Source organism: Chiloscyllium punctatum, chromosome 3, assembly GCF_047496795.1.
Source record: "Chiloscyllium punctatum isolate Juve2018m chromosome 3, sChiPun1.3, whole genome shotgun sequence".
NCBI lineage: Eukaryota > Metazoa > Chordata > Chondrichthyes > Orectolobiformes > Hemiscylliidae > Chiloscyllium > Chiloscyllium punctatum.
The window spans coordinates 157,976,192-158,991,167 of NC_092741.1; the positions used below are offsets into that span (position 1 = coordinate 157,976,192).

The 1,014,976-nt window shown below is 42.4% G+C and overlaps 1 protein-coding gene across 14 annotated transcripts; it reads right to left on the bottom strand.

Annotated features, from left to right (window-relative positions):
* Nucleotides 1-145,649: 145,649 nt before the first annotated feature.
* Nucleotides 145,650-661,972, bottom strand: dtnba (dystrobrevin, beta a). Of its 14 annotated transcripts, none has more exons than XM_072563143.1 (21): nt 661,747-661,972; nt 575,692-575,759; nt 522,976-523,056; nt 510,033-510,246; nt 506,377-506,462; nt 498,550-498,704; nt 484,542-484,647; nt 481,891-482,057; nt 448,663-448,787; nt 360,519-360,605; nt 323,902-323,991; nt 309,186-309,273; nt 296,687-296,772; nt 292,263-292,376; nt 281,427-281,523; nt 268,323-268,343; nt 232,233-232,392; nt 214,737-214,826; nt 170,216-170,275; nt 153,334-153,369; nt 145,650-151,114 (listed from the first exon to the last, which is right to left on the bottom strand). In XM_072563143.1, the coding sequence occupies exons 2-20, from the start codon at nt 575,756-575,758 to the stop codon at nt 153,365-153,367; spliced, it is 1,899 nt and encodes a 632-aa protein (XP_072419244.1). In that variant the 5' UTR covers nt 575,759; nt 661,747-661,972; the 3' UTR covers nt 145,650-151,114; nt 153,334-153,364. The 14 variants fall into 14 exon arrangements, with proteins under 14 accessions (XP_072419244.1, XP_072419252.1, XP_072419233.1 ...); XM_072563151.1 differs by lacking the exon at nt 661,747-661,972 and adding an exon at nt 661,138-661,203; XM_072563132.1 differs by lacking the exon at nt 661,747-661,972 and adding an exon at nt 635,730-635,797 and having other exon boundaries at nt 296,687-296,769.
* Between the last annotated feature and the right edge of the window lie 353,004 nt (nt 661,973-1,014,976).

Below are 1,014,976 nucleotides of genomic sequence, written 5' to 3' on the forward strand. Positions count from 1 at the left end.
CCATCATTGAACCCTAAAGAAAGCTTTGCCCAACGATAGAGTTTCATGGATGGCAATATTAAATTATACCAGCCAGCTAGGTAATGATTCTTGATGGAGAGCTACCTTAGACACCTTACTAATAGATGGATCGTCACCTACATTGCAGGCCTTATCATTGTGAAATATAGCACCATGCCTGACTGGAACCAGTGCCACACATTACTGAAATGGTCAGTCTCTGTGGCTTCAATAAATTGTACATGGTCCTCAAGTGGTTCCTCAGTTTGCTGAGCACAGGCCCCTGGTGACCTGTTCATTCAACTGGAATGTTTGCAAGGGTTAATTGTAATGAATGACTGTGCACAATGAAGGAAACAAACAAACCCCCACTGATCTGAACACACAGGGCAGAGGCCATTAAATATTCCCTAGGGCTCTTCACAATCTACTGTCGAGATGTTAACATTGGATTAGCACTTGTTCCTTGGTGTGAGAGGGTATACTATTTCAACAGACCTGCTAATGAGGTGATGAGGTGTAAAAGTGTTAGTGTTGAAAGTGAGTAAAGAGAAAGTAAGGAGTAGAACTTGTTACACTGTTTAAAGGCACAACAATCCTCCTGATACTCCACACAGGATTTTTAAAGAGACAGCCTAGCTTGTTTACACAAGGGGTCAGGTCTGATTCGGATTTAGAATCATAGAATCCCTACAGTATGGAAGCAGGCCTTTCAGTCCATTGAGTCTATACTGACCTTTTAAAGAACATCAATTCCAACTCCACCTCCTCCCATCCTATCCCCATAACCCTGCATTTTCCATGGCCAATCCACCTAACCAATCCACATCTTTGGACTTCATTAATTCAAATTAAATTTGGTCACCTTGGTAATGACACTTCCCTCTGCCCTATACAACAGTGTGAAATTACAGTCCCATGGAATCAATTCAGGTCAGTCATCACAGGATGAAAATAGGGACTTACAAAAGACCAGAGTGGGCACATCAAGAAGGTGACAGTATGGTGGAATTCTTGAATGACTAAGCAAAGGAGAAAGTGAGCATTGCAGATACTGGAGATCAGAGTCAAATAGTATTGTGCTGAAAAAGCACAGCTGGTCAGGCAGCATCCGAGGAGCAGGAGAATTGACGTTTCGGGCATATGCTCTTCAACAAGAATGAGAGAGTGGCCCAAGGGGGCTGAGAGATAAATGGGAGAGGGTTGGGGCTGGGGGGAAGGTAGCTGAGAGTGCAATAGGTTGACAGAAGTGGGGGTAATGGTGATAGGTCATGGAGGAGGGTGGAGTGGATAGGTGGGAAGGAAGATGGATAGGTAGGACAGGTCAAGAAGGAGGTGCTGAGTTGGAAGGTTGGATCTGGAATAAGGTTGGATGAAGGGAAATGAGGAAACTGGGGAAATCCACATTGATCCCGTGTGGTTGGACTAAGCAAAGGAGGTGAGTTAATATTGTAAGTTAAAACTAAATCAAGATACTGCAATAATGAATGCAAGGTTTCACTGTTTATCATCATTTTAACATGAGCATGATGTGTTTTGGTTGCCCTTTCCATTTAAAATATTTTCGTCCTTTCATATCGAGGTTTTGTTTTCCTACCTGTTTGAGGTATTCTACACCAGGAGAAAGTGAGGAGTGCAGATGCTGGGGATCAGAGTTGAGAATGTGGGGCTGGAAAGGCACAGCTGGTCAGGCAGCATCTGAGGAGCAGGAGGATAAACGTTTCGGGCATAAGAGCTTCAATGAAGAACTTATGCTAGAAATGCTGTCTCTCCTGCTCCTCAGATGCTGCCTGACACACTGTGCATTTCCACCACCGTACTTTTTGCATTCTATACCATACCTGCTTTCCTACGTCTGTTTCTTTTATGTAGTGTAATGCTAAAATTAACAATCCATTTAATGGCCCCAGCTAACACAGTCTGAATGGTTATGATATGATGATGACTTTTGGGACTCCTGTGGTAGTGGTAGTGTCCCTACCCCTAAACCGAGACACCCAGGTTCAAGGCACGCCTGCTTCAGAGGTATGTAATAACATCTCTGAACATGTCGATTAGGAAAATTGGTTACATTTTTAAAAAAACCACAAAGACTTCTGCACACTTCTCCCTGGTTTTGGATATCTACCACATTACTGTGGGTGGTTCTGAGGAAGGCTCACTCAAATGAAAATGCTAACTCTGATTTTCTCTCCACAGACGCTGCCAAACCTGCTGAGCTTTTCCAGCATTTCTATTTTTGTCTCTGATTTACAGCGTCCTCAGATCTTTCGGTTTTTATTAAGCAGTGTGTAGAGTGTTGGTTCTGCTCACTCCAGTTGTACCTGCCAGTTTCTGTGTGAGATTCACTCTCATCTCAACATTAGCGCTGCCAGGAAGTTATCCTATGGTCAAGAGTTGGTATTGGGTCATGGGTCATGACATGACATTTTTCTCTCAACTTCAGGTTGTTCATGTGGAAGCCTGAAGTAGCATCTGTGCTGACAATATTTGGTTAAAATCTCCAGTTTTGAAGTGAGTTTTCAGAAGCACATCTTCCATGAATGCTTTCTCAACATCCTGAAACTCTTTCACTAATAAGCCAGGGTCAAGCAGTTAGCATTTTCAAAACATATTGTTTGGAGGGAGGTGATGCAGGCATGTGTTAAAAAGGACTGGTGCAAGGACTCATCTGTGTGGGAACTCATTGTTGCTTACGTGAGGGTAGCTCACCTGATTTCCAATTGAAATGTCATTAATGGAGTTGATTAGTTGTAGGATGATGGTGGTTTTGGAGAGTTTCAGCAGAATGCCTGTGTACTACACTGTGTTACAGACACAGGGAGGGAGACAGCAATCTTCACGTGGTCATCCTGCTAAAGCAAGTTGTATAATTTGGGACAAATGAATGCTATCAAAAAGGCAACTAAATCTTGGCCATCAGGCTCCCAATCTAAGCAGTAAAGACCCACTGAAATATTTCGCAGGTGAGCTTGTGTATATTGGGTAATATTCCCTTGTCTACTGCATTGCTCACTGCTGCAGATGACCTGTGGATGCCCAGACTGCCCATTTTGCCCAGATTTCTCATACTGCCCAGACTGCCCATACTGCCCAGACTGCCCATACTGCCCAGACCGCCCAGACTGCCCATTTTGCCCAGATTTCTCATACTGCCCAGACTGCCCAGACTGCCCATACTGCCCAGACTGCCCATACTGCCCAGACCGCCCAGACTGCCCATACTGCCCAGACTGCCCATACTGCCCAGACCGCCCAGACTGCCCATACTGCCCAGACTGCCCAGACTGCCCATACTGCCCAGACCGCCCATACTGCCCATACTGCCCATACTGCCCAGACTGCCCAGACTGCCCATACTGTCCATACTGTCCATACTGCCCAGACTGCCCATACAGCCCAGACTACCCATACTGCCCAGACTGCCCATACAGCCCAGACTACCCTTACTGCCCATACAGCCCATACTGCCCATACTGCCCAGACTGCCCAGACTGCCCATACTGCCCAGACTGCCCATACTGCCCATACTGCCCATACTGCCCAGACTGCCCATACTGCCCATGCTGCCCATACTGCCCAGACTGCCCAGACTGCCCATACTGTCCATACTGTCCATACTGCCCAGACTGCCCATACAGCCCAGACTACCCATACTGCCCAGACTGCCCATACAGCCCAGACTACCCAGACTGCCCATACTGCCCAGACTGCCCAGACTGCCCAGACTGCCCAGACTGCCCAGACTGCCCATACTGTCCATACTGCCCATACTGCCCATACTGCCCATACTGCCCAGACTGCCCAGACTGCCCATACTGCCCATACTGCCCATACTGCCCATACTGCCCAGACTGCCCAGACTGCCCAGACTGCCCAGACTGCCCATACTGTCCATACTGCCCAGACTGCCCATACTGCCCATACTGCCCATACTGCCCAGACTGCCCAGACTGCCCAGACCGCCCATACTGCCCAGACTGCCCAGACCGCCCATACTGCCCAGACTGCCCAGACTGCCCAGACTGCCCAGACTGCCCAGACTGCCCATACTGCCCAGACCGCCCAGACTGCCCAGACTGCCCAGACTGCCCAGACTGCCCAGACTGCCCATACTGCCCATACTGCCCATACTGTCCATACTGCCCAGACTGCCCAGACTGCCCAGACTACCCTTACTGCCCATACTGCCCAGACTGCCCATACTGCCCATACTGCCCATACTGTCCATACTGTCCATACTGCCCAGACTGCCCAGACTACCCTTACTGCCCATACTGCCCAGACTACCCTTACTGCCCATACTGCCCATACTGCCCATACTGCCCATACTGTCCATACTGTCCATACTGCCCAGACTGCCCAGACTGCCCAGACTGCCCAGACTACCCTTACTGCCCATACTGCCCATACTGTCCATACTGCCCATACTGTCCATACTGCCCATACTGCCCATACTGTCCATACTGTCCATACTGCCCAGACTGCCCATACTGTCCATACTGCCCATACTGCCCAGACTACCCTTACTGCCCATACTGCCCAGACTGCCCATACTGCCCATACTGTCCATACTGTCCATACTGTCCATACTGCCCAGACTGCCCAGACTGCCCAGACTGCCCAGACTACCCAGACCGCCCATACTGCCCATACTGCCCATACTGCCCATACTGTCCATACTGCCCAGACTGTCCATACTGCCCAGACTGCCCATACTGCCCATACTGCCCATACTGCCCAGACTACCCTTACTGCCCATACTGCCCAGACCGCCCATACTGCCCATACTGCCCATACTGCCCAGACTACCCTTACTGCCCATATTGCCCAGACTACCCAGACCGCCCATACTGCCCAGACTGCCCATACTGTCCATACTGTCCATACTGCCCAGACTACCCTTACTGCCCATACTGCCCATACTGCCCTTACTGCCCAGACCGCCCATACTGCCCATACTGCCCATACTGCCCATACTGTCCATACTGCCCAGACTGTCCATACTGCCCATACTGCCCAGACTGCCCATACTGCCCATACTGCCCAGTCAGCCCAGACTGCCCAGACTGCCCAGACTGCCCATACTGCCCAGTCAGCCCAGACTGCCCAGACTGCCCAGACTGCCCATACTGCCCATACTGTCCATACTGCCCAGACTGTCCATACTGCCCATACTGCCCAGACCGCCCATACTGCCCATACTGCCCAGTCAGCCCATACCACCCATACTGCCCAGACTGCCCATACCACCCAGACTGCCCATACTGCCCAGTCAGCCCAGACTGCCCAGACTGCCCATACTCCCAGACTGCCCATACTGCCCAGACTGCCCAGACTGCCCAGACTGTCCAGACCACCCATACTGTCCAGACTGTCCAGATTGCCCAGACTACCCAGATTGCCCAGATTGCCCAGACTGCCCAGACTACCCAGACCGCCCAGACAGCCCAGACTGTCCAGATTGCCCATACTGTCCAGATTGCCCATACTGTCCAGATTGCCCAGATTGCCCAGACTGCTTGGTAGCTGATAAGGCAATTGAACAATCTAGTTGTGTTTCTTTAGGATTGTAAACATGATCCGAAGTCAATATCATGCCTTTTGTAATCACTTTCATGTGTGCTTCTGCAATCCCTCTGGAGGTGAACTGAGAAGTGTTTAGTGAAATGGGTCAGGCAGCAAGAAAATCTACAAGGAAACAACTAAAGTAAACTTCACCGCCTGTTCTTAAACTCACTTCATTTCTCAAACATAGGACACACAATAAACCATGTGCCTGTCCCTTTTGAAGATCAACTTTATTTTTGCAAAACTATCTTCCTTTCGTTTAGTCCATCACATCTAAAGTTGCTGAAAAAAGAGCTATTCAATCCAATTTCACCTTCAAGCTCTCAGCCCATAGTCCTGTAGGTTTTAGCATCTCAAGTGAATATTCAAATGTTTCTTAAAGACAATGAGGGTTTTGGTCTCAATCATCCTTTCCATTTTACAGACAGCCAACTTCCTCTGGATGGCAAATTACTCCTCAACTCCCTCTATTCCTACAACTGGCTTCTTTAAATATGTGATCCCTGGATATTGACCAGTCTGCATACTGAAATAAGTCATAGAGTCATAGAATTGTGCAGCACAGAAACAGACTAACCATGCTGAACCAGATATCCTAAATTAATCTAGTCTCATTTGCCAGCATTTGGCCCATATCCCTCGAAACCCTTCCTATTCATGTATCCATGCAAATGCCTTTTGAATGTTGTAATTGCATCTGCCTCCACCATTTCCTCTGGCAGCTCATTCCATACACACACCAGCCTCTGTGTGAAAAAGTTGCCCCTTAGGTACTCACTCTGTCTCGAGCCTTATAATTTTATGTGCTGTGAGTAAATATAATCTCCACTTTCTCTGTTCTAAAGGAAATAACACAACTTATCCACTCTTTCCTCATTGCTAAAATTCTCCGTTCATAGTAATATTTCTGTAAATCCAATCTGTGTCCTTTCTAGTTGATCACATCAGTTTTGTAATGTGATGAGCAGAACACCTATCTAACACTCTGGTGTTATAGACCAGATCAATATATATTAGGAAGATAAGCTAGACCTCAACTTTTTTCTTATTTTAAAGACAAGTGTAAGGCATTACATTCCAGATGCAATTCGATTGGTCAATCTACACATTATTCAAATACTGTAATTAAAATACAAAATAAAATGCTTAACAAAATAATACATATATACTATTACAAAAAAACTGTTCCAATATAATAACATCCCACAAACATACCCTTGGCAAAGGCAAATTCAGTAAAACAGATTGTTTCACATGCAATTCTAGCAGCAGGAAGAGAACCCCAGCTGTTAGCTGTAACAGAGAGGAGAAAGAGCTTTCACATTTAGCTTCAGGACTGCAGCAACTGCTACTGAAAGCTAAAACTAAATAAAGTCCCAACTCTGTGAGAGTTTGACTCTGCCATTCAGGTTGCTTCTATTGTTCTAACTTAAAAAAAAACAAGACCTCACAAACTGTTTACTTTATTGGCTATGGAGCAGACTGCTCCTTACCTCTGTCTCAATCTTTCTTCACAAAATAAAAGAACTAAATACACCCCTTAAACCCATGGTAGTACTGCACTAGGTGTGACTGGGTTAGTTCTAGATTGTTCTAGAGTAGGCTCCCTGCTATTATACTCTACAGCTCAACAAATTAGATTCCCTACAGTGTGGAAACAGGCCCTTCGGCCCAACCAGTCCACACCGACCCTCTGAAGAGTAATCCACCCACACCCATTTCCCTTTGACTAAAGCACCTAACACTACGGGCAATTTAGCATGGCCAATTCACCCTGACCTGCACATCTTTGGACTGTGGGAGGAAACCGGAGCACCCGGAGGAAACCCACATGGACACAGGGAGAATGTGCAAACTCCACACAGAGAGTTGCCGAAGACTGAAATTGAACCTGGGAGCCTGGTGCTGTGAGGCAGCAGTGCTAACCACTGAGCCACAATATCTCTTGACTACCTTATTGACCTGTCCTGCTACCTTTGAAGATCTGTGAACATATATTCAAAGATGTCTCTGTTGCTGTACACTTCTCAAAATCTTACCACTGATTGTGTATTCCTTGGCCTGTCTACCCTCTCCATAATCCTTTGGAATTGTCTGACTGAATTCTAGTTGTCACCTTTCTGCCCATCAGACCAATATTATCTCGATGCAATAGTTCTCCCACAGTATCAATACAATGAACTATTTTGGCATCATCTGCAAACATGTTTAACATTTTTTAGATTAGATTAGATTATTTACAGTATGGAAACAGGCCCTTCAGCCCAGAAGTCCACACCAACCCACCGAAGCGCAACTCACCCAGACCCATTCCCCTACATTTACCCCTTCACCTAACACTACGGGCAATTTAGCATGACCAATTCACCTAACCTGCACATTTTTTGGAGGAAACCGGAACACCCGGAGGAAATCCACGCAGACACGGAGAAAATGTGCAAACTCCACACAGAGAGTCACCTGAGGCTTTGCTTTACGCGTAAGTCTAGGTCACTGACAAATGTGTTATAATGGTAAGGTTGAGAAGCTTTGGGTAGTTTAATTGCTATTAATCCTTCTCACTGGCTTGGTCTGAGCTGCTGATACCATGTGCTGAAGGATGCCCATTTAAAGTCTGAAGAAGGGTTACACCCGAAATGTTGACTTCTCCACCTCCTGATGCTGCCAGGCTTGTTGTGTTCCTCCAGCCTCCTGCCTGTCCACATAAAGTCTTCAGCTGAAGTTGAACTCAATCTTGGTGAATGATAAGCAGGTCAGTTTCAAATTATTTAGGAGCTATTTACATTACAGAAAGGGACACAATTGTCTCTTGTGAGACACCAGCCTCAGTTTAAGAGCATGCTGACATTACCACCATTAAGACAATCTAAAAAAACGTTGGTAACAAACACAGAAACATAACGGGTTAATTCCTCTCAGGAACTGCCATTGATACCCTGACTCGTGGAGCTTATCATGGGATGTGAGTGTAAATAGCATCAAAATGCTTCAAAATAAAGAAATCATGTAGCATTTTTTTCCAAAATGAAGGAAAGCCTGGTCTTTTGTACTGTTTTACCCTTTTTCATTGACAGTTTTGTGCCTTTTTAAAAGGCTCAGGATGACTTGTGATTGTTATGCTTCTTTGTAGAGCTGTTCATGCCAATTTACTTTTAAAAAAATGCTGTCACACTGAGAACACTTGTTAAAGAACTATTTCAGTTGAACAATAAAAACATTTTTCATTTCAAAATTCTGCTTTTCATACAGTGAACTCATCATGTGTCTTTACATTTTCCACACTCATCAGTCGATTTGCATTGCTGCTTCCCCAATCTTTATCAGCAAGTGCCCTTTTTAAAGAAAGAATGTTCTCACAGCTGTTCCCAATATTTTAAAGAATTATTACCAATATTCATTTCCTTAACAAAGTGATTCAAGTTTCTTTTACCTTCTCAGCCCAGGAGTCCTCTTTAAATGAAAACAAATCACTCTTTTACTAAGGGACTGAACTCAAACTGGATACCTGATAGTGATTTGATTTATTTATGGTCACATGTACCTGTTACATGCATTTGTTACTGTGAATACTGTGACAGATATTTTTAATGTCTTAGTGATTGCTGTATCCTAGAATTCTGCTTCTGAATTTTCCCTTTGTGCTCTGACTTCCTGTAGTCTACTCAGATTTTGTCAATATTTTTCATGACTTCAACGGTTTTTAACTTTTCCTGGTGAACTCAGAAATGCTACTCCTTTAACTGTTGATCACTGCATTCACAGGAACTGACCAATCCATGTGTGTTGGAGCTGATGAATACTTAAAGATATATTCACTACTTTGTGACTGGAATCTTTACTTCCTTATTTTCCTTAGATGACTGATTTTTGTAGCTGATGATTTCTCAGGTTCTGCCTACTGCTGCTACACTATAACGGGCAGTTAAATTATATCTTTAGATGGTGACCATTGCCACCATATTATAATTGTGGAATTTCATAGAATCCTTACAGTGTGGAAACAGGCCATTTGGCCCAACAAGTCCACACCAAAGAGTATCCCACCCAGACCCATTCCCCTACCCTATTACTCATACATTTCCCCTGACTAATGCACCTAACCCACACATCTGGGTAATTTAGCATGGCCAATTCATCTAACCCGCACATCTTTGGACTGTGGGAGGATACCAGAGCACCTGGAGGTAACCCACGCAGACATGGGGTGAATGTGTAAATGCCCGAGGCTGGAATCAAACTTGGGACCCTGATGCTGTGAGGCAGCAGTGCTAACTACTGAGCTACTGTGCCACCCTAAACTCCTGTTCACAATGCTCTGAGCAGTGAAAGCTAGCATGCTGAAAGCCTTCTTCATTGCCTTGTCTGCCTGTGACTCCACTTCCTAGGAGCTATGAACCTGTACCCCAAAGTCCTTTTGTTCTCTACCCCTCCCCAGTGCCCTCCCATTGACTGGGTAAGTCCTGCCCTGGTTTGACCCAACAAAATACACCACCTTGCAATAATCGAAACTAAACTCCATCTGTCATTCCTCGGCCCACTGGCCCAGTTGACCAAGATCTCATTGTATTTCCCAATAAACCTTTTCACTGCCAACTATATGAGCAAGTTGAGAAGCTTCAGATAGTTTAATTACCAGAAGTGTTTTCTCTGTTAATAGCTTAATGATAATTTCACCACATGGAGAAGGCACAACACACCACATGATCTGCTGCTGAAGAATGGTCCATCTTGGTGGACAGTAAAATGTTTATGAGTTGTTACTTAATTTATGAAGGCTTAGTTAGGGAGCTTGAGAGGTACAAGTTAGCCGGGAAGGACCTAAAGAGAGAGCTAAGAAGAGCCAGGAGGGGACATGAGAAGTCATTGGCAGGTAGGATCAAGGAAAACCCTAAGTCTTTCTATAAGTATGTCAGGAATAAAAGAGTGACTAGAGTAAGATTAAGGCCAGTCAAGGACTGTAGTGGGAAGTTGTGCGTGGAGTCTGAGGAGATAGGGGAAGCGCTATCTCTATGCTATGTACATTAATCCCTAAAAGTTGCCAAACAGATTGATAGGGTTGTTAAGAAGGTTTATGGTATGTTAGCTTTTATTGGTAAAGGGATTGAGTTTTGGAGCCTGAGGTCATGTAGCAGCTGGACAAAACTATGGTGCGGCCGCACTTGGAGTGTTTCATACTGTTCTGGTCACCACATTATTGGAAGGATGTGGAAGATTTGAAAGGGGTTCAGAGGAGATTTATCAGGATGTTGCCAGGTATGGAAGGAAGGTCTTATGAGGAAAGGCTGAGGGACTTGAAGCTGTTTTCATTAGAGAGAAGAAGGTTGAGAGGTGACTGAATTGAGACATATAAGATAATCAGAGGGTTAGATAGAGTGGACAGTAGAAGCCTTTTTTGTTGGATAGTGATGGCAAAGATGAGGGGACAAAGCTTTAAATTGAGGGCTGATAGAAATTGGACAGATGTCAGAGGTAGTTTCTTTACTCAGAGAGTAGTAGGGGCCTGGAAAGCACTGCCTGCAACATTAGTAGACTTACGAACTTTAAGGGCATTTAAATGGTCATTGGATAGGCATATGGACAAGAATGGAATAGTGTAGGTTAGATGGGCTTCAGATTGGTTTCACAGGTTGGCACAACATCGAGGGCTGAAGGGCCTGTACTGCACTGTCATGTTCTATATTCTATGTACCACCAAGAGCAAAGACTCCAAATGCTGAATGTTGTGGAAACCCAGTGGCAACAACCTGATAGTCACAAAAGCAACAATCATTCATTACTTTTGGTTTTCTCCCTCTCATGAATTGTTGTATGTCACTCAAGAGTTTCCCATGGATCACATAAGCTTTCAATTTTCTGACCAATCAGCCATGCCTTGGTCCACTTAGACTTCATGAAACATACCACCTCCACTAACCTTACTTGTTGACCATCTAACAACATTCAGTCAACTTCGTCACCCAAGACCTTTCCTTGAATAATTTGTGGATCTTTAAGTAACAATTTATACTAAGCTTCTTCTAGTTATCCCTCCACGACTGAGGTTTGGTTGAATTGATTGCAATTACTCTTTCTCCCTGTATAAATGAACGCACAATGTCAGCAATGCTCCAGTACCATATCCATAGCCAGAAAGGATTGGAAAATGATGTCTGGTTTCAGTACATATGTTCAATATTTACACTATTTGATCTTTCTGTTTAAAACTATGCTAATTAATTTTCTTTCACAGCTGAATCCTTCAGCATTTCACTAGTCTGAAATCTACTCTGCAGCACGGTAACTCAAACATTCCACGCTGTTAGAGGACATATACATATCGCTTACTCCCACCAGCTTTCTGATAGCACACTTTTTTCTGTCATGCTACCAGAAAGCTAGAAAAATAGTCAAGCAAATTGGGCAACTTTTATTGAAGGAGGAAAGTCACATGAGAACTGATCAGCTGGAATTCGTAATAGGATGGTTAGGAAACAGTTCTATGGCCTTTTGTGGTGCAATGGTAATGTCCCTACCCCTGAACCAGGAAGCTTGGATTCAAGTCTCACCTGATTCAGTTGGGTGTAATAACATCTCTGAACAAGTTGATTAAAACTATCTGAACAGTTTTAGAGGGAGCAGTGTCCCTTAGTTTTGAGAGCTCGTGACCAGCATCGAAAAAAGAAGAGATATTGTAGTCCTTGGACAAGTCTGAGATTTAAGTTCTCAAAGGCAACAAAAGGTTATCACTTGAAATAAAACCCCTCAATTATCGACTTGGAAGACAACATTTTATTTATTTTTCACATTGTTTGTTATTTTTATGAGAAAGGAAAGTAATTTAGCTGATATTAAGATGATATAAGTCAATATCTCACAACCCAAGTGATCATTGGTTTAAAAATGTGTTGAAATTAATGGTACAATGTAATAACCAAGTGATCTGTTCTCCCCTGTGGAGTTTTCTACTTCCCCATTTATCCCTGTAAAGGATGGAGTGCACATAGTGCAGTATCGTGAGCACTGCTCTGTCCTGCTCCTTTAGAAAGTATTCGTTTACCACCAGTGCTAGCTTACTGATATTCTTTCATTGCATTTAGCAGCTTGAAAGAAAATACAAGTTTTCGTAAAGTTTGCAGCTTTGAAGAGTATCTGCAGAATATTAGCTCCTTTCGGGCATTATCAATGTCTTCACTCGTGTCTATTTCAAAGTAGCATTATCTTTAAGTCCCTTCAAATTCCCACACGTCAACAAACTTAACAATACTTCAACTTGATATGTAGCTGTTAAATTTACTCACAGTAATTTCAACAATATCTGAACAAAAACGCTTAGTTTTTCAGGTAAAAACCCTTCATTTTAATACAGGTTTGCCAAATCCTTTTATCTCATGGATGGTAACCTATAAATAACTTTGCTGTGTCTTATCCTTACATTAATTAAATGCTAGAAAGTACACTGTTACAATTAGACAAATATAATTTGAACAGTAGCAGAAATAGAATTCTGAACGGTTAGTGATAAGAATCTTATCAAATTTCAAATTCTTCCTTATCTCAAAACAAGATACTTATAAAGACTTGTATATTCCAAGCATAAGGTCAGGACATTGTTGAATTGGCCAATCTTGCACTCAGCTGTAGCTTTGATTACTTTGTAAATAAAACAAAACTCCAAAGTCAATATATTCCATACAATGCCTGTGGCTGTGTTAGGTTTTCAAACAGTTTTTTTACAATTTTTATCTCTGTAATAGACACTGACTGCCCTTCTAATGTTGAATTGCTGTTTTACCAATAATGATGCTCAACTCTTCAGGGACCTTCTGGAATTTTCCAGGAATTGATCAAACTGTTGTAATAACCTATGAATGAATTAGACTAGCAGGGATGGAAGAGGTAAAGTTGCTTGATTGAGCAATTGAATGTGAGATTTGAGGGACTCAAACCTCTATAAATATATTCACAATTAACAAACTTGCAATTAGTGCAGTCTGAGCTAGCCCTATGCTGAAATCTATCAAAGTCTGATCATGAGCTTGATCAGATGGGCCAATGGGCCGAGAAGACAGAGGGTGGTGACGGAGGATTGTTTTTCAGACTGGAGGCCTGTGACCAGTGGAGTGCTACAAGGATCGGTGCTGGGTCCTCTACTTTTTGTCATTTACATAAATGATTTGGATGCGAGCATAAGAGGTATAGTTAGCAAGTTTGCAGATGATACCAAAATTGGAGGTGTAGTGGACAGCGAAGAGGGTTACCTCAGATTACAACAGGATCTGGACCAGATGGGCCAATGGGCTGAGAAGTGGCAGATGGAGTTTAATTCAGATAAATGCGAGATGCTGCATTTTGGGAAAGCAAATCTTAGCAGGACTTATAGAGATTTACAAAATTATGAGGGGCATGGATAGGATAAATAGACAAAGTCTTTTCCCTGGGGTGGGGGAGTCCAGAACTAGAGGGCATAGGTTTAGGGTGAGAAGGGAAAGACATATAAGGGGCAACGCTTTCATGCAGAGGGTGGTACGTGTATGGAATGAGCTGCCAGAGGATGTGGTGGAGGCTGGTACAATTGCAACATTTAAGAGGCATTTGGATGGGTATATGAATAGGAAGGGTTTGGAGGGATATGGGCCGGGTGCTGGCAGGTGGGACTAGATATCTGGTCAGCATGGACAGGTTGGACCGAAGGGTCTGTTTCCATGATGTACATCTCTATGACTCTATAGAGATAATTCAGATGAATGCGAGGTGCTGCATTTTGGGAAAGCAAATTTTAGCAGGACTTATACACTTAATGGTAAGGTCCTAGGGAGTGTTGCTGAACAAAGAGACCTTGGAGTGCAGGTTCATAGCTCCTTGAAAGTGGAGTCACAGGTAGATAGGATAGTGAAGAAGGTGTTTGATATGCTTTCCTTTATTCGTCAGAGTATTGAGTACAGGAGTTGGGAGGTCATGTTGCAGCTGTACAGGACATTGGTTAGGCAACTGTTGGAATATTGCGTGCAATCCTGGTCTCCTTCCTGTCGGAAAGATGTTGTGAAACTTGAAAGGGTTCTGAAAAGATTTACAAAGATGTTGCCAGGGATGGAGGATTTGAGCTACAGGGAGAGGCTGAACAGGCTGGGGCTGTTTTCCCTGTAGCGTCGGAGGCTGAGGGGTGACCTTATAGAGGTTTACAAAATTATGAGGGGCATGAATAGGATAAATAGACAAAGTCTTTTCCCTGGGGTCGAGGAGTCCAGAACTAGAGGGCATAGGTTTAGGGTGAGAAGGGAAAGATATAAAAGAGACCTAAGGGGCAACTTTTTCACGCAGAGGGTGGTACGTGTATGGAATGAGCTGCCAAAGGATGTGGTGGAGGCTGGTACAATTGTGATATTTAAGAGGCATTTGGATGGGTATATGAATAGGAAGGGTTTGGAGGGATATGGGCCGGGTGCTGGCAGGTGGGACTAGATTGGGTTGGGATATCTGGTCAGCATGGACGGGTTGGACCGAAGGGTCTGTTTCTGTGCTGTACATCTCTATGACTCTATGACTCTATGAGGAGTTTAACGTACATTTCAACCAAACACTCAAATGGAAGGTTCAAGTCGTTATCCAATTTACCAGCATCCGGTTCACAAAATACATTAACTTCTTTACAGAAAGTAATATGTCAGACTATACCTTGTTTCTTTTTGGTAGTGACGTAACCTGCATTCACATAACTACTTCATTGTTACATTTATCAAATGGTTTGGACTCGGAGTATTCGAGGGAATCATCCTTTAATAATTTACACTGGGTTGCTGCCCTTTTCCACAGTCACTAATTGTAATTTCCTTACTGAAATAAAAGGATTTTAGCTTCCAACCTCCAGCTTCTATCATTTTATGCTGCCATGTGCTATTCTGGATTCAAAACCTTCACATACTTTTATCAATGTTAATTTAGAGTTATGCATCTTCTAGCTCTACTACAACTACCATTTGTGAATGTATATAGGGATGCACAGTTAATGGCCATACTGCAGTTTAGTTAAATAGAATCAAAATCACAGCAGATACTAACAACGTCATGCTCTTATGAAGATGTGGGTGTACCCTCCCTTTAAGAGAGTAAAAGCTAGCAGTGACAGCACCGAGTGTTCTCAATAAGACACAATGTAACATGTGCTCCAGCTACTGGGGTAGCTAGGGTAGCTGGATGCCTGGAAATGAGAAAACAGATTCACATTAGGCCAATCAGTATAAATTATACCCCAGAAAATACCGGACTCCAATCTAGTTTGAATTGAGTATATTAACAATCTTAAAAGCCAATGACACAATCCGATACTTTGGGGGTATAAGGCAGAGGAAAATTGAATAGTTGAGAGGAGAACTGCCAAGCTACCCGCATGGAAAGATAGTCTGAAAAATAGCCCTCTTAAAGGTACCTTTATCGATCAGTAACCTGTGAAGCAGAATCCCCAAGAAGAAGAAAAGAAGACAGGAATACAGAGAAAACGGAAAGCTGCCTGGTTTTGAGATAAGCGGTTTTGTTTTGTAAATCGATATCAGTGGGTGGGGGGGGGCGCTGTTTATCAGACTAGCATTGTAGTAGGGTAAGGTAAACAACGGGTTAGAAGAAGGAGTTGTGAATAGTTGTTAGTTAATCATTCTCCGTTATACTTTAAGAAATAAAGTTGTTAATTTTTACTTTAAATAGTTCTTGACCTCTTGAATTTTCACAAATTATTGCAATTTTAAATTTTTTTCTGTGTTGTGTGTTTCAAATTAGCATTTAAATTAAATCCTGCGCTGTAACAGTTTAGGGGCTCCGGTCTGTGATTTGAACTGATTTAGACAGATTTGAAGAAATTTGGTGGTACGAAAAATGCCAGCAGATTTAAACTCTTGCAGGTTTGTGTCCTAGATCTTTAAATAAGATACAGATGAGACAATTTGTTTAATTTTGTTTACTTGTGGTTTATTAAGTTAAAGAATGAAAGAAATAGCTCTTAAAATTGTGAAAGAAGGTCTGAGATTTGAAGATGTTTTTCAAATTTGCCAAGAAATGTTAGAAGGAATAAAAAGGCCATAATTTTAGAATTAACAAATAATTTAGATTTGGGTTTAACCAAGGACAAAAGTAAAGCTGAAATTGTCAGGGAATTACTCAAACACTTAGGTGTGTCAGAGAAACAGACGAGTCACAATCGAGGAAAATGGAGTTAGAAGATAAACAAAGGGAGAGAGAAAAGACAAAGAGACAGAGAGAGAGATGAGTGGGAGAAAGGGAAAGAGAGAGATGAGATAGAAGAAAAAATGAGAGAGAGAAGGTTCTTAGCTGAGCAAAGAGAGAGAAGAAAGGAAGAGACAAAAAGAGAGAATTTGAACTTGAGAAATTACGACTTAGTCAGCAAAGTCAAGTTAGCAGGATGGAGATTAATAGAGAAGGTAGTGATATATATAAATATTTCAAAACTCTGCCACATTTTGATGAGAAAGATGTTGAAGCCTTCCTTATTTCATTTGAAAAATTGGCTAGGCAGATGGAGTGGTCCAAGGATTTATGGGTAATGTTAGTTCAGACTAAACTGGTAGGCAGAGCTAGTGAGGTATTTGCTGTGCTGTCAGATGAGGGTGAAGAGATTATGTAGATGTTAAACCGACTGTTTTAAGTGCTTATGAATTTGTACCAGAAACATATAGACAGTAGTTCAGAAACATGAAGAAGGAACCAGGTCAGACTTATGTTGAGTTTGAAAGAATTAAATATCGTTATTTTAATTGATGGGTGTGTGCTTTGAAAATAGATAGGACCTTTTAGCCTCTAAGAGAGATTATTTTGCTAGAGGAGTTTATGAACTCACTTCCAGAGATGGTAAGAATTCTCATGGAGGAACAGAAAGTTGAGGAAGTGAGAAGGGCAGCAGAATTAGTAGATGAGGACATGCTGGTGCATAAGACAAGGTTCCAGCCAGAATTTCATCCAGTGAGGGATAGAAGTTGGGAGAAGGCGAGATCCTACACTATGAAACCAAGAGTAGAGAGCTCTGGTAAGAATTTAACACAGGATAAAAAGAAGCCCAAGAGGGTGAAAAAGGGGTGAAAGGCCTCAGGTGTTTCCACTGTGGTAGAGTGGGACATGTACAGTTCCAGTGCTGATCATTAAAGAAAGGCATTGTGGGAAGAGATGTGGTAAAAGAAGCTAAGTCAGTGGCATTAGTGAAGATAGTAAAGGAGACCCCAAGAAGAGTTAACGAATTGCAGGAGAGTGCACAGTCTAGGCAGGGGTTGGGTATGAAGTTAGTACCTGATCTCTACAAAGAATTCGCCTCTGTGGGTAAAGTTTACTCAGAATGAACAGTGGGAGAAGGACAAGAAATGATATCTTTGAGAGATACAGGATCTAACCAGTTCCTGATAGCAAGGGACGAGCGAATATGCACTCTTTCTAATCTGTTACCCGAGAGTGTGGTTATATGTAGGATGGACGGACAGAAATTTAGCATTCCCCTATGTAAAATCAGGTTGGAGTGCCAACTCAAGGCTGGGGAGGTTACAATGGGAGTGATTGAGAGTGTCAGTTCCAGGAATTCAGTTTGTTCTTGGGAATGATTTAGCAGGATCCAAGGTGGGAGTGATACCATCCTTGTTGTGGAGAATCCCAAGGAAGACTAAGAAACTGAGGAGTTTAAACAGAAATATCCTGGTATTTTCCCAAACTGTGTGGTAACCAGATCCCACTATCAGAAGTCACAGCATGAAGTGGAAAGTAAAGAGAAAGTTGAAGGAGTTGAGGTTCAGTTAGCGGACACCCTGTTTGACGTAATGGTGCAGGAAAAACCTGAACAGGCAGAGGGTCTGACAGAAGTGTTTACTCCTGAAAGGCTAAGGGACTTGCAACAGCAAGGCAAGATGATAGAAGATATATATGTGGATGCATACTCTGAAAAGGAGGCAGAGAATATTCCGGAGTGTTATTGTCTGAAAGATAAAATCCTTAGGCAGAAATAGAGAATACGGTAGGTTAGTGCAGAGGAGAAACGGGCCAAAGTGCGCCAGATTGTGTTGCCGGTAGCAGACAGACAGGTGTTATGGGTAGTACATGAACAACCTGTAGGTGGTCACCCAGGGGTATGAAAGACTCAGGCTAAGGTACAAAAGCATTTATATTGGCCTGGAATGCACAAGGATGTGGTTAACTTTTGCCGTATGTGTCACACATGCCAAATGGTAGAGTAAGCCACAGGCAGTAATAAAACCAGTCCCTTTGTTGCCTATTCCTGCATCTGAAGAACCTTTCACATGGGTTATAATTGATTGTGTAGGTCCCCTCCCGAGAACTAAAGTGGGGAACCAGTACTTGTTAACCATAATGGATGTGTCCATCAGATTGCCAGAGGCAATTCTGTTATGGAGTATCAAGGCAAAAAGGGTGGTAGAGGAGTTAGTAACTTTCCTTACACTGTATGGGTTACCCAGAGAGATTCAGTCAGACCAAGGGGCTACTTTTACTGTTAGGCTATTTAAGGAGGTTATGGATAGATTAGGTATACAGCACTTTAAATCCAGTGTATATCATCCTGAATCCCAGGGAGATTTAGAAAGGTGGCATCAGACTCTGAAGACCATGTTGAGAGCGTACTGTCAGGGTTACCCGAATGATTGGGATAAAGGTATCCCATTCGTATTGTTTGCCATTAGAGATGCCCCCAAACAAATCTACTTAGTTCACTCCCTTCGAGTTAATATTCGGGCAGGAAGTGAGAGGCCCTTTGAAATTAATTAAAGAAACATTGACAGGACTAAAGTCAGAGATTTCACACTGAGATTGTGTGTTGGAGGTGAGGGAGAGACTAAATAGAGTAGGTGAGTTAGCTAAACAGAACCTAAAGAATGAAGCAGGTGGCAGATAAAAGCTCTGAGACTCAGACGTTTTCCCAAGGGGATGACATGTTAGTACTGTTACCAGTGATAGGAACTCCCTTCAAAGCCAGGTTTAGTGGTCCCTATCAAACTGAGAAAACATTGAGTCAGGTGAAGTATCTCGTAAAGATGCCAGATAGAAAAATATGGTATTGAGTATGTCATGTGAACATGTTGAAACCGTATTACACCAGAGAGAAAGAACTGGAGAAACAGGTATTAGTTACTGTCCTGCAGAGTGAGGAATCACATCCAGATGTTGTGGATTTTGATGTGCCTCAAAATAGATCAAAAAATGAAGAACTCTTTGAGGAGTGGGATAGGTTAGTATGCTGAAAATTGACGTTTCAGGCAAAAACCCTTCATCATTCCTGATGAAGGGTTTTTGCCTGAAACATTGAATTTCCTGCTCCTCGGATGCTGCCTGATCTGCTGTGCTTTTCCAGCACCACTCTGATCTAGACTCTAACCTTCAGCATCTGCAGTCCTCACTTTCACCTAGGTTAGTAAGCTATCTGTCTCAGGAGCATAGAATGCAGGTGAAAGATTTGTTATTGCCCTATAAGGATATATATAAGAATCAGATGGGGAGGACTAATGCTATTGTACATGAAGTAAACGGAGGGAATACTGCTCCAATAAAACAATATCCCTATCGACTTAATCCTTTCAAAGCCAGACAGGTCCAGAAGGAGGTGAAGGCCATTCTCGACGAGAACATCATCAAACCAAGCCAGAGCGAGTAGAGTTCACTGATTGTCTTAGTTCCCAAACTGGACGGGACTCAATGATTCTGTATAGATTATCAGAAGGTCAACGCTGTTACAAAATTGGACTTATATCCATTTCTGAGATTGGAGCACTGTAGCGAGAAAGTTGGACAAGTCAGTTACATCACCAAGTTGGACTTACTGCATGGTTATTGGCAGGTACCTTTATCAGAGACTGCAAAAGAAATTTCTGCGTTTGTGACCCCAAATGGGTGATATCAGCTTAAAGTGGCACCCTTTAGAATAAAGAACGCACCTACCACATTCCAAAGACTCATGAACAGAGTTGTGGCTGGGATAACAAACTGTGCAGTCTGTTTGGACGATGTAGTGACCTTTAGTAAGTCCTGGAAAGATCACATGGTCCAGTTGGCAGGGCTCTTTGAACAACTACGAGAAGCAAAACTGGTGATAAACTTAAATAAAACAGAATTCGCAAAAGCAGAGGTGATGCTCTTGGGACATAACATCAGTCATGGAAGGTTGACCCCACTAACGCAAAGACGAAGGCCATCGAGGAACTTCCACGACTATCCTCGAAGAAAGAGGTGCTTCAAATCTTAGGATTCAGCGGATTCTATCGGAAGTTTGTTCCAAACTTCAGCCGTGTAGTGGCACCATTACCCGATTTGTTGAAGAAGAACAAAGTTTCAGTGGACAGAACCCTGCCAGGAGGCGTTCGACCCTTTGAAATTAATATTCACCACCAAACCAGTTTTATCTATACCAAACTTTTTAAAACCTTTTAAAGTCACCATCGATGCTAGTGACATAGGAGTTGGAGCTGTCCTCCTACAGGAAGATGAGGATGGGATTGAACTGCCTGTTAGTTACTTTTTGAAGAAGATCAACATCCACCAGAGGAAGTACTCCACAATCGAAGAGGAATGATTGAGTTTGGTCCTGGCCTTACAACATTTTAATCTGTATGTCACCAACAATGTGTCGGAGATGTTTGTGTCCACGGATCACAATCCGTTTACATTCTTAGAATGCTTTAAAGACAAGAATATGAGACAATTTTGTTGGAGTCTTTTAATTTAAAAACCATACATGTTGCAGATCGTAACAATTTAATCTCAAGTGCGTTACCGTGTATTTAACTGATAGAGTTTTAGATGAGATTTGTATTTATTTAATGTTATATATATAGGTATATGGGAAGAAGCTAAGGTGAACTTATATTAAAGTTTATCTGTATGTTAGGGTAAAGTGTTTTAAAAAAATGAAGCCATCTTTTCATTATGATGGTTCATTTTTTCTTAAGGGGGAGGTGTTATGAAGATATGGGTGTACTGTACCTTTAAGAGAGTTAAAAGCTAGCAGTGACAGCACCAAATGTTCTCAATAAGACACAGTGTAACATGTGCTCCAGCTACTGAAGTTGCTGGTTACCTGGAAATGACAAAACAGATTATACCCCGAAAAATACCAAACTCCAATCCTGTTTGAATTGAGTAGATTGACAATTGACAATTGACAACCAGTGACACAATCCGATGCTCTGGGGGTATAAGACTGGGGAAAACGTGAACAGTTGAGAGAAGAACTGTGAAGCTACCAGCATGTAAAGGCTGTCTGTAAAAAAGCTCTCTTGAGAGGTACCTCTATCAAAGCAGAATCCCCAAGAAGAAGTAGAGAAGACAGGAATACAGAGAAATGGAAAGCTTTGAGATAAGAAGTGTTGTTTTGTAAATCTTTATCGGGGTTTTATTGGACTAGTATTGTAGAAGGGGAAGGTAAAAGATAGGTTGGAGGAATGAGTTGTAAATAGTTGTTAGTTAATCATTCTCTCTTGTACTTTAAGAAATAAAGTTGTTAATTTTTACTTTATATTGTTCTTGGCCTCTTGAATTTTCAGATTACGGCACGGGATAAATCTTTTCTGTGTTGTGGGCTTTAAATTAGCAGAGGGTTTACCCCATGTCGTAACAATGCATTGTTACACCTAGACAAATCCAATGTTGTCTTTACCAGTCTCTCGTTTCTGAAATTTCATCCTATCCAAATCTTTACTGAGAATATTCTGTCCTTTTTCACATCCTGCAGCTTTCCCAGCCTTTTTTTTATTGTTCATTCACTGGACATGGGCATCACTGGGCTAGGCCAGCAGTTATTACCCATCCCTAATCGTCCAGAGGGCAGTTACGAGTCAACCAGATTGATGTGGCTCTGGAGTCACATGTAGGCCAGACTTAGTAAGGACAGATTTCATTCCGAAAGGATATTAGTAAAACAGATTTTCTTTTCTCCTGAAAATTGTCAATGTTTTCTTGGTTATCATTAGAAGATTATTTCTAGATTATTATTGAATTCAACTGTCACCATGTGCCAGGGCAGGATTTGAAACTAGGTTCCCAGAATATAATCTGGATCTCTGGATTAAAGGTCTAACAATAATATCACTAGGCCAACATCTATCCATTGTCTATCTTGCTGACATTTATTGACTTCTAATCCCTCAATGCCTGAAATCTGAAATCTGAAATTATTCTCACATATAAATTAAATACTTCATTATATAAAAGAACTGTCTCTCTCTGTAACGACATAAATTGCTCCACTTGGCCTCCCTCACTACTAAACCTTTCTTCTTCTGACCTCCTGTGCATCACCCCCTTCCTTCATTTGTGGTGTGCTTTTAGTTGTTTAGTGCCTACACTCTGGAATTCCACACCTAAACACTTGTTTTTCTCCAATCCCCTCTTCCCTGAAATCCTCAGTGTCAGCCATAGCTCATTTGGCAATGTCTTATCTCTGAGGCAGATGTTCTGGGTCTGAGTCAAGACCAATATTTCAGTGCAGTACTGCGAAAATGCTGCTCTCTCAGAGATGCTGCCTTTCAGATGCTGAGCTACTCTTTCTCAATGAATGTAAGCAGATCCATTGTTCAGCTTTGATGAAGGATAGCACTGTTATCCCCTGCTCCATGGCCAATAATTATTCTTTTGTAAGTGTCGACCAAATCACACAATGTGGTGTTTAGCATATTGTTATGTGTGGGATGCACCTGTGTGCAAATTGGGTGGTTCATTTTCTACATTGCAACGGATGCACCAATTCAAAATACACCTCCTTAGCTGTAAAATGGTCATTTAACAGGCATTATAAATCCAAGTTTTTTAAATTTGTGCCCATTGCAAAGTAACAAAATTTGGATCTGTGCTGAGTTATGAGAAGAGGTGCTGACTGCACTGAAACAGGTGCCTCCCAGAGAAGAAGGTGTGGGAGAAAGATCTGTAAGAGAGACCCAGTCGAATGGGGAGCTGCAATGTTCATTGAAACACTGATACAAGAAGTAAATTCCATCCATCTATCCTGTTTGATAGAAGAATGACACACCGGACAGAAAATCAAATGAAAGGGAGGACGAAGAGGAAGAAACTATTTCAAGAACTGTACGAGATTTAATCTGATGAGTGAACAAGGCTAATCAGTAATTCCTCGCTCTTGCTTTCTAACTCCTTTCAATTGAGTAATTAACGTCTTGAGTTGTCTGTTGCTTTGGCGTGATTAGAATCTCATTCTACATCAACTATTTCAAACTATTCCTCATCTCACCGACAACTTGAACTCTGGTTTGGCACAGTATCCTTCAAACTGCTAACAATCTCGTTACTGGCAGATCCAGAGCAAGTGGATCAAGGCAACCGCATTCTCCTTCGGAACCCGAGCAGTGATCAGAAAGAGAAAATCTTTCTGTTCTTTGTCTCGACTGGCAGTGTCCCGTGAGCTGAAATGTTCTGTTACGGCGCACTGACAAGACTTTTATATCATAAATCATGTTCTTGTGACATTTTGGTTGAATATATAGAGTAGCTGTGTTAACTTCATTTACACATAAACACAGTAACTGGAAAAGAAGGATAAAGAAATAATATAAATCAAACAATCGGGGGAAACCCTGGTGTGATGAGAAGCCAATCGACAGACTGTTGGAGACAAGAGGACCAATTATGACATATTTGCCTTTCCGCTTACATACAAGAGAGGTGGAACTTGAGAGAAATGCTTCATTGTCATGGTAACCATTGGAGTAGACAAAGCAGTACAAACTGTGATCTCTGATGGTTGAGGCTCAGAACTGCTGAATCAGTCTTGGCAAATATAGGAGGGACCTGTCAACTTCCATCCATATTATTTATGGCCCACAGAGCTAAGCCTATCTCAATACTATTTAGATGAATATGGGTAAGGCAACAAAAAATAATTATCCTGCTATAAATGATATGTTTTGGCAGCGTCAAACAAAAATGTTGGGACACTCTTCTGCAAATCAGGTTAACCCATAGTGTCCTGTGAATGAATTCAGACACCCTTTTGTTGTTGGGCTGTAGCTAAGTTTATTCACATATCCCAGCCCATTCCTATTTAATGTGGGAAAAGTCAGAGAATGGGAAGGATGCAGACCACAAACCCTCATCTGACAAGTTGTATTTCAGCGAAATAACACATTTTAAAATGTTACTTCCATCTGCGAAATGGGACAAGGAGGGAAGAAGAAAAGTTCTTAAAAAATAAGATATTAAGTCACTGTCTTGGTTTTGCTAAATTTTGTAGATCTGGAATCATGGCACAGCAATGAGATGTTAATACAGTACAAGTCAGCTTTGCAGTAAGTCTGCCAACTCAACTGGACCACAACCCAGCTGCAGCTGAAAGATGGTGACAGTCAGAAGTTCTTTGAGCTTGCGTGAGTCAGTCTGACAGGGTTGCAAAGGCAGCTTTGGATGTGCTATTTCAATTAGGGGTTAACCTTATGAAGCTTGCATTGTTGAAATAATCAAATGGATTACCAAGCAGTTGAAAAGCTGATAGCATTGAAATCATGGAATAAAGGTGGAGGAAATAAATAGGCATAGAATGAGTCCTTTAATCTTCAGAACGTAAGTAAAACAAATTCAAATATATGAAAGCATGAAATGGGACTATTTGGCTGCTTGACATTAAATAAGATCTTGGCTAAGATCACATAAGGTGGAGATGCTGGTGTTGGACTGGGGTGGACAAGGTCAGAAGTTACATAACAACAGGTTATAGTCCAATCAGCTTATTTCAAATAAACCTGTTAGACTGTAACCTGGTGTTGCCTGACCTCTGACCTCAATTACCACACAGGAACAGGAAGAGGCCACTCTGCCCATCCTGCCTACTCTGCCATCCAACATGATCAATATGATTAAAAACTTCAATGGCTTTTACCCACACTACCTCCAACACCCTGTACTCCTTTGTCAAATCTATCAACCTCTGTCTTAAACATACTCAAAGACTGAGTTCCTATAGCCTCCTGGGGTCGATAAATCCAACAGTTCACAGCCCACAGAATCCAAAAAACTTCTCACCTCAGACCTAAGTCTTACTTTTATATAGTGCTCTCTGGTTCAAGACTCTCCAACCAGAGGAGAGATCTTACCTGCATCTATACTGTTGGCCCTTTTAAATATTTTGTATGTTTCATAGAACATAAAACAGTATGGCACAGACATGATGGCCCTTCGGCTGTCCATGTGCTGACCATGATGCCATTCTAAACCAATCCCATCTGTCTGTATATGTTCTCTTTTCCTCTAAATGCCAGGCCAGGAACCAATGACGTTGAGTATAAGGGCAAGGTGAGCAGAAAATAGTGTCAGTAAGATGGAGGATGCAAGGCTGGTTTTCAGTTAGGATTCTATTGAAATTGCTGAGTCCAGAGGTAAGAAACAGATGACCTGAGACAAGAACATGTATTTTTGCATATATTACAGTGCCTATAATTTGCAGAATTATAGAATAGTTATAATACAGAAGGGAGCCACTTGACTTGTCAAATCTGTTCTGAGTCTACTCCCTGGCTTTCCTTATGGTCTTGTGCATTCTACCTTTTCAAACATCGATCTAATTTCCTTCAAATACCTTGATAGAACCTTCCGCCATCATATACTCAGGCAGTCTATTCAAGGTAATTTATTCCAGATTCCAGTCTAATCCAGATATTAATCCCAAACAATTTGCTGCTCGGAAATGTTTTCCCTCTAATGTTCCCATTGCTTCCTTTGCCAGTTACACCTGTGGTCTCTTCATCTCAATCATTCTACCAATAGGAACAGTTTTTCCCCAACCACTCTGTCCAGACCCCTCAATTTGGAATATCTCTATAAAATCTCCTCTTAACCTTAGAACATATAACACAGAACGTGGAACAGGCCCTTTGGTCCACCATATCTGGGCTGACCATAGCCACTCTAAACTAAGCCCATTTGCCTGCACATGGTCCATATCCCTTTATTCCCTGGCTACCCATGTGTCTGGCTAAATGCCCCTTAAACATTATGATCATATATTCTTTTAGATTAGATTAGATTACTTACAGTGTGGAAACAGGCCCTTCGGCCCAACAAGTCCACACCGCCCCACCGAAGCGCAACCCACCCATACCCCTACATCTACCCCTTACCTAACACTACGGGCAATTTAGCATGGCCAATTCACCTGACCTGCACATCTTTGGAGTGTGGGAGGAAACCGGAGCACCCGGAGGAAACCCACGCAGACACGGGGAGAACGTGCAAACTCCACACAGTCAGTCGCCTGAGGCGGGAAATGAACCCGGATCTCCGGCGCTGTGAGGCAGCAGTGCTAACCACTGTTCTTCTATCACCTCCTCTGGCAACATGTTCCAGGCACCTACCACCCTCTATGTAAAAATCTTTACTTGCACATCTCCTTTAAACTTTCCCAAGCTCACCTTTAGACTTATAACTCCTAGTATTTATAGGTCCAGGAAAAAAAACCTCTGACTATCCACCCAATCAATGCCTCTCATAATGTTATAGACTTCGATCAGGTGGCTCTTCAGCCTCCGATGCTCTGGCAAAAACTGTACAAATTTATCCAGTCTCTGCTTATAGCTAGTACACTCCAATCTAGGCAATATCCTGGTAAACCTCCCTCTCCAAAACCTACCTATCCTTTCTATTTTGTGGCAACCAGAACTGCACACAATACTCCAAATGTGGCCTAACTGAAGTTTTATACAGCTGCAACATGACATGCCAACTTTTATGCTCAATGCCTGAACTGCTGGAGGTAAGCATGCTGGACACCATCTTTACCACCTTGGCCATTTGTGTTGTCACTTTCAGAGAGTCATGGACTTAGACCCCAAGATCCCTCTGTATGTCAATATTCCTAGGGGTCCTGCAATTTACTCTTTTGCATTTTGGGAAGTCAAATACATTATCTTATACTTTTCTGGATTAAAATCCATCTGCCATTTGTCCGCCCAACTTTCCACCAATCTATATCCTGCTGCATCTTTTGATAGCCATACTCATTATCCCCAACTCCACCAAATTTCTTGTCATCTGCAAAGTTACTAATCAAATCACCTGCATTTTCATATGAGTCATTTATATATATTACAAACAACAGAGGTTCTATCACTGATCCTTGCAGAACACTATTGGTGTTCATTCAGAAAAACATCCCTCCACAACTACCCTCTGTCTGTTATGATCAAGCCAATTTTGTATCCAATTTGCCAATTTATCATGGATCCCATGTGACTTAATCTTCTGGACCAGCCTAAAGTCCATGTAGAAAAAATTTAACTGCCCTACCCTCAATCATCTTTGTCACTTCCTCAAAACACTCAATCAGGTTTGAAGAAGACTTCTTTGTGAAATGCACTTTCAGTTTCTCCAATAGATCAATGTTCCTGAAGTTCCTCATTGCCAGGATCATTAAATGGATGCAATATTTGAAAAAAAGGTGTAATCTTTTGAAAATGAGTTGGAGATTTATAATGGTCATCAATCAATACAAATCTATTCACGCAGCAGGGCCAGAAAACAACTTTGACAGGTTTGCAATCCAACAGAGCAATATAACCCAAGAGGCAATGACAATCTGTTAATTTCAGTGTTCTATTTCTGAAAGAGTGTTCAAGTTTTTTTTTAAATGATCCAAATGTAATCTGTATCTGGACAACACTTGGAAAAGAAAATAATTGACAAATTGACACATTTTTCTTCAGTGTTCTGACACTTGCCTTCCGAATGCTGCAATTTTACATGCAGCATCCAGACATTTAATCGATCCTTGCCCATGGCCAAACTGCCAACCTGACATCTTTCTTTCTGGGTCAATCATGCCCTATTCATTTTAAACACTAAATTGAACCAATTTATTAAAATGATGATTGCACATACTTGCAGGATGCTACACTGTCTCAGCTTGCAAAATTTTCATATTCCAAATCTTATTGCCAGTTAACTAAAGCTTAGTCTTTAATCAGCATCCTGTGCCAATAAAATGTTAAGGGCATTCAGACACTGTCCTTCTGAAATCTGACCCTGCTTTCCCAGCAACCTAACTCTATCATCACCCAGGGACATCCAGACAGAACAGGAACAAAGAAGGTGAGAATGATGGATTATTTTTGTTTAATTGGCTATGTGGGCCATTCGACTTTCAGGTCATTAGAAACCTGACAACTGAACTATATCCTGATGACCAGAGTAGTAGATTCCTCCCTAAAACCACATGGATCCTTCTTCCCTCAGTTAGAGAGCAGGCAACAAGAAGTATTCTAGCAGTGATTCCGAGACTCATATTTATCACTGTAACTTTCACACAATTCAATATTGTGTGCCTCTAAACTGTGCATCACAGTTAATTTGTATATGCCTGGAGGCTGATACATCACATGTGATGAGCACGTTGGACAACTCTGTATTAAAGCAATCTAACTTTAAATTAATTGAATCCAGAGTGATAGATGAATATCATATTAAGGATCCCAGTATGAATAACTGTCTTCAACTGTAGCTTTGTTTTGAGAAAACTGTTGACCTTGCTCGTGTTTCCCACTTGTAAACTAATGCAGACCAATTGTTAATCTCACTGGACATGTATCAACTATATTCTGAGGATAGTCCTCCTTTCTCAAACATATTTCCATTTAGAAAAACTGGCAATAAAGAACATTCTAGCCTTTTCTCTCTCTCTCTCTGTTGAAGTCTTCATAAATTTTTTAGTGCAGAATAAGAGACAAGCAATCTGTTCCTATTTTTGTGACATGACAGGGGTTAAATTGGTTAGCCCTGGCGATTAATCTCCGCCCATTGAGTGGAATGTAGGCACCATGCCAACTTTGTGTTGCCTGCTAATTATAATGAGTTCTGTATGCAGCCAGTGCTCCCCCCACACAGTTCATTGGTTGCACGCATAGCAGGGGGCCCCAACATCATTATGAACGGGCACTACTTAAAACTAGCCGTCTCTGCTTAAAGCTAACTGAAATTACTCAAAGAGTTATGCATTGAGGCTGGAGCAGGCACTGGGAGTCATTCTGTGACTGAATTAGTCATGGAATGAAGAGAAATTTGGCTGACCATGAGAACACAGGCCCTGAGGTTTTCAGACAGTGCACTCGGGGTTGAGGTTTTCAGACAGTGCACTCGGGGTTGAGGTTTTCAGACAGTGCACTAGGGGTTGAGGTTTTCAGACAGTGCACTCGGGGTTGAGGTTTTCAGACAGTGCACTAGGGGTTGAGGTTTTCAGACAGTGCACTAGGGGTTGAGGTTTTCAGACAGTGCACTCGGGGTTGAGGTTTTCAGACAGTGCACTAGGGGTTGAGGTTTTCAGACAGTGCACTAGGGGTTGAGGTTTTCAGACAGTGCACTCGGGGTTGAGGTTTTCAGACAGTGCACTCGGGGTTGAGGTTTTCAGACAGTGCACTCGGGGTTGAGGTTTTCAGACAGTGCACTCGGGGTTGAGGTTTTCAGACAGTGCACTCGGGGTTGAGGTTTTCAGACAGTGCACTCGGGGTTGAGGTTTTCAGACAGTGCACTCGGGGTTGAGGTTTTCAGACAGTGCACTAGGGGTTGAGGTTTTCAGACCGTGCTCTAGGGGTTGAGGTTTTCAGACAGTGCACTAGGGGTTGAGGTTTTCAGACAGTGCACTCGGGGTTGAGGTTTTCAGACAGTGCACTCGGGGTTGAGGTTTTCAGACAGTGCACTAGGGGTTGAGGTTTTCAGACAGTGCACTCGGGGTTGAGGTTTTCAGACAGTGCACTCGGGGTTGAGGTTTTCAGACAGTGAACTAGGGGTTGAGGTTTTCAGACAGTGCACTAGGGGTTGAGGTTTTCAGACAGTGCACTAGGGGTTGAGGTTTTCAGACAGTGCACTCGGGGTTGAGGTTTTCAGACAGTGCACTCGGGGTTGAGGTTTTCAGACAGTGCACTAGGGGTTGAGGTTTTCAGACAGTGCACTCGGGGTTGAGGTTTTCAGACAGTGCACTCGGGGTTGAGGTTTTCAGACAGTGCACTCGGGGTTGAGGTTTTCAGACAGTGAACTAGGGGTTGAGGTTTTCAGACAGTGCACTAGGGGTTGAGGTTTTCAGACAGTGCACTCGGGGTTGAGGTTTTCAGACAGTGCACTCGGGGTTGAGGTTTTCAGACAGTGCACTCGGGGTTGAGGTTTTCAGACAGTGCACTAGGGGTTGAGGTTTTCAGACAGTGCACTCGGGGTTGAGGTTTTCAGACAGTGCACTCGGGGTTGAGGTTTTCAGACAGTGCACTAGGGGTTGAGGTTTTCAGACAGTGCACTCGGGGTTGAGGTTTTCAGACAGTGCACTCGGGGTTGAGGTTTTCAGACAGTGCACTAGGGGTTGAGGTTTTCAGACAGTGCACTAGGGGTTGAGGTTTTCAGACAGTGCACTCGGGGTTGAGGTTTTCAGACAGTGCACTAGGGGTTGAGGTTTTCAGACAGTGCACTAGGGGTTGAGGTTTTCAGACAGTGCACTAGGGGTTGAGGTTTTCAGACCGTGCTCTAGGGGTTGAGGTTTTCAGACAGTGCACTAGGGGTTGAGGTTTTCAGACAGTGCACTAGGGGTTGAGGTTTTCAGACAGTGCACTCGGGGTTGAGGTTTTCAGACAGTGCACTAGGGGTTGAGGTTTTTAGACAGTGCACTAGGGGTTGAAGTTTTCAGACAGTGCACTCGGGGTTGAGGTTTTCAGACAGTGCACTAGGGGTTGAGGTTTTCAGACAGTGCACTCGGGGTTGAGGTTTTCAGACAGTGCACTCGGGGTTGAGGTTTTCAGACAGTGCACTAGGGGTTGAGGTTTTTAGACAGTGCACTAGGGGTTGAAGTTTTCAGACAGTGCACTCGGGGTTGAGGTTTTCAGACAGTGCACTAGGGGTTGAGGTTTTCAGACAGTGCACTCGGGGTTGAGGTTTTCAGACAGTGCACTCGGGGTTGAGGTTTTCAGACAGTGCACTCGGGGTTGAGGTTTTCAGACAGTGCACTAGGGGTTGAGGTTTTCAGACAGTGCACTCGGGGTTGAGGTTTTCAGACAGTGCACTCGGGGTTGAGGTTTTCAGACAGTGCACTCGGGGTTGAGGTTTTCAGACAGTGCACTAGGGGTTGAGGTTTTCAGACAGTGCACTCGGGGTTGAGGTTTTCAGACAGTGCACTAGGGGTTGAGGTTTTCAGACAGTGCACTCGGGGTTGAGGTTTTCAGACAGTGCACTAGGGGTTGAGGTTTTCAGACAGTGCACTAGGGGTTGAGGTTTTCAGACAGTGCACTAGGGGTTGAGGTTTTCAGACAGTGCACTAGGGTTTTGGTGAAAAGGAGGAAAGATATCCTTTCTCCTCCTGGGGGAGGGGTGCAAGGTACTTTTTATTAAATTAGTGTATGGGACTTGATCATTGCTGGCTAGGGCAGTTTTCATTGCTTGCCCCTTATTGTCTTTGGGGAGGTATTTATCTTCAGAACTATCACACTCCTGATACAGGTACTTCCACACTGCTGTTAACTTCCAGGAGCTGATGCAGAAACTGTGAAAACAACAATAACTGCCAGGTTACAATTGGGGTGTGTGTGTGTGTGTGTGTGTGTGTGTGTGTGTGTGTGTGTGTGTGTGTGTGTGTGTGTGTGTGTGTGTGTGTGTGTGTGTGTGTATATATATAAGTGGAATTTGCAGATTATCATATTTTGCAGATTATCATATTCCCATGTGCCCGCTATCTCAGAATTGGAAGTAACAGTGACTTAAGAAAATACAAATATAAGACATTTATTGCATGACTGTTGTCTAGTCTTTGTCACGTATTTAAATGATTCCATACAATTGTTGAGCCTTGAGGCAGCAGGGAGTGCAGACCTGAAATAGATGGAACCGAGGAGGCAGGAGAATAGCTTCCATCCTAAGGTCAGAAGTGGAGATGTTTGCTGATGATTGCACAATGTTCAGCATCATTCACAGCTCCCTCAGATTCAGCCTTTGATCTTCAGCTAAACATCCTCCAAGGCAGCCTTTGATTACACAAAAACACAGAATCACTGAGCAGGAACTGATAGCCAAGTTTCCTACCCATGAAGATGGCCTCATTCCTTGATCTTGGATTCATGTCGCACTACCTGTGACCTCACTGTACTGGTCTGTATCTGTAAAATCTTCCTCACTGTCCTGTTTTGACACCATCACCTTGATAACCTGTAATGATCTCTCTACCTTAGTTAGTTTGTACAGTTTTGGATTACTTGCTACTTTGGTGAGACCCTCGGTATGCGTCTCTTATATCTATCATGTTATTCCAGCCATTAGGTTTGTCTCCAGCATAATCTTATTTTTAGTTTTTGTAATTATCTCTCTGCCTTAATTGATTAGATCATAGGTCACCCCTTCACTTGCTGTTCAGCTGTTAATACTTGATTCAAGTTTATTTACAAGTTCGCTGATGACCCCACCATAGTCAGTCGAATCTCAGATGGCAACAAAACAGACTACAGGCGGGAGATGGAAGACCTGGAAAAATGGTGCAGTGAGAACAGCCGAGCTCTCAATGTCGGCAAAACCAAGGAACTCATTATTAACTTTTGGCAGGATGTTACTCATGCCCCCCCACACATTAACGGCACAGAGGTGGAACGAGTGGAGAGTGTCAAGTTCCTGGGAGTGGTCATCCACAACAAGCTTTCTTGGACTCTTCATGTGGACGCACTGGTTACAAAGGCCCAACAAGATCTCTTCTTCCTCAGGCAGCTGAGGAAATTTGGCATGACGGTGAATACCCTTGCCAACTTTTATAGGTGCGCCATCGAGAGCATTTTGTTTGGATGTATCACTGGCTGGTATGGCAAATGTACCATTCTAGATTGGAGATAGTTACAGAGAGTGGTGAACTCAGCCTGGACAATCATAAAAGCCAACCTCCACCTATAGAATCCATCTACCAGGCTCGCTGTTAAGAAAAAGCCGCCAGCATTCTCAAAGATCCATCCCACCCTGGCAATGTTTTTCTACAACCTCTACCATCGGGGAGAAGGTACAGAAGCTTGAATACACACACCAGCTGGTTTCGCAAAAGTTTCTACCCTACTGTTGTTAGAATACTGAATGGACTCACAATCTCTTAACATTCGCCTGTACCTGTGTTTTTGTTTTTGCCGCTGTTTATCTACTATTTACTATCTATGCTACTTAACTCTGTGATCTGCCTGTATTGCTCACAAGACAAAGCTTTTCACTGTGCCTCGGTACATGTGACAATAAATTAAATTCAATCCAACTCAATTATTCACATCATCTGAGACTTTTGATCACCTGCAGAGACTTATTATTCACCTTGATGACACTGAACTCACACCATTTGTATGATCTTTTGATTTCTCTGCCTATAAATTCTGTCCCTGTGTGCTTTCACCTGTTGAAGGAGCAGCGCTCCAAAAGCTTGTGATTCAAATAAACCTGTTGGACTATAATCCGGTGTCATGTGACTTCTGACTTTGTCCACCTCAGTCCGACACCGGCAGCTCCACATCATCATTTAGAAAGGGATGGATTAACCAAGGATTATCAGCATCATTTTGTGAAGAGAAGGTTATGTCTGACAATAATAAAAGCAAAATATTGCGTGCACTGAAAATCTGAAATGAAAATCCAAGATGCTGGAGAAGCTCAGCAGGTGTGGCGGTATTTGTGGAGAGGGAAAGCAGAGATAATGTTTGAGTCCTTCATCATGTTTCAGCAACTTGACTGCTTTTCTCTTGAGATAGCAGCAAGGGGGATTGAGACAAGTTGCAAGTTTGACTGAGTCAACGTAGATTTTAGCAACAAGCCAGAAAACTAACAGCTGATGGAATCCAAGGGAAAGTGGAAATTTGGATCTAAAGTTGGCTCGGGGACAGGAAGCAGAGATAATGATTGTTTTGAGATAGCGAAGCTGTTTATAATGGGTTTCACAGCATTCAGGATTGGGCACTTGCTGTTTGCAGTATGTATCAATGAATTTAACTGGCGTTTACAAAAATGATAAAAATTTGCACATGATACTGTCCAGCATGCAGCCAATTGTGGTAGGAAGTTGCTGTTGAATGCAAGCAGACATCAATTAAATTGGCCAGGAGAACAGGCAAGTGTTAACCAGGATTCAATTGCAAGAAGTGTGCATCAGGGACTTAGGGAGAACAAGTGAGGTAAGGATATAGGTAATAAATGGGAGGATTTGAGAAGTGAAGAGGAACAGAGATACATTAGAGCATGTGTTAGAATTCCCTGAGGGGAGGTGGACAGGTTGAGAAGACGGTAGGAAGTCAGAATAATATCTTGTGCCTGAAGTAATGAAGGAGAGTTATGCCAGAATGGCATGGAACACTAGTTAAGCCACAGTTAGGACATACAGCTTTGGTTACTGCATGACAGGAAGGATATAACATCACTTCAGAGGTTATAGAGCACTAGATGTTGCCAAAGCTCCTGGTTTAGCGACAAAGAAAGATTGGTTGGGATGATGTTCTCTTTGGAACTGAAGTGGCTGAGGGGAAACTTAAAAGAGTGTCTGTAAATTTATGAGAGACCCAGATACAGTCAATTGTAAAAACCTATTCTCCTTCACAGCAAAGTCAATAACCAGAGACTTTACATTGAATACAAACTGGAGAATGGTTGGAAGGGAATAGAAACATTATTTTCACCCAGAGGGCAGTCAAAGTCCTGAAGGGCGAGAGAGACAGAAACCCTCAGCATATTTATCAAGAATTTGGATATACATTTCAAGTGCTATATTCCAAAGGGACTACAACCCAAGAGCTGGAGAATGGAATGTGACTGACACAAATATGATATAGATTTCTAAGACGCTAACAAGAACTGTTAATCATTTCCTTCTGTCTTGAAATCTGTGCTTTTTATATTACTTTAGTTACCAGGTCGTTTTTGAGTAAAAACTCCATCAATCTTTCCTGATAATGAAGCTATCCATCCATAGATGACCAGGGCTTGTTCAAGATCCCAATTTGAGTACAGGAACATTAACAGTCCCACATCCTCTGGCATGAGTTTTTCTATCATCTCAGAGTATGATTTTTTAAAAAGTGAATAGGCCCTAACATTTATTATTCCCTTCTTGGTACTCTCTCCCTCTCCTTTGTTATGTCATTCAACCCAACATAGAACACAATAACTCAATTTTATGGACTCAGTCAGAACAGATGGCACTTTATACCCCACCCCTAATTATCAAACCCAGATAACTGCAACTTTTCCTCTTGGAATCGCCCTGTTCTAGGATGAGGATCCTGGACTTCTTCCTTGAAGGTTTTGCTTCTGTTATCATGTGCATTAAGTACATGGTACTGGTTGGCTTCCCTCACACACTCCTTTTTTCTTGCAACTTTGATTTCTCTTACAGAATCACAGAGTCATTGAGCATGGAAACAGGCCCTTCAGCCCAACTTGTCTATGTCAACCAGGATTCCTAAACAGAACTGGTTCCATTCTCTTGCATTTGGCCCATATCCTTCGAAACCTTTCCTATCCATGTACCTGTCCAAAATGTCTTTTAAGTGTTGTAATTGTATTCATCACTACCACTTCCTCTGGTAGTTTATTCCATGTATGCACCACTCGCTGTGTGAAAACGTTGCCCCTCAGGTCCCTAAGCCTATGTCCTCTAGGCTTGGACTCCTTTACCCTGGAGAAAAGACCTTGGCTATTCACCCTATCCACGCTCCTCAGGATTTATAATGTCCTCAGCCTCCTATGCTCTAGGGGAAAATGTTCCAGCCTATCCAACCTCTCCTTATAACTCAAACCTTCCAGCCCCAGTAACTTCCTTGTAAATCATGTTGCATCTTTTCCAGTTTATTGACATCCTTCCTTATAGGAGGGTGACCAGAATTGTACTCATTACTCTAAATATGACCATGTTAATGACTTGTACAGCTCTGATTGATGAAGGCAAGCATGCCAAATGCCTTATTCACCACTCTGTCTGTGACACCACTTTCAAGGAATTATGTATCTGCACCCCTATATTTCTCTGCTCAACAATATTCCCTGGGGCCCTACTGTTAACTGTATTACAGTAAATTAATTGAGAAAGTTCTCCCAGCTATATCTCACAGTTGGGCTCTAAGTCTGAAGTCGACAACCTCCAAGCAAAGCTATTTCCTTCAGTTCCACTGTCCATAAATCTCCACATATTACAGTCTCAATGCATGATGATCAAATTCTGTATGTTAATTCTAGAACTTAATAAAAAAAAATGTTTCCGGCTATATTTAGTAGACAAAGTTTTAACAATTAATGGATCTGTATATTCAGTAAACCATTTATGGTTAAAATGGAGCATGTATTGTAGGAGAAAGTGAGGACTGCAGATGTTGGAGATCAGAGCTGAAAAACGTGTTGCTGGAAAAGCGCAGCAGGTCATCTTCCTGAAGAAGGGCTTATGCCCGAAACGTCGATTCTCCTGCTCCTTGGATGCTGCCTGACATGCTGTGTTTTTCCAGCAACACATTTTCAGCTCTGATCTCCAGCATCTGCAGTCCTCACTTTCTCCTAGAAGATTTTAACCTACTGTGAATCCTCTTGCAAGGATGCCTCATGTATTGTAGATTAAATATTTAGCTTAATTTCCTTTCCAAGATCAGCTGGCTATGGTGCCAACTGCTGGATTAGATTGTAGTGAATTTCTTTCAAACCGCCTTGATTTTCCACTTTGTTAACTTTTCTTGAACCCTGTGTTTTAATCTCTCCATATCTCTGCACATCACTACTATCCTGAAAAAGTACCCAATACTCTATTGAATACCTCTTGCTAAATTTCTGACAAATACAAGAGATGTACAATTAACATCAATAAAACATTATAGCAGAAAAGAAAATAATGTCATCTATTAAATTAGAAGTTTCTACAAGTCAGTGTCTGAATGAAAGTGTTTTGGACCCATCCATTGCAATGGGGAAGATCAGTAGAAGGTTTTCTTGGAATATAGTTTGGATGAATAATCCAATAGAAGATGTGGTTATCATTCAGGAATCAATTCAGCAGCTGTGTCTTTCCATCATTTTCTGTCAATAACATGTGTCCAGCAGACAAAATCCACTAGAGTGAATAAATTCTCTTTATGCCACATCAAAACAGTGTCACGATCTACACAGAGAATATCATGAGAAGGAAATTGTTTTATAGAACAATAGTTACACCAAGAAGGCATAATCAAATAGACATTTTTTTGGTTCATTGGTAGAACAGGTTAGACATTTGTTTATAAAGGAAAACACAAAAGAATAAGTTTTGATCAAACAAATGGGTTTAATTCAATTTTCTGAAACAGTTGTGGCTTTGCAACTAAACCATTGGACCAAGTTTCAATCCGATATTTTGTTTGGAGAGAAAGAGTATCACATTTCAGTGGAGGCTGCACCGAGATATAAAATGGTGACATGTTGTCAGTCCCAGTCAACAATCAGCCAAAACCCGATTAACTAAGAACTGAATTGATAATCTTTTAAACATATTGTAAGAAGATAATCAGAGACAGTTCTAAAACATGCTATCTACCTTTTCCTATTCATACCCTCTCTAATAGAACCTGAATTTTAAACATTAGACATCAACATTTGATTCTTGCTTGACTTTAATGAGTTGGGCAAATTGCCATACATTCAGTTGTGTCGAGCCCATATTACTAGTGCACCACATGTAGTTTTGGTTTAAACAGCATCCACAATACCTCAACATTCCTCTGCTGTAGGCCTCATCAGGTGTCATTGTGGATAGGTGTTGGGACATGAGCTGGAGGTCTGCACTAAAAGAAAGTCAGGAGGTTAGTCAGCTGCTGTGACTTGAACACTGCTACTGTCAACATAAACATCCCATCGAATGCCCTTGCTTAACTTGTACACCTGAACGTGTGCTCAATAGCAGGAGGGATTCCTCCTCACAGTGGGTGCTATTTAAAGAGCGCATCAAACACTTTCATGATTTAAAAGCAAAATACTGAGCCTGCTGGAGATCGGGAAAGAAAACAAGAAGTGCTGGGGAAGTTTGTCTGGCAGTGCATGGGTAGACAGAAGCAGACTGACTGCTTCATATCCAATATGACTATTCTTCACAAGTGAAGCTGGTTGGAAAATAAAATGGTTTTATGCTGCTGAGAAGGCGGCGGAAGAACAAGTGGCACAGATGAAAATGTACTCAATGGGGGAAAGGAAAAGGGAATGCTAACGGTAACAGATTATAAATATAGATTCAAGTGAAGTGTTAATAGCAGAAATAAGTCTGTGCTGATCTCTGATTTATTTTTACTGGCCATTGCTGACTTAGAAGTATTTGAAGGGTTTCCACTACTATTGAAAACTGGGGAAATCTAAACAAATGGTCTGCATGTGGTGAGGACTTTGATTCTAACTTCAGGAATCTGCTCAAATTTTTAGTACAATTGTTTCCAGCCCCATTCATCTGCAGCATGAGAAAGAGGGAGAGAGAAAGAAAGAGAGAGACAGAGAGAGAGAGAGAAAGAGAGACAGTGTGAGAAAGCGAGAGAGAATGAGTAGAGGTAATACAGAGAATGACAAACTACTGAATGAGAGGACAGTGTTTGGAGAACTGTGAATGTACTCAATGGTTTGCAACAGTTATGTGACCTTTATCACTGCTGTATTGTGTTGGCTTGTGGCAGTCAATAAATACATCATTTAAAATATGATGTCAGAAGTGTAAAGTTGAGATCAAGTGAAATTTTCAGAGCAATAAGAGAGTGAGCGACTATGAAAAAGAAACGAAGATGAATTGAAACGCTGCAAATGTGAAGTGCTGGGTCAGTAAAAATGACCATGAATCTTCTACCATACCCCAGGTCCTATCATGACATGGGTTGCTTTCAGCAAAGCCAACAATTTTCAGCCATTCATTGTCTCCATTATTACCTTCCCAGCTTTTCTTCTGCCCTGGCTTACTATCTGCCATCCCTTTGTCTGCCTACCATTTCTCTCTCTCTCTCTCCTCGGCTCTGTCTTCAGGTATTTGCTCACTCCATTCCCCATTCCCCACCTCTTGTCATCAACACAACGCCTCTAGAAAAGAAAATTATATATCAGTTCTGAAGAAGGATCACGAGACTCAAAATGTTAAGTCCAATCTCTCTCCACAGATGCTGCCAGACTGGCTGAGTTTTTTCAGAAATGTCTGTTTTTGTTAAAAAATTTTCAATTGTATGCTGTTGTGAACATAAAGCGAGATTGGAGACAGAATTTAAGTTTGTTCTAATCATGTGGAAAAACGGTGAAGTCGTTACAGAACTAATTAGAAAGAGGTGAGCAAATACAAGTAGCAACCCTGCTCTCACCGCTGGGGAAAGAATGTGACAAGTTGTACTGTGCCTTAAACTTGACTGAGGAGCAGAGAATCCAGAAGGCTGTGAGTTTGACACTTTGAAAGTTTGTTTTATTCATGTTCTGACTGGACAGCATGGGCAGAACTTCCCAATTTCCATTGAAACTGGAATATGAAATTCACTGGACCTGACCTGTCATGGCATGGACTGATTATTTTCATACAATCATCCACTCTTCACCACATTTATTATTTAACTGCGTTCTTTCTTGGAGAATCATGGAACTGAAGAGATGGAAGTCCTGACCATCCCTGGGACCTTCCAGCAAAATTCAGAGTCAGGTTACACACACCAGTTCAGACATGACAAGCCAGGAGTAGCCACTCATTCACTGGTGGTTAAGCCTCTACATTCAGCATATGGCCCAGAAGCCACGGACCTGAAGATCTTAGTGGACAGAGAGAGAGACAGTGAATTCTTTTTCCAGTTGACCACAGAGGTGGCCATACCAGCAAACACAGCCAGTCTGGACACAGATTGTAGCCCAAGTCAGTGCTGTTTCCCAGATGAAAAGTAAGACCTAACAAGAAGGTCAATGATTTTCTACACTCCATAAGGGTAAATGCTGCCATCTCTCACTGCTGGCTCACACTGACAGGGCCAGCACTCTGTCTAACTCTGACATTGCTCACTCATCTCACTAAGTGTCATGGACCACATCCCTCACTGCCATATACATCATCACTGACTCAGTGGCTCTCACCCACCTCATCGTCCCATCCTACTGACAGCTCCTGTTCTCTGAGCTTCCTCCTCACTCACTGGGAACACCTCATTATCTCTGCATCACCACTAACTACTCTTCCATAATACTCAACCTTTCTCATTCTGTGCTTCACAGCATGACCATTAACACCAGCGCAAGCTCATGATTCATCTGCACAAGCTTTTATCCCTCTTACATAACAAATTCACTATCTTCTTTCTCAAAGATGGGAAAGTTGCCGAGAGTCTGCAGTGCTGGTCTCATTCTGGACATTACCTGCATGATTTAAGGTCGGGAAACAGTGATGCATGAGCAAGGCTTTCACCTGCAGCCTCGGCAGTTCCCAGGCTGTCACCTCAGCAGATAATCTTTCCACATTAGACAGTGATGAACACTTTGCTGACACACTATCGGGAGCTGTTTGAGGAAGAACTGCCTCATATCTCTGACCCTCAAGCCTGCGGGAATCAGGTGTAGACTCAGTACCTGGCAGAAGTGGAGCCCCAGCTCTTGGACATTAATGACTTTGTCATAGACTGGGGAACATCAGGGATTTTTGTCAGATTGAATGATGGAGGCTGTAGCAACATGGTCAGTGCCATTCTGCCTCCAGTTTGAGTGTATCTGGCTCTCCACTGACTCGGCCAGCATGTTCAGTACCTACCAGATGTGTGCATTCACTTACCTTGCTTTGCTTTAGCCACTAATGGCCAGCAGCAGTGATAATGTGAGAGGGGATGAGAGACATGGACCTCACTCCAGTGATCTCATCCTCTGGGGGACACATGGTGGTGCCAGGAGGCACACAAAGGGATGGGGAATGACATCCAGAAACCCCATGTGCTTCTTTGCAGGACATTCCGAAAGGTGCCCAGTCTGTCAACCCCACCACCACCAACACCTCACCCCCCAACCCCTCCCCCTGCCCCCACCTCCCCGCCACCCCTCCCCACGCCCCCACCTTTGATCACAAAACCTGCAGAAGTTCAAGCCAAGGAGGGAGTGTCTGTATCGAGGCACAGACTCTTGGTCATCTGCAAAGCTCTTGGTCTGGGAGAACTAAGTGATGATCACAAAAGTCTTCAAGCCAACAGCACCACCCTAGCTGTCAAAGTCAGGATTGCACTGGGAGGTAGGGTAGGGAGGAAGGAGAAAGTGAGGACTGCAGATGCTGGAGATCAGAGTCGAGAGCGTGGTGCTGGAAAAGCACAGCAGGTCAGGCAGCATCCGAGATGCAAGAGAATCAACATTTTGGGCCAGAGCCTGATGAAGAGTAGGAAGGAAGCTTACTGAGGGAACTCAAGTGACACAATTGAAATATCCTTTAAATAGCAGTTCACTTTGTAGATATATCATCACTCATACTCTTAAAACAATGCAACCCTTGAGGATGATGATGATGAGGATGAGGATGATGAGGACGATGATAACAATGATGCAAGGGGTCAAAAGGAAATTTCTCAGGATACACGAAAGACTTCAGTATTCAGTGCCGTATGATGTCTTGATGAAGGGCTGAAGCACTACCTAACAACAATGCCCTGCCTTATAATGTAGACCTAGCACACGGTAATGTAGACCTACTACACGGTAAGTCATGAAAGAGGGATAGCCTGAAAATAGCACACATGCGATCACATGCACACTGACATGTATTCAGCAACAAAAACGGTTAAGGACTGCTAAAATAATAATGTAAACATATCTTCTGCACTGGGCAGGACTGGTAGCCACATTATCAACAGGAAGACAAATAAAGTCTGACTGCAGCTCATCCATCCAGGAAGCCAGGATCAGTGAGGTTTCATCACAGCGTTGTATTCATCCTCAAAAGATTATTGTCATTCCCACATTGAGTCTACACCCAGGTCAGAACCCTTCCCCCATGATGAGATAATCTGTGCAATATCTCCATATACCTGTCTTGGCCAATATCACTTAATACCTTTGCTTAACAAACTGTGGGTCGGGAGTGTAGTGCTGGAAAAACACAGCAGGTCAGGCAGCATCTGAGGACCAGGAGAGTCAACGTTTCAGGCATAAGCCCTTCATTTCCTGACGCTTGGATGCTGCCTGACCTGCTCTGCTTTTCCAGCACCACACTCTCGACTCTGATCTCCAGCATCTGTAGCCCTCACTTTAAAATGAGCAACTGATCCAGTATCCACTGTCATTTGTGGAAGAGGTTTCTAAGTCTCTACCATCATTTTGTGTTGAAGTGATTCCTAAGATAATTTGGACATTGATGGAGTGTGAGCCTTTTCTGTTGATGCACTCTGCAGGTTGGTGATTGGACACTGCCAAAGAAATGTGGGTGTAGTTGGATGTGCTCTGCACCCAGGCAAAGCCAGTCAAGATGGAGAATCTCACTGCCTGGGCTATGATCGCCCTGTCATACAAGAGGGATTGGAAGAGCTGAGATCTCGAGAAAAGGGATATCAATACAGTCTCGAGTACACTTATGGCTTATGGATTGGGAGATACCACATAGGTTCCCAGTAACTCCATGAAATGAGCCTCTGGCATAAAAGTTCAGGACAACCCTGTCTTTGACAGTCAGGGCAACTGTGTCTTTGACAGCTGTTAGGACGGGATTGCCACTCACTCTCATTAAGCAAAGTTCTGCTCCACTTGGTGACATCGTTCAGGGAAGATGGACTGGGACATCCTTAATCTGCACCCACTCGGTCTTTAAAACCCTTAAAGACAATGACAACGAGGCTTGGAGACTTGGGGATTCATTGTAGGCCATAGGACCATTAAATATAGCAGCAGCATTAGGCTGTTTGGTCCATCGCCCCTGCTCTGCCATTTGATCATGGCTGATAAGCAGCACAGGGGAGGTGGCAGGCTAGTGGGTATTACCACTAGACTCTTAATCCAGAGACCCAGGCAAGGTTTTTGGGACCTGGGTTCAAATTCAGACTTGGCAGATGGTGGATTTTGAATTCAATAAAAACCTGGAATTAAGGGTCTAAACAGGCAGTACAGTGGCTCAGTGGTTAGCACTACTGCCTCACAGCACCAGGGGCCAGGTTTGATTCAACTCTCTATCTTGAGTAACTGTCTGTGTGGAATTTGCATATTCCCCCTGTGTCTGCATGGTCTTCTGCTGGGTGCTCTGGTTTCCTCCCACAGTCCAAACCTGTGCAAGTTAGATGGATTGCCAGGTAGAGTCTAGAGAGGTATAGGTTAGGTGGATTAGCCATGGGAAGTACAGGGTTAGAGTAGGGTGGGATGCTTTTCGAATGAGGATGTATGGGGACTTGAAGTGAAATGTTGAAGGGCTGGAGTAGTGTGAGAGTTGGTTCAAGAGGTGGCACAATGATGTGGTAATGTTGGTAATTGTCCATTGCTGACTTGCATGGATGAAGGGTCAAGGAAGATAGTGTCCATGGAATATGCAGGAACATTGCCCTGAAACGTTAGCCTGGGATTTGGGTTATCTGTCCAGGAACATTAGCACTGCCACCATCTCCTCTGTCTGCCAAAATAAAAGGAGTCAGCTGGTTTTATACAAAAAGTAACAATAACAAGAACTTTCAAAGGAATTTGGATAACTCCTTTGATCAGGAATATTTGTTGGTTATAGACAAAAGGACATCAGAAATCTGCAGTGGGGCAATGGTTAAATGGTCCCTTTTCAAGCTATAACACTCTACAGTAATTGGAAAATTCAAATATCTGTTAAAACAGCTGGTGGCACATAAGGAGGAATTGGCAGCAATGACCTTGGAATTCTCAGGATTCCGAGAGCACTGGCTTGGAAGAACTGGACCACTTGACAATATCCTCAAGACCAGGAAGATCTATAGGTCATATCTTGACCAAAACAATTGGGAATCTTCATCAGTGGTTCAATCCTAAATGACTAACTGATGTCATAATTGGTGAGAAGGGATTACTACACAATATTGAAGATGAGGAATCTCGCTTTTCATGGTAAGTAGAGTTGAGGGAAGAGTAAGACTAAGATTTGAGCCCACAGAGTAGTATCAGTGATGATTTGGTGAACTTAAAGTAACTATTGTTTCAGCAAATGCATCAGCCTATCTGTGAGCAGGTTAACCCCCAAGCAGAATTACACTGATACACAATGAGAAAACAAACATTAATTTCCAGGTAAATTTCTGATCACGGATCATTGCATTCAGGTCTGTTCAATTCAGTTTAGAATCATCAAACAGATATTTGGCCCTGATGATTGTCATTGTTGACCCTCCTCGCAGATCAGCAGTTCACTGTTATTGGTTAGACTTTTGTCCATTTGGCTATGCTCCTCACTTGCTGGGTCAGGGTCATTTCCCTGCCGATCCTGTATTAATTCAAACAGTCATCAGTTTGAAATAAAATTAACTCTTGAATTGATTTTTAAGAATATTCTGTCAAACAAATACTCACACACTTAAAGCTGGTTGGAGTTATACTTAGCACAAACTCTATGGTTGTTGGGCATCAGCCACCTTCGCTCCAGAACATCTCTGTAGGTGGTCCTCAGCACAGAATTTATCAACAACCAGTTCAGAGGTGTTGTTGCCCACCTCTGGAACAGGTAGAATTTGAACCTAGGCCTCCTGGGTCAGAAGTAGGAGCACAAGAGCAGCAGGAGTCCCTCAGGGTAATGTCCTCGGCCCAACTATCTTCAGCTGCTGCATTAATGACCTTCCCTCCATCATAAGGTCAGAAGTGGGGATGTTCGCTGATGACTGGATAATGTTCAGCACCATTTGTAACTCCTCAGAAATTAAAGCAGTCCATGTCCAAATGCAGAAAAATGTGGACAATAGTCAGGCTTATGTTGATAAGTGGCAAGTAGCATTTGCAGCACAGAAGTGCCAAGCAATGCCCATCTTCAATAAGAGAGAATCTAACCAACATCTCTTGATATTCAATGGCATTACCGTCACTGAATCCCCAATAACAAGACCATGGGACTTACCATTCACCAGAAACTGAACTGAACTATTCATTTATACACCGAGGCCACAAGAACAGGTCAGAGCTAAATATCTAAAGAAATAATTCACCTATTGACTCCCAAAAACTTGTCTGTCATCTACACAGCACAAGTCAGGGTCCATTTCCGTGGATGAGTTAAGTTCCAAAACAATCCTGACATCCTCAGGACAATACAGCTGGCATGACTGACACCACATCCACAAATGTCCATTCCCTCTGTCACCAATTCTCAGTAGCAGCACTGTGTACAAATCTACAAAATGCACTGCAGTAATTGACCAAGGCTCCTGAGACAGCACCTCCCAAACCCTCAGCCACTACTATCTAGAATGACAAGGGCAGCAGATAATTGAAAACATTTGCAAATTACTCTTTCAGTGACTCACCATCTGGATGTGGAAATAGATCACCGTTCCTTCAGTGTCGCTGGGTCAAAATCCCAGACCTCCCTCCCCATTGTGGGTCTACCTAGAGCATGTGGACTGCAGACTTTCAAGATGGCCGCTCATGACTATCTTCTCAAGGGCAACTAGGGACAGGGCAATAATGCTGCCCAGCCAGTGATGCCCACACTCCATCAATGAATAAAGTAAAATGTAGAGGGACAATCTCTACTGATTTATTTCATGCATGGAATTAAGAATTTTCTGAAAGGAACAATATAGCCTCATGTGGAAAATATTATTCAAAATGACAGATTGAAGGTGAGTCAAACATGAATCTATGAGATTCTGCTTCATTGGAAATGATTGTAAGAGTGCAGCTGTACAGCAATGTAACTTTTACAGACTCAGTTCATGCAAATTACTTTGTTCAAACTTTCCCCATTGTGTTCATGAAGGGTGTGAAGTGGGCAGGTTTACACTTCACCTCCAAAGCTGTCAGTTCCAATTACACTGGGTATTTGCTGGTTACTCAACAAATGTTGAGTGGGACTAAATAAGCACTTTAGGCAACCTACATCTCCAAAGTGGAGATAAACTTTGCATCTGCTTCGTTCTCAACAATTCAACCTTCAGACCTACTACAGTCAATGTCAGTTTGGCAAGGACTCCAATAATCCCCTCCCTTATCCCTCTAAATGTCCAGACAATCCCACAGAAATCGCTGTAGAGAGATGTGGCTTAGGGAGCTGTTGCCAGTGCATGGCAGATGTTTGCTGAGATTTAGAGGGTGGAGGTAGTTGAGCAGCATTACTGCTAGAAGCTGGCAGCATGGTTACATACATTCAATGGTTTGCTCTTCACTGATAAAGCAGGAACCCACCCATAACCTCATCTCTTTGCATCCAGTCCTGGGCCACTTGCAGCCTCAGCAATAACACTCAGTGAAATTGCAAACTATTTTGTGTTGCATTCTTGCTCTTCACCGGCATTTAATTTTACAAAGGGATTTTTAGTCAACAGAATTTGAAGTGCTGTGCTCCCACTCTAAGCTCACAGAGTAAAGGAAGGTTCTCTGATCTCTGTAACAGCTGCTTATACAGTTGGCAAGTGATCAGCTCTACAGCACTGTTGAAAATTAGAATTTCAATTAAAATGCTTGTAAGTGGAGTGGGTGCAGACTGTGCAAGCAGCTGTTATAGTAACCAGCTAAAAGGTAAGGCCACAAGAGGCTGGACATTGACAGTTTAAAATGTACCACCATGCAGACAAAATGATCGAACATTGGGCTGCAGGGCAAAATGTATAACATTTGCATTATTGTTCATTAGTTTTATGGTTAGTGCTCAACTGCATAGGAAGGAGAAATGAAGGAGGGCAAAAAGGAGAGTCATTCCAACAAGGATCTCACAAAAAATATATTCACAGCAGACTATCCCATCACCACTACACAGTACCGCAATAGGGATGATCCTCAAGATTCATTGTATAAACTCACCAAAGCTTCTCCTGAATCTGAGACCTCCACCACTTAATGGATAAAGGCAGCTGAGATATGGGAACACTGTCCCTGAAAGTCATATGTTGTGCTGATTTGAAAACATTTGATCAGAACGTTGCCTCTCTACAATCTTCTCAAAAGACAAAGTCAACAACACACACATCCCATGAACAAAAAGTATATGGTTTAAATTATCACTACCCATCTGATTTTTGAAATAATTTAGGAACTTAAAATCACTTGGTTTTCATTTAGTAACTTTTTTTCTCGTTCTCATTTCCTTCTTCCATTTGCCCGCTCAGAGCTAACCATTTATCCCCAGCAGAACATAGACTGTGATCTATTCTTCTCAATTGTCTCATGGAATGTGGGCATGAATGGCCAGGCAGGATTTATCATCCATCCCTAAGTTCCCTTGAACAAGGTTGCTGGGTCTTTTCAGAGGACAGCTGGGATTCAACCACATTACCAAGGGTTTAGGATAGCAGATTTTCATCTCGAGAAAGGACATTTGTGAAACAGATGAGTATTTATGAAAATCAATAATGTTGACATAATTTTATTTCAGATTTTTAGTGAATACAAATTTCACCATGTCTCCAGAAGATCAGTCTGAACTCTGTATTATGATTTGAATGACATTATTATTATGCCACTGCCCTCCCAAAGGCCCTATGTGTCTTTGTACTTTGCTTGTGTGAGTAATAAGAGAAGCAAATTTGCTTCTTTTCCTTATTAAATTTTATTTTGATTGTGTAGGAAGGAATTATTTTGGAAATATTCTCGACAAGTTGAGATCAATTATCTAACCAAAATTGTGTGTGTTGGGTGCACACACACTTCTGGACTGATCTCATGTTGATATGTGACCATGGTGCTATGGCCATTTGATCTTTGGGACTTGTTAGTAGACAATGGAAACTTCAAGGACCATCCTTTGTGATTTTGGTACCTTGATGTAGAAAATCATGTTTAATCTATTGGCCAATAAGAGGGAGCAAACAGACAGCTAGATCAGCCATGAAAAGATCTCCAGCAGGAAGTCTAACAGAGAAGGAGGGCCTTCCTTTGGAATAAGAAACAAATCACAGGTTCTCAAAATGACTACACAATGATAGGAAGGGATGACTCAGAATAACACTGCCTGCATCATCCAGTAACATGAAAGCAATTCACAACAAGAATGAATGACATTACCCAGTGGAGAATGCATCATAATATATCATCATAGTTCTAATTATGTCCGATAATTACAATTACATCCACCTCACACGGTGTGGAATTATTTTCATTGCTTACCATTCAAACCCATAATGAATCAACAGCCTTTATATGGAGTATTCCTTCATTTCACCACCAAATACTCACTGCGACCAAATCATTCTTTCATCTAAAGTCATTGCATTTTCAGGTACAAGTGATTTCAGCTGCTCCAACCAGGAGGATATTTGTGTTTGATGCACTTACTAGCTAGCAGCATGAGAGTCCCACCACAGGCACAGTTGGTAGTCCTTTCTCAGGAAGGCAATCACAGGATTGCTATACCAATGATCATATCTATATTGTGTTAGGTCAAACCTATCCCTGCAATTGGTTCAGGGAGAGGAACGTGCATCTGGTCTTCTCCAGGACCCAGTTCCTTGGAGTAGCATGTTGCTGGTTACTCTGTGGATTACCAAAGAGATTCCTTTCTCCAATCATTGTGTAAATTGCCCTGTAGTCAGGGCTCTCCAAAAACATAAACCCAAAAAACCTTGGCCATTTCGATGAATCAGATCTACTCTGGCTGAAACATCAATCGATTGTGATATGATTAAAGGGTGCACAAAGTAATAATTGAAAGAATTGTCCTTCAAGTCCTTGGGAGGGCTGAGGGATGAAAGAGGTTTCAGAAACAAGGGGCAAGATCATGGTTTGGTCAAAACGACACAAATTTAAAACCTGAAGGCAATCTAATATTGGTCAAAGAGGATAGGAGCAATGGAAGGATGGTATTTGATGCAGGATGGGAAATATGGAGGGCGTGTTTTGACTGAGCTGAAGTTTGCAGTGAGTGGTGATGGGAGAGATAGTAAACTCAGGAGGTGACCAAAGCAAGAAAATTGATTTTTTTTAAAGATGAGCTGTGGCAGATGTTACTCGAGGTAAAATATTGGTGGATTTCTTCATGGCAGAGATAGAGGATTGGAAACTCAGGATTAACCAGGCATTTCAAATTGCAAATATCCCAGCTCAACAGGTGTGGCATTAGGGTTAGAAACATAGCCTATCCCTACACCCATTTTCTATCAGTCTTCTGAGTCTGCCCCACCATTTAATATGACCATGGCTGATAATACAATCTCAGTCACCCATTCCCACCCTCTCTTCCTACCCCTTGATCCCTTTTGCTGCAAGGGCCATGTCCAGATCCCTCTTGAATCTATCTAATCAACTGGCTCCAATAGCTTCCTGTGGGAGAGAATTCCACAGGTTCACAACTCTCTGAGCGAAGACATTCTGCCTCAGCTCAGTCCAGAATGGCTTACTCCTTATTCTTAGACAGTGACCCCTAGTACTGGACTTTGCCAACATTGGGAACATTCTTCCTGCATTGAGCCAGTCCAGTTCCATCAGGATTTTATATGTTTCTGTGAGACCACCCTCATTTTTCTAAATTGCAATGGGGTCATGGGTTAGATCAGTGTCATTGTGGGTCCTGCTGAAAGCCGGGAGCTCTCTCTCAATGTTGGCAAATCTAAAGAATTAATCATTGACTTCAGAAAGAAAGGAGGAGAACATGGGAGCTGAGGCTGAGAGGGTGGAGAGTGTCAATTCCTAGGAGTGACAACAACCTGTCCTGGACATCTCACATAGATGCAACGGTCAAGAAGGCACAACAATGCCTCTTCTTCCTCAGGCGATTCAGGAAATTCAGCATGTCTATAAGGACCCCCACCAACTTCTACAGATGCACCAAAGAAAACATACTGTCTGGGTGCATAACGGTCTAGTACAGCAACTACTCTGCCCAGGACTGTAAGAAACTACAGAGGGTTGTGTGCACAGCCCAGACTATCCCAGAAGCTACCCTCCCATCCATGGACTCCATTTACACAGCTCACTGCCACAGAAAGGCTGCTAACATCATCAAAGACCCCTCCCACCTCCGTAATGATCTCCTACAACCTCCTCAATCAGGCATAACATACAGAAGCCTGAACACACGCACCAGCAGCTTCTTCCCGGCCGTATTTAGACTGATGAATGGACTATCTAACTTCAAATAATATCGATCTTGCTAACACTGATCATGGCTAGTGTACGCCCTGTGCAATGTAACCTGCATGCCTCTGTCTAACTCATTACAATCCATCCATCCCTGCTTACTGTGATCAGCCTGTACTGCTTGTAAACAAAGCTTTGGTACACATGACAATAAAACAATCAACAAGCCCAGTTGATATAATCGTTTCTCATACATCAGTCCTGCCATCCTGGGAATCAGTTTGATTATGATGGCTAGTCTGGGACTGTGTAAATAATAGCTCTAAATGATGAGAAACTGACCCTTCTTTTTTTATTTCAAAATATACTTTATTCATGTAAATAAATCTCTGGTACTTGTACAATTTTCCATATTGTTCATAGATATATACATTGCATGTCTTAACGTTACAAAGAACAAATTGAATTAATCGAATTCACAGTTATCCTATTAACAGTTACCTTTATTAACTATCCGGTCTCTTGGTATTTGGCTGTGGCTTCAGCAGAACCCACCTACTGAGTGGGTGCCCTGTTATATGAAAGCAAATGAAACTTCTTTAACCCCCAGTTTATGGGGTTCCCATTGTCCATTTGACTGTCCTATCTCTGGGGTAGCTTGTCTACATCCCCATGGTAAGCACGAACTGCTGGACCTTCGCTGGGCTGAGGTAGCTATCCAGCTCCTGACTGGGGTCATTTATCCGCTCTGGTGTCATTGAGCCAAGGCAAGGGTCCTCCCTGTCCAGTTCTGTGTCTGACAATGGGACTGTCAGAGGATCACAGCTCTCGGTTGCCTGTAGTTGTGGGGCAGTGGGTACCCCCTGGTTCTCACTGGGTGGAGGGTGGACTTCGGGGGGGTCCGTTGTTTCCTGGTTGGGAGGAAATGCCCTCCTCTTTACCGCCGGCGCTCTGTCTCTTCTTCTGGTGGTGATGGCCTTCTTTGCGTCCATCTTCCCCCTCCGAAGAGCTGGCCATCCCTCCCTCATGCAGCTGTCTTTTCCCCTTTTGCTGGGAGGCTTTGGGAGCCTGGCAGGATTTCCTCTTCCTGTTTTTAACAGGTATCCACTCCTCCGCCTGCTTGATTACCTCCTCCTCCATTTCTTCCATCTGCCCGGCTAGAGCTAGGATCAGCTGCTGTGTCTCTCCGCTGGCTGCCACCTCCTCCACTCCAGCCTGTTCTTCTTTCTGGGTGTCACCAGACTCCGTTTCCCTGCTGTCCAGGTGGACCTTACTGGTCTTTGGGGGTCCACGGCTCACATTGCCACCTCCTGCCATCTGTGCGTAAGTGGGGCCCCCACGTCTTGGGCAGGTCTTATACATGTGGCTCGCCTCTCCGCACAGGTTGCAGCTCTTTTCCTCCCGACAGTCCTTAGTCAAGTGACCCTCCTGTTTGCAGTTCCTGCAGATGGTCACTTTGCAATCCACCGCCACGTGTCCCGACTTCCCGCAGGTTCAGCACACTTTCGGCTGCCCTGCATATGTCAGGTAGCCTCTGCTCCCTCCAATTGCGAAGCTCGAGGGTGGGTGGAGGATGTTCCCACTATCATCGGCCCTCAGAGTTACCCTGACCTGCCGCTTACTGGTCCAGATCCCAAAGGGGTCGATCACATCAGTGGCTTCTCCCTCAACTTGGACGTACCTTCCCAGGAAGGTCAGGACATCAGCCGCTGGAACATAGGGGTTATACATATGGATTGTAACAACCCGATTCCTCTGTGCAGGAAGCACACACAATGGGGTCGCCGACAAGATGGAGAACAGCAGCTCCCCTTCCTTCTCCTTGAAGACCTTCAGGAGCTGTTCACGCTTCTGAAGGTCACATCAAAGTAGCCTGCCCCAGGGAAATCCTGCAGGCAGTACACGCCCACAGCATCCCAACAGTACCTTCTTAATAAACAGGGTGTGGTCGAGTGGCGTATGATCCTCAATCTTCTTCACAGTCACCCTGACTGTGTTCCGAACCCCCTGCCCAGGGCTGCGGGCAGCTGTCGAGGCCATAGCTCTGAGGTTGGCTGGTCCCTGAATTGGCGTTAGGCCGAAGCCAACATGAAGATCCACCAAGAGCAGGTCAGCACAACCAAGCGATCCTCCAACGTCCAATTATGATCCAGCGATGATCTCTTCACTAGCTCTGATGACTCGCAACCTGTTCTGATAAGAACAGATACTTGATCCTAACCTCGTCCTGGGACAACCACCTTGGTGATCATGGTATCTCCCCTGCCAGGTAAGTCCAACTCATCCATGCCAACCAGATATCCTAAACTGATCTAGCCCCACTTGCCAGCATTTGGCCCATATCCCTCCAAACCCTTCCTTTTCATATACACATCCAGATGCCTTTTAATGTTGCAATTGTACCAGCCTCCACCACTTCCTCTGGCAGCTCATTCCATACACACACCACCTTCTGCATGAAAAAGTTGCTCTACAGGTTCCTCTTAGGTCTTTCCCTTTAAACCTATGCAGGTTATGTAAATAATTTGTATGTAAATTTAGGAGGCATTGTCAGTAAATTTGCAGATGACACCAAAATTAAGGTACAGAGAACAATGAAGAAGATTAAGTCAGAGTACACCAGGACCTGGATCAGATGGACCAATGGACCAAAGAGTGGCAGATGGAGTTTAATTTAGTTAAATGTGAGGTGCTGCATTTTGGTAAGGCAAACCAAGGCAGGGCTTGTATAGTTAATGATAGGCCCTGAGGGGTGTGTTGCTGAACAAAGAGATTGAGAGGTGCAGGTGCATAGTTCCTTAAAGGCAGAGTCACAGTTAAGTAGGATGGTGAAGAAGGCATTTAGCACACTTATCATCATTGGTCAGTACATTGAGTGTTGGAATGTGACATCAAATTGCAACTGTACAAGACAATAGTTAGGCCATTATTGGAATACTGCATTCAATACTGATGTCCCTGCTATAGGAAAGATGTTGTTAAACTTGAAAGCATTCAGAAAAGATTTACAAGGATGCTGCTGGGATAGGAGGCTATAGGGAGAACCTGAGGCTACAGATCAAAAGTTAATGACATTACATGTGTTTCTTGAGATGCCAAACTGCTTCAGGATTGAAAATTAAGTCTGAAGCTGAACAAGTTAACACATTAAATTTATTTAATTGGGATAATAACAGATGGTGGAGATTGTAAGACTGGACATTAATGAGAGCACAAATACACTCAAAAAAGTCTTAAACATGCTGAACAACTATTTCAAGGAAGGACTAATAAGATCTTGGAAAGGGTCAAATTCAACAAAAGGATACAAAAGTTGGATGAGCTAGGAGATGTTTTCATTCATGACCTTTCCAGGTTGGTTAAAAGGATGTGAATATGGAGAACTAAAAAAGGTGCATAACCATATTGTAGTGGTATTACTGATGACTCCCAATACAAAAGAGACCTCAGCTTGGGAAAATCAATGCAGCTGACAAGACAAACAGATCCATAATCAGAAGGAAATGATACAGAAGTGAAGAAAAACCTTATTTTGGAAACCTCCAGCGAGCAGACAGTTCCTTCAGTGCAGGACTGGGAAAACAGTACCAGGTAAAAAAGTACAATTGGGAAGGAAAGAGCGAGCCACCATAAACCTCTGCCAGAGGGCCAGTAGTTGTCTGAACGTCACAACAGTTTGAATCATCATAAAACTAAATGAACCAACATAAAAACAGAGGCCAGAATGGGAGATTGGAATCGGTGGTGTACAGTTTGTGGAGAAGCTAAAGATAGTGGCTTTGGTCTTATCACTGCACAACTTGAAGAAAGTATAATTCATTGAAGATGAGAATTCATACAAATAGACTGAAATGGTGGTTGCACTGGAGGCCAGCAGGGGAAACGATGATGAGGTAGAGCTAGATGTTGCCAGCTGCATGGAGAGAGGATTGCAGAAATCAGGAAATAGCAATTAGGTAATGCAATGCTTGGCTTTAAATGCCTGTAGGAGGAAGAGAAAACTGAAACACCATTTATACTGGATTAAAGAAAGACAAGCTCTTCCAAGCCACTGATGAAATCCAGCAGGTTTGTTTTGGGACCATGAGGCCATGTGTCAGGAGATAGCAACACCATCATCAGTCATCAACACGACTAAAACAGCTTGAGAAAGTTGGGTTTTATACAGCTTTAAGGTTCTGGGAAAGTATTTGATTAGAAGGTTGAGTAATGAGCTATGCTGTGGGTGGGTGCCAAACATCATCCACTCAACAACTCCTCTCAAAATGTAATGCAAGGCACAGGGTAAATGCTGATGTAAATATGCATTTTTTTGATGATCATCTTACTGGTTGAAGAATGACAGGAATAATTCCATGACTACAACTCCAGTTAAAGGATTAACGCATTTTAATTGTCACACCTACTGATGCGATGGTGTCAATCTTTTGAAAGTAAAACAAAACGTGTTGACAGTACTTGCACAAATTCTGGGACTCACGACAGCTTCCGATTTGGTCATTGTGATTTGGTCATTGTGCTTACTTTGTTTGGTCTTTCAGAATAAAAGAAATTTCAGAGACTGGAACTGAATCGATTTACCCTTGCCTCAAAATACCAGACACATAAAGCATTCACAAACATAACTCATGAAAAATATTCCAAACACAGCCTGATAACTTTGACTTAGTAAATTAAGTATTAGTAATAAAGGAGTAGGACTACAGCCAAATGTACAAACACAGAGGATAGGGGGATATAGTTTGAACATGAAGCAGTCCCTTCTCTTTACTGATGCTGACTGGCCTGCTGAAAGTTTTCAGGATTTAACACTTTGTATTATATGGTTAATATTGAATTCTTCCATTCAGTCTTATTTATAAAAATCTAACCTATTGTACATCTCAGCCTCACATTTACACATTTCTCAGTCTGAATGTACATAATGATTCGATATTTTACTGCCTGTATACATTGCTGCTGCATCCCATGCAATTACAGTCGCAAGCTCTGTACGCACTTGCACTTTGCTCTGTTCGATTCAATCACTATTATCATGGTATTGCTTTACAGTTGCTTTAAAAATCCCCAGGCTCCAAACTGGTGGGCTACAAGGCTGAGAATTCTGGGTCAGTGTTTTGATGGCAGCCACTAGCCTGTCCATTGGAGCAAGTTAAATGTGGGTGTTTCAGAACAAACCCAGAAGTGATGGGGGAGTTCTGCATCGTCACAAAGTCACTAACGGCTGAGACCATGGGATCAACTTCTAGCTGGGGCTGGGAGGTTGCCTGGTTTCTGGCAGGTTCCCAGAATGCCAAGCCAGCTCATCAAACTTTTTTCCTGACTCTAATCTAGATAGAAAACCCCGTGAGGTGTAATTCACTGAGCCACTGGATGGAGTGTGTCAAGGCCTTGCTGGTATAAGGAACTTTGTGTTTCTTCCTCCATAGAACTGGACATTGAGCTCCATGTCTCTGAAATCAACCTCTGTCAGCTCATTGGGTCCCATTAGTGTGTGTATAAGGGAGGGAATTAGTTTTGGGAAAAGGGGAATATGCTCAAGGTAAGAATATGTTCTCACTGCTATCAACAAGTGAGCAGCGCAGCCCAATAAACTCACTCAGTCGGCTGGACATAGAGCTCTCAGAGACCTCCTGACCAACTACAGTATCCTTCCCTTCAATGGGATAAGCAGCCTGATTTCCACCACCCTAAAACACTCTTTGCCCTCTCAGCATGGATGGGAGGCAGGTTTTCTGAACAATGGAAACTTCAGACCCTTGTTTCAATTTCCTTGTGGGCTTGCTCCACTTTCCCTGAAACCTACTCCAGCCGCTACAATCCTTGGAGATCACCACACATTCCAATCTTGTCCTAAAATAAAAACAAAATACACATATCAATGCTAGAGATCGGAACTTAAAACAAAGTGATGCAGAAACTCAGCAAGTCAGGCAGCATCTTTGGAGAGAGAAAGCAGCGTCCAACCGACTCTTATTTGGAATTGGAGGGAGATGGAAATTAGGCTGTTGAAGTAAGTGAGGGTGCTGGGGATGGAATCAAAGGAACAAGTAGAATTGATGGTAAAGATGCTCAAGGAAAAGGCAAAGGGACTGCTAATGTAGTAGATTAAGAAGACATGTTAATGATAGGGTGTTGATTGCAGAAAATAAATAAGCTATAGTGAGAGCAAACCCATACCTAGGTCAGCAAGGTTAGCATGAGATCAAGATGGTGAGTTATTATGGGAGGTCAAGGTGATTATTGTGAACAGAGTGGAGGTGGGGTTTTGATGGACGATTATCTAATCACTAATTGTTCTCAATGATATTGAAGACCCACACTGTGAGCAGTAAATACAGTAGACTAGATTACAACTAATATGAGGCTGCTTCACCTGGAAGGTGCATTTGGCAGGACTTGGACAGAATAAAAAGGGAAAAATTGTTACACATTCTGTGATTGTATGGGAAGGTGCCATGGGGTCAGGGAAGAGGCATTAGACATGACAGAAGACTGGATTACAGTAAGGAATGACTGGTGCAGAATGCTGAGGAGAGAGGAGATGGAAAAATACCGAAAGAACTGTGGTTGCTGGAAATCAAAAACAAAAATCAAAAATTGCTGGAAAAGCTCAGAAAGTCTGCCAGCATCTGAGGAGAGAAAGCAGAGTTAACATTTCAGGTCTAGTGACCTCTCCTCAGAAAGGAAGGGGAAGATGTTTTTGGTGGTAGCATCCCTGTTGGAGATCGTGCAAATGGCAGATGATGATCCTTTGAATAAAGAGGCTGGTGGGGTGACAGGTGAACACAAAGCGAACCCTATCATTGTAAGGATGGGAGACTGAAGGGGACAGTACCCAAGTACAGAAAATGAGTTGGACACAGTTCTGTCCTCTTGTACATCCTGAGGTTTGCAGTCTGACCTTCAGCTGCTTCCAACTTGCTCTGCTATGGTTTCCCTACTTCCCCTTACCCATTTAAGCTGCTCTTTAAGGGTTACCTCTTTGGTCATCTAGCCAAACACCTCATGGTTCAGTATCAGACCTTGACCACACTTTGGGATACTTTACAGTGTGGAAGACACTGCATAAACTATCCCAGCAACATTCACTGCTGTCACTCTGTGTCAGTGATGGAGGTATTATCTACAAGTAACACTGCAGTAATTCATCCCAAGGCTCCTTTGACAGCACTTTCTGAAACCAAAGCCTCTGCTCTCAAGATGGACCAGGCCAGCAGATACATGGGAATGTATTCTGAAAGGAAACGAGTACACAATAATGTCTGGAAGTTTAACAAGCCTGGAGAGCTATCCTATCAACCTCTAAATGCAAACAATGGCCTCTGGAGGATTAGGTGAAGCCCACATGCAACTTGGATATCATCTAACTTCTGTGAACGTTTTACATAAAATTTGAGTAGTGATGAGAATGTAAAAGTACACAATCATTTCAAGGGGTCCTGTTGATTTTGAAGGATAAAATACATTTTCCAATACTTCACATAGAATACTGAACTAGTATGTCATTAACTTACTGTGGGCTTTCATCTAAAATCCCCCTGTATATCATTTTAAAACAGTACATTTTAAAACAGAACAAGGGAATTTTACATTATTATGTTAACAATATCTGGCACGTCACTAGTACATTATTGTGTAACAAGTTGGAAACATTTCAAACATACCAAAATTACTAAAATGATGTTCAAATTAGCCTGGAATTAACTTGTCACCTTCAAAATCACCAAATCTCAATATTCAATATTACTAATTGTTGTTAGTTCACAAAAGCTATACTTTCAAAATAGGAATCAAACAAAACCTTGTCTCCTCACTCTGATGATATGCATATACCGGAGATAGAATATTGTGGATTTCAGCCCCCCTATGAAAATGGAGTATTCCAAGTGAAAACTCTGCTGCAACACTAAGGGTGTGTATGATTATCAGAAATGCCATTTTTGGTTGATGCTTTCTGAAATAGTGCTGATATATTTTCTAATTTAATCAATGATTTATGACATGTGTTTCAAACCAATAAATGTCCTGTCCATTAAACAGTTTATAGCAATTATTTTTAAAAAATTATTCCCAGTTAGCATTCTGCAATTTTAATGTGAATTAAATGGATAATGATTGGACTTTGCTGTCACAACAGAACAAAATATTTGACCTTCATTCATAGCACCCAGTCCTTGGAGAGACAAAGTATCACCTTCAATTTGAGATTATCCTCCATCGTGTGGTGTGGCACTATTGCCGTGCTAATGGGGCAGACTTTAATCAGATCAAGCAACTCAAGACTGGGCATCCATGAAGAGCTGTGGGTCATCAAAAGCAGCAGAACTCCACTCCAGCACAATCTGTAACCTCGTATCCCCCACCCAACCATTACCATAAAGCCAGGGGATCAATGGAGAGTGCAGGAGGGCATGCCAGGAGCAGTACCAGACAGACCTGAAGATGAGGTGTCAACCTGGTGAAACTACCAAACAGGACTACAGAGGAACCTCAATTATCCCATATTTGATTATCTGAATATTGGATTTTCTGGCAAGATCGCAAGGTCTCAAGGCTTGGATAAACTATGTTATCTGGCATTCGATTATCCGGAATTCAATTAACTGAATGAAATACTCCCTGCCCAAGTCCTTTGGATAATTGAGGCTCCTCTGTACTTGCATACCAAACAGCAAAAGAAGCAAGTGATAGACAGAGCTCAGCGATCCCACATCCAATGGATCAGATCTAAGCTCTGCAGTCCTGTCAGATCCAGTTGTAAATGGTGATGGACAATTAAGCAACTTGAGGAGGCTCTACAAATATCCCCATGCTCAATGATGGAGGAGCCCAGCAAGTCAGCGCAAAAGGCTGAAGCATTCACTGGAATTATCAGCCGGAAGTGCCAAGTGGATGATCCATCTCCAGTGTACACAGCATTTCAGATACTTGTCTTCAGCTAAATCAACTCACTCCATGTGAGGTGGAGAAAGAGTTGGAGACACTGGATACTGCAAAGGCTATGGGCCCTGACAACATTTCTGGCAAAAGTACTGAAGACTTGTGCTTCAGAACTGGTTGCTCCCCTAGTCAGGATGTTCCAGTACAATTATAACACTGACAATGTGAAAAATTACCCAGGTATATTCATACAGAGAAGACAAAACAAAACCAGACAATTACCACCCCAGTTTGGTTTGATCATCAATAAAGCGATGGAAGATGCTATCAAGCAGCACCTGCTCAGCAATAACCTGCTCAGTGACACCTAAATTGATTCCACCAGGTCCGCTCAGCTCCTGACCTCAATACAGCCTTAGGTCAAACATAGACAAAAGAGCTGATTTCCAGAGGGGAGAGAAGAGGGACAGCCCTTGATATCAAGGCAGCATTCGACCGAGTGTGGCATCAAGGAGCCCTGGCAAAACTGGAATCAATGGGTATCAGGGGGCAAACTCTCCACTGGTTAGAGTCGTACCTGGAATATTCCCCACTTGCCTGGATCAGTGCAGCTGCAGCAACACTGAAGAAGCTTGATACCATCCAGGAGAAAGCAGCTCACTTCATTGGTACCACATTCACAAACACACACTCCCTCCACCACCGACGCTCAGTAGCAGCAGTGCATACCATCTACAATATGCACTGCAGAAATTCACCCAAGATCCTCAGACAGCACCTTCCAAACCCACAACTACTTCCATCTAAGACAATGGCAGCAGATACCATCCCCTGCAAGTTCCCCTCCAAGCTACTCACTGTCTTGGAAATCTATTGATATTCCTTCACTGTTGGGTTAAATACCTGGAGTTCCCTCCCTAAGGGCATTGTGGGTCAGCCTAAGCACATGGACTGCAGCGGTTCAAGAAGGCAGCTCACCCCCACCTTCTCAAGGGCAACTGGGGATGGGCAATAAATGCTGGCCAGCCAGCGACACCTATGAATGAATGAAAACTATAATTATGTCTCTGTAACTGGGAGGAAGTGAGGACTGCAATTGTACAATAAACTATGTTTGATTTGTTATTCTTATAATCATTCAGGGTTTGCATTTTGCTCCACATTTTTTCTTCCACATTTCTGTTCTATGCTGATAGTCCTGTCAGGTAATTCTGCAGGGGAATAATAGCCTTTCAGTATCTTATACCAGCAGCAATTATTAATAACCAATCCCTTGACTGGTACTGAATAATTTTTGATCAAACTAGACACATGACCATTTTTCCACATTTAAGTTTTAGCAATCTATGGAAATCGTAGCCAAGCCAGAAGTTAGCCTAACTCAATACCATTACTGCCGTTCCAGTTGGAGATGGAGGAGCCACTAGAAAGCACACAGGAGACTAATTGCTATGCCGACTGCACTCCGAGACCAGTGACACAACTGGCCTTAATATTGCAGTAGCACACCAGGTGGCATTTTTAATCATTACGCTAATGAAGCAGGTGTGTGCTTTATCTTCATCTCAATGTCCAAGTTCAAAACTATAGAATGGGAACTTTGAATTATTGCCAACCTGTATTTAAATGAAACAAGCCCTAAGCAATATAATTATGTTGAAGTTCATGATTGAAAGTGCCTTACTTATATCAAATTTTAATTTTAGTGCCATCTGATCTTTAATTTTAAGTAATTGTCAGAGACTTCTAACTTTCCAACTGGAATGGTTAAATATTAACTACCCAGATTATTGGTGGTGAATTGGCCATGAAACAGGTGCATAGTTGCCTGTAGTTGAGTGGTTTGCAGCACTTTCACTGTATTATGTATCTTTGTCAGAGGTACCTGCCTACTGAGCACCAAAAGCAACATGACATAAAACAGAGCTCTGTGTTCTGACAACAAGATAAATTACAACAAACCACATCCAATGACTCTGGTGATAAACAAGCAAATAATCAGACTATTATATATCAAACAACTCAGCCCCACTCAAGTGGCTAAAAACAATTACATACACATTAGCATCTAAGAGAGATGTGAAGAGTTGGACAGTAGAGCAAGCTAATCTCATATCACTCTGTTCGGTTTCACCATGCCACAGGTATCTACCTGACAACATGACAGATTCTCCAACCATCTCTCTCCACAACAATCACAGCTTCTGAGCTTCCTCCAAACACCAGTTATTGAAAGAGTCAGCAAAACCATCATCAAGGGACACCGATTTACCGATTACCACTTTGGGTTCTGTCAGTGTGGTACAAATCCAGACTTAAATGTCAGCTTTGTTTTAGACTTGGACCAAAATGAACACCAGAGGATACACAGTGCATGAGCTGCTGTCCACATCAAGGCATTACACAATTGGGCAGCCTGGATCAGAGGATAAAGGATTGCCCAATAACTGTGATCAGACCTGTTTCATCTTGTGCTCTAAGTCAATGCTGCTGTGTGTGTCTGAACATAAACTCCCTGAGGCTTCCTGATTTTATCTCCAAGTAAAGCTCTTCAAGTCCTCACATAAACTGACACTCCTTCATTGACACTGAACACAGCATGTTAGCAAATGTAACTGTCTAGTTAGTGTTGAATATCACTCGCTTCACATGTTCATTCAAGACTGGTTCCTTCTCTTACCAATGTCAGAGTCACGCTATCAGTTACATAATGCTTTACATAAATCTCATTATACAACCACTTGACGTCCAAAGATTATTGTGGATGTCTTACCACAGGGCATCTCTTTCAGTGGTATCTTAGGAAATTTTTCTTCATTAATGAGCTTTCTTCCATTACATCAAGTGTTGGACTATTCACGGAAGATGTATTTGGCTCCATTCAGAACTCTCCAGCTACTGATGTGGAGCTGCCCGTGTTGGACTGGGTTGGACAAAGTCAAACATCACACAGCACTAGTTGGGGTTTTTTGAAATCACCAGCTTTTGGAGCGCTGGTCCTTTATCAGGTGTTAGTGAATGAGAGAGGGAATTGTTCCTCTCTCACTAGCACCTGATAAAGGACCAGCGCCCTGAAAGCTAGTGATTTCAAATAAACCCGTTGCACTATAACCTGATGTTGTGTGATGTTTGACCATCTCCAGCTAGTAACAGAGGTCATGCTAGCCTACAGCAAGATTTGGGATTTCAAGTACCAGTTAGAATTTGTGTCACTTTAGGTGCAAGAAATGACCATTTTTAATTTGGAACAATTCAGTTACCTTCTATTATTGTCACCGTCAAAGACACCACTACTAATTCCTTCAGCAGTTTCCCTTCCCCACAGCATTGTGAGTTTTCACGCATCAGCTGAATAGCAGCAGTCCAAGAAGGCAGCTCACTACCACCTTTGTAAATGGCAATTGCAGATGGACATTAACTAATATACAAATTCCATGGGGATGACTATTAAATAGAGGTTTAACTGGACCTTCATCACAATGACCCCATGGCTATAAGCACAAGAGAAAGGGTTAGAGTGAGGGCACTGTTTGAAGTACAAGTCTACATTGCCTTGTTTAAGATGGGTAGCAGGGATAATCCAGGTAATTATAGACCGGTGAGTCTGACATCAGTGGTAGGGATGCTGCTGGAGAAGATACTGAGGGATAGGATCAATTTACATTTGGAAGAAAATGGGCTTATCCATGATAGGCAGCATGGTTTTGCACAGGGAAGGTCATGTCTTACCAACTTAGTGGAATTCTTTGAGGAAGTGACAAAGCTGATTAATGAGGGAAGGGCTCGTGGTGTCACATACATGGACTTCAGTAACGTGTTTGATAAGGTTCCCCATGGTAGGCTGATGGAGAAGGTGAAGTCACATGGGGTCCAGGGTGTATTGGCTAGATGGCAGTTTCTCAAAATGGAGAGCTGTGACCAGTGGTGTACCACACGGACCCATGTTGGGGCCACTACTGTGTGCGATATGAATAAATGATCTGGAGGAAGGGAGAGGTGGTCTGATTAGCAAGTTGGCGGATGACACTAAGATTGATGGAGTAGCAGATAGCGAAGGGGACCATCAGGGAATGTAGTAGAATATAGTTAGACTGGAGAGTTGGATGGAGAAATGGTGGATGGAGGTCAATCCAGGCAAATGTGAGGTGATGCATTTTGGAAGACCCAATTCAAGAGTGAAGTATACGGTAAATAGAAAAACCCTGGGGAAAATTGATGTACGGAGAGATCTGGGTGTTCAGGTCCATTGTTCCCTGAAGGTGATAACGCAGGTCAGTAAAGTGGTCAAGAAGATATACAGCATGCTTTACTTCATCGGACGGGGTATGGAGTACAAGAGTTTGGCAGGTCATGTTGCAGTTGTATAAGACTTTGTTTCGGCCACATTTGGAATACTGTGTACAGTTCTGGTCACCACATTACCGAAAGGATGTGGATGCTTTGGAGAGGATGCAGAGGAGGTTCACCAGGATATTGCCTGGTATAAGGGGTGCTAGCTGTGAAGAGAAAGTTGAATAGATTAGGATTATTTTCATTAGAAAGACAAGGTTGAGGGGGGACCTACCTGACTCAGGCTTACAAAATCATGAGAGGTGTAGACAGGGTGGATAGCAAGGACTCAATTAGTAGGGGCCATGAATTCAAGGTGAGAGGAGAAAGGTTTAGGGGAGATATGCGTGGAAAGTTGTTTACACAGAGGGTGGTGGGTGCCTGGAACGTGTTGCCAGCGAAGGTGATAGAGGCGGCACGATAGCATCATTTAAGATGTATTTAGACAGATACATGAATGGGCAGGGAGCAGAGGGATACAGATCCTTAGAAAATAGGGGGCAGGTTTAGTTAGAGGATCTGGATCGATGCAGGCTTGGAGGGCCAAAGGGCCTGTTCCTGTGCTGTAATGTTCTTTGTTCTTTGTTCTTATTCTGCGACTAGACATGGGTCAGCCTTCAAGTGGATCATGAGTATCAGAAAACGACTTTGTGAATGAGGGAAAAGAGGAAAGTCACAAAGGCTTTCCAGTAACTTACTGGATTGTCATGAGAAGCAAAACCTTGCTCTACTGTTTGACTATGTAACTAAACATTTCATTGCCTTCAGTAATACCACTGATACAGGAGAAAGCTGGTCAGCACCTCAAACGTGCTTTGTAATTCAATCATTACCTCCACCCACCCATCTTGGTTCTGAAAACCTTAACGCCCTTCACTTGCAAAAACCTACCAAGCTCAATTTTAACATCTTTATTGCTGAAGTTTCAATAGGACTTTGGGACAGAGTTGGAGATTTCTATTACTCCCTGATGAGGTCCCTCAACAGCTTTCACTGAATTTTAGACTCTCAGCCAGAGGTATTTCAAATCTGCTTATTACTTTAACTTGTTTAATCATCCTAAATGCCTCAATTTAGTCATCCATTTTTATCTTCTTTATACAAAGGAAACAAGCTTATTCTGTTAAACCTGTCCTCAATTTTAAAGTTCAGAAGAGAAAAAACATACATCTAGCTGCAGAACATCCAAACCAGTTTCCCATTGGTTTGAAGTAGAGGAATTACTGATTAATGCAGGAAATTTAACTGAGCTATTACTTTCTTGAATCTGTTTGCTGCTCAGAATTGGTTGGAGAAGTTATGTAGTGAGTTTACGAGCACTTTCTCCGAACTTCATCTTTAGCTACTTCAATACCATTCAGGGAGAATGTGTGGTTTTACCTTGATAGAACTATACATTTTGATAAATTCTGCAATGTCTATTTCACCTTCTTCAATGTCTCTGACCCTTCTATAATATCATCTTTAGGTTTGATCAATTTCATTCAGATTCTGAATTAAAGCAATTAATGTAAACAATTAAAAAATCTTTTATCAACAAGGACAGCGCTTATTCAATATTTCTTGTTTGTGCTCTGGGGTAATCCTGGAGGGAGTCAACAGCAAAGGGCTAATATCACAGGACTAGTAATCCAAAACCGAGCCTGAGGTACTGGGGACAGAGCACATGGTTGACTCTTAATTGCCCTCTGAAGTAGCAAACACGCCATTCAGCTATATTAAACTGCCAGGAAATCTAAACAAAGGAATGACACCTAAAGGCCAACAAGGCACCAGAAACAAGGAGGGCAAACACAGCCCTTTAATTCTGCAAAATCCTCCTCCCCTACATCCAGGGGCTAATGTGGAAATTCACTGTCACACAGACTAGCAAAGGAACAACCTGCCAATCATATATCACAGGTAATGTTCAAGACACCACTCTCAGTAGCCCTGGAAATGTCTGCTCCCACTGGCAGGACAAACCTATGGGGGATGATGGGATTGTAGCATTCAGTCACAGAGGACCGGTTAGCCCATCACATTTGCTTGGGTTAAAAACATCACCATATCTATTCTCACCCTATTTATCAGCACTTTATCCATTGCATTGTGTGTTTTGGCATTGTAAGAGTCATCTAAATATTTGTTCAATGTGATGAGGGTTTCGACCTCTCCCACTCTTTGTGGCAGCGAGTTCCAGATTTTTTCCACCCTCTGGGTAAACAAAGAAAATCCTCACAAAGGGAAGGAGTGACCCCTCTGGGAGTCTTTAGCTTTGACTCTGACCCCATGAAGTCTCATGACATTAGGTCAAACCTGGGCAAGAACACATCTATCTTTCCCCTCAGTTGATGAATCAAGACACTCCCATGTTTAACACCACTGGAGGAAGCACTTCGGGTGGCAAGAACAGAGAACAGACTCTGGGTAGGGGATTTCAATGTCCATCCCTATGACTGAGCTCGCAGTCTGAAAGGACAACTGCTAGACAGGGTCTCTGGCAGGTGATGAGGGAACGGACAAGAAGGAAAAGTTTATTTGATCTCAATCTGCCAGTTGCAGATATGTCTGTCAAGGAAAGTATTGGCAGGATGACCACTGCATAGTGCTCATGGAAAATTAGCCCTTTCTTCACATTCAGAATCTCCTCTAACGTACTGTACCATCCTACCATGCTAAATGGAACAGACTTTGAACTGATTAAGTAACTCAAGACTGAACATCCATGAGATGCTGTGGGCCATCAGCATCAGAGCTATATTCAATCTCAAACTATAACCTCATATCTCAGCATATCTGTTTCTCAGCATTAGCAGCAACTCGAAGGGCAGGAGCTTGCACCAGGGGCCTGCCAGGAGCAGTGAGTCACTGATTTGAGCTTTTATATTTGAAGTCAGAGAGCAGAGGTTTCTGGGAAAGGAGGGGCTTCTTATTTTCATTCTGGTCCTGCTATATAAGTCAGTGTTTTCTCAACCTGAGACCCTAACTTTGTAGGGCCTCCCACCCAACCACCTCCTCTAACCTTAAAGACCAGGGACACATCAGGTCTCTTTTTTACTTTGTGACTAGGGGACTACAGGGATGGCAGTGCTGGGAGAGCAATGTTCCTCCTGAAGGATGTTTGAGGTCAGGGATGCCATTAGTGTCCCATCCAAGTACATCTGCAGGAGGTGCACCCAACTCTCGCTCCTCCAAGACTGTGTTAGGGAACTGGAGCAGGAGCTGGATGAACTTTGGACCATTCGGGAGGCAGAGGCTGTGATAGATAGGAGTTACAGAGATGTAGTTACTCCTAGGCATGAAGAAAGCTGGGTGGCTGTTCGAAGGGAGAAAAAATAGTCAGTGGAGGGATCCCCTTGGTCGTTTCCCTGAAAAACATGTATACCGTTCTGGATACTGTTGAGGGGGACGACTTTCCATGGATATGCAGTAGGGCCCAGGTCTGTGGCACAGAGCCTGTCCCTGTTGCACAGAAGGGAAGGAGGGAAAGGAGGAGAACGTTAGTCATTGGGGACTCGATAGTTAGAGGCTCAGATAGAAGGTTTGTTGGGAACGAACGAGACTCACGGTTGGTGTGTTGCCTCCCAGGTGCCAGGGTCCATGATGTCTCGGATCGTATCTTTGGGGTCCTGAAGGAAGAGGGTGACCAGCCTCAAGTCGTTGACAATGTAGGTACCAACCATATAGGTAGAAAGAGGGATAGGGATGTAAGGCAGGATTTCAGGGAGCTAGGGTGGAAGCTGAGAGCTAAAACAAACAGAGTTGTTATCTCTGGTTTGTTACCTGTGCCACATGATCGCGAGGCAAGGAATAGGGAGAGATATCAGCTGAACATGTGGCTGCAAGGATGGTGCAGGAGGGAGGGTTTCAGGTATATGGATAATTGGGGCTCATTCTGGGGAAGGTGGGACCTGAACAAACAGGATGGTCTTCATTGAATCAGAGGGGTACTAATATCCTGGGTGGGACATTTGCTGGTACTATTCGGGTGGGTTTAAACTAGCTCAGCATGGGGATGGGAACCGGAGGTGTAGTTGCAGTGCACAGGAGGATGAGAGTAGAGAGGACAGGGACAGGATTTCAGGGTCACAGGAATGTGCTGGCAGACAGCAAACTGGTTTGAAGTGTGTCTACTTCAACGCCAGAAGTATCCGAAATAAGAAAGGTGAGCTTGCAGCCTGGATAGGTACCTGGACTTCGATGTTGTGGCCATTTCAGAGACATGGAAAGAGCAGGGTGAGGAATGGATGTTACAGGTTCCAGGGTTTAGATCTTTCATTAAAAACAGCCAAGGTGGTAAAAGAGGGGGAGGTGTGGCCTTGTTAGTCAAGGATAGTATAACGGAGGCTGAGAGAATTTTTGATGAGGACTCGTCTACTGAGGTAGTGTTGGCTGAGGTTAGAAAGAGGAAAGGAGAGGTCACACTGCTTGGAGTTTTTTGGCCTCCGCAGAGTTCCAGGAAGGTGGAAGAGAGGATTGGCAAAATTATTCTGGGTAGGAGTGAAAGGAACAGGGTGGTCATTATGGGGGACTTTAACTTCCCCAACATTGACTGGAAATGCTATGACTCTAGTACGTCGGATGGATCCGATTTTGTCCATTGTGGACAGGAGAGTTTCCTGACACAGTATGTTGAAGGGCCAAGAGGGGAGGCCACACTGGACCTGGTGCTTGGTAATGATCCAGGCCAGGTATTTGATTTAGTTGTAGGTGAGCACTTTGGAGAGAGTGACCGTAATTCAGTTACATTTAGTTTAGTGATGGAAAGGGATCGGTACATGCCACAGGTCAAGAGATATCGATGGGACAAGGGCAATTATAATGCGATTAGGCAAGAATTAGGATGCATAGAATGCAGGGGATGCAGACAATGGAAATATGGAGCTGGTTTAAGGAACAGATATTACATGTCCTTGATAGGTATGTCCCTGTCAGGCAGGGAGGAAGTGATAAGGTAAGGGAACCGTGACTTACGACAGAAATTGCATCTCTTGTTAAGAAGAAGAAGGAGGCTTATATGTTGATGAGGCAAGATGGTTCAGATGACGCGATGGAGAGTTACAGATCAGCTAGGAAGGATTTAAAGAGAGAGTTAAGAAGAGCAAGGAGAGGACACGAGCAGTCTTTAGCAAATAGAATAAAGGAGAACCCTAAACCTTTTTATAGGTATGTGAGGAATAAAAGGATGACTAGGGTAGGAATAGGGCCAGTCAAAGACAGAAATGGGAAGTTGAGTGTTGACCCTGTGGAGATCGGAGAGGTGCTAAATAAACATTTCTCATTGGTTTTCACTCAGGAAAAGGAGAATATTGTAGAGGAGAAGAATGAGGTACGAGATATTAGACTAGAAAGGGTCGAGGTTAGTTTTGAACAGGTGTTATCAATTTTAGAAGGAGTGAAAGTAGACAAGTCCCCTGGGCCGGATGGGATTTATCCGAGGTTTCTCTGGGAAGCTAGGGACGAGATAGCAGAACCTTTGGCTTTGATATTTGAATCATCATTGTCTACAGGTTTAGTACCTGAGGACTGGAGGATTGCAAATGTTGTGCCCTTGTTCAAGAAGGGCAGCAGAGATGACCCAGGTAATCATAGACCAGTGAGCCTTACTTCTGTTGTAAGAAAGGTTTTGGAAAGGATTATAAGAGATAAGATTTATAATCATCTAGCAAGCAACAATTTGATTTCAGATAGTTAACATGGTTTCATCAAGGGCAGGTCGTGTCTCACAAACCCCATTGAGTTTTTTGAGAAGGTGACCAAGCACATAGATGAGGGTAGGGCAGTTGACGTGGTATACATGGACTTCAGTAAAGCCTTTGATAAGGTTCCACATGGTAGGCTGATGGACAAAGTGCAGAGGCACGGGATTGAGGGTAATTTAGCAGTTTGGATTAGAAACTGGCTTTCTGAAAGAAGGCAGCGAGTGGTGGTTGATGGAAAATATTCAGTCTGGAGTCCAGTTACTAGTGGTGTACCACAAGGATCTGTTTTGGGACCACTGCTGTTTGTCAGTTTTATAAATGACTTAGACGCAGGGATAGGTGAATGGATTAGTAAATTTGCAGACGACACTAAAGTCGGTGGAGTAGTGGACAGTTTGGAAAAATGTTACAGGTTGCAGGGGGACTTGGACAAGCTGCAGAATTGGACTGAGAGGTGGCAAATGGAGTTCAATGCAGCTAAATGTGAGGTGATTCACTTTGGGAAGAATAACAGGAAGGCAGAGTACTGGGTCAATGGAAAGATTCTTGGTAGTGTGGATGTGCAGAGGGATCTTGGATTCCATGTACATGGATCCCTGAAAGTTGCCACCCAGGTTGATAGTGCTGTTAAGAAGGCAAACGGTGTGTTAGGTTTCATTGGGAGAGGGATTGAGTTCCGAAGCCACAATATCATGCGGCAACTATACAAAACACTGGAGCGGCCACATTTGGAATATTGTGTACAGTTCTGGTCGCCCCATTACAGGAAGGATGTGGAAGCATTGGAAAAGGTACAGAGGAGATTTACCACAATGTTGCCTGATCTGGAGGGAAGGTCTTATGAGGAAAGGCTGAGACACTTGGGTCTGTTCTCATTGGAAAGAAGGAGGCGAAGAGGGGATTTGATAGAGACATACAAGATGATCAGAGGATTAGATAGGGTAGACAGTGAAAGTCTTTTTCCTAGGATGGTGACGTCAGCCTTTACGAGGGGAAATAACTACAAATTGAGGGGTGATAGATTTAAGACAGATGTCAGAGGCAGGTTCTTTACGCAGAGTGTGGTAAGGGCGTGGAATGCCCAACCTGCTAATGTAATTAACTCAGCCACATTAGGGAGATTTAAGCAATCCTTAGATAAGCACATGGATGATTTTGGGATAGTGTAGGGGGATGAGCTGAGAATAGTTCACAGGTCGGTGCAACATCGAGGGCTGAAGGGCCTGTTCTGTGTTGTATTGTTCTATGTTCTCTATATTGTTCATTCCACCATTACCATTAGACCAGGAATGGTCAATACAATGTACAAGAGACCGTGTCAGAAGCAGCACCAGAAAGTGCTGCACCAGCAGTACCTGAAAGAGGTGTCAACATGGTAAAGCTACAACACAGAACTGTTTGCTAAACATTGGAAGGAACCTGCAATGGACTGGACAAAATGATTTCACTACAAAGGATTAGATCTAGGCTCCGCAGTCCTGCCACATCCAGTCATGAATGGTCAATAAAACAACAAACAGGAAGTGGAGGCCCCATGAATATACCTATCCCCAGACACAGGAGTTCAGAACATCAGTGCAAATGATAAGGCTGAAGAATGTGTATCCATCTTCACTCTGTAATGCCAAATGAATGTTTCATTTCAATCTGCTCTTGAGGTATTCAGCATCCCAGATGCCAGTCTTAAAGCAATTTAATTCAGATCATGTGATATCAAGAAATAGATGAAGACATTGAGTAAGTAAAACATGATGGGTCCTGACAACATTCCAGCAATAACACTGAACTAGTCACATCCTGAGCCAAGCTGTTCTGGTACAGATACAGACTGGTATCTATCCACTTTGCAATGATTGCCTACTTATGACCTGTGCACAAAAAGGAAGACAAATCCAAACTGGCCTATTATTGTCCAAGCAGTTCATTCTCAATCATCAAAGTGATGGATGGGGTTGTCAACAGTGCTACCTGCTCACTGACACTCAGTTTGGGTTTCACCAGCTTACTCAATTCCTGACCATATTACTGCCTTGGTTCCAACGTGGATAAAAGAGCTGAACATCAGAAGCAAGGTGAAAGTGACAGCCCTTAACATCAAGGCAACACTTAATAACCGAGTGTGGCATCATGGAGCCCTAGCAAAAATGGGAATTAAGGGTAAAGTCACCACTAGTTGGAGTCATTCCTGGCACAAAGGAAGACGGTTGTGATTGTTGGAGGTCAGCCATCTCAGCTCTTGGACATCTCTGCAGGAGTTCCTCAGGGTAGTGTCCTTGGCCCAACCATCTCCAGCTGCTTCATCAATGATCTTCCCTCCATCATAAGGTCAGAAGTGGGGTATTTGCCAATGATTACACAATATTCAGCACGATCCATGACACTCTAGACACTGAAACACTCCATGATTAAATGCAAAAAGAGCTGGAAAATACCCTGGCTTGGAGTGAAAAGTGGCTAATAACATGTCTGCCATATAAGTTTCAGGCAGTGACCATTACATACAAGATAGAATCTAACCATTCCCTCTTGATTTCAATGGCACTATCATCACTGACTACCCCACAATCAGCATTACCATTGACAGGAAACCAAGCTGGACCAGCGATTTACATACGTTGGCAACAAGGCAGGTCAGAGCTAATCAGTTCTGATTGGGGTAACTGCCTCCCCGATGCTTAGATGGATAAAAGTTTGCATAACCTAAAGGAAATGACAAGGCACAAGTGAGGAGTATGATGGAATTCTACCACATTGTCAGAACAAGTGCAGCTCTAGCAACACTCAAGAAGCTTGACACCATCCTGGTTAAAACAGTCCCTTTAAATGGCATCCCACCCACTATCTTCACCATTCACTCCCTCTATCATCCCTGAATAGTTACAATCGTGTTGCATCTACAACATGCACTGTAGTAATGTTTGGAGGTTCCTTCAACATTACCTACCAAACCCATGACCTCCTTACCTCCAAGAGAAGCATTGTTCTGACTTGCTGTTGCTGGGTCAATATCCTGGCACTTACTCCCTCACAGGACTGCAAGTCACTCTGCACCCCAAGGACTGCAGCTGGAAAAAGAGCAGCTCACTACCTTTCTATCCAAATTATTTAGAGATAGGCAATTAATCCTGGCTTATCCACCGATGCTCATATCCCATCCCCTGAATGAATTGCAAATAAATCTCCTCTAACCCTAAATAATCTTTATTTTCCACCCATCTTCCAACTTACCTATTGACTATTTTTCACATGAATTCCCTCAAACTGAGTTTAATTGATAGATTTTCATGTGCAACATTGCTAATAGACCATTGGTCATCCTCTGAAAACCAGGTAGTGGTGAAACCACAATGGAATGTCATGCTGTGTCAGTCACATGCTCTTCATTGACCATCATTTAAAAGTGCATCCCCCCTTTAAAGGCCAATGGTTTACAGCAGTCAGTTGCATTTCCTACCCCTTTGAATATTGAAACAAAAACAGAAATTACTGGAAAAGCTCAGCAGCTCTGGCAGCAGTTTGGAAAAGAAATCAGAGTTAAATTTTCAGATTGAGTGTTCCTTCCTCAGAGTTCTGAGTCAGGGTCACTTGACCCGAAATATTAACCATGTTTTCTCTCCACCAAAACTGCCAGACCAGTTGAGCTTTTCTGACAATTTCTGGTTTTGTTTCTGATTTCCAGCATCCGCAGTTCTTTCAGTTTTTCTTTGAAATATTGAGTTACCCATTGAATTTCCAGAAAAATTAATCAGGCAGGTTTGTCCAATTTTAAGACAGGCTGCTTTTAAATGAATTGTTGGAGAAATAATTTTTCAGCTTTCCCTGATAATTTGATTGGCTTTGCATTTGGGCAAGCATTACTTAACTATTGCTTTGTACGAGGTCTCATTGAGAGACTTTGTGATCTGTTTTGTGTTGAAATGAATCTCTATAGTTACACAGTGACTGCAGTAACTGACTGCACATTCCCAGCACAGAGCAGCTGTGATGTCATCAGGTTGTTCCAGCAGCCAATCACATTGAAGGAGTCTTCACAGACACACAAAGGAAACATAAAGCACTGAAATTTTAAATTTAATCTGCCACTCACTTAAGCTATTGCTTTGCAGACTCTTTGCATCCTCCTCAGAACCTTCTTTCCTAGTTTTATATGACTATTACATCAGGCTACAATACAGTCAGCATCTTTGTCCAAGTCATTACTATAAATTGTAGATAGCTGAAACTTCAGCACTACCTCCTGGCTGTTCTACCTGTTATAGATTGACAAGTTGATCCTCAACATGATTCCTCATTAAGGGCTTTTGCCCAAAACATCAATTTTCCTGCTCCTCGGATGCTGCCTGACCCGCTGTGCTTTTCCAGCACCACTCTGACCTAACCTCTGGTTTCCAGCGTCTGCAGCCCTCACTTTTGCCAAGTTGATCCTCAACCACCTATCCCAACTCTCCATTTCCTTTATGTTATGCAAACTTTTATCCATAAGAATATATCACCCCAACACCATGAGTTACTGTTCTGAAACCCTTTATGTGGCAATGCCTTTTAAAATCCAAATACAGAGGTACCTTCGTTATCCGACATTTGATTAACTGAACTTCGGATCATCTGAACAAGATCACAAGGTCCTAATGCGTGGCTTACTATGTTATCCAACATTGATTATCCAGCATTCAATTAACCAAACGAAATACTCTCCACCCATATCCTTCAGATAATTGAGTTTCCTCTCTATACTCCATCTACTGGTTCCCCTTTATCTGGCTGTGTTATATCCTCAAAAGAACTGTAGTAAGCTTATCAAACAAGATATTTTTGCATTACTTACTCTGAACATGTAGACTTAACATTTTGATTCTTTGAACTCTGATTTACCTCAGGAAATAATTCTGATGTATGAAACTTAAAATAAATGAACAGTATTCTGATAAGGAGTGCATTAATTGCTTACACATGGTTCCACTTCTTGTATACACTAACTGCATTGTTCAATATTTTTGCATGACTTATATTTCCCTGTAAATAAGTTTGTTCAAGTTTAACTTACACATCGTGTTGTGCTTGGGAGATATTTTGCGTCTTTACAGCTCCCAGGAGAAGAGAGATGTCATGTGTTCTCCAATAAGTACTTTATTTCTATTGGTTAGGTGAGTTTGGGTTATGCTAACTCAGAATGGCAGAACGAAAGGGGTCAGGTCTCAGCTCCCAAGAGATAGGATCTCCTGATAAAAGCAGTAATTCGCACATGATATAAATGGTGGAAAAGGACTGAATTGAAACCATGTCATATGTTTCCCATTTAATATGGTCTCACTTTCAGGCCCATTAATAAATGTAGGCTCTGATCTCTTCCTCACCTGTTTTCTCACTGTTATGATACTGAACGCTGTATTTATATCCTGCTGTTTACTTGCAGCAGCATTTGTGATAACTTATTGACAATAATGAAACATGAAAAAAAAATATAAAATTGAATTTTTAAAAATTGCAATCAAAAACCTAGTGGGTTCCTAACTTAGATTGTCATATACCAGGGTCGGCATGTTAATGACATATTACAACTTGTGTCATTTTGAGATTCTTGCAAACATGATTGAATATCATCAATTTTAAGTTAGTTGGGTACAAATGAAAACAAATAACCTTCATTACAGAGCAAAAACTGATTGAGCAGTGATGCAATATCTGGGATCATGAAATCATTCTTGTATAAACAGATATCACTACAACCTGATCTGTAATGCACTTGCAACCTGTTTTAGATACAATAAGGGGACTTTAGCTTCAGCGCGGTAATCATACCTGATGAGGTGATATTTATGTTAGTTCTCATGTCACTGAACGAGATGAGTCACAGAGCACTGAAACATTGCAGAGTCACTTAGTACAGCTCCTGCTATCTCCATCTATTAGAATCACAGGCACTGGTATGTCTGGACCGCTACTAAGCAACTGAGTTACAACTATTGGCCACTTCCCTCAGATTGTCATGCTGAAAGTCACCCCAATAAGATAGAGACTGAGACTCAGGCCACATGTGATGGTTTAAGGTGTCTCTTAAAGAGATGTAATGCAGGCTACCTCAGAGAGATCACACAGCAGGCAGTGCTTACTTCTCATCAGAATCAAGCTATACCTGACTGGAATGATTCAGCTAATACGGGTTCATTCCTGGAAAAAAGAAAAAGATCAGCCTGAAAGTTAAACCTACAGACCTCTGTCAGGTCACGTAAGAACTGATAAGGATAGACTGTTTCCACTTGCACAGGTGACCGGAACCTGGGACCATAAATTCAAGATCGTAACTAATCCATCCACAAGGGAACGAGGAGACTCCTTCAGCCAGACACTGGTTGGAAATGTGGACCTCTTGGCACACTGAATGGTGGAAGTAGCCAGCATAATGCATTGAAGGAGAAGCTGGAAAAGCATATGGAGGATTATGGAATGGAAGGATATGGTGTTGTAGTTCAATCAAGAACAAAGAAAAGGCTGGTGTCAAGTGCAAACAGACCCATTAGTCCAAACTGCCTGTGTGTGCTGTAAATATAGTTAATATAAATAGAGATAACATCACTTCCTATGGCTGTATATGAATCAGCATTTCAGTGTCGATCTCCTTGCTGTCAGATCTTAGTGCAAATGATAGCTGACTGTTTAAATAACACCTCTGCCCCACCAAAAAAAAATCCCCAGCTCCCAGGAACAGCAGGGATTGAATGATCTTTGCCCTGGCAGCTTCAGTAACTGCTGTGACTAAGTTGTTTGGTTTGCATCCTTTTGGAGGAGATGAAAACTTCAAGTCACCCCACAGAAGTTGGGATCTTATTAATGTAACACAAAGGATCATTTCGGTTTCACAGAATATAGAACAGGACAACATAGGAACAGGCCCTTCGGCCCACCATGTCTATGCTGACCATGATGTCATTCTAAGCTAATCCATCTGCCTGCACATGGTCCATATCCCTGTATTCAATATGCAGGTATACTGGGAAAATCAGGCTGGTAGTGGTTCAGAAGAAAAGGAATGTGTGGAATGTCTACGTGATGGCATTTTGGAACAGCTTGTGCTAGGGCCCACTAAGGAGCAGGCAATACTGGATTTAGTGTTGTGTGATGAGGCAGACTTGATAAGTGAGTATTAGGAGGCAGTGATCATAATATGATTGTCATCAATTTGACAGAGAGAAGATAGAATCAGAGGTAACAGTATTTCAGCTGAATAAAGGCAATTACAGAGGCATGAGGGAGGAGCTGGGTAGAATTGACTGGGAGAGGAGCCTGGCAGGAAATACAGTGGAATAGCAATGGCAGGAGTTTCTGGAAGTAATTCATGAGACACAGCAGAGATTCATCCCAAGGAAAAAGAAGCATGGTTCAGGGAGGATGAGGCAACCGTGGTTAACTAGGGAAGTCAGGGATAGCATAATAGCAAAAGAGAAAGCATATAATGTGGTGAAGTGCAGTGGGAAACCAGAGGATTGGGAAGCTTACAAAGACCAACAGAGAGCAACAAAAAAAGAAATAAGGAGGGAGAAGATAAAATATGAGGGTAAGCTAACCAGTCATATAAAGGAAGACAATAATTGTTTCTTTAGATATATAAAGGGCAAAAGAGAGGCAAAAGTGGACATTGGGCCACTGGAAAATGATAGTAGAGGGGAACAAGGAAAAGGCTGAGGAAATGAATAATTACTTTGCGTCAGTTTTCACAGTGGAGGACATGAGTAATTTCCCAAAAGTTCAAGAGAGTGAGGGGGCAGAGTATGGTAGCTTTCACCAAGGAGAAAGTGCTAGAAAACCTGAATGGCCTGAAGGTGGATAAATCACCCGGACCGGAAGGACTACATCCCAGAGTTCCAAGAGAGATAGCTGAAGAGATTGTGGATGAGTTAGTGATAATCTTTCTGGAATTGCTAGTATCAGGGAGGGTCCCAGAAAATCGCTAATGTTTAAAAAGGGAGTAAGATAGAAGATGGAAAATGACCGACCAATTAGCCTGACTTCAGTCATGAGGAAGATTCTGGAATCCATTGTGAAGGATGAGATTTCTGAATCCTTAGAAGTGTGTGGTAAAATAGGGCAGAGTCAGCATGGTTTCATTAAAGGGGGGGGGGGTCATGTCTTACAAATCTGCTAGAATTCTTTTTGGAAGTAACGAGCAGATTACACCAAGGAGAACCAATGGATGTTATAGAACATAGAACATTACAGCGCAGTACAGGGCCTTCAGCCCTTGATGTTGTGCTGATCTGTGGAACCAATCTGAAGCCTATTTATCCTACACTATTCCATTATCATCCATATGTCTATCCAATCACCATTTAAATGCCCTTAAAGTTGGCAAGTCTACTACTGTTGCAGGCAGTGATTTCCACACCCTTATTACTCTCTGAGTAAAGAACCTACCTCTGACATCTGTCTTATATCTATTACCCCTCAACTTGGAGCTATGACTCATCGTGCCAGACATCACCATCCGGGAAAAAGGCTCTCCCTGTTCACCCGATCTAACCCTCTGAACATTTTATATGTCTCTGTGAAGTCTTTCTATTGAAAACAGTCTCAAGTCCCTCAGTCCAAAAATGTGCAAGTCAGGTGTATTGACCATGCTAAATTGCCCGTAGTGTTAGGTATGATGCAGAAGATGCAGGATCAGTTCATTCCTAAAAGGAAGAAAGATCCCAGGAGGAGACATGGGCGGCCGTGGCTGACGAGGGAAGTAAAGAAACATATAAGGTTAAAAGAGAAAAAGTATAACTTAGCGAAAAAGTATAACTTAGCGAAGATAAGCGGGAAAACGGAGGACTGGGAAGCTTTTAAAGAACAACAGAGGATTAGTAAGAAGGAAATACGCAGAGAAAAAATGAGGTATAAAGGTAAACTGGCCAAGAATATAAAGGAGGATAGTAAAAGCTTTTTTAGGTATGTCCAAGGCAAAAAAATGGTTAGGACAAAAATTGGGCCCTTGAAGACAGAAGCAGGGGAATATATTACTGGGAACGAAGAAATGGCAGAGGAATTAAATGGGTACTTCAGATCTGTGTTCACTGGGGAAGACACAAGCAATCTCCCTGAGGTAACAGTGGCTGAAGGACCTGAACTTAAGGGAATTTCTATTTGCCAGGATTTGGTGTTGGAGAGACTGTTAGGTCTGAAGGTTGATAAGTCTCCGGGACCTGATGGCCTACATCCCAGGGTACTGAAGGAGGTGGCTCGGGAAATCGTGGATGCGCTGGTGATTATTTTCCAGAGTTCAATAGAATCGGGGTCGGTTCCTGAGGATTGGAGGGCGGCTAATGTTGTGCCACTTTTTAAGAAGGGTGGGCGGGAGAAAGCAGGAAATTATAGACCAGTTAGTCTGACCTCAGTGGTGGGAAAGATGCTGGAGTCTATTATAAAGGATGAAATTACGGCACATCTGGATAATAGTAACAGGATAGGACAGAGTCAGCATGGATTTATGAAGGGGAAATCATGCTTGACTAATCTTCTTGAATTTTTTGAGGATGTAACTCGGAAGATGGACGAGGGAGATCCAGTGGATGTAGTGTACCTGGACTTTCAGAAAGCTTTTGATAAAGTCCCACACAAGAGGTTAGTGAGTAAAATTAGGGCGCACGGGATTGGGGGCAAAGTACTAGATTGGATAGAGAATTGGTTGGCTAACAGGAAACAAAGGGTAGTGATTAACGGCTCCATTTCGGAATGGCAGGCAGTGACCAGTGGGGTACCGCAGGGATCCGTGCTGGGACCGCAGCTTTTTACAATATATGTAAATGATATAGAAGATGGTATCAGCAATAACATTAGCAAATTTGCTGATGACACAAAGCTAGGTGGTAGGGTGAAATGTGATGAGGATATTAGGGGATTACAGGGTGACCTGGACAAGTTAGGTGAGTGGGCAGATGCATGGCAGATGCAGTTTAATGTGGATAAATGTCTGGTTATCCACTTTGGTGGCAAGAACAGGAAGGCAGATTACTACCTCAATGGTATCAAATTAGGTAAAGGGGCTGTTCAGAGATATCTGGGTGTTCTTGTCCACCAGTCAATGAAGGCAAGCATGCAGGTACAGCAGGTCGTGAAGAAGGCTAATAGCATGCTGGCCTTCATAACAAGAGGAATTGAGTATAGAAGCAAAGAGGTGCTTCTGCAGCTGTACAGGGCCCTGGTGAGACCACACCTGGAGTACTGTGTACAGTTCTGGTCTCCAAATTTGAGGAAAGACATTCTGGCTATTGAGGAAGTGCAGCGTAGGTTCACGAGGTCAATTCCTGGAATGGCAGGATTGCCTTACACGGAAAGACTGAAGCGACTGGGCTTGTATACCCTTGAGTTTAGAAGACTGAGAGGGGATTTGATTGAAACGTATAGGATTATGAAAGGACTGGACACTCTGGCAGGAGGGAACATATTTCCGTTGATGGGGGAATGCCGAACCAGAGGACACAACTTAAAAATACGGGGTAGACCATTTAGGACAGAGATGAGGAGAAACTACTTCACCCAGAGAGTGGTGGCTGTGTGGAATGCTCTGCCCCAGAGGGCAGTGGAGGCCCAGTCTCTGGATTCATGTAAGAAAGAATTGGATAGAGCTCTTAAAGATAGTGGAGTCAAGGGGTATGGAGATAAGGCTGGAACAGGATACTGATTAGGAATGATCAGCCATGATCATATTGAATGGCGGTGCAGGCTCGAAGGGCAGAATGGCCTACTCCTGCATCTATTGTCTATTGTCTATTGTCTATTGTAAGGGGTAAATGTAGGGGTATGGGTGGGTTGCACTTCGGCGGGTTGGTGGACTTATTGGACGGAGAGCCTGTTTCCACACTGTAATGCAATCTAATCTAAATTGCCCATAGTGATAGGTGCATTAGTAGGGAGTAGGGGAATAGGTCGGGGGCGGGGGGTTACTCTTCAGAGGGTTGGTGCAGACTTGTTGGGCCAAAGGGCCTGTTTCTGCACTGTAGGGAATCTAATCTAATTTAATCTTTCCTCATTAGACCTTCCCTCCACTCAGGCAATATCCTGGTAAATCTCCTGTGGACCCTTTCCAAGGCTTCCACATCCTTCCTATAATACTCCAAGTGCAGCCAACCAAAGGTTTGTACAGCTGTAGCATGACCTCATGGTTCCAAAACTCAATCCCTCTACCAATAAAAGCTAACACAACATATGCCGTCTTAACAACCCTACCAACCTGGGTGGCAACTTTCAGGGATCAATGTACGTGGACACTGAGATCTCTCTGCTCAACTGCACGACCAAGAATCTTACCATTAGCCCCATACTCTGCATTCCTGGTATTCCTTCCAAAGTGTATCACTTCACATTTTTCTGCATTAAACTCCATTTGCCATCTTTCAGCCCAGATCTGCAGCTTATTTGGGCAGCATGGTGGCTCAGTGGTTAGCACTGCTGCCTCACAGCACCAGGGTCCCAGGTTCCATTCCAGCCTCACGTGACTGTCGGTGTGGAGTTTGCACGTTCTCCCCGTGTCTGCGTGGGTTTCCTCCGGGTGCTCCGGTATCCTCCCACAGTCCAAAGATGTGCAGGTCAGGCGAATTGGCCATATTAAATTGCCCTTAGTGTTAGGTGCATTAGTCAGAGGGGAAATGAGTCTGGGTGGGTTACTCTTCAGAGGGTCGGTGTGGACTTGTTGGGCCAAAGGGCCTGTTTCCACACCGCAGTGAATCTAATCTAATCTTATCTATGTCCCTCTGTAACCTGCAACATCCTTCGGCACTATCCAAAAATCTACCGACCTGAGTGTCATCCGCAAATTTACTAACCCATCCTTCTATGTCCTCATCCATGTCATTTATAAAAATGACAAACAGAAGTGGCCTCAAAACAGATCCTTGTGGTACATCACTAGTCACTGTAGTCCGGGATAAATATTTCCAATCAACCACCATCCTCCATCTTCTTTCAGCTAGCTAATTTCTGATTCAAACTGCTAAATCACACTCAATCCCATGCCTTCATATTTTGTGCAATAGCCTACCATGGGGAACCTTATCAAATGCCTTACTGAAATCCACATACACCACATCAACCACTTTACCCTCATCCACCTGTTTGGTCACCTTCTCAAAGAACTCAATAAGGTTTGTGAGGCGTGACCTACCCTTCACACAACCGTGCTGACTATCCCTAATCAATTTATTCCTTTCTAATGATGCTAAATCCTATCTCTTATAATGCTTTCCAACACTTTACTCAAAACCAAAGTGAGATTCACAGGTCTATAATTACCAGGGTTGGCTCTACTCCCCTTCTTGAACAAGGGGACAACATTTGCTCTCCTCCAGTCTTCTGAGGACACTATTCCTGCAGTCAATGATGACATAAAGATCAAAGCCAAAGGTTCTATAATCTCGTAGGTGAAAGTGAAGATGCTGGAGATCAGAGTCGAGAGTGTGGTGCTGGAAAAGCACAGCAAGCCTGGCAGCATCCGAGGAGTAGGAGAATCGACATTTTGGCAAAAGCCCTTCATCAGGAATCTGCAATCTGCAATCTCCTCCCTAGCTTCCCAGAGAATCCTAGGATAAATCCCATCCGGCCCAGGGGACTTATTATTTTCACACTTTCCAGAATTGCTAACACCTCCTCCTTATGAACCTCAATCCCATCTAGTTTCATAGCCTGTCTCTCAGTATTCAACTCAACAACATTGTCTTTTTTCAGTGTGAATATGAATGAAAAATATTCATTTAGTGCCTCTCCTAACTCCTTGGACTCCACGCACAACTTCACCCTACTGTCCTTGACTGGTCCTAATCTTACTCTAGTCATTCTCTTATTCCTAATATACCTATAGAAAGCTTTAGGGTTTTCTTTGATCCTATGTGCCAATTACTTCTCATGTCCCCTCCTGGCTCTTCTTAGCTCTCGCTTAGGTCCTTCCTGGCTAACATGTAACTCTCAAGCACCCTAACTGAGCCTTCACATCTCAACCTAACATAAGCCTTCTTCTTCGTCTTGACAAGAGATTCAACTTTTTTGGTAAACCGTGGCTCCCTCACTCAACCACTCCCTCCCTGCCTGACAGGTACATACTTATCAAGGACACACAGTAGCTGTTCCTTGAATAAGCTCCACATTTCAATTGTGCCCCATTTCCCTCCCCATCCTATGCATCCTAAATCTTGCCTAATTGCATCATTATTGCCTTTCTCCCAGCGATAACACTTGCCCTGCGTTATATACATATCGCTAAAGTAAAGTTAACTGAATTGTGGTCACTATCGCTAAAGTGATCACCCACTTATAAATGTTACACCTGGCCTGGTTCATTATCAATTACCAAATCTAATGTGGTCTCACCCCTTGTCGGCCTGTCTACATACTGTGTCAGGAAACCCTCCTGCATACACTGGACAAAAACTGACCCATCTAAAGTACTCAAACTACATCAATTCCAGTCAATATTTGGAAAGTTACGATCCCCCATAACAACTATGCTGTTACTTTCACTCCTTTCCAGAATCATCTCTGCAATCCTTCCCTCTACATCACTGGAACTTTTCGGAGGCCGATAGAAAACTCCCAACAGGGTGACCCCTCCTTTCTTGTTTCTAACCTCAGCCCATACTACCTCAGTAGATGAGTCCTCATCCTATGTCCTTTCTGCCACCGTAATACTGTCCTTGACTAACAACGCCACAACTCCCCCTCTTTTACCACCTTCCCTGTTCTTACTGAAATATCTCAACCTTGGAACCTGCAACAACCATTCCTGTCTCTGCTCTATCCGTGTCTCTGAAATGGCTACAACATCGAAGTCCCAGGTACTACCCATGCTGCAAGTTCACCCACATATTCTGGATGCTCCTGGCATTGAAGTAGACACACTTCAAGCCATCTTCCCGCATGCTGGTACACTCCTGTGACCTTGAAACCTTATTAATGACCTCACTGCTCTCAACCTCCTGTACACTGGAGCTACAGTTCAGGTTCCTATGCTTCAACTGAATTAGTTTGAACCCTCACAAAGAACATTAGCAAATTTCTCCCCAGAATATCGGTATCTCTGTGGTTCAGGTGGAGACCATCCTGTTTGTAGAGATCTCACCTACCCTAGATTGAGCTCCAATTATCCAGGTATCCAAAACCCTCCCTCCTGCACCATTCCTGTAGCCACTTGTTCAACTGCTCTCTCTCCCTATTCCTCGCATGGGTAACAAACCAAAGATAACACTCTGTTTGTTCTAGCTCTAAGCTTTCACCCTAGCTCCCTGAATTTCTGCCTTACTGCTTATCCCTTTTCCTACCTATGTTGTTGGTACTATGTAGACCATGACTTGGGGCTGCTCCCCTCCCCATCAAGGATCCCGAAAATGTGATCCAAGACAACACAAAACCTGGCAACTGGGAGACAGCACATAAACCGTGAGTCTCTCTCATTCCCACAGAACCTCCTATCTGTCCCCCTAACGATGGAGTCCCCAGTGACTAATGCTCTGCTCCTCTTCCCCCTTTCCTTCTGAGCAACTGGGACAGAGTCTGTGTCAGAGACCTGTACCCCATGACTAATAAGTCATTCCCCCCAACAGTATTCAATACAGTATACTTGTTATTGAGGGGAATGGCCACAGGGTATCCCTGCACTGCCTACCAGTTCCCTTTCTGTCCCTTGACAGTAACCCATCTACCTTTTTCCTGTACCTGAGGTGTGACTACCTCCCTGTAACTCCTCACAATAACCCCCTCCGCCTCCCGAATGATCCGAGGTTCATCCAGTTCCAGTTCCCTAATGCAGTTTCCAAGGAGCTGGAGTTGGGTGCACTTCCCACAGATGCAGTCAACGGGGACACTAGTGGTGACCCTTACCTCCCACATTCTGCAGGAGGAGCATTCAACTGCCCTAACTGCCATTCTGCTATTCTAATTCCCAAAAATACCATTAGAGAGAGAAAAAAATCTAGTAACTTCCCAATCCAGTGCACAGAATCTTTTTTTTAGTTAGAGGAGGAGGATGAGTATCTACCTGAACTTCAAGAAGGCCGTTGACATGGTGCCACACACGAGACTCTTGAGGAAAATAAGGGCCCATGCTGTTAGAGACATGGTGCTAGCATAGATAGAAGCCTGGCTGTCTGGCAGAAGGCAGAGAGTGGGGATAAAAAGGTCTTTTTCAGAATGGCAGCCAGTGACGAGTGGTGTTCCGCCAGGTTCAGTGTTGGGACCACAACTTTTCACTTTATACATTAAGGGTCTAGATGAAGGAACTGAGGACATTCTGGCAAAGTTTGCAGATGATACAAAAATAGGTAGAGGGGTAGGTAGCAATGAGGAGGCAGGGAGGCTGCAGAGGATTTGAGGTTCGGAGAGTGGGCAAAGAAGTGGCAGATGGAGTACAACATGGGAAAGTGTGAGGTTATGCACTTTGGTATGAAGAATAGAAGCATGGACTATTTTCTAAATAAGGAGAAAATTCAGAAGTCTGAAGTTGTCAAAGAGACTTGGGAGTTCTAGTCCAGGATTCTCTCAAGATAAACTTGCAGGTTGAGTCAGTAGTTAGGAAATCAAATGCAATGATGGCATTTATTTTGAGAGGACTTGAATCTAAAGGCAGGGATGTATTACTGAGGCTCTATAAAGCTCTGGTCAGGTCACATTTGGAGAATTGTGCACAGTTTTGGACCTCATATCTCAGGAAGGACGTACTGGCTCTGGAGTGCGTTCAGAGGAGATTCATGAGAATGGTCCTAGGAATGAAAACCTTAACATCCGAGGACTCTGGGTCTATACTCAGTGGAGTTTAGAGGAATGAGGGGGGATCTAGTTGAAACTTATAGAATACTGAATGGTCTGGACAGGTTGGATATTGGGAAAAGGTAGGAGAGACAAGGGCCTGAGGGCATAGTCCCAGAGAAAAGGGAAGACCTTTTAGAATGGAGATAAGGAGAAACATCTTCAGAGAGTGGTGAATCTATGGAATTCACTGTTACAGAAGGCTGTGGAGGCCAGGTCATTGAGTATATTTAAAATTGAGATAGATAGGTTCTTGATTGTCAAGGGGATCAAGGGTTATGGGGAGAAAGCAGAAGAATGGGGTTGAGAAACGTATCAGCCATGATTGAATGGCAGAGCAGACTCGATGGGCTGAATGGCCTAATCTTTGCTCCTATGCATTGTGGTCTTATCATCATATGGTCTTATTCCCTGCCTGTTCACATGTCTGTCCAAATGCCTGTTAAACGTTGCTATCGTAACGGCTTCTACCATCTCCCCTGGCAGTGCCTTCCAAACACCTATCACCCTCTGTTTAAAAAACATTGCCTCTCAACTTTCCCACCCCCTCACCTTAAACCTATGGCCCCCTAGAATTTGACATTTCCAACCTGGGAAAAAAACCTCAGACTATCCACCCTATCCATGTCCCTCATAATTTTATAAACTTCTGTCAGGTCGCACCTCCCACCACCTCCCCCCATGTCCCCCTCAACACTAGTTAAGAAAAATACTCATCATAATTAATTTAATCTTGATGGTAAAATGTAAAGTAAACTTCTCTTGTCACTTGAAGAGAATATTTTGTAGGAAAACTGAAGTATAATAAGTATGTTAACTCCTTATAAATCAAAAAAAGACCCAGATTTGATTATTGTTCTATGTAGCGGGGGGGAGGGGACAAGCTGGATGTTTAAAAAGGAAATTGAAGGGGTAGTTAGAACAAGAGAAGTCAAGAAAGACAACTGTATCAAGGAGGCAGAAAACTGGAAAAGGCATCATGCTGTAAAGTTGAGTGAAATAAGGGTTGAGGGGAAGGGTGAGAGCAGTAACAAATTAAAAATTCTATATATGAATGCACGAAGCATTAGACACAAGGTGGATGAGCTTGAGGCTCTTTTCGAAATTGGCAGATACGATATTGTGGGGATAACTGAGACGTGGCTTCATGGGGACAGGGCCTGGGAAATGAATATTCAAGGCTACACGTGTTATCGTAAGGATAGACTGACGGGCAGAGGGGGTGGGGTGGCCTTGTTGGTAAGGGAGGATATTCAGTCCCTTGCGCGGGCGGACCTAGAGTCAGGGGATGTAGAGTCAGTGTGGATAGAGCTTCGAAACACTAAGGGTAAAAAGACCCTCATGGGAGTCATCTACAGGCCCCCAAACAGTAGTCTGGATGTTGGAGGTAAGTTGAATCAGGAGCTGAAATTCGCTTGTCGCAAAGATGTTACTACAGTTGTTATGGGGGATTTTAACATGCAGGTAGACTGGGTGAATCAGGATGGTATCGGGCCTCAAGAAAGAGACTTTGTGGAGTGCCTCAGAGATGGATTTTTAGAGCAGCTGGTGCTGGAGCCGACCAGGGATAAGGCGATTCTGGATCTGGTATTGTGTAACGAACCAGAATTGGTCAGTGACCTCGAAGTGAAGGAGCCATTGGGAAGTAGTGACCATAATACAATAAGCTTCAATCTGCAATTTGAGAGGGAGTGGGTACAATCTGAAGTGACAATATTTCAGTTGAATAAAGGGAAATATGGAGCTATGAGGGAGCAACTGGCCAAAGTTCAATGGTTTAATACCTTAACAGGGAAGACCGTGGAGGAACAATGGCGGATATTTCTGTGTACAATGCAGAAGATGCAGGATCAGTTCATTCCTAAAAGGAAGAAAGATCCCAGGAGGAGACATGGGCGGCCGTGGCTGACAAGGGAAGTAAAGAAACATATAAGGTTAAAAGAGAAAAAGTATAACTTAGCGAAGATAAGCGGGAAAACGGAGGACTGGGAAGCTTTTAAAGAACAACAGAGGATTAGTAAGAAGGAAATACGCAGAGAAAAAATGAGGTACAAAGGTAAACTGGCCAAGAATATAAAGGAGGATAGTAAAAGCTTTTTTAGGTATGTCCAAGGCAAAAAAATGGTTAGGACAAAAATTGGGCCCTTGAAGACAGAAGCAGGGGAATATATTACTGGGAACGAAGAAATGGCAGAGGAATTAAATGGGTACTTCAGATCTGTGTTCACTGGGGAAGACACAAGCAATCTCCCTGAGGTAACAGTGGCTGAAGGACCTGAACTTAAGGGAATTTCTATTTGCCAGGATTTGGTGTTGGAGAGACTGTTAGGTCTGAAGGTTGATAAGTCTCCGGGACCTGATGGCCTACATCCCAGGGTACTGAAGGAGGTGGCTCGGGAAATCGTGGATGCGCTGGTGATTATTTTCCAGAGTTCAATAGAATCGGGGTCGGTTCCTGAGGATTGGAGGGCGGCTAATGTTGTGCCACTTTTTAAGAAGGGTGGGCGGGAGAAAGCAGGAAATTATAGACCAGTTAGTCTGACCTCAGTGGTGGGAAAGATGCTGGAGTCTATTATAAAGGATGAAATTACGGCACATCTGGATAATAGTAACAGGATAGGACAGAGTCAGCATGGATTTATGAAGGGGAAATCATGCTTGACTAATCTTCTTGAATTTTTTGAGGATGTAACTCGGAAGATGGACGAGGGAGATCCAGTGGATGTAGTGTACCTGGACTTTCAGAAAGCTTTTGATAAAGTCCCACACAAGAGGTTAGTGAGTAAAATTAGGGCGCACGGGATTGGGGGCAAAGTACTAGATTGGATAGAGAATTGGTTGGCTAACAGGAAACAAAGGGTAGTGATTAACGGCTCCATTTCGGAATGGCAGGCAGTGACCAGTGGGGTACCGCAGGGATCCGTGCTGGGACCGCAGCTTTTTACAATATATGTAAATGATATAGAAGATGGTATCAGCAATAACATTAGCAAATTTGCTGATGACACAAAGCTAGGTGGTAGGGTGAAATGTGATGAGGATATTAGGGGATTACAGGGTGACCTGGACAAGTTAGGTGAGTGGGCAGATGCATGGCAGATGCAGTTTAATGTGGATAAATGTCTGGTTATCCACTTTGGTGGCAAGAACAGGAAGGCAGATTACTACCTCAATGGTATCAAATTAGGTAAAGGGGCTGTTCAGAGATATCTGGGTGTTCTTGTCCACCAGTCAATGAAGGCAAGCATGCAGGTACAGCAGGTCGTGAAGAAGGCTAATAGCATGCTGGCCTTCATAACAAGAGGAATTGAGTATAGAAGCAAAGAGGTGCTTCTGCAGCTGTACAGGGCCCTGGTGAGACCACACCTGGAGTACTGTGTACAGTTCTGGTCTCCAAATTTGAGGAAAGACATTCTGGCTATTGAGGAAGTGCAGCGTAGGTTCACGAGGTCAATTCCTGGAATGGCAGGATTGCCTTACACGGAAAGACTGAAGCGACTGGGCTTGTATACCCTTGAGTTTAGAAGACTGAGAGGGGATTTGATTGAAACGTATAGGATTATGAAAGGACTGGACACTCTGGCAGGAGGGAACATATTTCCGTTGATGGGGGAATGCCGAACCAGAGGACACAACTTAAAAATACGGGGTAGACCATTTAGGACAGAGATGAGGAGAAACTACTTCACCCAGAGAGTGGTGGCTGTGTGGAATGCTCTGCCCCAGAGGGCAGTGGAGGCCCAGTCTCTGGATTCATGTAAGAAAGAATTGGATAGAGCTCTTAAAGATAGTGGAGTCAAGGGGTATGGAGATAAGGCTGGAACAGGATACTGATTAGGAATGATCAGCCATGATCATATTGAATGGCGGTGCAGGCTCGAAGGGCAGAATGGCCTACTCCTGCATCTATTGTCTATTGTCTATTGTCTATTGTAAGGGGTAAATGTAGGGGTATGGGTGGGTTGCACTTCGGCGGGTTGGTGGACTTATTGGACGGAGAGCCTGTTTCCACACTGTAATGCAATCTAATCTAAATTGCCCATAGTGATAGGTGCATTAGTAGGGAGTAGGGGAATAGGTCGGGGGCGGGGGGTTACTCTTCAGAGGGTTGGTGCAGACTTGTTGGGCCAAAGGGCCTGTTTCTGCACTGTAGGGAATCTAATCTAATTTAATCTTTCCTCATTAGACCTTCCCTCCACTCAGGCAATATCCTGGTAAATCTCCTGTGGACCCTTTCCAAGGCTTCCACATCCTTCCTATAATACTCCAAGTGCAGCCAACCAAAGGTTTGTACAGCTGTAGCATGACCTCATGGTTCCAAAACTCAATCCCTCTACCAATAAAAGCTAACACAACATATGCCGTCTTAACAACCCTACCAACCTGGGTGGCAACTTTCAGGGATCAATGTACGTGGACACTGAGATCTCTCTGCTCAACTGCACGACCAAGAATCTTACCATTAGCCCCATACTCTGCATTCCTGGTATTCCTTCCAAAGTGTATCACTTCACATTTTTCTGCATTAAACTCCATTTGCCATCTTTCAGCCCAGATCTGCAGCTTATTTGGGCAGCATGGTGGCTCAGTGGTTAGCACTGCTGCCTCACAGCACCAGGGTCCCAGGTTCCATTCCAGCCTCACGTGACTGTCGGTGTGGAGTTTGCACGTTCTCCCCGTGTCTGCGTGGGTTTCCTCCGGGTGCTCCGGTATCCTCCCACAGTCCAAAGATGTGCAGGTCAGGCGAATTGGCCATATTAAATTGCCCTTAGTGTTAGGTGCATTAGTCAGAGGGGAAATGAGTCTGGGTGGGTTACTCTTCAGAGGGTCGGTGTGGACTTGTTGGGCCAAAGGGCCTGTTTCCACACCGCAGTGAATCTAATCTAATCTTATCTATGTCCCTCTGTAACCTGCAACATCCTTCGGCACTATCCAAAAATCTACCGACCTGAGTGTCATCCGCAAATTTACTAACCCATCCTTCTATGTCCTCATCCATGTCATTTATAAAAATGACAAACAGAAGTGGCCTCAAAACAGATCCTTGTGGTACATCACTAGTCACTGTAGTCCGGGATAAATATTTCCAATCAACCACCATCCTCCATCTTCTTTCAGCTAGCTAATTTCTGATTCAAACTGCTAAATCACACTCAATCCCATGCCTTCATATTTTGTGCAATAGCCTACCATGGGGAACCTTATCAAATGCCTTACTGAAATCCACATACACCACATCAACCACTTTACCCTCATCCACCTGTTTGGTCACCTTCTCAAAGAACTCAATAAGGTTTGTGAGGCGTGACCTACCCTTCACACAACCGTGCTGACTATCCCTAATCAATTTATTCCTTTCTAATGATGCTAAATCCTATCTCTTATAATGCTTTCCAACACTTTACTCAAAACCAAAGTGAGATTCACAGGTCTATAATTACCAGGGTTGGCTCTACTCCCCTTCTTGAACAAGGGGACAACATTTGCTCTCCTCCAGTCTTCTGAGGACACTATTCCTGCAGTCAATGATGACATAAAGATCAAAGCCAAAGGTTCTATAATCTCGTAGGTGAAAGTGAAGATGCTGGAGATCAGAGTCGAGAGTGTGGTGCTGGAAAAGCACAGCAAGCCTGGCAGCATCCGAGGAGTAGGAGAATCGACATTTTGGCAAAAGCCCTTCATCAGGAATCTGCAATCTGCAATCTCCTCCCTAGCTTCCCAGAGAATCCTAGGATAAATCCCATCCGGCCCAGGGGACTTATTATTTTCACACTTTCCAGAATTGCTAACACCTCCTCCTTATGAACCTCAATCCCATCTAGTTTCATAGCCTGTCTCTCAGTATTCAACTCAACAACATTGTCTTTTTTCAGTGTGAATATGAATGAAAAATATTCATTTAGTGCCTCTCCTAACTCCTTGGACTCCACGCACAACTTCACCCTACTGTCCTTGACTGGTCCTAATCTTACTCTAGTCATTCTCTTATTCCTAATATACCTATAGAAAGCTTTAGGGTTTTCTTTGATCCTATGTGCCAATTACTTCTCATGTCCCCTCCTGGCTCTTCTTAGCTCTCGCTTAGGTCCTTCCTGGCTAACATGTAACTCTCAAGCACCCTAACTGAGCCTTCACATCTCAACCTAACATAAGCCTTCTTCTTCGTCTTGACAAGAGATTCAACTTTTTTGGTAAACCGTGGCTCCCTCACTCAACCACTCCCTCCCTGCCTGACAGGTACATACTTATCAAGGACACACAGTAGCTGTTCCTTGAATAAGCTCCACATTTCAATTGTGCCCCATTTCCCTCCCCATCCTATGCATCCTAAATCTTGCCTAATTGCATCATTATTGCCTTTCTCCCAGCGATAACACTTGCCCTGCGTTATATACATATCGCTAAAGTAAAGTTAACTGAATTGTGGTCACTATCGCTAAAGTGATCACCCACTTATAAATGTTACACCTGGCCTGGTTCATTATCAATTACCAAATCTAATGTGGTCTCACCCCTTGTCGGCCTGTCTACATACTGTGTCAGGAAACCCTCCTGCATACACTGGACAAAAACTGACCCATCTAAAGTACTCAAACTACATCAATTCCAGTCAATATTTGGAAAGTTACGATCCCCCATAACAACTATGCTGTTACTTTCACTCCTTTCCAGAATCATCTCTGCAATCCTTCCCTCTACATCACTGGAACTTTTCGGAGGCCGATAGAAAACTCCCAACAGGGTGACCCCTCCTTTCTTGTTTCTAACCTCAGCCCATACTACCTCAGTAGATGAGTCCTCATCCTATGTCCTTTCTGCCACCGTAATACTGTCCTTGACTAACAACGCCACAACTCCCCCTCTTTTACCACCTTCCCTGTTCTTACTGAAATATCTCAACCTTGGAACCTGCAACAACCATTCCTGTCTCTGCTCTATCCGTGTCTCTGAAATGGCTACAACATCGAAGTCCCAGGTACTACCCATGCTGCAAGTTCACCCACATATTCTGGATGCTCCTGGCATTGAAGTAGACACACTTCAAGCCATCTTCCCGCATGCTGGTACACTCCTGTGACCTTGAAACCTTATTAATGACCTCACTGCTCTCAACCTCCTGTACACTGGAGCTACAGTTCAGGTTCCTATGCTTCAACTGAATTAGTTTGAACCCTCACAAAGAACATTAGCAAATTTCTCCCCAGAATATCGGTATCTCTGTGGTTCAGGTGGAGACCATCCTGTTTGTAGAGATCTCACCTACCCTAGATTGAGCTCCAATTATCCAGGTATCCAAAACCCTCCCTCCTGCACCATTCCTGTAGCCACTTGTTCAACTGCTCTCTCTCCCTATTCCTCGCATGGGTAACAAACCAAAGATAACACTCTGTTTGTTCTAGCTCTAAGCTTTCACCCTAGCTCCCTGAATTTCTGCCTTACTGCTTATCCCTTTTCCTACCTATGTTGTTGGTACTATGTAGACCATGACTTGGGGCTGCTCCCCTCCCCATCAAGGATCCCGAAAATGTGATCCAAGACAACACAAAACCTGGCAACTGGGAGACAGCACATAAACCGTGAGTCTCTCTCATTCCCACAGAACCTCCTATCTGTCCCCCTAACGATGGAGTCCCCAGTGACTAATGCTCTGCTCCTCTTCCCCCTTTCCTTCTGAGCAACTGGGACAGAGTCTGTGTCAGAGACCTGTACCCCATGACTAATAAGTCATTCCCCCCAACAGTATTCAATACAGTATACTTGTTATTGAGGGGAATGGCCACAGGGTATCCCTGCACTGCCTACCAGTTCCCTTTCTGTCCCTTGACAGTAACCCATCTACCTTTTTCCTGTACCTGAGGTGTGACTACCTCCCTGTAACTCCTCACAATAACCCCCTCCGCCTCCCGAATGATCCGAGGTTCATCCAGTTCCAGTTCCCTAATGCAGTTTCCAAGGAGCTGGAGTTGGGTGCACTTCCCACAGATGCAGTCAACGGGGACACTAGTGGTGACCCTTACCTCCCACATTCTGCAGGAGGAGCATTCAACTGCCCTAACTGCCATTCTGCTATTCTAATTCCCAAAAATACCATTAGAGAGAGAAAAAAATCTAGTAACTTCCCAATCCAGTGCACAGAATCTTTTTTTTAGTTAGAGGAGGAGGATGAGTATCTACCTGAACTTCAAGAAGGCCGTTGACATGGTGCCACACACGAGACTCTTGAGGAAAATAAGGGCCCATGCTGTTAGAGACATGGTGCTAGCATAGATAGAAGCCTGGCTGTCTGGCAGAAGGCAGAGAGTGGGGATAAAAAGGTCTTTTTCAGAATGGCAGCCAGTGACGAGTGGTGTTCCGCCAGGTTCAGTGTTGGGACCACAACTTTTCACTTTATACATTAAGGGTCTAGATGAAGGAACTGAGGACATTCTGGCAAAGTTTGCAGATGATACAAAAATAGGTAGAGGGGTAGGTAGCAATGAGGAGGCAGGGAGGCTGCAGAGGATTTGAGGTTCGGAGAGTGGGCAAAGAAGTGGCAGATGGAGTACAACATGGGAAAGTGTGAGGTTATGCACTTTGGTATGAAGAATAGAAGCATGGACTATTTTCTAAATAAGGAGAAAATTCAGAAGTCTGAAGTTGTCAAAGAGACTTGGGAGTTCTAGTCCAGGATTCTCTCAAGATAAACTTGCAGGTTGAGTCAGTAGTTAGGAAATCAAATGCAATGATGGCATTTATTTTGAGAGGACTTGAATCTAAAGGCAGGGATGTATTACTGAGGCTCTATAAAGCTCTGGTCAGGTCACATTTGGAGAATTGTGCACAGTTTTGGACCTCATATCTCAGGAAGGACGTACTGGCTCTGGAGTGCGTTCAGAGGAGATTCATGAGAATGGTCCTAGGAATGAAAACCTTAACATCCGAGGACTCTGGGTCTATACTCAGTGGAGTTTAGAGGAATGAGGGGGGATCTAGTTGAAACTTATAGAATACTGAATGGTCTGGACAGGTTGGATATTGGGAAAAGGTAGGAGAGACAAGGGCCTGAGGGCATAGTCCCAGAGAAAAGGGAAGACCTTTTAGAATGGAGATAAGGAGAAACATCTTCAGAGAGTGGTGAATCTATGGAATTCACTGTTACAGAAGGCTGTGGAGGCCAGGTCATTGAGTATATTTAAAATTGAGATAGATAGGTTCTTGATTGTCAAGGGGATCAAGGGTTATGGGGAGAAAGCAGAAGAATGGGGTTGAGAAACGTATCAGCCATGATTGAATGGCAGAGCAGACTCGATGGGCTGAATGGCCTAATCTTTGCTCCTATGCATTGTGGTCTTATCATCATATGGTCTTATTCCCTGCCTGTTCACATGTCTGTCCAAATGCCTGTTAAACGTTGCTATCGTAACGGCTTCTACCATCTCCCCTGGCAGTGCCTTCCAAACACCTATCACCCTCTGTTTAAAAAACATTGCCTCTCAACTTTCCCACCCCCTCACCTTAAACCTATGGCCCCCTAGAATTTGACATTTCCAACCTGGGAAAAAAACCTCAGACTATCCACCCTATCCATGTCCCTCATAATTTTATAAACTTCTGTCAGGTCGCACCTCCCACCACCTCCCCCCATGTCCCCCTCAACACTAGTTAAGAAAAATACTCATCATAATTAATTTAATCTTGATGGTAAAATGTAAAGTAAACTTCTCTTGTCACTTGAAGAGAATATTTTGTAGGAAAACTGAAGTATAATAAGTATGTTAACTCCTTATAAATCAAAAAAAGACCCAGATTTGATTATTGTTCTATGTAGCGGGGGGGAGGGGACAAGCTGGATGTTTAAAAAGGAAATTGAAGGGGTAGTTAGAACAAGAGAAGTCAAGAAAGACAACTGTATCAAGGAGGCAGAAAACTGGAAAAGGCATCATGCTGTAAAGTTGAGTGAAATAAGGGTTGAGGGGAAGGGTGAGAGCAGTAACAAATTAAAAATTCTATATATGAATGCACGAAGCATTAGACACAAGGTGGATGAGCTTGAGGCTCTTTTCGAAATTGGCAGATACGATATTGTGGGGATAACTGAGACGTGGCTTCATGGGGACAGGGCCTGGGAAATGAATATTCAAGGCTACACGTGTTATCGTAAGGATAGACTGACGGGCAGAGGGGGTGGGGTGGCCTTGTTGGTAAGGGAGGATATTCAGTCCCTTGCGCGGGCGGACCTAGAGTCAGGGGATGTAGAGTCAGTGTGGATAGAGCTTCGAAACACTAAGGGTAAAAAGACCCTCATGGGAGTCATCTACAGGCCCCCAAACAGTAGTCTGGATGTTGGAGGTAAGTTGAATCAGGAGCTGAAATTCGCTTGTCGCAAAGATGTTACTACAGTTGTTATGGGGGATTTTAACATGCAGGTAGACTGGGTGAATCAGGATGGTATCGGGCCTCAAGAAAGAGACTTTGTGGAGTGCCTCAGAGATGGATTTTTAGAGCAGCTGGTGCTGGAGCCGACCAGGGATAAGGCGATTCTGGATCTGGTATTGTGTAACGAACCAGAATTGGTCAGTGACCTCGAAGTGAAGGAGCCATTGGGAAGTAGTGACCATAATACAATAAGCTTCAATCTGCAATTTGAGAGGGAGTGGGTACAATCTGAAGTGACAATATTTCAGTTGAATAAAGGGAAATATGGAGCTATGAGGGAGCAACTGGCCAAAGTTCAATGGTTTAATACCTTAACAGGGAAGACCGTGGAGGAACAATGGCGGATATTTCTGTGTACAATGCAGAAGATGCAGGATCAGTTCATTCCTAAAAGGAAGAAAGATCCCAGGAGGAGACATGGGCGGCCGTGGCTGACAAGGGAAGTAAAGAAACATATAAGGTTAAAAGAGAAAAAGTATAACTTAGCGAAGATAAGCGGGAAAACGGAGGACTGGGAAGCTTTTAAAGAACAACAGAGGATTAGTAAGAAGGAAATACGCAGAGAAAAAATGAGGTACAAAGGTAAACTGGCCAAGAATATAAAGGAGGATAGTAAAAGCTTTTTTAGGTATGTCCAAGGCAAAAAAATGGTTAGGACAAAAATTGGGCCCTTGAAGACAGAAGCAGGGGAATATATTACTGGGAACGAAGAAATGGCAGAGGAATTAAATGGGTACTTCAGATCTGTGTTCACTGGGGAAGACACAAGCAATCTCCCTGAGGTAACAGTGGCTGAAGGACCTGAACTTAAGGGAATTTCTATTTGCCAGGATTTGGTGTTGGAGAGACTGTTAGGTCTGAAGGTTGATAAGTCTCCGGGACCTGATGGCCTGCATCCCAGGGTACTGAAGGAGGTGGCTCGGGAAATCGTGGATGCGCTGGTGATTATTTTCCAGAGTTCAATAGAATCGGGGTCGGTTCCTGAGGATTGGAGGGCGGCTAATGTTGTGCCACTTTTTAAGAAGGGTGGGCGGGAGAAAGCAGGAAATTATAGACCAGTTAGTCTGACCTCAGTGGTGGGAAAGATGCTGGAGTCTATTATAAAGGATGAAATTACGGCACATCTGGATAATAGTAACAGGATAGGACAGAGTCAGCATGGATTTATGAAGGGGAAATCATGCTTGACTAATCTTCTTGAATTTTTTGAGGATGTAACTCGGAAGATGGACGAGGGAGATCCAGTGGATGTAGTGTACCTGGACTTTCAGAAAGCTTTTGATAAAGTCCCACACAAGAGGTTAGTGAGTAAAATTAGGGCGCACGGGATTGGGGGCAAAGTACTAGATTGGATAGAGAATTGGTTGGCTAATAGGAAACAAAGGGTAGTGATTAACGGCTCCATTTCGAAATGGCAGGCAGTGACCAGTGGGGTACCGCAGGGATCCGTGCTGGGACCGCAGCTTTTTACAATATATGTAAATGATATAGAAGATGGTATCAGCAATAACATTAGCAAATTTGCTGATGACACAAAGCTAGGTGGTAGGGTGAAATGTGATGAGGATGTTAGGGGATTACAGGGTGACCTGGACAAGTTAGGTGAGTGGGCAGATGCATGGCAGATGCAGTTTAATGTGGATAAATGTCTGGTTATCCACTTTGGTGGCAAGAACAGGAAGGCAGATTACTACCTCAATGGTATCAAATTAGGTAAAGGGGCTGTTCAGAGAGATCTGGGTGTTCTTGTCCACCAGTCAATGAAGGCAAGCATGCAGGTACAGCAGGTCGTGAAGAAGGCTAATAGCATGCTGGCCTTCATAACAAGAGGGATTGAGTATAGAAGCAAAGAGGTGCTTCTGCAGCTGTACAGGGCCCTGGTGAGACCACACCTGGAGTACTGTGTACAGTTCTGGTCTCCAAATTTGAGGAAAGATATTCTGGCTATTGAGGGAGTGCAGCGTAGGTTCACGAGGTCAATTCCTGGAATGGCAGGATTGCCTTACACGGAAAGACTGAAGCGACTGGGCTTGTATACCCTTGAGTTTAGAAGACTGAGAGGGGATTTGATTGAAACGTATAGGCTTATGAAAGGACTGGACACTCTGGCAGGAGGGAACATATTTCCGTTGATGGGGGAGTGCCGAACCAGAGGACACAACTTAAAAATACGGGGTAGACCATTTAGGACAGAGATGAGGAGAAACTACTTCACCCAGAGAGTGGTGGCTGTGTGGAATGCTCTGCCCCAGAGGGCAGTGGAGGCCCAGTCTCTGGATTCTTTTAAGAAAGAATTGGATAGAGCTCTTAAAGATAGTGGAGTCAAGGGGTATGGAGACAAGGCTGGAACAGGATACTGATTAGGAATGATCAGCCATGATCATATTGAATGACGGTGCAGGCTCGAAGGGCAGAATGGCCTACTCCTGCATCTATTGTCTATTGTCTATTCAACTCATTGACCTTCACTGAGGATTAACCAGTGACTTTAATATTCTTTCATGGGATGTGAGCAACACATCAAGGTCAGCTTTTGCTGCTGATCCTTATATTAGTGGTGGTGTGCTACCTTCTTAAACTGCTGCCCTCCATTTGGTGGAGATACACTCACAGCGCTGTTGAGAAAGGGGTTCCAGGATTTTGACTCATTTATCGAGAAGGAATGGAAATTTAGCCAAGGTGGTCTGTGGTCTGGAGGAGAACTTTCAGGTGGCAGTGCTCCTATGTGCCTGCTGCCTTGTCCTGGGTAATAGAGATCACAGGTTTAGAAGATGCTATCAGAGTTGGTGAGTTGCTGCACTGCATCCTGTGTATTTTACCATGGCGTTTTGTGGTAGATTGGGTGCTAGGCTGCTTTGGAAGGCTAGTCCATTCACAACATGAGAGATGTGTATTTTTTAATTTATTCATTTGTGGGATATTGCCAGTATTTATTGCCCAACCTGAATTGCCCTTGAGACAGCAGTGGTGAGCTGTTTTATTGAACTACTGCAGTCCATGTGGTGTAGTGTTATCCACAGCAAGGATAGGAAGCAAGTTGCAGGTTTTGACCCATCAGCAGTAAAGGAAAAATGCTGCAGCTCCATGTCAGGATGGTGTTTGGCTTGGAAGGCAACATATGGGGCCATATTAATTAATCATAACATTTCAATAATGCGTTGATGAGTTGTGACAAGTTTTTGACAAAATTGTCTGAAGTAGCACTTACCAAATTTTTCCTGGTGTTGTCCTCGTCATACCTCAAACCTTTGTGACGCCAGTGTGACCAGTTGAGAAAAATATGAGTTGTTGAGTGTGATTGGGGGAGCGGGGGAGGGGGGAGCACAGTCAGTATTTTATTATTAAGGTTTGTGTGTTAAATATCAAAGATACAATAATCTGTTTTATTTTCACAAAATAGTTGACATTTATTACCTTACTGATTGCACTCAATGACAGTGGCATGCTGGAAGTGAAAGTCTATATAAAGATGCATCCTTAATGACAGTTTCTAGTCATGATCAAAGTATTCAGCACCCATGGAAAATCAAACATTTCAGAGCCAACCCAGGGCTTTCCTGTCTCAGTCTCCATTCCTATGTTTTATCCAATGGGCCAGGAGCAGGCTTGCAGGCGGGACTAGTTCAGTTTGGGTTCATAGAACATAGAACATAGAACATAGAACAATACAGCACAGAACAGGCCCTTCGGCCCACGATGTTGTGCCGAACTTCTAACCTAGATTAAGCACCCATCCATGTACCTATCCAAATGCCGCTTAAAGGTCGCCAATGATTCTGACTCTACCACTCCCACGGGCAGCGCATTCCATGCCCCCACCACTCTCTGGGTAAAGAACCCACCCCTGACATCTCCCCTATACCTTCCACCCTTCACCTTAAATTTATGTCCCCTTGTAACACTCTGTTGTACCCGGGGAAAAAGTTTCTGACTGTCTACTCTATCTATTCCTCTGATCATCTTATAAACCTCTATCAAGTCACCCCTCATCCTTCGCCGTTCCAACGAGAAAAGGCCGTGAACTCTCAACCTATGCTCGTACGACCTACTCTCCATTCCAGGCAACATCCTGGTAAATCTTCTCTGCACCCTCTCCAAAGCTTCCACATCTTTCCTAAAGTGAGGCGACCAGAACTGCACACAGTACTCCAACTGTGGCCTAACCAAAGTCCTGTACAGCTGCAACATCACTTCACGACTCTTGAATTCAATCCCTCTGCTAATGAACAATAATATTCCATAGGCCTTCTTACAAACTCTATCCACCTGAGTGGCAACCTTCAAAGATCCCTCTGTTCCTCCACCTGACTAAGAACCCTACCATTAACCCTGTATTCTGCATTCTTATTTGTTCTTCCAAAATGGACAACCTCACACTTGGCAGGGTTGAACTCCATCTGCCACTCCTCAGCCCAGCTCTGCATCATATCTAAGTCCCTCTGCAGCCGACAACAGCCCTCCTCACTGTCCACAACTCCACCTATCTTCGTATCATCTGCAAATTTACTGACCCACCCTTCGACTCCCTCATCTAAGTCATTAATAAAAATTACAAACAGCAGAGGACCCAGAACTGTACCCTGCGGAACTCCACTTGTAACTGGGCTCCAGGCTGAATATATACCATCTACCACCACTCTCTGCCTTCGACCGGGTAGCCAGTTTTCTATCCAATTGGCCAAATTTCCCTCTATCCCATGCCTCCTGACTTTCCGCATAAGCCTACCATGGGGAACCTTATCAAATGCCTTACTAAAATCCATGTACACTACATCCACTGCTCTACCCTCATCCACATGCTTGGTCACCTCCTCGAAGAATTCAATAAGACTTGTAAGGCAAGACCTACCCTTCACAAATCCGTGCTGGCTGTCCCTAATCAAGCAGTGCCGTTCCAGATACTCGTAAATCCTATCCCTCAGTACCCTTTCCATTACATTGACTACCACAGAAGTAAGACTAACTGGCCTGTAATTCCCAGGGTTATCCCTATTCCCTTTTTTGAACAGGGGCAGAACATTCACTACTCTCCAGTCCCCTGGTACCACCCCCGTTGCCAGTGAAGACGAGAAGATCATTGCCAACGGTACTGCAATTTCCTCTCTTGCTTCCCACATAATCCTAGGATATATCCCGTCAGGCCCGGGGGATTTGTCTATCCTCAAGTTGTTCAAAATGTCCAACACATCTTCCTTCCTAACAGGTATCTCTTCTAGCTTATCAGTCCGTTTCACACTCTCCTCATCAACAATACGGTCCCTCTCGTTCGTAAATACTGAAGAGAAGTACTTGTTCAAGACCTCTCCTATCTCTTCCGACTCAATACACAGTCTCCCACTACTGTCCTTGATCAGACCTACCCTCGTTCTCGTCATTCTCAGGTTTCTCACATACACATAGAATGCCTTGGGGTTATCCTTGATCCTATCCGCCAAGGATTTTTCATGCCCTCTCTTAGCTCTCCTAATCCCTTTCTTCAGGTCCCTTCTGGCTATCCTGTATCCCTCCACTGCTCTGTCTGAACCTTGTTTCCTCAACCTTATGTAAGCCTCCTTCTTCCTCTTTACTAGACATTCAACCTCCCTCGTCAACCAAGGCTCCCTCACACGACCATTTCTTTCCTGACTAGCCTGGACTGGTTGGACTGAAGGATTTGTTTCCCTGCTGTCTGACTCTTTGGCTATGATGCTAAGACTCCCCACTTAAAATAAGTGCCATTATCCTTTCCCAACTTCTATTCTCAAGTATGGTCTGGATTTTCAAAAGGGAGAGAGCTTCAGGCAATAACTACATATTACTTGTGGAAAATGCCATGTCTCAGCTACATCTCCATACATAAGGGGAAGTCTTAACCATCATTTCTTTGCTTCTCATCACCCTACCCCCATAAAGACATGACCAACTCAGCTGCCCCAGGATTGAGACATGTTTCTTCTTTGATTGATATTTAGGCCAAGCAATGTGTTTTCTAACTGAGGTAATTCGTGGTTGTTTAGAAGATCAGGCTGTGTGACTAAAAAGCAATTTAGGGTAAGTAGGATGAAAATGCAGAACGATGTTTCTTTGAGGAACTTGTACATACAAATGTCATAGATATACCAGAGGAAAATGACAGACCACTCAAATGATGAGCTTCTGATGATGCTGTAAATGTAAGAATAAATGATAAAGAATGCATCAGAACTCTGAAAAATAATATTCTTTTCCCAAATGCTTTCCTTTTTTTCTTTATAGATCTTGAAGATGTATAATGCTGAAAACAAAAATTCTCTGTTGCCTATTGCTTTAATAAATGGCTTTAATAAATGAGTCAGCAAAATAGAAATATTCCTTTTACTGAAGCTTTGACTTGGTACAACGTGGGTTGCACAAACAGCAGAAACAATGTTTTAAGGCAGTGTAACTTTATTAAGAACAGATTAAATATATTGGAAAAATTAACAGTGGTAAGTACATAGCCATTTGTGGTTATTGTTGATCTTTATGTGGTTTCCGTGATGTGGAGGTGCTGGTGCTGGACTAAGGTTATATGGTTTTTCAGTAGGTTTATGTAAGTCTCTTTGTGAACAGTAAACACTTCCGGTGTCCCTTTTTGGGAATGGTTACTTATTCAAGCGTAGTATATGTGCTAATTGTACTCAAGAAAGAGGGTGGCATAGTAGCAATGTTATTAGACGAGTAATCCAGAGACTAAGGTTAACATAAGAACATAACTTGGAGCAGGAGTAGACCACCTGGCCCATCGAGCCTGCTCACCATTCAGTAAGATCATGGCCTCAGCTGCACTTACTCACCTGCTCACCATAATCCTTCAATCCTTTTCTGTTCAAGAATCTATCTTTGCCTTAAAACATTCAATGAGGAAGCCTCACCTGCTTCATGGGGTGGGGAATGCTACAGATTCACAAACTTCTGCGTGAAGAAGTTCCTCAGCTCAGTCCTAAATCTGCTCCCCCTCATTTTGAGGCTATGCCCCTAGTTCTAGTTTCACCTGCCAGTAGAAACAACCTCCCACTTTTATTTTGTCTGTTCCCTTCATAACTTTATACAATTCTATAAGTTTCTCTTCCTTCTAAGTTCTTCTAGTTCTCCGAGATCATGATTTGGGGGCTAAATTCACCTAATTAAAAGCTATGAAACTATCATCAATTGTCTCATTCACTATTATTGTTTGGGGAGAGAAATCTACCATCCTTACCTCGTCTAACCTACATGTGACTCCAGATCCACAGAAATGTGGTTGAGTCTTAAGCCTCTGAGCCTCTGTGCTTTTAGGGATGGGCAATAAATGTTGGCCTAGCCAGTGGTGCCCACATCCTGTGAGGGAATAAAATATAACTGTGACATCTGTCAGTTGTTTGATATGGGTAATGCATTGCTGACTGAATGGTGTGACAAATGTCATCTTGGCCCAGCTGAAAGTATTGGGGAATGTATGGATGATTTTAATAACGTTACCAAAATCCCAACAACTGACAATGCCCTACTCATCTCCACCCCATAGCAGAAAATGGCTCCAACTCAATCCACCAAATGGTACATTATAACATCTTGTTTAAAATGCAGTCTTCTCATTCACTGCCTGTTGAAGAATCTAATTAACATCTCTGCCATCTTTAGCCCAATGGTGTGGGTTCCTGTGGGTTAACTGTTTCCTGCACAAATGCTGCCTCATTCTCCAATCTTGCCATCAACAAATACCCATTATTCTCCTCAAAGGTACATGAATAGAGAGAAATCAGTATTGACTTTGTATAGGTTTGTATAACTTTCCTGCAAACTTCAAAAATACTCAACATATAACTCTTAAATATCGGTAGCAAGTGCAACCAAAAGAATCTCGAGTCAGTTCCTGCAGTAAAGCTGCTGGACTGGGGGGCAGATTCTGGATTGGTGTTTGAATTTTAACAATGCAACAGACTGATTGTTCACATTCCATCATCGGGGCCTTTTCAAACGCCAGAGAATTTTATTATCTGATATTTTTATTTTTAAAAAGGGTTTAAGATAAAATATCTAAGACCATCATCTGAAAAGTTTCATGATTCAGAGTTGATTCATCCCTCCTCACCTGCAACTTTGGTCATTATGGGAGAATATGGGACGTTTTAAAAATCCATTATGTGGTTGAGGAATTATTGGCAGTGCTAACATTTGTAACCCGTCCCTAATTATATTTCACTCCATTTACTATATTTGTATAGTTTCAGGTTATTGCTGGAAATAAAAACAGTGTACTGTGTGTATAGCTTTGATCATTTCCTTAATGTGAATCGAATGAGGTTTTAAGTGTAACTGCTACCCTACATCGTGATGGATCAGCGACTGAGACAAGCAGGAACTTTGAATTCAACAACCTCAAACCACGATCTTTGTCCTCCATTTTATTTCCCCTGTCTTCTTCCTGCCATCCCCTCCCAACCACCATCAAGTGTCTGCTTCCCTATATTTTCTCATGGGAATTAGATAGTGCTGGCTAAGCCAGTATTCAGTGTCTATCCCTAATTATCCGGGACAAGCTGGTGGTGAGCTGCCTTCTTGATGTGCTGCAGCTGTCGGGGTGTAAGAACATTCTCAGTGCAGTGACTTCCAGGGTTTTGACGCAGCAACGGTGAAGCAACAACAATATAATTCCAAATCAGAATAAGACTTGGAAAGGACTGTGCATGTAACTGCTGCTCTTATCTTTCTAGCTGATAGAGGCAGTGCATTTGAAAGGTGCTGTTGTTGGATCCTTTTTATGTTATTGCAGAGAGGGTACTCACTGCTGTGTTGGGATGAATGTTGTTGAAGGAATGAATGTTCAAGGTGGTGGATGGGGTGCCAATCAAATGGGCTGTTTTGTCCTGGATGGTGTTTTTGGACTTGCATCCAGAAGGCAAATATACAGCATTCCATGCCACTCCTGACTTGTCCATGTAGATGGTGAACAGGCTTTGGGAAATCAGAAGTTATTCACTGCAGAATTCCTAACCTTTGATCTCCTTCTATAGCCAACCTTGTCCATTTCAGTTTCTGTCAATGATAACCTTCAGGAGCAAAAACAGAAATAGCTGGAAAAGCTCAGCAGGTCTGGCAGCATCTGTGGAGAGAAATCACAGTTAATGTTTTGGATTGAGTAACTCTTCCTCAGAACTGATAACTTCCAGGATGCTGTTTTACTCTCAGTAGAGCTGACCAATATTCTCCCATTAATATTTACTCTGGAACCATCTCCGCTGCAATCACTCCCTTTGCTTCATATTCCGCAATCGCTAATCATCCTCATCGATTTTGAAGGAGATTTGTAGCTCAGGATGTAAGTTTGCTTGCTGAGCTGGCAGGTTTGTTTTCAGATGTTTCTTTCCCATGCCCGGGAACATCATCAGTGAGCTTCCAGCGAAGCACTGGTGTTTTGTCCCACTTGCTATTCATGTGTCCTGGTCTGTTGTGGTGGGTGATATCATTTCTGGTTATTTTTCTGAGAGGTTGGCAAATGTGGTCCAAATCGATATGTTGGTTGATAGAGGTCCGGTTTGAATACCAGGCCTCTAGGAATTCCCGTGTGTGTCTTTGTTTAGCCTGGCCGAGGATAGATGCATTGCCCCAATTGAACTGGTGTCCCTCTTCATCTGTGTGTATGGATACTAGGGATAGTTGGTCATGTCTTTTAGTGGCTAGTTGGTGCTCATGTATCCTGGTGGCTAGCTTCCTGCCTGTCTGTCCAATGTAATGTTTGTTGCCATCCTTGCAGGGTATGTGTATGACGTTCATTTTGCTGGTTGTTGGAATGGGGACTTTTAAATTGACCAGGAGCAGTTTCAGTGTGGTGGTAGATTTGTGGGCTACTACAATCTTCCTCACCCTCTAACTTACCCTTCTGGTCCAATTGCTCCTGCCACCTGTTTCAATTGCATTAAACACATCAATTTTCCACCTCTCTCTTCATTTGACAGAAGAATTATATTGGACCTGAAATGCTAACTCTCTCCCTGCCCCCACCCCCCTCTCTACTGACAGGCTTTCTGGACAATTGGATTGGAATTTGGACAGGGAAAGAGGTGGAGACAAAGCAGAGGGGGACATTACAGACTTCAATGGAAAGCTGGGGTAGACATGTCAGGTCTTGTGGTTTCCTGTTTGGTAACTATTCTGGGATTCCATGGAGTAGTTAGTTGTTAACAAGCATTTTAAAGGACTCATTTCTGATTCAGAGGACACCATGCAAAATCTGACTTCTCAGTGCAGAACTGAGGGGAGTGCTCACAGTTGGAGGGTCTGCCTTTTGGAAGTTAAATTGATCCCCTGTCTGCTGTCTCAGGAGTACATAAAAGAATATGGCACTATTTCATAACAACCAGGAGTATTCTCCCAAGTATCTTGGTCAGATCATAGCCTTTAGTCAATATCAATAAAAATCAGCTTTGGGTCATCAATATACTGCAATATGTGACCATTTGCTCTGAACAATCTAATTGCCACATTTCCCACATTCCAACAGGGAGTACACTTCAAAAACATTTCATTGCCTATAAACTGCTCTGGGATATTCACATTCGGCTCTGGAAAAGAAAGGCTTGCATTTCCATTAGCCATCTGTTAATCCACTTGGGTACATTTCCAGATAGCAGTAATTTTGATGACATTTAGAAGAGACAGTGCAACATGTCATTAAACAGTTGTTCAGGTGGAGGGAGAGATTACTTCTTTATGACTGATGTTTATGCTTCTTGAGCATTTGGGAAAGTAGTAATTAATTGTGGAGCAGATCCACTTAACTCTAACTATGCTGCACTCTCTAAATGCAGAAGAGACCTGCACATGTGCTTGCTATACGTCGTGTTTACTAACAGGACAAATATTCAGACAGGAAGTACATGATGAATGAGTGTTGCTGTTACCAACTTTCTGAAGAAGTAAACAAGTTAGAACACAACTAGCGAACTCCTGTAAAAAAAGGCTTGTAGCAAGGCAGAGGGTTTACACAGTTATAACCTCAAACAAGCAACATACTGATATCTAAGGAGGTCAAAGCCTTTGAAGATGACAATCATTCAAGTTAGTAGTTAATAAAAACTGTAGCCAGAAAACTATAATAGCTTGGATTTACAAAAAATATCAAAGGCTATTTCAAAAAGCTTCTAGATTAGGTCTTTTCACTGGGGTGGGGGAGTCCAGAACTAGAGGGCTTAGGTTCAAGGTGAGAGGAGAAAGATTTAAAAGGGACCTAAGAGGCAACGTTTTCACGCAGAGGGTGGTACGTGTGTGGAATGAGCTGCCAGAGAAAGTGGTGGAAGCTGCTACAGTTTACAACATTTAAAAGGCATCTGGATGGGTATATGAATAGGAAGGGTTTAGTGGGATATGGGCCAAGTGCTGGCAAATGGGACTAGATTAATCTTGGGTATCTGGTTAGCATGGACTAGTTGGACCAAAGTATCCGCTTCTGTGCTGTACATCTCTACGACTCTATTCCAGATATTCAGACCTGCTGTTAGAAAAACCGCACTAATTTGAAGCAACAATTATTTTCCCCAAGACTGAGTGCAACTGACTGCCACTGGGGAGGTCAGAGTGACAATGTTTGGTTTAATGATACATATAAATTTCAAAGATTTCCATTCAACATGCCAATGCACAGAGGACAGTGGATGTCCATGCACACGATCAAGAATGAACAGATTATTTCCTCATTCTCAACCAGGAATCTCTGAATACTATTTTCAACTTCAATGTTATGGGAATAGGCCTATGGTGTAAAAACATGACCCATGAAGTTACCACACAGTGCACAGACAGCAATTCAGAATTACAGACCAGCCACATGATGCATTTTATAAAGCAATCAGTCTTTCAGGACGAAGTTTGTAGGCACCCATTCTGATCTCTGAGAGCTGAACACACCCACTTCCATTCAAGCATGTTTCGCATACAACATCTTATTGACTTCCTTCTCAGGAGTTGCTCAGACAATGTTTCAGAGCTTGGTTTATTGATATTTTAAGTTGCCTGGCCCTATGTGTGTGTTAGCTTAAACAGGGGCGTACTTGTGCACAAGAGATTTCGGTCTCCACGCAGCTGTACAGCTTCCAGGGAATATTGCTTGGACTGTGCCTCATTGAAATGATTGTAGTGTTTGTTCTGGTAGGTCCTGCACTGCTGGGTGGCAGAATACACCACCGGGAGTGCAGCTGCCTGTGCTGATCATGCTTGGTGCAGCTGTCCTGCTACTCTTACAGGGAACCTTCACGCAGTCGCAAAAGGTTGTTGTTTATACCATCAACGACGGCAAGTCAGAAGTAGGTAGAGAAATGTAACTCTTTGGTGCTCGCCCTGAATGCCTTATTTCACCCCCTGACATTTCACAACAGGAATACAGTGAACTGTTTTGGCCCTCTCATTTGAAGGGAGTATTTACTGACATGGGAGGCAGTCCTGAAAAGGTTCACCAGGTTGAGTACAGGTTTGGAGAGATTTTTCTGTCATGGTCTTCCTTCCTCTTATTTGGTTTTCTTTTAAACCAACCACAAAACAATGCTTCCCAAACATTTTCCTCTGGGACCCCACTGGGACGATTGCAATACATTGGGAATCTAAGTCAGAGATGACTCTTTCCCGCACCACCCCTTTTGCCAGAGATTCTAATCACTGAGGTTCTATTCTTTAATTTTGTTCCTAAATAGGGGGAGGCTAAAGAATAAGGATGTACTGTTGAGACTGTATAAGGCCCTGTTCAGACTGCATTTGGAATAATTTAAGCAGATTTGGGCCCTGTATCTAAGGACAGTTGTGCTGGTGTTGGAGAGGTTTGGTGGAGGTTTATAAGAATGATCCCAGAGATTAAGGGTCTGTCCATATGAGGAGCAGTCGAGGATTCTTGGTCTGGACTTGATAGAGTTTAGAAGGATGGGGGGAATCTGACTGAAACTTACGGAGTACTGAAAGGCCTGGATAGAGTGGACATGGAGAAAATATTTCCACGAGGACCTGGGGCACAGTCTCAGAGTGAAGGGATGACCCTTTGGAACAGAGATGAGGAGGAATTCCTTAGGCCAGAGGGTGGGGAGTCTGTGGAGCTCTTTGTTGCAGAGGGCTGTGGAGGCCAGGTCATTAAGTTTTAAAGACAGAGATAGAGATAGGTTCTTGATTGTTTAGGAGATCAAGGGAAACAGGGGAAGGCAGGAGAATGGGTTGAGAAACATATCAGTCATGATTGAATGGTAGAACACTCCCAATGGGCCAAATGGCCTAATTCTGCTCCTGTATCTTATGTTCAATGGCATGTTTTTGGAGGAAGGATGAACAGAGACCATTTTAGAGCATAATTTGAAAGGAGATTCTGGAACAGAGAGACTTAGTGTCTTTGAAGATCAGGACAGGTTGAAACACCAGATTCTTGAGTGAGATCTTACCACCTTTAGTTCCTGGAGTGATGGTTGGACTACCTTTTGGTTTAGAGCCTAACTCCTCCCACACTCACCAGGTGGTTGCTTATCATCAGAGCAGGACCAATCACAACCTGGCTCCAGGCTCCCTCCCGATTTAGGGATCGATAACACATCCATTCTGTCAGAGAAAGGACAACAACAGGGGTAAGAACAGAATTAAATCTAATTAAATCTTGGACAGAGTATTACACTGACTGAAAAACAATCTATTTGAAATTGCACTTCTGAATGTTGGTTAAGTTGCTTGTATAAACAATTCTTACATTAAAAAGATATTAAAAGATATCACTTGAAAACATGTTTTCTCTATTTGTGAAATTGTTAACTGACATCGATTTGTATAGCTGAACTGGGTTAAGGCTGCTCAAAATTAATTTAATATAGAATTGGAGCATGAGGAAGGGATGTTCCAGCCTCTCTCTTCCCACTGCTCCCAGACACCGCTCCGAATCAGGAGCAGCAGAGTTCCTGTGCCCGGGCTCATCCACTCCTTTTTCTTTTCTTTCCTTCTATCTTTGTTTTGGTGGACAGTGTGATGAAGGCATCTTCCTCGGAGTCCAGAGCGTGGCAGCAGCTGGTGAGCCTGGAGTGAGACTCAAGGGGATGGTGCTGAGGAGGTACCAGCTGCGATGTCAGTGATGGCTTTGGGTCCAGCACCCAGCAGCCCAGAAATCCTTTGGATTTTGCAACATCTTCTTTCCTGGGATCGGTGAGGAGGAGATTGGTCCTTTGGGTGGATTTGCCACAGATTTTCTGTTGAGCGTGGACAGCCTGCTTTAGTGGCAGCTTCCGGCCTGGGATTCCAGCAATACTGTCTTTGCCCGAACCCAGAAGCCAGGAACTGAACTAAGGTGGACTTTGTCTGAATTCTTTTTACATTTTTTTCTTTTTCACCTCATCTGTTATTAATATAGGTGGTATGGCCACTTAAATACTTTTCATTGTATTACTTTTATTTAAAAAAAGACAATAAGTGACTATTCTACTCTATTCTATCCAGTAGGGTTCTTTTGGTGCTGGTATAGTGTCCCTATGTCTGGACCAGAGGCCTGGGATTGAATCCCAGCTGCTCCAGAGATGTGTAATAATATCCATGAACAGTGGATTCAAGAATGTCTATAGGCGATCCTCTACATTCTAACCAGGGAAAGTCAGCACATCCTTTTATTATAACCTGGGGCTGGCCCATCACCACCTCTCAAGTGCAATCAAGCGTTCGCACCAATGTTTACATTGTATCAAGCAGTAAAAAGAAAATCTGCACTCAGACATTGCCAGGGAAAACAGAATGTGTTACCCAACTTTTTTCTGTTATAAACCCATTTGATCTTATATTACAGTGACATTTTATTTAACTTGGCTTCATGGCTGCCTGAAGATTTAAGGTTTAACTAATGGAAGTCAAAATCAAAACCTGTTATTTTAATCGGAAAATCATTTGGGGCCTTTCACATTTGAACCTTTTGGTAAATGAGTGTAGAAATCTCATCTCAGAATTGAGCGATCTGGGCAAACATCTTCCTAAGGATCAATGCTCAGTTCCAACCAAGTTAAGGCTGTCCAACCTTGCAGGTTTTCACCATGCACACAGCTGGAAGACAGTCACAAACCAATGCTTCTCAGAGCTGGGGGGTATGGGGTGATGCTTCATCACATAAGTAGGTGTGTTCGTATATCCACAGCTGCTTCAGAACTCAACAGCTTATCCTTCCTTAGCCACATCCCATCTTACAACCCTGTGAAAATCGTCAGAAGGCTGGTCCTACACTACAACGTCTTCAGATTCCATCACTTCCTCTGTTGGCCTGCTCCAACTCTGTTGAGTATAGCACACTGGGACAATGCTGCACACGCTGTCCAGTGTGAACTGCATTGAGAACGAGAGACTCTTGACATACTGTAGCTTCCTGAGCCAATCTTCAACTGTGACTTCTTGATGTGGAGGCTGTGTGGAATCTGCTGGAGGGTGCTGCCTCAGCTGGTCCTTCTCTATCTCTCCCTGCCTTTGATGCACAGCAGCAACAGCAACACCAAGCCCTGCTCTGACTGGATCCATCAGTCACTATTACATTGGACTGGAGTGCAGAATATAAACAGAGCAGGCTCAGAGTACTGTGAGCAGTTAGCAATTTGCGTCACTCACAAAGGACAGTTTGGCATCATCCTCTGTCCACTGGGTCATGGAGGGTTCTACCAAGGAGACCTGTTGCTCAATGGAACTTTGACACGGGGCTTACCTCTGATTAATACAGCACAAGCCGTGTCACAAAGAGACGCTGGGAGATTGTGAATGCTGTAGGAGTATGGAGACCTTCCCCTCCAACCCCACTTCACTTGGGAAATTGTTACCCATCACTGTATTAGAGCACATTGTTGAAGACTTGCAGTTCAAGGTCTGGGAGAGTCAGTTCCAGGGCCCTGTCTTCTTGGTGGTCTGCAAATGCTGAAGGTGATTATTCAGCTTCAAGGTGACTGTGTTTAACCTGCAATGACCAATGACACACTGGGTTGTTTGTGACCAGGATTTGTACCTCACACAGCTGGACACTGCATGTATTTCACACACAGGATGTTACAGTTATAGGTCACTTCAACCTGTTACTGTGCAAGTGCCTGATTAGACTGCAACTGTCCTTTACAGAGCCTTACATCCATCAAATGGAGCCCATGTGCTCAGACAAATAAACAGTTCACTTAATCAGCCCACTCTAGGTGTGATCACAGCCAATCTCTATTTACAGAGCACTTTTTTGATCTAAGTGAACACAGAAGGTAGTGCAGGGCATGCTCCCACAGTCAATCTCAGGCCAAACCTCCTGGTTTTCCGTGACCAACCCAGTAGTGCTGATCCTCCACATGCCCCACATCACCAGAAATGACTGAGTTTGCAGTTCTCATCAGTACCCCTTGAGCCCAGGCCCTATAGTTTAGCTACTCCCACCAGCATGCTGCACACTTCTCCAGCTGTGACCACCAATAATCCCAACCCCCTACAGGATTCCATGTACTCCCACACACTATGAGCTCTTGCCCCCTTCCCCTCCATCCCACTCCACCCCACCTTATATGTGATGCTTTCCTCCTTCATAATTCTTGTCCCTTCTATAGCTCACGTTTCTGCCTCTAATCCCCAGCACAGAGTTTGTCAACTTCCTGAACAAAATAGCATCTTATCACATCCCATGACTGACCTTCCATCAAATGACCCCCAGATGTGAGTGTGGCCCCTCCTTGTGACTGATTTGGATGGACAGCCCTCACTGATCTGTTTTGCAGGCCCCCTCCTGACAGTACCCTGACTGTTTGCACTGGGCTGACCATGTCCAAGCCTCCGGGATTGGACTATGCTGTTGCCTGGCTGTATTCGGACGCTTGACTGATGGTAGTCCACTGTTTCTTATTCATTCATGGGATGTGGGCATCACTGACTATTTATTGCCCATCTCTAATTGCCTAGAGGGCATTTAAGAGTCAGTCACATGTAGGCCAGACCAGGTAAGGATGGCAGATTCCTTCTCTAAAGGTTGTTGGGTTTCTCCAACAATTGGCAATGGATTCCTGTTCATCATTAGACTCTTCATTCCAGATCTTTTATTGAATTCAAATTCCACCACCGGCCATGTCTGTATTTGAACCCAGGTCCCCAGAACATTACATAAGTCTCTGGATTATTAGTGTAGCAACAATACAACTTGAGCATTTCCTCCACCCCCACTTGGTGGAGAGCTGCTCGCCTGAGAATTTGAGACGTGACCATTTCATTGCTGCATGTGCAGTGTGCTTCCTATGTCAGCTGCTGGCATATACTTTAGGTGTGAGACTGACAGAGCACAGAGCCATACAATAACATTATTGGTCACTTTCCTGACTGATCACTGCTGACAACAAGCTTCCTGGACTTGTGTCTGCAAGAGAGAGGGACTGGGAACCTTTAAACTATGGCCTGAGGTGGCAAAGAGCTAAGAGGCAAGGCAAAGCAGAGATGTTGTGAACATCAAAACAGACACAAAGTACGTAATCACCATGGCGCAGTCTCATAGCACCCATAAGTTCGGGTATGCCTGTCCCAGTGTGCGAAAGGTCCTTGTGCAGAAGTCCAATGGTTGATATTGGTGTGCTCTCAAATGCAGCTTTTAAATGCAGAATCTTGTTGTCGGTTTATCGGAGATGTGCCGTAAAGATGCTGCGAGGCTGGTACATGCCAATGGATAGTGACTGCCCAAGGAGCATGCCTAGCGATGTCGGTGCCTGGTATCCAAGGCAAAGGAGCAAGTGCTGAGCTGAAATCACCAGGTAACAGCTCAGAATTTCACTCCTGAATTGTTGCGATGTAGTTGCTATCCAGCAGCTAGGTCAATGAGGATCTGCATCGTAATGAAGTGAGATTAAGTAGTAATGAGACATTAATTCATGCAAACAGGCCTCTTACTGTTCATTAGCAAGAATCCTGCCTTATTGTTCAGCACTTGTTTACACAATGTGACTTTTTGCTCTTAACATCTAAACATCTCTCTGTCCATCTCATGTAATTTTCTGAACTTTCTCACTCCTGTCCACATTGCTCAGAACCTGGGAAGATTGAAGCCGATGTTTCACTAGGCAGACTGCTCTGGAGGAACACTGCATTCACTAGACAGACTGGTAGCAAATTCTGTTGCATGGACAGCACTTGCCACCAGTTAGACAAAGCTCATGTTGGACTGTGCTATACTTCTTGGCACTGCATTCAGCTTTTCAGGTAGGCCTGTCCATACAATGTATATGTCACTGCATATACCCATCAGCCTTTTAGGTAGGCCTGTCCATACAATGTATATGTCACTGCATATACCCATCAGCCTTTTAGGTAGGCCTGTCCATACAATGTATATGTCACTGCACATACCCATCAGCCTTTTGGGTAGGCCTGTCCATACAATGTATGTGTCACGACACATACCCATCAGCCTTTTGGGTAGGCCTGTCCATACAATGTATGTGTCACTGCATATACCCATCAGCCTTTTGGGTAGGCCTGTCCATACAATGTATATGTCACTGCACATACCCATCAGCCTTTTAGGTAGGCCTGTCCATACAATGTATGTGTCACGACACATACCCATCAGCCTTTTGGGTAGGCCTGTCCATACAATGTATGTGTCACTGCATATACCCATCAGCCTTTTAGGTAGGCCTGTCCATACAATGTATGTGTCACGACACATACCCATCAGCCTTTTGGGTAGGCCTGTCCATACAATGTATGTGTCACTGCATATACCCATCAGCCTTTTGGGTAGGCCTGTCCATACAATGTATGTGTCACTGCACATACCCATCAGCCTTTTGGGTAGGCTTGTCCATACAATGTATGTGTCACTGCACATACCCATCAACCTTTCTCTAGAGTCAAGATGATCAAAATGCTCATTTGCAGCTGGAACCTAATATCATCTTACCCTTTGGTGAACTGAAACCTGTGTTACTCTTGACCTTCACATGATCTGTCGGCCATTTTTTCTCTGTCTTGACATCATGTCCTGATATTGGACCTTTGTTATACTCTAAACTTTGGTGAGTTTCAGTTTCTGAGCTGGTAGCTGCAAGTGTTAAATCCTGTGAGAGTATTTCTCTCATTAGGGCCTGGTTGCTCTTCCACTACCACCTGGCCCGGTGCCAACGTTCATGGGTCTGAAAGGTAAAAGGAACAGAGCCAGGCTATGGTAAGGGATTATCCTGCTAGTGGTGCAGACTTTCAGAATCTGCAACTTGCAAATCTGGCGTGTGGGAATTGGGGTGTGAGAAGGACTGCTGGCAGCATTCCCTCTAATTGCCTTTCTAGTTGAGCAGGTCTCTGAGAGCCATGTACAGCAGCGATTTCTGGAACCAGAAGTCGAGGTAGTGTTCAGTGTGCTGACACCGATCAGTGTGCATGGAACCCTGGAGTGGCTGTGCACATGGGCAGCTTAGAGGAGATGTTGGGCCATGGGTATGAATTTACCAGCGTTTTAGCCCCATTACTGATCATGGGCACTACAATGATGGCAAATGACAGTTCCTCAACACAGGATGGATGCAAGCGAATGCAGTGAAATTTCTTTAGGTCAAGTGGCTCTCATGTTGAATGTTTGGCAATGTGTATTTGCTTTTAGATGTTTATGTGTGAGGGAGGCTGTGGTGGAGCACATAATTTCCAAATACAATACCTAATTGATGGATGTTGTAGAAAGTGAGTGATGGGAATGGGGCGTGTTGAGCAGTTTGTGAAATTCAAATATTGAATTCAAGATGGATTCACTGATGCTGACAGCTCTTGGGAGATCACGGGACTTTCAGTGTCACTGCATTCAGGTCCTTCAGAGTTGGAATCCTGGCATCAATCACCAGAATCTGCAATCATTGTCTGGGAGGGGTTTCCTGGTCCTTGTGAATATGGTATTTCTCTCTCCCTTATCCTCTTCCACCAAGTCCTTTGCTGTAGTGTACCCTGAGAACCCATCTGCTTACTATTTGCCAAGTTATTGTCTTATACCTTAATCTTTCCACACCAGAATGATTTGTAAACGAGCTTCTATCACTTGCTCCAGCCACAAATCACCCACCACCGCCCCCCCCCATCCTCTTTCCTGTTGTTATTGAGCGGTGACAGCTAGCTCGGTCTAAACAGTGATCATCTCTGTTATAAGTCAAATCAGGACACACCACAGGGCAGGTCATCACTATCCAGAAGGAACAGGCCCCTGACTGGTCTGGTGCAAGGCAGAAACACAGCTATGGGTCCAATTAGATGAGGCCCTCATGTTAGAATACAAAAAATGGTCCAGTGAACTTTCTAAACCAAAGCATTTATCACAATAATCATATTCATTTATCTATCCATTTTACTCAACTTTTCTGCGTATCGCATTCTATTTGTTTATATCAAAATAAATTCAATCGACTTGAGAGTTAAGCTTATATTTAGCTCTATCAGGCACCAAACATTGACTTGTTACTCAACCAAATGCTTACACAATGACTGTATGTCTGTATTATAGTAGAGAAGCTCTATTGAAGGATGCTAACTGAGAGTCCATATCACAACAACACCCGTAGGATAATATTTCACAAACAAAGGATGAGAATTTTATCAGCTTTTCACAGCAAATGGTACTTAAAAGGGAATAAATTTGAAAATATAAATGAAAGGCAGGAGTAGGTCATTCTGTCTCTTAGTCTGCAACTCAATTAGCTCATGGGTGATCTGATTGTATCATCAAATCAACATTCCCACCTATTCCTTATAACTTCTCATCTCTTTGCTTAACAACAATCTATCCACCTCTGCCTTAAAAATACTCTGCTTCCACCATCTTTTTAGGAAGACAGTTCCAAAGATTCACAGACCCTTTTTTTTGCCTCGTTTCTATTTTAAATGGGTGAATCCTTATTTTTAAACAATAACCATGAGTTCTAGATTCACCCCATGAGAAGAAATATGCTCTCCACATTAACTCTGTCAAGCCTCCTCAGGATCGTTACTTCAGGCTTACTAATAATGCACACTCATCTAGAAGTGGATTTTGGGGCAGAGTTTTCAAAGAGCAAAGATAAAATCAGGATGACCGAACAAGGCTACAGAGGGATACAGACAGGTTGTCAGTGGGCAAACACTCCACAGGGAGAAAATAATGTGGCAAAATGGGGATGCATGCAATTTGGCAGGAAGAATAATAGAGCTCAGCATTATTTAAATGGGGAAATTTCAGAAAATTGAAGCACAAAGGGATTTGGGATCTTTGTGCATGAATCACAGAAAGCTAGCGTTTAAGTTCAGCAGGTAATTGGGAAGACAAATGGCCTTGCTGTTATTTCAAATGGAATGGCTTATAAAAATAAGTCTTGCTAAAAATATACACAGCACCAATCGGACCACATTTGGAATACTGTGAAGAGTTTTGGTCCCATTATCTACTGAAAAATATACTGGCATTGAAGGCAGTCCTGAGAATGCTAACTAAGTTCATATTGGGTAGGTAGGGATTTTCTCATGAGGACAGGTTGAGGAGGATAGGCTTGTACTCATTGGAGATTAAAAGACTGAGATAGATTTCTACTGGAACCTATAAGTTTCTCAGGGAGCTTGACAGTACAGATGTGGAGAGGTTGCTTCCCCTTGTGGGAGAGTCTAGGACCAGAGGGCATCATCTCAGAGTAAGGGGTCAAACTATTTAAGGCAAAGATGACGAGGATTCATGTTTTGTGGTAGTAAATTTGTGGAATAATTTACCATGGAAAGAGGTAGCACCTGAGTCAGTAAGTATAGTTAAGGCCGAGATAGATAGACTTTTCATCAATAAGGGAATGAAGCTGATTGGGATAAGGCAGGAAAAGAGATGTGAGGATTATCAGATCATCCGTGATCTCATTGAATGGCAGAGCAGACTTGATGGGCTGAATGGCCTACTCCTGCTCTTCCCTCTTACGGTCTTATTTGAGAAGTTTATGAAAGTATAAAATGTTGTGGACAGGTAAGATAGATTTAGATATACATATTACATTATTTAATATTCCTCATATGAACAATTCTATTGGAGTTGAGGAGGGTGCATGGTGAAGTATAGTGTGTGGATCTACTAGGATACCAGCCCTGGAATGAGGGAAAAGATTTCAAATGCAGATTTTGTTCAATCAACCACTAAAAACTCAACTGCCAGCTGTCCAAATAGTTTATAGGAGTATGGATAGATATCAGTTTGTACAGAATGACTTTAACAGACTGTTCACACTGAGCAAATCCTGCCAAATCATTGCGGTTAAATCATTTAAGAGGAGAATCTGTAATCCCAGTTAGTAAATAGCTGTTATACATTATGTGTTGATGCCTTCAATCTACTGTGAATTTAAAACATAACTCTGCGGGCTTTTCACAGCTCTGTCTCATGTAATTCTTTTCCGTCCAAGATTGGCAGATGTAAAATATTTATTAACTAACTGAACCAAAATAGCTTTTAAGATTAAAAATACATTAGTCATTGTCCCTCAATTATAAATATTGTCGTTTACACTTCTGAAATTTTACAATGAAACAACCTTTTACTCATCAATAATCCATCCTTAGAACGTGAATTGGACTGAGGCATTTGAGGACAGGATCCAGTTCTCATACTCCTTGGGCTGTGCATTAACTGGTGGCAATGCTGTTGTGGCCATTCTGATTCTCAGGGCTCAGCAATGATTGTTGCTGGAACTACAAGGTCTAGCACAAAGAAGATGTTCCTCAGAAGGGGAACAACAGTAAAATCTTGCGAATGACAAATACTGACCCCAGCTGCCTTGCATACTTCAAAATGGAGTTTCAGTACAACCAAGACATTCATTTCCAGGAACTGATTTCTCCTTCTAGGTTTGAAAGGTAAGACTAGGCTTTTAGGACAGGCAGGGATTCAGGTAGAGAGAGAGTTTTGGCCAGCCAAGTTTTGGAACACAGATACTCAGAAGGAAGGGAGTAACATTTTGGAGAGTGTACATAATGAATGAGGTGCTCCCCTTTTCTTTCCCCCCTGTCTTGGCCACAATAAAGAAGCCCACTCTACCAATTATATTACTGTGTAGGCAGCACAAGATGCTGAACAATAGGTTAGGTAATAAGCCTGATTAACCTTTGATTATTTATTGAGATATGGCAGATGAACTGCCCATTTCAGTGTGCGCCAATGTGTGTTTTACAGAGGCATCAGCTTGTGGCAGAGAGGGGTGAAGGTGGTGGGGTAACCAACCAATTCACTAAAAACACATCCTGAGAAGGCCTGTAAGGGATGTTGCCATAGATGAAAGTGTTGAAAATGGTCCACCGGATGTTTAGGTCAATTAAGTCCTTTAACCTTTTAGGCAGGTTAGAAGATTTGACAGAATATACAAAACAGCAATAATAACTGTTGCCGAATACATCCCCTTTGAGTGACATGAACTTCACCAGAGTTCTAAGATGAGCAGATGATGAGGAAGGATAATCAATGCGGCTTCATCCTTAAATAGCAACACCTTTCTAAATGGGCACTTGTATTTGCAATGGCGGGTCAGCTGTGTCGCCTGTATGTCCTGAGAAATGGCTGCCCTCCCACTACATTGTTGGTGAAAGGCAATGTTCAGCAGGCAGCGCCTGGCCCTCCCCTTTCATGGCACCAGTGCCAGCAATCCCAGGAGGTCCCGGCCACCTTGAGTGTTTCATCTCTGACAAAAAAGACAGGTAGGAAGGGCAGGGCACCATTAAGGCACGGTGCACAAATACTGAGGCGAATTACTGAGAACAGTGTGAGAAAACTCACTATAGCTCATGGAGTGAAGCTCTCCATGAAACTAGCCACAATTGAAACTTAGCTGATTTCTGGTAAAATCCAACACTGCATGTTGTCTTGTTTATTTACAGGAAATGGGGCTTGCTGGCCAGGCCTGCACTTCATGCAAGTTATTAACTTGCCTTGAAAATCATTGAGTCCATTCTGCCCATTGAGTCTGCATCAGTTCTCTGAATAGCATCCCAGTCTATCCACATTTACCATAGTTAACCCACACAGCCTATAGACTACAGGGCAATTTAGCATGACCAATCCACCCTAAGCTGCACATCTTTGGACTGTAGGAGGAAACCAGAGCAGACATGTGGGGAATGTGGAAACTCTCCACAGACAGGCTAGAATCGAACCTGGTACTGTGAGGCAGCAGTGTTAACCACTGAGCCACTGTGCCATCTCTGCTTGATCTGCTGATGTCCATGTGATGTAGGTACAGTCACAGTGCTGTTAGGGACAAAGTCCCAGATATTTAGACCAAGCAGCAATAAACAGGAGCTCGGTTACAAAAGTTAAAAATATTTAGTTGATAACTGGTTGGTCATTTACAACATTCTTTCCCATTGCTTGTATCATATTCAGCAACCTAAATCAAAAGAACCACTCAAATGATATAAATAGTTTATCTCACTGATTTTCAAGGCTATCTTTGACATCGAAGGACATGGGAATATCCCCAAGATGAATGTAAATATGCCTTAAGTCTCAAGCATATTCTAATGCTACTTTATCATTAATAGTGTCAGAATAAAGGGAAAATTAAAACATTCTAAAGCAGGGTTACATCAACATATCTGAATTTCTAGAGTAAAGCTAATCTGATTGGTGAGTTACAGGTTAGCATGTGGAATTATGCTATAACAGAGACTTGCTGCAAGGTAGAGCAGGATTGGGTACTCCTGGATATAAAATATTCAGGAAAAGTTCACAAGGAAGGAAAAGTAGAGAACTGCACAAAATAAACCATTTGAGTTAACAGCCACAGGGGTTCAGAGAAACACAATTCCTGAGAAGTCAATCTGATAGTGTTTTTCAGTAACTGTGCCAGCAGTTTAAAAATATCTTACTAGTCAGGCACTGCTGTAAAATTGCTCTGTCCAAAAATGTAATAAATATTGAAATGAGTGTGTAGTATTGGTTAGGGAGAGCATTGCAATGCTTGAGAAAGAGACTGTCTTAAGAGAGCACACCCTCATGAATGTCTATAAAAATCTATAATGTCCAGTCTAACAAGAAAGAAGGCTGTGCTGAGCCTGGATTTTGGGAATATTGATGAGGGAACAGTGGGGAAATGTGTATCTGGTTGTGATGGAAATGGTGGTTTACGATCTGTTAGATGCAGGTGGTAAGTGAGGACTGGGTGAGCCTATCGTTGTGAGAGGGAAGAGAAGGGAGGGAGGGCAGAAGTGTGAGGATGGGTTGGATATTGCTAAGGACTCCAAGCCTCCCCTCCCCTCCTTTGACAGCATTTTGCAGGGATTTAGCTTTATTAATTGTAGCACCTGCATAACAACCTTTTGTGATTTGGCACAAAGACCCACAGATCCCGCTGCATCTCAGAGTGCTGCAGTTTCTCATCATTTAAATATTATGTTTCCTTTTCATTATTCTTCCCAAATTACTCCAGTCTTTTGAACCTCCACCAGCCTCCAATTCTCATTAAGCACAGGGGCTTCAAGTTGTTTTTGAAAGCAGGCCATCCAACCTCAAAAATATCAGTTAATTCAACCAGAAATGTAATTAATTTATCCTCTTTGGCTGGATGACAGCTGCCTGATTGGACCCATGCAGTGGGTGGGCTACTGCTATGGCATATCACTTGTGGCATTTGCCATGACTCCCAGTCTTCCCAAGACAAACCTGTCAATTTCACAAACTACATCTATGATTACATGCTGGGTAACTGCTGAAAATATTTATGAGTCATTTAACATTGCACAGCATGCACTCGAGTTCAGAAAGCATATTAATTTGTATGGAAGTGATATTATACCTTATCAAAAAGGATTAAAACTCTATGATTTATTGAAATTTAAAAATCTTTTAAGGTCATTCTCATTGGAGGAGAGCTAAGGCCTCATTAAAAAAAAACCTGCTGGCAAAAGCCAAACAAACAAGTAATGAGGTGAGAATGTGAAGCCAAGTTTGATGCTTTTGAGGTCACATTTAAATGTTGCAAATGTAGGTTATCACACGGAAAACCTAGCGCAAAGAAATCCTAACTAAAACACACAACTTCCTTATCAATCACTGCTTTAAAACGGTGTAATACATCACGTGGATTAATAATCCTTTAATAACTTAACCAACATGATCATCCTTCACCTTCAGATAGGAGACAGCATTAGTATTGTCTGTGTAAGAGAGGTCTTTGGTTTTATTGGATTGTGTCAAAGTTTAGTGTTTTGCTTCTTTAATGTGCAACTCTATAGAACTAAACTGCATTTGTGACAATATATACATACAAAAAGACTTTTTATGAATAAAGTATATTTTTAAAATTAAAAAAATATTGCAGGAGGTGTGCAATAGCTGAAAAGATGCTAGGAAACTGGATTAATTTTAAACACTTTATTGGAAATTTTGGTGTTTCTGATAAATGAGAGCTAATGGACCTTTTTTTAAAATGGAACTCCACGTTATGATATGGAAATCTACAAAATGAATGTTGTGTGTGGTGTCATATGGTCTCATGTGGTACTTTAATTCCAGCCCGAGATGGGGATTATTCCATATTTGACTAGATTCTAAACATGAATTATAAATATTATAACAATATTAGTCTTAGTTTAATGTAAACAATATTGAAATTATGTATAATTTAAATTGTTCTATTGCATAGCTCATGCAAATATTACATGCTCGTTTTAATATTTATTACATTTTTGGACAGAGCAATTTTACAGTGTCTGACGAGTAAGATATTTTTAAACTGCTGGCATAGTTACTGAAAAACACTATCAGATTGACTCCTCGTGGATTGTGTTATATATGAATCCCTGTGGCTGTTAATTTAAATGGTTCATTTTGTGCTATTCTCTGCTTCCTGACATGAATGCAGCTTCTCCAAGACATAAAGACAATACATTTTTATTGGAATTCCAGAAAAGCTTACCAGATAGATTAAGCTGATCCAGAGAAATGTTTACCTCAAATTGGTCCTATCAGTTGCTGAGTTTGCTGCATTATCACTTTAATGTAGATGAGGCAGAATGAAGAGACATTCAATGAAGCAGCAATTCCAGATGTTAGGCACTTGCTGTTCCCCACACAGTCTCGAGTCAGATGTTTGAAAATTAGATCTGGAAGTGGCTTGCTGTGTGCCTAATTGTTGAATATAAATCAGCACCATGATTGCAATTTGTATCCAATGGAAAAACATATAAAATGAAACAACACAAAATTCATCTGAATAATTGGATAATTTGTACTTACGTGTTCTTCTTCCTCATGCTAAGACCATAAAAAATAGGAATGGGTATCGGCTATTCGGGCCCCATAAGTCTACTCTACCATTCAGGAAGATCACAGCTGATTTGACATTCCACACTTTCCAGGCCCCTTCCCATAACCGTTGATTTCCCGACTGATCAAGAATCTATCTGTCTCAACCTTAAATATACACAAGGACTCCACACAACTGTCCACGCCCAGCTCTCTGTGGCAAGGTGTTCCAAAGACTTTCAACGCTCTGAGAGAAGAAATTCCTCCCAAACTCAGTGTTAAATTGGCCCCCCTTTATTCTGAGACTGTGCCCTCTGGTCCTAGATTCTCCAATGAGGGGAAACATCCTCTCAGTCTTTACCTTGTCAAGCCTCTTAAGGATCCTACAAGTTTCAATGAGATCACCTCTCACCTTTCTAAGCTTCAGTGAGCACTGTCCCAGCCTGTTTAGTCTTTTCTCATAAGACAATCTCTCCATATCAGGGATCATCCCAGTGAGCCTCCTCTGTACTGCCTCCAATGAAATAATATCCTTCCTTAAATAAGGGGATCAAAACTGCTCACAGTGCTCCAGATGCGGTCTCCCCAGCCCCTTGTACAAGTGCAGTAAGACTTTTCTATTCTTATATTCCAATCCCCTTGAAATCAGGGCCAACATTCTGTTAGCCTTCCCAATTACTTGCTGCACCCGTGTGGTAGATTTCTGTGTTTTGTCCCCCCAAGTCCCTTGGTGTTGCAGCTTTCTATAGTTTCTCTTCATTTAAATAATACTCTATTCTTTTGTTCCCCTTCCAAAATGAACAAATCCACACTTTCCCACATTGTCCTCCATTTGCCAAATGTTTGCCCACTTACTTAACCTATCAATATCTGTCTAACAACTGTTTGTTTCCCTCTCACAACTTGCATTTCCAACTGTTTTTTTTTGTGTTGTCTTCAAGTTTGGGTACTGTCCATTTGCTTCCTTCCTCCCAGTCATTAATATATATTGTAAACAGTGTGGTCCCAGTACTGATTCCACTGGTCACAGGTCACCAACCTGAAAAATAACCTATCCTCACTCACAATCTCTTGCCATGAGCCAATTCACTACCTCCGATCCATAGGGTCCTATCTTATGACTTAACTTTTCATTAGGTACCTTGTCGAACACCTTTTGCAAGTCCAAATACAACACATCTACTGGTTCCCCTCTAACCATTCTGGTTGAGACTTCCTCGAAAAACTCCAATAGATTAGTCAGACACTATTTTCCTTTCCTGAAGCTATGCTGACTCTCCTTAATTAGATTATGATTTTCCACTGTCTTGCTATTACTTCATTATTAATTGACACCAATACATTTCTAACAGCAGATGTTAGACAAGTTGGCTAATAGTTACCCACTATTTGCCTCCCTCCCTTTTCGAAAGGGGTGTCATGTTGGCAGTTTTCCAATCCTCTGGCACTGCTCCAGAATCCAACAATTTTTGGAAAGTTACAACTAATGTGTCCACTATCCCTGTAGCTCCTTCTTTTAGGGTCTGAGGATGCAAGCCATCAGGGCCAAGGGATTTATCTGCCTTTAGCCCCATTAGTTTGCCAAATTGTCTTATTCTACACCATTGGTTAGGTGACCGAGACCTGCGCTAATCCCTTCAATACTGTAGCCAAATACTAGGCGTTGTATGAGAATGGTTTATACTTCCCTGAATGCTTTGCTTTTGATAAAGATGACGTCAGCATTGTCAGTGTACTGGAGTTCTGATATACCACAGTCCGGGGATTTGATCATCAGGATGAATGAGTCATAATTATGTACAATTATTTTTATAACTACATTTTTATTAATTTCTAACCTGATTTATGAAAACAAAGTTTCTCACAGTACATGTTATAAATTAGCCTCATTTATTAAAGTGGCTATAGTCACCGAGTTAACAATTTGACAAGTATGTTATGGACAGCTTCAGAAAATTAGCTCCCAGATGACAATTCAAAGAGGTCAGGAACATATCGTATTGTTAGATTCTACTGGATCAAGTAAAATGAATTTTGTAAACCTAGAATGCTTAAAACATTTTTATTATCATTCATTCTTATGTAATGGTTGACCTGATTCACACCAAAGTTGTGATATGTATTAATCAGAGATTTGAAACAATGTACAAATGGGAATGCTGACATAATGGACTGAATCTTACCTTATTGTGAGTTGTGTCAAGGTTTTTGGAGGGATTCTTACTTTGTGGCCTTGTTAGATTTCTCACCATATCTCATCAACCACATCTCATTTATGAGCTACACTGTTCCAATTTTATCCCCATTGTACCACACACTATTTCTGGAATACCTTAGTTGAATGGCTGGTATCCTGGGAGCCTGTGCCATTTGTAAGAGGTGGCTGTGTACCCGGATGAGCACTGGCATTGCAAAGCTGCCCTGCTCAGTGAAGAATGGAGTCTGAACATATCAGAAAAAGGGAAGATGGTGCTGCGAGTCTTGGAAAGTGACCTGGTGGTTCTGGTGAAAGGGTTGGTGTAAAACTGAGGATTCCTCTTCCTGGTGGATGGGCAGAGGAGACTGTGCCAGCAGCCTAGTGGCAGCTTGGTCAGAGGTCACTACCCAGGTCAATGCAGTCTCTACCATCCACAGGAATGGCAGGTGGTGCTGTTAGGTCTATGACCTTCTCCCTTTTGCCAGCATAGCCTCACCTTTCACCAAGATGGATGGCCCTTTAACTGATGACTGTTGAGCAGTAAAGCAAATAGCCTGGCTCTTTGAAAGTGCTATTTGGCATGACAAAGACACACAAGACACGGATGCAGGTCAGCGCTGAATGAGCGAGGTCAAGCCTGGGAGCTTGGTGCCTGTCCCTGTGCGAAGAGTCCTTACAATGTTAGCTGGTGATGGACCCTGCAGGACAGGTCTGTGCTTCCTGATTGCCCTGTTAGTGTATCAGAGAGGGGCCACAATGGCCAGGAGAGGTTGGTGAATGTCAGATTCAAATGTCAGTGATTGAGGGGTACCATGGCTGGTACAGTGGATAATGCCCTGAGATGCTGGGCAACATGGAGACTCCTCCTAGCAGTGGGGAGCTAAAATGACCAGGTACCCGCTCCAAGTGCCACCTCAAGAACTCTCGAGGTTGAGCTTGTTTGGTGCGTTTGATAAGATCGGGAGTGGAATATGAATGAGGCGAGTTGCAGCGTTATGAAAGCGGTTAAGAAGCAGCAATCCTTCCTCGTTAGCAACTGGGCAATGTTTAGTGGGAAAGTAAAAGATGGAACAAGATGCTCCCGACATTGAGCAGACCTTGCTGAACGTCTCAACCACTGGGTCACAGATCTCTTCATAGTCCATGATGCTCAGGCCCTCTAGAAGGTTGCACCGACTACACATGGGACATGAAGTAAAAAACCTCAAAAGGCAGTGTGCAGTCAGAGAAGTCAAGCTGTAACCCATAAACACTTCAAGTGAATGAAATGAGACAAGACTGTCATCAGTTTGCTAAAATACAATATTTATTGAGCAGCATAGGGTTTCAAACCATGCAGCTGCTTTTTCTACATAGAAAGGGGGTGGGGGGGGCAATTCTTCATAGAAACACTGACTGACTACTGGAAATTACAGACTACTTCAGTTTTCTAATCATGGCACACAAGCATAAGACAAAAAAATTGGACATTGACAAAATAAATTTTACACAGATTGAGCAGCCAGCACATAGCAAACATCACATGGCACTGACATCAGTCAGCAACATGCCATATGTTATTTTTGAATGGTACTGCACAGATATTTGATTCTTTTTGTTTAAGAAACAAAGCTGACTCTGTTCTCAGCCTCATTAATTTGGAGAATATTCTGAAAAGGAGAGATTATGTTGCCTGAGAATACAACGTTGCTACTCCTAGGTGACAGGTTGAAAGCTAAAATTATTGTTGGATGAGCTATGAAGTATGGCCACTCCTTACTATAGCACTGTCTGATTTAACATACATTGTTCATGTTAGGCTGTTAATTGTTACCATTGGTAATGATGCACTCAATGAATAAACCATATTCCATCTTGACATGCTCACCAATAATAACACACCTTTGGACATCCCAAGGACAGGACAGTAGATAAGGTGTATTTAGCTACCAAACAGCTATTAAAGTAAGCAATAAAACTAGTTTGACATTTTCACAGTTTAACAGCTACTCATTTTAGTAGCTCACACAGCATACGTAGCTCGCATTTTCTATTCCCCAGATAGATAACAATCTAACATTGCTGGCACTTTGCATCAATATGAGACAAAGAGTTGTGTGGTGTGACATACAGTAGACACAACATGGTAATCCATTCTTTATCAGTGGAGTGCTTTGGTTTCTTTATTCAATGCACAACATAGATTGCATTGGAAAAGTGAAAGTTTCTCCCGTGACACCAATGTAACATTAATAGGGATCAGTTACATTGTTAATTGACACCGAGGTTCCAATTGCAGTACGCACATTGATATTATGGCATCCAATTGTCTTTCATGGGTTTACAAGAATTATATGCTTTAGAATGATAAATGCATGTAACAAGGAAAATACACTTTATCTTTGCTTGAATGTTTGTGTATAAATAATTACTTAATGGCCTTACTTAAATTGTGCTAGTTACTTTTGTTATATTAGTATTTAAACTTAGCTGCAGATTATGTGAAGTCAAGAAAGTTTTGTTGTCAGAAAAGATGTTTTAAGAATCTATATCATAGAATACACAAATTAACTGCATGAATGAGCTTGGATAATTATCTGTGTGTTAAAATGAAAAGAATTACAATGGGAATATCATATTTTATGCTGATGTATAATGGGTCAAATATTTCATCATGTGAACTACAAGATTCAGAATACAAGCCATAAATACAATTGATTCAAAATACACAAGTGCAAGAGACCCAGAAACCACCAGCCACAAGTGCAAGAACCCATGACTTCACAAACCACAAATTTAAGCAGCCCAGAATTCATTTGTCAGAACTTCCAAGAGAACTGGCAATTCATTAATCACAAACAAAAGGAACTAAGAACCTATCAGTGCAACATTACACAAAATCAGGACATCAGTTTCTTAAGTGAAATAGATTCTATAAAGCTGATACAACATTCTGTTAATATTCAATTTTTTAAAAGATAGAAATGGGCATTTTCACAGTCATATATATCAGTTGTGTAGCTGATAACCAGCACCCACTGATCCTGTGAATAACTTGATTGAAAAATAAGTATTCCCTTCACCCCAAAAATGAGACTGGCTCTCCTGGTCAGTTTGAAAGCCATTGATATTTAGATGTGTGCACCACATAACCATCCAAAATACTTGATTCCAATTCAAAACTCCTAGACAACCCAGGATGCAGACATTTCCTAAAGGGTGCCAAACAGCAAATTGTTCAACCACAAAATCCAAAATGTCTTAAGAGACTCTCAAAGTAGCCCTGAGCATAAACTACAATTTCTAATTAAGGTTATCAACTAGTATAGCTGAAGAAGTAATTTCTTCCATTCTTAAATGGTGCTTTGGTTCAGCAAAAGGATTAATGACTGAATATTAGACTTGTCAGCTATTAACCACACATGTTAGGAGTTAGAATAATAGATTACTAAACCTAATGACTTTTATTATATCGAGTGGTTTATGGTCTTCGTTCTTCTTCCAGTCCATCAAGCTGACTGTCAGACAGTTTGACACTGAAACTGGAATTTTGTTTTGCTATACTGACCTGTTATGGTTGACTCTGATAGTGAATCTATCCATTATTAATAAAGATGATTGCCTGTGCCAAAGTGTATTTTCTTCATTTAAACAGTGCAGCATTAATTTCCATTTATTACAAGTACTTATTCACAAACACACTGATGCAAGTATCAAGGCTGTATTCTCAATATTAATTACATGAAAATAGCATTCAAATTATTATTAATAATTATATCGCTCATAATAATTAATTAAAACATATTAATTTAAATTATTGTTAAAATTAACAAAACCTTCCAGAACTTTAGCAGTCAGTAAACTAAGATTGTGATTCAAAATAAATAACATTACACAAAATTATTGTTGATAAGTTTATTAAAGGGTGACATTAAACAACACTTCTTATCAAATTTAATGGTTTGTTAGGGATGGCTCTCAAGCTAAAGAGCAAAGAGCATACAGATTAAACAGTATTTGATCATTTTCTGCTACAATGGTCTTAATATTCTTTTCTGTGGATGTGATAAAAATCTTTTACCTTGGCTGTTTTTCTGAACATGGCACATGAATGTTATAATGGTTCAGTTTTTACAGTGGAAGAAATTCAAAAACACTGCATGATAAATCAAATGTGAAGAATGCTACTCATTAAATATGGGAATGGATATGCCATTTTGAACCCCTATGTTCTGTCGCAAAAATGAATCTGAGCTTCTAGTTGTCTGCTACTTTAACACCCTGTTCCCTGGCCAACACCTCTGTCTCAGGCTTGCTGCAGTGATCCAGTGAAGCTCAGCGTGAGCTGGAGGAACCACATCTCATTTTCCACTTGGGGACCCTACAGAATTCCTTCAGAATTCAATATCAATTTCAATAATATTAGGGGCTTTGGATAGTGAGGCCAGAGAAAGTAAACAGAGAGGTGTTACACTTTCTGTGGGGACCACATTTACACCGCAATGCACCAACATTTTCATGCCTAAATCTGAGCAAGACCTCTTTGCTGTGCAGGACCTCCGACCAACGCTATACACCAGACACATTGATGACATTTTCTTCCTCTGGACTCATGGTGATGAATCACTGAAATGACAACATGATCATATCAACAAGTTCCATCCCACCATCAGACTTAACAAGGACTACTCTTCAGAATCAGTGTCATTCTTGGACACACGCATGTCCATCCAGGACAGAAACCTCAGGACTTCACTGTACATGGATTACCTCACAATGCTGCACTTCTCCAGCTGCCACCCTAAACATCTCCTATGGTCATGCGCTACGTATACACGGGATCGGCTCAGATGGGGAACGTGACAGACACCTAAAGATGCTGAAAGACATCCTCTTAAGAATGGGATACGATGCTCAGCTCATCATTTCCCAGTTCCGATGTGCTTCAGCGAAATCCGCAATGACTTTCTCAGAAAACAGACATGGGACATGACCGATAGAGTACCCTTCATCGTCCAGTACTTCTCCGAAGTGGAGAAACTACATCATGTTCTTCATAGCTTTCAACATGTCATCGATGATGATGAGCATCTCACCCAGATCATCCCTACGCCTCCATGTCTCACCTTCAAACAACCACCAAACTTTAAACAGACCATCGTTTACAGCAAACTACCCAGCCTTCAGGTCAACATCGACCAGATCACCACACAACCCTGTCATGACAGCCATCTGCAAGACATCCCAGATCATCGACATAGATATTACCATCACACGTGGGGACACCACCCACCACATCCACGACAGATACTCATGTGACTTGGCCAATGTTATTAATCTCATACACTGCAGACAAGGATGCCCTGAGACATGGTATTATGACAAGACCAGGCTGATGCTACGACATGGATGAATGGACACAGCGCAGCAATCACTAGATAGGAATGTTCCGTCCCAGTTGGGGAACACTTCAGTGGTCAGCGATATTCAGCCACTGATCATTGGGTAAGGGCCCTCTAAGATGGACTTCGAGATACACAACAACACAGAATCATTGAGCAGAAACCTATAGTCAAGTTCCGTACCCAGGACGATGGTCTCGACCGTGACCTTGTGTTCATGTCGCATGACATGTAACCCCACTGTACTGTTCTGTATCTGTAAAATCTTCCTTACTGTCCTGTTTTGACACCATGACCTTGATAACGTCTAATGATCTCTCTACCTTAATTAGTTTGTACAGTTTTGGATTACTTGTTACTTCGGTTAGACCCTCGGCGTGGGACTCTGATGCATATCATGTTAATCCAGCCTTTTGGTTTGTCTCCAGCACCATCTTATTTTTGAGAAATTAAGGCAGATAATAACAAATGATCAGTTCATAGGTCATCCCTTCACTTTTTATTCAGCTATCGACACTTTATTCATATCATTTGCATTAATTACTCTGTTGACACTCTTGATTACCTGCAAAGACTTGTTATTCAGTCTGTCAACATTCCACTCACACTATTGTACTTATCTGTTGATATTCTTAATTTCCTGAAACTACCTTGCCATTATATTTCCACCTATATATTCTGTGTCTGTGTGCTGCCTTCCACTTCACTTGATGAAGCAGCAGCGTTCCAAAACTTTGGGATTTTAAATAAACCTGTTGGACTATAACCTGGTGTCATGTGATTTCTGACTTTCGCCACCCCAGTCCAACATCGGCCCCTCCACATCACCCTCTGCAGTTGCAGATACCATGGGCTGTGGGTTTTGAACGGAAGTGATGTGTGGGGGTGGTGGTGATGCTGGAAGTGAGGGAGGACTAACCAGGGTGTTCTGGAGGGAGAGGTCCTTACAGAAGTCTGACCAGGGAGGGAAGACCCACTGGATGTGGTAAAAATGGCAGCTGATGATCCTCTGAATGTGGATGCTGTTGAGATGGTAGGTGAGGACATGCGAGGGAGGACAGTGGGTGAGGACACAAGGGCATGATATGGGATGGATCCAGGTGGGAGCCCTGTCAATCACAGTGATGGGGAATTCTCAGCTGGGGAGAAAGGTGGATGCTCAGGGGGACACTTTGGTCCACCTCTCCTCCACTCCTACCATCTCCCAAACACACCTTCCAGGTGAAGCAGCACTTTACCTGCAATTCACTCAATCTCGTCGACTGCATTCACTGTTCAGAGTGTGGTCTCTTCTACACTTGGGGGACATAGCGTGGACTGGGTGACCACTTCACAGAACACTTGCATTCTGTCCGCAAAAAAGACCCTAAGCTTCCAGTTGCTTGTCACTTCAACACCCCATCCTGTTCCTGAGCCAACATCTCCGTCTCAGGCTTGCTGCAGTGATCCAGTGAAGCTCAGCACAAACTGGAAGAACAACACCTCATTTACCTCACCGAGACCCTGTAGCCATCAGGAGTTCAACAACTTTAGGGCCTGAGCACCTTCACCCATGTCCTTACCCCAACTTCCACACATCAGGCCTGGTCATTTAAGACAGATGTCAGAGGCAGGTTCTTTACTCAGAGAGTGGTAAGGGTGTGGAATGCCCTACCTGCCAATGTAGTCACCTCAGCCACATTGGGGAGATTTAAACAATCCTTAGACAAGCACATGGATAATTTTGGGATAGTGTAGGGGGACGAGCTGAGAATAGTTCACAGGTTGGCACAACATCGAGGGCCAAAAAGCCTGTTCTGCGCTGGATTGTTCTATGTTCTATGTCATCACATGGGCTGCTGCCACACATTACCTATTGTCAGTCAGTCACTCCCCCAGACTGACCTTTATCCAGTGCTTTGTCTGCCCAACTGCTTTTTTCTCTTTCTGAGCTCCATCACTACCTATTGTTGACTCCCTTCCCCTCTGCCACCCCCATCCCATCTATAGCACAGATACCAACCTTTTCTGAGCTATTATCAGTTCTGAAGGAGGGTTACTGGACCTAGAATTTGAACTCTGCTTTCTCTCTACCAACACTGCCAGACCCTATGAGTTTTTCCAGCTGTTTCTGATTTTGTTTCTGATTTCTAATATCTGTAGGTTTTTTTGGTGTGCTAATGGAATCTGTACAAGCTGTTAACTTGATAGAAAAAAAAGGACTTTGGAAAAACAATTTTCTGCCATTAATCTTTATTTAGATCTGTATCAATGGGCTTTACATTTTATTTTTCCCACTTGCAAGGTAATAGCTTGACATTATAATACTCCTTCAGATTGAGAGAATAAAAGCAAATCTCTTCCTGATCTCTCCAGTTACAGTGGGTCTTGATGGAAGGTGGTGGTGTTACAGAATCACAGACGGAGACTATGTGCCTGTACCTGCTCTATTACCAAGTGCCATTCTCCTGCTCCCCACAACCGCCCCCCCCCCCAATACCCTCACATATTATTTTTATCCAAATAATCACCCGCGGCCTCAATTGAACTAACCTCAATCACACTTCCAGACCCTCACTACTCAAGTTTTCCCACTTCATCCTTGCTTGTTTTGCTGATGACTTTAAATCCACATGTTTGGCTCTTGTTTCTTTAGCGAGTGGAAACTATTTGTCACTACCATTTCTAACAAGCTCACTCACGATCGTCATCCCTGGAACCACTGGTTCTACACTCTCTCCAAAATGTTCACAACCTTCCTATAATGTAACATCCATACCATACACTGGACTCGAGCCAATGTCTAACAAGTGTCCTGTATAAGTTCAACATCATCTAACAAAGAACAGAGAACAGTACAGCACAGGTACGGCCTTTCGAACCCACCAAGACTCTGCCGATACATGATGCCTTTCTAAATAAAAACCTTTGCCTCCATGTAGTCCTTATCCCTCTGTTCCCTGTCCATTCACGAATCCATCAAGGTGCTTCTTAAACATTGCTACTGTATCTGCCTCTACCTCTTCCTCTGGCAGCAATTTTCAGGCACTTACCACCCACTGTGTAAAAGTGTGTGCCCCTCACATCTCCTTTAAAGTTACCCTTCTTTACATTAAGCCTATGTCCCCTAGTAACTGACATTTTGACCCTGTGGAGAGACTCTGACTATCCACTCTATCCATGCCTCATAGTTTCGTAAACTTCTATCAGGCTCCCCTTCATCCTTCGATGTTCAAATGAAAACAGATCAGGTTTGTCCAATTTCTCTTCATAGCTAATACCCTCCAAAACAGGTAACATCCTGGTAAACCTCTCCAAAGTCTCCATATCTTTCTGGTAGTGTGGCGACCAGAACTGTAAACAATATTCCAAATGTGGCTGAACTAAAGGTCTATACAGCTGCACCAATAACTTGCCAATTTTTATGCCCTGACTGATGAAGGCAAACATGCCATATGCCTTCATAACCACCTTATCCTCTGGTGTTGCCACTTTCAGGGAATTGTGGACCTGTGCGCCTAGATCCAACTGTATGCTGATGCTTCTAAGGGTTCTATCGTTTACTGTACACTTCCCGCCAAAATGCATCATTTTCCATTTGGGGTCAATGTTAAACTCCATCTGCCATTTCTCTGCCCAAGTCTCCAGCCTATCTATATCCTGCTGTATCCCCTGACAACCTTCCTCACCATCCACAGCTCTACAAACCTACTAATCAGGCCACCTACATTCTTGTCCAAATCATTTATATATATTTTACAAGCAACAGGATTCTCAGCAGTGATTCCTGCTGACTACCAATGCTTATGGATCTCCAGTCAGAAAAACACCCTTCCATTGCTACTCTCTGTCTTCCATGACAAAGTCAGTTCTGTATCCATCTTATCTGCTCACCTTCTCCATCAGCCTGCTATGACTGACCTTGTGAAAGGCATTCCTAAAGTCCGTATTGACAACACTCACTGCCTTGCCCACATTAATCACCTTTGTCCCTTCCTGAAAAAAAACTCCACAGTTTGTGAAGCATGACCTTCCCCATACAAAGCCGTGCTGCCTATTGCGAGTAAGTCTATTTTTCTCCAGATGTGAGTAAATCTTATCCCTAAGAGTCTTCTCCAATAACTTCCCCACCACTGATGTAAGGCTCGCCAACCTCTAATTTCCAGGATTATCCCTGTTTCTCTTCTTAAACAAAGGAACAATCTTGGCTATTCTCTAGTCATCTGAGAGCGCACCTGTGATTAAAACAATTTCATATAAGGCCTCAGGAATGTCCTTACCTGCCTCCCTCAGTACTCTGGAATAGATCCCATCAGATCCTGGGGACTTGTCTACCTTAATGCTTTTCAAACACTCAACAGCTTTTTTATATGAACATGCCCTAGAATATAAACGCACCCCTGTCTAGACTCACCATCCGCCATGTCCTTCTCCTTTGTGAATACCGATACAAAGTATTGATTAAGGACCTCACCCACGTCCTCCCGCTCCACGCATAAATTCCCTCCTTTGTCCTTGAGTGGATTTTCCCTTTCCCTAGCTACCCTCTTACTCCCTAAAAACGTATACAATGCTTTGGGTGTTTCCATGTGGAGGCTATATATATTAATATTGCAGACAGAGAACACATGCATATACTCTGCCTGTTTCAACTCAACAAATCAGGAGACAGCCATTCTCTGGTTCATTACTCAGGGGAATTGTCTTGACCAATCAGAGTCAATCTATCTGGTTTAAAATTTAAATATAGCTTGACAATTCACTGCCAGTCATCAACTAACTGGTACATTCTCCTGGGCAACATATCTACCCACCAGTGCCCACTTGCCAACAGCATGATGTTCACTCAGTATCAATGCGATTTTCCCTTTGCTTTGGTATGTTTTTGTAAATTGATCTGATGAGTGTAACATGAGCAGCTTTGGCAAAATGTGTCATTTTTTGGCGATCTTCAACTTCTGTACCACCAAATAACTTCTCCTGCATTTACATGATCTTAGTAATTAATAAACAAGAACAAACTAGTTTCACATGTTCTGTCTAAACAATATGTTAATAAGAGAAAACAAGAGATCATACAAGAAATTGGAGCAGAAGACTAAAACGCTTTATCCTTTAATTCAATCATGGCTGATCTTGAGTTTCAGTTTTACTTTCCCACCAGGCCCTCATTTCCCTAGATTCCTCAAGAGGCTAATCAGCTGACTACCCTGCCCTTTTAATATATTTGAGGGCGCTACAATTCCTCCAGATTAGGGCAAGTGTTGGTTCCCCTCCCCATCCCTCACAACCCAGCTAACAGGCTGCAAAGCCTGTTTCGGTGGCACAGTGGTTAGCACTGTTGCCTCACAGCACCAGGGACTCAGGTTCAATTCCCACCTTGGGCGACTGTCTTTGTGGAGTTTGCATATTCTGGTGTCTGCATAGGTTTCCTCCGGGTGCTCCGGTTTCCTCTCACAATCCAAAGATGTGCGGATTAGGTGAATTGACCATGCTAAATCGCCCATAGCATTAAGTGCAATAGTCAGAGGGAAATGGGTCTGAGTGGGTTACTCTTTGAAGGTTGGTGTGGACTTGTTGGGCTGAAGGGCCTGTTTCCTTACTGTCGGGAATCTAATCTTTAAAATATAGGTTAACTCATCAAAAATTAGCCACATCACTCACCTATTAGGAGAGCAGCTGATTGAGCAGGTGCTGAGTTAGGGTCTAAAGTAGCCATTAATTGACAACTTGATGGCCTTAGTTGGTGGTCTATCAGGAAGGTCACCTGCTCACTGTCTTGCTTAGAACACGAGAAGTAGTTGAGTTTCTGTCCAGGGTCAACTTACCCAAATAATTTTCCTTCTTGATGCCACTCTAGCCATCTCCAAGTGGGAGAAAAGTCTGCCCATTATATTCAATTCTGCATTAATTCCAAACCTGGGCATCAAATGTCAGGAAGGCTGTGAAGGATAGTTCTGGACATGAAAATCATTTACACGGATAAACAGCAAAGGTGGGAAATCTCTGTTAAGGAAGATTGAGAGAAGATTTCATAAAATTACAAAGGGTAAGAGGGTAGGGTAAGAGGGAGGAACTGTTCACGTCAATGGAAATGTCATTAACGAAAGGGCATGGATTTAATGTGAATTGAGGAAACATTTTCATAAGGTGGCATGGTGGTTCAGTGGGTAGCACCACTGCCTCACAGCGCCCAGGGACCTGGGTTCAATTCCAGCCTTTTGTGGAATTTGCACATTCTCCCAGTCTCTGTGTGGGCTTCCTCCCACTATCCAAAGATGAGCAGGTTAGGTGCATTAGACAGCAGTGAATGTAGAGTGATAGGGTAAGGGAATGGTCTGGGTGGCTTGCTGTTTGGAGGGTCGGTATGGACTTGTTGGGTGAAATGGCCTATTTCCACACTGTAGGGATTCTATGATATGATGTTATTATGAAGATGTGGGTGTACTGTACCTTTAAGTGAGTTAAAAACTAGCAGAACTATCTTACTCAACGTTCTGAATAAGGTAACGATGCAATATTTGGTGGAAAGCTGGGTTGCCTGGAGATGACAAAACAAATCCAAATTCGGCCAATCAGTTTAAATTATCCCAAAAAATACCAAACTCCAATCAAGTTTGAATTTTATATATTGACAATTTTTAAAACCAATGACACAATCCATTGCTTTAGGGATGTAAGACTGGGCAAAATTGAACAGTTAGGAGGTGAACTGTCAAGCCACCAGCATCTGCAGACTGCTCAGAGAATAGCTCTCTTAAAGGTACCTTTATCGATCAGAGACCTGAGAAACAGAAATCACTAAGAAGAAAAGACCAAAGAAGAGAAAATTTGACATCTGGCTGGTTTTGAAAACCCGAAGTTTTGGTAAATCTTAATTGGGGGGATTTTATCGGATTAGTTTTGGAGAATGGGAAGGGGTAGGTAAGAGATAGGTTAGAGGAAAAAGTTGTAAATAGTTGTTTGTTAATTATTCTCTGTTATACCTTAAGAAATAAAGCTGTTAATTTTTACTTTAAATAGTTCTTGGCCTCTCAAATTTTCACAGATTATTGCATGGGATAAATCTTTACTGTGTTGCTGGTTTAAATTAAGCAGGAGAGTTCACTCTGTGACGTAACAGTGTACAGTTACAGTTCGGATCTGAGCATGAAGTGGGGCCAACTTCAGTCATGGCTTTCAGGAATTGGAGAATTATCTGCAGAGGAATAATTTAAGAACATCAGGGAAGAGCTTTGGATCTGGGCAAGTTAAGTTCCTTTTGCAGAGTTTCAGTCTGACATGAATTGTCAGCTCTCCAGCTGTCACATAATTATTCCACGCTTCTTTCCGCATTTGATAAACAAAACGTCGGCAATAACAAAAGCCAGTGCACTTAAAAAGTAATTAATTGTGGGTCATGCTTCAGGACAAATCAATGTGATAAAGGATTACACAGAGTCAAGTATTCTCAGAGAAATTCACTGCTGCTACTAGATAAGATTATTCAAATACGCCAAATCTTAACCTTTTCTATTGAACTGTATAACATCGAATGTGGCATTATTCCTTTAGTTTACAATGATCTACTGCATTTAACAAACATTTAGCAGAAATAACTTCAATCTTTGTTCCAAAAATAATTGAAGAATCAGTGAATATTTCTGAAATAATTAACTTTGCCAGTCTCATAAATACTCTGACTCCTAGAGCAGGTCACAAATTGGAAGTACTGTCGTAAGTACTGTCTCTTCCTCAACGGTGTCCACCATTTACAATGACCTAATCAGGAGGCTGATACAATATTCTCCACTTGCTTGGTTGTGTGGAACTCTAATGCTCATGAAGTTCAACACAGTCCAGGGCAAAGTAATATGCCTGATTAGTACCCTGCCCACCACATTTACTCCCCTCTCACTAATACAGTGGCAACAGTGTCATATACAAGTACTGCAATAACTCACCAAGACTTGTTTGACAGTGTGTTCCAAACTGTAACCTTCACCATCTAGAAAAAACAAAGTGCTGGGGGAATAAGACCATAAGACACAGGAGTAGATGTAAGGCCATTCAGCCCATTGAGTCCACTCTGCCATTTAATCATGGCTGATGGACATTTCAACTTCACTTACCCACACTCTCCCTGTAGCCCCAAACTCCTTGTGAAATCAGAAATGTATCAATTTCTGCCTTGAAGACATTTAATGTCCCGGCCTCCACTGTGCTCTGTGGCAATGAATTCCACAGGCCCACCACTGTCTGGCTGAAGAAATGTCTCCTCATTTCCGTTCTAAATTGACCCCCTCTAATTCTAAGGCTGTGCCCAATGGTCCTGGTCTCCCCACCTAACGGAAACAATTTCCCAGCATCCACCCATTTTAAACCATGCATTATCTTGTACATTTCTATTATGATCTCCCTCAACCTTCTAAACTCCAATGAATACAATCCCAGGATCCTCAGCCATTCATCATATGTTAGGCCTACCATTCCAGGGATCATCCATGTGAATCTCCGCTGGACACGCTCCAGTGCCAGTATGTCCTTCCTGAGGTGTGGGGCCCAAACTAGACACTGTATTCTAAATGGGGCTGAACTAGAGCTTTATAAAGTCTCAGAAGCACATAGCTGCTTTTACATTCCTACCCTCTTGAGATAAATGACAACATTACATTCGCTTTCTTAACCACAGACTCAACCTGCAAGTTAACCTTTCGAGAATCCTGGACTAGCACGCTCAGATCCTTTTTTACTTTGGCTTTATACATTTTCTCACCGTTTGGAAAAAAAATACAGGCATGGACTATTTTTTAAAGTGCAAAACCTTGCACTTGCTCACATTGAATTTAATTAGCTATTTCCTGGACCACTCTCCTAAACGGTCTAAATCTTTCTGCAGCCTCCCACCTCCTCAGTACTACCTGCCTGTCTCCCTGATGTAGAGGAGACCACTTCGGGTACAGTCGATGACATTGGTGGAGGTACAGGTACATTTCTGTCAAATGTGGAAGAATCCTTCGGGGACTTGGACGGAGGTGAGGGGGAAGGTTTTGCACTCCCTGCGGTGGCAGGGGAAGATGCTGGCAGTGGGGTGTGAGCTGGTGGAGGGCCATGGATCTGACAGAGACGCGGAGGGAATGGTCTCTCCGAAATGCTGATAGGGGTGGGCAGGGAAATATATCTCTGGTGGTGGAGTCTTTTTGTAGGTGGTGAATATGGCGGAGAATGATACGATGTATACAGAGGTGGATGGGATGGAAATTGAGGACCGGATTTGGGGGAGGGGGTGGGGGTGTTCTGACCTTGTTTCTTTGTGAGGGGTGGGATTCAAGTGCAGAGGTGCGGGAGGTGGAGGACATGCGCTGGTGGCCATCATCAACCATGTGGGAGGGGAAATTGCAATCGTTGAAGAAGGAGGCCATCCGGAATTTTCAAAGGTGGAATTTGGTCATCCTGGGAAGAGATGCAGTGGAGATGGAGGAATTGAGAATAAGGCCTTAGGGTAGTGTAAAATGGAACTATATCCTTTTATTGCTGCCGGGTCAAAATTGTTGAACATACTCCTTAAAGCTCTGTTGATGTAAATAGACACAACATCAAGGATTAGTGCTGACAGAGGTAGCTCACTACCATCAGGAATGGGAAATAAATACTCTTCCTATTCACATTCTCTGAATGATCAAGAAAAACTCACAGCCTTATTAAATAGTAACAGACAACAAACGCTTGACATAATTCTTCAGTGCAATTTGGAAATTTTATCACTAAGGTTTACAAGAATGACAAAATGAAATCTTGAACCTCACATCATTGTATTACTTTTCATAATCTTTAATGTTATTTCAGGCTATCAACTGGAATCAAGACTTCAGAATAAAGTGAGGTTCTGTGTTTAAGATGATTTCTGTAATGTTCACATCTACTTTCCAATTAAAGTGAGCTTCTCAAAAAGTTTATTAACTTTGAATAAATTTAGCAGGTTTTACACACTTTAATAGTTATTAAACTGATATCCAATTTATGAGAAGTCAAAGTCCCACCATTTTCAAGCTTTTTCCATTTAATCCGAGAGCTTCCATCCCAAATTGGCCAAACCAGCATTAAAGGTAATAGAATTCTCAGTGCAAGTTAAGTTGGGGACAAATGGAGTTCTGTAAACATTTACCCAGGAGGCCACACCCACACAATGGAATAACAAGCTTGGCAACTTTAATCATTACGTCCATCTACAATCATTCATAGAAACAACCTTAATTTAAGCTTTTTTGGGTACTCAGTTTTTAATGTTTTGAAATATTCAAAAAAATCTTCAATTAGCACTCAGACTGTTACTACTGCACACAAACAAAACTAGCAAATGTTCAGTTTGTTTTTATAAAAATCATTTTCAGATATTTTAAATCAAGTTATTCATGGGTGGTTTATTGACACTCTCATTTAAGATAGTTATTTTTTGATGAACTCATTTTTGGCTCAACCTTAAAAAATCTGCTCTGGACTAAAATGAATATTTCTCAATGTAAGGGAAACAAAGACATTGTTTTGCTGATTGATCACACAGGTTCGTGAAAGATTTTATATTTGCCAATTTGTAAGCAACTGTTTGGAAACCTGCACTTGTCTCAACTTCAGAACACCAGTGCAAGTCAGCCTCCAATTGCATAAATGACCTAAAGTGAAACCTCAACCTTATTGTAGTTTGACATAAACAAATGCTCTGGTCTCATTGCAATGATTAAGTCATTGTTTCTCACCCCTACTGTTCCCTAAATAAAAATGAATGTGGCAGAGTAATAATTGCCCCTGTCTCAGTACAGCTGATCATATGTTATGTGTGGTTTGAAGTCAGGATGAAAATAATGAAGGAACAGGTGCTAGGAAACTAAAAATTGTGGTAGTTTAAGAACCCGTTTTAACTAATATACAAGACACGGAGACTGACAGTGACTGATTGAATTGATACTCAGCCAATTAAGCTTCAGCCTCATCAGTGATGACATCATCTAGCTTCTCAGATTGGATTACTGTACTCCCTGTAGTCCACTGCTTGGCAACCAATAGTTTCTTCAGCTTCTTGTAACCTTGAATAGACAGGACACTTAGCATTTTGAGTCTTTTAATCATTGCCTTAATAAAGGAGTGACATTTCTTTGAAATGGTTCTGCAAAGTAAACAAAAAATCTCAGCTAGTGCAAAACAGCAGAGCTTCAATTTTTCAAAAAAAACTACCTGGAGGATCTGAAAATTGCAGGGAATTATAAAAACAAAGCATATCAAATTTGTACAAGTCCACATTGAATAAACATAGGCTTTGGCTGGCAGTTAATAACTTGAGATCAACTGACTTACAAAATTCCCAAACTTCTGTTTGAATGTGGAAGGGTTTTGTATTGTGGATTTGTGCAAAGATGGTGCATATATGTATATGGAATACAAACAGATCAAGTAAAGAATTCAGGAGGGACCGCTTAAACCCAGAGAAGGTAGAACTTGCTGCCATTTAAACAGATAACAATGGAGGGTATTTAATGAACAGCATTATGCCTACATGAGAAGAAATAAAAGGTTTTTGAAAGAAGTAATTAGCATGGAACAACACTTTATGGACAAAAGAAATGACAATATAACCCAGTTGAGCTGAACAGTGTAAATTCAGTACAGTTCCATGAAATCTGGTTGTGTAAACCACTGCATTTGTAAATTCCTCTTGATTTTGAATAAGATTTCTCCAGTTAATTGGGCTCTACCAGACTGCTACTCATTTTAAACATTACAGAAAATCTGCTACAGTCATGTTGCAGGCTTGGCAGAAGCATCAATGTTGAAGGTTGATTACACAGAACCTCTTGAGCAAGTACGTGAGGAAAAATATTACATTTCTAACAGCAGGATACCCAGCCCACTAAATTAAAGTTGGTGTAAATATACCAGAATATGCTTCCACAGCTGTTTTACACAAATGTCTTCATTGATTATTTGCCTGAAAGGAATATTGTTAATTTATTACAACAAAGTTGAAGTCTGTTATTTTATTATAAACGTAGCTTGGCTTAGAACAATTTGCACCTTTTTGATTTGGTGGATAATCCGGGAAGAGTTTTCGAATGCCTCCTTTTCATAATGTGACCATTCCTTTTGTTTGTCCAGTTTTTGATTGATTGACATTTTACAAACACGGAGGCAATTCAACAAAAATCAATTATTCCCAACTGTTATGAAATGGAGACACTATTTGTTAAGTAGCAATTAATTTTCAACACCCAGAAAAGCAAACTCATAATTCAAATGCTGATCCTATCCCATCTCTGATCTGTTTGGAGATTGAGCGAAAGGTGATACACTATATTTAAACTTTTAAATAGGAAGTACTATTTAAGGCAATACATAAAACATAATTCCTCTAAAAAGTTACAGGTCATCTCTTCAGAATAAAGTAGGGACACTGTACAGATACGTTTTCCTTCAACTGCTAATGTCAAGTAGAGTGTCATAGGAGACTAATTCTCAGGGTTTGTGGAATGAATGTAAACCTTTGTTTCCCTGCTTCAGGTTAGGTTATGGATGCTACTCTTTCACACATTAAATGCTATGAAACACTGGCTTTCAAATATGTAATTCAGTTTTATTTGCGATTGAACCAAGAATAAGGATTCCGTATTTTTTGCAGTACTATATCAGCACTACAACATAATAAATAGGAACTTGAAGATTATCATCAATTCCAAAAATAAAATCAAATTTGTCCTTTGTTTTTCTTTAAAGACATTTGTCTGGTTCTTTAATGCTGTTTTTGTTTTACATTTGGATTAGAGCTTTGCCATCATGGGGGAAAACACCCAATGCACCTTGTAGCATGATACAGCATTACATTAAGACACCTTTCACAGATGGCAAGTGCAGTTTGCACAAAACTAGTAAAACAATAGTCAGGCACCATGAATTCAAACTCATAAGACATTAACATACTATACAAATTAACTTAGAGCAACATAATATACAATGTGGCTGATTCCCATGTGAAGAGTGACTTCACAGAACAATACTATTTTACAGATTTTCTAATTGATTTAAAATATATGAATCCCCTCTAAAATTATTCATTTTCTATTAACAATACTGAACTAACTACAGCACTGACTAACTCAGCTTGTGTTTGTCGAGCCCCTCTGCTTGCAGAGGAATGTTTTAGCGAAACTGTGGAAAGAAAGCATCTGAAAGAGATAGGAATCCTTGCAACAATAAGTCATGCAGGTTTGAGAATACAGTAACATTTATCATGCTGCCTTCAACCTGTCCTGATGACCTTCAGTCCTTGGAATGCACTTTGATTTTAATACTCCATACTTTGTACGTGCATTTTAAAGTCGGAGCCTGTTTTATACTACAGCACAAAGCATCAATGCCAGTGATAGTGGATTTATCTGATGATGTAGAAATTGCATGTTGGTGATCCAATCAAATTAGATGCTGTGGATTGAAAACTACTGCATTTATATACAGGTGCTATCCCAAGTTGGTTCAAAGAGATGTAATGTTTATTTATTCATTCTCAGGAAGTGGGTGTCCTTGGCTAGGCCTGCACTTAACGCCCATCCCTAAATGCCCATTGGGAGGTTAGGAGCCAACCATATTGCTGTGGGTCTGGAGTCAAGTGTATGTCCGACCAGGTAAGGATGACAATTTCCTTCCTTAAAGGACATTGGTGAGCTAGATGGGGTTTTCTTCCCCCCATACATCAACAATGACCATCATTAGACTTTTAGTTCTTAATTGGACAAGAAAATATGGTAGAACAATTGTCTGCCTAAAAGCTTGGTCACAGCATAGGGTTTTATGTAATCTTATAGGAAGAGAATTTCAGAGTACCGGCCTCAAGGATTAAAGGAAAAGGCCCTTAACATGGGACCTGATCAGGGGAGAGATTCACAAAATGGCAGAGTCAGGAGAGTGTTCTCAGGATGTGGGGCTAGAGGGCTACAGACAGAACAGTTAGAGGGAGTTGCCAGAATATGGAGGAATTTAGAGCAAAATTTAAATTGATTACATTTGATTCCATGTCAATAGATTAAAAAGAATAGGAATAATTGACAAAGATAGAAGTTGGAAAACAGAGTTTTAAAAGAGTTGAGGTTCACAATGGGCAGAAATTGGAAGACTGGCCAGGAGGAAGTTAGAGCATTAGAGTCTGGAGGGAACATGGGCATGAACAAAGATTAAAGGAGCAAATGGACTCAGGAAGGGAACAGGCAGATGATTTGTGCTGGAGAGTATATGAATTGGAATGTCAGTTCAGGGTTTACTTATAAACAGTGGCTAGGAATGGGATGGGATTGGATGGAATGGAATGGATAGTAAATAGCGAATGATGGTCTTTATGTTTGTGTTGAAACTGGTACTCATCCACATCTGGATATTGGAGAAAGATACAGAGGCAAATCAGGGTCAGGAATCACGATGGAGAGGGAGCGCAGGTAGAATCAGAAAAATCAAGAAATTCAATTGCTTGATTGGACACTTGATACAAAACTGCAGGATTAGTGCAAGCTAATACATAATATTGATTGCCACTAAGCGGCATGTTAATCAACATTGGTGTGAAAACTTGCTCTGAAAAATTCCTCCTTAGCCTATGAAAATTATTCGTACCTGAAGTATGGAACTTGAAAATTAAGTAAAGAAGTCAACATCTTATTAAACCTGAACAGGTGGGCACAGAATGAGGATTTGAAAGTCAAATCAATAATTTGCAAACAATATTTGAGATGAAAATGCATTTTACCCTGCAAGGTCATGAATCTGTAGAAAGTACTTCCAGATAAATATCAAATAATATTTCAATTAAAGCTTTAAAATAATTCAAGTAAATGTCTGGCTTAGAATGGGACTCAGTGTACAGGGCAAGCATAGCTAGAAATATCAGGCAACCATCTGAATTTTTTTTTGAAGGGCAGATGCTATGAAATGAGTGTTCAAAGTTAAAAATCACACAACACCAGGTTATAGTCTGACATGTTTATTTGGAACCACTAGCTTTCTAGTGTGGCTCCTTCAGGTAACTAGTGGGGCAGGATCCTGAGAGCTAGTATTTCCAAATAAACCTGTTAGACTATAACCTGGTGTTGTGTGATTTTTAACTTTGTCCACCCCTAGTCTAACACTGGTTTCTCCACATCATTATGGAATGGAACAGAGTACAAATAAAGTTTGTTTAAATATTTGGTAGTTTTACTAGATTTATCTTTGGCACAGGGAGAATACCTCACTTTCAATACAGCAACCGGTTAAGTTAAAAAGTAGAACCATAAAGTTAATAATTTCTGGATAACTATGTAAACCATGAGCAGATTGGCACAGGGCTAATATGACCAGAAAACTACACGTGTGGCTAAAAGCCTGGTGTGCAAGAAACTGGTTTCAATTCATGGGGCAGCAGCATTGGGGAAACAGGGAGCTGTACTTTTGGAATGGGCTTCACAGTGAGTCCAGTGTCCTGGTGACCAGTGGAAATGGGGGCGTACTAAAGACTGAAACTACATCCGGGTTTGGGGGGGTTGGGGTGTAGAATGAGGGAAGGGGAAGGTTCAGAAAGGTGGAATATAAGAAATTTTAAGGAGAAAGGTTGAGTCAACACTCCAGTTCAGGGACATAGGAAATGGTAAACAGTGTGACAGGAAGGGACGAAGCATACAAACATTTCAAGTACATGAACTAATGAGGTCACAGTAAAAAGAGTTGGGAAGGATTCAGAGTTGAGGTGATGGAGTCATAGAACATAGAACATAGAACAATACAGCACAGAACAGGCCCTTCGGCCCACGATGTTGTGCCGAACTTCTATCCTAGATTAAGCACCTATCCATGTACCTATCCAATTGCCGCTTAAAGGTCGCCAATGATTCTGACTCTACCACTCTCACAGGCAGCGCATTCCATGCCCCCACCACTCTCTGGGTAAAGAACCTACCCCTGACATCCCCCCTATACCTTCCACCCTTCACCTTAAATTTATGTCCCCTTGTAACACTCTGTTGTACCCGGGGAAAAAGTTTCTGACTGTCTACTCTATCTATTCCTCTGATCATCTTATAAACCTCTATCAAGTCACCCCTCATCCTTCACCGTTCCAATGAGAAAAGGCCTAGCACTCTCAACCTATCCTCGTACGACCTATTCTCCATTCCAGGAGAAAGTGAGGACTGCAGATGCTGGAGATCAGAGCTGAAAATGTGTTGCTGGAAAAGCACAGCAGGTCAGGCAGCATCCAAGGAACAGGAGAATCGACATTTCGGGCATAAGCCCTTCTTCAGGAATCCTGAAGAAGGGCTTATGCCCGAAACGTCGATTCTCCTGTTCCTTGGATGCTGCTATTCTCCATTCCAGGCAACATCCTGGTAAATCTTCTCTGCACCCTCTCCAAAGTTTCCACATCTTCCCTAAAGTGAGGAGACTAGAACTGCACACAGTACTCCAAATGTGGCCTAACTAAGATCCAGTACAGCTGCAACATTACCTCACGACTCTTGAATTCAATCCCTCTGATAATGAACGCTAATACAGCATAGGCCTTCTTACAAGCTCAATCCACCTTAGTGGCAAATTTCAAAGAGCTATGAACATAGACCCCAAGATCCCTCTGCTCCTCCACCTAACTAAGAACTCTATCATTAACCCTGTATTCCGCATTCTTATTTGTCCTTCCAAAATGGACAACCTCACACTTGACAGGGTCGATGTAGGTATAGGTAAGCTGCGAGGGACAGAGAGTTTAATGTTGCATATAGTAACTTCCATGCGGGGAATAATAGTTAAAAATCAAACTGAATTCGCATTATCAGAATGTATTCAGGATCTACTATGAGATAGATGAACCTGTGGCATGAATAGAGATGAATGTTTTTAATCTCATCACCATTTTGTGGTGGCCAAGGTTGGAAGCAAATGTTCCAGGGTAAACAACTTTTGAAAAGGCAGGCACAGAGTAAAAGAGGGAGGAGGAGCCCTAATTAATAAAAAATGAAATAATAATGAGGAAGAATCTTGGCTCAGAAAATCACTACACAGAATCAGTGTGAAGTTAGAAATTACAAGGGTCATAAGATGTTGATGGGGTAGTTCACATGCTCCAACTTTAAGTAAGTAGTTATTGGATGCTTGTAGAATCATAGAATTCCCTACAGAATGGAAGCAGGCCATTCAGCCCATTGAGTACACACCTACCCTCTGATGAGCATCCCACTTAGATTCCCCCCACCCTCACCTTATCCCCTGTTACCCATCTAGCCTGCACATCCTTGGACATTATGGGCAATTTGGCATTGCCAGTCCACCTCACCCAAAAATCTTTAGACTTATAGCAAAAGTTATGTAATAGTTGCAGGTGACTTCATTTCTCATATAAGCTGGACCAATCAAATTGACAAAGGTGGTCTGAAAGATGAGTTTGTGGAATGTTTTGGTGACAATTTCCTGCAACAATACATTATGGAACCAACCAGACGTAAAGCTATTTTAGGAGAAAGTGAGGACTGCAGATGCTGGGGATCAGAGTTGAGAGTGTGGTGCTGGAAAAGCACAGCTGGTCAGGCAACATCCGAGGAGCAGGTGAGTCGACATTTCGGGCAAAAGCCCTTCATCAGGAAAGCGCAGATGCCCAAAACATTGATTCTCCTGCTCATCGGATGCTGCCTGACCTGCTGTGCTTTGCCAGCACCACACTTCTCAACTTTAAGCTATTTTAGATCCAGTCTTGTGCATTGGAGCAAGTTAATTAGTCATATTCTGGAAAAGATCCAGTGGGAACCAGTAAACATAACACAGTTGAAAGTGATGTAGACTAAGGATGAAGAAGAACCTTTAAACATAAACAAAACCAATAACTTGTGTGAAGAAGAAATTGACCAAGTGGTTGATTGGGTACATGGACTAAAAAGATGGATGTTACTAAGCAATGAAAAATACTTAAAGGAACAGATCAAAATGTTGAATAAAAATACATTCCATTAAAAGGCAAAAACACAACACAAAACATCCTTCTGAGGTGAAGCAGTTTATAATGTTGCAAAGAATGGTAAAAGCCTCAGGACTGCAAAATATCAACAAATCATGAAAAGAGGAAAAGAATATGGCAGTAAAGCGGGAATATTAAAATAGACTATGTTTTCAAAGTATAGAAAAAGGGAGAGTAAACATTGGTCGCGAGAAGACAGAACAGAAATTATCTTGGTAAATAAAGAAATGGCAGAAATAAATGTTTTCTGTCTTCACAACAGAAAACAAAAATCACAGAAATACAGGTATTCAGAGATTAATAAGAATAAAGAAATTAATATCAACAGAGAAACATAAAGGACTAAAATTGACAAATCTCCAGATGCTGCTGATCTACATTGGGTTCTTAAAGAGAGAGCCAAAGTGATTGTTGACTTATTGGCTGTGATTTTCAAAATTCCCCTCGATTCCTGAATGTTTCCAGTAGATTGTAGTTCAGCAAATGTGACATTACTTTGAGGAAAGGAGGGAATGCAAAAACAGGGGGCACCTTGACATCAATCATCGGGAAAGTGCTGGCATCGATTATTGGGAATTCTTAACAATATACTCAGAAAGCATAATATAATTTTTTAAAAAAGGGTCAGTAGGGTTTTCAGAAATTGAAACAAAGAGTGGAATAAGTGTGGTATTTTCAAGTTGAATAGTGGATTGCTAGGGTCTCAGGTTATCTACACTTTGTTGCCTTGTCTATGATATTTGAGACAGAATTGTGTATTTAAGTTGGTTGATAGTAAGAGCTAGGTGAGAATAGATGTTGTGAGAAGGACACAATGGGTGGCAAATGGAAAAAGATAGGTTAAATGAGTGGGCAACAAATTGTCACTTGGAATATAATGTGGGAGGAAATGTGAATTCATGCAGTTGTGTCAGAAGAGTAGAAATGTAACTATTTTTTAAAAGGTGTATGAAATTTATAAATGTTAATGTCTAGAGAAATGGGTACACTTGTACAAGGAACCCAAAATTTCACATGGAAGTATAGTGAGCAAACTTCATGTTAACCTTTAATGTAAGAGCTTTGCAGGACAAGAATACATTGTATAGTATTTTGGGGAGACCACACCTGAAAGACTGTTTTGGTCTCCTTATTTAAGGAAGAATATACAGTACTTACAATGGAGACATTGCAGAAAAGCTTGGTCCCTGGAATGAATGGCTTGTCTTAAACTGAGGGGCTGAATAAATTCTACATAAATTCTCTGGATTTCTGAAGAATGAGAGTCTATCTCATTGCAACATTCAAGATTATTAAAGAACTTGATCGGTAGATACTGAAATATTGTTTCCCTTTTTGGGGAATATAGAACAGGGGTGTGTTGCTTCAGAATAAAGGGCCGATACGAGAAGACATTTCTTCACTAATAACAGTGGTGAATCTTTGAAATGTTCTTCCTCAGTTGATTGTGGATATTTAAGGCTGTGGTTGACAAGTTTTTGTTCTCTTGGGAATGCAAGGGATATGGGACATGAGCAGGAAAATGGAGCTAAAATCCGACATGGTCATACTGAATGACCAACCAAGCACTCTGTTCCAAATTCTTAGGTTTTTTTTCCGGATTATAACAGTTGTTCAGAGTATTTATAAAGAGGATCTAACACTGTTGAGTGGGAGTGGACTTGATGTTCCAAGTGGCATTTCCACATTTGTTTGTATTTTTCAAGAGAATCTCACTGTTTGCAATTTGTTTTCAGGTTTTCTTTCACCATGTCTGCTGCATAACAAAATCTTTGGATGTTTTACCATATTTTAGCAGCTATTTTGTCCCAGATGCAGTTTGAGTATTAACTTTGCCTAGTTATAGTCCAATTCACTCCATTTATTTTCGACATTTACAAAGAATTCCTCCTGAACAGAGAGTAATTTTAGCACTTTCCAAGCCTGACACTTGTGTACTCTGCATCCTCCATTCTCAGTCTGAGCACAGAAACAAATGAATTGCAGAATGTTCATGCTGAGGGCTGACCTTCAGCAAGTGATGGATTAAGCCATAAATGGGAAGATGCTTTCTCATATAAATGAATTTGAACTCAAAACTTAGAAATTATGAGATGGGAAGGGCAACATTACTGAGGAAATAAACATTGCCAATTGGCTTGAGTTAGAGTCTAAAGAGTTCCCTTAATATATGTCCTCATCATTTTCAAATTAAAATAAAAATACCCATCTTGCATACCAAGCATTAAAGGGCAAATTCAAAATATAAATTGTCAGAGAACAGATATGAAAAATATAGCAGCCAAAAATGCAATATTAATCCCACCATTTCAGTAGTTAATTTACTTAAGGTGCCAACAGTTTGTTGGCGAAGCTTTCCTCTTTATACATAACAGAAGAAAAATCACAAGTCTCACAACAAATTTGTAATGATGAAAACAGGAAGAATTTGCTCACGGTGAAAAATAAAGCATGCATGGATCTAGAAATAAGTATGAACGTGTTCCTGTGCCAAAGCCCTTCAATGAGCACAGCAAAAATGTTCAATTTTCAGAAAAAGGCTGTTTCAGTTTTTGTTGTCTTTTACATTCACATAATGATGTCTTCAACAGCTGAGGGAAGGATGGTTCAAATGGATGAACAGAGTCAAGTATGATTGGTTTCTTTGTATAGTCACTGTGCCTGCAATATATAACGGTAGGGAGAAGGAGCCAAGAAAAAGATTATCAGTAATTAACTTGATATATAGCAATATACAGGAGTAACCATGGATTAGTACAGTTATGAGAATTTGACACAACATTGTCAAATAAATTTAAAAACATTAAATGGTGTCAAATCTTCTGAGCTTATTCAGTGAGTAGCTGAGCCCTATACACCAGGAAAGACCCAAGTAAGATCCTCATTCTGTACTGAGTTAGCTACACTCTCAGCCAGGAGATTTATTGGTAAGGAGAACATTCACTTCAGTCCCCAAACTAGGAATTATTTCATTGCTATCGGTGATGCTTGCTCAGAGTGTGTGTACTTGTACGGTAAGCAAAGATAAAATGACTCCAAAGGAAATGGATTGGAAATTTGGAGGGCTGCATTTTTGTATGTGCTCTGTGTGCCTGAACAGTGAAATCCCACATTACACTTTGGGAATTGTTTGAAAGGAGCCAACAGCTAGCTGTCAATGAGGATACCAGGATCAGGCTGCTGTCACGTATGTTCTGATCATCATGGTTCTTCAGGTAAGTGAAGCCAGGAAGAATGTGAGTGAGCTAACATCACAGGCAATAGGAAGATCACCAAGAAGTGAGTGTGCCCAGGAGGATCAGGGACTACAGGTTGGGGAAATAACTGGGTGTGAGAAATTGGTAGGCCTGGAGGCTGTAGGCAGGGTTAAAACAAAAAGCAGGACAACAACTTGGCGGTGAACTGGGGTTGGAAAGAGAATAACAAAAAAGGCAGATGCTGGAGATCAGAAACAAACACAGAAATTGCTGGAGAAACTCAGTGGGTCTTGCAGCATCAGTGGAGGGGAAGCAGAATTAATGTTTCAGGTTGAGTGACTTTTACTGATGGAGAGTTATTGGACTTGAAGCATTAAATCTGCTTTCTCTTCACAGATGATGCCAGATCTGCTGAGTTTCTCCAGCAATGTCTGTTTTTACTGGAAGGAGAATTCCTGCCTTTTCCAGTTCCTCCTTCTGGAAAGTAATAGTGAAAAAATTTATATTCCAGAAAGCAAGGTCTGGTTTGTCTGAATGCAGCCAGTGTTGGCACAGGGTGCCTCAAGGAAAACCATTCTGGAAAGGGACCAACAATAGGGATTTTGACCCTTTTATTTGAATATGTGGTCATAGCTCCAGTTGCCTTCTGTTTTCCCTTTGGGAGGTGATGGTAGAGCACCTTCAGCCAGTACCGTACACATACTGCCTTTCCTTCGGACTGAAGGGTCAATGGAACAGTCAGGGCTCAATCAAATCATAGGACAGTAATTTCCAAAGTTTGGGTATGCATAATGGTCATTGGGTAGGATATCAGAATGTGTCTAATACTCAATGACTCTCAATTTAATAAAGAGTCAAAGGAAATCAGGGAATTGAATAAAGAATTGGAAATCCAACTTTATAGTTTTAAAAGCAAATTACTGCGGATACTGGAATCTGAAACCAAAAGTGAAAATGCTGGAAATCTCAACAGGTCTGGCAACATCTGTAAGGAGAGAAAAGAGCTGACGTTTCGAGTCTAACTGACCCTTTGTCAAAGCTCAGCTTTGACAAAGGGTCAGTTAGAGTCGAAACGTCAGCTCTGTCTTCTCCTTACAGATGTTGCCAGACCTGCTGAGATTTCCAGCATTTTCTCTTTTGGTTTATAGTTTTAAAGTTGATTTATAGTCACAAACCAGATGAAGTTAATCACTGATGACTAAGTTAATATTTTAACCACAGGTACATTCTCTTAGCCTCAAAACCAAGGCCCAGGTATTTTGTGGATTACCTGCTGGATCAGATGGGAACTGGCGGATCATAAAGAAAGCATTTTATCTGAGGTTGGAGAAACTTTTGTTTGTGTGTGTGGCCATCCCTCCTTGTTAATCCATGAGATATTTTCAATGAAACAAGTTCCTCTTATTGAAGATTCAGCCTTCAGAGTGTATCAAACTACTCCTTTGTGATTACAACAATTTCAAGCATGCAATTTATATAAACAACCAAATGACCATGTATTGTTTTACAAAGAGCTTGCGATTATTCAGTTTGCTCCTCCAAATATTGTGTTATATGGGCTGAGAGGAAGAGGTCCCATTTTCAGACAGCCTGACTTGGGGTACCATACCTGTACGATAACACAGCATACATGCTCTTATTAAAAATAGAGAGACAATTACTGACATTGATCAAAGTACTTACTTGAGTTATTTTACACCTTCCATATTCCACTTTAACCTGTAACAAGACAAAGCAGATTGACAAAACTCTGTACGGTTATGACCTATTCCTTTCAGACAAGTTTTCACATCGTGCTCTGGAAGCTGATTATCCCTGCACTAGATTCACATGGAAATGTGCTCTCCACTGTTGCAGGTCATTTAAGCTTCAAGTCAAATAAAGACACAAATTCAAACTCGTTGAAACAGCTTGTCATCACAGACACTTTCCCACTGATCCCAGGTTAAGTGGCACTATGAAGAGAGTTGCTCAGATCTCAAGCAGATGAACCCTTGCTCCTCTCGCCGTTCTTGAATAAATACCACTGAGCCTTGGGGAGTAAGTTGGTTTGAACCTGTTTAGCTTGACTCATTTATGTGGCAATGATTGATGATATTTGTAATATCTTTGTTTGAAGAGAGCAGGTTGCTCATGTCTTTCCTTCGGAGTACTGAAAGTAGATGTTCAGAATATTGAAAATATTGTGCTCATTCTTAAGTCTGTCGGCTGCTTGCACCTTTAATGGTTTTCAGCTCATCTGTGGCTCTCTCTTATATTACTGTATCACATTCTGAGAGCATAAATTGGAATTCTAATGAAGTGAGTTTATATAAGGAACAAACTAATGAATGATTAGGAAATCAGAGCACCATAAAACAATAACAGGGACTTCTACAATAAGACCATTAGCAATAGCAGCAGAATTAGGCCATTTGGCCCATTGTGGCTACTCCATCACTGATATGTTTCTCAATTTCATTCTCCTGCCTTCTCTCTATAACCTTTGATCCCCTTATCAATCAAGAACCTATCTATCTCTGTCTTAAGTACACTCAATAACCAGGCTTCCACAGCAATGAGTCCCACAGAGTCCCCACCCTCTGGTTAAAGAAATTCCTCCTCATCTCCGTTATAAAGGGTCATCCCCTTCACTCTGTGGCTGAGCCCTCGGGTCCTGGTCTCTCCGACTAGTGGAAATATCTTCTCCATACCCACTTTATCCAGGCCTCTCAGTATTCTTCAAGTTTCAATCTGATCCTCCCTCATCCTTCTCAACTCCATCGAGTACAAACCCAGAGTCCTCGATTGTTCCTGATGTGATCCACAATATCCAGACATTATTAGTCTGGACATGAGCATGAACAATCAACAATGTAACTCCCAGCATCAACAGCAACATTTAATTTTGTGTTGGACTTATTACCATTTCATTCGAGGAATTTACACCAAACAACATATTTGCATGAATTTGGATTTGTGATTTGGGCTGTGAATTCACATAAAATGGAGAATCTATGAATTGATAGGTCCAACTAATGTATAATTATTGATGTAGTTGATTTGTTTGAGGGAATAAAGTTTGTAGTTAATAAATTGATTTTGGCCACTCTCTCAGAATCCACAATCTGAGATGAAATTAGCAACTGTTTCAAAGTGCCTGAACCTACGGAAATGTTCTGAAGGGGACTAACCTGCAGGGGGCTGGTGAAGAGCGGACGGTGGTGGCGGGATCTCAATGAGACAGTCAATTCAATAGTTGCGATGGACTGGTTGGCTTTTTAAGCTGGAAGGTTGTATGATCCTATTTTATTTCACAAGTTTAAAAGTACTGTATTTTTAAAAACCAATGGGTCATGTAAAGGAATGCAGCAGAAGTACTTGTGAAGGCATCCCACAGGTAGGATTGTTACTAAAATGTAGGCATTCGGTGGAAGAAGAGTGTAACCGTGTGAATGGAAACGGTATATCTTTCATATGAGAAAGGATCAGAATTAATGGGCTAGCAGTAGGATACCACAGGGACCAGTGTGGCGTCCAATTTTGTTCTGGATATGCATAAACGGGGAGGTCTTGTGGTGCAGTGGGTAGTGTCCATGCCTTTGAGTCAGAAGCTATGGGGTCAGGTCCCAATCCAGGACTTGGTGCAGGAGGAAGTGTTGTTCATAGCACAGTTCAATAGGTTTTTCATCAACTTGTAAATCCCTCCAACATACAACCAATGGCAGGCAGAATGATTGAAAGAGAATCAGTCCCAGCTGGTGAAAGGGAAATGGGAGCATCTACCATCACCATCTCTAGCTCTGGAATACAACCGTATATGAAATCATGTTGCCACAGCAACGCTGACTCCTTGTAGAAGCTGAGAGCCAATCCAAAAGGGTTCAATCCTGGTTCTAGCTGGAGTAGTACTGGAATCCACCCTGCACCTCCTTGCTTTGGCCAATGCAGAGGCTGGATCACTGCAGGTCAGAGCTGCCTTCATTCAGAGAACTGAAGAGAGGAGGAATGCACAAATAATAAAGATCAACATGCTTGATGTTAACACAAAGTTTGGCAAACTGTGAGGTAGATAGGAAAGGATAGTAAGATGATGATGAATGGTCAATGGTAATTATAATTTAATACAAACTGAAACGTGACATATTTTCAGAGGAAAACAAAGAATGGGAGTAAATGCTCAAAAGATGGTGAGATCGGTGGAAAAACAGTGATGGGACAGTGCAATTACAGCTGAGAAATGTACCCGCACCTAAAAGGGAGCTTACAGGGACCACTGTGGGTTCAGTGGGTGTGCACACGGTGCAGGTAATGCTGGGACAATGCTGCTAAATGCTCATTACAAAGAGTCACGGTGCAGTGGCTAATGCTCCGAACTCTCTGTATCTGCCTGCTGAGAGAAAACAGGCCTTTTGTTGCCTTTAAAACTGGCAAAACATCTTGAGGGAGAACTGCGATGTGCAATTGTTACAAAGAAAGAAATGGTTGTGACTGGATGTTCCTGGACTCAGGCACTGGGTAGAAGAGGTGAAATGCCATGACATCTGAAAGCCCTCCATGTCCATTGGGAAGAGGTTGCTGAAGAGATACACATGAGATGTTTAGTTTGCAGGACATGCTGTAAGATTCAAAAACATTCAATGTCTTCAACAGAGCTGCCAAAGTAGGATTCTCGTCTCTCACTTCAACCAATCTCTCCTTGTACCTGCACCATTTGCAGTCCTAGTAACCGTGCCATTTCCCTTACCTGTTCCCCTTTATTTCTGTACATTCACGTTGTCACACTTCAACCTCCACCCCCTCCTACACACACACTCTGCACCTCTAACTATCATTTTGTCACACCTGAAATCTTGTATGAATTACCAGACGAACACTCTTGAACACAGTTACAATATTGATAGCTAGAGCAGCAGAATATTACACACGAGGTAGTAACACACAGACTTCTTCAAAATGTGTGACCTCTCCCACCTCAAAGGCAAAACGCATCAATCAAGTTGCCATCCAAATCTTGTACCATCCTCGTTTACCACTCACTGGACAAACCAGGAGCTGTCTGTACACCTTCTCCCAACTGGAGGTGGACATACTTCACTGAAGCAATTAATACCCTACTGCCAAATAGCAATTACAACTTCTTCAACAAACTTCTACCGAACTTTCATTTGTATCTTCAGGTCAGTTGTACAAACTGAGATCATGGGGAGAGGGTTAATGTTCATCAAACAAGTGGCAATGATGGATTGGACATTGCATACAACCTCTTAACATTGTATTCTCCCTTTCTTGCTTCTGCCTAACCCCAGACACTTAAGATGACAAACTGCAGTTGCTGTGAGCATTTCACTCATCTCTTCACTCACTATTCACAATAAAAGCCTCCCCTAGTACTTTTCCTTCCTTCTGGCTGATTGAAATGCAGCATCTCCCTATACCAGTGCAGGGAGAGGATGCTGACCTTTCTGAAGATGAAACATCATTCCATCTGACCACACAAAGCACAAGCTCAGAGAACAGAACTGCATTCACTTTAGAACTAGAGACTGTGAAACAGTGCTCCATCAGAAAGCTTCCAGGGTCCCATCAAAGTATGTCATCTTGTCAGAAAGGCAAAGGTTCCTGTCAATTAATACCAACATGAACTGACCAGGTACGTTCTGAGTGGAAGCCCCTTTCACCTGAAGTAGCCTTGATGGAACCAGGGCAGCCGTTAATTGATCATCTTCTGGCTGTTGAGAAGGGTCCAAGCAGGTGATGTACTGGTTACTCAGCAACAAGGTAGAGTTCTGTCAGTGTTTCTGGGAAGTTGAATCACATTGCCTAGCCCTTAGTCAGTAGATTCTCACAGAGAAAGAGTAGCGTTTAATCAGAAATCTTGGGAACAAAGAGAGAAAACTATTTTTAAAACAATGGAGAAAAGTCTTTGAGAAATTCAGGAGGACTCAAATTCTATTGAGAAGATTTGAATGCGACAGAAACAGATGAAGCAAGAGAAGCGTAAGGCGTTTGACAAGGTTCCCCATGGGAGACTGGTTAGCAAAGTGAGATCACACGGAATACAGGGAGAACGAGCCATTTGAATACAGAACTGGCTCAAAGATAGAGGACAGAGGGTGGTGGTGGAGGGTTGTTTTTCAGATTGGATGCCTGTGACTAGTGGAGTGCCACAAGGATTGATGCTGGGTCCTCTACTTTTCATCAGTCATATAAATGATTTGGATGTGAGCAAAAGAGGTACAGTTAGTAAGTTTGCTGATGACACCAAAATTGGAGGTGTAGTGGACAGCAAAGAAGGTTACCTCAAATTACAACAGGATCTTGACCAGATGGGCCAATGGGCTGAGAAGCGGCAGATGGAGTTTAATTTCGATAAATGAAAAATGCATTTTGGAAAAACAAATCTTAGCAGGACTTATACGCTTAATGGTAAGGTCCTAGGGAGTGTTATTGAACAAAGAGACCTTGGAGTGCAAGTTCATTGCTCCTTGACAGTGGAGTCGCAGGTGGATAGGATAGTGAAGAAAGTGTTTGGTATGCTTTCGTTTATTGGTCAGAGTATTGAGTATATTGGGAGGTCATGTTGCGGCTGTACAGGACATTGGTCAGGCCACTGTTGGAATATTGCGTGCAATTCTGGTCTCCTTCCTATTGGAAAGATGTTGCGAAACTTGAAAGGGTTCAGAAAAGATTTACAAGGATGTTGCCAGGGTTGGAGAATTTGAGCTATAGGGAGAGGTTGAATAGGCTGGGGCTGTTTTCCCTGGAGCGTCAGAGGCTGAGGGGTGACCATATAGAGATCTATAAAATCATGAGGGGCATGGATAGGATAAATAGACAAAGTCTTTTCCCTGGGGTTGGGGAGTCCAGAACTAGAGGGCATAGGTTTAGGGTGAGAGGGGAAAGATATAAAAGAGACCTAAGGGGCAACTTTTTCACTCAGAGAGTGGTACGTGTATGGAATGAGCTGTCAGAGGAAGTGGTGGTGGCTGGTACACTTGCAACATTTAAAAGGCATCTGGAGGGGTATATGAATAGGAAGGGTTTAGGCTGTGCCAGGTGCTGGCAGGTGGGACTAGATTGGTTGGTATATCTGGTCAGCATGGACGAGTTGGACCGAAGGGCCTGTTTCTGTGCTGCACATCTCTATTAACTAAGAGTTTGATATTTCCACAAGAAAGAGATTGCACTGCAGGCCAAATCATTGAAACTTTACAAAGTAACCCCATGGTAGCTGTTGTCTAATCTGCATTGGGACTAAACTGATTGCTTTGTTAATTACAGGTTATTTCCACTATTATCACTTTTCCTTGTTCTTTTCCTGTCTGCTGTCCCTGGCTGAGTTTTTCTGTAGTTAAAATCCTCAGCCATATCTTTGTTAGTCCGAGATTTGATTATCTCCAACATGTTCCTCATAGGCATCCACAAACCCCATGAAGCCATGTTGAAATGTACACCCAGTTCCAGTCACCCATTTCCATTGCGGTCACTGATCTGCAGTAGCTCCTGGTGAAGCAAACACCTTTCTTTTCAGATTCTCATCCTTGTCTTGAAATCTCTCCATGACCTTAGATCTTCACCAATTCTGTTGTATCCTTCAGCCCCACAAGCTGCCTAGACTCAGCCCTCCACCAATTCTGTTGTATCCTTCAGCCCCACAAGCTGCCTAGACTCAGCCCTCCACCAATTCTGTTGTATCCTTCAGCCCCACAAGCTGCCTAGACTCAGCCCTCCACCAATTCTGTTGTATCCTTCAGCCCCACAAGCTGCCTAGACTCAGCCCTCCACCAATTCTGTTGTATCCTTCAGCCCCACAAGCTGCCTAGACTCAGCCCTCCACCAATTCTGTTGTATCCTTCAGCCCCACAAGCTGCCTAGACTCAGCCCTCCACCAATTCTGTTGTATCCTTCAGCCCCACAAGCTGCCTAGACTCAGCCCTCCACCAATTCTGTTGTATCCTTCAGCCCCACAAGCTGCCTAGACTCAGCCCTCCACCAATTCTGTTGTATCCTTCAGCCCCACAAGCTGCCTAGACTCAGCCCTCCACCAATTCTGCCTCCTGAGCATTCTTGGCTTCCTGTTGAAGGGCTTTTGCCCGAAACATTGATTCTCCTGCTCCCTGGATGCTGCCTCACCTGCTGTGCTTTTCCAGCACCACACTCTTGGCCATTCTTGGCTTTAATCAGTTTTAGCAGCAGTCTGTAGAATCCCAGGAATGCTGCAACAACCACAAAAAACTCACTGTGATGGAGCCTCTGGTAGGAATATCTGTGACAGCTCAATGCTACTCAAGTAGAAATTGAGAAAGCTGCCACCTCGTTTTGGGGGATCAGGTGGTGACAGAGCTGTCACAACATCACTCTGTCCTTACACAGAGTCACATCAGTTTAATCTCCATCCCAGGATAGCAGACTTGGATCGATGGGTGGGTTATCTACTGTCAGGATGAACATTTGCCTATTCTCCACCCATGCACAAGGCATTGCCAGAAAACCAGCTGGGTTACACCACCCAGTCCGTATAGAGATACAGATGGACTTTTAGATAGTCCCAGACAGTTTGGGCTCACCCATCAGCCTATGAAATGTCAGCAGATGTTTCACAGCCTTCCACACTCTAAGCTTGGCCGGTTACAGTATACTCCATGGAAATACGGGGATAGTGAGAGTACAAGGGAAAGACTCAAGGAGTTACACATGCGTTAAAAATTCAAACACAAAGTGAGTCGTTTGAGTAAAAGTTCTGTGTATTAGAATTCAAATCTGTTGACAGGGGTCTGGAAAAATTCTGCCTTCGGTTATGATGTTCTGCTGAACTCCTGCCAAGTAGACCAGAAGGAAGCAAGCATTACTCATGAAAGTAGAAGTAAGGCACTGGGGCAGATCAATTTCACAAGACTCCTCCAGTCAGTATACATTTAGTATTGTAATAAGCTTCCTGAATCATTCCAGCAAGGAATATTTTGCCGGAGAGCAGAACAGATAAAGACCATTGCATCTTAAAAACAAAATTAGATCAACATTTGTAGCAGAACTATGGGAATAAAGCAAAGACGTAGAATTATTTCTGATATTTTTAACTGTATGATGTGGACATCACCAGCAATGATTTGGAGGCGCTGGTGTTGGAGGTGGAAGAGAAGGTGAGGGCGGGGCTGGAGGGTGGGTGTGGAGGTGGTGGTGGAGGAGGGGGTCGGGGTGGGGAGGGGATGGAGGTGGGGAGGGGTTGGAAGTGGGGAGGGGAGGAGGAGGGGGGAGGGAACTGGGTGATGGATGGGGGGAGGGGTGGGAGATGGGTGGGGGGGGGGAAGATGGGGGTGGAGAATGGGGGAATGGAGGTGGGGGTGGGGGTGTGGAGGTGATGAAGTTGGAGGTGGGGACGGGGTGGGGGTATATTTGTTCTGCCACTGAGCTGGCAATTTAAAGGTCCAAGCTAGTACTCTCAGCGCTCAGGGTCAAAATGACAATTTGTGAAATTTTAGTTCAATTAATTAAGACAACTGAAATATAATCTCCGTAATGCTGGTATTTGAATAAAATGTATCTGATGTAAATGTATCTGAATAAAATGTAAATGTATCTGATAAGGAAAGAAATCTGCTGTTGTTCCCTCATCCTTCTAACCTATAATCCCCAGCAAAATTTTGTCTGTCCTCTGGAATTATTGAACAGGTTACTCAGCTGTAACAGACTGCTACAGCAAAGTCTAAATACATGGAACACACAGCATTGACCCAGACGTAGGAAACAACAATGGTTAGGCCACACTCAGCCATTCATCCAAAATCATCGTCATTAACATCGGGCAGCCTGTGTAAATGGAAGTTACAAAGAACATTCTAAACTATGAGCTCTATCATCACCTGCAGGTTCTCCTGCAAGTCCCTCACTATCCTGACTTGGAACTATCTCATTATTCCTTCGCTTTGGGGTTAAAATCCTGCAGATTCCTTCCTAACAGCACTTTAGGCGTAGCTGCAGCCAAATAGTCTACAGCAGTTCAAGGCGATGTCTTGCTAGTAGAAAGTGAGGACTGCAGATGCTGGAGATCAGAGTCGAGAGTGTGGTGCTGGAAAAGCACAGCAGGTCATTCAGCATCTGAGGAGCAGGAGAATCGATGTTTTGGGCATAAGCCCTTCATCAGGAATGAGCTTGTGCTTGAAATGTTGATTCTCCCGCTCCTCGGATGCTGAGTGACCTGCTGTGCTTTTGCAGCACCACACTCTTGACACCTGATGTCTTGCTAACACCTTTACAAGGGCAACTAGGGATGAGCAAAAACTGATGGCCTAGTCAGGTTGGCTTCTGAGAGGAAGAAAGGAAGTGCCACCTGTTAGTAATGTAGGTAACGCTTTCCCTGACGTAATGCTTGTAACGAGGTCAGACAGGTAGATCTCATAGAATATGAGTTCCCTGATTGCAGCTATTAACCAGTCAGGGAGTGTTGGCTCACATAAACAGGATATAAACAAGAGTGTCCGAGGTGCTGCTCACTCTAGGAGCTGGCTCTGAACTAGCTGGGTCAGTGTCATGTACTATGCACGATTAAAGAGTGACTTGGTGACAGGATATCAGCCCTCGTGGAGTTATTTCTCTCACTAGGCTGAAGAGTGAGAGTTAACAATAATAGGTGGCCATTGGACACATTATATTTGTCTTCCTTTTGTCAATGCAGGAGACTAGGGCAACATTTCACTTTGTTGAGTAACGGCCAAAATTGCTGCTGTCTGCAATAGCTTAGCTAGGAACAGAGTGAAACAGGGACATGGGCTTAATCTTAATAGCATTAAAAATTAAAATAGATGGTATTTTTTGCACAGTTATGCTTGGTTTCAGTGTAATAATTATCCATTGCTACACAGGCCAATGGAATCAGGGGCAATTGAAGGCTGGGTTGCCATGGAAACCAGTACACTCAAGGCTGAGATTGAGATAAGAGGAGGCCCTGTATTAAGTTGAGAGTTAGAAACTGGGCTGAAAGAAGTAATCCTGGGTAACCAGATGAAACTTGTACCCTGCACATCCTGAAATAAATCTTTGCTTGCTGAACACAAGACTTGGAAGTGGATGTTTATGCTGCAACAATTTGGCAATGTGAGCAGACTCTCATAATATCAATCAGTGACACCAGAGTAAACATCAGCATCAAAGACCAAGCGGATACATTTATTTCAGTACCAATTGCATCAGGTCAGTGTTCAAACTCAGCTGACAATGGGCCAATTTAAGGATCCAAATCAGAGAATGGGTCTGTGGGTGCAGTAATTAGAGACAGTACAGAACCATGATTTGTGCTTCAGTTCCATGGGTAAACAGGAAGGTATAATTGTCATTATTCAAAGGGGAAATTGAAGTGAATTGATGATTAGCCATGAGGTAAAACAGGGAGACCTCCCCCCATTTTCTGGAGAGCAAACCCCTAGATTATAAAGGGAGGAGGATTGGTTGATTTCCATCAGACTAGAAACGGAATATCAGTTGTAGCAGAGAGAAACTTAGACTTGGGACCCATAGGGGCACTCATTGGACATTTGGCTCATAAAAGTATGATGATCCTAAATAAATTGATTAAGGCTGGGATCCATCAAGTAAACCAGACAACTTTTAGGAATTAATGTGATAAAAAGCTGTAGGCAAAGAGGAGGAAGGATTAGTGATTTTGTGTAAATGTTGCCTTGATATGTGTCAGTCAGGTAAATCCGACAGAGCCAGACTGACTCAGGAAAAAGAGAACATTTGGAACAGATAAATTAGGAGATAAATGGTATAAAGAGGTAAGTTCAGAATTAGAGTTAGGAACTGATTTTGATGCAATAGCACAGCACATCTAGTCTCTCCATGCAGAAGTCACTGTCATTGAGTATGATGCCAAAGAGACCCAGTTGAAGGACCTCACAAGGAAATTCAGACATTGAGAGTTAAAGAGAAACAGGCTGGGCAGGAGGTACTGGTGTCTGCTGAGTAAACAGGAGACAAGTTCCCCTTTCAACATGTGTGTCTGACCACAAAGGAAAAATATTCTGTGTCCCTCACTCCCACCAAACCACAATCAAGGTCAGGACAGCAGAAAAAAATCTGGATTTAAAGAAAATTATCAGGAGAAAGTAAGCAGTAAAAGTTGGAACATAAGTAGTAAAAGGGCAAAATAAATACAAACTTGTGTAGAGGTATACAAAGCTTGGTTTGTACGTTTTCATCTTGTGTGAATGATGTTTTCTGTTTGAATATGATTTTTTAAGGAGTCTGCAGGTCATTGAATTAAACGTTAACCCTCTGTGATCTGCTCTTGCATATTGTTTTTCTTGGTTGCTGAATATCATTTAATATATTTTTATTACGGTGGAGATATTTAACCAGTTTAAAGTTTGATTTTCCCTCTGGAGTTTGGGATATAGGGATACATTTAGATGTGGATGAGATTATGGAATTGTGTCAATTTAATGGAATATAGATGACACAAAGGTTGGGGGTGCTGTCGATAGTATCGAGGACTATTGCAGGCTATAGCATGGCATAGACAGGATGTAGAGCTGGGCTGAGAAATGGGAGATGGCATTCAACCTGGATAAATGCAAAGTGATGTATTTTGGAAGGTCAAACGCGAATGCTGAATATAGGATTAAAGACAGGATTCTTGGCAGTGTGGAGGAACAGAGGGATCTGGGTGTGCAAGTACATAGATCCCTCAAAGTTGCCACCCAAGTGGATAGGGTTGTAAAGAAGGCATATGGTGTTTTAGCTTTCATTAACAGGGGCATCGAGTTTAAGAGCCGCGAGGTTTTGCTGCAGCTCTACAAGTCCCTGGTGAGACCACACTTGGAATATTGGGTCCAGTTCTGGTTGCCCTACTATAGGAAAGATACAGAGTCTTTGGAGAGGGTGCAAAGAAGGTTTACCAGGATGCTGCCTGGACTGGAGGGCATGCCTTATTAAGAAAAGTTGAATAAGCTCGGACTTTTCTCTCTGGAGAGAAGGAGGAAGAGAGGAGACCTGATCGAGGTATACAAAATAATGAGAGGAATAGATAGAGTCAATAGCCAGAGACCTTTCCCCAGGGCAGGATTGACTGCTACGAGGAGTCATAGCTTTAAGATATTAGGAGGAAGGTATAAAGGAGACGTCAGAGGTAAGTTCTTTATGCAGAGAGTTGTGAATACATGGAATATGTTGCCAGCTGTGGTGGTGGAAGCAGAGTCATTGGGGACATTTAAGGGACTGCTGGATATGCACATGGAGAGCAGTGAGTTGAGGGGTGTGTAGGTTAAGTTACTATATTTTACATCAGGATTAAACCTTGGCACAACATCATGGGCCAAAGGGTCTGTTCTGTGCTGCACTTTTCTACATTCTATAAAGTTAAGTTGTGGATCGATGTGAAGTAATTAGTTTTGAGATTTTACTTTGTCCTTTCAACTCTCCAGGATAAAAGAGAGAGTTATCGTAAAGTACAAATTAATTAAAGAATTGTGAGGGATTTGTGTTCTATCTCTTTAAAGAGCTAATGCCATGTTTTGTTTGGAGTCAGAATGTTACAGGTCTTACTGTGAGAATTCACCATTTGTTCAGCTTGTAATTACAGCTGTCTGAAAGCTAAATGAAGAAAGTACGTTTTGGACAAATGTTATAATATAGTTGTTCTATAAAAAAGCTGTACTACCCTGTTTTGTTTTCAGTTTGAAAAAGTTTTATATAGAGGTTTGATTATGAATGAATGAATTATTGAAGTTAAATTGTCAAAACTGCAATTCATTTTATGGCCAGAGTGAACCTGCAAGTATTATTTTAATATATGGGTGAACCTTCAACTCCAGATAATCAGGTTTGTACCTATTAACTGTTAATTGGTGACAATTAATGCTGCAGTAAAAGTAAGGAAAGCTTGAAATTTAAAAAAAACTGCTTGAAGATACGTCATAGAATAGAATCCCTACAGTGTGGAAACAGGCCCAGCAAGTCCACACCAACCCTCCATAGAGTATCCCACCCAAACCCATTCCCCTACATTTACACCTGACTAATGCACCTAACCCACACATCCCTAAATACTATAGGCAACTTAGCACAACCAATTCACCTAACCTACACAACCTTTGGATTGTGGGAGTAAACCAGAGCACCCGGAGGAGAACGTGCAAACTCCACATAGACAGTTGCCCAAAACTGGAATTGAACCTGGGTCCCTGGCGCTGTGATGTAGCAGTGCTAACCACTGAGCCACCGTGCCACCCCAATGTCTAAGAAAGAATGTACCAAGGAGTTTGAAACAAAAACATTGAACAGTGGATATAGGTTTTATCTTTGTTTAAAAAGCAAGATAAATGGCTTTTGTATTTATCTTAAAAAGGGGAATGGTGAGCTATATTATGGCCAAGAATATTTACTTTGCCTTTTTTAATTTAATAGAGAATTAATTATTTTGGCTGTCAGCTTCAGGTGGCTGCACACCTTTAGCAATTTATTTATAGATTGTACATTATAACAGCTTTAAGTATCTGAATTGTGGGAGAACTTCAACTGCAACAAGATTTCCAGCAGCTTTAAGAATCTGTGAATCTTGTTGAAGACCTTCAACATTACAGCACAGAGATGGACTGAAAATGCCTTGCCCTTTTAGAATGGGATCAGCCTTAATCCAATCAATCTATTTCTTACATCCTAAAACAAAATACTTGAGAATAGGAGAACTGCTGTAAACAAATGAAATGTTGAGTATCAGACATTTCAAAGCAATAAGATTAGGCACAAGAAATAATGAATTATTTAAAGATCCATCCAGCTGGTATTCTACATCAATCAAAGAAAACAGTTTTGGAAACCTAGTCAGCATGGGCAGGTTGGGCTGCAGGGTCTCTTTCCGTGCTATATGACTCTATGATTCTATGAGTTGCATGAAATTTAAAAGGAAATCTAGGAAAACAACATTTTGATGCATATAAGAAAAAATAAATTCCCTTTGAAGAGAAATAAGTATTAAAGGGAACATGTCCGTCAACACAATGACTTAAATTTGAGATGTTCTTGTGGTACTCCAGATAATCAGTTTGTTCTCATTAATTGTTAGTTGGTGACAATTAATTCTTCAGTAAAAGTAAGAAGAGATTGAAATTTCAAAAGAATTGTTTAAAAATTTGCTCTAAAATCTGAGAAAGTATGCATCAAAAACTTTGAAACAAAAACAATTGAACAGTGGATGTAGGTTCTATAGGTACAAAATGTGTAGCATAATTGAGCAAATTATTTTAGAGGAAGAAATGCTACCTCAGATAAAGTACAACTGAAAAAAATGTTAATTCCTGGAATAAAATGTTTTATTATAACTGGAAAGATAAAATAATAATAGTCTATTGAACTGTACAATTTGTCCAGAGCTTGTGAAGATGATAGGATGGTAACTCAAAGGATTTGCAAAATTGTCTCCAAAGGGAAAGTAGTGGAATAAAAGGCAATCTGCTTGGAGAAAATAAAACATATTGCTGAAATGGATTCCCAGACCAAGGGGTTCTCATTAATTGTGCGAGTACAGAGATCAGAAATTGAGAAGCTCAGGTATCACTACCTAGGAAGCTGCCACATGTAATGTAGCGGATGTTAATGTGGTTCTGTTCGCCAAGCTGGGAATTTGTGTTGCAGACGTTTCGTCCCCTGTCTAGGTGACATCCTCAGTGCTTGGGAGCCTCCTGTGAAGCGCTTCTGTGATCTTTCCTCCGGCATTTATAGTGGCTTGTCTCTGCCACTTCCGGTTGTCAGTTCCAGCTGTCCGCTGCAGTGGCCGGTATATTGGGTCCAGGTCGATGTGCTTATTGATTGAATCTGTGGATGAGTGCCACACAAACGTCTGCAACACAAATTCCCAGCTCGGCGAACAGAACCACAACAACGAGCACCCGAGCTACAAATCTTCTCCCAAAGTTTGGATGTTTAATGTAAAATGTCCTTTTTGTAGGACATATTTAGACACATTTGTTGTTTTCATATTTAGCCACTCTGTGTTTTAGAATAGAGATTTGGTATTGATTGATAGCAAAAGGAGAAAGTGGTGAGATTTGTACAACTACTTGCTACATGGACAGACACCACTAGCAATGGTCTCAGCTCAAGCTATGTGACCCACATTTTGTTTCTATCGGGGGTTAGAACATAGAACATAGAACATAGAACAATACAGCACAGAACAGGCCCTTCGGCCCACGATGTTGTGCCGAACTTCTATCCTAGATTAAGCACCCATCCATGTACCTATCCAAATGCCGCTTAAAGGTCGCCAATGAATCTGACTCCACCACTCCCACGGGCAGCGCATTCCATGCCCCCACCACTCTCTGGGTGAAGAACCCACCCCTGACATCTCCCCTATACCTTCCACCCTTCACCTTAAATTTATGTCCCCTTGTAACACTCTGTTGTACCCGGGGAAAAAGTTTCTGACTGTCTACTCTATCTATTCCTCTGATCATCTTATAAACCTCTATCAAGTCACCCCTCATCCTTCGCCGTTCCAACGAGAAAAGGCCGAGAACTCTCAACCTATCCTCGTATGACCTACTCTCCATTCCAGGCAACATCCTGGTAAATCTTCTCTGCACCCTCTCCAAAGCTTCCACATCTTTCCTAAAGTGAGGCGACCAGAACTGCACACAGTACTCCAAATGTGGCCTAACCAAAGTCCTGTACAGCTGCAACATCACCTCACGACTCTTGAATTCAATCCCTCTGCTAATGAACGATAATACTCCATAGGCCTTCTTACAAACTCTATCCACCTGAGTGGCAACCTTCAAAGATCTATTTACAAAGACCCCAAGATCCCTCTGTTCCTCCACCTGACCAAGAACCCTACCATTAACCCTGTATTCCGCATTCTTATTTGTTCTTCCAAAATGGACAACTTCACACTTGGCAGGGTTGGTCAGAAGCAGAGCTTTTCAATATTGTTCCGTGCTTCAGGTAAACCACCAGAGGAATCACAGCAAGTGGGCAGCGTTAACAATAAACACAGCAGCAGCATGGGACTCCCTCACCATGATACATCAACAACAGTTCTGTACTAAAATGTACTGCAGATTGCAGTCCAAGGAGGAGGTAGTTGAGTGGAAACTAAACTGGAAGGGTTAGCACCCCCTGAGGTGTAGTGGTCCACTCTCTCAGGCTACATTCTGACTCTGGTTGTGGGTTTAACACTAACCAATTGTATCTGACAGTAGTTGATGCTAGCCAGATACTAAAACAGACTGCTTATGTTTGAGAAGGAGTGTACAATGTTACTACTAATCAAAGCTCCTTCAGTTACACAGATAAAATCTGCTTTACCCCAGAAATCTAGATACTAATTGGGCGAAAGGAACTTTTCAACATCTACTGCCAAAGCTCGAGGTGACTGACAAACTTCAACTGTGAGGTAGTACCTCTGTCAGAAAACCTGCCTGAAAACGGCAAGAACATTGACAAATCTCTCTGGTTTCCTAAACCTGTGGGAGAAAAATTGAGCCATTCAGGAAGACATTGAGATCACCAATTAGTGACAGGGCTTTTGGAACTACAGATGTAATGTACAACTCCATCCGTGGATACAAATCGTCATGTGAATTGGTAATCATTTAATCGATAATCATGTTGTATCTGCCTCCTAAAAGCTAATGGCTGGAGGTGGTGAAAGTAGTCTCACAGGCAGGCCTCCAAAGTGGCTGCACTTCAACAGGCTTCGCTGTAAGCATTAGAGGAACCCCCTACTTCACCGCATCATCAGCATACAGGTCAGCTCATAAAAGGTGCAAGGTAAAAACCTTGGGAATGTTCAGAAAGATTCCCAGTATCCAGGTGGATGGCTAACTGGTATGACTGAAGAAGGAATGAGGAAATTGATATTAATAGGGTTAAAAATTAATCTGCAAGATGGTCTAAGCTGTGGTTGTACTCAGTTACAGTTGTAACAATTATCCATCAATGTACTAATGAGATAAAGGGGAAACCAAAGAGCAGACCCAGGGATGAGAATGAGATAAGAGGGGGACCCACATTAAGTGGAGAATTATAAACTGAGCTGAAATCTTTTGGTTTTAAGAAGTAACGATTGGTAATCAGTGGAAGTATGTCCCAAATATATACTCAGATAAATCTTTGCTTGCTGAACCTGTGATGGAAATGACTGTTAATACAGCAGCTCTGCAGCACAAGCCAATAGACTGACAGCTCGATTTGTATTAGGTCCACAGTATTTGCTGCATCCTCTCTATGAAGAGTGAAGCAAATTGGCTGAAGACAGGCTTCTGTGATTGGTGAGACCTCAGGAGAGTGATCCATTCAGTACTTCTGGTTGAATATGGGCACAAACACTTCAGCCATTGTCTTTTGGTTTTGTGATGAGAGATTGGCTGGATGGCAGTTTTGTACACGTAATTTCTGAAGTCAGTTTTAACTAAGTAATCCATGCCTAATCCATCTCTCTGGTGCTCGTGGCTGTTATTAGTGCAGACTAATTTCATTTTTGAAAGTTAAAATTTCCACACAGCAAGTTAATTTAAAAATTTTAAAGCAAAAATCTGTGGAAAATCCCCAGGAACAGACCAATTCTTATGTTTAATACACTCACTCCTTTCTTTTCCATTCTGCAGATTCCCTGCTTCTTCCTCATCCTCACACCCTTCATCTGCTGAAAGAAAAGAGGGCAAGTAAGTGACAGTGCTCTGTGATCGACAGCAATTACTGAGACAGTGCAAATAACTCGGCTCCGTTACACTGAACGACTGGGCCAACTGATCGAAGCACAACAACAATCTTTACCTGTCTCTAGTATATTCTATACTGAGAGACTTCGAAGTTGTTTCCTAAATATCATTATAATTGCCAAGGGATTGAGTTTTCACCTCGTGATAAGCACCTTTGAATACAAAATTTCCTGTTCTGTATTCAGTATTACAAAGATGCAACAGTGATTTTAAAAGAACACATTTATAATTTTGTTACAGACTGTCTGAGAATACCTCCCACAACGTATCTTAATTCTAAAGGGTTCAGAGTATGTGACAGGACTTGCTCACCAATCGCATTAATTACGTTTCTATAGTAATAGTGAGCAAGCACAGTATGGAATGTGGAGATTTTATAGCTCTCTGCCGTCTCAAAGGCTGTCTCTCTCTCTCAACGTGACCGAGGTGACTGAGCAATATACGAAAAGGAAAGGGATGCTGTGAGCATTCACTTGTGCTCAGAGTGAGTGTGAGCTGTGTCAGTGAGCAGAGAGCCCAGAAATCCACCCCTGAGCAGGGGCAGAGTCCCTGAGCATGGGGCAGTGTCCCTGAGCTGGGGCAGTGTCCCTGAGCATGGGGCAGTGTCCCTGAGCATGGGGCAGTGTCCCTGAGCATGGGGCAGTGTCCCTGAGCATGGGGCAGTGTCCCTGAGCTGGGGCCGTGTCCCTGAGCATGGGGCCGTGTCCCTGAGCATGGGGCCGTGTCCCTGAGCATGGGGCAGTGTCCCTGAGCATGGGGCAGTGTCCCTGAGCATGGGGCAGTGTCCCTGAGCATGGGGCAGTGTCCCTGAGCATGGGGCAGTGTCCCTGAGCATGGGGCAGTGTCCCTGAGCATGGGGCAGTGTCCCTGAGCATGGGGCAGTGTCCCTGAGCATGGGGCAGTGTCCCTGAGCTGGGGCCGTGTCCCTGAGCATGGGGCCGTGTCCCTGAGCATGGGGCCGTGTCCCTGAGCATGGGGCCGTGTCCCTGAGCATGGGGCAGTGTCCCTGAGCATGGGGCAGTGTCCCTGAGCTGGGGCCGTGTCCCTGAGCATGGGGCAGTGTCCCTGAGCATGGGGCCGTGTCCCTGAGCATGGGGCCGTGTCCCTGAGCATGGGGCAGTGTCCCTGAGCATGGGGCAGTGTCCCTGAGCATGGGGCAGTGTCCCTGAGCATGGGGCAGTGTCCCTGAGCATGGGGCCGTGTTCCTGAGCATGGGGCAGTGTCCCTGAGCTGGGGTCGTGACCCTGAGCATGGGGCCACGTCCCTGAGCATGGGGCCGTGTCCCTGAGCATGGGGCAGTGTCCCTGAGCATGGGGCCACGTCCCTGAGCATGGGGCCGTGTCCCTGAGCATGGGGCAGTGTCCCTGAGCATGGGGCAGTGTCCCTGAGCATGGGGCAGTGTCCCTGAGCATGGGGCAGTGTCCCTGAGCATGGGGCAGTGTCCCTGAGCATGGGGCCGTGTCCCTGAGCATGGGGCAGTGTCCCTGAGCATGGGGCAGTGTCCCTGAGCATGGGGCCACGTCCCTGAGCATGGGGCAGTGTCCCTGAGCTGGGGTCGTGACCCTGAGCATGGGGCCGTGTCCCTGAGCATGGGGCCGTGTCCCTGAGCATGGGGCCGTGTCCCTGAGCATGGGGCAGTGTCCCTGAGCTGGGGTCGTGACCCTGAGCATGGGGCCGTGTCCCTGAGCTGGGGTCGTGACCCTGAGCATGGGGCCGTGTCCCTGAGCATGGGGCCGTGTCCCTGAGCATGGGGCCGTGTCCCTGAGCTGGGGCAGTGTCCCTGAGCATGGGGCAGTGTCCCTGAGCATGGGGCCGTGTCCCTGAGCATGGGGCCGTGTCCCTGAGCATGGGGCCGTGTCCCTGAGCATGGGGCAGTGTCCCTGAGCTGGGGTCGTGACCCTGAGCATGGGGCCGTGTCCCTGAGCTGGGGTCGTGACCCTGAGCATGGGGCCGTGTCCCTGAGCATGGGGCCGTGTCCCTGAGCATGGGGCCGTGTCCCTGAGCTGGGGCAGTGTCCCTGAGCTGGGGCAGTGTCCCTGAGCTGGGGCAGTGTCCCTGAGCGGGGGCCGTGACCCTGAGCATGGGGCCGTGTCCCTGAGCTGGGGCAGTGTCCCTGAGCTGGGGCAGTGTCCCTGAGCTGGGGCAGTGTCCCTGAGCGGGGGCCGTGACCCTGAGCATGGGGCCGTGTCCCTGAGCATGGGGCCGTGTCCCTGAGCATGGGGCAGTGTCCCTGAGCTGGGGCCGTGTCCCTGAGCTGGGGCCGTGTCCCTGAGCACACGGTATCTTTGCTGCAGCGTTACTGTGAGAGTTACTGGGGCAGCATGGAAGTGCAGAAGCATTCTGTAAATGGGTCGGAGTAATGTCTTTAAGGCTCTTTGAGGCTGGCACAGATCTGGTGTCAATGTCCATGGATGTGGGGTGCATGTGGCTGGTGCCAGGGAGCATGCCCTGAGACATTAGCACCTAGTGACGATGTGGAAGGTCGTTTCGAGGACGCAGTGAGCTGAAGTCACCAGGTAGTTGCTCTGATCTCCACATTGAGACCTCTCAATGCCCAGCCCATTTACTCAGATAACAAGTTAACTACTGAGGCTGTTGTGGCACTAATAAGGTGTTTCACAAGCTATTATAATTCTGTAATTGGAAAATCGCAGCTATCCAGTCAGAAACTCGCCTGGGAAATGCACAAAAGGTGCAGTGTGTAGCTCTCAACCAGTGAGAGAGGCTTTGCTGGATTTCAGGCACAAATCCTGGCATAGCCCATGCCATTCAGACCCCTCCAAGACCAGCCCTCTGTTTTTTAAGAGGAAGAGCAGGCTGGGGATAGTGGGGGAGAAATGAAATGATCAGCATTCAGATATTTGGCAAAAACACCCAGTACCAAAGTCAGGAACAATGAAATGATTACAAGAAACAGAAGTGGCTTTCTTATCTATATAATGAAAAGGGAAAATGATAGTTCATGATTATGTCACCTGATTCATAAACCCAGCAGCTTGACTTATGGTCCAGAAACATTATTTCAAATCCCACCGAGGCAACTGAGGGGCTTCAATTCAGTTAATTAGACAGAATGAAGAATTGAGAAGCAGAAACCGTGGCCAACAAATTACTGGATTGTGGTAAAAACTGATCACGTTCATTCATATCTTTCAGGGGAAGAAAATGTGCCTCCATGTCCAGAGACATGTGGTTGACTCTAAACTGCCCTCTCACTTGGTCCAGCAAGACACTCAAAGGGATCAAGAAGAATGGAAGAGAAGTGACCATCAGATATTGACCTGGCAGACATAACAATAACAGCCAGAACAGACAGCTCTCACGATCCATACTGAGAGAGTTCCAGAATCATAGTCAAGCAGGCACTGGAGGAGGCTCTGATATTGCCTGACTGGTCAATTCTCTTCCAGCAGCAAGTCAGACCCACCAAAGGTACTGATAACAGTATTATAGAGTCAGGCAGGAGCAGTTACATGAGTTATAGAGATGTACAGCATGGAAACAGGCCCTTCGGTCCAACTCGTCCATGTCAACCAATCTAGTCCCATCTGCCAGCACCCGGCCCATGTCCCTCCAAACCCTTCCTACTCATATACCCATCCAGATGTCTATTAAATGTTGCAATTGTCCCAGCCTCCACCACTTCCTCTGGAGGCTCATTCCATACACGTACCACCCTCTGCGTGAAAACGTTGCCCCTTAGGTCTCTTTTATATCTTTCCCCTCTCACCCTAAACCTATGCCCTTTAGTTCTGGACTTACCCCACCTCAGGGAAAAGACTTTGTCTATTTATCCTTTCCATGCCCCTCATGATTTTATAAATCTCTCTAATGTCACCCCTCAGCCTCCAACACCCCAGGGAAAACAGCCTCAGCCTATTCAGCCTCTCCCTATAGCTCAAATTCTCCAACCCTGGCAAACATCCTTGCAAATCTTTTCTGGACTCTTTCAAGTTTTACATCTTTCTAGAGGAAGGAGACCAGAATTGCACGCAATATTCCAACAGTGGCCTAACCAATGTCCAGTACAGCCACAACATGACCTCCCAATTTATGGCAAATAACATTTTCACCACACAAATGTCAGGGAATAACTAGCTCCGTCAAGATAATTAAAAACATCATGTGATGCTTTATGGCATTGCCAATGCTGATTCCCCCATAAGCATCCTTAGGATCATCACTGAACAGAAACTTAAGTCGACCAACTGCATAAATACGGTGATTTTAAAAAGTCTGAGGCTGGGAATACTGGTAATCAACATCCCACTCCCGAATGTGTGTCCACCATCTACAAGTCACAAGCGAGGGGTGTGATGGAATGTTCTCCACTCACCTTGGCTCGTGCAGTTCAGTCAACACATAAAAAAACTCAACAACATCCAGGGCAAGGAATTCCTTGATTAGCACCCTGTCCACCATTATAAGAATTCATCCCTTTCGCTACTGGCACACTGTAGCTGCTGAGTTTTACTGGGAAAGGACACACTACAGCAATTCACAAAGGCTTCTTTGACAGTGTTTTTCAAACCCATCACCACTAATATCCAGGAGGACAAAGGAAGCAGGCACATTCCACTACTATTTGTAAGGACCCTCCAATCACATAACATCTTGAATTGGAAATAAATCACCATTTCATCAGTGTCACTGCATAAAAATCCTGGAACTTGTTCCTAACAGCAAAAAGAGTGCGACACTGATTGTAGCAATTTGAGATGGCAGTTCATCATCACCTCCACAAGGGCAGTTCAGAGTGGACAATAAATGGTGGCATTGCCAAATAAGACAACAGCTTGTCTTCATACCTCCTGGAAGGCCTGATCACCTGAGATGAAGAATGTGATTGGGGTTAGTGGGAACATGGACGTGACGTTACAATTAGACCAGTGATGATCTTATTGAATTGCTGAGACAGACAAGGGGCTGAATGTTCTATTTCACTACTAATTTGCATGTCTGTAGATCCCTGGAGATTGGATGGGAGTGTGGTTTTGGAGGGGAGGCTACATTCAGCAAGTGGTGACTAGCCAATTAGGGCACAGTGCAAAAACTCTTTTGAGGCTTGCTGCTTGATACTCACTTCAGAAACCATCCCCACTTCCTCACCAACCTGAGGTCCAGCTGCCACCTCTACAATAGCCACCTGCATCTTTCAACAATCCCACTCTCTGCTTCTCCCTTAGAAAGGCAACTTTCTGCTGGCTCAGTGCTGGAGAGCTTCCTAGTTACACTCTGGGCAATGACTGGACAATTTGGAAATGGCTGTTTCCCACATAATGCAGACTTCTGACTCCCCATTTAGGGGGAAGTGATTGTCTAGTGGTATTGTCACTGGACAATTAATCCAGGGACCCAGGTAACGCTCTTGGGACCTGCATTTGAATCCTGCCATGGCAGATGGTGGAACTTGAATTCAATTAAAATAAAATTGGATTTAAGTGTCTAATGATGACATGAATTCATTGCCAATTGCCAGAAAAGCTCATCTGGTTCACCAATGCCCTTTAGGGAAGGAAACTGCCATCCTTACCTGGTCTGGCCTACATGTGACTCCTGACCCACAGCAATGTGGTTTACTCTTAACTACCATCCGGGCAATTAGGGATGGACAATAAATGCTTGGGCTAGCCAGCGACACCCTCATCCTGTGAATGATAAAAAAAATTTCACCCTGACAGTGGGTGCCTGAAGAAAACTCTGCCCTACTTCAAAAAAATGGATTAGTCTCACAACAGTTAGATTTAATAGGCCTTTTATTTTAATTGTACGCGAAGCAAATTTTCAACCATTATTTAGTGCAACAACAAATTAAAGTCAAAAACCAAAATGTAACCTGTACAAAACTGTTTCAGCTCTTGACAGCAATCATGTGAGAACTACCTTAAGAACACAGCAGTATGGAAAATATGCTGGAACTGATTTATATGGCGTGCACAATTTTAATCTCCTTCTTTGAATTCCTTGACTAAATCCCTCAGGTTCTACTCAAGCAAATAAATTTATTACTTGGGTGCTGGCCAGGTTGGAAAAGCCATGTAATATTAGATAAATGAATGGTAACCCAAGTCACCAAACCAAACTCTGCTTTTAATTAAAGCTGCCAGTTTCCCTTTTCGAATTCTGCTCAGCTGCAGTTCCAAAACAGGGAAAACATTAATCTACAATGAAGGATAAACTAGTGCACAATCACGTCATACAACATTTTATTATTGACTGCCAACAGTCACACTGTTGCATAATTTATTTTCTATTATATGTGTGTGCGAGAGATTTACAATTTATCAAGAATAGCAAATACTTAATAACACGCTTTAGGCATGCAACACATGTATTCTAATATAATTGTTGCCCTTAATTTCAACACAGTGATTACTACAAGATTTCACACATACAATTGCATAGTTTCACTTGTCACAAGGCCAATGGCACAGTGCAGAGTGTGTCTGATTACGGATTAGAAGATTATGGGTTTGATTCACTCTTTCCGTGGCTGTGGTCCTAACCCTTCATCAGATTTCTCGAAAAGAAAATATATATATATAAATATATTCTTTAAAAGGTGCTGATATCAATACTATTTTTGGAGTATTGCAAACATATGATGTGGATTTAGAATGCTTACCTTGGAATGTTCTCTATTCTCTCTGTGCATTTAAATAGAGGATTAAGATCATAAGATAAATGAACAGAATTAGGCCATTCGACCCATTGAATCTGCTCTGCCATTTGACCATGGCTGACATGTTTCTCAACCCCATTCTCCTGCCTTCTCCCTGGAACCCTCGATCATGCTACCAATCAGGATCCTATCGATCTCTGCCTGAGGTACACTTAATGACTTGGCCTCCACAGCCTTCTGCAGCAATATGTTCCACAGATTCACCACCCTTTGGCTGAAGAAATTCCTCCTCATCTCAATTTTAAAGGGTCATCATTTCACTTTCAGGCTGTGTCCTCAAGTCCTAGTCGAGTGGAAGACATCTACTCCACGTCCACTCTCAGTCCAGGCCTCTCAATATTCTGTACGTTTCAATCAGACCGCTCCTCATCCTTCTAAATGCTAGAGTACAGTCCCAGAGTCCTCAGCCACTCCTTATATAACAAGCCCTTCATTCCCGGGATCGGCATTGAAAACCTCCTCCAACTCCACCCATCCTTCCTTTGATATGGGGCCCAAAACTGCTCACAATATTCCAAATGCAGTCTGACTAAAAGTGCATTCCTGCTAACATCCTGGAAATTTTGTTTAAAGTATAACGACAGAGATATTTTCAAACAGCCCTCTATTAATGGCAGCTTTCAGCCAGGGACATTTCTGAGTTTCATTTTGTATTATTTTATTAATCCTGGAGGGAAAAAGGAAATAGTTACCAAGTTTCAACATAGAGCTGAGGAACTGGTTTTTTGTTAATTATAATGTGCAGTCCTGAAAATCACTTAATCTGCAGCAGTTCTATTCTGGTTTCTGATATACAGTCAAAACATCGACAGATAATTGCAATATATTTAAATGTGAGCATTTGCTCATTAAATAGGATATGCAATATCTACCACTATTATTTCATTAAACAAGGATGATCAATGATCTTGTTTCAAAGGCTATTAATTCATTTGGTCCTGAGAAAGCTTTCATGTCTGAGTTTAAATGGAGATCTATACCTCATGAAAGAATGCTTGATGGCCAAAACTCCCGTTGATTTTTAAACTGTGTGAGAATACACTTGTGAAAGGAATTGTAGTCACATTCAGTCTTGACTAAGGGTTCAACCCAAGATGTCAATTCATTAGTTCTCTTCACAGATGTTGTCTGATCTGCTGTGTATTTCCAGCATTTTCTGTTCACCCTAAACACTGTGAACAATCCAATTTCAGCTTTATTGTTTTTATGAACTGCAGTATAAATATCATGCTGCCTTGCAATTTCAATACATTACTTTGTCTGCAAAACAAATTAGACTATTATTTTTTGTTTACATATATTACCCTGATGGTGTGCATCTTGTAGATGGTACACACTGCTACTACGAAGCATTGGTGGTTGAGGGAGTGGATGTTTGTGGATGTGGTGTTAATCAAGCGAGGGCTACTTTGTCCTGGATGGTGTGGAGCTTCTGAAGTGTTGTTGGAACTGCTCCCTCACCCAGACTTGTGAGATTACAAATAGTGCAAGCTCAGGTTCACAGGAGGCTCTGCCTACTTGCAACCACATTTTTTTTTATCAGAAACGTTGAACAAAAACGCAAGAAGATAGTTTAAATGATAACAATTCTCTGTTGATCAAGAAGCATTTAGATGAGTCATCTGTCAAAGCTCATATGCCACCAGATTATTTCTTCTACATGGTCTTACTGTAATATAAAATATCTACATTGAAGAGAAAGGGGAGTATTGCTGAAGAGATCATGGAGTGCAGGTTCACAGGTCCTTGAAAGTGGAGTCACAGGGAGATAAGATAGTGAAGAAGGCATTTGGTATGCTTTCCTTTATTGGTCAGAGCATAGAGTACAAGAGTTGGGAGATCATTGGTGAGGGGGAGAAAGTGAGGACTGCAGATGCTGGAGATCAGAGCTGAAAAATGTGTTGCTGGAAAATTGGTGAGGCCACTTTTGGAACGCTGTGTGTAATCCTGGTCGCCCTGCTATAGGAATGATGTTCTGAAACCTGAAAGAGTTCAGAAAAGATTTACAAGGATGTTACCAGGTTTGGAGGAGAGAGACTGAATAGGCTAGGGCTATTTTCCTGGAGTGTCAGAGGCTGAGGGGTGACCTTTTAGAGATTTATAAAATCATGAGGGGCATGGATAGGATAAAGAGACAAAGTCCTTTCCCTGAGTGGGGATGGGGGTGGGGGTGGGGGTGGGGGGAGTCCAGAACTAGAGGGCATAGGTTTAGGGTGAGAAGGGACCCAAGGGACAACCTTTTCTTGCAGAGGATGGTGTATATATGGAATGAGCTGCCAGAGAAAGTGGTGGAGGCTGGTACAATTACAATATTTAAAAGTTATCTGGATGGGTTTATGAATAGGAAGGGCTTAGAAGAATATGGGTCAAGTGCTGGCAAATGGGACTAGATTGGGTTAGGATAACTGGTCGGCACGGACGAGTTGGACCAAAGGGTCTGTTTCCGTGCTGTACATCTCTATAACTCCAAATAAAACTCCACTTGCTTCCATGGGTTTAATAAGGACATATTCCTTCTCATTCACCTCTTGGAATAATAGCAAATACTTACATTGATGTGCCTTACTCTTTATATGTATTTTGTACATTATTTCATGATGCTTCACAATGGCATTATCAAACAGCATTGGATACTGAGGTACATTGGAGGTGTTAGGATAGGTGACCAAAACCGTGGTCAAAGAAGTAAACTTTAGGGAGTACATTAAAGGAGGGGAGGTAGTATAGGTTATGGCAGACACTTCCAATTATACAGTCTGAAAGCATGGCTACCAGTGCTTCGCAATTGGAGATAAGCACAAGAGATGGAGCTAGAAAATTCGAGAGCTTATGTATAAGGCTATGGAGAGATTTGAGTAAGAGAATGAGAATTTAAAACTGAAATAATTTCTAGACCAGGACACAATGTCAATTGGCCACTAAAGGGGTGTTGACTGAATCGGGCTTGGTCCACTGCGTTAGGATATGGTCAGCAGAGCTTTAGTTGGGCTCGAGTTAATGGAAAGTGCAGTACTGGAGGTGAGCCAGGAGCACACTCAAAAAGCCAACTCTCAAGGTGGCAGGGACATGAATGAGGGTTTCAGCAGCAGCTGAGCTAAAACACAGGTGAAAGGAGTATCAGAGCTATAAACACATGGGTGTGCTGGGGCTGATCTGATTCAAAAACTCATCTCTGGGTCAAACAGGCTACAAAGGTTGCAGAACATATGCTAAATTTCAGACAGTGGCAGGAAGACAGCAGCTGCACAGCAGAATTCCTTGTATTCTTCAACAGTGAGGCATCTCCTGAGCATGAACTGCATCAAACGTCAGCAGGCAGAAGCATCTCAAAGTGCAAATTACTTTAAATCCTCTGTGTGTTCTAGACCTGTGGAAGTTCATAAGGCTGCATTGACACTTAGGTCAGTACACCATCTACAATACAGATCACAACAACTTGTCAAGCTTCCTTTGTTAGCAATATTATTCTCCAGATAATTTTACCCTCCTAACTGGATTTCCCATTTTATAAGCCTTTGCAATCAAGGACTATTTTAAAAGATACTTGCTTAAGAAAAAAAATTTGTTATCAAGATATTTCTTGATGTATTAGCAGTAGCTCAGTAAAGATTGGTTGATGCATTTGAAAGCGAGTCCACCAAAAAGAAACATATTAAATCTCTAAGTTTTCCCACCTGTGATCAATCCAATTTAGAGAATTGGGTGTTACTTTTATAAAATATACAGAACATTTTCTCATCAGATTGGAATAAAAGGAGGCAGTTTCTCAAAAACATTAACAAAATAATCATTCAAACTCTTTTAAAAATGTACCAGTGTAATTTCTGCAGTTTCCTCATGGTCTGCAAATTAGTGCGAATAGGGCAAACTTCTGCCAGCGATGAGCTCATCCTGGGGACATGGCCAGGTTTTTGAGTGGGCCCTGGTTCTAGTGCAATATTTTTTGAAACTAGCACCGAAACAGAAAACTTGCAGAATCTCAAGTTGCTTTGATTAAAATTTGTACTTTAAGTCTGCTGATCTTCTGCGCTGGTTACACTAACAATGTAGGAACTGTATCGCACAAATTGAATGCAAGCAAGAAGGAACCCCCACTAAAGCATTTATCTCACTCCGTGTGCATGAGGAGCTAAACATTTTCTGTTTCCAAGCTATAGGTTCAGTGAATTTATTAGTTCATTTCCTATAATTAATAATGCTTTGCGAGAAACCATCATTGGCTTTTCATCCATCGATATCCACAAGTTAGTAGCCTTGACTCCCTTTCTACAGAATCTGGTTTACCTCGAACAGACTGGGGTTGATGCTGAGGTAGCCCACTGATTTGTTTTTGTATTTTTTTTTGTTGTTATTACTTTTCCTGATTTCTCGAGTCTTGACCTTTTAGTTTTGGATTTACTTTTCCTCTTCCTATATTTGCTCAGTATAGGCAATCCATAATTTATGAATGCTCATACTTACAAATGAAATACTATAGATGGGTGTATCAACATTAATTTTAATTTTAAAGATCTGAGATGTGAACATTTCCTCAGCTATGCTATTTTGTCTTGCACTGAGTTCTGACATGTGTACAAATCAGTTTGCGAGCAGACTCCAGAATGGAACATGTAGACAATTATTCAACTTCCAATTTTTATTTGCTTTTGCATTTCCTTCTTCATTACCTTCTCTGTGTCCTTTATTTTTATTACTTCAATTTTCTCACTCTGTTTAGTTTTGTTCTCTCTTGAAATTTATGTCCCCTATTCAATAGTCCCTGATTTAATTTGTTTTCACCATGATTTATCAACAGGGTTCTCTATTCCTTTTCATTCTGCTCTGAAAATCTTGGGTCTTTCTGCTCCCCCTCCAACCGATGATCGTAGTTCAGAAAGGGCATGGGAAAGTTGATAACACTGAAATGATGCAGTTCCTGGCATGACTGATATTGGATTTTATATCAGAAAGGGAAGTTTGTATATAGCGTAAAGAATTCCTGACCTTCCACTCTCTTTTAATCAGGTTGAATATTGAATTACAAGCAATAATGCGTGTTACAGTTTATTCATCGCATATGACAGAACACATGTTCTGCAGATTCTCAGTGATATCTCAGTGAATAACTGACTCCAACAGACTCGAATTGATTACTGCTTAATTCTCTCAATCCTGTCCCGATTGTGGAGTAGCTACTCCCTGCCCTGTTGGTGATCTAGTAATCCCACCTTGAAAAACACCCAGTAGCAAAGGGTGACTGGACCGTGCTGAGAGGCCCGAGAGTAGAACAGTTTCCAATATTTAAGGCTCAAGCTTTCATACTAGCGCCAACAATAATGTTCTTCCCTTCTGTGTGATTACATTTCAGCAAAGAGAAGATATTGGAAGAAGGTAATTGGTAAGAACAATAAATAAATAAACAACTCATTACCAAATCAACTCATTCATCTTAGGTTCAATGCATCATGTTGGGAAGATTGGTTGCAATGCAGATCCAATCTCTCTTTTGCTCCTTCATGGGATCTGGGCATTGCTGCTAAACTGGCCCATCCCTAACTGCCTTTAGTAAGGTATGGTGCGCCACCTTCTTGAACCACTGCATCTTTTGGCCAATGGTACACCAACAAATCCTATCAGGATGGGAGTTTGAGGATTGTAGCCCAGCCACAGTGGAGGAACAGTGATATAAATATATAATGGGCGCCACGGTGGCACAGTGATTCGCACTGCTGTCTTACAGCGCCAGAGACCCGGGTTCAATTCTCGCCTCAGGCGACTGACTGTGTGGAGTTTGCACATTCTCCCTGTGTCTGCATGGGTTTCCTCTACAGTCTAAAGATGTGCAGGTTAGGTGAATTGGCCACGCTAAATTGCCCGTAATGTTAGGTGAAGGGGTAAACGTAGGGGAATGGGTCTGGGTGGGTTACTCTTCGGAGGGTCAGTGTGGACTTGTTGGGCCGAAGGGCCTGTTTTCACACTGTAAGTAATTTAATCTAAATAATTCCGAGTCAGACTGCATGTAGTTTCGAGGTAAACTGATAGGTGGCAGAGTTTCCATCTACCTGCTTCTCTTGCCCTTCTCAGTGGCAGAAGGAATACACGAACATGACCTCACCATTGTCTTGTACTGCTGCAACAGGATGACCCAACTCCTATACTCAATGCTTTGATCGATGAAAGCAAACATATCAAAAGCCTTCTTTATCGTCCTGTCTTCCAGTGACTCTACATTCTAGGAGCCATGAACCTGGATCCTTTTGTTCTCTACCACTCCCCAGGGCCCTCCCATTGACTGGGTAAGTCCTGCCCTGGTTTGACCCATCAAAATACAACACCCTGCGTTTATCTAAACTAAATTCCATCTGCCATTCCTCGTCCCACTCCACTGGTGCAGTTGATCCAGATCTCACTGCATTCTCAGATAACCTTCTTCACTGTCCACTCCACCACCAATCATGGTGTCATCCGCAAACTTACAAACCATACCTCCTAAAATCTCATTCAAATCACGTATATAAATCATAGGAAGCTGTGGATCCAGCATCAATCCCTGTGGCATACCACTGCTAGTAGCCTGAAAAACAACTCTCTACCTCCACCACCCTCTGTCTTTTACTATCAAGTCAATTTTATATCCAACTGACTAGCTCTTCATGGATCCCATGAGATTTAACCTTACTTAACAACCTATGTGGTAGCTTGTCAAAGTCCTCGTTAAAGTCCATGTAGACAATGTCTACTGCACTGCCCTCATCTACGTTTCTTGATCACCTCTTCAAAAAACTCAAATTCATGAGACTCGACTTCCCATGCACCAAGCCATACTGACTATCCCAATTGAGTCCTTGCCTCTCCAAACGTCTATAGATCCTGTCTCTCAGAATCCTGTCAAAACAACACACCCCACTACAGATGTTAGGCTCACCAGTCTGAGTTCTGAGGCATTTCCCTACAGACTTTCTTAAATAATGGCCCAACATTACCCATCCTCCAATCTTCGGGCACCTCACCTGTGGCTGACGATGGTACAAATATCTCTGCTAGGAGCCCTGCAATTTTCTCCATAGCCTCCCACAAAGTCCCAGGGCACACTTCATCAAGTCTCGGGGATTTATCTACTTTAACACATTTTAAGACTTCCAGCACCTCTTTTGGAATGTGGACTCTCTTCAAGATGTCCCCAAGTTCCCTAGCATCCATGCCTTTCTCAACCGTAAATACTGATGAGAAATATTCATTTGGGATCTCTTGTGGCTCTGCACATAGATGACCTTGTTGACCCTTAAGAGGCCATATTCTGTCCCTAGTTACTCTTCCATCCTTCATGTACTTGCAGAATCTCTTTGGATTCTCCTTTACCTTATCTGCCAAAGTCACTGCTTGTCCTCTTTTAGCCCTCCTAATTTCTTTCTTAAATGTACTCTGAGACTTTTTATACTCAAGGAGTTCACTTGATCCCAATATATGTCCCAATACATGCCTATACTTGTCATTAGCCTCCTCTTTTTCTTGACCAGGGCCACAATAACTCTAGTCATCCAGGGTTCCCTACTCCTACCAGCCTTACCCTTCATTCTAACAGGAACATGCTGGCCATGAACCCTCATTAACACACATTTGAAAGCCTCCCACTTACCAGACATCCCCTTGCCTGCAAACAGCCTCCCACAATCAACTTTTGAAAGTTCCTGTCTAAGACCACCAACATTGGCCTTGCCCCAATTTAGGACTTTAACTCGCGGACCAGACTTATCCTTTTCCATTGATGTTCAAAAACTAATGGAATTGTTGCTTCTGGTTCTGAAGTGCTCCCCTACTAACACTTCTGTCACTTACCCTGCCTTATCTCTCAAGATGAGGTCAAGTTTTGCTCCTTCTCGAGAAGGGCCATCTACATTCTGCAGGAGAAATTCTTCCTGAACACACTTAACAAATTTCTCTCCATCTAAGCACTGAAGACCTTGGCAGTCCATACAGCGATTAAATAAATGAGAAACTAACAGCAATTTCCGGTTGCCTGCACAAAATTAAAAGCACAACTTCTGAAGAAGTTTTCTGACCCTGGAACATTAATGTTATATTTGTCTAATGCTCTTTCCATTTTTTTTTATTATTTCAACATGATTCTTAAAGAGGTTTATAAGATTTCAGCTTCCATTGAAGGAAGTATTTTCTGGCTTGCTGTCTGTGAGAATACTTCAACATGGTTAGTCACAACAACATGTTGGGGCTTACCATTGACCAGAAACTCAACTGGACTTGTCATGTAAACACAGTGGCTACAAGAGCAGGTCAGAGGTCACCACCTAACTCCCCACAGTCTATCCACCATTTCCAAGGCACAAGTCAGGAGTGTGATGGAATAATCCCGACTTGCCTGGATGGGTGCAGCTCCCAACAACGCTCAAGAAGATTGACACCATCCAGGACAAAGCAGACGACTGGTTTAGCAACACATCCACAAGCATTCATACATTCCACCACCGATGCTCAGTTGTAGCAGTGTGTATCATCTACAAGATGCTCTGCAGAAATTCACCAAAAATCCTCAGACAGCACCTTCCAAACCCGAGACCACTTCCACCTAGAAGGACAAGAGGCAGCAGATACATGGGAGCCCTACCCCCTGCAAGATTCTCTCCAAACCACTCACTACCCTGACTTGGAAGTATATCACCGTTCCCTCATTGTTGCTGGGTCAAAATCTTGGAATTCCCTCCCGAAAGGAATTGTGGAGAAATCTAAAGCAGGTGGACTGCAGCAAGTTCAAGAAGGCAGCTCACCACCACCTTCTCAAGGGGCAACTAGGAACGGGCAATAAATGCTGGTAAAAACAATGACTACAGACGCTGCAAACCAGAGTTTAGATCAGTGTGGTGCTGGAAAAGCACAGCAGCTCAGGCAACATCCAAGGAGCAGGAAAATCGATGTTTTGGGCAAAAGCCTTTCATCAGGAATACAGGCAGAGTGCCTGAAGGGTGGAGAGATAAATGAGAGGATTGTGGGGATGGGGAGAAAGTAGCAAAGAGTACAATGGGTGGATGGGGGTGGGATGAAGATGATAGGTCAGAGAGGAGGGTAGAGTGGATAGGTGAGAAAGATGATAGACAGGTAGGACAGGTCATGGGGATGGTACTGAGCTGGAAGGTTGGAGCTGGGGTGAGGTGGGGGAAGGGGAAATGAGGAAACTGGTGAAATCCACATTGATGCCCTGGGGTTGAAGTATTCCAAGGCGGAAGATGAGGCATTCTTCCTCCTGGCGTCTGGTGGTGAGGGAGCGGCGGTGAAGGAGGCACAGGACCTCCATGTCCTTGGCAGAGTGGGAGGGGGAGCTGAAATGTTGGGCCACAGGGTGGTGGGATTTATAGGTGCGGGTATCCCAGAGATGTTCCCTAAAGTGCTCTGCTAGGCGGCGTCCAGTCTCTCCAATGTAGAGAAGACCGCATCGAGAGCAACGGATACAATAAATGATATTGGTGGATGTGCAGGTAAAACTTTGATGGATGTGGAAAACTGCTTTGGGGCCTTGGATGGAGGGGAGGTGTGGGCACAGGCTTTGCAATTCCTGCGGTGGCAGGGGAAGGTGCCAGGATGGGAGGGTGGGTTGTTGTAGGGCTTGGACCTGGCCAGGTAGTCTTTGCGGAAGGCGGAAAGGGTTGGGGAGGGAAATATATCCCTGGTGGTGTGGTCCATTTGGAGGTGGCGGAAATGTCGGCGGATGATTTGGTTTATGCGAAGGTTGGTAGGGTGGAAGGTGAGCACCAGGGGCGTTCTGTCCTTGTTACGGTTGGAGGGGTGGGGTCTGAGGGCGGAGGTGCGGGATGTAGACGAGATGCGTTGGAGGGCATCTTTAACCACGTGGAAAGGGAAATTGCAGTCTCTAAAGAAGGAGGCCATCTGGTGTGTTCTGTGGTGGAACTGGTCCTCCGGAGAGCAGATACGCCAGAGGTGGAGGAATTGGGAATACGGGATGGCATTTTTACAGGAGGTAGGGTGGGAAGAGGTGTAATCCAGGTAGCTGTGGGAGTCAGTGGGTTTCTAAAAAATGTCAGTGTCAAGTCGGTCGTCATTAATGTAGATGGAGAGGTCCAGGAATGGGAGGGAGGTGTCAGAGATGGTCCAAGTAAATTTAAGGTCAGGGTGGAATGTGTTGGTGAAGTTGGTGAATTGCTCAGCCTCCTCGCGGGAGCACGAGGTGGCGCCAATGCAGTCATCAATGTAGCGGAGGAAGAGGTGGGGAATGGTGCCGGTGTAATTACGGAAGATGGACTGTTCTACGTAGCCAACAAAGAGACAGGCATAGCTGGGGCCCATGCGGGTGCCCATGGCTACCCCTTTGGTCTGGAGGAAATGGGAGGATTCGAAGGAGAAATTGTCAAGGGTGAGGCCAAATGAATGAGAGTGTCGGTGGAAGGGTACTGTTGGGGACGTCGGGAAAGGGGCCAAACAAATGAGAATAAATGCTGGGCCTAACCAGTGACACCAATGTCCCACAGTCCACAAAAAAAAACTTACTGAAGTTGATAACGTCACTGCCATTGGATGTTTGGAGATCTATTTGATTTGGCAGTAGGTTCAAATTAATGTTAGGACTGGGGAAATTTATGTGACAGAAATTGCTGGATTGTTGAGATCAAAAATGAATTTTGGCATTTCTTTGCTGTCAACAAAATTCGAACTTGAAATTTTAGTCACAACATCTCCAAACTTAACTTTGTCCTCAATGGTCCAAAGAGGGATTTCCGTGGACAGCTTGAAACTGGAATAACTGGGGGCTTCAGCTCATTTCTGGCCTTTCTGGAAGATTCCTGCTGAAGCCAAAGCTGTTTCAGGGGCAATCCAACTGCCATCTGCCTTCAGATCAGAAAGGGGCCTGGAGAGTGGGGGTGGGGGTGAAGAGGATGAGGGATAAATGCTCAGTTTATCATAGGAAGACCTTACAATTAAACTGACCACTAGAAACAGTAAGAGAAGTTTAGCTGCATTTGTGTTTCCGAGGCCAAGGGAACTTCACAAATAGAGAGGAGACCTGGGGAGGTCGCTCCTCTGGACAATGGATTCTATAACCTCCAGGATCTGAACGGTTGGAGTAAGATGAGCTCACCCAATGATTCGAATAAGCAGCAGAGAGGGGAAATCTCTCCAAGCAAGCCGCCATGAATGGATGTGGTTGAGAAAATTAGCAGCGTGAGCATGGTCCCTCCAACATGCACCAAGATGATGGTGCCATCAGGAGGGCAGCAAACAACACACTCTCAGCTACCAAATCCCAACCTTTCATTTTGACTTGTCCAGGCACTCCTGGGCTCAACACACCTTGTAGATCCATTCCTTCCTCTCTCTCCAGGCAACTGTTCCCAACTATCCAGCCAATACTCAGCTTCATCCTCACCCTCATCCAGTTCAGATCAATGCCCCTCACAAACCCGTCCCTTCCCCCCTCCTTCACGATAGCCATGATGACCACCCACACTGCTCCGCTGTCTCTACTTCCAGAAGGTCTTAACTCGGAGTGGTGAGGAACGTGCTCGCCCAAGGAAAAGTTTAAAACTGCTGTATGAGGTATTAGATATGAAAAGGTTAATGAGAGCTCACTTGAAGGTCCACCCATTCTGCTATACAACAGAAGCCTCCAGCAATTAGAGCAGAGTGCAGGGTAATACAGGCCAGCTGTAACTGGAGACAGTCATGTCTTCTCATCTTTGTGTTACCATCAGCATAATATAACTTGTACGTGGTTATCCTAATGTGACAAACCTCACCTTGTTACCCAAAATAAGTGCCTACTCTGTTGAGAATTATTCATGGTTCACCTACACCCTCACTACTTGGAAGCCCAAGATTATAAACAGAAGGAGGTTGGTAGCAGCATCCTACTCAAGGCCCCAGGCATTATCATCATGATTATAATCAAAGTGAATTGCACTGGTTCGTTTAAGGGGAACAAATAGAAGCACCATCCAGGACAAAGCAGCCCCTGCTTGATTGGCACCACATCCACGAATATCCACTCCCTTCCCCAATGACCCTCAGTAGCAGTAGTGTGTACCATCGACAAGATGCTCTGCAGAAATTCAAAGATTCTCAGACAGCGCCTGCCAAACCCACGACGACTTCCATCTAGAAGGACAAGGGGCAGCAGATTCATGGGAACCGTTCCCCTCCAAGCCACTCACCATCCTGACTTGGAAATATATTGGTGTTCCCTCAGTGTCGTTGGGTCAAAATCCTGGAATTCCCTACCTAATTGCATTGTGGGTCAACCCACAGCACATGGCCTACAGCAGTTGGGTAATAAAGACAAGCCAGGGAACTATAGACCGGTGAGCCTCAGTGGTGGGCAAGTTGTTGGAGAGAATCCTGAGGGACAGGATGTACATGTATTTGGAAAGGCAAGGACTGATTCGGGATAGTCAACATGGCTTTGTGCGTGGGAAATCATGTCTCACAAACTTGATTGAGTTTTTTGAGGAAGTAACAAAGAGGATTGATGAGGACAGAGCAGGAGATGTGATCTATATGGACTTCAGTAAGGCGTTCGACAAGGTTCCCCATGGAAGACTGATTAGCAAAGTTAGATCTCATGGAATACAGGGAGAACTAGCCACTTGGGTACAGAACTGGCTCAAAGATAGAAGACAGAGGGTGGTGGTGGAGGGTTGTTTTTCAGACTGGAGGCATGTGACCAGTGGAGTGCCACAAGGATCAGTGCTGGGCCCTCTACCTTTTGTCATTTACATAAATGATTTGGATGAGAGCATAAGAGGTACAGTTAGTAAGTTTGCAGATGACACCAAAATTGGAGGTGTAATGGACAACAAAGAGGGTTACCTCAGATTACAACAGGATCTGGACCACATGGGCCAATGGGCTGAGAAGTGGCAGATGGAGTTTAATTCAGCTAAATGCGAGGTGCTGCGTTTTGGGAAAGCAAACCAAGGCAGGACTTGTACACTTAATGGTAAGGTCCGAGGGAATGTTACTGAACAAAGAGACCTTGGAGTGCAGGTTCATAGCTCCTTGAAAGTGGAGTCACAGGTAGATAGGATAGTGAAGGCGGCATTTGGTATGCTTTCCTTTATTGGTCAGAGTATTGAAAACAGGAGTTGGGAGGTCATGTTGCGGCTGTACAGGACATTGGTTAGGCCACTGTTGGAATATTGCATGCAATTCTGGTCTTCTTCCTATCGGAAAGATGTTGTGAAACTTGAAAGGGTTCAGAAAAGATTTACAAGGATGTTGCCAGGGTTGGAGGATCTGAGCTACAGGGAGAGGCTGAACAGGCTGGGACTGTTTTCCCTGGAGCGTTGGAGACTGAGGGGTGACCTGATAGAGGTTTACAAAATTATGACGGGCATGGATAGGGTAAATAGACAAAGTCTTTTTGCTGGGGTCAGGGAGCCCAGAGGGCATAGGTTTAGGGTGAGAGGGGAAAGATATAAAAGAGACCTAAGGGGCAACTTTTTCACACAGAGGGTGGTATGTGTATGGAATGAGCTACCAGAGGCTGTGCTGGAAGCTGGTACAATTGCAACATTTAAGAGGCATTTGGATGGGTATATGATTAGGAAGGGTTTGGAGGGATAAGGGCCAGGTGCTGGCAGGTGGGACTAGATAGGATTGGGATATCTGGTCAGCATGGACGGGTTGGACCGAAGGGTCTGTTTCTGTGCTGTACATCTCTATGACTCTAAGGCAGTTCACTACCACCTTCTCAAGGGCAACTATGGACAGGCAATAACTGCTGGGCCTAGTCAGTGCCACCTATGCCCCAAAAATGAGGGAGGAGAGAATTGATAGCCTTGATGGTGGCTTTTGGTGTGGAAAGGTACGAGGAGGCTTGAGGACAGCATAACAACAGTGGGTGAACTGATTGGGCTGAATGGCCTGTTTCAGCACCATGTGGCTAATGGAAATAAACAATTAAACAAGGGATGGAGACTTGGGGTGGGTGGGGGAAGGAGGGGTGCCCGTCTGATTGGTCAGGAAGGGGATCTTATTCCTGGAGGCCTCAGATGTCAGTAATGATCTGCCAGAACGGAGTGAGTCCAATGAGGCACTGGGGCTGGGGAATGAGACAGAGTTGCTCCTCTGCCTGGGGATATGGACGTAGTGATCTCTCTCACCTCCTGACAGCTGGACCTTGATCTGTGCCCATTCTGCCCAGAGGAAAGTTGGAGAGAGAGCAACTTGAAGTGTGGCTGATGGCAGTGGCATGGCTCAGAACAAGAAGTGGGAGGTGAAGCTGCACAAATGGAGCTGTGCAGCTGAAGGTGGAACACACACCTGGGCGAGCAGTGATAACACTCAGAGGGAGGCAGTACATTCAATAGCAGTGCTGGAAACTGGGAAGGATGGTGTGGAACTTGAAAGGGTTCAGAAAATACTTACAAGGATGTTGCCACAGTTGGAGATTTGAGCTATAGGGAGAGGCTGAATAGGCTGGGGCTGTTTTCCCCAGAGCGTCGGAGGCTGAGGGGTGACCTTATATAGGTTTATATAATCATGAGGGGCATGGATAGGATAAATAGACAAGGTCCTTTCCCTAGGATGGGGGAGTCTAGAACTAGAGGGCATAGATTTAAGGTGAGAGGAGTAAAATTTAAAAGGGACCTAAGGGGCAACGTTTTCACACAGAGGGTAGTTCGTGTATGAAATGAGCTGCCAGAGGAATTGGTGGAGGCTGGTACAATTACAGTATTTAAAAGGCATCTGGATGGGTGTATGAATAGGAAGGGTTGAGAGGGATATGGGGCAAGTGCTGGCAAGTGGGACTCGATTAATTTAGGATATCTGGTCAGCATGGACGGTTGGACTGAAGGGTCTGTTTCCGTGCTGTACATCTCTATGTCTCTCAACAAATGGGCGCAAACTCAACAGTCCTCTGTGTGACTTTCCAGCCATGATTGCAGTTCATCCATCTCACTAACTAAAGCCTCCCTAACTTACCAGGAGTAACTCCTTCTGTTGTACAACCAACTCTGGTCAGTTGCTGATAGGTTTCACAGTTGGAAATCCCCGCTCAGGGTCAAAACACCTCATAGTTAGTTTAATGAGCTCAAAAACTGATTAACTTCCCCCCCACTAGCAAATGAGAGGTAATTCCTCACTGTCTTTCACTGCCACTCCAGGGAAAAGTGGCAGGAAGTGGCATCGCATTGTACAGAGGAACCTCGATTATCCAAAGGACACTGGTGGGGAGTTTTTTTAATGGAATTCCGGATAATTGAATGCTGGATAACACAGTTTAGCCAAGTATTGGGACCATGCGATCTTGCCAGATAACCCGATATTCGGATAATCGAATGCAGGATAATCGAGGTTCCTCTGTAAGCACAATCCAACGCCAATTGCCAAGACCTACCACACCTCTCCCCCCCCAAATCTGTCTCCACTGGTTGGAAACCCTAGCAGCCATGGTGCTAACAGTGTACAATCTGAAATACATTGTTAAGTACAAAGTGGAGCTGAAAATGTGTTGCTGGAAAAGCGCAGCAGGTCAGGCAGCATCCAAAGAGCAGGAGAATCGATGTTTCGGGCATCTGATCTCCAGCAGCTGCAGTCATCACTTTCTCCTCTAAGTACAAAGTGGAATCAAGGACGGAAATCTATAGAGATTATCAATAAATGGAGAACATCATTAAAGAGAAGGAGCAACAGAAAAGGAGAGAAGATATAGCTGTGAATGAATGAATGGAAAATAAGTCAACTGTAGCATATGCATCTTAAAGCTAATTAGCCGTGAAGACAGGTTGGTGGAACAATTTATGACGTGCTCAGTACTACACTCTGCCAAAGCTTTCAGATGTCAAAGGCAATGAGAGATGATTCATTGAACGGCTTAATAGCAAAGTTCAGGATGCACCTGTCAAAAATATACTGGTGATTACGGCCTATTTGTTTGCGCAGTTTGTTATCATACTCCCTGAATTTAAATAACTGTTATTTTGTTATTTACGATATCCCACAATTAAAGTGTCGGTTCAGCACAGCGGTAACACTCTTGCCTCGAAGTCAGAAGGTCACACGTTGAAGCTCCACTGCAGGGATTCGGCACATTATTTCGGTTATTAAGAAGGAACTTCTCAGTGGTTGTATCTTTCCTAATTAACAACACTGACTCGACTCAAAACTACCACACTGACTGTGAAGCACTTTAGACCATCCCAAGGTTGTATTAGGTGCCACATAAAGATGCTGTGATTGTGATATTAAACTGAGTACATGATAATCTATTTACGTAGAGTGAAAACATTCTGTAACATGAATTTAAAATAGTAAAAGGACTCTCTTTGTCAACCAACACAACAAGAAGCATTGTTATTTGCAGGACCATGCTGCAAAGAGATGAGCTCTCAGATCTGCCAACTAAGCACAGTGATAACAGTTAAAAAAACACGCTCTTTGGCTGCAAAGTCTTTTGGAATATCCTGAGGATGTAAAAGGATGCTATGTTGATATATGTTTACTTTTGCTTAACCTGTACAAATCCAATGTACTGATGACAATTGTATTAAAACCAAATCTACTGGCTAGCCCTTTTTTTTGAAAGAAATTATGAAGTACCCAACAGGAACAAAGGGACAGTGCTTATTTTACTGGACTATCATTTCCAGGGACTTGGATTAATGATCTAGAAATCCCACAATGGGTATCTGAGAAATTTTAATTCAGCTAGTTAAACAAATCTGGAAAACAAACCTAATTTCTTTGCTGATCATATAACTACAGAGTTGTTAAATAAAGAAAAACTATTTAGCTCACTACCGTTTCTTTTCTGGACCTTACTATGATCTTAAACCCACAGCAATCTGGTTGACTCTGCAATAACATCTGAAAAGCAGCACCTTCTCAAGGACAACCAGAGGTGATCTTTAATTTCACTTCTTCAATGGGATGCTGGTATCACTGGCAAAGTTAACATTTGTTGCCCATTCTGATCATCCTTAAATGGAGAGGCTAGGCTGTTTATTTCATGTTTCATGTGAAGAAAGAAGTTAAACTATCATGGTATTAAAACAGATGAAAGACTTAACAGATAATCAATTTTTCAATGTATAATTTCAGTTACATCACACTGTAAGTTTTTGCTATAATTTCTGTGTTAGGATTGAGCCCTCCACTATCACCTGATGAAGGAGCGTCGCTCCGAAAGCTAGTGCTTCCAATTAAACCTGTTGGACTATAACCTGGTGTTGTGTGATTTTTAACTCCATAAAGGATGTTAATGAAAGTTGATAACAGTTTTATGGTGACCATTACTGGGCTAGCTTTTAATTCCAATTCAATTTATTGATTGAATTTAAATTCTACAAGCAATTGTGGTGAGATTTGAACCCACATTCATTAGCCTATATTTACTCACAGGATGTGGGCATCTCTGGCCCGGCCAGCTTTTATTAACCATTGCTAATTGCCCAGAGGGCAGTTAAGAGTCAACCATATTACTGTGGGTCTGGAGTCACATATAGATGAGATCAGGTAAAGATGGCTGTTTTCTTCCCTTAAGGACATTAGTAGACATGTATGAGACATTAATGTCTTTACATTACGAGTCTAGAGACATTACCAACACAGAGAGGCCAAAGTTACATCCGCTCCTTAGAGAATGAGGCCGGGAAAATAATCCTGGTGAAGCAGGAAGTGACTGAGGCATTGAATAAAGACTTTACATCAGGCTTTATGATAGTGTAAATGTAAAACATCCCATACATATTCACTAATCTCAGGGCTAAAGCGGGTATTTAGAAACTAAACATAATAAATATCACAAGATAAAAAGAAAGGGAAATTAATGGGCGCAAAGGCTGGTAAGTCTCCTAGACCTTTTGGGATGCATTCTGGGATGTTAAAGGAAGCTGATACAGTGATAGTGGATGCACTGAGAGTAATCTTCCAATGATCCTTCGATAATGGAAAAGTAACAGAGGTTTGAAAAACCGCCAAGTTAACACCTCTATTTCAAAAAGAACAAAATACAGGCAACTAAAGGCTAGTTAGCTTAGCGTCTGTTTTTAGGAAAAATGTGAAAGTTTGTTATAAAGGAAGTAATCGCAGAGCATTCAGTGCCACGTAATATAAACAAGCATAGTCTGCCTGGCTTCATGAAGGGGTATTCATACTTGACAAACTTAGTACAGTTGTTTGAGGAGGTAACAAGCAGGATAGATAAAGGGTAACCAGTAGATGTCATTTATTAGGATTTCCAAATAGCATTTGATAAGGGACTGAACATAAAGGTACAGAATAAGAACCCACAGTATTGGGGGTAATAGAATGGATAGAGGATTTGCTAACTAACAGAAGACAAGTTGGATAAAAGAGCCATTTTTAGGATGGCAACCTGTAACTCGAAGAGTGCCACAGGGATTAGTGCTGGCCACAGTTATTTATGAAATATGTTAACAATTTGGATGTCAAAAGTAAATGTATTGTTGGCAAGTTTGTGGACGATATAAAAATAGATGGGAGGTCAAATGATGAGGATGACACAGAGTCAACAGAGGGATTTGGACAGTTGAGGTGAGTGGGCAGAAACTTTGCAGGTACAATATATTGTGGAAAAATGAGTGGTTATGTTCTTTGGCAGGAAGAATAGACAAGTCAAATATTATTTCAATGTGGAAAGACTGTAGAAAGCTACAGCCCAAGGGGATGAATCATAAAAAATACCCAAGTTCATTGGATAATAGCAAAGGACAACACACTGTTGGCCTTGCTAAAAACAATACAAAGCACTGAGTCAGGCCACAGCTGTACAGTGTACAGTTCTGGGACCCTTATCTGAGGAAAGTCATGGTGACTTTAGAGGATAATCCAGAGAAGGTTCACTACGTTGATTCAGGGTATGGAGGGATTTTCTTATGAGGAGAGGTTGAGGGGTTTGTACTCACTGGAGTTGAGAAGAATGTGAGGAAACCTTATTGAGTCATAACATTTTCAGGGACTTGTTAGGGTAGATACAGAGAGGCTATTTCCCCTTTTTGAGAAAGTTTATGACCAGCAGACATAATCTGAACGTAAGGGGTCACCCATTTAAGACAAGGTTGCAGAGCACAATGAATCTGTGGAATTCTTTTCCGCAGATGGTTGTAGAGTCTGGGTCATTTGACTTTTAATCAATAAGGGATTTAAGGGGTTTGGGCATGATCCCATTGAATAATGAGACAGACTCGATGGGCGAAATGGCCTACCCCTGCTCCTATGCCTTATGGTTTTATTTCATCCATAGACACCCACACTTCCTGGAGAAAGTAAAAAAAAGATCATTAAAAAACAAGGATGGGGGGATCTAAGATGGCAGCGATCTGAGAAGATCACACTGCAGAGCTTCGCATCGCAGCAGGAGCAGGACGGTCCTTTCACCCACCCAACCCAGGTCATCAGGATTTCTTGGGGGGTTGGAAAGATTGTGGAGCCCCAAGAAACATTTAAAAATGGCCTTACCTGTATTTTCAGCTGTCCAGAAATGCCTAAAAAGGGAGGAGGAGCATCTGAGGCCAGGCCTGCAGCTCAGCCTGCAGCAGCCTCAGAGCAGATTACTCTCCAGGACCTGGTGAACCAGCTCTCGAAATCTCGCGAGATGTTGGGGAAACAGATTGAAGAGAAGCTGGCTCCAGTCTCTCTCATGCTGCAGAAGCATGAGCAGCAGCTGGGAGACCTGGAGAAGAGGATGGATGAGGTGGAGCACAGGGTCACAGTGGTGGAAGCTGATGCCAGTTCATTCAAGGAAGAGATCCAAGCCCTGAAAACACAGGTTCGTAATTTGCGTGACCAAGTGGATGATCATGAAAACAGGGGCTGGAAAAAAAACATTCGGATCATCGGTCTGCCTGAGGGTAAGGAAGGTGAGCGGCCTGCAGAATTTGTTGAAGATTAGCTTCCGAAATTCCTTGACTTGGAGACTGGCATGAGAGGATTGAAGATAGAGAGGGCTCACCGGGTCGCTGCACGGAGGTCGGGTCGGAGTCAACGCCCTCGTCCTTTCCTGATGCGGTTCCATCATTACCGGGATATGGAGAGTGTCATGGAGGCTTCCAGACTCCAGGGGAAGGATCCAAAGGCCCTAATTTATGAGGGATCTAAGATCATGTTTTTTCAGGACTTTTCAGCGGCAGTGATCCAGAAACAAAAATCGTATGATGGTGTCAAGAGAAGACTGAAGGAGCTTGGGATTCAGTACTCCCTGAGATATCTGGCAGTGCTTCGGATCACCTTAGATGGATCCATGCATCTCTTTGACATGTTGAGAAGGCAAGAGATTTTGTGGACAAACCAACCTAATTTAAACAATTGTAGTATGTATAAATATTGTTGCTTGGGTATGCGTATATCATTCTGTTAAAAAAAATGGAGGAAATCCGCTTGGAGCTTTGTTTCTCCCCCTTTTTCCTCTATTGATAATAATTTGGTTCAAACTACGTCTGGCGGTGGTAAAGATGTACATTTTAAATTTCTAAGTTAGGACATACCAAAGGATGGGTGGGGTATTTATTCCCCCTTTTGTTTTATAAAAGAATTTTTTAAATTCATATTGACATTCTATGGGGTGTTTATTCTTTTTAGCTTGTGCTTGCGATGTGGCTCTAGCTGGGAAAAGTGAAGGTGGTTGAGATGGTTAGATGCCTATTTATGGGCAGTTCAGGACGGGTAGTTGCCCCCTTCGAGCAGGGGGTGAGTTCCCCTACTCAGTGCTATTGGCGCTTTATATGTTGGTTTGTTTTCTGGTTTTTGTTGTTTTTTATTTTTAACAATTTTGTATGTTTGTTAAATGTAGTGGTTTTAGTTTATGTAGTTTTTATATTTGGTGGACCATGCGACACTAAGGCTCAGCAATTTGTGGTTCGGGTTCCTCCTCTCTGGAATTTAAATGTAATTGCAGAAGATTATGGCTAATGATTTGATTAAATGGCGTACCTGGAATATCAAGGGAAGTCACTCACCAATTTAGAGGAAGAAGGTACTCTTGAGTCTTAGAAAGGAGAAGGTGGATATTGCTTTGTTACAGGAGACACATTTGGATGACAAGGAGCATCTGAAGTTACAGCAGAATGGCTTTGACCAAGTTTATTTTTCATCATTTAATATCAGAAGTAGGGGAGTGGCTATATTGGTTAGGAAAAATCTCTCATTTAAATTGTTGGAATGTGTTAAACACACATACAGGAGGTTTGTAATTCTTAAAGCCTTGATAAATGGGGAAGAATACGGCATTTAAATGTTTATTGTCCCCCAGCTCACACTCTTAAATTCTTGGTAGATACTTTTTCTAAAGTGATGAGTCTCAAGTCTCGGCACATCATTATAGGGGGAGATTTTAACTGCCTCATGGACCCTACAGTAGACAGGTTGCCTAAAGGTCCCTTGATACCCTTTGCACAAACTAAACAGTTATTAGGGAATTAGGGTTGGTGGACATCTGGAGGTTTCTCCACCCTACAGGTAGGGATTTCACGTTTTTTTCCAATCCGCACAGATGTCACACGAGGATTGATTTTTTTCTGACCCCTGCGGTAACCCTGGATCTGGTGGCATCCTGTACGATTGGTAATATTGCTATCTCTGATCATGCTCCAGTGTACCTCATGGTTAAAATTAAGGATGTTACAGTGGATTCAAGGTACTGGTGAATGGACCCCTTTATTCTCATGGACAGCAAGTTTGTGGAGTATTTCTCTCGGGAATTTCAGGCATTCCTAGACATCAACATAGGCTCGGTTGATAGCTCATCTGTTCTCTGGGAAACTGCCAAAGCTTATGCCAGAGGGTTAGTTATTTCATATTCCACAAGTAGGAAGCGGCAGAAGGGTGAGCAGCAACGTCTCCTTGAAGCACAGTTGAAGGCAGCCGAGAAGGCCTATTTTGACAGACCCTCGTTGGTCAAACTACAGAGGATTATGGCACTGCGGTCTGCACTAAATTCTGTGTTCACGCAGATGGCAAAGAAGGAGCTGGCTTTTGCAAAGCAAAGGTTATACGAGCATGGTGACAAGCCAGGCAAATACTTAGCATACTTTGCCAGAAAGAGAAGTGCCCCACAAACCATTACAGCGATTAGGGAAGGGTCTGGGAACCTAACATGTGATTCTAAAAAGATTAATGTGGCGTTCCAGAGATTCTACTCTAAGTTATATCAGTCTGAGAATTGTGAGGAGGGGCAGGCCAAAATGGAATCCTTTTTTAGAGATGTGAAGCTCCCGGGTGTGACTCCCGAACAATAGTCCTTTCTCAATGCCCCATTATCAGAGCAAGAAGTGCAGGAAGCTGTGAGGCAGCTTCAGAGTGAAAAGGCGCCCGGTCCTGACGGATTAAGTATACGGTCAGGCCCTATGCTGAATATGTTGAATGATTCATATAGTCATGATTGTCTCCCACCATCTCTGAGAGAGGCCAATATTTCACTTATCCTTAAAAAAGGGAAGGATCCGGAAGACTGTGCTTCATACAGGCCCATCTCGCTCTTAAATGTGGACTTTAAGATCCTGTCTAAGGCTCTTGCGTTAAGGCTGGAGACTGTGTTACCTTCTATTATTAAAGAGGATCAGACGGGTTTCATAAAGGGTCGCAGATCCTCCAATAACTTTAGGAGGCTGCTTAACGTAATCCAAGCATGCCAACAGCAGTCAATACAGGGATTAGTGATTTCTTTAGATGCAGACAAAGCATTTGACTGAGTTGAGTGGCCGTACCTTTTCTATACTCTAGACCGGTTTGGTCTGGGCGAAGTTTTCATAAGATGGGTAAAGGTTCTCTACAGTGTATCCCTCGAGGCGGTCAATACCAACAGGGTACGATCAAGCAATTTTAATATTTTTTCGGGGCAGCCGGCAGGGCTGTCCCCTTTCACCATTACTTTTTACGTTGGTGATTGAACCGTTGGCAGAGGCCATTCGTGGGAATTTTAATATATCAGCTCCAGAAGTGGGGTCAAAATTACATAAGATCTTGCTGTATGCAGATGATGTTCTAATTTTCTTGACAAATCCAGCAGTTTCAGTGCCTTGCCTGATACAACGCATTCACACGTTTGGCGCTTTTTCAGGGTATAAGATTAATTTTGCTAAATCAGAGGCTATGCCTATGGGTGGTCTTACAAAAGAGTTGGCTCTTGAGAGTGACTATAGATTCCCATTTAGGTGGTCACAGGGGGGTTTTGTGTATTTGGGTATATTCATTACTCCAGTTCTGGATTGGCTGTTCAAAGCCAATTTTACTCAATTATTTGAAAAAATTAAACAAGATCTCCAAAGATGGGAGGCACTTCCAGTCTCATGGTTTGGTCAGATAGCGCTTATTAAGATGAATATTCTCCCTCATTTGCTATACCCTATATGGATGCTCCCCTTGATTTTCAATAAACAAACACTCAGGAGACTGAACTGTTGGTTCAGCTCCTTTATCTGGCACCGTAAACAGCCCCTCATTAAATTAGCCAAAATGCAGTTGCCTCACAGATTGGGAGGAGTAGACCTTCCGGACATGAAAAATTACCAATTAAGCTCGCTTTTGACCTATGTGAGTGATTGGGTTTGTGGGGACCCTCTTTCAATATGGCGAGATATCGAAGTCTCCCAGGCAAGGTGCCCCCTTACCAGTTTGCTGTTTTTGGACAAGCTGAGGACAGTTAGGGAATATTGCCATAACCCAATAGTCATCAATACTGTTAAAGCATGGAGGACAATTCAGCAGAGGGAAGGTAATCTTGGCAAAACATCTTTGTTTACACCTTTAGTGGGTATACCGGGTTTTCAACCAGGTATGATAGATTCTGGATTTAAACATTGGGCAGCTAGGGGTATATCTTGCATGTGATTTATTTGAGGGAGATGTAATGATGTCCTTCGATCAGTTAGTACGGAAGTACGAGTTACCTAATAGAAACCTCTTTTGTTTTTTTTTCAAGTTAGGGATTTTATTCAAAAAAAGACCACACTTTTGACTGATCCCTACAAATCTGACGTAGAAAGAGGGGTACTAAGGGCTAAGAGTATACTCTCTGTCAGTACTCTATATCCCCAATTGGGGGGTGCCACCTCAGATAAGTCTGACCGACTCTGCAAGATGTGGGAAAGAGAGCTGGGTGTTGAAGTTTCTTCAGAGGCATGGGACGATATTTGGGAGAATGCAAGGAAGATATCAATTTGCAATAGGACCCATGCTTCACAGTTGAAGATTCTCCACAGGGTCCACTTAGCCCCAGACCGTTTGTCAGAGTTTAAACCAGGGGTAACTTCAGCATGTCCCAAGTGCAGGGTCTGCACGGGCACTCTTACCCATTGTCTTTGGTCTTGTGACAGGCTTCAAACATATTGGAGCGCTGTGGTGGGTGCAATGGAGAGGATTTTAGGTGTAGGGGTGGAGAAGGACCCTATTTCACTCCTTTTGGGCCTTGCCTTTGTAATTTCTGCAGACTCGCATAAGGAAAAACTTTTCAATATTCTTACGCTCTGTGCAAGGAAGAATATCTCGGTTGGATATCAGAAACCCCCCCCAGGCCTGTCGGGTTGGCAGAAGATTGTTATGGAGCGTATTCCCCTGGATTTTCTCACAAATATAGTACACCACAAAACTGAGAATTTTTACAAGACGTGGCAACCCTTTTTGAAATGCCTGGACACAGATTTATCTGCCACACTAACAAGGGCTTTTATATAATCGTAACAATTGTTTCATGAGTCCAATATCCAGGGAGGAGGAACTGTGAATGTATGAGTGTTTTGTTTGGCTGGGCTAAGTTATTACTATTTATTTGTTTGTTGTTAGGTATTTATTTAGTTAGTTAAATAGCTAGTTTAGCTTTTTTTAAAATTTTATATTCTCTATATATATGTTTATACATTCGTATAGGAGGGTGGGTTGGGGAATTTTTTTATTATTTGGGTTTAGTTTTGTACTATTTTTGTACTGTTTTGAATTGCATTGTTTTGTATTTGTTGTAATATTTAAAAATCTATTTTTTCTTAATAAAAATATATTATAAAAAAAAGGGATTTTTCAGTCAGAAAGCTGTCAGATATGCCGATACAGAACAGTGGGCATTTTTTGATAATTTTTAACTCTGTGTAGAAACAAGAAGTCAGACAGTTCTAAAGGCCAAATATCAGCTGGCTACAAAGCAACAAAAAGAATATGCTTCTCTCAAAAGGTTTCCATCTCACTGAAAACAGTATAAATATAAATATCAAACCAATAGGCAGGGAGGATATATATCCTGAAAGGCTTTGCAATTACATAGCAACCTGATGTCACCCTATTCGTACAGAATATATTTTTTGATTTGGAAGCTGGACAAAAATGGAATCAGCTGTTAACAACATTCAGAGCAGGTCTGCATAAACAGAACAGAAAGACAGCAGCCTAATCATTTATTACTAACAACATTCAAAATGAGTTTAAATGGGATCACTTTGAACATAGTCTTAAATGTGCCTAATTAGCATGATTGAAATATCACCCTCAGAACATGACAAACGTACAGAATAACTAATTAATTTTAGCAAATATGGAGGTAAAAAATATTGGAAACAGCACACTTATCAAATGAGCAACTGAATCACGATTCATGTTGGAGCACATCAGCAAGTTCCTGTTATAAAACGTCATTATAATTGAGTTTAGGTTGTTTAGGTTCTCCACTATTTCCAAACCAAAAGAATAAGGATTTGACGTTGATTTTGACAAGAGACTGCCTCTCTAAATATATATTTATAAACCTGTGTGATGCAATTTATTAAATTACAGTGTGACTCACTCAATTTGCCACTTTCATTATCTGAACAGACATTTTAAAAAGCATACAATGAAGAATGTTTTAAAAATAACTTGAAGACAGCTGCATGAACTTGCTATTTTTAGATTAGTATTACAAGGAAGAGATTTTTTGATATAAATAATCCAGTTACTGGTTTAGCACCAATGCCCAGTGTGAATTAGCAACATGTTTTTTGTAGACTTTGTTTCATTTGTTAATTGAGGCAAACAAAGCTCCAGACCAAACACTGACCATGTCACCACTGAACTTGGGTCAATGTTGGCCAAATGCCAGTTATCTTTTCAATTTAGTTAAGTCTTCACTGACATGAAAGAATTAGTGATCACATGGAGAACTTATTAAGCTGGGCTCACATGGGTTGTTATTTTACTGTAGTCAGTGTGAAGGTAATGTTGTGTGAAACTATAGCAGGTAGCTTTTGCATCTCATACCACTTACTAGAATTCTTCACCAGATTAGTGGTTTTAATATCTAGCTACATTGTCACATCAGTGGCAATAATCTGAAATTCTTAGTTGCTTCAACAGAGTCGGTTCTGATGTAACGCGATAGTTCAGTTCTCGTGTCATAAGAAAAGCGTGCAGTAGCCACACCATTTAAACTAACGGGGCCAGAATTACACTATAGCTATTACAGGTGAGGAAAGTTATCATTCTACAAATAACAGTCTAAATTCTTCAATTGCATTAAAGGGCAATTTGCATTGAAGAAACGCGCATTACAGCAGAAACAATTGTGCAATAATTGGGCTGAAGCTTTGATCTTTAAACATAACATAGAAGGTGCAAACGTCAGCTGCTGAAGGTCTGAGGTTGGAAAGGTACTTACAGTGCATCCAGACCCCACCAGCTTCTTGCCTCAGTATTAACTGAGATCGTCAAGCAGCCACCTGCGGATGTCATAAAGGGTCCAGTCTGCCATTGCTGGGATTGTCTCAGACCAAGCCATATTCCTGAAAGGTCAACCTGTGTCAGCAGCAGCCCATCACCTTGTTGGTGAGAGTTGTCCCTCAATCAGTGACCCATGACAACCACCAACTAAGTCATCTCTCCCCCCGACACACTCCCTCACACACACACCTTAATCCCATGTTCTGTTCGACACTGCAATACTTTCCACAATAGCCAGTGCCCCTTCTGCATCCACAAGCTGCCCAGCTTCAGATTTCCAGGTAGCTCAGATGATGAGGAACTCCCTCCTCAAGGATCTTGAATCTAGGTGAGGTCTTGCTTGGGGCTTTGCCACTGTTTGGTTGCATTATGGTTCGGTGGGCCTGCATTGGAGCTGCCAGGGTAGCTCTCTCACCAGCTGCCTCATGAAGCTCCTGCCCTCAGTGTGAGCTCTTGGTCACATGATCAAACTTGGGGAGGTGGCATTTCCAGATGCCTGCCTAGGTTGATGGATGTGGATGTCAACTTCCAACAGAATAAACTTTCAGGAACACTGCAGTTCCTGCAACCACACTCAAGCTGAATGTGTCATTGTGGCAGAATCAAGCTGACCACACACATAGCCCTTCCTGCCAGCCCATGCCTACCCCACTCTCTGAGCACCAGCTGCCCTGCTCCAGAACCACTGGAGCCTCACTCTTGCTAACCACTGTGCCCCTCTGTCTTTTTTTTTGGAGTGTTTTCATCTTCCCTTGCCATCTCCCCCCCTCCCCGCTCCCCTCGCCATTCCCTGTTCCCCCATGTTCCCCTCACCATCCCCCCACTCCCCTCCCCGTCCCCCTCCCCCCCTCAGTGTCCCCCCCCAGCTCCCCTCCCCATGTGCCACACAAATACTCCATCGAGTCACGTAGCATGGAAACAGGCCCAACCCAACCACACGTTTGAAAGAACAAGGTCAATTCACAAATTCCACGATTACCAGTTTATGGCTGAGACTTTCAGAATGGGAACTTAATCATGGTCTTGGCTATCTCAAGCACATTTCAACAGCCAGTGAATGGGCCCCATGCACCCTGGCAATTAATCTCACATTGTTCATAAGTAGCTTTTGACAACAGCAGCTATAGGGAGAATATTTCTCTCCCTGAAGCAACAATAAAGTTCAGAAAATCACGGTGCTCAGTGGTTAGCACCGCTGCCTCACACAGCCAGGGACCTGGGTTCAATTCCCATCTCAGGCAACTGTCCGTGTGGAGTTTGCACGTTCTCCCTGTGTCTGCGTGGGTTTCCTCCGAGTGCTCCGGTTTCCTCCCACAGTCCAAAGATGTGCAGATCAGGTGAATTGGCCACGATTAATTGCCCAGAGTGTTAGGTGCATTAGTCAGAGGGAAATGGGTCTGGGTGGGTTACTCTTTTGAGGGTCGGTGGGCCGAAGGGCCTGTTTCCACACTGTAGGGAATCTAATCTAATCTAAAAATATGGCAAGAGAAAAAGAAATTGCAATCTCAATTTTGAGAAAACATTCCTGATTTGGCCCTTAAACCTATAAAGTGACTTTTCACAGAAGCTACCTTTGGTGTCATGCACTTGCATCTAATGTTTAGATTAACCAAGAAACCAGATTGCATGAGGTTCCAATTAGAGACTGAGAAAATCAGAACAGATTCACTGAGGTTGCTGCTTGATTGCTAGCCATGATCTTCATCCAACTCTGTCTTTGTCACAATGTTCTAAATGCTGAATAGATGCCATCTTCCTTGACTCTCTGCCTGTGCTAATGGGTGATGCCAAGCCACCAGCCTCACCATCCCATCCTGTCAACTCTCAGAGAAAATCTCACACTACTCCAGCTCTCCAGGCCATTCGTCAGAGCTCAGGGACACAGACAACGTGCATGCTTCTGTGAGGTCACTTAGTACACAGACACAATGACACATGGACCCATTTCATTGTGCTCACCAGAAGGCTGCCAACCCCTACCCTGTTTTTCCAGAGGGGGAGAGCGATACAGGCTCTAACAGGCAAAGGGGAGGGCATATTGAGGTCTGGCATTGTGCTACATCAAGGTCACACACTTGCCAGGACATGGCAAACACACTGCATGTGATTCAAGCAAATGGTCAAATCGGTATGTCAAAAGGGAGGAGTCCTTACTCGGGTCAAGGACGTAAAGGCATTGGAGGCTTCTTATCCTGAATTGATACCTGGAATAACTGGGTTATCTGAGGAGGGAACATTGTACAGGCTGGGCCTTTGCTTTTACCAGAGTTTCAAAGTGTGAAGGTGATTTGGTTGAAGTTTAGGGGATCCTGAATGGTCTTGATGAGGCAGACATGTAAAACAATGTTTGCTGGGATGGGCGAGACCAGAATGAGGAAACACCTGCTTAAAATTAGAGGTTGCCTGTTTGGGCCAGAGAAGAGAGAACTTTTTTTTCCTCAAAGAGTTGTACAATTCTGGAACTTTCTGCTCAAAGTCATGAAGGCAGAGGTAGATCCATTGTTGTAAGGCAGGAGTGTCGAAGATTATCTGAGCAGATGGGAATGTAGAATTCCAAACAGACAGATCTGCCATGATCTTATTGAATGATGCAACAGAAGTTAAGGGCGAAGGGCCTACTTTTGCTCCTAATTCTGTTGTTCACATGAATATTCATGAGGCCACACTCAGTCAGTGGCCTGATCAAATTACACTGGTTTGGCCACAGTCTCAGATGTTTCAATCAACCAGAGTTTGAAGATCTATACCTTTACAGTCCATGGAATTGGGCACAGTCAACCTCCAGGTCAAGAGCAGCCAATCCCAGGATTATAGGCTTGTCAGGTGGGGGCGTTGTGGAGACAGTGGGTTAAGTTATTCTCAGTTATAAATGACCTGCCAGGTCAGTCTGAGGGTGGACCAGGTTCGGGCCTGGAGATGTGCTCAGTAATGATCAGGGGTGAGTGTGCCTAATCCAGGGGAAGGTGGGCAACTCAACTAGGATGTGCTGCAGTGGACAGAACGATGACAATGATTGAAGGACAGAACTGAAGAGGGGAGGAGGAATTCTGGAGGATGGGTTGGAGATGTTTCCCAGGACACTATAATTCTGATTTCTATATGGGCAGAGGCTATGATGAACAAAGGCATGGCAATTCAGAAAGCCATGGGTCTGGGACAACATTGAGGACTCAACTGTGACATAAAGAGGCCAAATAGAAGCTGGGAGGGGGATAATGGGGGATATAAGGACAGCATCACCTGAGAGAACGTGAAGTATGGGTAAATCATTCTGCATCTCTGGTAGAGCTGGCAAATCATTCACAAGGGTCAAAACTTTGCCATCTTTGATCCAATGGCAATTGTCCAATAACTCTATAAAATGGCTGCCACTATAGATGGAGTAGGTAGAGTTAATTGCAGTTTATATTTCAGGGATGCAATAAAACTGTTTGCATTTGAAGTCCTGTGAAACACAATGGCATTAATTATGCAGACATTGGTTCAGCACTGTCACACATCTGGCATCACATTGCATTTCTCAGCAGGTCATTCATTGCATGGAATGAACATGACAAATTACGGTCTCAAGCAATCACGGCTATGATGTTGTTTACACTACTTACCTCAACATGTCAAACAAATATAATCAGGCACTAACGTAAAACATCACCTGGTGTGACATTTCCAAACACAATCCACAGCTATCTCTGAAGATAATATTTTGGAGTTTCCACATTTGTACAATGTACTGTAAGTGTGCAAGTACAGGATCTGTGATGTACAAGATGAAAATAATCAAGATGGCAGTGCTGGCATGGTGGGTAGTGTTCCTGATCCAGAAAGCATCTGCTCCAGGCCAGCAGCATCCTTTTCACCCTCTCCTTGTCATCTGCTTTTGTTTTCTTTTTTTCCTTTTCTTCATCTTTGAGGGTGGAGCGGTGTTGGCAGTACAGCAGTTGCAGTGTTGGCGCTTGGATCAGGTCTCTTGGTGGTGGTGGCTGGGGTGGTGGCTCTGTCCAGAGTGGGGACTCCTGGGTGCAGTAGGCCTGGAGCCTGCACTCTTGGTAGTGGCAGTGCCTAGAGTAGGGACTCCTGGAAGCGGTAGGCCCAGAGACTGGACTCTCAGCGGTGATGGCTGTGGTGGTGGCTATACCCGAGCAGGGCCTCCTGGGTGCAGTAGGCAGCAGCAAAGCCAGGGCCTCCAGGAACATCAGTGTTGTTGTTGCTGTTCCTGGAGTGGCAACTCCTTGATAACCAGAATATCTTGCAGAGATCTTACAGAAACCCTGAAGCAGTGCTTAAGACCCCAACTTGAACAGAAGATAAGCTCTTGATTCAATGATTTCTTTTTATCCTTATTGTAACACAAAATGGCGCTGGACTGTGGCAACAAAACACTTTTCACTGTATCTTCAAGATATATGTGACAATAAAATTATTCATTCATCATTCAAGAGCGCTATTTCACTTTGTTTGAGTGGGGAAACCATGTTAGATTGTCAAGGGGCATCAAGTGTGTTCACTGTGATTGACATGAGGCATCAGGATAACTCTTGTTTCTTTTGTAACAGAGTTCTCTTCCTGACATTCTCAACAGCTGGTCTCAGGCTAAAGTCTGATGTTGATCTGATATTGTGCAGAGCAATGGCAGATGGAATTTAATTCCAATAAGTGCGAGGTGATGTATTTTGAGAGATGTAATAAAGGAAGGTTGCACACAACACATGGCAGGTTGGAAGGGAGGACTGAGGAACAAACAAGACCATAGATCCCTGAAGGCGTCAGCACAGGGAGACAGGGTGACAAAGGCGGCATTCTGTATACCTGCCTTCATTAGCTGGGGCACAGAATACAGCAGCACAGAAGCCCTGTTATAACTTTATAAACTGTGGTTAGGTCACAGCTGGAGAAGTGTACAGTTCCACTCCCCAGACTATTGGCAGGATGTGATTGCATTGGAGTGGGTGCTGAGGAGATTCACCAGGATGTGGCCTGGGATGGAAAGTCTCAGTGATGAGGAGAGACTGGGTTTACTTTCCCTGGAGCAGAGGAGGCAGAGGGGAATCTGACTGAGAGAGGCACAGATGGAGTAGATCGTAAAAACCTCTTCCGGAAGGCAGACATGTCTGAGGCCAGAGGGCATAAGGTTAAAGTGAGGACCAAGTGGTTTACAGGAGATTCGAGAGGAAAAAAAATCATGCAAGGGTAGAAATATGGAATGTGCTGCCTGAGAGGGTGGTGCCTGGAAGAGTACTGAAAATACCAGGACGCAGTAGGCTATGGCCTAAGTGCAGGTTGCTGGAATTAGTGTAGTTTGGTCAACGTAGACATGGTGGGCTGAAGGGCCTGTTTCTGTGCTCAATGATTCTCTGTCTATTATCCATTCTCACAGATGAGATGGTCATTGCAGTGGGTGGATTCCGTGTCGCCTTGCTTCAAACAGAGTACAATGATAATGTCGTTAACAAACCCCAAGCAAGAACAGCAACCTACAGAGGGAGAGGCAGCAGGTGAAGATCCCTCAAAAACACAGAAGGGAAGGATGTGAGCCTGCATTTACAAACCTTGCTGTCCTGTTCTTCACCTCTCAGAAAGACACTGCAGGCACAGAATGAGCATGTCCCGAGCCATCGTCACTGAGTGGAACAGGACCCGTACTCACAGCGACTGGCCTGCAGGGTACCAGCTGCTCAGAGTTTTATCCCATTAGCTCATTTCAAGGAGTAACCATCTGTGACCCACAACTGCATTAGGACATTACTAGGGCCATTTTCTCTTCAGCACAGCTGGGGATAACCTTTCCATGTTGTCAGAGAGTCAAGCAGCCTGGATGGTGGCATTTTTCACCAACACTGGTAACCCCCACAGGTTACTGCATCCATGTTGCTTTGAGAGTATCCAATCATTAACCAGCACAGCTATTCAAACCATTCAAATATTTTTAAAAATTCTCCTCCTGTGCCTTATGGTGATATGATGTCTTTTCCTTTTTATACACGTGTAGAAACTTTTACCATTTGATTTCATATTACTAGCTAGCTGTATTTCCAACTCTGTTTTCTGCCTCTTTATTATCTTTTTAGTCATTCTTTGCTGGTTCTTAAGGTCTATTTCTCTGACTTACCGATAATCTTTGTAGATTTGTATCTGGCTTTCCTGCCAGGATTGATTGGAGTTTGGAAGAATGAAACATAATATATTGAAAACATACAGGATTCTTGGGGGACTCGACAGGGTCACTATAGAGACGTTGCTTCCCCTTGTGTGAAAGTCTAGGACCAGAGGGCATCACCTCATGAAGGTAACATCCATTTTGCCCAGAGACGAAGTGGAATTTCTTTTCTCAGAAGGTAGTGACCTCTTTACAACTGTCGAGGTTGGGTTGCTAAGCATATTCAAGGCCGAGATAGACAGGTTCTTAATCAATAAGGGAATCGAGGAGAAAAGGCAGAAATGCGGAGTTGGGAATGATCAGATTAGCCATGATCTGACTGAATGAAGGAGAGAACATGATGGACTGAACGGACCTCCTCCTAGTTTTGTCCTTCACTTCCCTGTTTAATGCTAGATGATGCATCCTTCTCAAACATCTCTCACTGGGATAAATCTTTACTGAGAGTCATTCAATATCTCCTTCAAAGTGTGTCACTGCAACTTTACTTACCTATCTTTTAATCTAATTTCCAAATTTAACTTGGGTCAAGTCTGCTTTCACACTCTCACAGATATCTTTATTTAAGTATTAATATCTAACGATAGACCCACACTTCACTGTGTCAAAATGGAATGGAAATTGCATCACCTTCTGATTACTGTCACCTTTGAGTTTCTTTCTCATTAGGTTATTGTCTTACAGTCCTGTCTCACTACATACTATCAGGTCTGGTTTAGGTTACTCCCTGGTTAGCTTTTGAACAAGCTGCTCTAAGAATATGTCCTGAAAATACTCTTGTACCTCATTTTCCAGGCTACCTTTGCAAATCTAATTTTTGCAATCTATGCAGAGATTAAAATCATCCATGTTCATTTTGGTACATTTCTTACAAACCCTATTATGTTTTTCTGTAAGCTCTGTCCTCCACTATAACTACAGCTAAGGGCCTATAAACAACTCGCACAAGGAACCTCTTGGTGTTACTATCTTTTCTCATCTTGACCAAACTAATTCTACACCCTGTCCCTTCAAATTAAAATCCCCATTGGTGAACTAATGCCATCCTTAACCAACCTTTCCTAGAGTTCAGTCATTTTAATATGGCAAATACCGTTCCACATTCCGGTTCCAGCCTTAGGCGCATTTCAACCATGTCTCTGTAATGGCTATCAGTCGATATATACTTCCCTCCAACAAAAACCGAAAATGCTGGCAAAACTCAGCAGGTCTTGCAGCATCTGGTGGAACAAAGTTCCCGTTTCAATTCTGCTGACTCCATCAGGGCTGCCAGGAATGTCTACTTTTGTTTCAGTTCTGCAGCATCCACAGTTCATTGTTTTATTTTCATATTTATCTCCATTTGTGTTAACAGCTCATTCCTTTTGTATAAATGTTGCCTGGATTCAGATACAGGTCCTTGAAATTTACCTTTTTGTTTTCACCATTTTGACTCTCTCTGGTTTTATCTGCCGACCTACTGATACGCTTGTATTTTCTGTTCCTTCCAGTCATCCTTTGATAATCATTGCTTCCCTGCTTTATTGCTTTGTCATTTTACAAACTAACTCCACGAAGGCTGGCATCCTGTCACCAAGTGACCCTTTAGTTACACGTGGACAGTATATGACACTGACCCAGCTAGCACAGAGCCAGCTCCTCGGGTAAACCGCACTCCTGACGCTCCTGTTTATATCTGTCAGCCAGGGATCCCTGACTGGACCAGGTTAGGGAGCCCCAGTCAGGGAGCTCATATTCTGTGAGGTCCATGTGGCTGACCTTGTTCCAAATACTACATCCCTCCCCCTCTAACACTGGAGATGTAGGCCTGTTCTTCTTCCTGGAGCTTCTCCATGCAGTGTTTTCACACCAGGTCTTGCTCCTCTGACTCTGCCTCGGATCCTAGCGCCAGGTACTGGACTGTCACTCACCTCTAGCACTTGGAGCATCTTAGAAGAAATTCCTCATCATCTTCAGGTGGTAACGGTGTCAAGGCTGTGATATCTGCCATGTCCTTCACACCCTCAGAGGTTTCTTCGACAATTGGCGGAGGGGGAGAAGCCACGGGCTCTGACAGACTTTCTGGATGTTCTGAGGGGCCTGGGATGGTTTGTTCCTGCCCCGGTTTGTGGGTTTGCAGCTTTCCTGTGGTCCACGTGTTTGTTCAGGACCCCCTCACCTTCCTGAACTTGTACATCATGGGACCTGACCTCGTGTTGACCATGTCTCTTACCCATGCAGGGCCATTTCTATGGTTTCAACACCAAACTTCATCCCCTGAAGTAAACTGTCTCTCTTGCTTAGAGATGGCATCTGGCTGGCTTTGGCATTCTGCTGCCATTTCACCATCCCCCACCATTCCCCCACCCCAGCCATTTTCTATTTTAAAAATGTTGAGCCAATCAAGTTGAATCTTTCTCAACCAGTTCCACCCCATCAAGTTTGGGCCTAAGCCTTTTAGGAGAAAGTGAGGAACTGCAGATGCTGGGGGTCAGAGTCAAGAGTGTGGTGCTGGAAAAGCACAGCGGGTCGGGCAGCATCCGAGGAGCAGGAGAATCGATGTTTTCGGCAAAAGCCCTTCATCAGGAATGAGGCTGGGAGTCTCGGAGGTGGTGAGATAAATGGAAGGTAGCTGGGAATGTGATAGGTGGATGGAGGTGAGGGTAATGGTGATAGGTCAGAGAGGAGGGTGGAGCAGATAGGTGGGAAGGAAGATGGACAGGTAGGACAGCTCAAGAGGGCGGTGTCGAGTTAGAGGGTTGGATCTGGGATAAGGTGGGGGGAAGGAAAATGGGGAAACTGGTGAAATCCACATTGATGCCATGACGTTGGAGGGTCCTGAGGCAGAAGATGAGGCATTCTTCCTCCAGGTTTTGGGTGGTGAGGGAGTGGCGATGGAGGAGGCCCAGGACCTGCATATCTTGGCGGAATGGGAGGGGGAGGGGGAGTTGAAGTGTTTGGCAATGGGGTGGTGGGGTTGGCTGGTGTAGGTGTCCTGGAGATGATCTCTGAAGTGCTCTGTGGTAGGCGTCCAGGGCGGGGAGGGAAATATATCTCTGGTAGTGGGGTCTGTTTGTAGGTGGCGGAAATGGCGGCGGATAATGCGATGTATATGGAGGTCGGTGGGGTGGAAGGTGAGGACTGGGGAGGTTCTGTCCTTGTTGCAGTTGGAGGAGTGAGATCCATCTTATCCCAGAACCAAACTCATCTCCACATACCTCGATACTGTCCTATCCCCCTAGTCCAGGAACTCCCTACATACATTTGGGACCCCACCCATGCCCTCCACGTCCTCCAAGACTTCTGTTTCCCCAGCCCCCAATGCCTCATCTTCACCAAGGACAGCCAGTCCCTCTACACCTCCATCTCCCGCCGTCCCCACCAGTACCCTTCCACTGACACTCTCATTCGTTTGGCTGAACTAGTCCTCATCTTTAATAATTTATCCTTTGAATCCTCCCACTTCCTCCAGACGAAAGGGCTAGCCATGGGCACCTGTATGGGCCCCAGCTATGCCTGACTCTTTGTCGGGTATGTAGAACAGTCCATCTTCCGTAGTTACACCGGCACCACTCCCCACCTTTTCCTCTGCTAAATTAATGACTGTATTGGCGCCACCTCGTGCTCCCGCGAGGAGGTTGAACAGTTCATCAACTTCACCAACACATTCCACCCCGACCTTAAATTCACCTGGACCATCTCTGACACCTCCCTCCCCTTCCTGGACCTCTCCATCTCCATCAACAGTGACCGATTCAACACTGACGTCTTCTACAAATCCACCGACTCCCACAGCTACCTGGATTACACCTCCACCCATCCTGCTTCCTATAGAAATGCTATCCTGTATTCCCAATTCCTCCGCCTCCACCGTATCTGCTCCCAGGAGGACCAGTTCCACCACAGAACACACCAGATGGCCTCCTTTTTTAAAGACCACAATTTTCCCTCCAATGTGGTTAAAGCGCACCTCATCCACTTCCTGCAGCTCTGCTCCTGAACCCCGTGCCTCCAACTGCAACAAGCACAGAACCCCCCAGTCCTCACCTTCCACCCCACCAACCTCCGTAAACATCGCATTTCTCAGAGAATACCGTCTAGAGAGCTTTATTAGCTTCAGAAGACAGCACTTCTTTAGGAAGTGGGAAATTGTAACATGGTGTACTTCATGGTTTTGCCAAACAAATATAATCAGCGAGTATTTTAAATCCAAATTCTGCTGTCATGCAGAAGATCACACATGAAAGAAACTTGAGTTGGATAGCCTGTCAGCATGATATTTGTGCTAGAAGAGACAGTGTAAGTCTAAATTTGGAATACTGTTTTATTTTGTTACTATACTCTTGCAGATTCATTTCCAGCAGTTTAAATATATTCATGTGGTGCCTGCAGCCAAATAGAATTCAGTGACTGATGATTTAATTTGACTAAAATGAGACAACTGTCAGATTGCCATGTACCTTAAGAACAGGAGTCATAATGGGGTTTGGACAGTAACAATATGCCTTCACAATGTTCCTCCTGCCACAGCCACACACCCTGTCATCGGCTGGAGCGTTCTTTTCAGGTATGAGGAACATGACTCCTAGTAGGTTAGTGCGAGGTGTAGGTATCAATCTGGTATTGACAGGCTGAGAGATTAAAGAACTATGTGTAATCATAACAAATGGCTAACCATCTATTTGCCCTAATTCTATCAGACTAGAGAACTACATCAATACCCCTCAGCAATCTGGAGAAGAACTCCAAGTGGGGACACAGTATAATACTCATCAAAATACGTGCTTTGTGCTTTGAGGAATATAAGATAATGATTTTTTCAAGATATTAGTTCAAGTGGAAGATAAAGACCACTCTATGTTTTGTTAACTCTCAGGTTAGTTTGAGAAATAGCCTCAGTATCACAGTCACTTTCAGCCTCTGCTCCTACCTGAATGGAGCTCCTTGAGCAGCGAGGACATTGTGTTTGTAATGGAGTCAGCTGCCACCAGCAAATCATTTCGGAGGTTTCTGCCAGCTCCTGTACAAATGAAAAAAGATCTGCAGGTTCAGGCTGGTGTACAACCTTACATCACTCAGAGGATTCTCTGTTCACTATGACATTACCTTCAGCATTTGAGTTGGATTTCCCAAGATCGGATGGGAGAAAATTAAAGGAAATGGGGACTAACCATTGAATTTGCATTTTAAAGAGAACTGCTTTCTTCACTCTCAGGAACTCTGTCCTAGAAACTTCAGTTGGAGCAGTACTCAAATGAAGGAAAGGCAGCATGGTCTGGGACATGGAGCTGATCTCCCTGCCTCTTGCCTCAGCGTCAGTTACTGACAGAAGGGAAGTGCAAACCCATCCCAGGCGGACAATACAAAGCTGTCCTGGGCCATCATTAGGAAGACAGAGGTCAGCAGGGGACATTGCTAGCTCAGACCAAATCCTCCAGGGTCTATTTGTGGACACCATGGCTGGAGAAATAATTTCAAAACTGCCTTTAGCCAAAGAAACGTGTATGTCATCAAAGCAAATAAAGCAGGATCTCAAAGAAACCTATAAAATTCGAACAGGACTAGATGTTGTTAATGCAGGAAGGATGGTCACAATGACTGGGGAGTCCAGAAACAAAGATCACAGTTTAAGGATATAGGGTAGGTCATTCAGGACTGAGATGAGGATAAATTATCTTCGCCCAGAGAGTAGCCTGTGGCATTCTCTGTCACAGAAAATCGCTGAAGCCAAAACATTGAATGTTTCAAAGAAGAAGCTAGATATGATTCTTGGGGCTAAAGGGATCCAAGGATGTGGGATGAAAGCAGGAACAGAGTATCATGTTGAATGATCACCACTGGTTATATCGAATGGCAGAGCAGGCTCAAAGGGTCAAATGGCCTTTTGTTTCCATAAAATACAGACAACACCATTTGATAGCCATTCTCTCTGCTTCATCACCTTCAGACATCTTTCTGCCCCCTAATGCTGTGCCTTGCTCTTTAATAATACTGCAGTGAATGGAACACCAGAAGGCAAATCTAACTCAATGTGTCTGAAAATCAAACCACTCCAAAGGCAGCAGTTGCAAAATTCCAGACCTACAACTAGAATCTATATTCCTGTTTCTTTTACCAACGACACATACTTCCTTGCTGTGCTCTCTGATGTTGATTTGATCTCCTCACACAGCCCTGCTGCTCCTATCATTAATTTCACTGGCAAGTCAATCAATGAGTATAATTTTCTCATATTATACTCTTCCCACATTTTCTTACCCCGTTCCCAAGTCTATTTCTCTCTGTGAAATAATCTGGGAAATACTCTTCCCCAAGTCACTTTCCAATGCCTTCTCAGATTTCCAACACTTGAGCCTTTGGTCTTTAATTCAGCATAACATTTCAGGTGTTGCTGCTGAATCTCACCCTCACTGTTACCTTTATTGGTCTTGCCCTCAGTACAAGTATTACTCCCTAATGCTAATCTCTGCTCTATCATGTCCAAGGAAAACCTGAATTCCTTTGGCAGAAATCTTGCTTAACTTGCCAGACCACGTGAAGCATTTTTGTACAATGCTCTCCATTACCAAAGCAGTCCACTACTCAAACAATGTCTAGTCTACAATAAACTCTAAAATCTAAACATCTAATTCTGAAGCACAGTCACATTTGACTTGAAGCATTACTCTTTTTCTCTATCCGCAGATGCTGCAAGAGTAGTTAAGTTTCTCTAACCCTTTCAGCTTTCATTTGTACCACAGATAACACCTGTTTTCTCCTCTAAACCATGAACATTCTTCCGAAGCCATCATAATATTCCTTCTCCACCAATGCCTCCATTAATCAGTGCATCGAGCTCAGAGACTTTATGACAAAAAATGAAAGCAGTCATGCTTTCTAACTCCTCATCCTTCTCCTGATTCTCTTCTAACACCCAGTCACCTGCTCCAATACTCATCATGTTGATGAGAATGACGACTTGCTCTCTGGATCTCATTCCTACCAAACCACTGACCATTCCTATCTCCGTTCTGGTTCCTATGTTAGCTGATATCATTAATGGTTCAATCTTCTCAGGCAACAATTCCTCTTCTTCGTATATTCCATTCTCTCACATATCATCAAAGAACATGTACCTCCTTTCTTGCAAACTAACATCCCATTTTTAATCCTTCCACTTGCAAACACTTAACCCTGCTGTTGACATTTACATCTGCGTGAATCTTCCGCAAACCTCTTACTTCAATTCCTCCAAGTTTCTACTCCACAACTGGTTCTTATCAAATTTGTAAACGACACTCTGACTATAGCAAAGGCAAACCATCGCTCCTCACCTCCTCAAACTGTCCAAGGCCTTTTGACACAACGGAGTATAAAACTGTGTTTGAACACATCTCCAACTTTACCTTAAAGGACTACACTTACTCTGTACCATTCTTATCTTTGTAGTTAAACAGCCCTCAGCAATACCATCCTCAATCATGTCAGAAATTTCCACATGTACACTGGCAACATGCAGCTTTTTAATGTATATCATTCACAGGATGAAGGTGCTGCTGGTTCGGCCCAGCATTTATTGCCCATCCCTAATGGCCCAGAGGGTAGGTCTGGAGTCACACGTAGGCCAGACCAGGTAAAGATGGCAGTTTCCTTCCCTAAAGGACATTAGCGAACCAATTGGGTTTTTCTGACTATTCACAATGGATTCATAGTCATCATTGGACTCTTAATTGCAGATTTTTATTGAATTCAAATTCGATTAGTCTGCCGTGGCAGGATTTGAACCCCTGTCGCCAGAGGATTACCTGGGTCGCTGGATTAACAGTCTCGATATAATATCACTAGGCCATCATCTACCCCACACTATTGTTCCTGGTCTCTACCTGACCCGGATACTGTCACAAAAATTATCAGGCATCCAATACTGAACGAGCTGGAATTTCCTGAATTTAAATATTAGGAAGGACAAAATTATTATCTTTGGTTGCAGTCACCAAATCTCTTTCTTTGGCATGACTCCTGCTTTCTCCCTGCTAACTGTAGATTCAGAGAATCCCTACAATGTGAAAACAGGCCCTTCAGCCCAACAAGGCCACACTGACCCCCTGAAGAATAACCCACCCAGATGCACTCCTCTATGCTATTATTCTATATTTACCCCTGAATAATGCACCTAACCTATACATCCCTGAATACTATGGGCAATTTAGCATGGCCAATCCATCCTAACCTGCACATCTTCAGATTGTGGGAGGAAACCGGAGCACCTGGAGCAAACCCACGCAGACACGGGGAGAATGTGCAAACTCCACACAGACAGTCACCCGAGGCTGGAATCAAACCCAGGTCTCTGGCGCTGTGAAGCAGCAGTGCTAACCACTGAGCCACCATGCTGCCCTGGTCTGAGGCTTGCAAATTTGGCATTATATTTGACCTGGAAGATTAGCTTCTTTCCACACATTGCATCATCATGAAGCCTGCTTATTCCCAACTCTAACACTGCCTAATGCCAATGATCGGCTCTAACATTGCTGAGTGCCAATGACCAACTCTAACATTGCCAAATGCGATCCTTTCCTTAATTCGTCTAGTCATTGGGGACTCCACATTTAGGGGGACAGATTGAAGCTTCTGTTGGAATGAGATAGACTCGCGGTTGGTGTGTCACCTCCTGGGTGCCAGGATCCGTGATGTCTGGGATTGTGTTTTTGGGATCCTTGAGGGTGAGGAGGAGCAACTCCAAGTTGTGGTCCACATAGGCACCAATGACATAGATATGAAAAGAGATGGGGACGTAAGGCAGAAATTCAGGGAGCTAGGCTGGAAGCTTAAAGCTAGAACAAACAGAGTCGTTATCTCTGATTTGTTACCCGTGCCACATGCTAGAGAGGCGAGGAATAGGGAGAGAGGGGAATGGAACATGTGGCTACAGGAATGGTGCAGGAGGGAGAGTTTTGGATCCCTGGATAGTTGGGAGTCATTCTGGGGTAGGTGGGACCTCTACAGACAGGATGGTCTACACCTGAACCAGAGGGGTACCAATATCCTGGGGGGGGTGGGGAGGTTTGCCAATGCTCTTCCTGAGGATTTAAACTCACTGATCTGGGGGGGATGGGAACCTGAATTGTAGCTCTAGTGTACAGGAGGTTGAGAATAGTGAGGTCATGAATAAGGTTTCAAGGGCACAGGAGTGTACCTGCAGGCAGGAAGGTGCATTGAAGTGTGTCTGCTTCAATGCCAGGAGCATCCGGAAGAAGGTGGGTGATCTTGCAGCAAGGGTTGGTACCTGGGACTTCAATGTTGTGGCCATTTTGGAGACATGGGTAGAGCAAGGACAGGAATGGTTGTTGCAGGTTCTGGGATTCAGATGTTTCAGTCAAAACAGGGAAGGTGGTAAAAGAGGGGGGAGGTGTGGCATTGTTAGTCAAGGACAGTATTACGGTGGCAGAAAGGACATTTGATGAGGACTTATCTACTGAGGTAGTTTGGGCTGAGATTAGAAACAGGAAAGGAGAGGTCACCCTTTTGGGAGTTCTTTTATAGGCATCCGAATAGTTCCAGAGATATAGAGGAAAGAATTCCAAAGATGCTTAGTTGTTATGAGGGCTTTAACTTTTGCTATAGTTTGAGTACCTTAGATGGGTCAGTTTTTGTCCAATGTGTGCAGGAGTGCTTCCTGACACAGTATATAGACAGGCCAATAAGGGGCGAGGCCACATTGGATTTGGTACTGGGTAATGAGCCCAGCCAGGTGTTAGATTTGGAGGTAGGTGAGCACTTTGGTGATAGTGACCACATTTCGATTATACTTATTTTAGCGATGGAAAGGGATAGGCATATACCACAGGACAAGAGCTATAGCTGGGGAAAAAGCAATTATGATGCGATTAGGCAAGATTTAGGATGGGGAAAGAAACTGCAAGGAATGGGCACAATTTGAAATGGGGAGTTTATTCAAGGAACAGATACTGCGTGTCCTTGATAAGTATGGAGGAAGTAGTCAAACTAGGAAACTGTGGTTTACTAAAAACATTGAAGCTCTTGTCAAGAGGAAGAAGAAGGCTTATGTATAGGTGAAAAGTGATGGATCAGTAAGGACACTTGAGAGTTACAAGTTAGCCAAGAAAGACCTAAAGAGAGAGCGAAGAAGAGGCAGCAGGGACATGAGAAGTCTTTGGAAGGTAGGATCAAGGAAAACCCTAAAGCTTCCTATAGGTATAACAGGAATAAAAGAACGACTAAACTAAGATTTCAAGGACAGTAGTGGGAAGCTGTGCATGGAAACCAAAGATAGAGGCTCTAAATGAATATTTTTTGTCAGTGTTCGCATGGAAAAAGACAATGTTGTTGAAGAGAATATTGAGATACAGGCTAATTAGACTAGATTGGATTGTGTTCACAAGGAGGAGGTGTTAGCAATCCTGGAAAGTGTGAAAATAGATAAGTCCCCTAGGATTTATCCTAGGATCCTCTGGGAAGACAGGGAGGAGATTGCCGAGACTTTGGCTTTGATCTTTATGTTGTCATTGTCTACCGGAATAGTGCCAGATGACTGGAGGATAGCAAATGTCCTCTTGTTCAAGAAGGGGAGTAGAGACAACCCTGGTAATTATAGGCCAGTGAATTATAAGAGATAAGATTTAGCATCATCTAGAAAGGAGTGATTTGATTTGGGATAGTCAACACAGTTTTGTGAAGGGTAGGTCATGCCTCACAAACCTTATTGAGTTCTTTGAGAAGGTGACCAAACAGGTGGATGAGAGTAAAAGGGTTGATGTGGTGGATATGGATTTCAGTAAGGTGTTTGATAAGGTTCCCCAACGGTCGGCTATTGCAGAAAATACAGAGGCATGGGATTGAGGGTTATTTTAGCGGTTTGGATCAGAAATTAGCTAGCTGAAAGCAGACAGAGGATGGTGGTTGATGGGAAATATTCATCCTGGTTACTAGTGGTGTACTGCAAGGATCTGTTATGGGTGCACTGCTGCTTGTCATTTTTATAAATGACCTGGATGAGGGCAGGGAAGGATGGGTTAGTAAATTTGCGGATGACACTATGGTCGGTGGAGTTGTGGATAGTGACGAAGGATGTTGCAGGTTACAGAGAGACATAGATGAGCTGCAGAGCTGGACTGAGAGGTGGCAAATGGAGTTTAATGCAGAAAAGTGTGAGGTGATTCACTCTGGAAGGAGTAACAGGGATAAAGAGTACAGGGCTAATGGTAAAATTCTTGGTAGTGTAGATGAGCAGAGCAATCTCGGTGTCCATGTACATAGATCCTTGAACGTTGCAACCCAGATTAATAGGGTTGTTAAGAAGGTGCACAGTGTGTTAGCTTTCATTGTTAGAGGGTTTGCGTTTCAGGGCCATGAGGTCATGTTGCAGCTGTACAAAACTCTAGTGTGGCCAAACTTGGAGTATTGTGTACAGTTCTGGTCACTGCATTATAGGAAGGATGTGGAAGCCTTGGAAAAGGTTCAGAGGAGATTTACTAGGATGTTGCCTGGTATGGAGGGAGGGTCTTATGAGGAAAGGTTAAGGGACTTGAGGCTGTTTTCATTACAGAGAAGGAGGTTAAGAGGTGACTTAATAGACACATATAAGATGACCAGAGGGTTAGATTGGGTGGATAGTCCTCGGATGGTGATGGCTATCACGAGGGGACATAGCTTTAAATTGAGGGGTGATAGATATAGGACAAATGTCAGAGGTTGTTTCTTTACTTCGAGAGTAGTAGGGGAGTGGAACACACTGCCTTCAATAGTAGCAGACTCTCTAACTTTATGGGTATTTAAACTGTCATTAGATAAACATATGGATGAAGATGGAATAGTGTAGGTTCGATGGGCTTCAGATTGGTTTCACAGGTCAGCGCAACATCAAGGGCCGAAGGGCCTGCACTGAGCTGTAATGTTCTACGTTCTTATCTGTTGTTGAAACTTTGATCGATAACTGTGTTAAACCTAGACTTTGATATTCCAACACATTCCTAGATGGTCTCCCATAAATGCCCTCTCATAAATTTGAAGGAATTTAAGTGTGCGCCAAGTCCCACTCACCTGCCTCCCTTGTATTTACTGGCCTACATTGCCACCCACCCAAGCAATGTGAGAATTTTACATTTTTATTCTTGATTTAAAATCTCTTCATAGCCTCAAAGTTAAAAATCATACAACACCAGGTTATAGTCCAACAGGTTTATTTGGAAGCACTCATTTTCAGAGCACTGCTCCTTCATCAGGTAGTTGTGGAGAATAAGATCGTAAAACATAGAATTTATAGCAAAAGTTTACAGTGTGATGTAACTGAAATAATATATTGATAAAGACCTGGATTGTTTGTTAAGTCCCTCATCTTTTAGAATGATCAGGTTGATTTAAGTTCTTTTATATGCAAATCCCAGAACTTTTTTAAAGTTACATTCTCAAGTGAACATTAACAATAGGTGCCATGTTGGCCCAGATCATGTATTGAAGGTGTGAGGTGCCCGATGTGAGGCTGTCTGTGTCCCAATGTTCAGACTGATTCTAATCTATAAAAGGGATTTACAGAATCTTATATGAATTCAAGCAGTTTGAGTAAAATAAAATGTAATTCTGCAAGTACAAATTCATCCTACAAACGAATATGTGTGTGCGTGTACGTGAGGGTAGGGGCACAGTATGAGTGTCTGTAAGGGAGTGTGTATATGTGTATGTGTCTGAGTGTGAGTGTAAAGGGGTAAAATTCTGTGAGGGTTCATGTGTGGGCATATGAGAGAGAGTTTGTGCATGAGAGACTGTCTGCTTAAGTGTATGGGTCTGTGTGCGCGTGTGTGTGTGTGTGTATGTGTGTGTGTGAGAGACAGAGAGAGACAGAGAGAGACAGAGAGAGAGAAAGAGAGAGAGAGAGATTTGCATTAGTGTCACCTGAAGCGCAGGAGATAGACAATGTTGGCTGAGTCACATGAGCACCTGCCTCATACATGGTGGGAGGTATTCCCGTGTGTAATGGTGGTATCTGTGTCACGTGATACTCTGACACGTCTTGCAGCGTCTACTGTGACAGGGTATTTATGGAGTTGGCCTGAGAGCCGGGCAATTTGCTGCGAGCAATGATCTGTTTGAGGTTTGGCGGTTGTTTAAAGGTGAGCCATGGAGGTGTGGGGTAGGTCTTGGTGAGGTGCTCATCCTCATTGATAATGTGTTGCAGGTCACGAAGAATATGGCTATGCTTTATAAGCTCCTGGGAAGTACTGAACAACGAAGGGTACCCTGTCAGTTGCAGCACGTGTCTGTCTCCTGAGGAGGTCATTACGGTTCCTTGCTGTGGCACGTCGGAACTGGCAGTCGATTAGTTGAGCATCATACCCCATTCTTATGAGGGCATCCCTGAGTACTTCTAGATGGCTGTCATGTTCCTCCTCATCTGAACTGATCCAGTGCACGTGTAGGGCTTGTCCATAGGGGATGGCTGTTTTAATATGTTTTGGGTGAAAGCTGGAGAAAAGTGTAGCATTGTGAGGTTGTCTGTGAGTTTGCGGTAGAGTGTGGTGCTAAGGTGTCCATCCTTGATGGAGATGCATGTGTCCAAGAATGAGACAGATACTAGAGAGTAGTCCATGGTGAGTTTGATGGTGGATGTAATGCGTTGATATCACCGTGTAGTTGTTTCAGTGACTCCTCGCCGTGGGTCCAGAGGAAGAAAATGTCATCAATGTACCTGATGTATAATGTTAGTTGGAGATCCTGCATAGAGATGAAGTTTTGTTCAAATCTGTGCATGAAAATGTTGGCATATTGGGGTGCAAATTTGGTCCCCATGGCTGTTCCATGTGTCTGGATGAAGGACTGGTTATCGAAGGTGAAGACGTTGTGGTCAAGGATAAAGTGGATGAGTTGTAGGATGGTGTTTGGAGATTGGCAGTTGTTGGTGTTGAGTACTGAGGCGGTTGCCGCGGTGCCATCATAATGGGTGGGGGGTGCTGGTGTAGAGTGCTAAAACGTCCATTGTGATGAGGAATGTTCCCGGTTCGACTGGTCCAAGGGTGCTGAATTTCTGTAAGAAATCCATAGTGTCACGACAGATGTTGGGGATCCCCTGTACAATGGGTTTCAAGATGCTTTTGACATAGCCAGAGAAGTTCTCACACAGGCTCCCATTGCCTGATACGATAAGACTTCCTGGTGTGTTGGTTTTGTGTATAAGTAAAAGTTGTGTACGCGAGAAGTATGGGGGTGTGGACACTTAGGGAACCCTGAAAGACTGGATCCAAAGTCCTGATCAATGGTTTTAGTTCATAGGCATGTCCGTTGGTCGGATTGGCCAGTAGTTGCCTCTAGTGTTCGTGGTTGTTCAATTGTTACTACATTTCCTTGCAGCTGCCTATTTTATTCTGAATGACGATGGCTCCTCCATTATCTGCCGGTTTAATGCCAATTTTTTGATTTGCTTTGAGAGCATGGATGGCAAATCAAAACATTATCAAACCGGCAGATAATGAAGGAGCCATCGTCATTCAGAATAAAATAGACAGTTGAAAAAATAAGCAATACCGCAGTTAGACGGTAGTGTGGGGGTTTAAAATAAATCAACAGGAGTTTTGGGAATTCTGTTCACTCTGGGAGCTGACTCTGAGGGAGCTGGACGCAAGGAGTCTCCTTCTTGACTGCGTCAGAGGGAAATCAAAATAAAATAGAAAGCTGCAAGGAAGTGTACTAACAATTGAACAACCACGAACACTAGAGGCAACTACTGGCCAAACCGACCAATGGACATGCCTATGAACTAAAGACATTGATCAGGACTTTGGATCCAGTCTTTCAGAGTTCCCTACGTGCCCACATCTCACATAGTTCTTGTGTAGGCGACTCCTACTGCCTTCCAAAGATACACAAAACCAACACACCAGGACGTTCCCATCGTATCAGGCAATGGGAGCCTGTGTGAGAATCTCTCTGGCTATGTCAAAGGCATCTTGAAACCCATTGTACAGGGGATCCCCAGCATCTGCCATGACACTATGGATTTCTTACAGAAACTCAGCACCCACGGACCAGTCAAACTGGGAACATTGCTAGTCACAATGGATGTGTTAGCACTCTACACCAGCACCCCCCACAATGATGGTACCATGGCAACAGCCTCAGAACTCAACACCAACAACTCCCAATCTCCAAACACCATCCTACAACTCATCTGCTTTGTCCTCGACCACAATGTCTTCACCTTCGACAACCGGCTCTTCATCCAGACACATGGAACAGCCGTGGGGACCAAATTTGGACCCCAATATGCCAACATTTTCATGCACAGGTTTGAACAAGACTTCTTCTCTATGCAGGATCTCCAACCAACATTATACATCAGGTACATTGATGACATTTTCTTCCTCTGGATCCATGGCAAGGAGTCACTGATAAAACTACACAGTGATATTAACAAGTTTCATCCCACCATCAAATTCACCATGGACTACTCTCTAGTATCTGTCTCATTCTTGGACACGTGCGTCTCCATCAAGGATGGGCACCTCACTGTACCGCAAACCCAATTATTCCACATTGTTACACTTCTCCAGCTTCCACCTGAAACATATTAACACAACTATCCCCTATGGACAAGCTCTACGCGTACACAGGATCAGTTCAGATGAGAAGGAATGTGACATATACTTGGAAGTACTCAGGGATGCCCTCATACGAACAGGGTACGATGCTCAACTTATCGACTGCCAGTTCCGACGTGTCACAGCAAGGAACCGTAATGACCTCCTCAGGAGACAGACACATGCTGCAACCGACAGGGTACCCTTCGTTGTTCGGTACTTCCAAGGAGCTGAAAAACTAGGCCATGTTCTCCACAACCTGCAAGACATTATCAATGAGGATGAGCACCTTGCCAAGACCTTCCCCACACCTCCACTGCTTGCCTTTAAATGATCACCAAACCTCAAACAGATCATTGCTCGCAGGAAATTACCCGGCTTTCAGGAAAACACCATACAACCTTGTCGCAGTGTCGACATGGATACCACCATTACACATGGGCCACCTCCCACCATGTACTTGGCAGCTACTCATGTTATTCAGCCAACATTGTCTATCTCATAAGCTGCAGGCAAGGATGCCCGGAGGCATGGTACATTGGGGAGACTGAGCAGAGGCTACAGCAACGGATGAATGGGCACTGCACAACAATCTGCAGACAGGAGGGTTCCCTCCCAGTTGGAGAATACTTCAGTGGTCGAGGACATTCGACCTTGGACCTTCCGGTGACCATCCTCCAAGGCGGACTTTGGGACAGGCGATAATGCAAAGTGGCCGAGCAGAGGCTGATAGCCAAGTTTGGTATCCATGGGGATGGCCTCAACGGGGACCTTGGGTTCATGTCACACTACAGGTGACCCCACTACACACACACCTACAGACCCATACTCACACAAGCTCGCTCTCATACTCTCACATATATAACCCCCACACTCACACACATACCCTCTCACAGGCTTCTACCCCTTTACAATCACACTTATACACACTCTCTCATAGACATTCACGTCCCCCTGCACGCACACACCCACACACATACACACACATATATAAGTTTGCGGGGTGAATTTGTACCTGCAGAATTATATTTTGTTTTGCTCAAAAACTTCATGAATCCATGCAAGATTCTGTAAATCCCTTTTTTAGATTAGAATCAGTCTGAACATTGGGACACAGACAGCCTCACACAGGGCACCTCACACCTTCAATGCATTATCTGGGCCAACATGGCACCTATTGTTAATGTTCACTTGAGAATGTAACTTGAAAGAAGTACTGGGATTTATGCAAAACTGAAACCAACATGGTCATTCTAAAAGATGAGAGACTTAACAAACAATCCAGGTCTTTTTCAATATATCATTTAAGTTACATCACACTGTAAACTTTTGTTATAAATTCTGTGTCTTACGATCTTATACCCACAACCACGTGATAAAGGAGCAGCGCTCTGAAAGCTAGTGCTTCTAAATAAACTTGTTGGACTAGAACCTGGTGTTGTATGATTTTTAACTTTGTCCACCCCAGTCCAACTCTGGCATGTCCAAGTCATGACTCCATAGCCTCACCTCTCACTATCTCTGAATCCGGTACAAGTTTACAAACCCCTCCATTTTAGCCTGTGCCAGTTATGCTGTCCGAGACATCCTCATTTCGAATTGCCCCTTCATTGGCTTAACTTCCGCCTTTATGTTCCTCCATAATCTCACCTGTTTGAAAACACTTTCAGGCATCTGGCCAAAAGTTTCCTTCTATGTTTTAGTGTCAAATTTAACTTCAAAACACTCTTGAAGAAGGCATTTCACAGATTTCTACAAATTATCCTTTGAAGCTGCTATAGAAGAGCAAGTTGTTGTTGTTATAATAATGTATAAAACCGACGAGACACAAATAATTCTCTGAGCTTAAAATAATTACCAACGCTGGGAAAAATATCCTCTCTACACTAACACTTCTAAATCAAAATCAATTAACAACTAAAGTGCTCCTTTAAAATGTTCTTCTGAGGATTCAGTTATCGGCACTAGGTTGGAACAATCAAACCTCATTTCGGTTTCCACTCCATGTCCACAAGTGGCATCTGCAGTGGGACGCATCGACTCATAGTGGTCAAAGCCAAGGATGTTAGTCGGTTTTTGTTCCCTGTTGCTGAAGCTTAGGGAACAGTAATATTCTTAAGCTGCTCTTTCAAGCATAGACGAGGATTTGAGCTGCTTTGGACCATATTCTACAGTGCAAATTTTCTGCAATTAATCTCATATTTTAAACATTGGTCCTCATCAAAATCACAAATACCAATTGGCAAACCATGCCCATCATAATGGACAAAGCAGGTGCTGCATTAATATATCCACTTCTGCTTCATTTTTCTTGTGAAAAGTAGGGAGACAGAGCTTTCCAGTAATTATCACGTCTAAAATGTTGCAACTCAGCATTTTAAAAGGTCTGGATAATGTCTGTAATATGCTTTTCTCCAATTAAAATAAATAATCACAAAAAGAAAGTTACTTAATGTGTATGTGACATTTGACCTTTTAGGTCAGAACATAATCTTCAATGTTATTGAAAATATTAATGAGGAAATGAAAAAGTTTTCATGTATGGCAGACCAAGTTCTGAAAACAAAACAAATTTAACCTAGGGGAGAAAGTGAGGACTGCAGATGCTGGAGATCAGAGCTGAAAATGTGTTGCTGGAAAAGCGCAGCAGGTCAGGCAGCATCCAAGGAGCAAGAGAATCGACGTTTCGGGCATGAGCCCTTCTTCAGGAATTTAATCGAACCAATTACTATTCCCAGTGGTTGCTTCCAAACTTGCATCGTGCCAGAAGGACTCAGCGGCATGAAACCACATCTACGAACCAAAAACCGGCTCATTAATCAACAGTTCAGGATCTGCTAGATTCTGTCCGAATTGGCTTCATTAAGACATCAACAGAAGAGTTTAATGTTAGAGGAAAGCTAATAATTGCTGTCTTCAGCATAAAGGCAACACAGGAACAGGAGTAGGCTATTCAGCCCATTGAGTATGTCCTGTCATTCTATTTCATGGATAATGTTTTTTTGACTTTGGTTGCCCTGGCGCCTTCTCCTGCAGGAGGCTGGGCCCTGTGTATCTCCATCCCTGCTCCGTCTTGGGTAGTGGCACTGGAAAGCCAGTCTGGACCCCATCGAATGATTTCTCGTGCTGGAGGAGGGGGCGGGATCTGCCCAGTGTGACTGTCTCCAGCTGAGAGGCAACAGCTGTGAAAGTGATGGTGTTAGTGACAGTGGGAAGGAAACACATTGCCTGGAACCCAGGGACAATGTCAAATGATGGCAACTGGAGGAGCAGGGAGGGTGAAGTCGACTGAAAGGGAAAGATGAACTTTTAAAGCTGTATCAGTTTTAGTAATATCAATTTAAGATTAATTTATTCAGCATTGTACCATTTATACAATTTATTCAGTAATTTATTCTGTAATCCAAGATGGTGCTGGAACGTGGTGACATTATCCACTTCTCTCTGTACCCAGGTACAAGTGACAATTTTAAATAAATCAAAACCTATTATCTCTCAATGCCACCTTTTTGCACTATCTTCATATCCCATCAGCTCAATAGTGTCCTGAAACATCTCTGTTGAGAACCTGCTCAATGACTGAGCTTCCACAGCCCTCTAGGGTACTAGAACTAGAATCCCTACAGTGTGTACACGTGCCCTTTGGCCCAACAAGTCCACACCGACCCTCTGAAGAGTATTTCACCCAAACCCATTCCCCAATCGTCTACATTTACCATGACTAATCAACACATCCCTGAAAACTGGGCAATTTAGCATGACCAATTCACACTAACCTGCACACCTTTAGATTGTGGGAGGAACCCAGAGCACTTGGAGGAAACCCACGCAGACACAGAGAGAATGTGAAAACTCCACACAGACAGTCGCCCGAGGCTGGAATCGAACCCAGGTCCTTGATGCTGTGAGGGTAGAGAATTCTGAAGATTCACAGTTCTGTTCTCTTGTCATCTTCATTTTAAATGGCCTATCGCATACCCTGAGGTAACGTTACTTGGTTCTCGAGTCAATAGTGAGGGGATTATCTTATCTACATCCACCCTGTCGTTCCCGATGAGATTTCTCTAAGTTTCAATAAGATCATCGCTGCACTTTTTGAAACATCAGAAAATACAGACCCTGTTTCCTCAGTTGAATGTTTAATTGTGTATGCCACACAGGGATGTGAGCAGAAGGAAGTTGAACAGTACCAAAGGGTGAAATCCTCCAATGCTGGGGTCAGACAGATGAAGCCGTCTGTGGTCATTTGAAGCAAGTCAAAGAATACAAAGCCCAGCCATTGACCCTTTACAATGAAAGCACAGGTATTGGGGGCTTCTCCAAATTCAAGATCTCAAAGACTGGCATCAACAAAAAGTAAACTGTATCAGCAATAACAATGATGCAGGCATAACATCATGGTACAGCCTGGGTTTTCTGTCCAAAGTGACGTTTAAATAATGTGTCTATCTTTACAAGGCTGAAGTCAGATGTATGATAGAATACTGATCATACGTGCGTAAGTGCTATAAGCAGTCAAAATGTTCAAATTCATGCAGAGTTGAGCATTTTGCTAGATCAATGTCCCTGCCAATGACCCATCTCCTACTGGAATAGTAATCTACAGAATGCAAAAGAGCAACTTTCCCAGGTTTAACAGCATCCCCCTCACCTGCAACCTCTGCTACCAAGTATGTTAGGAGCAATGATATCAGGAGAATATTATTGCATTCACGTTTAGAACATAGAACATAGAACAGTACAGCACAGTACAGGCCCTTTGGCCCACGATGTTGTGCTGAAAATTTATCTTAATCTAAGATCAACCTAACCTACAATCCCCTCAATTTACTGCCATCCATGTGCTTGTCCAGCAGTCGCTTAATGTCCTTAATGTCTCTGACTCTACTCCCACCGCTGGCAGTGCATTGCTTACACCCACCACTCTCTGCTTAAAGAACCCACCTCTGACATCTCCCCTATACCTCCTTCCAATCACCTTAAAATTATGACCCCTCATGACAACCACTTCTGCCCTGGGGAAAAGTCTCTGGCTATCTACTCTATGTTTCTCATTACCTTGTACACCTCTATCAAGTCATCCCTCTTCCTTCTTTGCTCCAATGAGAAAAGCCCAAGCTCACTCAACCTCTCTCCATAAGACAAGCCCTCCAGTCCAGGCAGCATCCTGGTAAACCTCCTCTACACCCTCTCTAAAGCATCTACATCCTTCCTATAATGAGGTGACCAGAACTGGACACAAAATTCCAAGTGTGGTCTAACCAGGGTTTCATAAAGCTGCAGCAAAACCTCGCAGCTCTTAAACTCAATCTCCCTGTTAATGAAAGCCAAAACAACATATGCCTTTTTAACAACACTATCAACTTGGGTGGCAACTTTGAGGGACTATGCACTTGAACATCAAGATCGCTCTGTTCCTCTACACTGTCAAGAATCCGGTCTTTAACCCTGTATTTAGCATTCAAATTCAACCTTCCAAAATTAATTACTTTCCATTTATCCAGGTTGAACTCCTGCTTCCGCTTCTCAGCCCAGCTCTGCATCCTGTCAATGTCTTGTAGCCTGCAACAATCCTCGATACTATCTACAACACCACTAACCTTTGTGTCATCGGCAAACTTACTAACATGTCCTTCCACATCTTCATCCAAGTCACTTATAAAAACTACAAACAGCAGAGGCCCAAGAACAGATCCCTGCAGGACACCACTGGTCACTGACCTCCAGGCAGAATATTTTCCACCCACTACCACTTGCTGAGTTCTTTCAGGCAGCCAATTCTGTATCCAGACAGCCAAGTTTCCCTGTATTCCATACCTCCTCACTCTTTGAATGAACCTACTGTAGGGAACCTTATCAAATGCCTTACTGAAATCCATATACACCACATTCACTGCTCGACCTTCATCAACTTGTCTTGTCACATCCTCAAAGAACTCAATAAGGCTTGTGAGGCATGACCTGCCCCTCACAGAGCCATGCTATCTTTAATCAAACTATGTTTTTCCATGTTTATTGCCAAATCACACATCATCCTGACATTGAGACTGTTCCCTGGGCCAGTACCCTGGAATGCCCCAAGTGATATCACTGGGGATGCACTATCACACCAAGGACTGTCATAGAACAGAGAAAGAGACCACTCAGTAGGCAATCAGGAGTGGATGATTAAAAACAGGACAGCACACCTCTTAAAAATATCCTTTTCTTAAAAACTGCAAACTATCAAATAATTAATATAAATATCTGTCACTTCTGACAGGTGGTGTGGGAAGCATACTGAAATAAGGATGAGGAAATTATGATTTTGTGTGAAGTCAGCTATTAACACACTTTAAAATATTGACTGTAGTTTCAATGCAGTCATTTTTTCCTTTACTGAGAGAAAGCTATTCCTAGAAAGGTAATGGTCTTATCTCAATAATGGCTAGTAATGGCCAAGAGTGAAGAAGTAAACCATGTTGTGCGTTACAGGAGCTATCAAACACATTAATGCTCAAGTAATGATGGAAATACATTGGACAATCTATGATAGCATTATGTTTTTTGTTCCCTTTAGAATCCTGCTATCTGATGCCCATTTTTTTAACTGGAATTAAATTGTTTTTGTTATACGTCCTTGCACATTGGTCCTCTTTTTGCAAGATCACAGTTAAGGCCACAAATTCTTATACCTTCACATGTAACTGGTTTTGGGTGGCTTTCCACTACAGATATAAATAATATTAAAAATTACGGCCTTATAACCAGCAAAATCAAATACTGCTTGAAAATACCTTTCTGCATTTTTCATGGCAAAAATGTGGGTGTGGATTGGTGAATTCACGAGGCAACCAGCATTTGTCAAGATTACCACTTACCCTGTGCAAACGCTTCCTGCACATCCCCTCCAACTCCAGATAGTGAGTCTTGAGGTCCATGAGTCGGTGTGGAGCAAGCAGACGTGGATCTGACTGGCATTGGCATGGAACGACTGGTACTATGGCTGGGTGATGAATGAGGAGAGCCAGCTGCTTGAGCCTGTCCAATGAGAAAACAGAACAATCTCCATTTTAAACTCAGTTTGTACCATTTTATACACAAAAGATGCAAATAGTCATCACCCTTTTCCAAAACAATTCACCAAACTTCGCCCAGTAACACTACAAGGAAAACAGCAATTAGATGATTATTTTCATTCTCCAACCAATCCAAATTCATTAAAGTGAATTTAAAGAGCTTGTCAGATATTACTTGTTGATATTCTTGATGTGCAAAGATCTGCCTGAACGTATGGTGTAACATGCAGAATTATTGTCGATGGTTATTTAGCCTAACTTGCAGAATCACAGATACAACAAAACAAAATCCAGAAACGACCTCTCCTTCCAACATTTGAATGAGCGACCACATCATGAATGGAGCTTGAGATCTCCAAACTCTAAAAAGTCAGCCACCTGTTTTGTATTTTGTTACATTTTGATTATGACAAAAATAGATTCACTAATCATGTTTCATGCCAAATACGTCTAAATGAAACCATCCATGTTCCATTAAAATGTGAGGAAAACCCTGCCTTGTATAATTCTGGCAGCCACAGCCCTCTTTAGGCCTCACATGTTAGTGTTCTGGTGCAGGAGGTTTTGTTACTCTTTAGCATTTGAAGCACAAACATCAGAGCTAAGAAGTCCATTAATTCTGTTTGTGGAACCAGGCTAATAGCCTTTCTTAGGCATTAATAGAACCACAGAAAAAGCGATTGCAAGGCTGTCTCATGGCAACGGCCTGAAAGACCCACTTTGTCAATATATTCTCAGCCTCAGGCATATGGAAATAGGCCAGGTAGCAGATGGCTAGCGGGTACAATTAGTCTCATTTTGCTGTGGCAGACTGAAATGGAATAGCTAATAATTCTGCTCACCTTTCACCGTGAGTACTGATAGACTTAACAGTTACTTGTTGCTACTAAATGCTCTTGCTGATTGAATGGTTTATCGTGAAATGGCCACAATGTGCAGAGAGGCTTTAAAAGGAATAAACAGAGGTGACCTACTGTATTAAATATTGAGGTTTTTAATAAAACTCTTCGGGGTCGTGGTATCACTTTTGCACCATAAAAGAGAAATTTATACCTGTCTTTTTCTCTCAGGAAACATGAAAAGCTGTTGAAAACTACCTATAGTGAGAATAGTTATTGCTTATAGAAAGCCCAAGTCACTTGATGCTAAGTTTAAGTTAGTACTAAAAAATACACAATGTTAACTCACCATTAAAATGGGAGAACGTGTTTGAAAGTGTCAATAAATTGCTTTAACGGAAGGTAAATCATTGATAATAAAATACTGAGAGACCTACTGTGCTAAAATCTTTCAGAATCAACAGGGGACTACTTCTGAATAGTCTTGTTTAAGGACTTTGTAAAGCATTAGTATTCTTCATGGAACATGACTGCATCAAGGACAGAAGATGAAGTAGCCCTTGTCACACACCCTAAAGCCACAACAATTGCAACACAAACCAAAGAAAACATATATCTGCACACACTAAGCTACACATTCAAACACAAGTCAGCCAGTGAATGCTAAAGGCTACAATCTAAATAGGGTGGGGGTACAGGTGTACAGTACAAACTCTTTTTTACACTTAATCCATCTGAATCTTTAAACACTCTTAGGTACTCGGTAATTAGCTAACTTTCAGCATGTTGGTCTTTCAGGACAGTCGGCTGGAAATACAATTGATCATAATTCTTTAGAGGTTAAGATGGGAAAATATCAATCAGAATATATGCTCAAGTTAGTCATTTCGCTGAAAATGTCAAAACAGGGAATTAGCCCTGACACTTGTCTCCCTGTAACAAACAATATGTTAACTCTTACAAATGAAGAATTGTAAATGATGAATGAGCTGTTCACAAGAAGCATTAAAGATCAAGTGGCGCCAAAAATCTCAATTCTACCAACATGGCAGTAATTTGTATCCACAGACTCTAAAGATTCAGTCACAGGAGCTTACATTTGTTTGAAATTTTCAGCTACACTGCAAAGTGTTGGCATTATGTTGACAAAACAATGTAAGATAGACTGCATCATTCTGCATGCCATCGCTCAGATGAGATGTTAAACCAAGGCCCTGTCTTTCATGTTCTGGTGGATTAGATTGAAGTTAGTGATCCCGAGATTATAATCAGGAGAATGATGGATTCCTCTAGTGCCTTGGCTAAGATTTTCATTGAACTAACATCGTTGAAAGCAATTTTGAATTGGTTCATTTATCTCATTAGAGATTGTAAAAAATATTGTTGTTTATGTACACAACGACAATGATTCCACATCAAAATAATTTGTGACACAGGAAGGACTGACGGCAGAACAGAAATGGTAAAAACAATGACTGCAGATGCTGAAAATCAAATACTGGATTAGTGGTGCTGGAAGAGCACAGCAGTTCAGGCAGCATCCAAGGAGCAGCGAAATCAACGTTTCGGGTAAAAGCCCTTAGGAATTCCTGATGAAGGGCTTTTGCCCGAAACGTTGATTTCGCTGCTCGTTGGATGCTGCCTGAACTGCTGTGCTCTTCCAGCACCACTAATCCAGTAGGCAGAACAGAAATGCCAGATGCTGAGGTACTTATTTGAGCTGGTGTGCCCAGCAGTGACATCATTCTGAGGCAGTCACACATTGGGCTTGAAGTCAGAATGCCCAGAACATATTTACTGAGCTTTCTCTGGAGAACCCAGGACTGGGACTGCATTCTCATGGCAGTCACAGGAAGGTCAACAAGGAACTTCTGAAGGCATTGTTTAAGTGTTATGATCTTGAGAGTGAGTGCTGGGAGAGGCTTGTGCCAGGCACAATATAATAAATAAAGGACAGACTGCTTCAAAAGCAACAGAACATCAGGGATAGAGTGAAACTGCACAGAAAGAAAATCCCAGGCTACTACCAGATCCAAAAAATCAATCATTTGGAATGTCATATTCTACCTGCAGGAGATTCTGCAAGGTTCAGATCTGTCTTCGTGATCACACATTAATCACCAGAACACCACCAAATACATGCAGATGGCAGACAATATCAAGAAAGCTTAACAATGTCTCTACTTCCTCAGGAGGATAAGGAAATTCAGCATGTCCACAATGACTCTGACCAATTTTTATAGATGCACCATAGAAGGGATCCTATCTGGATGCATCAGTGTGTGGTATGGCAACTGCCCTGACCAAGACCTCAAGAAACTACAGGAGGCAAGAACACAGCCCAGTCAATTACGTAAACCAACCTTCCATCCATTGACTCCATCTATACTTCCTGCTGCCTCAGGAAAGCAGCTAACATCATCAAAGACCCCTCCCATCCCAGTAAAATGCTCTTTCTCCTTTTCTGTTGGGCAGAAGTTACAAAAGTTGAAATGTATGTACAAAAAGAATCTAGATCAACTTCTGCCCGCTGTGATCAGACTTTGAATGGACCTCTTTAATGTTAATTCTAATCTCTCTCTCTATACCTTCTCTGTGGCTCACTTTGGATACAAAACTGGCTTGAAGGTAGGAGACAGAGGGTGGTGGTGGAGGGTTGCCTTGCGGACTGGAGGCCTGTGACCAGTGGAGTGCCACAAGGATCGGTGCTGGGTCCACTACTTTTTGTCATTTATTTAAATGATTTGGATGTCAACATTGGAGGTATAGTTAGTAAGTTTGCAGATGACACCAAACTTGGTGATGTAATGGACAGTGAAGAAGGTCACCTCACAGCACAACGGGATCTTGATCAGATGGGCTAATGGGCTGAGGAATAGCAGGTGGAGTTTAATTTAGATAAATGTGTGGTGCTGCAGTTTGGAAAGGCAAATTAGAGGCGGACATATACACTGAATCATAATGTCCTGGGGAGTGTTGCTGAACAAAGACACCTTGGAGTGCAGGTTCATAGTTTCTTGACAGTGAAGTCACAGATAGATAGGATAGTGAAGGAGGTGTATGGCACACTTGCCTTCATTGGTCAATGCACTGAGCATAGGGGTTGGGAGGTCATGTTGTGACTGTATTGGACATTGGTTAGGCCACTTTTGGAATAGTGTGTTCAAATCTGGTCCCCCTGCCATAGGAAAGATGCTGTCAAACTTGAAAGGGTTCAGAGAAGATTTACAAGGATGTTGCCAGGGTTAGAGGGTTTGAGCTACAGCTAGAGTCTGAATAGATGGGGGCTGCTTTCCCTGGAGCGTCAGGCACTGACGAGTGACCTTACAGAGTTTTATAAAATCATGAGGGGGATGGATAGGGTCTTCTTTCGCAGGATAAGGGAATCCAAAACTAGACAGTATAGGTTTAAAGTGAGAGGAGAAACATTTAAAAGGACAAACTTTTCACAAAGATGGTGGCATGAGTATGGAATGAACTACTAGAGGAAGTGGTGGACTGTGGTACAATTACAACATTTAAAAAGCACCTGGATGGGTATATGAATAGGAAGGGTTTAGAGAGATATGGCAAGTGCTGGCAAATGGGACTAGATGAATTTAGGGTATCTGGTTGGCATGGTTGAGTTGGACCAAAGGGTCTGCTCCCATGCTATGGCTCTATGGCTGTGACACAGTACTCTGCACTCTGTTCTGCTACCCTGATGCAATTTGATGGGTACAATCTGCCTGTATAGCTCATAAAACAACACTTTTCACTCTGTCTCAGTACATGTGACAACAATTAAACAAACTCAAATGGTGAACAGGAAAGAAATAAACTACTACTAAAAAGGAGACCTTTCTTCAAATTACTGAACATTATAGAACATTGCATCTTGGGCAATTCACTGAAGGATTATTTGGACATGACTGAGAGTCACAATAATTGAGCATTTAGATTGAAAATGATTCACCACCTGCCTCCTGTGTGATATGACTCCTCAATCGATTTTCTAGCATTAGTTGATTGCTATGCAGAAGTTGAAAGTGATGAGCTTTAAAAGAGTGAGGAACAGACAGACCCAGAAATTCTATTCAAGGAGGTAATTTACAAACAGGGAATGGTTTGTTAACATGGGTGAGCCATTGTAGTTCTTTCCTTTACAATCTTGAACCATATCAAGGGATCCCATTGTAAATTTACCTAATGTTGCCCAAGATAATAAGATTAAAAAGAAATTGCAGCCTGTGCATTTTTGATGGAACATGTTGCTGTGGTTTCCTCTCCACATCACACTTTAACTGTCTGCACAGTAAACTCTAAGCTTTTCATGTTGTCATACATGAATAATGGAGCTTAACCTCCTCGAACATCAATAACTTCTCTTCAAAACAATAAGGCCTTTTTGCATTATTTCAAGATACGCTTTTTCCAATAGAGTTTAGTTATCATCAGAGTACTTTCTGCTTAGACAAGCAATGATGCCTCACAGAAATTAGATTTTGTTCTACCTGAGAGATCTTGGATTGATCATCCCATCCAGAATATCAAACCTAATTTTCACACTTGCATTATTAAGTTAATTGGATATAGGCCATAGTACTCAATCTAACTGTCAAGGCAAGTCAGATGGTGTAGACAAAAACAGTCAAACACTGCAAACTCATAAATTCAACATTCTGAAGCCCTTCACATCTGAAATCAAAGCCAATTCCTTTTTGTGGTTAAAGATCTGCTACCATTGCGTTCTGAAGGCAGCCCTAGAGCCCCCCAAACTTTACTATCTATTGGACAGTGCAATCTGCCATTGTGTCGACATTCCTGCAGCAGCTACCCAGATTACCAGTTTAACTAGCAGTTATTGGAGGATGGCTCCATGACATCAACACAAGTTATGATTCTATTTTTTCCCTTTTGCTTTTAGCACTAAGCTGTAGCAATGCATGCATTATTTATAAATCCAAGTACAGCAGGAGAAGCTTAACCAGGGGATTAAATATCTCAAGCAGTCATCCGTCACTTTGCCCAGCTGTTGAGTGCCTGCCTACTCAATGTTACCTTTCACCAACATTCCAAACTGAGTAAAATTTAGACAAGAATGAACCACATCAATGTGAAATTTAACAACATTGTTGTTACTGCCTTCTGTGAATTTTAAAAACAGAGGACAGGTGGCAAGGAGGGGATGGGATGGGCTGAAATTTCCTTGTGAATTCTCCCACATCCAACTTCATTTTGTTTTTGCAGAAGTTCATGGCTTCTCTGTCAAACTGCACTGGAAAACTGGGAGAGGTCTAGAAATTCAACTTATCAGCTCCAAACTTTAAAGAAAATGTCTTGAAACCGAAGTGGCATTTAGAAACAATCCACGGTAATTCACTATGCTTTGGGAGAAATGGCAGGACTGAAATTGTTCTCAGGTAGTGAGTGTTTTGAACATTTAAGTTGTGGATGTCAAATTATCTCTGAAGCTTTTAGTGCTAAACATGGAGCTTTTCATGCATAAGGTCATTGGGTTCAGGTAGCAAACAAACACTGGTTAAGAGCAAATGCTGAAATAGCAATGTTTTAACTAATTCAGCCACTGTGGTCACAGACCTTTATTCAGCACAACTTATAGTTGAACATTGTATTTTGGGATTTGACAGGGCTTTTGCTTTTAAAGTGAAAGTAATCTTCACCTTTCCAAGTTTGCTGTTTGGAACCCTAGGGAAGGTGATGGGAGAAAGCTTGTTTTTGGGGAGGATGGAGAAAGTGAGGAGATTTGCAGCAATCTGGAAACATTTAAGAGAATATGTGAACGTTGGGCCATATGTGCTAGAAGGGGGGGGGGGGGGGGGGGAAAGGGGGGAGTGATGGTGGTGGGGGAGAAATACATTAAAAAAATCAAAATTAATCAAGTCAAAGAATTGGAAAAATATCTGGAGGGCAACTGCAGGATTTGAAGTGTTAAAACAACAGCCAGAACTCAAGCTTACACAGGACCTTTAACATAGTGAAACTTCTCAATGCGTTCCACAGGGGGATAATTAAGCAACATGGAGCATATAAGGAAATATTAGGGCAAGTGACCAATAAAATAAAAGGTCAGTGGTCGTTTTTTAAGAAGCATTTTTGAGGAGAAAAAAAAAAGAGAGAGAGACAAGCAAAAGAGTGTGAGGAGCAAAACCGTGTACTTAGAGTTCAGCTGCCGAAAGAGGAAGGTCATGACCCTAAGTGAGCTAGAATTTGGGTGTCGAAGGCAGTGAAGACCACTGTGGAACTTCGACAAAATGCTCACAGCATTCCCTCAGCCTGTCCCCCAAAACCCATTCCCACTGAAGGGGTGCAACACCTTTAAAACCTGGAAATTGGGTCACAGTGGGAGAGAGTGAGGGAAGCAGTGATTTCAGAGCTAGGCAGCAAAATGCACGGCTTGAAGTGCTGAAGTATTAACACTGCGAGTGTGAGAGAGACCAGAATGAAAAGGGGACAGAGGCCTTGGGTGTTTGAGAGGCTGGAGGAAATGACTGAAATAGAGAAGGACAAGCCATTGAAGGTTATGAAAACAAATTTGAAAGTTGAGCCATTGCCAGATTGTATCTGATATATGGTGCACAACAGCCACCTCATTTTCTGCTTGGAGACTCTACAGCCTTCTGCACTCAATATCAAGTTCAACAATTTGAGGGCTTGAGACTCTTCTCCCATGTCCTTGTCCCCAACTCTCACACACCAAGCTTTGTTATCACACGGTCTGTTGTTACACACAACCCATTGTTCGTCACTAACAGTCCCCATTAATAGCTATTCATTCCCCAGGCTGATTGTTATCCATTCCTCCATCTGTCCTCTGTTCTTCTCTCTCTTTGGGCTCTGCCTCCACCTATCACTTACTCTTTACCCCCTCCCTCCACCCTATTTTCTGCATAAAAACCAACTTATTCCTCACTACCATTAGTTCTGAGGAAGGGTCACTAGACCCAAAACATTAACTCTGATTTCTCTTCACAGATGCTGCCAGACCTGCTGAGATTTTCCATCAATTTCTGTTTTTATGCCTAATACAGGTCAGCAAGGAAAGGGCTGACTGGGAAACAGGACTTGAGATGTGATTGGGTTTTTGGATGAGCTCAAGTTTATATAAAGTGGAAGGTGGGAAACTAGCCAGGAGTGGGTTGGAGTCATCAATAAGCCACTGTTCAGTTAATTGGTGGGAACTAGGCATTTAAAACATAATTACACAGCTTCTTCTTACAGAAACAGCTTTATATTTCCAAATAAAAAACAGAAATTCAAACATCAAAGGGATTACTGATGGCCTGTAAGGTAAATGAGTAAATTAGGAGGTGGTAGTTAAAACTGGATTTTGACCTGTAGACAACACTTTAGTTATCTCTACAGGGTGGCACTACTTTTGGTCTTTCACTCCTTCAGCAAATAGATCGCTTTAACAAGTTTAATTAGCAGTAAATTAAAACAATGTGACATATAGGGAAGATTCACTGAAGAATTCAACAAGAGAAAACTCTGAAATATTACTGAAGTTTTATTGACTTTATAAATTCTGCCATTAAAATAATTAACATTAAACAAAGAAAAACTAAAGTGTGAATAGCGCAGTAATTACATTATTTCAACCATGAATGTATTTGGATGTTAGCACAAGAATAATTTTGGAATTATTTCCTGTTTTTCTACTTGTTACTAATATCTGGTTGGACAGAAAAATGCAAGTTATCAGTGATTTAAAAATACTGCAAAATCTAGGCAATTAAAAGATCTGAAGGAATTTTTTTGTGTTTTTAAAATTTTTTTTGAAGAAGTGATAGTTAAAAACAATAATTTATTAAACAATAAATTTTTCACGTAGCCTTGAATTTAGATTTTTGTTTATGAATCAATAACCTAGCTATCTTTCATTTCTGTTTTAGCTTTTAAATAACTAAAACTTGAGATTATAATAATGGGGGGGAGGTGTTGTAAAAGCAATCCCTGTGCTTTTCCCCAATCAGTCAGCTGTGATTGAGCAAAGGGTTCAACTGTCAAGTCACAGAGTGATTGTGGCACAGGATAAAGCCATTGAAGTCCATGTCAGGCCACAGTAGAACCTTTAAGTTCCATTATCCACTTAGCACCATGTCTCTGCAAGTTCCTTCAAATACCTTTCCAATTTACTTTTGGAATTATTGACTACCTCCTGTTCGACCACCCTTGTAGGCAGTCAGTTCCAGATCATTACCAATTCCTTCCACATCAAATCATCTCTTGGTCAAACCTTAAATCTGTGTCTCATAGCCTTCAGACACTCTTCTGCTGCAACAGCTTATATCACCGAACTCTGTCACAATCTTTATATCTCCATCAAATCTTCCCCGAAATTCCAGTCTCTCTGACTCAACCCTGTACTTAGAATCCCACATCCCTGCGACTATTCTGGCAGATATAGAGTCATAGAGGTATACAGCATGGAAACAGACCTTTCGGTCCAACTTGTCCATGCCGACCAGTAATCCCAACCTAATCTAGTCCCATTTACCAGCATTTGGTCCATATCCCTCCAAACCCTCCCTATTCATATACCCATCCAAATGCCTCTTAAATGTTGCAATTGTACCAGCCTCCACCACTTCCTCTGGCAGCTCATTCCATACACGTACCACCCTCTGCATGAAAATGTTGCCCCTTAGGTCCCTTTTATATCTTTCCCCTTTCACCCTAAATCTATTTCTGGATTTCCCCACCCCACGAAAAAGACTTTGTTTATTTCTCCCATTCACGCCCCTCGTGATTTTATAAACCTCTATAAAGGTCACCCCTCAGCCTCCGATGCACCAGGAAACAGCCCCAGCCTATTCAGCCTCTCCCTGTAGCTCAAATCCTCCAACCCTGGCAACAACCTTGTAAATCTTTTCTGAACCCTTTCAAGTTTCACAACATCCTTCCGATAGGAAGGAGACCAGAGTTGGAGGCAATATTCCAAAAGTGGCCTAACCAATATCCTGTATAGCCGCAACATGACCTCCTAACTCATATACCCAATGTTTTGACCAATAAAGGAAAGCATATCAAACACCTTCTTCAATATCCTATCTAACTGTGACTCCACTTTCAAGGAGATATGAACCTGCACTCAAAGGTCTCTTTGTTCGGCAACACTCCCCAGGACTTTACCATTCAGCGTATAAGTTCTTTTCTGATTTGCTGTTCCAAAATGCAGAACCCCATGTTTATCTAAATTAAACTCCATCTGCCACTCCTCAGTCGATTGGCCCATCTGATCAAGATCCCATTGTACTCCAAGGTAACCTTTTTCGCTGTCCACTACACCTCCAATTTTGGTGTCATCTGCAAACTTACTAATTATACCTCTTCTGTTCACATCCAAATCATTTATATAAATGATGAAAAGTAGTGGACCCAGCACCGATCCTTTTGGCACTCCACTGGTCACAGGCCTCCAGTCTGAAAAACAACCCTCCACCACCACCCTCTGTTCTTCTACCTTTCAGCCAGCTCTGTATCCAAATGGCTAGTTCTCCCTGTATTCCATGAGATCTAACCTTGCTAACCAGTCTCCCATGGGGAACCTTGTCAAATGCCTTACTGAAGTTCTCCCCAGCAGTCTCTATATGGACCCTTACAACCTTCCTAATATACAATGCCCTGAACTGGACACAGTACTCCTGTTATGATCAAAGAAGTCTTTTTAAATTTCAATAGAAGTTGCTTGCTTTTGCACTTTATACCTTTATGAAGTCAAGATCTCTTATGCTTTGCTAATTATTTACGCTACATTCAGGATTGATATAAATGTCCCTGAGCTCTCTCATGAATGGCTCTTCCTAAAACTTCTGTTGAAATACATCACCTCTCAGTTCTCAGTATTAAATGGTATCTGCCACGTGTGTGCACCATTCTGCTTGACTGTTCATGTCATATTGCAAACAATTGGTGTCATCCTCATGACTGAAACTCCTCCACGTTTGGTATCGCCAGGAAATTTTGAAATTTTATTCTCCAGTCCAATATCAAAGTCATTGATAACAATTAATAAAGTGGTACTAGCACTGTTGGAGAACACCACTGTCTACCATCCTTCAGTCTAAAACACAACCTTGGACCAAGACTTTTTAAATCCAAACTAACATTGAGTAAAAACGCACATGAACAAACGTGAGGGTGATGAGGTAGGCGAGTCAATGTTTCGTCTAACTATTTCTGAAAGTTCTGACAGGCAGCTTTGGTTTTTGGACCCTTCATCCTCTGTTTAATGCACGAGCCTTTTGCTGAAACATGTCCTTAAACATTGTCTGAATTCCATTCGCTTTGTTTTCTCTATAAATCGTTGGCTCCACCTCACTCTTTGGCTCATTCTCCATTCAGTCCATTGGGGTGATAATGGATTAGTGATAGTGATAATATCACAAGATAAGGAATTCAGGGGTCTGGGCTGAGGACAAGGGATCAACTACCACCATGGCATCTGATGGACCGTAAAACTTAATAAGTCTGGAATACAAAGGAAGTGATGCCAAGAAGCAATCAGCAATTGTTGTAAAATCCCACCTGGCTCACTAATAGCCTGGAAATCTGCCTTTCTTATTTGGTCTGGCCTACATATGATTTCAGATCCACAAAAACTGACCTCTGGAATGGCCAAACAGTTCACTCAGCTCAGGGACAATTAGGAATGGGGTTAATTAGGAATGGGGTCAATTAGGAATGGGGACAACTAATTCTGGCCTCGTTAACAATACCAGTATTCCATGAAAGAACAAAAATTGTTAGTTCTTTCCCAATTTAGAAGCTCTACCTTAGATTGTTCCTTGTTTGTCTCCATTACTCATCTCAATCTTATATACAATGCTCCATCATACCCAAGTAATCCCCAGAGATACTCAGTTGCCAGCACCAGATCCAACAAAGTCTGCTTTCCTGATTGGACTGAAAGAAGTTCTCCTGATTACATTTCAGAAATTCCTGCCCTTCCTAACTCTTTAATCTTAACAATAATCTTAATCCTTATTAATATTTTGATAATCAAAGTGCTCCAATATCATCACATGACAATTCTTCACATAGGTGTGATTTCTCTGTAGGTGTGATCCTCTGTCATTCTCTGTCTCACTATCTGTAGGCCTATTGAATGATCCAGTAACTGGGTCAAACCACTTCTGCTTTTTAACTTCCATCCTTGCTCCCTCAAGAACATTCCTGCTATCCAATACAATAACATCTTCCTGAATTGATTCTGCCAGCACTCAATCCACTTCCCTTTCCGATCTGTTCTCAAACTTTGTAAATCTGAATACTACATCTTCCAATCGCACCATTTTAAACTATGTTCCTTTTGTTGCCACTGTGTCACCTTTTTTTACCATGTAATTACTTACATTTGCAATTCAGCTCTAATTATTTATTCATTTTGTAGGTTCACATCCATATAGTTTAAATTTGTTTATGACACTGAAATTCTTCCTCGTCCATTTCAATCTAATATCGTACTATTTTCTTCACTAATACTATCTAACACTGACTTTATGCAATTTATCATTTCCTATATGTTGGTGTCCATCTTGACTACTCCCTTTACCCCTTCCCTAACCTATGGCCGATGCAACAGACATCTTAAATGTAAAGCAGACATTTTCACAGAACCACATTAACCTAAAAAAAAAAGCCAGTTTGGACAGAAGGTCATGATGACAAATGTTGTTCCATAATTTTATTAAAAAGTATAGATTGACACTTCAGGGCAAAAATGAAAACAAGTTGCATCTTTCCATGTGATCTGGGATATGAGCTGCTTCACTCAGACTACTCTTCCTTTTTAAATGGATGAAAAGATCTCAGGAATATTTCTCCCAAAAACCTGCTCAATATTTATAACAGATTGACCAATCGTTTAACATTTTCAATTTCATTTTGCTGCATTGACTGCACTTCAAAACATAACTAACTGAATGCATAGCACTTTGGAACAAGCTGAGATGAAAATGTTACCTACATGCATTTTTCCTCCCTAGGCATTGTCGGTTGACCCACAGCAGGTGGACTGCAGCGATTCAAGAAGGCAGCTCATGCCCACCTTCTCAAGAGGCAACTAGGGATGGGCAATAAATGCTGGGCCCAGCCAGTGACACACACATCTCATGAGTGAACTAAGAAAAAAAAATGTTTCATTCAAGGGTCGCGGTAATTGTTCTGAGTTGCAAATGCATTGATTTGAGACAATGTAAAATATATTTCGTACTCTTGATCTCTCTGGCTCACAGAAAACTAACATAAATGGTAAATACCACTCCATCAATGTGAAAATACATGACAATTATACCCTTTGGAGCAGAATATTACAAAGTAGTTCAATATGTAAACATTAGTTGCTTCCCAGCTGTATCCACTCTAAATCAGCTGTAGACTAAACTCAGGATGGGAGTGCTGCCTATCACTCCGTCACTGCCATATTTGAGTTTAGTCAGCAATTGGTTTCTGAGAAATGAATGTCACTCCATAATCCCATGGAATTACCTGAACCTCAGGGAGAGCTTTGTGTGAACTGGACGGTGTTGATATGTAGAACCTCTGATCACTTTCTTTACATATTAATATATTAATCCCATTCCCCAAGAGAATGGAACTTTAAGAAACTGCTGAATGCGATTATAGGATCAGCGTTTAATATATTAGAAAATATGGAATCAAGGCAAATTATTAGTTGTGTAAAAGGGCATCTAATAAGGCAGCAGAAAAAAAAAGGAATATTTTATAATTTGAAGATTTATTTGAGTAGTTTATAATTGGCTAGGATTTTGTCAGCCCGACATGGGGCAGGTCTATCTGGATCATAAATGAACACACAGTCAGGTTTTCACAGTGATTTCGGGTCTTGGTCATGGAGCTCCTGCCCATTGTGGAGTTGCCAGTCTCCTCATTTTGTCAGCTTCGAGAGAGGTGGCAGTGCACTCACCAGCACCTCAGGATCATCCAGGGATTTCACACTAATGCTGAGGAACGGCAGAAGGTCGAGAGTGGAATCAGGAGAGAACAGTGCTGACAGGTTGGAGACAAAGGCTTTCACTCCCCGTCTCCCTGAATTAGTCAACAGAGTTTTCTGGGCTGCTACCAGAGGGCTCAGAAGCATGCACCCTCAAAATACTCCCTGAATCATCACAAAATTTCAGGGAGCTCAGGGATAACAAGTACCAACTGGCCCCATGATTTGTCCTACCTGCCTATCTTCTTTTCCACCGATCCACTCCACCCTCCTCCCTGACCTATCATCTTCATTCCCTCCCCCACTCACCTATTGTACTCTATGCTACTTTCTCCCCAGCCCCACCCACCTCCAATTTATCTCTCCACCTGTCAGGCACTCTGTCTCTATTCCTGATGAAGGGCTTTTGCCCGAAACGTTGATTTTACTGCTCTACGGATGCTGCCTGGACTGCTGTGCTTTTCCAGCGCCACTAATCCAGAATCTGGCTCATTAATGAACTTCATCGATGTCCCACTTTCAGAGTCCAGCCCCTTCCACCCTCCAACTCAATCACTGCCATCGTGTTCTTCAGTTAGCCCCTTGAGCTAACAATGCTAACGTACATATACAGAATCTCTCAGAGAACACTGGTGACATTGGTACACCTGTACTATTTTCCTCAGGACCACTGTGAACAATTGATGACTTAAATTCTGAGCTACGTGCTCATAAATTCACAGTCTGTTTTTGAGTCATTTCCCACAAAAATGCTGGTGTGTGAGAGGGAGCAGAACTAACAGCCATTTTCACGCCTGTTCAAAGTGTACATCAGGCAAGGACAGGGCAGACATGGCCTTAGTGCTCTCCATGATCAATCAGCCTGCTGAAGGTGACTATCAATGCATTCCAGGGAATAAGAGAGCCAGAGAGCATCTAACGCCCATTGAACAGCAGCCATGTTCAATGCCTTTATGAGGGGAGGAGACAGTAGTTGCATCTTGCCAAGGTGCAAATCTGATGAATATTTCACACCACCTAATTAGACCAGAACATGGCTTCTTTAAGAATGATAGTGCTGACAGAAAGTACATGTGGGAACAATCACATTTGAATGTTACGTTATGCTGCATTTTCTTTATGAGAAGGGAACACAGACTAATTCCAGATATTTTCTACCTCCTGGCATTCAGGCAACCACTCTCACATGTGGTGCAACTCATTCCTTTTCTCACAAATTGCAGTTCAGTTAAAGAAACATTTACAGCAAAGTATTTAGCTGCTGACAAAATTTCTTTCAAGGTCTATACATTACCAATATATTTAGTTTGATAAACAGCATGGTCTCTTTAGAGTCTGCTGCCACATTTCTGAATTAACCTTAAATTAGTATAATTCTGAGTTGAAGCTATTTGAGGAATACTACATGTATGGACATGCAAATGTTCCTTTTGGGTTACTGTATTCATTTCCAAACCTGGTCAAAAATTATTTTGATGAATGTTAACTGCCACAAAGCCACCAGTAATCTAGAAATTTCAAATAAGCCAGAAATCTGTCCTCCTCTCTGCTGGTGTTGAATTTCTAATACAACACAAAAACATTTAAACAGTAACCGGCAGTTACTGATGAAAAATCCCAGTTTTGGAAAATTGAGCATTTTTCACGTGGATCCAACAGTGAGGCAGCATTCATGCAACTAAACAAGCATCTATTGCCAATTTTAAAATACTTTCCAATCCAACATCAGAGACTGTGCAAATCATCAACAAAAGCATGTAGGCAATAGCTGAATCAAAGTGCCAAATTTTAAACAGTCTGCTCATTCCACTAATATTTCAATCATGTGGATGTAATTTTGAGAAAACTAATCAATTGTCTAGCACAGACGTATGTCTTATTACAAGTTTCTATCAAAGTAGAACTGAAAAATTTGTTCTGCACTTAATTTGAAAGGGCATTTTAAAATCAGTTTTCAAATTTGGACACTGGTGAAATATAACTGTGACTTTTGGCTGCTATTCATGCTATGAATGCGAGCAACAGATGCACAGATGATGTTTTAAGTTGTCTTTTGAAAAAGCTTACACTGGATATCAAGATAGGGTAGTTAAGAATGGAGTCAAGTTCACATTATCTGGATATTCCAAAGGGTTCATAATGAATTTATTGCTTTGAACTGCAATCTTTCATGGACAAATATGGTGACAAAAAACTTGTCCCAAGTTCTATAAATAAGTTGAACTGGACATCCTACATTATGTAGGTAATATATAATCTCAGCACAAGATATGGTTAAGCTGTTTCTTTCTGTTTTCTACATGGTACAGCAGTCACAAAGCTGACTTCTTCAGTAAAATGCTTTGCCTCATGTTAGATCAACAGCTCCATCTAGGGTTTGACACTTAGCAGACCTAGAGGTGAACTGGTCATTATTAAGAACGAACAGGACTCCAGCAAACAAGTGTGGGCAGAGATTCAAGAACACTCATTTGGTAAGATTATTCTTCCATTGTTAAATTTATTTCATAAGAAATGAGTGTTTAAAGCAAAAGATTTATTGGAACATTTTCATTTTATTTGCTTGTGACTTTAATACATATATTTTGATATGCACCAGCTGACTGTTCAGCCCATTGTCAAATACAATTAAACAGCAAAATGAAAATAATGGAAAAAATGCAATCAAAATCCCATTTTATTCCAAAAAAACAAACAGGTTTAACACAAGTACAAATCTTATCGCCGTTGTTAGACAATAGCAAAACAAAACCAAAGTAATAAGAAACAAAATAAAGAATTTGCAGAGTTTTATCACCTCATCTGGAGTGCTGTGGTGGAGACATGGGCCAAATGCTATGAAAGGCCAGACACTTTAATTGGTCCAAAATGAATCATAGGCCAAAGTTGTTCACTCTGCCCCAAAGATCTGTGAGGATCCAAGGGAAGAGTGAGGGGTGAGGGAGTTGCAAAGCCACACAAGCTGCAATTTCCATCACTGGTGCAACTGAAGTTTATAGGGTTAACGGTGAGCTTTTAAATACATGCACCAATGCTGGCTTCCTACTCTAATTAGAATATTTTTGGAGTTACATCTGCCCAAAAGGCGTATTCCTGGGTAAGTGACTAGTCAAGAGAAGTAGGATGCAGAGTTTCCTGCATGGACCACTGGAAATTTATAGAAAACGTCCAAGTTAGTGAGCTGAATTAAAAACATTTCAAGGTCACTTGCTTCAAAAAACGCCTTCACAGGTCCAGGCTGAGGTTGCATTCTTGTGGTTTAAGCAGGCTGGTGACTTACATTAGTCTCACTACACATACCACCAGATTATACGTGACACCATCTAAGGGATTGGATTGGGGGAATTCCAAAAATAGGAAGATCCTGCCCTCCAGGGCACTGCCTTGAACACAGATAATCATGACAAAGAGCACGATAAGATAAGCCTCCACTTTATCTTCCATAGTCACTGGCTCAGGGTATCCAGACCCCTACCTATATCCTGGCTTAACGTGTCATACATAGTCAAGAGGGTGGTATTGGAAAAGCAAACCAGGCCAGGCAGCATCTGAGGAGCAGGAGAATCGATGTTTCAGGCATAAGCCTGATGAATTCCTGATGAATTTCTTATGCCCAAAACGTCAATTCTCCTGCTCCTCAGATGCTGTCTGACCTTCTGTGCTTTTCCAGCACCACGTTCTTGACTTTGATCTCCAGCATCTGCAGTCCTCACTTTATCCTCCTTAATGTGTCATGCAGGAAATCACAAACCTTAGGAACGTTTTGAGGGTTTTTTCTGTTGTGATCTCCCCAGTGTAGTGATAGACACACAAAAATACTCTTCTCGCAAGCAGTACAAGTGAAAACAGAATAATTAAACAAAAGTAATAGTTGTTAACCAAAATTTCTAAACAGGTTTCAGATAGAGGAAGATTAAGGTCTTAGTTTGTGTCAGTTCATGTTAGTTCATGATGTGGAGAAGTTGCTGTTGGACTGGGATCAACAAAATTAGAAGTCACATGACACCAGGTTATAGTCCAACAGGTTTATTTGAAATCACAAGCTTTCAGAGCGTTGCTCTTTTAAGGAGCAGCACTCTGAAAGCATGTGATTTCAAATAACCTGGTGTAATGTGACTTTTGACCATGTTAGTTCAGACGCACTGCAATACAATAGGGTCAGAGAAGAGATTCATCAAACAGTATAGCACAATTTGTTTGCAGAACTTGGGAGAGAAATTGAAGGGCTAGAGTAAAATGCAAACTGATATTAGGTGGAAAGAATACCAAGTTTCTGGAGTCAGAGGGGTGCCCAACATGAATGGAACAACAATTGTGCATCACCCTGTTTCAATAGTAAAACATTTGATCCACTTTATAATTTTTGTTCTTGTTGCCTCATGACAATAACGTTCCTGCATAAAGGACAGCCTCCTTGTCAGAGCACTTGCTTCTTCCTGCTTCATTGAGCTAAGCATCAACAAGCAAACCTATAAATCAATGTGTGTGATGTGTGTTATCAGGTGTTGGTGCAACATCACTTCAATGAATGGGGGAGGAGGAGGAAAGAGGGAGTGACACTACTGAAGACTCACCATCAGTCACCTCTACACACGAAACAACATCGAGTGAGTTGGAGAAGTAAGTAATGTAGAATTGTGGGATTCGTACAGTTATCAGCTGCCCTTTGTTCATTTTAAGGTTTAAAAGTAAGGATGTGAAGGGAGTTTCTGCAATCACAAATGGCGTTTTTACAGACCAAACAGAGTGCTTCTGCATAATTCAATAAATCATGTGACTGCTTCACCAGTTACAAAGAAACTAATTTGTTTAACAAAATTTCTCAAATTCTTATATTGAAGAATAAACACATTGAACTAAAATAAGGTACTAACCTCCTGCAATGTTATACAATAGAACTGTTGCCTATAAATACTCAAATGTTAACAAATTTGAAAGTATTCACCTGTGTATTTTAGCTTGTTTTCCTCATCACTACTTTGAGGCACACAAAATAAAATTAATCCAGCACAGTTCTGACAAAATGTAAATATAGAATCTTCTTCAATTACCATGTCAAACCCATTGTTATCTTCTAATGCATATTTGCTTCAATGAGTCAAGAGTGTAGTTCAGGTAGATGGAGTGATGAAGGCAGCGTTTAGTACACATGCCTTTATTGGTCAGTGCATTAAGTGTAGGAGTTGGGAGGTCATGTTGGGCTGTATAGGACATTGGCTAGGCCACTTTTGGAATAATGCATTCAATTCTGGTCTCCCAGCTATAGGATGTTGTTAAAAGTAAAAGGGTTCAGAAAATATTTACAAGGATGTTGCCAAGGTTGGAGGATTTGAGCTACAGGAAGAGGCTAGATAGGCTGGGACTGTCTTCAGAGGCTGAGAGGTGACCTTATAGAGGCTTATAAAGTCATGGGGGCATGGATAGGGTAAATAGTCAAGGTTTTTCCCCCTGGTAGGGGAGTCTAGAACTAGAGGGCATAGGTTTAAGATGAAAGGGGAAAGATGAAAAAGGGACCCAAGGGGCAGCTTTTTCACACAGAGGATGGAGTGTGTATGGGATGAGCTGTCAGAGGACGTGGAGGAGGCTGGTACAATTACAGCATTTAAAAGGCTTCTAGATGGGTACATGAATAGGAAGGGTTGACAGGGATATGGCCAAGTGCTGGCAAATGGGACTAGATTGATTTCAGATATCAAATCAGCATGGATGAGTTGGGCCGAAGGGTCTGTTTCCGTGCTGTACATCTCTCTAAGACTCTATCAGGTCTGGCAGTTTAGGAGATCAGTGCTTTATTCAAATTATTTAATGTCAGTCAGACAGGGTGACAGCAATCAGACATTGTCTCTGTCAAAAATCATGAGAATGTGTGGAAGTGAAGATTTGTAAAGGGAGATCAGAGTGAGACTGGTCTAATTAATTTTATTTAAAACAGTATAGGTTTAGCTCAGTTGGCTGGATATCTGGTTTGCGATACAGAGTAACATCAACAGCATAGGTTCAGTGCCCATACCAGCTGAGGATACCAAGGAGGACTCTTTTGCTCAACCTCTCTCCTCGCCTGAGGCATGGTAACCCTCAGCCTAAGCCACCACCAGTTCTCTCTCTCTAATGAGAGAGCAGCAGCCCTATGGTCTAATAAAACTATGACAACATTACTATAAACTCAATGTCTGCTCTATTGGATTTGAAACTATGCAATTAGTCCAAACCTTTTGATGACAAGTTCAGGAACGTAATCGCCAAGTCACACTACTCCCACTGTGCTTTTATTGCAATTAAAAAATGAACAAAAAGCCAGAGACTGAACTGAATCATATGAAGTGACCTGAGAAACATTAAAAGAACAGGGAATTGTCACAATGTCAAACTTTATCACAAATAATCCTACTCATTACCATAGCCTTTCATCAGAAAGGTCATCTGATTCTTTACAATATTTGTTCATATCATCTGCCACAAAAACACAGCAGAGTAACTTAATTCCAAGACATTCTCATGTAATACCCTCTTCCTAATGTTTATTTGTCGCTCCTGGTAACTGAACGCGACAATCGTAAACAACTGGCAGAAATTAATTTCATCATTGCCATTCATAATCTTGGAAGATAACAATTTGGTCATCTAAGTCCCTTTCTCTGTTGTAAAAGAGAACAGTCAAACCATATTACCATCACTGGCTAGACATAAGTTATTTTCATTAGAGTGGTGCTGGAAAAGCACAGCTGGTCAGGTAGCATCCGAGGAGCAGGAAAATCGACGTTTCAGGCAAAAGCCCTTCATCAGAACACCCTGAACAGCTTTTGCCTGAAACGTCAAATTTCCTGCTCCTCGGATGCTACCTGACCAGCTGTGCTTTTCCAGCACCACTCTAATTTAGACTCTGATTTCCAGCATCTGCAGTCCTCACGTTTGTCGATAAGTTATTTTCATTACCTAATTGAAGGTACAGAGGAATGTAATGTTTACTAAAAGCTAACCAGAACTTTATGCACTCCTCAAAGACAAAGTTTTCCATTAGAAAAAGAAAGTGCTAGAATCTGGAAGCACTGATGGAGAAAGAAACAGAGTGAATGTCTGGATTTTATCAACATGTTGAAGCAGGTGGGAGATATCAGAAAGGTTGTTAAATGGAAGTGGGAATTTGAGACAAGAAGTGAGATGCCCTTTTTTACCCACCACCTCCCTGATGGTGATGGCTGCCTCTGTAATAGGGGCATTTCCAGCCCGCTTGCACCTCGAGCAACATCCACAATCTCCTGAGGCAGTACTGCCTTACCAATGTTGCTGAACTGATGGCCCTCTGAACTCACCATTAGCTCGAAGAGACCAACCACTGTCCTTAATAAATAATGGGCTGTCAGTGAGAAGAAAGGACCCCAATATCTTTGGCCATTGATGTGGATGCACTCCCCTCAGACCTGTTGCCAACACAAAACAATTTCCAATTTCCAAGGTTTGCACTTCTCACTTTTGCCCGAAAAGGAATCTTCCTTTCATTTGCAATCTATCCCTTTACCAATATAATCAATCAGCACTTTGGGAGGTTTTCCATTGATATTAAATGCTACGTTTAGAGTTGTGTGTGCCCACATAAGCCTAAGTATTCTCATTCATTGGAGAATGGTTGAGCAAACGGTGGTTTACATGCTCTCAGCTACAAAGTACGCCTGCCCACTCCATTTTCTGTCACTAAACAGACAATTTTGCAGAAGTTAATTGGGCTACCACAAAGTCAAACTCACTGGCACTCTCTTTATCTCAACCTGCACATAAGTCATCTTCCCAACAGTCATGCATATTTTCTTCATCAAAGCATGTGGCGTGCTGAGGCTGAGCATTCATTGCTGGATGTGATTACTATTATTTGTTGATTGACATGAAGAGTAACCATGTGCTGTTTTCGCTTGGTTTTTGTTCAAGTTCACAACTCTTGCTGCACATAGTAATGAGACATCATTTAATTAATTTTGGAATGCTATCCACTAATAATGCACTATTTACACTGACATGCTTCTAAATTACAGAAGTAACACTATGCATAACTGCTGGCACTTTGACAACTTATAATTCTATGCAACTGCAATAAGTTGCTGTAAAGTTTACATTCATTTTAACAGCCAAAATATTGAGGATGCACGTGAGGACAAAGGAATAAATTCACTCCAAGGGATTATGGTTTCACGCAGTATTTTTATACTGCAGTTAGTTTCGATAGATATGCAAAAATGTGCAGGTGACAGATGCAGTAAGAATTTGTCTTGTGTAAAAGTGTTTGCTGTAAAATGGGCGGCACGGTGGTTAGCACTGCTGCTTCACAGAGCCAGACACCCAGGTTCAATTCCCGCCTCAGGCGACTGACTGTGTGGAGTTTGCACATTCTCCCTGTGTCTGCATGGGTTTTCTCCGGGTGCTCTGGTTTCCTCCCACAGTCCAAAAATATGCAGGTTAGGTGAATTGACCGTGCTAAATTCTGGATTAGTGGTGCTGGAAGAGCACAGCAGTTCAGGCAGCATCCAAAGACCTTCGAAATCGACGTTTCGGGCAAAAGCCCTTCATCAGGATTGCCCATAGTGTTAGGTGCGGGGTAAATGTAGGGGAATGGGTCTGGGTGGGTTGTGCTTCGGCAGGTCAGTGCGGACTTGTTGGGCCGAAGGGCCTGTTTCCACACTGTAAGTAATCTAAGTGTGTACCAACAGTCAAGAATGACCAACGAATGGGAATTACATAAATTAAAAGATACTAAATAGAATGTGATGAGAAAAGGTAGAAGTTTTATAGCAAGCTGAATTATGTGTGTGCAATCCTTTGTGTGTAAAGTTACAAAGAAAGATAACAATATTGATTTAATAAATGCATCCACATTTGATTTTGTGCTCCCATACTATTTATTTCATACTAATTGCACGTTCTATCAATTGGCTAAATGCTGTAAAATGTGAATACTTTTGAATGCAGTTGGAATACGGATAGTTTGCCCTGCAATCCCTTCATTGATGTAAACCTTCATATAGAGCCATAGAAATGTATAGCACAAAAACAGACCAGAAATCCTAAACTGATCTAGTCCCATTTGCTAGCATTTGACTCATATCCCTCTAAACCCTTCCTATTCATATACCCATCCAGATGCCTTTCAAACGTTATAATTTGACTGTAACATCATCCAAATTTTTAAGTATTCATTCAGACAAACAAGATTTTGTCATTCAGTCATGGTGTGCGTGTTGCTGGTGGGACCAGCATTTATTGGTCTTTTCTAATTGTCCTTGAAAAGGGAGGAGTGAGCTGCATTCCGTTGTACCCCATGTGGTGTAGGAAACCCACACAGTGTTATGAGGGAGGGAGCGCCGGGATTTTGACCCAACAATAACCAAGGGTGCCTTTTCTCTTGTACTTATCAAGACAGATGCAAGAATACCAAGTTTCAAAGGGAACAATAACTTATACGCTATGAGAAACAACTGATTCTGGAATTGCCATGAAGAATGCGTCAGAGGACAGTTATCCCCCATGCTTTTACTTGCATTTGGAAAATGGAAATGGATTCTCATTGGTGAGACGCTGCAATGGGAAATGCACCAGCCAATGGTTTTCCCCAAGCTTTTGTTTGATTGAAAAGGTGCAATACATAGACAATTTCTTTTGTCATCCAGGGAAGCAAATGTTGCTTTTGAATATATTAAGCTTCCAGCAAGCATAAATGAACCACACTGCTAATCTTAATTTGGTTACTGATCATTCTAGGTACACTTGGAATTTTTCAATAATTGCTGTCCACTTACAACAAATCAAATTTAACATTGGGCCCTAAGCTCTAAGTTTTGCAAACATGGGCTATTTGAGTACTGTCAGTTCTTTGCCAGTAGCGAACAGCTGGAGGAAAGCACAATATGATACAATCCACCAATCACTGGGACATGTACTCTATATTTCTGGCATTACAGCAGCACTAAAATTGACATGGTACACAGAGTGTCTTTTTGGCTTGCCAGCAGCATCCTATTAGTGGGGAATACCCCTTATGTTCTCATGCCTAGCGGCAGCATGAACCTGTTTTTCACACTTTATCATTCCAGCTTTAATACTGACAGTGTTTCCTCACAAACCTCTCTTGTCCCAATTTTCATTAATAGTTTTCAGGATTTCCACAAGCCAGAAAGAATTTGTTCAATATCTGTTTAAACGTGAAACAAAAGCCTGTAGAACAACTGTTCCCTGGTGTATTTCCATAGCAATACCTTGACCAATGAGCATCCACTTGTCAACCAATCAGCTCCCTGTTGTTGATGCAGTATTAACTGTTGGCTCTTTGAAACTGGACATCCTTGTATCTGTTCTGACCAGTGAAAGTCAAAAAGCCTCAGCAACATGTCTCTTTCTTCAGCAAACGATAAATTCGGAATTAGGAAATAAAAATTTAATCTGAAATATGAAAAGCGTGAGGGAACAGATATCAAAGGTAATGCAATCTTTAACTATAAAAGGTGGTTATGATCGAAGGGATAGAAATTGAAAATGAAAATCTAGGAAAAGAATATCAGAGAGGAAAGGACCCCATCAGTCGAGAAATATTGGCGGACGTTTAAAATGAGTGGCTATCCAATTAGAAGAGAAACAACAAGAATCACATCAGCTACAAAGCTGTGTCTGGTAACCCTAACCCAATAAAATCAAGAGAATGTAATTTTCTGAGGATATTAGTAATTCTTGATTCCCAGTCGGGCTCTGCCTCAGTTCTCACCACGTCACTGAAACTTCCCATTTTGTGCGGAAGAAAAACAGAGATGCTTCATGATTCTTTTGCTGGGTATGACTTTAAGCAGCTGGAGAAATCTACATTTTAATTATGTCTTTTGTTTGACTGGAGGAGCTGGTCATCTGACATCAAGAGAAACACATTCACTGCCATAGGCCATCAACCCACATATGATAGGGAACGTGAAGAGGTGAGAATTAGGAATACACTGGTGAAAAGACATTTACAGTGTGTACAACAGGTACACTTTTACATTGAAAAAACTGATTTAAAAAAACTTGCTGTTCATGAGGCACTTCAAATTTTAATAAATAGATTTTAAAAAAAATACTATGTCGAGTCAAGCCTATGAGCGACACATTGCCGGGCTCAGCATCAATCTTTTAGCACCAGGAAGATCACAGGCAGCACTGTAAATAGAAATTACACATTTTAATAAACCAAAAAAAACTGTAAAAAGATATAATAAACCTAAAATATGCAGATGTGATATTTCCTATAATCACTGCCAATAAGATAGCTACTACATCACTGATCAACTGCCAGGTGAGATAAGCTTTCAAAACAATACAAAATAATGCAGATGGTGAAAATCTAAAATCAGAACAGCAAGTACTGAAAGTACTCAGTAAGTTTGGCAGCTTCTGTCGGCGCAAAATTAACATGGGAGGTTAAATACCTTCCATCAGAACGCAGCTTAGAGTCATGCACTTGGGGGACAAATGCAAATAGCCCAACAGAGGAAATGGCATTACTTCTGACACAAGCTCATTGACCTGAAACACTCTGATAAGTGGTTGTTCCTAAATTCAGTGGCAATGTTTTAATAAAAGCAAATCTAAATTCACTCATTTGATAAAGGCCCATTTCCCTTTGAATGCAACATTTATATGCCAGCTATAATGTAAAAAAAATTCCAAGATGGTTTATCATGGTAAGTTCGCTGACACATAACTACAAACACTAACTGACAAAGGTTCACAAGTAGTCTCTGGTTTATTTCTTGATTAGCAAGCAAATTGGCATTGTGTGTGTAAGATAGAGAGTTGAACGGATGTTTCAAAGACTAATGTAGTAGTAATGGCTTTCAATTCATATGGCACTGACACTAAAACTGTGCCAGAGGGAGCTGTTCTGTTGTGATGTGTTTCCCTTGAGTTGTACTGGGACCAATGAATAGGCAAATTGAAGAACTAGAATTGTCAAGAGGGTTTTAAACAAAATAAATGGAGGGTGGAGTTCATTACGAGTAAACCACTAGTGGTGAGGGGAAATTTGGGAAGTTAAGGAGAAAGACAAGATATTAGTGCAGAATAGTAATGTGAATAATGAAAAGATATGTGACATACAGGGACAGAGTGTATGAACAGAAAAAGTGCAAAAGGTTTCAGAATAGGGAAAATAATGAAAAGACATATGTAGTGGTTCTTTGTCTGATTGCATGCAGAAGTGGGAAGCTAGACACAGTGATCTACCAACAAATATGAAATAACATTTCCATAGATAATGGCTGCAAGATGATTAATACTGGAAATTGGACAAAGGTAGTGACACTTCAAAGTGATGGGAGAAAGGAAAAAGAGGCTAGACAGCTCTGTTATAAAAGGATACAATCAGGATTGCACTATGAGATCATCTTGGATTGGAGGGTCGATAAGTAATATCACGTTTGGATAGAAATAAACAAAAATACAAGGCAAAAGGGCACAAAAGGAATTAGTTGGACCTGTTTCTAAGGAAGGATGTGATAGTCTTGGAGGGAGTCCAGAGGAGGCTTGCAAGAATAATTCCAGTGATGAAAGGTTTGCCATATGAGGAGCAGTTGGGGACTCTGTGTCTGCACTCCATGGAGTTTAGAAAGAGGAGAGAGGATCTGATTGAAACTTACACAATACGGAGATAGAGTCGACATGGAGAAGATGTTTCCACTCATAGGAGATACTATGACCCAAGGGCACTACTTCAGAGTGAAAGGGCAACCCTTTAGAACTGAGATGAGGAATTTCCTCAGTCAGAGGGTGATGACTCTGTGGAACTCATTGCTGCAGAGGGCTGCGAAGGCCAAGTCATTAAGACAGAGATCGATAGGTTCTTGATTAGTGAGGGATCAAAGGTTATGGGGAGAAGGCAAGCGAATGGAGTTGAGAAATATATCAGCCATGATCGAATGGCAGAGCAGTCTGATGAAACATTTTCAAATTTTGAATTCAGAGTGGAGGGTCCTCATCCCGAGGGCTTAACAAGAGCGTAATGGATATATTGGTGCAATATTCCCAACATTTTCTCAAATCCTGGAATGCAGAAAATTAGAAAATCAGAAATATAACACACTATTCAAACCAAGAGGCAAGTAGAAAGAGGGAAATCATAGGCCACTTAGTATCTGTCATTGAGAAAATGCAGGAATTCATTATTAATGGAATAGTAACAGGACACAATGAAAATCATAATCAAGCAATGGTAACATTCTTTTACTAAATTATGTTTCAAATTTGAGTTTCAGGATCTAACAAAAGCAGGTTGGATAGAGGTGAAAAAGTAGACATACTGCATTTGGATTTCCAAAGACATTCAATAAAATGCCACTTGAAACGTTCCTGCACGAAATAAGAGTTTGTGAGAGAGAAAGAAAGAGAGAGAGAGAGAGAGAAAAAGAGTTGGGATAAATAGTATTTTTCAGGTTGGCAAACCATAAATGTTTGAGTAGTGCGGTGATCATTGATGGATATAGAACATAGAACATAGAACAATACAGCACAGAACAGGCCCTTCGGCCCACGATGTTGTGCCGAACTTCTATCCTAGATTAAGCACCCATCCATGTACCTATCCAAATGCCGCTTAAAGGTCGCCAATGAATCTGACTCTACCACTCCCACGGGCAGCGCATTCCATGCCCCCACCACTCTCTGGGTAAAGAACCCACCCCTGACATCTCCCCTATACCTTCCACCCTTCACCTTAAATTTATGTCCCCTTGTAACACTCTGTTGTACCCGGGGAAAAAGTTTCTGACTGTTTACTCTATCTATTCCTCTGATCATCTTATAAACCTCTATCAAGTCACCCCTCATCCTTCGCCGTTCCAACGAGAAAAGGCCGAGAACTCTCAACCTATCCTCGTACGACCTACTCTCCATTCCAGGCAACATCCTGGTAAATCTTCTCTGCACCCTCTCCAAAGCTTCCACATCTTTCCTAAAGTGAGGCAACCAGAACTGCACACAGTACTCCAAATGTGGCCTAACCAAAGTCCTGTACACCTGCAACATCACCTCACGACTCTTGAATTCAATCCCTCTGCTAATGAACGATAATACTCCATAGGCCTTCTTACAAACTCTATCCACCTGAGTGGCAACCTTCAAAGATCTATGTACATAGACCCCAAGATCCCTCTGTTCCTCCACCTGACCAAGAACCCTACCATTAACCCTGTATTCCGCATTCTTATTTGTTCTTCCAAAATGGACAACCTCACACTTGGCAGGGTTGAACTCCATCTGCCACTCCTCAGCCCAGCTCTGCATCATATCTAAGTCCCTCTGCATCCGACAACAGCCCTCCTCACTGTCCACAACTCCACCTATCTTTGTATCATCTGCAAATTTACTGACCCACCCTTCGACTCCCTCATCTAAGTCATTAATAAAAATTACAAACAGCAGAGGACCCAGAACTGATCCCTGCGGAACTCCACTTGTAACTGGACTCCATGCTGAATATTTACCATCTACCACCACTCTCTGACTTCGACCGGTTAGCCAGTTTTCTATCCAATTGGCCAAATTTCCCTCTATCCCATGCCTCCTGACTTTCCGCATAAGCCTACCATGGGGAACCTTATCAAATGCCTTACTAAAATCCATGTACACTACATCCACTGCTCTACCCTCATCCACATGCTTGGTCACCTCCTCGAAGAATTCAATAAGACTTGTAAGGCAAGACCTACCCTTCACAAATCCGTGCTGGCTGTCCCTAATCAAGCAGTGTCTTTCCAGATACTCGTAAATCCTATCCCTCAGTACCCTTTCCATTACTTTGCCTACCACAGAAGTAAGACTAACTGGCCTGTAATTCGTGGGGTTATCCCTATTCCCTTTTTTGAACAGGGGCACAACATTCGCTACTCTCCAGTCCCCTGGTACCACCCCAGTTGCCAGTGAAGACGAGAAGATCATTGCCAACGGTACTGCAATTTCCTCTCTTGCTTCCCACATAATCCTAGGATATATCCCGTCAGGCCCGGGGGACTTGTCTATCCTCAAGTTGTTCAAAATGTCCAACACATCTTCCTTCCTAACAGGTATCTCTTCTAGCTTATCAGTCCGTTTCACACTCTCCTCTTCAACAATACGGTCCCTCTCGTTCGTAAATACTGAAGAGAAGTACTTGTTCAAGACCTCTCCTATCTCTTCCGACTCAATACACAGTCTCCCACCACTGTCCTTGATCGGACCTACCCTCGTTCTCGTCATGCTCAGGTTTCTCACATACGCATAGAATGCCTTGGGGTTATCCTTGATCCTATCCGCCAGGGATTTTTCATGCCCTCTCTTAGCTCTCCTAATCCCTTTCTTCAGGCCCCTTCTGGCTATCCTGTATCCCTCCACTGCTCTGTCTGAACCTTGTTTCCTCAACCTTATGTAAGCCTCCTTCTTCCTCTTTACTAGACATTCAACCTGCCTGGTCAACCAAGGCTCCCTCACACGACCATTTCTTTCCTGCCTGATTGGTACATACATATCAAGGACACGTCGTATCTGCTCCTTGAAAAAGTTCCACATTTCCACCACATCCTTCCCTGACAGCCTATGCTCCCAACGTATGCTCCTCAAATCCTGTCTTACAGCATCGTAATTTCCCTTCCCCCAATTGTAAAAACTTCCTTGTTGTGCGCACCTATCTCTCTCCATAACCAAGGTGAAAGTCACAGAATTGTGGTCGCCATCACCAAAATGTTCACCCACTAACAAGCCCGCCACTTGTCCCGGTTCATTACCGAGTACCAAATCCAATATGGCCCCCCCTCTGGTTGGACAATCTACATACTGCGTTAGAAAAGCTTCCTGGACACACTGCACAAACACCGCCCCATCCAATCTACTTGATCTAAAGAGCTTCCAATCAATATTTGGGAAGTTGAAGTCGCCCATGACTACGACCCTGTGGCTTCTGCACCTTTCCAAAATCTGTTTCCCAATCTGTTTCTCCACATCTCTGCTGCTATTGGGGGGCCTATAATAAACACCCAACAAGGTGACCGCACCTTTCCTATTTCTGACTTCAGCCCATACTACCTCCAGAGGCAGATCCCCCATTCACAAACTATTCACAAGCTTTATTAGTAACTTTGACAAAGGGCTACAGTGCATTGTGGTCAAAATTGCTGATGACACAGAGATCATTGGGAAAACAGGTTGTCAGGATGACACAAGGATGGAGTTTCATGACCAAATTAGACAAATCAGGATAGGAAATGCTATGACTTGGCAGACTGCTGGGCATCTGTCTCAAAAATACCCAGAAAGGTATTAAATTCACATTGACAGTCTTACAAGAGATGTGGCCAATTCTGGGACAGTCAATAGGGAGAGGGTGGCTGACTGCAGGATAATCTGGAAATGGTCCCAATGCTTTCTTTGCTCCATACATTGAATTAGACAGAGGACAGTGAACTCACTGAGTAATATAAGCAGCACTATTACACCTTACTTTGAAATAGCATCTTTATAGTAGTCAGCTCTTCACAAACAAAACCTGAACAAAATCTTTAGGGCAGCTGACCAAATGCTTGATCAAGGAGGGAGCTTTTTACAAAATGACTTAAAAGGAGAATCAAGATACAGAAGGACATCAGGAGGAAATTGAAGATCACAGAATCCAGGCAGCTGAAGGCACAACTTCCAATGTTGGAACAATTAAAATTTCAACATGTCAGAATTTGAGGAGCAGGTCTACCTCTGTGAGCTGCGGAGCTGGGGAGGTTATAAAGATGGGGGAGAAGCAAGGCCATGAACATGAAAGCAAAGTAAAATTGAGGTGTTGCCTAACCAGGTGTCAGTGTGGGATACTGAACAAAAGGATGATAGGTAAACAGGACTCAGTGTGATTTAGGATACAAGCAGATTTGGACAACATTCAGTTTAGAGGGTAGCATATGTGAGGCTAGCCAGGAATACACTGGAATATTCAAGTCTGGAGGTAATGAAGGAATGGATGAGAGTTCAGCATCAGAAGCTGAAACTAGGCGACAGTTACAAAATGGTGAAAGGTTTTCAACATTTTGGAAACTCACCAATTTCACAGATTGGAAGACACTGTGCGTCATAGTCACCTGCTAAAGTCACCTAGTGGCAATCAATGGTGCCCACAATTCTGTAAGAGCTTACACTAAGTTATATACACACACAAATACACAACACAGCAACTGGTCACTCAGTGAACTGGACAATGCTGGCATTTATGCGCACACCAATTTTTCCTTACCCCATTCAAACTCTATCTCTGTTTACTAACCTCACAGTTACCTTTGTGGGATCCCTGACTAAACTCAGCTGTCCTAACACAGACAGTGCCGATGGCTTCTCTTTCATGGGAATGTGGTTCAAATTCCTGATCCTGGCCTGCAGGCCATATGCAGAATGTGAAAACTGTGGTGATCTTTCTGCCATAGTCAAAGCTGTGGAGTTTGTTGGAAATTATAGGAGTAGCACCAGAGCTTTTCCAAAGCTTCATTATTGAATCACTAAGAAATCTTGGAAAATCCACTGAGAAGCTGGATGTGTACAGCTGGATTGTCCTGCTTGATGCATCTACTGTCATTTCTGAACTGAGACAGGTCTGCTGCTCTCCCTTGCTTCAAACCATTCAGACAAAAGTTAGAGTGATTTCACTCTTGATCAACTTCACTCTGACATGGATTACATTTTATTTATAACTGCTGATTAGGAAGATGAACCAGCAGCTTCCTACAACTCAGGTCATTTTTATTCCACCTCAACAAACAAACAATGTCTCCTAATACACCCCTTCCCTCTTTGGAAGGAACATCAGTTCAATAACCAAGGTGGCAATGGGGTAGTGACATTGTCACTAGACTAGTAATTCAGAGTCTCAGGTAATAGTCGAGGGACCTGGGTTAGAATTTTAATACAAAAATGCCTGCAATTAAAAGGCTAATGATGACCACAAAACTGTCATCAATTTTTATAAAGAACCATCTGTTTCATTCATTTCATTCAGTGAAGGAAATCTGTTGCCTGTACCTCATCTGGCTTACATGTGACTCCAGACCCAGAGCACTGTCGTTAACTCTTACTTGCGCTCTGAAATGGCTTAGAAAGCCACTTAGTTGTGCCAAACTGCTGAAAGATTTCTAAAACAAAAGGCAACAACAAAGAGTCCTGCCAATCCTTCAAAGTCCTCCTTGTTCACTTTTGGGTGGGGGGGAAGGGGGCAAGTGTTTAAATTGGGAGGAGGATGTTGTGGAACTTGAAAGGGTTCAAAACAGATTTACAAGGACATTGCCAGGGTTGGAGGATTTGAGCTACAGAGAGAGGATTAATAGGCTGGAGCTGCTTTCCCTGGAGCATCGGAGGCTGAGGGGTGACCTTATAGAGGTTTATAAAATCATGAAGGGCATGGATAGGATAAATAGACAAAGTCTTTTCCCTGGGTGGGGTAGTCCAGAACTAGAGGGCATAGGTTTAGGGTGAGAGAGAAAAATTTAAAAGGGACCTAAGGGGCAAATTTTTCATGCAGAGGGTGATACGTTTATGGAATGAGCTGCCAGAGGATGTGGTGGAGGCTGGTACAATGACAGCATTTTGATTAGATCCCCTATGGTGTGGAAACAGGCCCTTCAGTCCACACTGACCCTCCGAAGAGTAACCCACCCTGACCCACTTCCCTCTGAGTAACGCATCTAACACTATGGGCAATTTAGCTTGGCCAATTCACCTGACCTGCACATCTTTGGACTGTGGGAGGAATTTAAAAGGCATCTGACGGGTATATGATTGGAAGGGTTGAGAGGGATATGGGCCAGGTGCTGGCAGATGGGACTAGATTGGGTTGGGATATCTGGTCGGCATGGACAAGTTGGACCAAAGGGTCTGTTTCCGTGCTGTACATCTCTATGACTCTGTGATAGATGTGCAAGAAATGATGGCCAGCCAGCAAAGCCCACAGCCCACGAGAGAATAAACAAAATCCCTTTTGATTCCTTCTTGCCATCCTAAAAATATGTAAAAGTATTTATTATCCTTTCTTTCATGGTGCTGACTGTATTATTCATAGCATTGATTATGGACAGTAACTGACTGAATGAACTGGAGGCACACATGAAGGTAGCTGCTACGTTACTTGATCTCCAGTCTCAATGATTCCCTAAAAATAGAACAGTGACCAGTTTTACCCTCATTTGATTTAAGTAATTTACGATCAAGTCTCTCGATATCTTGCTTTATTTCAATACCCTGAACCACTGATCACAGTTGTAATCTCTAAAATAACCGCTGATCACACTTATAATCTAAAATTTCTATTTACTTTTGCTGTTTTTCCCCAAATTAAATTTCCATGAATAATTTCCTCACAAACAAATTAAATAAGTTATTGTACAATATTTGAAATCTCTTGGTATATCATCTTTCAACAATTACATTATTTCCTTTTCCAGCTGCTGCTGCATCAACTATATTCAGAGAAAGATTTGACGTTCTTCTCCTGCTCCCTAGTATCTTCATCTCATTTTCTAACATCTGACCTAGAAGCAGCGACCTCTTATTTTTGGACTTATTGCCCACAGTCCTCCTCTGTTCTCCACTGTAATTACCTTTTATCTCCAGCAATATGATTTTATTATGCTCTGTATAGAGTTTCCAAGCATTGTCTACTTTCATGTTCTACTGTTGCCTTTTATTAAAATCGATCTTCTAAAGTTGAAAGGTTCCATTGTAGACACATTTCCTTTCATTCTAAACCAAATATAAAAATGTTGTGATTACTAATGCCAAGATGTTCCTTGAATCGGAGATGTCCTAGTATTTTCTGGTTACTCATGATCAGGTCCCATTGCAAACTTTTCTCATTTGGGTTCATTGGTCAATTGTCTTAAGTAACAATTCAGTATAATGACCAGGATTACATTTGTACTCCTACTGTATCCTTTGGAAAAGTTCCAAACTACCTCTGGTATATTGACATCAACAATAAAAACCCTGCATAAATGTTTCTACCCCTGAATATACAATAAAATATCACGGTCAATTTCCCTCTCCTAATTTTTCGTATTTTTTCATAACTTTCCTGCTTCACCTGCAGTGAGATTGGATCAAACTTGATTGTCCTAGGTCTCTGATCCCTTCTAGTTTGAAGGTTTAATCGTCATTAAAGAGGTTTTGCTCCTGTACATTTACCCAGTATGTACCATGATTGATCCAGGTCTTTATGATGGTCCATGATATCTCATTATTATTCTCCAGAAAGGGATTCTTGTTCACCCATTTTATTCAAACAAATCTAATAATTCACATTACACAAGTAGAAGTAATCATCTCAGACAGTGTTTATTAATTTGACCATTATTTCCTTGTCTTTTCATATACCTTTTGGTTTTACACACTTAGCTCCTGTGGTTGTACATGCTCCTTCACCTTATAGCTCCTTATAACAGTATCACTTCTCCCAACATCACTCTACTCTCCATACTTCTTTTTAATCAATAGCTGCTTTGGGTGCCTTCCCTTCCTACCTTGTTAATTTCAATTCTTCCAAACTATTATCTATCTTCTCTGCTCATGCCCGAAATGTCGATTCTCCTGTTCCTTGGATGCTGCCTGACCTGCTGCGCTTTTCCAGCAACACATTTTCAGCTCTGATCTCCAGCATCTGCAGTCCTCACTTTCTCCTCGAAGGTGCTCTATGAGTCTGAAACATCCTCCTCCAAACTATTCTGAGATTACTAACTAGGGTTTTGCACTACAGTCCAAAAATTAACAAACTTTATTTTTCAAGACATCTATTCTACTTCCTCTGCTGTGAATGATTATGATAATGTACCAACATTTTTTGAAGACTTTCTTGCTTTTCAGAGATCTTCCACCAACTTGGTTATATCTCTACCTTATCACCTTATTAAGGCAATGCATCTTTCAGGACCCCGATTACTTTGGCATATTAGAGACCCTGAATATCTTTAGGGTAATGCAAGAGCTTCAATGTGTCTCCTCAGGATTCTTGCTGCCAATTCAAAATTTGTGGGATCAGGGTGAAGAACCATGATTGAAATCGCATCACAAAACCAGAGGTAAATAATGGTCTGGGTCAACCTAGAGCAAAGCTGTCAATAACAATAAATTCTCCTTACAAAACGGGCAGGTTTAAAAATGAAGAAGGAAAATCTCATGCCCAAATTATTATATATGAATCCCATTTTAGATGGGGCAGGATGGTGGCTCAGTGGTTAGCACTGCTGCCTCACAGCACCAGGGACCCGGATTCGATTCCAGCCTCGGGCGACTGTGTGGAGTTTGCACCTTCTCCCAGTGTATGAGTGGGTTTCCTCCGAGTGCTCCGGTTTCCTCCCACAGTACAAAGATGTGCAGGTCAGATGAATTGGCCATGCTAAATTGCCCGTTGTGTTAGGTGCGCTAGTCAGAGGGAAATGGGACTGGGTGGGTTGCTCTTTGGAGGGTCAGTGTGAACTTGTTGGGCTGAAGGGTCTGTTTCCACACTGGAGGGAATCTAATCTAATCGAGATAGTCAGGTGGACTTGACATGCAAAAGTTGGCCAGGGGACACACCTGATCAATTCATGCCATTGCTACATTGGGCAAAAAGGAGGGCCTGGTGTATAAAAATATCATTTTATATAAGTATTGTATGCAAAATTGAAAAGGCAACTATTTCACGGAAATGACAGTGGGGACAGATTGGCCTCTTAACGTTCTGTAAAACTCTAAGTCTCTCTGAGCAAGGCACTGGAATTAATCGTAAACCTCTTTCAAATAATGGAAAACACATGGCAGCAAAATTCCCTCTTTCTGTAAGAATCTGTGATATGTGGTTCAGTTACACTATTAACTCCAGGAATAAATGACTCCAATCACACTGCTTTTATTTAAAATGCCAGGTGCAGAGTTTCACAGTAATTATTCATATAAAATGCTGAGCTAAATACCACCTTCAATTAGTGAAATATTGCAAGTTTCTGATACTTTTATTATATTTATATTCACCTATATCCTTCCCAGGAATCCCCAGAAAAAACTCATCATTTTTCCATGCACTAAAATCAAACCCTAAACAACATAAGATTGAGTTCAACTTACTGCCTGCTTCTGTTCCTCGTCCTACACAAGTCAGCATTTGGAAAAGGAAAGAGAGAAAGAGAGATAGATTATTAGACATGAGATAGATATCTGCAGTTGTGAAAGGTAAAGAAGAGTATTAGAAAAAAGAAATTGCTGGAAAAACTCAGCAGGTCAGGCAGAATCTGTGGAGCAAAAGCAGATGCTGCCAGACCTGCTGAGTTTTTCCAACAATTTCTGTTTTTGTTTCCTGTATCTGCAGTTCTTTGTTTTATTATATAGAAGGGTATTCAATTGGACTCTGTAATTGGCACAGGCCAACATACAAGGCAACTACATAATTCTTATTCAATAAGCCAGTCAGTGGTATCACTTCGACATCCTTCTGGAACTTTTCTTTCGGCTTTAACATGCTCTGTTATGCCCATCCCTGTCCTCACACAACCTCTTACCCTAACCACCTGCCACCAAAGCTCCAAGTAGTAACCACAAATTGTTCAGTATAATTACAGGACTTGGAACCAGCATCCAGTTTTTCTTCCAATCAACTACCGAGCTATCTTGATGCAACTGCAAGGAGATAACACAAGAGATGTCTAAACATATAGTTATCTGCTCCTTTCTTTCCATGTGAACAAATGTGCAGCCACAAACAGATTCAGGACCACAGTCCTCTAACAGCAGTGTTCTTACATCCTCATGTGACTATTAGCTCATTAAAAATCATTATGATGTACATGTTTATACCCAAAAGTCAAAACCAGATTCATATTTCAGAAAAAAATCACTGATATATAAAGATGAAAGAAGGAATACTAACCCCTCAATGAGCAATTATTGAAAAGTCGATTTAAATGCTTAAGAACCACAGATAACAGGAGAGCCTCAATGCACACTCCAAATGTTGTCAGGTACATGAACCTACAGTCTGTAACCAATATTGGAACACTCTTCACAAATATTTGTGTGTTATTTAAGACAAAATTATTTTTCTCTTGAGGACAACAGAAGGTTTTCGCATAACATAGGATTTCCTTCCTGCCACTTCTTCAATTATACGGAGGATGTGAAAATACACTAAATGCTGTTAGGCACTATCTATGGAAAGGAAGATTATGTTACACATCGATAACTACATTGGCACATTAAACTGAAATTTCAACCCTTTTTCTGAGCTGCTGAGTTTGCGGTATTTTCTGTTTTGATTTTAAATTTCTAGCATTGCCAGTGTTTTGCCCGGATTTACTGTGGGTAAGTCTGATTCACACCATCTTATTTTCATTACCGTATATACTCGTGTAAAAGTCCATTTCATGTAAAAGTTGACCTCTTAATTATGGCCAAATCATCTTGTATCTTCCATATATCACATGTAAAAGTTGACCTTACTATATTACATTATAAATCTCTTACAAAGGAAACTGCATGTTCCCATTAACTCACTTAAACAAAATCACATTCATTCATTCATACTAGTAATTCTCATCACCCTTTGTTTACTACATTCATTCATAACTACTTATCACACTTGGTTTACTACAACATGTTTTGATTGATTGATTCATTCATTCAGACCGTTACTAAGACTATCGGTACGAATCACACTTTGTTCACTCTACATCCAAACGTTAATATCGTTAAAAAGTGAATCATTTTAATTATACCATTATATCTGAATAAAAGTGAGATTTATTAGCTACATACCGGTAGATCTTTAATTCTTTGACAAATTTGTTAATGTTGTTGAGGTTCATAAATGGGAGGGAAACAGAAGAATTTGGTGGCAAAGTTTAAGGCACTTACACATTCAGAATTTAATAAATGTTTCATTTTAAGTGTGCCATTATACCAGGCCATGACCACGTGGAACAGTGTGATTCTGCAGGATTTCAATGAATCTTTGACATGTTAAACTTTCTTACTGGTATGTATGAATAAAATTTCCTCCTAGTAATTCATTCTTGTTTCTCTTACTTTTATCCGGTAATTACGTTTACCATAACTCATTGTGTTTTTCTTCTTTACCTGGGATTAGTTGTGCGATCAAATTGACTTCTGCTAATAATGCGGTTTTTCGAACTGCAGCATGAATTTCAGCCCCTCAAAACTTGTGCCCATGTATTAGTCGACTCTATAAATTGAACCTTTAAAAATAGTCTTAAAAAATTTGACTTTTACATAAATATATGGTAGTTCTTTCTTAATGAACTGAAGCATGATTTCAGCCAATGGCGAAATTGATAAATTCACTTCCTGACGGCCAAGTGTCATGAAATCTGGAAATATTCCAGGTTTTATTCCTGATAGTTACTGATTTGGCCTATACCAGCTGAGGCTGTAGTTTATCAATGAAAACTGGCCTCAATCATCCCAGACTAAAGCAGCATACCTCAGGCAGGGATGCTTTATGTTTTTTTGGCAATGATCTCACCTTTGACTCAGAAAACAGTGGGTTCAAGTGGTATCCTAGAAACGTCTTCACCTAACACAGTGATACTCTCATGTTGCCCTGTGGGGACACTACACTACCACAAGTGCTTTCAGACGTGATTGTAAACCGAGGTCCTATCTGCCCCTTGCTGTAAATAAAGATCCCATGGCATTATCCCAGACAAGTACAGTGCAGTTCTCCCCAGTATTTGGTCAATACTCAGCCACCATACTTGCTTTGCTGATCACCTACATATAAATAAGGTGTAGGAATAGGTCAGTCAGTAACTTTGTGGCTGAACTCTTCTGAAACAACTGGAATAAATACCACTTCAAATGAACGGAATTCAAAACCTGACTGCACTTGATACTCTGTCACATTCCTTATCCTAGTGAATAAATTGACTTCCCTTGCTTATCTCGCAGACAGCAGAATAAAATGTACTTTAAATTATTATGAGACACAGTTCATAACCTTATTTAGTCAACTGGGGTTTGGATGGGAGAAACCAGAGCGAGTGATCAAATTAATCTGATACAGGAAGCTAGTTTGCTGGTGTTGGAAATGGCATTTTGAACTAGCAAGCTGATCTGCAATGTGCTCAGGTTTAACATGTGAAAGTAATTCTGAAAACAGCATATTTAAAAAAGGTTGGCTTGCCAGATGATCAACACCAGAAGATCAACACCAGAAGAGACAGCATGAGACTGATAAATTTGTGAACTTGTGAAAACCATCTATCATTTGGTGATGGGTGTTCCTGTAAATGTCACTGTACTTTATTTGATCAAATAATGAGTCAAAACAGAAACACTGCTTTGCTTTTCTCAGTTTATTTCTAAAAAAACACTTCCGATGAATTTTTGCACTCTGACACACAACAATACTTAAGATTAATGAAAACCCCATGTTGGGCAAGAGGAAACCTATTTTTCAGCAACTATGTCCAAGATATCGTCAATGATTTACAAGTAAAAGCTCATAAGTTTACAATGTTATTGACTCAAAGTAGAAAATAAATTGAATAAACTTGCTAATTCTCAAATGCTATTTTGTTATAGATCTGTGGCATAAAAAATAATTATGGATAACTTTATACAAATTCATGCTCCAGGCATAAAGCTTTGTGTACTGGGAATATAACGGAGGTCGGGCGGGGGGGAAGATATTCTGCTAGATCCTTTAACTTCACAAATTTTACTTACCCTCAGGATTCCCAATTGGTGCACAAGACTCTGCAGAAGTATCAGTTTGTAAACCTTAGCTTCAGATCAAATACTGAAGAAGAAAAACTGTGGAATGGAGTCAAGAAGACCAAGACCATCTCCCAGCTTTGATTCCTTTCTGTGCCAAATGTAACCCTAACCATTTACATAAATGATTTGGATGTGAACATAGAGGTATGGTTAGTAAGTTTGCAGATGACATCAAAATTGGAGGTGTAGTCGATAGTGAAGAAGATTATCTGAGACTACAACTGGACCTTGATCAGATGGACCAATGGGCTGAAGAGTGGCAGATGGAATTTAATTTAGATAAATGTGATGTGCTGTATTTTGGAAAAGCAAATCAAGGCAGGACTTATACACTTAATGGTAAGGTCTTAAGGAGTGTTGCTGAACAAAGAGACATTGGAGTGCAAGTTCATAGCTCCTTGAAAGTGGAGTCACAGGTAGATAGGATAGTGAGGAAGGATTTGGTACGCTTTCCTTTACTGGTCATTGCATTGAGTGCAGAGTTGAGAGGTCATGTTGTGGCTGTACAGGACATTGGTTAAGCCACTTTTGGACAATTCGATGCAAACTTGGTCTCCTTCCTATAGGAAGGACGTTGTGAAACTTGAAAAGTTCAGAAAAGATTTACAAGGATGTTGCTTGGGTTGGAAGATTTGAGCTATAGGAAGAGGCTGAACAGGTTGGGGCTGTTTTCCCTGGAGCATCGGAGGCTGAGGGGTGACCTTATAGAGGTTTATAAAATCATGAGGGGCATGGATAGGATAAATAGACAAGGTGTTTTCCCTGGGCTGGGGGAGTCCAGAACTAGAGGGCATAGGTTTGAGGTGAGGGGGGAAAAGATTTAAAAGGGGCCTAAGTGATAATGTTTTCACACAGAAGGTAGTGTGTGTGTATGGAATGAGCTGCCAGAGGAAGTGGTGGGGGCTGGTACAATTACAGCATTTAAAAGGCATCTGGATGGGTATATGAATAAGAAGGGTTTGGAGGGATGTGGGCCGAATGCTGGCAAATGGGACTAGATTAGTATCGGATATCTGGTCAGTACGGATTTGTTGGACCGAAGGGTCTGTATCCATGCTGTATGACTCTATATCTCTTGGATTGTTGCTTAGTGCTGGGGTGGGGCCACACTGGTTGTGGAAACGAGGTAGGATTCATTCTTCTCTTCACTTTCAGTGACCTATGCTGCAAATTCTGTGTGAACTATGATAACGATGAAGGAAGGTTGAGTGTGATGAGATATTTCCCCCCAGTCTGAGGTTCACACCTGAAAAATAGCTGATAGGTTGGTGTTGGGAGAACTGCTGAGAAATAACCATTGCCTTCAGGAGAACACTGGAACAAAAGTAGGGCATTCAGCCATGCGATTCTTTGGCACCATTTCATATTAAGATAGCCCAAACTCTTCAATGCCTTTTACTTTTATGAGCTTTTCTGCCATTGGTAATTCATTTATCACATCACATATTAGATTCAAGCATTTTCCCTCCTGCAGATGTATGGCTGATAGGTCTGTACTTTCCTGTCTTTTTTCCCCTTGTCCCTTTTTAAAAGTGGTAGGATGAGATTGCAAGTTTCCAATTTCCAGAAATCATTCTAGAATATACTGAATTTTGAAAGATGATTACTAGAGCATCAACCAGCTCCCTCAACATTCTGGGATGCAGTTCATCAGGTCCTGGGAACTTATTTTTCAGCCTCCACTAATTTCAGAACAGGGCTATATAAATATAAGGACATATAAATAACTACAATCTGCAATTGTTACTTTCTCATCAACAGCATACATTTTTGTCTTAGTACATCCTATTTCACAGCAATTCTATATGAATAGGGTGTAGTCAATAAAAACGAAGACTTTATTTTTGAAACACTAGAAAATACAATGAAGATAATTGGATGGCCTACCATGCTATATTTATATTCTTGGCAAAATACAAAACTAAACTTCAATTGAATAAATTATACATGGGTTCTCAACACTAAGTCGGCAATCTCATTCATACCTGACACAGTTTGCACAAAGGGTAAGTTGATCAGAATGCTATAATAAGGGAGGGTCCTCTGAGGTTGTTGAGGAGCATTACTCAATAATTAACCATGACCAGAGAATTGATGCAGCTAGGATGGTGCAAAGGTGCAAAGTCTTGAATTTTCATCATTTACACCATACACTTCAAGCAACTAAAATGCCACCTCAAAACAGATAAATATGTGAATTTTTGTTGAAGACACATTCAAATGATTTAAACGGCATCAATTTCTTGATAGCAGTGAAGCTGTCAGATTTTGAAGCTAAACTCTAGAAGGATTACTATTGGGGAGCTAACTGCATTCCAACCTCGCCATCCAAGTGCCTTCAGGCACTTGAACACATTGATTTCCTGAATCACATATATTGCTGAAATTTAAACGTATATATACCTTAGTGAAGTGGATGTACAAACATACATGAGCAAGATTGCTCACAGAACATATCCAATAATTTAAAATGGAAAGCTACATCCATATTTGTTGATGGTAAGTTGCCTGCGACATCTAAGAAATGACACATTGTTTTGCTAATAGTTTAGCCCGGACCCAGAAAATATAAATGAGGAGAAATACCTCATAACGTCACAGGATTTCTATGTTCGACATTCATCTTAATACATGTGTCACATATAAATCAATAATGAGCAGGGAGGTAAACTACCAACCAGAATCTGAAACTTCATTTTTGTTTTCCAGTCGACTTTCCTGAAGCTGGTGTAACTAATCACACCCAACCTTGTATTCCACTTTACCAGGTGGAGGAGAATTCAGTGGTCATTAATGTTGCTCAAATCATATTTTTCATTGTTTAATCCATCTTTACACAGGAAGTGATCCTGACATCAGTGCCAAATGTGTCCAAGACAGCAAATAACTTTAACAATGCTATGTTTACCACAATATCGTAACACTGTTGAATCATTGGTAACAAGATGAATTTCAATTAATTTGAAAAAATAATTCTAATTTGCAACAGCAAAAATTCTTAACCTCAGAGTCTGTACTGTTTTCCTGATCCAATTTAAGAATTGCAGCTTAGAAATGTAGCAGGGAAGGATGCAGATAAAGTGAGTGTTTCATCAATAGAAGGACTAAACTGTGACAGAGATGGTGATGTTTCAGAGGTAGAAGCAGGCAGCCTTGGGTGATGGAGAGAGTATAGTGATGAGAAATTTACCAATGGTTCAAACAGGATGTTGAATAGTGAACAGTCTTGACTCAGTGACCAAAGAGCAAGACAAAATTAATGGAGGCTGATGAAACTGGTTCTGATCTATCCAATGTTTAACAAGAGGAAACAGTCCCTCATTTAACTACTTCCCTAACACTTTCAGCTGAAATGGAAGCACCATTGGAAAGTTTCCAATGATTACAATCTTTATCATTAACATCTGATCAGTCCTTTAATGGGATTACTGGTGTAAACAGGGAACTGCGACAAATAGCTCACCTTATGATTCCCCAACATATCTCTGCCACATGAAAGACTCAAATAAGGAGTGCGATGGAATAGCCACCATCTGCAGAAGTAACCTCATTCAAGAAACCACAGGTCATCCACAATAGATGGTGGGCATTGCTCCACAGCCTCGCCCAGCTCTGTGCATTTTACAGCTGGGATCTTGGCTTGAGAAGGAGGGCAATAGTAAGCTCATGTGAATACTATTATGTCTAATTTCCCTGGCAAACAATGTTCCTGACTGGTTTTTTGAGTGCATAGGTAATGCCTTTAAATTGCCAATCCCTTTAAATGTCCATATGGAGCTGTGCAAGTACAGTCATACAAATAGTCTGACTTCCGTACAACAATATCCAGGGGTTGCCACGTGGCCTGGAGGAAACATTGCCTCTGAATCATAGTCCATTGAAACTTGAACAAGTATTGTTATTCTATCCATGCTAACAGATCAAAATCTCTTCCCCTTCTTCTTAAACAGGTGCTCCGGATCAAGGATGGAATTGTTCTGCTCTGTAGGTCCTAAGGACACTGAATTCACACACCAGGTAGGCAGGCAGGCAGGCAGGCAATGCTTGCTAAATCTAGGATTGGATGCTCAAACTTTCAGACTCTCCTTCCGCTGTTTGCACTTGTCCCCCATCTGGACCTGCTGGAGTCACGTGAAACTATTGCAGATTTTTGTTCTTCAATTGGGCAATCTTCAGCAAAAGATTCCCATCAGTCACTGGGGAGGTACCATGTCATCAGGATTTGAGGACGTCCTTGAAGTGATTCTCTCCTCTGGTGATAACTGTTTAAAGCAGCTTGGAATGGGAGAGCTTGTTGTGAGAGTACTGTGTTAGGTATATGGATGATGTGGCCTACTCAATTCAGCTCCATGATTTAACCTGTTCTTCAATGGAGACCCAAGGGGGGACACTGATATTGGAGTACCAACTTTGCTGTTAAGTTGGCAGGGTTTTTACAGATGCACCATGTCGAATATTTGGTCAAGATTTAAGGTCTGTACTCTCCTTGTCCATTTCTCTGGCACGTACAGGATAATAGGTTAAGGTAACTGTTCTATATACCATGTGCTTGGTGCTAAGTTGAGGAATTTGTCATCAGGCACTCTTTTTCTCAGAAGTTTGTGCTGGCACACTGGAGGCAATGTTAAATTTCAGTCACGATATGGAGATGTCGGTGTTGGACTGGGGTGTACAAAGTTAAAAATCACACAACACCCCAGGTTATAGTCCAACAGGTTTAATTGAAAGCACTAGCTTTCGGAGCGACGCTCCTTCATCAGGTGGTAGTGCAGGGCTCGATCGTAACACAGAATCTATAGCAAAAATTTACAGTGTGATGTAACTGAAATTATATATTGAAAAATTGATTGTCTGTTAAGCCTTTCATCTGTTAGAATACAGTGATAGTTTCACTTCTTTCATGTGTAAATCACAAAACCTTTTTTTTTAAAAAAGTTGCATTCTCGGGTTAGCTGTTAACAATGGTGATAGCTAGACAATATGTTGAAGGTGTTAGTCCCCTGTGTTCTCTGTCTATGACCTGATGTTTAGATTGACTCTAATCTAAAAGGTGAGATAACGGAGTTTTACATAAATTCATGCAGTTTTTGAGCAAAGTACAATGAAACTCTGCAAGTACAAATTCACCCCACAAAATGTGTGCATGTGGGTCTTTGTCTGTCTGTGTGTGTGTGTCAGTTTGGGGTGGGGGTTGTGAGTGTGAGAAAGTGTGTGTGTAGTGAGTGCAGAGTGTCTTAGGTCTGTGAGGGGGTGCATGTGTGAGTGTGTGTGTCTATAAGGGTATGTGTGGGGGTCTGTGTGCGTGTCTGTGTGTAGGAATATCTGTGTGTGTGTGTGTGTAGGAGTATCTGTGTGTGTGTGTAGTGCAATGGTGGTCACCTGTAATGTGACATGAACCCAAGGTCCCGGTTGAGGCCCTCCCAATGGGGACCGAACTTAGCTATCAGCCTCTGCTCGGCCACTTTCCTCTGCTCCCTGGCCCGAAGTCCACCTTGGAGGATGGTCACCCGAAGGTCCGAGGCTGAATGTCCTGGACCACTGAAGTGTTCCCCAAATGGGAGGGAACCCTCCTGTCTGTTGATTGTTGTGCGGTGCCCATTCATCCGTTGTCGTAGCCTTTGCTTGGTTTCCCCAATGTACCATGCCTCCGGGCATCCTTGCCTGCAGCGTATAAGATAGACAACGTTGGCTGAGTCACATGAGTACCTGCCATGTACAAGGTGGGAGGTGTTCCCACGCGTAATGGTGGTATCTATGTCCACAATCTGACACGTCTTGCAGCGTCCACCGTGACAGGGTTATATGGAGTTGTCCCAAGAGCCGGGCAGTTTGCTACAAACAATGATCTGTTTGAGGTTTGGCGGTTGTTTAAAGGCAAGTAGTGGAGGTGTGGGGAAGGTCTTGGTGAGGTGCTCATCCTCATTGATAATGTGTTGCAGGCCACGAAGAACATGGCATAATTTTTCAGCTCCTGGGAAGTACTGAACAACGAAGGGTACCCTGTCAGTTGCAGCACGTGTCTGTCTCCTGAGGAGGTCATTACGGTTCCTTGCTGTGGCACGTCGGAACTGGCGGTCGATGAGTTGAGTATCGTACCCCATTCTTGTGAGGGCATCCTTGAGTACTTCCAGGTGTCCGTCACGTTCCTCCTCATCTGAGCAGATCCGGTGTATGCGTGGGGCTTGTCCATAGGGAATGGCTGTTTTAATATGTTTTGGGTGGAAGCTGGAGAAGTGTAGCATTGTGAGGTTGTCTGTGGGTTTGTGGTAGAGCGTGGTGCTGAGGTGTCCGTCCTTGATGGAGACGCACGTGTCCAAGAATGAGACAGATAGTCGAGAGTAGTCCATGGTGAGTTTGATGGTGGGATGAAACTTGTTGATGTCACTGTGTAGTTTTATCAGTGACTCCTCACCATGGGTCCAGAGGAAGAAAATGTCATCAATGTACCTGGTGTACAATGTTGGTTAGAGATCCTGCATTGAGAAGAAGTCTTGTTCGAACCTGTGCATAAAAATGTTGGCATATTGGGGTGTACGGGGGGGGTGGGTGGGGGGGTGGGTTGTGTTGTGTTTGGGAGGTGAGGCTTTGCTGTTTGGATGTTTAGCCGAAACCCCATTTTCTCCACCACTTCCTGAGTGTGTGTTGGCAATGGTTTAGAGCCTTCAACTCTGAGTGCATGAGCACAAAAGCATCATCAGCCGACTGAATCAGAATGGCAGAGAGCAGGATGGTCTTGGCTCTGGACTGAAGGCAGCAAGGTTGAACGTGATCCTGCTTATCTGGCTGGAAGCCCTTTCCAGTGTGAAGCTTCGTAGAGGTGAACAAGATGATGTGATGTTTGTACTGACCTTACATCTACAGCGGATCCATTAGTGAGGATGGTGGCATGCCTGTGGTTCTGCGGCAGGCGGAGAATCCTATCCCTAGCCTTTCAGTCCAGGGCTCCTTCTGGGTAATGAGTCATTATCAAGAGAAATAATTCAAGACTGGGCATGTCCTCCTGTGGTATCACCTCCTTCTCTCCATCGTAAGTTCAGAAGTGGGGATGTTTACTGAGGACTGCTCAATATTTCACACCATCCACAATTCCTCAGATACTGAAGCTGTCCCATATCCAAATGCAACAGGAAATTGGAGAGATCTGGACCTCCTGACAAATCACTAAAGATTTGTGCCACACAAGTGCCAGGCAATTACTGTTTCCAGCAAGGTGGAGTCTAATGATTAAAACCTCTACATTTAATATCATCATAGTCATCATCCTTGGAGTGGGGAGTGGGGTCACTGGATTGGACTGAATTAGTTAAATAAGTTCTGAGGACGTGTCACTGGACCTGAAATATTAACTCTGATTTCTCTCCACAGGCTGCTTCAAGACCTGTTGAGATTTTCCAGCAATTTGTGTTTTTGTTAGTTAAGTAAGTATTATATCTACAAGAGTAGGCCAGAGGCTAGGAATACTGCAGCAAATAACTCACCTCCTGATACCCCAAGGCTTGAATACCATCTACAAGGCACAGGGCAGGAGTGTGATGATACACTCTCTGCCAGCTTTCCCTCTAATTTTCTTACCATCTGCAGCAGCCTCCAAGGTCCAGGCATGAGCACCAACATATGGAATTGACCTCAATGCCACAATCACTGTGTATGGAACATCAGAGCATCCCCACATGGCTCTAGCTCCGACTACACTCAACAAGCTCAATACCATGAGGACAAAGCAGCCCACTTGATTGGCACATCTACAAACACTCTCAGAAAGCATCTTCCAAACCCACAACCACTCCCACCCTGAAGCACAAGGATAGCTATTGCATGAAAACACTATCACCAGCAATTAACTGTACAGTATCCTGATGGAGAACTTTATTACGATTCTTTCACTGTCACTGGGTCAAAATCCTGGACCTCCCTAAGGGACACTGTGGGTCTACCTGTAGCACATGGACTACAGCGGGTCAAGAAGGCAGCTCACCCCCACCATCTCAAGGGCAACTAGGGATGGGCAATAAATGCTGGGCTAACTAGCGACATCCATATCCCATTAATGAATAAAGAACGACCAGGAAAATCACCATCAGCTCTTCCACTTGGTTTCATCCAATTAACAGTTATGTTATGTTGCCGCCAGTTCCATTGTTGAGGAATGGTAAATACAATCCCAGAGTCTCACCAAACAAATTAAATGAAAACTGACACTATTATGAAAGCAGCAATACGACAAGGATTGCACTTGTTCAAGACAATCAACCACCTAATAGGAAATAAATATCTCCCTATCTAAATCGCCAAGACCAGAAGAACAAATCCATGCTGATGCTAGGGTATGCATAACTGATAAAGCAAAGTGAATATATCGGCAGCTTCTCGCACTGTTCTTTATCTTTCACAGGCCTGTGACATCAAAATCCACAACACTTCAAGAAGCAAACAGCTTCATGGGGATTATTGTTGGTAATCCCAATCCAAATTTATTTAAAGGATCATTCTTAACAACAGAGACTTTTACTTAGGCAATCATAACAGCTTCTCCAAAGGAAACATTCCCTGTGATATTTTGTGGGGGGTTTACTCTAACACAGCCAGGAGCTGAGAGAATCCTTGGGGAAATAGTTTCAGCTGGAATTACACAAAACTGCTGTGAAATTTTAATGGCATTAACACACCAACACTGAATGTCTGTGCATTTTTAATCTTTTAATTACATCTGATTTGATGTAGACTTCAGGGTTCAAACATTTGTCACCAACATTGCACGCTTTTTCTTAATAGAAAACATTGCTGCATGATGAGAACAGAGAGCTGGAACCTGATAAAGTTATGTTTGGAAAAGGTATAAAGATGAGATAGCAAGGTTTGGGGATTGAGGTGAAATCATGAAAGATTGAATTCTGGCTTTTTTTCTGCTGTATCCTGCTAAATACCAAATCCTTGAAATTGCTCAGGTGATTCAGCACTTTCCTGACCTGGAGGGTGACATACTAAAAGGAACTTGGGTAGCTTCCTCTAGCGGTTACTGTCAGATCCCACCTGCCACCACCCCCCACCCCCCCCATCCCCCAGACATCGCCTGATGACTGCACAACTGTATTTTGCAAGCTAACGGGCTGGGGGTGGAGGGTTTGTCTCAGTGTGAATCACGTCCTGCTGTTTCATGATGCAGGGTCTTACAACAATTCATCAGAAAGAAACTACCCCTGAGGGGTTGAAGAGTTCCTCTCATCGCAGAGGACACATAAAAACACAAACCTGAAAAGGCCTGTGTAATTATTTTTGCAATTACAATGGAATGAATTAATAATGGGAACTGTAAATAGGTAAACAAATTACATGAGAGCAAAGAACAATGCCAAATGAGAATAACAAATGAAATAAAAGCCACCATCCACCCTGGGAGGTGAGGATCCAGTCTACACTGCAGCAGAAAACCAATCTTACCTTCAGCAGCTTCATTAATCCTTCAAGCTGCACCATCAGCTCACGACGACTCTCCTGTAAGGCTGACATCCGCTGCTCCAGCTCGTCTTTTCTTTGCCTGTTGAACGAACAAACAAAAGAAATTAAGCTTCGTCTCTCTCTCTCTCTCTCCGAAAACACGGGGGAATTCAAGCACTCAGACTGTCTGCTTCGCTATGTCACTGTATCAGTGCCCCACTGCAGCACAAACAAAATAATGCTTTTCACCAAAACAGCCAGTGTTTGGTGAACATGCATGTATTAAAGACAAATTGTACCTTAAAATAATGTCATTGTTTTAAAATGCCCTTCACATTTACACTCCATCAATAAATTGACATTTTAAATGACGCAGCTCATTGTCCTGAGTTAACCAGCAGCAATCTCTCATTGATGTTGGCCTGAGGGAGACCTTTCATAGGTGTGCAGGTAATGAATGATGAGCTTCAAAAAGAAATTCCTTTCGAAAGAAAAATGCAAAGGATGGGGTAGAGGTAATGGAAAGACAATTGCTTTCTCTCTCAAATATCAGGGTGCAAAGAATGAGCTGGTCGGTTACTTATTCCTGAGGGGAGATTACTGATAAAAATCTGAGGTCACTGGTCAAACTGTCTGGAGTGTGGATCTGAACACCAATTCTAAATGAGAGTTGATTATCAGTGCTGGGTGGTACTTAGCTCATTTCTCTGAAAAATTGCTCTCAAAACCTCTACATTCAAAATTGAGTTGAAAAACACCTACTCATTTTAGACTCATAGAAAAACAACTACAAACAATGTAATCGAATGATTTTGTTTAGCAAAATAAATATTTTTTCAGTGTCTTTCACATAGACATTTTAAATTGTGAATGGCTGTAAATAATAGATTTATTAACAGACTGGATTCCTGCTGGGTTGCAGAGAGTTATTTCTACCAGCCCTATCTGTGGTCACACACTCACAAATGCTGGCTGTTTGCTGATCTTTTACCTTTTTCTCATAAAACAATACTGCTGGGATTCATCACTTTTCTGCTTCATCTCAAAACAGTCCACGTTTCACTCACAAACAGATCAACCAAAAAGAAATTACATTATAGCAACTGCACAGCACCTGTAACTCCAGAAAAAAATGTAACTTCTAAAACAAACTAAGGATTTAACTGTTATTGATTACACTTGTGTTTGAGTCAATTGTGAAACTCTGTGGGCCAAATGTTCATTTAGGACATTGTGAAACCCAAACTATACACTTCAACACCACTATTGGTGTTGAGATTTCAGTGCATTTTCTGAGCTGTGATGGAGTGGTTTGAGGTCTACCTCAGTTTGCAAACACAAGCTCCCAAAATTGTTTCTCTTTCTATCAATCTCATGTCTCACCTCCCTTATGGCCAACTGCTTCCACATTTCAGTGCATGCCCCCTCAGATCACCCATTATACTCCATGCCCCATTCTCCTCACAATGTTGTTTGAATCCCTACAGTGTGGAAACAGGACCTTCGGCCCAACAAGTCCACACCGACCCTACAAAGATTAACCCACCCAGACCCATTCTCATCCTATTACTCTACATTTATCCCTGACTACTGCACCTAACCTACACATCCCTGAACACTATGTGTAACTTAGCATGGCCAATCCACCTAATCTGCACATCTTTGGATTGGGGGAGGAAACCCACACAGACACGGGGAGACTGTGCAAACACCACACAGACAGTCAACAGAGGGTGGAATCGAACCCGGGTCTCTGGTGCTGTGAGGCAGCAGTGTTAACCACTGAGCCACTGTGCCGCCCAAGTGTTCTTGACCTAGTTTGAAGTCCTTGCGAAATAGAACCAGCAACAGACAAACCAAAATATAACAATAGCTGTTTTCTTCATAAATAGTCCCTCCATGTTTTGAGCTGCTGTTCCTTAAAGCTCCATCCGTTGTTCCATATGGCAGCTATAGTCGTTCGCTATATGTCAACAGCAGTTTCAAAAACAGGACAATAATACAGCTATGTATCCTCCATGGAATCTCAGGTCATCAACATGAATCCTCAGAGTCACTCACCAGCGAGCACTCCACACATTCCATAAGAGGTATACAATACTGATAGGGATTACTTTAAAATCATCTTCAAATCTTTGAAAAACTTCAAAACTCTAACAATTTAAAAAAAAACCTAAATGCAGACACACGATCATGGATAAAGACATTTAAGGGAAAAACAAAAGTATAATCTTTCAGGCACCTTTTTGGTTTGCAAACAAACCAAGAAACAGCAAAGAAACATTGTGCTGTTAAAGGCATTTGAAAGGTTCAAAAATGATAAGACTACAAGCTGAGGTTAGGCATTTGAAATTCAGCCAAGCATTCACGATGGAGCATTTGTCATCACAGAGTTGTAGAGCAGATGGCTATTTCTATGTCCTAGCAGATTACCTGTCAATCAAAGAGAGGAGAGGAGAGTAGCTGCAAAATGCTGTTTCTCCAAACAGAAGCAGGTGAAGACAGATCTGGCAGACCAATTAAATCATGGCAAAAAAAAAAGACACAACAGTCCCTTTTTACTGTTTTTATTGGATTGTTGCATTGGAGAAATACTACAATGTATGTGAACAACCACACATTGATGGTCAATGTAAGGACCAACTTATCTTTAATGGGCAGATTGCAATTATAACACCACTGCATCAGAAACACATTTACAATAATACAATACCTAATAATGGCATTTGAAGGTGTGAAAGAGTTGACATTTAACAAGCTCCAAACCCCTCAGCAGGCTTTCCATTTTCTTCACAAAGTCTCAATTGTGGCACGGTTTTAATGGGCTTCGGAACCCTCACATGATCACATAAAATTTAGGGCAAGCTTTCACAGTCTATTTAACATGGAGGACCTGATATCAGCAGAGGCAGATGGATCTCATGCACAGAAGAACTGAAATCAGGAACAGGCTATTTGATAAAATCATGATGGATCAGGATGTGGCCTCAAATCCATCGTAGACATTCGTCATCTGAACCCAAAATGTTAGCATTGATTTCTCTCCACAGATGTTGCCAGGCCTGCTGGGCTTTTCCAGCAATTTTTCTTTTGCTTTAGAAAGAGAAAGTTATTTGATATGGGCCATGATAAACATACCAGTACAGGGAGAAATAGAGAATATGAATCTAAACACCTTCCAACACATAAAACTGGAATTTACAAAGAGATTTAAAAAGACTAAAAACTCTGTATCTGAATGTACGTGGCATTCAAATCAAGATAGCTAAACTGAGAGGGCAAATATAAATGAATAAGTATGATCTGGTAGCTTTAACAAAGACATGTTTGTAGGATGATACAGATGTGGACCTGAATGTTGAAGGGTACATGATATTTAGGAATGACTGAAAAAGGTGAAAGGGTGGCTTTGTCAGTTAATAATGATATTAGCATAATACACCAAGGTGTGGAATTAGAAATGGTAAAAGCAAGATATCGTTTTTTGAGAATAATATATACACCCCAACAGTAACCGTTGAGTAGGATCTATCATAAAGGAAGGAATTATGAGAACTTGTCAGAAAGACACAGTAATAATCTTTTTAATTTACACATCAAATGGAAAAGACAGATGCACCTAGAACGAGGGGTCAGTGTTTTCAGAATAGCTTCTTGGAAAAACATTTTTGGCAGCTGAACTGAGAGCAGGGAAGGAGAGCACGAGCAGGAAGGTACAGCCCACTCAACAGCTGACAAAGGGAACATATTCAAACCTGTTATTGTAGAGATTATAGAGGGGAATTGGATAAGTTCAAGGTAATCAGGCAGAGTCAACAGCATCTTGACAAAGAAAAATCATGTTTGACCAATTTATTAGAGTTCATGCAGAAATAACATCTGCTGCAGTAAAGGAGAAGTGATACGTGTATGGTGCTTAGATTTCCAGAAGATGTTTGAAAATATGCCACATCAAAGGTTATGGAAGAAAATGAAAGTGCATGTTGAAGGGGATAGATAGAAGATTGACTGGTTCACCGAGAGGAGAGGAGGTGCAAATCAATCTTTTTCAGTTTGGCAAGATGTAAGAAGTGGTGTGCCACAGGGATTGGTGCGAGGACTAAGTTGTTTACAATTTATCTCAATGACTTAGATGTAGATACAGTTGATATGGTTATCCTTGTGCTGTTAGCAAATTTGACAAATAGCAAAGTCAGTTGTATAGAAGACAAAAAGATTACAAAAAGTTATTGATAAATTAAGTCAGCAAAGTCGTGGCAAAATACATATAATGAGGGAAATTGTGAAATTGTCCACTTTGGCAGGAAGAATTAAAAAGTTGCATATCTTCTAATAGATGAGAAATGGTAGAGCTCTGAGATGCAGAAAAATCAGGGTGTTCTCACACATGAATTACAGAAGGTTCGTACACAGATAGAGCAAGTAACAAGGAAAGTGATTAGAATGTCTTCATGTATCACAACAGAGACTGAATACAAAAGTAAGGAATTATGCCTCAGTTTGAGTTTGCATCTGGAGTACTTTGTAAAAAAATCAGCCACCTTATTTAAGGAAGGATGTTAATGAATTGGAGGTAGTTCGGAAAAAATTTACCAGAATGGGATGGTTGTCATAGGAGGACAGGTTAGACTTCTACCTGCTGGAATTTGGAAGAAGAGACAATTTAGTTGAAAGATGTAAGAACCCACAGGGGCTTGACAAGGTGGGATGTGGGGAGGATGCTCCCTCTTACAGAGCCACTGCTTAAATAAAGCTGGGCTCACCCATTTAAAACAGAAATTAGGTTAAGGGTTTTCTCTCAGAGTGTCATCAGTCTTCAGAATTTTTCCTGAAAAGATGGTATAAACAGATTCCTTGAACATTTTTGAGGCTGAGGCAAATAGATTCTTGTTTAGTAAGGGCTGCAAGATTATTATGGGGAGCTGGGAAAGTTGATTTCATGTTCCATTTAGATCAGCCATAAGCTTATTGAATTGTGGAGCATGGCCAACGGACTGACTGCCCTCCTCCTGCTTCTGATTCGGACTTTGGATGTTTTTCTGACAAGCCTGTCCCCAGATATACCCACTCTCTTTTCCATTAATAAAGAGATACCTGTCATAGGATCTCTACTCCTTTAATGTTATCAGGTAGCCACCTTCTTTTGTGAAATCGCAGCCAAAATGCATGTTTCACTATAAGCAGTATTATCTGCACATAGTCCACTTGCATCAGAACAGGGGAGAGACAACACAGGCTGGTTGGCAGCTTTGCTCTACCTATTCATTAGTATAAAGCAATGTGGGTTCAATGTTTCCTCTGACTGAAGTTACCATGAAGGATTCTGCTTCTCAATCTCTCCCCTTATCCAAGGCATGGCAACCCTCAGATTAAACTTACCACCAGTTGTCTCTCTGCAATGAGAGAGCAGACTTGTGGTCCTCTGAGACTATGACAACTTTACCTTTTTAGTAAGATCATGAGGAGAAAGTGAGGATGGCAGATGCTGGAGAGTCAGGGTCAAAATGTGACTCAGTGGAAAAGCACAGCAGGTCAGGAGGATCAATGCTTTTGGGCTTTAGTGTGATCCTGATTTGAGCTCAATGAAATCTGGACAATATCTGTCTGTAACAGGAATCAGCTCTGCTCCTACTAGGTGTAACCTTTTCTTCTTTATTTTATCCAGCGTTTTTTAGAAGTTTCCCGTCAAAGTTCTGGTTTTGAGGAAAGGTTCTGAAATAAGTCCAGAGAGGCCGGTGTCCCATCTCCAAGTCCACCTTTATTTATACGTGCGCAGTCCTTGGCACTGATCCAGCACCCTCAGACCAAACAGGGTATCTGACATGCCGGTTTATATCGGTCAGCCAGGGCTCCCTGATTGGACCAGGTTAACTCTGATTCTATGACGTCTATCTGGCTGACCTCATTACAATCACTACAGGTTCAACCCAAACTTTAACCTGTCTTTTATTCGCTTGCTTGGATGTTTGTATACGTATCATTTCACTGTTTCCAGTTTTTTTTTGTAGACTTTGAACATTTCCAGTTTTATCTGTCTTTTAATTTGGACAGTTCTCCATGCCATCAACTATGGAAGTTGCTGTTCCCTTATTGGGGACGAAAATACCTAACAAGAAATAGCAAAGGGAACTGCCGCTACTTTGACATGCTTTGTTCAATTTGTGCGTTTTTGGCAGCATGTAATGAAGGGGTTTCTAATTCTGAAATTACTGAGTTGGAATATCTTTGAATAATTATTCTTCAAAGGAAATCAGAATCGGCTGTGTATATTTTTGTGGAGGGGGAGTGGGTACCAAACTCAATCTCTGCTTGTCCCTTTTTTAACTCCACACACATGTCTGCTTGCCAGCTGAGTTAAAGAGAAACAGTTCATCGAGGAGCAGGGAGAACTCCAGGCTGTCGTGTGATCTTAATCTCCCGAGTGCTGGCTTTGATGACTGTCTGTCAAACTGAATACTGTAATCCAAATTTAATCAGTCAGCAGGCAGAACAATTATTAAAATCATAATCATCTTTTCAAGTGTTAGTGATCTCTGATATACCACATGTATACCATCTCAGAAATAAAATGCACTGTATTCTCAATGCTTTGCTCAAGATAGAGTATTCACTTAGTTTCCTGGTGATTATCTCATTTACAAGGTTTGAAAGAAATTCCGATTTTCTCAGGATATAGTTTTGCTGATGGGGTGACAATATGGTCAGCACTGCTGCTTCACAGCGCCAGAGACCCGGGTTCGATTCCAGCCATGGCCAACTGTCTGTGTGGAGTTTGCACATTCTCCCCGTGTCTGCGTGGGTTTCCTCCGGGTGCTCCAGTTTCCTCCCACAGTCCAAAGATGTGCAGGTCAGGTGGACTAGTCATGGGAAATACAGGGGTATAGGGATAAGGTATTGGTATGGGTCTATGTAGGAAGCTTTTCAGAGGGTTGATGTGAACTCAATGGGCCAAATGGCCTGTTTTCACACTGTCAGGATTCTATTCTATGATATCATTGAAAACAAGCGATGGAGAAGGAAGCCATTGGCAGCTCAGGTTCATTTGGTGATAACGTGCTTCTCTTTGACAAAATAATCATCAGGATAAAACAGCAGGTAAAAGCAATCCTACATTGATTCATGTGCATTCAAGGTCTCCTCCAATGTAAAAGGCTTTAGCAGCTTTTTTTGGTCCAATAATTTTGTCTGGAAATGATAGAGCCTGGTTGGTGGTGCCCTGTCTAACCTGATGGAGTGAATGGTATTCTAGTCATTTTATCAACTTCATTTCAAATAGGTGGACAATTCAGTTAGTCACACTACTGCCCAGTCGATGAAGTTAAGGCCTGCACTGACACTTCTCAGGGAATTCATCCGTTTTTCATCGAGACTATGTTTCAGTAAAATATTTTGGCTATGTTTGTGGAGCTCTTTGGTACTGTTCTTTTCTTCTCTATTCTTACCTTTCATGACTACATCCCAATCAACTCATTGTATTAATAATATCTTTCCTTTCTTCAGGAATCGGGTGGAGTTAGATACATTCACAAGCAGGAGCCTTGATTTAGAGGAGGTGTAGAATCTCTTTGTGATACCTACACCACCTAATGGTTTCATCATCGACTGATACATTTATATGATTGAGGTTTCAGCATTGATTTGAAGCAAGGAGCCCAGGAACGAGAACAAAGGATTCATTTAGATTCAAATAAATGTCCGTAATTGAGACATTGGCAGTCAGTCAACCTGGATTCCATCAGTGCTGCATGATTCTGTGTCTCATGCAATGAAAAATTAATGTATACAGCGCTCTTGGTCAACAATCTTCTAATCTGTTATTTAATGCAAAATAGATGTCACATGTTCTCATCAACTATGTAATGTGACATTAATAAGATGGTGAATGAAAAATAAATAATCAACTTGATTTTCTACCCAAACTTTCCATTTGTAAGTTCCCCTGTACTGTTTCCTCTCAGCTATAAAGCCATGCAGCAGAAGTCCCCGGTTCAATTACAATGTAACTGCTCAAAACAAATGACAAAGGCCCGTGTACTCCAAAAGTATGTCACCCACCAGTTGGTCAAGATAAGTTTTAGAGTAAGATTCACTTAAGGATTGAGATTTTGACATAAAAGAGGCAGGCACTACAGTCTGTTGTTAACTCCAGATTGGGATTCATTTTGGATTCAGCAAGTTAGAGATCCCTGCATTGACTTCCAAGTTGCCAAGAAAATGCCATTGATGCAGTTTGCAAACCCATTCATGTGAAATAAGGTCCTAAACATTAATTAATGAGCAAGCTTGTAATGAACTTTGAGGTTTTTTGTTGGTATTGACAGAATCCCAATTATTTGTTTCTCCATCTGCACCTTCTTGTTTCTGCTGCAAGAACATGTGGGCAGGCAGCTCTAACCCCTCCTCATGTCTCCTAGTTCAGGCTGTAGAGCATCCTACACAGTTAGGGAATCATGGGCGGAATCGTGGCTCAGTGGTCAGCACTGCTGCCTCACAACGCTAGGGTCTAGGGTTCAATTCTAGCCTCAGGTGACTGTCTGTGTTGAGTTTGCACATCCTCCCTGTGTCTGTGTGGGTTTTCTTCAGGTGCTCTGGTTTCCTCCCCACTGTCCAATGGTTAGGTGAATTGGCTATGCCTACAGTGTTCAGGGATGTGTAGGTTAGGTACATTAGTCAGGGTTAAAAATGTAGAGTAATAGGGTAGGGGAATGGGTCTGGGTGGGCGACTCTTCGGAGGATCAGTGTGGACCATAGGGCCTGTTTCCACATTGTTGGGATTCTATGATTCACTGTCTGATTATCTGTTATGTTCAGAAAGACAGGTCAATGCTCTCAAGCCTCCCTTCAGATCAGGAATGAATGGAATAAAGGTTGAGTTTTCAGTTACCCATTCTGGAGCTGAGTGCTGCTGTGAACCTCCAACATTTCATGAGTATCATCACACTTACTTCATACATTGGTCAGCAATCTTAAACTCAAATGGCAAATTATGTTCCACAATTAATACCATGTGCATTTTGATAAAGAAGAGATTTTCAGATAAATAGGCACAATCTCCTTGAGACAAATCTGTACAAGGAGTAACATCTGGAATGTAACAACAACAACACTCATTAAAGCAGATTTTTCTTTTTCAAAACACAAACATCATTTAACGCCACAACATTTCATGCTGGAAAACCTAGGGTAATTTCATCCAATTGAATAACTTTCTGCCGTTCGCAAAAAAAACGCGTTATGTTGAGATGTTGGGAAAAATAAAAAATTGTGCATTTGTGGAAGACAGGAATATAGTGTAATTCTGTCAATGGATACCGGTCTGTACAAACAAGAAACAGCAGCAAGAGATACTGGGCCCTCTGATCACATCTGGTAAAGAAGGAGGACTTTACATTTCAAGGTCTGACTGGAAGTTTGAAGTTCCTAAATGGAGCAGAAGGCAAGTCTTAATGGAAAGGACTACATTAGGCATTATTGCTGGAACAATTAATAACTAAAGAATGGGATGGTTCTATGGTTTGGATAGATTTTATGGCTTTTTTTTTGGAAACCCATAGATTTTCAATGTTTTGCTTGTGTTTCAAATTCTTCAGGATCTAGTGGTTGCACAAGAAAGCATCCTTATTCAGTATGTGGATGTATCTACTAGAGAAGGAGCAATACACCGAAGAGTAATCCACCCAGACCCATTTCGCTCTGACTAACGCACGTAATCTACAGGCAATTTATTATGGCCAATTCACCGAACCTGCACACCTTTGGACTGTGGGAAGAAACCGGAGCACCCGGAGAAACCCACGCAGACACGGGGAGAATGTGCAAACTCCACACAGACAGTTGCCTGAGGCTGGAATCGAACCCGGGACCCTGGGGCTGTGAGACAGCAGTGCTAACCACTCTCACCTCAAAAATGTGCCATTGAAGATTAAAATTCACTTGAGCTGCTACATTAGTTTGTTACTTTTGCCCACTATCACAATCGAGTCACAGGAGCATCCAGCACAGTGTCGGTGTGGACTTGTTGGGCCAAAGGGCCTGTTTCCACACTGTGGGGAATCTAATCTAATCTAAATACTCCCAATGCAGGCAAGACGTATGATCCATCCTCATGTGCGCTGTCTTATCTCTGACTCCCTCCCAGATCCTCTGCCTATGTTAGCTTCTAATGACAAAAATTCAACTCATTCATTCAGTCAGTGAGAAAGAAGGGCAGGCAAGCTGTCTACCGATAGATTCTCATCCAGAAACACAAAGATGACTCCTTGTCCTTGCGCAAGCAGCAAAAGCTTCACTCACAAATAATCACTATCCATTCTTCTCCCCTTCTGTTCATTTCTCAGTTTATAGCAGAGATGAGGAGGCTCAGTGATTCCATTGCACAAACAGCAAAACTTTTCCATCACCTTTCACACTGAAAAAGTCCGAGATGCATGTGAAAAGAAATGCAGGTCGAGCACATGCACACGAGATTTGCTCCATCTCACACTGACTTTGGCTACAAAATGCAACCTCAAGTATTTCTGGCTCAGAACAATTACTGAAAAGCAGCCAGTCAATCAGTATGTCTTTGCCATCTACAGGCACGTCACATACTGAACGTTTAACCATACTGATAGAGAGTTGTGTACAATTGCTAATTAAAAGCATAAACAATGAAACAGAAGACGACAAAATATATGGCATGTCAGCAGTGTTTTAGAAAGGACTGGCGCAGCCTCAAGCCAATTACTTTATCACAAGTGAAATCATTTTAAATTTTACTGAACTTGGCATGAATTTGTTAATTTAACAATCGTTTCAAGACAAAACCAAATCGTAATTTGGCAATGTGTCAGAGCTTACCGAAGTAGCCGGAGTTCAGCCAAAAGGGTGGGATTCTGCTGGGCTTTCTCTGGGGTTGGTTGCGAGGCCTGCTCGTGTTCTAATCTGAGACGTTGGATTTCTTGAAGGATTTCCCTGAAAGCAACAGCAGAAAGAGAGCAAGTTAACCTGAAAGATATTACAACAATTCTGCAAGTGATCATGGCAGCAACAAAACAAAGTCTTGTCGTGTCCCCAAAAGTCTACAAAGACAATTACTGACTAATATAGAAAACAATTAATTGCTATCCTTAATAGAACAGAATACATCACAACTGCCCCAGAAACTTACAGAGAATTACAAAGGACATAGGTTACAGAAAGAGACCATTTGGCCCAACCAGTCCATGCTGGTATTCATGCTCCACTTGAGGCTGTTTTCACCTTTGCTCAGCAAAATCTATCATCCCAACCCTCTGTTGCCTTCAACCCAATACTTCTCCTTAAATGCTCCAACATCTATTCACTTTAACTACTGCCTTTGACAGCGAGTTCTGCATTCTCGCCACTTTTTGGGTAAAGTTGTTTTCTCTGAATTCCCCATTGTATTTCTTGTGAACAATAAGTATTTGATAGCCTCTAGCTACTGACAAGAGGAACCAAGCTTTCTTTCATAATTTTCCAGATGTATGGGAGATCTGCCAACCCCCAATTTTCTTCCCACTCCCCAGTAGACAGCCTGTCAATTAATCTCTTATTAATATGCATACCCATGCATTTCTGGTATCATGCTTGTAAATCTTTTCTGTGCCATTGCTAGTGGTTCTATAAAATATCCATAAAAATCTGGGTGAACAAAAATCTATTCATCTCAGAGCTATTTCCACTAGTCATTGCAGGTAGGTGTAGATCCTAATGTTTCACCCAGAATAGCACCTCTGATTGTAAGGTCTCACCCCTTTGTCCTAGGCTCTCCCACCAAAGCAAAAATATGTCTTTCTACATTCTCAATTGACTCCTTTCAAAATCCAAAAACCCACAATCAACTGGGTCATTGAATCAGAGAGATGTACAGCACAGAAAAAGACCCTTCGGGTTAACTTGTCCTTGCTGACCAGATATCCCAACCTAATCTAGCCCCATTTTCCAGCACTTGGCCCATAGCCTTCTGAACCCTTCCTATTCATATACCCATCCAGATCCTTTTAAATGTTGTCATTGCACCAGCCTCCACCACTTCCTCTGGCAACTCATTTTATACATGTACCACCCTCTGTGTGAAAAAGTTGCCCCTTCGGTCCCTTTTAAGTCTTTCTCCTCTCACCCTAAACCTATGCCCTCTAGTTTTGGACTCCCCCACCCCAGGGAAGGACCTTGTCTATTTACCCTATTCATGCCCCTCATGATTTTGTAAACCTCTATAAGGTCACCCCTCAGCCTCTGATGCTCTGGGGAAAACAGCCCCAGCCTGTTCAGCCTCTCCCTGTAGCTCAAATACCCCAACCCTGGTAACATCTTTCTAAATCTTTTCTGAACCCTTTCAAGTTTCACAACATCCTTCTGATAAGAGGGAGACCATAATTGCACACAATATTGCAACAGTGGCCTAACCAATGCCCTGTACAGATGCAACATGACCTCCCAACCCCTATACTCACTGCACTGACCAACTCTTTGTCCACTAATTACTTTTTCTGACACGTGAATCTCTGACACATTTCCTCTCAAAATCTTTCTAAAGTAGATGCGTGGAAGTCAACATCCATTTCCCTAATGCCAACATTGTATTAAGATTTCTGGTTATATTTTGGTTACATTTTAGTGAGCTATGTACATGAACTCCCTGAGATTGAGCTTACCATCATTATCACTGTTTTTACCATTTCTCTCCTTTTTATTTGTCATGGTCAGATCCTTATGTCAACAATTAACTATTTTAAATGTCTACTATTTCCTTCTTTAATTTGAAAACTTACCAGAATCTGTTTTCAACGGCCACATTACCTAGGACCATTCTTTTTCTTTGTTGAGTGTATGGTGCTGGAAAAGCACAGCAGGTCAGACCGCATCCGAGGAACAGGAGAGTCAATGTTTCAGGTATAAGCTCTTCATTAGGAATGAAGCTTGTGGGCTGAAAGATAAATGGGAGGTGGGTGGGGGCTGGGGGTGGGGGGTTGGGGGAAGGTAGGTGGGGATGTGATAGGTAGATGAAGGTGGGGGAGAAGATAAGAGGTCAGAGAGGGGGGAGGGTGAAGCAGACAGATGGGAAGGAAGATGGACAGTTCCAGGGAGTGGTGCCGAGTGGGAGGCTTGCGACTGGGATAAGGTTGGGGAAGGAGGTGGGGGGGAAATGAGGAAACTAGTGAAATCCACATTAATCCCATAGAGTTGCAGGGTCCTGAAGCAGAAGATAAGACGTTCTTCCTGCAGGTGTCGGTGGTTAGGGTTTGGTGATCGAGGAGGCCCAGAATCTGTCGGTCCTTGGCGGAGTGGGAGGGCGAAGTGTTTGGCCACGGGGTGGTGGGGTTGGTTGGTGTGGGAGTCCCAGAGATCTTCTCTGAAACGATCTGCAAGTTGGTGTCATGTCTCCTCGATGTAGAGGAGACCACACCGGGTGCAATTAGCCCTCCATTTCTTCCTTTCACGCCAACCCAACCAGTACCCTTCCACTGACACCATCATTCATTTGGCTAAACTGGTCCTCACCCTCAACAACTTCTCCTTTCACTCCTCCCACTTCTTCCAGATGAAAGGGGAAGCCATTGGCAACTGTATGGGCCCCAGCTATGCTGGTCTCTTTGTCGGGTATGTGGAACAGTCCACCTTCCATAGTTTCACCGGCACCAATCCCCACCTGGTCCTCCACTACACTGATGACTGTATCGGTGCTACCTCATGCTCCCACAGTTCAGCAAATTCCCAACACCTTCCACCCTGACTGCAAGTTCACTTGAACCATCTCGGGCACCTCCCTCCCCTTCCTGGACCTCCCTATCCCCATCTCCGGCGATCGATCAACCACAGACATCTACTACAAGTCCACCAACTCCCACAGCTACCTGAACTACACCTCCTCCCACACTACCTCCTGCTAAAATGCCATCCCTTATTCCAAATTCCTCCGCCTCCACCACACCTGCTCCCAGGATGACCAATTCCACCTTAGGAAATCATAGATGGCCTCCTTCTTCAAACATCACAATTTCCCCTCCCAGGTGGTTGACGATGCCCTCCAGCGCATCACCTCCACTTCCCACATCTCCGCCCTTGAACACCACCACTCCAATCGCAACAAGGACTGCCCCAGGGTCTCACCTTCGACCCCACCACCTCCACATTCATTGCCTCATCCTCTGCCACTTCCGCCACCTATAAACAAACCCCAGCACCAGGGATATATTTCCCTCCCCATCCTTATCTGCATTTGGGGGAGACCATTCCCTCCGCGACTCCCTTGACAGATGCATGCCCCCCACTAGCCCACACTCCTCTTCTGGCACCTTCCCCTGCCAATGCAATAAGTTAAAAACCTGCGCCCACGCCTCCCCCCTTCACCTCTGACCAAAGCCCCAAAGGATCCTTCCACGTCCGAGAGAAACATACCTGTACCTCTACCAATGTCATCTACTGTATCCATTGCACCCGATGTGGTTTCCTTTACATAGGGAGACTGGACACCTACTTGCGGATCATTTCATGAACATCTCTGGAACACCCGCACCAACCAACCCCACCGCCCGTGGTTGAACACTCTTACACCCCCTTTCTCACTTCACCAAGGACCTGCAGATTCTAGGCTTCCTCCATCGCCAAACCCTAACCACCGACACCTGGAGGAAGAATGCCTCATATTCCGCCTTGGGACCCTGCAACCACATGGGATCAATGTGGATCCCACCAGTTTCCTCATTTCCTCTCCCCCCACCTTATCCCAGTTCCAAGCCTCCGACACGGCACTGCCCACTTGAACTGTCCATCTTCCTTCCCATCTATATGCTCCACCCTCCTCTCTGACCTATCATCTTCTCCCCCATCTTCATCTACCTATCACATTCCCATTTATTTCTCAGCTCCCCTCCTGGCCCACAAGCCTCATTCCTGATGAAGGGGTTATGCCTGAACCATCGATTTTCCTGCTCCTTGGATGCTGCCTGATCTGCTGTGCTTTTCCAGCTCCACACTCTCGACTCTGATCTCCCGCATGGGCTGTCCTCATTTTCTCCTAAACTTTTCCTTTGAATACAATTGCACAAAACATGTTGTGATAATCGTGGTCTATTACAAGGTTCCATTCATTTCACATCTTGCAACTCTGACTGCCATTTTATCTGTCCACTGCTAAGTAGATAATTGAAGAGCCAGAATGAAAGATTGTTTTATGAGGTTACCTCTCAGTGTAAAGCAGAGTGTGAATCAGAGCTCCCATGGTATCAATTTGCTCGGGCACTGACTGGCATTTCACTGACCTGTTTTTATTTTCCAATTCTGCAATTAACTGGCGCTGCTGCTTGTTGGCGTCAAAGTTGAAAGCCACTTCAGATGTTGAACGCTGCTAAAATGGCAAATAAAACATTTTAACGACAACCACGTATTAAGCATTTCATTTTATTACATTTCCCTAACAGTCTTGCACCTCAGCAGTGTAATGATCTGCTCCAGCTGACTAGATTAGTCTGAATTGTCCGGGGTACAGCAATGTCACCGTACAGAAATGGATTATTCACATGTCAGTGTTTTTTACTCCCTCTATCTTTAAGCAGCTTCAGGCATCATTAATAGTCTCTCACTATTGAGTCATCACTGTGGAATGACAATGTTAACAAAATCTTCCTAACTTCTTTTCTGATTTAAGATCAATAAAGCTTCTCCATGTGACACATTCACCCATTTCCTTTATTTTCACCTGCAAACAATGACACTGCAAGGAAGGAAAATGATCAATTGTATATGAATTAGGTTGTTTACTTATGTTCAGGTGATGTATTGTCTGGGGATGCACTGAACTTCGATATATAGGAGCAAGCTGAAACTGTTGATGCCAAAAAACAGAAGCGTGCTATGTAATGTGCATCTTCGTAACGACAAGGTTTTCAGCGTATGAAGACTAGGTTCTGCTTCACTGTCTGAGTTGTAACAAGAATTTTAAAGATTGATAAGAGGAGACAAATAATCAAATCTTTTCATCTGCACTCATCCGGATCATCACGCAAGAAACAGACTTGTAAAAAGGGATATCAATTTATACAGCATGAGAAAAGGGTGCTGATTGGTGAGGCCATTGTAAAAATGGATAATGTGTCAGAAACAGGTAGCTCTCACTCTTAATTTTTAGACCAGACAGGTAGTTTCTGCTTCGAAAATGTGTTGCCACGAGAACGCAGCAGCGATTGGCAGAGTTTTCCAGTCGTGCGTTTCTTGCGTTAGAGTCCTGATGAGTACAAGACAAAAAAGCTTTTCATTCTTGATGGAGAAAAGCTGCAGAAAGCTGCAACACAAAGGGACTTGGTGGGAAACTTGTACATGAAACCTAGAAAGCTAGCACATTGGGGAAGCAGCAGGTAACTAGGAAGGCTAATGGAACAAAAACAGAAATTGCTGGAGAAGCTCAGTAGGTCTGGCAGCATTTGTGGAGAGAAACACAGTCAACATTTCAGGTCCAATGACCTTTCTTCAGGCTGTATTGTATTTCTAGCACCTGCAGTCCTTTGTTTTGTGCTTAAGGCTAATGGAACACTGGCCCTTATTTCAAGTGTGCTTGAGTATAAGAGTAGGGAAGTCTTACTGCAACTATACAAGGTGCTGGTGAGATCACATCTGCAGTACTGAGAGCAGTTTTGGTCCCCTTATTGAAGGAAAGACATCATTTCATTGGAGGCAGTTCAGAGAAGGTTCACTGGGATGATCCCTGCTATCGAAGAATTGTCTTATGAGAAAAGGGTAAAAAGGTTTTTTAGATTAGATTAGATTACTTACAGTGTGGAAACAGGCCCTTTGGCCCAACAAGTCCACACCGACCCTCCCGAAGCGCAACCCACCCATACCCCTACATCTACCCCTTACCTAACACTACGGGTAATTTAGCATGGCCAATTCACCTAACCTGCACATCTTTGGACTGTGGGAGGAAACCGGAACACCCGGAGGAAACCCACGCAGACACGGGGAGAATGTGCAAACTCCACACAGTCAGTTGCCCGAGGCAGGAATTGAACCCGGGTCTCTGGTGCTGTGAGGCAGCAGTGCTAACCACTGTGCCACCGTGCCGCCTACAGGTGCCACAGTACAGGTTGGGACTGTACTCACTGGAGTTCAGAAGAATGAGAGGTGATCTCATTGAAATATATTGGATTGACAGGGTAAATATTGAGAGGATACCAGTGGGTATAGTCTCAGAACAAAGATGTGCCAATTAAAGAGTGAGAGGAGGGTGAAAATTTATTTTCTCAGAGGCTTGAGTGTCTTTGGAATGCCTTGCCACAGAGAGCTGGGGACAGAGTCCTCGTGTAAATTTAAGACTCGGACAGATAGATCCTTGATCAGTTGAGGAATCAAGGATTCGGGGCAAAAGGCAAGGAAGTGGGCATGAGGAACATTGGATCAGCCAGAAGGTTGAAGGGACTGAATGGCCTACTCCTGCTTGGGTTTTTTATCGTGTTAACTCCTTCTGGTGATGATCTTTATACTCTACACAAACACAAATTCTGCATTTATATTTAAGATTTCCATTATTTACTTTTTTACCTTTAGACCGCCCCAGACAATTTGTCCCATCAAATGGTCTATCAGAAAGGTCGGTCACAAGAATTGTTGCCCACCTTACAGCTGAGGTGACGTTGAAGTAGCATGAACCATAAAAAATGGCATTTCAATTTCCAAATCCAGTGGTCACATGCACATTATTGCCTCCTTTATTTTCACCTAAATTTCCTCAATCAGTTCTTAAAGGATGAGTAACATTTTTATAATTGCTAAGTTACTGCAATGAAACAGCAAGGGAGGGGTGACTAAAATACAAGTTCCTTTCCTGTAACAAAGTCTTTTGTGACTGATAAATATGAACCTAAGCTACAGTCAGTCTGTGGTATTAATAACATCGATACCTGTTTCAATGTCAAAAGTCAAAGTTGGAAGCTGACTAGCAGCAAGTCAGTGAGAAGGGAACAGGAAACGAAGGACTCTCTCACTCTGAAGGTTACCAACTAACCACTGTCAGAAAGAGAAAAGGATTTCAACTGATTGTGAAGTTAAGCAGCACGTAATCAACTGTCCAATTGTTAACATTTCATTACCTGCTCTTCACAACCCACTCAGAGATCCAGACGACTGTTACCTTTATATTTAGACTCACTTCTTACTCATAACTTGTATTTATGCATGTTGCATTATTTATTCTTTTTGCTTTTAGTATCAAAGAAACACACTCTTTTGTTAACTCAAGAAAGTTTGGTTAAATTGGCTCCTTTTAAACATAAATTCATTTGTTTTGGGGAAAGGCAAGGAGGAATCTTTTTATTTTAAATTTAACTTTGCTGTGACCAACAGAAGATGCGGGTGAATAAGGAAGGAGAATCAGTTTGTCCATCTCACCGTGGTGCTTAATGGTTGGGTGAATCCATATGGAATTAAAATGAGCTGGGGAATCTCACCTGGGGTCTGCTCAAAACAACAACTGATTCAGAACTCAACACTCCTTCCTGGAAAAGTCTCCCATTTTATATCTTTCAGGCAGCAGCTAGTTCAGTTTCTACTGAAAAACTCAATTTTTGCTGAGTATATTTGAAATTCAGATGTTGTGTTTTATCTTTAGGAGATATTCTTGTGATATCATCACTGTATCACAACATAACCTGAAGGTATGCAGGTCTCAGACTCCACCTTAACTGAGGCTGCTTGAAGCATTACCTTGAATCCATAGAATCCTTATAGTGTGGAAACAGGCCATTTGGCCCAACAAGACCACACTGAACCGAGAAGAGTAATCCTCCCAGATCCATTCCCCTACCCCATTACTCTACATTTACCCTTGACTAATGCACCTCACCTACACATCTGTGAACACTATGGGCAATTTAGCATGGCCAATTCACCTGACCTGCACATCTTTGGATTGTGGGAGGAAACTGAAGCACCTGGAAGAAACCCACGCAGACACGAGGAGAGTGTGCAAACTCCACACAGACAGTTGCCTGAGGCTGGAATTGAACCTGGGTTCATGGCACTGTGAGGCAACAGTGCTAACCACTGAGCAAACGTGCCATAACTAGTGTTACCTTTGTTTAAAAAAAATTCCAAAAATCACATCTGTGGTCATAATATCTGGGAAACAGTGTGGAATGTTACACAGAATTTATGATGAACAAGATTTTTTGCCGCTGCTGACAATAATCATTCCATACCACTGTCGGTATCTAAAAGTGCCATGGATTATTTTAAAGCACTGCGATGGAGATGAGTTCTACAATAACATAAATAATATCATTTCAATTCATTAACCTGTTGAAAGTTCAACAAAGCTCCATAAAAAAGGGGGAAAACTATTCAACATTGATGTCCGAGTTAGTGATTAAATGTTTCAGTATCACCCCCTAACTGCATTTCAACCAAAACCATCCCCGACTCTTCATTCTCTTGAAGAAGAAGGAAACTGAGAAGCTAGAAAAGCACTTTGTACATTAAAGTACAGCCACTTCACCTGACACAACCTATTCAATTTCTCAAGGGCAGTGCACAACCACAGAGCATAAACCCAAAGAGAAATCTCAAGAGCAATTATCTTTGTCCCTAAAAGACAATCAAACAAAAGGCAGCAACATAATTCAGACTTACGACCTGCATAACTAAATGCTAGACATTTGTACTGGACAGATGATTTCTCAAAGAATTTCAGTTTAATGCTTTATTCATTGATCTCCATACTGTGCCCTGAATAGTCAGGTTTAAGCTACACCATGCATTTTCAATAAAATCAGGTACCCAATAAACACAATCCGCCGATTCCTCAGAAACAAACCCAAACAAGCAGACACAACGCAACCAGAAACCCTAGCCACTCTCCCCTACATCAAAGACATATCAGAAATGACTTCCAAACTACTCAGACCCCTTGGCATCATGGTAGCCCACAAACCTACCAACACACTGAAACAGTGACTAATGAACCTAAAGGATCCATTAGATACCATCAGCAAAACTAACGTCATTTACAAGATACCACGCAAGAATTGTAAAAAACACTACATCGGACAAACTAGCAGGAAACCTGTCACCAGGATACATGGACACCACCTGGACACCAAAAGACACAACCCACTATCACTAGTTTCTATACATACAGACAAAGAAGGACACCACTTTGACTGGGACAACACACACATCTTAGGACAGGCGAAACAAAGACACGCATGAGAATTCTTAGAGGTATGGCATTCTAACCAAAACTGTCAAAAACAGATCGATTTTGACCCTATCTCCCTTCCCTTGGAAAAAGAACCGGAAATGATATCACCCACCTTAAGAAACCAAGACCTGTAAATATAGAGGCGGGACATATCACCAGCACTTCACTGAAGATTCTCACTGATGATGTTACCTAGTATGGTAATGAAACATCTGAAAACAAACCTTCAAGCTCAGCAAGCTAACTTACATAGGCATACAATTGATGTCAATGGAAAAGAAAAAATCACAAAGTAATTAGTGGCTTGCACTGGGAGGGCAGTCAACGTTTGAAGGACATTTGATTTTAGCTTGTTGGGCCAATGTTTGATTCAAACTTAACTTTATGAAATGACCTAGGAGAACATAATCTGTGTACCTTAGTAACTGCTACCAGCTAAGTACATCTTTACTCCTGTAATCCAACAAATCAAAGTACCTTCTCTCCAATGTATCATACAGAGAATGTTCACACAAAGAATGCAGCAGCCTATGATTATTATAATCTCTTAGCGACCGCTAACTTATAAAAGGAAATGTGAACAACCAGCAACTTGCTGAATTTATTTTGCTGTAATAAATGGCTTAAAAAAGCATAAACCGAAAGAACAGCAGATGCTGTAAATCAGAAACAGAGACAGAAATTGCTGGAAAAGCTCAGCAGGTCTGACAGCATCTGTGGAGAGAAACCAGCGTTAATGCTTCAGGTCTGGTGCAGCCTCCTCAGGACTGGAGCTGTTCTGAGCAAGGGTCACCAGACCCAAAATGTTAACTGATTTCTCTCCACAAATGCTGTCAGACCTGTTGAGCTTTTTCAACAATTGGTTTTTGTTAAAAAAAGGCATTATTGATTAAACATCATTTTCTTTTTATAGGCATGTTCCCCTTTCATACGTATGAAACACTACATTATCCCTGAAATTACAGTTTTCATTGCAAGAATCATCAGATGCTTATAGCTTCTAATTGGTTCTGGTATCCCTGATTTGCCCAGTACTAATTTCAAATGGCTGTCTCCAGGTCCTTTCTTCAATTTTATACCCATCGCCAAGAGTAAAGCCTGTTCCACGATTCACTTTTTCACTAATCATGACAGCACTGATCTCCTCAACTCTTTAAATGGATTCAGGATGGGTCTCCTAACTAAAGACCATCACTGTCCCACATCCAGTTGTGGTATCTGACACAGCGCTGTCTCTCCACTGACCACACAAAACTGTTTGAGATATTCAATGATTAGCCGGAAAGCCTGTAACCTGATCTCCAAAATGGCTCTCTCTGCTCTCTTTCCCAAGGCAAGGTAAACTTTGCATTTAGGTAAAAATGCGAACTGGTTGTCCATGGTCCTGACTTGTCTTCGCTTTAGAAGCAAATGGACAACTTGCAGCAAAACTGTTCATACCATCTTTCTGGGAATTAAAGAAATTCAGAGACTATTGCCATTGTTTTTGAAGCCTAAATACCTTACATCTTTTCCTCAGTAAATCAATCTTCCATCTGCACAAAAAGCTACCCAGGCTTGCTTCAGAAGTTGGAAGAACTTAATTTTGTAATCCCCAAATATAACAATCTTACAACAGTATACAAAAGTATCTGAGAAGCAGATTTCCACATGGTCACTTGGTGAGTGCAACTGAAATGGTATTGGACAGAAAGCTCTGATCTGAGTGCTATTAACAAATAACCAATCTGAAATATAAGACGATTGTAAGCATAAGACATCATGCTTTATGTAGAAATGACAGACTGGAGGCCTGGCAAAGCTGTGATGCTACCATTGATTCTGACAATTTTTATAAGGCAATCAATTTACTCTCAGGATTCAAAACATTGTTTGAAATCCCTTGATCAGACGGATGCCCTAAAATCAAGGCTAAGGTCGATTATTCAACAACTTATAAAAGAATCTAACCACGTCTAATGTTTAGGGGAATATAATAGTCACTGAGTTGAACCCAAATGTGATTTAGTCTCATCCTATATCATTGTTATTTGAAAACTTGTTCCAAGGTGGAGGAACAATGGATTTCATATCCGTCCTGTGAAGGTCTGATTTTCTTCCCGAAAAGAGGGGCCCGGATACTAGTTCATTCAGACAGAATCTCCAAAACAGTCAGAGAGGAGGAGAGAACAGAGGGATCAGAGACACACAATAACAAATGAGGAATGTAGCAGGAATACATCACTCAAGCCTATCCCACCATTCACTAGGATTGTGGCTGGGCTGCCCGTGGCCCCAACTCCTTTCTGCAGCAGAGTGCGGCGGGGGCTGGGCGGAAGTGAAGTCGGAGCGCAGAGGCTGTTGGGAAGGTGGGTGAGTGTTATTTAAGTTGGTGTTTTCTAGGCCCCAGGTCCTATACAGTAGGGCCTCCCTCCCACCCTCCTCCTCTAACCTAAATTAAAAGTCCACAGACTTGCAACAAAACACGGGGGTCGGGGGACGTTTCTGTTGAGAAAAGAGCGGGTCTTTGGGTCAGGAGTCTTTGACAAGGATGTTGAGAGAAGTGATTACGCCACAGTTGAAGAGGGTGAAGACATGACTGCCAAGCTGATTCAGTGTACTGCGTGCATGATGTGGGAGGTCAGGGACTCTGGTGTATCTGTCTCGCATAACTGTGGAAAGTGTGTACACGTTCAGCTTCTGACAGAGCATATTGCAGCACTGAAGAAAGAACTCGATGACCTCAGGTTCATCTGAGAGAACGAGATCTTTCTGGACAGGACCTTCAGCGAGGTTATTACACCGACCATACCAGAAGAGAGGAGAAGGGAGAAGACGATGAGGAAGGCAGAGATGAGACAAGTGCAAGAGACCCTGGGGGACGTACCTGTCAGGAACAGGTTGAATTTCTTGGAAACCGTAGAGACAGATGTCACTGCCAGTCCGAGAGGCGGTCAGGTCTGCCAGTCAGAAATTGGCGTGGAGGCAGAGCCGAGGAGTCAGATATCACACAGAGCTGTGGTAATAGGGGACTCCATAGTGAGAGGGACTGAAAGGGGTTTCTGCAGCAACAGGCAGGATTTGAGGATGGTGTGTTGCCTTCCTGGTGCCAGGATTAAGGACATCGCAGACAGAGTGCAGGAAATCCTCAAGGGCGAAGGTGAAGAGCCAGAGTTGGTGGTACATGTCGGCACAAATGATGTCGGGAAAAAGAGGAGGAACATACTACAGTGGGATTTCGGAGAACTCGGAAGGTGGCTGAAAAGCAGGACGTCCAAGGTGGTTATCTCTGGTTTGCTTCCAGTTCCTCGGGCTGGAGAGGACAGGAACAGGGAGATAATGGACTTGAATGTGTGGCTGGGGAACTGCTGCAGGAATTAAGGATTTAAATTCTTGGATCACTGGGGCATGTTTAGCAGTAAGGATAATTTATACAAGAGGTACGGGTTGCACCTTAATAGGTGGGGGACCAGCATTCTGGCAGGTAGGTTTGCCACTGTAACACTGTTTAAACTAAGTAGTGGGGGTTGGGGTGGGGGGGGTATGGGGACAAACTTAAGAAGGAAGTTAAAGGGAAAGTTAGAACAAGAGAAGTCAAGAAAGACAACGGAATCAATGGAGCAGAAAACTCAAAAAAGGATCATGCCGTAAGGTCAAGTGAAATAGGGATTGATAGGAAGGGTGAGGGGAGTAACAAATTAACAATATTATATATGAATGCATGAAGCATTAGAAATAATGTGGATGAGCTTGAGGCTCATTTGGAAAATGGCAGTTACGATGTTGTGGGGATAACTGAGACGTGGCTTCAATTGGACAGGGCCTGGGAAATGAATATTCAAGGCTATACATGCTATTGCAAGGACTGACTGGCAGAGGGGGTGGGATGGCCCTGTTGGTAAGGAATGATATTCAGTCCCTTGCGAGGGAGGTCCGAGAATCAGGGGATGTAGAGTCAGTATGGATAGAGCTGAGAAATTCTAAGATCCTAATGGGAGTTATCGACAGGCCCCCAAACAGGAGACTGGATGTAGTGTGTAAGTTGAATAAGGAGCTGAAATTGGCCTGTCGCAAAGATATTACTACAGTTGTTATGGGGGATTTCAACATGCAGGTAGACTGGGAGAATCAGGATGGTACTGGACCCCAAGAAAGGGAGTTTGTGGAGTGCCTCCGAGATGGATTCTTAGAGCAGCTGGTGCTGAAGCCTTCCAGGGAGAAAGCAATTCCGGATCTGGTGTTGTGCAACAAACCGGATTTGATCAGGGACCTCGAAGTAAAGGTGCCATTAGGAGGTAGTGACCATAATAAGCTTTAATCTGCAGTTTGAAAGGGAGAGGGTAGGATCGGAAGTGACAATATTCCAGTTGAATAAAGGGAACTATGGCGCTATGAGGGAGGAGCTGGTCAAAGTTCAATGGTGCAATACCTTAGCAGGGATGACAGTGGAGCAATATGGCAGGTATTTCTGGGTATAATGCAGAAGATGCAGGATCAGTTCATTCCAAAAAGGAAGAAAGATCCTAAGGGGAGGCAGGGTGGCCGTGGCTGACGCGGGAAGTTAAGGACCATATAAAGACAAAAGGGAAAAAGTATAACATAGCAAAGATGAGTGGGAAATCAGAGGACTGGGAAGCTTTTAAAGAACAACAGAGGATTACTAAAAAGGAAATACGCAAAGAAAAAATAAGGTACGAAGGTAAACTGGCCAAAAATATAAAGGAGGATAGTAAAGGCTTTTTTAGGTATGTGAAAAGAAAAAAATGGTTAAGGCTAAAATTGGGCCCTGGAAGACAGAAACGGGTGAATTTGTTATGGGGAACAAAGAAATGGCAGAAGGGTTGAATTGGTACTTTAGATCTGCCTTTACTGGGGAAGACACGAGCAATCTCCCAGATGTAATAGTGGCTGAAGGACCTGAATTTAAGGGAATTCATATTAGGCAGGAAATGGTGTTGGAGAGACTGTTCGGTCTGAAGGCTGATAAGTCCCCAGGGCCTGATGGTCTACATCGCAGGGTACTGAAGGAGGTGGCTCGAGAAATCGTGGATGCGTTGGTGATTATTTTCCAATGTTCTATAGATTCAGGATCAGTTCCTGCGGATTGGAGGGTGGCTAATGTCCCATTTTTTAAGAAAGGAGGGAGACAGAAAACAGAGAATTGTAGACCAGTTAGTCTGACCTCAGTGGTGGGAAAAGTGCTGGAGTCAATTATAAAGAACGAAATTACAACACATCTGGATAGCAGTAACAGGATCGGTCAGAGTCAGCATGGAGTTATGAAGGGGAAATCATGCTTGATTAATCTTCTGGAATTTTTTGAGGATGTAACTCTGAAGATGGACAAGGGAGATCCAGTGGATGTAGTGTACCAGGACTTTCAGAAGGCCTTTGATAAGGTCCCACATAAGAGGTTAGTGAGCAAAATTAGGGCACATGGTATTAGAGGCAAAATATTGACATGGATTGAAAATTGGTTGGCTGACAGGAAACAAAGAGTAGTGATAAACGGCTCCCTTTCGGAAAGGCAGGCAGTGACCGGTGGGGTACCGCAGGGATCAGTGCTGGGACCGCAGCTTTTTACGGTATTAAAAGTAATATTAGCAAATTTGCTGATGACACAAAGCTGGGTGGCAGGATGAAATGTGAGGAGGATGTTAGGGGAATACAGGGTGACCTGGACAGGATAGGTGGGTGGATGGATGGATGGCAGATGCAGTTTAATGTGGATAAATGTGTGGTTATCCACTTTGGTGGCAAGAACAGGAAGGCAGATTACTATCTAAACGGAGTCAAGTTAGGTAAGGGGGCAGTACAAAGAGATCTGGGTGTTCTTGTACACCAGTCAATGAAGGCAAGCATGCAGGTACAGCAGGTAGTGAAGAAGGCTTATAGCATGCTGGCCTTCATAACAAGAGGAATTGAGTATAGAAACAAAGAGGTTCTTCTGCAGCTGTACAAGACCCTGGTGAGACAGCACCTGGAATATTGTGCGCAGGTTTTGTCTCCAAATTTGAGGAAAGACATTCTGGCTATTGAGGGTGCGCAGCGTAGGTTCACGAGGTCAATTCCCGGAATGGCGGGACTATCAGATAAGATTATCTTGAAAGATTGAAGCAACTGGGCTTGTATACCCTTGAGTTTAGAAGGCTGAGAGGGGATCTGATTGAGACATATAAGATCATTAAAGGATTGGACACTCTGGAGGCAGGAAGCATGTTTCCGCTGATGGGTGAGTCCCGAACCAGAGGACACAGTTTAAAAATAAGGGGTAGGCCACTTAGAACAGAGTTGAGGAGAAACTTCTTCACCAAGAGAGTGGTGGGTGTATGGAATGCTCTGCCCCAGAAGGCTGTGGAGGCCAAGTCTCTGGATATTTTCAAGAAAGAGTTGGTTAGAGCTCTTACGGATAGTGGAATCAAGGGTTATGGGGATAAGGCAGGAACAGGATACTGATTGAGGATGATCAGCCATGATCATACTGAATGGTGGTGCTGGCTCGAAGGGCAGAATGGCCTACTCCTGCACCTATTGTCTATTGTCCTCTTTTAGGCCAGCTCATTAACTCCCCGGTTTTGCAAACATTACCTACCTGCTCTTTAAATTCTTTCAGGGGTCTAATACTCCACAGCACTCTGGGGTAGAGAATTCCACAATTTTAACTACTCTTTGGGAGAAGAAATCCCTTTGTGACCCAGTTTTAAATGAGTGCCCCATTATTGTGTAACAATGCCTTTGATGTAGGCCTCTCCCCTCTATAAGTAGAAACATGCTCTCATCCTTACCCTGTCATGCTCACCCTGAATCTTGTCGTATGTTGAGCTTGGATTTGAGGTTTTATTGGTTATTGCATTTCTGAATTGATGTGAGTAAGATCACCCCTCATTCTTCACCCGAATGAAAAAAGGCCCAATCTGCTAAGCTGCTCTTGATAAGTCAACCACTTCACCCCAGGAATCAGCTGAGCAAATCTCTTCTGAACTCCCTCCAATAGTAGATCATTTCTAATATACTGTACTACTATACTGTATATACTATACATAGACTCAGGAATACCCACCCATCACTGGCCTATTTTCCTGTGACATTGTACTTTGCCAATGGCAGACTAAAAAGCTGCTGACATGAGTTTAAGGAACACATTTCCCAGAGTGAGCTGACTTAGCAACAGATCTTGGAGAATGACTTTAATTGAAGTTTGTTGTGAGTGCACAGAACTTAGCTGAAAAGGAAATAACTTATAGCCAGGTCAGCTGAAGAAAGCACCTCAACATTGGGATAGGGGTGGTGCTGCACTGAGGTTCGAATGCAAGATTATTGTTGCACTAAAGGTGATGAATGTTTCTTTCCAATGAGTTCATTACGCTTTTGGAGAAATATTTGAAAAGTAGTTTGTGTTTTTCTTCCGTGCAACAAACTTTTATGTTCTTTGGTTAGAAATGTCAGCAACATCTTGTGAATGTGTCGGTCACTGACCTCCATGGTAAAAGAAAAGAAAACTTTTCAGCTATGAAACCAAGTCTCACTCTAGGATCAGACTTGTCCAGTGTTACCATCAGACTACCGGGCTGGAGGCCTCTCTTACTTACTGTGTTTCCAGCTTCTGCAGCGAGTCGGGCAGCGTACCGAGCGATCAGCCTGTGTTCTTCGTCCAGCCTGCTCGGACTGTCCAAAACACTGCACAGAAATTTAAAATAAAAATTAAAATCCATCTTTTCAGAAGTTAACCTTTTATTTTTTGGCAACTTCCACGAATAACATAAACATGACTGGAATCTTTGTCAGCTGAGAGATTGACAGACATTGCAGCTCTAATATTAGTGACTCACATCACATCAGAAATGCAATAAACCTATAAATCCTCAAATCCAAACTCAACATACAACAGTGCAAGATGGGAGTTTGGTCCTGTTTGATCTAAATGGAATGGCTAAGATTATAAACAATCTGCTCCTAACAAATCCAATTTCAGGGCTTCATAATCAATGGATAGAGCATTCCTAATGTGGCTAACTGAGTGGATTACCAACTTGTGAATCCTTCTCATCAACCTCTGGCAGGTGGTGAGAATGAGAGTGTCTCTTGGTCAGCCATGTTTGATGTCCTGAACAATATGATGCCAAAGCTTCTGCCAACAGGCTGTGGAAGCAAACATAAGGTACATGCTTGGTCTACCTCATGGTCACCCAGACACATGACTAAAAACAAAGACCAAAGGTCTCACTCAGTGTATGAAAATACTCCTAACGTTTGAGCAAGTAAAACAACTTCTGGAATGACTGTCAACATCCATTCTTAAGATTCCCAAAGATGTAAATATGGTGATGTTGTACCAACACAATCAGACAGAAACAGGCAATTTTTGATTTCCACTGAACAACAATGGAAAACATTAAACAAAACCCTCTGAACCTACTTGAAATTTCCTTGATAAAGCTACATATTGTAAGTCCAGCTTTGAAAAATAAACTTGCACAACTAAATTCAGGTGTGAGATTTTGGGTGGAATAATATGCAAATGTGGTGGTAGTGTTGGAGGGAGGCATTTAATCAGATGGAGGAATGGCAGGTAGGAACCCAAGGTGTGTCTGGGGATGGGGATGTATTAAAGTGTTCACCATGCAGGGAACATGACAAGCTACTCCTGGTGTGTCTTATTGCAAGCTCCTTGGCTGAGATGTAGCAGTCCCTTGTTCAAAGCATAAGATCCGAGGACCAATCATTGTAAAGATAGGAAAGGCAGAGCACCCCGTGGCAGGCAGCTTCCTCTGTGCCATCACTCCCCTTTGGTCTAAGATTCAGCAATTCCCTGTGTCTCTAGGTGGATACTGTATTAACTGCAGTGTCTTTCTGCCCTGTGTTCAACAGAACTACTGGCCTCCAATTGGTGCTTATCAATGTATCATAAAAACACAATACATGATATTAACTGATTTGGCCCAAAACCATTGAAGCCACCTAACTTTAGCTATTTTACAATTTATTATTTGTCATAAAAGACAAATTGAGATGAGTGCACTGCACTTGATTTCTCACACATTGTAGCAGTCTCAAAGCTTTGCACAAATTACATTTACAAAATCATAATTGCATTTAGCAACCAGAGCATTATGATGTGCCCTGGGTGACTGGGCACCCATTATATTGCTGGCACAAGGAGGTTGCAACTTTACAGCCTGTAAGTATCGTTGACTTTGAGGATTTTTTTGACATCTATTAAAGTTGACACAGCTCAACTCCACTTTAGAGTACAATTTCAAGTGGAACTCTCATCATTATAGATTTGATACTTCTCCATTAGCACTAGACTAAGATTTCCTGTCACATTTAGCCAAATACAAACATAATTAGGGAATAAAAATCCACAGCTCCAAAACTATTCATTCTCAAATGAGCTGCTCAATTAATTAATTAATTACTCAATTAATTTGTGGTTCCCCAATAAGCAATCTTCTGTTCAAAGAAAAAAAATGATAAGAGGAACAATTATTCATTTTAACTAATTAATTTTACAGAAGAAAAAGCCTCCTTTTAACTGCACAATGTTAAATACATTTCAAATGTACATTATTGACTTTGAAGCATTCTGGGGTATCATATAATTCTCCAGTACCTTTCATAACCACAAATCCTTTTCTTTCCTACTTTGCAACAGATAAAATCTCTGTTCTTTACTCTTGAATAAATCAAATCTGATCACAAGTTCATCTCACTGCAAACAGAATGAGCATTTGGCTCATTTCAAAATAAAGGAGCAGTTGTGTATTCAGATGAACCGAAGAGAACAGTAGCTTTCACTGAATATCAGATGTGAGGGCAGATATGAGTTATGAGGATGCACCATATCCACCTAAATGAACATAGCTCACATTTTGTGGACAGTGGCAAATTAATCTCGCTAGATTTCAGTTCCACTTGCCCAGAAGGCTTGTGTACTGTAACTTACGGCAATCAGAAACTAAACACCATTTGGTATTCAGGAGATCTGGGACCTGTATGGACAGGACAAACAATGGTAACAAGCAATGGTTAAGGATTGAGGAATCCTTAAACAGCCAAACCAGAAAAGTTCAATTCAGAATATTTAGTTCAATGCCAGATTTTAAATGGAATACAATAATGGCAAAAGATAAAAGAGGCAGAGACATTTTTAATTTCTTCACAAATCCCAATAATAATTAAGATTTAAGGGAAGGACAATTCAAACTTTTAAAAAGAATCTTCAGATGGCAGGGACAATGGTTGACAGTAATTAAGACCCATCTCAGTTATTAGCATTTCACATCCACTTGAATGGAGAAGCCACAACTTCTGATAAGGCAAACACATTAACGTGACAGCAATCAGGCAGCAGAACGCTAAACCACTCAGAGAGCTGTCAGAGCAGGGAAGCGTGGACAGCAGTGCTCGGATTTCTGCATTTAACTGCACTTGACCAGACTCTGGAGGTTGCTGTTAGATTTACTATTTGTAATGGTGATTGCTGGTACAGTTAACCAACAATCCAGGCTACAGTCTCGTCTGATAGTCACAATTTAGAGAATATTCATGAACCAAGTGAAAGGCAAAATAAACAAATAATTGGCATTTCCTTACTCATTGTGAAATATTGAATTATTTGATTTTATTATTTAAAAGCAATTTAACCTCCACAGATCAATGTGAGAACCCTCATAGTTCTGTAATGGGAAATCACTGATATTATGTGCAATTATCTCATGGTATTCTCCTTGTGTATATGTCTATTGACTTCTGGAGTAGTTATTTTTAAATATTTCTGTGCAGCTATGCTCACAGAGCATCTTAAAGGGTACAGCTTTCAAGTGAACTGTGCGGTAGCTTCATACACACACAACTTTGATGGTAAAATTATCAGAATCTTTCTTTTCTCTTGTTCTGTACAGGGGTGAGCAGTTAGTCATATTTTCACTCTGACAGGTTTAGTAAATGATATAGAGTGAAAGATTCCCTAGGAAAGAGTGACCACAACATGGTAGAAGTTAGCTTTCAGTTTGATAGGGAAGAACTTGAAATGGAAACAAATATGCTCAGCTTAAATAGGGACAATTGCAAATAAATAAGGGCAGGGTTGCAGGAGTAGACTAGGAAAGGTATTTAGCAGCATAGGAACAATGGCAAACATTTAAGAAAATAGTTCACAGCTCACCAAGGATTCTAGGAAGGGGATAATTATGGTTAGCCAGGGAAATTAACATTAGGAATGGAGCAAAGTTTAAAAAATATGAAACATGACAAAGATTCATGGTAAAACAGAGGTTTGGGAAAGTTTAAAAACAGATGACCAAGAAAATAATAGATGGTGAAGATAAACTTGCCAGCATTATGAAAAGCTTTTTAAAATTTATAAAAAGGAGGAAATCTGCAGCACAGACAAATTAGGAAGGCCTCTTCCATGAATCACGAAAAGTTAGCATCCAAGCTCACTGGATAATAGGGAAGGCAAACAGAAGATTTGGCCATAATTTCAAAAGGAATGGAGTATGGAGTCAGCTATTACGAGGGGGCATAGCTTTAAATGAAGGGGTGGTAGGTATAGGACAGATGTTAAGGGAAGATTCTTTACTCAGCGAGTCATGAGTTCATGGAATGCCCTGCCATGGACTTTCCCTCTTTATGGGCATTTAAATGGGCATTGGATAGGCATATGGAGGATGGTGGGCTAGTGTAGGTTAGGTGGGCTTGGATCGGCGTAACATCGAGGGCCAAAGGGCCTGTACTGTGCTGTATTTTTCTATGTTCTATAAAAATAGGAAGGTCTTGCTAAACCTATGCAAAAAGCATGAGGCAGATCATAGCTGGAACACTGTGAACAGTCTTGGGTCCCCATCGAAGGCAAGATATACAAGGATTGTAGGCAGCCGAGAGGAGATTCACCAGGCTGATCATAGGTATGGAGGGAATGTTTTATGTGCAGTTTGAGTAGATTAGGCCTGTACTCATCACAGGGTAAAAACAATGACTGCAGATGCTGAAAATCAAATACTGGATTAGTGGTGCTGGAAGAGCACAGCAGTTCAGGCAACATCCAACGAGCAGCGAAATCAACGTTTCGGGCAGGGATGAAGGGCTTTTGCCCGAAACGTTGATTTCGCTGCTCGTTGGATGCTGCCTGAACTGCTGTGCTCTTCCAGCACCACTAATCCTGTACTCATCACAGTTTGGAAGAATGAGAGACAACTTTATTGGCACTTAAAAAATTCTTAAGGGACTTGACAGGGTAGCTGCAGAAAGGTTGTTTTCCCTTGGGGGGATGTTTATATTTGGTTATGAGAAAATAGTTTAGAACATAATTTTCTTGAAATGAGACATTACTTAATAAACCACCATTTAAAATAATTCATCTGTAAACCTCTAACCTGGTAATAATAGTTTTTCTGCTTACTTAATCCCAAAGTACACTTCAATTAAAATCCTTAAAGTTTAGGTAATTACTCCCTGTTATAGGTTTAGTGCTATCTTATTTGTTTTCTTGGAACACTGTACAAACATAAGCGGTTTGATGATTTTGCATTTACAATGACTAATTGTTAAGTTATTTAATGTTGTATTCCAGAGGTGTAAAAGGACATTGATGTGTGATTCAAACCAGAAATTTATATCTTCCATACGTGGCCCTCAGAAGATTTTCCAATCTTGCTACAGGCAGCTGAGGAAAACTTCAATAAGACCACACCTTAATTGCAACATTAAACAACTGTATCACAGCAAATACACAGCACTGGTTATGAAAAACTCAATCCTAAAACTTGCTTTGATGCAACATTATAAAATAATGAACATGCTTTGTTTCTTTTTACTGATAGATGCCTGACTTGACAAATTAATCACTAACTGCTTTTCTGTATTCTCCTCAGCTTGAATCAAACTTGTTTTCACCCAAACTTTTACTGTTGGTGTTCGCAAACAAGGACAATCTGTGCCTTATTACTACTGCCGAGTGAAATACCATAAGACCATAAGACATAGGAGTGGAAGTAAGGCCATTCGGCCCATCGAGTCCACTCCGCCATTCAATCATGGCTGATGCGCATTTCAGGTCCACTTACCAGCGTTCTCCCCGTAGCCCTTAATTCCTCTAGACAACAAGAATCTATCAATCTCTGCCTTGAAGACATTTAGCGTCCCAGCTTCCACTGCACTCCGTGGCAATGAATTCCACAGGCCCACCACTCTCTGGCTGAAGAAATGTCTCTGCATTTCTGTTCTGAAATGACCCCCTCTAATTCTATACGAATACCATTCGTATAACTTGTTTATTGATCCTCTTGTCCTTTCTAACTTGTGCGACCCTCACAGCTGTGAGTTCCAGTGCTTTTCCAGCCCTAACCCCACTTTGTCCTGCCACATGCTGCTCCTATCTCATCACTCCCTCAACAACTACTCTCATTTACCTCTGGGAGACAGGGGTCTTGGATCAGTTCCTTTCCCAAACAACTATCAACTTGAACACATGACCCAAATCTAGCTCAGACCTGTTAGCCTGCAAAACATCTCCAATTCCAATCCTTCCCTTTCCAGCTTCTTCCCATTCCGATCATCATTCTCGACATATCAACATTCTAGAACACAGCATCATGGCGAATGGAGTGAAAACTGTTTCCAGGTAAGGTAGTGAAAACAAGAATCACTTTGCTGCTTAAGAAATTGTTAATTGGGGTTGGGGATGACAGTTTTTCTGCATGGGTGAGCTAAGCTAGGCCATACCACTATTGCTATTTGTTCGTGTGTTTACAAAGATTGCCTTCTCATTTCTCATTCATCGATTGTTCAAATATCATTCTGTTAGTATCCCCTCAAATTTACTCAGAATATAAAAACACAGACTTTATAAAATACACATCACAGATAAAAACCATTCTGACTCAAATGGTCTCTGCTCCACTTCAACCTTCACCCATCTCTCTTTATCTCATCATAATGCTTTTGTTAGGGTTCCAATTTCACAGACTATAAACAGCCGTTTTAATTTCATCCCATTACATGTCACAATTCAAATAGGATTGTTAAAATAAACATGGGTAATGTTTGCATCAGATAATATAAAGCTTCAAGGTTGATACTCCATGTTCCTAAAGCCAAATGGTTTTGTATATCTCAGGATACTAACCTGTTAAATCGATGGATTACAAAGGTAAAGGTACCTGTGAAAATACATCTCAATTTTACATAAATCTAACAGAGTTTTTCAAAAACGTAGTTGAAGTGTTAGCAAATGTTTCTTGGATTCTACTTATTCATTCATAAAGAACAAAACTTGGCAAAAAATGAAATTTAAATCAAACGTTGTTTTCATTTTAATACTGCTGCATACCTAGAAGCCTCAAATAATTGTGTTTGAAATCAATATATACTCCTGCCTGTGGAATCACTATAATCCTTCCACACTTCACATGATTTAATATGACCTTTTGAATTACTCTAAGACAGCTAAAGTGGCTGGCAGCTGTTTTAAATTAAAGACTTTGCGTTGATTTTAGTAACATTAAGCAGGATTATTTTCAACCTATTAAAAGTTTGCCGTCACTGAAGTACTATGCTTCACAAATGTCAACACACAATAAACAGAACATGCATGTTTTTGTAAAGAGAGATACCAGAATTAATAGGTAGATAGGTAGGTAGGTAAGTATACAGATAAATGGATTAATGGATAGACAGATAAGAAGATGGGTAGATAGATAGATAGATAGAAGGATAGGTAGATATATATATGGATATGAAGATAGGTAGACAGATAGATAGATGGATAGGAAGGTAGGTAAGTAGATAGATATAGATAATTAGATAAGATAAAATAAATAGAATACTAATCACTTAACTGTAATTTTCTGCTCAACTAAACAGTGCAGAAAATAATTTGAGAACTGTCTATAATCCTCAGAAAATGTAGAAAAATTCAGCAAGCCTGGTACCATCCATGGAGAGAGAAACATTATAGGTTTCAGGTCATTGGTACAACGTACTGAAGCATGTAGTCTGTCTCTCCACTTACGTTGCAAAACCTGCTCAGTATTTCCTGCATTTTACCGTTTCAGATTTCTTACATCTGCAACATTCTGCATTTATAACAATTAGCTGATGGAGACATGATAAAACAGGATGGCCATGGATGATTGTGAGGAGGAGTTGAATCAATACTCACTACTAGTAACACAAACTGGCAGAGTAATTCCTGATCAAGAAAGGTGACTTGATGCATCAAAACCTATTCATCCATAAAGATTTCCAAGTCCTCTCAGTTAATTGCATAAACTAAGGTTACGTGTGCACAGCAAAAAAAAAACCCAGAAATTATGAGAGAAACTCAGCAGGTATGACAGCATCTGTGGAGAAAGAAACATAATTAACATTTCACCTCCCGTGATTCTTCAGATTAACACTGACAAGATCTGTACCATCTACATGACTTTGTTTTATCTGCATGTCCACAGGTTGTTTGGGGGAGGGGACAATGGCACTGATTTTTAAAACATTATCAGTTGCAGAATTACAGACTCTAACAGTGGCTAATGGAGTGTGGGTCCATCCAGTTATAATGTCTTACTTTGTGAGTAACTCCAATATTCAGTAAAGATTTATTTGTGGTTTCCTCATTTCCTATCCTATTTTAAGATGTTGGCAGAGAGGGCTGCCTCAGAAAAAAGGTGGAAGTTCGAATTGAATATTCCTTTTGGCAGGCAGAAGATTATAATCAAAGTGGTTTTCTGGAGAATGGCTGAAAGCGAGTATAAATTGCCAGGTTTTGATTACCACCTGATGTTGAGAGTCTGAACCATATGACCATTGGAAGAATGAAGTGGATTGTAGACGCAGAGAGGAAGCAAGGTATTACCTTAGTATTGTCAGCTCTGAGCAACAGTAAGATTAGAAGTGGAAAATCTTGAAAGATGGGAGCCTGTCATAGAGATGTACAGCACGGAAACAGATCCTTCGGTACAAATCGTCCATGCTGATCCACATCCCTCCAAACCCTTCCTATTCATATACCCATCCAAATGCCTCTTAAATGTTGCAATTGTACCAGCCTCCACCACTTCCTCTGGCAGCTCATTCCAAACACGTACCACACTCTGCATTAAGAAGTTGCCCCTTAGATTTCCTTTATATCTTTCCCCTCTCACCCTAAACCTATGCCCTCTAGTTCTGGACTCCCCCACCCCAGGGAAAAGACTTTGTTTATTTATCCTATCCATGCTCCTCATGATTTTATAAACCTCGAGAAGATCACCCCTCAGCCTCCGATGCTCCAGGGAAAACAGCCCCAGCCTGTTCAGCCTCTCCCTGTAGCTCAACTCCTCCAACCCTGGCAACATCTTTGTAAATCTTTTCTGAACCCTTTCAAGTTTCACAACACCCTTCCAATAGGAAGGAGACCAGAATTACACACAATATTCCAAAAGTGGCCTAACCAATGTCCTGCACAGCCGCAACATGACCTCTCAACTCCTGTACTCAGTACTCTGATCAATAAAGAAAAGCATACCAAATGCCTTCTTCACTATCCTATCTACCTGCGACTCCACTTTCAAGGAGCTATGAACCTGCACTCCAAGGTCTCTTTGTTCAGCAACACTCCCTAGGACCTCACCATTAAGTGCACAAGTCCTGCTAAGATTTGCTTTTCCAAAATGCAACACCTCGCATTTATCTAAATTAAACTCCATCTGCCACGTCTTAGCTTATTGGCTCATTTGATCAAGATCCTGTTGTACTCTGAGGTAACCTTCTTCGTTGCCCACTACACCACTAATTTTGGTTTCATCTGCAAACTTACTAACTATACCTCTTATGCTCACATCCAAATCATTTATCTAAATGATGAAAAGTAGTGACCCAGCACCAATCCTTGTGGCACTCCACTGGTCACAGGCCTCCAGTCTGAAAAACAACCCTCCACCACCACCCTCTGTCTTCTACCTTTAAGCCATTCTGTATCCAAATGGCTAGTTCTCCCTGTATTCTGTGAGATCTAACCTTGCTAACCAGTCTCCTGTGGGGAACCTTGTCGAACGCCTTACTGATGTCCATATGAATCACATCCACTGCTCTGCCCTCATCAATCCTCTTTGTTACTTCTTCAAAAAATTCAATCAAGTTTGTGAAGCATGATTTTCCACGCACAAAGCCATGTTGACTATCCCTAATCAATCCTTGCCTTTCCAAATACACATACATCCTGTCCCTCAGGATTCTCTCCAACAACTTGCCCACCACTGATGTCTGGCTCACTGGTTTATAGTTCCCTGGCTTGTCCTTACCACCCTTCTTAAACAGTGGCACCATGTTTGCCAACCTCCAGTCTCCTGGCACCTCACCTGTGACTATTAATGACACAAATATCTCAGCAAGAAGCCCAGCAATCACTTCCTTTGCTTCCCACCTGATCAGGTCCTGGGGATTTATCCACCTTTACCCGTTTCAAGACATCCAGCACTTCCTCCTCTGTAATATGGACTGTCAACTAAATACGGTGAAAGACCTGCCTGTCCAAATAGTTTTTCTGAGAGTTATAAATCTGTCAGAAAAGTGATCTACTGAATTCTCACAAAGGATGGTCAGATTTTATGAATTTTGAAGGGTGGAACATAAATCAATAGAGAAATATATCATGGACCTCAAAAGATACAGAAATTTAAATTAGAAATTCCTTATTCTGCACTTGGACTTAAATTACTGGATTCTGCTAAGATCTTGCATATGAACAGGTTTGGTCTCAGCTACGGTGCAATTCTTGGAAACAGACTCCCTTTTAGAGCAAACATCTGCTGTCTTGAAAATTCTCTTGGGGAAACAGTCCTTTTCAGCACTCTTGATGCTAAAATGGGTCACTTGGTTGTTTCACAAAGGATACTGAATGTATTGATTGTGGTATTTCAAGATCATTGGTATATTGGACACAAGCTTCAGTTTGAAAGATGAGTTCCAGTCAGAGGAATAAGGATGAAAGCACTTAAACAAAACCAGAAGAAGATAGAATTGGAGAGCAATAGTAGGGGAATGATCCCTAGGAATACCAAGGAATAGTTGACAAATGCTTCAAGTGTGTCTGCAATTGCTATTATGCAGCTAATTGTCCTTATGGAACAGCAGGGTTCTCATATTGACCCATGACAGATATCAGAGGATGATGATGATATGGATCCATCTGAAGGAATTATTTGTGACATAAGGAGCTTGAGTCCTGTGATGAGTATTTTAATTAGGAATTTATTTAACTGTGCAGTGTTTGATAGTGGTTATATTCAGACAGAGTATAGAATAGATGGTTAAAGTGTTATCGGGATTCACTCAGCAACAGGGATCAAATTAACGTCAGGGAATATGAAAATTATCATTGATGGCAACACATTGACACCACTCAGAAGTGGTGATTCTTTGTAAAATAGCTGAAATAAGTCAGCTTATTTAGTTGTAACTAATTAGTACAAATGTAATCTCCAGTGAGAACCATTCCTGTTAAGTATGAAGAAGGCACAAAGATAACAGGACTTTGAGAAATGACAAGACAATTATTTTATGTTGGAAAGTGAGTGGACCCGCAGTTTATCCAGCTAGGATATTATTGCTGCTTTTAATGACTGCCAATTTTCAAGGACAAAAAAAATTAAATAAATGGAAGGAAATTGGAAATTATTCCAACGTACTGGATAAGGAATGGCCAATCTTGTTGGATTTGTCTGGGAAAGGTCTTTGCCGGTAGAAATGATGAGGACTTTGAACAGTACAAAGATTAGAGTGGATTTAGAGAAATATTCCCAAAAGTGATTGTAGCTGTTTGGGCCACACGGGTTTGGTTAATAAACATAAAAACTGTTTTACAGCAGGAACATTTTTGCAAGCATTTCTTCAGACAAAATTCAGAAATAAAGTGATGCAGGAGAGAAACTATGGAAACTCAATGACTCTGTTTATAATCTGTTTAGTGTTTTGAGAAGGTGGTATTTTTAAGTATGAACTGTTTCTCTGACAATAGGCAATGCTCAACTAAAATCTGATCCCTCACTGTTTTATATTTACCAATATAGGAAAATCTCCATCATTTCCAACTTGTATGTTGATTTCTCACAGGGTAGTACTGTGAATTTGAAAAGTATGTTATTACTAAGATTGATGTGGAATTTAAAGTCAGGTTAAAAGCTATTAAATATTTGGTTTGGATATCAGCAGTGATGGTTTTGTTTATTTCTGCAATTCACTTTAAAATAATATTTGAGGTTTATTCTTTCTATTTCCATAACCATCTTTCCTATCTCTGCAAAACTACCATAGCTTGGACAAAATGTCAACATTTCTCTAACGTAATCTGATACATCAGAGCTCCAATGCATGAACAATCAATCATGTAAGTAGACTATTCCAAGTGTGGTCTAGCCAGAGTGCAGTTATATTGGGTTCTGGTTACTAACCAATGGGATATAGTGTTCGCACCAATTGTCCTCTCTACACTGAATTGAAGACCCTATTTAATTATTAGTAGCATTAACAAGATGAGGCACTTGTCTTAAAGAACAAAGTCAGTTTATCACATGATAGCGATGGCCACACATTAAGAAGTCAGGCATAATTACTTCAACCACCAGAAGGGAGAAATGGTGCCAATGGTGACAACTGCGCCATGTGCTACACTGCCTGATTCTTGACCCAAACACTATGACACTTTATCAGGTTCGGGGTAGCTTAAAGCAACTTCAGAATATCTCTTTCAAAACCATGACCTTATACATCTCCTGCCAAGCTTTTATCCTCACAGATAACATTGTCACACTCACATGTCCACCTATGTGTACATTTACCACCACTCCACCTCCCCTCCACCATTCCTCCACCTCCCCTCCACCATTCAATACACTCACTGGCTGATATGATTATTAGTGGCTGGGGAGAAGTGAAACTTTGATGGATGTGGATGGCTCCTTTGGGCCCTTGGAACAGCACCACTCTAATCTAGACCCTGATCTGATTATTGCATATTCCTGGCTTCCTCCAATAATCTTTCACCCCTTTTGGTTGAAAAAAACCAACTGACTCTGCCTTAAAAAGACTCTGCTTTCACTATCCTTTTGAGAAATAATTACAAAGATCCTCTTTGAGAAAGAATATCTTATCTGATTTAAATGGTTGACCCCTTTTTATTAAACTGTGACCCCCTGGTTATAGATATTCCCACAAGAAGAAATATCCTTTCCACATCCAACTGGTCAAATCCCCTCAGGACCTTCTATGTCTCAATCAAGTTATTTCTTACTCTTCTGAGATGCCGAAGAATAAAGTCTAACCTGTTCAACCTTTTTTCATAGTACAACTAGCTCATTCCAGGTATCAATCTAGTGAACTTTTTCCAAACTGCATGACTTGCATTTCCAACCTTTCTTCAATAAAGAAATGGAATGCACTGCCTGTAACAGTAGTAGGCTGGCTAACTTCCAGGGCATTTAAATGGTCATTGGATAGACATATGGATGAAAATGCAATAGTGTAGGTTAGATGGGCTTCAGATTGGTTCTGAAGGTCGGTGCAACACCAAGGGCTGAAGGGCCTGTACTGCGCTGTAATGTTCTATGTTCTAAGTTTTTTACACAGATTGGTGAGAGTGTGGATCACACTGTCAGGGGTGGTGGTGGAGGGATATACAATGAAGGCATTTAAGGGACTTTTAGATAAGCACATGAATATGCAAGGAATGGAGGGATATGGACCAAGGGCAGGCAAAAGGGATTAATTTAATTTGGCGGCATGTTCAGCACAACATTGAGGGCCGAAGGGCATGCTCCTATGCTGTACTGTTCTGTGTTCTATTATGTATCTTTAAAATTAGTGCTTTCACAACCATTCCCTCAGACAAAAAGTACAATGTAGTACTCTTTTTCCTCATATTTACGTTCCACTTTGATGATTACACAATTCAACATTCTATATGATCTGTTGATTGCTGCAATCAAGATCATAAATTGCAGTCGTGTGAAAGTAAATTTTGTGTTAAGTATAGATGTCAGGCTGCACAATGAGATTAGTTCACCATTAATGAATAGTTTGACACTGAAGTTTAAGTATATTTTCTTTAGTTTAACAACTGGAGCCAGGAATAAAGGCTTGTCATAAAATTAACTATAGGACAGGAAATTGTCATTCCTTTTCATTCTCCAAGCAGTGTTACATTTGAACTGGGATGTAGAATTAAAATATGTACAGTTGGATTACACCAAAGCATCATTTTCCATAAAGCCTGTAAATTAGTGTTTAATGAACCTGACTTGAACATTGCTGTTGAGAAATAAGTGTAACAAACATTCAGCATCACATCTAATGTTCCCATTGGGTGGAGGAGATTCCAGTTCTGACACTGGTAAGCGCACACTCTGTACAATGCCCCTCAAAGCTTTGACTTCAAAACTGGAAAACTATAAGCAGATTGAAAAATAAAGCCAAGGCATTTAAACGGTGAAGGAAATTCTTTTAAAGAAAACTGACGTTTATTTTTAGTTATTTTGCTCTTGCAGTTTGCTTTATATATAAAGGAGTGAACATTATTTAAACTCAATGCACTTTACATTCAAGCTAAAAGAATGGCTTATCAACGACTTGGTTAATAAGAGAACTGTCTGAGAATCCTTCTAAATCACACCCATTAATATCCATCATAGGCTGAAGGATAAGATTAAATACTTAATTACAATAAACATTGATGCTCATTTATTGATCCCAGAACAATTCAGTACCACCAATGAGTTGGACTGAAAAGCACATCCATTGCAACAGCTCCCTGACTGAATTATCTTTTTGTTGAGTGACATTCTTAGAGTATCAAACAAAAATAATTTGTGAATGCCCTGCTCAGTGAAGGACAACTTTCAGGTACTGTTCACAGAAGCTCGCCAGTCTGATCAGTAAGTATTGTTATTGATAGGCAGGGATTCCAGAGCAATGCAAGCAAACATCAAGACCTTGTGCACCCGGAGCAACTGCACTCAAAAACGAGACCTCTGGCCTAACTGGAATTATCAAGCAGTACGCTGCTTAGGTACCAAAACCAAAAAAAAGTAGTACTTCGGGGTGAACTAACTTCCTCTGCTCTGTGAAGAGGAGACCTGTGGCACTAGCATCTTGTGAAATCTTAATCAGGAATGCAACCGTCCCCAGAACTTTCAAGACCAAACCTCCCCACTCCACCCGACCCCACCTTGATTATGGCATTCCAGTCATTCCAAGAGGACAGATAATGTTTTAAAAGCATTCAGAGGTTTATTTCCCAAGCATAGCTCTACGTGGAACTCAACAAACACTGACCGTGTGTCATTCTGCAGTCGGCTCACATAGACTGCTATCAGATCGTGCTCATCAGCAAGCCGATTGGCTGTTTCCATGCCGTACTGTAACCTAGTGACAATGGAGGTAAATAAAGTAAAAGGTAGAACTGAAGAAATAAAATAAAAGCACACATGATTTACATTCTTGAATAATAAAACAAGCACAATGCAGTAAAATAAAATCATTAAGACAGCTCCAATCAACAAAAGAACCAAAACGTCAGCTTTTGCCTGTACGAGTACATTACGTCTGTGCTAAAAGATTTCATCTTGACTTCTACTGTACTCGACAAGGTTAAGTGGCTCTATTATACGGTTTTTCCAAATAAGAAATTTTAAAGTTGTAATACTGTTTTATCAGCAGATAATCATTAAGTGGCTCTTATATGGTTCTTCCAAATCAGAAATTTCAAGTTATCATAGATTGTTTTATCAGCATCCATAGGATTACTGAACATTTTGATGTTGACAGACTTCAGACAACATTGGATATTTAATGTAAACAATTTTCCATAAAACCGGAACAAACACTTTCATATAATGCCTCATCATATCTTAATTTGAATTCCATTTCAAAGTTCACACACACTGTCCTTATTTTATCTGTGCGTTTATAAATTATGTCATCTGTATTTCTAACAGAATCTGCCGGTCTGTTTTTGACCCCTAATTCCTCTCTCCCACCTGTAATTAGACTGCCCTATCTCCCTGAGCACAAGGGTGCAATTAAAGTGTGATAAGCTGAGCTAAATATTTTCCTAGTTAAAACATCTTTGGAATTTATAATGGAAGAAATTGACAGAGGAAGTGCATACAGCCTTAAGATCATCAATACATTATTGATTAGTGAAAGCTGTGACAAGTCACCAAATAGTCTCTCTTTAATAGTTGTTCAATATCAATGACTCATCAGTTCAATATGAGGTTTCATATGTTAATTGCTGTTTCTCATTGGCTTATAGGGTCTGATTTTTTCATTCTGAAGTATATATGATTACTTCTTTTAAACAGGTATGTGTGTGTGTGTCCGAGATTCCCTCAATATGTTTGTATATCAGAAGTTGTGTCATAAAAGCATGATCTTCGGTTGAACAATCAATCTGTGCAAGATTTCAGTCAGACTAACCAAAGATGCTACGATAGGTCTCAGCGTCTCTGGGTCAGGAACAAACAAAAACTGGCCAGGGTTTCCAGCTGTGAACAATGTCCTGTGACCTTTGGTGAATGTGTATGTATGTGTTCTGATGGGATAATATCAGGTGTGATGCCTCATTTAGTCATATAGTTAATGGGGACAATCTATTAGAAGACAGCATGAGGAAGACTGACAAAAGTAAAACAATTCTTTCAGAAAAATCTGTCCCTATTTATTAGGAATCAAGGAGTTCTGAAGAAAATGAAATAAAGCAAATCAATGCTAGAGTTCCCTTGTGCATTCTCATGCGTTAGTAATCTATTTTCTTGTACAGCATGTTACAATAACTGTTCAGTTATCATAGTAGTTTAGAGTTCACCACAAGAAACAAAATGACCACAAACACTTGTTGCAAATGGACAACTGGGTTTTTTAAACTCTGAGTCAAAGGAAAGAATAGGAAGAGTTCAAGATATCTGGCTGGGGTGACTATCAGCACTCCAAATATCCTGGAACTAATTTCAGCAGATATTCCTGCTCTTGATGTCCCAGCTGCCATTCTGAACAGGGCTGGAAATAGGGAGCCAGAGCATTGTCTCAATCAAACAAACACACTGGGATTTTGTGTATCATTGGAATGGTACACTACAGGGGGCCGCTTGGCCCATTTCATGTGCTGCCTCTTTGGTAAAGGTAACCAGCCCTTGCTCATTTTCTATATCCCTGAATTCGTTGTTTACTTCTAGAGATAATCAAGCAATTCCCTTTGGAAAGGTTCACTGAATCTGCTTCTACTACACGTTCAGGTAATTCATTCCAGCTATTAAGAATTTGTTACATAATTCCTTTCTGTGCATCTTGGCTCTAATTCTTTTGTCGATCAACTTAAATCTGTGTCTTTAACATTGTCACTGTAAACCATTCTCTGTACTGTAACAGACACCGCATAAGCCTGCAAAAATCACTCCTAATATGGGAGTTAACCTTTCTCCCGAATATAAAACTTGAACCCTCAGTTTGGGTGACCTCCATTTCAAAATGTGACATAAATATAGTAACACACATTAATGCTGCCTAGTTTAGTGAATAAATTAATTTTATAAAGATATTATTAATAAATAAAACATTTTAATAACCCATTAGATGTACTGCTTGGGGCACCTGATGCAATGAATATACCCAGCTTCATTGACCTATGAGGACCATATCATACTTTCATCCACATAGAATATACAACAGCACAGCACAGCACAGTACAGGCTCTTCAGCCCTCTATGTTGTGCCAGCCTTTTATCCTACTCTAAGATCAGTAGACAGTGAGGAAGGATATGGCAGGTTACAGCGGGATATAGAGAAGCTGCAGAGCTGGGCAGAAAGGTGGCAAATGGAGTTCAATGTAGCTAAGTGTGAAGTGATTCACTTTGGTAAGAGTAATAAAAAGATGGATTACTGGGCTAATGGTAGACTACTTGGTAGCGTGGAAGAGCAGAGGGATCTTGGTGTCCATGTACACAGATCTCTGAAAGTTGCCACCCAGGTAAATAGTGCAGTGAAGAAGGCATATGGCGTACTGGCTTTTATTGGTAGAGGAATTGAGTTCCGGAGTCCTGAGGTCATGCTGCAGTTGTATAAGACTCTGGTGCGGCCGCATCTGGAATATTGTGTGCAGTTTTGGTCGCCATACTATAGGAAGGATGTGGAGGCACTGGAACGGGTGCAGAGGAAGTTTACCAGGATGTTGCCTGGTATGGTAGGAAGATCCTATGAGGAAAGGCTGAGGCACTTGGGGTTGTTTTCTTTGGAGAAAAGAAGGTTTAGGGGTGATTTGATAGAGGTGTACAAGATGATTAGGGGGTTAGATAGGGTTGACAGTGAGAACCTTTTTCCACGTATGGAGTCAGCTATTACAAGGGGGCATACCTTTAAATTAAGGGGGGGTAGATATAGGACTGATGTTAGGGGTAGGTTCTTCACTCAGCGAGTCGTAAGTTCATGGAATGCCCTGCCAGTAGCAGTAGTGGACTCTCCCTCTTTATGGGTATTTAAGCGGGCATTGGATAGGTATATGGAGGATAGTGGGTTAGTGTAGGTTAGGTGGGCTTTGATCGGCGCAACATCGAGGGCCGAAGGGCCTGTACTGCGCTGTATTCTTCTATGTTCTATGTTCTATCAGACCAACCTACATACCCTTCATTGTACTATCTTCCATGTGCCCATCCAAGGGTCACTTAAATGTCCCTAATGTCTCTGACTCTATAACCATTGCTGGCAGTGCATTCCCCACACCCACCACTCTCTGCATACAGAACCTATCTCTGACATCTCCCCTTAACCATCCTCCAATCACCTTAAAATTATGTCGTCATGATAGACATTTCTGCCATGGCTGGAATTCTTCCAATCTTCAATAGCTCTTTAATACCAAAAGTCTCTAATTTGTCGAGCAAATTCATCTGGAAAACATCTATGGGGATAGATGTAGCCAACATTTCAATTCTGTTTTCCAACTTCCCATTAGAAAAATCACAATAAGCAATATTCTCTGTATCTGCTCATATAATGGTCTATGGATTTTGTAGGCTTCTGTCTAAGTGACATGCATCTGAGCTGATTAATATGGAATTTTACTCTGAGAGGTACAGGAGTTGGGAGGTCATGTTGTGGCTGTACAGGACATTGGTTCGGCCACTTTTGGAATACTGCATGCAATTCTGATCTCCCTCCTTTAGACAAGACGCTGTTAAACTTGAAGAATTCAGAAAAGATTTACAAGGGTGTGGCCAGGGTTGGAGGGTTTGAGCTATAGGGAGACGTTGACTAGGCTGGGGCTGTTTTTCTTGGAACTTCGGAGGCTAAGGGGTGACTTTATAGAGGTTTACAAAATCATGAAGGGCATGAATAAGATAAATAGACAAGGTCTTTTCTCTGGGGTGGGGGGAGTCGAGAACTCGAGGGCATAGGTTTAAGGTGAGGGGCAAAGATTAACAGGGACTTGAGGCACAATTTTTTCATGCAGAGGATGGTGTGCGCATGGAATGAGCTGCCAAAGTGGTAGAGGCTTGTACAATTACAACATTTAAAAGGCATCTGGATTGGTATATGTACAGGAAGGGTTTGGAGGGATATGGGCCAAATGCTGGTAAATGGGATAAGATTAGGTTAGGCTATCTGGATGGGTTGGACTGAAGGGTCTGTTTCCGTGCTGTACAGCTCTATGACTATGAGAGGATAAAGTAAATACATTCTACACACAAATTTAACTTAAAGGGCACAATGTAACCTGAACATGATTGTGTAAAATGGAATGATACTCACACTCAGTTGTTTGAATTTCTATCAAGGATTGAAAAAGGACAGAGGAAGAGGAGGAAAAAAATGCACAGAACTAAGGAGAGAAGGCAAAATGTGAGACGAGATAAATTGCTCCTGCACAGAGACAGCATAGACAGGGCCAAGTGGCATCCTCCTCTGCTCTAATCTGTAACTCTACAGCTTTTAGGGATGTTTAGTTCACCAGTTAGTAATCTTATTCTGTTAAGCCTGTGTAGATGTTCACTCCCAATTTCTGAGTAAATCTTAATGTTTTGCTTTACTGCATTAAACCGACCCGAATCTAGATACCATAACTTTTATAAATATCATTTAAAGATGTGAAGTTCTGTTTGGAAGAATGGTGTATTCCAATGTTAACCAGGGAATTGTGTGAACATTCAGACACTAAACCTTTGATTTTCCCTTGCTTGATATCAGTCTGGGCACATCACAATCACTTGTCTTCCTCAAGTACATTAAATTGGTCTCTTGGTAGTGATTTGTCTTCTTACCATAAGGTTAGAATTCCAACACTCACTCACATTGTAGCAAACACTCACATTAAGGATTTTTTCATGTATTCTAACATGGTTTAATTCCCTCAACCATCTGTTTTATTAATTCTGATTCAATTGCTTACTGACTGTTCAAATGCAAAAGACCTCATCAGCACAAAGTTTTCCACCAATGATCACCATGCAACGTTAATGATAACGTTCTAATGATCAAATGTTCATTAGAGATTGATTAGCTCGATGGGTTAGTTTATTTAAAACAGTGAAACACATTACAAGGTATGAAGCAGATGTTACAGCAAATCAGTTGATTTCTACATGTATGCAGCTTGCAGGCTAACTGGTTGGCAGGGTCGCAATACACTCAAAGACATAAAGCACGTAAAGATGAACTTTTTAAAGGTAAGGTACGTATTTAAAAGTCTGCTGAATTATATTTATCCATTAATCAAAATCATTCAAATTAGATTATTTAGCAATTCTCACAGTGGTATTTGTGGGACCTTGCTGTAGGCAAATTGGCAAAAGCCTTTTCTTTATTCCAATAGTGACCAAATTTCAATAGGATCAAACTGATTTGACAGAATGATGGGATGTTCTGAGTTTTTAATGCTCAGTGAATAAATGGAAGTCCTTCTCTGATTTCAACGTGTTTGGTTTTTAGTGACATCTCAACAGCTTTATTTTTTTATTTGCACTAAGACCAGTTTTTGGTATTTGTAGATTTAAAAAAAAACTACATTCAAATTCTCAAACTATCATATTCCATTTGATTACTAATCTATTAATAGGACCTCTGTGTCTTGAAGTTATGCTGTTACTGTCATTGGTAAGTTTTTGTGATTGAATGAAAAGCATCATCTTCCATTTCTCTATGGGCAGCGGCTTCTACAGAGAGATCTACAGCAAAAATCATAAAATAATTTTCAACAGACTATAAAAATAAAATGGATGCCTCTGGTGATTTCAAGTCCATATTCTTTAATCTAAAACCTCTTAGTTTATTAGCTCTGATAATTACAATAAACTGCTCAAGGAACCTTCTCATATTTGATAGTACTATCTGATTAGAGAACCTTGCATTTACTCTCAGATATTTATTTCCAAGGGATTTCCCTAACCATTCATTATATTTTTTGCAAAATTAATATTCCTAATTTTTTTGAAAATATGAATAAATGTTTTCTAAAAATACTAAGGAAAACAAATAGTTAAATCATTTAATTCAAAGTTTGGAATTTCTGATAAAGGACTGTTTCTTTCTACACTGATGCTGCCAGACCTGTTAAAATAACCAGCATTTTCTGTTTCATTGCAGAGCTTCTTGTTTGGAACACCATTTTCATGCAATTTCCCAAGTTGTCTGGCCCCTCCTTTTAGATTTTCAGCAAGGAGAGTTTGGAGACTAAGCACAAGCACAGAAGTCTCATATCTCCAACCAGGCTCAGAATTATCATTTAAACAACAGTTTAAATCAAGCAATGTCCTTTCACTTTTGGAAATTCAAATCCTGTGTGGCCTGAGTACCTCACTGAGGTGTTAGGTCTTGCAACCTAATTAATTTCAACTGAGGTTTTAAAAACATTAGCTTATTGCACATCAAAAAAGGGTGATATGTGAAGTGGAAATGTTATTGAGAGGCTAGAATGATGAAAATACTTTCAATAACATGGATATTCGACACCTACCAAAACAATGCCCAGCACCAGCGCCTTGATTTTAGAATTCAGAAATTGAGTTTTCAACCAAAAATAATGTGTTGAATCAAGTTGCAAAGTTGAATCAAATTATGACATGCATGTTGAATTATCGGTTCAGATTAGAGTCAGACTATCTTTTTCTCGCAGTTTTTACATATAAAATCTAAAAACAAAAAAATCTGACATTCAATTTTACACCATGTATGCCTCATACAATACAGCATTTCAAAATAACATTGCTCATGCTATTGAACTAAACAAATTATGCATACATTAGCCAACATATGAACATTAATTAAAGAGGCAGGCTTGTAATAGTACTCACTCAAGCCTGAAAATGACACAACACAATCACATGAACAGATTGATATTATTGCTGGGCCATATGCGAGATATGGATTCCGACACCGACTGTGATTACTAATGCAGTTACAGTCACTGTTTGGAGAAGATTGCACAGTGTTTCCTTTTAGCACCGTGTCAGTTGCTTCATAAACTTATCCAAATATTTCAGGATTCTGCCTCCTTACAAATATAGCAGGATCTCAATTACTGCAGGGTAGAAACAGGCTAAGCAGAATTTGAACGTGAATACCAGAAGAAAAAGCAATGAACACAATGATTTATTATAAAAAGAAACACCACAGAACACAGCATCAAAGGAAATTCAACCAATTATTTGGTGAAGTACTTGATTTACCTGAATAAACTGACATTGGTTTTCATCCCACAATAGCAGCATAGAGAGCTGACTGAGAGACAATGAACCTGATGCATTAAGCTTCATAGTATATTTATAATAGACTGTTAATAATTATTCTGATGATGACTGAAGATAATTAAAACGAGCATGGTAGCTGAAATTCTAGACCAAATAAATAGCGTGCTGACGATTTTGATAGGTTTGGGAAATGGGTATTTGTGCATGGAATGTTTCTTTGAAAACAATTTCTATTTCGTGCAGGAAACTAGAGATATGTTTATATGTTTTGTGTGTGTGTGTGTGTGTGTGTGTGTGTGTGTGTGTGTGTGTGTGTGCGCGGATCTATTAAATATAACACAGCCTGACAGCTGTTGCTAATAAATCATGGAAGGACTGCAGTCACTGAGATGAGGCCATTGGGGACAAATACAGACTTAAGGTTGCATTGAGACTGTGCAAAATATAGCTAAGCAGGCTCAGAGTGGTAGCGAGCAAGAACTGATTCCAATTAAGGTCCCATGCATGACAGATTGCATCAAAGCTCTTTGAAAGGTAAAGATGAATATGAGTTCCATATACCCAGAATTAAGAGACCGTGTTAAAGTTCTAGGTTGACAGGTGCTATTTTCATTAAAACAAAAGGTTGACATTTTAAAGGAATGAAAGTTCAGTTGCACAGGATATTGGAAATTGATGGAGATGGAGAAACTAAGGGGAACATTTATATTTAAGCAAAAGGTCATGTCAGATCCAAGGCAGCATTTAATTTCTCAGTCATGTTCTTCTAGAACTGATCACTGAAGTGTGCAGTTTGCCCTGCTTTATAATAGCTATCAACCACTTCAACCAGCCCCTATCTCCACCATCACAGTCCAGGCGATGTGCAAAATTTAAAAAGTTTTACAGCGGTGTTGCTTTTGGACCTGAAAGATCAACAGATTTTTGGCTTGAGGACTGTTAACCTTGATTAATGTGTATATCATTTCTCTGTGAAAGGCCCTTTCACGTCTGGAATGTCCTTCATGGAGGATGCTTAGTATAGTTGGTCCATTGTTTTAACAAGAAGACATAACAACGTAAGAACTAGGAGCAGCAGTAGGCCATTTGAACTGTTGAGCCATAGTTAAACATTTCATGAACTTTAAGATGATATCCAAAGACTCACCAATAATTCCAACAACAATTTTGTTTCTCATGAATGTTGATATCAAGGAACCACAGTCACAGTATACCACTAATCTGTGGAGGTTGTCAATGGAATTATCTGCAGATTCATTGTTCTTTAAAGAAGTTGGTTATTCTTAAATCAGAGGAAGTGTTATGAGCTTGTAGAATACCTTCAATTCTTTTATGTTCGGTGATTTATAACATCAGTTGTAATAAGCCCAGTTGCATACTATAGTGCACTTACTTGCTCAGTTTGAGATTTAGTTTTTAATTTTGAAGCAATTCTGTATCTGAAAAATTGTTTCTTCAAGATATCAAAGTTTGTGCTGTCTTTGGTGCATCTATGCTATTAAATCAGTTTGGTTATGTCATTTTTCCTGCCACATCGTCTCAGTTTGATTAGGTTTTCCTTTTCCTTCCAGTATCTAAATGTAACTGCATACTTACCTTCAACACTTCTAAATGGACATTGCTGTTCTATCGTTTTTGTTTTACAAGATTTTCATATATCCAGTGCAGCAATGTTGTATTATTCTTTTAATAAAATTAAATTCTGTATTATAGCAATGCTGCACTTTCTTCTAATAAAACATTTAACTCTATGAAATGATAATACAGTAACTGCTTACTGTTGGTTTACTCATTGTACTTAAGGTCAAATTGGTGGTTTCTCAACTTATGCAGCATTATGTCTTACCAGGGTAACTGGAGATAAGTCCTGTTGTCTAAGGCTGAAGATTTTACAAAAGTATGCAAAATTCCCCAAACTACCTGATTTTCAGGCCATGTTTGAGAAAACACATGAACCAGGATTATTTATTCCTGCAGACTACATGTAACCAAAATGAACCACTGTTGGACTGAGGAACTACAGATGTCAAAGAACTGAATACAAACAAATTGCTGGAGGAATTCAACCAGTCTGGCAGCACCTGTGCAGTTAAAGTATAGTCAGTTAGGAGGGCTCACTGGGCTGGGAACATTAAGTCTGCTTTCTGTTCAGATGCTGCCAGACCTTCTGAGTTTCTTCAATTTCTGTTTTTGAGTCATTATAAACTAGTTCTTATAGACATGCTCACACACACACACACACACACACGGACATGGACACAGACACAGACATGGAAAAAAAATGGGTGTTATGAGCAAAGGGAATGACCGGGAAAGCAGTTCAGTGGGTCCTTGTTCACAGGATTCTCTGAGATGACTGTTTTTCTGATCAGAACACCACTTCTCAATCTTCCTTCGCCAGACGCTGTCACTAGTTCTCAGGAGGAACAGGACAGCTGCTTCAAACTTGTAAAAGGACTCTGACCTGTTCATTAGAAATCACAGCTTACAACAGAAATAGGAATAAAAAGGTTTTCTTCCGGATGAAATGGCTCCTCCCAATCTTGTTCACAGTTCTGAGTTGTTCAGCCGCCTGACAACTAATCACATTGTTGTTGACAGGCAGAAGACCGTAAATAAGAGGTCATTTATTCACAGACCAATTAGCAACACACTGCTGGCTGAATCTTGATTTGTACACAGCCTCAGCTCTGGTGCGACTTCACCTTGTGCTACTACTGTTTATACCAGCAGCTGTACAAAACTATATAGTTACAAACTATACAGCAAGAAGGATCAGGCTTAAAAGGCAAGGATCTTCGAGTGGAAGAGGGTTGGTAAGCTCAGTTGGTTGGATGGCTGGTTTGCAATGCAGCATGATGCCAACAGCAGGCGGGTCAATTCCTGTATCGGCTGAGGTCATCATGAAGATTCCACATTCTCACCCTGAGTCCCCTGCTAACAGGGATTTTTAATATTATTTGCATGCCCTGTGAATATTAATACACAGTGCAAACCCTCTGTAAACACACTGCGCCCGTTTCAACTTAATATAATTGGTGACAGCTATTTCTGGCTCATTTTTCAGGATAATATCTTCATCAGTCAGAGGCACCTGTCTGGTTTAGTTTTTAAACAAAGCTTGTCAGTTTACTGTCAGCTTTCATTAAATGGTGCATTCTTCATGTCAATGGCTCAACAAAGCAGAGCCCACTTGCCAATCAATTCGCAGGCTCCTGTCACACAACATAAATGTTGGTTTCTTTGTACATTATATTCTTGTGAATTATCCTGCTGAGTGTAAGATGTGCTTCCAAAAAATGTCTTTTTTCAGCAATAATTAAGCAATGGTACTTCATTTTAATTTATGAAACTCGCTTTGATTCAAGTATATGATCCAACTGAATATATTTATTTAGTTTAACAAGTTGAGCGCTTGAATGAATTAAAGATGGGGATGAAATCAATGTTGATTCACTCCATGTAACCTCAAACCATTGTTGATCTTCAATATCTATCGTGAAACAAAAATAATCTTATATGATAAAAGCACTTCTGATGTCAAATCATAGAGTTTAAAGAACTCTAATAATAGAAAAGCACTTGCATTTAACGTTATAGAACATAGAAGAATACAGTGCAGTACAGGCCCTTCGGCCCTCGATGTTGCGCCGATCAAAGCCCACCTAACCTACACTAACCCACTATCCTCCATATACCTATCCATTGCCCGCTTAAATACCCATAAAGAGGGAGAGTCCACTACTGCTACTGGCAGGGCATTCCATGAACTTACGACTCGCTGAGTGAAGAACCTACCCCTAACATCAGTCCTATATCTACCCCCCCTTAATTTAAAGCTATGCCCCCTTGTAATAGCTGACTCCATACGTGGAAAAAGGTTCTCACTGTCATAAGGTTCTTAAACTAATCTCTATAGTTTTCTGAAACAATGAGTTACCATTGATTGGATTATGGCATTGCATTTGTAGAGGTGCTTTTTGCAAAGTATGGAAATGTGTGCATCCATATTTGTTATCATGACAAAAACTTTACAGACATAGGAAAGTGGGAATTGAAATGGGAGCAGGCGCAGGCATTTTGATCATTCAAATCTGTTCCGTCAGTCAGCAAACTCATAGATAACATGTCTGCAATCTCAAATCCACTTTCTTATCTGTAACCCACAACCCAACTCTCTCATCCATGAAAAATCAACTTAACTCAGCAATGAATAAATTTAAAAACTCAGCCACACTGTCTTTCTGGGGAATACAATACCAATGGTAATTAACTTCTGAAAACAAAACAATTGGACTGATGCAAATTCAACTGAACAGTTTTTACTCAATTAATTAAATGATTTTATGCAGGGACGGTCATGACTCTTAAACTTGATTGAGAGTTTTCAGGAAATGACAAAGATGATTGATGTAGGCAAGGCAGTAAATGCTGTCCATTTGGAGATTAGCAAGGCCTTTGGAAAGATGCCTCATGACAGGCTGATACAGAAGGTGATGTCATATGGGATCCACGGGAGCTAATAAGATGAATACAGAAAAGGTTTAGTCATAGAAGACAGAGAGTAGCAGTGGAATGGTGTTTTTCTAACTAGAGATCTGGGACCAGTGGTGTTCTGCAGGGAATCCTGTTATTTGTAAAATATACAAATGCGTATGACGCAAAGGTTGGGGGAGCTACAGATAGTGAGGAAGATTGCTCGGTGGAAGAGCAGGATACAGACAGACTGGAGATTTGGGTAGAGGAATGGCAGATGGAATTTAATCTGGGCAAATGCGAAATGACGCATTTTGGAAGATCGAAGACAGGACAGACGTGTACAGTAAATGGCAGAACTCATAGCATCAACATAAAGGGAGATCTAGATATACGGGTGCACAGTTCCCTGAAAATGGCAACACAAGTGCCTAAGTGATATTAGCTATGACAAAAGATTAGACAAACTTAGCATGTTTTCATTTGAATGCTGGAAGATGAGGGCGACCTGATAGAAGTTTACAAAAGTGTAAGAGGCATGGATAGAGTGGATACTCAGTGTCTTTCCCCAGGGTAGAAATGTCATTACTAAGGGACATAGGTTTAAAGTAAAAGACGGCAAGTTTCAAAGAGAATGGAGAGGCATGAGCTTTGTTTTTTTACATCGAGGGTAGTAAGTGTCTGGAATGCGCTGCCAAAGGAGATGGTGAAGGCAGATACAATAGCAATATTTAAGAGGCATCTAGACAGATACATAAATAGACAGGGAATAAAGGGATACAAATGGTGTAAACGCAAAAGGTTTTTAGCTTAGAAAGATGTCACGTGTTAGTGCAGTCTTGGTAGGCTGAAGGGCCTGGTCCTGTACTGGACTGTTCTCTGTTCTTTAACTCTGCCTCTTTCAAAGGGAGAAAGACATCAGTTTATCTATTTCTGTCATTACATTTCTAGTTACTCAGTGTCACAAGACAAAAACATTTTAAATGTCATCTGATTGCAGGTGGGAAAATTTCCAGAAGAAATAGGAGGAGGAATATAGGGCATCCAATGAATTGAACCTGTTTACTACTTGATAAGATCGTGGATGATGGAGTTGCAGCATTAACTCCACGTTCCCACCTGTAACACATGACATGGATAGAGTGGATACTCAGTGTCTTTCCCCAGCGTCGCTCTGAAAGCTAGTGCTTCCAATTAAACCTCTTGGACTATAACCTGGTGTTGTGTGATTTTTAACTTTGTAAACCCTCGTTACTCAGCCTTGAATATATTTCAATAACACAGCCTCCACTGCTCTCTGAAAAGAATTCCAAAGCCTAGTGATCCTCTAAAAGTAGAAATTTCTCATCTCTCTCATATTTGGGAGACGCCATAGTTTAAACTGCCTCATCTAGTTGTAAATACCATGGTTAACAAAGGGGCAGCGCTCCGACTGCTTGTACATCCAGATAAACCTGTTGGACTATAACCTAGTTGTGGATTAGTGGTGCTAGAAGAGCACATCCAGAATCTGGTTTCCAGCATCTGCAGTCATTTTTTTACCTAGTTGATGAAAACCTGGTCTTGTGTGATTTTTAAACTTTGTCCACTCCAGTCCAACACTGGCACCTCCCCCACATTCTGGTTCCCTAATTCTAAATATTCCCAAGGCAGGAGACATCATTTCAGCATCTACCATGTCAAACCGCTTCTGAATTTTTAAAGTTGCATTAGATTGCACGGGTTCCAAGGAGAGCTAGCCAATTGGATATAAAATTGGTTCGAAGGTGGGATGATAGAGGGAGGTGATGTAGGGTAAGTTTTTCAGACTGAGGTCTTTAACCAGCGCTGTGCCACAGGGATTGGTGCTGGGTCTATTGCTTTTTATCATTTATTTCGATGATTTGGATGTGGGCATAGGAGGTATGGTTAATAATTTGCAGATGACACCAAAATAGGCGATATAGTGGAGAAAATTAAAATAGAAATTGCTGGAAAAGCTCAGCAGGTCTGGCAGCACCTGTGGAGAGAAAAACCCTTCTGAGGAAGGGTCACTCAACCTGAAATGTTAACTTTAATTTCCCTTCACAGATGCTGCCAGACCTGCTGAGCTTTTCCAGCAATTTCTATTTTTATCCCTGGCTTACAGCATCCACAGTTCTTTCAGTTTTTATTTAGTGAAGGAGATTATCTCAGAATACAATGGGACCTTGATCAGATGTGCTGCTGGGCTGGAGTTTAATTTAGTTAAATGTGAGGTGTCGCATTTTGATAAGGCACATCAGGACAGGACTTATACAGTTAATGATAGGGCCCTGGGGAGGGGTGCTTAACAAAGAGACCTTGGAGTGCAGGTTCACAGTTTCTTGAAATTGAAGACATAGGTGGACAGGGTAGTGAAGGTGGCATTTGGTATGCTTACATTCACAGGTCACTGCATTGAGTAGTGGAGTTGGGAGATTATGTTGCAGCTGTATAGAACATTGATGAGGCCACTTTTGGAATAGTGCGCTCAATTCTGGTCTCCCTGCTAATAGGAAGGATGTTGTTAAACTTGGGAGGATGCAGAAAAGATTTACAAGTGTGTTGCTGGTGTTGGAGGGTTTAAGCTATAAAGAGAGGCTGATTGGACTGGGCTTTTTTTCCCTGGAGCATCAAAGACTGAGGGGTGATCTCATAGAGGTTTATAAAATCACAAGAGGCACGGATAGGGTAAGTAGCCAGGGTCTTTTTCCTAGGATGGGAGAAGCCAAAACTAGAGGGCATAGGTTTAAAATGAGAGGGGAAAGATTTAAAAAGGACCTGAGGGGTAACTTTTTCACACAGTGGGTGGTGCATGTCTGGATTGAGCTGTCAGAGGAAGTGGGGGAGGCTGGTACAATTATGACATTTAAAAAGCATCCGGATGGGTATACGAAAAGGAAGGGTTTAGAGGGATATGGGTCAAATGCTGGCAAATGGAACTAGGTCAGATTGAGATGTCTGGTTAGAGAGGACGAGTTGGACGGAAAGGTCTGTTTGCGTGCTCTATGCTCTATAATAAGCTTAGCATTAAACTCCATTGGATATAGGCTCAATCTTTTCTCTTAAACCAATCCCTTTGTTCTTTGAAACAGCCAAATGAACCTTCTCTGAACTGCTTCTCTTCAATATATCCTCCCTTAAGTGAGGAGAACAAAACCATAAATAGCATTCATGGTACACTCTCACAATGTCCTACATCATGGGAACAAACATTCCTTTACTTTTAGACTCCATCCTTCTTGCTATAGATGGCTAATATTTAATGTGCTGTCCTAATTACCTGTCGTAAGTATTGCACATAGTTGAGTAATAGTCAAATTTTTTTGACTACTTTTTAAGGTTAAATTTATGGAGTTGACTATTAAATGGATACTACTTTTGAGGGGCTGAAATTCATGCCTATCAAAATTCATACTGTACTATTAGCAGGCACCCAATTGATCTCTAGATGAATAAAGAAAACATTGGATAAACACATGGATGAAAATGGAATAGTGTAGGACAGATAGGTTTCAAATTGGTTCCACAGGTCAGTGTAACATGTAGGGCTGAAGGGCCTGTACTGCACTGAAATGTTCTATGTTCTAAAAATAAACAACAAATTATGGTAATTCTGAAAACCCGGATCAGAACACAACAGCCAGCGAATTGGAACAACTGCCAGACTGGAGAGCTGGAGCAGGATGTGAGGGCTGGCACATTGACTCATAAATGTTGATCTGTTATCTGTGAAGAACTAGGATTGACTTTTACACAAGATATGTGGAAAATTCCAGATTATTTGGCCAATAATAGGAGGTCAATCTTTATGTGAGATCAACGATTACTTGTATGTAAAAACTGAAAGAACTGTGGATGCTGTAAGTCAGGGATAAAAATAGAAATTGCTGGAAAAGCTTAGTAGGTCTGGCAGCATCTGTGAAGTGAAACCAAAGTTAACGTTTCGGGTCCAAAGGAGTCCAGAACTAGAAGGCATATGTTTAGGGTGAGAGGGGAAAGATATAAAAGAGACTTACGGGGCAACCTTTTCACACAGAGGGTGGTACGTGTATGGAATGAGCTTACAGAGCAAGTGCGTGGAGGCTGGTGCAATTGCAACATTTAAGAGGCATTTGGATGGGTATATGAATAGGAAGGGTTGGGAGGGACATGGGCCGGGTGCTGGCAGGTGGGACTAGATTGGGTTGGGATATCTAGTCAGCATGGACAAGCATGGACCAAAGGGTCTGTTTCCGTGCTGTACATCTCTATCACTCTCTGACTCTATGACCCTTGCTCAGAACTGAAGGTAGTTGGAAAAATGTTGGTTTATATACAGAAGGTAGGTGGGGGTGACGGGGAAAGGAGTAAATAATAGGTATGAATAGAGTCCAAAGAGAGAAAAGAACAGTTGGACAGAGAAAAGAGTCGATAAAAAGGGTGAATAGATATTAATGGAGATGGTTAGAGGCTAACAAAGGGTGGTATGAAATGGCAGGCTGTGATAACAAGCCTAGTGTGGCATTCTTTTCAAAGAACTACTTGTCAACTTCCTTTCATCAAACACGCTGACTCAATCTGATTATGATATTTTTTACATGCCCTACTGCCAATCAATTCTTCCACTTATCCCACTGAGAGATGAAACATTAACTGGTCAACAGCTTCTTGCTTTCTGTCTCCTTCCTTTCTTGAACTGAGGGCTAACATTTGCAGCTTTCCAATCTGTTGAGACTTTCCAGATTTAAGAAAATTTTTAAAGATTATTCACATACAATTGACCCGACCAACAATTAAACAGAGGCCTAAGGCTTACTTGTTACTGTAAAAAAAATCCCTTAGAGTACATTAAAAGGTTGAACTTTTTTTTTACATGCACTTGAGTAACAAAGCCATAAAACTGTTCGCAAAACATCTTGTACGATGAAGGAGAAATAAACTCTAATTTAGCAAGTTGCGTCACAGAGTTAGACCTTTTCTTTCCATTCTTGAGGGGAACAAGATATTTATTGCCTGTTTCTAGCTGCCCTGAGGTGATCAAAGACCTTTTACTGTTACCCATTTTGTACAGTTTGACACAACTGACTGATTTGCAGGGCAATGAAAATGGTGTGTATGTATATGTGTGTATACACACACGCGAATATAGGCCAGATCTGCTAAACACAGCAGCTCGAAGGACCCTTTTACTGCTAACAACTTTTTTAAAGCTTAATTAATATTCTCAAGCTGTTGCGACAAGATGTTGACAACTTGCAGTCTCTGGATTATTACCCCAACCCTCTGAATAATTCATCCAATAGCATAACCAATAAACCATGGCATCCATTAACTTAATTAACTAACACAGAACTGTAGCCCAATGTGGGAAGTAGGAAACAATTTAATCTTCTAAATGGGAGAAAGAGGATTATTTAATGCAACCTCCTGGTAACCACACAGGAGGATGAGTGGTTGGAAGGAACTGGCTGGAATGTGTAAAAGCAATGGCAGACTAATGGCTGTAAAACCATGTGAAAACAGGCTGGAGTCAAATAACAAATTTAAGATACATTTATTTTCTTTCTAACATCTTCTTAAAGGGAGACAGCTTTAACTTTCTTTGACTTGAGTGTAAATGAGGTAAACAAGTCTCCCTCATGCAGTCTCTCAGTCACCAAATCAGTGACCTTCAATTATGAAGAAAGATTTCAAGCTGATACTCAAATTCTGAGACTGTCCTTGCAAATCCTGAAAAAAAAGCTTTGTCTGACCCATTTAAGCAAGATAAGATTACAAAAACACAAACATTCTCTTCTTCCTCTACACCGCCCCCCCCCCCCACCCCCCACCTCTCCGCCCCAGTTTTGACCCTCACTTTCACAGCATGCAGATGAATATTCTGAAGAAGGATCACTTGACACCACAAACATTAACTCTGTTTTCTCTCCACAGATGCCAAGACCTGCTGAGTTTTGCCAATAATTTGTTTTTTGTTTCTGATTTATGCTCTCATGTGTTTCCAAGTTTGTTTGAAAGTACCTTAGAATGTTAACCGTTCTTCACTGGAAAACCTGGACACTGCAACAATTATTTGACAATGTGGCATCACAGCTGAACACAGTTCAGTTCTGACTCAGCATTCAGATTTATCTCTTCTCCAGTGACTGGGTATCAGCTAAAGGCAGCTGCCCTGACGTACTGTTTCTCTCTTTCTATGGTGTTGAAGTGTGGTTTAGTGCCCCATTTAGTTCAGGTTGGCTAAGTCAGTACAATACATTTCTACAACCAGGTTCTTTCCCTCCCCCTAATATCACTGACATTAAGCCTGTTGCAGCACCCTGGCAAAAAGAATATAGTGAATCACAAAATGATCATCCTGGAAAGGCAATTATTCCGACAGCAATCTGTACAGGGAGGGTGACCATTTATTGTGGGATAACTAATCCTCAGTGATCATTTCACGGTGTTGCACAATTCTCTTTTCTGTTTGAAAAATGCAAGAGAACCTTCTAACTGATTTAATCCACCACGCTGCTGCAGACAATGCAGAATATAATTTATAATATTTTCCAGATAACATTTGCCCAACTTGAATTTACTGAAGAAGGAGGTGTTGACCCAGAATAGCTTAGAGAACATAGAAATGTAGGAATATAGGCACAGCAGTAGGGCATTCACTTCCTTAGCCTGTTACACCATTCAATAAGGTTAGGGCTGAACTGTGGCCTAACTCTATAGACCTCTCTTAGCCCATATCCCTTAATAGAACTGCTCAACAAGAAATTATGTTAAATTTAAAAGTAATAGCTGATCCAGCAACCTGTTGTTTGTGGAAGAGAGTTCAAAACCTTTACCACTCTTTGTGTGCAGAAGTATTTCCTAATATCTCTCCTGAATGGTCTGGCCCTAACGTTTAGACGATGCCCCATATTTGGAAATTGTTTATCTACCTTCTTTTCATAGAACATAGAACAGCAGAGCACAGTATAGAACCTTCAGCCCTTGATGTTCTACCTTACTCTAAGATCAAACAAACCTCCATACCCTTCACTGTACTATCTTCCTTGTGAATATTCAAAAGTCACTTATATGTCCTTAATGTATCTGACTCTACTACCAACCCTGGCAGTGCATTCCACACACCCACCACACTCTGCATAAAGAACCTACCTCTGACATCTCCCCTAAACCTTCCTCCAATCACGTTAAAACTATGCCCCCTCATGATAGACATTTCCACCCTGGGAAAAAGTCTCTGGCTATCTACCCTATGCCTCTCATCATCTTGTACACCTCTATCAAGTTACCTCTCATCCTTCTTCGCTCCAATGAGAAAAGTCCTAGCTCCCTCAACCTTTCTTCATAAGACAAGACCTCCAGTCCAGGCAGCATCCTGGTAAACCTCCTCTGCACCCTCTCTGAAGCTTTCACATCCTTCCTATAATGAGGTGACCAGAATGGAACACAATATTCCAAGTGTGGTCTGACCAGGACTCCAACAGCTGCAGCATAACCTCACAGCTCTTAAACTCAATCCCCCTGCTAATGAAAGCCAACACATCATACATCTTCTTAACAACCTATCAACTTGAGTTGCAATTTTGAGGGATATATCTTCATGGACCCCAAGATCCTTCTGTTCCTCCACACTACCAAGAATTCTGTCTTTAACCCTGTAATCAGGATTCACATTTGACCTTCCAAAGTGAATCACTTCACACTTTTCCAGGTTGAACTCAATTTGCTACTTATCAGCCCAATTCTGCATCCTGTCAATGTCCCGTTGCAACCTACAACAGCCCTCCACACTATCCACCACTCCACCAACCTTCGTGACATCGGCAAACTTACTAACTACCCTTCCACTTCCTCATCCAAGTCATTTATAAAAATCACAAAGAGCAGAGGTCCCAGACAGGTCCCTGCAGAACACCACTGGTCACTGAGCTCAAGGCTGAATACTTTTCATCTACCACCCCCTGTCTTTTATGACAGCCAGATTTCCCTGTATCCCATGCCGCCTTACTTTCTGAATGAGCATACCATAGCGAACCTTATCAAACACCTTGCTAAAATCCATGTTCACCACATCCACTGCTCTACTTTCATCAATGTGTTTTGTCACACCCTCAAAGAATTTAATCAGGCTTGCGTGGCATGACCTGCCCCTCTCAAAGCCATGCTGACTATCTCTAATCAAACTACGATTTCCAAGTAATCATAAAGGTGGTAAAAACAATGACTGCAGATGCTGGAAACCAGATTCTGGATTAGTAGTGCTGGAAGAGCACAGCAGTTCAGGCAGCATCCAAGGAGCTTCGAAATCGACGTTTCGGGCAAAAGCCCTTAATCATGAATAAAGCAATCATAAATCCTGTCTCTCAGAATTCTCTCCAATAATTTGCCCACCACTGATGGAAGACTGACTGCTCTTTAATTCCCAGGATTATCCCTATTCCCTTTCTTGAACAAGGGAATAACATTTACCACCCTTCCATTGTCTCGCACTACTCCAGTGGACAGTGAGGAAGCAAAGATTATCTCCAAAGATGCAGCAATTTCTTCCCTCACTTCCTGTGGTAACCTTGGGTTTATCCCGTCTGGCACAGGGGACTTATCCATCCTGTTTTTCAAAACTTCCAGAACATCCTCTTTCTTAACATCAATCTGTTTGAGCATATCAGCCTGTGTCACGCTGTCCTCACAAACAACATGGTCCCTCTCACTTGTGGATGTTAAAGCAAAGTATTCTTATTATCTTGAATAATTCAATCAGATTACTCTTAAACATTTAAATTCTAGAGAAAACAGACCTAATGGTATAATCCCTACTCTTAATTTAATCCCTGAAGTCCAGCTATCATTCTTGCAAACTTGCATTGTACTCCCTCCAAGGCCAAGCTGTCCTTCAGGTGTGGGGCTCAGGTCTGCTCTCAGTTTTCCAAGTGGGGTCTAACCATCTTTTGTATAACTACACCCTAACTTCTGCATCCTTATATTCCAGCTCTCTCAACAGAAAGGTCAACATTCCCTCAGCTTTCTTGATTATTTTCTGCACCTGTTTGTGGCATGTTGAAGATTTATGCATCCAACCCCCAGGTCTCTTTAAGCATCCACTGTATTAAACTCTACATCATCGAGAAAGTACCCTGACCTATTGCTTTTGATCCAAAATGGGCAGTCACACAGTTTGTAGAAGAGTTACTGGACCCGCAATGTTAACTGAGAAAAATGTTTATTGACTGCTGCGAGGAGGTAACTAACTTAGACTTTCAGGATGGAGTGACTGATGTAGGTCACTTTAATTGAAGCAAGCACTTAATAAAGTCTCTTGCAAGAAACTAATAGGTAATACTACCCTGCCTAATATTTGATAACCCAGCACAAAATGAGGAGCAAATATGAAATTATCTCGACCACACTGTTCAATGTTAAACTATTAGGTGAGTTAAATTAAGCAACAGTGATTTGGAGAATCACTACACTTTTTCGCCACAATATGAATACAGATACCAAGAGAAGTGACTGTAAGTAGATGTTTCCCTCCCTAGAATGGCATGGGAAATGGCAAAAAAGTAGGGAAAACACAGCAAGAATGAAAACAACTGAAACTTATGTTGAGTCCTCAGACTTGCCTAACTCTTCCAGGTCACCTACACACTTGAACACAAACACATCCTGTGAATCTAAGTAAGATACGTTTTAGAGCTTTTAACTTGGTTGCCTAGTCTCCTCACATTATGCTTATTTGGAGATTGATAGCACCTTTGGCTTCCAGTTCTTTTTAGTGCAGAGGGAGACAGAGCCAGCTTGGATTATGGATCCGTCAAGAGAATGATCGTTTGATATGTCTATGTGGTATGTTGTGCTATACCAGGGCATATGCTCGCAGTTTATGTGGCAAGTGTTTCAACCAAATGGCCCATCTGAAAGTCAGTGGGGAGCTATCCTTCAAAGGGTTCAAGGGGTCAAAAGTCAGTAAAGGGGCACATCCAATTCCAATCCAGGAAACTCCCTACGGTGATCCAGACACTTGTTCCTCCCAGAGTTTGAGGACTGTGCACTGACCCTGTAGGGAGTGGGCCATGGTCAAGCCTCTAAGAACAACCAGTCTGCGGATTACACTTGGGTTCTGTAGTGAGACAAGTGGGGGACCTGTGTATGCTGAAAGAGTAGTTTGAGATGATGTAGGATAAGGAGAGAATCAAGAGAGGTGATGAAGTGTCCCCAGTGAGTAATTAGGAATGAGCAGGAAAGGTTAATGGCTTGGGAGGATGAAGCAGATGAGAACCACAGAAAAGACAAGATCCATACAAAATAGAGTTATGATCCATGAGAGTTGCTGAGGTGTGTTTGCAGTGACTGAGGCAGAATGAGTAGTGATGGTCCTGTTAGTGCAGAGAGAAAGTACTGGTACTTACTTACCCTTGTGGAATGAACTCGATCATAATACTTCTTCCTGCACTGCAGGTACTCCTTTTAACCTGGGCACTGCACTGACCCAGCTCACTACCTGAGTGATAGAGCCTGTTTTGGCAGGAAGCAGGAAAGAGGGCTGTCCTTCTCTGCACCTTACACCAGCACCTCCAAGTCCCTGTCTGCAAAAACCAGGAGTGAGCCGACCATTTCCTGAATGAACAGTGGTATAGCATCACGGAGTGAGCAATGGTCTCTAGCTGTTCTCTTTTTAGATTCCCTACAGTGTAGAAACAGGCCCTTCGGCCCAACAAGTCCATACTTGCAGAGAAGATTTACCAGGATGTTGCCTGGAATGGAGAGTAGGTCGTACGAGGATAGGTTGAGAGTTCTCGGCCTTTTCTCGTTGGAACGGCGAAGGATGAGGGGTGACTTGATCGAGGTTTATAAGATGATCAGAGGAATAGATAGAGTGGACAGTCAGAAACTTTTTCCCCGGGTACAACAGAGTGTTACAAGGGGACATAAATTTAAGGTGAAGGGTGGAAGGTATAGGGGAGATGTCAGGGGTGGGTTCTTTACCCAGAGAGTGGTGGGGGCATGGAATGCGCTGCCCGAGGGAGTGGTAGAGTCAGATTCATTGGCGACCTTTAAGCGGCATTTGGATAGGTACATGGATGGGTGCTTAATCTAGGATAGAAGTTCGGCACAACATCGTGGGCCGAAGGGCCTGTTCTGTGCTGTATTGTTCTATGTTCTATGTTCTATGTACCGACCCTCTGAAGATATTCAACACAAATCCATTCCCGTTCCCTATTATTTGACATGAACCCCTGACTAATGCACTTATCCTGCACATCCCTGAACACAATGGGTAATTTAGCATGGCCAATTCACCTGAACTGCACATCTTTGGATTGTGGGAGGAAACCGGAGCACCCGGAGGAAATCCACACAGACACAGGGAGAATGTGCAAACTCCACACAGACAGTCACCCGAGGCTGGAATCGAACCTGGCTAACCGCTAAGCCACCATGCCGCCCTGTAATCTGCAGTATCTGAAGTAGCAGCATTAATGCTGGAAGCTCCTGACAATACTGAGCTCTTCCACATCCTCCTACTGCATGATTCCCTGGGAAGGGTGAACACAGGGGCATCACAAATAAGGTGAAGAGCAGATGATTGTGTGAGAAAAGCTGCTATGAGCTATATGATGGGCAGGGCACCACAAATCTCACTTGATAAACAGTTTGGCTTAAAATGGGATCATTCAGCCATTTATTTGTTAACGTTTTCATGCAGACAGTGGTGCATATATGGAATGAGCTGCCAGAGGAAGTGTTGGAGGCAGGTGCAGTTACAACATTTAAATGGCATCTGGATGGATATATGAATAGGAAGGGTTGAGGGGGATATGGGCCGGGTGCCGGCAAATGGGACTAGATTAGGTAGGATATCTGGTCGGCATTGATATGTTGGACCGAAAGGTCTGTTTCCATGCTGTATAACTCTATGATTTTAATAACAAAGGGGAATGGTTTCTTGTGTGCTAGAGTATTGAAATCCTCCATTTCTTTTCCACTTAAAAAGGAACCTTTCCCCATCCCCAAGACATTCTGAAAGGAGCACAGCAGCAAAATATAAAACGGGACCTGTGATTGAGAATTTAATTATTATGACTGCCGAGGACTCAAAATATGACACAATAAGGATATTAACTGAGATCATGCAGGAGCAACATATGGGTGTGATTACAGATAACTGATTAACTCACTCAATATGAATAATGGTGAAGTGAAAGTAAAATGGGGAACATAATTTTGTTAATCTTTAACAATACTCAGGAAGAAAAACTCTACAATTTCTTTATGAAACAGCACTGCTGTGTGGAAAGAAGTGGTAGCCAATTGTGTATTGTGAAGTCTCAGGACCAAAAATTAGATAAATGTATCATCAAGCTGTTCTGGTGATGTGTGTTGAGGCATGAATGTTAGCTTCAGGCCTAATTTTCTTCAAATAAAGAACCAGGAAGACGTTTACATGCGCGTAAACTGGAAGACAGAGTCACAGTTGAATGGGTCATCTTAATGGCAGCATCTCCAACATCACAGCCTTTCCTCAGTACTGCACAAGTGTCAATCTGGGTAATGTACAATATGTTCCACACTTGTAGCTTAAATTGGCAAATTTCTGACTCAAATACTCAGGAGAGGCAAGAGCATCAACACTGAACCAAGATTGATGTACAAGAACAGTGTAACTGATTTCAATGACCGTTATAATGGGTAAAAATTCTCCAAAGACCAAAGTACAATTTTGTTTTGCAAAGCAGATAATTCTTACAGTAGACAAGAAAGAACCTAAAAGATTCTTCCAAAGTTCCAAAACAATGTCAATTGGATGAACTGAAGTTTAAGTTAAATTTTTCTGTGCAAACATTTTTTCATAAATCGGTGATATTTTCTCACTGCTCAATTTTAATCTGTCCATTAGCTCGTCTACTCATTTTCCTTACAGAGTTGATCTTCTTCATCATAGTGATGCAGTGATACCGCAAAGTGATGTGAAAGCAAATTCTTAGTAACGTCCCAAATCATAATTAAATCAGCTATACTCCCCAAAACAACAAGCTCACGGCCTGCTTTATACATCTTGATAGACTTTCAGTCTCTTAATTCTGAAAATAATGTGCACAGGGCATTTCAGCTCAAGTCCATGGTAGAAATTCCTGCAAATAAATTAAGATCTTTATGGACACTTTATTTTAATCTTAATAGAATCAGTCAAGGAATTTGTGTGGCAGAGAAAATTAGTAATAGCCTCTAGCTTATTGGGAGAAACATTCAATGTTATATTCAATTGCAGCATCTATCAATCAGTTACAGCTCCATGACTCATAACTATATAAAAAATACAAGCCAAGCCAGTGGAAATTATGTAGATGGGCAAATCAATTTAGTACTCCTCTTTCAGATTTAATCATGCTTTGAATATCTATAACTCAACCGGGATCTTGGGTCCATTTCTGAGGAAGGGCTTACACCTAAGATGTTGATTGTCCTGCTCCTTGGATGCTGCCAGGCTTGCTGTGCTTTTCCAGCACCACACTCTCGCCTGACCTCCAGCATCTGCAGTTCCTCGCTTTCTCAATACAGGTGACCCCATCACACTATACACTCTCACATACAGATACATACTTACATAGACCCTCTCTCATACACACACTTTCTCTCGCACATACCCTCTCTCTCAAGTGCACACACTCTCTTTCTCTCACCCCTCCATACACACACACACACGTGCATATAAGTCTATGGGGTGAATTTGCATTTGTAGATTTGTATTTGCAAATACATTCTACTTTGTTCAAAAACCAATCTGTAGTCAGTTAGTCAATGTGATATTTTATAAATTCCTACTTGAAATAAAACCAGCCTGACTCCAGGTGAAGACACAGACAGACTCTAAACAAGGCCTCTCACCTACAATGCATGTCTGACCTGAATGTCACCTCTTTTATATCGACAAAGCCTTAAGTTATCTCGGGGCAGTGACTTAAAATAAATTCTGGGATTTACATATTAATCAATCAAAATCTGCATCTCAATTCTAACTGCGTTAAGACTGAACAACTAATTGTCTAGGTTTGTTCAAGACATTCACATCAGTTGTATGATCTTTTGATCTTTTAAATTCTGTGCCTGATGTCTTCTTTCTCAGTAACTAATCTGGAGGAGGAGCAGGGCTCTGAAAGCTGTCGATTCAAATAACCCTGTTGGACTATAACCTGGGGTCATATGATTTTTGACTTTGTCTGCCCCAACCCAACACCGGCACCTCCACAACATGTCTATAACTTCAACCTCTCCCAAATTATCGAAATTATCTTGAATAAATGTTGCCCGAGGAAAAAGTGTTCATATCAGGATGTACTTATAACATTTATAAATTGTTACAATGCATCATTAGTTCATTCTAAACTGAACCAATTCACACCAATTGAACTCAAAGTGGCTCTTTGGTTCCTCTCCTACAATAGCAGGGCTGCTTAGCTTTGGTCAAGCCAGTTCAACAAATTCTGTTCTTCCCATTCCAGTAATCTGGCACTGTTAAACAGGAGCTACTATTGTAGTGGACATCGAACAGTCCAAACATGAACAGGCCCTTTGGCCCATTATGCCATTCTTAACTTATCTCTGTATTTCCTGCCTGTTCATGTGTTTGTCTAAATGCCTCTTAAACTATGATATCATATCTGCTTCTACCATCTCTCCTGCACCTACCACCCTCTGTGTAAAAAAACTTGCCTCACCCATCCACTTAAACTTTCCCCTCTCATCTTAAAACTAGTATTTTACATTTCCACTCTGAGTAAAAGGCTACAACAATCCACCCTAACAGTGCCTCTCATAACTTTATGTATTTCTATTCTCAGAGAACTTATTCTAGTTACATTAATCCCTCAAAGTTCAAGATGAACACATGCCCTGTAATCTGCAAGACTAAGTCATGAATGATCTCCAGATGAACAAGACAAATTAAACTTGATAGTTCACATTTCTAGGTAATAACTTCCCCCACTCCACAGCAGTAGCCAGTACAGTTTCAGTCAAATATACTGTATATGATGAGACACAAAAAATGAAAGATGAATCATGGAAATATACTGGCCAAAACAAAAATGACTATTTGTCTTTCAACCAACATTGATTTGGTGGGTTCAATTATTTTTTCTAATCTCAGTTGTCATTGTTAATTGTAGGTCCCAGTTGTCCATATGCTGGCTAACAGTGCAAGCTTCGCGCTTCAAAGCATCTTTCAGAATTGCTTGACAACTTTTACATTCACAAATACATGACGAAATGCATCTATCATATTAATGAGCCAGGCCTTGAAGTTGTTTCCCCAAAGACAGAACATTAATCAGTGAGTTACTTTTTCCCAATATCAAATGTTTTATAGATCCCAGTTTCAGAGGCTTTAGCAGGAGTTGTCAGGTATTGTGTTCCCCTCAGATTGTGAGTGCAGAGGGACAAAGCAGAGACAGGAATGCACAGCAACACTTGAACTTCAAACAAAATGCTGTGACTTCAATCTAGTTAGTAAATTTAAAAGTTAAATTTTAATGAAGGAGAATTACGGCAGTAATTGCTGGAAAATCTCAGCAGGTCTGGCACTTTCTGGGGAGAGAAATCAAAGTTAATGTTTTGGGTCCAGTGACCCTTTTTCAGAATGCAAGAACTGAAGGGTCACTGGACCCAAAACATTAACTTTGATTTCTCTTCACAGATGCTGTCAGACCTGCTGAGATTTCTTTGGCAATTTTTGTTTTGGTTTCTGATTTCCAGCACCTGCAATTATTAAAATATAATTACAACAGTGCTGTCTTGTTGGGGGATATGACAATGTCAATGCTCCAGCGAAACCAACTGCATTGTATTTAATTCAGGATACACCTGCCTTTGGACATGAACCAAGAACAATGTCTCTTTTTAAAAAAAACTGCTTGAACCAGAATATCTAAAAGCAGTTAAAATTCACCATTATGAATGTTTCAATGTCACAACTTATATTTTCATTAATTTAGTTGAATCCAAAGCATATTTAAAACACAAGTAGTTAAATGTCAGTGATGCTATCACTAAAGTGTAGTAATATGTTGACGACATTCAAATGACGAGTTTCAAAAACTCATTAAGCTAGCAACATCTGGGTTTGGGTTAAGGATCCTATACAATTAGAATTTTACAGTAACAACACAGTTACTGTAAAATTGGAAAGTCATGCCTCAAACAAAAATACATTTTTTTCTGTGGTTCATTCTGAAGAAATGTGTCAATGAAGCTATTATACCTGGTCAGACCGTCTTCTTTTCCACTTGTATCTCAATGTCAGAGATCACGGTATTATAAGTAATCATGATGTGCCGGTGTTGGACTTGGGTGGACAAAGTTAAAAATCACATAACACCAGGTTATAGTCCAACAGCTTTATTTATAGCAGTGCTCCAAAAGCTAAAACTTCCAAATAAACCCGTTGGACTATAATCTGTTGTGTGATTTTTAACGTTATAAATAATCAAACAGGTGGTCCTCGGAGGTGACACAGGATTTGCAGGTATGTGCTACATTGCTGGCTCTCACAGCTCTTCTGTCCAGAGGAAACTGGAGTACTGCCCATCTTCTGCTTAAACCCATTAGCAGAGTTTGCCACAACTACAGAATATGACTAAAATGTTCATTTTTCCAAGTAAAGACAGAGCAGCCATTTAGCCTGCCCAAAGATGGTCACGTTCTGCTTGCTTCTGATGCAGCCTTCTGACCCTAATGTCAAGTTATCTGAAAGAATTTGCTGTGTTTCACATCACAACAATGTAGGCAATAACACAGGCTCTGGGTTTCTTAAAGCAGCGCAGCTTATAGGGAGTTTCTGGATAAAGAGAAAGTCTTTATTTTTGGTAAATTCATGGCACTTCCATTAATTAGTTCTGTCATGATTAATTGCATATTAATTATTAGACAAGGTTAGAAAATGGATGAGGGATCGTTACATAAATACTTACTGTTTTAATTTGTGATATATGGTTTTGAGATTTTAGCTAAAGATAAGCTTTTTATATGAAACTACTTTGTTAATTAAACTGTTCAGTGCTGTCATTGGACACCTCTGGAGCAGACGTAGGGACACTAACATTGTGGACCAAGAACCCTTTTATCACATTCTAGTAGAACAAAAATTGGTACACTCTGTTTTAATTTAGTTGTACATCATTAATAATTAATGAATTAGGCGCATTCAGCCAATTCCACAATATTACATTCCACATTTATGATGTTACAGACTCACAGTATGAGGCTTATACAGATTCTCCTGGCCATGAGTCATGTAGGATCCTTCTGCAGGTAACCCAAGTGCCATCATTGAGTTCACATATAGCTCGATCATTTAAGTATTCATACATGATATATGTAACAGCGCAGATATTCTCATGACCAGAGATTTGCCAGAGCAGGTTAGATGGGAGCTGCACATTGGGTCCAATACAATGGAGCCCATTGAGAATTGCCTGAAATAGTCCAATAAAATCAGATAATTTGGAGGGCTCCAGATCACCTGAGTTTAATAGTTACCTGTGGAAAGTAACCTACTCTCAGTCCTGGGTAAAGATTAAACCAACACCACCTCACCTGCCTCCACCCAAATCTGCTATTAAACTGAGACTGGCCCATTAACATCCCTCCTCCAAACCTGAAACTAATTCCCTCTCCCACCTATTGAACCCCATCATGACCCCTAACTGGAAGCTGGCATTGCATAAACCATCACCAACTTCAAACCTCCATTCCACTATGTCCCTCACACACCTAGCACTCTAACCCCTCAATCGAATGCCAGCCTATTCCAACACTTAGCTGACATTACCACCCGCGCCTTTCAGCTGAGCTGTCCCAGTGTCCAGCCGAGCTGCTGGATGTTTTAAACCTCACAGCACAGTGGCTGCTGCAAAACGGAGGAGCAGCAGCTTCTAAAAGTTCATCTTTGCTTCTGGATCTGTCAATTCCCAAACAGCTTTATAACAGGACACTCCTGTCCAGGAATTTCTAGCGCAGAAGTCATGGAAAGGTAAGTGGATAAGTCAGCTCCGATTGGAATATTTGGGAGACTGTTCCAACTCCAGTATTCCCTGGTATGAGAACGGTCCTGGGTCATTGGAGCTCATAGCTATGAACAAAGATGATCAGGAGCACACTGGAAGCTGATAAAAAGGGCAAATGGTCCACCATCTGTGAAGGAATTGAGCTTGTTAGGACAACTTGCCTTTTCTCATTTCATGCTTTCTCACCTATCCAACTCTGTGCTGAAGTCTCTGTAACTCTATATTGATGTTTTTTTGTTTTCAAAATGATTATAACAGTCATTTAACAGAGCAGAAAAAAATCATTTACTTTGCTTTCCTGTTAGGGATTGGCCATTTCAGAGTTTAATCTTTCCGATCAAGAAAACATCCAGTCCGATGTCAAGGAAAAGATTAACTTCTTTTGAAGGTTCAGTAGCATATATATTATGCAATATAGTTTTAAATCGTGCTTTATCTCAGAACATGCATCACTGCAACAAAATCTTGCACTATGCTTTTTGAACCCCAAGTGTTTGACAGTCCAACTGATAACTGCTTTTAACTGATAGCGAGAAGCAGAAAGGAGAATTATTTTTTCACAGATACAGTGAATCTGAGTAAATGTATATGTGACAAGGCCAATGAATAATGGCGTGCCTTCATCTGGATTTTACTGTAGCAGAAGAATTAACTAGTAATACACCATACACAAGCCAACTGCATTTGTTAACCATACAGTTAAGTAATGAGTAAAATGGGAATAAAGTTTAGATGTTATTGAATCACACCTTTAACTCAAGATTTGCCTTTTGATGTCAGCATCAAGCAATTTTTTATATAATTTAGACAAGTTGGATACAGAGTTAAATTTTAACAGCATGCTTTCATCAATAACTGCACATCACTGATGTAAATCTTAGAATTTTCTATACATGCCATATTTATGGCCAGAGTTGCAGTTTAGATGTCAAACACTCCACAAAAAGGAGCAGGTTTTTAATGGAATTCCACAACTGATTTCATTTAAGCACCTTTTTGCCTGTTATGCAGGAGTTGCCTCGATCCGTTGCTGCTCAACTTAAAAGCAGCTGCTAACAAGGTGAGGCTGTAAAAACCTGCTGTGTGACCAGCTCTCCTCTGCAATCTGACATTTGTCGACAGCTTTCATTAACAAACAATGCACTTCGTTTCAAATTAAAGTGCTGCAAAAATACTCATGGAATAAAACTCAAGTCAATGTTGTCACATATTTGGAATATTTCAAGAATTTTTTTTCCCAATATTTCCTGATTCTGATTTGTAAAGTGGTGGTTTCAGTCGGCTGGAAATTAGTGTTTAACAAAGCTTGTTCCACACAACTGGAGACATTTGGCAACACATAGATGATTTCAATCAATACAACATTAGCAGAATAGAAGCATTTATACCTCAAAACACTTAAAATTACTGTCACTATTTTCTGAAACAGCCTCCATGTTTGGTGAAAGCTAAAAGGGCCCATGGTTATCAAAGCCTTATTTTGTAACTTTTTATGTAACTCGCTTGGACTCAGAAATGAAACCTTTTCAAATAAATTGTGTCACACACCTTGAACGATATCTGATAAGATTAATTAATTAGCAATTTGTGTAGAGGAAAATATTCTTTTTCTCCAGATTCCTTGCCACAGAAGTACACAGTGAAATTCCAGAAAAGAAATGCGTATGTTTTGCTGGCCATCTCCAGATAGTAATCATTCGATGAAGTGCCCTGCTATACTTGATTGGCTCCACATTTTAGGAGAAAGTGAGGACTGCAGATGCTGGAGATCAGAGTCGAGAATGTGGTGCTGGAAAAGCGCAGCAGGTCAAGCAGTATCCGAGGAGCAGGAGAATGGACGTTTCGGGCATAAGCCCTTCATCAGGAATTTGAAGGGTTCATGTCCGAAATATCGATTCTCCTGCTCCTTTGATGCTGTCTGACCTGCTGTGCTTTTCCAGCACCACACTCATGACTCTGGCTTCACATTTAACATTCACTCCCTTCATCATTGGCACGTAGTAGCAACAGCATGTACAATCTACAACATGTACTGTAGCAACACACCAAGGCTCCTTTAACAGCACCTTCCCAACTCACAACACAAGTGGTGCCCAAGAACACCACAACCTGAAAGTTCCCTCCCAAATCTCACACCATCCTGAGCTGGAACTGTCTAGTCATTCCTGCTACTGGGTCAAAAGTCTGGGACTCCCTCCCTAACAGCACTGAAGGGCACCTATACCACATGGACTACAGCAATTTAACAACGCAGCTCACAATCACTTTCTCAAGGGGAAGTGGGATGGAGAATAAATGCTGGCAAAGCCAGTGTCACCTACTCCTAGAAAACAGACTGTATAGAACTAGACAACACATACAGAGATAAAGGTAGAAACGTAAAGGCACCACCTTGCACATGTCATTCAGGTAGTGCAGAAACAAAAATATTGCAAATTTGTTAGACCGTAAAACATCTTCAGAATATGCTGGATTGACAAATTAACTCTGACTGCAATGATTCTCTAAGTTATTAAGTTCAGAGCAAAGGAAAGGAAGGGAAAAAATTCACATTCTAACTCATAAGTTGAGCTAGAGATCAGTAAATCTAAACTAATCTGAACCTTGCAAAGCTGTATGTTCATTGCCTACAAGGTAGCTCGCAAATGCAAGATCCATAGCCAGAAAAACATTTGTTTTAAAGTTGTAAAAGTAGTACAGCACCACTACAGTATACATCGAGAACACAGAATTTGAACAGTACTTCTTTGCGTAAAAGAACGTTAGACACAAAAGTCTGCTAAGGGATTTTTGCATCAGCAACAGAACTTTAACTGTATAGCAGGCTAAAGTCATAATATCCAATCACCAGGTCAACACTACTCCAAGAACAAAAATCAGAGTTTTGCTGGTGCCTGGATGAAGAGGAGAAGTGTTTCTAGTGACAAATAGTCTTTGATAAAGAGGAAAAAATGTTTTTTCCTGACAATACTGTACAACTTTCACACTGTCACAAATAGAACTGAAATAGGTACATTCTAATGAGAAAAAAAGTTAAAGATAGTATCAGACTTAAGGAAAACACCTATAATTTAAAAAATACAATTACACAAAGATGGGTGGCAAGTCAGAAGATATGGAGAAAACAAAAGAATGCAAAGAACAACTGAAAAATTAAACAGAAGGGAAAAATAAGTAAACAAGAAAAAATTCACTGGAAATAACCGATAGGCAGAGCTTTTATAAATATCCTAAAAAGGAGTTAACAAAATAAACATTGTACCTGTAAGAAGTGAGCCAGGGAAATTAACATGGAAAATAAAGACAGAAAGGCAGCACTGAACATGTATCATGATCTATCTTCACGATAGAGAATTTGAGAAACATCCCAGAAATAGTTGTAAATCAGGAAATGGAAACCAACTTGATTACATTCATTAAACAAATTGTTGGGTATGTAGGTTCTAAAAGAGGCTAGCAAACTAATAATTGCATTGGTTTTAATTTCAAACATTTTCCAGATTTGGGGAAGTTTCCATTAGATTTAATATTGCAAATAGAGTCATGCAGCACAGAAACAGACCCTTTGGTCCAACCAATCCATGCCAATCATAATCCCAAATAGTCCCTAAACTAGTCCCACCTGCCTGTGCTTAGCCCAAATCCCTCCAAACATTTCTTATTCATGTACTTTTCTAAATGCGTTTTAAACTCTGTAATTGTCCCCACGTCCACAACTCTGTTACTCAGAATCAGATGGAAATAGAAATTGTGAAACCGTTGGCTGGTCAGTTTAATGTCTGTCAGAAGGAGGATGTTAAAATCTATTAATAAAGGTGTTACAGCAGGCGACTGGAAATTCACAATAACCAGGCAGTTTGAGCATGATTTTGTGAAAAGGAAATCATGTTTGACCAATTTATTGGAGCTCTTTGAGGAAGTGACATGTTGTCATGAAGTCGAACCATTGGATGTACTGTACTTGAATTTCCAGAGGGCATTTGATAAAATTCCACACCAGAGGTTATTGTGGAAGGTAAAAGCTCATTTTGTATGGGGTAACAGATTGGATAAAAAGAAATAAAGTCAGCATAAATGGAACCTTTTCTGATTGATCCATGTGCCACATATTACCACTGTGGGAAGCTCACCTTGAAATGACTTAGAGTCATAGAGATGTATAGCACGGAAACAGACCCTTCGGTCCAACCCGTCCATGCCGACCAGATATCCCAACCCAATCTAGTCCCACCTACCAGCATCCGGCCCATATCCCTCCAAACCCTTCCTATTCATATACCCATCCAAATGCCTCGTAAATGTTGCAATTGTACCAGCCTCCACCACATCCTCTGGCAGCTCATTCCATACACGTACCACCCTCTGTGTGAAAAAGTTACCCCTTCGGTCTCTTTTATATCTTTCCCCTCTCACCCTAAACCTATGCCCTCTAGTTCTGGACTCCTCGACCCCAGGGAAAAGACTTTGTCTATTTATCCTATTCATGCCCCTCATGATTTTGTAAACCTCTATAAGGTCACCCCTCAGCCTCCGACGCTCCAGGGAAAACAGCCCCAGCCTGTTCAGCCTCTCCCTGTAGCTCAAATCCTCCATCCCTGGCAACATCTTTGTAAATCTTTTCAGAACCCTTTCAAGTTTCACAATATTTTTCCGAAAGGACAGACGTGTGATAGCTAAGTTTGCTGATGAGGGGTGGGAGAAGAGGTGGTGAAGAGGATATAAGGAGACTAACAAAGGGATATAGACAGACTAAGGGAATGGGCAAAGATCAGTTAAGTGGAATATAATGTGGGAAAAAAACAGAAATTGCTGGAAAAACTCAGCAGGTCTGGCAGTATCTGTGAAGAGAAATCAGAGTTAACATTTTCAGTCAAGTGACCCTTGCTCAGGATGGTGATTTGCTCCAGAGATACTGTCAGACCTGTTGAGCCTTTCCAACAATTATGGTTTTTGTTTCTGATTTACAGCATCTGCAGTTATACAGTCATAGAGTCATAGAGATGTATAGCACAGAAACAGACCCTTCGGTCCAACTCATCCATGCTGACCAGATATCCCAACCTAATCTAATCCCATTTACCAGAACCCGGTCCATATCCCTCTCAACCCTTCCTGTTCATATACCCATCCAGATGCCGTTTAAATGCTGTAATTGTACCAGCCTCCACAACTTCCTCTGGCAGCTCATTCCATACTTGGACCATTCCCTGCATGAAAACATTGCCCCTTAGGTCTCTCATCCTAAACCTATGCCCTCTCGTTCTGGACTCCACCACCCCAGGAAAAAGACTTTGTCTATTTATCCTATCCATGTCCATCATGGGTTTATAAACTTCTACAAAGTCACCCCTCAGCCTCTGACGCTCCAGGGAAAACAGACCCAGCCTATTCAGCCTCTCTCTATAGGTTCAAATCCTCCAACCCTGGCAACATCCTTGTAAATCTTTTTTGAACCCTTTCAAGTTTCAAAACATCCTTCTATTAGGAAAGAGACCAGAATTGCACACAATATTCCAAAAGTGTACAAATTAACGTCCTATACAGTCGCAACATGACCTCCCAACTCCTGTACTCAATATTCTGACCAATAAAGGAAAGCAAACCAAATGCCTTCTTCACTATCTTATCTACCTGCAACTCCACTTTCAAGGAGCTATGAACCTGCACTCCAAGGTCTCTTTGTTCAGCAATACTCCCTAGGATGTTGCCATTAAGTGTATAAGTCCTGCTAAGATTTGCTTTAGGAAAATGTGAACTTATCCACTATGGCAGGAAGAATAAAAAAGGAGCATATTATCTAAATAGTGAGATTGGAGGGCTCTGAGATGCAGAGGGATCTGGCTGTCCTAGGGAATGGATTGCAAATGGTTCGTATGTAGGTATGGCAACTAATAAGACAATCTAACAGCATGTTACATTTATGGAAGGCAGTTTATGGTTCGTTGGTGAGATGACACTGGAGTACTGTGAAGGGTGATGTAAATACATTGGAACTAGCTCAGAGAATGTTCATTAGACAAATGCTGGGAGTGGGACAGGTTTTCTTCAAAGGAAAGCCTGGACAGGCCAGGTGTGCATATGCTGGAGGATGGAAGGGTAAGAGGAGACTTCATTGAACCATACAAGATACTGAGGGGGTTGACAGGACGGATGTGGAAAGGATGTTCTCAGCGGGCTTTGAGAAGATTTATCGCTCAGGTTGAGGTTTTGGATGTAGGTAAGCTCGCTGAGCTGAAGGTTCATTTTCAGACGTTTCGTCACCATACTAGGTAACAGCTTCAGTGAGACTCTGGACGAAGCTTCATCGGAGGCTCACTGAAGATGTTACCTAGTATGGTGATGAAACGTCTGAAAATGAACCTTCCAGCTCAGCGAGCAAACCTACATCCAAGGATATTCTTCTTGTGGGAGAACGTAGAACCAAGGATCACTGCTTACAAGTAAGGAATTATCCATTTAAATAAGAGGTGAAGAGAAACATTTTCTAACAGGATTTTGGAAACATTTTCTAACGGGAGAGTCCTTGAATATTTTTAAGGTAGAGGTGGATAAATTCTATATTAGCAAAGATGTGAAACATTATCAAGAGTAGACGAAATAATTCGATCAACTATGATCAGTGGAAAAGGCTCAATGGGCTTTCCCCTCTCCTAAACTGTATGATCATATAACAAATTATTGAAAGGCAATTCTGACATACCTTTTAGTAGGAGTAGGTGCTCCAGAGGACAAGACTGAGTGGGACACCACTGTATCATTCATGTTTGGCAAAGAACGTTGTTGGGGGCTACAATGAAGAAAAGAAAAATACATTTCAGCAAGAATCCCATCGCAGTTATATGCTAGAACTGTTCCAGACTGACCAGCTTGTAACTTCAAATATCAATATCCAAGTTGTTCCTTTATAAATGTCCAAGGAAGAATTGTCAGTATCCTGCATGGATGAGGGAACTTTAATAAGCCAGCTTTAAGACACAATTCAATACAAAACAATTCTGACTTTGAAATTTGACTAGTTTGTTAGTGTGAAGTTACAGCTCAGGTTTCTGCACAGAAGAGCATCCATGAACCAGCACAACTGAGGAGTACACTAGAAAGCAATTATCTTTATTCTCCCTTTGAATTAAAAAAAATCTTTTAAGAGTAATAATCTGATAGCATTTTATTGATATAAATGAAAATAGGCTAATTATAAAATGTAGGCATTGTTAATGAACTTCACTACTCAACTGGACCCGAAATTGCTGGAAAATCTCAGCAGAGTTGGCAACATCTGTGGAGAGAAATCAGAGTTAACGTTTCAGGTCTAATGACCCTTCCTCAGAACTGAGCTTTTCCAGCAATTTCTGTTTTTGTTTCTGATTTACAGCATCTGCAATTCTCTTTAGTTTTTTACTCAACTAAACACATCCAAAATCACTGAAACTTAAACTTACCTTCAGTGATCATTTTGAACAATTTACCAGTTTCATTGGTACGCACAAGTCAGTTTCTTAAAAAACATTTGAAAACATGATCACTAATACCTGAGCACCTGAAAGAAAGTTTAATATCCAGGCCTTTCCCAAAGGAAATGCACCATGCTCATTATTATAACTTGAACGTGTATTCAGTTTCGCAGGGTTCAAAGTATCTTTGATTATTGCTTTAAACCAGCACTAAAGTTCCTGGAAACTTGACTTAAACTACACAAAACTTGAGCTTATAGTTTCTTAGTCTTTGAAGCTGGTTTGGCTGATTTTGGCACACGAAAAACCAGCAGAAACTAACACAAACTCTCTGCTGTAATATCGCTTGCGGTGATGTCAGCCAGATTGGAGAGATTGTCTGAAAACCCTTTTTGAGAGATGTAAAATACACAACCAGAGAAGTGCAAAAGACATTTTCAAAAATCTCCCAGGTGGCAGACTGGACTTCATGGGAATTTCGACACTTTGTTTTTAATGGGTTACTGTGACAAAAAGCATACAGCCGTATTCATGTTGCACAGAGAAAGGGTATTCCACAAGAGAGTGAAACACAGCAGGCAACAACATCAAGACTGATGGCTCTCCATCATTCAAAGCAGATCGTGCTCTCAAACTAGGTGCTGTCATTTAAGAGCACCATGAGACTGTAACATAGAAGGCTTCATATGAATATGTGTGTTCAATTACAGTCGGAAATGCTTAAACTGTACTTTTTAACCCCATTAGTTTATAAAGTTTGGTAATTTTATACATCCAATGTTTAATTAGAGCCAACTGGTAATAAACAGAAGACTCAAATTAGCCAGCAAAGAATTTACCGTACCGAAATAAAGAGTCAAAATATCAAATTAAATTTCTTGTTCAATCTTAATCTAAAATTGTTCTTAATTTGTTACAACCTCCTGGGGTAGCACACCATAAATTAAGCCCCATTTCTCCCAGAGGCAAATCAAATGTGAAAGGTTTATTTTTAAAGTACACACAATACCCCAGTTTATCTGATTTTCGCATCAAGTCTAACAGAAAGCACTGAAGAAGTTTCTATACTGAGCAATAATATTATTTATCTAAGTAATTAGATGGCAGCTATAAGTAAACTGAAATAAGTGACTGCCACATAACATGTCCAACTAAAACAGCTTATAAACTCCCTATTCTCCCTCTCACACTGTCACTAAGCTGGTCTCTTTTCTCTAAAAGCTGTTCTTTTTCTCCAGGATACTATGTCCTTGGTTTTTTTTTCAAACCTAGTTAGGAGTTCAGCTGTGTGAAAACTGGCTCTCTCTCTCCTTCTGCCCTTCTAACTTCAACCTGTAAGCATATGTTCTATTTTTACAGTTTTTTAAAGGGGGTTTGATTACTGGGACTGTTGTGTGTATTCAGGACAGCATAAGTAAGTTTAATTTAGATAGACTGAGTTCTGTAGGGGTTCTTTATTCTGTTATTTGTGTTTCATTATGTAATTTTGTGAATAAATCTTTGTCGGTTTTAAAACCTGGTAGTCAACCTAGCTAACTTAATCCAGGTAATTTTCACTGTACACTTACCAAAACAAATTGTAAAGTTATGACCTGGGCTGCCTGCTTAAGAATGTTTTGAATGGTTTGACCTAGTCCATAACAAACACAATACCAGAGCTATACAAATAGGCAGGGAGAGAGAAACTGGAAACCAGTGCAGTGGCCTGTGTCTCCTCACTTCCAATGTTGACATCATCCTTCTTCAGCAAACTGGATCCTTAATGTCCAGCTCGTTTTCTCTGGGAGTTTTTACTGGCTTGTACAGACTGACTTGGAAAATACTTCTGATTTATTAATTCTAAAGTCATAGCAACTGCTGTAGGAAAGGTAACTGGTTTTCTTCAAGTTTAACCTGTTTTATTTTACTACTGAAAACTACAGGCAGCCTCTACCGAGGGGAACAACAGTATACTTGTGACAAAAACAGAAATTGCTGCAATGGTCACCAGACCCGAAAGTTTAACTCTGCCTTCTCTTCACTGATGCTGCCAGACCTACTGAGTTGTTGTTTCTTATTTCCAGCATCTGCCGTTTTATTGCCCCCAAGGAGCATCCTTGCCAACGCCTCTGATCAGACACCTGTTGGCTCAAGCCCATCCACAGACTTGAGTACATTATCCAAGCTGCACAACAGAGGTCACATCCAACATCTCAAATGGCGTTAAAATGTCCCAAATTCATCATTTCTCAGCAGATCAGAGCAGTGCTCCCTCATGCCCTGGCTGATAAATATATCTCAACTAACATCACTAAAAACAGACTACATGGTCATTTTACCTCATAGGACCTTGCAGTGTGTGGATGTGCTGTGATGTTTTCTGTATTCCTGAAAATACGTTGAAATGATTTTATTGTGTGTGAAGTGCTTTGGTAGATCCTCAGGTCAGAAATGGGGCTACATAAAAACGAGTCTTCGTTTCTCCAGGTACACTCATCCCTTACAAAACTTTCTGGCTTCATAATCTCCTGATTGCTGCTCACCTTTAGCTTATTGATAACTCCCTTTTTTCCAGTTCCTCAGGAGATGTAATTACAGGAGCAGAAAGAGATTATACTTGTTTAAAAAGCTTATTTAAAGGGGAAACGAGGGATTTCAAATCATGTTGCCTTTTTGGCCTCCAGAAGAAATACAAATACCAAGACAATATTTTGTTGAAGAATGTTGGGAGAATTTATCAACAACTATTCCATTAATGCTATCAAAATAAATACAGTTAAGTTGAAAACAATTTGCTGTCCATTAGGGTTGTCTTAGATTAAAAACACAATTGCTCCAGTAATTGTAAAGCATCACTTAACAGAGAGAGTGCAACAGCAAGTATTGTAGTTGGAACTGCACAACAATGTCAGTGGTATGGGCATGTAACCAATCACATTCTGGTTTGGACAGTCAAAGCATTTAAGCTCTAGCCACAGTCCAGAAGAGACCAATAAAATTAATTGTTAGCATCAAGGATTTGGAGAAATGTGGAAAACCTTGCTGGGAGAGTTAGGTTACCTGTTACCAGAAGCACTAAAACATGTCTTTCACCTTTAAGGGATCTAGAGAATACGGCTGCTGTAGATACAGGAAAGATGTCAAATCAATGCAAAAACAAAACAATGCAAACTATCACCTGTTTCTCCCCCCAAAATTCCTTCATTTATGCAACGATGCAGCATGCCTCGCTGGACAGTTTGAAACTGGCTTTATGTCAAAACAAAACAGCCATCCAAAATTAGCAGCAGGCTAGCCACTCTTCCGAGAGCAACCTGGAGGTGGTAATGCATCAGAGGCTGTGACAACAGCTCACAGGCCATAAACACTGACTCTGTTTCTGTTTCTGTTTCAACAGATGCTGCTACACACGGTGAAGACTGCATCATTTTTGTATCACTTAGGCTTTGCAATCATTCGAAGTATTCACATACACCCAATGTTCAGCTTCTAATAACACACTGACTACAACATATGACTGTGACACAAACTATTACACTCACTAGGCAAGTTGATCAATTGCACCTATTTCTACCCACCTCCTTCCTGTTCTAAACAAGGTGTTTAGTTTCTTTGTTTTGAGATGGTTTTTAATATTTGCTATTATGTGCTGACAAATTCTAAAGCATCAATGACCCATTGACAATTGAACACAAAGTGAATGGAATGCTCCAAAGTGATTTCCCAAATTTACGGAATTGAATCTTCTACTTTAAAACCTAATCATTTTTGACCATATTTAATCAATTCTGTAGCCACATTTTTCACAATTTATTTATTACTAGCTCCTTAAAAGAAATGTGCACGTTCACTATTTTGAAACATTACACCTTCGTTAGCTTGTATCAGCATTGTGTTGAAAGACCCTTTAATGTCAGTTAGTCTTCAAGACAGCCAAGCCTTTTGCACAGAGTGCAAGAAACTTCTCAGAATGGAGTATACCAACCAATGAAAACAATCACTTCGATATAAGGCAATGCAAAAGAGTCATGAGTTCATGGAATGCCCTGCCAGTAGCAGTGGTGGACTCTCCCTCTTTATGGGCATTTAAACGGGCATTGGATAGGCACATGGAGGATAGTGGGCTAGTGTAGGTTAGGTGGACTTGGATCGGCGCAACATCGAGGGCCAAAGGACCTGTACTGCGCTGTATTCTTCTATGTTCTATGTTCTAAAAGAAAATAAAGGACTGAAGACGGTATGGAACGTGATTCTTTAGGTTACAGGACAGAATGCAGATGGAGGACTCTCGAAGTGAAATAACCCAGCAAAGAGTTGACAGTAATGGGGAAGGATTGATGGTGGGGGGGGGAACCTTATTTTATACTATTTTACAAATATTAGCTAAATTTACAAAGCATCTCAGGTGAGTTGAATGGGATACCAAAGCAGCAGTGGAACTGTGGCTGCTCTGGAATCAATAGGTCTCAAACAGAAGGAAAAGAAACTGGAGGTGTGTTGAAAAGATTTTTTTGAAAACCTTGCAAGGATCTGAGACAAATTCTACCATCTTGTTATTTGCTGGACACACAGCACCTCTGTGGACTGTGCTTCAAGAATTCCACCTGTTTGCTTGTTTGGAACTGAAGTAATTTTTATTTCCATTGCATATTAGTTAATCTGTTTGACTAATGATTTAGAGATGCCGGTGTTGGACTGGTGTACACAAAGTTAAAAATCACAATACCAGATTATAATCCAACAGGTTTATTTGGAAGCACACTAGCTTTCGGAGCGCCACTCCTTCATCAGGTGGTTGATGAAGGAGCATCGCTCCGAAAGCTAGTGCTTCCAATTAAACCTGTTGGATTATAACCTGGTGTTGTGTGATTTTTAACTCTGTCTGACTAAGGTTGTCAGGCCACATTTGGAGTATTGTGCGCAGTTTTGGGCCCTTTATCTCAGGTAGAATGCACTGGCCCTGAAGTGTGTTCAGAGGAAGTTGATAAGAATGGTCCCAGGAATGAAAAGCTTAACATATGAGGAACGTTTGAGGACTCTGGGTCTATATTCAATGGAGTTTAGACGGATGATGGGGGGAATCTAACTGAAACTTACAGAATGCTGAAAGGCCTGGAAAGAGTGGATGTTGGGAAGTTGTTTCCATTGGTAGGTGAGACTAGGACCTGAGGGCACAGCCTTAGGGTAAAGGGAAGGCCCTTTAGAACGTAGATAAGGAGAAACGTCTTCAGCCAGAGAGTGGGGAATCTAAGGAATTCACTGCAACAGGCTGTGGAGGCCAGGTTATTGAGTATATTTAAGACTGAAATAGCTAGATTCTTGAGTATCAAGGTGATCAAGGGTTACAGAGAGAAAGTGGGAGAATGGGGTTGAGGAACTTATCAGCCGTGATTGAATGGCAAAGCAGATTCGATGGGCTAAATGGCCTATTTTCTGCTCCGATGCCTTATAGTCTTGTGGACGTACTACTGAAGATATTGAAGTTGTAGCATCCCATAATAGCATACTGGAATCATGGCAAAGGTATAATGTCTATGTTCAAGGATAATTCCAAACTAAGATATGTACTTGATTTTAGTTTTAAAGATCTGACTTGTAATTGGTACTTTTGTATCAATTGTCACCGATGTTTGAATAATTTGTTAAGATTATGAACAAATTATGACCTTTTACTGCATTTCGAGACATAAATCTGGAACAGGGAAATCTGCAGCTGCAAAGGGTCAAGAGAAATTATTCGATAGTGTTGTGATGTTACTGCTCCTGTACTAACATTTCAGAGCTAGACCAACTGTAGCAGGACACAAATTTAACTTAGCAATAAAAATCTGGATTAGAAGAGGCGTTTCAGTATTGGTGGCCATGAAACTACCAGATTGTTATAAAATCTCAACTGGCTCATCAACATCCTTCATGGCAGGAATTCTGCTGTCTATACCCAGTTGGGCCAAAATATCACTCTTCCCTGTGCTCGGAAACAGCCAAGCAAATCCCTCAGCTGAATCAAACCATCATGACAGCTCCGCACGCAATACAATAGCTCAAGGGATCACCATCACATTATCAAGTGCAATTATAATGGGCAAAAAATTCAAATTAGATTAGATTCCTTACAGTGTGGAAACAGGCCCTTTGGCCCAACCAGTCCACACCAACCCTCCAAAGAGTAACCCACCCAGACCCATTTCTCTCTGACAAATGCACCTAACACTACGGGAAATTTAGCATGGCCAATTCACCTGACCTGCACATCTTTGGGATTGTGGGAGGAAACCGGAGCACCCGGAGGAAACCCCCGCAGACACGGGGAGAATGTGCAAACTCCACACAGTCAGTCGCCTGAGGTTGGAATCGAAGTTGGGACCCTGGTGCTGTGAGGCAGCAGTGCTAACCACTGAGCCACCATACCACACTGCCCCCTGCCCCCGCCCCCCACCCCCGCAGCACCCCCCCCTCCCCCGGACCTTACCAGCAAAGCTCTCATCCCAATAATACACTTATTACATTACATTTTAAGTCCTAAGCAACATCAACAATAATTATTCTATTTTTCAGCAACATTAACTTGCATCCATTTCCCATAATTTTACTATAACATTGACAACAAAGTATACTGCAAAATATTTCTGACAGTTTGCAATTCAACATCATGGACTGAATAATACACGCTTTTTAAATAGTCCTAACTTGCTAAGTAACATAATAAATTAGATAGTTAAGATTAATTTTACTTTCAGACTTTTGAAACTATCCAACAGTCACACAGTAAACACTAAACAGTAAGCAGTTAAACAGCTCTGCTCACATCCGCACCAATCAGAATCAGTATTGATTTATAACCACAGGATATGGAGACAAATAATCAATAAATCACATACGGCAGCCAAATGAAATGTCACCTGCACACAGGAAGCAAGTGGCTTTTGGATATTTCTGGAATGCGGTGATGAGCTAAAAGCTGCAAATTCTGCATTAATAGCTGCACTGGTTACCACTGCAAAGCCAGCCTGGTGCTTGTATCTGAATGTTAATCTTCAAACTGATAAGGTCTATCAACAAGCTCTCAATAACGATATAAGAGTTACAGTATCAGCACAGACTTCTCGCATTAGTTACACCATGCACGAAGAATTTGGGTGTGACAGTAGCAGCATCTGAGGGGAGTATGCACAATCCTAAATTTATAGCTCGAACTAGAATAATCCCCTGGTCAATAGAAAAGTTCAAATTCCCTGTTTGCTTTTAGGTAATTAAAACTCCTCTCTTATGTCACTCCACACCCATCTCTCAAAGAAACAAATTAGGCCAGACGACCTGTTTAAAGTTTACTTGTGGGATATGGATGTCTCTGGATGGGACTTGCACTTAATACCCATCCCTCATTGTCCCTGACGCACGACAAGATGCAAGGGAAATAATCCATTCCAAAGTCCAGGAGAAGACTTGAGAATGAGGGATACACCCCATCCCTGGACCAAAATATCCATGGGAAGCCGATCTTGCTGCTCTCAATATTACTTGCCAGTGACATTAACTGAATCAAAGTGGACTTTGGCCTCCAACTGGAAGGAACCCTTGCTCTGGAGAGTTGGTCTTGGAGACACCAAAATCAAGATAGAGGCCTCTGCTGAGGATACAAACAGTTCCCAAAGCCAGGAGCATCATCGGCAATTTTTGAAAAGCATTGGCAAATGTCCTCTCCTTTTTCAGATGAAAAATAATTTTCAAATGCAACATTTAGTCCAAATAATGCCAGCAAATGTTCCAAATGAAAATGCAAAAGTGAATCCCATTAGGCTGGGGGAAGTAGTGGTCTTGTGCCTTCAACAACTGCTTTCAGACTGCTATGTATTATGTTGTTTATTACCAAACTGGCACTAAGTTCTGTTCACCTATCACTGCTCTGTGCCTCATGGTCCAGCAACTCCCTAATTGTAAAATTCTCCTACACATTTCAAATCCCTTTGTTCCTCACTCCTCCTCAATCGGTGGTGGCTCAGTAGTTAGCACTGCTGCCTCACAGTGAATTAGCACTGCTGCCTCACAGTGGGTTAGCACTGCTGCCTCACAGTGAATTAGCGCTGCTGCCTCACAGTGGGTTAGCGCTGCTGCCTCACAGTGGGTTAGCGCTGCTGCCTCACAGTGGGTTAGCGCTGCTGCCTCACAGTGGGTTAGCACTGCTGCCTCACAGTGCCACGTACCCAGGTTCGATTCCAGCCTCGGGCAATTGTCTGTGTGGTGTTTGCACATTCTCCCATGTCTGAGTGGATTTCCTCCGGGTGCTCCGGTTTCCTCCCACAGTTCAAAGATGTGCAGGTTAGGTGAATTGGCCATGCTAAATTGCCCCGTAGTGTTAGGTGCATTAGTCAGAGGTAAATGGGTCTGGGGGGTGGGTTACTCTTCGGAGGGTCGGTGTGGATTTGGTGGGCCGAAGGGCATGTTTCCACACTGTAGGGAATCTAATCTAATCTATAAAAAAATTCTCCAAGAACTTGGAGCTCCTTCAACTCTAGCTTCTGACTCATCCCCAATTTTAATGACTCTATCATTACTTCTGTGCGTTCAGCAGATTGAATCCTAAGCACTGAAATGCACTGACTGCACTAATCCACTATTTTCCCTTTGTATAAGACACTTGTTAAATCTTACTTCTGAAAATAGGTGTTTGGTCATCTGCCCTAATGTATCGTCATGTGATAATGCTCTTGCAAAGTGAGGTATTTTATTGGGGCATTTTATTAAAGGTGCAAGTCACTGCAACAGCAACATCAAATTATCATATGCCTTTACCTTTGCTGCATCTCAATTGCTTTTTGCTGGATAATGAATTAGAATTACTCTGTAGTAGTACACCAGGTTTTGAGATAAAGACACACTGTTCCATTAACAGCAAGTTTCCACAAATATAAAAGGTGCAAACCTAAGTGCTAATTGCAGAAAGGAGCTTCTGAAAGATTCTTCTCAGGTTGCAAATAACAGCAGAAATGGCACATTGTTAACATTCTAGTTGGATTTTGAGAAAATAAAAAAAACAAGCAAGTAGTCACTTAAATGGAAATGCACCCAAACAGAGCAAAAGAAAGCAGCACACAGCAACTTGCTGCAGTCAATAGTTTTTTGTTGTTGTTGTTCACTGATGTCAACGACTAATTCAGAAACAAGGCTTGTGATTTTCCACATCACAAGTTTCGAAACCTGGCCAAGTCCCGAATGGGACGAGCAGACCAGAAGCTAGAAACGTTTTTCTTACAAATTGTATTATCCTGGGCAATGTTAACTTTCCAATTGCCTGTCACACAGTAATATCAGCAACAGCCTTGAAACCTTGCATCCAATGGTCGTGCATTTTCTGTTGTGATGGGAGGAACTGGCCATGGGAAGGAAGGTTGGCACAGAATTTGATGCAATTAAAAAGAAAATTAAAGAAAGAAACTGAAGTTGCAGGTGATGGCAATGGATCGGTGAATTTGTGCCATTTGGACACAATACCAGTGTGACTCTATAAAACCCAAAGATGGCCTGAATACAAATCGGTTTGTGTCAAGGACATCTAAGCAACTATGGACATTTTCACAAAGCAGGTTTTATACAGCTCTTCAGTTACGTCAAAGCAATTAAGAAACAATTCACCAATGAATGCAACACAAAGGCACCATACTGAGTTACTGCTGAAATCAATCAGGAACCACAAAGATTAAGACAACTAAGATATGAAGGGCATTATACTGTGGTAGGATCAATCCTCAATTCAGCTGAGTTGTTATAAGAAGGCAACTCCTCTGTGGGAGGAGAGAGTGCTGAGCGTAATTCAGTCCGCTCTAATTCACCACTAACATCCCAAGCTAAGGATTAGGAGAGAGGGAGGTAGGCTACTTGCTGTTTTAACGATCAAAAATGGCCTAAAGAAAGCTGACATGAAAATGAAGGCAAGTCTCAAAAATAAAGCCATGCTGCCTTATATAACCCTTTACAGAATTGCTTCTAACGATGTAACCAGCAGCTCTTCACTTTGTCTTTTGTTTCAGAATCTACTCATAGAACATTGGATTTACACTTGAGGGGGAATGGAACAACCAGAGCAAAGCACAAATCACCCTGGCCCAGCAATGATCCCAGCTGGTGCTCACATCGAGTGGATTTCTCTGCCCATATGCTCTTAACATCTATCTGCAATCCCATCACCCAGCAATGACAACAAAAACAATCCCTTCATAGAAACTGCATGCAGTTATGAGCCTCCTAATTCAGAAATAGTTCTGTTAGATCTCAACAAACTCATTTCTAAATGGCACAACAAAATGTAAAGTCGTAATCTAATACAATTAACTAGCATACAATCACATATTTTTAAATAATATCATAAAATGTATTTCAAAATACATCTGTTGTTAAGATTCAATTGCCCACTGCTTCATCATCAACATTCAGTCTCACAAATATCCTGGTACAGCAGGTAGGCAACAAATAATCACATTATTTGTAAATCAAGAGTCTGGGCATCTCTAAAAATATCACTGACTACATTCTGCAGGAAATTTCAAAGATGATCACTCTCAAACATTCTTTTTTTTTAAAACCCTTACATTTCAATACAGAATAAAAAAACGTACACCAAAAATTATTCCTCAAAATGTCATACTTCTATTTCCCCAAAAGTTTATTTTTTTTAAAAAATGAATAAAGTGATATTAAAATCTAAATTCAAACAAGCAACGGATCATTCTGTGGAAAAACCTCATGTGGATCAAATGGTGAGAGTTAAGCGACCTTTATAAAATGATGAAACCTGGAGCAGTATGTGTTTCTCAATACTGCTTTCAATATTCAATGAGAGAGGTCTGCCCAATGGAACTTAACTAAGCTATATATTTCCACCTTTTACACTATCTTTAAACACTTTGAATTCAATCCATAGCAAAAGCCTACAGTATCTACTCATTTTCATATATGTCTTTTGAAAACAATTGCATGATTGACATTTTAAAATGTGTACCCACAGTTATTTTAGAAAAATCATAATTTTAAATGCCAAAACAACCATAATAGTATACACATATTAACTTAGATCTACATTAGTATTTGTGAAAGAGATGGGTATAACTATATACAGAGTAAACCATTGTACTGATCAATCTCAATTTAAGAATATTTATAATTTTACAGTACATAACTGATTTAACAAATTACAGAAAGGTGCAATCCCATAGACAAATTGCTACTGCAAAGATTTTTTTCATTGCAAGCAGGAGACTTTCATAGCTCAATATTATTCAGAATGTTAAAGAATTAAAACTGCCTCAATGTTATTCAATAAGTAATGAAAATGAAACTGAAAACTAAGGAACTGTACAAGAAATGAAAAAAGGAATCGATTGAACCTGCACAATTTCTACATTGTATATCTACCTGTTTTTATACTAAAACTCATATGTTGATAAAATGATATTTACTGAGATACTGCACAAATGTTTAAAAAATAAACTTCAAAAGAAACCTGAGAATGCCTAATGATACTATGAGACAGTATGAAAGACAAAAGCAAGACCAGCAGGGCTTTGAAATCACCAACCTCACAGAACTGAATGTAGACCAGAAGCTAGTCACATAGATCCAACCTTTCTTCTAAGTCACTGGTAGGTGTCTCTCACTCTCTTTCCCTTCCTCAGCATTGATGAATGTAAATTCTAATGCATCTTGCTGCTGTCTCCACGGAAACAGAATTATAATACAGACAAGGAGCTCTCCATGTCACGTGACAGTACAGCCTACGCTAGCCTCATTCTTTGTTTCTGTGCGCATTTCTGAGAAGGTTCGATGCACAGAAAACGTAATAAAATAATCTTGTCAATGACAGGCTGTACCAAGCATTACCTTGGCGAACAATGAGCATGTTACCTATAAACAGCCTTTAACCTGTCACACCACTGAGGCTTTCAGCTGTGTTTATGGATGAGAAAACCATTTGAGAAGACAGTTTGAAAAATTTTTTAAAAACATGGCCAGTTGTGGGGAATCATGAAGTGTCTTGTTAAAGTAAGAAAGCTTCAATAGATGTTCAGAATCAAAATATTACCTGCATTTTAAATGGATTTGTCTTTTCAAAAAGCAACATAATTTCAGTGACATGGTCACAAGAAACCTAACTATTTGTTACCTTGAATTTTACAGCACCAGGTTTTCTGAACATTCTGAGATCGTGGGCCTTTCTAAATGTGGGGATATCGTTTCTGATCTTGTAGCTATTTAAAGTCTTAAGATTGAACTGCTATTTTCTGGATAAATTTAATAATGTTAAAAACTCAGTTGTTAGAGCTGCCAAATACTTTATCTAACTCTCTGAAAAAAGTTCTCAATAAATACCTTTATATTTGTATCATCCTGGAAATACAGAAATGAAAGTTCTTTTTTACAGAGACTGAACTGTATTTAGTTTGTGGTACAATATGATAAATTTATTTACATGCAGTTCAGAGCTAAACAAAGCTTAAAATGATAGCATTATCTGTCAACATAGACCGTTAAACCCAACAGTCCTGATGTTATTGAATTTCTGGATCACACCCTTTCTATTTTTCTGCAGTGCATAATGAAAAGATGGAAACAGGCTTTGAGAATAAAAAAAGGCTCATTAATGATCTTACCTAGTATGGTGACGAAATGTCTGAAAACAAATCTTCCAGCTCAGCGAGCAAACCTATATCCAGAACCTCAACCTGAGCTACAAATCTTCTCAAACCTCACTTTGACAATAAAACTAACTTCAGATAAATACAATAAAAATGCCAGCACTAATCTTTGGGCTTGTCTGCATCTTCCAGCTCTGTTGGTGTGTTTGAAACTATTCAAGTTCCCCATAGTTCAGCTAGTCTCTGATACCAAACAGGTTTAAAAATAAACCACAATATTAACTGAAAATTTGGTAATTGTCAACGTGATTCAGCTCAATATTAAAACTTATCAGGAAATGATAATGATTTAAAATATACAAATAAATGCAAGGTATTGGGTATAATAAAAGAAAGCACGGATGTGATGAAAGCTGTAATTTCATGTCTTGAGAACGTTTGGGTTGTTTGAATGTTTATACAGCAGCATGTAATGAAAACAAAACAATAACCAGGAAAAAAACTAATCAAGGCAGAAAATATCCCAGCTTGCAGAAGAGTGAGTATCTAAAAGTAAGGATGTTCCATATTAAACATTTTCTGTTTATGTCGGCTATCAGAAATCCTTGAACGTTGGTTAATACTGACAGCACTTTAAGTTGTTTTGCTTTTGACTTTTTTTCCTGAACCTGCTGAGCTGGAGATTTGGTTTCTTATGAAGTTTTCTTGAGCTGGTCATCACTCACCTGAATCTGGATTAGTGGAAGGGCTTTTGCCCGAAACGTCGATTTCGATGCTCCTTGGATGCTGCCTGAACTGCTGTGCTCTTCCAGCACCACTAACCCAGAATCTGGTTTCCAGCATCTGCAGTCATTGTTTTTACCTATCACTCACCTGAAGCCAATGCTCATATTTGAGTCTTGCAATAAGGGTCACACCCACACACGTTGAGGGGGAAGGAGGGAGTGTGGTGCATCATTACTTTCCTGATCTTGTCCTCATGAGGTGACCTAAGTGCACCAGCCTAACCACTGCCTCAGGCAATCAATGAGCTCAGAACAGGGTGGCAATCCAACCTGGGATAGCATCACAGGACACAACAATAGGATTAATTATAAAACTATTTATTCCAGGGTTACAATTGCACAGGAGAAAGTGAGGACTGCAGATGCTGGAGATCAGAGCTGAAAAATGTGTTGCTGGAAAAGCGCAGCAGGTCAGGCAGCATCCAAGGAGCAGGAGAATCGGTGTTTCTAGCAAAAGCCCTTCCACTAATCCAGATTCAGGTGAGTGATGACCAGCTCAAGAAAACTTCATAAGAAACCAAATCTCCAGCTCAGCAGGTTCAGGGAAAAAAAAATCAAAAGCAAAACAACTTAAAGTGCTGTCAGTATTAACCAACGTTCAAGGAAAGAGGAGGGTGTGCCAAGCAGGCTAAGATAAAAGGTAGGGAGGAGGGACTTGGGGGAGGGGCGTTGGGAATGTGATAGGTGGAAGGAGGTTAAGGTGAGGGTGGGGGCGGAGAGGTTGGGAAGAAGATTGCAGGTCAAGAAGGCGGTGCTGAGTCCAAGGGTTGGGACTGAGATAAGGTGGGGGGAGGGGAAATGAGGAAGCTGGAGAAATCTGCATTCATCCCTTGTGGTTGGAAGGTTCCGAGGCCGAAGATGAGGTGCTCTTCCTCCAGGCGTCGTGTTGCCATGGTCTGGCGAAGGAGGAGGCCAAGGACCTGCATGCCCTTGGCGGAGTGGGAGGGGGAGTTTAAGTGTTCAGCCACGGGGCGGTTGGGTTGGTTGGTGCGCGTGTCCCAGAGGTGTTCTTTGAAATGTTCCACAAGTAGGCAGCCTGTCTCCCCAATGTAGAGGAGGCCACATCGGGTGCAGCGGATACAGTAAATAATGTGTGTGGAGGTGCAGGTGAATTTATGACGGATTTGGAAGGATCCCTTGGGGTCTTGGAGGGAAGTGAGGGGGGAGGTGTGGGCGCAAGTTTTGCATTTCTTGCGGTTACACACCCTCCTCATTCCTGAAGAAGGGCTTATGCCCGAAACGTCGATTCTCCTGCTCCTTGGATGCTGCCTGACTTGCAATTGCACAGACTAGAACTGGGATAGTTGTATCCGAAATAATCCTTATTCTAAGGAATATTCAATTGAGGCAACTTTGTGGGAGTGTACTGATAAAGTGTAAAATGACATTGACAATGACTTAATGTCAATCACTTGCCAATAAATGTTTGAGCATGAGAAACATTTACATTCACAGAATCATTGACATTCACAGCCTGACAGGAGGTCAGCTATCCATTTGACAAGGAACTACCCAGCCAAATCTTACCTCTGACACTTCCTTTCTGTCAGAACTTCAAACGCTTCTCCTGGTTGTGAAGATTTCTGCCTCCACTGAGTCAGAATTCCAGGTTATCAACATTATCTGGGTGAAACTGTTTACACTCAAATTGTTTCTACATCCTTACCTCTTAGCAAGAATGGTTTTGGACCCCATATGTTAGGAGATTGATGTCTTCTAATGCATAAATTAGATTGCTGCTTTCAGAACAGAGAAAGCTAAGGTGCAATGTCTTTTTTCATAACTAAACTTCTCCAGGTAACATTATTATAATTCCATCTTGCATCCCTCTTGGTTCAATTATACCTTCCTACAGTTGAGTGTGTGGTGCTAGAAAAGCAAAGCAGGACAGGCAACATCCGTGGAGCAGGAGAATTGCATTTCAAACATAAGCCCTTCATCAGGAGAAAGGCTTGTGGGCCAGAGGTGGGGCAATGAGAGAGAAATGGGAGGGGAGTGGACATGGAAGGGTGGGGAAGGTAGCTGGGAGTGCGATAGGTGGATGGAGGTGGGGGTAATGGTGATAGGTCAGAGAGGAGGGTGGAGCAGATAGGTGGGAAGGAAAATGGACAGGTAGGACAGTTTAAGAGGGTGGTGCCGAGTTGGAAGGTTGGAGGGGAGGAGAAATGAGGAAACTGATGAAATTCACATTGATCCCGTGTGGTTGCAGGGTCCCAAGGTAGAAGATGAGGCGTTCTTCCTCCAGGCGGTGGGTGGTAAGGAAGTGGCGATGGAGGAGGCCCAGGCTCTGTATGTCCTTGGCGGAGTGGGAGGATGAATTAAAGTGTTCAGCCATGGGGTGCTGGGTTTGTTTCATGTGTGTGTCCCGGAGATGTTCTAAGAAACATTCCGCAAGTAGAGGCCCTGTCTCCCTAGTGTACAGGAGAGACCACTCTGGGAGCAACCGATACAGTAGATGACATATGTGAAAGTCCAGGTAAATCTCTGTGATGGATGTGGAAGGCTCCTTTGGAGCCTTAGATGGAGGTGAGGGAGGAGGTGTGGCTGCAGGTTTTGCGATTCCTGCGGTGGCAGGGGAAGGTGCCAGGAAGGGAGGGTGGGTTGGTGGGGGGCATGGACCTGATAAGAGACCTATCAATCCTTGCATTTTGCTAATTAACTCTGATCCAATTTTGGACCCAACTTGTCACTTCACTTCAGATAGAGACAAAAACAAAAAAAACCTGCAGATGCTGGAATCCAAGGTAGATAAGCACGAGGCTGGAAGAACACAGCAAGCCAGGCAGCATCAGGAGGTTGGAGAAGTCAATATTTCGGGAGTAACCCTTCTTCAGGACTGGGGTTGGGTGTGGGGGAAAATGCAGATAAGGGGTGGGATGGTGGGTAAGTGTTTTGGGTGGGGAGGGGGTGGAGTGGTGAGGTAGGGATAGGTGAACACAGGTAGAGGGTACAACCTGGTTAGTTGATGGGAGGAATGAATCTGATTGGTAGCAGGAAGAAAGGGTGGGTCAGAGGAATGGAAGGGAGGGGGAGAGACTGGGATGGGAGTTAGGGGATGGGGATGGAGGTTATTTGAAATTGGCAAACTCAATGTTGAGTCCTCTGGGCTTTCGGCTGCCCAGGAGGAAGATGAGGTGTTGTTCCTCCAATTTGTGGTGTGGTTTGTTGTGGCAATGGAGGTGGCCAAGGATGGTTATGTCAGAAAGGGAGTGGAAGGGGAAATTAAAATGGGCGATGACTGGTAGGTCTGGTTGGCCTCTGCAAGCCCAGCTGAAATGCTTGGAGTGGGCGGCACGGTGGCACGGTGGTTAGCACTACTGCCTCACAGCGCCAGAGACCCGGGTTCATTTCCCGCCTCAGGCGACTGTGTGGAGTTTGCACGTTCTCCCCGTGTCTGCGTGGGTTTCCTCCAGGTGCTCCGGTTTCCTCCCACATTCCAAAGATGTGCAGGTCAGGTGAATTGGCCAGACTAAATTGCCCGTAGTGTTAGGTAAGGGGTAGATGTAGATGTAGGGGTATAGGTGGGTTACGCTTCGGCGGGGCGGTGTGGACTTGTTGGGCCGAAGGGCCTGTTTCCACACTGTAAGAAATCTAATCTAATCTAATCTAAAAACCATTCCCTAAGCTTGTGTTCGGTCTCCCTAATGTAGAGAAGACCACATCAGATGCAGTAAATGAGGTTGGAAGAATTTGAATCAGAATTAGAAGCCCTACTGTGTGGAACAGGCCCTTTGGCACAACAAGTCCACACCAAATCTCCGAAGAGTAACCCACCCAGAACCATTCCCGTACTACTCAGCATTTATCCCTGACTAATGCCCCAAGTCTAAATATCCTTGAATACTATGGGTCATTTAGCATGGCCAATTCACCTGACCTGCACATCTTTGGATGGTGGGAAGAAACCAGAGCACCCGGAGGAAATCCACTCAGACACAGGGAGAATGTGCAAACTCCACACAGACAGTCACCTGAGGTGGGAATTGAACCTGGGTCCTTGGCGCTGTGAGGCAGCAGTGCTAACCACTGAGCCACCGTGCCACTGACAGAGACAGATAAACCTCTGTCCCACTTGAAGGACTGTTTGGGGCCCTGGATAGAGGTGGGGGGGGGGGGGGGGGTAGTGTGCCGGCAGGTTTTGCATCTTTTCCAGTTGCAGGGGAAGGTAATTGGGGGTTCGGGGGGTGGGGTCACTTGGGAGAGTGGCACAAACCAAGGATTGGCGAATGGAATGGTCCATGTGGAAGGTGGAGAGGAGTAAGGAGGGAAGATGTTCTTGGTGGTGAGGTCTAGTTGGAATTGATAGAAGTGTTTAAGGATGATGTGTTGAATGTGGAGACTGGTGGGGTGGTAGGTGAGGACAAGGAGAACCCTGGTCTTTGTTGTGTTTGGTGAAGGGGTTTAGAGCAGTGGAATGGGGAATGTAAGTGGTGCAGTGGAGGGCTGTCTGGATGACAGGGGGGGGTAAAGCACATTGTTCAAAATAGGCGGACATCTGGAATGTTTGGGAGTGGAATGTCTCCTCATCCAAATAGATGGAGCAGCGATGGAGGAATTGGCAGAATGAGATTGAGTCCTTGCAGGATACTGGGTGGGAGGAGGTATAGTCCAGAGATTTTACTTTCCAGAGCGGTCTGCTAAGTTGTTCCTTCTCAAAAAATTTGCTAACATCCACGTGGACTGCATCAAGTGCACAACTTCAGCAACCCTCCCTGTTCTACATCACAATGTGCTCCCCTTTTGAGGAACGAGAAAGTTTCACCTCCAGCTCCATTTGGCTCAGTGACGAACTGATACTTCTCTGATCGAACAACTTCACTCAAAAACCGAATTTCCTAATTACCAAAGCTACTGTAAAACTACTGTAGAGGTTTGCATGTTTTGTTCATTAAAAAGGAATAGTTTGGGATTAAATACTAGGATTAAATGATCACAAATTAAGCTCAGGTTTTACAAACTACCTTTGAGTGTTTGTCCGGCTCAAAATGTTCTGTGGAAGAAGCTGAGCAGTTACAATGGGATGAAGGCTCTGAAATAGACTAATAATGAGGGATGAAATGGTCTGAGAATAGTGTCTGTGAGACAGGTAAGTGTCAGTGACTAGTGATAGAGGAATTCAGGACATCAGAAAATATCACCAAGGAAACAACCCTGCCAAGGGATGGTGATAGAGAGAGATCATTTTACTCAAATCAGAAGAAAAACATTCTATAATGTCAAGTTTCAATGCAACTTGTGGAATTTTCAATTTAATGCAAGAACTCCAGTACAGGATCAAAAAATGTAAAGCAATTCCTACTGTACCAAGCTTATCAATGATCATGTATTCAAAAACACTACAGGCCATGACAACTTCACAACACATTCCATTCGTGTCACTTTACCAGCCTTAATTTATCCATTCAGGTTATCAGATAATGTTCTGATAGTTATCTTTTGAAGCGCATGCAGTAAACACATTTATCGCTCCAATTTTATAAAATCTCTGAGCAAAAAGGTGTACCTGCACAAGTGTTAATTCTTAATGCAACCTGGATGCATCAGCGCACACCATACTGCTACAAAACTGAGGAGCCTTGCTTTACAAAGCACACCCAACTTGGTGCAGTCAATGTCATATTCCTGAATCAACGTGACTTGATGCCCTGCATTCTCACTAATGTCATGGGTTACCACATGGCAGGGAACCCCTCTGTTAATTAAACCAAACACCCAGAAAAGTTCATCTCACCTCGTAATCTTAAAGTGTGAGTGACAGAGAACTCCCAAATTCCATTATTTAAAGAAAAAAATAACAAATTATCCTTTAACTCTAAAAGTGAACATTAAACAACAATTATTTACAACTTTAAGCCTCCTGGAGGGCTTATGTCTGAAATGTCGATTCTCCTGCTCCTCGGGTACTGCCTGACCTGCTGTGCTTTTCCAGCACCACACTCTCGACTCTAATCTCCAGCATCTACAGTCCTCACTTTCTCCTTTCTCGTAAATGTTGGTTATCTGCCTCCAACTCTATGATAATATACTGTTCCCATAAAACCCCATATTAAAATTACATCAGCTTAATTCCGAAACCACACAGCAGCTGTCATCGTCGATGTCTGCCTGGGTCTTCTTCAGTCTTTTCCTGCAAAGATATTTCACATGAAAAAGGTCCCTTTAAAGACAGTGTTTTCCTTACAGTTAATCTGTCAATGGCAGTTGATCTCTCTATCTAACTGTCAAAATACCTGCTATTTTCATACCCCAAACATTGGATAGTTTCATTGGTTTGAGGCTGGAAAAAACAATAAAATTAAAATCAATTGGGTTTTATTATCCTGGGGCATAATTTAAACTGATTGGCTAAATTCGAATTGTGGTCAAAACAACTCAGGTATCTAGTTTACTGTCAAATGTTACATATTTTCAATTTTCCAGTACACTCTGAGACTGCTAGTCAGTCACATGACAGGTGCTTGCAAGCTCAATGCAAAACAGCTTCTACTCTCTCAAAGACGCCTTCAACTCCATAACACGTGACAGAATCCAATTGCAGGGCAAAGACATTTCATGATCAAACAGGGAATTTGCACTGCATCATGTTCCAAGAGTTGTTAATCCACGGTGAGTATATGAACCCAATTCATTAACAGATATTAAAATTCCTCATTAAATACTAATGTGTGACTTGCTCAAGCTGTGTATCAAAATATGTTTTCACATCTAAATGGGTTTATCACCAGACAGCATGTTATCAAGATATATTCAACCTCTCTTGAAACCTGAAATTTTCTTGTCATTGTACATCTGAATGGCATCATGTCAATCACTACAAATTTCAAAAGACATGAAAACCTGCATTGGCTAGTTGTAAACAAAGTCCCTAGCATGAGGTCATCCCTTTCCATCAAATCCTTCTGACATGCCTCGAGACTCTTCTCCTCTGTACATTGCCCTGGAGGCCACTGTGATAGGGAAGAGACCTCAACCACTATGTTGTGTACTTTTGTAAAGAAGATCTGTAAAAAAGTGCAATGGTTTTCATCGAGGTTCATTGAGAGCAGTTGTGTCATGCAGCGCTCTGGGCTGTCTGCAGAGACTTTTTAATTCAGTCATGGGGATTTGGTCATTGCTGGCTGAGCCTGCCTTTATCGCTCATCCCTAGTTGCCCTTTGAGAAGGTGAGGGTGAGCTGCCTTCTTAAACTGCTGCAGTCCATGTGCTGGAGCCTTTAGGGAGGAAATTCCAAGATTTTGACCCAATGACAGTGAAACAATAGTGATATACTTCCAAGTCAGGATGGTGAGTAGCTTGGAGGGGAACTTGCAGGTGGTTGTGTTTCCATTTATCTGCTGCCCTTGTCCTTCCAGACAGAAGTGGTCATGGGTTTTGAAGGAGCCTGACAATCTTTGCTAAATCTCTGCAGTGCATCTTGTAGATAATACACACTACTGCTACTGAGAGAAAGTGAGGACTACAGATGCTGGGGATCAGAGTCGAGAGTGTGGTGCTGGAAAAGCGCAGATCTGGCAGCATCCAAGTTGAGGAGAATCGAAGTTTCGGGCATAAGCTCTTCATCAGGAATGAGGCTTGTGGGCCGGGCACTGAGAGACAACCACACGGGATCAATGTGGATTTCAACAGCTTCATTTCCCCTCACCCCACATGATCCCAGTCCCAACCTCCAACTCAGCACCGCCCTCCAAACCAGTCTATCACACACCCCCCACCCCGACCTATCACCTTCTCTCTCACCTTCATCCACCTATTGCTTTCACAGCTATCTCTCCCCATTTATCTCGCAGCCCCCGGCCCACAAGCCTCATTCCTGATGAAGGGTTTATACCTAAAACGCCGATTTTCCTGCTCCTTGGATGCTGCCTGACCTGCTGTACTTTCCCAGCAACACACACTCGACACTGCTGCTATATTGTCAGTGGAGGAGGGTGTGGGTGCTTGTGGTTGTGGTGCCAATCAAGCAGGTTGCTTTGTCTTGGATAGTGTCAAACTTCTTGCGTGCTGTTAGAGCTGCCCCCATCCAGGCAAGTGGGGAGTATTCCATTACACTCCAGACTTGTGCCTTGTAGATGGGGGACAGGCTTTGGGGAGTCAGGAGGTGAGTTACTCACTGCAGTATCCCCAGCCTCTGACCTGCTCTTGTAGCCGCTGTGTCATTATGGCTAGTTCAGTTCAGTTTTTGCTGAAGGAGGTCTTTACAGTTTGATGGCTGTTTCTGCCATTGTCTTTCTGGTGCATAGGTCAATGAGGAGGTCCATCCAGTTTCATTTCTTTGCTGAGATTTTGTAGTAATTGATACAATTGACTGGCTTGCTAGGCCTTTTCAGTGGGTAGTTTACAGTTAACTATGAAGTCACATGGGGCAGCATGGTGGCTTAGTGGTTGTCACTGCTGCCTCACAGCACCAGGGACTTGAGTTCAATCCCACCCTCGGGTGTCTGTGTGGAGTTTGCACATTCGCTCAGTGTCTGTATGGGTTTCCTCCGGGTGCTCCAGTTTCCTCCCACAGTGTGCAGGTTAGGGTGAATTGGCCATCTAAATTGTCCACAGTGTTCAGGGATGTGTAGGTTAGGTGCATTAGTCAGGGGTAAATGTAGAGTAATAGAGTGGGGTAATATGTTTGGGTGGGATACTGTTCAGAGGGTTGGTGTGGACTTGCTAGGCCTGTTTTCACACTGTAGGGATTCTTTGATTCATATTTTGACCAGGTAAGGATGACAGATTTCCTTCTCAGATGTGTTTGTCTACAACTGACAGTGGTCATCATTAGACTCTTAATGCCAGAGTTTTATTCAATTCAAATTCCACCATTGTGGGATTCAAAACTACAGCAGCTAGACCATTGACATGGTGAGGATGTTGCTTGGTCTGCCTGATATTTGCTGGTCAAAAAGCTGCCCTTGACTAAAGTTTGCAGACTGGCACATTCCAAATTCCTGAACTACCTGGTGAGGGACACACTCAATCCTGGGGAAGCCACCATAAAGGCACAGTGTGAGAAGGTTCCTGCCCACAGTCTTTCAGCCATATTAGAGCAAGGAGCTGGAAATCTCTTATCGAACCCCTCAGGCTGTCTGCCTGTCAAAGATTTACACAGTGGAATACATTGGATAGAGAAAAGCAGAAGTCCACTGAACATTTTGCAATTATTCAATTTGAAATGATTTGCTGTTGGGCTGTTATAAATATTAAGAATATTACAGCTGTGTTTCGGCACCAGAGTGGAACCATGCAGAAAGTAGTTGAATTTAAAGCACTCTCTGTGATGTTAAAGTCTAAATATTTTAAATTGTACCTGAGAATAAAGTATATTTTGAAGAAATATGTCTGTACATAATAAATTTGACCAATTAAAAAACTTGAGTGAAAAGCAACTTTTTATGAACAATATTGTTGCGATCAAATGTTTTAACTTTAACATTATGAATGCTGGATTTTCAAAGTTGTTTATGAATTAAACTACATCCTTCAACAGAAGGTAAATTTGGAAACTCTGGAAGTTCTCAGAGACAGGCCAGTGTGATATTGATGCCAAACAAGTACACGATCAGGAGCAGGTGATTGAGTCGCTTGGTCTTGTTGTGCCATTTGACTAGTTTATAGTTGATCTGGTTCTGAACTGAACTCTCTTGGTCTCCTGTCCATTGACTACCTTGTTAATCAAGAATCTAACTCAGTGTTAAAAATATTCAATGCCCAACTTCCACTCCTCCCAGGAAAAGAGAATTCTACACATTAACAATCCTCAACTATTACAACATTTAAGAGGCATCTGGAATGGTATATGAACTTGAAAGGTTGAGAGGGACATGGACCAAATATTGGCAAATGGAACAATATTAATTTAGGGTGTGAGTTTTGAGAAGACTTGTAGCTCAGGTTGAGGTTCTGGATATAGGTTTGCTCACTGAGCTGGAAGGTTCGTTTTCAGATGTTTCATCACCATGCCAGGTAGCATCACCAGTGGACCTCCGGACGAAGCTTGGCATGAACAAGTTGGACTGAAGGGTCTGTTTTCGTGCTGTATATCTCTATGACACATTGGGTGAAAGAAAGTTATCTTAATTTCAGTCCTAAGTACAAAAGCCCACGTTTTTAAACTCTGTCCACTAGCTCTAGTCTCTGCCATAAAGGTAAATTTCCTCTAAAATTCACTTTGCAAGTCTGCTAGGATTATGTTTCAAAACAATCACCACTAATTCTTATAAATTCCAAGTGAAACAGACTTAACCTGTTCAATCGTTTCTTGATGTGGAGGTGCCAGTGTTGGACTGGGGTGGACAAAGTTAAAAAATCATACACCACCTGGCTATGGACCAAAAGGTTTATTTAAAAGTACAAGCTCGTACTTTCAAATAACTATAACCTGGTGATGTGTAATTTTTAACTCAATCATTTCTTATAAGACAACCTATGAATCAGTCAAGTGAACCTTGCCTATGGGATGACACTCAAACAGACACCTATTGAAATCAAGCTACAGTTTTCACCTTGTTTCACATTGTCTTACAGCAAAGGAACCAGCTGCTTTTGAAAGACATAAAGAGACAGGTTAGGAAGTCATGTTAAGTTTGTACAGGACATTGGTAAAGCCTCTGCAGGAAAACTATATCCAGTTCTGGTCAAGCTGGTGAAGGTTCACAAGAGATTTATCAGGATGTTGCCAGATATAGAAAGTTTGAGTTAAAAGGAAAGGCTGGATAGGGTGAGACAGTTTTCACTGAAATGTAGGAGCTTGAGATGCAACCTGATAGAAGTTTATACAATAATGAGGGGTATAGATAGGGATAATGGTAGTTTTTTTCCCCTAGGACAGAGGATTTAAAGACCGGGGGCACATTTTTAAGGTGAAAGGAGAGAGATTTAAAAACTACATGAGGCAATTATGTTTTACACAGAGGGTGGTTCGTATGTGGAATGAACTTCCTGAGGAAGTGGTGGATGTGGGTGCAACATTTAAAAGACATTTGGATGGATACATGAATAGGAAAGGTTTGGAGGAATATGGGCCAAATGCAGGCAGTTGGGACTAGTTTAGTTTGGGAACATGGTTGGTGTGGACTAGTTAGACTGAAGGGTCTGTTTTCATGCTGTATGACTCCATTAGAGAGCCAGAAGTAACACTGCATTTGTTCTTTTAGAGTTACACATCTTTATTGTGTTGATTTCAATTGGGTTTTCTTTTGCTGTAATGGACTAAATCTCAAAATTTCATTCTTTGGTTATCCCCTTTCATTGTTTGGGAAATTAATCGCTGTTTAAAAGTTATTGATTTTTTTGGGATCAAGGCAGTAGATACAATTTCTCCCTGCATTAAGGCATGTAACATTTGGATGGTAAACCACAGTAATAAATTCTAAAAAGGTACAATCTTCCATCCGATATTTTTAAATATATATGCAAAGCAAGTAATTCTGCTGTGGTCCATAGTAAAAATAAAAATAGACAATGCTACAGGTCCTCTGATTATAAAATCATTATCCCTTACCATAAGCAATCATTTTAATCTTCAGATGACAAATAACAGAATTGAGATACCTCAAAAAAACTATAATGTTTTTCATTATTTGAAATCTTTTTAAGTCCCTTCACATGATACATCAGACACTGTTCAATAAATTTAGGATATTGACCCCATTTATGATTCAGATGGTAAACAAACTCAGTGAATTCACAGAGAGCCAATATCCTCTACACAGTGCTCAGGACTTCCAACTGTTTGACAATCAATAAATTAACAAACATTCAGTGGTTAGCCAAAACGTACAGCTCATTTCATCAACAGGCTGGAGTAATGACTTCTGGTTCATTGTTTTTATGTACACAAATGTTGCATATTTTAAAAATTAGAATGTAACAGTTTTTATAGTGATATTGCCAATTGTAGATTTTAGCAAATCTAATTTATTGAGACAGTCACATCTGTGAAAACATATCAATATAATCAATATCTACAAATGAACCTCAAAAGGTCTCCTTTGATCCCATCATATTCAGTGACCTCGAGAAACTACAATTGCGAATGTCAGGCTTAATAGCATTTCTGTCTAATGTAAAATGTATTGACCTATCGAATTTATGGTATTTTAAACAGGTTTTGAATAATCACTGATGCCTTTTGCTATTCTTTAACAGCACAGTCCCATTAACATGTTCACAAGAAAGGTCAAGGGTGTGAAAGGCTGTAGTGCCCATTGAAGCTCAAATATTAAATAAACACAACGCTGTTTCAATGAACAGAAATTATGCATGGAATTACACACCACAGCATATAAATCATTAACACAGCTTTCGCTGACAGAATGTTAACATTCATATGCTTCACTGTTATTTTTTGAGAATTTTTTTAACCTTCATTGCCAGTACGTTACAATAACTCTGAATGGAGAAAGTGAGGAACTGCAGATGCTGGGGATCAGAGTCGAGAGTGTGGTGCTGGAAAAGCACAGCAGGTCAGGCAGCATAACTTTGAATGGGTGGGTTGAGGAAGTGAGGCAATTTAGCAACGCACCTTGTTCACTCCATGAATGGTATATCATAATTGCTGATAGTAACTTAAACAAAAGGGCATAGATCGGGTAGACAGGAATAAACCTTTCTGCTTGGTGCAGAGTGACAGGGGAATAGTTTGAAGTTAAGGGGCAGGAAGTTTCAAGGGGATGTGAGGAAAAAGCTTTTTTACCCAGAGGGTGGTGGGAATGGGACTCACTGCAGTAAGGCTGGGAGAGGCAGGAACCCTCATCACATTGAGGAAGTACTTAGATGTGCACTTGCATGCCAAGGCACAGGAGGTTAGGCTGGGAGAGGCAGGAACCCTCATCACATTGAGGAAGTACTTAGATGTGCACTTGCATGCCAAGGCACAGGAGGTTAGAAATGTTGAAAAATTGGTGAGAAAGCTTAGGTACTTGTTTTGACTGGCACAGACTTAATGGGCTGAAGGGCCTTTTTCTGTGCTGTAGCCCTCTACAGCTGTATGGATCTTCTCAAGTAAGATTAATCAGACTGAGACTATACTTGTGGGCGGCACGGTGGCTAGCACTGCTGCCTCACAGCGCCAGAGATCCGGGTTCAATTCCCGCCTCAGGCGACTGACTGTGTGGAGTTTGCACGTTCTCCCCGTGTCTGTGTGGGTTTCCTCCGGGTGCTCCGGTTTCCTCCCACACTCCAAAGATGTGCAGGCAAGGTGAATTGGCCATGCTAAATTGCCCCTAGTGTTAGGTAAGGGGTAGATGTAGATGTAGATGTAGGGGTATGGGTGGGTTACGCTTCGGCGGGGCGGTGTGGACTTGTTGGGCCGAAGGGCCTGTTTCCACACTGTAAGTAATCTAATCTAATCTAATCTAATGAGAGGTGATCCTTTAAAACATACAGATTCAGAGAGATGATGTTGATGTTGCCTCTTCTAGGGAGACGAGAAAAAGGACACCATTTCAGAATGAAGAATACCCCACTGAAGATGGAAGAGAAGAGGAATTTCTTCTCAGATGGTCACTATACTCTGGAATTATTTCCCACAGAAAGCAATGACAGTTGTGTCATTGAATACAGGCTACAGTGAGTGAGACAATTTGCTTAAAAAAATTAACAAGGAGTCATGTGTTATGGGGGATAGAAAGGAAAATATAGCTGAAGCCAAAGGTTAGGAGTGATCATATTCAATAACGGGGTAGGCTTGCGGAGCCATGTGAACTATTGTTGCTCTTATTTATTATCACTAGAGTCCTTTTATGTTATTATAATGATTAGAAAATGTACTGAAATAGAGGTTGAGAACTACACAAACACATTTTACAAACTGTCACTTTCCAGAAATACTTAGGTGTGTTGTCTTCTCCCCCTTATTTAGCTCCTCAGAATCAAGGATGATTTGCTTGCACTCTAATTCAGATAGCTGCTCCAACTATGTATGAACGATAGACTCTACCGCCAGTGTGGCAGTTGGTACTGGAAAGGTTTGGTACGTTAATAGTTTGGGGAATGTAGTTTTTAATTTAGTTTGAAATCATTGTGGTTTCTTTACTTTATACATCCCAAATACAAAGATAAGCTACCAGTTTACCCCATTAATGGTGTTCTTGAGAAGGAAATGTGGCTGAGAGAATGCTGCCCTTTCAGATTAGATTACTTACAGTGTGGAAACAGACCCTTCAGCCCAACAAGTCCACACCAACCCGCCGAAAAGCAACCCACCCAGACCCATTCCCCTACATCTGCCCCTTCACCTAGCACTACAAGCAATTTAACCTGCACATTTTTGGACTGTGGGAGGAAACAAGAGCACCCGGAGGAAACCCACGCAGACACGGGGAGAATGTGCAAACTCCACACTGACAGTTGCCTCAGGTGGGAATTGAACCAGAGTCTCTGGCGCTGTGAGGCAGCAGTGCTAACCACTGTGCCACCCATTTTGAAGCAAGGTAATAGAGGCAGGCAGGTCACATTTTGAAAAAAAAACACCCTCTAACAGACACTGTTCCTGACAGGGCAGTTCCACACAGAAACATCATTCTGGATTGTGTGTTTCTCCATTGGAGGGGGATAATATACAAAACATTTTATCTCAGAAGCTGAAATGCTTACATCAAAGGTGAACTGACACCATCATCCAATGTGTCTCCCCAACCCTTATACCAACTTCAAAGATGTAAAGCAACAGCAGAGATGAGTCAAATAAGTGAATACCAGCTCACTATCCAAAGGTAGGGGAGGACAAACATTTTAACCAACAAAACCACAGGTCAGTTTCAGCAGGTCCATGTTTTTATCTTTAACCAAGGAATGAGTTGTGCGACCCCCTGAATATCTGCATAGTTCTGCGTCTGATGCTAATACACGAAACAGCTGTATGCTTATTCATTTACAAAAGTGGAGTCGCAGGTAGATAGGATAGTGAAGGCGGCATTTGGTGTGCTTTCCTTTATTGGTCAGAGTATTGAGTACGGGAGTTGGGAGGTCATGGTGTGGCTGTACAGGTCATTGGTTAGGCCACTGTTGGAATATTGCATGCAACTCTCGTCTCCTTCCTATCGGAAAGATGTTGTGAAACTTGAAAGGGTTCAGAAAAGATTTGCGAGAATGTTGCCAGGGTTAGGATCTGAGCTACAGGGAGAGGCTGAACAGGCTGGAGCTGTTTTCCCTGGAGTGTCGGAGGCTGAGGGTTGACCTTATAGAGGTTTACAAAATTATGAGGGGCATGGAAAGGGTAAATGGACAAAGTCTTTTCCCTGGGGTCGGGGAGTCCAGAACTAGAGGGCATAGGTTTAGGGTGAGAGGGGAAAGATATAAAAGAGACCCAAGGGGCAACATTTTCACACAGAGGCTGGTACTTGTATGGAATGAGCTGCCAGAGGATGTGGAGGAGGCTGGTACAATTGCAACATTTAAGGGCATTTGGATGGGTATATGAATAGGAAGGGTTTGGAGGGATATGGGCAGGGTGCTGGCAGGTGGGACTAAATTGGGTTGGGATATCTGGTCGGCATGGACAGGCTAGTCCGAAGGGTCTGTTCCATGCTGTACATCTCTATGACTCTATGACAACATGCAGAGCTTCTACATTTCACTTGAAATCTGAAATAACCGCACAGAGGCCAGTATCTCCTCACCAAGTCACTCATTATTTACATGGGCACAGTACCTGGGCTCTAACCAGCCAGCTCAAAGCCAGGCCCTAGAATGAGGAGTGTCTCTGGATCTCCTGTTTATGTCTGTCAGCCAGGGCTCCCTGATAAGCCCAGGTTCACAACCCTATTCAGTGATCTTTTAGTCAATGAGATCCACCTGGCCCTCCTTCTAATTACTACAAAATCACTCTAAATTGCTTCAATTGCAACTATTTAAAACAAATAAGGTTTTAGAAATTGAGTTGAATATGACAAGATCACATAACTTGGACATGAAGTTTCTAGAGTCTTATAATGTAAAGCCCTACTGGAAGAGAAGCAGTAGTAGATTAATCAAGGGTTAACATTTTGAAAACCATAGTAAGAAAATATTTTATTTGCTCATTTCAAATTTTGTACAATAATTTTGATACTGAATACTCAGTATGCAGATGGTGTCAATCTAAATCAATATGTGTATAGAATGTCAAAAATGATTTAAAATTCTCAAGTTTGAGCTGAATTCAGATGACAATTAGCTAAATGCACTTAGTTTTAAATATAGGTTGCATGATATTAATCTGATACCATTAGAGCAAAAATACTTCATGTGGGGATATTTCAGAAGATGGATGTTGGTGTGGTGGGGGGGGGGGGGGAGGAAGGTGGTGGAGACCAGGTTAGGCTTTGTAGAGGATGGGATGTTGTGGGATGTCAAGCTAAAGAAAGCAGAGGCAGCAGCTGCTTTGAAAGGAAAGCACTCCAATGTCAGAGAAGGCACAAGGCACAGTGTATTTACAGCAGCCTAACAACCTGCCTGAAATATTTATATCAATTAGCTTTCAATAATTTTCTGAAGGGCATTTTGTTTTCATTGTCTGATTTTGACACATTCAGATATCAAGCCTTAACAAAAAGCACAGTCATTTTCTTGTGTCAATTACACAGTTGTGTGAAGCTGATAAGGTAATTCAGCTGAGAAAGCACATGTTCGAAAGGAGGTTTTTCTGCCCATGTTTCTCTGTCAAGAACCTTTGTCCCTTTAGGAATAAATTGTGATTTACACACACAAGCAGATAACAACAGTGAAAAGGCCATGATAATGATGTGCATGAATCTGTATTAATTCATAAAACTGTCCAGCAGCAATTTTGTCATGAGTGCAACACTGTAAAATACTCAAAATGTTGTGTAATGACTGGTGACTACACATAAATAAACACTATTAAGCCTTACATCTCTGCTTATTAAAGTGCAGAGAGGGCAGGAAAGTGGAATTAAAGCCCAAGAACAGTAACAGCCATGTTGAATTGTGGAGCATACTCGATGGGCTGAATGGTCTTCACCAGCTCCTATTTCATCATAGAATCCCTACAGTATGGAAGCAGGCCATTCTGCCCAAGGAGTCCACACCAACCCTCTGAAGAGCATCTCAGCCAGCCTCACCAATCTCTATCCTATCCTTGTAACCCTTTATTTCCCATGACCAATCCACCTAACCTGCACCTCTTTGGATTGGGGGAGGAAACCAGAGCACCCAGCAGAAACCCATGCAGATATGGGGAGAATGTGCAAACTCCACACTATTGCCCAAGGGTGGAATCAAACTTGGGTCCCTGGCGCTGTGAGGCAGCAGTGTTAACCACTAAGCCACTGTGCTGCCCTCCATTTATATGCAAAGATACAAAGTAAAATCATAGCACTGAAACTGCAATGAGAGAAATTTGGTTAATCCAGAACTCCAGTAGTGGTAAAGTTGTCAGCCATCCCCATCAGTAGAATTGGGAATCAATAGCCCATAAGTAGCTGAGACCCCACACTAGGTAACACTAGACGAGCTGGACTTGTGCCAGGCAATCAGCGCAGAGTTAAATCTCACTAAAGAATAAATCATAGACAGGCTATCAGCTGCCTACCCCAATGTTGAAGGAAACTCTGCTAATGGGATTAAAGGCAGCTTGAGCAGAGAATGTTTCTATCTCCACTCCAATTCCGCAGGCAAATGGAGTCTAGAGGCCATTAATCATGAGGAAGAGATGAAAGATGGTGATGGACGTCACAAATGACCAACTGCTTCAGTTATGTTGGATAAAAACAGGTGAAAATAGTGAAAGAAACCATGAGCAAGAAGGACAAGGCCAACCAGATGGCAAAGCTCTTTCTGTTCAGGTACAGGAGACTGACGTAGACATTTCAATAGAAACCACCATGAAACTTATGCTGTAGTGGACAACATTATATGCTGCACAATGGAACTGACAAATGAAGCAATTGCAGGTGCAAAACGTTCTTCAACCAAAGAGGCCATTGACCCTGAACAGACCACTAAACACCAGTCCACCCAATTGCTCCATATTCTTCCTGAGGCCATAATGGCCACAGAGATAGTCAGCATTCTGCACTGAAGTATGAAAATAAAGACAATAGGTTTGATTTGATTGATGATACAATGGACTTCATTGTAATCATCTGAAGATAAGTAGAAAAAAATGACAGATTTTCTGGAGCTGTCAACATCTTTCAACGTCTTTTACTGTACATGGTCAAATTGCATTACACTCCAAAAGTTCCACTTACACAAATCTATAGCCAGAATTCAACTTTTCTTGGCTTTACTGAATATAACACCTGGCATTTAGTGAAATATTTCAGGAATTTTGCAGGAGCTTGATCAAACAAAACGCAGCATTAAGCCTCATAAGGAGATCAGGCCAGCTGCCAAAGTTGAGCCAAAGGCGTTGCCTTATGGAGAGTATTAAAGGAGAAATGAAAGAAACCAGGGATTTAGAGAGGGAATTCCATAACAACTGAAGGTGCAGCCTCTGATTAACATCAAGGTTATAGAAGAGATATGTAATCAGACAAGAGGAATAAGAGAGAGGGAATTGTGAGCTATTAGATAATTGAAACAAAAATGAAAAATTTAACACTGAGGCAATGCCAAATGTAGGTCAGCACACAACCGTTAGTAATTAGCATTCCAGTCCAGAATATAGCGCTGCTTCTGAAAAGTTATCCTTCCTTAGCAGTACAGTTAGCACCACTCTAACAAAACACAGGCTGCTCAAGCTGACATATTGTTAGGAATAGAATTTTTTTTTTACAATCCAATTCCAAAGCATTTCAAATGAGCAACCTTTGTTAATGCACAATTTGACTAAAACATCTTTATTCATCAATGGATGAAACAAATATCTAAAAAAGCACAAATGTGTATGCTTCTCTCTGTAATTATCACATTAGAATTTCCAGAAGACTAACTCACATCACAAACTGACTCTAACCATAATCGTCATTATACTTGAAGTTGAGCAAATCTGGGGCTGCAACCCCTCTTGACTTTACCCAAAATCACATTGATGCTTAATCATAAGAAAAATAAGAGTGTGAGTTATTACCCTATGTCACAAACATAAGGATGTCCTTAAGTCAATTTTGCAGCCAAAGAACTGTCTTTTGAAATATAGCAAACACTATAAACAATGTTGGAAACAGAGCATCAATCTAGTTGCAGCCAATACTAGACCAACAATTGGCATCTCTACAGCACCTTTAATATACAAAAACACCCTGAGGTGCTCCACCCAACCAATAGCAAACAAAACCAACTCTAAGTACATTCCTGATGAAGAGCTTATGCCTGAATTGTCAACTCTCCTGCTCCTCGGATGCTGCCTGACCTGCTGTGCCTTTTCAGCGCCACACTTTTCCCCTGACTCTCCAGCATCTGCAGTCCTCACTTTCTCCTCCGCTACACTAAGTACACCAAGTAGTATTCAGGAAGGCACCCAAAATGTTGGTCTTAAGGATGCAGGGAGAGGCAGAGACAAAGAAATTTGGGCATTTCAGGCCTTAACAAAGAGAAGATCATTACTAAGAAAATGCTTTAAACATAAAACTGCAACTACCTAAAATGGAAGAAGAATTTGATTACAAAGCTACAGAAGTCATTAAATCATTATATTTAACAGAAAAGTTATTGCGATTCTTTCAGTTATTTTACAAAACTCAGTTTTTACTTGAGGGAATCAATTGCAATTATGTTGACATCATGGTTAATAACTCTGGAGTTAGTACGGTGAGCTTCTTTCTCGAAGTCTCGCACATGATGCACAAAAGCACTTGCAATATCGGACAGGAAATCTCTTTCCAATTTTAGGAATGAAACAAACCCCTTTCCCAATCAGTCTTCCTTGGTTTAATGATTGTGAATCTCATCACAGTTTCTTTGGTTTCCTGCTAACCTAAATGTTCAAAGACATTATCCAACAGTTGCCCTTCCTCAGGTTAAAACTCAGAATCATGCTACCATTTCCTACTCCATTCTATTCTCAGACTTAAAATTGCTTGATTCTTTACCTACTTCAGATCTTGTTTCTCTCTGACTAAGCTTTTAAAGATCCCATACCACTGAATCACTATTTCCTGATTTTTTGTTTCTCTTCTCTCATGTTCTTTCCTTGCACAACAAAGTTTGATTTTATGCCTGGGTTTCAAAACATTAAAACAAAAATTCCCTTGTGCCTTTCTCCGAACTTCAATACTTATTGAGGGGAAAAACCAAATTGTACAGTGTTCAAATACAGTCTCACGATGGAGTGATTTAGGTTCAAGTCGTTTCCCCTTTTGGTAACTTGGGATTTTATGAATGTTGCAAAAGAAAAGATTCATGACAATGTGTAACTGGGAAGTATGATAGTAATAGGCTTGCCAGAAAAATGCTTGGTACATATATCTGAAACATTTCTACCTGAAACAGCAGTAACACCAGTTAGTTACCTAAAGCAAAGATAGCATCTGGAGAGTCCTTGATCATACATTTTAATTGACCTGGAATTTTCATGATTTCAACACTAGGAATGTCTCATGGTATTACTGACAAAATATTACGCTTAAGATATTCATGTTTTACTTAAATGTAAAGAGTTTGAATCAACTTGACTGAACTTGAGAATATGCAGCAAGGAAAGACTGTCACTGAATGTGGGAAATCAGCCAAGATGTTGCATTTGACCTCAGATATGTGATCTGTTTAGAATGACTTATTTCTGGCATCTGCAAAAATTTCCGGGGCTCATCAGATCATCCCAGCATGCTTAGATTGTTTATTCTAAGGGAGTCTACCTGCTGAGTGCTGAATGCATTTTAAAAGATAGAGACTTGTAAGCAAAAATACAGACAAGTTTGTGCAACAACTTGCACTTATATCATGCCTCTCACATAATAAAACAGCCCACGGCACTTAACAGGAGATCAGTTAGACAAAAATTGACAAGCTATACTGGTGAGAACCTAAATATATTTGATACAATATATGATAGTGTACCATTACCAATATACTTCATAACATCACAGCAAGGACCATTATGCATTCAACTGCATGGAAGTCACAAAATAAATGCCTTTTTAAAATATTAATTCATGCTCAATAATTCCAGGTAAATAATTTGATCTAGAAATTTGCATCATCTTGAGTATGTCTTTGACAGGCTTTCTTTACAATTGTCAAGTGCCTTCGATTTAGATATGAACTTTTTTTTTAGACATTATACCCAGCTTGAGTTAAATGCTACCTTACACACATTACATTTCTGATAGGGGTTGGTGAAGGAGGAGGACAGAGTTCACCCTAATGATATTGAGCTCCTGATCCTACAACAATCCTACACCAGAGTCAAATCTGTGCTACTTTATACTGCTTTGAGAAAATTAGAAATAACTTAGCTACTAAATAACTGACAGTCCCTCAAAGATGTGCTGTAACAAAATGAAAAACAAAGAAAACTCTGCAAATTAGATTAAATATTATTTCAATGACTGATGATGTGCTTTAGCCCTGCAGTGCACATAGGTTACAGGTTACACAGAGGTTACAGGTTACACAGAGGTTACAGGTTACACAGAGGTCTCAACTGTATAGCAACCACTTGGTGCTCCGTCTTCAAAGACACCAGTGTGTAGATGGCATCACGAGAAGAAGCAGACAGCCACATCACATGAACCCTTTAAATGGTCAGCACCTGGACCAGTCACAATGGCTACCTTATCCGAGGAGCAGTCCGGATCGGGAACAGTATCTCCAACACCATCACACAGAGCACGGGGACCACCCCCCTCCGCTTCCCCCCCAGGGCTGTGTGCTCAGTCCACTGCTGTTCACCCTGCTGACACACGACTGTGCAGCGATGCACAGCTCAAATCACAACATCAAGTTCACTGATGACATGAAGGTCATGGGTCTCATCAGCAGGAATGATGAGTCAGCATACAAAGAGGAGGTGCAGCAGCTAATGGACTGGTGCAGAGGCAACGACCTGTCTCTGAACATGGACAAGACGAAAGAGATGATTGTTGACTTCAGGAGGTCATGGAGTGACCACCCTCTGCTGGACATCGACGGCTCCCCCATGGAGATAGTGAACAGCCCACCATATTTCTTGGCACCCACCTGGCGGAGAATCTCACCTGGACCCTCAACACCAGCTCCGTCGCCAAGAAAGCCCAGCAACATCTCTATTTCTGCAGAGGCTGAGGAAAGTCCACCTGCCACCCCCCCCCCCCATCCTCACCACATTCTACAGAAGGTTCAATGAGAGTACCTGATGAAGGGCTTTTGCCTGAAACGTCGATTTTCCCGCTCCTCGGATGCTGCCTGACCTGCTGTGCTTTTCCAGCACTACACTCTCAACAGTGTCTTCACCCAAGCCATCAGGCTCCTCAACACTATATGATCAGGCTTTTTCCCATCTGAAAGTCTTTGCACAACTTTGAATTGCTGCTAGAAAAACGTCTACGAATTATCATTCTTTTATTGGATGATATATTGCATGTTTTGAATTTCTTATGCACTTTATGCTGCCCTTTATATGATTGTGTAGTTCGTGCTGTCCATGTAGCACCTTGGTCCTGGAGGAACACTGTCTTGTTTTATTTACTGTATCAGTTATAAATGGTAGAAATGACAAATAAAACCAAGCCACTCTAACACTGAGGCCTCCTAATCTGGCCGACGCTGTCTGCTCTGGGTGGCTGAAGTGCAACTAAAACACCTGAGGCACAGCTCCGTAAGAAACTGAAAGAGGGTTGCAATCTTACACAGTCAACATACAGATGGGAGACAGGATCTACAAGGCTGCAAGTGGCCAAGGAGTCCACAAACATACTTAATCTTCTATTGCATGGGATTGCTTACAGTAATATTCTTTATGATTTGGAGATGCTGGTGTTGGACTGAGGTGTACAGAGTTAAAAATCACACATTACCAGGTTATAGTCCAACAGGTTTATTTGGAAGCACTTATTTGAAGAAGCAGCACTCCGAAAGCTAGTGCTTCCAATTAAACCTGGTGTTGGGGTGATTTTTAACTTTGTAATATCCTTTACACTAAATCCTTCCTGGATAAACAGCCCCAGTCCATTTGGATGGCAGGTTGGAAAACCATAGCATTTTCATATGGGAACACACTTTAGGTGCACAAGTGACTATCCACTGAGCACCCCAGTTGTAGACATTTACACTTAAATCATGGAGACCACTCAACCAAAAGGTTGGTGGTTTTATCACTGTTTATGGGTGGGTGTGATTTCAATGGAAAGTTAAGCAGACAGAGGAGGTAGTCTGAAAACCCTTATTCTTGCCTTCTTTAATTACCTTTACTTCATCATTTATATAAATGATTTGGATGTGAACATAAGAGGTACAGTTAGTAAGTTTGCAGATGACACCAAAATTGGAGGTGTAGTGGACAGCGAGAGGGTTACCTCAGCATACAACAGGATCTAGTTCAGATGGGCCAATGGGCTGAGGAGTGGCAAATGCAATTCAATTTAGATAAATGTGAGGTGCTGCAATTTGGGAAAGTAAATCTTAGCAGGACTTATACACTTAATGGTAAGGTCCTGGGGAGTGTTGCTGAACAAAGAGACCTTGGAGTGCAGGTTCATAGTTCCTTGAAAGTGGAATTGCAGGTAGATAGGATAGTGAGGAAGGCATTTGATATGCTTCTTTATTGGTCAGAGCATTGAGTACAGGAGTTCGGAGGTCATGTTGCAGCTGTACAGGACATTGATTAGGCCACTTTTGGAATATTTCATCCTATCAGAAAGATGCTGTGAAACTGGAAAGGATTCAAAAAACATTTACAAGGATGTTGCCAGGGTTGGAGGATGAGAGCTACAGGGAGAGGCTGAATAGGTTACAGCTGTTTTCCCTGGAGTGTCGGAGGCAGAGAGGTGACCCTACAGAGGTTTATAAAATCATGAGGGGCATGGATAGGATAAATAAACAAGGTTTTTTCCTTGGGATGGGGAAGTACAGAACTAGAGGGCATAGGTTTAGGGCGAGTGGGAAAAGGTTTAAAAGGAACCTAAGAGACAACCTTTCCACACAGAGGGTGATGCATGTACGGAATGAGCTGCCAGAGGAAGTGGTGGAGGCTGGTCCAATCACAGCATTTAAAAGGCATCAGGATGGGTATATGAATAGGAAGGGCTTAGAGGGGTAAGGGACAAGTGCTGGCAAATGGAACTATATTAAGTTAGGATATCTGGTTGGCATGGACAAGTTGGAATCACGGGTCTGTTTCCGTGCTGCACATCTCTATGACTCTAATTTCAAATTCTCAGTCTATTGACAAAAATGTATTTTTGCTGGCTTTAGCTGCTGGTGAAATTAAAAGCTTAAAAAATAACTGGCAAGAAATGAGGCAAATCTCAGTTTTACTTCATTCAGTGCAAAGTTAACCATTATTGTACAAAACTTCCCCAAACAATGGTCAACTGTCCCATTTCAACCATCAGCCATCCTTACCCAGCAGCTGATCTTACTGGTTGTTTCTCCCTTTCAAGTTGGAAACTGTCCACTACAGATGCACTATCGCCTGAGCTTATAGCTTTGTTTAAGCACAAGCATCAGTCAGTCAGTTAGACAATCAAAGACAGTCAGTCAGACAAACAGTCAGTCAGACAAACAGACAGTCAGACAGTCAGTCAGACAGACAGTCAGTCAGACAAACAGACAGTCAGTCAGACAAACAGACAGTCAGTCAGACAGACAGTCAGTCAGACAGACAGTCAGTCAGACAGTCAGTTAGACAATCAGAGACAGTCAGTCAGACAGACAGACAGTCAGACAGACAGACAGTCAGACAGACAGACAGTCAGACAGACAAGAATAGCTACCAGGTCTCTGGATGAGCTCAGAATTGATTCTCTAGAAACCAGACGCTTTTCCCATGAAGCTAAATACTTGTACATTTTATTTGCAGTCATGAGGACAACGGATAATAAAATGAATAAATTGATGATTCACATGAAAGTTATACTGCTCACTTGTATAGGTTTAAAACAAGGAAATGTGCTTCAATTAAAATCTTTGGAGAACATGTCAAAGCATACATACAAAAGTAGCATTGTGTTTGTTTATATATAAAGTGGAATAAATTAATCAAAATTTTGATTCAAATTTTGGTACAGACAATCTCAACTAAATTACAGAATGTTGCTTTGAAGATGTGACCAGCTGTCACATTACTCTGGGTCAGCCACAAGGCTAAGTTCAACCCTATTTCTTTTTAATTTAATTAATTGAGCATGGAATCTATAATTAATCCACTCCTGATAAAATGTTGCTTAAAACTGCATGTTATGAAAATATAACATTAATCTGTCTGGATGTGTGGGGGAATAAAACAATTAAGCACATTCCAGGCTCGATTGGCATAAGTTGAAAAGAGTTCACTGTATGTTACACATTATGATAACGTGTACTGTAATGTTCTATCTAATCTTCCAAAACATCATATCCTATTTTAATGAATTACTTAAAATAATTTCAGTTCTAATGCTAACCAGGACTTAATTAGGCAAAATTAGCATTGTGGAATTTATTCATATATATCTTCCACTTCATTAGTTTAGGTCAATTCTCATTGTTTGTGTACTCAGCATTCTAAATAGAAATTTGACAAACAGTTATTTTATGGATATGCTAAGCAAATAGCCATGAAAATGGAGTTTCAATTTGATAGTCTCATATCAGGTTAGTTTCACTTTGACTTTTTCTTCAAAAAATGTTCATCATTTGGTCACCACACTGCCAGAAGGACGTGGAAGCTTTAGACTGTGCAGAAAAGGTTCACCAGGATGTTGCCGGGGCTTGAGGGCATTGGCTTTGAGGAAAGGTTAAAGATGGCAGCCATCAGATAGAGATTAGATTAGATTAGATTACTTACAGTGTGGAAACAGGCCCTTCGGCCCAACAAGTCCACACTGACCCGCCGAAGCGCAATCCACCCAGACCCATTCCTCTACATTTATCCCTTCACCTAACACTATGGGCAATTTAGCATGGCCAATTCACCTAACCTGCACATCTTTGGACTGTGGGAGGAAACCAGAGCACCCGGAGGAAACCCACGCAGACACAGGGTGAATGTGCAAACTCCACACAGTCAGTCGCCTGAGGCGGGAATTGAACCCGGGTCTCTGGTGCTGTGAGGCAGCAGTGCTAACCACTGTGCCACCGTGCCGCCCACAAAGCTTTAAAGGTATAGGGCAGTGATTGAATAGACTCCCTACTGTGTGGAAACAGGTCCTTCAGCCCAACCCAACCCTCCAAAGAGTAACCCACCCAGATCCATTTCCTTTTGACTAACATACCTGACACTATGGGCAATTTAACATGGCCAATTCACCTGACCTACAGGAGCAAACTCCACACAGATAGTCTCCCAAGGTTGGAATCGAACCTGGGACCCTGGCGCTGTGAGGCAGCAGTGTTAACCACTGTGCCATCGTGATTCTTCAAAAGTCTACAAAATTGCGAGAGGCATAGTTAGGGTGGATAGTCAGAGGCTTTTTTCCCAAGGGTTGAGGTTTCAATTACAAGGGGACACAGGTTCAGGGTGGGGCTGGGGGGGGGGGGGGGGGGGGGGGGGGGGGGGGTGGGGGGGGAGGGGAACAGTTTAAGGGCGATGTGTGAGGGAGGTTTTTCATGCAGAGAGTGGTAGGCGCCTGGAACACACTGCCAGGAGAGGTGGAAGCAGGCACATTGGTGACATTTAAGAGACATCGGGATGGTTACATGAATAGGGAGGGAATAAAAGAATACATACCAAATAAGGGCGGGGGGGTGTTTATTTTCGAGGCGAAAGTGAGGACTGCAGTTTCTGGAGATCAGACTCTATATTAGAGTGGTGCTGGAAAAGCACAGCAGACCAGGCAGCATCCGAGGAGCAGGAAAAATCAACGTTTTGGACAAAAGCCCTTCGTCAGGAATGAGGCAGGGAGCCTCTGGGGTGGAGAGATAAGGCATGATAATCAGCACGGGCTTGGAGGGCCGAAGGGCCTGTTCATGTGCTGTACCTCTCTTTTGTTCCTATTACCAACAAGTATACTTCTAAAAGAAAAGTTAATGCTTAAAAATTCTTTCGTGGAGCTGGATGCCGATGTATCCACATTCCCCATACTTTTTCTATTACAAGTGATGTAATACAATACATAGACACATTCCTTACATTTTCTCTACATTTGATTAGAAATCTAAGCTTTTTTGCACATTTGCAGTAAAAGCACATGATTCCTGCTCTATAGATGAACCACTGAACAGCTCAACTCCAATAGAAGGCAGTTTAAAACCAGTTGAGAATACACTGAATATAGGTCAATCTATTACCACCGATTATACCTACAAAGGATACCCAGGAGTTCCACATCTTACATCCAACTGAAATTCTTCTTACGGAGAAAAATTTGCTTATAACCAGATAAAATGTTCCCAAAACTGCTGACTTAATCTAGTAAAATAATAAAAACAGGATATTAGAATTTTGCCAGAAAGAGTATGCAGGTGGAACAAGAGTATCAAGGTAGTAATCCTCTCATGGAATTTGTTGGATTTCCACAAACCTTGTAATAAGCTACGTGCAGCCATCAAAGGTTTGCAGGACTGACTGCATCCAGTTCACACTGTTTGACAAATAACTCTTTTATGAATCATCAATACAACCAGGAGAAGTGAATGAAGACTTAGTTACTGAAAAGTAATGGTTCAATGATTTAATGTGCATTGTGAGACAGCAACAAAACTTTTCAATGAGGAATCTTCCAGATTTGGTGCCAGTTCTTTACAGATATAGCCAGCAGGCTGAAGATAGGGCTGCCCCAGCTAGTTTCAATTGCTTTGTGCTTTAGAGGAATAATAATTTAATCAACAGCCCTGCATGCAACTGTGAGAGAACTGATTAACCAGAATCCCAACTATCAGCCACCTCAGGGTTACCACTGGCTAAAAGCTGAATTTGACCAGCCATATAAATACTGTGGACACAAGAGGCTGGGAATTCTGTAGTGAGTAATGCAGCCCCTGACTTCTAAAGGTTTTTCTACCATGTAAAAGGCCTTAAATCAGGAGTGTGATGAAGGACCCTCCATTTGACTATACATCTGCAGCTCCAACAGTATTCGAGAAGCTGGATACTATCTGGTACATTGCAACCCTCTTGATCAGTATATTACTCACTAACTTAAAGATTCAACTGCCATCATTGCTGACGGTGTGTACCACGTGATTCCCTCAGAATCCTGTAACTCTCCCAAATACCACTGAGGGTTTAACTGCAACACATGAGTGTAGCTCAGCATCACCTCCTCAGGGGCAATTAGGGATGGGCAACAAGTACTGGCCTTGGCAAGTGACACACACATTCCACGGATGAAGAAGTGAAAACCCTTGTCTGAAGTAGACACCCGATACTTCGGCACAGCAGCAGCCTGTCGACACATACAACTTTAAACACCATGATGGCACATCCTTGGGGAAAATGGCGGATTTTACAAAAAGCCCTTCCATTTCATTTTCTCCAGCTGCATTGGAACTTAAACTTCCAAATGCAAGTTCTTCTTTGAACAAAATCAAGTGCTAGTTGATTAGCATAGGACAACTTGAAAGATTTTTCAAGGAATACGTTGCAGGTAAGAGAAAGAAATATAAAAATAAAAGTGTTGCCAGGCCTTGTTTCTGTAAGTCTGTAACACCACTTGTGGCACAGTGATAGATGCCAGTGCATACTTGAACAGTTTGACACAAAAAAAATTGATGCTTTTATTTCCCAATTGAATGCTGAAGATCTGAAATAAGAACATGAATCGTAGGAAGAGGTATATCGAAGTACCTATAGAGTGCATTAAAAACTAATTACATTCCTTTCACCAGAACCTTTACCAGATTACTGCTCTATCCCCAAAACACTTCTTTAAGATTTTGACTTAGGTGCTGTGAACTTCCAGTGATCTTTAATTAATTGATGACAGGCCAACAAGCTTCAGTTTGAAGAAACTGTTGTGTTTTCTTCATGTAGATTGTTTTTTTGCAAGCTTCTGAACTCCAATTGTATCAGCAAGGGACAAAAAGCTGATTAATTACTCAATTTGCAATCCTACTTATTTTCCAACAAAGGAACGCTAATGAAACCAAAGATGATTTATTTCTTATACACTTATAACTACAGTATAAACATTTCCACATTTTCCAATCTCTAATTTCTGCTTTTGTCACCTTAACAAGAAATTAATTCCAAACAGGGCTTTATCTGGAAGATCTAACATCGATAGCAGAGAGCAGGAGACAAGAGAAATAGCTGTTATTAATTAACTCATATAATATCTGAATTATTGTGCATGGTACTGGATTACCAAACTATTTAAAGGTCAGTAACACGGAGTAACTAAAATAACCCAAAACAATGCAAAACTCAAGACTTGCCATTTTATTTTAGAAGTATGGCTGTTGACTGACATTCCTGCTGCAAGTGGTAATAAAATCCACCAAGTACTGTAACACAGATGCAAGACCCAAGATCCTACCTCTCCTGAAAAAGTTACTGCAGGTGAACACTAATACTCATTCTATTCTTCCTAAGGTTTCACGGAAATTAAATGTGTCTTCATCAGTTTATGCACAATACTGGAGACTCTGTTTCTAAAACACTGCATTTACTGTAGGCACAATCACTGGACTTGTACCAAAACACATTGTGCATTTCAAGCAGAGATCCAAATACTGACCTCTAGCTACCTGCATTAGTCACTTATTACAGAGAATTCATCAAAAATTAACTGCAAGTTAAAGCTAGGGTTTGAGGAGTGGAACACTCACCACCACTTCCCTTAAGGTGACCAAACAAATTTAAATACTTCCTTTAAGTAAATCCTGACTGGAATCTTTGCAGGTAGGCGATTATGAGCATGCAGCTTGTTGAGATCGGAACAGAAGCAGACAGTTATGGAGGACACTTGGTTCCAGCTTCTTGTAAATGAAAGCCTTTCCTTCCCATTGGCTGCAGGCTGAACAAACCTTTGAGATTCATTCTAACGTGGGTCATGTGATAACCTATCATTGCCTGCCTAGCTGTTGATATAGTGCTGGCATAGCAAAGAACATTACAGCCCTCCAGCAATAATCGCTCTCTGCCAGTTCTCTATTGGTATGTGTGCTTATGAGTGAACGAATGCATTTTACCTTCAAAATGTGCTGACTCTCCAGCAAGCCAATGTGCATTCTCTCTCATGATAGGGCAGAACTTATGAACTACAGATCAGTACAGTAGCAGCTCTGTTAACAGCTTTGTAAAGAATCTAAATGCTTAAAAGATAATAACCTGATGGCTACATTTTGGCTAGTTTTCTTATGCCACATGACATTTTAAGTTGCTTTACATTACAAAAGGTAGCATTTGTGGCTCAATCTAGTACAATTGTTCACCTAAACACTTACATTTCCAGAACTGTTTCCCACAAAAGGATGCAATTAATTTACAGATTAAAAATGAAAATCAGAGCAACTATAGATGGAAATTAGTTCAGACCATACACAATGAGTACACAATTAAGATTGTTTTAAATTTTACCCAACATGAAATTTATGGCTTAAATTTACAATGAGGATGATTGAGAATAACATATGCAATTCATTTTCAGTATGTTAGAACCGTTATCAGATCGAATCGGTTATTTACACAAGCACAGTCCGTCAGGATGAACTGAAGTATTTCACGTCATTGATGTATGACATTGTGAGTAAACCATGTGAATGATCCAGCTACATGTACAATTGCAAAGTAAATATTGCAAACATCTTGAGAAATATTTTCCAGCCAATAACTAGGAGATTCCACAAGCATAAAAACTATTCTTATCTGTACAGGTATTGTACCTACTGACGGTTATAAGCCCAACTATGTTATCTCCCATTCAAATCTCCAACAATGGTAAAAAGAGCTATACTGTCAAACATTGGCAGATTCAAGTGGAATTCTGGTGAAGCTTTCAATTACAAAACAAATTCTGAGTATTTATTTAACTCCATAAATGTGTTTATTTCAGTCACACAATTTTTACCCAGATTTACTACCTACTGATTACAGAAGTATAATTCATGTTGGAGTCAAAGTGTTTTCTTTTTAAACACAATTATTTAAGTTTGGTTATCTCAAGAGTTGAGGCTTCTCTGATGAGCAAACCAGTTAGCTTTCACACCCCTTCGCTGTTACACAAAAGCACAATCGGAGTAGTAGTAGACCGGAAACTGCAGAAGCATTGAGCAAAGTAGAAAAGACAGCTAACCAGGACCAAATGTGATGACCTCTTTAAAAAAAGTTAAGAAATACAAAATATGTTGTTAATTGAAAATGATGACACAATATTTGACAGTTTAAAATAGAAAAATGTAAATGATAAAGGAGGCAGCAAGGAAGACACTCAATACTAATTACCCCCTACTCTAACATCTGCAATTAAAGTAAGTTAAATATCATATGCAGTTCAATATGCAGGTGGACTGGGTAAATAATGTTGCCAGTGGATCCAAAGAAAGGGAATTCATGGAATGCTTACAGGACGGCTTTTTGGAACAGCTTGTCATGGAGCCCACAAGGGAGCAGGCTATTCTGGACCTAGTGCTATGTAATGAACCAGACTTTATAAAAAATCTTAAAGTCAGGGAACCCTTAGGAAGCAGCGATCATAATATGGTAGAATTCAGTCTGCAGTTTGAAAGAGAGAAGGCAAAATCGGATGTAATGGTGTCACAGTTAAATAAAGGTAATTATGAGGACATGAGAGAGGAACTGACAAAAATAGACTGGAAGCAGAGGCTTGCGGGGAAGACAGTAGAGCAAAAATGGCAGGGGTTTGTGGGTAAAATTGAGGACACTGTACAGAGGTTCATCCCCAAGAAAAGAAAGATTATCCGGGGAGGGATTAGACAGCCATGGCTGACAAAGGAAGTCAGGAAATGTATTAAAGAAAAAGAGAGATCCTATAAAGTGGCCAAGAGCACTGGGAAATCAGAAGATTGGGAAGGCTACAAAAACAAACAGAGGATAACCAAGAGTAATAAGAAAGGAGAGGATCAAATATGAAGGTAGGCTAGCCAGTAATGTTAGAAATGATAGTAAAAGTTTCTTTCAATACATAAGAAACAAACAACAGGCAAGAGTAGACATTGGGCCACTTCAAACTGATGCTGGAAGTCTAGTGATGGGAGATAAGGAAATAGCAGGAGAACTTAATAATTACTTTGCATCAATCTTCACAGACATAAGTAATATCCCAACAATTAAAGGGAGTCAGGGGGCTGAGTTGAGTATGGTAGCCATTACAAAAGAGAAAGTGCTAGAAAAGCTAAAAAGTCTTAAAATTGATAAATCTCCTGGCCCTGATGGGTTACATCCTAGAGTTCTGAGGGAGGTGGCTGAGGAAATAGCAGAGGCGTTGGTTGAGATCTTTCAAAAGTCACTGGAGTCAGGGAAAGTCCCGGATGATTGGAAGATCGCTGTTGTAACCCCATTGTTCAAGAAAGGATCAAGGCAAAAGATGGAAAATTATAGGCCAATTAGCTTAACCTCGGTTGTTGGTAAAATTCTAGAAACCATCATTAAGGATGAGGTTTCTAAATTCTTGGAAGAGCAGGGTCGGATTAGAACAAGTCAACATGGATTTAGTAAGGGGAGGTCGTGCCTGACAAACCTGTTGGAGTTCTTTGAAGAGGTGACAAGTAGGTTAGACCGGGGAAACCCAGTGGATGTGGTCTACCTAGACTTCCTAAAGGCCTTTGATAAGGTGCCACACGGGAGGCTGCTGAGCAAAGTAAAGGCCCATGGTGTTCGAAGTGAGCTATTGGGATGGATTGAGGATTGACTGTCTGACAGAAGGCAGAGAGTTGGGATAAAAGGTTGTTTTTCGGAATGGGAGCCAGTGACAAGCGGTGTCCCGCAGGGTTCAGTGTTGGGGTCACAGCTGTTCGCATTATATATTAATGATCTGGATGAAGGGACTGGGGCCATTCTAGCGATGTTTGCCAATGATACAAAGTTAGGTGGACAGGCAGGTAGTACTGAGGAAGTGGGGAGGCTGCAGAAGGATCTAGACAGTTTGGAGGAGTGGTCCAGGAAATGGCTGATGGAATTCAATGTGAGCAAGTGCGAGGTCTTGCACTTTGGCAAAAAGAATAAAAGCATGGACTACTTTCTAAATGGTGAGAAAATTAATAAAGCCAAAGCACAAAGGGATCTGGGAGTGCTAGTCCAGGATTCTCTAAAGGTAAACATGCAGGTTGAGTCCGTGATTAAGAAAGCGAATGCAATGTTGTCATTTATCTCAAGAGGGTTGGAATATAAAAGCACCGTTGTGCTACTGAGACTTTATAAAGCTCTGGTTAGGCCTCATTTGGAGTACTGTGTCCAGTTTTGGTCCCCACACCTCAGGAAGGACATACTGGCACTGGAACGTGTCCAGCGGAGATTCACACGGATGATCCCTGGAATGGTTAGTCTAACATATGAGGAACGGCTGAGGATCCTGGGATTGTATTCATTGGAGTTTAGAAGATTAAGGGGAGACTTAATAGAGACGTACAAGATAATACATGGCTTGGAGAGGGTGGACGCTAGGAAATTGTTTCCGTTAGGCGAGGAGACTAGGACCCGTGGACACAGCCTTAGAATTAGAGGGGGTAAATTCAGAACAGAAATGCGGAGACATTTCTTCAGCCAGAGAGTGGTGGGCCTGTGGAATTCATTGCCGCAGAGTGCAGTGGAGGCCGGGACGCTAAATGTCTTCAAGGCAGAGTTTGATAGATACTTGTTGTCTCGGGGAATTAAGGGCTACGGGGAGAATGTGGGTAAGTGGAGTTGAAATGCCCATCAGCCATGATTGAATGGTGGAGTGGACTCGATGGGCTGAATGGCCTTACTTCCGCTCCTATGTCTTATGGTCTTATGGTCTTATCAGCTAACCTACAAAAATGAGATTCTGCAGGAAAGAATTATGTTCCCAATGGATAGAATTTGATCTTCTCATTGAAGCATGGAATATTTGCAAATTACAGGGTAAATAAACAATCCCATGCCACTCAGTCACAAGTCTGAAAAAATGCAGCTTGCACATCTCTCCTAGATTTGTCCAAACTGATATAAAACATTCCAAGCGAAGATGACTTAGCAAGTACGCGAATAAATCAGGAAACAACTAGAAGATTAAGATGAGCATAACCTTTAATAGAAATCAACTTGCGCCCACACCTCCCCCCTTACCTCCCTCCAAGGCCCCAAGGGACACTTCCATATCCGCCACAAATTCACCTGCACCTCCACACACATCATCTATTGCATCCGCTGCACCCGATGTGGCCTCCTCTATATTGGGGAGACAGGCCGCCTACTTGCGGAATGTTTCAGAGAACACCTCTGGGACACCAGGACCAACCAACCCAACCACCCCGTAGCCCAACACTTCAACTCTCCCTCCCACTCCACCAAGGACATGCAGGTCCTTGGACTCCTCCATCGCCAGACCATGGCAACACGACAGTTGGAGGAAGAGTGCCTCATCTTCCGCCTGGGAACCCTCCAACCACAAGGGATGAACTCAGATTTCTCCTGTTTCCTCATTCGAATCCCTCGAACTCAGCACAACCTTCCTAACCTGTAATCTTCTTCCTGACCTCTCCGGCCCCAACCCACTCCGGCCTATCACCCTCACCTTGACCTTCCTCCACTTATCGCATTCCCAACGCCCCTCCCTCAAGTCCCTCCTCCCTACCTTTTATCTTAGCCTGCTGGACACACTTTCCTCATTCCTGAAGAAGGGCTCATGCCCGAAACGTCGATTCTCCTGCTCCTTGGATGCTGCCTGACCTGCTGTGCTTTTCCAGCAACACATTTTCAGCTTTAATAGAAATCAATCAGGAATTGGGCAGACATGACCTAAACAATCCAAAATTGATAATAAGCTGGTGCTGCACTCATAAAGCAAGGTGAGCATGCCCGTGATCATGCACAGAGTGTAGTGGCTAGCAAGAGTTAATTAAGCAGTAATCCTTGAGGGTTTGTTTCACAAGAAATTGGTAAATGAAGTTTCTCTGTGGTCTTCCTTCTTAGGAACATAGAAACAGACAGATTAGAAAAGGCCCTTTAAGCCCATCAGTCTGTACCACCAAACTGTGCTCCATCCACTAATCCAGAATCTGGCTTCCAGCATCTGCAGTCATTGTTTTTACCTCGTTGATTTTAACCCTACTGTAAATCCTCTTGCAAGGATGCCTGCCTTGAAGAAGTTTTCCTCCTCTCTCTACAAGAATCTCAGGAGTCCCTCTCCCACTGCAACTCCCAGGTCATTTCCTCTGCCCTGAAGCTCTTCAACCATGTCCTGAAACAAACTCACCTACCTGCCTATCTTCTTTTCCACCTATCCACTCCACCCTCTCCTCCTTGACCTATCACCTTCATCCCCTCCCCCACTCACCTATTGTACTCTATGCTACTTTCTCCCCACCCCCACTCTCCTCTCACTTATCTCTCCACCCTTCAGGCTCTCTGCCTGTACTCCGGATGAAGGGCTTTTGCCCAAAACGTCGATTTTACTGCTCCTCAGATGCTGCCTGAACTGCTGTGCTCTTCCAGCACCACTAATCCAGAATCCATCTACATCAGTCCCACTTTCCAGCACTTGGCCCATAGCTTTAGAAACTGAGAAGAGTTTTTATGCTGTAAATCAGAAACAAAAACAGTGGTTGCTGAAAAAGCTCAGCTGGTCTGGCAGCATCTAACTCGAGAAATCAAAGTTAATTTTCTCAGCTGCCATCAGTTCTGAGGGAGGGCACTGAACCCAAAACATTAACTCTGATGTCTCTCTCCACAGATGCTGCCAGACCTGCTGAGCCTTTCCAGCTATTTCTGTTTTTGTAAGAAGATCAGTGGGTGCAAGGGAACTCTAGTGGCTCCACATGACTGTGCAGGACAGCTGATGGAGATCACAGTGTGAAACTCCTGTATCCCTCCCCCTATCGGACAGCGATTGAAACTACAGTAGCCCATAAGGAAAGCCCATAACCCCTTTTGAAAGTCAACTGGGGATTGGCAATTAAAGTTGACCTTGCTGCAGGTGCCTTTATTCTAAATGTGGAATTTAAAAATAAATCTAAAGATATAGTTTACAATCCATGAAGTGAAGGGATTGAATACGAGAAAAGTGAGCAAAATTAAGAAATTAAAGGAATGAAGACTAAAATTAAGACAGAGAAAAAGATAAACAATAGCAGTTGTCATGTTATTTCAGATCAGATTGGGCCCATTCTCATGTTTGGAATGTTATGACCCTCCTGAACTCAGGTTAACAAAATACACTGATCAAGTTTTTGTACTTTACAAGAAACTTCAATTCATTTCAAAGAAATCAATTCTAACCACAGGCAAATACAACTATGAATCACCAACACAAAACTCACTTACTGAAACTCGAACTGCCCTTCCTAAATGCATACATACAGATACATTCTGTAAAGATCCCATTTTTAACTGTACTTTATTTCTGACTATGGACTGAATTGGTAAAGGATTATATTTGAGAGACCTGCAGTACCTCAGTAATGAGACCGAAAATCTGATTAATTACACTCTGAATTACTTGATTTGCAGTTCTGTGCTGTACGAATCTAGGCAGGAAGATCAAAGATAGAGAAACTTCATCACCAGAAGAGAAATGAGAGATCCACATCCAGTCAACCAGTGTCATGATCTGGTAACTTAAAGTGGATTGACCGAAAGCCTGCTGCTTTTATTAAGAACGTTTGTGCTTGTTGTAAGAAACTAATACATTCTGTAAAATCTTTTCCTACAATGGGTCTTGTAATTAATCAGGACTATCAAGCTTTTAAGCTGGCTCTCTCAAACTCTTTAAAATTGTAACTGACTTCAGTCTTACAATTAAAATTAAATAAACTCCAAAGGCAAACAGGTTAGTGATCGGAAACCCACCTCCGTGACAAATTTGTCACCAAGGTTCACTATCTGACTCAGACTTTAATGTGCTTGGGTGGTAACCTTGGAATTAACTTTGATTAAATTAGAATTCTGCTGATCAGACAAACAAACACAATAACAGCTCAGAACCTTCTTGAACTCAAAACATCAACTCTGTTTTTCACTCAACAGATACTGCCAGACTTGCTGAGTTTATGTAGCACTTTTTTGTTTAGAAAGAATTCTTATACTACTTTGCCTGGTTACAAAGTCTTAAGAGGTAACATCTATAATGAATTGAAGCTGGACAAAGTTTGAAATCTAATATATCCAATAACAACTATAAATTGAAGTTAGTTCAATTTGTAGCTCTTAGAGAAACCCAATGGATTGAACAACTTCACTGTAGATATTCAAATATGTTCTGATATCAAGAGTTTGTCTTGATCAATGTAGCTCCCTAATTCCTGATGAGTGTTTTAGGGTGCCCCAATTTGTATCACCAAATGAGTATTTGGACAGCTTAGTGTGTATCCAATCTTGAAGAGCAGACATGTGGAGGCTTGGCTGGAAAAGGAACATGAGCTATAATTAAGAGTTAGCAGGAAAGGATGGAGGCAGACTGCAGACATGACACTGTGTGATTGGTGGACTGGAGTGTAAATATAATGACAGGATGGTAGATTTGGTAGGATCATTTAGGATTTACAGTTTCCTGGACCTAAATATTGGTGAATCTGAACAGACATTCCCTCAGAGTGTGATGACAGTCAAAGCATGCCGGACATACTGATTGACTGCTCTGTCAAGTGACAGAGGGAGGGAGTTAGATCTAGACAAACCTAGTGCTTTCATTTACGCAGCTGGTGTAGGATAGCATAAAATATGCAGTATCTTGGATATTGTCACTGAGCATAGCACAGATCCTTTGTTATCTGTATCAGATTCTTCAAGATGATGCTACATGAATATATGATATTCATTTAATGTCCTTAGTTTAAAGGATGAACCACAAAGATCTAAGACTACAGGTTCAGGTTCAGAAACTGGGTTTGCTTACATTGGTGTCATTGCTCCAAGAATGGCTCCTTGCACCTCGAACATCTCAACACCATCAAAGTAATCAATGAAGGAATATCATGGACAAGTCGATTGGAGTAGATAGTTTAATGTGTCTATTCTGCTCAAATTACATTTCCATTTGCATTGCAGGTAAAACCCACTGTTATAACTACTCCCTACCAGAGTAAACAATATCAGCTTGATAGCTCTCTAGTTTGCAAACCCAACCAAGACATTTCCTCATCTGTAAGTCTGTAATGAGGTCACCATCTAAATCTCTGAAAATTGCCTTTTGTATCCTTGATCTGATTTCTGTGGACATCTTCCATGGGCTCGCTGGTTTCCTCAGGGATTAACTGTTGCTACCTTCGAGTTTATGTTCTGCTGTGCCATCTGGGTTTTACTCCCTCCTTGTGCTTTCAGCTCCCAGTTCTCCTTGGTCCCTGCTCATCTGGGGGCCTGCCTCCTGCTCTCTTTGTGATTTTTCACTACAAATGTCAATCCACTGCTGCAATGTTCAAATGTTGCAGTTTATACACATACAACTCTATTGAAGATGCACCTCTCAGTCCATTCAAATTGACCCCCCCGCCCGCGCCCCCCAATCAATCTGCTCTGAACGCACAGTTAAACCCAGGTCACAATTCTCTGTAAGCACTGGGTTATGCTCTGCAAACAGCCACCTCTACCTGCACAGTTTCACACTCATCCTCATGCAACGATGGAAAATAAAGTGTGTTTTATAAACAGCAGCTCACAGTACCACAAACACACAAAGTGCAACACTGACTAAGAAAAGTTGTGCTACACATGGGTTTTATGAGTGACAACTGACAGTGATGTTTCCCATTCCTTAACAACTGCTGGAGAAGTAACAGCCCTCTTTTAGAGGAGGAAATACTAGGTCATTCAGGGCTCAGTGTTCCTTAAGCACTTTCCAGCAGCTAATCTCAGACAGGTTCTTGCAGTGGCCATGGGAGGGTATGATTGTCAGCATGACTAATTCAGAATATCAGCAGATTAAAAAATACAAGAGCAATTACATTTGGGTTTGATCCCAGCATTGTCCAGAACATGTAATACTTCACTTGGAAACCAAGCACTCCTTAAAAGAAGGCAATTTTTCAAAATACAGGAAAAATATTTACATTTCAAAAAATTACTTTGTTACGTTCCCTTTTTCTTCTCTTATCATGATGCCCTGGACCGTCACCCAGCCATCCCGGTGGTGTTACTCTCAGACTGGAGGCAGGAAAATAGGGAAAGGGAATTCATTACACAGGGAGGTTGGAGGACTGGCTAGGTAGGCACAAGGGTAACCCTATCACTTTCCTGGGAGCAAGTGCAAGGGTCATGTGTTGCTTCAGAATGGTGTAATTTTATGCCAATTACTCCTTATGCAATTTTTGAAATAAATACCACAAGCTCAGGTACAGCATTATTATGATGTGAAGATGTCAGCGTTGGACTGGGGTGGACAAAGTCAGAAGTCATCCAACATCAGAAAGACTTCACCAGACAAAGGGCCAATGCTCTGAAAGCTTGTGATTTTAAATAAACCCCCTGTTGGACTATAACCTGGTGTCATGTGACTTCTAACAGTGTGCATCGCTGGTCATTTTACAGAAAGCATGTTGATATCATACAAGTTTTCTTACTACTACATGCACACTGGGTGAATTGAACACAATTTTGTGCTGAATTCAGCATTTCAACAGTTGAGTCCATTGTGGTGTTACGGGGGAAGGGAGTGGAATTTTCCTGCACGTTTTCACTTCCATTCCCTTGGAATTGCACAACTGCTTCAGAATGGTGTAGGGTTTGATAATATTGGGTATCATCCAATAGATTTCTTCTCCTCATTGAAGTTGTACTCAAAATAAGACCAGGATATCTCACCTCATGTTTAGTTTCAACTTGTACACCTTGCACACCATCTTACTGTGTATTTTTAGTTTTAAATCTGATAAGAAGCGAGGTAAAACAAACTATTTCCAATGGCATTGCATACAACGTGCATAATGATAGTTAATAAATAATGACTAAGACAAACATTAATTGCACATGGTATACTTTTTGCAGGCCTGAGGGCTCTTATATAAATTAATTGTTTGCTAACCTTAATGTAGAATTTAATGGTACATCTATGTCTGATGAATTTGAGGGGGAACTCCTTTTCTCAGTTCTGACATTATTTGGCCTTAATTCTAGTGCATCGGATTACAAATGTAAGCTTCTTTAAACAAACCATTTGGCCTAACCATACAATTCACCATTACATTCACCCTCCATATAATTAGGGTTTCTGGGAATTTCTTTGTACTTGTCCTGTTCTCAAGCTCCTTTGTTCACATTCCCATCATCCATCTATCTTACTACTGGAACCTCAGATGATGAAATGTTCTCTGTTTCAATCACCAACTCTAGAAGTACATTCTGGAGCCTCACGGATCTCTGTAGCTATTCATCAGAGCCACTTATGAAAAGCTCCTTCAAGACAAGTAATACAATGACCAGGGAACAGCCCGAGTTACATTTAAACAATAAAACACAAAGGGAATCAACAATAGGCTGAGAGAGAAAAATCAACAAGGTAAAAACAATGACTACAGATGCTGGAAACCAGATTCTGGATTAGTGGTGCTGGAAGAGCACAGCAGTTCAGGCAGCATCCACTTCCAGCACCACTAATCCAGAGAGAGAAAAAGACAGAAGCTTTCTTGTCTTGGTAAGAAACGATTAGCACCTATCACATGGCATGTAATTTGTTTTATTCTATTGGTGAATGCACTGAGTAATTGTAGCTAGTGAAATTTAGATTAGATTTTAAATAACCACAACTAGTCATCAATTAACAAAGAATATCACTGATTGGTGAATATTTACTCAGTAAATGCACTTATTGCTGAGTAGCGCCAAAGCAAATTATTTCCCCTTGTGGCTTCCACATCCATATTTATTTGTACAATATATTTATTTTGATTTTTTTTCTTTAATCCTGTTGTGTGTTCCCCAAGAAACTTAATCTTTTCATCTGGCTGAATGCACTGATTGCCACTCGATCAACATCAGTGACAAAAACAGCCAGTGAGACACTAGATTTATGGAATGGAGATTAGTTGCCTTTTCATTTGGACCCAATATTAGCTCAGTGCTGCTGTGTACAAAAATGATTTTAAAAGGAAATATTGCTGTTCAGGAAGATTAATAGGATATGTCCTTTGCTTCCAAAATCCATTTCATATGAAACATTATTCTCCAGTAGTAGACTGCACAATAGGATCCGTTTCAAATCATATTCAAAAATAAATCCATGAGGAAAGAAATGGAGTTCATATGCTTTATTAGTTATATACCCAACTCTCTTGAAAGAAAGAAGGGCACTGGTGTGATATCCAGGAAGAAAATGAATTGCTTTGGGAAAATGGAGTAGCTATCATCTGGCTTGGTGACGTCTACTTAATTGTTTTATTTTTGTCCTTAGTTGTTTAGAGAAAGTTCTTGTGACTTTTGCTAGATATTTAATTCTCAACTCAACAACAATTGCAAATGACAAAATAGTAAGGAATCAACGCAGAAGTATATGTAACTCCAGCATCTATTAAAGGATTCTTCTGTGAACCCAATAAAGATAAACCTCAATAAGTCTTTATGCAGGAGGTACGCCAAAGGGGACAAAAACAGAAGTTACTGGAAAAGCTCAGCAGATCTGGCAGCATCTGTGCAGAGAAATCAGAGTCATCGTATTGGGGTCTGGTGACCCTTCCTCATAACTGCCCCAGTCCTGAGGAAGAGTCACTCAATCCAAAACGTTAACTCTGATTTCTCTTCCTGGATGCTGCCAGATCTGCTGAGCTTTTCCAGCAACTTCTGATTCTGTTTGATTTACAGCATCCGCAATTTTTTTGGTTTCCAATTGATATGCTGAAGGGATTGCTCTGGTCAAGGTAACCTCTACATACCTGCTTTACATACATTGTGCAAATGTGGATTTAGGAGGACAATAAAAATTACTCCGAAGATCAAAATGAAAAAAAAATCAAGTGATATTGAAGGTAGTTCATTTGCAATGACAATTACTTCCCACAATGTGACCTTCTGCTTCAATACCACTGAAGTCAGATATCAAAACTGAACATCCAATCTTGCTTTCAGTGGCATTACTTACAAAACTAGCATTCTGTTAGGATGTACACACACACACGTACTGCAACTGGTTTAATCTACAAACTAGAAATAATCTGGCACCACAAAAAAATGAAATACAATGCAAAAAGAATTTGTGGTCACGACACTATAAAATCACTTTGATAATATATTTCTCCAGCACATTTAATACCTGGCTGGAAAGGCCGCCCAGTTTGACTTGGTGCCCTTGATGATATGCCTTTTGCCGAAGGTAATTAAACCTGCTGAACTGAGGACACTCAGTACATTTTACATTTTTTAAAACCCAATACTTTTTCATATGAGACCAAATACTCCTTCATGAAACTGCGGTAGCATGATTCAATGAAACACTTTGAAAATACAATTAATGGAGAAGAGAAACTCAGGTGAAGTTCATTAAAATGTATTTATCTTTTTTTTCAAATTAAGAACAGATCTATTGATCTTTGATCTCTGTTCAATTTTGAGCACATCTGCCACATTTCCAAAATTGAATCGTACTGATAAATAAATTTCACTGCATATTACAGTAATGACTTTTTTTCCAATGTTTACAATAGGCTGTACTGCACTTGGAGCAAAAATGCTTCACCAGATTATTTGTGACATCAAGAAAAGAGTGAGATCGAGCCAGTGCGCACTCGTAAACATCAGTCAGACTCTGTCAGAGTTGACTAAAAGCAAAATATTGTGGATGCTGGAAATCTGAAACAAACACAGAATGCTGAAAAGCTATTCCAGCGTTTGAAAGGAGTCTTTAACCTTGCCATCCAAATTCTATCAGTTAAAAGCTGGTCAATTGTCCTAGAGTTCCACAGATTGTGCTCCATGCATGTATGCCATGTTGTCCCCTGCCTTATTAATGCTGATTGCAAATGATGCAATAGTAATTTCCCTGTTTACATCACAAAATTGCTAGCTCTGAAGAATACAACAGCAATAGCCAAAAAGGCATCGATCTTCAGAGGTTTTATTTCCTCCCATTTGATTATATGTTGACATTATACATTCTAAATCAACCCAATGCATGGTTGACTACAACATGATGTGTCGATACATTCGATACAGATGGGGAAGATGTAACTGTACAGTTACTGAAATTTGTAGATGTGGAATTAAATCTCTCCAATTGTAGAAATAATTCAAATTAATTCACCAGTGACTTTGAATATCTGAGCCACCAATGACATCAAGTTCAAAATCCACATACAATACTTCATAAGTTATGAGCAAATTTCTTGAATGAATTCCAATCTGTCCAAAAGTGATGCCACACTGGACTGTTTTTTTTATTTGTTACTGGGTGCCCCTGGCTGGGGTAAATATTGCCCATCCCCTATTGGCCAAGAGAAAACAGTGGGGAGTTGCTGTCTTGAATCGCTGCAGTCCTTGGGGTGTAGGTACGTGTACACACACACACCTGCTGCTCTTGTCTTACTAAGGGGCAGGAGCAACAGATTTGGCAAGTGCTGTGAAGAGACCTTGGTAATTACTACAGGATGTTGTGTAGATGGTATCATATCACTGTGTATCAGCAATGAATGGACAGAATGTGAAAGGTGATGGATGGGGTGCCAAACCAAGCTGGATTTAATATAAAGGGAGAATCATGAGAAACTCTTCACAAGGAAGATTAATTTATCTTATTTTAGCTTTTGAAAGTTTGTCAGCAACAGTTTTGGACCTGTCAGAGTCATAGAGATGTAGAACATGGAAACAGACCCTTTGGTCCAACCCATCCATGTCGACCAGATATCCCAACCCAATCTAGTCCCACCTGCCAGCACTTGGCCCAAATCCCTCCAGACCCTTCTGATTCACATACCCATCCAGATGCCTTTTAAATGTTGTAGTCATACCAGCGTCCACCACATCCTCTGGCAGCTCATTCCATACCCGTACCAGCCTCTGAGTGAAAGCTATGCCCTCCAGTTGTGGATTCCCCACCCCAGGGAAAAGACCTTGTTTATTTACTCTATCCATGCCCCTCATGATTTTATAAACCTCTATAAGGTCATCCCTCAGCCTCCAACACTACAGGAAAAATAGCCCCACCCTATTCAGCCTCTCCTATAGCTCAAACCCTTCTTCAACCCTAGCAACATCCTTGTAAACCTTTTCTGCACCCTTTCATGTTATAGCTGCCCTCCAGACCACAAACACTATTCAGAAAGGAAAAAATTCTAATCCATTACAATTTGTGGCATACATATGTACATACTGAAGGCTTTGGAAGGCAAGCATCGTAGCTGGAAGATAAAACAGATGAAGGTGTGGCTAGAAAATAGTGCAGGAGGGCACTGGGACATGCTCTGAGGAACATGGTGCCTGTATCAACTGGGCAGGTTACACCTGAACAGAGTTTGGGCCGAGTTCCTTGCCAATGCTGTTGGGAGGGCTGTACACCAATTTGGCAGGTCATAGAGTCATAGAGATGTACAGCATGGAAACAGATCCTTCAGTCCACCCTGTCCATGCTGACCAGATATCCCAACCCAATCTTGTCCCACCTGCCAACACCTGGCCCATATCCCTCCAAACCCTTTCTATTCATATACCCATCCAAATGTCTATTAAATGTTGTCATTGTACCAGCCTCCACCACTCCCTCTGGCAGCTCATTCCATACACGTACCATCCTCTGTGTGAAAAAGTTGCCTCTTTAGTCTCTTTTATTTCTTTCCCCTCTCACCCTAAACCTATGCCCTCTAGTTCTGGACTCCCCCACCCCTATTTATCCTATCCATGCCCCTCATGATTTTATAAACCTCTAAAAGGTCACCCCTCAGCCTCCGATGCTCCAGGGAAACAGCCCGAGCATATTCAAGTGTATGGGAACCAAGAGAGAACATTAGAGAAAAATACCAGGTGCAAACATTACTTGGAGAGACAATGACACAGGTACAGAGAATGAAAAGTCATTTGGTGATGTTAGGCTAAAGCAGAAAGTAATCAAAAAGTGTGGCATTGGAAAAGCATAGCCGGTCAGCCCTTGCTTCTAGCACAAGCTCTTCATCAGGAATGTGAATACTGTGTTTGGTATCTTCAGGACAGCTATAACATGAAAGGCTCCTCCTGATGAAGGGCTTAGACCTGAAACATCGACTCTCCTGCTCCTCAAATGCTGCCTGACCTGCTGTGCTTTTCTAGCATCACACTTTTTGATTCTGACTCTCCGGCATCTGCAGTCCTCAGTTTCTCCTAAAGGAGAAAGTAATCAAGTTGTGAATTGGTTATTGCACATGTATGTGAACGCAGAGCATTTTAAATAAGATTTTGAGACACATAAATCCATGTGGAATTATGATGTGATAACAGTAACACAGACGAGGTACAATGACAAACACCTTCCGATTACAAGGTGTTTACAAACAACAGAAAAGGAAGGCAAGGAGGAAGCATAGCAGGGCTAGAGAAAGAGGATGCTGCAGAGTGTTCAAGGATAGAATTAGTTTGGCTGAGCTCAGTGAACAAAAAGGGTGCAATTCCATTACTCTGTGCCATCGGTAGGCCAGCAACAGGAAGGATATCCAGGAACAATCTGTAGGGATATTGCAGAGAGTTGCAAACAGTATAAAGCAGTACGGGTGGAGAGGGGCAAGTGTTTTGAAATTGTATTCAGGACAATTCCCTACAGCAATATGTGTCCAGTCCAACAAGCAAGGAGCCATTTCTAGAAATACCAGTTCTTGAGAATGAGTGGCCGAGTATACCAAATATCTACAGGGGAATATTTAAGAGACAGTGATTATTGTATCATAAAGATTTAGGATGATGATGGGAATGATAACAGTAAAGTAGCAGACAGCTGGTTTCAATGGGGCAAGAACAGAGCTGGGCCAGATAGAGTGGAACAAAGGGCTGGTGAAAAAACTGCAAATAAACAATGGGCTACTTTCAAAGAGGAGATGGTTGGGTGTAACCAAGATCTATTCCCTGAAAAGGGAAAGGTTGGAGAAAAAATCCAGAGCTCCCTGGATCACAAAGGGGATAGTGAGCAAGGAGACAAAGAAAAAAATGTGCAATTGACCATGGTCTGGAAGTAAATACAATTGAGAACCAAGCTAAATGCAAAAGTTCCAGAGGGAAGTTAAAAAAGCAAATCCAATCAGTCAAGACAGAGGACCAGAAAAGACTGAAGATTAACATATAGGGAAATCTCAAATAACTCCATTGGCACATTAGCAATAAAAATGTGGTAAATTAAAGGCAGAGCAGAACTGATTCAGACCAAAACATGGATGTACACAAGGAGGCAAGAGGTGCTAAGTGAATATATTTCATCTGTTTTTACCTGGCAGCAGATGCTGCCCAGTCCCTGATGAAAGAGGAGGGAGAATAATCATTAGAAGGTTTCAAAGTGATAACAAGAAGATACTTGAATAAACTGAAGGTATTTCAAGTTTAAAAGGCACCAGGACTGAAAGAGATATATCCAAAGAAGTTGAAAGGAGAGAGAGGAAACATGCAAAGACACCAAATAATCTCCCACTCTGCCCTGGATTTGAGAGTGGTGCCAGTGGACTGAAGAACTGCAAACATTACACCTCTGTTCACAAAACATTGTAATGATAGGCCCAGCCAAAATCAGGACTGTTAATCTATCTTTGCTGGTGGGGAAACTGGTAGAAGCAATTATTCAGGGTGGAATTCATTGTAAAATGGAAAAATATGGGTGAATAGGAGCTAACATGGATTGAAGGGAAGATCAAGTCTGCCTCACTTGTTGGAATGCTTTGAGGAGTTAATATGCGGGGATGATGAGGGTAAAGTTATGGATGTGGTGTACACAAACTTAACACAGAAACATAAAAAAAGAGCAAGAGTATACATACTGTCCTTCAAACCTGCACAGCTATTCAATATCAACTTGTTCGATCATCTACCTCTATACCCACTTTATTCACAGATTCTTTGATCCATCGAGCCAAGATTTGTCACCTGACTGAATGATGATGGAGGACTGATGGCTGTGTCATAGAAATATTAAGGTGAATATACAAACCTGCTGCAGCTGAAGGCAAAAGAAGCCTTGTGGATTCCAAATTTTCATCTGTTAGGTTCTTAATCTACACTGTGCGAAGATAGGGCTGGGTCACCATGAGGTCTGCGCAGTGGTCATTCCCAGCATTGTCATAACAAGAGAGACTGCAGCAAGGAAATGGCTAAGATGAGGTCTACCAGATTATTTACCTGTGCTACTTCTCTCACCAAATCAAGGCCAGTTGCAAAACCCACATCTTTATATTTTCCTGTCTTTTTTTGTTTCTGGACTCAAACAGGTAGGTGGAAATATAGTCTGTAACAGATTACTGTTCTTATTCACTGAGAAAAATGCTTTAAATCAAAAAGAAACCAAAATGTAAATGCGAGAAGAAACTGAGGAATCGGCAGTAAGTTCCATGTGCCTTGTAGTGTTTACATGTAGATGATAAAAGGACAGGGCAGTTGGAGAAAAACGCTGACATCAAAGCACCGACGCCGATGGTATGGATTTCTAATGAAACATTATTTCATCGTTACAAGCTAAAGCTGTCTCCTTGAATAGTGTTGTAGATTGGGGGACCTAGGGGTGCAGATACATAATTCTTTGAAGTTTGTGTTACGTATGGATAGTGTGGTTAAAAAGGCGTTTAGCACACTTGCCTTCATTGCTCAGTCCTTTGAGTATAGGAGTTGAGGTGTCACATTGAGGTGTCACAAAGCTAGTCATTTTTCTTTCCCTAAAAGCTGTTCCTTGGCTCAAGGAGATTCAGTCCTTGACTTTTTCAGAGGGGCAATAAACCGGGCCGGGCTTCGATCAGTCTGGTTTGGTACAGAGATGGAAAGGATGTTGAGAGGCCTTTTGTTTATATGTAAACAGATGAGGCTTCAGGACAAAGTGGCCATGTTTTAGAAGGGACCTGTATAATGAAAGAGGAATGGTCAGCTCTCGAGCTGAGCAGTTTTAGTTCAGTCATGAACTGGGAAGTTCAACAGGGAGCTGTGTGGAAACTCTCTCTCTCTTTTCCGCCCTTTGACTTCAACCTACATGTGTTCCATTTATACTGGGTTTCAAAGAGAGTTTGCTTATTGGAACTTATGTACATTCAGAACAGCATAATTAAGTCTAGTTGGATAGGTTGAGTTCTGTAGTGGTTCATTATTCTGTTCTTCATGTTTCATTGTGTAATTTTGTGAATACATTTTTGTCTGTTTTAAAACCTGGTAGTCAACCCAGCTAACTTACACCGGGTAATGTTCACTGTACACTTACCAAAACAAATTGCAATGTTATGGTCTGGGACTGCCTGCTCAAGAATGTTTTGAGTGGTCTGGCCTAGTCCATAACAGAGGTCATACAGGACGTTGTGAGGTCTTTTCTGTGTTCAATTCTGGTTGCCCAGTTAAAGATATTATTAACTTGGAGAGATCTCAGTCAAGATTTACCATGATGTTGCTGAGTATGGAAGGTTAGAGTTATAAAGAAAGGCTGGGACTTGTTTCAATGGAGTGTTGGAGGTTGAGGGATAACCTTACAGAAGTTTATAAAATAATGATGGGTATAGATAATGATAGCTGTCTTTCCCTAGGATGTGGGACTTCAAGACCAGACGGCACATTTTTAAGGGGAGAGGAGAGAGATTTAAAAAAGGCATGAGGGCAATTTTCTTTTACACAGAAGGTGGTCCTCGTGTGGAATGAGCTTCCTGAGGAAGTGGTAGACGTGGATATAATTACAATGTTTAAAATACATTGAATAGGAATGGCTTGGAGTGATATGAGCCAGGAGCAGGCAGGTGGGACTAGTTTATTTGAGATTATGTTCTGCATGGACTAGTTGGACTGAATGGTCTATTTGCATGCTGTATAACTCTATGAAGAATTCCTACAGGACATAAAAGCAACAATTGTTAACTAACAAATGGTCACAAGTGATAGGGACCCTCTGAAAAAGTTGTCAAATGATTCCTCTTCAAGAATTTAGTAGTCCCTTGATTCCTCAACCAGCTATTAATCTGGCAGGCTATTTGACTATGGTATACCTCACACCAAACTCCTGTAGTTTTCCATCACATTTACAGTTTAATGAAATGCACTGCAGCATCCCATGCCCTGCTACCATTTGCTTTCATAGAGGAAAGCTGCTAATTCATCAAGTGTTGGGATTCATAACCAATCTGAGCTAGTATAGCTCACACTCTATTATACGGCCCATTACCTACTAATCCACTGAGCAACTGAGAAAAGCAGACCTGATTAATCTTTTATCACAAAAACCATCAGGAGAAGCAGATTAATGTTTACATGTGGTCTCTCATCTTAAAATTCCAATCAATCCAGTGCATGGATGGCAGTATTTTTTGATTTGCATCAAATCATTTGTTCTCTGGTGAGGTTTCCTGTTGAAGCAAGCTATCACTATATTCATGAACACTATTTTAGTCATGAAGTTTGGATATTAAAAAGCTAAAGCAGATTTATGTTGCAAATATATCTTCTTACTTTATTGTATGTGCAGTTGGGTGCACCTTTTCACTTCCTGCTATTAGGTTTGTTCAAATAATGTAATAAAGCATCAAAAGTGTTTCAATATTCCCCAAAAGATGGAAGGTTTGTTTGGGTGAAACACTTTCAAAATCTGAGAACAAACAGAACCTATTTTCTGTAAGCAGTGTGTGTAACTTTATAATTCTTCTATCAAGTACAATTTGCCCATTCTACACATCCTCAAAATCAAAAATCACATGACACCAGGTTATAGTCCAACAGGTTTATTTAAGAACACGAGTTTACAGAGCCTCGTCCCTTCCTCAAGTGCTTGAGCTTTGACTTTAACCAACCCAGTGCCACACCAGCATTTCCACATCACAACTACAAATCCTGTACAGTTATAATTCAGTTCACAGGGTATGACTTGTACATCAGACCATAAGATGCAGGAACAAAAGTAGGCCATTTAGTGGTTTGCTCCACCATTTAATGATCTGATAATTGTCACTTCCACTGTCCTGTCTTTTCCCCATACCCTTGGTTGCGGACTAATTAAAAACTGTCTTTCTTTTCTTGAATGCATAGAGTGACCCAGCTCTCAGTAGCATTCTGCTGCAAAGAATTCCCCAGATTCAATCCCTTCAGAAGAAACTCTTCCTCATCTCTATTGCAAATGGGTGACTCTTCACTATGAGATTACATCTTCTGGTCGTAGACCCTCTCACAAGAATGGACACCACAAGAATGTAAGATAAAGGAGCAGAATTGGGCAATTCTGACCATTGAGTCAGCTCAACCATGGCTGATACATGTCTTAATCCCCTTCTTCTGCCTTTTCTTTGGAACCGTTAATCCCTTTATCGACCAGGAATCTATCTCTGTCTTAAATACACTCAATGATTTTGCCTCCACAGCCCTCTGCAGCAATAAGTTCCACAAATTCACTCCCCTCTGGCTGAAAAAAATCCTCCCAGTCTCAACTCTAAAGGGTCATCCCTTAACCCTGAGGCTGTGCCCTTACTCTTAATGTCTCCTACTAGGGGAAACATCTTTTCCATGTCCACTCTCTGTATTTGGTAAGTTTCAGTCAGAACCCCCACCCCACCCTGCCCCACCTCCATCCTTCTGAATTCCATCAAGTACAGATCCAGAGTACTCAATCAGTCCTTATATGACAATCCCTTCATCCCCAGGATCATCTTGTGAGCCCCCTCTGAATCCCCTCCAATGCCAGCACTTCCTTCCTTCAGATACGGGGATCAAACTGCTCACAATATTCCAAATGCAGTCTGACCAGAGCCTAATACAGCCTTAGCAGTACATCTCTGCTCTTGTATTCTAACTCTCTCAATATGAATGCTAAAATTGCATTTGCCTTCCTAACTGCCAACTGAACCACGTTCACCTTAAGAGCATTCTGAACTAAGACTTCCAAGCTCCTTTATGCTTCATAAAAGCCTTTCCCATTTAGAAAATGGTCTATACCTCTATTCTTCCTCCGAAAGTGCATAAACTCACACTTGCCCACATTGTATTTGATCTGCCATTTTGCCCACTCTCTTAGCCTGTCCAAGTCTTTCCACAGCGACCCCACCTCTTCAACACTATCTGTTCCTCCATCTATCTGTGTCATCCGAAAACTTAGTAACAATGCCCTCAGTTTCTTTGTCAGATAGTTAATAGATAATAATGATGATTTGATTTATTGTCACATGTACCTAAGTACAGTGAAAAGCTTTGTTTGCAAGCAGATCATAGTAAGCAAGGACAAGCAGATTATAGGGTGAAAAAACTTGAACAGAATAAGGCATACTGGTTAAACCACACAGGATGAACACGAGGCAAGATCAACATTAACAAAATCAGCATTATTTGAAGTTAGAGAATAAAAGTGTAGAACTGTTAAAAGATCTGATGTAGGAAGCTCACTCGGTGTCAGTGCCAGAAATTAAACAATTAAAGTATAATAGTGTGGTCCCACCACAGACCTCTGTGGGACTCCACTGCTCTGGCTTCACAGCTTTCAGCTTCTCCAGAATTTTCTTTCCAGTGATGGCCACTACACTCACCTCTGCCTGCTAACTCTCAAAACAACTTATCTACATCAAACCTGTCTTGTCATCTAAGAATTTTGCAAGTTTCAATAAGGTCACCTCTCATTGTTCTAGACACCATTGAGTCCAGTTCCAACCTACTTCACCTCTCCTCATCAGACAGTCCATCCATACCCACGATCAGTCTAGTGAAGCTTCTCTGGACTGCCTCCAATATCTGTATCTCTTTCCTTAGATTAGAGGCCTTCATATTCTCTTCATATTAGAATTCTTCATATTATCCCAGCTGTGCTCTCACTTCTACCTTGCACTAGTTTTAGAAAAACATCCCTACTTTTATGTTCCATATCCTTTGAAATAAAGGCCAATATCCCATTTGCCGTCCTTATAACCTGTTGAACTTGGATGTTAGTTTTTTGAGATTCCTGCAGAAGATCTCCCAAATTGATTGCTTTCTGCAGTCTTTCTCCATTTAAATAATATTCAGCTCATGTATTTCTCCTAGCTAATGCATAACCTCACATTATATCTATCTGCCTTGTTTTTCCAATTTTTTTAACCTGTCCATATCCCTCTGCAGACCGTGTGACATCCTCACCACTTGCCTTCCCATCTATTTTTGAGTCAGCCACAAATGTGGCTATAATAAATTCACTCGCTTCATCCAAGTCATTAATCTAGGTTGCAGATAACTTGGGCCAAGCACTAACCCCTGTGACACTCCACTAGTTACAGGCTGCTAACCCAAAATACCCCCTATTCCAACCCAGTTTTCTGTCAGTTAACCTATCTCCTAACATCTTAATATATAACCACCAACACCACAGGCTTTTATCTTATTAATGAGTCCAATGTATGGTACCTTACCAAACACCTTCTGAAAAACCAAACAGTGTCTCCCCAGCCTCCCCTTTATCTATCCTAGTTCTTACCTTTCAATGAGTTCTAGTAATTTTGTCAGGCATAATTTCCCCTTCATGAAGCCACACTGATTCTGCTCCACCATACTGTTTATTTCTAAATGCTCTGCTGCTACATCCATTATAACAGATTCTAAAAGTTTCCCTATAGCAGCTGTTACACTATCTCCCCTATAGTTAGCTGGTATTTTATCCCTTTCCCTCTTTAACTAAATAGCAGCTTCCAATCCTTCGAGACATTTCCAGAATCCAAGGATTCCTAGAACACTGCTACCATTCATCTGCTATCTCTGCAGCTACTTCCCTGAACATTCCAGAGTGTATCCCATCAGGTCCATGGACCAATCCATCTTCTGATGAAGGGCTCCGGCCTGAAAGGTCGACTCTCCTGCTCCTCGGATGCTGCATGACCTGCCGTGCTTTTCCAGCACCACATTCTCAACTCTGATCCATCTTCAGTTCTATCAAATTTCCCTACAACCTTTTTCCCTCATGATAATTAGATTAATTTCCTCTCTTCCTTTTGGCCCTTGATTTATTTAGCCATTTTGGAATGCTGTAAGTGATTTTCACTGTGAAGACTGATGCAACATATTTATTCAATTCCTGTTCCCCATTATTACTTTCACAGCCTAATTATCTAAGTTCATTTGACTTCGATCTGCCTTTTTATATATTTAAATAAACTCTCGCCGTCTTTTTGATATTACACGTTGTAAAGTTACTTTATCCCTTATTTTGGTCAGCTTTTGTTGCTTTTTTAAAACTTTCTTTATTGACTGCTTACCACTAGTCTTTGCCACATTATATGTTTTTTTTCTTGCTATCAGATACTATCCTTAACTTCCCTGATTAACAATGATTGGCTTATCCTCTTCCTCAATGGAATATGTTTTTACTGCAAGTCATGAACTATTTTATTAAAGATCTGTTGTTGTTCCTCAATTGGCTCTAAATTTCTTTCCCAGTCTCCTGCAGCTAACTCTGCTCTCGTTCCTTAGTAATTACCCTTATTTAGACTTAGCACAGTTGTTTCTGAGCCAAGACCGACCCTCTCACACCACATGCTAAATTCCACCATGTTATGGACACTGTTTCTAGGGGCTCTTTTACTCTGATATAATTTACTAAATCTACCTCACTACACATCACCAGATCCAAACTAGCCTGATCCCTGGTTGAATCCATAATGTCATATTGCTCCAGGAAACTGTCCTGAATACACTCAATGATTACTTCTTCATGATTTCTTCTGCCAATCTGACTATTGCAATCGACATAAAGGTTAAAGTCACCCATGGTTAATCTACTACCTTTGTTATATACTGTCATTATCTTCTGAAGTATTCTCTAACCCACCATACTGCTATTATTCGGGGGTCCATAGATTACTTTCACCAGTGTTTTCTTTCCCTTTTTACATCTTACCTCCACCCACATGATTCAACATCTCAGCTTCACTTCAAGTAACACCTTAATATTCGAACACAAGCAGGAAACCATTCAGCCTTTCCAGCTTGGTCCACCATTCAATGCGATCATGTCTTATTGGATTATAATCTGAAAACCACATACCTGTCTACCTCGATAATATTTCATCCCCTGCTCAACAAAAATCAACCTACCTCAGCCTTAAAAATTGTTCAAGGTCTTTCCTTCCACTGCCTTTACAGCAAAGTTCCAAAGACTCGGTGAAAATATGTTGCCTCATGGTTACAATTGGGTGGCCACTGATTTTCCAACAGTGTCCCCTATATCTCCCATAATTGAAACATCTTCTCCACATCCTTGTTTTCATCACGATCCAATGGGATCTTATATCTTTCTGCCAAGTTACCTTTAAGAAAACCCCTCTATTTCAGATATTAATCGGTAAACCTGCTGTGAACTGCCACCAAAGTTAGACCATTCCTTCAATAAGGTGACCATGACTGTACATAGGATTCCAAGTGCTGTATTGCCATTGCTCTGTTTCACTCAAATATAACCACCTCAACCTTTATATTTAATTCCCCTCATGGTAAATGATAACATTTTATTTGCTCCACTTACATATGAACATTGTGATCATGACACTGAGATTCATCTGCATTGTAGAACTCTGTAATTGATCACTATTTTAAATAACATGTTTTTAGTTTAATTCTTCTGGCCAAACTCGGCAATTTAACATTTTCCCACATTATATTCCACTTGCCACATTTTTGTCCACTTAATTAATCTACCTATATCTTATTGTAACTCTGTGTCCTCTTCACAATTTACTTTCCTACTTACCTTTGTATTGTCGGCAAATTTGGCAACCATTACTTCCAGCCCTTCATATTCATCAGTTGTAAATAACTGAAGTCCCAGGACTGATTCTCTTAGCCTACCATTCATTATATCTTTCCAACCTGGTAAAAGACCCATTAATGCCTACTGTCTGCTTCCAATTCACTGGCCAATTCACTAATCCTTGCACCACATGGTTTTATTTTCTGCAATAACATTTGTTATAGCACCTTATCAAATGCCTCCTGGAAATCTAAGTCCAGTACCTTCACTGAGTCTCCTTAATCATAGTGCGTTCTCACCTTAAGGAACTTCAATACATTGGTCAAACATAATTTGCCTTTCACAAAACCGTGTTGACTCTGTCTAATTACCTTGAAGTTATCCAAGTTCTTAGCTATAAATTCTTAGATAACTGCTTTTAACATTTTCCCTCTGACACATTTGAAGCGAACTTGCCTGTAGTTTCCCGTTTTTTCTGTCTCCTTTCTTTTAATAAAAAAGTTATACTCATGATCTTCCAATCTAATGCTTGAAACTAGTGCATTAACTATCTGATGTGCCACTTCTTTCAGGATCCTAGGAGGAGATCCATCAGAATCTGTCAGCTTGCAGCTTCAACAATTTAACTCAGTCTGACCATTTTGTATGACACTTAGTCAATTCGCTTCTGTGATATAAAAGTGAAGTTGGGATGTGTAAATACATGGGTCCATCAACAATTAGCGATACCTTACCTGCAAGATTTTAATCAATGTCACCTAAATGGGCTTTCAATATAGAAGGAGAAAGTGAGGACTGCAGATGCTGGAAATCAGAGCTGAAAATGTGTTGCTGGAAAAGCATAGCAGGTCAGGCAGCATCCAAGGAGCAGGAGAATCAACGTTTTGGAAAGAGCTCATGCCCGAAACGTCGATTTTCAATATAGAAGCCATGATATGGAAGGGCCGTTGTTAGAGTGGGGTGGACAAAGGCAGAAGTAATACAACAAGCTTTGAAGTTACTTCACCTAACAAAGGAGCAGCACTCCGAAAGTTTGTGATTTTAAATAAACTTGTTAGACCATAACCTGGTCTAATTGGTACAGAATATCGCAATAAGTGTTATTTCACAGTTATTGTGAAAGTTATCGTTAAACTTCTTGGCTTCATTGAAATAATGCTAAGTTATAGTTTACACTAGTTGCTCCCAAAAAATGTTTTCAATTGATTTCTGAGAAAAGGAACTTTGAGATTTAAAACGTCCAAGGTTTAAATCACGGACCACAAACTTCTGAATACAAATCTCTGCTGGTCTTCAAGCAACAAACTCTACTCTCACATCTCAAAGTCTGACCATAAAAAATATTTACCAAATTACAGAGAAAATAAATAGCATAGAAATGCCAAAGTACCAGTTTTCTCAGGCACAGATGCAAGACAATAAAATGTAAAGAGAATTATTTTCATTTTGAATCTTATTTCCACTATGACGCAGGACAAACTTTTTAAAATGTACTAATTTAACTGGTGTAAACTAATACATTAAAAGTAATTGCATTTAATTAAATTTTCTTTCTAATGCGGAAGCAGATCCGATTAATTTATGATAGATTGCTCATGCCCTGAATTGAATAGTAGTGTGTTTTAATAGCAATTCCTGCTTTTAGTACAAATTGGGTCTTAATTGACTTATTTTCTATGATGAAATAATTATAAAACATTATTCATTGCATTCCAATTATATTATAACATTAATGCTTAAAATGCAGCAAAGTGACATAAAATAATCTTCAGTACTCACTGCTGATTACTTTAAGGGCCTTTCAAAGGAGCGATAGATTAAAACAAAATTGGCCTTGGGATTATGTCACTGCACAGCAAATGCTGGTTTCTGACTTCCCATAAGTATTTCTTTGCTATGCATTGATTATTAGGTACTCTTTTAGATTTTAGTCAGGCAAACAAAAATCAACCTACACTGACTGTAACATGCTTCATCCATTTCAGCATCAAGTATGATCATCAGATCAATTTATGTATTGAAGTGCTAACTTCACAGAAACAGGGCTAATAAGGTCAAATGGTCCATGAGGGGGTTTATGTTCCAGGGTTCCTCCCATTTGTCTTTGTAGAGCTCCAGTAACACAGCCTTCTCCATCATCAACATCGACCTATCTTCCCTTTAGCTTCATCAATGCCGTCTGCCTTCACTCATTCTTGTGGTCGTGAATTCCACATTCAAACTAACCACTCGACCTAAAAAAGGCTCCTGAGTCCTTATTTGATTTATTTCTTATTTATAGTTATTACCGTAGATATGGGCCTGTCTGCATGTGTTAACAAACGTTTGATGCCTCCCATAAAACATCCTCATTATCTCCAAGAAAACCATCAGAACTCCCTTTAGTCTTTTCTTTTTGACTGAAAAGATTCCATCTTTCCTGATAGGTGTTATTGCTCAATTTTGATATCATTCCAGTAATTTCTTATTAACTTTCACCTGTGCCTGTCCTTTTTTTCTATAATATTGAAACCAGAACTGTACACATAACTCCAAATGTGTTTATTCAAAGTTAAATGGTTTTTCTATCATGTCCATCACTCTTCCTCAAAAACTCCAGCTTGCAATTTGGTATCACATTTTACCTGGCGATGAGCTTCAGATACTTGTCCATGACATCACCAAACATTACCTCTTGTGTATGACCTCACCCATACCAGTTCATCATATCTTTTGTCAAGCTTAACGAGCACAATATTTAATTGAAATCATATACTGCATGACTAAATTTGCATGTTTAAATTTGCACTGGACCTCCTTGACACTGTAACCATTTAACTTTATTACAAGGTTCTTGATGATAAATTACGCTCAACGGTAAACAACTATCCAGCCAATTGGATAAATGACAATCTTACCACAGCTTGGTGTTACTTCTTGGAATTCCAAATATCACATACTCCAAAACCTACTGGTAATATAACAGTGTACAGCAGCGGCCAGTTGGCAAGATATAGAATTGTGATACTAGGTGTTTCAAGAACATTAATGAGACTGTTATATTTATATAGTCAGAAGTAATGGGCTGCGTTCTCACCAATCTTTCCAGAGACAAACCAAGTGATGCAGGAGGATGTGTAACTGTCAGTGCAAAGAAGGCAGAAGATTTACAATTAGGGATGACCTGCTGCACATTTTCCCTCGCCCCCCCCCCCCCCCATTCACTCCCTGTCAACAGCAAGTAGTACTTATTGTGGGTGGCACAGTGGTTAGCACTACTGCCTCACAGCACCGGAGACCTGGGTTCAATTCCCGCCTCAGGTGACTGTCTGTGTGGAGTTTGCACATTCTCCCCGTGTCTGCATGGGTTTGTTCTGGTTTCCTCCCACAGTCCAAAAATGTGCAGGTCAGGTGAATTGGCCATGCTAAATTGTCTGTAGTGTTAGGTGCAGCGGTAAGTGTCGGGGGTGGGTTGTGCTTTGGCGGGTCAGTGTGGACTTGTTGGGCTGAATGGCCTGTTTCCACACTGTTGTTCCACATCAAACATTGTTTTCTCAATTTTTATTAATCTGTGATTCAATTTGTAATATGAAAAATTGTGCTGCTTAACTACAGATAATAATCAAATTTTTAGTTCTCAGTACTTTATTGTTTAAAATGTTGGAGTCCAACAATATTTGGGATAGTGTGCTGGAAATCAAAACCTATTATTCTTGGGGTTGTCATAAACATTAAAAATATTTAGCTAAAGCTTTTGGAAATGATCGCAGCACATTTGGAAAATCATAATCTAATCAAGCAGCATTAACATGGCTTCAGGAAAAGGAAATCATGTCAAACTAATTTATTACAGCTTTTTAAGGAAGTCTCAATCAGTGTAGGTAGAGAGGAAGCAATGGATGTCATAAAGTCAGAGAGGTGTACAACCCAGAAACACACCTCTCGATCCAACTCATCCATGCTGACCAGATATCCTAAACTAATCTAATCCCATTTGTCAGCATTTGGCCCATATCTCTCCAAACCTTCCTATTCATGTACCCATCCAGATGCCTTTTAAATACTGTAATTGTAGCAGCTTCTACCACCGCCTCTGCCATACACGCATTACCTACTGCGCGAAGCCCCTTAGGTCCCTTTTAAATCTTTCTCCTCTCACCTTTAACCTAGTTTTGGACTCCCCTATCCCACAGGGAAAAGACCTTGTCTATTAATCCTATCCATGCCCCTCCTGCACTGACCAATAAAGAAAGGTAAGCATAGTAACACTTTCTTCACCACGCTTAGTAACGGGTTCTTCACCGCACTATCCACTGTGATTCCACCTTCAAGGAGCTATGAACCTGCACTCCAAGGTCTCATTGTTCAGCAACACTCCCTAGGACCTTACCATTAAGTACATAAGTCCTGCCCTGATTTGCCTTTCCAAAGTGCATTTTGTTTTGACTTCCAGAAGGTGTTCACAAGAGGTAACCCACAAAAGGTTAGGTCACAAAATAAGAGCCCACAGTGTTGGAGGTAGTATATTTGCATGCAGAAAACAGCGAGTGGGGATAACGGGTTCTTTTTCAGATTGGTGACCTGTGAGCAATGAAGTTCCACAGGATTCAGTGCTGGGACCACAACAGGTTACAAAATAGATTAGTGAATTGGAGGAAGGAAGTGAATGTACTGTCACCAAATTTCCAGTTGACACAAAAATAGTTGGAAAGGCAAGTGTGAGAGGGATACAAGTTCACAGGGAAATATTGATAGGGTAAGTAAGTGGGCAAAAAGTTGGCAAATTGAGTATAATATGGGAAAGTATGAAGTTGTTCATTTTGGAAGGAAGAACAAAAGAACAATATTATTTAAATTGAGAAAAACTGCAGAAGGATTTAACACAAAGGGACTTATGCACAAAACACAGAAAGCTAGCACAGATGTGCAGCAGGTAATAAGGAAGGATCACAAACTTGGCCCTTATTTCAAGGGGGTTGGAGTATAAGAGTACAGAACTCTCACTGTGACTGTACAAGATGCTGGTGAGACCACTCTTGAGCAGTTTGATCCCATATTTAAGGAAAGAGAACATTTCATTGGAGGTTGTTCGAAGATGGTTCACTAGGATGATCCCTGGAATGGAGGGATTGTCTAATGAGAAAAGGTTAAACAGGTTGGGACTCAACTCTCTGGAGTTTAGAAGAATGAGAGATGATCTCAAGGAAATGTTCAGGATTCCGAACGGTTTTAACAGGGTATTTACCACACAGAGCTATGGGGCAGTGCCCTTGTGTGTATTAAGACTGACATAGATAGATAGATTCTTGATTAGTCGGTGAATCAAGGGTTACAGAGAAAAGACAGAAAAGTGGATGTGATGAATGTTTCATCAGCCATGATCCTATTTGAATGACAACAGGCTCAAGGGGCCGACTGGCCTTCTCCTGTTCCTATTTCTTATGGTGTCATGGTCTAAACTAGCCACAGTCACCACTTTTACCTGACTAACAAACTCAGGTGAAAAGTAGACCAGATTTCAGTACTTAACAAGGAAATAATTATTTATTAGAAGCAAATTCCTAACTTATTGCTCCATGATAAAAATCCTATCCCTTCTTAAATTCCAACCCTTCACAAACTACCAGATATACAAAGACAGACACAAGATGAATACTAAGGGTGAGTGAAGGAAAATTCTCAGGGAAGCACAGTAGCACCAATCTGGCCCACAAGATTCAATCGTTTTTTTTTCTCTTCCTTTTAAATCCTTTTTGCTTCTTCACTCTTGACTGAAGATTGCTTGTACATCAACGCTTTCATTCATCCACTGGCTGAGAATTCATTCTTCCATTGTCTTTAAAGATATTTTATTCCTCCTTCAATAGAGGATTCGCAAATAAAGGGAAGTAGAAAACAACAACTAAACTTATTGGAGACGCTCATATCTCCAAATGAGTGAAACTGTGTGCTTTTTTTGCTGTTTTCGTTTTACAGGTTTAGTGGGTCTCTGCTGCTTCATCCCCACTCGAACTGTGGTCACCTGGTCAGGAGCCAATCAAACCACTGCTGCCTAACAGGCTCGATGCTGAAAATGTGTTGCTGGAAAAGCGCAGCAGGTCAGGGAGCATCCAAGGAGCAGGAGAATCGACATTTCAGGCATGAGCCCTTCTTCAGGAATGAACAGGTTCCCCAGTTCAAACCCATTGGATCCAAGGTGTCTGCTTCTGTTCTCACTGTTCCAGGACAATACAACATTTGAAAATTGTAGTCAATGTGCTCTGGTAAACATGATGTTTAAAATGACAGCTGTCTCTCCAGTACAGATTCCTTAGTTTAAAGCAGTATCTTCCTTTTTTTTGTACATCCACAGTTCAAAACTAACAGAAATACACAGACGTGGTCTTTACATGCCTCCACACTTGGGAGAGATGAAATGTCATTTTAAAATCACAAGGTAAGTAAAACATAGACAACAAAACACATGACTCGCATCTATTCACATTCACAATCCCCTTGTACAAGTCTTGGGACAAGGCAACTGCAATCACATTATCTTTACCAAAAACATAAATAGTTTTTATGCTGAATACTTGAATCAATTGACTCCATCTGAACAGTTTTGCATTTTATATTTTCGAACAAGCAAAAGCATTTCTCAAAAACACGCAACTCTCAGTTTTGTGCATGCAACCTTTTACTTAAAAAAAAACTAATCAAGAATAACACACAATGTCTGTATTTAAATCTTCACTTGAAACAAGTTTTAATAAGCCTTAATTTGGTTGCACAGTGAATTAATTGAGTTAGTGTCTAAAATGACATGAAGTTAACCATGGTCCCAGCTCAATGCACTTGAATTAGAACAACTGGATACTTCCTCCAATTCTTAATCAAATAAAATACTCCATCATCATGCTTCAATAAAGTCATCCACAAGTCACAAACTAGAAACATTTACTGCGTATCTGCTTTTAGGTTCACTTCTCTACTTTTAACTGCAGATTGCTCGGTTTCTCATATCTGCCTCATTATTATCCCTATTCTCAGATTGAAGGAGAGACCTATTTATTTAGTTCCTTGAAGCAATGTTGATGTTAAACAGCAGTACTTCTCTGAAGCATCTAACACTTTGAACCATCAGATCAGAGTATCAAGAATTGGCAACTGTCAGTCTTGGTTTGAAGGTCAGACAGATAGATTCTTATTGGTAAGGGTGCTGCCATGGCACTGTAGAGTTTGGGAATCTCGATGATCTCTTTTTCTCTGAACTAAAAAGATCTAATCAATGCATGAATTTCTTTTGCCTATGTCAAACAGGATCCTGTTTGTTAACATATATAGCTACTAGTATGTAAAAATAAATCTGTCAAATAGTCTCAAAATGGTTTCTGGTGTAATTCATAGCACAGTCTGAACTATTTAGTAAATGCTGTCCAACAGCAGAATCACATCTAACTTGGATGCTGGTGTTTTAAGTATGGGCCTGTTCAACACTTTTGCATGTTGCTCACAATGGTCAATGGAACATGAGTTCCGCTAAGGTCTGATGGTCATTGAAACGTGTAACTCTCATATTTGGCATCACACTGGCACTGAAACACAAACATGATTGTTGTGTGGTAGGCAAAATACCTTTTTAGCCTGACTGTAGCATCCTGTTAGTGAAGAAAGCTCCTAGAACATTTACCACAAAGTAACAGCATGAGACAGCTTAGTTTCACCTGTTCAAGATTTTGATCCAAGTTCCTCTTCCAGGGTAAGTGGAGACAAAATGGCCATCATTCCGAGCCAAAGGCGATGACAGCTGGCCCTCACGTGCAACGTACAGTGAGTGACGTACGGTACTTTTCATGGGTCCTGGGCCTGATGAATGCTATACAAAAAGCTTCAATCTCCTGTCTCAATTCAAAGGTTTTCTCTTTGCGAATGCCATGGATACAACTTGTGTGGCAATCTCTTATAAAAACACAAGAATTTGGAACAGGAGAAGACCATTCAGCCCTCGAGGCTGCTCTGCCATTCTCCAAGCTGAAGGAGGGTCACTGGACCCAAAACATTGACTCTGCTTTCTGCAGTTTCTCCAGCAATTTCTGTGGGTTTTTTTGTTTCGGCTTTCCAGCATTCACAATTGTTTATTTTGTTTTTGCTCTATCATTACCCCGGTTGCCCTGTTAATCAAAAATCTAACTCAGCCTTGAGCATACCTAATAAATGGCCTGCACTGTTCTTTGAACAGAAAATGTTACAGACAAATAAGCCTCTAATGTGAAAAAAATCTCTGAATCTCACAGTTAAATAGAAGACCTCTCATTGTTTTAACAGAGTTCCCTACTTCTGGACTCTCCCATCAAGGAAACATCCTCTCATCTTGTCAAATCCCCTCAGGAGCTTGTATGTTTCAGTAAGATCACCCCTCATTCGTTTAAACTCCAAACCCAACTTGGTCAAGCATTCCTCACAAATTAACCCCTTCTATCCAGGAATCAGTCAAATAAAATTGATCTGAACTACTTCTAATGCAATTATATCCTTTATTAAAGCAAGCAGACCAAACCTGTACACAGTATTTCAGAACCAGTTGGACCAAGAACCTAAACAACTGCATCTATATTACTTTTAGATTTACTGCATCATGTAATGAAGCCCAACATTCTATTTGCCTTTTCAAATCACTGGCTGAATCAATATACTTTATGATTCAGGTCCTTTTGTAAACTCCAAGTTCTGCAACCTCTCTCTATTTAAATATTATTTTTCATAATCTGCCTGGCAAGCAGACAAGTTCACATTGCCTCAGAGTATGCCCCACTTGCCACAGTTCTCCCCACTCTTTAACCTAAATTCCTTTTGTAGACACATTGTGTACTCTTTGCAACTTACTTTCCTATCTATCTATACCATCAGCACATTGCTTCATTTTTTTAATAAATGAAATTGCCGAAAGTTGCATGTCAAGTTTGCTAAAATTGTCTTTAGATGTTACAAGTTGCCAAGATAAATATTTGTTCAGACACAGATTAATAAAACGAGAACGATCATGATTGATGTGGTTGGCTCTCAACTACTCTCCAAAATGACCTAACAAGCTGCTTATTTGGATCAACCCACGACAAAGTCTAAACAGAGGAATGAAATAGGACAGACCACCCAGCATCAGCAAAGGTACCGGAAAGAACAAAAACTAAATTTGTCCACTCCACAAAGCCCTCCTTACCAACACCTGGGACCTTGTGTTAAAATTAGGAGACCTGTCCCAGAGGCTAGTCAAGCAACAACCTGACAGATTTGCTGAATAATGGCCTTCTAGTAATGTATTTCCCTTCTATTTGTTGAAGTTGAGTGTGTTTAAAATAAATAGAGTTGCTTTCTGTTAATAACAGAACCTTGTGCTATCCAGAATAGCAGTAAGTCAGGCAAACTGATCATCTTGCTGTTTTATGGCTTGTGGAACAATGGAGCTCCATTATTGGCACACTCTTCCCATTTATGACATAACACAGTGATGCTATGATTGCATTACAATAGATCGGGGTCTAATTATTTTGCTCTTTCTAGGAACCATCACAGACACAATGGACCAAAGGGCCTTATTTATTGTGCTGTATGAATCAGTGACTCGCTAGTGGAAAGGAATAACACTATTTATCAGATTACGACAGGAATCAAAAATCCTTGCCCACAAAGGTGTCAGCCCCTGAACTACCTTACAGGATAAGAAAAGATTCAGTGAGGCTGCTATTTACACCCAGATTATTATCAACTTCTGAAATTGTAGGGACTATTCTTTTGGTCAGGCTGCTTTCTAGAAGGATAAACATCAGGTTAATTCTATCCACTTGGGAATTCAAAGGAAACTCTACTTGGGAACACCATAGTCTGCTCTCCACTGAAATATTTTGCCAAAATGAAGTTATCTTAATAAAGGGAATTAATTTTATTTCTTATTCAAAGGAAATAGTGAAATCCAGTCCAAAAGACCTTCAGAGTTGCATCGACGATCTGAATCCTTAGCAGATGAACCATTACCTTTTGATGTTACCTATTTTGTTAGAAACAGTAAATTAATGTTTGGTTAATTTGTGTCAAGATAGTTAAGTAGCAGTGTGTAGTTTTCCAACCATTAATTTGAAATAAAGAGAATTAAAAATGGCAAATAAAACTGATTTTTGAAATAATTTTCTTTTAAAACCTTATTCATTTTACTGAGATCCAAGGAGGTTGTTCATCTGGTCACCTTCCCCATCATTGTTGGGATTACAAAACAGGAACACAATGTGCTCCTTTGTTGGAGATCAGGTATAAAACAACTTTCTTCCTCACTCAACTCATATAATGAAAGATTACTTCAACTATGATGAATAGAACTACATTCTCAATGATTTCTGTCTTTTCATGGGTTTATTGACAATGTTTTGATGGCAGATGCTGCTAAGTAACATTGTCCCTCTGGACCAAATGTGCTTGAGTCTTTGTTGACTCTGTGCTTAAGAGTCATTGAGGCTCAAGAAAGACTGAGCAGAGGAAACATTGGCTGTATGTATGGAATCAGAATCTATGTGTACAGCTGCTGCCAAGGACAACACGTACATGAGGAAGAAGAGGAACACAATGAGAAACCCTTAAGGGATTTTGTACATGGTCATGTGGGAATGAGAAAGTAAGCAATGATTAGATATAGTAATGGAACAAAACAATGCCAGATGGAGATAGGCAACACAGGTAAGCTATGAAGGAGAATGGTTGGCAGTGTTGAAGATCACAAATTGCTGATCCCCTTATTTAAGGAAATTGATCCACCACTGTGAGAAATAATAGACATTGTTTGGGGCATTAGGAAATTGGCCTAGCAAAGACTCCTAATGGAGAAACACATGACTTTCCTACTTCTTGTTAGTAATAGTTAGTATGCCTAACAGTTAAGCTATCCTGTACATAATCACTGAGCTTTAATAAACTATATCCTGTTCTCTAAGATAAGAGTCTTTTCTGCTTGGAATCATTTGCAGTTCAATGTTCATTGACCAAATCGTTTGAAAGCCCCCTACAAGCATTAGTATTATTCTATCCAAACCACAAATGGTCTGCACCTTGACTTTCTCATCATTGTTGGTGCATTCTTTGCCTTGAATATGCAAAACGCTCCATGAACTGCAATTGGTAACCTTCAGCTTTCTGATGAGTATCTATATTTATTAAAGAGACCTAAAGTACCACAATCAGGGAGCACGTTGGCTGTGACTCCAACAGATTGTGTGTGCCTGTGTATCCTTATGACAACCTCGATTATCTGAACGAGACAGGCAGGGGGTATTTTGTTCATTCAGATAATTGATCTGATTGTAAACAAGCTGTAAATTATGATCACTGGTTATCTGACAATGCACGCTAAAATGCTGTTTAACTGAGAACTGAATGCGGAGTTGTCTAAAGCCAGTTTTACGGGACCTTGAAATCTTTTCAGAAAATCCGAAATTTGGATAATTGACATTTGGATAATTGAGGTTGCCCTGTATATGTGTCTGCGCGTGTTTATGTCTATGCCTGTGTATGTTTATGTCTGTATCTGTGTTAGTGCGTCTGTGTTTCTACCTGCGTCTGTGTGTGCGTGTGTGTCTGTGTTCGTGCGCGTGTGTGTCTGCATCTGTGTCTGTGTCTGTGGCTGTGTGTGTGTTCAAAGCAAAGGTGATCAGCAATTTGGAATTAAACAATTTTGTTCTTCAAAAACCAGGAACAACTATCAAACCTTGCCAGGTCAAAGGAACAAAAGAATAAAACTCTCAACAGTGTACCTTCTAAGAACATATGTCCTATTCAATGAATCTCTTAAAGCACAGTAGATTTAATTTAATTAGTATAATTTCCTGAAATGTAACCTTCATTTTAATAACTTCAAAAAGCAATTTGCAATACAGTTGTACAAGGTCAATGTGACAGTTGAACTGAAACTAAACCTTCTGTAAAGGGTTTAAATTAAATTTTTATAATAGAACTAGTGTAATACCGTCCCCAAAAGGAGTCTATCAGATATTATAATTAATGACTTTGAACTTAAACTGTGCCTTTCATGGACATCAATATTAGTGAAGCATTAATGGAATTTAAAATAGTTTATGGAATATGTTACATGGAGAGGGGCAGATTATTGTAATCTTCCTAAATTACCGAACATTTGTAATTGTTCTACTTCAATCAGAGAATTATAGCCAACAACCAGTCAGAAAATTACAATAAAAATAATGTTTAACACAGCTTGGGTTCTTGTCAAATCTATTTCAAATCTTTAATAAAGGCAGAATATAAATAATGATTGTTCAACATCTGCCAATGTCATCAGTTAAGACTGGGAATTTCCTCTTTAAATTAGCTCACTGTGAAACCTCATGTTTCTATTGCATGATTGTTATCCTCCCAATTTACAAAACACAGTGAATTGGCATTATTTAATTCTTTAGAAATTGCTTTTGAGTTAGAAATGGATTCACCTAAAGATAAAGCACGTTGATATTAAGTGAAAATCTAACATTTTTAATAACTGGTTTCGCATATAATAACAATTAAGAATATTTTAGATCATCTCTGCTGTATAATCTACTTTCATATTTCTCTCATTTGATAAGGTTGCTTATTTTTAAAAGGAAACCCATGAGATCTAAGGAGAGAGCTAAAAAGAGCCAGGAGGGGATATGAGAATTTGTTGGCAGATAGGATCAGGGAAAACTCCAAGGTTTTCTATAGGTATATCAGGAATAAAAGAATGAATAGAATAAGATGAGGGGCAATCAAGTATAGTAGTGGAATGTTGTGCGTGGAGTCCAAGAAGATCAGAGAAGCACTAAATGAATATTTTACATCAGTATTCACACTGGAAAAAGACAACGTTGTCAAGGAGAAAACTGAGAAATAGGCTACTAGACTCGATGGGATTGAGGTTCACAAGGAGGAGGTGTTAGCAATTCTGGGAAGTGTGAAAATAGAAAAGTCCCCTGAGCCAGATGGGATTTATTCCAGGATTCTCTGGGAAGCCAGGGAGGAGATTGCAGAGCCTTTGGCTTTGATCTTTATGCCATCATTGTCTATAGGAACAGTGCCAGAACACTGGAGGATAGCAAATGTTGTCCCCTTGTTCAAGAAGGGGAGTAAAGACAACCCTGGAAATTATAGACCCTTACTTTGATTTTGGGTAAAGTTTTGGAAAAGGTTAAAAGAGATAGGATTAATAATCATCTAGAAAGGAATAAGTTGATTAGGGATAGTCAACACAGGTTTGTGAAGGGTAGATCGTGCCTCACAAACCTTACTGAGTTCTATGAGAAGGTGACCAAACAGGTGAATGAGGATAAACCAGTTGATGTAGTGTATATGGATTTCAGTAAGGCGTTTGATAAGATTCCCCACGGTAGGCTACTGCACAAACTACAGAGGCATGGGATTGACTGCTTGGATTGGAAATTGGCTAGCTGAAAGAAGACAGAGGTAGTTGAAGGGAAATGTTCATCCTGGAGTGCAGTTACTAGTGGATATACCACAAGGATCTGTTTTGGGGCCACTGCTGTTGGTCATTTTTGTAAATGACCTGTATGAGGGCATAGAAGGATAGGTTAGGAAATTAGTGTCAAATTGCAGATGACACTAAGGTCAGTGGATAGTGTTGAAGGATGTTGCAGGTTACAGACGGAATAGATAAGCTGCAGAGCTGGGCTGAGAGGTGGCAAATGGAGTTTAATGCTGAAACGTATGAGGTGATTCACTTTTGAAGAAGTAACAGGAATAAAAAGTACTGGGCTAATAGTAAGATTCTCGATAGTGTGGATGTGCAGAGAGATCTCTGTGTCCATGTACATAAATCCCTGAAGGTTGCTACACAGGTCGATAAGGTTGTTAGAAGGTATAGGTGTGTTAGCTTTTATTGGTACAGGGATTGAGTTTCGGAGCTATAAGGTCATGTTGCACCTGTACAAAACTCTGGTGCGGCCGCACTTGGAGTATTGTGTACAGTTCTGGTCGCTGCATTGTAGGAAGGATGTGCAAGACTTGAAAAGGGTTCAGAGGAGATTTACCAGGACATTGCCTGGTATGGAGGGAAGGTCTTACGAGGAAAGGCTGAGGGACTTGAGGCTGTTTTTGTTAGAGAGAAGAAGGTTGAGGGGTGACTTAATTGAGACAAGATAATCAGAGGGTTAGTTTGGGTGGACAGTGAGAGGCTTTTTCCTCAAATGGTGATGGCTAGCACAAGGGGTCATAGCTTTAAATTAAGGGGTGATTGATTTAGGACAGATGTCAGAGGTAGGTTCTTTACTCAGAGAGTTGTTGGGGTGTGGCACGCTCTGTCTGCAACAGTAGTAGATTTGCCAACTTTAACGGCATTTAAATGGTCATTGGATAAATATATGGATGAGAATGGAATCGTGTAGGATAGATGGGCTTCAGATTGGTTTCACAGGTCGGCACAACATCGAGGGCTGAAAGAACATTACAGCCCAGGATAGGCCTATGTTGGTCACACAACAAATAGAGGATGTACGAAACAACTGCAAAGAAATATTAACAATGAAATTTTGGTTTGGTAATTAACCTTCATAACTGTTGGATAGAAATGTCAGTTAATGTTGCAATTATTGGAGAAATGTATCCACATATTTTAATGCATATTCATTAAAATAGCACACACAGATTGTGACAAGGACTTTAAATATTTGGAAAATAAAATAAGTAGCATTTTCTGCCCAAATGCCTTTCTCAAGTTAATATGACATCCTTACTTGCGTCCACTGCTTTCTCTCTAGAAGTCCATTCTGTGTGTTAAGGGGAGTGTCCTGATATCAGTTTGCGTATTGCTAAATAAACATTTCACCCTGGCTGTACACTTAAAAACATTACAAGTGTTATCTCTACCATATGTTTAACTATCTTGTATACTTTATATCAATTCGCAGGTGTCTGCTCTCACAGATGAATATCCCAAATTTACCTGGGTATTGTATTCAAGCTGTAGCAGATGACAATCTTCCCTGAATTGCATACCGCTGTTTTGACTGTGTAGCTTAACACCATTTCAGTTTTATTGCTTGTTGCTGAACCCTGGTTTAAGTATGGTTAACGTTGAGGCTAACAAGATTCTTTCTCCTTCATCCTTAGCTATCGAAACAACATTCACAGCATTCACCTGCCACCTGATTTTCTGACACGCAATATTTTACATCAATTGAAAGTATTTCATCTGAACAGCAGCTTGCCCACCTCAATTTAGAACATAGAACATAGAACAATACAGCACAGAACAGGCCCTTCGGCCCACGATGTTGTGCCGAACTTCTATCCTAGATTAAGCACCTATCCATGTACCTATCCAAATGCCGCTTAAAGGTCGCCAATGAATCTGACTCTACCACTCCCACGGGCAGCGCATTCCATGCCCCCACCACTCTCTGGGTAAAGAACCCACCCCTGACATCTCCCCTATACCTTCCACCCTTCACCTTAAATTTATGTCCCCTTGTAACACTCTGTTGCACCCGGGGAAAAAGTTTCTGACTGTCTACTCTATCTATTCCTCTGATCATCTTATAAACCTCTATCAAGTCACCCCTCATCCTTCGCCGTTCCAACGAGAAAAGGCCGAGAACTCTCAACCTATCCTCGTACGACCTATTCTCCATTCCAGGCAACATCCTGGTAAATCTTCTCTGCACCCTCTCCAAAGCTTCCACATCTTTCCTAAAGTGAGGCGACCAGAACTGCACACAGTACTCCAAATGTGGCCTAACCAAAGTCCTGTACAGCTGCAACATCACCTCACGACTCTTGAATTCAATCCCTCTGCTAATGAACGATAATACTCCATAGGCCTTCTTACAAACTCTATCCACCTGAGTGGCAACCTTCAAAGATCTATGTACATGGACCCCAAGATCCCTCTGTTCCTCCACCTGACCAAGAACCCTACCATTAACCCTGTATTCCGCATTCTTATTTGTTCTTCCAAAATGGACAACCTCACACTTGGCAGGGTTGAACTCCATCTGCCACTCCTCAGCCCAGCTCTGCATCATATCTAAGTCCCTCTGCAGCCGACAACAGCCCTCCTCACTGTCCACAACTCCACCTATCTTCGTATCATCTGCAAATTTACTGACCCACCCTTCGACTCCCTCATCTAAGTCATTAATAAAAATTACAAACAGCAGAGGACCCAGAACTGATCCCTGCGGAACTCCACTTGTAACTGGACTCCATGCTGAATATTTACCATCTACCACCACTCTCTGACTTCGACCGGTTAGCCAGTTTTCTATCCACTTGGCCAAATTTCCCTCTATCCCATGCCTCCTGACTTTCCGCATAAGCCTACCATGGGGGTTTGTTGCTGCAACCTGCAAATTTGACTAATTTACAGTGGGGGTCTGAATCCATGCCAGGTAACAAAAGAATACTGTATATCACTTCAAACTCCCAATAGTTAATGGCAGTTTATTTGTGTCCATACCCCAAGCAAGTTGTTGGAGGATTAAAGTCAAAGGAGAAAATGGTAGAAATACACAGCAGGAGTTCACTCAAGAGATGATTCTATTTTAAGGCAGCAGCTCACCACTGGATTCTCGAGGGCAATCAGAACTGGACAAGAAACGCTGATCCTGCCAGAAAAGCTCACATCTTAAAAGAATGCAAAGACTCTTGAGTGTAGAAACTATATTCTCCATGCGGGCAGTCATCAGCCATCACTGAATACAATGTTAGCCGTACAACTCTGCAGAAATCCTGTTCCATTCCAAAAATGACCTGACGTCAATGCTCATATTGAGAGCTTGGTATGCTTAAGGCAGCATAGAGCAGTTTTTAAATGTACTGTTTCAGGTGATGGTAAGGTGGAGTAGTAATGATGGCAAGTTAAGCCTAACTATTTATATCCCCTTGTTTCAAAATATACTTCTGTTGCTCAAGATAGAAGCCCAAATGATTGAACATGATAGCATGTTGAATATGTTTGAATTAAATTTCTTCTGCTTGAATATATTTTATCTGTGGTGCACAACTATTTTGGCACTGAACTGCAAACTGAAAGAGTGATACTCTGAAGGTGCAGAGCAGACCCACTCACAGTGCACTTCAGATTCCCTGTGGTCCCATTAAAACAATGCATCACAATGTTTGAGAAGTTCATTCCTGCAGCCAGCAAGACATTACATGTGCTTCTGTATAAATACATATTTTGGAGTTTCTCAAGCGATGACAATCTGATGATAACCTGAAGTTGTACAAAATTTCTGAATACTTAATCAAAGAGCCCAATGTTGTGGAGACTAACTTCCTGATCTATAATAGGTCCATATCCATTTTCTGTTTCAGAATAAATGACATTGCAACCTTTTAAATGATCTTATCACACATGGTTTATTAGGTTCAGCAAAAGGAACATAATGATCCAGAAGTTTTATTTTCTAGAAATAACCGGAATTGTGGGCCCATCGGGGTAAATTTTACACTCTGCAATGTACTTCTGAGACTTTTTGATTATTCAGCATTACCCATAAAACTGTACCTAAACAGGCTGTACTGTAACACCATTGATATTGAAACAGCAATCTGCATTTGCTGGGTAAAATTTTCTAAAGTTCGGTGAAGGTGGTTTTGGAGAAAGTTGAAGCAGCTGGGAAAAAAATTCAAAGCAACAGATAGACCCATTGAACTAAAATAATTCGACAACAGAGCAACTAAACGGGGACAGTACAGTGGCTCAGTGGTTAGCACTGCTGGCTCACAGCACCAGGGTCCCAGGTTCAATTCCAGCCTCGGGCGACCGTCTGTGTGGAGTTTGCACGTTCTCCCCGTGTCTGTGTGGGTTTCCTCCGGGTGCTCCGTTTTCCTCCCACAGTCCAAACATGTGCAGGTTAGGTGAGTTGGCCATGCTAAATTGCCCATAGATTAAGTGCATTAGTCAGAGGGAAATGGGTCTGGGTGGGTTACTCTTCGGAGGGTCAGTATGAACTTGCTGGGCCGAAGGGCCTGTTTCCACACTGTAGGGAATCTAATCTAACCTAAACACTTTGGAGCTGTATCTGCATTAACTGGTTAAATCCTGAACAAAAGCTGCTGGGAAGTGCAGGCTTCATTAAATGCTAAGTCTTCATCCCGTATACCATGCACATCCAACACTGCGAAGTACTGTATTCAGAATACTTCAAACTGTTGACCACAGAATCCCAATGTGTTGCTCCACTTAAATTTCATTCTAATTTTGGGAAATCACAATTCTCATGGTTTGAATGTTTAAATCGCACTAACAACAATGCAACCAATCTTACAAAAGTTAAACAATTTATTTTAGACGTCAAACTACAAATTGATTGCGCACTTTAGAAACAAGTGCTGAAGTCAGGCAATAGTCATCGTCCTCACTTTCTCACCTTCCCAAACTGCATTAACATATGCAATCATGACATAACTCATGATATGTTGTTTGAACCTCTTAAAAGATACATGATTACTGCAGATACTTCTTGTTTGGACAGATTTCTGCCAGAAAGATCAACAAAATTGCATAAACTGAAACCCAAAGTTAGAAGAATCACCATCAATTGCATACACTACAAATGAAAATCGCAATATTAATAACACTTTCTAGGACTGTTGCAATTAAAAAAAATCTTTTTTGGTTCCTTCATTTACATTGTAATACGTGAAAAACCATAATGCTGGCTGAACTGTAATTTTAAGACTATAATGAATAGATTTATTTTAGGTCAGGATATCAAGGATTAAAAGTGGGGAGGAAGAGATCAGCCTTGTAATTGAACAGCAGACCATGAGAGGATGAATGACCACCCCTTGCGTGTAGATTTGTTCTCTTGTGTTGTCCTATTTTAAAGCATTAACATGACCATGTCTAAAAACAAGTCTAGAATGATAGTAGAGCTCGCTTTTTGTTACTCAGGTTTTTATTGCATTAAGGAAGAACATGCAGTTCTAAATGACCAGTAATCATGACCAAATAGTCCCTCACAGAGTGAATAACTGCTGCAAACCAGAATTACCACTTTGAAAAACAACAAATAAAGATGACTCCTGGGAGTACACAGAACATTCCTGCAGTCGGTCACTCTGCCAAGCATCAATTTGAAGCTTTAACTTGTTTACAAATAAAAGCTATACCAGTATTTACAGCTAAACCTCATCTAAAAAGTTCATTACTCACACTATGTGGGCCAAATCGAGAGGCTTCTCTGGCATCTCAGGGTATATAGGATGAGGTGGTTCCCGACTTGGAACACATCCAAGGGACTTACTAATTGCATGGCCCAACTTCTTTGCCGGTGATTTCTGTGAAGGAAAATGACAAAGTTAATGAATAAAAATATGGAACTTAAGGTAGTAGAATGTAAGCTCAGCTAAAAGAGAGAATTGAAGTTAAACAAAAAGTAGACAACAGGAAAATTGAAGATCCTAGACAGGAAGGAAAATTTTATTTCACTTCAGAAATTTACAAGCTACTCATTCAAAGTTGAATGAAACATTAACCTACTGAATTCCAGAGGCAAGGGGAGTACAACAGCCCTTGACATCAAGGCTGCATTCAACCAAGTGTGGCATCAAGGAGCCCGAGCAAAACTGGAATCAATAGGTATCAGGGGGCAAACTCTCTACTGGTTAGAGTTATACCTGGCACATCGGAAGAAGGTTGTGGTTGTTGGAGGTCAGTCATCTCAGCTCCAGGACATCTCTGCAGGAGTCCTTCAGGGTGGTGTTCCAGGCGCAAACATCTTCATCATCATAAAGATCAGAAGTCGGGATTTTCATCATACTTGTATAATGTTCAGCACCATTCTAGACTTCTCAGTTAGCGAAGCAGTCCATGCTCCAATCCCGCAATATCCAGGCTTGGGCTGTGTAGTGATTGGAAACTGGTGCATCTCATTGGCCCAGGCTAATAACCCCATTCAAAGATTTCTTAGTCAATCAGGAAGCCCTGCCTGGCCAATGTAAACAAGGGATGTCTTTTTTAAGCTATATTGGGTGTGTGCTCTATGCACTGTATCTGATTGACTGCACTGTCTTGCCTGTGTTTGTTAGTTATCTTTGTGATAAATGGAAGTGGGATTTGAGGTTTGTCCTCATCTCCCTGAGAACTGGTTGAACGGTGGGGTTTGGGGTTTGGCTTTGCTGCCCTTTCCCCTGTGGGGTTTTTGTGAACTGCTGCTTTCTGTTTATTGTTAACTGTACTTTGTACTGTTCAATAAAATTTTAGAAAAGAAAAAATATAATAGGGGGTTTAGAATTTCATCAGTTCAGGGACTTACTCTGAGCTGGCTGGCCACAGCCAGTGTACTCTGCCCAAGTAAATAAAGAGGGACTTGGTGACAGGATACCAGCCTCTGTGCAGTTAGTTCAGGCTGAGAAATAACAGATGCCAGACAATTACTATATCAAACTAGAGACAATCTAACCATTGTCCTTGACATTCAATGGTGTTACCATCACTGAATCTTCTACTACCACCTTGGGGTTACCAATGACCAGAAATGGAATTGGACTGGGCAAGTCATATATATGTTCTAGCTACAAGAGCAGGTCAGTGGCAAGGAGCCCTACTGTGAGGGACTGACCTCCTGACTCCTCAAAATCTCCTCCACAATCTACAAGGCACAATCCAGGAGTGTGATGGAACACTAGGAGAAAGTGAGAACTGCAGATGCTGGAGATCAGAGCTTAAAAATGTGTTGCTGGAAAAGCGCAACAGGTCAGGCAGCATCAAAGGAGCAGGAGAATCGACGTTTCGGGCATAAGCCTGTTTTTTCCTGTGATGGAATACTCCCAACTTGCCAGGATGGGTGCAGCTCCACCAACACTCAGGAAACTTGACACCATGCAGGACAAAACCGCCCACTTAACTGGCACCATATCCACTCCATCCCCCACCGATGCTCAGTAGCAGCAGTGTATACCCTTTACAACATCCACTGCACTAATTCATCCTTCCTCAGAGCACCTTTAAAGCCTGCAATCAGTCCCTCCTGAAGAACAAGGACAGCAAATACATGGGAACACTACCACCATCTGCAATAAGGACAGACTAAGCAGGAAACTTGTAACAAAAACACTAAGTTTTTGGAGAAACTCAGCAGCTCTAGCAGTATCTGTAGATAGAAAGCAGAGCTGATGTTTTGGGCCCAGTGACATTTCCTCAGAATACAAGGTGGGTTACTGGATCTGATACATTGCCATCCTTTCTCTCCACAGATGCTGCCAGACCTGATGTGTTTCCAACAATTTCTATTTTTTTCTGCAACAATTGCTTCTTTTTCAGCATCGCTTCTTCTACTGGCACAGCCTTCCCAACCTGCGACAAGTAACTTAATATCAGCAGAAATACTGTCACAAGAAGTCTACTACAAGTGTGGAAACCAGTTAGATCCCAACCAATAGTCAGTTGTTCAATTGGAAATTTAGCCTCATGGGTTCTGGTGAGGAATCCATGGGTTTAGCAGATAGCACCCTTGTCTCTGCTAAGTGCAGAAGATGCCAACACATAATTTGATACTGAGCACAATACTGAGCAAGTACAGACCTGTTAGAAGGAGAATCTTTCAGATAACATGTTACTCTGAGGCCTGAACCCATGGTACTATTCAAAGAGAGTTCTCCAGGTGGTCAAACCAATATTTATCCTTCAGCCACACTGTAATATAGAAAAACTAGTGGTTCACTGCTGACTGTATTTATTGCATTAAAACTAATTAAAGTGTTTGTTTCCATAACAGCAAACACTACTTCAAAACTAATCTACTGCCTGTAAACTACTTTTGTTCATCTTGAGAACTCTAGGTGTAACTTAAATATATCTTAGTCATCAAGTGTTGGTATTTTGTATTGCTTTTGGTGGTTTACCTTTATGTTACAGAATATTTAGATAATGTTCTCTAAAACTAATGTAATTTCACTTGAATCACTGGCATCATCTTTCACAAGTTGGTCAGTTTTCAGGAAACTGTCAATCTCTACAGAGATTTGTGATAAATTCGCTGTCGTAAAGTGAAGACAATGAATTATACTGAGAGTCAGTCAAACACAAAGTCTTAACGATTTCCTTTGATGTTGGATTTGTAAGTTTGGTAATTGTTTCCTGATTAAGAGTGAGTGATGTTAGTAAATGGTAACAGTACTCTGAAGCTTCCTATTGCTTTTCCATTAAGATCCATTTAGCTCATCAATTTCAAGGATATTCTGGGAAGAATTCCAGTTCACACAGAGATAAGTCAATTCATCGATCAATGCCTGTGAATTAATGAGCCAGATCAATCAACATTGTCATAAAATATCATAGACCAGCTTGACTCATTAAATTTGGCATTTTGGAATAATCAAGTTCCGATATTTTGCTGCCAATTATATCAGCAGAAAGATCCTCCTTATTCTGTCCTTACAGATTCCACTATAACTCAATCTTCATTGCTTTTTAAAGATTCAACCTGTATTTGTTTTCCCTCTTCCTAAACATCCTCCAGTGATTCCACAGCAACTTCATGTTTGCTCCTCTGTTCTCCGCCAAAGTTCTTTCTCCCATTCTTCCCTGCTGGATTTTATTTAAATGTGCATCCCTTCCGTTTTTGCTTCAGTTTGCCTTTGTTTCAGGCAGCTGAAATTTTATGGATTGACTTCAAATTATTTTCCTCCCTCTCTGAGCTGAACTTCTGAATGATTAACTGTTTTGTTCAACCGAATAAGTGTTTCCAAGATGTAAATTGCTTTTGGGTGATCTTTATTTGCTGCTTACATTACACTTTAGATTCTTCTTTGCAATAAATCTTATAATCTCATTTCCCCTTTTGCAAAGTATCTGGATCAGTAGAAACTGTATCTTGATCAAGGATCTTCAGACAATGGAGCTCTCTCAGTGTCTAAATTAGTTAGCTAAACTCCAATTCCAATAGATCTGTCTTCAGTTGGGTCTAATCTATTGCTGGTAAGCAATCTTTGATACCTCTCTGCCTCAAATCTGTGGATTAGTGTTTAATTATTAAAATTAGATAAAAGAATCCTGCTGGAACACAGCAATTGTATCCAACCGGAAGACTGATTATCCTGTTTAAGAGTCTGGAAGAATGATTATACAATTCCCATCTCTGACTTTGCATAGAATGTTTCATTTAAAATTTCCCCTTATACTTCTTATATACATTTATACTTATATTCATATCCATCTGTGACTGCTCCATCATATCGTACTTAGCTATATAAACCAGAAAATCCCATGTTTAACCCCCAAATCACACAGAAAAACTGCTTTTGAGGATAAGAATTTCCGACTCATTTTCACTTTCGGAAGACAACTGTTTATTCACACTTCCCCTCGAGATACATCCTGCCCTGTTACCACTCCATCCAGAACTCATCATTTACTCTTTCCTGTATCCCACTCTATCACAGATCTTCCTTTTTGGATATTTTTTCCAATCACCTTCCTTACACTTATTTGAAAATTTCTAATTACTCATTTCTTGATGGATGGTCATCAACTTGAGGAATTGCCCTGTTCTTCTCCCCACAGATACTACCTGACTATTACCAGCATTTTCCTCTAATATAAAATATTACCTACAGTCAAAAAGCCTGAGAAAAAAATCTCACTATGTGCTCCAAAGCTGCAGTAACAGTCTCTCAGCCTCTCTCAATACAGAGTGTTGATGCTGTGCAAGTACCCCACCCTCTCCAAGATCATCTCATTAGAGCAGATCACAGCAGATCAACTCTAGTGAGAGGTCGTCGGACCCCAGGAGATGTTCCATTTGCCAAAGTTACAGCAACACTGCTGCCCGAAAGGAAAATCTCAGCTTTAATCTGGAACTATCCCAATAATACAGTAAAGCAGGAGATTGAAGGGAGGGAGAACTTGATTAGATTATTATTGCTAGGAAAGCGGTACTGAACAAACTGAAGGAATTACGGGTTGATAAATGTCCAGGTTCCGATAAACGCCATCCTAGGGTCTGAACAGAGACGGCCAATGAGGGAGCAGATACATTGATGTTAATTGGCTGAAATTTATTAAATTCAGGAAAGGTTCTATCAGACTGAAAAGTAGTAAAAAAAGTCCTTTATCCAAGACAGGAGGGAGACAGAAAACAATTGACTACAGGCCGGTTAGCTTAATGCCTGATTCAAATGCCTTCCCAAGGTAATCAGCAAGGAGGTTAGAACTGGGTACTTGGAAAATCTTGAGATAATTGGGAAGCGTCAACATGATTTTGTAAAAGGGAAATTGTATTGAACCAGTACATTGGAATTCTTAAGGAGTAAGATGTACTGTGGATAAACAGGAGCACTTTGCAGTTTGCACTTGGATTTCCAAATTCCAAAAACATTCCACATAAATGGTTATTGCACAGAGTAGGGGTTCAAAGTGCAGGGGTAGTGTATTGGCATGGATAGAACATTGGTTTATAGGCAGAAAATAGAGCATGATGGATACATTAAAGTGTCTTTTCCAAATTGGCAGGATGTGGGGAATGGGCTCCTACAGGCGTCTGTGCAGGCCCCTCAGCATTTGACAATTGATATTTATCACTGACTTAGTGGGTCAAAAGCATGGCCACAATATATTCAGATGAGGTAATGATAGGTGGGCTAATATGCAGACTTATTTTGATAGGTTGAGTGAGTGGGCAAGAGTCTGGCAGATGGAGTATAATGTGGGAAAATGTGAAGTTGTTCACTTTGGTAGGTAATATTTTTTAAAAAGCAGAGATATCCCTACTATTGTATTCTATACCTATGCCAATGAAGGAGAGCATTCCATAAGCCTTCTTTACAAACTTATCTACTTGTACCACTATCTTGAGGGGCCTGTGCACTGGTACACAGAGATCTCTTGCTACATCTACCCGCTCGTATATTCCCACTTATTGTGTATTCCCTCTTATTATTTGACCTCCCTAAATGTATTACCTCACACTTCAAGTTGAAATCCGTCTGCCACTTGCCTGCCCACTTCACCAATCCACCTATATTATTTTGGAGCTTACGCTGCACTATCCTCTACACTGCCAATGTTTGTGCCATCTGCAGATTTCCCAGCTGTGCCCCCCAAGTTGAAATCCAAATCATTAACATATAAAGCAAACAGCTTAGGTCTCAACATCGAGCCTTGCAGAAGACCACTTGGAACAGCTTTCTATTTGCAAGGATGGCCACTGACCGTTACCCTGTGCTTCCTGTTACTAAGCCAACTTTGGATCAAATTCACCACATTACCCTGCATCCTACAGGGTTTCATTTTTGTTTGACCAGTCTGCCATGTGGGACCTGTCACATGCCTTATTAAAATTCATGTAGACAATATCCACTGCACTACCCTCTCGATCCTCCCCGTCACTTCCTTCAAGACTTCAATCAAATTTATAAGGCATGATCTTGCCTTAACAAAGCCTTGTCGACTATCCTATGCCCTTCTAAGTGACAGATTATGCAATTTCTCAGGATTGACTCTCACAATTTGCCCACCAATGAAGGAAAACTAACTGGCCTATGATTAAAAATCACACAACACCAGGTTATAGTCCAACAGGTTTAATTGGAAGCACTAGCTTTTGGAGCAACGCTCCTTCATCAGGTGGTAGTGGAGGGCTCAATCAACACACAGAATTTAAAGCAAAAATTTACAGTGTGATGTAACTGAAATTATATATTGAAAAATTGATTGTCTGTTAAGCCTTTCATCTGTTAGAATACCATGACACCCTCCACTACCACCTGATGAAGGAGCGTCGCTCCGAAAGCTAGTGCTTCCAATTAAACCTGTTGGACTATAACCAGGTGTTGTGTGAATTTTAACTTTGCACACCCCAATCCAACAGTGGCATCTCCAAATCAGGCCTATGATTGTTTGGCATTTCTAGTGTACCTTTCTTAAACAACGGAACCACATTTGCATTCCTTCAGTCTTCTGACACCTCATCTATGTCTAAGCAAACCTCTCTGAGAAAAAACGTTTGCTCACCTCTGTCTTAAATGGCCGACCCCCATTGTTTAACTATGATCCTAGTTGTAGATCTTCCCACAAGAGAGGACGTCTTTTTAGAATCCCTACTGTGTAGAAACAGGCCATTCTGCCCAACAAGTCCACACCAGCCCTCCAAAGAATAGCCCACCCAAACCCACTCCACTATCACTCTGCATTCACCCTGACTAATGCACCTAACCTATACATCCTTGAATACTATGGGCAATTTAGAATGGCTAATTCAACCAAACGTGCACATCTTGCAATTGAGGGAGGAAACTGGAACATCTGGAGGAAACCCACGCCGACGTAGGGAGGACATGCAAACTCCACACAGACAGTCACCCAAGGCTGGAATCGAACCTGCGTCCCTGGCACTGTGAGGCAGCAGTGCTAACCACTGAGCCATCATGCTGCTCTAATCCTTTCCACATGCACCCAGTCAAGTCCTCACAGGATCGTATATGTTTCAATTCAGTCATCTCTGACTCTTCTGAACTCCAGATGATACAGACCTAGCCTTTCCTCATAAGGCGAGGTGCTCACTCCAGGTATTAATCTCATAAACTTTCTCTGAACTGCTTCCAACAAGTTAATATCCACCTGCAAGTATGTTGACTAGTTTTATACAGTACTGCAGTTTGATCATTGTCCTGTATATTTGTATTCACTCATGGGACATGGGTGTTGCTGGCTGGCATTTATTGCCTTTGAACTGAGCGGCTTGCTAGGCCATTTCAGAGGGCAGTCTGAGAGGCAACCACTCTGCTGTGGGTGTGGAGTCATATGTTGGCCTGATTAAGTGAGGATGGCAGATTTCCTTCCCTGAAGAACATTAGTGAACAAGATGGGTTTTTCCAACAATTGACAATGCATTCATGGTCATCAGTAAATTCTCAATTCCAGACATTTATTGAATTCAAATTCCACCAACTGCCATAGTGGGATTCAAATCCTGATCCCCAGAACATTACCAAGGTCTCTGGATTAATAGTCTCGCGATAATACCACTAGGCTATCACCTCCCCAACAGCAGCATAATCTCCCTGCTCTTGCATTCAATTCCCTTCACTCTGAAGCAGAACATTGTTTTAACTTTCCAGATTATTTGCAGACTAACCTTTTGTATTTCATGCATTGGGATAACCAAACCTCTCAGCATCTCAGAGCTCTGCAAACATGCACCATTTAGAGACTATGTGTCCTTTTAGTCTTTCTGCCAAAATAGACAAGTTAATGTTTTCCCATATCATATCAATTTGCCAAATTCACATAACTTATCTATATCTCCTTGTCAACTCATTATGTTCTCTTCACAACTCACTTTCCTACCTATCTTTGTGTCATCAGCAAATTCAGATACCATACCTTTGGTCCTTTCAACCAAATAATTGATAAACATTTTAAAGATTCAAATCTCCAGCTCTGGCCCCTGTGTTACAGCACCTATGACATCTTACCAACCTGAAAAAGACCCATTTATTCCTACTCTCTATTCTCTGTTGTCCAGCCAATCTTCTATCCAATATGTTATCCCACACATGGCGAGCTATCATTTTATGTAATAATCTTTGGTATGACACCTTTAATGATTGCAATTGTGTAGTCTTAGATGAATTTGATCTTTACCAGTTGTTACAACATGGGTAAACTCTCCTGCTTATTTTAACCGACAAACATAGATAAGATTTATCCCATGTAGTAATCTGTGAAAATTCGAGAGGTCAAAAACTATTTAAAGTAAAAATTAACAACTTTATTTCGTAAAGTATTAACAGAGAACAATTAACAGATCATTATTTACAACTCCTTCCTCTAACCTATCTTTTACTTTTCCCTCTACAATACTGGTCCAATAAAAATCCCGATTAAGATTTACAAAACAAAACTTCTTATCTCAAAACCAGGCAGCTTTTGGTTCTTCCCTATATTCCAGTCTTCTTTTCATCTTTTTGGGGATTCTATTTGCCATTATTTTAAATCAAATTAAGTGCTCGGCTTGCAAATATTAAATGTTTAAATCAAAACTGATTCTGACTTGTCCAAAAAGTCAGGATTTATGAATTACTCCTGCTTCACAGGTTACTGATGGATAAAGGTACCTTTAAGAGAGCTATGTTTTGAGCACTCTCTACATGCTGGCTTGGCAGTTCTCTTAACTGTTCAATTTACCCCAGTCTTATATCCCCATAGAATCAGATTTTATCATTGGCTTTTAAGATTGTCAATATACTAAATTCAAACTTGATTGGAATTTGGTATTTTTGGGGTATAATTTAAACTGATTGGCCGAATTCAAATTTGCTTTTGTCTCAGCCAGTGCTATCTGTTCTGAGCCAAATGTTACATTGTAAATACTCCAAAACTCAATGTGCTTGCCAAGTCCTTCACTCTCTTAAAGGTACAGTACACTTCTAACCCTTCATAACGCAGTAAGGCATCACCCACCACCGTCCATCAGTTCCCATACCACAGACATTATTTTACAGGAAGCAAGTTTGTTTAATAAATGAATAGGTTTCCTGATTCTTGACAAACCATCTAAGCACACAAAAGATCAAGTTAAGGTGAACAGAACTGATCAGGAATCAATTAGTCACCATCTGAAAAGAAAACCAGCTTGTCCGTTGAGGCACTATTCCTTATCACCCTTATTCATGACTTTTTTGTGGCAGAATTCTGTTTACCATTATTTTTAAAATCAAATTAAGCACTGGGTTTACAAATATTGAATGTTTAAATCAAAACTGATTCTGACTTGTCCATGAATTAAGGTTTAATGAATTACTTCTCGACACCAATTCAGCATCAGGAGGTTTGAAAATAAAATCCTCCTACTACAGAAATGCAACTGCACGACATTCCAAATTTATGAATCTTAAGACAATGGTAAAACTAGAAAAATAATGAATTTCCCAGATCATCAGAGAATATTTCAATTTGTTGATCATGTGAAAGGAAAGATCACAGACAGGATAGAGGCAGCCAGTAACCAACGTCTCGCTGTCATTGTGAACCTATGTGAAACACACTGCCCCAGTACATTCCTGCTGACAATGACAAATAGATCCATCTTATTAGAACTGCAGGAAATACAACTTGATATCTCCACCTCCATTTTACTTTCTAACAGTTATCAGCATTTTAAAAATCCATGCACCTATGTTAATATTAATATTTCGATCAAGTGCCCATTTGAAAACAGATTTTGATGATGGGAATAGGAAATTTAATGTCCATTTACTTCTATCTTTAATATCATAAGCAAATTCAAATTGTTAGATATCCTATGACATTATACATATTAAGTCAGAAGATGCATTTTCACAATGGGTGCTTTTGTATTCTGCAGACAAAGTTATTAGGAATAATACTCAGTTATACTATCTAAATAAGTCCAGTTCCATGAGTTAAATTATAGTCTTTAAATTTTCACCAGTGGTCTAGATACCAACTTCTCAGTGAAATAACTCCAGAGGTCAGTATCCCGTCACCAAGTCCCCTGTTATTTACATGTGCATAGTCCTTGACACTGATCCAGCTCCCTCAGAGCCAGCTTTCAGGAAACAGAACCCCTGACACTCTTGTTTATATCTGTCAGCCAGGACTCCCTATTGGACCGTATTAACAGCCCCAATCAGGGAATAAGATGTCCACTGGCTGACTCATTACAATTACGACACACAGCTTTGCATTATTCTGTGTAACAGCAGAAATGAGACCAGTTATTCCAAACATTTGAAATAAACTTAGGAATTAGAGAACAAAGTGGTATAATGAGTGTTCCAGTTAACGGGGAATACATGGCCTGAAATTTTAACAGTTTCAACTGAAGAGGCAGAACTGGATGCATGATAAACTCTCCACTCCTGCAGCCATCTTTAATGCTGAGGTTTAATTATTATAAAACAACGCAGGCATTGTTGGCTTTATAAATCTGACCCACATCATCAGAGATATACCAGGAGAGACAGAGCACAATATAGGAGTTATCATGAAGAGGGAAGTGGCAGCACCAGAGGACAGAAGAAAGCTTGATGACAGCGACAGCAGATTAAACTGAATAAAAGAATAGTCAACTGAGAAATTGTCATCTTAGCAAACATACATAACAGTACAGAAAACCCAGCAAAAATAACAATTGTCTACACATCACCCAATAAGACCATATTTTTACTGAATTCCACCTCATTGACTCCCTGAACTCTTTTGCAATGATTAAGCAATCTCACCATTATTATCCAAGTCGGTTATCTGACCGCTGCCCCCCTCCCCAACCCTCCCTTGCAGTCTAGGCAAAAGTGAGGACTGCAGATGCTGGGAATCAGAGTCTAGATTAGAGTGGTGCTGGAAAAGCACAGCAGGTCAGGCAGCACCCGAGGAGCAGGAAAATCGACATTTCAGGCAAAAGCCATTAATCAGGAATGAGGCAGGGAGCCTCCATAGTGGAGAGATAAATGGGATGAGAGTGGGGCTGGGGAGTAGGCAGCTAAGATTACAGCAGGTGGATGGAGGTGGGGATGAAGGTGACAGGTCGGAGAGGAGGGTGGAGCGGATAGGTGGGAAGGGAGATTGGCAGGTAGGACAGGTCATGAGGATGGTGCTGAGCTGGAAGGTTGGAACTGGGGTAAGGTGGGGAGAGGGGAAATGAGGAAAATGGTGAAGTCCACCCTTAGATTCTCTCCAGTTATGTACAGCTTCTTCATTCAGGAATATTAATGTTCTGGGATTGCAGCCTAAAGCTCTGATTCTTCATCTCTCAGCGAAAAGAATGAAAGCAAAATACTGAGGATGCCGGAAATCAGAAATAAAAATAGTAAATGCTGGAGAAACTCAACAGCTCGGGCAGCTACTGAAGAGTGAAACAGAGCTAATGTTTCATGGTCATGAACCTGCAGCAGAATATATGGTCTAGAATTTCCAATAACCATCAGAACAAATCTGAGCCACTTTGATCTTATCCAAAGAGTAACCCACACACCATTCCCCTACCCTATAGTTACCTCTGACAAATGCACCTAACCTATACATCCCTGAATACTATGGGGATTTAGCATGGCCAATTCACTTAACCTGCACATCTTTGGATTGTGGGAAGAAACCCACGCAGACACGGGGAGAATGTGCAAACTACACACAGACAGTTGCCCAAGGCTGGAATCGAACCCGGGTGCCTGACGCTGTGAGACAATAGTGCCAACCACTGAGTCACCGTGCCACCCAATAGGAACATAGAAAATAGGGGCAGAAGTCAGTTATGTGTCTCCTTGAGCCTGCTCAATATGATCAGGGTTGATCACCCAACTCAGCATCCTGTTCCCATTTCCCAATCCCTCCAGATCTTTTGATCCCATTAGCCCTAAGAACAGTATATAATTCCTTCTTGAAAATATCCAATGTTTTGGGCTCAGCCACTTTCTATGGCAGAGCATTCCACAGGTTCCCCCACTTCCTGGGTGAAGACATTTCTCCTCATCCCAGCACTTCACTGAAATCTTTCTGAAAGTCCAAGTGAACCACATCACTGGCTCCCTCTCATCAACTTGACAAATTACATCCTTGAAAATGTTCTAATGGATCTGTTAAGCATGATTTATTTCCCTTTTTATTCATACTGACACTGTCCAATCCAGTCACTGTTTTCCAAGTGCTCTGCTATTACATCTTTTGTAATGCACTCCAGTATTTTCCTCATTACCAATATCAGGGTAACTACCCTATAATTCCCTGTTTACTCTCTAATTCCTTTTTTTAAAATATATTCTCCGTAGTAAACTGTCATGGTGCAGATAAAAGGCTGCAAAACACATTTCTTGGGGAAGGTTTGTGATGTTAAGTGAATGATGTATAAAATAGGAATTTAGGGCAGGAAATGAAAGAGTTTGAGAGGAGAATTATCACTAACTGACGTCAAGTAAACGGTATATAATCTCTCCCGGATTATGACTCCAGGCAGTTACTTCCAGGACTGTTGCTGACCTTATCTACTCTGGAGATTAGGGTGGCACAGTGATACAGTGGTTAGCACTGCTGCCTCACAGCGCTAGAGACCCGGGTTCAATTCCTATCTCAGGCAACTGTCTGTGTGGAGTTTGCACATTCTCCCTGTGTCTGCGTGGGGTTTCCTCCAGGTGCTCCAGTTTCCTCCCACAGTCCAAAGATGTGCAGGTTAGGTGAATTGGTCATGCTAAATTGCCCATAGTGTTAGGTGAAGGGGTAAATGTAGGGGAGTGGATCTGGGTGGGTTGCTCTTCAGAGGGTCGGTATGACTTGTTGGGCCGAAGGGCCTGTTTCCACACTGTAAGTAATCTAATCTCCCCTCACTTCATACAGCCTGTTTCTACCACCTTCACAAAATGCACAAAAGTAACTGCCCTGGCAGACCCATCATTTCACATTTTGTTTCTGTCCCAATGAACAACTCTTCCTATTTTGACACTATTTGTCTCCCATGGTCGGTCTATACTCAATTACATTCATGATTGTTCCATAATTTCCAATTTTCTGGTCCTAGCCACCTGTTTTTCCTCAGGGATGTACAATCCCTCAACACAGCTATTCCCCATTAGAATGGCCTGAAGAAACTGCTTTTACCTTAACAAGGGGCTTGCTCAATCTCCATCCACCACCATCACACTCTGCTGCAATTTCAACAACTTCTCCTTTCACTCATCACAGTTTCTCCAAGTTAAGGCCCTGGGTAACACAATGGATCCCAGCTTTAATGTCTCTTTGCAGGATATACAGAACATTCCTTCTTTCAGTTCTACACCTGAAACCACCCACGATATTCTCAAATACATTGAGGATACCTTTAGTGTTGCTTCCTTCTCGCATCTGGAACTAGAAAAAATAATCAAATTTTCTTCCAATTTCCCTCCTTCTCTGTGCATCAATATCCATTATAATCCCACCAGTATCCACCGTTATCTTGACCACACCTCCTTGCAGCCTACTTTCTGCAAGGATTCCATACCATTCCCTCAGTTTCTCAATTGCCTCTGTTCTGATGATACCTTCAATCCTGACCTCCCAGGAGCCTGCCTTTTCAATAAACCATTCTGTTCCCATGGTAACATCCTGTTCTGATTTTGCTGCAATGTTCAAACTAAGCACAACACAACCTCAAAGAAACCACACCTCATTTTCTGCTCAGGCACTTAATAAATTTGAGATATCAACATTGAATTCAATATTAACTTCAGAAACTGTCACATTGTATGGTTATTACATTCTCTCCTCCAGCACCAGCCCCCTCCAATTTTATCTTGTTTCTGTTTTTTCTCTTTGGTCTTCGTATTGATGACCCATTCCCTTCCTTTGACAACATAATTTATATTCATTTTACATCTCCTTTTCTCTTTCTTCACCCTTTTAGCTTTTGCATTGGGATTTAGCCACTATGTAAACTATATTTGATACCTTTCAGTTTTGAAGAAGTTATACCAGACTCAGAACATTGACATGGTTATTCTCTTCACAGATGCTGCTAGACCTGAGTTTTTCCAGCATTATCTATATTTGTTGTATTTCTAATCTGTTATGTCCTTTCTAACCATTTGTTAAATCCAGTTCACTACTGAACCCAATTTAAATAACCAACATTTTGCTTTCGTAATTGCCTGCCAGAAAACATATATGAAGAGATCTAGAAGTTCTTGTAAGTCACATCCACTGCATCTCCCAAATCCAGTCTGTTACTTCTCAAACAAAACACCCAGGTTTGAAAAGCTTTTGGCCTGGAATTAGTTTCATATTTCCCATGATCCACTCTGTATCTAAATAATTATATCTTTTTCTTTGAATTAAGTGAAGAAGGTGTTTAGCACACTTGCCTTCATTGTTCTGACCTTTGAGTATAGGAGTTGGGATGTCATGTTGAGGTTATACAGGACAGTTTTGGAGTACTATGTGCAGTTCTGGCAACCCTGTTGTAGGAAGGATATTATTAAATTGAAGAGGGTTCGTAAAGTATTTGCCAGAGATGTCAGGAATGGAGGGTTTGTGTTACAAGGAGAGACTGGATAGGCTGAGTTTCTTCTCTGGAGTGTAAGAGGTTGCAGAGTGACCTTATAGATGTTTATCAAATAATGATGGGCATAGATATGGTGAATAACAAGGGCCTCTTCCCTAGGATGGGGGAGTTCAAAACTAGTGACATATTTTTAAGATGAAAGGAGAAAGACAAAAAGCACACAGGGGGCAACTTTTGTTTTTAACACAGAGAGTGGTTCATATGTAGAGTGAACTGCCAGAGGTGGTGATGGATGCAAAATACAGGCAGGTGGGACGAGTTTAGTTTGGGAACATGGTTGGTGCAGACTAGATGGGCTGAAGGGTCTGTTTCCATGCTGTATGATTCGATCATTATAATTAACACTTGCAACATTTTTCTCATCACAGATATTAAATTTACTGGCTTGTAATTTCCTGGGCTAGTATTGTCTTCCTTTTTGAAAATGAGTGCTACATTGGCCATTCTCCAGTCCATTGACTTTTATCCACACTCGATAATCACCTGAAATATAACTCATATATCCTCCTTTATTTCTTACCTCACTTCCATTAGCACCTTTTGATATGGACCAGGGACTGCGCTTTCTTTCAGTTTAAGTAACTTTAACATGTTGCTATCATTCGTTATCATTGCGTAAAGAGCTTGTGAGAAAGGCACTCAATCATGGAAGATTTTAATGTGCAAATAGACTTAAAGTCAGATTGACAAAAGTACCTCGACAAGGAGTTCATGGAATGCTTTTCAGATATTTTCTTAACACAGCATGTTCTGGGGCTGATCAGTGAGCAGCCTAGATGAAACCCAACATTTGACAACAAGATAGGATTAATGATCTGATATCAAAATTAACCCCAGGTTACAGTGACCATAATATGATTGAAGTTTCCATTCTGTTTGAAGGAGAAAGGATTGGGTCCAAGACAATTTTTAAAAAATTTAAATAAGGGGAATTATGAGGGCGCCTCAGGAAAGTTGGCTCAAGTGCAATGTCAAGTCAGTGCTAAGATAAATCAGAGGTGAAGTGGCAGTTATTTAAGGGATAATTCTATATGCGTGGAATATGTACGCTCAAAAGAGTAAAAATAATTCCAAGCGATATTAATTAATGTTAAAGACAGTAACAGACAAAAAAAACACAATTGTGCAAAGACAGGTGTTAGTACGGAAGATGAAATGGAGTAAAGAGTGACTGAAAAAAATCAGAGAGAGAAAAATTCAAGTATTAGAGAAATCTGATCAGAAATTTGAAAGCAGCTAGTCGGATTCTATAAATATTTAGAAAGAGAGCAAATGAAGTGAACATTGGTCTGATGGGAAGTGTGACTGAAGAATCAATAATGGAAAATAAGGAGATGGCAGATGAATTGATGTATCTGGCATGGGTGTTAATTATAGAGGACACACATAACATCCCAGAAGCAACAATATATCAGGAAATGGGAAGGCAGGTGGAACTCAGGAAAATCATAATCTGAAGAGAAGCGGTATAGAGTAAATTGTTGGAGCTGCAATCTTACAAGTGCCTGGGTCCAGATGGAAGCCTTCTTAAGGTCTCAAAAATGACTAACATGATAGCTACTCCTTTGGTTTTAATTTTCCAAACATCACTTGATTCAGGGAATGATCCCATCAGACTGAATGTTGGGAAATGTAGCTCCTACATTCAAAAAAGGATGGAGATAAAAGGTAGGTAACTACAGGTGAGTTAGCTTACTATCTATCCTATTGAAGATGTGTAAAGTGATTATTAACTAAGTTACAGCAGGTCACTTGGATGATCACGCGTAGTCAAAATAGCTTTGTGAAAGGGAAATCATATTTGACCAATTTTTGGAGTTCTTTGAGGAAGTAACGTGCTGTGGATAAAGGGAAACACTGAATGTACTATACTTAGGTTTCTAGAAGGCATTTTATAAGGTGCCCCTTTAAAGATTATTGCAGAAAACTAAAGCTCATGGTGTAGGTGTAGCACGTTGGCATGGACAGAAGATTGGCTGACTAACAAAAATAGAGTGGTAATAAACTGTTAACAATTTATATAAATAATTTAGATGAAAGGTCAGAAGGTTTGGTTGCCAAATTTGCTGATGACGCAAAGTACCGAGGAAGTCAGTGTGAAAAGGACACAAGGACTCTATGGAAGCATACATGCAGATTAATTGAGTGGGCAACGTTATGGCAAATGAAGTATACGTGGGAAAACATGAAATTACCCGGTTGGCAAGGGAATTTTTAAAAATCTAAATGATGAGAGATTGCAGAGCTCAGAGATGCAGAATCCTATTGCATGAATCACAAAGGCTTAGTATGCAGGTGCAGCAAGTAATGGGGAAAGCGAGTAGAGTTTTATCATTACCACAAAGGAAATTGAATACAATAGGGTTGTGATGTTTCCATTGCAAAGGACACTAATAAGACTGTCTTTGGAGCACTATGCACAGTATTGGACATCTTACTAAAGGAAGAGGCATTGGGGGCAGTTCAGAGAAGGTTTACCAAACTAATACCTGGAATGGGTGAATTGTCCTTTGAATGAAGTTGGACAGATGAGGTTTGAATCTGCTGGAGTTTAAAAGTAGCGTTGTGACTGAAACATACATGATTCTGAGGAGTCTTGATAAAGGAGATGAGGAGAGGATATTTCCTTTTCTGAGGAAATTCAGGACCAGGGATTGCTCCCAATTAAAATAAGGTTTGGTTCTTCCTTTTCTCCCAGAAAGTAGAGAGCCTTGGAATTTATGAAGGTGGCAGAGGCAGAAATATTCTTTGTTAAGGAAGGGAGTGAAATGTGGATTTATGATTATTTAGCCACAATTTTATTGAATAGTGAAGCAGCATTGAGAAGCTAAATGGCCTACTTTGTCCAATTCATATGCTAGAACTTCCTTTTGCTTGACACCAGCTTGTCAAAAGGATGCTGCTTGCATTGGTATGTCATTATCCTTCACAGTGCAAGACACCAGCAGCACAGTCTCTTCAAGACCGTCAGGGAGTGGAGGTTAGTGTGTGCCCATCTCTATAGAGAAGGTGCTAGGGAAGCTGAAAGGTCTGAAGGTGGATAACTCACCCAGAATGACTGGACTACAATCCAGAGTTCTGAAGGAGATTGGCTGAGGAGGTTGTAGAGGCTTTGGTGGTGATCTTTTGGGAATCACTGGAGTTAGGGAGGGTCACAGAGGACTGGAAAATGGTTAATGTAACACATTGGGAGGGAGGAAACGATAGGCCAGTTCGCCTGACCTTGGTCATTTTTACAATTTTAGGGTCCATGATTAAGGTTGAATTTGCAGGGCACATGGAAGTGCATGGTAAAATAGGGCTGAGTCAGCACAGCCTCACCAAAGAGAGGTTATGCCTGACCAATCAGTTAGCATTCCATGAGAAGGTAATGAGCCAGTTAGACAAAGTAAATTCAGTGGATGTGATCTGTTTGAATTTCCAAAAGGCCTTTGACAAGGTGTTGCCCAGGAGCTTGCTAAACAAGAGCCAATGGTGTTAGAGTGTGGTACTGGCATCGAAAGAGGTTTGGCCGTTTGGTCGAAGGCACAGAGTAGGGATGAAGGACAGCAGCTGGTGAGTAGTGAAGTTCCACAGGGCTCTGTATTGGGATCAGAACCAATCAAATTATACATTAATGATCAGAAGGAACTGAGAGCATTGTTGGTCAGTTTGCAAATGACACAAAGATAGGTGGAGGGACAGGTGGTGGTGAGGAACTGGAGAGGCTGCAAAAGGATTCGGACAGACTAGGAGAGTGAGCAAAGTAGTGGAAGATGGAATACAATGCGGGAACATGCAGATTGGTAGGAAGGATAGAAACATAGACTATTTTCGAAGTAAGGAAAGGCTTTGGAAATCTGAATTGTAAAAGGAATTAGGAGATATGCTTCAGGATTTTCTTAAGGTTAACATGCAAGTTCAGTTGGTGGTTAAGCAGGCAAATTCAGTGTTAGCATTCATTTCAAGAGGGCTAGAATGTAAGAGCAGAGAGATATTGCTGAGGCTGTATAAAGCACTGGTCAAATAGTCGGAACATTGGGATGAGCATTTGGGTCCCGTATTGAAGGAAGGATGTGCTGCCCTTGGAGATGTCCAGAGGTGGTGTACATGAATGTCCTGGGGTTGAAAGACTAGAGCTGAGTAGCGATCAACGACTCTGGGTCTGTATATGATGGAATTTAGAAACATGAGGGGGGGTCTGATTGACACTTTAAGAAATCTGAGATGCCTGGACAGAGTGGGTGTGGAGAAGATGTTTCCACTATTAGGAAAGACTAGGATCTGAAGGCATGGCCTCAGAGTGAAGGGACAACTCTTTAGAATTGAGATGAGGAGGAATTTCTTCAGCTAGAGGGTGGTTAATCTGTGGAACTCATTGTCACAGAGGGCTGTGGAAGACACGTCATTGAGTGTATTTAAGACAGAGATAGAAACATTAAGTTTCAAGAATATTAAATTTCAAGGATTATGGGGAGAAGGCAAGATAACGGCATTCAGAAATGTACCAGCCAAGATTAAATGGCAGAGTAGACTCAAGGGCTCAATTGCCAAATTCTGCTTCTATATTATGGTATATAATATATACCATAATACATATTATGGTATCCCTCTAGCCCCTGCCTGTTCTTATGTATATCTAAATGCATCTTAAGCATTGCTATGGTATCTGCTTCTTCCACCTTCTCCCACATCATGGTCCAGGTACCTACCAACCTTCTGTGAAAAAAACTTGCCTCGCGCGTCTCCTTTAAACTTTGCCCCTCTCACCTTAAACATGTGCCCCCTAGTATTCGACATTTCCACTGTGGGAAAGAGACCCTAACTGTCCTCCTGCTCATAATTATATCAGGTCATTTAGCAGCTTCCAATGTTTTGGCAAAACAATCCAAGATTATCCAACCTCTCCTTATAGCTCAGTGGTTAGCACTGCTGCCTCACAGCACCAGGGTCCCAGGTTCAATTCCAGCCTCGGGTGACTGTCTGTGTAGAGTTGGAACATTCTCACCGTGTCTGCGTGGGTTTCCTCCCACAGTCCAAAGATGTGCAGGTTAGGTGAATTGGCTGTGCTAAATTACCCATAGTCTTAGGTGCATTAGTCAGAAGGGAATGGGTCTGGGTGGGTTACTCTTCGGAGGGTCGGTGTGGACTTGTTGGGCCGAAGAGCCTGTTTCCACACTGTAGGGAATCTAATCTAATCCAATTCAGGCAACAACCTGGTGAACCTCTTCTACATTCGATCCAAAGACTCAACATCTTTTCTATAATGTGGTGACCAGAAATCCACCTACCACATTCCCTTTACCCCACCCAGCAGTGCCCCACATAACTGTCGATATTGTTCTGTGTCCAGGCATGGACCGTGCAGATTCTGGGCCTGGACCGCGTGGATTCCGGGCCTGGACCATGTCAATTCCGGGCGTGGATTAGGGTTGCTTCAGGGAGAGCTCCTGTCCTGGATGTTCTCAGAGACAGTCTCCAAAGGTAGCAGTATATTTTGTTTTGTCCAATCAGATTAGAAATCAGGTTTATGATGCAGATCAGAAGATCTGAGCCAACATTGGCAATTATTCAAATGCTATTCATGAGGACAGAACTCAGACTGCCAAGGCATTAGAAGCATCATCTCAAATGAATAAGATCATTGAACAGCTAATGGACTAGTGGGCTTTGAGTCAAGTGATATAGATTATACAAGGTCATGATGTAATGGTGAATACCTATGACAAGAGTAAGACTGCAGCTGGAGCACTGGGTGTAATTTCAGCTCCAAACTATAAGAAGCTGAAACAATAGAGACAGTACTGAGCAAACTTATGAAGGGATTGTCTGATTTGAGAAAATATAAATTGTAAGGACAGACTTGAAAGACTGGGACTGTTTTCAATTGAACAAAGAAGGATGATCTACATGGCCACACTTAAAGTTTAACTGAGATGAGGCAAGATAAATAGAAGCAAATTATTTTTAGTGGTTAAGAGGTCTAGAATAAGGGAACTTGGACATAAAAGTAGTGCAATAAATTTAGGACAGAAAGGAGAACATTTAATTCCCAGAAGAGTGTTGAGTGACTCCAAAACTCACGATGAGAAATAGTGATTAATGCAGGCACCCGGGATGTTAAACAGAGAGCTGAAGTAAAGAAATAGGAACTCAGTGGGAACATGAGATTGGAACAATTAATCATTCAGTGAGAAAATATTAATGTAGACTGGCCACAATCAACCACTGTTTTCAGGTAGTAATTGGACATAATTGTTAGTAAAGTGTGGAGCAGATTTAACCTGAAAATTAGAAGAAATTTTGCTGTTTGTTTTAATAGATAAAATAAATTGGTGATTCAAGTGTCAGTAGATTTGAAAATCTTAGCTTCATTTTTCATTCATCATTTTCCATCGTTTCTTATCATATTTTCCCCAAGTATTTATTCAGTTCCATCTAGTGGTGAAAACCAGAAAGAATCTTGAGCCACAAAACACTTTACTTGTAGTTTAAGCTCCTAGTGCAATCAGTGAGTAGTTAAAATTTAACACTTAATTGAAATTATGCATTCAGTCATATTTTGTAGAATATGGCTTGCAGGTGCTGCTGCTAAAGCTTAATATCTCATTTTATATCCAGTGTCCCCAGGGATAAAGCATAAAATCATGCAGACAGTAAAATTATTAGCAAGATTACTAAATTAAATATCCTTCAACTATGTGTGTCAATTTGACCCTGTAGAAAGTCTCTCCAATTTGAGTTGAGAGGTTAGGGTTAGAGTTACACTTTCCATTCTTCATTCCCATGAATAGGTTAAATAATGTAACACACCGATGAACAACTGTGCACCGAGTTCAGTTTTTAGAAAATTATACACACTTTGTCACAGTGCATTCATACACATCTGGAACCTATTGCTGCAATGTGCATAAAACCAACATGTGATCTTAAAAATTGTTCTGAAAAGAAAGTATCACATTGAAATGGATTTGTCCCCTTACCCTTTGCCACTGAAATTGTCTGAACTAAGTTAATCAATTTTTTTCGCTTTTTTCAAGGCAATATACAGCATTTGAAAAATAACACAAGTGAAAAATACAAAATCCAGGGAAATTAAAATCTGTAATTCATTAAAGAAAGTGAATAGAAAATGCTTAGAGGGATATAGACTAAACACTGGCAAATGGGACGCAGTCAGATTGAGATATCTGGTCAGCACTGCAGAGTTGGATGAGAGGGTCTGTTTCCATGCTCTATGACTCTATGACTCCATAAATCATCAGTATCTTACTGAGAAACACTGAGCCTAAAAACTCATACCAACTGGACAAAATAAATTAAACTATACTTAATAACAGCAACAGAAGAATGAAAAAACATTCACTGTATCCCTCTGACTGAAGATTCAGTGAAGTAAGGAGATAGCTAAATGATGATAGAGGGGGTTACGTTATTAAGTCATCAAATCAAAATTAGTAGCGACCAAGGATCCAATTCACAAGAGAGAGCAAAAGGTTAAAGCCACCATCTAACACTTTAATTAAATTCTAAAATATCACATTAACAGGGGAAATAAAGCCAGCAGTCTATTCATGCAGCTCTCTGCTCACATTGCACACGTATCAGCAAACTCCTATCCCACCAGCGTAATGGATTAGTCGCGATAAAATACAGTTTTACAGTGGTTTAATTACCCATCACTCACCTTCTGGAGAAGTCATCTCAATAGCATTCAGTAAGAGGTTAGCTAGATATTGAAGCATTGTGAGAAGACGCCGCAGTCTCGGACTATTGGTACACATTGTGGTGTGTGGGAATATGTGAAGGCTTGGATGGTGAGGAAAAGTGTCTTTGAATTTGGAGGATTCAAGATGCTAGTTTATTAAAATAATGGGGGAAACCCAAGAACAAAAAAAACATTCAGTAGGGTGAAACATAACCAAGACAGGAATTTTCCATGAATTTTCATCCCTGACTATTAACACAGACATTTGACAGAGGTCATTTGGTATGACAGAGTGTCGCTGAAAAAAATAACTATATTTTGTCAAAGCTTTTCATCTTGAACTTATCAGGACATTTGCAAAAATGCCAACAAGAAAACAATACTTATACTGTATGAGCAGAGAGAACAGATTACATGTCAGATGAATGCTGATTGGCAGAAATGTTACCAAGAAGAGGAGACCAGTTAGATGATGTCTTGACAGTTAACCACCAAACTTTGTTTAAATTCATAACAAAGCAGCTTGACACACATTAGTCTCGACACTTCCCTGAAAAATGAACCAGAGTGGCTGCCACCTACTTTGCTGTGTCATAATGGGTGCCGTATATCTGCAAAAGATAGGTTACTGTGTATTAACATTTGTTGCTTTAGTATGGACAAGTGTACTGATGCTATAAGCTGAAAAATATAGCACAAAGCAAACACCAGCTGGTTTTTGTGAGTTGAGGAGACTGTGCACCACTGTAAACAGTGAGATTGTTGAGAGTAGTGTGCCCATTCAAATATCATGGAACATGATCCAGCATTTGTATACAAAGGCTGTTTTTGACAATACCACATGTTTATCTGAATAGTTTTGAAATAAAGTATCATGTACAATGTGCTCCAAATGCAAAAAGGGAAATTTTTGGACAAAATAACATGAGAATGTATACTTTGCAAAGAGGAGAAGCTGGTGTCTTCGTGTGAGGGTTGAGATCATACTTTCAGGGGATGATTTAATTGTGAAGTTCCCAGAAGCTCAGTGGAGAATATGTATTAATAACATTATGGTAAAATTATAATTCACTAGAAAGTCCAACATGCATGCACAACCTTACAATGAATAATTCAGAAACATGATTTATATACTTATGGGACAAAACCATATTGGTAGCAATTAAAAACTGAATTTCCTTGTTCGATTATACCATTAGATTTTAAACCTTAAAATTTCCTTCATGCTCTGTACTAAAATATCCAGGGAACTGGTGAGCCTGACCTCGGCGGTGGGAAGGTTGTTGGAGGGAATCCTGAGGGACAGGATGTACATGTATTTGGAAAGACAAGGACTGATTAGGGATAGTCAGCATGGCTTTGTGCATAGGAAATCATGTCTCACAAACTTGACTAAGTTTTTTTGAAGAAGTAACAAACAGGATTGATGAGGGCAGAGCAGTAGATGTGATCTATATGGACTTCAGTAAGGCGTTCGATAAGATTCCCCATGGGAGACTGGTTAGCAAGGTTAGATCTCAAAGATACAGGGAGAACTAGCTATTTGGATACAGAACTGGCTCAAAGGTACAAGACAGAGGGTGGTGGTGGTGGAGGGTTTTTTTTCAGATTGGAGGCCTGTGACCAGTGGAGTGCCACAAGGATCAGTGCTTTACATAAATGATTTGGATGCGAGCATTAGAGGTATAGTAAGTTTGCAGATGACACCAAAATTGGAGGTGTAGTGGACAGCGAAGGTGGTTACCTCAGATTACAACAGGATCTTGACCAGATGGGACAATGGGCTGAGAAGTGGCAGATGGAGTTTAATTTAGATAAATGCAAGGTGCTGCATTTTGGGAAAGCAAATCTTAGCAGGACTTATACACTTAATGGTAAGGTCCTAGGGAGTGTTGCTGAACAAAGAGACTGTGGAGTGCAGGTTCATAGCTCCTTGAAAGTGGAGTGGCAGGTAGATAAGATAGTGAAGACGACGTTTAGTATGCTTTCCTTTATTGGTCAGAGTATTGAATACAGGAGTTGGGAGGTCATGTTGTGGCTGTACAGAACATTGGTTAGGCCACTGTTGGAATATTGCATGCAATTCTGGTCTCCTTCCTATTGGAAAGATGTTGTGAAACTTGAAAGGATTCAGAAAAGATTTACAAGGATATTGCCAGGTTTGGAGGATTTGAGCTACAGGGAGAGGCTGAATAGGCTGGGTCTGTTTTCCCTGGAGCGTCAGAGGCTGAGGGGTGACTTTATAGAGGTTTATAAAATCATGGGGGACATGAATAGGATAAATAGATGAAGTCTTTTCCCTGGGGTGGGGGGGGGGGGGGGTGGAGTCCAAGGGATTAGATTTAGGGTGAGATTGGAAAGGTATAAAAGGGCAATGTTTTCACACAGAGGGTGGTACGTGTATGGAATGAGCTGCCAGAGGGAGTGGTGGAGGCTGGTACAATTACAACATTTAAACAGCATCTGGATGGGTATATGAATAGGAAGGGTTTGGAGGGATATGGGCCGGGTGCTGGCAGGCGGAACTAGATTGGGTTGGGATATCTAGTTTGCATGGACAAGTTGGACCGAAGGGTCTGTTTCCATGCAGTACATCTCTATGACTCCATAAAAATGGTCTATAAAGTGAGGTATTATTTTGCATGTTGATTATCAGTCTTGTCTACAATATAACAGTAATTTTTTTGTTTTGTTACATTTCATATGAATGACACAATCCCCTCTGTGATTTCAGAAAGTGGAATTAAAAGCAGTTCAGAGATCAGAGAGTTAGTCTGTAAATCAGAGAAGCAACTTCGGATACTAACATTATGCCTATTTTCTTTCTCCACAACCTTTAACCTTAGGTCTAGAGAAAATAAATGGGCAATTCACAATAACTAATAATAATACTAACTCAAATATGAATCAAAATGAAAAATACTTGGACGTGTCAAAGGCTTCACCACTTTCACACATGCACAATACCATACCAAATCATTTTGTTTTGAGAGCTACTTCTGATGGATCCTTTTTTTGGATTTTTGGGGGTTCTTGGTGTTCAAAGGCTATTTTACATTCTTACTAACTCCTTTTGTAGATGATATAGTTACCCGATAACAATGCCTTCTAAATGTATGTTGACATATCGGGTATTTGTCTCAGGTTAAAGCAGAACAACATCCCCAATAAACATCAAGCTAATTAAACTTACAGCTAAAACACACAAGGAAAGCATGAATTCCCTAGAAACCACAGTGTTTAAAGTGGAATAAGACATAAGTTAGCAACAAAAGATTTACTTCCAAACTAACTGACACCTCCATAAACAAAAAGCCACAGGAATATGCAAATTAAGGAAATGCAGTAGGTTATTCTGCCCCTCATACCTGTAGTAGGATATGATAACGATCATTGTTAATCTGTAACCGCAACTTCAAGTTTATATTCCCACCTAATCCCAATAACCTTTCGCTACCTTAACACCACCATAACCACCGCAGCCTTAAACATATTCGAGGATTCTGCTTTCACTGCCTTTTCGGGAACAAAGTTAAAAATCACCAACACCAGGTTTATTTGGAAGTACTAGTTTCATAACGCTGCTCTTTCATCAGGTAACAGTGGGGCAGGATTACAAGACACAGAATTTAGAGCAAAAGATCACAGTTTCATGAATTAAAACAATATATTGAACAAACCTATATTGTTGTTAAGTCTTTCATCTTTTAGATTGGGTTGCAAGTTTCAGTTCATTAATATGTAAATCCCCGAACCTCTTTCAAGTCACATTCTTGAGATAACTCAAGGTTTTATTTAAAAAAAGTGATACCTCAGTTCAGACAATGTATTAACGGTCTGAGGTTAGATTCTGTCTGTATGCCAACCTTAAGTCAGACTGGTTCTATTTCCAAAGTAAGAATTGATAAAATGTTATATGGATTGACTGCCTGCAGGATGTGCACTTTTTGAGCAAAAATAGAATGTACCTGCAAATACAACTCTGCAAATGTGTGTGTGTGTCTGTATGTGTGTGTCTGTGTGTCTGTGTCTGTGCGCGCACGATGGAGTATAAATCCATTTTATTTGCAGTGGGAGCAATGACAAAGAGGATCAGAGGACTGCTGGAAAGGTAACTAAATTGTATAAAAAGCTTATCTTGTGAATAGGTGGAACGCACGCTGAGCAGGAGCGGACACGGAACTGCTGGGTAAGTGAGGTAATATATTTGGCCGGTTGCTTTACCCGAAACACTATTTAGGTTGTGTTTCCCATCCATCCTCCTCCTCTAACCAAAACAAAATGTTCTGAGCCCCGATTTGGTAAGGTTAGTCATTTTTTAAAAAAATTCTCTTTGGGAATTAGAACTGTGGGGATGGCAGTTAGGGCAGTTGAATGCTCCTCCTGCAGAATGTGAGAGGTAAGGGTCACCACTAGTGTCCCCGATGACTGCATCTGTGGGAAGTGCACCCAACTCTGGCTCCTCGGAAACTGCTTTAGGGAACTGGAACTGGAGCTGGAGCTGGACCTGGATGAACCTCCGATCATTCGGGAGGTGGAGGGGGTTATTGTGAGGAGTTACAGCGAGGTAGTCACACCTCAGGTACAGGAAAAAGGTAGATGGGTAGAAAGGGAATCGGCAGACAGTGCAAGGAGCCCTTGTGGCCGTTCCCCTCAATAACTAGTATACTGTCTTGGATACTGTTGGGGGGAATGACTTATCAGGAGTAAGTCATGGGGTACAGGTCTCTGGCACAGACTCTGTCCCAGTTGCTCAGAAGGAAAGGGGGAAGAGGAGCAGAGCATTATTCACTGGGGACTCCATCGTTAGGGGGACAAATAGGAGGTTCTGTGGGAATGAGAGAGACTCACGTTGGTGTGTTGCCTCCCAGGTGCCAGGGATTGTGATGTCTCGATGTTTTCGGGATCTTTGAGGTGGAGGGGGAACAGCCCCAAATCATGGTCTACATAGTACCAACGACATAGGTAGGAAAAGGGATAGGGAGTAAGGCAGAAATTCAGGGAGCTAGGGTGGAAGCTTAGAGCTAGAAGAAAGAGTGTTATCTCGGGTTTGTTACCCGTGCCACGTGCTAGCAAGGTGAGGAATAGGGAAAGAGAGCAGTTGAAAACGTGGCTACAGGGATGGTGCAGGAGGGAGGGTTTCAGATACCTGGCTAATTCAGGCTTATTCTGCGGTGGAACCTCTACAAACAGGTTTGCTAATGCTCTTTGGGAGGGTTTAAACTAATTCAGGAGAGGGATGGGAACCGGAATTGTAGCTCCAGTGTCCAGGAGGTTGAGAGTAGTGAGGTCATAATTAAGGTTTCAAAGTTGCAAGAGCGTAGGAAGGTGGTTTGAAATGTGTCATCTTCAACACCAAGAGCATTCAGAATAAGGTGGGTGAACTTGTAGCATGGGTTGGTACCTGGGACTTGAATGGTGTGACTATTTCAGAGACATGGATAGAGCAGGGACAGGAATGGCTGTTGCAGGTTCCGGGATTTAGACGTTTCAGTAAGAACAGGGAAGGTGGTAAAAGGGGAGGTGTGGCATTGTTAGTCAAGGACAGTATTACGGTGGCAGAAAGGACATTTTATGAGGACTAATCTATGAGGTAGTATGGGCTGAGGTTAGAAACAGGAAAGGAGAGGTCACCTTGTTGGGAGTTTTCTATAGGCCTTTGAAAAGTTCCAGAGATGTAGAAGAAAGGATTGAAAAGACGATTCTGGATAGGAGTGAAAGTAACAGGGTGGTTGTTATGGGTCTTTAACTTTCCTATTATGGACTCGAAATGCTATAGTTTGAGTACCTTAACTGTGTCTGTTTTTATCCAATGTGTGCAGGAGGGTTTCCTCACACAGTATGTAGACAAGCCAACAAGAGGCGAGGCCACATTGGATTTGGTACTGGAGAATGAACCAGGCCAGGTGTTAGATTTGGAGGTAGGTAAGCAGTTTGGTGATAGTGACTACAATTCAGTTACATTTACTTCAGTGATGGAAAGGGACAGATATACCACAGGGCAAGAGTTATAACTGGGGGAAAGGCAATTATGATGTGATTAGGCAAGATTTAGGATGCACAGGATGGGGAAGGAAACTGCAGGGACTGGGCAAAATTGAAATGTGGAGTTTGGTTAAGAAGCAGCTACTGCATGTCCTTGACTAAGTATGTAGCTGTCAGGCATGGAGGCAGTGGTTGAGTGAGGGAAACATAGTTTACTATAAATATTGAAGGAGAAGGCTTATGTTAGGATGAGGCGTGAAGGCTCAGTTAGGGTGCTTGAGGGTTACAAGTTAGCCAGGAAAGACCTAAAGTGTGAGCTAAGAAGAGCCAGGAGGGGACAAGAGAAGCCTTTGGCATGTATAATCAAGGAAAACCCTAAAGTTTTCTATACGTAGGAATAAAAGAATGACAAGAGTAAGGTTAGGGTATGCCAAGGACAGTAGTGGGAAATTGTGCGTGGAGTTAGGAAAGGCACTAAATGAATATTTTTTGTCAGTATTCACACTGGAAAAAGACAAAGTTGTTGAAGAGAATACTGAGATACAGGCTACTAGACTAGATGGGATTAAGGTTCATAAGGAGGAGGTGTTAGCAATTCTGGAACATGTGAAAATAGGTAAGTCTCCTGGGCCAGATGGGATTTATCCTAGGATTCTCTGGGAAACCAGGGAGGAGATTGCCGAGCCTTTGGCTTTGATCTTTATGTTGTCATTGTCTACAGGAATAGTGCCAGAAGACTGGAGGATAACAAATGTGGTTCCCCTGTTCAAGAAGGGGAGTAGAGACAACCCAGGTAATTATAGACCATTGAACCTTACTTAGGTTGTGGGTAAAGTGCTGGAAAGGATTATAAGAGATAGGATTTATGATAATCTAGAAAGGAATAAATTGATTAGAGATAGTCAACATGGTTTTGTGAAGGGTAGGCTGTGCCTCACAAATGTTATTGAGTTGTTTGAGAAAGTGACCAAACAGGTGGATGAGGGTAAAGTGGTTGATGTGGTGGATATGGATTTCAGTAAAGTATTGGATAAGGTTCCCCATGGTAGGCTATTGCACAAAATACAGAGGCATGGGATTGAGGGTGATTTAGTGGTTTGGATCAGAAATTAGCCAGCTGAAGGAAGACAGAGGATAGTGGTGGAAGGGTATTGTTCATCCAGGAGTTCAGTTACTAGTGGGGTACCACAAGGATCTGTTTTGGGGCTACTGCTGTTTGTCATTTTTATAAGTGACCTGGATATGGGCATAGAAGGATAGGTTAATAAATTTGCGGATAACACTAAAGTTGGAGAAGTTGTGGATAGTGCTGAATGATATTGCAGGTTACAGAGAAACATAGATAAGCTGCAGAGCTGGGCTCAGAGGTGGTAAATGGAGTTTAATGCCAAAAAGTGTGAGGTCATTCACTTTGAAGGAGCAACAGGAACGCAGAGTACTGGGCTAATGGTAAGATTCTTGGTAGTGTAGATGAGCAGAGAGATCTCGGTGTCCAGGTACATCGATCCCTGAAAGTTGCCACCCAGGTTGATAGGGTTGTTAAGCAGGTGTACAAGTGTGTTAGTTTTTATTGGTAGAGGGAATGAGTTTCGGAGCCATGAGGTCATGCTGCAGCTGCACAAAACTCTGGTGCGGCCACACGGAGTATTTTGTACAGTTCTGGTCACCACATTATAGGAAGGATGTGGAAGCTTTGGAAAGGGTGCAGAGGAGATTTACCAGGACATTGCCTGGTATGGAAGGAAGGTCTTATGAGGAAAGGCTGAGGGACTTCAGGCTGCTTTTGGTAGAGAGAAGAAGGTTAAGAGGTGACTTAATAGCGGCATACAAGATGATCAGAGGATTAGATAGGATGGACAGTGACAGCCTTTTTCCTCAGATGATGATAGCTAGCATGAAAGGACGTAGCTTTAAACTGAGGGGAGATAAATATGGGACAGATGTCAGAGGTAGGTTCGTTATTCAGAGGGTAGTAGGGGCATAAAATGCACAGCGTGCAACAGTAGTAGACTTGCAAACTTTGAGGGCATTTAAATGGTCATTGGATAAATACATGGATGATAATGGAATAGTGGAGGTTGGTTTCACAGGTTGGTGCAACATTGAGGGCCGAAGGGCCTGTAATGTTCTATGCTCTACATTTTCCATGTGAGAGGGTGTGCGCGTGGGTGAAAGTGTGGGGCCTGTATGTGGGTTTGTCTGAGAGAGAGCGCATGTGTATGAGACAGGGTCTGTGTGAGTATTCTTTTTAGGAACAGACTGCTAAAGGCCCTCAACTCTCAGAGAAACAAACAATTGCCTCATCTCTGTTTTAAAATGGTGGGCCATGATTTTAAAGAGTAACCTCTCGTTATAGATTTTCCTATTATTCACATCGACCCTGTCAAAAATGCTCAGGATTTTATATGTCTTGATCAAGTTACCTTTTAGTCTTCTGCATGTCAGAGAATGCACACCTTGGTGAAAGTGAGGACTGTAGATGCTGGAGATCAGACTGGAGGGTGTGGTGCTGGAAAAAGCACAGCAGGTCAGGCAGCATCTGAGGCAGAACACCTTACCAATCCTCATGTGACAATCCCCCCATTACTCACATTAGTCTGGGTAAACTGTCTCTGAACAGCCTCCAGCACATGTACATCCTCCCTTAAATAAGGTGACCCCGATATTGTGCATGTTAACTAAAGCATAACCTCCCTATTCTTGTATTCAATCACCCACATCTGAATCTATCATCCTAAACATCCCACACACAGACAGGCCAGACCGCAGTCATGCGTTTCCATCATTTACACACAATGCCACACTATTTTTAACTAAATCGCAATCTCAGATTTAAATTTTAAAATCAGAGTTCATTACAGTCCCATTCATTCCATTTTTCTCCATGTAGCTACTGAACATATGCAGCCTTAAGCTAGCGATGCAACATTTATTTCCAGATCATTCATTATCTCACAGTTTTGAGATTTCCTCGCTCCTAGTCAGCTGAGATTTCCTTTGTTGACAGATTTCAGATCTGTTCTGAAGTAGTATTACTGAACCTGAAACACTAACGCTGATTTCTCTCCACAGATGCTGCCAGACCGGTTCAGATGTTGCAGCAATTTCTGTTGTTGTTTCAGATTTCCAGATTCCGCAGTTCTTTCTGTTTTTTATTCATGGTTAAATGTATTGGCTGTGACTCCTATTTTGGCCCTGAACTCATGCTTCAGGAAATAAAGCTGTTTCCCAAAGTTGAACCAACCCTTCCAAATTAACAAGCTTGTGTCTTCAGCTCTGTCCAAATTTGAGATACCACTAAGCACTTCACATTAGTTTGCACATTTCAGGATAAAACTCTTTTTTTATAAAGTGAAATCTACTTGGTTTATATTTACAATGTATTCTTTACGAGAATATTTTCATGAACTTATACCTGCAAAAGCAGGTAATGGTATATTATTATGTTTCGGTCAAGCAAATTTGCACTGACCGTTACAAAGGCCAATTGGCCCTTTGAGCCTACCCATTCAACAAAATTGTGATCAATCTGTTGGCATTTCACATTTCCATTGATTCCCAAGAATCTTTGATTCCATTAGCTAACAAATATCTATCTAACTCTGTCTTAAAAATATTCAATGAACCTTTTATGAAAAAGTTCCAAAGTTCTACACCACTTGAGGGAAAAACGTTCTCATCACTTTCCTAAAAATGACAAAAAAAATACTTTTTTTTAAAAAAAAAGCTTTATTACAAATAAGGTCTTACTTTTCATGAAAATTTGACCAAGAAAAGTAAAGCATGATAAAATCTTTAAAACTGTTTCATATTATGTTGCCTTTCATCTACCAAAATAAAAGCAGATCATTTTCAAATGCATAAATGAGAACATGCTCCAACTGAGTTCCAACAATTTGGAATTAAATTTTGCTGTAATATGTGTGCTATTATACTCTCAGCTCAATTTGCCTCTCCTGCTCATCCAAGCTCCAAACATGCCTTATCACTCATCTCTACCTCCAACTACAATCCCCTCTGGAAAAGCACAATCTATTTATAGTCAGTATAGATTCATTAGTTAGAGATCATCTTTAACTCACCTATCAGGATAATATGTATAGAGTAAAGCAACCTAGCTTGTTTGGTCTTCAAGGAATCATTTGACAAACTGCACATTAATGGCTAATGGTTGGCTTTATGGGTCACAAAAGGCAGAAAACGGTTTTAAAATAGGAAACAAAGGAGCACAACATATTTGAGATTTTTGCAGTGTTTCCCTAAGGTTTGGATTTGAGACTGTTACCGTTTTGAAGACAGTTCACATCAGCTGAACGAGAGAGAATGGAAGCAATGGCAGGAATGTTAGAGTAAAAAAAATTCTAACATTTGTAAATGAGAAGAAAACAGATGCAACTAGATTCAGCAGCATCTAAACTTCCAAGTTAACCATTGAACAGATGGTACGTGTAATTAATCCGTGACTTCCCAGGAATTCGGAATGGAATGTAAAATGGTGAACATGTTCAAATGATCAATCATACCACATGACGATCAAAGAAATCATCCAGCTCAACAGCAAATTCATCAATAAAACTGTTGCCACAAGACTTAAGTACTGTTAAAGAAAGGAAACAACAGACTCCGAGTCATTAGGTGGACCCAAAGTACACATCTTTCCTGCAAAGATTAAATTGGAAATTTGGAGATCGATCGAAGTGTTTTAGACCCTTTCACTCACCCAGGAAGAGTGCTCCTTCATTTGGTGCTGGTTGCTATGGGATCCACTTGCATAACCCCGCCAAAAGCAGGTCTGACAAAGTTGGTAGTTGTGACATTGCTGACATCGGTAGCGGAAACCCATCATGCTTTCACTGCGACAGTATGAGCACTCGACTGGATGGAACACTACATTAACAAACAAATTACATCAAATGGAAATGTACTTCAGATTCCCTCAATCACTCTACAGTATTGTTCATACAGCAGAGATTCAGATCTATAGTCACTATTTCAACTTCAAACATTTTGATGGTATTTTCTGGCACTTTGAGCACATGTTGCTTGGATTACAAATGCACAATCTTTTTGCTTAATTATATTCTGCACTGTATTCTAAACTGTATAATTAAAAGCCAATGTGCACAGTCAAATTTCTGAAGTTTAAATTGCACTGTAATAGTAGTCATGTTTTGGAACCAGATTAAGGTAGACAATATATTTCTAATTGCTTCAAATTCATCCATTGTACAGGGTACTTTTTTTTAAAATAGAACTTCCAATTCTCTGAATTAATAATAAACAGAAGAGATTAGTGTTGGCTGGGATATGAAAAGGATAACTAAGCATTCAGAAAACTATAAAATCATCCCATCTTTTCCTGCTGAGGATGATGCCAAGTCCCTTGTGTTTATGGAAAGATGGGAAAGGATATCCTAACAGCTTTAACAGCTAACACATGTCACTAAATGTGGTTGCACAAACCAGCTGCATTCAGTGATCAGTCAACTTGGATAGTGCATTCAATATTCATGATAAGGACATAGGTGGCATGGTGGCACAGTGGTTAGCACTGCTGCCTCACAGCACCAGAGACCCAGGGTCAATTCCCGCCTCAGGCAACTGTCTGTGTGGAGTTTGCACATTTGCCCCGTGTCTGCATGGGTTTCCTCCCACAGTCCAAAAATGTGTAGGATAGGTGAATTGGCCATGCTAAATTGTCCGTAGTGTGAGGTGAAGGGGTAAATGTAGGGGAATGGGTCTGGGTGGGTTGCTCTCTGGAGAGTCGGTGTGGACTTGTTGGGCCGAAGGGCCTGTTTCCACACTGTAAGTATTCTAATCTAAAAAAAAATAGGAACTACACTAGGTCACTCAGCCTTTGGAAGCAGTCCTGTCCTTCAATAGGTGATATTTCTGCACCTATTTATTAATAATGGTGGGTGGGTTTAATCTGTTTGTCACAAGGGTAGCACGGTGGCTCAATGGTTAGCACTGCTGCCTCTCAGTGCCAGGGCCTGATTCCATCTTTGGGTGACTGTGTGGAGTTTGCCCATTGTCCCTGTGGCTGTCTGGGTCCTCTCCAGGTGCTCTGGTTTCCACCCACAGTCTAAAGATATGCAGCTTAGATGGTTTGTAGATGGTGTTCAGGGATGTGTAGGCTAGGGTGGTTAGCCATGGGAAATGAGGGGTTATAGCGATAGGATAGTGGGGTGGGTCTGGGTGGAATGCTGTTCAGAGCATTGATGTGGACTCAATGGGTCGAATGACCTGCTTCCATGCTGTAGGGATTCTTTATTCAGAAGACCAGAAATCTTCTTTCATAACCTCTCTGTAAATTGCTTTTGATAATATTGCATCCTTTGCATGTTAAAGTGGGAGAACTTCAGAATGTCAGCATTAACTTGTCTCCCTTGGCCCAATCCAGCAGCAACATCCCTCCAGCCACTGGGCCTTAGCTCCTTTGCTCTCCACACCTAACACTGTCCTCCAGAACCACTTCGCTGACCAAGCTCTTGGCCATCCCTTCAAAGTATCTTCTTCAGTTTTTCAAAGTCAATTTTTAGATTATCAAATGTTTTTGGATATTTCGCTGTATTGAAGATGCTGTCGGAAAAGAAAATGTTATTGCTGATCTACTTGCTAAAAGATTTCAATATCCAATAGAGATTTGAAGGGAGATCTTCTGGATACTTGATTTGGATTGAGCAATTGATATTCTCTCCAATAATCGTTTTCAGTTAGTTACAAAGCTTATAATAATATAAATATGCTTATAGCTGAGATTCAACATAAGGAATACATTTACAAAAACAGAACAATGACAACAATTAATCTTGAGCAGTGAGATATTGCCTTAAAATGCTTTCCAATGTATTCAGGTAATCAAGATCTCTTTCAGGTGTACAGCGTATCTTTTTCCATATTTGCGTTTGATAATATAATGCTGTTTCCACTTATTAATAGGACGTGGGTGTCACTGGCTGGTTAGCATTTATTGCACATCCCCAGTTGCCCTTGAGAAGCTGGGGGTGAGCTGCCTTCTTGAACCGCTGCAGTCCACGTGCTGTAGGTTGACCCACAATGCCCTTAGAGAGGATTCTGACCCAGTGACAGTGAAGGAACAGCAATATATTTCTGAATCAGGATGGTGAGTGGCTTGGAAGGGAAATTGCCAGGACATTGGTGTTTCCATATATCTACTGCCCTTGTCTTTCTAGATGAAAGTGAGCATGGCTTTGGCCATGACGTCCAAGGAGCTATGGTATACTTTATTAGATAATCATTTTCACACATTGGTGAGCATTGATTAAAGGTGAGATTAGGCAGAGACTAATTTTCATTACAACAGTTTCTAAATGTTAATATTGCGAGGTAACAATCTTGCAAACTTACCATTTTCCACATTGGCAAGTCTGTGCATAAGTGGTAACCAGACCAGGCACTGTGGGGGAGGGTCAGCCAGCATTGTGTCCAAAAACATATTTAAGGTAATTTTCTTCTGAAAATTAAGAATATCACTATTTAGTGCTCAAATGTTGGCCATGCAATACAGGAAATGTATAATTTTCTAGTAAAGATAATTTCCAAACTATCTGTTCCTACGCAAACAAAATCAAAAATGTAATTCCCATCTTAAGGAAAAAGTGGACAATGTTGTCTCAAACAAAGACAGAAATTGCTGGAAAATCTCAGCCGGTCTGGCAGCATCTGTGGAGAGAAACCAGGGTTAACTTTCCTTAGGTTTCCCTCACAATAAAACATTTTCCTTATTCTGTTCTTCCAATGCAGCGGAAGTGGGAACTTTCCAATCTCACTCCAATTCTGTTTCCATGTCAGTTCTATGTTTAAAGCAAATAAACCACCTTTTCAAACTATCATTCTTCGTGATACTTTTTAAAACACATCTTATGAACAAGGCTTTTTGATGTTAAATTATTTGCAATTAATGAAGCTCAAAGCTATCAGACTGGGTGATAGGTTGACTGACTTTGTTCAAATCAGCACACTTTATTTGCAACCTTTAGCAGAGAGTTTAAACGCAATGCTTCCTCCAGACGAGAGTCACCAAGTCTCAAAGTGTTAATAAATGCTTAAAAAGAGAACTCATGTGCACTGTAGCCATCGACTTCTGCACATGAATACTGGCAAAACCATGGCACCTTGACAGAGAATACATTCATCATGCAGCCAGCTGTGTAGTCCTTAGGTCAGAATCGAAAGCAATAGACTGATAGGCACTGGGACGGAGGATTGCTCTGCAGTTCATAACAGGAGATGTTTGTCAGTCACAGCTGCTGTCACACCACATAAAGGCTTGCATTTCTCTAGTGCCTGCTCCTGATCTCAGCCTCAAAACCAATTTGAACGTACTTTTGAAGAGACGCACAGTTGCAATCTAGGGAGATCATGTAACCAATTTGTCCACATTTAGGTCCTGCAAACAGGAGCAAATTAATTGGTCAAATAATCTGATGTATTTAAGGTTTCACTTGAAGAAAAATAGCCTTGGTCAGGACACTAAGTAACTCTAAGTCGTTTCTTGTTTTTTGAAATGTGTTGCGGAGTTTCATCCAGCTGAGGGAAGAGACTGAGGCTATGGTTTAATGTCTGAAAGAAGAGATCACAAATCTCTGGGCTGAAATTATCTCCTCAAATCGCAGTCTCAGACATGAAGCTGCTACTACTCAATGAATGGTGATACAATCACCCAGTTTTGCAGTCAGCTACAAACAAATGGCACTTGCCATTCATTAGATTTACAACTGCGCAAGGTTTATTGATAAGCTTTTGCAGGATAACTGAAGGTAAATGGAGAGCTATTTTAGTGCTGTTTCCTGGCAGGATCTGTGGGGGATAGACAGCAAGGCAAATAATACGGAGTCTCCCCAACCAAATGAAAGGAAGAATCTTCACTTAAATCAGCAAATACCAGATAAACTCATGATCAAGTGACAAAGAGAATATGAAATACGCAGAAAGAATTTAAAGGAATTTTTAAAATATAAATCTCTAGCAAATTATTAAAATTTACAGGAATTAGACTCTACATTTGAGTTTTTTGAGGTAAGTTATCAATCCTAGAGAGGTTGTATGACAGGACAGAAGGTTTGTTGCACTGTTAAAATACTGAATGCTCAGACAGCACCCATTGCTTCCATTTGTTTTAAACTCCTACTCCCAGCAAAGTACTGACAATGCCAGAAGGCCTGTGGAGGATCAGGGCTCACACAAAGGTGACCGATTCCTGATTCCTACTTTTAACTGCTTGTTGATTTTTTTCCTCAGTAACAGTGAGCATATGATAGTCCCAGCACTATCACCATGATGTAGTCTAGGCCCATGGGTTACTTTCCCATCCCCCACAGTGAGACCAAAATTAAAGCAAATGGATATCAAACAGTATTCTTGTTACTTATGGTCAAACCATGGCAGTGTCTGCTGTGTTATGGGCCAAATTAGAACGTTGTCTGTGCCACCTAATGATGTTTGTACACTGTACATGGAGAATGACATCAAAGGATTGACAGAATTTGGAAGCAGAATAGATTTACAAAACTAACTCCTTCAAGGTACGAAATTCTGGAGTAGGCCCAGATCATGGACTCAGCAGTTCGTCAGCGGTGATGGTGTCCTGAGTGTTGCTGGAGTTGGAGGGTTTGAGCTACAGGGAGGGGCTGAACAGGCTGGGGCTGTTTTCCCTGGAGCGTCAGAGACTGAGGGGTGATGTTATAGAGGTTTATAAAACCATGAGGGGCATGGATAAGGCAAATAGACAAGGTTTTTTCCCTGGGGTCGGGGAGTCCAGAACTAGGTTTAACGTGAGAGGAGAAAAATTTAAAAGGGACCTACAGGGCAACCTTTTCACACAGAGGGTGGTACGTGTATGGAATGAGCTGCCAGAGGAAATGGTGGAGGCTGGTACAATTGCAACATTTAGAAGGCATTTGGATGGGTATATGAATAGGAAGGGTTAAGAGGGATATGGGCCGGGTGCTGGCAAATGGGACTAGATTTATAAAGGATAGCTGGCAGGCATGGACTAGTTTTACCAAGTTTACCGACTCTATGAGTGAGGACGCCTGACTGTGGGAGGCCTGAAACATGAACTCTTGGCAGGGTTATCAGTGCTGTACAGGGTGGAGTTTCCTTAAGGCCCTGGACACCTTGCAGACAGCCTGGAGCTGTGTTTGTACAGAGATGAACTCTACTTATGTAATTCCTTTTTATTTATTTTGTAACTCAAAATGGCACCAGATTATGGCGATAAAACACTTTTCACCATATCTCCCTAGATATATGTGATAATAAATAACTCAGTCAATCAGAGATGCAAATCCTGCTCCAAACCTTGACTCCAGCAGAAATGTACAATAAAGGCTGGACTGCAACAGCACACAGTCAGCAGCTGCTCCAACAAATAGTGATGCTAGCACAGCCTTTAACATGGAATTCCCAGAAAATCCACAACACTCGACCACCACTTCGATTTCTGTTATTCCTACTGTAAGATAAAGTCTAAATTTACCAGTGAACATTAAAACCAGCTGAAATTTAACCTGTTAATTTCAATCTAATTACAATTGCAATCTCCTTCTTTAAAAGAAAAACACAAAATCAAATCAATCCTCAAGAAGCTAGTATTTAATCATTTTTAGCAGAATTTACTTACCAGCAATAAATTTTCATTTACTATCAGGACAAATGGCCGACAGTAAAAGGCCTATTTTAGTACATGAGCTCAAGGTGCAAGATGGCGGCAGTACAACATGCAGCAGCCAGAGCTCGTTCGCTCCGCCCACTCCTCTTCTTCTTTACCTCTTTCTCTTCTCTTCCTCCTAATATTTTTAATCTTTGTCTCCTTTTTGTCCCTTCGACTCTTGACCATTGGTGAGCAATGATTCCCAGCCTCTGGTGATGACTCCTGACCACCTCAGCCGCCTCCTGTCATGGCCGACCAGCATGGCACAGCATCCACGCTCCCCCTCACCGGCACAGCATCCTTTCCTCCCCTCACTGGCAAAGCATCCTCCCTCCCCTCACCGGCACGGCATCCTCCTCACCCTCACCGGCACCGTCATCCCTCCCCTCAACGACACGGTGTCCTCCCTCCCTGTGACCGACACATCGTCCTCCCTCCCCCTCACCGGCACAGCGTCCTCCCTCCCCTCACCGAAACAGCGTCCTCCCTCCCCTCACTGACACGGTGTCCTCCTCCCCCTCACCGGCACACCATCCTCCCTCCCTCCCTCTGCCCGGCACACTGTCCTCCTGTGGTGGCCTCCCTGCCTGGTATGTTGTGGAGCCTGGGCCTGGTGCAGATTGGAAGCTGGGTGCTAGCACAGCCTGCTGTACTGAACTTTCTTTTGTAATTCTGGACAATTTATCTCCGTAACAAATCTTGTAAGAAAGAAGCTGTGCCAAGGTATTTTTGCATCTAAGTTGCCAATGTAATTGGTGACAAAATAAAGGCCACTCTATTTTATGTACTGTATGTCTGGACCCTGGAGCACAAATGATTCAACATCTTAAATATGCAATCTGCTTGTTTAGGGCTATTTCAACATCAGGATTAATTTCACATCTCGATAATGTCAGAGAGTTCATTATTTTAGTTGTAATAAGCAATATTCCTAGAATTATCATCTTTCACTTCATCAGCACATGACTGTATTCCTGACAGATTGTGAAGATCTGACAAGTTGAGCAATTAGCATAGTGCCTTTGATATTTCACTCTGGATTTTGAACAGAATTTATAGCAACAGAAACAAGTGAAGAGGGCAGTCTATATGACACAGACCTCCATCACACTGCATCAATAACACTATTACAGTTACATTGCTCTTCCTTGAGACCATACCCTGCCTGGTTGATGATCTGTAATAACAAATCTGAAAAGAAACCTTTTTTTTAATAAAAGCTTACACCTTTCAGACGAGACTGCAGGTCAATTTGCACCCATCAACCTGCTCTGAATATTCTGCTCACACACTAACAGCTGTGACAAATGGACCAAAGCATCCGACAACAATCCACAACATTAGAAAACAAACAACACCGAACATATTAACGCTACAGCATTCTAAAACAAAGTCAAAGTCAACAGTCCTATTTCCAATGTTAACAAATCATTTTTTAAAAAAGTTTCCAGCATCCGGAACTAAAATTTCACCAAAACCCCAGATTTCTTCCTCGGGCCATACCAAATATGCCACGCTTTGCTGAAATCCAGTTAAAAGGCTTCTGTAAGATGTTGCTTACAGTCATAGAGGTGTACAGCATGGAAACAGACCCTTTGGTCCAAATATCTCAACCCAATCTAGTCCCACCTGCCAGCATCCGGCCCATATCCCTCCAAACCCTTCCTATTCATATACCCATCCAAATGCCTCTTAAATGTTGCAATTGTACCAGCCTCCACGACTTCCTCAAGCAGCTCATTCCATACACGTACCACCCTCTGTGTGAAAAAGTTGCCCTTTAGGTCTCTTTTATATCTTTCCCCTCTCACCGTAATCCTACGCCCTAAAATAACATTGAGTTACAAGCACATTACACTGTCCAAGTTAACATGTTCATTAGAAAACATTAACTTAACCTTCCTACCAAAGCAACTGCAAGCACATGCAAATACTGTTCTTGTAATCCATAACATCATTGTGTCTACCCCGTCTGGACAATATTGCCTAGTCCAACCTGGAAGTCTTCCAGTCCCATTTGTCAGTATCAGGTACAGATCAAACTGAAAAGGAATTTTTTTTTCTCTAAAACAGCAGCAATACTGGTCAGTCATTTCAGCATCTTCAACACAGGAAAATACCCAAAAGTACTTCATTGTCAAAAAATAAGACGTTTGACAAAAGATGAGACAGAGTCCAAACGCTTGGTCAAAGTAGAGTCTGTGACTAAGAATTTTAAAAGGAGGGAAGTGGAGAAGCAAAAAACTTTGGGAGGGAATTCCAAAGTTTGAAGCTTCGCTAGTTGAAAATGAGATTGCCATTGATAGGCAAGTGGGAGAAGTTAATACTGATATTCCACAATACTTCCTTTTCAAGCCAAGGGTGAGATATTGACAAAAAGATTTGAGAAGATAATGTAAAGCATCTGGAATTTGTGTAATCCAAGACAATGTAGACTACACTGCCCTCATGTGGAGATACAAAGAACCTAGTGCTTACATGCCATAACATGTATGTTTTGAAAGTTGAATCATTACAACATGTTGCAAAAGAAAGCCTTGCAAAAACTTGCTCTTATATTCTAAAAAAAACGAACACTGCCTGTGTATCCCAAGCCTGCCACAGTCAATTGTACTACATCAATCAAAGTAATTATTTGTACATCATTTTTATCTACATACGCGAAATGCTGTAACATTTAAAAGTAGACACCTTTTGGATATAAAGTAAACTGAACTAATTCCTCACCTCAATAAAGAGCCTGGAGTTGTACAGATTATGCAGTATTTTCATCAAAATAATAAGCATGGCACAACTGAGTAATTTCTCATCAAATTGCTCACTCTGTTACTCCCCTGTTGAGTAACATCAACTCACAAGTAGTGATCAGGTCATCTCTTATTCTAATTATGAAACATTCTTTGTAATGTCTCCCCTTCACTCGTTGCTGATAAAATGATGTAATAATTGTAATGCATCCAAGACCAACTTAAATACTGAAGCCAATAACGTTCTCCACTGGGTCCTAAGCAAACTCCCTCCAGTAAAAAACACACAGTAAACTGTCTGCTACACTAGGTCCTAAAGCAGACCTTCGACAAAAATACACTAAACTGCAACCTACCTGCTCCACAGGGTCCTAGGAAGGATCACTTAACTGGAAGCAGTCACAATCCACTCCACCAGACCACCGGACCACTCAAATGTAAGAAACCTGCGAGGAAGCAGGGTAAGCGTACCAGCTTGCTAGTAAGACTAAGACGACGTGGCTTCAAGACTCCCCCCATTCTTAGCTTACTCCGAGCAAATGTACAATCTTTGGAGAACAAGATGGACGAACACAGATCACAGCCTCCAGCGTGAACTGTGGGACTGCTGTGCACACTACTTCACAGAAACCTGGCTCAACCCATCCATGTGCACTTCAGGCTGATGGTTTTTCTACCCATCGTATGGACCGTACAGCGTCCTCGGGTATGACAAAGGGTGGAGGGGTTTGCTTTTTAATCAACAACTTGTGGTGCACCGACATTGTAACCCTGGGCAGCCATTGCTCCCCAAACCTTGAATTCCTCACCATCAAATGCCGCCCCTTCTATCTCCCACCGGGATTTCCTGCTGCTATACTAACTGCTGTGAACATACCGCCACAAGCAAAGGTTGAAAAAGCTCTGGATGTGCTGAACATCACTAACACCCTGGAGATGGAACACCCTGAGGCCCTGTTTATTGTAACTGGCGACTTCAATCAAGCCAATCTAAGGAAGGTGTTGTCCAAGTACCACCTGAACATTACCTGCCCCACCAGGGGCCCAAACATTTTAGGCCACTGCTACACCCACTGTGAAGGATGCCTACCGTTTCATCCCCCATCCTCATTTCAGGAACTCCGACCACAATGCCGTGTTCTTCTCCCGGCTTACAGGCAAAAGCTCAAGCAGGAGCCCCCCCTCGGGGATACAGACCCAGTGCTGGTCGGAGGAGGCAGAGGATCAACTCCGGAGCTGTCTGGATTCGGCTGATTGAGCCATGTTCAAACAGGCCACAGGTACCTTGGACAAGTACATCACCACCGTCACAGACTTTACCAGCAAGTGTGTGGAGGACTGTATACCGAGGGAGTCAATCCAAATGTTCCCCAACAGGAAACCCTGGATAAATCAGGACATACAAAAGCTGCAAAAAACTAGGCTTGAGGCCTTCAGATCAGGAGACCCACTCAAATACAAGGAATCCAAGTATGACCTTCGCAGAGCCATTAAGCCAGGGACCAGTACCGACCCAAACTAGAGCCCCAGACAGACACCCAGCGACTATGGCAAGGACTGAATGACATCACATGTTCTAAAAGAGACAGTGCAAGGTAGCAGACGATGACATATTCCTCCCAGATCACCTCGATGTCTTCTACGCTCGCTTTGAGCAGAATTTCGTTGGAGAGGTAACACCTATTCCAACAAGTCCTGATGAACCTATCCCAACAGTCACTGTATCAGAGGTCAGATCAGTTTTCCTTCATGTGAATCCAAGGAAAGTGATGGGTCCAGGGGGAGTACCAGGCCGTGTACTCAGAGCATGTGCAGATCAACTGGCAGAGGTCTTCTCGGACATCTCCAACCTCTCCCTGCAGCAGGCCACTGTCCCTGCCTGTTTCAAGAGGGCCAACATCATCCCTGTGCCTAAGAAGGCTCATGCAGCATGTCTCCATGACGACCACCCAGTGACCCTAACTTTGGTGGTCAGGAAGTGCTTTGAAAGGCTGGTCATGGCATTAATCAGCTCCAGCCTCTCCACTACTCTTGATCGATTCCAATTTGCCTATTGGACCAACAGATCCACGTCAGAAGCCATAACACTTGCCCTTCACTCCTCAGTAGAACATCTTGACACCAAGAACAGCTACATAAGAATCCTACACATTGACTACAGTTCAGCCTTTAATACTATTATCCCCTCAAGACTGATGACGAAACTTAGTGATCTCGGACTAAGCCCCACTCTCTGCAACTGGATCCTCAGTTTCCTGACCCACAGGCCACAATCAGTGAAGATTGGGGACAACATTTCATCCTCACTAATACTCAACGCTGCAGCCCCCCAGTGATGCGAACTCAGCCCCCTACTGTACTCACTGTATACCCATGACTGCGTCGCCAAATACCAGACTAATTCCATTACAAGTTTGCTGATGACACCACCAATCTCAGATGGTGATGAAACAGATTCCAGATGGGAGGTGGAGTACCTGGAAAAATGGTGCACTCAATGCCGCAAAACCAAGGAACTCATTATTGATTTTCGGCGGGATGTTACTCATACCCCCTCTACACATTAACGGCACAGAGGTGGAACGAGTGGAGAGTGTCAAGCTCCTGGGAGTGGTCATCCATAACAAGCTTTCTTGGACTCTCCATGTGGATGCACTGATTACAAAAGCCCAACAACGTCTCTTCTTCCTCAGGCAGCTGAGAAAATCTGGCATGATGGTGAATATCCTTACTAACTTTATTATAGGTGCAGCATCGAGAGCATTCTGTCTGGATGTATCATTACCTGGTGTGGCAGCTGTACCATTCAAGATCAGAGACAGTTACAGAGAGTGGTGAATTCGGCCCGGCCAATCATAAAGGCCAACCTCCTTTCTATAGAATCCATCTACCAGGCTCACAGTCAAGAAAAAGCCGCCAGCATACTCAAAGATCCATCCCACCCTGGTAATGTTTTTCTACAACCTCTACCATCGGGGAGAAGGTACAGAAGCCTGAACACAACCACCAGCTGGTTTCATAACAGTTTCTATCCTGCTGTTGTTAGAATACTGAATGGACTCACAAACTCTTAACATTCGCCTGTACCTGTGTTTTTGTTTTTGCCGCTGTTTATCTACTATTTACTATCTCTGCTACTTAACTCTGTGATCTGTCTGTATTGCTCACAAGACAAAGCTTTTCACTGTGCCTCAGTACACGCGACAATAAATTCGATTCAACTCAATTCAAATTCAATGCTGTCCCTGGATTTCTTGCTTACATTCTTAGCAACAGCCAAGACTTCATCGCCAATCACGCTGTAGGGTAGAAATGTCAACAGCACTTGAAGATGAATACAAAGTCATTAGTGGGAGCACTGTCTTTATATAGCGCCCATGCAGTCGGATGAAGATGGGTTGATGCAAAGAGCAGGTGGATGATTTGGCTTCATAGACTTCCTTTTGGGGTTGGGGACAGACAGAGATTAGGTCAAGTGGTTTCATATACAAGTACAAGGCATGAACTGATTATTTCTTCAAGAAGAGTGCATGTAATTGGGTTTCTACACGTTTGTATGTGAGACACGTGTGCCTGTAAGAGACAGGTGCTCTGTGCTGTTTCTCTTGAAGAGGAAGTTGCCATTGCAGTGCTGAAATGATAGGCAGTTTAGAGTTAGCTCTGGGTGTTATTTCAAACGAGACAAAAGAATCACGAGTGGGTAAGATTAGAACACACAAAGACCCAGGAAGGGTTTCAGTTTTGCTTTCAGTTAGCGAGAGGTTTTCAGTTGCTGCCAAGCTAACAGCTCGAGTTCTCTGCTGGAGTAAAGTGTTCGATAAAGAGGCTTCCTCTTAAAAATCAAAACGGGCAGATTGTTTCTTCCTTCTGGACTGGCCGGAGGCAGCATGTGGAAACCAGAACTGATTTGCTAAATTGCACTTTACCAAAAGGTTGTATTTATGGGATATTGCTGACATTGGAACAGATAATGATTAGTGTTAAATAACACATTATCTTGTTAACTATTTCCATTGAGTTAAGGTTACGCCGATTATTCTTATCTTTTATATTTTAACAGCATTATAAGAATAAAGTGTGAATGGATTAAAGCTTAATGGTGGACCAATCGAATCACATCTGGAACACAGCACCTTACACTTGCCTTAAAAAACTATAAAAGTTAGGATCTTGGGGGTGGGGAATCTGGTCCATAACACACAGACATGGTTGGGGTGAGGATGAGGAGGGAGTCTGGCAGGAGAAGACAAGAGAATACAGACAAAACGCCTTCTGAACCAAACCTGTGATGAGATCTCTAGCGGGGATAACATGAAGGCACCCAATTGAAAAATCTTCTTAAAATGAATTCAACTGTCCAGAAAGTTCCTTTGTCTCATTATACCCTTTCATTCAGCTTTTGTTTTGGGTACAAAAGCACAAGAAATGGCGGCAGGATCAGTCCTGAGTTGAGGAGACGACAGTTTCACTATGGCTAGACAACATCACAAGAATTGTATTGGGAGGCAGCTCCATTAGCTTGGATTCGCCAAGGGTCAGATCATCGTTTCTGCAGGGGAGATGGAGTGGCACATGAGGAATCCTGGGAAACACCCATCCTAGCAGACTCCAAAGGAATTGCCTGGAAAGTTGAAGATTCCACTGGGCAGTTCTCCAACATCTGGAAACCTCTGAAAGTTTCCGTTTGAATCAGAGAATTAGGAAGGTTTCACTGCAATTAAGCAAAGTGTTACTCAAGAATGGCTCAACTATGAACACTGAGTCAAATTCCCAAGTAACCATCCCATTGATCCCCAATTTACCTCATATACCCTCAACTACACCTCCTCCAAACCCTTAAAAATCCCCAGACCCTGGCCCTGACCTGACACCACTCCCTTTTCCCCCCAAGAGCATTCAATCTGGTAAACATTCATAGTTCAAACCTCATCACCAAAGGAAACCTATTTTAATGTCTAACAGCACAGGAGGGGTGGTCTATCAAGCCCTTTCCCGCTATCTGTAGAACATCTGGTTATTCATTTGTTTGCTGATTATGAAACCTCAAAGCATCCAATTTGACGATATAAGGATTTTCAAAACACTAACCTAACTATTGTGGATAACTGACGGACGAACAAAGACACAATAAGGTGCTTGCTTGCGAAAGGTGTTTTCTTCACACTGGCATTTTCTTGACTAAAGGCAGTGCATTTATTTATTGTAATTTTTTGGACATTATTAATTCAGTGGAGGAAGCAGACGTATTTGCACCACATGAACACATACAAGCAGAAATGTGTGCATTCTCTTTCAAGAAGCAATGTGTACAATGTGCAAATAGATTGAATATTTTATTAAAATATCTCCCCATTTCATTGAGACAGAGGAACCTTTGTCCCATCCTGACAACTACATAAACCATTCTGTACACATGGACTTAGAAAATGCAAAATATTTAAATTACCAAGATCAAACCTAGGCTCCTAATTTACATCAGTGCTGAAAAATCTAAAATGTTTATGAATTTAGTGCACTCATGTGTGTGCCTGCAAAGCTTTTAGCTTCATCAGAAAACATTCAGTTTGTTCCTTTTCACATAAAAGAAAAGGGCTGGATTATCATCATAAATTTATAAGATAGATAAGCTGCAGAACTGGGCTGAGAGGTGGCAAATGGAGTTTAATGCGGACAAGTGTGAGGTAATTCACTTTGGTCGGAGTAACCAGAATGCAAAGTACTGGGCTAATGGTAAGATTCTTGGTAGTGTAGATGAGCAGAGAGATCTCAGTGTCCAGGTACACAGATCCTTGAAAGTTGCCACCCAGGTTGACAGGGTTGTTAAGAAGGCATACCGTGTTTTTTTTAGCTTTTATTAATAGAGGGATCGAGTTCCGGAACCATGAGGTTATGCTACAGCTGTACAAAACTCTGGTGCAGCCGCACTTGGAGTATTGTGCGCAGTTCTGGTCACCGCATTATAAGAAGGATGTGGAAGCTTTGGAAAGGGTGCAAAGGAGATTTACTAGGATGTTGCATTGACGGGAGGTCTTACGAGGAAAGGCTGAGGGACTTGAAGCTGTTCTCATTAGAGAGAAGGAGGTTGAGAGGTGACTTAATAGAGACATATAAGATAATCAGAGGGTTAGATAGGGTGGACAGGGAGAGCCTTTTTCCAAGTATGGTGATGACGAGCATGAGGGGTCATAGCTTTAAATTGAGGGGTGATAGACATAGGGCAAATGTCAGAGGTAGTTTCTTTACTCAGAGTAGTAAGGGTATGGAATGCTTTGCCTACAACGGTAGCAGATTCGCCAACTTTAAGTATATTTAAGTTGTCATTGGGTAAGCATATGGATGTACATGGAATAGTGTAGGTTAGATGGGCTTCAGATTGGTATGACAGGTCGGCGCAACATCAAGGGCCGAAGGGCCTGTACTGCGCTGTAATGTTCTATGTTCTATGTTCTAAAGATGATGTAATGAACTGAAAATATCCATGCTCTGGTCATTTTTGCAGACCTTCGATAGATCTGCTACAAGACCTGATAATAATTAAAAGCCAGCCATTACTAAATTGAATTTTCGGGTGATTTCTAAAGTGAAAACCTGGTTTCAGCTGTTGACTCTTGACAGGTATTTGTGTTCCTCAGCTGGGCAATATATTTGGATAATTCAAAAGTAAGTAATGTTAAGATAAGATTAATATATTGAGAAAAAAGGTATTAACAAGTTGTATTGTTAAAGGAGCAATGACAAACATTTCACATGTGTCCCAAGTGGTGGTGTTCATTCTCCACTGTTAGAAAAAAATACCATTAACAAGGTTGCAGAATCTTCCTTTGTACTTGCTTTCGCATTTTCCTAACATCATTAAACTGAAGAAAATACATTCCATGCACATAGAAATATTTCTACCTTCTGACAGTCACTCACTACCTTAAACTGTTAACTTCTTCTATTCACTTGTGGAATGTGAGAGTCACTGGCTGGGCCCAGCGTTTACTACCCGTCCCTAGTTGCTCCTTAAGGAGGTAGGGGTAAGCTGCCTTCTTGAACATCCGCAGTCCACCTGCTGTGGACTGACCCACAATTCCCTTAGGGAGGGAATTCCCGGATTTTGACCCAGTGATAGTGAAGGGATGGAAATATATTTCCAAGTCAGGATGGGGAGTGACTTGGAGGGGAACTTGCAGATGGTGATGTTCCCATGTATCTGCTGCCCTTGTCCTGCTAGATGGAAATGGTGATGGGCTTGGCAGCTGCTATCTAAGGATCTCTGGTGAATTTCTGCAGAGCACCTTGTAGGTGGTACACACTGCTGCTCCTGAGTGTTGTTGATGAAGGGAGTGGATGTTTGTGGATGTGGTGCCAAACAAACGGGCTGCTTCGTCCTGGATGGTGTCAAGCTTCGAGTGTTGTTGGAGCTGCACTCATTCAGGCAAGTGGGGCGTTTTCAATCTTGTAGATGTGGATAGACTTTAGGGAGTCGGGAGGTGCGTAACTAATAACAGTCTTCCTAGCATCTGAGCTGCTCTTGGAAACGCTGTTTACCTGGCGAGTTCATTTCGGTTTCTGAACAATGAAGCAATTATTTGGGATAGAGTAAACAACCACATGCAAAAAAATGTGGGTTAATTTGAAGAGTCAGCATGGATCTGTTAAGAGAAAGCTCACATTTAACTAACTTGCTGGAGTTTATCTGAAGCGGCAGTGAAAGTTGAACAGGGCAGTGTTGTTGATGTGGTGAGAAGGTTTAGCTGAAGAGGATGGTTTCTGCTACACCAACAGCTCACTGACTGTAGTTTCTAAAAGAGCTGGAGTATGTCATCATTTTCAACCATGATCACCTCAAACCCTCATACTCTCCTTATTTGATACATTCCCCATTCATAAAAGGTACAAACCAGTTACCCTGAAAACATAGACGAATGCTGATACCAATGACCATGTTGAATTAATCCAAAAATCTCACCTGTTGTGGGAAGCAGGTCCGTACTGAGTGCTCTGTGTAACCAAACGATGGTCCTTCAAACACAGCTGTGGGCAACTTTAACACTTCTCGGAGAAACTGGTCAAACTTTACATACATCATTATTCCATTAGAATCTGATATCTGTGAGAAAGTATCTGTAAGATATTTTAAGGAATGGGATTGGTAAGAGAAATGCTGAAATAAGTGCATGTTAGCAAATTTTAATAATGGAAACATTGATGAGATACATGAACCGAGAATATGTTCAGATTTGAATTCGGCTCCCTATCAGAATGTATCCACTGGGCAGTTGCTAATCTGAGGCTGGAGCTTTAACCATCACCAAGGAGCCTAACTCAGTGATGATCACTGAGACTTAACCATCTAACTGCCTGTGATTACACTGTGCCCCAGGGTTAGCTCCAGTTTGTCAATTTTAATCTGCAGCCTCCTGGGAACTTTATTTAAATGCCTTCTGAAAATTCCTGAACAACTGCTGAGTGTATGCCCAGCAATACGTGATTAGGCAGGAAATGCAGGAATACAAAGTTAGTAATTTCAAAAGGTCAGCACAGGCTTGATGGGCCAAAAGGCCTGATCCTCTGCTGGACTGTTCTTTCTATGTTAAACTAACTCTGTCAAATATTGTACTCAGAAAGCTAAACACTCTGATTCAGTTTATACATCCCCTGGTTCATTTACTCTACTCCACAGAATATATGTGAGTAATTCTCCACCCAAATATTTCACCAGGAGTACAGTTACTGGCTTTGTCCCTTTCTCTCTGTCTGAACAATTTTATAATGTTTTCCACCTTCCAGTCAGCTCTGAAAATCCACTTAGCTTTACAAATGTTTAATTAATTTTGCTTTTTTAATAAAAAGTCCTCACTGAGAATGATCTAGAACTGGATTTTTTGTCTGGCTTCAACCCCATTGGTTTACCAAGGACGACTTTATGCTTGAAGCAAGTTTTTAAGATACCCCCTTTTTCTGTTTCATAATTCGGAGATGCCGGTGTTGGACTAGGGTGTACAAAGTTAAAGATCACACAACACCAGGTTATAGTCCAACAGGTTTAATTGGAAGCACACTAGCTTTCGGAGTGACGCTCCTACATCAGGTGATAGTGGAGGGCTCGATCGTAACACAGAATTTATAGCAAAAATTTGCAGTGCGATGTAACTGAAATTATACATTGAAAAATTGATTGTCAGTTAAGCCTTTCATCTGTTAGAATACAGTGATAGTTTCATTTCTTTCATGTGTAAATCACAAAACCCTTTTTTTGAAAATAGCATTCTCGGGTTAGCTGTTAACACTGGTGATAGCAAGACAATATGTTGAAGGTGTAGGCCCCCTGTGTTCTCTGTCTATGACCTGATGTTTAGATTGATTCCAATTTAAAAAGTGAGATAACAGAGTTTTACGTGAATTCATGCAGTTTTTGAGCTCAGAGTTCTACATGAATGCATGCAGTTTTGTAGCAAACTACATGTAGTATATGTGTGCATGTGGGTCTTTGTCTGTCTGTGTGTGTCTGTCTGGGGTGGGGATTGTGAGTGTGAGAAAGTGTTTGTGTGTGTGCGTGCAGAGTATCTTAAGTCTGTGAGGGGGTGCATGTGTGGGAGTGTGTGTGTCTACAAGGGTGTGTGTGGGTGTCTGTGTGCAAGTGTGTGTGTACCTGTGTCCACGTGTGTGTGTAGGAATGTGTGTGTGTGTGTGTGTGTGGGAGTGTGTGTGTGTGAGGGAGTGTGTGTGTGTGAGGGAGTGTGTGTGTGGTAATGGTGGTCACCTGTAATGTGACATGAACCCCAGGTCCCAGTTGAGGCCCTCCCTATGGGTACCGAACTTAGCTTTCAGCCTCTGCTCGGCCACTTTTCTCTGCTGCCTGTCCCGAAGTCCACCTTGGAGGATGGTCACCCGAAGGTCCGAGGCTGAATGTCCTGGACCACTGAAGTGTTCCCCAACTGGGAGGGAACCCTCCTGTCTGTTGATTGTTGTGCGGTGCCCATTCATCCGTTGTAGCCTTTGCTCGGTTTCCCCAATGTACCATGCCTCCGGGCATCCTTGCCTGCAGCGTATAAGATAGACAACGTTGGCTGAGTCACATGAGTACCTGCCATATACAAGGTGGGAGGTGTTCCCACACGTAATAGTGGTATCTATGTCCACACTCTGACACGTCTTGCAGCGTCCACCGTGACAGGGTTGTATGGAGTTGTCCCGAGAGCCGGGCAGTTTGCTACGAACAATGATCTGTTTGAGGTTTGGCGGTTGTTTAAAGGCAAGTAGTGGAGGTTTGGGGATGGTCTTGGTGAGGTGCTCATCCTCGTTGATAATGTGTTACAGGTCACGAAGAACGTGGCGTAATTTTTCAGCCCCTGGGAAGTACTGAACAATGAAGGGTCCCCTGTCAGTTGCAGCACGTGTCTGTCTCCTGAGGAGGTCATTACGGTTCCTTGCTGTGGCACGTCGGAACTGGCAGTCGATGATTTGAGCATCGTACCCCGTTCTTGTGAGGGCATCCTTGAGTACTTCCAGGTGTCCGTCACGTTCCTCCTCATCTGAGCAGATCCGGTGTATGCGTAGGGCTTGTCCATAGGGAATGGCTGTTTTAATATGTTTTGGGTGGAAGCTGGAGAAGTGTAGCATTGTGAGGTTGTGTGTGGGTTTGTGGTAGGGTGTGGTGCTGAGGTGTCCGTCCCCGACGTGCGTCTCCATCAAAACATATTAAAACAGCCATTCCCTATGGACAAGCCCTACGCATACACCGGATCTGCTCAGATGAGGAGGAACGTGACGGACACCTGGAAGTACTCAGGGATGCCCTCACAAGAACGGGGTACGATGCTCAACTCATCGACCGCCAGTTCCAACGTGCCACAGCAAGGAACCGTAACCGACCTCCTCAGGAGACAGACACGTGCTGCAACTGACAGGGGACCCTTCGTTGTTCAGTACTTCCCAGGGGCTGAAAAATTACGCCATGTTCTTCGTGACCTGTAACACATTATCAATGAGGATGAGCACCTCACCAAGACCTTCCCCAAACCTCCACGACTTGCCTTTAAACAACCGCCAAACCTCAAACAGATCATTGTTCGTAGCAAACTGCCCGGCTCTCGGGACAACTCCATACAACCCTGTCACGGTGGATGCTGCAAGACGTGTCAGATTGTGGACATAGATACCACTATTACGTGTGGGAACACCTCCCACCTTGTACATGGCAGGTACTCATGTGACTCAGCCAACGTTGTCTATCTTATACATTGCAGGCAAGGATGCACGGAGACATGGTACATTGGGGAAACCGAGCAAAGGCTACAACAACAGATGAATGGGCACCGTACAACAATCAATAGACAGGAGGGTTCCCTCCCATTTGGGGAACACTTCAGTGGTCCAGGACATTCAGCCTCGGACCTTCGGGTGACCATCCTCCAAGGTGGACTTCGGGACAGGCAGCAGAGGAAAGTGGCCGAGCAGAGGCTGATAGCTAAGTTCGGTACCCATAGGGAGGGCCTCAACTGGGACCTGGGGTTCATGTCACATTACAGGTGACCACCATTGCACTACACACACACACACATGGACAGACACCCACACACACCCTTATAGACACACACACACTCCCACACATGCACCCCCTCACAGACTTAAGACACTTTGCGCACACACATACACACTTTCTCACACTCACAATCCCCACCCCAGACAGACACACACAGACAAAGACCCACATGCACACATATACTACATGTAGTTTGCGCAAAAACTGCATACATTCATGTACAACTCTGAGCTCAAAAACTGCATGAATTTATGTAAAACTCCGTTATCTCACTTTTTAGATTGGAATCAATCTAAACATCAGGTAATAGACAGAGAACACAGGGGGCTAACACCTTCAACATATTGTCTAGCTATCACCATTGTTAACAGCTAACCTGAGAATGCAACTTTTAAAAAAAGGGTTTTGTGATTTACACATGAAAGAAATGAAACTATCACTGTATTGTAACAGATGAAAGGCTTAACAGACAATCAATTCTTCAATGTACAATTTCATTTACATCACACTGTAAATTTTTGCAATAAATTCTGTGTTATGATCGAGCCCTCCACAATCACCTGATGAAGGAGCGTCACTCCGAAAGCTAGTGTGCTTCCAATTAAACCTATTTTCTGTTTCAGTTCTTGAATGATATCCTGCTGTTCCACTGGTAAAACTGCAGAAGCAGCAACCCATCATTGGCAGAGGATCAACTTGTATCCCACCCATTCTAAGATAAACACCAGAAATATGTTCCAAAAGAAATGTTTCAAACTACAATTTCTGAGAACTTCAGACATCTATTGCCCCAATTAAGTATCATTTTGATTAAATATCAGTATCAATGCTTAAAGTGAACATTTTAATTTCATCAAAAACATTGATAAAAACAATTCAGTCAGCACTTTAACACTCCAAACAAATGCTTCAAGGGAGGAAACAGTGGCCTGGAAAAGGTAGAAATGTCCAGTCTTTCAGTCAGTGAACAATGCATTTGGCAACAATAATCTGAACCTTATGTTGGGGCAAAAAACAATAGGAGGTAGGAAGGCTGATAAAACCACATTAAGAAGAGTTCATGTAACTCTGTGCGTTATTTCTATGTATGTTTTTCCACAATATTTCATGAAGCCCACTGATTGATTTTGTGTTTACACAGGAAACAGTCAGGGAATCAGAAGCTAACAGCACTGATGATTCCAGCCCATCCCAACGTCTGTCAACTGTTACAGAAATCCAAACAAACACCACGACATAATAATTCCTAACTCAGCCGTCTCCAGCATTCTGAAAATTTCCAGTTCTCTTTGGTTTTGATTCTTGTCTGTTAACATTTAAAAAAAAACACTTCTTTTAAATCTGTTTAGATCTGAATGTTAATATGGAAACATTTTGGGGAAACTCTTTACCTGTTATGCCATAAAAGTTAATTTCTGGTATCTGGACATTGCCTACATCCCCTCGACAAATCCACTACCCCTCCACCCCTACCCTCCGAATGCAACAATCCTGTGGGAGAGAAATACTCGAAAAACAAGTATGTCCTCCAATTCAGAAAAGACTGGTTCAGAAGTCTAGACCCAAACATGCAGAGCTCCACCTGAGTGATATCAAAGGAACAGAGTGACAATCTGATAGTGATGGCCTCTCTTTGGAAGGTGCAGTCTCATGTTTAACAAATACAATACCATATGATTACCACTAGAGAGCAAGCTAACACAGTCATAGTGCCCACAATGAGTTTCTGCGGAAACCTCGGATGATGTGGGAATTGACAAACAGATTAAAATAACAAATTGAAGGATCGTTTCCATTAGTAGTAAATTCTGCAGTGCTGTTACACATTCACCAAATCTTCATCACCAGGCCACAAAGATAGAAATACACACACTAGGCTATTCCCAATAAATTCTCACTTCAAATCAGTCTATTTTCAGTTCTTAATTTTAATTGAGCAGAAAAACAGATAATATTTAAAAATGAATCGTAAAATAAATTTAAGAGTTCCAAATGTAAAAGTGATTAATCCATTTGAAGTACAGAACCTGAGTATTGCCAAATAAAAGACACTCTGTCCAACCTTATGGTGTAGCAGTCATCAGGTCAAAACTGTAAGAATAATGAATTTCACAGGGAACAGCGATTTACACTGCATAAGAAGAGGCTGCTGATTGGCTGGCAGATGGACTTGCCCAACCAATACGCTCCTCTCTGGCAGAACAAATTCTTGTTCCTTTTGAAACTTATAGTTTTGTGGCGATTCTGTGATGAGTGCAGACACAAAGATTTCAACAGCATCTCTCTTTTCTGAACAATACTAAATGTGATTGATTTTTAATTTAAGTTGTTGGAATGCAAGATTCAGCAAATGGACTTGAAACAATTACAGAAAATCCAATACCTTTTGAGTTTGAGAAACCAAAAACTTTCTAAAGCTGGTCAAGTATTGTTTTTCGAGTGAATGAATTCAACAGCATTTACCGCGGTTGAAAAGACTCCTTTTCTTTAAGATTGTTACGTGTAAGCTTCATAAGTGTAGACTCGCCAATGTTAAGGGCATTTAAATGGTCATTGGATAGGTATATGGACTAGAATGGAATAGTTTAGGTTAGGTGGGCTTCAGATTGGTCCCACGGGTTGGAGTAACATCGAGGTCCTGTGCTGTAATGTTCTATTTTCTAAATGATGAATTTATTACTGCACATCCTGAGAAAAGGCCCACAACTGAGAAGGAGTTCTGACAATTATAATTCCTTTCACAAGTTGGTGGAACGCATCTCGGGTTTATGCTGACTACCTGGTAAGGGGGCAGAACAATCTGAGGGAAGTGACTGCTCAGAGTTCCAACTTCTGAGTCAGCTTGGATCCAGGACTCCAAGTTAGTCAGACGTATTGGTAACTAGACCTACAAACCTTGGAAAAAAAAAACTTTGAGAATACAAGAAGTGTGCAAGTTGGCCGAGGGAAACATAACTGAGCAAAAGAAAACAAAAAAACACTGCAGATGCTGGGAATCAGAAAGAAACAGAAGTTGATGGAAAAACTCAGCAGATCTGGCAGCATCTGTGGAGAGAAATCAGTTAAAGTTTTGGGCTCAGTGAGCCTTTCTCAGAATGGTCAAATACAAAGTTAAGCTTCATCCCATTCTACTCAAGAACGTGCTTCAGCACAAGCCTCAGAATCACATTCTGAGAGAACAGTGAGCTCCTGTTTCCCTTTCAGTGCCAGCCATCCCCAGGCTTTTCACTGGGATATTGATCAGTAAGCATTTCCAGATGGTGGTGTGTCTTAGATCCACACTATCGAAAGACTGTTAACATTCTCCAAACTCAAAGCAAGTATAACCCATACACATCTCGACAGAGTTCTGACAGTGGAGTAAATTGGACCAACTACATAATAAATCAACTGAAATTCAAACTCCCCCTCAATCTGCTCCCAATTGCAGATGTCTTCTGGGACTAGAAATCTAAAAGATAGATTCAAAGGTTTTTTTTTATTAACATACAAAGCATGATAAATACCAAATCTCAAAACTAGCCCCTTAAAAATCGTGATGCCAGTCTGAGGATTTAATATCTAAATGTAAAAATGTCCCTTAACATGGCAATCTTACTTTAGATGAAAACAATAGGTACACAGCCAAACAAAGCACTGTAAGCACTTAAACCTCTAACAGGAACAGACCATTTTAAACTATAACAATTACCTAATTATTTCAGCAAATTTCTGAACAATCCAATTTTTTTCCCAAGAGCCAAGCAGAAATGTTCCTTGTGGAGTTCACATTCTGCACTGTCCCAACAATGACGGACACAGCAAGCTTTTCAATGGCAAATACATCTAGTGTTGAAACGCTGAGTTTACATTCAATCAATATACAAAACTGTAATTTCCAGGCTCCCCCAACAACTTAAAACATTACTTAGGTGAAACAGAGACCAAGGAGATGTCTGTGCCCATCACCTCTCAATAAGGCAAGAAACACGTATCCAGCATTCAGACATCAGATTAAAAGTTAGTGATTTCTGCTTCAAGTCAGCAGGCACTGACAGTGGGCAAGGGCAGGGTAGGACGGGATTCTTTTGTGATCCCCATGATTAAAACCTTGTTGACATTTACTATCTGAGCTCAAACAGAGAGGTTGGTCAAGGAGGGTACCAACCCTCTAACTAAAACAACGCTCAATCAGCGACAGAGGAAGACAGATAATGAGAGAACAGGGCAATCCTAAATAAAAGCTGACGTCTACATTTTGTTTTTACTTACACCGGAGTTTGTCCAGGATCTTTCCACCACACATTGTCGCCAGCATAGCCTTGACCGAAAATACTGTCAACTTCCCATGACCTTCACTGTGAAAAGGTTATTGTGTGACACATTAGTAACTGCAACAACACACACTCACCAACATAGTCTTAACCGCAGCAACACACACTCACCAACACACTCGTAACAGCAACAACACACACTCACCAACACACTCGTAACAGCAGCAACACACACTCATCAACACACCAGTGACCACAGCAACACACACTCACCAACACACTCGTAATGGCAACAACACACACTCACCAACACACTCGTAATGGCAACAACACACACTCACCAACAATCCTCTCCTTCCTCAGGAGAGCTCAGCCCCTGTTATTCCTCTACTGCAGTACAATTTTTGTCCTAAGTTTCATTTATAATCAACGTAAACTAATACACCATGATTAAATACATTTCAGAGCACTTTGTGCTATTCCTTAAAGCACACACAATTAATAAAAGTGAAATGTTGCAAATACTGAACATTATTTTACTCCATGATGATAGCCCATTGATGTTACACAGTATGTACAGCAGGATCGATATTCATCAAATGTGTGAAATGGGAACAATAACATAATCACAACACCTACATTTAAACCTGGAAAAAGTAAATGGCACAGCCCCATTATATTTTGGAAATTATGGTCCCATATGTGGAATTTCACACTCTCCCCACAGCTGACCCAGAGCTAGCCCTCAGCCTCACTCCGTTCATACCAGAAGTAGGTGCCTATGAGATGGGTTTATGATTTTCATATCATTAAGCCCCATCCTGGTGCTTAAAGCCTCAATTTCCATAAAGGTGAAGGCTTGGTAGACTTAACTTCTGCTCCATATTGAAGGATCTCCCTCTCACTGATGGACAGAATACAGGGAAAGTGCTCATAATGTGGCAAGCTCACTTCTTTTTCACTGTTCACCTCCAAAGCAATATTTTGTATCTCTCACAACTGTACCATATTCCTATGAACTTGCCGAATTGACCATTTAAAGCCTCTTCACTGTCTTTGACACAAGATGCTCAACATCTGCACTTTTCTTCCTTTGACAATTCTGAGATGTTTTAAATTGAAGCTGGTTACCAAAGCCCTCCCTCACTACCTCCACATGTTCTTCATTCTTACACTTCACAACTTTAATAATCAGCCAAGGCCCTTTAGGAGAAAGATGAAATGGAAGGCAGTCAGCTCAATTGTAGCCACACCCTGTGGAAATCAGGGCCTTCAAGAGCGATGCTGAGAAAATATGAGAGAAAGCTTTGCTTGCACAGCCTTTCATCCTTCTTGGATACCAAATCTGCTGTGCAGCTTTCAAAATGCAAGCAGATCTACAAAACATAAAAAAACATAAAAATACAGCTGATCGTGACCAACACACGCACACAATTGGGTGGGGAGAATTTCAATGGAATGAGAAATCCGAGTTGGCAACAATGGCTATGTGACTTGTTATTATTTCATTCTAATGGGAAATGAAACATCTAATTAGGTGGTGGGTGGGAAGGCTTCAGAAATTTATTTTCAATACACTCAAATTTCACAGAAATAATACAGTTCTCTCTAGGTGCATCTTGATTAAGTATCAGCTTTATCACCAGATGGAGACTGCTCGTAATGTATGATGAGGATATCATCAGGAGAACACAAAGCTTTGGTTCTTCATTTTTGGAGAAGAATGAGCCAGAGGGCAGCCAGCACTGCTTCAACCCCAGCCCTGTACGGATCACAGCCATTCTGGGCAAAATCCACAGGAGACAGCTGAGCAAAAAGTTAATAGAGAGGAAAGGCAAAATGATTCATCGTGCAAGGAAGAATGAGGAGAAGCAATATGAAGCGATGGCACAATTTGAAAGGGAATACAGAAACAGATGTACAGAAGCAAGTGTCTGAAGGTATAAGGACAGGATGAGAAGGCAAATGAAAGGCATGTAGATCCTTGACTTTATCTTTAGAAAAACAATAGAAGACCTGGGAATTGGTGCTTTATTTTAATATAAAACGCTGGTGAGGCTAGACTACTGTGACACAGTTTAAGATTCCACTGCTAGCAACATCTTAGGAGTCATTGTTGACAGAAACTTAATTGGAGCCCTCATACAAATACTGTGCATACAATAGGTCAGATGCTGAGCACTCTACAGCAAGCAGCTCATCTCCCACCTCCCATCTCCCCTAAGCCTGCCTCACATCTACAAGCCACAGGTCAGGAGCATGATGAGCAGGTGACAGGTGAAGTCCTACTGGGGCCCCAACTTTTCATAATTGGCATCAATGATTTGGTGACGGGAACACAGGCATGGAACATAAATTCATGGACAGCACTGAAATAGGGAAGTATGTTGTGAACACAATGTAGAAAGTTGTAGTTGGACAGACATAAGTGTGGACGGACAAAAATCTGACAGATGAAGCATAATGTAGGAGAAAATGAAGTTGTTCACTTTGACAGGAAGAATAAAAAGTGACTACAGAAATCTAAAGTGCGGAGGGATTTAGATATTCTGATGCATGAGTCACAAGTTAGTATGCAGACAGAGTATGTAATCAAGGTGGCCAATGGGATGCTATGCTTTGTGATGACTGTAACTGAATATGAAAGGATGGATATTATATCTTGGTTGTATGGTGCATGATTGAGACCACATCTCAATTATGTGCAGTTTTGGTTTCCTCATTCATGGAAGAATTTAAATGCATTGGATGCAGTTTAGAGGGATTTTGACAGATTGCAAATGTGGAGTAAGAGGTTGATTTATGAAGTCACCTTGGAGAGCTTGGGCTTGTTTTCACTGGAGTGTGATAGATGTATACAAGATCATGAGTCTGAACAAACTGAACATAAAACATAGAATATTACAGCGCAGGGCAGGCCCTTCAGCCCTCAACTTCTCATGTCCCCTTCTGGCTCTTCTTAGCTCTCTCTTTATGCCTTTCCTGGCTAACTTGTTTCCTCTGTAGGTCAGTCAAGAAATAGGGGACACTGGTTTAAAATTCTCTTGGGATGGAGGAGTTTTGTTTTCCTCTCTCAGGGTTGTGTAACTCTGGAACTCTGTGCCTCAGAGGCCGGTGGAGCTCAGGGCATTGAACTTGTGTAAGATCAAGATAGAAAGATTCTGTTATGGGGAGTGGGGGGGGGGGAGAGATAGAGGGGAATGTGGAATTTGAAACACACACAGATCAGCCATGAGCTTATTAAATGGCAGAGCAGGGTTGAGCAGCTGAATTATTGACTTCTGTTCTTATTCCTCACGTCCTTTCAATATCGCGAAAGAAAGAGCCTGGAACACAGTCAACATCCCAGGACTGCAGCAGTTCAGGAAGGCATTTCAATCCCCACATTCTCAAGGGCAGTTAGAAATGGACAATAAAGGCTCACCCAGCCAGTGAAACCCACATCCCATGAATGAAAGTTTAAGTAAAAATAGCAGAACTGCTGTAGGGTACGCCAATAATTGCTACCCATCATAGTAATTCTAAAATCTATTTGTGAAGCTTCATAAGAAGATAAAAGGGACATTTCAAAAACACAGTAAAGGGTATATCAGTGTAGTGCTCCTAGCCTTTGCTGAGAGCTCCCTCCACACATATCGCTACATAAGCACCTACCTGTCGTATGCTGCTATCACAAAGTTGAGGAGCAGGCTGATAGACTGTTCCACGCTGATTTGATGGGTGGTTGGAAGGCGTTTATTCAGCTGGTAGTAGATTGATGAAATGATAGTCTCTAACCGAGATACATTAATTTCTGTGCTATGGTCCAAGGAGTTGAGGCCATTGTCCCGAAAAGCTTCAATTAAGTTCCATATATCAACAAGGTGGACTGTGGGCGAGAAGAAAGATGAAGTGTCAAAGCAAAACCTGGACCTACTTTGCCTCACAATTCCTAAGATTTCAAATCCATCTTAGACAAAGCAACATAACCTCAAGTGCATCGCAGTCAATCTTGGATTTGCACTGAAATTCAAACAGGATCTTTTGAGAAGTTCACTGTACAACAGGACACATTGAAATGTATAACCTGAAGACTCTGATCATTTGAAACAATCAATTGGAATAGTGTAACCTTGGGAAAACAAGACATTAATTGCTGACCTGAAGAAGCCTCATCACATCAGGTGGCAAAGAAACCTCCTATTGGTCACAAAAACAGAAAGAGCTGGGAAAAACTCAGCAGGGCCGGCAGCATCTGTGGAGAGAAAGCAGAATCGACATTCCAAGTCCAGTGACCATGCTTCAGAACTCATAACTCTGAAGATGGGTCATTGCACTTGAAGTACTGACTCTGCTTTTTCTCCACATATATTGCCAGACCTGCTGAGTTACTCTAGCTATTTCTGTTTTTGTTTCATCTTTCCAGCATCCACAAGTCTTGGTTTTTCGCTCCTATTGATTTCCATTTTTTGGCTTCCCTTCGGTCATGGGCCAACAATCCTCCATGTTGAACATTATTGGGAAGTGGTACTGAGATAGCAAGGCTGGCACTGTTCTGCAATGGGAAGGGGCACAGCCAGTAAGGGTCCTGGAGGAACCCAGATATGAGCTGAACAGTATGATTCTATGAGAGTGACTATTTGAGATTGTTGCTCAATTAATCTGTGGGACAGCTCTCCTAATGTTGACAAAATTTTGAGGATAGTACTGAACAAGTGTTTGAAAAGACACATTGACTATGTCATTTTGTGTCTAAATCTGATACATGTCAATGCCAGATAACCCCTCTGGTTTATTCTTATCGAACCTTTATACCTGAGAACATTAGAGAGCGCAGGATCTGCTTTCTAGAAAAGGCCAGGCAGGATAAGCACAGCAGTTTGTCTTTTCTCTTTGAAAGCAGGTTCCTTTGTCAAAAAGATATCAATTACCTCTTAGGTATTCTTGCCAATCAGGTAACTCCACAGTCACCATTACAGACATTATAATATTTTTTATTATAGATTGTTTAATTAAATGCAAACTGACAAACCACCAGGATAGGAAGCGAATTTATAGCGAAATTCAAGTTTCAGGAACACAGCCACAACAATATTAAACTTTTCAGGAAGATGGGAATATCCTGCAGGTTCTTAGTGAGGGATGAATTCAGACACGCAGCATTTTCTGAAGTAATTAACTTACTCTGAAGGCCTTAATTTTCATTTAGCAGCTGCGCATTTGGCATCTATAGTTCAATTGCTTGTGTGTTGCAGCATTTTAAAAGTATCATATTTGACTCTCTTGAAACCTACACTAATCAGCAGGACCACAGGTTTTACCCAGGATCACATTTCCACCAAAGTGAACAGTCACCCTGCCCACAGGAAACAAGCCCTGCAGATGTACCAGTGTTGTGTCATTACATTGTAGAATAATACAAAGATGTCACTTGTTTAGGTTTTGCAATTAAACACGGATTGCACCATTTTCCCAGCTAAGTTATTTATGACTTGTTCAGAAGTGGCCTTGTAACCGATTATGATTATCACTGTAACAACTATAACCACAATGAGTCAATAAATGCCATCTAGCCAGAGATATATTCATCTCAAGACCAATTCTGTTTTACAACTGGAGACTTCTCTATTTGACCAGACTTTTCTTAGTTATCTAATCTGAATTTCCACCTTGCTTTGTGAATACTCCATGCAGTTAGAAATAAAGTATCACTCAGGAGAATAAGAAACAGTTTCCAAAGAAGTTGCCCTGTTATGAAGAAATGAGAACTTGTGAAATTTGTGTGAAAAGAGATTGTGATACAAAGACAGACGTGTAATACTGATCACACGGCCAGGGCTTAGACAAGGCTTGCGTTATGAAAGAAAATGCCATCAATGCGTTTGTCATCTTCTATTATATCCCAAATCAGAGCACAAACAGGCACTCAGACTGAGGAAACACATACATCAAGAAAACATTTCAGGCTGGTCTTTCATGTTTGATTCTTGAAAGCAGAATTTAGTTTAAAGAATGGAGGTGTCCTTGATACAAAAAAGGTCTGCACTGTTAGAAAGAAGCTAGTTAAAGATCTACTCAGTGACTGAGTTTTTAATTGGCTCCTGAAAAATAAATAAATGGCTTGCACAAAATATCACAGGAATGTGCATCATAACTGAAATAACTCCACAGAGGCCGGTATCCTGTCACCAACTCACCCTTTATTTAGTGGAGAGTCCTTGACACTGATCCTGCTCCCTCAGAGGTGGCTCTCAGAGTGAACAAAACCTCTGACACTCCTGTTTATTTCTGTCAGCCAGGGCTCTCTGATTGGGGCTGTTGATCTGGTCTAATCAATGAGCCTATTCTGAGGTCCACCTGGCTGACCTCATTAAATCACAGTAGTACTTCCTTTTGTAAACAGTTGCTTACCCATCAAATCAAATGGGCAGTTACTCTCGTTCCTTGTGGGACGAGGGCTATCAATTGTAAAGCTGATGAAAACAACTACTGGCAGGGTGTTTCTCTCATCAGAAATCATGAATGCTAATTTCTTTCCTAAACAATTACCTCAAACAGTGATTTATCTGACTAAATGTTTACACTCAAATAAACATATTTGACATACCAACTTTGTTTATAACATCTTTTCTAACTTCTATTTGTCATGCAGAATGTTCTACCATATTTTATATTGTTGAAGAGAATAATGTGCTTTATATCGGAAATTACATTAATTTCCCATATAAACTATTTCATGGCTGACATGCCTCAGTGACTAAAAGTTCAGTTGGATTCGTTGCTGTTTGATGAATACTTCAATCAAGCAGGACACAGAAATGGCACTCAAAGGATTATGCCAGAAGTGGGACAAAGTACATATTAGAGTACAGTTTTTCTAAGTAGTACAGCTTCTGCAGTGAGCCAGCCACTTTTTTCAGTGTAGCGATGATATAAGTCTTTGCTACAACAGCAATATATTAGTGACACTCAATATACTTCACAGTTTATCATCTGAACAGAAAACAAACATCAGTTTGTTCCATCTCCTTCTATTCATTTTAGCATTTTATCCTCATTTGTCACTCTGTCTATTCTTTTCTATTGTGATATGTAAATTAATCTGTTCAACTCCTATAAGAGGTTAATTACCACCTAAAATCAGGGAATCATGCAAAAGTTAAAGAGTTATGATGGAAAAGGGAGCAAAAACCAATGAGAAAGAGGACACAGAGAGGAGCAACTTCTCTTCCCCAGCCATTCAGTTTGTTCCCTTATCTACTCACCTTTCTTTTCTCCTCACATTTTCCCACATCCTCTTTGCCCACTGCCTGTTTCTCTCTCATCACTGACCTGCTTTCTGAGCATTTCTCCTCCCAGCCACCATGGTCACCCCTTTCTTAATTTTACTCTCTCACTTCCTCACTCCTAACCCTAACCCCTCCTCTAACAGCTTTGGCTCAGTGGTAGCATCATTGCCTCAAGTGAAGAGGTTGCATTTTCAGTCCCACATCCAGACTCAGTCTTGGAACCTCAGCTGATGTTAAGACAGTTTACACTGCACAAGGTGTCATTATTTGGTTGGTAGATTAAACTGAAACCCCATCTACCATCAAATGGATGGATAAAATGTAAAAAATGAGAATCTTGGGATTTTAAAAATATCTTTTATACTTTCTCTACGATTTATATATTGTTGTGTAAACTCCAAGTAAATGAAGAGTTAATTTGAGATGTGTGCTTGATTGAGTATTAACTGTGCAAATTGAAATAAATCAAAGACTTGCTAAAATGGCGAATGATGGTCTGATCGGCACAAACAGGAAAAGGAAAGGAGGTGCCGAAGTCCAAACCACTTTTCTTGTTGTAATCAAAGGATATGATTTGAAATCAATGTTACAACTAAGTGAGAGTAAGGTTCATTATATTTGGCAAATCTTATCAGAAAAATATTACAGACGTGCAGTTGAGGGCAAGGCATTCCAGTTGAGATTACCATGATGATCCCTGACCATGAGCAGAAGAGTAACAAGATCAAAGAACAACGACAATGTTGAAACACAGCAAGACCTCAGGCTGCAGACGATAATACAAAGTGAGATGAAATACAGTTGCCAGATACGCAGAAAACAGGCATGGAAAAGAAGAACACAAGATATATATAGCAAATATTTATAGAATCCCCACAGTGTGGAAAACAGGCCCTTCGGCCTAACAAATCCACACCAACCTTCTGAAGAGCAACCCATCCAGACCCTATTGCTCTGCATTTATCCCTGACTAATGCACTTAACCTGCACATTCTGCAACACTATGGGCAAGTTAGCATGCCCAATTCACCTAACCTGCATAATTTTGGATTGTGGGGGATAACTGGAGCACCTGGAGGAAACCCATGCAGACAGTCGTCCGAAGCTGGAATCGAACTCAGGTCCCTGGCGCTGTGAGGCAGCAATGCTAACCACTGAGGGACTGCGCCGCCCCAGAAATGTTTATAGCCAGCAGAGTCAGTGGATGGTCAGAACCATCTGAACAACGATATTAACAACTTTCTTTTGTTAACAGTAACACTTGTCACTTCATAAAGTGTCCCAATATCAGTCGGTCAAGCATTTCCTTCTCCAAAGTTTATGGCCTGGTCTCTGAGCTTCTTAATGCTTGATGTCTGTACCTCTTACAAACACAATTTCTCTCTTCTCACTCAATTGTAGAGGATTAAAGAAAGACACAAATGATCACAAAATGGATGCTGCATTCAAAGGTTTAACTGGAACATAGGTCCCAGTTTTTCCAGTATCCAACTTTTGTAAATTACAACTAATTCTGAAGGTCATGCTGATACACTCCAAAGTCTGGCAGCCAGCTTACTAACATAGAAACATAGAAGGTAGGAGCAGGAGGAGGCCATTCGATTCTTCAAGCCTTGCTCTGTCATTCATCACGATCAGGGCTAATCGTCCAATTCAACAGCGTCATGCTGCTTTCTCCCCAAGTGCTAGACCTAGCTGCCTCTTCAATACATTCAATGTTTGGTATCAACTTCTTCTTGTGGTAATGAATTCTACATAAAGATATCATTCAGTAAAGTACAACTGCCTGAAGTTATAGATGCTTTCTTCGCAACAGATTTACACGTTCCTTCAGGAATTGCCACTTGTAGCATTCGTTTGACACATTATGAAGCTTAAAGTGAGCTCAGAACATGCTCCTGCTTTTACAATCTAAATCAGGGCAAATTAATGGCACCACACAGAGGCATGCATGCCCACACATACTCAGATTCAAGACATAAAGGGCAAGTTACAGAAGTTCTTATGTCTCCCCATCCAAGCATCAGAAGTTGAATCACTTGCACAAGGTTACATTTTAAATAACCTATTCAATAACCAGCCAATACGATGGACCAGGTCATACATATTGTTCCATCTACTTCTCAACCAAAGAACAATACTATGTGATCAGTCAAGTGAGAAAGATTTAAAATCTTGAGTGTACACTGAAGTGCAAACAACAATAAAGGTACATGCAACAAAGTCCAAGTGCATTTGAAATATCCAAAGTACAATAAACCCCACACACTCAGCTCAATTGGTCCACATTTGCAATAGCTCCACCAAAACACATTTGCTGAAGAACCTCATTTAACAAGGGAACTCATTTGCACTAATTTAAATATAATTTAAATTCCAGTCTTCAGGATTGCAGCATTTCTCACTCCTTGACAAAATTGATTCTTAAAATGTGATACAACTACACTGTCACAGAATAATTTCTGCGTATCTGACAGCTGTATTTCATCTCACTTTGTACAAGCAGAGAATAAAACGTAACAGTCTTCATAACCAGCAAAAAGAAATCCTAGCTCTCAACTAAAAAGACTAATTATTTTACAACTTAATTTAATTTATTCCATCCCTCCAGATAATTATTTTACAATCCTTCATTTGTTGAAAATATATGTTTTTCTATTACCTTCTCAAAATATTTCTTCCTGGAAAATCTTACTCAAGGTGAACTGTTGGTTCCTCTGGTAGGAAATATGTTTTCAAATAACTGCCACTGCTATGAAAAGTGTGTAACATATGATTATATTTTCACACAAAGGGTGGTGAATGTCTGGAGCACACTGCCAGAGGTGGGGGTGGAGGCAGCGTTCAAGAAGCACCTGAACAGATACATGAACATAAAGGAAATAGGGGAATATAGATCCTGTCAGGGAAGACATTTTTAGTACGGAATGGCAAAATGTGTCAGCACAGGTTTGGAGGACTGAAGGGCTGTGCTGTATTATTCTTTAAATATTATGTGGTGTAATTTACTGAGGCATTTTCACAGAAATTTCCCCCAAAATTACTCCCATTCATGCACTGATGGTTATCACTAAAACCCATTGCCACACACTGGAATACATTTGAAAAATTCATCATGAATCTCTATCCTTGGAGAGAATAAAAATTTAAATCATTGAACCATCGTGTGTGATGTAATGCACAGGCAGTTCACAGATAGTGCTGTGGAAGTTTTTGAACTTTTAACATGGCTCAGTGAAACCAGAAAAGTATCTTCAAAAAAATGGATTTCAGTGAGAATAAATATAAACTATTTCTTGCAAAGAATTTCGTAAGGGAGACTAATGTCACTGGACTCGCAATCCAGAAGCTGAGATTATTGTTCTGGAGATGGTGTAGATGGTGACAGATTGAATTCAATAAAAATCTGGAATAAAAAAGCTAGCCACATGTCGACTATGTAAACACATCATTGTTGAAAATAAAACCTGGTTCATTAATGTCATTTAGTGAAGGAAATCTGCTTTCTTTACCTGGTCTGACCTCCATGTGACTCCAGATCAACAGTAACAGAGATGAGGAAGAAGTACTGGTTTCGACAGTAACACCCACATCCCGTGAATAAACAGAAAGGAAATGGTTACCAGACAGGGAGGACAGAGAGGTGGTCAGAGGAAAGGAAACTGGCATTGACACTGATAGGAGGAGAAAGTGTATTCCAGAGCAGGAGGGTAGAGGGCAAACAAGTCAACTGGAAAATTTATAACTAACATCGCTATCACTGATTGTCTTATGAAAGGAGGCCTCAGTCCAAACAGATGTATTTGCACATGCACACATAAAATACAACCAAACAAGGGGATCAAAGTGGACAGTGAAATATTCTGTTATGTGAGCAGGCAGTTAAAGGCTTGGGACTAAGGTACGTTCTATCAGCTCCAGATACCAAGATCCACCAACATTTCATGATTTATTTCACTTGAAGAAGAAGGGCACACAATAGGCAAATGATGACGGTGGGTATAGAGGATCTATTCCACATACAGTAGGACAGGGGCATTGACTGACCTGTGCACCTGAAAGTTAAAACCACGGGGTGGGGGAGCCAGCATGCAAGTTGTAGAGCTGTATCGCAGGGATAATGAAAGCTACCAAGAGAGAGATTGTGATAATTGACACATGAATGTGTAACAATTTAAAGATCAAGACTGCAAAACCTTATACATGGTAGGAGGAGGAAGAGGAAACCCATGTCACAGTGACAGGGAACACACCACACCAGGTCACAGTGGTGGGTGGGCAGGAGATCACACAACACACAGCGACTAATCAGGGCCCAAGGCACAGGTTTGAACACTGCAGTACTTACCAGATCATATCTCCAGAACACTGCAGTACTCACCAATTTGTATCTCCAGAACACTGCAGTACTCACCAGATCATATCTCCAGAATACTGCAGCACTCACCAGACCATATCTCCAGAATACTGCAGTACCTACCAGATCATATCTCCAGAACACTGCAGTACCCACCAGATCATATCTCCAGAATACTGCAGTACTCACCAGATCATATCTCCAGAATACTGCAGTACTCACCAGATCATATCTCCAGAACACTGCAGTACTCACCAGATCATATCTCCAGAACACTGCAGTACTCACCAGATCATATCTCCAGAACACTGCAGTACTCACCAGATCATATCTCCAGAATACTGCAGTACTCACCAGATCATATCTCCAGAACACTGCAGTACTCACCAGATCATATCTCCAGAATACTGCAGTACTCACCAGATCATATCTCCAGAATACTGCAGTACTCACCAGATCATATCTCCAGAATACTACAGTACTCACCAGATCATATCTCCAGAACACTGCCGTACCTACCAGATCATATCTCCAGATTACTGCAGTACTCACCAGATCATATCTCCAGAATACTACAGTACTCACCAGATCATATCTCCAGAACACTGCCGTACCTACCAGATCATATCTCCAGAACACTGCAGTACTCACCAGATCATATCTCCAGAATACTGCAGTACTCACCAGATCATATCTCCAGAACACTGCAGTACTCACCAGATCATATCTCCAGAATACTGCAGTACTCACCAGATCATATCTTCAGAACACTGCAGTACTCACCAGATCATATCTCCAGAATACTACAGTACTCACCAGATCATATCTCCAGAACACTGCCGTACCTACCAGATCGTATCTCCAGAACACTGCAGTACTCACCAGATCATATCTCCAGAATACTGCAGTACTCACCAGATCATATCTCCAGAACACTGCAGTACTCACCAGATCATATCTCCAGAATACTGCAGTACTCACCAGATCATATCTCCAGAATACTGCAGTACTCACCAGATCATATCTCCAGAATACTACAGTACTCACCAGATCATATCTCCAGAACACTGCAGTACCTACCAGATCATATCTCCAGAATACTGCAGTACTCACCAGATCATATCTCCAGAATACTGCAGTACTCACCAGATCATATCTCCAGAACACTGCAGTACTCACCAGACCATATCTCCAGAATACTGCAGTACCTACCAGATCATATCTCCAGAACACTGCAGTACTCACCAGACCATATCTCCAGAATACTGCAGTACTCACCAGATCATATCTCCAGAACACTGCAGTACTCACCAGATCATATCTCCAGAATACTGCAGTACTCACCAGATCATATCTCCAGAATACTGCAGTACTCACCAAATTTTATCTCCAGGATGGTGCCGACTTGCTGTGCCTTCCAGAAGCCAGCTCAACAAAACAGTGAGAACTTAACAGGAGAAAGAAACCAGAGATATGCATCCTCAGATGAGGAAGATGGAGAGTCTGACAGAGGTGGTGAGCGAGCAAACACTAACGATGGGGATGTTGGTAAAGCCAGGGCGATACTGGGGGCGGGGGATACACTGAGCCACAAAAACCTGATAGCATCTAGTATCGAGGGAGAGCGTCTTTGCGTTGACCCATGTGGACAATCACAATACTGAGTCAATTATATCACAGAGGAATCCATGCCTTGAAGGTCAGAGGGAGGGAGTGAGAGAGTGACTGTATGCCTGTGTCTGTCTGTACATGTGTGTATGTGTGCTTCTGCATATGTATGTGGCTCTGTCTGTCTCTGTGTGTCTGCAGTGGTACGTGCCCACAAAGGAAATCTAAAAGAAAATGTCAATGGATTGCAATGTCTCTGCGATCTCTAGCCATGGAGGCTGCTCTTGAATCAGTGCAGAGGCTCCGCCCCACTCCCAGCAGACCCAAACACTCCGTGGGGGAGGGGAGGGGGGGGGCTACACCTCACATGTTTCTCACCAAAGGCTTGCGTGGCATTAACCCAAATAAAGTGAGCTACCCCTCCACCACCTGAGGCAAACCAGCCACAACCAGTTAAACTTCTTTGAACCCAGCTGCGGCAACAAAACATGTCAGACGAGAAAGACAGACAAATGAAAGGTGAAGGTCAGTTTGAGTGCAAGGATATCAACTTTTTGTGCAACTGACACTTGATACAAGTATCATGCGACAGTCCAATGGTCTTTGTTAATTTATTAAAGTAAATAATCTCTAGATGGTCTGCCAGATCTTTCCTTGCTTGCCAATACAATCTTGTCAGCTCATGAATGGCTGAATCTGGAAGCTCTTTGTTTGTAGTGGGCCTGTCCTGTAGGGGCCTGTCCTCCAGGCACCCTCTCAGTGTCAGAGACCACAGCAATACTTCCTGCTCTCGCCGCTAGCCCTGTGACGGTGGTGTGCTCAGCAGACTGGGGCCCAGGCTTACTCTATCACCAAAGTGATCATCTCTGAGCTGGGGGAGGATGGGGATGAAGTCCTTAACAGCACATTCTCCGAGACTCACAAAACCATTCCCCTTCTGAGGAGTGTGGTTTGAGAGGGGAGGGATGGGGACTGGTCAAGATGAACCAAATCCAATTAACATATCTCATCCATTCAGATCTTTTAAATTGGTCGCAATTTAAATTTTACTTTAAAACATTTCCTGATTTATCTTTGTCCAACTCTTATTCCAATCTTTCTTTGCCCTTACTCTTTCTGCATTTGATTTGGTAACACAGTCCCTGAATTAGATGCATATTTCTTTTTAATCATTGCACTGTTTGCAAGGATCTGTTTTGGGTGCACTGCTGTTTGTTATTTTTATAAACAACCTTGATGAGGGTGTAGAAGGATGGGTTAGTAAATTTGCAGATGACACTAAGGTCAGTAGAGTTGTGGACAGTGCCGAAGGATGTTGCAGGTAACAGAGGGACATAGATAAGCTGCAGAACTGGGCTGAGAGATGGAAAATGGACTTTAATGTGGAAAAGTGTGAGGTGATTGACTTTGGGAGGAGTAACAGTAATGCAGAGTATGGGCTAATGGTAAGATTCTTGGCAGTGTAGCTGAGCAGAGAGATTTCAGTGTCCATGTTAACAGACCCATGAAAGTTGCCACCCAGGTTGGTAGGGTTGTTAAGAGGACAGATGGTGTGTTAGGTTTTATTGATAGAGGGATTGGGTTCCAGAACTGCTGTGCTTTTCCAGCACCACTCTAATCCAGGATTGGGTTTCAGAGCCATGAGGTCATGCTGCACCTGTATAAAACTCTGGTGCAGCCGCATTTGGAGTACTGCATATAGTCTGGTCGCCACATTATAGGAAGGATGTGGAAGCATTGGAAATGGTGCAGAGGACATTTACCAGGATGTCACCTGGTATGGAGGAAAGGTCTTATGAGGAAAGGGACTTGAGGCTGTTTTCTTTAGAGAGAAGAAGGTTGAAAGGCGACTAAATAGAAACATTCAAGATAATCAGAAGGTTAGATAGGGTGGACAGGGAGAGACGTTTTCCTTGGATAGTGATGGCTAGCATGAGGGGACATAACTTTAAATTGAGGGGTGATAGATATAGGACAGATGTCAGAGGTAGTTTCTTTACTCAGAGAGTAATCAGGGTGTGGAATGCACTGCCTGTAACAGTAGTAGACTCGCCAACTTTAAGGGCATTTAAATGGTCATTGGATAAACATATGGACAATGATAGGATAGTGTAGGTTAAATAGGGTTCAGGTTGGCTTCACAGGTCAGCGCAACATCGAGGGCTGATGGGCCTGTAATGCGCTGTAACATCCTATGTTCTGTTTTTCTTCAGTTTGTGTAGGGGAGATAACACAGTGGCTTCCCTCTTGTGACCCAGGTGAAACATTGTGTTGAGAACAACAGTCTCTGCTTATTGTGGAGTATTCCAGACAGTAATGGTCAGGGTCTACACATGCACAATTGAATATAGAATTTGGTAAACTGTTTATTCAGTCACCCTGCTTCTCAACAGGTTTTACTATAAGAGTAGGTTGCTGAAAAGATTAATTATTAAAACCAAATTAAGGCTAATTATTGCACTTGGTGAGTACGCACAGCAGAAACGGTACATGCTGGTCAAAGTGAATTTTAAACAATGCAGTAAAGCAAAATAAAAACCAAAACTAGATTTTGCTGGAAAAACTCACCAGGTCTGGCAGCAAATGTGGAGAGAAAGCAGAGTTTACATTTTGGGTCCAGTGACCGTTCCTTGGAATTCCTATCAAATAACTGTTTTGATCCTGAAGTCTTATTTTTACCCTTGTGGACTCTCATTCAGAGTTTAGTTAAACAGAAATTTATTCACAGGCAACTTAAAGAGAGCATATAGGAATTTCCTTTGGCTTCCCAGTTTCCAGAGACCACAAAGGGCAAAGCCTGGCAGCAGCAGCAGCCTCAGGGAGAACAGCCACCCAGACTGGTGGTGAGGCCAGGAGGCAGCAAAAGGTCACATCGCACAGGGGTGCCCACACCTTAATACAATTGGCCCTCCAGGTTTGAGAGGCGGCCGCAGTCTTAAAATCAGACAAGTCCACTCTCTGTTTATTCAGTTATTAATTGGTGGTGCTAAGGAGATAACATTGGGTGAATGTTACCCCACAAAGTGTGGTTACTGCCCACATTTCAGTCGGCTCGCCAAAGCCTGCTCAGAAAATGGAGAAAGTGTTGGCAACTAATAAGGTGCAGTGAACAGCAAGCTCAGACCTTTCACCACTGACTGTAAAAGTTAGGCCTTTATGAACATATAAGTGTGTGTGCATGTATGAGACAGAGAGAGAGAAAGAGAAAAAGAAAGAGAGAGAGAAAGAAAGAAAAGAGTCTCTCTCTCTCTCTCGGCACAAACACAACAGAAATTACACACCTACATGTTCAGCAATCTATCTCAACTCAAAATCCCCTTCTTAACACCTCATTGCCACCCACAAAATTTATCATTACACTTACGATTGCAGCGTTTTTGCACGAATCGCAGCTTGCATGCTGTACGATAGGTCGAAAGCCTGATTACATCATAATTTTGGGCCCCTGGAAGGAAAACAAAATAATGGTCATCTTAGATCTGTTCATAAACTGATCAATTGGTCAATACCAACGATAATTCCAACAACATTAATGGCTGTTATCAGTTAAATGGCAAACATCCACTTGAAAACCCATTTTGCTGTGTACTGGATTTAGAAAAACAAATTACATTGAAGTGTGGGCATTGTAGTGGATTACAACATTATCTTTCCCAGCACAGGCTTTCAGCTTGAATCCATCCCACACACAGCTGGATAAAAATAAAAGTTTTCATTAGGCACAAATTCAATATGCAGCACTTCGTACTTTTGTTCGTTCAGCGATGAAACAACATAATATTTCACACAGACCTTCACAACTTTGACTGAAAATATTTAACATTATAAACATTATGCACAAATGAAATTAAGTTGCATTGATTCTCTTTAATGTTAATGATATTTGCATTTGATTGAAAAATGGTTGACCTATTTATTTCAAATAGAAGTGGAAGTTTCAGTATTTATCTGAACCATATCCATTTGTGTTGCAGAATCTATGATCTGCCTTTCGAACCTCTCATATTGAAGGAATCACCACCACAGGTTCCATTATTGTTACGATGGAGTTTTCCTTGACATGAAAGAGCCTTTTCTGACATTTCAATTGTGTCAATGTCCCCCATACTTCACTAAAAGCCAACAGGAATTATTTTCAAAACAATGAGATGAATTTGACTAATTGCCAAGATTATATAATGCAACACTGAGGAAAGCATTAGAAGAAAATGTCAGTTTGCTCCATTTTACAGAACAATGGCAAAAATAATTCAAGTACCAAATAAAGCTTTTCTTTGCTTCAAATGATGCAAGAAAGCTGCTCTTTCATCTGAAGTGCTTAAATCTTTACTTCAATGAAGTGACCTCTCTATGCATGGGTTGAACCTTCTGAGTTTCCAGGGACCAATGCACTCAAATAGCCAAATGGTACATTTGAACATTGGCAAGACCACAAACTCAGATCCTGCAAGTTGCAAAATCATCTGGTAACATCATTCACTCTGCACAAAATTGCACGCAATCTACTTTGTAAAAAAAGAAACTCACAAAGCTCCAGTATGCAAAAATTGTTTAAAATGGAAATTAATTGTTCATTAAAAAGCATCGCACAACATACAGTACCTTTAAACCAACAGGAACTAAACATGACTTTTGCCAACTCATATTGGAGTATCAAGTGAATCCTAAGGTTGAAAGAATTCAAGAATGTTACAACCAAAAATACAAGATAACCAAGAGGTTTATCAGCAAGGCACGTAAAAGGAATTAATGCCAGTAAAAATAAGCCATTAGAGAAACTTAAGCAACTAAAAGCTGACAAATTCCCTGGATCTGCTGACTTATAACTTAGTTCTAAAAGAGGAAATTGCACAGATGATGGGTGCATTAGTTATGACTTATCAAAAACTTTTTTAGGTTCTGGAATGGTTCAATCAGAACGCACATGAGCAAACGTAACTCTATTATTCATGAAATAGAGGGGAGGGAGAACCTCAGACCTATTCATCTGTCATCAATTATCAGGAATCAATTATTAATGAAGTTTCAATAATGTACACCAAAACTCCTGGTATGATCAGACAAAGTTAACATGGCTTAGTAAGATGGAAAATAGCGTTGACAATATTTTGAGGATGGAGTTAGTCAAGTAGATAAAAGACAGCAAGTAAATGCACTATACTGGGCTTTCCAAAAGACACACAGTAAGGTGCCACACAGTGGTTGGACTGTGGGTGGTTAATAGACTGGAAGACAATTGCAGGAATTAGTGGGCATTTTCATCTTGGCAAGCTGGAGCTAGTGAAATGGTACAAGGAGCGTATCTATTCTAATATTTTGGCCAAATTTCATGGCCTAGGCTTTTAGAAGGGACTGGCATGCATACTTGATTTGGGCAAAAAAAATGAACATGAAATAATCCATTCTATTCCTATAACTTTTTTTTCTAATATGGTAAAGTGCGCACATTCCATCTGTAGCATTCAACAGAATATAAACATCCACACAAATAAACAGTAATACATCACACTGAGATCCTTCCAAACCACTGTGATCACTATCTGAATCACTGAATAATTTGCCTCTAAAGTCTATTTTTTAAAGCTGTAACATCTTCATGGGAATCTTCCTCACTTCCATTCTCATCAGTTGCACTCTTAACTATGGCATCACAATTTCACAAGTAACCATCCTTATAAACATTAGATTTCCCACATTTAATAAATGATATTTTGACAATTTTCTGATCAAGTTCATTCCATGTGTTTATATCCCATTGGAATAAAACTGTAAGTGAGGATTCTTACATATTTCCACCTCTTAAGCACGTTTTCTCACCTTTCAACATCCAATTATTCTGAAACTTTTGGATACTGTCCTGGTTGGCTTCATTTATGTACACATCCAAGGCCTGAAGAACAGTTGTAAGGTCACCAGGATTAACTGTTGGTTGACTCGGCTTCCACAGGCTACATCATAAGACCATAAGAAACAGGAGGGGAAGTAAGGCTATTTGGCCCATCAAGTCCACTCCGCCATTTAATCATGGCTGATGGGCATTTCAGCACCACTTATCCTCACTCTCCCCGTATCCCTTAATTCCTTGCGAGATTAAGAATTTATCAATCTCTGCCTTGAAGACATTTAACGTCCCGGACTCCACTGCGCTCCATGGCAATGAATTCCACAGTTTAGAACGCTTTTACATTCCAAACTCTGGTTTCCAGCATCTGCAGTCCTCACTTTTACCTAATGAATTCCACAGACCCACCACTCTGGCTGAAGAAATCTCTCTTCATTTCCATTCTAAATTGACCCCCTCTACTTCTAAAGCTGTGCCCTTGTGTCCTAGTCTCCCCGCCTGATGGAAAAAATTTCCCAGCATCCATCCTTCCTAAGTCATGCATTATCTTGTAAGTTTTTATTAGATCTCCCCTCAACCTTCGAAACTCTAATGAATACAATCCTAGGATCGTCAGCTATTCATCGTATGTTAGGCCTACCATTCCAGGGATCATCCATGTGAATCTCCACTGGACATGCTCCAGTGCCAGTATGTCCTTCCTGAGTTGTGGGGCCCAAAACTGGACACAGTGTTCTAAAAGGAGCCTAACTAGAGCTTTCTAAAGTCTCAGTTGTACATCACTGCTTTTACATTCCAACCCTCTTGAGATAAATGACAACATTACATTTGCTTTCTTAACCACGGATTCAACCTGCGGGTCAACCTTTAGAGAATCCTGGACTAACACTCCCAGATCCCTTTGTACTTTGGCTTTATGAATTTTCTCACCGTTTAGGAAATAGTCCATGTCTGTGTTTTTTTGCCAAAGTGCAAGACCTCACACTTGCTCACATTGAATTTCATCAGCCATTTCCTGGACCACTCTCCTAAACTGTCTAAATCTTTCTGCAGTCTCCCCACCTCCTCAGAACTACCTGCCTGTCCACCTAACTTTGTATCATCGGAGAACTTCGCCAGAATGCCCCCAGTCCCTTCATCCAGATCATTAGTAGATAAAGTGAACAGCTGCAGCCCCAGTACTGAACCCTGCGGGACCCCACTTGTCACTAGCTGCCATTCCGAAAAAGAACCTTTTATCCCAACACTCTCCTTCTGTCAAACAGCCAATCCTCAATCCAAGCCAAAAGCTCACCTCAAACACCATGGGCCCTCACCTTACTCAGCAGCCTCCCGTGAGGCAACCTATCAAAGACCTTTTCGAAGTCTAGGTCAATAACATCCACTGGGTTTCCCTGGTCTAACCTACTTGTTACCACTTCAAAAAATTCTAACAGATTTGTCAGGCATGACCTCCCCTCACTAAATCCACACTGACTTGTTCTAATCTGACCCTGCACTTCCAAGAATTTAGAAATCTCACCCTTAACAATTGATTCTAGAATTTTACCTTCAACCGAGGTTAGGCTAATCGGCCTATAATTTTCCATCTTTTGTCTTGATCCTTTCTTGAACAAGGGGGTTACAACAGCAATTTTCCAGTCATCTGCGATAATTGCATCGGGTTGCATCAGGGACAGGAGATTTATCAATTTTTAGACCTTTTAGCTTTTCTAGCACTTTCTCTTTTGTAATGGCTATCATACTCAACTCTGCCCCTTGACTTTCCTTAATTGTTGTGATATTACTCCTGTCTTCCACTGTGAAGACTGACACAAAGTATTTATTAAGTTCTTCAGCTATTTCCTCATCTCCCAGCATGAGCCTTCCTGCATCAATTTGGAGCAGCCCAGTCTCTACTTTTGTTTCTTATATATTGACAGAAACTTTTACTATCATTTCTAATATTACTGGCTAGTTTATCTTCATTTTTGCTCAACAGCAATATGTAATGAGAACATTTCACAGAAGAACTTTCTTTTTCTGTACAATCCTCTTGAGCTCTCACGACTTGGATTTGATATGGCATGGCTTCATCAGAGGAGGTCATGCCTGACAAATCTGTTCAAAGTCTTTGAGGATGTAATGAGCAAGTTTGAGATGATCAAATGGCCTAATTCTGCTCCTACATCTTATGGTCTTATAGTCATTCATGAACCTGTGGGACAGAGATTTCATAACCCACTGAATGAACAAACCCTCCCTCAGCTCAGTCCTAAATAACTCCTCCTTTATCCTGAGGTTGTGCCTTGCAGTTTCATAATTCCTACTCAGGGATCATCTGTGTGTCTGTCAGGGCTTTTTAGAAATGTACGTATCATGAGTTCACCTCCTAGTTTTCTGAACTCGAGAAGGTCAATCTTACTCAGCCTCTTCAAATTGCCCAATTCTCTCATCCCAGGCACGACACAGAGCCATACAAAAAGGTTAACGTACAATTTCGGAATGGGAGCTCGCCCCATGGCCCCTTTCATTAATGCCATGGCTGATCTCATTGTGGTATTCAAACCAAATCCCCAAAACCTTTCAAATCTTTGTTCATCAAGACCCTTTCCAGCTCGGCCTTAATCATACTCAAGGATCTTGCCTCTTCACCCTGAGGAAGAGAGTTCAATAGACTCTCCATCATCTCAGGGAAGAAAAATCTTCCTCTTTCTGTCTCAAATGAGACATCCCTTACAGTCTCGTTCTTAGCTCTCTCACAAATGAAAACATCCTTTTCGTATCCATCCTGTCAAATTCCCTCAGGAACTTGTCTGTTTAAATAAGATGACCTCTCATTCTTCTAAACTCCAGTCTGAATTCCTCGAAACTGTCAAACTTTCCCCTTGAGATAAAACACTAACATCAGGAATCAGAGTGAACCTTCAGATGTGATTATGTCCTTCATTAACTAAGGAAATCAAAATTGCACACAGTCTCACAAATGCCTTGGACAACTTCAGCAAAATACTTTATATTCCAGCACCTTGCAATAGATACAAACATTTAATTCATCTCCCTAAACACTTGCTGGATCCAAATACTTGCTTTTGACAATTCATGTACCCACACATGCAGACCTCTCTGTAGTACAGAGTTCTGTGATCTCTCTCTGTTTAAATAATGTGGTGCTTTAATATTCTTTCTGCCAAAATGCACGAGTTCACATTTTCCCACATTGTCCATTCACTTAGCTTATCTAGATCCCTTTCCAGGCCTCTTCTGTCCTCATTACAACTTACTTTCCAACTATCTTGGTATTATAAGCAATGTTAGTGATCATACATTAGGTCTTTGCATCCAAATCATTCATGTAGTTTGTAAATAGTCGAGGGGCCAGCACTGATCCTTATGGCACTTCACTCAATGTGTCTGAGCAACCCAAAAGTGGCACATTTATACTGACTCTTGTTTTCTATTGGTGAATCTAGCGGACCCTGTCTGAATACCATCCATGGCAAGTATGTCCTTCCTCAGATACAGAGACCAACCATCTGCATAGTACTCCAGTGTGGTCTCATCAAAACTTGGCACAATTGGAGCAGTCTTTTTAAAGTCTAATTGTACTCTAATTGCATTAAATTATTTATTTGCATGCTAACTTCTTGCATTCCTTGTACTGTCTGAACATTGATAATTAAGAGGCTGAACCCTTTTAAAGAAACTTTTCTCTTTGAATTATCCACATTTGGATTTCCTCAAACTACTCCCAGCTGTCACCTTGTTGCACAGACACCATGTGCCTTTATTTTCTTGCAACCACTTTATGTCCTCCTCAAAACTTTCAGTCCCACCTCGTTTTATAGCACCAGCAACTTAGAAACGTTATTTTTGGTCTCTGTGTCTAAGTACATTTAATAAAGATGGTAAATATATGCTTGTTTAAAAATAAATCTTATATAAGAGTCAACACAATGACTTTCTGCTTTAAAACAATTTTTAAGATTTCTCCTCTGCCAATTCTATCTGCAGTTTCTCAGACAGCTAACAAAGCTAACGCATACCCAATGATCTATTCATGTCTTTGAGAAATTTCAGCAAGAATACAACTCAACTCAGGCTGGAGAAATAAATGCCATGGTCATATTATCACCTGCAGAATCATCGCTACATCCCCAAAAAGACCATAGAAAGATGATTGATCATGTGAGATTGTCTTCTATATAAACCTTGTAATAAAAGAAACCTAGCATGGACTTCAATAATCCATCGTCTTTTATTACAGCTGACCAATATATCATATGCTAGATTAGAGTGGTGCTGGAAAAGCACAGGAATATTCCTGATGAAGGGCTTTTGCCTGAAACGTTGATTTTCCTGCTCATCGGATGCTGCCTGACCTGCTGTGCTTTTCCAGCACCAGTATCTGGTTTCCAGTATCTTGCGGTCCTTGTTTTTACCCAACCAAAGTATAATATTGCAATTAATAGACAGGAAGGAAATGACAAATGACATTAAGAAATATTCAGCTTCAGTTTCGCTCTACAAAACATTCTGAAATCAGCTGAAAATCTGGAGATGAAAACGACATAGGAACTTGCTGCAATTTCAGTGGTACTGCAGGATGTCAATGTATGTCCTGGTGAACTTCATACTAGGGCTTGGGTCATGGAAAGGTGACTGATGTGTAAATACAATCATGTTAATTTTACAAAATTCCCCAAGATTCTGAAAAGTTTCCATCAGACTGGAAAGTACAAATGTAACCTCTCCATTCAGGAAGGGAGAGGGGAAGGAAGCATGAAACTATGGGTCAGTTGGCTTGATGCTGGTCTTGGGGAAGATGTTAGAATGACAATTGAAGAGTTGAAAGCTGGGTACTGAGAAAAACTCAAGTGTAACCAAGAGAAATCAGCCTGGTTTCATCAAGGAAAATCACATTTAACCAGTTTATTGGAGTAAAGGAGCAAAACTGTTGAAAGGAGAAAAATGTTCTGTAGGTAAAGCGAAGCCTAGAGGTGTACTGCACTCAGATTTCTAGAGAGCATATGTTAAGATGCCACAAGAGGAATATCAAAAAATAAAAGCTCATGACATAAGGGAGTAACATATTAGCATGGATAGAAAATTTACTGACTGCAGAAAACAGAGGATGCATAAATAGTTTCGTTGTCTGATTGACCATAAGACCATAATAATTAGGTTACTGAGCCCATTATTTCTGTTCCACCATCCAATCATGGCTGATATGTTTCTTAACTCCATTCTCCTGCCTGCTCGCTGTAACCCTTGATCACTTTGCCAATCAAGAACCTCCCTATATTCATCTTAAATATACTCAATGACTTGGCCCCCACAGTCTTAAGCAGCAATGAGTTCCACAGATTTATCACTGTCTGGCTGAAGAAGTTCCTCATCTCAGTTCTAAAGTGTCGTCCCTTCACTCTGAGGCTGTGTCCTTTCTACTTGTGAAAACACCTTCTCTGCATCCACTCTATGTAGACCTCCTGGTATTCTGTGAACCTCATCTTTAAAACCTCCATCGAGTGCAGACCCACAGTCCTCATATGACAACCCTTTCATCTCTGGATCATTTTTGTGAACCTCGTCTGGACCCCCTCCAAGGCTATCACATCCTTCCTTAAATATGGGGCCCAAAAGTGCTCACAATATTCAAAATGAGCTCTGACCACAATCTTATATAGCCTTAGCAGTACATCTCTGCTGTTGTATTCCAGTCCCTTCTCAAAATGAATGCAAACGCTGCACTTGCCTTTCTAACTGCAAATTGAACCTGTATGTTAACCTTAAGAAAACTAGGGGACTCCTAAGTTGCTTTGTGCTTCAGATTTCTGAAGCCTTTCCCCATTTTGAAAATATCTAAGCCTCATCCTCCGACCAAAGTACCTAACCTCATACTTTTCCACATTGTATTGTCTGCCACCTCTTTACCCATTCTCATAGCTTGCCAAATGGCCCTGTCCAAGTCCTTCTGCAGCCTCCTGCTTTATCAACACTGCTTCTCCCTCCATCTTTGTTTGTGTCATCTACAAACTTAGCAACAATGACCTCAGTTCCTTTATCCAGATTGTTAATGTATAACATGAATCGTTGTGGTCCCAACACTGACACTTGTGGAACTTTTTGTTTTATTCATTTGGGGGATGGTGGGGGGAGATGGGTCACTGGCTAGGTCAGCATTTATTACCCATCCCTAATTGTCCAGAGGGCAGTTAAGAGTCAACCAGATTGCTGTGGTCTGAGTCACATGTCGGCCAGACCAGGTAAGGATGGCAGTTTTCTTCCATCAATGACATCCATGAACCGGATGGGTTTTTCCCAACAATCGACAATGGGATCATGGTCATCCACAGATGCTTAATTCCAGATTTTTATTGAATTCAAGTTCCACCATCTGCCATGGCAGGATTCAAACCCAGGTCCCCAGAACATTACCTGGATCTCTAGATTAAGAGTCCAGTGATAACACCACTAAGTCATCGCCTTCCCTGTCTACTGGTCACCGCCATCCTGAAAAAGTCCCCTTTATCCCCGCCCTCTACCTTCTGCCAGTCAGCCAATCCTCTATCCGTGTCAGTACCTTGACCTAAACACATGGGCTCTTATCTTAATTAGCAGCCTCCTTTGCAGCAACTTATCAAAGGCCTTCTGGAAATTGAAATAAATCACGCCTACCGGCCCTCCTTTGAGGAGGTAATGAGCAATTTAGCCAAAGAATTCTAATAGATTTATCAAGTATGACCTCCCCTTGATGAAGCTGTGCTGACTCAGCCCCACTTTAACCATGTAATTCTGAGTACTCCACAATCTCATCCTTAATAATGGACTCCAAAATCTTACCAATGACTTAGGGTAGTTACCTTAACCTATCAGTTCCTGTCTTCTGCCTCCCTACCTTCTTAAACAGGGGTCAGCCATTTTGCAGTCCTCTGGGACCCTCCCTGACTGCAGTCATTCTTTAAGGATCATCACAAATGTCTCCACAATCTCTTCAGCTATCTCTTACAAAACTCTGGATGTAGTCCATCTGCTCCAGGTGATTTAAACCTTCAGACCCTTCAGCCTCTCCTTAGTGATAACCAATGCACTCGTCTCAACCTCTGACTTTCTCGACGTTCTGATACACTGGTGGTGTCTCCCACTGTGAAAACTGATGCAAAATACATTTCAGTCTCACCGCCATTTCTTTGTTCCCCATTATGAATTCTCCAGCCTCATTTGCAGCAATCCTCATGACACTCATACCTTTCTCTTACCTATGTCTAAACAAAACTACTGCAGTTTTTCTTATATTACTAGCTAGATTACTCTTAAACCTTCTTGCCCTATATTGCTATTTTTGTTATCCTCTTCTAGCTTTTAAAGACTTCCCAATCATCTTCACCGCATTGTACACTTTCTCTTTTGTTTTTATGCTGTCCCTGATGTCCCCTGTCAGCCACAGTTGCCTCACTCTCCCAGTAATATGTTTCTTCTCCATTGGGATGGATTTCTGCCAATCCTCCTAAATTAGCCCAGATATTCCTACCGTTGCCGCTCCCCCATTTTCCCTGCAAGACTCCTCTCCCAACCAACTCTGGCCAACTGCCCCTCATGTCTTTGTGGTTATCTTCACTCAATTGTAATCCTGTTACATCTGATTCCAGCTTCTCCCTCACAAACTGCAGACTGAATTCTATCATGATATGGTCACTGCCCCCTTAGTTCTCCTTCATTTTAAGCTCCTTAATCAAGCCTGCCTCTTACCCATCACCCAATCCAGAATTGCCTGTTCCCTAGTGGGCTCTATCAAAAGATGCTCTAAAAAAATACATCTTGCAGATTTTTCTTGGATCCAGTCCCAACCACCTGCATATTGAAGGCCCCCCAGGGTTATTGTAATGGTGCCTTATTTACATGCCTTTTCTATTTATTTTATGCCCCACATCTTGACCATAAGGACTTTCTTGTGGTTGGAGGGTTTGAGATATATGGAGAGGCTGAATAGGCTAGGGCTATTTTCCCTGGAACGTCTGAGGCTGAGTGGTGACCTTATAGAAGTTTATAAAATCATGAGGGTCAAGGATAGTGTGAATATCAAGGTCTTTCCTAGGCTAGGGGTGTTGAAAACTCAAGGGGATACATTTAAGGTGAGAGGAGAACGATATAAAAGGGACTTAAGGGGCAACATTTTCACACAGAAGGTGGTACGTGTATGGAATGAGTTGCCTGAGGAAGTGGTGGAGACTGGTACAATTATAACATTTCAAAGGCATCTGGATGAATAGGAAGTGTTCAGAGCAATATAGACCAAGTGCTGGCAAATGGGACTAGATTAGGTTGGATATCTGGTCGGCGTGGATGAGTTGAACTGAAGGATCTGTTTCTGTGCTGTAGATCTCTATGTCTCTTCAGCTAGGAGACCGGTACATAACTCCCGTCAGTGTCTTTCTTCCTTTGTAATTCCTCAACTCTACCCACAGATTCTACACCTTCCAACCTTAAAATCACTTCTTGCTAACAACTTCATTTCATTTCTCACAAACGAGGCAACCCCAGCCCCTTCTACTTGCCCTGGAAACGTTAATAACCTCTCCTGAGTCCACCTCCCCTTTAACCGATTTAAAGTTATGTGCCCACCCAATCTAGAGACCTGGCCCCACATCAGTTCAGGTCCCTCCTGTCTCAATACTGAGGTCAGTGCCCCACAAGGTGGAATCTCTCACTCCAACACTATTCCTTTAGTCATGTGTTTACTTCCCTAACTTTCTGATCTCTTTGCTGATTTGCATGAGACTCAGGTAATAATCCAGACATTATAACTTTTCAAGTCCTGTTCTTTAATTTTGTCGCTAATTCCTGATATTTCCCCAGACAAGACCTCTTGCCTACGTGGTTTCATTACAGCCTTGGGCGACTGTCTGTGTGGAGTTTGCACATTCTCCCCATGTCTGGGTGGGCTTCCTCCAGGTGCTCCGGTTTCCTCTCACAATCTAAGGGGTTAGGTGAATTGGCCATGATAAATTACCCATAGTGTTCAGGGATGTGTAGGTTAGGTGCATTAGTCAAGTGGGATGTTCTTTGGAGGGTCAGTGTGGATTTGTTGGGCCAAATGGTCTGATTCCATACTGTACGGATTCTGTATGACTACCCCCTGAAACACAGTATCCAGGTAACTGTCCCCCTCCCTGATGTGCTGCAGTATTTGAAGCTCAGACTCCAGGTCATCAAAACTGAGCCAGAGTTCCTCAAGCAACCAGCACCTGCTTCAGATATGGTCACTATGAACCACAATGGGGTCTACCAACTCCCACATCCTGCAGGAACAACACATCATCTGGCCCTGCATCTCAAAATGCTCCATTATTGAAAATGAATGCCTGAGATGGACAGCTTTTTGATTTGTCAGCAAACTATGGGCTATAGGGAGGAAGGTGGGTCCAAAGCAGAGGATCAGCCATGATCACACTGAATGACAGAGCAGAGTCAGGGGGCCATTAGCTTAACTGCTACTCCAATAATGTTCCTCCTGAACATGGACAGTTTCTAAGAGGGGTGGAGTGAAATCACCGAAAGGATGTTCCTTCTGACTTAATCATTCCAAATAGAGTCACAGATCTGGAAATAGATTCTTTGTCCAACCTGTCCATGCCGACCAGATATCCCAACACAATCTAGTCCCACCTGCCAGCACCCGGCCATATCCCTCCAAACCCTTCCTGTTCATATACCCATCCAAATGCTCCTTAAATGTTGCAATTATACCAGCCTCCATCACATCCTCTGGCAGCTCATTCCATACACGTACCACCCTCTGTGTGAAAAAGTTGCCCCATAGATCTCTTTTATATCTTTCAGCTCTCACCTCTTAGGGCTGCACGGTGGTACAGTGGTTAGCACTGCTGCCTCACAGCTCCAGAGACCTGTGTTCAATTCCCGCCTCAGGTGACTGACTGTGTGGAGTTTGTACGTTCTCCCCGTGTCTGCGTGGGTTTCCTCCCACAGTCCAAAGATGTGCAGTTCAGGTGAATTGGCCATGCTAAATTGCCCGTAGTGTTAGGTAAGGGGTAGATGTAGGGGTATGGGTGGGTTGCGCTTCGGCGGGGCGGTGTGGACTTGTTGGGCCGCAAGGCCTGTTTCCACACTGTAAGTAATCTAATCTAATCACCCTAAACCTATGCCCTCTAGTTCTGGACTCCCCCACCCCAGGGAAAATACTTTATCTATTTATCCTATCCGTGTCCCTCATGATTTTATAAACCTCTATAAGGTCACCCCTCAGCCTCCGATGCTCCAGGGAAAACAGCCCCAGCCTGTTCAGCCTCTCCTTGTAGCTCAAATCCTCCAAACCTGGCAACATCCTTGTACATCTTTTCTGAACCCTTTCAAGTTTCACAACATCTTTCCAATAGGAAGGAGACCAGAATTGCACTCAATATCCCAAAAGTGGCCTAACCAATGTCCTGTACAGCTGCAACATGACCTCCCAACTCCTGTACTCAATACTCTGACCAATAAAGGAAAGCATATCAAACGCCTTCTTCACTATCCTTGCATCATCCTTAACATTACCTTCTCTTTGCATACTTTTAATATCTAAGTTTTGACATAATTTAACTATGATTGCTGAATTTGCCATATCTGCTCTTGAATTTATTTCAAGTTTTGTGCTGTCCTACACTTGGGCAGTATTTCTCCACCTATCACAATGTTTTATTTTCTTTGTGCTTAGGTATCAGACCACCAGACAATAAAAATCCTTCTTCTCAAAGAAAGAATGGATAAAATAATGATTCTCCTTTGTACTTTGACCTAAGGGCAACTTTTTCACACAGAGGGTGGTACATGTATGGAATGAGCTGCCAGAGGATGTGGTGGAGGCTGGTACAATTGCAACATTTAAGAGGCATTTGGATGGGGATATGAATAGGGAGGGTTTGGAGGGGTATGGGCTGGATGCTGGCAGGTGGGACTAGATTGGGTTGGGATATCTGGTCGGCATGGACGGGTTGGACTTAAGGGTCTGTTTCTGTGCTGTACATCTCTTTTACACTTATGATTCTATTATGCTTCCAAAATAATTTCAGTGGTGATACAGCAATAAATACTAATTTCAAGTAACTGAACAGATTGTTGCTGAACTTTTTTGAATAAAATAGTACCTGTTTTTTATTACAATTAACCCACAAGCAAGCTGAATTATCAGAAATCACATTTATGCAATTTCATTAATGCATAGATTTCAGGAAAAAAAAGACCTATTCCAATCTTTTTCATTTATGTACAATTGCATCCAACACACTGAACCCCATACACTAAAGCACGATGTGTTGTTAATTTTCCAGCCTTGATTTTAAACAATAACAAACTATAATCTTCCAAATGATTAAGTACATTCATAGTTAGATACTTCATGAAAATGATCAGTTTAAAACAAACTAGAACAACCAGTGATATAAAATGAGACCAAACAAAGCAAAGCAAAAATTAAAGTGACAAAATATAGCTCATTACTGACACAAGGTCAGTTCTTAATGTGTTAATCAAGTGTTCCTCAGTATTTCTTGCATTAAGCCACCTACTCGTACAATGCACAGTTACAAGGCCTGTAATTTTTCAAGACCAAGTTTAGAAAAATTTCAAAAAGATAAAATTGTTTCAGTGTCGATAGGAGGACAATAGTTGCTTTATGCTGCACTCCCCTGGCTTTTGAGCTATTTAGTGGAAGGCTGCACTGTCCTTAGCTGCTTGTAATCTGACTACAACATAACAATGTACCTCATTCAGTTCGCACAATGATAAGCCTCATTACAATAAGTAAATAGATTCATGATGAAGTCTTAATTGTTGCTTTAATTTACATACGCTGATGGGAGAATCTCTATTTATCAAGTTACAAATGATCTTGTCCGACAGGTACATTTTAACCCACATCCTAAAGCAATTACTTACCAATTGCAGAGTGGTCCCACTGATCTTCTAGCTGCAAACTCAGACAGCTGAATTGCTAATTCCCACCCATTCTATGCAGATATTTTAATACCATTACAAGATTGAACTTCAAGTTGGATCTTCAAGAGAACTTGAATAGTGTTACATTGTAGTAGTAAACTAAAGGAGGTGTCAGGTTTAATCCCTTGTGCATACTGAATGCATTTGTCTCAGCTGAACCAGTATCAAGTATGAAAATTACCACAGTATCTTTTAAATTGGAAGAGGGCCAACATTTCTGGCTCTGTCTGGTATTGCCTACTGCAACTTCTCATATGTGCACACTCCCAACAAGATCAAGTTTTAGCTAAGATGCTCAGGGGCAATATGTTTTTCTGCAGAGTGCCCTGGAGGATAAGGTGTGGATGGTTATGAGAAGGCGGCGGGGGAGAGAAAAGCTTTCTTCAGTTCCTTTGGTGGTCACACCTTGGTGACAATGCATGGGCTCCCTTCTGGGAACTTGGTTTCAATTTGAAATGTTCAGATTGGACGATAGACATCGAAAAGTTGGGTAACAGAAATTAGAGAGATCAATCAACACCTAACAATAGAAAGGAGAGATCACATAATTTTGGGTAACTGCCATTCTTCAGAAAAAACTCCTCAAACCAGAGAGCAAATCAGATCGGGATCATTGCAAGGCAGTTTCACCCTTTGCAGATCCCATTGCATTCTCTCTGTATTCCAAACATTACTTGCTTCAGGCTTCCAGATGCTGTACGTTCAATTTTTTAAATTTTAGCACAACATTGTCAATTCCTAAAACTTCACTGGTTCACTTGGTATAAGAGAACAGGTTAAGGCATAGAGAAGGAAAAGATAACATTAACTTTGTAATGTATGTGAACACATTGGCAAAACATTAAAGAGGAAATAATTACAGATTCAATATTCCAATTCAGAATAGCCACAACTTGGAAGAATTAATTGAACCCAAGTCCACGCTGGTTCTTCCAGCTATTCTTGGCCTTTGTCCTTTTCCCCCAGCCCTTCAAAAGTTTTTTCTTCAGATTATTTTGCAATTCCTTTTTGAAAGTCACAATTGAATCCACCACCACATTCCAGATCCTAGACACTCCCTGGATAATATCCAATCACCTCCAAATGACTCTTACCTCTTTCTCACTACTGTTTTTCGAATTATGATTTTGAGAATTTCAAACTGATTCTCCTTTGAAGTTACTGTCCTCCAAAAACAATTCCAACTTCTTCAATCTATCCATAACAAGCAAATGCCTCATCCCTGGTCAAACACTTCTCACTCTTTCTGAACCCTGTCTAAAGGTTTTCACATTCTTCTGAAGACAATGCCCAGAATTAAGCACAATGTTCCAGACAAGGTTGAAGCAAAGGTTCTTCACAGCTTCTTTGCTTTTGTACCCAGTGCTTGGGTTCCCATAATATGTGAGTCGAGAGAGTGGTGCTGGAAAAGCACAGCAGGTCAGGCAGCATCCGAGGAGCAGAAGAATCAACATTTTGGGCAGTTGAAGCATAAACCCTTCATCAACTATCCGAAATGTTGATTCTCCTGCTGCTTGGATGCTGCCTGACCTGCTGTGCTTTTCCAGCACAGCCTCTCTACTCTGATCTCCAGTATCTGCTGTCCTCACTTTCTCCTTCCTATATTATCTTTAAATTTCCTCAAACTTTCTTGTCACCTCAAACAATTTGTGCATGTGTGTCTACAGTTCCTTTAATTCCATTAACCCCAGCTTTTTTGACCTGACTATTATCTGGCCCACGTACACACTAAACTATTATCTGGCCCAGATACACACTAAACCCCTTCAAGAGTTTTGAAGTAAGCACTTCTGGTCCAGAGCTTTCAAACTCAACTGCTTACACAGAACAGTTTGAAACCATCTGTTTTCACCAGGATCGACTGCTTTTACACATCCAGCTTCACTCAATTCATCTGCAAAGCTGTCAAACTAAAACCTGAAAGCTTATTCTCACATTATGGGTGCTTCCCCCAATCAAAACAAAACAAAAATCAATTTCTGGCTTTCTGAAACAAAAGCCCAAGGTAAAACTGTTGATCTTTTTTGTCTAAAGACTGACCCAACAAAAACAGAACCCCACGACATACCAGAAACACACTGTCTTCCTACTGAAATCACCAAGGCTGAAGGAGTACTCATCTTTCAACCCTTTCAGACACACAAGTAAAAGCCCACATACCAATAATTCAAATCCAAGCTCTACAGTAAAGTAAAACATATATAAATCATACACTTCATATTACAACATCCTCATTTATGTCAACCTGAACACTGCTATTCTCTCTTATTTTAAATCAAGATACTGACTGAAGGCAGGGTTCAGGTCCTCAGGTATGCTCTTGCATTGACCCAAGTGACTACACTTCATATGCAAGCCCATACAGTGAGATCCTAGTGGTCAGTTAGCATTCCTGTTGTATTCCAGTTCCATAATCTTCATTGTTTCGCCATTCTGTACTTCTTCCACATTATGGTGTGCAGAGGTGACCTGTTTAGAGTTAAGGAATTGTAAGAACTCCCAGGATAGATTGCTTGATTTTGTGCTACACAGCAGCTGGATATGGAGAAAATAAATTCTCTTTGGAGTCACTTGGTGGACAGGGGCCCAGATAGCAACAAATACCACTGATAACTGCCTGGATTTGGAGAGTGGTGGGCCAATCTGTAGAATTGTTTGACAATCCTTTTACAGGTGGTGTTTCATGTCAAAGAAACAAAATTGCTGGCATTGTTAAAGTCATTATCTGTAATCTCTCCCGCACGTGTTAAAAATGACCTGAATTACATTAAAGATGTTCCCAGAGTCAGCCTTAAGGACACCAGGCCACACAATGGGTCTGAAGAAGGGTCACTGGACCTGAAACATTAATCTTGCTTTTTTCTTATTCATTCATGGAATGAGGGCGTCGCTGACTAGGCAGCATTTATTGCCCATCCCTAATTGCTCACAAGGCAATTAAGAGTTAAGCACATTGCTGTGGGTCTGGAGTCACGTGTAGGCCAGACCAGGTAAGGATAGCAGCTTCCTTCCCTAAAGGACATTACTGAACATAGAACATAGAACAATTCAGCGCAGAACAGGCCCTTTGGCCCTCAATGTCGCACCAATCTGTGAACTAATCTAAGCTCATCCCCCTACACTATCCCATCATCATCCATGTGCTTATCCAAGGATTTCTTAAATCCCCCTGATGTGCTGAGTTGACTAAATTAGCAAATAGGGCATCCCACACCCTTATCACTCTCTGAGTAAAGAAGCTGCCTCTGACATCTGTCTTAAATCTATCACTCCTCAATTTGTAGTTATTTCCCCTCGTACAAGCTGACATCACCATCCTAGGAAAAAGACTTTTATCATTTACCCTATCTAATCCACTGATCATCTTGTATGTCTCTATCAAATCCCCTCTTAGCCTTCTTCCTTCCAATGAGAACAGATCCAAGTCTCTCAGCCTTCCCTCCAGACCAGGCAACATCCTGGTAAAACTCCTCTGTACCTTTTCCAATGCTTCCACATCCTTCCCGAAATATGGGGACCAGAACTGTACACAATATTCCAAGTGAGGCTGCACTAGCATCTTACCGTATGATATTGAGGCTCCAGAATGCAATCCTCCACCAATAAAACCTAACACACCATATGCCTTCTTAACAGCATAGAAGCAGATGGGGTTTTCCAACAATTGACAACGGACATCATTACACTCTCAATTCCAGATTTTTTTATTGAATTCAAATTCCAGTATCTGCTGTGGCAGCACTCGAACCCACATCCCCAGAACATTATCATGCTCTCTGGATTAACAGTCCAGTGAAAATACCACTAGGCCATCACCTCCCTGCATTTCTCTGTATAGATGCTACCAGACCTGCAGAGTTTGAACTTTTTCAACTTTTGTCACACAATAATTGAGAACTGCAATAACTTCAAATGCCATTGGCAACAGAATGCAGACCTTGCACCATGCATGGACATCTTCTCAAAAATGGTAAAAACAATGACTGCAGATGCTGGAAACCAGATTCTGGATCAGTGGTGCTGGAAGAGCACAGTAGGTCAGGCAGCCTGAACTGCTGTGCTCTTCCAGCACCACTAATCCAGAATCTTCTCAAAAATGCCAGCCATTGTTCCACAAAGAATAGTTAATGCTGAATCATAAATTTGTGAATTCAGGCCCCCTCCAGTGTATCACCTAGGCAGTAGCATGCATTTGGAGTTGCTATGCTGAGGATCAATCTCAAAATGGAAGTCCCATCAGCCTCCTTAGGTGGATATAAAAGACCACAGAGTACTATGGGTACAGGCCAGAGCTTCACTCCTGGAGAGGATGGAAATTAGAGCCAGGGTGTTGAGGGGTGGGGAGCAACGGGACATGTTTGGATGCAGCATTTGCCAATTGCCTGTAGTTGCGAGTTTGGGCATGGGCCAGTTGGATTGTAGCATTTACAGCTGGAGTGCAGCAGGACCAGATTCTCAAGATCCACTGATGACACAAAAGTTGGAAATTTGGCAAACAGCGTAGATAAAAGATTTTAGAAATACTTGTCAAGTTAGCAGAACGAGCAAGGGTCTGCGGTGATTTCATTTCTATAAACTGGGTGATAAAATTTGATGGGCAAACAACAATGAGAATATGTGTTCTAACCAAGATATTAGGTGGTATGAGTGAACAGTGATTTAAAGGTTCAAATCTATAATTAGTTGCAAACGTAGCTCAGTAAAGACATAAACATGGCAAATAACAAAAAGTGGTGTAAAACTAAAGAGCAAAGATATTGTAGCTTTAAACATGTGTGCAAGTGAAGAGCAGATGAAGAACAATTAATAAGACCTAATCCTGGATTCTAACTGCTTATTGATTTTTTCTCATAGGTATGAGAACTTTATTTTATATTCAAGATTTTTTTTTCCACAGGAGTCTAAGAGGAGACTGCACAGGAGCCTCGAAAATCAGACTGTGCCTGTGCTGACTTGTCAGTCTATGTGATCCATTTGCCAATACCTTCTCTTTTTCTTCATTTTCAAAGACTCAGCCAAGTTTCTTTCAAATATTGAATTTCTGCCTCAAGGCCCAACTGTGGTAATGCATACCATCCTAATAACACTGAGACTTTCTTGAAAAATACTTTCCCCTTTGCTCTTCCAGTGATAATGCTCAATGTCTCTTTGCTACCAATTTGCCAACCAACTTTGGAATCCTCAACTAAATTACCAGTTAACCTTCTCCATTAAGTAAAATCTTGATTTTTGGCAGCAAACATTGTAGGAGCTTTCCTTGACTAACTGGATAACAAAGTGGGATCTGTTCTGATGGTTATTGGTGTTGATTTGTTTTTGCTTTGCTGAATCACATTTTGTAACACGGGAGGGGAAGAAGGATAACTTCAGATGATGTGGGTTGAGACTGTGGTGCTGGAAAAGCACAGCAAGTTGGTGTGGACTTGTTGGGTGAAATGGCCTATTTCCACACTAAAGGGATTCCCTCTTAAAAGTGTGGTGCTGGAAAAGCACAGCCAGTCAGGCAGCATCCAAGGAGCAGGCGAGTCGACGTCTCAGGCATAAGCCCTTCATTAGGGATGAGGCTTGTGGAGCTCGGGGGGCTGCGAGATAAATGGGAGGGAGGTGGGGGATGGTAGTTGGGCATGTGACAGGTAGATGAAAGTGGGGGGTGGGGAAAGGTGATAGGTCGGAGAGGAAGGTGGAGTGATTAGGTGCCGATCTGCTCCACCTTATCACCTCAACCTCCCCACCTGCAGTCCTCACTTTCTCCTAATATCAGATGATGCCCCAAAGAGAAGTTAATTTTCTGTTCCAATGTCTCAGATCCTTAAATACAGACCTCGCCACATTAGGCTCTGTGCCCCATAAAATTTTCAAACTTAATTCAAACAGAATGTTATATCTAAAGTGTGTGGGATAAAAGTCTCACAAAAACTTCAATCCTTCTGAAACAGGATCAATTCAGGTAAAAATAAACTCTACGCAGAAATAAATATTCTCAGATTGAGAGATTCAAGAAAACAACAAACAAATTCAATACAACAAATAATTATGTATACTCCTTTATCTCTTTTGAGGCGATTATTGATTTCGTGTGAATCGTAGGAATAACAACACTGATGGATAGATTTCCTTGGGTAAAACCCAAGAGATTTGGCTGAAACGAAGCTGGGAACGAGGCATCTCTTCAATAATGTCAAAAAAGAAATCAATCTGATGATTGAGACAATGGACTGTTGCTGCTATTGAACATTCCAGAACTTTAACTTAGGAGGACTTTTAACTTGAGGTATTTTTTTGTGTGTTAATGGGGCACTACCATGAACAAAACACACACATTCTATTTGGTAAAATAATCCACACAAAATATTGTGGAAGACACAGCAACAAATTCAAGACTGGGATCTCCTTCCCTATCAATGTACTTTGTCCCACTTTTTTCTAAAATGGTAGCTCTTCCAGTGAATGAGGAAATATGCATATGTTCACTGTTATAACTTCACAAATCAAAGCCATAGGTACAGCAGAGGGTAAAATGGTGTGAATTGTTTTTTTTAAGGTAGTGGAAAGTGGGACAATCGTGAGAGGCATGGGATAGTATGCAACAAGTGCAAGGAATGGCTATAAACCACACTTAGGAAATGAACTATAATTGTTACATTTTGTCACTTTCAGTTACTATAGAAGGACATCACTGAGATAACCATTACGGCTTAAATATTGCACATAACCATCGGGACTGCACAAAATAGCCTCATATTTGAGAGGGAGAAGTTACGATTTCCATAAACTCAGCCTCATATTTGCTTTTTAGGCATATAATGGAACTGGGAATCCAAAATATAAAGGCCTCAGAATAACCTTCTCTATAATTTTTAATTGGTTCCTTTCTCCTTTCCTGATCTCTTAAATGCAGGAGGGCGTGTGTTAGATATATGTAAAGCTCTTAGGGCTTTATAAACACTATTTACATCCCAGGCATGCAGCAGTGACATCAAACAATAGACATTTTTTGTTTCTTCCCTTTCTCCACATTGAGTCCACCTTTCTGGCTTTGTATTATACAGGGGAAACACAAACACCAAGTGAGGTCAGATCAGGTAGATCCTCTCGCTGTCATATATCATTGTACATCAACTAAATATTCTTCCACTTGATCAAGATGTTTAGATTATGAAGAGTCATAACAGACTCCAGTGGTCAATGAGGAATGTAGCACGACCCATCTTCTCAATTTACTGCAGCTAAAAATGGACAGATGGATGTACTTTATTATGAATCAATCACAAAGGACCATTAAAAATAGTACAAATAATCTCAGGACAATCCACTGAAACATCAAAAACTGCTGCAGTGCAGGAGATTAGAAAAATACACTACAGGGAATTCCAGTATAATTGACCTTGGTTGCGGAGCAAACATCTACAGTCATTTTGTTTGATTCTGATTAAAAACTGAATCAAGGAGCTTTTTGGGGTACAGAGATTTCAGGAGGCTGTATTGAGACAGCAGCAGCCTCCAGGTCCAGTTGAAGTCCTTATGAGAAGCAGGTGATCACTGAGCTTTCTGACACCAGGATCTGCAGAGAAAAGGGGCCCAGAAAACCATCCTGTTCTGCTGGAGAGTAGAATGCTGCATTGTACCAGCAGAACCAGTAAGATGATGAGACCTTTACTCTCTACTTGAAACTGCTCTCCTTAATTAGTTCATTTACGTGCAACCTCCAACTATTTGACTACAGAAGTCAACATAACTGCTGATTTTAACTAAGTTTCAACCTTTCACTTTAGAGGAAATAGCTTCAAGTAAGTATCAAGCCTGCAACACCTAGACAGATTTTACTTTCATGTTTAACGTTTACCCTAACTTTAAACCCTGTGTTCGTATTTCAGCTTATAACTAACAATCACTTTTTATACTTGAATAACTTCCAACAATATGGTATAATAAATTAACCTTTTATCTTGTTTAAAGCATAGATCTGTTCTGCTGGTTAAATTGGAACATTTGAAAGTAAAAAGGGGTCTATAAATAAACTACTGTATAAATTTGCAGTTTATGGAATACTTTGCTACTTGCGGTTTTGACTTTTAAATTCTGTGCCACAGATGTTCATTTCAATAGAATCTATAAGATACTTTCAAAGACAACTGAATATTCTCCTGAGAACAAAATGAAGAATACTGGAAGAAACACAGGAAAATGCCACAGAACGTTTTATAAATATATCAACATGCAATCAGTGGTAGTCTGAAATCTGGGAAAGTAATGGGCTAAGGATAACTAAATCCTTAGACAAACAGAATTTTCACTTCAGGTCAGCTTCCCATCTTCCACCCAGCGTAAGGTTGTGTTGATCCAAATTTCTGCTGCCCACAGACAAACTTGTACCAAATTCTGCTTACCAATTGTCAACAAGTCAAGTTTTAAAATTACCAATCGGTTTTCAATTATCTCCAAGGCCTCATGCTCTCTTCCTCTAAACCTTTGCAGCGATACATGCCTTCAATACATCTTAATAAAACCTCTGGTCATCTGTTCTAATATCTCTGTGTCTTCAATGTTGTTCAACACAGCTCCTATGTTCTAAGTGAAAGTTAGTGTTAACCAGCCACTCAACTATCGAAGTCACTGTTTCCCAAATTAATATTGCAAATGTAGACTAATTTCAACTTTGGTCTTAACAATGTCATTTAACAGAAAAATCTATATTAATTTGGCAAAATTTAACATACTTGCTGAGTTAGTTTGTGAATTAACAGCTGTACTAACTATTTACATAGTGCTTCATTGTTGTGAACTACCATTCTATGTTTAGTTAATTGCTTTGTTATCTGGTATTTTCATTAATTTGCAATAAAGAGTTTATTCATCCATTTGGTAGCTTTACAGACCCTGCTGGGAGTCTGATAATGCTAATACAAATATAACTCAGCACCAGGTTATAATCCAACAGGTTTAATTGGAAGCACTAGCTTTCGGAGCGACGCTCCTTCATCAGGTGAAGGAGTGTCGCTCCGAAAGCTCGTGTGCTTCCAATTAAACCTGTTGGACTATAACCTGGTGTTGTGTGATTTTTAACTTTGTCCACCCCAGTCCAACACCGGCATCTCCGAATCACAAATATAACTAACTTGATTGATCTAAGTCAGTTTAACAAACAAAATTTAGGCATTGTCCATTTGGTGAATGACAGATATTTTCCTGACAAGGAGATGAAGTGAAGGGATTAAAATTGTTTTCACCTACTTGATGAATATTGTCGACCCAGTGCCAATCCCAATGATGTCAAAATGGGGTTAAGACTACTTGGCTCAAGTGCAGAGGAATAACAGCACAGACTCTAGGTGTAGAAATTGATTGCTTCATTATAGAAAAAAACACAATGAACTTTAAATGGTACTTTTTCCAAACTGTCACTCAACGTTACAACACGAAAACAAACATAGCAGTCTCTCTCTCCAGTTCAGTTGTAGTTCAGTTTCAAGCAGACACTAACGTTAAGGTATATGCATTTTGTTCTGGCACTTCTCATTCTTATTTGGAATCTAATGCTGACACGGAGTGGCTTTAAGAAAACTAAATAAATTTTGCAATGCTCCTGTCCTACATCTTGAGTACAGAGGGTCATTCAAAGTAGAGCAAATAGCCTAGGGTAACAATTGTTGCAAGTTACTCAATGATCGCAGGAATAAAGGGCTTGTCCTATGAGGCCTCTGGGTCTGTACTCGATGTGATTTAGAAGGATGAGGGGCGATCTATTTGAAACCACAGAATACTAAGAGTCTGGATAGAGTGGACGTGGAGATGATGTTTCCACTAGTAGGACAGACTAGGACCTGAGGGCACAGCTTCAGAGTAAAGGGACAACACTTTAGAACTGAAATGAGGAGGAATTTCTTTAACCAGAGGGTGATTAATCTGTGGAACTCATTGCAGAGAGCTGTGGAGACCAAGTTATTGAGCTTCTTTAAAATAGATATAGATAGGTTCTCTTTTTCTTTTCTTCATTTGTGAGTTGCAGACATCGCTGGCTGAGCCAGCATTTATTGCCTGTCACTAGTTGTCCTTGAGAAGGTGCTGCTGAGCTGAAACCTTGAACTGCTTCAGTCCATGTGCTATAGATTGACCCACAAGGGAGGGAATCCCAGAATTTTGACCCAGCGACAATGAAAGATGGTGATATATTTCTAAGTCAAGATGGAGAGAGGCCCTCATTAGTAAATGGATCAAGGGTTATGGGGACAAGGTAAGAGAATTCGGTTGAGAAACTATGAATCATGATCAATTGGCAGAGCAGACTCGACGGGCCGATTAGCCTGATTCTGCTTCTGTATCTTTTGGAGTGTTCTCAAACAGACCTTCAAAGTGAAGCATTAAGCCAGCATTCATTCTAACCCCAGGGCCTTTTGTTGCATTCCACCATCTGGAGCAGATGTGATATCACCAACATTTTTAAAACACTAACAGAAGAAACTCATTACTTAAGCTCATTTTACACGTGCATTTCTGAATTACATGGAGACAAGGTTCCTACTAACAAAAAGCTCCACTCTTCAAAAAGCAAATGCCTAATCATTAAAATGACTGTATTTAATCAGTTCAAACTTTAGAGCCAGATAGAGATAATTTAGATGATTCAAAAATCATGAAACATACACCACACCTCAAAGTAATGGGACAAGAAAATCTGGGTTTTTTTGTTTAAACAAAAGAGATCACTTCCACCTTTTAATTGTTCCAGAACATGTTCTCTCTGGATCTACTTTAGGGGCGTTATGGTTCAGCCTGGTGGGGGCATACACAAAGTGGCATAGACACGTGTCTTATTGCTGCGCCTGTATACCAATTCTCTGACCACCCAAAGGCAGGATGGAGGGGGTAGTAGGGCATCCCTGGGACATTGTAAGGCTGGCTCCTACTGGCAAACTGGGCTGTTGAGGCCACACTACAGGAAGATTTTCACCCACCTACCTCACTTAGTGAAAGGTCTCTACCACATGCCAGTCACCCTCATCGTTTTATAATGGTGGCTCTGATGTCATTTGTAACTTTTCCTTAAATCTGGAATAAAATGGTGGAGAAGGTACCTCCTTCTTTACACCTCTGCACCCTTGCTTCCCTGAAAACCCTGTCTCTGTTTCTGAGGTGGAGGGCCTCACACTGACTCACCATATGAAGAGCCTGCTGCTGTCCAGAGGTGTACAGTGAGCACACCCGCTGACTAACTGGAGGAAAAAAGCTCACTGCCGAGTGTCTGTGTCCTACACAGTGCAGGAGCCCAAGGCCCTGTTTAAGCTGTAGGGACTGGGGGATGGGGTTTAGAAAGTCCTGATGAAAATCCTCCCATTGACAGCTGTCATTCCACATACTGTATGACCAACTAACACAAATGAGGCATAACACAAAAAGAGAAACAAACATGCACAGGTAGATTGAGAATTTACAAGAATTGAGTTGATAATTCAGATTTTGAGTATGGCTGAAAAAATGATATTTTGTCAGAACTTTTTATCTTGCATTCATCACAACATCTTGCAAGAATATAAATACAAATTCAAACTCAAGGGAAAACAGCCATTTATACTGCTTGGGAGGACAGAGCTGATTGAATGGCAGGTAGACTATGATTGGTTGAGGTGTTGCCATGAAAAATGCATTCATTAATGCCACAATAATTCCTTGACCAATCAGAGTCAATCAGTAAATGGTTGCCATCTATTTTGTTGAACCAGGAATGTAGTGAAAGCATGTTCTCCCTGTCAGTAAAGGGCAGAGACCTGTGTATTAACATATATAGCTTCCAGTACACCATTTAAAAAAAACTATCATGCACGAGATGGGGACATCATTGGCTCGAGCAGCATTTATTGCCCATCCCTAATTCCCCAAAGGGTCATTAAGAGTCACCAACATTGCTATGAGTCTGGAGTCACATGTAGGCCAGACCAGGTAAGAACAGCAATTTCCTTCCCTAAAGGACATTAGTATCACACTGTGAACCCAACTGATAACTCTAAACTGGTTTTCAGTGTACATCCTCACACATTGCGGATTATCCAGCAAACATTGTCCAAGCCCAAAATCATATTTAACGTTAGGCACTGTGTTGCAAGTTCTGCAAGAACAACCCAGTGGGGTATGATTGGTCTTTTACATATTGTGATTAGCCAAAGGGCCATGCTGGGGATACAATCTATCAGACTTGGAGACTTTTAACCTATATACCTGGCCTGACAATGGCACTGAAATTCATAAACCACATCCTCAGTTTGTTCAATAGGCAGAATATCTTTTTGGCTTGACAGCAGTGTTTTGTTAATGGCTAAGCCCAGATGTGAAACAGTTAGCTTTACTCATTGCTCAATCTTTCTAGATACTATATCCTTCCATGCGAGATAGTCTCTACATTTTTCAGACTAAGCAGAACTGCCTTAGGACCTTCCACGAGTTTATGCGATATGCAGCAAGAAATTATCTGATGGGTGTAGCCATTATCGAACCCGAAGGCTGGTCCTGTAATGTTTCCAGCAACACCACTTCTTACATCAGTGTGGTCTCCAACTGAGCAACATCTGCTGGAAAATGCAGAATGTGAGAGGAATTATGTTCACAACTAATTTAGGATCACCAGTCAAATTCTTCAACCTCTCTCCTACAAGCCAAAGTCCCCACCTGTTTTAAGAAGATCACCTTTGCCCCAGTACCTAAGGAAGCACATGCAATGTGCCTGAATGACTACCACCCAGTGGTTCTGACCTCTGTAATTATGAGGTGCTTCGAGAGGCCTGGTCATGGCCCACAGCAGCTCCCAGTCAGCCTCCATATCCTGCAAAATGTGCCGACCGACGTAACAGGACAACAATGGATGCCACATCCCGAGGCCTGCACTCAACCCTGGAACATTTGGACAACAAGGACACCTACATCAGACTCCGGCTCATCAACTAAGCTCCGCCTTCAATACCATTGTCTCATCCAGACGGATCTCAAAACTCAGTGACCTTGGTCTTGGCTCCACCCTCTGCGACTGGATCCTCAGCTTCCTGACCCACAGACCACAATCAGTGAAGATAGACAACTGCACCAGGATTCTTGGCAGTGTGGAGGGACTAAGGGATCTCATGGTCCATGACCATTGATCCCTCAAAGTTGCCACCCAAATTGATCAGATTGCTATGAAGGCGTACGGTGTGTCTGCTTTCAATAGCAGGGAGATTCAGTTTAAGAGTTATGAGGTTATGCTGCAGATCTGTATAGTCCTAATTAGACCATACTTGCAATATTGTGTTGAGTTCTGATCACCTCTTCTAGAAAGGACATGGAAGCTTTAAAGAGGGTGAAGAGAAGATTGACCAGGATGCTGCCTGGACAGGAGGGCAAATGCAGTTGAATTGAATGTCAAGAGTTTGTGAGTCCATTCAGTATTCTAACAACAGTAGGGTAGAAATTGTTTCAAAACCAGCTGGTGTGTGTGTTCAGGCTTCTGTACCTTCTCCCCGATGGTAGAGGTTGTAGAAAAACATTGCCAGGGTGGGATGGATCTTTGAGAATGCTGGTGGCCTTTCCTTGACAGCGAGTCTGGTAGATGGATTCTACAGATGGGAGGTTGGCCTTAGTGATTGTCCGGGGCGAATTCACCACTCTCTGAAACTGTCTCCAATCCTGAATGGTACAGTTGCCATACCAGCCAGTGATACATCCAGACAGAATGGTCTCGCTGTTTCACCTATAAAAATTGGCAAGGGTATTCGCCATCATGCCAAATTTCCTCAGCTGCCTGAGGAAGAGGAGACATTGTTGGGCCTTTGTAACCACTGCGTCCACATGGAGAGTCCAAGAAAGCTAGTTGTGGATGACCACTCCCAGGAGCTTGACACTCTCCACTCGTTCCACCTCTGTGCTGTTAATGTGTAGGGGGGCATGAGTAACATCCCACCGAAAGTCAATAATGAGTTCCTTGGTTTTGCTGGTATTGAGAGCTAGGCTGTTCTCACTGCACCATTTTTCCAGGTCTTCCATCTCCCGTCTGTAGTCTGTTTTGTTGCCATCTGAGATTCGACCGACTTTGGTGGGGTCATCAGCGAACTTGTAAATGGCGTTAGTCTGGTATTTGGCAGCATAGTCATGGGTACACAGTGAGTACAGTAGGGGACTGAGTACGCATCACTGGGGGGCTCCAGTGTTGAGTGTTAGTGAGAATGAAATATTGTCCCCAATCTTCACTGATTGTGGCCTGTGGGTCAGGAAACTGAGGATCCAGTTGCAGAGAGTGGGGCTTAGTCCGAGATCACTAAGTTTAGTAACCAGTCTCAAGGGGATAATAGTGTTGAAGGCTGAACTGTAGTCAATGAGTAGGATTCTTATGTAGCTGTTCTTGGTGTCAAGATGTTCCAGGTAGGAGTGAAGGGCAAGTGATATGGCATCTGACGTGGATCTGTTGGTCCGATAGGCAAATTGGAGTCGATCAAGAGTAGTGGGGAGGCTGGAGCTGATTAATGCCATGACCAGCCTTTCAAAGCACTTCATTACCATCGAAGTTAGGGTCGCTGGGCGGTAGTCATTGAGACATGCTGCATGAGCCTTCTTAGACACAGGGATGATGTTGGCCTCTTGAAACAGGCAGGGACAGTGGCCTGCTGCAGGGACAGGTTGGAGATGTCTGAGAAGACCTCTGCCAATTGATCTGCACATGCTCTGAGTGCACGGCCTGGTACTCCCCCTGGACCCATCGCTTTCCTTGGATTCACATGAAGGAAAACTGATCTGACCTCTGATGCAGTGACTGTTGGGATAGGTTCATCAGGACTTGTCAGAATAGGTGTTACCTCTTCTACGAAATTCTGCTCAAAGCAAGTGTAGAAGACATCGAGGTGATGTGGGAGGGATGTGACATCATCTGCTACCTTGGACGGTCTCCTTTTAGAACATGTGATGTCATTCAGTCCTTGCCATAGTCGCTGGGTGTCTGTCTGAATCTCTAGTTTGGATCGGTGTTGGTCCCTGGCTGTCTTAATGGCTCTGCGAAGGTCATACTTGGATTCCTTGTACTTGAGTGGGTCTCCTGATCTGAAGGCCTCAAGCCTGGTTTTTAGTAGGTTCTGTATGTCCCGATTCATCCAGGGTTTCCTGTTGGGGAATACCCGAATTGACTCCCTCGGTATGCAGTCCTCCACACACTTGCTGGTAAAGTCTGTGACGGTGGTGATGTACTTGTCCAAGGTACCTGTGGCCTGTTTGAACATGGCTCAATCAGCTGATTCCCGACAGCCCGGAGTTGATCCTCTACCTCCTCCGACCAGCACTGGGCCTGTATCCCCGAGGGGGGGTCTCCTAATTGAGCATTTGCCTGTAAGCCGGGAGAAGAACACGGCATTGTGGTCGGAGTTCCTGAAATGAGGATGGGGGATGAAACGGTAGGCATCCTTCACAGTGGGTGTAGCAGTGGCCTAAAATGTTTGGGCCCCTGGTGGGGCAGGTAATGTTCAGGTGGTACTTGGACAACACCTTCCTTAGATTGGCTTGATTGAAGTCGCCAGTTACAATAAACAGGGCCTCAGTGTGTTCCATCTCCAGGGTGTTAGTGATGTTCAGCACATCCAGAGCTTCCCCAACCTTTGCTTGTGGCGGTATGTACACAGCAGTTAGTACAGCAGCAGGAAATCCCCGTGGGAGATAGAATGAGCGGAATTTGATGGTGAGGACTTCAAGGTTTGGGGAGCAATGGCTGCCCAGGGTTGCAATTAGATTAGATTACTTACAGTGTGGTAAGTTCGGCCCAACAAGTCCACACTGACCCGCCGAAGCGCAACCCACCCATACCCCTACATTTACCCCTTACCTAACACTGCGGGCAATTTAGCCTAGCCAATTCACCTGACCTGCACATCTTTGGACTGTGGGAGGAAACCGGAGCACCCGGAGGAAACCCACGCAGACACGGGGAGAACGTGCAGACTCCACACAGTCAGTCATCTGAGGCGGGAATTGAACCCGGATCTCTGGCGCTGAGGCAGCAGTGCTAACCACTGTGCCACTGTGCCACCCAATGTCGGTGTACCACAAGTTGTTGATTAAAAAGCAAACCCCTCCACTCTTTGTCCTACCCAAGGACGCTGTACGGTCCATACGATGGATAGAAAAACCATCAGCCTGAAGTGCGCATGGATGGGTTGAGCCAGGTTTCTGTAAAGTAGTGTGTACAGCAGTCCCACAGTTCACGCTGGAGGCTGTGATCTGTGTTCGTCCATCTTGTTCTCCAAAGATTGTACATTTGCTCGGAGTAAGCTAAGAATGTGGGGAGTCTTGAAGCCGTATAATCTCTTATGAAGAAAGGTTGAGAGAGCTCAGGCATTTCTCATTGCAGCAGAGAAGGATGAGAGGTGACTTGATAGAGGTGTACAAGATGATGAGAAGCAATAAATAGAGTGGATAGCCAAAGACTTTCTTCGAGGCAGAAATGTCTATCATGAGGGGGGCATAATTTTAAGAGATTGGGGGAAGGTTTAGGGGAGATGTCAGAGGTAGGCTCTTTACACAGAGAGTGGTGGGTGAGTGGCATGCACTGCCAGCGGTGGGAGTAGAGTCAGAGACATTAGGGACACTTAAGAAACTCTTGGATACGCACATGGATCATAGTAAGGTGTAGAGTATGTAAGTTAGTTTGATCTTAGAATAGGACAAAAGGTCAGCACAACACAGAGGACTGAAGGTCCTGAACTGTGCTGCATTGTTCTATGTTCCACAATAACACTCAACATTGCAGCCCGTAAAGGATATGTCCTCAGCTCCCTACCGTACACGCACGACTGTGTTGCAAAATTCCAAATGAACGCTATCTCCAAGTTCGCTAATGGCACCACCATAGTGGGATAGATATCTAACAATGACGAGTCCAAGTACAAAAAGGAGACAGAGGGCCTAGTGACATATTGGAATGAGAACACCCTCTCGCTCAGCTTCGGTAAAACTAAAGAACTGATCATTGACTTCAGAATGAAAGGAGGAGAACACGCCCTGATTTACATCAAGGGAGCTGAGTTTGAGAGGGTGGAAGGCATCAAGTTCCTTGGGGTGACAATAACTGACAACCTATCCTGGACTTCCCACATAGATGTCATGGTCAAGAAGGCACAACAACACTTCTTCCTCAGGCAGTTCAGGAAATTTGGCATGTCTGTTATTGTGGTTCTGTTCACTGAGCTGGGAATTTGTGTTGCAGATGTTTCGTCCCCTGTCTAGGTGACATCCTCAGTGCTTTGGAGCCTCCTGTGAAGCGCTTCTGTGTTGTTTCCTCCGGCATTTATAGTGGTTTGTCTCTGCCGTTTCTGGTTGTCAGTTCCAGCTGTCCACTGCAGTGGCCGGTATATTGGGTCCAGGTCGATGTGCTTATTGATTGAATCTGTGGATGAGTGCCATGCCTCTAGGAATTCCCTGGCTGTTCTCTGTTTGGCTTGTCCTATAATAATAGTGTTGTCCCAGTCGAACTCATGTTGCTTGTCATCTGAGTGTGTGGCTACTAAGGATAGCTGGTCGTGTCGTTTTGTGGCGAGTTGGGTGTTCATGGATGCGGATCGTTAGCTGTCTTCCTGTTTGTCCTATGTAGTGTTTTGTGCAGTCCTTGCATGGGATTTTGTACACTACATTGGTTTTGCTCATGATGGGTATCGGGTCTTTTGTCCTGGTGAGTTCTTGTCTGAGAGTGGTTGTTGGTTTGTGTGCTGTTAATGAGTCCTAGTGGTCGCAGTAGTCTGGCTGTCAGTTCGGAAATGCTCCTGATGTATGGTAGTGTGGCTAGTCCTTTGGGTTGTGGTATGTCCTCATTCTGTTGTCTTTCCTTTAGGCATCTGTTGATGAAATTGCGGGGGTATCCGTTTTTGGCGAATACATTGTAGAGGTGTTCTTCTTCCTCTTTTTGCAGTTCTGGTGTACTGCAGTGTGTTGTGGCCCTTTTGAACAGAGTCTTGATGCAAGTTCTTTTGTGTGTGTTGGGGTGGTTGCTTTCGTAGTTCAGGACTTGGTCTGTGTGTGTGGCTTCCCTGTATACCTTTGTGGTGAATTCTCCGTTCGGTGTTCTCTGTACCATCACGTCTAGGAATGGGAGTTGGTTGACCTTTTCTTCCTCTCTAGTGAATCGGATTCCTGTGAGTGTGGCGTTGATGATCCGGTGTGTGTTCTCCATTTCTGTATTTTTAATTATTACAAAGGTATCATCTACAAATCTGACCCAGAGTTTGGGTTGAATTTGCAGTAAGACTGTTTGCTCTAACCTTTGCATTATGGTTTCTGCTAGGAGTCCAGAGATGGGTGAACCCATGGGTGTGTCATTGATTTGTTCATATGATTTGGCATGTCTGTAAGAACCCTCACCAACTTCTACAGATGCGCCATTGAGTGCATAGTGTCCAGGTGTATAATGGCCTGGTATGGCAACCGCTCTGCCCAGGACCGTAAGAAACTACAGAAGGTTGTGTGCACAGCCCAGACCATTACAGAAGCCGGTCTTCCATACACGGACTCCATTTGCACAGCTTGCTGTCATGGAAAAGGCCGCCAACATCATACCCCAGTAATGATCTCCAACAATCTCTTCCATCAGGTAGAAGATACAGAAACCTGAACGCATGTACCAAAGGTTCAGGAACAGATTCTTCCCAGCTGTTACTAGACTGATGAACGGACTATCTAGCCTCAAACAGTACAGATCTTGCTAACACTGATCTCGCCTAGCGACAGCCCTGTGCAATGTAACCTGTATGCCTCTAAGACGTTTTGATCTGTACACCTTTGCTCACTATGATCTGCGTGTACTGCTTGTAAACAAAGCTTTGCACTGTACTTCAATACACATGATAATAAATCCATCAAATGGAGTGGCACAAGCGCAGGTACTGGAACCTACATGTTGTTATACAGGTCCCTGTTCCTTACAGACAGAAAGATGCATACCCACACTCTGCCAACTTCAAGTCAACAAAATCGGTGACAGCTCTTCACTTGTTCATTCCTTATGTCAATGCCCTGACCAAGCCAAGTCAACCTGTCTGGTTCAAAACCTAAATAAAGCCTAGCTGATAACTGTCAATCTTCATGAATGGGTCCATTCTCTACCGTCATGCCTCTATCGAGTCCATTTTTTAAATCCATGAGCACTCTCCTCTCCTGCAGAATACTGATGAGTTTCTAACCTTCAAATGTTGTGAAATGTCCTGATGAATACAAGACAAAAGGCTTTCACAAAATGCCTCTATTCTGCATTATTCAAATTTACAAAGTCACGGGCCAGTTTTGTTACAGACACATGTACAAATGTTGCTCAAAGAGAAGAACAATTTTCCACCACTCTTGATTGGAATAATGGCTATGGGCCAGGCTGGTTACATGGCACTCACTGCAAGAGGCAGTCACTTGATTTACTTTTTAAAACAAATCTAACACTTTGAAGTACATCACTTTGAAAAGACAAAGAACTGCTCGCGCTTAACTGAAATTTGTAAGGAATATGATAACTTTCTTTTTGATATCAACAACTCGGTTAAACACTTTCCAAAAACCCTACAGAAGTCAATCATCAATATCATACAATATACACAAAACCATTAAGTCATAGTCATAGAGATATACAGCATGGAAACAGATCCTTTGGTCCAACCCGTCCATGCCGACCAGATGTCCCAACCCAATTTTGTCCCACCTGACAGCACCCGGCCCATATCCCTCCAAACCTTTCCTATTCATATACTCATCCAGATGCCTTTCAAGTGCTGTAATTGTATCAGCCTCCACCACTTCCACTGGCAGCTCATTCCATACACGTACCACCCTCCACATGAAAAAGTTGCCCCTTAGGTTCCTTTTATATCTTTCCCCTCTCACCCTAAACCTATGCCCTCTAGTTCTGGACTCCCCCCACCCCAGGGAAAAGACCTTGTGTATTTACCATATCCATGCCCCTCATGAACCTTTATAAGGTCACCCCTCAGCCTCCGACGCTCCAGGGAAAACAGCCCCAGCCTGTTCAGCCTCTCCCTGTAGCTCAAATCCTCCAACCCTGGCAACATCCTTGTAAATCTTTTCTGAACCCTTTCAAGTTTCACAACAGTCTTCCAATAGGAAGGAGACCAGAATTGCACACAATATTCCAACAGTGGTCTAACCAATATCCTGTACAGCCACAACATGACCACCTAACTCCTGTACTCAATACTCTGACCAATAAAGGAGAGCATACCAAATGCCTTCTTCACGATCCTATCTACCTGCGACTCCACTTTCAAGGAGCTATGAACCTGCACTCCAAGGTCTCTTTGTTCAGCAGCACTCCCTAGGACCTTACCATTAAGTGTATAAGTCCTGCTAAGATTTGCTTTCCCAAAATGCAGCACCTCACATTTATCTGAATTAAACTCCATCTGCCACTTCTCAGCCCATTGGCCCAACTGGTCAAGATCCTGTTGTAATCTGAGGTAACCTTCCTCGCTGTCCACTACACCTCCAATTTTGGTGTCATGTGCAAACTGACTAACTATACCTCCTGTGTTTAAATCATTTATATAAATTATGAAAAGTAGAGGACCCAGCACCGATCCTTGTGGCACTCCACTGGTCACAGGCCTCCAGTCTGAAAAACAACCCTCCACCACCACCCTCTGTCTTCTAACTTTGAGCCCATACTGTATCCAAATGGCTAGTTCTCCCTGTATTCCGTGAGATCTAACCTTGCTAACCAGTTGCCCATGAAGAACCTTGTCAAATGCCTTTATGAAGTTCATATCAATCATGCCCACCACTCTGCCCTCATCAATCCTGTTACTTCTTCAAAAAACTCAGCCAAGTTTGTGGGACATGATTTTTCCCACACACAGCCATGCTGACTATCCCTAATCAGTCTTTCACAACAGTCTTCCAATAGGAAGGAGACCAGAATTGCACACAATATTCCAACAGTGGTCTAACCAATATCCTGTACAGCCACAACATGACCACTTAACTCCTGTACTCAATACTCTGACCAAATACTGTCCCTTAGGATTCCCTCCAACAACTTGCCCACCACCAATGTCAGGCTCACTGGTCTATAATCCCCTGGCTTTTCCTTACTATCTTTCTTAAACAGTGGCACTATGTTAGCCATCCTCCAGTCTTCTGGCACCTCACTTGTGACTATCAGTAACACAAATATCTCAGCAAGGGGCCCAGAAATCACTTCCCTAGCTTCCCACAAAGATCTAGGGTATACCTGATCAGGTCCTGGGGATTTATCCATTTTAATGCAATTCAAGACATCCAGCGTTGCCTCCTCTGTAATATGGACATTTTTCAAGATGTCACCATCTATTTCCCTAAATTCTATGTCTCTCATGCCCTTCTCCACAGTAAACACTGATGCAAAATACTCGTTTCGTATCTCCCCCATCTCCTGCGGCTCCACACATGGGCTGCTTTGCTGATATTTGAGGGACCCTATGCACTCCATAGTTAACCTTTTATCCAGAATACATTTGTAAAACCTCTTTGGATTCTCCTTTACTCTATTTGCCAAAGCTATCTCCTGTCCCCTTTTTGCCCTCCTGATTTCCCTCTTAAGTATACTCCTACTGCCTTTACACTCTAAGGATTCATTTGATCTCTCCTGCCTATACCTGACATATGTTTCCTTCTTTTTCTTAACCAAAACCTCGATTTCTCTTGTCATTCAGCTTTCCCTATACCTACCAGCCTTCCCTTTCACCCTAACAGGAATATACTTTCTCTGGATTTTCATTATCTAATTTCTGAAGACTTCTCTTCCAGCCGTCCCTTTACCTACGAACATCTGCTCCCAAACAGGTTTTGAAAGTTCTTGCCTAATATCATCAAAATTGGCCTTTCTCCAATTTAGGACTTCAACTTTTAGATCTGGTCTAACCTTTTCCATCACTGTTTTAAATCTAATAGAATTATGGTCACTGGCCCCAAAGTGATCCTCCACTGACACCTCAGTCACCTGCCTTATTTCCCAAGAGTAAGTCAAGTTTTGCACCTTCTCTAGTAGGTACATCCACATACTGAATCAGAAATTTTTCTTGTACACACTTAACAAATTCCTCTCCATCTAAACCCTTAACATTATGGCAGTCCCAGTCTATCCTTGGGAAGTTAAAATCCCCTAACATGACCACCCTATTATTCTTACAGATAGCTAAGATCTCCTTACAAATTTGTTTCTCAATTTCCTGCTGACTATTAGGGGTCTATAATACAATCCCAATAAAGTGATCATCCCTTTCTTATTTCTCAGTTCCACCCTAATAACTTCCCTGGATGTATTTCCAAGAATATCCTCCCTTAGCTCGGCTGTAATGCTATCCCTTATCAAAAATGCCACTCCCCCTCCCCTCTTGCCTCCCTTTCTATCCTTCCTGTAGCATTTGTATCCTGGAACATTAAGCTGCCAGTCCTGTCCATCCCTGAGCTATGTTTCCATAATTGCTATGATATCCCAGTCCCATGTTTCTAACCATGCCCTGAGTTCATCTGCCTTCTTTGTTACGCCTGCTGTATTGAAGTAAATCCAATTTAATGTATCAGTCCTGCCTTGTTCTCCGCTTTGTCCCTGCCTGCCCTGACTGTTTGACTCACTCCTTTTCCCAACTGTACCAGTCTCAGATTGATCTCTTTTCTCACTATCTCCCTGGGTCCCACCCCCCCACCTTACTAGTTTAAATCCTCCCAAGCAGTTCTAGCAAATCTCCCTGCCAGTACATTAGTCACCTTCCAATTTAGGTGCAATCCGTCCTTCTTGTACAGGTCGCTTCTACCCCAAAAGAGATTCCAATGATTCAAAAATGTGAATCCTTCTCCCATACACCAGCTCCTCAGCCATGTATTCATCTGCTCTATTCTCCTATTCCTGCCCTCACTAGCTTGTAGCACTGGGAGTAATCCAGATTTTACTACCCTCAAGCACGTCCTCTTTAAATTCCTGCCTAACTCTCTATATTCTCCCTTCAGAATCTTAACCTTTTCCCTTCTGATGTCATGAGTTCCAACTTCTTGCTGGCCCCTCTCTCCCATGAGAACATTCTGCACCCTCTCGGAGACATCCTTGATCCTGGCACCATGAAAACAACACACCATTCTGCTTTTTGCTGCTGGCCACAGAAACGTCTGTCTGTACCTCGGACTAGAGAGTCCCCTATCACAATCGATCATTTCGAACCCGACATACCCCTCAATACATTAGAGCCTGTCTCTATACCAGTAACCTGGCTGTTCATGCTACAATCCCCTGAGAATCCATCACCCCCTACATTGTGCTCAATGTATGGCAGTGAAAGGTTTGAGTTAGCCCAGCAATTTAAATCATTACGTACAGAGAAATAACCAAGCATAAAGCTCGCAGCTGATGAATGATTATACCTTGAAAAAGTGAGAGAAATTGCTGGAGTGCCTGGGAATTTAGTAAAGTGGGGGAGAAGGTATAGTTCTGACCTCTTATGTAATAGGAGAATATATGCCGAGGGAGCCAAAGGGCACCAGTGGGTTTGAGAGCTGAAGCCTGGAAGCAGTGATTGGACGAGCAGGTCGGGCAGTGCATGGTGTGTTTGAAACCTTTTGTGTTCCCTTGAAAAAGGGAGAGGGGGAAGTGGTTTAAACCCATACCAGGGAGATATCAGCACTGCATTATATCTATAACTTAGCTTGGAAACCCACTTAATACAACTACAGATAATTTATGAATGATATTCCTAAACCTCATTAGTTAAATAAAACATAACAAACACAGCAGGATAGCTGTATGACGTGGGAACTTGTGCATCCAGGGCAGTCCCCGGAAACCATATCGACAGGAAGTTGCTGCATCTGAAGGAATTTTGGCTTCTGGCTAATGAGCTGGAGTTTGCAATTCACACTCAGGGTGGGAAAACATTACCCGAGAACCTTCCTCCAGGAGGCATTTATACCACTCGATCTTCAGGGTGAGAGTGTCGCTGGCTGAGACAACATCCTTTCTCATCACCAATTCCTCTGAAACTCCAGTAGCCTGAGGGGACCTTTCACAGGGCAGCTAGAGTTAACCACATTGCTGTGGGTCTGGAGTCACATGTAGCTCCAACCAGGTAAGGATGACGTGTCTCTTTTTACAGCACTTGGATAATAGCATAGAAAATCATAGTAAATCCAACTATGCCGATGACACATCAGACCACCACACCTTCAGAAGAATTTGTTGGCCTGGGAAGGAGTACGCTGTAGGTTTGCAACAACAATACCTGGACTTCAGGGGTTAGGTTATGAGGAGAAATTATACAAAGTAGCCCTGTTTTCTCAAATATCTAGGAGGGTAAGGAGTAATCTGATTAAAATCTTCAGGATATTAACAGGAAAAGACAGGGTAGAAAATCTATTTCCAGTGGTTGGGGAATCTAGAGGAGCATTGTCTGATAATTAGGGCTAGACCATTCAGGAGAGATGTTAGGAAGTTCTTTAACACACAAAGGAAAAGAGGTTTGGAAATCTCTTGCAGTATGGTCATCCATATAGTATCAATAACATAACTAGGTCCAGGTTAAGAGTTTTTGCTTCATGATTGTGAGGGCCGAAGTGCCATAGTAGAAAAATAAGGGGTGGCAGCCTGGTGGCTCAGTGGTTAGCACTACTGCCTCACAGCACCAAGGTCCCAGGTTCGATTCCAGCATCGGGCAACTGTCTGTGTGGAGTTTGCACATTCTCCCCGTATTTGCATGGGTTTCCTCTGGGTGCTCCGGTTTCCTCCCCCAGTCCAAAGATGTGCAGGCCAGGTGAATTGGCCATGCTAAATTGCCCATAATATTGGATGCATTAGTCAAAGGGAAATGGGTCTGGGTGGGTTACTCTTCGGAGGGTCAGGGTGGACAGTTTGGGTCGAAGGGCCTGTTTCGGCACTGGAGGGAATCTAATTTAATCTAAAAATTATACAAGAGCCTTACTTTTCTGGGGAATACTGCCTGAGCCACAAGTAAGATCAGTAAATAAGTTGAAAGAGTTGAACGTGTGACTTCAAAGACTTGTGTAACAGAGTGATAGCTGCATTCCACCATCATTCACATAGCTCCAACTGAACCACATACCATCTGCTGAAAGGGCACAGTCTTCTTAAGCCCTAATGAGTATCAAGCATTATGGACCCACTGTCACAGTTGGATTTCTGGAAGGTATTGGACAAGGTTCCACATAAAATGCTATCTGACAAACTCAAAGCATGTGGTGTTGGGAGTAAATTTAGCACAGAGGGAAGATTAGCTGGTGGGCCAAAAACAAAACAAAGAAGACATCGAGTGATATGAATATAATTTTAAAAGATTAAATTTTAGTGAGAGAAAGATTCTAGGAGATGAACAGACGTTCTGTGATAAAGATTCAAAAGTTATATTCAACATCAAATTGAAAAAATGCAAAGTACAAGAGAAGCCTAACCGGAAATACTACAGGATTTGATAACAGCTTCAACAATTAAAATCAAAACAAGGAATTAAAGCAAATATTAGTCACTTCAAGAATGACACGGTAGAATTAATAATGGAGAGTGAAATGGCAAAACTTGAATGGGTATTTTGTTTCTAACTTCACCATCAAAAAGATATTTGATAGCATCACATTAAAACATCACCGCCCGGAATCAGAGCTCTCATTGTCGGGGTTATGTACGATCGGAGCTCACGGTGTCGGGATTATGTATGATCAGAGCTCGCGGTGTCGGGGTTATGTACGATCAGAGTCCGCGGTGTCGGGGTTATGTACGATCAGAGCTCACGGTGTCGGGGTTATGTACGATCAGAGCTCACGGTGTCGGGGTTATGTATGATCAGAGCTCGCGGTGTCAGGGTTATGTATGATCAGAGCCCGCGGTGTCGGGGTTATGTATGATCAGAGCCCGCGGTGTCGGGGTTATGTATGATCAGAGCCCGCGGTGTCGGGGTTATGTATGATCACAGTCCGCGGTGTCGGGGGTTATGTATGATCACAGTCCGCGGTGTCGGGGGTTATGTATGATCAGAGATCGCGGTGTCAGGGTTATGTATGATCAGAGATCGCGGTGTCGGGGTTATGTATGATCAGAGCTCACGGTGTCGGGGTTATGTATGATCAGAGCTCACGGTGTCGGGGTTATGTATGATCAGAGATCGCGGTGTCGGGGTTATGTACGATCAGAGCTCACGGTGTCGGGGGTTATGTACGATCAGAGATCGCGGTGTCGGGGTTATGTAAGATCAGAGTCCGCGGTGTCGGGGTTATGTATGATCAGAGCTCACGGTGTCGGGGTTATGTATGATCAGAGATCGCGGTGTCGGGGGTTATGTATGATCAGAGCCCGCGGTGTGGGGGTTATGTATGATCAGAGCTCGCGGTGTCGGGGTTATGTATGATCAGAGCTCACGGTGTCGGGGTTATGTACGATCAGAGCTCGTGGCGTCAGGGTTATGTATGATCAGAGTCCGCGGTGTCGGGGTTATGTTTGGTGATGATGAAGTATCGCGGATTGGGTTAGCTTTTACAAACAAAGGGAGCAAAAAAAAGGGAACAACTAACAATTTTTAGAAATGGAAAATGTAATTGGTGGAGTGACACAGGGTCCAGCACTGGGGCCTCAGTGACTTTCATTCTTATATTGATACCGATTGTAAATTCCAAGAGGTTATAAAAAATGTCTATAAATTGTCAATTTGATTGGTTGCTGAGGGGGCAAACATTTGGCAGATGATGGAAGATGTGAACTTGCCCATTTGTGCAGACAGAAAAGCAGCGTGGTTTTTAAACGGAAAGGGATCACAGAATTCCATTGTTCACAATAAGTTGGTACATGGATCACAGAATGTTGGTATGTAGATGTTGCAAGTGATTCAGATGGCAAATAGAATGTGGATGTCTATTGGGGGGGGGCGCAGAATGGACTATCAAAATATGAAGTGTTATTGAAGTTATACAGGGTCTGAGCGTAATCATATCTAGAGCACTGTGGTGCTAGTCCCGTCATTTACAAAAGTGCATAATTATAAGCAGATCAGACGATTGCTGGGATGGAAGTGTCATCTCTCGAGGAAAATTGAGTAGATTGAGCTCATCTCAATTTGAATTTAAAATAATGAATATTATCCAGGTTTTATGCACAGGAATGGTCTGTCTAATTTCCTGAGGAGCCACAGAGTGATTTATTAAAACACAGGGATTTGAGATGGTACATGTTAGGAGGAGGTTTTTTTTTCACAGTGGGCAGAGTCTAGAACCATCGGCCAGAGATTAAAAATTAGGGTCTCTGACTGAAGACTAAGACAAGAATATTGTCTCTCCGAGGACAATGTGTCAGTGGAATTCTCTTCCCCAAAAAGCTGGAGGCCGTATCACCTGGATATCATCAAGGCTGAGTTGCATAGACTTTTATGAAGGGGCAATCAGAAGAGGGGAGTTACGGCCAACATCAGATCAGCTGTGATCTTATTGAGTGGTTCAACAGGCTATTCCTGCTCCTAATTCTTGTGTAACCCCAAGGCTACACTTTGTCACAGCTCCCACAATACAGTAATTGAAGAACAAGGAAAGATTCTTTAAAATGTTTCATGTTTGTTACATTCTGCATTTTTCATGGATTTCTACTAGTTTCTACTTTTGCCCAGTTTCTCCATGAATAACGAATTAAAACGTAAACAATTCATGGCATTATCAACTGTAAGTTATTATAAAAGTAATTTGATTACACAAAAAAGTCTTCACTTGTTCACAATTTTCACTAGCATTTTTATGATCTTTGATAAAAGATTCTCCCCAAATTCACCATATCAAAATTATATTGTTAATAATGCCATTTTACCCATCTTGCTTGCAAATCATTTTTTTTAAACACAGTGCACAGTGTTAAATTCTCTCTCACTCTTGGCATTTCTTTAATTCATTCCTGGGATGCAAGTGCAGCTGGAAAGCTGAAAACGTATTGCCCTTTGAAAGGAAATGGTTGGTCACCTTTTTGAACTGCTGTAGTCTATGGTAACAGTACTGCAGCAGAACCTTTTAAGGAGTGATTTCTAGCATTGTGACCGTGAAGACAATTTCACACATTTAGCTACATGTTACTGTGCTACAAGGATGGGAGGGACACTTCCAGATGGTAGTTTTCCTATATACCAGCTGCCCTCTTCCTTCTGGGGATAGTGCAGTCCGAGAGGCTTCAGTGAGCTTCAACAGTGCATCTTATAGATAGCAGCCAGTATGCGTCAGAGGTAGGAGAGGTAATTGTTTAAGGTATGGATTGGACGTCAATCAAGGAAGCAACATCGCCCTGGTGTTCAGCTATCCCATCCAGCCGAATGAATAGTACTCCATTGCATTCCTGACTTGTACAGGCTTTAGGAAGTCAAAATGTGAGTCACGCACTGCAGAATACCCAGCCTCTGATCTACCCCGCAGGCCTCATTATTTATGCAGCTGATTAATTTAATTTTCTAATCAATGGTGCATGTGAATATTGATGATGAAGGATTCAACAATGATAATGCTACTGAAGATCAAAGGGGGTAGTTGGATTACTTCATCTTGGAAATAGTCATTGGCTGCCATTTTGTGTGACATGTTGCCACTGATCAGCTCAAGAGTGAACATTTTCCAGTGGTGGACTGGCATGGGCTGATTCATTACCTGAGGAGCCACAAACAATCTGCACTCAGCAGTAAATATTCGCATTTCTGATCTTGTGATGGAGGGATTGGCACTGATGCAACAGTTGAAGATGGTCAGGCCTTGGATATCTTCTGGAATGACCTGGTGCTGAGATGATAGGGCTCCAGCCTTATCTACCTTCCTTTCCCCCCCCAAGAGTATATCTCTCTCATTCACCTTGACTTCAAATTCTCCATGAGCTCCTTGACATCACACTCAGTCAAATGTTTTGTTCAGCTCATGAACTGACTCTCCCAATGTTTCATCTTAGATTTTTTTGTCCCTGTTTGGACAAAGTCTTATAATGCAATTTGGTAATTTCCTTTTTAATACATCTTCTTTCCTTGCTTTAGTTTTCCTTTCATTTCAAAGTTTCTCTCAAAAATACACATAACAGAGTGGATACCAGTTAACTACACATTTTAACTTGTCAGCATGTTCAATTTCTCCAAACAAGGTGTTATTGAAGATCCAGCTGCATGCAAAAGCAATGTGTGTGTACGCTCTCCAACAGGGAAGCAAGAATTTTGGAAGGTCTCCCCATCTCATAGCCAAGGGTATTAATTACTGTACCCTCAGTGCTACCTAATGACATTGAGTAACTCAATATTGGAAAAAAATGAGAATAAACTTCAATTGTTCACCTGCAGGAATTTTTTTTTTCATTAATACCATAAAGAAATCAAACAAAATGCTCACACATCAGTGAAATTGCAATATTATTTTTTGAAGATCGTTACCTGAGACAAGGCCAGAACATCTCTGGCTGACCAGCCTTTAAAGGCCAAAGTAAAACCTACTGCAATTGGCATCAAAACAGGCAGTGAATGACAAATCGCAGCAATCTTTCAACATGCTCTCAATGTCACAACATGCCTTGTGTCCAGGTGAAGATCCTTTGCTTTATTCAGATCTTGATTAACAAATTGATTCCCAAGAAATATTTAGGGAATTTCTTGGGAAACAGAAGTCTCCCTTCACTTCCTGTTATTCTGAAGCGAAGTGAATGAAATATTGAAATGCTCATGTGTTTAAAAAACTTCCATTTGAACAATCTTTTCCAAACTAGGTTAATGGAAATAATTAGCAAAGCTGTATAGCAGATGTTGTGCAATGCAGTTGAGTGTAAAAATAATTAGTATGTGAGTAAATAACCAAGAACATATCTTGATTGGTCGAATTCAGGTTCAAAGTAACCAGACTTTACTGTTATAGGTTTGCTCACTCAGTTGGTCTTTAATACTTTATAAAATCAGTGCTCCTCAATCTAAATCATTAATGGGGGAGAAAGCTATGGGTCCAGGATAGACATTAGTATCTGTTACACTGTGCCAACAAAGTTTATATTCCCATTCTACATCCAATCTCCCAACCAATTATCATTCCATGTTCTGCAGTCGTATCCAATTTTGTGCATTCTAACATTTGCTTTAATCACTTATGTATAACATTATTAGTGACGCTGCAAGTCCATGGAAATACTCCCTAGTCCAGAACACTCACTGGTTTATTAAGAAATTAACTACACTTACAAACCCGTACTTACCTTGTTCTACGACTGATACTTGCACCTTCTCTCAGATGATAGATATTTTTGTGAATTCTGCACAAATTCTGAAATGAGAGATTTGTCATCACTTTCTTTCTCACTTCCTTCAACTGTAAAGAAATATTGTAATGTTCACTGCTCTTTCTCTCAATACATTTATAAAATTTTAACACTCACCTTTGAAATCACTCAGCTTGTTTTTTATGTTCCCTTTTTGTACATGACTTTCTTTCTATTTTTCCTTGCATTTTATAAGACTTGCTGTTTAACCTGTTCCTCCTCCATCTGTCGGGGTGACCATGGTTGCTGAACTGTACACCTGCAAACTTTACACCGGACTCAGTGGAGAAATATTCCTGATGAAGGGCTTATGCTCAAAACGTCGACTCTCCTGCTTCTGGCTGGCTGTGTTTTTCCAGCACCACATGTTTTGACTCTATACTGGGTTTATGTTGAAGCAAATACTTCTTTGAATACTTCCCACTGTTTGTCTGCACATTTCCCTATTAACACCTCAGTCCGTTTGACAGTGCCCAAAGGAATTTTCATTTCTTTGAAGTTTGCTTTACTTAACTTTAATAGCTTGGTGCTTAACTTTCCCTTCTCCTTTTCAAACCTGGTATCATTCAATCAGAGTCATAGTCAGAGACACATAGCAAAAACACAGGCCCTTTGGCCCATCATGTCAATGCTAACCAACAAACACCAAACTACACTAATCCCAGTTACCTGCACTTGGCCCACAGCCGACTATGCCCTGACGTATGTGCTCAGCCAGACACTTAAATGTTGAGAGTATCTGTCTCCACCACCCTCTCAGGCAGCACACCACCCTTCATGTGAAAACTTTCTCTCAGAACTAAACCACTTGCTCCTCACCTTAAACCAGTGCCCTCTGGTCTCAGACATGTCTGCTATGGGGAAAGAGGTTCTCATGATCTATCCTGCCTTTGCCTCTTATTATTATGTTTATCTGAACCAGATCGCGGTCAGCCTCCTCCGTTTCTGGGAGAGCATACCCAGCCTTTCGAGTCTCTCCTCATCACTGAGACTTTCCATCCCAGGCCACATCCTGGTGAATCTCCTCTCTACCCTCTTCAACACAATCATATCCTTCCAATAGAGTGACAACCAGAACTGCATACTGTACTCCAGCCCACTGTAGCCTGACCCAAGTTATATTAGCCTTCATTGCTCTTATATTCTACACCCTGGCTAATAAAGGTAAGTATTTCATATGTCACCATCACACTCCCTGTCAGCTTCAGTGACTAATGGACTTATACACCAAGGTCTTTTTGTTCATTATCTGCAAATTGCTCCACTAAGAGATGTTTCTGAATGGTCACGATTTGGAGATGCCGGCGTTGGACTGGGGTGGACAAAGTTAAAAAATCACACAATGCCAGGTTATAGTCCAACAGGTTTAATTGGAAGCACACTAGCTTTCGGAGTGTCGCTGATGAAGGACTATAACCTGGTGTTGTGAGATTTTTAACTTCCTGCTAGAAGGATTGTGAGTTCAAGTCTCATTCCTGGCAGTGGAGCCCAATCTCTTGATTGGCTAATGGTTTGATCATTCATCTCAGGATATTCACCTTTGGTCTTCATTTGTGACAATCATTCCAGTTGAAAGAAAATTCACAATTATCAAGTACATAATAATGAAATGTTAAAAATTGCAAATAGATTAAATTTCTATCAGAAACTGGATTATGCCAGAAGAAAGAAGAGTGACTATTGTAATCCCTGCTTTCAAATGGAAAGGCCTGACCAAACAGGGTCCAAGTAGACAGCTCTGCAGGAAGCCTCCACTGAGTCTGTAAATATGGTCCTTGACCTTCTAGTCACTTGCCATTGCATGACACCACCTTGTTCTCATGCTCACCTTTGTATTAGGTCTACAGAAGCTCTCCAGCAAAGCCCAATACAAGTTTGAGATACAGTATATCCTGTTGTTTTGGCACTTCATAGCCTTCAGGACTCAACATTGAACTCAATCACTTCAGATCAAGAACACTCCCCTCAATTTTGGTATTTTCTTTCTCTTTATTGCCTGTAACTTGATTTCATGGCTTTGCTTTCAGTTACAGCTGACATATTCTCCTCTGGATCTATGTTCTGTACATTCTCTACAACGTGTAGTACTCCCCTGGTCTTTTGTTCTTTTGGACTCCCCTTGCCCCCTCATTTTTCCTTAACCCTCTGTTCCATTGGCTCTTCACAGTGCACACCCATTCCTAACCCCAGAACATAAAATCCATTACATTTCTGTCCCTTTTCAGTTCCGAAGAGTCATATTGGATTCAAAACATTAATTCTGTTTCTCCCTTCACAAACGCTGGTAGACCTGCTGAGTATCTGTTTTTATGTCAGGATCTAAGGAAAGTGCTAAGATCATCCAGGAGGGGACATGAAAAGTTATTGGTCGATAGGATCAAGGAAACCCCTAAGGCCTTCTATAGATGTGTCAGGAATAAAAGAATGATTAGAGTAAGATTAGGCCCAATCAAAGATAGTAGTGGAAAGTTGCATGTGGAATCAGAGGACATAGGGGAAGCACTTAATGAATACTTTTCATCAGTATTCACATCGGAAAAGGGCAATGTTAGTGAGAATACGGGGATATAGGCGACTAGATTAGATGGGATTGAGGATGACAAAGAGGAGGCTTTTCCAATTTTGGCAGATCTGAAGATAGATAAGTCCCCTGGGCCAGATGGGATTTATCCTTAAATTCTCTGAGAAGCCAGGGAGGAGACTGCTGAGCCTTTGGCTTTGATCTTTAGGTCATCATTGTTGACAGGAGTAGTGCCAAAAGACTGGAGGATAGCAAAACGTTCCCTTGTTTAAGAAGGGAAGTCGGGACAACCCTGGTAATTATAGGCCAGTGAACCTTACTTTGGTTATGGGTAAGGTGTTGGGAGGTTTTGAGAGATAGGATTAATAATGATCTGGAAAGGAATAATTTGATTCAGGACCATCAACACTGTTTTGTGAAGGGTAGGTCATGCCTCACAAACCTTACGGAGTTCTTCGAGAAGATGACAAAACAGGTGGATGAAGGGAAAGCGGTTGTTGTGGCGTACATGGATTTCAGTAAGGTGTTTGATATGGTTCCACACAGTGGGCTATTGCACAAAAAAAACAGAGTTTCAGGATTGGAGGTAATTTAGCGGTTTGGATCAGAAATTGGCTAGCTGAAAGATGACAGAGGGTGGTGATTGTTGGGAAATGTTCATCGTGGAGCTCAGTAACCAGTGGTGTGTCGCAAGGATCTGTTTTGGGACCACTGCTGTTTGCCACTTTTATAAATGATCTGGAGGTGGGCGTAGAAGGATGGGTTAGTAAATTTGCAGATGACACTAAGGTAGGCAGAGTTGTGGACAATGCCAAAGAAATGTTGTGAGTTACAGAAGAACATAGGTGAGATGCAGAGCTGGGCTGAGAAGTGGCAAAAGGAGTGCATTGAACTGAATTGAATTTATTGTCAAGTGTACCAATGCACAGGGAAAAGCTTTGTCTTGTGAGCAATACAGGCAATTAAGTAACATAGATAAGTAAATAATAGGTAAACAGCAGCAAAAACAAAAACACAGGTACAGGCGAATGTTAAGAGTTTGTGAGTCCATTCAGTATTCTAACAACAGTCAGGTAGAAACTGTTTCTAAACCAGCTGGTGTGTGTGTGTCCAGGCTTCTGTACCTTCTCCCCGATGGTAGAGGTAGTAGAAAAACATTGTCAGGGTGGGATGGATCTTTGAGAATGCTGGCAGCCTTTCCTCAACAGCGGGCCTGGTAGATGGATTCTACAGATGGGAGATTGGCCTTAGTGATTGTCCGGGGCGAATTCACCACTCTCTGTAACCGTCTCCAATCTTGAATGGTACAGTTGCCATACCAGATAGTAATACATCCAAACGGAATGCTCTCGATGGCGCACCTATAAAAGTTGGCAAGGGTATTCACCGTCATGCCAAATTTCCTCAGCTGCCTGAGGAAGAGACATTGTTGGGCCTTTGTAACCAGTGCGTCCACATGAGTCCAAGAAAGCTTGTTGTGGATGACCACTCCCAGGAGCTTGACACTCTCCACTCGTTCCACCTCTGTGCTGTTAGTGTGTAGGGGGGCATGAGTAACATCCCATTGTAAGTCAATAATGGACTCCTTGGTTTTGCCAGCATTGAGAGCTAGGTTGTTCTCACTGCACCATTTTTCCAGGTCTTCCACCTCCCATCTGTAGTCTGTTCTGTCACGATCTGAGATTTGAACAACTATGGTGGGGTCATCAGCGAACTTGTAAATGGCATTAGTCTGGTATTTGGCGAGAGTCATGGGTATACAGTGAGTACAGTAGTGGGCTGAGTACGCACACCTGGGGGACTCCAGTGTTGAGTGTTAGTGAGGATAAAATGTTGTCCCCAATCTTCACTGATTGTGGCCTGTGGGTCAGGAAACTGAGGATCCAGTTGCAGAGAGTGGGGCTTAGTCTGAGATCACTAAGTTTAGTAATCAGTCTTGAGGGGATAATAGTGTTAAAGGCTGAACTGTAGTCAATGAGTCAGATTCTTACATAGCTGTTCATGGTGTCAAGATGTTCTAGGTAGGAGTGAAGGGCAAGTGATATGGCACCTGACATGGATCTGTTAGTCCAATAGGCAAATTGGAGTGGGTCAAGAGTAGTGGGGTAGTTTCTTCCCGCAGAGTACTAGGGCTGTAGAATGGCCTGCCTGCAATACTAGTAGACGCGCCAATGTTAAGGGCATTTAAATGGGCATTGGACATACATATGGATAATAATGGAACGATGTAGGTAAGATGGGCATCAGATTAATTTCATAGGTCGGCGCAACATCGAGGGCCGAAGGGCCTGTACTGCGCTGTAACGTTCTACGTTAATTACAGGTCAGTACATTCAACACTTACTTCGTGAAATGTTTGCACCTTTTACGAAATATGAAATTATAAAATATCTAAAGAACAAATACAGATTTTAGTAGGTAGATAGATGCTGTACCATTGTTTGAAATGGCACCACTTAGAAAGGATTAATCAGTGCTACATAGCATTGTTTGTTAAGAGTTCATGTCTAACTAACTTAATTGAATTTTTTGGAAGTAGTAACAAGGAGGATTGAGGAGAGTAGTTATTAGAATCCTCACAGTGCAGAAGCAGGCCATTTGGCCCATCGAGTCTACACCAACCCTCCAAAGAACATCCCATCCAGATCCAGCCTCCAACCTTATCCCTCTTACGCTGCATTGCCTATAGTTGACCCACCTAGCCTGGACATCCATGAAAACTATTGGCAACTTAGCATGGCCAATCTACCTCAACCACACATCTATAGGAAGAAACCAGAGCACCTAGTGGAAACCCATGAGGAGAATGTGCAAACTCCACACTGACAGTTGCTCAAGGCTGGAATCGAACCCAGGTCTCTGGCACTGTAAGCAGCAGCTCTAACCACTGAGCCACCATGCTGCCATTCAGTGGATGAAGCTACATGGGTTTTCAGAGGGCATTGGAAAAGGTCCTGTAAGGCAGACTAGTCAGAAGGGTAAAAGCCAATAGAATAGAGAGCAATGTGATGAATTGGATCTTTAATTGGTTCAGCGACAGGAAACAATGGATGTTTTTACAAATGGAAAGCAGCTCCCAGGCACATTGCACAAGGCTTAGTCCCTCTTGCTAGTTGTCATCTGTGTTAATGATTTGGGCTTCAAAATGGGAGGCATGATTCCAAAACTTACAGATGACACAAAAATTGGTCACAAAATTGACAGTGAAGAGGATAGCTATCAGCAGCAGCACAATATTAATGGGCGAGTGGGTGGAAAACTGGCAAATATAATTCAATGTGAAAAAGTGAGTGTTAATGCATCTGGGGAGAGAAAATACAATACACCAGAAACAGGAGGATATTTAAAAGACTAGAGGAAGTGGGAGACCTTAGAGTGCATGCCCGCAGTCTCTTAACAGGGACTGATCAGGTAGATAAAGGCAGTAAAGTAGGCATATGGAATGCTTTCCTTTATTGGATGAGGAACAGAATTCAAAAGCAGGATTTCACACTGGAGCAGAATAAAATGCTGGTTAGGCCACAGCAGGAACGTTGGGTACAGATCTAATCGTTATATTATTGAAAGGAAATAATTAGCCTGGCAAGAGTATGCAAGAGATTTACAACAGTGTTGTCAAAGTTTGAAAATTGCAACAACGTGATAAGATTGGATAGGCTAATGTTGTTTTCCTCATGGGAGGCCAAGAGGTGACTTAATTGAGGTGTAAAACATTGCGAGGGGCCTCGACAAAATAGAATTGTATGAACCTGTAACCTATAGTGGAGAAGCACATTACTGAGGGACACAGATTTAAGGTGATTGGTAAAAGGCTTAAATGGGAATTAAGAAAAAGTATCTTTTTACCCAGAGGGTGGTTGGTATCTGAAATTCACTGGTCTGTTTTAGGAATTGAAGCAGAACCCCTTTACCATATATAGGGTGCTAGGATCTTTATCTGGTTTGAGTAGATCGATTCTTTTTTTACCTCTCGGCTTGTGCAGATATGATGGATTGAATGGCCTTTTTCTGTACCATAACTTTACTATGGTACTATCTGATTAATCCACTTAAGTTCTTGAAGGTGATAATGACAGAAATATTTGGGAGAAAAACAGTGTCATGTCATGTTTCAAGGCAGCTTAGACAAGTTACCACAGTGGATATTGGTGCAGAAGATTAAAGTGTTATGGAATTTGGGGAGCAAAACTAAAATAAAAATAGATTCAAGGGGAAAGAGCAGAATGGAGTTGAGGACAGTTTTCCAGAGTGGTTGAATGTGTACACCATTATCCTGCAGTGTTTTGCTCAGGACCTCTTTGTTTACTGTGCACATCAACAGTTTGCATACAGGTCTAGAGGAACTGGTATCTCCACTTGTAGGTGGTTTAACTAGGAAGCAGTGTAAACAATTCTGATTAAAGGAAATTTAAAGGGCATGGTGATTGAATAAGCCAATATGAGGTAGTTGGAAACAATTTCAAACATGAAATGGTCAGTTTTGTTTAAAGAGTCATAATTTCATTCTGAATGGATTAAAGCTCAATGCTACAGGACAAACAAGCTGAGATGGAAGGGTGAATCCAGCTATAATACCGACATGTCGAAAGGTGGTGCACTAAAAGATGGCACAGCACGGTTTCACTCAGATGCTGTAGTCGCTCGAGGAACAGAAACTGCAAGTGGAAAGGTTGAGCTATCCACTTATCTCCACAGATGAATATGACAGTGATATTTCAAACCAGGATAGGATGGGAAATAGGAGGCACAAGAAGATTTGCCAGAGATTGAAAGATCACTTCAGAACTAAATCAAACAGCATTACAGCAGAGAGCACGATGATTTTTAAAAAATTTCCCCAGAGCAGAGAGATTGTGGAATGTACATTCAGTGTCTGTGGTACAGATCATTTCTACATGTTAGAGTAGAATGGATGGGCAGTTAAAGGAAAGGTCAGTGAATATGGAACAATAAATATATTTGTGATTGGTTCAAAGGTACATTTGCTCGATAAATTGAAAAATAAGATGGTTAGGCCAAACAACTCATTTCTGTAATTTCCACATCAGCTCGATTCCATTCAACACACCATTCCACATTCTAAAGTACCAACTGCAGCTTCTCAGTTGTTTTTGAATTGGCAATGGAAAAGTATAAAAAAACATTAAAGCCATGTTGAGACTAATTCCCTCCCATTTTGTGATGCTGCAAAAAAAAAAGACTCTAGATATCTAACTTTCACAATCATTCTCTATTTCTGGAAATATCGCAGTGTAAATGGAGAACTTGCCTGATTCGAAAACCACAGCAATTGGCCATTCGGTCACTGCACTGCAAACAAAAATGACTGTTCTCCTGTATAACAGATTAATAGGCTTTTAAATAATCCATTTTTACATCTCACTTTGAATGATTACATCCATTTTTGAAGTGTTAATGAGTATTACACACAGCTCTATGTCTTCAAAATTCATGTGACTTTATTTTGGAATTACAAGATACTCACTCATATCCATAAATAACTGCCTCTTCTCGGTCATGGTCTTCGCTCTTCTCCCACACTCCTCAATCATCCTAATGAAGGAAAAACAAGTAACTGTTTGAAGCAGCACATCAGCAGATTCTGAAAATAAGATTATTTTCATACATATGATCTAATTGTATCTTATTTATCTTCAGATATACCACTGGACCATTTCCCAGCTCGAATTATTCAAGAAAAATATACCCTTAGCATTGTCCTTAACCTAGGTAAAAGTGCACAACCATACACTTCAAGTCAAAACATAAACTTTATGATTAGAAAATTAATGCATAGCCACTGGTTGTAGGGAATAATCACTCAAAGGGTGCAATTCAATGGAAAGTGTCCTTTGATATATTTCACTAATATATATTAGGCAGGTAAACCTAACCAACTACAACAGTTTCACATCTATACGCGCTTAATTTCACCAAGAAGATAGTTGCTCATAATTCAATTGCTTATTTGATATTCATATGCAGTAATGTTTAAATGGAAATATTACAATTATTGACAAAAATATTAACACTGAATCTCAAACAAGATAACAGAAACAGTAATAAGCCATTTAGTTCCCTGAGCTGGAGTTCAATAAAAATCATTGTTGATCTATGACCTAACTCCAAACTCCCAACATTTGTCCCCATTCCTCAACTGCTTTCGATAACAAACATCTATCAATCTCAGCTTTCAAATCAACAACTGATTTTTTTCTTTTATTCATTCACAGGCTAAGGGCATTGTTGGCTAGGCCAGCAATTATTGCCCGTCCCTAATTGCCCAGAGGGTATTTCGGAGACAACCACATTGCCGTGGGTCTGGAGTCACATATATGCCAGACCAGATGAGGACAGCAGCTTCCTACAAGAGAAGCCAGCAGTGAACCAGATGGGTTTTCCCCTGACAGATGGCAATAGTTTTATGGTTGCCACTGTCTGTTCTTAAATCCAGATTTTAGGAATAGCACAACACAAGGCATTAAAACACAAAATAATGCACTATCTTCATTCAATGTTCTAGCCAGGACTCAAAATTATAAATCTGCTTCAATTGAGATCTTGTTCAAAGTTTGGGAGAAGATTTGTAGCTCGGGTGCTTGTTGTTGTGGTTTTGTTCGTCGAGCTGGGAATTTGTGTTGCAGACGTTTTGTCCCCTGTCTGGGTGACATCCTCAGGGCTTGGGAGCCTCCTGTGAAATGCTTCTGTGATCTTTCCTCCGGCATTTGTAGTGGTTTGAATCTGCCGCTTCCATGTACCTTGTACCATGACATACCACTGCTTCAATGTCTATACTACAGTTGGTCTGGTTTTAGCTGCTTGTAGCAGAGCTCATGAGTCAAAAGCACACACTAACAAAAAAATCTGCAATGCTACACACAATTCAAACCAATCTCTAAAGCTGGACCAGATAACAGAAGTGAAATATTCCTTTCCAAAAGTAAAACAACTTTTTTGTGAAAATAATTGTAGTTTTAACATCAGCTCACTGATGGGACGTACATTCTGTCCAATCTAATGTTTTAAGCAAGTTTTTCAATTGGAATAGTATTTTCATTTTCATGTTTGTAGTATTAGAGAAACAGAGTTAAAAATCACACAATTGTAGGTTATAGCCCAACAGGTTTATTTGGAAGGTTTCGGAGCACGGCTCCTTCATCAGATGGTCGTGGAGAATAAGATTGTAAGACACAGAGTTTATAGCAAAAGCTTACAGTGTGATGTAACTGAAATTATATATTGAAAAATACCTGGATTGTTTGTTAAGTCTCTCACTTTTAGAATGACCATGTTGGTTTCAGTTCTTTCATATGTAACTCCCAGAACTTTTTTGAAAAAGTTACATTCTCAAGTGAATTTTAACAATTGGTTCAGGTCGGCCCATATAATGTAATCAAGGTGTTAGAGATAGAGATAGAGCTTCAATAAGTTAAATTCATTTTCAAATACTATGCACCAATATAATTTTTTAAATTCATCTTTATTAAAATCGAAAGCTCACCTATTATAACATTTGACACAGGTACTGCCAACTTAATTACAAATGTATTATTTCGACTAGATACCTGAAAGAGCTCCTATACAAGAAAACAGAACAGGGAGGTATAATAGAGCTGGTATAATATTTATTGTATTCTTTAAAAAAACACAAGCTAACTGCGCAGTCGAGACCACACCCAATCAATGATGGAAGTTCAATGTTACAATTCAATAGAGAAGGAAATAGCAGACCCACTTCAATGTTACCACATGCCACTGTGCCAACCTTAGTTCCACTTGTTGCTGCAAATCAGCGTGTGCACTACCAGTCTTTACATGAACAAACCAAAATAAAAAAAGAAAACAATTTGCTTATTCAGCAACAGTAACAAAATGTTCCAGAATGTGTTCTAAGTACATGAGAAGTTTGACCTACCGGAGAAAGTCTAACTTTTGTTACAGTATTATCAAGAGGGTTACACATCTGAACAACATTGCTGCTGTTAAATACATAGGGAAGAAAAAGCTTTACTAGGTAAAGAAAATGGTCAAGAAGTTTTGAACAGTTTGGAAGGCTCTAAACAAAGAGAAAAATTAATATCGATCTCTAGAGTTATCATGGCACAGATAACAACAATCCGGCCCACGGCAGATATCCTCAGAGCAATACAGTCAATCCCACTCCCCGACTTTATCTCCACAGCCATTTTAATTCCTTTAACCGTCCATCTGATTTTCTTTTAAAGTCATAGATTGCTTCTGCATCTACCACCCTCATATACAAAGTTCCACATTATCTCCATTCCCTGCGTGAAACTGAGTTCATGTCCCCATCACCTTGTTACCAAAATCTGTAAACCTGGACCTTGTCCCATCACATTGGAGATGGCAGATGATGGAAACAGCAGTCCAACCATTCTTCACACTTACAGGAATTGGGTCAGTGTCTAATTCTGGGCTTTGCAGAAGGATTCTACTTTGTGGCAGACTGGGGGAATAGTGGGAATACTGAACATAAAGTGAAAGATCAATGAGAGGCAGACTGGAGAACACCAGCATAAGAATTAATCAGGTGGTGCTAAAGATGGTGAGATTGATGGTGTCAGTAATTGGTGTCCCACAGCTATAAATATCAAGTGTAACTGAGGCTGTGTAAGCATCGCAACAATGGAAACACTCGTATTTTTAAAGTGCATTTGCAAAATTTTACCACCTTTGATTAATTGTACAGCCTTTGAGGGAATGTCATCCTACTCACAAAACTGAAGGATCATTGCCTGAGAACAAAGGATATGGATCACTAAAATAAACTTTGAGATAAGATGGCTATTAATATTGGAAACAGTGGTCTGGGGAGCCCATGAAATGAAGACAGGTTAACAGTCAGTCATGTAGGCTTTTTAATATGAAGGAGGGTTCACTGCCAAAAGTATATGTTACATAAACAATTGGAATATAAATAATAATGTACTGTAATTCACAAATATTTTCATGGCATATTTATAATACAGAAAACATTTCTGTTACATAGGACATAGCTTCAGGAACTAAGAGGTACAGACAGAGGAAATAAGGATGAAATGCTCTCACTCAAAAGGATCAAGAGCGAGAAGACACAGATTTTAAAGAAATTAGTAAAAAGGAGCAAGATAGTAATGAGGAAAAGCTTCTTCATTGAGTGATCAGAACTGACACTGCACTACAGAGTGTGCAGGGCAGACAGGTTCAACCCAAAGGAATTTAGATGGTTGTTTGAAAACAGAACATTCAGAAGATAGAAGAATGGCCTTGAGTGAGATGCTCATTTGGAGAGCGGGTGCATATACAATAGGATAAGTGGCCTCCTTCCACACTACAATACCTTATTCAAGGCCATCACAAGTTTGCATTCCTGTCAAATCTCCTCTCCAGACCAACCTTCCAAACCTCATTCCCCGACCCACCCCAAAAACATCATCATTCCTGGGGCTTGCTCATAAACCATTGCTTCCACTCAAGGACCCACGTAGTTTTTCTAAAACGTGGTGACCATATTGAACTCTATCTAGGCCATAACCTTAGCTGTTATAAAGGTTCATTATACCTGCCCTGCTTTTCCATTCATTCCCTTACTTATGAAGCCAAGATCCCACATGACTTACTATCCCCTCTCTTAATATAATCAGCTATCTTCAAGCAGCAATGCACACAGTTCCCAAGGTCCCTCTGTTCCTGCACACTCTTAAGAATTATATCAATGAGTCTATATTCTCTCCCCATCCCTTCTGCCAAAATGCATCTCATCTCATACATCTCTCTAAATAATGCACGTTAAACAAAGAAAGTAGTGGTCACATTGACCCCTATGGAACTCCAGACTGAAAGAAAAATCAATCATGGCTGTCCTTAAGCCAAATTTTCCTCACCTATTTGCACACTGGTCTATCTAATCCATAAGGCTTATTTTTGTTAAAAAGTCTTGTAAGTGGTACTTTGTGTAAGATTTTGTTAAAAATCATGTAAACACATGTAAATCCCTTCATCAACCTGCTCCACTCCTCCAAAAAACAAATTCAATTAGATTCGTCAAGCATGATCTGCCTTTTACAAATCTGCGCTGGATAATAATCACATTCCATTCAATTAAATTAAACTCATCTTCTGAATGCCTGCTAGATTCCTCCCCCTCACCCCTGAATCAGATTCCAAAACATTACCTTTGTTAGGCTAAATGGCCTGTAGTTACAAAGAAATAATGATTTACAACTTAAAAATAAAACAGAGAAATCTTGGAAATAACTTGCCTGTCTAAATACTCATTTTAGATATGTATATAAAGATAAATGAGCAATTTACGAGTGTAGTGAATCTGAAATTCTTTGCAGATGGCTATGTAGGCTGGGTTGTTAATATATTCAAAATCGAATAGGCCGACTAGGGGGAAGCCATATTGGATTCAGTGCAAGGCAACAAGCCAGGCCAGGTGTCAGATCTCTCGGTGGGAGAGCATTTCGGTGCCAGTGACCACAACTGCCTCACCTTTACCATAGCCATGAAGAGGGAGGGGAACAGACAGTATGGGAAGGTATTTAATTGGTGGAGGGGAAATTATACTGCTATTAGACAGGAGCTGTGGAGTATAAATTGGGAACAATTGTTCTACAAGATATGTACAACAGAAATGTGTACATTTAAAGAGCATTGGTTACGAAAGTTGGATAACTTTGGCCCACTGAGACAGGCAAGGAATGGGAAGATGAAGGAGCCTTGGATGACAAGAGAAGAGGAGCTTCTCGTCAAAAGGAAGAAGGAAGCTTTCTTAAGGTTGAGGAAACAAGGATCTGGCATAGCTTTACAGGATAACAGGGTAGCTAGGAATGAACTCAAAATTGGACTGAGGAGAGCTAGAAGGGGGCATGCAAAAGCCTTGGTGGGAAAGATTAGGGAAAACCTAAAGTCATTCTACACGTATGTGAGAAATAAGAGAATGATCAGAGAGAGAGAGATGGCCCGATCAGGGATAGTGGAGGGAACTTGTCCCTGGAGTCTGCAGAGGTAGGGGAGCCCTAATTGAGTTTTTTGCTTCAGTATTGACTAGAGCGACCTTGTTGCTAGTTAGCACACCATGGACTAGGTAAATGGGCTTGAACAGATTGATATTAAGGAAGTGGATGGACTGGAAATTCTGGGAAGCATCAAGATAGATAATTCCCAAGGCTGGACCAGATATATCCAAGGTTACTAAGGGAAGTGAGGAATGAGATTGCTGCGCCTCTGGCGATGATCCTTGCATCCTCATTCTCCAAGGGAGTACTACTGGTTGATTGGAGGGAGGCGAATGTTGTTCCTCTGTTCAAGAAAGGGAATAGGGAAATCCCTGTGAATTACAGACCAGTCTGTCTTACATCTGTGGTAAGCAAGGTACTGGAAAGGATTCTGAGAGACAGGATTTATGATTCTTTGGAAGAACTGTTTGATTAGGGATAGTCAGCATGGCTTTGTGAGGGGCACGTCATGCCTCACAAGCCTGGAGTTCTTTGAGGACATGACGAGACAAGTTGATGAAGGTTGAGAAGTGGATGTGGTGTACATGGATTTCAGTAAGGCATTTGATAAAGTTCCCCACAAAAGTAGGCTCATTCAGAGTGAGGAGGTATGGGATACAGGGAAATCTGGCTGTCTGGATACAAAATTGGCTAGCCGAAAGAAGACAGTGAGTGGTAGTGGATGGAAAGTATTCCATCTGGAAGTCGGTGACTAGTGGAGTCGCACAGGGATCTGTTCTTGGGTCTCTGTTCTTTGTAGTTTTTGTCAATGACTTGGATGAAGAAGTGCAAGGGTGGGTTAGTAAGTTTGCTGATGACACAAAGGTCAGTGGTGTTTTAAATAGTGTCGAGGGCTGTTGCAATGGCCTGAGAAGTGGCAGATGGAGTTCAACCTGGGTAAATACAAAGTGATTCATTTTGGAAGGTTGAATTTGAATGCGGAATACAGGGTTAAAGATAGGATTCTTGGCAGTGTAGAGGAACAGAGGGATCTTGGGGTCCATGTACATATATCCCTCAAATTTGCCACCCAAGTTGATAGGATTGTTAAGAAGAAAGTGTATGGTGTTTTGGCTTTCATTATCAGGGGGACTGCGTTTAAGAGCGGCGAGGTTTTGCTGCAGCTCTATAAAACCCTGGTTAGACCACACTTGGAATATTGTGTTCAGATCTGGTCGCCTGATTATAGGAAAGATGGAGATGCTTTAGACAGGGTGCAGAGGAGATTTATCAGGATGCTGCCTGGATTGGAGGGCTTGTTTATGAAGAGAGGTGAAGTGAGGTAGGGCTTTTCACACTGGAGAGAGAAGGAAGAGTGGTGACTTGATAGAGGTGTACAAGGTAATGAGAGGCAAAGATAGAGTAGATAGCCAGAGACTTTTCCCAGGGCAGAAATAGCTGTCAAGAGGGGTCATAATTTTAAGGTGACTGGACGAAGGTACAGGGGAGATGTCAGAGGTGAGTTCTTTAAGCAGAGAGAGTGGTGGGTGTGCAGAATGCACTGCCAGCGGTAGTAGTAGAGTCAGAGACATTAGGGACATTTAAACAACTGCAGGACAAGCACATGGATGGCAGTAAACTGAAGGGTCTGTAGGTTAGATTGATCGGAGATTAATTACTGGATTTGTGGTGCTGGAAGAGCACAGCAGTTCAGGCAGCATCCAACAAGCAGCGAAATCGACGTTTCGGGCAAAAGCCCTTCATCAGGAATAAAGGCAGTGAGCCTGAAGCATGGAGAGATAAGATAGCGTCGATTTCGCTGCTCGTTGGATGCTGCCTGAACTGCTGTGCTCTTCCAGCACCACTAATCCAGTATTTGGTTTTCAGCATCTGCAGTCATTGTTTTTACCTTGATCGGAGATTAATGTAAATGCTTGGCACAATATTGTGTGCTGAACGGCTTGTACTGTGCTGTGTTGTTCTATGTTCAATAACTAACAGGTCCTCAGCATCTGGAGATGCAGAAGAAAGTTAGTCTGAGAAAAGACTTGAACTCAAAATATTCACCCATCTTTTCTTTTCAGAAACACTGCCAGACTTTGTTTCACTTCCACACTGCCAGCATGCTTTCAAAGTTCATGGCATAGTTTATTAACAAAGTAATCTTCAAATCATTCTGCAGGAGTACATTGTTTTACCTAGTTATACATTGTAATAATTGGCACTGATGATTTATATTCCTTGAGTTGAACAACATATAAAGCTGTACATTGTAAATCAACAAAGCATAATGTGGTTGGAAGGTTTAAATGCAACTGCGTAGTAATGAAGGCTCTACACAAATTCAACTCCCATTAAAAGTTAAAACAAGTAATTTGAGCTTGAAGTTCCTTTGCAGCCGGTTCGTCCCTTGTCTCAGTGACATCTTCAAAGCTTTGGAGCCTCCTGTGAAGCGCTGCTGTACTGTGTCTTCTGGGATTTATTTGGTTTGTCCCTGCTGCTTCCAGTTGCTGGTTCCTGTAGTTTGTTGTAGTGATGGGTATATTGAGTCTAGGTCTACGCTAGCAATCCGCATCCACGAACACCAACTAGCCACTAAATGCCATGACCTGCTGTCCCTCGTAGCCATATACACAGATGACAAGGACCACAAATTTGACCAGGAGAACACAATGATCACAGGAGAAGCTAAACAGATGACAGCAAGCAAAGTTCTAGAGGCAATGCATTCATCCACTGACTCCATGAACAAACACACAGACCTGGACCCAATACACCAGCCGCTACAACGAACAACTGGAACTGACAACCGGTAGCAGCAGAAACGGAACCAAATAAATTCCAGAAGACACAGTACAGCAGAGCTTCACGAGGCTCCAAAGCACTGAGGATGTCAACTAAGGGGATGAAACGCCTGCAAATCAGCTTCCCAGCTCAGCAAACATACCCACAACCTTGACAACTGGCACCCGAGCTACAAACCTTTACACAAACCTTGGAGCAATTTGAATTTAAAATACATTGTGATAACTGCCCAGTTAACCTTTTGCAGAGAGGTTGACTGAGGAACAAATGTGGGCTAAGCCATTGGAGAACCTCATGCTCTTTCTCAAATATTATCATGGGATCTCAGTTAACGTTGCAAACAAGTGACAGCTCAAAATGTCAATCAGCAACAGCCTAGTCATCAGAAGATAAAAAGAGTCAAGTCATCCCAGAATAGTCAATCCTGCAAAGTCTTGCTAACCAATATTCTGTGAACATCAATTTAGGCCAATTAACCAAAATCCATGAACCAAAATAATAGTTCAGTCACTCAAGGTTACAGTTTGGAAAAGTAAACACTCTAATTTTCAACTATTTCAGGTGTTGTAAAGTTGTAATTTGAAGGTAAACTTATATATCTCAACTCACTGCTCATACAAGAGCAAAAATAGGAACATGGGTCAGGAGTAAGTCTTTGAACCTTCTCCTATCATCCATTTACATCATGGCTGATCAGGTATAATTGACACCACTTTTCGATACAATCCTCAATTCCCTTTGATGTCATCAACGGACCAAAGATCACTATCTCAACCTGCTCAATAACTGAGGTTCCATTGTGCGCTGGGGTTGAAAATGTCAAAAATTCATCATTCTCTGAATAAAGAAATTGCTCCTCATCTCAGTCTTAAATGACTTCCCCTTGAAATGAGATTATTTGGTCCTGGACCCTCCAGACGGGGAATTTATCTATATTCACCAGTCACACCCTGTAAGAATATTCAAAGCTTGATGAGCTCACCATTAATTCCTCAAAACTTAATACAACCTAGTTGTTTCTATCTCTCCTCAAAAAGTAACCCCATAATTCCAAGGATTATGTCAATGAAGCTCGATCACACTCCCTCCATGTCAAGTGTATTCCTCCAGAGATAAGGCGACCAAGACTGTACACAACACTCGGGTGTGGCTACACCCAGGATCTATACTGTTGCACTGAAACATCTTTATTGCTGTACATAACAATCTTTGTTAAGGTCAAAGATTCACCGACCTCTGATTGAAGGTCAATATAGCATTTGGCTGCCTTATGGCTCGTTAATCTATGACGTGAAGGCAAAAAAATACCTAGAAACTGAGGTTTGTGTACTAAATTTTTATTTTTATTTCTCCTCAAATGTACATCAAACTGCCATGGGATCTTAAGACCCATGGCCAGGTATCATAAATGAGAGATTATTCTGTAACTTTCACCACAATGTGATAACTTTCAAGTTGCCCAGAAGTTCAGAACAGCAGATTACAATCACAAGTTTTCAATTCAAGGTTAGGAGACTCTAGCTGGAATTTATTTAAATTGCTCTTTTCAACCAAGCCATGAAGTGGAATATTTTATCAGCACAAAAATATTTTATCAAGACAAACATGCTTTAATCTATGAAAAGAATGAGCAGGTTTTTTTTTCCCTGCTTAATGTGCTTGTTCTCACACGATGGGGTTCCTTTAAAAGAGTTAATAGAGAAGATGCTGGCTTCCTCATCTTATTAGAATAGGGAAACATTTAAGGCATAATCAAACTGGATGGACTAGGTTAGAAAATGTTTTATATGGTGAAAGTGGCTTTGATAGAGTACTGTACGATTGCTGTCACAAAGCTAGTCTTTTTTTTCTAAAAGCTGTTCCTTGGCTCAAGGAGACTCTGTCCTTAATTTTTTCAGAGGGGTAATAAACCAGGCTGGGCTCTGATTAGTCTGGTTTGGTACAGAGATGAAAAGGATTTTGAGAGGCCTTTTGTTTCTATGTAAAAGGGATGAGACTTCAGGTCAAAGTGGTGATGTTTTAGAAGTGACCTGTAGAATGAAAGGGAGTGGTCAGCTCTCTAACTGAACTGAGCATTTAGTTCAGTCCAGAACTGGTCCAGAGTTCAACAGTGAGTTGAGTGGAAACACACTCTTCTGCCCTTCTAATGTCGACCTGTAAGCATCTGACCCTTTTTTTGCACTGAGTTTTAAAGGGGAGGTATACTTATTGGATTGTTTTGTGTATCCGGAACAGCATAATTAAGTTTAGCTTGGATAGACTGAGTTCTGTAGGGGTTCTTTATAATGATCTTCATGTTTCATTGTGTAATGTTGTGAATAATTCTTTTGTTTGTTTTAAACCTGACTGTCAACCTCGTTAATTAATCCAGGTAACGTTCACTGTGCACTTACCAAAACAAATTACAAAGTTATGGTCTGGGCTGCCTGCTTAAGAATGTTTTGAGTGGTCTGGCCTAGACCATAACACTGTGTATTAATCTATTTGTCAAAGAAACCATAGTCAGTTTTCTGTGAATACAGAACTAGCTTAACCCAATTATGGTTGAAGCAAACTTGGCACTGTAGTCAGATTTACCTTTTAATCACTTGTTAATACTCCAGTAAATCCTACAGTGCCCTTGAACATCCAGCTCACTTATACAGTTGAATGATAAACATGATCGCCTCAGCTCCCAGTAACTGCCACTACCTTGCTATTGCAAGAAGTTGTAAAGTTGTGCTTTCCATAGGATTGAATGAAGTTCGCAGGACAGATTGGCAAATCATTGGAAAGTGTCTGAGGTCATAAGGGTCTTTATTTTATTTATATCTAACCCTAATCTAGCATGGAATTGAATGAATTTAATTACCTTTTAATTAATATTGACTGTTCACAAACCTGACAGAACAAACTAATATAAAGGTAAGATTTCAATTTACAAAGTGTCAATTACAGCATTGATCTTCAAACCAGGACTCCTGGAGTTTTCAAATTGATGAATTTATCAGCATGTTCTATTGAGACATACAGTATGTGCAAAACAAATCTTCTGTAATAACTGTATTATTTTGAGGGTTATTGTGGACTTGTGTGGCCAAATGGTTTGTTTCCACACTGCAGGGATTCTATGAAATAATATTTGTATGGTTCCAGAAATGTTCAGAGATGTTCCCTGACTATCATTTGATTTTACAGTGTGTCTACGGGTGTCAGCAACATCTATAGGAATTTCCACAAGAAAAGTGAAATTGCTTTTATTACAGGAATAAAAATATAAGATTTCACAATTCTAATGTGGGGCAAGAATAACTGTTATTCATTGCCATGACCAATTAAGGAAAGATGAATAGGCTTCCATCTTTACAACTTGCTTAGTCTGTCATAATCTGTTGCACTATAACCCGGTGTCATGTGATTTATGACTCTGTCATAACAAGACCATTTTCAGCATGCAACTCTTCCTCTATTCCATTAAAATGAAGTTAACAAATTCACCAGAAACAAAAAAGCTACAAGGCTTTTTTGAATATAACATTAAACACACACACACACACACACACACACACACACACACACACACACGTCAGTTTCAAAAGGGAGTGTCCAGTACAAAAGGAACATTTAAAAAATGTGATTTAAAGTCCTTAGGGTGTCCTACAGATGCAAGGTTTTAACTCAAGATCACAGGCCTGTGTCTTAGATCAACAGCAGCAAAGAAGATTGCAGATACTTTTGATATCTTCATGTTCAGATGTTTTTCCAATTTACTTTATCACCCAGTTTTGTCCATCTTGAGAACACAAAATAGATCTCATTTATATATGCCCGTGTCTAGCTTCATTGCCTGTAAGCTAGATAATCACAGATGATGTCTTCATCTCTGATATGCGAAACTTATAAAGACTTAAATCAAGTAGGAGATCCAGCTTTCTGCATTCCAGACTGATGTCAGTCTCTTCGGTTAAAATGAGTGTTTCCAGTCAGACTGCCTCTTGTTCATTGTGCAGCCCATGCTATAGCTCCTTTGGCAGTCAGGTTTTCTTTTCAAAACCATTTCATTTCATGAGAGTGTCAGATATGACAATCATGATGAGAATCAAATATTGGTGATCCACATTTTATCACAATCATGACATCATACATTAAAGCCGTTGGCCACTCAAGGGGTGAAACAAAGATAGAATAATTACACCATCCCTTCGAAATATTTCCATAAATGCTATTTACACCTCAGGTTTGAAGACGACACATTATTAGAAGGTTTTAACAGCCTCAAGCACAAGCCTACAATAGCTCAAACAAAATACAACAGAACAATGATCTAGGAGCAAATTACTGCAGATGTTGAAATCTGAACTGAAGATAACAAATGCTGGAGATCACAGTGGGTCAAGCAGCATTCATGGCCCTGGCGAAGAGTCATCTAAATGTTAGCTTGCTCTTCCTCTACGGATGCTGCCTGATCTGCTCTGATTTCCAACACACTGTTTTCAATACAATGATTTAGTTTCTTCAGCAAGGCATCCAGAAACTATATCTATCCAGAAGCAATCCTTGTATTGTTGCAATGATGCCCCTTCAGCAGGAAACTATAGTGTTGAACCCAAATATAATCACTCAGCATCTTGAGAGTCTGTGACAGATACCAAATGTAGTATCAAATATTATCTGATCTGAAGAAATTCACATTTGTGGCAATATCCATCTTCTGTTCTAAATCAGTGAATTAAAACATTTATATCATCAACAGTCAATGTATGCCATTTTAAATAAAGAGTAGTAGGCAACATACGGAAATAACTTCAACTCAGGAATCCTATCAGTAATGTTTGATTTGCAGAGAATAGAAATCTCTCCAGTGACAGGAGTTTCTGCTTACCTGAGGATAAAGTTGCAGTATGAAAGGCAGGGTTCGAAGTTTGGAATAAATTGGCAGAACAGATTAAACTGAATTGATCGTTATCGGAATAACAGCTATTCTTTTAGTGATGAAAAAGTAAGCACCTGAAATAGCAATCTTATATTTTCATAGATGCTGATCAGTGTTTTCGTTTGCAATTCCCAGCATTTTCTCTGTACTTTCCTTCGTCTAACAGTCATTACACTCCAATAAATTACAACTTCTGGAATTAAAACAGACTGTAGGAAAGAACACTTTCGATTACCCTTACATCAGCATTCTACAGATCTTTGCAAGCAGCAACTATGGCATAAAGAAAGAAAACAAGTGAAAAAAAAAGTCCAGCATATTTCACACAATAAATTCAATGATTCAGGGGGTGGTTTGGCCAGTTCACTGTTTAATCACCAATGTCTGTTCACACTCTACATACCCAATTCTGCAAACAAACATTGATTTGTTTTTGATTCAAACTGTTTTATAAAAGGTACTATTTAAGTGGTATACTAAAATGACAAAATTTTACATTTTAAAAGGAAATAAATCTATTCATCCCAAGCAACATGAATAAACAAGGAAATCAATAATTTCCTAAATTGGGGATTGTTTAAGATTGAAGAGAAACTCACTAAATCAAGCTGGTCTGTAGTGGAGCATACATTACCTCTTCATGGGCCGAACAGTCCTTCCTCCGAGAGTGCAACAGGGAAAACAACCAAAGGTCATGTATCCTGGGCAAGTAGTAAGCTTACATCAGACCAATGGAGACATGGTAAATCTATAGGAGATTTTGTTCTCTTATTCAACGATATTTTATTAATTCCTGTTGGTCATCTCAGATTTGACAACAATCTTTCATTGATGAGCATCTCTGATTTCAAGAATCAAACAGAAAATTACAACATGGAGGGATGATGTGGAGGAACCGGTGTTGGACTGGGGTCGACGAAGTTAAAAATCACACAACACCAAGTTATAATCCAACAGATTTATTTGGAAGCAGTAGCTTTTGCAGCGCTGCTTCCAAATAAACCTGCTGGACTATAACCTGGTGCGAGTGAATTTTAACACGGAGGGAGACTATTCAATTCATCCAACTCCTGCAGGTTCTTTGAAGGAAATTTTCAATCAGTGGCACAGTACTGCCTACTTCCCCTTTTGAAATAATCTTGCAGAACTCATGACATTCAGATGACTACGTTAATTTTATTCACTTAGAGGATTTGGGGGTCACTGGCTGGGCCAGAATTCATGGCCAATCCCTAGTTGCCTTGGAGAAGGTGGAGATGAACTGACCTCTTGAACTGCTGCAGTCCATTTTGGACAGGCACACCAATGCTGGTGGGAGGGAATTCCAGGACTTTCACCCAGTGACAGTGAAGGAAGGGAAACATATTTCCAAGTCTGAATGGTGAACGTGCATGGGGATGGTGTTTCCATGTATCTGTTGTCCTTGTCCTGCTAGATTGAAGTGGTTGTACATTTGGAAGGTGCTGTCCAAGGACTTTTGGTGAATTTCTGCATTGCAACTTATAGATAGTACACATTGATGCTATTGACTGTTGGTGATAGAGGGAGTAGATGTTTGTGGACGTGGTGCTAATCAAGCGGGCTGCTTTGTCCTGGAGGGTGTCAAGCTGTTGGAGCTGCACCCCTCGAGACAAGTGGTGAGTATTCCATCACCTCTGACCTGCTCTTATAGTCACAGTATTTATTTGACTAACCCAGTTCAGTTCAGTTTCTGGTCAACGTTAACCCCAAGGATGTAGATAGTGGGGAATTCTGTAATCGTGATACCACTAAATTTCAAGGGAAATGTTTAGAAATTGGAAGTGATCATTGCACTGAAATAGTGTTCCTTATCACTTGTCAGGCCAAGCCTCAATATTATCCAGATCTTTACAGATTTGACCATGAACTGCTTCGGTACCTGTGGAGTTGCAAATGGTGCTGACCATTGTCCAATCATGAGCAACCATCTCCATTTCTGACCTTATGATGAGAAAAGGTCATTGAAGCAGCAGCTGAAGATATCTGGGCCTAGGACACTACCCTGAGGAGCTCCTGCAGAGATGTCCATGTTCTCCCTATTCTCTCATCATTTGGGATTAGGGATTGATACGTTATCTTAGGTCCTCATGGAAGTACTGAGCAGAGACTTCTCATATGAAAAGAAATTCTCATATTTCATGACTGCCGTATACATAAAGTAAAACATCTGGTTAAACTCAGTAAGAAAGTGCTTCAGAATAACATAACTGAGACTTCCTCTTACAAAGCGTTTTTGTGGTTACCAATTGAAAACTCACCTTAACCTATCAGCGTCATGGATCTATTCATTCTGCAACACACCTTCAATAACGTAAATAAGAGACTACCAGTTTCCTACTGATTCAGGAAGCCTGACCCTTCAAATGTCAACACTAAAAATATTCCACACTTGGAGCAGTATCATGAAAAATCTCTAAATTACATTTTATTAATCCTCAACATGTGATTTTATAACATTTCAGCTTCATACTTTATTAATTTTGTGCTACGTGGTCACAGTAGTTTGAAAAATGAGTGACCAACACCAATGAAATCATACATGATTCCGCTGCAGACCTGACAACACAGGCATTGCACAAAGATGATTGCCACAATCTAACTGTTTTACTTGACAATGTATTTAACCTATGGTCTCAGTTATTACATACATCCAAATAATACATACACGGAGTTTGAGATTTGTAATCCTGGTAAACATGTCATTAAAGCAACTGGCAATCTTAATTTTGACAAGAATTGGACTGGATCATCAAATTAGGAACACAGAAAGCAAACACTCGAACGTTCTTTCATAGGTAGCATGCATGGCTGGATAAGCCAACAATAACTGCCCTCGGGAACCTGAGAATGCACTGCCCGTCTCCTTGAATTGCTGCAGTCCATCTGGTGCAGAGACACCCCCATGGTGCTATTCAGAAGGAAATTCCAGGATTTTGACACAGTGACAGCAGACAAACAGTTTCAAGTCAAGATCGTGAGTGGCTTGGAGGGAAATGTGCAGATAGTCATGCTGCTGTGAATCTGCTGCCCTTGTCCTTCTAGTGGTATAAATCACAAGTTCAGAAGGTGCTTTTGAAAGATTCTTTGTGAGGTCCTACAGCTGATCTTGTAGATGATGCATCAGTGAAAAAGAGTGAATCTTGGTGGATGGGGAAACAAGTGGCTGCTTTGTCCTGGATGGTGTCAACCTTCTACAGAGTTGTTGATACTGCATCCATCAGACAAGTGGGATGTTCTCCTTTACTTCCCTGTCTTGATCCTTGTAGATGGTGGACAGGTTTTGAGAGTCAGAAGGCTAGTTACTCACTGCAGAATTCCCAGCACCTAACCATTTACATAGCTAGTCCAAGCTTAGTTCCTTATTAATGGTAAACTGGAGGATGTTGTCAGTGATGGTTTCAGCAATAGTCATGCTACTGAACATCTTTTGTTGGAAATGGTCATTCCTGACACTTGTGCGGTGTGAATGTTCCTTGTTATCATGGTGCAATGGTAATGTCACTGCATGAGCAATCCAGAACCCCAGGCTATTGGTCATGGTCCAAATCACACCATGACAGGGGTGATATTTGACATTTGTCACTTGCGCTGGAGGAAAATGAGACAGAGAAAGCTGTGTTGTTGAGCAGGGCTTCATTTGAATCATGCTGGGACCAGTGTCCTGGTGAATTGTATCACAGGATTGTAAATGGGGCTTTAAGTTAGTTGCAGGGTGGGGAGGAAAGAGAGAAAAATTCAACTGAAGGGATGTTTAAAAAACAAAAAAAGCAGCGAGAGAGTAGAGTAGGGAAGAAGGAAATGATAGTCAAAGTGGCAGGAAAGGGTAGAAAATATATGCAGAATAAATGCACCAGAAATTAGAATCAGAGATTTGTTATTTTTCTACTCATTCACCGGATGAGGGTGTCGCTGGCTCAGCCCAATATGTATTGGCCATCCCTAATTACCCAGGGGGCAGTTTAAGAGTCAATCACATTGCTGTGGGTCTGGAGTCACATGTAGGGCCAGATTTTTAATAGAGTTCACATTCCACCATCTGCCGTGGCGGGATTTGAACCTGGGATCCCAGAACATTCCTGGGTTTCTGGCTTAACAGTCCAACGATAATACCACTAGGCTATCACCTCTCCCATTAACAATGATAAATTATTAATAATGGTAAATAATAAAATGCTTAAAATCACTTTACCTGAATTCATAGAACTTGTAATAAAATAGATGAGGTGACGACACAAATAGAAATTAATGAATGTGATTTTATAGATATTACACTGATGTGGTTCCAGGGTGAGCAAGACTGGGAACTCAATATTCAAAGGCATTCAATGTTCTGGAAGAACAGGCCCAAAGAAAAAAGAGTGATGAAGGGAGGTTTGTTCATAAAGGATGGTATCGGTACAGAGTTGTGGGATAGGTGGAATAGATTGTGACGGAGAAACAGATTGGTCCCTAAATGAGTTACCTCACAGTAGACAAAAGTATAAATTGTACAGGCCTGTGAGGGTGGCACTCCGCCATGACCATTGTACTTTAGTCTGCATATTGACTGGGTCAGAATAACATGGAAGACAAATTTCGAGAGTTAAGGAGGGATTACTTCTTATAGCAGTACATTGTAGAACCTACCCAGAACAGACGATTTCAGATCTACTAATGTGTAATGAGGTTGGATCACGTTGTCAGGGGAATTAGAACATAGAACATAGAACATAGAACAATACAGCACAGAACATGCCCTTCAGCCCATGATGTTGTGCCGAACTTCTAACCTAGATTAAGCACCCATCCATGTACCTATCCAAATGCCGCTTAAAGGTCGCCAATGATTCTGACTCTACCACTCCCATGGGCAGCGCATTCCGTGCCCCCACCACTCTCTGGGTAAAGAACCCACCCCTGACATCTCCCCTATACCTTCCACCTTCACCTTAAATTTATGTCCCCTTGTAACACTCTGTTGTACCCGGGGAAAAAGTTTCTGACTGTCTACTCTATCTATTCCTCTGATCATCTTATAAACCTCTATCAAGTCACCCCTCATCCTTCGCCGTTCCAACCAGAAAAGGCCGAGAACTCTCAACCTATCCTCGTACGACCTACTCTCCATTCCAGGCAATATCCTGGTAAATCTTCTCTGCACCCTCTCCAAAGCTTCCACATCTTTCCTAAAGTGAGGCGACCAGAACTGCACACAGTACTCCAACTGTGGCCTAACCAAAGTCCTGTACAGCTGCAACATCACTTCACGACTCTTGAATTCAATCCCTCTGCTAATGAACGATAATATTCCATAGGCCTTCTTACAAACTCTATCCACCTGAGTGGCAACCATCAAAGATCTATGTACATAGACCCCAAGATCCCTCTGTTCTTCCACCTGACTAAGAACCCTACCATTAACCCTGTATTCCGCATTCTTATTTGTTCTTCCAAAATGGACAACCTCACACTTGGCAGGGTTGAACTCCATCTGCCACTCCTCAGCCCAGCTCTGCATCATATCTAAGTCCCTCTGCAGCCGACAACAGCCCTCCTCACTGTCCACAACTCCACCTATCTTTGTATCATCTGCAAATTTACTGACCCACCCTTCGACTCCCTCATCTAAGTCATTAATAAAAATTACAAACAGCAGAGGACCCAGAACGGAACCCTGCGGAACTCCACTTGTAACTGGGCTCCAGGCTGAATATTTACCATCTACCACCACTCTCTGCCTTCGACCGGTTAGCCAGTTTTCTATCCAATTGGCCAAATTTCCCTCTATCCCATGCCTCCTGACTTTCCGCATAAGCCTACCATGGGGAACCTTATCAAATGCCTTACTAAAATCCATGTACACTACATCCACTGCTCTACCCTCATCCACATGCTTGGTCACCTCCTCAAAGAATTCAATAAGACTTGTAAGGCAAGACCTACCCTTCACAAATCCGTGCTGGCTGTCCCTAATCAGGCAGTGTCTTTCCAGATACTCGTAAATCCTATCCCTCAGTACCCTTTCCATTACTTTGCCTACCACAGAAGTAAGACTAACTGGCCTGTAATTCCCGGGGTTATCCCTATTGCAATCAAGCATACAAGAATTTCAGTTTGGGAGAGAGCAAGCTAGATATCAAACCAGCATTCTCAACTTACATCAGTTCAGTTATAAAGGTAGAAAGAAACAATTGCCCAAAGTGAGCTGAACATTATGCAATCATCAAAATTGTTCCTATTAACTATACTGCTTAATTATAGTAAACAAAAACGTAGGTCAAGATTTTGTTGACAATATAATTATACTGGTAGCCCTTACATTAAACAAAATGTGAGCAACGGTCATCAAAATAAAACCAACTTAGCAGCTTACTGAAGAAAGAATATGACCTAACTCTAAGTCCACTTGCTCTGCATTCATCATCATTTTGAAGCATCACAGTCAATCAACAGTTATTTTATAACAATCCAAATCAATCCAAGTAAATACTCACCACTGCATCACTTCCAGTACTGGTGCTGCAGATCTCAAATGACCATACAATGTTGCTTGTTCATCGGCAGGGGTCCATGTAGCTCTGTCGGGTTAAGTAACCAGATGCAAAATGGTACCATGGACTCAATTCCCCCACCATGAAGGATTCTCCTTCTTAACCTTTTCCCTCACCTGATGCATAGTGAGCCTCAGGTTAAACCACCACCAGTCATCTCTCTCTCTCTCTCTCTCTCTCTCTCTAATAAGACAGCAGCCCTAAGGTCTGGTAAGTTGTTGGCAATTTTTTGTTCACAATAAAAATTTCTTATTCTCAACTCTGAAAGATGACAGTCTGCACCACTATTTGAGCAATAAAATATATGGTACATGTTTTGTGCTGAAGAACTGTATGAGGCAGAAGTTCACATTCTGACAATTCACCAATGAAGCAGGAATTCTGCAATCCATGCCATCTGGAGGAAGCTGCAGCCAGAGCAAAGTTCTAACTTTCTTTCCTAACTCCTAACTTTACCACCTCTTCTATATCCTGGAAGGTATGCCAAAGCCTGCTGGGATAATCTTAAACTGCACAATTTACATTTAACAGGATCAGAGGCTTGGGGAAAAGTGTCAATTCCAAACCTTGGCTTTTGCAAGATGCTGAGGCCTCTAAATAAAACTCTTAATAAAAGGTATTAAAAGTCAAACAAAAGACCATTCAACTGCAGTCAGAGTGAGGCAGTGAGGATTTTTCAATTACCTAGCCCTCCTGCTGTATGTCCTGTTCACATTCACCAACTCCCCTTCCAGAGAACACCATCCTGAATCCGACACTTGAACAAGCTTTCTGTTTTGATGAGCGTGCACCTATTCTGGATGACTGTAATCAGAGGGAAAGGTAAGAGCCATCCCTTCACCTCTTCATATTTCTCTAGTTCTTTATTTTCTTTATTTAAATATTTGTGTATTTATGCAGGAAGCAACATTTTTTTTAATGCCTATAGAATGCAATTATTCTGAGACTCAATTTTCCTTCCTATGAGCAGCTGTCACTGTTTTCACATTCATGGTTTATGTACTCCTCCATCCACCACCATCTCGACATCACATCAGCATACTCTAACCTTTGTCTATAAAACCCATTGCCAAGTTACAATTATGCAAACAGTATTTTACTTGTAATGTCGCAATGGTCGCCATGATTTCTGAATGGAATGGCAATCATAGAATCAACAGGAACTTTCAGGGATCATAGAATGTGTGAATGGGATTCCAAAAGTGAGGTCAGGGGTGAGAGGAGGGTATTAAAATCCACAGACAGACAATGAGAGAAGTAACAAAGCAACCTGCAACTTTAATCAGGCAGCCTGGACACAGCCAATACTCTTTTCCCAGTCTAGCTTTGTTGTACTGTTTAATTCTCCTCAAACTTTCACACTTTTATGCCCCAAAAATGGGTATATACCCAGAAATAACATCACAGCACAGAAAGCAGACAGCATACTTAACTCGATTGGTCAGAGTATTGAGTATAGGAGTTGGGAGGTCATGTTGCCGCTGTACAGGACATTGGTAAGACCACTGTTGGAATATTGTGTGCAATTCTGGTCTCCTTCCTATCGGAAAGGTGTTGTGAAACTTAAAAAGGTTCAGAAAAGATTTACAAGGATGTTGCCAGGGTTGGAGGATTTGAGCTATAGGGAGAGGCTGAACAGGCTGGGGCTGTTTTCCCTGGAGCGTCGGAGGCTGAGGGGCGACCTTATAGAGGTTTACAAAATTATGAGGGGCACGGTTAGGGTAAATAGGCAAAGTCTTTTCCCTGGGGTCAGGGAACCTAGAACTAGAGGGCATAAGTTTAGGGTGAGAGGGGAAAGATAGAAAAAAAAGACCTAAGGGGCAACTTTTTCATGCAGAGGGTGGTACGTGTATGGAATGAGCTGCCAGAGGAAGTGGAGGAGGCTGGTATAATTGCAACATTTAACAGGCATTTGGATGGGTATATGAATAGGAAGGGTTTGGAGGGATATGGGCCGGGTGCTGGCAGGTGGGACTAGATTGGGTTGGGATATCTGATCAGCATGGACAGGTTAGACCGAAGGATCTGTTTCCATGCTGTACATCTCTATGACTCTATGACATCTACCGTTAATTACTAGTCTATTACCCAGTTCCCTGCCACTGAATGTTTTAAACCAGAATTCACTCAAATGTATGTGCTATAATTGTAATTAACAGAAAGTTATCACACTGGCTATTCTGCCTTTGTGAAATTTTGTCATTTCTAGCTGTTCACTATAGTCACAATGAGCAACATTATACTGAAGAACATGGTTAATTATAGAACTGGGATTGGTATGACAGTGTCACTGATGTTAATGAACGTCCCAGCAGATTGGCACAATGGACGCTCACTGCTTCAGCAGGAGCCCCAACCCTCCAAGGTTTGCAGCATCCAATTGGGAGAGCTCGGAAGGAAAGCCCCAGTATGTTTTTCTCATCCCCTATTTAACACATTATACAAAGACTGGCATTTTTGTGTGTAAATTTATTTTTAAAATTCTTCCTTGGAAAAACTCCCCCACCCTGTTTTCACAGCATCCTCCTTCTGCTCACCTGGCAATAAGTTTCACAGAGAAATGAGAACAGGCCTTTCAACCCTCCATGTTATACCGACTGTGTAAAGAACGTCCCTCTGATATATGCCTTTCATCATCTTGTACACCCCAGTCAAGTCACCTCTCATCCTTCTTCGCTCCAATGAGAAAAGACCAAGCTCCCTCAACTTTTCTTCACAAGACATTTACCACAAGGATCTGTTTTGGGTCCACTGCTTTTGTCATTTTTATAAACGACCTGGATGAGGGTGTAGAAGGATGGGTTAGTAAATTTGCAGATGACACTAAGGTCAGTGGAGTTGTGGATAGTGCTGAAGGATGTTGCAGGTTACAGAGGGACATAGATAAGCTGCAGAGGTGGACTGAGGTGGCAAATGGAGTTTAATGTGGAAAAGTGTGATATGATTCACTTTGGAAGGCACAACAGGAAGAAAGAGTACTGGGCTAATGGTAAGATTCTTGGTAGCATAAATGAGCAGACAGATCTCAGTGTCCAGGTACATAGATCCCTGAAAGTTGCCACCCAGGTTGATAGGGTTAAGGTGTGTTAGCTTTTATTGGTAGAGGGATTGCGTTTTGGAGCCACAAGGTCATGCTGCAACTGTACAAACCTCTGGTGTGGCCACACTTGGAGTATTATGTACAGTTCTGGTCACCACATTATAGGAAGGATGTGAAAGGGTGCAGAAGAGATTTACTAGGATGTTGCCAGGTATGGAGGGAAGGTATTATGAGGAAAGGCTGAGGGACTTGATGCTGTTTTCATTAGAGAGAATTTTGAGAGGTGACTTGATTGAGACATAAGATAATCAAAGTTTGGGAGAAGATTTGTAGCTCGGGTGCTCGTTGTTGTGGTTCTGTTCGCCGAGCTGGGAATTTGTCTTGCAAACATTTCGTCCCCTGTCTAGGTGACATCCTCAGTGCTTGGGAGCCTCCTCTGCCGCTTCCGGTTGCAGCAGAGACAAACCACTATAAATTCCGGAGGAAACATCACAGAAGCGCTTCACAGGAGGGTGCCAAGCGCTGAGGATGTCACGTAGACAGGGGACGAAACGTTTGCAAGACAAATTCCCAGCTCGGCGAACAGAACCACAACAACATAAGATAATCAGAGGGTTAGATAGGGTGGACAGTGAAAGTCTTTTTCCTTGGATGGTAATGGCTAGCACGAGGGGACATAGCTTTAATTTGAGGGGTGAGAGATCTCGGACAGATGTCAGAGGTAGTCTCTTTACTCAGAGAGTAGTAGGGGTGTGGAATGCACTGCCTGCAACAGTAGTAGACTCACCAACTTTAAGGACATTTAAATGGTCATTGGATAAACATATGGATGAAAATGGAATAGTGAAGGTTAGATGGGCTTCAGATTGGCTCCACAGGTCAGTGTAACATTGAGGGCCGAAGGGCCTGTACTGTACTGCACTGTAATGTTCTATGACATGCCCTCCAGTCCAGGCTGCATCCTGGTAAACCTCCTCTGCACCCTCTCTAAATCTTCCACATCCTTCCTATAATGAGGTGACCAGAACTGAACACAATATTCCAAGTGTGGTCTAACCAGGCCTTTATAGAGCTGCAGCATAACCTCACTGCCCTTAAACTCAATCCCCCTGCTAATGAAAGCCAACACACCATACACCTTCTTAACAACTCTATCAACTTGGGTGACAATTCTGAGGGATCTACAAACACGGACCCAAAAGATTCCTCTGTTCCTCCACACTGCCAAGAATCCTGCCTTTATCTCTGTAACTTGCGTTCAAATTTGACCTTCCAAAGTGAATCACTTCATACTTTTCCAGGTTGAACTCCATCTGCCATTTCTCAGTCCAGCTCTATACCCTATCAATGTCCTGTTGCAACCGACAACAGCCCTTCACACTATCCACAACTCCACCAACTTTCACGTCATCGGCAAACTTACTAACGCACCCTTCCACTTCCTCATCCAAGTCATTTATAAAAATCACAGCCAGCAGAGGTCCCAGAACAGGTCCCTGCAGAATACCACTGGTCACCCAGCTCTAGGCTGAATACTTTCCATCAACCACAACCCTGTCTCTATGGGCCAGCCAATTCTGTATCCAGACAGCCAGATTTCCCTGTATCCCATGCCTCCTTACCTTCTGAATGAGCCTACCATGGGGAACCTTATCAATCACCTTGCTAAAATACATGTTCACTACATCCACTCCTCTACCGTCAGCATTGTGATTTTTCACATCATCAACAAATTCAATAAGGTTTGTGAGGCATGACCTGCCCCTCACAAAGCCATGCTGACTATCTCTAATCAAACTATGCTTTTCCAAATAATCATAAATCCTGTCTCAGAATTCTCTCCAATACCTTGCCTGGTACAGACTGACTGGTCTGTAATTCCCAGGATTGTCCCTATTCCCTTTCTTCAACAAGGGAATAATATTTGCCGCCCTCCAATCATCTGGTGCTACTACAGTGGACAGTGAAGAAGCAAAGATCATCACCAAAGGTGCAGCAATCTCTTCCCTCCCTTCCCCTGGTTAACCTAGGGTATATCCCATCTGGCCCAGGGGACTTATCTATCCTCAAGTTTTTCAAAATTTCTAATACATCCTCTTTCTTAACATCAATCTGTTTGAACATATCAGCCTGTGTCACGCTGTCCTCACAAACAACAAGGTCCCTCTCACTAGTGAATACTGAAGCAAAGTATTCATTAACTACCTCCTCACCTGCTCTGACTCCAGGTGCAGGTTCCCTCCACTATCCCTGATTGGCCCTACCCTCTCTCTAGCCATCCTCGTGCTCCTCACAAATATGTAGAATGCCTTGGGTTTTCCTTAATCCTACCCACTAAAGCTTTTTCATGCCTCCTTCTAGCTCTCCTAAGTCCATTCTTCAGTTCCTTCCTGGCTACCTTGTAACCCTCTACAGCCCTGTCTGATCCTTGCCTCCCCAACCTGAAGTAAGCTTTCTTCTTCCACTTGACTAGATGTTTCTCATCTTGTCATGCAAGTTTCCTTCATCTTACCATCTCTTCCTTACCTCAATGGGACAAGCCTATCCAGTACTATCAGCAAGTACTCCCTAAACAACCTCCACATTTCTGTTGTGCATTTCCCTGAGAATATCAGCTCATAATTTATGCTCCCCATTTCTTGCATCACAGCATTGTAACTACCCCTCCCCCAATTACATACTTTCTCATCTTGTCTGCTCCTATCCCCCTCCATGACTATAGTAAATGTCAGAGAGTTGTGATCTCAGATCTGACATTTGACCTGGATTGTTGACAAGCACCAAATCCAATCTGGCCTCCCCTCTAGTTGGCCTATCTACATACCGAGTCAGGAATCCTTCCTGGACACCTTAAAAAACACTGCTCCATCCAAACTATATGCACTAAGGAGGATCCGATCAATATCAGGGAAGTTGAAGTCACCCATGACAACAACCATATTACTTCCCCACCTTTCCAAAATCTCCCTCCCAATCTGCTCCTCAGTGTCTCTGTTGCTATTGGGGGGGCCTGTAGAAAACTCCCAATTAAGTGACTGCTCCTTTCCGGTTTCTGACTTCCACCCATACTGACTCTGTAGACAAACCAACCTCGACGACCTCCCTTTCTGTAGCTGTGATACTATCCCTGATTAGCAATGCCACTTCCCCAGCTCTTTTACCTTCCACCTATTCCTTTTGAAGACTCTAAATGCCGGGACATCCAACAACCATTCCTGCCTATGTGATAGCCAAGTCTCAGTAATGGCCACAACAAAGTAGCTTCAAGTACTGATCCACACTGTAAGTTCATCCCCTTTATTCCTGACACTACTTGTGTTAAAATTGACACACTTCAACCCATCACACTGACTGCAACTTTGCCCTATCAACTGTCTATCCCTCCTCAGACACTCTGCATGCTGTATCTGCCTGTTCACCAGCTACCACAACCTCTAATCCACAGCTCTGTTTCCCATCCCCCTGCCAAACATCTTCACAACATGGTCCTCTCCTGCCTCTTGCCATATTTTTCTTTCTTCTTTCCTTCCCCTTCATTCCACATCTCCCTTACTTTCTAATGTCTGTTTTAGAAATCCTAGAATCCCTACAGCGTGGAAACAGGTCATTCAACCCAACAAGTCCACGCCAATCCTCCAAAGAGCATCCCACCCAGACTCAACCCCCTACCTGATCCCTGTAACTCTGCATTTCTCATGGCCAATCCAGCCATCCTGCATAGTTTTAGACCATGGGAGGAATCGGAGCACCCGGAGGAAACTCACGCAGACACGGGGAGAACGTGCAAACTCTACAGAGACAGTCGCCTGAGGCTAGAGTTGAACCTGGGCCCCTGGCCCTTTGAGGCAGCAGTGCTAAACATTGTTTACATTCCACTGATCAGCCTCAAACACCATTTCAACACCCAGTGCACTTCCATCACCTTTCAGTTTGTTTCCTGAAATTCTGCTCAATCTTGATATCACACGCTACAGGACCAACCACTGGTGATTTGTGGTTGGGATGGTATCCTCCACAAATCAGCCCATCCTAAAACAACATGTTAGGACAGGTTCTGACACACCTTAATGGCCATCACTTAAATATGGAACTTCTGGTCCAGAGGAAAGGCCATTACACTGCACCACTAACCCTTGAATCCTCATTTCTACGATTCCAAAACAATCAGGTGGTCAAATAAGCAATTGTTATATAGAGCTGCTAAAAGGCATGATAACTAAAGTCTTAATCACAAAAGTTGATGAGTTAAGAGCCAAACTAAGTAATTAGTAATAGTTGACGTCAAGCCACCATTTATGGCACATCTTTTACACAGCCTGATAGCAAAGGAGACAAGTTACATTGTTTAGATAGACATAATTACAAAGACCATCAACAGCCAGGAGGACACATCAGCTATTATTGCACAAATTGATGCACCTTAGTCATGAAAATCCAATAAGTTTTCAGCTTGTGATGACTGTGTTCCAGAACAAAGATGCTCTCATATGATACACAGTTCTGAACCCTATTCCTTTCAGTTGAGTTTATATCGAATCTGAATACATAGTCAATGACATTCAATATAATGAGATCAGGAACTACTAAAACACTAATTGATAGCACAGTCCACAATACAGATCAACACTCCGAAAGAAATGATGCCGAATTTTCAATTTCAATCTGTACTGTGCGCAGAGTGACACTGAGATAAATTTGATGCTCTCATATGATCGGAAACATACTTCAACGCCTCTGACCTCTCCAGGATTTGTCAGACCTATATTGCAAGTGCAGAGCCAATCCAGTATGCCCATAACATAATGTTCCATGAGGGGACAATTACCATCTCAGTGGAGGAGACAGCTCCACAAATATCCCCATCCTCAATCATGGGTGAGCACAGCCCTTCAATATACAAGACAAGGCTGAAGCATTTGCAACAATCTTCAGCGAGAGGAGCCACGTGTATAATCAATCGCAGTCTCTTCCAGATGTTCCCAGCATCACAGATGCCAGTCTTCAGCCAATTCAATTAATTTAGCACAATATCCAGAAATGGTGGAAGGCACTGGATATAATAAAGGTAACAGCCCCTGATAACATCCTGCAATTGTACTAAAGCCACATTCTAGAACTGGCCATGTCCCCAGCCAAGGTACTTCAATACAGCTACAACACTGACAACTACCAGGAACTTGGTAAATTGTTCAGGTATGGCCTGTTCACAAAAAGTAGGACAACTCCAACCCGGCCAATTATCGCCCAGTCAGTCACTCTACTCTCGATCATCAGGAAAGCGACGGAAAGTGCCAACAACAATGCCATCAAACTGCATCTGCTCAGCACTAACCTGCTGCCTGGTACTCGGAGCCATTCAGCATGTGATTCAGGACAGCCTTGATTCAAATGTGGACAAAACAAAACACACCAGGGCTGAGGTGAGAGTGACAGCACATGACATCGAGGCTACCTTTGACTGAGAGTAGGATCAAGGAGCTCTAGTAAAACCCAATCATGGTGATTAGAGTCATCCCTGGGTCAATGGAAAATGGTTGGGGTTGGTGGAGGTCACATACCTCACTTCCAGGATGCTTGGGATGGAGGAGGTTCCCAATGCAAATGTTTTATAATCAATCTGTTCAGAAATGTTAGTACACATCTTGACAACAGGTGTAACTTAAACATGAATCCAGTCCTCCTGTCTCAGAGGTACAGATACTACCAGTTGCTATTTGTCCTAGCACAGTACACAGGGCAAATAACATTCACACTGTACAAATGCTAAGCAATAACATCGCCAGCGAGAGAATCTAATAATTACCCCTTGACATTCAATGGCCTGACCATCTCGAAATCTCATATGACTAATATCCTGCAGGTTACTGTTGATCAGAAACTCACCAGGACTAATCATAGAAATGTATGGGTACAAGAAGAGGCCAGAGGCAAGGAATTCTGTAACAGTAATTCACCCCTGGACTCACCAAAGCCTGTCCACTATCAAGTCAGGAGAGTGATGGAATACTACCCACTTGCCTGGAGGATTTCCGCTCCAACAACATTCTCGGATCCTGACACCCTCCAACACAAGGCAGCCGAACTGACTGGCACGTAAACATTCACTCCTTTCACCACGAATGCACAGTAATAACAGTGTGCGCCATCTCCATGGCAGTGCAGACATTCACAAAGGCTACTTAGACAGAACCGCAGACATTATTACTACCAACTAGCAGGCCAACCGCAGTAAAGACATGGCAAAACCACCACTCTCAAATCCCTCTCCAGCCCTTCACCAACTTGAGTTAGAAATATACCACCATCCCATGAGGTATGGGAGCAAAATCCGACCATTCAGCCCATCATGTCTGCTCAACCATTCAATCATTGCTGACATGTTTCTCAAGCCCGTTCACCTGCCTTCTCTCTATAACCCTTGCTCCCCTTAATAATCAAGAACCTATCGATCTCGGTCTTAAATATACTCAATGGTTTGACCTCTACAGCCCTCTGTAGCAATAAATTGCACAGATTAACCATCCTCTGGCTAAGGAATTATTTCCCATCTCTGTTCTAAAGGGTCATCCCTTCACTCTGAGTCTGTGCCCTTGGGTCCTAATCTCTCCTACTAGCAAAAGTATCTTCTCCATGCCCACTCTATCCAGGCCTCTCAGTATTCGATAAGTTTCAATCCTAAATTCTATAGAGTACAATTCTCAACTGCTCCTCATGACAAGGCCTTCATCCCTGGGACCATTCTTGTAAATCTCCTCTGGACCCCCTCCCTTGCCAGCACATCCTTCCTTAGATATGGGGACCAAAACCGCTCATAAAATTGCACGTCCTTGGGTCAATCTCCTGGAACTCCCTCGTAACGACATTTTGGATGTCCCTGCATTAAATAAACTGCAGTGGCTCTGGGCGATAGTTTGAGGAAACCACCTTTTCAAGGGCAATTGGGGATGAGCAATAAATGTTGGCCCAGCCAGCAACCACCACATCCCCTGAATGAATTTAAGAGAAAACACTGAAGGGCCCCAGCCACACTCAGCTCGCGCTCTCCTAACGTGTGAAATAGCAGACATTCTCAATAGGCTCTCACCCCAAAAAGACATCAGCAATCCAGAGTTTGATAAGGCCTTGCTCAGTTCCAGAGAACAGTCCTGTCCTCACTGTGTCTCCACCTGAAGGATGGTGCATGCTTCCATACAGCAGACTGCTTCCCTACTCCCCCCCACTCCACCCCCAGAACCCCACACACAATGAAAACATACAGGAGAGAAAAACACGTCTCACAATTTAAACTTTTCTACTTGTTCAAAATAACTGGATAATTCAACAATGATCGCAGTTATGCCTGACACAGAAGACATTACACTGGGGTGGATTTTCCTCTTTGATGCTCACAATTTTGGTAGTTCCATGCTCAGAGACCAAAATGGAAATTTATGCCATAAATACCAAGTTGAACACTGAGAAGGTGGAAACCATTATCTTCAAATAGACATGCCTTGAGGGAGGGACATGCCTGATCAGGTAACTGTTCTGAGGAAGGGTCACTGGACCCTGAATGTTAACTCTAATTTCTCTGAACAGATGCTGCCAGGCCTGCTGAGTTTTTCCAGCAATTTCTGTTTTTGTTTCTGATTTACAGCATCTGCAGTTCTTTTTGTTTCTGAAGAGGTTTGCCAGGGTAAACGTCGAGAGGATTTTTCCCTCATGGGAAGGAGTAGGACCAAAGGGCAGAATAAAGGGGCACCAATTTAAAACTGAGATGTGATGGAATGTCTTCTCTCAGAGGGTTGTGTCCCCTTGGAACTCCTTGCCACATTTATATTTAAGGCGGAGGTAGATGGATTCTTGATTAGTCGGGGACTCAAAGGTGACGGGTAAAAGGACAGAAAATGAAAGTAAGGAATATTGAATCAGCCGTGATCCTATTGAATCGCAGAGCAGACTCAAGGGCCATACAGGATACTTCCGTTCCTATTTCTTGCAGTCTTCATTTTCTAGGTTTCTATGAAATCCCACCTCATTATTCTCAACCCTAGCTAATATAATCTTAATTTATGATCCAGACACTCTTCAACATCAGTCCTGACACCCCAGGAATCAGCCAAGCAAACCTTTGTAGCAGTCCCTCTCGAGCCAGAACATCCTTCCTCAGAAAAAACAAATCGACCAAAACCGCACACCATCATCACAGAAACTAGAACATAAGAACGAGGAGCAGGGGTAGGCCGTCAGCCCCCTTCCAGCCTGCTCCACCACTCAATAAGATCATGGCCAAGGTTTTCATGGCCTCAGCTCCACTTGCCCGCGTTTTCACATTTCCCCTACTTCCTTCATCTTTCAAAAAGCTATCTCCCTTCGCTTTAAAAGCAATTACTGAAGTAGTGTCAACTACTTCACTGGGCAAGGAATTCCGTAGATTAACAACTCTCTGGGTGAAGAAATTCCCTCTCAGTTCAGGTCGAAACCTGCGTCCTCTCATCTGGAGGCCATGCCCTCTTGTCCTAGTCTCACCCACCAATGGAAACATCGTGTCTGTTTCTATTTTGTCGATTTCCTTCATAACTTTATATGTTTCTGTAAGACTCCCTCATTCTTCTGAATTCCATTGAATATAGACCCACTCTAGTCAGCCTCTCTGTATAAGCCAAACCCCTCAACCCCAGAATCAACCCTAGTGAACCTCCTCTGCACCCCCTCCAGTGCCGGGACATCCTTTCTCAACTAAGGAGACCAAATCTGCACACAGTATTCCAGGTGTGGACTCACCAGCACCTTGTACAGCTGTAACATTACCTCTCTGCTTTTAAACTCAACCCTTTAGTAATGAAGGACAAAATTCCATTTGCCTTCCTATTTACTTGCTGTACCTGCAGACCAATCTTCTGCAATTCATGCACAAGGTTACCCAGGTCCCTCTGCACAGCAACATGCTGCAATGTTTTACCATTCAAGTAATAACCTATCCTCTAAAGGATCAATATTTACTTTAACCACTCTTCTTCATTGTTTACATTTACAGAAACTCTTGTTATCTGTCTTTATATTCTGTGCTAGTTTTTTCTCATACTCTGTTACTTTTCTTTATAGCTCTTTTTGTGGCTTTCTGTTGACCCTTAAAAGTTTCCCAACTTTCTAGATTCCTGCTGTCTTTGGCCCCTTTATATGCCTTCTCTTTTACTTTGATAGCCTCCCAGATTTCCTTGAACACCCATGCCAGATTATCCCTTTTCTTATAGTCCATCCTTTTCACTGGGATATACTTTTGCTGAGCACTTTGAAAAATGTCTTTGAAGGTCCTCCACTGCTCGTCAACTGTTGCACCATAATCTCGGTTTCCAGTCAACTTTAGCCAATCCTCCTTCATTCTATTGTAGTCTCCTTTGTTTAAGCACAGGACCCTGGTATTGGATTCTATCTTCACACACTCTATCCGTATTCTAAATTCAACCATACTATGATCATTCCTTCCAAGAGGTTCCCTGACTATGAGGTCATTAATTATTCCTGTTTCATTACACAGGACCAGATCTAGGATAGTTTGCTCCCTCATCGGTTCCATTACATACTGTTCAAGAAAACTATCACGGATACACTCAATGTGCTCCTCCTCAAGGCTACCCTGACCAAGCTGGTTTGACCAATTTACATGCAGATTAAAATCTCCCATGATAATAGCCGTACTATTTTAACGGGCATTAGTTATTTCCTTGTTTCTTGCCCACTCCAATGTGATGTTATTATTTGGTGTCCTATGGACTATGCCTATTAGTGAAATTTTCTTCTTGGAATTCTTAACTTCCACCCAAATGGATTCAACCTCATGCTCCATAGAACCTATATCATCTCTCAGCACTGCCCTGATGTCGTCCTTGAATAGCAGAGCTCCCCCCACCTCCCTTGCATTCCTGTCGGTCCTTCTGAATACTCTGGTACCCTTGGATATTTAATTCCCAGTCATGACCATTCTCCATGATGGCTATCAAATCATATTCGTTCATGATGATTTGTTCTGTTAACTCATCAACCTTGTTCCAAATGCTATGAGCATTCAGGTAAAATGCCCTTATGCTAGTTTTCCTAGTGTCATGATTCACAACATCTCTAATATCTCCTGCACTTTTTTCCTCTTTCATAGTCTGCCTTGAACTGAAACCCACCTGCAGACATGCTACCCTGCTGCTTACCTTTTCATTTATCACCATACTTCCTGTTGCTTTCCCTTTCCCGAGTCAAGTGTAAAGTCCTAGTGAACACCCTATTTATCCTTTTCCTAACTCGCAATCTTTGAAGGTTGCTTGAGAAAGCATGCATCCTTTCACAGCATCAAATCCTTATCAAATACCTGGCTTTGTTATCAGAGGGAAGCAAGCCCCTGCCTGTGGAGAAGTTACAAGCTGCTACAACTGAGTGTAGCTCTCTTTCCAAAGCCTTGTTAAAAGGACAAGGTGCAAAAACTCATCATCATTGAGACTTCTGCACTTCTTCCAAGAGTGCCATAGTATTTGCTGAATCCTCATGTCCAAGACACATTAAATACTGGCTTCATACTGGTATCAACTTTCATTAATTAACTATTACAAAGTACAGCAGGGGTTAACATTGATAGGACAAGAGAGTTGTGCATGTTCCTGTTCAGTAGGATTTGGAAGGGATGCACAACACCAAATTGGATTGGGATAAAGGGAATGGATTTACGTTAATGAAGACATGATTGGGAGAGAACTTAGAAACAAGTAATCAGTGTGCTAGCTTTCAGTTGTGCAAGTTGAAATAAAACTGATTATAAAACAGATTATAAAACTCTGTCTGACTGACCTTTAACTTCTGGAGTTTAACGATTCACAAAGAGAAAAAGACCTAATTTTTAAAAAAAACTGACATAAAATATGGCATATAATTTGCCGTGGAGTACAGGTTATTAACAAGGAATTCTGAAAATACTGCCATAAAGGTATGCACCCTGACAGGAAGCTACAGTCTATGATTTCAACTTGGCAGAAAGCCAAAAGATGATAAAACCTACATATTAGGAGGCTACTTTAGCTTACTTTAAAATTAAAATTGATTTTTTTTAGAAAATGCTAATTTGCAGAACTGAATTTACATTATTTAACATAACTAAAATATTACAATACTTTAAAATGCTTAACTCACTGAGAGGTACTTTGTAATGTCCTGAATTTGCTATATAAATGCAGTTCTTATTTTTAAAGGATTAAATTACAAGGATTATTATGGGACTGACATTTGTATTGGAATAACTAATTTTTCAGAATTTATTTTGTTCTATGCCAACACAAATAAATCCCAGAATCAGTCTGTTATGAATTATTTATGCAAAATTAAGACAAAAAAGAACATTTTGTGCAGTTCTCCATCTGTTAGATTCATATTGAGAAGGTAACGACTTGTCAGCACAGAAACCTGCACAAAAACATTGCATTTCTCTTCAACATCTCGCTGCATGTCATCAAACTCTTAACTGGCTTTTACAGGATTAACTTTTATGAGAACAGCTAAATGCTAGAAAATTACAGAAGCTTTAGAGATTTTGTCAGATAAAGGTATGAAAGTTGATTTGCACTTGGATTTATTTTCAGCGGGTCAACAAATCATTTGGTTTAGAAAGAAAGACGTATCTTTTTCTTAATAATGGAACTTAAAATCCAGCTTTGCTTCCACCTCCCATTGGCAAGAATAAAATCAACTTCGATCATCCTGCTCCAAACTATTCCTGTTCCAAGATGAACTTAAATTTTGCACAATCGACAAACCTGTTAGGCTCGTGCTCCTTATCCACAGATTGCCCTATGATTTATCGTTCTTCACTTTGAAATTTTTCCAATCTTGTTTGTGACCTGTACATTGACTTTGACCCTTCACCCATGTACCCTTCATTTTCTGCAAACTAAGAGAATCGCAGCTGACATCAACAAAAATCCCATTTTCCATTCTTAGTACCTCATTCTGAATAAGAGAGCTATTAATTTTCCATCTGAATGATTAAACATCTGCATTCACTATTTCATTCACTAATTTTTGTGATCTGAAATGTGCTTGTCATCTAAATTGTAACTTTGTAACTTATTTCACTGGTTCCACAAGAAAATATTCTGAATTTACAAAGATGAATTCTTAAAGAAAGTCCAGGAATAAGATGACAACTCAAAGTTATTAAAGACTAAGACAATTTAATGTGCGAATGTTCGAAACATTTTATACGTTAAAACATAACTAAATATAAACTTTTTTCACTCTCTGGTCTCACTAATATAATCATTAACACCAAAAGCAGTTTTCAGTCTGATATTCAATAATTTCATATAAATGCAATGAAATGGCCAGCAATAGGGTTAATTAGCCCAATGTCCACATTATATAATCATTGACTATGACAATAGACAACAATTTAGTTTAACTCATTGTTACTCTCAACAATAGCAACTAAATCCCACACCTTTGTACTCTCCCTATAATGTTCAATATACTTCTTAATCAAACAAATGTTTAATTTCCTTTAAAAAAAAAACTGTGTTTGTGACAAGAATTGTTGATTGCTTGGAAGATGACAGATTAAGGATAAAACAAATGGACTCTGACAGAAAGTAACCGGAGCGCTCATGAAGGACTTGTACTTTACTCAGTTTTTCACCATAAATATCAATGCTTTGGACAAAAAAAAATCACATCACACTAAAATTAGAAGGCACAGGATATTGTGTAGATTGGAGAAAGCCACAAAGAGGCACAATCAAATGTAGTAATGTGGCAAATGGAGTTCATTGTGAAAGGTGCAGAGTTACCCAATTTGCATGGGAAAGACAAACTGAATTTGGTCCCCATAAAGAGAATTGGAAGCATGGAGGATGAAAAGGATTCTGTATTGGTGTCCACAAATTACTGAAAGCCAATGCACAGGTTACAAAATGTTCTAAAGAATGCTGATAGAATTCTGGTCCTTATCTAAAAGAGTTGTCTACATCTATCGGGAAGTTGTGCTTCATTTGCCTTAAGCCTCGCATATATTGGATTAGGGTGGGTGTCCCTGGCTGGCGAGTATATATTACCTGTTCTTTATTGCCCTTGAAAAGGTGGTCATGAGCTTCTTGCTTGGACGGCTGCAGTCCACGTGTTGTGGGTAGAGCCACAATGCCATTAGGGAGGGAATTCCAGGATGTTGACCCAACTTCACCAGGTTGACACCTCAGCTATGTCTGATGCTGCTCCTGGCATGCCCCCTCCTACACTCTCCATTGAGCCATTGTGGATCCCCTGGTTTGATGGTAATGGTCGAGTGAGGGATATGCTGGGCCATGAGTGCAGGAGCTGGAGTACAATTCTGCTGCTGTTGATGGACCACAGCACCTCATGGATGCCCAGTTTTAAGTTGCTAGATCTGTTGAAAGACTGTCCCATTTAGCAAGGCAATAGTGCCACACAACATAATGGAGGGTATTCTCAATGCGAAGGTGGGACTTTGTCTCCACAAGGACTGTGCAGTAGTCGCTCTTCCTGATACTCTCATGGATAGATGGATCTGCAGCTAGTAGAACAATAAGGATAGGGTCAAGTATGTTTTTCCATCTTGTTACTTCCCTCATCAACCAACTTAAAAACTGACCATCCTAACTGTGTATTGAGTTACGTGAAAGAAATAACTGATCATCTGGTTGAGCAAGACCCCTTGGGGATGTGTGGCCATAATATGAGAGTTGCTTATCAGGATAGAGAGTGAGGCAGTTGATTCTAACACTAGGGCCCTGAATCTAATGAGTTGCCTATGATAGATTGGGGAACATTACTTAAATTCTATATCTGAAAATACTCTGAAATAGTGGACACATCGGTGGTCATTTTCCAAGATTCTATAGACTCTGGAGCAGTTCCTGCAGACTGGATGGTGACGAATGTTACCCCTCTATTTAAAAGAAAAGAGAGAGAAAACCAGGAACGATAGACCAGTCAGCTTGGGGTTGGTAATGGGGAAAATGCTAAAGTCAATTATAAAAGATGCAACAGCCAAGCACTTTCATAAGAATGACGGAGTTAGCACGGGTTTATGAAATGGAAATTGTACTTGACAAATCAACCAGAATTTTTGGAAGACAGGAAACATGGAGTTGATGTGCTGGAGCCAGTGAGTGTGGTTTATTTGGACTTCATAAAGCCTTGAACAAAGTCCCATGTAAAAGATTCGATAAGAGATAAAATTAAAACACACGAGTTTGAGGGTAGTGCAATAAGTGAACAGAAAACTGGTTGGCAGGAGCGGGAATAAACAGGTCTTTTTTCTGAATGACAGGAAGGGACTAGTGCCATTAGTTGGTACCGCAAGGTCAGTGCTTGGATCCCAGCTATTCACAATATGTGCTTTAATGAATTAGATCAGAGAACTAAATGTAACATCTTCATATTTTAAAGTGACACAAAGCTGGGTGGGAGGGTGAGCTGAGAGGTGGATGCAGAGAAGCTTCAGTGTGAACCGGACAGGCTGAGTGAGTGGGCAGCTGCATGGCAGATTCAGGATAATGTGTATAAATGGGAGGGTATCCAGTTTGGGAGAAAAACAAAAGGAAGGTGGATTACCTAAATGAAAATAAATTGAGAGGAGCATGTGCAAAGAGGCTTGGATATGTTGTACACCAGCCACTGAAGGTAAACATGTAGGTGCAGCAGGTACTGAGAAAAGGAAATGGTACATTGGGCTTCATAGCGAGGAGATTCGGGTTCAGGAGCAGGGATGTCTTGCTGCAGTTACACAGGGCCTTGGTAGGACTGCACCTAGAATATGGTGTACAGTTTTGCCTGTATATCTGACCAGAAGAATGTTTAGCTTCTACGAAATCAGGTACTGTGTATTGAATGTACAACATCAAACAGCAGAAAGACTTGAGGTGTGACCACTTTGTCCATTCAGTCCACTCCCAGAGCCACATCACAGAAAGGGGCCATGGTCTGATACCAGGAGCAATGTGGACTCACGTGCAATATCAGAGTAGGTGGTATCCTGCTATATGGCAACCAACGTGGAATGGCATAAGTCAGGCAACAAACTGCTTTCATTTCTCAACAACAGGGCAGTTTGAAGATTAGGAAGTGATTACTGACAAAACTATCACAAATTTGTAAACAAAATAAACTATTATTTGTGACTAATATGGATGGAAAAGTATAGTTACGTTCCAGTCCTTGATACTTTAGTCCCTCTTTACATCACTGGTGCTTAACTTGGACATGAGCAGAAAGACAGTAACTCTCCCGTTACTGAAGGCTGTTAAATGTATCCAGTTTCCAGAAACGACAGAAAACATTGTTAATTAAAGGCACTTTATTCAAGAAAGTATGCCCACAGCTCAAAAGCTGAATTACAATGTGGCTTGCACCAAATTCATATACAAGATAACTAACCAAGTTAAAAATGTGAAAATGTGACATTATTGCAGCATAGAGTCAGACAAGCAAATCCAGCAGCTAATTGGGAAACCATTCCTATATTACAGGCATTCATCAGAAATAGATCTTGTAATTTAAGTACAAAAAAAAAACAAACCAAACCTTCCCATCCAATATTTTGTTGGGACGAATTTGGTCAAACTTTTCAGTTGCATTGGTTGGTCTCAGTATTGTGGTAGTAACCAGTTCTCAAATTGGTTCACTGAATATGGACTTGCTCACAGTATTACCATTTGCCAAGTTGAACTCCATAATTAAATGCATGACCTTGCAGTATAGAACCTGAGCACCAAAAACCTGTCAGCTTTTAAAATTAATCCTTTTAAACAAGAGAGAGATAAGTAGCAAATAAAACAAACTAATGCATCATCCTTCCACACAATTAAACAACATCAGGCTCTATTTCAGCTGGTATTTCGCTGAAGCAGAAAATATACAGAATGCTAAACTTAAAATGTTACTTTCAGAATGAAATGTCAGTACCAGAACAACTGATTTTAACAGGACATAATTTTACAAAACATTTTGTTTTGGAGAGTTCATCACATCACGCTTTCAAGAGTAGCATTACAATGAAGTTTATAAAGCAGCTGTTTCTTATGGAAAGAACTGAAGGTTATACAGGATTTGTATTAATCCTCCTTTATCAGTAAAATCGACACCCATCATCCATAACATCCCCACCAAGCCCCACACTATCCAGATTTGAATCCACAATGCCATTCTTTCACTGTCATTAAGTCAAAATCTAGAAATACCATTTGGTCCAGCACAGGAACATAGCTACACTCGCTGCAGCCATTCAAGGAAGTGGCTACCACCATCTTCAAGAGGAATTAGAAATAGGCAGCAAATACTGGCCAGACCGGCAATGTCCACATCCCATTAAAGAATAAAGTCAGATCCTTCCCCCATAATGTAATACCACATGCCATGTTACTGGACATTCTTTTCCCTGTGATCTATATTACCACATCGAACATCATTAATATTCTCATTCATTTTTGACCATCCCTATCGCAATCATAGCTGCTACATTTGACTAATCAAAGCGATTTTGGATACTGAAAGATTGCTACTATCATTTGAAAACTTTGTCATCATTGCCTTATGAATTGTATTGACATGAAAATAAACAGAACTTTCGGAAATTATTGGAGAGCCATATCTACAGAAATCTTGTTGGTCACTTTGGAGTTATTCAAAGGAATTTCTTATCTTTTGCACTACAATGAAAATAAAATAAATTTCCCTTTGTTCCTCATGCATCACTGAATTCACTTCTGTGCCAGCAGTGTACCCTGCCTCAGGAACTGCTGCCGATTCTGCAGTAAGCAATAGCTCAGAACGCAGTGTATTCTTTTACTAATTACTCAAAGACAATCCATAAACATCACTGAAGGCTTTTGAGAATTCTCATTTATATTTAAGACCCATGAAGAAAGAGAGATGGAAATGTTTAGACTTTCTGAATTTTAAAACATTATAAAAAAGGTTTTGAGGGGAAAAGCAATTTCTTGGAACAGCTCAATAGAAATAAGAGCTGTGAATCACCTGTTAATTACTCAGAAGTTATTTGACATGTTAAGCTTTAATTGCTGGACAAACTCAGTTAGGAAGAGGTGCAGTCTATGTGCTGACGATTGCCTTGCAACATTTTTCTAGAGTTGGTTCCAGTCAGTTCAGGACACCTGGCTATCAGTAGAAGAAATGACCTTTGAAGTAGACGGTCGATAAGTCTTTTTTTCACCTGAAAAAAGTAATAGGAAAACCAATAGCAAGATAATCTGAAGAATCCATTCCCATTACAGTGTTTTTGGGAACCAAAGAAAGATTCCAAATATCAGTTTCTCTAATTTCTAAACCCTAAAAGCTAAACTGCTACTTTTAATCAAATATCCTAATCTGAAAGACTTTCCATTGGAGCTGAAATCTGGGCTGAACTTTTCTGTCATGCTATTGCAGTCAGTTTTTCGATGTTGTCGATAGCACACTTTGGGAATCATGGGAAGAAATCCCATTTTGCCCTTTGTGTTCAGATTCTTAGCTCTTTTTGCTATTTTCAGAAAAAGACCTCACTATTTTTGCAAATCAATATTGTTTGTCATGTCAGGGTGTTTGTGTGGGATTAGGTGGATATAGTTTAAATGTAGAATACAACTTAGTCATTAAGTAACTTTGTATTTGCTTAAAGGATAAAATTTATTCTGAATAAACTAGATATTTTTGAATTTATTAAAGAAACTTGCTAAAGGTCTCTTTTGTTTTGGCTAACAATAAAAAAGGAAATATTTTGGCCATTTTGTGGCTTGAATGGAGTAATGGGGCTGGATTGTTAGTACCTCCCTCCCAGGATCAAAGTTAGAACACATACAGAGTCAGAATGTACACACTAACATGATCACAGCAAAAGAAATATTAAACTTGTTCATGACCTAGTGTCAGACATGAGAGTATCCTCACTGCCTCCTCGTGTCTGACATGACATGCCAAAAGGTGCATTACAAGAACTATAACCTGAATTAAAAATCATGGGACACCAAGTTAAATTCCAACAGGTTTATTTGGAAGTACAGACTTTCGGAGCGCTGCTCCTTCGTTAGGTAGCTGGTGGGGTAGGATTGTAGGACACAGAATTTAAAGCAAAAGATCAAGGGATGCAATGTACTGAACAAACCTAGATTGCTGTTAAGTCTTAATCACTTAGAATGGGATGCAGGTTTTGATTCATTAATATCTAAATCCTAGAAGTACTTTCAAATCACATTCCTGAGATAAGGGAAGGTTGTATTTAAAAAGTGACATCTCAGCTCAAACAATTCATTAATCATGTGAGGTTAGAGTCTGTCTGTATTCCATCTTGAGTCAGACTGGTTCTATTTCCTAAGTAGGAATTAATAAAATGACACATGGACTGACTGCCATGTGTGTGTGAGCATGTGGGAAAGGAGAGAGGGGGGAAAAGGAGAGAGGGGGGGGAAAAAAGGATAGAGGGAAAAAGGAGAGGGGGGAAAAAGAAGGAGAGAGGGGGGGAAAAAGAAGGAGGGGGGGGGGGAAAAGGAGAAAGGGGGGGAAAGGAGAAAGGGGGGGGAAAGAAGAAGAAAGGGGGGAAAAGAAGAAGGGGGGAAAAGAAGAAGAAAGGGGGGAAAAAAGGAGAGAGAGGGGGAAAAAAGGAGAGAGGGGGAAAAAAGGAGAGAGGGGGAAAAGGAGAGACGGAGATAGATAGAGAGAAGCTCAGAGACTCAATTATCTGATGAATTCCTCAGTGTCTGCTGCAAGAGCCATGGGGTCCATTTTGGTGATAGGGCAGAAATGGAGCCTTCGGCAGGGAACTTCAATCTCTTCTGGTTGAAATGGGTGTTCCTGTAACTTGACGAACGATTTCCCTGTGATGGTACCATTTACAACTGTGGTGCTGGGGGAGGCTTGGCTACTGCCGGTGGTGATGCCAAGTTTCTTGTTCTTGGTGTGCATGGAGGTGGTGTAGTTCCATTGCCTTGTCTGCTCAACAGTACCGCTGTAGCTTTAGCGCAAGCTCAGAATCTCTCAATCACAATGTCCTCTCTTACAATAAACATTCAGTAGAATAGAAACTACTTTTTTTATTTCCATCAAAGCCCTATGATCTCAGAATTCAGTTTCACTTAAAATGAACAGCAAAGTTATTCAAAAGCTCTTCAGTAATGCAATTGATTACAATTGTTCTAAATGTTCTCAAAGTAATTCACAATCACTCACTGCAAAAGAAATTTGCGATGTTGATGAGGTAACAGTGCTTATGATGCCCATTCGACAAGCAGTTTTCAATCAACATGTTTTCAAAACAAAATGCTGACAAGTTTATTATCTCTATACTAATGTCTAAAATAAGTACGCAAATTCAACAGATACCCTTTAAACTGCTGCATTCTGTGAAAGAGAACATTTGCTCAGAGATATCATTAAATAGTTTCCATTTACTGGGGAATAAACTGGAAGAGGCAAATACTAAGACAAATGCAATAATCGGTTTTATTTGTACATGATTAATCAGATACTGTGGGGATACAGGAGAGTGTGAACTAGCTTTTTATAAACAAATCAACCAGAGTAAAAGAAAACAAACAAAAAGAACTGCAAATGCTGGAAATCAGAAACAAAAATAGAAATTGCTGGAAAAACTCAGCAGGTCTGGCAGCATTTATGCAAAGAAAGCAGAGTTAACGTTTTGGGTCCAATGACCATTCTTCAGGACGTGAAGTGGTTCTTCTGAAAAAGGCACACTGGATCCAAAATGTTAACTCAGCTTTTTCTCCACAGATAGAATCAATTACTGAGTCATGCAGTATGTAAACAGACCTCCTCCCCCCCCCCCCCCCCCAGTCCAATACATCCCTGCCGACCAGGTATCCCAAACGAAGTGCAGCCCATTTGCCTGCATTTGGCCCATACCCTTCTAAGCCTTTCTTATCCATGTACCTGTCCATACATCTTTTAAATATATAATTATAACTGTACCTACATTTACCACATTCTTTGGCAGTTCATTCCACATACAAACTACCCTCTGTGTGAAAAGGTTGCCCCTCAGGTCCCTTTTAAACCTTTCTCCTCTCCTTAAAAAAAATGATCCCTAGTTTTGAAATCTCCTGCCCTAGGGAAAAGATCTTTGTTATTCATCTTATTTTTGACCCTCATGATTTTATTAACCTCTATAAGATCACCCTTCAACCTCATCTGCTCCAGTGAAAACAGTCCCAATCTATCCAGTCTCTCCCTATGACTCAAACCCTCCCTAATTTAATAATATCCTTCCTAAAGCAGGGCGAGCAGAACTGGACACCATAATCCAGAAGTCCCCAATAATCACCAATGTCCTGTACAACCTCAACATGACATCTCAACTCCTATACTCAATATTCTGACCAATGAAGGTAAGCATGTTAAACGCCTTCTTCACCATCCTGTCTACCTGTGATGCAACTTTCAATGGACTATTGCTGCCTGATCTGCTGAATATTTGGACCAGAATACAAGGTTGCTTTAGCAAGCATTTTAAATATCATACAATTAACTTGGAATGCACACTTGCTACAGTTCCTTATCTTTCTAACTGCACAGAATAAACTACTTTAACAATGGAATGCCATGCACCAGTGACACATCACCAAGAATGTCAAACAAGTAGCCAGTGCCAGTCTTGGACACTTCCTTTAGTCATAATTACTGAAAAAAGGGTGATTTTACCTTATTGGCTTGTTGGAATATCTGGCAGTTTCCAAAGAACTGATACAATTGCACAATATAAACAGTGATTTATTCCACTGACGATCAATGAAGTCAGTTTTATTTCGCTGGTAAATACCAAGTTGTGCTTAGTAGGGTACATGGAAAAGAAACCGCTCCAAAAATGACAAACAAACAATAATATAATGAGTGGTAATCAATTCATTTAAATTTATGTGTTTGTAAAACTGCCACCATGGCATTATGCTGCCTGCTGCAAATACTGCTCTAGGATTTCAGAGTCTGACACTGCATTCAACAATGGCTTATTTCTCTTTCATTTTAAAATCTGATGCAGGAAAATTTTTACTATCCCCCAGAATTTTTGCAGAAGAAAAGCTTGAATAGCATGTCACATAGCTGCACAGTTCACCCTTTCAAACACTGTTCTTGGGAATAAAACAGATCTTGAACTTTACTGGCCCTCATTCCAATGACCTGAATATGACTATTTTAAGCCAAAACCTTGGGACACTCAATTTTCTGCCAATTGACTGGAGAAACTATGCCCCGCTATTATTATTCGAGTTTATAATTTCAGCCCACATCATAGCACAGCATCAATACTGTCAAGTCCTGAACCTTTTAAAAATGCTGTAAAATGCTGGTCTGTACAAGAGAGATCATTAAATGTCAGGTGTAATATGTTGCCATCACTGAAGAAAATCACAGCCTGCGTACAGAAAGAGCAACATATGGTTTTGTTGCATTTGGATGTCCTTTTAATAGCAGCAAGAAATGGAGTCATGCAGGTGATGTCAAAAGAGAGAACCTGCTTCCACTCTTTCATTCCCCCACACCAGCTGCTCCTTTCCACAAAGTACAGACAAACAAGGAAACCATTACACCTGCAAAACTGAAATAGGGGGCACTATCACCTGAGTTTCTCACATTGCTGTAATGGAGAACATGCTTCTCATTGCTATATGTGTTGTACCATCCCGTGCTGAAACACCACCAACTGCACATGCAGAGTCAAATACACTCAGGGCTTTTGACATTTTAAGATAAATTGGGACCATGAATTTAAACAAATAAATCCAAAACACAAGAAATTTAGATAACTTTACTTTCTATGCATAAATAATTAACTTTTCCATTATTAAATTTCATTGCAAATTTTCCTCATGTTTTTCCCACTACAACTCAAAATAAAAGTAAAATTGTTTCACAGTTTAACAAAATTATGGATTCACCATCAGACTTCCTCTGGCATCTGAAGCAAGGGCAATTAGCGATGGGCAAAAGTGTCACAAAGCTAGTCCTTTTATTTTCTAAAAGCTGTTCCTTGGCTCAAGGAGACTCTGTCCTTGATTTTTCCAGAGGGCAATAAACCTCTGCAATGGAAAGGATTTTGAGAGGCCTTTTGTTTATATGTAAAACCGATGAGACATCAGGCCAAAGTGGTCATGTTTTAGAAGTGACCTGTAGAATGAAAGGGGAGTGGTCAGCTCTCTAGCATTCTGGATTAGTGGTGCTGGAAGAGCACAGCAGTTCCGGCAGCATCCAAGTAGTTTCGAAATCGATGTTTCGGGCAAAAACCCTTCATCAGGAATAAAGGCAGTGAGCCTGAAGCGTGGAAAGATAAGCTAGAGGAGGGTGGGGGTGGGGAGAAAGTAGCATAGTACAATGGGTAGTAGGGGAGGGGATGAAGGTGATAGGTCAGGGAGGAGAGGGTGGAGTGGATAGGTGGAAAAGGAAATAGGCAGGTAGGACAAGTCCGGACAAGTCATGGGGACAGTGCTGAGCTGGAAGTTTAGAACTAGGGTGAGGTGGGGGAAGGGGAAATGAGGAAACTATTGAAGTCCACATTGATGCCCTGGGGTTGAAGTGTTCCAAGGCAGAAGATGAGGCGTTCTTCCTCCAGGCGTCTGGTGGTGAGGGAGCAGCGGTGAAGGAGGGGTGGGGGGGTGGACCTGACCAGGTAGTCATGGAGGGAACGGTCTTTGTGGAAGACGGAAAGGGGTGGGGAGGGAAATATATCCCTGGTGGTGGGGTCTGTTTGGAGGTGGCAGAAATGTCGGCGGATGATTTGGTTTATGCGAAGGTTGGTAGAGTGGAAGGTGAGCACCAGGGGCGTTCTGTCCTTGTTACGGTTGGAGGGGTGGGATCTGAGGGCGGAGGTGCGGGATGTAGACAAGATGCGTTGGAGGGCATCTTTAACCACATGGGAAGGGAAATTGCGGTCTCTAAAGAAGGAGGCCATCTGGTGTGTTCTGTGGTGGAACTGGTCCTCCTGGGAGCAGATACGGCGGAGGCGGAGAAATTGGGAATATGGGATGGCATTTTTGCAAGAGGTAGGGTGGGAAGAGGTGTAATCCAGGTAGCTGTGGGAGTCAGTGGGTTTGTGAAAAATGTCAGTGTCAAGTTGGTCGTCATTAATGGAGATGGAGAGGTCCAGGAATGGGAGAGAAGTGTCAGAGATGGTCCAGGTAAATTTAAGGTCAGGGTGGAATGTGTTGGTGAAGTTGATGAATTGCTCAAGCTCCTCGCGGGAGCACGAGGTGGCGCCAATGCAGTCATCAATGTAGTGGAGGAAGAGGTGGGGAGTGGTGCCGGTGTAATTATGGAAGATCAACTGCTCTATGTAGCCAACAAAAAGGCTGGCATAGCTGGGGCCCATGCGGGTGCCCATGGCTACCCCTTTGGTCTGGAGGAAGTGGGAGGATTCAAAGGAGAAACTGTTAAGGGTGAGGACCAGTTCGGCCAAACGAATGAGAGTGTCGGTGGAAGGGTACTGTTGGGGACGTCTGGAGAGGAAAAAATGGAGGGCTTGGAGGCCCTGGTCATGGCGGATGGAGGTGTAGAAAGATTGGATATCCATGGTGAAGAGGAAGCGTTGGGGGCCAGGGAAACGGAAGTCTTGGAGGAGGTGGAGGGCGTGGGTGGTGTCTCGAACGTATGTGGGGAGTTCCTGGACTAGGGGGGATAGGACAGTGTCGAGGTAGGTAGAGATGAGTTCAGTGGGGCAGGAGCATGCTGAGACAATGGGTTGGCCAGGGTGGTCAGGCTTGTGGATCTTGGGAAGGAGGTAGAACCAGGCACAATGGGGTTCCCGGACTATGAGGTCAGAAGCTGTGGGTGGGAGATCTCCTGAGGTGATGAGGTTCTGTATGGTCTGGGAGTGATGGTTTGGTGATGGGGGTGGGGTCATAGGCGAGGGGGCAGTAGGAAGAGGTGTCCTCAAGTTGACGCTTGGCTTCAGCGGTGTAGAGGTCAGTGCGCCAGACTACCACTGCGCCCCCTTTATCCGCTGGCTTGATGGTGAGGTTGGGATTGGAGCAGAGGGATTGGAGGGCTGCACATTGTGAGGGTGAGGGGTTGGAGTGGGGGATGGGGGTAGACAGGTTGAGGCAGTTAATGTCCTGGCGGCAGTTGGAAATGAAGAGGTCGAGGGCAGGTAATAGGCCAGCGCGGGGTGTCCAGGTGGATGCAGTGTGTTGGAGGTGGGCGAAGGGGTCCTTAGAAGGTGGTGGGAGTCCTGATTGTGAAAGTAAGCTCGGAGGCGGAGGCGACGGAAGAATTGTTCGATGTCACGTCGTGTATTAAATTCATTGATGCGTAGACGGAGGGGGATGAAGGGGAGTCCTTTGCTGAGGACTGATCGTTCGTCCTCAGTGAGGGGGAGGTCTGGGGGGATGGTGAAAATTTGGCAGGGCTGGGAGCTGGGATCTGGTGTGGCTGTAGAACTGGGAGTGGGGGCGGAACCTGTAACTGGAGTGGGTGTGATGGTGGGGGGAATGGGGGTGGAGTCATGAGCAGAGGTAGTGTTCCCCTCGGGGTTCTGGGGGGTGGGGATAGTGACAGTGGGGTCTGGGGGGGCATGTCAGCAGAATGCAGGTGAGTAGCGCTGGTGGGGGCGGAAGTGGTAGTGACCATGGCAGTAGGGGTGGTGGAAGTCACTGAGCATGTGGCATCAGCGATGATGTGAAGGGCAGGAGTGATAACAGGTGTGATGCATGAGGAATTGTGAGGGGTGGAAGTGGTTGTGGGAGTGGCCATGATGTGGGCGGAAGTGACATCATCAATCAGCGTGGGGCTGGTAGCTGCATCAGCCGCATGGCTAATGGTGGAATAGGTTCCGAGGCCAGGGGAATCTTCTGGAATGTTTGAGGAGCGCTGGTTAAGGAGGTGGGTGGATAAAAGTTTTTAGCTCTCTAGCTTTGCCGAGCTGAGCAGTTTAGTTCAGTCCAGAACTGGTTGGGAGTTCAACAGTGAGCTGTGTGGAAACTCTCTCTTCTGCCCTTCTAACTTCAACCTGTAAGCATCTGACCCTATTTGTGCGCTGTTTTAAAGGGGGTTTGCTTATTGAGACTGGTGTATATTCGGAACAGCATAATTAGGTCGAGATTGGATAAACTGAGTTCTGTCAGGGTTCTTTATTCGGTTCTTCGTGTTTCATTGTGTAATTTTGTGAATAAATCTTTTGCCTGTTTTAAGCCTGATAGTCAATCTCGCTAACTTAATCTGGACAATTTTCATTGTACACTCACCAAAACAAATTGCAAAGTTATGGTTTGGGCTACCTGCTCAAGAATGTTTTGAGTGGTCTGGCCATAACAAAAGACACTGACATAGCCTGTCGTGTTAAGTGGCTCAGTGGTTACCACTGTTGCCTCACAGCGCCAGGGACCGGGGTTTGATTCCAGCCTCGGGCTGTGTGGAGTTTGCACATTCTCCCCGTGTCCCCTCCGGGTGCTCCGGTTTCCTCCCACAGTCCAAAGGTGTGCAGGTCAGGTGGATTGGCCATGCTAAATTGCCCGTAGTGTTAGATGCATTAGTCAGAGGGGAATGAGTCTGGGGGGTTAATCTTCGGAGGGTCGGTGTGGACTTGTTGGGTCAAATGGCCTGTCTCCGCACTGTAGGGAATGTAATCTAATCTAATATCAGCCACACAACAACTATGATCAGATTGGATAGTGAAATAGGTAAAATGATTTCGCTGCTCGTTGGATGCTGCCTGAACTGCTGTGCTCTTCCAGCACCACTAATCCAGTGGATAGTGAAATAGACCTACTCCCGTTCCTATGATACCCATATCCCATCAACAAATTTGATTAAGACAACCTGAATTAGTGCCTACTTACAGATAATTACAACGAGTTTGAGGAGAGTTGAGAAATGACAGTTGTACATATGCCTTATACCATTGTTCATGTTTCAGAGTCTTTGCTTTTTAGTTTCATAAATTGAAGCTTTAATGCAAACATAGTGTTTAAAAAGCCTCGGTAAAGATCACAGACTTCAGAGAATGACCATTAAGAAATGGCTTCTCTTCCTGGATAAAATCAAAGTAAAAGCTTGAGAATCATAACATTTCAGATGGACTTCCTAACATGACATCTGCAGTCATTCCATTAAAATGAGATATTATTCATGTCATTTCCCCAGAATTAAGGGAAATGCGGAATTAAATCTAGTTCTATTGGTTAATTGATTACCTGCATATCTTAATGTTAATAGGCCTACCTGAATTGTGACAATGCATGTACAGAAATGTTGATCATATTAACAGAAGGAAAGTAGGTTTTCTGAGGTGTTAAAACACAGTGACTGCTACAGCTCTGTCCCCACTCTGTCATGGACGCACAGCTCTGCAAACACACTTCAAACTGAATGGCAGAATGATCCCATTGACACATCTTTGCCCAGCTGGATGTAGTGACAGGTGGTGGGAAACAGGGGTGAAACAGTTACAATTTCTAACAGTTCACAGCTCTGGAAGAAAGAATCCAGAAACAGACAGTTGGCAGTTAATGTTAGAGATGAAGGATGCCAACGTACGTTAGGAAAATACAGAAACCCTTCACACTATTAATGGAAAACAACTACTCTTCCTAAAAGTTCCATATGGTATCTTTTTTTTGTGGGAAAAAAGAAAGCAAGCAAGAAATAATCTCTGGATATTGGAGTTATGTAATCCTGTTAATTACTGCAGCTGCCTAATGGTCCACATGCAATCTTGGTAACATTCTCAAAATCTCTTCTCTCATTTGAAACAGAAGCAGTGGCCATCTTAACACACGAGCTAAGAATCATTCAAAGAGGTGTATAGAGAAAGAGAGAGAGGTTTTACCTTCAGCACTTCAGGAGAACAAAAAATACCTCCAGCCAGAGAGCTGGAGAGGGAAGAGGGAAGAGAGGGAGGGAGAGAGAGGGGGAGGGGGAGGGGGAGGGAGAGAGGGAGGGAGAGAGAGATCTTGAAACTGCCAGTGGTCTGCTGTACAGTAGTTGACTCTGCAAAACATGAAGCCCGGAAAACGTCTCTCTCCCAAGATTTGCTGCACTGTAGAAATCTTCCAGTGGAAGAAAGTATCAGCTAATGAACAGCAAAAGCCACTGTCAGCTGCTGAATCAACCTCAATGTCAGCAACAAGCCCAAACAGTACACCTCAGAAACATGCTGCAACATCCAGACTATAACATTTTGTCATATCTCTTCTTATTTGAATATTGATATCTAAACTCTTGTTAACAACTTTATCTCCAACTCAAAAGGAGCCCCAGCAATAACCTGTAATAAACTAAACCTTTAACTGTTTAATTAGTCGGTTAATGGCATTCATTACCAGCAACAGTGGTGGAGAGTCCGTGCTTGTCGATGTTGTGCCAATCAAGTGGGGGCTGCTTTGTCCTGGATGGTGTTGAGCTTCTTGAGTGTTGTTGGAGCTGCACCCATCCAGGCAAGTGAAGAGTATTCCATCACACCCCTGGCTTGTTCCTTGTAGATTATGGACAGGTTTTGTGCAGTCAGGTGGTGAGTTACTCACCGCGGTATTCCTAGTGTCTGATCTGCTTTTGCAGCTGCTGTGTTTATGTGATGAGTCCAGTTGAGTTATTAGAGGCAGAGCCACCATGACATTTATAAAGTACTTGGATAGTACTTGAAGTGTATTCACCTACAGATGAAGAGCTGGAAATGGCATTAGGTTGGATCGTCAGTTGACAATCTGACAAATGGCCTTGTTCTGCAGTGTACATGTTGCTGGTTTTATGGAGAGAAGGCTGTTTGGCCCACTGTGCCAGTCCTGGCACTTCTAAATAGCCATTACCTCTGTGAGACTCCATGGTTCTGAGGTAGTTTAACTTTTAATACACTCATATTAAATTGCAGTCTCAATTAAATAATCTCAAGAAGTTAGCTCTTAAACTGATTAAAACCTAGAAAAGTAACTGAAGTGAAAATGCCAAAATTTGCCAAGACCTTCAATTCAATCTTTTCATCATGTCCTTTCATTGACATGACAAAATCAAGATCAAATTCTGGTGAACAGATGCAGTGCTCAGAGATTTGTATTTTTAGCTGTGCTTCGACATTTTATCTATTTGCCGTGGTAATAAGATTGAGGCGGACATACATCCCCCAGAAATTAATATCTGCACTCCAGATACCAAAATGGAATACTGAAAGGCTGACTGACCTTACAGTTTTATAAATATTACACAAACAAGGACAGCAGGATTCAGAAATCAGACTGAAACTGATGATTTTGTGCAATAAATGACACTTGACAATTCTACCTTTTATAGACTGAAGCAAATTTTAGCAAATGGAGAATTAGCACCAGTTATCCACATTCCGAATGTATCAAATACTAGTAGCTCTTTGCAAGGTTTGTGAAGGTTTGTAACTCAGGTTGAGGTTTAGGGTGTAGGTTTGCTCGCTGAGCTGTAGTTTTGATATCCAGATGTTTCATTACCTGGCTAGTTAACATCATCAATGGTGACCTCCAAGTGAAGCGAAGCTGTTGTCTCCTGCTTTCTATTTCTATCTTTCTCCTGGATGGGGTTCCTGGGGTTTGTGGTGATGTCATTTCCTGTTCGTTTTCTGAGGGGTTGATACATGGTATCTGTGTTTGTTTATGGCATTGTGGTTGGAGTGCCAGGCCTCTAGGAATTCTCTGGCATGTCTTTGCTTAGACTGTCCCAGGATAGATGTGTTGTCCCAGTCGAAATGGTGATTTTTTTTCAAACACACACAAACAAAGCTGTATCAGAACACTATTCCAATGAGCCACATCACACTGCAGCACAGACTAACTTTGGAAAACAGAGAAGAACCACCTATACAACATATTCAAAAAGAACGGATACTCAAAAAATACAGTGCACAGATTCCTCAAGAACAAACCACGATAAGCAGACCAAACATAGCCAGAAACCCTAACCACCTTACCATACGTCAAAGAAGTTTCAGAAATGACAGCCAGACTACTAAGACCCCTCGGAATCCTAGTAGCACACAAACCCACCAACACTCTCAAACAAAAACTGACAAACTTAAAAGACCCAGTACAACCCGTGAACAAAACCAATATCATCTACAAAAATTCCATGCAAGGACTGTCACAAACACTACGTTGGACAAACAGGAAGAAAGTTAGCCACCAGGATACACTAACACGGGTGGCACGGTGGCACAGTGGTTAGCACTGCTGCCTCACAGCGCCAGAGACCCGGGTTCAATTCCCGCCTCAGGCGACTGACTGTGTGGAGTTTGCACATTCTCCCCATGTCTGCGTGGGTTTCCTCCGGGTGCTCCGGTTTCCTCCCACAGTCCAAAGATGTGTGGGTCAGGTGGATTGGCCATGCTAAATTGCCCGTAGTGTTAGGTAAGGGGTAGATGTAGGGGTATGGGTAGGTTGCGCTTCGGCGGGGCGGTGTGGACTTGTTGGGCCGAAGGGCCTGTTTCCACACTGTAAGTAATCTAATCTAAACACCAGCTAGCCACAAAAAGACACAACCCTCTCTCCCTCGTAGCCCTACACACGGATGAAAAAAACCCACCATTTCGACTGGGACAACACATCTATCCTGGGACAGGCTCAGCAAAGACATGCCAGAGAATTCCTAGAGGCCTGGCACTCCAACCACAACGCCATAAACAAACACATAGATCTAGATGCCATCTATCAACCCCTCAGAAAACGAACAGGAAATGACATCACCACAAACCCCAGGAACCCCATCCAGGAGAAAGATATAAATAGAAAGCAGGAGACAACAGCTTCGCTTCACTTGGAGGTCGCCACTGATGATGTTACCTAGTCAGGTAATGAAACGTCTGGATATCAAATCTACAGCTCAGCCAGCAAACCTACACCCTAAACCAGTAGCTCTATTTTAGAATCACATTGGACTGTCAAACAACCTGGCACTTTTGGGCCACTGTGCAGAAGCAGCATGTGGGGAAATTACCTTAACGTGAACATTCTCTGGCCAGGGCTCTGTCACAAGTTTCTCTAGATTGGCAGATTCTTAGATTGCATCCTTCAGGAATATCAGCCTGTCTTTAAACAAGAAAATAGAACAACAGGAAATAACTGCCAGTCATTTCCTGCATTTTTTTTAACCACCAACTATTGATTAGTTTTAATCTGATGGATCAATTGAACTACAGAAGTTTATTGCAGTAGTCAAGGCTACACCAACCTTTATTAAAATAATTCAAAACTAAGTCCACTGTTCTATTCGGTCCTCAGCACTTTACATCTTCCTCTGCTTCAAATGTTTGGCCAATTTTCCCTTGAAAGGTTTAACCTCAACTACATCACGTGGGCAAGTAGATGACATTAATGTGAGCAAAACACAATTTCAACTACTGTCTCCTCATTCTCGATGATCATTTTAAATCTTCCCAGACTTTAACAAAAAAGATGAGGCAGGCTTGTATTATTTTGTTTCCATCAAAATCCTTCATATTGTTGAAACTTCAAGGTTCCTATGAGAACAATTTCCATGGAACAGAAAAAGACTGACACCTCGAGTCCCTCATTCACTGCAAACAATTTGAGCAGAACAGTCTGTCAATTCACTGCTGCCCATTTTGTGAAACAACTTTCTACCTTACCACATTCAAGATTTTCCTATGGTGGAGTGCCCAAAACATCAAGTAAGCAATTTAAGCAAAATTTGTTCAAATTTATCATAATCCAAGCATCCCCAAAGGTTCTCTTTCTACACACATTCTAAACCATGGAGCAATGTTTCCTTTCAGTTGTTCTGTACCTCCTAGATTTACCTGCACCAGTGTGTGACCTCGTGCATACTGCCTTTATGGGAACTTTTTGATTGCTGTGTGGTTGTATAGTTTTGCGCTCAAGTCCTTCAAGAATCTATACTTGCCTCTCCTCAATTTGCATAGAGTTCTTTAATTGCATCAAATAATCCAAGTCAGATTCCACGAATACAGGAATTACACACTGCTGCCTTTCCACCACCACTCCATCCACTGGAGGAACCAGTTTCACTGGACTGTTTGTGCAATCTTCAATGAGCTGCAGTTCCACAGCAACATGCCAGAGAGAAACTGGCCATGCAATACAACAAACACAGCCCAGTCAGATGTCAAGAAAACATAACCTATAGCCTTGTTACCCATCCACCCCATTCAGACTACATCCACAGGCCCAACCTTCTTCACTTGACCATTAACGAGTCTTCCTTCAGCTGTCAGACTCTACAATACTCTCTTCCTAAATATCTGCCATCTCAGCTTTCTCTCCTTACATTCCATCTCTGACCAAGCTTTGTCACCATTCAGATTTTCTTTTTTGACATGGCTGACAATTTCTTGTTTGAGTAATGTAATTTGTAAAATAATACTTCAGCAAAAATGCCAACAGGAGAGAATAGCAGGAAAGACTGAAGAACAACGAACAATACAGCACAGGAACAGGCCGTTCGGCCCTCCAAGCCTATGCCAATACATTTTGCCCTTCCACACTAAAACTGTCTTCATTTACAGGATCCATATCCCTCTATTCACTTCCTATTCCTGCATTCATCCAGGTTCTTCTCGAATGCTGCTATTGTGTCTGCTTCCACTACCTCCTCTAGCTAATGTTCCAGACACTCACAATCCCTTGTATGAAAGCTTTGCCTCTCACATCGCTGTTAAACTTTTCTCCCATAATTTGAACCTGTATCCCCTAGTAATTGACTCATCCCCCCCTCAGAAAATGCCTCATACTTTCTACTCTACCCATGCCATTCACAATCTTATAAGCTTCTATCAGGGTGTAGCTTAACCTTCTGCATTAGTGAAGACAAACCCAATCTATCCATCCTTTCTTCATAGAAAAAAATTCCCAATACCAGGCAATAGCCTGGCATACCTTTTCTACACCTTCTCCAAAGCATCCACATCCTTCTGGTAGTGCGGTGACCAGAACTGTACGCAGTATTCCAAGTGTGGCCTAACTAAAGTTCTATAAAGCTGCAGCAATGGCTTCTCTATCCTTATACTGAATGTCCCTTCCAATGAAGGCAAGCATGCCATAAGTCTTTTTTACTCCCTTATCAACCAGCACTGCCACCTTCAGTGATCTGTGGACCTGCACACCCAGTCCCCCCTGCATATCAATACCCCTAAGGGTTCTGCCATTCACTGTATAATTTCCACCTGTACTTGACCTTCCAAAATGCATCACCTCACATTTGTCAGGATAAACTCCATCTGCCATTTTTCTGCCTGTGCCTCCAACTGATCTAATCCTGTTGTATCCTTTGTTAATCCTCCTCACCAAGAGGGAAGCGTCCTTGCACACTTGTTTGAGGACAATGACTACAACAATATATGCAGTTCCACCTCCTCTGAGAACACTCATACATTGCAACACCATGCACATCAGCAGATGCTGCCAAAGCACATTTGGCTCATCCAATGCTGCACCTATGGCAACAAATGGTGCAGAACAAAGCTCTGTCAGCTTCACTTAGTGTGGCATGAACATTCTGTAATAAAATCATGCAATGATAGATTAATTAATGCATATCTGACTCTGACTTGTGTTTCAGTCCCTTGGGATAGTAGCCGTTCGAATGAAGGTGATGTGAACAGAATGAAACATTGAGTTTTGCAAAGGGCAATTGATTCTGTGTGGGATATAAGTAATGTTCTTAACTGGAGACAACTTTCTCCTCGTAGTACTTGCACTGGCTTTATGTAGAGCAGCACAAGACAAATTTAACATGATAAGGCAATGTTTCTTCAGCTGACTTAAATGATCAGAGCACACACTCCACTATTTGACATTCCTAGCTCTTGCCCACAACAAATCTGGAATTCCTTGACATTGTATTGTACAAGTTTACCAAAAGGTTCCCTCACTGAAATGTGCATTCAATTTCACGAGATTAATTGGCTAAAGCAAGGCCCTCTTGAAGAAACCAGTGTTAAATGTCTCAACATTTTCAAACAGCCAAAGATTCTTTGCAGGAAGCAGAGGTGTGCTCCTGCTCCTCTTAGCTCAGAGAGGATCCTTCAAAGAATTTAAAATATTCTTTGCCTGGGCCTCTTCCAGCCCTAGGTCTTTGTTTCCTGGTGCGGTTGGCATTTTGCACATTTTACACAAGCCAAGTAAAGCTGCACTGTAATCTAAAGAACGGCATCAGAACCAACATTTAACTGCATTTACAGCATCTGATTGTTCATGCAGAGAATGCCAAGCTTCCTGAAATCCAGGAACTACAATAATGGCCAGGAAGAGTGCCCATAGTAAAGGGAGGAGGTGGATAACTCTGTCCCAGTTTCAACCATTTCTAACCCCATTTTGTCAGAGGTAGGAGTTAAAATTGGGAGGCAAGTCACAAAGCCTGCCTTTGAAAGAATTACATGAATGGTGTCTGCAGTTGTTTTTGTTGCTCATTGCTGTGTAATCCAGCCCAAAAGGGAAACAGAGTGGAGTCAGTAACACTAGGTGCCTCTGGCAAATTCTGCAGAAATGCTTCTCCAAATATAGCACAAGTTGGAATACATAACTCACTTACTACTACAGAAAGATCTCGATTGCTTCATATGCTACCCATGTGGTCTTAAACTAAGCAAGGATAGTAAATAAGCTTCAGTTGCAAATTATGCCTCATGTATTTTTCCAGGTCAATTTCACACAACACTAGCTGGACCATGATCAGCAAAATTAGTTCAGAACAGACTGTTCTCCTTGACTATTGGACCATGACAATGTAGCTGCCATATTTCAAAATGACTAAAGCACCACTTGAGAACTTGCAATATCCATTACTTTTTTAATGGAAACATGTTTCACGATCACAATCAAAAATCTGCTTTTGTCTATCTGCTCAGTGGAAGCAAAATATGAATATCCTCATCCTTCTCTTCTGCCCTCAGTCCCCTGCTCTCTCAGTTCCCCCACACACAAACACCATGACATTGAACTAGACATCTTTTTTTAAACCTTTGCAGTAGTCAAAACTTTCAGTCAGTCTTTGCTTCCACCTCAATTGCAGTTATTTGCCTCAGACAGGCGACTATGGTTCATGTTCCATCATGTTTCCCCTAATTGTCTCTTGTCTGCTAGTTCAAACATCTGACTATCCTTTTGATAAGGGAGCTCCACACATGTCTGGGATGTTCACAATGACACAGCACCTTTCTGTATGTAAAATGTGGAACTTTGAGTGAATAATTTAGGGTGAGAATTACTGCTTCCTGAATAGAAGAACTAAATAAAACTGATCACCTCTACAGAGAGCTTAATTGATCTGATTACATTACAAATCAGATTTAACGTACCCATGGTTTACCTTTTATCCAGCATCCAAATGGTTCTCTCTTCAGGGAATCTAACCCTACTTCACTCCAGAGACAAGTCAAACTCACATTTGAGGTGTAAACCGTCAATTCAAAAACGGAGTTGAACCTTACATGATTTTTCCGAAACCTTACATCTTGTAAATGGAATCCTACTAAATATACAATTTTTTTTAAAAACTGCTGAAATTCAAATGGAAGCCTAAAATGAAACATTAAGTGTGGAATTTTAGACAGGACAATGCTGTTGTGGAAATACTCCAAAGGATTTTTTTTGTAGTCAATTCACCCTCTTTTTATTACAAAACTTTAAAAAATTCTAATCTTAACCTCTGTATTAGATGCTGTCACACGATTTATAACCATGGCAACACAGCAGTTAAAAATTCAACACATTATAAATAGCTTTTTTTGATTTTCTCTTTGGCATTCTAACAAAAACAAAAATCATATGACAAACATGGATGATTGGCACATAAGTACTGTATATTTGTATGTTAACTAAATTCATAAACTAATACTTTCATTTCTTTCACTTTTTACTCACTTATTTTTCAGAGGAAAATGCATTTAGAATTTCATTTAATCATAAAGGTTAGTAGCAGGAGCAGGCTGATCTGATTTTAGGTAAAAACAATGACTGCAGATGCTGGAAACCAGTGTTGCTGGAAAAGCACAGCAGTTCAGGCAGCATCTGAGGAGCAGGAAAATTGATGTTTTGAGTAAAAGCACTTCAGTCAGGAATAGATGACCTTAAATTCACCTGGACCATCTCTGACACCTCCCTCCCCTTCCTGGACCTCTCCATCTCCATTAATGACGACAGACTTGACACTGACATTTTTTACAAACCCACCGACTCCCACAGCTACCTGGATTACACCTCTTCCCACCCTACCTCTTGCAAAAATGCCATCCCGTATTCCCAATTACTCCGCCTCCGCCGTATCTGCTCCCAGGAGGACCAGTTCCACCACAGAACACACCAGATGGCCTCCTTCTTTAGAGACGCAATTTCCCTTCCCCCATGATTAAAGATGCCCTCCTACACATCTCATCAACATCCCACCTCTCCACCCTCGAACCCCACCCCTCCAACCGTAACAAGGACAGAACCCCCCTGGTGCTCACCTTCCACCCTACCAACCTTCGCATAAACCACATCATCCGATGACATTTCCACCACCTCCAAACGGACCCCACCACCCGGGATATATTTCCCTCACCACCCCTTTCCGCCTTGCGCAAAGACCATTCCCTCTGTGACTACCTGGTCAGGTCCATGCGCTCTCACCCCCCCCCCCCCCCCCCCACAACAACCCACCCTCCCATCCTGGCACCTTCCCCTGCCACCGCAGGAACTGCAAAACCTGCACCCACACCTCCTCCCTCACCTGCATCCAAGGCCCCAAAGGAGCCTTCCACATCCAAAGTTTTACCTTCACATCCACCAATATCATTTATTGTATCCGTTGCTCCCGATGTGGTCTCCTCTACATTGGGGAGACTGGACGCCTCCTAGCAGAACGCTTTAGGGAACATCTCCGAGACACCCGCACCAATCAACCACACTGCCCTGTGGCCCAACATTTCAACTCCCCCTCCCACTCTGCCGAGGACATGGAGGTCCTGGGCCTCCTTCACCGCCGCTCCCTCACCACCCGACGCCTGGAGGAAGAACGCCTCATCTTCCGCCTCGGAACACTTCAACCCCATGGCATCAATGTGGACTTCACCAGTTTCCTCATTTCCCCTTCCCCCAACTCACCTCAGCTCCAGCCTTCCAGCTCAGCACCACCCTCATAACCTGTCCTACCTGCCTATCTTCTTTTCCACCTATCCACTCCACCCTCCTCTCTGACCTATCATCTCCATCCCCACCCCCACTCACCTATTGTACTCTATGCTACTCTCTCCCCACCCCCACCCTCCTCTCACTTATCTCTCCACCTGCAGGCTCCCGGCCTCTATTCCTGATGAAGGACTTTTGCCCAAAACGTCAATTTTCCTGCTCCTCGGATGCTGCCTGACCTGTTGTGCTTTTCCAGCCCCACTCTAATCTAGACTCTGATCGGATTTTAACCTCAAATCTGCATTCCTGCTTTCCCTTGAAAACCTTTAGCCCTGTTGTTAAACAATAATTCACTGTCTTAGGAATATTCAAGGACACTGCTTTCAAGACCTTTCCTGAAAGACAGTGTTCCAAAGAATCATGAGGCAAATTTGGGTAATCTGGTTAAATGTATGACCCGTGGATCCACATTCTCCCATGAAAGGAAGTACCCTCTCCACGTCTAACCAGTCCAGATGCAGCTTCACCTGTGCCCTGTATAACTAAAGCATAATCTACCTAATTTTGTATTCAATTCCCCCTATTCAACTCATTTTCGTAATTAATTACTTGTGCACTAATCTTTTGGACTCCTGAAAGAGGAGACCGAGATCCCTCTGCATCCTCTCACCATTTAGATAGGATGCTCCTATTTTTAACCTTCCTACCAAAATGGACATGACCATATTTTTCCATTTTTCTCCATCCAGAAACATCTTTGCCAATGTTCAATCTGCGTAATTTTGGACCTCCTTATGTCCCCTTCACAAATTACTTTCCTATCTGTCTTTGTGTCTGTGGTAACTATAGCAACCATACTTTCACCCGTCATTTATAAAAAGTGTAAACAATTGAGCTCCCAGCACCAAAAACTTCAGTACATGTATCTTGCCCAGCTATAAACAACCCATTAAGACTAATGCTGCCTCCCATTAACCAACAAATCTTTTATGCCAATATGCTACCCTCTACACCTGTTTTGCAATAGCCTTTGATGTGGTCCTTTATTAACTGCCTTCTGGAAATTTAAGTATAACACATCCATTCATTCCCCTTATCAAAGAGCTCCAATAGATTGGTCAAACGTGATTTCCCTTTCACAAAATTATGTTGACTCTATTGATTACCTTGAACTTATCCAAGTGGCCTGATGTAATTTATTTAAAATTACCTGTAGCTTCCAGCTTTCTGTTTCCCTCCCTTTTTCAAAAAAAGTTGCATTCACAAATTGAAGTGAACACTCCCTGGATCAAGAAAATATCAGAAAATTAAAATGAACGCTTAAACTATTTCACTAGTCACTTCCTTTTCAGACCATAGCATGAAGTCCATCAGGACCTGGGCACTTACTACTCTGCAGTTCCAACAAATGACTGTCAATTATCAGACATGTTGCACATTCTCCCCAAATTCCTCCCTCTCTTCCATTTCTTGATTTTTTGTTGTTTCTGCAATGCTTGTGTCCTCTACAATGAAATATGATGCAAAACATGTTCGAATTAACCTGCTGTTTCCTTAGCTTCCATTATCAATTCTCTAGACTCAATGCTCACTTTGGTAACTCTTCTTTAAATATTTATAGAAACTCTTACTTTTTAATATACTTCAAGCCAGCCTTCTCTTCTACCCTAAATGTTCCCTTTTTACTAATTTGTTGCTCCTCCTTTGCTTTTTTTAAATACTTAGTCCAAGCTTCTGACCTGCAACTGGTCTTTGCATAACTAAGTCGGATGTTGCCTAACATTTCTGGACAATCACAGATGTGGGCTCAATCTTTAGAAGTTTTCTTACTCATTGGAATGAAACCTATTCTGTGTATTCTGAAATATTCCCCTTGAATGTCTGCTGTTGCCTATCATTAACATAAATTGCCATTTGAGTTCAATCTGCTCCATTTGCCTACACTCAGAATTCCCCCTATTTAAACTTTTACAAAAATATAGGATCTTCAACCCACTCTTCTTGTCCTTAAACTGAATGTCAAGTTCAACCATATTGTAGTCATTGTTGTCCAAGGCTGCACTCACTATGAGAATCTAGAATCGTAGAGTACAGGAGCCACCTTTTGTCCGACCAAAATTACACTAAATCTACACTTGGCCCATAGCCTTGAATGTTTTCACATTTAAAGTGCTCATTCCAAGTACTTTCTGAAGGTTGTGAGGTTTCCTGCCAGGCAGCGCATTCAGATTCCTACCAACATCGAGTCAAAACAGGTTTCCTCAAATCCCTCTAAACCTCCTGCTTTTCATCTTATGAGCCTATCCCTTTGTTAATGATCCACTAAGGAGAACAGCTGCTTCAAAACTACCCTGTACATGCCCTTCCTAACCGTATGCACCTCCATCAGGAACCACCCTCCCCCCCCCCCCCCCCCCCCAAACCCTTCACCTTGTCTGCTCCAAAGTAAACAACCCAAGCTTATCCAGCCTCTCCTTCTCATTGATATGGTCTATCCCAGGCAACATCCTGGTGAATCTCCTCTGTAACCCCTCCCTCTTGTGGGGACCAGACTGCACACAGTACTCCAGTTGTGGCTCAGTGCAACTCCAGCATACTCTCCCTGCTTTTATAATTTATACCTCAACTAGTAAAGGGAAGTACCACACCACCTTTTGAATGGCCCTATGACCCTGTTCTGAATTGCCCTATGACCCTGTTCCGAATTGCCCTATGACCCTGTTCCGAATTGCCCTATGACCCTGTTCCGAATTGCCCTATGACCCTGTTCCGAATTGCCCTATGACCCTGTTCTGCCATCTGTGCACAAGCCTCCCAAGAACCCTTGGTTCCTCCGACCTTCCTAATGTCCTGACATTCATCGAATACTCCCTTATCTTGTTGCTTCATCCATAGTGCATCACCCTAGAGCTGATATCCATTAGCTACTGTCTTGGCTATCTGACCAATCCACTTATATCCTAACGCTGGGTACCAAGCTCCATTCACACAAACAGCCTCTATCACCATCATTTGTCTCTTGCAGTTAAGCCAATTTTGGATACAATTTGCAAGCTACCGTCGATCCCTTGTGTTTTTACCTTGTCAAAGGCTTTGTTGAAATCCAGAACAATATCAACATCAATTGCTCTACCCTCATCTACACACCTAGTCAACTTCTCAAAAAATTTAACCAGATGTGTTAAGCATTAACTCCCTCTAGCAAAACCGTGAGATCATTAACTTTATCTCATTTAACAATAACAGGTCCAATATACCCTGCTTTCTGGCCAATTACAGAATGCACTGTTCCTAGGAACTATGTAGAAATCAATGAACTCATCGAGACTAACAATTATCCATCTGACTTTTCCAGTCTACATGTTTATGATTGTCTAGATTACCATCTCCCAGGATTATCTCAAGTGTTTTATTACCATTGCCTTTTTTAATTACTATGAAAACTGTTCCCACATCTTGGTATCTCAACTTGGATCATCCTTCTCTAATCTGCTAATGGTATCATTAACTCACAGCCACACTCACCCCTACCTTGCATTCCAAAATGTTTTTACTCATCCAGACTCAGATCTTAACCCAAGTCATCCTGTAGCCATGTCTCTGCAATGCTTATCAAATCATTCTGATTTCAATTTGCACTCTTAGTTCATACCTTACGAATAATTTCTATTATTAAATTGCACATGGGCAGAGAAATTTCTTTGGTTTATCATACATTATGACAGTGTTTAGAAACTAAATTTAAAATAAACAATTATGATAGTATATCAAGTTTTAATCAATGTAATGGCACACCTTAATGTTAAATTCAGGTCTAATAATCATGAAATATGATGCATTTTGATCAGTATTGGATTGAACGTTAATTTGCAAAGTCAAACTGACCTGAAAGCTGTGCCTTAGTGGCAGAGACTCATATTCCTATCTATCAGACTCCCACATTACTCAGTTATCTGAAGAGGCATTTGAAGGACCTCTTTCAAGCTCAGGAGATGGATTAGAGAAACATTGCATTATTTACAGGCACTCAATCATCTCTTTCTCCTCCTTCACTTAAATTGATCATTTTAGTCAGTACTTCTCTGAATATTCCAGTCCCTTGAAAATTTGAAACATACCATGATCCATACTCTTCGTACAGCCCTGCTGCATTGGAAACAGGATGTTAGCCCATTCTCCTGATCCAATCACTTCCTTTCTTTGGATCTCAATTGTCCTTTTCCTTTTATACCACAATGCATTGTCCCACCCATGAAATTTGGCTTTTTGAGATCCAAGTTTGTTTCCACCAATTATTCTTCTTAAATTTATGCACCTTAACATTGGTAGTTTTCTACACTATAGGCTTTACCCCTCAAGATTTTAAAATAAAAGAAATACATGATCAAAAATTGAAAGTCTCCAATTAGAAGAAACTTTCTGAAAATTCATGGTCTTGTCAGAACAAACTTCCAGAGAACTAGATAAATAGTCATCTATAATCTCCACTTGTGGAAAATACACCCGGCCCCATTATCTAAACAGCCGACTGCAGACCTTGGTTTTTGTATATATTCATTTCAGGATGTGGACATCATTGCCTGGGCCAGCATTTATTGCACATCTCGAATTGCCATCGAGATGAAGTGGTGAGCTGTCCCTTTGAACCACTGCTGTGCATTTGGTTTTGGTATACCCACAGGGATGTGAGGAAGGTGGCGTTCCAGGATTTGACTCAGTGACAAATGAAAAACAGCAATATATTTCCAAGTCAGGATGGCATGTGGATCACATTGGCATAAGTAGGGAAGCTGTGCTGGGTAGGCTAGAGGTTATTAAGGTGGACAAATCCCCAGGACCAGATAGGATCTATCCCAGGTTGCCGAGGGAGGCGAGAGAGGATATCTTTGTGGTATCCTTAAATACAGGTGAGGTGCCAGAGGACTGGAAGGTTGCTCATGTCGTCCCCCTGTACAAGAAGGGTAGTAGGGATATTCCAGGTAACTACAGGCCAGTGAGCCTGACATCAGTGGTGGGAAAGTTGCTGGAGAGGGTACTGAGGGATAGGATCTATTTTTATTTAGAAAGGAATGGGCTTATCAGTGAGAGGCAACATGGTTTTGTCAGGGGGAGATTGTGCCTTACCAACGTAATAGAGTTCTTCGAGGAAGTGACCAAGTTGTTAGATGAAGGAAGGGCTGTTTGATGTCATATACATGGATGTTATTAAGGCATTTGATAAGGTTCCCCATGGTAGACTAATGGAGAAAGTGCAGTCACATGGTGTGCAGGGTGTTCTAGCAAGGTGGATAAAGAACTGGTTGAGCAACAGGAGACAGAGAGTAGTAGTTGAAGGGAGTTTCTCGAAATGGAGAAAGGTGACCAGTGGTGTTCCACAGGGATCAGTGCTGGGGCCACTGTTGTTTGTGATATACATAAATGATCTGGAAGAGGGTACTGTTGGCATGGTCAGCAAGTTTACAGATGACACGAAGATTGGTGGAGTAGCAGAAAGCATAAGGGACTGTCAGAGAATACAGGAGGATATAGATAGGCTGGAGAGTTGGGTGGAAAAGTGGCAGATGGTTTTCAACCCAGACAAATGTGAGGTGATACACTTAGGCAAGTCTAATTCTAGAGCAAATTATACAATGAACAAAGAGCCTTGGGAAAAGTTGATGAGCTGAGAGATCTGGGAGTGCAAGTCCATTGCTGCACGGGTGGATAGAGTGGTAAAGAAGGCATGTAGTATGCTTGCCTTTACTGGACGGGATATTGAGTATAAGAGCTGGCAAGTCATGTTAAAATTGTACAAGACTTTGGTTCGGCCGCATTTAGAATACTGTGTACAGTTCTGGTCACCACATTATCAAAAGGATGTGGACGCTTTGCAGAGAAGGTTTACGAGGATGTTGCCTGGTATGGAAGATGTTAGCTATGAAGAGCGGTTGAGTAAATTAGGTTTATTTTCATTTGAAAAAAAAGGAGATTGAGGGGGACCTGATTGAGGTTTATAAAATCATGAAGGGTATAGACAGGGTGGATGGAGACAAGCTTTTTCCCAGGATGAAGGATTCAATAACGAGAGGTCACGCTTTCGAGGTGAGAGGTGGAAAGTTGGCAAGTACTTCACACAGAGGGTGGTGGGCGTTCGGAACGCGTTGCCAGCAGAGGTGGTAAAGGCAGGCAAGGTAGATTCATTTAAGATGCGTCTGGACAGATACGTGAGTAGGTGGGAGCAGAGGGATATAGATGCTTAGGAATTGGGTGACAGGTTTAAACATTACGTTTGGATCGGCTCAAGCTTGGAGGGCCGAAGGGCCTGTTCCTGGGCTGTAAATTTATTCTTTGTTCTTCTTTAAAAAAAAAGTGAACTTACAGGGGGTGGTGTTCTGAAGTATCTGCTGCCTTTGTCTTTCAAGATGGTAGCGTTTGTGGATTTGGAAGGTGCTCTATAAAAAGCCTTGATGAATTTCTGCAGTGAATCTTGTAGGTAGGACATACCATCTACTAATACATTGATGTGCAATACCATCAAGATGTTCCATTGGACTTATTAAAATGTATTTGCATACAGTGTTCATTGGAGTTCCTATAAATACACAAAAACTAAAATTGTGTTCATCAGGTTACATGTGTATACATCTATTTAATTACTGAGACACATTTTATAAAAAATGTGCCAAGACGATTCCAGCTCTAATTTTCATCAATTGATTTTCCAAATTAGACAATAAAATGTACAATGCACGTGAGGTACAAAGGAAAAATGTGTAAATTTTTATTGCAACTTATTTTTCTCTATTGTTGCACCTTGCTGAAATATTTTTGGTGGAAATGTTGCAATATGACCAAATTAGTTGACATTAGTAAAGCACCAACCTCACGCATAGTGTTCAAATGAAGCAGGGAGATTCGAAGCAGGGTGCACGGTCAAAATTTACTCCTCGATCTAAATTTACATATCAATTTATTTGTCCTCATTTCTAATGGAAATCGTCTTTGTAAAGAAGTCATGCCTTTAAAACCCACCAAAAGAAAGGGAGAACTGCAGATGCTGGGGAGTGTGTGGTGCTGGAAAAGCACAGCAGGTCAGGCAGCATCCGAGGAGCAGGAGAATCGATGTATCATACAGAGGCCTCTCATCAGGAATGCTGAACCTTCCAGATGCTGCCTGACCTGTTGTGCTCTTGCAGCACCACATGCTTCGACTCTGATCCGCAGTTCTCACTTTCTCCTATTACGAAAAAAACGTCAGGAGAACAAGAAACAAGTAGGTTAGAGCAGAAATGTCCACACTAAATTACAATTTCTAACCCTTTCAAAGCAAATTTGAAGACAAGACGAGAGAATTTGGGACAGGGGGTTGAAAAGAATCATGGAGTCATAAAGATGTACAGCACGGAAACAGACCCTTTGGTCCAACCCGTCCACGCCGACCAGATATCCCAACCCAGTCTAGTCCCACCTGCCAGCACCTGGCCTATATCCCTCCAAACCCTTCCTATTCATATACCCATTCAGATGGCTCTTAAACGTTGCAATTGTCCCAGCCTCCACCACTTCCTCTGGCAGCTCATTCCATTCACATACCACCCTCTGCGAGAAAAAGTTGCCCTTTGGTCTCTTTTATATCTTTCCCCTCTCACCCTAAACCTATACCGTCTAGTTCTGGACTCCCTGGCCCCAAGGAAAAGACTTTGTCTCTTTACCCAATTCATGCCCCTCATAATATTGTAAACTTCGAGAAGGTCACCCCTCAGCCTCCAAGGCTCCAGGGAAAAAACAGCCCCAGCCTAGTCAGCCTCTCCCTTTAGCTCAAATCCTCCAACCCTGGCAACATCCTTGTAAATCTTTTCTGAACCCTTTCAAGTTTCACAACATCTTTCCAATAGGAAGGAGACCAGAATTGCACACAATATTCCAAAAGTGGCTTAACCAATGACCTGTACAGCTGCAACATGACCTCCCAACTCCTGTACTCACTACTCTGACCAATAAAGGAAAGCATATCAAACGCCTTCTTCACTATTCTATTTACCTGCGACTCCACTTTCAAGGAGCTATGAACCTGCATTCCAAGGTCTCTTTGTTCAACAACATTCCCTAGGATCTTACCATGAAGTACTGGATTAGTGGTGCTGGAAGAGCACAGCAGTTCAGGCAGCATCCAACAAGCAGCGAAATCAACATTTCGGGCAAAAGCCCTTCATCAGGAATAAAGGCAGTGAGCCTGAAGCATGGAGAGATAAGCTAGAGGAGGGTGGGGGTGGGGAGAGAGTAGCATAGAGTACAATGGGTGAGTGGGGGAGGGGATAAAGATGATAGGTCAGGGAGGAGAGGGTGGAGTGGATAGGTGGAAAAGAAGATAGGCAGGTCGGACAAGTCAAGGAGACAGTAACTGAGCTGCAAGTTTGAAACTAGGATGAGGTGGGGGAAGGGGAAATGAGGAAGCTGTTGAAGTCCACATTGATGCCCTGGGGTTGAAGTGTTCTGAGGCGGAAGATGAGGCGTTCTTCCTCCAGGCATCTGGTGGTGAGGGAGCGGCGGTGAAGGAGGCCCAGGACCTCCATGTCCTCGGCAGAGTGGGAGGGGGAGTTGAAATGTTGGGCCACAGGGCGGTGTGGTTGATTGGTGCGGGTGTCTCGGAGATGTTCCCTAAAGCGCTCTGCTAGGAGGCGCCCAGTCTCCCCAATGTAGAGGAGACCACATCGGGAGCAACGGATACAATAAATGATATTGGTGGATGTGTAGGTGAAACTTTGATGGATGTGGAAGGCTCCTTTAGGGCCTTGGATGGAGGTGAGGGAGGAGGAGGTGTGGGCACAGGTTTTACAGTTCCTGCGGTGGCAGGCGAAAGTGCCAGAATGGGAGGGTGGGTCGTAGGAGGGTGTGGACCTGACCAGGTAGTCACGGAGGGAACGGTCTTTGCGGAAGGCGGAAAGGGGTGGGGAGGGACATATATCCCTGGTGGTGGGGTCTTTTTGGAGGTGGCGGAAATGTCGGTGGATGATTTGGTTGATGCAAAGGTTTGTAGGGTGGAAGGTGAGCACCAGGGGCGTTCTGTCCTTGTTACGGTTGGAGGGGTGGGATCTGAGGGCGGAGGTGCGGGATGTGGACGAGATGCGTTGGAGGGCATCTTTAACCACGTGGGAAGGGAAATTGCGGTCTCTAAAGAAGGAGGCCATCTGGTGTGTCCTATGGTGGAATTGGTCCTCCTGGGAGCAGATACGGCGGAGGCGGAGAAATTGGGAATATGGGATGGCATTTTTGCAAGAGATAGGCTGGGAAGAGGTGTAATCCAGGTAGCTATGGGAGTCAGTGGGTTTGTAAAAAATGTCAGTGTCAAGTCGGTCGTCATTAATGGAGATGGAGAGGTCCAGGAAGGGGAGCGAGGTGTCAGAGATAGTCCAGGTAAATTTAAGGTCAGGGTGGAATGTGTTGGTGAAGTTGATGAATTGCTCAACCTCCTCGCGGGAGCACGAGGTGGCGCCAATGCTGTCATCAATGTAGCGGAGGAAGAGGTGGGGAGTTGTGCCGGTGTAATTACGGAAGATCAACTGTTCTACATAGCCAATACGACCCACCCCGCACTGGTCACATGCCTCCAGTCTGAAAAACAACCCTCCACCACCACCCTCTGTCTTCTACCTTTGAGCCAGTTCTGTATCCAAATGGCTAGTTCTCCCTGTATTCCGTGAGATCTAACCTTGCTAATCAGTCTTCCATGGGAACCTTGTCGAATACCTTACTGGAGTCCATATAGATCACATCTACTACTCTGCCCTCATCAATCTTCTTTGTTACTTCCTCCAAAAACTCAATCAATCAGGTTTGTGAGTCATGGTTTCCCACGCACAAAGCCATGTTGACTATCCCTAATCAGTCCTTACCTGTCCAAATACATGTACCTCCTGTCCCTCAGGATTCCCTCCAACAACTTGCCCACCACTGAGGTCAGGTTCACCGGTCTACAGTTCCCTGGCTTGTCCTTACCACCCTTCTTAAACAGTGGCACCACATTTGCCAACCTCCAGTCTTCCGGCACCTCACCTGTGATTATCGATGATACAAATATCTCAGCAAGAGGCCCAGCTATCACTTCCCTAGCTTCCCACAGAGTTCTCGGGTACACCTGATCAGGTCCTGGGGACTTATCAACTTTTATGCATTTCAAGACATCCAGCACTTCCTCCGGTGTCACCATCTATTTCTCTAAAGTCTATATCTTCCATATCCTTTTCCACTGTAAATACTGATGCAAAATGCTCATTTAGTATCTGCCCCATTTTCTGTGGCTCCACACAAAGGTCACCTTGCTGATCTGAGTGGACCTATTCTCTCCCTAGTTACACTTTTGTCCTTAATGTATTTGTAACAACCCTTTGGATTCTCCTTAATTCTATTTGCCAAAGCTATGTCCCCGTTTTGCCCTCCTGATTTCCCTCTGAAGTATACTCCTACTGCCTTTATACTCTAAGGATTCATTCAATCCATCCTGTTTATACCTGACATACGCTTCCTTCTTTTTCTTAACCAAACCCTCAATTTCTTTAGTCATCCATCATTCCCTATAGCTATCAGCCTTCCCTTTCACCCTGACAGGAATATACTTTCCCTGGATTCTCGTTATCTCATTTCTGAAGGCTTCCCATTTTCCAGCTGTCCCTTTAATTGCGAACATTTGCCCCCAATCAGCTTTCGAAAGTTCTTGCCTAAAACCGTCAAAATTGGCCTTTCTCCAATTTAGAACTTCAGCATTTAGATCTGGTCTATCCTTTCCCATCACTATTGTAAATCTAATAGAATTATGGTTGCTGGCCCCAAAGTGCTCCCCCACTGACACCTCAGTCACCTGCCCTGCCTTATTTCCCAAGAGTAGGTCAAGTTTTGCACCTTCTCTAGTAGGTACATCCACATACTGAATCAGAAAATTTTCTTGTACATACTTACAAATTCCTCTCCATCTAACCCTTAACACTATGGCAGTCCCAGTCGATGCCTGAAAAGTTAAAATCCCCTACCATAACCACCCTATTATTCTTGCAGATAGCTGAGTTCTCCTTACAAGTTTGTTTCTCAATTTCCCTCTGACTATTAGGGGGCCTATAATACAATCCCAATAAGGTGATCATCCCTTTCTTATTTCTCAGTTCCACCCAAGTAACTTCCCTGGATGTATTTCCAGGAACATCCTCCCTCAGCACAGCTGTAATGCTATCCCTTATCAAAAATGCCACTCCCCCTCCTCTCTTGCCTCCCTTTCTATCCTTCCTGTAGCATTGATATCCTGGAACATTAAGCTGCCAGTCCTGCCCATCCCTGAGCCATGTTTCTGTAACTGCTATGACATCCCAGTCCAATGTTCCTAACCATACCCTGAGTTAATCTGCCTTCCCTGTTAGGCCCCTTGCATTGAAATAAATGCAGTTTAATTTATTAGTCCTGCCTTGTCCCTGCCTGCGGGACAATAAAGGATACAACCAAGTTTTTTTTTTAATTTTTGGTGGCTCTAAAATAAGATGAGAGGAGATTTAGCACAGAAAACAATTTTTTGCATTTCTGTCTTAGGGGCTGTGGGAATTAGCACCAAAGCAACATTGCAACCAACATTTACAGCTGGTTGAAGGATAGAGGAATGAAGAGAGGTCGAGGCAATTGTAGTCACGTGTGATTAGAATTACTCCTTGCATAGGGAAAAATGCATTGATGGGTTTGGCTGAACTGCTTGCTTTATGTTGTATTTTAATTCAATTCTCTCAAGCCCTTCCTGCTCACCTTCAAACACATCACAAACTAATTAGCTGGCCTCTTACGAACATTCAACAGAATTTGCTGTGGGCTAATTAATCACTAAAGTACATCACTGACAATGGAGCATTTTCAAAAGGCCCAGATAGGAAATGGTGCTACATAAACATTAATTCCCTCTTTCAAACCCCAGCTCAAACTTTCTGCATATTTTCAAGACCAAATATTTTCAATTTTCACACTATAAAAGGAAAGGAATATAAGATCACAAAGTTAAAATAATAGGTGTATGTATTACCCTAGGTAACTGACATTTTTGCCTACTCAAGTCGCCATGAACCAGCAGAACTAATTCTAAATGGGGCTGTGCAAACTACTATCCCCAAAACACTCTAAGCTCCCAGAAGCCCAATGGGAGCAAATTTGCCTTATCAACTTACTATAACATCACAGAGCTGTCATCACTTTGTCACATGCACAATGTCATTACTGGAGGTTGGAAACCACCAAAGCCATGTCACTGTTGACAGACAAAAACGCAAAGCAGTTTTTTTCTGCAGCACAAATTTCAGGATAATTTTACTCAACTTTAAAGTGAGTGGGGCAACTAGGGTCCCCAGGATAATTCAGGCCTCTGGTATCAAATATTGCAATTATAGTCATCTGTTGGTTTGTTGGTGAACAGTCCACAAATGAACAGATTTCCTTGGAGGAAGATAGGCTATTGGATTCATCTGCAGATCAATAGTTTGGAATTAAAACACAACCACTACAACTAAGTATTTAGCAAAAACCTGAAAATTGTCACAATACTCAGCAGGTAGAGAAGAAAGGTTTTGGGTTCTCCACAGTAGCTTTCCCAGCAACAGTTAACAAAATAAATATTTGGACACAACATGTCATTGAGTATAACAACAAGTAGCCCTGAATTTCATCTGTAGGAACAATCCCCATCCAGACTGGAATTCAGCAACGACAGTGCATCTTTCTGGATTCAAGGAAGCCTATGCTGCTCTCAGTGGGCAAAAGGTGGTTCTTGGTTTTTGGTTAAAAGCAAATGTGTTAAGTTCAGGTATTTCGTTACAGCTTGAAACCAAATTCCAGGTAATTACAGTGAAGGGTTGGAATGACACTTCACTATTACCAACACATCGACTTACAGGCAGAAGAGGCACCAAGAGTAAAGCTCCAGATAAAAATTTCAATCATTACAGGAACTGAATTGCCTTGAGAAAAATAACAAAAAAAAAGTGAACAGGCTTCCACAGATTGATGCCCCACTCTCTCTATGTGAAGGAAGCTTATCGCCTGTAGGCAACAATTCCAAGATGAGGTCATTATTATCAATCTACTCATTACAAATGTTAGCATGCTCGCTAGCGTGACGCTAAAGGTTGATCACACTGAATGTCAAATGAAATGTAAATACATGTACATTTCTTCATAACGCCCACAATGCTTTCAGTTCAATACCTATTTTCCTTATCCAGTGTTTAGTTACAGTAGTGGACTACACTGTCAACAAAATAACCTACCAGATATTCAGCCAAAAATTGTTGCTCATATTCCATAGTCCTGATGGAGGGCAGGAAGTAATTAAGAGGAGCAAATATGCTGACTCACTGCATAGGAATCCCTACGGGAATGTGCACACAACCAATCTATAATCATCTACACTGTCTTCCATATTTCAATAATCTGACATCCCACTATCCAGGGTCATCATGAAATAGTTCCTTGTATTGAGCATCTATGAACCTTTCAACCAAATATATGATAGTAACTTGGAGAAGAAAATTAACTAGAAGGTTATCTAAGATTACAAAGAGATGGTGATCAACTTGGATTTGGATTTGGATAAATGCGAGATGTTGCAGTTTGTTAAAACAAACAGTCACAATTTAAACAATTAATGGCAGGGCCCTAGGTAGTGCTGTACAATAAAGAAACCTAGGGGTTCAGGTACATAATTCTTTGAAGTTTGCATCACATATAGACAGGGTGGTTAAAAAGGCATCGAGCCTGCTTGCCCTCATTACTCAGACCTTTGAGTACAGGAGTTGGGATCTTATGTCGAGATTGTATGGGACATTGGTGAGGCCTCTCCTGGAGTACTGTGTGCAGTTCTGGTTGCCCTGCTATAGGAAGGATATTATTAAACTGAAGAGGGTTCAGAAATGATTTACCAGGATGTTGCAGGGAATGGAACATTTGAGTTATAAATATAGGCTGGGACATTTTTTCTCTGGAGTGAAGGAGGTTAAGGGGTGACCTTGCAGAGGTTTATAAAATCATGAGGGGCATAGATAAGGTGAATAACAAGGGTCTTTTCCCTAGGATGGTGGAGTTCAAAACTAGAGGAGAAAAGCTTTAAATGGAAAGGCTTTAAATGGAAACGAGGGGCTTTTTTTTTAAAACAGAGTATAATGAACTGCCAGAAGTAGTGGTGGACGTTGGTACAGTTGCAACATTTAAAAGACATTTGGATAAGTGGATGAATAGGAACATTTGGAGGGATATGGGTCAAATGCAGGCAAGTGGGACTAGTGTAGTTTGGGAACATGGTTGACATGGATTGTTTCCATGCCGTATGACGCAATAACTCAAATATTTTCTTCATTTGCTACAAATGTGTTTGATCCATGTGAAGATAATGCAGGTAGGCAAAGGCATTACATCACATCAGAATTTATTACAGCATCATTTAAAAATTCACTGCATAATAACAAATGCTGAAGAGCCTGATTCCAGGAAAACAAGGATGTAGAGAATTGGAGAGAAGTTGGAAATGTGGAAATAGTAATTAATTGACCTTAAAAATACTTTACCTTTTTAAAATCTGTGCATTGTATAAAGAAAGAGAACACTTAAGAGTTTGGAAGGAATGCTGACCTAATGAGGTCCTGGGAAAGAGGTCTTTTTTTAAAGTTTCTTCATGAGATGTGGGTATTCTTTGGCATGACCCACATTTACTGCCCATCCCTAGATGCTAATCAGGTGGAGGTGATCTTAAATGGTGCCATCAATTGACAAATTTAAGTGAGAGGATTCAGTGCAGAAAGTTATATGGTGCAGGTCTGAGGTTACGGGTGAGTTCCTACATGACTGCTTGCAGTAGGTGGACTGGTCCATATTCCTGAATTCAGCAGCCAACCTAAATGAGTTCTGCCACTACCCTCACAGACATCAATAAGTGTGTAGTGGACTGTGTGCCAAAGTAGTTAATCCAAGTGTTCCCCAACCAAAACAATGGATGAACTGTAAGATCCACTCCCTACAGAAATCCAGGCATGTGGTGTTCAAGTCAGGTGCTCCTGACCTTTACAGGAAATCCAGATTTCTAAGGCTATTAGAATACCAAGAGGCAATACCAAACTAAGCTGGAAACCCAAACTAACCACACGGACACCCGCCATTTATGGCAAGGCCTACACAACATAATGGGTTACAAAGCAAATCAGAAAATTAGTCAAAAATATATCCCTCTTCAATACATTGAATGTATTTTACACTGTTCAACCAGAAGGCCAGTGAAACAGTCTCACAGCCTCAGATCCACCTATTCCCTCAGTAACCACTGGAGACATCAGATCGGCCTTTTTGAGAATGAGCCCACAGAAAGCAACAAGCCCAAATGGAGTCCCCAGTCATGTACCCAGATCCTGCACATACCAGCTGGCCAGAGTATTCACTGTCAGCTTTAACCTCTGCTTACTCAGATCTCAGTGTCAGAGGGAGCTTCAGACTATTATTTGACACTGACAGTTTTAGCACCCATAAATTGCAAATTGACTACTCAAAACCCCAATAGTTTTGGCACCTGTGGTATTAGGACATTTATCCATTTGCTATGATCTAATTGGAACAAAGTACTCCTTCCCCTCCAGTTCAATGACAAGAGGACACACATACACACACACAAAGTCTTCTGGGGTTTTTTTAAATCATGGAATGAAAGGAACATTCTGAGACACAGTTCACAATTATTTCAACATCTCTATCTATCTTTAGATTCCATGAATAGTTTCTTACTACAGCATTTCAATAGACAATCCTTTTGCGCTATTCCTGAAGTTCATCCAACAACCTCTCTCTCTAAATCTTGGTGCAATAATGACTCTTGAAATTGCTTCGATTTATACTCAGTTCATTTCTACTCATTAAATACTTCTGCAACTTCTTATTGTCACACTCTTTAGACCATTCATGACATTTACTAAACTGAGCACCACTACCTCCGATGTTTCTTCACGAGCTTCCCTGGCAGGTAATGAGATATATTCATGTATGCAAAGTAATTTTCAAGCTGGGGAAGGATGAATCAGTCTTCACGGGAAATCTTGAAGGAGCATCTGTATTTGCATAATGTGCTGATGGACCATCTCTGAAATCTACTTCACTACCCCAAGGGATAACATTCTCTGATCTGAACCAAATGTAATAATAAGGGCTCAGCAGTCAATTAACAAAATGAATTTCCTCCCAGACAAGTATTTGTGGAACTTACTAATGTCATACATCATTCATGACTCTGTCAACTCAAGTAATTCTGTTTTGCCATCAAAACATACGTGAAGCATGTGTTCTGAGCTTCACCATACCATTCCTGATGAAGGGCTTATACCCAAAATGTCGATTCTCCTGCTTCTCGGATGGTGCCTGGCCTGCTGTGCTTTTCCAGCATCCCACTCTTGACTCTGATCTCCAGCATCTGCAGTCCTCACTTTCCCCCTTCACATACTATCTCCTGTTTTGAAAGATAACACATCTAATCCCATTGGTGAGGCATTGCATGTTAAAAGCTGATTGCATGAGATCATAATGAACCAAAACAGTATCACTGACTCATAATTTCCTCTCTTTGAAAGCTTTCTGACCAATTACAGACAAATCCCAAGCAATCCCATCTTTCAGTGGGTGATATAGTGGAACAAATATAATAGCTGTCAGGGATGGACATGTTTCCCCTCCCCCAGGAGTGTGCACACCAGTATCTATATCGCTTGTGACACGCTTGCTGATGCTCCCGACAATTCAAACGATCTGATGACTTACCATGAAATCATTGCTGATTGTTGGGAAAACCTACCTGGTTCCCTGCTAAAAAAAAACTGGAAACTGGATGAACTACTTACCAACAACTTAGGCACTAGAAACGACAACAACCACCTTGTGGGTCCAGCTACAGCGATTCAAGAAGACAGCTCACCCCCCCCCCCCCACCACCTTCTCAAGAGGCAACTAGGGATGAGTAATAAACATCGGCTCAGCCAGCGATGCCTACATCCCACAAGTGAATTAAAAACTCTTACTTATACCATCACAGACAGATGCGTGTGTCCCAGGACAACATCAAATAGGGTTGCAATAGCCTGCAACAGCAGTAGACCCGCCAACTTTAAGAGCATTTAAATGGTCATTGGATAGGCATATGGACAAGAATGGAAGAGTGTAGGTTAGATGGGCTTCAGATTGGTTCCATAGGTCAGCGCACAATCGAGGGCCGAAGGGCCTCGACTGAGCTGGAATGTTCTATGTTCTGGGGTTTTCCTTCAGTTGGTTGCCTCACTGCAGCCTCAGTTTAGCAGCTATCTCCTTTAAGTCTTGGTCAGCAGCGGTATGACTGAGCCACTCCTGCCTGGATGTTTCTCTGTGCTTGTTTTTCTTGAGAGGTGGGGGGGGGAAGAGGAGGTTCGGGACGTGCTAACCTGTAAGAGGTTTCTTTCGCCATGCTTGACTTGGTGCCATGGAGTTCCAAGTCATTGTTGAGGACATGCTAATAACATCTGACCTATGGGCCCATTGATGGCACAGGACATACCCAGGGATGGTGACAGTTGTGTCTGGGACATTATACACATGGAATAGTAGCTTACACACAATGTCAGGCTGTTCCTTGGCTGATCCGTGGGATAATGCTCCCAATTTTGGCACAAGCCCTGATTGAGTAGGACTTTGCAGAGTCAAAGTTTGCTGATTTCATTTTTGCTGCCCACGTCTATGCCAGGTCCTCAATCAAGTTTCATTCCTTTCTTAGGCTTTGTAGTGGTAAGATGCATGTAGGCCAAGTCAGATAAAGATGGCAGATTTTCATCCCTAACAACATTAGTGAACTAGATAGGTTTTACAACAATTGGCAGTGGTTTTGCAGTCACTATTAGAATAGATTTTCATGCCAGATGAAGTCATTGAGTTCCACTGGCAGCAGTGGATTTGAACCCAAGACCTCAGTGCCTTTGCCTGGATTTCTGGATTACTAACCCAGTAGCACCACAGCAAAATCCATCCCTTCAATATCAGAGATGTACTCTTATTGATCCATGATGTAAATAGCATTAAGCCAATCCCTTCCCACTGAGGGGACATTACTCCCTCCTGTCACTCCCAATGACAAATGAGAGAATGCATCATTTTTGACCTGATCATTAAGTTAGCCTGTCACTGAAATACTGTTCGAATAAAGCCAAAGTCTGAGGATGCTGGACAACTGAAACAAAAAACAAAGTGCTGGAGAAACTCAAAGGGTCTGGCAGCATCCAAGGAGAAAGAAACTGGGTTAATGCTTTAAGTCCAATATAACTGTTTCTTTCACCACAGATACTGCCAGACCTGCTGAGTTTCACTAGGACTCTGTTTTTACTGCTAACATGCTGTTACTTGACTAATAGTTTCACACCAATTTGCTTCAAGGAAAATTAATCTGTGACTTCTTGATCTGTTATCACTGGGTGTCCAACCACAGGCGGTATGAACAATAAAAGTCAGTTGAGTCCCTGATTTTCAATTCCACTGTGGAATCTGCAGCTCCATTACTCTAACCTTTTGCTGTTTTTCTTTCTTCTCTGACCGAGTACAACTCTTGACATTCCTGATCAATAACCTCTCCCTTGGTTTCAACAACTATCACGTGTATTCAACAGCTTCCACACTCCCAAACTAGCCACAGGTCTACCCCAATCTCTATCAGTTCATGGTCACAACCTAGACCTTGAACATTCTTGTTTCCTCTTCTCCCAGACCTGACTGACCTTCCACAGGCATTGCCCTATGGCTGAAAATAGGGAAAGGTTTGTACCTGCCATGTTAACGATACGCTGTCCATGAACTTTGTTGCCAAGCCCGGATCTTCTTGAAAGCCAATGGGAACTTCCCTTCTAGCTCAGGAAAATAACTCTTGCAATATGCAACTCTCTCCTTCTGCCATTTTCATGGCTGTGGCTTAATCAAAGGCCTCCTCCCCAATCAGCTTTTGCCTTTGCTCAAAAGCTTGGCCTAGATTATACCTTCTTTTAAAAAAGAAAATCTCCTATAACCACGTCTCTACCTTCTAAATGTGTGCAGTGGCATAAGAATTTTTTAATTCAGGAATGTAATTTGCACAGTCTCACTTGGCAACAGCTTCCTGTCTAATGAATGTAACTCACGTACAGTCCCAGAAAACATCTGAAAATGTTTGCCATGGAGACTGTTAACTAAAGGCAATTATTGGCCTACTTAGAAAACCAACAATGCAGCAGCATACAAAGCAGGAATAATGGGCAGGTGGAATCTTATCTGCCCATTAACCTTTAACCTGGGTAAATGTGAGGTGCTGTACTTTGGGAGATCAAACATTAAGGAACAGTATACAGTTAATGGCAGGATCCTGAACAGCATTGATGTATAGAGGAATCTTGGGGTTCAAAGTCCATAGCTCCCTGAAAGTGATTAACCAAGTAGATCGGGTGAAGGCAGCGTATGATGTGTTTGCCTTTATTGGTCAGGAATCAAGTACAACGGTCAGGGTGTCATGTTGCAGCTTTATAAGACTTGATTAGGCCACACAGTATTGTGTTCAATTCTGATCCCACATTACAGGAAGGACGTGGAGGCTTTGGAGAGGTTACAGAAGAGACTTACCAGGACACTGCCTGGATTAGAGGGTATGAGTTATAAGGGAGGCTAGAAAAACTTAGTTTGTTTTCTTTGGAGTGGTTGAGGTTGAGGGGAGACTTAATATAAGTTTATAAAATTATGAGATACATACATACGGTTGATGATCAGAATAGTTTTCCCAGAATTGAAATGTCTAATACCAGGGGGCTTGTATTTAAAGTGAGAGGAGGAAAGTTCAAAGGAGATGTGAGGGGCATGTTTTTTAATACGGGCTAGGAGTCTGGAACATGCTGCTAGAGCTTGGTGGTGGAGGCAGATTGACAGGGGCATTTAAGGGATTTTTAGATAAGCACATGGATATGCAAGGAATGGAGAGATATGAAGTAAGGGCAGGCAGAAGGGATTGCTTTAATTTGGCATAATGTTTAGCACAACATTGTGGGCCGAATGGTCCATTCCTGTGCTGTACTACTCTACACTCTATCAAACTCAATTCCCTAATCCTACTCTTCTGCCTCCCCCCCACCCTCCCCCCTCCCATGTCCCTTGACCCCGTTAGCCACAAAATATGTATCTATCTCGGTCTTGAAAGCACAACTTTTTGGTCTCAACCACTTTCTGTGGGAATGAATTCCACATGCTCACCACTCTCTGGGTGAAGAAAATCTCTCATCAATCCTCAACAGGTTTACCCCTTACCCTTAAACAGAGAATTTCAGAAATCGGGAGAAACTTCCAAAAGATGGTCAGAAACACAAATCAAGTCCATGAATGAGTAAAGAAAATAATCGGGGGGGTGGAGAAGAGGGGGGAGATAGAAATTGGATTTACTGCAGCCGATGAAGAATATAATCGGCCTTTGAAGGGACCGTTGCAGTGATTTACTCAAAAGGATCCCTGGAATCGGAAGATTACATTACAGGGATTGTATTTTTTCAAATTTAAAAGATCAGAGGTTGCCTTGATCAAAATTTTTATGACAAAACTGTTCAAGTAATTAAACATTATTTCCACTCTCGATTTGGGACCTATGCTAGGAAATCAGAGTCAGGTGGGCAGTTGTGCAATTGAGGAACACATCTACACACAATGGCTGGTAGCTGTATGGAACTCTTTCAAATATATTGATACTCAATCAATTCAGTTTAAAACCAGACTTTAATCAATAAAAACCATAAAAAGGATTAGGATCTAAGACACAGAGTTAGGTTGCAGAATGGTGGGATAAGCTTCAAGATCCAAATAGCCCAGTCCTGATCCAATACTTGGTCTCCATCACCGCTGAAACATACAAATATGGAGCAAGCAGCATTTTTACTAAATCAAAGATTTAGTTTCAGTTTTGAGTATTTTACTTTTGGTCATCGACCTTACTGACCTTGTTGCAATAAAGTCCCCATAAAGTCCTTCAACATGACCCATTATACAGTATCAATGAGGGACTTCCATCATAAATAAATAATCCACTTCAATGCTGGTTTTAAAATACATTTAGATGAGTTGATGAGTAACGACTAACATTTGTGCTACAAACTCCATCACGAAGCATTTATGTAAATTACTATCCATATAATTATAAATTAGAGCTGATTCAGACAATTAGTAGCTAAGCTGTGCACACCAATGACATCTTGGATCCAGTTTCCCAGACTCAGATAAAATTTTCTAATCTCAGCCTTCAACATGAAACACAAAGCTTCTGGTAGCAAACCCTTTACATTTCACTTAAATGCAACCTTCCCACTCCCATTACTGATGCACTACAATGCAGATGTAACCTAGCAATAGCCCCCATCTTGGCCAAATGAAATAATGTTGCAGCTTATAAAACGTAAGAATATAACAAAGTGCAGGAGTAAGTTATAGTAGTTCTTGAACCTGCTCACCATTAAATTACATCATCATTTATCCTAAAAATCAGCTTAATCTGTCTGCCCACTCTCCATATTCCTTTATTTCTTTACTGCATAAACTAACTACCAAAGTCAGCCTTCAAATGCTTAATGACTGAACATCCAGAACCCATCGGGAGTAGACAACTCCCAAGATTTATTATGCTCTGCGTGAAGACATATTTATTCATCTGAGAGCTAATTGATTGATTTCTTCGACAAAACTTTATAGTTCCCAGTGAAGACCCTTCAGTCATGAGGCAAAGCCTTATCATTGACCCTTTTGAGCCCTTGCAAAATGATACATGTTCCAAAAAGACCACCTCTCATTCATCCAACTTCCAGACAGTATAATTCCTTGCAATCCAATATTTTTTGGATAAACCAGCCTCTCACTCCAGGAATTAATCAAGTGAACCTTTGTTATATATTCTCAAAAGGAAATAGATCTTTCTTTAGTACTGAGGCCAAAGGACATAGACAGCAATGGTCTTGGCACACAATTGCAGCAAGACTCTGGAATTTCAATTCCCCTTGCAATAAATGCAAAAATGACATTTACTCCCCTCACTCCTTGCTGTGATTGTTTCTTGCACAAAGTTACCAGGCAAAGATATTCAATTCCCTCTAAACATTGTCATAAGTGGGTAGTGACAGCATTATATACTTTGTGAGGAAAGTGGATCTGCTTTTAAAATGGATACAAGAAGTCGAACAAAACGGCTTCTAGATTACCATTGTGGATGCAACTGGAGCGGGAATCAGACTCAACTCTCTCAACAAGAAACAAGAGAGTCTTTGGAAAGTTAATGAACATTGTCAAGGGTGAACAGAAACCTCAAAGATAACAGCTTCTCTGAAGATGTGAGCAACTCTTCCTATCTCACCAAACACTAGCAGGATGCTAATATGAATGGAAATCAGCTCACACAATGGAAAATGTAATTATTTTGCCTAAACAACAGCAGTGGGTCTGTGCTCCAGACCTGAGCTCACCCAATCACTAAAAGAGAGTTCGGACTAGCAACTTAAGTTTTTGAAATGTCTCAAAGTCTGCAAACCGCTATTTTAAGAAGAATTATCCAGACACATACAGGAAATGCCTGTTGTAATGGGTTGCACCATGGCTCAGTGGTTAGCACTACTGCCTCACAGCACCAGGGACCTGGGTTCAATTCCACCTTCAGGCAACCATCTGTGTGGGGTTTGCACATTCTCCCATGTCTACGTGGGTTTCCTCTAGTTTCCTCTCACAGTCCAAAGATGTGCAGGTTAGGTGGATTGGCCACAGGAAATGCAGGATTGCAGGGATAAGGTAGGGTGTTTCTGGGTGGTATACTGTTCAGAGGGTCAATGTGGACTCAATTAGGTTGAATGGCCTGCTTCCACATTGTAGGTATTCTGAGAAACAAAGCTAATTAGCAACAGTTACAACCAGTAGACCTATCATCCACTCACGGAACATGTTCTACTCAATCCACTTGTGCAAACAACTTCCAACTAATCGACTAGAAAAGTCAGCACACTTCACCTTGGAAAGAGAATCCTCAAGCAAGTCATAGAATCCTACAATACAGCAGAGGCCCTTTGGCCCATCAAGTCTGTATTGTCAAAAAAAATCTACTACCTATGTTAGTCCCACTGACCTTTAGTAAGCCCATAGGCTTGAATGTAATGACTATTTAAATGCTCAGATGAGTACTATTTTAAAGTTTCATGACAAGAGCAGAAATGGATCTTGCTTCTGTCTTTACATGTCACTTTTATCTTGTTTTAAATCTTCGTACTTCCATTTTCATAAATAATTCAAATTGTTTTTTGCTTAAATAACTTCCAGCAACAGTTGTGTGATAAACTGATTTTATTTCTTGGGTTAAGCATTATGTCATGCTGCTGATTATTTTTAACGCGAAACACTCAAAGAGACAAAATTTCTACATGGTTTTTATGTTGTTAAATTCCATTCAACTCATGTCTAGTGTGTGGTTGTGACAACATCCACATTTTATAGTTTCTCACCATTTTAAAAATATTCTGTTTTTCTATTTATCAAAATAACTAACAAATAATTATCAAAGTAATAGGCACAAATTCACACCTCATACTCCATCTGCCTGCGCACTCATCTAAATTATCAATATTCCTTTACTATTTACTTGTGGTCACACAATTCACTTTTCCACCGAGCTTTATTTAGTCCACTATCTTTAGATATATTTCACTCAGTTCCTTCATCCAGGTCTATTCACATATACTCTAAACAGCAGAGGGCCTTCATTTGGTCATTGTGAAATCCCATGAGTAACAGCCTATCAACCAACTTCATTTAAATGTACACAGCTTGGTTTTATTGCCATTCCAGCCCTCTAAATACTGGAGGATGATTGTTCCATCAAGCTAATGATGTCAATATTGGTGAGAACCTTGGTTTAAAATTTAAGATGTAATTTGTTCAGGTGTGTGCCTTCTGCATTTTTACAGGTGCCTCACGACTTTGGGTCATATTATCCGAATGGAGGCCAGCTCTGTCGATTTACACAGTGACTGGGAGTCACCTGCTCTCAGTCACATGAAAACAAGCAGATCGTTACTCACCAACAAATACTCTCAGTTTCAAATGAAGAGTACACATCACATACAAACTCAGCTTCATTGCAAGAAAATTAGCCAGTCACGTGTCAACCTAAAAACAAACAAAGCCTAGCACCTTGCCTTCTGGATACTGTAAATTTGCGTGACAGTGCCTTCACAGTTACGTTTTGCAAATGAGTTTCCAGCTTCAATTGACATTAGTATACTTCATAAAGAATTAGTGATCTGAATTCTTGGACTCAACTCTCCCATTATGAAAGATCCAAACTGAAAATACCAAATGCTCAGCTAAACACTGAGGTAGAGATGAAAGGTATATTGTATAGACCACAGAAAGAAAAAGGGAGACACCACTGTCTACATCAACAGAGCTGAGGTGAGAGGGTTGAGTGTCAGGTTCCTGGGAGTGATAACCGACAACCTGTCCTTAACAACCCACATAGCTGAAACGCTCAAGAAGGCACAACAATGCCTCTTCCTCAGGAGACTCTGGAAATTCAGCACGTCCATAAAAGGATCCTCACCCACTTTTATAGATGCACCATGGAAAGCATTTTGTCTGGGTGCATAACAGTCTGGTTCAACAACTGCTCTGTTCAGGAACTGTAAGAAACTATAGCGAGTTGTGAATGCAGCCCAGTCCATCACACAAGCCAACCTTCCATCCATGGACTCCATCTATACCTCTCACTGCTGCATAAAAGTAGCCATCATTAGAGACCCCTCCCAGTCCAGTTTCAATTCCTTCCAACACCAACAGAAGATACAAAAGCTTAAATACACAAGCCAACAGGTTCAAGAACAGCCTCTTCCCCACCGAATGGACCTCTCAAATTTCAAATCCAATGTTCACCTTGCTTTTGTGCACCTCCAGTGCAGCTATAACCCTATATGCCTTGCTCTGTTCAATCACCCTATGATCTGTATGCCCTTCTATGTTACCATCAACCAGTACTGCATGCAAAACAAAACTTTTCACTATAGTTGGCTACAATCAAATCAAATCAAATCAAATCAAATAAGGGATGGAAAGCAGCAAATTCTAACAGTGTGGCTTAGGCAAGGCTTCCATAAAGCACAAATAGATTAGATTAGATTACTTACAGTGTGGAAACAGGCCCTTCGGCCCAACAAGTCCACACCGCCCCACCGAAGCGCAACCCACCCATACCCCTACATCTACCCCTTACCGAACACTACGGGCAATTTAGCATGGCCAATTCACGTGGCCTGCACATCTTTGGACTGTGGGAGGAAACTGGAGCACCCGGAGGAAACCCACGCAGACACAGGGAGAATGTGTAAACTCCACACAGTCAGTCGCCTGAGGCGGGAATTGAACCCGGGTCTCTGCTAACCACTGTGCCACCGTGCCGCCCCAAATATACTATGGAAGCATTTTACACATTGTAAAATTCGTTGTTTTAGTTTATAAGATGGAGTGTGTCACCCAAAAATGGAAGGAGCTGCATCTGAAATACCTGATGCAAGAAACGTTTTTTATTAAAAACATTTTTAAAATGCTGCTATACATCACAGATGGAGTAGCAACATAAAAGTAATGTGAAATAAAGGCTGTAATTAATGGTCAGTACATTGGCCTTTTAATTCAGCCACTTTTAATTAGCAAACCACTAAAACCAGCAGGAAGTATTGTACCGTACATGCTGTCATTACCCAGGAACCTGGTGCTACACAAGACAGAGCTTCCTTTTTAAAAAAGACAAGGGTTACTCTTGTTGGATTAGCCCCCAAAAAAATGCAGCTCCAGCCAATGTTTCCCTTTATCAGTCAGGAATTTTGGAAACCAAGTCTACACAAGATAGTTTCAGAGAACACTAAGAAAGTGGAATCACTGGCTTTCCAATATATACAACCGTGTTTTTGGCATCATTTCTGTAATCATTTAACTAGTAGGCGGGCCTAGAATGTGGAAAAAAGGATGTCCAATGTTTGCATAAGCATGTTACTGTATCACTGCTGCACTGACAGCCAGTCTCTCACTGACCAGCAAGAGCAATTGGTTTAATGTTTAAAAAGGGGGCACTTTCAGTGTTAGAAGGGAAGAACACAATGATGGCCAGTCGGAATAAAACCCATTTAATTTTCCTGCTGTAAACCCAACAGATCACAAAGCACGCCAGCCCGCACCCAGAGGGACACCATAGCTGGAGAGAGAATGCTCAACAGCAAAAATCAAACACTATTAATTCCGGCACAATTACAGGGACAATAACAAGACAGCCTTGACGTTTCTCATCCCGGGAACCTACCCTAACCTCCGCAATTCAATGCAGAGTTTAAGATGTTAACTTGGCAGCAAATGCTCTGTTCACACAATATCCTGGTTCTCTCAGTACCCCACACTCCCGTTCCCGACCCACTCCGAAAACCATCATCTGTATTTTCAAACGGATGGAAATCGGTCGGTGAGAGCATGAGGAGCCCCCACACGCTCCCGGAGCTGGGAGCTGGTTCCAGTCTGGGAACAGGGGCTCCCTATCCCGGACACTGACTGGGCTTTCTTACCCAGGGCAGGGACTGGTCGGAAATCTTCAAGGACACGCTCCTCGGCCGCGAAACTGCACAAAGTCAGCAATGGGGAGGCTCCATCGGATCGGTGTCTGTCTGTGTGTGTGTGTGGGGGGGGGGGGGGGATGGTGTGTGTGTGTGGGGGGGGGGGGGATGGTGTGTGTGTGTGGGGGGGGGGGGGGGGGTGTTGGTGTGTGTGTGTGTGGGGGGGGGGGGGGGATGGTGTGTGTGTGTGGGGGGGGGGGGATGGTGTGTGTGTGTGGGGTGTGTGTGTGAGAGAGAGAGAGAGAGAGAGAGAGAATGTGTGTGTGTGTGGGGTGGTCTGTGTGTGGGGGGGGTTGAGAGAAAGTGTGTGTGTGGGGGGGGGGATGGGGGGAGTGTGTGGGGGGGAGGAGTGTGTGGGGGGGTTGAGAGAAAGTGTGTGTGGGGGGGGGGGGATGGGGGAGTGTGTGGGGGGGGAAGGAGTGTGTGGGGTGTGTGTGCGCGTAATATACAATCCTGAGGGGATACCCGCCACCCTGTGGATGGTTTGTATGGGAGTGTGCCCCAGGCTGTGTCTAAGCTGCTCCCCACACCCATGGGGATGTGAATGGTGCTGTAACTGACCTGCACAGTAACAAGAGTTTCTGCTCCTCATTCCACGCTCAGATCACTGCACCGACCGCCAGGTTGCTGCTGCTGCTGCCTGCCCACAATCTCCCTCTGCCTCTGCCTCTCTACTTCATTCCTCCAACAGTTAACACCATATCTGTGTGACGCTGCTTCACCAATCAGCAGCTCCCAGTGAACTGACTAGTGTTTCAGAGAGACAGCCATGAGCCTGTCGAGCTGAGAGCTGGGGAGTGCGTCATGCAGCTACTGGGCTGAGCTAACAGCTCCTGTCAAATAACAGCAATGAGGTTCCTGCCACTCACATCAGGCGTACAGCAGGCACGTTCAAAGATGCTGGGGGAGAAAGAAGGAGGAAGCAATTACTTCCTCCCTTTCTCTTTAAAAAAATACACCAGATAGTTTCGAGCTAGTCAAAACTGACTTATTGTTCAAGCTCCACCAAACACTGCCCCTCATTCTGGTGAAAATGCAGCAAGATTTCTCCTGAAACTGCATTACCTCACAGTCCACACACATTCATCTAAAAATTACGTTCATAAATGAAATGGCAGCTTTCAGTTACATACAAAGGGACAAAAGCAGAAAATGCTTGATTCTGATTCAGGCCACATAAAATGATACAGTTCCGGGATTAAATGTGAAGATGTAATGAAGTATAGTTTTAATTCCAACATTTATCTAAATTAAACAAATGTTTTCCCTCAGTTCTAAGTGATCTTTAATAAGTTTTAAAACTAGAATAATTCAGATTCTACCAAAATTCTTAATATAATCAGAAACAAAAAGAAAATAATTGAGGTATATATCTGATAAGTGAACAATCTACAAGCAATTTGACAAAATGAACATGTTTAAAAATCACTGATGCAGCATTCAGCAATTTTACTAACAGAGAAACGTCTTTCTTAAATGTACAGTCTTCAACTGAGCATTGCACAATGCAGCTTTCACAATCAATCTCAGTGTACCCCAAATCAATGAAGTATTTTTGTAATGTAGTCACTATTCGCAAAATAGCTCTGAGAATGTTCTCAAGTCTCTAGAATGAGAACTCCGAGGCTTATGGTTCTGAAGACATCCTCTCAGCATCAACAAAAAGCAAATCTGCAAATTCTCACTCTGAGAAAATACCCACATAAATAAATGGAATAACACATACACCCATTTTCAGGAGGGATGAAAATTTGGACAAATTCTAGTTGGAAGTACAGCATGAAGTACCAGAAGAAATTCATTTTGGAACGAGTTTTGACAACATGAACTGATTTCACATTGCTCCGGAGGCTCTGCGATTTTTGACAGGAGAGAGTCTAAATCCTGATAGGGAAGCTGTCCATCATACCTGCATTATGTAAGGACAAAACTACTTTATTGTAGATGTGGTGCATGAAGGCATCAATTTTGTGGTTTTCCTCAACAAACAATAATCCTTAAATCCAGAACAAACTGAAAACACTGCACAGTATTGTGTACTGCTAGCTCATAAATCCTTTCAGTAATTTAATGATAGGCACCAACCACATGAACTCACAAATACATGAAAATATTGCCTTGTTTTTAACATTGTCTTTGTCATTTCTGCTGTCATGACAGTAGGTAATTGTAGAAAACAAAATCAAATCTGGAGCTCAAGAATGGAAAGATGATCTCATGAAGCTAACCTTGATTTTTAAAAAGGCATAAAGTCATAGAGATGTACAGCATGGAAACAGACCCTAAAGTCCAACCTGTCCACACCGACCAGATATCCCAACCCAATCTAGTCCCACCTACCAGCACCCGGCCCATATCCCTCCAAACCCTTCCTAGTCATATACCCATCCAAATGCCTCCTAAATGTTGCAATTGTACCAGCCTCCACCACTTCCTCTGGCAGCTCATTCCATACTTATACCATCCTCTGTGTGAAAAAGTTGCCCCTTCGGTCTCATTTATATATTTCCCCTCTCACCCTAAACCAATTCCTGGATTAGAGGTGCTGGAAGAGCACAGCAGTTCAGGCAGCATCCAAGGAGCAGCGAAATCGATGTTTCGGGCAAAAGCCCTTCATCAGGAATAAAGGCAGTGAGCCTGAAGCGTGGAGAGATAAGCTAGAGGAGGGTGGGGGTAGGGAGAATGTAGCATAGAGTACAATCAGTGAGTGGGGGAGGGGATGAACGTGATAGGTCAAGGAGGAGAGGGTGGAGTGGATAGGTGGAAAAGGAGATATGTAGGTAGGACAAGTCCAGACAAGTCATGGGGACAGTGCTGAGCTGAAAGTTTGGAACTAGGGTGAGGTGGGGGAAGGGGAAATGAGGAAACTGTTGAAGTCCACATTGATGCCCTGGGGTTGAAGTGTTCCGAGGCAGAAGATGAGGCGTCCTTTCTCCAGGCGTCTGGTGGTGAGGGAGCGGCGGTGAAGGAGGCCCAGGACCTCCATGGAGGGGGAGGGGGAGTTGAATGTTGGGCCATGGGGCGGTGTGGTTGATTGGTGCAGGTGTCCTGGAGATGTTCCCTAAAGCACTCTGCTAGGAGGCGCCCAGTCTCCCCAATGTAGAGGAGACCGCATCTGGAGCAATGGATACAATAAATGATATTGGTGGATGTGCAGATAGAACTTTGATAGATGTGGAAGGCTCCTTTAGGGCCTTGGATAGAGGTGAGAGAGGAGGTGTGGGCGCAGGATTTACAGTTCCTGCGGTGGCGGGGAAGGTGCCAGGATGGGAGGGTGGGTTGTAGGGGGGCGTGGACCTGACCAGGTAGTCACAGAGGGAACAGTCTTTGAGGAAGGTGGAAAGGGGTGGGCACCACTAATCCAGAATCTGGTTTCCAGCATCTGCAGTCATTGTTTTTACCTAAACCTATGCCCTCTAGTTCTGGACTCCCCCACCCCAGGGAAAAGACTTTGCCTATTTACCCTATTCATGCCCCTCAATTTTGTAAACCTCTATAAGGTCACCCCTCAACCTCTGACACTCCAGGGAAAACAGCCCCAGCCTGTTCAGCCTCTCCCTATAGCTCAAATCCTCCAAACCTGGCAACATCCTTGTAAATCTTTTCTGAACACTTTCAAGTTGCACAACATCTTTCCGATAGGAAGGAGACCAGAATTGCATGCAATATTCCAACAGTGGCCTAACCAATGTCCTATACAGCTGCAACATGACCTCCCAACTCCTGTACTCAATACTCTGACCAATAAAGGAAAGCATACTAAATGCCTTCTTCACTATCCTATCTACCTGTGACTCCACTTTCAAGGAGATATGAACCTGCACTCCAAGATCTCTTTGTTCAGCAACACTCCCTAGAACCTTACCATTAAGTGTATAAGTCCTGCTAAGATTTGCTTTCCCAAAATGCAGCACCTCGCATTTATCTGAATTAAACTCCATCTGCCACTTCTCAGCCCATTGGCCCATCTGGTCCAGATCTTGTTGTAATCTGGAGGTAACCTACGCTGTCCACTACACCTCCAATTTTGGTGTCATCTGCAAACTTACTAACTTTACTTCTTATGCTCGCATCCTTGTCTTACTTAATTTGCATATGGTGTTGCTCCCACACACCTTTAAAATGCTACAACAGGCCCTGGTCTAAATTTCTTGCTTAAATTTAGTGTTATTATTTCTATGTCCCTTCTTTGTTGAATTCTTAGCCCCATGTCTTTTGGACCTTCTTATTTGCAAATTTGCAAATAGTGAAAGTCAAAGCACAGTGATCTCGTACATTATTTGCTATGAGACCTAAGCTTCTAAATTTAGCCAAATATTTGAGGAAGAGATTTTCTTTGACGAAAGGGCAACACTGCTGAATGCAATAATCTACTTTCTAATAGTTAGTTGAAGATTGGCAGAGAGCCAATAGCCATCCTCTATCCTAGTGGTCACTAGGATAAAAAGGGAAATAACATGAGAAGCTTTCACGCAGAAACCCAGAGCCAGTGTCACAAAACCAAAATGTTGCCATTTCACTTGTATATTTTCTCCACCCATCACAGAGTCTAATCCAACATCCACTCATTTCCCACAGCCCAGTCTCCTCCTTCAAAAAGTTACTAATTCTCTTATTAAAGTAATCACAGACTCTGCTTTGCTCAGACAACTGTGATATCTCTAAGTTAGGATTGGCATTTAATTATATTTATAATACATAACACATAACTGTTATTAGAATCACGTTTTCTACCCTTACTCAGCTAATTTGAGACCGAAGCAGTAAGAAGTGAAAAATAGGTTGGAGCTGAGGTTTGCTGAGTCTCTAGCCAGTTCTCTTGCCCTCCAATACAATTAGTGACAGGTGGGAAACTGTGCCTCTGGCCTTATTGTGGTCATATTTAAATGACGAAAATACATCAACCAACAAATGTACCATTATTAGCATTTGCAACTGGACACCTGTTTATCCCTGGCATCCAGCATTGCGATGGCATCACCGGGGATATTTAAAAACCAAACATTGAATCAAATGTCCATGTCTGTGCACAAATTTCAAATAAATAACCTTCTATTGAAGACAAAGAAGCTGGCAGCTAGAATCAGACATTACCAATCCCTCCTGGCACTTGCCCCCATAAAGGTGAAAATTACGTAAATAGCCTTTCGACTGGAAAATTGATTGCGGCCATGGATGCACACTCGTGTTGGGCAGCTGCCAGTTATGAGCTGCAGATACTAAGTAAAAATGAATGAGAAATGAAAATAAGTAAGTAGACCTTGGAAAAGGACCAGGGGAGTGGTAAAAGAATGATACCAAGCTTAAGAAATCTCAGCTCCTTAGATGGGCTTAAGCATTTCAATCTGCTTACTTTAAGTTGGTGTAGACTGAAAAGCAACCTGATCGATATTTGTAAATCTTGGATCTTTTGCTATAAATTCTGTGTCTTATGATCTTACACTCCACAACCACTTCCCTGTTCAAAAAAGGGAAAAGGGAATAGGGATAACCCCGGGAATTACAGGCCAGTTAGTCTTACTTCTGTGGTAGGCAAAGTAATGGAAAGGGTACTGAGGGATAGGATTTACGAGTATCTGGAAAGACACTGCTTGATTAGGGACAGCCAGCACGGATTTGTGAAGGGTAGGTCTTGCCTTACAAGTCTTATTGAATTCTTCGAGGAGGTGACCAAGCATGTGGATGAGGGTAGAGCAGTGGATGTAGTGTACATGGATTTTAGTAAGGCATTTGATAAGGTTCCCCATGGTAGGCTTATGCGGAAAGTCAGGAGGCATGGGATAGAGGGAAATTTGGCCAATTGGATAGAAAACTGGCTAACCGGTCGAAGGCAGAGAGTGGTGGTAGATGGTAAATATTCAGCCTGGAGCCCAGTTACAAGTGGAGTTCCGCAGGGTTCCGTTCTGGGTCCTCTGCTGTTTGTAATTTTTATTAATGACTTAGATGAGGGAGTCGAAGGGTGGGTCAGTAAATTTGCAGATGATACAAAGATAGGTGGAGTTGTGGACAGTGAGGAGGGCTGTTGTCGGCTGCAGAGGGACTTAGATATGATGCAGAGCTGGGCTGAGGAGTGGCAGATGGAGTTCAACCCTGCCAAGTGTGAAGTTGTCCATTTTGGAAGAACAAATAAGAATGCGGAATACAGGGTTAATGGTAGGGTTCTTGGTCAGGTGGAGGAACAGAGGGATCTTGGGGTCTATGTACATAGATCTTTGAAGGTTGCCACTCAGGTGGATAGAGTTTGTAAGAAGGCCTATGGAGTATTATCGTTCATTAGCAGAGGGATTGAATTCAAGAGTCGTGAGGTGATGTTGCAGCTGTACAGGACTTTGGTTAGGCCACATTTGGAGTACTATGTGCAGTTCTGGTCGCCTCACTTTAGGAAAGATGTGGAAGCTTTGGAGAGGGTGCAGAGAAGATTTACCAGGATGTTGCCTGGAATGGAGAGTAGGTCGTACGAGGATAGGTTGAGAGTTCTCGGCCTTTTCTCGTTGGAACGGCGAAGGATGAGGGGTGACTTGATAGAGGTTTATAAGATGATCAGAGGAATAGATAGAGTAGACAGTCAGAAACTTTTTCCCCGGGTACAACAGAGTGTTACAAGGGGACATAAATTTAAGGTGAAGGGTGGAAGGTATAGGGGAGATGTCAGGGGTGGGTTCTTTACCCAGAGAGTGGTGGGGCATGGAATGCGCTGCCCGTGGGAGTGGTAGAGTCAGATTCATTGGCGACCTTTAAGCGGCATTTGGATAGGTACATGGATGGGTGCTTAATCTAGGATAGAAGTTCGGCACAACATCGTGGGCCGAAGGGCCTGTTCTGTGCTGTATTGTTCTATGTTCTATGTTCTAACCACCTGATGAAGGAGCAGTGCTCTGAAAGCTAGTGCTTCCAAATAAACCTGTTGGACTATAACCTGGTGTCACATGATTTTTAACTTTGTCCACCCCAGTCCAACACCAGCATTTCCACATCAAGATTTCTAAAATAATTCACAAGTTGGACAGGATCCTCAATAATGCATTAATTTAGTTTAAGACACTGGGGATGGCTCACAGATACAAGTTTGATTCCTCCACTTGGAAGATTCAAACAAACTGGATGAGAAGTTTTTTTGTCCGAGGGCAGTGAACACTGGTATACATACACAGCTGATGCACTGGCTGCTGACTCTCTCTACATGGCTTCAGAAGGAATCAGGACCAGTTCATGCCTGAGGCAGAGATTACCTTGTATCGAAAGAAAGTGTCTTCTCTTGATAACACTTGGTCTGGGAGATCTCCCAGACTGGTCCTAACTGCCTTAGAGAGTCAAAGAAGAAATTTCATCACGCATTATTATTTTTCTCTCTAATTGGCACCAAAATTTCTCTTTTTCTAACTTCCCAGGAAATGACAAGTTTGCAGAGGGGAGGTAGGATGTGTCCAGTGTCAATACTCCTGCACCAAGAGATGCACAACAGCCTGGCAGATCAGATAATCTTTTCCTGCTTGTCAATTTCAATTTCACAAATGCAGCTTTCTAGGATTGTTATTTTGTATCTCTTCCAAGTTGATGTTTGCTTCCAATCGATTCTTTAATCCACCGAGAACATGAAAACTTGTAGCTTACCATATTTACTTTTATAGTAAACTGTAAACAATTTGTAGATGAAGACTAGTCATAGAGACGTTCAGCATGGAAACAGACCCTTCCGTCCAACCCGTCCATGCCAACCAGATATCCCAACCCAATTTAGTCCCACCTGCCAGAATAGATCACCTAGTCATTTCAAATCAAAGACTGGAATTCAACTCCACAATAAGTGCTTAGCTGTAACAGTCCTTCACTGGAATCAGTGTGAAAGGGTTAGTGTGTTTGTCAGTCGATTAGGTCAGTTGTCACTTCCTTTGGTCAGCTAAATATTTGACACCAATTGGAATTAAATCAGCAGGCTCAGCAGATACCAAATTTTCTCAGAGGAAGCTAACCGAAAGCATCACAATGATAAAAGCACAACCTTGAACAGCTGATCTCCACCACTACAGAAGTCGGAGAACTGCATCATATAGAAGTGTTGGACAGTCAAAAAAAGCAAAGATTTGTTATTGTGCAAAATTAACTTATAAGTGTGTTACAAAATGTGAAGCTCGTAAACCTCTAGTAAGTAATTTTTTTTCCACCATTTTTCTCACAACAGTTCTGAGGAAGGGTCACCAGACCTGAAAGGTTAACCGATTTCTCTTTACAGATGCTGCCAGACCTGCTGAGCTTTTCCAGCAACATCTGTTTCTGTTTCTGATTTTTCTGTGTTATTTACTAGCAGGTTCCTGGCAAGTCACATTTTCAGTCATATGATGATGAATGGGGAGATATGAATTATAGAGTTATACAGCATAGAATCAGGCCCTTCGGCCCTATGCCAACCAACAAACTCTAAACTACACTAATGCTGACAATGTGTTTCTTAAATTTCCAGGATTGTTTTTTTAAGTTATGGAGGTGGGCATAATAGGTATTGCAGGTTGCTGCAATATGTGCATTGATGTAACCTCAATAAACCTGATAATATTCTTGAGGCTGTTTTGCATTCAATGAGCTAACAATTAAGATAATACCCAAGGCTATGCATCAGTCCTCACACATCCATTGATACATTTGCTAATAAAACAATTAACCAATTTCAATAGTGAACCATTTATCTAGCATCAGTTGTCTCCTGTGAAGAATTACAAACTTCCATTCTTTATGTGAAAGTGTTTCCAAAATTAATCTCTGGAAAAGTCTGGCTAATTTTTTTTACTACATTCCCTCGACCTAGACTCTAGAACTAGTGGAAATAAGATAGGTTAGGGAGAAACTACATATTCCTTTAATTACTTGAAAACTTCAATACAAATTATCCCTAAACTTTCTAAATGCTAGGGATGCAATCTTAGTTTGTATAAATCACACTGTGTGATTTCAACATTGGAGTCCAAGTATCATTCTAGCAAAATAAAACAGAGATATGCAGATGCTGGAAATCTGAAACAAAAATAGATAGTGCTGGAGCAGCTCAGCAGGTCAGCAGCATCCCAGGAAAGACAAACAGAACTAATGTTTTGGGTCATGACTCTTCAAAACTTGTCAAAGGGGTCAGTGGTTCCCCTTATGGATGCTGCCAGACTGCTGACTTTCTCTAACCCTGTTGTGGTTCTGTTTGCCGAGCTGGGAATTTGTGTTGCAGACGTTTCGTCCCCTGTCTAGGTGACATCCTCAGTGCTTGGGAGCTTCAGGCTTCACAGGAGGTTCCCAAGCACTGAGGATGTCACCTAGACAGGGGACGAAACGTCTGCAACACGAATTCCCAGCTCGGCGAACAGAACCACAATAAATACCCGAGCTACAAATATTCTCACAAACTTTCTCTAACCCTGTCATCATTCTGGTGAAATTATACAGGATTCCCTATAAAGATAAATATATTTCTCCTCCAGTGTGGTGTCCATACAGAGGCAGTTCTCCAGCTGTGGTCTTACCAGGCCTCTCTATTGCTGAAGTATAATTCTACCTCATTTTATTCTGGACCTCTGGACATAAAGGCCAGCACTTTACTAACTTCAAGTTTGAATATCCTGAACAGGTTTATAAAACAATGATTCTTGGACCTGGCCAACCCAGACCACCCAAGTCTCTGTGGGTCAAAGTGGATCAACACTTTGTCGCTTTTCACTATTTAGAAATTACCCTGTTCTGTTGTGGTTCTGTTCGCCGAGCTGGGAATTTGTTTTGCAGACGTTTCGTCCCTTGTCTAGGTGACATCCTCAGTGCTTGGGAGCCTCCTGTGAAGTGGTTCTGTCTCAGTGCAAATGGATTCATGTGCCTACAAGTGAAGTCTATTTTCCACAATTTACTTAATCTATTGATGTCTTTATAAAATATACATCCAGATACAACATTTACAATGCCTTTCCATCTGTGAGTATGACACAGTCGCATCATCTAGGTTGTTAATCAATAAAGGGAACAGTCGAAGTTCCAATCCAAATACTCATGAGACACCCTCACTCTGGTCATATATGCTGTCAGTCAGAGGCTCTGCCCCACATGCTGAGATTCTGCCTCCTTACATTCTGCTCCTTTCACTGTGAGGTCATGATGGTGTACAACCAGCCTCCTAGGCTTCTCCCTTCCTTGTCTGAAACTTCAAAATAACTTTTGTGCTGGATGACTTGTTGCTTCTATAGATGCTATCAAATACTCACTTATGTTAACTTCCGATTCCACAGCCAATTCCCTTCAACTGCATGTTTGAAAAGTGTTAATCTTCCAGATTGTGTGTAATCCAGTGGGAAGAACCACACAGATTTGTCACTGGCCACAAACTTTGATATATAGCTTGTCCTGAACCAAAAAGTCTTCATTTCACCAGGAGTGGCTCATCTTTTATAGTAAATTAAACTGACCTCACAGCTAAAATACTATGTTCTCACTTCTAAATCAATACCTTGTACAATAGGTATGTAATTTTCCACTTCTATAAACAGGTTTACTATTGTGACTGCTTTATCGGAGTTTTGCTGTATTCCTTTACCTGTCTGCTCTCCCTGCAATAGCATGATATATTTGTGAAGCTGATAATCAGCTGCTGATAATTTACTTCAGAATCCAACTTCTCTCTCATCAAGTTGGCAGCAACTAAGGATCCAGCAGGAACATTACCATCCTCGACATGTTCCAGCAATTTTGACCTCTCCGTTTGGAAAATCCCAATATTAAAAAAGACTTAGTTAGTCTAACAGCTGTTCATTCACCAAATACAGCCAAAACATTGCGTCTAATTTGACAAGTTCATTCAGAGAAACTACCTGGAACGCAACAGAAATATATTTGCCAAGTGTTTGCGTTTGAGACTGGGATAGAGCAAAAGACATTCATCTGGATCCAACCCATGATATACCCAATCTAGGGTACTGGCTATGGGTGTGGGGTTCAAAGTTGGTCCATTTAGTTTTCAAGTTACACACAAACTAAATGCTAAATAGTTCAAACAAAATGTGTGTATGCCTTGCTGTAGTATCTCTTTCTTCACAAAGACAGCTCCCTATTGTCAGATTAATGAACAGTGGCACTTTTGCTAATGTAATGCCCCATTCAAAAAGGGAGGAAGGCAAAATGTGGGAAATTACATAACAGTTAGCCTAACATCTGTTGTTGGGAAAGTGTTAGAAATAATTATCAAGGAAGCAACATCAAGGAAGGACATTTGGAAAGTCAAAACGCTATCCATCAGAGTCAGCATGGTTTTATGAATGGCAAATCATGTCTGACTAACTTGCTAGCATTTTTTGAAGATGCAACAAGTGAATTGAATAATGAAGATCCTGTAGATGCAATACATATTGACTTCCAAAAGGTATTTGATAAGGTGCTGCACAAATGGTTAATTCACAAGGTTGGATCATGTGGGAGTAGGGGTATTTTATTAGCTTGGCTAGGTGACTGGCTGATGGACAGATGACAGAATTGGGATAAGTGGGTTTTTTTCTGGATGACAAGATATAACTAGTGAGGTGATACAGGGCTTGGTCCTTGGACCCCAGCTATTTACAATCTACATTTACAACTTGGATACAGAGACAGAAGGCATTGTAGGTAAATTTACAGATGACACAAAAACATGCAGGGTGGTAAATTGCAGTCAGGAAATAAGAACCTTATAAATAGATATAGATAGGTTAGGAGAGTGGGCTAAGATGTGGCAGATGGAGTTTAACGTGGATAAGTGTGAGGTCTTGTATTTTGGTTGGAATAATGGGAAGGTGACCTATTATCTAAATGGAGAGAGACTTTGGGGTGCTCTGGTGCAGAGGGATCTGGGTGTCCTCGTTCATGAGTCACAGAAAATTAGCATGCAAGTATAGCAAATAATAAAGAAAGCAAATGGAGTGTTGGCTTTTTATGGCCAAAGAAATAGAAAATAAAGGTGAGGAACTATTGTTGCAACTGTACAAGACTTTGGTGAGATTGCACCTGGACTATTCTTTGCAGTTTTGGTCCCCTTATTTCAGGAAAGATGTAGTGGCATTGGAGGTTCACTAGATTGATCCCAGAGATGACGAGTTTGTATGAAGAGAGTGTGAACAGTTTAGGCCTATACACTCTGGAAGAATGAGAGGAGATCAAATTGAGGTATTCGATAAAAGATGTGGATGAAATAGATGTGGACCAGATGCTTCGTCCTGTAGGGCATTTATGGATGCAAGGTCATAGTCATAGGTTAAGGGGTAGAAAATGTATAACAGAAACCACTTCTCCCAAAAGGTTGTGAATCTGTGGAATTCACTACCCCAAAATGCATAGGAAACTGAGACAGTGACTAAATTTAAGGAGGAGTTATATATATTTTTAATTGATACTGGGTCAAAGGGATGTGAAAAGAAGGCAGGAAAATGGGTGGTGAGGAGCATATCAGCCATGATTGCATGGCGCAGCAGACTTGATGGGCCGAATGGCCTCTTTCTGCTCCTGTATTTTATGAATGTATAACAAAATTTTCTAAGTTCATAATGAGAACAGTTTGCAAATAATCTTCACTATTTTTCCATTATTGCATTAAATGAAATTTACATCACCAGAAGATATTTGGAAGGTGGAGGGTGCAACAAAATAATGTTCATCTCGATAAGACCAGTAATGGTCCTTTGTTTTGGCAGTTTGAAAACCCAGCTATTTACTGAAATAAAGGGAGATACAAAGTTCACTGTTTAAACATTCTGTTCTCAAATCAAAGAACACAAAAGCAAGAGCCACACCCATGGTCTCCAACATGCAGAACATGATTAACTGCTCGACTGCAGAGTCTGACAGTTGATGTTGCCTAGAGAGAGATTTTCTTTTCTGGAGAAAAGTGTATGCTCTTCACAGGTTTTGCCAGCTTGTTTCATTTGGTCTAGATGGACTATCATGCAGGTAAAGTTAATTAGTTAGTTAGTTAGTTAGTTAAGCAGTTGTATTGCAAACAAATTAATAAACAAGATTCAAAACATGGTCTTGAGCTTAAAAATATTGAGACCACTAAACTACACTGTCAAAATCAGTTACGTTAAAGATATTAAAAGTACAATGAATACAATTACTTAAATTCAAAACTGAACATCTTAGTACAAACTTCCGTCCATTACGAGCAAAAAAGTCTGATATCTATCAGAAATTGGAACATTAACCATTTAGTCTGAACACTGTTTCAAAGATTTTTCGGCCTGTCTTACTTTCACTTAAGTTGGCCTTCAAATTTCTTGCAACTGTCCCACAGACTCCTGGTTCAACACAGATGGCACTAACATCCTGGGCATAGTCACCTCAGTTCAGAGGTGATCTGAGCCTCTGATGTTCTTTAAAACTGGAATTGTGCATGTCGGAACATGTTCTCTCCCCCTCAACTTATATATCCCAGAAGTTCAACTCTTTGTTAGTATAGTGCTTCAGTTATGAAGAGGTGTTAAAATAATTTTGTCACAATGTTCACTTAATTCTGCTAGGAAGTTCTCTGTATCCAGTTCAAACTAAACTAAACTGCTTAACATCAGAACCAGGAACAGGAATTTACTCACCCTATAATTAACTCCTTGCTTATCCTTTTTTGTTTTAGTGTTGTTGATGTCACAGCTAGCTTGGTCATATGTTTAATTACTGAAATAAAATTGACTTTATACAAGAAATTATCTTACAGAGAAACCTAGTTCAGAACTTGAGAATTGCTGACAAGCTTTCTACGTTGCACTCATCAACACAAGTCACAAGAATAATATAAGGGGAAAACTGGCATTTGTATTGGAACAAATGTATTTATAGTAAAGTGTGCAACAATAACCAAGAAGGTATCACTGTACTGTAATCACTGCAATGCTTAACTTTTAACTTTGTTCTTTCTTTCTACCTTATGACTAGGTACTTGTACCTAAGAAGGCGCCTTGTCTGGTGACTCTGGTGACACGATACACTTGCCACTACACACTCATACTTTTGTACTTGAGTACATGTGACAATAAAATTAAAATCAAACATGAATGTATAGGACCCAATGTACATTTATTACAACCACCAATTAGTTCTTCATTTCTTGGAGTGATGCTTTAACCAGTCAGTCAACTTGCTGAGGTGAAAGTTTAAACAAAACTTGACAATCATCAATTATTATTAACTGTTGCATTCTCCAAGGCAATATCTCTATCAAAGTCCTCTTATCAACAAATCATTATTCCCAGACATTGCAAATACAGCTTTTACTCTTAAATAGATATTCTTCTGAATTATGATCATAGAATAGAATCAAAGAGCATTCCATCCAATCTCTGTAACCCTGCATTTAATATGACTAATCAACCTTGCCTGCACATCCCTGAACACTATGGGCAATTTAGCATGGCCAATTCATCTAACCTGCACATCTTTGGACTACAGGAGAAAACCAGAGCACCTGGAGGAAACCCATGCAGACGCAGGGAGCATAGCTGTGTAAAGTTTGCAGAGTCACTCAAAGCTGGAATCGAACCTGGGTCCCTGGGGCAGCAGTGCTAACCACTGAGCCACCATGCCAACCATAAAATATTATTAAATTATTTTCTGATGATAATGAAAAGTTTGGATAAAATGGGTGTTTTCTCAGCAGCACTCAAAAACCCGGTTCTTGGAGCATTCACCACCCAAAAGCACACAGGTCATCACACCAGGTTCAAACTAGATTACTGTGATTAGATTAGATTACTTACAGTGTGGAAACAGGCCCTTCGGCCCAACAAGCCCACACCGATGCACAACTCACCCAGACCCATTCCCCTACATTTCACCCCTTCACCTACCACTACGGGCAATTTAGCATGGCCAATTCACCTGACCTGCACATTTTTGGACTGTGGGAGGAAACCGGAGCAAACCCACGCAGACACGGGGAGAATGTGCAAACTCCACACAGTTAGTCGCCTGAGGCGGGAATTGAACCCGGGTCTCTGGTGCTGTGAGGCAGCAGTGCTAACCACTGTGCCACCGTGCCACCCTAGACTGAAAAATCTCCAATAGTTTTCATTGTAATGAAATGAAATCACTTTATCCAACTGGTCTGCGCATTTTAAAATTAGAGCAACTGAAGAATGTAAAATGGACAGAATAAATTAAAGAAAATCACATTTCATAAGAACACCTCTTGAAATATAGAATCCCAGACAATTATATCTGAAGGCAAATGTTGAATTTGAAATATCTACTACATGCAACACTGGAGAGGTGGATGTACACAGAGGAAGAAACTGGAAACATTTTGCAGTGCTCTGACAATTTATAGCCACCAAAAACACCTGACCCTTTCTCCCATTATTCACTTCCAATATTAAATGAAAACAGTTCATTAATTTGTTGTTAAAGGAGTTCTTTTGAACTCTTCTTATTGTTAAGGATGAACAATAACACTTGTTCACTATCACAGTGCAACCTTTCAAAGTGCTTTACTCAATGCATGAATCAATCATATCTTTAAACGTCTATTAAGTAAACTGCTGGCACATTTTACAGCCACCTCTTTGGATCAAGTGTTAATTTTCCTCATCTTTTACGCACTTGGATCACATACTCATCAAAACGCCACACATCCAATTTTCCACTACTGATCATTTTAGAAGAGTTAAACAGTATACTACAACTACTTGTATTTATATAGCATTTTTAACATAATAATATGTACTAAGGTAACAAAGGGCTAACTATCTTGCATTCAATTATGTGCTGAAAAACATTGGATCCCAGACTTACATAAACCTGCCTCATGCAAATTCCAATCTAGACTGTCTGATGCACATTGTTTAAACAATAAGACCATAAGACCTTGGAGTGGAATGACCAATCAGGCTCACTCCGCCATTTAATCATGGCTGATGATCATTTCAACTCGACTTACCCGCACTGTCCCCATATCCTTTAATTCCTCGTGAGATCAAGAATTTATCAATCTCTGCCTTGAAGATACTCTATGTCCCAGCCTCCACTGCACTCGCTCCATGACAATGAATTCCACAGACCCACCACTCTTTGGCTGAAGAAATCTCTCTTCATTTCCATTCTAAACTGACACCCTCTAATTCTAAGCTTGCGCCTACGGGTCCTAGTCTCCCCATCTAACGAAAACAACTTCCCAGTGTCCATCCTTTCTAAACCACGCATTATCTTGTAAGTTTCTGTTATATCTCCCCTCAGTCTTCTAAACTCTAATGAATACAATCCCAGGATCCTCAGCCGTTCATCGTATGTTAGACCTACCATTCCAGGGATCATCCATGTGAATCTCCGCTGGACACGCTCCAGTGCCAGTATGTCCTTCCTGAGGTGTGGGGCCCAAAATTGGACACAGTGTTCTAAATGGGGCCTAACCAGAGCTTTATAAAGTCTCAGAAGCACATAATTGATTTTATATTCCAACCCTCGAGATAAATGACAACATTTCATTTGCTTTCTTAATCACGGACTCAACCGGCAAATCAACCTTTAGAGAATCCTGGACTAACATTGCCAGATCCCTTTATACTTTGGCTTTATGAATTTTCTCACTATTTAGAAAATAGTCCATGCTTGTATTCTTTTTTCCGACGTGCAAGACCTTGCACTTGCTCACGTTAAATTTCAGCAGCCATTTCCTGGACCACTCTCCTAAACTCTAAATCTTTCTGCAGCCTCCCCACTTCCTCAGTACTACCTGCCTGTCCACCTAACTTTGTATCATTGGCAACTTTGCCAGAATGCCACAGTCCCTTCATCCAGATCATTAATATATAATGCGAACAGTTGCGGCCCCAACACTGAACCCTGCGGGACCCCACTTGTCACTAGCTGCCATTCCGAAAAAGAACCTTTTATCTCAACTCTCTGCCTTCTGTCAGACAGCCAATCCTCAATCCATGCCAATAGCTCACCTCAAACACCATGGGCCCTCACCTTACTCAGCAGCCTCCCATGAGGCACCTTATCTAAGGCCTTTTGGAAGCCTAGATAGATGACATCCATGGGTTTCCCTGGTCTAACCTACTTGTTACCACTTCAAAGCATTCTAACAGGTTTGTCAGGCATGACCACCCCTTACTAAATCCATGCTGACTTGTTCTAATCTGACCCTGCACTTCCAAGAATTTAGAAATCTCATCCTTAATGATCGATTCTAGAATTTTACCTACGACCGAGGTTAGGCTAAATCGGTCTATAAATTTTCCATCTTTTGTCTGGATCCTTTCTTGAACAAGGCAGTTACAGCAGTGATTTTCCAATCATCTGGGACTTTCCCTGACTCCAGTGATTTTTGAAAGATCACAGCCAGTGCCTCTGCTATTTCCTCAGCCACCTCCCTCAGAACTCTAGGATGTAGCCCATCGGGGCCAGGAGATTTATCAATTTTTAGACCTTTTAGCTTTCCTAGCACTTTCTCTTTTGTAATGGCCTAACTCTTCCCCCGGCCTTCCCTTAGTTGTTGGGATATTACTCATGCCCACACTTCCACTATGAAGACTGACGCAAAATACATATTAAATTCTTCAGCTATTTCCTCACCTCCCAACAGTAGCCTTCCAGCATCAATTTGAATTGGCCCAATTTCTACTTTTGCTTCTCGTTTGTTTCTTATGTAGTGAAAAAACTTTTACTATCACTTCTAATATTACTGACTAGCTTACCTTCATATTTGATCCCTCCTTCCTTATTTCTCTCTTTGTTATCCTCTGTTTGTTTTTGTAGCCTTAGTTTAGTCATTTTCCCAAAACTGTCCAAAAACTGCTGGAACTCATTTTTACTCCATTAACTCAATTTTTGGAGCAGCACTTATGTTTCACTTATATTGCCCAGATAAGCACAATAATCCATTTGTTTGGTGCTATAGTGATGCTGGCCTAATCTATAATAAATGACAAAAACGCTATTTCCTCAGTTACACTGTACTTTTAATCCAAAAATCTTTAAATTGAATAAATGCTGCACTGATACTAGAAATTGCAAAGACTAGGTCAAAATTGCACAGGTCAAAAAAATAAAAATCAAAAAGAATGCTAATTTTTCTTTCATTCCATTGCTGGCTGTTCCAATCGTACAGAATATACAATAGCTCCTAAAATTGATTCCATGAATATGAGTGAAAGAAAATGGAAACTCAGAACCTCATTTTTGTTTAGTTTCCTAACAACACGTTAGTATTTTACCTTTGTAGCTCCCACCTCAGACTTTTATGTATCAAATAGAAAGTTGTCACAAAGTTTTTTTAATCTTTCACAGAATTTTTTGTACCTTCCTTGAATCCTAAGAAACTGGTGTTTAGATAAAAAAATTTCACGTGGAACTTTGTCAGATACGTTTTGAAAGTTTGGTTATTCTGTGTCACAGAGTTTAATCACAGTCCACTTGAATTTTTTACTCAGAACAAGTCAAGGAGGATAAGCCATACAGAACATTCCCTTTTTGAACCTACAATAACAAACAGTTCTCAACTTATTATGCAGATAATCCTCATGTTTTTTTTTTTTATTTCAAAAATATACTTTAATCATAAATGATTTGATGGTCTGTACATTGGATCATGCCATACATATGTCCATATTTACAAACACAGATTCGACTTTATTCTTGTCCTTTACAATCCTGTGCATTTTTTTCAATCTTGTATATATACATATATTTGGCTGAGGCATCAGCAGAGCCCAAAAAAACATCTGTATGGGCCCCCTGTTCTTCTTTCGGCAGGCCGATCTTACACAGTGGTCTTTCCCCACCGCGCCTTGGCGGCAGCTGCCCCAAGCTTCAGCGCGTCCCTCAACACGTAGTCTTGGACCTTGGAATGTGCCAGTCTGCAACACTCGGTCGGGGTCAACTCCTTCAGCTGGAAGATCAACAGGTTTCGGACCGCCCAGAGAGCGTCCTTCACCGAGTTGATGATCCTCCAGGCGCAGTTAATGTTCGTCTCGGTGTGAGTCCCGGGGAACAGGCCGTAGAGCACGGAGTCCCGCGTCACGGCGCTGCTCGGGACGAACCTCGACAAGCACCACTGCATTCCTCTCCAGACTTCCTCTGCATAGGCACATTCCAGAAGGAGGTGTGTGACAGTCTCGTCCCCCCCGCAGCCACTTCGAGGGCAGCGTGCGGTGCGGCAGAGAGTCCGGGCGTGCATAAAGGATCTCACAGGCAGAGCCCTTCTCACCACCAGCCAAGCCACGTCTTGGTGCTTGTTGGAAAGTTCTGGCGATGAGGCATTCTGCCAAATGGCTTTGACAGTCTGCTCAGGGAACCGCTCGACAGGATCCGCCCTCTCCTTTTCCCGAAGGGTCTCAAGGACGCTACGTGCTGACCACTTCCTGATGGACTTGTGGTCAAAGGTGTTTTTCCTCATAAATTTCTCCACGAAGGACAGGTGATACGGAACGGTCCAACTACTCGGAGCGTTCCGCGGCAGCGAGGCCAGGCCCATCCTTCGCAACACCGGGGACAGGTAGAACCTCAGTACGTAGTGACACTTGGTGTTTGCGTACCGGGGATCCACGCACAGCTTGATGCAGCCACACACAAAGGTGGCCATCAGGATGAGGGTGGCATTGGGCGTGTTTTTTCCCCCATTGCACCGGTCTTTGTACATAGAGTCTCTTCGGACCCGGTCCATCTTTGATCTCCAAATGAATTGGAAGATGGCCCGGGTGACTGCGGCGGCACAGGTCCTGGGGATAGGCCAGACCTGTGCCACATATAGCAATACTGAGAGTACCTCACACCTGATGACCAGGTTTTTTCCCGCGATGGAGAGCGACCGTTGCCCCCATCTGCCTAGTTTCTGTCTCATCTTCCTGATCCGCTCCTCCCAGGTCTTGGCGCACGCCCCAGCCCCCCCGAACCAAATACCCAGCACCTTCAGGTGGTCAGTCCTGACGGTGAAGGGGATAGAGGATTGGTCGGCCCAGTTCCCGAAGAGCATGGCCTCACTCTTGCCTCGGTTTACCTTGGCCCCCGAGGCCCGTTCGAACTGGTCGCAGATGCACACGAGTCTGTGCACGGACAGCGGATCCGAGCAGAAAACAGCGACGTCATCCATGTACAGGGAGGCCTTAACCTGCAGGCCCCCGCTGCCAGGAATAGTCACCCCCCTCAGGCTCGCATCCTTCCTGATGGATTCGGCAAATGGCTCTATGCAACACACAAACAAGGCGGGTGAGAGGGGGCATCCCTGCCTGACTCCAGATCTTACAGGGAAGCTATCTGATTCCCACCCATTGATTGAGACTGCACTGACAATGTTGGTGTAGAGCAGTCTGATCCAATTTCCGATTCCCTCCCCAAAGCCCATTTTGGAGAGGACATCCCTCATATATGTATGCGATATCCTGTCAAAGGCTTTCTCCTGGTCCAGGCTGATGAGGCAGGTGTCCACCCCCCTGTCCTGCACGTAGGCGATCGTATCCCTGAGGAGTGCGAGACTCTCAGAGATCTTCCTGCCCGGTACAGCACAGGTTTGGTCCGGGTGGATCACCGATCCCAGAGCCGACCTGACCCGGTTGGCGATGACCTTTGACAGGATTTTGTAGTCTGCATTTAACAGTGAGATCGGTCTCCAATTTCTAATTTCCTCCCTCTCCCCCTTCCGCTTGTAGACGAGGGTGATGATGCCTTTCCTCATGGATTCACTCATGGTACCTGCCCGGAGCATACTGACATACACCTCCAGCAGGTCCTGGCCGATCAAGTCCCAAAGAGCGGAATAAACCTCGACCGGTAAGCCGTCGCTTCCGGGAGTTTTATTCTTTTCGAAGGACTCGAGGGCCTTGGTCAGTTCATCCAGAGATAGCGGCTGGTCCAGCCTCTCTCGTGTTCCGTCATCTAGGACCTCCGTGATAGAGGACAGGAACGACTGGGAGGCCGCGCTGTCGGTCGGCTTCGAGTCATACAGGCTGGCGTAGAAGGATTTGCTGATCCTCATGACGTCAGCCTGAGATGACGTTACCGAGCCATCTTCTTTCTTCAGGCTGCTGAGCACGGAGCTCTCTTTGTGCACCTTCTGGAAGAAGAAACGTGAGCACGTCTCGTCCTGCTCCACCGAGCGGACCCTGGACCGGAAGATTATCCTGGAGGCCTCCGAGGTGAAGAGCGAGGCTTGCTGGCCCTTCACCTCCTTGAGGTCCTCCGTGACATCCACCCCCATCGTCTGCAGCAGGAGCAGGTTCTGCATACTTTCCTGGAGCTGGGACAGTTTTCCCCGCCTCTCTCTCGCCTCCTGGACACCTTTGAGGATAAAGAACCTCTTGATGTTCCCTTTTACCGTTTCCCACCAGTCCGCTGGAGACTCAAAGAGGGGCTTCACGGTTCTCCAACCTGCGTAATCCCTCTTGAGCTCTTCGATGTTTCCCGGGGTCAACAGCTTAGTGTTCAGTTTCCACGTTCCCTTGCCCGCCCGCTGTTCGTCCTGTAGGTGACAGTCGGCCAGCAGGAGGCAGTGGTCAGAGAAGAACACCGGCTTGACGTCGGTGGATCTGACCGAGAGCGTTCGGGACACAAACAGGTAATCTATCCTTGAGCGGATAGACCCGTCTGCCCGTGACCAGGTGTATCTACGCTGCGCTCCGTCTGCAGGGGCGCTGAAGACGTCGTGCAGCTTGGCGTCTTTGACCGTTTCCATCAGGGCCCTGGACGTAGCGTCCGGTTTACTGTCCCCCCCGCCGGATCGTCCATCCGCATCAATGATGCAGTTGAAGTCTCCGGCCAGAATGACCGGCCTGGACGTAGCCAGCAGCAGTGGAAGCTGTTGCAGGACGGCCAACCGTTCACTCTTACCCACTGGGGCGTACACGTTGATTAGTCTCACGGGAGCGTTTCTGTATTTGACGTCCACGACGAGGAGGCGCCCGCCCACCACCTCCTTAACCTCGGAGATGGTGAAGTTGCCTCCCCGCAACAGGATACCCAGGCCGGAGGCGCGGCTATCGTTGCCCCCCGACCACACTGACGGCCCGTGGGCCCACAAGCTCGACCATCTCCTGTAACTGCTGAGGTGCGGTATCCCGCACTCCTGCAGAAACAGGACATCGGCTTTGACGTTGGCCAGGAAGGCCAGCGTTGAAACACATCGCGTAGCCGCTTTAATGCTACGCACATTTATGCTGGCAATTTTAAACCCCATTTTAACAGTTTGCGGGGTTACCAGTGTCCATTTTCTTCTGGTCTTGCTCCAGTGGGGTAGCTGCGTGCATCCCCGTGGTGACAGCAAACTGCTGGACCTTCCCAGGGCTGAGGTAGTTGTCCGGCTCCACGCTGGAGTCATTTCCCCGCTCTGGTGTCATCGTGTCAGACCCAGGGTCCGCATCGCCCCGTTCTCCATCTGACATCAGGGCTGTCACTGGGACGCTGCTCCCAGTTCCCTGGAGCTGTGGGCCGGTGGGTACCCCTTGGTTCTCACCGGGTAGGGGGAGGCCTTCACCCATCCCCTCAGAGGGATCGTCTTTTCCTTCTTGGGCGGTGTTGCCCTCCTTTCTCCCCACGGCGCTCTGCCTCTTCCTCCGGAGGCGACCCTTCTTGCGCCCGTCCTCACCCTCGGAGGAGCTGCCTGTATCCTCCTCTTGGAGGTGTCTCTTCCTCATGTTGGTGCCCAATAATCAATAATTGGGTTGAAACCAGGTTTCCCACAGTTTCCCTGATCACTGGATTTCATTTTAATCTCCCTCTGTTCCACTACACAGTGTCCAATGATGGCTTACATTAATCGTTAATGACTCATGAACCTGTTAAATCTTTTACAGTTTTCTGGGGTAAAGACCTTTGAAGTATGGGAATTTTTAGGAATTGACCACTCTAAACTGGTGAGAACTTTCAGCTCATTGATTTTCGTTTTAATTTTGGTTAACTCAATTTGAGAGGGTCTATTGCTTATGTCATCTCTTATCGCTAGTGGAAGTAACTAAGTATCTGGAATACTTACTACTGTGTAAGTATCTCCATTTTCAGGCTTGCTTACCCACAGTCACTCAGCACCACTTTTGTTCTTCCTTCATATGTCCTTTTCATGTCATCATCATCCTCCCCCAGCCCAAGGCTGACCCTTCTGACACTCACAAGCCAGTATCCTCATTCTAAGCAGCAGCACCCTAATACTGTCTATGTTATGACTTTTACTAATTTATGACACATTTATTGGTGGATATCTACTCCAGAAAAGATTCAGCAAATAGCAGCACAAAAAAAGACAGAATTGAAGTACAATGCAAAATATTAAAATATTCTGAAAATTTCTTTCAAGTATTCACAAGAGAAGGTGAGAGGTGGCAGGGTGTCTTCAAATCCCCCTTTCAATTATGCACAGAACAATACTTAAAATATGTTGAATATTATTACGATCTCAGAGAACAGCAACATTTATTATTTCTTTCCACAGTCTAAAATCCCAGCTTTCATCAAAACAATATAGCCACAGGGTTCACTGTTCATTATTTATGATTTAACTGGTAGGATATGGGTGTCACTGGCTGGTTAGTATTGATTGCCCATCCCCAGTTGCCCTGGAGAAGGTGGGGGTGAGCTGTCTTCTTAAACTGCTGTAATTTTAAAACAAAAGCATTTTACTGTTCAAAACACAAGAACATAAATACAAACAATACACTCTAACTTAAACAGGCAGCAGCCTTAAGTAGATTTAACGGTAAGCCTGGGTTCAAGCCCCACTTTCTCCAGAGGTCTGTCATAACATCTTGGAACAGGTTAATTTGAAAATATCCGTTCTGAGTAGGAAGGCTGTTGTGGTGCAGTGCTGGTTTCCCTATCTGAGTGAGGAGGCACAGGTTCAAGTCCCTGTGCTAGCAACATCTCACATGACCAAACAGGGTTGATTTAAACTGAGTGGTGAAGGACTCTAGTGGTACAATGGTAATGTCTTATCTCAGAGTTGGGATTTGAACATGGGTCTCCCATCTGGTCTCAAGGTGTGTAATAACATCTCTGAACAGACCGAGTAACTAACTGTGCAGAGACAATCTGAGATATTTAACTTCCATCAGCCATCTTCCTTTACTCTAAGTATGAATCTAATCAATGAAGAGGTTTCTCCCAAATCCCATTGACTCCAGTTTCACTTGGGCTTCTTGAAGGGTTTTTGCCCAAAACGTTGATTTTCCTGCTCCTCGGATGCCGCCTGACCTGCTGTGTTTTTCCAGCACCACTCTGATCTAGACTCTGATTTCCAGCATCTGCAGTCCTCATTTTTGCCGCCTTGATACCATGTCTAGTTTTGATGTTAAAGGCAGTCACTTTCACTGTGTCCCCAAGTTAAGCTCTTTTACCCACATTTGGGACAAAGCTCCAATAAAGGTCAGGAGCCAACAACCCTGGAGGAATATGAATGAGCAAGACATTGCTGAGTAAGTGCCACTTGATAGTAATTTCAATGACTCTGTCACTTTGCTGATGATTGAGAGGAGGGTAATGGATTGTAAATGGCCAGATTGCATTTTTCCTCCTTTCCAGAACATACCACAGCAATTGTTCCCATTATCAGGTGGATACCAGTGCTGTCACTGCACAAGAGGAGCTTGGTGAGGGGTGAAGCGAGTTCAGCAGCATTACTCCACAGCGCCATAGCTGGAACGTCATCAGGGCCTGCAGCCTTTCCAAAATTCAGCGCCTTCATTCATTTCTTGTGTCACAGGGAGGGGTTCAAAACTGGTTGAGACTAACATCTATGATATGCTGGTGTTAAAGGCAGAAGTCAGAGCATATTATCCACTGAGCAATTTTGCCCCAAGATCATGGAAATTGCTTTTTGGGGGGCAATGGGGATGGGGGAAGGGTGGGATGGAAAGGAATAGTCACCCCTCTCAGGTTCACTTCCTTCCTAATGGACTCGGCAAATGGCTTTATGCAGCACACAAACAAGGCAGGAGAGAGAGGGCAGCCCTGCCTGACTCCAGATCTGACTGGGAGGCTATCTGTTTCCCACCCATTGATTGAGACTGCACTGACAATGTTGGTGCAGAGCAGTTGGATCCAATTGTAGATTCCCTCCCCAAAGCCCATTTTGGAGAGAACATCTCTCATATACATGTGCGATATCCTGTCAAAGGCTTTCTCCTGGTCCAGGCTAATGAGGCAGGTGTCCACCCCCCTGTCCTGCACATAGGTGATCGTATCCCTGAGGAATACAAGACTCTCAGCGATCTTCCTGCCGGTACAGCACAGGTTTGGTCAGGGTGAATTACCGATCCCAGAGCAGACCTGATCTGGTTGGCAATGACCTTTGACAGGATTTGGTAATCCACATTTAACCATGAGATTTGTCGCCAATTTCTGATTTCCTCCCTCTCCCCTTTCTGCTTGTAGATGAGGTGATGATGCCTTTCCTCATGGATTCACTCATGGTACCTGCCCGAAGCATACTGACATACACTTCCAGCAGGTCCTGGCCAATCAAGTCCCACAGAGCAGAATAGAACCCGACCAGTAAGTTGCCGCTTCCAGGAGTTTTGTTCTTTTCGAAGGACTCGAGGGCCTTGGTCAGCTCATCCAGAGATAGCGGCTGGTCCAGCCTCTCCCGTGTTATGTCATCTAAGACCTCCGTGATAGAGGACAGGAACGACTGGGAGGCCGTGCTGTCAGCAGGCATGACGTCAGCCTGAGATGACGTTATCGAGACATCTTATTCCTTCAGCCTGCGGAGCACGGAGCTCTCTTTGTGCACCTTCTGGAAGAAGGAACGTGAGCACATCCCATTCTGCTCCATGGAGTGGACCCTGAACTGGATGATTATCTTGGAGGCCTCTGAGGCAAAGAGCAAGGCTTGGTGGCCCTTCACCTCCTGGAGATCCTCCATGACACCAACCCCATCGTCTGAAGCAAGAACAGGTTCTCCATGGTCTTCAGGAGTTTGGACAGTGGCCCCCAGCTCTCTCTCACCTTCTGCACTCCTATAGTGTGGATAAGGGTAAGGATAAAGAACCTCTTGATGTTCCCTCTAACTATTTCCCACTGGCCAGCTGGCGATTCAAGGAAGGCCTTCCTGGTTCTCCAACCTGTGTTATCCATTTTGAGCTCCTGAATGTGGGGGCCTGAGTGAGACCTCACCAGCCAGTGACTGATGCTCTGTCCATGTTCAGAAATACTCCACATTCTATGGGTTAGGAGGAGCATGCAAGTAGATTTGATTTTATTTTGTGCAAAATACACAATGAAATTACAACCTCTGAGGCCAGACATTCTTCTGTGTCATATGAATTCCTCAATAGAAACGTAAAAAGTTCATTTGACTCCTTTCACATTAAAATCATTGATGTCAAGATGGCCTTTCGGAAACCTTGGTTTGATGTTGCTGTAGATCAGTCAGGCTGAACGAAAGAGCGAATGCCAACAGCATCTGCTGCTTCTGGTTCACAAGCTGGGTCAGCTTGGATACAGTGGATATGATATTTGCATTTTTACAAGTACTTTAAAATACAGGCATTCATCTTTAAATCGTATGCAAACATAACCAATTACACACAGAATTATTTGTTTTAATAATTTTTGTCAATGTGGAGATGTGGGCTCATGCTCATTTCAATGTTAAAATGGATTTGCACTTGGTGAATTGTTGGGGTAGTTCTGCATTGCCATTTACAAGAGCACAACAACAGCCATGCAGGCACTGTGGTCCCAGACTGTCTGCGTGGTTTGGAATAAAACATGGGAGTTTGTATAAGGGAGAATGATTTGCTAGCATTCTTCTCAAATAACTCTGTATTAAAGTTATAGTTACAAATGAATTAATTCTAAAATGCATATTTTGGATATGATTTGGAGATGCCGGTGTTGGACTGGGGTGGACAAAGTTAAAAATCACACAACACCAGGTTATAGTCCAACAGGTTTAATTGGAAGCACACGAGCTTCCGGAGTGCCACTCCTTCATCAGGTAGTTGGTATCACCTGATGAAGGAGTGTCTCTCTGAAAGCTAGTGTGCTTCCAATTAAACCTTTTGGATTATAACCTGGTGTTGAGTGATTTTTAACTTTATTTTGGATATGCAAGCTAATTATTCACAAAGTTCAATTTTTAAAAAAGAGAATGCTAGAAACTCAAACAGAAGGTTTTCAAATTTTACCATCTAACAAACACACAGTCACTTGGCCATAAGGACCAGGAACAGGAGTAGGCCCTTCAGCCCTTCAACCCTGCTCTGATCTTTTTGTGGACTCAGCTTCACTCACCCGCCTGCTCAGTGTTTCTCTTAATTTCTTTATTTTCCAAAAAATCTACCTTAGCTTTAAAAATGCTACTGATGTAATTTATTCTACTTCCCTGGGCAGGGAGTTCTATTGATTCACAACCCACTGGGTGAAGAAGTTCCTTCTCAATTCAGTCCTAAATCTGTTCTCTCTGATCTTGAGGTTCCACCCTCTTGTCCCACTTTCACCTTCCAATGGAAACATCCTCTTTACTTCTATCTTATCTATTCCCTTCATAAGTTTATATGTTTCTATAAGCTCCCCCCTCGTTCTTCTAAATTCCAATGAATACAATCCCAGTCTACTCAGTCTCTCCTCATAAACCAACCCCCCTCAACACCAGAATCAACCTAGTGAACCCTCTCTACACTCTGTCCATTCTTACTCAAGTAAGGAGAGCAAAGCTGCACACAGTACTCCAGCTGTGGCCTCACCAGCACCTTGTACAGTTCTAACATAACCTCCCTGCTTTTAAACTCAACCCCTTCAGCAATGAAGGATAAAATTACATTTGCCTTCCGAATTACTTGTACCTGTAGACCAACCTTCTGTGATTCAGCCTCCTCCAACAATTCAAAGGATTGGCTCATCTAATTACACCTCAAGTTTTCTTTTATCCAATTGACCTTTCACTCCATAACCAAAAGAACTGCGGATGCTGTAAATCAGAAACAAAAACAGAAATTGCTGGAAAAGCTCAGCAGGTCTGGCAGCATCTGTGAAGGAATGTCAAAATTAATGTTTTGGGTCTGGTGGCCCTTTCTCAGAACTGATGGCAGCTAGGAAAATGTTGGTTTATATGCAGAAGATAGGGTGGGGGGTAAAGATTAGATTAGATTACTTACAGTGTGGAAACAGGCCCTTCGGCCCAACAAGTCCACACCGCCCCGCCGAAGCGTAACCCACCCATACCCCTACATCTACATCTAGATCTACCCCTTACCTAACACTACGGGCAGTTTAGCATAGCCAATGCACCTGACCTGCACATCTTTGGACTGTGGGAGGAAACCGGAGCACCCGGAGGAAACCCACGCAGACACGGGGAGAACGTGCAAACTCCACACAGTCAGTCGCCTGAGGCGGGAATTGAACCCGGGTCTCCGGCGCTGTGAGGCAGCAGTGCTAACCACCGTGCCGCCCACAAAGAGTGTAAGGAGTAAACAATAGGTGGGGATAGATCCAAAAAGAGAGAGAAGAACAGTTAGATAGACAAAGGAGCGATTAACGATCAGGTTGTGAGAGTGAATAGGTATTAAGTGGAGACTGATAGTGACTAACAATAGGTAGTGTGTAATGGCAGTGTGTAATGGCAGACTATGTAATAATAAGTCCTGGTGTGTGCAGTAGGGGACTAGGACATGGAGGAGTTTGGGTCCTAAAATTATTGAACTTGATATTGAGTCTGGAGGGCTGCATTTCCCCAAGTAGAAAATGAGATGTTGTTCTTCCAACTTGCTCTGAGTTTCGCAAGAGCACTGCAGCAAGCCTGAGGCAGAGATATTGGTCTGGGAACAGGGTGGGGTATTCAAGTGCCAGGCAACTAGAAGCTCAGGGTCTCTTTTGCAGACAGAACATAGGTGTTCTGCAAAGCAGTCAGTCTTCGCTTTGTTTCCCCAATGTAGAGGAAACCTTTCACTCCCTTCTTTATCAAGGATCTGTCTATTGATGCCTTAAAGGTACTTAAAGATCTTGATTCCATCACCTTTTGAGAAAGAGTTCATCTTTGTTGAAATGAATGACCTCACATTTTGAAACAGTGACTCCTCATTCTGGATTCTCCAACAACTGGAAACATTCTAACCATTTCTACCTGGTCAGAAAGATTCTTCAGGATCTTCTGTTTTAATCAAGTTGTCCACCTCAGAGCAGAGGAGTTTATGATGTAGCCTTATTGAGTTGTGCAAAATTCTGATCAATTTTGACCGGGTAAAGAAGGATATTCTGTTTCTTCTAGTTGGTATGTCAGTAACTAAGGGCTACAGTTACAAGATTGTCAGTGAGAGAGCTGGAAGTGAGATGAGGAGAAACCACTTTACTTAGAGAGCTGTTAGGATTTGGAATGCACTGTCTGGGAGAGTGGTTTAGGCAGACTCCATTGGCGGTTTCAAAGAATGCTGGATATATATTTGAAAGGGATGTATTTTGAGGGCGATGGAAATAGGACTGGAGAGTGGGATTAGTTAGGTAGCACTTTCAAGGGACAGTTCAGTTATCATGGGCCAAATGGCCTCCTGCTGTATTGTAAAATTCTATTATTTTATAAGTTGCCTTTTATCAAGCTTCAGCAGATGGAAAGCTACCTTGCCCCCAACTTTTCCTCATAAGACAACCTGCCCATTTCAAGAATCAGTCCAGTAAACCTTCTCTGAATTGCTTGCAACACATTTGAATCCTTCTTTACATAAGGAGATCAGTATCATAAACAATACTTCAGATGTAGTTACATCAACTGTATATCTGAAGCATAACCCTCCTACTCCTGTATTCAGCCCCCCCCCCCCCCAAATAAACGGTAAGAATCTGTTAGCTTTCCTGATTATTTGCTGTACCTGCATTCTAACCATTTGTGATTCAGTCTAAAATATCCAGACTCCTCTGCATCTCAGAGTTCTGCAATTTCTTCTCATTTAACGAATGTGTCTTTATTCTTCCAGCCAACATGAACAATTTCACATTTTCCTACATAACTCTCTACTTGCCAGATCTTTGCCCACTCACTCAATCGGTCTCCATCCTTTCATAGTTTTCTCATGTCCTTTCCACAACTTACTTTCCACCAATCTTTATGCTCCAATAAATTTAGCAACTGCGCCACTGGCGCATTTCTCCAAATCATTGGTATCAGTTATAAAACATTGTGGTCCCAACATTGACACACGTAGCACATCAATTTGTTATATCTTGCCAAACATAAAATAACCCATTTATCCCTTCTCTTAGTTTTCTGTCAGCCAGGCATCTTCTAGCGATGACAAACTATTTTCTGTTACAACAGGAGCTTTTATTTTACAGCATAACCATTAATGTGGCACTTTATCAAATACCTTCTGGAAATCTAAGTTAAATACCTTCACTGAGTCTCCTTCATCATAGCACATTACCACCTTAGAGAACTTCAATAGACTGATCAAACAACTTCCCTTTCACAAAACCTGCTCGATCACCTGCAATATTTCATACCAAACTATAATGTATTTAACAATATCTTCCCTGTAATAAGCTAACGAACTTGCAATTTCTTACCTTCTTTTACCATCCCTTTTTGAATAAAGGAGTCACCTTCATCAATTTTCAGACCAGTGCAACTTTCCCAGAATCTGGGAAGCATTGGAAAATGAAAAACCAATTCATCAGCTATCTCACTAGTTAGAAAACAAAGCTACTGGAAGTCACAAACAAAAACAGAAATTGCTGGAGAAATTCAGCAGGTCTGACAGCATCTGTGAAGAGAAAACAGAGTCAGTGACCCTTCTTCAGAACAAGTCGCTTCTTTCAAGACTTTAAAGATGAAATCTATCACAAGCTGGAGATCTATAAGCCCATGGATCCAACATTTTGCTAATGACCTCTTCCACGGTGATTATAACATTTCCTCAAGTTCCTATCTCCTTTTACTTTCCTGATTTACATGTTTATCTGGGTTGTTACTTATATTTTGTATATACCTTCACTGCAGAAAATACATGTTCAATTCATCCGCCATCTCCTTATTTTTCATTATTAATTTCTAGATTCACTTTCCACAAGAATATTGCTCACTCCTTTTCACTGGTTATTTGACTTTTATTTTAAAGTTCAGATTTGTAGCAATCACAACCAATTGTTTTTACTCTTTTCCTTTGGCTGATTTGTGTGTTTTATTTTGATGTACTGTTGCTACTTAAGGAGCTCAAACTCATTCCAACTCCAAGCAGAAAATCCAAGGCAGCATTTTGTTTACGAAATGAAGAGGAGAGTGCAGATATTCAATATCACAAATAAAACAGGATCTGCTGGAAAACTTATGTTGGGCAGCATAAACTGCAGAGGAAAATAAAAGGTCTCTTGACAGATGTGGCCAGACCTGCTGAGTATTTTAAGCACATTTAGTTTACTATCCTTTTCCAGTAATTTGCATACACTCAGCTACGCAAAGGAAGATGCTCATCACCATCTTTACAACAGAATTGTGGTGAAAGCCAAGATCACAGTCTTTTCTTCTGCGCTTAAAGGTTGACAACATATTCAAACTTTACTGTAATCCAGGAGACAATGAATCGGATTCACTCTCTTCAAACAATCCTTTCTGTTGTTCATTCACAGGACCAGGTGTCGCTGGCTAGGCCAGCATTTATTACCTATCCCTAATTGCCCAGAGGACAATTTAAGAGACAACCACATTGCTGTGGATCTGGCGTCACATGTAGGCCACACCAAGTGAAGAACAAAGAACAAATTTATACAGGAACAGGCCCTTCAGCCCTCCAAGCCTGAGCCAATCCAAATCCATCTGTTTCTGAAGAAGGGCTAATACCCGAAACGTCGATTCTCCTGCTCCTTGGATGCTGCCTGACCTGCTGCGCTTTTCCAGCAACACATTTTCAGCTCTGATCTCCAGCATCTGCAGTCCTCACTTTCTCCTGTCTAAACCTATCGCCCAATTCCTAAGCATCTGTATCCCTCTACTCCCCACCTACTCATGCATCTGTCCAGAGGCACCTTAAATGAATCTACCGGGCCTGCCTCTGCTGGCAACACCCACCACCCTGTGTGGAAATTGCCGCTTGTATCCCCTTTAAACTTTTCACCTCTCACTTTGAACGTGTGACCTCTCGTTATTGAATCCCTCACCCTGGGAAAAAGCTTATCTCTATCCACCCTGTCTATACCCTTCATGATTTTATAAACCTCAATCAGGTCCCCCTCAATCTCGTTTTTTCTAATGAAAACAAACCTAACCTACTCAACCTCTCTTCATAAATAGCACCTTTCATACCAGGCAACATCCTCGTAAACCTTCTCTGCACCCTCTCCAAAGCGTCCACATCCTTTTGTTAATGTGCCAACCAGAACTGTACACAGTATTCTAAATGCGGTTGAACCAATGTCTTGTACAATTTTAACATGACTTGCCAGCTCCTATACTCAATATCCCGTCCGATGAAGGCAAGCATACTATATTCCTTCTTGACCACTCTATCCACCTGTGCAGCCACCTTCAGGGTACAATGGACCTGAAGTCCCAAATCTCTCTGCTCTTCAACTTTTCCCAAGGCTCTTCGATTTACTGTATAGTTCGCTCTAGAATTAGACTTCCCAAAATACATCACCTCACATTTGCCTGGATTGAACTCCATCTGCCACGTTTCTACCCAACTCTCCAGCCTATAATTTCCTGTGTTCTTTGACAGTCACCTATGTTTTTTGCTACTCCACCAACCTTCGTGTCAGCTACAAATCGTGTTGCTGATCATACCAACAGTGCCCTCTTCCAGATCATTTATGTATATCACAAACAACAGTGGCCCCAGCACTGATCCCTGTGGAACACCTTTCTCCATTTCGAGAAACTCCCTTCAACTACTACTCTGTCTCCTGTTGCTCAACCAGTTCTTTATCCACTTAGCTAAAACACCCTGCATACTACGTGACTTCACTTTTTCCATTAGTCTACAATGGGGAACCTTATCAAACACCTGACTAAAGTCCATGTATATGACATCAACAGCCCTTCCTTCATCTATCAACTGGTCACTTCCTCAAAGAACTCTATTAAGTTGGTAAGGCACGATCTCCCCCACATAAAACCATGTTTCCTATCACTGATAAGCCTATTCTTTTCCAAATATAAATAGATTTTATCCCTCAGTACTTTCTCCAGCAACTTTCCCACCACTGACATCAGGCTCACTGGTCTGTAGTTACCCAGAATATCCCTACTACCCGTCTTGTACAAGGGGTCAACATGAGCAACCCTCCAGTCCTCCGGCACTTCACCTGTGTTTGAGGATGCTACAAAGGTGTGGGTCAGGGCCTCAGCCATTTCCTGTCTCGCCTCCCTCAGCAACCTGGAATAGTTCTCATCTGGTCCTGGGGATTTGTCCACCTTATTATCCTCTAGCCTACCCAACACACCTTCCCTCTTTATGTCAACGTGATCCAGACTAATCAAACCTCTATCTCTAGTCTCAACATTCATCATGTCCCTCTTGTCAGTGAACACTGATGCAAAGTAATCATTGAGAATCTCACCCAGTTTATCAGGTTTGACATACAACCTTCCTTCCTTATCTTTTAGTGGACCAACCCTTTCTCTACCCTCTTGCTTCTTATATTTGAATAAAAGGCCTTGGGATTTGCCTTAATTCTGCTTGCCAAAGCTATTTTCTGACCCCTTTTAGCCCACTTGATTCCTCACTTAAGGCTGGTCCTACTCTCCTGATATTCCTCCAAGGCCTGTTCTGTTCTTAGCTGCCTGGACCTTATGTACGCTTCCCTTTTCCTCTTGGCTAGTCACAATTTCTCCCGTCACCCATGGTTTACGAATCTTGCCTTTCCTATCCCTGGTTTTCAAAGGTACATTCCTATCCTGCACCATCTCCAACCTATCTTTGAAAGCCTCCCAGATATCAGGATGTGGGCTTCCCTTTACATAGCTGCCCCAATCCGCATTTCCCAGCTCCTGCTGAATTTTGTTATAATTGGCCTTGGCCCAGTTTTACACTCTTCCCTTAGGGCCAGTCTCACCATTGTCTACAAGTATTCTAAAACGTACAGAATTGTGGTCACTATTCCCAAAGAAATCCCCCACTGCAACTTCGACCACCTGGCCTGGCTCATTTCCCCTCTCTTCCACCTCCCTCCCCCCCCTCCCTCCAGGTGGCAGTTTCCTTCCCTAAAGGACATTGCTGAGCCAGATGGGTTTCTGGTAATCAACAATGGATTCACGGTCATTATTAAACTCTTAACTGAATTGATCTTTTATTGATTTCAAATTCCAGTATCTGACACGGTAAGATTCAAACCTGGGTCCTCAGAACATTACTGGGTCTCTGGATTAACAGTCCCCCAATTGTACCATTTGGTCAGCACCTCCCCTACTCATTAAGAGAACAGAACAGTGAGTAGGCTCATCCTCACCATTTACTCAGGCAGAGTATGATGCTTCCAATTCGAATTCACTCATACCAAATAAACAATTAAGGCATTTTGCAATGACATTGAAAGATGAAATACATGTCGGATTTTATTCTAGACTAATATTTAGCACATTCCAGGAACTGGGTAATAAGTGACTTCATCTTTCAATGAAAGAGAAATAAGACTCAAAATCACATTAACATGTTTACCGTTCTTATATTAAAAAAACTTTAAAGTTAAGTATTTTGCCTGTAAGTCATACAATACATTTGCCGACAAGTTAGCCTAACTCAAATGGAGCAATTCCAATACAAATCACTTCAATTAATTAAGTGATCTTGTGTGTCACTCTGTGCTGATTTTATCTAGTTTAAAATGCAAGGCAGCAACCTACATTGCAATGTTATTTACTGTTGTTTAGAGTTTGATTGGGAGGTGACTCTTCTGGTGCAGTGGTAGTGTACTTAGAACCAGGGGTTCAAGTGCCATCTCCTCAGAGGGCAGGAGTATAAATAACATCCCGAAGTTGATTAACAATATCTAGAGAATGATTAGGGACAAAGTACCTGTACCTATGAGAAAGAAATAAAATCATGTCCATTCAGAGGATTCTTCATTCATTCATGAGATATGGGTAATGATGGCAAAAGCAAGATCCACTGGCCTTCCTCTATGATCTTGAAGTGGATTGTCATGAAAGGTTGCAGTATGTAGTGGAGGAGCTCCCATTATGCTTATTTTTCCCCAGTGCCAGGATAGAAATGGATCCAGACTCATAGCAGAAGCAGTCATGCAAAACAAAACACAAGTTAATAGGAGACTTATAATTACCGAGAGCAGTACCTAATATTCAGATAAGGTCAGTGAAATGAGCAAAAGTGATGTCCTCTTTGCTGAGAAAAAGCATGTTCACCCTCTGAACAATAATGTCCTTTTGACATTCAATAGCATCATCATCAACAACTTGGGAGCTTGTAAAACCTAACCCAACCAGTTACGTAACTGTTATAGAAAAACGTCTCAACTCCCCAAAGCCTGTTACAAGTACAAAAGTGTGTGATGGTATACTGTCGACTTGCCCAGTTGAGTACAGCTCCAACAATACAGAAAGATCAATACAATCCAGGGCAAAGCAGCTCCTCTCATTGATCACACTGAACATTCACCTCCTCCACTACCAGCATACAGTGGCTGCAATGTGCACCATCCGCAAGAGCAACATGGTTTGGACGTGACTTGGAGATGCCGGTGTTGGACTGGGGTGTACAAAGTTAAAAATCACACAACACCAGGTTATAGTCCAACAGGTTTAATTGGAAGCTAGTGTGCTTCTAATTAAACCTATTGGGCTATAACCTTGTGTTGTATGGTTTGGACAGGCTGACTGAGTGGACTAATGCATAGCAGATGCAGTACAATGTGAATAAATCAAAGTTACCCACTTTGGGAGCAAAAATAGGAAGGTGGATTATTATTTGAATGGATGTAATTGAGAGGGAAATGTTCCAGTCACTGATAGCACGCAGGTGCAGCAGACAGTAAAAGGTGGTACACTGTATGTTGGCCTTCATAGCAAGAGGATGATTCCAGTACAGGAACAGGGATGCCTAACTGCAATTACAAGGGGAATTGGGGAGGCCACATCTAGAATACTGTGTGCAGTTTTGATCTCCTTATCTGAGGAAGGGTGTTCTTGCTACAGAGGGTGTGCAGTGAATGTTCATCAAATAGATTTCTGGGCAGCAGGAAGTTTGTATGAGTTGGTTACGATTGTATTCACTGGAGTTTAGAAAGGTGGGGGTGGGCAATATATCAGAGAATCTTACAGAATTTTAACACAACTAGACAGGTTAGATGCAGGAAAGATGATCCCAATGGGTAGAGGAGACAAGAACCAGCAGTCGCAGATTTTAGGACTGAGATGAAGAGACATTTCTTCCTGCAGAGAGTGGGGAGCCTATGGAATTCACTCCTACAGAAAGTGGTTGATGCCAAAACATTATGTTTTCAAGAATGAGGTAGATATAGTTCTTAAGACTAAAGGGATCAAGGGATACGGGGGGAGGGTGGGAGTAGGGTATTGAACTTGATCCGTCATGATCATATTTAACAGTGGAACAGGCTCAAGGGGTCGAATGGTCTACTGCTCCTGTTTCCCATGACAACCCACCGAGCAGCTTTCAATAACACCTTCCAACCCACAACCTATTCCATCTAGATGGACATGGGCAGTAGGGTCAAGACAACTTCATCTCATCCAAGTCATACACTGTTCTGATGGAATCAGTACTTCATTATATGGGTCAAAATGCTCTTCCAAACAGCACTGTGGGACTAACTAAAACATTTCAAGGGAGGGGTAATAAATATGGCAGCCCCAGCGAGACCCATCTCATGTCATTATGGCACAGAACAAAGCCATTTGACCCATTATGTACTTGCTGGATCTCACTAGAGTAATCCAGTCAGGCCCATTTTCCTGCAAGTGCCAATCCCATTTCCTTTTGAAATGATTAATCTCATGCAATTTTTAAAAATAAGATAAAAACAGAAAAATTACAATTCAATAATTATTGATTATAAATCAAGTTGAAGGAATACAGTTTGCTATAATTAATGTACTGAAGAGAGAGATGTTTGAAACAGCACGAATTGAGAGAAATATGTACTGCAAGATATGAAGAGAGGAAGAAATCAACAGATGAGGAGATTCGGTAGGACATTCAGAATATGGGAAGTCGAAGAATGAAACTACTTGAAATAATTTGAGTTTAGCAATGAGCCTGATTTTTGAAAGAAAGGCTATCCCTAAACACTACGTGTAAAAATCAACATAGAGCTTAGTAAGAAGGCAGAAATAGAGCCAATCCTTCTGCTAAGCATTTAAGTCACTCAAACCTCATTTACTGTTATCGGATCACTGATTCCTATAATTCAGCTTTGGGCAATTAAAAATGAATCAAAAAGTGGATTAAGGAAAAGAGGAATCTTTCACCACCGTAGAATGAAGCATCACCTCAGGAAACAAGATTGCATTCAAAGCACAATCAGAGAGAAATTGTTTTGTTGTATACCAGCTTGTGTGAACCTTCCCAGTACACACAACCCACAGATATGCCCAACCCATCTACCCACTGCACACACAACCCACCCACTATGCGATTGTGTGGTGAAAACAATTGCTAAATAAATATAACATCCGCAAGTGAAGCTTGCGATTCAATCATGTCAAACTTCAATTGCCGATTTGTTGATACAACAGCTCCCTTAATTACAGCCCTGTCATCAAATCAAGCATTGATCAGCTTATACCAGTACAGAGATGGGGGTCCACTGGTGAAGTCATGCCAGAAGACCCAGGTTCGAGTTCCCACCCGCCCTAATGTCTGTGAATTAGAAAATACATCAAACTGTCCACTTGGGTCAGTTCCCAAATGGACTGTCCACATAGTCAGTTCCCTGCAGAGTTCATCTCACAACCTGACTATCCTGAAATGTCCTAAAATTTTTAAATTTATACTGCAGCATTTTTTATACTTACATAAGGAGAGCTGTATACCTGTTTGTGAATCATAGGCAGTAACCTACTCTCAATTTTCATGTCAGAAATCACTTCAGCGCCACTCAGACAGAATGCAACATCCTTTGAACTCTCAGCTGAATTATTATTCAGTAAGCTACTGTCTCTGAGCTAGTATCTTGTAGATAAGACGTATTAGAGAGATTTATTTTTTAATCTACCAGAAAGGAAAACTGGAAAGAGGTAGCATTACACAGTTCAACACACTTTACTCCTGCATCAATAATAATGGTTACATTTTTGTTACATCACATGGTGCTACAAGTTCAAGTAACATAAAAAAAGACAAATTGCAAACAAATCATGCCTCATAAACCTTATTGAGTTCTTCGAGAAGGTGACCAAGCAGATAGATGAGGGTAAAGTGGTTAATGTGGTGTATATGGATTTCAGTAAGGTGTTTGATAAGGTTCCCCACGATAGGCTATTGCACAAAATACGGAGGCATGGGATTGAGGGTGATTTAATGATTTGGATCAGAAATTGACTAGCTGAAAGAAGAGAGGGTGGTCATTGATGGGAAACGTTCATCCAGGAGTTCAGTTACTAGTGGTGTACCGCAAGGATCTGTTATGGGTCCACTGCTGTTTGTCATTTTTATAAATGATTTGGATGAGAGCGTAGAAGGATGGATTAGTAAATTTGCAGTTGGCACTAATGTCAGGAAAGTTGTGGATAGTGCAGAAGGATATTATAGGTTATAAGATATTATTGTATAGAGGGACAAAGATAAGCTGCAGAGCTGGGCTAAGAGGTGGCAAATGGAGTTTAATGCAGAAAAGTGGGAGGCAATTCACTTTGGCAGGAGCAACAGGAATACAGAGTACTGGGCTAATGGTAAGATTCTTGCTAGCATAGATAAACAGAGAAGATCTCTGTGTCCTTGTACATAGATCCCTGAAAGTTGCCACCCAGGTTGATGGGGTTGTTAAGAAGGTGTACAGTGTGTTAGCTTTTATTGGTAGAGGGATTGAGCTACAGCTGTACAAAAGTCTGGTGCGGCCGCATTTGGAGTATTGCATACAATTCTGGTCACTGCATTATAGGAAGGATGTGGAAGCTTTGGAAAGGGTGCTCTGGAGATTTACTAGGATGTTGCCCAGTATGGAGGGAAGGTCTTATGAGGAAAGGCTGAGGGACTTGAGGCTGTTTTCATTGGAGAGAAGAAGGTTGAGAGGTAACTTAATTGAGACAATGGAGATAATCAGAGGGTTAGATAGGGCGGACAGGGATTGCCTTTTTCAATGGATGGTGATGGCTAGCATGAGGAGATATAGGTATAAATTGAGGGGTGATAGATATAGGACAGATGTCAGAAGAAGTTTCTTTACTCTGAGCAGGAGGTGCATGGAACACATTGGCTGCAACAATAGTAGACTCACCAACGTTATGGTCATTTAAATGGTCATTGGATAGGCATATTGAACTGAATTAAATTGCAGTGAATTCATGTCACATGTACCAAGGCACAGGGAAAAGCTTTGTCTTGTGAGCAATGCAGGTAGATCACAGAGTTAAGTGGCATCGATAAGTAAATAATAGGTGAACAGCGGCAAAAACAAAAACACAGGTACAGGCGAATGTGAAGAGTTTGAGAGTCCATTCAGTATTCTAACAACAGTAGGGTAGAAACTGTTTTGAAACCGACTGGTGTGTGTGCTCAGGCTTCTGTACCTTCTCCCCAATGGTAGAGGTTGTAGAAAAACATTGCCAGGATGGGATGGATCTTTGAGAATGCCTTTCCTTGACAATGGGCCTGGTAGATGGATTCTATAGATGGGAGGTTGGCCTTTGTGATTGTCTGGGCTGAGTTCACCACTCTCTGTAACCGTCTCCAATCTTGAATGGTATAGTTGCTGTACCAGTTAGTGATACATCCAGACAGAATGCTCTCGATGGTGCACCTATAAAAGTTGGCAACGGTATTCACCGTCATGCCAAATTTCCTCAGCTGCCTGAGGAAGACGAGACGTCGTTGGGCCTTTGTAACCAGTGCATCCACATGAAGAGTCCAAGAAAGCTTGTTGTGGATGACCACTCCCAAGAGCTTGACACTCTCCACTCGTTCCACCTCTGTGCCGTTAATGTGTAGGGGGGGTATGAGTAACATCCCACTGAAAGTTAATAAGAGTTCCTTGGTTATAGATAAGAATGAATAGTGTAGGTTAGATGTGCTTCAGAATGTTGCACTAACCTGTGAAACCATCGAGGGCTGAAGGGCCTGTACGCGCTATAATGTTCTATGTTTTATAAATCAAACCCAGCACAGTTTCATCCAAAACTAACTGAGTACACAATATGCAATATGGAAATATCAACAGGTCTGTTAGTAGGAGTAGGCCATTTAGTCCCTCAAGCCTGCTCTCCCATTTATTGAGATCATGGCTGGCTTGATTGTGGCAACAATTCTACATTCTTGCTAAACTCCAATACCCTTCAACTCCCTGTTCACCAAAAACCTACCTGCCTTCACTTTCTATATATAAAACACAATCTGTCTCCACCACTCTTTAGGCAAGAAAGTTCCACAGACTGATGGCCCTCAAAACAGAAGAACTCCTCTCATCTCCACCTTAAATGGAAGGCCCTTTATTTATCACATGGTGGTCCAAGTTCTAGTTTCTCCCACAAGAAAGAAACATCCTTTCAGCATCCACCCTGCAGAGGTCCCTTGAGATCACATGTCTGGAAGTAAAATACTTTCTTATTCCTCTGAGCCCCAATGGATAGAGATCCAGCCTGTTCCTCAAAGATAAGCCCCCCCGTCTTAGGAATCTTTCTAGTGCCTGTCATAAATAATATTTCCTGATGCGATTACATCAACACTTTCCTAGTTCTAGACTCCATTCCTCTTGCAATAAAGACCAATATTCTATTTGCTTTCCTAATCACTTACTGTACAATAACATTTTGTAATTCAAGGTACCCAGATCCCTTCGGACCCCAGATTTTCTACCTCTTTCTAAAGTCCAGGTCTTCTAATGCTCCAATTTATACATCTAACCTGGCACCACGAGCATAAGCAGAAAGCACGTTCTCCATACCTTCACTCAGCATTGCCACTATTTCTTTAATGACTTGGTGTGTTTTACCTTTTAACAGCCCTGTGAAGCAGCTTAGGACATCTTATTGTGTTAAGGATGGTGTGTAATGAGAACCAAAAACTATAGCCGATGGTTCACTCAATTCCTTTGGAAAAGGAAATCTGCTATCCTTCCCAGTTACGCCTACACTTAACTCCACACGAACAATGCAGATCAGAGGCAATGAAGATGGGCAACAGCTGGTTATGTCAGCAATATACAAATACCAGCAAACAATGTAAACATTGGTTGTTATTGCTATAGCTATTGCAGAACAGAAAGCATATACTGATCTTTCAGCTGAAAAAGTTACTTAGTACTCCAGAACTGCAGTTATAGCTCACTATTTGTTTGCGATGACTGTGGGGTACAATGCACAGAGTTATGCAAGTCACTCGTCATTAGATTTTTTTCAAGCTAAGATCAGATCAACATCTAAAAGTGAATGACAAAATGTTAGGTTCAGTAATTATATTCAGTATTCAGAGATCCCACAATATAGTGAGTTCTGCTATAACACCGAAGTCCCACTCTCGTGCAGACTTGTGTTATAAGAAAATCACATCATAGCAGCACCAATTAAACTAATGGGGGACAGAATCACATTATAACTAACACATGCTTTAAAACTTTGCACTGTAGAAACAGTGTCCCCAATTTGTCATTCGTGTTATAGCAAATTTGCATTAGGTAAATGCACATTATTGCAGAAAGACCTTAACTCACAAACCAATGCTCCCAAACAGGATTGTCACTATATTGTGTTGTCAGGCCCACCGATTCTGACAGACGCCAGTAGTACAACAATAAACCAAAATTAATAAGGAAGCCCCAGTTGTGCCAAATCAAGGTCTCCATTTATACTCCAGTTTGGTCATAGAATTCCTTCACCCTGACCAATCCCCTACACATTGTGCATTCATCCTCAAGTATCTTCAGTGCAATACAGTGACCTCTCCTCTTGCCATCCAGCACTGTTTAACCCCAATGCTGCCAAAGCCAAGAACCATCTCACAATCCCAATAAGACTCGAGTGCTCACGTCTCCAGTAATGCTGCTAAATATGAAATGATACAAGTTCCACAGGGATTCCCTGACCTCTCACTAACAGCTCTAGGAACAGCCAATTACACTGTTTCTTATGCCTAAGGTCCCCCATAAATTAAAAAAAAAAGTGCAGGTATCTGGAAGGTCTTTCAGCCTGTCAATGTGGCTTAGTACGAGTTTGGAAAAATGCTATGAGTTGATGTTTGACCAAGTCAGGAATGGGATTTTTGATCTATAAAAATAGTGGAGATAAAAATTATGGAAGTCAATCCACAAAACAATAAGAAAGTCAACCTCCCAGTTAACAAAGAATAAAGGTGAATATTCAATCACTAAATCAGTGGCACTTGGTGTTATACCTTTCGTAACAAATAAATTCTAGCTTTTTAGAGATGGCTTCATATTTCTTCAAGCTCCCTGTTCAGTCACCTTTACTCATGACTAAATAACTCTAAATTATTGGGGTATATTAGGGAAAGTAAAGTTCATGTTGGGAATCTAGGGGTTAGTTCTGTATCTTGGTTACATAAAACAGGATGCAATACTAAAGGTAACGTCTGAGAAAACATGGTTTTCGTGTAAGCCCCATTGGCTTGTGCCGTGCTGATCTGGTAACAAGTTTAATTATTCCAGTTGACTTGCTGTTTGTTGCACCCCTGCCTTGTTATGTGGAAAATTTACCAACAATCCAACAACTTCTGTCCTTTCTTTAATGATTAGTATATCAATAATTGAATGTTGATGTTTTTCAATACGTAACACATTATTGTATCTGCCCAATCCTAACTGTTTGCAGATTTTTTTCAAAAATTTCTTTCAAATCTTTAGGTGCCTTATTTTGATTCATACTTCACTGTCACCCACTCCAAGTTTCACATCTGTAATCTAGAGTCAATGCAGAGTGGTCAAGTTCACGGTTGTAAATTTTAGACGATTTGGGTTAATAGCAACCATTTGAAGGATGTTGAAGGTTGGATAAGGTTGACTCTTTCATCTCCTCAGTCACAAACAATAACTGAAAGTTCATTCACCTTACTGTGTTACTGGAAACCATGTTTACATATGTATGTAATACAGTTCCTGCATTTCAAATTACTTCATACAAGAGCATTATCAGGTACTGCAAAATGTTTCTGAGGCACAAGATATTTAATGAAAGCTTTTTTCAAGTAAATTGCAACTTTAACATCTTTAACCCAGGAAGAAAAAGATGAAAGTAGAAGTGAGAAGTGCAAGGTTATGGGAAGATTTGAAAAGCTAGTGACTGCACGAACAGTAAGAGAGCAGGAGAAAGTTTGGATAAAGAATACAAACAGCTGGGTTTTCAAGAAGCCTGAAGTTTTTAAAGAGTGAACAATAGAAGAAAAATCAAGTCTACATCGAGCATGGATCATTACAACACAGGAACAGGCCTTGGAACCCACCATGTCCGTGCTGACAAAAACACCTTTCTCATCTGCCTGCACATGGTCAATATCCCTCAATTCTCTGCCTGCTCATGTGTCAGTCTAAATGCTTCTTAAACTTTGCTATCATCTCTGCTTCTACCACCTCCCTTGGCAGCACATTCCAGGCATGGGCAACCTATATTAGCGGTCTGAGCAATGGAATCAAAGACAGGTAGTATTGTCGAGGTGGAAATAAGCTGGCTTGATTTTGAGAAGATGGTGGGAATTCCAGCTTGTTTATGAGATAAACAAGACAACAATTTAACAAGATCTAGTTCAGCCTTATCGCATGGCTGTCTGAGAGGAGTGAATCAGTGGCAACGGAACAGATCTGCTGTCTCATAGACAATGACAGCTTCAGGATTCCCAATGTACAACTGAAAGACAGCTTTATGACTCAACACTGGTTCTTAATCTGACATTGAGAAAATGGTTAAGTGGTCAAGAGGTGTCAAAAGGATAAGCCATCCTACTGATCTACACAATGGAAGACAGAGCAGAAATTAACATTTCATATACTGGAGAATGCAGGAAGAAAAGCCAGAAATATCATGCTACACAGATATGGTCAGTCATGACTTTGGCTTGGGGCAGTTTTCACATTCAAGTTGCTGTTAGCCAAATTGCTGGGGTTCCAATTAGAAACTCCAGGAATGATGAGCAAGTAGAAAAGGTTAATATTTACCCTCAAATCAACATCAGAAAAAGACATTAAATCCTGTCACTACTACATTGTAGTTAGTGGGAGCCTGCTGTATACAAATTGACTGCTGCATTTTCTATATTACAACAGTGACCACAATGTTCCAATTGCCAGGCTTCTGTGACAGCCAAGAGAGGAGCTTGCAGTGGCTCAGATGTTACTCAAACTTTCTATGGCCACCAGAGAGGTGTCAGAGGATTGGAACCAGTTTCTCCCTCCACAGATGCTGCCAGACCTACTGAGTTTCTCCAGTATTCTTTCTGGGTGTATCACATCGGAAATTCATTACTTGTAAAGCACTTTGAGACAGTGAGAGATTGAGAAAGGCATTGATTATATCAATGCAAGTTTTTTTCCCTTTTCATTCCCACCTTTCAATCATTTGAACCAAACATTCCATTTTGATTCCATGTTTTTGTAATCAACCTGACACTTCCAAAATTTAATAACCATTAGTCTTTTCAGTGGTCTACACAGTCAGTTCATTCCATTCAGCAATCACTCTTTCACTGAAAACATTTTCTCCAAATCATGATACACGATTACATTTCTTGCATTTACAATTGACAAAGATGTGTATTTCACATTTCAAATTATAACCCATACTCAATCTATGTCACTTCCAATGTCTGACACACTTACTGGATTCAGTCAAATACAGTTTATTCATTACACCATCTCCACTGATTCACTCAAGTATACACTGCAGGCAAATCCATCGCAAATGAACAAATTGAGGAAATGATTGCAAAACACGTTTTTACATTTTTCAAAGTTGTCTAGAATCAAGATTAATGAAATGGTTCAATAAGTTTACAACTGTTCAAAGGATTTGGCTATAACTGGCCAGGTCAGCATTTATGACCCATCCCTCATTGCCCAGAGGGCAGTTAAGAGTCAACCACATTACTGAGAATCTGCAGTCGTAAATAAGCCAGACCAGGTAAGGATGGTAGTTTCCTTCCATGAAGGATATTTAGTGAACCAGGTGGGATTTTCCCAATGATCAACAATAGATTCATGATCATCATTAGAATCTTAGTTCCAGATTTTTAAAATTGAATCCAAATTCCATCAACTGCCATGGTGGGATTCAAGCCCAAGTCCCCAGATCGTTACTGGGCTCTCTGGATTAATAGTCTAGTGATAATCAAGGGCGGCACGGTGGCAGTGGTTAGCACTGCTGCCTCACAGCGCCAGAGACCTGGGTTCAATTCCCACCTCAGGTGACTGACTGTGTGGAGTTTGCACATTCTCCCTGTGTCTGCGTGGGTTTCCTCCTGGTGCTCCGGTTTCCTCCCACAGTCCAAAGATATGCTGGTCAGGTGAATTGGCCATGCTAAATTGCCTGTAGTGTTAGGTAAGGGGTAAATATAGGGGTTGGGTGGGTTGTGCTTCGGCGGGGCGGTGTGGACTTGTTGGGCCGAAGGGCCTGTTTCCACACTAAGTAATCTAATCTAATCTAATAATACCACCAGGAAATCCACAAAACTGTAGTAATACCAGCAAAACTTTTGTCCCTCTCCAAGACTTGGTCATCTTAACTGGCCATAATTGCTGAGACTTTCAAGTAGTAACTCAAACATTGTTTCAGTGTCATATAAAAAAAGAAGAGTACAATGAGATTATGAGGCTTACTCTTTTCACTCAACTCCGACAATGATATATCCAGTGAACATACTAGAACTTTCCATGTGACTTGGTGGACAGAAAACATGCAAAATGATTAATCAAGTAATTTTATTCAAAACTCAACTGTAAGGATTGTGAGTTAATACAATTGATTCAGTGATTGGCTCTTTGTAGCATCGTGATTCTTGCAGTGCAGCTGCATCAATAGGCAAAACAGTGCAAGTTTTGTGGCCAGAGAAAAGCACACAACTTCATCCATCCATCCCTTCCTGTTAGCAATAGCCTCCAGAAATCTATTTATTTCTTAAACATTCAGTGACGTGGCCTCCATGACCTTCTGTGGCACAGAACTCCACAGGTTCATTATCTTCTGAGCAAAGAAATTTCTCCTCATCTTGGTCCAAAATGGCCAACTCCAAATCCTGAGACAAGAGGCTATTGCAGGCTGGCACATTCATCTGTTAAAGAATCGACTAAAACTTGGGTCAGCACCACAAAGTCTCAAAGGGAGAAAAAGACCAATGTCTAAGGCTCTCTCTCTCTCTCTATGATATAACCAAGGAGCTCGAACCTGTATAAAATCTCAGACTGCATTACTGACATAAAATGCATATTATAAATATAACCCAAATTACAGTTAGGTACTGAAGAGTAGCATTGAAAGTATTGATCTGTAATGCACCTTATGTTCTCTCAAATTTCAACTGTTAGGCAAGTATTTCAAAAATTTTATGATTTCAGTATATTCTTGGAAAAGGTTGTGTTGATGGGAAAGCAAAATCATGTATAAGTGACTGCTTCTTTCTTTCCAAGATCTCTCAGCGTGACATAAATCCTACACACATTTTGTAAGGTGGTAGATAAACAGCAAGATTCAAATTCAAAGCTAATAATGAAACCCTTAAAACATCGACATTACATTTTCTTTCTTATTAACAATTGTTTGCAGTACCACATCCCAACACTTAAGAACAGCTTCGATATAAATCTTACCACAATATGCAACTTAAAAGGTGGCACGTTAACAATCCTCCTCTCATTCTGGAGTGAGAAAAATCAAATTAGATACATGCATTTCTGTTGCAGCAATATTATACAATGGATCACAGAGACAGTCATGGGATAGAAAGAGAGGATTCAGTTTATTGAGTCCCTGCCAGCCAAACTCACTCCTCTGCTTCTATACCAACTTTTCTATTCTCATCTCGCTCTCTGCCAATCTCACTTCCTTCTTTACCCCCTTCTCTCAACTTGTCATATTGGGATTTCATTCTCATTTGCACAATTCCTCAGAAATGCATCATCTTTTGGTTTCATCATACTTTTGGTCTGATCATCTAAGAGGCCACATTTCTAGTTTCCTGCCCATTCCCTCTTGATTGAAGTGTACCTAGCCTATACTTGAAGTATCACTCACCGTTCCACTATTTATTTCCTGTTTTTGTTTCTATTTTTACCTGAATACATCTTGCCTCATTGGATTGACCTTATGGACTGCCCTATGCTTATCTCTATTACTACCCTAAATCTAATGGAACAATGATCACCATTCCGAATACTGCCCCACAGACACATGGTTCACTGTCCAACAATGACAGCCAAAGGGCTGTACTGTGCTGTACTGTTCTATGTTCATTTCCAAGTATCAGGTTCAGCAGAGGTCTCTTTCCTAGGTGGGCTGAGAACAAGCTGACTAAAGAAGTTCTTATGAACGTAGCTCAGAAATTCTAACCCCCTCTGTGCCCTTCACTTTGAACTTAATTACCCAAGTATCAACGGGGACAGAACAACAGAAGTGGGGAATGGTGGAAATTAGAGTCAAGATACGCTCCCCACATACTTTCAGGACACCATCCATGCCCTCCATTTCCTCCAAGACTTCAGTTTCCCTGACCCCCACACCTCATCTTCACCATGGATATCCAGTCCCTATATAACTCCATCCGCCATGACCAGGGCCTCCAAGCCCTCCTCTGCCGATGTCCTCCCATGTGTTAATGATGCCCTTCAGTGCATCTTATCCACATCCCACAGCTCCCCCCTTGAACATCACCCCTCCAACTGCAACAAGGACAGAACCCCCCTGGTCCTCACCTTCCACGCTACCAACCTTCGCATAAACTGCATCATCCACTGACATTTCCGCCACCTCCAAATGGACCCCACCACCAGGGGTATATTTCCCTCCTCACCCCTTTCCGCCTTCCGCAAAGACCGCTCGCTCTGTGACTACCTGGTCAGGTCCACGCTCCCCCAACAACCCACCCTCCCCTCCTGGCACCTTCCCCTGCCACCGCAGGAATTGCAAAACCTGCGCCCACACCTCCTCCCTCACCTGCATCCAAGGCCCTAAAGGAGCCTTCCACATCCAAAGTTTCTCCTGAACATCCACCAATATCATTTATTGTATCCGTTGCTCCTGATGCAATCTCCTCTACAATGGGGAGACTGGATGCCTCCTAGCAGAGCTCTTTAGGGAACAACTCTGGGACACCCACACCAATCAACCCCACTGTCCCGTGGCCCAACATATCAATTCCCTTCCCACTCTGCTGAGGACATGCAGGTCCTGGGCCTCCTTCACCACCGCTCCCTCACCACCCGACGCCTGGAGGAAGGTCTCATCTTCCGCCTCGGGACCCTCCAACCCCAGGGCATCAATGTGGATTTCACCAGTTTCCTCATTTACCCTCCCCCCACCTTTCCCCAGTTCCAACCTTCCAGCTGAGCACCTATGCCCATGTTGCCACCCAGGAACATTGGACTGAATGGCTTTTTCCCGTTATATGTTCCCAGGTGGCAACGTGGGCATAGGTTACAGTGGCAGCAACAGAAACTTTGGGTATTTGATACATGAAGGTACATGAAGTGTTCAGATAATAAAAAGATAGAGAAAAGGGATGGGGGTGGCAATAATAATTAAAGATGACATTGTAGTTTTGGACAAAGAGGATTTTCTTGAGTGGACAAGGAGAGAGACGTTTTGGTAAGAGCTGAGAAGCAAGATAAAAGTCACGCTATTTGGGATATTCCATTGATAAGAGAAAGTGAGGACTGCAGATGTTGGAGAGTCACAGACAAAGCCATTCAGTCCATTGAGCATGCTCCAACATTTTAGATGATCATGACTGATTGAACACTCAATGACTTCTACCCAAATCCTTTATACCACTGGTGATAAAGTTTGGCTTATCTTCCACTTTACATATTGTCAGAGTCTTAGCATCCTCTGGGGTAGAGATTCATCACCCTGCAAGTCAAATGTTTTCTCCTCCTCCTGGTCTGAAATTACATCCCCATTCTTTCTAAATTCTGCTTCCTGAGACTCCCAACCCAAGGAACAGATCCGACCTGCAATGACCCTCTCTACCTTTTCCAGGACTTGGTATGTCTTGAGGAAATCATCTCTCATTTTTTGAAACTCCAGAGAATCCACACCAAGTTTTCTCAAGCTCATTTCATTGGGCAGTCCCACCATCCCAGAGACAAGTCAGATGAACTCTCATTGCATACTCTCTGTAACAATAATATCGTTTCTGAGCTAAGGAGACCAAACCCACACATAGCACTCTAGGTGGGTCCAATCAAGCTCCTAAACAATTGTAAACATACTGCACACATTGTCTAATTGGAGATTCTGTCTTACTAAGGAATTGATCCCATCTCATAACTCCATCTCTTTTTCCTTCCTGCCGGTCCTTCCAAAAACCTGAGATAGCCTTAGATCTTAGAGGTCACAATCCTGGTCACCGTGCAGCCATGTTTCTGTAATGCCAATTACCTCAAGGGCCTTTCTATCATCACTCTCAAATGCTGCATACCTTCAGGCTGAAGGCCTTTGACCTCACACTGTATTTGAGGCAGACTCAATGCTCAATTTTGTTTCTCCGGTCTTCTGTTCTCCCTCATAGCTTTTTTATTTCTTGGTTGAAGGTTAACTCCTTTCCAATTTGGGCTAGCCCTCAGGTTCCCAGTTTAAATCTACCCCAAGTAAATCTTCTTGTAAGGATATTCATCTCTTTCCCCTTAAGATATAGTTATCTAGTTTCTGCAGGTCATACATATCCCAGAAACTGTACCAATGCTTCAAACATCTGATGCTTTCCTTCCTACACCAGCTCACTAGCCAGATCTTCAATCCTGTTTGAATGCTGACTAGCACGTGACACCAGGAAAAATCCTGAGATTATTGTGGAGATCTTGCTTTTTAATTTCCTTCCCATTTCCCTGAAATGTTCTCAGAACTTCATCCCTCTTTACCTTACTTACATAATTGATATCAATGTGGACCAAAAGTTCAGACTGATTCTCGCTCCTCTGCAGGGATGTCTTGCAGCCCATTTGGTGACATCTTCGACCCTGGCACCAGGAAACAACTCACCAACGTGTGGCATAGACATTTCATGCTGCAACAACACTGTCTGATCCCTGACTATGGGAATTGCCTAATACTCTTGCTGGGCCATTCTTCTTCCTGCCTTCCCCATGGACTAGTCTCTGGCTGCAGCCACCCCCACTGAGCACATACAGCCTTTGTTCATTTCCAATGTGGAATATCGATTAACAGGCACAATAGACTCAGGAGTCTCCTGCATTAGCTGTCTGGTTTTTCTTGAACTGCCTGACACTCACCCATTTCCTCTGTGCCAGTATGCTTTGAACCTGCAGTGTGATCAGCTCCCTTTCCACAGGATCCCCTGCCTCTTGGATGCTCAACAGCAATCCCAGTCACTGCTCAAGGTCCGAAACCCAGAGATCAGATGTGTGCAGCTTGATGCGTTTGTTTGGGACACATGGTCTCGTTCTCCACTTTTGTTAAAATTGCTGCCTCCTCTCCGAGCAGCATTCAGAACAAAACGACTTAATCTCCTATCAGCTAATATGATGGAACTAAAACCACCCTGTTCCCTCTTTAACAACCTGGTTAGTGCCTGTTTAAACTGTTAATTTTAATTATACCTCTGGACCTGTTTGTGCTTATGCTGTTTTTAATTCACTTACTAATTCCAACATAAATTTGAAATTAAAACTCTAGGAGAAAGACAAAAATATTTACTAATCATAATTTATTTTCATTCATATGATGCCATGGCTTTGTTTTCTTTGAAACATTCTGCCAATCTGTCTCAACATCTTTCCCCCAGCTCACACTTTTATTGTGAGAAGTTCTTTCTGGTCTCCCCCGACTCTCCCACTGCTTCGTACTGCTCTGCACTCTCACTGTCTTTCCCCGGGTCTAGTCTATACACCGCACTGTTCTGCCAACCAACCCAGTCCTTTGAGGTGCCCTCTCGATGGTAATGTGCATTTGACATGTTGTTTGCGAATGAAACAATCATAAAATTGACTAAAACAAGTAACCTGGTTTGGTAATGACCATTCACCCATCCTTGAGCACCCACAACACTCTGTACACAAAGTGCAGTCCAACCAGCTTTGATCTTTATTCTCACCCAGAAAAAGCTGCTCTCGGGTGGAATCAATAACAGACAAGGCTCTTTGAAGGTGTGAAGACCAGCCAGAGCATCCAACTTTAAAATGAATAATATCAAACAGCAAGATATTCTAGTGTATTTAAAATTACAAATCATTCATATTCCTCCCTTTGACATTAAATTAAGCCACTTATTTTGTGGAGTATTTTTCCCCGACTTAAAAGAAATATTAAAACCTGGCCTCAAATCTTCATTTAAACATTTCAATTTTGCCAAGTTTCCTAAAGTGTGCAGGATTGTAAAAGTTTGTCACAAGCATTCTGATTAATCTTGCACCATAAATATTTACATTGTAATTCGTGTTGAATCAAATTGTAAAGCAACAGCCTAACTGGATATGAGGAATAGACAGACACGGCAGAAACTTTCAACCTCAAGTAAGTGGTACCCTGGAATCAAGGGGGTTTCTCCACTTCTGAGGAAGGGTCACTGGACCTGAAACATTAACTGTGATTTATCTTCACAGATGCTGCCAGACCTACTGAGTTTTTCCAATAACTTGTGTTTTTGTTTGGGGTTTCTCTAGATCTGCTTCTCTGATTGAACTCATTTCCAAAATGACAGTGGGTCACCACCCAGTCAAAAGAAGCTTATGTGACAAGTTATAATTTTAGTGTGCCAAAAAAGTAACAAAATAAATACAATAGATAAAATTCAAAGCATCTTATGTGTTCCAGATATTAATTAAACAACCTTAGCTCTGAATAAACCAAGTACTTGGGTACTTGGTTTATTCAGAGCTAAGGTTGTTTAATTAATATCTGGAACACATAAGATGCTTTGAATTTTATCTATTGTACTTATTTTGTGATCTTCCACAAGCAAAACCTTCATAACAAGGACACAATCCACAATTTTGGTGGAATCATGTGATTAAATAAGATATTCCTGTTCGGAATCCTCTGTACCACAATCATGCGTCATGTTGTCCCAGCTTGGCAGAGAGAATAAGAGGAGAATTCCAGAGGGAAGTTTTATAACAAAATTTTTTTAAAAGTTCTGTAGGGTCAGTGAACCTGAACCGTTAACTCTGCTTTCTCTCCACACAGGGCTTTTGCCAGAAAAATCAATTTTACTGCTCCTTGGATGCTGCCAGAACTGCTGTGCTTTTCCAGCACCACTCTAATCTCGACTCTGGTTTCCAGCATCTGCAGTCATTGTTTTTACCTACCTATCTCTCCACACACACTGGCAGACCTACTAAGTTTTTCCAGCATTTGCAGTTATAGAATCATACAGTCATAGAGATGTACAGCATGGAAACAGACCCTTCAGTCCAACCCGTCCACGCTGACCAGATATCCCAACCCAATCTAGTCCCACCTACCAGCACCCAGCCCATATCCCTCCAAACCCTTTGTATTCATATACCCATGCAAATGCCTTTTAAATGTTGCAATTGTACCAGCCTCCATCACATCCTCTGGCAGCTCATTCCATACATGTACCACCCTCTGTGAAAACGTTGCCCCTTAGGTCTCTTTTATATATCTTTCCCCTCTCACCCTAAACCTATGCCCTCTAGTTTTGGACTCCCCCAACCCCAGGGAAAAGACTTTGCCTATTTATCCTATCCATTCCCCTCAATTTTGTAAATCTCTATAAGGTCACCCCTCAGCCTCCGATGCTCCAGGAAAAACAGCCCCAGCCTGTTCAGCCTCTCTCTGTAGCTCTGATCCTCCAACACTGGCAACTTTCTTGTTAAATCTTTTCTGAACCCTTTCAAGTTTCACATCTTTCCGATAGGAAGGAGATCAGAATTGCACGCAATATTCCATCAGTGGCGTAACCAATATCCTGTACAGCCACAACGTGACCTCCCAACTCCTGTACTCAATACTCTGACCAATAAAAGGAAAGCATACCAAACACCTCCTTCACTATCCCATCTACCTATGACTCCACTTTCAAGGAGCTATGAATCTGCACTCCAAGTTCTTTGATCTTTGAGGAGCCCTATTCTCTCCCGAGTTACCCTTTTGTCCTTAATGTATTTGTAAAAACCTTTTGGATTCTCCTTAATTCTATTTTCCAAAGCTATCTCATGTCCCCTTTTTGCCCTCCTGATTTCCCTCTGAAGTATGCTCCTACTTCCTTTATACTCTAAGGATTCACGCGATCTCTCCTGTCTATACCTGACATATGCTTCCTTCTTTTTCTTAACCAAACCCTCAATTTCTTTAGTCATCCAGCGATCCCTATACCTACCAGTATTTTCTTTCACCCTGATAGGAATGTACTTTCTCTGGATTCTTGTTATCTCATTTCTGAAGGCTTCCCATTTTCCAGCCGTCCCTTTACCTGCGAACATCTGCCTCCAATCAGCTTTCAAAAGTTCTTGCCTAAAACCGTCAAAATTGGCCTTTCTCCAATTTAGAACTTCAACTTTTAGATCTGGTCTATCCTTTTTCATCACTATTTTAAATCTAAGTGCTCCTCCACTGACACCTCAGTCACCTGCCCTGCCTTATTTCCCAAGAGTAGGTCAAGTTTTGCACCTTCTCTTGTAGGTACATCCACATACGGAATCAGAAATTCTTCTTGTGACACACTTAAATTCCTCTCCATCTAAACCCTTAATATTATGGCAGTCCCAGTCTATCCTTGGAAAGTTAAAATCTCCTAACATGACCACCCTATTATTCTTACAGATAGCTAAGATCTCCTTGCAAATTTGTTTCTCAATTTCCCTCTGACTATTAGGGGATCTACAATACAATCCCAATAAGGTGATCATCCCTTTCTTATTTCTCAGTTCCACCCAATAACGTCCCTGGATGTATTCTCAGGAATATCCTCCCTCAGCACAGCTGTAATACTATCCCTTATCAAAAAGGCCACTCCCCCTCCTCTCGACTTCCTTTCTATCCTTCCTGTAGCAATTGTATCCTGGAACATTAAGCTGCCATTCCTGCCCATCCCTGAGCCATGTTTGTGTAATTGCTATGATATGTCTGAGTTTTACATTTTCTGTAAACTTCACCTATAGTGGTACAGTAGGAGATATAAAGTAGACCAGAGTAAGAAAAATGGAGGAGTCAAATTTTGGTTTTAAGATTAAATACAATTCAGGAGTGGTTTCCTACTTCTTGCAACTGTCCATAAGCTAGCTACTCTTTTGAATATCAGGCTTTGAGATAATTTGCAATGCTAAAGATGCTATAAAAATCCTTATGTACGTTTGGATTTTTCTAATAAATATCCTTAAAAATGCAGACTGCAAAAGAAATGTTGACATTGGTGAAATTTTGTCAACAACTGAATAAGGAAAGTGGGAGTTGCCTGTGGTATGGTTGATACGGACACCGCATTAAGCTCCTGTCAGTTTGATGATACTTTGGTGGAGAAGTAGTCAACTAACAAAGATCCCAGTAAAGACAGATGCATCATTTCTGGATCCTGAGAGTCTTTGTAATTATATCTGACTAATCAATGTAACTGGTGTCCCCAACTACCGTATAACAAAAGAGTGTACGTAGTGTAAGACAAATGCCTCTTCTTGTTAAGATTCAAGAGAGGTTCACCCTCCACCAGTGCTGATTAGGTAAACCCTTCGACTTAAATCACGGTAGAATTCCATGGGGCTCTTGTAATACAGTGGTAGTGCCCCTACCTCTGGCCTATTAGGTCAGTGATGAGATTCCACCTGCCAACTAGATCTGTCATAACATGTTGAAACAGGTTCTTCAAAATTATTTTTGGATCTGGCGGCACAATCCTAATATCCATACATCTAGGTCAAAAATTCAAGTTCCACCTGCCTCAGAATGCATAATAACAACATATCCAAACAAGATGATTAAAAATATTTTTAGAAAAGGAGGTTTCCATGGGGTTCTTGTGGCACAGTAAAAGTGTCCATGCCTCTTGCTCAGAAGGTCCAAGTTTAAAGCCCCTCCCCATAACTTAGCATCACCAAACAATTTGTTTTTAAAGGAGCAGCAGGAGAACTGGAGACAAACACTCCACCCTAACCACCTTGAGTCAAAGGGAAGAGAGTAATTAGAGAATTTTGGGATTCTGATCAGATACATAATTTACACCATAATTTTTGCAAAAATATTTGTTAAGACCACAACTACAGACATTCATTTTAAATATTGTGCAAAGAATTGGCATTGCAATTTAGATCAGGAGAAGTTGGAAAACATTCATTTTGCCCACTAAAGGGAAACTTCCACTAGCATTGCAAAAGGTCAGAGCATGTTCAGAAAGCAGAAACCTACTATTCTGATTGGATAGAAATTGGAAAAATCCCCAGTTAACAAAATCGAGATACATTGTTACACAAAAAAGAATTAAAATATTCGTTGCAAGAATATTGCTGCAATATAGTTCAAAACGTTTTCAGGCAAGGATGTGCAATAGTACTGTGATGATTTATGGAAAGGGGATTAAAATATCATTGTTTTAATGCAAAATTATAAACTTTAATGTCATCAGTACTGCAGAACCATTAAATTTGTTTAAATAAAGCAAAGCATCGAGATACTAAAGATTTTAAAATGTCTTCGCAGTGATAATAAAAGTACAAAAAGAACTAAAAAAAAACGAATTACAGGAAACCTATATTGCCATCGAGATTTAATGTCAGTTGGGCCAAACTGACATTAATAGGAACAGGTGATGTCATAAATCCCCAAAATATTAAAAAAAGGGCAAATACTTCTAACAACTTTTGACTGGATTATTTTAATTCAGAACAAAAAGAAATCTTGGATGGACAATATTTAAACAGAAGAGTTCAGCATTCAGAGGAAATCCATGGATAATTTCATTAATGGTCTTTTCAAATTAGTAAAGAACTATGACTATACAATTGGGGAATCAATATTCATGAGACAGAACACTTGTTGGGATAATTGAGGTGCCTTTGTCAGATTAAATTATAATCTGAGGGACCATTGACATTTGAGAGTCTTCCTATCCGAGGATATCCAACAATTAGAAGAAGGACACCCCACCAGAGCACAGCAATACAATCTATGCATTTTAAGATACAATCTCTCTGTCCACACAGGACAAGTCAATACACAAATTAGGTAAATTAACAGATACAGAAGGGTCAGAGTCAACATTCTGAAACACTGTAGCCTCACAGACACAAGCAGTGCTCAGCTATGACAAAACTATAGGTCACTGCCAGGTGATGATCAGAAGCAGGGCAAAATACTGGCTCAGCAAAAATCCAAATGCATATTCATACAGAAGATGTTAATGCCTTCCTTTATTAGAAAAAGATGCCCACTTTAGACCACTATTGAAAAGATGCCCTCTACTCCCAAGGGGAACTGATGATCTAGTCAATTTGCATTTGATAGAATTTATGTTAACGAACATCACAGTAATTTTAAACTTGGTACAGGTTTGAATGCCAGTCTTATCACAGGTCAGAAACAGAAGGTACAGCCTACAGCAATGTAACTACATGGTACAGGTGGAATAATGCCCAACAGCAAAGGTATGCTCCAAGCAACATTACAACACCAGAGCACAAAGGAATCAAAAATGTGAATCTAACTTATAATGAATACTTCTCCTTGTTTGCACAAAAAAATTCTATCAATCATATGCTCCATAGTAAACTGCAAATGATTTCAGGGCAAAAAGAAATTGTAATCAGCACACACTTATATCTGCCGTTTCAGTGGAGAGTACAATTCCTCCTAATAAATCAGTTCAATTTTTTTTTATCTCAGTCTTTGCCAGGAGCAGTGAAATATCTCCACTACTCATGGCATATGAAGATTCTTCTCAGTTGATTCTATTTTCATCTTCGGTGAGACATAGGCAGCTTGAATTCCCACAGTACAGGTTCTTACAAACTCTTAAATTGAAGAACTTTTCAAATAATAGTTTCACCAGAAACTCCAAACAACAGCCTAAGTGGCAGAGTGATTGATACGATCCTTGTAACTCACACATGGGGTCATTGTCAAATCATTGGTATTCAACTCTTCACTGCTGCCTCTCTGATATTATGTGAGCTTACTTCACAAAAGTACTTGCAATTAAGTACAAAATGCGAGGAGATGTGGTGGCGGGTGCAGAAAAGTGGAATAATGGGAGGCACAAGGTACCCAGTGGGCGACAGTAAAAATGGTCTACTCTGCAGTCAGTTTGCTTTTACCTTTGCATGTTCAATGTAGTAATGGGTTCTAAAAGCAGAGAAGCCCATTTATTGCTCTCTCTTTAGACTGAACAAAATGACAAAAATAACAAAGCACACATTGTTCTGAACATCAGCATCATTGAAAAACTCTTGGTTGCAAAGTGTTTTGGTTCTCTCCAGTAGCACTCAGTTATGTAAGGGATATAAACAAACTGGTAACTTTCAAAAATGAATTGTTTAGAGCTGATTAAATAAGTCAAAAAGTCTGCAAGGTTGTGGGAATTAGATCAGCTGTGGCACAATGAGTGTATGTTTTGGAAAACTCCTGGTTCCAAATCAGAAAATAGAAATTGCTGGGAAAAACTCAGCAGGTCTGGCAGCATCTATGGAGAGAAATCGACTTAATGTTTCAAGTCCAATGACCCTTCCAGCAATTTCTGTTTTTGTTTCTAATTTACAGCATAGACAGTCCTTTCGGTTTTTACTGGTTCCAAATGTTTTGTTTTAATAATTTCCACCCAATACCTTTCCTTCGCAGATTGGTCAAAATCTTTCACACAGCTGATCATATTCTATTTCTGAATACAATCAATGGAAATATGTGCCAACGTTTCTGTGAGGAATGCAAACCAAGTGTATGGACAGACTTCAGTTGTGTAAAGGAAACATGAGTCTTACTCTCATACTCTAATCTACGACTCTCTGCCTGAGAAGGTAAATTTTAATTATATATTTAATACACATGCCCCAGTAAACTTTATCACTAGCCTTATATTTTTTATCTCACAGTGCTGTGATCAATGACCTTCAATTATTTGCAAAATTCCAAAAAGAATTAGAATCAGAGAGTCAGAGATGTACAACAGGCCCTTCAGTCCAACTCGTCAATGCTGACCAATAGCCTAATCTAATCTAGTCCTATTTGCCTGCACTTGGCTCATATCCCTCTAAACCCTTTCTATTCATGTACCCATTCAGCGCCTTGTAAATGCTATAATTGTACCAGCCTCCATCACTTTGTCTGGCAGCTCATTCCATACACACACACCATTCTCTGCATGAAAACATTGCCCCTTTAGTTCCCTTTTCTATCTTTCCCCTCTCACACTAAACCTATACCCTCTAGTTCTGGACATCCCCACTGCAAGGAAAGATCTTTTTTACCCTACCCATGCCCTCATGATTTTATAAACCTCTAGAAGGTCACCCCTCAGCCCCCGATGCTCCAGGGAAAACAGCCCCAGCCTATTCCGCCTCTCCCTTTAGTTCAAACCCTCCAACCCTGGCAATGTCCTTGTAAATCTTTTCTGAACCCTTTCAAGTTTCACAATGTCCTTCTGATAGGAAGGAGACCAGAACTATGTGCAATATCCCAAAAGTGGCCTAACCAATGATGTCCCAACTCCTATACACAATGCTCTGATCAACAAAGGAAATAATACTAAATGCCTTCTCCATTATTGTTGGAAGTCATTGTCCAGAATCCCAGAAACCCATTTGCAGGGTGAAGGTAGGGAATGTTAAGGCAGGAAAATATGGGGTAACAAATATTAAAATAATGTGTAAATATTTGTTCCAGATTGCCACATATTAAATTTTACTGGCAGACTTGTAACTAAACACCATATTTCAAGATCTCTTGTAGTTATGAATATAGCCAGGACAACAGAACACTTGATTGACTCAAGTGTTAAGAGGTTGCTGAAATAACTCCAGAGACATTACCAAGTCCCCCTTTATTTACACATGGACAGCCCTTGACACTGATCCAGTTCCCTCCAAGTGAACAGGATGTCCAAGGATGTGCATATTGGGGTAGCACTGTGGCTCAGTGGTTATCACTGCTGCCTCACAGCACCAGGGACCCGGGTTCAATTCCAGCTTCAGGCAACTGTGTTGAGTTTGCATATTGTCCCCATGTCTGCGTGGGTTTCCCCTGGGTGCTCTTGTTTCCTCCCACAGTCCAAAGATGTGCAGGTTAGGTGAATTGGCCACACTAAATTCCCCATAGTGTTAGGTGCATTGGTCAGAGGGCAATGAGTCTGGGTGGGTTAGTCTTTGGAGGGTCAGTGTGGACTTGTTGGGCCGAAGGGCAAGTTTCCACACTGTAGGGAATCTAATCTAATAGATGTCAGCCAGGGCTCCCTGATTAATTAATCTGGTTCAAATCAGGAAGCTCATATTCTACGGAAGTCCATCTGGATAATGTTGTTATATTCAGTACATCCCTCCCAGAGTCCAAGGACAGAGGAGGTTTTGTTTTGTAGCACCTCATGGAGCATTTTAGCAACAGGTCATATTCCTCCAACCCTGCCTCTGATACAGGCATGTGTGCAACACACAGTAGCTCACATCTTGCACCCGGAGCATCGCAGAAGAAATTAATTCTCCTCTTCAGGTGGCAAAGGCATCAAGGTGGTGACATCTGGCACGCCCATCTCAGATTCCAAGAGGGTGGCACGGTGGCTCAGTGGTTACCACTACTGCCTCACAGCACCAGTGTTCCAGGTTTGATTCCAGCCTCAGGCAACTGTCTGTGTGGAGTTTTCACATTCTCCCAGTGTCTGCGTGGGTTTCCTCCAGGTGCTCGGGTTTCCTCCCACAGTCCAAAGATGTGCAGGTCGGGTCAATTGACCATGTTAAATTGCCCATAGGTTAGGTGCGTTAGTCTGAGGGCAATGGGTCTGGGTGGGTTACTCTTCAGAGGGTTGGTGTGGGCTTGTTGGGCTGAAGGGCCCAAGAGAAGGAGAATGTCCAGTCACTTTGAGTGGTCATCCATAATGAATAAGAACATTGAGCCCATGAAAGGACCTGCATATGTAACCAATTCTAGTATTTACCGGGCCATTCCCACAATGTGGGGGAGCTGCTGGCAGTAATTTCTGTCCTTATTGGCATTCTGGGCATTGCCCCACCAACACATCGACATCTCCATCCAATCCTGGCCACCAGACATAATGTCTCACCAAATTCCACGTGGTTGACCCTGGTAGAAATTCAGCCAGTATCTGGCAGTGACCTTTGCTCAGGATAATGAGAGTTGCTCATAATAATAATATGCCATCCTCAATGGGCTCTCGATCCAAAATGGTTTCGATTCTGGTTGTGACAGCATTTCCCCCATCACCACCACCAGCTGTTTCAGTTCTGCCAGGACCAGATTTTTCTTTGTCCACAACATGGCCAGCTATGCGTGGAAGTATATCAGTAAAATTGAAAACCATTACAGACTCTTCCAACGGCAGTACTCCCCCTACTGGGACCCAGCTCAATGCATCTGTATTTGCTATTTGGCCTCCTGCGCAGTGTTCCAATTTGTAATTGTTTACATTGAGTATTCGAACCTACTTCTGAATTTGCTCTATACTGACAGGCAGCCCTGTCTTATTTTCTCTGGAGTAGACAGCTGAGGGCCTACCTTTGAGTTTAAACAGGATTGATTACTGATAGCCACAAATTGATTTTCACTATTTATGGCTCAAGTAAGGAATTTAGGACATTAATACTTACATGCCAACCAAGAGCCCAAACATTAGGTCGCCCCAAAGTAATGATTATACTATATCATCTGTTTGAGCCTCATTCCTTCAGTGCTACACTATGCAGGAGTACATGAGGGACTAGGTGAAGATGGCAAGTTGGAGAAACAAATCTCCATCAGAACAGGAGGGACTCTCCAACCACACGGTATCATTGACTTCACTAGTTTCCAAATCTCCACCTCATCTCAGATCCAATCCTCAAGCGTGGCACTGCCCTCTTGAACTCTTACCTGTCAGTCTTCCTCCCCACATATACGCTCTACCCTCCCCACTGACCTTTCACAATCACTCATCTGCATCTATTGCCTTCCCAGCTACGCTCCCGCCCCCCCACCCCCCACCCCCTATTTATTTATCTCTCAGCCCCCTTCCCCCTACACATTCCTAATGAAGGACTTATGCCTGAAACATCAATTCTCCTGCTTCTCAGATGCTGCCTGACTTGCTGTGCTTTTCCAGTGCCACACTTTTCGAGTCTGATCTTCATCACCTGCAGTCCTCACATTCTCTCTATCAATAAAGGAGCATGATAATAGACTTGTAGGCATGTACAGAGAGCAAGAGCTATTCTCCACCACTGAATCAGAGCCCTGATGGAGTGCAGCTTCCTGGGAAGGGGTGTGGTGCAGCTACACGTTTACAAATGGCCAGACCTTCTTGTGGAGATAGCACCATGTGGTTGGCTGGGAAACCAAATGATGCGTCACTTGGTCAGAAAAGTGTACAATCGTACATTGTAAGTGAAGCGTCCACATTCTCATACTTCACATAAAAATTGAGGCCTGCTATGACCTTTCAGGACTTTTTTTGCCATTTTCCTATAAAAGGATTTGGAAATGATTTACATGCAGGTGGTGGACTTTCGATTAAAATTAATTCACATTGGCTTTTTCTTTTTCCTTCCAGCTGCATCCTGTAATTACAAACAGAAAACTCATCAAAAGTTGTGGACTAAAGTTAAGCCAAAGCATATGCCCATTTTATTGTTGGTATTGTGGTCAGCAAAAGTTTTTTTAAAAATTTGGTCTGGAACCCAAAAGGTGAATTATTGATTGGGAAGCATTAAAACTGATCACACAACTTGGGACAAAGTGAGGGCTGCAGATACTGGGAATCAGAGTCAAAGAGTGTGTTGCTGGAAAAGCACAGCAGGTCAGGCAGCATCCGAGCAGCAGGAGAATCGACGTTTCAGGTACAAGTTCTTCATGAGCTTCACCTCATTCCTGATGAACGCCTTATACCCGAAACGTTTGCCTCTCCTGCTCCTTGGATGCTGCCTGATCACACAATTGCTATGTCAGAAATAGGAGTGACCTCTGACAGGTCATTAGAGGAAACCAGAGGGAAAAAAATATGTAAAAGGAGGTATTTAGTTACCAATCAAACCAGTATAAGCCAGGACCAGTTCAATGTTAGAGAATCTAAGCTAGTTCCACACAGAACTGTATCCAGGACAAGCCAGTATATTATTGGGCATACTTGTAAGGAAGCATTTGAAGATCAATAAAGTGAGCAAACTTTGATTACAATGTTCCAACTAAACTCCTGCAGTCTGTAAAACAGTTTGACAATTCATGTTTGTTCTTGTCTTACAAAACTATTTTTAAGTTCATCAAATTAAAGCTTGGAAAGATGCATGTGCAGGCACACTTCAAAGACATGGGATCCAGTTCAGAGTATAAGAGGTTCTATTTTCACACCCATGGGCTGACCTTCTGCAGATCAGACAGACAGGAGTGCATGATTAAATCCAGCATCAGAGTCATCATATGGCAGCCATTCAGCCGATCACTATCGCAATCCCTCTCCACAGGTCAATCCAAACAATGCCATTCTGCAGCACAATGAAAAGAACTAAATCACAAGACTGACCTACAGTGTTGAAGCCAAGGGAAATGTGTAACAATCTGCCGAAAAGACATTTTAGTAGGAGCAAGGATAAGAGAACATTTCACACAATGACTTGGCTGTTGAACTCAAGACATCAGCACAGCACCAGCAAATCGAACTTGAACAAGCTGCCCTTATAAACTTGCAGCAGGTATTAAACTTGCACTTTATTGATTCTCTTTCCAAACAATTCCTTTTTCTGTCATTTTCACATAATAAAAATTGGGTTGATTGCTCTGCTTTAGTCTGGGATTAGGCTCAGATTAGACATGGAGTGTTTTCTGCAGTATGATTCTTATTCTGTCTAAAACATGAAGGCAACAAAAGTTTCAATTTGATTATCTAAGTGTTGTTATTTGTATAGCAAAGGTCACAAGTCTACAATAGTTTCAAAGGGAGGTGATTTGAAATTTAAGTCTTTTTACGTTAATTGGGACAAAGCAGATCCTGAGTTAACTGGGAAAATGTAGCACTCATCACAAGGGCATATCAGGCACTACGAGACATGTTCAGTGAAGCAATCTTACAATTTCTTTCTTAATTCTTGTTCAGTGAGAATAGCCAACTCCATCATAGAATCAAAACTGTTACTGCACACACAGGAGGTTATTCAGCCCATTATGCCTGTAATGGCTCCCCACTGAGCTACACGGTTTGGTGCTATTCTCCTAATCCCTTTGCATATCATTTCTCAACAATGAGTTATCCAATTGCCTTTTGAATATCTCATCTGACTCTACCTCTGTCACACTTCCAGGCAGTTTCCTTTAGACCTGATTCACTCATTGCACAATAAAGCATTTTCTCACATTACTAAGTTTGTGTCCTCTTGTCTTTGATCATTTTGTGTGGGAGTAGTTCCTCCTGGTCTACTCTATCCAGACATCTCTATTTTGAAAACTTCCATCAGTTCTCCTTTTAGCCTTCTCTCCAAGGAAAACCCCTTCAAAATATCCTCATGACTGTATCTTCTCAGAATAGTTTTGTAAACTCCTTTTGTATTCTTTACAATACATTCACATCTCTCCTTTAGTGTGGCACCCTGAATTATATACAATACTTAAGCTGAGCTCTGACAGGGGTTTGTGTAAATTGAGTAAAACCTCCTTACTCCTAATTCTATGCCTCTTAATAAATGCCAGGCTACTGTTAGCTTTATTAATTGCCATGTTCAGTGATCTATGCACATATACACCCAGGTCCTTTTGTTTCTACACCCTCTCAGTATCATTACCCTACTTTAGATTGCATATCCACACTCACTCTAAAATGCATTGTATTGAACTTTATCAAACGTGTCAATTTTCATCCTCACAGTTTCAAATTCTGCCACATTTCATAATATACATGTGAAATTGCTCCCTGTAGACCAGGATGTGAATCATTAACTTATAATCAGGAAAAGCAGAATTATCAATATCGATTCCCAAGAAATTATTCAGCCCCTCCTCCAGCCCAAAGAATCTGTTGACTAGTTCTATAGCCAAATCAGGTCAGTTTTGTAACCACATTGCTACTCACCTTTTTATTCCAGGAGCTAAACCTTTTCTCACACTTTGGTGGTAGTATATCAAACTTGTTTTCGAAGGTCCATGTATACATTACATCCATGACAGTACCCTCTTCAGCCCTTCGTTACTACTTCAGAAGATTTCCAGAAGGCTCACTTAACACAATTTCCCTTTCAGAAATCTATGCTAGCTCTTCCTAAACAACCCACCTTTTTCTACATGACTACTAATTCAATGCTGAATAATTCTAAAAGTCTCCTACACTGAAGTTACATTCAGAACCCTTAACACAAAAGTATTGTACCATTTGATCACCTCACTATAAATTTCTGAAAACAAACCTAGCTCCAATTTAGAATAGGATACCAACATTTTGCTGAGCATAAATAGATGTGGTAGTCTAACCAGAATTATAGTTAACACCCAACACCTGAAATGACTTCACCAGCCCTTAAATCAGTGAAGTGATTGCAAATAGTGGCAACACGCATGGCAGCTTAATTGTTAGAGGTCATTGGAAACCTCCAAAGCACGTGTAATCAATTAACATTTTTGGTAATGAACTCAAGGAATCATGCTGCAGAGGGCTATAGACGGTGGGTTTTAAGTATATATTCAAGGCTGATTAAGATTTTTAATCAGAAAGGAAATCAAAGGTTATTCAGAAAATGCAGGAAAATGGAGTTGAAGATTATTAGGTTTGCCATAAGCTCACTGAATGGTACAGCAGACTTGATGGGCTGAATGACCTACTTCTGCTCCTGTGTCTTATGGTAGTGCTAAAGTTGCCAATTGTAGACTCTTGCCAAGTTGTTCTGAGTGTATGAATTATGCCTGGCCTTCCCTCAATCTATTCCCCCTTCCTACACCAGCTTGTCTCCTAAACTGATACCTGAACCAATCAATGCTACATTGCTCAGGTGGGTAAGGGTTCAGAGGTAAGTACCGTTCTATTCCTAATGCCTAAAAACAGAGTCACTTTGAGAGTTAAGTCTCTTCAATGAATAATTCGTACAATTTGCTTTCTCAATCTATTCTGAGACACCATTTAGTATTGTACAAATTTCATGTCATAGAAACAATTTGATTTCCAAATTTTGGGTAACTGTTATGACGGTTCAGAAAATAACCCTTTAATGGTGTCAACACCTTCCGAGAAACTACAATACACTCATGTTGCACATTGACCTTCAAATGAAAGTCAATTTAAGTTGAACCACAAATTGGTTATATGATTGTTTTCTGAAATGTCTTGCTCCATTTGAGTGAAGCATTTTTGAGATGCTCATATACATATTGTTTCCAATATTTTCTGACATCCACCCAAGAGCGATTGTCTCTTCACTGTGTGAGTGGCAGGAAGCAGAACCACAGTGGGACAGATGCCTTCTGGCAGCTGAGTATATAAACAATGTGTATGTTTGAGCATTTCACCATCTTTCACAGAACAAGCCAGGTTCATTGTCAATATTCATTTACCAAATTAATCATCTGGGTAATTCAGCATTTCAAGTCAATATCTGCTGTTCTATCATTGACTGATTTAATTTGACAAAATAGCCATTCTGTAATGCTCCAAAAAGACTCATGGCTGATCACTAAATAAAACTGCCACGTGGGAATTAAAAGTTACACTGATGAATAAAAACTGGAGCTTTTAAAATAAGTGATAGCTTAGCTGTGCACTGATTAGAAGATTCACTTGAGATAAAAGTGGCTGCATGATTCTGCCCTAAGTGGAATGATTTCACAAGGGTACAGGTTGATGTCTGGAACAGCCCTCAATGTTAACATCAGCAGTACTGTTTTGGGAAGGTGCCCAAAGAAGCTTACAGCATGTAGAAGTTACCATGTGACTGCACTCTGAGCCACAGACTTGATCTCGTGTGAGATAATTTACAATGGCAAATCTGCACTAGTCAGTTTGGCTTTCTTGGTATTGTTTGCCAATGCATCACATGAGCAATGTTGCTTCAAGAACTTTTAAAAGTTAAACTTGTTCTTTCACGGAATGTGGTTGCCACTTTATTAACTGTTTTCTCCACCTTCCCTGCTGCCTCCAATGACCTACTTCTGCACATATACACCGACCTCCAAGTGTTTCTGCATCTCCTTAAGTACTGTAACCTCTATTGATGTTGTCTATCCTTCCAAAATGTCCATGTTCTTCCTACCCTCACACTGAACCTTATTTGCCATTTTTCTGCCCACTCCACCAACTTGCCTAGGTCCGTTTGGAGTTTGACACAGTCCTCGTTATAGTTTGCAATGCTTCCAATTTTTGTATCATGCTGCAAATATTGGAATTGTCCAATGCACTCTGAGATCATAAGCAACGATCCCAATACCAACCTAAGAGAGTCTCATTGGGCCCTTTTGGAGGACAGTTAAGAGTCAAACACCTCACTGTGGGTCTGGAGTCACATGTAGACCAAACCAATAAAGGATGGCAGTTTCCTTTCCTAAAGCGTATTAGTGAACGTGTTTTTTAAAAATCTGTTGGATGCGTATAATCAATTCGGACTGAGCCATTCTGTTCAGTTAATACAATCATTTGACTACTACCAAGTTGACTACTAATTTAATTGGCAGTTTTAATTTAAGATGTTAAACATTAAAATGAACAAAGCACTCTCTCTCTGTCCAGCTCTCTCTCAGTACTCATGTTCCTCCTCTCATTCTTTCCCTATTCTCAGTCTCTCCCTCATTATCTCTCTTACTCCTATAAACTTGTTAAAGTTTAACAAGCAGTCTATAATAGGCATATAATCAGCCGTTATTTTTCTTTAACATATAAGATGCAAGTTTTGATTTGCTTTCTTGGGTTGGGGACACAGTTGGGAAAACTCTGCTTCTCGGAAGCAGGACTTTAAAAATAACAGTGTGGATTGAGATATTGAAGGGGTTTATGGCTGGATTGGAAGGTGGACCCAGGTAACCCAGGAAGAGCCTAAGAGGCAGCTCAGTTCTCAAGGAGAGCTGGGTGAAAGGTAGGCTTAGGGACTGCATTCAAACTTTTAAAAATAATCATTACGTCTGAAAACATTCCTCCTGCCTGATGTATTATGTCTCACATCATATGTCTCATATCTACAATATACCTTTAAGGGACATGCTCATAATGGCAGCACCATACTTTGGCATGTGACCCAATTGTACACAGCTCTCAGACTCCATCTGACTGAGCTCTGTCTTCTTGCAGCATGATATGTGGAGGAATGTGTGCTACAATATATCTTCATTGCTTTGCTAAATTACAGACACTCAAATGTCTGTTATTGTAGTATTCACATGTAAATACCAAGAATATAATGTGAGTTATATATAATTCTTCAGTACCATGTGATTCACTGCTCACATTTATGTTCTGAGAACTAAATAGCTACAAATCATCAGTATATTTCTCCACTTTATTGCCCTCACCCCATCACTTTTTTTGCATCATCCATTTCAACCTACAATCCTGTAACCACCCCATGGCCTAAATATACCAGTGTCTTCAATCCCTATCTGCCCATCCCGTGGCCCAAATACAGCATGCTGACTAATATCCATCAGCCCAGCTTCCACCCCGTGCCTCCAAATGTCTCATATGCCCTCAGTCATCATAATGACCTTTTACAGATCCTATGGAAACTCAGCGTCAACTCAAAATCTCCCAATGCTATTTACCTGTCCCTCTCCATAGCAACTATTATTCAGCATGGGCTTTAATCAGGATGCATAATGCAGAAAATGAAGTTGATAGCCTGTTGATTATGCAGCCTGTTGTTTCTATTTGAGATGAAACAAACATCTGAGGAAGTGAAATTGATTTTGTAAGGGATTTATTGAAGGAAAGATTTTGTGTATGCGATTAATACTTTGTGTCAACAAACATTTCCATTCAATACATAGGTGGAGTTATCCAACAGTAGGCTTGTTATGGACCAGGTCAGACCCCCTCAAAACGTTTCAAGAAGGTAACCCAGACCTTAGCTTCTTACTTTTTTAAAGGCAGGTGTATAGTGGATATTCCAGGAGTGATGCAGCTGGTCAAACCACTCGGCTTTAAACAAGACAGAATTTATTTAAACACTATAGATGAAACACAAACAAAATAAAACAGAATTTAAAATAACTTAACTTATTTAATGGCCCAACCACTTCTATCACAACTTAATGAAGCTGTTTTAGTTCCCGCAAAATCCCATAAACACACCCCGTGGCAAAAGGTAAATTCAAATGGAGAAGAGTTTTCAGAGAGAATGTCCAAACAAGACCTCTGTTGAAGCATGGAACTTCTTTCCACTGTAACTGCTTCTTCAGATTCCGACAGTTTCTAACTGCCTGATAAAACTAGAAAAAACTTGACCTGGGAGAACTGGTCACTCCCTTTCATTGTCCAACTGCTTTAAGAAAACTTAAAGACCTCCTTTGATTGTTGACTTAGGTAGTGTCTGTTAGCCATTTCAGCACCACTGCCTATACAACCCTTCTTGAAAAGACCAAGGACAACATAATCTTGTTAAAGCGGCTGCATCATCACAGGCATCCTGTTATGAAAATGAGAGTTTGAGAAATGAGTCATCTCTTACCAACCCTATGATGGTTTTATACAGTCAGGCACACTGAAGGACCTAATTATGTTTGTCGTAAACTTCACATTTTTGTTTGTACTGATTCTTGACATCTTTGCAAGTCCCAGTGAACTTCTACATTATACACACATGCATGCTTTTTCTCACTTCCACAATGATACCTTATTTCTCCAAAGGGGTCAATTATAAGTCATCCCTCCAAGCTTCACCTCTAAAACCCATACACTCCCGTGCAATGTAGTGCCCTCTGGAGATCCCTCATGGCCCCTCATATCCTAATGTCCACTTAGTACTTACTTCCACCCAATCCCCATCCCCTTCACTAACCAGGTCAACTCCGAGTCTCCTGGATGAATGCAGCTCCAACAACATTCAAAGAAGCTCAACAACATCCAGGACATTGGAGCTTGCTTGATTGACATGCCATGTAACACCTACAACATTCACTCCCTCTACCACAGTGGCAACAGATTGTTAGGTACAACAAAAGGACTAGGTGCAGGAGTAGGCAATTCAGCCCCTGGAGCCTGCTCCTCCATTTAATATGATCTCATCTTGGCCTCAGCTCCACTTTTCTGTCCACTCTCCAAAGCCCTTCACCCATTACTAATAAAGAACATGAGAAATACTCAACAATTCATCAGGCCTCCTGAGACAGCACCTTCCAAACCCGTGACCTCAACCACCCAGAAAGACAAGGTCAGCAGTTGTATGGAAACCACAACCTGCAAGTTCCAATCAAAGATGTGATGGGGCCTCAACTCCAAAGGGATGCCCTGTTATCTAACAGCAATGCACTGAGAACAGTCTTGCTCTTATCTGGTCTAATCTCCAGACTTTAGATTTGAGTGGTGCTGGAAAAGCACAGCAGGTCAGGCAGCATCTGAGGAGCAGGAAAATCGACATTTTGGGCAAAAGCCCTTCGTTCTGAAACATCGATTTTCCTGCTCCTCGGATGCTGCCTGACCTGCTGTGCTTTTCCAGCACCACTCTAATCTAAACTCTGGTTTCCAGCATCTAAGGTCCTCACTTTTGCCTAATCTCTACACTCCACGTCTTGACAGCAATCTGATCATTTAAATAGTCATCTACGCCCACAGAAATGAAAGATGCTCTTTTCAACATGGGGCTTACAATTGGATTGAATTTAATTTATTGTCATGTGTACCGAGGCACAGTGAAAAGCTTTGTCTTGTGAGCAATACAGGCAGATCACAGAGTTAAGTAGCATAGATAGTAAATAGTAGATAAACAGCAGCAAAAACAAAAACATAACTACAGGCAAATGTTAAGAGATTGTGAGTCCATTCAGTATTCTAACAACAGTAGGGTAGAAACTGTTTTGAAACCAGCTGGTGGTTGTGTCCAGGCTTCTGTACCTTCTCCCTGATGGTAGATCTGGTAGAAAAACATTGCCAGGGTGGGATGGATCTTTGAGAATGCTGGCGGCCTTTCCTTGACAGTGGGCCTGGTAGATGGATTCTACAGATGGGAGGTTGGCCTTTGTGATTGTCCTGGCCGAGTTCACCATAGAGTCATAGAGATGTACAGCATGGAAACAGACCCTTCAGTCCAACCCATTCATGCTGACCAGATATTCCAATCTAATCTCGTCCCACCTGCCAGCACCCGGCCCATATCCCTCCAAACCCTTCCTATTCATATACCCATCCAAATGCCTTTTTAATGTTACAATTGTATCAGCCTCCACTACTTCCTCTGGCAGCTCATTCCATACACACACCACCCTCTGTGTGAAAAAGGTGCCCCTTAGGTCCCTTTTATATCTGTCCCCTTTCACTCTGAACCTATGCCCTCTAGTTCTGGACTCCCCAACCCCAGGAAAAAGACTTTGCCTATTTATCCTATCCATGCCCCTCATAGTTTTGTAAACCTCTATAAAGTTACCCCTCAGCCTCCGACGCTTCAGGGAAAACAACTCCAGCCTGTGAAACTGTCTCCAATCTTGAATGGTACAGTTGCCATACCAGGTAGTGATAAATCCAGACAGAATGCTCTCGATTGTGCACCTATGAAAGTTGGCAAGGGTATTCGCCATGATGCCAAATTCCTCAGCTGACTGAAGAAGAAGAGACCTTGTTGGGCCTTTGTAACAAGTGCATCCACATGAAGAGTCCAACATTTCCCACATTTCTTCCAGCATTTCTGCCAGGGCACAAGAGTTCACCTCCTGGTGAAATTTACAGCTGCAATGTATTTCAATGACTTGTTGGACTGGGGTGCGCAAAGTTAAAAATCAGAGCTTAAAAATGTGTTGCTGGAAAAGCGCAGCAGGTCAGGCAGCATCAAAGGAGAAGGAGAATCGACGTTTCGGGCATAAGCCCTTCTTCAGGAATGAGGCTGGTATGCCAGGCAGGCTAAGATAAAAAGTAGGGAGGAGGGACTTGGGGGACAGGCGTTGGGAATGCGATAGGTGGAAGGAGGTTAAGGTGAGGGTGATAGGCCGGAGTGGGGTGGGGGCGGAGAGGTCAGGAAGAAGATTGTAGGTCAAGAAGGTGGTGCTGAGTCTGAGGGTTGGGACTCAGATAAGGTGGGGGGAGGGGAAATGAGGAAACTGGAGAAATCTGCATTCATCCCTTGTGGTTGGAGGGTTCCTAGGCGGAAGATGAGTCACTCTTCCTCCAGGCATCATGTTGCCATGGTCTGGCGATGGAGGAGGCCAAGGACCTGCATGTCCTTGGCAGAGTGGGAGGGGGAGTTGAAGTGTTCAGCCACGGGGCGGTTGGGTTGGTTGGTGCGGCTGTCCCAGAGGTGTTCTCTGAAACGTTCCGCAAGTAGGCGGCCTGTCTCCCCAATGTAGAGGAGGCCACATCGGGTGCAGCGGATGCAGTAAATGATGTGTGTGGAGGTGGAGGTGCAGGTGAATTTCTGATGGATATTGAAGGATCCCTTGGGGTCTTGGAGGGAAGTGAGGGGGGAGGTGTGGGCGCAAGTTTTGCATTTTTTGCGGTTGCAGGGGAAGGTGCCGGGAGTGGAGGTTGGGTTGGTGGGGGGTGTGGACCTGACGAGGGAGTCGCGGAGGGAGTGGTCTTTCTGGAATGCTGATAGGGGAGGGGAGGGAAATATATCCTTGGTGGTGGGGTCTGTTTGGAGGTGACGGAAATGATGAAGGATGATCCGATGTATCTGGAGGTTGGTGGGGTGGTAGGTGAGGACCAGTGGGGTTAAATAGAGTCTGCTAATTCTTTAATTAAGCACCATTTCTAATCAAACAAGAGCTTTCCGGTTGCAGCCACCTTTATTCAAGTTGTCACCATTGGAAAGGCAGAAGGTGGCTTCACATGAATTCTTTACTTCATCACAAGTGTCTTACTCACTTTGCAAGGTTTCAAGCAACAAAGTCAACAGCATTTCTGTCGTACACAAGATAAACTGTAATGATGATGATCCTATTAATAAATAACATTACAGCAGGAACTACTTTCACTAAACCATATGCAGCTATCTATACACTATACAATATCTATGCTATACAATATCTGTACAATATACAATATCTATACAATATACAAACCACGAGCTTTCCTCAGCTAAAGGGACAACCTTAATTCTCCATGCCCTAAATTTTCTTTAATTCATAATTAATACTCTTAACAGCATATTTGAATTCCTTCTTGAAAGGTAAGGGACATAAAATGCCAAATTTGTAATGTTCAATTTACTAGATGCCATATTCAACTCTGTTTATTTGTTAAATCTCAAATGAAATTCACTATAAAAATTGTGCACTTAAGGTGTATGGTGCACAGGCAGTACAAACTGGTCCTATTTAAACATCAACATGCTTTACACATCTCTTCACACTTGTATTGTACGTATGGGAGTTGACTTTTGGTAACAACCTCATTATTCTTTAGAATATCTGTTAATCCAATGTAAACATCTCTTAGTGTTCCAAAAGTTTCAGTCACTAACTGTGCAGTCATATCCATTTAGCAGTGGCAGAGAAACTTGTTTCAATTAAATATTGAAGCTTAATACATCATTTCAGTCATAAAGTCCTTAAAATAATCAACTACATATTCCAAATCTTTTCTTGTGGAATTAAACTATTCCATTTTCCAGAGTTACTGAAGGGGAAGTGAAATTTGAAATTTGATAAACGGAGCCATTTGGCACGATTTTGGTAGCACCTACGAGATCCATAGCTCAGGCTTTCTTGGGAGAAGGCACAAGAAGAAATATAACACAAGGTAATCAGACAGCCATTACTAAAGCTCAACTTATAGTCTGCAAGTAAGTCGCTTCACCTTTTGTGCCCTGTCCCAATGCTTATTGTTACTATCCCATTCTGATCAGACTTGCTGCAAATCAAAGCAGCTAAAACACACCTCCCATGAAAATCCTTGCTAATTCTTTCCCATTCAGCTGCCATCCCATCTAACTTTAAAGAAAGATAGTGGACCCTCCATTAATCCTTCTAAATTGCCTCAAAATGTAAAGCACTTGGTCCCTAACTTTCTTTATCTTAGGTCTGAGTCATGTTCGTTGTACCGACTCTAATTAATTGTGACACCCACCAGGAATTAACCATCCCAGCCTCTGCTTCAATTTTCAGAGAGATGAAGTGTTTATTTGATATCTGTCAGTACTCTCACTCACCACTGCAATCTAGTTTTGTCCTCTATCGCTTTCACAGCAGCCCAACCCCGAAGTTGACAATCCTATTGCTACAAGTATGCCTATAAAAAGCTTTTTTACAGCTCTATATTTTGATCACTTTTTCCCAAAGTTCCTTTTTCAATTTGTTATAACACACTTATCTACCTATGTTATACCAGGGGATCTTCTAGTAGCGGTATGTATGGAAAGGCAGAACTAAATACAACCTTCCAGGCAAGTCAGGTTAGTTGACAGAACAATTCAGCAAGAGCTGATGAAAGGTCACCAGACGAGAGTGTGGAGGGAAGATAACAGAGCAACATGATGTGAAAAGAGAAAGCAGAGCAAGGAAGAAGGAAGATGGAGAGAGATACAGGGCAGGGTTAACCAAGAACAGTGTGGCATAGTAAAGAAAAATAGAGGAGAGTTGACTCAACAGTAGTGACCGTGTATTTAAAGATTAGGGTGGGGGAGATGCTTTGTTAAACTTAAAGGATGATGAATGAAGAAAAGGTGGATAAGGAGAGCAGACCGAGGGACTAAGCTGGCAGTTAGAGGAGTAAAGGGAAAACAGGAGAGGGAAGAAATGGCAAAGAGAAGTGGGATTGCAAAACACCGAACACCATCTACTCAGCTGTAAATACAAGAAAGCACCACAATTAAATTACCCATTCATTTGTTCTTTCAAATGATGTTGAAGAATCTTATTAGTATTTAACAGTGATAAATTGCCAAGTTTGGTCACCAAAAATTACAAAACTTGAGATTCTAAGAGTCAAAAGTCCAGAAATTCAGTATAACCAATTGTAACCAAGTTAACCAAATAGTTGACAGTGTGGAAAGCAGTGAGGTGGTTAAAATACAAAAGGCCTGGAGCAGGGAAGTTTAGCTGTTGAAACATTAAATGGCAAAAGCACTGGAAAGATAAAGGCATCACCTTCTAACAATACAGTGTCAGGCTGGGAAGGAAAAATTAAAATATCTCAATACTGGAGGCAGTTGCAGATATTCCTAAGACTCAGCCAGGCAGGCTACCAGAATATCAATGGATCATTCAGGGGTGATGGAAATGAATACATGCGGTAGAAATCTCGGGACAATAGATAAAAAGAGGAAGGCTAAGGCCAAATAGTCAGATCCAGCAAAGCAAAACACAAAAAATACAGGAACATTGAAAGTCATTCAGTCACTTCAGCTTATTTTACTATTCAATGAGATCATGGCTGCTCTACATCCTAACTCCATTCACCACTGGATCCTATCACCTTTAGTATCCTTATCCAATAAAGATTGGGTAATTTCAATTGACATAACCTTAATAACATTTGGGCAAGTCACTCTTTGTGAGGAATTGTTTCCTCACATCATTCCTGTATTGCCGAGTTTTAGTTAGCGTACAAAATAAATGGGAGGAAAGTACTGCTATATCAAAACTGTTCTAGATGGTTTAAGATTATTACTCAACACATCCTTGCTCCCTCACTATACTTCTAGCTTTTTAACTACCAAGCCAGAGATTCTGGGCATCAGGAGATGGCCATTCCATTCATTAAGATCAGAGTGGTGCTGGAAAAGCACAGCAGGTCAGGCAGCATCTGAGGAGCAAGAAAATTGATGTTTCGGGCAAAAGCCCTTCATCAGGAATAGAGGCAGGGAGCCTTCAGGGTGGAGAGATAAATGGTGGGGGGGGGGGTTACAATAGGTAAATGGGGGTGGGGATGGAGGTGATAGGCGAAACACCTTATCTTCTGCCTTGGAACACTTCAACCCCAGGGTATTAATGTGGACTTCACCAGTTTCCTCATTTCCCCTCTCCCCACCTTATTCCAGTTCCAACCTTCCAGCTCAGCACTGTTCTCATGACCTGTCCTACCTGCCAATCTCCCTTCCCATCTATCTGCTCCACCCTCCTCTCCGACCTATCACCTCCATCTCGACCCCCATTCACCTACTATACTCTTTGCTATCTTCTCCCCAGCCCCACCCCCATTTATCCCTTCACCCTGGAGGCTCCCTGCTTCTATTCCTGATGAAGGGTTTTTGCCCGAAATGTTGATTTTCCTGTTCCTCGGATGGGCCTGACCTGCTGTGCTTTTCCAGCACCACTCTGATCTAGACTCTGGTTTCCAGTGTCTGTAGTCCTCACTTTTGCCCATTCCAATCATTAAGTCATTGGTGGCTCTCTGCAAGAGCAATGATCCCACGACCACAGTTTGTCTCAACGGCTCCGGAAATCTGTTCAGAAATGCTTATCCAAATCACCTTTGAAAGCCATGATTGAAAATGCTTCCATCCAAGACCTTAGGGTGTACATTTGAGATTCAAACAACTCTCAGCATATGTTTTTCCTTTGTATCACTGATGAATCTTTATCAATCTCCTTGCATTTGTGTCCTCTGTTTCTTGACCCTTCTGTCACAGGAAATAGTTCCCTTCTATTTATTTTGTTATTTATCTCTCCACCCTGGAGGCTCCCTGCCTCTATTCCTGACGGTTTTGAATGCCCCTTATCAAATCTCCTCCAAATCGCTCTCCTTGAATCTCCATCAATCTAACCATTACCGAAGACATTCATCCATGGAACCACTCTCACTAAATTCTTCTCTTGAAAGGTTTCACATCCTACCAAAGGATAGGTTACCAGAAATGGATACAATACTCCATTTGAAGTCTAACAAGCATTTTATAAATATTGATCATAATTTCCTTGCTTTTGTGCCCCCTGCCTTTATTTATAAAGCTATTGTAAAGCATCTCATAAGACCAACCTATCCTATAACTTTAACAATTAATAAATTGTGAAATTGAAAAAAAAATCACAATTTTTCTTTCTCAATTCACTTCTGTTAGGGTTGAGTTTGATTCTAATTAATATAATTTCCTTCCTTATTCTTTCTCTTTCTAACTCCAAGATCTCATTGGCTGTGAGGTACACTGTTAGACAGAACTCTTCTCTGGAGTCCAACATACCTTACCTCTCCTTGCCTTACCATGCCTCCATCAAGTCACACTTCCAGCAACTTGTAGGACAAAAATATTGAACCAACAAGATGGAGAAACAAGTTGATGTTAACTGGGAATGGTTTAAAGTGCCTGCTCCAGCTAACACCAGCCCTTGATGTCCAACGGTTCACACAAAGATTGGAGAAAGTTTTTCCTAGGCTCCACTTAGTGGCAAGAGTCTGGAATTGCACATGGACACAAATTAGTTTCTCACCCATATTTAAAATGGAAGACCTGTGAGCTGCAAGGAATGTTTGACAAAAAAAATCATCACAATGATAAATGTCTCATCACAATGTTCACACCAGCAGGAAAGCCTACATTTCAGCAACACGAGACAGCCATGGGCAATAAAATGTGTTCTGAGAAAAAAACTTCTTCCCCACCAAGCAACAATTTCATTTTGTCTCCCACTTCAATACATGGAACCAGAATCTTTAATGTGCTCCCTTTTTCTTTGAGTGAATTCACTTGATTGATTTTGTATCCTTTCCATTCTCTATTTAAATATTTGTCACTTCTGGTTGACAAATTTATTTATATGTCCTTCCACTTTAGCTGAGCATGTTCTAGTTTTAATTTCATTGTGATTGGTCTTTACCCTGGGTTTCTACCTTTATTTCTATTTTAAAATCTTCCCCAACTTGCTTCATTACCCAGCACAATCAGAATATGCTAATTCAAACAAAGTTTGTAACTTACTGCAATTAAAGATCATACAATCCTCAGTCAATACACCTTTGCTTACAATTTACCGATCACTGGAAACAAGCTTCTATAACAGCTTTTATTAGATATCCTCTGAAGAGTGAAATAAAAAAGTAAATTTTGGGCCATTTCCTATAACTAAAACCTCTCATTCCTCCTTTAATTTTTAAGTTTTTTTTGTTGTTACCTTTTCAGGTAAAATGGAGTGGAAACCAAAAACTTCACACAGTGGTTGGCTGCCAGTTGGATTGGCAGCATCCAAGGAGCAGGAGAATCGATTCTCCTGCTCCTTGGATGCTGCCTGACCTGCTGTGCTTTTCCAGCAACACATTTTCAGCTCTGATCTCCAGCATCTGCAGTCCTCACTTTCTCCTCCTGCCAGTTGGATTGGGGTGACTCAGTGATTAACATTGCTGCCTCACAGCGTCATGGACTCAGATTCAATTCTTCCATCAGGTGACTGGGTGTGTGGAGTTTGCCCGTTCTCCCTGTGTTTGGGTGGGTTTCCTTTGGGTCCTCTGGTTTCCTCCCACTGTCCAAAGATGTGCAGATTAGGTGGACTGACCATGGGAAATTGCCCATAGTATCCAGGGACGTGCAAGCTAGGTGTGTTAGCCATGGAAAATGCAGGGTTATAGGATAGGGGGATTGAGTCTGGGTACAACGCTCTTCAGAGGGTTGGTGTGGTCTCAATGGGCCAAATGGCCTTTTTCCAAATGGTAGGGATTCTAACAAATGTTCAAACAGTAATCATAGAATCATAGAGTCATAGAGATGTACAGCATGGAAACAAACCCTTCGGTCCAACCCGCCTATGCCGACCAGATATCCCAACCCAATCTAGTCCCACCTGCCAGCATCCGGCCCACATCCCGCCAAACCCTTCCTATTCATATACCCATCCAAATGCCTCTCAAATGTTGCAATTGTACCAGCCTCCACCACATCCTCTGGCAGCTCATTCCATACAAGTACCACCCTCTTTTATATCTTTCCCCTCTCACCTTAAACCTACGCCCTCTAGTTCTGGGCTCCCCAACCCCAGGGAAAAGACTTTGTCTATTTATCCTATCTATGCCCCTCATAATTTTTAAACTTCTATAAGGTCACCCCTCAGTCTCCAGCACTCCAAGGAAAACAGCCCCAGCCTGTTCATCCTCTCCCTAAAGCTCAAACCCTCTAACCCTGACAACATCCTTGTAAATCTTTTCTGAACACTTTCAAGTTTCACAACATCTTTCCAATAGTAAGGAGACCAGAATTGCACTCAATATTCCAACAGTGGCCTAACCAATGTCCTTTACAGCTGCAACATGACCTCCCAACTCCTGTACCCAATACTCTGACCAATAGTGCCTTCTTCACTATCCTATCTACCTGCTACTCTACTTTCAAGGAGCTATGAACCTGCACTCCAAGGTCTCTTTGTTCAGCAACACTCCCTAGGACCTTACCATTTGTATAAGTCCTGCTAAGATTTGCTTTCCCAAAATGCAGCACCTCGCATTTATCTGAATTAAACTCCATCTGCCACTTCTCAGCCCATTGGCCCATCTGGTCCAGATCCTGTTGTAATCTGAGGTAACCCTCTTCACTGTCCACTACACCTCCAATTTTGGTGCCATCTGCAAACTTACTAACTGTACCTCTTATGCTCGCATCCAAATCATTTATGTAAATGACAAAAAGTAGAGGACCCAGCACCAATCCTTGTGGCACTCCACTGGTCACAGGCCTCCAGTCTGAAAAACAACCCTCCACTACAACGACCCTCTGTCTTCTACCTTTGAGCCAGTTCTGTATCCAAATAGCTAGTTCTCCCTGTATTCCATGAGATCTAACCTTGCTAATCAATCTCCCATGGGGAACCTTGTCGAACGCCTTACTGAAGCCCATATAGATCACATCTACTGCTCTGCCCTCATCAATCTTCTTTGTTACTTCTTCAAAGAACTCAATCAAGTTTTAATTGAATATTATTCTGCATAAGACCTCACAATTTCATTTGCTCTTTTAATTGCCCTTCCACCTGCAATCTCACCTTTAAGTAGCTGTACCTTCACATCACTTTGTTTCTTTACTCTGTTTATACCATTCCTTTGGATTTACACATGTTTTCTAAATTTGGGAGCTGTTTTCGCGGAAGCAAAAGAAACTGAGGGTAGAATTGATAGAGGTGTACAAGACTGTGGCAGGTTTAGATGATTAGATAAATTTGTCCCGTTAGTTGTTCCCAGCCAAGTTCTAGGAGGACACAGAGTTCAGGTTTTGGGTATAAAGTGAGAGGAAAATGTGAGGGAGAGCATTCTTGTACACATTGAGAGGTAATGATCTGAAAGTCACTGCTTGCAAGTGTGATGAATGTAAAGGCATGAGTGATTCCATTGGATTGGTATGGAAAAGCCCACAGGACTGCAGGAATAGAATGGGAGAAATAGGAGTCATTGAAATGCTCTACAAACTCAACGGGTCAAATGGCCATCATGACTGTGACCAACTATGACCATGTGACTGTTTGCAGATTAAGGTTTCCACATCCTCACATTCAATGTGTGAAACATTCTCATTTTAAACAGTGGTTTCACCATCTTTCACAAATGCTGTTTTCAGGCTTTCATGCCCTACACTCAGGAAGTGGACAACAGCTTAAATACTGTTAGAACTATTGAAAAGAATGTTTAGACAATTGGGAACATTCTGACATTGATGATGTATATTTACATGTTTTCATACAACAAAGTTCACAATCTTCTGGTTTTGCACATTGCCCCTTTTCTTTGATTCAATCTTTTGTTTCCGATTGGAATAAATAATGGTTTCTAGCAACAACCTGCTAACTAGAAATTACACCTAATTATATGTAATTTTAGAAAAAAATAATCTATACAGACACAAAATACATTTAATTACAAGCACAAGATCCCTACTTTGCATGTGGGCAGGTTCAGCAGATGGAAGCTGCAGACAGACACCCACACACAGTTTGACCCATTTCAGACAGAGTGATTGCACAAACAATGAAGGCAGGATGGTCCACCTTTCACTTCACTCAGTACACAGATAGGTCAAGAAATGTGACAGTCGAAGGAATTAATGCTCTAATAGAATTATAAAGGGAATTCCAGGAGGTCAACAAATATATCTTGTTTCCGTAACTCCTCAATTTACTTCATGTTGTGATTATAGAGAGGCAAAGGTAGATTTTGCCAGTGGTACACAGCCTGACTATAACCACACAGCCTGACTATAACCACACAGCCTGACTATATCCACACAGCCTGACTATATCCACACAGCCTGACGATAACCACACAGCCTGACGATAACCACACAGCCTGACTATATCCACACAGCCTGACTATAACCACACAGCCTGACTATAACCACACAGCCTGACTATAACAACACAGCCTGACAATATCCACACAGCCTGACTACAACCACACAGCCTGATTATAACCACACAGGTAAAAACAATGACTGCAGATGCTGAAAACCAAATACTGGATTAGTGGTGCTGGAAGAGCACAGCAGTTCAGGCAGCATCCAACGAGCAGCGAAATCGACGTTTCGGGCAAAAGCCCTTCATCAGGAATAAAGGCAGTGAGCCTGAAGCATGGAGAGATAAGCTAGAGGAGGGTGGGGGTGGGGAGAGAGTAGCATAGAGTACAATGGGTGAGTGGGGGAGGAGATGAAGGTGATAGGTCAGGGAGGAGAGGGTGGAGTGGATAGGTGGAAAAGAAGATAGGCAGGTCGGACAAGTCAAGGAGACAGTAACTGAGCTGGAAGTTTGAAACTAGGATGAGGTGGGGGAAGGGGAAATGAGGAAGCTGTTGAAGTCCACATTGATGCCCTGGGGCTGAAGTGTTCCGAGGCGGAAGATGAGGCGTTCTTCCTCCAGGCGTCTGGTGGTGAGGGAGCGGCGGTGAAGGAGGCCCAGGACCTCCATGTCCTCGGCAGAGTGGGAGGGGGAGTTGAAATGTTGGGCCACGGGGCGGTTTGATTGATTGGTGCGGGTGTCTCGGAGATGTTCCCTAAAGCGCTCTGCTAGGAGGCGCCCAATCTCCCCAATGTAGAGGACCAGTTCCACCATAGGACACACCAGATGGCCTCCTTCTTTAGAGACCGCAATTTCCCTTCCCACGTGGTTAAAGATGCCCTCCAACGCATCTCGTCCACATCCCGCACCTCCGCCCTCAGACCCCACCCCTCCAACCATAACAAGGACAGAACGCCCCTGGTGCTCACCTTCCACCCTACAAACCTTCGCATCAACCAAATCATCCACCGACATTTCCGCCACCTCCAAAAAGACCCCACCATCAGGGATATATTTCCCTCCCCACCCCTTTCCGCCTTCCGCAAAGACCGTTCCCTCCGTGACTACCTGGTCAGGTCCACACCCCCTACGACCCACCCTCCCATTCTGGCACTTTCCCCTGCCACCGCAGGAACTGTAAAACCTGTGTAGGGGGTAGTGTAATTTTTAAACGGTTAGCTGCCTTTTAGTCTTTTCTACCTCATAGTAAACACAAGCAGACACTCGAAACTGTTGCCGGACCTCCCCCACGTTTATATGAATGAAACAGTTGTAACAGCTTTCCTCGATAGTTGAGAGACCGCCCTTAACCACAGTTGTACAACATCATCCATATAAGGGAAGAACGGGAAGCTCAAACACTGATTGGCCAAGTGAATAACACAATAATCGCAGGCACCAGAACCCAAATAAGGAAAACAGTGGGGAATCCTAGCACTCGTTGGTCAAGACAGCAGTAGTAGACCCAGCCCACATATACATGTATATAATGTGTGGAGATTACTATGCTTGTGTGTGTGTACCTTTGGGAACAGCACCCGACTTTGCAAAGTTGAATGAAAAAGTTTTGGACAGACTCCTCCGTGTCTTTGTTCCTGGGAAGGGAAATAAAAAGTGCCGTAGATGGGGCTGGACAGCCACTTATCTCGCACACCTGTGCCCACACCTCCTCCTCCCTCACCTCTATCCAAGGCCCTAAAGGAGCCTTCCACATCCATCAAAGTTTCACCTGCACATCCACCAATATCATTTATTGTATCTGTTGCTCCCGATGTGGTCTCCTCTACATTGCTAGGAGGCGCCCAGTCTCCCCAGAGCGCTTTAGGGAACATCTCCGAGACACCCGTACCAATCAACCAAACCGCCCCGTGGCCCAACATTTCAACTCCCCCTCCCACTCTGCCGAGGACATGGAGGTCCTGGGCCTCCTTCACCGCCGCTCCCTCACCACCAGACGCCTGGAGGAAGAATGCCTCATCTTCCGTCTCGAAACACTTCAACCCCAGGGCATCAATGTGGACTTCAACAGCTTCCTCATTTCCCCTTCCCCCACCTCATCCTAGTTTCAAACTTCCAGCTCAGTTACTGTCTCTTTGACTTGTCCGACCTGCCTATGTTCTTTTCCACCTATCCACTCCACCCTCTCCTCCTTGACCTATCACCTTCATCTCCTCCCCCACTCACCCATTGTACTCTATGCTACCCTCTCCCCACCCCCACCCTCCTCTAGCTTATCTCTCCATGCTTCAGGCTCACTGCCTTTATTCCTGATGAAGGGCTTTTGCCCGAAACGTCGATTTCGCTGCTCGTTGGATGCTGCCTGAACTGCTGTGCTCTTCCAGCACCACTAATCCAGGATTTGGTTTTCAGCATCTGCAGTCATTGTTTTTACCTTATATCCACGAAGCCTGACTATAATCACACAGCCTGACTTTATCCACACAGCCTGACTATATCCACACAGCCTGACTATAATCACACAGCCTGACTACATCCACACAGCCTGACTATAATCACACAGCCTGACTATATCCACACAGCCTGACTATAACCGCACAGCCTGACTATATCCACACAGCCTGACTATATCCACACAGCCTGACTATATCCACACAGCCTGACTATAATCACACAGCCTGACTATATCCACACAGCCTGAATATATCCACACAGCCTGACTATAATCACACAGCCTGACTATATCCACACAGCCTGACTATATCCACACAGCCTGACTATAATCACACAGCCTGACTATATCCACACAGCCTGACTAGAATCACACAGCCTGACTATATCCAAACAGCCTGACTATAATCACACAGCCTGACTATATCCACACAGCCTGACTATATCCACACAGCCTGACTATAACCACACAGCCTGACTATAATCACACAGCCTGACTATAATCACACAGCCTGACTATAACCACACAGCCTGACTATATTCACACAGCCTGACTATATCCACACAGCCTGACTATAACCACACAGCCTGACTACATCCACACAGCCTGACTATAATCACACAGCCTGACTATAATCACACAGCCTGACTATAACCACACAGCCTGACTATAATCACACAGCCTGACTATAATCACACAGCCTGACTATAATCACCCAGCCTGACTATATCCAAACAGCCTGACTATAATCACACAGCCTGACTATATCCACACAGCCTGACTATATCCACACAGACTGACTATATTCACACAGCCTGACTATAATCACACAGCCTGACTATATCCACACAGACTGACTATATCCACACAGACTGAATATAATCAAACAGCCTGACTATATCCACACAGCCTGACTATAATCACACAGCCTGACTATAATCACACAGCCTGACTATATCCACACAGCCTGACTATATCCACCCAGCCTGACAATAATCACACAGCCTGACTATAATCACACAGCCTGACTATAATCACACAGCCTGACTATATCCACACAGCCTGACTATATCCACACAGCCTGACTATAATCACACAGCCTGACTATATCCACACAGCCTGACTATATCCACACAGCCTGACTATAATCAAACAGCCTGACTATATCCACACAGCCTGACTATAATCACACAGCCTGACTATAATCACACAGCCTGACTATATCCACACAGCCTGACTATATCCACCCAGCCTGACTATAATCACACAGCCTGACTATATCCACACAGCCTGACTATAATCACACAGCCTGACTATATCCACCCAGCCTGACTATATCCACACAGCCTGACTATATCCACACAGCCTGACTATATCCACACAGCCTGACTATAATCACACAGCCTGACTATATCCACACAGCCTGACTATATCCACACAGCCTGACTATATCCACACAGCCTGACTATATACACACAGCCTGACTATAATCACACAGCCTGACTATAATCACACAGCTTGACTATATCCACACAGCCTGACTATAATCACACAGCCTGACTATAATCACACAGCCTGACTATATCCACACAGCCTGACTATAATCACACAGCCTGACTATATCCACACAGCCTGACTATAATCACACAGCCTGACTATAATCACACAGCCTGACTATATCCACACAGCCTGACAATATCCACACAGCCTGAATATATCCACACAGCCTGACTATATCCACACAGCCTGACTATAATCACACAGCCTGACTATATCCACACAGCCTGACTATAATCACACAGCCTGACTATAATCACACAGCCTGACTATATCCACCAGCCTGACTATAATCACACAGCCTGACTAGAATCACACAGCCTGACTATAATCACACAGCCTGACTATATCCACACAGCCTGAATATATCCACACAGCCTGACTATAATCACACAGCCTGGCTATAACCACACAGCCTGACTATATCCACACAGCCTGACTATATCCACACAGCCTGACTATAATCACACAGCCTGACTATATCCACCCAGCCTGACTATATCCACACAGCCTGACTATAATCACACAGCCTGACTATAATCACACAGCCTGACTATATCCACACAGCCTGACTATATCCACACAGCCTGACTATATCCACACAGCCTGACTATAATCACACAGCCTGACTATATCCACACAGCCTGACTATAACCACACAGCCCGACTATAATCACACAGCCTGACTATAATCACACAGCCTGACTATAATCACACAGCCTGACTATACCCACACAGCCTGACTATATCCACACAGCCTGACTATATCCACACAGACTGACTATATCCACAGAGCCTGACTATAATCACACAGCCTGACTATAACCACACAGCCTGACTATATCCACACAGCCTGACTATATCCACACAGCCTGACTATAATCACACAGCCTGACTATAACCACACAGCCTGACTATATCCACACAGCCTGACTATAACCACACAGCCTGACTATAATCACACAGCCTGACTATATCCACACAGCCTGACTATATCCACACAGCCTGACTATAATCACACAGCCTGACTATATCCACACAGCCTGACTATAACCACACAGCCTGACTATATCCACACAGCCTGACAATAATCACACAGCCTGACTATATCCACACAGCCTGACTATAATCACACAGCCTGACTATAATCACACAGCCTGACTATATCCACACAGCCTGACTATATCCACACAGCCTGACTATAATCACACAGCCTGACTATATCCACACAGCCTGACTATAATCACACAGCCTGACTATATCCACACAGCCTGACAATAATCACACAGCCTGACTATAGCCACACAGCCTGACTATAATCACACAGCCTGACTATAATCACACAGCCTGACTATAATCACACAGCCTGACGATATCCACACAGCCTGACTATATCCACACAGCCTGACTATAATCACACAGCCTGACTATATCCACACAGCCTGACTATATCCACACAGCCTGACTATAATCACACAGCCTGACTATAATCACACAGCCTGACTATATCCACACAGCCTGACTATATCCACACAGCCTGACTATAATCACACAGCCTGACTATATCCACACAGCCTGACTATATCCACACAGCCTGACTATAACCACACAGCCTGACTATAATCACACAGCCTGACTATAATCACACAGCCTGACTATACCCACACAGCCTGACTATATCCACACAGCCTGACTATATCCACACAGCCTGACTATATCCACACAGCCTGACTATAATCACACAGCCTGACTATAACCACACAGCCTGACTATATCCACACAGCCTGACTATATCCACACAGCCTGACTATAATCACACAGCCTGACTATAACCACACAGCCTGACTATATCCACACAGCCTGACTATAATCACACAGCCTGACTATAATCACACAGCCTGACTATAACCACACAGCCTGACTATAATCACACAGCCTGACTATAACCACACAGCCTGACTATATCCACACAGCCTGACTATAATCACACAGCCTGACTATATCCACACAGCCTGACTATATCCACACAGCCTGACTATATCCACACAGCCTGACTATAATCACACAGCCTGACTATATCCACACAGCCTGACTATAATCACACAGCCTGACTATAACCACACAGCCTGTCTATAATCACACAGCCTGACTATATCCACACAGCCTGACTATAATCACACAGCCTGACTATAATCACACAGCCTGACTATATCCACACAGCCTGACTATAATCACACAGCCTGACTATAATCACACAGCCTGACTATATCCACACAGCCTGACTATATCCACACAGCCTGACTATAATCACACAGCCTGACTATAATCACACAGCCTGACTATATCCACACAGCCTGACTATATCCACACAGCCTGACTATAATCACACAGCCTGACTATATCCACACAGCCTGACTATAATCACACAGCCTGACTATAATCACACAGCCTGACTATAATCACACAGCCTGATTATAATCACACAGCCTGACTATATCCACACAGCCTGACTATAATCACACAGCCTGACTATAATCACACAGCCTGACTATAATCACACAGCCTGACTATATCCACACAGCCTGACTATAATCACACAGCCTGACTATAATCACACAGCCTGACTATAATCACACAGCCTGACTATATCCACACAGCCTGACTATAATCACACAGCCTGACTATAATCACACAGCCTGACTATATCCACACAGCCTGACTATAATCACACAGCCTGACTATAATCAGACAGCCTGACTATATCCACACAGCCTGACTATATCCACACAGCCTGACTATAATCACACAGCCTGACTATAATCACACAGCCTGACTATATCCACACAGCCTGACTATATCCACACAGCCTGACTATAATCACACAGCCTGACTATATCCACACAGCCTGACTATATCCACACAGCCTGACTACAATCACACAGCCTGACTATAATCACACAGCCTGACTATAATCACACAGCCTGACTATATCCACACAGCCTGACTATAATCACACAGCCTGACTATAATCACACAGCCTGACTATAATCACACAGCCTGACTATATCCACACAGCCTGACTATAATCACACAGCCTGACTATAATCACACAGCCTGACTATAATCAGACAGCCTGACTATGTCCACACAGCCTGACTATAATCACACAGCCTGACTATAATCACACAGCCTGACTATAATCACACAGCCTGACTATATCCACACAGCCTGACTATAATCACACAGCCTGACTATAATCACACAGCCTGACTATAACCACACAGCCTGACTATATCCACAAAGCCTGACTATATCCACACAGCCTGACTATAATCACACAGCCTGACTATAATCACACAGCCTGACTATAACCACACAGCCTGACTATATCCACGCAGCCTGACTATAATCACACAGCCTGACTATATCCACACAGCCTGACTATAATCACACACCCTGACTATAATCACACAGCCTGACTATATCCACACAGCCTGACTATAACCACACAGCCTGACTATATCCACACAGCCTGACTATAACCACACAGCCTGACTATATCCACACAGCCTGACTATAACCACACAGCCTGACTATATCCACACAGCCTGACTATATCCACACAGCCTGACTATAATCACACAGCCTGACTATAACCACACAGCCTGACTATATCCACACAGCCTGACTATAATCACACAGCCTGACTATAATCACAAAGCCTGACTATAACCACACAGCCTGACTATAATCACACAGCCTGACTATAACCACACAGCCTGACTATATCCACACAGCCTGACTATATCCACACAGCCTGACTATAATCACACAGCCTGACTATATCCACACAGCCTGACTATATCCACACAGCCTGACTATAATCACACAGCCTGACTATAATCACACAGCCTGACTATAATCACACAGCCTGACTATATCCACACAGCCTGACAATAATCACACAGCCTGACTATATCCACACAGCCTGACTATAATCACACAGCCTGACTATAATCACACAGCCTGACTATATCCACACAGCCTGACTATATCCACACAGCCTGACTATAATCACACAGCCTGACTATATCCACACAGCATGACTATATCCACACAGCCTGACGATAATCACACAGCCTGACTATAATCACACAGCCTGACTATAACCACACAGCCTGACTATAATCACACAGCCTGACTATAACCACACAGCCTGACTATATCCACACAGCCTGACGATAATCACACAGCCTGACTATAACCACACAGCCTGACTATATCCACACAGCCTGACTATATCCACACAGCCTGACTATAATCACACAGCCTGACTATAACCACACAGCCTGACTATATCCACACAGCCTGACGATAATCACACAGCCTGACTATAATCACACAGCCTGACTATAACCACACAGCCTGACTATAATCACACAGCCTGACTATAACCACACAGCCTGACTATATCCACACAGCCTGACGATAATCACACAGCCTGACTATATCCACACAGCCTGACTATATCCACACAGCCTGACTATATCCACACAGCCTGACTATAATCACACAGCCTGACTATAACCACACAGCCTGACTATATCCACACAGCCTGACTATATCCACACAGCCTGACTATAATCACACAGCCTGACTATATCCACACAGCCTGACTATATCCACACAGCCTGAATATAATCACACTGCCTGACTATAACCACACAGCCTGACGATAATCACACAGCCTGACTATATCCACACAGCCTGACTATATCCACACAGCCTGACTATAATCACACAGCCTGACTATAATCACACAGCCTGACTATAAACACACAGCCTGATTATATCCACACAGCCTGACTATATCCACACAGCCTGACTATAATCACACAGCCTGACTATAATCACACAGCCTGACTATAATCACACAGCCTGACTATAATCACACAGCCTGACTATGTCCACACAGCCTGACTATATCCACACAGCCTGACTATAATCACACAGCCTGACTATAATCACACAGCCTGACTATAATCACACAGCCTGACTATATCCACACAGCCTGACTATAATCACACAGCCTGACGATAATCACACAGCCTGACTATAATCACACAACCTGACTATATCCACACAGCCTGACTATAACAACACAGCCTGACTATAATCACACAGCCTGACTATATCCACACAGCCTGACTATAATCACACAGCCTGACTATAATCACACAGCCTGACTATATCCACACAGCCTGACTATAATCACACAGCCTGACTATAATCACACAGCCTGACTATATCCACACAGCCTGACTATAATCACACAGCCTGACTATATCCACACAGCCTGACTATAATCACACAGCCTGACTATAATCACACAGCCTGACTATATCCACACAGCCTGACTATAATCACACAGCCTGACTATATTCACCCAGCCTTAATATAATCACACAGCCTGACTGTATCCACACAGCCTGACTATAATCACACAGCCTGACTATAATCACACAGCCTGACTATAATCACACAGCCTGACTATATCCACACAGCCTGACTATAATCACATAGCCTGACTATAATCACACAGCCTGACTATATCCACACAGCCTGACTATAATCACACAGCCTGACTATAATCACACAGCCTGACTATATCCACACAGCCTGACTATAATCACACAGCCTGACTATAATCACACAGCCTGACTATATCCACACAGCCTGACTATATCCACACAGCCTGACGATAATCACACAGCCTGACTATAATCACTCAGCCTGACTATATCCACACAGCCTGACTATATCCACACAGCCTGTCTATAATCACACAGCCTGACTATATCCACACAGCCTGACTATAATCACACAGCCTGACTATATCCACACAGCCTGACTATATCCACACAGCCTGACTATATCCACACAGCCTGACTATAATCACACAGCCTGACTATATCCACACAGCCTGTCTATAATCACACAGCCTGACTATAATCACACAGCCTGACTATAATCACACAGCCTGACTACATCCACACAGCCTGACTATAATCACACAGCCTGACTATATTCACCCAGCCTGAATATAATCACACAGCCTGACTGTATCCACACAGCCTGATTATAATCACACAGACTGACTATATCCACACAGCCTGACTATAATCACACAGCCTGACTATATCCACACAGCCTGATTTTAATCACACAGCCTGACTATATCCACACAGCCTGACTATAATCACACAGCCTGACTATAATCACACAGCCTGACTATAATCACACAGCCTGACTATATCCACACAGCCTGACTATATCCACACAGCCTGACTATAATCACACAGCCTGACTATAATCACACAGCCTGACTATATCCACACAGCCTGACTATAATCACACAGCCTGACTATAATCACACAGCCTGACTATATCCACACAGCCTGACTATAATCACACAGCCTGACTATAATCACACAGCCTGACTATATCCACACAGCCTGACTATAATCACACAGCCTGACTATAATCACACAGCCTGACTATATCCACACAGCCTGACTATATCCACACAGCCTGACCATAATCACACAGCCTGACTATATCCACACAGCCTGACTATAATCACACAGCCTGACTATATCCACACAGCCTGACTATAATCACACAGCCTGACTATAATCACACAGCCTGACTATATCCACACAGCCTGACTATATCCACACAGCCTGACTATATCCACACAGCCTGACTATAATCACACAGCCTGACTATATCCACACAGCCTGACTATAATCACACAGCCTGACTATATCCACACAGCCTGACTATATCCACACAGCCTGAATATAATCACACAGCCTGACTATATCCACACAGCCTGACTATAATCACACAGCCTGACTATAATCACACAGCCTGACTATATCCACACAGCCTGACTATATCCACACAGCCTGACTATATCCACACAGCCTGACTATAATCACACAGCCTGACTATATCCACACAGCCTTACGATAATCACACAGCCTGACTATATCCACACAGCCTGACTATATCCACACAGCCTGACTATAATCACACAGCCTGACTATAATCACACAGCCTGACTATAAACACACAGCCTGATTATATCCACACAGCCTGACTATATCCACACAGCCTGAATATAATCACACAGCCTGACTATAATCACACAGCCTGACTATAATCACACAGCCTGACTATATCCACACAGCCTGACTATGTCCACACAGCCTGACTATATCCACACAGCCTGACTATAATCACACAGCCTGACTATAATCACACAGCCTGACTATAATCACACAGCCTGACTATATCCACACAGCCTGACTATAATCACACAGCCTGACTATAATCACACAGCCTGACTATAATCACACAACCTGACTATATCCACACAGCCTGACTATATCCACACAGCCTGACTATAATCACACAGCCTGACTATAATCACACAGCCTGACTATATCCACACAGCCTGACTATAATCACACAGCCTGACTATAATCACACAGCCTGACTATAATCACACAGCCTGACTATAATCACACAGCCTGACTGTATCCACACAGCCTGACTATAATCACACAGCCTGACTATAATCACACAGCCTGACTATATCCACACAGCCTGACTATAATCACACAGCCTGACTATAATCACATAGCCTGACTATAATCACACAGCCTGACTATATCCACACAGCCTGACTATAATCACACAGCCTGACTATAATCACACAGCCTGACTATATCCACACAGCCTGACTATATCCACACAGCCTGACTATAATCACACAGCCTGACTATAATCACACAGCCTGACTATATCCACACAGCCTGACTATATCCACACAGCCTGTCTATAATCACACAGCCTGACTATATCCACACAGCCTGACTATAATCACACAGCCTGACTATATCCACACAGCCTGACTATATCCACACAGCCTGACTATATCCACACAGCCTGACTATAATCACACAGCCTGACTATATCCACACAGCCTGACTATAATCACACAGCCTGACTATAATCACACAGCCTGACTATAATCGCACAGCCTGACTATATCCACACAGCCTGACTATAATCACACAGCCTGACTATATTCACCCAGCCTGAATATAATCACACAGCCTGACTGTATCCACACAGCCTGATTATAATCACACAGACTGACTATATCCACACAGCCTGACTATAATCACACAGCCTGACTATATCCACACAGCCTGACTATAATCACACAGCCTGACTATATCCACACAGCCTGACTATAATCACACAGCCTGACTATAATCACACAGCCTGACTATAATCACACAGCCTGACTATATCCACACAGCCTGACTATATCCACACAGCCTGACTATATCCACACAGCCTGACTATAATCACACAGCCTGACTATATCCACACAGCCTGACGATAATCACACAGCCTGACTATAATCACACAGCCTGACTATATCCACACAGCCTGACGATAATCACACAGCCTGACGATAATCACACAGCCTGACTATATCCACACAGCCTGACTATATCCACACAGCCTGACTATAATCACACAGCCTGACTATAATCACACAGCCTGACTATATCCACACAGCCTGAGTATGTCCACACAGCCTGACTATATCCACACAGCCTGACCATAATCACACAGCCTGACTATATCCACACAGCCTGACTATAATCACACAGCCTGACTATATCCACACAGCCTGACTATAATCACACAGCCTGACTATAATCACACAGCCTGACTATATCCACACAGCCTGACTATATCCACACAGCCTGACTATATCCACACAGCCTGAATATAATCACACTGCCTGACTATATCCACACAGCCTGACTATATCCACACAGCCTGACTATATCCACACAGCCTGAGTATGTCCACACAGCCTGACTATATCCACACAGCCTGACCATAATCACACAGCCTGACTATATCCACACAGCCTGACTATAATCACACAGCCTGACTATATCCACACAGCCTGACTATAATCACACAGCCTGACTATAATCACACAGCCTGACTATATCCACACAGCCTGACTATATCCACACAGCCTGACTATATCCACACAGCCTGACTATAATCACACAGCCTGACTATATCCACACAGCCTGACTATAATCACACAGCCTGACTATATCCACACAGCCTGACTATATCCACACAGCCTGAATATAATCACACTGCCTGACTATAACCACACAGCCTGACGATAATCACACAGCCTGACTATATCCACACAGCCTGACTATATCCACACAGCCTGACTATAATCACACAGCCTGACTATAATCACACAGCCTGACTATAAACACACAGCCTGATTATATCCACACAGCCTGACTATATCCACACAGCCTGACTATAATCACACAGCCTGACTATAATCACACAGCCTGACTATATCCACACAGCCTGACTATATCCACACAGCCTGACCATAATCACACAGCCTGACTATATCCACACAGCCTGACTATAATCACACAGCCTGACTATATCCACACAGCCTGACTATAATCACACAGCCTGACTATAATCACACAGCCTGACTATAATCACACAGCCTGACTATATCCACACAGCCTGACTATATCCACACAGCCTGACTATATCCACACAGCCTGACTATAATCACACAGCCTGACTATATCCACACAGCCTGACTATAATCACACAGCCTGACTATATCCACACAGCCTGACTATATCCACACAGCCTGAATATAATCACACTGCCTGACTATAACCACACAGCCTGACGATAATCACACAGCCTGACTATATCCACACAGCCTGACTATATCCACACAGCCTGACTATAATCACACAGCCTGACTATAATCACACAGCCTGACTATAAACACACAGCCTGATTATATCCACACAGCCTGACTATATCCACACAGCCTGACTATAATCACACAGCCTGACTATAATCACACAGCCTGACTATAATCACACAGCCTGACTATATCCACACAGCCTGACTATGTCCACACAGCCTGACTATATCCACACAGCCTGACTATAATCACACAGCCTGACTATAATCACACAGCCTGACTATAATCACACAGCCTGACTATATCCACACAGCCTGACTATAATCACACAGCCTGACTATAATCACACAGCCTGACTATATCCACACAGCCTGACTATATCCACACAGCCTGACCATAATCACACAGCCTGACTATATCCACACAGCCTGACTATAATCACACAGCCTGACTATATCCACACAGCCTGACTATAATCACACAGCCTGACTATAATCACACAGCCTGACTATATCCACACAGCCTGACTATATCCACACAGCCTGTCTATAATCACACAGCCTGACTATATCCACACAGCCTGACTATAATCACACAGCCTGACTATATCCACACAGCCTGACTATATCCACACAGCCTGACTATATCCACACAGCCTGACTATAATCACACAGCCTGACTATATCCACACAGCCTGACTATAATCACACAGCCTGACTATAATCACACAGCCTGACTATAATCGCACAGCCTGACTATATCCACACAGCCTGACTATAATCACACAGCCTGACTATATTCACCCAGCCTGAATATAATCACACAGCCTGACTGTATCCACACAGCCTGATTATAATCACACAGACTGACTATATCCACACAGCCTGACTATAATCACACAGCCTGACTATATCCACACAGCCTGACTATAATCACACAGCCTGACTATATCCACACAGCCTGACTATAATCACACAGCCTGACTATAATCACACAGCCTGACTATAATCACACAGCCTGACTATATCCACACAGCCTGACTATATCCACACAGCCTGACTATAATCACACAGCCTGACTATATCCACACAGCCTGACGATAATCACACAGCCTGACTATAATCACACAGCCTGACTATATCCACACAGCCTGACGATAATCACACAGCCTGACGATAATCACACAGCCTGACTATATCCACACAGCCTGACTATATCCACACAGCCTGACTATAATCACACAGCCTGACTATAATCACACAGCCTGACTATATCCACACAGCCTGAGTATGTCCACACAGCCTGACTATATCCACACAGCCTGACTATAATCACACAGCCTGACTATATCCACACAGCCTGACTATAATCACACAGCCTGACTATATCCACACAGCCTGACTATAATCACACAGCCTGACTATAATCACACAGCCTGACTATATCCACACAGCCTGACTATATCCACACAGCCTGACTATAATCACACAGCCTGACTATAATCACACAGCCTGACTATATCCACACAGCCTGAGTATGTCCACACAGCCTGACTATATCCACACAGCCTGACTATAATCACACAGCCTGACTATATCCACACAGCCTGACTATAATCACACAGCCTGACTATATCCACACAGCCTGACTATAATCACACAGCCTGACTATAATCACACAGCCTGACTATATCCACACAGCCTGACTATATCCACACAGCCTGACTATATCCACACAGCCTGACTATATCCACACAGCCTGAGTATGTCCACACAGCCTGACTATATCCACACAGCCTGACCATAATCACACAGCCTGACTATATCCACACAGCCTGACTATAATCACACAGCCTGACTATATCCACACAGCCTGACTATAATCACACAGCCTGACTATAATCACACAGCCTGACTATATCCACACAGCCTGACTATATCCACACAGCCTGACTATATCCACACAGCCTGACTATAATCACACAGCCTGACTATATCCACACAGCCTGACTATAATCACACAGCCTGACTATATCCACACAGCCTGACTATATCCACACAGCCTGAATATAATCACACTGCCTGACTATCGTCAGGCTGTGTGGTTATAGTCAGGCAGTGTGATTATATTCAGGCTGTGTGGACATAGTCAGGCTGTGTGGATATAGTCAGGCTGTGTGATTATAGTCAGGCTGTGTGATTATAGTCAGGCTGTGTGGATATAGTCAGGCTGTGTGGATATAATCAGGCTGTGTGTTTATAGTCAGGCTGTGTGATTATAGTCAGGCTGTGTGATTATAGTCAGGCTGTGTGGATATAGTCAGGCTGTGTGGATATAGTCAGGCTGTGTGATTATCGTCAGGCTGTGTGGTTATAATCACACAGCCTGACTATATCCACACAGCCTGACTATATCCACACAGCCTGACTATAATCACACAGCCTGACTATAATCACACAGCCTGACTATAAACACACAGCCTGATTATATCCACACAGCCTGACTATATCCACACAGCCTGACTATAATCACACAGCCTGACTATAATCACACAGCCTGACTATATCCACACAGCCTGACTATGTCCACACAGCCTGACTATATCCACACAGCCTGACTATAATCACACAGCCTGACTATAATCACACAGCCTGACTATATCCACACAGCCTGACTATAATCACACAGCCTGACTATAATCACACAGCCTGACTATAATCACACAACCTGACTATATCCACACAGCCTGACTATAACAACACAGCCTGACTATAATCACACAGCCTGACTATATCCACACAGCCTGACTATAATCACACAGCCTGACTATAATCACACAGCCTGACTATATCCACACAGCCTGACTATAATCACACAGCCTGACTATAATCACACAGCCTGACTATATCCACACAGCCTGACTATAATCACACAGCCTGACTATATCCACACAGCCTGACTATAATCACACAGCCTGACTATAATCACACAGCCTGACTATATCCACACAGCCTGACTATAATCACACAGCCTGACTATATTCACCCAGCCTGAATATAATCACACAGCCTGACTGTATCCACACAGCCTGACTATAATCACACAGCCTGACTATAATCACACAGCCTGACTATAATCACACAGCCTGACTATATCCACACAGCCTGACTATAATCACATAGCCTGACTATAATCACACAGCCTGACTATATCCACACAGCCTGACTATAATCACACAGCCTGACTATAATCACACAGCCTGACTATATCCACACAGCCTGACTATATCCACACAGCCTGACTATAATCACACAGCCTGACTATAATCACACAGCCTGACTATATCCACACAGCCTGACTATATCCACACAGCCTGTCTATAATCACACAGCCTGACTATATCCACACAGCCTGACTATATCCACACAGCCTGACTATAATCACACAGCCTGACTATATCCACACAGCCTGACTATATCCACACAGCCTGACTATATCCACACAGCCTGACTATAATCACACAGCCTGACTATATCCACACAGCCTGACTATAATCACACAGCCTGACTATAATCACACAGCCTGACTATAATCGCACAGCCTGACTATATCCACACAGCCTGACTATAATCACACAGCCTGACTATATTCACCCAGCCTGAATATAATCACACAGCCTGACTGTATCCACACAGCCTGATTATAATCACACAGACTGACTATATCCACACAGCCTGACTATAATCACACAGCCTGACTATATCCACACAGCCTGACTATAATCACACAGCCTGACTATATCCACACAGCCTGACTATAATCACACAGCCTGACTATAATCACACAGCCTGACTATAATCACACAGCCTGACTATATCCACACAGCCTGACTATATCCACACAGCCTGACTATATCCACACAGCCTGACTATAATCACACAGCCTGACTATATCCACACAGCCTGACGATAATCACACAGCCTGACTATAATCACACAGCCTGACTATATCCACACAGCCTGACGATAATCACACAGCCTGACGATAATCACACAGCCTGACTATATCCACACAGCCTGACTATATCCACACAGCCTGACTATAATCACACAGCCTGACTATAATCACACAGCCTGACTATATCCACACAGCCTGAGTATGTCCACACAGCCTGACTATATCCACACAGCCTGACTATAATCACACAGCCTGACTATAATCACACAGCCTGACTATATCCACACAGCCTGACTATAATCACACAGCCTGACTATATCCACACAGCCTGACTATATCCACACAGCCTGACTATAATCACACAGCCTGACTATAATCACACAGCCTGACTATAATCACACAGCCTGACTATATCCACACAGCCTGACTATATCTACACAGCCTGACTATAATCACACAGCCTGACTATATCCACACAGCCTGACCATATCCACACAGCCGGACTATAATCACACAGCCTGACTATATCCACACAGCCTGACTATAATCACACAGCCTGACTATAATCACACATCCTGACTATATCCACACAGCCTGACTATAATCACACAGCCTGACTATATCCACACAGCCTGACTATAATCACACAGCCTGACTATAATCACACAGCCTGACTATATCCACACAGCCTGACTATAATCACACAGCCTGACTATATCCACACAGCCTGACTATATCCACACAGCCTGACTATAATCACACAGCCTGACTATATCCACACAGCCTGACTATAATCACACAGCCTGACTATATCCACACAGCCTGACTATAATCACACAGCCTGACTATATCCACACAGCCTGACTATATTCACACAGCCTGACTATATCCACACAGCCTGACTATATCCACACAGCCTGACTATAATCACACAGCCTGACTATAATCACACAGCCTGACTATAATCACACAGCCTGACTATATCCACACAGCCTGACTATAATCACACAGCCTGACTATAACCACACAGCCTGACTATAATCACACAGCCTGACTATATCCACACAGCCTGACTATATCCACACAGCCTGACTATATCCACACAGCCTGACTATAATCACACAGCCTGACTATAATCACACAGCCTGATTATAATCACACAGCCTGACTATATCCACACAGCCTGACTATATCCACACAGCCTGACTATAATCACACAGCCTGACTATAATCACACAGCCTGACTATAATCACACAGCCTGACTATATCCACACAGCCTGACTATGACCACACAGCCTGACTATATCCACACAGCCTGACTATAATCACACAGCCTGACTATAATCACACAGCCTGACTATAATCACACAGCCTGACTATAACCACACAGCCTGACTATATCCACACAGCCTGACTATAATCACACAGACTGACTATAATCACACAGCCTGACTATATCCATACAGCCTGACTATAACCACACAGCCTGTCTATATCAACACAGCGTGACTATAATCACACAGCCTGACTATATCCGCACCGCCTGAATATAATCACACAGCCTGACTATATCCACACAGCCTGAATATAATCACACAGCCTGACTATATCCACACAGCCTGACTATAATCACACAGCCTGACTATATCCACACAGCCTGAATATAATCACACAGCCTGACTATAATCACACAGCCTGACTATATCCACACAGCCTGACTATATCCACACAGCCTGACTATAATCACACAGCCTGACTATAATCACAAAGCCTGACTAGAACCACACAGCCTGACTATAATCACACAGCCTGACTATATCCACACAGCCTGACTATAATCACACCGCCTGACTATATCCACACAGCCTGACTATAATCACACAGCCTGAGTATAATCACACAGCCTGACTATAATCACACAGCCTGACTATATCCACACAGCCTGACTATAATCACACAGCCTGACTATAATCACACAGCCTGACTATATCCACACAGCCTGACTATAATCACACAGCCTGACTATAATCACACGGCCTGACTATATCCACACAGCCTGACTATATTCATCCAGCCTGACTATAATCACACAGCCTGACTGTATCCACACAGCCTGACTATAATCACACAGCCTGACTATAATCACACAGCCTGACTATAATCACACAGCCTGACTATATCCACACAGCCTGACTATATCCACACAGCCTGACTATAATCACACAGCCTGACTATATCCACACAGCCTGACTATAATCACACAGCCTGACTATAATCACACAGCCTGACTATATCCACACAGCCTGACTATATCCACACAGCCTGACTATATCCACACAGCCTGAATATAATCACACTGCCTGACTATAACCACACAGCCTGACGATAATCACACAGCCTGACTATATCCACACAGCCTGACTATATCCACACAGCCTGACTATAATCACACAGCCTGACTATAATCACACAGCCTGACTATAAACACACAGCCTGATTATATCCACACAGCCTGACTATATCCACACAGCCTGACTATATCCACACAGCCTGACTATAATCACACAGCCTGACTATAATCAGACAGCCTGACTATAACCACACAGCCTGACTATAATCACACAGCCTGACTATATCCACACAGCCTGACTATATCCACACAGCCTGACTATATTCACACAGCCTGACGATATCCACACAGCCTGACTATAATCACACAGCCTGACTATAATCACACAGCCTGACTATATCCACACAGCCTGACTATAACCACACAGCCTGACTATATCCACACAGCCTGACTATAACCACACAGCCTGACTATATCCACACAGCCTGACTATAACCACACAGCCTGACTATAATCACACAGCCTGACTATATCCACACAGCCTGACTACAATCACACAGCCTGACTACAATCACACGGCCTGACTATAATCACACAGCCTGACTATAATCACACAGCCTGACTCTATCCACACAGCCTGACTATAACCACACAGCCTGACTATATCCACACAGCCTGACTATAACCACACAGCCTGACTATATCCACACAGCCTGACTATAATCACACAGCCTGACTATAACCACACAGCCTGACTATAATCACACAGCCTGACTATAACCACACAGCCTGACTATATCCACACAGCCTGACTATAATCACACAGCCTGACTATATCCACACAGCCTGACTATAATCACACAGCCTGACTATAATCACACAGCCTGACTATATCCACACAGCCTGACTATATCCACACAGCCTGACCATAATCACACAGCCTGACTATATCCACACAGCCTGACTATAATCACACAGCCTGACTATATCCACACAGCCTGACTATATCCACACAGCCTGACTATATCCACACAGCCTGACTATAATCACACAGCCTGACTATAATCACACAGCCTGACTATATCCACACAGCCTGACTATAATCACACAGCCTGACTATATCCACAGAGCCTGACTATAATCACACAGCCTGACTATAATCACACAGCCTGACTATATCCACACAGCCTGACTATATCCACACAGCCTGACTATAATCACACAGCCTGACTATAATCACACAGCCTGACTATAATCACACAGCCTGACTATAACCACACACCCTGACTATATCCACACAGCCTGACTATAATCACACAGCCTGACTTAATCACACAGCCTGACTATATCCACACAGCCTGACTATATCCACACAGCCTGACTATAATCACCCAGCCTGACTATAATCACACAGCATGACTATATTCACACAGCCTGACTATATCCACACAGCCTGACTATATTCACACAGCCTGACTATATCCACACAGCCTGACTATAACCACACAGCCTGACTATAATCACACAGCCTGACTATAATCACACAGCCTGACTATATCCACACAGCCTGACTATATCCACACAGCCTGACTATATCCACACAGCCTGACTATAATCACACAGCCTGACTATATCCACACAGCCTGACTATAATCACACAGCCTGACTATATCCACACAGCCTGACTATATCCACACAGCCTGAATATAATCACACTGCCTGACTATAACCACACAGCCTGACGATAATCACACAGCCTGACTATATCCACACAGCCTGACTATATCCACACAGCCTGACTATAATCACACAGCCTGACTATAATCACACAGCCTGACTATAAACACACAGCCTGATTATATCCACACAGCCTGACTATATCCACACAGCCTGACTATAATCACACAGCCTGACTATAATCACACAGCCTGACTATAATCACACAGCCTGACTATATCCACACAGCCTGACTATGTCCACACAGCCTGACTATATCCACACAGCCTGACTATAATCACACAGCCTGACTATAATCACACAGCCTGACTATAATCACACAGCCTGACTATATCCACACAGCCTGACTATAATCACACAGCCTGACTATAATCACACAGCCTGACTATAATCACACAACCTGACTATATCCACACAGCCTGACTATAACAACACAGCCTGACTATAATCACACAGCCTGACTATATCCACACAGCCTGACTATAATCACACAGCCTGACTATAATCACACAGCCTGACTATATCCACACAGCCTGACTATAATCACACAGCCTGACTATAATCACACAGCCTGACTATATCCACACAGCCTGACTATAATCACACAGCCTGACTATATTCACCCAGCCTGAATATAATCACACAGCCTGACTGTATCCACACAGCCTGACTATAATCACACAGCCTGACTATAATCACACAGCCTGACTATAATCACACAGCCTGACTATATCCACACAGCCTGACTATAATCACATAGCCTGACTATAATCACACAGCCTGACTATATCCAAACAGCCTGACTATAATCACACAGCCTGACTATATCCACACAGCCTGACTATATCCACACAGCCTGACTATAATCACACAGCCTGACTATAATCACACAGCCTGACTATATCCACACAGCCTGACTATATCCACACAGCCTGTCTATAATCACACAGCCTGACTATATCCACACAGCCTGACTATAATCACACAGCCTGACTATATCCACACAGCCTGACTATATCCACACAGCCTGACTATATCCACACAGCCTGACTATAATCACACAGCCTGACTATATCCACACAGCCTGACTATAATCACCCAGCCTGACTATAATCACACAGCATGACTATATTCACACAGCCTGACTATATCCACACAGCCTGACTATATTCACACAGCCTGACTATATCCACACAGCCTGACTATAACCACACAGCCTGACTATAATCACACAGCCTGACTATAATCACACAGCCTGACTATATCCACACAGCCTGACTATATCCACACAGCCTGACTATATCCACACAGCCTGACTATAATCACACAGCCTGACTATATCCACACAGCCTGACTATAATCACACAGCCTGACTATATCCACACAGCCTGACTATATCCACACAGCCTGAATATAATCACACTGCCTGACTATAACCACACAGCCTGACGATAATCACACAGCCTGACTATATCCACACAGCCTGACTATATCCACACAGCCTGACTATAATCACACAGCCTGACTATAATCACACAGCCTGACTATAAACACACAGCCTGATTATATCCACACAGCCTGACTATATCCACACAGCCTGACTATAATCACACAGCCTGACTATAATCACACAGCCTGACTATAATCACACAGCCTGACTATATCCACACAGCCTGACTATGTCCACACAGCCTGACTATATCCACACAGCCTGACTATAATCACACAGCCTGACTATAATCACACAGCCTGACTATAATCACACAGCCTGACTATATCCACACAGCCTGACTATAATCACACAGCCTGACTATAATCACACAGCCTGACTATAATCACACAACCTGACTATATCCACACAGCCTGACTATAACAACACAGCCTGACTATAATCACACAGCCTGACTATATCCACACAGCCTGACTATAATCACACAGCCTGACTATAATCACACAGCCTGACTATATCCACACAGCCTGACTATAATCACACAGCCTGACTATATTCACCCAGCCTGAATATAATCACACAGCCTGACTGTATCCACACAGCCTGACTATAATCACACAGCCTGACTATAATCACACAGCCTGACTATAATCACACAGCCTGACTATATCCACACAGCCTGACTATAATCACATAGCCTGACTATAATCACACAGCCTGACTATATCCAAACAGCCTGACTATAATCACACAGCCTGACTATAATCACACAGCCTGACTATATCCACACAGCCTGACTATATCCACACAGCCTGACTATAATCACACAGCCTGACTATAATCACACAGCCTGACTATATCCACACAGCCTGACTATATCCACACAGCCTGTCTATAATCACACAGCCTGACTATATCCACACAGCCTGACTATAATCACACAGCCTGACTATATCCACACAGCCTGACTATATCCACACAGCCTGACTATATCCACACAGCCTGACTATAATCACACAGCCTGACTATATCCACACAGCCTGACTATAATCACACAGCCTGACTATAATCACACAGCCTGACTATAATCAGACAGCCTGACTATAACCACACAGCCTGACTATAATCACACAGCCTGACTATATCCACACAGCCTGACTATATCCACACAGCCTGACTATATTCACACAGCCTGACGATATCCACACAGCCTGACTATAATCACACAGCCTGACTATAATCACACAGCCTGACTATATCCACACAGCCTGACTATAACCACACAGCCTGACTATATCCACACAGCCTGACTATAACCACACAGCCTGACTATATCCACACAGCCTGACTATAACCACACAGCCTGACTATAATCACACAGCCTGACTATATCCACACAGCCTGACTACAATCACACAGCCTGACTACAATCACACGGCCTGACTATAATCACACAGCCTGACTATAATCACACAGCCTGACTCTATCCACACAGCCTGACTATAACCACACAGCCTGACTATATCCACACAGCCTGACTATAACCACACAGCCTGACTATATCCACACAGCCTGACTATAATCACACAGCCTGACTATAACCACACAGCCTGACTATAATCACACAGCCTGACTATAACCACACAGCCTGACTATATCCACACAGCCTGACTATAATCACACAGCCTGACTATATCCACACAGCCTGACTATAATCACACAGCCTGACTATAATCACACAGCCTGACTATATCCACACAGCCTGACTATATCCACACAGCCTGACCATAATCACACAGCCTGACTATATCCACACAGCCTGACTATAATCACACAGCCTGACTATATCCACACAGCCTGACTATATCCACACAGCCTGACTATATCCACACAGCCTGACTATAATCACACAGCCTGACTATAATCACACAGCCTGACTATATCCACACAGCCTGACTATAATCACACAGCCTGACTATATCCACAGAGCCTGACTATAATCACACAGCCTGACTATAATCACACAGCCTGACTATATCCACACAGCCTGACTATATCCACACAGCCTGACTATAATCACACAGCCTGACTATAATCACACAGCCTGACTATAATCACACAGCCTGACTATAACCACACACCCTGACTATATCCACACAGCCTGACTATAATCACACAGCCTGACTTAATCACACAGCCTGACTATATCCACACAGCCTGACTATATCCACACAGCCTGACTATAATCACCCAGCCTGACTATAATCACACAGCATGACTATATTCACACAGCCTGACTATATCCACACAGCCTGACTATATTCACACAGCCTGACTATATCCACACAGCCTGACTATAACCACACAGCCTGACTATAATCACACAGCCTGACTATAATCACACAGCCTGACTATATCCACACAGCCTGACTATATCCACACAGCCTGACTATATCCACACAGCCTGACTATAATCACACAGCCTGACTATATCCACACAGCCTGACTATAATCACACAGCCTGACTATATCCACACAGCCTGACTATATCCACACAGCCTGAATATAATCACACTGCCTGACTATAACCACACAGCCTGACGATAATCACACAGCCTGACTATATCCACACAGCCTGACTATATCCACACAGCCTGACTATAATCACACAGCCTGACTATAATCACACAGCCTGACTATAAACACACAGCCTGATTATATCCACACAGCCTGACTATATCCACACAGCCTGACTATAATCACACAGCCTGACTATAATCACACAGCCTGACTATAATCACACAGCCTGACTATATCCACACAGCCTGACTATGTCCACACAGCCTGACTATATCCACACAGCCTGACTATAATCACACAGCCTGACTATAATCACACAGCCTGACTATAATCACACAGCCTGACTATATCCACACAGCCTGACTATAATCACACAGCCTGACTATAATCACACAGCCTGACTATAATCACACAACCTGACTATATCCACACAGCCTGACTATAACAACACAGCCTGACTATAATCACACAGCCTGACTATATCCACACAGCCTGACTATAATCACACAGCCTGACTATAATCACACAGCCTGACTATATCCACACAGCCTGACTATAATCACACAGCCTGACTATAATCACACAGCCTGACTATATCCACACAGCCTGACTATAATCACACAGCCTGACTATATTCACCCAGCCTGAATATAATCACACAGCCTGACTGTATCCACACAGCCTGACTATAATCACACAGCCTGACTATAATCACACAGCCTGACTATAATCACACAGCCTGACTATATCCACACAGCCTGACTATAATCACATAGCCTGACTATAATCACACAGCCTGACTATATCCAAACAGCCTGACTATAATCACACAGCCTGACTATATCCACACAGCCTGACTATATCCACACAGCCTGACTATAATCACACAGCCTGACTATAATCACACAGCCTGACTATATCCACACAGCCTGACTATATCCACACAGCCTGTCTATAATCACACAGCCTGACTATATCCACACAGCCTGACTATAATCACACAGCCTGACTATATCCACACAGCCTGACTATATCCACACAGCCTGACTATATCCACACAGCCTGACTATAATCACACAGCCTGACTATATCCACACAGCCTGACTATAATCACCCAGCCTGACTATAATCACACAGCATGACTATATTCACACAGCCTGACTATATCCACACAGCCTGACTATATTCACACAGCCTGACTATATCCACACAGCCTGACTATAACCACACAGCCTGACTATAATCACACAGCCTGACTATAATCACACAGCCTGACTATATCCACACAGCCTGACTATATCCACACAGCCTGACTATATCCACACAGCCTGACTATAATCACACAGCCTGACTATATCCACACAGCCTGACTATAATCACACAGCCTGACTATATCCACACAGCCTGACTATATCCACACAGCCTGAATATAATCACACTGCCTGACTATAACCACACAGCCTGACGATAATCACACAGCCTGACTATATCCACACAGCCTGACTATATCCACACAGCCTGACTATAATCACACAGCCTGACTATAATCACACAGCCTGACTATAAACACACAGCCTGATTATATCCACACAGCCTGACTATATCCACACAGCCTGACTATAATCACACAGCCTGACTATAATCACACAGCCTGACTATAATCACACAGCCTGACTATATCCACACAGCCTGACTATGTCCACACAGCCTGACTATATCCACACAGCCTGACTATAATCACACAGCCTGACTATAATCACACAGCCTGACTATAATCACACAGCCTGACTATATCCACACAGCCTGACTATAATCACACAGCCTGACTATAATCACACAGCCTGACTATAATCACACAACCTGACTATATCCACACAGCCTGACTATAACAACACAGCCTGACTATAATCACACAGCCTGACTATATCCACACAGCCTGACTATAATCACACAGCCTGACTATAATCACACAGCCTGACTATATCCACACAGCCTGACTATAATCACACAGCCTGACTATATTCACCCAGCCTGAATATAATCACACAGCCTGACTGTATCCACACAGCCTGACTATAATCACACAGCCTGACTATAATCACACAGCCTGACTATAATCACACAGCCTGACTATATCCACACAGCCTGACTATAATCACATAGCCTGACTATAATCACACAGCCTGACTATATCCAAACAGCCTGACTATAATCACACAGCCTGACTATAATCACACAGCCTGACTATATCCACACAGCCTGACTATATCCACACAGCCTGACTATAATCACACAGCCTGACTATAATCACACAGCCTGACTATATCCACACAGCCTGACTATATCCACACAGCCTGTCTATAATCACACAGCCTGACTATATCCACACAGCCTGACTATAATCACACAGCCTGACTATATCCACACAGCCTGACTATATCCACACAGCCTGACTATATCCACACAGCCTGACTATAATCACACAGCCTGACTATATCCACACAGCCTGACTATAATCACACAGCCTGACTATAATCACACAGCCTGACTATAATCACACAGCCTGACTATATCCACACAGCCTGACTATAATCACACAGCCTGACTATATTCACCCAGCCTGAATATAATCACACAGCCTGACTGTATCCACACAGCCTGATTATAATCACACAGACTGACTATATCCACACAGCCTGACTATAATCACACAGCCTGACTATATCCACACAGCCTGACTATAATCACACAGCCTGACTATATCCACACAGCCTGACTATAATCACACAGCCTGACTATAATCACACAGCCTGACTATAATCACACAGCCTGACTATATCCACACAGCCTGACTATATCCACACAGCCTGACTATATCCACACAGCCTGACTATAATCACACAGCCTGACTATAATCACACAGCCTGACTATATCCACACATCCTGACGATAATCACACAGCCTGACTATAATCACACAGCCTGACTATATCCACACAGCCTGACGATAATCACACAGCCTGACGATAATCACACAGCCTGACTATATCCACACAGCCTGACTATATCCACACAGCCTGACTATAATCACACAGCCTGACTATAATCACACAGCCTGACTATATCCACACAGCCTGAGTATGTCCACACAGCCTGACTATATCCACACAGCCTGACTATAATCACACAGCCTGACTATAATCACACAGCCTGACTATATCCACACAGCCTGACTATAATCACACAGCCTGACTATATCCACACAGCCTGACTATATCCACACAGCCTGACTATAATCACACAGCCTGACTATAATCACACAGCCTGACTATAATCACACAGCCTGATTATATCCACACAGCCTGACTATATCTACACAGCCTGACTATAATCACACAGCCTGACTACATCCACACAGCCTGACTATATCCACACAGCCGGACTATAATCACACAGCCTGACTATATCCACACAGCCTGACTATAATCACACAGCCTGACTATAATCACACATCCTGACTATATCCACACAGCCTGACTATAATCACACAGCCTGACTATATCCACACAGCCTGACTATAATCACACAGCCTGACTATAATCACACAGCCTGACTATATCCACACAGCCTGACTATAATCACACAGCCTGACTATATCCACACAGCCTGACTATATCCACACAGCCTGACTATAATCACACAGCCTGACTATATCCACACAGCCTGACTATAATCACACAGCCTGACTATATCCACACAGCCTGACTATAATCACACAGCCTGACTATATCCACACAGCCTGACTATATTCACACAGCCTGACTATATCCACACAGCCTGACTATATCCACACAGCCTGACTATAATCACACAGCCTGACTATAATCACACAGCCTGACTATAATCACACAGCCTGACTATATCCACACAGCCTGACTATAATCACACAGCCTGACTATAACCACACAGCCTGACTATAATCACACAGCCTGACTATATCCACACAGCCTGACTATATCCACACAGCCTGACTATATCCACACAGCCTGACTATAATCACACAGCCTGACTATAATCACACAGCCTGATTATAATCACACAGCCTGACTATATCCACACAGCCTGACTATATCCACACAGCCTGACTATAATCACACAGCCTGACTATAATCACACAGCCTGACTATAATCACACAGCCTGACTATATCCACACAGCCTGACTATGACCACACAGCCTGACTATATCCACACAGCCTGACTATAATCACACAGCCTGACTATAATCACACAGCCTGACTATAATCACACAGCCTGACTATAACCACACAGCCTGACTATATCCACACAGCCTGACTATAATCACACAGACTGACTATAATCACACAGCCTGACTATATCCATACAGCCTGACTATAACCACACAGCCTGTCTATATCAACACAGCGTGACTATAATCACACAGCCTGACTATATCCGCACCGCCTGAATATAATCACACAGCCTGACTATATCCACACAGCCTGAATATAATCACACAGCCTGACTATATCCACACAGCCTGACTATAATCACACAGCCTGACTATATCCACACAGCCTGACTATAATCACACAGCCTGACTATAATCACACAGCCTGACTATATCCGCACCGCCTGAATATAATCACACAGCCTGAGTATATCCACACAGCCTGAATATAATCACACAGCCTGACTATATCCACACAGCCTGACTATAATCACACAGCCTGACTATATCCACACAGCCTGAATATAATCACACAGCCTGACTATAATCACACAGCCTGACTATATCCACACAGCCTGACTATAACCACACAGCCTGACTATAATCACAAAGCCTGACTAGAACCACACAGCCTGACTATAATCACACAGCCTGACTATATCCACACAGCCTGACTATAATCACACCGCCTGACTATATCCACACAGCCTGACTATAATCACACAGCCTGACTATAATCACACAGCCTGACTATAATCACACAGCCTGACTATATCCACACAGCCTGACTATAATCACACAGCCTGACTATATCCACACAGCCTGACTATAATCACACAGCCTGACTATAATCACACAGCCTGACTATAATCACACAGCCTGACTATATCCACACAGCCTGACTATAATCACACAGCCTGACTATAATCACACGGCCTGACTATATCCACACAGCCTGACTATATTCACCCAGCCTGACTATAATCACACAGCCTGACTGTATCCACACAGCCTGACTATAATCACACAGCCTGACTATAATCACACAGCCTGACTATAATCACACAGCCTGACTATATCCACACAGCCTGACTATATCCACACAGCCTGACTATATCCACACAGCCTGACTATAATCACACAGCCTGACTATATCCACACAGCCTGACTATAATCACACAGCCTGACTATATCCACACAGCCTGACTATATCCACACAGCCTGACTATAATCACACAGCCTGACTATAATCACACAGCCTGACTATAATCACACAGCCTGACTATAATCACACAGCCTGATTATATCCACACAGCCTGACTATAATCACACAGCCTGACTATATCCACACAGCCTGACTATATCCACACAGCCTGACTATAATCACACAGCCTGACTATAATCAGACAGCCTGACTATAACCACACAGCTTGACTATAATCACACAGCCTGACTATTTCCACACAGCCTGACTATATCCACACAGCCTGTCTATATCCACACAGCCTGACTATAATCACACAGCCTGACTATAATCACACAGCCTGACTATAATCACACAGCCTGATTATATCCACACAGCCTGACTATAATCACACAGCCTGACTATATCCACACAGCCTGACTATATCCACACAGCCTGACTATAATCACACAGCCTGACTATAATCAGACAGCCTGACTATAACCACACAGCCTGACTATAATCACACAGCCTGACTATATCCACACAGCCTGACTATATCCACACAGCCTGACTATATTCACACAGCCTGACGATATCCACACAGCCTGACTATATTCACCCAGCCTGACTATATTCACACAGCGTGACTATATCCACACAGCCTGACTATATTCACACAGCCTGACTATAATCACGCAGCCTGACTATATCCACAAAGCCTGACTATATCCACACAGCCTGACTATAATCACACAGCCTGACTATATCCACACAGCCTGACTATATCCACACAGCCTGACTATAATCACACAGCCTGACTATAATCACACAGCCTGACTATATCCACGCAGCCTGACGATATCCACACAGCCTGACGATAATCACACAGCCTGACTATAATCACACAGCCTGACTATAATCACACAGCCTGACTATATCCACACAGCCTCACTATATCCACACAGACTGACTATAATCACACAGCCTGACAATAATCACACAGCCTGACTATAATCACACAGCCTGACTATATCCACACAGCCTGACTATAATCACACAGCCTGACTATAATCACTCAGCCTGACTATATCCACACAGCCTGACTATAATCACACAGCCTGACTATAATCACACAGCCTGACTATAATCACACAGCCTGACTATATTCACACAGCCAGAATATAATCACACAGCCGGACTATATCCACACAGTCTGACTATAACCACACAGCCTGACTATATCCACACAGACTGACTATAATCACACAGCCTGACTATATCCACACAGCCTGACTATAATCACACAGCCTGACTATATTCACACAGCCTGACTATAATCACACAGCCTGACTATAATCACACAGCCTGGCTATATCCACACAGCCTGACTATATCCACACAGCCTGACTATATCCACACAGCCTGACTATAATCACACAGCCTGACTATAATCACACAGCCTGACTATAATCACACCGCCTGACTATATCCACACAGCCTGACTATAATCACACAGCCTGACTATATCCACACAGCCTGACTATAATCACACAGCCTGACTATAATCACACAGCCTGACTATATCCACACAGCCCGACTATAATCACACAGCCTGACTATAGTCACACAGCCTGACTATAATCACACAGCCTGACTATATCCACACAGCCTGACTATATCCACACAGCCTGACTATATCCACACAGCCTGACTATAATCACACAGCCTGACTATATCCACACAGCCTGACTATAATCACACAGCCTGACTATATCCACACAGCCTGACTATAATCACACAGCCTGACTATATCCACACAGCCTGACTATAATCACACAGCCTGACTATAATCACACAGCCTGACTATAATCGCACAGCCTGACTATATCCACACAGCCTGACTATATCCACACAGCCTGACTATATCCACACAGCCTGACTATAATCACACAGCCTGACTATAATCACACAGCCTGACTATATAAACACAGCCTGACGATAATCACACAGCCTGACTATAATCACACAGCCTGACTATATCCACACAGCCTGACTATAATCACACAGCCTGACGATAATCACACAGCCTGACTATATCCACACAGCCTGACTATATCTACACAGCCTGACTATAATCACACAGCCTGACTATAATCACACAGCCTGACTATAATCACACAGCCTGACTATATCCACACAGCCTGTCTATGTCCACACAGCCTGACTATATCCACACAGCCTGACTATAATCACACAGCCTGACTATAATCACACAGCCTGACTATATCCACACAGCCTGACTATAATCACACAGCCTGACTATATCCACACAGCCTGATTATATCCACACAGCCGGACTATAATCACACAGCCTGACTATATCCACACAGCCTGACTATAATCACACAGCCTGACTATAATCACACAGCCTGACAATATCCACACAGCCTGACTATAATCACACAGCCTGACTATATCCACACAGCCTGACTATAATCACACAGCCTGACTATAATCACACAGCCTGACTATATCCACACAGCCTGACTATAATCACACAGCCTGACTATATCCACACAGCCTGACTATATCCACACAGCCTGACTATAATCACACAGCCTGACTATATCCACACAGCCTGACTATAATCACACAGCCTGACTATATCCACACAGCCTGACTATATCCACACAGCCTGACTATAATCACACAGCCTGACTATATCCACACAGCCTGACTATATTCACACAGCCTGACTATATCCACACAGCCTGACTATATCCACACAGCCTGACTATAATCACACAGCCTGACTATAATCACACAGCCTGACTATAATCACACAGCCTGAATATATCCACACAGCCTGACTATAATCACACAGCCTGACTATAACCACACAGCCTGACTATAATCACACAGCCTGACTATATCCACACAGCCTGACTATATCCACACAGCCTGACTATATCCACACAGCCTGACTATAATCACACAGCCTGACTATAATCACACAGCCTGATTATAATCACACAGCCTGAATATATCCACACAGCATGACTATATCCACACAGCCTGACTATAATCACACAGCCTGACTATAATCACACAGCCTGACTATAATCACACAGCCTGACTATATCCACACAGCCTGACTATGTCCACACAGCCTGACTATATCCACACAGCCGGACTATAATCACACAGCCTGACTATAATCACACAGCCTGACTAGAATCACACAGCCTGACTATAACCACACAGCCTGACTATATCCACACAGCCTGACTATTTTCACACAGACTGACTATAATCACACAGCCTGACTATAATCACACAGCCTGTCTATATCAACACAGCCTGACTATAATCACACAGCCTGACTATATCCGCACCGCCTGAATATAATCACACAGCCTGACTATATCCACACAGCCTGACGATAATCACACAGCCTGACTATATCCACACAGCCTGACTATATCCACACAGCCTGACTATATCCACACAGCCTGACTATAATCACACAGCCTGAATATAATCACACAGCCTGACTATAATCACACAGCCTGACTATATCCACACAGCCTGACTATAACCACACAGCCTGACTATAATCACAAAGCCTGACTAGAACCACACAGCCTGACTATAATCACACAGCCTGACTATATCCACACAGCCTGACTATAATCACACAGCCTGACTATATCCACACAGCCTGACTATAATCACACAGCCTGACTATAATCACACAGCCTGACTATAATCACACAGCCTGACTATATCCACACAGCCTGACTATAATCACACAGCCTGACTATAATCACACAGCCTGACTATATTCACCCAGCCTGACTATAATCACACAGCCTGACTATAATCACACAGCCTGACTATAATCACACAGCCTGACTATATCCACACAGCCTGACTATAATCACACAGCCTGACTATAATCACACATCCTGACTATAATCACACAGCCTGACTATATCCACACAGCCTGACTATAATCACACAGCCTGACTATATCCACACAGCCTGACTATATTCACCCAGCCTGACTATAATCACACAGCCTGACTGTATCCACACAGCCTGACTATAATCACACAGCCTGACTATAATCACGCAGCCTGACTATAATCACACAGCCTGACTATATCCACACAGCCTGACTATATCCACACAGCCTGACTATATCCACACAGCCTGACTATAATCACACAGCCTGACTATATCCACACAGCCTGACTATAATCACACAGCCTGACTATATCCACACAGCCTGACTATATCCACACAGCCTGACTATAATCACACAGCTTGACTATTTCCACACAGCCTGACTATATCCACACAGCCTGACTATATCCACACAGCCTGACTATAATCACACAGCCTGACTATAATCACACAGCCTGACTATATCCACACAGCCTGACTATAATCACACAGCCTGACTGTATCCACACAGCCTGACGATATCCACACAGCCTGACTATAATCACACATCCTGACTATAATCACACAGCCTGACTATAATCAGACAGCCTGACTATAACCACACAGCCTGACTATAATCACACAGCCTGACTATATCCCCACAGCCTGACTACATCCACACAGCCTGACTATATTCACACAGCCTGACTATATCCACACAGCCTGACTATATTCACCCAGCCTGACTATATTCACACAGCGTGACTATATCCACACAGCCTGACTATATTCACACAGCCTGACTATAATCACGCAGCCTGACTATATCCACACAGCCTGATTATATATCCACACAGCCTGACTATAATCACACAGCCTGACTATATCCACACAGCCTGACTATATCCACACAGCCTGACTATAATCACACAGCCTGACTATAATCACACAGCCTGACTATATCCACACAGCCTGACTATATCCACACAGCCTGACTATAATCACACAGCCTGACTATAATCACACAGCCTGACTTTAATCACACAGCCTGACTATATCCACACAGCCTCACTATATCCACACAGACTGACTATAATCACACAGCCTGACTGTAATCACACAGCCTGACTATAATCACACAGCCTGACTATATCCACACAGCCTGACTATAATCACACAGCCTGACTATAATCACTCAGCCGGACTATATCCACACAGCCTGACTATAATCACACAGCCTGACTATAATCACACAGCCTGACTATAATCGCACAGCCTGACTATATTCACACAGCCAGAATATAATCACACAGCCGGACTATATCCACACAGTCTGACTATAACCACACAGCCTGACTATATCCACACAGCCTGACTATAATCACACAGCCTGACTATATCCACACAGCCTGACTATAATCACACAGCCTGACTATATTCACACAGCCTGACTATAATCGCACAGCCTGACTATATTCACACAGCCAGAATATAATCACACAGCCGGACTATATCCACACAGTCTGACTATAACCACACAGCCTGACTATATCCACACAGCCTGACTATAATCACACAGCCTGACTATATCCACACAGCCTGACTATAATCACACAGCCTGACTATATTCACACAGCCTGACTATAATCACAAAGCCTGACTATATCCACACAGCCTGACTATATCCACACAGCCTGACTATATCCACACAGCCTGACTATAATCACACAGCCTGACTATAATCACACAGCCTGACTATAATCACACCGCCTGACTATATCCACACAGCCTGACTATAATCACACAGCCTGACTATATCCACACAGCCTGACTATAATCACACAGCCTGACTATAATCACACAGCCTGACTATAGTCACACAGCCTGACTATAATCACACAGCCTGACTATAATCACACAGCCTGACTATAATCACACAGCCTGACTATATCCACACAGCCTGACTATAATCACGCAGCCTGACTGTATCCACACAGCCTTACTATAATCACACAGCCTGACTATAATCACACAGCCTGACTATAATCACACAGCCTGACTATATCCATACAGCCTGACTATATCCACACAGCCTTACTATAATCACACAGCCTGACTATAATCACACAGCCTGACTATAATCACACAGCCTGACAATATGCACACAGCCTGACTATAATCACACAGTATGACTATATCCACACAGCCTGACTATATCCATCCAGGCTGACTATATCCACACAGCCTGACTATATCCACACAGCCTGACTATAACCACCCAGCCTGACTATAATCACACAGCATGACTATAATCACACAGCCTGACTATAATCACACAGCCTGACTATATCCACACAGCCTGACTATAATCACACAGCCTGACTATAATCACACAGCCTGACTATATCCACACAGCCTGACTATAACCACAGAGCCTGACTATATCCACACAGCCTGACTATAACCACACAGCCTGACTATATCCACACAGCCTGACTATAACCACACAGCCTGACTATAATCACACAGCCTGGCTATATCCACACAGCCTGACTACAATCACACAGCCTGACTACAATCACACGGCCTGACTATAATCACACAGCCTGACTATAATCACACAGCCTGACTATAACCACACAGCCTGACTATATCCACACAGCCTGACTATATCCTCACAGCCTGACTATAATCACACAGCCTGACTATAACCACACAGCCTGACTATAATCACACAGCCTGACTATATCCACACAGCCTGACTATAACCACACAGCCTGACTATAATCACACAGCCTGACTATAACCACACAGCCTGACTATATCCACACAGCCTGACTATAATCACACAGCCTGACTATAACCACACAGCCTGACTATAATCACACAGCCTGACAATAACCACACAGCCTGACTATATCCACACAGCCTGACTATAATCACACAGCCTGACTATAACCACACAGCCTGACAATAACCACACAGCCTGACTATATCCACACAGCCTGACTATATCCACACAGCCTGAATATAATCACACAGCCTGACGATAATCACACAGCCTGACTATATCCACACAGCCTGACTATAATCACACAGCCTGACTATAATCACACAGCCTGACTATATCCACACAGCCTGACTACAATCACACAGCCTGACTATATCCACACAGCCTGACTATAATCACACAGCCTGACTATATCCACACAGCCTGACTATAATCACACAGCCTGACTATATACACACAGCCTGACTATAATCACACAGCCTGACTATAATCACACAGCCTGACTATATCCACACAGCCTGACTATAATCACACAGCCTGAGTATAATCACACAGCCTGACTATATCCACACAGCCTGACTATAATCACACAGCCTGACTATATCCACACAGCCTGACTATAATCACACAGCCTGACTATAATCACACAGCCTGACTATAATCACACAGTCTGACTATATCCACACAGCCGGACTATAATCACACAGCCTGACTATATCCACACAGCCTGACTATATCCACACAGCCTGACTATAATCACACAGCCTGACTATAATCACACAGCCTGACTATATCCACACAGCCTGACTATATCCACACAGCCTGACTATAATCACACAGCCTGACTATAATCACACAGCCTGACTATAATCACACAGCCTGACTATATCCACACAGCCTCACTATATCCACACAGACTGACTATAATCACACAGCCTGACTATAATCACACAGCCTGACTATAATCACACAGCCTGACTATATCCACACAGCCTGACTATAATCACACAGCCTGACTATAAGCACTCAGCCTGACTATATCCACACAGCCTGACTATAATCACACAGCCTGACTATAATCACACAGCCTGACTATAAGCACTCAGCCTGACTATATCCACACAGCCTGACTATAATCACACAGCCTGACTATAATCACACAGCCTGACTATATTCACACAGCCAGAATATAATCACACAGCCGGACTATATCCACACAGTCTGACTATAACCACACAGCCTGACTATATCCACACAGCCTGACTATAATCACACAGCCTGACTATATCCACACAGCCTGACTATAATCACACAGCCTGACTATAATCACACAGCCTGACTATAATCACACAGCCTGACTATATCCACACAGCCTGACTATAATCACACAGCCTGACTATAATCACACAGCCTGACTATATTCACCCAGCCTGACTATAATCACACAGCCTGACTATAATCACACAGCCTGACTATAATCACACAGCCTGACTATATCCACACAGCCTGACTATAATCACACAGCCTGACTATAATCACACATCCTGACTATAATCACACAGCCTGACTATATCCACACAGCCTGACTATAATCACACAGCCTGACTATATCCACACAGCCTGACTATATTCACCCAGCCTGACTATAATCACACAGCCTGACTGTATCCACACAGCCTGACTATAATCACACAGCCTGACTATAATCACGCAGCCTGACTATAATCACACAGCCTGACTATATCCACACAGCCTGACTATATCCACACAGCCTGACTATATCCACACAGCCTGACTATAATCACACAGCCTGACTATATCCACACAGCCTGACTATAATCACACAGCCTGACTATATCCACACAGCCTGACTATATCCACACAGCCTGACTATATCCACACAGCCTGACTATAATCACACAGCTTGACTATTTCCACACAGCCTGACTATATCCACACAGCCTGACTATATCCACACAGCCTGACTATAATCACACAGCCTGACTATAATCACACAGCCTGACTATATCCACACAGCCTGACTATAATCACACAGCCTGACTGTATCCACACAGCCTGACGATATCCACACAGCCTGACTATAATCACACATCCTGACTATAATCACACAGCCTGACTATAATCAGACAGCCTGACTATAACCACACAGCCTGACTATAATCACACAGCCTGACTATATCCCCACAGCCTGACTACATCCACACAGCCTGACTATATTCACACAGCCTGACTATATCCACACAGCCTGACTATATTCACCCAGCCTGACTATATTCACACAGCGTGACTATATCCACACAGCCTGACTATATTCACACAGCCTGACTATAATCACGCAGCCTGACTATATCCACACAGCCTGATTATATATCCACACAGCCTGACTATAATCACACAGCCTGACTATATCCACACAGCCTGACTATATCCACACAGCCTGACTATAATCACACAGCCTGACTATAATCACACAGCCTGACTATATCCACACAGCCTGACTATATCCACACAGCCTGACTATAATCACACAGCCTGACTATAATCACACAGCCTGACTATAATCACACAGCCTGACTATATCCACACAGCCTCACTATATCCACACAGACTGACTATAATCACACAGCCTGACTATAATCACACAGCCTGACTATAATCACACAGCCTGACTATATCCACACAGCCTGACTATAATCACACAGCCTGACTATAATCACTCAGCCTGACTATATCCACACAGCCTGACTATAATCACACAGCCTGACTATAATCACACAGCCTGACTATAATCGCACAGCCTGACTATATTCACACAGCCAGAATATAATCACACAGCCGGACTATATCCACACAGTCTGACTATAACCACACAGCCTGACTATATCCACACAGCCTGACTATAATCACACAGCCTGACTATATCCACACAGCCTGACTATAATCACACAGCCTGACTATATTCACACAGCCTGACTATAATCGCACAGCCTGACTATATTCACACAGCCAGAATATAATCACACAGCCGGACTATATCCACACAGTCTGACTATAACCACACTGCCTGACTATATCCACACAGCCTGACTATAATCACACAGCCTGACTATATCCACACAGCCTGACTATAATCACACAGCCTGACTATATTCACACAGCCTGACTATAATCACAAAGCCTGACTATATCCACACAGCCTGACTATATCCACACAGCCTGACTATATCCACACAGCCTGACTATAATCACACAGCCTGACTATAATCACACAGCCTGACTATAATCACACCGCCTGACTATATCCACACAGCCTGACTATAATCACACAGCCTGACTATATCCACACAGCCTGACTATAATCACACAGCCTGACTATAATCACACAGCCTGACTATAGTCACACAGCCTGACTATAATCACACAGCCTGACTATAATCACACAGCCTGACTATAATCACACAGCCTGACTATATCCACACAGCCTGACTATAATCACGCAGCCTGACTGTATCCACACAGCCTTACTATAATCACACAGCCTGACTATAATCACACAGCCTGACTATAATCACACAGCCTGACTATATCCATACAGCCTGACTATATCCACACAGCCTTACTATAATCACACAGCCTGACTATAATCACACAGCCTGACTATAATCACACAGCCTGACAATATGCACACAGCCTGACTATAATCACACAGTATGACTATATCCACACAGCCTGACTATATCCATCCAGGCTGACTATATCCACACAGCCTGACTATATCCACACAGCCTGACTATAACCACCCAGCCTGACTATAATCACACAGCATGACTATAATCACACAGCCTGACTATAATCACACAGCCTGACTATATCCACACAGCCTGACTATAATCACACAGCCTGACTATAATCACACAGCCTGACTATAATCACACAGCCTGACTATATCCACACAGCCTGACTATAACCACAGAGCCTGACTATATCCACACAGCCTGACTATAACCACACAGCCTGACTATATCCACACAGCCTGACAATAACCACACAGCCTGACTATAATCACACAGCCTGGCTATATCCACACAGCCTGACTACAATCACACAGCCTGACTACAATCACACGGCCTGACTATAATCACACAGCCTGACTATAATCACACAGCCTGACTATAACCACACAGCCTGACTATATCCACACAGCCTGACTATATCCTCACAGCCTGACTATAATCACACAGCCTGACTATAACCACACAGCCTGACTATAATCACACAGCCTGACTATATCCACACAGCCTGACTATAACCACACAGCCTGACTATAATCACACAGCCTGACTATAACCACACAGCCTGACTATATCCACACAGCCTGACTATAATCACACAGCCTGACTATAACCACACAGCCTGACTATAATCACACAGCCTGACAATAACCACACAGCCTGACTATATCCACACAGCCTGACTATAATCACACAGCCTGACTATAACCACACAGCCTGACAATAACCACACAGCCTGACTATATCCACACAGCCTGACTATATCCACACAGCCTGAATATAATCACACAGCCTGACGATAATCACACAGCCTGACTATATCCACACAGCCTGACTATAATCACACAGCCTGACTATAATCACACAGCCTGACTATATCCACACAGCCTGACTACAATCACACAGCCTGACTATATCCACACAGCCTGACTATAATCACACAGCCTGACTATATCCACACAGCCTGACTATAATCACACAGCCTGACTATATACACACAGCCTGACTATAATCACACAGCCTGACTATAATCACACAGCCTGACTATATCCACACAGCCTGACTATAACCACAGAGCCTGACTATATCCACACAGCCTGACTATAACCACACAGCCTGACTATATCCACACAGCCTGACTATAACCACACAGCCTGACTATAATCACACAGCCTGGCTATATCCACACAGCCTGACTACAATCACACAGCCTGACTACAATCACACGGCCTGACTATAATCACACAGCCTGACTATAATCACACAGCCTGACTATAACCACACAGCCTGACTATATCCACACAGCCTGACTATATCCTCACAGCCTGACTATAATCACACAGCCTGACTATAACCACACAGCCTGACTATAATCACACAGCCTGACTATATCCACACAGCCTGACTATAACCACACAGCCTGACTATAATCACACAGCCTGACTATAACCACACAGCCTGACTATATCCACACAGCCTGACTATAATCACACAGCCTGACTATAACCACACAGCCTGACTATAATCACACAGCCTGACAATAACCACACAGCCTGACTATATCCACACAGCCTGACTATAATCACACAGCCTGACTATAACCACACAGCCTGACAATAACCACACAGCCTGACTATATCCACACAGCCTGACTATATCCACACAGCCTGAATATAATCACACAGCCTGACGATAATCACACAGCCTGACTATATCCACACAGCCTGACTATAATCACACAGCCTGACTATAATCACACAGCCTGACTATATCCACACAGCCTGACTACAATCACACAGCCTGACTATATCCACACAGCCTGACTATAATCACACAGCCTGACTATATCCACACAGCCTGACTATAATCACACAGCCTGACTATATACACACAGCCTGACTATAATCACACAGCCTGACTATAATCACACAGCCTGACTATATCCACACAGCCTGACTATAATCACACAGCCTGAGTATAATCACACAGCCTGACTATATCCACACAGCCTGACTATAATCACACAGCCTGACTATATCCACACAGCCTGACTATAATCACACAGCCTGACTATAATCACACAGCCTGACTATAATCACACAGTCTGACTATATCCACACAGCCGGACTATAATCACACAGCCTGACTATATCCACACAGCCTGACTATATCCACACAGCCTGACTATAATCACACAGCCTGACTATAATCACACAGCCTGACTATATCCACACAGCCTGACTATATCCACACAGCCTGACTATAATCACACAGCCTGACTATAATCACACAGCCTGACTATAATCACACAGCCTGACTATATCCACACAGCCTCACTATATCCACACAGACTGACTATAATCACACAGCCTGACTATAATCACACAGCCTGACTATAATCACACAGCCTGACTATATCCACACAGCCTGACTATAATCACACAGCCTGACTATAAGCACTCAGCCTGACTATATCCACACAGCCTGACTATAATCACACAGCCTGACTATAATCACACAGCCTGACTATAAGCACTCAGCCTGACTATATCCACACAGCCTGACTATAATCACACAGCCTGACTATAATCACACAGCCTGACTATATTCACACAGCCAGAATATAATCACACAGCCGGACTATATCCACACAGTCTGACTATAACCACACAGCCTGACTATATCCACACAGCCTGACTATAATCACACAGCCTGACTATATCCACACAGCCTGACTATAATCACACAGCCTGACTATAATCACACAGCCTGACTATAATCACACAGCCTGACTATATCCACACAGCCTGACTATAATCACACAGCCTGACTATAATCACACAGCCTGACTATATTCACCCAGCCTGACTATAATCACACAGCCTGACTATAATCACACAGCCTGACTATAATCACACAGCCTGACTATATCCACACAGCCTGACTATAATCACACAGCCTGACTATAATCACACATCCTGACTATAATCACACAGCCTGACTATATCCACACAGCCCGACTATAATCACACAGCCTGACTATATCCACACAGCCTGACTATATTCACCCAGCCTGACTATAATCACACAGCCTGACTGTATCCACACAGCCTGACTATAATCACACAGCCTGACTATAATCACGCAGCCTGACTATAATCACACAGCCTGACTATATCCACACAGCCTGACTATATCCACACAGCCTGACTATATCCACACAGCCTGACTATAATCACACAGCCTGACTATATCCACACAGCCTGACTATAATCACACAGCCTGACTATATCCACACAGCCTGACTATATCCACACAGCCTGACTATATCCACACAGCCTGACTATAATCACACAGCTTGACTATTTCCACACAGCCTGACTATATCCACACAGCCTGACTATATCCACACAGCCTGACTATAATCACACAGCCTGACTATAATCACACAGCCTGACTATATCCACACAGCCTGACTATAATCACACAGCCTGACTGTATCCACACAGCCTGACGATATCCACACAGCCTGACTATAATCACACATCCTGACTATAATCACACAGCCTGACTATAATCAGACAGCCTGACTATAACCACACAGCCTGACTATAATCACACAGCCTGACTATATCCCCACAGCCTGACTACATCCACACAGCCTGACTATATTCACACAGCCTGACTATATCCACACAGCCTGACTATATTCACCCAGCCTGACTATATTCACACAGCGTGACTATATCCACACAGCCTGACTATATTCACACAGCCTGACTATAATCACGCAGCCTGACTATATCCACACAGCCTGATTATATATCCACACAGCCTGACTATAATCACACAGCCTGACTATATCCACACAGCCTGACTATATCCACACAGCCTGACTATAATCACACAGCCTGACTATAATCACACAGCCTGACTATATCCACACAGCCTGACTATATCCACACAGCCTGACTATAATCACACAGCCTGACTATAATCACACAGCCTGACTATAATCACACAGCCTGACTATATCCACACAGCCTCACTATATCCACACAGACTGACTATAATCACACAGCCTGACTATAATCACACAGCCTGACTATAATCACACAGCCTGACTATATCCACACAGCCTGACTATAATCACACAGCCTGACTATAATCACTCAGCCTGACTATATCCACACAGCCTGACTATAATCACACAGCCTGACTATAATCACACAGCCTGACTATAATCGCACAGCCTGACTATATTCACACAGCCAGAATATAATCACACAGCCGGACTATATCCACACAGTCTGACTATAACCACACAGCCTGACTATATCCACACAGCCTGACTATAATCACACAGCCTGACTATATCCACACAGCCTGACTATAATCACACAGCCTGACTATATTCACACAGCCTGACTATAATCGCACAGCCTGACTATATTCACACAGCCAGAATATAATCACACAGCCGGACTATATCCACACAGTCTGACTATAACCACACAGCCTGACTATATCCACACAGCCTGACTATAATCACACAGCCTGACTATATCCACACAGCCTGACTATAATCACACAGCCTGACTATATTCACACAGCCTGACTATAATCACAAAGCCTGACTATATCCACACAGCCTGACTATATCCACACAGCCTGACTATATCCACACAGCCTGACTATAATCACACAGCCTGACTATAATCACACAGCCTGACTATAATCACACCGCCTGACTATATCCACACAGCCTGACTATAATCACACAGCCTGACTATATCCACACAGCCTGACTATAATCACACAGCCTGACTATAATCACACAGCCTGACTATAGTCACACAGCCTGACTATAATCACACAGCCTGACTATAATCACACAGCCTGACTATAATCACACAGCCTGACTATATCCACACAGCCTGACTATAATCACGCAGCCTGACTGTATCCACACAGCCTTACTATAATCACACAGCCTGACTATAATCACACAGCCTGACTATAATCACACAGCCTGACTATATCCATACAGCCTGACTATATCCACACAGCCTTACTATAATCACACAGCCTGACTATAATCACACAGCCTGACTATAATCACACAGCCTGACAATATGCACACAGCCTGACTATAATCACACAGTATGACTATATCCACACAGCCTGACTATATCCATCCAGGCTGACTATATCCACACAGCCTGACTATATCCACACAGCCTGACTATAACCACCCAGCCTGACTATAATCACACAGCATGACTATAATCACACAGCCTGACTATAATCACACAGCCTGACTATATCCACACAGCCTGACTATAATCACACAGCCTGACTATAATCACACAGCCTGACTATAATCACACAGCCTGACTATATCCACACAGCCTGACTATAACCACAGAGCCTGACTATATCCACACAGCCTGACTATAACCACACAGCCTGACTATATCCACACAGCCTGACAATAACCACACAGCCTGACTATAATCACACAGCCTGGCTATATCCACACAGCCTGACTACAATCACACAGCCTGACTACAATCACACGGCCTGACTATAATCACACAGCCTGACTATAATCACACAGCCTGACTATAACCACACAGCCTGACTATATCCACACAGCCTGACTATATCCTCACAGCCTGACTATAATCACACAGCCTGACTATAACCACACAGCCTGACTATAATCACACAGCCTGACTATATCCACACAGCCTGACTATAACCACACAGCCTGACTATAATCACACAGCCTGACTATAACCACACAGCCTGACTATATCCACACAGCCTGACTATAATCACACAGCCTGACTATAACCACACAGCCTGACTATAATCACACAGCCTGACAATAACCACACAGCCTGACTATATCCACACAGCCTGACTATAATCACACAGCCTGACTATAACCACACAGCCTGACAATAACCACACAGCCTGACTATATCCACACAGCCTGACTATATCCACACAGCCTGAATATAATCACACAGCCTGACGATAATCACACAGCCTGACTATATCCACACAGCCTGACTATAATCACACAGCCTGACTATAATCACACAGCCTGACTATATCCACACAGCCTGACTACAATCACACAGCCTGACTATATCCACACAGCCTGACTATAATCACACAGCCTGACTATATCCACACAGCCTGACTATAATCACACAGCCTGACTATATACACACAGCCTGACTATAATCACACAGCCTGACTATAATCACACAGCCTGACTATATCCACACAGCCTGACTATAATCACACAGCCTGAGTATAATCACACAGCCTGACTATATCCACACAGCCTGACTATAATCACACAGCCTGACTATATCCACACAGCCTGACTATAATCACACAGCCTGACTATAATCACACAGCCTGACTATAATCACACAGTCTGACTATATCCACACAGCCTGACTATATCCACACAGCCTGACTATATTCACACAGCCTGACTATAATCACACAGCCTGACTATATCCACACAGCCTGACTATAATCACACAGCCTGACTATAATCACACAGCCTGACTATAATCACACAGCCTGACTATATCCACACAGCCTGACTATATCCACACAGCCTGACTATAATCACACAGCCTGACTATAATCACACAGCCTGACTATAATCACACAGCCGGACTATAATCACACAGCCTGACTATATCCACACAGCCTGACTATATCCACACAGCCTGACTATAATCACACAGCCTGACTATAATCACACAGCCTGACTATATCCACACAGCCTGACTATATCCACACAGCCTGACTATAATCACACAGCCTGACTATAATCACACAGCCTGACTATAATCACACAGCCTGACTATATCCACACAGCCTCACTATATCCACACAGACTGACTATAATCACACAGCCTGACTATAATCACACAGCCTGACTATAATCACACAGCCTGACTATATCCACACAGCCTGACTATAATCACACAGCCTGACTATAAGCACTCAGCCTGACTATATCCACATAGCCTGACTATAATCACACAGCCTGACTATAATCACACAGCCTGACTATATTCACACAGCCAGAATATAATCACACAGCCGGACTATATCCACACAGTCTGACTATAACCACACAGCCTGACTATATCCACACAGCCTGACTATAATCACACAGCCTGACTATATCCACACAGCCTGACTATAATCACACAGCCTGACTATATTCACACAGCCTGACTATAATCACACAGCCTGACTATATCCACACAGCCTGACTATATCCACACAGCCTGACTATATCCACACAGCCTGATTATAATCACACAGCCTGACTATAATCACACAGCCTGACTATAATCACACCGCCTGACTATATCCACACAGCCTGACTATAATACACAGCCTGACTATATCCACACAGCCTGACTATAATCACACAGCCTGACTATAATCACACAGCCTGACTATATCCACACAGCCCGACTATAATCACACAGCCTGACTATAGTCACACAGCCTGACGATAATCACACAGCCTGACTATAATCACACAGCCTGACTATAATCACACAGCCTGACTATATCCACACAGCCTGACTATAATCACACAGCCTGACTGTATCCACACAGCCTTACTATAATCACACAGCCTGACTATAATCACACAGCCTGACTATAATCACACAGCCTGACTATATCCATACAGCCTGACTATATCCACACAGCCTTACTATAATCACACAGCCTGACTATAATCACACAGCCTGACTATAATCACACAGCCTGACGATATGCACACAGCCTGACTATAATCACACAGTATGACTATATCCACACAGCCTGACTATATCCATACAGGCTGACTATATCCACACAGCCTGACTATATCCACACAGCCTGACTATAACCACCCAGCCTGACTATAATCACACAGCCTGACTATAATCACACAGCCTGACTATAATCACACAGCCTGACTATAACCACACAGCCTGACTATAATCACACAGCCTGACTATAACCACACAGCCTGACTATATCCACACAGCCTGACTATAATCACACAGCCTGACTATATCCACACAGCCTGACTATAACCACACAGCCTGACTATATCCACACAGCCTGACTATAACCACACAGCCTGACTATAATCACACAGCCTGACTATATCCACACAGCCTGACTACAATCACACAGCCTGACTACAATCACACGGCCTGACTATAATCACACAGCCTGACTATAATCACACAGCCTGACTATAACCACACAGCCTGACTATATCCACACAGCCTGACTATATCCTCACAGCCTGACTATAATCACACAGCCTGACTATAACCACACAGCCTGACTATAATCACACAGCCTGACTATATCCACACAGCCTGACTATAACCACACAGCCTGACTATAATCACACAGCCTGACTATACCACATAGCCTGACTATATCCACACAGCCTGACTATAATCACACAGCATGACTATAACCACACAGCCAGACTATAATCACACAGCCTGACTATAACCACACAGCCTGACTATATCCACACAGCCTGAGTATAATCACACAGCCTGACTATATCCACACAGCCTGACTATAATCACACAGCCTGACGATAATCACACAGCCTGACTATATCCACACAGCCTGACTACAATCACACAGCCTGACTATATCCACACAGCCTGACTATAATCACACAGCCTGACTATATCCACACAGCCTGACTATAACCACACAGCCTGACTATAATCACACAGCCTGACTATAATCACACAGCCTGACTATATCCACACAGCCTGACTATAATCACACAGCCTGACTATATCCACACAGCCTGACTATAATCACACAGCCTGACTATAATCACACAGCCTGACTATAATCACACAGCCTGACTATATCCACACAGCCTGACTACAATCACACAGCCTGACTATATCCACACAGCCTGACTATAATCACACAGCCTGACTATATCCACACAGCCTGACTATATCCACACAGCCTGACTATATCCACACAGCCTGACGATATCGACACAGCCTGACTATAATCACACAGCCTGACTATATCCACACAGCCTGAATATATTCACCCAGCCTGACTATAATCACACAGCCTGACTGTATCCACACAGCCTGACTATAATCACACAGCCTGACTATATCCACACAGCCTGACTATAATCACACAGCCTGACTATATCCACACAGCCTGACTATATTCACCCAGCCTGACTATAATCACACAGCCTGACTGTATCCACACAGCCTGACTATAATCACACAGCCTGACTGTATCCACACAGCCTGACTATAATCACACAGCCTGACTATATCCACACAGCCTGACTATAATCACACAGCCTGACTATATCCACACAGCCTGACTATATCCACACAGCCTGACTATATCCACACAGCCTGACTATAATCACACAGCCTGACTATATCCACACAGCCTGACTATATCCACACAGCCTGACTATATCCACACAGCCTGACTATAATCACACAGCCTGACTATAATCACACAGCCTGACTATATCCACACAGCCTGACTATAATCACACAGCCTGACTATATCCACACAGACTGACTATATCCACACAACCTGACTATAATCACACAGCCTGACTATAATCACACAGCCTGACTATATCCACACAGCCTGACTATAATCACACAGCCTGACTATAATCACACAGCCTGACTATATCCACACAGCCTGACTATAATCACACAGCCTGACTATAACCACACAGCCTGACTATATCCACACAGCCTGACTATAATCACACAGCCTGACTATAATCACACAGCCTGACTATATCCACACAGCCTGATTATAATCACACAGCCTGACTGTAATCACACAGCCTGACTATAATCACACAGCCTGACTATAACCACACAGCCTGACTATATCCATACAGCCTGACTATAATCACACAGCCTGACTATAATCACACAGCCTGACTATAATCACACAGCCTGACTATATCCACACAGCCTGATTATATCCACACAGCCTGACTATATCCACACAGCCTGACTATAACCACACAGCCTGACTATAACCACACAGCCTGACTATATCCACACAGCCTGACTATATCCACACAGCCTGACTATAATCACACTGCCTGACTATATTCACACAGCCTGAATATAACCACCCAGCCTGACTATATCCACACAGCCTGACTATATCCACACAGCCTGACTATATCCACACAGCCTGACTATAATCACACAGCCTGACTATATCCACACAGCCTGACTATAATCACACAGCCTGACTATATCCACACAGCCTGACTATAACCACACAGCCTGACTATATCCACACAGCCTGACTATATCCACACGGCCTGACTATAATCACACAGCCTGACTATATCCACACAGCCTGACTATATCCACACAGCCTGACTATAATCACACAGCCTGACTATATCCACACAGCCTGACTATAATCACACAGCCTGACAATATCCACACAGCCTGACTATATCCACACAGCCTGACTATAATCACACAGCCTGACTATATCCACACAGCCTGACTATATCCACACAGCCTGACTATAATCACACAGCCTGACTATAATCACACAGCCTGACTATATCCACACAGCCTGACTATAATCACACAGCCTGACTATAACCACACAGCCTGACTATAATCACACAGCCTGTCTATATCAACACAGCCTGACTATAATCACACAGCCTGACTATATCCACACAGCCTGACTATAATCACACAGCCTGACTATATCCACACAGCCTGACTATAATCACACAGCCTGACTATAATCACACAGCCTGTCTATATCAACACAGCCTGACTATAATCACACAGCCTGACTATATCCGCACAGCCTGAATATAATCACACAGCCTGACTATATCCACACAGCCTGAATATAATCACACAGCCTGACTATATCCACACAGCCTGACTATAATCACACATCCTGACTATATCCACACAGCCTGAATATAATCACACAGCCTGACTATAATCACACAGCCTGACTATATCCACACAGCCTGACTATATCCACACAGCCCGACTATAATCACACAGCCTGACTATAATCACACAGCCTGACTATATCCACACAGCCCGACTATAATCACACAGCCTGACTATAGTCACACAGCCTGACTATAATCACACAGCCTGACTATAATCACACAGCCTGACTATATCCACACAGCCTGACTATAATCACACAGCCTGACTGTATCCACACAGCCTTACTATAATCACACAGCCTGACTATAATCACACAGCCTGACTATAATCACACAGCCTGACTATATCCATACAGCCTGACTATATCCACACAGCCTTACTATAATCACACAGCCTGACTATAATCACACAGCCTGACTATAATCACACAGCCTGACGATATGCACACAGCCTGACTATAATCACACAGTATGACTATATCCACACAGCCGGACTATATCCATACAGGCTGACTATATCCACACAGCCTGACTATATCCACACAGCCTGACTATAACCACCCAGCCTGACTATAATCACACAGCCTGACTATAATCACACAGCCTGACTATAATCACACAGCCTGACTATATCCACACAGCCTGACTATAATCACACAGCCTGACTATAATCACACAGCCTGACTATAATCACACAGCCAGACTATATCCACACAGCCTGACTATAACCACACAGCCTGACTATATCCACACAGCCTGACTATAACCACACAGCCTGACTATATCCACACAGCCTGACTATAACCACACAGCCTGACTATAATCACACAGCCTGACTATATCCACACAGCCTGACTACAATCACACAGCCTGACTACAATCACACGGCCTGACTATAATCACACAGCCTGACTATAATCACACAGCCTGACTATAACCACACAGCCTGACTATATCCACACAGCCTGACTATATCCTCACAGCCTGACTATAATCACACAGCCTGACTATAACCACACAGCCTGACTATAATCACACAGCCTGACTATATCCACACAGCCTGACTATAACCACACAGCCTGACTATAATCACACAGCCTGACTATAACCACATAGCCTGACTATATCCACACAACCTGACTATAATCACACAGCCTGACTATAACCACACAGCCAGACTATAATCACACAGCCTGACTATAACCACACAGCCTGACTATATCCACACAGCCTGACTATAATCACACAGCCTGACTATATCCACACAGCCTGACTATAATCACACAGCCTGACGATAATCACACAGCCTGACTATATCCACACAGCCTGACTATAATCACACAGCCTGACTATAATCACACAGCCTGACTATAATCACACAGCCTGACTATATCCACACAGCCTGACTACAATCACACAGCCTGACTATATCCACACAGCCTGACTATAATCACACAGCCTGACTATATCCACACAGCCTGACTATAATCACACAGCCTGACTATATCCACACAGCCTGACTATAATCACACAGCCTGACTATAATCACACAGCCTGACTATATCTACACAGCCTGACTATAATCACACAGCCTGAGTATAATCACACAGCCTGACTCTATCCACACAGCCTGACTATAATCACACAGCCTGACTATATCCACACAGCCTGACTATAATCACACAGCCTGACTATAATCACACAGCCTGACTATAATCACACAGTCTGACTACATCCACACAGCCTGACTATAATCACACAGCCTGACTATATTCACCCAGCCTGAATATAATCACACAGCCTGACTGTATCCACACAGCCTGATTATAATCACACAGCCTGACTATATCCACACAGCCTGACTATAATCACACAGCCTGACTATATCCACACAGCCTGACTATAATCACACAGCCTGACTATAATCACACATCCTGACTATATCCATACAGCCTGACTATAATCACACAGCCTGACTCTCATCACACAGCCTGACTCTTTCCACACAGCCTGACTATAATCACACAGCCTGACTATAATCACACAGCCTGACTATATCCACACAGCCTGACTATAATCACACAGCCTGACTATAATCACACAGCCTGACTATAATCACACAGCCTGACTATATCCACACAGCCTGACTGTAATCACACAGCCTGACTATATCCACACAGCCTGACTATATCCACACAGCCTGACTATAATCACACAGCCTGACTATAATCACACAGCCTGACTATAATCACACAGCCTGACTATATCCACACAGCCTGACTATAATCACACAGCCTGACTATAATCACACAGCCTGACTATATCCACACAGCCTGACTATAATCACACAGCCGGACTATATTCACACAGCCTGACTATATCCACACAGCCTGAATATAATCACACAGCCTGACTATATCCACACAGCCTGACTATAATCACACAGCCTGACTATATCCACACAGCCTGACTATAATCACACAGCCTGACTATATCCACACAGCCTGACTATAATCACACAGCCTGACTATATCCACACAGCCTGACCATAATCACACAGCCTGACTATAATCACACAGCCTGACTATATCCACACAGCCTGACTATATCCACACAGCCTGACTATAATCACACAGCCTGACTATATCCACACAGCCTGACTATATCCACACAGCCTGACTATAATCACACAGCCTGACTATATCCACACAGCCTGACTATATGCACACAGCCTGACTATAATCACACAGCCTGACTATAATCACACAGCCTGACTATATCCACACAGCCTGACTATAATCACACAGCCTGACTATAATCACACAGCCTGACTATAATCACACAGCCTGTCTATATCAACACAGCCTGACTATAATCACACAGCCAGACTATATCCGCACAGCCTGAATATAATCACACAGCCTGACTATATCCACACAGCCTGAATATAATCACACAGCCTGACTATATCCACACAGCCTGACTATAATCACACAGCCTGACTATATCCACGCAGCCTGAATATAATCACACAGCCTGACTATAATCACACAGCCTGACTATAATCACACAGCCTGACTATAACCACACAGCCTGACTATAATCACACAGCCTGACTATAACCACACAGCCTGACTATAATCACACAGCCTGACTATATCCACACAGCCTGACTATAATCACACAGCCTGACTATAATCACACAGCCTGACTATATCCACACAGCCTGACTATAATCACACAGCCTGACTATAATCACACAGCCTGACTATATCCACACAGCCTGACTATAATCACACAGCTTGACTATATCCACACAGCCTGACTATAATCACACAGCCTGACTATAATCACACAGCCTGACTATAATCACACAGCCTGACTATATCCACACAGCCTGACTATAATCACACAGCCTGACTATATCGACACAGCCTGACTATATTCACCCAGCCTGACTATAATCACACAGCCTGACTGTATCCACACAGCCTGACTATAATCACACAGCCTGACTATATCCACACAGCCTGACTATAATCACACAGACTGACTATATCCACACAGCCTGACTATATCCACACAGCCTGACTATATCCACACAGCCTGACTATAATCACACAGCCTGACTATATCCACACAGCCTGACTATATCCACACAGCCTGACTATAATCACACAGCCTGACTATAATCACACAGCCTGACTATATCCACACAGCCTGACTATAATCACACAGCCTGACTATAATCACACAGCCTGACTATATCCACACAGCCTGACTATATCCACACAGCCTGACTATAATCACACAGCCTGACTATATCCACACAGCCTGACTATATTCACCCAGCCTGACTATAATCACACAGCCTGACTGTATCCACACAGCCTGACTATAATCACACAGCCTGACTATATCCACACAGCCTGACTATAATCACACAGCCTGACTATATCCACACAGCCTGACTATATTCACCCAGCCTGACTATAATCACACAGCCTGACTGTATCCACACAGCCTGACTATAATCACACAGCCTGACTATATCCACACAGCCTGACTATAATCACACAGCCTGACTATATCCACACAGCCTGACTATATCCACACAGCCTGACTATATCCACACAGCCTGACTATAATCACACAGCCTGACTATATCCACACAGCCTGACTATATCCACACAGCCTGACTATATCCACACAGCCTGACTATAATCACACAGCCTGACTATAATCACACAGCCTGACTATATCCACACAGCCTGACTATAATCACACAGCCTGACTATATCCACACAGACTGACTATATCCACACAACCTGACTATAATCACACAGCCTGACTATAATCACACAGCCTGACTATATCCACACAGCCTGACTATAATCACACAGCCTGACTATAATCACACAGCCTGACTATATCCACACAGCCTGACTATAATCACACAGCCTGACTATAACCACACAGCCTGACTATATCCACACAGCCTGACTATACTCACACAGCCTGACTATAATCACACAGCCTGACTATATCCACACAGCCTGACTATAATCACACAGCCTGACTGTAATCACACAGCCTGACTATAATCACACAGCCTGACTATAACCACACAGCCTGACTATATCCATACAGCCTGACTATAATCACACAGCCTGACTATAATCACACAGCCTGACTATAATCACACAGCCTGACTATATCCACACAGCCTGATTATATCCACACAGCCTGACTATATCCACACAGCCTGACTATAACCACACAGCCTGACTATAGCCACACAGCCTGACTATATCCACACAGCCTGACTATAATCACACAGCCTGACTATATCCACACAGCCTGACTATAATCACACAGCCTGACTATAATCACACAGCCTGACTATATCCACACAGCCTGACTATAATCACACAGCCTGACTATAATCACACAGCCTGACTATAATCACACAGCCTGACTATATTCACACAGCCTGAATATAATCACACAGCCGGACTATATCCACACAGCCTGACTATAACCACACAGCCTGACTATATCCACACAGCCTGACTATAATCACACAGCCTGACTATAATCACACAGCCTGACTATATCCACACAGCCTGATTATATCCACACAGCCTGACTCTCTCCACACAGCCTGACTATAACCACACAGCCTGACTATAACCACACAGCCTGACTATATCCACACAGCCTGACTATAATCACACAGACTGACTATATCCACACAGCCTGACTATAATCACACAGCCTGACTATAATCACACAGCCTGACTATATCCACACAGCCTGACTATAATCACACAGCCTGACTATAATCACACAGCCTGACTATATTCACACAGCCTGAATATAATCACACAGCCGGACTATATCCACACAGCCTGAATATAACCACACAGCCTGACTATATCCACACAGCCTGACTATAATCACACAGCCTGACTAGATCCACACAGCCTGACAATATCCACACAGCCTGACTATAATCACACAGCCTGACTATATCCACACAACCTGACTATAATCACACAGCCTGACTATAATCACACAGCCTGATTATAACCACACAGCCTGACTATATCCATACAGCCTGACTATAATCACACAGCCTGACTATAATCACACAGCCTGACTATATCCACACAGCCTGATTATATCCACACAGCCTGACTATATCCACACAGCCTGACTATAACCACACAGCCTGACATTAACCACACAGCCTGACTATATCCACACAGCCTGACTATAATCACACAGCCTGACTATATCCACACAGCCTGACTATATCCACACAGCCTGACTATAACCACACAGCCTGACTATAACCACACAGCCTGACTATATCCACACAGCCTGACTATAACCACACAGCCTGACTATATCCACACATCCTGACGATATCCACACAGCCTGACTATATCCACACAGCCTGACTATAACCACACAGCCTGACTATATTCACACAGCCTGACTATAACCACCCAGACTGACTATATCCACACAGCCTGACTATAATCACACAGCCTGACTATATCCACACAGCCTGACTATATCCACACAGCCTGACTATAATCACACAGCCTGACTATATCCACACAGCCTGACTATATTCACCCAGCCTGATTATAATCACACAGCCTGACTGTATCCACACAGCCTGACTATAATCACACAGCCTGACTTTATCCACACAGCCTGACTATGTTCACCCAGCCTGACTATAATCACACAGCCTGACTGTATCCACACAGCCTGACTATAATCACACAGCCTGACTATATCCACACAGCCTGACTATATCCACACAGCCTGACTATATCCACACAGCCTGACTATATCCACACATCCTGACGATATCCACACAGCCTGACTATATCCACACAGCCTGACTATAACCACACAGCCTGACTATATTCACACAGCCTGACTATAACCACCCAGCCTGACTATATCCACACAGCCTGACTATATCGACACAGCCTAACTATAATCACACAGCCTGACTATATTCACACAGCCTGACTATAACCACCCAGACTGACTATATCCACACAGCCTGACTATATCCACACAGCCTGACTATATCCACACAGCCTGACTATAATCACACAGCCTGACTATATCCACACAGCCTGACTATAATCACACAGCCTGACTATATCCACACAGCCTGACTATAACCACACAGCCTGACTATATCCACACAGCCTGACTATATCCACACAGCCTGACTATAATCACACAGCCTGACTATATCCACACAGCCTGACTATATCCACACAGCCTGACTATAATCACACAGCCTGACTATATCCACACAGCCTGACTATAATCACACAGCCTGACTATATCCACACAGCCTGACTATATCCACACAGCCTGACTATAATCACACAGCCTGACTATATCCACACAGCCTGACTATATCCACACAGCCTGACTATAATCACACAGCCTGACTATAATCACACAGCCTGACTATATCCACACAGCCTGACTATAATCACACAGCCTGACTATAACCACACAGCCTGACTATAATCACACAGCCTGTCTATATCAACACAGCCTGACTATAATCACACAGCCTGACTATTTCCACACAGCCTGACTATAATCACACAGCCTGACTATATCCACACAGCCTGACTATAATCACACAGCCTGACTATAATCACACAGCCTGTCTATATCAACACAGCCTGACTATAATCACACAGCCTGACTATATCCGCACAGCCTGAATATAATCACACAGCCTGACTATATCCACACAGCCTGAATATAATCACACAGCCTGACTATATCCACACAGCCTGACTATAATCACACATCCTGACTATATCCACACAGCCTGAATATAATCACACAGCCTGACTATAATCACACAGCCTGTCTATATCAACACAGCCTGACTATAATCACACAGCCTGACTATATCCGCACAGCCTGACTATAATCACACAGCCTGACTATATCCACACAGCCTGACTATAATCACACAGCCTGACTATATCCACACAGCCTGACTATATCCACACAGCATGACTATATCCACACAGCCTGACTATAATCACACAGCCTGACTATAATCACACAGCCTGACTATATCCACACAGCCTGACTATAATCACACAGCCTGACTATAATCACACAGCCTGACTATAACCACACAGCCTGACATTAACCACACAGCCTGACTATATCCACACAGCCTGACTATAATCACACAGCCTGACTATAATCACACAGCCTGACTATAATCACACAGCCTGACTATATCCACACAGCCTGACTATATCCACACAGCCTGACTATAATCACACAGCCTGACTATAATCACACAGCCTGAATATAACCACACAGCCTGACTATAATCACACAGCCTGACTATATCCACACAGCCTGACTATATTCACCCAGCCTGACTATAATCACACAGCCTGACTGTATCCACACAGCCTGACTATAATCACACAGCCTGACTATATCCACACAGCCTGACTATAATCACACAGCCTGACTATAATCACACAGCCTGACTATATCCACACAGCCTGACTATAATCACACAGCCTGACTATAATCACACAGCCTGACTATAATCACACAGCCTGTCTATATCAACACAGCCTGACTATAATCCCACAGCCTGACTATAATCACACAGCCTGAGTATATTCACCCAGCCTGAATATAATCACACAGCCTGACTATATCCACACAGCCTGAATATAATCACACAGCCTGACTATATCCACACAGCCTGACTATAATCACACAGCCTGACTATATCCACGCAGCCTGAATATAATCACACAGCCTGACTATAATCACACAGCCTGACTATATCCACACAGCCTGACTATAACCACACAGCCTGACTATAACCACACAGCCTGACTATAATCACACAGCCTGACTATAATCACACAGCCTGACTATATCCACACAGCCTGACTATAATCACACAGCCTGACTATAATCACACAGTCTGACTATATCCACACAGCCTGACTATAATCACACAGCCTGACTATAATCACACAGCCTGACTATATCCACACAGCCTGACTATAATCACACAGCCTGACTATATCCACACAGCCTGACTATAATCACACAGCCTGACTATAATCACACAGCCTGACTATATCCACACAGCCTGACTATAATCACACAGCCTGACTATATCCACACAGCCTGACTATATTCACCCAGCCTGACTATAATCACACAGCCTGACTGTATCCACACAGCCTGACTATAATCACGCAGTCTGACTATATCCACACAGCCTGACTATAAACACACAGCCTGACTATATTCACAAAGCCTGACTATAATCACACAGCCTGACTATATCCACACAGCCTGACTATATCCACACAGCCTGACTATAATCACACAGCCTGACTATATCCACACAGCCAGACTATAATCACACAGCCTGACTATATCCACACAGCCTGACTATAACCACACAGCCTGACTATATCCACACAGCCTGACTATAACCACACAGCCTGACTATATCCACACAGCCTGACTATATCCACACAGCCTGACTATAATCACACAGCCTGACTATAATCACACAGCCTGACTATAATCACACTGCCTGACTATAACCACACAGCCTGACTATAATCACACAGCCTGACTATAATCACACAGCCTGACTATATCCACACAGCCTGATTATATCCACACAGCCTGACTATAATCACACAGCCTGACTATATCCACACAGCCTGACTATAATCACACAGCCTGACTATATCCACACAGCCTGATTATATCCACACAGCCTGACTATAATCACACAGCCTGACTATATCCACACAGCCTGACTATAATCACACAGCCTGACTATAACCACACAGCCTGACTATATCCACACAGCCTGACTATAATCACACAGCCTGACTATAATCACACAGCCTGACTATATCCACACAGCCTGACTATATTCACACAGCCTGACTATATCCACACAGCCTGACTATAATCACACAGCCTGACTATATCCACACAGCCTGACTATAATCACACAGCCTGACTATATCCACACAGCCTGACTATAATCACACAGCCTGACTATATCCACACAGCCTGACTATAATCACACAGCCTGACTATAATCACACAGCCTGAGTATATCCACACAGCCTGACTATAATCACACAGCCTGACTATATCCACACAGCCTGAATATAATCACACAGCCTGACTATAATCACACAGCCTGACTATATCCACACAGTCTGACTATAATCACACAGCCTGACTATAATCACACAGCCTGACTATATCCACACAGCCTGACTATATCCACACAGCCTGACTATATCCACACAGCCTGACTATAATCACACAGCCTGACTATAATCACACAGCCTGACTATATCCACACAGCCTGACTATAATCACACAGCCTGACTATAATCACACAGCCTGACTATATCCACACAGCCTGACTATAATCACACAGCCTGACTATATCCACACAGCCTGACTATAATCACACAGCCTGACTATATCCACACAGCCTGACTATATCCACACAGCCTGACTATATCCACACAGCCTGACTATAATCACACAGCCTGACTATATCCACACAGCCTGACTATAATCACACAGCCTGACTATGATCACACAGCCTGACTATCATCACACAGCCTGACTATATCCACACAGCCTGACTATAATCACACAGCCTGACTATAATCACACAGCCTGACTATAATCACACAGCCTGACTATATCCACACAGCCTGACTATAATCACACAGCCTGACTATATCCACACAGCCTGACTATAATCACACAGCCTGACTATATCCACACAGCCTGACTATAATCACACAGCCTGACTCTATCCACACAGCCTGACTATAATCACACAGCCTGACTATATCCACACAGCCTGACTATAATCACACAGCCTGACTATATCCACACAGCCTGACTATAATCACACAGCCTGACTATATCCACACAGCCTGACTATAATCACACAGCCTGACTATATCCACACAGCCTGACTATAATCACACATCCTGACTATATCCACACAGCCTGAATATAATCACACAGCCTGACTATAATCACACAGCCTGTCTATATCAACACAGCCTGACTATAATCACACAGCCTGACTATATCCGCACAGCCTGACTATAATCACACAGCCTGACTATATCCACACAGCCTGACTATAATCACACAGCCTGACTATATCCACACAGCCTGACTATATCCACACAGCATGACTATATCCACACAGCCTGACTATAATCACACAGCCTGACTATAATCACACAGCCTGACTATATCCACACAGCCTGACTATAATCACACAGCCTGACTATAATCACACAGCCTGACTATAATCACACAGCCTGACTATAACCACACAGCCTGACATTAACCACACAGCCTGACTATATCCACACAGCCTGACTATAATCACACAGCCTGACTATAATCACACAGCCTGACTATAATCACACAGCCTGACTATATCCACACAGCCTGACTATATCCACACAGCCTGACTATAATCACACAGCCTGACTATAATCACACAGCCTGAATATAACCACACAGCCTGACTATAATCACACAGCCTGACTATATCCACACAGCCTGACTATATTCACCCAGCCTGACTATAATCACACAGCCTGACTGTATCCACACAGCCTGACTATAATCACACAGCCTGACTATATCCACACAGCCTGACTATAATCACACAGCCTGACTATAATCACACAGCCTGACTATATCCACACAGCCTGACTATAATCACACAGCCTGACTATAATCACACAGCCTGACTATAATCACACAGCCTGTCTATATCAACACAGCCTGACTATAATCCCACAGCCTGACTATAATCACACAGCCTGAGTATATTCACCCAGCCTGAATATAATCACACAGCCTGACTATATCCACACAGCCTGAATATAATCACACAGCCTGACTATATCCACACAGCCTGACTATAATCACACAGCCTGACTATATCCACGCAGCCTGAATATAATCACACAGCCTGACTATAATCACACAGCCTGACTATATCCACACAGCCTGACTATAACCACACAGCCTGACTATAACCACACAGCCTGACTATAATCACACAGCCTGACTATAATCACACAGCCTGACTATAATCACACAGCCTGACTATATCCACACAGCCTGACTATAATCACACAGCCTGACTATAATCACACAGTCTGACTATATCCACACAGCCTGACTATAATCACACAGCCTGACTATAATCACACAGCCTGACTATATCCACACAGCCTGACTATAATCACACAGCCTGACTATATCCACACAGCCTGACTATAATCACACAGCCTGACTATAATCACACAGCCTGACTATATCCACACAGCCTGACTATAATCACACAGCCTGACTATATCCACACAGCCTGACTATATTCACCCAGCCTGACTATAATCACACAGCCTGACTGTATCCACACAGCCTGACTATAATCACGCAGTCTGACTATATCCACACAGCCTGACTATAAACACACAGCCTGACTATATTCACAAAGCCTGACTATAATCACACAGCCTGACTATATCCACACAGCCTGACTATATCCACACAGCCTGACTATAATCACACAGCCTGACTATATCCACACAGCCAGACTATAATCACACAGCCTGACTATATCCACACAGCCTGACTATAACCACACAGCCTGACTATATCCACACAGCCTGACTATAACCACACAGCCTGACTATATCCACACAGCCTGACTATATCCACACAGCCTGACTATAATCACACAGCCTGACTATAATCACACAGCCTGACTATAATCACACTGCCTGACTATAACCACACAGCCTGACTATAATCACACAGCCTGACTATAATCACACAGCCTGACTATATCCACACAGCCTGATTATATCCACACAGCCTGACTATAATCACACAGCCTGACTATATCCACACAGCCTGACTATAATCACACAGCCTGACTATATCCACACAGCCTGATTATATCCACACAGCCTGACTATAATCACACAGCCTGACTATATCCACACAGCCTGACTATAATCACACAGCCTGACTATAACCACACAGCCTGACTATATCCACACAGCCTGACTATAATCACACAGCCTGACTATAATCACACAGCCTGACTATATCCACACAGCCTGACTATATTCACACAGCCTGACTATATCCACACAGCCTGACTATAATCACACAGCCTGACTATATCCACACAGCCTGACTATAATCACACAGCCTGACTATATCCACACAGCCTGACTATAATCACACAGCCTGACTATATCCACACAGCCTGACTATAATCACACAGCCTGACTATAATCACACAGCCTGAGTATATCCACACAGCCTGACTATAATCACACAGCCTGACTATATCCACACAGCCTGAATATAATCACACAGCCTGACTATAATCACACAGCCTGACTATATCCACACAGTCTGACTATAATCACACAGCCTGACTATAATCACACAGCCTGACTATATCCACACAGCCTGACTATATCCACACAGCCTGACTATATCCACACAGCCTGACTATAATCACACAGCCTGACTATAATCACACAGCCTGACTATATCCACACAGCCTGACTATAATCACACAGCCTGACTATAATCACACAGCCTGACTATATCCACACAGCCTGACTATAATCACACAGCCTGACTATATCCACACAGCCTGACTATAATCACACAGCCTGACTATATCCACACAGCCTGACTATATCCACACAGCCTGACTATATCCACACAGCCTGACTATAATCACACAGCCTGACTATATCCACACAGCCTGACTATAATCACACAGCCTGACTATGATCACACAGCCTGACTATCATCACACAGCCTGACTATATCCACACAGCCTGACTATAATCACACAGCCTGACTATAATCACACAGCCTGACTATAATCACACAGCCTGACTATATCCACACAGCCTGACTATAATCACACAGCCTGACTATATCCACACAGCCTGACTATAATCACACAGCCTGACTATATCCACACAGCCTGACTATAATCACACAGCCTGACTCTATCCACACAGCCTGACTATAATCACACAGCCTGACTATATCCACACAGCCTGACTATAATCACACAGCCTGACTATATCCACACAGCCTGACTATAATCACACAGCCTGACTATAATCACACAGCCTGACTATATCCACACAGCCTGACTATATCCACACAGCCTGACTATAATCACAAAGCCTGACTATAAGCACACAGCCTGACTATAATCACACAGCCTGACTATAACCACACAGCCTGAATATATCCACCCAGCCTGACTATATCCACACAGCCTAACTATATCCATACAGCCTGACTATAATCACACAGCCTGACTATAATCACACAGCCTGACTATAATCACACAGCCTGACTATAACCACACAGCCTGACTATAATCACACAGCCTGACTATAATCGCACAGCCTGACTATATCCACACAGCCTGACTATATCCACACAGCCTGACTATAATCACACAGCCTGAGTATATCCACACAGCCTGACTATAATCACACAGCCTGACTATAATCACACAGCCTGACTCTAATCACACAGCCTGACTATATCCACACAGCCTGACTATAATCACACAGCCTGACTATATCCACACAGACTGACTATAATCACACAGCCTGACTATAATCACACAGCCTGACTATATCCACACAGCCTGACTATATCCACACAGCCTGACTATATCCACACAGCCTGACTATAATCACACAGCCTGACTATAATCACACAGCCTGACTATATCCACACAGCCTGACTATAATCACACAGCATGACTATATCCACACAGCCTGACTATAATCACACAGCCTGTCTATAATCACACAGCCTGACTATATCCACACAGCCTGACTATATCCACACAGCCTGACTATAATCACACAGCCTGATTATAATCACACAGCCTGACTATAATCACACAGCCTGACTATATCCATACAGCCTGACTATATCCACACTGCCTGACTATAATCACACAGCCTGACTATATCCACACAGCCTGACTATATCCACACAGCCTGACTATATCCATACAGCCTGACTATAATCACACAGCCTGACTATAATCACACAGCCTGACTATAATCACACAGCCTGACTATAACCACACAGCCTGACTATATCCACACAGCCTGACTATATCCACACAGCCTGACTATAATCACACAGCCTGACTATAATCACACAGCCTGACTATATCCAGACAGCCTGACTATATCCACACAGCCTGACTATAATCACACAGCCTGACTATATCCACACAGCCTGACTATAATCACACAGCCTGACTATTTCCACACAGCCTGACTATATCCACACAGCCTGACTATATCCACACAGCCTGACTATAATCACACAGCCTGACTATAATCACACAGCCTGACTATAACCACACAGCCTGACTATATCCACACAGCCTGACTATATCCACACAGACTGACTATAATCACACAGCCTGACTATATCCACACAGCCTGACTATAATCACACAGCCTGACTATAATCACACAGCCTGACTATATCCACACAGCCTGACTATATCCACACAGCCTGACTATAATCACACAGCCTGACTATAACAACACAGCCTGACTATAATCACACAGCCTGACTATAATCACACAGCCTGACTATAATCACACAGCCTGACTATAACAACACAGCCTGACTATAATCACACAGCCTGACTATAATCACACAGCCTGACTATAATCACACAGCCTGACTATATCCACACAGCCTGACTATAATCACACAGCCTGACTATAATCACACAGCCTGACTATATCCACACAGCCTGATTATAATCACACAGCCTGACTATATCCACACAGCCTGACTATAATCACACAGCCTGACTATATCCACACAGCCTGACTATATCCACACAGCCTGACTATATCCACACAGCCTGACTATAACCACACAGCCTGACTATATCCACACAGCCTGACTATAATCACACAGCCTGACTATATCCACACAGCCTGACTATAATCACACAGCCTGACTATATCCACACAGCCTGACTATAATCACACAGCCTGACTATATCCACACAGCCTGACTATAATCACACAGCCTGACTATATCCACACAGCCTGACTATAATCACACAGCCTGACTATAATCACACAGCCTGACTATATCCACACAGCCTGACTATAACCACACAGCCTGACTATATCCACACAGCCTGACTATATCCACACAGCCTGACTATGTCCACACAGCCTGACTATAATCACACAGCCTGACTATAATCACACAGCCTGACTATATCCACACAGCCTGACTATATCCACACAGCCTGACTATGTCCACACAGCCTGACTATAATCACACAGCCTGACTATAATCACACAGCCTGACTATATCCACACAGCCTGACTATAATCACACAGCCTGACTATATCCACACAGCCTGACTATAATCACACAGCCTGACTATATCCACACAGCCTGACTATATCCACACAGCCTGACTATAATCACACAGCCTGACTATAATCACACAGCCTGACTATATCCACACAGCCTGACAATATCCACACAGCCTGACTATATCCACACAGCCTGACTATATCCACACAGCCTGACTATAATCACACAGCCTGACTTTAACCACACAGCCTGACTGTATCCATACAGCCTGACTATATCCACACAGCCTGACTATATCCACACAGCCTGACTATATCCACACAGCCTGACTATAATCACACAGCCTGACTTTAATCACACAGCCTGACTATAATCACACAGCCTGACTATATCCACACAGCCTGACTATATCCAAACAGCCTGACTATATCCACACAGCCTGACTATAACCACACAGCCTAACTAAAATCACACAGCCTGACTATAATCACACAGCCTGACTATATCCACACAGCCTGACTATATCCACACAGCCTGACTATATCCACACAGCCTGACTATAATCACACAGCCTGACTATATCCACACAGCCTGACTATAATCACACAGCCTGACGATAATCACACAACCTGACTATAATCACACAGCCTGACTATATCCACACAGCCTGACTATAATCACACAGCCTGACTATAATCACAAAGCCTGACTATATCCACACAGCCTGACTATATCCACACAGCCTGACTATATCCACACAGCCTGACTATAATCACACAGCCTGACTATAATCACACAGCCTGTCTATAATCACACGGCCTGACTATATCCACACAGCCTGACTATATCCACACAGCCTGACTATATCCACACAGCCTGATTATAATCACACAGCCTGACTATAATCACACAGCCTGACTATATCCATACAGCCTGACTATATCCACACAGCCTGACTATAATCACACAGCCTGACTATATCCACACAGCCTGACTATATCCACACAGCCAGACTATAATCACACAGCCTGACTATATCCACACAGCCTGACTATATCCACATAGCCTGACTATAATCACACAGCCTGACTATAATCACACAGCCTGACTATATCCACACAGCCTGACTATAATCACACAGCCTGACTATAATCACACAGCCTGACAATAATAACACAGCCTGACTATAATCAGACAGCCTGACTATATCCACACAGCCAGACTATAATCACACAGCCTGACTATAATCACACAGCCTGACTATAATCACACAGCCTGACTATATCCACACAGCCTGACTATAATCACACAGCCTGACTATATCCACGCAGCCTGACTATAATCACACAGCCTGACTATATCCACACAGCCTGACTATATCCACACAGCCTGACTATAATCACACAGCCTGACTATAATCACACAGCCTGACTATATCCACACAGCCTGACTATAATCACACAGCCTGACTATAATCACACAGCCTGACTATAACCACACAGCCTGACTATAATCACACAGCCTGACTATAATCACACAGCCTGACTATATCCACACAGCCTGACTATATCCACACAGCCTGACTATATCCACACAGCCTGACTATAATCACACAGCCTGACTATATCCACACAGCCTGACTATAATCACACAGCCTGACTATAATCATACAGCCTGACTATAATCACACAGCCTGACTATATCCACACAGCCTGACTGTAATCACACAGCCAGACTATATCCACACAGCCTGACTATAATCACACAGCCTGACTATAATCACACAGCCTGACTATATCCACACAGCCTGACTATCTCCACACAGCCTTACTATATCCACACAGCCTGACTATAATCACACAGCCTGACTATATTCACACAGCCTGACTATATCCACACAGCCTGACTATATCCACACAGCCTGACTATATCCACACAGCCTGACTATAATCACACAGCATGACCATATCCACACGGCCTGACTATAATCACACAGCCTGACTATAATCACACAGCCTGACTATATCCACACAGCCTGACTATATCCACACAGCCTGACTATATCCACACAGCCTGATTATAATCACACAGCCTGACTATATCCACACAGCCTGACTATATCCACACAGCCTGAATATATCCACACTGCCTGACTATAATCACACAGCCTGACTATATCCACACAGCCTGACTATATCCACACAGCCAGACTATAATCACACAGCCTGACTATAATCACACAGCCTGACTATAATCACACAGCCTGACTATATCCACACAGCCTGACTATAATCACACAGCCTGACTATATCCACACAGCCTGACTATAATCACACAGCCTGACTATATCCACACAGCCTGACTATATCCACACAGCCTGACTATAATCACACAGCCTGACTATAATCACACAGCCTGACTATATCCACACAGCCTGACTATAATCACACAGCCTGACTATAATCACACAGCCTGACTATAACCACACAGCCTGACTATAATCACACAGCCTGACTATAATCACACAGCCTGACTATATCCACACAGCCTGACTATATCCACACAGCCTGACTATATCCACACAGCCTGACTATAATCACACAGCCTGACTATATCCACACAGCCTGACTATAATCACACAGCCTGACTATAATCATACAGCCTGACTATAATCACACAGCCTGACTATATCCACACAGCCTGACTGTAATCACACAGCCAGACTATATCCACACAGCCTGACTATAATCACACAGCCTGACTATAATCACACAGCCTGACTATATCCACACAGCCTGACTATCTCCACACAGCCTTACTATATCCACACAGCCTGACTATAATCACACAGCCTGACTATATTCACACAGCCTGACTATATCCACACAGCCTGACTATATCCACACAGCCTGACTATATCCACACAGCCTGACTATAATCACACAGCATGACCATATCCACACGGCCTGACTATAATCACACAGCCTGACTATAATCACACAGCCTGACTATATCCACACAGCCTGACTATATCCACACAGCCTGACTATATCCACACAGCCTGATTATAATCACACAGCCTGACTATATCCACACAGCCTGACTATATCCACACAGCCTGACTATATCCACACTGCCTGACTATAATCACACAGCCTGACTATATCCACACAGCCTGACTATATCCATACAGCCTGACTATAATCACACAGCCTGACTATAATCACACAGCCTGACGATAATCACACAGCCTGACTATAATCACACAGCCTGACTATAACCACACAGCCTGACTGTATCCACACAGCCTGACTATAACCACACAGCCAGACTATAATCACACAGCCTGACTATATCCACAAAGCCTGACTATATCCACACAGCCTGACTATAATCACACAGCCTGACTATATCCACACAGCCTGACTATAATCACACAGCCTGACTATTTCCACACAGCCTGACTATATCCACACAGCCTGACTATAATCACACAGCCTGACTATATCCACACAGCCTGACTATATCCACACAGCCTGACTATAACCACACAGCCTGACTATATCCACACAGCCTGACTATAATCACACAGCCTGACTATAATCACACAGCCTGACTATATCCACTCAGCCTGACTATATCCACACAGCCTGACTATAATCACACAGCCTGACTATAACCACACAGCCTGACTATAATCACACAGCCTGACTATAATCACACAGCCTGACTATATCCACACAGCCTGACTATATCCACACAGCCTGACTATAATCACACAGCCTGAGTATATCCACACAGCCTGACTATAATCACACAGCCTGACTATAATCACACAGCCTGACTCTAATCACACAGCCTGACTATATCCACACAGCCTGACTATAATCACACAGCCTGACTATATCCACACAGACTGACTATAATCACACAGCCTGACTATAATCACACAGTCTGATTATATCCACACAGCCTGACTATATCCACACAGCCTGACTATATCCACACAGCCTGACTATAATCACACAGCCTGACTATAATCACACAGCCTGACTATATCCACACAGCCTGACTATATCCACACAGCCTGTCTATAATCACACAGCATGACTATATCCACACAGCCTGACTATAATCACACAGCCTGTCTATAATCACACAGCCTGACTATATCCACACAGCCTGACTATATCCACACAGCCTGACTATAATCACACAGCCAGATTATAATCACACAGCGTGACTATAATCACACAGCCTGACTATATCCATACAGCCTGACTATATCCACACTGCCTGACTATAATCACACAGCCTGACTATATCCACACAGACTGACTATATCCACACAGCCTGACTATATCCATACAGCCTGACTATAATCACACAGCCTGACTATAATCACACAGCCTGACTATAATCACACAGCCTGACTATAATCACACAGCCTGACTATATCCACACAGCCTGACTATATCCACACAGCCTGACTATAATCACACAGCCTGACTATATCCACACAGCCTGACTATAATCACACAGCCTGACTATAATCACACAGCCTGACTCTAATCACACAGCCTGACTATATCCACACAGCCTGACTATAATCACACAGCCTGACTATATCCACACAGACTGACTATAATCACACAGCCTGACTATAATCACACAGCCTGACTATATCCACACAGCCTGACTATATCCACACAGCCTGACTATATCCACACAGCCTGACTATAATCACACAGCCTGACTATAATCACACAGCCTGACTATATCCACACAGCCTGACTATATCCACACAGCCTGACAATAATCTCACAGCATGACTATGTCCACACAGCCTGACTATAATCACACAGCCTGTCTATAATCACACAGCCTGACTATATCCACACAGCCTGACTATATCCACACAGCCTGACTATAATCACACAGCCTGATTATAATCACACAGCCTGACTATAATCACACAGCCTGACTATATCCATACAGCCTGACTATATCCACACTGCCAGACTATAATCACACAGCCTGACTATATCCACACAGCCTGACTATATCCACACAGCCTGACTATATCCATACAGCCTGACTATAATCACACAGCCTGACTATAATCACACAGCCTGACTATAATGACACAGCCTGACTATAACCACACAGCCTGACTATATCCACACAGCCTGACTATAATCACACAGCCTGACTATAATCACACAGCCTGACTATATCCAGACAGCCTGACTATATCCACACAGCCTGACTATAATCACACAGCCTGACTATATCCACACAGCCTGACTATAATCACACAGCCTGACTATTTCCACACAGCCTGACTATATCCACACAGCCTGACTATATCCACACAGCCTGACTATATCCATACAGCCTGACTATATCCACACAGCCTGACTATATCCACACAGCCTGACTATAATCACACAGCCTGACTATAATCACACAGCCTGACTATAACCACACAGCCTGACTATATCCACACAGCCTGACTATATCCACACAGACTGACTATAATCACACAGCCTGACTATATCCACACAGCCTGACTATATCCACACAGACTGACTATATCCACACAGCCTGACTATATCCACACAGCCTGACTATAATCACACAGCCTGACTATAACAACACAGCCTGACTATAATCACACAGCCTGACTATAATCACACAGCCTGACTATAATCACACAGCCTGAATATAACAACACAGCCTGACTATAATCACACAGCCTGACTATATCCACACAGGCTGACTATATCCACACAGCCTGACTATAATCACACAGCCTGACTATAATCACACAGCCTGACTATATCCACACAGCCTGATTATAATCACACAGCCTGACAATATCCACACAGCCTGACTATAATCACACAGCCTGACTATATCCACACAGCCTGACTATATCCACACAGCCTGACTATATCCACACAGCCTGACTATAATCACACAGCCTGACTATAATCACACAGACTGACTATATCCACACAGCCTGACTATAATCACACAGCCTGACTATATCCACACAGCCTGACTATAATCACACAGCCTGACTATATCCACACAGCCTGACTATAATCACACAGCCTGACTATAATCACACAGCCTGACTATATCCACACAGCCTGACTATAATCACACAGCCTGACTATATCCACACAGCCTGACTATATCCACACAGCCTGACTATGTCCACACAGCCTGACTATAATCACACAGCCTGACTATAATCACACAGCCTGACTATATCCACACAGCCTGACTATAATCACACAGCCTGACTATATCCACACAGCCTGACTATAATCACACAGCCTGACTATAATCACACAGCCTGACTATATCCACACAGCCTGACAATATCCACACAGCCTGACTATATCCACACAGCCTGACTATATCCACACAGCCTGACTATATCCACACAGCCTGACTATAACCACACAGCCTAACTAAAATCACACAGCCTGACTATAATCACACAGCCTGACTATATCCACACAGCCTGACTATATCCACACAGCCTGACTATATCCACACAGCCTGACTATAATCACACAGCCTGACTATATCCACACAGCCTGACTATAATCACACAGCCTGACTATAATCACACAACCTGACTATAATCACACAGCCTGACTATATCCACACAGCCTGACTATAATCACACAGCCTGACTATATCCACACAGCCTGACTATAATCACACAGCCTGACTATAATCACACAGCCTGACTATATCCACACAGCCTGACTATATCCACACAGCCTGACAATAATCACACAGCCTGACTATAATCACACAGCCTGACTATATCCACACAGCCTGACTATATCCACACAGCCTGACTATAATCACACAGCATGACTATATCCACACAGCCTGACTATAATCACACAGCCTGTCTATAATCACACGGCCTGACTATATCCACACAGCCTGACTATATCCACACAGCCTGACTATATCCACACAGCCTGATTATAATCACACAGCCTGACTATAATCACACAGCCTGACTATATCCATACAGCCTGACTATATCCACACTGCCTGACTATAATCACACAGCCTGACTATATCCACACAGCCTGACTATATCCACACAGCCTGACTATATCCATACAGCCTGAATATAATCACACAGCCTGACTATAATCACACAGCCTGACTATAATCACGCAGCCTGACTATAACCACACAGCCTGACTATATCCACACAGCCTGACTATAACCACACAGCCTGACTATATCCACACAGCCTGACAATATCCACACAGCCTGACTATATCCACACAGCCTGACTATATCCACACAGCCTGACTATAATCACACAGCCTGACTTTAACCACACAGCCTGACTGTATCCATACAGCCTGACTATATCCACACAGCCTGACTATATCCACACAGCCTGACTATATCCACACAGCCTGACTATAATCACACAGCCTGACTTTAATCACACAGCCTGACTATAATCACACAGCCTGACTATATCCACACAGCCTGACTATATCCAAACAGCCTGACTATATCCACACAGCCTGACTATAACCACACAGCCTAACTAAAATCACACAGCCTGACTATAATCACACAGCCTGACTATATCCACACAGCCTGACTATATCCACACAGCCTGACTATATCCACACAGCCTGACTATAATCACACAGCCTGACTATATCCACACAGCCTGACTATAATCACACAGCCTGACGATAATCACACAACCTGACTATAATCACACAGCCTGACTATATCCACACAGCCTGACTATAATCACACAGCCTGACTATAATCACAAAGCCTGACTATATCCACACAGCCTGACTATATCCACACAGCCTGACTATATCCACACAGCCTGACTATAATCACACAGCCTGACTATAATCACACAGCCTGTCTATAATCACACGGCCTGACTATATCCACACAGCCTGACTATATCCACACAGCCTGACTATATCCACACAGCCTGATTATAATCACACAGCCTGACTATAATCACACAGCCTGACTATATCCATACAGCCTGACTATATCCACACAGCCTGACTATAATCACACAGCCTGACTATATCCACACAGCCTGACTATATCCACACAGCCAGACTATAATCACACAGCCTGACTATATCCACACAGCCTGACTATATCCACATAGCCTGACTATAATCACACAGCCTGACTATAATCACACAGCCTGACTATATCCACACAGCCTGACTATAATCACACAGCCTGACTATAATCACACAGCCTGACTATAATAACACAGCCTGACTATAATCAGACAGCCTGACTATATCCACACAGCCAGACTATAATCACACAGCCTGACTATAATCACACAGCCTGACTATAATCACACAGCCTGACTATATCCACACAGCCTGACTATAATCACACAGCCTGACTATATCCACGCAGCCTGACTATAATCACACAGCCTGACTATATCCACACAGCCTGACTATATCCACACAGCCTGACTATAATCACACAGCCTGACTATAATCACACAGCCTGACTATATCCACACAGCCTGACTATAATCACACAGCCTGACTATAATCACACAGCCTGACTATAACCACACAGCCTGACTATAATCACACAGCCTGACTATAATCACACAGCCTGACTATATCCACACAGCCTGACTATATCCACACAGCCTGACTATATCCACACAGCCTGACTATAATCACACAGCCTGACTATATCCACACAGCCTGACTATAATCACACAGCCTGACTATAATCATACAGCCTGACTATAATCACACAGCCTGACTATATCCACACAGCCTGACTGTAATCACACAGCCAGACTATATCCACACAGCCTGACTATAATCACACAGCCTGACTATAATCACACAGCCTGACTATATCCACACAGCCTGACTATCTCCACACAGCCTTACTATATCCACACAGCCTGACTATAATCACACAGCCTGACTATATTCACACAGCCTGACTATATCCACACAGCCTGACTATATCCACACAGCCTGACTATATCCACACAGCCTGACTATAATCACACAGCATGACCATATCCACACGGCCTGACTATAATCACACAGCCTGACTATAATCACACAGCCTGACTATATCCACACAGCCTGACTATATCCACACAGCCTGACTATATCCACACAGCCTGATTATAATCACACAGCCTGACTATATCCACACAGCCTGACTATATCCACACAGCCTGAATATATCCACACTGCCTGACTATAATCACACAGCCTGACTATATCCACACAGCCTGACTATATCCACACAGCCAGACTATAATCACACAGCCTGACTATAATCACACAGCCTGACTATAATCACACAGCCTGACTATATCCACACAGCCTGACTATAATCACACAGCCTGACTATATCCACACAGCCTGACTATAATCACACAGCCTGACTATATCCACACAGCCTGACTATATCCACACAGCCTGACTATAATCACACAGCCTGACTATAATCACACAGCCTGACTATATCCACACAGCCTGACTATAATCACACAGCCTGACTATAATCACACAGCCTGACTATAACCACACAGCCTGACTATAATCACACAGCCTGACTATAATCACACAGCCTGACTATATCCACACAGCCTGACTATATCCACACAGCCTGACTATATCCACACAGCCTGACTATAATCACACAGCCTGACTATATCCACACAGCCTGACTATAATCACACAGCCTGACTATAATCATACAGCCTGACTATAATCACACAGCCTGACTATATCCACACAGCCTGACTGTAATCACACAGCCAGACTATATCCACACAGCCTGACTATAATCACACAGCCTGACTATAATCACACAGCCTGACTATATCCACACAGCCTGACTATCTCCACACAGCCTTACTATATCCACACAGCCTGACTATAATCACACAGCCTGACTATATTCACACAGCCTGACTATATCCACACAGCCTGACTATATCCACACAGCCTGACTATATCCACACAGCCTGACTATAATCACACAGCATGACCATATCCACACGGCCTGACTATAATCACACAGCCTGACTATAATCACACAGCCTGACTATATCCACACAGCCTGACTATATCCACACAGCCTGACTATATCCACACAGCCTGATTATAATCACACAGCCTGACTATATCCACACAGCCTGACTATATCCACACAGCCTGACTATATCCACACTGCCTGACTATAATCACACAGCCTGACTATATCCACACAGCCTGACTATATCCATACAGCCTGACTATAATCACACAGCCTGACTATAATCACACAGCCTGACGATAATCACACAGCCTGACTATAATCACACAGCCTGACTATAACCACACAGCCTGACTGTATCCACACAGCCTGACTATAACCACACAGCCAGACTATAATCACACAGCCTGACTATATCCACAAAGCCTGACTATATCCACACAGCCTGACTATAATCACACAGCCTGACTATATCCACACAGCCTGACTATAATCACACAGCCTGACTATTTCCACACAGCCTGACTATATCCACACAGCCTGACTATAATCACACAGCCTGACTATATCCACACAGCCTGACTATATCCACACAGCCTGACTATAACCACACAGCCTGACTATATCCACACAGCCTGACTATAATCACACAGCCTGACTATAATCACACAGCCTGACTATATCCACTCAGCCTGACTATATCCACACAGCCTGACTATAATCACACAGCCTGACTATAACCACACAGCCTGACTATAATCACACAGCCTGACTATAATCACACAGCCTGACTATATCCACACAGCCTGACTATATCCACACAGCCTGACTATAATCACACAGCCTGAGTATATCCACACAGCCTGACTATAATCACACAGCCTGACTATAATCACACAGCCTGACTCTAATCACACAGCCTGACTATATCCACACAGCCTGACTATAATCACACAGCCTGACTATATCCACACAGACTGACTATAATCACACAGCCTGACTATAATCACACAGTCTGATTATATCCACACAGCCTGACTATATCCACACAGCCTGACTATATCCACACAGCCTGACTATAATCACACAGCCTGACTATAATCACACAGCCTGACTATATCCACACAGCCTGACTATATCCACACAGCCTGTCTATAATCACACAGCATGACTATATCCACACAGCCTGACTATAATCACACAGCCTGTCTATAATCACACAGCCTGACTATATCCACACAGCCTGACTATATCCACACAGCCTGACTATAATCACACAGCCAGATTATAATCACACAGCGTGACTATAATCACACAGCCTGACTATATCCATACAGCCTGACTATATCCACACTGCCTGACTATAATCACACAGCCTGACTATATCCACACAGACTGACTATATCCACACAGCCTGACTATATCCATACAGCCTGACTATAATCACACAGCCTGACTATAATCACACAGCCTGACTATAATCACACAGCCTGACTATAATCACACAGCCTGACTATATCCACACAGCCTGACTATATCCACACAGCCTGACTATAATCACACAGCCTGACTATATCCACACAGCCTGACTATAATCACACAGCCTGACTATAATCACACAGCCTGACTCTAATCACACAGCCTGACTATATCCACACAGCCTGACTATAATCACACAGCCTGACTATATCCACACAGACTGACTATAATCACACAGCCTGACTATAATCACACAGCCTGACTATATCCACACAGCCTGACTATATCCACACAGCCTGACTATATCCACACAGCCTGACTATAATCACACAGCCTGACTATAATCACACAGCCTGACTATATCCACACAGCCTGACTATATCCACACAGCCTGACAATAATCTCACAGCATGACTATGTCCACACAGCCTGACTATAATCACACAGCCTGTCTATAATCACACAGCCTGACTATATCCACACAGCCTGACTATATCCACACAGCCTGACTATAATCACACAGCCTGATTATAATCACACAGCCTGACTATAATCACACAGCCTGACTATATCCATACAGCCTGACTATATCCACACTGCCAGACTATAATCACACAGCCTGACTATATCCACACAGCCTGACTATATCCACACAGCCTGACTATATCCATACAGCCTGACTATAATCACACAGCCTGACTATAATCACACAGCCTGACTATAATGACACAGCCTGACTATAACCACACAGCCTGACTATATCCACACAGCCTGACTATAATCACACAGCCTGACTATAATCACACAGCCTGACTATATCCAGACAGCCTGACTATATCCACACAGCCTGACTATAATCACACAGCCTGACTATATCCACACAGCCTGACTATAATCACACAGCCTGACTATTTCCACACAGCCTGACTATATCCACACAGCCTGACTATATCCACACAGCCTGACTATATCCATACAGCCTGACTATATCCACACAGCCTGACTATATCCACACAGCCTGACTATAATCACACAGCCTGACTATAATCACACAGCCTGACTATAACCACACAGCCTGACTATATCCACACAGCCTGACTATATCCACACAGACTGACTATAATCACACAGCCTGACTATATCCACACAGCCTGACTATATCCACACAGACTGACTATATCCACACAGCCTGACTATATCCACACAGCCTGACTATAATCACACAGCCTGACTATAACAACACAGCCTGACTATAATCACACAGCCTGACTATAATCACACAGCCTGACTATAATCACACAGCCTGAATATAACAACACAGCCTGACTATAATCACACAGCCTGACTATATCCACACAGGCTGACTATATCCACACAGCCTGACTATAATCACACAGCCTGACTATAATCACACAGCCTGACTATATCCACACAGCCTGATTATAATCACACAGCCTGACAATATCCACACAGCCTGACTATAATCACACAGCCTGACTATATCCACACAGCCTGACTATATCCACACAGCCTGACTATATCCACACAGCCTGACTATAATCACACAGCCTGACTATAATCACACAGCCTGACTATAATCACACAGACTGACTATATCCACACAGCCTGACTATAATCACACAGCCTGACTATATCCACACAGCCTGACTATAATCACACAGCCTGACTATATCCACACAGCCTGACTATAATCACACAGCCTGACTATAATCACACAGCCTGACTATATCCACACAGCCTGACTATAATCACACAGCCTGACTATATCCACACAGCCTGACTATATCCACACAGCCTGACTATGTCCACACAGCCTGACTATAATCACACAGCCTGACTATAATCACACAGCCTGACTATATCCACACAGCCTGACTATAATCACACAGCCTGACTATATCCACACAGCCTGACTATAATCACACAGCCTGACTATAATCACACAGCCTGACTATATCCACACAGCCTGACAATATCCACACAGCCTGACTATATCCACACAGCCTGACTATATCCACACAGCCTGACTATATCCACACAGCCTGACTATAACCACACAGCCTAACTAAAATCACACAGCCTGACTATAATCACACAGCCTGACTATATCCACACAGCCTGACTATATCCACACAGCCTGACTATATCCACACAGCCTGACTATAATCACACAGCCTGACTATATCCACACAGCCTGACTATAATCACACAGCCTGACTATAATCACACAACCTGACTATAATCACACAGCCTGACTATATCCACACAGCCTGACTATAATCACACAGCCTGACTATATCCACACAGCCTGACTATAATCACACAGCCTGACTATAATCACACAGCCTGACTATATCCACACAGCCTGACTATATCCACACAGCCTGACAATAATCACACAGCCTGACTATAATCACACAGCCTGACTATATCCACACAGCCTGACTATATCCACACAGCCTGACTATAATCACACAGCATGACTATATCCACACAGCCTGACTATAATCACACAGCCTGTCTATAATCACACGGCCTGACTATATCCACACAGCCTGACTATATCCACACAGCCTGACTATATCCACACAGCCTGATTATAATCACACAGCCTGACTATAATCACACAGCCTGACTATATCCATACAGCCTGACTATATCCACACTGCCTGACTATAATCACACAGCCTGACTATATCCACACAGCCTGACTATATCCACACAGCCTGACTATATCCATACAGCCTGAATATAATCACACAGCCTGACTATAATCACACAGCCTGACTATAATCACGCAGCCTGACTATAACCACACAGCCTGACTATATCCACACAGCCTGACTATAACCACACAGCCTGACTATAATCACACAGCCTGACTATATCCACACAGCCTGACTATATCCACACAGCCTGACTATAATCACACAGCCTGAATATATCCACACAGCCTGACTATAATCACACAGCCTGACTATTTCCTCACAGCCTGACTATATCCACACAGCCTGACTATATCCATACAGCCTGACTATAATCACACAGCCTGACTATATCCACACAGCCTGACTATAACCACACAGCCTGACTATATCCACACAGCCTGACTATATCCACACAGCCTGACTATAATCACACAGCCTGACTATATCCACACAGCCTGACTATAATCACACAGCCTGATTATAATCACACAGCCTGACTATATCCACACAGCCTGACTATAATCACACAGCCTGACTATAATAACGCAGCCTGACTATAATCACACAGCCTGACTATATCCACACAGCCTGACTATAATCACACAGCCTGACTATAATCACACAGCCTGACTATAATCACACAGCCTGACTATATCCACACAGCCTGACTATAATCACACAGCCTGACTATATCCACACAGACTGACTATAATCACACAGCCTGACTATATCCACACAGCCTGACTATAATCACACAGCCTGACTATATCCACACAGCCTGACTATAATCACACAGCCTGACTATAATCACACAGCCTGACTATAACCACACAGCCTGACTATAATCACACAGCCTGACGATAATCACACAGCCTGACTATATCCACACAGCCTGACTATATCCACACCGCCTGACTATATCCACACAGCCTGACTATAATCACACAGCCTGACTATATCCACACAGCCTGACTATAATCACACAGCCTGACTATATCCACACAGCCTGACTATAATCACACAGCCTGACTATATCCACACAGCCTGACTATAATCACACAGCCTGACTATATCCACACAGCCTGACTATAATCACACAGCCTGACTATAATCACACAGCCTGACTATATCCAAACAGCCTGACTATATCCACACAGCCTGACTATAATCACACAGCCTGACTATAATCACACAGCCTGACTACATCCACACAGCCTGACTATATCCACACAGCCTGACTATAATCACACAGCCTGACTATATCCACACAGCCTGACTATATCCACACAGCCTGACTATATCCACACAGCCTGACTATATCCACGCTGCCTGACTATAATCACACAGCCTGACTATATCCACACAGCCTGACTATATCCACACAGCCTGACTATAATCACACAGCCTGACTATAATCACACAGCCTGACTATATCCACACAGCCTGACTATAATCACACAGCCTGACTATATCCACACAGCCTGACTATAATCACACAGCCTGACTATAATCACACAGCCTGACTATATCCAAACAGCCTGACTATATCCACACAGCCTGACTATAATCACACAGCCTGACTATAATCACACAGCCTGACTATATCCACACAGCCTGACTATAATCACGCAGCCTGACTATAATCACACAGCCTGACTATATCCACACAGCCTGACTATATCCACACAGCCTGACTATATCCACGCTGCCTGACTATAATCACACAGCCTGACTATATCCACACAGCCTGACTATATCCACACAGCTGACTATAATCACACAGCCTGACTATAATCACACAGCCTGACTATATCCACACAGCCTGACTATATCCACACAGCCTGTCTATAATCACACAGCCTGACTATATCCACACAGCCTGACTATAATCACACAGCCTGACTATAATCACACAGCCTGACTATAATCACACAGCCTGACTATATCCACACAGCCTGACTATAATCACACAGCCAGACTATATCCACACAGCCTGACTATAATCACACAGCCTGACTATAATCACACAGCCTGACTATATCCACACAGCCTGACTATATCCACATAGCCTGACTATATCCACATAGCCTGACTATATCCACACAGCCTGACTATGTCCACACAGCCTGACTATAATCACACAGCCTGACTATATCCACACAGCCTGACTATATCCATACAGCCTGACTATAATCACAAAGCCTGACTATATCCACACAGCCTGACAATATCCACACAGCCTGACTATAATCACCCAGCCTGACTAGAACCACACAGCCTGACTATATCCACACAGCCTGATTATAATCACACAGCCTGACTATAATCACACAGCCTGACTATATCCACACAGCCTGACTATATCCACACAGCCTGACTATATCCACACAGCCAGACTATAATCACACAGCCTGACTATATCCACACAGCCTGACTATATCCACACAGCCTGACTATATCCACACAGCCAGACTATAATCACACAGCCTGACTATAATCACACAGCCTGACTATATCCACACAGCCTGACTATATCCACACAGCCAGACTATAATCACACAGCCTGACTATATCCACACAGCCTGACTATAATCACACAGCCTGACTATATCCACACAGCCTGACTATATCCACACAGCCTGACTATAATCACACAGCCTGACTATAATCACACAGCCTGACTATATCCACACAGCCTGACTATATCCACACAGCCTGACTATATCCACATAGCCTGACTATAATCACACAGCCTGACTATAACCACACAGCCTGACTATATCCACACAGCCTGACTATAATCACACAGCCTGACTATAATCACACAGCCTGACTATAATAACACAGCCTGACTATAATCAGACAGCCTGACTATATCCACACAGCCTGACTATAATCACACAGCCTGACTATAATCACACAGCCTGACTATAATCACACAGCCTGACTATATCCACACAGCCTGACTATAATCACACAGCCTGACTATATCCACACAACCTGACTATAATCACACAGCCTGACTATAACCACACAGCCTGACTATAATCACACAGCCTGTCTATAATCACACAGCCTGACTATATCCACACAGCCTGACTATATCCACACAGCCTGACTATATCCACACAGCCTGACTATAATCACACAGCCTGACTATAATCACACAGCCTGACTATATCCACACAGCCTGACTATATCCACACAGCCTGACTATAATCACACAGCCTGAGTATATCCACACAGCCTGACTATAATCACACAGCCTGACTATAATCACACAGCCTGACTCTAATCACACAGCCTGACTATATCCACACAGCCTGACTATAATCACACAGCCTGACTATATCCACACAGACTGACTATAATCACACAGCCTGACTATAATCACACAGCCTGACTATATCCACACAGCCTGACTATATCCACACAGCCTGACTATATCCACACAGCCTGACTATAATCACACAGCCTGACTATAATCACACAGCCTGACTATATCCACACAGCCTGACTATATTCACACAGCCTGAATATAATCACACAGCATGACTATATCCACACAGCCTGACTATAATCATACAGCCTGTCTATAATCACACAGCCTGACTATATCCACACAGCCTGACTATATCCACACAGCCTGACTATAATCACACAGCCTGATTATAATCACACAGCCTGACTATAATCACACAGCCTGACTATATCCATACAGCCTGACTATATCCACACTGCCTGACTATAATCACACAGCCTGACTATATCCACACAGCCTGACTATATCCACACAGTCTGACTATATCCATACAGCCTGACTATAATCACACAGCCTGACAATAATCACACAGCCTGACTATAATCACACAGCCTGACTATAACCACACAGCCTGACTATAATCACACAGCCTGACTATAATCACACAGCCTGACTATATCCACACAGCCTGACTATATCCACACAGCCTGACTATAATCACACAGCCTAAGTATATCCACACAGCCTGACTATAATCACACAGCCTGACTATAATCACACAGCCTGACTCTAATCACACAGCCTGACTATATCCACACAGCCTGACTATAATCACACAGCCTGACTATATCCACACAGACTGACTATAATCACACAGCCTGACTATAATCACTCATCCTGACTATATCCACACAGCCTGACTATATCCACACAGACTGACTATATCCACACAGCCTGACTATAATCACACAGCCTGACTATAATCACACAGCCTGACTATATCCACACAGCCTGACTATATCCACACAGCCTGACTATAATCACACAGCATGACTATATCCACACAGCCTGACTATAATCACACAGCCTGTCTATAATCACACAGCCTGACTATATCCACACAGCCTGACTATATCCACACAGCCTGACTATAATCACACAGCCTGACTATAATCACACAGCCTGACTATAACCACACAGCCTGACTATATCCACACAGCCTGACTATAATCACACAGCCTGACTATAACCACACAGCCTGACTATATCCACACAGCCTGACTATAATCACACAGACTGACTATATCCACACAGCCTGACTATAATCACACAGCCTGATTATAATCACACAGCCTGACTATAATCACACAGCCTGACTATATCCATACAGCCTGACTATATCCACACTGCCTGACTATAATCACACAGCCTGACTATATCCACACAGCCTGACTATATCCACACAGCCTGACTATATCCATACAGCCTGACTATAATCACACAGCCTGACTATAATCACACAGCCTGACTATAACCACACAGCCTGACTATATCCACACAGCCTGACTATATCCACACAGACTGACTATCATCACACAGCCTGACTATATCCACACAGCCTGACTATAATCACACAGCCTGACTATAATCACACAGCCTGACTATATCCACACAGCCTGACTATAATCACACAGCCTGACTATAATCACACAGCCTGACTATAACAACACAGCCTGACTATAATCACACTGCCTGACTATAATCACACAGCCTGACTATAATCACACAGCCTGAATATAACAACACAGCCTGACTATAATCACACAGCCTGACTATATCCACACAGGCTGACTATATCCACGCAGCCTGACTATAATCACACAGCCTGACTATAAACACACAGCCTGACTATATCCACACAGCCTGATTATAATCACACAGCCTGACTATATCCACACAGCCTGACTATAATCACACAGCCTGACTATATCCACACAGCCTGACTATATCCACACAGCCTGACTATATCCACACAGCCTGACTATAATCACACAGCCTGACTATAATCACACAGCCTGACTATATCCACACAGCCTGACTATAATCACACAGCCTGACTATAATCACACAGCCTGACTATATCCACACAGCCTGACTATAATCACACAGCCTGACTATAATCACACAGCCTGACTATATCCACACAGCCTGACTATAATCACACAGCCTGACTATATCCACACAGCCTGACTATATCCACACAGCCTGACTATGTCCACACAGCCTGACTATAATCACACAGCCTGACTATAATCACACAGCCTGACTATATCCACACAGCCTGACTATAATCACACAGCCTGACTATATCCACACAGCCTGACTTTAATCACACAGCATGACTATATCCACACAGCCTGACTATAATCACACAGCCTGACTATAATCACACAGCCTGACTATATCCACACAGCCTGACAATATCCACACAGCCTGACTATATCCACACAGCCTGACTATATCCACACAGCCTGACTGTATCCACACAGCCTGACTATAATCACACAGCCTGACTTTAACCACACAGCCTGACTGTATCCATACAGCCTGACTATATCCACACAGCCTGATTATATCCACACAGCCTGACTATATCCACACAGCCTGACTATATCCACACAGCCTGACTATAATCACACAGCCTGACTTTAATCACACAGCCTGACTATAATCACACAGCCTGACTATATCCACACAGCCTGACTATATCCACACAGCCTGACTATATCCACACAGCCTGACTATAACCACACAGCCTAACTAAAATCACACAGCCTGACTATAATCACACAGCCTGACTATATCCACACAGCCTGACTATATCCACACAGCCTGACTATATCCACACAGCCTGACTATAATCACACAGCCTGACAATATCCACACAGCCTGATTATAATCACACAGCCTGACTATAATCACACAACCTGACTATAATCACACAGCCTGACTATATCCACACAGCCTGACTATAATCACACAGCCTGACTATAATCACACAGCCTGACTATAATCACACAGCCTGACTATAATCACACAGCCTGACTATATCCACACAGCCTGACTATATCCACAGAGCCTGACAATAATCACACAGCCTGACTATAATCACACAGCCTGACTATATCCACACAGCCTGACTATATCCACACAGCCTGACTATAATCACACAGCATGACTATATCCACACAGCCTGACTATAATCACACAGCCTGTCTATAATCACACGGCCTGACTATATCCACACAGCCTGACTATGTCCACACAGCCTAACTATATCCACACAGCCTGATTATAATCACACAGCCTGACTATAATCACACAGCCTGACTATATCCATACAGCCTGACTATATCCACACTGCCTGACTATAATCACACAGCCTGACTATATCCACACAGCCTGACTATATCCACACAGCCTGACTATATCCATACAGCCTGAATATAATCACACAGCCTGACTATAATCACACAGCCTGACTATAATCACACAGCCTGACTATAACCACACAGCCTGACTATATCCACACAGCCTGACTATAACCACACAGCCTGACTATAATCACACAGCCTGACTATATCCACACAGCCTGACTATATCCACACAGCCTGACTATAATCACACAGCCTGACTATATCCACACAGCCTGACTATAATCACACAGCCTGACTATTTCCTCACAGCCTGACTATATCCACACAGCCTGACTATATCCATACAGCCTGACTATAATCACACAGCCTGACTATAATCACACAGCCTGACTATATCCACACAGCCTGACTATAACCACACAGCCTGACTATATCCACACAGCCTGACTATAACCACACAGCCTGACTATAATCACACAGCCTGACTATATCCACACAGCCTGACTATATCCACACAGCCTGACTATATCCACACAGCCTGACTATAACCACACAGCCTGACTATATCCACACAGCCTGACTATATCCACACAGCCTGACTATAATCACACAGCCTGACTATATCCACACAGCCTGACTATAATCACACAGCCTGATTATAATCACACAGCCTGACTATATCCACACAGCCTGACTATAATCACACAGCCTGACTATAATCACACAGCCTGACTATAATAACGCAGCCTGACTATAATCACACAGCCTGACTATATCCACACAGCCTGACTATAATCACACAGCCTGACTATAATCACACAGCCTGACTATATCCACACAGCCTGACTATAATCACACAGCCTGACTATATCCACACAGCATGACTATAATCACACAGCCTGACTATATCCACACAGCCTGACTATAATCACACAGCCTGACTATAATCACACAGCCTGACTATATCCACACAGCCTGACTATAATCACACAGCCTGACTATAATCACACAGCCTGACTATAACCACACAGCCTGACTATAATCACACAGCCTGACTATAATCACACAGCCTGACTATATCCACACAGCCTGACTATATCCACACAACCTGACTATATCACACAGCCTGACTATAATCACACAGCCTGACTATATCCACACAGCCTGACTATAATCACACAGCCTGACTATATCCACACAGCCTGACTATAATCACACAGCCTGACTATATCCACACAGCCTGACTATAATCACACAGCCTGACTATATCCACACAGCCTGACTATAATCACACAGCCTGACTATATCCACACAGCCTGACTATATCCACACAGCCTGACTATAATCACACAGCCTGACTATAATCACACAGCCTGACTATATCCACACAGCCTGACTATATCCACACAGCCTGACTATATCCACACAGCCTGACTATATCCACGCTGCCTGACTATAATCACACAGCCTGACTATATCCACACAGCCTGACTATATCCACACAGCCTGACTATATCCATACAGCCTGACTATAATCACACAGCCTGACTATAATCACACAGCCTGACTATAATCACACAGCCTGACTATATCCACACAGCCTGACTATAACCACACAGCCTGACTATAATCACACAGCCTGACTATATCCACACAGCCTGACTATATCCACACAGCCTGACTATAATCACACAGCCTGACTATATCCACACAGCCTGACTATAATCACACAGCCTGATTATTTCCACACAGCCTGACTATATCCACACAGCCTGACTATAATCACACAGCCTGACTATATCCACACAGCCTGACTATATCCACACAGCCTGACTATAATCACACAGCCTGACTATATCCACACAGCCTGACTATAATCACACAGCCTGACTATAATCACACAGCCTGACTATATCCACACAGCCTGACTATATCCACACAGCCTGACTATAATCACACAGCCTGACTATAATCACACAGCCTGACTATAACCACACAGCCTGACTATAACCACACAGCCTGACTATAATCCCACAGCCTGACTATATCCACACAGCCGGACTGTATCCACACAGCCTGACTATAATCACACAGCCTGATATATCCATACAGCCTGACTATAATCACACAGCCTGACTATAATCACACGGCCTGACTATATCCACACAGCCTGACTATATCCACACAGCCTGACTATTACCACACAGCCTGACTATATTCACACAGCCTGACTATAACCACCCAGCCTGACTATATCCACACAGCCTGACTATATCCACACAGCCTGACTATAATCACACAGCCTGACTATATTCACACAGCCTGACTATAACCACCCAGCCTGACTATATCCACACAGCCTGACTATAACCACACAGCCTGACTATATCCACACAGCCTGACTATAATCACACAGCCTGACTATATCCACACAGCCTGACTATATCCACACAGCCTGACTATAACCACACAGCCTGACTATAACCACACAGCCTGACTATATCCACACAGCCTGACTATAACCACACAGCCTGACTATATCCACACAGCCTGACTATATCCACACAGCCAGACTATAACCACACAGCCTGACTATATTCACACAGCCTGACTATAACCACCCAGCCTGACTATATCCACACAGCCTGACTATATCCACACAGCCTGACTATAATCACACAGCCTGACTATATTCACACAGCCTGACTATATCCAGACAGCCTGACTATATCCACACAGCCTGACTATATCCACACAGCCTGACTATAATCACACAGCCTGACTATATCCACACAGCCAGACTATAATCACACAGCCTGACTATATCCACACAGCCTGACTATAACCACACAGCCTGACTATATCCACACAGCCTGACTATAACCACACAGCCTGACTATATCCACACAGCCTGACTATATCCACACAGCCTGACTATAATCACACAGCCAGACTATAATCACACAGCCTGACTATAATCACACTGCCTGACTATAACCACACAGCCTGACTATAATCACACAGCCTGACTATATCCACACAGCCTGATTATATCCACACAGCCTGACTATAATCACACAGCCTGACTATATCCACACAGCCTGATTATAATCACACAGCCTGACTATAATCACACAGCCTGACTATATCCACACAGCCTGACTATAATCACACAGCCTGACTATAATCACACAGCCTGACTATATCCACACAGCCTGACTATAACCACACAGCCTGACTATATCTACACAGCCTGACTATATTCACACAGCCTGACTATATCCACACAGCCTGACTATATCCACACAGCCTGACTATATCCACACAGCCTGACTATAATCACACAGCCTGACTATATCCACACAGCCTGAATATAATTAAACAGCCTGACTATAATCACACAGCCTGACTATATCCACACAGCCTGACTATAATCACACAGCCTGACTATAATCACACAGCCTGAGTGTATCCACACAGCCTGACTATAATCACACAGCCTGACTATATCCACACAGCCTGAATATAATCACACAGCCTGACTATAATCACACAGCCTGACTATATCCACACAGCCTGACTATAATCACACAGCCTGACTATAATCACACAGCCTGACTATATCCACACAGCCTGACTATATCCACACAGCCTGACTATAATCACACAGCCTGACTTTAACCACACAGCCTGACTGTATCCATACAGCCTGACTATAATCACACAGCCTGACTATAATCACACAGCCTGACTATATCCACACAGCCTGATTATATCCACACAGACTGACTATATCCACACAGCCTGACTATAATCACACAGCCTGACTTTAACCACACAGCCTGACTGTATCCATACAGCCTGACTATATCCACACAGCCTGATTATATCCACACAGCCTGACTATATCCACACAGCCTGACTATATCCACACAGCCTGACTATAATCACACAGCCTGACTATATCCATACAGCCTGACTATAATCACACAGCCTGACTATATCCACACAGCCTGACTATAATCACACAGCCTGACTATATCCACACAGCCTGACTATAACCACACAGCCTGACTATAATCACACAGCCTGACTATATCCACACAGCCTGACTATATCCACACAGCCTGACTATAATCACACAGCCTGACTATATCCACACAGCCTGACTATAATCACACAGCCTGATTATTTCCACACAGCCTGACTATATCCACACAGCCTGACTATAATCACACAGCCTGACTATATCCACACAGCCTGACTATATCCACACAGCCTGACTATAATCACACAGCCTGACTATATCCACACAGCCTGACTATAATCACACAGCCTGACTATAATCACACAGCCTGACTATATCCACACAGCCTGACTATATCCACACAGCCTGACTATAATCACACAGCCTGACTATAATCACACAGCCTGACTATAACCACACAGCCTGACTATAACCACACAGCCTGACTATAATCCCACAGCCTGACTATATCCACACAGCCGGACTGTATCCACACAGCCTGACTATAATCACACAGCCTGATATATCCATACAGCCTGACTATAATCACACAGCCTGACTATAATCACACGGCCTGACTATATCCACACAGCCTGACTATATCCACACAGCCTGACTATTACCACACAGCCTGACTATATTCACACAGCCTGACTATAACCACCCAGCCTGACTATATCCACACAGCCTGACTATATCCACACAGCCTGACTATAATCACACAGCCTGACTATATTCACACAGCCTGACTATAACCACCCAGCCTGACTATATCCACACAGCCTGACTATAACCACACAGCCTGACTATATCCACACAGCCTGACTATAATCACACAGCCTGACTATATCCACACAGCCTGACTATATCCACACAGCCTGACTATAACCACACAGCCTGACTATAACCACACAGCCTGACTATATCCACACAGCCTGACTATAACCACACAGCCTGACTATATCCACACAGCCTGACTATATCCACACAGCCAGACTATAACCACACAGCCTGACTATATTCACACAGCCTGACTATAACCACCCAGCCTGACTATATCCACACAGCCTGACTATATCCACACAGCCTGACTATAATCACACAGCCTGACTATATTCACACAGCCTGACTATATCCAGACAGCCTGACTATATCCACACAGCCTGACTATATCCACACAGCCTGACTATAATCACACAGCCTGACTATATCCACACAGCCAGACTATAATCACACAGCCTGACTATATCCACACAGCCTGACTATAACCACACAGCCTGACTATATCCACACAGCCTGACTATAACAACACAGCCTGACTATATCCACACAGCCTGACTATATCCACACAGCCTGACTATAATCACACAGCCAGACTATAATCACACAGCCTGACTATAATCACACTGCCTGACTATAACCACACAGCCTGACTATAATCACACAGCCTGACTATATCCACACAGCCTGATTATATCCACACAGCCTGACTATAATCACACAGCCTGACTATATCCACACAGCCTGATTATAATCACACAGCCTGACTATAATCACACAGCCTGACTATATCCACACAGCCTGACTATAATCACACAGCCTGACTATAATCACACAGCCTGACTATATCCACACAGCCTGACTATAACCACACAGCCTGACTATATCTACACAGCCTGACTATATTCACACAGCCTGACTATATCCACACAGCCTGACTATATCCACACAGCCTGACTATATCCACACAGCCTGACTATAATCACACAGCCTGACTATATCCACACAGCCTGAATATAATTAAACAGCCTGACTATAATCACACAGCCTGACTATATCCACACAGCCTGACTATAATCACACAGCCTGACTATAATCACACAGCCTGAGTGTATCCACACAGCCTGACTATAATCACACAGCCTGACTATATCCACACAGCCTGAATATAATCACACAGCCTGACTATAATCACACAGCCTGACTATATCCACACAGCCTGACTATAATCACACAGCCTGACTATAATCACACAGCCTGACTATATCCACACAGCCTGACTATATCCACACAGCCTGACTATAATCACACAGCCTGACTTTAACCACACAGCCTGACTGTATCCATACAGCCTGACTATAATCACACAGCCTGACTATAATCACACAGCCTGACAATATCCACACAGCCTGATTATATCCACACAGACTGACTATATCCACACAGCCTGACTATAATCACACAGCCTGACTTTAACCACACAGCCTGACTGTATCCATACAGCCTGACTATATCCACACAGCCTGATTATATCCACACAGCCTGACTATATCCACACAGCCTGACTATATCCACACAGCCTGACTATAATCACACAGCCTGACTTTAATCACACAGCCTGTCTATAATCACACAGCCTGACTATATCCACACAGCCTGACTATATCCACACAGCCTGACTATATCCACACAGCCTGACGATAACCACACAGCCTAACTAAAATCACACAGCCTGACTATAATCACACAGCCTGACTATATCCACACAGCCTGACTATATCCACACAGCCTGACTATATCCACACAGCCTGACTATAATCACACAGCCTGACAATATCCACACAGCCTGACTATAATCACACAGCCTGACTATAATCACACAACCTGACTATAATCACACAGCCTGACTATATCCACACAGCCTGACTATAATCACACAGCCTGACTATATCCACACAGCCTGACTATAATCACACAGCCTGACTATAATCACACAGCCTGACTATATCCACACAGCCTGACTATATCCACACAGCCTGACTATATCCACACAGCCTGACAATAATCACACAGCCTGACTATAATCACACAGTCTGACTATATCCACACAGCCTGACTATATCCACACAGCCTGACTATAATCACACAGCATGACTATATCCACACAGCCTGACTATAATCACACAGCCTGTCTATAATCACACGGCCTGACTATATCCACACAGCCTGACTATATCCACACAGCCTGACTATATCCACACAGCCTGACTATAATCACACAGCCTGACTATAATCACACAGCCTGACTATGTCCACACAGCCTAACTATATCCACACAGCCTGATTATAATCACACAGCCTGACTATAATCACACAGCCTGACTATATCCATACAGCCTGACTATATCCACACTGCCTGACTATAATCACACAGCCTGACTATATCCACACAGCCTGACTATATCCACACAGCCTGACTATATCCATACAGCCTGAATATAATCACACAGCCTGACTATAATCACACAGCCTGACTATAATCACACAGCCTGACTATAACCACACAGCCTGACTATATCCACACAGCCTGACTATAACCACACAGCCTGACTATAATCACACAGCCTGACTATATCCACACAGCCTGACTATATCCACACAGCCTGACTATAATCACACAGCCTGACTATATCCACACAGCCTGACTACAATCACACAGCCTGACTATTTCCTCACAGCCTGACTATATCCACACAGCCTGACTATATCCATACAGCCTGACTATAATCACACAGCCTGACTATAATCACACAGCCTGACTATATCCACACAGCCTGACTATAACCACACAGCCTGACTATATCCACACAGCCTGACTATAACCACACAGCCTGACTATAATCACACAGCCTGACTATATCCACACAGCCTGACTATATCCACACAGCCTGACTATATCCACACAGCCTGACTATAACCACACAGCCTGACTATATCCACACAGCCTGACTATATCCACACAGGCTGACTATAATCACACAGCCTGACTATATCCACACAGCCTGACTATAATCACACAGCCTGATTATAATCACACAGCCTGACTATATCCACACAGCCTGACTATAATCACACAGCCTGACTATAATCACACAGCCTGACTATAATAACGCAGCCTGACTATAATCACACAGCCTGACTATATCCACACAGCCTGACTATAATCACACAGCCTGACTATAATCACACACCCTGACTATAATCACACAGCCTGACTATATCCACACAGCCTGACTATAATCACACAGCCTGACTATATCCACACAGCCTGACTATAATCACACAGCCTGACTATATCCACACAGCCTGACTATAATCACACAGCCTGAGTATAATCACACAGCCTGACTATATCCACACAGTCTGACTATAATCACACCGCCTGACTATAATCACACAGCCTGATTATAATCACACAGCCTGACTATATCCACACAGCCTGACTATAATCACACAGCCTGACTATAATCACACAGCCTGACTATAATAACGCAGCCTGACTATAATCACACAGCCTGACTATATCCACACAGCCTGACTATAATCACACAGCCTGACTATAATCACACACCCTGACTATAATCACACAGCCTGACTATATCCACACAGCCTGACTATAATCACACAGCCTGACTATATCCACACAGCCTGACTATAATCACACAGCCTGACTATATCCACACAGCCTGACTATAATCACACAGCCTGAGTATAATCACACAGCCTGACTATATCCACACAGTCTGACTATAATCACACCGCCTGACTATAATCACACAGCCTGATTATAACCACACAGCCTGACTATAATCACACAGCCTGACTATAATCACACAGCCTGACTATATCCACACAGCCTGACTATATCCACACAGCCTGACTATATCCACACAGCCTGACTATAATCACACAGCCTGACTATATCCACACAGCCTGACTATAATCACACAGCCTGACTATATCCACACAGCCTGACTATAATCACACAGCCTGACTATATCCACACAGCCTGACTATAATCACACAGCCTGACTATAATCACACAGCCTGACTATATCCACACAGCCTGACTATATCCACACAGCCTGACTATAATCACACAGCCTGACTATAATCACACAGCCTGACTATATCCACACAGCCTGACTATATCCACACAGCCTGACTATATCCACACAGCCTGACTATATCCACGCTGCCTGACTATAATCACACAGCCTGACTATATCCACACAGCCTGACTATATCCACACAGCCTGACTATATCCATACAGCCTGACTATAATCACACAGCCTGACTATAATCACACAGCCTGACTATAATCACACAGCCTGACTATATCCACACAGCCTGACTATAACCACACAGCCTGACTATAATCACACAGCCTGACTATATCCACACAGCCTGACTATATCCACACAGCCTGACTATAATCACACAGCCTGACTATATCCACACAGCCTGACTATAATCACACAGCCTGATTATTTCCACACAGCCTGACTATATCCACACAGCCTGACTATAATCACACAGCCTGACTATATCCACACAGCCTGACTATATCCACACAGCCTGACTATAATCACACAGCCTGTCTATATCCACACAGCCTGACTATAATCACACAGCCTGACTATAATCACACAGCCTGACTATATCCACACAGCCTGACTATATCCACACAGCCTGACTATAATCACACAGCCTGACTATAATCACACAGCCTGACTATAACCACACAGCCTGACTATAATCACACAGCCTGACTATAATCACACAGCCTGACTATATCCACACAGCCGGACTGTATCCACACAGCCTGACTATAATCACACAGCCTGACTATATCCACACAGCCTGACTATAATCACACAGCCTGATATATCCATACAGCCTGACTATAATCACACAGCCTGACTATAATCACACAGCCTGACTATATCCACACAGCCTGACTATATCCACACAGCCTGACTATTACCACACAGCCTGACTATATTCACACAGCCTGACTATAACCACCCAGCCTGACTATATCCACACAGCCTGACTATATCCACACAGCCTGACTATAATCACACAGCCTGACTATATTCACACAGCCTGACTATAACCACCCAGCCTGACTATATCCACACAGCCTGACTATAACCACACAGCCTGACTATATCCACACAGCCTGACTATAATCACACAGCCTGACTATATCCACACAGTCTGACTATATCCACACAGCCTGACTATAACCACACAGCCTGACTATAACCACACAGCCTGACTATATCCACACAGCCTGACTATAACCACACAGCCTGACTATATCCACACAGCCTGACTATATCCACACAGCCTGACTATAACCACACAGCCTGACTATATTCACACAGCCTGACTATAACCACCCAGCCTGACTATATCCACACAGCCTGACTATATCCACACAGCCTGACTATAATCACACAGACTGACTATATTCACACAGCCTGACTATATCCACACAGCCTGACTATATCCACACAGCCTGACTATATCCACACAGCCTGACTATTTCCACACAGCCTGACTATATCCACACAGCCAGACTATAATCACACAGCCTGACTATATCCACACAGCCTGACTATAACCACACAGCCTGACTATATCCACACAGCCTGACTATAACCACACAGCCTGACTATATCCACACAGCCTGACTATATCCACACAGCCTGACTATAATCACACAGCCAGACTATAATCACACAGCCTGACTATAATCACACTGCCTGACTATAACCACACAGCCTGACTATAATCACACAGCCTGACTATATCCACACAGCCTGATTATATCCACACAGCCTGACTATAATCACACAGCCTGACTATATCCACACAGCCTGATTATAATCACACAGCCTGACTATAATCACACAGCCTGACTATATCCACACAGCCTGACTATAATCACACAGCCTGACTATAATCACACAGCCTGACTATATCCACACAGCCTGACTATAACCACACAGCCTGACTATATCCACACAGCCTGACTATATCCACACAGCCTGACTATAATCACACAGCCTGACAATATCCACACAGCCTGACTATAATCACACAGCCTGACTATAATCACACAACCTGACTATAATCACACAGCCTGACTATATCCACACAGCCTGACTATAATCACACAGCCTGACTATATCCACACAGCCTGACTATAATCACACAGCCTGACTATAATCACACAGCCTGACTATATCCACACAGCCTGACTATATCCACACAGCCTGACTATATCCACACAGCCTGACAATAATCACACAGCCTGACTATAATCACACAGTCTGACTATATCCACACAGCCTGACTATATCCACACAGCCTGACTATAATCACACAGCATGACTATATCCACACAGCCTGACTATAATCACACAGCCTGTCTATAATCACACGGCCTGACTATATCCACACAGCCTGACTATGTCCACACAGCCTAACTATATCCACACAGCCTGATTATAATCACACAGCCTGACTATAATCACACAGCCTGACTATATCCATACAGCCTGACTATATCCACACTGCCTGACTATAATCACACAGCCTGACTATATCCACACAGCCTGACTATATCCACACAGCCTGACTATATCCATACAGCCTGAATATAATCACACAGCCTGACTATAATCACACAGCCTGACTATAATCACACAGCCTGACTATAACCACACAGCCTGACTATATCCACACAGCCTGACTATAACCACACAGCCTGACTATAATCACACAGCCTGACTATATCCACACAGCCTGACTATATCCACACAGCCTGACTATAATCACACAGCCTGACTATATCCACACAGCCTGACTACAATCACACAGCCTGACTATTTCCTCACAGCCTGACTATATCCACACAGCCTGACTATATCCATACAGCCTGACTATAATCACACAGCCTGACTATAATCACACAGCCTGACTATATCCACACAGCCTGACTATAACCACACAGCCTGACTATATCCACACAGCCTGACTATAACCACACAGCCTGACTATAATCACACAGCCTGACTATATCCACACAGCCTGACTATATCCACACAGCCTGACTATATCCACACAGCCTGACTATAACCACACAGCCTGACTATATCCACACAGCCTGACTATATCCACACAGCCTGACTATAATCACACAGCCTGACTATATCCACACAGCCTGACTATAATCACACAGCCTGATTATAATCACACAGCCTGACTATATCCACACAGCCTGACTATAATCACACAGCCTGACTATAATCACACAGCCTGACTATAATAACGCAGCCTGACTATAATCACACAGCCTGATTATATCCACACAGCCTGACTATAATCACACAGCCTGACTATAATCACACACCCTGACTATAATCACACAGCCTGACTATATCCACACAGCCTGACTATAATCACACAGCCTGACTATATCCACACAGCCTGACTATAATCACACAGCCTGACTATATCCACACAGCCTGACTATAATCACACAGCCTGAGTATAATCACACAGCCTGACTATATCCACACAGCCTGACTATAATCACACAGCCTGACTATAATCACACAGCCTGATTATAACCACACAGCCTGACTATAATCACACAGCCTGACTATAATCACACAGCCTGACTATATCCACACAGCCTGACTATATCCACACAGCCTGACTATATCCACACAGCCTGACTATAATCACACAGCCTGACTATATCCACACAGCCTGACTATAATCACACAGCCTGACTATATCCACACAGCCTGACTATAATCACACAGCCTGACTATATCCACACAGCCTGACTATAATCACACAGCCTGACTATAATCACACAGCCTGACTATATCCACACAGCCTGATTATATCCACACAGCCTGACTATAATCACCCAGCCTGACTCGAACCACACAGCCTGACTATATCCACACAGCCTGATTATAATCACACAGCCTGACTATAATCACACAGCCTGACTATATCCACACAGCCTGACTATATCCACACAGCCTGACTATATCCACACAGCCAGACTATAATCACACAGCCTGACTATATCCACACAGCCTGACTATATCCACACAGCCTGACTATATCCACACAGCCAGACTATAATCACACAGCCTGACTATAATCACACAGCCTGACTATAATCACACAGCCTGACTATATCCACACAGCCTGACTGTATCCACACAGCCAGACTATAATCACACAGCCTGATTATATCCACACAGCCTGACTATAGTCACACAGCCTGACTATATCCACACAGCCTGACTATATCCACACAGCCTGACTATAATCACACAGCCTGACTATAATCACACAGCCTGACTATATCCACACAGCCTGACTATATCCACACAGCCTGACTATATCCACATAGCCTGACTATATCCACACAGCCTGACTATATCCACATAGCCTGACTATAATCACACAGCCTGACTATAAGCACACAGCCTGACTATAATCACACAGCCTGACTATATCCACACAGCCTGACTATATCCACACAGCCTGACAATATCCACACAGCCTGACTATAATCACACGGCCTGACTATATCCACACAGCCTGACTATAATCACACAGCCTGACTATAATCACACAGCCTGACTATAATCACACAGCCTGACTATAATCACACAGCCTGACTATATCCACACAGCCTGACTATAATCACACAGCCTGACTATAATCACACAGCCTGACTATATCCATACAGCCTGACTATATCCACACAGCCTGACTATATCCACACAGCCTGACTATAATCACACAGCCTGACTATAATCACACAGCCTGACTATATCCACACAGCCTGACTATAATCACACAGCCTGACTATATCCACACAGCCTGACTATAATCACACAGCCTGACTATAATCACACAGCCTGACTATAATCACACAGCCTGACTATATCCACACAGCCTGACTATATCCACACAGCCTTACTATATCCACACAGCCTGACTATAATCACACAGCCTGACTATAATCACACAGCCTGACTATATCCACACAGCCTGACTATATCCACACAGCCTGACTATATCCACACAGCCTGACTATAATCACACAGCATGACTATATCCACACGGCCTGACTATAATCACACAGCCTGACTATAATCACACAGCCTGACTATATCCACACAGCCTGACTATATCCACACAGCCTGACTATATCCACACAGCCTGATTATAATCACACAGCCTGACTATAATCACACAGCCTGACTATATCCACACAGCCTGACTATATCCACACAATCTGACTATATCCACACTGCCTGACTATAATCACACAGCCTGACTATATCCACACAGCCTGACTATATCCACACAGCCTGACTATATCCATACAGCCTGACTATAATCACACAGCCTGACTATAATCACACAGCCTGACGATAATCACACAGCCTGACTATAATCACACAGCCTGACTATAACCACACAGCCTGACTATATCCACACAGTCTGACTATAACCACACAGCTTGACTATAATCACACAGCCTGACTATATCCACACAGCCTGACTATATCCACACAGCCTGACTATAATCACACAGCCTGACTATATCCACACAGCCTGACTATAATCACACAGCCTGACTATTTCCACACAGCCTGACTATATCCACACAGCCTGACTATAATCACACAGCCTGACTATATCCACACAGCCTGACTATATCCACACAGCCTGACTATAATCACACAGCCTGACTATATCCACACAGCCTGACTATAATCACACAGCCTGACTATATCCACACAGCCTGACTATATCCACACAGCCTGACTATAATCACACAGCCTGACTATAATCACACAGCCTGACTATAACCACACAGCCTGACTATAATCACACAGCCTGACTATAATCACACAGCCTGACTATATCCACACAGCCTGACTATATCCACACAGCCTGACTATAATCACACAGCCTGAGTATATCCACACAGCCTGACTATAATCACACAGCCTGACTATAATCACACAGCCTGACTCTAATCACACAGCCTGACTATATCCACACAGCCTGACTATAATCACACAGCCTGACTATACCCACACAGACTGACTATAATCACACAGCCTGACTATAATCACACAGCCTGACTATTTCCACACAGCCTGACTATATCCACACAGCCTGACTATATCCACACAGCCTGACTATAATCACACAGCCTGACTATAATCACACAGCCTGACTATATCCACACAGCCTGATTATATCCACACAGCCTGACTATAATCACACAGCATGACTATATCCACACAGCCTGACTATAATCACACAGCCTGTCTATAATCACACAGCCTGACTATATCCACACAGCCTGACTATATCCACACAGCCTGACTATATCCACACAGCCTGATTATAATCACACAGCCTGACTATAATCACACAGCCTGACTATATCCATACAGCCTGACTATATCCACACTGCCTGAATATAATCACACAGCCTGACTATATCCACACAGCCTGACTATATCCACACAGCCTGACTATATCCATACAGCCTGACTATAATCACACAGCCTGACTATAATCACACAGCCTGACTATAATCACACAGCCTGACTATAACCACACAGCCTGACTATATCCACACAGCCTGACTATAACCACACAGCCTGACTATAATCACACAGCCTGACTTTCTCCAGACAGCCTGACTATATCCACACAGCCTGACTATAATCACACAGCCTGACTATATCCACACAGCCTGACTATAATCACACAGCCTGACTATATCCACACAGCCTGACTATAATCACACAGCCTGACTATAATCACACAGCCTGACTATATCCACACAGCCTGACAATTTCCACACAGCCTGACTATATCCACACAGCCTGACTATATCCATACAGCCTGACTATAATCACACAGCCTGACTATAATCACACAGCCTGACTATAACCACACAGCCTGACTATATCCACACAGCCTGACTATATCCACACAGCCTGACTATAATCACACAGCCTGACTATATCCACACAGCCTGACTATAATCACACAGCCTGACTATAATCACACAGCCTGACTATATCCACACAGCCTGACTATATCCACACAGCCTGACTATAATCACACAGCCTGACTATAACAACACAGCCTGACTATAATCACACAGCCTGACTATAATCACACAGCCTGACTATAATCACACAGCCTGAATATAACAACACAGCCTGACTATAATCACACAGCCTGACTATATCCACACAGGCTGACTATATCCACACAGCCTGACTATAATCACACAGCCTGACTATAATCACACAGCCTGACTATATCCACACAGCCTGATCATAATCACACAGCCTGACTATATCCACACAGCCTGACTATATCCACACAGCCTGACTATATCCACACAGCCTGACTATAATCACACAGCCTGACTATATCCACACAGCCTGACTATCATCACACAGCCTGACTATATCCACACAGCCTGACTATAATCACACAGCCTGACTATATCCACACAGCCTGACTATAATCACACAGCCTGACTATAATCACACAGCCTGACTATATCCACACAGCCTGACTATAATCACACAGCCTGACTATATCCACACAGCCTGACTATATCCACACAGCCTGACTATGTCCACACAGCCTGACTATAATCACACAGCCTGACTATAATCACACAGCCTGACTATATCCACACAGCCTGACTATAATCACACAGCCTGACTATATCCACACAGCCTGACTATAATCACACAGCCTGACTATAATCACACAGCCTGACTATATCCACACAGCCTGACAATATCCACACAGCCTGACTATATCCACACAGCCTGACTATATCCACACAGCCTGACTATAATCACACAGCCTGACTTTAACCACACAGCCTGACTGTATTCATACAGCCTGACTATATCCACACAGCCTGACTATATCCACACAGCCTGACTATATCCACACAGCCTGACTATATCCACACAGCCTGACTATAATCACACAGCCTGACTATAATCACACAGCCTGACTATATCCACACAGCCTGACTATATCCACACAGCCTGACTATATCCACACAGCCTGACTATATCCACACAGCCTGACTATAACCACACAGCCTAACTAAAATCACACAGCCTGACTACAATCACACAGCCTGACTATATCCACACAGCCTGACTATATCCACACAGCCTGACTATATCCACACAGCCTGACTATAATCACACAGCCTGACTATATCCACACAGCCTGACTTTCATCACACAGCCTGACTATAATCACACAACCTGACTATAATCACACAGCCTGACTATATCCACACAGCCTGACTATAATCACACAGCCTGACTATATCCACACAGCCTGACTATAATCACACAGCCTGACTATATCCACACAGCCTGACTATATCCACACAGCCTGACTATATCCACACAGCCTGACTATATCCACACAGCCTGACTATAATCACACAGCCTGTCTATAATCACACAGCCTGACTATATCCACACAGCCTGACTATATCCACACAGCCTGAATATATCCACACAGCCTGATTATAATCACACAGCCTGACTATAATCACACAGCCTGACTATATCCATACAGCCTGACTATATCCACACTGCCTGACTATAATCACACAGCCTGACTATATCCACACAGCCTGACTATATCCACACAGCCTGACTATATCCATACAGCCTGAATATAATCACACAGCCTGACTATAATCACACAGCCTCACTATAATCACACAGCCTGACTATAACCACACAGCCTGACTATAATCACACAGCCTGACTATAATCACACAGCCTGAATATAACAACACAGCCTGACTATAATCACACAGCCTGACTATAATCACACAGCCTGACTATATCCACACAGCCTGACTATATCCACACAGCCTGACTATATCCACACAGCCTGACTATAATCACACAGCCTGACTATAACCACACAGCCTGACTATAATCACACAGCCTGACTATAATCACACAGCCTGACGATATCCACACAGCCTGACTATAATCACACAGCCTGACTATAATCACACAGCCTGACTATAATCACACAGCCTGACTATATCCACACAGCCTGACTATATCCACACAGCCTGACTATAACAACACAGCCTGACTATAATCACACAGCCTGACTATAACAACACAGCCTGACGAAAACCACACAGCCTGACTATAATCACACAGCCTGACTATAATCACACAGCCTGACTATATCCACACAGCCTGACTATAATCACACAGCCTGACTATAACCACACAGCCTGACTATAATCACACAGCCTGAATATATCGACACAGCCTGACTATAACAACACAGCCTGACTATAATCACACAGCCTGACTATAACAACACAGCCTGACTATAATCACACAGCCTGACTATAACAACACAGCCTGACTATAATCAGACAGCCTGACTACATCCACACAGCCTGACTATAATCACACAGCCTGACTATATCCACACAGCCTGACTATAATCACACAGCCTGACTATATCCACACAGCCTGACTATATCCACACAGCCTGACTATATCCACACAGCCTGACTATAATCACACAGCCTGACTATAATCACACAGCCTGACTCTAATCACACAGCCTGACTATATCCACACAGCCTGACTATAATCACACAGCCTGACTATACCCACACAGACTGACTATAATCACACAGCCTGACTATAATCACACAGCCTGACTATTTCCACACAGCCTGACTATATCCACACAGCCTGACTATATCCACACAGCCTGACTATAATCACACAGCCTGACTATAATCACACAGCCTGACTATATCCACACAGCCTGATTATATCCACACAGCCTGACTATAATCACACAGCATGACTATATCCACACAGCCTGACTATAATCACACAGCCTGTCTATAATCACACAGCCTGACTATATCCACACAGCCTGACTATATCCACACAGCCTGACTATATCCACACAGCCTGATTATAATCACACAGCCTGACTATAATCACACAGCCTGACTATATCCATACAGCCTGACTATATCCACACTGCCTGAATATAATCACACAGCCTGACTATATCCACACAGCCTGACTATATCCACACAGCCTGACTATATCCATACAGCCTGACTATAATCACACAGCCTGACTATAATCACACAGCCTGACTATAATCACACAGCCTGACTATAACCACACAGCCTGACTATATCCACACAGCCTGACTATAACCACACAGCCTGACTATAATCACACAGCCTGACTTTCTCCAGACAGCCTGACTATATCCACACAGCCTGACTATAATCACACAGCCTGACTATATCCACACAGCCTGACTATAATCACACAGCCTGACTATATCCACACAGCCTGACTATAATCACACAGCCTGACTATAATCACACAGCCTGACTATATCCACACAGCCTGACAATTTCCACACAGCCTGACTATATCCACACAGCCTGACTATATCCATACAGCCTGACTATAATCACACAGCCTGACTATAATCACACAGCCTGACTATAACCACACAGCCTGACTATATCCACACAGCCTGACTATATCCACACAGCCTGACTATAATCACACAGCCTGACTATATCCACACAGCCTGACTATAATCACACAGCCTGACTATAATCACACAGCCTGACTATATCCACACAGCCTGACTATATCCACACAGCCTGACTATAATCACACAGCCTGACTATAACAACACAGCCTGACTATAATCACACAGCCTGACTATAATCACACAGCCTGACTATAATCACACAGCCTGAATATAACAACACAGCCTGACTATAATCACACAGCCTGACTATATCCACACAGGCTGACTATATCCACACAGCCTGACTATAATCACACAGCCTGACTATAATCACACAGCCTGACTATATCCACACAGCCTGATCATAATCACACAGCCTGACTATATCCACACAGCCTGACTATATCCACACAGCCTGACTATATCCACACAGCCTGACTATAATCACACAGCCTGACTATATCCACACAGCCTGACTATCATCACACAGCCTGACTATATCCACACAGCCTGACTATAATCACACAGCCTGACTATATCCACACAGCCTGACTATAATCACACAGCCTGACTATAATCACACAGCCTGACTATATCCACACAGCCTGACTATAATCACACAGCCTGACTATATCCACACAGCCTGACTATATCCACACAGCCTGACTATGTCCACACAGCCTGACTATAATCACACAGCCTGACTATAATCACACAGCCTGACTATATCCACACAGCCTGACTATAATCACACAGCCTGACTATATCCACACAGCCTGACTATAATCACACAGCCTGACTATAATCACACAGCCTGACTATATCCACACAGCCTGACAATATCCACACAGCCTGACTATATCCACACAGCCTGACTATATCCACACAGCCTGACTATAATCACACAGCCTGACTTTAACCACACAGCCTGACTGTATTCATACAGCCTGACTATATCCACACAGCCTGACTATATCCACACAGCCTGACTATATCCACACAGCCTGACTATATCCACACAGCCTGACTATAATCACACAGCCTGACTATAATCACACAGCCTGACTATAATCACACAGCCTGACTATATCCACACAGCCTGACTATATCCACACAGCCTGACTATATCCACACAGCCTGACTATATCCACACAGCCTGACTATAACCACACAGCCTAACTAAAATCACACAGCCTGACTACAATCACACAGCCTGACTATATCCACACAGCCTGACTATATCCACACAGCCTGACTATATCCACACAGCCTGACTATAATCACACAGCCTGACTATATCCACACAGCCTGACTTTCATCACACAGCCTGACTATAATCACACAACCTGACTATAATCACACAGCCTGACTATATCCACACAGCCTGACTATAATCACACAGCCTGACTATATCCACACAGCCTGACTATAATCACACAGCCTGACTATATCCACACAGCCTGACTATATCCACACAGCCTGACTATATCCACACAGCCTGACTATATCCACACAGCCTGACTATAATCACACAGCATGACTATATCCACACAGCCTGACTATAATCACACAGCCTGTCTATAATCACACAGCCTGACTATATCCACACAGCCTGACTATATCCACACAGCCTGAATATATCCACACAGCCTGATTATAATCACACAGCCTGACTATAATCACACAGCCTGACTATATCCATACAGCCTGACTATATCCACACTGCCTGACTATAATCACACAGCCTGACTATATCCACACAGCCTGACTATATCCACACAGCCTGACTATATCCATACAGCCTGAATATAATCACACAGCCTGACTATAATCACACAGCCTCACTATAATCACACAGCCTGACTATAACCACACAGCCTGACTATAATCACACAGCCTGACTATAATCACACAGCCTGAATATAACAACACAGCCTGACTATAATCACACAGCCTGACTATAATCACACAGCCTGACTATATCCACACAGCCTGACTATATCCACACAGCCTGACTATATCCACACAGCCTGACTATAATCACACAGCCTGACTATAACCACACAGCCTGACTATAATCACACAGCCTGACTATAATCACACAGCCTGACGATATCCACACAGCCTGACTATAATCACACAGCCTGACTATAATCACACAGCCTGACTATAATCACACAGCCTGACTATATCCACACAGCCTGACTATATCCACACAGCCTGACTATAACAACACAGCCTGACTATAATCACACAGCCTGACTATAACAACACAGCCTGACGAAAACCACACAGCCTGACTATAATCACACAGCCTGACTATAATCACACAGCCTGACTATATCCACACAGCCTGACTATAATCACACAGCCTGACTATAACCACACAGCCTGACTATAATCACACAGCCTGAATATATCGACACAGCCTGACTATAACAACACAGCCTGACTATAATCACACAGCCTGACTATAACAACACAGCCTGACTATAATCACACAGCCTGACTATAACAACACAGCCTGACTATAATCAGACAGCCTGACTACATCCACACAGCCTGACTATAATCACACAGCCTGACTATATCCACACAGCCTGACTATAATCACACAGCCTGACTATATCCACACAGCCTGACTATATCCACACAGCCTGACTATATCCACACAGCCTGACTATAATCACACAGCCTGACTATAATCACACAGCCTGACTATATCCACACAACCTGACTATATCCACACAGCCTGACTATAATCACACAGCCTGACTATAATCACACAGCCTGACTATATCCACACAGCCTGACTATATCCACACAGCCTGACTATAATCACACAGCCTGACTATAACAACACAGCCTGACTATATCCACACAGCCTGACTATATCCACACAGCCTGACTATATCCACACTGCCTGACTATAATCACACAGCCTGACTATATCCACACTGCCTGACTATAATCACACAGCCTGACTATATCCACACAGCCTGACTATAATCACACAGCCTGACTATAACCACACAGCCTGACTATAATCACACAGCCTGACTATAATCACACAGCCTGACTATAATCACTCAGCCTGACTATATCCACACAGCCTGACTATAATCACACAGCCTGACTATATCCACACAGACTGACTATAATCACACAGCCTGACTATATCCACACAGCCTGACTATATCCACACAGCCTGACTATAATCACACAGCCTGACTATATCCACACAAACTGACTATATCCACACAGCCTGACTATAATCACACAGCCTGACTATAATCACACAGCCTGACTATATCCACACAGCCTGACTATATCCACACAGCCTGACTATAATCACACAGCCTGACTATAACAACACAGCCTGACTATAACAACACAGCCTGACTATAATCATACAGCCTGACTATATCCACACAGCCTGACTATATCCACACTGCCTGACTATAATCACACAGCCTGACTATATCCACACTGCCTGACTATAATCACACAGCCTGACTATATCCACACAGCCTGACTATAATCACACAGCCTGACTATAATCACTCAGCCTGACTATATCCACACAGCCTGACTATAATCACACAGCCTGACTATATCCACACAGACTGACTATAATCACACAGCCTGACTATAACCACACAGCCTGACTATAATCAGACAGCCTGACTATAACCACACAGCCTGACTATAATCACACAGCCTGACTATAATCACACAGCCTGACTATATCCACACAGCCTGATTTTAACCACACAGCCTGACTATAATCACACAGCCTGACTATAATCACACAGCCTGACTATAATCACACAGCCTGACTATATCCACACAGCCTGACTATAACCACACAGCCTGACTATAACCACACAGCCTGACTATAATCACACAGCCTGACTATAATCACACAGCCTGACTAAATCCACACAGCCTGACTATATCCACACAGCCTGACTATAATCACACAGCCTGACTATATCCACACAGCCTGACTATATCCACACAGCCTGACTATAATCACACAGCCTGACTATAATCACACAGCCTGACTATATCCACACAGCCTGACTATAATCACACAGCCTGACTATAATCACACAGCCTGACTATATCCACACAGCCTGACTATATTCACACAGCCTGACTATAATCACACAGCCTGACTATATCCACATAGCCTGACTATAATCACACAGCCTGACTATAATCACACAGCCTGACTATATCCACACAGCCTGACTATATCCACACAGCCTGACTATAATCACACAGCCTGACTATATCCACACAGCCTGACTATAATCACACAGCCTGACTATCTCCACACAGTCTGACTATAATCACACAGCCTGACTATATCCACACAGCCTGACTATAATCACACAGCCTGACTATAACTACACAGCCTGACTATAATCACACAGCCTGACTATAATCACACAGCCTGAATATAATCACACAGCCTGACTATATCCACACAGCCTGACTATAATCACACAGCCTGACTATATCCACACAGCCTGACTATAATCACACAGCCTGACTATATCCACACAGCCTGACTATATCCACACAGCCTGACTATAATCACACAGCCTGACTATATCAACACAGCCTGACTATAATCACACAGCCTGACTATATCCACACAGCCTGACTATAATCACAATGCCTGACTATAACCACACAGCCTGACTATAATCACACAGCCTGACTATAATCACTCAGCCTGACTATAATCACACAGCCTGACTATAATCACACAGCCTGACTATATCCACACAGCCTGACTATAATCACACAGCCTGACTATAATCACACAGCCTGACTATAATCACACAGCCTGACTATATCCACACAGCCTGACTATATCCACACAGCCTGACTATATCCACACAGCCTGACTATATCCACACAGCCTGACTATAATCACACAGCCTCACTATATCCAAACAGCCTGACTATAATCACAGAGCGCCTGACTATAATCACACAGCCTGACTATAATCACACAGCCTGACTATAATCACACAGCCTGACTATATCCACACAGCCTGACTATAATCACACAGCCTGACTATATCCACACAGCCTGACTATAATCACACAGCCTGACTATAACAACACAGCCTGACAATAATCACACAGCCTGACTATAATCACACAGCCTGACTATATCCACACAGCCTGACTATAATCACACCGCCTGACTATAATCACACAGCCTGACTATATCCACACAGCCTGACTATATCCACACAGCCTGACTATAATCACACAGCCTGACTATAACCACACAGCCTGACTATAATCACACAGCCTGACTATAATCACACAGCCTGACGATATCCACACAGCCTGACTATAACAACACAGCCTGACTATAATCACACAGCCTGACTATAATCACACAGCCTGACTATATCCACACAGCCTGACTATATCCACACAGCCTGACTATAACAACACAGCATGACTATAATCACACAGCCTGACTATAACAACACAGCCTGACTATAACCACACAGCCTGACTATAATCACACAGCCTGACTATATCCACACAGCCTGACTATAATCACACAGCCTGACTATATCCACACAGCCTGACTATAATCACACAGCCTGACTATAACCACACAGCCTGACTATAATCACACAGCCTGACTATAACAACAGAGCCTGACTATAACAACACAGCCTAACTATAATCACACAGCCTGACGATAACAACACAGCCTGACTATAATCACACAGCCTGACTACATCCACACAGCCTGACTATAATCACACAGCCTGACTATAATCACACAGCCTGACTATAATCACACAGCCTGACTATAACAACACAGCCTGACTATAATCACACAGCCTGACTATAACAACACAGCCTGACTATAACAACACAGCCTGACTATAATCACACAGCCTGACTATAACAACACAGCCTGACTATAATCACACAGCCTGACTATATCCACACAGCCTGACTATAATCACACAGCCTGACTATATCCACACAGCCTGACTATAATCACACAGCCTGACTATAACAACACAGCCTGACTATAACAACACAGCCTGACTATAATCACACAGCCTGACTATAATCACACAGCCTGACTATAATCACACAGACTGACTATATCCACACAGCCTGACTATAATCACACAGCCTGACCATATCCACACAGCCTGACTATAATCACACAGCCTGACTATAACAACACAGCCTGACTATAATCACACAGACTGACTATATCCACACAGCCTGACTATATCCACACAGCCTGACTATAATCACACAGCCTGACTATAATCACACAGCCTGACTATATCCGAACAGCCTGACTATATCCACACAGCCTGACTATAATCAAACAGCCTGACTATAATCACACAGCCTGACTATAATCACACAGCCTGACTATATCCATACAGCCTGACTATATCCACACAGCCTGACTATAATCTCACAGCCTGACTATAATCACACAGCCTGACTATATCCACACAGCCTGACTATAACCACACAGCCTGACTATAATCACACAGCCTGACTATAATCACACAGCCTGACTATATCCACACAGCCTGACCATAATGACACAGCCTGACTATAATCACACAGCCTGACTATATCCATACAGCCTGACTATATCCACACAGCCTGACTATAATCACACAGCCTGACTATAATCACACAGCCTGACAATATCCACACAGCCTGACTATAATCACACAGCCTGACTATAAACACACAGCCTGACTATAATCACACAGCCTGACTATAATCACAGAGCCTTACTATAACCACACAGCCTGACTATAATCACACAGCCTGACTATATCCACACAGCCTGACTATAACCACACAGTCTGACTATAACCACACAGCCTGACTATAATCACACAGCCTGACTATAATCACACAGACTGACTATATCCACACAGCCTGACTATAATCACACAGCCTGACTATAATCACACAGCCTGACTATAACCACACAGCCTGACTATAACCACACAGCCTGACTATAATCACACAGCCTGACTATAATCACACAGCCTGACTATATCCATACAGCATGACTATATCCACACAGCTTGACTATAATCACACAGCCTGACTATATCCACACAGCCTGACTATAATCACACAGCCTGACTATATCCACACAGCCTGACTATAATCACACAGCCTGACTATAATCACACAGCCTGACCATATCCACACAGCCTGACTATATCCACACAGCCTGACTATAATTACACAGCCTGACTATAATCACACAGCCTGACTATAACAACACAGCCTGACTATAATCATACAGCCTGACTATAATCACACAGCCTGACTATAACAACACAGCCTGACTATAATCACACAGCCTGACTGTAACAACACAGCCTGACTATATCCACACAGCCTGACTATAATCACACAGCCTGACTATAATCACCCAGCCTGACTATATCCACACAGCCTGACTATAATCACACAGCCTGACTATAATCACACAGCCTGACTATAATCATACAGCCTGACTATAATCACACAGCTTGACTATAATCACACAGCCTGACTATAATCACACAGCCTGACTATATCCACACTGCCTGACTATAATCACACAGCCTGACTATAATCACACAGCCTGACTATATCCACACAGCCTGACTATAATCACACAGCCTGACTATAATCACACAGCCTGACTATATCCACACAGCCTGACTATAATCACACAGCCTGACTATAATCACACAGCCTGACTAAATCCACACAGCCTGACTATATCCACACAGCCTGACTATATCCACACAGCCTGACTATATCCACACAGCCTGACTATAATCACACAGCCTGACTATAATCACACAGCCTGATTATATCCACACAGCCTGACTATAATCACACAGCCTGACTATAATCACACAGCCTGACTATAATCACGCAGCCTGACTATAATCACACAGCCTGACTATATCCACACAGCCTGACTATAATCACACAGCCTGACTATAATCACACAGCCTGACTATATTCACACAGCCTGACTAAATCCACACAGCTATATCCACACAGCCTGACTATAATCACACAGCCTGACTATAATCACACAGCCTGACTATATCCACACAGCCTGACTATAATCACACAGCCTGACTATAACCACTGAGCCTGTCTATAATTCCACAGCCTGACTATAATCACACAGCCTGACTATAATCACACAGCCTGACTATATCCACACAGCGTGACTATAATCACACAGCCTGACTATAATCACACAGCCTGACTATATTCACACAGCCTGACTATATCCACACAGACTGACAATAATCAAACAGCCTGACTATAATCACACAGCCTGACTATATCCACACAGCCTGACTATAATCACACAGCCTGACTATAATCACACAGCCTGACTATAATCACACAGCCTGACTATCATCACACAGCCTGACTAGATCCACACAGCCTGACTATATCCACACAGCCTTACTATATCCACACAGCCTGACTTTAATCACACAGCCTGACTATATCCACACAGCCTGACTATAATCACATAGCCTGACTCTACCCACACAGCCTGACTATAATCACACAGCCTGACTATATCCACACAGCCTGACTATAATCACACAGCCTGACTATATCCACACAGCCTGACTATAATCACACAGCATGACTATGATCACACAGCCTGACTATATCCACACAGCCTGACTATAATCACACAGCCTGACTATAATCACACAGCCTGACTATAATCACACAGCCTGACTATATCCACACAGCCTGACTATAATCACACAGCCTGGCTATAATCACACAGCCTGACTATAATCACACAGCCTGACTATATCCACACAGCCTGACTATAATCACACAGCCTGACTATAATCACACAGCCTGACTATATCCACACAGCCTGACTATAATCACACAGCCTGACTATATCCACACAGACTGACTATAATCACACAGACTGACTATAATCACACAGCCTGACTATATCCACACAGCCTGACTATAATCACACAGCCTGACTATATCCACACAGCCTGACTATAATCACACAGCCTGACTATAATCACACAGCCTGACTATAATCACACAGCCTGACTATATCCACACAGCCTGACTATAATTACACAGCCTGACTGTAATCACACAGCCTGACTATATCTACACAGCCTGACTATAATCACACAGCCTGACTATAATCACACAGCCTGACTATATCCACACAGCCTGACTATATCCACACAGCCTGACTATAATCACACAGCCTGACTATAATCACACAGCCTGACTATAATCACACAGCCTGACTATATCCACACAGCCTGACTATATCCACACAGCCTGACTATAATCACACAGCCTGACTATAATCACACAGCCTGACTATATCCACACAGCCTGACTATATCCACAGCCTGACTATATCCACACAGCCTGACTATATCCACACAGCCTGACTATAATCACACAGCCTGACTATAATCACACAGCCTGACTATAATCACACAGCCTGACTATATCCACACAGCCTGACTATATCCACACAGCCTGACTATAATCACACTGCCTGACTATAATCGCACAGCCTGACTATATCCACACAGCCTGACTATAATCACACAGCCTGACTATAATCACAGAGCCTGACTATATCCACACAGCCTGACTATAATCACACAGCCTGACTATATCCACACAGCCTGACTATATCCACACAGCCTGACTATAATCACACAGCCTGACTATATCCACACAGCCTGACTATAATCACACAGCCTGGCTATAATCACACAGCCTGACTATAATCACACAGCCTGACTATAATCACACAGCCTGACTATAATCACACAGCCCGACTATAATCACACAGCCTGACTACATCCATACAGCCTGACTATATCCACACAGCCTGACTATATCCACACAGCCTGACTATAATCACACAGCCTGACTATAATCACACAGCCCGACTATAATCACACAGCCTGACTACATCCATACAGCCTGACTATATCCACACAGCCTGACTATATCCACACAGCCTGAATATAATCACACAGCCTGACTATAATCACACAGCCTGACTATAATCACACAGCCTGACTATAATCACACAGCCTGACTATAATCACACAGCCCGACTATAATCACACAGCCTGACTACATCCATACAGCCTGACTATATCCACACAGCCTGACTATATCCACACAGCCTGACTATATCCACACAGCCTGACTATAATCACACAGCCTGACTATAATCACACAGCCTGACTATAACCACACAGCCTGACTATAATCACACAGCCTGACGATAATCACACCGCCTGACTATAATCACACAGCCTGACTATATCCATACAGCCTGACTATATCCACACAGGCTGACTATATCCACACAGCCTGACTATATCCACACAGCCTGACTATAATCACACAGCTTGACTATATCCACACAGCCTGACTATAACCACACAGCCTGACTATAATCACACAGCCTGACTATAATCACACAGCCTGACTATAATCACACAGCCTGACTATATCCATACAGCCTGACTATATCCACACAGCCTGACTATATCCACACAGCCTGACTATAATCACACAGCCTGACTATAATCACACAGCCTGACTATATCCACACAGCCTGACTATAATCACACAGCCTGACTATATCCACACAGCCTGACTATAATCACACAGCCTGACTATAATCACACAGCCTGACTATAATCACACAGCCTGACTATATCCACACAGCCTGACTATAATCACACAGCCTGACTATAATCACACAGCCTGACTATAACAACACAGCCTGACTATAATCACACAGCCTGACTATAATCACACAGCCTGAGTATAACCACACAGCCTGACTATAATCACACAGCCTGACTATAATCACACAGCCTGTCTATAATCACACAGCCTGACTATATCCACACAGCCTGACTATATCCACACAGCCTTACTATATCCACACAGCCTGACTATAATCACACAGCCTGACTATAACCACACAGCCTGACTATAACCACACAGCCTGACTATAATCACAAAGCCTGACTATAATCACACAGCCTGACTATATCCATACAGCCTGACTATAATCACACAGCCTGACTATAATCACACAGCCTGACTATATCCATACAGCCTGACTATAATCACACAGCCTGACTATATCCACACAGCCTGACTATATCCACACAGCCTGACTATAATCACACAGCCTGACTATAACCACACAGCCTGACTATATCCATACAGCCTGACTATAATCACACAGCCTGACTATATCCACACAGCCTGACTATATCCATACAGCCTGACTATATCCACACAGCCTGACTATAATCACACAGCCTGACTATAATCACACTATAATCACACAGCCTGACTATATCCACACAGCCTTACTATAATCACACAGCCTGACTATATCCATACAGCCTGACTATAATCACACAGCCTGACTATAATCACACAGCCTGACTATATCCACACAGCCTGATTTTAATCACACAGCCTGACTATATCCACACAGCCTGACTATATCCACACAGCCTGACTATAATCACACAGCCTGACTATATCCACACAGCCTGACTATAATCACACAGCCTGACTATATCCACACAGCCTGACTATAATCACACAGCCTGACTATAATCACACAGCCTGACTATATCCACACAGCCTGACTATATCCACACAGCCTGAATATATCCACACAGCCTGACTATAATCACACAGCCTGACTATATCCACACAGCCTGAATATATCCACACAGCCTGACTATAATCACACAGCCTGACTATATCCACACAGCCTGACTATAATCACACAGCCTGACTAAAATCACACAGCCTGACTATATCCACACAGCCTGACTATAATCACACAGCCTGACTATAATCACACAGCCTGACTATATCCACACAGCCTGACTATAATCACACAGCCTGACTATATCCACACAGCCTGACTATAATCACACAGCCTGACTATAATCAGACAGCCTGACTATAACAACACAGACTGACTATAATCACACAGCCTGACTATATCCATACAGCCTGACTATAATCACACAGCCTGACTAAAATCACACAGCCTGACTATATCCACACAGCCTGACTATAATCACACAGCCTGACTATAATCACACAGCCTGACTATATCCACACAGCCTGACTACATCCACACAGCCTGACTATATCCACACAGCCTGACTATAATCACACAGCCTGACTATAATCACACAGCCTGACTATATCCACACAGCCTGACTATAATCACACAGCCTGACTATATCCACACAGCCTGACTATAATCACACAGCCTGACTATAATCACACATCCTGACTATAACCACACAGCCTGACTATATCCACACAGCCTGACTATATCCACACAGCCTGACTATAATCACACAGCCTGACTATAATCACACAGCCTGACTATATCCACACAGCCTGACTATATCCACACAGCCTGACTATAATCACACAGCCTGACGAGATCCACACAGCCTGACTATATCCACAGAGCCTGACTATAATCACACAGCCTGACTATATCCACACAGCCTGACTATATCTACACAGCCTGACTATAATCACACAGACTGACTATATCCACACAGCCTGACTATATCCACACAGCCTGACTATAATCACACAGCCTGACTATAACCACACAGCCTGACTATATCCACACAGCCTGACTATATCCATACAGCCTGAGTATAATCACACAGCCTGACTATATCCACACAGCCTGACTATATCCACACAGCCTGACTATATCCACACAGCCTGACTATAATCACACAGACTGACTATATCCACACAGCCTGACTATAATCACACAGCCTGACTATATCCACACAGCCTGACTATAATCACACAGCCTGACTATAACAACACAGCCTGACTATAACAACACAGCCTGACTATAATCACACATCCTGAATATAACAACACAGCCTGACTATAATCACACAGCCTGACTATAACCACACAGCCTGACTATAATCACACAGCCTGACTATAATCACACAGCCTGACTATATCCACACAAACCTGACTATAATCACACAGCCTGACTATAATCACACAGCCTGACTATATCCGAACAGCCTGACTATATCCACACAGCATGACTATAATCAAACAGCCTGACTATAATCACACAGCCTGACTATAATCACACAGCCTGACTATATCCATACAGCCTGACTATATCCACACAGCCTGACTATAATCTCACAGCCTGACTATAATCACACAGCCTGACTATATCCACACAGCCTGACTATAACCACACAGCCTGACTATAATCACACAGCCTGACTATAATCACACAGCCTGACTATATCCACACAGCCTGACTATAATCACACAGCCTGACTATAATCACACAGCCTGACTATATCCATACAGCCTGACTATATCCACACAGCCTGACTATAATCACACAGCCTGACTATAATCACACAGCCTGACTATATCCACACAGCCTGACTATAATCACACAGCCTGACTATAATCACACAGCCTGACTATAACCACACAGCCTGACTATAATCACACAGCCTGACTATAATCACACAGCCTTACTATAACCACACAGCCTGTCTATAATCACACAGCCTGACTATATCCACACAGCCTGACTATAACCACACAGTCTGACTATAACCACACAGCCTGACTATAATCACACAGCCTGACTATAATCACACAGCCTGACTATATCCACACAGCCTGACTATAACCACACAGCCTGACTATAATCACACAGCCTGACTATAATCACACAGCCTGACTATATCCATACAGCCTGACTATATCCACACAGCCTGACTATAATCACACAGCCTGACTATATGCACACAGCCTGACTATAATCACACAGCCTGACTATATCCACACAGCCTGACTATAATCACACAGCCTGACTATAATCACACAGCCTGACTATATCCACACAGCCTGACTATATCCACACAGCCTGACTATAATTACACAGCCTGACTATAATCACACAGCCTGAATATAACAACACAGCCTGACTATAACCACACATCCTGACTATAATCACACAGCCTGACTATAATCACACAGCCTGACTATAACAACACAGCCTGACTATAATCACACAGCCTGAGTATAATCACACAGCCTGACTATATCCACACAGCCTGACTATATCCACAGCCTGACTATATCCACACAGCCTGACTATATCCACACAGCCTGACTATAATCACACAGCCTGACTATAATCACACAGCCTGACTATAATCACACAGCCTGACTATATCCACACAGCCTGACTATATCCACACAGCCTGACTATAATCACACTGCCTGACTATAATCACACAGCCTGACTATATCCACACAGCCTGACTATAATCACACAGCCTGACTATAATCACAGAGCCTGACTATATCCACACAGCCTGACTATAATCACACAGCCTGACTATATCCACACAGCCTGACTATATCCACACAGCCTGACTATAATCACACAGCCTGACTATATCCACACAGCCTGACTATAATCACACAGCCTGGCTATAATCACACAGCCTGACTATAATCACACAGACTGACTATATCCACACAGCCTGACTATAATCACACAGCCTGACTATATCCACACAGCCTGACTATAATCACACAGCCTGACTATAATCACACAGCCCGACTATAATCACACAGCCTGACTACATCCATACAGCCTGACTATATCCACACAGCCTGACTATATCCACACAGCCTGAATATAATCACACAGCCTGACTATAATCACACAGCCTGACAATAATCACACAGCCTGACTATATCCACACAGCCTGACTATAATCACACAGCCTGACTATAATCACACAGCCTGACTATAACAACACAGCCTGACTATAATCACACAGCCTGACGATAATCACACCGCCTGACTATAATCACACAGCCTGACTATATCCATACAGCCTGACTATATCCACACAGGCTGACTATATCCACACAGCCTGACTATATCCACACAGCCTGACTATAATCACACAGCTTGACTATATCCACACAGCCTGACTATAACCACACAGCCTGACTATAATCACACAGCCTGACTATAATCACACAGCCTGACTATAATCACACAGACTGACTATATCCATACAGCCTGACTATATCCACACAGCCTGACTATATCCACACAGCCTGACTATAATCACACAGCCTGACTATAATCACACAGCCTGACTATATCCACACAGCCTGACTATAATCACACAGCCTGACTATATCCACACAGCCTGACTATAATCACACAGCCTGACTATAATCACACAGCCTGACTATATCCACACAGCCTGACTATAATCACACAGCCTGACTATAATCACACAGCCTGACTATAACAACACAGCCTGACTATAATCACACAGCCTGACTATAATCACACAGCTTGAGTATAACCACACAGCCTGACTATAATCACACAGCCTGACTATAATCACACAGCCTGTCTATAATCACACAGCCTGACTATATCCACACAGCCTGACTATATCCACACAGCCTTACTATATCCACACAGCCTAACTGTAATCACACAGCCAGACTATATCCACACAGCCTGACTATAATCACACAGCCTGACTCTATCCACACAGCCTGACTATAATCACACAGCCTGAGTATATCCATACAGCCTGACTATAATCACACAGCCTGACTATAATCACACAGCCTGACTATATCCATACAGCCTGACTATAATCACACAGCCTGACTATATCCACACAGCCTGACTATATCCACACAGCCTGACTATAATCACACAGCCTGACTATAACCACACAGCCTCACTATATCCATACAGCCTGACTATAATCACACAGCCTGACTATATCCACACAGCCTGACTATATCCATACAGCCTGACTATATCCACACAGCCTGACTATAATCACACAGCCTGACTATAATCACACTATAATCACACAGCCTGACTATATCCACACAGCCTGACTATAATCACACAGCCTGACTATATCCATACAGCCTGACTATAATCACACAGCCTGACTATAATCACGCAGCCTGACTATATCCACACAGCCTGATTTTAATCACACAGCCTGACTATATCCACACAGCCTGACTATATCCACACAGCCTGACTATAATCACACAGCCTGACTATATCCACACAGCCTGACTATAATCACACAGCCTGACTATATCCACACAGCCTGACTATAATCACACAGCCTGACTATAATCACACACCCTGACTATATCCACACAGCCTGACTATATCCACACAGCCTGAATATATCCACACAGCCTGACTATAATCACACAGCCAGACTATATCCACACAGCCTGACTATATCCACACAGCCTGACTATAATCACACAGCCTGACTATATCCACACAGCCTGACTATAATCACACAGCCTGACTATAATCAGACAGCCTGACTATAACAACACAGACTGACTATAATCACACAGCCTGACTATATCCATACAGCCTGACTATAATCACACAGCCTGACTAAAATCACACAGCCTGACTATATCCACACAGCCTGACTATAATCACACAGCCTGACTATAATCACACAGCCTGACTATATCCACACAGCCTGACTACATCCACACAGCCTGACTATATCCACACAGCCTGACTATAATCACACAGCCTGATTTTAATCACACAGCCTGACTATATCCACACAGCCTGACTATATCCACACAGCCTGACTATAATCACACAGCCTGACTATATCCACACAGCCTGACTATAATCACACAGCCTGACTATAATCACACAGCCTGACTATAATCACACAGCCTGAATATAACAACACAGCCTGACTATAACCACACATCCTGACTATAATCACACAGCCTGACTATAATCACACAGCCTGACTATAACAACACAGCCTGACTATAATCACACAGCCTGAGTATAATCACACAGCCTGACTATATCCACACAGCCTGACTATATCCACAGCCTGACTATATCCACACAGCCTGACTATATCCACACAGCCTGACTATAATCACACAGCCTGACTATAATCACACAGCCTGACTATAATCACACAGCCTGACTATATCCACACAGCCTGACTATATCCACACAGCCTGACTATAATCACACTGCCTGACTATAATCACACAGCCTGACTATATCCACACAGCCTGACTATAATCACACAGCCTGACTATAATCACAGAGCCTGACTATATCCACACAGCCTGACTATAATCACACAGCCTGACTATATCCACACAGCCTGACTATATCCACACAGCCTGACTATAATCACACAGCCTGACTATATCCACACAGCCTGACTATAATCACACAGCCTGGCTATAATCACACAGCCTGACTATAATCACACAGACTGACTATATCCACACAGCCTGACTATAATCACACAGCCTGACTATATCCACACAGCCTGACTATAATCACACAGCCTGACTATAATCACACAGCCCGACTATAATCACACAGCCTGACTACATCCATACAGCCTGACTATATCCACACAGCCTGACTATATCCACACAGCCTGAATATAATCACACAGCCTGACTATAATCACACAGCCTGACAATAATCACACAGCCTGACTATATCCACACAGCCTGACTATAATCACACAGCCTGACTATAATCACACAGCCTGACTATAACAACACAGCCTGACTATAATCACACAGCCTGACGATAATCACACCGCCTGACTATAATCACACAGCCTGACTATATCCATACAGCCTGACTATATCCACACAGGCTGACTATATCCACACAGCCTGACTATATCCACACAGCCTGACTATAATCACACAGCTTGACTATATCCACACAGCCTGACTATAACCACACAGCCTGACTATAATCACACAGCCTGACTATAATCACACAGCCTGACTATAATCACACAGCCTGACTATATCCATACAGCCTGACTATATCCACACAGCCTGACTATATCCACACAGCCTGACTATAATCACACAGCCTGACTATAATCACACAGCCTGACTATATCCACACAGCCTGACTATAATCACACAGCCTGACTATATCCACACAGCCTGACTATAATCACACAGCCTGACTATAATCACACAGCCTGACTATATCCACACAGCCTGACTATAATCACACAGCCTGACTATAATCACACAGCCTGACTATAACAACACAGCCTGACTATAATCACACAGCCTGACTATAATCACACAGCTTGAGTATAACCACACAGCCTGACTATAATCACACAGCCTGACTATAATCACACAGCCTGTCTATAATCACACAGCCTGACTATATCCACACAGCCTGACTATATCCACACAGCCTTACTATATCCACACAGCCTGACTGTAATCACACAGCCAGACTATATCCACACAGCCTGACTATAATCACACAGCCTGACTCTATCCACACAGCCTGACTATAATCACACAGCCTGAGTATATCCATACAGCCTGACTATAATCACACAGCCTGACTATAATCACACAGCCTGACTATATCCATACAGCCTGACTATAATCACACAGCCTGACTATATCCACACAGCCTGACTATATCCACACAGCCTGACTATAATCACACAGCCTGACTATAACCACACAGCCTCACTATATCCATACAGCCTGACTATAATCACACAGCCTGACTATATCCACACAGCCTGACTATATCCATACAGCCTGACTATATCCACACAGCCTGACTATAATCACACAGCCTGACTATAATCACACTATAATCACACAGCCTGACTATATCCACACAGCCTGACTATAATCACACAGCCTGACTATATCCATACAGCCTGACTATAATCACACAGCCTGACTATAATCACGCAGCCTGACTATATCCACACAGCCTGATTTTAATCACACAGCCTGACTATATCCACACAGCCTGACTATATCCACACAGCCTGACTATAATCACACAGCCTGACTATATCCACACAGCCTGACTATAATCACACAGCCTGACTATATCCACACAGCCTGACTATAATCACACAGCCTGACTATAATCACACACCCTGACTATATCCACACAGCCTGACTATATCCACACAGCCTGAATATATCCACACAGCCTGACTATAATCACACAGCCAGACTATATCCACACAGCCTGACTATATCCACACAGCCTGACTATAATCACACAGCCTGACTATATCCACACAGCCTGACTATAATCACACAGCCTGACTATAATCAGACAGCCTGACTATAACAACACAGACTGACTATAATCACACAGCCTGACTATATCCATACAGCCTGACTATAATCACACAGCCTGACTAAAATCACACAGCCTGACTATATCCACACAGCCTGACTATAATCACACAGCCTGACTATAATCACACAGCCTGACTATATCCACACAGCCTGACTACATCCACACAGCCTGACTATATCCACACAGCCTGACTATAATCACACAGCCTGATTTTAATCACACAGCCTGACTATATCCACACAGCCTGACTATATCCACACAGCCTGACTATAATCACACAGCCTGACTATATCCACACAGCCTGACTATAATCACACAGCCTGACTATAATCACACATCCTGACTATAACCACACAGCCTGACTATATCAACACAGCCTGACTATAATCACACAGCCTGACTATAATCACACAGCCTGACTATATCCACACAGCCTGACTATAATCACACAGCCTGACTATAACCACACAGCCTGACTATAATCACACAGCCTGACTATAATCACACAGCCTGACTATAATCACACAGCCTGACTATAATCACACAGCCTGACTATATCCACACAGCCTGACTGTATCCACACAGCCTGACTATATCCACACAGCCTGACTATAATCACACAGCCTGACTATATCCACACAGCCTGACTATATCCACACAGCCTGACTATAATTACACAGCCTGACTATAATCACACAGCCTGAATATAACAACACAGCCTGACTATAACCACACATCCTGACTATAATCACACAGCCTGACTATAATCACACAGCCTGACTATAACAACACAGCCTGACTATAATCACACAGCCTGACTATAATCACACAGCCTGACTATAATCACACAGCCTGACTATATCCACACAGCCTGACTATAATCACATAGCCTGACTATAACCACACAGCCTGACTATAATCACACAGCCTGACTATATCCACACAGCCTGACTATATCTACACAGCCTGACTATATCCACACAGCCTGACTATAATCACACAGCCTGACTATATCCTCACAGCCTGACTATAATCACACAGCCTGACTATAATCAGACAGCCTGACTATAACAACACAGACTGACTATAATCACACAGCCTGACTATATCCATACAGCCTGACTATAATCACACAGCCTGACTAAAATCACACAGCCTGACTATATCCACACAGCCTGACTATAATCACACAGCCTGACTATAATCACACAGCCTGACTATATCCACACAGCCTGACTACATCCACACAGCCTGACTATATCCACACAGCCTGACTATAATCACACAGCCTGACTATAATCACACAGCCTGACTATATCCACACAGCCTGACTATATCCACACAGCCTGACTATAATCACACAGCCTGACTATATCCACACAGCCTGACTATAATCACACAGCCTGACTATAATCACACATCCTGACTATAACCACACAGCCTGACTATATCCACACAGCCTGACTATATCCACACAGCCTGACTATAATCACACAGCCTGACTATAATCACACAGCCTGACTATATCCACACAGCCTGACTATAATCACACAGCCTGACTATAACCACACAGCCTGACTATAATCACACAGCCTGACTATAATCACACAGCCTGACTATATCCACACAGTCTGACTGTATCCACACAGCCTGACTATATCCACACAGCCTGACTATAATCACACAGCCTGACTATATTCACACAGCCTGACTATATCCACACAGCCTGACTATAATCACACAGCCTGACTATATCCACACAGCCTGACTATATCCACACAGCCTGACTATAATCACACAGCCTGACGAGATCCACACAGCCTGACTATATCCACAGAGCCTGACTATAATCACACAGCCTGACTATATCCACACAGCCTGACTATATCTACACAGCCTGACTATAATCACACAGACTGACTATATCCACACAGCCTGACTATATCCACACAGCCTGACTATAATCACACAGCCTGACTATAACCACACAGCCTGACTATATCCACACAGCCTGACTATATCCATACAGCCTGAGTATAATCACACAGCCTGACTATATCCACACAGCCTGACTATATCCACACAGCCTGACTATATCCACACAGCCTGACTATAATCACACAGACTGACTATATCCACACAGCCTGACTATAATCACACAGCCTGACTATATCCACACAGCCTGACTATAATCACACAGCCTGACTATAACAACACAGCCTGACTATAACAACACAGCCTGACTATAATCACACATCCTGAATATAACAACACAGCCTGACTATAATCACACAGCCTGACTATAACCACACAGCCTGACTATAATCACACAGCCTGACTATAATCACACAGCCTGACTATATCCACACAAACCTGACTATAATCACACAGCCTGACTATAATCACACAGCCTGACTATATCCGAACAGCCTGACTATATCCACACAGCATGACTATAATCAAACAGCCTGACTATAATCACACAGCCTGACTATAATCACACAGCCTGACTATATCCATACAGCCTGACTATATCCACACAGTCTGACTATAATCTCACAGCCTGACTATAATCACACAGCCTGACTATATCCACACAGCCTGACTATAACCACACAGCCTGACTATAATCACACAGCCTGACTATAATCACACAGCCTGACTATATCCACACAGCCTGACTATAATCACACAGCCTGACTATAATCACACAGCCTGACTATATCCATACAGCCTGACTATATCCACACAGCCTGACTATAATCACACAGCCTGACTATAATCACACAGCCTGACTATATCCACACAGCCTGACTATAATCACACAGCCTGACTATAACCACACAGCCTGACTATAATCACACAGCCTGACTATAATCACACAGCCTTACTATAACCACACAGCCTGTCTATAATCACACAGCCTGACTATATCCACACAGCCTGACTATAACCACACAGTCTGACTATAACCACACAGCCTGACTATAATCACACAGCCTGACTATAATCACACAGCCTGACTATATCCACACAGCCTGACTATAACCACACAGCCTGACTATAATCACACAGCCTGACTATAATCACACAGCCTGACTATATCCATACAGCCTGACTATATCCACACAGCCTGACTATAATCACACAGCCTGACTATAATCACACAGCCTGACTATATCCACACAGCCTGACTATAATCACACAGCCTGACTATATCCACACAGCCTGACTATATCCACACAGCCTGACTATAATTACACAGCCTGACTATAATCACACAGCCTGAATATAACAACACAGCCTGACTATAACCACACATCCTGACTATAATCACACAGCCTGACTATAATCACACAGCCTGACTATAACAACACAGCCTGACTATAATCACACAGCCTGACTATAATCACACAGCCTGACTATATCCACACAGCCTGACTATATCCACAGCCTGACTATATCCACACAGCCTGACTATATCCACACAGCCTGACTATAATCACACAGCCTGACTATAATCACACAGCCTGACTATAATCACACAGCCTGACTATATCCACACAGCCTGACTATATCCACACAGCCTGACTATAATCACACTGCCTGACTATAATCACACAGCCTGACTATATCCACACAGCCTGACTATAAGCACACAGCCTGACTATAATCACAGAGCCTGACTATATCCACACAGCCTGACTATAATCACACAGCCTGACTATATCCACACAGCCTGACTATATCCACACAGCCTGACTATAATCACACAGCCTGACTATATCCACACAGCCTGACTATAATCACACAGCCTGGCTATAATCACACAGCCTGACTATAATCACACAGACTGACTATATCCACACAGCCTGACTATAATCACACAGCCTGACTATATCCACACAGCCTGACTATAATCACACAGCCTGACTATAATCACACAGCCCGACTATAATCACACAGCCTGACTACATCCATACAGCCTGACTATATCCACACAGCCTGACTATATCCACACAGCCTGAATATAATCACACAGCCTGACTATAATCACACAGCCTGACAATAATCACACAGCCTGACTATATCCACACAGCCTGACTATAATCACACAGCCTGACTATAACAACACAGCCTGACTATAATCACACAGCCTGACGATAATCACACCGCCTGACTATAATCACACAGCCTGACTATATCCATACAGCCTGACTATATCCACACAGGCTGACTATATCCACACAGCCTGACTATATCCACACAGCCTGACTATAATCACACAGCTTGACTATATCCACACAGCCTGACTATAACCACACAGCCTGACTATAATCACACAGCCTGACTATAATCACACAGCCTGACTATAATCACACAGCCTGACTATATCCATACAGCCTGACTATATCCACACAGCCTGACTATATCCACACAGCCTGACTATAATCACACAGCCTGACTATAATCACACAGCCTGACTATATCCACACAGCCTGACTATAATCACACAGCCTGACTATATCCACACAGCCTGACTATAATCACACAGCCTGACTATAATCACACAGCCTGACTATAATCACACAGCCTGACTATATCCACACAGCCTGACTATAATCACACAGCCTGACTATAATCACACAGCCTGACTATAACAACACAGCCTGACTATAATCACACAGCCTGACTATAATCACACAGCCTGACTATAATCACACACCCTGACTATATCCACACAGCCTGACTATATCCACACAGCCTGAATATATCCACACAGCCTGACTATAATCACACAGCCAGACTATATCCACACAGCCTGACTATATCCACACAGCCTGACTATAATCACACAGCCTGACTATATCCACACAGCCTGACTATAATCACACAGCCTGACTATAATCAGACAGCCTGACTATAACAACACAGACTGACTATAATCACACAGCCTGACTATATCCATACAGCCTGACTATAATCACACAGCCTGACTAAAATCACACAGCCTGACTATATCCACACAGCCTGACTATAATCACACAGCCTGACTATAATCACACAGCCTGACTATATCCACACAGCCTGACTACATCCACACAGCCTGACTATATCCACACAGCCTGACTATAATCACACAGCCTGATTTTAATCACACAGCCTGACTATATCCACACAGCCTGACTATATCCACACAGCCTGACTATAATCACACAGCCTGACTATATCCACACAGCCTGACTATAATCACACAGCCTGACTATAATCACACATCCTGACTATAACCACACAGCCTGACTATATCCACACAGCCTGACTATATCCACACAGCCTGACTATAATCACACAGCCTGACTATAATCACACAGCCTGACTATATCCACACAGCCTGACTATAATCACACAGCCTGACTATAACCACACAGCCTGACTATAATCACACAGCCTGACTATAATCACACAGCCTGACTATAATCACACAGCCTGACTATAATCACACAGCCTGACTATATCCACACAGCCTGACTGTATCCACACAGCCTGACTATATCCACACAGCCTGACTATAATCACACAGCCTGACTATATCCACACAGCCTGACTATATCCACACAGCCTGACTATAATTACACAGCCTGACTATAATCACACAGCCTGAATATAACAACACAGCCTGACTATAACCACACATCCTGACTATAATCACACAGCCTGACTATAATCACACAGCCTGACTATAACAACACAGCCTGACTATAATCACACAGCCTGACTATAATCACACAGCCTGACTATAATCACACAGCCTGACTATAATCACACAGCCTGACTATAATCACACAGCCTGACTATATCCACACAGCCTGACTATAATCACACAGCCTGACTATAACCACACAGCCTGACTATAATCACACAGCCTGACTATATCCACACAGCCTGACTATATCTACACAGCCTGACTATAATCACACAGCCTGACTATATCCACACAGCCTGACTATAATCACACAGCCTGACTATAATCAGACAGCCTGACTATAACAACACAGACTGACTATAATCACACAGCCTGACTATATCCATACAGCATGACTATAATCACACAGCCTGACTAAAATCACACAGCCTGACTATATCCACACAGCCTGACTATAATCACACAGCCTGACTATAATCACACAGCCTGACTATATCCACACAGCCTGACTACATCCACACAGCCTGACTATATCCACACAGCCTGACTATAATCACACAGCCTGACTATAATCACACAGCCTGACTATATCCACACAGCCTGACTATATCCACACAGCCTGACTATAATCACACAGCCTGACTATATCCACACAGCCTGACTATAATCACACAGCCTGACTATAATCACACATCCTGACTATAACCACACAGCCTGACTATATCCACACAGCCTGACTATATCCACACAGCCTGACTATAATCACACAGCCTGACTATAATCACACAGCCTGACTATATCCACACAGCCTGACTATAATCACACAGCCTGACTATAACCACACAGCCTGACTATAATCACACAGCCTGACTATAATCACACAGCCTGACTATATCCACACAGCCTGACTGTATCCACACAGCCTGACTATATCCACACAGCCTGACTATAATCACACAGCCTGACTATATTCACACAGCCTGACTATATCCACACAGCCTGACTATAATCACACAGCCTGACTATATCCACACAGCCTGACTATATCCACACAGCCTGACGAGAATCACACAGCCTGACGAGATCCACACAGCCTGACTATATCCACAGAGCCTGACTATAATCACACAGCCTGACTATATCCACACAGCCTGACTATATCTACACAGCCTGACTATAATCACACAGACTGACTATATCCACACAGCCTGACTATATCACACAGCCTGACTATAATCACACAGCCTGACTATAACCACACAGCCTGACTATATCCACACAGCCTGACTATATCCATACAGCCTGAGTATAATCACACAGCCTGACTATATCCACACAGCCTGACTATATCCACACAGCCTGACTATATCCACACAGCCTGACTATAATCACACAGACTGACTATATCCACACAGCCTGACTATAATCACACAGCCTGACTATATCCACACAGCCTGACTATAATCACACAGCCTGACTATAACAACACAGCCTGACTATAACAACACAGCCTGACTATAATCACACATCCTGAATATAACAACACAGCCTGACTATAATCACACAGCCTGACTATAACCACACAGCCTGACTATAATCACACAGCCTGACTATAATCACACAGCCTGACTATATCCACACAAACCTGACTATAATCACACAGCCTGACTATAATCACACAGCCTGACTATATCCGAACAGCCTGACTATATCCACACAGCATGACTATAATCAAACAGCCTGACTATAATCACACAGCCTGACTATAATCACACAGCCTGACTATATCCATACAGCCTGACTATATCCACACAGTCTGACTATAATCTCACAGCCTGACTATAATCACACAGCCTGACTATATCCACACAGCCTGACTATAACCACACAGCCTGACTATAATCACACAGCCTGACTATAATCACACAGCCTGACTATATCCACACAGCCTGACTATAATCACACAGCCTGACTATAATCACACAGCCTGACTATATCCATACAGCCTGACTATATCCACACAGCCTGACTATAATCACACAGCCTGACTATAATCACACAGCCTGACTATATCCACACAGCCTGACTATAATCACACAGCCTGACTATAATCACACAGCCTGACTATAACCACACAGCCTGACTATAATCACACAGCCTGACTATAATCACACAGCCTTACTATAACCACACAGCCAGTCTATAATCACACAGCCTGACTATATCCACACAGCCTGACTATAACCACACAGTCTGACTATAACCACACAGCCTGACTATAATCACACAGCCTGACTATAATCACACAGCCTGACTATATCCACACAGCCTGACTATAACCACACAGCCTGACTATAATCACACAGCCTGACTATAATCACACAGCCTGACTATATCCATACAGCCTGACTATATCCACACAGCCTGACTATAATCACACAGCCTGACTATAATCACACAGCCTGACTATATCCACACAGCCTGACTATAATCACACAGCCTGACTATATCCACACAGCCTGACTATATCCACACAGCCTGACTATAATTACACAGCCTGACTATAATCACACAGCCTGAATATAACAACACAGCCTGACTATAACCACACATCCTGACTATAATCACACAGCCTGACTATAATCACACAGCCTGACTATAACAACACAGCCTGACTATAATCACACAGCCTGACTATAATCACACAGCCTGACTATATCCACACAGCCTGACTATATCCACAGCCTGACTATATCCACACAGCCTGACTATATCCACACAGCCTGACTATAATCACACAGCCTGACTATAATCACACAGCCTGACTATAATCACACAGCCTGACTATATCCACACAGCCTGACTATATCCACACAGCCTGACTATAATCACACTGCCTGACTATAATCACACAGCCTGACTATATCCACACAGCCTGACTATAATCACACAGCCTGACTATAATCACAGAGCCTGACTATATCCACACAGCCTGACTATAATCACACAGCCTGACTATATCCACACAGCCTGACTATATCCACACAGCCTGACTATAATCACACAGCCTGACTATATCCACACAGCCTGACTATAATCACACAGCCTGGCTATAATCACACAGCCTGACTATAATCACACAGACTGACTATATTCACACAGCCTGACTATAATCACACAGCCTGACTATATCCACACAGCCTGACTATAATCACACAGCCTGACTATAATCACACAGCCCGACTATAATCACACAGCCTGACTACATCCATACAGCCTGACTATATCCACACAGCCTGACTATATCCACACAGCCTGAATATAATCACACAGCCTGACTATAATCACACAGCCTGACAATAATCACACAGCCTGACTATATCCACACAGCCTGACTATAATCACACAGCCTGACTATAATCACACAGCCTGACTATAACAACACAGCCTGACTATAATCACACAGCCTGACGATAATCACACCGCCTGACTATAATCACACAGCCTGACTATATCCATACAGCCTGACTATATCCACACAGGCTGACTATATCCACACAGCCTGACTATATCCACACAGCCTGACTATAATCACACAGCTTGACTATATCCACACAGCCTGACTATAACCACACAGCCTGACTATAATCACACAGCCTGACTATAATCACACAGCCTGACTATAATCACACAGCCTGACTATATCCATACAGCCTGACTATATCCACACAGCCTGACTATATCCACACAGCCTGACTATAATCACACAGCCTGACTATAATCACACAGCCTGACTATATCCACACAGCCTGACTATAATCACACAGCCTGACTATATCCACACAGCCTGACTATAATCACACAGCCTGACTATAATCACACAGCCTGACTATAATCACACAGCCTGACTATATCCACACAGCCTGACTATAATCACACAGCCTGACTATAATCACACAGCCTGACTATAACAACACAGCCTGACTATAATCACACAGCCTGACTATAATCACACAGCCTGAGTATAACCACACAGCCTGACTATAATCACACAGCCTGACTATAATCACACAGCCTGTCTATAATCACACAGCCTGACTATATCCACACAGCCTGACTATATCCACACAGCCTTACTATATCCACACAGCCTGACTATAATCACACAGCCTGACTATAACCACACAGCCTGACTATAATCACACAGCCTGACTCTATCCACACAGCCTGACTATAATCACACAGCCTGACTATATCCATACAGCCTGACTATAATCACACAGCCTGACTATAATCACACAGCCTGACTATATCCATACAGCCTGACTATAATCACACAGCCTGACTATATCCACACAGCCTGACTATATCCACACAGCCTGACTATAATCACACAGCCTGACTATAACCACACAGCCTGACTATATCCATACAGCCTGACTATAATCACACAGCCTGACTATATCCACACAGCCTGACTATATCCATACAGCCTGACTATATCCACACAGCCTGACTATAATCACACAGCCTGACTATAATCACACTATAATCACACAGCCTGACTATATCCACACAGCCTGACTATAATCACACAGCCTGACTATATCCATACAGCCTGACTATAATCACACAGCCTGACTATATCCACACAGCCTGATTTTAATCACACAGCCTGACTATATCCACAGAGCCTGACTATATCCACACAGCCTGACTATAATCACACAGCCTGACTATATCCACACAGCCTGACTATAATCACACAGCCTGACTATATCCACACAGCCTGACTATAATCACACAGCCTGACTATAATCACACACCCTGACTATATCCACACAGCCTGACTATATCCACACAGCCTGAATATATCCACACAGCCTGACTATAATCACACAGCCAGACTATATCCACACAGCCTGACTATATCCACACAGCCTGACTATAATCACACAGCCTGACTATATCCACACAGCCTGACTATAATCACACAGCCTGACTATAATCAGACAGCCTGACTATAACAACACAGACTGACTATAATCACACAGCCTGACTATATCCATACAGCCTGACTATAATCACACAGCCTGACTAAAATCACACAGCCTGACTATATCCACACAGCCTGACTATAATCACACAGCCTGACTATAATCACACAGCCTGACTATATCCACACAGCCTGACTACATCCACACAGCCTGACTACATCCACACAGCCTGACTATATCCACACAGCCTGACTATAATCACACAGCCTGACTATATCCACACAGCCTGACTATAATCACACAGCCTGACTATAACCACACAGCCTGACTATAATCACACAGCCTGACTATAATCACACAGCCTGACTATAATCACACAGCCTGACTATATCCACACAGCCTGACTGTATCCACACAGCCTGACTATATCCACACAGCCTGACTATAATCACACAGCCTGACTATATCCACACAGCCTGACTATATCCACACAGCCTGACTATAATTACACAGCCTGACTATAATCACACAGCCTGAATATAACAACACAGCCTGACTATAACCACACATCCTGACTATAATCACACAGCCTGACTATAATCACACAGCCTGACTATAACAACACAGCCTGACTATAATCACACAGCCTGACTATAATCACACAGCCTGACTATAATCACACAGCCTGACTATATCCACACAGCCTGACTATAATCACACAGCCTGACTATAACCACACAGCCTGACTATAATCACACAGCCTGACTATATCCACACAGCCTGACTATATCTACACAGACTGACTATATCCACACAGCCTGACTATAATCACACAGCCTGACTATATCCACACAGCCTGACTATAATCACACAGCCTGACTATAATCAGACAGCCTGACTATAACAACACAGACTGACTATAATCACACAGCCTGACTATATCCATACAGCCTGACTATAATCACACAGCCTGACTAAAATCACACAGCCTGACTATATCCACACAGCCTGACTATAATCACACAGCCTGACTATAATCACACAGCCTGACTATATCCACACAGCCTGACTACATCCACACAGCCTGACTATATCCACACAGCCTGACTATAATCACACAGCCTGACTATAATCACACAGCCTGACTATATCCACACAGCCTGACTATATCCACACAGCCTGACTATAATCACACAGCCTGACTATATCCACACAGCCTGACTATAATCACACAGCCTGACTATAATCACACATCCTGACTATAACCACACAGCCTGACTATATCCACACAGCCTGACTATATCCACACAGCCTGACTATAATCACACAGCCTGACTATAATCACACAGCCTGACTATATCCACACAGCCTGACTATAATCACACAGCCTGACTATAACCACACAGCCTGACTATAATCACACAGCCTGACTATAATCACACAGCCTGACTATATCCACACAGCCTGACTGTATCCACACAGCCTGACTATATCCACACAGCCTGACTATAATCACACAGCCTGACTATATTCACACAGCCTGACTATATCCACACAGCCTGACTATAATCACACAGCCTGACTATATCCACACAGCCTGACTATATCCACACAGCCTGACTATAATCACACAGCCTGACGAGATCCACACAGCCTGACTATATCCACAGAGCCTGACTATAATCACACAGCCTGACTATATCCACACAGCCTGACTATATCTACACAGCCTGACTATAATCACACAGACTGACTATATCCACACAGCCTGACTATATCCACACAGCCTGACTATAATCACACAGCCTGACTATAACCACACAGCCTGACTATATCCACACAGCCTGACTATATCCATACAGCCTGAGTATAATCACACAGCCTGACTATATCCACACAGCCTGACTATATCCACACAGCCTGACTATATCCACACAGCCTGACTATAATCACACAGACTGACTATATCCACACAGCCTGACTATAATCACACAGCCTGACTATATCCACACAGCCTGACTATAATCACACAGCCTGACTATAACAACACAGCCTGACTATAACAACACAGCCTGACTATAATCACACATCCTGAATATAACAACACAGCCTGACTATAATCACACAGCCTGACTATAACCACACAGCCTGACTATAATCACACAGCCTGACTATAATCACACAGCCTGACTATATCCACACAAACCTGACTATAATCACACAGCCTGACTATAATCACACAGCCTGACTATATCCGAACAGCCTGACTATATCCACACAGCATGACTATAATCAAACAGCCTGACTATAATCACACAGCCTGACTATAATCACACAGCCTGACTATATCCATACAGCCTGACTATATCCACACAGTCTGACTATAATCTCACAGCCTGACTATAATCACACAGCCTGACTATATCCACACAGCCTGACTATAACCACACAGCCTGACTATAATCACACAGCCTGACTATAATCACACAGCCTGACTATATCCACACAGCCTGACTATAATCACACAGCCTGACTATAATCACACAGCCTGACTATATCCATACAGCCTGACTATATCCACACAGCCTGACTATAATCACACAGCCTGACTATAATCACACAGCCTGACTATATCCACACAGCCTGACTATAATCACACAGCCTGACTATAATCACACAGCCTGACTATAACCACACAGCCTGACTATAATCACACAGCCTGACTATAATCACACAGCCTTACTATAACCACACAGCCTGTCTATAATCACACAGCCTGACTATATCCACACAGCCTGACTATAACCACACAGTCTGACTATAACCACACAGCCTGACTATAATCACACAGCCTGACTATAATCACACAGCCTGACTATATCCACACAGCCTGACTATAACCACACAGCCTGACTATAATCACACAGCCTGACTATAATCACACAGCCTGACTATATCCATACAGCCTGACTATATCCACACAGCCTGACTATAATCACACAGCCTGACTATAATCACACAGCCTGACTATATCCACACAGCCTGACTATAATCACACAGCCTGACTATATCCACACAGCCTGACTATATCCACACAGCCTGACTATAATTACACAGCCTGACTATAATCACACAGCCTGAATATAACAACACAGCCTGACTATAACCACACATCCTGACTATAATCACACAGCCTGACTATAATCACACAGCCTGACTATAACAACACAGCCTGACTATAATCACACAGCCTGACTATAATCACACAGCCTGACTATATCCACACAGCCTGACTATATCCACAGCCTGACTATATCCACACAGCCTGACTATATCCACGCAGCCTGACTATAATCACACAGCCTGACTATAATCACAGAGCCTGACTATAATCACACAGCCTGACTATATCCACACAGCCTGACTATATCCACACAGCCTGACTATAATCACACTGCCTGACTATAATCACACAGCCTGACTATATCCACACAGCCTGACTATAATCACACAGCCTGACTATAATCACAGAGCCTGACTATATCCACACAGCCTGACTATAATCACACAGCCTGACTATATCCACACAGCCTGACTATATCCACACAGCCTGACTATAATCACACAGCCTGACTATATCCACACAGCCTGACTATAATCACACAGCCTGGCTATAATCACACAGCCTGACTATAATCACACAGACTGACTATATCCACACAGCCTGACTATAATCACACAGCCTGACTATATCCACACAGCCTGACTATAATCACACAGCCTGACTATAATCACACAGCCCGACTATAATCACACAGCCTGACTACATCCATACAGCCTGACTATATCCACACAGCCTGACTATATCCACACAGCCTGAATATAATCACACAGCCTGACTATAATCACACAGCCTGACAATAATCACACAGCCTGACTATATCCACACAGCCTGACTATAATCACACAGCCTGACTATAATCACACAGCCTGACTATAACAACACAGCCTGACTATAATCACACAGCCTGACGATAATCACACCGCCTGACTATAATCACACAGCCTGACTATATCCATACAGCCTGACTATATCCACACAGGCTGACTATATCCACACAGCCTGACTATATCCACACAGCCTGACTATAATCACACAGCTTGACTATATCCACACAGCCTGACTATAACCACACAGCCTGACTATAATCACACAGCCTGACTATAATCACACAGCCTGACTATAATCACACAGCCTGACTATATCCATACAGCCTGACTATATCCACACAGCCTGACTATATCCACACAGCCTGACTATAATCACACAGCCTGACTATAATCACACAGCCTGACTATATCCACACAGCCTGACTATAATCACACAGCCTGACTATATCCACACAGCCTGACTATAATCACACAGCCTGACTATAATCACACAGCCTGACTATAATCACACAGCCTGACTATATCCACACAGCCTGACTATAATCACACAGCCTGACTATAATCACACAGCCTGACTATAACAACACAGCCTGACTATAATCACACAGCCTGAGTATAACCACACAGCCTGACTATAATCACACAGCCTGACTATAATCACACAGCCTGTCTATAATCACACAGCCTGACTATATCCACACAGCCTGACTATATCCACACAGCCTTACTATATCCACACAGCCTGACTATAATCACACAGCCTGACTATAACCACACAGCCTGACTATAATCACACAGCCTGACTCTATCCACACAGCCTGACTATAATCACACAGCCTGACTATATCCATACAGCCTGACTATAATCACACAGCCTGACTATAATCACACAGCCTGACTATATCCATACAGCCTGACTATAATCACACAGCCTGACTATATCCACACAGCCTGACTATATCCACACAGCCTGACTATAATCACACAGCCTGACTATAACCACACAGCCTGACTATATCCATACAGCCTGACTATAATCACACAGCCTGACTATAATCACACAGCCTGACTATATCCACACAGCCTGATTTTAATCACACAGCCTGACTATATCCACAGAGCCTGACTATATCCACACAGCCTGACTATAATCACACAGCCTGACTATATCCACACAGCCTGACTATAATCACACAGCCTGACTATATCCACACAGCCTGACTATAATCACACAGCCTGACTATAATCACACACCCTGACTATATCCACACAGCCTGACTATATCCACACAGCCTGAATATATCCACACAGCCTGACTATAATCACACAGCCAGACTATATCCACACAGCCTGACTATATCCACACAGCCTGACTATAATCACACAGCCTGACTATATCCACACAGCCTGACTATAATCACACAGCCTGACTATAATCAGACAGCCTGACTATAACAACACAGACTGACTATAATCACACAGCCTGACTATATCCATACAGCCTGACTATAATCACACAGCCTGACTAAAATCACACAGCCTGACTATATCCACACAGCCTGACTATAATCACACAGCCTGACTATAATCACACAGCCTGACTATATCCACACAGCCTGACTACATCCACACAGCCTGACTATATCCACACAGCCTGACTATAATCACACAGCCTGACTATAATCACACAGCCTGACTATATCCACACAGCCTGACTATATCCACACAGCCTGACTATAATCACACAGCCTGACTATATCCACACAGCCTGACTATAATCACACAGCCTGACTATAATCACACATCCTGACTATAACCACACAGCCTGACTATATCCACACAGCCTGACTATATCCACACAGCCTGACTATAATCACACAGCCTGACTATAATCACACAGCCTGACTATATCCACACAGCCTGACTATAATCACACAGCCTGACTATAACCACACAGCCTGACTATAATCACACAGCCTGACTATAATCACACAGCCTGACTATAATCACACAGCCTGACTATAATCACACAGCCGGACTATATCCACACAGCCTGACTGTATCCACACAGCCTGACTATATCCACACAGCCTGACTATAATCACACAGCCTGACTATAATCACACAGCCTGACTATAATCACACAGCCTGACTATATCCACACAGCCTGACTATAATCACACAGCCTGACTATAATCACACAGCCTGACTATAACAACACAGCCTGACTATAATCACACAGCCTGAGTATAACCACACAGCCTGACTATAATCACACAGCCTGACTATAATCACACAGCCTGTCTATAATCACACAGCCTGACTATATCCACACAGCCTGACTATATCCACACAGCCTTACTATATCCACACAGCCTGACTATAATCACACAGCCTGACTATAACCACACAGCCTGACTATAATCACACAGCCTGACTCTATCCACACAGCCTGACTATAATCACACAGCCTGACTATATCCATACAGCCTGACTATAATCACACAGCCTGACTATAATCACACAGCCTGACTATATCCATACAGCCTGACTATAATCACACAGCCTGACTATATCCACACAGCCTGACTATATCCACACAGCCTGACTATAATCACACAGCCTGACTATAACCACACAGCCTGACTATATCCATACAGCCTGACTATAATCACACAGCCTGACTATAATCACACAGCCTGACTATATCCACACAGCCTGATTTTAATCACACAGCCTGACTATATCCACAGAGCCTGACTATATCCACACAGCCTGACTATAATCACACAGCCTGACTATATCCACACAGCCTGACTATAATCACACAGCCTGACTATATCCACACAGCCTGACTATAATCACACAGCCTGACTATAATCACACACCCTGACTATATCCACACAGCCTGACTATATCCACACAGCCTGAATATATCCACACAGCCTGACTATAATCACACAGCCAGACTATATCCACACAGCCTGACTATATCCACACAGCCTGACTATAATCACACAGCCTGACTATATCCACACAGCCTGACTATAATCACACAGCCTGACTATAATCAGACAGCCTGACTATAACAACACAGACTGACTATAATCACACAGCCTGACTATATCCATACAGCCTGACTATAATCACACAGCCTGACTAAAATCACACAGCCTGACTATATCCACACAGCCTGACTATAATCACACAGCCTGACTATAATCACACAGCCTGACTATATCCACACAGCCTGACTACATCCACACAGCCTGACTATATCCACACAGCCTGACTATAATCACACAGCCTGACTATAATCACACAGCCTGACTATATCCACACAGCCTGACTATATCCACACAGCCTGACTATAATCACACAGCCTGACTATATCCACACAGCCTGACTATAATCACACAGCCTGACTATAATCACACATCCTGACTATAACCACACAGCCTGACTATATCCACACAGCCTGACTATATCCACACAGCCTGACTATAATCACACAGCCTGACTATAATCACACAGCCTGACTATATCCACACAGCCTGACTATAATCACACAGCCTGACTATAACCACACAGCCTGACTATAATCACACAGCCTGACTATAATCACACAGCCTGACTATAATCACACAGCCTGACTATAATCACACAGCCGGACTATATCCACACAGCCTGACTGTATCCACACAGCCTGACTATATCCACACAGCCTGACTATAATCACACAGCCTGACTATATCCACACAGCCTGACTATATCCACACAGCCTGACTATAATTACACAGCCTGACTATAATCACACAGCCTGAATATAACAACACAGCCTGACTATAACCACACATCCTGACTATAATCACACAGCCTGACTATAATCACACAGCCTGACTATAACAACACAGCCTGACTATAATCACACAGCCTGACTATAATCACACAGCCTGACTATAATCACACAGCCTGACTATATCCACACAGCCTGACTATAATCACACAGCCTGACTATAACCACACAGCCTGACTATAATCACACAGCCTGACTATATCCACACAGCCTGACTATATCTACACAGCCTGACTATATCCACACAGCCTGACTATATCCACACAGCCTGACTATAATCACACAGCCTGACTATATTCACACAGCCTGACTATATCCACACAGCCTGACTATATCCACACAGCCTGACTATAATCACACAGCCTGACTATATCCACACAGCCTGACTATATCCACAGAGCCTGACTATAATCACACAGCCTGACTATATCCACACAGCCTGACTATATCCACACAGCCTGACTATAATCACACAGCCTCACTATATCCACACAGCCTGACTATATCCACACAGCCTGACTATAATCACACAGCCTGACTATAACCACACAGCCTGACTATATCCATACAGCCTGACTATATCCATACAGCCTGACTATAATCACACAGCCTGACTATAATCACACAGCCTGACTATATCCACACAGCCTGACTATATCCACACAGCCTGACTATAATCACACAGCCTGACTATAATCAGACAGCCTGACTATAATCACACAGCCTGACTATATCCACACAGCCTGACTATATCCACACAGCCTGACTATATCCACACAGCCTGACTATAATCACACAGCCTGACTATATCCACACAGCCTGAGTATAATCACACAGCCTGACTATATCCACACAGCCTGACTATATCCACACAGCCTGACTATATCCACACAGACTGATTATAATCACACAGCCTGACTATAATCACACAGACTGACTATATACACACAGCCTGACTATAATCACACAGCCTGACTATATCCACACAGACTGACTATAATCACACAGCCTGACTATAATCACACAGCCTGACTATATCCATACAGCCTGACTATAATCACACAGCCTGACTATAATCACACAGCCTGACTATATCCACACAGCCTGACTATATCCACACAGCCTGACTATAATCACACAGCCTGACTATAATCACACAGCCTGACTATAATCACACAGCCTGACTATATCCACACAGCCTGACTATATCCACACAGCCTGACTATAACCACACAGCCTGACTATAATCACACAGCCTGACGATATCCACACAGCCTGACTATATCCACACAGCCTGACTATATCCACACAGCCTGACTATATCCACACAGCCTGACTATAATCACACAGCCTGACTATATTCACACAGCCTGACTATAATCACACAGCCTGACTATATCCACACAGCCTGACTATAATCACACAGCCTGACTATATCCACACAGCCTGACTATATCCACACAGCCTGACTATAATCACACAGCCTGACTATAATCACACAGACTGACTATATCCACACAGCCTGACTATAATCACACAGCCTGACTATAATCACACAGCCCGACTATAATCACATAGCCTGACTACATCCATACAGCCTGACTATATCCACACAGCCTGACTATATCCACACAGCCTGACTATAATCACACAGCCTGACTATAATCACACAGCCTGACTATAATTACACAGCCTGACTATAACCACACAGCCTGACTATAATCACACAGCCTGACTATAATCACACCGCCTGACTATAATCACACAGCCTGACTATATCCATACAGCCTGACTATATCCACACAGCCTGACTATATCCACACAGCCTGAATATAATCACACAGCCTGACTATATCCACACAGACTGACTATAATCACACAGCCTGACTATAATCACACAGCCTGACTATATCCACACAGCCTGACTATAATCACACAGCCTGACTATAATCACACAGCCTGACTATAATCACACAGCCTGACTATATCCACACATCCTGACTATAACCACACAGCTTGACTATAATCACACAGCCTGACTATAACAACACAGCCTGACTATAATCACACAGCCTGACTATAATCACACAGCCTGACTATAACCACACAGCCTGACTATAATCACACAGCCTGACTATAATCACACAGCCTGACTATATCCACACAGCCTTACTATATCCACACAGCCTGACTATAATCACACAGCCTGACTATAATCACACAGCCTGACTATAATCACACAGCCTGACTATATCCATACAGCCTGACTATAATCACACAGCCTGACTATAATCACACAGCCTGACTATAATCACACAGCCTGACTATATCCACACAGCCTGACTATATCCACACAGCCTGACTATATCCACACAGCCTGACTATAATCACACAGCCTGACTATATCCACACAGCCTGACTATATCCACAGAGCCTGACTATAATCACACAGCCTGACTATATCCACACAGCCTGACTATATCTACACAGCCTGACTATAATCACACAGACTGACTATATCCACACAGCCTGACTATATCCACACAGCCTGACTATAATCACACAGCCTGACTATAACCACACAGCCTGACTATATCCACACAGCCTGACTATATCCACACAGCCTGACTATAATCACACAGCCTGACTATAATCACACAGCCTGACTATAATCACACAGCCTGACTATATCCACACAGCCTGACTATATCCACACAGCCTGACTATAATCACACAGACTGACTATATCCACACAGCCTGACTATAATCACACAGCCTGACTATATCCACACAGCCTGACTATAATCACACAGCCTGACTATAACAACACAGCCTGACGATAACAACACAGCCTGACTATAATCACACAGCCTGAATATAACAACACAGCCTGACTATAATCACACAGCCTGACTATAACCACACAGCCTGACTATAATCACACAGCCTGACTATAATCACACAGCCTGACTATATCCACACAGCCTGACTATAATCACACAGCCTGACTATAATCACACAGCCTGACTATATCCGAACAGCCTGACTATATCCACACAGCCTGATATAATCAAACAGCCTGACTATAATCACACAGCCTGACTATAATCACACAGCCTGACTATATCCATACAGCCTGACTATATCCACACAGCCTGACTATAATCTCACAGCCTGACTATAATCACACAGCCTGACTATATCCACACAGCCTGACTATAACCACACAGCCTGACTATAATCACACAGCCTGACTATAATCACACAGCCTGACTATATCCACACAGCCTGACTATAATCACACAGCCTGACTATAATCACACAGCCTGACTATATCCATACAGCCTGACTATATCCACACAGCCTGACTATAATCACACAGCCTGACTATAATCACACAGCCTGACTATATCCACACAGCCTGACTATAATCACACAGCCTGACTATAACCACACAGCCTGACTATAATCACACAGCCTGACTATAATCACACAGCCTTACTATAACCACACAGCCTGACTATAATCACACAGCCTGACTATATCCACACAGCCTGACTATAACCACACAGTCTGACTATAACCACACAGCCTGACTATAATCACACAGCCTGACTATAATCACACAGCCTGACTATATCCACACAGCCTGACTATAACCACACAGCCTGACTATAACCACACAGCCTGACTATAATCACACAGCCTGACTATAATCACACAGCCTGACTATATCCATACAGCCTGACTATATCCACACAGCCTGACTATAATCACACAGCCTGACTATATGCACACAGCCTGACTATAATCACACAGCCTGACTATATCCACACAGCCTGACTATAATCACACAGCCTGACTATAATCACACAGCCTGACTATATCCACACAGCCTGACTATATCCACACAGCCTGACTATATCCACACAGCCTGACTATAATCACACAGCCTGACTATAACAACACAGCCTGACTATAACCACACATCCTGACTATAATCACACAGCCTGACTATAATCACACTGCCTGACTATAACAACACAGCCTGACTATAATCACACAGCCTGACTATAACCACACAGCCTGACTATAATCACACAGCCTGACTATAATCACACAGCCTGTCTATAATCACACAGCCTGACAATATCCACACAGCCTTACTATATCCACACAGCCTGACTATAATCACACAGCCTGACTATAACCACAAAGCCTGACTATAACCACGCAGCCTGAATATAATCACACAGCCTGACTATAATCACACAGCCTGACTATATCCATACAGCCTGACTATAATCACACAGCCTGACTATAATCACACAGCCTGACTATATCCATACAGCCTGACTATAATCACACAGCCTGACTATATCCACACAGCCTGACTATATCCACACAGCCTGACTATAATCACACAGCCTGACTATAACCACACAGCCTGACTATATCCATACAGCCTGACTATAATCACACAGCCTGACTATATCCACACAGCCTGACTATATCCACACAGCCTGACTATATCCACACAGCCTGACTATAATCACACAGCCTGACTATAATCACACAGCCTGACTATATCCACACAGCCTGACTATAATCACACAGCCTGACTATAATCACACAGCCTGACTATATCCACACAGCCTGATTTCAATCACACAGCCTGACTATAATCACACAGCCTGACTATAATCACACAGCCTGACTATATCCACACAGCCTGACTATAACAACACAGCCTGACTATAATCACACAGCCTGACTATATCCATACAGCCTGACTATAATCACACAGCCTGACTATAATCACACAGCCTGACTATATCCACACAGCCTGACGAGAACAACACAGCCTGACTATAATCACACAGCCTGACTATATCCATACAGCCTGACTATAATCACACAGCCTGACTATAATCACACAGCCTGACTATATCCACACAGCCTGACTATAATCACACAGCCTGACTATAATCACACAGCCTGACTATATCCACACAGCCTGACTACATCCAGACAGCCTGACTATATCCACACAGCCTGACTATAATCACACAGCCCGACTATAATCACACAGCCTGACTATATCCACACAGCCTGACTATATCCACACAGCCTGAATATATCCACACAGCCTGACTATAATTACACAGCCTGACTATATCCACACAGCCTGACTATATCCACACAGCCTGACTATAATCACACTGCCTGACTATATCCACACAGCCTGATTTTAATCACACAGCCTGACTATAATCACACAGCCTGACTATAACAACACAGACTGACTATAATCACACAGCCTGACTATATCCATACAGCCTGACTATAATCACACAGCCTGACTATAATCACACAGCCTGACTATATCCACACAGCCTGACTATAACCACACAGCCTGACTATAATCTCACAGCCTGACTATATCCACACAGCCTGACTACATCCACAGAGCCTGACTATATCCACACATCCTGACTATAATCACACAGCCTGACTATAATCACACAGCCTGACTATATCCACACAGCCTGACTATATCCACACAGCCTGACTATAATCACACAGCCTGACTATATCCACACAGCCTGACTATAATCACACAGCCTGACTATAATCACACAGCCTGACTATAATCACACAGCCTGACTATATCCACACAGCCTGACTATAATCACACAGCCTGACTATAATCACACAGCCTGACTATATCCACACAGCCTGACTATAATCACACAGCCTGACTATATCCACACAGCCTGACTATATCCACACAGCCTGACTATAATCACACAGCCTGACTATAATCACACAGCCTGACTATATCCACACAGCCTGACTATAATCACACAGCCTGACTATATCCATACAGCCTGACTATAATCACACAGCCTGACTATAATCACACAGCCTGACTATATCCACACAGCCTGACTATATCCACACAGCCTGACTATATCCACACAGCTTGACTATAATCACACAGCCTGACTATAATCAGACAGCCTGACTATAATCACACAGCCTGACTATATCCACACAGCCTGACTATATCCACACAGCCTGACTATATCCACACAGCCTGACTATAATCACACAGCCTGACTATATCCACACAGCCTGAGTATAATCACACAGTCTGACTATATCCACACAGCCTGACTATATCCACACAGCCTGACTATATCCACACAGACTGACTATAATCACACAGCCTGACTATAATCACACAGACTGACTATATACACACAGCCTGACTATAATCACACAGCCTGACTATATCCACACAGACTGACTATAATCACACAGCCTGACTATAATCACACAGCCTGACTATATCCATACAGCCTGACTATAATCACACAGCCTGACTATAATCACACAGCCTGACTATATCCACACAGCCTGACTATATCCACACAGCCTGACTATAATCACACAGCCTGACTATATCCACACAGCCTGACTATAATCACACAGCCTGACTATAATCACACAGCCTGACTATATCCACACAGCCTGACTATATCCACACAGCCTGACTATATCCACACAGCCTGACTATAATCACACAGCCTGACTATAATCACACAGCCTGACTATAACCTCACAGCCTGACTATAATCACACAGCCTGACTATATCCACACAGCCTGACTATATCCACATAGCCTGACTATATCCACACAGCCTGACTATAATCACACAGCCTGACGATATTCACACAGCCTGACTATAATCACACAGCCTGACTATATCCACACAGCCTGACTATAATCACACAGCCTGACTATATCCACACAGCCTGACTATATCCACACAGCCTGACTATAATCACACAGCCTGACTATAATCACACAGACTGACTATATCCACACAGCCTGACTATAATCACACAGCCTGACTATATCCACACAGCCTGACTATAATCACACAGCCTGACTATAATCACACAGCCCGACTATAATCACACAGCCTGACTACATCCATACAGCCTGACTATATCCACACAGCCTGACTATATCCACACAGCCTGACAATAATCACACAGCCTGACTATAATCACACAGCCTGACTATAATCACACAGCCTGACTATATCCACACAGCCTGACTATAATCACACAGCCTGACTATATCCACACAGCCTGACTATAATCACACAGCCTGACTATATCCACACAGCCTGACTATAACCACACAGCCTGACTATAATCACACAGCCTGACTATAAACACACAGCCTGACTATAATCACACAGCCTGACTATAACCACACATCCTGACTATAACCACACAGCCTGACTATAATCACACAGCCTGACTATAACAACACAGCCTGACTATAATCACACAGCCTGACTATAATCACACAGCCTGACTATAACCACACAGCCTGACTATAATCACCCAGCCTGACTATAATCACACAGCCTGACTATATCCACACAGCCTTACTATATCCACACAGCCTGACTATAATCACACAGCCTGACTATAATCACACAGCCTGACTATATCCACACAGCCTGACTATAATCACACAGCCTGACTATAATCACACAGCCTGACTATATCCATACAGCCTGACTATAATCACAGAGCCTGACTATAATCACACAGCCTGACTATAATCACACAGCCTGACTATATCCACACAGCCTGACTATATCCACACAGCCTGACTATATCCACACAGCCTGACTATAATCACACAGCCTGACTATAATCACACTATAATCACACAGCCTGACTATATCCACACAGCCTGACTATAATCACACAGCCTGACTATAATCACACAGCCTGACTATATCCACACAGCCTGATTTTAATCACACAGCCTGACTATAATCACACAGCCTGACTATATCCATACAGCCTGACTATATCCACACAGCCTGACTATAACCACACAGCCTGACTATATCCATACAGCCTGACTATAATCACACAGCCTGACTATAATCACACAGCCTGACTATATCCACACAGCCTGACTATAATCACACAGCCTGACTATAATCACACAGCCTGACTATATCCACACAGCCTGTCTATAATCACACAGCCTGACTATATCCACACAGCCTGACTATATCCACACAGCCTGACTATAATCACACAGCCTGACTATATCCACACAGCCTGAGTATAATCACACAGCCTGACTATATCCACACAGCCTGACTATATCCACACAGCCTGACTATATCCACACAGACTGACTATAATCACACAGCCTGACTATAATCACACAGACTGACTATATACACACAGCCTGACTATAATCACACAGCCTGACTATATCCACACAGACTGACTATAATCAAACAGCCTGACTATAATCACACAGCCTGACTATATCCATACAGCCTGACTATAATCACACAGCCTGACTATAATCACACAGCCTGACTATAACCACACAGCCTGACTATAATCACACAGCCTGACTATATCCACACAGCCTGACTATATCCACACAGCCTGACTATATCCACACAGCCTGACTATAATCACACAGCCTGACTATATCCACACAGCCTGACTATATCCACACAGCCTGACTATAATCACACAGCCTGACTATATCCACACAGCCTGACTATATCCACACAGCCTGACTATAATCACACAGCCTGACTATATCCACACAGCCTGACTATATCCACACAGCCTGACTATATCCACACAGCCTGACTATAATCACACAGACTGACTATATCCACACAGCCTGACTATATCCACACAGCCTGACTATAATCACACAGCCTGACTATATCCACACAGCCTGACTATATCCACACAGCCTGACTATAATCACACAGCCTGACTATAATCACACAGCCTGACTATAATCACACAACCTGAGTATATCCACACAGCCTGACTATAATCACACAGCCTGACTATATCCACACAGCCTGACTACATCCACACAGCCTGACTATATCCACACAGCCTGACTATAATCACACAGCCCGACTATAATCACACAGCCTGACTATATCCACACAGCCTGACTATATCCACACAGCCTGAATATATCCACACAGCCTGACTATAATTACACAGCCTGACTATATCCACACAGCCTGACTATATCCACACAGCCTGACTCTCATCACACTGCCTGACTATATCCACACAGCCTGACTATAATCACACAGCCTGACTATAATCACACAGCCTGACTATAACAACACAGACTGACTATAATCACACAGCCTGACTATATCCATACAGCCTGACTATAATCACACAGCCTGACTATAATCACACAGCCTGACTATATCCACACAGCCTGACTATAACCACACAGCCTGACTATAATCTCACAGCCTGACTATATCCACACAGCCTGACTACATCCACAGAGCCTGACTATATCCACACATCCTGACTATAATCACACAGCCTGACTATAATCACACAGCCTGACTATATCCACACAGCCTGACTATATCCACACAGCCTGACTATAATCACACAGCCTGACTATATCCACACAGCCTGACTATAATCACACAGCCTGACTATAATCACACAGCCTGACTATAATCACACAGCCTGACTATATCCACACAGCCTGACTATAATCACACAGCCTGACTATAATCACACAGCCTGACTATATCCACACAGCCTGACTATAATCACACAGCCTGACTATATCCACACAGCCTGACTATATCCACACAGCCTGACTATAATCACACAGCCTGACTATAATCACACAGCCTGACTATAATCACACAGCCTGACTATATCCACACAGCCTGACTATAATCACACAGCCTGACTATATCCATACAGCCTGACTATAATCACACAGCCTGACTATAATCACACAGCCTGACTATATCCACACAGCCTGACTATATCCACACAGCCTGACTATATCCACACAGCTTGACTATAATCACACAGCCTGACTATAATCAGACAGCCTGACTATAATCACACAGCCTGACTATATCCACACAGCCTGACTATATCCACACAGCCTGACTATATCCACACAGCCTGACTATAATCACACAGCCTGACTATATCCACACAGCCTGAGTATAATCACACAGCCTGACTATATCCACACAGCCTGACTATATCCACACAGCCTGACTATATCCACACAGACTGACTATAATCACACAGCCTGACTATAATCACACAGACTGACTATATACACACAGCCTGACTATAATCACACAGCCTGACTATATCCACACAGACTGACTATAATCACACAGCCTGACTATAATCACACAGCCTGACTATATCCATACAGCCTGACTATAATCACACAGCCTGACTATAATCACACAGCCTGACTATATCCACACAGCCTGACTATATCCACACAGCCTGACTATAATCACACAGCCTGACTATATCCACACAGCCTGACTATAATCACACAGCCTGACTATAATCACACAGCCTGACTATATCCACACAGCCTGACTATATCCACACAGCCTGACTATATCCACACAGCCTGACTATAATCACACAGCCTGACTATAATCACACAGCCTGACTATAACCTCACAGCCTGACTATAATCACACAGCCTGACTATATCCACACAGCCTGACTATATCCACATAGCCTGACTATATCCACACAGCCTGACTATAATCACACAGCCTGACGATATTCACACAGCCTGACTATAATCACACAGCCTGACTATATCCACACAGCCTGACTATAATCACACAGCCTGACTATATCCACACAGCCTGACTATATCCACACAGCCTGACTATAATCACACAGCCTGACTATAATCACACAGACTGACTATATCCACACAGCCTGACTATAATCACACAGCCTGACTATATCCACACAGCCTGACTATAATCACACAGCCTGACTATAATCACACAGCCCGACTATAATCACACAGCCTGACTACATCCATACAGCCTGACTATATCCACACAGCCTGACTATATCCACACAGCCTGACAATAATCACACAGCCTGACTATAATCACACAGCCTGACTATAATCACACAGCCTGACTATATCCACACAGCCTGACTATAATCACACAGCCTGACTATATCCACACAGCCTGACTATAATCACACAGCCTGACTATATCCACACAGCCTGACTATAACCACACAGACTGACTATAATCACACAGCCTGACTATAAACACACAGCCTGACTATAATCACACAGCCTGACTATAACCACACATCCTGACTATAACCACACAGCCTGACTATAATCACACAGCCTGACTATAATCACACAGCCTGACTATAACAACACAGCCTGACTATAATCACACAGCCTGACTATAATCACACAGCCTGACTATAACCACACAGCCTGACTATAATCACACAGCCTGACTATAATCACACAGCCTGACTATATCCACACAGCCTTACTATATCCACACAGCCTGACTATAATCACACAGCCTGACTATAATCACACAGCCTGACTATATCCACACAGCCTGACTATAATCACACAGCCTGACTATAATCACACAGCCTGACTATATCCATACAGCCTGACTATAATCACAGAGCCTGACTATAATCACACAGCCTGACTATAATCACACAGCCTGACTATATCCACACAGCCTGACTATATCCACACAGCCTGACTATATCCACACAGCCTGACTATAATCACACAGCCTGACTATAATCACACTATAATCACACAGCCTGACTATATCCACACAGCCTGACTATAATCACACAGCCTGACTATATCCATACAGCCTGACTATAATCACACAGCCTGACTATAATCACACAGCCTGACTATATCCACACAGCCTGATTTTAATCACACAGCCTGACTATAATCACACAGCCTGACTATATCCATACAGCCTGACTATATCCACACAGCCTGACTATAACCACACAGCCTGACTATATCCATACAGCCTGACTATAATCACACAGCCTGACTATAATCACACAGCCTGACTATATCCACACAGCCTGACTATAATCACACAGCCTGACTATAATCACACAGCCTGACTATATCCACACAGCCTGTCTATAATCACACAGCCTGACTATATCCACACAGCCTGACTATATCCACACAGCCTGACTGTAATCACACAGCCTGACTATATCCACACAGCCTGAGTATAATCACACAGCCTGACTATATCCACACAGCCTGACTATATCCACACAGCCTGACTATATCCACACAGACTGACTATAATCACACAGCCTGACTATAATCACACAGACTGACTATATACACACAGCCTGACTATAATCACACAGCCTGACTATATCCACACAGACTGACTATAATCAAACAGCCTGACTATAATCACACAGCCTGAGTATATCCATACAGCCTGACTATAATCACACAGCCTGACTATAATCACACAGCCTGACTATAACCACACAGCCTGACTATAATCACACAGCCTGACTATATCCACACAGCCTGACTATATCCACACAGCCTGACTATATCCACACAGCCTGACTATAATCACACAGCCTGACTATATCCACACAGCCTGACTATATCCACACAGCCTGACTATAATCACACAGCCTGACTATATCCACACAGCCTGACTATATCCACACAGCCTGACTATAATCACACAGCCTGACTATATCCACACAGCCTGACTATATCCACACAGCCTGACTATATCCACACAGCCTGACTATAATCACACAGACTGACTATATCCACACAGCCTGACTATATCCACACAGCCTGACTATAATCACACAGCCTGACTATATCCACACAGCCTGACTATATCCACACAGCCTGACTATAATCACACAGCCTGACTATAATCACACAGCCTGACTATAATCACACAACCTGAGTATATCCACACAGCCTGACTATATCCACACAGCCTGACTATATCCACACAGCCTGACTATAATCACACAGCCTGACTATAATCACACAGCCTGACTATATCCACACAGCCTGACTATATCCACACAGCCTGACTATATCCACACAGCCTGACTATAATCACACAGCCTGTCTATAATCACACAGCCTGACTATATCCACACAGCCTGACTATATCCACACAGCCTGACTATAATCACACAGCCTGACGTTTCACACACAGCCTGATTATAATCACACAGCCTGACTATATCCACACAGCCTGACTATAATCACACAGCCTGACTATATCCACACAGCCTGACTATATCCACACAGCCTGACTATAATCACACAGCCTGACTATAATCACACAGCCTGACTATAATCACACAGACTGAATATAATCACACAGCCTGACTATAATCACACAGCCTGACTATATCCACACAGCCTGACTATAATCACACAGCCTGACTATATCCACACAGCCTGACTATAATCACACAGCCTGACTATATTCAAACAGCCCGACTATAATCACACAGCCTGACTATATACATACAGCCTGACTATATCCACACAGCCTGACTATATCCACACAGCCTGACTATAATCACACAGCCTGACTATAATCACACAGCCTGACTATATCCACACAGCCTGACTATAATCACACAGCCCGACTATAATCACACAGCCTGACTATAACCACACAGCCTGACTATAATCACACAGCCTGACTATAATCACACAGCCTGACTATATCCATACAGCCTGACTATATCCACACAGCCTGACTATATCCACACAACCTGACTATAATCACACAGCCTGACTATATCCACACAGCCTGACTATAACCACACAGCCTGACTATAATCACACAGCCTGACTATAATCACACAGCCTGACTATATCCACACAGCCTGACTACATCCACACAGTCTGACTATATCCACACAGCCTGACTATAATCACACAGCCTGACTATAATCACACAGCCTGACTATATCCACACAGCCTGACTATATCCACACAGCCTGAATATATCCACACAGCCTGACTATAATCACACAGCCTGACTATATCCACACAGCCTGACTATATCCACACAAACTGACTATATCCACACAGCCTGAATATATCCACACAGCCTGACTATAATCACACAGCCTGACTATAATCACACAGCCTGACTATATCCACACAGCCTGACTATATCCACACAGCCTGACTATATCCACACAGCCTGACTATAATCACACAGCCTGTCTATAATCACACAGCCTGACTATATCCACACAGCCTGACTATATCCACACAGCCTGACTATAATCACACAGCCTGACTTTTAACACACAGCCTGATTATAATCACACAGCCTGACTATATCCACACAGCCTGACTATAATCACACAGCCTGACTATATCCACACAGCCTGACTATAATCACACAGCCTGACTATAATCACACAGCCTGACTATAATCACACAGACTGAATATAATCACACAGCCTGACTATAATCACACAGCCTGACTATATCCACACAGCCTGACTATAATCACACAGCCTGACTATTTCCACACAGCCTGACTATAATCACACAGCCTGACTATATTCACACAGCACGACTATAATCACACAGCCTGACTATATCCATACAGCCTGACTATATCCACACAGCTTGACTATATCCACACAGCCTGACTATAATCACACAGCCTGACTATAATCACACAGCCTGACTATAATCACACAGCCTGACTATTTCCACACAGCCTGACTATAATCACACAGCCCGACTATAATCACACAGCCTGACTATAACCACACAGCCTGACTATAATCACACAGCCTGACTATAATCACACAGCCTGACTATAATCACACAGCCTGACTATATCCATACATCCTGACTATATCCACACAGCCTGACTATATCCACACAACCTGACTATAATCACACAGCCTGACTATATCCACACAGCCTGACTATAACCACACAGCCTGACTATAATCACACAGCCTGACTATAATCACACAGCCTGACTATAATCACACAGCCTGACTATATCCATACAGCCTGACTATATCCACACAGCCTGATTATATCCACACAGCCTGACTATAATCACACAGCCTGACTATATCCACACAGCCTGACTATAATCACACAGCCTGACTATAATCACACAGCCTGACTATAATCACACAGCCTGACTATATCCATACAGCCTGACTATATCCACACAGCCTGTCTATAATCACACAGCCTGACTATATCCACACAGCCTGACTATATCCACACAGCCTGACTATAATCACACAGCCTGACTATAACCACACAGCCTGACTATAACCACACAGCCTGACTATAATCACACAGCCTGACTATAATCACACAGCCTGACTATATCCACACAGCCTGACTATAATCACACAGCCTGACTATAACCACACAGCCTGACTATAATCACACAGCCTGACTATAATCACACAGCCTGACTATAATCACACAGCCTGACTATATCCACACAGCCTGACTATAATCACACAGCCTGTCTATAATCACACAGCCTGTCTATAATCACACAGCCTGACGATATCCACACAGCCTGACTATATCCACACAGCCTGACTATAACCACACAGCCTGACTATAATCACACAGCCTGACTATAATCACACAGCCTGACTATATCCACACAGCCTGACTATAATCACACAGCCTGACTATAATCACACAGCCTGACTATATCCACACAGCCTGACTATAATCACACAGCCTGACTATATCCACACAGCCTGACTATATCCACACAGCCTGACTATATCCACACAGCCTGACTATAATCACACAGCCTGACTATAATCACACAGCCTGACTATAATCACACAGCCTGACTATATCCACACAGCCTGACTATATCCACACAGCCTGACTATATCCACACAGCCTGACTATAATCACACAGCCTGACTATAATCACACAGCCTGACTATAATCACACAGCCTGACTATATCCACACAGCCTGACTATATCCACACAGCCTGACTTTCTCCACACAGCCTGACTATAATCACACAGCCTGACTATAATCACACAGCCTGACTTTAATCACACAGCCTGACTATATCCACACAGCCTGACTATATCCACACAGCCTGACTATAATCACACAGCCTGACTATAATCACACAGCCTGACTATATCCACACAGCCTGACTCTCTCCACACAGCCTGACTATAATCACACAGCCTGACTATAATCACACAGCCTGACTATATCCACACAGCCTGACTATAATCACACAGCCTGACTATATCCACACAGCCTGACTATAATCACACAGCCTGACTATATCCACACAGCCTGACTATATCCACACAGCCTGACTATAATCACACAGCCTGACTATAATCACACAGCCTGACTATAATCACACAGACTGTCTATAATCACACAGCCTGATTATATCCACACAGCCTGACTATATCCACACAGCCTGACTATAATCACACAGCCTGACTATAACCACACAGCCTGACTATAACCACACAGCCTGACTATAATCACACAGCCTGACTATATCCACACAGCCTGTCTATAATCACACAGCCTGACTATATCCACACAGCCTGACTATATCCACACAGCCTGACGATAATCACACAGCCTGACTATATCCACACAGCCTGACTATATCCACACAGCCTGACTATAATCACACAGCCTGACTATAATCACACAGCCTGACTATAATCACACAGCCTGACTATATCCACACAGCCTGACTACATCCACACAGCCTGACTATATCCTCACAGCCTGACAATAATCACACAGCCTGACTATAATCACACAGCCTGACTATATCCACACAGCCTGACTATATCCACACAGCCTGACTATATCCACACAGCCTGACTATAATCACACAGCCTGACTATATCCACACAGCCTGACTATATCCACACAGCCTGACTATAATCACACAGCCTGACTATATCCACACAGCCTGACTATATCCACACAGCCTGACTATAATCACACAGCCTGACTATAATCACACAGCCTGACTATATCCACACAGCCTGACTATAACAACACAGCCTGACTATAATCACACAGCCTGACTATATCCATACAGCCTGACTATAATCACACAGCCTGACTATAATCACACAGACTGACTATATCCACACAGCCTGACTATAATCACACAGCCTGACTATAATCACACAGCCTGACTATAATCACACAGCCTGACTATATCCACACAGCCTGACTACATCCACACAGACTGACTATAATCACACAGCCTGACTATATCCACACAGCCTGACTATATCCACACAGCCTGACTATATCCACACAGCCTGACTATAATCACACAGCCTGACTATATCCACACAGCCTGACTATATCCACACAGCCTGACTATAATCACACAGCCGGACTATATCCACACAGCCTGACTATAATCACTCAGCCTGACTATAATCACACAGCCTGACTATAACAACACAGCCTGACTATAATCACACAGCCTGACTATATCCATACAGCCTGACTATAATCACACAGCCTGAATATAATCACACAGCCTGACTATATCCACACAGCCTGACTATAATCACACAGCCTCACTATAATCACACAGCCTGACTATAATCACACAGCCTGACTATATCCACACAGCCTGACTACATCCACACAGCCTGACTATATCCACACAGCCTGACTATAATCACACAGCCTGACTATAATCACACAGCCTGACTATATCCACACAGCCTGACTATATCCACACAGCCTGACTATATCCACACAGCCTGACTATAATCACACAGCCTGACTATATCCACACAGCCTGACTATATCCACACAGCCTGACTATATCCACACAGCCTGACTATAATCACACAGCCTGACTATATCCACACAGCCTGACTATAACCACACAGCCTGACTATATCCACACAGCCTGACTATAATCACACAGCCTGACTATAATCACACAGCCTGACTATATCCACACAGCCTGACTATAATCACACAGCCTGACTATAATCACACAGCCTGACTATAATCACACAGCCTGACTATATCCACACAGCCTGACTATATCCACACAGCCTGACTATAATCACACAGCCTGACTATATCCACACAGCCTGACTATAATCACACAGCCTGACTATAATCACACAGCCTGACTATATCCACACAGCCTGACTATATCCACACAGCCTGACTATAATCACACAGCCTGACTATATTCACACAGCCTGACTATATCCACACAGCCTGACTATATCCACACAGCCTGACTATAATCACACAGCCTGACTATATCCACACAGCCTGACTATATCCACAGAGCCTGACTATAATCACACAGCCTGACTATATCCACACAGCCTGACTATATCCATACAGCCTGACTATAATCACACAGCCTGACTATATCCACACAGCCTGACTATATCCATACAGCCTGACTATAATCACACAGCCTGACTATATCCACACAGCCTGACTATATCCACACAGCCTGACTATAATCGCACAGCCTGACTATATCCACACAGCCTGACTATATCCACACAGCCTGACTATAATCACACAGCCTGACTATAATCACACAGCCTGACTATATCCACACAGCCTGACTATAATCACACAGCCTGACTATAATCACACAGCCTGACTATAATCACACAGCCTGACTATATCCACACAGCCTGACTATAATCACACAGCCTGACTATAATCACACAGCCTGACTATATCCATACAGCCTGACTATAATCACACAGCCTGACTATATCCATACAGCCTGACTATAATCACACAGCCTGACTATAATCACACAGCCTGACTATAATCACACAGCCTGACTATAATCACACAGCCTGACTATATCCACACAGCCTGACTCTATCCACACAGCCTGACTATAATCACACAGCCTGACTATATCCACACAGCCTGACTATATCCACACAGCCTGACTATAATCACACAGCCTGACTATATCCACACAGCCTGACTATAATCACACAGCCTGACTATATCCACACAGCCTGACTATATCCACACAGCCTGACTATATCCACACAGCCTGACTATAATCACACATCCTGACTATATCCACACAGCCTGACTATAATCACACAGCCTGATTATAATCACACAGCCTGACTATATCCACACAGCCTGACTATATCCACACAGCCTGACTATAATCACACAGCCTGACTATAATCACACAGCCTGACTATATCCACACAGCCTGACTATAATCACACAGCCTGACTATATCCATACACCCTGACTATAATCACACAGCCTGACTATAATCACACAGCCTGACTATATCCACACAGCCTGACTATAATCACACAGCCTGACTATAATCACACAGCCTGACTATATCCATACAGCCTGACTATATCCACACAGCCTGACTATAATCACACAGCCTGACTATAATCACACAGCCTGACTATATCCATACAGCCTGACTATAATCACACAGCCTGACTATAATCACACAGCCTGACTATATCCACACAGCCTGACTATATCCACACAGCCTGACTATAACAACACAGCCTGACTATAATCACACAGCCTGACTATATCCATACAGCCTGACTATAATCACACAGCCTGACTATAATCACACAGCCTGACTATATCCACACAGCCTGACTATAATCACACAGCCTGACTATAATCACACAGCCTGACTATATTCACACAGCCTGACTATATCCACACAGCCTGACTACATCCACACAGCCTGACTACATCCACACAGCCTGACTATATCCACACAGCCTGACTATAATCACACAGCCTGACTATAATCACACAGCCTGACTATATCCACACAGCCTGACTATATCCACACAGCCTGACTATATCCACACAGCCTGACTATAATCACACAGCCTGACTATATCCACACAGCCTGACTATATCCACACAGCCTGACTATAATCACACAGCCTGACTATATCCACACAGCCTGACTATAATCACTCAGCCTGACTATAATCACACAGCCTGACTATAACAACACAGCCTGACTATAATCACACAGCCTGACTATAATCACACAGCCTGACTATATCCACACAGCCTGACTATAATCACACAGCCTGACTATAATCACACAGCCTGACTATAATCACACAGCCTGACTATATCCACACAGCCTGACTACATCCACACAGCCTGACTATATCCACACAGCCTGACTATAACCACACAGCCTGACTATAATCACACAGCCTGACTATAATCACACAGCCTGACTATAATCACACTATAATCACACAGCCTGACTATATCCACACAGCCTGACTATAATCACACAGCCTGACTATATCCATACAGCCTGACTATAATCACACAGCCTGACTATAATCACACAGCCTGACTATATCCACACAGCCTGATTTTAATCACACAGCCTGACTATAATCACACAGCCTGACTATATCCATACAGCCTGACTATATCCACACAGCCTGACTATAATCACACAGCCTGACTATATCCATACAGCCTGACTATAATCACACAGCCTGACTATAATCACACAGCCTGACTATATCCACACAGCCTGACTATAATCACACAGCCTGACTATAATCACACAGCCTGACTATATCCACACAGCCTGTCTATAATCACACAGCCTGACTATATCCACACAGCCTGACTATATGCACACAGCCTGACTATAATCACACAGCCTGACTATATCCACACAGCCTGAGTATAATCACACAGCCTGACTATATCCACACAGCCTGACTATATCCACACAGCCTGACCATATCCACACAGACTGACTATAATCACACAGCCTGACTATAATCACACAGACTGACTATATACACACAGCCTGACTATAATCACACAGCCTGACTATATCCACACAGACTGACTATAATCACACGGCCTGACTATAATCACACAGACTGACTATATCCATACAGCCTGACTATAATCACACAGCCTGACTATAATCACACAGCCTGACTATAACCACACAGCCTGACTATAATCACACAGCCTGACTATATCCACACAGCCTGACTATATCCACACAGCCTGACTATAATCACACAGCCTGACTATATCCACACAGCCTGACTATATCCACACAGCCTGACTATAATCACACAGCCTGACTATATCCACACAGCCTGACTATATCCACACAGCCTGACTATAATCACACAGCCTGACTATATCCACACAGCCTGACTATATACACACAGCCTGACTATATTCACACAGCCTGACTATATCCACACAGCCTGACTATATCCACACAGCCTGACTATAATCACACAGCCTGACTATATCCACACAGCCTGACTATATCCACACAGCCTGACTATAATCACACAGCCTGACTATAATCACACAGCCTGACTATAACCACACAGCCTGACTATATCCACACAGCCTGACTATATCCATACAGCCTGACTATAATCACGCAGCCTGACTATAATCACACAGCCTGACTATAATCACACAGCCTGACTATATCCACACAGCCTGACTATAATCACACAGCCTCACTATAATCACACAGCCTGACTATAATCACACAGCCTGACTATATCCACACAGCCTGACTACATCCACACAGCCTGACTATATCCACACAGCCTGACTATAATCACACAGCCTGACTATAATCACACAGCCTGACTATATCCACACATCCTGACTCTTTCCACACAGCCTGACTATATCCACACAGCCTGACTAAAATCACACAGCCTGACTATATCCACACAGCCTGACTATATCCACACAGCCTGACTATAATCACACAGCCTGACTATATCCACACAGCCTGACTATAACCACACAGCCTGACTATATCCACACAGCCTGACTATAATCACACAGCCTGACTATAATCACACAGCCTGACTATATCCACACAGCCTGACTATAATCACACAGCCTGACTATAACCACACAGCCTGACTATAATCACACAGCCTGACTATAATCACACAGCCTGACTATATCCACACAGCCTGACTATATCCACACAGCCTGACTATAATCACACAGCCTGACTATATTCACACAGCCTGACTATATCCACACAGCCTGACTATATCCACACAGCCTGACTATAATCACACAGCCTGACTATATCCACACAGCCTGACTATATCCACAGAGCCTGACTATAATCACACAGCCTGACTATATCCACACAGCCTGACTATATCCATACAGCCTGACTATAATCACACAGCCTGACTATATCCACACAGCCTGACTATATCCACACAGCCTGACTATATCCATACAGCCTGACTATAATCACACAGCCTGACTATATCCACACAGCCTGACTATATCCACACAGCCTGACTATAATCACACAGCCTGACTATATCCACACAGCCTGACTATATCCATACAGCCTGACTATAATCACACAGCCTGACTATAATCACACAGCCTGACTATATCCATACAGCCTGACTATAATCACACAGCCTGACTATATCCATACAGCCTGACTATAATCACACAGCCTGACTATAATCACACAGCCTGACTATAATCACACAGCCTGACTATATCCACACAGCCTGACTATAATCACACAGCCTGACTATATCCACACAGCCTGACTATATCCACACAGCCTGACTATATCCACACAGCCTGACTATAATCACACATCCTGACTATATCCACACAGCCTGACTATAATCACACAGCCTGATTATAATCACACAGCCTGACTATATCCACACAGCCTGACTATATCCACACAGCCTGACTATAATCACACAGCCTGACTATAATCACACAGCCTGACTATATCCACACAGCCTGACTATAATCACACAGCCTGACTATAATCACACAGCCTGACTATAATCACACAGCCTGACTATAATCACACAGCCTGACTATAATCACACAGCCTGACTATATCCATACAGCCTGACTATATCCACACAGCCTGACTATAATCACACAGCCTGACTAAAATCACACAGCCTGACGATATCCACACAGCCTGACTATAACAACACAGCCTGACTATAATCACACAGCCTGACTATATCCATACAGCCTGACTATAATCACACAGCCTGACTATAATCACACAGCCTGACTATATCCACACAGCCTGACTATAATCACACAGCCTGAGTATAATCACACAGCCTGACTATATTCACACAGCCTGACTATATCCACACAGCCTGACTACATCCACACAGCCTGACTATATCCACACAGCCTGAGTATAATCACACAGCCTGTCTATAATCACACAGCCTGACTATATCCACACAGCCTGACTATATCCACACAGCCTGACTATAATCACACAGCCTGACTTTTAACACACAGCATGATTATAATCACACAGCCTGACTATAATCACACAGCCAGACTATAATCACACAGCCTGACTATATCCACACAGCCTGACTATATCCACACAGCCTGACTATAATCACACAGCCTGACTATAATCACACAGCCTGACTATAATCACACAGACTGAATATAATCACACAGCCTGACTATAATCACACAGCCTGACTATATCCACACAGCCTGACTATAATCACACAGCCTGACTATATCCACACAGCCTGACTATAATCACACAGCCAGACTATATTCACACAGCCCGACTATAATCACACAGCCTGACTATATCCATACAGCCTGACTATATCCACACAGCCTGACTATATCCACACAGCCTGACTATATCCACACAGCCTGACTATAATCACACAGCCTGACTATATCCACACAGCCTGACTATAATCACACAGCCCGACTATAATCACACAGCCTGACTATAACCACACAGCCTGACTATAATCACACAGCCTGACTATAATCACACAGCCTGACTATAATCACAAGCCTGACTATATCGATACAGCCTGACTATATCCACACAGACTGACTATATCCACACAACCTGACTATAATCACACAGCCTGACTATATCCACACAGCCTGACTATAACCACACAGACTGACTATAATCACACAGCCTGACTATAATCACACAGCCTGACTATATCCACACAGCCTGACTACATCCACACAGTCTGACTATATCCACACAGCCTGACTATAATCACACAGCCTGACTATAATCACACAGCCTGACTATATCCACACAGCCTGACTATATCCACACAGCCTGAATATATCCACACAGCCTGACTATAATCACACAGACTGACTATATCCACACAGCCTGACTATATCCACACAGCCTGACTATATCCACACAGCCTGACTATAATCACACAGCCTGACTATAATCACACAGCCTGATTATATCCACACAGCCTGACTATATCCACACAGCCTGACTATATCCACACAGCCTGACTATAATCACACAGCCTGTCTATAATCACACAGCCTGACTATATCCACACAGCCTGACTATATCCACACAGCCTGACTATAATCACACAGCCTGACTTTTAACACACAGCCTGATTATAATCACACAGCCTGACTATATCCACACAGCCTGACTATAATCACACAGCCTGACTATATCCACACAGCCTGACTATATCCACACAGCCTGACTATAATCACACAGCCTGACTATAATCACACAGCCTGACTATAATCACACAGACTGAATATAATCACACAGCCTGACTATAATCACACAGCCTGAATATATCCACACAGCCTGACTATAATCACACAGCCTGACTATATCCACACAGCCTGACTATAATCACACGGCCTGACTATATTCACACAGCCCGACTATAATCACACAGCCTGACTATATCCATACAGCCTGACTATATCCACACAGCCTGACTATATCCACACAGCCTGACTATAATCACACAGCCTGACTATAATCACACAGCCTGACTATAATCACACAGCCTGACTATTTCCACACAGCCTGACTATAATCACACAGCCCGACTATAATCACACAGCCTGACTATAACCACACAGCCTGACTATAATCACACAGCCTGACTATAATCACACAGCCTGACTATAATCACACAGCCTGACTATATCCATACAGCCTGACTATATCCACACAGCCTGACTATATCCACGCAACCTGACTATAATCACAGGGCCTGACTATAATCACACAGCCTGACTATAATCACACAGCCTGACTATATCCATACAGCCTGACTATATCCACACAGCCTGACTATATCCACACAGCCTGACTATAACCACACAGCCTGACTATAATCACACAGCCTGACTATAATCACACAGCCTGACTATATCCATACAGCCTGACTATATCCACACAGCCTGACTATATCCACACAGCCTGACTATAATCACACAGCCTGACTATATCCACACAGCCTGACTATAATCACACAGCCTGACTATAATCACACAGCCTGACTATAATCACACAGCCTGACTATATCCATACAGCCTGACTATATCCACACAGCCTGTCTATAATCACACAGCCTGACTATATCCACACAGCCTGAATATATCCACACAGCCTGACTATAATCACACAGCCTGACTATATCCACACAGCCTGACTATAATCACACAGCCTGACTATATCCACACAGCCTGACTATAATCACACAGCCTGAAAATTGACCACACAGCCTGACTATAACCACACAGCCTGACTATAATCACACAGCCTGACTATAATCACACAGCCTGACTATATCCACACAGCCTGACTATAATCACACAGCCTGACTATATCCACACAGCCTGACTATAATCACACAGCCTGACTATATCCACACAGCCTGACTATAATCACACAGCCTGACTATAACCACACAGCCTGACTATAATCACACAGCCTGACTATAATCACACAGCCTGACTATAATCACACAGCCTGACTATGATCACACAGCCTGACTATAATCACACAGCCTGACTATAATCACACAGCCTGACTATAATCACACAGCCTGACTATAATCACACAGCCTGACTATATCCACACAGCCTGACTATAACCACACAGCCTGACTATAATCACACAGCCTGACTATAATCACACAGCCTGACTATATCCACACAGCCTGACTATAATCACACAGCCTGACTATAACCACACAGCCTGACTATATCCACACAGCCTGACTATATCCACACTGCCTGACTATAATCACACAGCCTGACTATAATCACACAGCCTGACTATATCCACACAGCCTGACTATAATCACACAGCCTGACTATATCCACACAGCCTGACTATATCCACACAGCCTGACTATATCCACACAGCCTGACTATATCCACACAGCCTGACTATAATCACACAGCCTGAAAATTGACCACACAGCCTGACTATAACCACACAGCCTGACTATAATCACACAGCCTGACTATATCCACACAGCCTGACTATAATCACACAGCCTGACTATAATCACACAGCCTGACTATATCCACACAGCCTGACTATAATCACACAGCCTGACTATAATCACACAGCCTGACTATAATCACACAGCCTGACTATAACCACACAGCCTGACTATAATCACACAGCCTGACTATAACCACACAGCCTGACTATAATCACACAGCCTGACTATAATCACACAGCCTGACTATAATCACACAGCCTGACTATATCCACACAGCCTGACTATAATCACACAGCCTGACTATAACCACACAGCCTGACTATAATCACACAGCCTGACTATAATCACACAGCCTGACTATAATCACACAGCCTGACTATATCCACACAGCCTGACTATAATCACACAGCCTGACTATAACCACACAGCCTGACTATAATCACACAGCCTGACTATAATCACACAGCCTGACTATATCCACACAGCCTGACTATAATCACACAGCCTGACTATAATCACACAGCCTGACTATAACCACACAGCCTGACTATATCCACACAGCCTGACTATAACCACACAGCCTGACTATAATCACACAGCCTGACTATAATCACACAGCCTGACTATATCCACACAGCCTGACTATAATCACACAGCCTGACTATAACCACACAGCCTGACTATAATCACACAGCCTGACTATAATCACACAGCCTGACTATATCCACACAGCCTGACTATAATCACACAGCCTGACTATAATCACACAGCCTGACTATAACCACACAGCCTGACTATAATCACACAGCCTGACTATAATCACACAGCCTGACTATAATCACACAGCCTGACTATATCCACACAGCCTGACTATAATCACACAGCCTGACTATAATCACACAGCCTGACTATATCCACACAGCCTGACTATAATCACACAGCCTGACTATATCCACACAGCCTGACTATAATCACACAGCCTGAATATAATCACACAGCCTGACTATAATCACACAGCCTGACTATATCCACACAGCCTGACTATATCCACACAGCCTGACTATAATCACACAGCCTGACTATAATCACACAGCCTGACTATATCCACACAGCCTGACTATAATCACACAGCCTGACTATATTTACACAGCCTGAATATATCCACACAGCCTGACAATAACCACACAGCCTGACTATAATCACACAGCCTGACTATAATCACACAGCCTGACTATATCCACACAGCCTGACTATAATCACACAGCCTGACTATAATCACACAGCCTGACTATATCCACACAGCCTGACTATAATCACACAGCCTGACTATAATCACACAGCCTGACTATATCCATACAGCCTGTCTATAATCACACAACCTGTCTATAATCACACAGCCTGACGATATCCACACAGCCTGACTATATCCACACAGCCTGACTATAATCACACAGCCTGACTATAATCACACAGCCTGACTATATCCACACAGCCTGACTATAATCACACAGCCTGACTATATTCACACAGCCTGAATATATCCACACAGCCTGACTATAACCACACAGCCTGACTATAATCACACAGCCTGACTATAATCACACAGCCTGACTATATCCACACAGCCTGACTATAATCACACAGCCTGACTATAATCACACAGCCTGACTATATCCACACAGCCTGACTATAATCACACAGCCTGACTATAATCACACAGCCTGACTATATCCACACAGCCTGACTATAATCACACAGCCTGACTATAATCACACAGCCTGACTATATCCACACAGCCTGACTATAATCACACAGCCTGACTATCATCACACAGCCTGACTATATCCACACAGCCTGACTATATCCACACAGCCTGACTATATCCACACAGCCTGACTATAATCACACAGCCTGACTATAATCACACAGCCTGACTATAATCACACAGCCTGACTATATCCACACAGCCTGACTATATCCACACAGCCTGACTATAATCACACAGCCTGACTATAATCACACAGCCTGTCTATAATCACACGGCCTGACTATATCCACACAGCCTGACTATATCCACACAGCCTGACTTTCTCCACACAGCCTGACTATAATCACACAGCCTGACTATAATCACACAGCCTGACTTTAATCACACAGCCTGACTATATCCACACAGCCTGACTATATCCACACAGCCTGACTATAATCACACAGCCTGACTATAATCACACAGCCTGACTATAATCACACAGCCTGACTATATCCACACAGCCTGACTATATCACACAGCCTGACTATAATCACACAGCCTGACTATATTCACACAGCCTGACTATATCCACACAGCCTGACTATATCCACACAGCCTGACTATAATCACACAGCCTGACTATATCCACACAGCCTGACTATATCCACAGAGCCTGACTATAATCACACAGCCTGACTATATCCACACAGCCTGACTATATCCATACAGCCTGACTATAATCACACAGCCTGACTATATCCACACAGCCTGACTATATCCACACAGCCTGACTATATCCATACAGCCTGACTATAATCACACAGCCTGACTATATCCACACAGCCTGACTATATCCACACAGCCTGACTATAATCACACAGCCTGACTATATCCACACAGCCTGACTATATCCATACAGCCTGACTATAATCACACAGCCTGACTATAATCACACAGCCTGACTATATCCATACAGCCTGACTATAATCACACAGCCTGACTATATCCATACAGCCTGACTATAATCACACAGCCTGACTATAATCACACAGCCTGACTATAATCACACAGCCTGACTATATCCACACAGCCTGACTATATCCACACAGCCTGACTATAATCACACAGCCTGACTATATCCACACAGCCTGACTATATCCACACAGCCTGACTATATCCACACAGCCTGACTATAATCACACATCCTGACTATATCCACACAGCCTGACTATAATCACACAGCCTGATTATAATCACACAGCCAGACTATATCCACACAGCCTGACTATATCCACACAGCCTGACTATAATCACACAGCCTGACTATAATCACACAGCCTGACTATATCCACACAGCCTGACTATAATCACACAGCCTGACTATAATCACACAGCCTGACTATAATCACACAGCCTGACTATATCCACACAGCCTGACTATAATCACACAGCCTGACTATAATCACACAGCCTGACTATATCCATACAGCCTGACTATATCCACACAGCCTGACTATAATCACACAGCCTGACTAAAATCACACAGCCTGACGATATCCACACAGCCTGACTATAATAACACAGCCTGACTATAATCACACAGCCTGACTATATCCATACAGCCTGACTATAATCACACAGCCTGACTATAATCACACAGCCTGACTATATCCACACAGCCTGACTATAATCACACAGCCTGACTATAATCACACAGCCTGACTATATTCACACAGCCTGACTATATCCACACAGCCTGACTACATCCACACAGCCTGACTACATCCACACAGCCTGACTATAATCACACAGCCTGACTATAATCACACAGCCTGACTATATCCACACAGCCTGACTATATCCACACAGCCTGACTATATCCACACAGCCTGACTATAATCACACAGCCTGACTATATCCACACAGCCTGACTATATCCACACAGCCTGACTATAATCACACAGCCTGACTATATCCACACAGCCTGACTATAATCACTCAGCCTGACTATAATCACACAGCCTGACTATAACAACACAGCCTGACTATAATCACACAGCCTGACTATAATCACACAGCCTGACTATAATCACACAGCCTGACTATATCCACACAGCCTGACTATAATCACACAGCCTGACTATAATCACACAGCCTGACTATAACCACACAGCCTGACTATAATCACACAGCCTGACTATAATCACACAGCCTGACTATAATCACACTATAATCACACAGCCTGACTATATCCACACAGCCTGACTATAATCACACAGCCTGACTATATCCATACAGCCTGACTATAATCACACAGCCTGACTATAATCACACAGCCTGACTATATCCACACAGCCTGATTTTAATCACACAGCCTGACTATAATCACACAGCCTGACTATATCCATACAGCCTGACTATATCCACACAGCCGGACTATAATCACACAGCCTGACTATATCCATACAGCCTGACTATAATCACACAGCCTGACTATAATCACACAGCCTGACTATATCCACACAGCCTGACTATAATCACACAGCCTGACTATAATCACACAGCCTGACTATATCCACACAGCCTGACTATATCCACACAGCCTGACTATAATCATACAGCCTGACTATATCCACACAGCCTGAGTATAATCACACAGCCTGACTATATCCACACAGCCTGACTATATCCACACAGCCTGACTATATCCACACAGACTGACTATAATCACACAGACTGACTATATACACACAGCCTGACTATAATCACACAGCCTGACTATATCCACACAGACTGACTATAATCACACAGCCTGACTATAATCACACAGCCTGACTATATCCATACAGCCTGACTATAATCACACAGCCTGACTATAATCACACAGCCTGACTATAACCACACAGCCTGACTATAATCACACAGCCTGACTATATCCACACAGCCTGACTATATCCACACAGCCTGACTATAATCACACAGCCTGACTATATCCACACAGCCTGACTATATCCACACAGCCTGACTATAATCACACAGCCTGACTATAATCACACAGCCTGACTATAATCACACAGCCTGACTATATCCACACAGCCTGACTATATCCACACGGCCTGACTATAATCACACAGCCTGACCACATCCACACAGCCTGACTATATCCACACAGCCTGACTATAATCACACAGCCTGACTATAATCACACAGCCTGACTATAACCACACAGCCTGACTATATCCACACAGCCTGACTATATCCATACAGCCTGACTATAATCACGCAGCCTGACTATAATCACACAGCCTGACTATAATCACACAGCCTGAGTATATCCACACAGCCTGACTATATCCACACAGCCTGACTATATCCACACAGCCTGACTATAATCACACAGCCTTACTATAATCACACAGCCTGACAATATCCACACAGCCTGACTATATCCACACAGCCTGACTATATCCACACAGCCTGACTATAATCACACAGCCTGTCTATAATCACACAGCCTGACTATATCCACACAGCCTGACTATATCCACACAGCCTGACTATAATCACACAGCCTGACTTTTAACACACAGCCTGATTATAATCACACAGCCTGACTATAATCACACAGCCTGACTATAATCACACAGCCTGACTCTATCCACACAGCCTGACTATATCCACACAGCCTGACTATAATCACACAGCCTGACTATAATCACACAGCCTGACTATAATCACACAGACTGAATATAATCACACAGCCTGACTATAATCACACAGCCTGACTATATCCACACAGCCTGACTATAATCACACAGCCTGACTATATCCACACAGCCTGACTATAATCACACAGCCTGACTATATTCACACAGCCCGACTATAATCACACAGCCTGACTATATCCATACAGCCTGACTATATCCACACAGCCTGACTATATCCACACAGCCTGACTATATCCACACAGCCTGACTATAATCACACAGCCTGACTATATCCACACAGCCTGACTATAATCACACAGCCCGACTATAATCACACAGCCTGACTATAACCACACAGCCTGACTATAATCACACAGCCTGACTATAATCACACAGCCTGACTATAATCACACAGCCTGACTATATCGATACAGCCTGACTATATCCACACAGCCTGACTATATCCACACAACCTGACTATAATCACACAGCCTGACTATATCCACACAGCCTGACTATAACCACACAGACTGACTATAATCACACAGCCTGACTATAATCACACAGCCTGACTATATCCACACAGCCTGACTACATCCACACAGTCTGACTATATCCACACAGCCTGACTATAATCACACAGCCTGACTATAATCACACAGCCTGACTATATCCACACAGCCTGACTATATCCACACAGCCTGAATATATCCACACAGCCTGACTATAATCACACAGCCTGACTATATCCACACAGCCTGACTATATCCACACAGCCTGACTATATCCACACAGCCTGACTATAATCACACAGCCTGACTATAATCACACAGCCTGACTATATCCACACAGCCTGACTATATCCACACAGCCTGACTATAATCACACAGCCTGTCTATAATCACACAGCCTGACTATATCCACACAGCCTGACTATATCCACACAGCCTGACTATAATCACACAGCCTGACTTTTAACACACAGCCTGATTATAATCACACAGCCTGACTATATCCACACAGCCTGACTATAATCACACAGCCTGACTATATCCACACAGCCTGACTATATCCACACAGCCTGACTATAATCACACAGCCTGACTATAATCACACAGCCTGACTATAATCACACAGACTGAATATAATCACACAGCCTGACTATAATCACACAGCCTGAATATATCCACACAGCCTGACTATAATCACACAGCCTGACTATATCCACACAGCCTGACTATAATCACACGGCCTGACTATATTCACACAGCCCGACTATAATCACACAGCCTGACTATATCCATACAGTCTGACTATATCCACAAAGCCTGACTATATCCACACAGCCTGACTATAATCACACAGCCTGACTATAATCACACAGCCTGACTATAATCACACAGCCTGACTATTTCCACACAGCCTGACTATAATCACACAGCCCGACTATAATCACACAGCCTGACTATAACCACACAGCCTGACTATAATCACACAGCCTGACTATAATCACACAGCCTGACTATAATCACACAGCCTGACTATATCCATACAGCCTGACTATATCCACACAGCCTGACGATATCCACACAACCTGACTATAATCACAGGGCCTGACTATAATCACACAGCCTGACTATAATCACACAGCCTGACTATATCCATACAGCCTGACTATATCCACACAGCCTGACTATATCCACACAGCCTGACTATAACCACACAGCCTGACTATAATCACACAGCCTGACTATAATCACACAGCCTGACTATATCCATACAGCCTGACTATATCCACACAGCCTGACTATATCCACACAGCCTGACTATAATCACACAGCCTGACTATATCCACACAGCCTGACTATAATCACACAGCCTGACTATAATCACACAGCCTGACTATAATCACACAGCCTGACTATATCCATACAGCCTGACTATATCCACACAGCCTGTCTATAATCACACAGCCTGACTATAATCACACAGCCTGACTATAATCACACAGCCTGACTATATCCATACAGCCTGACTATATCCACACAGCCTGACTATAATCACACAGCCTGACTATATCCACACAGCCTGACTCTATCCACACAGCCTGACTATAATCACACAGCCTGACTATATCCATACAGCCTGACTATATCCACACAGCCTGACTATAATCACACAGCCTGACTATAATCACACAGCCTGACTATATCCATACAGCCTGACTATATCCACACAGCCTGTCTATAATCACACAGCCTGACTATAATCACACAGCCTGACTATAATCACACAGCCTGACTATATACATACAGCCTGACTATATCCACACAGCCTGACTATAATCACACAGCCTGACTATATCCACACAGCCTGACTCTATCCACACAGCCTGACTATAATCACACAGCCTGACTATATCCACACAGCCTGACTATAATCACACAGCCTGACTATAATCACACAGCCTGACTATAATCACACAGCCTGACTATATCCATACAGCCTGACTATATCCACACAGCCTGACTATAATCACACAGCCTGAAAATTGACCACACAGCCTGACTATAATCACACAGCCTGACTATATCCACACAGCCTGACTATATCCACACAGCCTGACTATAACCACACAGCCTGACTATAATCACACAGCCTGACTATAATCACACAGCCTGACTATAATCACACAGCCTGACTATATCCACACAGCCTGACTATAATCACACAGCCTGACTATAACCACACAGCCTGACTATAATCACACAGCCTGACTATAATCACACAGCCTGACTATATCCACACAGCCTGACTATAATCACACAGCCTGACTATAATCACACAGCCTGACTATATCCACACAGCCTGACTATAATCACACAGCCTGACTATAATCACACAGCCTGACTATATCCACACAGCCTGACTATAATCACACAGCCTGACTATAATCACACAGCCTGACTATATCCACACAGCCTGACTATATCCACACAGCCTGACTATAATCACACAGCCTGACTATAATCACACAGCCTGACTATATCCACACAGCCTGACTATAATCACACAGCCTGACTATATTCACACAGCCTGAATATATCCACACAGCCTGACTATAACCACACAGCCTGACTATAATCACACAGCCTGACTATAATCACACAGCCTGACTATATCCACACAGCCTGACTATAATCACACAGCCTGACTATAATCACACAGCCTGACTATATCCACACAGCCTGACTATAATCACACAGCCTGACTATAATCACACAGCCTGACTATATCCACACAGCCTGACTATAATCACACAGCCTGACTATAATCACACAGCCTGACTATATCCACACAGCCTGACTATAATCACACAGCCTGACGATCATCACACAGCCTGACTATAATCACACAGCCTGACTATATCCACACAGCCTGACTATATCCACACAGCCTGACTATATCCACACAGCCTGACTATAATCACACAGCCTGACTATAATCACACAGCCTGACTATAATCACACAGCCTGACTATATCCACACAGCCTGACTATATCCACACAGCCTGACTATATCCACACAGCCTGACTATAATCACACAGCCTGACAATAATCACACAGCCTGACTATAATCACGCAGCCTGACTATATCCACACAGCCTGACTATATCCACACAGCCTGACTTTCTCCACACAGCCTGACTATAATCACACAGCCTGACTATAATCACACAGCCTGACTTTAATCACACAGCCTGACTATATCCACACAGCCTGACTATATCCACACAGCCTGACTATAATCACACAGCATGACTATAATCACACAGCCTGACTATATCCACACAGCCTGACTCTCTCCACACAGCCTGACTATAATCACACAGCCTGACTATAATCACACAGCCTGACTATATCCACACAGCCTGACTATAATCACACAGCCTGACTATATCCACACAGCCTGACTATAATCACACAGCCTGACTATATCCACACAGCCTGACTATATCCACACAGCCTGACTATAATCACACAGCCTGACTATAATCACACAGCGTGACTATAATCACACAGACTGTCTATAATCACACAGCCTGACTATATCCACACAGCCTGATTATATCCACACAGCCTGACTATAATCACACAGCCTGACTATAACCACACAGCCTGACTATAACCACACAGCCTGACTATAATCACACAGCCTGACTATATCCACACAGCCTGTCTATAATCACACAGCCTGACTATATCCACACAGCCTGACTATATCCACACAGCCTGACGATAATCACACAGCCTGACTATAACCACACAGCCTGACTATAATCACACAGCCTGACTATAATCACACAGCCTGACGATAATCACACAGCCTGACTATAATCACACAGCCTGACTATAACAACACAGCCTGACTATAATCACACAGCCTGACTATAATCACACAGCCTGACTATAACCACACAGCCTGATTATAATCACACAGCCTGACTATAATCACACAGCCTGTCTATAATCACACAGCCTGTCTATATCCACAGAGCCTTACTATATCCACACAGCCTGACTATAATCACACAGCCTGACTATAACCACACAGCCTGACTATAACCACACAGCCTGACTATAATCACACAGCCTGACTATAATCACACAGCCTGACTATAATCACACAGCCTGACTATATCCATACAGCCTGACTATAATCACACAGCCTGACTATATCCACACAGCCTGACTATATCCACACAGCCTGACTATAATCACACAGCCTGACTATAACCACACAGCCTGACTATATCCATACAGCCTGACTATAATCACACAGCCTGACTATATCCACACAGCCTGACTATATCCACACAGCCTGACTATATCCACACAGCCTGACTATAATCACACAGCCTGACTATAATCACACAGCCTGACTATATCCACACAGCCTGACTATAATCACACAGCCTGACTATATCCATAGAGCCTGACTATAATCACACAGCCTGACTATAATCACACAGCCTGACTATAATCACACAGCCTGACTATAATCACACAGCCTGACTATATCCATACAGCCTGACTATATCCACACAGCCTGACTATAATCACACAGCCTGACTATATCCACACAGCCTGACTATAACAACACAGCCTGACTATAATCACACAGCCTGACTATATCCATACAGCCTGACTATAATCACACAGCCTGACTATAATCACACAGCCTGACTATATCCACACAGCCTGACTATAATCACACAGCCTGACTATAATCACACAGCCTGACTATATTCACACAGCCTGACTATATCCACACAGCCTGACTACATCCACACAGCCTGACTATATCCACACAGCCTGACTATATTCACACAGCCTGACTATATCCACACAGCCAGACTATATCCACACAGCCTGACTATATCCACACAGCCTGACTATAATCACACAGCCTGACTATAATCACACAGCCTGACTATATCCATGCAGCCTGACTATAATCACACAGCCTGACTATAATCACACAGCCTGACTATATCCACACAGCCTGACTATAATCACACAGCCTGACTATAATCACACAGCCTGACTATAATCACACAGCCTGACTATATCCACACAGCCTGACTACATCCACACAGCCTGACTATATCCACACAGCCTGACAATAATCTCACAGCCTGACTATAATCACACAGCCTGACTATATCCACACAGCCTGACTATATCCACACAGCCTGACTATATCCACACAGCCTGACTATAATCACACAGCCTGACTATATCCACACAGCCTGACTATATCCACACAGCCTGACTATAATCACACAGCCTGACTATATCCACACAGCCTGACTATATCCACACAGCCTGACTATATCCACACAGCCTGACTATAATCACACAGCCTGACTATAATCACACAGCCTGACTATATCCACACAGCCTGACTATAACAACACAGCCTGACTATAATCACACAGCCTGACTATATCCATACAGCCTGACTATAATCACACAGCCTGACTATAATCACACAGACTGACTATATCCACACAGCCTGACTATAACCACACAGCCTGACTATAATCACACAGCCTGACAATAATCACACAGCCTGACTATATCCACACAGCCTGACTACATCCACACAGCCTGACTATAATCACACAGCCTGACTATATCCACACAGCCTGACTATATCCACACAGCCTGACTATATCCACACAGCCTGACTATAATCACACAGCCTGACTATATCCACACAGCCTGACTATATCCACACAGCCTGACTATAATCACACAGCCTGACTATATCCACACAGCCTGACTATAATCACTCAGCCTGACTATAATCACACAGCCTGACTATAACAACACAGCCTGACTATAATCACACAGCCTGACTATATCCACACAGCCTGACTATAATCACACAGCCTGACTATAATCACACAGCCTGACTATAATCACACAGCCTGACTATATCCACACAGCCTGACTACATCCACACAGCCTGACTATATCCACACAGCCTGACTATAATCACACAGCCTGACTATATCCACACAGCCTGACTATATCCACACAGCCTGACTCTCATCACACAGCCTGACTATATCCACACAGCCTGACTATATCCACACAGCCTGACTATAATCACACAGCCTGACTATATCCACACAGCCTGACTATAATCACACAGCCTTACTATAACCACACAGCCTGACTATAATCACACAGCCTGACTATAATCACACAGCCTGACTATATTCACAGAGCCTGACTATAATCACACAGCCTGACTATATCCACACAGCCTGACTATATCCATACAGCCTGACTATAATCACACAGCCTGACTATATCCACACAGCCTGACTATATCCACACAGCCTGACTATATCCATACAGCCTGACTATAATCACACAGCCTGACTATATCCACACAGCCTGACTATATCCACACAGCCTGACTATAATCACACAGCCTGACTATATCCACACAGCCTGACTATATCCATACAGCCTGACTATAATCACACAGCCTGACTATAATCACACAGCCTGACTATATCCATACAGCCTGACTATAATCACACAGCCTGACTATATCCATACAGCCTGACTATAATCACACAGCCTGACTATAATCACACAGCCTGACTCTATCCACACAGCCTGACTATATCCACACAGCCTGACTATAATCACACAGCCTGACTATATCCACACAGCCTGACTATATCCACACAGCCTGACTATATCCACACAGCCTGACTATAATCACACATCCTGACTATATCCACACAGCCTGACTATAATCACACAGCCTGATTATAATCACACAGCCTGACTATATCCACACAGCCTGACTATATCCACACAGCCTGACTATAATCACACAGCCTGACTATAATCACACAGCCTGACTATATCCACACAGCCTGACTATAATCACACAGCCTGACTATATCCATACAGCCTGACTATAATCACACAGACTGACTATAATCACACAGCCTGACTATATCCACACAGCCTGACTATAATCACACAGCCTGACTATAATCACACAGCCTGACTATATCCATACAGCCTGACTATATCCACACAGCCTGACTATAATCACACAGCCTGACTATAATCACACAGACTGACTATATCCACACAGCCTGACTATAACCACACAGCCTGACTATAATCACACAGCCTGACAATAATCACACAGCCTGACTATATCCACACAGCCTGACTACATCCACACAGCCTGACTATAATCACACAGCCTGACTATATCCACACAGCCTGACTATATCCACACAGCCTGACTATATCCACACAGCCTGACTATAATCACACAGCCTGACTATATCCACACAGCCTGACTATATCCACACAGCCTGACTATAATCACACAGCCTGACTATATCCACACAGCCTGATTATAATCACTCAGCCTGACTATAATCACACAGCCTGACTATAACAACACAGCCTGACTATAATCACACAGCCTGACTATATCCATACAGCCTGACTATAATCACACAGCCTGACTATAATCACACAGCCTGACTATATCCACACAGCCTGACTATAATCACACAGCCTGACTATAATCACACAGCCTGACTATAATCACACAGCCTGACTATATCCACACAGCCTGACTACATCCACACAGCCTGACTATATCCACACAGCCTGACTATAATCACACAGCCTGACTATATCCACACAGCCTGACTATATCCACACAGCCTGACTCTCATCACACAGCCTGACTATATCCACACAGCCTGACTATATCCACACAGCCTGACTATAATCACACAGCCTGACTATATCCACACAGCCTGACTATAACCACACAGCCTGACTATATCCACACAGCCTGACTATAATCACACAGCCTGACTATAATCACACAGCCTGACTATAACCACACAGCCTGACTATAATCACACAGCCTTACTATAACCACACAGCCTGACTATAATCACACAGCCTGACTATAATCACACAGCCTGACTATATCCACACAGCCTGACTATATCCACACAGCCTGACTATATCCACACAGCCTGACTATAATCACACAGCCTGACTATATTCACACAGCCTGACTATATCCACACAGCCTTACTATATCCACACAGCCTGACTATAATCACACAGCCTGACTATATCCACACAGCCTGACTATATCCACAGAGCCTGACTATAATCACACAGCCTGACTATATCCACACAGCCTGACTATATCCATACAGCCTGACTATAATCACACAGCCTGACTATATCCACACAGCCTGACTATATCCACACAGCCTGACTATATCCATACAGCCTGACTATAATCACACAGCCTGACTATATCCACACAGCCTGACTATATCCACACAGCCTGACTATAATCACACAGCCTGACTATATCCACACAGCCTGACTATATCCATACAGCCTGACTATAATCACACAGCCTGACTATAATCACACAGCCTGACTATATCCATACAGCCTGACTATAATCACACAGCCTGACTATATCCATACAGCCTGACTATAATCACACAGCCTGACTATAATCACACAGCCTGACTCTATCGACACAGCCTGACTATATCCACACAGCCTGACTATAATCACACAGCCTGACTATATCCACACAGCCTGACTATATCCACACAGCCTGACTATATCCACACAGCCTGACTATAATCACACATCCTGACTATATCCACACAGCCTGACTATAATCACACAGCCTGATTATAATCACACAGCCTGACTATATCCACACAGCCTGACTATATCCACACAGCCTGACTATAATCACACAGCCTGACTATAATCACACAGCCTGACTATATCCACACAGCCTGACTATAATCACACAGCCTGACTATATCCATACAGCCTGACTATAATCACACAGACTGACTATAATCACACAGCCTGACTATATCCACACAGCCTGACTATAATCACACAGCCTGACTATAATCACACAGCCTGACTATATCCATACAGCCTGACTATATCCACACAGCCTGACTATAATCACACAGCCTGACTATAATCACACAGCCTGACTATATCCACACAGCCTGACTATAACAACACAGCCTGACTATAATCACACAGCCTGACTATATCCATACAGCCTGACTATAATCACACAGCCTGACTATAATCACACAGCCTGACTATATCCACACAGCCTGACTATAATCACACAGCCTGACTATAATCACACAGCCTGACTATATTCACACAGCCTGACTATATCCACACAGCCTGACTACATCCACACAGCCTGACTATATCCACACAGCCTGACTATAATCACACAGCCTGACTATAATCACACAGCCTGACTATATCCACACAGCCTGACTATATCCACACAGCCTGACTATATCCACACAGCCTGACTATAATCACACAGCCTGACTATATCCACACAGCCTGACTATAATCACTCAGCCTGACTATAATCACACAGCCTGACTGTAACAACACAGCCTGACTATAATCACACAGCCTGACTATAATCACACAGCCTGACTATATCCACACAGCCTGACTATAATCACACAGCCTGACTATAATCACACAGCCTGACTATATCCACACAGCCTGACTACATCCACACAGCCTGACTATATCCACACAGCCTGACTATAATCACACAGCCTGACTATAATCACACAGCCTGACTATATCCACACAGCCTGACTATATCCACACAGCCTGACTATAATCACACAGCCTGACTATATCCACACAGCCTGACTATATCCACACAGCCTGACTATAATCACACAGCCTGACTATAATCACACAGCCTGACTATAATCACACAGCCTGACTATATCCACACAGCCTGACTATAATCACACAGCCTGACTATATCCACACAGCCTGACTATATCCACACAGCCTGACTATAATCACACAGCCTGACTATATCCACACAGCCTGACTATATCCACACACCTGACTATAATCACACAGCCTGACTATAATCACACAGCCTGACTATATCCACACAGCCTGACTATAATCACACAGCCTGACTATAATCACTCAGCCTGACTATATCCACACAGCCTGACTATATCCATACAGCCTGACTATATCCACACAGCCTGACTATAATCACACAGCCTGACTATATCCACACAGCCTGACTATATCCACACAGCCTGACTATAATCACACAGCCTGACTATAATCACACAGCCTGACTATAATCACACAGCCTGACTATATCCACACAGCCTGACTATATCCACACAGCCTGACTATAAACACACAGCCTGACTATATCCACACAGCCTGACTATATCCACACACCTGACTATAATCACACAGCCTGACTATAATCACACAGCCTGACTATATCCACACAGCATGACTATAACAACACAGCCTGACTATAATCACACAGCCTGACTCTATCCATACAGCCTGACTATAATCACACAGCCTGACTATATCCACACAGCCTGACTATAATCACACAGCCTGACTATAATCACACAGCCTGACTATAATCACACAGCCTGACTATAATCACACAGCCTGACTACATCCACACAGCCTGACTACATCCACACAGCCTGACTATATCCACACAGCCTGACTATAATCACACAGCCTGACTATAATCACACAGCCTGACTATATCCACACAGCCTGACTATATCCACACAGCCTGACTATAATCACACAGCCTGACTATATCCACACAGCCTGACTATATCCACACAGCCTGACTATAATCACACAGCCTGACTATATCCACACAGCCTGACTATAATCACACAGCCTGACTATAATCACACAGCCTGACTATAACAACACAGCCTGACTATAATCACACAGCCTGACTATATCCATACAGCCTGACTATAATCACACAGCCTGACTATAATCACACAGCCTGACTATATCCACACAGCCTGACTATAATCACACAGCCTGACTATAATCACACAGCCTGACTATATCCACACAGCCTGACTATAATCACACAGCCTGACTATAACCACACAGCCTGACTATAATCACACAGCCTGACTATAATCACACAGCCTGACTATATCCACACAGCCTGACTATATCCACACAGCCTGACTATATCCACACAGCCTGACTATAATCACACAGCCTGACTATATTCACACAGCCTGACTATATCCACACAGCCTGACTATATCCACACAGCCTGACTATAATCACACAGCCTGACTATATCCACACAGCCTGACTATATCCACAGAGCCTGACTATAATCACACAGCCTGACTATATCCACACAGCCTGACTATATCCATACAGCCTGACTATAATCACACAGCCTGACTATATCCACACAGCCTGACTATATCCACACAGCCTGACTATATCCATACAGCCTGACTATAATCACACAGCCTGACTATATCCACACAGCCTGACTATATCCACACAGCCTGACTATAATCACACAGCCTGACTATATCCACACAGCCTGACTATATCCATACAGCCTGACTATAATCACACAGCCTGACTATAATCACACAGCCTGACTATATCCATACAGCCTGACTATAATCACACAGCCTGACTATATCCATACAGCCTGACTATAATCACACAGCCTGACTATAATCACACAGCCTGACTATAATCACACAGCCTGACTATATCCACACAGCCTGACTATATCTACACAGCCTGACTATAATCACACAGCCTGACTATATCCACACAGCCTGACTATATCCACACAGCCTGACTATAATCACACATCCTGACTATATCCACACAGCCTGACTATAATCACACAGCCTGACTATAATCACACAGCCTGACTATAATCACACAGCCTGACTATAACCACACAGCCTGACTATAATCACACAGCCTGACTATAATCACACAGCCTGACTATAACCACACAGCCTGACTATAATCACACAGCCTGACTATATCCACACAGCCTGACTATATTCACACAGCCTGACTATAATCACACAGCCTGACTATATCCACACAGCCTGACTATAATCACACAGCCTGACTATAACCACACAGCCTGACTATAATCACACAGCCTGACTATGATCACACAGCCTGACTATACCCACACAGCCTGACTATATCCACACAGCCTGACTATAACCACACAGATGACTGCATTTGAAATTGGATACAATTATTTTGGGATTTACTGAGGCAGATGTATATGCAACTGCAAGTCTTATTTACATCAAATTATTAAAATGAGATTCCACAACAATTGTTATGACTCTTAATGAAGCCCTGTGTCCATCTTCTTTATATGAAACAGCACAACAAAATTCTGGCAGCCAGTCTATTCAAGGATATTTCTTACAAAAGATTACAGTCAGCTTGTTTTTGTGTTTGTAGTTATATTTTTCTCCATGCATTTGGAGGTTTTGTTGCTCTGTATCATTCTTGACTCTTGCCCCCACCGATACTTTGAACATTATTTATTGCTGCTGCAATTCAAATTGTAACGTATAACTTGGCAAAGATGGAAATTCCTTTGGGGAGATTTAACTGAAGACACCAAATTGGACACGGCAACAAGTAGACAATGGGGTAATGTTGGCTTGCCATTCCTTACTATTGAACACCTGAATACATAGGCTATGACCTGTCTTCCTTCCCAGCTTTTACTTCACAGGACAAGTTAGCATCTAGAGCAGGACAGAGTTAAAGTTACCATAAAACACAGAACAATATGGTGCAGAACAGGCTCTGCAGCCCTCAATGTTGTGCCGACCTGTGAACTAATCTAAGCCTATCACCCTACACTATCCCATCATCATCTGTGTGCTTACCCAAGGACTGTTTAAATCTCCCTAATGTGGCTGAGCTAAATACATTAAGAGGCAAGGCATTCCACATCCTTATCACTCTGTCAGTAAAGGACCTACCTTTGACATTTATCTGAAATCAATCACCCCTCAATTTGTAGCTATGCTCCCAAGGAAAAAGACTCTCACTATCCACCCTACCTAATTCACTGATTGTCTTGTACACCTCTATTAAATCCCCTCTTAGCCTTCTTCTGTCCAATGAGAACAGACCCAAGTCCATCAGCCTTTCCTCATTAGACCTTCTGTATTTACCATGGTGTTCAACATTGATATTGCTCCCAAGCCATTGCAGGAGACCTCTCTCATGGCACACATTGCATTGCATGTAGGTATCAAGTGGCAGGTGATGCTTGGTGACACTGTTGATTTCACCTTCCATCACTTTACTGATGATCGAGAGTAGACTGTTGGGGCTATGGTTGGCCAAGTTGGATTTATAGAGTCTTAAAGTCACAGACCAAAGAAACAAATCCTTTAGTACTTCTAGTTTACGCTGACCATTTTCTCAAACTAAACTAGTCCCACCTGCCTGCATTTAGATCATATCCCTCCAAACCTTTCCTATTCATATACTTATCTAAATGTCTTTTAAATGTTGTAACTGTATCTGCATCCAACATTTCTTCTGACAGTTCATTCCACACACGAACCGTTCTCTGTGTGAAAAGGTTGTCACTCGTGTCCACTTTATATCTTTCTCCTCTCACCGTAAAATTATGGCCCCTCGTTTTGAACTCCCCCACCCAAGGGAAAAGCTATTCACCATATCTATGCTCATTATGATTTTATAAACCTCTATAAGGTCACTCCTCAATCTCCTACACGCCAGTGAAAAACGTCCAGCCTATCCTACCTATTTTTTATATCTCAAACCCTTCATTCCTGGCAACGTTCTTGTAACATTTTTCTGAACCCTCTCCAGTTTAATAATAACCTTCCTATAACAGGGTGACCAGAGCTGGACACTGTACTCCAAATCTGGCCTGTACAACCACAATATTTCTGATAAAGGGCTTTTGCCAGAAATGTTGATTCTCCTGTTCCTCGGATGCTGCCTGACATGCTGTTCTTTTCCAGTAACACACGCTCGACTCTAATCTCCAGCATCTGTAGTCCTCACTTTCGCCTTCCCAACTCCTGTATTCAATGGTCTGAGTAATGGAGGCAGGATGTGCTGAATGTCTTCTTAACCACCCTGTCTACCTCTGATGCACATTTCAAAGAATTATGTACCTGAACCCTTCGGTTTCTATGTTTTATAGTACTATCCAGGGCCCTGTGGTTAATTGTATAAGTCCTGCCCTTGTTTGTCTTACCAAAATACAATACCTCATATTTATCCAAATTAAACTCCATCTGCCACTCCTCAGCCATTGACCCAATTGATCGAGATCTCTTTGTAATCTGAGACAACATTTTTCACTGTCCACTACTGTATACCCTCAATTTTGGTGTCATCCTCAAACTTACTCACTATGCCTTCTATATTCTTCTATATTCTCAAACAATTCCTTTACATAAATGACAAAAATTATATCTTCCAAAATCACTTCCAAAGAAGTACCCACTACCAATGTCAGACTCACGGGTCTATAGTTCCCAGGCTTCTCCTTACAGCCTTTCCTTAAACAATAGCACCACATTAGTCACCTTCCTGTCCTCTGGCATCTCATCTGTGGTTGTAAATGATACAACTATTTCTGCTAGAGGCCTCGCAACTTCTTCCCTAACTTTCCACAACAACTTGGGATATATTTGTCCTGCTTTTAATGTTCAGGACATACCTGGGCAATTTTCCACATTGTTGGGTAGGTGCCAGTGTTGTAGCTGTACTGGAACAGTTTGGCTAGGGGAGCAGCAAGTTCTGGAGCACAAGTCTTCAGTACTATTGCTGCAATATCATCAGGACCTGTAGTGTTTTCAGTATCCAGTGCTTCCAACTATTTCTTGTTATCATGTAGAGTGAATCAAATTGGCTGGAGCCTAATATCTGTGATGCTGGGGACCACTGGAGGAGGCTGAGTTGGATCTTCCACTCAGCACATCGGGCTGAAGATTGTTGCAAATGCTTCAGCCTTATCTTTTGCACTGATGTGCTGAGCTCTTCCATCATTGAGGATGGGGATATTTGTGGAGCCTCCTCCTCCAGTGAGTTGTTCAATTGTCCACCACCATTCATGACTAGATGTGACAGGACTGCAGAGCTTAGATCTGATCTGTTGGTTGTAGGATTGCTTAGCTCTGCCTATCACTTGCTGTGTATGCTGTTGACATGCAACTAGTCCTGTTTGGTGGCTTCACCAGGTTGGCACCTCATCTTCAGGTATACTTGATGCTGCTCCTGGCATGCCATCCTGCACTCTCCATTGAACCAGGGTCGATCCCCTGGCTTGGTGGTAATGGTTGAGTGGGGGATATGCCGGGCCATGAAGTTACAGATTGTGCTGGATGTTTTGCTGTTGTTGATGGTCCACAGTGCCTCCTAGATGCCCAGTCTTGTGTTGTTAGATTTGTTTGCAGCCTGTCCCATTTAGCACAGTGATAGTGCCACACAACACAATTGAAGGTATTCTCAGAGTGAAGGTGGGACTAAGTATGTATTTTCCTCTTGTTAGTTCCCTAACCACCTGCTACAGACCCAGTCTAGCAGCTATGTCCTTTAGGATCTGGCCAGCTCAATCTGCAGTGCTGCTGCCGAGCTACTCTTGATGGTGAAGATTGAAATCCTCCATCCAACCTATATTGTGTGCCCCCACCACCCTCAGGGCTTCCTTAAAGTGTCATTCTCCATGGACGAGTACTGAATCATCAGCTGAAAGGGGGGAGGGGGGCGCTACATGGTAATCAGTGGGAGGTTTCCTTGCTCATATTTAAATTCAAGCCACAAGACTTCATGGGGTCCTGTGTTAATGTTGGGGACTCCCTGAGCAACTCGCTCCTGATTGTATCCCATTGTGCCACCACCTCTGCTGGGTCTGTCATGCTGTGAGACAGGACAGATCCAGGGATGGTGATGGTGGTGTCTGGGGCATGGTCTGTAAGGTATGATTCTGTGGATATGATTATGGCTTGGCTCCCAATCGTGGCCCTAGGCCCCCAGATGTTAATGAGGAGGACTTTGCAAGATTGAAATGACAGTTTCTGCCTTCGTCTATTCTGGTGCCTGGTGGTCAATGCCCAGTGATCCCTGCAGTTTCCTTTTTTTTGTTGAGACTTTGTGGTATAACTGAGCTGCTTGCTGGGCCATTTCAGAGGTCAGTTTAGATTTAACCATGTTGCTGTGAGTTTGAAGTTACATGGAGGCCAGACCATGTAAGGATGGCAGATTAGGAGGCGGCATTGTGGCTCAGTGGTTAGCACTGCTCCCTCACAGCGCCAGAGACCCGGGTTCGATTTCAGCCTTGGGCGACTGACTGTGTGGAGTTCGCACGTTCTCCGCGTGTCTGCGTGGGTTTCCTCCGGGTGCTCCCATTTTGTCCCACTGTCTAAAGATTTGAAGGTTAGATGAATTGGTCATACTAAATTACCCATATTGTTCAGGGATGTGTAGGTTAGTGAGGAGTAAATGTAGGGGAATGGGTTTGGGTGGGATAGTCTTCAGAGGGTCATGTGGAATTGTTGGACCAAAGGGCCTGTTTCCACACTGTAGGGATTCTAAGATTTCCCTCTCTGAAGGACATTAGTGAACCAAATGGCTTTTTGTGACAATTAACAATGGTTTCATGGCCTTCAGTAGATTCTTAATTTCAGATGTTTGTTTTTATTGAATTTAAATTTCAGCATATGCTGTGGTGGGATTTGAAACTGTGTCTTCAGAACATTAGAAGAAAGTGAGGACTGCAGATGCTGGAGATCTTCAGCACATTAGCTGACTTTCTAGATAAATAGTCTAATGGTAATACCACTAGGCCAGGTTAGTTCGGTACTGTTAGTCTTCCTTGCAAAACTATAATCAAACCGCTCTTGAAACAATTATAACCTTAAATCCTTGACCCTAACAAAGTACTGAACTGTTTCCAATCTCCGTTTCTTCTGCAAAATGTCACTGCGCTGCTGTTACCCAATCTGTTTCAATCTCAGAGCTCCAAGTTTCAGTCAGGTTTCCAACCATACAACAGCATCGCCAAATATTTGAAAGGTTTCTCCTTCCATAAACCCTTGTGTATATATCCTCACACCGTGCTTCCTGTAAAGACTCTACTCCATTCTTCAATTTCTCCATTTCATATCTTCTGATGATGCTAACTTCGACAAGGGGGCCTCTGAAATGTCCACCTCCTTCCTCAAAACGGCGATTCTCCACCACCGTGTTCGATCCAGCTCCCACGCTTCAGTCCCTAACCACATCCTTCCCTCCCACAATAGCAATAGAGTCCCCCTTGTCCTCACCACCATCCCATCAGCATTCAAATCCAGAGGATCATTTCCACCACATCCAGCAACATACCACCTCCTGACTCATATTCCCCTGCCCTCCTGTGTCATCCTTCTGCAGTGACTGTTCCCTCCATGACACACTAGTCCACTCCTCCTTCAATCCCAACACTCCCCACAGTCTCATAGCTCCTTCTCCTGCAACAGCAGAAGGTGTAACACTTGCCCATTTCCCTCCTCCCTCCTCAGTATCCAAGGCCCCAGTCACACCTTCCAAGTGAAGCAGCATTGTACCTGCACTTCACTCAGTCTAGTCTACTGCATTTGCTGCTCACAATGCAATCTCCTTTACATTGGAGAAATGAAATGCAGACTGGGTGACCACTTTGCAGCACACTCTATGTTCTGTCCCAAAAACAAAGACCTTGAGCTTCCAGTTGCCAACTCCTTCAACACACTACCATATTCCCTGGTCAACATCTCTGTCTCAGGCTTGCTGCAGTGCTCCAATGAAGCTCAGCACAAACTAGAAGGACCCCATTTTCTGCTCAGAAGCTGTGCAAACATCTGGACTCAATATCAAATTCAATAATTTGAGGGCCTGAGCACCTTCTCCCATTTCCTTACCCCAACCCCCACAACCAGGCCTGGTCATCACATGGACTGCCACCACACATTACGCATTGTCAGCCACAAAAGGTCACCATTAGCAGCTAATCATTTCCCCAGACTGACCTTTACCCAGTCCTTTGTCTGCCTAACCACTGTTTTTTTCTCTCTCTCTTTGGGCTCCATCTCCACCTATCATTTACTCCATCTCCCACCACCTTCAGTAGACACACCAACCTTCTCCTAGCCACAATCAGTTCTGAAGAAGAGTTACTGGACCCGAAACTCTGATTTCTCTCCTCAGATGCTGCCAGACCTGCTATGTTTTTCCAGCAATTTCTGTTTTTGTTTCTGATTCCAGCATCAGCAGTTATAGAGTCATAGAGTCATTGGGATGTGCAGCATGGAACCAGACCCTTCGGTCCAACCCGTCCATGCCGACCAGATATCCCAACCCAATCTAGTCCCACCTGCCAGCACCTGGCCCATATCCCTCCAAACCCTTCCTATTCATATACCCATCCAAATGCCTCTTAAATGTTGCAATTGTACCAGCCTCCACCACTTCCTCTGGCAGCTCAATCCATACATGTACCACCCTCTGAGTGAAAAGTAGCTCTTAGGTCTCTTTTAATCTTTGTCCTCTCTTCTTTGCGTTTTTTTAAAGATATCACCACTGCTTGGGATGGCAAGTGTGTTATTAGGATTCTACATGAAAGGGTTGTCTCTTAAAGCCATCTGAAGCAGGCTATCCATTTTAAGCAATTGCTACAATGCTCAGTAATATGAGGAAAGCTTAAACAGACCATTTGTTACAATCAACATCTCAGAATAAAGCTCCGGTTTTCTGAGCTCATCTAACAGTAGTGCTCCTACATTTCAGCTGTGACTTCAATCATTGCATCTACATCTGGCACATGCTTCGAATTAGTGTAATCGCTGCACTTCTCTGAGATATGAATACAGAAACCATCAACAGCAACACTACCCATGAGGGTCATAACTGCAAGAGTGGACCCACATTGGAATACGAAAGAAACAACCCAGGTATTGTTGTGGGGAAAATCACCCGTCTCACAGTCAGAATCAGGAGTCGACGATAGAGTTTATTGTACAAAAATTCCAGAGCTCTTGGGGGAGAGAGAGAGAGAGAGAGAGACGTTTGTCATCATGGCTGTCAACTGCCAGCCTCCTCTCACTCTCGGAGCACATGTCATGATATTTCCTCCATTTTGTGGTACAACAGTTCAAGTATCGAGTCTTTGTACAGCATGGGTTGTTCACAGAAAACATTATAGTGCCATTATCAGTTTCAGTGGTCGCGATCCTTCTTCCTGAGAAGGAAGATCGTTTCCCATTCCTGCAGATCTGAAGTACTGACGCTTGTATACAAGCAGTCTCAGATAGTTCACATTTCTATTGAAGGTCGTGGCTGGACTCAGACACTTTGGTGGGCAGTAGATGTTACTGATGTGTATTCTCACCCCCCCCCATCCCCCTTAAACTAATCATCTATGCCCCGTGTCTATTGTGCTGATATCCTGTAAGCCTCAGGCATTTTCTGTGTATGCTTTGCTGTATTTTTCTGTGTAATGGCTCAGTGACCATCTTGTATGCTAAGTGATCAATTTATGGCTCGGTGGCCATCTTGTGTCTGTGCCCCCCATGTCAGCATGCCTCGTGTCAACTCCCACTTCAGTATCAATGATGTGTCTTTTCTTTTGAAAGTTGTTTTAGAAATAGAATCTCCTCCCTAATGAGGCCATCCTCCATTGTGTGGTCTGACATTACTGTTACACCAACTGGACCAATCAAAGGAGAGAGTTAGCAGCCCAAAACTAGACATCAGCATGACATGTTGGGACATCATTATCAGAACGGTACACCAGCACAGTCTCATTAACAACCAGATATCCCTCACTCTGCAATTTCCAGAAAGGGAAGGCAGTAGTATGGCTGAATGTATGGTAGAGGGGTATGTCAGTAGCAGCACCAGAATGGAAAGTGAAGTGACTGGTGCTCCTCTGATACCTGACACACACACACACACACACACACACACACTCAAAAAATTAGCATGCTGTAGACCCACCATAATGAACAGGTCAGAGGAAAGCTCAGGCAATGACTTAGTGATGCTGAATGAATTGGTTTCAGCTTGTCTTTGAGTTCTATTGTGGAGACAGCTTTGGTGGAAATTCTCCAGTGTTTAGAAGTGCCTCTAGTCAGCAGCGCAAGTAAAATTTCCACATGGAAGTGTGGTGAGAAAGGTTTTGTAAACTATGCTGGCACCACTGTTACTCAACGGGATCTTCTCTTCGATGGTGGTCATTTGAGAAAGTTAGTTGTTGACTTCTGAAATCTCCCAGCAATAATACCAGTGGGAGAGGTATATGTGCATCCAGGAAGAGTTGTTGGAAGACTTTCACCTTGCAAATGTTGAGCAAGATACCATTGCTTTAGTGTACACAGCGTGAAAGGGTGTGGCTGGCCTGAAACCTCTGTATGGTGGACAGTCACCCTGTTGAGGGTGCAAAGCTTTCCACAAGATCAAAACTCAAACAAAAATCCTTGTGGAAGTTGGTCACAAAAGAATTCCATGACCAACCTAAGGTAGATGAAGAAGATAGGTAGCAGGCACAAACAACCACAAAAAGGCGTCATCTTCAAACCATTTCAAAGGACAGTTCCTGTTATGCAAGAGTCAGTTCCCAATTCACAGCTTCCTGACAATCAGGTCAAATTCTTGCCAAATTAATTGGCTACAGACTTCAAAATCTTAATTAAAGTATGGACCAAACGCTAAATACAACCACCTGATGAGGGAGAAGTGCGCGAAAGTTATTGCTTCCAAATAAACCTGTTGGACTATAACCTGGTGTTGTGTGATTCTTAACTAAATATAAGCAGGTAGCTGTCCCTGGCATAAAGACAGCATTCAACTAAGTATTGCATTACTGTGTTCAAGCAGAACTAAGGTCAATCACGATCAAGGAAATTGGAATTATACCTAACACAAAAGTAATGAGGATGTTAGAGTCCCAGTACGTCATTATATGAGTTGCTCAAGTTGGCCAAACCATACTTTCCTGTTTCAATGATCTTTCTGTAACAGGCAGGTATTCCTGATGAAGGGCTTTTGCCCAAAACGTCGATTTCGAAGCTCCTTGGATGCTGCCTGAACTGCTGTGCTCTTCCAGCACCACTAATCCAGAATAAACATTACCTTGTCAGCTCCTCCTAAATGCTGACAACAAAGCAAGTGTTTTCCTAGTTATCAAGCTCTATCATAGCTTAATGATTCTTATCTGATTGGTATCTCAACATGAATGAATCCAATTAACTAATTTTAAAAGATTCAGATAAGAATAAATGACCTATTCATTCATGTATCCCCATCAATGAATGACTGCTTTGTAAAAACATTAAATGTCTGCTATATCAATGGAGGTAGGTTTGACAGTAGGTGTTTGACAGTGCCATTGAATTGTAAATGCTTTCATAGGTGCAGATGGCCCACAGTTCATTGGGATGAGCTGAAGTAAACAAATCCTAAAATTCAATGACAACAAAATGATAGTTTATTCTAGGGGCTAGTGTGATCTTATGTTGAATCAAAAAGAAGTTAGGAAGTGGTTCATGAACAGTCAACACAAACTGAAGACTGAACTACAGTTTGAATTTACCATTGTACTGGACTGCATGACATACACATACTTGACCCAAATTCAGCACATTCCACAGTCAGCTGCAAATTGCAGGAAATGTAATCCAATTTCTGTCAGCAAAGATAATAAATGGGGTCAAATCACGTGCATCACTTTCATTACCTGAAGCATATGAACTCATGAAAACCTCTGAAACCTAATACTACAGGCACAGAACAAAGCTGCCAATACACTGCTCACACCATCCGAGTACTGTTACAGCAAAACCAGCCCAGAGGATGTATCCATAGTGGAAAACCAGCACAGTGTTGATATTCCAGGCCAGCCCAATTTCTCAGCAGAATCTAAAGCACAGCGATTCTGTTCCAGGCACAGGAGGGTGGTTAGATTGGGATTTTGACCATTTATACAGAGTTGGTGCTTCTCTTTTTTCATTGCTTTGGCAGATTCCTCATTCAGGTGTGGAACTGTCAACCACTGTCACTGTGAATATACGTCAAAAGCTCTGTCCCACAAAGTATAATGAGGCTTTTGGGAAAAACAGGAAACAATTAATTTTCTTTGAAATATGCAACTCTGAAACATATCACACTCAAACATTGATATCGTGGACTAAGTGATACTCATGAGTTTAAGACTGGCAGAAGAGTAAACCAGTAGGTTATGCTGAACTAATATTCTGAACCACAAGGTATTTTTAGTTGATCCCAGAGTTTGGTATTTCTGTTGCATTCTCCCATAAAACAATAAGCTCAGTAAGGACAGGTCAGTTCTGAATTCACATTTTACAAAACTACCCAAATCCAAGGAACATCTCATTCCCCAGCTCTGGAGCTACAAGGAAATAGCTCAGGTGGATAAAAAGCCATTTCCTTACAAACAGCAGAATCAGTTTGGAAACTGTTATGACATGGGGTGTACAAAGTTAAAAATCACACAACACCAGGTTATAGTCCAACAGGTTTAATTGGAAGCACTAGCTTTCGGAGTGCTGCTCCTTCATCAGGTCATTGAAGCAAATTTGATTGGTGTTTGGTATTTTTTTTTGGGGGGGAGGGGTTATCATTTAAACGGATTGGCCTAATTTAAATTTGTTTTTGTCTCCAGGCAACCAGCTACCCTAGCTGCTGGACCACATGTTACTTTGTATCTTAGTCAGAACACTTGGTCTGTCAGGTAGTTCTGCCAGCTTTTAACTCTCTTAAAGGTACAGTACACTTACATCTTCATAACATCTCCCCTCTTAAGAAAAAAATGAACCATCAGAATGAAAGGATGGCTTCTTTTTTTTTATTCTTTAAACACATTACCCTAACATACAGATAACTTTAATCTAAGTTCACCTTAACTTTTTCCCATATACCTGTATATATATGAAACATTAAATAAATACAAATCTCATTGAAACGTTATCAGTTAAATCTGTGATAACACATCTGCAATTAGATTCTTATGACCCACAGCATGTAAGATTTTTAAATTAAAAGTCTATAGCATAAGACACCAACAAAATAGTCTCATATTCTTGGCTGTAAAGTAAACGGATTGTGATCTGTGTACACCACCGTCTCTGACACATTGTTGGTGACATACAGATTAAAATGTTGTGAGGCCAGGACCAAACTCAATCGTTCCTCTTCGATTGTGGAGTACTTCCTCTGGTGGATGTTGATCTTCAAAAAGTAACCAACTGGCAGTCCAATCCCATCCTCATCTTCCTGTAGGAGGACAGCTCCAACTCCTATGTCACTAGCATCGATGGTGACTTTAAAAGGTTTTGAAAAGTTTGGTACAGATAAAACTGGTTTGGTGGTGAATATTAATTTCAAATGGTTGAATGCCTCCTGGCAGGGTTCTGTCCACTGAAGCTTTGTTCTTCTTCAACAAATCGGGTAATGGTGCCACTACACGGCTGAAGTTTGGAACAAACCTCCGATAGAATCCGCTAAATCCTAAGAATCGAAGCACCTCTTTCTTCGAGGATAGTCGTGGAAGTTCCTCGATGGCCTTCGTCTTTGCGTTAGTGGGGTCAACCTTCCATGACTGATGTTATGTCCCAAGAGCATCACCTCTGCTTTCGCGAATTCTGTTTTATTTAAGTTTATCACCAGTTTTGCTTCTCGTAGTTGTTCAAAGAGCCCTGCCAACTGGACCATGTGATCTTTCCAGGACTTACTAAAGATCACTACATCGTCCAAACAGACTGCACAGTTTGTTATCCCAGCCACAACTCTGTTCATGAGTCTTTGGAATGTGGTAGGTGCGTTCTTTATTCTAAAGGGTGCCACTTTAAGCTGATATCACCCATTTGGGGTCACAAACGCAGAAATTTCTTTTGCAGTCTCTGATAAAGGTACCTGCCAATAACCATGCAGTAAGTCCAACTAGGTGATGTAACTGGCTTGTCCAACTTTCTCGCTACAGTGCTCCAATCTCAGAAATGGATATAAGTCCAATTTTGTAACAGCGTTGACCTTCTGATAATCTATGTAGAATCATTGAGTCCCGTCCAGTTTGGGAACTAAGATAATCGGTGAACTCGACTCGCTCTGGCTTGGTTCGATGATGTTCTCGTCGAGCATGGCCTTCACCTCCTTCTGGACCTGTCTGGCTTTGAAAGGATTAAGTCGATAGGGATATTGTTTTATTGGAGCAGTATTCCCTCCGTTTACTTCATGTACAATAGCATTAGTCCTCCCCATCTGATTCTTACATATATCCTTATAGGGCAGTAACAAATCTTTCACCTGTGTTCTATGCTCCTGAGACAGATAGCTTACTAACCTAGGTGAAAGTGAGGACTGCAGATGCTGAAGGTTAGAGTCAAGATCAGAGTGGTGCTGGAAAAGTACAGCAGATCAGGCAGCATCCAAGGAGCAGGAAAATTGACGTTTCAGGCAAAAGCCCTTCATCCTGAAATGTCAATTTTCCTGCTCTTTGGATGCTGCCTGACCTGCTGTGCTTTTCCAGCAACACTCTAAGCTTACTAACCTATCCCACTCCTCAAGGAGTTCTTCATTTTTTGATCTATTTTGAGGCACATCAAAATCCACAACATCTGGATGTGATTCCTCACTCTGCAGGGCAGTTACTAATACCTGTTTCTCCAGTTCTTTCTCTCTGGTGTAATACGGTTTCAACATGTTCACATGACATACTCAATACCATTTTTTCTATCTGGCATCTTTATGAGATACTTCACCTGACTCAATTTTTTTCTCAGTTTAATAGGGACCACTAAACCTGGCTTTGAAGGGAGTTCCTATCACTGGTAACAGTACTAACATGTCATCCCCTTGGGAAAACGTCAGAGTCTCAGAGCTTTTATCTGCCACCTGCTTCATTCTTTAGGTGCTGTTTAGCTAACTCACCTACTCTATTTAGTCTCTCCCTCACCTCCGATACGTAATCTAATTGTGAGATCTCTGAATTTAGTCCTGTCAATGTTTCTTTAATTAATTTCAAAGGGCCTCTCACTTCCTGCCCGAATATTAACTTGAAGGGAGTGAACTAAGTAGATTTGTTTGGGGGCATCTCTAATGGCAAACAATACGAATGGGATACCTTTATCCCAATCATTCGGGTAACCCTGACAGTACGCTCTCAACATGGTCTTCAGAGTCTGATGCCACCTTTCTAAAGCTCCCTGGGATTCAGGATGATATACACTGGATTTAAAGTGCTGTATACCTAATCTATCCATAACCTCCTTAAATAGCCTAACAGTAAAAGTAGCCCCTTGGTCTGACTGAATCTCTCTGGGTAACCCATACAGTGTAAGGAAAGTTACTAACTCCTCTACCACCCTTTTTGCCTTGATACTCCATAACAGAATTGCCTCTGGCAATCTGATGGACACATCCATTATGGTTAACAAGTACTGGTTCCCCACTTTAGTTCTCGGGAGGGGACCTACACAATCAATTATAACCCATGTGAAAGGTTCTTCAGATGCAGGAATTGGCAACAAAGGGGCTGGTTTTATTACTGCCTGTGGCTTACCCTACCATTTGGCATGTGTGACACATACGGCAAAAGTTAACCACATCCTTGTGCATTCCAGGCCAATATAAATGCTTTTGTACCTTAGCCTGAGTCTTTCATACCCCTGGGTGACCTCCTACAGGTTGTTCATGTACTACCCATAACACCTGTCTGTCTGCTACCGGCAACACAATCTGGTGCTCTTCGGCCTGTTTCTCCTCTGCACTATCCTACCGTATTTTCCATTTCCATCTTAGGATTTTATCTTTCAGACAATAACACTCCGGAATATTCTCTGCCTCCTTTTCAGAGTATGCATCCACATATATATCTTGTATCATCTTGCCTTGCTGTTGCAAGTCCCTTAGCCTTTCAGGAGTAAACACTTCTGTCTGACCCTCTGCCTGTTTAGAGGATATTCCTGCATCTTTACATAAAATAGTGTGTCTGCTAACTGAACCTCAACTCCTTCAACTTTCTCTTTACTTTTCACTTCATGCTGTGACTTCTGATAGTGGGATCTGGTTACCACACAGTCTGGGAAAATACCAGGATATTTCTGTTTTAACTCCTCAGTTTCTTGGTCTTCCTTGGGATTCTCCACAACAAGGATGGTATCACTCCCACCTTGGATCCTGCTAACTCATTCCCAAGAACTGAATTCCTGGAACTGACACTCTGTCATTCACTCCCACTGTAACTTCCCCAGTCTTGAGTTGGCACTCCAACCTGATCTTACATAGGGAACGTCAACTTACCACACTCTCCGGTAGCAGATCAGAAACAGTGCATATTTCTGATTAGAAATAGCTCGTTCCTTACTATCAGCGACTGGTTAGTTCCTGTATCTCTCAAAATTATAACTTCTTGTCCTTCCCCCCCTTTCTTTCTGAGTGAACTTTACCCACAGAGGCAAATTCTTTGTAGAGATCAGGTACTAACTCCATACCCAGCCCCTGCCTGGGCTGTGCACTCTCCTACAGCTCCTTGGCTCTTCTTGGGGTCTCCTTTATTGCCCTCACTAATGCCACTGGCTTAGCTACTTTTACCACATCATTTCCCACAGCGCCTTTCTTTAATGACCAGCACTGGGACTTTACGTGTCCCACCTTCTGGCAGTAAAAACACCTTTTCTCAGTTCCCCTCTGAAACCACCGACACTGTAATTTTCTGTGTCCTACTCCGTTACAGTGAAAACAGCTGAGGCCTTTCACCTCCTGTTCACTCTCATGAGGTTCTTTATCCTGTGGTAAAATCTTATAAGTGTTCTCTACTCTTGGTTTCATAGTGTAGGATCTCCCCTTCTCCCAACTTCTATCCCTCACAGGATGGATCTCTAGCTGGAAGCTTGTCTGATGTACCAATATATATTCATCGGCTCGTTCTGCTGCCTTTCTTACCTCCTGAACTTTCTGTTCCTCCATGTGAATTCTTACCATCTCTGAAAGTGAGTTTTTAAACTTCTCCAGCAGAATAATCGCTCGTAAAACCTCAAAGGTCTTATCTATTTTTAAAGCACGGACCCATCTATCAATGTGACTATGTTTAATTCTTTTAAATTCAGCATAGGTCTGAATTGGTTCTTTCTTTATGTTTCTGAATCACTGTCTATATGCTTCTGGTACCAATTCATAAGGACTTAAAACAACCTGTTTGACCTCTTCATAATCTCCTGACCCCTCATCTGACAGCACGGCAAATACCTCACTAGCTCTGCCTCCCAGTTTAGTCTGAACTCGCATTATCATAAAACCTCGCCAAATTTTCCAATGAAATAAGGAAGGCTTCAACATCTGTCTCATCAAAATGTGGCAGAATTTTGACATATTTGTATATATCACTATCTTCTCTTTTAATCACAATCCTGTTAAGTTGACTTTGCTGACTAAGTCACAACTTCCCAAGTTCAAATTCTCTCTCTTTTTGCTCAGCTAACAACCATCTGTCTGTCTTTCCTCTCTCTCTATTTATCTTCTAACTATATTTTCCTCAATTGTAATTTGAGTTTTTCTTCCTCGACTGCACTTGTCTTTTTCTCTGACACACCTAAGTCCTTGTGTATTTCCCTGACAATTTCAGTTTTACTTCTGTCCTTGGTTAAACCCAAATCTAACTTTTTTGTTAATTCCAAGAGTACGGCCTTTTTCTTTCCTTCTAAATTTTCTTGGCAAATTTGAGAATCATTTTCAAATCTGAGAACCTCTTTAGCAATTTTAAGAGCCATTTCTTTTAATTTAATCAAGCACAAGTCACCAAAATTAAACAAACTGTCCAACTTATGTTTTATTTAAAGATCTAGGACCCTAACCTGCAAGTGTTTCTGGGATGTTTCATATCTCCAAACCTATTCAAATCTGTCTAAACCAGTTCAAATCACAAATCCAAGACCCAAACTGTTCAAATTACAGACAAAAGCTGCCTAACCCACTCAAATCCTGACGACAAGCCTCCAAACTGTTCAGAAATTGAATAAATCCTCACTGCTAACTTAAACCAACAACACAGAAAATATTTATCCCATGCAGTAATCTGTGAATATTCAAGAAGCCAAAAACTAGTTAAAGTAAAACATAACAACTTTATAACAGAGAATAATTAACTAACAACTATTTACAACTCCTTCCTCTAACCTTTCTTTTACTTTCCCTTGTATAATACTAGTCTGATAAACCTCCTGATGAAGATTGACCAAAATTCAAATTCCAAAATAAGGCAGCTGTTGAATCTTCCCTTTGTATCTTCCTCTGTAGATTTTCTTCTTCTTAGAATTTCTCTTTCACATGTGGCTGATAGATAAATGTACCTTTAAGAGACCTATTCTGCGGGGCAGTCTGCATTTGTTGGTGGCTTGGCAGTTTACTCTCAACTGTTCACATTTCCCCGGTCTTATACCTCTAAAGCATGTTTTTTTAAGATTGTCAATATACAAAATTCAAACTTCATTGGAGTTTGTGTTTTTTTGGAGGTATAATTTAAACTGATTGGCCTAATTTGAATTTGTTTTTGTCTCCAGGCAACCAGCTACCCTAGCAGCTGGACCACATGTTACATTGTATCTTGGTCAGAACACTTGGTCTGTCAGGTCGTTCTGCTAGCTTTTAACTTTCTTAAAGGTACAATGCACTTCTACACCTTTATAACAAAAGTATTCCACAGATCTGTCTGGGAATAACACACCCTCAATACTGACCTTCAGATAGGGGATTCACATTGAGGTGTACTTCCAAAAGAGTTTCTAACAAACACCAACCCCTCACCCCCAAGAAACAGTATTCCAATCCCCAGGGAGAATTACTGTAAGCACTGTCGCAAGGCTGAGAAAGACTGACCATTCACCTCAGACTGCTACACGCACAAGTACACATACACACTCTCTCTCTCTCACATCGACATATCCTCACTCTCCCCCCCACACACACATACACACATTCTCTCTCTCTCACACTCTCATACCCTCATTCGCTCTCTCTCTCTCACACACACACACTTACTCTCACTCTCTCTCTCTCTCACACACACACATACGCACACACATACACATATACACCCTCAGGGTGTTTGTAACCTGCTGCGGGAGTGGCAGGGGGGAGGAGGGGAATGCGTAAAGGGCACAAGGTCCCAGCACCTACCATATAACAAACAAGAGGGGAGTGGGAGAGGGAGGGACAGGGGGTAAGAGAGGAGGGAGAAGGGAGTGGGAGAGGTGAATGGGAGCGGGAGAGGTAAAAGGGAGAGGGAGAGGAGAATGAGAGAGGGAGAGGTGAATGGGAGCGGGAGAGGTAAAAGGGAGAGGGAGAGGAGAATGAGAGAGGGAGAGGTGAATGGGAGAGGGAGAGGAGAATGAGAGAGGGAGAGGTGAATGGGAGAGGGAGAGGAGAATGGGAGTGGGAGAGGTGAATGGGAGAGGGAGAGGTAAACGGGAGAGGGAGAGGTGAATGGGAGTGGGAGAGGAGAATGGGAGTGGGAGAGGTGAATGGGAGAGGGAGAGGTAAACGGGAGTGGGAGAGAGGAAGAGGTCAAAGATGGAGGGAAGGGTGAATAGGGGAGGGAGAGCTGAATGGGAGTGGGACAATAGACAATAGGTGCAGGAGTAGGCCATTCTGCCCTTCGAGCCTGCACCACCATTCGATATGATCATGGCTGATCATCCTTAATGAGTATCCTGTTCCTGCCTTATCTCCATAACCCTTGATTCCACTATCCTTGAGAGCTCTATCCAACTCTTTCTTAAATGAATCCAGAGACTGGGCCTCCACTGCCCTCTGGAGCAGAGCATTCCACACAGCCACCACTCTCTGGGTGAAGAAGTTTCTCCTCATCTCTGTCCTAAATGGCCTACCCCTTATTTTTAAGCTGTGTCCTCTGGTTCAGGACTCACCCATCAGCGGAAACATATTTCCTGTCTCCAGAGTGTCCAATCCTGTAATGATCTTATATGTCTCAATCAGATCCCCTCTCAGTCTTCTAAACTCAAGCGTATACAAGCCCAGTCGCTCCAGGCTTTCATTGTAAGGTAATCCCACCATTCTAGGAATTGACCTCGTGAACCTACGCTGCACTCCCTCAATAGCCAGAATGTCTTTCTTCAAATTTGGAGACCAGAACTGCACACAGTACTCCAGGTGTGGTCTCACCAGGGCCCTGTACAGCTGCAGAAGAACCTCTTTGTTTCTATACTCAATTCCTCTTGTTATGAAGGCCAGCATGCTATTAGCCTTCTTCACTACCTGCTGTACCTGCATGCTTACCTTCATTGACTGGTGGACAAGAACACCCAGATCTCTCTGTACTGCCCCTTTATCTAAATTGATTCCATTTAGGTAGCAATCTGCCTTCCTGTTCTTGCCACCAAAGTGGATAACCATATATTTAAACACATTAAACTGCATCTGCCACGCATCTGCCCACTCACCTAACTTGTCCAGGTTACCCTGTAATCTCCTAACATCCTCATCACATTTCACGCTGCCACCCAGCTTCGTATCATCAGCAAATTTGCTAATATTATTGCTGATACCATCTTCTATATCATTTACATATATTGTAAAAAGCTGCGGTCCCAGCACGGATCCCTGCGGTACCCCACTGGTCACTGCCTGCCATTCCGAAATGGAGCCGTTTATCACTACTCTTTGTTTCCTATCAGCCAACAACTTTCAATCCAAGTTAGTACTTTGCCCCCAATACCATGCACCCTAATTTTGCTCACTAACCTCCTATGTGCTTTATCAAAAGCTTTCTGAAAGTCCAGGTACACTACATCTACTGGATCTCCCTTGTCCATCTTCAGAGTTACATCCTCAAAAAATTCCAGAAGATTAGTCAAGCATGATTTCCCCTTCATAAATCCATGCTGACTCTCACTTATCCTGTTACTACTATCCAGATGTGTCGTAATTTCATCCTTTATAATAGACTCCAGCATCTTTCCCACCACTGAGGTCAGACTAACTGGTCTATAATTTCCTGTTTTCTCTCTCCCACCTTTCTTAAAAAGTGGTACAACATTAGCCACCCTCCAATCCACAGGAACTGATCCCGAATCTATCGAACGCTGGAAAATAGTCACCAACGCATCCACGATTTCCCGAGCCACCTCCTTCAGTACCCTGGGATGTAGACCATCAGGCCCTGGGGACTTATCAACCTTCAGACCTAACAGTCTCTCCAACACCAATTCCTGGCAAATATAAATTCCCTTAAGTTCAGGTCCTTCAGCCACTGTTACCTCAGGGAGATTGCTTGTGTCTTCCCCAGTGAACACAGATCTGAAGTACCCATTTAATTCTTCTGCCATTTCTTTGTTACCCGTAATATATTACCCTGTTCCTGTCTTCAAGGGCCCAATTTTAGTCTTCACTATTTTTCTGCCTTTCACATACCTAAAAAAGCTTTTACTATCCCCCTTTATATTTTTGGCCAGTTTACCTTCGTACCTCATTTTTTCTCTGCGTATTTCCTTCTTAGTAATCCTCTGTTGTTCTTTAAAAGCTTCCCAGTTCTCCGTTTTCCGAATTATCTTTGCTATGTTATACTTTTTCTCTTTTAACTTTATATGTTTCTTAACTTCCCTCATCAGCCACGGCCGCCTATGCCTCCTCCTGGGATCTTTCTTCCTTTTAGGAATGAACTGATCCTACATCATCTGCATTATACACAGAAATATCCGCCATTGTTCCTCCACGGTCATCCCCGCTAAGGTATTGCACCATTGAACTTTGGCCAGCTCCTCCCTCATAGCTCCATATTTCTCTTTATTCAACAGAAATATTATCACTTCCGATTGTACCCTCTCCCTCTCAAATTGCAGATTGAAGCTTACTGAATTATGGTCACTACTTCCCAATGGCTCCTTCACTTCGAGGACCCTGATCAATTCTGGTTCGTTGCACAATACCAGATCCAGAATTGCCTTCTCCCTGGTCGGCTCCAGCACCAGCTGCTCTAAGAATCCATCTCTGAGGCACTCCACAAAGTCTCTTTCTTGGGGTCCAGTACCATCCTGATTCTCCCAGTCTACCTGCATGTTGAAATCCCCCATAACAACTGGAGTAACATCTTTGCGACAGGCCAATTTCAGCTCCTGATTTAACTTACATCCGACATCCAGACTACTGTTTGGGGGCCTATAGAGGGTCCCAAGAGGGTCTTTTTGCGCCTAGTATTTCTCAGCTCTATCCATACTGACTCTACATCCCCTGATTCTCGGTCCCCCCCCCCGCACAAGGGACTGAATATCCTCCCTAACCAACAGGGCTATCCCACCCCCTCTGCCCGTCAGTCTGTCCTTACGATAGCACGTATAGCCTTGAATATTCATTTTCTAGGCCCTGTCCACTTGGAGCCACGTCTCAATTATCCCTACTCCTGCACCTATTGTCTATTGTCTATTGCCTATTGAGAGGTAAACGGGAGTGGGAAATGTGAGTGGGGGAGGGAGAGGTGAATGGGAGTGGAAGAGGTGAATCAGAGTTGCATTAGGTGAATGGCAGTGGGAGAGGTAAATGGGGAGGGAGAGGTGAATGGGAGTAGGAGGGGTAAATGGGAGAGGGAGAGGTAAACGGGAGTGGGAGAGGTAAACGGGAGTGGGAGAGGTGAATGGGAGAGAGAGAGCTGAATCAGGGAGGCGAGAGGTGAAAGGGGGAGGGAGAGGTAAACAAGAGTGGCAGAGATGAAAGGGGGAGGGAGAGGTGAATGGGAGTAGGAGAGATGAATGGCAGTGGGAGAGGTGAATGGGGGAGGGAGAGGTGAATGGGAGTGGAGGGGTGAATGGTAGTGGGAGAGGTAAGTGGGAGAGGGAGAGGAGAGTGGGAGTGGGAGAGGTGAATGGGAGTGGGAGAGGTGAATGGGCTAGGAAGAGGTGAATGGGGAGGAAGAGGTGAATGGGTGAGGAAGAGGTGAATGGGAGAAGAAGATGTGAATGGGAGTGGGAGAGGTAAATGGGAGTGGGAGAGGTGAATGGGCGAGTGAGGGGTGAATGGGCAAGGGAGAGGTGAATGGGAGTTGGGGGGGTGAATGGGGGAGGGAGAGTTGAATGGGGGAGGGAGAGCTGAATGGGAGAGGGAGAGCTGAATGGGAGTGGGAGAGGTGAATGGGAGTGGAAGAGGTGAATGGGGGAGGGAGCGGTAAACAGGAGTGGGAGAGGTAAACGGGAGAGGTCAATGGGAGAGGGAGAGGTGAATGGGAGAGGGAGATGTGAATGCGGAGGGAGAGGTGAATGGGAGTGGGAGAGGTAAACGGGAGAGGGAGAGGTGAATGGGAGAGGCAGAGTTGAATGGGGGAGGGAGAAGTGAATGTGATGGGGGAGGTAAATGGGCGAGGGAGGGGTGAATAGGCGAGGGAGAGGTGAATGGGAGAGGCAGGGGTGAATGGGAGTGGGAGAGCTGAATGGGGGAGGGAGAGGTGAATGGGCGAGGGAGGGGTGAATAGGAGTGGGAGAGGTGAATCGGAGAGGGAGATGTGAATGGGGGAGGGAGAGGTGAATGGAAGTGGGAGAGGTGAATGAGGGAGGGAGAGGTGAATTGGGGAGGGAGAGTGCAATGGGATGGGAGAGATAAACGGGAGCAGGAGAGGTGAATGGGAGAGGGAGAGGTAAACCTGAGTGGGAGAGGTGAATGTGGGCTGGGGCCAACCTTGATGAGGCACAGACAAAACAGCAATTCCGTGATCAGTGGTACATTATTAAACCACCTCATACCCCCTCCCTCACTCTCCCATACCCCCTCCCACATCCCCCATTTCCTTCCTTACCCCCATACCTCCTCCTTTGCCCCCCTCACACACACTCGCTCAATCCCTCCCACACCTCCCTCCCTGACCCCTCATGCCCCTTCCGCCACTCTCATTAACACAATGCTGTTTTTGGGAGTTTGATGAGTACATGTTTGATGAGTACATGTTTCCTACATCACAATAATAACTACATTTCTTTGATATACTCTATTGCCTCTAAAGTACTTAGAGGCATCTGGTGGTCTTGAGTAGTGGCATTTGAACAATAATTCATGTTTTGGTGAATACCCGTTTTTAGCATTTTCTTGATCATCTGAAGAATTGTTTAGTATTTTATCGTGAAACACAAACAGAAGTTGCTGGAAAATCTCAGCAGGTCTGGCAATCTCTGTAGAAGGAAAGCGGTGTTAATGTTTTGGGTCCAGTGACCTTTTTCAGTACTTTATGATGAGTCAGCTTACTCTCTTATTTTTGACACCCAACATTTTACTGAAAATTGAACAATATATGGTCGCATTGAATGATGGAACAGGCTCCAGGGGCTGTTCCTATGTTCCTAATTGCAACACGATGCCTGGATCTACCTGAGATATTCCCTCACATAGGTTTCATTTTCTGCTCTGGATATGAATCTATCTTTCTCACATTAAAGAGATTACTTCTGTTAATCAATATGTTACTTTACAATAGGAGGACTCCAGAGATCTAACAATGTAAGGCAGAGTTAAGGAAGTGGTTACCTTACATGCCCTCATGTATATTTCATTAATGTTTAAAGTGGAGACACACTCATACTTAATGGAGCCAAGGTCAGATATTGGCAATTCCACACTTTCCCAACTTGTACTCCATTTGCCAGATCCTTGCCCACTCACTTAACCTATCACTATCCCTTTGTAACCTCCTTGTGTCTTCCCCCCAACTCACTTGCCAACTGATTGAATAATTAAAGAGAAGCTGTTTCCAAGGGTTGCAGAAATGATCGATGAGGACAGATTTAAGGTGAATGGACAAAAAACAAACAACAAGGAGAGAAACTTATCTGTACAGTGTGCAGTTAGAACTTGAAATACTCGCCCTTATACAGTGGTACACACAGACTCAACAGCAGCCTCAAGGCAAGACTTGATGGAGGAAATAAATGCAAAGATACAGCAGGAGGGAGACAAATTGCTCTGAATGACTCTTCTGAAGAGTTGGCCCATTACTTTCTTGAAGAATTGTATGGAAGTACAAAGACAATTGGAATGGAGAAGAAACAATAAACGGGAACGAGAAAAATAAAAGTTAAAATACATTTTTAAAAACACAAATATTACAAAATTCAATTTATTTTACAGTATCCAAGACTGATTCAATTTAGCCAACTGAAAATTAAGAAGTGTAATTTAGATGTTTAATAGCACTGTTCATTTTAAATATTATGATATGGTTGGAATCTACAATATTGGATGCAGTGATCCCTCGTCCATGTGCACTTACATTTAATAAGTATCTATATAACAGAACTGAAGCAATAAAATGTGCATAAACAGGAAATTATATACATAAAAGAATAAGCCAAAACACAGAAGTTTAATAAATCTTTCTGAGTTTAGTACATAGGGATATGACTGCCTTTCCACATCATAAATGCAAACTTAACAATTATAGAATCCCACAATAAACAAAGGCTTTGAAATAATCACTTGTACATAGGAAGAAAGTTAACATGCCCTTTTTTTAAAGCATTATGTGAGATAATATGATTGGTGGTATGGTGGTGATGGGGAGAGGGGGATTGATAAAGGGTACATCTGTGATCATTTTAAATCTGTGATTACCTTTAAATGGATAGACCTTCACAGACTTTTACTGACCATCCAGTCAGTAGTTTGCAGCTAAAAAATGAATATTGCAAACTGGTAGGCGAGATAAAAAGATACAGGCAAAATTTGAGCTTGTAAAAAAATGCCAAATAACAGGTATAGGGAGAACAAAATTCAGAAAAAAGGTGCAGAAATAACCTTCCCCCTAGTTTACCACAAGTTGCCAATTATTCAGAAAGATTAAACAAACAGTGCTGATGACATCAGTGGAAACACTCATTTGTCCAAGGTTTAAAAATCGTTTAACCTGGCACAGCAAGATCTAAATTATCATGTACTGTTGAACAATCTTGATTATTGTATCTCTGATGTTAATAAATTATAGTATTATGAACTACACTGCACCAGAGGTCAGATCAGTTTTCCTTCGTGTGAATCCAAGGAAAGCGATGGGATCAGACGGAGGACCAGGCCGTGTACTCAGAGCATGTGCAGATCAACTGGCAGAGGTCTTCCCAGACATCTCCAACCTCTCCCTGCAGCAGGTCACTGTCCCTGCCTGTTTCAAGAGGGCCAACATCATCTCTGTGTCTAAGAAGGCTCATGCAGCATGTCTCAATGACTACCGCCCAGTGACCCTAACTTCGATGGTCATGAAGTGCTTTGAAAGGCTGGTCATGGCATTAATCAGCTCCAGCCTACTCTTGAACCCACTCCAATTTGCATATTGGACCAACAGATCCACGTCAGATGTCATATCACTTACCCTTCACTCCTCCCTAGAACATCTTGACACCAAGAACAGCTACATAAGAATCCTACTCATTGACTACAGTTCAGCCTTCAACACTATTGTCCCCTCGAGACTGATTACTAAACTTAGTGATCTTGGACTAAGCCCCACTCTCTGCAACTGGATCTCAGTTTCCTGACCCACAGGTCAATAATCAGTGAAGATTGGGACAATATTTCATCCTCACTAACACTCAACACTGGAGCCCCCCCAGGGGTGTGTACTCAGCCCCCGACTGTACTCACTGTACACCATGACTGTGTCGCCAAATACCAGACTAATGAAATTTATAATGCTATAGTTGGGTCGAATCTCAGATGATAACGAAACAGACGACAGATGGGAGGTGGAAGACATGGAAAAATGGTGCACTGAGAACAACCCAGCTCTCAATACCGGCAAAACCGAGGACTTTCAGCGGGATGTTACTCATGCCCCCCTACACATTAACAGCACAGAGGTGGAACGAGTGGAGAGTGTCAAGCTCCTGGGAGTGGTCATCCACAACAAGGACTCTTCGTGTGGATGCACTGGTTACCAAGGTCCAACGACATCTCTTCTTCCTCAGGCAGCTGAGGAGATTTGACATGACTGCAAATACCCTTACAAACATTTGTAGGTGCACCATTGAGAGCTTTCTGTCTGGATGTATCAGTGTACCATTCAAGATAGGAGATAGTTACAGAGAGTGGTGAACTCGGCCTGGACAATCATAAAGGCCAACCTCCCATCCATAGAATCCATCTACCAGGCCCGCTGTCAAAGATCCATCTCTCCCTGGCAATGTTTTTCTACAACCTCCACCATCAGGGAGAAGGTACAGAAGCCTGAACACACGCACCAGCTGGTTTTGAAATGCCATCTACCCAACTATTGTTAGAATATTGAATGGACTCACAAACTCTTAGCATTTGCCTGTACCTGTGTTTTTGTTTTTGCCGCTGTTTATCTAATATTTACTTATCTCTATTATTTAACTCTGTGATCTGCCTGTAGTGCTTGCAAGACAAAGCTTTTCACTGTACCTAAGTACACGTGACAATAAATTCAATTCAAGTCAATCCAATTCAATCTTTCAACTTTGTTCCTCAATGAGATCATTAGGACACTCACTGATAAACTAAAAAAAACATATGTGGGTGGCACAGTGGTTAGCACTGCTGCCTCACAGTGCCAGCGACCCGGGTTCAATTCCAGCCTCAGCCGACTGTCTGTGTGGAGTTTGCACATTCTCCCCATGTCTGCATGGGTTTCCTCCGGGTGCTCCGGTTTCCTCCCACAGTCCAAAGATGTGCAGGTTAGGTGAATTGGCCATGCTAAATTGCCCGTAATGTTAGGTGCAGGGGTAAATGTAGGGGAATGGGTCTGGGTGGATGTGCTTTCGCGGGTCGGTGTGGACTTGTTGGGCCGAAGGGCCTGTTTCCACACTGTAAGTAATCTAATCTAATATATCTTTAAAACCTGCCTCACGGGATTCATACATATAATCTCACTCACACTACAAACTTCTGAACTATAAATATGAACTTATGAACTATAAATGCAAGCACAGATACTTCCCAGCTAAAATGGACTAAGAGGTCAGCTGATAGTTTTTTACTTGCCAACGCACAGAACTGTAACAGTACTCAGCTAACGTTCATGTTGAGACAAGTCTAATTGATTGATTAAATGATTGATGTAATAAGCTATTGTCCCCTGCCGAGAGGGAACCTCTGGGTTCATTGTGAGGAATGTAAGAGGTTTTAACAGAGAATGTAATTATGGTCAATCTGTATCACCAAGTATCTGAGGAGCTGACCTCTTTCTGCAATGCACATTTTGGTTAGCTATGGAGATAACAATGTTTTCTTCTGAACAAATAGTTGCACTGCGTAATGACCACATTGCAATATTTGTGAAACTACACAAGACTGAGATTATGTAGAAAACTTTGTCCTGCTTTCATCAAGTTGCTACTCCCTCCTTGCCTTCAAGCCTGTCACTTCTCTCTGTCTCCTCTTCGCCTAAGTCTATTAGATTCCTTTTGTCAAAAAGCTAGAGCTTTGAGTGCCGGTATATCTCCTCAATTACACTATTCATACAATTGCTTCAAGTCAGGTTTCCTTTGAAGGGAAAGGACACAATAACAAAGCCTCATGAACAGCATGGGTCGACTGTCCACATGAGCATCTGCAATGTGGGATAATATTGAGTCTGTAAAGATAGAATCTTTTGGTTTCAGTCATAAGATCACAGCAACTTTTTTAATATAATACCTTTAATTGAATTATTTGCCCCAGTTTTGATGAACAGAGTACACTGGTCTCAGCATGTTATAAATTTCAATCTGTTGTGTTGTTTTCTATCCTACTTTTCTAAGTTAACAGTCAGCTTCTACAGATCCACAGTTATACCTGACATTCTACCGAGGATCACAAATCCATCTGGATTTGTTATAGGCCTGTGTTTCCTTGTACCATTTCCCGCACAAAGGTTATCTGACAGACTCTATGCTCCTGAATAAAATTACTACTTCCACCTGAGAACAGCAATGGTTTTAATTATGTAGCATTTCAGGGGAAAGGTATCACAATGTAACAATATAACTGTATAATTACTGGCTTAATAGATTCTCACCAGCTGACAGTAATTTTCTGTTATTGCAAAACGTTACCATGGCAAGATTTTAAAATCAATACTGTATAAGGTTTGTGACATTTACATTCATTTATGGACTTTTTGCCCTGGCTAGTCACAGAACCCAGACTAAAATGATCAAAGCATCGAGCTGGTACTTTGTCCTTTCAAAGAAGGTGTGCTTACAAACTAGCAGAAGCTCTATGGCCAATCCCATGCCAGTCAATGGAGAGACTGATGGTGATTCACAGGGTACTTTCAGCACAATGTCACAATCTCCTTAGCAACTGATAACATTTAGAGAGTGAGATGCATGTCTCAGTGGCTCATTGAAAAGATCATATGCCTCAGGTAACTGTCTGTGTGGAGTTAGCACATTCTCCCCGTGTCTGTGTGGGTTTCCTCCGGGTGCTCCGGTTTCCTCCCACAGTCTAAAGAGGTGCAGGTTAGGTGAATTGGCCATGCTAAATTGCCCATAGTGTTAGGTGAAGGGGTAAATGTAGGGGAATGGGTCTGGGTGGGTTGCGCTTTGGCGGGTTGGTGTGGACTTGTTGGGCTGAAGGGCCTGTTTCTACACTGTAAGTAATCTAATCTAAAATTCCACAAACACAAAAAATCCTCAAGATTGACTAAACATTACTTCATTGACTGATACATTAAACTATAGAAGATATACTCCAGCGATTTTCTCAACACAACTGAAAACCCCACCAGGATTTAGACATTACGCCACATTCTCCTTCGACATTCACTCTTTAGTTTAAAATCCAAAGCTTTCCTCCAGCTCCAACTAAATCTCTTCTCCCTACTTCTAGTGTCCTTTTTTTAAAAAAAGGCTCCTTCATTCAAGACCATGAGCATAATAAATTGGACATATGAACTACAAGTTTCCCATTACGAGATTCTCTCATTGTTTTGTGATATTTGATTCTTCACAATCCTCCTTTCATTAAAAAGGGGTTCCATCCTCAATAACACTGCACCTGGTGGTTTACTTGTAAGCAACGTTAATCTTTTGCCTGGCAAGATTTCATGACGAGACTTGGCTGAGGTTCTATACATTCATTAGGTTGTTGAAGCAGCTGTGCTCAAGAGAAAATGTTGCTTCATTGACAACTTCTTGTCTTAGATCTCAATTGCTAAGTGCCAAATTACAAAAAAATTACATCAATTGCTTGCAGTTTCTGCTATTCATAATTGAAAGGTCTGATTGATTGATACTTGCATAAGGCTGTGGTAAACACTGTCTGTTTATAAAAGAAGGTTATGTATGTATGACATTTTAAAAAATCTTTTTCACACATAACATTGTTATCACATTGTCATATGGGAGCGATCTACAGGCCCCAAACCATAACCACAATATTGCAAGGTGTATGCAAGAAATTTTGGCTGCTGTGATAAACAGCTGAGGGGTGACCTGATAGAGGTTTATAAAATCATGAGGGGCACGAATAGGGCAAAGAGACAAGGAATTTTACTGAAGGGTAGGGGAGTCCAAAACGAGAGGGCATGGGATTAAGGTGAGAGGGGGAAGATTTAAAAGAGACCTAAGGGGCAACTTTTTCCCACAGAGGGTGGAATGTGTATGGAATGAGCTGCCTGAGGAAGAGGTAGATGTAGGTACAGTTACAACATTTCAAAGACATTTGGACAGGTACATGGATAGGAAAGGTTTAAAGGGATAAAGCCAAATGCAGGCAAATAGGACTAGTTCAGTTTAGGAAACCTGATCACATGGATGAGTTGGGCCAAAGGATCTGTTTTTGTGCTGTTTGACTCTATGACTTGTTTCAACATTTTATAATACATTTCTGGGATAGGTGGGACTTGAACCCAGACCTCTGGTCCAAAGTTAGGGCACTACCTCTTGACCCACTAAACCCTTTCCATCGTTTGCCATGCAGCAGCTGCAATAACTTCATTTCATTTCCTGCTGTGAAACCCAGCCCTCCCTCAGCTTCCCTTCAGCTGTCCCAGACATACCTTTGGCTTTGTTCACCTGTACATCTTCCTTGCCTGATATCTGAGCTCTTTTTCCCCTTTCGGTTTGAATCATATTCAATAACTTTGGTCAAAACCTGATTTTCCAAAAATCTGACAATGTAGCGAGAAACCCAAAGTCGCAACCCCCTTTCCAGATTTCCCAGAAACCTTGAGATTTTAGTTTCTTTTTCAGTTAAGGGCTATTTCTAAGTGAAATACACCAGCATTGAACCACTGGAGTATTTGACAAGCCATCACTCACATATTTCCCACTGGAGCCAAGTTCTGCTGATTTCATCACACCTGGTCCTGCTCTTCACACATTTCTGCTCAGGATTGATTGGGCCTGCGATAGGAAGCAGGTTGCTCATCTCAATCAGTAAATACCTGATTTACTTCATAACGTTATTGGAATACATTTTACATGCAGCACTTCCATATTATCAGTATTATTATTATTGAGTCACACAGCACAGAAACAGACCCACTGTTGTTTGACATTTATATAAATGATTTGGAAGTGAATGTAGGAAGTACGGTTAGTAAGTTTGCGGGTGATACCAAAATCAGTGGCAGTGAGGAAGATCACTTAAGATTACAAAGAGATCTTGATCAATTGGGCCAATGGGCTAAAGAGTGGCAGATGGAGTTTAATCTGGGTACATGCAAGGTGTTGCATTTCAGTAAGATGAACAAGGACAGGACTTATACCATTAATGGTAGGGCCCTGAGTCATTTTGTTGAAGAGGGAGAGATAGGGTTCAGGTACATAATTCTCTGAAAGTGGTGTTGCAGGTAGACAGAGTGATGAAGAAGGTGTTAAGCACACGTGTTCATTGCTCAGACCTTTGAGTACTGGAGTTGAGACGTCATGTTGCAGTTGTATGGGATGTTGGTGAGACACTTTTGGAGTGCTTTGTATAATTCTGGTTGCCCTGTGGAGGAAGGATATTGTTAAACTGGAGAGGGTCCAGAAAAGATTTACCAGAATGTTACTAGGATCAGAGGGTTTCAGCTACAAGGAGAGGCTGGGAATTTGTTCACTGGAGCGTAGCAAGTTGAGCGGTTACCTTCTCGAGGTTTATAAAATCATGGGGGACATAGATAAGGTGAATAACAAGAGTGTTTTCCCAAAGTGGGGAGTTTAAAACAAGGGGGCACATTTTTGAGGTGAGAGAAGAAACATTTAAAATGGACCAGAGAGGCAGCCTTTTCACACAGAGGGTGGTTCATATGTAGAATGAACTGCTGCAGGAAGTGATAAATGCAGCCGGAGTTAAACGTTTAAAAGACACTTGGACAGACACATGGATCAGAAAGGTTTAGAGGGAAAAGTGACAAACACAGGCAAATGAGACCAGTTTTGTTTTGGGAAATTTGATCAATACAGATGAGTTGGACTGTTTCAGTGCTGTATTACTCCATGACTTATCAATGTATTTGAAAAAGGGTCCTTCAACAAAAAAAAATAACCACTGTGATATAGGGCCTGTACTTACAGAGTGAAAATAAAATGTCTGGGATAAAGGAGATCACTATTAAAGCACCAGGAAATGGACAAATCTGAGTGGATTAAACTTCAAACAATAAATTCTGGAGATCACAGTGGTTCAGATATCAACTTTGGAGAGAGAGCAAGCTAACGGTTCACATTTAGACGTCTCTTCATCAAAGTTGGAAACTGGCCAAGAGAGGAATGAATTAATGAATTGAACAAATGCAAGGATAATAACAGGAGTAAGCTGAAATAATCTTCTGGGACAATCCTCAGTATATATACCTTGGCGATGTGATAAAACCTAGCTGTGAGAGTTTGGAAAACAAGATTGGCAAAAGTGGGTGGAAGATCTCTGGAAAAGGTGAGGTTGGTGACAGTTTCTGAAAGCATGGTTTGCTGTTCTGTGGTAAAGTTGTGACCTGGTGGAGTCATTATCATAGAACCTCAGCCTGATAGGAGGTCGGTTGTTATATGTTAACAGCACCTTTTGTTAGAATGTTTCATGTCACTAGGATTGCAAAGGAGAGAATGGGGAGCTTTGTTTTTTGAAACTGTTTACTGTCAGTGGGAACATTTGGGAAATGATCTTTCAGCAAATCAAGAAATGATAAGGTATCAAGAGATCCAATAGGGGCTAAGTTCAGAAACAGTGGCTCAGGTCCTTAGAAAGAAGATTCACCTGCTGAGAAACGGAACAAGGAAACAGAGAATGGGATTGCAGCTGCATCTTATCAACTCAGGATTTGTTGAAGTGAGCAAAAGGAAGGTGATTGCTGAGGGCAGATTACTAAAGATTAGGAAGGAGAGGACGAATATAGCAAGGATTGCAATGAGGCAGAGACAGAGACAGGGAGTAAGTGAAGGGTAAGGGCAACCAAGACTGGGCTGGCACCTGGAAGGTGACTGAGGTCACCGTTCTCCCAGGCTTTCTTAAAAGAGAAAAGTAATTTTGCTTATGTGCCAGGTGACAGGACGGATGATGAAGACAGATCCAGAACAGCTAATATAAATGCTGAGACAGGGGCATGACAAGGCACTGTGGAGGAAGTGAATTCCAGAAATGTCAAGCACCATCAAAAACCCATTGAATGTCACAAAGAGATGCCACTCACAAAGAGAGAAGGTTGAAAAATCCACTGAAATCCATGTGGAATGATTCAGAATAGAGGTAGATGCTGAGAATTTCACAAAACCTCCCTGATCTAGAAGAAAAACTACATCTTCCATCCAAATGACAGCAGAGGATCCACAAAAGCCCATGGAAACGATCTGATCCAGGGCGGTGTAAGATCATTGCTGAACAGGTTAATTAGAGAATATCTAAAATTGGATCTGGTTAAGAGTACAGTTAGCAGTAAAAACAGAAACAGAAATAAAAATGTAATGGACAGGTTGAAGCAGTCAAATAAAAATCACAATAACTCAAACTGGAGTCCAGAAAGAGGAGAGATGATCTCATTCAATCATGTAGGATTCCTTCGGGGCTTGCCAGGGTCAATGCTGAGAGAAGGTTTCCCCTAGTGGAAGGATCTAGGACCAGAGTTGATGGATGGATACTGATGGACTACAAGCATGGACCACAATCTGACAAATGTAGTTCAATGTGGATAAGTGTGAGGTTGTCAATTTTGGCCAAAAACATTAAAGGAGAAATTATTAGTTAAATGGGAAGCAGATTCAAAGTATATCAGTGCAGGAGGATCTGGGTGTCTTTGTGCATGAATCACAGAAAGTGGGTATGCATGTGCAGAAAGGCAAATGGAGTCCTGGTAATTATTGTGAAAGGACTGCATTACAAAAGTAAAGAAGAATTGTTCCAATTATATAAGGTGTTGGAGTATTGTGCCCAGTTTTGGTTTCCTTATTTGAGGAAGGATGTAGTGGCACCGGAGGCAATTCAGAGCAGGGTCACCAGGTTGATTCCAGAGATGAAAGGCTGTTGGATGAGGAGCGGTTGAATACCTTTGGTTTATGCTCACTGGAGTTTAGAAGAATTTGGGGGGTGGATGGTGGTATCTGATTGAGATCTATAAAATGTTAAAAAAGGGATTGATAAGGAGGACATTAAACCGATGTTTCTCCTTATTGACAGTCTAGAACAAGAGATCATAGATATAGGGTGACTGGAGGTAAGTTCAAAACTGAGATGAGGAGAAACTCCTTCTCCCAGAGAGTTGTGAATCTGTGGAACTCACTGCCCCAGAGTGGCTGGGAGCAGAATCAATCCACAGATTTAAGAAAGAAATAGATATATTTCTGATGAAATACAGGATAAAGGGCTATGGTGAGCAGGCAGTAGAGTGGAGTTGAGACATGATAAGTTGAGCCATGGTCATGTTAAATGGCGGAGTGGGCTCGAAGGCTGAATTGTCTATTCCCCCTGCTAATTCCTATGTTCCTATGAATTCTGGTCTCCTTCCTATTGTAAGGATGTTGTGAAACTCGAAAGGGTTCAGAAAAGATTTACAAGGATGTTGCCAGGGTTGGAGGATTTGAGCTTTGGGAGAGGCTTAATAGGGTATGGCTGTTTTCCCTGGAGCATCAGCGGCTGAGAGGTGACCTTATAAAGGTTTATAAAATCATGAGGGACACGGATAGGATAAATAGACAAAGTATTTTCCCTGGAGTTGGACAGTCCAGAACTAGTGGGCATAGGTTTAAGGTGAAAGGGGAAAGATAGAAAAGAGATCTAAGGGGCAACTTTTTCACACAGAGGGTGGTCACATATGGAATCAGCTGTCAGAGGAAGTGGTGGAGGCTAGTAGAATTAAAACATTTAAAAGGGATCTGGATGGGTATATGAATAGGAAGGGTTTGGAGGGATACGGGCTGGGTGCTGGCAGGTGGGACTAGATTAGGATGGGATATCTGGTCAGCATGGATGAGTTGGACTGAAGGGTCTGTTTCCATGCTGTACATCTTTATGACTCTAAGTGAATGTAAGGAGTGTCAGATCAGCCATGATCCTATTGAATGGTGGAGCAAAATCAAGGGGCCAAATGGCCTTCTTGTGTTCAATATACCCAAAATAATACAAACAAGTTAAGTATCTGAAATAAAGGTGCTAAAACACACAGCAGATTAATCAGCACAAGAAAAGAGGAAATCCAAGTTGACATTTCAGCACTAACTATGTATCGGCACCAAAACCTGAGGACAAGTAAACACGTAAAGCACATTGAAGGAAGGGTGTCGATCAACAGATGCTGGAACCACAGAAAGGAAATGAATGGGTAGTGTGAACTGTAACCTGTAATGGTTGTAATGTGTTCACATCATTTACCTCATAATTATACACTTCAGTTATGTTCAACATAATTAGTGATGTCTACGAAAGATCCGTGATCGCATCTTTGTGCATTTCTGACTGACAATGGTGTCACCCCTGTGACAAACAGACATTTACGAGGTGAGGATCTGCTTGTCTTCAGCTGGCAGTGGGCCACAACATGGAAGAATAGTAAAATATTTAGTCACATCCTGTTTCTTCTTAGTAAGAACTGCAGATGCTGAAAATCTGAAACAAAGGTCACTGGACCCAAAATGTTAACTCTGTTTTCCCTCCACTGATGCTGCCAGACCTGCTGACATTTCAAGCAGTTTCTGTTTTTGGTTCAGTTTTTTCTTGTTGAATCTGAAAGTCTTTAAAAGCAAAATATATAATCACAGTATGGGTTTGAATTGTTGGAAACCCAGTGACCCTTGTTTCAGATTTCTAGCATTTGCAGTTCTTTCATTTTTTAAAAATTTACTTTGTAATGCTTTTACAACCTTAAAATTATTTGTCATACCTTCATTATAATGAAGGCCAGAACATGTCACCATATTTTGCATAATTCATTCTTTAGGATTAATGATTAAACAAGGGTCACAATGCGGTAAAATAACTAATAACATTCATAAATATTTGTGCAATGACATTTTGTCAACACAAACCACTGGAGAAAAATCAGGAATACTAAGCTGAAAAGAAAGAGCAAGGAAATCTTTCCTTGCTTAGAAATAACATTGTTAGCCCTCACTGGGGTAGCTGAGCGGAAACCAAGCCGCACTAATTCCAGAGTCATTTCAATTGTTTAAAACATTATCGAAGACCCAGGCCAACAAAAAACATGGACCAAGTTTCTGTCATAGAGTCAGACCCTTTAGTCCAACCCGTCCATGCCCACCAGATATCCTAACAATTGTTTGTTGTAAACAAATGGTCTCTTAGCACATGTAGATAATTATGAAGTGTCGACATAAAACTAGACTAGTTAAATCTCTAATCTCCCTTCCTAAATTTGCATAAACTAACAGAAAAAAAAGTTAAGGATGAAGGGGAAAACAGAAACTGGGGCAGATGTTCACAGGCCCAGTCCACATTTGAGATAATCCTCGTACTTGCTACAATTTTCTCTTCTTTGTGTTCTCTTCATTTCTTCACAGGGGGTGTTGGTGATTAGAATACTAACTGCAAAATCATTTATTTAATGATTTAACAGGTTACAGCAATTGATGATGAAAAATACATTGGTTTTCTTTTAAGTTTGATGTATTTTACTGGAGAGAAAGACAGAGTCATAGAGATGTACAGCAAGGAAACAGACCCTTCGGTCCAACCCGTCCATGCCGACCAGATATCCCAACCCAATCTAGTCCCACCTGCCAGCACCTGGCACATATCCCTCCAAACCCTTCCTATTCATAAACCCATCCAGATGATTTTTAAATGTTGCAATTGTACCAGCCTCCACCACTTCCTCTGGCAGCTCATTCCATACACGCACCATCCTCTGTGTGAAAAAGTTGCCCCTTAGGTCCTAGTCTCCCCACCTAACGGAAACAACTTCCCAGCGCCAACCTTTCTAAGCCATGCATTATCTTATAAGTTTCTATTAGATCTCCCCTCAACCTTCTAAACTCTAAGGATTACAATCCTAGGATACTCATTTATTCATCGTATGTTCGGTCTACCATTCCAGGGATCATCTGCGTGAAGCTCCGCTGGACATACTTCAGTGCCAGTGTGTCCTTCCTGAGGTGTGGTGCCCAAAACTGAACACAGTGTTCTAAAAGGGGCCTAACTAGAGCTTTATAAAGTCTCAGTTGTACATCACTGCTTTTAAATGACAGCATTACATTTGCTTTCTTAACCACAGACTCAACCTGCAAATCAACCTTTAGAGAATCCTGGACTAGTACTCCCAGATCGCTTTGTACTTTGGCTTTATGAATTTTCTCACCGTTTAGAAAATAGTCCATGCCTGTGTTCCTTTTTCCAAAGTGCAAGACCTCACATTTGCTCACATTGAATTTCATCAGCCATTTCCTGGACCACTCTCCTAAACTGTTTAAACCTTTCTGCAGCCTTCACCCCCCCAGTACTACCTGCCTGTCCACCTAACTTTGTATCATCGGTGACCTTCACCAGAATGCCCCCAGTCCCTTCATCCAGATCATTAATATATAACGTGAACAGCTGCAGCCCCAACACTGAACTCTGTGGACACCGCTTGTCACCGGCTGCCATTCCGAAAAAGAACCTTTTATCCCAACTCTCTGCCTTCTGTCAGACAGCCAATCCTCAATCCAAACCAGTAGCTCACCTCAAACACCATGGGCCCTCACCTTACTCAGCAGCCTCCCATGAGGCACCGTATCAAAGGCCTTTTGGAATCTATAGAGATAACATCCAATGTGTTTCCCTGGTCTAACCTACTTGTTACCACTTCAAAGAATTCTAACAGGTTTGTCAGGCACGACCTCCCCTTACTAAATCCATGCTGACTTGTTTGCATTCACCCTGCACTTCCAAGAATGAAGAAACCTCATCCTTAACGATGGATTCTAGAATTTTACCTCCAACCGAGGTTAGGCTAATCAGCCTATAATTTTCCATCTTTTGTCTTGATCCTTTCTTGAACAAGGGAGTTACAACATCAAATTCCCAATCTTCTGTGACTTTCCCTGACTCCAGTGACTTTTCAAAGTTCACAACCAATGCCTCCGCTATTTCCTCAGCCACCTCCCTCAGATGTAGCCCATTAGGACCAGGAGGTTTATCAATTTTAGACCTTTAGCTTTTCTAGCACTTTCTGTTTTGAAATGGCAACCATACTCAACTCTGCCCCTGACTTTCCTTAATTGTTGGGATATTATTCCTGTCTTCCACTGTGAAGACTGACACAAAGAATTTATTAAGTTCTTCAGTGATTTCCTTATCTCCCAGCACAAGCCTTCCTGCATCAATTTGGAGCAGCCCAATTTCTACTTTTGCCTCTCGTTTGTTTCATATGTATTGAAAGAAACTTTTACTATCATTTCTAATATTACTGGCTAGCCTACCTTCATATTTGATCCTCTCCTTCCTTATTTCTCTCTTTGTTATCCTCTGTTTGTTTTTGTACTTTTCCCAATCTTCTAATTTCCCAGTGCTCTTGGCCATTTTATAAGCTCTCTCTTTTTCTTTGATACATTTCCTGACTTCCTTTTTCAGCTATAGTTATCTAATCAACACCATATCCTTTCGCCCCCACCCCTCCCCCACCCACCCCCCCTCCTCCCCACAACCAACCCCCGGATAATCTTTCTTTTCTTTGGGATGAACCTCTGTACTGTGTCCTCAATTACACCCAGAAACTCCTGCCATTGTTGCTCTACTGTATTCCCCACAGCTGCAGACTGGACTCTACCATATTATGATAGCTGCCTCCTAAATGTTCCCTCATTCTAGGTCTTTTATAAAGTCTGGTTCGTTACATAGTATTAAGTCCAGAATAGCCTGCTCCCTTGTGGGCTCCATCACAAGTTGTTACAAAAAGCCATCCTGTAAGCATTCCATGAATTCCCTTTCTTTGGATCCACTGGCAACATTATTCACTCAGTCCACCTGCATATTGAAGTCCCCCATGATCACCGTGACCTTGCCTTTCTGATGTGCCCTATCTATTTCTTGGTGCATCTTGCACCCCTGGTCCTGACTACTGTGGGAGGTCTGTACATAACTCCTATTATGGTTTTTTTGCCTTTGTGGTTCCTCAATTCCACCCACAAAGACTCCACCTCATCTGACTCTATGTCATTCAGTGCCATAGATTTAATTTCATTCTTAACTAACAGGGCAACCCCACCCCCTCTGCCCGCCTCCCTGTCTTTTCGATAAGTTGTAAATCCTTGGATGTTTAACTGCCAGTCCTGAACCCCCTGTAACCATGTCTCTGTGGTGATTACCACATCATAATCATTCACAATGATTTGTGCCATTAATTCATCTACTTTGTTACAAATATTACGAAAATATTCAGGTAAAGAGCCTTAATGCTAATTTTCTTATCCTCATGATTTCCAACACCTTTAGTAATATGTCCAAAGTTATCCTTCCTTTTTGCTTCATTCCTCTTAAATCTTGTACATGTGCTAACCTGCTGCTTATCTTTCTACTTGACTCCAAACTGCCTGTAGCATTCCCTTTCCCTTCCCCCCAACTCACAAGTTTAAAGTCCTACTGACCACCCTATTTATTCTTTTTGCCAGAACACAGGTTCCAGATCGGTTCAGGTGGAGACTGTCCCATTGGTACAGATCGCCCCGGTTCCAAAACTGATGCCATGAAACGGAATTCCTCTTTTCCACACCAATCTCTTAGCCACGTGTTTATTTCTGTAATTCTCTTATCCCGATGCCAATTAGCACGTGCCTCGGGCAATAATCCAGAGAATATGACCCTCGAGGACCTGTTCTTCAATTTCCTTCCTAGTCCTTGATACTCCCCAAACAGGTCCTCCTTCCTAGCCTTGCCTATGGTGTTAGTGCCAACGTGGACCACAACAACTGGATCTTCTTCCTCCTGCACCAATAGCCTTTCAAGCCGGTTGGAGATGTCCTGCACACTGGCACCGGGCTGGCAACATCCCATGCGGGATTCCCGATCCAACTCACAAATGATACTATCTGTCCCCCTAATTATAGAATCCCCGATAACGACTACTTGTCTTTTTGCTCCCCCCTGTTGAATGGCCTTTTGCACCATGGTGCCGTAGTCAGCTGGCTTATCTTTTCTCCAGCCCTTTCCCTCAGCCATACAGGGAGCAGAAATCTCATGCCTGTTGGATACCAGCCCACCCCTCAGCCTCCGACACTCCAGGGAAAACAGCACCAGCCTATTCAACCTCTCCCTATATTAAGATGAATATTTTATGAGCATGTTATTTAGGAACTTTATATAAATTTTAAGAAGCTTCTAAATGTGCATTATCTTTGCCAAGTTGTAATTCTGATTGTATTTATCACGAGTGACGGCTGCAGACTGAACCAGTAAAATTACATATTTCATCAACTTGGTGGAGACCAGCAATCTTTTCAAAAGGAATTCTAAGTCCAAAGCATTAACTGAAGGATATTGTCACAAGATTTTAAATTTCAAACAAATGTTTTCATTGGAGAAGACCAGTATGATTAACAGCACTATTATTTGTAAATACACACGTTAAACCTTAATAATCTCAACAGCACACTCTTTGATCTTCTTTTTCTACAAAGAGTTCCTCTTCACAGGATGTTGAGAGTTCCTTCACTTCTCCTGGATTCAAAACAAAATCTGCCACAATTCTCAGGAATACAGTTCAATTCTCCTCAACGCTATTCTCCACGGTCTCTTCTGGTCCTTCTGACAGCATCCAACAAGGTCACCCTCTAACTCTCAAGTATCTCACAGCTGTAGATGCCCCAGATCAAGCCTGGGTTTTGCTGCTGCTTTCTTACTCATTAACTCCAAATCCCAAACTGTCAGCTGCAGCTACTGGCAAATTCTCTCTTTCTCTGCTTCTCTCAAAGCTGTTTGCCATGCTACAGCTGCCTATTTTTGTGAGAAATCACACAGCCAAACACAAAATAATTTTATTAAAAAATCTGCATTCTGTCCTTGTGATAATATGGTACCCTGGGATATTCCAATAGAGATTAATTTTTACCTTATTTTGTCACTATACTTGCCATTACTCTTGTCACACCAGCGAGGGGAGAGTTCCACCACTCAGCTGAGGTGAAAGCTTAAATTGTTTGCCCTGAGGTGCCATCTTCCTAAAGAAGCTTGTGTGGTGATAGCTGCTTGAACGAGAGCTCACAGCCTGACTGCCACTTTCAGTGTCTGTTAATCCTCACTAAAGTGGCTTCAAGCATTTTGTTGCTCGTGATTATTCTCAGTACTTTTTAATCAACTAGTTCAAAGCTGTTATTGCATAACTCCAGAGCAGATAGGCTATGAACCTGGGTTTTTTAGGTCAGAGGTACAGACATTACCACTGTACCATATAAACCCTTAATAGAGAAAGATAGTTTCTATGATACACTTATGAGGCAGGTGTGACTTGAAATCAAAGATAGTGACAATACCACTGTGTCCCGAGGGCCCACCTAATGCTCGTTCTGCCATTCTCCCTGAACAGTGAATAGCTGACTGGGGCAAAATCAGTGTCGTCAATTTCAAGTGCTGCTGAAAGGGCTACTCTTCATTTCAAGTTGACTGTTGCTGCTGTGACGTCGACCTTTGAAGTATATCATGGAACATGATTTGGAGATGCCGGGGTTGGACTGGGGTGTGCAAAGTTAAAAATCACACAACACCAGGTTATAGTCCAACAGGTTTAATTGGAAGCACACGAGCTTTCGGAGCGACGCTCCTTCATCAGGTAATTGTGGAGGGCTCGATCGTAACACAGAATTTATAGGAAAATGTGTGATGTAACTGAAATTATACAGTAACTGTAATCAATTTTTCAATGTATAATTTCAGTTACATCACACATTTTGCTATAAACACACCAACCACATTCAGACAGATACACACAGGGAGACACACACCAACACACACTCAGACAGATACACACAGGGAGACACACACCAACACACACTCAGCAGATACACACAGACACACACCATTACACACTCAGACAGATACATACGGAGAGACACACACCAACACACAGACTCAGACTGATAGACACAGGGAGACAGATACTCATAGATGGACAAACACCAACTCACAAACTCAGCTGGATACACACAGATACACACAGACACATGCCAATACACAGTCAGACAGATACACACATTCAGGCACATGCCAACACACATTCTCAGACAAATACACACAGGCAGACACATACTGACACTCACACTCACACAGATACGCGCAGACAGACACACACACATAGACAGAAATACATCAACACACACACTCACAAAGATACATGCAGACAGACACACACCAACACACAGACAGATACACACAGACAGACACACACCAACACATTGACAGACAGATACACATAAGCAGACACACACCAACACACAATCAGGCAGATAGGCACAGACACACACCAACACACAGACAGACAGATACACACAGACAGACACCAACACACAAAGTCAGACAGATACACACAGACACACACCAACACACACAGATAGATACACACAGACAGACACACCAACATACACTTAGACAGGCACACACAGACAGACAGATACACACAGACAGAAGCACACTAAGACACACGTAGATACATACAGACAGGCAAACACCAACACACACAGTCAGACAGATATACAGATCAACGCACAGACAGACAAATACACACAGGCAGACACACACCAACACACAGACAGATACATACAGACAGACGTATACCAACACACACTTGGACAGATACACACAGACAGACATGCACCAACACACAGACAGATACACACAGACCAGCGAACCAACACACAGACAGACATATACACACACACCAACACACAGACAGATACACACCATTGCAGCCTCAGACAGCTACACACAGACAGATACACAACATGCAGACAGACAGATATACACAGATAGACACACATATTTCGCTGAATGAATTAAAATTGTGTTTTCTTGCTCTGTAATAGACAGAGCTATGAAAGTATTGTTAAATAGTTTGTATTTTCAAGCACTCTCTGTTCTGCTTCTCTGATGTTCTTTGGATGGGATATTAAATTGACAATTTGGCAATTCTGGTGATTCAGATGTATGTTTTAAGAGTATTTAGCAGTTTTCAAAGAAAATAGAACATACAACATTACAGTGCCATACAGGCCCTTCAGCCCTCGCTGTTGTGCCGACCTGTGGAACCAATCTGAAGCCCATCTAACCTATACTATTCCATTCTCGTCCATATACCTATCCAATGACCATTTAAATGCCCTTAAAGTTAGCAAGTCTACTATTGTTGCAGGCAGGACATTCCATGCCCTTACTAATCTCTGAGTAAAGAAACTACCTCTGACATCTGTCCTATATCTATCAGCCCTCAACTTAAAACTATGTCTCCTCATGCTAGCCATCACCATCCATTGAAAAAGACTCTCACTGTCCACCCTATCTAACCCTCTGATTATCTTGTATGTCTCTATTAAGTCACCTCTTAACCTTCTTCTTTCTAATGAAAACAGCCTCAAGTCCCTCATCGTTTCCTCATAAGACATTCCCAACATACCAGGCAACATCCTAATAAATCTCCTCTGCACCCTTTCCAAAGCTTCCACATCCTTCCTATAATGCAGTGACCAGAACTGTATGCAATAATCCAAATGTAGCTGCACTAGAGTTTTGTACAGCTGCAGCATGACCTCGTGGCTCCGAAACTCAATCCCTCTACCAATAAAAGCTAATACACCATATGCTTTCTCAATAACCCTATCAACCTGGGTGACAACTTTCAGGGATCTACGTACATGGACACTGAGATGTATCTGCTCATCTACACCACCAAGAATTAGCCCAATACACTGTATTCCTGTTACTCCTTCCAAAGTGAATCACCTCACACTTTTCCACATTAAACTCCATTTGCCACCTCTCAGCCCAGCTCTGCAGCTTATCTATGTCCTGCTGTAACCTGCAACATCCTTCAGCACAATCCACAACTCCACCGACCTTAGTGTCATCTGCAAATTTACTAACCCATCCTTCTACGCCCTCATCCAGGTCATTTATAAAAATGACAAACAGCAGTGGTCCCAAAACAGATCCTTGTGGTACTAGTAACTGAAGTTCAGGATGAATATTTCCCATCAACCACCACCCTCTGTCTTCTTTCAGCTAGCCAATTTCTGATCCAAACCACTAAATCACCCTCAATCCCATGCCTCTGTATTTTGTGCAATAGCCGACCGTGGGGAACCTTATCAAACACCTTACTGAAATTCAAATACACCACATTAACTATTTTACACTCATCCACCCGTTTGGTCACCTTTTCAAAGAACTCAGTAAGGTTTGAGAGGCACAACCTACCCTTCACAAAACTATGTTGACTACCCTTAATCAACTTAGTCCCCTCTAGATGATTATAAATCCTATCTCTTATAATCCTTTCCAACACTTTACCCACAACTGAAATAAGGCTCACTAGTCTATAATTACCAGAGTTGTCTCTAGTCCCCTTCTTGAACAGGAGAACAACATTTGCTATCCTCCAGCCTTCTGGCACTATTCCTGTAGACAATGACGACATAAAGATCAAAGCCAAAGACTCTGCAATCTCCTCCCTGGCTTCCCAGAGAATCTGAAGATAAATCCCATCTGGCCCAGGGGACTTATCTATCTTTACACTTTCCAGAATTGCTAACACCTCCTCCTTGTGAACCTCAATCCTGTCTCGTCTCGGAGCCTGTATCTCAGTATTCTTCTCAACAACATTGTCTTTTTTTAGTGCGAATATTGACAGAGCATATTCATCTAGTGTTTCCCCTATCTCCTCTGACTCCATGCTCAACTTCCCACTACTATGCTTGATTAGCCCTAATCTGACTCTAGTCATTCTTTTATTCCTGATATAGCTATAGAAAGCCTTAGGGTTTACCCTGATCCTATCTGCCAACAACTTCTCATGTCTCCTCCTATTCTTTTTAGTTCTATCTTTAGGCCTTCCCTGGCTAACTTGTAACCCTCAAGGTCCCTAACTGAGCCTTCATATCTCATCCTAACATAAGCCTTCTTCTTCCTCTTGAAGAGAGATTCAACTTCCTTAGTGAACCATGGCTCCCATGCTCAACAACTCCCGCCCTGTACATACTTATCAAGGACACGCTGTAGCTGGTCCTTGAATAAGCTCCAGATTTCAATTGTGCTCATCTCCTGCAGTTTCCTTCTTCATCCTATGTATCCTAAATCTTGCCTATTGTAATTGCCTTTTCTCCAGCTATAACTCTTTCCTTGTGGTTTATACCTATCCCTTTCCATCACTAAATTAAACATAACTGAATTGTGGTCACTATCACCAAAGTGCTCACCTACTTCCAAATCTAACACCTGGCCGGGTTCATTACCCAGTACTAAATCTAATGTGACCTCGTCCCTTGTTGGCCTGTCTACATACTGTGTCAGGAAACCCCCCTGCACACACCAGACAAAAACTGACCCATTTAAAATACTTGAGCCATGATATTTCCAGTTAGATTTGTAAAGTTAAAGTCCCCCATAAGAGCTATCCTGTCACCCTGTCTCCTATCAAGGATCATCTTTACTGTCCTATCCTCTCCATCTCTGGAACTATGTGGAGGTCTGTGGAAGACTCCCAACAGAGGGACCTCTCCTTTTCTGTTTCTAACCTCAGCACATACTAACTCAGTAGAGGAGTCCTCAAACGTCCTTTCTGCAACTGTAATACTGTCCTTGACTTGCAATGCCACACCTCCGCGTCTTTTGCCATTTTCTCTGTTCTTACTAAAACATCTAAATCCTGGAACCTACAACAACATTCCTGTCCCTGTTTGATCCATGTCTCTGAAATGGCCACAATATCAAAATCTCAGGTACCAACCCATGCTGCATGTTCACCCATCTTATTCCAAATGCTCCTGGCATTGAAGTAGACACACTTCAAACCAACTTCTTGTCTGCTGGCGCCTTCTTGCGATCTTGAAATCTTAGTTCTGACTTCACTATTCTCCTCCTCCCATATACTCAAACTACAATTTCAGTTTCCATCCCCCTATTGAATTAGTTTAAACCCAGCCAAAGAGCATTAACAAATTTCCCCCCAGGATATTGGTACCCCTCTGGTTCAGGTGTAGACCATCCTGTTTGTAGAGCTCCCACCTACCCCAGAAAGAGCCCCAATTATCCAGGAACCTGAAACCCTCCCTCCTGCACCCTCCCTGTAGCCATGTATTCAACTCCTCCCTTTCCCTATTCCTTGCTTCACTAGGACGTGGCATGGACAACAACCAAGTGACAAAACAAGGTGACAAAGGTCGAGCAGTGGATGTGGTGTATATGGACTTCAGCAAGGCATTTGATAAGGTTCCCCATGGTAGGTTCATTCATAAAGTCAGGAAGTATGGGATACAGGGAAATTTGGCTATCTGGATTCAGAATTGGGTGGCTAACAGAAGGCAGAGAGTTGTTGTAGATGGGAAGTATTCTGCCTAGAGGTCAGTGTTGAGTGGGGTCCCACAGGGCTCTGTTCTTGGGCCTCTACTCTTTGTAGTTTTTATAAATGACTTGGATGAGGAGGTTGAGGGGTGGGTTAGTAAATTTGCAGATGACACAAAGGTTGGAGGTGTCATTGATAGTATAGAGGGCTACTGCAGGCTGCAGCGTGACATAGACAGGATGCAGAGCTGGGCTGAGAAATGGCAGATGGAGTTCAACCTGGATAAATGTGAAGTGATGCATTTTGGAAAATTGAATTTGAATGCTGAATATAGGATTAAAGACAGGATTCTTGGCAGTGTGGAAGAACGGAGGGATCCCTCAAAGTTGCCACCCAAGTGGATAGGGTATCGTGTTTTGGGTTTCATTAACAGGAGGATCAAGTTTAAGAGCTGCGAAGTTTTGTTGCAGCTCTACAAAACTCTGGTGAGACCACACTTGGAATATTGTGTCTCATTCTTTATAGGAAAGATGCAGAGTCTTTGGGGAGAGTGCAAAGAAGGTTTACCAGGATGCTGCTTGGACTGGAGGGCTTGCCTTATGAAGAGAGGTTGACTAAGCTCAGACATTTCTCTCTGGAGAGGAGGAGGAGGAGAGGTGACCTGATCGAGGTATACAAGGTAATGAGAGACATGGATAACCAGAGACTTTTCCCCAGGGTGGGATTAACTAGCATAAGGGGTCATAGTTTTAAGATATTAGGAGGAAGCTATAAAGGAAGCGTCAGAGGTAGGTTTTTATGCCAAGAGTTGTGAATGCATGGAATGTGTTGCCAGCTGTGGTGGTGGAAGCAGAGTCATTGGGGACATTTAAGCGACTGCTGGACATGCACATGGATAGCAGTGAGTTGAGGGGTGTGTAGGTTAGGTTATTTTAGTTTGGATTAGGATTAATCCTCGGCACAACATCGTGGGCTGAAGGGCCTGTTCTGTGCTGTACTTTTCTATGTTCTATCTATGTAACAACTCTGTTTGTTCTAGCTCTAAGGTTCCACCCTACCTCCCTGAATTTCTGCTTTAAATCCCCATCTCTCTTCCTACTTATGTCGTTAATAGCTATGTGGGCCACAACTTGGGGTTGCTCCCCCTCCCCCTCAAGGATCCTGAAAGCACGATCCTAGACCTCACAATCCCCGGCACCTGGGAGGCAAAACATCAACCGTGAGTCTCTCTCATTCCCACAGAACCTCCTATCTGTCCCCCTAACAATGGAGTCCCCAGTGAATAATGCTCTGCTCCTCTTCCCCCTTCCCTTCTGAGCAACAGGGACAGAGTCTGTGCCAGAGACCTGTACCCCATGGCTTACCACTGGTAAGTCGTCCCCCACAACAGTACCCAAAACGGTATACTAGTTATTGAGGGGAATGGCCACAGGGGTTCCCTTTCCATCCCCTGACTGTAACCCATCTACCTTTTTCCTTCACCTGAGGTGTGACTACCTCCCTGTAACTCCTCTCAGTAATTCCCTCTGCTTCCCCCCTCCCCCCCCCCCACTGTATTTTGATTTAATCCCTGCCCTCCCCTTCACTGTTTGATCACACAGTATTGGCCTTTGATGTGAAGGGCAGTGCTTGTCACTGGGCACTCGGGTGTTTCCTATCTTCCTGGTGGTGAAAACTGAATAAAGCTTTGTACACCTTGTGTCTCTCACTGTGTCTCACTCCTGCACACACACAACATAGGAGCTGGGGGAAATATAATCACTACCACTGCTAGGTGGTTGTGTGAGAGGGAGAGAAAAAAGAAAGAAAGTAGTTAACCAGGAGATTTCGAGTCTTTAAAAAAAGAAAAAAAAACAGGGATTGACTCTGAGCTGGCTGGCCCCAGCCAGTTTACTCTGCTCTCTTATATAAAGGGTGACTTGGTGAAGGGGATACTGGTCTCTGGGCAGTTAATTCACGTGCATATTCTTTTTATGCTTGGATACATTTTCTTACAATGAAGTGCCATTTTTGAAGTCAAGAAATAAAATCAGCCATTTCCTGGTTTAAAGAAATTGGGTGTTAGGAAAGAGGAATATATAACGTTCAAAACAGTTTTATGTGTATTTAACAGCGGAGTTTACACAACTAACTTAGTGAAAGAAATGTAAAACTTGGAGATGCATAATTATTCCAAAATAGCTACCTAAAACCCATCCATTAACACAAGACCTCTGAAATAACAAACACCACCAAAATCGGGCAAATGTATTTGAGATCAGCACAATTCTAAAGTGTTATGTCTTGTGTTTCCCAGAAATCTGAAATAATAATATTTCTGGACACAAATGCTGAGCTAACACGCAATATATTTCTCAGATTTCAATAAGTGGGGTATAGAATGATCGAATGTTGCTATGGTTGCCTGAGTGTAGTGCGGAACAAATTATATAGCTTTCTAGACATAGGTGAGCACATCAATATCACTATATTCTGTATGAATAATATAACTCCAAGCAGGTTGCTGTTTGAAAGGGAGAAGGTGATATACTTTGCTTTTATAAGGCTAAGCAGCTCATTGCATGTCTCTATAATGGTTAAAGCAATATTCTCCAGTTACTGGGGGGAGGGCACTGGCTTCTGTTGTTGTTTATTTAGTTATTTATAAGCAGAATCAGCTCCAAATAAAATCACCCTACATATTGTGGAGAAGTCTCCACAGCAACAGAGCATGGCAGAACCAGTCCAGAATTCAGTTTGCTCTCTAAAATATAAATACAGCATGATTCTTCTGGAAAGGGGATCTTATTGAATTCTGAAGTTTTGGATAACATAATTTACTTCGAAAACAGAGTTTCAAAAATTCAAAAGAAGATGCTTGCTTAGTCATCAGTGATGACCTGTTCTTAAGACGTCATTTACAAAGGGCCTATTCAGATATCTATTAAAGATCCAAAGTAAACTATCCCAGTATCCTGAACAACATTCATCTCTCAGTTACAGAGTCATAGAATCTTACAGCAAGGAAACAGACCATTCAGTCCAACTAGTCCATGATAACCATGTTTCCAAATTAAACTTGTCCCATTTGCCTGGGTTTAGCCCATACCCCTCCAAACCTTTTCTATTCATGTACTTATCTAAATGTCTTTTAAGCATCGCAACAGTACCCATATCTACCACTTCCTCTGGCAGTTCATTCCACATACTAACCACTCTCTGTGTAACAGAGTTGACCCTCATTTCCTTTTTAATCAATAATATAGATTAACTTGTTATTCTTAGAAAGGATCCTTCATAACACAAGGAGTGAATCAAAATAGCTGAAGACTGGTATCTGTGACGCTGGGGATCACTGGAGGAGGCCAGGATGGATCATCCACTCGGCATTTCTGGCTAAAGATTGCTGTGAACGCTTCAGCCTTATCTTTTGCACTGATATGTTGGGCTTTTTCATCATTGAGGATGGGGATACTTGTGGAGCCTCTCCTCTAGTGAGCTGTGTAATTGTCCAGTACCATTCTCAACTGGTTGTGGAAGGACTACCGAGCTTAGATCTGATCTGTTGGTTGTAGGAACACATAGCTCAATCACTTGCTTCTTATGCTGCTTGGCATACAGGATAGTAACATCAGTTTTAGTAGATTAGATTCGATTAGATTCCCCACAGTGTGGAAACAGGCCCTTTCAACCCAACCAGTCCACACTGACCCTCCGAAGAGTAACCCACCCAGACCCATTTCCCTCTGTCTAATGCACCTAGCACTATGGGCAATTTAGCATGGTCAATTCACCTGGCCTGCACATCCTTGGACTGTGGGAGGAAACTGGAGCACCCAGAGGAAACCCACGCAGACACGGGGAGAATGTGCAAACACCACACAGACAGTCGCCCGAGGCTGGAACCGAACCTGGGACCCTGGTGCTGGGAGGCAGCAGTGCTAACCACTGAGCCACCATGCCACCCCAAAGCTTCACCAGATTGTCACCTCATTTTTAGGTATGCCTGGTGTTACTCCTGTCATGCTCTCCTGTGCACTTAATTGTTCATTTGTGCATCTCTATGTCTGATTTCATTATTTTACTCTAAGATAGATAATCTGAAGGCAGCTTTTTTCTGAAAATGCTAAACTTCTAGAAAGCTGTAAGTCAAGCAGCAGTTACATATTTGAGTGACTGTTTTCAGTCATTTTGATGGTATATGACATTCAGTTCAGACTGCTTCCTTATTGAAGTTTTTTTTAAGTCGCGGTATAGTCCAGTTATTGTTTTTTTTAACGGCTAAAATTTAAAGTTTTTTCTTTAAGCGCCTAGCGGACCCGGAAGCTGGTGTCGCGCTAGCTTACCTGGGAAGGTTTTTATCTTATAAAAGCGCGCAGGCGAGGAACCCGAGGCACTACAGGGGTAGAGCCTCCCACCCGCCCTCCTCCTCTAACCTAATAATAAGACCCGTTGTGACAAGCAGGTAAGTGCGGCATTTTGCTTGTTTGTTTCTTTAGATCTAGTTTTTAAAGTTTCTCTTTTAGAGGGATGGCAGCGAAGGCAGTGCAATGTTCCTCCTGCAACATGTTTGAGGTGAGGGATGCCATGGTCGTCCCTGCTGATTACACTTGCAGGAAGTGCACCCATCTCCAGTTCCTCCAAGACCGTGTTAGGGAACTGGAGCTGGAGTTGGATGAACTTAGGATCATTCAGGAGGCAGAGGGGGTCATAGATCGGAACTTTAGGGAAGTAGTTACTCCGAAAGTTATAGAGAGATGGGTGACAGTGAGGGGGACTGGGAGGAAGCAGCCAGTGCAGGGACTCCCTGCGGCAGTTCCCCTCAAGAACAAGTATACCGTTTTGGATACTTGTGGGGGGGATGACTGACCAGGGGTAAGCAACGAGGTTCAGGCCTCTGGCACGGAGCCTGTCCCCGTTGCTCAGAAGGGAAGGGTGGAGAAAGGTAGAGCGATAGTTATTGGGGACTCAATAGTGAGGGGCACAGATAGGTGGTTTTGCGGGGGCGACAGAGACTCACGATTGGTATGTTGCCTCCCAGGTGCAAGAGTACGTGATGTCTCTGATCGTGTTTTCCGGGTCCTTAAGGGGGAGGGGGAGCAGCCCCAGATCGTGGTCCATGTTGGCAGCAACGACATAGGTAGGAAGAGGGGTGAGGATGTTAGGCAGGCTTTCAGGGAGCTAGGTTGGAAGCTCAGAGCTAGAACGAACAGAGTTGTTTTCTCTGGTTTGTTACCCATGCCACGTGATAAAGAGTCAAGGAATAGGGAGAGAGAGGAGTTAAATGCGTGGCTACAGGGATGGTGCAGGAGGGAGGGATTCCGGTTTCTGGGCAACTGGGGTTCTTTCTGGGTGTTCTTGATAAGTATGTACCAGTCAGGCAGGGAGTAAAGGGTCTTGTGAGGGAGCCATGGTTTAATAAGGAATTGGAATCCCTTGTGAAAGGGAAGAGGGCGGCCTATGTAAAGATGAGGCGTGAAGGTTCAGTTGGGGCGATTGAGAGTTATAAGATAGCCAGGAAGGATCTAAAGAGAGAGTTAAGAGCAGCGAGAAGGGGACATGAAAAGACCTTAGTTGGTAGCATTAGGGAAAACCCAAAGGCTTTCTATAGGTATGTCAGGAATAAAAGAATGACTAGGGTAGGAATAGGTCCAGTCAAGGATAGTAGTGGGAAGTTGTGTGTGGAGGTGGAGGAGATTGGTGAGACACTAAATCAATACTTTTTGTCAGTATTCACTCAGGAACAGGACACTGTTGCTGATGTGAATATTGAGTCACTAGTGATTAGAATGGATGGCTTTGAGGTATGTAGGGAAGAGGTCCGGGGAATACTGGAAAGGATGAAAATAGATAAGTCCCCTGGGCCTGATGGCGTTTATCCTAGGATCCTCTGGGAAGCTAGGGAGGAGATAGCGGAGCCATTGGCCTTGATTTTTATGTTGTCGTTGTCTACGGGAATAGTGCCAGAAGACTGGGGGATAGCAAATGGTGTTCCCTTGTTCAAGAAGGGGAGTAGGGATAACCCTAGTAACTATAGGCTGGTGAACCTCATGTCTGTTGTGGGCAAGGTCTTATAGAGAATTGTAAGGGATAGGATTTATGAACATCTGGATAGGAATAATGTGATCAAGGATAGTCAGCATGGTCTTGTGAAGGGCAGGTCGTGCCTCACGAACCTTATTGAGTTCTTTGAGAAGGTGACTAAGAAAGTGGACGAGGGTAAAGTAGTAGATGTGGTGTATATGGATTTTAGGAAGGTGTTCGATAACCCCATGGCAGGCTAATGCAAAAACTACGGAGGTATGGCATTAAGGGTGCATTAGAGGTTTGGATTAGGAATTGGCTGGCTGGAAAGAGACAGAGGGTAGTAGTTGATGGTATAGGTTCGTCTTGGAGTGCAGTTACTAGTGGTGTTCCACAAGGATCTGTTTTGGGACCATTGCTGTTTGTCATTTTTATAAATGACCTGGAGGAGGGGCTTGAAGGCTGGGTGAGCAAGTTTGCAGATGACACGAAAGTCGGTGGAGTTGTGGACAGCAAAGAAGGATGTGGCAGGTTACAGCGGGATACAGATAAGTTGCAGAGCTGGGCAGTAAGGTGGCAAATGGAGTTCAATGTAGCTAAGTGTGAAGTCATTCACTTTGGTAGGAGGAACAAGAAGATGGATTACTGGGCTAATGGTAGGCTACTTGGCAGTGTGGATGAGCAGAGGGATCTTGGTGTCCATGTACACAGATCTCTGAAAGTTGCCACCCAGGTAAATAGTGCTGTGAAGAAGGCATATGGTGTACTGGGCTTTATTGGTAGAGGAATTGAGTTCCGGAGTCCTGAGGTCATGTTGCAGTTGTATAAGACTCTGGTGCGGCCTCATCTGGAGTATTGTGTGCAGTTTTGGTCGCCATACTATAGGAAGGATGTGGAGGCACTGGAACGGGTGCAGAGGAGGTTTACCAGGATGTTGCCTGGTATGGTAGGAAGGTAGGAAAGGCTGAGGCACTTGGGGTTGTTTTCATTGGAGAAAAGAAGGTTTAGGGGAGATTTGATAGAGGTGTACAAGATGATTAGGGGGTTAGATAGGGTTGACAGTGAGAACCTTTTTCCGCGTATGAAGTCAGCTGTTACTAGGGGACACAGCTTTAAATTAAGGGGTGGTAGGTATAGGACAGATGTTAGGGGTAGATTCTTTACTCAGCGGGTTGGTGAGTTCATGGAATGCCCTGCCAGTAGCAGTGGTGGACTCTCCCTCTTTATGGTCATTTAAGCGGGCATTGGACAAGCATATGGAGGTTATTGGGCTAGTGTAGGTTAGGTAGGCTTCGGTCGGCGCAACATCGAGGGCCGAAGGGCCTGTACTGCGCTGTATTTTTCTATGTTCTATGTTCTATGAAGGTTTAATGGAACATGACTCACCTGGTCAGGTGACCTGCTGTGACCATCTTAAATCTGTGTCTTTTTTTAATTTAAATCAATTTGAGTCCATGAAGATGCACGAGATGAGATTGAAATGAGATGATGGAAGTCAAAAAATTGATCGTCTATTGATCGTCTATTATCACCACATCCATGTCCACATTGAAAACTGTTGTGTTAAAAGGTGCTTTAAAAATAACAAGGTCAGTCAGCCTTTCTGTAATTATAACCTACTCCATTACATGTCACCAAGGAGGAAATCTCTGAAGAGTTAATGGAAAATGCTTTGTACTGTACTGAGTTTATGACTGAGTGTAAACATTGAGTGTCATTTGCTTGTTTTTACTTTAGGGTATTCAAGGATTGTTTTTGGTTTAGGAAGCCCAGGGCCTGGACATTTTGAAGCGTTATGAGACCTAACTGGGACAGAACACAATATTGATTCCCCTCAAAAGGAGTTTGGAACAGTAGGGAGTTAGTTTAGATAACTTCTCGACCAGGACTAGTTTACTGGAAAATTGCAGAGTATTAAAAGACTGGGAAAGCCTAAGGTGTTAGTTTTTTGAGTGTTCATGTAAAAAGACTTCACTGTTCACAGGAAAGAACTGGGAAGAATCAGTTGAATCTAACTTAAATATTTGAGAAAGGAAAGCAATCTCTCTGGATATGATATTGTTGGGGAATTTACAAAAAAACATTATTTTGCTGTTGTTTTAAGATCCTTCAAACTTTGTTCTACACTTAGATAACTTGATTTGTCTTATTTTATCACTTTTCCTCTGTAGTAAGCTTCTGTTTTATTGTGAAAAAAAAAATTGCAGCCTCAGAAGTAAAATAATTTGTAAAAATGGGTGGTCAGGCAAAGGTTCAATTTGGGGATTTGACTTATCCAGTTGTCATATTAGATGTCATCACAACCTTATAGAAATGTGTTAGTCTGTATTTATAATAGTCAGTGTTGAGGGTGAGACCACCTGCTCAGAGATTGCCATGCTATGGCCAATTTTATTCTTGTTTCACAAAATGCTTTTCCAATTTTCTTCAGCCTCGAACCTTGCTTCACCACAGACCACAACTGATCAGGAGTCTTCATTTGCAATTCTCCGATTAAACAGAGTTCCAACATGGAATTGTACCTGAGGTTGGGGGGAAAATAATTGAATGCTAATAATTTTGTCCTATCTTTTCATCAGCTGAAGGTAATTCCTCTTTACTCAAATACAGTTCCCCTGCATGAGTCACACTTTAGTATCTTGTCCAATAGGCATTATACAAGTGTGTATATTGACAATACCTTGGTGTCAGCCATATTATTGTTGAGGCATTACAATCAAGATTCTGATTTGTTGTTCTTGTCCTGAGTGGAGGTGAACTGAATCGAATTACAGTAGCACAGTGGCTCAGTGGTTAGCACTGCTGCCTCACAGTGCCAGGAATCTGTATTCAATTCCACCCTTGGGCAACGGTCTGTGTGAAGCTTGTATGTTCTCCCTGTTTATGTGTGGGTTTCCTCCCAAAGTCCAAAGATGTGCAGATTGGGTGGATTGGTCATGCTAAATTATCCCTCGTGTCCGGGGATGTGCAGGCTAGGTGGATTAACTATGGAAAATGCAGGGATACAGGGATAGGGTGAGAGTGTGGATCTGGGTGGGATGCTCTTTGGCAGGGTTCTGTAGACTCAATGGGCTGAATGGCCTGCATCCACATTGTAGGGATTCTAGGATTATATGAAATACAGTATTCCTACAAGGACTCTATATCAACACAGTATTCGATCAGTTCATTTGAATGAGTTTAGTTCTTTAAAATCAACTTTGTTTAACAATAATAACTCAGGAGTTGAATATATAGAATGACATTATGTAAGGCTGCCTGATTGGATATCAGTCAGGTTGGAAATGGGTCATCTCATATTGCACTGCCAGATCACAACAAACCCTGTTCCTTATCCTCCCTGTGCTTACTGACTTGCAGTGACTCCTGGTCAAGGAATGTCTTGGTTTTAGAAGTCTCTTCCAACTTTGAAATACTTCCAAGATGTCTGTAATTTTCTCTAACACCACAACCCACTGAGATATCTGTGCTGCTTTAACTGAGACCTGGGTATCCTATTTTTAATTCTGTCAGTTTTGGTGGCTGAGCCCGCATCTGTTTTGGAATACCATCCCAGCGTCCCTATATCCCCATTCCTCACTGTCCTTGAACTCATTAAAACTTATCACTTTGTTCAAGCTTTTTGTTACTTGGAACAAGGAACTCTTATGCACCTTGGTGCCATACTTTGTTTGATAATTATCCTATGCAGCATCTTGTGATGTTTCATTATGTTAAAGATGCTGCATAAGTATCTACATTTTTAAAAAAATCAAGACATAGCTGACGTTTCTGCAGGAGGTGAAGCAGAGAGACAATTGGACAACAGTATTGAAGACATTAAAAGTTATAGTTTGCTACAAATACTTAAACTGATGTCTGAAACTATCATTACATGAACAACCAACCAGCTAATTCATAAAAAACAGTTATTGAATGTCCTCAAATGAATTGGATTACCTTCTGTTTAGCAAATAGCAGAGTGATATGCCTGATGCAAGAAAAGAATTAAACATAATCAGTTCAAGCCACTTTGTCATCAGTCAAGACTGAGATAACCAAAATGCCCCCCTGCTTTACATTTTTCTGCAATCATTAAAATTGGCTTTGTTTTGGATGTAGGTTTGCTTGCTGAGCTGGAAGATTCATTTGCAGATGTTGTGTCACCATACTAAGTAACATTTTCAGTGAGCCTCTGAATGAAGCACTGATGGTGTATTCTTTTTCTCAGGAGGTGGTAAATTGGATCCAAGTCAATGTGTTTGTTGGTAGAGTTCTGGTTGGAATGCCATCCTCCTGCGTGACTCTGTTTAGCCTGTCCTAGGATGGATGTGCTGCCCCAGCCAAAGTGATGTCCTTCCTCATCTGTATGTAAGGATACTAATGAGAGTGGGTCATGTTATTTTGTGGCTAATTGATGTTCATGTATCAACAACCCAAGGAAACACAAACATATAAATAGAAAGTGGGCTACATAACCAGTGCTTCATTCAGATGGTCACTGAAGATGTTACCTAGTATGGTGACAAAACATCTGAAAACTAGCCTTTCAGCTCAGTGAGCAAACATACATCCAGAACCTCAACCTGAGCTACAAATCTTCTCAAAACTGACTTTGCTAATTACATCCCAGACTGAGAAATAGGAGTAGGAATGGAACTACACAGTCAGTGGATCCTTCATGCTTCACTCAATACAATCATGGCTGACTTTCGGCCTTAACTCCACTTCTCTGCTCACACCCCGTGTTCTTCCATTCCCTGAGACATCAACAGTCTCTATATCCAGCTTAAAATATACTCAACGATGGAACATCCACAAGCCATTGAGGTAGACAATTCCAAAGATTCACAATCCTTTGAGCTAAAATACTTTTCTTTATATCAGTGCCAATTTGATAGCCCCTTGTACTGAAACTGTGTGCAATGTTCTAAACAATCACTTAGTGTCAGGCCTGGCAAGCCTGGCCAGAATCTTAAACTGTTCGATGAGAACACATCTCATCCATCTAAACTCCAGCAAATAAAAACCCAAATATGAAACAACTTGGATGTGGAAAATTCAATGTGTCAGGAGATTAAAGACACTTTTAAGTAAAAGCAAGATATTCTATTGAAAAAGTAAACTTTGTGAGGAAAAACCAAGCTTTAAATGATTATAATTCAATGAGGGAGTAAAAGAATCCCTTTGTTCTACTGGTTGAAACAAAGCTTATTAAAGTATTAGTAATTGCATTAGGAATGTAAGCACTTTCACCTTTATTGGGCACAGGCAATCATTGATGCATGCTGAGCAGAATTGAGATTTTCTTGTCTGCAGAGTAATAATCTGCATTCAACGCATTACAATTCAGAAACAGAGGCACTAGTTACAGTGTGAACCTGGGCATAAATGTCTCTCGTTGATGACAGTTGCAGTTGTGATTCTGATGTGATTTAAGGAAGAGTGAAGCAATGAAAGCTAATGAGGAACTGGTATTAATAGATGATGTGCAATGGTTCATTGAATGTAAAATGTTAATTAGCAACTAACTTGTATCTTTCATATCTACTATTCCAATTAGTTTTTGCTCTGAAAGAACCACTGGCTTTCAACAGCAAAGCTGGTGTATTCCTTTAAACTAGCAAATAATGAGAAATACAAACTACTCAGCAAATGAAATTAGAACATAGAACATAGAAGAATACAGCGCAGTACAGGCCCTTCAGCCCTCGATGTTGCGCCGATCAAACCCCACCTAACCTACACTAACCCACTAGCCTCCATATACCTATCCAATGCCCGCTTAAATACCCATAAAGAGGGAGAGTCCACTACTGCTACTGGCAGGGCATTCCATGAACTTACGACTCGCTGAGTGAAGAACCTACCCCTAACATCAGTCCTATATCTACCCCCCCTTAATTTAAAGCTATGCCCCCTTGTAATAGCTGACTCCATACGTGGAAAAAGGTTCTCACTGTCAACCCTATCTAACCCCCTAATCATCTTGTACACCTCTATCAAATCACCCCAAAACCTTCTTTTCTCCAATGAAAACAACCCCAAGTGCCTCAGCCTTTCCTCATAGGATCTTCCTACCATACCAGGCAACATCCTGGTAAACTTCCTCTGCACCCGTTCCAGTGCCTCCACATCCTTCCTATAGTATGGCGACCAAAACTGCTCACAATACTCCAGATGCGGCCGCACCAGAGTCTTATACAACTGCAGCATGACCTCAGGACTCCGGAACTCAATTCCTCTACCAATAAAAGCCAGTACGCCATATGCCTTCTTCACTGCACTATTTACCTGGGTGGCAACTTTCAGAGATCTGTGTACATGGACACCAAGATCCCTCTGCTCTTCCACACTACCAAGTAGTCTACCATTAGCCCAGTAATCCATCTTTTTATTACTCTTACCAAAGTGAATCACCTCACACTTAGCTACATTGAACTCCATTTGCCACCTTTCTGCCCAGCTCTGCAGCTTCTCTATATCCCGCTGTAACCTGCCACATCCTTCCTCACTGTCTACAACTCCTCCGACTTTCGTATCATCCGCAAACTTGCTCACCCAACCTTCTAACCCTTCCTCCAGGTCATTTATAAAAATGACAAACAGCAATGGTCCCAAAACAGATCCTTGCGGAACACCGCTAGTGACGGCACTCCAAGATGAACCTTTGCCATCAACTACTACCCTCTGTCTTCTTCCAGAGAGCCAATTCCTAATCCAAACCTCCAACTCACCCTCAATGCCATATCTCTGTATTTTCTGCAGTAGCCTACCATGGGGGACCTTATCAAACGCCTTACTAAAATCCATATATACCACATCTACCGCTTTCCCCTCATCTACCTCCTTAGTCACCTTCTCAAAGAATTCAATAAGGTTTGTGAGGCACGACCTGCCCTTCACAAAACCATGCTGACTATCCTTGATCACATCATTCTTATCCAGATGTGCACAAATCCTATCCCTTACAATTCTCTCTAAGACTTTGCCCACAACAGAAGTGAGACTCACTGGCCTATAGTTACTAGGATTATCCCTACTCCCCTTCTTGAACAAGGGAACCACGTTTGCTAGCCTCCAGTCCTCTGGCACTACTCCTGTCGACAAAGAGGACACAAAAATCAAGGCCAATGGCTCTGCAATCTCCTCCCTTGCAGAGTTAAATAACGATAGCTTTCTGTTCTAGACCAGGCCAAGGAGAAACTGAATTGAAATTGCCACAGATTCAAACTGGACCCTTCACACTATTAAATTAGAATGTGGTATGTGTATTAACGTATCCAGACAGGAAGAATTACATCTCTGCAACTTGACGTGCAGACCCTTTATAAGTTTACAAAGTGTTTTCTGACACACAGGTTCAGATTTTTCCCAGCAGTGTGATCCTTCCTGGCAGGATGCACCTTCCTTCACCTCACTACTGCTGGAATGAATCTGCTCAAAACTCACAGTTTGACCTGATTTATATGTCTTGGATAAAGAGCCAATGAGCAAACATTCACCACAAGAGAAGAGCAAAGTCCTGCAAATGCTGGAAATCTTACAAAAGGCTGGAAATGCTTTAGTGACCTGGCGGAATCTGGAGAGAGAGAAGCAGACTAAACGTTCCAGTTCAATGGTCCTCACGCCTACCTTGGAAACAAATTGGAAATGGTTTAAAATGACTATGCTGGAACACCCAGCATTCTGTCTCTGTTGAACTCCCTGGGGGGACCTGCACAGCAATAACAAACACAGTTTGAGTAGTCTTACATTGTTTGAAGGAGATGTTCACCATGGAGTTGTTATTGATATCCCAGTATTTATTAAAGAGCTGGGAAAACAACAGGTTTGTACCTCTCCAATAGCATACAAAATTATACCTGAACAGGTTCACATGGGATATCTTGAGAATGGACTAACCTCCAAACAGACTTTGTAAACATTTAAACTACATGTGGATAAGGGAAAACAAGAATATATTGTCTGGGCAAGCACATAGCATTGATGGATACTGTTCTGAGATTACGTAATTGCTTTGTTCCTTTTCTGTCAACAACTGCATTCTGGTCTCCCTGATGATTCACGATTCAACCACATTTCATGGCAACATGAGTCCAGGCTCACATTTTTAATTCTTCTCAAAGGAGAAAACCACCCACACAACCAGAGAGTTATTGACACACACACCTCCCCATCATTGCATTCAGCCCCCATTTTCTCAAACTGACAAAGGTACACTCATTAATGTTACTGGAACCGCAGCCTGCAGAGAGAATCCAGTGAGGACAGCTGTCAGCTATGAGTTTAGTACAACAGGCTTCTTATTCTATTCTTTGTGATCCAATTGTAATTGTGAACACTGCTCCTCATCACTCCATTCTAACCTCTAGTTTCCCTTTAACTGTGCTTCATTTAGATGAAACATAGAGGAAGAAAATATACTCAATCTTTCTGCTGACAGACTCGTCAGCCTATCATCTCTCATCTAATCAATCACTCACTTCTGGCCAATTGTCAGGTTTTGTGAAGTAGAAATCTTCTGCGGAAGGATAGGGAGCAAATGAGAGGAGAGTAACGCACACTGTGTGAATGTGAAGGTGGGCAGAAAGACAGTGCTGGCTAAAGGCTCGGGAGTTTCACCTCCTCACTCGAGGAGTTTCAACTCTAGGAGTTTCAAGTCCAGGATCTCAGCCGTTCTGTTTCAAAAGGAAAGATGCTGCCTGAAAGACATTCCACCCACTGTTAAGTGTAAATGCAGAAGCCAAGTTACAGAGGTGGTGCTTCTATATGTTTAATTGCAATTCCAGAGTTAGCAGAAATGCTGGGCAGATTATGACAATTCCTTGCTGGCAGGTTTGCAGGCAGGAGATTTTGTAAAATTCCCCAGTGGTCTGTAAGCTTGCCCCGACCTGTCTGTCAATTTGTGTGGGGGTGGGTGGAGCTTACATTGAGGTCTGTATTGAGGTGTAAATTGGTCAATTCCTGTCAGTGTACAGGATACTTTAACAGGAATCTAAGAGATGACTTATTACTTGCCATGGGCACTATTTTTGCAATTTCCCTTCGGATGCAGAAACACAGGGAAATGAGGCAGAGATGGTAAGGAAGGTAGGCTGCTGAGAGAGGAAGGAAGAGAAGGGATTTAGAATTCTTTTGGGGTGCTGTGGGCAGAACAATGGCTCAGCGTTTAGCACTACTGCCTCACAGCGCCAGGGATCTGGGATCAATTCCAGCCTCAGGTGGCTGTCTGTGTGGAGTTTGCACATCCTCCCTGTGTCTGCGTGGATTTCCTGTGAGTGCTCCAGTTTTCTCCCACGGTTAAAAGATATGCAGGTTAGGTGGATTGGCCATGAGAAATGCAGGGTTACAGGGATGGGGTAGGAGAGGTGGACTACTCTTCAGAGGATCAGTGTGAACTTGGTGGGCTGAATAGCCTGCTTCCATACTGTAAGAATTGTATGAATCTTTAGGTATACCTCTCCTACCATCACCTAGTCAGAAGCAGTTGGTTTGGCAGCTGGGTTTCATTAAAAATGTGGTCTGAGAACTCTACCATCAACTGGTCTTTGAGGTTCAGAACAGGACATGGTCAACACTGTTATCAGATTCTCAAGTTGACCATATCTTTGGATTTCTATACCAGTACATCCTTCTGGATTGGAACTGGTGACATCACCACGTAGCTCAATTTGCCATCCATTGTTGCTTCTGTTGCTCTTAGAGACTCTGTATTCCATCACAAGGAGTCAGCAATCCCACAAGAAGAGCTAACTTTAAACAAGAGATGTCATGGGCCAGAGAATCTAGGTTCTGAAAAAATGGTCCCATTGCCTGGACCACCCTGGGTTATGCGATGGTATTGACTGATTCATGGCAATCATCTGGAATCTCAACAACGTGGCCATTACAATGGTAAGGTTTTGGTGCTGACCTCAGGAAGAGGAATAAAGGAGGTGGCATCCATCACACCTACTGCTTGGACATGTGTCTATCAACAGCTCATCAATCTCTACCTACCCTGAGTAAGTTTACTGAACAATGTTGCTCAACACATACCCACATGTAGCTATTTATATTTTGCATTACCATAGTGCCTAGGGATGCCTTTGTCACAGGGCCCCCTTGCAGTGGCTGCAGCAAGTTCGGTGAAAGAGTTTCTTAGGGGACCCCATTGAGAAGGTTGGGCTGCTGCAGACTGCAAGGGATTGGCATGTCTGAGCTAGCTGGTTCAGAGTCAAAAGTCAAGTGATTGGCAGAATGGCAAAGGACACTGAGAGAGAGTAAGAGGTTTGTGTACCAAGCAGCTCCTGCCACCCCTGGGTATGCTTCAGAAATCCAAATAGTCTGCTGCAGCCCAGACTATTGTCAGAACTTGCCTGCTCCTTTGAGCATTGCCACCATCATGGCAACAAGCAGAGACCTCATGATCTCAGATCGAGACACTCACAAAGTGGAAGCTGAGGAACCAGTCACCAGATACTATATGGGGAGGGAATGGTCCATTGACTTTATCACTTGACTGTTAATCCAGAGACCCAGGTTTGGATCCCACCATGGCAGGTAATGGAATTTGAATTTAATAAAAATCTGGAATTAAGAATGTAATGATGACCATGAAACAATTGTCAGGAAAAACCCATCTGGTTCATGAATGTTCTCAGGGAAAAAAACTGCCAACTTCATGTAGTCTGGCCTACATGTGACTCCAGACCCACAGCAATGTGCCTGACTCCGAATTAGGGATGGGTAATAAATGCTGGTCTAGCCAACAATGCCCTCAGCCTGTGAATGAATTAAAAACAAGATATTGTGGTTCCTTTGCAAGTGTTCTCAGAGAGTTAACACCCTTTTGTGCTGGCAAGGCGAGATAAAGCTTTGTATCCCATTTATCTCTCCACCCGGGAGGCTCCCTGCCTCCACTCCTGATGAAGCGCTTTTGCCCAAAATGTTGATTTTCCTGCTCCTCAGATGCTGCCTGACCTGCTGTGCTTTTCCAGCACCACTCTAATCTAGACTCTGGTTTCCAGCATCTGCAGTCCTCACTTTTGCCTAAGTAAAGCCTTGTAATAGGTGGAGCTGGAGCCCGCCATGCTGATTGGCTTCAGCTGAAGCATGTGAATCTGAAATGATCTGGGCCCTCAGCTTTTCACAGGGTGATATAACCAACATCTTTTCTCCCAGGCCTGGCTGCTACCAAGTCCCTTGGTGCTTATGACCTTATTATATTGGCTGGCATTGAGACATTGTGTTCGTCAAGGGGTCCATCCCAATACAAAGATTTGTCTTGAACAGAAAACAATTAGATAAAGAACAAACTGAAAGGAAAACTCCAGCCAGATCATTACTGAGCTGCAGAATTTTATATTTGGTAAGTACATTCATTCCTTGTCAAGATTTTTAAACATTGAAATCTTGTGATTAGTAGGTAAGTCATGTGTTTTGTTGGCAGGTGTAATCAGGATACTGTGGTTATCCCTTTATTTTCAAGTTCATGCATGAGGAAAGGTCACTTAAGTGAAAATATTGTAGAATAACCAACCACAGACCCTATATGTGTACACATATAGATGTATATATTTACATCTTTGAGAAAGAAGGTAGAAAAATGGTGGTGTTAAAGATAATTAAATTGACATGGCAGAATAGTTGGGAGTTCAATGATGTAAACAGCACCCTCAATCCACAGGGAATAGTTTCATTCCAAAAGATCTTTGTTCTGAAACCACAAATAACTCTGCCTGAGATGGCTTCGTCATGGGAGCAAAGTCTTTTTGTCTTTGTCAATTAGCTTTAAATTTAGTGACAGTGTCTCCAACCCACTCGGCAGAAAACAAAGTCACTTCCAAATGACAACTCAGTCATTAGGTTCTGATGAAGTTGAGACAGCCTGGCATCATGTGGGCCAAATCAGCATTACAGCCTTGACTGGAGTGAAGTTATCACGAAATGCTGGTCATGCCAGTGACACCTACCTCCAGGAAATGAATGAACAGTTTTCCTGTTAATTATTATTGAGAATATTTTTATATTTGGTCAATTTCAACCCTTTGCTGCAAAAAGCCAATTAGGAATCTGCATCCTCCAGAATCCAGCTGCTTATCAGGAATGCCAGGTTGAGTGAATTTGTGTTGGATATTTTTCAAGTACTGAGCTCTGCACAGTGGGTATATATAAATCCACTAGGAATTGCACATAGCTGCATACAATCTCTTCTTAAAAGATGAATGTGGCTTCACAAAGACAGATTGCTAAGACCTCACTTTATTTTCAAATGCAGCCATGGAAAAACCTTGAGGGACAAACTGTATTGTCTTCAAATTCAAAAAATGAATTCAGTACCATTTTATTGTAAAAATAGACTATCTTTCCCCACTCTACCTTTGGATGATCATGCACAGTTTATTAATCATGTATTAATTTAATTCTGTGGACAAAATTGGTTAGGGATATCGATGCTAAAAATATCAAAGTATACTCATTCTAACTGGCAAAATCTTTACCCCACGACAGGATTTTGGAGTGACCAAAATTAAGCAGTTTAAACTATGCTAGCCCTTTTTATTATTAATTCAGGGGATGCTGGCTTCACTCTGGGCCAGCTCTTGCGTTCCTCCCTATTTGCCTTGGAGAAAGTGACAGTGGGCTACATTCTTGAATTGGTCTATTTGGTGTTGGGACCCCCAGAATGCTGTCAAGAAGGGAATTCCAAGGATCTTGACCCAGTGAAGGAACAGCGATATATTTCCAAGTCAGAATGGTGAGTGGCTTGGAGGGGAACTTGCAAGTGTTGGTCTTCCCATGTGTCTGCTACCCTTGTCTTTCTACGTGAAATTGCTGTGTATTTGGAAGGTGTTGTCAAAGGAACTTTGGTGAATTTCTGCAGTGCATCTTGTAGATGGTACACACTGCTGCTACTGAGTGTTGGTGGTGGAGGGAGGGGATGTGGTGCCTATCAAGTTATCCTGGACAGCGTGGAAATTCTTGATATATAACCAAATGTTTGATATATTTAATTAAATGTAAACTTTTCTATATCTCTTTACATTTTGGAATTCTATCATTGAAAACCATTTTTATTTTTGATCCTTGCATAGGCCATTGTTTTTGGAGTTGTGCTGCTCTTGGTATAGATAATGCCATTTGACATTTTGCATGATGATTTAAACTCATTTTTAATGCAATACTAGAAAAGCATTGAGTGCCACATTTATTTCTTTTATCCATTCACAGTATGAGGGGGTCACTGCCTGAGCCAGCATTTGTTGGCATTGCTGTGGGTCTGGAGTCACCTGTAGGTCAGAATGGGAGTTTCCTTCACTCAAGGACATTAATGAATCAGATTGGTTTTTCCTGACAATTCACGGTCATTGTTAGACTCTTAATTCAAGATTTCTTTTTTTTGAACCACATTCAAATCCCATCATCTGCTGTGGTGGGATTCGAACCTGGATCCCCAGGACATTACCCAGGTCCGTAGTGGAAGTCGAACCTGGATCCCTAGGATATTGACTTGGTCTCTTGATTAACAGTCCATTGGTAATACCACTAGAGCATTGCCTCCCCCTATACATCTCAGTTTTCCATTTATGGACCTATAGATACAAATTCTTAACAAGTGCTCATTTGACTGGACTGGGAATTCAAAGAATTGAATTAATAATACAGAGAATAACAGTAAAACTACTCAGGAAGATTGTTGTAAAAATCATGAAGGTTGACTAATGTCCTTTCGGAATGGACATTTTTCATTTTTACCTCATTTTGTGTCTCAGATCTACATTCTCGAATATCAGTTCTGTGACCTGAACGTTAACTCTTCTTTTTCTCCACAGATGCTGTCAGATCTACTGAGTTTTTCCAGCAATTTCTGCTTTTGTTTCTCAACTGTCTCTGAAGTGTCTTCCAACATCAACTTGACAAAGGCAACCAGGGGTGGGAAATAAATGCTTGCTTTGCCAATCATGCCCTGAGAATGATTTTTATAAGGAGGGGGACAACTGTTCATTTCATTTTAATACCATGAAAAGATATAACACTAATTCAGAGGTGGATTCAACGAAGCTCAGGTAAATTGTGGAAGCTGTTTTTACTGGTCAGTCATGGTGTTGCTCTGGCCTGGCTTGGCCCCTTTCCCTGGGTGGCCCTAGCCTGCAAGAACATTCTGTAACAGCCATATAACTTCGGCTTTTATCACATAACTCATCAACTGTTAATGTGCAGAAAGTGCAATTCAGCCAAATGTTATCAATGGGCGAATGTATTATCTGGAGTGTGTATTGACTCAAGGTCTGAGAACAGTAGATCATTACGTATAGTCTTGGCAAGGCCCTGGACCCTGCCTAATGTATTCATGTAGGCTATCTAGTGACTATCTTCTGGTTCTGTGTCTGATTGAGCAGCGGTCAGCTAAGCATCTGCTGTACTGTATTGATCCAAGGCAGTCTGAAGTGCTGTGGAGATGCACCTGACTGTAATAAGGAACGGTGTGCTCCCCACAATATCATGCAATAAATTTTGTCAATGCCTAAGGTCTGAGTCTGGGGAATTTCTTTTACAGTAAATAACTACTTCCACAACTCTGATGCAGTAAAAGTGTGCCTTATAAAATATAAGGTACATAAATAGAATTAGAATTAGCTTTTATGGTCATATATACTCAATGAGTACAGTGAAAAGTTTATACAGTGACACTTACAGTGCCACCTTAGGTACAAATGTACAAAGCTACAGTTTCTTTACTTACAGGATTGCGGACAATACAGAAACGAAATGTCCAATATTGCAGGAATAAAAGTGTCAGAACAACAGCACTCTGACACTTAGTTTCCAGTCTGCACCATGCCCCAGATCCAGACCACATTGAGTTTCACCGTGAGGACCAAAAGGCTGGGAGACCACTTCAGACCACCAGGCTGGGCCAAGGACACCAGGCCGGGCGCCATCACTGGAGGGACAAGAATTATTGCTAAAAATGTGTTGATGGAAAAGCGCAGCAGGTCAGGCAGCATCCAAGGAACAGGAGAATCGACGTTTCGGGCATTCTGAAGAAGGGCTTATGCCCGAAATGTCGATTCTCCTGTTCCTTGGATGCTGCCTGACCTGCTGCGCTTTTCCAGCAACACATTTTCAGCTCTGATCTCCAGCATCTGCAGTCCTCACTTTCTCCTCGGACAAGAATTATTGCCTGCCAGAGGCTGGGAATCAACTCTGGAGACCGGGAGTTGTCAGAGGCCATGAGATAAGAAAAGAAGAAAAGAAAAGCACTAAGTGGAAGAGTAAAGAAGAATAGGTGGAGCAGATGAGCCTTGGCTGGGGTAATCTATTCCGCTGCCATCTTGGCCAAATTTAGGTATTAAATAAAACATTTTTTTATGGATAAAGAGCTGTATTATCTATTGTTGAGGTTAGAAGTATACATTCCAACAATGCTGTTCTGATTTACAGATAAGTAAACCAAAGCTTTCCAACCAATACAATACTTGAAAGACTAGCCTTGCTACCGTGAAGTAATTAGGTTGGAGCTTTAATGAGCTTTAAGCTCGAATAAAATGAAATAATTAATCAACAACCCAGGGAATACAATAGAGTTGTGGTCTTATCAGGAGCAATCTAAGTGTTGGCCTTAGATTTGCTGGGAATTTAAAACTGTTTTTGAATAATACAGAGAGATAATTACATGATGAGCAATTTGGAGTCTTACTGAAATACTCCAATGGTGCTTCCTTTGTTATTTGACTAATAATTCATTTCAAATTGCCATAGAAGTGCATTTCTTTAATATGCTCAGAATGCTTCACAGGTATCAAGTTTTATGGTGTCTACAAATTACATGAATACTCAAACAGCAACATAAATGAATGCAGTCAATGAGATACTAAATAAATACCTATTCAAGTGAAAGATGATAACAATGAAAGAAGGTAAATTAATGTTCTATGTGGTGATTAAGACAAACATATAGGCTGCTTAATTTTAAATAAGACTATACTCAGAGCTACAGCAACCAAAATCTGAAAGATGAACTTATATTCATGAATATATAGCATGAGATTTCAATACACATACAGACAAAGATCGTGAGTAGGATTTTTTATTTCATTGGTATCAGGTCATTGCAAACAAAATATTAACACGAAAAGACAGCGCAGATAAAGATAAACTATTCCCACTGGTGTAGATTCTAGAACTAGGGGCATAGTCTGATAATAAGGGACAGACCATTCAGGAGAGATGTTAGAAAGCACTTCTACACACAAAAGGTGGTAAATGTTTGGAACAAGCAGTGGATGTTAATTTTAAATCTGAGGTAAATAGTTTTTTGTTAAGCAAAGGTATGAAGGAATATGGGTCAAAAGCAAACATGTGGAGTTATGGCACAGATCAGTCATGATCTTGTTGAATCGTGGGACTGACTCGAGGGGCTGAATGGCCTACTCTTGTTCCTATGTCCCTATGAAGGGAAATGAAGGTTAACTAAGGAAGGATTTAGAGTATTTACATGGAATGAAGCCCTTAGTTTGTAGTGGACAGAGGAATTCTTTTTCAGTCTGCACCTTCTTCCCATGAGTCTGTGAGTGGAATCTGTTCTACACATGATGTTGATCAGTGAGAGATGGCTGGCATGAACCTTCAAGAACAATGATGGGTGAAGGCAGGTGGAAGAACAGCCCAATTCACTGCTCCTCCTGGTCCTGGGGCCCCATACAGGTTGACACATGTGGGAGTGTCCACAGTAAAGTCAAAAACTCCTGTACCCTAACTGCTAACCTCATAATATGCTGCTCAAGTCAGTCACTGTACAGATTTTCCAAGAATCCCCAATATCTAGTCATGCATTCAACTCCAGCACCATAGGGACTTGTAACTTCCTTACTTCTATTGAATGTTAGTCGGGTCACAAACTACCTGAAACCTCAAGCTATGAAACCTGTGATTGAGGACAGAGCCTGATGTTACTGTGATAGGGAGTGCCTGCCCCTGCAAAGCAGAGACGTCTAGTGAGAAGGAAAGGCCATTTAATTGGATGTGATCTCTACACCAGATGGCAATGGTGTCCATAGTTGTAGAGGGCAGTCCAGCCTGTTCACAATTCCAGCACCTCATTGGAGCATCCCTTGGATGGGATTGACCTTGTGGCTGATAGTGGACATAGAACAGCATGAGGTGGGTCTGTGCAGCAGTCTGTTCTACCTGCTCCTTCAGCTTGAGCTCCATATTCCTGTCTGGACCATTCCTGATGAAGGGCTAATGCCCGAAATGTCGATTCTCCTGCTCCTTGGATGCTGCCTGGCCGGCTGTGCTTTTCCAGCACCACACTCTCGACTCTGAACTCCAGCATCTGCAGTCCTCACTTTCTTCCTGTCTGCACCATCAGTCACCTTCTTGATGGTAATCTCCTTCCATTCCTTACCCATTGTCCAAATAATGTGATCCCATGAATTGAAGAAAGGTCATTGAGTTTTATCATTATTAAACCTCCTCCTCTGCATCTGGACTTTCCCATTCCTCACTGCTACTCTTAGATTGTCTTCAGCAGCCTCTCAATGGTCATCTGAAGCTGAAATTCAGGAGAACGATGTGATAATCAACTTCATCAGTTCCACAGGGAATCAGAAACCAGGTCCTTGTTTGTTCTCTGCTCTAGTGTGAGGCTACCTCTTCCTAATATTTTCCGACAGACATTCCTGCACAGAAGTTCCATCACCAACGCTGCCTGCTCATTTGCCTTAAAGTTCCTGGTGCCAGAACTGAGCTGAGTTCATTTCATAATGGAGTGTCCTCATTCCAGTCTTCAACTTCCAGATCATTGGGTGTTTCCAACTGCTTCCTGAATCTGTCCAACTTCCCACTCATTGACAAGCAGGATATCTGACCAAGAATTCTGCCTCCTTTCTCCATGGGGACCCTCTGACTGGGTTTAGCCTAAAACGTCCAATTTCTGCTGCCGGTACCTGAGCCTCCAATATTCCCAGAGCAGCTTCATGGACATTACCAGTTTCAAATCCTCCACCAGGCACTTCATCTTGGCTAGGGGCCTTTCAACCTCATCTGTCGTGACTTGGTGCCTGCACTATGGAATCCTATTTTGGATTCTGTTCAGGAAGAAATGCATACAAGTCACCTGAAATGTAACATGATATTTGAACACACAACTCAAAGGTCATGAAGCAGGAATTCTTTACTCCCTGCTGACATCACATCATTAGGAAGGGAAATAAAGGTTCAACACGGAAAATATATATATATATATTGGAATGAAGCCTGAGGTTCACACTGTTAAAAAACCCTTTATCTGTCTGCTCTTTCTTCCCATAAGCCTTCCTTCCATCAAAGTTAGATTGAGAGGTGACTTAATAGAGACATATAAGATAATCAGAGGGTTAGATAGGGTAGACAGGGAGAACCTTTTTCCAAGTATGGTGACAGCGAGCACGAGGGGGCACAGCTTTAAATTGAGGGGTGATAGATATAGGACAGATGTCAGAGATAGTTTCTTTACTCAGAGAGTAGTAGGGGCATGGAATGCTTTGCCTGCAACGGTAGTAGATTCGCCAATTTAAGTACATTTAAGTTGTCATTGGACAAGCATATGGAATCGTGTAGGTTAGATGGGCTTCACATTGGTATGACAGGTTGGTGCAACATAGAGGTCTGAAGGGCCTGTACTGTGCTGTAATGTTCTATGTTAGCCCCTTGTTTTAAAAAAACAGAGTGGGTCTGTTTGACTGCACCATCTCCCACCCTGACCAGCTCGACCTCACTATCTCTACTTGCTGTTGGAGATCCTGCGAAGCTATTCTGGTCCTTCTGCCCAGTGCCCTTCCTCACTGCTGTGGGAGATCCTGTTTGATATATTACATACATTATATCTAGCTACCTGTATATATAAGAATGGTTAGAGCAGAGGGGAGGTGATTGGGTCCATTGTGTCTGAGCCAAACCTGCTAGTCCCACTGCCTAATGTTTCCCTGAGCCTTAATTCTTTATCATTTCAGTTGGATTAAGGCCGCAATTGAATCAATTGTGCAATTGTGCAATGTGTGCAGGAGAGTTTCCTGACACAATATGTAGATAAGCCAACAAGAGGTGAGGCCATACTGGATTTGGTTCTGGGTAACGAACCAGGCCAGGTATTAGAACTAGAGGTAGGTGAGCACTTTGGGGACAGTGACCACAATTCGGTGATTTTTACTCTAGTGATGGAGAGGGATAAGTGTGTACTGCAGGGCAAGAGTTATAGCTGGGGGCAGGGAAATTATGATGCGTTGAGGAATGACTTAGGATGTGTGGATTGGAAAAGTAGATTCCAAGGCAAGAGCGTAATTGATATGTGGAACTTGTTCAAGGAGCGACTATTGAGTGTCCTTGATAAGTACGTACCTATCAGGCAGGGAGGAAAGGGTCGTGTGAGGGAGCCGTGGTTTAATAAGGAATTGGAATCCCTTGTTAAATGGAAGAGGGCGGCCTTTGTAAAGATGAGGCGTGAAGGTTCAATAGGGGCGATTGAGAGTTATAAGGTAGCCCGGAAGGACCTGAAGAGAGAGCTAAGAGCAGCAAGGAGGGGACATGAAAGGTCCTTAGTTGGTAGGATTAGGGAAAACCCTAAGGCTTTCTATAGGTATGTTAGGAATAAAAGAATGACTAGGGAAGGAATAGGTCCAATCAAGGATAGTAATGGGAAGTTGCGTATGGAGGCTGAAGAGATTGGGGAGGCACTGAATGAATACTTTTCGTCAGTATTCACTCAGGAACAGGACATTGTTGTCGATATGAATACTGAGGCACGAATAAGTAGAATGGATGGCTTTGAGATATGTAGAGAAGAGGTGTTGGAAATTCTGGCAAGGGTGAAAATAGATAAGTCCCCTGGGCCTGATGGCATTTATCCTAGGATTCTCTGAGAAGCAAGGGAGGAGATTGCAGAGCCATTGGCCTTGATTTTTGTGTCCTCTTTGTCTACAGGAGTAGTGCCAGAGGACTGGAGGCTAGCAAACGTGGTTCCCTTGTTCAAGAAGGGGAGTAGGGATAATCCTAGTAACTATAGGCCAGTGAGTCTCACTTCTGTTGTGGGCAAAGTCTTAGAGAGAATTGTAAGGGATAGGATTTATGCACATCTGGATAAGAATGATGTGATCAAGGATAGTCAGCATGGTTTTGTGAAGGGTAGGTCGTGCCTCACAAACCTTATTGAATTCTTTGAGAAGGTGACTAAGGAGGTAGATGAGGGGAAAGCGGTAGATGTGGTATATATGGATTTTAGTAAGGCGTTTGATAAGGTCCCCCATGGTAGGCTACTGCAGAAAATACAGAGATATGGCATTGAGGGTGAGTTGGAGGTTTGGATTAGGAATTGGCTGGCTGGAAGAAGACAGAGGGTAGTAGTTGATGGCAAAGGTTCATCTTGGAGTGCCGTCACTAGCGGTGTTCCGCAAGGATCTGTTTTGGGACCATTGCTGTTTGTCATTTTTATAAATGACCTGGAGGAAGGGTTAGAAGGTTGGGTGAGCAAGTTTGCGGATGATACGAAAGTCGGAGGAGTTGTAGACAGTGAGGAAGGATGTGGCAGGTTACAGCGGGATATAGAGAAGCTGCAGAGCTGGGCAGAAAGGTGGCAAATGGAGTTCAATGTAGCTAAGTGTGAGGTGATTCACTTTGGTAAGAGTAATAAAAAGATGGATTACTGGGCTAATGGTAGACTACTTGGTAGTGTGGAAGAGCAGAGGGATCTTGGTGTCCATGTACACAGATCTCTGAAAGTTGCCACCCAGGTAAATAGTGCAGTGAAGAAGGCATATGGCGTACTGGCTTTTATTGGTAGAGGAATTGAGTTCCGGAGTCCTGAGGTCATGCTGCAGTTGTATAAGACTCTGGTGCGGCCGCATCTGGAATATTGTGTGCAGTTTTGGTCGCCATACTATAGGAAGGATGTGGAGGCACTGGAACGGGTGCAGAGGAAGTTTACCAGGATGTTGCCTGGTATGGTAGGAAGATCCTATGAGGAAAGGCTGAGGCACTTGGGGTTGTTTTCATTGGAGAAAAGAAGGTTTAGGGGTGACTTGATAGAGGTGTACAAGATGATTAGGGGGTTAGATAGGGTTGACAGTGAGAACCTTTTTCCACGTATGGAGTCAGCTATTACAAGGGGGCATAGCTTTAAATTAAGGGGGGGTAGATATAGGACTGATGTTAGGGGTAGGTTCTTCACTCAGCGAGTCGTAAGCTCATGGAATATCCTGCCAGTAGCAGTAGTGGACTCTCCCTCTTTATGGGTATTTAAGCGGGCATTGGATAGGTATATGGAGGATAGTGGGCTAGTGTAGGTTAGGTGGGCTTTGATCGGCGCAACATCAAGGGCCGAAGGGCCTGTACTGCGCTGTATTCTTCTATGTTCTATGTTCTATGTTCTATGAATCTTTGTCTATCACCCTCTTGGGTGCTGCATTCCAAATCCTAAATGTTTGTTCCATAATAATATTTGTTTTCATGTAGTTATTGGGTTTTTTAACATTCACCTTAAAATGGTGTCCTCTGGTTTTTGACCTGTCCACCAATTGTGACTGAGTTTCTCTAAATCTACTTACTGCTTATTTTGAAAGGCACTAATAAATCTCTTCAAGCTTCTTTGATCCAAAATCAAAAGGGGTGGTGCTGGAAAAGCACACCTGGTCAGGCAGCATCCAAGGAGCAGGAGAGCTGGCAATTTGAGCATAAGCTCTTCATCAAGAGTTTTTGCTCGAAACATTGATTCTCCAGCTCCTCGGATGCTGCCTGACTTGCTGTGCTTTTCCAGCACCACATGTTTTGACTCTGATCTCCAGCATCTGAAGTCGTCACTTTCTCCTTCTTTTATCTAAAGAGAATCCCAGCTTCTCCATCTCACTAGAGTTCCCCATATTGGACCAATTCTTGTAAATCTTTCCCGTATCCTCACTAAAGTCTTTATCCCTTTCCTAAAGTATGGTTTCCAGAAGCAGACACAATACTGCAGTTAAGGCCAAACCAACCAAAGCTTCTTCCTGTTGAGCCTTTCCAGACCATGTTTGGAATATTGTGAGCAGTTTGGGCCCCATATCTAAGGAAGGATGTGCTGGTGCTGGAGGGGCTCCAGAGGGGGCTCACAAAAATGATCCTGGCGTTGAAGGGCATGTCATCTGAGGAGCGATTGAGGACTCTGGGTCTGTACTTGGAGTTTAGAAGGATGGGGGGTGCGGGGTGGGTATCTGATTGAAATTTACAGAATATTAAAGATACCTAGATAGAATATACATGGAGACAATGTTCCCACTAGCAGGAGACACGAGGACCCAAGGGCACAACTTCGGAGTGAAGGGCAACCCTTCAGAACTGAGATTCTTTCAGCCAGAGGATGGTTAATCTTTGGAACTCACTGATGCAGAGGGCTGTGAATGCCAAGTCAGAATGTATATAAGACAGAGAGATAGAGTCTTCATTAGTAAGGGGATCAAGGGTTATGGGGAGAGGCAGGAGAATGGGGTTGAGAAACATACCAGCCACGATCAAATGGTACAGCAGACCCAACGGGCTGAATGGCCTAATTAGAACAGAGTGAGGAACACAAAGTTACAGCTGCAAAGCTGGTTCACAAAAGCAAGATCAACACTAGATTTGAAATTTGAAAAGTCCATTCAGAAGTCTAATGACAGCAGGAAGATGCTGTCCTTGAACCTGTTATATGTGTTTAAGCTTTTATATCCCGACAGAAGAGTCTGGGAGAGATTATAACCAGGGTTGGAGGAATCTTTGATGTTGCTTCAACAATTTGTTCACAAACCACCCCCATCTGACTAAGTCCTGCACCCCCTTCAGAATTCTACCCTTACTTTTTGATTGCCTCTTCTTGTTTATTCTACCAAAATTGATCACTTCTGGCCATCCATTCTACTAGCTTATCTCTGTCCTCCTGTCTGAAAAATGATAATTACTCTCTATCCTTAAACTGAGCCAATGTTGTGCCCTTACTTCAAGTATCTGTTCGATTCCATAGGTTTCAAACCTATTCAGTGGCAGTTTATCAGATATCTTTTGGAAGTTGTTTTTACCATCATGTACCCTCCCTGTTACCTCAGACATACAATCAAGTTGCCTAAACAATTTACTATTAACAAGTCTATGCTGGCTTTCAACAATCAATGAGAACTTGCGCCCACACCTCCCCCCTTACTTCCCTCCGAGGCCCCAAGGGATCCTTCCATATCTGCCACAAATTCACCTGCACCTCCACACACATCATTTACTGCATCCGCTGCACCCGATGTGGCCTCCTCTATATTGGGGAGACAGGCCGCCTACTTGTGGAACGTTTCAGAGAACACCTCTGGGACACCCGGATCAACCAACCCAACCACCCTGTAGCCCAACACTTCAACTCCCCCTCCCACTCCACCAAGGACATGCAGGTCCTTGGACTCCTCCATCGCCAGACCATGGCAACACGACGATTGGAGGAAGAGCGCCTTATCTTCCGCCTAGGAACCCTCCAACCACAAGGGATGAACTCAGATTTCTCCAGTTTCCTCATTTCCCCTCCCCCCACATTGTCCCGGTCAAATCCCTCGAACTCAGCACTGCCTTCCTAACGTGCAATCTTCTTCCTGACCTCTCCACCCCGACCCCCACTCCGGCCTATCTCCGTTACCTTAACCTCCTTCCACCTATCGTATTTCCAACGCCCCTCCCCCAAGTCCCTCCTCCCTACCTTTTATCTTAGCCTGCTGGACACACTTTCTTCATTCCTGAAGAAGGGCTTATGCCCGAAACATCGATTCTCCTGCTCCTTGGATGCTGCCTGACCTGCTGCGCTTTTCCAGCAACACATTTTCAGCTTTCATCAATCAATCCATATTTCTCCAAGTGATAGTTAATTTTGCCCTGATTTATAATTCTAACTGCTTTCCGAACTGAGATTAAACTGACCTGCTTGTAGTTGATGGATTTAACCTGACATCCTTTTTGAAACAAGGGTATAACATTTCCAACTCTGCTGTCGTCTGCACTGTACTCCTATCTAAGGTGAGCAGAATTTCAGATGTATTTCATCTCCCTTGGGTGATTTATCAAATTTAAATACCACCAGCTTTTAATATCCTTCCAATATCAATTTTAATCCATTTTGTATTTCAACTCCTCCCTTTTTCACCAGAGATTGAGACAGCTCAGATTACAAATTATGTACAGGATTATGGGAATGGGGTGGCTAGTAAAAGGCTTTGAAATATTGATTAGACATGATCCCACTGAATGGTAGTGCCATTGGTGAACTGCATGGCCTACTCCCATTCTTTTGGTTTTGTAATGTCTCCCTTGGTAAAGACAATTGCAGAATATGCAGTATCTCAACCCTGATTCTCTCTCCATGTGCAGAACTCATTTTTTTGGTCCCACTCAGAAAATATTTGGATTCCCTTTATCTTTTTTCTATCAGTCTCATCCCATTCTCTCTTCGGTCCTTTTTTTCCACTTCCCCTCTGAACTTTCTAAATATTCAGTCACTGTTTCAGAGTTTAGATCATCATCTTAGACCTTCATCATTCCATAAAAATGATACTGAATTCCCAACACTTTAGGGCATTTTGAAAGAAATTCACGTCCTCCTCAATTAATTAATCAATCCAGCACCATTCCCATTTGGATTGAGTGATATACAATGATGTCAGCTCATTGGATTAATATTAGGCACAAATTAAGTGACCTGTCTGAATAGTATATGATCCTGCTGTTGTCACTGCCAAATGATAAAAGCAACATAGAGATTATTTTACATACTATTGATCCAGTTCGGTAACTACTCTACCTAACAGGATTCTATTGTGTTTTCTGCCAGTATCTTAAATTTTAGAAAAAACGTGAATGCCCCTCCCTCGGGGTCAAAATCAATGCTTCAGCTGCAGCAGATCCTCATTATTCTGTATAAGCACAATCACTTTTATCATGGTAAGGAGCAATCTTATTCCCCTGTTCTGGGATATTTGTATTTAAATTAAAAAATGCTGGTCTAATTTTGAAGTGATGATTAACTTGTTCAAAATCTTCTGGAAAATATTGTAGTCAGCAATTTCTAAAGCCTGATATTTGCTACAAATAAACACAACATACCTTAGGCTTAAAATTTGAATTATTTGTTGGTAAATCAGTCCTGAATAATTACATTCACCTGCAACAGATACCACTCCTCTCTATTCAAGCTCTATTCTCATGCTTCTGCTTGATGCAAATCCTACCAGAGAAAGAAAAGGTCAGTTTAAGTTCCAATGTAGTTTTCATTGTGCAGAACAGTTTCTGACTATTATGAAACAATACAAATGACATGTGAAAGGAGATTGACTGATTGTGCATTATGATGGGCGATCCATAATAAGATCATTTATGTGTGTGGAAGATGTGTGCCTTTGCAAAGGAGGTCTAGAGAATGGGGTGATGGTTCATGTCGAATTTCAAACTGAGCAGCTCTGACACAGGACTCTATGCTCTACTGCCCCAGGACACACACTGAGGCAAACGTCGACTGAGCCTGGAGGACCATCAACTTGGTGAAAGAAACTCTTTAGCCTTCCCGAAACCTGCTGGTCTTCCAGTGCAAGGAGTTGACCCTGATCCTAAATGTTGCAGACTGGCACATTCCAAGGTCCAGGGCTATGTGCTGAGGGACACACTGAAGCCAGCTGCTGCCAAGGCACAGTGGGGAGAGACCACTGTCCGAGGTCTTCCTGTTGAAGGTAAATGGGGTCCATTCAGTTATTGAACCCTCCCAGTGCCTCGAATATGTGTAAATATTAGTATTGTATAGGAATCTTTGGTTTGTTTGATGGATAGAGTCAAACTCCAATGTTTGTTTCTTCATATACTACTGTACAGAACTGAACTGTTTCAGTCACTATGTATGTATATAAAGATATATTTACAAATAAAGTACATTTTTGAAATAAAATTTTGGGTAGGATGAATCATAGAGCACCTACATTCTGCCTGCCAAAAAGACCCTGAGCTTCCAGTTGCCTACCACTTTAATACCCCACCCTGTTCCCTAACCAGCTTCTGTCTCAGGTTTACTGCGGTGCTCCAAGGAAGCTCAGTGCAAGCTGGAAGAACAGCACCTCATTTTCTGCCTTGGTACTCTTCAGCTTCTGGACTCAAGATCAAGTTGAACAACTTTAGGGTTTCAGGCAGCTTCTTCCCAACACCCCCCCCTCACGCCAGGCCCTTGTTATCACATGGCAAAAGTGGGTATGGCAGATCAGATTCGATGAAGATTAAGATGCTGGAGATTAGAATGAAGATCAGAGTGGTGCTGAAAATGAATTTACTTTAAATGAATTTACTTTAATTTCACTTAATTAATAAATGAGAGTCATCAGGAATGATAATCAAACACCTGATTGTCATAAAAACGCATTTGGTTCACTAATGATTTTAGGGAAGGAAATTTGTTCTCCTTCCCCAGTCTGGCCTACGTGACTTCTGCAGAAGCGAGACAGAATCATAAAGTTCGTCTGTCATTCGGATGTTTCAGGTGACCCATAGCTGCCTGGCAATCCTGATCAATGTCTGACCATTGGCCTTGAATTCACTCCTGGCTGCTGCAGGGTGGGGGCAGCCTTGCTGCCTCTAAGATCACCCCCAAGAATGACTCAGGCACCACATTATTTCCAATTGTAACAATAAATATAAACCAGGGGAGATACTTGTTTGATTCCTGAGGAGAATGAGTACGGTCACAGATTCAGCCCTGAGAAATACAGTCAGCTTATCTGGGAAAGAATGGGAAGGTTGAATTTTGATTTGAGATTTCTTTCTCATCAACAATTGTTTTACTCATCTATAACTGTCCTTTTGTAGACAATTAAAAGTCATAACCCCAGGTTACAGTCCAACAGGTTTACTTGGAAGTACAAGCTTCCAAAGCCCCTCCTTCATCAGGTAGCTCGTGGAGCAGGATCATAGGGGACACAATTTATAGTAAATGTTTTTGTAGAGCAATCAAACAATGTATGACATTTATCAAAGGGCATTGAGACAGAAAGAGAAGCATGTTTCTTCAAATTAGAAACTTTAATGTATGCTGCAGGCTGAGGTTTTCAATTGAGGTGTTATGTTTGGAGGGGATAGTCCTCAACTCTCTGCAGCCAGCTCTGAATGGCCTGAGGATGTTGGAAAGAGGCACAAACCTGTGACTTCTTGGTTATATAATACGGGTGCAGTCAACAGTGCCCAATATCACCATGCCCCCACCGCCCCCCTGCCCAGGGTAGTCAGTGATGTAGGAGAATCCCATAGCCTGACTTGCCTCACTCTCCTGGTCACAGGGGCAGAACATAAACTATTGTAAACTACACCAAATGATGTGTGTGATGTCCCTGATGCATTTGTGGGCAAGGATTTGGGATAGATCCCACAAGTCATTAATGGCTCTTTGGTATAACCCACTGACATAAAAAGCAGGCTGATGTAACCTTGACATCCACTGGGATGTGATGGTCACCTATTCTGTCCAAGTGTAACTCCTGCTGCAGCTGATGGTGGGGATGGCCTGGGGCCTGGTGGTCACAGTGTGTTTCTGAGACCTGTGGGCAATGGTAATGAGGCCAATGGATTCAGAGTCTGGTCACTCTGCTCTGTCTCCCAAGAGGATCTTCACCTGCTGTTTCTCCCTGTGGAGGTGCTGGAGGTTACTATTGTTATTGGGCTCCATGAGGTGATGATCAATGTCCTCTTTGACACTGTTGTTACATGTTCAGCAATGCCACAAGGAATATTTATAGCATTGGTTCCATCTCAGATTAGTGAGCAGCTAATCTGTGGGAACTGGAACAGTGTACCAGATTACTTCACATCAACCACTAAGGAAGCAACAGACCACACCCTTACACAGTGCGGAATGGAGACCTCACCTTCACTGTGAGGCCAATGTCATGGAACATGATACTACATTACAGACCCTAAATGCTAAAGCTGCACTGGGACAATGTGATTCAGTTACTGTATGCTCACAAAAGAAAAAGCTACCCTTGACCCTGTCATTGCATACTTACAGTTTGGTGTCAGAATGAGGCAGCTCCTAACCATTCTGTTCCAGTGTCAGGTATGCAAGTGTCACAGAAATGGCAAACCCAAGTGTAATGTTTAAGTCTGCATTTGAAATAACATGGAACCATTTGATGCAGACTATATAACAGACATGATTGCTTGAGGCTATCATTTATAATGATCGTTTTTGCAAAATGAATGAGTTGCAAATGATTGCAATTTGCTTTCAGATGGGTGGCATTACAGAATTAGAGGATACATGATTAATACAATTGCCCCTAGCAAGTCCTCTCATGCAAAGAAATAAACAGTGACTTACTCCACCCCACTCTGCATGAGATAGCAGCCATTTTATTGTACAGCTGAGTTATGTTCAAACATAGCAAGCTTTCAGCTTAGTGAATGATGGTCCCATCCTTCATGTGCTTTCTTATGTTATTGTCCCTGATGACCTTTCAGCGTCTCTTCAACTTCCATTCAGCTCCTTTATTTAAATTTAATGTTCACCTTTTACCCCTGACTCCTTAGCCTTGAGAAATGTCTTGCTGTTGTTGGCCATTGTTATGAAGTTGAAGGTGTGTACCTTTAAGAGAGTGTGAATGATGTTCTGCACTGAGAACCTACAACAGCAGTCTCAGAGTGGACTGGAAAATTGAAAAAAATGTTACATTTGGCTGTGAAATAGATACCTGAGTTGGTTGCTGTTTTGACAACAATTCGAATTTAACCAATCAGTTTAAATTATACCCAAGGATAGTAAAACCCAATCGAATTTGAATTTCTTGTTTTACTAACAGTGAACCAATGAGCCAATCTGATGTTGGGGAGATAAAAAAAGGCAGGCATTTCAAAAATCAGACAGAGTTACTGCCATCGAGACAGACCCAAGAAATCAGAAACACTCTCTATCAAAGGTACCATTTCATGTGAAATATTTCACAGTAAAAAGAAAGAAGACAACCCAGGGAGATCTTTACCTAAAAGAAGAAAGACACCAAAGACTATAGCTGCTGTATGGTTTTGAAATTGAGTTGATGTAATTTTAATGAGAGTTTTATTGGAAAGGTGTCTTGTTATCGAGCTGGAAGCAGGTAATAAGCAGTTATGAGAAAGGGGGCTTTAGGGTTGTGAATAGTTGTTGTTTAATATTCACTTTTAGAGTTAAAGAATAAGTTGATATTATTTTCTTTAAATAGTGGAATTTGGGCGTTCTCTGTCACTCACATTTTAACAGATTACAGGGTGAGGTAATGTTTTCTGGGTGTTTAGTGTAATTAACAGAGGGGTTCACCACCGTGTCATAACAGCCATACACTTCCCTCATATTGAGATTAAGATCTGTGTGACTTGTGGGGTTCTCCTGTCACCATACCCACACCCTCTTCACAGCTTCCCTTCTTCTCCGATGCTCCAATGCTCCGATGCCCTCCCTTCCATCTTGAATTGCCCATTTTCCCTGTCACTGTTCAACGAATCCTAATCCCAGACTGAGATGCCACTTTATACTTGATTGCATGGAGGTTCCTAATAATCCACCTCCCTATTAATACCCAAACTTCTAGTAGTGGCCAGGACCTACTCCCAGGATTGCTTTTGAGGACAGTCCCTGATTGCACAAAGCCTAAGGCCTAATGGATGCCCTTTCAGCTCCCCAGCTGATGTACCTGTCACCCCTGAACAGACTGCACTCAACCTACTGGGCTGACCATACCCCAGTTCTTGCACTACGAGGATTATTAAGGTGTATGGTGTGTTGGCTTTCATTAGCATTGGGATTGAGTTTAAGAGCCTCTAGGTTAAGCTGCAGCTCTATAAAGCCTTGGTTAGACTACACTTGGAATATTGTATTCAGTTCTGGTTGCCTCATTATAAGAAGGATGTAAATGCTGTAGACAGGGTGCAGAGGAGATTTACCAGGATGCTGCCTGGATTGGAGAGTATGTCTTATGAAGGAGAAAGTGAGGACTGCAGATGCTGGAGATCAGAGCTGAAAATCAGTTGCTGGAAAAGCGCAGCAGGTCAGGCAGCATCCAAGGAGCAGGAGAATCAACGTTTCGGGCATAAACCCTTCTTCAGGAATTCTTCTTCAGTATGTCTTATGAAGAAAGGTTGAGGGAGCTAGGACTTTTCTCATTAGAGTGAAGAAGGATGAGAGATGGTTTTAGATAGAGGTGTATAAAATGATGAGAGGCATAGAGAGAGTGGATAGCCAGAGCCTTTTTCCATGGCAGAAATGTCTATCATGAGGGGGTATAATTTTAAGGTGATTAGAGGAAGGTTTAAGGGAGATGTCAGAGAGTGGTGGGTGTGGGGAATGCACTACCAGCAGTGGCGGTAGAGTTGGAGGCATTCAGGAAATTTAAACAACTCTTGAATAGGGACAAGGAAGATAGTAAAATGTAGGTTAGTCTGATCTTTAGAATAAGATAAATAGGATAAAAGTCAGCACAACATTGAGGGCTGAAGGGCCTGCACTGTGCTGTACTGTTCTATGTTCTATAAGATATAACCATTGGAATAAGCATATCACTGACCATGA

Excerpts from the sequence above, each read along its gene's own strand:
- dtnba (XM_072563120.1), bottom strand. The coding sequence starts at position 635,779 with ATGCAACTTTTTTTGAAAAAGGGAGGGAAACAGAAAGCTGGAAGCTAC. Across the intron at positions 360,606-448,662 it reads CTCGATTTGGCCCACATAGT|CCCCCAACAACGTTCTTTGC; the intron begins GTGAGTAATGAA and ends TCTTCATTGTAG. Across the intron at positions 296,773-309,185 it reads CTGCAGAAGCTGGAAACACA|CAGCGTTCAACATCTGAAGT; the intron begins GTAAGTAAGAGA and ends TTGCCATTTTAG.